General features: G+C 43.3%; 10 protein-coding genes and 1 non-coding gene across 40 annotated transcripts; 6 read left to right on the forward strand and 5 right to left on the reverse strand.

The window, feature by feature from the left end:
- Nucleotides 1-1,727: 1,727 nt before the first annotated feature.
- DGCR8 (DGCR8 microprocessor complex subunit) lies at nt 1,728-22,393 on the forward strand. Of its 4 annotated transcripts, none has more exons than XM_067306820.1 (14): nt 1,728-1,854; nt 7,743-8,747; nt 9,235-9,397; nt 11,332-11,474; nt 12,193-12,475; nt 14,141-14,338; nt 15,722-15,823; nt 17,094-17,192; nt 18,432-18,514; nt 19,714-19,814; nt 20,259-20,365; nt 20,581-20,708; nt 21,129-21,242; nt 21,622-22,393. In XM_067306820.1, the coding sequence occupies exons 2-14, from the start codon at nt 8,025-8,027 to the stop codon at nt 21,703-21,705; spliced, it is 2,328 nt and encodes a 775-aa protein (XP_067162921.1). In that variant the 5' UTR covers nt 1,728-1,854; nt 7,743-8,024; the 3' UTR covers nt 21,706-22,393. The 4 variants fall into 4 exon arrangements, with proteins under 4 accessions (XP_067162921.1, XP_067162923.1, XP_067162924.1 ...); XM_067306821.1 differs by lacking the exon at nt 1,728-1,854 and adding an exon at nt 6,815-6,870; XM_067306822.1 differs by lacking the exon at nt 15,722-15,823.
- Nucleotides 22,394-27,449: 5,056 nt separating this feature from the next.
- TRMT2A (tRNA methyltransferase 2 homolog A) lies at nt 27,450-37,286 on the reverse strand. The gene is made up of 12 exons (XM_067307291.1): nt 36,784-37,286; nt 35,078-35,705; nt 34,261-34,369; nt 33,585-33,766; nt 32,560-32,674; nt 32,177-32,292; nt 31,070-31,181; nt 29,861-29,983; nt 29,149-29,224; nt 28,529-28,645; nt 28,196-28,292; nt 27,450-27,836 (listed from the first exon to the last, which is right to left on the reverse strand). Exons 2-12 carry the CDS (start codon nt 35,689-35,691, stop codon nt 27,548-27,550), a joined length of 1,950 nt encoding a protein of 649 aa, XP_067163392.1. The 5' UTR covers nt 35,692-35,705; nt 36,784-37,286; the 3' UTR covers nt 27,450-27,547.
- On the forward strand, nt 36,350-47,662 carry RANBP1 (RAN binding protein 1). Its single transcript, XM_067307292.1, has 6 exons — nt 36,350-36,519; nt 38,492-38,628; nt 40,196-40,353; nt 42,316-42,444; nt 44,731-44,796; nt 45,812-47,662. The coding sequence occupies exons 1-6, from the start codon at nt 36,505-36,507 to the stop codon at nt 45,934-45,936; spliced, it is 630 nt and encodes a 209-aa protein (XP_067163393.1). The 5' UTR covers nt 36,350-36,504; the 3' UTR covers nt 45,937-47,662.
- LOC136993591 (small nucleolar RNA SNORA77) lies at nt 44,886-45,017 on the forward strand. The gene has a single exon (XR_010885965.1). It is a non-coding gene; the product is annotated as a small nucleolar RNA SNORA77 (small nucleolar RNA).
- Nucleotides 47,663-50,970: 3,308 nt separating the features above from the next.
- Nucleotides 50,971-170,223, forward strand: ZDHHC8 (zinc finger DHHC-type palmitoyltransferase 8). Of its 6 annotated transcripts, XM_067306953.1 has the most exons (11): nt 56,845-57,058; nt 143,024-143,145; nt 147,513-147,670; nt 150,779-150,951; nt 152,377-152,479; nt 155,665-155,756; nt 157,500-157,632; nt 158,430-158,547; nt 159,278-159,387; nt 162,320-163,356; nt 165,384-170,223. In XM_067306953.1, the coding sequence occupies exons 1-11, from the start codon at nt 56,955-56,957 to the stop codon at nt 165,553-165,555; spliced, it is 2,322 nt and encodes a 773-aa protein (XP_067163054.1). In that variant the 5' UTR covers nt 56,845-56,954; the 3' UTR covers nt 165,556-170,223. The 6 variants fall into 6 exon arrangements, 1 of the variants encoding a protein (XP_067163054.1); XR_010885902.1 differs by lacking the exons at nt 56,845-57,058; nt 143,024-143,145; nt 147,513-147,670; ... (6 more) ...; nt 162,320-163,356; nt 165,384-170,223 and adding exons at nt 50,971-51,082; nt 116,768-116,985; nt 117,074-117,101; nt 117,581-118,132; XR_010885900.1 differs by lacking the exons at nt 143,024-143,145; nt 147,513-147,670; nt 150,779-150,951; ... (5 more) ...; nt 162,320-163,356; nt 165,384-170,223 and adding exons at nt 116,768-116,985; nt 117,074-117,101; nt 117,581-118,132 and having other exon boundaries at nt 56,943-57,026.
- Nucleotides 170,224-186,584: 16,361 nt separating this feature from the next.
- On the forward strand, nt 186,585-197,595 carry PGAM5 (PGAM family member 5, mitochondrial serine/threonine protein phosphatase). The gene is made up of 6 exons (XM_067307409.1): nt 186,585-186,871; nt 190,393-190,571; nt 191,990-192,115; nt 193,389-193,477; nt 193,742-193,875; nt 195,761-197,595. Exons 1-6 carry the CDS (start codon nt 186,585-186,587, stop codon nt 195,909-195,911), a joined length of 966 nt encoding a protein of 321 aa, XP_067163510.1. The 3' UTR covers nt 195,912-197,595.
- Nucleotides 197,596-201,162: 3,567 nt separating this feature from the next.
- Nucleotides 201,163-222,644, reverse strand: ANKLE2 (ankyrin repeat and LEM domain containing 2). Of its 2 annotated transcripts, none has more exons than XM_067307408.1 (13): nt 222,410-222,644; nt 217,281-217,769; nt 214,890-215,081; nt 213,427-213,620; nt 211,466-211,654; nt 211,043-211,165; nt 210,585-210,651; nt 209,687-209,868; nt 208,029-208,135; nt 206,958-207,151; nt 204,907-205,633; nt 204,183-204,314; nt 201,163-201,546 (listed from the first exon to the last, which is right to left on the reverse strand). In XM_067307408.1, exons 1-13 carry the CDS (start codon nt 222,636-222,638, stop codon nt 201,309-201,311), a joined length of 3,063 nt encoding a protein of 1,020 aa, XP_067163509.1. In that variant the 5' UTR covers nt 222,639-222,644; the 3' UTR covers nt 201,163-201,308. The 2 variants fall into 2 exon arrangements, with proteins under 2 accessions (XP_067163509.1, XP_067163508.1); XM_067307407.1 differs by lacking the exon at nt 222,410-222,644 and adding an exon at nt 218,540-218,564.
- A 1,538-nt stretch (nt 222,645-224,182) lies between these two features.
- Nucleotides 224,183-254,349, reverse strand: GOLGA3 (golgin A3). 7 transcript variants are annotated; one of them, XM_067307402.1, is made up of 26 exons: nt 254,284-254,349; nt 252,201-252,561; nt 248,136-248,417; nt 247,170-247,282; nt 245,937-246,628; nt 244,470-244,581; nt 243,593-243,899; nt 242,780-242,982; nt 242,317-242,454; nt 240,834-240,995; nt 239,602-239,970; nt 238,387-238,464; nt 237,171-237,443; nt 236,499-236,593; nt 235,461-235,677; nt 234,767-234,910; nt 233,986-234,183; nt 233,264-233,380; nt 232,628-232,767; nt 231,574-231,706; nt 231,280-231,402; nt 230,721-230,885; nt 229,607-229,770; nt 228,420-228,663; nt 227,615-227,707; nt 224,183-225,727 (listed from the first exon to the last, which is right to left on the reverse strand). In XM_067307402.1, the coding sequence occupies exons 2-24, from the start codon at nt 252,331-252,333 to the stop codon at nt 228,456-228,458; spliced, it is 4,566 nt and encodes a 1,521-aa protein (XP_067163503.1). In that variant the 5' UTR covers nt 252,334-252,561; nt 254,284-254,349; the 3' UTR covers nt 224,183-225,727; nt 227,615-227,707; nt 228,420-228,455. The 7 variants fall into 7 exon arrangements, with proteins under 7 accessions (XP_067163503.1, XP_067163504.1, XP_067163507.1 ...); XM_067307403.1 differs by having other exon boundaries at nt 224,183-225,008; nt 225,664-225,727; nt 227,615-228,663; XM_067307406.1 differs by having other exon boundaries at nt 227,615-228,663; nt 237,180-237,443; nt 248,259-248,417.
- A 27,937-nt stretch (nt 254,350-282,286) lies between these two features.
- On the forward strand, nt 282,287-298,769 carry LOC106486839 (uncharacterized). Its single transcript, XM_013945497.2, has 6 exons — nt 282,287-283,245; nt 289,368-289,419; nt 289,518-289,620; nt 290,889-291,052; nt 295,252-295,497; nt 296,114-298,769. The coding sequence occupies exons 1-6, from the start codon at nt 282,287-282,289 to the stop codon at nt 296,852-296,854; spliced, it is 2,265 nt and encodes a 754-aa protein (XP_013800951.1). The 3' UTR covers nt 296,855-298,769.
- Nucleotides 297,067-329,363, reverse strand: CHFR (checkpoint with forkhead and ring finger domains). Of its 3 annotated transcripts, none has more exons than XM_067306855.1 (18): nt 329,291-329,363; nt 328,734-328,878; nt 326,648-326,747; nt 319,613-319,722; nt 317,190-317,249; nt 316,807-317,019; nt 315,550-315,774; nt 314,812-314,968; nt 314,275-314,429; nt 313,501-313,663; nt 312,364-312,506; nt 311,828-311,947; nt 311,430-311,513; nt 310,640-310,710; nt 309,553-309,640; nt 309,244-309,351; nt 307,993-308,065; nt 297,067-297,143 (listed from the first exon to the last, which is right to left on the reverse strand). In XM_067306855.1, exons 2-18 carry the CDS (start codon nt 328,864-328,866, stop codon nt 297,080-297,082), a joined length of 2,067 nt encoding a protein of 688 aa, XP_067162956.1. In that variant the 5' UTR covers nt 328,867-328,878; nt 329,291-329,363; the 3' UTR covers nt 297,067-297,079. The 3 variants fall into 3 exon arrangements, with proteins under 3 accessions (XP_067162956.1, XP_067162958.1, XP_067162957.1); XM_067306856.1 differs by lacking the exon at nt 297,067-297,143 and adding an exon at nt 302,752-305,635; XM_067306857.1 differs by lacking the exon at nt 309,244-309,351.
- Nucleotides 329,364-364,889: 35,526 nt separating this feature from the next.
- Nucleotides 364,890-921,774, reverse strand: FBRSL1 (fibrosin like 1). 13 transcript variants are annotated; one of them, XM_067307137.1, is made up of 20 exons: nt 921,443-921,774; nt 766,546-766,746; nt 668,851-668,952; nt 657,621-657,656; nt 547,370-547,399; nt 467,014-467,067; nt 423,971-424,016; nt 393,633-394,029; nt 391,764-392,017; nt 387,035-387,522; nt 384,796-384,846; nt 383,741-383,836; nt 380,303-380,374; nt 379,687-379,725; nt 378,731-378,802; nt 377,291-377,423; nt 372,981-373,058; nt 371,123-371,206; nt 369,891-370,131; nt 364,890-367,804 (listed from the first exon to the last, which is right to left on the reverse strand). In XM_067307137.1, the coding sequence occupies exons 1-20, from the start codon at nt 921,734-921,736 to the stop codon at nt 366,571-366,573; spliced, it is 4,002 nt and encodes a 1,333-aa protein (XP_067163238.1). In that variant the 5' UTR covers nt 921,737-921,774; the 3' UTR covers nt 364,890-366,570. The 13 variants fall into 13 exon arrangements, with proteins under 13 accessions (XP_067163238.1, XP_067163241.1, XP_067163240.1 ...); XM_067307140.1 differs by lacking the exon at nt 467,014-467,067 and adding an exon at nt 378,335-378,418 and having other exon boundaries at nt 387,056-387,270; nt 921,443-921,773; XM_067307139.1 differs by lacking the exon at nt 467,014-467,067 and adding an exon at nt 378,335-378,418 and having other exon boundaries at nt 379,696-379,725; nt 387,035-387,270; nt 921,443-921,773.
- Between the last annotated feature and the right edge of the window lie 231,659 nt (nt 921,775-1,153,433).

Genomic DNA, 1,153,433 nt, shown 5'->3' on the forward strand with positions numbered 1-1,153,433 from the left:
AGGACCCAATTCTGCCTGTCCAGAAGCCATCTCCATACGTTGAGACTTTGTTTCTGTTCTAGGGATAACCTTCCCCCCATGATTCCCAACAGCTCACCTTTGTTGAGGTGATGGACGCGTTGTACTGGTAAGGCCTGGGTCCTGGTAATGCTTGGAGACCGGTCCTGTCCTGGTTCAGTCGGGTTTTGCTACCAGATCGGCGTTGCCTTCTTACGCTGCACTGAGTCCGTATCGATGTCTCCTGTTTACACCAAGTCGGGTCCCTGTTCGGGTGCCATTTGTAGCGAATGATGACACGGACTCCAGAAGTGGTGCATCTTGAGACATTTATTGTTTGTATCTGAGCATATTTATACTAAGAAGTTAGCTGCTCCAGCGGTTTTACAGATACACTTTGCTAAGCCAGTCATCATGCAGATTATGTCACAGGTAGCCAACCGTTACACTGATCACGCACGCAGCGCTCATGCCTTGTACTTTGCTACTTGCTTCCTAGTTAGAGAAAAGCTGTCTTGTTCTTAACCTTGGTTCCCACTGGCCTTTGCTGGTTTATCTGTACTTTCTCAGGATGTATCGTTCCCAGCTGCACCGGTGTCCTTGGGTATGTTTGTCTGAGGCTCCTGTTGAGGCTCCTGTTGAGACTCCTGTTGAGACTCCCTCTTGTCTGAGCTGGTAACAGTTCCCCATTCACCTTTTCCCACAGCTTGCTACTTGCAACTTCCCTCCAACTTAACCTTGTCATGACCCTCCACAAGTTTTGAGTGTGCACAGTCCTTCTGTCAGGCCTGGTTAAAAGGCATTAACTCTTCCAATATACTTTGCTTCTGATCTAGTTTTCCTATTTAAAATGAGCAGATGGGCAAACAGAGGGCAAAAAGCATTAGGTTACATTAGAGTCATTCAGCTGTGCAGGTGTACTATCAAATCCATATTTAAAGCAATGATAATGGACAAATGAAGTAGGAATGGTAGAATGGATGACTCCCCTAATTGCTTTATAAATGTAAGGAAAGGGTGGAGGAGAGAGAGCACAGCTGGAGCATGCTGCACAACACGTCTACCCTCTCACCGGGGGTTAACCGTCTGCCTTCGTCCCCTAGTGAACTCCCCTGCACAAAGGGGAAAGTTGTTCTGCTTTCTTTTACAGAAAGAACCTTTCCTTTAGAGGGAAAGGGCTGGGTCGGGGGCCGTCGGCCTTAAGCGGGGTGCAGCCTCGGGCTCGTTAACCCCAGCCCGGTGCGCTGAGGCCCGGCCAGCTGTGGCCCCGCGCCTCGGGGCTGCCGCTCGGGCCCCCCCCCCCGCCTCAACCTCTCCGCCCTCCCATCGCCCTGGGCGCCGTCCCCGCTGCCGGGGCTTCCCGCGCGCCCCAGCACAAGCGCAGCGGGGCTCAGACCGGCTCGGGGCCCTTCCGCCGCCGCGGCCCCAGACAAAGAGCCCGCGGCAGCCCGAAGCGCTGCCCCGTCATGGCAGCCCGCCTCCGGGGACGCGCCCTCCCGCCACACGCACCGCCGCCTCCCTCCCGCCCCCGGCTTCCTCTCATTGGCCAGGCACCATGAGGGTATGTGCCGCTCGTGCTTCTATTGGTAGGGCGGGCTAACATGCCCGGGAGCAAACCAATAGTTATCGAGAGTTCAAATTCGTGACAGCTGAGACTGGCAACGCAATTGGCTTGGCAAGGGGCGAGTCCCCCCCGCGGGGACCGGAGCTACTCGGAGCAGGCGTTTAAAGATGGCGGCGGCGGCGGCGCGGAGTGGGAGGCGGTTTCCGTGAAGCGGCCGCGCCAGCGCTCCCCCACCCCCATCCTCACGCCGGGCCCGGGCAGGAGGAGCGGCGGGGACCCCGGGAATGGCCCAGGTGGGTGCTGGCCCGGTGGGCTGCGGCGCCGCGGAGGGCGTGTACGAGTGGGGCCTGCGCGGCCCAATCGCCGCGGCGCGGGCTGTAACCCCTCCGTCCCCGCGGGCCCCTCCTGCGGGCCGGGAGCCGCCAGCAGCCTTCGCTCGAGCCGTGGAGACAAAGTCAGCGGCAGCCCCTCGCCCGAGCGGGCGCGGCGGCTCCTGCGGCGGGCGGCCGGGCGGGCGGCCGGGGCCCGCCTCTCCTCCCCCGCCCCTTCCCTGGCGGCAGGGTCTTCCCTCGCTCGATTGCTTTTTCTGCCGCCTCCCTGGAGCTGCGTTCGGGGTGGTGGGAGGGAAGGAAACGCCATAGCTTTCTGCCCCCCCCCCCCAAAGTATTAACCTTGGCATGATTTTATACCGTATAGTGTTAGGGTACAGGGCGGGGGGTGGTGGTGCTGGAAGGATTTCTCCCCCTTTACACAGGGGAGGGACCCCGCAGGGTGAAGACTCTGCCTCTCCTCCCGTGCAAAGTTGTGAAAAAGACGCAGCCCTCCTTCCCCTCCACGTGCGTGCCCACCCCTTCTCTTTTTTTCTTTTTTTTTTTTTTTTGGTCCTTGTGCGTTGGAGATGGTGAAGAGAGAGTTGTATGTCTTCCTAACCCTCAAGAATCTTCCTCATGTGCTCTTTTTATTCGTGGTGAAGTACAGTATGTCTTCCTCTAAATTACCTAATTCAGCCTCCGGAATGGTTTAGGTTCCTAAACTTTCCTCTTTTTCCCTGGAAAAATAAAGGTCTCTCCTTTGCACCTCTTTGTCCTTAGCATGGATTAATGAAAGAGGATTTTCTTTTGATATGTTTTCAGGCTTTTACTGCAGATTCTCAAATTTCTGCTTCTCTCTTCTTTAGTGATCCTTTTCTGACGTTTCCAAAGGGAGTTTTTCTTCAACTCCTTCCCCCTTTTTTTTTTTTTTTTTTATGGTGGGTAGGAGAGGAAGGCAATTACTCTCGCTTGATTATACTTCGTTTCCAAATGAAAGTCTGAATCTGCCAGCTATGTTTCCTGCACCTAGTTTTCAGTATAATAGGCATTCCATTGACACTGGGGTCTATCTTTAGCATCTTTTTGCCCACTGAGAGGGTAGACCTCCTAAAATAAGCTAAGAGGCAGTTAACGCTTTCCCTCTTAAAATGGGATTGAGAGCTTGTTGTGTGAGCCCATTCATTTTGTTTACTCCTTTACTTAGAGACCTTGGAGTGGGTTCTTTAACTTTTCTTTCATGAATATTTCTCTTCTCCCTTCTGCTTAGGTAACTTAAGGACTCTAATTGTGGATGAGAAATTAGCTCGCTAGTTCTTTGTGTCATTTTTTTGATTGCTAGGATTACTTTGCTTTTTGGGGAAGTGAGAGAGCTTATGTCTGTTGCTTTTCTTTACAAGTAAGAAGCCGGTTGTTAGGTGAGTGGAAGCATGCATTTTGTACTTTTTAGACTCTGAATTGCAGAGTTTTGTTTTTTTGTTTTTTTTAAACTGTTTCCTGTTTCACACTGTTAATTGAAACCATCTAAGCCCTGCCAAAAAACTGGTCAAGCTGTAAGTGCAGCAATTGCTTTGCCACTTACAGATGTGCCTTTCCCACATCACATGCTCTGCTACTTCAGAAATGGGATGTAGCTGTGCTGAATGAAGTCTTGTAAACTAGAGAAGTTCTTTGGCTTTGTCTGTATTTGCCATTGGTAAAGTTATGATTGGGCCCCGAGTGGCTTTTCTGAAACTGCCTTGATGACTTCCACAAAATGGTTGCTTCCTTCAGAATCTTTCTGTGCTAAAGCTGATAATACAGAGAGAAATGAGCTCTTGTAGGTAGTAGCAACTTACAGAACATTTTCATTTGGATGTTCTGGTTTTATGGAAATAAATAATTCAGTTTCCTTATTGTTTTGTTTTTTGTTTGTTTTTTATTCTAACACTTCATGCTTAATAAGAGTAAATTTATTCTGAAGACTGTGTGTATGAAGAATGTACAATAGGCATAGAGGATAACAAGAAGGTAGATGATTGTGAGTGAGGATTACTTTGACAGGGGTTAGAGTTAGGTGGATTTTTAAGCATGATCAGTGCATCATAACTTCTAGTCTGCAGAGTTGCCCTTTGGAGCCAGAAGATGAGGAAGAGGACTTTATATTTGGATAGCAAATAAGGAGGATTTGCTCAGAGCCACTCTTCCTTTTGGGGTCCACTGAATGTGAAGTTAGCAGTTTCTGGCAAGGATGCCAGGTTCTTCTTGAAAGAAATTCTTTCTGAAGACAGAATCTGTGATATGTTGTTCTTTGTTCCTGATTGCAGCTACAGGTAACTCGTGATGGAAATCTGTTCATCACTGAACTCGCTTAAGACTGCTGAAATGCTATTCTGTAAAGGGAGTTCCTCTTTGAGCGTAGGCAGTACTGGTTACAAATTTTAAGATTCTGTTTTTCTGTTTTCTTCAAAAGAGTTACCCTTTTGTCTGTGCACTTTTCCTTTTTTTTTTTTTTCTTCCTCCTCTCGATCCATCTGTTTAGACTGGGAGAATAGACAGTGGTACTTGCTAAACAGAGAAAAAGCTGAGGTTTTTTTTTTTCTTTATCCCTTCAGTAGATGTGGATCTATAAGATAACTAAGCCAAGAGGAAGAGCTTCAGTATTCTGCTTTTGTTGGGAACCTACTCAGTTAGCTATGTTATGTTTAGATGTCCACTGCGCATCTATTTCTTTGAGTTTGCTTTTACTTTGTGATGTGAATCCTTTTCAAATGATTTGCTAAAATGTGAAATTTCTGTGTATTGGTGATATGTGCAGGATATCAGCTGTGCATTTGTGTTTTCTCCAGTTCATCTAGAGTTCCTTCGGTGTTTGTACAGCCTGGCTGTTGTAGCCATCTGAAGTGCTCCATATCTTTTTAAGGTTACCCCTGGCTTTGCTGTGATGCTTTTAGAAAGGTGTCTGAATCCTTTTATGCATAGTTGGCTAGTATGAGAAGCAGGCTTGACAGTCAGCTTTCTGAATCTTGAAGGCACCGCTTAATGGAACTTGTTAGGGCCTTAGAGAATAAGATCTGTTCTTTCAGGGCAAGTTAACTAAAGATTACAATAGGCAGGTGAACTTGTGTTATATTTTTATATTACATAACCTAATATGCTTAGTCTTTTTTGTATGTGGTTGTTTGGTTATCTTCATTTAAGATCTCTTTGGTTGTTTTTAACCTAGAAGCCCATCTAACTCATCCTTTTAGGTTTCTATTACTTCTCTCTTTCCTGTAGTACCTGATATCTAAGGGAAAATCCTTACTGGCTTTTTTTAGCCTCTGGTATAAAGGGCATATTGTAGGCATCAGTTGGCAAGAAAGTAGGAACTGGAGAATTGGAACGCTCTCTTACTCTGCTTCTTCCTTTTTGTAGCGCATAGGAAGGTATCGCAGCACACAATAATTTAGAGCTGCCAGACTCTTGTTACCCTACCCTAGGGATACGGTAGGTTTGTGGCAAGAAATGAGAAAGCTAGTTTAAACCCATCTTTGTTTTGCGTTTGTTCTTGCAACACTGTGTACTGAGTAGCAGACGATCCCTGGCAGTGATTTGGTGTGCTATTCATTACTTCAAGCCTGAAAGGAAGGGAAAGATGACAAGAATTTTATAGCTAATAGTGCTTGAATGTAGTAACAAGAAGACATCTTTTCTGCAAAGAGCAGAGGTGTAACATCAGAGGGCTGCTGAATCTTGGCAGGTGAAGATTAATTTCTTGTGTTCTGATATTAGTGTTGCTAAAACACTCTTTGGAGTTGGAGCAGGATGTGATCAGGGTTGTGGAAACTGCATTCTTTACCATCTCTTACAACTTGTCATAAATCATCTTTCTAATGGGACCAGGTAGCTCCTTGATCTTATGTGAAGCTAGCTGTCTTTCAAATTCTAGAACCCCAGCTTTAGGATTTCCTGGCTATGTAAATTGCTTCCATTTGTTATTTTCAACAGTCTTCAAAAGGCTCTAAGATGGAAGAATGAGATTATTTAGGCATTTAATTTCCAGTAGTTACTGAATTTATATTGTAACCCTTGACTCCTACTTTTGTTCAGAATTAATGATGAAGAAACTAGCAACTTATCATTTGGTCTGTTTCTTATCTGAAGATGAGAAGAAGAAAGGATGTTAGATGTAAATATATTTCTGGAGGTGTTCTGTGTAACATGACATGTTTCAGAACCTGTTGAAAGACTAAGGAATTGATTGCTTCTCTGGTGATCATATTATCACCACTCTTTAGGATGGGATGAATTTAAATACATAGAATTGCTTGTCTTAGTGTTGGATGAACTGCTTTTCATTCTGTGTGGTAATATCTTCTAATGTATTCACAACAAGGAGGATGGGATTGATTATTTTAGAGCTTTTATCAAAATGGAATCATATTCCTTAGTAGGAGTAAGACATGCGATGCATGTCAAGCTCAATGTCTTGGATGTGTCTTACAGTTGGGTATATAGAAGAAAAAAAAACATAAAAATGAACAGTTCTTGCTGCCCAGCAAAATTTTTATGGCTGAATCACTAAAACAGGAATATAAGCTCGCTTATATTTTGTTTCCTTCCAGCCTCCAGGTAGGTGGGTTCTGTATGTTGTTAATTTTTACTGGTTCCATTATAACTGCTGCTTCCCAACTTCCTGCCTTGCCCCAGCTGGTGTTTGGACACTGCAATTGAAGTTTGTTCTGTCTGGGCTGGCATGGAGATACATTACAGAATTATATTTGGCTTCTCTAAGTCCCCAGTGACAACCCAGACATTCTGCCCTTTTGTCTTCAAATGTTATAATGTGACACTAGGGACTCAGCTTCTTCTTCTAGCATGTTTGGGTAGACTTTCTCTGCTACCTGGAAATACTTTGAACAGAGAATTCAGCCAGCTGATTTTCTTAGGCAGAGTAACACTGCTTTATTTCCAGCTAGTAGGAAGATTTAAACCCAGTTTTGGGTGGCACAGAGGGACTTGGAGAAACCAAAATAGCAGGTAAGAAATTATAATTAAATGTCCTCTTCCTTTCCTCAGGTGCTTACAGTCCTGCACAGATGACAAAATTGTAATTTAAGAATACATCATACACATAATTATGGAAGGAGTCCACTTAATGTAGCAAAAACCTAAAGTTAGTTATAGCAATTGAATGTTCGTGACCTAAAATGGCCTAAAACATTACCTGTTAAATGCCTTTCAGAATTAATTTGAATTTTAACACTATGCATCTATACCTGAATCCATCAGATATAACAAATATATAGCCCCATAATAGTATGGATCAAATGAGAATACAAGATCAAACATCTAAAAATTGGTTATCTAGAGATTATCTTCTTGTAAATTTTTAGTAAAATATCAAATTTCCTGTTAAAGTATCCAGGGGGGTTTCAAAAATACCTGGTAACTTAAACTTTCAAAAAGCCATCTGCCTTATAAATCATAGTTGTTAAAAGCTTGTCAGTTTTTTCAAATTGTGTTAAACTTCAAGCTAGTTACCCTTTCTGTTGTGTTGGGTAAGTATGGCTCTAATATCAAATTATTTTAAATACCTGTAGTTTTTATTGTCTCCTACAAAAGCCATGCTTAATGCTTTGCCTGCTAACCCAGCAGCAGTAGTCAACAGATGATACAGGTAACGGTGGGTTAGCAAATTCTTGTGCTGGTGCACAGATCAGGAGATAGCAATCTAATTTCAGCCTCATTTGATATGGTATCAAGAGACGGTGGTATTGTCAGTACTGGAAAAAAAAAAAGAGCTACAAATTTCAAGTAGAAATAAAAATATGGGAAGGAATTACATTCTTTTTTTGGCTGGGATACTTTTTCTGTTTTTTCTGTGACAAATACCTTTTTTCTTCTCGTAGGTTGAAAGAAGAAAAGGAGAGCTGCTTGCCCAATGAAGATGCAGTCTTAGTCTTCAGCTATTTAAGCTGAATGCATTGTGATTTCCAATAATTGAGACAGTGATTCTGAAAGCTGTCTACATTAATGAAAAGAACAATGTAGTCAGCTTAACTGAATCATCAGTGTTGCATATTGAATAGAACATGATAAACCTGTCTTGATGGACTTATGCATGTTAGGAATATAGATATATACATTTATTTAAAGCATTTTTTTAAAACAGTAGTTTTGCAGTTTTAAATATGGAGAAATATGAAAATGTACCTCCCCTCCCTAAAGAACCTGCAAGAGAAATGAATGTGGAGAATCATACTTGTCCCCCACCTCTGCCGCCTAATGAACAGCCTCCACCACCTCCCCTGCAAACGTCCAGTGACGCAGAGGTAATGGACGTTAGCTCTGGTGGTGATGGACAGTCAGATACCCCTGCAGGGGACACGCACAGTATCTGCAGAACACAGCTTCTCACAAAGGGATCTGCCTGCTACAAAAGTCGTCTTATAATAGACCCTAACAATAGTGACCAAAGCCCAAGAACTGCTCGTCATGCACCTTCAGTTCGAAAGTTCACCCCAGATCTTAAGTTACTTAAGGATGTAAAGATTAGTGTTAGCTTTACGGAAAGCTGCAAAAGCAAAGATAGAAAAGTTCTGTACACTGGAGTTGAGCAAGATTATAAGGCAGATACAGATTTTGGTATTAATAATGTCAATGGAGATTTGCATGTTTGTCCTTTTGCTGGTAGTAATGGTAAAGCTGTAGGAACAGGGGGTGAAAATGATGACAAGAAGGATGATGAAAATGATACTGATCAGGAAAAGAGAGTGGAATATGCAGTTCTGGATGAATTAGAAGATTTTACCGACAATTTGATGGAAATAGATGAAGAAGGAGGAGGGTTCACATCTAAAGCAATTGTTCAAAGAGATAAAGTGGATGAAGAAACCTTGAATTACTCCTATGAGGTAAGTAAATTCATAGTTTTTAGTGGGGTGAGGGTTAAAGTGGTTAGAAAGACATATGCAAAGACTTTCATTTAAGACAGTCTCTTCTAGAAATGTCCAGTACTTGAGTCAAAAATGCAAAATTTTTGGAGGCAGAATTACTGATTTTCTGTCATTGTGTACTGAATTTTTCTTTGGTTGAAAACTTTCATTAATTATCTTGGTAAAACTTCTGAGTTGTGTGGCAGCTTCTACAGTCTTGTTGAAAAAGAACATTTAAAAGGTTTTTTACAGTCTTATAACCTCAGCTCATTTTTGTCATGAAAAATACTAGTTCTAGCTTATGAAAACTTATTTTCTTATTTTTCAGTCTTTTTACTGGGATCACTGAAAATTTCTAGTTTCTCTCTGAATGGAAGTATATAGAAATAATACATGCTTTTTCTGTACAAGGGGAAAGGGAGGTTAGCAGCTCCAGGAGGATGGTGTCTGATGCTGTCTCTTTCAGGATGATTTTGATAATGATGTGGATGCTCTTCTGGAAGAGGGTCTTCGAGCACCCAAAACACGGAGACTAGAAAATGAGAAATATGGAGGTGAAAGTGATCACCAGTCTGATGGAGAAACAAGTGTGCAGCCGATGATGACCAAAATTAAAACTGTACTTAAAAGTAAGTTAATGTTCATTAAACACCTGTATATTTTTTGATGTGACTTATATATGTGGAACAAAGGTACATGAGCAAACAAAGTTTAGGAAAGTAATTCTGGTCAAATTGTGGATATGTTACAGATTTTACTGTTTGAAGGCTTCCTACCATAGGATGTGGTTTTCATGTTCCTAAACTGCGAAGCTGAAGTTTAGGAGTGCTTTTTATCTTCGTCTTTTGTATGTAATGACAACATGTTTTGATGCATGGATTTGTAGAAAATTGTGAATATTACCTCAGTAGTGGGGAGGTGAACAAGGATGATCTGTTCTCTCTGATGCTGTGAAACAGCCGGAGTGGTTGTGGTCTTACTTTTTTCCTATTTTAGTCTTATAACTTCTGTTGTTGAAATGGTTTTATGTGAAATTTTCATGCATGCAACACTAGGTAGAAAGAACTTTTAGGAAAGTCAGCAGCTTACATTTATGCAAGGTTTGTTGTGTAAATATAACAAACTCCTAATGGAGAACTGCCTTAGAAAATGAGAACCGATCCAGAAAAACATAACTGAAAATAGTCTGAATTAAACTTTGAACCTGCTCTAGAGGATTATATTACAACTTCATTATATTCTGAAATAAGAAATCAAACAGTTCTTCCATCTGAAACTTTATACTAACACAGGACTACCATGAAGTTCCTAGCTAAAATGAGTCTGTTCTCTGATTTCTAGTATAAAAAGGAGTGAGATAATTCTGTGATTTGTGGCATAGAAAGGAGTGAAACCATGTATTACCTTGCATGTGAGCATAAGCATTTTGCTGCAATATTGTTTCTGTTGCTATGGGGGGAGTCCTACTGGCTTATTATACTCTAATTTCTCTCATGTTTTCTGGAAGAAGTGGCATTTTTGATGGCCAAGATATTTAAGAATAAAGGTTTGTAGACTTAATTCTGGTTTGTGTTGTGCCTTTGCTGAAAAATATAACACCGTAAGTTTTTATTTCTAATTGATGATCCTTTACAGAAGGAGTTTTCTCTGCAGCCATCAGAGAAAAAGCTGCATTGGAACAGAATATTTAGAGGCTGAAATTACAAGAATTTTTCATCAGTTAAATAAAACGTAGGAATTAATGACCACCCATCCTTTTATGCATGAGTATTTGAGAAAGGTGGAAGGTGACACTGAAGATGACAGGGATCCAAGGAATAGTTGGTGGCCTGCTGGTTTGGAATAGGCTGTATTTTTGGAACAAAAAGTGGAAAATTGAAGGGGTTGAGTGTAAGAAATAAGGTTGGGAGAGCAGGAACAGAAGGAAGGGTGAAAGACAGTGATAGGGGAAGTGAACATAAGTAAGTCTGATTGTTCAAGTAACAGTAGGGACATATAATAAAATAGAGCTGGTTTTGTGTGTGAAGTGCAAAAAACAGCTACTCCAGTCAGATGTGAACCGGAAAGCCTTAACTTACAGCACTTCCCTAACTCATCGTTGGCTGTTTGGATCTGTAAGTCTAGAGGTTTCTAAATTCTAATTTATCCCTGAGGGTCAAGTGCAAAAATTTTGAATGGAAACCTCAATTGTTTCAAAACCAAGTCTGATTTTTTCCATTGAATATGTTGGTGCCTGTGCTGATACAAGTTGGTAGATAGAGAAGACTAAGGAGAACAGAGAAATACACTGGTGAAATGAACAAATCGGTCTGTATGAAAATCAATGTTGTTACTGTTTTTCAGTTAATATAACATGGAATCCATAATTTGGCAAGATTTACTGTGGCTTGGAAGCATACACCTTTTTATTAAACAGTGTTTTTACAAAACTTTTTTAGTCTTATTTCAGGATCATTTTATCCTCTGAGACAGAGAAGTCAATAAAAATAAAAAATCTTGATTCTTTTTCTGTTCTTTTCTGTATCTTGTTCGATACAAGTTTAAAGCCATTCTTTGTTTAAAGGTCGTGGCCGCCCTCCTACGGAACCTTTGCCAGATGGATGGATCATGACATTCCATAACTCAGGCATTCCTGTATATCTGCACAGAGAATCTAGAGTTGTTACCTGGTCTAGACCTTATTTCTTGGGAACAGGAAGCATAAGGGTGAGAACTGTCAAATTTTTAAATACTTGTTGAGATTCGAAAAATTAGACATGTTCTTGCTAATGACTGAATGTTTTCTACTCTAGCAGGCTTATTTCCAGTGTTATAGTTAAACTGCTTGAAAAGTAAACTTCTGTTTTTAAAAATATGATACAATTTTTCTTGTGTTTTTTTTTCCATTTTGCAGTGAGTTTGGACAGTTAAAATGAATGAGTTGGTCTTGCTTCGTGCTTTCTTTGTTCTAGCCTATAGCTGCAAAATGTTGGTTTTATTCCACCATGAAATGTGCTTAGATCATTTATTTGTAGACGTAAACTAGCCTGAGCTGTGGTGTCCTCTTTTATGTATGATATTCATGAACCCAGAGAATCTGTATAGATTGGATTTAACATCATGGGCTTAACCCCCAATAAAGTTCAGCGGATTACATGAAGGGCTGTATTACTTGTAATTGAACAGAATGTAGTTTGGATTTAAAACAACAGATATGTTGTTGAACAGTGCTATCAGCAAATATCAGTGTTGAACAGTGCCAAGATACCATAGTGATGGACACACTAAGATCTTGAGTAGAACTGAGATTGCTCAGGAAGCCTGAGCCTAAACTAAATAAGAGCAACTTTCATGTTGAAGCAGGTTGAATCTTTGTTCTTGTGTTTTTGGTTTTGCTTTTGGTGACCTATAAGTACTGAAACTGTGTACTATTTTATATTTGCAGAAACATGATCCTCCCCTTAGTAGCATTCCCTGTTTGCATTACAAAAAAATGAAGGAAAATGAGGAAAGGGAACAAAACAATGACATAACCCCAAATGGGGAAGTATCGCCTGTAAAGCACATAGATAAATCTTCAGAACTGGACTGCCAAACGGAAGAGCCAGATTCCACTGCTGCTGATTCTGGGCCTTTAGATGACAAAGACCCCTCAGGGGGAGATGCAGCACAAGGAGCCTTAGGACAAGTTAAGGCCAAAGTTGAAGTATGTAAAGATGAATCTGTAGGTAAGAATGGAAAACAGACTCTTTTCTTGGCTAGAGTTGGGGTAATGGCATTTGGAACACTTGCACTTTATTCCTGGCTTGCCAACTGAACAATATCTTGCTCAAGATCAAGTGGTAAGTTTTCTTTCTGTATGGTTTTTCCTATGCAAAGATCTGGAAAAACAGGTCTGGTTTTATTAATCAATTTTGATCATAACAGGAAGGGAGACATACCTACTTTGGGGATGTTTGCTGAAGATTTTTGAGAGTTTGTATGCAATGGTTTTCCACACAAAAGTGAAAATTTGAGGGATGTAGTGCTGTAGACTTTATCTCAGTCTGGTTCAGTTAAATCAATTGGTATCGTATGGATTGCTGTTATCAAGTATGTATGGGTGAATTTTCCTGTAAATAGGCTTTTCTGTGCACTCTCTGTGTTGTCTTAATTATGTCTGTTTTCAGTATAATCACTTAAGGTAAATGGTGCAGTTGAACTGGATTTGTTTATTCACACAATATAGCAGAATAAATCATGTAAATACAGTTGCACTCGTGCAAAGGGGTGTGATGCTTCAATATTTTATTTATGTAAGTCTGATAACTTTATACAAAAAGCTGCCGAAAGACGTCATGCCAAACTTCCTTGCCCAGATTGCAGAGAAACTTAGAGAGAAATCTCATGAGCCTCTTATCACAACTTTGTACCTGAGAGTACTGTGTAAATCATTGCTGCTCAGAATACTGGTATGGATCATAGGCTACTGCTTGTCTTCGTGGTGTTCAAATGTAAAACGTACTCTTATCATTGTGTGTCCCATTTAATCCTAAAATTGTGTCAAAAGATTTAAAAAGTTCTAATACATCATCAATACTTAGGAGAAAACTAAAAAACAGTAAGCTCTTATCTTCCACGTGTGGTTCACCTGTCTGTCTCTCTCCTTAAAGAGGACCTTCGCTGTGTTATTGAAAAAAGAATATTCAGTGAGTGATCAAGTATAAGTGTGACTCGCATTTGGAATTCGTTGTGGAAGGAAGCAATGTCAGCAGCTTTCTGTTGTTCATTTACATATTGACATGCTACTCTCTTATTTTTGCTGATCATATCTGCAGAAATATCCTATAAAGGAAACTCGGCTGTACTTCAAGGGACAGTTTTCTAGCATGCTGTGTGAAAACAAATGTGTTAAATTCTGTTTAGAAGCCAATAGGTAGTCATGGAGTTTATGGAGCATCATTATATGGTGTTTCTGATGCACCCTTTAATAAGTAGGCAGCTTCAGGAAACTGAGGCTTATAGCGTACTATTGTTTTTCACTGTATACATTGCTTCTAGGTAACGAGAAGGTGAATAAGCGCTGAAGCAGAGGCTCATTAAAGCAGTACAATTCCTAGTGTTTTGCTGGATATTATGCTGGTTAGAGCTTGGTAAAATCTTCAAGTGACAAAGTAAAATGTGCTTTCTTTCCTGTTTGCACAAACATTTTGAGTTTGACAGAGTAATAGGAAAACTTGTAATTAGTTCCGTTAATGTAAAATAGTATCTTAACCTTGAATATGTGAACTGAAGCCACTGTTTTTGTCAGTAGTCTAAAAAAAGGTTTACAACATGTTCACAACAGTGGAAATGGTGAACTTAAGGCTTTCTCAGTGGTCAACAAGAGAGAGTAATGTGCTTGTGTTTCTTAGACCTGGAGGATTTTAGACACTACCTTGAAAAGCGTTTTGACTTTGAACAAGTTACCGTAAAGAAGTTCAGAACCTGGGCTGAGAGGCGGCAATTCAATCGTGAAATGAAGCGGAAGCAGGCAGAGTCTGAGCGGCCTATTCTGCCTGCAAATCAGAAGCTCATTACCTTGTCTGTACAGGACGCACCCACGAAGAAAGGTTGGTTCCATCTGCTCGGAGTTCAAACAATGCATATCAAAGGCTAATTACAGTTCTGAGCTTGACTAGAAAAATATCCTGTAATAAATCCACTTTCTTCTTTTTCTGAAATTCTGTACTCTTGGATCTATCATGTTACATAGTAAAGGAAAAAAAAAACTATCAAAACATATTTTGCATTTAAAAAAAAATTCCTCAGGCCTGGTAACTGGTTACTACCTTCAGCTGGTTGTTACTGTTAATTGTCATCGGAAACTCTCCTGCCCAGTAACTGAATGCTGCTGCCTTTTTACTTCTGTGTCCATTCTAATCAGTCCCAAATTAGGGGCTGATTACAAATGTCAAAATGATCCAGATAAAAACTACGATTTAAAGTACTAATTTAAACCATTTTGACAGGTAGGAGAGAACTGCGTGTGCAGTTATGTACCCTGTGGTGTGAGGAGCGGACATTATGTCTGGGGGAGATTAACTTACACCTGTACTGGTTGTGTAGCCGTAGTAGCATGTTTAACTGCAATATGGTGATACCTTGAAAAATTAGCTTGTCAAAATATTTGCTGTTTCTAATGTAGATGTTACGTGCTTTAAGATGATGTGTGTATGTAGGAAAATGACAGCAGAGTGAATTATTGTGTTACCTTGTGAAAGATGATTGATTGTAAAAATTTTTAGCTAACGTATTTTATTCTGAGTTGAAGGCTTAGAGCCACATTGTGACCATTTAATTTAAGGACTTATTTGGACTTTATGTATCTAAATCATAGTGATATAGGCTGCCTTTTGTCACGTCTTGCCATCATGCCCACTGAGGCAGGGCTTGTGCTCTTGATGCATGATGCTGTTGCAGGAAAGAATTGGAGACTTATAAATACAAGGAGCACGTTGAGGGCAGGAGGACAGTGACCTGACCTGTAGCCGGGTAAATAGGATTTTCTGAAAAAATAGGGGCATTTCTGGTTTGTGGAATTGAAGTCTACATGCTTAGTATTAGCGGGGAGGTACAAACACACATCCAGCAACAGATTAGAAGATTGATTTCTGATTTGATTTCAGGTGCCAAAAATGCTGTGTGTACAGGTCTAGAGACCATATACTTGCAAACTATGAACATACAGTTTTTAGCTTAGCTCATGATCAGTGCACTTTCAGTTTTGATAGAAATTTCTCTCACTTGCTTCTCAGTACTTTTTCTGAGAAAATGGGCTTTGGGTCTTAATTATCCATGTCTGATTAAACTGCATTGCATTTAACTTAGGCAGGGCGCTTATCCTTTGTCACTTGCAATTCAATCTTTTTTGTTTTTTGGAAGCAATTTTTTTTTAAAAACTGGGATTGCTTAGTTGTCTTCTTCCCCCCCCCCCCGCCCCCACTTTCTTTTAGAGTTTGTCATTAATCCCAATGGGAAGTCTGAAGTTTGCATACTGCATGAATATATGCAACGAGTCCTAAAGGTTCGCCCTGTTTACAATTTCTTTGAATGTGGTAAGTCTGTTAAGGTTTTTAACTGATCACAATGCTGTCTTGAAGGACTTCTACTCTGACGCTTGGATATCTTAAAAAATACCAAACAATAAATAGACATTTTTCCTAGATGTCTTGAAGGTCTACTGTGAGCCAAATTCTAGCTAATAAATACTTTCCTTCTCTCTTAAAAGTGGCTGTTGAGGGTGGGGGAGAAGTTATATTTAAGGCTACAGTATGTTTTTACTTGGAAAAATATGCTAAAGTAAAAATGAACTTAAGTAACTCATTTGCATCTAAAAGAAAGCATCACTGAAATATAGGCAGTTTTGCTGATTATGCACAATTAATATTTGCTTAATTTTCTTATGTCATTGATATTTGGAAGATATGATTGTGAGGCATGCATTGTTTTAGTGAATCATCAGAATCCTGGAGGAAAAGAAAGAATACTAACCCCAAATCCCTTCTGAAGAGTAATTATGGTATGGTTAGTGTAGGCCTTTGATAAGGAAGCAATTAAGAATTTGAAAGATTTGCATAGACACAGATGTACCCTCCCTAAAGGTGCAATAATTTGAGTTATTTTTGTGGTTTTGTTCTGTTTCATTTTTCTTCCTACTAGCAAAGATTACATTAGCATTTTTGCTAGGCAGAGTTTTAAAATTCTTTAACTTTTCAAGTTATTGTATGCGATGATTATTGCTGTGTCGTGGAGGTCCATATTTAAACCTGGTCATCCTAAGAGAACAGTGTATGTATAAAGTGATCTTTAAAAGTGTAAGTGGAAACTGAAAGTGGCTGCATAGATCTAGTCTTTTATGCCGCTGTCTCAAGTCATTGCTAAAATTGTAATTACTTTAGTATTTATGGAGAAATTATTAGTTGGGTGCAGACTGCAAAAAGTTCATATGCAGTTGATGGGAACTGCTTTGGTATAAATGTGGACCAGTTTTACTCATAGTACTAAAAGGAGGGAAATTACTTAAAAAAGTTGGAGAGACTTTGTTGCATGCTTAGTGAGGGGTCTGTGTGAAATGCTGAATGGGTGTCTTTTAGTAGATTTGTGTTTTTTGAATAGATTTTAATTTTACTCTGTGTCAGTGGTGGGAAAGGTAATTTAGTAGTTTCTGACATAGGCTGTGCGCTTTCTACTAAGACTTCAACTTGAAATTGAAACGAAGAATATAAATCTTGATAATGGGGACCTTTCATGTTCCTGGTGAGTATTTTATATTAGGAGTTTTGAAAAGCTTTTTTTTTTTTCCTTTTCCCCCTCCTCCCTTTCCAGAGAACCCAAGTGAGCCTTTTGGAGCCTCGGTGATTATTGATGGAGTGACTTATGGGGCTGGAACTGCCAGCAGCAAAAAACTTGCCAAGAATAAAGCTGGTAACATTCTTTCTTGCTTAATATCAACTGCTGAATTGTTTATCTGTTTTCATTTCTGCTTTGAAGATGACTTGTTTGCAGTAGTAAGTAGGATTAAATTTATTAGTAATCAAAGAAGGTACGCTTTTTTCCCCTTTTTGATAAAGAAGAAAAAACTCTCTGCAACAGTATTTATGCCAGCCCAAGACGGAACAACTTCATGGGATAGAAAACCATGGAAAAAACTTCAGCTGTTAACTTCCATACTAACTATTGACATATATTGAGCAGCTGTAAGAATGTCTATTCTAGAAAAAAAATTTGTCAGACTAATGAATGCATGTTGGGTTTTTTATATTTATACAGTCACCTGCTGTATAAACACCTGGCTTGTGGGCTTTAGCAAAATGTAAACCTTTGCCCTCTTTAAAAACAAAACACTTGTGGTTGTTTTGGTTCTCTTTCTGGTAGTAAAACAATTGCATTAGACTATGTGGGTTTTGCTATTAATTTCCAAGTGCACCTCTTCAGTAATTAGTTCTAGCTGTGTGACTTTTTAATAAATATGTAGACAATGAATACCTCGATGAGAATGTCTCTGATACCTTAGAAATTCTTACTGATCTTTGGATTGGAATGTGTTTGGCATCAGGGATCAGGACACATTCTGAGAAGTTATTTTTGAAGATATGTGACAACCAGTGGTATTCTCTGCACTTGTGAAATTTGTCAGCATAGCTAAATCATCAAAACCCAGCGCAGAGTTGTTTGTGCAAAAAAAAAAAAAAAAAGTTACTTTGTTGTAATACCTTAGGCAAATCCTGAGTGTGCAACGTGTACAATACTAGTGTTGTAAAAATGTTGTGACACCTAAAAGTAGTAACAAGTCTCTTAATTTTTTAGGCCTCATGTAGGTGTCCTAAGGGCTCTACATCACTTTAAATATGAGAGTCGATAAATTTTTCCTTTTTGGGGCATCTGTAAAAAGTAGTTTCTTCTTGGGTACAATTTAATAGTAGTGAGTCTTTTATTATCAACTTGAACAATTAGAAATATATATTTTAAAAAAAAAAAGTGCAAGTGAATATACTTTTTATGGAAGGAAAAAAGATATCTTACTGGTAAAGTTGTTCTTTAAGAGGGGTGGTGACTTCTAGGAGAAACGTGAGGCTTACTTAAAGCCTCTTTTTATTCTGCTGTTTTTGTTTAGAATCATTGTTTAAAATAAAAGTAATCAAGACACTGAATCATTTTCTACAGCTCGAGCTACACTGGAAATCCTTATTCCTGACTTTGTTAAACAGACCTCTGAGGAGAAGCCCAAAGACAGTGAAGAACTTGAGGTACCGACCCCTTGCCTGATGAATGCGATTATTGGAAACTGTTTTTTAAGAACACTACACCTTGAATACGAGAAAGATGAGTGAAAATTCATAGCATGGTTTTCTCAGTCAGATGAAAGTGTGAAAATCTTATGAATATGAAAATACAATTTTTCTGTTGGAGCTGATGAGAAACTTTGCTGTGAAACAGAGCTTGTTCCTCGTTCTTGAATTCTCTAGCAAAATGTTGCCTTCTAGAGACCTGAAGTGTTCCAAGACACTGAGTGCCCTGAACTGTCCCGGTTTCCAGAATTCTCTGGTTGCTGACTTGTAAAGATCAGAGCTAGATGCTGTCTGGTTTTGTGTGATATTTTTGAAAGACCAAATAAGAACTAAAAGTGCCTGAGCTTCTGAGACTTTTTTACTTAGCTATAAAAGCTATTTACTGTCAGATCAGACAGCTGAAATTTCAAACTTTAAGGACTGAAATTTGAGAAAATCCAAAGGAATAGTTTGGTGAAATAACGAATGTGTAATACATTTTCAAGTATTCGTAATATTAAATAGCTATTATATCAGTGATATGTTCACATTCTGTTCAGTATGTACCAGATCATCAGGATGGAATAAAGGAAAAATCAGTGATAAGCCTGAAAGGATTGTTTTCATTTTGAAAAATGTAGTATACAAAGGGAGTTCTCCTTTTCTTTTCTCTTTCTCTCTCTCTCTTTTTTTTTTTTTTTAAACTTAAAACTGTATTATATGCCCTAAAGTACTGAAGTGGTTATTAAGAAAATGAGGAAGGTTTTTTTTTTTTTTTGATTTTTAATAAAATACAAAACCTTCCAATAGTTGTTATATTTGATTTTATTAAATCACAGCATTTTGGTAAGTAGAATTTCATAGCTAGATAAAACAAATAGCTTTGTCCTGAGGGAAAAAAGGTGTTAAAGAGTTTACGAGGTTGATTTCTGTGCCTGTCTTGTGTAATGTAAAATTGAAGGGAGAAGAATGTGATTTAGACTTTGGTCTGCTAAGATAAGATGAGGCATGACAATTTTAGTGATGGTGGTAAAGACCTCTGTGATGCATTTAAAAGTGCTTTTTCAGCACAAAGCAACAGAATTTGTTTAACGTAACACAGAAGAGATGAGGGGTTAAGAGCAGTATTGTGTCTTATTTGCATAAAAGCTCAATAACCTTTTTCAATTCCTTTGTAGTATTTTAACCATATCAGTATTGAGGACTCACGGGTATATGAACTGACCAGTAAAGCTGGACTCTTGTCTCCATATCAGATTCTCCATGAGTGCCTTAAAAGGTAAGGCTGCATAATAAGGAGCATCTAGATGTTTGGGTCAGGGTTCGTTGTTCATCTGCTTGGATGCTGGTACACACAGTCACGTCAGTAACTTGAGGGTGCTTGTGGGCTGGCCCAGCCTACAGTGCACGCTGTGACTGCAAGAGGCATCCTATGGCCCAAACTGGTTACTGCTGTATCTTCCTGTAATTCCTGTTTGCTCTTTATGCTCCTTGTCTTCTGAGATTAGGCTTTAGTCTTGGGACTTTTTTTCCCCCCTTTATACAGGCTTGCCTTTCCATTCAAATCAAGTTACTGGTCTAAAATATTACTCTCTAATTAATGTCTTAAAATTTCAATTTAGTATATCTCATTCCACTGCAATGACTGTTAAAGACAACTGTAACCACTTCAGTTAGTTGTAATTTTACTTACCTTATGATACTGATTCTGTTTGTTCTTAAGAAACCATGGAATGGGTGACACATCCATAAAGTTTGAAGTGATTCCTGGTAAAAATCAGAAGAGTGAATATGTCATGACTTGTGGCAAGCACACAGTGCGAGGCTGGTGTAAGTACAGTACTTCAGTGTGACCTCTGATATATTCCTTTTTCTCCTGTTTTTCTTTATTACCCATTTTGCAGGTACTTGTTCAGCTATCTAGCTGGTTTTGTGCTTATTCTACTGTTCTCTGGTATCTAAATTTTGATAATGAGAGTAAATATTGCTGTTCAACTAATTACGGAAGGTCCTGGTATGACACACTTTCATGATTGTTTTTACAGGCAAAAATAAGAGAGTGGGGAAACAATTAGCTTCTCAGAAAATCCTACAGCTACTGCATCCACATGTGAAAAATTGGGGCTCTCTTTTGCGTATGTATGGTAGAGAGAGTAGCAAGATGGTTAAACAGGTGAACATAATTTTGTTTGACTGTAACTTGTGATTGTGTTTTGGCATTTGCTTTATCTTTATTTAATTAAAACAAAGCTTTAACGATACCTATTTTGGCATAATACTGTTGTTCGCTGTCATGATAAACACAATGTGTGTTTGATGAGCAATCCTGCTTTCTTCAGAGTTGATTCTCATACCTAGCTATTGCCTAAAACATGAGTGCTTTCACTGAGGATGACAAGTCTGTTAATCTCATTTAGATCTTGCAGACTGAAATTAAGTAACCTATTTAATATGCAACTAATTCATTTAAATGTGTATTGTTACTTAAGAAAATACAGCCATCACATCCATGTATTTTCCATGTAATTCCATGTATTTGGATTTTTTTTATTAAAATAACTTTTCTGTTATTGCTTATGGTTCTGTTGAATAGGAAACGTCTGATAAAAGCGTGATAGAACTTCAGCAGTATGCCAAAAAGAACAAGCCAAATCTGCACATCCTGAACAAGTTACAGGAAGAAATGAAAAAATTGGCCCAAGAAAGAGTGAGTAGTTGCTGTGCATCTTTTTTTTTTTTTTGTATTTACAAAAAAGAAAAATGCCACATGTCAGACTTGCCAATTATTCTTAGAATTTTTTCTAAAGTATTTCGTAAAGAGCAAATTTTCAAAACTTGATCTTTGGGGTTGCTTTTAGAGAGATTTTCATCCTCTATTTTAAACAGGCATATGACTTGATTTTACCCACTTCAGTAAGCTGATTTTTAACATTAGAACAAGTTAACCTTTCAAAAAGACTAAGATATAAATTTGGCAAAAGTTACGCGAACTTTTAAGACTGTATTTTAATATTGTGTTCTCTTTATATCTGTGTGGTGGTTATTGATTGATTTATTTTTGTGTGTTTTGTCTTTGTTTTTTTTAGGAGGAAACACGAAAGAAACCCAAGATGACAATAGTAGAATCAGCTCAGCCTGGTAGTGAACCTCTGTGTACTGTTGATGTGTAATGAGAAATCTTAAAAGTGGGGAGCAATAACACAAATGGAGGAACTAGATTTTCAACAATTATTTAAAAATCTGTTTGCTGCAGAATGCAAGATAACTTAAAATCCAAGCTGCTTCAGTTATGCATTGTTCTTTTTGCATCATCAGGGCAATATTACATTTTCCTTTATTCTTTTTTTCTTATTTTCCTCTTTTTTTTTTTTTTTTTTTATACCTCTGATATGTATGTTTAAAGGATTGATCATAAAGATCTCTACTTGGCAAATGCACAGAGAACAGGCATGTTCACACAGGATAAACTCAAGCAAGCACTTTTTCCTTGAAAGTCATCCATGCTGTTTGAAACGGATGTGTTTTAAGGATCAAATTCAGAATATCTATGTACAGGTTGAAGCTGATACTATATATATATATGTATACATATATATGAAATATATATACACCTTCTTGTATGAACATGCCTACAACTATTTTTGTGAAAAGTTTTGTTGCATTTCAGCACATAATAATATGCACTGATAAGACACTTTGGTGACAAATACATGAAAGTGATGAGCAATGTTTCTAATGCCATAGGATTAGGCCAGTAATGCTGTTTCTTTTTTGTTTGTTTTGTCTCCTGCCAGGCATAGTTATTCAAGATTGCAGTAGGCAGGTTTGATTGTTTGGGTGTTTTTTTTTTTTTTTGGGGGGGGGAGGCTTTTTTTCTTTTTTTTTTTTTTACTTGAAAAGAACAAGTGTACCTGGTAGTGTTAAGAGTAACAAGCTGGATATCCCAAATTGTTGGGCTTTATTTTAATTGAAAAGAACCTATGATAGTTTACAGATCAATTGAAAGTGGAAAATATGGCCCTATTTATTTGATTAGAAAAAAACCTGTAATTAAGTTTGCCACTTGAAAGGCTGTTTTCAAAGCTTGGAGCCAAAATGTAACTGAAGATGGTTGACAGTCTGAAAATATTTTGCCAATGCATTGTTTAAAGATGTTCCACTCCCTCTCCCCAGCAATAAAACAATTTCTCATTTTTTGGAGTTGGAATACATCTGACTTGATGAATTAAGTCTTAAGTAATTTGCACCATAAAAGCAAAGAATTTTAAAAGAACTTTTGAGGAATCTGAAATAACTGCAGCAATTTTACCTTTTTAAAAAATTGTTTTTACTTTTTTATTACATTTTAGTTTTTGAAGAAAAAGTGTAACTTCTGCAATGAAAATTAGAATGTAGATTTGGAATACAACATAGAGTAAGGAGTAGAATGAGACCATAACAACTTGTACTGATTAACAGGAAATCATGAATATGCAAATATTTTTAAATACAATCTTAGAAAACAGGCAGTACTCACTATGTCATATGAGGCTTTAATAAATTAAGCACAGAAGAAATACTTTTGGCTGTAGTGAAAGCACTGCTTTTTGTGTTTTTTCTTTTTTTTCCTCTTCAGCTGGGGTTCTTTACTGGGTGATTGCAGTAAGTCTTCTCTTAGAACCATCTCTTGTGGGTTCTTTGGTTTGTTCTTAAACAAGAGTGAAAACCAAGTTGGTGGTAGAGCTTCAATGCTTTATCTAAGAGTTGCAAGTTGTACTGCTATATTTTACACTCGTGTAAGAGTGAAAGAGGTCAGTTCTTTATAATTGCTGCAGCTCCTGGTACTTATCTGGACAGTGATTTTTTTAAAATTTTTTTTAACATGTTACATATAGTGTATTGCAGTATAATGAATTGTGCCTACTGGATTTTAACAATATTGGCATCAGTATTGTCAGATCTCCTTTATTATCACCTTTGTTATTTTGGAAATCTGTGGATTTTGATTTTTATCCCAAGCTGATGTTTTGTAATATGTTGCTTACAATGTCTGAGGTTAAATAGGAGTGTTTGAAGAGTCTTGGAGTCTTACCTGTTTCTGTGTTTGAGCGATATGCTCAGAGGTCTCTGCAAAGATGAAGTCACCCATTGTTCATTATTCTATTTAGCTTTTCAGTTCTGCAAGTTGTAATCCTGTTAGAACAGGATACGGGTAGTTGGAAGACTATACATAAACTATTATTTAAAGAAGTGGCCTATCTAAGAAAAAAAAAACAAAAAACAAAAAAACACTGCCTCTGCTTTTTTTTAGTATAGCTTTAATAAATCTCCATCTTTGAAAAGTATATAATATTGGTGCGGTACTGACAAACAGTGATTGCTGTTTGTCTCTGATTTTTTTTATTTTTTTTCCTCATAAAGACAGGGCTTATATCTTCTATGCCTAAATGTATTAACTGTGTTAGGTAGGTTTTACTTCAGCTTATGTCTTTTCAGCAGAAAAATCTGTACTTGGATAGCACTGTAAAAGACAAATCACCCTTGTAGATCTTTATTTTTCTGAAATCAGAATGTCAATGTTTTTGCAGGTCACCTGCAGAATATCCATAGATGCCTCACTTACAAATTTGTTTTTATTATTTTTAAGAGGATTGCTGTATTACCTCAGTCTACCACTATCTGAATCACAAGGTGACCATTGCCCTTAATTAAAACATCCAGAGATTTCATTGTGAACCAAAGCTTAGAACATATTATGCATTCTAGAAAAAAAAAAGAAAAAAAAAAGAAAAAGAAAAAAAAAGAAAAAGGATGGTATTAGACCTTGCTGCAGCCTTTAACTGGAGAGATGTCCAGAAAATAGCGCAATAACTGCTGGAACAAACAACTTAACTGCTGTTTATTGTCATTGTGAAGTATTCTTGTGTTTTAATGTTTACTATTGTTTGGAGTGTAACAGTCTTGCATTTGCACATAAGCACGAGCTGCTGTGATAGAGGATAGATCATTGCATTAACTTCAGCTTCTGCATGAACACTTACAGTGTGATTCAAGATGTATCCTAAACTTGTCTTGTAACTCTTGTGTTTTCTAGGTAATCGGCTGTAAAGGTTTAGATCTTGATTGTATGAATGCATAAAACAACTGCTGCTTTTGTCACTGATACTTGTTCTTTATCCCTCCCGTATCCCAAGAAAGATGGGTATTTTTATAGGGATGGAGTGTATATTTAAGAACAGTTCCATCCTTTGGGAGTTAGACAGTTTTTGCTTTGCATATTATGTGCTTCTTGACAAAAGTGTGGTATATTGACTTGAAGGGTTAAATTAGTGTGCATTCAAATCTTTATGGTACTGATGGAAAACTTACTGTGACTTCCAGTGAATAGTCAGATGCTACCTATTTAAACACCAGTCATTCAGCTTTTTCTTACATATTTATTAAACAAAACTGATGAAGTAGCTGGGTACTCAGATGCTTGGAAAGACTATTATGCATAACTTACCTGTTGTATGTAAACTTCCACTTTCCTGTGATGCTGTTAGGCTTTATACAAACATACATATTGTAACATCAAGTATTTAAAAGCCTCATGACATCCTATTAATTCTCTAGACTGTACTTTGATTCTGGAGTAAAATTCAGAAAGTAATAGCCTCCTCACTTCCTGTGGGAAGTTATGCGAAGTGCAAGAAGCCATGCTGTTGTTAACCAAATAAAATGATCAGTTACAGTATTCTGAGGTATGTCTGAGAAGGGAAAGTGAAAAACAAAATAAAATCCATTCTTATTGCCCAAGTAGATAACAATGGTTGCTATATGAATTGTATTGGGTGCAGTTGCTTGATGCCAGTGCTAAATTAGTACAACTATAAAGCCTCATTTTCACTGAGCCTCTGCTTGCTTTTTTTTCTGCACAATCATATAAGCCTATGTGTTTGGTCTTTGAGTACTACATGTGTATTTTTCAGACAATTAGTTTTGAGCAATAAAGTTTGATATTATAAAAATGCTGCAGTCTGATCAGTATTGTGATAATGTAAGCATATTTAGAAAAGGAATTTTTTTTCATTCATTCCTGTAGGTATTTTTAAATAGAAATGAAATCAGTACTGGTTCACTGGTTAGGGAAGTACTTACTATTTATCACTTTTTTGGTAAGAAATTGAATGTTTACATGGTTAAAGATCACTTGGGATGAAACTGAGTCAAAGCTTTTTCTTGAATCAGAATTTGTATTTTTACTTAAGTATCATCGCTGTTGGAAACAACACAATCTAAAGCTGCTGGTTTTGGTATCTGGTGTCACAGGCCTAACCAGAAGGGAAGGGGTATTAGTGAGTCCCTGCTCTGTACTAACAGGGTTTTTTTGTTCAACCTGCATTAAATGCACATTAGAAGTATGTTCAATAACTTGAATTTTAAAATGATAATTCCTTGTAACAGTCAGTGCTGTTGTCTATTCTGCAGTGTGTGCATCACGATCTCTTAAATTAATACTAGGTGCTGAACATCTGTACGTAAGTATTAATCCTAACTGATGAGCTCATGTGTGATCATAGCATTCTCGAAGAGGTGTATTTTCTCCCCTGCTATGTACCATGACAAGCAGCAGTTTATGGTACTGGGCCTGGTACTAAGTACTGCTCACTAATGGTGCTTGTGCTTATGGCCTGGGTGTCTTCAGTACGTGCTTATTCTGTTAAAATTCTGCATTAAATACAGCTGTCTTTTCCTCTTACAGCACAGACCTGTGGGTAAAACAGTTGGGAACGTATCTGAGATAAGATCCTTTGAGTCTAGGGCAGAGAACTGGGAGAAAGAAGCACCGGGTTCAGAAGTACTCTAGTTACAACCTCTCAACAACAGAACAAGCTGAAGTAATACTCCTGTTACTTTCAAGCTGCTTTCTCATTCTTCACTAATAACTGAATTAGACATCGCTCTTCTATAAATGCACTATGAGGCTGAGGTAGACTTTTTACAGCTATTACAGGACCAAAAAGCCTCAACAGAGGTATAGAACTTCCACGAGATCATTGTGAAACATGAATTATTTGATTAAAAGTCTCCACTCAGACTTACTGACAGTCTGAGAGGAAAATGATCCCTGAGATCACTGAATTCCTGAGGGGAGTGGAGCACCTAAACTTTCTTTGTAGTTCCTGCTAAGATCGCTGGCCCCTGTCTAGTGTCTATTCTGGCTTTAAGTTTTAATAGGTGAGGGTGTACCTAGACTGAAATCATCCCAGCTTTACTTGTGCATTGTAGGAAATGACCTAAGAAAGCCTTTACTCTATTGTCAGTGACAGTACAGTGAGAGAGCAGTCTCTGACTGAAACCAATCTCAGCTATGGAAAACAGCATTTTTACTAGAATATAAATGGAGACCCTGTTACTTCCTAGTGAAGATTTAGCAAGTGAAAGATTTACTGAACACTTAAGATTGCTAAATCTTTAAGGGCTCATTCAAAAGACATTTGCAATGTTTTGACAATTTAGCAGAGCTGAAGGAAGTTAGTACTGACAATTATAGGTCCCTGAACAAGATTACTTGCTTTGGGAATTAGATGCTGCTTTCAGACAGCCTACAATGTCCTCCCATCTGTTGAACTGCTTAGTTCTTGATAAATAGCAGCTATTCACTAGCCTTTGCTTAAAGTATAGTCTATTATACTCAACCTGGAATAGACTATGTTGCATTAAAATTCATCTTAACTTTCTCAAATAGTTGTATCTGAATATATTTGTGGAATATCTTAACTCAAACTGTTTCAACTGTTAAAGAGTGATACAGCCACCATATATATTATTTCATGCACCTAAGTTTCCCTTAAGGATAGAAGGAGAAAATCAGGATATGGCCTAATAGTACATAATGAAATTTAATTCTAATTAGTATTACAATAAAATAACTTGGAAAGCTTACAACGGCTGTGTTGTAGAGAGATTTATTACCATGATGTTAGAGAAACGATGTTACTGAAGCAGTTAACAAGCAAAACTAGCTTTCTGGAAAGCATCTCACAGGAGTTAAGTTGATTCCCTCTCTCTGAATGCAGTATCTGTATCTACAGAAGTTGCCTGGCTTGCATCAGTGTTAGCTGGATTGGTACTATCCAAGCACTCTGAATCACATCCTGCTACTGTGACTTGAGTAGCATCAAGCATTGCTTCAGCAGAGCTTCCGTTTGCATATTCAGCCCGTTCAAAGAATATCAGTAATTCACAGTGCCTGGTTTGAGGGAAGAGATCCACAGCCATTGCTTTAACGGGACGGAAAGAGGCTCCTTTGACTCGATTGGATGGGGCCCGGCAAAGACTTGATAGGAAAGGGAAAGTAGAGGAGTGGGAGAGAAAAGTAGAGTATTAACATTTTAGTGTACTGTTCATCACTACTGCTCTTCCAGGAAAGTTTTTTTGCTTCTCAAACTTCATAATGCAGTTATTTACTGCCTCTAGTATTTCCCACTATTATTCAGTTTTGGGCAATACAGTTCTAGGCTTGCTACATAGCAGCAGTCAACCGTGTATGGTGAAAGGTAAAATTTAATGAAGTTGGCATTTAAAAAAAAAAAAAAAAAAAAAAAAAAGCACCAACCTTAGCCCTCCATTCCCCTGCTGCAGCCCATTTTTCTTCTTAGGCATTTACTTAGTTGATTTAATACAAGAAATACTCACTCCACAAAGTTATTCATTGCAGCTCTGGGATTGCAGGATACATAGATGAGCTTCTTCAGGTGTTCAGCTCTTCTAATTGCAAGAATTACCTTAGAATCTAGATGACCAAAACCAAGACAGAGATGTTTGCTGGTTTTGCATGCATCAGTGGATTTGTAGAAAAACCCCCAAGTTAAATTTCCACATGAACGAACAAACTGCTGCAATATCCACCTGCTTCAAGTAATACTTGAAGTCTCCCACTCAGTTTATTACACTGGTGTTTTCTTAGGTGTTACAGCACTAAATACCAATTAAGAGAATGGACTTAACATTTAAAGAAGGTAAACTTACGCAGTCCTGCTCGTGGTGGATCTACAATAGTAATCAGGTTCTGGGGAGCTAATACGTTAATTAAGGAAGGAACAACATCTTCAGCCTTCCCACAATAAAATTCAATGTTATTCAGTTCTACAAAAAAAAAAAAAAAAATCAGAATACTTCTCCAGTCCAAGCATCTTTTAAACAGTACACACAAGTTGGATATTCATGTCTGATGCCTTAGAAAATACACATTGTTTAGTCTACCCTAAAAATCAGTGGTGCTTCAGATCATTTAAACAGCAGTAACCTGAGCATTTTCCAGTATCTAGACACAAAAAAATGGCTACCATAATGTTTTAAGGGTGACTGTTGCTTGGTTTGACATTTACATTGAAATGTTCCGCAGGGAAAAAAAAAATATATATATATATATAAAATATATATATAATATAAAATGTTAGTCAACAGGAAAATGGATCACAGAGATCGACTGGCTCTTTATTTTCAAGAGAGATGAAATGGTTAAAATGGACAAGATTACTACCAACAACATGTGATTCCAAACTTCTTGGGCAATATAAAGAGGACCCAGGCATACAACTACTACAGTTCTTAACAAAGAAAGATCTCAGCATTTTAGCTTAACCAACCATTAATCTGGGCATTCACTCTGGCATCCTGCACGGCTTCTTGGCAGAGTTCAATTCCAATAACTTTCTTTACTTTCTATAGAATCAAGGGAAAGAGATCAGTTGACAGTACGTAAATGTAAATTCAGCTGTCATTCATAGCATTCAGCAGTTTACTACTACTACATTAACTTTGACTAGTACCTGATCAGAGAACTGCCCTGCAGCCAGAAAAAAGGCTGAGAAGGGACCCGTGCAATAGGGAATTTTTAGACTGAAGTTGTGGGATGAACACCATTTATCCCAACCTGTACATGACAGACTCCAGTTATGTCAAGGGGTTTCTTTTTTGGGGCCAGATTTCCTTAAGTGCTCTAATAAGCTCTGTTCTATACATGATGAAAGTATAGGAAATGTCGGTTATTCAAATTTTAAGCCAAAACAGCCCAAACTAATAAGCAGAGATAGCCAAAATTTACTAGAATCTATCTATCCTACTTGTCTCTTTTGACTGAGTTAGTTACAAGATAATTTAGGCTCCTCAACACAAGGGTAAGCTTTTGTCATGAGTTTGCTAAACAGCTGCAGGAAGTTTCATTAGAAATGAATTAAGGTGAAGATATGATGTGTTTCATTTCAAGCACATCAGGTGTTTTCTTTCACTACAAGCACAATAAAAAATTTGAAGTTAACTTATAAGTAGATTTATGTCCAAAAAAAAGAAGTTACTCACCTTTGCCAAAGAAATCCCAATAGTTCCTGTACCGCAGCAAATGTCAAGTACAGTACTCTCTTGGTTCAGTTGGGCCCACTCCCTAATGGCAGTATACAAAACTTCTGCAGCCTGTGTATTTACCTGTAAAATTACATGTCAAATGGGTCTACTTCTTCATAAACAGTAAATGTGTTTCAATGAGTCTTATGAACACAGGTTTTCCTTTTCCTTCTTCAAGTCAGCTTCGCATGTAAAATTATAATCATGTACAACTGACCTAGACCAGCATGTATTAAGAGTCTCATTCAATTCTCTCTGATAAGTAGTCTTTTGGTATCTATGTTCTAGTAACAACATGACTTTTTTCACAGTACCTAAAAAGTAAGTTTGAAAACTGAAGAGGACAACAATCAAAATAATCAAGCAAAATGCTAAGCAATGAAGTGAAGTTTGGGCATTAAAAATACTTCTTCTCCTTGAACACAAATGTAAATACTGAAGATTTGAGAACAGGAGGATGCAACCATGACAACACATTCAGCAGGCTTTATTACCACCTTGTTTGTAAAGCTGCTTTAAAGTAAGTGCTGTAATCACACCTTATGCTTAAGAAAGTAACGTATAATAAGGAAGTTTTCCAAACCAGTGCCTGGGGATTAAGTGTATTCTCTGTCTCAAAGGGCAAGCAAAGCCCACCACCTAGTAACTTAAAATCTAAGACAATGAACAGAAAATACGGTTTATCTACAATAAATTTAAGATGCCAGGTGATAACATACTTCTTTCCCTACTTCAGCACTTAGGTTTTGTTTCAACAGAATTGGCTTATTTGTGAGGCTTAAAAGTGCTAAAAGGGAAGAATTATGTTTTAGGAAAACAAAAAAAAAAAAGTACTATGAAGATTCTTAAAACTGGCTACTGCATGTTCTGTTTACCTAAAGGTTGCCCTTCAACAGGAGGTGAAAGATATTAAAATACTGAACTAGTGAGAAGAAAAAAAAAAGTTATCTTCAACTTGCACCCATCAAACTTTCACTTGTTCACTGAGTATTTACAGCAGAACATAATACTCGCAAAGGTATTTCATTCTACCAAATATATAAAAGGTTAGATCTCTCAGTATATTATATAATATCTTGTTAACACTGCGCTAGTCTAGCTTTCTTTCTTTTCCTTAAATGCAATAATGCAAATACAGTTAAATTAGCAACTTAGGATCATCCTTACTTGAAAAAATGCATGAGGAGAAATTCTAAATTTCAGGCCAAGAAGTTCTTCATATATGTACTTATCACCAGCCACATGCTCCAAAGGCAAGTCTTCTAGATTGGGAGATTTTCTGAGGAAGGGCAGGGGGGGAGAAAGAAAAAAAGGTAGCCAAGCATGTCTGGTACTACAATTTTTATCATAGCTTTAGTCATAAAAAGTAGTGCAAACTACATTCAGCAAAACCCAGAACATTTACACTTTATGTACAGTATGCTGAAATAAAAGTTTACTTAGAGAAAAAAAGACTACACCTTCTAGTCTTCCAAAAAGCTAATTTAGAATTTCTCATACTTAGTACACACAAACCTTTTAATAAGAATAATCTGAGCATGCATACATCAACTTTCAACTCATGAAAAGAGGTGGGAATGACTGTAACAATGCAAGAGCTGAACTAAAGCTACTAGTGGTCAGATACCTGGCAGTTTTAGAGTACTACAGTCTGATATTCCTTGTATGAATAGCATGCTTTATAGCAATTACACCAAAGAGAACACTGTAAGTTAAATTCTAAGTTTGATTTATCTTACAAATTGTAATACTACAAACTAAGCAGTAGTTCACAGCTGGCCAACATTTATTGTAGTCTTTAAGAGACTATCTTCCTGACCAATTTTTCTTTCAGAGTACAATTCTTGTTCCATTGAGGAAATCAAAAAGGGCATACACTATCTCTAGATGAAGAATGGGCTTTGTGCTCTACAAAGGAGAGATGAGATGAAAAAACACATAAAATGATGAAGAAAGGAGATGGAAGCTATTTGCCAATAATAATAAATATTCTTCTACTATAGTAAATGCTTCTACAGCTTGATAGCCACAACTGGGTTCACCCACCAAAACTCAGCTTTTACCCAGTGAGCAATTAAAACAACAGAACAGGAATTTTCAGAGGTCTTTTATGGCAAAGGTGAGTAACTGTTCAACAAATGTATAACAGTTCTGCTATTTCTTTGTAACAGATATAGAAAAAATAATGCTGTAGAAGTACTACCTACTGTTCTGTTGCAAACAAAGAAATTCAGCCACGAGAATCCCCCAGAATAAAGCCAAAACCTCTCTTACCTTTGGCCTTCTTCCACAAAGTACAGAGAAGTAACACCACTGTCCTTTCCCATCCCTTCTGTAAAGTACTTTGCCAGAGAGATTTTCAGGTCAGCTAGCTCTTCTTTACTTAATTTCTAAGAGTTTCATACAAAAGCAGGAAGAATAATAATCTTAGTTTTTTAAAGAAATAGGAGACTTGATTTAGTATATACCTTCTATAGGTACATTAATCTTGTTTATTTGCCTGAATCAGATTAATCTAAATAAAAAAGTACTGATGCAAGGTAAACAACACAAAGTAATAGTTCTATTTCTTTTTCATGTGCAATATTCATAAAATCAAATGTATGTAATTTTAAAGCTGTATGGCAGGGCTGCACATTATATATCATCTTAAATACCTGAGGATTAAAATAAACAATTGCCATAATGTGGTCATTCCTGCTGGTACGGACTGTGAGCTGCTTCCAGTGACCTTCGTAGGTTTCTGGGCTGTAAACTGAGTAAGGAGTTGACCTGCAATTTTCAAAAGCTCAGTTACTGAACAGAGAACTATTTTTTTGCATGACATTCAATAGTTTATCTACACAAAAGTAGCTCACCAGGCAAAGTGATCAAAACCATAAACACAGACAGAGCCTTCATTGATTTGTTGTCAAAAAAAGAATGACTTCCAAATCTTATTTAAGGAAAAAAACCCACCAAACCTCAGACTGACAAATAGATCCTATCTCCTAATGCAAAATAATCTGCCTCTAATTCTCACAATCCCTTTTAACCAATCCAAAATTGTTGATAGGATATGGGCAGCTTCTTCTCACAACATTCAGAGAATGACACATTTTTTATAAATGCCTTCACTGGCTTCTGTGGTTTGTACCAAGTTCAAACTTTTAGTCTTCAGCATTCTTCCTGGGTCTCAATATTTAAGGATTTAATAATTTTTAAAGAAATTTCTCCTTCTTTCAAAAGCATTGTTACTCAGAAATTTACTACATTTTTTTTTGTGCCTCTTACAGGATGATTCTTCTCTAAATCAGCCAAGCAAACAATTGACCTTTGTTATTCATCTTTAAAAACCATCTTTCTGTGAGTAATGCTTTCTTTACAGTGGATGAAGAAGGGTTCAAATATTAGACACTTTCTATTGTAGACTTAGATGTCTAACTGTTTGCATTAAAGCTGTGCTACGCTGGTACCTGCCTCTCCATCTCAGAAGGACTGAGCAGATGGAAGTGAAAAATACGCAATGATATAGGCACAAAATGTAAGTATCTAAGAATTGCTAAAGAATGAGACTAGTGTACATTAGGTCTTAAAGCTCAGAACAAAAACTAAGTTTCTCATAATATTTCATTTTATGATTTTCTTTGAGTATTTAAGAGATCAAAACCATTACAGATAACTCACTTTATCAAAGGCTCACCTTATGTAGTCTTGAAAAGCTTTTACTACTTTTTTGGCAATAGCAGGAATGTGAATAGTGTCAAACGGCTCCACCACAGCACATGTACCACCCTTATATTTGCCAAGACGACAACCCACAGTTTTGTCTTCTTGATTTACACCAATCCCAATCAAGAACTCACACTTGTTGCGATATTCAGTCTAGATTTAAAATAAAGTTATATAAAATATTTGAATAGCACTTCTTTGTACATGCCAAGTTTATCCTGAAACAACCCTCATATGCTCAAATGTACTTGCAAATGGCCACAGGACATTTCACTTCACATGGAAAACACTCATGGACTTTGAAGTACGAGAAATAACAGCAGTAATGGAAAGGTTTTAGTAGGTCTTATTTTAAAAACAAAATATTACATTCTTTGAGGAAAGTCTGTATTAGCTTACAAAGCAAGCTTCCAGGGAGAGCATACTCATTTTAAAGTTAGAATATCCAGTTAATTATAACTATTCTTTTGCTTCTAGTAAATATTTCCACTAACTACTGATATGAAAGGCAACAATGTCTAAAATTCATCATTCCTCACAAGATGAATACAAATATTCAGTTTGTCCACTGCCTTTTAAGATCAAATAATTAATTTAACCCTGAGTTCATTAACTCCGTTTCATACTTACATCTGGGATTTGATTACCTGCAATGGTGATGCTTTCACTCCCTCTACTGGGCAACACATTTTATTATACTTCTGCTTCTGCACGAACAACCAAGGTAATAACGCTCTGTTGTTATTTCCTATTTCCCTGCCCAAATCAGAAACAAAAGTTTGAACGTATACACTTAGAAAAACTGAGTCAGGTTAACAGTTGCACAGGACAATATGTATGTATATTTTGCCTAGGACAAAAAAAAGCTATCTCATTATCAGATGAATATTTTTCCAGAAAAATTTTTAAATGGGCAAAAAAGCTCCATTATTACAAGAACGGTAAATGTAATTATAAAGGCACATACTAGATTTATAAATGTAACCATGCAACAATAAAACACCAATTTTAATTTATGTAAGTGAAGAAAGATAGGAGCAATATTTTGATCTACAGAGATCAGACTGGACTTAATAATCGAGGGTATTAATTTAAGAGGAAATCCTAATTGTATTTTACCATCTCTGCAGATTACCTCTTACATCATTTGACACTGACAAATTCTTTCAGACTTTAAGGACACAAACATCTTTCTGCATAGGCCTATGAAACAAGTGTTTTTAAAACAATACCCATTAACTTAGCTTGAAGCTGACCAATGAATAATATAGCAAGTTTTGTCAGCTGGAGCAGGCTACAGTCCTAGCATCACAGACAACTTTCATTTACTTTGTCAGGGGATTTGTTTTTTGATATGCTTCTAACTTACTTTAGAGATCGAGATTTGCTCAAATTTAGCTATATCCCAACATAACTTCCTTTAAGTCTTGTAAAAATTACAGTAGCTTTACAAACAGGCATTACTTTGTCAGCTTCTGCAGCACTTGTTCACATTCTTGCTTCTTTTTTGCCAGCTGTTCTTCATAGGGCATATTCCACAGTGGAGTCACCACATCGGCTATCTGCTTACTAAGAGGCTCCTCTTCACCGGTCTTTGACAGGGCTGGCTGCTTTACCTCTCTCATCTCAGTCTCCTCTTCTTCCTTCTTCCTTTTTTTCGCAATTGGGTCAGCCTTGGGCTTTGCAAGCCTAACGCTCAAGTGCCTGCTCTTCCACAGGACTCCGTGGAGAACTTTCATAGCTTTGTCCCTTTCCTCCTCACTCTTAAACGTCACGAACGCAAAGGTCTGTTTTCCAAAAAGTTTTATCTTATGCGGATTGAGTCCGTATTTGGCAAGAAATTTTTTTACGTCATTAAACCCGATGTATTTCGGGAGGTTCTGTATTTCTACTTTATAGATCTCAGAGGTGAACAAGTCTCCTTTAATGTATCTGTACACATCGGGGCGAGCTGAGGGACTCGCTGCCTGGTTCCCCTCGCCTCCATCTTGCTTGGCTTCCGACTCGGCCGTGTCTTTAGCTTCAGCCAAAGGCGTCGCGACTGTTTCGGGGCCGCGCGGACCGCTTTCCTCCTCCATGCTCCCCGCCAGCCCTGCGGACGGGGGCACACGCCGGCGTTAGCGCGGCGCCGCGGCCCCCCGCCTCAGCGCGGACACCAGGTCAACCCCGGCGCGCATCGCCCTTCCTGCCGCCAGGCGCCGCGCGCCGCCGCCTCCCCCCCCCCCCCCCGCGGAACCGCGCGCACCTCGCGCTGCCTCGTGCCCTCGCGCCGGGCTCCCCGGGGCGGGGCCGTGACGTCACCGGCAGCCCGTTTCAAAAAGAAAACGGGAGCTTTATTTTTTTTGCGGCTGCCCTCCATAGGTACCGTCCCTCGCATGTGGGGCTATATATATCGTTTAAAAAAAAAAAACGGCTAATAGAGACACTAAAGTGATTCTCCCTTCTACCACGCACGCGGGCGCCATCTTGGGTAGGGACGCGGGATGGTCGCCGCCATGCCGCAAGGGCCGATGGGAGGCGCCTGGGGAATGGGGCAAAATCCCTTGCCGGGGGGAGGAGGGAGGGCGAGAGGCACCCCCGGGGGCGGGCGGGCGGACGGCGCACCGCGGCGCGGGGGCGGCGGCGCTGTGCGCGCGGGGCGGCGGGCGGAGCGCGCGCGGCACAATGGGGGCGGGGAGGGGATAAAGGGGCCGAGGGAAAGTGGGCGTTTCCCATCGGGCCTTGCGGCGGCGGCGGCGCGGGCTGCGGGAATGAGGTAGGAGCGGGAGGGGGCGGGGGAGCGCGCGGCAGGAAACTCGGCGGCCAGGCGGCAGCGGCGAGCGAGGGAGCCAGGCAGGCAGCCAGCCCGCGAGCGAGGGAGCCGGCCGGCAGCGGCGCCATCGCCCGGCCCCATGGCGGAGACCAAGGTGAGGGCAGCGGGCGCTGAGCGGGGGAAGCGGGGCGGGCGGCGGAGCGGGAAGGCCTGGCGGGGGGGGGGAGGGGGGGCAGCGCGAGCCGGGGTGGGGGAGGGGGCGCGGGAGAGTAACGGAAACAGGTGGGGGGTGGCGGGGGGGCGCTGAGGCGACGGGCGGCCTAGGGGGGCGGCGGGCTCGGGGCCCGAGGTCAAGCAAGGCCCCGGGCGAGCTCCGGGCCTGGTCGCGGCAGGGCGGGGAGCGCGGGCGCCGTCTCACCCCTGCGCGGGGCCGGGGGTGTCCGGCCGCCCCGGGCCCCTCCTGTGGCTCCCTCGGGGCCTGTCCCCTCGCCGCGGCGGAGGGCGGGAGGCTGAGGCCGGCTGCTCCCTCTCTCGCTCGGCCCTCCCTGCGCCGGGGTCGGCCCTGGCGGAGCCTCTTGCAGGCGCCACCGCTGTAGTTTCCGATTCGGGAGCTTTTGAGTAATTCCTCTCCCCGCTTGCCTGTCCCTTCTTTCTTCTCCTCCTCCTCCCTCCTTCCGCCCCTCCCCCAGCCTGGCTGACTAAACCCTTCTTGGTGCCCGGGCCCGGCTAAAGGACTCCGTCCCACGTGCTTTATGTCGCGGCCGGGCGGGATCTCACCGTAATAGCGTGGTCTGCTTTCTCTCATGAGTGGTTTTTATGAATTATGCATCTCTTACGGCTTCTATCACGAATTGGAACAGAGTAAACGATGGTGCGTGTACGGGATTTATTTCGTACTACTGGAGAAAACAATATATAAAAGTTCGGCCTATGTTGTTATCCAGTTTCTTGATGTGATTTAATGTCTTTTTTTCCTCTTTTTTTTTTTTTCTAACCTATTGGAACACTGGGGATGTAAAACCAGTGATAGCTTGTACCATGTTGTTGACATAATCAAAAACTATTTTGCAGCATCTCTCAGCTAATCTCCTTTTTTTCTTTATTTCTTCAGCAGCCAGAACAAAGCCATTTTTTTCTACTTTATGCATAACATGTACCTACCTGTAAAGTATGCTCTCAATAGAGCCTGTAAGAGCGAATTCCTTCATCTATAAAGTGAAAATAAGATAAGATTAAGCATCTTTGACATATAAACTGTTATTTTAGTAACAGAGGAAGAAAAAACATCAAAAAAGCAAATAAATTCTCTTGTCCTGAGAAAACTGTGGCTTCATTAAACTTGCAGATGAATCTTCCTTCTGGGCTTCACCACTGAAAGCTTTTTAACAGTGCATTTATATGAAGTATTAGAGATGTATCTCATGTACTTAACATTCACATACTAAAAATTTTTCTTAAGCTTAATGAATGCTGTGGCTGATACTATTTCCTATTTAGTTGTTTAAGTATCTTGACCATTTAACCATGAACTCTTTATTTTAGCTAGAATTAAAGATAAAGTTGCCTGAAGTATGTAATCTTAAAGCTAAATGCTTAAATGACTCCATAAATGTTGCAGCTATGCTTCAAAAATACCTCTGATTGTGGATGATTGTAATATGTAAGACTAGAATGACTAAATTCTGTTGCCCTTCTGGATGTAATATGTTCCTTAACCTGGGGTGGGTGGTTGCTTTTTTTTTTTTTCCCAGTAATGATACTTCAATGGTCACCAATAACTAGGAGTGCTTTTGTACTATAAAACGTTATACAGTAAAAATATTTGAAGAAAAGATTTTCTATAATCAAGGGCTATTTCTCCAAGGCTAAGCCTCTACACAATTAATAGGAGTGGTAAGACTGTAAAAACATCTAGCACCTCAAGACCACCAATTTTTTTTTAGTGTATTGTATTTCAACTTGAAAGTAACTTATTCTGAACTATACTGATTTTGCTTTGTGGCAGCAGGGTATTTCAGTTTCTAATTCTAATTGCTGAGTAGTCTTGAACATTTTAAGTGTAAATGCAGGTACTTCAGATTTTTTTGATACATAGTATATAAAAAATATATGCATTTTTTTTTCAGGAAACACATGAGGAACATGATACTTCAACTGAAAATGCAGATGATTCTAACCATGATCCTCAGTTTGAACCCATAGTTTCCCTTCCTGAGCAAGAAATAAAGACTCTGGAAGAGGATGAGGAAGAACTTTTTAAGATGTAAGTAGAATATTTCTGTATGTTATCTAAATGTTTATAAAGCTTAAACTCTTGGATGTTTTATGAAAAGCTAGATAATTTATTAGAAATTGCTGTATATGAAGTGATAATCTAAGTTGATTAGTATTAACTGTGGTGGTAGAGATTTAATGGGGGGGATGACTAGTCATAATATCTCAAGAAACTCATTGAGGTCTGGAACAATACAAGGAAGCTGACACTATGAATCTGGGTTGATATTGTTTAGCTTAGCCTAAAGGAAAACATTAGCTTAGATTTATAGTTAGAGACTTGTAGATGTGTTATCACAGTATAAAACAAATCTTGGAAAAAAGGTGAAGTGTGTAGGGTTGCTGCCATGTATCCCCCGTTGTCAAAGGTGCTTGCCTAAGACACATGGTATGCCTAAGGAAGCGTGTGAGTACATTGGGGGAATCACGTCCTGAGTGCTAGTTGGACTTGAGAAGAATTTGGTTTGGAGCAAAGTAGTTCATCTGCATCAGAGCATCTGCTGGTCTAGCTTGCTTCAATTTCTGCTTTCTCTGGTGTTTTACAAGCCTCTACTCCCTGCTCTTGTATAGAGAAGTATAACAATCTGACTTCTTCCTAAACATCTCTTTAAAGATTGTTACCTTCTGGTTAGGGCTGTCTTACTAAGACCACACTTATGAAGCTTTTAAAACAAGTGTCTCAATACTAACATTTCCCTACTACACATAAAGGACCAACATAGAATTTATGCTTTTATCTGAGATGCACCTACAAGGAATTAATGTTGCATGAAGGTGAAGTGTGTGTGTCTTGTTTTGTTCTGTAAGGTTTTTTGTTTTGTTTTTGATCCTGTAGCATGAGCAGATGCTTCTATTTCTACAGTAGTGTCCGAAGCACTTTCACTAGCAGAGCTCCACAGACTGTCTCTTGGGTCAGCGTTGGCTAATCTCCCAAACTATTCCTGTTTCTCCTTTGACACCCTGACTTCTTTGAGTGTTAGAGTGATGTTTTAAAGTAGCTATGTTGCACTGCAGTGCAACACTAAGCTTCCTTTATTCCTGATTGAAGAATAGCAACAATTAGGTTTTTGGAGTTGAAGGGAAATGAGTGATTCTAGAGGGCAAGGCACTTCTTGTTAACAGATGATCAAACATTGGGCTTGGAATTATAAGAGTCCTCACTGCTCAATTTCTTGAATTAATAAATACTGTTGGTTGACTGTAACAGTTGTATCCTAAACATAGGAAGAAACTCGAGTTATAGTAAAAGCTATTAATTAGCTACCTTAATTTAAAAAGTTGCCTGCACCATCCCCAGAAATTTTGTCCAGAACCTATTTAACTTTTGTGTAGATAGTATATAATTTCTAATAGGTTGTTGTTAAATTTGATTGTATAATACCATTTTCCAAGGCTATATGCCATAGTAGATCAGGGGTCCTCATGGTAAAGGACTCTTTTTTTTTTTTTTCTTTCCTGTGTGGCTTAAAAAAAAAAGTGTACTACTCAGGTGAGTGTGCTATTTCAATAAAAGCTTCTGCATGCAGGCTAATGTCTTTAATTCTCTCCTCTTCAAGGCGAGCAAAGCTATTCCGATTTGCATCTGAAAATGACCTTCCAGAATGGAAAGAACGAGGAACTGGTGATGTAAAACTCCTGAAGCACAAGGAGAAGGGAACAATTCGCCTCCTCATGAGGAGGGATAAAACCCTAAAAATCTGTGCAAACCATTATAGTATGTTACATATTGTTATACTAACTTTTTTAAAGCAGAAATAAGTACTAGCCTTGAAAAATGATGCATTGTAAAGTACCAGCCCAGTAGCTCTTTAGCAGCAGTTAGAGAATTGCTGTATGTCTTTAACAGGCATCCAACTTGTATTAGACCATAACTATAATCATCTCTTGCTCTGTGTACACAAAGTAGGTTATAATAATCAAAAACATGAGTGCTTATTTTTATTAACAGAAGGAAACTGCAGTTTTGGTGAAATCCTACAACGTTGAGTCTGAAAGCTGGCTTTTTCCTTTCAACTTGAAGTGTTTTTAAGACATGTTTAAATTTAGCTGGGGTAGACTGTGTGATTGCTACCGATGTTTAGTTTTTTCAACGAGCAATAGAGTGTAGAAAATGTAGGCCTTAATACAGTTAGTATAAGAAATCAGTGTATGCAGGCTTCTTTTCCTAAAAGATGAAAGGAAGCAATGGTATAATAATTTAGTACTTTGAGACAAATTACTGAATTAGTAGAAGCAATTGCCTAAACATCAGAAAGCAGCTACTGAGGTGCTAAACTAATCTGTAGCTGCCTTTCTCTGCTTGTGAAATAAACTGAAATGAATGTGGTATATTCAGCTAGTTCATTGAAAAAGAATGTGTTTTGAGAGCTGATGGAGCAGGAGGGGTTTATTCCTTTGATCCTCTTTGAATAAAAATAAACATGAAATGGCAAGACATGGAAGTTTGAGAGTGAATGTGACCAGCAGTGATTGGCCTAATTCAGTAATACTGTTTTAAGAGTATAGTATTCTGTAGAGTTAAGCTACATTTAGATAACTTTTGAAGAAAATAGCTCAAGATAGCTTAATACCAATCTGAAGTCAAAAGCAATAATCCTCACTTTTTTTGGAGAAATTTCTTGGCGAAGTGAAACTGTTTAGAGGACTTGGGTCCAGTGAAAGAAATAACAGAAGTAGTATAGTCACCAACTGATAAGAATAAAGCTTTTGTTTTGGAAAATAATTGTGACACATAGAAAACTGGTCAAAATGGATAAATTTATAGCATCCATGTCAATGCTACTAGAGCTTTTTTCCTAGAAAAGCTGCTTGTAGTATAGATTTTTTTTTAACTGAATTTATACTTATTCACAGGGCAGATGTGAGGACTTTATTTTTGCAATACATTATGTAAAATGAAATATGATCTCTAAATGCAAGAAAGTGAGTAGAACGTCTAAAATTTCTCCTGGATTGAAGAAAGGATCCAGGGGTCTGCAAAAAAACCATGTATATGTACAGTGTAAAAAGGCTTAAAGTAATGCAAGAAGTAATATTCCTACTTTTCCAATCAGCCAGGTTAAGTAATTATAGTATCTCTGGGGGGAAGGGCTCCATTTATGTGGGCTTATCACTGGGAAGGAACAAATGAATTAAAAATACATTGTGCACGTCTTATTGCACTGCCGAATGTTGTAGTATGTTGTAGTAGAGCTTTAAATTGATGGAGAGAGAAATGAACCTGATTAGATGACTATTTGTAGGTATAACTTTGTTTTTTTTAAAATCATTTCTTGTAGTATATACTACCTGTATGCAAAAGAAAGCTATTTTTTTTATCTCTGGGTGCCTTTTTTACCTGAACCATTTGACTGTTTCTCAAAGTTGTGCTTAGTGGCTGCTGCTCTCTTAATATACCAGCCATCTGTTTTAAAACACAATTGAATCAGACTTGGTTTCTTAACTGAACAGTAGTGAATCTAGTATTCTTTTATATATAAATGGTCTTGCATCATGTTACTTGAGGATGTAAATAAAAGTATATTTGGGCACCATTGTTTTTCTATATAGCCAGAAGTAATTCTGTTTAAAGTATTTTATGTAAGCATGACAGTTAGCTGTCCGTAAGACTTATGGAGACTGGTGTGGGAAACATTTACTATTCTGATCTGTACATCTTTCAATGTTTTCTTTTCAGTCACACCCTTAATGGAGCTGAAGCCTAATGCTGGGAGTGACAGGGCATGGGTCTGGAACACACATGCTGACTTTGCAGATGAAAGCCCTAAGCCTGAACTTCTGGCAATCCGATTTTTAAATGCAGAAAGTGAGTGGTTTGGCACTGAACTTAATTATTTACTGTATGTTACACTGAATGGCTAAATACTACTGTAAACCACTGTTGTAGCTGTATCTTATCACTACATAGAGAATGAGCTAATTAGTGCTTTATCTGAGAGAAGTCAGTTAATTATTGTGCTGTTTGTCTACACGTATGACTAAATTAGGCCTTCAGTAATATCTATAGAGCTTTTTGCCCTAGGATCTTTTCTAACTTAAACCATTTGATGCAAGTGTAATGCTAATTAGAATAAAACTCAAAGCAGTAATCCTGTAGGATAGAGATAAATGAAAGCAAGCTGCATAAATTAATCGCAGGTGCTCAATTCTAATCAAGATAACATTTTTGCATTAAAAACAAGGAAACATTGATCTTTGTGGTCCATCTCTGTTAGCAGAGCATCTGATTGTAATGAAGTATATAATATCTTTCTGTTTTCATTAAATGGAAAACCTACTCAGTGGAATGTGCTAATTGAATCCAACTCTCATACTAGTCCTTTTTTGGGGGGGAGGGGTGACTACTTTGACTACCAGAATGGAAAGTAGGTCCTTAATTACATGTGGATCAGCTAGTAGAGGGGAACGAAGCTGCAGGTTCCCCACCACTTCATACTTAGGAATGAATCAAAGATTTTTTTTTTTCCTCTCTCTTCTTGAAAAAGATGCAAAATGAGAAAGGAAAAATGTTTCCTGTCCTGCTTTACTACTTACCACAATAAATGGCTAGTAGGTTAGCTGCCTCTTATTCTGCCTACGTGCTTGAGGAAATAATGATGGTGGTAAAGTGGCTGTATATTTTAAAACACCTCCTTCAGTTTTTGTCTTTTCTGGTGTTAACTCTCCAAAGAAGTTAAGAACTGTTGGAGAGTTAAGGCCTTGAGTTGCTAATGAAGTGGTGCAATCAGCTCAGCTTTTTTTTTCCTCCTTTTTTGTATTTGTACCAAACTTCTCGGTGTAGGCTGACTTTTTAATGATATTTGTGTCCTGACCTGGTCTAAAATATCCAGATGTAGCATATGAATGAACGGGAAGGCAAGATGGTAGCTACTGTGAGGGGGATACTACCATGTGTTCACATACCCACTGGGTGGATCTCCCTGTATCCAGGATGGACTCTAGTATATCTTGCTTTCTTACTTTTCCTCAAATCTTCAGTATCATATTGTTTAGCCAAATACATCTTTCTGGTCCACTAGCTTGGTGCTTGCTTCTTTCTTAATCAAATATGAAATGAAAGGTTTTTGGTAATTATAAGCCTGTCTTTGAAGAGTCTTTCCGATAAAAGTTGTTTAGCTTATTGAGGGTTTCCTCTTCTCTGTTAATGGAGTAGTTCTTTGCCTCTTTACCCTTTGCAGCACCAGCAAAGAAAAGAGGTGAACAGACATGGGTATGCCCTTTGATTCCTCTTCAAGTATCTTTAAAAAAAGATTTATAATGTAAAATAAGTAAATACTTCCTAAACTTGTTTCATAGTGGCTTCTGAATTTTCTGTGGGGCAACAGTGACCTCAAGTGGTCAGTCAAAGTAGACATACCAAATTACCATCTCTATAATTCTGGTGTTAAAGTCCCTTGCCTGGTGAGCTTTTGTTTCTTGCTGTTTGGATTATTTGTGTGGAAACATTATGTATTGTAACTTAATTGATAAACTGCTTGCAGTGACTTAACTCAAGCAGTGACTTAACCAAAACATGATGAAGACTATGCTTTCTTAGCTGTTATAGTCAGATGTAACTTGAGTCTTGGTCTTTGGTATTGAATCTGAATGTTGTGCTAATGAGAAAGGTTTTGTCTTCAGTACTTGATGCTGAGACCTTAAGATATGGTACAGATTTGCAGGTCCTTCAGAGATGTAATATAGCTGATAAGGGTGGTAGCTCAAGGCTAATCTTCAGTCTTTGTGCACAGTTAGTCACATTAGCAGTCTCTGACATCAGATTTTCATTCCTCTAGGCCAGGGACAGCTGGCAGTTGCACAGACTACATAGTATCTCCTTCCAGAATTTTAAGCATTTTGAATGTGCAAAATATGCCGCTGTTCTTGTTAGACTTGCCAAAGAAAATAAATGGCTCTGCACAAAAAGATGCAATTAAAGTATTTTGTGGCTTTTTGTGTAAATTTAAATTGGATTACTCTATAAATGCCCACAAGCTTTGTTTTCAAAAATATCAAAAAAACCTGACTCTTGAAGAAAAGTATCTGAGGAAAAGTATTCAGTGTTGCAAGAAGATAAAGCTGACAAAGATATATTCTATCTTTACTGAAACAGATGCACAGAAATTCAAGGCAAAATTTGAAGAATGCAGAAATGAGGTAGACAAGAGAGCGAAGAAGGGTAAGTTTAAAAATCTGAAAGTGTAGTACCATGCCATTTCTTGTTAGTGTTTGGGTGGTGATAGCTCCATGGAGTATCACTGCCTTCTAGCAGGCTCACTCTGTGCCGAACTGCAGTCTTCAGTTCAGGTGCTTTTTCTGTCTGCGAAAGTAATAGTTCACGGGTGTGAGAAACGCTTCTTTCATGTAGAAGTCTGTTACAATTGCTCTTGGGACATTGCTTTTTTGGGGAAGGTTATTACCGAAGCATTTGTGATGTATAGTACAAAAATGTAAATGCTGTGAACACTGCAACTGCCCTGGTATTTCCTCCTTTCTGTTTCCTTTTTACTCTCAAAGTTCCACAAATATATATATATAAAATAATGCAAGTAGAACACTTAACTTCTAGAGCTATTAACATGTTCCAAGTTGTAGCATTTTGTAACAAGTCTCTCTTTTTAATGGCTTGGTGCATCAACTTCTGTAACTTCTGCATGACAGTGTATCTTACTTTGTAAAATAAACATCTCCATCCTCCTAAAGTAGAGATTACCAGCAACCTGCAGTCAGCACTCTTCAAGATATTTAGGTGGGAATTGTTCGGTGTTAAAAACTTCCCTAACTGTTGTAGTTCTGAACTGGGCAACTTGACTTTTGGGAAGCCTGTGTTTTGGTTGAAGATAGGCACGAAGCTGGGGATTTGGATGAAATTTATTTGACTGGAAGCAGTGTGCAGTTTGTTATTGGTAACAATGGGACTTTGACTGAGTATTACATATTTCTTAGTCACTATGATTAGGCCCTCAATTTGTAATTAAAATGTGCAAGTGGATTCTGGCATCAGAGATAATTACTGAAGGAAAAGAAACAGCATGAATCACTCCAGTGGTCAGTGGAAATTTTTCCACTTTTGTTCTTATTCTAAATATCAGCTGTCTTTTTTTCTCCTATCCCTCTACCCTTTCTGTTAACCTGTGTTAAAAGAAAAACCAGTATTGCGTGTATGTAACTTTTTTGTCTAATCAATCTCTTAGCAGGCACAGACAAAAATGATAGTGCTGATAAAGTTGCTGAAAAACTAGAAGAGCTTTCTGTAAAGGAAGAGAGCAAAGAATCTGAGAAGAAAGAGACCAAGGAAAAAACTGAAGAAAAGCAATAAATCATCCTGGGCCTTGTGGTTTTTCCTTTACTTTTTCTTTTTCTTTTTTTATTTTTACAAGGGACTTTATAAGAAACTGAATTCAACATTCAGGTTGTTTTTTCTAAGCTTTTGCCCTTTTGAAGATGTCTTCAGAAAATCCATTCCCCAGTCATGAAAATGTACTGTGCTAACTTTCTTTTCCATAGTGGAAACACTTATTTATAGTCATCCAAAAGAGTTAATAAAACAAACTTGAAACAGCATCAGAGGACAGAACTGAGTTTTCTGTATACTTTAAAGGCTTGTGAATACAGTTGTTTCATTGGGTGTTGAGATGCATATCTTTATACATGTGAATTGACTAGGTTAACAGACTTTACTAACAGGGAAGATTAAGATTGCATACATGTTTCTTATAGCTTCTAAAACTGTAATATAATGGACCTTTCACTTTTTTTTTTCTTCCCCTTTTGCCTCCCCTATGTGTTCCTGAGCAGGGAGCGTGCCTATGGTTCTTGAAATGCAGCAGACTTCTGGAATCAGGAGGTAGAGCATTCCTGGCACACTATTAATGATGTCCCGTTGGACAGTATAAGTAAAGGTGGGGGAGGGAATGTATTACATAGACTTAAGTAGCTTTTTCTCTTATGAAACAAAACCTACCACTCCCCCCTTCTGCAATTAGTTAATACAAGCAAAAGTGCTTGGGTCTAGCACAAAGGTGTAGCTGTGGTCTCAGATCTTTCATGATGTGCTACTTGCTGACTTAAGGAGGTACCAGTCTTTTATATAAAGGAGTATACAAAGGAATCTGTGTTTAAGTAGCTTGCTATGATATGCGCTATGTCAGCATATCATAACAGTTGTACTCTAAAATTTGTAAGCTTTTTTCAGGGCTTTGGAGCTTGCATTGCTTTTACAAATTGAAGGGTTTATGAACTTCTAAAATATGTAATGGGAGGCTGTCCCCCTTAGAGGGAGAAGGTCTGCCATTCACTTGAAAACAATTATGTTGCGCATTCTTGAAGGGAGCTGCCTGTGCCCAAATGGGCAAATAGAACAAATCCCTTCCCTTCAGGTGCTTGTTTATTCAGTTTCAAGTGACTGCTAGAGAGTGGGAGAAAAAATTATAGTAAGCAACAAAATCATGATTTAAAAATAAAAAAGGTAAATTAATTGTTGTTAGCCGCTAATACAAAGATAGCAAGGAAATCCTGTATAACTGTTTCCAAAATATTTATGAAAACTGGACAGAACTTAACTTTAAGACTGTATGATGTTAACAATGGATAGAAAGACCTTTTATCTTCATGAAGAAGCTTCCCAAGCAGGTCAAGCTCTATAATCCACCTGAAGAAAATATATTTTGAAGTTATCTTATATTTCTACTTAGCACTGCCTTTTGATGCTATAGTGAATTAGTCTTAAATCTGGAGCTATAATTAAGGTACTCACTTTATTCAAACAAAGTAATTCCTTTGGTGGTGTTTATGTTCCTCTTCCAGTACAGCAGGTATCAGAAGTCTGTTAATTAACAAAGATGGTTGAAAGGTAAAATAAAATGCTCTTTAGTGTTTCTGGTTTGGAAATACAAGTCAAAGCTATTAAATACTTAACTTTTGAATGTACAAGCCAAAACTATCTGTGAGTCACTGTAAATTATCTGATCTGATAATGTCAGTGTGTCTAAATTGATAGAAATGACACTTAAAATTTTCAAAATAAATTTAAGTTTTCATTTAAAGGATTTGTTTTTTATTTAAAGAACTCTTACTGGGAATACATTTCTAGCCTGCAGGACAGTGTGGTAAAGAAGGCAAAGTGGACTGTTTTGATTTCACTGTCAAACATTGTACTGAAGAGGGGAGGAAACAAACAAAAAAAGACCAAGTCTTAACCTTAAATATTGAGATTGACAACTCTTCTTACTTTTGTTACCCTTTTCTCCCCTTCCCCATTTTTACTTATTCATAGTGCTTAAATGGTTTCCAAACGTTTCCCTTATTACTTAGGTTAACTGATCCATGCTTATAGTTCATGAGTTAGTTACCCTTAATGCAAGTGTGACATCTCAAAGAGCCAAGTTACGAGGACCACAAAGTAAAATAATTTCTCTGGATAGTGTCTTACTGAAGAATGTCTTAGTCATCTAAACTAAAGGTTGGTTAGTCATTGTTCTGGTCCCTTTAGAAGCCATAGGTGTGCTGCTCTGCAAATTAAAAGGCAAGTATTTTTGAAGATTAATCTTGGTGAAATAAGGCTTTTTTGCATAAGTCATTCTAATATAAACTTTCCTGTATGTAATATAGACTACCAAGACATGTCCTTAAAATTTTTTTTCCAGTTTACTGTATAGCAAGTATTCTAGGGTTTTAGTTGATCATACCTTGTGAGCTAGGAAAAAGCTATTAAACATTCATACTTTACCAGCATCTTCACTGTTAACAGAGTTCTTGAAATGATAGAACCCAACTTCTCTCGTCTCCACAATAGTCTTAAAACAATAGCTAGGAAGGTAGTTTTATGCAAAGGTTTCTTCATAAATTTGCAGACCACCACTAAAATGTGTCAATTGCCATATACTTGTTTCTCATGTGACAGTAATGTAAGTGTGATTTAAATGTTCATGAACTTGTTTGAGGGTATCATATGTGATAAAAGGATCATTCAGAAACTGTTTTCTAATAAACTGTTCAGATACAGTACAGAAAGTCATTGAATCTGTAACTAATTTCTGTGCTCTCTGGGGTGTATTGAGATTTAATTTGTCATCCTGGATTCTAGGCTATTTTAACACCTGCAGTTGAATAGATAGCATTTGTGAAGAATAGTCTTGGGTATTTCACTAAGATAAATTTAATGGTTACTTTCCCTTTTAATTCCAGTGAGGCAAATTAACTCCTAGCATGCTTAAATGTGGACTAAAATCGTGGGGATGTAGTTCTGTTAATGCAGCTGGCTAAGGATGAAGTCACTTTAAGCACTTCTTCCAACTTCCATAGTTGAGAGTGGTTGAGGATATGGCTGAAGGTGTGACCAAAGCTTTTGAGAGGTTTTAATCCATTTTAAGAGGTTTTAATCCATTTTCAGTAAAATTGTATCTGGAAACTATGGTAGGAATACTAAAGCATAGCCATGTGCTTAACTTCTCAATTTGTGCAAGTTTTCTTTGCTTCAGGTGCAGAAAGATGCTATATAGGTGGGCTTAATAGCCCAGCCTTTGGTGCTAATGTTTTTGTATGTGTAGAAAACTGAGCGGATGAGTGTCTGAGGACATTTGTAGTGATGAATCCAGCTTAAATAGCCAAATTTTGATGAGCACCAAAACAGTGGTGTCTTAACAGGTGGTTAAGGTCTTAAGAAGTAGGTAGATTTAAGTTTTTGGCTGTAAAAATAAATTCAAGGCAATTCTCCCTACATTATTTTGAAGACTACACTAGTATCTGTTTTTCTCCAGGAGTAGGATTGTATTAATGATACTTCATGTCTCATCTACAAATTACAAACACCCCAATTTGCTGTATTTTAACACTGTAATGATATTTTTTCCTGTGTAATAAGGTATCTTGTATTGAACATTTAAGTACTCTGATACCAAACACTCAGAAAATTAAAATTCTTCTCAACACTAAGCAGATGTGAGAATGTTGTGAATCTGTTTTTGATGCAACATGATCTATATGGAAAAAGCAAAAATGAGGGTCTTGAATATTCTTTCAAGCTTGGTACTAAACCTCTTAGAACTCTTTTGATTTAAAAATTTGAAGGAGTAAATGGAAATACAAGAAGTTAATTTGTTCATATCCATTCATCATGGAAAGAATTGCGATGAGACTGTGCCCATCACATAGGAGGAGGGGTGAGGTTTGAAGGCACACCACCTCTTTTCGCGCTTACGGTTCTCTGCATGGGTGTGTGGGAGGTACTTGGTTCAGAAAGTGACTGTAGCTTCAACAATACTACCCTGTCTGTGAAGGAAAGGCTGCAGCCCAGACTGACTGCACCGGCAGTAGTATGAGTTTCTCAGTTTGAGAATCTGTCTGGTCCAGAAGGGTGCTGTGTTTTATGGCTAATGACTAGTCATGCAGAACTGCAGCTTCCCACAACTCAAATGAACGAGCACTGCTATGCCTTTTGGTCCTTCATCTCTTAAGGCATTCCACTGAATAACTGTTGCAATGAAAAAGCTCAATGTTACTAAACCTCTCTGCAAAAGAATATCCAGTTCTGAGTTCAGACGGCTCAGGTTGATATTTTATCACTGTTGAACTGCAATTATTTGTGTAGAAATGGAGATTGTGGGGAAGACAACATGATGTTATAAATGCCTTATTTTTTGGTCTCTTATGAAGATTGCCATCAGCTTTCAATCCTGAGTAGTTAAACAGCAATTGTCATTTATTTAAAACAGAACAAAGCCTCTGTCCAATGAATCTGAAACAAAGCTGTATAGCCTACTCTGTTTTTGCACTTCTGTCCTCTGTATACCTTTCTGTTCTAGCTGATTTAGCTTTGATGGGACGGATGGTGCTTAACTTTCTGCTAGTTTCTCCTAGTGTTTTCTCTTTTTTTATTCAACAAGATGATACTGGACCGGAAGAGTTGTACACAAGGAAGATCCTAAGGTCAGAATGATTATGGGGACACTTGATTTCCAACAAAGTTGAGTCAAACCTTAAATGTGAGAAAGTGCAAGCTGCTAAAATGATGTGCAGATGGATACTGGTTCTTAAACTTGCTTATGAATCAAATATGCTTCTAGCAAGTTAAATTTTCTAACTATCCATGGCCCCTAATGTGTTAATTTTTTATTAGAATAACTTCAAAGAAATGTTATTTAAGTTGCTGAGGTCTTGCCTGTGTGTAAACATGCACAGGTTTAGTTAAGTGAGGTGTGTATAAAGGGACTTTGTTGGTTTTGCTTTTGTGATGGTTTGTTTAGGGTTTAATTTAAAGCTCTTCCTAATTAGATTTAGTGAAAATTAGTCTTGCTTTAAAACATAAAGAGGAGGAATGACCCAGTCTTTCACTAACCTTAACTAAATCTTTGACCATGTATCATTTTCAGAGTCAAGAGATAATGAAAACACTAGCTGCAACAGATCAGAGTTATTTTGCTCAGTGAAGAAGTTTGAAGTGCTCAGCTGTAGAGTGGATTGTATGTGTAAGTAGACTGTAGTTTATGTGAAAACAAGGTGCTCTGTCAAATGAGCAGCTTGTACAATTATACAATAAAGAAATAATTGTTGTAGCTGTGGGAACCCACAAGCACAGGAGCACAAAATGCTCCTTATTTAAGAGTTGAATAGCTATTAATATCTACAGCTATGCATCAGAGTTATGATTGCTGGTGTATTTTTCTAATATGCAAGTTTATGGAGCATCTTTGCCTACTTCTGGCACATTGGACATTAATCATGGACTTAAGACCTCTTCATACTTAAGACTTTTTTTGTGTAACTAGTTTGCTATAGTCTCCCGGTGAAAATGCAGTCTACATTAGTTCCTTAAATAGAATATATTTGCAGAAATACTTTTTTGAAAGTATTAATGGTGAAGCTAGGGTTTGTGTGGTATTGTTTGTTTATTTTATGCTTGTAACCAGTACAATGACAAGCAGCTTAAGTCCAGGCCAGGTGTTAGGCACAGCTCTGGATTAGATGCTATATACAGCAAGCTATTTTTAGTTTGAAGAACTTGTCTGACAACTGAAAGTATTTCATGAACTTTATGGTCCTAATATTTTTTCAGAGATTGTATTTTCAGTTTTCAATATGGAGAATTCCAGCTTTTTGTTGTGGTTTAGATCAGGCTTGATTATAAATTTATATCAGCTGATTCAGTGTATTGTAAATTTAAACTGTTGTATCAAGATGTACGGTTTACTCATGAGTTAACAGAGAACCTAATGGTGTCAGAAGTTCTTGCCTGTTCATATTGTGCTGGCTGTCCTCGTTTCTAGGTAAACGTGTGAGGTTTTCTAATGCTGTTTTTCCATAAAAGCAATTATAGCTCTGTAAACATCAACAAAGATGAATCGGGACATAAAAATGACTGGCTATTTTGCATTCTGTGGAGGAAATTTCTCAAGAATAGGCAACTATGTGTAATTAGTTTGACACTGCTTCATATAAATAGTGAACTATCAGGCTTAATAGCTTAATTTCTTTGCTGGTCTGTGACTCGCTGTTGGCTTTCTGAGTTTCAGCAGTGTGATTTGGAGTGACATTCTGTACTAGCAGAGGAGAATTGCGCTTTGTTAATGGTTTTAAATTGGATGATGACTCTTCAAAACTGCTCAGAGGCCTACATTATTCCAGTGTGAGCAGATCCTTGTGGGGACGGTTTAGGAGTCAGCGTGTCAGTAAAGTGGTTAAAATCTCATAATAAATGCAGTGTTACATGCCTGATCACTGCAGTTGGGAAATATATGTTGTATGAGTTCTTCTAGCTGATATGTTTTGAGCAATTGCTGTGCTGTGGAAAAAAAAATTGGAAGAATCTAGAAATTGATGGGGGATTCCTGTTTAGACTACTAAAAGGTATATTTATTAAAAAATAATTTCTTGGACCCAGTCCTGCATTGGCTTTATGGAGGGAGGGGGAAGGAGATGTGAAGGAGGGAGCTCCCGTTTTGTGTGATAGAAACTCAAGTGGAGATAAACTTAAAATTACAAATAATTAAAGTAGAGCTTCTGTGGTTAGAAATTTGGCAGTTTCAATGGATGATGCATGAATGGGGTGGAGAGATACCATGCAGTATCTGTATACGTAATATATCTAATATCAAATATACTTGGATAACTAAATGAAAATTGTCACAATAAAGTGCCAGTCGGTAACTTAGTGGGCCTAGTTTGTACCCAGAACTGTCCAGCCTGGCTTGGACTTTTTACCATACCATGCTATGTGTGATGATCCAGATGTCCTCTGCACTGGACACTGCATGTTTAGGTGAAAAACAGCATTTACTAAACATAATTGCTGACTCTGCAGGGTCCTGCCACGGGCACCTTCAACATTAAGCTCGGCGATCTTTGGCTGTTTTGAACATAGCCTCATAGCAGGTCACCGGTACTACGTGGATTGGCAAATTTGTTTGTCTTAATAGCAAATCCAATAAGAAAAGTAGAATAACTTATTCAGGTCAACCTAAATTGCCCGGTGACTAATAAAAGATTCCAGTGATTTTCAGTGTGTGCAAAATAAAAGGTTTTTCTTCACTGTGTAGCTAAGGTTCCCAGCTAACGTTGGTGCAATGATTTGATATGAAAATTGCATGGCGGTGAAGCTTTCTTGATGCTTCCTCTGCCATGTGTGTTTCCTTTCATCTTACCAGCTTTGAGAGTGGTATCCTGGTGTGTGTCTCCAACACACAGTTCCTGTGATTGGCTCCTTCTCTTTTGGGGGAAAATCTCTGAGTAAAATCCTGCAAAAAAACATGCAATTGCTAGCAAAACTCTCCCAAATTACTTTTAGGTTGTTCTCTGTTGCTGTCTTAGTCCTTTGAGTAGTCACTAGGTCTTTCATAGCTCTTGCTGCCATAGTTGTTTACCTGAGGGCTGCAGAAATCTTCTGGACTGCTGATCAGGTAGGGAGAATCCAACCATGAAATAGAGCTGTTCTAGGAAAGCAATTCTGAGATGTGCCTGTTTTGCATTGGTCAAGTGCTCCTCAGGCATCCTTACTCTTTGGACTCTAAAGTTATCTCATGGCTTTAGATATATTTGCCTGTTAATACTGAGATTGTATGTTGCTCAGCAGTGCTTTATGCTGTCTTGAAAATAGACGTGTTTTCAAGAACTGGAAGGTTAGTGGGAAGGAAATGAGGTGGACGGTGGGGGTTGTTCCAGAAATTTGTTGCTTTCCGATAGGTAATCTACAATCTGCAGCATAGAAAACAAGCAAAAAATCTCAAAACAGCTCTGCATAATATTGTAGCATTGCAACAGGGAATGTCTCAGCCCTCCTTTGAAAATGCTGGTCTGCATGACTGCGCTGTTACATAGCAAAAGCATCTTGATTGCAGGGCAGCTGTGCTGTGCAGACCAGGCTTGCATGGTGATCTTCGTTAGAGTACAGAAAGCTTCAGATTTGGACATGCTTTTTTGTTGCTATGAAAGCTACAACTCTTTATGGTACTCTTATCATTGCTGTTCCTCTCTGTAACAGTGTTGCATGACTGGGGGGGGGGGGGGGGAGAAGACACTTGTTGCTAAGTACCTCTCTGCAGAAGTGGAGTGGCTTAGTGGCTTTAAGAGGTTGGTGCTCTAAATCGGACTCTTAGAATGAGACTTTGTGGAGAAGAGTTGGGGAGATATAAAAGGAAAACGAGTGGAAGGAAGCACTGAATCCTCCCCACTTCCCAAGCTTGCCTTTGAGAAGTAGACTGTCTAGAGAGGTAAGAATCCTTATAGGAAAACAAGCACTGAAGGTAATAGGGTGCAGAGAACAGAGCAGGAACATTCTCCTCCTTAAGAATGACTCCTGTGCTCACCTTGCAGGTGGTTACTGTCCTCGGTGATGGCTTGCTACTGTCCAGAAATGCTTTATCCTTAAAAAGAGTGAAACTAAAATAAATCACTAACCTCCAAATGTGTACCTTAAAGTGTACTTGTGGAGATCCTATTGCTACCTAACTTCTGCTAGTAGCTTGACAGGATGCTTCTGTTGTTGACCTAGAAAGGAAACCTGGGTGTCTACCCCAGAAATGCGGATCTGACAGCCACTTAAACTGGAAGAGAAGTCCTTTAATAACTTTTAAGCCCTAAGAAATGCAGTTGAGTAAAACTATTACTGTCCATTAGAGGATGCTAAACAAACTTCATAAACTGTCTATAATCTTTTTTTATGACAGCATTTTGCAGTTCAAAAATAGTCAATGTTCTGTTTGCAGCTATGAATTTCATCAAGGATGTTGCTTGAATGGGGAGGAGGAAAGGGCTTGAACTGGTGAAAGTGATAGTCTATGCCTGTGTTGGACAAGTAGAGCTAAACTGCAGGGTGTTTGGGGAGAATTTATTTAGAACCAACTCATGACCTGAGTGCATTAGGTGTGCTCCTAAAATGCATCATCTGGTTTAGATTTATTGAAAAGGAATCCCATTACGTACTTTGAGACCACTCAGCAATGTGCATCAAACCACGATAAGTCGGGAGGATGATTAGGAGATGTGCTTCAGAAGTATGCTTTGGATCCAACCTAATATGCTGATGTAGATGCAGCAGAGGGCTTTCAGATTAGTATGCAGAGTCTGATTCTGTGTAAAGTTGCTGACCTTTTCATTGGTTACATGGGTTTTCAGAATCATTTATTTCAATAAACTAGCCTGACAAGGAGTAGTGAAGCATAGGAAACATTGTGTCCCCCAAGCATTCAAAAATAACTAGGTAGTTGTTGTTCTTTCCTCAAAACCTGAGTTTGGAGTTCGTTTAGGTTGCCTTTTGGTTTTAGTCCCTTTAGGATAAAACCTGAAACTTTTAAAGGTGTTCTCAGAGGGCTAGAGAATACTTTTGTGTGTGTGTGTGTGTGGGGGGGGATTTATTAAGAAAAGCTGAGATTTCACATAACTATATGCCTTCAGGCTGAAATTTACTGCATTTGCTTGTATTAAAGCTGATGCTCGCAATTTTATTGCAAATTTTGCAAAGCTGTGAATCCTCACTCTGTTTGGTTGGGTTTTACTTGTTCTGTGCCTAATACCTCTAGGATTGTAGAGCTCATCTAGTCACTTTAAATGGAGAATGTGAATTTCTTTGCAGAACAGAACTGGAACTTATACCTTCTAGGGTAAGTTTGCTTTTAAGAACAGCCAACAGCACCTGCAAATGTGGCTTTCTTTGTCTTGTGTTGTGGTTATTTCATCTGCATGTTGCCAGCTGCAAACTGGGGAATTACCCAAAAGAGAGAAGGCAGGAGTGAGGGAACAAGCTGTACCTCCTGGTCTTGCTCTAAAATTTGGAGTTGAACCCTTGAACCTTCCTGCCTTCTGAGGGGCTGGTTCACTTCTGACTAAGGACATCTGAGTGGTGCCCCCTTAATGCGAACAGAGGGAGCTGTTCGCACAGTGCTTGTTAAAAAGCCGATTTGGTGAACTTTCTGATCTGTTACCTTAAATTACATGTTATTTCTGCCTCTTGGTGCTAACGGATAGATAGTTTTACATAGGAGAACAGAGTGTAATGCAGTTTCAGCTATGTTTGCGCTCAATAATTTATCTTAAAATTAATGAAACCTAGCAGAACGCAGCAGTTCTCTAAATACCACAGTGGATTTAGGCATAGCCGAAACCTGCTGTAGACTTGTCTCCGCTGTGCTAGCAATGCACAACTCCTTTTCAACGCACCCAGCCCCGAGCTCACCGCAGGCCCGCTCCTGCGGGACGCCCCTTCCCAGAGCACCCCCCGGCTCCCGCAGCGCCCTGCTCGGCACAGGGTGGCTCCGCAGCGGTGCAGCACCTTGCGGTGCCCAGGCATTTTGCTGCCGTTCTACGAGGAGCTGTTACAATGGCTTTGATTTCCGAATGTCCTGTAAAGAAAGAGCCTTGTAGAAGACAACCTATATATATGTGTGTGTATACAGGACCAAAATGTATATAATATAGGGGCGTGTGCGTGTGTATATATATATATATATTTTTTTGTTTGTTTTTTATTTTTTGTTAGAGGGAGGGGGCAGACGCATCCCGCCGGCGGAGGCTGTTGCAGCCGGAGGGTGCCCGCCGCGGGGAGGGCGCCGGGGCTCCGCGGGCTCCAGCGGGCGCTGCTGCGGGGCGCGGCGCGGCGGCGGCGGCTCGCCCCGGGTCTACCTTAAGGGGCGCGTTGACATCAGGCGGGCGGGCGGGCGGGCCGGGGCGGTGGGAGGGATTTCCTGTGCTGGAGGTCAGCTGCTCGCGGTCCCTCCGTCTCGCCGCCTTTCTCTCCGGCTCGGCGCCGCGTCCCCTCGCCCCGCCGGGCCCCCGCGCGGGAGCCTGCCCGCGCCGCCCCCCGCCTGCCGCCCGCCTCCGCGGATTGCAGAGGGATGTGTAAGCCACAGGATGCCCAGCAGCACTGGAAAGAGGTTTAAACCGACTAAATACATCCCCGTCTCCACGGCCGCTGCCTTACTAGTGGGTTCGACTACTTTATTTTTTGTTTTCACGTAAGTAGCGCTGAGGGTCCCTCCGCGGGGGGCGGGGGGGGGGGGCGGCAGCCCCGCCGGGCCCCGCGGCTCGGCTGGGCAGCGCGGGGCGCGGGAGCAGCGCGGGGCGCAGCGCGGCGGCCTGGCCCGCGGAGCCCGGGGCGCCCCGGCTTGGCGCGGCGGCGCCTTCCCCGGCGCAGCGTCCTGCCGCGAGCGCCCCGCGGCTGCGGGTCCTGCGCGCCCTTATGTAACTGCGCCCCGGAGCCTGCGGGCGCCGTCGGGTCCGCTCGGGGCGGGAGGGGGAGCTCTGCCCCCCGCCGCCGCCTCCGCCGCCTCCCGGGGCGCCCGGCGGCGCCTCGCCGCTCTCCCCCTCCCGGGGCGATGCGGGAGCCGGGTCGCGCTTTGCCTCTCTCCCCTCTCGCTTTGTATAAACTTGAGCCGTGTCGGCTGTTAACCCTTCCTGCGCCGGGCTGGCAGCCCTTTCCTTGCCCGAGCACCGTTGGTGGCTAGAGGGAGAGATGCTTCCAAACGCTGTTCTGAAACGCGCTTTGGCTAAGCTGCCTTTTGGGGAGGAGGAAGGATTGCTGTTTGGGTGTTAAGACTTTTCTCTTTCACTTATTTTCAAGCTCTGCGTTTGCCTTGCTTTGCCACGGTTGAATTTCTAACTGAGCGCAGCGATGCCATTAGGAGCGGGCGGCTATTTAACAGTGCGAGTGTGTCCGTGCCATTATCCATCTTGGTTTGGCCGTAACATGATTCTTGATGTTTCAAAACGCTCATTACTGGTACAGTAGTCTTAATGTAGCATTTCAGAATAAAATGCAAGCGTTGTTTTGTCCAACAGTTTCTTAAAACAGAAAAACTTTTGACACTGAGTGATGCTCTTGGCTTAATGTGGCTTTGTTTCTGATTGCTTGTTTTTAATGCGTTTGATATGAAGACAGTGCTATATCCTTTCAGGATATTGGACTAGTTCAGCTCGGAGAACTGCTATGCGTAGAAACCTATCATTCATCGTTTAGGTGCCTAATTATAGTCTGGTGCTCACCGGTGCAAGCACAAGGCAGGAGCTGGCTTCTGTGAGCAACTCGGTTCAGACTGCTGCTGTGCAGGTCTTGCAAATGCTTTTGCAATTAAGAAAAAGGGCTCTTAATGCCAGCGTTTTTCTTTTCCTTCGTCTTGAGAGATGGATGTACTCTAGGGCTGTGTTGGAAGCTGTATGTTTGTTTTCACATGATGCTTTGAATGTAGAGCTACAAATTGCTGAGTGATGTAAGACTTTCCTGGTAACACGGTTGTTGTTGAAACATCCTTTTGGCAGCAGGACGTCACCTGCGATGTTCCTTTTAGGATACGTTACTGTACGGAAGAAGCAATTGGCTGTAGTCTATTACCGACTCTCAAACTTAATTCTGTTCCCTCTGTTATCAGTGAATAATTACATGCAAAATGAAGTATTTTTAGGATCTCTCCATATTGTAGCTTGGCCTGTGCTTCCTAACGTGTTGATAAATCTTTGGAGGATTGTCCCAGACATACGTTCTCTGCCGTTGCCAAGTCTTGTGTGTAATAAAAGTAGCACATAATTGAGCAACTGTTGTCAAGCAGTGTCTGAAGTCCTGTCCCTTCAAAACTACTCAGATAAATTTGCATGAAATTGCTGTTGGTTTCCATTCTGAACAGTTTAATAAAATCTATCTTTTTCTGGGAATTGAAAGGAGTAGTACACGTTAGATTAAAGTATCTTTTGTGTGGCTGTCTTTTTTCTTCTTTTCCTGAGCATTTCCATTTCTCTCTCTTTTTTCTCTCTCTCTATTTATTTACACACAGGTAGTGTTTTGTGTCCTGAGGATCTTTTTATTGTGATATGCTCTTGATATGCTCTTCAGGACTGAGATGCAGACCTGTATTTTCAGGGTGCTGACTTGCACAACTCTTCTGATGTTAAGTGGAACTCCGATGTACAGCAGTTGAAGCACTGGCCTAAAATCGCTTTAAGCAATGTTATTCATGCGATCCACGTTGTGCCAGTCATAACACACACATTTTATCAGATGAAGATCCAGCTGTGTTTTCATTAATTCTATATATGTAATATTAAGCACTAAGGCTGCTCTGTTTGTTAATGAGCTTACCTGTGCATAAATATGTGAAACTAATCAATGGATGAGGCTCAGCTATCAAATTCTGGGTGCAGATCAGCTCGGTGGGATATCAGGGACTTGAGCAAATTCAGTGCTGTAGAACTGAATAATGAAGATTAATATATATGGAAAATTTGAATAATTACTTGTTCAAACCACTTACTGAATAGAAAACAAAATCCTCTCTGGGCACTGCAAGCATTTCTGAGCAACTTCCATGAAAAATGGAGGCTATGACTAGGCTTCCCCCTAGACATGTTTGTGGGCTCAAGCCACATGCTATGAGTGTCATCAGCCTGATGAAAAGCTCTTTGAACCTGAAGGCCAGGGTTAGCTTTTTAGCATTGTAGTCTTTATTTTTAGCTTTTGTCCATACGCTTTGCTAAATAGCAGCGCATAAAGTCTGTTTGAAATACCCAGTATGCGCTATTATTTCATGGTGGTGTTGATCAGCAGTACTCTTATACTTTAATCTGGGAAAATTCCACCATCAATTCCGCTTTATTCTTTTTGCTTAGTTAACTATTTAGGATTCGCTGTATCTCTGGTGTATTCCTTCTGGTTTTATGAGGGGGGACTAAACTATTTAGCAATCAAGAGCATTGCCTGGAAAGGCACCCAGATGTTGGGGTTGTACTGCAGACTCTTAGGGCTCCATGTGTGTTCCCTTCGTAATGAATGCAAGCATGTGAGTAGGTGGTCTAATTTGTCACACCAGGAGAGTAAACAAGGATTAACTCTAAGCATTATGGAGGAATGTGTAAATAATGTTATATATAATGATTAGCTTAATTTACTTATATGAACAAATCAAATGGAGGCATAATGAAGGAAGAACCAGATGTGTTTAGCGCTCTATGAATTCAGACCGATTCAGTTGTAGCAGACGTGAACCGATTTCTTCCAAATCTTTTTTCTTCACATTTCTTATAAGGCTTTTTGTTCGTGATAACAATTTAGGCCATTTCAGTGAAGTCTGGGGTTTTATGGCTTGGACCACAGACTGCTATGATGTAAATTTTAGTGTGTTCATCCAGGCTCTTGTGAACTTCCCACTTTATTTCAGGTTGCATAACTGCAGTATTCATACTGAATGCAGCTTAATTGTCTCCAAGTATAATGCTGTAAAGCATAATTTCACGTAATGAACTATGGTGCTGGAGCTAATTGTTTGCTTCACCTTTTTAAATTATGTTATTTACTTAGTACTGAATAACCTGAACCTGTGAATTTTGGTTTAGCAGCTACAATACCTGCATCTACAGATTACACAGCTAAAAGTGTAAGGCTTTAAGGAAAAACTGTGGCGCATTTTAGTAATAGGAAAATAAATCTCTTCATTCCTTTGCTGAATACTGTAGGCTAGAAATTTCTGCTAATACCCATTTTAAGACTGTATTTTCTGTAGCACGCGTCACCTGAGCATCTTTAAGATATGGCAGAAACATGGAGTTAATAACAAAGATACAGGTGCCACTAGTTCTTTGATACAATGGGAAGCAGCAAAAATCTGTTATGTAGCAGCACTGCTGAACATTGTTCCCTTAACTGGGATAATCAAATGGGTAATTTTCTGGGTGAAGCAAAAGCACAAGGAAAATGAAAACTCATTCAGCGAATACTGAGAATAAGGCTTCAAGTTTGTTCTTAGAAGTCGTAATGGGATGTAATCGTCGGCATATACCCCAGACGTATGCAGTTGGCATTTGAATGCTGTCTGCAACACAGGGGAATTTAATATCCGTAGCTCTCAGGAAACATCTGAGGAGCGAGCGATAGATAGGTGCGAAAGAGAAGCTGAAGCTGAACTCGCAGTAGGGATGGCAAGAAAACAGAGAAAGCTTCCCCCGGCCTAGATCCTGGCTATTCGGCTGGTGGAGGGAGGATCAGGGGCAGAACAACTGCTAGACCGTACTCAGTAGCAGGGCCGGTGGCTTTGCCTTAGCGAGAAGGAAAGCTTGGCTTCCTTCATGAAGGCTTTTAATTTTTTTTTGTACTCCCCCTCTCCTGCTATATCCTGTTACTGTATTTCATAAACTGGAAAGGCCCACTATTTTTGCAATGGCTTAAATATACAGTGTAGTCATACATTCATTCAGATATGATTTAAGAAATGCACTTATGATAAAAATGTAAGTTAACCCCACCTCCCCAGAATTATATGATGCTGATTTGAATAGCATTAAAATAAATATAGAATAGAATTTTGAAGTTTGAAACTATAGTAAATATTCTGGCTGGTAGTTAATGTATAAAGTATAACTGTGTGTCCCTAAAATTCCTGAACTATCTTTCAGATCTCATCCTCCCATGACTTCTATGTGTTCATAGATCACAAGAGAGGAAAATGTCTTCTGCTGGTTTTGACTTGGCTTGAATTTTTGCTAGTGACTGAACCAACTTAATAGAGGGTCATCCTGGCATTGGTGAATTCGATTTGCATCCAAAGGTGTTTTTCTCACCTAAAGCAGTTTAAGAACTTCAGCAAACTCTGGTTCCAGATGTTCAGCTGCTCACCTCTGGCGGTTCAGTGTTCTGACTGCAGTTAGAACAAATAACAAAATGTGATTTTAAGTGTATATTGCAGATGTTATGGAGCTTCATCTGTAATGCAGGTGGATTTGATACCAGACTGGAGGAAATAGACTTGGAGGCTGCACAAAAAGGTGCACAAAAAGGGAACTGAAGATAAAATTGCAGTTCAGACTGTTTAATTTTGAGAAGCTGCTGGACAGCCTAAATTCTGCCCTGGGCTGGGACTGTACATCCCTCTTACGGCTTGGCCTCTGCCTCATAACTCGCTAAAGGCAGCGCATGCAGTTTAGTGTAGCTCTGGCAATTGCTTGTGACTCCTGATGCCAAAAGTTCAGGGCTTACTGCGGTATGTGTGAAAGCGCGTGGAAACACTGCCATCCTGCCCGTCCGCGTCCCCCGCCTGCTACCTGAGCGTCAGATCAGTTACTCGCTCAGATGCACCGGGGGGATTTTGAAGCCTTTACAGCACAAAGCTCATCTGCCTGGTCCGCTCTAGCCCTTCCAGGGATGCGTTTGGCACTGGGGATGCCAATTGTGGAAAAGAACAAATTCCCCCTTTCCTGAACTTTAAATACACGTCACCACTTAATGCTGTTAACCTATCTCTGACTTGTTTGTTTGTTTGTTCCTTTGTAGGAGCCAAACAACGAAATTGTTAGGACTAGTAGGGAGCAGCTTCACAAAATATTCGTGCAGCGATAGCCATGCGGATGACACGATGGAGGAAAGAGGGTGTACAAAAATAGCGTGCATCACTTTATTTAAATGAATTTCAAAACTGTCTTCACAGTGAATTCAAGCAGTGCAATTTTGTGTGAAGAAAAGCCAAATATTTAAAAAATGCAAAACTCAGAAGAGGGTTAGTCTACTGAGACATTTAAACGTTTTCCGTCTTAAATGCATCTTTAATGGCAGGTTTTCCTTGTCCACTCTGCTTGCAAAGAGAAAGAATGAATCTGGAAAAGGTAAGGCTGTCCAGTTTGACCTAAGACCTATCAGTTGTCATGTCTGTCAGGCTTTGAAAAATGTTTATTCTTGTGGTGACAAAGACATGTCCTTCTCTTAAGCTGTGGCAGTTTCATCTATGTATATATTTTTGTAAAGATAATCCAGATAAACTAGTCATGCGGAATGAAAAGACAGGCAATCTCAACAGGAAGGTCTATTGAACTGTAACGTGAAAAGTCTTTTTTTCTTATGGTGGAATAAAGCTCGGTTTTACAGCTGTTAACTAGTACTTTCTGCTGTCTTCACTGCCATGGGGACCAGCAGTGTTGGTGATACAGGACACTTCTGAAAGCTGTTAAAATCAATTCCTTTAGAAAAGACCAGGGTTCATGACCAAGAGGAATATTCTTCCCTCCTGTAGTTTGGGAGAGGGAGTTAGGAATGGCTTTAAGGATCTTTTCTTCATTGATGGTAATAAATAGATAAATATCTTCAGCTGTAGGATGCACAGCTCTGAGCACAGCCATCACAGTGGCATTTGAATGCTAATTGTAGATCTAGTTTTAACACCAGAATAGCTAATGCATTGAAAGTTATTCCTGAACATTGGCCATCCGCAGCTGTAGTCAGTGTGTGATTTATGCCAGTAGCAACCTCCTTTCTGTTTTTCCTAATGAGCGGAGTTTAAGGGTGCGGGTGTGTGGAAATAGGAATGAAAGACCGTCTCAGCTGGATCAGGGTGAGCTGCCCAGTCTTTGTATGTGACTATATGAAAAGACTTTTCTATTTTTGTTTAAGGTCCTTTTCGAGATGCTAATTCAAATACTATCCATGTTTGTCCAAGTATGCTGCACATGTATCCTCTTATAAATAGAAACAGTCTCTCTGGTCGAACAGCATGGGAGCAAGCTCGTTTGGCTTCTGAGTAATGTAAACCGAGGGATGCTACTGCTCAAAACATAAAACATAGCTTAAATTGAGAGACAGACGGGCTTGGTGTGGTTTTGATTTTGAGGTTCATCTACCTGGGACAGTTGCTGATTATTCACTTAGTTTCCATGTAAACAGCTCGTTCTGTTGTGAGCTGCTTCCCGGCTGGAATGAGCCGCAGGCCCGGGTGGCGCGAGGATCGTGGTGGACCTGCGGACTTGCTCTTTAGGGACCTGGGAAGGCAGCAGGCCTTCCCTTCTCAGCTGACTTGGTGTGTAGCTACTGGGAACATTTTCAAGGCCTACGAAGGGAAGCCATGAGTTTTGTTTAGCTTGCACCGGAAGATGTCTGGAATACAGTAATAAGGGGGTATAAGCTAATTTAGAGCATGAAATAGATGCCTACTGGAGCGGGGAAAAACATCTCAAAGCTGAATCAGTGTTGTACTTGTGTAATCAGTGCAAAAGTGGAAAACTGATTTCCTGGCCTTTGATTTGAGTCAGTACGTCTAAGACTCCTTTCTCTCTAACCTGAGGGTAATGTTCAGTTCGGCTGCACTGCTGTGGAACTACTATTAGTTGATCATATGTCATTGGGACTCATGGTGTTGAAGTAGTAATGATATGGTTTTTTTAATGGAAATTCTGAATTTTTTGTCTGCAAGAAATACCGTAGTTTGGAAACCTGTAGTCAGCCTAGATCCTATTTTGCCGTAGGAGAGGCAGTTTTGGGGACCCTGGCTTGGAGACTGCAGTGATTCATTCAAATTAGTATGCCACAGCAAAGTGTACACTACATAAATCTTCAGCCAGTAAGCTGTATCCAGAGAGAGGATTAATTAGTCCCTGACTGTTCTTCTGCAACTGCTAATGCAGTATGGCTAGATTGGCTTCCAGGGTCTCTAAAGTGCCTGAAACTTAAGGTCACTGGTTGTCTCTGTGTTGGAGAAATCTGAACTTTAAACCCGTTATGCAGACCTTACTAGGTACGTGACTCTGTTTTTCTAGGGATGGATTTTATGGAGTAAACCTTACAGTAACCTGCACTTAGATATTGCAGTGGTTACCATGGCGTTCTATTTGTGAAAGTGTAAATGCAGAGTTTGTAGACTTCAAATGCAAAATCATCATGAAATCTCTGTGCTTTACTGCTGTGTTCTGAGATCATCCAGTAATGCGGGACAGCGGAGCCAGGAAAGGCAGGAAATCCCTCGCGTTTCAGATCTGAAGCTAAACACCAGAGCAGCTGCTTGCAGAGTATGTGTGCACCATTTTGTTGTGTGCTTTAATATTGTATGAAATCACGTAATTAGGAAATGCTGCCCTTGGTGCAAGGCAATAACGAGTTCTATGGAGCAAGGCAGGCAGCGGGAAGACAGGAGTACTAGAAATACAGATTTTTGTCAACCATATATAAGAATGCCGTCATTTTTTGACAAGGGGAGGAGCTCATAGAGGCTGACTACTCAGTAATTCCCTTGGAATAAGGTTTGTACGTGCCAGTCTGAGATGACTGCTCTCCAGAAGACCCTTGTACCCGCTCAGACTAACCTAATCGCAGAATATTCTTATATGAACAAACTATTTAAGTTGGAGCCTAACAAAGCAAACTTGAAACTGCTTAAATATAGAAGGGCTTCCATAAATAAAGTCAGACAACGTCTTACTCTCCCAGGATTCTTAAAGCCAAATTGGCATTTACATTAGCTCTCTTTCAAGTCTTCAGGGAAATAATCCAATGTAATATCTATATCAAAACAATTTAAGTACAGTGCTGGGAATAAGGAAAGCTTGGACATGTATATAAACAGGCATAATTTGAATTTAAACGTAGGTCAGTTGCAGAAATGCTTCACAAAGGGAAAGGTTGGGCTTGAAACTCTTCTAGCTGCTCTGATCCCCGTCAGCAGTGAGAGGCAGGTATTTTCTTCTGCAAAAACACTTCCTCCCCTCCATCCCAGCCAGTGTGGTTTCAACCACTGCTTGGGATTATTTTCGTGGTGTATGGCCTCTCTGCAGATCCTTTCCCCTGAGCGAGATCTCGCTTTGCGCATCCGCCTTTCCCTGCGGGTTGCTTGCCGCAGTGGTGAGGCACGGCCACGGACGTGCGGCGACCTCCCTGCGCCGTGCTCCAGCGGTCGGCCCCCGCCGGCGGCACGCTGAACCACCCCAGCCTGCTCCCGAAACGTAGCAACCCCGTGTCTGCCGCAGGGGGTTCCCGGCCGGACTCCCCTCCGGAGCTGCTCCGCCGCCTCGGCTGCCCTCTTGGTGTCACGGCCACCGCGGCGGTGGAAAAGGCACTCGGTGGCATCGGCATGGACAGTGTCACGTGGGCAAAGCTCACTTCGATACTGTGGTTCTTTTTTTTAAAATTGGCCTTTGCTAGGTTCTTCTTTAAAATTGTATCTTTGCATTTCTCCCTTGTAAGGTCCGCGTGTCTCGCATTTTCCTACTGCGACAGTGAAGAAATCATTTTACAAGAAACTTTGTGTTTTGAGCATTTATCTCCAGGCTTTGAGATATCTTTTCCTCTCTGAAGATTGTATTGGGACCCTTGCTTGACCATGTGGAAGCAGATGACTTTTCCAAGGGGTGGCTCCCTTGAGGTGTCTCGGGGTTAGTGGTTAGGTCTTGCAGCAGCCGAACGAGCAGGCTAGGTTCGTGTTTAGGGGTGGTTCAGGCATTAGCTCCATCCTTGTGCTTTGCCTCTGTGGCTCACAAAGGTCTCCAGGACAAGGCTGGGATTTGGCCTGGCAGGACTGATTTGTCTTTGGATACGACACATTTAGCCCTGAGGTTGCCTTGATTAAAAATTATGAGCAAGACCTCAAGAGCATGAACTCTTCACTGTGTATGTGGGGTTTTGGCTAAACAGTCTTGCCTCTCTCTTAGCTGCTGTTTGTGGCAACAGGAATTCCCTATTCTCTCAGATTTATTGATTAGAAACTTTATTCTAGTCTCTGCCTCCAGATCAGTCCTGTTTCTTGCCCATCTTCAGTTCAACCTTCTGCAGCTGATCTGGTACCCGGCTAAAATGCTAAAAACTGTTTGAGAAATGTGCACAAGTTAGCCAAAACTGCTATATGTAGAGCCATAACAGCGAACGGGACGTGCATGCTAACCCTGCTACAATGTAATATAGTTATGTGCGAGTTATATAATATAGTCATAACTTAGCATCCTAATTCACAGGGTCATTACTGCTCATCATATTCTTTAACTCTATTTTAACACTGAATGCTAATTATGCTGCAGAGGACCAAGAGAAAACTTATGTAGCAATACAGCTCTAGAGACAGTTTTCACACTAAATGCATTTTAAAATAACTTTGTACAAAGTGTCAGCCTCTATCTGCAGCTTTTAATATGATCGGTACACGAGTAGGCTAGCTTTGCACATGTTGCATTTTGTGTAAATGGCTAACAAGTATTTGGGACCAAAACAACAGGCACTGGTAATGTTTTTGTCAAGTTATTATCTTGATAACTCTGTAGCAAGCAGTATGTAAAATGGCTGCTCGGGGATACATAGCATGAGCCAAGCGGAAGGAGATAGCGAGGGGTTGAATCTGATGAGGAATGCTCCATTTCGTGTCCCAAAGTTGTTCCAGCGTCTGCAGGCTTGTTTCCCTCCCAGCAAAGGGCATTAATATTTGCCACTTAAATTTCCAACTGCAAAAACAATGCCAGCTTGAAATAACAGGATTTGCTGGGTGTGGCCGTTAAACCAACGAAAGTAAATGTGAGGTTGTGCAACTGCAGAACAAAAACTTCTGATCCTTGTCCAGATGCAAAACTGTACCAGCAAATATACTGTAAGGACCACATGGCTGCTGCTCAGCAGAGCTCTGCTGAGAATATTGCCTCATGTTACAGGACAAATACATTATCAACGTTAAACTTTGAAATAAAAGCCTGTCTGTGTGCGAAATGCTCTCAGGAAGCTGCGGGAGAGAGGAGGAGGATAGAAGGACACAGCTTTGTGCATGACGGGGAGAGGGTTGGTTCCTTGAAATGGGCTGCTTCTGGTCACATCATCATCTCCGTATTTTCAGAAAATGGCATCTGATAGATTGATTGCAAGGATTAAGAGCTACAAGGTCTTACACATGACAGTGAATTTGGCCCCTCTGATGGCAATAAACTGTTTTCAACAGGTTGGGAGACGTCTGCTTTTCCCATAAATGCCCTGTGGAGCCAGGGCTCAGCGGAGATCCTTCTTTAGGCACACGGTTCGGAGGAGAAGGCTTATTCTGGCGTTTCTTCTCCATCTAACGTCAGTTTGGGTCATCCTCAAATGCAAGGGAGTGTCCTGCTTGCAGGACTGTTTTGTTGCTTTAGCACTTTAATCTGCGTGAACATGTGAACATGGAGATAACGTGTACCAAAGCTTCACTGGCTGGCTGTCAAAGTTTAATGGTCTTTAAACTTTCATTTGTGTATCATTCTGCCATGGCTGATTACTTTTGCCAAATAGTATTTCTCGTGTTGTATTACGAAGGCGAGTGGGCTAGAGATGAACATGGTATCTGTGGCTCAAGAGCTGGAAAATTAATGATTCCCTCTCTGGCCTGCTGTGTTTGATTTATAATTCATATCTGATAAAATGAGAAATGCACTTCTGAGCCAGCTCTCGTCTCTCCGTTTACTTTCCAGGTTTCTTTTAATTCCTCCCTCAGTGGATGCAGGAAGGTTATGAATTTGGGGCCCTGCAACGCTCTTGAAGCAAGAGGTTTCCAGATTAGAGGTTTCTATCTTATTCCTCATTAAGGAGCTCTGTAATATTGGTCTGTTAACTTGTCTGGTGCAGAAAAATAAGCAGAATTGGGCCTGGTCAATAGGAAAAAAGATGCCTAGCAATTTGCTACCTACGCAGTCCTCTTCTGAACGCAGAAGTGGGCCCGGTTTGATGGAGCGGTGCGCTGGAGCCCGCCTGTTGGTGGTGAAAACGCTTTGTGCTGTTGTTTGCGTCTGTCAGCCTGGCGTTGTTTGTTTTTATTTCAACTGCTTTGGAAATGAGGAAAAGATATTTTGAGTGTAGTATCTAACTCGGCAAGTCTCTCCTTGCCAGTTTTCTTTCTGGCTCCCCAAGAAATACTTTTCTATAGGCCGCCTCTGCCTCGTGCGCGTTGCGATGCGTCCGTGGCGCAGCGCGCTCTGCACGCGCCGCGGGTGGGTGCCTGCGGGTCGGCCGAGGGCTCGAGCGCCTCGGGCGCGCGAGTCCTGCCAGCTCTGCACTGCGAAAGTTAAGCTTTTAATGTACGTTCTGTTTTGTGTCTTTTTTGTTGTTTTTTTTGTTTTTGTCCCAGTTTGGCCTCTTCTTTTGGAAAGCATCCCTTTGGAAAGGGAATGAGGTACTGGGCTTTTTTATAATGGAAAAGGGTTTGTAGTTATGCTGAGATGATTAATTGGACAGTCTGCATCTGATTCAGAATTGTCCCCATAGTTTCCTTTCTTACTCTTACTTATTGTGACCACTTAAAAAAAAAACTGATGAAGTTGTATAAGCGTTACCGACATTTAAACCTGATTCTGATCTCCCAACGTGTCAGTTAAAATTTCATTGCAAAGTGATTATTCCTAGCTACTCCAATGGCTGCGTGCTTGGTTTGAATCCCTTGGAGGGGTGCTGGTCCTCCGGGCTGCCCGGGTCACTTCAGCTGCCTCTGCCGTCCTGCACCGTCAGGGCCTTTCCTTCTGAAAAAGGTGGCCTTTAGGTGTCTATAATTCTTTAGATGTCTATAATTCTTAAATGGCTTCATTATTTTATTTTAATTTTGGGGGGAATGGGTCAGTTCTCAACCTAGACTTTCTAATTTTGAAGAAGTCCTGAGTCAGTCCTCTTAAACAGCTCCTTCCGTAGGGTGACAGTCTATAAACAGGTCATGTTTGCTCTTTGGTTTTTGAGTTTAGAAAACAGTGTTTTGAACTGAATTATCTCTTTTGGAAGAAACTCGAGACAAAGTTGCCGGTCTGCCCTCATGTAATTGGTGTGGGGATGGGATGGAAAGACAGGAGCATATAAGCTACTGCTGTTGTGAATTAATCTTGCAATGGGCAAGGATTTTTTTCATTTTTTTTCTCCATCTTAGTGTGGTGACAAATTAAATCTCCTATCTAAGGAAGAAGTTGCAGAGTGGTAACATGCTCTGATTTCCCATGGCAGTAGCACAGAAGATGGTATTTTTTTCCCATGGGTACAAAAACACTTGACCATTGCTTCCCTGGCTCTACCGTTATCTTGGAGGCTGTTGGAGGGCAGGTGCATCAGGGGAGACCCAGAGTGACTCACTGCTGGTTTTCACTCTGTGGTGTCGTAGCCTTGTCTGGGTACCTGATCAGAAAGCAGGAAGGTGTCAAAGATCAACAGATCTACACTGAATTTTAAAACTATTATTAATACAGTACGTGCAGATTAGCTTTCTTTTTGTGCTTATTTAACTATATCTGGCAAATTGCCTCTTATAATCAGTAAATGAACAGAGGATTATGGACTGCTGCTGCACTTCTCATGCTTAAAATGAGGTCATATATTTGAAATCTAAAATTCTTTATTTCATACTAAAGAAAATAGCAAGAAACAAAATCAGAATTCCTAAAGGGAAAGTACTGCATGTTCAGGTCTCTTCTGTTGTGGGTTACACTAAGCCTGCAAAGAGCCAGAGTTCTTTGCTTTATTTTTTATTTAATAAATACAAAATCTGTTAAAACTATTTGTGCACCATAGCTATGGCTGGTCTGAAGTTCCTTTTCATTCCCCAGCAATGCGACAATCCAAAAAACAAGCTTACGTACCGATGCTAGGGGGTCTTAGGCGCATCATATTTTAAATGTGCATCTGGAAATAAACTGTCCATCTCCATTTTTGGGGGGGTGAGCCTGGAAGGAGGGGGATTGAGGCACAACTGAACGGCTTTGCTTGGTGGCAGCGGAGCCTCGCGCCCCGTGCCATGTCTGGCCGTCGCGAGGCTCGCGTCCTGCTGCGGTGACAGTTCCCTGGAACCTCTCCACGGATTCCGCAGGAATTGGCGGCACCCCAGCTTCACAGATTAGTGGTCAGTAGAGGCTGTTTATAGGGCACAAGTCTATCCAATTTGTAGTGTTGATTTGATTCTTTTTTTAATTAACACTTAGCAAAGCGTGTCAGCAGCGTGCCAAAAAGACAAGAAATGATCAGCGAAAACATGTTATTGCAACATATGATGCTGTTCCATATTATCACGGGAACATGATGTTTAAATACAGCAGTATTTTTTTTTCTGTTACTTTTGTTCATTTTATGGTCAACAGCACTTAAAAATGTTATAAATAATCTTCAAAATAAATTCAATATTTTGCTTTTTTCCCCTTTTAGTTTTTGCTTCCCCAAATCCTTCCCTTCCCTCTTTTTCCTGAATTCTTTTAAAGTCCAGTGTCTTCATTAATTAAAAGCCAACTGGTTGAACTGTTGCTTCCTTTTTTTTCCTTTTTGAACTGTTTTTCTGTGAAACAGCTTTCTCTGTGGTGTCTCTAACTTTAGCAGGTGATTGGCAGCAATTACGGAAGGAAATACAATAGCCTGTAGTCCTTTTTAGGTCCTGTGAGTACGGTCAAGATTAGTAAAATCTTACCTTTTTTTTTTTTTTGTGAAATCATTTTTCTCCTTTTTAGTTTTAAGCATCAAGCTTTTAAATTGCTGCTTCCTCAGTGCTGTGGGTGAGACCTGTCCCTTCGCCATCCAGCCCTTTGATACTGAATTGCGAGGGCAGAGGAGGTCAGGATGAAAGTTTGAAAGGTCAGAGCTCATGTTGAAAGCCATTTTTACTGCACTTTTGCATGTCTCAAGGGTTTATGTAATGTTAGCTATGGAGTCACCAGCGTAAGGCCCCAGATTTCAGAAATAAGCTACGCGCGTAGTTTGTGCCAGGTGACAGGGCTGTCGGTATAAAGCCAGCTCGCAGTGTTAGCACCTTGTGATGGTTACAGCCCTGCATAAGTCAGGTTGTGTGAATTCCCGTTCAAGGCTCTTGCCTTAATCTACAAGACAGGCTTCTACCTAGATTTTCCAACATATAGAGAATATGGTTGAAGAGCCCTTCAGGGAGAAGGGCATTAGATGTGTAAGGCTTTCAGTAAGTAATATAGTCCTACATTTATATGAATCTTTATATGCAGGAAAAGGAGACAAATGTTAATGACCACAACAAAAAAAGCCCTTTCGACCTTCATCATCCCCAGCTCTTCCACCAAGGTCAGTCAGACAAGCTGGGAGGAAATCAGGTTTTGTTAATTTTTCTGCTTATGAGCTACTAATTTTTTAGTAGCTCGTAACAAACACTGTCTTCAGGAAAATTGTCTAATGTGAGCATGCAGTGATGGCTCACCCCGTTTTCTGAAATTCCTGAAACGTTCCCATTGTGATTTGGTGAGTCATGTTAATGTGACTTCTTCAGATGTGACTCAAATATCTTTCCTTTGTGTAGATTTCTTAGCAGCTTCTCTGTCATGGTTGGGGGTTATCAGAGTCTGGACGGGGAGTTTCATTCAAGTGCAAGACTCAAACTTCCATCAGTTCTCGTGCGTCTGAAGGCTGTTGGTAATGATGACCTTACCTGAACTGCCACTCGAAACCTTCATGAACACCGTCCTCCATAAATGCTGGTTGGAGGTTTTATTTCTTGACCTCAAAACTCATAAATGCATTTATTGTGACTTACTGTTTAAAAGCCCAGTCATTCTTGAAAACTTCATGGAAAAGCTTTTCTTTTGTTTTTAATGTCCATTGAACTCTGGGTTTTGGTTACAAAGCTGAGATCTTTAGAACAAACTTTCCGGAGTTCTCTGCTTCTCTGGGGGCAACAGAAGGGCTTAAAGAAGTTAAGAAGTTAAGAGGCTGCATGCAATAGGATCCATGTAGCAGGGGTGCAAAATATACAACATTTAACACAGTTTTTCTGTGGGTAAGTTTGGGTAACTTTGGCAATTGTACCCAACTACTGGAGATGAGAGTGTACTTGAATGGACCAGAAGCAATAACAATCTTCTGTTAATGTCAGCAAAAGTGACTAGGTCAAGAGGTCTGTGAAAAATGGAGTTTCCAGAACAGAAACACTAAAGCTTCAGGCTAGTTCATAGTATTTCTTTTCCTAACCTGAAGCACTCCATCGTAATTGCCTTTGCTCATATTACAGCTGTTGAGAGATGACACTATTAAGCATTAAGTGCAGTAGGTAGGTGTGACAGTAAACTCTTTTGCCCTGCTAGAATGGAGGTGCTGTGTGTTCGTCTTCCAGTACTTGTCTTGGTCCACTAGGCTTTTTTCCTCCTAATGTAGAGATAATGCCAAACCATGATATTTTAATTCTTTCCCCCTTTGCTAATCTTCCTGGTGATGCAGTTGGGATTCTTGTGCTCCTGGTACGGGTATGTGAGCGTCTTCTCAGCAGTGGTGTTGGCTGATGCTATGGGGCCTGGTGGGACCACCCAGAGCGTTCACACCAAAGGCCCCAGGCAGGGGCAGGTGTTGGAGGCAACCCTGGCCCCAAAACCTACAGTCTGCATCTGGACACAAGCTGAACATTTGCTGTAAACACTGATCTATGCTTGGGGTGAGCTCACTGTGATACCAAGAAAGACTGAGCGTTAGAGAAAGAGAGAAAGGAGTTGTCAGGCTTTGTACTGAACATCTGTTTAATGATAATTATTACCCAGCGTAGGAGAAAGGACTTCAGAGATATAAATACTACCCTCATCAGATGGTTTTCAGTGGAGAAGGTATGCAGCAGTAAGTAGATGTTACCTAATATTCTTAAGCCCTTGCCCCAGAGGGTTTACCTTAACTCACTGGCATATAGAGTTCATATGAATTCTATAGCCAGACTTCACTGTGTGAGCACAAGTACCTGCTGAAAATACCTACTTCTTCACAGGCACTAGGTCATCCAGGGAAACAGGGAAAGTTTGCTATGGCATTCTGGAATTTTTTTTTGAAAGCTTTCACTATTTTTAGCCTGGCTTCCTAGAGAAATGAGGCTTTATTATATTAGTCCGTCTGTTCATTCCGTCCATCCTTAACTTTTAAATCTATTACCCACTTCTATCAAGCTTCAATAAGGGCACTGAAATCTTTAAGATAAGAAAAGAAACTCAGTGCTTGAGCATGGGAAAGAAACCATGAACTATTGCCCTACTGAGGGAATAGTTTTGATGCGAATTCAACAGTTACATCTGGACAGACCTCCAGGTTTACAATCCTTCATGGAAAACTGTTCAGCCAGGCCTCAGGTATGTCTTCCCTTGTTTGCCTGGCAGGGGGACATGAGGGGAAATTGGAAGAAGGGTTTCTCTAGGGGGATGAGATAATATTTTGAGGGAGAAGATAAAGAGGTTTTTATATATTTTTTTTTATATATATATATATATATATATACACACACACACATACAGAGGCAATATACAGAGGAAGAAGTCATAAAAAGTGTGAACAGTGATTGCTGTGGATGGCTGAGGATCATACACAAGGACGTGGGATGCATATCCCGTAAACACTTGTTCGTCTGCTCATGAAATATGTTCTTTCAGCTTAATATAGATAAGCTCTCAGATCACCTGCTTGTATAATTAGAAAAAACACATCAGGTACAAACCCAGTTATGTCCTTCCTGGGGCCCTTTAAAAATACGGAACTGCTTTTATTGCCTCTGTTTATTTTGGTGCAGTATTCGGACTGCTGGAAATATGTTTATAGCGCAGGCTAATGAGCTACGGCTCCACTCTAGGATTCCGGTGCCTCATGGCTGGATGGAAAAAGCTGATGCTCTCTAAATATGTATTTTTGTCAGACACTGGCTTGCACTAACAGCTAATGCCATGAAAAGCTGCCTATTTAATGCCACTTAAGCCACGAGCTTGAACAGCAATGGTTTCTAAGCATATGATACAGAGTGATCCTGGTTACTGAGGCATTTATTTACTTCTGCAGTAGCCAGATTTATCCGCACTTGGTCTGTATGGTGAACATCACTAATTACATTGTCAGGTGTATTTAAGCTTGATTTCATGTGAAACTATTTTAACTTGCTGTCTACCTGTGAAGCTGTAATTCCAGATCAACTTTGAAATCTGGCTAATGTTTTAAATGCAAGAAACCCAAATATATGAAAATAGTTGTGTTTCTATCTGACTGGAGTTACAACTCTGCTGTGAGTGCCTGGAGGAAATTCAAGTGGAGTGTAAGCTGCTTTTTAGCATGCTGGCAGGTTTTCTACCACTTTAGTGCAGTGTTTTAACCTCTTATTCTTCCCACTTCTCCTTTTCCAAGAGTTAAATGCATTTTTCCCAATGTATGATGACTTACTCCATACACTGGAAGACAGTTTTGGGAACTGCAGTTCTTGATAGAAATATCTTCCACAGCGGGGTGTTGGGAGGGGAGGAAATGTTTGAGCCTAAAATAAAATGGAAGTTTGTTTGGAAACACAAAAATTATGCTGATTGTTGAACAGATAATCCTGACAGTGCTAGACTGGAGGCGATTGGGTCAAACTTGCTGCTTAAAATCGCTGGTGATTCCTGGTTTATAAACACTGTTTATAAAACACTGGTTTATAAAGCCAGTGTGCAGCATCCGTCCTCCCTGCCCCGTGCTGCTTGGCTTGCAGGGGACGGCTCCCTCTCGCTTTCCTCCCCAGGCTCCAACCATCAGACTTGTCAGCTCTTTCGCCCCGAAGTAGGATGATATTGAAAAGTTGTCATTCCCTTTCCTTGCTCTCCCAAATTTAAAAACCTGCTTGGAAAGCCTTAACTGGCAGTTTGCTGTTGGTGCAGCTTGCATAGGTAAAGCATGGTGAAGTTTGCTTCAGTACGTGTTGGAGAGAACTAAATAACGTTGTTTTCCAGGGTGCTTCGAAAAATGCCTCTCGTATTCGCTGTAAACCTCATGCAGACAAAATGCTAATGGTAGTAATGTCCTCTTAAGGCTGGCTGGAGAATGGAATTGAATTGAGGTAGGGAATAACTTTTCTGTCAGTTTTCTGGCCAGCCCTGCTTAACATGAAGAGTAGTTAAATCCTTCTGAATTTCAGCAGGATGTAGGCATTTTCCATGATTTAAAGGTTTTTTGAAAACATTACCATCATGCCATGTCAGCATTTTAAAGAACTACTTTTTTCAATTACACTGGTACTAATGTGCTGGAGTAGTAGCTCATTGGGCACGGAGGAGAGTTGCTGCCAGGAGTATATTGAATATTTGAAGCCTAAATTGGATGTAGTTAGCCTCGCTTGTTGGCTCGTGGAATAACTTGTTAGCAAGATATAAAACTCCTCCTGGAGCAAACTCATGATTTGGCTTTCAAAGAACGTTCCTGTTCTTTCTTAACAGGTCAAAAATGGTTTAAGTGCTTCTGGATTTGGGGAGGGAATGGCCTTGTCTGCATGTGCTAGCTGCCTTTAATGGATCACTGCCTGGTGGGGGGGTTGCGGTGATCTGCCCTAGGGTGTAGAAGAGACTTCTGCCTCACCACGCTCCTTATTTCCCTTTCCGCATGCTGCAATTACTTAGAGAGCAGCAGGTTTTTGGAGGCGCAGGCAGGCGGCTGCTCGCCTGCCTCACCTGCGGGAACGAGGGTGGTGGTGCAAAGAGGTGGCTCCCGGGTGCCTTCAACTTGCTCCGTCGCAAGCAGAGATTACAGTTTCCTCAAAACTGCCCCGTGCGCACCGAGCTGTGGCCTTTTCCGAGCCCCTGGCAGCGCACGAGGCCGCGACGTGGTGGGCTCTCCCTGCCCTTCGCTCCTGCCCTGCCTGAAGGGGTTGTGGGTCTTTCAGTGAAGCTGGGCAGGGGACGCCTGAAGTGGGCACTTCTTTGGGGGGAACGTGACGGGGAGCCGTTGCGTGTGCAGTCTGTGCTGTTTCCATGAGCTAGCAGGCAGGGTTATTCTGCGTGTCGGTGGGGTTTGCTGGCACGAGAGGGAGCAGAGCGCGGCCGGGCGCGACCTGAGCGCCGCGGTCTCGGTTTCGGGTCTCCGTTTCGCACGGGCGCTGTCGGGGGCGCTCGCGGGGCTGGCAGGGGGTCTGCTTCCGAGGGGCGATGGCGGGAGGCCCCGCTCTGCCGTCCTCGGCACGCGGGAGCACGGCTGTCCTGGCGCCCTGCTTTGTTTCTGGGGAGAAACGTGATCCAGAGCGGCCAGAGTGCGTCAGAGGTCCAAGAGAAGAGGCAAATCAAAATTCAGCTCCTAATGCTTACGCTTTCCTTTTCTGTCTTTTCTTTCTTTCTTTTTTTTTAACACATGTGCCAAGCAATATAAAAAGCCCATCTTGTATTAGGTATTTGAAAGCCCATTTTTAAAAATTAAGTGACTCTCATGCATCTGTTGCTGACTTCTGTTCTTTCTCCATACAAGCAATTTTATTGATCTAAGTTAGCGCAAAAGAGCATTTGAAATTTTAGTGGAAATTGATGTTTGTCTTCACGTTTCCCTGAAGGAATTAGAGAGTCTTGAATAAACACGTCATGCAAAGGACTGAAGTTGTCATGATGTTTAACACAAAGAAGAGATGTAGTTACAAAATGTTGTTTTGCATTCCTGGTCTGTCACTGGGTAGCAAATGTACGGAGAAAAAATCAAGTTGTTTCTGAATATTTAGCCCGTTTTATTGCATCTATAGTACAACAAAGAAAATTTGTCAAGTAACAAACTGCACTACAGTGATTACCGGTCTCGTTCCTCTGGCTCCGGGAGCCACTGGTCTTGGTCAGTGGGTGCTGGTGAGGATGGAGACCAGTGCTGGGGGCTTCTGTGTTGTAGCCTGCAGCCTCTTCGATCACTGATACACGCTGTGTGAGTTTTGTATTCTGGTTACAAAATTTGAATATACACACCCTCACAGTTATTTTCCTAATGAAAAAAGCAATTTACTTGTTTGGAGATTGGTCTGTTCTTGTATCTGCCTTGTGGTGAAAAGGAGTAAGTACTTGGCCTTGATAAGCTCTTGTGCCAAGCGTTCTTTTAAAAAGAAACAAAAAAAACAAACCAAAAGTCTCTGAAAATATTATGGCTCATAGTTATTTTCAGAAGGGCCTTGTTTGGAAAACAAATGGGGCTTCAGATTAAATAATTGCTCTCCATGCGTGGAAAACATGGTTTTGCTTCTCTGTATACACAGTCTTGCTTGCTTGGTGCTTCCATTTTGTTCTAAGATCTTTAAATCCAGGCTGCTGTTTGGTTAATCAATGAAAATGGTTTTCATTGATTGCTGTGGAAAGAAGAAAACCAACTGGTTTAATTAAACCAATGCTATGTATATATAGAAGAGTGATTATTGATCTGCAGGTTTTTAATTAAGGAGCTTGCAATTTTCATAAAACCTTGGCTCTTCACTGGCCGGTTTGGGTAGGACTTTACCAGTTGCAGTTGTACTGTACAAAGCAGCTTCATTTGGCAGACCCTGAAACTGCAAAGCTTGGAGTAGTTACGTACACATGGGGACCAGGAGACTGAGTTCCCGTTGTGGCTCGGAGAAAAACAAGGCATGGGATGACACTTTAATTTTCTGCTGTTCGTTTGAGTAGCGATCTTGTCTGGAAATCAGCTGATTAAGCTGTATGAAGCCACTACTTGTTCCACATACTACTTTTAAATAGATACTTTGAGAAGGTGCCTTGCTTCCCTGTTATGCTAAAATTAGCGGCTCATGAGAAGCCTGGGAGCCAGCAGTTCCAAGGTGTGATTTAAGGTCTCTTTTTACTGTTTTTAGCTTCTCCACTTACTTTGCTCTGTCAAATTAAAGCAGATCACCTGGCCAAATTGGAGCTTTCTGTGTTGGCACTGAGGCTTGTATTAGTCCAAATAGAAAGCTGCCCAGCTTTGGACTGCAGGAATAAAATGATAGTGTAATGTAGTCCCGCTAAAAGCAAATACTTTTGGATGCGCACCTTTTTAGCTCTGTTGTCTTTCCTGTCTCTTAGAGCTGCTCTTTTAGCTTCTGTGGGAAAAGCTTTCAAAAGCAGGGAAAGTGAGGACACAAAACGCAGATTTTTCTTCTTCTAATCTTTGCTGGCCTACTTTGGATGCTATGTCAATAGGAGGAAAAACATGACAAAGCAAGACTTCAAGTGGTGAGATGGATACCAGCTCGAACATGTTGAAGACAGAAGGACTAAAATTCCTAAAAACTCGAAGGGTTGTAGGACATTGTCTAATGATTGGCAGAAGCTGGCTTAACCTGTGCTGCTCCTGAGAAAGGTGCCGTACCTTTTCCCCTGGTTTGGTCCTGTAGTCCTTCCTGGTGCCAGCACAAGCTTTCCCGCGGCCAAGTAGGGCTCGTTTTTGTCTATATTCGTTTCCACAGTCCAATTTGCTGCAGAGTCAGTAGCAAAGAGGGTTGAACTGCTCTCACGGCAGTTGACACTGGTGTTGGCATTAAGCGTTTGTGAAACTGTGCCCTTAGCTTCCCTTGTTCACTAAATCACTGTTTTGTGGTTTAAATTGCAGGCTGCAGTGACAAGCTACTTTAATCATAATTATCCCTAACGCTTCCATTATAAGACCCTAGTTTTTAATTCTGCAAAACTAGCCATTTGGGTCAAAAAATATGCTTCATGCTGAGGGATCTTTTGTGTGTTTAGGCTAAAACAGAATGACGTTGAGGAAAAATGTTTTTCCCATGGAAAACTTCAAGTTCAGGTCAGGGAGCGTAAACTTCAGGGATTTGAAACTGGACAGGTTTACTTTTTTGCTAGGCTTTTTTCTGCCCTCATGAAGATCTCCCAAAGCTTGGCCAAGGTTTTGAATGTCTCGAAAGAGCGGTAGGTCTACATCCAGCAGCTGAACGTGGCAGGCGCCCCAGAGCACCTGTCCCAGGAAGCAGCTCCGCACACCCCACTGTGGAGACGTGGGGCCAGGTGCTTCTCCAGTTGCCTCTTCATCCCAGTTTGGGAGCTTGCTAGCATTAGAAATGAGAGCAGGAACCATTTCCCATGAGTTTGCTCAACATTTCTGTGGTGGGCACGGAGGGGGACGGGTGAAGCACCAGGAAGGAGCTGGGTGAGCCTTTTCCAAACCCGCTCCTGGTGACTGCGCTCCTGCTTTCTGGGAGAGCACTGGGGATATTTGGGACGTCCAGCTCCAAGCACTGCCGGCTGCGAGTTATGTTTGCACTGCAGCCTCCACTGACTGCAAAAACCTGAGTTCCCCGGAAAGTCGGGTTCTGGGCGACACAGGACATTTTGGGTTCCCATCTGCAAAATCAGACTAAGATGGAGAGACTGTAACAACTGCTAGGGGTGCTCTAATGCCAAATGCTAACATTAGCGAAACATTCAGATGAAATTAATTATAACAGAGCATCCCAGAAGGTGAACAATTCTATATTCAGTGCAGAACATATGCGGCATGAAACAAATATGGCCCGAGGCCACGCTTTGCTTAGGTACAATGGGAAGAAACGCTTAACAGCTACCCGTTCAACCAGCCCTGGCTGTAAGCAAAGTAGCAGCAGCCCTGTGAGCCATACAGGCAATAAAGCGATGAAATTTGGCCCTCGTTACATGCAAGTGACTTTAAAGCTTCATGGGCAATGTTATTCTACCAGACCAATTTTCTGTCTTTATTGTCAACTGTCATATTGAAACCGTCACAGCTGATCTCAATGCAAGTAAGAGATATTCCTGCATTCAAAAATATTAGGAAAGAAATGTTTGCTTCCGCAGGAATTACAGTAAAGTCTATTAATCTCAGTACACAGCCTATTTTTACAAAGAGATTTATGGGTTTCAGTTTGTTGTGGTCACATTGCTACAAGACTAACTTGAACAGTTCCATCTCTTATTTCTAAAAAAGGGGATCATATGATGTATTAAGCAGTAAGCAGTTTTGTAAATTTAACAGTCCTGTGTTTTAAGAACAAAACCTTGGGCCTCCTTGCATTCTCCATGAATGTTTAATATTTTAGAAATTTGAATCTTTAGTAATCCTGTATGATTTTATAAATTGTGGGTTTAAGGATTTGAGCTCAAAATTTGATTTTTTTTTTATAATTTGAAAAACATTAGGTGAAAATTATTATTATTCCTTCAAGATATTTACAAGCATAGCAACTATTTGAGACTGAAATAGCTGGGATTTCAAATTCTTGCATTCAAAGCTATTCCTCAGCTAAATAAATCAGTCCCTGCTTTTGTGGCACGATAAAGCAAGGAGGATATTGTGTCTTGTTTTAAGGCCTTCTGTACAGATTTAAGACTTTTTTTCCTCTAGCGTTTTCAGCTAAGTATTAGCAAACCAAATCTATGGTCAAAGAGTATTTCTCCCAGGCTGAGAGATTAGAATAAAATTAAATTTCTTGCCTAAATAGAATTCCTCATGTTTTATTAAGAACTTCTGGAAGTTAAAAACAAAACAAAACAAAAAAAACTTGTGTATGAGAAGACTAAATGGGTTAAAAATTTGGTTGAATTTTGGTTTTGGTGAAATTCTGCTTTTTAAAAGGTGCTTCCCTCTCGCAGGAACTGAGCGGGGGTGATGGCAGCAATGGGAAAGGTGGGCAGGAGTGTAGCTAGAGAACGTGGCTACTGTTCCCCTGCATCGAAATTTCTTTTTTTCTATTGCGAGAAAGAGTCTGGGAAGCTAGGAAACAATCACTGGCTATTCAGATAGCTGAATATCTGAATGTTAGGTGGTTTGCAGTCAGAGAACGATGAGGTTGTGTCGGGGTTGATGGCCATCACCTCCGAGTCTCCTCGCTGCATGACCAATGACCCACAAGCTTAAAGATTGTTGGTTTCCCAAAGGACAGAAGAAAATGTTTAGATCATTTATTTGGATTATTTATTGGATGATTATTTATTGGATTATTATTGCTATGAGCAGCCCCTTAAAGTCAACACTTAAAATTGATGCTTTTGCATTGACTCGAGGCAGTAAACATATGAAAAGTACAATGATATTGAAAAAGAACATACATTGGACTAAGGATGTGCAGTGTGAGACAACTGGGAGTTTTAAATTATGCTTGTTCTTGTAGGACTTGTCTTTTTGTCTTTACAAATACATTTAAAGGGTTCAAATTTTGAACTCTCTTTAGTGAGACAAATAGCAATGGAAGGAGAATTCCATCTTGGACAACTTTGAAGATTTCAAAGTTTGCTTTTGTTTTCGTGGAAGGAAAATGTTTACAGTGAAACACAATATTCTGTAAAAAGCAAAACCCCATTTTCAGAGAGACACGGGACTGCTCAGTTGGTTTCCTGCTTATCAGGAGCTGACAATTTCACCTGGGTCTTACTATAAATTTAATACAAACTTACTGACTGTTTTTGCTTCAGTGGAAAAAGCAGAACTAGACTTGGTCAATGGCATGATCATCTTTACCTGAACTGAACGCGGTGTTGTCTTGAGCTCAGTAGTGGTGCAAGAGCTTCTCATGTTTATTGCTTGCTCTCCTCCCTTTAATGTAATGTAGCTGCTGCAGGGTAAAAGATCCAGTATGTGTTGTATCATCGAATGCAAGAAAAGTTATTCAGATCTCTTTTGGGGGCAGAGGGAAAGGGGAAAAATTGTCTGTGTATTATTTCTCAGAAAATCCTTTCCTGAGTGTAGGTTTTACATTCCTGAGCAACTGCTAGCGTGCAGATGGACCCTTCCGCCTGGTTCCTTGGCTGCCCCTGTTATGTACTGTATATGTAAAGTTGTTTTAAAGTGCAGCTCTGCTTAACCTGCCCTGCCCCCTTTCTATGCCTTTTTTCATTAAGTAATAACTCGCAACAGGATGTGATGGTGTTGTCCAATCTGGCCACACCTAAGCTGTGCCGGGACACAGTGACTTCATTCACTGTAGGTGGGGTGGTTATTGGACAGTTTGTCACCCCGCCCTGGAGTGTTTTATTGCCATCATAAAGTGGTTCAGCTAAAGGAAACATCACTTTTCTAGAGGAAAAATGGTAACTTTCTGCTTCTAAAAAGAATTTGGTCCAGGAATGTGTAGCGTAAAAATTCTGCGGCCTGGAATGCTCCCGGAGCTTGTACCAAATACCCCAAGCGTTGCGCTGCTCTTTCTACGGAGCAGCAGCACCCTGTATTCAGAATACCTCAATATTTTAAAATAATTATCTTGGTTTGTGTGGTTGGTTCTGAATTTTTTATAAGCTCTTGTGTAGAAAGGCTGAAGGGAGAGTCCGGATTTCTCCTCTTCCCCTGGAGCATAGAAAGCCTCATTATATTGTGTGAACTTCTTTGTGGGCAATCCAGAAGGAAAGCTGCCGAGCTTGGGAAGTGGGAACGTTTCACTTTTGGCTGGGAGGTTGGTCCTGACACAGAACAACGCTGGAGGATAAGAATAGACACAGTCCGCATATATTTCTGCTCAATATTGACTATAGTGGCTCTCGACTGTCAGCTCAATGTACAAAATTTTTCTGTCTGCTGTTAGCAGAAGCCTCCAACTTAGTCAGAAATGATGATAAAAACTGTTGGGCCTTGCAGAGTACCAGGAGTGTGGCTGATGAATGACCAAGCTGCCATCTGAGGTATTTTTAAACTCAGGCTTGCGGGAGGGAGCTGCATTTGCAGGCACTTCCAAGTGATTAAGTTAGGAGGAAAGACCTTTTTAGAACAGTATAAGGGATGAACCGTATTAAGACATGCCAGTTATTTTATTATGAATGCAGCTATGCTACTGAAATGGTTTCCCTTGTTATAACTAGGGAAATTGGTTAATACTAACCAGCTGGAGGTATACTTCCTGTATAACTAGGAAAGGACTTAAAATTCAGTTTAAAGTGATCTCATGAACTTGAAGACAAGATGACACAAATCATGGAATTTCAAGAAGAGAAGAGATGCTCATGCCGGTCATACAGCCACTCGTGAAGGACATTTTGCTGTATTTGTTATTCTGGGCATCTTCCCATGGAGCTGATGGGCTGATGCCGAGGTTCCAAAATAGCCAGTGCAGCTGGGCAACAAGAGGCTGAACCTCCCTAAAGCAAATTCTTCCTCGATCTCTGCCTTAACTGAGTTTAAAGCTTGGTAGCCAGGTGTCAGGGACAGAGTCACATCCGACAGGATTTGATTCACTTCCACTTGCAGTCTCCATACTCACTTCAGTTCCCTACAGGACTTTTTATGGTGGCTTTTGTGATAGTCCTGTGTGTGTAGAAGAGGAATAAGAAGGGTAAGATACTGTCCCATGAAGTTGAGCCATGATAGAGGTCTTCCTGTGAAATTATCATTATCTTTGTAGTTATTTTCTTTTCCAGAAGGGGCATCATGTTGGTGGAGAGATGTCTTTAGTTTAATTTATTGCTGTTGTCAAAAATCTTCAGTTGGCATTATGCTGAATATCTTTTCTAAAGTCCTTACAGTTATACTGTCCTTTCTTTGCAAAATTCACCTAGGAGAGAGAGCATGTTAACACGGACTGTCTTGCCAGTTGTTGCAGATCAGTCCCATTTCCTCATTTTTGGCTTGTACAATGAAATGTAGAAGCCAAATCTGTTTGCTTTGCACATGTGGCTTATTTTAAAAGGCTATTTTTTTTTTGTTACAAGTGGAAGAAAACTAAGAAATCTTGGTCAAAAATGTAGAGAGGCAGGCTGGCAACAGTGGACCTGCTTTGAGGCTAAGCACCAGTATTTGTACTGTGTTGATTCCATTGCACTTGGAGTAAACCTACATCACGATCAAAGTAGCAGTGGCTCCACCAGAGTTAGCCCCTTTTTTCCTTGCAACCAGTTGTTCCTAGCGGTCAAGCTCTTTCGTGCAAACCTGTCTATGGGAAATGCCTTTTCCTATGAACAGAAGGTACCAGAAGCCAAGATCTCCTCCCCTTCCTTGCGGTCATGGAATGATGTCCAGCTCCTCAGCCATGTGTTGCCCTGCCAAGCCCTGGGGCAGGATGGCTCCTTGTCAGCGTTGCAGATGTGTGCATCTGCCGGGCAGAGCCTGCAGCAGAGCCGAGCAGAGGACCTGGCTGCCCTTTTCCCGGCCCCTCCGCCCTCCAGGAACCCCGAGTAGCTGGAGGGATTAAGCAGAAGATGCTTGTGCACATCTGGAAGATAGTATCTGCTGGATGCTGTGCAGTGTTTTGGATGACTGCCACTTTTTTAATGCAGAAGGTCCTGAAGATGCCTAAACTGAGTCAGTTTGATTATAAAACTAACTCTTGGCAAAGATAGCTCTCTTCACGTTAAGTGCTCATGCTACCTAACTGTAAATCATAGAAATTTCCTGAACTACCAACACTTAAGATAATTTAAAGCTTTCATTTTTTTTTAATCATTTTGTATGTCTTATTTCTTAATCAGTGTAAATATACTGTCTGGAGAGCAATATAAAAAAAAATCAGGAGCTTTGCTGAGCTTGTATACAGTAAGGCAGGAAATGGACCTCCTCAGTGCGTGTGCAGGTGTGACCATTAAAATACTTGAACACTATTCTTCATTTGAAATGAGTTTTTCTAGTGAAAACTCCGGAGAACTGGAATATTTTGGAGCCGAGGAAAAGCTAAGCATGTTGGCAGCGTTGTGCTTTACGGACCCTCATTCCCCTGCCCCTTCTCTAGCTTGTTTCTGCTCTGTAGATCAACTGAATCAACTTTTTCTTTCTTAAGTTACTGAGGGTGGTATAGACCAAAGTGTCTCTCTTTTCTCTCCACTTGTGATTTGCCATATTAGGAGGCAACTGGACAATTTCATTCAAGAGTGTGAATAATTCTGGATACTTCTTTTGGTAACACATTTGTCTAGAGAAACAACAAAAGAATTCCTGAGTCACTGAAGAAAAAGAAGTCATGTTGTTTTGCTTCACTTTTTCCCGTGTATCCCTAAGAAAGGGCTTGATCCAAGGCTGGGGACAAACTGTCTTTTTTGCATTGCTGTTCAACAGAGTAAGTGTGGAAAGGGTTTGATCCTGTTTTTAGGCAATGGTTCCCCTCAAAAGCTGGCAAAAGTAGGCTGGTGTAATCTCCCACTGGAGTCTGGGGACTGCTAGTTTTGGGAAGTGGCTTTGTAGATACTTTCTTCTCCTAGAAATACTTCATGAAGGTGACAAATGGAGCTGCCGGGCTGTGTCCCCTGAGCTGTATTTGCATCTCTCATGGGAGAGCTTTGAATGGGTTTTAGAGCTGCGCAGAACGTGCCGGTAAGGATCTGTCCCCGCTGCGAGGGCTCAGGCCGAATCTTTTGGCTGTGGGAACAGGAGCTCTGTAGCGAGAGCTGTTTCTCTTGCAGAGCTGTAGCAATAAGACAGCTTACCACTACTTTCCTGAAAAGTATATTTAAAAAAAATGTTTTCTGGAGGAAAACTTTGCGTCCACATTTGTTTCTTTTCATTTTAGGGGAAGGAGTAGAGGTGGTGCAATACTTAGCTGTTTAATAACCAGTGGATGAAATAGCTTAAACTTCATACCAGTGGTGCTGTCTTAGTAACACCGACACTGCGTACCTCGGTCCCTAACAAACTTCCCTTTGCATTCTTACGGGAGCTGAACAGTATTTTCTTTTCTGTTGGGATATTTTGTCTAGCCTTTGGCACTTCGTTGTGTGTTGGAAATGGCATTGTTTCTTCCTAGGGCATGCATGATTTACAGTAATACCCTGCTATTTTGATATGGGAGCGTAAAGAATGTGGTTGTGGAAAAAGGCCCTGCTGTAGGAGCACTGTAAAGCCAGGGAATAGGTGCGTTATGGGGAGGCTGTTCTGTCAAGGTCTCTAACAGACCATTGTTGTAAAGTATTCGAAACAAATAAAAAGATCGTTGCTTTATAAAAGCAGGAGCTTTTTGCCAGTTACCGCTTTGTGAAATGTTTCATTGGGCTAATCCGAGAAGTGTTATTAATTAAAAATGATTTTTTATGATTTCAGATTTTTGGAAGCTATATTTGTCTAATAAGTTCATATTTATTGGTTCAATTTAATGAAAAGGGTACAATAAATATACAAAGGCTTTTTGTGTGCTCTCTGCCTATAGTTAGGGGCCACCAGTGAAAGAGTCAAGAATACTCTTTGGTTGTGGCTTTTTCAGGACGAACGCCAAAGAGGTTTAGAAGTTAAACATCTGTCCTTCCCAAAAGTAGTATGGATTTTCACATCTTGTTGAGCTTTGTTTTTATCAACAAATGGTGAGCTTGCTTTCTGCCCACTAAAGATCTCATCCAAAGCCCATTGAGTTTAACTGGAGTGATTCCAGTCATTTTGAAGTTTTCTGGATCTGGCCCATACTGCTAGCAAAAAGATAGATGATGTTTAAGGGCGGTAGTTAAGCATCTGTCAGTTCTTTCTAGCAAGACCACATCTGGATTATCTTGTAGCTCGCTCAGTCCCATCGCCTGTGGGCTCAGCTCGTGTTGTTTTTCATCTTTCCATCCTTCTCCTCTCTCTGAACAACCAGCAGCAAGCAAGCATGACAAAGTACCCATGTATAAAACTGAAGATCTGTCAGAACTTGCATGTTTGGGATTTCTTTGTATGGTTTTCTTGTACTTAACTTTGTGAAAGGTTTTTGCCATCATCTGGCTCCTGTGTCTTGCACATGTTTGCATTTTTTTTGAGATAGTGGAAGACTGTTTCTAACAAAAAGCACCACAGTTGTAGCTACAAAACTGGCGATTTACTCACTTGCTGGAAGAAAGCTATGAAACTGCTTGCCCAGTCAGGATGTTAAAGGCATGATTTATCATTTTCCTTCATATCAGATTGTTTTGCAAGTATGTCGTAAATGGGAGTATGATTTTAGGACACATGTTTTAGGAAAACGTTTTCCTATCTGCACACAACTGATTAACCAGGCTAATTTCATACTCCTCATAGACACAAGTCTATCTGGATGTAAAGAAACTAAGTTAGTGCATGTCTTCAAAGTGCACCTGAAAATGAGAATTTCGCAAGGTTTGACTTGTGTCAGAGGTGGTGCTGGAATACCAATGTATATTGTTACACATGTCATAAGTCTTGATTTAAACAGGCTCAGGTGTAAAATTAGCTAATAATATGTTGGACTGGGGAGCCAAGGACCACTGATGCCTGAGTCTTCTGACAGGCACCGAATGCTGAGGACTTATGAACCTTGTGTTTTTTTAATGCTCTTAGAGGGGGAAATTGTTGCATAACTCCCACTATACATCTCTGAATTATTGCTTTTGAGCCACTCACTGTTATTAGTAACTTGCAAGAGAATCTGTTATGTAGATTTAAGATGAATGTGGCTTTGATACATTTGCTGCTCAGATGCTGGAATGTTCAGAGGTGGGAAGGAAGGGGAAAGAATGGAGAAAATGTCATAAAATACTGTAGGAAAAAATTATTGCAAAGTCCGTAGCTGTCAAAACCTTTCAATAGCTTGCTGTGCCAATAAAACATCAGCTGAAATTCATGGCTGCACAGCTCAGTTCCAAACTGCCTCAATATCACTAAGAAATGAAAAGTGATCCTGTCTGTCCTTGTGGCACTTGTAACTTTACAAAGATTGCTACAAACATTGGTTGGTTTTAAATGGGCCACCAGTAGGATCCAGCTTCTTGCATTAACATCAGTGAAATAGAGCACTTAAAATGTCATTTTGGTGCCCTTCAAATTCCTGGGGCTTGTAAGACGCTTCAGTAAGGGTTTAAAGCCCCTTGGTAGGGCTGCAGGAAAAACAGCTTCTCTGTATAGTGTTTTTGACCGTTTGTGTTGCACTAACGTAGGTAGCGATGCATCACGTAGCAAGTTTCAATCACAGTTACAATCAAAGAGCTGAGCTAATCGGACCCTGGCATGAGAAGGATAGAGAGAGGAAGGAGGCATAGTTTTAAATACAGAAATTAAGATGTGTTGTGTTGCTGGCTGGCTGAGGAAAGGATCGAGGGCTGCATCTGCAGAAAGCTGCCGGCCGGCCGCGGGGAACGGGTTAACTGCTAATCCAGGGGCTGATGCGGCCACTCTGCAGCTCCAGGCTTTACCTGACAGCAGGACTTTGAAGCATTTGGACAAGCGTGGATGCCCCTCTTCCTGCGTCCTTGAGGAGTGACATGCACTGTTTATCATGTTGTGCTGTACGAAGACTGAGAAATCACTTCTGGAAAGAAATTCTAGCACACATGAACATGAAGTGTAAGTTCAGGAGCCACTTATATAACAGAGTAGAGGGAAGTACGTATTAGTGTTATTAGTATATTCTCATATGATAAATGGTTGTTTTATCAAGATACTGTGTGGTATCCTTTGGCAGATAACTCTTAATACTCTCTAATGAATCAGCGCGTACATTGGCCTTGTGATTTAATTGTGCAATACTTTGTGAAAAGACAGGGCTTTGGCAAAACATTCAGCTGAAACATAGGAAGAGGAGGTGGTTTGGGCAGTGCTGCCAGGGGAAATCCTCTCTTGCTGCAATGCAAGATGTGCCCAGCACCACTCTCAAATGGCAGGGCTTGTTTTTTCGACAGCTGATAGGTGCAGAGGGAAGATTTCCTGGTGAGATGGGATCCAGGGACAAGAGAGCTTGAACTCCCGGGCAGTTCTTGCCCTGTCCATGAGAAAGGGATATTCAAGTCTCTGCAAGAATTGAAATTACCTATAAATAATGGATAGGGCGGCTTAAATCAGAACTTGTATTTCTGGGCTGACAATGTACTGCATCTGCTTCTGCTTTAAGCTGGGACAGAAGAGACTTGGCAGAAAAACAGCCTTTGGCATCACATGCATGGGGAGCTAATAAAAGGCTATAAATTGAGCAAATATAAGGGCCTCTTCACGTTGACGTTTCCCTTTGGGAAAGTAGTTAATAGCAATGGGGATGGGGAAGCAATTTTAAAGAAAACACATGCGTGGGAGACTGAGTGGATTTCAGATGACAGAAGAGCAAAGAATGTATGAGTACTTTCTTGTGGAGTATAAAGTATCTGGTCTTTTGAGCAGGGAGCTGGAAGTCAGCAATGCTGTCCCAGACTCTGCTGCCTACTTGACAAATGGCTTAGCCTATGGTATGTCTTCCATTTCTGGTGAATCTTTGAAGTGTATTGTGTTGCCGGATGAAACACATGATATTTATGTTTTGACAGCAAAACATATACCATATATTCGTATGCTTGGACACTAATCTTTTGAAGAGAAAAACAAAACCTAAACTCAGCCATGATAAAATCTTGGCAGCAAAGTAAACCCAGATGAACTGCATTTTGTATGCAGTACAAAAAAGCCTCAGTTTCTTCTTCTCCTTCTCTGGCTAACTGGCCATAACACTTCCAGCAGATAGTTTGCTGATGCTTTCAGGCTATTTCACTGGCTGTAGTTAGCTTTGTGCTTACATTTGGTATTCTGTTGGTGATAAAATTCCCCTGATACTGGTAAGGTGAACCCATGCCTTCAAGACGCTACAGTGCAAGTAAGCAAAGGAATTTTTCAAAGGGTCCCTCTTGGCTAAGCTTCATAATGTCTGCAACGAGTCCTAAAGAGTTTCAAGACTATATACATTTGTACAGTGCCTTCCTCAACAGGCTATTGCTTCATGAGTGGTAATTTTAGGTGGCGCTACAATGCAAATGGTTATATGAGGCAAAGTTATAGCTAAAGAAAAATCTTCTGCAAGAGTGATTTATCCTTTCTGCTTTGGCAAGAGTATTTCTATTTGAGCAATATTTGAAACAGTGTTGAACAAATTCCAACTTCTTGGGAGCTATTGAGAGAAACAGCAGATAAAATCAGGAATGTTTCAAAAACTCTGTGTATTCTTTCCTGTAAGTCCCTGATGTAGTCAAGGTCTTGATTTTTTTAGAGGTGAGATTTGAAGCAGGTCTTGTTCTGTAATCAGCTTTATAGATTGCCCAGGAAGGCTGACAACATCTTGAGGAAAAAAACTACATTAGAGGAAGGTGTCTGCAGTACTTGTTTCTTGTAAACTCTGGTTTCAGTTTGCTAAACTCTTTGGCACGTATTAGACCCATTAACTTCGGCAGGATTTAAGCAGGCTTTTCACTGGAGCAGAGCAGGCTTGCTGGGTTTTGGATAGCAAAAAAGTAGGAGTTGAATTAATACCTTTTCTGACAGTGTGCAAAGTACCCAATGAGGTTATATAGGCTTTAACAGCAAATGACTGGGTAATTACTCCAGCTGCCTAACCCAGCAGAGACCTTGCATGCTGTATTAATCTTTTGATTGTGGAATGAAACAGAGGAAAATGTTGGGCTGTGCAGGCTGCAGTGTGTGAAGCTCGAAACAAATCTCCGTCAGTAGATCATCATAACCAGCTGCCACCTTTTGATCAAGAGAAATGGATGACTTAGCTGAATCAATAGCAGGAAATGCATGTTTTGACTAGGTACCGAGGAACATATCTCTTCAAGAGATTTCTGTGAAAGGTTGCACTTTGTGCTGTATTGTACTGAAGCACTCACTCAGGGGAGAAACGGGGCACCGGTATTTTCAAACAGCTCTATCCTGGGGGCTAGCACCCGGCAGGGTATATTTAAAAAGCAGCAGTTTTGAAAGTGTGTCTTCATTCTGGTGACAAAGCTCTGCAGAAGAGCACAGGAAGGTGTATTAGTGGGAAGGGTTTTGATTGGGATTGCTGACCAGCTTTCTAATACTTCAGACCTTAATGTTAACAAAATCAAAATATATGCTTTGTGATTTAGCATAACAGAAGGTGTACATCCATTATATAACACACCATATAATCAATGAATGGGAGGTTTTATCTACAGGGAGTGCTATAATTAAAATAAGTGCTTTTAGCAAAATTTAGAATGTCTTAAAAGTACCAACAGCAAGCTTCTGCAAGCTGCATGCTAACACTCAGTTTTACTATGCAAATTACTTGCTGGCCAGGGTCTTTTTAGCTTCAAGGTGGTTATCTGGCAATGCTTGCTTTTAACTGTCTGGATGACTGAAAAGCAGAGTGGTTTGCTATGCATCTCATACTAGGACTGGTTTCAATGCTACTGGAGGCGAGTCAGGTTTTCTGCTGTTAAAGTTGCTAGTAAAAGTCTTGGAGCGTGTTTTGGCCAGCTCAGAAAACATTTGAAAAACTCATCCAAGAAACAGAATAGCACAATCTGTTATTTTTGTGGGCTGGTAGGTGGATTTACAATGCAGTTGGACAAAATAAGATCTTGCACAGGCTTCTGAGTCTCTGTAGTGATTCTGATTCCTTCAGAACTGAGCTGCTATTTGGTATGTTTCTAAAGCATCCCCAAAAGAACAGATTTAAAACTATTCCTTGAACAGAAGTTATCAAATCTGAACTGGTAGGCAGGGTAGGAATGTTCAGCTTCACTGTCTGTGCTAGCAGGTCTCTTTTCAAAGTACTGTTAGATCTAGAAAAAGCTGATGAGACAATAAATTGCTATGCCTTACAGCCACAGCCAGTACGTTCAGAGCGACGGCGCTGACTTTGCTACGTGACTGCGGAGACCTGCACAATAGGGTTAAAGACTCCAGGTGTTACAGATGCGAATGGGAAATACGCTTGAATAACTCCAAAATTATCACTTCTTTAGATAGCTATATAACTAAACAAAGAGATTGAAACTTCTTTAGCTAGGTCAAAGTGAATAGTGAAACAATTTTACAGCGAGTATTCATCTGGTTCTGCAGAGAGGATCTGTACCTCTGTATTTCATTCCTAAAAGACTGTAACTCTCATACTAAAAACCACAAAATTACCTGATGGGCTTTCTTCGACACTAAATATTGATCAAATGCATAACTGAGTATTCTACCTTGGGAGTTTATACCTGAACCAATATAGAATTGAGTGCCTTAATTGAGCATGCAAGTATTGTAAACTCGGCCTACATTTTGAAAATGCAGGCTGCATTTCCCCAATCACAACATAATGCAATAATTTTGTTTTTAAAGAACAGCCAGTTTAAGCTCTGATCAGATGCAGTCTGCCTAACTTCTGTGGTGTAAAACCATCTACTTACCCTGGATATTCCCTTTCGGGAACAACAGTGGACTTAATTCCTCATTTCTCTTCCCAAGAAGTTTGCCTGCAAAGCACAAAACCTTCAGCCTTAGGTGATCCATACCAAGTCTCTTCCCATAACAGTAATGTCTAGATGTGAAGGTCAAAATCCTAATATCAGAACTGTCCTTACTGGGTAACTGAAATTCATCTGAAGCTCTTAATATGCCCATTAGTGACTTGCAGAAATATTGTTCTTGGATCCTGCGGTAAGCAGCAGTATCCTGCTTGGATTATTCTATTACATTGGCAAGAAGCGAATGTTGCCACTTTCTGGGGTTTACGAATTTAGTGTGTTTTTGAAAACCATGATTCTTAAAATAAAAATTCCTTTGCCTGCTAGCTGAAAGCCAAAGTCCTTAGGTGGAATCTTGCTATTAATAAAGTGGGTTATGCTCAACATAAAATTAGCTGTTACCAAGTGTGCCACTTTCAAAGGAAATGCTTCTGGTAATTTACTATTGATGTTCTGAAACATTTTTCTGTTTTTACCCCTCTTAAAGCATGGAAATGAAAGGCAGAGCTGGCCTGAGACCAGAAAGGTCCAGAAAGGGATGTGGTGTTCAGTGGGGGGGGACAGACTTTGCGGGTTGGATATTTTACTTGGTAGTATCTGTGAGAGACAAACACTTGAAGGCTTTTCAGATGATTTATCTGGGTCCAGTAGGTGCTCGCAGATTGTCCCACCAAGCTACAAACTGTGAGCCAAGTATAAAGATGATTACTTGAAGAACCGCCCTTTCTTGCCATTTCTTTTCTTTCCAGCCCTTGCTTGTTTTGGTGTGCAGCTCCAGGTAGGGTTCTTTTTACAGCTCCTTCAAAAAGCTGGTGCAGTTTTGATTTGTGCTCACTCATTTCCAAGTCATGCTAGTGGGAGCATGGGGATCGGTGGCAGGAGCAGGAAGCCTGAGACCCTGTGGACAGTCTCTGGACTGACAGCTATTTCTTGTGTCTCTTTATCCCTCTTGGTCCACACCCTGTGGAGGGTTGCACTCAGGTGGAAGGAAGAAGGGACAATGCCAAATACCAGAAATTATCTGTGGCCCCTGAAAAGATCTATGACTGAAGCTCAAGATTTGCTCCCTTTGTGTGTAGTTAAAGCCATTATCTGAAAACCTCTTAGGTTAGAAGGGAACATGTTTGGGAACATGTGTTAGCAAGGGCTGTCAGGACCCATCATACCAGATACTTCATGGACAAGAAGTAAGAACAGTTCTTTCCACTGCCACCTCTTTCCCTTCCCTTCTCTTCCTCCCCCAAACCAAAAACTCATGTTGGTAAAAGTACAAAAGACAGGAAGCACCATTACCTCTCTTTTCCAGTAGGAAATTTATGTGTGAGCAAAAAAAAAAAAAAAAGAAGAAATCTGTCTGGACTGGAAATTTAACCCAGACTCCTGGGTTCAGTTCAATCCTCATTTTGATTTGTAGAGAAAAGCAGTCTCCTGTGGAGACGTTCAGGAGCCGTTCTGCCTTGCATGTTCTTTTATAAGACTTGAGATGCATCTCGAATACAAAACATTTTCTCTTCAAAGTATCTTTTCAACTAGGGATAAAAGTTGGACCTGTCAGGGGTGGATTAGCTTCATCTAGAGTGAGATTCGCTCTTCAGCTTGAATATTACTGTTCCTCTCCTCTGTATTTCTTGTGCTTTGGACTGAACTCAGAAGCAGGAGGATTCGGTATGGGTGGTTGGTGACTTATTTTACCTCTTCCTTAGAACAAAGTGGGGCCCTATAAATTTAAATGAAGCAGAGGAAATGCACGGTGATTTGATTGTATTGGGGTGTTATTCTGCTCTGTAACCTTCCTTTATGTCTGTCCAAGGCAGCCAGCTGTACGAGTGGTTTGTAGCATATAGCTTGCTGGATTCCGTTAGGCATAGGACAGCCAGGTAAATAATGCTTAAACCTAACAGTGATTTGTGTCCCCACTTAAACTGTAGTTCTCTGTCTCAGGCTGGAAAGTGATCTGAAACACCTTTATTTTAGTGTCAAGTTACCGTTTCAGTCTCAAAACTAACCTTTTTTTTTCTCCTAAGATGCAGGTGCTATATAAGTCAATATGCTATTGACTTACACTTACTGACTTTTATTTGTCATATGTTGAGTATACAAGTCAAGCAAAAAAGCAAAAACAACCTGTCCAAAATCTTTGGGGAGCTTGTTTAATTTCTTGGGTAAATATTGACTTCCAGAAATACCTGTCATCTACATTAAAGGATGACTGTAACATAACTAATAAACAGATTTCTAGATTTGTGATCCAGTGGCCACACCTGAAGGCGCGCACACAAAATTTATGCATTTCTGAAGCTGAAAGAACATAAAGCTTTCACAGAGCTTGACTGTGAGTCAAGCATCACAGGCACTAGAGCTCCCAGTGGATATTTTACAGGAGAGAGTGTTCAATATTTGAGTGTTCACTTAGCTCAATTGGATATTGAGAGGGTGAAACAGTGAAAGACAGCAAAAGAAATGTTAGTAGCACATGAAAATTTAAAGATGTACTAAATTTTGGGGGGCATCAATTTGACACTGTCCATTTTTAATGTAAGCGTTATTTATATTGTGCTTTACAAGAGGTAAAATATGTTAAGCATTACATGATTCTTGCCCTGAAAAATTGTCCAACTACATAGATGGATGTAATGCACCAAAGAGCTGTGAGCATGTCATTATTGGTAAAATATGTGGAACAGGTGGGTTTTAGAAGATGATGAAAGAAATGCAATGCAAAGAAAGCAGTTTGGACCATAGATGTTGATGGACAGAATTTCCTCTCCCTGAAAAAGCTACTTTAGAGGCTCCACTCCAGGGTAATGGTGACATTTTGGTACAGAGGCTACCACTGTTTCGGTGGCTTCCCCGAATAGGTTTGGGATACAAGGGAATGGAAGAAAGAAGCCCCCCCTTTGTAAGAACAATAAAAGTAGTTTTATATGGAACAGCAATCAGCATGCTGTCAAACTGAGATTTGCGATCATCTCCTGCCTGCTCGACTTCAGGTAAAAGGCAGCTCTGAGATTGTTTCAGACAACAGTAAGCACTTTGTGTATTTTTAGCTGCCACTGAAAAAGGTTGAAGGTCTTTGAATGTGATAGAGCTGAAAGGGAAGGAGCTGAAATGAAGGGATGTTATGGATGATTTTGAACAATAGTTAAGATGGTTAAGACTGTGGGAAAGATACTTAGAGAAGCTGTAGGGAATCAAGGTCTTTGTAGTGGCTTGGGTGCTTGAAAACCTAGGGGAGAAAGAAGCAGCTGTGTAGATTAGTTGTAATTACAAACAGCCAGTTTCTAATTAAATAGCTATTAGCACTCGGTTGTGGCGTGCTTCCCAAATGCTTAGAAACCATATACCTTGGAGTATGTGCCCTTCTGGGAGTCGGGAGCATCAGGCAGTGGCTGGAGCAGAGCTGTGACGGTGAGCCGGGGCAGGAGGTGGCCACGCTCCTGCTGTCCCCTCCCAGCTCCACCTTGAACACCACATCTCTGGGATGCAGCTGCAGCTGCTGTTTCTGCTGTGCTTTTCCAATGGGTCCCGCCCCAGGCTGTGTGGCCCGGGCTTGGGTGCATAAAGCTCCTCCGCTTGTGACTCCGTGAGCAGCTCTCTTTTTAAAGCTGGAGGTAGGGAAGAGTGAACACTGCTCCAGATGGGTACTGATGAGTTTGAAAACATGTCAGCATGCGTATATTTTTAATTTCAAAGGCGTCACGCTAGCATTAGAGAGTTGCTTTAATTCTCAAAGCAGCTCTGTAGAAGTAGACAGTCCCTGAACACCTTCACGGTAGCACAAGCACATTAACAAAAACACAAGCCCCTTTTGCCACTTATTTTGTGATCAGGGTAAAACATTCTTGTTCCCAACTTTTGGGCTGTTGAGCTAGTTAATGAGAATGTTGCTCTCGGAGCTAATTCTGGCTTTACTTATACCAATTGCAGAACACTAAAGGAGAAAAATCTCTTATGAATGGCTATATAATATTGGCTTTTGAAGTTCAATCTGTGGAGTTTGGTGAGGTTAAAACTGAAAGATTATTTTAAATGGATTCTATTAATAGTGTGGCTGCTAGGAGACCGAGCCCGAATTCTTTGCACAACAGCTGATGTGTGTTCTGAAATATGTTTGGTGTTGATGCTTGAGATGCCGATTTGGAGGTGGAAAAGATTCTTAATGACAGAGTTTCATCACATGGCGATTATTCTATTTCCTAGCTGACTCTACAAAATGGTTTTGGTGTCCAAGCGGCTTTGTGTGTCAGCAGGGAGGCTCAAAGGGGATGTGACCCCGCTTTTAGCACTGGGGGACAAAATACGCAGCTATTTACAGGTGCTTTTCTCTTCTGTTATTCAAACTTGATATTGTAAACAGCAGCTCTTGAGGCCACATCTGGTGTGCTTGTTCGACCTTGCTGTTGGCAGGAAGACAATGAGAGGCAAGATTGTGCCCTCAACATCTGGGAGTTTATGAAACTTCCAAGAATTCCCTCAGCATGCCAAAAAGTAGATTGTGGTGAGATATCTATACAAATCAACATCTGGATTCAAACTTCCCTCCATGCTTACACCCAGCTCACTGATCTGAGTGCCTGATACCATCCTGAGTTACTTCTTTCCTAAGCATGCATCTTTGAAATAAAAAGGTGGAAAGATTCAGTGTTGTTAAACAATATCCTAATCTGTGGCAAAAAAAAAAAATTTTGTTTTGTTTTTAAACTGGCATTCCTAGACAAATTATTGGTACTGTTTCATCATGTGCTTCACCGAGAATGATTTTTGTTTCATTGATACAGTTTGTCAGCCTATCTGTACTATTGCAGCACCCTGGGCCTAGGTACCATAAATCTCAGAACAAGGACCTGCAATAGTAACTGTGCAGTACAAAATGTTTTCAAGCTTAATCAGTGACTCTATCAGTTGCTTCCATCTCAGTGAAAAGAATGGAAATAGCATCTGCTGAAGTGATAAACCAAGGTCTTGCAGCAGCCGTCAATTTGTGACCTCCTTGCACAGTTTCCTTCAGGAGAGCCTTTCCCAGAGAACGCTGTGCATTCGTTTAGCAGATGTGTAGAAAGCAGTAGAGGTGCTTGGTTAATGGCATCTAGCAGGTGACACTGGGGGGCTCTGCCTTGTCTGCTACAATCTTTTTATTGCCTTCCTGCCGGAGAATAATGGGCTTTTAGCTCTGCCGCTTAGTGAGATTAGACCGCTTCCATAAATGGCCCTTGCATACAATGCAATGGAATGATAAAGGTGCACAATTAGTAATGCACAAAACAGATATATAATTGCATCAGATGGTGAAAGCTACAGATGCAAATTCTTGGGCATGCTTGCTGTGTTGTGTTATCTGTGTAGAAAGCCTAGTTTGGGGTTGTATTTTTCATGCACTGCATGTAAAATATGAATAAACCTAAAAAGAAACTTGTAAACTGTTTCTTGAGCAAGTTCTAATCATCTGGCTGGGCAGAAGAGATTGGACCAAAGACCAGCTTAAAAGTTGAACAAAACTTGTATTGTCTTAGCTGGAGTTCAAAGTAGCTCTTGGTTAGGGCAGGCTGTGTGTCTGGTTAGCCACCATTTGACTGTAAGGACCAGCCTGCCGGAGATGGAGCAGTGCCAAACGCTAGATATTCTGGTTAGGGCTTGGATGCTGCTTGAATGATTCAGATGTTAGTGTTTCCCAACTTCCCAGATATCAGCAGATACTAAATTCCCAGTTGTTGCTTTTTAAAAGACATTTATATTGGGCAAGTTCTTATCTGTCTTTACTATTTTTGGTATTCCAATCAAAGATGCCCAGGTTGAATCTGAATACTATATAAGGCTATATTTACCCTTTTTAGACTGCTCCCTAAGGAAACGCAAGGGTTTTGTGATTGCACTGTCAGCTTAAGTTCTGAACTCACTGGTCAGCTTTAACCACATTTGAAAAGAAAAATGGAAATGCATTGCTGAAAATGCATTGCGCTCCGAGTTCGAAGTGGAAGGGTGACGCAAATTAACGTCTCTGCTTGGAAGAAAGCAGCAAGCGGGCAAAATTCAGCTCCTGTTCAGCTCCTGTGCCTCATTTGACAAGAGTGGCGAACTAACCGGCGAGGGTGGAAGGGGGTCAGGCAGCATTCGCGGAGCTCCTGCCTCCTTGCAGCGTGCACCGGCTTTTGCGAGTGGAATTGCTATAGGGGATGTGGGGGGTTATTGGGGAAAGGGGTGAATTGGTGAGGGGGCAGAGGCTGCAAAATAGGAAATGACCCTTCCTCACTTCTGTGTCCATGAAGTATTTGGTGGTTTTTGTTCTGTTTTGTTTTCCCCATTACCTGAGTAAATAACTCAGTTTTGTTCTGTTCAAGCATAATTCAAGAGCATAATTATGAAATGATCATGCATGTGCTAAAGTGTTTCTTTATCCATCCATAAAACCTTGCTGAGTCAGAAGTTGTTTCACACTTCTTTTGATGTAGCTTTTAAGAAACTAGCTTCTGTCTGCCCAGGAGTAGAATAATTTCTAGAAGTATAATTATTGATTCATTAGCAGGATCTTTTTCTACTTGTTACAGCCTTAATATGTTACAGGACACACTATCTTTTCCCTTTAACCCTTGGCCTTATATATATTTTCTCTATATATATGAACTATATACATACATACATATATTTCTAACACAATATATGGGAAGAACTATTAGAAATAACTGAGAATGTCATATTGGCCTAAATGACAGAGAGAAAAGGCTACCTGAAACCTGAGGTAAATTCCCTCTGAAATATAGATATGACCCTTGGGTTGTTTTTCTTTTGGGCTAGTCTGACTGCCTGAAGTCAAGGGAAATGAAGTGCTGTGTGATCTGATCTTATTGCGGGGGGAGCTTCATGGGTCATGAAATCCAGCCCTATGAAAAAAGCATATTCAGACAAAAGCACAGTTGATAGACGTGCCTGACCTTCACCTTCTCTCTTGAACTGCTTCAAGTTTCATATAGTTTAGCTGTCTTGCTTTGAATGTGAATGGAAGATTTTATTGTCAGCGCTAAATTATGATCTTGCTAGCTCTGTCTGCCCTGAGCCTTCCCATCAGTGACGCAAGAGCACGAGACGAGATAAGATGTGATGAATGACTAGTTCTTGTTTTTTTCCTAAGCATCTGCTGTTGGCCACTGGCGGAGACAGGAGGCTGAGCCTGCTGGACTTGTGCTCGGATACAACCCAAATGTTGTTATGTTCTAAAGGATTTTGCAACTCCTCCCTGTCCACAGCCGGGAGAGCAAAGGGGAGTCCTGCACGGCTGCACTGCTGTCACGCACCCTGGATGGGCTGGGGAGGAGGACGGCAATTTCTGAGCAAAGCCTTCATGTGGCCTCCCTTTGCTAAAGGCCTGATGGTTGGTTGCACGTTGCTCTTGTTTGCCCCATGCCGCTCGCCCTCGTGCTTGTTCAGGCAGGCAGTTTTGGCAATGTTTTTTCCTCCATCATGCTCACGTATCAGAGAACATCCATGGAAATGAGAGGCTGATCAGTCACAGTCTTATTTTGAATGAGAACTGGGAACTCTGCTGAGAAATAGGTCAGAGGGGCAGAACATGCCACTTCTGAAACAGAATGCTTGCTCTTTTTTTCAGCTTTGCAAAACAGTCTGTGTCTTAGCCAGGGACTCTGCTTCTGATTCAAAAGGCATGATTGGGTATGAGGAAGGCAGGGTCAGGACGGATGCATACAAAGTTTAGGACTGTAAACAGTTAAATTTACCATCTGTAATATCTAAGTTTCTCAGGGGGTCTTTAGTTGATAGATTTCACTTGTGCAATGTGAACATTTTTGGATATCTGGAATTGCAAATAAAGAAGTTAAGCTTGGTACTATGTATAATAATAGTTCCACCAATAAGTTGTTTCTGAAAGAGTTTGCTTTTTTATTGGCTCACTGCCTCTTCTGCTCCCTTGGTTAATTTGAATTTCTAAAGCCTCTTGGCTTTAGCATCTATGAATTTAACAAGCTTCATCCTACAGACACTTGCACAAACATACGTGGAAGGTCATTTCAGCTTTGGTCATTAAAGCTTTGCAAGCAGTAAAAAAAATTGAAATCACTTTTTGCATCTGTTTTTAACTGGATGATGGGTTCACTTTTGATTTAAAAATGAAATGGAGGGAAACGGGGTTTGGGATTTGAATATCCAGGGCAGATATGAGTGGCATAATCTCTTAATTAAACTTTAACTTTTCTTTCCTGGTAAAAGTTCTAATTTAGTAGGCTTGAGCCTAAAACTTTTCCACTAGCCCTCAGCAGATCCTATTGGACATTGCACAAGGAACATAAGATGATTTCTGATGTTGACAGGTCTTGAAAGCTTTGCATAAAGTAGTTGTCTTTTTGCTCTTTTTAGAGATGGCCTTTTTGTCCTCTTTGGAACTTGGATCATCCCTAAACAAAACCTGACTTCTTGTATTGACTCCTGAATTGAGAATTTGACTCATTGTGAATTGAAAATTCATAATGGAAATTTGAAGCCCAATAACAGGCTGCTATAAAAGTTGGCTTACTGTGGGTGTTTTTGTTGTTGGTTTGTTTTGTTTTTTTTTTGAATGACTGCAGGTAGTTCTGCTGTCTTTCTGTTGTGTGGCTTTTGATTCCCTTCCTGTTTCATTCTTTCTTACTTTAGTACCTAATTTTAGGCAAACAATGAATAGAACAAAATTCTAATTAAGAGGATATGGTACAGGAAGCCTTCCAAATTTGCAAAACATGTAGTTAGTTAACTTCACATTTAAATGTTAAGTGTGATATGGTTTTAAGGGAATGACTGCAAGAATATGTAAATATGTACATAAAACCAAACGAGCTTTTTACCTGTTTTTTTTCTGTAGTGCTCAGGGGAGATCAAAGACCAGATTGTAATGTTGATTCAGTGATCCCCAAGTGCTAATTTTGGCTAGAAAATGTCAACATTAATTTAATTAATGTTTCTCCCATCTATCTCGTCATCTTAGCCTTGATTGGCTTTGTTTTGTCTTTCCACTCAAGTAATTTTAAGTGACTCCACTTAATATTTACATGATCTCTTTACTTATGACACTTTTGAAAGTGGATACAGGCCTGCAATGCCCGTAAGTATACCTGAAAGTATTTGTAATATCAGACTCAAAAAAGGTATGGCTGGAAGGAATCAGTGATCATCCTTGTCTCACCTTTTGTAACCCATGGCCATTACTCTTATCCTTGTAAGGAGCTCAATATCTTATCTGATTAAAGTACGTTTCTCTCAAAGCTTACAGTTTTGATTTGATGACATGAAGTGAAGGATTTGCTGCCACTTTTTTTCATAGTTTTCTTCCAATAACTGGTTGGCCTCACCACTAAACTTGTACTGTATTTCTAATTTGTATTTGCCTTGCTTCAGCTGTGCAATGGCTTCTGGCATTGAGCCCTATTGAGCCTTTCCTAGTATGTAGAGGGTCCTTTTGGGCCTTCTTAAGTATTCATTCTTTGTGTTTATAATTGTTTCTTCTCAACAGCTAGAGAATTTAAAGTCGCTCACAGAAACTGGTTTTTTATCCCTCAAATTCTTTTCTGGGTGGCTTTTTTTCTGCCGCCTCCAATTTTCCAATACAAATTTAAATGTGTGGATACCCAGATGTGAATTTAATATGGTAATGGTGCCACAGAATCACTTGCTGACTTCCTACTCCCTTGTTTCAGATAGCCAAAGCCGGCATTAGCTGTTTATTCATTTTGCTGTGGCACTGACAAAGCAAGCTACTGTTGAGTTGCTTATCTGCCCTGATGCTGAAATTGTTTTGAAACTCATTGCTGTTCAGGGCACGTCCTCTATTCTGTAGCTATTGCTTGTGCTCCATGTTATCGGAGGTATGGCATTGCCTCTGTCTTAACTAAAGTAAATCGAATATACTCACACCTTCAGCCCTCTTGCTTTTTTAGCATTCTGCAAATCTATGAGTTAGCAGAACATTTTTTTCAAGGAATTTTGTTATATCTAGATTTCAGCATTTTTATGGATCTGGATGAGCATCTGGCTAGCTCTGATTAATGCAAAACCCAGCTAAAACAATCTTGTTCCCCAGTGACTTTATGCTGTCAACTACTTTGAGATCTGTCAGTTGGCCAGCCCTTAATTCATTTAACATGTGCTTTATTGGTGCATGAGCCAAATTTGTTGTCAGAATATAATGTGCCGTAAGTCATACGCCTCACAAATCTTAACTCCTCACCTAACTTTACCACCCAAACCTTTGATCTCAAACTCTGAAGTTAGGTTTGTTTTAATATCAGTATCATAAAGCTCTGGAGATTGCCGTTGGTTGTATTCCTGTCCTTTAATAAAGTCCAATGCAAGTTCTTTGGTTTTAGCCCCTCCACACATTTGCCTGGCATTGATCTTGGGCTAACAAGGTTACAGTTACCATAGTTGTCCTGCGTTGAATGTTAGTGGGAGGTTGGCGGTCTTGGGTTGTGCATGCCTTTGGAGATTGCACCCAGTTCATCTCGCACCGAGAGATTTACTGAAAATGAACATGTACAGGCTGCGTATCTGTTGATGCTGTTAAAAGCAGTAAACAGACTGGAAAATATGGAAATGATACATGAGGGGTGTTGTGTGAGGGAAGAGTTTCTAATAGATCACGGACTGCTGGCTCCCGTCAAGGCATCAGCACCTCTTGCAGCCCACTGCCATCTGCCAGGGCTGGTCAGAGGTCGGCAGCGTCTCTGCCAGAGCCGGCGTTTGTGCTTGAGGTCATTGTTTGTACTCTGATTCACAGCTCCAGGCTTTTTTCTTGTGTTTTTTTTTTTTTTTTTTTTTTTTTTTTTTTTTTTTAGTAGAATGAGATGTTAATAAATGTTTCCAGATAGGAATGCTCATCACAAACTTAGCTAAAGTTAACCTGTGATTCTCAGGTCTTTGAATGTCTTGGCTGGGGGAGAAACTGGCCAAAAATTAAACTGACTGCTGTAGACTTCAGCTTAATCTCTTGCTTCAGCCTCTCCAGTGTAGCAGCTCTTGCAGCACCTTCCCAGGACCAAGTGTCTTGGGAAAGGGACCTCACCTTTAACATCACCCATTTCGAGGGTTTCGGAGGGGAAGTGAACAGATTAGATGAGATGGCTTTCTCTGCTTAGAAAATTGTGCTAAAGATGCCCTACAATACTCAAGGGCTTATCCCTTTGCAAGGTTATATCACTAAACTGTGATTTTAAAAGAAGAATCTGTTACATTGAGGAAAAAAATCTGTGCAGAGTTTAAAATTAGGTTTCTTTTAGTTTTGCATAAATCCATCCTTACCAGTCTTGCTAGCCTCAGTTGAACTGGAAAAGGCTGCTCTGAAATCAAAACAGTGCAAACTCGCGTCAAAATTCATGTGCTGGAACTGGCCGAAATGCCCCCAACACCCTTTGCGTGCCTCCGACGGGGCTCCTGGTAGCTTGAATTCTCCATTAGTGATGTCTCTATCAAAGTAGCCTTGCAGAAGGGTGACGGAGCCATCTGTTCACAGCGGGATTAATCCGACTGATGGCCCGGGAGCACACCGTGTCCTCAGGTATCGGCGGCTCTGCATGAGGGCAGAGGCAGCTGCTGTCACGTCGCGGGAAAGGCAGGCGTGCGGCCCACCACACTCAAAAGCTTGGGCCTCCTGGGGGAATTTTTTCCTTGGTGTTTCTACAACATTGACAACAAAATAAATACTTGTTCAGGATATTCTCACCTACAGCTTCTACTCCTAGAAGAGCAGGATGGCACTAAAAACCATAGTATGTTCAGTACTACCACAAACTTGAACCATGGATTAAATCTTTTGCTTAAGGACAGACAAAGAAAAAGTTGAACACAAAAAAAAAGTAGTTTGAGATTTCCTTTTTTTCTTTTGGTTCCTTTGGCTTTTCTTTTAGGGCTTCATTATTAACAGTGAAGTAGCAAACTTGCTCAAGAGCTGTATTGTGCTCTAAGAATCATAAGTGTGGTGTTAAAAACAATTTTTTCCTCCGCAATGTGCCAGACAGCTTAAATTTTAACCCTGTAAAGTAGGATCCGTGAAGTGGGCCATATGAATTTTTGCTGATAAGGTGCTGAATTAATGCCATTTTGTGCAGACCTGTGCCTGCCGAAGCTTAAGGAAATTCATCACAGTTGCAGATTGTTTTCCAAGTAATATCCTCATGGACTATGAAGCCTATGCCTTTATGCTGAACACATAAGGGTTTTGCTTAACTTCATTTTTGAGCCAGTCCGTCTCTAACCCCCATTGCTCAGTTTGTAAGTAGGCTTTGGCAGAGGCTGGTGAACTGCAATAGCGCTGACACCGAAATCACACGGTGCGATGTGGGGGCAGGGATGGTGGAGGAGGTTCAGTGTAGGCACAGCTTGGATTTTTTCTTCCCCTTTGATATCACTAAAGCTCTTACTTGCTGTACAGACAAGCAGTCAGTGTGATTTGGAATATTTGGGTGGAGGATAGTATGCAGCAAAGTAATTCAGCCGTAATCCCTAAGGATGGGATAACAAATAACATGATGTACAGGCAGCTGGAATTATTTAAAAGGTGCAAAGGAGCTTAATGTTCTGAGGAGCTGCCTTTACGCGTGCTCTTGAGGAGGCACATCTGTAACTTTGCAAATGAAATCGCTTGCAGGTGTAAATGTGGTTGCTGGTTTGTTTGCTCTTTTGAGGAGGTGACTGAGCACCTGCAACGTGCGGGCAGGTGTGCTGGGAGCTGCAGGTGCTGGGGCCAAGGCCAGCCTTGGAAACCCGGGTGTTTGCTTGCAAGGATCAATGTGTTGTCTTTACTTGTATTTCCAGAACAATCAATGTGGAGGAGATTACAGCGTTAAGCAAATATTTTTCTTGATAGCAGTATTTTTCAGTGTGGCTGGGGAAGGGCGGAGTGGCAGGAGCTCCCGGAGGAGCTGCAGTGGGGAGCTTTCTCCTCTGCCTTCTCCCGCGTCGTCCTGGTGCGCGCAGGCTCGCGCGCCGTGGCCAAAACGATGCAGCCGCAGGCCGTGCCGGCATGCCAGCATTTACATGGGCATTTATATGAGCATGAATGGCTCTGAGAATCAACCTTTCCATTTCAGACGTTCCCCCGGGCTTATTATAGCAGCAGATATTAAAGTCTGGATTTGTCCAGGTTCGACAGCTACCTTGAGATATCTGCCAAGAGTGAGGATTGTTTGGAGAGACACTAATAGGCTGTTCTTGTCTGCAAGTTCACCTGAACAGAGAGGCATCCAAATACTGTTTTGGTCACGTTATCAGTCTCTGAGACTGCTGTATCCAGATGACAAGATTTTACCTTAAAAAAACAAAAACCAATCCCCCCAAAACCTAAACCCTTCCAACTCAGTGGTGTTAGTTACATCCAGGCTTCTTCACTGATGCTCGTAAGAAGTGAGTATTTGTTGCAAAGTAGCATGTTGGCCTGTTCGTTGCCTCTTGGTATGGGTCTTATAACCTGTGATGTGGCGTTAATCTGTGGCAGAAAGGGCCCTGGGAGTGTGGGGACCGTGCACAGGGATCCTGCGTTGGCAGGTAGCAGCTGCAGGTGGGACCGGAGTTTCCGATCCATTCAAATCACACTGCCCAAACCCACCCAATGTTTAGTCATGTTTTCTCAGGTTTCTGTATAATTCCTTACTTCTTGCTGTCATCTCACTTAATTTGATCACAGAATGGAGAGGGTTATATGCCAAACAGCAATGAAATGAAGTCAGACGGAAGTGGATGCTGTTAAAGTTATGCTCATTGGAAGTATTTGGAGAAATTAAAAGGTTTTTTTTAATAGTTTTTTTGCTAAGAAGGTGTAAATGAAAAGTGCCCCTTTTAAACAGATGGATGCGTGCATGGTGAGGCGGTAATCTGATCTATAAATATAAATGGAGCTTTGTCTAATTACTGCTTTAAGCCAAAAGGTATTAGGTTTAAAAATAATTTTCAATTAAAAAAGTCTGGTTCAACTTGAAAATAGTTTTACTCCTGGACTGAGTATTTAATATTGAATGGCCAGAGAGAAACCTGCAGCCTCATGAGGCTCTCGATGAGAATTGCTTTCCAAATGAGCAGCTCCATCAGGCGTGCGGATCTGAAAGTCGCAGCACGCTCAGCCAACGGTCTGCAGGCCAAATTATTCCCCACACGACACCTAAAAAAAAATTAGTCTGCATGGATTTGTATTTCCTTTTACAGTGCTTTTCTTGCCACTATTTCTTCAGCTGTGCCGGGTCCATCTAGCCCTGCATCCTGCCTCTGGCTGCGGCCAGTAGCAGCTGCCTAGAGGAGAGCGTTGACGAAGCCAGCCGAGATGCTCGGCCAAAACACCCCCCCTGCCTCCTGCGACCGCAGCTTATAGCTCCTAAATCAGTGGCGGTGTCTTTTTTCCGGGGCCGGCGTGTGCTGGGCGAGGGGAGGCTGGGGAGGAGCCGAGCCGGCCGGCGCCGTGCTCCTCGCCGATGCGGGCATTGCTTTTCTTCCCGCGGCTCGTCGTGCCTCGGGAGGGCAAGGGGGTCATGCGGACACTGCTTCCCGCTCCCAGCACTGCTGCTAGGAACTTAAGGAGCTTTTCAGCTCGCCAGACTCCTGGTGAAAGCCTCCGAGCTGCGTCGCACAATCGAGCCTCAGTTCAGCCTCGCCGGGAAGGCCGCGGCCGGCAACGCGTGGGCTTGCTCCGGTCCTCCTCTGAAGAGGTTTTGTTCGGCGCGAGCCTCTGCTCGGCTCGTCGGGCCCTGGCGGCTTGCAAAATGTGAAGCGTTCAGCTCCGGCCCCGCTCGCTGCCTTATCTCACAAGCCGGCTTTTGTGCAGGCCTCTTCTGAAGCGCGTGTCGTGCGCCGTGGCGCGACCGGCGGCCCAGCCGCGTCCTCCAAGGTGCCCCACTCCCCCTGTCCAGCCGCGTGGGGCGGCCCAAGTCGGAGGCTGCTTTGGACTCGTTCATGGTCTTCTGGGCTTAAAGCTGAAAAAAAAAAAAAAAGTGTAAAAGCACTGTGGCTTTGTTCGGTGGGAGCAGGCAATGAGGGGTAAATAATGCTCCTATTCCTGGAGCTGTTGCACTGAGGGGAGCTAATACACTAAGCGGTAATACTTCGTCTCCTGTGATCGTGTGAGGTAGCTGTGCTTAAACGTCCAGCTCCCTATGGAGAAAAGGTGACGGGGGGGAAAAACCCTGTTAAGGCTCGAATCCAGCCCAGCCAAGCCGCTGAGTTTCCATCAAAGCAGGAAACGGATGGATGGCCCAGCGGCAGGAGGTGCTGAGGTGTCTCTGCAAACTGCTGCAGGCTGGCGCTGAGCGCAGGGACGTCAACGCAGCGCTGCTCTTCTGTGCCGGCCACCCGCTCGCGCAGCTGGGCCCATGGCGTTGCAGCCAGCGCTGCTAACGGAGACGCTGGTTCGGAGACGAACGCCCTGGTAACCTCTCCAGAAGCACCTCGTTGGCCTCTGGCCCTGCTGAATTCTCCTTCTCGGGCTGGACAGCGGTATGAGGAAGAGGTCTCGTGTCTTGGTGGGCTCCTAGAGGCAGCCGGAGGGGCCTTTGGCTGCAGCAGAGCCCCAGGGCAGTCGTTACCTCGATCATTGCCTCAGCTGGGCAGTGCCGAGGACCTCTTCCCAAACAGGCCTGCGGAGCCGGTTCCGATGTTCAGTCGTCGTCGAGGTCTGCGTTTCAAATATCGGTCTGTGCATTTTGTACATTTGGCACTTAGAGAGCTTGACTCTCCCTGATGGCTTGAAAGGTGAAAATATTTAGATCTCTCCCAGAATAGATCTGAGTTACTTATGTATTTTGGGAGGCTACTTTTCCTAAGAAATTAAGATTTTCTTAAGAAATTAAGTGATCTTTCTTTTTTTTTTTTTTTTTTTTTTTGGAATAGTTTCTGCAGAAATGAAAGCTTTTTCCAAGCAAGAAGCCTATGTAAACACAACTGTGTGGAGGGGAGAGCATGTTTTGCTGTTTGCTTTCCCTTTTCTAAAGACAAAAGAGCCTTATTGAAATGTGCTTCCTTTCTGGCTACTAATGCGTTTTCCTTCCTTCCTCCTTGCAATAAGCTTTTAACGTTCTCCCATCCTGTTGGGTATAAATCTCAGCTTGGACTATTTTCCCCATTGAGGTGTTGAGTCACTGGCCCTGTATATGAAACTGTACTTGGTAATGAGACAGGGAGAGCTGGGGAAGGAAGAGATTTTCCAGTTTGGTTGCAAACGGGATGAAGTCTAAAAAAACAAGGATAAGATGCTCTCCGTTTTTGCCTGCTGTTCCTCATATTCTCTCTTTCTCGTTTTATTCCTGGATGCTTTCTTATGTTGGATCTGGATAAATTCCATGGCATTATACACAAACTACCCAAAGGAAGAGCTGGTTCCTGTCGGTCATTAACGATCTTCCATTAAGCTGTCGCAGGTTAAAGGGGAAAAAAAAGCCATGCCGTTTCACTGGAATTCCCTTGCCTCCTGGAGGGAAGATGCTTCAAAGGCTCTGCGTGGGAATTATGTCCTGAAGCCTGGATATTCTCCAGGGCTTAATTGTGCTTATTCATAGAAACACTAAACTTTATGAACTGGACAGCAGAGCTCTAAATTTGGCTGTAACTGCAGAGAGGATATTGTTTTGTGCACGCTCTGATTAGCAACACTGGGCACAGATGTACACTTCGGAATAATTAATAAAATGGATGGGAATTAAAGCAAGCTTTGCTCTGTGCAAAAAACAGATGAGCTAAACAAGACTTCTTTCTATCTGAACGTCCCATTTAAATGAGGTTTTGTTTTTGTGTGGTGTTGGAGTATGTCTTATGGGGTATGCCTTATTTCTGTCTCACCCATAGGACTTCAATTTGGAACGAAGTCTAAGGTACCAGACTGTGGGATAGCCATCTACTACTACTTCCACATCATCTTGCTCTGCAAGAGGAAGAAAACAAGACTGAGCAATGTAGTTAAACCAGCAAGAGTGTGATTAGGTTACTGCCTCCCATATGCTGTTGCCAATATCAGAGAAACCTGAGTCTAAATATCTTTATTATTACTATTCTCTGTGTTTCTGAGGTTTCTTTCACTGTTTTTTTCAAACCATGAAGATGAGAATTTAACTTTTAAAAATAAAACTCATTAACGTTCTTATAAGCTGGCTGAGCTTGCGCTCAAACAAAGGTTTGTTTAGTTGGCTTACCCCAAAATGGAGGCTTTCTTGTTCAATAGAGAGGCAGTTCAAGACTTCACAGCGGAACCAGTGCACAGTGCTGCATTCATGGACTTCAGTAGTTTGCAATTGCATCTGTGGAGAACCAGCAGTTCAAGAAGGTGACAAAAGTGTTTTGTTTTTTTTTCTAGTTTTGTAATTTGTAAGGAATAAGATTCCTTGCTAATATTTTGTTTTTAGAAGGTTCCTGTATGACTGAAACTGAAGGATCTTTTGGGGGGCACTGTAGCTTGAAGGAATGTTGTCTCATTTCGGATATTATTTAGGATTTAGTAGTAGTGTAGTTAAGAGATTTTTTTCTGTGCAAGTTTCCTCATGGCACCTTACACAAGGCTGGTAAGGAAGCTGAAAAGAAGGGTAATTTGGACTAAGCGAGTAGTGTGCTTTGCTGTTGTCACGATACTGTCAGTGTTAGAGGAAATTGGGAAATGTGTCGTCTTTTCAGAATTGTACCCAACATGGCACTACAAAGTAATTTTGAAACTTGCTGCTGAAGGGAAATTATCAAAACATATCCAATTTGAAAATGAAAATGTTTTTTTGGATAGTGTTGAAAGATGAAAATGTTGAGTGATTGTTATTTCTTTTAACAAAAGTCATAACATTTAGACGTGGTAAGAATATAACTGCCTTTTTACATGGAAAATAGCTCCATCAAACTTCGTAGCTAGCTGTACTTGGCATACTCTAGGCTCCTTAACTAACTTTCACTTTGTTAGTGAGATAAAACAAGGATTTGAAGAAGAAAGACAGTCATGTTTTGAAGGAGCTATTGCAAACAGCCTTGTCTCCTGCAAAATGAAGACTGTAGAACTGATAACTTTTGCTTTGAAGTATGGTAGTCCAAGTTTTAAGCAGATGTGCAGGTCCTGTTGGGAAGAATTTGGATCATTAAGGATCATTGTGTCTTTCAGGGAGCTATTTCAATGTGTAATTGGGCTCCTAGTTGGAAGTGTGCACCTTCCTCCTGGCTGTGCTTGAAAAATCATGGAAAGATCCACACTCTAGAAACCAGCTGAACTAGTCCAGATTAAAAAGACTGCAGTTTAGGGGCGCTGGGGGTCTCCTTACTGTAGCAATTGCTTACCCAAGAGGCTTTGCAAAGTGTCATTACAGTATGCAGAAGTCTTGCGGTCACTAACCCAATATGGGAAGAGTCTAATCTAGCATAGAACAAATATCATCATCATCTTTCATATCTCTGAAAGCAGTGATGTGATCCGTATCTTTTAAGTTAGATTTTTGCTGGCACGGTTAATACGTATTTTGTACCCTGTATCCTGCTTCTGAATTCTCAGTGCAATATCATAATGCTTTATCTTTCAGTGGAATGGTTGACGTTAGGATAAAACCTAGTAAAATCTTCAGAGTTACACTATGTATCTGAACTGCTTTAGGGATCAACCCTACTAAATTCTAATTTGTAGAAGAAAGCTTCCCACATCGCATTTGCACAGCACGTGTTACACATTCAGGGAGACTTGGAAGAGTTTATCTTGAAACATCATTTAGGCTGATTGTTCTGTTTTCATGAAAATTTTGCTGGTGAGAGCCCTTGAACACACTACATTGGGGAAGAGGTGAATAAAAGTAGACCACAACATACTGAACCCACATTGTATGCTGTTTCAAGAGACTAAAGCTAAATATACTGAACAACTCTATCCAAACCGCTTCACGGTTCAAAATTGAAGTTAAATAATGTGGTGTTAGCTTCATTTTGTTTTGGGGATGCTTGTAGGATGGCTCCTGTTTTTAGTAGCTGGCATTGCAGATGGGAACTGGAATGGGTGGAGGGATGGAGATCCTTGCAAAAGCAATCAAAAAAACCCACTCAAACGAAGTGACAGCATAGTTCCACCCCTGCACCAGGACATGCAGGTATATCCCTGCGCAGAGTCCCATACAGCCACTAGAGGAGCGGTCTCTGAGTCAAGACCAGTGCTGTGGTATTCCTCTGCTGGACCTCTTTATTAGACAGAATTCTTCAGACAGAAATAATCTTAGCAAATCTAGGAGGATTTGGGAACTTTCTGCTTTCCTGCTCCTGAGCTAAAGTTTATTTAAATTTCATTGAAAAAAAGGAAACTCACGGTGACCTGTGAAAGGTCACCGATCTGTCCTTAAGGAAAGTATCTGTAGTTAACTACCATCATACCTGCAGTGAGTGAGAGACAAAGTCTGTCATCGGAGCAGCGAGTATGGAGAGGATCGCGAAGTCTCGCTGATGGCCAGGTAAGGGCAGCATACGGAGCTGCCGGGCGGCCGCCTTAGGGACACAGCTCTGATGTGGGCAGGCAAGCGCTGCCAGGCTGCGTTGTGCAGAGTTAAGCAGTGTGAATAAAGCCCGCAAGCAAAGCTGCTGGAACCAGCTTTTGTGCTCCCTCTGGACGGCCGTCCTTGGCTATTGGCTTCTTTTCTGAGGTCAGACTGGCCACGTGGAGTTCTGGCACTGTTACAGTCACCGAAGATTAGTTATAGATTACAGAAGTAATCTAACTTGTGTTAAGATGAGTTACACTGCTTATCTTTCCAGCAGTTTTTGCACACATACTTTTGATCATACTGTTAGAGACAGAGCATCAATTCACTGCTTTTGGTGACTTAATTAGAAATAGATTTAAGCCCTTTCTCTTAAAACCTAATTTGAAATGCTACAGGTGTTTTCCTTATCTTCACAGCTCTCATCTGCCAGCCCCTAGCTACATGGCAATTAAAGCTTGCATTTCTTTCCTAATGCCAAAAGATAACCTCAGTCTCTTGGTTTGATTCTTTGGTTATGTCTCTCTGGTGTGATGCAATGATGAGTAGGTGGATCCTTAGTGCAACAAGCTGGAGCTGCAATGTGGACCTCCCAGTGCATTCTCTGAGGTCACATGGAAAACTTTCCCAAGAGTTAAAATTCATCAAAAGCTATCCTGGAAAAAGTTTCTGGAAAAAATATTGAAGGTATGAGCACCAGTTCACCTGCTTCTCCTCACCACAGTAACAGCTACTGCTTGAAACTCCTGCTTACCCCTCTCCCACAAGCCTTGGCAAACTGGGCTGCAGCATTCATTCAGCAGGCACCAGCATGCCTCAGACCTGCCCCTGAGGAAAGTCTTCATGCAGGAAGCTCTTGAAGAACAATCCCTTGGTGAGTTGACCCATATGTGGACAGGATCTGCCCTTTTGTGTGACAGATACCTGGCAGGCCCCGGGGTTGTTCACTATTTTCTCCCATAATTGAACTTAGGCTGTCTACTACTTGATGGTCACCTTGCTGTCTAACAGGCAAATACCTTTTCCCCTCCACTTCCCACATGAACTCCTACGGGTGGGTTTTGCTGTATGTGCCTTATAAATCCACGGTGGCCTCTGGAAGAGCTCTGCGGTGAGCCGTGGTGTTATGGAGTGACCTTTCTAGGTAGAGAAGAGGGAGGGCTGTGATGGGGAAAGACTCACCATGTGCAACCCAGCTGGGCTGGCGTTCGCCTCCCTGGCTGACTGACCGGTCATTCCTCCTGTGAGTGTCATTAAATGTTGAGCAAGGATAAGAGCTTGTTTCTATCTCATAAAAGGAACAATCAGATTGTCTTAGTGCTCGCTCTCTTTTCCCAATGTGCATCGGAATATACTATTAATTTAGGAGTTAGAATGCAATGGAGAATTTTCTGAGTTTCTACCATGTATTTGCCATTATGACTCTGGTCCCTTACCCATCCTTTGGGGACGTTCTTCCCTGGCAGCTTCAGTCTTATTAAAGCTTTTTGTTTGTTTGTTTCTGCATAGTCTTCTGCCAGAGAAAAGGCTCAAATTAATAAGTTTCTGGTAACCATTTTCTACATTTTCACCTGATTTATCTGACTGTATTTATAGCTGGGTCAAATAGTCCGTTAAGAATTTCAGATGCTGTCAAAACCAGCAGAGAAAAAGGTTTCCTGGGAGATTGACTGTGTGTGCTTGTGTGGAACAGACTGAAGTGGCGAATTGGTCTGCACAATTACCTTGGAGAGGGCTGCACAGCTCTAGCATTTCTGTCACTAAATACCTGCGGTGTTCATTAGTTGTGAGCAGACAACATGCCCCACCTGCTGTGTCAGCCGCTGTTATCGCACCTCCTCCCCAGAAACAAGAGGAATTTGTGCCTCTGCCTATTCAGATGGAAGGATATCTATTTAATGCAGTGCTCTATTTAGGGAAATAAAACGGTGTTTTTCCAAGGGTGGAAAAACGCTGTGTGGGAGGGAAAACTTCTCACAAACAAGAACGGAGTTTTCTCATTTTACTTTGTCAGGGGTTTCTATTAGAGCAAGGCTGGAGGAGGGAAATTTGGAAAGATTCTGGGAAGCTTTGACTCAAGAAGAGGAGAATGATTCATAGATTTTTATTATTGTTATTTACCAAGGCCAGAGCAAACCATTGGACCTAATCTTTTACTTATCTTTCTCTTCAAAAAAATAAAGCACTTATGCAGTGACCCCAAAAGAGTTTGTGGGTTTGAACCAAGGTCTTTCAGCTCTAAATCACAAATCCAAGCTATGGGAGGTAGCCCACAACCATTTTAAGCTGAACTTATTCCTGTTACCATCAGGTTATCCCCTAGAGAATACTGTACAGGGTTGATAAGTATCTTCATAATGAATCCTGAGTGCATCCCTTCCCTGTTTGTAAGGTAGGGTGGTAAGTAAGTTGTCCATGGAAAATGGAGATGTCAGGGGCACTTAAAGAACTGAGATTTGACAAGTTGTGGAGACTTGCCAGTATCTGTGTTTTGACAATAGTCAACTCATCTCCGTTATTGCTGGAGTCCTGATGTAAGAGTTGCTTTGTTTAAGAGTCATTCTTCAGTTTTGATGGGGAAAATTTTACTGAGAAGAGCAGCTTGTTTAGCAGCAAACTTTTTCCCCTCCTTAATTTGGGAGTGAACGTTTATTTCTCCAAAAAAAAACTTTGCTGTTAATACTCGAAATAAAAGATCAATCACAAGGCTTAGGTCAGAAAAATATTTTTAAACTTCAACCTAACATAAAGAATATGTAGTAATTAACAATTACTTTTGTATTCTACTGCTGTGAAAGAAGATTTGTGCAATCTAAATGGCATTGAATTTCAAATTTGGCAAGAGAATTTAAATGAAGAAAAAAATCAAAACTGTCGCAGTTTGTGTTGCAACTACAGTTTCATTCTTGTGTAACTTTAGAAGGTAATAAGCTAATTAGATGGGTTAAAGCAAATACGACTTAATCATTTGACTAATTCCTTGGGCCAGTTCTTCAAAGAATTCATGAAACTAGATTCTGTCCAATTTATAAAAATGGAAAGACCCTTGACTGTGACCACCTGATTTTATCATTTCCAGCTATGGCATCTTGCAGCACAGGCCCATACATCCCGAACACTTTCAGGCATGCTGTGTATGTGGCTGAGTCAGGGAAGCTTCCAAACCTTTAACTTACTTCCAAACCTTTAACTGACTTGACCATGGTGAAGCCTGGAATAAGCATCTTTATTATTCTCCTGAAAAATCCTGTTAGCAAGGCAATCTCCTCGTATCTAAGCCACTATCTTGAATTTTGCTCAAGCAGTTGTCTGTTAAACTGTGTGGCAGCTTAGTCTCAGGGAGAAAATGCACACACAGACTGTTCTGTCTAGAAAAATGATATAGAAGGACAAATGTCCATTGGCACAGCACATACAGAAACATGCACTTAGATCTGTGTTTTACTGCTTTGGGGAAAATAGAAGTCTTCAGCTTCCAGGACTGTGAATCAAACACTTCTGACAAACTCAACACCTGTCCTAGAAGGATTTACTTAGGTGAAATAACCTCCAAAAAATCGATTTATGTCAGTAGCTATAATAAACACATTGTGCAAAGTTAAGAGGTCTCCAAGGCTTTGTATAATCAACTGAAATCTTAATTAAGTTCTTAAAATAAATTCCTCTGGTAAGAATTTATCAGTAATTATAGACATTTAGTTGACCTGTAAGCAATCCCCTAAAATCCTCCTGCCACCAAAAAGAATTTTGTGGTTCATACTTATTACTGCAGTTAAAACATTTTTTTTGCTTAAAGGTCTAAAAGAATGTCAGCAACCAGCAGCAAAAGAGGTGTGATAAGGCATCAGAAATCCATCAATTGTTTCTTAGTAAAGCTGCAAAATAAACTCTTGGAGCTCTACTAAAGTCAGTATTTATGCCTGGAATTAACTTGTCCCAGCATGCCGTCGGAGAATCTGGATAAATGTTTTGATAGAAATAAGATATCCTCTGTCAGAATTGTTAGTATCTTCCAAACACTAAACTCAAAGTGAGCCATACAGTGAAACACCAGAGCATGCGGCTAAAATTACACAGAGGGGTTGGGTAAGGACAAACATATGTCAGTCTTAGGCTTCCTGCTAATGGCTTTGGACTTTGCAGCCCACTTAGCTTGCCAGAATTAAGCAAAAGATACACAGTTTGTGGCTTTTTTGTGCCTTATTTTTTAACGCAATGCACGACGAACAAACCATATCCTGCAGCAAAACATGGTGCTTCATAGTTACTGTACCAGTGGGCCAGTCCCCTGTCTTTGATTCCCCCCATCAAGACTATTCCCCGCAAGAACAATTCCTCATAATGAGACTAAAGGCTTCATTTCATGGAAAGATTCTGCCAGTCAGCTAAATGCTAACATTCATGGTCTAGGCAGTAGATCCTAGAGATCGTTCTTAAGGAGTGTGATTAAAAATATATTTCCCTGGGAGTGATTTTGCTGCTTGGGCAAATCTCTTACAAGTGCAATTTATTATGAAGGCCAGATTGCTTTCTATAAAAGAGAAAGAAAAAGGGATCCAAAGAATAGACCATGATATGCAGCCTTGCCAGTAAGAAAAGTCTGAGGCAAGACTGCAAATTTTAGTGGAAGTAAAATTTGGGGGGAAAAATCCCTAGTCAATAATGGGATATTTGAAAGGAACTATTTATTCTGTTCAAAATTCTCCAGTCTACAGAGTTGGTAGTTTCAGAAACAAACAAAAATACCCAAAGAAAAACTGTCAAACAACCTAACCTGATTATTGAATGTTGCCCTCTTTTGTATAGTATCGGTGGGACCGGCAATAGATTTGAGTCATCTGATGTGCAAGATTATTTGCTCTGCCATAGCCAATTTCATATTGACAGCAACCAACACCAGTATTGAAGTTGGGTGACATCAACATTCAGTATCTGAGCTGCCAGTCCTCCCCCCCCTTTTTTTTTTTTGAAGATCGGCAAAAGAACGTATAGGGACCTCCCTTGCCTGAGAGGCACAGAGCTGGGTAAGTGGATATTTTTGCAAAATTTTTTAAGAACATCCTCAGCTTCAATCTGACAACACAAAACTGATATGTTCCTCTTCTCTCCTAGGAGTGGAAATGTGAGGTCCAACCAGAAGGTAAGCTACCTGGTTAGTTTTAGCAAATCCCACGTCCGTACCAAAGAATTTTCTCTAAAACTCCTTTCAATCTGAAATTCAAATATTCCTTGAAGGCAGCTCTCTTGCAAAATTTTCTAGTCTTTTTTTTTTTTAAACTATAATAGTTTATTCTTTTGTTTCTCTGGCTAAGGAAAATGCATTGTAGATTTTTCCTTTATCTCACTGTTTCAGAGGGATACATCTAACTTTTCAAAATGATTACCTTTTTTGAAAACTCTTTGCCACTGTTACATATACTGAATAAACTGAAGCCAAACTATCTCAGGTATATGTTTCTGTGACACACCAATATGATTGCTAGGATTGTAGCTGTCCATAACTAGAACTGAAAATTATTTTAGTGGTGAGCAAAGAAACAACAAACCTCCCCCTTCTCTATCCCCCTCCCTAAATCCTCTGAAAACGGTGTATAACAATTATTTGATCTTCCTCTGCAGCCACCCAGTGGAAACAGCCCCCTGAGCCGTTCCTCTTGGCACTTTCCGTCGGTGGTGTCGTGTGCCTTATGTCCGAGTCTCAGCACGCCGGCTCCCTCCTGGACCTCAGTCCGTTTGTCTGCCGATAAATGCTTTCCCATCTGGTTTTGGCTCCACACTGGATTTCTCCCGGACCTTGAAAGCAGTGAATAGTTTTGAAGGCAAATGACCAAGGAGGAGCAGGATACAATTTGAGGAGCCCTTTGCATGGGGTTTCTAAGTCCTGAAAGCCTCTCCTCAGCGTTGGTGATCCTCAGCTGCGTCCATGCCCTCGGGCAGTAGAGCCCTGGTAGGCGTAAGAGGCTGCCTTGGTCTCCTTGGCTCTGGCTCGGCCTCGGATTGCTTTCACTCCTCCTTCCTGAGCCGACTTTCCTCCTCACCTGCTGTTCCTCCTCTCTTCCTCGGGTGGCATGGCTCTTCTGGGAAAATGCACGTAACTTTTAAATCATATTTCTGTGGTACCACCTTCTGCTCTTTGTATTTCAGTATTAAATTTCACTGTTTTTTTTTAAATCAAACCACATCACATTTCTTTTTTGTGGTCATGGAAGCATGTTTGACATATTTAAATTGTCATTGTGAGGTTCTTCTCCAAACAGAGTTCAAACCATTATGTTAACAGTCTGTACCAGCCTCTTCCCAGCAGCTGTGTTTATACCTCTTCTTGCAAAATGGGTCTCTGATTAGGATTTTTGAATAGCTCATTCACAGAAAAAATGTCATTTTGAACCAGCTAAAGCTATTAAAAAATTTGGGATAAAATGCGATGAAAAGTTTTTGGTCTGAAGAAATGTCCATGGCAGCACCCTGCCAAATTTTAGGCCCAAAACACCATCACCACTAATAAGACAAATATGACAAAGATGAGGTTATTGGAATTTAATTTGTGCAAGAAATGTTTTCCTTTTCCTTGTTTTAAAAAATGTTTGACAGAGTCATTTGACTGAGGTGGAAAATTATATGTTTGGAATAGTCACCCAAAATGGTTAAAGTCTGGTAAATTATATACAACTGAAGATACGTTCTTTATCTTGGAATTGTCAGAGAACGGTAATTTCAGGCAATTTGACCCAAAATGAGTAACTGAGCATTGGAGTAATTCTGGGACAATTTCATGCCTGTTTAGACAACCTGTTTGAGAAACCAAAACCCCTCTTACATTCTGAATGACACTGCTGCATGTTACAGCCCCTGTGTGTTAGGCAAGTAGGTGGCGTATAGCCACTGTGTTCCTGCCATGCTGTGTCTTTCTGAGAGTGGAAAAGTTGGAGAAGCAGGAGTTGTTGTGTCAACAGCAATGCCTTCTCGGGTACTGGGGACCTTACACACTTGCAAAATGTTAAGGCTAGAAGGAAAAGGTACCTAATCTGGTCTATTCCCCATTGTGGGAATGCAGCTGCACTTCCAGTATTCTGCAAATTTGGTTACATGCTTTCCTGCTCTGAGTACTGGCATCGAACTAAAAGAGTAGGCATACCTTAAGGCAGGGAAACACAAATGCTGCTTCTGCTCTGTTAGACTGGAACACATGATTAAACGACCAAAAGCTACTTTGTGTGCAAACTGCATATTTAACTGTTTTTTTAACTTGTAAGCCAAGGCCAAAGATTTATAAGTTTTTGTCGTGATTCATAAATCTAGATCTCCTCTTGTCCTTTTACTCTAGGCAAATGGCTTGTAGAGCAAATTGTAGTGGTCTGGATAAGTCTAGGTTTCAGCAGTCAGTCCTCTTAGGTCAGACATGTAAGAAACATCTGTAATTGTTTGAGGAATTTGGCACTAGATCTTGTACTTAAATCACATTTTTCCCTTTGAAAGTTGGAAATGTCCATGTATACATTAGACACACAATCCACATACCTCTGCACTTGCAGAATCAAACAGGGTATCAGCTTGCTGTTACCTTGCAAATCCTACTGCAAAGTAAGAGCAAGTTGATAACCTTGTTGTAGTAAAAGAAACCAGCTTGAAGTTCTTCTAAACTGTGTACCTTTTTGTGCCCCAGAATAAAGCCCACCGGTTTTAAGGGGAATTGCCACTAAGTGGCAGGCTACATTAGTCTTCAGAATTTGCTACTTGGTTTGGATTTTGGATAAGAGTAAAATCAAAACGTCCTTTGAGTAATATTACACAAACTCTCCTTTCCGGGCAGAACTGCTGGGTTACGTGTGTAGCTGTCCCATATTAGGCCTCTGAGCACAATTTACATGTAGTAGTACATAGTGTAGAATAAGGCCCTGATCTGGTAATGAGATCATGTGAATTCAAAGCATATTAAACTTAATCCTGTTTTTCCAGGATTATACTCTGCAAATTTAAAATTGCAGTGTATAAGAAAGACATAATGTTCCTGACTGCTCATTATAAAGAATTAGGCCCAACTCGCTGGGAAGGGAGTCTTTAGTTCTGCCACCGAAAGCGGAATTTGGCAAATGGACTTCAGTGGGAGATTCAGCTGGTGACCTTTGCAAAGCAGAACAAATGATTGCTATGTTTGCGAAAACTGTGTTAGTGCTGGATGCTTCTGGTACAGCCTGAGCAAACAAAGTTTGAAAGTCCGGCTGTCTGTCGGCAAACTTTACCTTTTGATTCAGTCTACAGGTGCTATGGTATAGACCTGCCAGGCAGGAATTTGGGGCTCTGCTTTATGTGATGCCAAGTGCAATAGTGGGAATTTAATACTTTTGGAAAGTGATTTTGCTTATAGTAGAAAAGCTTGGTGAAAACAGGCAAAATCCTAAATAACGTGTTGAAATCAACTCCCGTGTGTCGGATTCCTGCATGGGATGTCCTTTGGTGGGCACGGTAGTTGTCTGAACATGCCAAGGAGGAGACTGCATTGACTATTCAGAGGCTCAGCTGCTGCTCTGGCCTTGACCACTGAAATGTTGGTAAGTTTGAGCTCCAGGCCGTATTTTAGTATTAGAGCTCTTCCTAGGAGCATTCAATGACCAGCCTCGTGCGACGGCACACCTCTCCATGTACAGCCCCTGTTTTATTCTGAGGGCAAGCTTGGCTGGTTTTCAGCAGTGCTTCAGAGGCAGGGGTTTTTACTGTGGACCGATTTTGCAGGAACTACAGATAATGAAGGTAGGACAATCATCTCCTTTGAAGCCACCACCAAAATAAAAAATAGCTCTATTGTCTTCAGGATGTTACTGCTGTGGCACCATGGAAAACAGACATAAGGTTTTCTTGCAGTGCTTTCTGCCACCTCCTTTGCTCTCGTTTTCCTCTTTTTCTCTTCATGTCCTCTGGATTTTTTCCTTGAGGCTCTCTCATCTACATTCAGTCTCTCCCTCTGTTTTCACTTATTCTTTTACACACTTAATTCTGGGTAGTCAGTTCTAACTGCTTTTTTTTGCCTTTATTCCCTGGAAAACATCCACACCCTTTCTGTTCACTTCTCAGGGCTTTTCTGTATCCCAGAACTGGCATATTTTAGCCAGCTGCCAACCTCTCTGCTCCTCCAGCCAAGGAGGTGGTGGATAGCAAGAGACCAGACTCGTCTGAGTATCTCCCCTTGTGGGATATCCCTGGTGGCCGCTGCCTGTGCTCAGTGCAGTGCATCCCAGTACACAGTGGGGGTGGCAGGAGGGGTTGGCATCGAGAGTGCAAAGCAATCTGGCATCTTCCACAAATGCGTTTTTTTTTCCCTGTGAAAAATACAGGCTTCGTTTTCAGGAAGATTAACCTGTCTGGAAGAGATTTTAGCACCTCCAGGGGAATATAGTGTAGTATTTCTCTTGCAGTCCTATCTGAACCACTTCAGGAAGTTGCAGTGAGTATGCTAGAGCTGACTGGCAGTTGTCAGTCGCTGGTTATACATCTTCAGTTTTTTTTCTTAGACAGGCTGAATTGCCCTGGTGCAGCCCTTCGGAATATAGAAGGGATTGGTGCAGCATTTTCATTTAATTGCTTGTGGAGATAGCTGCAGGACTGTGGTGTCAGAAAATATTGCTAAATCTCAGGAGATTTCTTGGTATTTTGTTGACACAATAAGGTCATAGTTGTCACAGTGGCTTAGTATAGCCACAGAGTATGCATGCAATTATTTATGCAGCCTGAAAATGTAGTGCAAAAATAAAATATTGTGTTTATGTATCTGTGACTTGCATTTATTTGTGTTTTCTAATGCTACTTTTATCCTCTGCTGTATTGTTTAAATGCATATTCCTCATATTTGACATTTATAAAGATGTTAAGCAGAGTTATATGCTGTCAGTTTGGTCACATTTTGCAACCAGTCTTAAATATGATCCTACTTGTGGGCTTGTGTCTCTCAGCTGTCTTTATTACGCAGGCATTTCAGTTTTGTAAATCCATATTTATAAGGAATTTGCTCCACAGGAGAACTGCTGTCGCATTGTTAATACCAGCAGGGCAAGTGGCCTGAAAACTGGGTGTTGCACGTATATAGGCAGTTTCCAAAACCACTTGAGTTTTTTCAACTGTCCTAAAGCCCAGCCAATCTGTTGTGGAGCATTTTCAAAGCAGGATTAATACAACACAGAGCTGCTGGTGAAATACAGGAAAGCAAGCGCACGAGACAAGGAGCTTGCTGTTCCCCTCCCCACCGTTGCCGTCACACGCTTGCCTTGTCCAAGAGCACCAAGGGATCGGTTCCTTCTGTGTGTCACAGTTGAGACCTCCTTGTTCAGGGATATGTTCACTGTACACCAAATATTAGCCTGCAGCAAGGGTGGGTTTTTCCAGTAGAAATGAATTTAGCTGCACGAGCTGTTGTGTTTTTAAAGGTCCCTTTCCCACACTGTAATCTTTATGTCTACCCCTGCTCTCTCCTGTGAGATGTCTCAGTTTCAAGCATCAGGGGTAGGTCAGGAGAGTGTTCACCCTGTGAACAACAGGAAAAATGCTCCAATTACCCTCCTGCCTGGATCTGTGGGATTAGACCACGAACTCTTAGCTGAGAACACCCCTGGCAGGTTGCTCCCATGCACAGTCCTGCTGGCCCGAGCAGAATTACTTACATCAGTAAAAACCTGAATGTGAATGTGCAATACTACGGAGCAAACTCCCGGGCACAGTGGTCATAGCAGATTGTTACTGGAGGAGCTTTCCTGATGCTTCTTCGTGCTTTTACTATTTCTATTTGTCACGGACTTGATGCCTCTCACTTGCGTGTTTCCTTTTTTTTAACAGGAGCTTTATTTCTCTGTTGTGATACATCCGAGAATTCACTGCTTTTTTCCCCCCTGAACTTAAATTGGAGAGAGATTTAAAGTATGTCTTGTAGAACAGATCTGATATCTGAGCTAATCAGGGCAATCTGATAAAATAGGTTTTGGAATTAATCTTAAGCCAATCTGCTGCTCTGTAAAAAGCATACATATGCAGTGTTTGTTGTCTGTAGCCAAAAGAAAAAAAAGCCCACGTGTAGATGGCTGCATTCAGCTACTGCAGCAGCAAAGAATTTTCCCCAAACACCAAACGTGATCGTCGCAGTCCAATGTATTAGTGTAAAATGGCTGATAAACGTATGTGCACAAACCCAGCCTCTCTGAGAAAGGAGAGATTGATCTGAAAAACATCTCTGGAAACCTGGGGGATTTTTAAGGCAAATGGGAAGGGAAGAAGAGAATAATGTGCCTTTCAAACCGTGATGAAAGATGGCCTTGGAGTATGGATGCATGTGCAGGGAGCCGGAGGGAGGAAGTGGAAGATAGAAAATTCAGCGTCTTTCAACACTGACAAATCACCTGGCTCTGCTTAGTGATCTGACAGCATCTCCTCGCCGGCTGCATCAAAGTTAGGGTTATTCATCAGCTGTCTCTGTTCGTAGCATTAGGTAACGCTCGCAACCTTTCTATCGACACGTGTTGTTGCCTGCCTGGTGAGCTGAGGAGCAGCTTGGTGCAGTTGACTTCGGCAGGGCAAGCGCACAAGTGAGCGGGTCATGCTCTGTTTCAGATTATGTGATTTATGGCTCAGAACCGTTTTCGTATTTGTCTGCCACAACCATTTTGAGCTTGAGATGTTGATTCCAGTAACTGCTCTTTTGCTGTTCATCATCTAAGGTTTGGTCAAAGGTGTCTTCTGACCTAAAGATTCTTGTCTTCACAACCCTCTTAATGAGGCTTCCCAATGTCCTTTTTAATGCAATTTAAGAATCGGTGATAGTAATAAAGCATATCCAAATGGAGAGGTTTTTATAAAGATAGCTTTCATTTTATGGAGCAGTGGTATCTCTGCAGTTCATTACTAGGAACACTTGTTGGGAGACAGTTGTATACAGCTGCTAGACTGAACTGATTTTTGAGAGCGCTATTTTATAAGAAGCATCATTCATCACACAGATCCGCCGAGAGGCTTCATGCTGCCAAAACTAACAGGTATACCTTACCATCAGCAACCCTACTGAAATAAGAAATTAGAGGGATGGGAGTCTTTTCAGTCTGTATTTCTTCGTATTTGAAATGTTTTTATGTGAACGTCTTGTTGCTGATTTTGGTGGTGATGGTAGTTATACTGGTCCTCTGTGTGATTTGCTGCAGACGATAACCTTTTTGGAACAGGAAGGACTGGTTACTATTTATGCTGCTAAGCATTACGGAAATGTTTCATGCATAAAGTGATGATACTCCACGGCTGAACGTGTGCAAAGATAGAGAGCAGGCCTGGAAGGGGTGCAAACAAGTGTGGGGATTCTGGCACGTTTCCCTAGCAAGCCATACACGCAATGCTGGTGCAAATTCATCTGGAAGTATGTTCTGATGTGACCCGCTTATGAGCTTTCCTGTTTTGGCTATGTTCCTTTGCATATCTGAATTTCGCTAAAGGAAATTCTCTAAGCAGAGTTTAAATTAAGCTTTAACATTTACCAGAATAAAATTGAAAATTGTATAACTGATCACAAAAACCACAGTTTAGGCTGGAGTGCAAGTATCAAGACTTTGGCTTAACTAGCACAGTATCCTATGCAAACATTCGTAGTGGAAAAGGAATCAATCCCTTTGCAAAGGGCCAACACAAATCTTTCAGTGGCACCTAAGCCTGCTTTTGAGGGAGCAGGTGCTTAGCAGGCCCCGAGGCTTCAGATTTCAAAACTGCGCTCTGAGCTGACACATACAAATATCTTAAAAACAAGTTTTCAAACTCTGGTTCTCTGATAAATTCACTGTAATTTCTGTGCATTCTGTATATTGTGAATTTAACTGTAGTTTATACGGTATGTGGAAATCCTGTAAGAGCAGGCTATTGATCATCTCAGCCTGGAACCAGACAATATCAGCTTTAAGCTGGGATAGAACAAAGCTGTAATTGATGGTTGGCCAGGTCTCTTTGCCAAGCTGCTCGTTGTGATCATTCATAGCAAGAGACCTTTATTTTTTTAACAATTCTTTTGTTGGTGGAGACAGCAGACAGGTTCTGTTCTGTCCTGGGAGAGGGCGGCACAGTGCCAGTGTCAGCAGCCAGCAATCCAGAGTGTTGTGTTTAATCACGAGACTAATTTTTCCTTTATTGCCTTTGCCTTTCAATAGCACCAAGCATGACATGTTATAAAGCAGTAACACTAGTTGAACAAGGGTTGGCTAGCATCTCCAAGCCCGCTGGCTATGTTGATAGCTAAATGAACATTTGGCTTGACGTGCAGCCAGTAGATACTCTCAGGAAACCAAAGAGGGAGAACGTGCTTGTCAAGGCACGGGCCGTGTGCCGGGAGAAGGACTAGCGAAGAGGAAGCAAGACGTGCCTGGGTGTAAGAGCTGCTTCTCCGCTTTGTTTTCACTTGCTTTGTTTCTTACAGGTTTCAAACATGGTAACAATTTCAATAGCACGTCGAATAGCAGAGATTTCAAGCTATAGATGCAATCTGTTAGTGGTCTGTGGTTAGGTTAGGATTTGCTTATTTGAGCATCGCACTGGCCATATGCAAGTCAGCTTCTAAAAGAAGACGGCAGTAGGTCCAGATCAATTCAAAGGTTTGTACTCATCCTACCAAACATGATGACTGCAGGGGGTTTTGCTTTGCATTGAATCATATAAGCAAAAAATGTATTTGCGGAGAGGGGGTGCCAGATTCAGCTCTCTGGTCCCCGGAGCGTGCAGCCGTGCCCAGTCACACGTCCGCAGCCTGCCCTGCCGCTCTGCAGAAGTCTGGTCCTAGGTGGGACTACTTGTGGTGGAGGAAAAGGCAAGCTTTGTCTGTCTCTGTGCTCCCTCCATAGTGTCAACAAACAGCCATGTCTGTTCACCTCATTCAAGGGGCTTCTGTCATCTGGGAATGGAAAGTTTAGCGGAGTTTGTGTGGGTGCAAGAATGGGTAACTCTTTGCTCGGCAAAATAGTGTATGTGAACTTCCAGGCTATGTTTAATAACCTTGAGGGCTATAAAACATTTTAAAACTTAAATGGCTATATTCCTCTCTTTCTATAATTCATATCATAACCTAAGACTTTTATGCTTATAATAGTCTGTGCTGCTAAAGCAGCTGATGGAGCTTTACTGCACGAACAGGGAGATAAATGCACCTTCAGTGCAGTGTTCCTCTGTTCAGGTTTCTGTTTGTGGATTTGGTTGGCTGAACTGACATCTTCAGCATAAAGGCACAGTTTAGAGTGTATCATTTGGAGCCAAAGTTTTGCTTTATCAACTTTTCACAATTATTAGGAAGGTCAAACAAAAATCATTTATTTTACTGTAGGAATAGTACAGCTGTTAAAAGATCAGGGACTACTGCATGGTACAGTCAGATGTTGATGCTAGTTTGTCAAGGCTGGATTCCCTTGAAAGCAAAGGTTTCAAACTGCTGTCTTGACTTGTGGTTGCTTTTAAAGCCCATTTTACAGGAGTTGCTTCTGTCAGTTCTTTCTTCTGCTAAATCTCTTTCCGCAGTGAAACTAGTCTACGATTGGTATTCGCTCCTTGTGAAGAGATTTCTATAACTCAGAAGTAAAATGTGCAAATGGTTCTTGTGCATTATGTTTCCCCTACTGAATATCGCTTTCTCAAGTAGACACCATGTGGCCGCTCTCAAGGAAGTGGCCTAATTTTTTGTTTCAAGAGTTAAACTTCTAAGCCACCATTCCTCCCCGGCTCCATGCCCGTTCTGTCAAGGAGCTGAGACCTGAGGGTGGGGGGCTTAGCCATGGTTATGCATACGTGTAAATATGAAATATTGACTGGAGATTGCAGGAGGAGACTGCAACCAAACAACTGTCTTTGCAAACTTAGTGTTTATGGCTGAGTTAAACAAAATGCCTTATTGTTTAGAGCACTGTTTGCCTTGGGCATTGGCTTACACAATCGCGTTGGCCGAAAAGAATTTCCTAACTCCCTTTTCCACAAAGCAGAGGATTAAGCAGATAACAGCAACAATTATCTGTCTTGATCTGGCTTTGACCTCTATTGCAAGCATGTGCTTCATGATCCAGCTAAATCATTTTTCTCTTTTGTGGCTGCAGTTCTCAACTCCTACTTTGGCATCCTTATACCCCGTGAGGGTATGTGCACAGGGGGTGTTCCTCGCACGTTGGTAGTACGCAAAGTCGCTTGGAGCTACAAGAAAGCTCAGGTGAAGGAAACAGGTTTAAAGCAAAAGTCAGAGGAACTGTGTGAGAAAGCATTGGTATTCTCGATAGGCAAAAGCCGCCAGTGTCACACTGCTAGATGGTGAAGGAGAGCTTTCCCCTGTGACTTCGCTGTCTGCTCTCGTGCAGCGTCCCACCGTCGCCTGGGAGCAGGCTTCAGATCAGCGCTATAAGTGGGTCACATAAGTTTCCTACGTCTTGCCAGGCCTCCAGGCACCTCTAACCAAACCTTGCTTGAAGTGCTTGCTTTGCTTCTGAACAGAATTTATTTAGCTACCATGGAGCAGTAATTTAACCAGTTCAACCCTTGACTCAGTTAGGCGTTGCAGGACGAGCTGTACAAGTCCCGGTTCCCCTTCCGCACGCTGCACAGCAGAGGGGCCCTTGGGCACCACAAGAGGCTGGTGGACGGGGACGCTCTGAGCCTGCCGCCCTCCCTGGACCGCAGCCCGGCTGGCTCCGCTGGTGCCGGCTCGCGCTGTGCTGGCAGATCCCTTTTTGCTTCCCTGCGCTCTGTACTACAACCCCCTTCATGTCAGATCTCTGCTTAGGAGGAGGGAATGTGATAATATACAGGAAAATCTGCCTTCCAGTGAGCTTTTTTAGAGGTGCTGGTCTATTAGTTGATTTTATGTTATAACTGAATTTCAAACTCCGATTTTTAAGAATTGTGGTTTGCCTTAAATGCAAAAACAGAAGAGACCTGGACCTCACAAATGGTGTTGCAGCTGCTGGCACAAAAGCTTTGAAGGGCCAGAGGTCAAAAGACATGGTGACATTAAGGCAGAGAATAGCTGGGAGTATGTAGAAGTTGAGGGACTATCTTCAGTTGCACCATTTTCTTCTCTGAGCTGTGATGGTAGGAGATGAGGTAGTACTAAATGATTATAATAGTGAAAATAATGTGTTTCTTTATGCTTATTTAGTTCCCGTGTTCTGAGCATCTCAGCAGGTTGCCAACACTCCAGGCATCACTACTTTTATTGTTTGAAGGAGAAAACATCCAGATGACACGGTGACCTACAATTATGGTAGATTAGGCAGAGCCTTCCCCAGAGCAGAAGGTGCTGAGCAACTTCCTGGAAGATTCACTTCACTTATTAAACTTAAAATACTTAAGTGAACTGACTTAATACATTTCTGCATCTGCATTGCAGATTTGCACTGATCTATTAGATCAACGTTAGATTTGGCTATGCTAATGCAATTTTTCTACCAGACTGCAGTTAATTACCCAATACTGGCTGGCAGCATCCACCTGTAAGGTTTTATTCGCCCTCTGGAGCAAGGGGATGCTTGAGGAGAAAAACATTTCAAGGTGAGTCTCGCAGCCTAGCCTCCGCTTGCGAGCCGTGCAGTACAGGGCAGTTAGAGCAGCGGAAGCAATTTAACCATGATAATTGATTGGCTAAAATGTGACAGTTCAGAAGCTGAAAATTGAGGGGAAGGTAGAATAACACATTATTACTGTGCTGTATGGTTGCCTTTCACTGAATATATAGAAAATGCCATCATAAAAGACAGGCATAAAACATGCTTTTTTATTTACTAAAAAAAAAAGGACTTTGTGCCTACTGAAAAATCCAGAAGTTTCCAAATTTCAGAAGTTGCCAGAGAAATAAAGCGCAAATTAATGCATCTGTTTCTCCTGAAAATCTTTTTTGGTCCGGAGGATCCAGTTTCTTATCTCACCCCTTCACCTTTGCTGACTTCTGTGGAATTACTGTGCAGTAAGGCTAGGTTTCAACTCAAATGCTACTATTCATAGCATTGTTTGCATACAAAGCAAGGCGTTGGAAGTAATTTTCAATAAAAAAGCAAATAGATACTATAGATTTCCATAATAGAAAAAAAAAGTTTTGTTGGTTTGTTCAGCCAACAATTTCACTCATTTTAAAAAATGTCTGAACAAACCGCGTCCTTTTTAATAGAGGTTACAAAGCAAATCTTTCACATCTTTATCAGTCTGCAAGTCAACTTGACACAGCTGTCGATTCCTAAACTTGCAATTTGAACAACTCATCGCCCACATGCTTGCGGAGGCGAGCGTTCGGAGCAGAGCTGAGCACGAAGGAGACGACACCCTGGCGGAGAGCGGGTCTGCCCTCGATGCCTGCTCTCCCCTCTCCTGCCCGGACCCTGGGAAGGAGCCCGGCTCCGGCAGCGGGTGTCAGAGCGGCGCCAGCATGAGTGGACACCCCGGATAGACCGCTTGCTTTTTCTACATCTATGACAATCCTCTGGATGCACCTTGTCTTGCAGGCACAAATTGTGGAGAATTACAACAATTTCCAGTTCCAGGCTGTGTTCTGCTGCTGTTACTACTCAGAGCGAGGATACTTGGATCTTCTTGCCGGCGGCGTTCACTGTATCTTTAACATAACTATAGCATTATTTCAAGATTTTTTTTCCTAAAACATTTGAAAAAATCCTTGAGAAACTAAAATCGTGGTTGTGTGAGTTCAAGTCTCTAATAATTCAGGAAAGACGATCGCTTTGGTTCCTGGCTGGTGGGACCCGCTCAGACCTCCAGACATCCCAGTGGCTGTGGACCACCTCGAGCAGTAGTGGGGAGGGAGAAGAGAGGCTTTGACTCACCTCTTTCATGTTTCAGAGAGTAAATACAGAGTTACAGTGCCGGTACAGGCACTCCTAACTGGAAGGCAGTTAATTTTAAAGATGAGGTTGTGCACAGTCACAGATTTGCTGAGTGGCGGAATGCATAGGCAAACTGGTGAAAAAAATAACCCTTGACCAGGTCACTTACTCTAACTACTAGACTGCACTTCCTCAGGTAAATAAAAGGGAACCTGTTATTAGTCCAGTGGGTGAGTGAAAAAATATTTTTTGTGGGATTCAAATGTGCCTGCTGGAATTAACACATGAAAAAGGGCCATTTTTTTGGCTCTGAAAAATGAATTGCTGCTTTTATTCACCGAAGGGTACTTTGGGGATTTAACTTCCCAGAATGTGGTTCATTTTTGCCATGTTATTGCCCTTTGGAGTCAGGTACGGTGTACTGTGTTTTGAGGAGAAGTTGAGTTTCCTTCTAAGTTTTCTTTAGAATATGAATTGTAGCTCTGTGCTTGGATTTTCCAGTAGTTATGTGAAAAAAAAAAAAAAAGAAAGAAAACAAAAAACAACCCCCCCCAAATTTGACAGTGACATATGAGAGCGGGAAGACTGGAGCTGTTTGTGCTACATAATAAATTTATAAAACAGCTTTGGAAAAGTGCTTTAGTAACTGGGCTACGCTGATTCCCAACCAAATCAAAGGAGATGAAGTACAGCCCTTGCAAGCTTTCCTTATGTCTCGGTGGCTATTCCCCTGCGATCTGCAGCTGCAGGCTTACACCTGACTTTGTAGTAGACTCTAATGTCTGTTGAAGAGAAATGTAAAGGAAAATAAGGTATCCCAGAGTGGTGGGTATTTTCTAGTATAAGCCAAAACTGGTTTGCTTGTGGCATATGGAGGAAGGAAGAAGAGAAAGGATAAGGGGTTCACTAAGAAAATCTGAAACAGTAAATTATTTCCATTCCAGCTGTTTGGAAAGAAGCAAATGTTCATATTTTCCTGAAAAGCACGATGATGGATCCTACTCTTTAAATCAAGGGCAAAAAACCAAATGGATGAACTTCAGCAAAGGTCAGGAAGAAGTGGGTTTTTGAAAAGTACACATACCAACATTAACTATTTCTGTTGGAAGCAATAGTAGAGCTCCACAGACAAAACATCCCACAGTTTGGTTTTGTATCCAAACCTCTTGCTTGCCAGTTTGGCCTGGAAATTTCTCGACAGTTAATCACAAGATGCTTGACACTTCCCGTTCTGGTTCCAGCTGGGAATCTGGGAAGTCTAATGCTTAGCTGAACATTCGCTTCGAGTCTTGGAAATGGGAGCAAGTTTCATCAAGAAACTGGTTTTGTGGGTTTTTTTCTGGATTTCTGTTTGTTTTTCTTTTCTGAATTGATTTGCCTATTGCATGTCGTTAGCAGATGGTGACATGTCTGCCATTTCCATCGGGTTCTGTTTTGGTGCAGGAGCTGCTAATTGTCCTATTTTGACCTGAGAGTGTATCAGGCTTTGCTAATACAGCTCAGGTAACTGTAGCCCTGGTTTCTCTTCCCGAATTATGGCAATGGAGTTGGAAGGTTTTAGTGCATCGGGGCCAGAGCGTAGTTGTACCTTTTCTGATAAGTGGGTGGTTCTTTCAAACAAAACGAAAACCCACCAAATCCCAAACCCACAGGCTTTTAGTGAATACTGAGATGTTAGTAGAGAATATGACAAAACAGCTACCTGCATTTGCTGAAGTATGTGAGCAAGCTAGTCTGTCCGGTTTGTAGTAACTTCCTGTCTTTGAAAAATGAAGTGTTTTGGGGTAGAACAAATGATGTACAGATAAAGCAATGACACTTCCTACGGCTGCTGATCTCACATCTGTGGCTGGTGCTGAGATCCCCGTCTTGTTGCATTTGCAGAGGAGCAAATCTGTGTATCAGGTTGAATCCCATTTCCCTGTCTCTGTAATTAAGATGATAGTGTCTCTTGGCATGTTTTCTAAGGAAAGTAATTTTTTTTTTCTGTCAGCGTGCATTGAATACCTCTCCCACGTGCAGCAAGACAAATGTTGGAAGACTCCCTTTGTATTTTGCGCTAGCTGACAGAAGCATTTAGGCTTCAGACAATGATGCTATGTTTCATCATTGAAACAAAGAATATGACCATTAATCTCTGCTACTATGGATTGCTTTAGGTTTTTATTACTCCCCAAAAGGATTTTTGGTTTTGGTATGTGCTGTAATAAGATTTTATTTTCAGGAGAAGCTGCCTCCAGAAGCCTGTCCTAATCCTAGCGTTACGTGGCAAGCAGGGACGTTGCAATTGGTGACGTGCAGGCTGCGAAACTTGGAACTTAGGTCTCTGTGCCGTTAAAAATGGAAACGCATCATCCAAGCCAAGGGGCAGAGTTATTGAATAGTTTGGGAAGTGACTGTGGTTGTGCTTGCGCCTTAGTGGCCGTTTTTGGCTCCTGTTCAGAGAGTGCATCAGGAACAGCCCCGGATCTCCTGCACGGGTCGTCTTTGCCCCCACGCCTGGGACACCCCCCGCAGATCTGCCAGCGACTGCGGGCGCCCCGGAGGTGGCTGCTGGCGCCTCTGCTTTGCCACGGCCCCAGAGCGGAGCAGCGACGCACCCCGTTGCTGTGCGGCGGGGAGAGGCGTGCTGCCGCCCAGCCTCGGGCGATGGGAGCAGGCAAGAGGAAAGCGCCCGGGAGCTCTGCAGTGATTTTTCTGGGAAGCTCAAGGAGAGGGGGATAGCTGCGGAGAGGGGAAGAGGAGGCTGGCTCCTCACAGGGACAGGCAGAGCAGAGCAAGGCCCTCCCGAACCTGGGCAGGGCAATGGAGGCGGTGGTGTTCCTGGGGGAGGGTGGAGATAGCAAAAGCGAGCTGAAGTTTGGGTTGCGTCTTTACTTGGTGGACGCAAACGTAGGAATGCATTTCGTTTTGTAGCATTTCCACCAGGCTGAGCAAGGGAGTTTTGTTTTGCTTTCCATACCGACCCCTTGGTTTTGTTTTGAACCGCACGCGCCTCTTGCTCTCAGTATGATCTTAAACCTCGAGCTGCCGGCTTGTGTCGCCCACTGCCTTCTGCCGGGAGGAAGGGGGATTTCACAGCCGTGTCGAAGTCCTCCTGCCCCAAAACAGTCCCGTCAGCGGAAACGGCCGTGAACGGGTCTGGGAGGGCCTCGGTGCTGCCCTGCTGTTGCTGGCATCCGTCCTCCCAGGAGAAGGGCCGGGGGTAAAACTGCTTCAGTCCCGGGGGCGCGTGGCCGGGAGGGACAGGGCTCGGGGCCGCATGGACCGCACGGCACGGCCACTGCCGCGTGGTTGGGATGGCCGGAGAATCCCCTTGGCCACGCTCACGAGGTCTGGTCCAGCCTAGGAGGCAAGGTGTCGCCGAAGCAGGTGGAGTCTGGCTCTTCCCGCCCGAGCTCGTGTCTCGGGTGGCCGGAGCCGGCTGCGAGAGGGGAGAAGGGTCCGCTCCGAGGCAGGCCGCCTCGGACAGCTGAGCCATCGGGGAAGCTTCTTCTCAAATGCACAGTTTACTTCATAGGGTGAAGCATGAAGGCCTTACTGCGTTTTTCTTTTTAAGTCTCAGGTAACGCAATTTTGATTTTTCACTTAAAATCTTTATGCGTTGATGCCCCTTTACCCCAGCTACACAAGTGTTCCTTTTCAGTGTGAGAATAAGGTGTGGAAATGTCATGTTCCCAGCTCAGACAAGCCTCTGCTTTCCATAATACCCCTCTGGGAGGATGTTTCACAGTGAAATTAAGGGCGGGATCCTAAAAGAGCCTTTTGTTTTATTATTATGTGTTTACTCCAGCGCTTGATATATGGGAGTGTTAGATAGAAAACCCTATCTCCTGTATCTTTCTGCAATACAGATACCCATGTTTGTTTCTTTCATCTCTTCTGTAAAATATGAAGTCTCTAATCTTTCAGGTTCAGACAGGGAAACCTTTCAAGAACTGCAGTAATTTTGCTATATGTCTAGAAGTCTTTACACAAGAGAGTTCAGACTAGGATTGGATTCATTTTCTTGCATAAGCACAGATAAAAGAACTGGCATAGCAGCTCCGCAGCCCCTTATTCATGCCACGGACAGGTATTGTTTCCACATTTCAAAGGCAATACGTGATCCAGACAAGTCTGCAAGAACCTTTGGTCTTAATTAGTCATAAATTTCCCAAACAGCTCTCCCAAGCCATGGAAGAAACGTAAGGGCTGTCGCAAGCCTTTCAGGCTCTTCCTTCCCCTCTCCAGCATCTGCCAGCCCGGCCTTGCGGATGTTCGCCAGGGGTGTCGGAAACAGAGGTGCCCGCTCTCCCCGGGACCCCCGAATTACGGCAGGAGTGGCCAACTCCGTGTGCGGTGGATGGTCCTTCACGTCCTCCCACCTCCAAGCGGTGTCCCCAGCTAAAATGGCAGATTAGCTTTTCCACAAGGGCAATATATACCGCATCTTTTCACTGGGGGTCACCTATCCCTCCCCTTCTCTCTTAGTATTTCTTTACCTCTTAATCTCTCTCATCACAGCATACTTATACTAAGCTGCCTTGCTTCCACCACACCTCTAGCTCATAAATTCAAGCAATGAAAGGGTGTTAGATGTATTCTCCCAGCTTGTGGTTGGGGAGTACAGTAAGCCAAACCCATACAAGTCCTCCTCCCCAGTAGCTGGGATCACCTCAGGTTTGTCTGAATTAATCTTCTGATAATTTGAATTTATTTAAAAAGCCTTATCTCAGCCATGCTGTAGGACCAGGCCACCTCACCTTTCCGCAGCCCTGGTGGATTCGTGCGTATATTGACAAGGATAAAGGCAGTGAAGAAAATACTGGAGAAGAATGGCCTTAAGGCAGGGAGAAGATATCCCTGCTGTCCTGAGCATTTTCCCCTCAGAGAGGAATGGGCTCTGTCAAGTGCAATTCTGTCTGGCCAGCAAAAACTCGGGTTACGGTTTGCTGAGAGGTCTGGAAGATCATCAGGGTCACTAATGGTATAAAATCCAAATGAACTGTGCTCTTCATTAATCAAGGAAATGTGACTCTGGTGAACTCAAGATGAGGGGTTGTGTCTCCCTTGCTTTTATCACTCCCTCAATAGATGTGGCATTAATTTACTAATTCTGATGTTTACAAATTAGAAGCATACGTCTGCATTCCATGCAGTGTCTTTGAAAAATGCTCAGAAAAACTCAGCTTGTGTAGCATGTGTGCCCCTGTCAGACACTATGAAGTACCTTTTGACCTCCTTGGGCACCTTGCTGGGTGATTATTGCTGGGAACAGTGTATGTGGGGGTTCGGACTGATGGCGATGCAGCCACATGCAGTGAGCACTCAGCTGTGTTATGAATTACCGGTTAGCACTGCATCTTCTGGAGGTAATTCTCCAATTGCCCATTTAGCTAGGTTTCTGCAGCTTGATAGTTCCCCTGTGTGAATTTTGGAACAGGCTGGAAGTCATTGGGCTGCGGCAGTGCAGAGATGCTGGTGGCCAGCCATATCCAGACAGAGCTGCAAAGGAAGGTTACTAGGCAGCAGTTCCTTCTTTTTCTAACCAAGTGTATTTAAAACTGATCTAGTGTGAGAGGACGCTAGTGTATCTCCTGCTACCCTTATTCTGTAGGCAGTGACCGTTGTCTGTCCTCTTCTGTTGTGACCGAGAGGCCACTGCTATACTCACCTCTCCATTAACCACTGCAAAAAATGGGGTTTGGTTCTAGCTACTCAGCATGGTCCTCCTTGGTGTGTATTTGGGAAGTCCTGGGTTATAATCATCCTTGCCTCGTCCAGCTTGCTTGGTATTCCAGGCTTTGCAAGTCTAGGGCTGAGGAAGCAAACCCAAGAGCTTCACGTAAGGGGATTTGTCTCTGGATCTGTGCTCTCACTGACTAATCCATATTCCCAGTCCATTCTGATTTGCACATGTGCCAGCAGCTGGCTCCTTTCCGTGATACACCAGAGACTTTACTGCTGCTCAGGATGATTCTGCTTTCAGGAGCTTGAAGTGCCACAAAATCCTACTGTCTCACTTTAATATGAATGTTATTCTTCTCCTAATATAAAAATGTTATTGTCTACTCTGAAACCTAGCCTATAAATAGCCTAGAATCAATGTGCAATAGATGCCTTCAATCTGGGTGTAAATAAAAAGCTGGGCATTTTAAGTAATGCTACACTTTTATAGCACAGTACTTTACAAGTATGTCAAAACAAAAACTCTGCCATAGGCTTTCACATACTTCAGTAACTGCTAACCAGGTTCAGGTAGATCCTTAATTCACGGTAGGGCAGTGCAGAATTCAAAGCTTTGGGTATAGAAGGGTTTTGCTGTTTTGCTCTGTATTTGTGCATGAACCCTGCCCATGTCTGCCCAAGCCCTACCACTCTAAGCAACTGAAAGCAGTTTCCGGCAGTAACCTATGACTTTGCTGCTTTTATGGGCGATCTACCAGGTTTCTGGGCTTCCAGATGCTACAGTGCGTGCAGAGAGCATCTCTGCAAGGCACGTGTGTTGAGTCCAGCGTGTTCCCGGCCTGTGTGCCGGCTGCGTGTGACACGAAATCCTGCTGCATGTGTAGCTTGTAATAGTATGTCCTGCCCACCAGTCGCAGAGTCACTCTGTGCACGTGGACTAGGTCTGGGGTGGCTGGACAGCCTCTGAACTTGTGGATGATGACACGTACGGTTATCCCTGTGGTCATCTTGCTCAGGACTGGTTATTGGCACTCTTGTTACTCCCTGTTTCTCCCACATCAACTCAGATGGCGATGGTGTCTTTTCTTAGATATTTGGAGAATGACTGTTTAAAGAGGGGGGAAGGGAACATGCTCCAGAGCTTCCAAACAGCTACATGAAAAGGGCAGAGCGTATTTTACTTGGTGGTGGTGATGTATAGCCCAGATAAGACTTTCCACCAAGGACCACTATTTCTCAAGTTGACTTTTTAATTGATTTAGCTCCTCTGATCTGTACTTTGCCAGATGTGAATCACTAGCCTTTGGACTGAGTCCAGAGTGTAATGGAAAGTTCACTGAAACCCCATCAGCTCTTGTTAAACCTGAGCAAATTTCAGCCCAGCACATTTCTTCTGAATAATTAAACACGGTTAAGCAGGAGATGGATTTGAACCTCTAGCTCTAGTGTTCAGCTATATTTCATTAGGAAGGGGCTTGAGAAATTCATGCTACCCTTTTTTATCCTCTTGTGATGGATAACTGCAGCTGGCAACCCAGGGTGGATGTTTTTGTAGCTCCCACTCATTGCTAGCTTGAGCTGCTCCATGTGGCACTCAGCTCTATCAGGTTCTGTTTTTCAGTGGTAAATTCTCTTGTATCTACTTCTCCTCTTCTACTACCCCCATTTTTATGTAACATTGAGTTGTTATAGTTTACTTTGATGTCACCTTTCATCAGTACCACTGCTGTACTCACAGTGCGGGTGTAGTGCTATGGCAACAATATATTATCCGCAATCTTGCCAATGAGTAAGATATGGTGCAGAAATCAGTTGATATATCAAAGTCTGATCTGGCAGAGCTGAGCAAAGAATGAGGCTATCCTGAATCGTCTGCTGTTTTCACAAGACCTGCCTTTCACGTTGGTTATGACACGCAGATACATTCTCTGCTTGCATTTCCCAGCGATGCCTTTTAAAAGCTATGGATGACTTAGCACCTTGGAAAATATTTTTAGATGTACAATAATCTCGAAGCTCTCTTCACTAGTGACCAAAAATGGGAAATGATCATTTTTTTCCCTGTTACTATTCCACAAAGGTGCTTTTCTGTCATTTCTGGGTAGGAGAGCGCATATAAATGGAAAAAAATCTCTCCCAGACTGAGATATAGGAGAAACGTTTTAGACATCCACCGCTAAAGCTGAGAGAGCTCTGCTGTCCTCCCTTCCGTGGTGTGGGCTGGGAGATGTACAGTGAGGCTTTGGCTAGAAACTCTTGGAGAGGTTTCAAAGAAGGACAGACTGGTAGAGAATTAAGGACACAGTTTGAAAGTTTTCAGTGAAATTAGTACCATGATTAGTCAAAATATGTTTGCTTGTTGGCCCCTTTTATCTAATCAGTCTTGCTGAGCTGCTTCTACTTGTACACACTGAACCAGCTATTTCATATTACTGATTTATCACCCTAATAGTGGGAGAAGTTGATTAGAAGGAAGGGATGCTGCCTTTGCTGTGTTATAAATCCATGCCCTGTGATCTGTGCAGAAATAAATTGTTTCACTGTGTATCAGCCATCTGTTTGAGTCCGAGGGGAAGGAGGCATGGTAATCTCAGATCAAATGTTAGGCGCAGCTGAGCAGTCAAATAGGCAATCGCAGAGTGTTCTGGGTAGGTGTGGATGGGTATCCCAAGTCTGGGTGCCTCTCTGCACTTCTGAGACTCCCACATCTTCTCTGTGCTCTGCAGAAGCAGGTTTCACCGATTCTAGTTTCTGTTAGAAACAGGAGGGTTGTAGCCTACTGCTCTAATGTGTTCTGCACCCATCTCCGGCCTCCCAGCACCCAGCGTCCAGAGAGGGTCTGTGCACATACCCGTGCCTGCTTGCTGTGCTCTGAGCAAAGTGTAAAACGAACGGCTTTCCTGATGTACCGGGTAAATCTCATGCACATCCTCACACAACTGCCCGTGAGTAGGAGCGGCAGCCCCGGTTCGAAGGAGAGGGCACCGGGTGCCCCGTGTCGGGCTCCGGGGCAGCAAACGCCAGGGCCTGACTCGGAGGCACTTTGGGAGTTGCAGAAATAAAGGTGAGCCCTTCTCTGTCGTGCACTGAGGAAGATGGTCCATCCGTAGCTGGTAGCTCGTCTGCAGAAAGAAGAACTGAAGCGGAGGGGAGGCAGATGGCTTTCGGTCACTCTGCAAGCCACTGTCAGAGCCAAGACTAAAACTTGTTCTTGAAATCCCAGGCCCATCCTCTATAACCTGCTGTCTCTCTAAGCACACGTAAGGTTTTAATAGAAAACAACCCCTTAATTTGGAGCAAGATTTGAGAAAAATGTCCCATTCAATTACTTAATTATAGGTGAACTATAATTATAAGGTACAAACACATCTGGCTTCAAAGCACCAAGCAAAAAAGCAGAAAGGATTATTTGTTGTTTAATTTAGCAGAGGAAGGTGGCTGATGATGCATAGGTCTAGCTGACACCTAGCAAGTTATGTGATCCTATTTGTTAATCTTTTTAACTTTCCATTTTATTAGGATAGGGTTTCAAGAGCAAATAGGATAAATGAGATTAAATCTGTCACCATGAATTACTCTGCTGTGAGTTATGAGCAGAATTAGTCTATGTCGAAGAAGTATAATTATGAGGAAAATGCTGCCTGTGTAATTGTGTGCTTATTCAGAAGAATTTGAGATCCGTAATTATCTCTAGTATGCCATGGTGGTGTGTGCTGGCTCTTAATTTTTACAGTAAACAAAACCGTTGAAGGGTTCTCACCCGGGGTAGTTACTCCCTGTAGTATAGCTGGAACCCACAGTGGTAGCAGGATCGTCCTTCAGGTCTCCTGGTTCAACCGAGGGATCTAAATTAACTTGGAGCAGAACACCCATCGTACATTTATTTTCGAAAGAAAGCCAGCACAGCTAACTGGAACTTAAGTGTTGAGTGTGCAATGAGGAATATCGGCCGTGGGGAACAGAGAGTCTTTGGAGCTGTAAATATGCCAGGTGAGGCATGGCTAGCTGCTTATGCAAAAAGCCTGGTCCAAGGACACTGCCTTCGGCCTCTGCGATGACCGCGGTTCTGCAGGTGCTTCTGCACACGCAAAGGCTGCAGCTTTCTCTGGCAACAGTTAAGCTGTAATAGAAAGAGCAGGGGTCAGGACTGGGCATTTTCACTCCTGGATGTCAGCACACATCAGAAATGTTGGGGTTCAGTTATTATCTCAGACAAACCTGGTGCTGACGCTCCACTAGGGGATGGTATGCGGCCCTTGACTCTACTTAATTTATTTGGTCCTATAAAATTTGTGGTGCCCCTCACGCTGTATAAATGCACTGTGCGGGTTGAAGACATGAAGAGCAGAGCCCAGCGCAGGCAGGGTGCACGACTGAGCAGATCCTGGGCACCGTTGCCCTCGTTCTGGGCTGGACCAGGACGGTGAGTTGGCTGCCCTGCAACGCCTCTGCTCAGCGCATGGCTGATAGCGGGTCTCGCACGCAACGAGTTAAAATTCCCAGGGGATGAGTATGCCATGAAGGCACTGAAACAGTAGCTTAAGGTTAAAGGGATGTAAAGGCAAATACAAATGTTAACACAAAATTTAGGAAAGTATATACATGGTGATGTGGAGGAATGAGAGTATATTACTCACTTGGGATCATAGTGTCTGGGAGGGAGAAGTTGCACAATTTTTCATATTTGCAAGAGACAGTTAATTTACTAACATAAGGACCCAAGGAATAATAGCTTATGTGGGTAAAATGTTTTAAAAGTACATAGTGCTACCACAGTAGTGGTATGGTCTTGTTCTTATAAATCCTCTTGAAATTTTGGTTTCCCCAACCAAAGAGAGGTTTGAATCTATGCGTTATTTATCTGGATTCAGAAAAGCTTTTGTTAGGAAAAGTATCTGAACCGTTCATCTAGATTTGCACCATACATGAGCATTACTGCTGCTGGAAGGAGCTCTGCTGGAGAGAGGATATATACAAAGTAAAAAGAACCTCACTGCGGGTCCTGCTCGACTGCTTCTGCACCTTTCTCCTCAAGGCAGAAAGGATGCAGAGAATCAGAAACTAGACTTTTGCATGACGGGTTAGTAATAAAAATATCTGCCACACCTGGATTAGAGCTTCTGTTGCTTTGCCTAAAATTGTGTGTGCATTAGAGGAGAGGAATGGAGAAAAAGCATCATGTTTAGGCAATCCTGGTAGTATTTTTATTTTCCTTTTCAGACCCTCTTTACAGTTAGGGGGCAGGACTTGATCGCCACATCTGTTTTCTAGTATGAAACTCCTTTTGACCCATCTGATTTTATGCAATATTTGATGCTACATAAAAACTCTGGGAAGAAAAATAGCAGGGTGGTGAACAGACCTTCTGGCTAATATGTACAATGACTCACTCTACCCTGTATTTCAACTTCCGTGAAGTATTTTCAGATGCGCTATTTTCCCAATAAATAAGCTGTTTAATTTAGCTTATGGCTATATTTTTTCCTAGTATTTTGATATGTTTTGGGGAATATGACAAAGTAAATCACAAATGAGCATGTTAGCAAATGCTTACATTAATCATCTGAGACAGCCTCACTTATTATAATCTTGTTCTGAGTAGCTACTTATCTGCAAGAAAGGGTTTTCTGTCCCTTGATTTGCTGACTTACTTGACTTTACTGCCAAGGAAATCTCTCCTCCATGCTTGACAAGCAATGGGTAACTTCATAATCTTTCTCTGTGTAGGTAGTTTCTTCATGGGAAGAAATGCAGTCAGTCATGCCCATGCTGAGTCTCATTTTACTACAGTTTAGAGGGAAGAACCTTTCCCCAGGTAGAATTTATTCTGTAACGGCTTAGGACTGGTCCCGGGAGAAACCCACCCTTCCTCTCACCCCGCCGGGGGTGGTAGCAAAGCTTTTTTGCTCAAGTGAGAAGACTTTGTTTTTTCTTCTCCCCTGGTCATCCTGAAGGTCTGGCCCCAGACGCAAACGTAGTGTGCTCCCAGCGTCCCGGACCCTGGGCAGGATTTGTCCATCCTTTTACTCACTCCAGCCCAGCCCGAGTGAAGCACACGCAAGAAAAGGACCTTTAGAAAGCAGGTTGGGGTAGTGCCACCCTGTGCGGCTGCCCGTTATCAGCCAAGCCGGGCAGAGCAGGGAATCGCGCGGCACTGCCGGCTCACGAAGAAATGCAGCAGGAAAACGCGGTGCCCTTCTCACGCTGGCCGCAGGAGCGTGTTTAAGCACCGTTTCAAGGTCAACAGCACCGTTCCCGGCTGCTCAAAACAGCACATCGGTAGCACAAACCGTGTGAATTAGATTTGGGAAAGGGTTTGGTTTTTTTTTTTCTTTCTCTCCACAGGCTTCGGCCTGGCAAACGAGCAGGATCAACTGTAGATGTAATGCAGGCAAAATATGGTCTGAAATATGTGGGCTGATGTATGATTTATGCTAATGGTGGCAAGGCATTGCGGTTAAGCAGCTGCCTGCACAGCAGCTCGGAGGAGTCCCCGGCTGTCGAGGCAGGTGAAAAGCTGAGGGGCCACTCGGTCAGAACAGGCTTTACTTTTTTCAAAGAGTTTCTTTGTCCCATATCTTTCCTTATTCATATTTGCAAGATTCATGCGATTGATAGGATTTTTCCCTCCAGCAACTCTATAACAACAAACCTTTTATGCAGAACAGAGAAGCAAATTTGATCTAGGGTTTAGAGATAAGCTTTACAGAGGCTATAAATGGTAGAATGAATAAACACTGATCTTTATTGGGTACAGACACCTGTAAGTTTACTATGGAAACTGGCTGTGCTCTGCCTCGGTCCTGCCCTCTGCTGCTGGTGGAGAGCGTTCTCTGCAGCTAGGACGGCTTCCTATAAATGGCATTTCTCCAGCCTCTTTCCAGAGTCTCCTGTTTTTCCTCCTTTACCCTTTACCTTCTGCTTCTCTCAGTTACACAAGCCATGCGGGCAGGCAGCATTTCAAGGGTTTCTGAGAAGCGTTCATGTGGCAGATGCCATCCGCTTTCTTTTTCGTATTGCGTTGTTACATGCTGCAGAGCCAGTCCTCCTTCCGACTCGGACTTGCCCCCCGGGGAGAGCTTTTGTAGTGTTGCTTCCAGGTGTTATTCAGAGTTAAAAACATGCTGCTCGGGGCAGGCGTGATGAAAGGTGGGTGAGGTGAAGACCAGCGACTTAAGAATCCTAGTCTTAATGCCAGTGAAAATTAAAAGCAAGACCGGCTGCGGCAGACTGATACCCCGGCTATATGCAAGGGCAACAGACAGGCAGCGACAGGATGCAGCTTGTGCACAGAGAAGCAAAATGTCAGTTTGCAAACAAAGCTAGAGGATGGCAGAGGCCTGCGAGCCACGTGGGCGCTGCTCCTTTCTGCCCTGCGGAACAAAGCAGCTTTACAAGGGATGGATGTGACGTACTTCAGATCACTGAAAGGGGCTCTGTTGAAATTTCTCCTGTAAAGTCACAAGTTCAGCCTTGCTTCATGGCTGGTGGGGAGGAGGAGACTGCTTCTCTGTGTGAGGGTGATGGATGGGAAGATGCTACTTGACGTAGTCGAGCCCTTACCTGTAGCTTTCCTTCTCCACAGGTGCCCCTGGTTAACAAAAGCCATCTCCCCAGCCATCCCAGTGTACAATGGGCTCGTGTTCCTGTTCGTGCTTGCAAACTTCAGCATGGCGACTTTCATGGACCCTGGAGTTTTCCCACGAGGTAACAGAGGATGGGACTGGGGAGTGCGGAGGGGGGATGAAAACCTAAGCCAAAGGAGGTGTCAGGTATCCAAATCCACTCTTTCGTACCCAGCCCCTTTTCTTCTTGTATTCTTTCCTATAGACCTTTTTTCTTTTCACCTTGCGCTCAGCTGGCTGTAGAGGACAGTAGTGAAGTGCCAGATACCCCCATCCCTTGTCTGAGGTGGAGTTTGTTCTCCTTGCGCGTAGGCTGGCAGTCCAGGCACAGTGCTGGGCGGCGTGGTTCTCCCTGAGCAGGTCTCCTGACCGATGCGGCTGTGATTGTCATCCCCTGTGTCAGGCTGGCACGTTGGATTTAAGTCACTGTCTTCACAATAGGTAGCTGAGCATGGTGCAGGGGGAGGCTGAACTTTCTAAAGCTGCTTTGTTAAAGCAAATCTTCCTTCCAAAAAAAGGCATAGAACAAACGCATAAGCAGTGAATTCTAAAAAAGATAATGATTAAGGCCTGCTTTAGAGTGGAGTGTCTAAAAAGTATATACGTTTAAAAAAAGATGCCTGTTTAAATTAGTGTTGATTCACAACTGATTAAATAGGATGAAGATTGCCCAGTTCTCGTAATAGGAGCCACAGAGCAGCTATTTCTTTTAACACATCCTAATGAGAGAATTATCACCTCATTTTATCCATCTTCCAATAATCATTCACATGCAGTTTCCAGCAGAGACTGCTCTAGGCAGCCTGGCTAACCCAAAGGATCTGCGCTCTTTGCAAGCTGTCCTTTCTCACCTCTATTCAGTGAGTTCAGTACCCACTTTGAACTGCTATGGTACCTGACGAGAAACAGGTACCTGCCCTGCTGGCTTCCCTGAATAGCAAGCGCCAAGTTTCTGCAGGTAGCAGGGTCTAATGAGGAGCATCTTTCTGCCAGTCCTTTCAGCTGAAGCTTTTGAGCCCCTGATTAAGTGTTGCAGCACTCCAGTTAAGGAAATAATTTTGTGTAAAGGCAAACTGAGACAATGGCAAGATTCAGTCATTTATGCAAGATTATGTGAGCCAGTGTTTAGGTGCTTGAAGGTCCAAATAGGTGCTACTGAGATTTTCAAAAGAGCTTACGCACTAGGGCTTTTGGCTGGATTCCTGGATTTCTTAATTTCTTCATCTCAGCAGAGATAACAGTGACTGAACAAGCTCAGGCTGTGAGATTACCAAAGGCATCAGTGTTCTTTGCCTTCAGTAGGAGGAGAGTTGGAACAACGCTGTTTCGTTTTAAAAATCTCAGTCTGCGGATCTGATATCTTTGTGCAACGTAGTTTACTCAGAACGGCGCCTGCTGCCTTCCACTTACACTGCCCTACCAGTGACTCAGGACTGAGTGTATCATAAATTCACACCTTCCTTTACGGTTCTCCAGCTTCCCCTGGCAAACAAGCTCTTCACTTTAGCCTGTGCATTTAAAGGAGAAAAGCACAGAGAGATCAAATAGGAACCTGAAACTCCCACCGCCTTCCCTCCCTTCCTGCCTCCCTTAGCACAAGGGAGCCCGCAGCAGCGCAGGCAGAGGAGGAGTTTCCCCCAGCTTGCCCCTCTGCCGCCCCGTTCCCTTCTTCTCTGGCCTTGGCCTCATCTCTGAGCCTGGTGCATGGACCTGGCCTGGGAGAGGGCTGGAGCCGGGGAGCTGCCCTCCGCACTGAGCACGGAAAGGACGAGAACAGGGATGGAAGCCATCCTGGAAGAAAGAGATGGAGTAGGAGTTTAGATGTATGAAAGAGGCAAACTGATAAGGGAAAGAAAAGATGGAAAAGACTAAAAATACCAGTGCTGGAAGGAAAGGGGAGCAGATGTTATTGCAGATCTCAAGTGTGTATGCTAAAAAAGCCACCACCACCCAACGCCGCCTGCAGAGCTGCCAGCCCAAGGAGCCCAAAAATTGTAGGAGTGATTTAAAATGAATATACAATGGATCTATTTGCTTTCCGTTTTTGAAATTACACATTTAGTCTTCTTGTTTTTTTTCAAGCTTTTTAGCATGTTTCTGATGGTTACAAATTTACTTCAGAAACGATACAACAAGCAAGTGATCGTAGAAGCTGAGGCTCTCATGAAGTCACGTGATTCCAGGACTAGGAGCTTTAAGGAAGCCACCAAATGTCATAAGACTTGTGATAAAAACATGAGACTTGGCTTCCCTGTACCAGCAAACAAGAGCGTGAGAATCAGCGCAGTAAGATATTGTCCCCTGCCAATGTATTCTTATGCTCAGATCACTGAAGGCTGGGTAATAAACAAATAAGGTGTATGACATAGTCCTATCATATAAGCTTATATGCGCTCTGGCAGGGAGAACTTAAGGTGTGGGGGGAAGTAAAACAAGCTTTTCTTTTATTACTGAAGAGGATCTGAATCAAACTCCCCAGTCCATTACTCATTTTTGAATCCTGGCTTTGCTGGCTTTCTGAATTATCTTGCTATGAGTCAGGATTGGCTCTGTGTAAGTGAGTTGCCAATGATACACCAAAATGAATCAGAAGACAAGAAAATAGTAAGTCTCTGAAACTGGAGCTAACCTGACAAATCTGATTTGCAGTCTGGGTCAAGGTTTGCAATATTCTTTGCTGGCTAATTATAGATACCAGCTATGAGCTGGGTTACAGTATTTTTGATGTGAACATGTTTTGTAAGAATTCTTCAATTCCTCAGCAGAGCAACTGGGAGATGCAGATTTCTTTGTAGACAAATGACACATATTCTTGACACTTCTAAGTGGATGTCAAGTGCTAGCTTTGATAATAGATAGTTTCTGCAAGATTAATGTGTCTGTATGTGAGTATGTATATGCAAGGTACAAATTTTTGTTTGCATAGTCAGTATTTTCACAAGAGCTTAATGGTTTGGTCATTCTAGTGTTTTGCCTTTATATGTCCACACAAATGTATTATACAGCATTGACTAGTTTATAATGGTATTGAGGAACCTACAGATTGTATTTATAGAAGTGCCTAAGGGATTTAGAGTTAAACTTCCACTAAGAGTCTCACTGATTAGTTATGAAGGAAAATTATAGAGAATGCTGCCAGTACAGTACTCACTTTCCACACACAAACATTAATCCACAGAATACTCTTGCAAGGTAAGTACTGTAGCTGAGCCAGATCCCAAGCTCATATAAGTGAAGGGAGAAACTCCCTCTGAAGTCAATGGAAATTGGATCATTTTTGTCACTCTACCGATACATCTTCTAGAGAAGATTTAATATAGAACTAAGTGACAGTGATTGATGCCCCACTGGGACAAAATTATCAAATTCTACCTAATGTGGAGCCAGTCAACCAAAGCCAGCTACACTATAATGCTTAACCAGGTGTTAAATAGATGTGAACTTCTTAGATTTTCTCTGTCAGAAGGAAACAAATAAAGATTAAAACAATCTGGAATAAAAGAACTTTCAGGAACATCATTCTTTTTTTTCCTTTTCTTTCCAATAGAGAATTATATTTGTCCATTATAGACTGACTTTCATTCTATGCATTTATCTTTAAATGGCCTCTTCTCTTAAACAGGGCAGCGCTTAGTTGAGATGACAAACCATCCACCAGGTTGTCCCTAATAAGATGACTCTGCAGTATTATCATCCCCATCTTACTAATGGCACGCAGAGGCTAAATAACTAGCCCAGGGCCACAGAGTGAAAAAATTAGACTGTAGGATTCCCAACTCCCAGTGCTGTGCTCAGATCACTAGACCATGCTGCCTTTGAGAGAGGTGAGATCTTCCCAGTTACGTCCTGTGCCTAAAGCTAGAGCGTTCTGGGTGTGCTGTGAAGAAGTGAGCACTGGGTATGCTATAGAGATGTAAGCACTGTTGTGAGGGCTCATCACAGGCACCCGAATTGCTTCTGAATCGAATGTTTCACTGCTGCATCAGGATCCCCGAGCAGCAAGTCTGGGGCTGGCAGTAGGCTGGCACCAGAGCGTTGGGTAAATTGTCACTCAGGGTTATTGGGGTTGATGTTTGTTTTTGAGCTAACACAATCTTCTTCTAACATCTGTTGATGTGATTCCTTTTGCCTTACATGCTGGGAGGCCACTGTTGAATTAATCCCAAATGCATGCAGCAGAACTCCTCACAACAAGGTGCTTGGGTGATTTATGGGTTTCCACCTCCACTTTGACTCATCCGTTCCTTCCAGTTGTAAATGCTGGCTGAGATAAGACCCAAACACCCCTCAGTCAAGCCAGTGCGCTGGTGTGTAAGACTGCCTGGTGCTCCCTTGGGAGTATTGTCTCAGGTGCTAAAATGAACCCAGATCATTCAAGTGTCCTGCAGCCAGGACAACCCGTTTGGGCAGTCCATCACTTCCACTAACTTTTATTTTTGCATTGAGCAGCAGATGAAGATGAAGATAAAGATGATGACTTCCGAGCTCCACTCTACAAGAATGTGGAGATTAAGGGAATCCAAGTACGGATGAAATGGTGTGCCACCTGCCACTTCTATCGTCCTCCACGCTGCTCTCATTGCAGTGTCTGTGACAACTGTGTTGAGGTAACGCTCCTGTCGAGTACGTGATCTGATGGCTTTTTCTGAGCGATGGGGTTGCACCTACTATTGGTTACATGCAGTTAGGTGATTCCCCCAGTATTTTAATTCTTGAAAGTCCCCAGCTTTACCCTCATTGCTGGTTCCCTACTATTATTTACCACTTGAAATATTAGTCCTTTGTATGATGTATGTTACATGTGCAATAAAGTTTGGTGCCAGCTTTGTTGCTGGTGATAATTAGGTTAAAATCCAGGAAATCCAGGGTGGACCATACTAGCTTGTGTGCTTTATCAACTGACACAGGAACCAGTTTGTTCCAAATTAAACGATGAGCCCCAGGTGATACAAAGGTGTGTGCCCTATCTCCTTTGTAAGTTGTAATACAGACAGTGGTGTGTGAGCTTTAGGAAGACCAAACTCAGAGTTCAGGGAGTGATTCTCAGATCAGCGGAAGGACCCAACGTCCCAGCTTAGAGCATAAACTCATTCATGCTTCTATTTTGCTTCCTCTGAATTATGGGGCTTTCATGTTTCTTGATAGCCCAGAGGTCTTGTTGAAGCACACAGGATTTTTAAAAAATAACCCCCAAGGTGTGATTTGGGGCTATAAATATCTTCCAAACTCCTAAATACAGAGCACTGTATCCACAGTGCTGTATTGCTGGGGGGATCTTTACTTCTGAGCTACAAATTCCACTTCTTAAGGATAATTTCTGCTGCAAGGTCTATTTTTTTTTTCCAATGGAAAGATGAAATCTTTAATATGTCTAAAATGTATTCAGCTGTGCCCTCTAAATGAAAGGAATTGCTGATCAGAAAAGCAAAAGAACAGCATCAGCTAGGATGCTGCGTACCTCATCTTTGTTCTAACCCTCTTGGCCATAAGCAAGAGAATAGTCCTAAAGAAAGCAGCACAGCTACTTGTGCGAGAAAGGCTGTCTGGGCTTGTCTTGTGCCAGTCATTTTCTCCTTTGGAGCAACATACCTATAAGTTATAATTAGCTGGAAGCAGTGCTGGGCCTGGTAACCATCAGTAGATAGGACAAGCTTGTCCCATTGTAGAAGGCCTTAGATTGACGCTGGGTCTGAGGGACCCTGGAGGGTAAGGAGCTGCTGAGGACAGTGAGTGGAGGGGAATTGCCACAACAGCCGTTTTACTCAACTCTCTTAATTGTTGAACAGAACAGGATTTTCCATAGAAAACCTGAATCATATATTCCTAGTTTTAAACAAATGTTTTCACTAATTCTAGATTTCAAGGATTGTTTAGATGATGGCAATTCTCAGTTGTCCCATGAAATTCCTTCCTTCTGCCCTCCCCAGAGGCTCGGCATGAAAATCCGTTTTCAACAACTGAAGTTTTGCCAGAAGAAGATTGCCCAAAATTCACTAGTGTAAACGCTTGCAATTTCATGCAGCCGTAAGGCCTCCAGAGGAGTCAGTTTTGTGCAACAGAAAGGAAAATGGGAGAGAATCCAAGAGTAACCTAAATAAATTAGCAGCACGCAAGGTGACTCTGCCTGACTCTCGAGAAGCTTTACCGATGGTCAGATCAGTTGAATGTTCCTTACTATTCTGGTGGGCACGAAAGAAGCTCTCACTGTATAATTAAATTATGAATGCTGGGGAGGAGTATAGGCAAAAAACATTAATGACTTCTGAATCAATAAATCATGGTCTTAAACAGCGTGCTTTATTGATTCCTGTGATGCTTATTTCCCACTGCACCTGCCTGTTCCAGCGGTGCTTGGAGACAGCGATAGGAGAAATGGGCGTTTCCATATAGGGCCCATTTAGGTTTGTAATTTACATCTTTTCAGTTTTGGGCCAAAATGTGTGATAAAAGTTCTTAGCCCAAATAAAACTGAGCCAATTGGATAAAAATAAGCAAACAAACAAGAAAAAAATAATGACACTTGCAGAAGTAAAAACAATTAAAACCTAAATTGTGCTGTGACCAGCTGGACCAAAACGCGAATCCATGACAAAAGTAGTCAGATCTTTATTTGCTTTACTGAAGTGTTCACAGTGGATATTTATACAGTTCCATAATCTAGGGATTATTTTTGGGCTGCATACACCCAGGTTTGCATCATAGACACGTGCTATGTCAGCATTTCAGACATAGCCGGAAATGATCTTTATTAAAGTGCCTCTGTCATTTTCTAATGCACTTTGAGAAAGCTCTAATCCATTTCTTCTATTTTGTAAATTTTCAGTCAAAATGTTGTGCAGCACTTCTAAGTATGAAAACCCCTTTGTCATCGTTGGGGGATGTTTAAAGATAATATTACCATAAAACAAAGAATAAACCACTAATTTATTGATGTAGTGGGAGTGTAATATCTGCTCTGAATAAGGCAGAAATAGGAAGGGTTTATTTTTGAGCACCTGATCTTGTTTTGACTTATGCACATCAAGAATAATCCCATTGAAGCCAGTGGATTTACATGCTTATAAATCTGTGTAAAGGCACTTTAAAAGTGTCTACTGCTTGCCCTCGTTATAAGTCTTTTGTTAAAAGGGATCCAGCTTTATGAGGTACTTTGAACTCTTGACTGAGACAACTAATTAGTTTTGGGTTCATAACTAATGTATTTTTCCAGAACTTTGCCTGTGTCTTAGCCAGATATTACCTTTCATTGGGGACCTGCTTGGTAAAAAATATTTTTCATGAGGCCCATAATTTACAGTGAACAAGCACTAGATTCATTCAGTTACATATTAATATAGAAATGTGGGAGAAGAATTCTTTGGCTAGCAGCAGTATTGCAACCTCAAAATATTATAGGTTATAATAACTTCATTGTAACTGATTCCTCATGCTAAGGATGATAAAAAATAGCGCTTCCACCGTCAAGAGAGAAACAGCCTGTCTTTTTCTTTATGTATCTTCATCTTGAACCCTATAAACACCCAGTGCCTCTCCATCCATAGGCATAGACATCACTGATCCCAAGAAGAGCCTTATAAAGAGGGTGTAGCATGTTGTAAAGCCGCAGAGCTATCCTGATGTGATTTTATATGATGATGGTTCAGACTGATCTCTAAGACAATGTATTTCCTTTCACCAGTTGGATATCATTCCCTGTCTCTCCCTTTCTTTACAAGGATTTTGACCATCACTGCCCATGGGTCAACAATTGCATAGGACGGAGGAACTACCGCTATTTTTTTCTCTTCTTGCTGTCCTTAAGTACACACATGGTTGGAGTATTCACCTTTGGGCTGATCTTTGTATTAAACCATATGGAAAAGCTGGGGGCAGCTCATACCACCATTACGTATCCTTCTTTTTGGTCTTTCAAGAGTCAAGGTGGCCTTGAGGAAAATGTGAAAGAATAAATGTGAAGATTTGTCTTCCTGGAACTGGTGGAGATCTACTCCTCTCCGGATTCCCTTTCCTTTTTCCCCGTAAATGCTTAGTGCAAGTTGTCTTCTGTACCGTTCTGACCTATGTAGCCACTGATTACCCCCAAAACTGTGGCTGACCTTCTGTCTTTCTCAGTCATTGCCATGGTGACCTAGCAGAGAGAGATATGCTGCATTCCTGAATTTTACTTCCAATTGGAGGTGACTCTACACTGCTGGGTACTATTTATTATATTTAAAACATAATACAGTAGATTTTGCCCTAGAGGCAGTCCCTCTGCATACTAGCATAATACATATACTAACATATATGCTAATTGACATATGTTTTTGTTGAATGTTTTTAGATTTTTCAGGATCAAAAATGTCTATAAAATAGTTTTCTCAGATTATAGAAAAAATTTACATCTCTTTTAACATTATTTTCTTGCAAATGTTCATCAGAGAACGTATGTGCAGAAAACATGTCAAAATCTGCATAAAGAAATTTAATGCCAAAGAGTGATTGAGAGCGGGTGGAGGGTAAGGGGAAAATACAAAGTTTTGGTTGACCCAGATAGGTGGTTTTGAGGGCAAATGGAAAACAGAGGGTTAATAGTAAGTAAACCTGACAGATTCACCCCACTGAAAAGCTGAGTGGCCACTTAGGTGTTTCAAGGAGAAGGGAAAAAACCTGCTATAAAGCGTTTTGTTGTGGTTTTGTGCTGACATTAGCTCTGTGGTTCTGAGGGATGCTACTCCCACTGGCAGGTTAGAGCACAGGAGTCTTTAGAAGATGGTTACAGCCAGAATCAATGAGTTTGCGTTTTATTTTCGAACCATCTCAAGGAGAAGGAGCCAGGCTAGGAGCAGAAATAAAGCAATGTATTTGCTTGGGGCACTGGTCGATGGGAGTTAAAAAATGATGATGCAGAGAGGTTGTTGCTCTGCCAGCCTGGTGGTTTTGGGACGCATCCATCACCATCCGACTGCATATTTTTAAACTGCAGAGAACAGACGATATGACTAGATACTAGCGACCAGAAGAGACCTAAAATAAGATGACTGCATTGAAGAGGGAAGGATGGGAAACTTACAGCTTTCAAATACTCATTACAAAATTGTATGCTGAAGAGGAGATAACAGTAGGATTTGTTACTGGTCTGAAAGGATTCCCATAACATATCTGAGGTCTAATTCCAAGGTAGACTTAACTTTGAGGTGAAATTTAAATGGCCTAATTAAAGGCGAGGAATATCCTCCCTATTTTCAAGAATTTTTTCTCCTTTTCCCCTCCCTTTTCTTCACACCCTCTTTTTCCCTTCACTGATTCTCATTTCTTTAACTCCTGGATACAGAATGGCTGTCATGTGTGTGGCTGGGTTATTCTTTATCCCAGTCATTGGTCTCACTGGTTTCCATATTGTCCTAGTGGCCCGAGGGCGCACAACCAATGAACAGGTAAGACACGATCCTTTCTCTGTGCTTGTGGCTGAGGTGTGGAATTGGGAAGGAAATAAAGAGAAAGTTCATGCAAGTCAGCTTGGATAAAGTGAAAACTGACCCAAATCTTAGCAGTAACACCCTTACTAGGGCTTTTTCAGGATTTAGGAAGGTTGCCAATTTTTTATTTTCAATTTTTTTCTTGGATGCACTGCACGCACAGGTTTTGCCTAATCACAAAAGATCAGCACATGCTTATTTATCACTTAAAACCGACTCATGGCCTAGTAATAGGTTTTGTGTGGTGAGTACTGTCAACCCCAGAAGTTCAAACTTTATGAGTCAGAGTGAACGAATCATCAGACTGCACGAAAGAAAGGAAAAGATTAAATCATGCTTTTGTCCTGTCTCCTGATATTTTGCACCCCCCCGCCAGCCCACGCTGCACCAGTCCGGTCTGCGCTGGCCCTTTGTCCCTCGCTCTCATTCACATGCCTGTGTGCGCGCACGCACGCAGAGGCTATTGGCTAAACAAAAGGCCAGCGCAACATCCCGCGCCAAAAAGCCAGGGAAACTTGTGATTTCCTTGCAGTTACTCGAAAGCGTGTAATCCGCAGCCCCCGGCGAGAGGCCGACCTGTATGCACGTGCCCAGCAGCAGCCTGGTGCAGGTGCCGGAGATCCAGCCCCGGACGGCCAGTCTGCTCCTGCTGTTCGCGCGGGGCAGCTGGCTCCGTGGAAAGCTTGGCACCTTGGTACGTGGTGTGCCAGTTGGCTGCTTTCTTCCTGAGGCTAATTAATCGTGTGCGGCCCGGTGCTTTGCCCTTTCACCGCTCCAGCTCCAAAGCTCCGCTCACGCGGCTGCCTTTCGCCGCTCCACGCGTTTTCCCTGCTCTTGCATCCGCGGGCTCTCCGTGGCCCCCGTTGCTGAGGTCCCATTCGTGTCGTACGGCACGCTGACGGCTTCGTGCTCCTGTAGACTGTATCGCTGCGGTGCAGGCAAAGGTGAAGACATCTGCCTGAGGCCAGGCCGGTGTGAGCTAGGATGAGATGAGACGGTGTGTCCTATCCAACGGGAGACAGTAAAACCCTTTGTCTGCGAATAGGGTGAGGGGTGAACGCAAGCAAGGAATCTGAAACCGCCCGTAATTGGTGCCTGACGTGGCCTTTGAACAAAGCAGGCTTGCTGTCGCTGTGAATCCTTACGCGCTTTCTTCCGCCCATCTCAGTCCTGCTTGGAATCAGCTGCCCTTCACTTTTTTTAACTCGTTTTGGCCAAGGATTAGGTTTGATAGCGCTAACAATAGTAGCATGAAACCCAGTGCGTTTTGTCCTCACAGCCCAAATTGCGGTCTCCTTTAGGCTTGTTTGTGGGCAGGGAGGAAAATTGTCTATGAGAATTTTAGCCAGAGGAGGAAGGAGAAAAGGAAAAAAAAGTAAAGTAAAATCTAACTTCTTGTATTTGCAGCTACACTAAAACTCAGATATGTTGAGAATTTTGCATTTAACAAGACTGAAATAACTATTGGAAAAGGCATCCTGGTCTGATTTGGTTTCCTGAGCTGCCGGATCACCTGAGATTAACCCATCTTCCTAGGGCCTTTGCCAAAAATTAAATATAATCTTGTCTTCATGGCTGCTTGGTCACATACACTGTCTAGTGGAGGATGGATGTTCCAGACCTTCAGGTCCCTTTCAGAGGAAGCACATTTAAGTAATTAGAGCACCAGACTAGGCCTGATGGATATGAGATCTACTCCTGGCTTTGCTACTGTTTTAAAACATTCACTTTTCTTCTGCAGTCTCAGTATCGATTCTCTGTTCTCACACTGTTAGTTATCTGCTGCCAGCTCTCCACTTACAGTATGCTCAGCTACACTCGTCCTTTTTCCCCGTTACATTTTATAGGCCAGTGTTATAGATATTTGTGGTGTTTTCCTGTAAATTCTTGGTATTTGTTCATTCCAGAGATTGCAGGTTTTGAGCATGCATACCAGACAGACTGTGATTTAGGAGTGCATATTGGCTGAGTTTATATGTTTCTGAGCTTTCTGAATGCCTCTGAAAGTCATTTGTGGAATCAAAATAACCCAACATCTGATCATATCATGGTATTTTTAGTTTCTGAATAGAGCAAACAAATATCTTTCCTTTTGAGATGGCTTTCTATCGGTGGATGTCAAAGTATTTTAGAAACCAAATTGGTGTAATTAGTGATGTAATCTGATAGTTAGAGAAATTTTATCTTCAGAATGTGTGTGAGAAAACGGACACAGAAAGTGCTTAACCAGCATCTGACAGCAGGTCAGCTTGAGCCCAGGAATGACTGCAGATGTGCCAAATGTCCCAGTCATCAAATTACTCTTCCAACACACAGAACTTCCAACATTTCAATATGTTATATTAAAGAGGCCAGCAAAATCATTTAATCATTGCAATTTTATGTGCAGGTAATTAAAGTATTTCTGGTACTCTGTAAATGCGGTGCTAGGTCAGGACTATGACTTGATTAAAATGCATTACTTGCAAACAGCAGCAGTAATGCTTTTAATGGCAACCACTATTAATCCCTCTGGCTTTATTGGTATTTATCCCCATACAGTTATTTTCAAGTATCTGGGCTGCCTGTAGAGTGCAAACCCTTTATACAGCTAATGCAGCTTGTTGTGGATCCCGCCAGTCTAATTTTCTTCAAATAGTTCATTTCCAAGCAAGCACCGTAGTCACCGGGGAGCTCCTGGCACCCTCCCACACAAAGCAGTGGTGGGTACTGGGTGCTGCTGGAGGGTTTGGAGGATGCACGGCTCTCGTCCAATGCTAGGAGCGTAGAATCGACATTCCTGTCGGTTTGGAGGCGACAGGGAAAGACAGCAACCAAAACAGCCCGTCTGGCTGACGGCAGGCAGGAACCTGGTGCAGGAGCGGTATGGGGAGGAGGTGAGCCTGCAGCTTCGCAGCACGGTCCAGAAATACTGAGCACGCTGCTCTTTTGGGAAGAGCTCTTCGACTAGCGTGCACGAGAGCTGGAAGGGGCTGATGGAAGTCGTGTGTCAGAGCCGGAGGGAGCAATATTTCTAAGGAAAACAATCTGCCGTTTGGGGAGGACGAGCGCTGGAGCAAGGCGGCCTCGTCCTGGCGCTGCGGGGGCTGGCGGGGTGTTTCTGCAGGCGGCGGTTGGAGCGCTGCCCCGAATTATCGTTGCAGGTGACGGGTAAATTCCGGGGGGGAGTGAACCCTTTCACCCGCGGCTGCTGCGGAAACGTGGAGCACGTGCTTTGCAGCCCCCTGGCCCCCAGGTAAGGGGAAGGCTCGGTGCTGGGAGCGAGGGAGGCGGCGGAGGTGCTGGGACGGAGGGAGAAGGTGCTCGGTTGGGCTCACGAGCAGGACTGATGTGTTGCGGGCTGCCGTGGAGTCTGGCACTGCTCAGCCTGGTGGAGAAATGGGGAGTAAAGCAGGGCACTCGCTTGGGCAGAGCTGGAATATTGCACGGATGTAGCCTGTCAAGCAGTTTCTTTCTTCGTGTAATTCATAATCTTCACCCCAGAAACATATATTTGGGATGAGCAAGCCAAATGATATCAAGAGACGATAGCCCTGTTTCGCTAAGATGCTTATCCAGTGAAATACAGTAACAGGGTAAATTCCGCTCCGTTATCAGCTTCCCGACACAACTTCTCGTATTGTACAAAGTCCAAGCACAGCTAAAGGATTGTAGTCTGTGGGAAAGAAAGAAGGAATCTAAAATCAGCCTTTCCCCTTTAGACTTAAATCTAATTTAAAGTGGCTGTGGTTTTCAATCTCACTGACACTTCCATTATCATAAAACAGATTTCCAACCAGGTCTACATCACGGAACATGGGATTTTATTTATGGCTTTCTATTTTGGGGGAAATAAATTTATTCTTTCACATTTTGAAACTAGGATTTTAAGGCAATAGATCAGGTGGAGTATAAATATCCTAGGTGCCGAGTTGTCCAGCTTGCTACATGTTAGTACAAGTTAGTAATGGTACTACAGGAAGACTTATTTAAGCCTTTTTGAGGTGCTGAGCAATCCCAGCCCTCAACACTGTTATCTGAAATACTGTTTTCTTGGCTATGCAGCAAATAAGTCTTGAAAGACTATTACTGATGTTAAAGTGAAGACCCTGGAATAGCTGCTTCTCAACCTTACCAACATTTAAAACTCAGGTCAAGATATTTTAAGAGAACGGGATATTAGAAGTTGGGAGACACTCTTGTTAAGAGAGGGGAATGAGTAATATCATCACTGCTATACTCAGAATTTTAGCAAACATAATCTTTGTGTTTTATGAAGACCTGTTCAAATTGTCCTGTCTATTGAAAGTCCATCACTACCAGAATGTCCTGTTCACTAGACGAAACAGAGAAAGCTTGTGTGCATATTTTGGTATTTTTACATTGTACAGCCAGGGCCCAGCTGCACTTACAGAATTCTAATCTGCTGGAAATAAATTAAGTGTCTAAAACCAGCCATTTCCCCTTAGATTTGTTGCTTCCTATAGACCTGCCTGTTTCTTTTACCTCTACTTATTTGGACACTCTGGTCCTCTAAAACATGCTTCAGAAACAAGTCTCCATGTGGTAAGCTAGAACTGACAGCACATCGTCTTCTCCATGTTAACTCCTCTTGTGCTGGGTCTTTTGCCCCCCGTCTCCATCTCCCACCGCAGGGAAGCTGGTTCATGTTAACGGGGTAAGATCTAGTAAATCGCTTCCATTGGTGGTAGGCGCCTCTTCTCTCTTGTGTGGACTGTGCTCTTGTCTCTCAGTGCTTCAAATATCGCTTGTTTTTTTTAATGCATCCCCTCCTCTTCCTCACTAAAATTCATGTTGATCTTTTTATTGCTTTTTAATGACTTCCTGGACTGACATCCATTGAAGTAAATGTAGTTTACTTACGTAGATTCTGCCACATTCTTAAATCTTATCTCAGAAGCAGGAAGATTTTCTTGTTTCTGTGCCTCGTTCTTAGGTTGTTGTTTCTTCTAATGATGACTGTTGAACGGTTAATTAGGTACATAGTTGAGCCCAAGAAAAAGCAAGCTGTGAGTGTGAAGCCTCCTTTCTTCCGACCGGACCTATCTGAGCGGCAGATCACCGTGAAGATCAGTGACAACGGAATCCAAGCCAACCTCAACCGCAGCAAGGTAACACATCTCTTGGAGAAAATCATGGAAGCTGAGTCCTTTTCTTACACGTCATCCTCTGAGAGTAACCCAGGACTGGTAGCAGGAGTTGATGATCCAGCAGCAGTTGTCTTTGTGGCTCTATAATAGAACATCTTTGGGCATCTTTTGGAAGATGACGTTATTCTTTGCAACAGTTAGTTACTCTCTGTCCCAAGGGTTTCCACCTCTTTGTGTTTAAATTAATTTTAACGAAGTTACCACGTTGCGGGAACTCTTGTACCACCAGGTCAGCTGTCCTGCTTTGAGGAAGGTTACGAGCTTCAAAACTGCGGGAAGGTCTGCGGTGCAGTGAAAAGAATATTGGCCCAGAAGTTGAATTTTGCTCCTTCCCCTTGCTTTTTTTTTTTTTTTTTTCATTTTTTCCAGGTATGAAATATAAGGACTTGTTTATTCATATAAAAAGCAGTGGATTCATGAGAAGCCACCTTGCAAAGTTTTTGCAGGGGACTCTTTGCATAGTTACTTGCTGAGAGATACCTGGAAAATTGCTGGAAAATGCTAGAAAATACCATTGGCTTAACTAGTACGATGCTAATGTTCAGCAGGCCAAGTAAACAAGGATAGTGCATTTAAAATTATATTGGCTTCCTATGATAATGCTAATTTTATACATGATAGTCCTTATCTGCAGTGGATGCTGAATTGTGTTTGTCATCCCAGGTGTAGGTTATTCTTGTTCGTCGGTACCCCCAGCGCTGTGACACGTTGTTATCTAATGGGTTGTGGGTAACAATTGATTCTCTGCTCGTTTTCAGTCTAAAATTAGCCTGGAGGGTCTGGAGGATAAAAGTATGGACGTGCAGCCACCTCTCCCACCCAAAGGAGATCCAAGCAAGTACTCTGAGCTAACAGGGCAGCTGGGAGCCAGTGAAGGTACTGTTGCATGATCAGTTTTTATTTTTAATAGTAAGAAAATATTTCAGCCTCTTTAATAAGCTCTCAGTATTCTTTCAAAACAGTAATGGGAACTGGGTGAGGGGTTTTGTATTTACAGGAGTTCTGAGCTAGGGGAGTAAACAGCAGGAAAGGGAGAGAAAAGTCAACTTGCAGTGGTTCCTTCAAGTCTCGTTTGGATATTTCATTTCTTTTTTGTGAGCTTTTAAAACACTTTTAGACCCCTTTTTAAAATTTTGATGAGTTATAAAATGGAAAATGTCATTTTGAAGTGAGGAATCAAATATTGGAATGAAATGCTTAGGCATTTCAAACAGAATTATTTCGTTTATGAAAAGCTGAAATTAAAGCTGTGAGGCTATGAAAAAAAATCTCTATTTTTTTTCAGCCAAAGCTAGTAGCTGAATTCAACCCAATTTTTCCACAGTTTCAATTTTTGGCAAAATTACTACTCATCAAAATATGTCACCCCACTGTATATATTATACTTTGTTTCTTATTTTCTTTAGGTTGCTGCTCTGGCCTTATGCACTGTTATTCCCACATGGGGTCCCATAGATTTGGGTGGAATTCTGCACAAAAGTAGTATAAGTTTTATTCTTTGCAGAACAGAGCTCAGTTTGCAGAGGACCATGGATAACGGGGAAGTAGGGACGACAGCCTGCTCTCGCACATTTTTAATACAAACCCTTTTTTTTTTTTTTTCCAGAAGGGGGCCTTTCGCCTAAACTGATCAGCCCTCCTACACCTGCCATGTACAAGTACCGACCAGCTTTCAGCAACAATCCCAAAGTCCACTATCATGCTGCACCTGAGCAGGTGAGCAAGCTACAGTAGCGTGGGAAAATCCCATCCCAGCTAATGCTAAGCAACTTCAAGCTGAGGGTAAATTCACATCAGGGCTCTTGGGAATGTCAGAATGCAAAAGCAAACACCACCACTCAGCTTGGGTAGGAAATAATGTGGATTTTCACTATGTTCCTTGTAAAAACATGTCTGCTTTCTCGGTGTTCCTCTGCAGAGCATGATATGTCTGTTCGGCGGACGAGCATGCACTGTTGCTTTACCAGGGTTGGGGCCTGATCCTGAGGTGCTGAGAGGTGTCAGCTCTTGTTGGCTTCTCCCAACACAGATGCCAGCTCCCATTTGCTTTAGCGGGAGCAGCACACGCTGAGCGCTTTTCTGCATCAGGCCCTTCAGGCAAGGGGCAACATGCTCAGTGATTCCTTAACATGTCAGCTTGCAAAACACAAAGAGCTTTTAAGGTATCCCAAGATATATTTTAGCTAAATTTAAAATTAATGGAAAATTCTCTGTTTGACTTGCCCTAGCACCTTCTCAGAGCATCTGGGTAACATATTTATAAAAAAAAAACCAAAAAACAACGCTTGGCATCATTTCTTCCCGTCAAAAATCCAAGGTCCAAACAATTAAAGAGAGGCTTTCTCTTGGCATGAATGTTCCCTGTTTTCTCTTAGCTTAGAAGTTTTGCAAGTGTTTATACTGTTTCCTTTGGAAGCATAACGCAAATCTAAGCCCACTGGAAATAGGCCTGTTTTTCTCACTTTTTTATTGTGAACTTGTTGCAAATAGTCCTTGGACCCTCAAAGGCCTGAAAACAGCAGTTTGAAAATCACTGGTCTAACTTGTAGGTTGGTGATATGTACGTAAATCTTCATACAGCAGAGGCGATAGCCTTAAACACACATACCACAATGCAGTTTTCTTAAGATTAATTTTGTCAGCTTCTCCAACGTCATTCCCGCAATAACAAGCCAGAAGGTGATGTAATTAAGGGAAGGAAAATGTGGTAGAGATATGTAATTGACAGTTTCTAAGCAGCAGCACTGCAATGAGACAGAATGTTCCTTAAATGATGAAGAAAACTTTGCTAGTAACCTTTTCACTTTGAAAACACAGGCGGTGACAGACAGTGGAATTCCATCTAGCACCAAGTCCAGGTTTTAGTCTTACTGCAGTAATTACTTGTAAATCTTACTCTCTGGATCTGTCCAGTGAATGAAGAAAAGATTGGCTTATGAAGGGGAACATGAGAAGAACAGTGCGTTCACTGTATCCAAAAAGTTTAATATCCTATCATCTTCACTTTGTTGCGTTACAAATGGCTTCCCAGCCAATTCAAAACATTGTATTTGCAGGCACCAGCCAGCACTTAACCTGCAATTTTGTGCAAGCAGCGCTGTGCGCAGCAGGTAGTATTCTGGGTCGCGATGCAGTAAGGGAGATGATAGCCGTGGAAGGCAAGCTTTTTTATTCATTCAATACCTAGCTCTGGATGCAATATAGAGAGAGGGCAGGCTCTGATGAGGGCAGGCGATGGAGCAGCGCTGTGCATTGGTAATGGGGTGCGGCATCTCCCCTCTGCGGGCTGCTCCTCCAAACCCAGCCCGGGACGATGGTGCTTCCATAGGCTGGCTGGGGTGCGTACACTGAGCTTTGCCAACTCGTTCAACTTCCTAGTAGTCAGGTAGGAATATTACAAAAATGAGTTCACTTGGCAAGCTGAGGATTGCATGTATTTGTCTGCCAAGCCATATCTAAGTATAGGGCACGGAGGGACAGAGTAGCTGGTGTGAGGAGTATCATGTTGTCTCTTCTGTATCAGCTCTTCAGCCTGTCAATGTAACTCTGCTTCTGAGCTGTGAAAGCTGTAAGGAAAGGGAGAGCAGAGCACAAGGATACATAGCCCAAATATACTTACAGGCGACACCATTTCTCTCTCTCCTCCTACTTCACAGGCTGTCACTTGGTCTCCTTTTTTCCGGAGAAGGCCAGATTTAGCACCATGCTCTTGAAGATAGTGTGCTGGTTTGCACATTTCTCTATTTTCTAGCTCAAACACACAAAACTTGAAGAAAAAGTTAGAATAAAACATATTCGTAATTTGCCTCTTAAAAGAAATTAGATGAAGGACAAACTGCACATTTCTGATTAAATGTGTGACCAATAATCCCCCTTTTGTGCAGAGTCAACATAGCCAATTCATTGTGCATTACAGCAAACTCTTCCTTAAAGAACCCACAAAATCATTTGCTTAGCACACAATGGCCTTTTAAGGGAACAAAATTGTAAGCAATATTTCACAGAGTAAATACAAAGTGAGGTCCTCCCTGCTTTCAACACGTATAAATAAATTGTGTCTTATGTTTCTTTCTCCAATGTAGCCATTCTTTCCTACACAGGCAGTAAAAGAGAGAAAATTGCTTAATTTTGTTGCCTAAACTCCAGTTTACAAAATTGGCCTCTGGCATAGGGAGCCTCTGTGCTTTAATTAAGCTTAGATGCTTAATTTTGAAGACCTATGGCCTGAAATTCAGAAGTAGTGAATATTCATAGCTCTGAGTAAAGTGGATAAGAGTGTGCAGGACCTCAGTGTGTTGAACTGAAGCCTAAGGCATGTCTGACTCAGCACTCAGAACCAAGCATCCCTCAAATCAAGAGCTCTTTGCAGAAAACTTCAAGCAAAGTGCTTTCCAAGGGCAGTATTATCAGATTACAATCTGATTTACCTTGACAGTGTTACAGTTTAAAAGGCACTCTGTGTTTTCAGTGTTCACTGTATTGACGTGTTTGTTATTGTCGATGTTATTTAGGCCTTAACATGAATGACTCCTTCTTGCTTCCCAGATTCTTACCCATGGGCTCCTTTCTCACCATGCGCTCCCCATGGAGAGCAAACCCATGCATATATATTACAGGCTCTTGTTTCTCATGTTCACCTGTGTTTCAGATCTCCATGCAGGAGGGACACAGCCAAGGAGCTCTGATAGAAGAGGATGGCAGGAGCCTTGACTACCAGTCAGAACCGAGCCTGGACATCCCCAGCTACCGGAAGAGCTCCCTCCACAAGACCTATCAGTCTTCCCCGCTCCAGATAGATTCCTTTGCCATCAATTCCCGATCCCTGAGCCTCAAATCTGCTGGCAGGAGAGGGACAGACAAAGTGCCCCTTCATCCAATAAAGTCTGAAGGGGCAGCTTCCACCCCATACAAAAGCATCTTTTCCCCCAATTCCCTGTCGAACAGAAATGGGAGCCTGTCTTATGACAGCTTGCTAAACCCCATGTCGCCCGCGGGGAGGAAGTGCATCGCCCACTCTGCGGTCGGCTCGGTCGGGTACCACTCACCGTATTTATCTGCCAAAATGTGCCACCTGCGGGGGAGCGAGCTGCAACGCCAACCACCGCAGAGCTTCAGCCCAGTGCTGGGGGGCCCGGCTCCACACCAGCGAGACCCCTCTCCAGTCCGCTACGACAACCTTTCAAAAACCATTATGGCATCCATCCAGGAGAGGAAGGAGATGGAAGAGAGGGAGAAGCTCCTCCACTCGCACCCCGATTCAGTATTTGCAGACTCAGGTGTCTACGACACCCCTAGCTCTTACAGCCTTCAGCAAGTCAGCACGCTCTCTGAAGACCCCCGCAGCATGGCGATGAGATACGGATCTAGAGACAATCTGATGGCTGCTACCAGTTTTAGCACAAGGAACCCTATACTGCAGTCCTCAGTGTCTTCACTCTCCAGTGCAATGACAAGAGCACCAAGGACTTCCACAACCTCTCTGCAAGCTGATTTAGCCAATAACAATGTCCAGTCCCATCAAGCACTACAGGGCAGGGTGAGCAACGGCTCCTACAAATCGCCGGGCCACCAGGTCCCATCGTCCCCCACAGGGATGCCTAGGTCCCCCTCTTACGGAGGCCCGAAGGCTGTCTCGTTTGTAAACACTGTGGAAATCACAGAGGTGCAGTCGGTGGCAGCACAAAGGTACGCGTTGCTTTACGAGCCTCGTAGCAATGAACGCTGGCTTGCAAACGGGGGCAGAGCAGCTACTCGCAGGCAGGGCCAAGGTGACTTGCCTGCTGTAGGCCAGCGAGGGTAGGGGTTTTGCAGGGGCACTTTGGGTCTCTGAAGAACCTCGTAGTAACCTCATCATGACTAAATTTTGCAGTGATCAGTCAAGTTGTAAAATTCAGAGTGGTTTAATGCCTTAACTGAACTGGATAATTATTTGCAAGGTAGGGGGCAGATTGCCTCCCCGTTGTGCACAAAAGGGTGTTTTGCTTGTTGTTGCTTGCACAGCGAAGGGAGGCTGGACCCAGCCGTTGTGCAGACAGAGAGGCACAGCCGGGGTCACGGCACGTGCCGCCGTAGGTGGCACTAAGGGGCCACGGGGCCGATGCACTCCTGCTAATTGTGCTTGGCACAGAGAGCTGTGTATTTAGCTGTGTTGAGCGTCCCATAATGCCAAACTGGTGACAGAAGCACAGGCCGTCCCTTAAGGCCTCGCTGTGCCCTTCCTTTCTGTAAGAAAGGGGGGTGCAGAGAGGGTTTGCTGGGCTGAGAACCTGAGCGGGTGGTATCGGAGCAAGATCCTCAGCTGCAGCTTCTGCCTGCGCTCATCTTGCTCGTCCTTTTGGAGAATGTAGGCCTTGACATGGCAAGTCAGAAAAGAGCCAAGTGATCCCAATATTTTCAAGTGAATCCTAGTTGTTAAAATGATTCTTCTACTGGTGGAAGAGCTAACGTTAAGCAGGCAGACACCCCATTCCCATCTTCGAACCTATTAAACTCACGAGCGTGTTTCAGAGAAATAAGGCCTATGGGTTTTCCATTGCCTTTTGCCCTCTTTGGGCCCTGGCTGTGTCCGACGCCGCTGTGGTGTAGCAAGTTGCTGATACGCAAAGCTGTCTGCCTTCTCTTAGTCTCTGTTTCTTGCTTATGCTGTCAGCTTGTTGGTCCCACCACTTTTACATAATGTATGTTTAAAATGCAGAGCCTGTAAATTTATACCCGTTCAGCTCTCTGCAGTACTGAGAAGTACAAAGTTCGGCAAAAGTGGTCGAGCTATTTAAATACACTGACCCCATTTGATGTTAAAGAAAGTTGCAGACATTAGTTATCACTGAGGAGGGTCTCCACTGAAGGTCCTAAAGTCAAGTCAAGCATCTAGATCAATAAATAAATAGATTAATGAATCTGAAGTTTTTTACCTAGTGAGGCAAACCTGCCACCGGAGCTCTTGTAAATCTAGCCTGGTTTCTCTGTCAGCGACACTGCCAACGGCTTTCCCTTCTCCCCTTTCCCCTAACACTCCCCAGCTCCTTTCTGTCTTGTTTCAGGAAGGAGACCGTGGTCTTGAGGACAATTTCAGCATTGACTTAGGGCTTTTATAGCACTTTGGTGAGGCAGATGTACAATTTGGCACAGTTGTCTGTGCACCCTGGCAGTAGGTGATACGAAAGGAGATGATTTTAGGAATCTGTCTGGAGTATGGTCTCCAATTCAAGCATCCTGGAGGGCTTCCTGCCTCAACTCAGTTTGTGTCTGCTGTCGTGACGTCTTACGCTTCATCTCTTGTGTCTTTCAGGGATAAGCAACGCAATTTGGGTTAACTGTGAATATTTAGCTGGAAAGTGTTTTTTCTGACTATTTTATTTCTCATTGTAAGTAAAACATAGTTTGGATTAAGGTTGGCAGTGGAGACAGTTAACCCCTCCTGCCTCCCCCAAATTCTTATGCAATTAGTTTGGGTCAACAAAACATTTAAGCAAATGATTAAATAAACAGATACTACTGGGGTCTGATCCACTTGTCTAAAGGTAAAACTAATTCTCTCATTGCAGTGGCCTTTCATTAAGTGTATTGGCTTCAACGAGGTTACTCCTATGCTTGAATATTTTGCAACTTTGGGACCCAGGGTAACAGGGATAGTTGTTCATCCCGAATGAAGCTATTCTGCTATCATGTTTTGGTCACTAATATTGTATCTTTTGATATTTATTTTGATGCAGGGATGACATGCAGTTGAAGACACCTCACAGTAAAATAAATGGACAGCCAAAAGGAATAACCAGGTTGGGTTCAACATCAAGTTCCCAGGGGACCCCCGTCAGCCCTGCTAGACACTCAAACGTTAAGAAGGTGACTGGTGTTGGTGGAACAACCTATGAGATTTCAGTGTAAAATAAAATTCAAATAAAAATAAAGAGCCATCCACTCAGCCAGCCATGAAGCTAGGAGCACTGTGAAGACTCAAATAACAACAAAGAAGGAGCAGCAGCAGCCGGCCACTCTCCTTTCCTTGTTCTGGAGTTCTTTTGTTTTCATCCTTCTCTTTTGGCCAAAACCCAGCTGCAGCCTTATTCTCGCAGGAAGGAAGTTGTACAGTCCATCAGACTCTTCCTGAACGGACAGGCAGGACCTGGCGACCACCGGCCACCATGACCACTGAGTGGATCTCTTTGGTGTGAGGGAGCGATAAAGCCATGGGGCGTCCTGCCTGTCAGACCGTCCTGTTGCGTGCCAGTCGTGCTGCAAAAGAGTCTGGTTAATCTGGGATCGTGCTATGTTTTCCTCACCCCTTCTCCCCTCTCGCCACTTCTGCCGGCCTGTAAGGAGGTTGGAAGGAGTCACGGGCTCGACCGCTGCTTTCCCACAGACGTGGAGACCCAGCTCCCACTCAGCCCGCGCCAACGAGAACCACCGCGCGCCCAAGGCCAGAAACGTTGTGCCATGTTTGAAAGGGAGCAGGAGAAAATCCAGCAGCAGGCTCTCGCTGTCAGCCCGGCCTCCCGCACATCCCTGCGGACAAGGACCCCGATGCCAGTGAGGATCTTCCATTCCCACCTCTTGCTCCCTCTGGGTTTCAAAGGCTTCTCTGACTCCGAAACAAAACCGAGCGGATAAGAAATGAAATGTTTGGATGGGAACATATTTGCAACAGCCATCAAGCTGCTTTTCCCCTGCACCCTCCTTATTACCTTTTGGATTTAGGCAATAACGTAGTTTACTGCCTTGCCCCGGTGCCGTGCGTGTAATCCTGCCGCAAGGTTATCATGATCTGTTGAATTTACAGTGTGTGTAACTGAGCCAAGCATATGTCTAGAGGATATAAATTTGCTGTCTGCCTAATGACTAGCACATTCCCTCTGGTCTTCAATACTGTTAAGCAAAGGTGGTTTTTTTCCCCCTCGAGGGAACAACTTTTTTTAAAAAAAATCAATCAAATCTATTTAATACCCTGAGGTTTCCCTTTCCTGTCTCCAGAAGGCTACATTTACTTTGTTGGATTTAAAGGCAACTATTATAAAAAACAAGAGAGAGCTACATAATTTTTGCCGCAGATATCAGAACTCTGGTGAAGTGAATTTTGGGGCAAATATGTTTTTTTCTTTTCTCCACACCCCATGTCTTTTTCCTTTCCAATTACTTACCACCTCAGAAGTCAATAGTACTGAGATCTGGACTAACAGTAACTAGCCAGATCCTGTGTGCAGTTAAGAACTTCCTGAGCGACTGTTGCCAAAGTCAGTTAAAATGATTACTTATCACTGAGCCAGTTAGTGTATGAAACCTCTGCTTCCCACCTGGTTCTCCTAGTGCATAGTTTTTACCAGAGAGCTAAATTCATCATTTTTCAGGATATTTGTTTCAAAGTGTTAAATCCTTTTTGGTCCTTGACTATAATGGAGAGATCTCCAGATATTAGGTATTCAGAACGTGTTGGTAATACCTTATTTGTTTTTATGAGTGTTGAGAATAATTATGCCAGAAGGCAAATATTGACCTCAGTTTTCCCTGGTTAAAATTTACCTTTTGATGTGATAAATCTGGACATCTGCTGCAATACCTGCTTGTTATGTCCCTTGTATATGACATCATTTTTGGAAAGGAAGGTTGTAGAGAACATAAGGAGGTTAATCCTCTGTCTGTGTAATTCTCAATACTGTCTGAAGGGAGAAACCTGGAAAGCAGTGCAGCTGAAATGGGCCAATAGTTATGAGAGAGTCAACTTGAAATCAATGTGCATTTTACGGTCTTGGTGCTTTTTAAATGCCTACGGTAGGGACATTGCAGAGCAGAGAAGCAATAGTCCTTCTATGCAGATCCATTCACTTGCATGCGGAATATTGTCTATAGGTAGAGACATGATAGGACCAGAAAGATGCTGGCAAACTCGATCAGGTACAGAGGGAGCAATATATATTAAAAGACTGGACAGGCTGGTTTATGAGAAGATTTAAAGGGCTAAAAAGATGTCACTGGCTAAGCAATGAAGTGGAAAATGAATATGACAATTTTACAAGTATTTTAGTTAAAAGATGTAAAACCAAAGGAGAATCAAATGGTTGTCACTGATTACAAATGGGCTACCTTTAGGAAGGGGGGGAAAATGTTGCACCTAGGAGGGGAAAGGGCAGTAGAATGGTCTTCCAAGGCAGAGTATTGGAGACTAACTATTTAGGGCAGTTGAACTGTATTTGGACAAATCATTAAAAATTTTTCAGCCAGAGGTAAACGTGCAGGGGCAAGGGGCTAGACCAAATGGCCTTATAGTTTTCTTCCATCTTTAACTGTTATTAGTCTGCAACTCCACCCTGACGTTAACTCCTCAGGAAGGTGCAGTACTTCTTCAAGGACTGGAATTCACTCTGGTGCATAGAGTAACACAAGACTTGCCTGTTCTTAAAGGATCATGTATGCCATATGTAAGCCCTCCAAAAGAGGGGATAAGTGACATACTGAATTTGGGCTAGTGGTCTTGACAAGGGCACATTTTATCATGTATCTTTGAATGTGTACATGAAATTCATGCAAGCAAGACTGAAAATTTGCACCAATGTAATATTTGAGATTTGCATCGCAGTGATGCTCCACTTTGATCTTTCTTTCTCCTGCAGTTATAAAAGAAAAAGCTACTGAAGAACTTGAAGGGCCAAAGAGCCTTTGAAGTTAGCTACGTTAGTTCACGAGAGAAGAATTTCTCAGTAAGACTAAACACAGTACTGTGTGTATAAAGCACTAATATCCAGGGTTGTTTTGACATAGTTCACAAGGGGCAGGGGAGGAAGAAATGAATGCACTGTGTTGTTACAGGTTCAGATGTAAGAATTATATATTTTGTGAGTAGTTTTGCCCACAGTTGAAACACATCCAATATGGTAATAGGTTTACAATGGTACCAAAGTCTTTTTTTTTTTCCTTTGAGGTTTGCATATAATTCAGTGCACATAGCCTAGAGTAAATTATTCAAATCTTCTGAAAGAATAATCTAAGCAGAACTGTTAACAGGAGATTGCACGCGGCAAATCCAGCCTCATTGCCATCTCAGGCCCCGAACCTCCAGCTGGATTCCCTTAAGTGTAAGTGTCTGCTTCCATCGCGCCCACTGCGGGCCTGGTGACTTGTTTATTGCTTCAAACTTTGGAGCAGAATCTGGCCCATGATAAAGTATAGTACTTCAAGCAGTTTATAAACTAGCAGCAAAATTCTTATTCTACCCAGAAAGACTCAGTTTTTACAGACACTACAGGCCAAATCTTCAGCTGGTGTAAATTGGTGCGGCTCCATCAAAGCTGGGTTAAGTGATGCTAATTTACAGATCAGGCATGAAAATCCAGTGCAAGTTAACACATCTTGTAAAGTAGCTTCTTTTTTTTTGTCATGTTTATTTCATGTTTCATAAGTCTTAAATCTTCAACATGTTTTTATTTTTAGCTGTGGATTGTATTACTTATTTAAAAAACAGCAATAGTTTTTGTTTAGTTTATGCATCATTTTTCATTGCATATCGCATTTTATTAGCCGTTCATTCCCTGTTCATACACTCCCATTTAGCCTCCAGGTTTTCACTGTAGTACAATCTGCTTTGAAAAGTTGGAGCTCTGTATCTTTAGGTGTATAATATATTGAGTATTATGAAATTAAATGTACTTTACTACATGGGTGGGACAGAGAGGAAATATTTTTACTTGAAGCCTTAATATTTTCTTTTTTTACTACATTGTTGACCTCATAGGAAAGTCTGAATAGCAATGACTTTGAAACTCTGGGCCAAATACTGCACTGATATACAACCAGCATTTGGCCCCCAATGTCAAAACTGGATGCAGACATAACCCGAAGTGAACAAGGGAAAAAGCCTCAGAGCGGCATATTTTCCTGAAGATCGTTGGTTCAATCTCAGAGATGTGTCTGTAAGCAAGTGTGTTAAAGAAGTCTTCAAGTCTTGAATCTTTAAGAAAGGTGATTCCAGGAACTGCCCAAATATCTTACCTTTGCATTTTCTTTTTGAATTCAAAACCAGAACAAACCAAATGTAATTAGTTTGGTTGAAGTCAGCTCTAAGGGCTGCACAGAGCTATGTGTTAGTAGCCATGTGCAGCGAATGACCTGTGTTGTGTTGCTGTTCTAAAAATGCTAACCAAGTGTTATGTTATGTCAACTTGGCCTAAGATAATCACCTCATGGGCGTTATAATGGACATTGCTCAGATGATGCCTATTCTGCTATAAGCCTAATGTGGAAATTGCAATGTGGTTTTCTTTGGACTATATCTGTGGTCCGAACTATATATATATATATATATATATATGTATATATGTATATGTGTGTGTGTGTATATATATATACATATATATATATATTCAATTTCTTTTTTTCATGTGGGAAAGATGGGGTCAAGGTCGCTGTCTCTCAGACAGCTTGGAAAGTTAATGTCAAGCCGTTTTTATGGTCTGTATTTCACCTGTTCTGCCACCTTGAATTGTTGGAATGTATCTGTGCAGGCTTTGTGGAGCTCTGTCTGTAACCTTTTTTTGTGGCTCTCGTAATACATATATATTTTTTAAACCTTTGAGTCACTTCAGTATTTGAGAGTGTCTGGTTTCCCTGACGCCTCGGATGCAGTCGTGTGTCGAGACGGTTCCTGGTGCTCTGCTCCTTCTCACTTCCCCTTGTGCAAAACCTGAACTGAAACAGTAGAGCAGGAAAGGCCAATTCCGGTGCAAAACCTGCAGGCGTCAAAACATAAGATGTGGTTGTATTTTAAGTCTCATTTTCAGGGTGCTTTTGGTACAGTAGAAAATAAGTGGGGTCTTTAAAAGAGGGGTTCCAAATTGTGGTCAATGGCTCGCAGTTGTGAGGCCACGGTAAGTGGTCCAGGAAACCACATTAAATGGTGTTTTCTATTGCATTTTTTATTAAAATTAGCAGCCAAAGGTGAATAGTTTTGCAAGAAATTGTGGGGGTCAATAGGGATCCCATGGTCCAGCACAACTGGGAATTATCACAACATTATATTGGTATGCGTTGAAATGTTCTGTCCGGGATATCTGGGCTCATACATCCCAAAGATGTACGCTTTCCAGTCTGTCTGACTATCTGCATCTCTCCATTTGTTTCTAGTCTGTGGAAATATGTCCGTTTGATCTGTAAGACTGGCTTATAACTCACACAGCTGCCAAACCCTCCTATCAGCAGCTGCTGCAGGATTTCGGAAGCCGTAACGTGCATATACGGGCTGGTTACACCGAGCGAGGACTCATCCAGGCACGTGCATTATAAATGCCAGTCATATCTGTGTGCTGTAGTGTCTTTACATGGCAGAGATTACCTTATATATTAAAAATGGCCAAAAACTTAATCACCAGGGCTCTGCTGACATCGGCTAAATCAAACCAAATTATATAAACTCATGATCTGTTTCAGTACATTTTATTTAAAGACATCTTGGCTTACAGAGATCTTGGCTTTCTTCTCTCTAAGGAATGGGTAAATTATTCAAGTTTATATTCATTTCTCCATATTATTTTTATTTTTTTATTCTGCAGGGCAAGTTTCAGTTCACATTTTGGAACATAATAAGGAGAGACAAAGGAAACTATTTATACAGGTGAATGTACCTGTAATGTAAAGAGAGGAGCAATTGTGCAATGAATGGGTTAGAATTACTGTCAAAATAGATTTTTCTCATCCTGTCACAATAACTTGAATTTTCAAATAAGGCTTATTTCATAGCTGATATCTTGTAACCCTGAGACATTTTAAAAATGTCTTGGTTAGACATTTCAAATTATATTAAGAAATATGATCTAATTCTACAGATTAAACACAGTCCTAGAGAAGTGATGGTACATTTTACAGTGCCTTTTATATACATATATGTACATGTATATATAATGCCTATATGTATATAATGTATACATAAGTGTGTACATATATTCAAGTAAAACTAGTTACAGGTGTCCTTATCTGGTGTATTTTAAATGGAGCTGATGTGTTGATAGAAAAAACAGTTGTATCAGCAGCAAAATATGAAAACAAAAATACATACTAAAAAATCAGCAAATAAAGTAGACTGGAAGCAGTGTTTCTGCAGCAGTTGTGTCCAGGCCATGGAAGGGTGATAGGTAAACCACTGTTTTAGGGAATATTCAGAGAGAAGGGAAGGCAGTGACAGAAGCTTGGAGGAAGCGTAGGGCTTACAGACAACCTTCCCTTTGCCCTGGTTCTGTACCTTTGTTTTCATATCTCTACCTCCCGTTGCCCCTCGTCTTATGAATTTTCCTTGTTCTTAAGAATTTCCCCTATCCCACAGTGGCTTCTCCTGAACGGGGAAGCGTAGGGACATGAGAGCACCCCATGTCCAGAGCTGTACAGGGGAGGAGAAGGAGCAGGGACGGGCTGGTTGGCTTCCAGAAGAGGGGGAGAGCTTAGGTGGACCTTCAGAAATTGCTGCAAGTAAGCGGCCGAGAGAAAGTCTCAGTGACAAGAATCCTTCAGCCTCACTGGCACTGACGATGTTTCATTATTTGTTTCAAATGGGCAAACTGACTTCTTCCCCCAAATGTTTTTTTCCTCCCAATAGAGATACTCATGGCCCTTAACAGATCCTGAACAGGGATTTATGTAAAGTTTTAGATGCTGGATCTTATCAAGACAGAGCGACAGAGCAAGACGGGAGAGTCTCTCCTGTGGAAGAGACTCTCCCGTCTCACGATTGTAAGGAAGATTATCCGGGTTAACTTTCACCTGTGCATTATTTCGTATTATGTAGCCTTTCTATTATCCTTTTACATGTTCATCCTTTTGGTGGATTCTTCAGATGGTAACTTGGTCATTTATTTGCAAGGAGTATAAAGGACCGACATGACCTATCCGCATAGTAGTAGATCTAGAATATATCTGGCCTGAGATGGACAGCACATGACTTGTATCAGCAGTTATATATTGGCAATGCTGAGATTTACCAGTATGTGCAGCTGGTGTTAAGATGCTCTTTCTGTCCACCACTCGTTAATCAAAGTCATTCCAGTGCTCTTGGATATAGGCCAGGTTATGATCAAGCTGTACGGCAGAAGTGCGCAGTATGACTTATGCAGCAGATTCTGCCAGTTCCTGAGCTTTTTTAGGAGTTTAGCTGCATTTTAGAATACCACAGGTACTGCAGGTAAGTCTTGTATTTTAAAAATATCCCTTTTCTGAAATAAAACAATCTCACAAATATAAATAGTTTAAAAGCATGTCTTTCAGCAGACTTAGGTGAAGTGTCTGCCACATAAAATCCTTGAGGGCCGTACGCTCCCTCCTACAGTTTATTTCACACCTTTAAGCTCCCAGCCTCCATCTGGGCTTTGTACTATCCATATATTTCTCCAGCTTGGGGTAAGGATATGATTTTCAAGGAGGTATTTGAGCATTGTCTGCATGTGTGTGACCCCCCCCACACACATACACTCACACTCCCACTGAGGTCAGTGGTAAATAAGGGAGAAGATGGAGAGGATCTGTCTGCTGAGATAGGAAAATGATGATGCCTGAGAACCGTTTAAGGGAAAAAGTTGCCTTGCATACAAACGAACCACTCCTTAGTTAGCATCACTGTTTTGGACCCGAAGCACGCCCATGAGTCTGGGTGCGACAAATCACGGCACCACGCACAGCCGTCAGTGAGGACTGAATGCAAGGCTTTCAACACCAAAATCACAAGCCCTGTGTTCTTTAGACAAACACCTAAAGTGAGAATTCCTGTTTTCACAGTGGCTGAGGAGCACATCTTAAGCTCATGAATGACATGCAAAGCTCACACTGAAATCTCAGCTCCCCTGCAGTCAATGTTAGTTTTTCTTTTAATACTAGGGGAGCCTCATTATGCCTAACGTGCCATCGGTAGTGGCACCCTCAGGAGTTAGTTCCCTGCTGCTGTTCCTCAGCGTTAGGAGTTCTCCAGCCTCCGATTTAGAGCTGATCAAACACTCAACACCATTTTCCCACAACAAAGGGACGAAGGGCAAAGCGGAGTTTCATAAACACATCCCATTTTTGGCCAGCTCTGCTTTTAATGTAACCTCTGTCCCTGCTATGCAGAACCTGGATAAATAGTCTTCAGGCAGCAATTTCCGAGTGGCCGGGGTGGGATTTGGGTTCACTAGCGGAGCACCAACATGATGCTCTCCTGCTGTCTGGCATCTCCTTCCACGCTGCGCGCAGGTAGGTGGCTCCGGCAGCGGTTTCTTTCTGCACCCACACTGTCGCTGGATACGGGGTGGATGGAGCCCACGCGCGCTTCTGGCAACATGTGCCTTGGCACATGTGTCGAGAGACTCCTCCAGCCGTGTAGTGCAAAGCGCATGGGGATCTGTGGATGAGATGAGCGATGGCTGCGGAAGCCCATAAAACGGCCTTATAACCTGGTTCTAATCCCGGCCACAGGTGGTTTAGCAGCGGTGCAGCTTTAGCGCCGGCTTTGTCCTCCACAGTTACTCGAACAGACGGTGAGAAGGTCCTTTCACAGCACACCCCAGTGCTCCTTCTTCCGAGGGAAGAAAGCTCACCTTGCAGAAACCGCAGCGTGGGCCTCTTCTGCAGCCTGAGTGTTACGAATCCATCTGGTTGCAGGATCCTCCCTTGTCGTCTCGCTGAAAGGTGTCTAAAATAATAGACTCAAAAACAGGGGAATAAGTACTTATAAATAGACGGCCTAGGTTATGGCTAACTTTTCGGAGACGCTACGGCACAACGCAGACAAACTGTTCCGCTGTCGGCCGCAATCTCGGCTGCCAAAACGCACGCGCTTGGCGCTGCCGTCTCGCTGGCCGCGTCCCGGCGGCGCACTGCGGCTCGCGGCAGCGGATGCAGCAGTTGGACGGTGGGGGCTGTTGACAGCGGTCTGGGGCTTTCACACCGGCTTTGGAGGTCTGTTTTAGTAAGGATACGGAAGGAATTTCTGCCTTGCTGCTTGCACCTTTCCTTACGATCCGCACCCTCGGCGTAACGCCCGCTCAGCGCCAGCCTGTGCCGAAACACCACCCGCTCGAATGCCTTAAGCAATTCAGCCCTTCCCTGCCTGCTTGTTGGGATGGTTGTACACACAAATAATAATGACGACGGTTAAAATTACTGAGCAGGAACACGGTAAGATAAACAGCCGTGGGTTGGGAGGGCCCTAGGAAGGGGACACTGCAATGCGCTGCTGTGGCAGAGCGTGCGGAGGGAGAGCTGGGTTTGCAGCCGCCGACGTGTTGCGAGTTGCCGAGGAAATACAGCCTTTTCCTCTTTTTCTGGAGAGCTAAGATTAAGCTGCTACGTTGCCGTGAGAAAACTGTTATTACTTCCTGTCTTTTTTGTGTCTGTTTTAATGTTGTACAGAAATACATAGAGATTTATCTGCAACACGGTATTCATAGCACATGAGGAATATCGAAGAAGGACTAACGTTGTGTATTGGTGCACAAAATAATTCCTTTGCTAACTTAGTCTTTCATTCAGGACCCTATTTCTAATAAAGGGGCAGGAAAGGGTTAGAAATTGTTACTCGTTAGGATTTTCAAGACATGAAAGCACACCCTGCTTTAAGGGGTAGGAAGGTTAGGTGTGTGCATGGGTAAATAGAAGTTGCATGAGTTTATTTAACTGTAAAGGCAAAACAAATATATTTATTTTCACTTGTATTAAAGCACAGAATGGCTACATTTTTCAAAACCTGTAACCCTTCACAAGAAAATATACCATGGTACTTTACTGTATTTCTCCCTCCTTTTTTACAGGATTTATAATACTGTTCTCTGTGAGTATTTTACTTTTCATTTAATTTTCAAAAATAAATCTTTTTCTTCTGTTTTATCTACGTGAATTTTTCAGATATCTATACAGGCTCTCGCTGTACGTATCTGAAGTCCTGGATGCTGCAGGTTTCTCTTTCTGCAGCGAGTCCCGGTGTGCGGCAGTGCCCTGCCTCGCTCCGGCCTCGGCGAAGCCACGCGGCGCTCGGCAGCGGCTGTTCCCGCGCGGCCCGAGGGGACATCGGCTGCGCTGAAGCTGCCGAGCGAAGGGCCGCGTCGCGTCCCGCAGGCTGGAGCCGGAGCGGCGGCCGTGGGCATCGCCGGTGCGACGACGACGCGTGGCGGTGCCCCGCGGCAGCGGTGAGGGGCTGCGGAGGGCGACGCGCGGCCGCTCGCTCGGGCGGAGGAGAGGCAAGGGCAGCGGGAAGGGAGATATCTCCGGCTGGCGCGGTTAGGGTGTAGGCAGGGGTGTCGGGCAGACCGAGGACATCAACCTTCAGAGCCGTGCCACAGGTCTGCTGGGGACCGAGGGGAAGGGGGACGGGAAGAGCGCAGATGGAGCGCTGTTCTCCCAGAACACCCATTCGTTTTTCATAATTCCCAGTTCCTCCGTGCTTATCTTTGAGGGAGACTTTTTGTATAAAATGTGTTTTGCTTTTTTTTAAATTTTAAGCAACAACCAGCCTGACAATGCCATGTGTCTGTCAAGGATGGAGTAGGAAAAGCCGAGCAAAGCATTGTAAAAATAACTCCCCTCCCCAAATCTTTGAAGTTGGCAAGAAGAAAACTCTCCCCCCCCACCCCCCCAGGCCAGTTCTCAGCTCAAACTTCTGGTTTCTGTGACATATTAAACTCATTACAAAATGTAAATTCAGTCTGGAGCAACAGTGAATTGCTTATTACTGTTCATTTTGCAGATATAAAAAGTCATGGAAGATCTGAAACACAGATTCAAAACACCTGCATAAAATGTATACCATGTATTTCAGCTATAGCTACAGCACTGGCTGATGAATGTGGGTTTTGCTAATATTTAAGGAAGCATTATGCATAAATTCTTAATAATAGCAACAATTATTTTAGCTAATGAATCTGTTTTTCAGTCGTCTTCATTCACTCCTTCTTTATGAAGCAAAGTCACAGATAAATCAGACTGGGTTATAACGATTTGTATAAAGTGTTAGTGGTAAATCAGAATAGAAAACCAGTTCTCTTCAAACAGTTTCTCTCTGGAGCTTTTCCCATCAAGAATTCTCTTTTGCACCCAGCTGGTTTAAAGCTGATAGATGACATAAAATAATGAATCCTAGGGAGGAAGTGAAGAGGGCCCAAGTAGTCTCTGTTTCCCGCTGTTCAAGAAGTAGTGAGCACTACATGAAATTATCATATAGCAGAATTAAAACACATGGCAACACTTTTTCAAGAAAGCAGATAAATTGCCAGGGGCTGTTGTGAAATCCATAACCCGGAGGTGATGGGAAAAGCGATGCAGACCCCCTTTAGCACAGCACTAATTCTGCTGTTGTTGTTAGCACAGGTCCGGGAGAGCAATGCTCTCTTTAGTCTGCACTAGCTGATTTTTGAGGCCTTGTTCCTTAGATGCTCCATGACTGCCTAATTCTGTGCTCAGGAATAAACTAATTACTTGAGTCCTACAGCTTGTGACTTCAATGACTTAAACCGATGCGTTGGTCAGACTGGCTCAATGCATAGGGCTGATCTTCACTGCACGGTTCCTGCTTAAAATCCCAAGGAACTATATGAAGACGTCAGCAGAAATCTGAGCCAACGAGCTCAGTAACATCATCTGGAATAGAGAATTAGCCACTGGGCCATTTTGCCTGATCTACAGCCAAACCACAGCCACCGGAAAAGTTTCTCCCGCGTAAGCGCGGTTTGCTCCTGCAGCCTTAATGGTCCCTCGGAGATGAGCGTGCATGCCCGGGGGAAATGTTTGCATTTTTTTTATGGTGGGTGCACATCTGGCCATGCGAGTGGCATGTACATCCTGTGGCGTGAAGAGCGCACGTCCAGTCGTACGGGAGCGCGGGCTGGCAACGTCGTTAGGGTGAGCGCCTGTGGCTGATACCGGGCTGTGACACCCCTGCCGAGGAAGGTTGTGCTGCATCAGTGACTCTGCATCAAATGCTCTTTCTGAGTTGTGCAAAGTTTTAGCCAGCAAAGACATTCAGAAGGACTTAGCTTGAAGGCAGATGGCCCTTTCTTCTGACACTGGGATATATTTGGCAAATACTGTGTAGAATTTCCAAGTTGCTTTTGGATACACACACGCACACACACACACACACACACACACACACACACACACACATACATACACCCACGCGCACACACACACACACACCTGTGTGTTTGTGTGTATATGTATATATAGGCAACTGTAGCCTTTCAGCTGTGTGCTGCGATTCATCAGCAGCAATAGTTTTTGGCAGGGATATAATTCCAAATCTTCTGCTGAGGATGCCTGCCAAAACATTGTTGGACAGAGATAGGATGAAGAAAGTTATTTATAAATGCGGATAATTAAGTCCTGTGCTTATTAGCATTGGGAATGAGACAACAAGACGACATGCGTAATAATGAGTATTTGTAATATCAGAAGATGCTCTCCATGATTTTGCAGTTGTTGATCAAAAAAAGAAAAAAAAACACAAATGAAATAACATCATTATGTGCTGGTCAGAGAGGCGGTTCAGCTTTGGAGGGGGGAGGGATATGCCATAGGACTGGTCTCGATTATACCAACACAGGTTTGGAATAATTACACCGGATTCAGTCGAACTCCTCCAGGTGAGTGTTGCAACTGAGATTAGACCATGTCCCTCCGTCCTGGACTTTGCATTTCGCGTCCAGGCAAAACCAAGCCCTGCACAGATGCAGGAACTGCGCGGGCTCCTCGTGTTCGGACGCAGGCTCTTCCCGTGTCCCCCAGGCGCACAGCGGCTGATGTTACACAGGGACACGTCATCCCTTTTGCACGAGAAACGCACGCGCGCTGTCGCTGGACCAACCCCATCTCGCTGCCGCTCTGCTCCCCGGCGGTTCAGGCCCCGCGGCACCGCGTGAGACTCGTCCGCACGAGGACGGAGGGCGGGAGCTGGCGCTCAGCCCGGCTCCGCAGCGCCAGGGCCGTGCTCGGCCCGGCTTCCTCGCACAGCGGTCAATATTCCAGCGTTCCCAGTCCCTGCTTTTATCCCAAGCTCACCAGAGGATGCAACTAATGTGCAGTAAGACACTTGAGCACATACCTGTGTTTAAACACTTGAATATCCTACTAATTCTTAATTCTCAAGCTATTTTTACAGATCTCACCGCAGTCGGTGTTTTGCTTATGGCCTCAAGCTCCTGAAGTCTCAAGTAGCCGCTTGTTTATGGGGTTTCTGAGTGGACTGAGGTTAAAAAAAGAGCATTAAAAAAAAAAAAGGCATCTTCAGCATTACAGAGAAAAACCTGAAATACAGTCTGGGTACATCCAAAAATGTCACCCCTTCCAAAAACTCCAAAACCCGGAAGAAAGAAGTGTCAACAGGAAACTCCTTATTTCTCCTGAAAAAGTGTTTATTTGTTTTTTCCTGCAAACACTAGTGCTGCACAACACTGACAACCTGCATCGACCTAGGAGGACTGCTCCTACCCGTAAAGCCAGGCGCACGCGAAGCGGGGACGCGGCTCCGCCTGGAAGCCGGGGTGCTGTCGGGAAAGCTCGTCTGGCGAAATCCGCTCGGCAGCTGCGGCGGCGGCAGCGCCAGCAGGGAACGTCGTGCACGCGGCCGAGGGTCTCGCAGGTTCTCCAGGCTCGTATCAACACCGCTTCGCTCACAAATTATTTCGTCCCCAGGCTTTGCCCGCACAGTCTCGGTGCGGCTTGGGGGTGAAAACGATGCGTTTAAATGCTTGTTTCCAAAGGAGGAGCAGCAGGGTTTGACAGCCTGTGGCAAGCTCATCCCTGGGGTGATTTTTACGAAGTAAAGCAGAGAAGGTCTGAACCAGCTCTGGACGGAGAGGCAGGAGAGAACGTGCATTCGCGGGGACTAGAATTTTGCCTTTGTATTTTTTGTAAAGCATTTCATGGCTTGGTAACACTAGAAATCTCCTAAATTATGTAATTCTGTACGTCTGACTACCTCCGGTGGCTTTGCAAGCAAATTGCTTTCTTTCCTGCTAAGCAACTTTCGCAGATCAGGTCTCCTGACGGTTTGCCGATGTGACTAAAGCCAGAGCAAGGTTGAGCCCATCTCCGGGGCCCGGACACCGAGCGCCTGACAGCGGCAGCAACTTTCAAAGCAGCGCAGGGCAAGCCGGCCCCGTGAAGTCATTCCTACCAACTCTACATTTATTTTCTTTTCTACAAGAGAAAAAAAGTGAAGAAACCGGCTGTAAAGAGGGATCAGCTGAACTCTGGGAAAGCGGTGAACGCTGTTGCCAAGGCAAGCTCTCACTTGCTCGTGGGGATTAAGGAAAAGGCTTGAACTCGCTTTCCTTGTAGCGAGCTATCAGCAGCACCTCTGCTTCGTTAGCGAATTAGAAGTTCACGGTTATCTAAGACAAAAAATTGGGGGGGATTTTTTTGTTGAGGCAATAATATCAAATCCCCTTTTGTTTCCTGGTAGTGATTACAGTAGACTACTTTGCTTATGTTTCCATTCCTTGGGCCATCTGTTTCTAATTAAGCCTTCTGGCGCGATACATCATTTTTTATTAGAGCATTACATTAGATAATGCAGTGTTAGTATTTCTGTTATAAACCCTTAGTTTCAGGAGTATGACTTCAGGGCCAGAACTGGATGTGTTTACTTAATGAAAGGGCTAGAGGCAGTTTAATAAAACCAGATTACCAGTTTAGAAATTACTTTTTTTCATCTTTCCTTTCACAGATATATTTTTCGTGTGCCTTTTGATTTGTAATCCTCTCTGCCTGTGTTTGCTAGACTGAAATGTTTTGATTTTAAATGACTGAAAGCTAAGATCCTGAGAAAGACTTGTTGATAATGAACTTTTCAGAGCCTAAATCTGAAAACACAAATGTGCATGTCCAACTTTCCTAACGGGAACAGCTCTTTTATTTTCTATGCGCGAGGGGGTGACAGCCATTCTCATATATCTGCAACGCTCTGCAGCATTCAACACGGCCACCTGTATGCTAGAGGAACTAGAGATCTGGCAGGAGATTCCCACCCCACAAGGTGATTTAGAAATTTTTATTCTCGCCCTGTGGAGCAACTGTTTTCTCACACATTCCCGTAGGAGACAAGGCTTCATGACATCAATATGCAGAAGACATGCTTTTATCCTAGAGCTATGCTGTCACTGCAGTCCCACCCATTTTGGGACAATTTCGGAAGTACAAGACCTTGCAATGAAACTTTTTTCTTTTAATTCTCAGAGCTATTGACAGCTGATCACGCTTCAGGACGGAGCCAGCCTCAGTCCCCGAGAGGAAGAGCCGTGCCTCACAGCTGTCTTGGAGATACTTCAGTTTGCTGGTGCTGACTAGTGTCGTTAAAGGAACTGCTTTCAATTTACTTCAGCGAGAAAGATGGTGATTGTGAGTTTAAAATTAAGAAACAGATTAGCCTTTTATGATATAAAGACTTTCCCTGCTTTAGATAAGGTGAAAGGTAGTTTTAAATACGCTTACGGAGAGTGTACGTGGGAACAGAGAGCAAGTCTTTCACCCCAAATGAACTTCTGTCTCATTTTTTGTGATCAAAATGGAGTTCGAGGATCCTCCCGTGGGTGATTCAGAACACCTGAATTCAACATCTGAATCACTGTTTACGCATATATGTGAAATTCACTTTCCACCAAAAAAATCTCCCTCAATTTTGTGCTGCATTTAACCAGCACAATTAACTTGTGTGGTTGTGCTTTCCCTTCAGTGATGCTGTCAGGAAGCCAGTATCAGCTTCAAAATCTTTTATTTTTTTTAACTGGTCAAGGCATACAAAACAACGTTGCTTAAAAGCAATATTTTTCCTTGCTCTTTTAAAAAAATGCATTAAATGAGCTGAAGTAGACACCATTTTATAACCAAATAGTTTAAACCAGTGTATCATTTAAATTTTGCTGGGTCTGAAGCAGACCAGGATGACATCAGTGTTTCCTTTAAGAAGGCCAGCAGTAAGTCCACAGTATGTGTCTGAACACATTTGGATCAAATGTTTCCTTTTTAACTCTTTTTCTCTTTCTCTCTCTCCCTATTTCTTTCTCTTTCTCTCTGTCCTTTCCTCTCTTTCCTTCTCTCTTTCTCTTTCTCTTTCTTTCCTCTCTTTCTATCTTTTGCTGATAAATTTACAGCTGTACTTGTTACACTGGAAAGCAGATACATAGTGAGTAAATGTGCCTGGGGTCATGGAAAAGGCTTTTCAAAAACACATTTCTTCATTTCAAACGTCCTTTTATTACCCTAATTGCTTTGTTTAAAAAAAGCCTGAAAGTTCATAGATTTCCCTTGCCAGCTGTGGGCTAGAGACCTGCCCTTGCTCTCCCTGCGGCGGGCGGGCGGTAAAGCATCCAAGCACTGACTCATCCCTGCCGCGATCCAGGTCCCATACAGAAGACAGGAGCTCTTGGTATTCCTCGCGTAGTGAGATTAACCCCGAGGGCTGCCTCTGCTTCCGCTGTTGCCGCTGGGTTTTTCTGCCTGACTGGGGAAAGCAACAGCATTTGTCAGACCACATCTGCACCAGCGCGAAATGACCAGGCTCGGAGCAGCTTGCTCTTCCGCGGGGAGAATCTCCCGTAAAGGGCTCACGCCCTGCAAAGCCCTTTCTGACTTTGTTTCGCTTTGTTGTGGACACAGTGCAAAGAGCCACATCTCTGTAGCTCACCCTGTTACATCGCTGCGCACCTTGCTGGAAGGTATCTCCGTATCTAGCCACAGAAATGGGATAACACCACTGGGAATCATCCCTGAGTACTGGACCTGAGGCATCGATAGCACAAGCATTTACTCTTTTAGCTAACACAATAATTCCATTAGCGAGCACCACCAGTACACTGTTATCCTCTTAGGTGGATTTTCTGCTCACAGATGGAACACAACACAATAAAACTGGATTAGAATAGTAGCGAGATGAATATAAAAAAGCAAAGAGCAAAAAGTTAAATAGTTATTATTGTAACTAGCTGCATGTTCAAGCTAGGGGTAAGAGTTCAACATATTGTTTTAGAGCATTTTTTTAAACTTAATTGAGTTACATGCTTTACAAAACAGTAAGAGTAATCTAATTAAAAATAACATGTTTGGATTTACAGGACACAATCTAAAATAATCTCAGAAGGCTTTCGCATATCAAGTGTATAGTAGCACTTAAAGCAAGCAAAAATAAACTGCAGACTGTGAGCATTTGCACGGGAGATTTCTGATGGTCCTCACAGTAGAATGACATCCAAAACGCAGCCCGGAGGCAAACAATCAATATTACGCATTTTCATTTTGTTGCGCAGTGAGATTGCCCAGATGTTCAGCAGATTTTTGCTGAGGGAACAGTTCTGAATATTCCTTAACAACAGTTTCAAACTTTTCTGGCGGTGGGCCGGGTTTGGTGTAAGCCGCTGCTGTCGCTGTGCGCTCGGCAGACCAGCCGCCGTCTGTCCTGGCGCTTTGACCTCAAGCGCTGGACATTTTGTGGGGGCTCCAACCAAGGAACCTTTAATAGCACTGAGACTGCAGAATGACCCCATGTGATTTTTAGACTTTAGTTCAAGCACTTTAGGGATTTTTAGGAGCTGTAATATTTGTCCAGTCCAGCTTCAGCCAGCCCCTGTCCCCAGGCGGCCTGACGGTATCTCGTGCAGTTTTAATGGGCCCCTCGCTCAGGCTTCCCTCTTCCAGATGTTAGATGCCAAAGACAGCAGCTGGGACTCGGGTTGGATGGCAGGTTGCAGGGGAAGAGGCAAGATAAAAATGAGTGTTACCGGGGATAAAAGGGAAAGGGCATTGTGGGGAAAAAAGATTTAGAAGTGTTTTGCAGGAAGCAAAGAGACTGACATTTGGTGAAAAAGAACAATGGAGGTTTATAAGAACTGGAGGAGAATTTTTGCAAACATTTTCCTTCTGGGCTCTTGACAAGAAAGAACATGCACAGAATAAATACAGTATAAACACACACCCTTACCTCCATGATAAGGGCTAATACTTCCAAGATTAAGCTGAAGAAAAATAGTCTGATTTAAATTTCAAAGCTGTATGAGAAGAACCTGAAAGCTGAATACCTTAAATAGAGATAATGAGGCAGGCAAAAAAGGATAAAGGTGGGGCGGGGTGGGGGGCTCATCTGTATAACAGTATCTCTGCTTCATTTGTCTGACCTGCGGGGGCCACTGTTGAGCTTCAAAATGTCCAAGAGGGAAAGGACCTGTAATACAGTTTCTCAGTCTGCACCATATATGTGTGAGACAGAGACACAAAGTGGCAGACAGGGGAAAGACATTCAGCTGGAAAAGCTGGAAAGAGGTTTAACTCTTTTAGCAGAAAGACCATTTTCTTCTGGCCAGGCGCAATGTCCTTGCAGTTCTCCTGCAAGTCCCTCAGAATGAAGCAGCACGTTAGCACCGAGACTAAGTAGAATAAATTTATGCATGATAAGGAGAGGGAACTAACTCTATTTTCAATTATTCTGGAGCCACTCACACTGACTGAAATCTTGCTGTTGGAAGCTGTGTACCCAGCTGGCATATTAGTGGGATAATATGAATAGTGCAATCTGTAGTTTGGGGAATGTGGATAAGGAGGCAAAGCTTGAACAGGTGGACGGGAACGATAAGAACGCACGATTAGATACGCAAAGTCTGAACAAGAGAATCTGTAAAATCTGCCAGCATCCTGAGACTCAGATTCAATAGCATTTCTCTCACCATGTGCAAAACCACTGAGTTTAACAGGTAGAAATCTGTGCTGAATTTTGGGAGACATCAGGGAAAAAAAGCTCTACTCTACTTATTTTTGCCTAAGGTTTCTGTGTTTTTTAGCTTGCAAATAAATTCATACAAAGCTCTAAATGATTGCTCAAGAGATCATTTGAAATTTAGCACTGAAATCACATTTACAGTAAGTTCTGGCTAAGTAATAGGAATGTGGCATGGCATGAAAGCGAAGAGTATGCATTCCTCGAACTTACTGAGCAATCCCCTGTGATAGATGGTCGGAAACTGTAATTTCCTGAGACAAATGAGAGGCTGAATGGTGTTAAGACTCTGGTTTTGGAGTTACAGTGTCAACTTGTAATGTGGTTTGTCTCATAAAATGGTTCTAAATTTGAGGGCATAAAAAAACCTGAAGTTAGTTCCTTTTTACAACCCATTTTAATGGTCTCAGATTTCAGTTTCTGACAGATCTTCAGGGATACAGATGTGTAAAAGCATAGAAAAGGGAGAAGATTCTGCTGAGGCTGCTAGTTGGAAAGTCTGCCACTGTTAATAGAATATTTTCCATAGATGTTCTATTGAAATAGTATTTGAGTACTTTCTGCATAAAAATCAATACCAGTAGCAGACTAGTGAACTGCAGAGAATAACTGGGGCTGTTTCTTTTGGAGGATAAAGACTTGCTTTGTTAGGTATTTTGGAGGGGAAGAATGTAGAGGGAACTGTTGGTAAAGATGAAGGTTTGACAGATGTATCAGTCTGACAGCAAAAAAATTAATTTTTCTCTCCTTTCCTGATCCAGAGAACATAAAAATAATGCACATATGAAGAAATATGTGGTTGAAGCAAGGTAAATTAACCTGTATGGCAATTCATGCAATTACAGACAGACTTTACTAATACCCAAGCATGTTAATTTAAAGGAAGCTCAGGTAATTTTGAATCATTAATTTTAACCATTAACAATTTTTTCCTTTGACCCATACAGGATATATCTGGTTTGGTGCGGAAACTATCTAAAATCATAACATACCTGCAGTTTCCTACTCCATAAAGCAGACCAAAATATTGTGTTTCTCTGGTAAGTCAGCAGAGACTTTGTTTAGAAAAAACAGCACGTGTCCCAAAAGAGCTAATCATCAACTGCACGGGTTATCAAAGCACGATCTGCATGTGTCTTCTGTGTTTTTTTGAAGTTTAGACAGCATCTGCTTTTAAATAGTTGTGCACTTTCGAATCTGGCAGTACCACTGGATACTGACCCAGGCCTGCCTTGCTGCTTACTCCATCCTCCAGGTCAAAACAGTGTACGATTACTGACCTGCGGATAATTACTTTTCCAGTTTGATCACATTGTTTTGCTGTATAATGCAATAGTGGTGGAGCTAAGCTGAGCTCTCACTCCCGAAAGGAGGCTCCTTGCGAAGCGCAGAGCTGCTGCTGAAAGGAGCGGTGCTTCAGGCGGGAGAGGACTGGCGGGTTCACGGCAGAGCACGGCTGATTCGCGCTACACGGGAACGGACCTACCAGTTCTGGCGCGAGCTAGATCAACTCTGCCGAAACCAGCTGACCAACAGCTGCTTTTATTTCTGAAAATCCTGGTTCGTGGTTTCCAGCACCAGGAGCCTGGGGCTTGTAACTAAGTATGAAGTATGCTTTTACCGATGAGACTTGTGATCTGCTCTTCACACGGGGCAGCGCTCACACTGGTGACCGCAAACTAAGACGGTTAAACGAGGCGAAGCCGCAGACGGTGGCTCCACACAGGCCTCCCAGGCCCTTGCGGGCAGCGTGGGTGCGGGGAGCCCGTGCCGTGGGGCCCTCCCGGCTTTTCCTCGTCGCTCCGGCGTCACCCCGATCAACACCCTGAACGGGAGCGGCGTGAACACCCTCGCGCCCAGCCTCCCCCAGCAACCGGCCGGAGCAGGGGCCAGTTTCAGCGGGGCCCAACAGCATCAGCCCTTCGGCTCGGGCCTCACCCGCCCTTCGTACCCCATTGCCCCAGGTTGAAGCCTGCAGGCGGCTGCAGCCAGGCCCGAGGCCTCCCTGCGCGACCAGGAGGGGCTGAGGAGGGGCAGGCGAGGCCACAGGGCCCGCACGGTGCTTGTACAGCGCCTGACAAGCCCCCGCCGGGGGAGGCGCTTCGCGGAGGAAGTGTGTCCCTCGCGGCGCTCCGTCGGGGGCGGGGCGGGCGCGCTGCCGCTGCCGCTGCCGCGCGCGCGCGGCGTCGGGGCTGAGGGGGCTGGCGGCCGCCCTGGCGCCATGTCGTTCCGCCGCGCCCTGGCGCTGGCCGCCTGCGGGCTGGCCGGCGGCTCCGTGCTCTTCTCCGCCGTGGCCGTGGGCAAGCAGCCGGCCCGCGGCGGCGGCGACGCCGAGCCGCGGCCGGGGAGCGCCGCCGCGGCCGCCGCCACCGGCGTGCCCGCCGCCGCCGCGGCGCCGCCGGGCTTGCTGCTGCTGCCGCCGCCCGCCACCGCCTCCTGCCCGCCGGCCCCCGGCTGGATCGAGAGGCCCGCGGGCACCGGCGGCTTCTGGGACAGCAACTGGGACAGGTGGGCGCCGCGGGCCGGGGCCTGCTCGCTTCGGCAGCCGGCGTGGTGCCTCCTGGCTCCGCTCGCGCGGATACGAGCGATTTGTCAGTGCCTGCTGCTGTCCTCGGGAGCCTGAGCTTAAACACTGCGTAAATATATGTGTTGAACTTAAACGCTGGCTAAAAAACATAGTTAAATGTTGCGAAGTTGGCAGTTGCGCGGTCATTTCCGGAGGGGAAGCTGGTGCTTGAGGGACTCGGGTCGCCAAGTGCTTTGCCAAGTAGAGGAGTTCGGGAGCCCTCTCGTCTGGCAGGGGATCCCTCGCTTGCGCCTGAGACTTGCAGGTGAGGCTCTTACGGAGAGCGCAGCAGCGGGGTCTGGGATCAAGCGAGGAGTCCCCAGGGCTCCCCTCCAGCTGAATGTTTAGGTGGTGAGCTGCTGAAAACCAGAATACGGTTGAGATTGCTGAGTGTAACCCCGGTTAGGAAGGGTTTCATCTTGGGCAACATAGTACTCGAAGGAAGGTCTTCCCCGTGTTTTAGTTGGGACGGTTCGGAGACTTTTCTCTCTGTAAAAATGTGCAGATTGCTTTATTGTAATTCTTTTCTCTCGTGAGATTGCAAAGCTTTAGTGCTTGCATTTATCAAAACCTAAATGCGTAGAAGACTTATCTACTTTTTTAACCCAGTGTTAACCTTATTTCTGTATTGCTTTATTTCTACGCAAAGGTGTTCCTTTTTAATAGCAACATTCTTGCAGACAAAAAGTGTTATTACATACTAGGTGTATAGTAGGCCTGCTAGTTATGTTGACCCTGGAACTGCAAGTTAGTACGAGTAATGCTGCTTTGGACTCTAAGTTGTTTTCTTCATAGTGTTGTCTACATTAAGCCAAGGGTTAACTCTTTTTTTTCTGATTCTGCAGTTAGGATGTGCAAATGTCTGTACTGAGCTTTGGCTCATTCAGCTTCTCTCTGGTAGAATTATCTCCCTAGGGAGACTTCTGTCAGGCTCCTGTTTAATCATAGTAAATCCAAACTTAAGCACTAACAGATTTTTTTATTGTATAATGCATCCTGATTTGATTTGTGAGATGCAGCAGAATCAAATGCATGTTTACGTAGGGCTCTGTATTCCCTAATTATAAAAATCATAGTGACTTTCATTAAATACAGTTATTTCTAGTTAAATGGGTACTAAAACTACTTATTTAATTGTAGAGCCTGGTCCTGCTGAATAATTGGCTTGCTGTAAGGGAGAGTGACCTTTCAGACTTGGGTAACCTTTTTTTGGTATCTCAATACTCCTGATACAGGGAGTAGAGATTGGGCTGTAGCTGATGTAGCTGTCAGAATTGCCTAAACAAATACCAGCTAGATGACATTTAATAGAGCAGTTAATGATAGAGTACTACATCACTGTTTATCATAGTGTATACATAATGGCTGTATATTATGTAAATATATTAGTGCAGATCAATTTTAGTTTTCTACTGTACCAGTTGGTGTGGTATGGCTATTGCTCTATCTGCTTGAAATCTTAGCTCCACTTTTGGGGCAAGGTTTGCAGCAACATAAATAGGTAAAGTTGTTAAATACCTAGGCTTATAAATATATGAAGCATCTGACCGCTTCTCTTTTGAAAAAAAAGAACATTAGCAAAGTCAATGCATGAGCAAATAATTGGCTATTATAATATTCTTTTAACAGTTCAGAAATTTTGAAGTTTTAAGCAGCAGAATGCAAGTGACTGTTTTCAAACTTTCTGTTAACCTGACATGATACTATATCAAGGATGTTGCATTGGTCTGTGCCACTTGCACAAGAATCATACAGTTCAGTTTTTAAAGAAGACTAGATACGGTTTCATTTCATATAAGACACTTTATCTGAAAGCTATTCTAATTAGTTTTCTATTAACTAGAGAGCTTGGTGTGCAGGAGAAAAGCCTTAAATTATTGCCTAAGTTTCTGTGCTTTGGATGATTTCCTTAATTTTTTTGGGTGGTCCTTCAAAATAGTTTTATGAGGTCTAGAAATATCTGTATTTCTAAATGCAAACAATTTCTTATCCTGGGTTTCTGCCATAGGATGAATTAATCTCTGCTTTACTTTAGAAATCTGCTTGAATTTTCGAGACATTCTTTCTGTTTTCCTAAGGTATCTTCCTAGCAGTATAGTTTCTAATGAATAAAAAAAAAAAATCTGTGAAATTTCAGTGGAACTTCTAATTATGGGACTATTGCTTCATTTTTAATGCTGTCTGCTAAGAACTTTCTTAACAGTTTAATGAATATATTGAGCCTCATGGTCAAATAGAAATCATGTATTTCCTAAAGCAAAATATGATGCAGGGCTTTTTAAGGTTACCTTTGACTGTGGAAATAAATCTGTGAAGCAGCAACTTCTCTGACTAAATTGCTTTGCCCCAAACTGAATAAAAATAATATTCTTGATTTAAAAAAATCTAAGCAAATGAAGAAACATATTTAATTATAAGAATGGAAGAAGTGAGATCTTCAGGGGATTGAATAAACTAACTGTTCTTTAGGTTTGAGATCAAGGGAAAGGATTTACTTTCCGAGATGGAGAGACATAGTAAAAGGATTTGTGTTAATAGGGAGGAGGAGGATCAGTAGAGAGAAGGGACCAGAAAGACTAATCTGTGGGAGACTTGGACAGGGTTGATGAGGATAGTGCAGTGGTGGTGTCAGCAGTAGGAAAGCTGTAGCGCTAATCTGTGATGCTGGAGGAGGGAAGGGAAGATCCTTTGTGCCCGGTGTCCTCTTGTGGAACAGGATCAACTGTCTGGGTGATGTGCGAGAGGAAGGTTATGGTTTGCAGAGAGGGGGATTAGTGTGCAGTATGACAAAGTGGAAGAAAGATTAAAGTGGCTTCAGGCGAGAGAGTGATGAAAAAATTGAAAGGGTAAATAAACACTCCAAGTTTAAAAATAAAAATAATATTGGTGGGACCTGGTATGACCTCAGTCAGGTATCAATAAAGTAAGAGGGTTGACTGATTGGATAGATATAATCAGAAGTTTGTCGCTTCTCCTCTTGGATACTTTCTCCCTTAAAGAAAAGGTATTAGTGTAGCTGTTGTGAATTTCAGTGAAAATCTTAACTATTGAATTGACAGGAGTCCAGATACAAAGTCCTAATAAAGTGTTTATCAGCTTCTTGTCCAGACCGACTGTAGCATTTGTACGTTTCAGTGTGCACCCTCGCTTGCACTAGAATTTGACTCTTCACTGTGTTTGGTGTTGCAGGAATTAGTTGAGAGGTGGCTGTGGCTAAACAGCAAATTTATTGATGTCAGTGGCATTAATGTCTCTCTTTTTTTTTTTTCCTCTCTTAAACACAGGCTTTTATTTATAGCTGTTGCACAATGTTTTGAATCAGTTTTGCTACATAAATGGCTAAATAGTCAATTTTAGTACTTCAGTTAAATCTAGAACTAAGGCAAGATTATCCATGTGTAAAAATTCCTCTGCGGTTTAGTCTCACCTGTGTAAAAATGACTCTTTAAATCTATTTGTTTAGACGTGAACCACTGGCTCTTATCAACCTCAAAAAGAAAAATGAAGAAACGGGGGAAGAAGAACTTGCCTCACGTTTAGATCACTGCAAAGCAAAAGCCACCAGGCACATATTCCTTATCCGCCATTCGCAGTATAATTTGGACGGCCGGGCTGATAAAGATAGAACTCTGACCCCACTTGGTATGTATTACTGGAAACATTGTACCTTCTTTTTTGAGAAAAAAGCTTCTTATTCGCCTCTGTCTTGATCAGTACAGGTCAGTAACTCAGCTCTGCTTTAGGTCTCACTGCCAAACCTTAATCCACTTCCTGGATCCTTTTTAATAGAAAGATATTAAAAGTTAGTTTGTTTTTTCCTTTTCTGATCTTCTAAATCCAAACATTATGAAGCATGTTTTACAGAGTTCTAAATACATGCCACAGTTGTAGAGAAACTTCATAACGGAAAATTCAAACTATTTTAAGGGGTTTGAGCTAAGTTTACATGCCAGCTGGCATAATTCTCCAGTGCTAAGGCTTTTGTCTGAAACTTAGCTCTGTGACTAGCTTGGAAATAAATTACCTGTAGAAGATGGAGTCTGTTTGTGTTAGTTAATTGGCTGAGTTATGAAAAGATATTTTTTTACCAGACTGTCTCCTCTGTTGGAGTGTTTGTTAATGAGATATATTTCACTTTTGTTGCTAAGCAGTGTTTCTGGGAACACTGCTGATCAGTTACATGAAATGAGAATAACAGCCATCTGTGTTAATCTAACTCATTGATCCGGTGACTAGTTATCGAATGCTAATTAGTATTGATTTAATATTCTTGTAATAGCTTAGTAATAGCAGCAGATGTGTTCTTGATTATAAATATATCAAAACTGTTTTGGTGGGGGGAAGAAATATTGTTGGGTAGTGCTGCTTGAGGTGTTGGAAGTCTCATGCCAAATGGTTAGGATAAACACCTTATTTTATTCAAGTCTTAATTGCCAGTGTGCACACAGGAGTGAAACGGTAATTTCACAACTGAGATGCTGGTTACAAAGTATAATCTTACCCCTGTCTCACCCTGTGCCTTTGCTGAGTTGCTTAAACTGCCAGGGTTTTTTTTGCCTACCTACCTAAAAGATGGAATAAAGCCTTCCGTAGTATATCCAAGTGCTATGGTTCTTAACTGTTCCTAGATGATGTTGCCTATAAGAAAAATACGCTATCCTGTCTGAGTGGATCTGCTTGACAGTTTCCTCTTTTATGCTCCCAAAACATAGAGATGGGAGATGACTTGAGTCAGCAGTGTTTTTTTGTTGGGGGTGGCTTCCTTGAGGTGGGGATAACAGGGACATGGAATACTCTGGTGAACATTTCTAAAAATAACATTTATTTTTAAGTAAAAAGAAAAATTCCTGCCAGTGGAAATGTGAGCTGAAATTGGCTAACTGGTAAATTTGATCTGAACAGGTAGTGGCACTAATAAAAGCATTCTTCCAATTACTTTTTGAGAAGAAAAAAACTGGCTTGATGATGAACTACTATCTCTACTGTACAACTTCTTAGGTAGTTTGTGTGAGGTTCTTGCTTGAGTATCAGCAACTTAAATACTGAATATCATTTTTAAGGTCGAGAACAAGCTGAACTGACTGGGCACAGACTGGCAAGCTTGGGGTTGAAATTTGATCAGATTATCCACTCCTCCATGACTAGAGCAACTGAAACAACTGAAATTATCAGCAAGTATCTCCCCGGTAAGTGACTTCTGTTAATGTATCAGTGTCTTCTGATTCCGAAAACTGCTTCCAGTAGAATTCTAAGCTTGTCCTTGAGTTAAGGTGTAATTGAGCTGTTACTAGCCAATTTCTAGACCTGTGTGAGTATGTCTATATTTTAAATTAAAGAAACTAACAACCCTAATTCTGCTTGTTTCCAGTTCATCTTTAAAAATACAAGAGGGAGCTGGCCCCTCTGAGTGAGTAGGCTGGTACCAGTATGTACTGCTGTGTAGGAGAACTCTGCTGATTGCTCTTCCTTCTCTTACGCTTTTGTGAGCAAAGACTGTCACAGGTCATCAGGATTACTTCAGTCTTTACCTGGCCTCAGGGGTCAATAGTGCAGGAGAGAAGAGAATCATAAACTCCAGGTGTTGTAGCGATGCTTGCTGGGTTAGTTAACAGGCCCTTCTTGTGCACTGTGCTGTCCTGTGGGCAGAGGAAGATGTGGCACACTCGTAAAGGTAAAGGATATGGATTTCTGTAATGCGTGTGGGTGGCTGCCTTGTTTTTTGTTCCCTTTTTCTTTCCCCCCCTCCAGTAACTGCCATTTAAGCAAAACCGTGGCTGTCTAAGTTGTGGTATGAGTAGCTGATCTAAACTCCACATTAGACTTCTGCACATCTAGGTCACACTGAAATGCAAAAACTACTGATTGCAGTGAAATCTGATGTGAACAATACAAAAATCTGTATGAGAATGTGCACACATACTGAAATGTGAACTAAAGATTTCTCACTATAGCTAGTTCTCTCTGGAGCGTCGGAGTAGGTCTTTTGGGTTTGGGGATTTTTTGTTTGTTTTTTAGCAGATATTCAGGTATGACTAGCTGAAAGTCCGTTTCTATTAACCATTCTGTGTTTGTTCTCTTGAATGTACTGCTTCCAAAAAAGATTTCCCTCCTCAGAGTAAAAGAGATTAAAACATTAAAAGTGTAGCACTGGCATTTCTTATTGACATGTTGTTTTAGATTTACAACTTAAGGTAGCACTGAGAAGTCTCAACTTACTGTGCCAAATTGATTTGGCTGTTCTGTTGGAATAAACTTCACCTTGCTGATGACAAAACAGTTGTGCTGGAGAGGTTCATGGTCCTTGATAGACGTTATGTAGGCTAGAGTGGACTTTAGGGTCAAGGTGAAGGCTTCTTTGTATATAGAATTTGAAAAATGTATAGGCTGAAGTTTTGTGGGCCTGTTTGCAGTGTAGTGTGAAGTAACAACTAATTTCTGAATGGGTATATAATTTTTCAGGAGTCAAAAAAATTAGCACTGATCTGCTGAGAGAGGGAGCACCTATAGAACCAGATCCGCCAGTCTCTCACTGGAAACCAGAAGCTGTGGTAACTTTTTATTTATTTATTTTTAACATTCTGACTTGTGGCGTCTGTACTGATGCTTTTCATCATAGACCTTAGATAACTGCATATTTTCCCCTCCCCAGTAAGTGTATGGAACAGTTAAAATAACTTTTATTTCCTAAGTGTTAGGTCAGCCTCAAGCGTGTATCTCTAAAGAACTCTTTAGAAGATGCATCCCATCTGCAAATGCAGATAATGGCACATGCTGCTCTGAGCCATGTTTAATTATGAACTCTGTGCCATTAGCAGTATTACGAAGATGGAGCTCGCATTGAGGCTGCTTTTCGAAACTTCATTCATAGAGCTGATGCAAAGCAGGAGGAAGACAGCTATGAGATCTTTGTCTGCCATGCCAACGTGATCCGTTATATTGTCTGCAGGTACCTGTTGGATTCAATGTTCACCTGTGTTCTTTAAAAGGTTATAGTTTTGCTGAAATAGTGTTGGTGTATTGCATTGCTAAACTAGAAAATCTGTTGATCTGGCAGGCTTTGATGTGGTTGGTGATGAGTACCTGCGTTATGAGCAGCTGCTCCTGCAACCCGATTACAGGATTAATTTGCAGATATGAGAAATATTTGAAAGCTAGAAAATTTCCACTCTAATTCTAAAGTGAAAATGGCTGAGGCTAGAATAAATCATTGAGGCTTGAAACCTTTTTTGTAGGTCTTTAATGCCTGTTATGCATCTGCCTCCCAAAAAACTGCAGACAGTGCCTGTGTGGGCTGTCAGATAAGACAACAAATAGAGCATCTGGCTGGATGTCTCTTTTGAAGTGACATGAATTTGATCTCACATACTGAAAGATTCATTTAGTTTTGGGAAATCTTTACTAATGGAAGATACTGGTATCATCTTGAAGTTGTGTTAGTGTGTTCTTGCAAGGACATCTAATACTGAATTGGGGGAAGTGGATCTTTCAGCTAACATCAAGGCAGCTCATGAAGGAGAAAACAGTTCTGGGTCTTTGCCCATCTCTGTATCTAGTCACTTGAGGCTGTTCTATTCCTCTCCCCCATCAACAAAGCACTATCTGTAAGATAATTTGTCTTGAGCAGGACACTTGTGATTAAATTTTAATCTGGTCAATAGCTACAACAGTTAGCTTTATTTGGCTGAACTATTTAAATGCTATCTTGTCTGCTCTGTGGACTGTTTTAAAGCTCTTCAATATTTCTGTACTTACAATTATTGATCAAGTAAACAGAATATTTTTTCCTGTTGCAAAAGATTGCCTTGCAACTTCCTAGCCTTTCGCTGTAATACTTCTTCTCTTTGCCCTTTCTTCCATCCTTTTACAACTTCTCTTCAATATCTTACCTTCCACTCAGGCTATATGGTAACAAAATTGAACACAATCCGATAGAGTGTTCCCTTTGAATCTAGGTGGACTATAAGTGTTATTTATTTTATCCTTTTAAATACTATTCTATAGCCAAAGCTAAGTTATTCCTCAATATCAGAAGATGTTTGAGAGGACTTCATATTTTCTCTGGCTGTTTACTACAATTAGTTGAACTCCTGAGGCTATTCAGTTAGGAATTTTAGGATAAAATAGCTGGAGACTAGAAAGACCTGTGATACTGAATTTTTACCAAAAAAGTGGTTGTCTTCTGGGAACAAGGTAACTGAAGGAAAGTAGTTCTGGTGAATTTCTGCCATAGGCATATGCTGGTTACTAGAATACCTAATATGTCATTACACCTTCACTGCTGTGCTTACCTATGGTAATTTTAGCCTTATCAACACCGGTAGACATGTGCATACTACTTATGCCTTTGGTCTGTGGGGGAGACTTATGTAGACAAGTGAGCTGTCTTTGCCTCTAACTGTCCTAAACAGTGTAGGGTTCTGTGGTACTGCAGTTGGTTCAATGACCAACTGAACCTATGGCATCTGTCCTCTTGTTTGTTATTAGGTTGCTCAGAGTACTCCCAGCAACCTGAGTATCTTATGGCTTCGACCTTCTGTCCATTTGAATTAATCCTGTCTCTGTTAATCATACCCGTCTGCTGGACTCCACTTATGAAAGTGCTCTGTTGGCACTGGCCCAGTTGTCAAAGCTGCATTTTCATATCAGTTGCACACCAGAATCTTTTTTTCAACGATGCCTGTGTAGGAGCATTTGCCTGCAAACTGCAGAATACGCAACCATTTTTTCCCTTATCTGGCACAGCAGATGATGCTGTCAGCTGCGTGCTAATAACATAACTGTTTATGGATGAACAATATTACTTGTCTTTTTTTTTTTTTTTTTTTTTGTAGAGCGTTGCAGTTCCCCCCAGAAGGCTGGCTGCGAATGTCTCTGAACAATGGTAGTATAACCCATTTGGTGATACGGCCTAATGGAAGAGTGGCACTTCGAACACTGGGTGACACAGGATTCATGCCTCCGGATAAAATCACACGCACCTGAATGAGTGAAACTGATGGCCGTCTGGGAGCTGCCTCTCGTCTCTTTGCACTAGTACATTCGGCTACAGTACCACTAGATTATCGCTATGATGTTGGGATGTGATGCTGTTTTAAAATGTCCTTTAGCCCCTTGCCTCTTTCATACATATTCATATCTGCCTTGCAGTCCAGAAAAGAAGAAATTCTGTGTAAGCCTGAAGCTGTCCGGTCCTCAAGAATTCCCAAAAACTCTTAAGTTGAGCTGTGGAATACAAAAAAATTGAATGTCTATGTGCTCAGCAGCTATGAGAAGAGCACTACTCACTTTTTCCCCCCCCCCCTCTTTTCTGTGAATTTCTATAACCGAAGCTTGCTCCTGTGGATTTTTTTTCTTGTACAGGAAAGCAATTGGTATGGGAACTGGAAAGGCCAGCCCATACCACACTGCAGCTAGAACTGAAGATGAGCCAGCTTATTTCAGCTCTTGCAGAAGAAGTAACTGAGGGAATTCTGCTCTTTAAAGGACAAAGGGTTAAGGTTTTGTTTTTTCTAAGCTATTGAGGATGTATATCTCTATGTTGCGTCCTTGTTCCCCTCTGCCATCCCTTCCTCACCCCCAGAGTTCATGTAAACTGTGCCTGGAGATGGTAGACATAAAGAGAAGAAGGTTAAAAAAACATTTGCCTCAAAGCTGTGGTACTAGAATTACCTGCTGCTTATATTATGTGTTCCTCCATCCTTGGAAAGACCTTTAAGCTATTCTGAGCAATGTTCTTCAGTTTCATAAAGCCTTTAACTAAAACTTGGTCTGTAGGAGGATGTAGGGATGAGTTCTGCAGCAGTAAAGATAGAAGAAAGGGAAAAGCAGTAATCTTTCACTAGTTCTTCTGGTTATGACTCTTATGTTTACAAGGAGTAGAGATTCTTTTCTGCTTTCTCCCATTGATTCATGTTTGTTAATAGTTTGCTTTCAAAATAGATAAGTAACAGCACTGGAGCTCAAGATAAGTGATACTTAAGATCAGAGGTTCTGCAGTATTGGAACAAATTGCTGTTTAAAACTACCATTGCTTGAATGGTGAAAGAACAGTTGTGGTATGACTTCTATGCAAAGCCATCAGTATAAACATGAAGCAGAATGCCTTTAAGTTGCTCCTTCGTACAGCTTTGACACTGCAGAACTTGTTCCAGGTGCCTGAGAACTAGGGTTTATTTTTGAGGAGAGGGCTTAGAAGCCACTTCATGTTAAGGACATTTGATAGCTACCTGAACCTTTTGTAATACTTTTAGCTCAGTTAATGCCTGGAATGTTGAAAGTTTCACCGTATACGTAGGCCACTTTCACATACAGCAGAAATAAATAAGGAATTACAAGTTTGACTGATTCTCTAACAATCATCACTGAGAATCCTGAAAAAAACCCTAAACTTACTTCTGTCAGAGCTGTATGAAGCATAATCATGGCATGCAACCTAGCACCGCAAGGTTTAATGGCTTGTTTGATAGGGGACTATTATCAGGATGACTTCAAAGAAACTGGGGCAGTAGGGAACAAAATATGAAAGCTGTAGCAGTGCTAGTTGTTGGGGGGCAGGAGGAAAACATTTTGAAGTATCTATCTATCTCATCAATGCAGTGAGAATAACTTATCAGTTTTGTCTATTAACTTTTTAAAAGTTTTGAATAAAATAACTGGTCTTTCTTTATTGTCTCTTCAGTTGAATTGTAGAATGAGATTCTCTTCTAGAATGTGTCTGAAGTGACTCCTTATAGCTGAGATAAATTAATTATTTACCTGTAAATGCACTACTTCTGCAACTAGGGGTGTTTACTCTGCTTTTGAAGGCTAGAGGAAAGACAGTGGCTCAGCTTACTTCTGCAGCTGTGTTAAGGCCTGTGTTTACAAGCAGAACTGATGGCCTACTTACCACATCTGTCCAGGTACTGTATAACTGACCATATTGTGTCCCTCTTGCTTTACTAAAAACTTTTCCACTAAAACTTTTCACCATTTGAAAAACACATCTTTGCACAAGTACAGAAATCAGCGGGGGAAAAAAAAAAAAAAGGTGTAGGACATTCCAAATGAAGATAGATAGTAATTTTTACAGCATTCATAAGCCCCCTTGCTGATTTCCTGCCTCTCATAAGTAAGTTATGAGACTGTTCCCCAAGCCTTATAAAGTAGTGGCATAACAATAGTTCATCTTATATTAACACACAAAAGATGCATTTTGGCTGAAGTTGGTGTTGTGTTAGTAAGAACTGGATGGTCATTTACCATGTCACAGTGTCAACCCAAATAGTGGCCCCCCTCCCCACACAAAGTAAACAGATGATTGTGGCACTTTAACTACTCATTTATTTTTGAATAGAAAGCAAGGTAACTCTGTATTTTTAACAAGACATTTGGCTAATTAAAAAAATAAAAATAAAACTGACCTTTTGCACCATTAGAAGTGAACTTTTAGCCAATAAAACACAAACCACACAATCCCAATCTGAGTTAAAGTGTCTCCACAGGCTCCTCATGGAAGAGCTTTCTTCAGAGGCATGAGTGATCAAATAGCTACATAAATTGCTACTTTTTTTTAAATAGATGAAATAAAGGTGTCATTAGGAAAAAAAAAATCTTTTAAAATGCAGTACAACTGGACTAAAATGCAAATTATATAAGACAGTTGTTGCTTAAAAAAAAAAAAAAAGTCAACCCAACCAAAGCCAGAACAAAATTACGAAGTAGTAGGCAAGGGTCTGTCAGCGGTGGTGGAGGTGATGATGACTGTGAGAGAGAGTGTGTGTGTGTGTGTGTGTGTGTGTGTGTGTGTGTGTGTGTGCGCGCATGCACGTGCGTGCCTGCACACCAGAAATACACATTTAAATATAAAAAAGAAAGCAACTACTAATAAGGGTAAAAGGACAAAAAGTTAATAGAGCATTAGTATCAGTAATAAACTGTGTATTAAAACTCCAATGTCTTCCCTAAGACAGATGGAGGGTAGAGTACAGTGTCTGTACACACAGCAACTTGACATGGCTTTGTTTGTAAAATGGTATTAGGCAGTTATGTGCCTAGCTGCATATTTTGAACAATTTCTCCAGAATCACTTTAAAAGACTTAATTTACATTAAAGTATTAAAAAAAAAAAAAAACCCAAACCCTCAAACAACAATCTTTTGAAGTAAAAGAGTAGGAATGTGAGACCTACAGAAGCTGTTTGAGGCAGCAAAGACTGCTGCATCAAAAAACCAATTTATGAAGACGTTAATATACTCAGGAACAGAGTAGGATATGGGCTATTTTGTGCGACTTTCAGAGCTGTCTCTCAAAGCCTGATTTCCCCACCCCCACCTGCTAGCTGGCTGGAATATATCTGAATGACAGTCATTCAAGTAGAACAACTCTTTCTCATGTCCAGCTAATTGGAAATAAATAGACTTTTAGTTATAAAGAGCTAACTAAGCCTTTTTTATTTCTAAAAATAGGAATGTTCTCCCACAGTGTAGAGCTGTCTCAACAAATGATCAAACTCAGAAAGAGACTTTAAAATACCTTCCATTCAGAAATCCCAGAAGAAAACTGTATTTCACGTGCCCATAATAAGTAAGTAAGTAAGTGGATGCCACTTTTTAAATTTTTAAAAGAACAAAAATTTAATTAAAAAGTATGTTACAAAAGGCACTATTAAGCTTGCAAAAGCATTAAGTGCAGTTTTTAGGTTTGTACCAAATAATGAACCTATTCAAGGATTACAGTTTGTGTACGAAACAGTCACTTTTCAGTGTGCAACAGCCATCAAACCTATCAAGCTTTGGATTCTTTAATCCAGCCTCCATCATGGTGAGAGCTATGTGTGGTAAATGGACCACTATTATATCTCGCCTACAATCAGTGTTTCTGTAGACATACATATACTTAGGTTACAAAAGCTCAAGAAGGTTATATGTTTTCTCATGTATTGTGTGGCACCAGTGACTCCTAACCCACCTGTTTTTTACTTGCGCAGCCTTGGCAGCTTTTAGTTTTCTAATCAGATAATGGTGTATAGGCTTTAAGTTTTTTAATAAAGAACTATGAACACTAGAGACCTATGGTTCTGGAAGCCTTCTTTCAAGCAACATTACAGCCATTAAGCATGATACAGAAAACTGTCTGGGTTTTGCAAAGCATTCTTCCTTTCAGCATCATACTGTCCAAACAAGTCATTCTTCCAGAAGGCTTAAGAATAAAATTAATGACTGCTGTAACAAAAGTTAGTTACTACATCTAGACTAGAGACATAGCAAAAGCTTACATTTCAATAAAAAATATTTTAGTCCTTACTCCTCTCTCTCAACAGTTGGGAAATAAGGATCCGCTTCATGGATCACTGGGTATTACTCAAATATATTACAAACTAGACCGTTAAGATATGTTGCTGGTAAATTTGCTTAAATTATTGCTGATGTGCTTTTGTGTAATAACTACTAAAATCCACTAATGATAAAAGCTTCTGTGGGGAAAAAACACTAATTTTATCTTAGAATTTTTATCTTCAAACTAACATTTAAAGGAAGGCAAGTAATTTCTTTAGTTCCCCTTTACTAAAACACTCACTATATCACTGTTTTTAACATCCTCAGAACAAGCTAAGACTCAAAACGTTCTGTGTACATACATATCTACACATACACACACATGTAAAAAAAGTGTGCGTGTGTGTATATATATTTATATATAAATTTTTTTTTTATATATGTGTGTATATGTATATACACACACGTATATCTGTGTGTGTGTGTAGATGTGTGTGTGTGTGTGTGTGTGTGTGTGTGTATATATACATATATGTATGTATTCAACCATTCAGACCAAACTGCTGGCTATAAACATAATTTCTGGTTATGCAGATGGTTTCATATTCATACTCAGTACTGGAAAGTTGTCTGTTGCCCAGGCTCTGTTTTAGGCTTTTCAATTTGAGCATTCCCCCTGCAAGTGGAGGAACATTTGCTTCCTGCAATTTATTTATTTCCTTTAGTAAGATTTCTATTTACTGATGATGTGCTTCATCCAGAGGAGCCAAGCAAAGAAATGCAGTTGAGGGCTAATGGGTTCAGTGTGATAATTACATTTGGTGATAGTAAAATACCACTATTGCTAAGTAAAGGTTCAGCTCGCTGCTCTACTGGTAACAAGGGTTAATTCATAGCTACCGGACAACTGCACTGACTGTCACTGACTTCTTGCAAATCACCAGTAATCTATCTCGCATATGGCATAAAGACATATATTCAAAAATTTTTAACATATATTTGTCCTCCATTGAGGAAAAATAAATAGCCAAATACAAACCTCATGTCACTTTAGTAACATTGTAATTTTTTCCCTCCACTCTAACAATGAAAATATAATTAAAGTCCCAGGAAGATGAATTTTCTAGCGGGCAGGAGGCTCTGAAAAGTAACGCAGTTTTAAGAGCGCATGGTTGACACAAGCTGGACTGTAGCGTCCAGGACTCCCAGGGTCTGGAGAGAACGAGGCTGCATTGCCGTATTTCCCTGGACTGCCCATCACTGGACTATTTCTTCCTGGACTAGAATACACCGAAGCATTTGGAGGGCCAGCAGCAATGGTTTGGGACTTGAATCTTCCCTTCAGCGCTGGACTTGGCCAACTGAAAAAAAAAAAAGTAATTTTCCATTTTATTAAGAAAACTGTAATAAGGAGAGCAATAGATTTATTCAGTCTCTCTTGTAGATCTAGAAAGAATGCACCAGCAGAGAGAAGTTGTTATACTGATCAGAGACAGGTCTGAGAAGAAAAAGTGACAGTCAACACAATGATGTATTACATGGAAACATGTTGCTTAATTGGTAAGATGTCATCATTTGCTCTAAAATGGCCATTAACAAAAGTGTGCTTGTAAAGCACAGTTTGGACAATTTTAGCCCAATGCCCCCATTAGTTAGAAAAGAGCATCAAGACAAAAAAAAAAGACCTGATCTTGCTTAGTGCCATGACTATTGCTGTCACTGAGTGAGCTTTCCTCCTCCTCTTTTTTTTTTTTAAATAGTATCTCTGTCCAGATGCCACAGAATATAATTTTTCTATAAGGAAAGAGCCAGATTTTTTTCTTAGATCAATGAGGTATATAAAATTTCTTTGAAAGCAGAGCAAAATATTTTATTATACTATAAAATCCTTTCATTTTTCTATAAATTTTATCTTAAGTGAGGCAAGCTGATGCAAGGTTGATCAGTGAATCATTGCTGTTCTTTCTTTCTTTCATACGTGTTCTTACAGGCAGCTTCTTAAGATAACCCACTAGGGAAAACATACTATAAAAGCTAAAACTATTTTATAAAGTTTTTAAAAATAAAAAAAATAGTTCATAACTATGCAAAATATGTATGTGCCCAGCTTCTTAAAAACTTTTTGAAAACCAGTTTCCTCTTACAGACCCACCACTATCTGTATTGTGAGGTCTGATTTCTTTGCAGTCAAAAAAATCCTACAAACCTAAAACACTGCTATTTTGTATTTCATTTCTTTGCTTTTGGCAGCAGTGAGACATTGAAAAAGTAAGGAGGCTGACAAAGTAAGCCTTGGCACTGTCAATTAATTAAAGGTGTAATTTTTAAACATTATTATGCCATGTAACAAAGATTACATCTAAAAATCTTGTGGTCTATGTTAGCACTTTAGAAGAATACTTTGGACCTTACAAACGGTGTAATAAAAACAAAAAAGCCTAATAAATAGCCTGTTTCTTTCAAAAAAGGAATTGCAAAAGCATGGGGACAACGCAAGTAGACTTGGAAAACATACCATATCAGCCAAGCATATGAAAATATTAGCCTGTTTCTACCTCTCTTTAAATTACGGAAAAATCTTTCCGTGTTTCATGTTTTCTCTAAAAACATATTTAAGGCTTTATTTCAATGCACTATTTGAAATACAGAGAGACAAAAGAAAGCTTCTTTCTATTCCAGTGCCTAGCCAACAGGCCGCTTCTCTCCTTCCACTTACCCGCTGAACTTCTTTCATCCCTGTCACACACTGTTTCAACTCTGTGTTTCAACTCTGTCCACAAAATTCCTCCTGCTCCAAGCTCTGCTAACTTAACACAGTTGCAATTCTCAGCTGCTTGTTCCAACTCCTACTCTGAATTTTGTGGCCAGTAGAGCCAGTCAATCATTTTTTTTTAAATTCTCACAAGCAAAGTGACTCTGTCTTTAAACCATGTTTTGAAAGACTATTGTTTAGTACCTATATTGAGAAAGTTTTAGTGGAAACAGTTCTCATATTAAAAGTGGAATTTTATGCATTTAAGAAGTCTAGAAGAAACAAAAAGAAAATAGAAGTTAGTATGGGTCATTTGATAGGTTTTTGCTCCTACTTCCTTTCCAATCTGTTGTGTGGCACTGGGTCATCTGTTTCTTCTCCGAGAACTTTATCATGACTATATAAATAAATTGTAGGCTGTCTAAGCAAGGGATTTCTTCACTGTTCTGGACAGTGTTTTTTTACAATGGAAATAAATCTTTGTGTTACTGCAACTATCAAAAGAAGCCACTTGTATGAAAAATATCACTGTAGGACCTGAAAAGCAACTGTATTCCAAATAAAATGTATAAACTGCATAGGATATATTCAGGCATCCCCAAAAATGCAGACTGCTTACTCATCTAGCAGAAGATGACATTCTTTCTAAAAACTTAATATACACCATCATTCACATTAGCAAATCCTTTGGACTGAGATAAAATAGAGTAAAACTAAAAACAGTAATAAAAAGATGTCTGAAGATATTAAATTCACTTTAAAACTACTGTGCGCAATCTGAGTATCTCAAAGCAATTTAACATTACTACACTGCATCCACAACAGGGATGAATTACCAAGTGATCTCACAACTACTATTAAGACCAATAAAGGATTCAAATACTGAGTAATATATCAGAGCTTTGAGCAACTTGAGACATTTACCAATTAGAGAACACAAATGCTCTTGAAACATTCGTTTTCTGTTTGAATAGCCTGTATAGCTATGTTGAATTTATTTGGAATCGCAGCGTACTGTACGGGATTTTGACCACAGCACCTTTCCATATTAGCAGGCAGGCATCAGCCAAAAGGGTCTGGTGATTCATCATTAAAACTGACTTACAGCTAATACAGCTGAATATTGAGGACTAGATTTTTGTGAGTGAGCAACAAGACCTGAAATTCTAGCCATTCAAGCTGTTCTGCAGCTGACTTATTAAAACATTGTTATTTCAACTCCTTTGACTGAATTTGTAGCAATACCTTTGCCTGTCAGATGAAGAGTAGGACTCCACTGCATGTTTCCATTTGTAAATAACAGGGTATTTCTGTGGATCAAGCTCTGCTGCTTCTATAGCTGCTAAGACATCACTATCCAGCTTCGATGGCTGCTCCCTAGAATATAAACAGAACTAGATGAAAAGAGAACTACATATTTGTCCAGGCAATTAGATATTCCAATTCTAAAAAACTTATTTTAGTTATAAGCAAACAAACTGCCATAGCTTCTTTAAGAACTCAGTTCCTCTATGAACTTTTTCCAGCAGGCCAGGTATAAATGGCTGTCCATTATTACACAGTAGTCTCTTAAGAGAAAAATTTTGGGAATGCATGAAAATTTAAGCTGAGGACATCCCAAGAACGTACTAAATACCTTACTGACCTAAGTCAGGCTCCTAATGAAGCACAAGCCTGTCACACTAATGGAAAACAGCAAAATTTTAACTTTTTGAAACTGATTTGGAAACAAAAACTTCTCTGTTCCTAGAGTTTTAGATACCGTGTTCAGGTAATTAATTGCAAAAAAACCTGCATGGCTACTGTACAGGTATTGAAGCTCTTTAAGATGATCATTCAAGGCTGACTATAACTAGTGTTGCTTAGTATCATATAATCTTATTCTTATTATAGTTGATACTATAAATAGCATCTAAGTTTGCATGTACAGACCAAAGGAAAAATAAATGTTAAAAAAGACAATTCATACCCAAGGAGAAATAACTTCTCAGAATTCTCATTTGTGGGTGAAGTCTTCAAAAGAAATTTCTGGGAAGAAGATTCTTGACATTGTCGTGCCTCATTAGCCTGAATTCCAGATTCTACAGACGGTCTCTCCATTTCTGATGGTATTTTGTTTTCTGTCCTTAACTTGGTCTCTCCAGGTTTACCTGTAACACTTGGCTCAGGAGAATTTGCCAGTGAAACTGCAAAGCAGGTCTTACCCAGCTGGTCCTTGGATATTCTAACCTGACTTGTTCCTTCAGCCAGAATTCCCGCATTCTCAGTTTTTTCAGTGATTTTATTCGATTCTCCTGCTACCTCTTGTTCTTGGAATGACAGTCTTTCAAATTCTGGCATTAAATTGGAAACAGGTGATACAAGGCATTCTTCCCCATCACGCAAATGCTTTCTGTCACTAATTATCCTTTCAGTGGCCACAGGATTACAAAATCCATTTTTGCTGGAAGAAACTGCCTTTTCATAGTGCCTGGGGTGACCTGATGTTTCTATAATGTTTACTGCATGCTCCATTGACAAGATATCACACTCGGAGTCTCCAATAGCATCTATGCTAGGTTCTTTGGCTGCAATAGGTTGGCTGTTATTACGTGCCGCATTCTGTCTGTTTTTAATTTCTTCTAAGCTCATGTCATCATCATCCTCATCCAAAAATGCTCCAACAGAAATAGAATTGCAGCACTTCTTACTCTTACCTGTGAACAATTTTAAGAAGAGCAACACATAAAAAGATTTGCAACAGAACTCCAATCAAATAAACTAGGAACATATACACAGTCTTTATGCCTTATCTATTCATTGATGCCCTCTATAATTTTATTTATGCAATAGCATTAATTAACCTAGCTAAACCTACAATACAAAATGACAACAACTAATCTTTTATTTCCTGTTCATTTGAGAACTGCATTTCCCACACACCGCACTTAAACCATTAACTGGCAAAAAAGGATAAAAATCAGAAAGCAGAATAGGGTAGGAAAAGGTTATTAATACAGAATAGCTTAAGTTTTCATCTCTTCCTAAGCACAAAGCCTTCATTTAGCAAACACGATGCCATTCTGGAAACTGAACCACGTTCCCTTATACAATAGAAATTTGGGCTCTGTAGCACTACTGAGAACACTTTTAAATCCAATGGGTCTAGCTTAGTAGTTCCCAACCACGGGAGGTGAAACTAAAATCTGTTTTAGGTAAAACGCAGGGTTAGCCAGAGGGCCAAGGGGTTTTCTTCCTGTCTCCTCTCCACAGCACCATCCTTCTCAATTATTCCAGTGAAGTAGCCAGGCTGGTTCACTTGAAGACCCGGATCATCCATTTCAGCTACTTCCCCTTTTCAAATCTGTTGCTGCTGCCCAGCACCTTTGGGACCCCGCATCCAGTATCATCCCGATTTATTTCCCTTATGGGTCACCCTGACCCTGGTCCTCTAACCTCCAGTGACCATCCCTTTCAGGGTGTTGCTACCCCAACTTTAGCCCAGTACTGGAGCCCTTCAGCTCCATAATCGCACAGGAGAGGAGAAGGAAGGAGCACAAGGACTTGAGAGTAGTGTGTGCCTTCAGTCTGCGGCAAGCAGTTGTCTAAGAACGTATAAAAGCTTTCCTGGGTTTTGTTCAGTGTGTCTTTCGCCCTCGACTGTAGTGAATTATTCCTATATTTTAAGAAGTCTTTTTTCTGTATTTGTGCATGACAAAATTCAATAATCTACACAGGAATTCACAAATGCTCTGAGTAAAAACATACTGAAATTAGAGGTTTTCTTACAGTAATTTCATTTAGAGGCTGCAATCAAGGACTGGACAGTAAGGACAGAGAACATGAACGAGTTGTGTTCTAATTCTACAGCCACACTGTTGTTAGCTAAATTCTCAATATTTATAATCAGACTGTTTGGATAACAGATTAATAATAGCAACCACAACAGGTGAATACTATTTCCCCTGAGGACCAAAGCTTTTTCCCTCCCTCTTCTCCCTAGGTACAACCTGTTGTTTGTAACATTTGCCCTTTTCTTACCAGAAGGATGTGGGGTTTTGTATCTGTTGCAGGTTTCATTTTCCCCTGTTTCTTGCTGAGCCTTTTCGCTCATTTCCTGATGACTCAGGTACTCTTCTAATTTTCGCAACCCCTCCTGGGAAGACAGATCAACAAAACAGCCCAGAAATTCCCAGTATTCAACCCACGGGAACCCCAGTTCATGAGCTAACTCCCTGCAATAAATAAAATAAAACGAATCATTTGTGAAGACATAAATATTAGTTTGACAATAACTTTTCTGAACACATTTTATCAGCTATTAATAAGACTATAAACGTGCAACTAGGCAACACAAATTCTGTAACAATCAGCGGTCTGCAAAAGCGATGTACACATCCTTAGCAAACAAAGTATCAGCTATTTTTTCTAGATTATTTTCCAGATTTTATCTACTATTCTTACAGTTAGTACCCATAAATATCACCATTTTAAGTTAACTGTATCTAGACATCTGATAGAGATGAATCCTTACTGATGCAGGCATAATTTGAATGATACTCCATTTAATTCTTTTATTTGGAAATGAGAGGAGAAGAGGGAGAGGAGGTGAGGGATTATTCTAAAGGAAGAAATCTAATCAGCTTGTAACAAACTTTTTTCTATACATTGCTGGTACAAAGTCTTTTAGCAGCAAGGACACGTGGTAACACACACACGCTTTTTTAAAAAGCAGAACATTTGTTTTAGGATCTTTTGATTCTGCTATCTTTTTAACAGTCTCTCATTTTACAGGAAAAGTTGGCTAGGCATAATTTTAGATCTTCCGTGAAATCAGGCAAGCGAATGTTTGAGAAAAGCATTCTAGATATATCATCAAAAATCATTAAAATATCTTTTCCTTTATTTCCAAAGCTGTTATCCAGGTCTCAGCTCTTTAGCTGAAGTCTTTCAGTTTACATAAAAATACAGTAAAGATCCATAAAATATTTACAGCAATAATTTTTGCCCTGATTGTTCACTAAGCAATAATTGTATGAACAGTACAAATGTTTTGCTTTTTCTTTTAATTGCCCTACTGCTAATTTTTTATACTGATACTTTTTTAGATACCTTCCAACTCTTTCAACACCTCTTTCCAGATCAGATTTCCTGACATTGTGAAAGAAGCCAGCTCTCTCTCGAGGTGGAGTCTTCCAAAGCCTGCGAAATTCTTCAGCCTTTAAAAAAATGAAAGAATTAAAAAAAATAAAAACCCCAACACCCCTCCCCCCACTACAATATGAAGTTAAATCGGCACCGGCTAAATCTCTGCCTATAGGTCTGGAAGACATTTAGCTGTTCTCTGCCTGTATGTAAACAACTCAAGTTCTCCCACAGGTATTGCTCAACTCTAGTTTGAAGAGTCTCATTTTGGACATGAAGTTTCCCCTCCCAGTACGCTTACTGGTTTATTACTGCACTTTGATGTCATAACCGCATATTAGAATTACTACCAAAACGTATAATCACCTTAAAGTAATCTCTTCAGATAGCAAGTCGGACTGGTTTTAATTTATGTGCAGCAGGAAATACAGAGATATGTTTTACAACGTTATAGTTTTATTTAATGACAAATGCTCTCCTGCTTACTGGTTTCTAGGATGAAAAGGTGGTAATTTTATATGTAAATAGTTAATTCCATAGACTCACTCCGATTATTAGAATATATTCTTGCTGTTTATTCTGAAGCAGGATTTTGAACTCCTAAAGGGAATAAACCAATGGATTCCTGTAAACTCCCCAACTTTATGCCTTTACATGACAGAAATCAATGATAAAGGCTAAGAGCTACATTCAGACATTAAAAGGTTGTCAGCAACCAAAACAATGCATTATTTATACCCTAGATAAAAGTTGTTCGGAGTATAAAATACACTTACATTTCTGTCAGGTAAACAGAAAATTGAGCAAAGAGCGTATTTAGAAGAAAAAATATTAAGCATTCTGATAAAGTTCAGCCCTGGAGGAATTCAAGCATCACATGATAGAAAGTTCTCAGTCATCTTTATTTAGTATTTCTAAAACTGCCATATTTCCAGGGTGTTCCGATTAAACAAATGAGACAGAGAAATGCCTACAAATTTATAATATATTTAATTGGTATCTAAGTATTTCTCCTAAAAACTAAAAACTTCTTTTTTTCTACTATACAGTCACTACTCTTCCAAAACTATCCAATGCCTATTACTTAGCCATCAGCTTTTCCATTTAGAAAAAATTACTGTTACTTCAACAAGAAGAGGTGATAAACTGCTTCCAACATCTCATATCAATTTCTAGAAATGGGATAAGGTATAGTTAATTTTTTTTTAACCAATTCATAGCTACATCTAAAAGTTTTGTTTCATATAAAAGTTAGAGCAATTATTTATAAAGACAATGGTAGGCTTGTCAAACAATGCTCAGTGACCAAAATGATTTTCCAATAGAAAAAAGAAAAGAGCTTTCTTTTCAGTACCCTTCCACTTTTCCTTATTTATCCCACCTACTTCTATGTTTTCAGCAATAAAAGGGATTCAAACGTTTCTGTGCTTTCCTTCTTTATGGAAGAAAATCCATCTTGTTCAAGAAGAGGTGAGCCACACACAATACCGGAAACTGTAACTGCTGCCTATTAAAGTAACAAGCTACACCACGCACTGAACCATGGGTGGATGTTCTAATGGTTCTTTATTTAAGAAAAAAAAAAAAGGTATTAGAGTCACAGAAAGTTTGCATTATACTCTTACCTTTGAGGGGCTCATGGGGCCTGCAAAAGCTCTTATTGACAGTACTGGATCTTTGGGGCTGCCAGTGTATCTAGGTAAAGTTGTTTGGGGGCTATTGTCTGTCTGATCGGGCGACCACGGTGCCCCAATTACAGGAGCCGAGGAATTGTCATCTGCTCTCAAGAGTGGTACATAGTATCGACCTAAAATTAAATAGAACAAAGCTTTCTTAAGAAGCTTTTGTTACACCAGCCTGCTGCCCCTTTTAGGATGTATTTAAACATCTATATGGATCCATCCATATGGGATCCATATACATCCCATCCATACATCTGTATACTTAAACGTCCACTTTATTTCATTAGTAAAATTACTTGTAATTCAAACTCATTGTTTTAATACATACTAACAGCTTACAAATGGTACTTTAGTTCCAGTTCCCTTCTCTCTCAAATACAAAAATACCTGCATTGATATGTATATCCCTTTCCTAAGGATCGTCAACAAATTAAAAAACCTCCTTTCACAAATGCCTAAACCCACATGTGACAAAATAGTGAAAACCTCTAGGTCAAACACACTAGATGACTCCCTAACATGACAAATACATCTCTCATTCTGTAAAGGCCTTTTATTTGCCTTTAGATTAATCTTTCTGCTTCAGACTCACTGAATAAAATGAGAGCAATGCCTACAGAGCTATGGGGATAAACTTCTGATCTATATAAGTATTGACCATACAATTTAAAAGACAAAAGGCTTTCTGTTTCTTTTCAGTTTTAGTGTTTCTCTTTGGTTCTTAGAGCATCGTACAGCAACATCATTTATAAACAAGAATGCTACAGAAAGCAAACACAACAGAAGACAGCAAAGAGCCAAATTAATACGTGCCTGAGATAGTATAAAACTAAGTACAGACCTTGCAAATATTCTCTTAGCTTTTCTTTCAGTTCTGCAGATTTATTCTTGCTTCTTTCACAAACCACCTGTTAAAGTAATTTTAGTTGTTTGTTAGTAAAGCATAAGGCATCAATCTCAAATCAATTAAAACGTGTTCTTTTATAATAGTCATATTATTGGCTGCTACCCATCTAATCCAGTATTTTTAATTCATAGTAAAACAGACCACTAAAATACATCCTTATCCATATAACAGACACTGTAAAGAAAAGGCAGTGAACCATAACATCTAGAACCTTCTCCCAGATACAATCACCGCAAAATATTTTCAGTGCTAACAGGGATTTACACTCTAATCATGACACTGGTATCTTACTACAAAGCCTTCTGTTTATAGTAGTTATTGACTGTTTGAACTTGAAAAAAATTGCTTAGACATGATATTCTTGTTCTCAGTGTGGACACGGAGACACTTACTTCTGCTGGAGTTTGATCATACTTATTTCTTGGATTTTTTACAATAGCTGGGTGTGAGGTAAGCACATTAACAACATCCAGATTCCCAAACTTGCAGGCAAAATGCAATGGAGTATCAAATCCCTGCAATGGGGAAATGGAAAATTTACATGTATATGGAAAAATGATAAAGTCAATCCCACGTATTTTATTTTGAGACTGTGGAAAAAATAAAGCAAACATTATGACTAATTAACAGGACTCTTAATGAATCTTTTTCTACCATTCTGTAGAATAATGATTATTAAAAAACACAAAACCCACGAACAGCTCATTTTTGCTAGATGTGAACCCTCTTACCCTCTTTCCATCTCCCTTATACTTCCTTAACACCCTCCAGTCATTTCCACAATAATAAGAAACTGGGAAACATTCAAGTCTTACCATTTTATCTGGTGTATTAAGGTAAAGGTCAACAATATATCGGATGCGCTTCTTCAACATTATATCGTTATCATCCGGATACATAAGCCGCATAAACTCAGGATTTTCCAAAGTGTCTAGTAATAACTGGCAGATACTGGGTTGATTTTCCTTGGCAGCAACATGCATGACATTGTACCTACACCCTTCCTGAAAAAAAGACAAACATTAGAATGACCTGAAAGCTGAACAGCTTGCTTACCCCCATGTGCTTAACTGATTTAACTGCAAAGATGTAATGCTTCCCAGACTGAGCCTCATATTTAGATTTTTGTCTCTTAATATTTTCTTAAGAAAAGATATTTACAAAACAGTTTTTAAACATTCTCGAGTGCAAGAAATTGTACAATATTGTCAAGATGTTATGTACCTATATACCCACATTATTCTTACACTTAATCACATTATTCTTACACTCAGCTATACTCTGGTTTTAAATCCAGGGCAAAAATGTAGGAAAGAAGGTATATTAACATACCACATGATAAATGAAGGAGGTTCAGTAAGTAAAAAGAACAGGAAAACAGGCATAAATATAAAATTCAGTTTGCTGTAATGCATTACATATGAAATTTCAACAGTTTCACAAAGCTGGTGTGAAAAAAGTTATTTGTTAAACTAAGATTGTCAGGGTCTGCTGAACGGTACATTACACGTGGATTTTAGATCCAGAGCAGACGTTCGGAAATTTACAGAGGAGTGGTGCGTAGGGGAGCAGTGCTGTAGCAACATCTAAGTCATAGCCTAGACTCTACCCCAGCCTCAAAATCATGCCATTTAAAAAGGCTGGAATTATCTGGAGGAAATCAATACTATATGAAGACAAGACTATTCTTCATTACCAGATAAAATAAAACTATTCTCTCCCTAAAGGACTGCATACTCAGTTTCTTTACTCTAGCTCTCTGGAGCATAGCCAACTCTCAATTGTCATGGGTGATTTAAGGCAAGATATAATTGCCATGTTTCTGTTAGCTTTCAGCTAGCACTACGTAATGTTATGAGTAAGATTCCTTCTTTGATGATATCTTCAGCGGACACACTATTGACATGTTAGGATAGAAACCTCCTCCTAGATAGTTCCTTTTTGTCCAATACAAATGTAATGGTAGCAGCTAAAAACCTAACTCCTACCAAGGTTGATTTAAAGCTAAGTCATATTCTTACAGGAGATGTTAGCATAACACACGCACGCTGTCCTATCAGAGAACAAGTGAAAACAAAGTATTAAGTACTGCAACACTTTTTTTTTTTTTTTTTTTTTTTTTACACTTTTCAGGCCTATGCTAGGGGACCTGCAGTCTGTGTCACAATAGAGTAAATAAAAATACAAAATCAATATTGTTTGTGTAGGACAAAGAATAGCTGAGAAAAATCCTACATATTCTGAATAAATGATTTTCAAACTCCACAGATTAAAGAAATACTGCCAAGCAAAGGCCCACTGCCTCACTTAACAAAGGCTAAATGCAGAGATGTTAAAGCTTCAAGAAAAGAAAAAAAAAGCATAAAGCTGATTAGTGCTGAAACAATCATAAAGCAACCAAGATACATGGAGACAAAAGTCAGGATACCTTGAGTTATTGATCAAATTAGGCTGGTGAAAAATGGCAGAAAAAATCAAGATGAGGCATGGAAATCTCTTTGACTGAATACACCAGGAAATATTAAGGAAAAAAAAAGAGATCAATTTAAAATCTTAATAAACTTCAAATTACACTGGATATATATTCAAGCAGCTGGTTCCAAGTATCTAACCTCACTGAGCAGACAACAGAGAACTGGTTGTAAGAGCTGTGGCCTCAACTGCACACAACAATCGCTCTACCCCGAGTTTCCTGGAAGTTGATTTTACAGCAGCAGCAGGGAGAAGATGGGGTTATTCCAGCTCTCTTGAAAACGTCTAGAATTCTTTTTCATACCTGAACAACCGTTGGGTTGTCTCCAGATCCAATCAGATAGCGAGGGTTACTCCAAATAAGTTCTGAAAATGTTGCTATATCTCCTTTCTCAACAGCTTTCCGAAGTTTAGCAGTAAGATCTTGAGTACGTGGACTTTTATAACTGTTGGCCCTTTCCTTATTAGCAGTTTCAGTCTCAGGGGAGCACAAGCCATCTATCAAAACAGAAGTATCATATTTCTTTCCAGTGATGACTATATTCATATCTAGACCATCAAAATAAGCTTGTAATCTAAAACATTTTAGCAGCTTATCAGTAAATATCAGTATAAATAATATATAATAAATATCAGTAGTTAGCAAAAGGGAGGGAGGAGAACATGACTTAATTGTGTTGTAACCTCAGACTTCAATATGGACTGATAAACTTTTTAAATACCAATCTGGTTCCATCCAAAATTAAAAGCAAAGTTCAACCAGAAAGTTAGAATTTGCTGAATATTTAGAACTGCTTTTGCAGTTCTGTGACCACTAAATCACTTTAATCCGGCAACTGGGAATACTGTGAAATGTGATCAATGTTTACCATTTTATTTCTGAATTTAAGAACTTACTTAACAATTAAGTATGTTTTTAATATATTGCATAATTTTGTCAGTGTCTTATTAAACCTAAAACTCTTGAAGTCCATGAGTAAAATCAAGTCCTACCAAATATAACAATAGACTACTACACAACACATCTATCCAGGCTGTTAACAACATTTCAGCTTTAGAAGGACAGCAACATTTTTTAATGCAAAATTCATGTGAATCAGTGCAATGACACTCACTTTTAACAGTAACAAATTTACTTTAAGGTATCACAGACCAAAACCTGCTGAAAACCATACACCAAAGACCATTCCTTAAATGTTTTAAATCCAAAAAACATGTAGATTTCCAGAACTCTAATTTACTCCTACAGTAGTTCTTTATAAAAGAAATGGTAGAGATATCAAAATGGCAGAATTCCAGTATGCTCTATTTTTTTGTTTGTGTTCCTGTACAAAACCTTGGTGCTCCTTTTCTGGAAAAGCATCAGCTGTAACTTTGAAGGACTACTTCTCCAAGGATGTTATTTTATACAGAAGTAAAAACAGATTTGAACAAAGGAAATTCAAATCTGCTTCCTATTGCCTGTTTCTAATTTCTTTTGAAAAAAAATTAATTAAATACAGGCTGTCATATCTGTTTGTACAGAGAAATAGTCATTTCATTTGATTTGAGTTAAGCTCTGAAGCTGTGATCTAACCTTTGTTTTTAGTTTACATTAAACAACAGTGCTTTAAAAGGACTTTAGTTTATTAAGATGCTTCACTATTCCACTTTTAATTTTTTTTCTGTTATTAGCATATTGTTTATGAGGTTGTTGGTTCTTTCCTCGTAAAAAATTAACAGACTGTATATTGCATTTATCATATACAGATGAATGCCCTCACTCACCTCTGTTAAATGATCCTGTTTTCACTGGAGATAAACATAAGGAGGACTTGCTCGGAGATGGGAAGTAATCGCAGATTCCTTTAGCAAATTTCTCAGCATCTTCTCTGTTTGAAAAAGCTTTGAATCGGGAGCCTTTAATCATCTTAACAGCTTGGAGAGCTTCCTTTTTATCTTCATAAACATGTACTCTCTCTGAAACAAAGTACAATCAGAATTAAATTATTTCAATACCTCAGAACTGTCCACAGAAACAGATTACAGAATTCTCAAACTATCCTTCTAGCTTTGGTCTCAAACAGTGTTTGTCTACCAAATGTGGCATAGGTATCAACAGTCCTTTAAAATTTTATTTTTAGAAAACTGAATAGAAGAATTATATACATTCCAGCTAACATCAGGTTAGATGGAAAAGAAATTGGTATCTGTGCAGTGTTTTTCCATACATATTGATCAATATTTGAACAACTTTTTGAAATAGATAAGCTAGCTTCAACAAGCGAGTATTTCACACCTAGACTGAGAAGCAAATTTAGAGCTTATTCAGCCTGGATTACCTTCTGTGTTCTGTTGTACAGAAAGATCAACTATATAAACAATCCACTCTCATTAACTTTAAGACTTTTCTACATAAAAATGCTTCTGTGAAAAAGAATACTTAAAACTGCCTCAGAGTATACGATGCCTTATGCACTACTGTAATCCAGTGAGTGATTTAGTGATTCCTTATCGCAGCGTTTATCAATAAAACGTGAAGAATGATCCATGCCTCTCAATACCATTTGGCATCAAGATGCAAAGGAAAATATGAAATTTGGTAGAAGAGATTATTTAAGCTTCAACTGATGACTGTATAAATAGGTTTTTGACTGATTATTTCTAGGATGGCTACTTTTGCTCTTGAGTGGGATTAAAGGCATATGCATAGGAGGGGTACAAGAGCAGAAGGAGGAATACATCTTCTTCATTTGAGCTGTAACTAGCAGAGAACCTTCATGTGTATCAGCTATTATGGCAGAACAGCTGCAATGTCTTGTAACTGCGTTTCTCTACCTCGGAAGATCCAACAAATACCACTTAAAGAAACAAAAAACACCTCAAGCAATGCCTGAAATAATAACATGGTGCTCATATCATCTACTATATAGAACAAAGTCTATTTAGACATGAATGTAAAATGCTTATCACTGGAAATATATAAGCAATTTAGTATGTCCGATTTAAGATAATACTTGCCGCAGGCAGAAGAGAACTTAGGGCCAAGCACAGAGCACAAAGATCTCCAGAACGTTTTATGGAACATGTGCTCTAATAATGTCATAAAGCATAACACAAATGATGCTATGTAAATTATTTATAATAAAGAAACTAAATATCATTATAAATGTCTACAGCCTTAGAAAGTAAAAATACAGAATGTATCTTTTAACACTCAAACTGCACAATAAATCTTTGTAAGAAGCAACAGTTTATATATAATTCCTCAAATGGATGCCTCCACTATCACTGAAACAGGATGCTTACGCTCTATGGTGGACTTTAGGAAGTGAGTAAAAGAGAATTAAAAACCATTCTTGGTTTTCCAGAGCAACAAACTAGTCAATTCAGGGAACAGCATTTATTCTAAACTCAAAGTAATCACACTATCAAAAACAGAAGATCTTAATTCCATAGATCACCTTCTGTAACATCTTCTTATAAATCTACCTCCTCATTTAACTACCTAATTAAGGATCACTGAACTCTTGGTTTCACTTGAAGGACTAGTAAGGACTTCATACAATAGAATTTTGAATTTAAGCCCTAAATGAAAATTTTGAGTAACTTGTAAAAAACGAAACAACATTGTGACTATGTCCCAACTGAAACAGCCCAAATAATCATAAAACAATTGCAATCAGAAATTATACTATACCTGAATTAGCAACATTACAGGTAACTTATATAAAACTAAAAAGACAGTTGTTAACAACAATTAATAAAAATTATTTCTTTTAAAGATCTGCCTGATATTTAGTATCTTAATGCTAACTCACACAGATATGCCCATAATTGTCTCCTAACTATTTAAGCATGCACACAGAAATTATTTCCATTTTTGGCAAGATTGCTACTATTCTCTTCCTTTCTTCCCAAGGCGGGAAAAAAAAAAGGATCATGATAATTTTGACAGCTTGAAAACATCTGCAATCATGTTCTGCAAACAAAAGCTTTTTTGGTCACATTTGGTGTCCACCTGCCTACACTACTTCAATTCACCATTCTGTGATTCACAGTGCTATGTAACTAGATACTGTGGAAAGCACTCCTGAGGAAATATTATTTCCTCAAACTATATCATATGAAAACACGTGTTAGATTTGAGCACCTCAGAAATACACAGATGTTATTTACCATTTCTTGCCAATATGTCGTCATAGACTGGACAAACACCGTAGTATAGTGGAGGATCTCTGGACAGTGTCTGAGCACTAATTTGTGAATCAATATGCGCTGCTCCACGAACCGGAGCTGAACCATTCCTGTGAGTCACGGCATCTTCTTCTGGAGGGTTCAGACCTACACAGTACCCAAAGTCTGCCTCCTCAGAAACACTTCCATGACTGTTGCGATTCACTGCTGTGGTTTTCAAAGCCTTTCGTGTTTCTGCCTGGCTGTTATCAGAAGGGATGCTTCCAGCAGCCTCCTCTGAAAGAGCAGATCCATTTTCCTCCAATGCTCCCTGCTGTTCCAACAAAGCCTGAGCCAATTTTTTTTCAAAAATAGACCTAGTGGTTGAGGTAATGGGTCCACACTTCAGTCCTGCTTTTACAATTTCTTCTCTAAGCTCATCAGGGGTGAGCTGCTTCAATCGGGATAATATTGAATCCATTGTTATTTCACCTATGAAAGAAGGGGGGAAAAAAGTGAGATAAAACTGTAAAGAAGAAAACAAGTTTTTCCCTACTATTTAAGTGCTGTGTTAAAGTAAGAAAAAGGTGTGCCATAAGATTTTTTCTGATTCTGAAGAGATTCACACAAACACAGAGAAGACAAAATATTTCCAGTTAGCACAATAAAAAATTTTAAAGCTATTAGACTTACACTGAGAGCATATTTCCTCTACTCGTCTAACTACTTGAAAGAGTATTTATAGCTTACATTTTTCTTTTGAAATTTCATTACGACTTTTGAAGTGAATATCAATTCAGAACATTTATGCATGAAAATTTATGACAGGCTGAAATAATATTTGATTCCTGTCAAGAAGAGAGCAGACTGGGTATGTAACAGTGTACAAACACAGGATGGCTGGATAGCCCCAGAAAGACACTCTGGTTAGGCAGTGCCTACAGCTAAAGGCACGGCAGTATTTCTATCATTTCAATAAGAATTTCTAGCTGAGAAGAAGTATAACCCAGGAGTATGATGCAGCAACCAGAGGAGTCTGTCTCTGGCAATGATTCAAGGCTGGAACTATTTGCACAACAGGCTGTTTCTCAGTCCCTGTTTCGAGGGCAAACAGCCAGACGACAAGAACAGCTGAACTCTTCAGATTCCCCTCCTCAGCAGAGGGAGTGGGAAGAATTTCTCTATTTCCAAATGAAAACCCTCCTCTCTAGTACACCACAAGTCCCTCTCCTCACTTCCCGCCATGTAATCCACACACTTACAGCTTATGTACGGTCAACACGCAGATACTGAAAACAACACGATGCCGATACAAATTGCTTGCTGTGAAAAACCTATGAACCTGAAAAACACAACTAAACTTGAAATAGAGGATTCAAGAGAGCTCAATAACATAAGGTGCTTTAAAATTATTTCAACAGATACTACACATATCCATAAAGGCTATGACTTTTTCCGGTTGTACACTATCCAGAAATCACAACTTTATGATAGAAATGATTATACTGTCACGCTCCTCCAGCTTGTTTTCACTCCCTCCTTAAGTTACAACTACTCTATTGAAGTGGCCCTTCCTTCACCACCTATCTATATGTTGTTTTTTACTGGTTTGGATTGTGTTTATGGCATTTTTAGTACCCATTCAAGCAAGTTATTGCTCCATAAAAGGAAGAAAGAAGTAAAAATGTCATTTGAAAGATTGTATCTCAACACTAAGGCAATAATCAGGAACCCAGTTAGGACTATTCCCTGCTCTTATTTAATGCAAAGAGTTTTGTTTTCTTTTCCTCCTCTGCATGCCTATACTACTTTCTGTTGTTCAAACATTAAGTTTTCAAAACACTTTTTTCAGCTTGGTTTTCAATTCCAGATTTCAGCCTGTTCACGAAACTTAGACTACCAGAACACTCATTTGCAGATCTTCGACATGAATTCACTTCTGTTTTTTAAAATCAGGCTATTTTTCAGAATCACATAACTACAAAATCTTACTCCATTACAGAAAAGAAATCTCCCAGGTATGAGAGTCACTAACGCCTGTAATCTTAAGCTAAATCTCAAAATATCACCCGCGGATGCACACGATCGTATGAGCAATGCCTATGCTGACTTCTAAGTTCTCCTGTTTTATGACTAGCCTTCACGGGTAGTCTTTAACATGAATCACAGCCTTCACTTTGATGTGCTTCGGCCTTTATCTAGGAAACTAATATGAGGCTTGAACTGTGAACGGCTGTACCCTAATACAGCAGAGCTGCAATATTCTAACTACCGGATCCTACTAGGTTAATCATTCATTCTGCCAAAGTATATAAACTCTGAAGTAATTCCAAAATAACACCTTCATCACTGAATTGTAGCTACAATATAATCAAACTCCCTTATTTTACCATGTGCATTGCCAATAGTAACATCACAAAATATAGCTATGAAATAAGCTTGCCCATTTTGTTTTTTAAATTACCCAAAGATTAAGTTGGGAAATGAAGAACAAAACTTTGTACTAAAAAAAAAAAAAGGCAACAGTTTCCATAACTTTTTGCAACAGTGAATAAAGCCAAGTAAAATTTCCACTGGCATCTGAATTCAAAGCTATCACATTTCTAATACTAGGAAATACTATAGAAAAAGCACTAATGCCAAGCTTCAGACAGAGATTTTCAAATATTATAACAACTTGGCAGGTCTAGCCCTTGAGTTTGAAATTTTCCTTAAGGTGACAGAACTCTGAGTTGGTTTTGTTTGTTTGTTTGCTTTAATGTCTGATTTGAACATTGTGCACTCACAGAACATACTTCAGTCACAGGATATTTCACAAATATTAACTGGATCTTCACCGAAACTATGGGAAACAGGAGCATTTCAGCTTCAAAAAACAAACTGAGGCAAAGCAACAGTTGATGCTGATGATCTGCCTCCCAAAAGTATTCTAGCTCCCTTATGATTCCTTAACTTCCAGGGCAACCTCACTGCTAAGATTATCTGACTTGTGCACGGTCACACAAAGACAGAAGATGTGCAAAGACAGATGTCTCACTTGTTTGTAGTTCTTAATTCCCTAAAATGTTTTTGATAACATTTGATGCAATTATCTTTTAATCAAGTGATAAAAATGTGGCCATGACGTTAATTAGAAGAGTATCAAAGCCTGCTATTCAAATTGTTTTCTTTTTGAGATGGTGTAACTGAAAAACGACAATAAAGATGAAAACGCAGTCAGAAAGTTTATTACAGAAACAGCTCAATAAAAATATTTTTAAAGAGTAGACATAATATAATGCCTTGAAGAATTAACTGAGGAAATACCCCTATTTTTTTAGGCCTGAAAAGCAGTACAATCACTGAACGCTGTAGAAGAGCAGACACGTATGTACAATTCATGTACATCCAGTGTGCAGGCACATGCAGAATCTTTCTTCTTGGCTCATGGTTAAGTCAAAGTATGTAGGGAAGGACTGATTTCTCTGATATTTTATGTTTTGATAGAACTTAGTGCTTAAAAATACACGGACCAATTTTCTTCCTGATCTTTGTAAGAAAAAGAGTATGCATTTCATGTGTCCATTTCCATTTCTCTACAACTAAATCAAAGAGTGAAAGAACAAAGCAGACTATCAGTGAAGCAAAATCACCTGGATTTATTATCCACTGTTAACACAAAGAGTTTTATACAGTAAGCTTACTGTGGAAACAGGAAAAAAAATTGCTTACACGACTACAGTCACTCAAGTGTCAAAGAGATGATGTTCAACTAACCTGCCAACTTGTTTCAGGGTAACATTTATTTCTCTGTTCATAAACAGAAGACGTATTTCTCAAAGCAACAGAGTTGTTCAAAATCCAATAGCAGTTAATGTATTACAGCCGTAGAGATCAATTTTTTCAATTAACAGTACGCTCAAACACACAAATAGTTTACTTTTCACATTGTATAGTTTTTTGGCAGCACTTTTGATGGTCTTTCAAAAAGAATGCAGCGTGTACTTTAAAGAATCCTGAAAGTATTTACTTATAAGTCAAAACTTTCATGAGATGTTTGTTTTCTGACATTAAGCTTTCAGCTATCTACCACAGCTAAGTATTTATTAATTTTTAAATGCATCATCTATTTTGATTTGCCCAAAACAAGAAATATGGCTTGCAATCCTGAGAAATAGCTGTTTTATGATACTCCTATGATATTCTGCTACATACACATTGCAAAAGGCATTTTTAACCTTAAAACATGGTTTATATACTTTCAAATAATCCAGAGCACAGAAATCACCAGTGTAGTTGCCTTTTTTAATTTAGTGTACAGGGTCTTGCAAGTTATCTTTAATGACTTTACAAATATGGTTAACTACTTAACCTTTAACAACAACTGCATATTTGAGGCTTTTCCCAAATGAATCAAAACCTGGAAGAATGCATATGAAATGTATTTCCCTTTGTCTGACTGCATCAGTATGAAACAGCAGAACAGGTTTAAAAAAAAAAATAAGACTAGTACCACGACAGAATGAATAATCAACATTTAAGGATAGGAATATTATTACATTCCACTCCTCATTACAGCCTTCCATAAATGTACGATTTAAACGTACAGGCTTTTCTTTTTTTCTTTTGAAGGTAAGAATTAACTTAAGCATGAGACATATCCTGTCTTTGGCTACACGTCAATCGAAAAGGAAGTAGCTAGGATTTCACATGGCAGAATAATTGCGGTTATGCCTGGGGAAGCAACAAGAATAAGTTATTTTAGACATTTCTGTATTGCCTGTTGCCAGATTAACTAAGAGTTACAAACGCACCGATACGTTGCAGAAATACAACTGCAAAACACGCTTGGAATAAAAGCCAGGATTAAAAAAAAAAAAAAGGAAAAGGAAAAAAGGGAAGACTTCTCGGGAGAAAAAACGACAGTAGCTTTAGAAAGCCCGCAAGTGAGGACAGGCTTCCCGTGGGAGAGGCGCCAGCCGGCAGGCAGGGCGGAGCCGCCGGCCCCGGCCGCCGGCGAGCGCGGGAGGCCGCGGGGCCGCCGAGGCGAGGCGGGCCGGGCCGGGCCGGGCCGGGCGGGCGGCGGGCAGCGCGGCCGCAGGCCTCCCCCGCCGGTGCCGGGCGTCAGCCCCCCCGCGCCCCGCGTCTCTCACCTGGGCGGCTCCCGCCGCGGCGCCGGCTCCCCGCCGAGGGCGGCGCCGGGGAGCGGAGCGCGGCCCCCGGCGCCCCGCGGCCGCCCGGCCTCCACTCCAGCAGCCGCAGCAGCCAGCCCACGGCGCCGATGACCGCGCAGGCAGCCAGGAGCTCCCAGGCCGGCCAGCGGCCGCCGTCGGCTCCCCACAGGGAGCCCCAGCCCCCGACGGCCGCGGCCCACCGCTCCATGCCCGTCCCGGCGCCCGCCCGCCCCGCGCGGACACTCCCCGCCCGCCCTGCGGGGACGGTACCTCCAGCGGCCTCCCGGCTTCCGTCTCCTCCTCCGCTCCCCGCGCCCCGCCCCGCCAGGCCCCCGCCCCGCCAGGCGCCGGGCCTGCCCGCCCCGCTGCCTGACAGAAATTGCACCCCCGGTTGCCCGGCAACCAGCGCCCCCCCCCCCCTTGCCCGGCGACATAGCCGAGCCGCCGCCCGGGCCGCCCCGCCACTGCCCGGCGGCAGCGTGGCACCGGCGGGGCCCCTCCGACGTGCCGTGGGGCGGCGGGGGGTAACAGCCATCCCACAGCAGCAGCTGCCACCCCCCCCCGCCTGCAGCTGCCGCACGAAGAAACCGTCCCCCCGCCCGCTCCCGGCTCCAACGGTCGCTGCGCGGTGCCTGACGGGAAGGCAGACATCTTGCTTGTTGGGGCCGGGGCGGCTGCCTCGGCCCTAACCGCGGCCCTGGTGCGAGCGCTGCCGCACGAAAGTCCTGTTAAAGATAAAGGCGGCTCTGTCCGGGCATTATCTCGTGCCCCTTTGAAAGAAGGGCAAAGGCTGTTGGAGGAACAGAACAAGTTGCAGCGCAGGAGTGTGGATTTCAGTACACCTGCCAGCAGTAAGACCTGGCTGAAACGCTTTTTGCTGAGAAAGGCCTTCACTGAGTGTAGGTTAGCAGTCTAGTTGTTGTCTCTTACCGTACAGAGAGTTTAAAATTAGCAGTGCTTCACAGTACTCCCTACGTCTCCCCCCACATACACTGTAGTGGTTTTTATTTGAATATTTACAACATAAGTGTTTAATCAAGATTTAAAATTTCCACCTGGCCACTGCAAATGAGATATTTTAAAAAGCTCCAGCTCAAAAATTGCTGCAGTAGTTTTGGTCTGTGAAGCCAGCATAAATGCAAATCAAAAAAGGAAGGCACCAGCGAGTTCGATGTAAGATGATAAATTAGTTAACGGATTTAAAACAGTCATCCCATTATGTACAACGTATCTATGTTATAGTGTAGTAAGACTGTACAGGTACTGTAGTATGAGCAAATGAGCCCGTTGTAATTTAAACCAAGACAAAATGACAGGCCTTCATGAAGTTGACATCTCTTTAACTTACTGTTTAATACTACAAACAAGGTACAGTCATTTTCTTCCTCATCATTGCAACTGGCTAAACTAGAATCAAGATGACATTCTTCCACTGTTCAGTTTTGTACACTTGAACCTCAGATAGTGGCAAATTTAGGCCAAGATAAATATACTCATTACTGTTGTTTCCTGACACGTTCATCTAAACTCAGGAAAAAAAGTATTTATAAGGGAAATACAAGTACAATCAATATCTTAAATGCTCTAAAAAAGTGTAAAGCAATACATAATAAAGTATTCATTCAAAATAACAGATATATTTTTAAAGTGGCTATACAGCATGTTTATAATCCTAAATATAAAAAAGTTACTCTGGAAAAACAAACCTAAGGTTGTACCAATTCCTCTTTCAAAGTAAAAAAACAACATGGAGCCCTTTAACAAAAATAGTTTATTGCACAAAACTTTCAAAGGAATTCCTATGCACATTATTTTTTATAATCAACATGCTTTGTATGATCATAATCATTAATTGTACATAGTATAACTCCTCCATCCCCTGGATTATCCACTCAAGAACATGAAATAATTAACTTTCATCTTTACAAATACAGCCTAAGCAGACATTAAATTACTGAATGTCATGTATAAAACATAACAATATTTCTTGTACAATATTCAGTACATCCTTCCCTCCTCTAGAAATTCATGCATCTGTATTGGAAATTAGGCTGCTCTGCTCCCCGAGACTGAAGCGATGCGCATTAGTGGGAGACTAGTGTGCTCAGATGACAGCTAGCGGGCATTAGTAATTACTTTGGACTGTGATTGCCTTCCCATGAAAATATTTAAAGGCTTCTGGTCACAGCAAGTCACATGCAACTATTCACATTTCCCTGGCAAAGTTAATAAAACATACATCACAGGCTTGTGCATCACCAGTAGTGAATTTGTCATCTTTGAGTTAAATTTATATTAATCATACTATCTGTCCCTTGTGCACCTTGAATGTTGTCATAACTAAAGCACCCATGCCATTGCATTTCACTCACATATGGAGGAATAATAATCCATTAAAATATAAGCACTAGACCTTTCTTTCTGAATATTACTCTACTGCTTACATGTGCAAAATTCTCATAGATTTCAGCTGGAATATTGCCTGAACAAACAGTATGGAATCAGACCTCCCATTGCATGAGCAGATAAAGGGGCTCAGCTGATCCCCTGATACAGTGCACAACTGTTTCCAAGAAATCTGGAAGACAATAGAATGAAACAATGCAATATTCAGCAGTACCAGAGGCTCTGTAACTAGCATTTTTTCCATTGTAGTTTTTTTTGTTTTTTAGAAAAATGCAGATGTTCACGTGTCCTCAAAAAAGCAAGAGTATTTGAAAAAATAATGCCACAGCCCTTACCAACTTTCATCACTTAAGGAAACATTCTCACATTACGGCAACATTTCTCCTTCATCAACAAGACTTGGTTAAGTAGGTAGCAACTACTGAAGAAACACTGAAAGTACATTCCATTGCAGTGCTTGAAGAAGGAAAAATAAAATCTCTTAAAGATTATTCCTCTAATTTCTAAAAGCACACCAATGTTAATGAGGCCCTGATTTTCCTCTGATATATTTGGCAGTGCTGTGACATGCAGAAGGGACACAGTTTTTATTCTTGCAAGTAGTTTTACTGCCTAGACAGCAAGAGGCCTGAAACTTTGTAGAGAAAGCATGCTCAGCCTCAGGGTGAAATACAGAACCTTTCAATAAAACAGCAACTATTTCTCTTGATAGTTAAGGAACATAGTTGATGTATTTCAAAGAAAAGGCCTTGCTTTTTGCCACATGCCGAGTGTTTCCTAGAAGGCTTTCCAGTAACTTCAGTAACTTAATTGGCTTAGTACCTCACCTGATTTAGACCCTCAAGTCTTATCCTCTGTTCTTCCACTAAGTAAATGGTATGGTGTTTGTGTCTATAAAAAAAAACACATGATAAATATAAAATGAAAATACCTGGTGTCCAAGTACTTTCAGAGAGACACAGGTGGGACAACATAGCAATCTAATCTGAGAATTTCACAATAAATCCCTCATCCTTAAAAGATAAATATGCAGCTAAGGCTACTTGGCTGTATAAGCTCAAATGTCCATATAAAGAGCTAGTGGAAAAACAGAAAAAAACCCACAGCATTGCACTGAAAACAGAATGTATTATTGATACAAACAGAAGAAGAGGCAGACTTTCTGAAGAACTATGAATGTTTCTTACAGTTCTGGCATCTTTGATCCCAGATAAAAGCTTTATCTGTACAACCGTTGCCAAACTTAAGAGAAAAATATAATGGATTCTTAACTGTAGGCAAAGCATTTACCAAAATGAACAGTAACATTAACCCTGCACAAGTGTTATTTTATTTAAAAACCTGAACATCTGATAACTTTTTTGCACTGAATATATTATTAATTACGTAGTTTTAACTTTGTCCTTTAACAACACTGCATGTTTTTTTCTCTTCTTAGAGCTTAATATACAGGCAACTTCAAGAACATGACAGCAGCAAGATAATCAGTACCATTTACTCTGTAAAGTAGACTGCAGTAGTGTGCAGATGTTAACATGTCTGGGCTAGTCAGTAAAAGCTTTTAATTTTTTTATTTTATTTTATTTTTTTAAAATAAACTGTTCAGTAAATCCATATGTTGGGCAGCTAAAGCCACAGTAACATATTTCTTCCTTCACCAACTCCAAAATCTTAACTTTTGGCATCACTTGACTCTGATCCCATAAATAAATTAAAATCTAGTAGCTGAGAGGCATGAAGTCAGTCCATATAGTCACTTAAGTGCAAAGTGTTCAACTAGACAAGAGCTCAAATGGGTAATTGTGAGAACAAACTCTGGATAAAAGTTAAGGACTGGTGGGGGGTTTTTTGGTGAGTTTTTTTTTTTTGGCCTTATTGCTAAGCAAATTGAAATAATTCCCCCCTACACCCCAATATCCAAACTCATCCAAAAATCAGCCTCCTCAAAGAAGTAACTGCCTCTTTAGAAAAACACATAAACTAGGCATCTGAAAAGCAGAGACAAGATAAATTGTCTGAATGTTGTGTTACAGCTAATTATGACAAAAATTACTGGAAGAGATGCCTTTTTTTTTTTTTTTTTAAACCGATATTTAATCTGCTTGTACTAACTAGAATTTTTAAGTCAATCTACAGTGGATATAATTGACCTTCTTTCTGTATGTTTTAAAGACAAAAACATGACGCTACATGAGTTGCCAATGAATCTTTCAAATAGTGTCACGTGTATTTTGATTCATGCTCAAGCCCAGTAGATAAAGCAGTACTGCTGTACAGATTTTAGAATGCGAAGGAGAGGAAGGGCTTATCACTGCACCACGAGCCGTATGAAACAATGGAACCAAAGGAGAAAACGTAAGGTGGGTTGCTTCAATAATAATCTAGTCAAGGTGTCTCTGCGGAAGGGCTGCCATAGTGCCAACATTTCCATCCACAGTGGACACCTTGTGGTAACAGAGGATGCCAAAAGTGGGGGACTTAAGGGGGGTGGGGAGGATAAAGCTAATCAAAATAATAATTTTACAGGCATTATAATTTTGTCTTTGAAAGTAAAGTAATTACATTTCTAAAAGCTCTGGCTCTTGGGGGCTAATTTCCCTAAGCCGTATGTACAGTATTGTCAAAAAAAACCAAAGCACAAACTTAAATGTAACATTAAAACAATGACAGTAACAAAATAAACTCATGTCAGCCTTAACTTACAGTACATAAGCATATTAAAACAGGTATTCAAAGTCAGAAAATTGTTTTTTTCTTATATATATATTACACACATACCTTTATCAAGGATGTCTACTTCAAAAGTTGAAATAAAAAGGTGCAAAAAGTGTTTGTATGTGCAGTGAAGCAAAGCTCCCTACTGGCCTGCAACTGCAAGAGAAAAACTGTGACACTTCAGAAAACATCCTGGGCAAGTCCGCCAAAGGTAGTTACTGGTCTGCATTGCTCATCTTTGCAATGTTTCTTTTACTATATGGTCAAAGGTCATCTTCATAACTAGAGATGGCTTCAAATCAAACTTTTTCTTCCTTTTTTTTTTTTTTTTTTTTTAAAAGGACAAACATCTGTGATTTGAATTTCAAGAGTGAAAAAGCATGGGGGGGGGAGGGGGGTGCCTGAATAAGAATATCCAGTTCTCAACCACTGCTAATGGCTGAACATAAACAGGACTTATTTTTTATGCGATGTGGATACAGCCCAAGATAGTGAAAAACTGTGGGGACAAAAAAGCAAAAACAAAAAACCTCCCCAGATATTACATAATTAATAGTGCTTCCTCACAGAGATTGAACAAATGCAGACTTGGAACCAGATGCTCTTCTTGGCCTCATTTTAAACCCTCATCTGAATCTCTTACTATATCGCAAAATGAGTCAGATTTACCAAGTGTCTCCAACATGGCAAAATTATTTCAAAATATCAAAAGGTTTCAAACAAACCCTTGGAATAGCATGTTCTGCAATTAATGTTTTGCCAGTTTCTCGAAACCACGCCCTTTGCTTCTAAAGGCAAAAGCAGAACTCTGAACAATGTTTTAAAAATGGAATAAATAAATAATTTTGATAAAGATTTGTTTACACACTTAAAGCAATATGAAGACAGACAACTGCTGAGGAGGTTATTGTTTCAAAGTGCCCTTGTCACTAGCGTCACAATTCTGCTTCTTTTCATCTACAGTAGGAATCTCCCGCTGGTGTGATGCAGTTGCAGGACTGGTAGAGGTAAGGTCCATTAGCTGCCCCTCAATCTGAGTCCATGAAGACATTGATTCATGTACTGTAATCGTGTGTTCCTCCATCTGACGCTGAAGGCTGTCCATTTCTTGCCTTTTGAAAGTATTGGGGACAAGAAAAAAAGATTATCAAACAGAAAACTAACTGTTAAATAGAAGCTCACTAAATTACTTCAGCCATTTAAGAATAAAACAAATAGAATGTACTTAAGGACCAACAATGCAGCATCTCCTTTGCTGCACGTGCTCATTGCCAGGCATGATGTAGCACCGTTTCCTCAGCAAAGGCACTTAGTGACTACAACTTGATGAACATGGTATTCTCGCAGATATAAAAGACAACATGGAAGGTAGAGGTGAGGAAAGCAGCAGAGAAAAACAAATAAACACATTACTACTTGCAGTCGGATACCAATTTAGTAGAGAGACTAGTTTGGCAATACAGGATTGTGTACCATTGTCACAGGCTACCTCTCGCTCCCCATAAATATTCTCCATCAACAGAGCTGATATATCCAGCCCTGTTCTGCCATTAACCTGAAATCCCCATCTTCCTGCAGCTGTAGCTTTCCTCCTCAAGAATCTCATGTGCAATCTTGCATGGAAAGATATGAAAAAATAATTCTGGTATAAAGAAATGCCTCTTCAGACATTTCTAATTAATACACTGCCTGGGATCCTTTCACAAGCAGCCTTGCTGATGCTGCAAAGAAAGATAAATATCAGCTTCTCTACCAGCAAGAAAAACTAAAAAATAGCTGCTTCTGTTTTGTTTTGCAGTGTATTTATTTGTGCACAAACACTAAACTCTTTAGGATGGATATTTTGTCTAGTATATTGCCAAGGCCTCTTTCCCTATGTCATTTCCATATAAGCAAATATTTGCAAATGCGAGAACATCCTACTGCCTTATAGACAGCCCTAGTAAGAGAAAAATAATTCATTTCACAAGTCTATTGCTTCGCCTTAGACCAGCAACTGTTTTTTTAGAAACATTTTTAAGATTATTTAATGTGTTTTAAAATAACAGGTCATACTTTAATTGCTGGAGACAGCTGTTCAGATTTTTTAAAGGCTCCTTGCTCATAGCTGTTGATGGTTTCAACAGTTCCTCCAACAAGGCAGCAGGGACTGGACAATCAGGAATCTTGACTGGAGTCACAGGATTTGAAGAGTTATTCTCTCCCTTCAGTTCCTTCCTCTGTTTAAAGAAAAAAAGAAGAGCCAGAAATAGAATTAAGCTATTTTCAAGAATTTCACTTTTACCACACAAAGTGTCTCACATCACTCTGTTGGTATGTACCTGTATTGTAGAGCAAAATCCAGAAGCACATTAATAAGTCTCATGTGTCACAAGCAAAAGTTCCTAATCTAGTGTCATCTGCTAGCCTTGCTCATAAGTAAACAAATACCATCTAGAAGGACTTAGTCAAGAACTCGCCCAACTAAAGAAATGAAACAGTAAGGATTTAAAACAACTGACTTGGATCTCCACAACAAATTTTAATAATGTTCTTTCAATATAGTTAAGAGAGCAATTCATAAAAATTCAGTTAAGTGTGATCAAAGTCGTCCTTTTGGACTTTCTGGGACCTGCAGGATGAAATATCTCAGACCAACATCTGAGAGAATTAAATGGAGTTTCATAGATTCTCTCTTACTGAGTCAGAGAATTTAGAGAAAGAAAGAGCAAGAGATCTACTATTACAGCATTTTCTGTGAAAAAGTAGCAAATGAGAAAACTCAAAGAAACCATTAATAGTTACCTTTGGAAAACGTGAAAGGATGAAAAAATAAAAAGGAAAAGTACAGAAAGGATAACCACATGAACTTTAGAAAGGTATTAACTAAGTATTTGCCCATGATCCATTATTTAAGCACTCCCTTTTTTGCTTTATCACAATAAATCAAAATGTAAATGCAAGATATGTGCTAAACACAAAGGTCTCTGAAGAAAAAGGTGTGAAGTCAAGATCAGCAAAGTTACTTTTGCCAGCAAATCTTCCTGGATTTATTATTTAAATGTCAGAAAATCAGTAAGTCAGTATCCAGGTAGGCATTTCAGAGTTTTCACCAGGTTTCCTGCAGCAGAGTATTTTCCAGCACTGTAAGCCACTTACACTATAATATATATTCTTCCTACTTAAATACCTTCTTCATCTTGCCATGCTTCAGGTCCAACTTCAGTTGCTGGTTCTGCTGCAGTAGGGACTTCATACTATTCTTCAGTTCACTCACTTTAGCCTGGAGCATAAACTTGTCCTTCTGAGTCACTGACAGGTCTTCTCTCACCATTTCCAGCTCAGTCTTGATATTCTAAAGGGCAAAAGAAGAGAATTAATGTGGTACAAGGAAACAGTGTATAAATTCCAGACATGGAATATTCCCACCATTTTCTGCAGTTTCCAAGAGAATCTAGAAAACAAAACAACACCTAGCACACTGCTATTTGAAAACAATTTGCCCTGGCACAAAAGAAAAAAGAAAAAAGAAAGGATAAAAAGTCAGTAGCCTATTCTAATGGCCTGAAGTCAATGAAATACAAGAAGCTAACAGCATAGTGAAAGTGAAATTGAGAAAACTAAAGACCCTGCCAAAATACCTGTTATATTCATAAAACCAGTAGAAGTATTCTGCTTTTGAACTATAAAATATTGCTTTAGTTATCCTGGTGTGGCCCATCAGAATCTTTACCAGCTAGATCAAATACCTGTAGGACAACTTGTATCCCTTCCAACTCCTTATGGCTGCGCTGTTCACTCATATCCAACTGCTGCTTAAGCGTTTCAATTTCTCTTTCTTTTTGCTCTACTTCCCATTTGAGGTCTTCCACCTACCGAAAAAAATTTTTTTTAGAATTCTCTGTAAGAGCAATTATTCACAAAATGTAAAATATTTTATCATCTATGTCTTATGAACCTTTCCCATTTCTGCTGAATGAAGGAGAAATGAAATCATACACCTCAGGCACCTAAATAAGGAGAAACACCGTGTTTAATTTTACCTCTTGATTTACTCCTGGCTGTTCACCAAGCTTCTCATCCAGCTTTTTCTGCAGAAGTTGGAGCTGAGACCTGGCTTCTGCCAACTCTTGCTGAAACTGTGATACTTCCTGGGAATGTTTCTCATCCTCTACCCTACACAGCAGAATTAACAGAAAAAAAACATAGCAGTTATTTCAATCTGCCCTTTAAAAGGAGTACTTCATTGTAGCTATGTAACCATAAATGATACAAATTATCCTTTTGTGGCACAAAATTATCTGTGTTACATGACAGTGCATGCAACCTGATTAGTTATAGCTTTGACTGGCAGCTTTGGCAACATGTTCACAGCAGGAGTTAAATCACAAAAAGATTTTAAACTAGACAGATGCATCAATAAGTACTTCATCATGCATCATTAAGTACTTCAGATGCATCATTAAGTACTTCTAAAAAATAAATAAATAAAAAATAAATCCTTGAGCACTGGTAATATTCCTGTCTCAAACACACAGATTCTCCAGTGAGAAGACAAAGCAAAAGAAAAAAAAGCAAACTGTCAGCACTTTTGCTTTTATTTTAGGAAAAATTGGGTTTTTTGCTTCCATATTCTCTTGTAGGTCTGATAGTTTATTAAAGTATAAGAAATTGTATTATACACAACAAAACAAATCAATTAATTTAATATATTGTGGAATATATTCAACAATCAAGTTCATCCTCTATGTAGTTCCTCAGGGATGTTAAAGAGGAAAGAATAATAAGATATATGTGAAGCATTAACACTATCTAACCCATGAAATGATTTAATTCATGTCAAAACTGTAAAATAACAGACAATGAAGCCTAAAGACAATCCACTTCAACTCTAATTGTATTACGAGAAGACAGAAAATGCAATTATTTGCCAAGAGTCCAAGCGCACATTTTATGATCAGGCTCAACTGGGGTACATTTTCGCATAATCCAGTCCAGAATGAAAGAAACAAAAATTCATTTATGTGTGTGTTTTTCAGAGGATTTATTTCATTTACTATGCTCTAAGAACTTAGACATTTATTACAGCATACTTACTGCAGTTTGTCCACTTCAGCCTGAAGGGCTTGGACAAGCAGTTCTTTGGCATGTAGCTCTTTCTTGATTTCGTTGAGCTCAAGAACAGCAGCTCTGTAATGACGACGGTTATGTGCTGCATCTGCTTTGGCTGCTGCTACCTACACGGAAACAAAAGAAGCATTTTCTCCTTGTTTTGTTAATGTAGTAGACTCATAAGGGGAGCTAGACTAGAGGGATAGAAAACAAATCAAGAAAGAAGTTGTTCAGCAGTGTTAACTTGCTGTTACTGTTTACTGTTTTTGTCTAAAACACTGATTATTGTTATCCTTATTAATGCTAATGGTAGTTAATAATCATATAATGGAAGGACCACATTGATAGACTGTTTTCTCATTGTGAACTTTTTGATAAGGTATCATCACTTCAGGATATGTTCCATGCACTACAAGTTAAAATGGAACCTTCTTGATGGTCTATGAATATGCTTAACGTAGGGCATAACAGAGGAAACATCAACGGCTTTTTCATACGCTGGCCGTTGTGACAGAAACCCTGCAGGAAGCACTGTATTATGGATTTTGTTTAAAGCTACTTTTCAAATACTTTACATTTAACTCATCTATTAAATAAATAAAAGAAAAGATGACCCATTACCTGTTCCTTAAGGTCTTTAACTTTTGACTTTTCTTTCTCTAAGGAAGCCTGTAAAGCTTGAATAAGCTGTTTCATTTGCTGATCTTCTTCCTCTTTCCGCTTTAGAACTGCCTGAACCTGCATCATTTTACAAAACCAGAGATTTAGTAGCACAAATACATTTTTTGTGTAGACTCTCTGGAAGACCATAAATGCCAATATGGGAAATATATAAATACTAGCCAATGCAGGCATGGCAAAACTTCCCTCCCCTGTTCATTGATAACTCTACCATTCAACCTTAAAAGTAGCTATGGTTAAATGGTAGCGTGTTATAGGCTATTCATAGCCTGTATTCTCTTCTTTACCCCAAGAGTATGTTACTATCGGCATAAAAATTAACATTAATCTCAGTGAATCGTTAAGTGACACCATTTCTAGGTTCCAACTATCTTAAATGCACAATACTTTCACTATTGCAAGTATACTCTTATTGTGATTTTTTTCCTCCAAGAAAAACAACACTCTAGTGCAAAATCTTGCTTCTGATCATTTCTGGGGTTTAATCACCTATATTACTTCTGTTGCACAACATACATGAGACTCAGATCTGCAGAAAATACACCAACATTTTCTTTAACAATAATTTGCATCTACTTGTACAACTGAAGACCTCTACATCTGGTTATCAGAAACATTAGCTAAATTTCTCTCTTAATATATTACACCCAAAAGTTGAATACCTGTAAGTTCAGTTGTACCAAATCTGCCTCTCTCTTTGCCAATGCTGTTTCAAGGATATTGTTGTGCTCCCGCAAAGCGGTGTTGGACTGACTAAGACCTGTAAGTTTTCCTCGTTCATGTTCCAGTTCAAGGGCCAACTTCTTATTAATTTCTTCTAAACGCTTTATCTTCCTCCTAAAACCTCTAGATTCCTGAAGCTATACCAAAAAAGGAAGGAAAAAAAAAAGATTACTACTGCAAAGAAGTTGTGAGCTAAACTAATTAAACTTTATTGCTTTTTTTTTTTTTTTTTTGAAAGGACACTTCAAAATTAGTTCACTTAGACTCTTTTTCCTTTTGGAAGACTAAAAGGCTTGCTAGAAAGCAGAATCCATGAATACTGTTTCAGGTGCAGAAAAGATGTGATGGACTAGTCTAAATTTTTTTTTCCATGACCTTACAACCAATGCCCTCTGCAAAATCATTGGGCAACCCTGACTCCCCTTGGTTTCAGAAGATAGTGGTTCATGCATACCCGCCATCTCGTGACCAGATACAGTTAGTATCTAACACAGGAACTACTGTTCTCATCTTTTCTTTCACCCTGTACTACAACTGTTCATGAAAACATGAAGGCTAACCCTCTGCAGCAAAACTAGCAAGTGTCACTGACACGTTTCCTATGTAAAGTTCTAACTGCCTGAATTGTTAGAATAAAATTATGGTACTAAAATTTCTCCTCGCCTCTCAGGTGCCTTTTATGATCATCTCCCCAGGCACAATGTAAATTCAAGCAATCACCTCATCCTCAAGTTCCAGCACTTTCTCTCTGTACTCCTCCAGCTCCTGGCTGGTAAGTGAAATCACTTCTTGCAGCTCTTTTTCCAGCATCAACTTACTGCTGCTAACAGCTTGTAGTTCTGTCTCCAGAGCTTGAATCTTTTCCTAAAGACAAAGGGATCACAAGCCTGATTAACCCAACACCCATATTCAGAGGCAACTTTGTTTTGTCAAAAAACAGGGCTTGCTCAGAGCTATCTGCCCACATCCAAATATTGCTTTTGGCGTGTTTCATATTTGGCTCCACGGAATTATTTCTGCTCCTTCCCCCCCTCCCTCCCAATTAATTCTCTTATTAAACTATATCACAGACATAACATATATTAGTAAGTTATGGCTACTCTGAAGAACTGTCAATGAGCAAAAACAGTAAGAGAGAGAATTCTGGCAAAGCTCCAGGTACAGAACTTTTATAAAAAACATTAATACTAAATCAGGAAATTTAGCACCAAGGCTGATGCTCCTTGTGAACTTGGTTTACGACTGGTAACCTGAATGTACAAGTAAAATAAATAAAGCCTGCCAAATCACCCCTATCAAATGTAATTAAGGAAATTCTCAGTGTCCAGCACACCGACTCCATGTTCTTATCTAGCTCTACATTCCAGGTACTTTCATTACTTCAGTGCAACATAATATTTCAAGAATTGCGTACTTGTGCAATCTGGTTGTTTCCACCATCAGTGATTTGTGCTTTTAGTTTGCTCAGCTCTGCTTCAGCAGATTCCTTGGCAGTGAGGGATTCTTGTAGCCGACGACTAAGAATGCCAACTGCATTCTCATAAGCTTTATGTTTTGCCTTCATCTCTTTCTGAGCACTTGTCAGATCTGACCCCAGACGCTTCATTTTCTGTTTCTGCTCAGTAATGGCCCTGGAGTGAGAGGAAAAACAAAACATCAGATAAAACAAAAATTGCTTAAAAGTAATATTGAAGGATTGATTTTTAACATAGCTTGATTGAGGGAGGGAAAAAAAAAAAAAAAATCAATCTACCTCACAGTCCATTTATCTACTCCATATTTCATCAACGGAGCTGTAAGGATACCACAGGAGACTGTGTCAAGGGCCTTGCTGAAGTCAGGGTAAAAAAACATCAACTTCTCTCCCCTTGTCCCAGAGCCACTTAGCTCAGAGGATGCCATCAGGTTGATATGGTATGACTTGCCCTTTGCAAGGCAATGGCTTTAAGACTCTTGATTACATTCTAAGAAAATGTTTACAGTAATTAAGAGGTCTTTGTCAGAATTATTAAAACTCTGATATTGAGGAATATATACACTACTACTCTAAAAATAATACGGAATTTAGAGTCAGAATTTAATCTAAGATCCTTGGTAGATGTGTATCATCAAAAGCTTCATTATGATTACAACATTAAAAAATTGTTCTTATTAATGCCAACATTCTAGCCAGTCATGGCTAAAATTCAGAGAATGGAAACCAGGATTAGCTCCAGTAAATATGTTAATGAGAAGTTAATATATATGTTGAATGGCTTATGCAGTTGGTTAAGAGCATGAGTGTATCAAAAGATAGGCTGGAAATCCTGAGTAGCAGTGTCATGGTCTTCAGGATGTTATTTAAATTTTCCAAATGAATGACTAGGGGATAGGCAAAGACTGATTGCTGAAAAAGTGAATATGAAAAATAAATGCTATAGTTCTTTTGTCTATGCTGAAAGAACAGACTTACTTCTTGGCTTCTTCTTGCATTTGTTCTACTTGTAGTTTTAATGCTTGATTTGCCTCAGCAAGAGATGTCATTTGTTCCTTATCAAACTGCAAGGACTTAATGGGGAGGAAGAAAAAAGATGAGAGTAAGAACAAAAATCTTTTTATGTTTGCTATATGTTAGATTCTAAAATAATAATTACTATATTTAGCTACTGATTCATGGCAAATTCTAGTTCAACTTCAGCAAGAATTGTCAAAATGACTTCTATCTCTGCATAAAAACTGTGGGAAGAAAACACCTATTTCAGGGTTCTCCATATCCTCTCTCATCCCCTTTTATTTATTCTTTAATTCTTTCCTCTGTTGTCATAATCATGACATGTACGCACAGAGCTTTATTTTGGTCCCTGCTAATAGATACTGACTGCTCACTTTGGGACTAAGGAAGCTGCTTCCACATCACACATCTGCTGCTCCTGTAACATACCTCCCCTGATGCCTAACATGAGATGTTAATAAGCAGTCAAGTAATTATAAAATGTCAGTAGGTACATGCTCAAATATATACACAATATTAAATACATAAACAAGAACCTTAACTTGCAGGCAATCATGCAGTTTATTTCCAAAATTAATACAAGTAGCAACATATCCTGCATATAGTACTCTCTAAAAGTCCAAAGCTTAACACCTTCCAGACCTGTAGGCGTTTCTCCATATCGTCTCGTTCTTTCTGCACTGACTGAAGATGATTCTCAATTTCCACCATCTGCTGGTGAACCTGAAATACTTCCTTCTGTAGTTTTGAATGTTCAGATTCCAGCGATTGTTTTTCAACTTGAAGTTTTAGTAGTTCTCGTTTCAACTCTTTCATTTCTGAGTCCAGCCGCTTCTTTGTAGCTTTCAGTTCGCTAATCAGCTGGTCCTTAGAACTTGCATCTCTTCGATAAGCTTCCACCATTACCTAGGACACAAGAGTTTCAAGAAAACTATGTCATCTCTGTTAAAGCTTTACAAATTTAAGAATAATTTATTGTAAAGCTTTTATTGATATTATTTTGGGGGTCAAAGAATACAGAAACAGCATCATCATTAACATTTTCACTCTGGTTCAAAGAATTTTTTTGCAAACTCAGATCAAATAATAAATATCAGTGTTCATAAAAAAAAACTGAGTAAGAGAGTGTTTATAACTTCTTCACCTTCTTTATGGGACCATACTAATTATATGCAATTTTTAAACTAATCTAATAAAAACGTAACTATCCCAGGCACGCAATTAATACTTTTTGCCATAAAAAGAGGGATTAAGTGTGACTGACTGTTTAAATAGTCTTCTCAAAATTAAACCAAACACACCAAAAAAACCTTTGGTGTTAGGTTGATATGCAACCAAATAGTAAATTAATGTTGTCACTGTATACGTTTGTATGTGCAACACCAATGACAGTTTCAAATTATCATTTAAATCTAACTATGTAAATTCAGAATAAAATTTGCAATAAAGTACTTATTTTCAATTTAATTTCTCAAGTGATTACTGATTTACAAGCCTGTAGGAAAACAACGACATTTCAAGATTCTCACGAGTATTTTTGCAAAAGCTCTTACCTAATATCGACAAAGCAGATATTTTATAATGGAGGATCATTTGGCAAACTTTCTAAACTCCAAAGAAAGTATGACCTGGTTGGTGGATCTGCTTTTATGTTAATTGCAGATAAAAATCAACATATACACTGTACCATATATAAAAACTTTATTATAACTTATGTCACAATGTTCTTTGTATTTGATACAGAAAACTAATTCAAACTTCCTCACCAAAGCCCTCAGAAGTATATGCTTTCACTATAGTAAATACAGCGTTCATTTTTCATTCTTTGAAATAGTTTGTTTTTGCTTACCTTCTGCTGTAGGAACTGTTCCTTCACTTTTTGAACCTGTTTTTTAAGGCTGGTATTTTCTTGTTGCAGATTTTCTACCTGCCAGAGCAAAACAAAAACAAACAAACCAAAAAAGGACATATTGCCTTACTCGTACTCTAAATTATTTCAAACAGTGACAGAGGACCTTGATTCTGAGTAGACACCTCAGTAGCACTGCAAGACAACACAACATTTTATACCTAAAATAAGTTCACACAAATCAAATGATAGCAAGACTTGCACAGTGAGTTTCAGATAGCGAGGAAGTATTCCTCACCAATACAATGTCCCCTTATCCTGACATTAAAGGTTTAGGATGTATCATTAACCTACATATGCTGTATCTAGCTGGCACTAGTTCACACATGGTCAAATGAAGAAAGCAGCTGGTTCTTTGAAGGAAAAAAGCAATCTTTATGTTAAACATACTTCCACAGTTATTTTATACTTCTACGGATGATACTATCAAATCCCAGTATTATCTTCAAAAGAAATCTCTTTGAAGATTACCAGAGCTACGGAGCTTGAATGCTCTAAAAGTAACAGAACAAGCCTGTTTATGAAATTAAGGCGTGAAACAAAGATTCACAATAATTTAAAGCAGTCACAGAAAGGATAAGGGTATGCATTAGGCTTGATCTGGTAAGCTAGTTCAGTGATTGCGGGGGGCGGGGAGCAACACTCAGCTGGTATACAGCAATATACAAAAGCAAAAACTAGTGTATCGTTTCAAAATAAAAGACACACCTAAACATGACCACATTTCTGCAAGGGAAAGAGCTTTAACCCACAGAAAGGGAGAAAGGGAAAGTTACTTCCAAAAATGTGTGACCTGAACTCAGAATGATTACTTTTTAAAACTGATATATTTTAGGAAGATGGTGGTTTTTGGAAACAAAAAGAGTAAGATCAATTAACCTCATCTTTCCATCTCATATCACTTGGTATTTATATGCATTTATGCATTTGCGAGGTATTAATCTGAACATCCCAATAATGTAACAATATAAAGTGTCAGATAGTCCACCAACAGGGAAACATTACAGAATTGATTAAAACATTCCTACTAGCTAAATCATGCATTCAAAATCATATGTACATATCTCCTCTCATGTACTTTATTCTATCATGTGCCTTTGGCAATACTTCACTGCGACAACTATTTTTAATAGGATACTTTCAGAGATTCATTACCTGGCTTGACTTTATTGCTATTTCTTGCCTCAGTTGTTCTAAGATTTCTGATGCTACTTCTGTATTTTCTCCAAGGCATTTTGCTCCTTCATCAAGCTGCTCTTTGCTTGCTTTTGCTGTCTGCAGAGCTACTTCCAAGACAATTTTCTCATTCTGCAAATACTGGATCATGTCATCTTTAGAAGTAGCATCACTTTGGAGCTCTTCTAATCTGGCCTTCAGTTCATCATACTGTGTCTGCAGGTCATCCAGCGACTGCTCTTTGGTGTGCAAAGTCTCTTGGGCTAGGGTGAATTGCTTCATTAGATCTAGATGTTCTTGCTGTAAAGATTCAAGCTGCAAATCTCGCTGATGCAAGGTCAACTTGACCTGAAAAAAAGTATTTTAAGGTTAAATTTATATAAAATGAACTCTGTATTTGCTAATGCACTTCAACAAAAATAAAATGGAAAATAGCAACTGCCACTGAGGTTCTAGGAGAAAATAACAGAAGGTGAAAATATTCCTAACTTTCCTTGGAGCTTCCACGTCTTACATTCGTTCTGTTAATTGCACTGATTGCCTTGTGTAGCATCTGCATTGTTACAGGCTAAGCAACAATCAAAATGAGAAACCTAAAATCTCATTAAGTAAAATTCATGGTATTCTAAATTTTGATTTAAAAAAGTGTCCACAGTAGATATACAAGATAAGTCCAGTGTTATTAATGATAATGCCATGTATTTACATGGACTATATACATATATACACACACACACACACACACAATGGACAAATTTAATTTATTCCAGCCCTTGACATACTAGTTTTGTACTGTTACATCAGGACTCTGTACTAAAGTGCAAGTTTACTACTCCGTAAGTGTATATAATGATATACTGTCTAACAGAAGACTTTTAAAATGGATGTGTTTCTTGTCTATCATAGAATAATTACATATTGAATTCACTAACAATCTAACATCTACAAGAGAATAGGTCTGAAATATCAAAAAAAAAGTACCTCTACTGAGACAGTAAAAAAGGAGGATGTCATATGACATTTAAGGCTGATGGTCAGAAAGGGAGTCTTTTCACCTGGGATTGAGTGACTTTGATATGCACTTCATCTCCGCAGCAATCTTTCAGAAGGTTTAAAAACAGTTTAGAACTCAGTATCTGTTTACTTTTGCCTTTTCAACCAAACAAATATTTCATTTAAAATCCTTAGGATGTTGCCCGACAACAGTCTACCTGATCCAATTCTTGCTCCAGCGTTGCTGCAGAATCAACCATTTTCTGAAGCTGTTCTTTCTCATCTTCGAACTCCTCTAGTTTTCTCTGCAAGTCTTCTTCCACCATGGTTTTAGCCTCCTGGATCTGCATGAACGCAGCTTCCTGATCTAACATGTCAGCCTGCACAGAAAAAACAAGGAATTGACATTTACAGTATCAGTGGGGAGAGAGAAAGAGAGAAAAGTAAAATATCAAGATTTCTGGAGAGAAGAAAAGAGACAAGCAAACATAATTCTGACGTTTGCCTTATATGTCTGTACATCTTTACTGAAGTCATCCATTCATATATTTAAGAAAATCTAGAATAACAGAGAATGCCTTGTATATTGGCAACAATCCGAATTCCCATTAAATAACATCATGTCCTTCCTAAATTGATAAAACAAGATGTAAATAAAAAGAATCTTTAAAGTACTAAAATTCAACTGTTTGGAAAATGCTGAAGCAAAAGAGATTCCCTGGATACCGTAGCTGTTCTGACATAGAAATTCCTGTTATGCACACTGTTTCACTGAAATTCAGTGGGATTTACAGTCCAAGTGCTTCAAAAGTGAGCATACTCTACTTCAGCAGTTTTAACTATCTTTTCTTACTGGAGAGCAGGAAGGATAAACCTGAGTATTGAGCAATTTCATACATTTAAAAAGGACTTTACTGACTTAGTTTAACTTTGAAGTAAGAGTTTTCTCTCTAAAAAGTCCAAGAAATGGCAAAGGAGAACATTTACATGCACTTTTTAAATTCAATTAACAAGAAATACCAAATCTGAGAAAAACAAGCATCACCTTGGAATAGGAAATATACGGCCTTGCCCTCTCTTACTGTACGCTGAATTTCTGAATTTCACGAAAATTAATTAGCTCTGAAACATTTACTGTTTTTAAAAGCAGCCATAATAATAACAAGATACAATAGTATCAGAAATGCAAGAATGAGGTTTAGTGTATTGGTTAATATTTCTGTGCTACAAATAATTTAGAGCCATAATCTTTTAGTGCATCTTTTACAATACAGCAACTGAAACATGAGCCACTTTCTTCGTCCATCACAGTTAGCCAATTCTCAAATTTTTACAAATGCATGACCTACTTCAGCTCCTAGCCTGTAATTCTGCTGTCTTTGTCATCACAAAAGTGATAGTAATACTAGGACCTTCAAAAGTGGCTATGATAGGTTAAGTACTCAGCTTAAAGAAACCAATCACTTTTTTTTTTTTAAACACCAAAATTCTGTTAATTTCAAAGAAGGTACTTTCAGATCATCTAATTACTAAAGACTTAGAGCATTTGAATCTATTCATAAGAATTCCAGCCGCTTTGCTGGAAAATCTTTGATTTTGCAAACACAGTGCTTGCAAAACCTAAATACACAACCTAAGCCAAACATAATTCATGAAGATAACCTACAACCTCTATGTTCTGAAGGTCATCTACATCCTTACCTCAATGTTTTGCAGCTGTGCTGCAATACGTTCTTTTTCTTTAATAGATCTGTGCTGGGTCTCAGTCAACTGCTGAGACAATGCCACGTTCTCTAGCTTGAGGTGTTCCAACATACCTGCTTGGGTCATTTGCCCAGCCTGCAGGAAGGAAGAAATAACAGATTAATACTGACAGTCAAGATTTGGCCAACAAATTTAAGATTGCCAGGAAAAAAAAAAAAGTTGAATCTATCTGTGCCTTATCTCAGCTACTACTTACATGGCTATACAGACATTGGTTAAATCTATGCCTCAGCATTAATATGAGCTAACATCCCATGATGAAGAACAAAAAACCTTCCTGTTCTCCACCTGAAGAATACACAAGAGAGACTGGCTCCCTCGAAGTTCATAAACAATGTCATCACGATAAAACTAACATACAGAAGAAAAGATTCTCCGTCCTATGTGCAAGTCATAATACCTGTATATTGGCCATCTCACTCTGCAGCCTGACACGGGCCTCCTGTGCTAGTACCAGCTGCTGCTGGTACCACTGCCGCACATTTTGGAGTGATGTGATTTCTGTTTCAGATGCCTTTAGCTTATTGGTCAGCGTAGTCCGTTCTAACTGCACCTTCTGAAGCTGGTTCTGTAAGGAAGCCAACTGCTGTCGCAAATCATGAACTAGAAAAAGAAAAATAAAGAATTCAGCCTATGATACTCCATGGTTCTATTTTTATCCACATATTTTCAGGCTTATTGCTATATTCGTATGTTTTGGCTCAAAAAGGAAAAAAAAGAAAAAAGCTATGTGCATAATTACATAAAGAATTGTCTGTTCCTGCGGAAGTAAGAGGAAATGCTAGAATTCAAAGTATCAGGGTTATAAACAGAACAGAAGTAAAATAAATGAATCATTTCTTTAGGTGTTCAAAGTTCCTTAGCAGCAAAGAGATGAACTAGTTAAAAATCAGAAAGTACATATCCTGACATGCAAATTCATCATTACAAACCAATATTTGTACCATTTTTAAAAATCATGAGTCCATTCTCAAACAGTTCTTAGATTAAATATTTATGTCTCCCTCTCCAAGCAGGCAGTGCCTTGCATTTTGTGTCACAGAGGTGCCACAATCTAGAAAACAATCACCTTACAATTCAGACCATTTGATTAATATACTATCCATGAAAGGCAAATTAAAATTCCTTCTTGCTCTTGAACTTCAGAATTTTATTGAAATAAAATTACTTATGGAATGATAAATTTTAAAGATTCACATTTACATCAGCCCACCTGTGCTATCTCTGGTGAGAACATTTTTTTGCATATCTTCAACCTTCAGCATGAGTCTTTGGTACTGCTCCTCCGCCAACTGCAAATCATTATTTGAAGAAGCCAAACTAGCATTCTTTGCTTCCAAGGCGTTTTGCAGGTCAGCCATTGCTCGTTCCAGATCCCAGCAAGATTGCTTTAACGTGGCCACTTCTGAGCTCAGAGATTCCTGCTTCTGTTGGCTGTTTTGGCTGTACTCCATCTGCGCCTGAAGCTTCGTGTTCAAAGCTGCAAGTTGTGCCTGTAGCTCAGTCTTCTCTTTGAGAGCCTGAACGTGTCCCAAAAATTAAATACAGAAGTCTTAGGAGAAAGTAACAGTAGGAAAAGAGGCATATATATTAACGGCTGACTAACGCAGACGTCTAGCAAGAAGGTTTTGCTAAGGTGAAGACCACTTGCTTGTAAAATGATTTTAAAAAGTGATACCTCATTTTTTCAAACATATAAGGAAACTACTGAGAAAAGCACAAGATGTAGAGCATCTTTATTAAAAACCCAAACAGGGTATTGGCATATAAGACAGGTGTTTCCACACTAAGTAGGAATGTTATACCACCAACTAACACAAAGAGAAATACAGCTAAATAGACATTGGTAACATTAATCTGCATTTATCATCTGTCTTTTACTCACTCTGTTGCCTTTTTTTTTTCTTTTAAACCTTTTGAAGACTTTACAAGGATGCTTAAGAAGATAATTTTTAAGTCAGTAATGTACCTTATTCAACAATATATTTACAAAACACATTCCCATAGGTAAAGCGTAGGAGGCTCTTGAAAAATATAATTAACATATTAATATAATTTGCTAAGTACAGAAATTTAAATTCATTTTCTACCTGATTAGCTTCTAGTGAGAGTGCTTCTAGTTGCCCTTCAAGTCTCATTTTCTCCTTTAGAACCTGCAACATTTCATCATGAGTTCCTGCGATAGAGCTTTCCATAGACACACTGGAGACAGAGACATCACATACAGTTAGATGGTTAGAATACAAGCCTCATCTACTTGAAGAGAAGTGAAACTGAAATTAAGAGACTTTCAGACTCCTCAAGATAACCTACTTCTCACATGACCTAGAATTTGGGACATTTTTTCTGGCTTTTTGATGGATCCAGAACAGAGTGAGACAACCTTCATTTCCATCCAACGACATAAAGAAATAACATTCACGCTTAGGTTTCATATGCTAGTTCCCCATATTTGCAACAACTAGAATCTATTGTGGCACCCATATATTTGTGATTTTACAAAAGCATAATGGTCAACTTCATTACATTCTGTACCTGCATATCCCTTTATAAACAGAAAAATGGACATAATAGACTACAGTCTCCATTGATGAAGCACTTTCCACAACTATTTGTGCACAAAGTCTGCATTAATGTGAAAGTGCCTGAGAAGTAGCAACAGCTGGTGCAAAAGAAGAACAGATATCTGGCATAAGGAACTCCTTATTTTCCTTCCTCAACACAGCCAAAGAGTCCACAGAAAATGGAGGATCTTCTCTCCCTCATTCGTCATAATGGGAATTAGCCTACACTGGGAGAGTCTGTAACAACTGATTTTACCCTAATGTCTCTGGGTATTATATTTTACCCCAAAGAATAACAGAAAAGGGTAATTTCAAAATAATCATGTATAAAACATTTGATTCACTGCATCTTCAGCCAAGTGATGAAAGAACACCTGCATTGTTCAGGGCTTCGTCAGTCATCTACTCACTATGTAACCACTGTCTCTTGTAAGGGAGAGCCTAATCACAGTTTAATACCTATCGTATACACATAAGCTTGTGAGACTAACAGTTGATCTCATCCTAAAGGGCTGAAGAGAAGACTATCTAGGACAAGACCCTTGGCATCTCATAAGTACTCAAGGTCTGAAAGATATGTGCATAGATCAGGTAAACGATCATAATAAATATCATTGTTTCTTGAGTCAGTTATGCCTATACTGACAGACTTTACAGATTAATGCCATGTCAGTGAATTGGTGAATGAATGTCTACTCCACAAGTAAATATAGACAGAAACAGCTGCTATCAGAATGTTTAAAACATGCTATCAGTGTCAAAAAATATCTTTCAATACAGATATATCTAGCAAATAGTAAACAGTAAATAGGTGTTCAGTGAAACGACCTTTCAGTTTCTTTTAGAATCTGCAAGTCAAAAAAAAGAGATTTGATCACAATAGATGCAAGTTAAAACTAGATCTAATGTTAGCAGAAGACTGATGCTTAGGATGCCTACTCTAGAAAAGTATGATGTATAGTAATGGCCTCCCTGTACTACAATTTTTCTTACCTGCTAGAAATACTGTCTCTCCTACTCCGTACTTCTCCATTAACTTCTTGCTCTTGGGCTTGATGCTCCACTGCTGCAGCCTGTAGCACCTCACTGATGGAAGGAAATTGCCCCATTGCATCAGGATGTATCTTCTGACCATTTATCGTATATGGAATACCCTGTTTGTCTTCTGCATTCTGTAAACTGCTGTACAGCCCTTTTCCTGACACACTGCTGTAGGTAGAGCTGTCACTCTCATTTCCATCCAGCCTCATTCCCACTTCACTCCCATCAATCTCTGAAATACTATCTCCTGCCAAAGAGGAATTCTCCAGTCGATCATCTGTGTCAGAGGGTTGACTAATCTCAGAAACAACTGAGGCTGGACCACTTCTGCTTTGCTTCAGAGTCCCACCAGATAAATCAGTAGCCACCGAATTCCTCGTAGCATTTCTAGAGTCTGAATCTTCAGTTCTATAATCAGCCAAGGACCGGATCTTGCTGGACTTGGATTTTGAACTTCTTCTCTCTTTTGAAGATGCTGGAAGTCCCAAGCTACCCAGTTTTGGCCCCCTGGGGACACTGGTCCGCAAAAAGGAGTATTCTTTTGTCATTGCTACAGTGCTAGCTCTTGGCAAGATTTCTGGATTTAACATCAGCTCAGGATCCAACGTGCTGGACGGCCGGTTTTTGGATGTAGACTGACTAGACTAAAAGAAACCAAGAGTGAACAATAGATTCCAGAATATTACATTTGAACTACCATCAAGGACTTATTTTGCCGTAGAACTTAAGGTGTAAAGCTTTAAACTTTCTTTTACATTAGTACTTAAATTTATGCAGCATTTCATAAACAAGGTAAACTACATCAGCAATCGACCCTGTATCAATAAAAGCATGCTGAAATACTATCAAGGTAGACTAAAAGCTATCTGAAAGATATAGGAAAATTGAAGATTAAAGAACTCTGACTTGGAATAATTATTTTTGATCTTTCTTACATTTTAGGATTCTTAAGTTTGTTATTTTTTTCCTATTTTGAGATGAGTTTCTAAAAACAGCATGGATTCCAGTGAGGTAACAGAAAGCCAAATTTTGCATATCCAGAAGAGAAAAATGCTTTCTCACAGTTGAAAAAAACTACTGATTTTTTAAAGCTCAGAAAACAGTAATTTAGAGCATAGAGAAGATAAAATTTCCAAGTCTTTCAACAACACATGGAATCCAGAACTCCTGTAGTGTGGCACTCACTCTTTCTTGATGTCTCTTCACTCTATATTGTTTGAGCTGTTCTTCTAGCCGCCTTCTTGCTTGAAGTCTTATTTGTTCTTCTTTCTCCAAAGGAAGCGAAGACTCTGCTGAGCCTGTAAGTGAAAGGTATCTTTACGTCAAACGAAAAACTTCAACACAGACAAATCTGATGCAAAAAGAAAAAGCCCCTGTCACCATCAGCAACATGCTTCATGCTTAAGCAAGACACGCAAAGAAAAGCCCTTCAGCATGCACCTCTGAACACCCTCTAATATATCCTTGTGTAAGCATTGATAAAGCCTGGGTATTTCAACTTTTCAGTTTGCAAATGCTGTGGTTCCTCCAAGTATCCAAGACAAAGATTCTACAGCAAGACCAAGACTATTGCTATCATCTAATCACACCTGGTCTGCAGGGCTGACAGAAGTGAAATTATAAAACTGAATAAGATCTATGTAGTCTATTTATCCCATACAGGTCAGGGAAAGACTATTCCCTAGATACATTTTCTGATGCTTTGTTAACTCATGTTAAACCTTTGCAATAGTAAGGCTTTTTAAAAACATTAATATTATTTTTGGAAACTCCTGCAGCCTTAGACACCTTACTATAAAGGCTCCCACCCTTTATTATTTAGCTTAAAGTCACCTGGTTCTGCTGTCTGTTTTCCTTTAGTGTCACCTGTTACTCCTGATAATCAGGAAGATTAGAATAGCTCCAATCCCAGAAAGCACAAATTCCCCTCCAGCATAAGAATAATTTTTAAATGTTAAGGCACGTGCTTTAGTTGCAGCAGAAGGTGGTTTACTGAAAGAAAATGAATTTAAGTTCAAAGTAAAGGCTTACTGCAAAAATGAAGTTTAGTCCAAGCTTAAATGATCTCATAGGGATTCTACAGACAGGCTCAGAGTAAAAAGCTTTATGCAGCAAGAGAAAGCAGGGGCTCTACCGTAAACAGATGCTTACACAATTCAGTTTCTTGCATGGGAAGACTTAGTTTGAGAGACTGCAAAGCTTCTTTTCTAAGAACTATGCCCTCAGCACTAGTTCCCTGAGACTTCCTTAGGTTGCCACGGAAAGCAGCCACACCTGGGGATGACTCTTGACCCTGGAGACTGCTGGTGGGATCAAAAGATAAAGAAGAGTCGGGGAAGAGCGACTCTGGCCCATTCTGGCAGGCTTCACCTTTGCTGTTTATCTCCAGACTTCCCTCTTCATTTGGCACTTTGTTGACATTAATACTGGTAGCTGGAAAAGAAAGTTACACTGAGCTATGCTGTAAGAAACCCCATTTAGCCTTGCCCCTCCACCCAAATGCTAACACAATTGCCCTTGGACTGTAAGGATATACAAACTGCTAATGATGGCCAGGAGCAAAGGGAATTTTATAAGAGACTTTTATACCTTCACTTAGAAAGAACAGAACACATAGCTCTACTGTGCTTTACTGCAGTGCCTTCACACAGGGTCTCAAACAGCCTCATAAAGTAGCTTCAAAACCTCACACGGGTTTCTAAACCTTCTTAGATTTAGCAGCATTAAACACCGAATCTAAGTAACGTAATCCCAGTGTCACATGGAGTAGCAGCCTGCTGCAAAGAAGACTCGGCGACTGCGGGAGCGGGGAGAACGATTTGGCTCTGGTACGTTCCTGGAGACCGGAGAACACGTCGCCGCCCCCGCTTCCAGCGTGGGCCCCACAGGGCTTCCAGATACTACACAGAATTTTACACTTTTCCAAGAGTACATTGTCAATTAAAAGTACAGTAGAATACCTCGCAGGAATCAAAAGAATAAATCAAAAAATAAAAAGATGATTCAAGAACCAAAGAAAAAGGTCTGCACAAAGTAGAGGTGGAATAAACAGGAACTAAGAAACATTTAATTAGTGAAAAGATCCTCTCAAAACTGTTTTAATATTCATACACAGAAATCTTCTATTGCTAGGCAGCTGAATACAGTGATTAAAAAAAACAATTATTGATTTAGACATCAATCTATTAACATATTGCTATTAAACTGTTTTTCCATAAAATGAATCATTACAAACTTCTGACAACAAAACACGGAAAAATGAAGTTTATGTGGTGAAAGTGCATTAAAGTACATCTCTGAAGTTAAATAAGCCCTATAAAAAAATCACAGGTAGGAAAGCAGGGCTTTCTGCATTTTTTTTTAATTTAACAAAGCAAAAGATTTCCTTTAGCGCTGTCAAATTACACTTCAGAATAATTTAAAGAGGAAAAGATATGTAAATTAAATTAATTGACTAAGAAGAGATTAAATGAAATTTGGATAAATTAAATGAAGCACGCCAGGTGGAATATACAATAAAACAATTTTTAATGTTTCATAACTACTGTCAAGCAAAAGATAATATTTCACTGTTACAGAAAAAAAATCTCCTTTTTTTCTTTTCCTTAAAGAGCACTTTATTGAATTTAACTGTTTAAATAGTGCAAATATCCATGCGTACTCTTAGCAATTCAGAACTAAGTTATTGGAAATATCCTGGGTTATCTTGAGCCTACTCTACAGAAAAACAGTTTACAGTTATAGTTATGCAGTGAAAATATAGGTTTATACGCTTATATATAGTTTTATATGGACAAAACAGCTTACACAGGATCTCCAGACGCAAAAAGCTAAAGCAGCAAGCACACTGATCTCTCAATATAACTGCATCTATTTTGGGGCTTACACCAGTATAGAAAAAAAGAAGAAAAAAAATCACAACTTCTATAAACACATTTCATAGAACGAAGTCAGTCTGCCACCCTGCTACAACATGTTAGAAATTCCACATGTAGCTCTTTCTAACATTCAGCAGTGACTACCACTTCACACATTTTCAATGAACACCAATATTTTAATAATCACGGTGGTCAGCACCATGCCCGTGTGCTACTTAAGTGTATATTGACCACTGAATATACGTAACAACGCATTTTCACTTTGAAATACCTCAGATCTCTGAACTAGTAATGCGGAACTTCATCAGATAAGGTCATAACCACACAGTGCTTAATAGGCCCATCCTGCCCTTTCTCCCACCTTCAGCCTTTGGGTCCCACCTCTGCCCTGCATCCTCCCTTGACCAGCACAGGTGTTTGTACAGTGAACCAGCAAACAGGAATCTGAATGACGAAACTGAATATGGGCAAAAAAAAAATAAAAATCAGAATTTTTCAGTTTTAGGTTGCCATAACCTATCAATTCTCTAAGTTTTGAGTTAAACACTTCTGAATATCTTATTTGTCACACTGAGAACATTTCCAGGCCTTTTTAACCTGGATCAGTCAGTTCTCTGATTCAGTTCACCATGTGATCACAAAAACACTTGTGCAGGCCGGAGGGAAGGGACAGGTACAACAAGGACGCAGAGGAGGAAAGAGAAGGCGACCGTTTCTTCTAGTAACTAACCAATGCAAGTCAGTGTTGAAGGCACCATAAAACTGCAGCTTAAACTGCCAAAAGTAAATTCAAGAGGCGAGTGTTATGAATAGCCACAGGATGCCAGAAATAACAAGATACTTCACGTATTCAGAAATACTGTTTCTGCCCGTCTTTCTGAAATGACAGACATTACTAAACTATACTTATATTTTACTTAAGTTTTTAATCTTCACAACTGCGAGTGGTATATGTATATAAAGGATTCTGGAGCGAAATTCTGGAGGAATGCTTTCCTGACAACTTCTCAAGGCCACGAGGCATTTGGGATCTAAACGCTGCCTTGAACTAAAGTGGTTTAACTGCAGCAGTGTCAATAAAGCTGCAGTCTTTTTAGAACAGTGGGGGAGGAGAAGCAATTAGATTGGAAATAATAGAAAGACATATTACCTATTTGTAAGCCACAATTCATTTGTTTGGAAGATGGCCAACACGGGAGAAGTCAGGAAACAGTGTGATCTCCAACTACACAGAAGATGAATGAATCATCATGCAACTACACTTTGCCAGTCTGATAAAGGGCACCATGACAAATGCAAATAAAGCCTCAGGACTCCACTTACTTGCCCGTGACAAGATGACAAATCTGTGGTATGCCGGGAATGTGCAAGACCAACAACTTTATCACATGATCACCTCCCAGTCAACAAAAAAGTTGCTTTTACATCAGGAACCTGTATGATTTTGTGTATCTACACAGCTGCTACATTTACACCACTCCACTCACCTATCAACAGATCCTTATAGACCTGTAGTTCAAACATGGAAATTTCAATTCAATAAAAGGAAAAAGTTTTTACAATGAGAGCAGAACAGGTTTCACAGTGAGGCTATCGAACCTGCCTCTCTGGAGATTTTGAAAACTTGGGAGGATAAATCCCTGAGCAACCTGATCTAACTCTTGAAGCTAGGTCTGCTCTGAGCATGAGATCAGACTAGATGATCTATAGAGGTCCCTTCTGACCTAATTTTTTCTATGATATTGCAATCTACTCAGATCAACACATTCTTAAGTTTAAAAAAAAAAAGAAGTAGCTGTTTCCTGTAATTATAGAACTTGTCTATATATATAAATTATTTTGAAATAAATTGTGCAGTACAAGCCAGCATCTCTCTTCCATAAATGGAAGTTGAGACTTCTGGGGTACACTTTAATGTTTACCTAATGGACTTATTTGGAAAATTCCTTATTCCAGAATAAAAAATTCCATTCATTGACTTACTCTGCAACAATCATTTCCAAACTCTTAGTTCTAAAAATTTTCAGGTACATACCCTTGAAGACACTTTCAGAAAACAGAGTAATAGGCTGAACAGCACATATATAACTGACAGCTGATAGTATTTAAGTTAATAGTTTGGTTTGGTTTTGAAAGAATAAGTTTTAAAATGAAAAATAGTTTCCAATACACAGTGACATAGCTTTCACCAGACTTTCTGAAAAATCTATGAGGTACAAGAAACTCCTGACTGCAAAGAAAAAGTAAAAATTCAACATCACCCAAATGACAAGATGGGTCATTGCAGAGAAACCTTGATAAGACTAGGAAATGATTCAGTGCATATGAAACAACTTACTGTTAATTTCATCTCTTGCAACTGGCAGATCTGACTCAGCTTTATGATCCAGAAGTTCTTCGGACTTGCTAGGGGCCCCACTGCTGCTGCTGTTCTCCAACAGAACATCCTGCTGGACAGGTGAGGAGTCCATCGTAAAAATAAGCCGGATCCCAGGAAAGTTATTTCTTCTAAATAATTTGCCTCCAAGTGAACTACCAAGTCCTGTTTCTCTCCATTAGCACCAACAGCATCAAGATGTTAGACAGGAGCACAGGTTTGAGCTTTGCAGTTGTTGGCTTGCAGCAGGCAGCTGAATAATTCCAGGAGGTCATGAAAATAGCTCGCAGCCAGATATGCAATCACCAGGGAGCTGTGTTCTCTAGAAACAAATGTCGTTATTTCACAAACATTTCTCACAGCTTTGAAAGTATCAGTTAAAAAACAAGTAGCAGTTACAGATAACCCACCAGTCCATCAACTTCAACACTCAGAATCAGAACATGGTGTAACGGAGGCAATAAAACACAACCAAGTATCCGGCTTTTGCAAATAGGAGGTGATCTATTTAACATTTTTATTATTACTTTTTTTTAGTAACATTGACACACCAGTGTAATGATGCCACAAGGTAATATTCAGCAAGACAAGTGATTTAACATCACTGTCCTTTTTAATGGAAATATGTCTCTTTGGCCTCAGCTTTAGTAAACTAGAAAGCATCCTGCTCTGCAAATTACAGTCTGGACTTTCATACTATATTTTTCATTTCAAGGACTTATTGTCATAGAAGTTTCAATGACTTCAGCTATAACGTAGTAGGGAATTCAGACTTTATTATTTAAGTGACATCATTACTGTTTACTTGTCTCCAGAGCAAACAATATATATCACTTTACAGAGCCTGAACTACTAATTACAGCATGCGTTGGCAGCCGAATGTGACCCAGCTGCAACTCAACACTGGCCTTGTTGCATGGTGTGTCAAGGGGAGGATCTCCAAAGGCAGTTTATAGAATTCGCAAATGATTCTCCAGGCATCCAGAACTTAGATTTAGGGATAGATCCGGTCAGCTGATACGATCGGACATGAAGCTATTATAGTCACTTCAGTTTCATTCAAATAGTTACCAACAACTGGTTAGTATAAATTGAACTTAGAAGACTATAAGATGTTATGGATACCAATTTACTAAAGAAACATCAAAAATCCCCAGTTAAAAAACAAACAAAACCACCCACACTCCAGTGGGAACTTCCAGTCAGCAGTATTTTAGTTGTGTTTTTACATGCCGCATTGACCGGCATGTAGGTGAGCAATGAAGGACTCAACACAAGAAGCTAAAACCTGGTGCAGAATCTAAAATAGGTATCTCCACTACACAGAAAGACAAATATATCTTCACGGTAATCTGTTATTGATTTTAAAACCTTTCCTATGTAATCAAACATATACTAAAGCTTCTAGAAGAAGAGCCATCATATCATGTAGGTGCTACACCAGAACAAGTCACAAAGAGGAACCCCGGACAAAAGGCAAGCATAATTCAGAGACTGCCTACATCCTGGCAAAATCCAACTAATATTAGATGTTTTGTTCACGATTCCCAGCTGGGAGCAGTATCTGCTTCCTTGTTACAACAATACTCCTTTTAGGAGTGATTTTAAAACACCTTTTTTTATAATTAGGTATGTGAAAAACGGCTTTCTCCCGCATAAACCATCCTCAAACATTAAAAGGTTTGTGTATTTTGGCTTCAAAGTCCCGCTGGAGAGCTCTTTTTTAAGACACGTATACACCTAGATAAATATATACCCGCCACGGGAACCCCACGGGAACCTCGTACCGAACGGAGCAGTAGGAAAACAGGATTTTGTTTAAAACACTAGTAAGGGGGGGGGGAAGCAGAGCCCGGCCCCGGCGCGCAGCCCCGGCCCCCGCGCAGGCTCCGGGCCGGGGCAGCACCGCGCCGGGCGCAGGCCCAGCGCCGCCGCCGAGCCGAGCCGGGCCGGGCGGCCGCCCCGCGCCGCAGGCCGCAGCCCCCGCGCCGGCTCCCCCGCGCCTCGGCGCCCCCCGCCGCCGCCGCCGTGCCGCCGCCCAGACCTGGAGCCGCCGCCGCCGCCCGGCGCCCCGCTCCTGCCCGAGACGTGGCGCTGCCTCCGCGGGAAGGGAAGGGGAGGGCACGGGAGGGGAGGGCAGGGCGCGGCGGTGCAACGCGCTTCTCCCTCCCCCGCCGGCCCTGGCGCCGCCCCCCCGGCCCCGGCCCCGCGCCGCCCCGCAGCGTCCCGTCCCGTCCCGCTCAGCTCCGTCCCGCTCCCCTCGCCTCGCCTCACGCCCGCGCCCCTCGGCGGGGCTGCGCGGCGGCCGGGCGGAGCCCAGCAGGAGGCCGCCGCCGGGCCTGCTGCGGAGGCGGCGGCTTTTCCAGACGGACCCTTCCGGCAGCGGGGGGAGCGGCCTTCCCCGCCGCCGCCGCCCCCTGCGCGCCGCCCGGCCCGGCCCGGCCCAGCCCGGCCTGGCCCTGAGGGGCGGCAGCGGGCCCGAGCCCGAGGGGAGCTCGCGGCCGGCCGGCACCGCGGGGCACCGGGCACCGGCAGCTCCTCAAGGCACCGCCGTGCAGCCCGCGCCCCAGACCCGGCCCTCCGCGGCCGCGACTCTCTCCCCGCTGCAAAACCTGCTCTGCGGGCGCGGGGGAACCCGCCCGCCTGGGGGAGGTTTGAATTTGGGGCAGGTGACAGCTTTGACCCCTGCCGAGAGCGGCGTTAACCCGGGGTTCATTTGGGCGGTTGCTAGGGCGCTTCTGAACTTGTTCCTCCCAACGAGCCCGTCGCTGTTCAGTAGGTTTCACCCTGGGGGTGAAAATCGCCCCGAGACGTACCGAGCCCCCGCTGCGGCCTCCACGCACCGGCCTGGCCAAATCCGGCTGGCAGCCAGCACGGAGAGGTCGGACGGCCCTGGCCTGCGTCTGGGACGCGGCTCCCCTTAGGACGGAACTGGGGGCATCAGATTCTCCTTGGAGACAATCACGCTGGGAAACAGCACCTACCGGGGATCCAGGCGGAGGCTGTGTCCGTGCTGGCGCCTTGTGCCTCAGTTTCCAGCAGCCCAGTATCGAAAGTCAGTCGGATCTCAGCTCTTTGTCCGTATTTGTTCATACATACAACATTCCATGAAAACGGCCCCAAACCCTACATTGTTCTGCACATTTGCTTTGCTTTCTATGTTGTTCCATTCCCTGCAGGACTTCGGCACATGCTCTGTTTTGCGGGGAGTCATCTTACCCTAAGGAGTTAACTCCTAAAAGGAGTTAAACTGCTCGTTCTGTCAAGCTTGAATGAAAGGACGATGATTTCCACCAATTTTGGCCCATTCCGTACTACAACACTAACGCAGGCACCGTTGCCCCCAATCCTGCAGTGCACTCGCATTGACTTCGCACACACTAGCAATGCTGAGTGCATCTGGATCATTCGTGTTCGTGCATAAGTGCTAGCACTTGCTGGATTAGAGTCTAGGTAGTACAATAAAATGTCTTGCTTAGCATTTTGGAAAGTAGTAAAGAGAGGGAAAGTCGTTGTGTTTGCAGTATTCCTGATGACCAACTTGCTAAGCTTTAAAGGTCCCCTCAGTGGGTTCACTTATTCCTGAGAAAATTTTCCTCAGTCCATTATATCTCTTTTATCAGAGATATAACAGCTAATTTACACTCCTCCATTATTTCGTGTCATTACTACTAGTTATGTCCTCATACATGACCTTTTTTCTTTTTTTACTCTTAAAATATTTTCAAATACTGATATTCCAGCAAGATGCTATATACGTATATTTGGCTTCCTTTACCCTTTCCTCATAAACCACTCCTTAAACTTTTCAGCGTCTTTCTAGCACTGGGCATCCCAGAAGTAGCATGGTATATTGGGAACTGGCTCAGCAGAGTGGTATTTCATAGGACTGTCTGCTCTTACATTTACTTTGGTGTTTTTTGCTTTTCCACAATTTTTTTCCATTATTATTATAGCCTGGGATTATTTGGGAGGTGCTGGAGAGTTTATTGGTCAGGCAGATTTTTGCTTCTATGACTAAGCTTGCTAAAGTGTCCCTATGGACCAGAATGCTGGCTTAGTAAATGTGGACAGAAAAACAGACATCTCTGTAAAAGGCCACATCACTGCCCATTTTCTCTGAACATTTTAATTTTCATAATGAAATAAGTGCCTTCCAACATCATGCTGTAACCCTAAGTACAATTGCCATATAAAAATACTTAGTCAGCTTTTCTAGGTATAACAATCTTTTTTTCTTTTATTAACCTGCCCAAATTATCCTTAATATGAACAAGAATCCATTGGGGCATTTCTCCGTGAAGATGTAAGGCTGTTTGGTAAGCAAAAGTCAGGAAGCCTAAACAATCAGTGAGTCTAAATTGTTTAAAGAAATCAATAGCAAACCTGTTAACCAAGCTCCTGATACATTGCTAACGATAGTGGCTGGGTGTTTTCCTGTAAACATTATGTGGAGGTAACCCCCTGGGGCATGATTTGGAAGAGAATATTACTTTACAAATTAGTTCAGGAAGAGGACTATTTGCAAAATAGTAAAGCATGGATCTGAGAGAAGCTGTCAAACGAGATGACCAAAGATAGGGACTCAATGAGCATGATGAAGAAGGGCTGAGAAGTGTGTGCCTCAGCAGAACTTTGTTAGAGAACTTACTGAATGATAGGATCTGGCTAATAAAAATACAGAACTCCTTTTATGGTTGACGGACAGATACAGTCTCTGTAAGAGATCTGTACGAATGTCTAAACAAAGTATATTTGAGTCCAGAGTCTAGCAGCCTTTTTCCAGGTTACTTTGTTCTGGAGCAGGAGAAGAATGGTACAGTTTATAGAAACTTGTTTCACACAGATTATCATTAGTTTTCTGATCAGCAGAAGGAGGAAATGATGGACACAGTAGATGTCAAAGCAACTTCCTCTCAAATTTGAGTTGTTATTTTGTGATAATGCAGTACTGCAGTTTGAAGATACCTGATTATACCATATCTTTTCTTTAAACATTTGCTTCAGATTTCCATCAAATACATGACAGATAGATAGATATATAAAGACAGCAGAAGTGCGCATTTTAGTTATCTGATCCAGATGCCTATATAACAGGGAAATCTCAAGCTGAAACACAGTACCCAATATGAACTGAAGTTTCTCCTTCCTTCTTGACTGGGTGTAGATGTTTGGCACTGAGCTTGTAAACCACACGTGGAATATGTATGACTCCACGCTGAAAGTGACCTTCACAAGATGTATCTTTGCTGAGATTTGAGAGGAATCCTTGAAAACTTGAGTGTATATAAGTGTGTTTCAAATTCTTTAGTAGGCACCTTCACTGGATGCTCTTCCACAAAGGATGTCAAGGGCAATATGGTGAGGAAAACTTGAATGTCTAGTCCTCATTCATTCTCTTCCTTAGCTTTTCTTGTAAGAATGTACAAAGTAGGACTTTTGCCTCTTTCAGAGAACTCAAATTAAGAATTAATGTTGCTTTTCGCTTTGAATATCTGTCTGTTTGCTTCTTGACTTTGATCCCATCTCTCTAAGACAATTTACTGCTTGGGTAAAGCTCGCTCAAAGTGTCTCTGATTTTACTTGTGAGTCTGCCATGTGACATCGAGAACCTCTGCTGCAGGAATAACCACCGGTTTAGAGACTGCTGCCCAAGGAGCGCAGCTTGGTGCACAACGGCACAGAGGTGCAGCCGGCTGAAACAGCCCACGTGAAACAGAGAGGATCCTTCCCACCAAACCATACCCATCATCAGCAACATGGGCTGTAGCAACAGACCGTCATGTTAGCTGTTTAAAAAGCTAGGAAAATTGTCAAGCACTAACACAAATGAGGCCGTTAAGTATAGAGGTTCCTGTAAATTTGCAGCAGACTTGTTTGTGTAAGCTGCTAGTCTCTGTCTCCAGCAGAGAAAGAGCCAGCGGCGTCTCCCCCCGTCTGTTCAAGTTCCTCTCTCAGAGCTCTGTTTTATTCTGCAAATATAAAAATCAAAAGGTAACACAGCTACTCCCTTAACTAAAGCCAGCTGCGGCATTCTTCCGCGCTGCGCCCAGGCCGCCTGCGAGGGCTGTCAGGCCGCCTGCTGCCCAGCTAAGCGCTCTCTGACCTTAACAGGAATTGTCCTTTTTGGGAACCCACAGGGCCTGGCCCCTAAAAGGGGAAGGCCACTTTCTTCATCTTTGCGCTGGCAACAAATTCTTATACAACACCAAATTAAAGAGCTGAGCTAACAAGGCTGACAAGAGAGGGGATTTTAAATGATCCCTGTAGGCAAAGTTCAAGAAGGAAATTGCAGGCGTTTGTCTAGATTTCACTCAGATCTTCTCAGGCAGAGCAAGTCACCATGCAGGGCCTCTGAGGCTCGCGGGAGGAAAATTAAGATTCTGCAGGAGTTCCCCTACTGAAGAACACGGGCTGAACTCCTGTCACTTCTGTAATAGCCAGATAGTCATCTATCCGGTGGCAGATGATGCTGACATGTAACTACACTTAGCCACACAGGAGCTCCCCTTTTCATCGCCGGGAAACTGAAGTAACATTTGCCTTGCTGCCAGAGCTGCAGTGAGACAGAACTGCACCTATCTGTACAAGCACAGAGGACTCGGATATTAAACACTCCCATAACCCCTATAGCACTGTTGTCATAAGCGAACAGTGTTTTTTAATGGGTAGCTAACAATTCCTTCTGTTCATATGAGCTATTCAAAATAACCAATGCATTGCTCAGTCTGAAAACCTGAACTGGAGACTTAATTCATTTCAGAAATTAATTTGATTAAATTTGAATGTAAACATTTTCTGCTGTGAACAGAAAACATTTCTTCTGAACTGAGCAGGGAAAATGAAATTAGCAGTGGATGACAGGCCATTTGCTGAGTTACCTATCCATCAGGGTATTTTTGTAACTCACTGCAATAACCCCAGCTGAAAACATCACTCCTTGACTTACTGTTTCCCTTCCCTCACCTGTTTCTTCAGGTGCTGGTTGCGCAAAGAACCGGACCTCTCAGCAGTTCTGTTAAATTCAGTAAGTCTATCCACATGGATCAGCAGAATTTCAGCCTATTTCCATAACCATAAAGAATGTAAACATTCCTGAGGAGAGGCTCTTGCATATAAGTGTGCTCTGTGTGTGTGTGTGTGTGTGTGTATGTGTGTGTGTGTTCATAACCGCATTAGTGAAAGAGGAAGAGCGAGGCAGGAGAGGAAGGCTCCATACTCTGCAGAGGCAGTGGGTGGCACTCTCTGCACAGCGCAAGGGCCATACATGGAGCTTTCCAGTTGTAGCTATTATAGCTACAGACGTGTTTTTCTAAATATTTCTTTAGCAGAGAGCTTGTTCTCTAACCACTGACAACACCATGTTCCAATTCCTGGTGCTTACTGCATGGTTTTCTGCTTACATATTCCTATTACTTGGTGTCACTCAGTCTGCAAAAACTTTATTAAAAAAGAAACCTGTCCTAGCCACATACAAATAGTTCTATTACTGGCAGACTGCAGTCAGGCTCAGGCATCCAGCTCCCCTCTCACAGCCACTCGGGGGGAAAAAAAATTGTTGTAAATACAGACTGTGGAACTAGAATTCAGGTCTACAGAAATGTGTTTTATTAAAGACTTTACCTTCATATTTTATTTATATATTTTAAACATTTACACCCCATTCTATCGGAACAATTTTTAGTGTGTCTATTTTAGCATGGACAAGTATTTAAAGTGTTACTTTCCTGATTCATTTCTATAAACAGGGGAGGCACTCAGATGTAACTGTGGTGTCCAATACAACAACATGGATTTAATCAACCTCTGGTCTACATAAAAAAAAGGCTGGAAAAGTATAAAAAGCAGCCCTGTGGGACCAGAAGGTCTGCAGATGAGAACTCTTGCGTACAGAGAATAAACTAAAGATTTCAGGCCTTGTTACTGAAAGTATCTTGCCAATGCCCTCCTCCTGTTTAAAGCTGGATTCGGTTTGGCCACACCAGCTGTTTTGAAGAACAGAAACTAAGAGCTGCATTATTTCTGTGGGACATTCTCCTACAGTCTCTCTGGGCTTGGAGGGGTAGTTTCAGTATCAAGATGCCGTATATATTTAAGGAAGTAAATTCAGAAAGTTCTCTCCATGTGTCAGTGTTTTTGGGGGAGGAAGGGAGGGACAGAAATTACTGTTTTTTTAGTGGGTTTAAGCGTAGCTTTCCCACAATAAATGATTTTTGCTGTCAGCCTGCAAGTAAGTTTCTACTTCTTTTTTTTTTCCTTGAAATGACTTTCCCAGCCTGGGGCTGCCGGCCAAGAAAGTGCTGCCATTACACTCAGAAGTCCTACCCGCTACCTTCCTAAATTTCACTGTTCCACTGAAATGTAGCACTTCCTTCAGGAACGCAAGAGCCCCCCAAGTGGCACAGTACATGCGCCAGTCCTGGGAAGGCCTTACCAAAGGAGCATGGAGCCCTTGAACTTCATTCTTAATTCTAGACGTTAAGTGGCTACGCCATAGCGATGAAGTGGTGCACACGCAGGTCTTGCTAGTGGAGGGATGCTGAGATAAGAGAGCACAGACTTAAACTGAGCATGAGAAACCAGCCTGCGTTTGTGCCTGTGGTACACGCTCAAGGTCCACAGCCTGGAACTGCAGCAGAGCCCACAGCAGTCTACTTGCCCTGAAGGGATTACGGGTGCCTGCACTCAGGTGACCCCTGGAAAGGAATCCGAATAACAGGGTTGTAAGGTCCTTAAAGAGAGAGCCGCACTGCTAGACATGGGCATGTTCTCTCTCTTTACTTCAGACATTTTTTATATTATTATTTCAGTCCTGTCCACGAGAAGAAAAATCAGTTTTTGAATACCCTTTTCGGCTAGATAGTCCTTGACTTACATCTTCAACAACTGTATATTAACATAAGGAAACAGCAGGCAGAATCTCTGTATTTACTTCTGTCACACTGAGCCTTGTGTGGGGGAAAGAAAAAGTAGATATCTTGTTTCAGAGATTTTTCAAAGCTTAACATGCATTTAGTGATACCGTCCTGAGATTTAACCGCGAGTTTTAAAAGAAACAACGCACCACAGCCCTATGCTATAAAGACCGGACTGCCCTTCAGGCAGAAGTTTTCTGCTGGGAAAAATCCCTTCCATTGCAGAAAAGCCCTCCTGCCAGAGATGCCAAACCTCGTGGGTTAGGTGTTTATTCAGACCAGGTATAATGTAGTTATATGCGCTTTTCCAGCTGGCAGGTAGCTCAAAGAAACATTACACAGGAAGAACAAAATGTAAATTTGAACATGAGCAACAACAGTAAATGACTGACAAGATCATAGCCTAGGAACACCATTTTCACAGAATTTGCCTTGGAACTAAAAGGGTGAAATATGAATTGGCCACACAAAGACTCATTTGCATTTGGTGCTTTCAGTGCAAGTAGGATAAACAACCCAATTAAGCTACCAAGGTGATCCTAATGTGCCCTTCCAAGGGATGTTTCGGCACTAGCAAATGCAAATTTCCCCAGGGAGGTAGCATGGTCCAAGAGAGGAGAGAACTGTCCTGTCCCTGATTCCTCCTGCGCCTTGGGCTAATCATGTCCTTTTTTTTTTTTCTAGGTGTCCCTGGTTTGTACAATAGGGGATAATGGGCAGCTTCATCTCAGAGGCACAAAAAGGATTTCGTGGATCGTATCTCTTTCACCTGTTTCGGAGCTAAGCATTATTTTTACAGACAGGACATCAAACCCACAGAGCAGGTTAATAGCCCTGGATTATGCATCAGCTCAGTGTCAGAGTGAATTGAACGCAACAGTGCCGCCTCGGGGCCCGTGCCTAGCTTCTTACGTTTTCATTGCCAAGTATAAATTCAATAAATTAGTTCTAATCTACACAGTGAAGAGATGACAATATGGAAAGTCAAATACAAAGTACATCCATGCATTTATGCCAAAAATCCCTTGGATTTCTTAGACATCACTCCTCCAACTTGATGCTTGTTATATGCACCCACTTGGATACCGGCTAAAGGTATTATCCAGGCATTTTTCCCTTGATTCCATTGTCCTCTGAAAATCAGGGTAATCTCCAATCTTTGGGAAAGAGAAATTCAGGAATTGCCATGCCAGAGCAGCCCAATAGACTGGCTAGTCCATCATCCCTTTTCCAGTAGTCACCAGCACTGGAATTTTCTGGGAGTGGTGTAAGAAACCCCATAACAACCTGCCAACTGCCAGAAGACTTCCCTCAAATGCCAAACAGTTAGAGCTGGATCTCTGAGGGCTCCCGGTGCCACTTACTGTGAGGGGGTAAGAGCTGCAAAAAGGTAGCTCCAACGGGACAACCACAGTCCTTTTACTTCTAAAATAAATTATTGCAACTCCTTCTACAGAAGATGAGAATTAACTACAGCTAACAAATTATGTTACTGCCACCTGCAAGGACAGAGTCGTTTTTGGTTGCTGGGACCTGTGGGGCTGCCCGACACTCATTGCGGTGTGTGGCTGTGGCCGGACGGGGTGCAGGAGAGGTTCTTCATCTGGAAAACCAGAAAACGGCCACAGAAACGAGGAGCCTCCCCTGCCCTCCCGGCTCCCGAGATCTCTATAATTAGATTCGGTGGCTGCTGCACCTTGACTGCTAGTTTTTGTGCGGCTCCTGCTCTTTGGGCTCCCCAGGACGCATCGCTGTGCTCCTCCACTGTCTTTTGCTCCGTGCTCAGCCGGAGCTGGGGTGCTTTTTCCTCCTGGGAAAGATCTGAGCCCTCTTCCCACTCTCGCTCCCTCTGATGAGTCCCCACCGCCCCTTCACCGGGCGCTGGCAGGAGAGCCGAGCCCGGGCCGGGTAGGCTGCCGGGGGCCGCTGGCTCCTCCAGCGCCGGCACAGCCGCCCCTGCCCTGCTCGCTCCGTGCCCCGCACGGGCGGGGAAGCGCTTCCCCGGGGGGAGGCTCAAGGCGCCCGCGCGGCGCGGCTGGGCACCCTGCAGCCCGGCGGCACAGAGCCGGGAGCGGAGCCCTCCGCTCCTCGCAGCGCGGCCACCCCGCGCTCCGCGGGGCGCCCCCGCGGGGAGCCGCCCCCGCCCGGCCCCGCTCCGCTCCGCGCCCCGCTCCGCGCCGCAGGTGACCCCCGCGGGAGGGCAGGGGCCGGCGGCGGCCGGGGGAGGGGGCGAGGGGCGGGGAGGCCGCCGCAGGGGGGTCGCTGTCAGCGGCGCAGCGCGGGGCACGGCGCGGCACGGCGCTCCCGGCTCGGCTCGGCTCGGCCCGGCCCGGCTCGGTTTGGCCCGGCTCGGCTCGGCCCGGCTCGACTCGGCTCGGCGCAGCGCCCCGCGCAATGGGCCGGAGCTTCCCCCGCGCGGGGCTCGTGCTGGCGGCGGCGGCGGCGGCGGCGCTCTGCCTCGGCGGGGCGGGCGGCAAGGTAACCCCGGCGCGGCGCGGCTCGGCTCGGGTTGGCGCGGCTCGGCTCGGTTCGGCTCGGTTCGGCTCGGTTCGGCTCGGCTCGGTTCGGCTCGGCGCGGCCCTGGCCGCCCCCCGGCTGCCAGCGGCGGCGGCTGCGCGGGGCGGCGCGGTACCGCGGGCCCGCACCGCGGAGCGGGTCCGCCGCGGCGGGGGCTCGTCCCGGCCCGCGCGTCGGGGCGCCGCTGCGGGCGGCTGGTGCCTGGCGGCGGAGCCCACCGCGCACCGCGGTGCCGCGGGGCCTGCGGCCGCATCACCCTCGCCCCTGCGGTACCGCCAGACCCGAAATCCCGCGGAAGCCCCGCGGAAACCTGTGAAACAGCCTTTCCGGCAGGAAGCAGAGCACTTCCCTAAGGCATCGGTGACAGGGGGGCAGCCAGGGAACCCAAACCAACCCCCTCGCCGTGTGTCACTGCCCGCACGGTCACCAGCCCTGCGCACCTGGTCTGTACAGCAGGTTCCTCCTGCAAAGGAGGACTGCCGACCTCAGGACAGGCAGCTCGGCACAGGCTGCCTGCCACCCACCAGGTGAGCGCTCGGGGACCAGAGGGCGACGGGAAGGCAGGGTGGGAAGCATGGAGATGCTCCGCAACTTGGAGCAGTCGCTCCGTGCTTCGCGAAGGGAAGGCTGTCCCAGCCCCGCTGAAAGGACTGGCACTTCAGCTGTGGACTCTTGCAGGAGCAGGGTTTGATGCTTCTGGTAGAGAGCCTCAGATGTATAAAAGAGGAGCCACTATACTATGAGAAAGTGATTTTCCGTAAGTTTATGTCTTCAGCTACTTAAAAAAAAAGGGTTGCTTTTCCTAGTGGAAAACAGCACTGTAATTCTACCTGCTATGCCAGCTCCCTGCCACAGCACATACGAATACAGCAATGACATTGTGGTTGAAACAAAGATGTTTTATCTCACTCTGGAATCCTGGTGAGGAATTCACTGAAAACTTTTTAATTAAGCCGCATTTGTGGTACTGAAGTACTAAGTATTAACTTTACAAAGGTGCACGCTTAAATATTTTGAATTGTATGGTTGTGGGTTTTTGTCTTTTGTTTCCCTTTTAATTCAGAATTGCATCACATAATCTGTAAGCTTATTTTCTCCTGTTGGTTTTGTTAATGGAGATGAACAACTGCCTCATCTAGCTGCATGCTTCTCTTATTAAACTACAGAACTTGCTTGATGCCCTAAGTGATTACATCCTTCCCGTGCTAGTTTTATTGTAATTTTGCCTGTACAGTCATGAGCTGGAACAAGTATTAGCTGTGTGGTGTGCCTCTGGGTGGGAGTGGAGATGGTGGGACACAGAATGCGTCAGCAAGCTCTATTATTTTTGGCCGATGAATTTTTTCTATGCTTCCTACCCAACTTCTATTGTTCTCTAATTCTGAAATCGGGATTGTTTGATTTCCCGTCAGGCAGTATCTGAACTGGTTAAGTATTGATGACCAGGACTTCAGAAAAGAAACTGCCTCCCTAATGAAGAAGCAGCAGCCTCCCACTTACTTTCCCAGGCATGACTTCTTCTCATGGCAATTATTCTTTTGATCATATGTTGTCTGTAAACTCTTTGAACATGGAGGACAATTTCTTGTGCAGAATGAAACAGGCATTTTCTAGTGCTTATCTTCCTAATGTGTGTGTGCAAACAGACATGTATGTACATCTCTTGCTCCCTGCTTTTGTTATTTTTTTGATTAAGCCGCACTTGCTCCACACTCGTCGAGGACTGCACTACGCTGTGTAGGCTTCATTCTTTTCATCTTTTTTGGCTAGATTCTGATAATATGTTACTATGCTAGGAAAAAAATGCACATCCTACTCTAGGCTGTTGGTTCAAATCTAGTTCAAGTTAGCAGTGGAAAAAAGGTATTCAAAGATTTATGAGAAATGAATTATCTTCTGGCTTAGAGTTAACAGTATAAAAACATAACAGAAACTCCCTTGGGAAGGGCAAAGTCTGCATGAGGTATAGGAGACTGGAATGCTCTTTTCATCCAGGAAGGTGGTCTCTGCAGGGCAGAGTTGAGGAACTTGGGGAAGCCGTGGGGAAGCAAGGATGTTGGAAACATGTTTGCTTTGTGGAGAAATAGAGCTCTCCCTCTCTCTGGCATCCTTTACAAAGTACTACAGCAACACAAAAATAGGGGGTAGATCAACTGAAGGAAAATTTGAAGATAAGGTGTATGATGTTTCCTCCTGTGTGTCTGTATCAGATGGAATGAGATCTGCAGATAAGTAGCTTGTTTATCCTGAAGGAAAAAAGTAAGCCTGTTGAAAGAATAACATAGCCAAAATTCCAGTTCTTTGTGTGTCCGTAAACTATTATCTGTTTAATGAAATCCTTATAGAGGAGGTCTCTATGCCAGTGCCATCCTTCATCTGGTATTCTTCTGTTCACTTGCTGGCTTAAAAAAAATCAAGCCTTTGTTGTTCTTTTTAAGAGAAGGAATCTTCAGCGATCCTAGACCGTCTAGGGAAGGTCTTAATCCTGCTCCCACTGAGGACTATGGCAAAATTCCCTCTGGTTTCACAGGGAGCAGGATCCTTCCCAAGATCAGTGAAGTATTAAAAAAAAAAAAAATCAACTACTAAAATATGCACCTCAATTAGCAAAGAATGTGGCCTGATTAGTAAAGTGTATGAAATTTCAGCTATTAAATTCTACGGCTCTGATCAACAAAGCACGCTGCACAATTGGCAATGTATCCAGAATCTCAACTACTGCACTAGCCTCCTGCCAGATCAACCAAGCATGCAGCTGAATCAGTAAATTACGCAACTGGAGCAGCAAAATATGCACTTCTGATTGGGGGGGAAGGACATGGAAATTCTCAAACGTTTAAAAATGACACTCAATAGGTCTGCGTATCTTGCCTGTCAACCTCCGCCTTAGGAAAATGGGAGGCAGAGAAGATAATTTTATCGAGTCTCTCCCGACAATTGCTGTACTGGAAAAGTACAGCCGGCTCGGACTCTGATAGCAGAAGCCCTACTCTTTACCAGCTGTACTACACATCTGGTTCCAATCCTGGCTGCCAGGTGTGTGGGGGTTATTTTAGTAATGCTTTATTGGGATTTTTAGGTCCAGGTAGTTTATGATCGATAGCTCACTGTAAAGCACTGTATACACACACAGGTCTGTAGTTCTGTCTCAAGAAACTAAGCCAGCCAAGACAAAAACAAGGCACCTTCAAAGAATCCGAAAGTTTTGCTGGCAATGAGCTTAGTATCTATTAATCTCTACACTGTTTGTAAAAGTACCGTGTTCTTCAGGAGTAGAAAAGGATAGGTCTTTCCTATTTTCTTTAGAGCTTGATTAATTGCCATAGCTGCTTCCTATTGTGTTTACGATATACCTTGGCAGATACTTACTGTCTGGATAGTTTGGAAGTTCAGCCAGTTTTGGGAATGGCTATATTCATACGCTCTGAAGTAATAGAGTTGTTTCTCCCTAACTTGTGTGTATGTGCTTAAAAATAAAAATCCAGCTACAGTAGCTGGTTCTGATCTTCAGAAGTTGTCTTTGTTTTAAATTATTATTTTTGTTTTATACAGAAGAGCTGCAGGTTGTCCTATTTTAAAAAAGATATGGTTTCAGGATTTCTATAAACTTCTTTTTTATATCTAGAAGTAAACTGTGTTATGCTGCCTGTGCTCAAGGAAGGCATGAGAATTGCTTTGTTTTATTGCACTGTTCACTGTGGTACCCAGGAGTCTGAAGCATTATTTAATTTGAGTATAAGAAATATGTTTTCTTTTTTTTTTTAATCCACTACAGTTGGTACATAAAACTGGTTTGCACTGAACCTCTTATTTACCAAATTTCTGTCTCATTTCCAGGTCAGTTCAATGAATGATCCCATTTAGTTCTTTTTCCTGTTTAAAATATTTCCTACTGAGTCCAGAGCAGTGCCCTTAAAACATAATTGATTTGGGTCATTGAACCTTTATTTTTCATGCATGTTAGTTTGCATCCCGCCACTGGTCTGACTGGTATTTCAATTAGAAAAATACAGGCAGATTTCTCCTGGAGGCTAAAGTTCACGTGGAGTCTCTGGCGAAATAAGATCCTGGAGTATGTCTCCCTGGAACTGGGCAATCATTTGTAACTTTTTTTTTAATTCTCTGTCTGGCCAGAATGTTGTAAATCTGGCTCTCTCTTGTTAACTTCACGCTAAGCAGCAATAATGTCCACAGTGTTTTAGTCCTAATAATTCTAATTACTGGAGAAGCCGAAAGCTGAGAAGATGGATGAGGTTGGCCTTAAGTCCTGCACAGCACATGGGACTCTCTTTTTTGAGCTGAACCGTAATTTTCTTGTTTGCCAAGGCTAGCGATGGAAGACGCAGCCAAGGTACGAGAAGTAAGCCAGTAGCAGAAGATTTCTGGAATGGTGTGGATAATCTTTGTGCTGAAGGAGCTAAACGAGTGCTGTACAGCTAGAGATGCCATCCATTCATCCTTGGGATGAAAATGCTGAAGTTATTTCTGTTTCTAAGTAGGTTGACGCGAACAATCCTGTTGTACTGGTTTAAAAAGACCCAGCAAACAATCTTTCCTGTGGTAGCCAGCAAACAGTTCCTCTTTTTTTCCCCTCTCACTTGCTTCTTTGCATGACAGAGCAGGAGTGGTGGTTGTTCATCTGGCTATCTCTTTCTTCTTGCCTCCCTTTCTTCTGAAAAAAAGAACCTGTGGCATTTTTGGTACCAGAGAGTCGTTACCCAGCAGTAGTGTAGCTGGACCAAAGATTAGGTCTGGTATAGCAACTCTTCCTTTTCCACGCTATTATTTTAACAGGGTCGGTCTATCCACTGCTTTCTCAGGTCTATGAATTTTAAATAATAAATATCCAACTTGATGGTTAGATATAGATGACAATACCAGCTAAGTTTTGAGATGTTTTAGGTCCTTCCTTTAGTATGAGAAGTACTGAATAGAAAAAAAAAATCCTTTTTTACTTGTACAAATCTACAACAGGAGAAGGGTGGAGTAGGGACAGGGCACTGTAGGTTCTTGGATTAATATGTAGAACGATTATACAAAAGTTGAGAAAAACCTTACTGGCAGCTTTAGTTCTTGGACTCGATGTAGGAACATTCTAATTCCTCTTACAAACTTTCAGCAGCAAATGGCCTTATGCTTCGCTTTGAATACCCTTACTCATGTCACTGCCAATGAAAAAGAGGTCCAAATTTTAAGAAGAGAAAGGGCTGATTTGCCTATTTCTTTTCTAGAATTCTTGGGGCCCTGCCAGAGCTCACAGAAGTCATCTAGGTCTTCAGGAGGATTTAGATCAGACCATAAGTACTGCTGACTCAGATTAGTACTGATGTACATAGAGGACAACATCTGTACTTGGGTTTGGGTGGAGTCCTGTTATAGCAGAAGAGTTGGTAATACTTTTATAACACCTTTCATCAGAGGATTTCAGAGTTTCACAAATATCTAATTACAGAAACTATTAAATTATGTGAATCCTTGGTCCTGGGGGAGTACAGCAGCACCATTACATTTGAGTAAAAAGCAGGGGTGGGTGGTGTTCAAAGCGCCAAAACAAAAGCAAATGTGCCACATGCAAGCCATAACCTGCTGTGCTATCTCATTTTCATCCAGTATTTTATTATTCTCATTTCTTTATGTTAACAGCCAGGTTGCAACATCAAACCACCTAAACAAAATGGGCAAGTACAAGCCTCCATTCGGAATTACTGTCAGGTCTGAAGAAGAGATTTTTGGGAGTTCACTGATCTCTTATGGATCCATTTCTGTACTGCTTGTGTTTTGATATTCTATTAAGTAGTAGCAGGTCTGTAGGAAGCGTCAGGTGCCAAGGGTGCCAGGAAGGACAGCTATTGAATACAGGAGATTTGGGATGGAATACATCTGAAAGTCCAACCTCATCCAAACCCCAGGAGTATGATTGCTCAGTTTTTCCAAGGAGGATGTGCTGGCTCTGCATTGTACTTAATTTGGGATTAGCAATAGGAAATATAATCCATTTGCTCTACCTAAATACAGCCCTCTCCTGGCCTTGGTTAGTAAATATTCTCCTGTTTTCAATGATTGTTCAAGTTTTTATTAAAAGTTTTTTTCTAGATTTGACTTAAAATGTGGAGCCTTTGCTGTTAGAACTAAAACTTGAAGCACGGGTTGCTTATCCTCTTGTCTTCCTGCTGGTATTATACATCTGCATTTGTGAGCAGTTCAGGTGGATCTGAGACTTCACTATTTGAATATAAGGGCCCCAAGGAATTGCTCATCAAGACTAACTTTAAATGCCAGCTTAGTGGGCTGAACACTTTGATTTGCCTCTAAAATCAACAGTAACTTTTTCCAGGTTTCCTGGTTAAAACTTGAATGGTGAAGAAGAAAGGATGTCTGCAAAGCAGATTTACTTGGAAAAATAAACCGCTCACTGGTTGGGACCCTGTAACAACAAACCCACTGCTTAGCTTTTCCTCTGGCTGCAGTACCTGTGACGCTTTTTTCTGCTTTCTCCCACACCCTCCCCGCTGTGCCCTCACGGTCTCTCCTTATGTGTAGGCAGTTAAGTAAAATTTACAAGCATCCTGCTCTCTGAAATCCTGGCAAAGCAGGAGTCTTGGAAATTTCCCTTTACAGAGCACGCAAGAGGAGACTAATCCTGGAACAGTGAGGTGGGGAAAAGAGCTGCTGTTTGTATACCATCCAAAACGAAGTATGTGCTTTCAAACCATAACAGATCTCTGAATCACCAGCCTCAGTTGTAGCAATGGCTCATTTAGAAGCTTAGTTAAAAATATTTTTACTCCAAGTTCTTGCATGAAAGGGAGAAGGAGATATTTTTTTTGTTTGCTTTTTAAGGATCACTATATGCGTCTTCTGCATAAGCCCTCTCACCTGCTAGTGACATTTAGCGAAACAACGACACGGTTCCCAAAGAGTTTCAGTAATAACTCTGTAGCACCCAAGTGGCAATACAGAATATTTGCAGGTTTTAGCTTTCACATGTGGAATGTTTCCTTCTCCATATGGTTTTACGACAGACATCCAACATGCAAAACATCTGAAGTGTCTGGATGAAACAACTGGGTCATGCAGCTGAAAATGAAATCCAAGCACAAACAGCTCTCTTTTTTTGCAAGGCCAGTTTACATGTATGTGCATGTGTTTTGTATGCTTTTAAAGATCAAAATTTATTTGCTGGGAAGTGGCCAGCAAAATTTGCTTTGGATTGCCTTCCAGTTTCCCTTTCTTCTGTTTTTGGTACCCTTAAAACAAAACAAAGCATTTTTGGGCAGCTAAGCTGCATATGGAATTCATTATTTAAATGTTCCCCAAGTATTTGAGAGGTTATACATATACACACACACACACACACACATATATATATAAAATATATATATATATATATATATTTAAAGTTAATTTGGGAGCAGTAGTTTTACAGATTCCTATGAACATACATAACTTGCTCAATGGACTTCTATACTGAACTGTACAAGCAAGCTTCTTTTACTGCAGTGCTATAGCTTTTGTTTGTTATACATTTAATCCGGTTACCAAGCAGTTCAGACATAATCTGACCATGCTTTCTACTCTTTAATTTGAGCTGTTTTGGCCTGTTCAATTTATAGAAAATGAAAACCAGACTGATCTTCTGGAAACTCCTTCTGCATCACCCCTGTCAATTCCCACCAACCCTATCATTTACTGTTAATTTTTTCTATGGTGTGTTGTGTACACTTTGTTAATTAGAACTTGCTCTAGTAGAAAAAAGACCTATGCTAACCTATTAAAACCCTGAAGCAAATGATCACGGCATCTTGAACTCTTCATTACACTGCCAGTAAGATTTACGATGGTCCCATCATATTCATGACTATTTGCCTGAGGAGACGCTCTAAATGATGCCTTTGTTTCTCTTTCTAAAGCTTTACATTTTTTTGTATGTTTGAATGAATGTATTTTCTGAAAGGAAAAAAAAAACAAGGAGAACAGGGGTGGCAGCTTTGTATGGATGTAGGATCTTATTTGATATGGCATCTTGCATCTGATATGGCATCTTGCATTCTCTGTTTGTCTGTTGAGTATCCAGTCACACGAGTTAACTCTTTTTACCCTCCAAAGATTAGCCTGAAAAGTCTACAAGAAAAAGCCAGTTGTTGACATGAATTCTAGCACTCCCTGGTGGATGTTATCTTAGATAAGTTGCATGCATGCTTAGCTGTAAAAGCTAATGTTGGGATGAAAGGGGAAAAAACAGTGATCAGAGTGCTCTCATAAAGACATGCCTCACTTGCATTTGTTGTGTGATCCTAGCATGATACATTTCTCTGAGATAGTAATGACAGATTTCTGCTTAAAATAGTTCTACTTTACTAGTTTAATCATTGTAGTCCCCAGGGGAAGACTGCCTAGTCAAGTAGGTCTTTCCAAGTGATGGATTTGCATATTGGAAATAGATTTTCAAATAATTCCATAGAAAAACAATCTGTTTTTTCCCTTTCGGACTGAGTTGAAAAGAAGGAAGTGAATATTGCAATGTGGGGCTGCAGAAGGGGAGAACTGAGGGATGGAGAACAGTTCAGTATAAGACCTGGCACCTGGTTTTTAAGAAGAGCATTTTGATGTCAGAGTATCACTGAAATCTATGAGAAATTAGAAATCTCTTATGTCTTGGCCTAGGTCTCTTCCAGAGCATTTCTGTCTGCATTTCACACTCCTGCCAATGTTTTTTTCCTCTTTATGAGTGTATCTGCACCTTGGCATACTGCGATTATTGAGTAATCAGTCAATATCGGGGTAGGCTCATGGTAAATTGTCATAGTAACAGGTAGCAAAAGTACCCACAAAATACCAGGCTCTTGCCAAGCCCAGAGAAAACGTATTCATCAAAAGAACTTCTAGTGTTAAAAATCTAAAGCAAAAAAAGAACTGGGTGAGGAGAGGGAACTTTGCTTAACCAAACCTAGTTATAACTTGCGAGATTTCTTGTAGGTTAATCCAAATCAATCTTGATTAAAGAACTGAACAGGGAGGACTAAAACTTCAGCCTATTTATGATATGGGGGAAAAAGAGCAAAAGACATTTTTATTGTCTTTTCAATATCCTGAGACTACCGTATTCTGAGAGCTTTCACCCATGAGAGTTTGGGTAACTGAGGTAGCCAGTGAGTCTCCTTAAAGCTGCACCATTGCTGAGAAAGGGAAACATATTACTTCAAAGGGTTGTTAAGACCATCTGTAGATCCTGCTCTGACGTTCCCTCTGCAGGAAACATCTCTGGCTTTGTCTGTAGAGGGACACTAGCAAAACTAGCCAGCGAAGCATCACACCCAGAGCTGGGTGATCTTTGTTCATTGCCTTGCGCAGGGAGCTCATATCAAGTACTCAAAGTGTCTGTGGCTACTGTAGAAAATTCTGCCTGTTGCTCATAACTATAATGTAGATTGGCATCTCTGGCCTATTTGGATAAAGGCTTTTTTCTTCTCACCTGAGCCTCCTGAAAGAACCAGACAGAGCATTAGGTTGGTTTTTCCTGGTTGCTCTGCAGGGTATATACAAAATGTCACGTTACAATGTATGCACAGACTGCTTGTACTGCTGATTATACTATGGAAAGCTGTACTGTTCCATGGATAATTGTTTGGAAAACAGCCTCTGTTTGTGTCTCTGGGAACAAGCATTTTTTTGTAAGCAGAAAAAGCCATTGCATCTCTGGAGTTAAATGAGGAGGTCTGTTGTTCTCCACAGAAGCTGGAGCGCGTTGCTGTGTCTGGTGGTTGTCTGAGTGCCCGTGTTTGTTTTTTTGCCATTTTCCTTTTCCCCACCTCCTGTTCTCAGAGAGGATCAAGTATGAGGGATGGTGACCTCATGGTGCAATTATGCAATCTGCTTGAGGCCAGGTATCAAAATACACTGCAGCTGTGCGCTGGGACCTAGTGGTGGCCGGGGGGCTAGGGCCTCCTGGCTCTAATGAGATTGCTGACCTTACCCTGCCACTTCTTCTGCAGCTGCTTTGATTCACAGAGATTTGTTGTGGCAATGACCTGCATAACGATTTGGCAAGCTGGTAGGAAATGCTGCTGCTTCCTCCTCCAAGGGCAGGCGCTAAGAGCTGGCCTCTGAGACCTGGGAGCAGACGAGGAGCTCCTGAGCCCTGTCATCCTTCTTCCAGCCTGGCAGGGTCTACATGCCCTTTTCCAAGGGCATGCAAACATTAGCATCCTCACTGATTTTTCAAGAGGCAAGGAGCAGGTTGCCTGTTCTTCTGTGAAATAAAAAAGCGCCTTCCAAGCAATCTTTTTCGGATGTTGAGTTCAGGGCTCAGTTGCAACAAAGTCACATATGGGAAGAATAAGGGGAAAAGTTTGCCTACAATTTGAGGCACATTTGGGCCTCAAAGTCCTGAAGTCTAGTGCAGACTTCACACTCTTTGTTCTAACTGCTGCACTGTGTTCCTGCTTCCCTCCTCTACTCTTCTAATAATACGTTTGTTTTCCTTGTCTCCTGCAGCAACAGGCTTTGATAGTCCCCTTCCCTTCCTACCTGCGTATCTGTTCTCCTCAAATCTCCTGTCAACCAAAGAAAAATAAGTGGAAAATTTGGTGATAGGCAAGAAAGCAGGGCCCTGTAAAGCTATCTGATGTGTGCCAAGAAGGAATATAAGACGAGTTGGGTTCTTTCCTGGAAATGGGATTTGCAGAGTGGAAATGTCACATCCATAATCACTTTCATGTGGTGGAACTGCTGTTACCCACTACTGAAATAACAGAGCATCTGTTAAAAATGCAGTTTTGGTTTTGCTTAAATCCAGCAGGTTGTACTTACTTCTAGAAATATTAGATCCTTGTAAAAAACATGAGTGCAACTGCACTGATACCATAAATGTATTAAAAGTAAATGCATGAGTATCCCTGTTTCAGAGTTCTGCAACTGAACCCTGTTCAGTGCTCTTTTATGTGAATTTGCTCAGGGAATGAGAAGAGAATATAAAATGTGTGTGCAGGTATAGGGGTTTGTGTTGGGACAGGGTTATTGGCAGTCAGGGAGAGAGAGCTCTCTTAGCAAACAGAATACTTTCATAATTGATGAGACCTCTTTTGGGGTCAATCTGAAAAAAATCATGGTCAGAGATTTGAAAAAGGAGACAGCAATGGGACAGCTTTCTCCTTATAACAACAGTAGCCTGTCAATTCTATGTCCTGATCTACTTCTGTCAGGCCTGCTATTTCCAAGCATCCAGAGATACTTGAAGAGTTGCCATAATATGGCAAGACAGAGTCTTCATTTGTTGTTTTCTCATGTTTTAAACAGCAAAAGCAATTAGGCAGATGGGGGAAATGGTGATTCCAAGGCACTCCAAGGAATGCTTGTACTGCCAGGTGGAAAAATAAGTTAGATGGGCTGCTGCTATATCTAGTCCATTCAAATGAAAGAAAATAAGCCTTACATGAAAAGATGAGATGAAAATGCAAAATTTAATAGAGTGTTAAATTTATAAAGCCTCCAATAACTTTGTCTTGCACTTGAAAAAATCCTGCTAACCTTGATCTCTAGATCAGTCAGCTAGTGAAATAAAGGTTCTAAGGATAGGTGTCTCAGTCACTTTTTAAACTAACAGACTGGGATTTTATATCTTACTCTTGGGATAGTCTTTTCTCAGATCCTGTATCTGAAGCATCCAAAAAGTTCAGACTTCTCTAGCTTGGAAATACTGTGAGAGGAGAACTTTGGGCTTCCGCTGGGAACCACAAGAATTGTATTTCTGGTAGCTTTGCAGCTAGTTCCTGCCACATCAGCAAGTAAAGACTTGCCTATATTTTGTTTTTTCACTCTTAAGCTAGGAGTGAGGAATGACCACTTCCCTCTCTCTGTCCCTCTCTTTCCTTTTTTTTTTTTTTCTTTCTTTCTTTAAAGCCTTAAGTTTGGTGTTTTCTTACTATTCTGGCTGAAGGTTCAGGCCAGTTCATATTTCATCGCAGATGGTTGGCTCTGTTCAAATATCCTAGTGAGCCTGAGTGATCTTTAATTCAGAATGAACCTTCTATGTTTGGAGGGGGAAGGGATATAGTAACCAAGATACCATACTTTATTCTGTGTATTATGAGCAATTGCAAATATGTTGGTGGAGCTAGGGTTTTGAAGAGGTCCCTGGGGCAGAATAAAATGTGAAGGAGCTGGTGAGGTCGTCTTAAAGCCTTGCCAGCTCTTTCAAAGAAAGACATATGTGTGTGCATGTGTGTACATAACATGTTTTTAATTTTGGAGGGGTGAGGGATCCTAAGTAAAGCTAGCTGGATTTTCACCACACTGACACTACAGTGAGTTAAGATGGCTAAATTTAGTCATCCAAACTGAAAAATCTTGGATTACAAGACTGCATCCATTTCTGTCCAAAAACTAATTGCATATTTCTATGGATGCTGTTGAGTCAGCTGTAGGATAAGGCTGCTATAGAACTACCAAATACTTCCTGGAATCCTATTTTGGCACCAGACAGCTGCAGTGGATCTTGATTTTTAAAAAGAACAAACAAAAAATCTAACCTGGGAGGAGGGTTGTCTCTTTTCTACTCAATAAAATTCACCAAGGAACCGTTTACATAGTAGGCTATTTTACAGGAAAGGCCAAAACATAAAAGAATCTTTCAGTCAAAAGCACAAGATCATAACCAAATATTTTGACTTCAGGGTGATGTTCTTTAAGGGCCTGAGGTCTGTATATTTAGCTTCTATCCTCACCTTCACTCTCATTACTCTAACATTAAGTCTTTCTAGTACAGCCTTCATGCAAAGACCAAAAAACCCTTTAACTTGGATAGGAGATAACACACTTCTGTTTCTGAAGAGACTAATAAATGCAGCAGCTATTAAATGTTCATTCAGTTTTAAATGTGGTTGATTATTCCTTCTCTGGCATTTCTAAAAAGAACTGGAAGTGACATTTTTAAGTCTGCCCGAAACTGGAAATACGTGCAAGAAATGCACAGAAGCTGAGACACACATAACGCGTTAATGAGGGAGAAGTGGGTTCTGATCTTTGTAGATCTTTTCCTTGCCAACCTGCAACTGGGTATCTCTATTAAATGTGTGGCTTGGCCCCAGAGGATGTCTTGAAAGTTCAGTGGCTCCACTGTGTGTCTCCAGTTTCCTCTGCTGGGGCTTTCAGTCTGATTCTTGTGTATGCACCAAAAGAACTTGATATTTCTTGGGTAAGTTATAAAAGAAAACAAACTACATTGGATAGATCCCAAGCCAGATAATCTGAGATTGTGCTCCTGGAGGAATGACAAACATCAAGACAGGATGTCCTCCTTCCTCATCTTTGAAATAAATACACTTTAAAAACAAACAATCTTTGGCATTGTGCATGGGATGCAAGCAGGACAGTATCCTCCAGGTTGCAGCAGACAACAGCTCCCTGTAACCACCATTAACATGAAGAAAATGTATCACTACTTCACTTCTTGGGCTTCAGTGAAAGCTATGCGCACAAATGGGCTGAGTTTCCCTAGTCAGGATTTTGCATCACTTTGTCTCAACTGCTCTTCATCTTTACAAGCAAAACCACATGGCCATGTCACCTTCTCTTACCAGCTACGTGTTACAGCATCCTCCTTACAATCCCTCTGGACTCCCAGCATTGTCTCATGCCAAAAGCATTTCTCACTTGGAGGCAGGGCAGAGAAGCTTGAAAAACTGAGTCCTGACTGCTTATTTCTAGTGATTCAGGCAGAGGTTGGTACCCAGCATCTGCTGAGACCACCTCATGAAAAAGCCCTGCTCTTGCGGGCCAGATGGAGGCTGCCATGACATGCTATTTGTGGCTTTTTGCAAGAACCTTCTGCAGGTTTTGCATGTACTGCAGAAGGGGTGAATGTAGCTTCACTCTGGTGGAAGAAGCCAGGAGGGTCACCCTGCTTTGATGTAAAAGTGCTGCAAGAACTTGTCCTATCCTAGCAAAATGAAGAACTTGTTTCTGTGCATGCCTTTGGTTAGCTCTAGTCTAGTGACTTCTTTGGCAGTAACTGTGATTAAAAAGAGGGTGTTAATTAAATTCTTCTCACGGTGGGATTCTCTTCGAATATGTTGATTCACTGACAGTATTCCTACTAGAATAATGCAAAGGCTGCAGGGCCACATTTGTAGGTGTCATGCAAGTGGAGAGCAGAGCTGATGATTATATTACTCAATAACTGTTCCCTCCTGTGTATATACTTGGTAGGGTCTGATAGTAAATTCCCATCTGGCCAAAACAATTAATTTCCCCCTTTCCTGCATGGGGATTCTGCTTTTTGTCAGTGCCACCTGTTTCTCAAGAGCTCTTTCATTTACAGTGACCAGACTGAAAAAATCACGTACTACTGGTTTTGTGTTGCAGACCCTACACATCGAGGGTTTGCTCTTTCTCTGAGAGAAATGGTGGTCCTCAGGAAGCAAACGCTGGTGTTTGCGCTGAGATTTCTGAACAATAGCTTGCAGTCACTTGTGACTGCATCTGTTCCAATACAGCATAGCTTTATGCTTAAGGAAAACTCTCATTCTCTCTATGACTGCACTGCACAAGGGTTTGTTGCAAGCCTACATCTTCGGAGGGCAGAACAGCATTAGTTCCCTCGTCAGGGCACCACTGTCAGAATCACTTATGTGGGACTAGCACAAGGTCCTGCCTTGTATTCCTTAGCCCTATGTTTCCTGCTGCAGAGGCCTTCTAACTCCTTACATATGTGTATCTTAATCAAGTAGATCAAAGTTGGTGCCAAAAGTTAACTACTCATTCCTAGAGAGCCCAAATGTCAGCACAGGAGGAGGCATGCAAGTGCGTGACAAGGGAGCATTTTTAGTAATGGGAATAGATTTAAGCTTCTGAGTGGGTTGTGTAGTGTGAAAAGGGGGAATGCAGTGTCTTGGCATGTTCTGAAGTATCCAACCCACTGTATTTCTGGCCAAGAAGCAACAGCTGAGATTTGAGTCACTCTCCTTTTTTGCGATCTACTAAATATTGTTTCCTAACTATCTTAATTCAAAAGTCAGGTTGGGAAGCTCCTGACCACAGCAGACAGGAGGTTCAGTTCAGTAAAACTGTTTTAAAATTTTGTGACTCCCAGCAAGAAAAGGGAGTACTGAAAAGTAGATGAACAGGACTGGCAATCTAGTTGTTCCAGGGCTGTATAAACCAATGCTCTTCACTTCTGATATATAATGGGTCATGGTTTCATACTCCCCCTCCCAAGTTACAAGGATCTCTTATTGGAGCCTATACCCAAGCAAAACCATTCACAAGCTCCTGACAAACACCTATTCTTTCCTCACACCTTGAGATTTCCTCTGGCAAGCTGTTGTATTTTATGTTTCAGTAAGGTAACCATGGTCAATCAAATCCCTTTGTGTGCTTGGAAACTGTAACCCTTGCTGGCCCCAAAAAAACCCAGTTCCTCTGAAGAAATCCCTTTTAGCCCATGCAAGTCTGATGTGCTTCTCATCTCTCATCTTATTATCAGATTAAAAAATTGAAAAAAAAATCCACCCTGCTCATAACTGAACTAATCTGTGTAGGCATATATCAAGTGTTGTTTTTAAAAAACAACCTCTCATTTGGAAAGATTAAAAATGTGCCAAATTCTTTGTGTGCCTCTGTCAAAAGCCTGTGAGTCTACAGCTCGCTGCAGAGGGGAACATCTGTGTCTAATTGATGAAATTCAGCCTTCATAATGGATGATCCAAATGAACTAAACAGTTTTGTCAGTCAGTCAGCTGTGGATTATAAATTCATCAGAAATCCTTTTTTTCCCCCCCTCAGATCTGCCTTGCATTTCCTGTCCCTTGTGGTTTTTTGCCTGTTCTTGGAGTAAGCCTTGAATCTTTCCTGTCTCCCAAGCTATAATAAATGAACAATTGCCCCAGTGCCATGACCTTTAAGCTGCATTTCTGGAATGCACACGTTGCACAAGCCACTAACCCTCGCCTTGTCCGAGAGCAGCTCGGTACCTGTTGGGATTCAGCTAGATTCTGCAGCCAACTAGCAGCCACGTGGCTTGCAGGGGAACCAAAGGCATCTGAGTTTGACTCTGAGGCTCCTCAGATGTGCACAGAGTCTGCTAGATATTTCACTCCAAATGATGACAGATTCCACTGAAAATGAAGGCAGGAAAGGGAACCTATCCTGAGAGCAGGGCAAGAGATTTATAGGGGAATGCACTTACCCGTTCAGCACTTCGGTGATTAATCACGCAAGATCCACTAAGCTGATGTAGGATCTCCAGCAGTCTGTTGCTTTTTGGTGTTAAAAAGTCAACTGTTAACAAAGTCTTCTGGTAGTAGAGGTGGGGCTGTTAATGCCTCCAAACTGCTTCTTGGTATCTGAAAGAAGACAATTAGAACAGTTCACATACTCATCAAAATAAAATCCCAACTCTCAATCATTGCTAATTTAAGGGAGTTTGGGCCAATCTGTAATACTTCTACAGCCAGGAGAAGTACCCTTCAATAGCAGCAGTTCTGGTACACATTCTGGCTCCAAAACCGGGTGCATTTTTAATTGAAAACTTAGCATTATCTACTGCCTCTTCCTATGCTAATATTGTTATTAAAAGCGAGCTCAAAAGACTAGGATGGGACAAAGACAAGTCTGCTGAGACATCCTGGGACATAGGGAAGGAATATGAGGGAAGTCACAGAGGAGCCCTCTTTCCTTCTTCCAAGTGTAGGAGTTACCCTCTCCCTAAGGGAAGAGAGAGCATATTGACCTGAAACTAGCTAGACTCCAGAAAAATTCAAGTGACAACACATGTATCTGTAATTTTGATGTGATTTAGCAGATGAGTCTAAAAGTTAGGATCCCTAGATTCTTAAATTGAAATAAGTTTTTGCTGTTTTCACTGGGATATTTACCATGAATTAGCTAATTCAGTTTAAAAGCAATAATTTTACTTCCCAAAACAAAGACTCTGTAAATTTCTATTTATTTTGGTACTACATACTGTGGGACACCTAAAGCATTTGATGGAGAATTAGAGTCTTCAAATGATGTGGGCACATGAATATAGTTTCTTTTTCACTTGAGCCATAATCAAGCCCAGGTACTTGAAATGAGAAGCCTGTACTTTATTCCACTAAAATTAGTGTAAGAATCGATTTAAATGACACTTGCAAAAGTCTGGAATGCAGAATACAATTTCTACCCCCATTGCTGTTTTGGTCCTTTTCTATTGCCATCCACCCTGAAACACTCAGAATATGAAAAGCACCTGCTGGGAAAACAAAGCTCATGCCTTGCAGAACAGGTCTGGCTTTTTGTTTTTATTTAAGAGCTTTTAACATTTGGCATTGCATTTTTTTTCTTTCCATTTCAATATGATCCAAGGGGCGGGACCAGGAGAAAAAAAAATCCTGGAGTATTTTGATCTTTGTGGCTTTATATGGACTTCATAAGCTTTGTTTGTTGTCCTGCCAAGCTTCCTTTGTGTTTAAATAGATAACAGACCAAGACAACTAATCATTTCCAATAAAAAAAAACAAGCCCTAAGCAATCCCTTTCTTTTCCAATTAATGCTAGCAAACATATGATCCTAGACAGGGCTTGTGACCTAAGTACTTCTGACTTATTTTTTCCCCTCTTCAAGAACAATTGCCCAAGGTGCAGACAGTGCTCTGCGCGCTCCAAATTTATGAAAGAATCTTGAAAAAAGGCTCTAAGAGTGTCTCTGGGAGAAGGTAATTTAAACTATGATGCGTGAAAAACACCTCATGTAGCTTTAGAGAACAAGTGAACAATGGTCAGTGGAATCATTTACAGATTTTGTTCCTCTTTGGGTTCTGCAGGTTGTTTATGGAGAAGGAAGAAATAAAACAGCGATAGTCCCATGTGAAATTTGTTTTGTAAAATGCATGTTGATTGCTACTTTACTAGCAAGAGCTGATATCTGCTATCACTATTTTGAGAGGCTTTGTATTGGAAGACAATTTACCCAATCAAAATCACCTAGATTTTACTGCTTGTTGAAGATGGGAGGTAGAATCCCTTTGAAACAGGAGATGAGTTAGATGGATGATGGCGATAATCAATGCAAGGGCTTTTTACATTAAAAAAAAGGTTTTCTAATGAAAATAATAGTGCTCAAGACTGTCTTTGTGGTGACACCGTTTTTCTTTATCTTCTTAAGATTTTTATCTCACAACAAACTGTTTAGGACCACACATTTGTGTGGTCAGAAACTTGCACATCAAAAAGATGTATGCAGGACTATCAATAACCTAGGAATGCCTCGTAGCCAAAAGCAGATCAGTAGTAGAAAATGAAAATTATGAATTATTTTGCTCGATTATATTTGGGGGGGGTGAGGATTGATCATTCAATATATACTTCCAAACTCTCTAAGAGTGGTTGTCTATATTAGAGGTTAATGCTCCAAATGGTGAAAGTAGAAGATAGTCTCAAGAAACAGAAATTCATGGAGTTTGTAGAAGTCTTATCTTCTACCAGTCACGGAAGGGAAAGTAAAGAAAAGAGTATGACCTTGCAGTAGGTCTAGCAGGCTACATCCTGTATTTGCAAACATTGTTAATTCATCTCCAGTAAGATGCAAGTTTGCTTATTTTCCAGGTATACTATTCCTGTGGTGCAGTGGTGGAATCGATGGAAAGAGGTCTGATTTTATCACCAGGTTTTCCAAACAACTACTACCCAGGGACACACTGTGTGTGGCAATTTTTCATTCCTATGAGAACCCATCTTATCTTGGAAATTTTTGACTTTGACATTTTTGAGAGCACTAGTGAAACTCCAACCCCTTGGGATGGCTTTTCAGCTCCTGCTACAACAAGAGATAAGGACATGCCTCCTCCTGAGGAAAACCTGGATTTTGCTCTCCCTACTACAAAATCCTCTCTCCAGACCTGGATGTCAAAGGTGGCTCAGAATCTGAGCAGCACAGGAGATCAATCAAAGGACTTTGTTAGTCACCTGGATGACCTTCCAGGAGCCACCTCAAAAAAAGATGAAGCCAAACAAGCATCTGAAGAAAACCAGTCTAAACAGCTGAAGGACCCCAAAGCAATTACCAAGGCTCAACCAGAGGAACTGCCATTCCCTGTGGCTGGTAGTGCCACGATGCTCAGGCAAAATATCAGTGGCCTAGGAACAGAAGATTTGAAAGGGAAAATCTTGCTTGCCCATCTTGCTGCTAGTGAGCAAGATGAAGTTATTGGAGAGAGCTGGACTCTTCCCACAACAGTACTGCCCCTGGAAGTCTCCTCCACCCCACAGTCAGCAGTGGACATCTGTCCCCATGATGTTTTGTATGTTTCTGATCTCATCACATTTTCCTCTCGCTTTTGCGGACCAAATACACCTTTAAACAAGCCCATGGTCTTTGGTTCATCTCTGGAAATGGTTGAAGTTATCATGGAACTAATAACCACCACTGACCGGGGACGAGGCTTTGCAATGCTCTTTGAGTACAAGAACATCACCGAACCTGATACCGTAGATGCTGTGAGGCAGGAGAGAAAGGAAAACATGATGATGTTGGCAATTATAACAGGGATTGTCTTCTTTGCACTTGCTTTGCTCTCTGCCCTCTGCCTAGCTTGCAGGTAAGATGATGCATATCTGAGCCTTTGAAGCATATGATATTATCTGTACAGGACAGGAAAAAAGTTGCATTTCTTTGCTCTGCTAATGCTTACTGTCATTTAAATGTAGCAGTGTGTGGATATGGAGGAAGCCAGTGCCAATTACTATTCCTGCCCTATGCTCCTAAGTCTTCTTTCCCAGTTCCACAGCTCCTGTCTCCATTTTTTTTTCTTTTTTGCTGAAGAAACACCTGAAGGATGAGGACTTTGTTGGGCATTTACTTATTTCAATAGCAGTGGTGCCTTTGAACCTCAGCTGTGGGACAATTTAGTTGGCCATTGAACAAAAATGCAGAACAGGAAGATGATCCTTCCCCGAATGTCCTGTGTAGTTTTAACATTCACTGCTTCTCTGCCTGGTGATTCCATATTTTGACTCTAACTATCACTAATACTCTGCGGAAAACTAAATACTAATAAAAAGTATTAGTGCTTGGAATTAAGATGTGGTTACATATATTAAATAATATTTTCCCTTCTGTAACATGTTTTATCCAAGAGATTCTGCAGACATTTTAATTCGAATGCACCTCATGCGGTAAGTAGTTATCAGCACCTGCCTTTCAGTGGCCGGGAAGCCAGGGCAGAGCCGCAGAGCCATGCTGCAGTGCCGCTGGTTAACCCCAGGGAAACCTCTCTCTCGCTCAGACTAACAGTAACACTGACCCGCTTGCGATACCGTGCAGCAGCGTTGGTAGTCACGGCCTGATACACAACGAGCTGGCCAAGCGAGCTGACGGTCAAGCTGGGTTTCCGATTGCCAGGTCCTGGTGCTAACCAGTTAAAAGGCTAAACCCAGGCAGTGACGAAAGCTTACTTCCCCAGTCAATGGCTTTCTTTTCTCTAAGTCTTTCAGGAGAAAGCTTTTCCCCCGCAGCAAATGTTTGGATTTTTCCTACTAACTCCCTAGTGAAAACATTTTTGTAGAAACAGTTTTGGCTTTTTATTTTCCTTCTGACAAATTCAAAACAAAACCCAAGCTCCCCAGGTTTTTGTCAAAACAAACAGTACTTCTGAAATGTTTTGACTTCAGTGGAAGCATCAGTTAAACTGAAACAAATGCTGTTCCTTGCAGGGCTCTGTTATGGTGATCCGATATTAGTACTAGCATTCATTTCCCAGCGGCAGCATTCAACTGGTCCGTCTTTTCTCGTCCTGCGTCCCCTGCCTCATTTCTTGTGCAGCTTCCAACCCCACAAGAAGCCAGCACACGTGCCGCAGCCTCCCTTGGTGCCTGGCCTTTGGCTTCCTCGGCTTCGGCCACGAGGCCAGGAGCTGAATGACCCTGCAAATGCAGGCTGTATGAAAAATATTCTCATCAGCCTTTGTTCCAGCATCACCTGATTACACCAGACTGGGGAAAAATGACTGCTAATGTTTACCAAGTTCAACATCTCATAAGGTTTCAGGATTGTCCAGCGACTCCTAGTAATTGAAGAAGTTTTGATAAAGGAACTTTGTTTTCTTTGTCCTTTTGGAGGCTACATTTCTTGCTTTGCTGAATAGATACAAAGTTTAGGCCATCACTGTAACCGGTGTAAGAGAAGATGAGCAAGGCTGTGAAGCTTAAGCGATCTCCCTTGCTGCATATGGAAATGCCTGCTTTCAGAGTTCAGCCTTTTCACTGCTGTAAGAGTTAAACTTGCAGGCATCACATCTAACTAACCTTTTTCCTTTTTAAAGAGCTTACAGAACACTAATTTAGACCACAATTTTTTGCTAGCTCTAAGGGAAAACGTCTGGTGGAAAATGTCTTCCAGATACTAAATATTTTATTTTTACACCCTTGCCAATCTTCAAAAGAGACAGAAACATGTTCCCTTTGCTATGGCAGCAGTCTGGGCTGATACACAAGCTATTCTTGCTCCATTATCCCTATTTAATTTCAGTGTAACTATCCATGAAGCGGAGTATTATTCAAAACAAAAAAGCACACTGCCAATCTGAGATTTCACTGGTTGAAATTTACTCTGTGTAGATGGTTTAGAAAGTCAGGCCATGCTGATCACATGTAGTATTTGACTTTTGCTTCCCAGATGTTTACAAAATGTTCTGCTGTTGCTAACCAACAGGGAAAATCTAATACAGTTCTTTTTCCACACAAATGTTTGTATGTTCTTGTCACTGAGAATACTTCCTACCAGGGTTACTGTGGCACAGTATCAGGGTTAGGCTCACTTCTTGCAACATTGGCATTTAGGCTTTTTCATTGCTACATGACTTTTTTGCTTTTTAAAGGAAAATATATCTTAGTCAGATACTGACTACATATAAAGGGAGATTATATCTAGTCCTTTAGTTTTTTGAAAGGCCATTTCCTATCCCAGCTGCCTGTAATCTCTGCAAACATTTTCAGGGAGGCCTTGATTACAGTACATATTTATTTACTGTCAGACTTAAAACAATGAGATTTGATACATGCGAAAGTGATGCCATGATCTGTGCCAAGTAAACCCACTTACATTGCACTGGAAGATTCCCTCCATCCTTTTATTGATCCAACTGCTTTGAGGATATTGATCTCTGGCCTGTTCTGGTCAGAGCTCACCAACACTTCTCAGCTGCGGTTTCCTTATGCAGCTCGGAATAAGATTGCAGAAGTCATTAAGCATTTCTAAGAACTTCTAGTTTGAGCCCACCATGCTCTATTGTATGCTTTCTGCCCTAAATGAGGGCTTGAATTCAGGTGTTAAAGGTGTATTAGCCACAGGTTGTTCTCACTGCAGAAAACATCAGGACTGCAAGGGGGTGGTTTGAGGGGAGAAATAAAGATACTTTAAGCAGCACACTGAGAAATGGGACCAGCTCACCGAGGTGTGATAATACTTGCCCTGGCTGGAACGTGCCATTGCAAAGGAAACCGCACCAGAAGATGCTAGAGCAACCTCCAAGCTCTTGGCTTTGTAAACTTGCCTTCCACTTTCTATACTCTTCCTACTCTGCCTGCTTCTCTGGTACCAGGTTGGAGTTTAGCTATGTTTTTCACCATTTTTAGCTGCTGCTGTTGCTCAGCTAAAAGCAGCAGGCTCAGCCTTGCCAGGGGTAGAAATGGCCCGGGACGGGCTTGGCACCTGTTGCCACTCTAATGCACCAAGTTGTCAGCAGTGTCTGCTTGGGCTCATTGCATTCAGCCAGGGCGAAGCTCTCTGGGGAAACTCCAAGTCTCTGCCACACTGCAGCTTTTGTTTGCTGTTTGGGGAGGGAATGAAAGCTTCAGTTGTTAGTTGGCCAATAATTCTAATTACTTTTGGCCATGAGGCCTGGCTCAAGTTATGCAGTATTTTTTATTTTCTTTCCCAAGACCCCCAAAACAAGAGACGTCCACCTTATTTAATTTTAATCCTGTCCAATGCAGTCAGACTTTTGCTCGATGGTGGCAACCCATGGATTGCAACTGCATTTTACATCTGCCTAGCCTGCCAATGACCTGTTTCCAATTACAACCCCTGCATGTACAGCTATTTCATCATCAACTGCTGCCATTTCACTCCATACAAGTTGCCCTGCTAGTCACTACCTGCAGCCTGATCTTCACCTGGTGGTGACACGCACTGGTGCCTGACAGGCTAATAATTCTGTATCCATTGTCTTTAAAGCCTCTTTGGCACCTGCGTTTTGCAGGCATGTCATATGAGGAAGAGAACTCTGATTGCCAAACCACGCCATATAGTAATGGCCAAGAACAGGTGGTAAGAATTGAGCATACTTATATTTTGTATTGCACTTGTCCCTACTATTTCTCCCGTAATGTACATTGAGCTGCACCAACTTTTTTCTAAGCAACCACTTTTCCCCACCAAGGCACACACTGGGGACTGCTGGGGAACGGCATGGTCAGGACTCAGGTCGGGGGCTAACCACAGCCCATCACCTTCCTGTTTCATTAGTTTTTTCCTCTGGTTCATTCTGCCAAAGAGCAGTATGGCTTTCAGAGTAGTTATGGTGCCAGTTAATTATCGTAGAGCATGGTACTTATTGAGACTGGCAAGAAAAAGAACCAGATTAATGCCAGGTATTGCAGTTTCTAAATGCAAAAGCTTGCTTGCCTATCAAAGTTTATACTAGCTGTCGGTTGCTGAGATTTTTGTAATGGATATTTCATCTATATAGAGAACAGGAATATTCTATAAAAGGGACAGCTGCATACAAGACCTGGAGGAACACATTTTTACTTGGCTAAGAACTTGAACGTTTTGTTTGTTAAACCATGTTGAAAGTTCAAATAACAAGCCCAAAAATGAAGACCATCCCGATAACTAGCTCATTTGGCTTGTTGATGCCCGATGTTCAGTGTGGAAGAACTATATCTTAAGTTTTGTTTTCTTGAAGGAGAATATTTCCTTTATGCTCTTTAATCCCTGGGTAGGTATATTTCAACAAACTTGTCTGTAGCGTGACAGTCATTTGAAACAAGAAAACTTCATAGGAATGTACCAGATTTGATGAAATTTTCATCATGGGCTTTGGCAGGGAAGGGATGGGGAGAGAGAGTAAGAAGGAACGTGATTTGGAGAAAGCAGGAAATTAAACGTAGTTCTCCCACTATCTACACGAATGCCTTCACCACTGGGCTATTCATTATTTTGGGCATGTTTTGTTAGTCTCTCTTGATGAAATGGTTCTGGTGCATAATAAGAGCTTCTGGGAAGTGAGGGGAGGGGGGAATTATTAACACTTGCATTTTCTACTCTGAAGTATTTCCTACTTGGCTTGACGTTGCTCGATCAGGAGACACCACTCCTCATTGGATGAACCTTCTTTACTCCCTCCCACACCCCCAGTCACTGAGTTATGGAAAAGCCTTCTCTGCTTTAGCCCTGAGTACACCCGAGAAGCCCAAGTGGTGGCTGATGTGATTTTGCATCATGGAGTAACAGTTATCCATGTGGAGCTCTTCTGAATTAAATTCTTAAGTGCAAACCTGTCCTCCTCCTTTTCTGTAGTCTCCTCTGTACTCATTAGGAACAATCCTGGTGGTGCTCCATGGGTTCTTTCTCCCTCAGTATAGTCACCAGTCAATAACCATTTTAAGCAATCTGATGATACGGTGAGGAACGGAACCTGCTATGCCCGAGATGGAGCAGACACCAGCTCGTGGCCAGCCTCACCAAGTGCCCTCTCTGAGTCCTTATTCTTGAAAGGAAACAGTAATGAAATGGTGATTGAAAACTTGAAAACCTGACTTTGACACAGCACAAAAAAAGCATGTGTGGAGGAGGTTAAATGCCTTAAAACAAACAAATCCTTCCAACAAGAAGGGGAAAAATGCCAGCCAAGAGCACTGATAGGGTACGTGACCAGTGTTACTGTTTTTCTTGCTGTTTGTGCCTTAACACTCCCACGTGTTTCTTTGCTGTCCATTGCAGAACTGTTGTACACCAGAAATAAAATACACTTGCTTCAGTCATTATCTTGTTCATCAGTGCCTGCCTTTCTTCATGACATCTTTACATTGTATTCATCCAAAATGTAAATAATGCTAGTTGTTCCATAAAGTCAGTTTTAGAAAAAGAAGTTAAGAATATGCTTTTGTTCCCTTTCAGCCCAACAGGCACATTTACTTGGGAATCATCTGCCATAGTCTTTTCCTTTAATAGAATGTTCATAGAAGTGAACAGCATTTGATACTCTTGGCTTGCTAAAAATAATCCAGCATGCAACACTGGCTACACAGATTAAATATTCTGTGTAACAGGATAAGAACGATGTCACTGCCCAGACCAAAGAAGGAACTTCAGTCCTGCTATTTAGTTACTGAAGTGAAAGAGCAGCCTGCCAGGGAGGAGGGCTGGTAGGACTTTGGAGAGATCTGAATTCCATTCCTGCTTTTGCACTGATCACAGGAAGAATACAGACCCTTTTCTTCAGCTGGCTTTCCATTACATGAGCATACCATTTTCCCCCCCTGACCTACAGGTCTTGGTGCACCAAGTTATAGCAAATGTTTTGGATTCTCCTGTAGGTAGAGCAGCTCTTAACCTGCTGGGTCCCCCTCATAGGATGAGTACAGATGAAACCTTCTCCCTTCTGTGGATCTTTAACTCATTCATGGGCCTGTTGCTGTTGCTGTCTCTCCTTTTCAGGCAGAAAACGTGCCCCAAAAGGAACTCATCCAACGCATGCAGTGACCAGGAGGTTAGTGCTAATGGCTTCAGCAATTTCTGTTTCTCTTTCATATTGGCTGTTGCACTGTTTATCTGATGATGTTTACTGGGGCATGTTCTGAGTTGTAGAATGGGATCCAGAACTCTGCTGTCGATATCAATGAGCTCCAGCTCGTGGTGCCAAGTCGGGAGAACGAAAACAACAATCACTCTGTCAGCCAGGAGCAAGCGGGTAAGTGCGGCGCATTGGCAGGGGTCGGGCAGGGCATCCCATAGCCTGTTAAGAAGATAGTTTCTTCCTTGCAGTCCTCCTCCTGTCTTGCCCATGCACAGCTGGAGAACACTTCACAGCAGAAAGCCTTTGTTGTGAGAACTATCCCTTGCTACTCTCCCCCTCCCACTGAGTAATCCCCCTGGCAAGGAGCACACACAGGCACAGCTTCAGGACACTGCCAACAAAAGCTGTCATAGCACATGACATTGCAGAGACACTGGGTTAGCAGAGCGAATATGCCTGGTTCAGGCTGCTACAGACATGACTTATCCATAAATTATGGAAGAGTTTCTTCTGCCCTGTGTCTAACCTTGTCTGGAAAGAATAGGTTTTACAATGCCTATAGGGAGTTTGAACAACCTCAGTTCCTGGAGCTAACTTTTCTGAAGGACGTTATGGATGAGACTGCTTTAGTTGACATTTACTTCACAGTGTGTTTCCAGAACAAGAACAGAAGTCCTCCCAACCAAGCTGCAGACAACGTCACTTGCTGCAATTCTGAGTCACAACACATGAATTTTATCAGTGCTCCTTTTGGTTGATGAAGGCCAACAAGGAGGTACTTCCTGCTGTGTTGCTAGATACCATCAGTTTTCCACTAAACCATCAGCCATTAAGCACAGCTTTTATAAGGATGTCAACCTTGACAATTTGGTGTCTCCTTCTTTGGAAAGGTCACTGAAGAGGTTGTGGCTGGCAAACACAGCCTGAGATCTCCTGCCCTGGATTGGGGGTTATAGGCCTTGGGGAAAAGACAAAGATATCTGCAGCATTCCCTAGAGCATAAGCCACCTGAGGACATGGCATTTCTAGGGTTGCAGCAGAAGTACTCAAGGCAAAAAACCCCCCACAGCTCCCAGTATTAATAGGACTATGTATCAGTGAGTAAATTCAAATAAAAGATGAGTTCAGTAAGTCTGCAAGTTCCTGATCTGCAGGATCACCATTTGTGTTTAGAATGACAGATTTTGGTTTGAGTCTGTCTTTATTAGAAAGCAGACAAAAGGGTGGGTTCCCCCCCTCCCCCTTTTGATTTGTTTTTAAAAACTTGCTGTTTCAGGAGAGCAAACTGTTGGCTTGAATTTTGTTCTGATTGGTGTGACAGCCAAAAGCTGTTCTAGTTTGGGGAGAGAGAAAGGAGCAGGAGGAGGGTTTGTCAGAGATAAGTTGGGAACAGATGTTTTGGACTCTCCCAAGCAGTCTTTATCGATTTTTTGTTTTCTCAGTCACTTCTTGCAGAGGCAGCACTGAACGGTCTCCTCAGGATACCGATCCTGACATGCCCTCCTCCACATCTGCAGTGACCACAGAGACTGGCAGCGATGAAGTGTTTATTATTTCTGCTGGACCTGGGGCCAGTGGGCTGAACTTTACCACTTACAGAATACAGGTAAGAACACTCCTGACCATCTTTAGAAGTCCAGTAAGCCACAGGACAGCCCTTTTGGACTACCCCTGTCACATCCCTCCATATATGCTTGCTGCCTAGTTTGCAAGAACAGTAGTGACTGAGCCAGGTGGTTCCTCTTAAACACCAGACTGAGCTGCCATTGAATGACATGGGCTGTGGTCCCCACCAAGAGACAGGATCTTCCCAACTGAGAAGAGCAATCCAGAATTCTTGCCTGGATCTTACAGATAATAACACAGAATTCTATCAACAGGCTGTGGGACTAGCCCACAAAAACCTATTAGTTAGCAAAGATGATGTTCCATTAAAAATATCACCTGTGGCAACTGGAGGACCTGGGAGTGAGAACTCCACAAGCTGTTCCTGCCTGCCACTGCCAAGCTGGCAGGAAAGTTACTCATCTCCTCAGTGTGTCAGAAAACTATTTAACAGCCTCACTGGGCTGATGTGATGATTAACAATGCATACCCCAAAAATCAAGTCTGTCAAGTGAAAGCACTGGGGTCCTTTCAAAAAAGGGATCTATACAGGAGAGAAACCTGGATCATTTCAGCAAGTTCTCTTATTTTAGCTTTTTCCCTTGCACTCCTGACCAATTATTTGTTTGGAAATGCATTACAGCTCAGAAGTCTCAGATCTGGCTACCATCTCTTCAAAATTAAGAGTAGCAAGTAGCAGAACAAGTCCATTTCAAGTCTATATTAAAGCCTTTCCCAGGTCAATACTCTTTTGTCTCCACTACCCTCTCTCTCTTTCTCCTACAAGAGGAAAAAGAACAACCAGTGCAGGAACTTGCATGCTCCGGTACCTTGTAATAGAGTTTCATACATAGAGACTCAATATAGTAGAGAATCAGAGCTTACAAAACAAAAGCAGCCTGTATCCCTGCACTTGAGTAGGAAATTAGCCAGGAGGCAGTCTGGCCAAGAGTTTCCTACACTACTGCAAGACATGCACTAAGCTTTTTCTCCAGTCAGTACAGTACTTAATATAAAAAAGAAAAGAAAGGAAAAACAGCTCTGGTACCTTCCTTTACCCAAAGGCATTACCTTCCGAGTAGCAGAGTACTATGAGCTGTATAGGTGCCCAAATAGGGCATCCTTAAACACCTATACTCTTTGGTAGTTCTTCCCAGTGGCAAACTGAGTGGCTTCACCTGGTGGCAGGGACATACAAGCACAGCTTCTAAATAGAGGAAACCCATTTTCCCTCTTTCCCCTCTCTCAGGTCAAAGCAGCCAAACACACTTAAAAGTAAAACATTACTATTTTGCTGACCTGCCACAAGCAAACCAGCAGAGGTTATGCACATATATAGTGCTGAAATAATTCTAAATGAACATAGCCCAAAGGATTAAAGTGATTTACCACATTATTAACTCAGCAGGCCTCTTTTCCTCAGTCCATGGTACATGCTAGCAAGTCAGTGCTTCCCAATCAAACCACTTAAAAAGCAGAAGACCTACCCAGGAAGGGCGAAAGGACACCTTTAAAAGCGCTAAGTCTTTCAGCACAGCTGCAGACTATTCTATCTGAGCAGGGTGGGAACTGCAGGCCATTCACAAGCCTTCACTCAAATAGTATCTCTTCAGGCTTCTTGAGTTACTCAGGGTTTCTGGATGTTAGAAATAAATGAGAGTTATACTCACAGTTTAATTTCTAGATGTGTATTTTCAGGGTGTAAAATGTATGTGTGGGGAGGCCAGCCAGCTCCTGATTTTAGTCTCTGAGCTCTGTGGAGGGTATGGTGTGTAGCTTCTGTGGATCAGCCCGAGGAAAGTAGGATGAGTTATCCACTGGAAAATAGCTACTTTCTTGGCAGGAGCTAAGAATTTATTCTCATGTACAGTAAAAAATGCCTTTAGATTCACCTCATCCAAAATGCTTGTCTAGACAAATCAAACTATATGCAGCCTTAATAAAAACACTATCCAAATCTTTGTACTGAGAAATGGTGGCTGGCCACTAGGTCTTGTCCCTCCCAGTGAGCATGAGGCTCAGTTCTGTTGGGCAGGGGCCAGTGATAAATTGGCTCTTTTTTTTCTTTTTAACTTTTAAAATGCTGTTGAAGAAACTAGTTCCCCTGTCCAGCGGTAACAGCTGGGAGAGCAAACACACTTCTTTACATGTGGAGTGCAGCGAGGAAATGGTGGGCAGGACTGATAATGCAAAGGGAACAACCTATCTTTGGGATGGCTTCCGAGGAACACAGGGTCCCCCAAGAGGGTCACGGCTTTCTAAGTCCCATTTATTTTAAATCGTCCTTTCCTCTGTGTGCTAGTGACTGGAAGACTAGGAGGTGCCCAGTTTGCATTCTGTGAGGTTCCATTACATTGGTACTGTCTAATGACCCAACTATGAACCTGAGGGTCCCCATAAAAATAATGTATTTTGAAAAGGTCATTTTACATGCAATCCTTGCTTCTTGATGGGGGCTTTGTTCCCCTCTACAAACTGGTCTATAAGGACTTCATAACCTGCTTCAGCCTTTTGATGACAGACCTATGACTTTTATTCAGATATTACAAGTTTCAGATCAAGGGGTCTGAAACTAAAGACTAATGGAGTATTAGCATGGAGGTTTAAAAAACATTTTTTGCTAAAACAATTTTGAAAATCTAGAAAATAATTATTCATCTTAGTAATTATTCCCAGAATATCTGTCTCAAACCTAATGGCTTTCACACCAGTTTGGAGGTAATTATAATAATATTATAATAACAAATCCTGAGACAGACTGAAGAGGCTTCTGAGAAGACAACAGCTGGGTTATAAATTTATAAATAAAGATTGTTACTTTAATCAAATCTGAGACCAGGAGTTTACTATTGAAACAAACTTATCCAGAGCCTGACTACAGCCTCTCCCAGCTTCCTGCTGAAAATTTTATTCTGTGGAAACAGCTAATTTCTTGTCTCTCTGCCCATCCTTTTCCACTATGATATTTTAACTAAATACTTTCTTTGATTTTTAGAAATTTGACAGATTTTGTTTATCAGAAATAACAGATGACAAGTTTCTGGTCTCCCAAGATTTTTAAATCCAGGATACACTGTGGGATTAATTTCAGACCATCTTTAAGGGCTGTTAAAGCTTTGGGAATGCGAATTTTGCATTCTTCTCATGACAACCGTACTCACACAGCTGAAAATTAAAAATACATATAGAGCTGTGGAACAGGAGGCTTATACAAATAACAGGTGAAGTCTTAGTACAAATGAAAGGAGATTCGTAGGACAGTGAGGGATTCTTTAACTTTCCTGTGTCTAAAACTACATCAGTGTTAAGAAGCAAAACTATAATTCTAAGTGCAACATAAGAACATAAAAATAAGGATGGAAGGGATCTTTAGAAGTTATTTATAGTTCGTTCCTATGTCAGATCAATTCTGCTAATAGAGACAGCTGCTAAGAATGGTTTAACATGGTCTCAGCTTCCAGTAATGACAATTGTATACCTGTCTAGACATCTTATTCTACTGCCAAAACATCTTTTCCACCAGAAAAACATTTCTTTAACATGAAAAGAAAATCTCCTTGTCTCCTATGTGGGCCTCGTACCTCTTGTTCTATCTACCATAGAAATAGAAAAGATTATTCCCTTCCTCTTTGTCATAGCCTTTTACTTCTTCCCTAAGCTAGACTAAACAGTACCAATTACTTCAGTCTTTCCTCCTGAATCATGCTCTTTTACTTTTTAGACTTCTGATCCTCTTGTTGCTCTCTTCTGGATTTCTTTCCATGGACCCCATCCTTCTTGAAGTTTTGTTTCCCCAGACAAACACAGCTGAAGCTTTCCAAGAGCTGAGTAGAGCAGAACTATGTTTTGCACAGTGAGGTTTACTACTCTAATCCAGTCAGATATATCCACTATAACAAAGCTGTAGATATTTGATGTATTTGGTTAGTGAGAATGGTAGGATATTGTTTCTTATATAATTGAAAATTCCCAATTCGATGGAAAACCAGAAAATGAGAAAAATGAGGTAAAACGGATGTCCAGGGAAGGCAGTGAATTGCAGGCAGCATGCCGGAAGACAATCAGGTAGAAGCTCCATTCCTCTGTCTTGTCCTGGGAAAAGAACCACTGAAGGAATCAGTCACTTGCACTCACAGCATAATTTGTGGTTTTAAAACCTTTTGATGAAAGATGTTAACGATCTTTATTTGCTATTTCCAGGACAAAAACCTAAAAAGAAGTGTCACAAGCCCAGCCTCTGTGTCTGACTGGCTGACTTCTAATCACACGGCTACAGGAACAGACACTGTTGAGAAGGGGAATGTCCAGATGGAAAATCATTACCCCAGACAACGAACATGGAGTGCCCGCACTTTCCATGATTTCCTGGCTCCAATACCACAGCTCCAGAAAAAATGGTGTAGTTGGACTACCAATAGTCCCTTCACAAAGCTGGTCGACAACAGTGTAAGTCTTGCTAGGAGGGGGTCAGGTTTTGTGCCCCTAATGCCTCAGCCGCTTGCTGATGTGATACATTCGCCCCTTAGCCTATGGTTTTGCCTCTCCAACCTGCAAATGGGATACACATTGCAGTCCATCTTGCTTGGCATATGGGAAACTCTTTTGCCTAAGTATATTGTAATTTATTCAGGCTTTCCTGAACTGCTAAGCAGCCGCATTTCCCAGCAGTTAGTGTCTGGTTAAGAAATGATCTCCAGTCCAGAAAAACATCAAAAAGTGCCTTCAGGCTATATTACCTTGTTGAGTCTTCAGACGCGTTCCTTTTTTCTGGTTGTACCTTAAATTTATTTAATTCACTTATTACTGTTGCACTGCAAGGGATCTGTAGGTGTGGGAGGGATATATAGGTTTCTCTGACTGTAATCAGCAAACCAACAGAGCTTGTTACAAAGCTAATAGAGGATGTTTCTTGCCTTCTGAGGAATAACACAGGTTTTTGCAAAAGAAAACATCTCACCTTTAGCATAGCAAGAAATTTTAACTTTTAATTCTCTCAGGATCAAGGTTGCTCAAGAGAACTGCTTTTCAAAGCATGTCTACTAATTTATTATTATTTTGACAGGGTTTTCCTACAGCTGCAAGAACCCAAGGTGTTCCCACCAGAAAGGTAATTTCAGCCACCGAAATAGAGGGAGCTTTAGAGACAGTTTACTCTGATTCATCTACCAGTAATGCCTCATATCCCCTCACTCTGTCTGCACAAAGGCAGCGGAAGCTGAGCTCCTGCAACTTGAAGAAATCCAGGTTTGGGAATCCTTGCTTTGCATTTTTAACCAATTCCCCTGACAGCAAATGTGTGAGATCCTTGGACCCTTCAAGACACCTAGGGGCAGTATCTCTGGTTAACAGTCAAAGCCCCAAAAATCTAGAAGGCTCCAACCCCCTGAAAATCAACTTGGTCAATGGTTCAAAAACAAAGGAGCTTGTGGTAGAAACAGAAAAAAACAAACCAGTTTTTGTTATTTGTGAAGAAGGGGATGATCAGCAGCCTCTAGTCCTAGCAGAACATCTTAGTCAATGCGGAGATCATCTGTCCGAGCAAAACGCTACGTACACTCCAGCGAGAGCTGTGCCGGACAAACAGCCAGTGGTTCTGACTGCTGAGGGCAACCGTTCCTCCAGCTTCATGTCAGATCTTCCTCTTCGGGCAAAATCCCCTGGTTTGTACAAAGGTCATCTGAAGGCCCCTAGCTCTTCCAGGGACCAGCAGAGCTTGCCAGCTGTAGATGCTAATACTACTGAGACCTCACCAAACTTTGATATCTTAGCCGCTCCTACACTATGTCCAGCTTCGGTCCAATGATGTCCTCAGAAAGATTAGAACATCAGTTCACGAAACAGAGGCAACAGGCATATGATTGGAGTGGAGCTGTGTCGAGCAATTGAGAGCGGCAGCTACAGATGGATGCAACTTTGGGCTTTGCCACCCACCAATAGATTGGGATTATGAGTATATATAACATAGCACAGCACAAACACCATCTTCTCTTATGCTCATTAACCTCAAATCTATTCTTATGCATGGAGTTTAGATGTGGTTTATACAAGAAAGCATCCTGCGAAAAGGTATTTCACACTGCAGAACATCTTTTCTGGAATGAGAAATGAAAGTGATTTGAGATGGTTACTTCATGGCTTATATCTGAAATGTAAATCAGTCCCCTGTCACTGTGGTTATCACTTAAGTCTATCTGTTCAAAGCTATGGGTTAAATTCTACTCATAGGAGTGCCTGTACAATTCAAACCTAGCCTAGCCAAGGGTAGAATTCAATCATGCATGTTAGTGCACAGTTTTGTAGACTTAATTTTAAACAGTTCATAATTTCTGTACTCTAGCACGAAGTTTACCAAGCATCAGCATCTCTAACATTAAAGACCATGATTATCTCATATTCTGACTCTTTAGAAAAGTGTACAGACAAGCTGAGCAACCCCAATACTGAATGTTAGTTCTACTATGAAAGTCTGACTATTATCTTTGTTAGATATACATAGGCTTAAAACGCCTCAGTCCACTTCATGTTTTTTTACTCCTCATGGCAACAGGAGCATGTGTACATAAACACTGAAATACTCACTAGGAATCTTCTTCAGCATTCAACACTTTGATAATTGCAGCTGCTCTGATACTCTAGCAGCCAGCTATTTATTGCTGATAACGCACATTGACTAGTGAACTATTTCCCTTACTTTAGCAGACAAGACTTAAAAGGCAAAATTAAGTGGGGCAAACTTGAGTGCTCACTCTCTTTAAAAATGAGCTACTAAGTAGCTGTGCCACCCTGATTACAAATCCAGGGCATTCAATGCAAGACTGAACCAAAGGGAAGCCTGCTAGTCTTACTGCCTCTAACAACTCAATCCATATTTTAACTGTCTGCTGGTGATATTCTCCTGTCTCTGCAAGCAGTGCCTGCATACTCTACCCAGGACTTAGAATTATTTTGCTTTCTTAAGTGAAAGGAACTCCCTATGGAGCTGTACTATTGCAGCTGACATACGATATTGTTTTAAAGCAATAGTATGTCATGAAACAGGTGTCAGAAAGAAATCTTTCATATGAATTTTCCCCTATATTAGCTACACTATGAATCAAGAGAGTTATCTTAATCCTTCCATGTGGAGGCATTTAAGTCTGATTCCTGAAATATTTAGCTGAATTATTTATGATTTCACCTGCTATTACAGCTTCCATCTGCCACCTATTAATGTCTGAAATAGGCAATACAAGATTGTAGGCTTTGCCTAACAATTTTTGTGTTTATGTGTTGATGTAGATGTAGAAGCCTTGCATCTGGTAGCAGTGGAAGCAAAAACATATATGCCTTTTAGCAATTGATTCAAAAACAAACAGTAGGCACAAGTCTCAGCATTTATTGTTACCAGCCTGTGCTTAGTAGATTTCTGAAGTACAGAAGTCTGGCTCCAAGTTGTTGTTGTTTTTTTAAATTAATGTTACATGATTCAAAGGGAAGAGTTAATATATTTATGATTATAAAATATATTTAGAAATCTGCAGTACTCTAATAATAACTTCCACTGTGTTAAACTCATGCATATTGTAAAGCAGAGTCAATGCTATCTTACTTATTACTTTTCTAAAGATCGCAGTATTAAATCTACTTTTGAAAAGCCTTTGTGTTCAGTTATTGACAATAGCTACCTTTGTAGGGCTGGGAAAGTGTCCTTTTTCAATAAAAGTGTGTTTAACTATTCATTTCTGCAATGCAGAACAGTTATTTTATTTTGCTGAAAGACTAAATTGTATGGGCATTGCCCCAGAGCACCAGCACATCAAGACTAGTAACCCCTTCTCCACTATCAGTTGCTGCAAAGAAGTGAGCATGAAAGCTGCTGCGTCATTCAGTCAGCAAATACCCATCATTGAACCTCCCTCATCTCATTCCACCCTTGGGATCAGTCGGGGGGGGGGGAATCTATATGTATGTATATATCTCCTGTTTAATTTCTTCTTAGTAACCAGGGTAGATAATGAGATGATTGTTTACACTGACTTCCTCTACTACCTGTCGTTGTAACCAAAGAGCAGACTTTTCTAAACCTGTGAAGACTGCTGCTAGAGGCTGGTTTCTGTGGGAGTTTGGGCTCCTGTTCATATATGCTTATTTTGACACATCCAGTAACACCATATGCCACTTTGTCATTGCTGGCTGTACCAATACATAGACAATTCTACATGAGACACTACACTGGACATCAGATATTGATGGGATACTGAACAATGCTGCTTATTCTCAGAATAGATGTGGCTAATTTACCAAATTATTCAAAGATTATGTCCTATGCCCCTGAAAGATACAGAAGCCTAACTGAAATATGCAGCAGATAAACAAATTCTGATCACTAACACTGGCTTTAACAAAGAAAACACCCTCCTCCTTGGTCAACCCTGAGGAGCCAGGAGGTACAGCATGTGAAAGGCTTGAGCTTAAATTCCCAACTGGTCTGTTGAAGCTCCTGCTTTTCTAGGTAGATCATTAAACTTAACTGCTAAAGAGGTACTTGCGTTTTATTTTGTACCTTTAAAAAATTTGTAAAATATTTTGCTCCTCTTGAAGCAAAAATAAACTAATTTGAAATCCTCCTTTTTTCCCCCCAGGAACTGAAACAGTTTCCACACATGTGCTTCAAACAAAATTGTAACACAAATTTAAGAAATTCTGAAAGCTCCTGGGGGAATAAAGTGCTATAATACTCTCAGCTGCAAATACTGACTAGGACTAGTTTAAAAAAAGCATTACTTGTAGCATTTATTTTGTTCCCAACGGCTGTATTACTTCTGGGAGATACACTACCACTTTTTATGATAGGAAACCTTACAGCTCATGGACTCTGGATCCAGTTTTACCTTCGTGGCAATGCAGTCAGTTTACTGTGCTATTTTGCATATGGTAACTAAGCAGCAAATGGGCTAAGCATGCTAAACACTTGCTGAAGAGGAGGAAAGTAATTTCGATCACAATTACATGGGAAAAAATATGTCCAGAAAATGTTATGGAGCTAACAGAAGGAGTATTATTTTCAGTAAAACTGGACTTGAATAGATGTTCACTTTTTTTTTTATTAATTATTCTGGAACATACTAGGCACTCCCTTCAGGCAATGTGTTAGGTAGACTGAATAGGACATCCAAACCCTGTGGGCAAGTCCTGTTCTTGCTGGAAACAGCTTGAAACTATACAAGATGACAAGAATGCTGTCTGCTAGGTTTCTTACTGACAAGTAGTTAAAACAATTGAAAATGTAGGCTCAATGGGCAAATAATCTGAGAGGTTGAACATACAGCTAATGCATCCTAAATTTAAGGATTCAGAGTAGCATTCAGCAAGAGTTTGGTTAAAGCAGGATATTGCATTTGGTTTAGGGAATGGCTAAACTACCATCACGAGACTGATTAGGAAAAAAAAAAAAAATCTATTCATAACTTGCTAGCAGAAACATGAACTGAGGTTTCCTTTCAGATATCTGCCTTTTCTTTAAAGGCAGTTGGTTACAAAGCATCCTACTCTTAACTGTTTTTTTCCCCCCCTCATGAGGGGAACACATGAACCATAACAAAACACATTTGACTCAAATATTCCAAACAGCCAGCTACCTGATTTTATTCGAAATCATTAAAGATGAATTTGGATTGCCAGGAAAAGGATAGGTCCTAAGCCAACACTTACCTAACGAAAGCAAGCAAATGAAACTCAGCAGCACTGAAAAGAATACCCAACAGAGACCAAATATAACTTCAGCATATCTTCATGGTCTGTCTAGAAATGTCTTTGATGTTAAACCTCATATGGCACATTTTGTATATTTTATAATTCATTTCCTATGGAAACTAATGAACTTAAGAGTGAAATTACCTCATTGAAAGTCAAAATGAGGAAGTGTGAAGAAAAGAAGGATGACCTGAAAAGCAGATTTAGAAGCAATCTTTGCATATTAAGCATTGCTGTGGGAAATAGTGTAATTAGTTTTCTTCAGAAGTTATTCCCTGGAATTGTGTAAGTGGTATTTCAGCTCCCAAACATCATGCAAAAAGAATGTTAGATAAAATAGGTGGAAAAAATGAGAAAACCCCACACATTCTTTTTAAAACCAAGAGATCCTTTTCCTAACTTTCAGTAACACAGTGACTGTTGGTTTATTTTTGGAGGGCAGATTGTACAAAATAAGACCCCTTTCTAGCAGAATTTTGTAAGAAACCATAAGAAAACAGATTTTTGGAGTGTAGTTTGGCGTGGACCATCCTCCTCTCAAACGCCTAACTGCTCCTACTTGAGTCACTTATTTCCCTAAGTTCTTGCTGTAGGCTAAACCATCTGCACTATACTGTTCTACTTAAGAATAGAAATTGATACAAAATAGATATTCTTTTATTTGTGAAATAAACTAGCTAATGATTGATCTTTGAGTGTCAGATACCAAGAGTTTCCATTAAATTCAAAGGAAGGCAGTATTAGAGCTTTAACACAAATCACCGTACACAGTTGCTGATTCAAATACTTGAGACACAGCGAGGGCTCGCAGATTAGCACTGACTGTTGATGTTGATATGTTGTCAGCTATTCCAGTTGCAAGAGGCCATATACTATATTCTATTTTTCTCATAATTATGCACTTCCTCCATAAAGGATAAAGAAAGAGGGTAGCTCTAAGAGGCTTACGTTGTGCCAGACCTGATCAAATGGTGTAAGCCAAAATAAACCTTCTAAATTAGGTTAGTTACAAACTATTTGGTGACATAACAGAGTGTAAAACATTTAAATCCACCAATATCAATGCAAAGCAAGCCAATACCATTTCAAGTTTAAAGGTCTATAGGTTTGTCTTTATGGCTCACAGAACATGACATTTTCACTTTTATATAACTTAACTGTGAGTTTGAATTTCTCTTAAATGTAGTCTGAAGAACAAAATGACAGCTGGCTTAAAAACAGCAGTAGGGATAAACTACAATAGTAAAAGATTTCTATTTCCAGCTTCAAGTGTGAGAGCAGTACCAGTGCAAAAAAGCCTGGGATTCTCAGCTGCAATTTAAAGTTTTAATAACTGTGGCATAACTGACCTCAAAATCAGATAGAATAGGGTGCAGACAAACCTCCTATTTACTAAGCAGGGGAAAAGTAACCATCTACTAGAGAAAGTTCTAACAGTAGCCATTTGAAATCCTCTCATTTATACAAATCAGATCACTGAAAATATGGAAGGTATAAAGACTCTAACACAATATGACAATCATTTTTTATAGCCTGCTGTTAAATCTGCAGTGGTATAATGCTTGTCACTTTTGTGTCTACAGTGTTGCAAGAAATTAAAATGCTATCCACTTTTTTTTTTTAAGTAAACTTTTTTAAAAAAATTAGCTTCTTGAAGTCATCTTGTTTACAAAAGCTAATTCTACTTAGATAGTTTTTAGGTTATATTATTCATTTGATATAAAACCTGTAGAGATACTGATGATCCTTTGTGATATCATCTGACACTTGTAAGAAAGGTTGAGACAATTCCATGGAATGACAAGTCATGTCATTCTCAGTTACAAGTTCAAATACGATATTTAGCTGTAAAATCTCAACATTCAAATGACTGACAATTTGACCAAGCATTAGAAAAAGTCACATCCATCCTTTTCTGTGGTGAGAGAATACACCACAGAAGAAACAGAAACAGACAACCTCAGTGAATAGCTTTTTTGTTTTTTTTTAATTAATAACTTCTTAGTTCAGGAAAAAAAAATAAATCACAAAAAGAGAACTGGAAGAACTACGCTCCACCTTCTTTATAAAAGAACTTTCTCAAAGAGAGAGATTATATACCTTATTCACCACAAAGTCAAACCCTATCGTAATCACCCTGGTTTTCACAACATCTATTCTACAACATTTCATGCTCAGCTTCCAAATCTCTCTTATAAAGAAGGTGGGGGTGTGCTTTAGACAGGTTAAAAATATGCTGCACCTTTACAGTATTTAAACAATTACACCAAGCATAGTTCATACATTTATCACATTAACTATCACCTGGCAACCATACATTTAAAAAGGTCTAATGTATAGAGTATGTAATACCCATGAAAGATACTCTTACTTACTTAAGAGCATATAAAGATCAGGATTTATTCACCCTCCCCATCTGCAAGTTAATTTCTCATCTCTTCCTGGTACAATATAAATGACAAAAAAAAAAAAAAAATCCCTTCATTCCATTGCACTACCGCAACCCTATATGCATAGAAAGGCAGATTAATCATCTGTAACAGGGGAAAGGAAGAGGGGCTTATAAAAGGAATTTGAAGAACCTCTACTGCACTGGTAGTTTAGATGTTAAGTACATGAGTTTTGTTTTGTTTTTTCTTTTTTCCAATTTTAAGTCACATAATACATCCCTATACACACATAATAACTTGAGTAAGTGCAAGCGAGGTTGTACATAGTACTGTAGACGTATTATTCTTGACCAACAAAAAGAAATTCAGCACATGAGAGGCTTGAACACTAGCACAGTGACAAGTCTATGCTGAAAGCCCATCTGGGGTGTGGGAAGTGGTGAGTGAGAATGCAAAGCACATTTCTGCATATAATGTGCAAAGGCTCAGTCTCCACAACTGCACTCAATTTGCTACATGCACAGCCAGAGATGAAAATGAGATCAAAACAGCTGGGAATGGTTGTCCTGAGAAGATACAATAACCATTAAAAAAAAATCTAAACATAAAAATACAAATACAGAAGTAACAGAACATTGTTAATAGTAGTAAAAGACAGAAACAAACTGTTGTTTTTAAAAGAAGTTTCAAGTATTATTCCAGATCCAATTTCAATCCTACTTATAGGAGAAAATGCCCAGAGATTAGGAAGAGAAGTCCACATCAAAGTGTACTTTTAATAGCATACGGGCATGGTCAACAGACCTATCCTTGCGGCAGCTATTTTAGAAAATAAAAATCTAAACAGAAATGCATCATTCTAATTAGCATTCATATTAACATGTGCGTTACTGGAAAAAGTTGTTTAATTCACTGACACCAGTAGACACAGTGTGCTGCATCATTTGTGCTCCATTATAACACAGTATTGTGTGTACACTTTTTAATATTGAAGTATAAATCTTGCTCACAAAATAAGGCATACTTAAAAACAACATGGCATCTACAGAGGTAACGTTGTATGCTTTCTTCTCATTCTGCTTCACTCTTCTAGGTACGACAATAAAGAAAAATTGGTCCCAGTCAAGTGCATGAACATTAGCTATCAGATTATTATGAAACAGATCAGACTGCATCAAATTATTTTTTAAATGATGCTTGGGAAGTTTCCTAAATGAGCTCTGCAAAAGGTGTGGGAATAAAATCTAGGTTTTGGGGGTTTTTTGTTTTTTGTTTTTAATACCAGTGACACCAGTGTCCTTCCTCATCATCTCTAGCCCTAGCCAAAAATGCCTCCATGTTGCTACAACTTGTCCATACTGAATTATTTTCGGTAAGATTGTTCTTTTCAGTAAAGCTGCTATATTCTGTTTTAAATTATAGCTTTTTTTTTCTTTTCTTTTTTTTTTTTTTTACATTTTTACCAGTGTACGCATGCTAGAGAACAGCTGCATGGCAGAGGTACATACTTAGCATACAATATCAAACCAAAAAAGAAATACAAAAAATGAACCAGTGTGTCCTACTGGCTGCTCTATGTCAAAAGCACTGTTTGGTCTTCTGATATAAAATACTACAGAAGTAATATTAGCAGAAGTCTGTTCTGCTTCAAGTATTACCCCAACTTTAAATGTGATTTTCAAATTTCTGTGCAATTATTTTTGTAATTTAACATGAATAAAAACATCAACACTACCAAACTGAGAAAAGAAACTGTACTTCTTCCATTATAACACTGCACATATGGTAGAAGGTTTAAGCTGAAACAGCTGTTAAATGGACAGAAAAAAACATTTTTTTTTAATAAAGTGAAGATTAATGTGTTTCTAGTTCAAATGGAATGGGTAGTGACAAAAACAACAGACTACAGCAAAAAGCAGTTATGAATATACACTGACAATTTCCTTCTTAAATATTAATGGCTCTTGAAATATCCATCAGTTACTTATACAAAACATTTCTGTTTTAAGTCTAAGGATTTTTCTTAGTTTCTCCACAAGTAGTGCAAATACACTCCTTATTCTTAGGTCTTCCCAAGATATGGCTGGTTTTTGTGTGTGTGTGTGTGTGTGTGTGTGTGTGTGTGTGTGTGTGTGTGTGTGATTTTTGTTTGTTTTTGTTCTTCACTGCAGTGATACAGGGACACTGTAGTCATGAGGATGGAATGCAATGCTTGCCGGACTTTCTTGAAAACAAACCCGAAAACCTACCTTACTCATACACAGCTGTAAAATTCTAAAAATTAAAAAGTTCACACCAGATTACCTGATGCAAAAGTTATTGATTCCCTGCTATGGGGGAACTGAGAAGATCCCCTGAAACCTTAAACTGTACAAGCAGTGTTATAGGTTTTTGCCCCCTCTCTACAGACTACAAGTATTCAGTTCTTGAATCGTGTTTGTTCACAAATGTGATTGAATTTCCTGAAATAAAAAAACCAAAAAGTATTAAAATGTAGCAAAGTTCTCAGAAGTCAGGTAACACAAAAGAGTCAGCATCTTTCATAGGGTATTTTAAATGTTAAACAGTTTAAAGCAGAACATTTACATGGTAACACATCTGTTTTTCAGAACCTGTTTAGACTGAAATCTACCATGTTATCTGTAACAGGATTTTCAGCATCTCTCCTGCCTAACCCTTGTTAGTGATATTATGCACACAGAAAACCTGTTATTAAAAGCCTTCCTCTATACTCCTGCATACTTCAAACCCAGAAAGCAATTAAAACAGCGCATCAGAGAATTAAATTTTGCCCTGAGAGACATTAGTCATTTTTTGTAATCAGCATTATACAAGTCACTGGGAACTAGCATTAACCAGGCTAATAAATTCATCTCAGTATAAACATGTTCTTTCACTGGCTTAGATTCTTCTTCTGGAAGAAGGATAAAGGATAGGTAAACTTTTTCCTCATTCTGTATTATTCCAGTTCTATGGGAATGGCAAGTCAATCTTCCTGAATTAAATAGGTAACACAAAATTCTGTAAAAGGCACTTCTAATTCTCAAAAACTTCTCACTACTAACTCTTTCTTTCTTTCTTTCTTACTTGGGTTATGTACCTCCTAACACATAACTGAAACACAAGTTAAGAACTGGGGTGCTGAGTGTGTGCACGTGTCTTGTCTGTGTACATATACATGTGGAGGAGAGGACGCAAATGAGATGAGTTTTAGTCGTCTTACTGAATCAGACAAAAGATTAGAAATAAATCTTGCTTACACAACCAAACTTGTTAGCAGAACAGTTTAGCAAAAAAACCCAAAACAAAACAAAAACAAACAAAAACAAAAACAAAAAACCCACCCCCCAAAAATGATGATCTAGAAGTGGAATGACAGGATTGTTTGGTTTTATGGATTTTTGGAACTAATAACAGCAGCCAGTAAAGTACTAGAAACAGCCAATCCTTGAAGAAAAAAACAAACCAAAAAAACCCTTGCATCATTCCCATTCTAGATGGAAACAGAATTATCCAATATGAGCAAAAAATATTGGTGAGTGCTTTCATGTAGAATTAACTCTCTGATATATCAAAATAAAATATTCTCTGGGTACACAGTACTATAACATGAATTTACAGACAGATGAGGTGCTTTGAATTACATCTGCAACTTAAATTCCAAGTTATTTTTGAAAGATACTTGGCAAAAACCTCTGAATTTGTAAGAAACTGAGGATGAATATTTTAAAAGTCTTTCTTATGATCTGCTTGCATGAGCTGTACGGGCTGGTTATTTTCAACCCACAGGACGAAAATATGAAAGGAATTATGCTGCATGTGTGTGTTCATTGCAGCATCAGAAAGATAGTGCAGAACCTTCTATTCATTAAAGCAATTTCTTAGTAAGGTGTAATAGTTCCTCTGTCAGGAATTGCACTGAGAATTTAGAGAAGACAACCTTGATTTTTTAGATGCATATTTTCTGTGAATGACCAGATACCGTAGAAGGACTAAAAATGTTCATATAGAATCAAAAAAAAAAAATTGCCTTACATTCTCATGGTTTCATGCTGTAGTAGTGAGAAGACAAAATGGCAAACAAATTCTCGATTTCAAAAAATTCATTTTTAAAGCTATCCTGTGCCACTAACCATATATGACCTATACAGGAGCCCATGCCCCCTAGATATATTAAAACACTAGAGAAGTAGAGGGTTATCCTCATCTTTTCAGGCTCAGAACTTCATTTTCACCAAGTATCAGATTGCTTGGGTCAAAGGAATAAAACCTAGGAAGTCATCCAAAAACAGGAACTGGTAAGCCACAGCAGGTTCCTAACGTTATGCGTTCCAAGTTCTTTTGCTTCTACTGCTGCAAATTATTCCCACCGATTTACCCCTTCAAGGTCTGTTGCACTTCATTAGAGGAGTCTCTCTCAGAATTTCAAAAGGAAATAGCACAGGGCTAATTATTGTATATACAGTGTATTTAAGAGGCACCCAGATATAAGCAAATAAGCTGCTTCAGTGGGAAAAGACCAGGAGTTAAGGGGCAGAGTGGAGTGCTGGAAAACAAGACTCAAGAAGTGTCAGCCATGGGTTACAGCAACTAACAAGTGCTAGTGCTACCCTTCCGACACACGTAAAGGGCTCACTTTAAAGTTATATAAAAAATCCAAAGCTCATCAAATTTTGCTTGTGCTGCAGCGGTGTTCCTCATGCTTGAGGAATAAGCTACAACTTTACAACTACTTTTCTAGCCATGAATTTATGGTAAAGTTTTTGGTGCATTTTTTTTTTAAATAAAAAACAAACACTTTCTAAATTGTACAACTTACATGGCATGATGTGCTTTGACCTGAGTCCGACAGTTGCGCCCCCAGTAGCAATCAGGACGTGATGTGACAGTCACTACAAAACAAACAAATGAAGCACTACATTTATTGCAGAAGCCATTAAATAAGGAGATGTAGATTGTTAAGCCACTGCTAATGGCAGTTACTCACCAGAGCAGGGGCTTTGTAGAGAAGAAACAAGGCAAGATTGCTAACAAACTACTGTAAACTACACTATTTCACCTTTCTAGACACAGAGCAAACACTTAATAAAGGACACAAAATTCATCCTGAATTTTAGGCTCACGCAGACTTACGATGAAACAATTTGGTTCACAGGGCTCTTGGTTGAAATTTTACCATTTAGTTCAATAGAGATGGACTTTACAGTTTAAGACACTAGGCACATGCCTAGATACATTTCCATATGAAAGAAAGATGTATTAATTTGGGCACTGGTTGTTGCTTTCCCCTAGTTTTAGGTACATTATAACTCCATGGTCCAGCAGGCCCTTACAATAAAGAAAACAATACTAAGGGGAAAACAGGCTAGACTGACTGTGTCTCACTAAGCACAGCAGCAGAAGCAGAGTTCTCAATAGTTTGTGACAGGGATGCTGTTGCTAACAAGAAGGACTGAATGGACAAAGGTAACAGATTTAGAAGTAGACTGATGGAAGATTTCTATACCCAACATATCTGGAATTGAAGGAGGCATAGTTGCATGTATGGTATTCTATACTGACACTGTAAATACAAACAGATTTAAGAATTCATCTATGAAAACATTCTTGTTCCTAGCTGAGAGCTGGTAAAACGCATTCAGGAAATGCATAATATTATGTATTTAAGAAAATAAACTAAACTACAGCAAGCAGTTCCTGTAGACTATATTCTGGATTTTACTGAATTCCTCTTTTCAATATGGATATATTTACTATATAGATGAACAAAATGATGAACTGAAGGAAAAGAACCCCATTAGGGAGTCTAAAAATATCTATAGGCAAACTTAGCAGCTCACAAGTAAAATAATCTTTGTAAGATATTAGCCCTACAAAGACATTCCACTAGGCTACATGAAGATGTTAAATATCTCCTACAAAAGGAATCTCTCTGTTAATCTGGGGATTCAAAAAAAAAAAAAATTCAAAAAAAAAATCACATCTCTTATTTAAATCTAAGGCTTGAAATAGAAGATGCAAGATAAAAATGACTTTTCCCCCTACTGTACAAAGGAAGAGAATTGACCACCTGGCAATTCAGCAACAGGAATATTCTGCCTGTACTGGTAGGCAAGCTCTCGAAAGCTGCGAAGGCCACAACAGTAGCAAAGCACCGTGTTCCCAGTAATTCTGTAATCTGGGGAGAAAGCCAGTTTGTACATAACATTAGTAGAAGGCTTAAAAAAAAAAAAAATCAGAGTTAACAAAAAGATGACAGCTCTGGTTACATACACAGAACTTCAAACCTCTTTATATAGGTTTATATACAGCTAGAGAGAGAGAGAGAGAGAGAGAGAGAGAGAGAGAGACAAATGAACACAATACAGAAGGGATGTACCTGACAGCATAAAAACTCCTCTTTGAAGAGCTAAGAGACTTTCGTTTAACATATTTTTCCATGTCAAACCCCTGGATGCCAGGTAATCCTGAAACAGAGCAATTTAAGTGTTTAATTGAGAAAAATTTGCAACATTAAGAGGAGCAACCAAACCATTCACCCTCAGATTTTATTAAACCTAGACCTAGCTAGGTTTACAAAATGGAATGATGTTGATCACAAATAAAAAGGAAACACCATTTCTTTAACTTAATTAGCAAGATACTTTCAGATCACCAATAAAGCCTTCGATTTAGTACCTTTTGTTCAGAAGATTCCTACTTTTGCCAAAAGGATGCAAGTAGATCCATTTCAGTCACACTCTCATTTAACTTAAATCAAGATTTCACCCAGTTTACCTACTTTAGGTAACCCAGTTATGGCAGGGACAAAATATTTTCCATGTAACCTAAAGAGAAATTTAACTTGTCCGAAAGAAAACATTTGATGAGCCTCACTTTCCTGCTAGATTAACTGAATTACTTTCCTCTTTCATTAATATTTTGGATGTTACCCTTAGAACTGTAGAAACTGGCTTCCCTAACGAATACTTCATACAAGTAGAATTCTTTGATGACTTAACAGCCAAATGTATCTCAGTTCTACAGTCCGTCTATCAGTCATTTAGACCAAGCTCTGAAGCAATGTCTGAAATTTTGGCTTTCCTGGCACCTGCCAAACATGCATGCTGGAGAAATTAAACTTCAGGATTGCCTCAGTGTGATTATTTTTTGTTAATTTGGGAGGTAAAGGAAGAGCTGATGCTAATCAGAATGCACCTCTAAAATACAATGCCCTCTCATACAGAGACTGAAAGATCCAAATGATTACCCCAAAATAACTCAAGGTATTTCCAGTCTAACCACACTAACTATAACCTTGGCCCAGCTGAACATTCATGGCTCATTTGATTTGCCTTTTAGAAGCCAGGTGCTGCAAGTGACACAATGCTGTCACTACTGTAACTGTTAGGCAGCACATCACTATAATTTCATGAGCCAGTAAGTCTTAAACATTATGTATCATACATAATGATTTTTAAACATACCTTTAGGATATCTGACTCGTAGTGGTTGTTATTTAGGACTCCATCTAAACACTTGTCACCAAGATTTATTTCTAATCAGAAGAAAAAAAAAAGTTATTATTTCTTCCCCAAACCAGCTGGCCTTTACTCATTTTCTGAAGAGGTTTTTCTGTCTCCTGAAAGAATGCACACAGACTCATGTGAGCACCAAGTACACGTCTGCATTCAAACAAGTTATGTGATACGTAACTTCCAGGGGTAATCAAAGATAAGGCATTAAGATTTTACAGTTTCACCTGTAGTCCACAGTCACAACTACTGATCTACACAAAGTAACAGTGCCGTTAAAGGATATTCCATTAGCTTCAAACTGCAGCCTATTTGTTTCAACTGTTCTAATTTATTTTTAAATATATCTAAAAGTTTAAGCAGTCTACAAGCTTAAAAGCAAAAAGTTCTTCTTGAAACAGTTAACATCAGATGCTCAGTGTTCTTGCACTGATTTGTATGATTTTCCTAATAGGCTGAAATACACCACGATTCTTTTTAATACAGAAAGCATCATGCTTAACAAGTGCAGTTCTCAAGCTTAATATGATACAAAGACAAAAAGTTAAGTCCTCTCAAATCTAAGACATACACCTTCCAAGGATTAGTTATATTTGCAATGTGAGGATACAGACTTTGTTCCCTTTTGCAGGACTGTGCTACAAACTAAATTATTGTATTTCTTAAATTACCTAAAGTTCAAGACAGACAGATATTATTGCAAAGTGAACAGGTTCATAAGAAACAGAATATTCCACAGTACCACAGAATGGTGCCAAACAGCCAAAACATGCCATCCGAGTGCAGCCCCAGTATAAGTGACAGAAGGGTTGCAGGCAAACTGTACCTGTAAACAACATAGAAAAATCCTGTAAGGACCAGCACACAGCATAACCCAACAGCCATTGCTCTTACAAAGCAGTAACAATAGAGCCCTGCTAAACTTGGTTTAAAAAGTACAACTTTCTCATTTAAAATAAATTCTATAGAGGAACAACTAATACTATAAAGGAAGATTCTTTCTTGCTGTGACCACAACAGTTCAAATAAAGAATATCCAGATAAAGAACACCCTTCAAAACAAACTTAAGTTTAGTTAAAAATAAGGAGAGACACAGTTCTGTAGCCAAGATTAAAAAGAAGTAAAATAAATGTACACACATTGCTGAGGAGCAACATGAGGATTCTGTTCACGCTCTGCTCTTCGGTCAGGCATTGGCTGAAAGCAGCAGGTGCATATTACATGACTTCCTTGAGCAGGGCACACATACTCCTGGACAGCTAAATGGCAAAAAAACAGGAAGGGGGAAAAAAGAAGACAGACTGAACAATGCACAGAATTGCAACCTGGACTATGTAGTGAATATTAGCAACATAAAAATCAGAAAGTAACAAGCAAGCAATAGTGCCTTTTACAAAAACTCTATAAAAGAGCAGAAAAATGGCATTTAGACTTCTAAACTATGTGTACGTGTAAAATACTTGAATATTTAAAACAGTTTAAGAACTACCAACCATCAGGAATCTATTCTGGATAACGAAAGAAAAGCCACTGTCAAATCTCCAGATATTTGCAGAGACCCTTATGTGAAGTGGTGATTCTCACATAGTACTACAAGACTGAGCTTAGTTCATAATGGGTGTTTGAGTTATAGGACCTCAGTTTTATATTGCAGAAAAGATTTCATGACACCGACCTGCAGGGAAGTTGGCAGACGTAGATGGTGCATCTCCTAGTGCTTGCATTCCTCCTGCTTCTGTCTCTTGGCCTGGGCCAGGAAGAGTTGGAACAGAGTGTCGTCGATAGCCTGGGCACTGTCTGCAAACTATATATGGTTGACTGAAAGAATAAAGTAAGGTCATAGGAAATGTTGCCCAATAAATGCAAATATAACTCATCTCCCTGTGCTAGAAAGGGTCAATCATACTCCTGAAGTGTATATTTCGCATTTCTTCATTCAGTAATATATGGAAGCTTACACAGCACCGTACCACAGAGTTGTAAAACTTGCTGTAGTCATAACAGATAAACAAATAAAACCCCTTACAATCATTTGTAGTATTCTGTAAGTATTTCTAAAACAAGAGCAGTGTGACTCAAAGCAAGATGACATCTTCCCAGGATGTACAAATGACTTGTGCACAACTAATGCACAAGTGGAGTTAAGACAGCAAAACAACATAAGATTCAAGAGGATGTAAGGACAGGAGAGAGAGGTACAAAGCTGTAATAATCTTCTAAGGAAGAACTCTATTTTTCTGTTCCCCTCTAGGTATATAGGAAAAAGTTTCTGCTGCTGGAAGTCAAGCTATTTTGGTGTCTGGGAATCCCTCGGTAAAGCATTAGCTGCTTCAATAGCCTGCATCTGGTGAAAATAGCATGCCAGACACAGCATGATCATTGCAGTTGCACTCATAGGGTCAGGGACTGCTCTTACTCATGCTAAAATCTTAGCCAGAAGCCTGCTGCCTCTAAAGCAACAGCCATGAAAGGTAATTTCACATATCTTATGTGAAGCTGTTGCACAATTGAGGATAGAGCTCCTGGTCTTAAAATGAATCTTGCTGGGCTTCTAGGGAGTTCTAATTTTAATTATTTTTTGTTGACTGCTCAAGGATCAGTAGAATGGCCAGTACAATTGCCAGGATAATTACTGGTAAGAATGAACTTACTTGAAGAAAATAAGATTAATTCTTGTAATGATCAGAGAAACACTACCAGGAATCACATATATGGGATGCAGTAACAGTGTTTGTGAAACTAGCCTAGTATGTGATTTTGGGCATTCAAACATGAGCAAATCTAATTCGGTGCACAACTTAAAGGAATATACCTGATATCTGAAGATTCACTATCTACATCTGACAATTCCAAAAGATCCTCAGAACTTCCTTCCTCATCTGAAAAAGATCTCCGCACCTTAGGTTGCAACATATCTTGAGTAATTTTGTTTCTAGCATCCATGCTACGCACATCATCCTCATTACGACATTTATCTGCAAGAGAACCAAATTCAAACATCAAGAGAAAAGGATTCATCACATCCGTTCTCCCGAAGAAAGATCATGACCACCCTACACCTATTAATTTATTAACATGTTTAAAATTACTGTGTTTTCATGTCCATCAAACTTATTTTTAGATACCAGAGTTATAGAAGATCATAGTTATATTCCCCTCTTTGTCAACAGCAGTGAAATATCAGGCAAGTGAGGTTTCATTTTCAGTAGTCCATGATTAATTAAATCCATATTCAAGTATATTTTTCAGAAGTATCTGAGTTTAGGTGACCCAATCAGTCAGTGTCCCCTGTTTGTTAATATTGATATCCTTCTCACGACTAAGCAGTAAAATAAAATTAAGAGTTCTTAGCATGCTCAGTTATAGTATTAAATCACCTTCAATTCTCACCCAATATTTGGAACATTGCTAGTTAGTATGTCAGATTAAATGTAAGAGCTTGTTTTCTTACAGCTATGTTAGAGAAGACAGAGCAGTACTAAAACATACATAGACGCTTAATGCACAGTAGTCTTTCTACATACATCAATTGCACAACTAATGTCTGAAATGCATCAGATTCTGTTATGCACACTGTTCAACTTGCCTGGATGCTGAATCAGATAAGCTTCAACCAAGTTGTTCAATATATGGTTTTTACAAATACGTTCCACTGGACAACGACAAGTTGGACATAGAGAAGATCTTTCCATCCATCCTGAGTAGCAGGCAGCACAGAAAGTATGCATACAAGGCTGCAAGCTGGAAAATATAAACATGAAATCAGTGAAATAAAAGGAGTCAAAACCCAAATCTTCCATTTTTTGTATACATTCATAACCCTAAAAAGACCATTTAGCACGCGCTTAGAAGATCAAGATGACACAGCTGTGAAGCATCCAACTGATTCTGTCCATATGAATTACAACCCTCCCAAAAAACAAAACAAACCCACCTCCCCAAAACAAAACAAAAAACCCAACCCCACCTCCCCAAAACAAAAACAAAAACAAACAAACAAACAAACAAAAAGCTCAGCAGGAATTGTGAAAACCCAGGCTCTCCTGGACTCCTCCTCAAACAGCTGTCATTCAACTTCTTATATTATTCCCACATGATTACAACTTTTGTCAGTCATACATACCTCACACAGTCATGCAGGAGCTCTTGGCAGATAATGCAAGTTAATGTTTCTTCCATCTTATCTGGTTTCACATTTGCTGTTTTTGCATCTTCAGAGCCAATTTTAATTATACATTCACTGGGGGCTGCTGCTGGAAGATCTGGACAAGCATCTTCATCTACAAAGACAGAATATTCCCACAGAATATAGTTTTCAGAGGGGTGGGGGTTTTTCTGCAAGTGTTAAAAAAGACCTGAAAGTTACATGGTTCACTGGCAATAGTTCTGCTAAAGGTTCTTGCTTTGCACATAGCATTTTTTGCTACTGAAGTTGTCATTTTCACTGGACCAGAAACCAAGTAAACAAGAAGAAACAAACAAATCCAGAGAGGACTGCCAACAGCTGATCTGACTCAATTCGGAAAAAAAACCCCAACAACAACCCCCCCCCCCCAGCATTTTGCTTTCCTTTTTTAATCCAATTATTACAACACAAAATAATGTTGTGAAGGGGAAAAAATTACCTATCCCATATGAACACAGCTTTTAAAGCCCTTCTAGGTTTGGTAGAATTTGAATTCATTTCATATTAATAATGAAAAATAACCACAGACCCTTATGTTTTGCAGTCTCACTGGACTTCTACGAAAAAAATGGTCATAGCTGTAAGTTTATAATTATATTTTTTAAACTAACTTTCAACAATAAGATTTAAATAGAAGAGTGCACAGTAGGTTGCTGAATATTGTAGTATACTAGCCTCCTTTTAGTTTCTTCTTAGCAGGTTTCAAATCTTCTTCCTCCTCTTCCCCTTCTGTCCTTTGCGAATCTGATTCTGTTCTTTCTTTGTCAATGATTTCTGAAGTGACTGTGGAAGTTTCCGTATTCATATCCAGCTTTGCGTGTTCATCATGCAGTGTTCTTAGACACACAGATTCTAAGATGGGGAAAGTAGGCACAGGAGTGAAAACTGAGGATTGTGATCCTGCAAAATAAAAGCAGAAAATATGAACATAGTTGCATACAGTTATGGGACATACGAAAACAGCAGCTACTCAAACCCTGATGATGCACACACATCAATTCAAACATCTGGATAGGAAAGAGTGGTGCAAAAGCATAAAAGCAATGTCTGTGTAATTACGTTGCAGGTATTCTGAGCTAAACTGACTAGCCTTGACTTCCAAGTCCAGGACTTGGAAGACTTGAAGAAAAACTGCTATTAGTTGTGTAACCCTATTTAAAATCTCCATCCCTACTTAAAATGTAGAATATTTATTCATAAGATTATTATCTGCATCAAGTCTTCCCGACAAAGATGTCAGGCAGGGGATTTATACAATCTTGATCACATACAACAAGTCAGGAGCACAACAGAGAGCCTCTGATACTAGAATGACAACTCAAGTGCAAATTTTCATTTTCAGAGGAGCATGTGGGAAGAGTCCCAATGAACTGCTGACAGTTCCATTTTCCAGATAACTGTTCTTGCTCCAGTTATATTTTAATTATGCAGCATTTGGCTATTATACTTGCTGATATTACACAAGATACGAGACTAGGGTTCCATGTGATACCTTTGGGCCTTAGAACTCTAAGCAAGAGAAAGGGGACTGGTGATCAGCAGCAGCAACAGTGACAATTAAAACATGCAGTAGCTCTGCTGAGAAACTGAGTGCAAGCACTCGTATCCAGTTACTTTGCTATATGAGCCATATAGATTTGCTAAGTTTTCACTGGTGGGTTCTCCATTACCAAGCCATAGTGTAAAGACTGAACAGTTTTGAATATATATGTATTTTCTGCCTCCCTGACCATAAGCAATTCTCACAATTGCTTTACCCATCCACTAGGATTTATCCTGTGTGTTAACAGAGAAAGTTAGAATACACATGTCCACCTGTTCCTTTCACTAGGACTTGGGAAGACAAACGCTGAAGACCTGAATGGGGGTAAGATTCAAGACTGGAGTAACAGCTGATGGGATACCAAACTAAATACGTGACACAACTCTTACCAGATGTCGAAGGATTATCCTGCTCAACAGATGCAGACTCAGTAAGAGAGGTAGAAGAAGCGTTAAAGAGGTTAGATGTAGAAGTAGATGGCTGTGGTTCCTCATAGCAAGACTGAGTAGCTGATGGTGATGAGGTAATTTGGGTCTCATCATTACTTCTTCCTGTACTTGAGGTATCTTTGGTCACATGGCATAGGTTTTCTACGTTAACTTCTACAGATAGGGGGAAAAAAAGGAAAGAAGAAAAATCTGTGTGACAGTCACCACATCATGGTTTCAAATGAAGCTTCCTTCAAAATTCCAGGGAATCAAACTCTCTCAGAAGGGTTATATTAGTCATTAGAGTTTGGCTCCTCTTCTTGGTTCTTGAATTACTTTCTTACCTACTGGTTCTTGAGTTGCATCATGCTGTGTGTTTAAGGATTCATAGAGATAAGCAACATCTGAAAGAGATGACAGAAGAGATTGATCAGAATTCTAAAGCAAAAATTAACTAACCTCAGTCTCACATAAATAAATTCTATCCACAAGTGACTGTTTCCCCAGTGTCTGACAACAGAAGAGGCAAATGAGAGATCACCTCCATAGTTTAACGTTAATACTCCTACTTAGGAGGCAATTAGAAACAGCACAGCAAGATCTTTTCTTCTCAGGAAGCCAGGCAGAGACGCTTTTGTGCAAAGTTTAACTTGTGCCAGCCATGGAACTAGAGGCTTAATCATTTCTTAAACCTAAAATCTGCTCTGTGTCAGAACAAACTGTGAGTATTTTTACTGACACTTTAATGAAAACTCTTGGAAGAAGCTTATTATTTCTAAGCTCACATCTCAATTTCTTCAATCTATTTTGTTTAGATTTCTTTGTGAGACACATGAAGTCTCAAAATACAAATTAAGATGTTACAAATTTCATCCAGGAAACTAATTTACTATCTATTAATAAAACAAATTGGATAATATCTCCTTCTTTTCCACCCTATTTCAATCTTATACAGTCCCAAAGATCCTCCTAACTTGCATTTCTTTTCATCTCCAGCCACCTAGAAGCACTTGAGACCCTCTTAGTTTGCAGCTGCTCCTTTTCTGAACAAAAGTTAGAGTCTAGTCTCCTTCAGAACTACTCAGATCAGCCAAATACACATGCCAGACCTAAACTCGCTCATCTTGGAGAAACTGAAAAAGTGATATTAACTACTTGGTAATTCATATAGTTGTTAACCTAAGCAGAAATCAGTAACTCAGTTCATTACAAAGTAGTTGCAAAATTAGAATAAATGAGTTCTTCTAAGTAGCATCAGCTGCAATAGTGCCATCTTAAAGAGGATTCATGAGGTAGACCATACAGACAGACAGATATAGCATATCACTGCTTCTTGTAGCATTTACATCAGGCAGCATAAATGTCTGATCTGTTTAACTGCAACTTCATAAAAGGAAATCATATTTCATTAGTGGGTATGTATATATCTAGAAGTTTTTAGATTAGCAATTCATAAACTTCTATTGATGCATGAAAATTTTAAGGTCATATGTATTTACATTAAGTATCATGCTACAGACTTATCCAATACTACACCCCTGCTCCCAGTGTATCTAGTTATCTTCACAAAAATAGCTGAGCTTATGACCACACAAAGTCTGTCTGTTCACCTTAAAAATTCCACTTCAGAGCTATCAAATAAAGTAATAAGAATTAACATTTAAAATGCCTCTTTCTGCTATTCTGGAGTCTTACCTGAAAGTGAATACTCTCTACTAAAATTTAAATATTACATTCTTTGCACTAAAAGAAAAATTGCAGGCTAATGAACAGAGCAATTGGCTGGGGCACAACAACACATATGTAAAGTTGAGCTTTCTCCCCACCCCCCATTTATCAAAGTTGAACTTCATCTGTTATTTTACAATAATGAGCAATTAAATTCTTTCTGTAAGTCTTTTCAGTCAGCTTTGCATTTAATGATCCTGTACAACCAAATATCAAATGAAAACTCTGTCACCTCAATAGTACCACTTCCCAGATCACTTATGAACATCATGAATATAGATACCAACACAGATCATTCATGGAATCTTTTGTTAACTTTCTACTATTGCAAAAATTCAGCATTTATAGCTAAAAACCTGGCGCCTGACTTCTATCCAGTTATTAATACATGAAAGGACCCTAATTCCTAGTCAACAAGAGCTTGGCTTATTTAAAAGCCTTTGAGGAAGGACTCCATTAAAACTTTTTGAAACCTAAGTGCGCTATTTCATTGCATCATCCTTTTCCATGTACTTGGCGATTCCTGAAATGAATTAAAGTAGATTTTGTGAGCCATGATTTGTCTTTATAAAAGCCACACTAATATAATATTTTTCCATGTTTACTAATTCTACTTTTTATTATAGCACTTTTTTCACCCAATTAGCCATTTTTTTAAAGACCACTTTTGCAGCCTTCCCTTCTTCTGGTGCCAAAAATTCCTTAAATTTAACACAAAGTATCACTTAACAGCTCAGTAATTTGACTTCTAAAGGAAGTATTGGATGAATATAATCAGGGCCTTATTAGTCATAATTCCAAGCACTATTTCTTCCAAAATTACTTCTAGGCACATTTCCATTTCAGACAGTTGCTCAGACTTGTCCATGTTAAAATGGGCATGTCCATAACCTTTTCCATAGAGACTTGTTTTTACACTTTAACAAATTATTTCTGTTAAAATTAAATGAGTAATTCTGTTTCAATTGTACTGATACTTCTTTTCTCTCATGACTCAAAAATGACTAAGTATGCCATTTAAAAAATATCATTTACTTACTGTTCTCTGGCTCATTTTTTCTGTAAACAACATAGATCACATCCCCAGTCTGTAAAGGGTATGTCTGCTTCTTAACCACTTTCAGTTTATTAATTACTGTTCCATTAGTACTGCAAAGAGAAAGAAAGAGCATTTAGCCTAAATGTTTTCATAATTACCTAGGAGGAAAGGGAAAAACAAGCTACTTTTAACAAAGAAAATTGTTAGTTCTTAAAAACAATATAAGCCAGGATCTAAAAATGTACAATAGCAAACAAAAAAAATCTGGCTAAAACACTAAACCGCAGAGCTGCTAGGACTTCAGTGCTCATTTGCAGCTCCTAGAAAGGAACTGGTGGATGACAAATAGCCAGACAAAGGATCCCTGACATTTGGCGAATGTGTCGAAATAATTAGATGATTATTTCTGTAGAATAATTGCCATCCCTTAAACAGAAAACAGGAAAGGACAATAGGCATTCTATTTCAAAAGTTCTAGGTTATGTTTATCTCCTAAGACATTCTGGGACAAAGGAACCTCTCTTGTACGGACAGTCAGGTACCCCATGCCAGCATTCACTTTTCTCCCCTCTTGCTTCAAACAGTGAAAACTTAAAATTTCAAGGTTACACTGTCTGAAAGTCAAAACAACAATAAGTTAGGTGGAAAAACATTTATACACATGTAAACATTAAAAAACATGAGTTGGAAAGAATTATTTTTATATGGATAAAAACTGTAAGACTCATGGAAGAAACCAAATTTGGGGAACAAGCAAATGCAGAGCACTGCTGATTAATGGTGGTATCATTGCTCCTTCACGACGGGTGACATTTTATACACAAGCTATGAGTGTTTTATAACCAAGTCAAATTATTCATGTACCGAATAATTTCAGCTCAGTTGCAGTAAGCCTCTTTCAGGGCTGCAGCTTTCTAGAATTTCAGACTTCTGCCATTCAAAACCTCAGCAATTAATACCAAATATGAAAGAATAGAAAAGCTGCTTTTTCCCTCAGCAGATCAAGCTTCTGCATAAAATGACAGCAAATCTCTGCTGCCACCTCCTGGAGGCCACCTTGCTTTCCCAGGACAAAGCCCAGCCTTCCTCAAACGGAGCAGTTTCTCTCTGGAGGTGAGGGAGGGATGGTTATTTAGAAACAAGCACCATCCCTTCTCATCATTATTTTTCTTTTTTAAAAGCAGTTTGGCTCAGGAAAAAAATCTCTTGTCATTTAGTAACATGAAAAGAAAAAGAAAAGAACTTTAAGTGCCCCAAGATGTCAACAGTACAAAGTCAGAAGCATTACATTAAAAAGTTAAAAGGAAAAGCAAGCCCTTTCAAATAACCACAGCAAGTCTTGATCAAGATACTGGTTCTTGATTTTCCCTGTACAGCTGCTTTCACTACATACATGGATAAATCACTAATCCAACATAAATAACAAGATATAAAAAACAAAAAGTCAACAAAGAAAATCTTTGAGTCATATCAATCTTTGCCCCATGAAAGAAACTTCAAGCTTCTTTTATGAGAAAACTTTTTTAAGCTTGCCTTTTTAACCTTAGACGTTCAGATATTGACTACCCTGAAGGACACGAGAACTAAAGAAATAGCAGAATGGAGATGTCACCAAAAGTTAAGAGCACTGGAAGTTTAGCAATTAAGATGAAAAAAGAATTTTAGTCAGTCTGTTGGAAACTATACTTGTTTTTACAGAAACATTGCTGCTAGTGATAATGTATTAAGAAGATATTGTTAAAGCAAAAAAAGCATCTCCTTCAATCATCAATGAAACGTTAATGCTTACAACAATCACTGACATTGCTCAGAGGTCCTTTAGCAAAACTAGGAAACATCAAACTTGATATCCTTAGTATTCCAGAAGGCAAAGCAAAGCACGCACTCTCCCCCCCCCCCCAAGTCTTTTCGACTCTTTGTAATAAAGCAGTTAAACTAGTGTAACACAAATTGTCTCTTACTGAGGCTTAGCTTCTCCAGGCAATTCCTAGCCCCAATATTTTACCAAACACGGGGAGGGGGAAGGGGAGGAGTGGATTTTATAAAGTTTCAGTATTATGACTGCTAAGTTCAAAGATGGATATGAGGAATTAAATAACTTAAGCAAGATATTCTTGAGAAAAAAAAATTAGTGTCACACATCTAGCAACACCTGTGCTTGCTCTGACAAGGCAAGCTGCAGAAACTGGACCCAGGACCCTAATCCTCAAACTGACTACAAACAGCCAAATCTGTTCAGTCTTGCACAGCTATACTGACTTCAGTGAGAGCTGACTAAATGAATCATTTGGCATCCAGGAACCCAAATGAAGTAGAATCAAATTCATACCACTCAGAGAAAAATCATAAGATTTTTCTTAAATATGTTAGCAAACAGGAATAGTTGTATTTAGATCTCAGCCAATAATCAAAGAAAGGGAAAGGAAAAAAAAATAATAATAATAAAAAAAATCAAACCAGCCCAGGCAACTGTGTTATTCTTTCACTTAGCTTTTAACAGATATGGTAAAGTCTGGGATTAACATTGCAGTTTTTTTAAACCAGAGACATGACAAATGGTAATGTTTGTACATTTGAATCTCTGATGTTTCAGACTAAAGTATGGTCCTCATAAATTACATGGAAAGTACAATTATAATTCCAAATATGAAAGCCATTCATTGGTTCAAATAATATTGAATTGATACCAGACTGTATTATTTTGGAGGTGGAGAAGAAAAACTGTTCTATCAGATACATATTGTCCAAGTTGTGAAACAATGTCACAAAAGGTCCTATGTCACTTTTCCAAAGAGTGGAAGAAAAAAAATCCTCAGATCTTGACCCAATTCCAATGTGGTTGATGACTTTACAGTTTGATTAATGAACCACACATCATCTTGACTTCCAGTTCCAGCTGTCACACACTATTGATACAAAATACCATACAGCTACATTCCACTCAAAATAGGCTTACTTTGAAGTAGGTAAATGATCTGTGTATTGTAAGACACTTTGGTATCCTTCCTAGAAAAATGCCAATCAATTACTTTTTAGTAATTACTAATGCCCATCTGGGAAAAGAACGTAGTTTACAGCAAAACTTCTAGAAGTATTGACACAGAAGTTATCTACTATATAAGCGTGTATTATCCCGAACATACTGTAAACTGAAATAAGTTTCAAATCCTAATAAGTTACGGAAGTCCTTTGTATTGTACTAGTCTCCATTCTTTTAATGGTCACAGAAATAGCACATCTGGTGAGGTGAGAAAAATTTAGTAGCAGAAAAGGTGCCACTGGCCACTGAAGATCAATCTCCTACTTATCCACAGAAAGGGAACGTCTGATAGTCTTTCACATGACTATCTTAGTCTCGTGCATATAGAGTTGCATTTAAAATTTCTCTTTCAAAATGAAGAGTCTTACAACTGCTTTTACTTAGGGCAAGCTAACTACCGGCTCAGCTGTGTTAGGTCAGCTTGCATAATTCAGTTTCTTTCAAGCAGCATCAAGGAACTAGGGCATGGTTTGGAAAATAAAACAGAAACAAACAAAGTGGTGCATTTGCAGAATATTCTGTTGTGCTATTTGCTAACTCTTGGTTTTCATTGCTTCAAAACTTCTGTTTACTCAATTTTAAATTCTCTAAGCATTTCCTTTCACCTGCAAGTTTATGGTACTTCTTTCCAAACTAGACCCAAGAACTCATTATGCTAACAGGGAGGTAAGAACCCATGTTGGTTATCTACATGCATTTTATGATATTTTTTGATTCAGTCACAATACAAAAAGAAAGTCCACTCAGTTCAGCTGTCACAAACTGCCTCCCTCAGTGCATTCCATTTCACCAAAAAAAATCTGAGCTTGACCACAGCAATGTTTCCAGAACTACTTTCCACTCCACAGTAGAAAAAGCTGACATTGCAGTAATTTTCTGGGCATCAAGTATTGCCAACTCAAACATCCAAAAAATCTTATTCTTTCAGCCTGCTTGATTCTTTGGAGCTCAGCTGATATTCAGAGCAAACATCAGAAGTCCCAAAAGAGAGTAAATAGTCTTCTGCAAGATGTCAGATCAACCCCAGATAGTCTCTTGGTTCAGCAAATGGCAACCATCACGCTTCATATCAACTCACCCACAGGCAAGCAGAACATGAACAACCTAAGTCTTTTTTGTTAGACACACTTAAGTGTAACATGCCAAACCATAAGCAGCTAATTCATAGTACTGTATAGGACTGCAGCCCTTCTATTACATTAGCAGGATAATAATTTCCACCTTTCTGTGAATGCATCATGTAGAAAATTAAATTTAATTTAGCTCAGCTAGTTCTCCTTCTGCTGGCTGCACTTTTTTGCCTTGAAAGAAAACAGAGGAAAAGAGGGAAAGGCAAGGAAGTTTCTGCATCATCCACAATTCCTTTAGCTTGTATTATCACCACGCTGGTCTCAACTAACGCTACCAGCTACAAGTGAATTAAACTAGGAGTGGTTTCAGGAATCCAGGGACATCTACCCTGCTTAGTATCTTTAGCAATGACCTGGAGGAGCAGAGGAAATGCATCTTCACCAAGTCTGCAGATGACACCAAACTAGGGGCTGCATTCAACACGCTAAGAACAGGACTGCCATTCAGAGGGACCTGGCAGACTAAAGAAATAGGTTGACAGGAACCTCATGACATTCAAACAGGACAAATGCCAAGTCCTGCACCTGGGATGGACTAACCATCTGCAACAGTACAGGCTAGGGACTGACTGGCTTGGCTGGGGATCCTGGTGGACAGCAGCAGTGTGCCCTGGCAGTGATGAAGGGCTACAGTGAGCTCTACCAACAGAGATGTAGTCAGATGATCAAGGGAAGTGATTATTATTCTCCTTTACTTGGCACTCATTCACCCACATCTAAAATACTATATCCTGTTTTCTGTCACCTGGTACAAGAAAGATGTTAATAAACTTGAGCAAGCTGAGCAGACAGCCACCAAGATTGCCAGGGGGCTGGAGCACGAGACCAAAAAACAGAGGCTGAGGGAACTGGGCTTGTTTTGCCTGGGAAGAGAAGGCTTGAGGGCAGAGAACCTAACAGCAGTCTTTCAGTAACTATGAGGAAGTTACCAAGAAGACGGAGGCATGCTCTTTAATGAGGTGGCAAAGGTCATAAATTGAAACAAGGAAGGTTCAAACTGGATATAAGGAATAAAAAATTCACTATGAGGATAATTAAGCTCTGGAATGAGGGCCTTGAGAGGCTGCAGAACATCCATCCTTGGAGGATATGTTCAAGACCTGACTGGACAAAGCCCTAAACAATCTAGTCCAAATTCAGTGGTGGCCCTGCCTTCAGGAAGAGGTTGGATTTAGTGGCCTCCTGAGGTTCCTTCCAACCTCAGGAACTTGAGGAAATAAAATAAAATATGAAAGGAATCCATATCCCAAGCAAATATCTAGAAGTGTGCTCCTGGCCCTGAAAAAGAATCCTTTTAATATCAAAACAGCTACTAACTGAGCAAGACACAACAAAGGAACATGGAAGTAAAAATTCTGCTGAAAGGAAAATGTCAACTAAACCTCATACATTCTGCCAAAGCGCTCTCTCTCTATATATATATATAAAAAGCAAAAGCGCATGCTATATTCTATTAGATGGTTTAAAGGTTTTTCAGAATTTTCTTGGAGGGATGTTTTAATCAAAAGCTCAGCAGGTATCTGATGCTAACCGTGAGCTACCAGAACAATATATTTAATTGCATTCTGATATGTTGGAACAGGAAACAGCAGATTTGGCACAGTATCCTTAAAAACGTCCAAAATGAAATTTCCTCTTTATGTATATACATCAATGTATTTTGAACTGTCTTCTTCTCTGTGTTTGAGTAAAATGCCTTCTAGACATGAAGAATGGGGGTAGCTGGCAGAAAAGTATTTGTTTCTTTGCCGACTGCAATAACCTGGCAGAAAAAGAGTGTGGTTTACAGAAGTATTTTAAAATGTCACAGAGTTCTTGAAATGTAATAAACCAGAAGCTTTCTGCAATCTTAGACAAAAGTACTGTCAAAAACAAAGCAGATGAAGATTTGAAGAGGGTTACAGTCTCCATCTAAGAAACACCCTCCCTTTCAAATTCCTATCTCAGACTTTATAAATCAGTCTAGAAAACAAACTAAAATCTACTGGAATCCACTCACAACCCCTGCAGTGCTATTTGTACTCCCACAGTAGTCTTAGAACTCAACAGGAAATAACCTCACCCAGTATAGCAAGTTCATTGGCCTTCAGTGTGTGAAGTAATATGTAATTAACTTTATATACTAAAAGTAGTTCCACTAAATTAGCTTACTAACTAACACTAGTAACACTAGTTCCAGTGAAGTATGTGCTTAAATCTTTCTACCATTAAGGACTTCACACACTAACTTAACACAGAAACACTGAGAAAAGAAAGTAACCCTTCTGGTTAAATGAAAGAAAAAAAAAATACAACTGAAATATCAACAGTAGAAAAATAGCAAACACTTTTTAAATTAAATTAAATTGGACTGAATAGGATCTAACCTCCACCTGAAGTGCCCACAACTGCTGAAATACTATGCTGCTCATGGTATACAGTCTACGGATATTTTGAATACTAGAAAGATATAACATACACAGATTTTTACCCCATGTCTCTGTTATGCTTTGGGATCATTACTGCAGATGTTTTCCTCCCTTCATGAGTGTCTGAAATGAGACACACTCATGCCTAGAAAGAGCTTTTAAGAATGCTAGCATCACTGACAACTTTCTCAGTCATCTTTTGTTTGCAAGTCTGAAGAAATATGCTAGAGAATTATTACATGTTACCCATCATCAGTATTTTTCAGCCAGCAGACTATGAATTCCTTTGAAGAGAAAAAAAAGATTTAGAAAGTGCTGAAAAAAAAGCTAAATGGAAAAAGAGGAAAAAAAGAGTGAAGGAAAACAAAAAGCATTCACTATTTATACCTTGAGCAATACACAAAATTGTACTTCACAGACTAAGATGATAAGAATAGAAGTTCACAGCAGAACCAACCTTGTATCTTCCAATGACACTTGACCAGATTCTTCATCCACTGTGATTTTACAGTGATCTCCAGACACCAACTTGTTGCCAGGGAAAGATAAGTCACAACCTTAAAAAGAAAGTGGATTTTCCAGTGTGCTTAAAAATACACATTACACAGACAGATCAGCATTCTACTTGGCTATAAATGCACAACAAACTGAGTCATGTACATCTGCAATAGTTCAAAATTTATACTGGTATATAGGGAGCACCACAGTCTAGGATGCAATATACAAATGCAAGCAGTGAAATAGTCCCATGTATGGACATAGGCTTATTTCAGGATGTTTTAGTTCTCTTTTTTTCCTTCTTCCTTCAAATCTCAGTCCTTACAGTTACTCTGCTCCAGAGTGGTACAGATTCACACATATTTGGGAAGTGTTCAACCTAAATTCTAGAGACACACATCAAAGATCACATAGCTCTTTTTCACATCATTGTAACACTGTTTCATTGAATTCAACTTCTGGTTCATCCTAGTATACTGGGGGAAAGTAGTAGGAACCAACTGCAGAGAAATACAAGGGTATCACTGTTCTACTTTAAAGTCTTGTTTGTTTGTTCATTTTTAAATAAGAGGTTTTCCTTACCTCCATTAACACCACTGTTACATTACTAAAGCTGAAGGGAGATTGAAAACTCAGGACAGACTAAGATTTAGGTATACGGAGGAGAAATATAATAATGATGTTGAGATGGTAGAGATCTTCCTAACTATTATTCTAGGGCTCTGAGCAAATTTAACATTTTTTCCTTCACTTTAACACTCAACATTCAAGGCAATGATCAAGGTTCCTTGTGTAAGACACTGATTTCTCTTACAGATGACTCAAGGTATCTGCTTCTAAAAAAGTTATAATTAACAAACATGATTCACTTCCACCTATTCACACTGTAGGTGCACTGTACCTTAGCTTATGACAATAACATATCCAGAAGTAAAATAGTAGTCACCACATACAGTGTTGACAGTTTAGTACCATTCTACTCCTAATATTCACAGGACAGTTAACAACTATAGTGTTAACTGGTGCCGCACAGCTGTGGCTCTAGGAAGCCCACTGAAAGCGAGTAGGATAAATTTTACTCAGGAGGATGCCAACATTTCCATTCTACTCTGTGGAGCTAACAGACTTTAGTATGGGAGCAGGAAGGTCAGAGCGCTCCAAACAAACCTTTCTAATGTTCTTAAAGGTTTTCTAAGTAATATTTATGAGCCAGAACTTGGCATTCTTGTACCCGTTCATTTTATTAATGTTAGTAAACAGTTATGGAAGCAATTCAGCATGCAAAAATCTATCTTCTTCTGCAAGATAATCCCCCAACTGGATCTCACTTTGAAGAAATGCCCTACAGCTTGGATATAATGATAAGCAATCTAAGCATATATTATGAAATGTAAACAGGTAAAATATTTTTCCTACATTATCTGGACTTCTCATAGAGTTATAGCATCGGATGTTTGTTGAAGACTATTACTTTACTTTGTGATGGGTCAGTCAAATAGCTTAAACCAATAAACAGGAAACTTAAGATTGGTGCTGCCAGGGCAGAGTGAAGAGATAAAACTCTGTGATGACCGTTTAAATGGCAGTAAGTAGGCTTTCCTTTAAAATAAAGGCAAATAGCAATAACACTAGACTCAGAGAATAAGGCTTTCAAACCAAATCTCAGAGAAACACTTCCAGTACTTGTTAGTCATCTTTATGTGGCCAGAAGTCTTAAGGGCTCTTGCGCAGGCGTTTCCTGCCTGCACAGCACAAGCATCTCGCTTTGCAGCTCCAACTTTTCTTTTTAACCACAAAAAGGGAACATAAGCGGGACCAACACGAAGAAACTCTGCTGAACCAGCTACTGCTTTCGCTCGTCTGTCCGGGCCGCCACAGACACCTGAAGGGCGCGTCCGCTCGTAAAAGTCCCGGGGAAGCAGAGAAGGGCAGCGCAAAGCCGCCGCCTCGCAGGGGCCCGGGGGCTCCCGCAGGCCGCGTCCCCCCGCGGAGGCGCCGCGCTCCGGCCGCCCCCGAGCCCGAGCGCTGCCCCGGCCGCGGCCCACCTTTCCTGCGGCCGATCGTCCACTCCCTCTTGAGCAGCAGGACACGCGGCTCCGCTTCGTCGGCGCCCAGGCGGGTCAGCCTGCCCCAGGGCCGCGGCGGCCGGCCGCGCTCCCCGCCTGCCGAGCCCTCCATCCGGCCTCACATCTGCGCAGCGGAGACAAAGCGACCCCCAGACCCACCATCGCATCGCATCGCGGGGCCGGGGCGGCTCGGGGCCTCCCCCCACCGGCGCGGCGGGGGCCGGGGCCGAGGCCGGGCCCTGGGCGCCGCCGCCCCGGGGGCCCCTTTGTGCGAAGCCCTCCCCCGCCGCGCGCCCCCTCCGCGCCTCTCCCCGCCGCGGGGCGCGGGGGGGGGGGCGCCCCGGCCCCCTCCTTCCTCCCTCCCTCCGCCCGCGCCTCTCCCCAACTTTCCGCCCCGGCGGAGAGCGGAGCGGAGCGGAGCGGAGCGGAGGGGGTGCCGCCGCCCCCCCTTCCCTTCTGTTCCCTTCCCTTCCCCCCCCCACGCCGCCGCCGCCCGCTCCGGCCCGGCGCCCCCTCCCCTCGGCGCCGGCCCTTACACCCAGTGCCGCGGCCGAGGCGGCTCCTGTCAACAGACATTGCCAGCCATCAGCTGATCCGGCCTGGGCCGGGCCAGGCCTGCCATTGGAGGGCGGCGCGCGGCGGCCATAGAGAACGCACCGCAGGCAGGGGCGGACCTTCCGGCGTCCGCCACAGAGGCGCGCCGGCTAGAGCGCCGCACCTTCCGACGAAGCCGCGACACGTCGCGCTGCATAGGGAAAAGAAGGGCGAGCGCTAGGCTTGGGCGCCGGAGACGCCTCGGCGGACATTTTGAGTGAGGGCCGGCTCGCCGGCGGGACAGCGCGCTCGAGGCCATCTTTGTTGTGGGCGGGCCGAGCGCCCCGCCGTGAGTTGTGTGTCCCAGCAAGCCGAGCTCGTTTAAATCATCGTCCCATGCAGTAAAAAGCTAAGTGTAGTTCAACTGTTCGATATTTAAGAGCTATTAATTTGCCGGCAGCGGTTAAATAAAAATATATTTGCTCCTCCAGGGAAATGCTTTAAAGTGATTTTTATGCTGAGGAGGGATCACTGCCCGCTCATGGATGTGCCCAGCAGCAACGGGGCTGTCCTAGTTTTAAACGCTTGGTTTTAGACCCTAGTTTTAAACCCTACGTACCAAAAGCTGTAATTAGCAGGGACAGGAACCGGCAGCAGAGCCTTCCGCATCCCTTCTCTGCCCCAGCAACAAGCTCAGTCGAACTCCACTGTTTTCAAAGAACGTCATATTATTTCTCTCCACCTTCTGATATGAGCCTTAAGGATGTAACTTGGGTCATATTTTAATGTCTGCCTCTACAACAGTTGGTACTTGGCTTCAAAACAAAACAAAAAACAACCAAACAGGCCCAGCAAGGGGAAGGCGCCACGGCTCCCTGAGGCGGCCCGGCCTCTGCGGGCTCTGGCACTCGCCTCACTCCCCGGGGCCCCGCTCCCTGTTCTGCCAGGAGCCGCTCGGGGAGCTAAAAGGGCTGGAAACACATCACTTTCCTGCTCCGTCTAGACCTCGTTCCTGCCCTGGGGTGGTCCGGGTTCCCATGGGACGGCACTGCTGCTTGCCCTTGTGCACTTTTCTTCTCCAAAGCCCATCAAGAAAGCCAGTACCTGAAGTGTGGTGGTCCTTTTCCCCCTTAAAACACCATCACTGTTACCTGCTTCTCGATCAGCTTGTATCCAAGTCCCTTGTTTCTCTTTATTGGCTTCAGGTTTCTCTAAGACATTCATACTAGTTGTAGCCGTTCCATAATCCTCTTAAGCCAATTAGTGCCCCATATAAGGTGGCTTCTTAGGTAGAAGAATTATTATCCCTGTCCACTTAACAACAGCAGTAGCAATCTTCTAGTTGTTGATCTCCTTATCGCAGATTCATCCTAAGGACTATGACAGTTTTAAGTTTATCCAAACAGGTCAGGAAGAAGCTGAGATATCCTGGATCTCCCTGCTGGTTAGCTTCTTAAATTAGTCCTATAACATGCAGAGACAGTCAACCTTTTTTTACAGGTGATTTTGACATTTGAGGTTTGGATTATCTCAGAAAGCATGAAAACTGGGGGAAAAAAAAAGAAAACAAAACCATTTGCAATTCTTTGCGTTGACACTTCTACTTGATTCACAGTTTTGGGCCCCCAGATCTTGCTTTTATCTTAACCTTTCCTGGAAACCCTGTAGATCCCACTAGCCACCTGAATCTCAGTGATACCACTCTGTGCAAGAAGACTTAAGCAGGACTACTGATACAAGCAAAATTATTCAGTTACAAAAGTGTTTCAGATCTGCACTTTTAACTGATTCCTAATGTACAATATTGCTTCACAGTACTCAGTCACATGGGCCCCAGTTCAGGAGAAAATAAAAGCACCCACTTAATTCAAAATTGATGCATGTACTTAAGAGCTCTGCATTATTGACCTTAGTCTGTAACTCTTCCTTTAGTAACAATACTAAAAAAATTGGGCTCTTCAAGGCCTGACTGATTTCATTTCTTCAAAAGGATTTGTCTGTAAAATACGCTGCTTACTTTGAACTTTGTCCTTGCTGAGGACTAGCTCCTTTTATCTATTTGAAGAGAGACACATCAGTAGAAGTTACAATCACTCAAAAGCATTGTCACAGTGCTTCATTTTTATTACTGCTCACAGTTACTAGCAATTGTTATCTCTGAGCAGCAGAGGAAAATACTAGCGCATGGGAGATGCAACTAGAAGCCCAACAACCAAATCTTTTGTGTAAACCATAGCATTAGCTGAGGGAGGAAGTTGTTTTGTTATATTGTGGCATTGAGAAAATGTATTTTCCAAATATCCTTGCCAAGAGATCCCTCTGCAATCACACCAAGGAATTACTGCACCTTGGTGACAGCACACAGCAAGCAAATGATTGGTTTGGCTCCTGCAGCTCTCCCACAGTATCCGTGTAAGAAGACAGCAAGTGAAACATACAGCTAGCTTAACAAGTCGTGTGTGGATGGGAGACTCAATTAAAATTAAATTATACAACAAATTAGGCTTTAAATGCTGTGCTGCTTAGCCAGCCAGACAAATAATAATTAGAGATGTACTGATTTGGTGCTATGCGCAGTTGAGCAGCAGACTGCTATAACTGCTTTTAATGTACGTTGACTACACTTCCCTCCCAGCTTAGAGAAATTTTGTACTATTTTCCAAATGACCCATCCCTGAAAAGGCCAGTCACTGCTCTGAGCTAGGCAGAATGAACAGGAACTTTTTCTAGAGGCTGTCTTTCCCATCTGTTCCATCAGTTAATGTTTCTTTAGCAATATACCTCCTTCTCTTCCTTCTTTCTGTAACCCAGGTCATTCTAGGAGGAATTCATTTTCAGGCTCTGAATTGCGTGGGTATACATACATCAGAGTCAGGAGAAAAAGAAGCTACAAATACATATGTTTTTTTCCCTACCAACAGCAGCAGGCACATAAGCCATTTTAGAATACTCCATGGTGCATGGACAGATACAAAATCAGAAAATGCCACCTCTGATGGTGGTTCCCAGCAAAAGAAATTGAGGAGTTCCTACTAAAGAACAATATAGAAATCAATCCTATTGAAAAGGACCTGAAGGCAGCTACTCACATCCTACTGTAAAATTTCAAATATATTTGTATTGCATTAATGTCTGGAGCTCTCAGTCATGCTGTGACAGATAACGTTCAGAAAGACTGATGGTGTTTGATTTTCTCTACAAATTTTTCACTTCTAGTAAAAGTAACATTAAATTCTTAACAATCTGACAAACACAACATGGAAAACATGGTTTATGATTAAACTAATCATTATGTGTTTTGCATGGAAGATAAAGTATTTAAAAATCATCCTAAAACAGCAAGAGTTATGCTGCCATGCAGCCATCTTCAGCTGTGGTTTCCTACTGCTGGCTGCTTGTCTGTGGGTAAGGAAAAACAACCTTGTAGTGCAAAAGAAAACCAAGCACAGCCTTTTAGTCCAGCATTTTCCCAAGGATTAACAGCCCAATCCTGCAGATTAACGATGCTCCTTCCATGCAGTAAATGAAAATGCACTATTAACATAAAGTATTTTCAGAATCAGGCAGCCAACCCCAAATCTCTTTCTTATTATGTGGCAGAGAGAAGACGACAGCCAGAGGCATCATGTGAGAAGGTAAAAAGAAAAGGATCACATATTATTTACCGTTTCTTACACTGTTTATCCAAGCATCCATTATCGACCAGTGTTAGTATCTGGGAGGCTTTTGAGCTGACTAATATAGCTGTTCCTATGTTGTGACTTTCTCTCCTTATTAGTCCCCTGAAAGACCTTTGAATTGCCCACAAGTCACAAGGTTAACTGCAGTGAGTTTGGGTGTAAGTATGTGAAAAAGAAGGCCTAGATTCTAGGCAGCTGACTCCCTAGGAAATGCAAAGGACTTTCCAGGAAAAAAAAAAAATGCATGAAGGAGCTAATGACACAATGCAGTTTCTGGGAAGAAGTCCTCTTCTGCAGGGACCATGACTAAGCTTTGTTGCTGGAGCAGAAGGAGCAATGAGATGACTGCTCTGTGCCCAGTAAACAAACATGGATCAAAAATAACACAATTATTGCGCACCCTTCACAGGTTAGCTTTACTGGACACAGCACTGATGTACGACACTGTTAGTTCTCTTTGAAACCCCTTTGTGAATACAGTCAGGTATTTCTTGAAGAGAGCTAAAAAATAATTAAAATACCTATGGACATTTCCATTTAGCAATCACTAACATCCAGTTATCTTGTTAAATTCAGAATAGGATTTTAAAGCTTTAAATATGCATTTTAGCATCATTTATGTCCTTATTTTCTTTTTCTTTCCTTACAGCCTGGAGTGGCAAATCAGTTTAGATTTTTGCCTTTGTCATATTTCAGCTTCTGACCATCAGACTCTGTAACTAGTTTGCAAGCCCAGTACATGATTGTTTCTGTCTAACAAAGAGAGTGGTTCCACTGGATTAGTAAAATGGAAGTGTTTCTAATGACCTTAGGTTTTCTAAGACGTGGATTTGTTCTATTTTGTTTTGTAAATCCAGGGGTCATTACTGCAAACACAGCCCTGCAGCAAGGTCTTTCCCCCATTTTACCTGGCATTACCTGGGTCTTAACCATGAGAATAGGGATGTAGACCGATTCCTACATATCTTGGACCAGCCTCAGAATGACCTCTTTAATGATTCTTCTTGTCATTTATAGGTGACAGCCCATGTTTTCCTTATGATGATTTAACTTATGATGTTAGAGAAATTTTCCAGCACTTCCACAGTCACAGTCGTAGATTGACATGTTTAGTCTGAGGAAGAAAAAAATTGCTTGTATTATCTCAGGATGAAAAACAGAAAAATTACATTAATACTTCTGCAAAGACTTCCTCTCCATAGATAATTGGGAGAATTTACAGTCTTGTTAAAAAACTGATTGCACCAAAGGGGATTTTCAAAATATTTCCTTCTCTAAGTGTTTTCAAACATATTTCCTCCAGGGGGTGCCAAATTAACACCACTAGAAAGTAAAAATATATAAATTATCCACACCAAGGACATAACAACTGTCCATACTAAACATTTCATCATGCCTCTCGAGTGATACACTCCTCCAGCCAGAGCTGAAGGCACTCGTGTTCAGAGTGAGATTTAGCAGCCGTTCATTGACGAGCCTCTCACTTGAGGAAGTGGAGAAGTGCAGATTGGTCCTACAATTCATTTCAGGCACATCTCTGCCAAGTTCAGATAGGACACATCCTTTGGAAAAGAGCTTTAAGAGTGGTTGAGTGGAGAAAGACATCCATCTCAGCCTTGTAAAGAAAAAGGCCATGGGGAGGTGAGAAGTTACAGATGTAGTGACAGAGGTATTTAGCGTTACCCAGCTTATGAATAAGGGCAGAAACCTGAACACAGGAATGAAAATGATCCTGAAAATGCTCAAGAGAAGATGGCAAGGGTGTCACTGGTCTGCAGGGTATGTCAGCCCTGAGTTTGGGGTATGTAAATGTCATTTTAACAGAGAAGAAATTTCACTGGCCCAGAAAATAGAGACCTGTTACTTAAAACAGGAACCCTGCTTTGAACAAGTGACCACTGTACTCCTACAGCAGTCTGTTTGCTATGCGAGGAAATGAGTCTGATCACTGTTTCCAGACTAAGGAGCAAGCGAAAAAGAAAATTGTTTGGGAAGTAACATAGTAATGTGTGTATATTTTCCACATTTCCACTGCTCACATTTTGCTTTTTATCTACACAGCAGTTAAAATAATCATGCAGTCCAAATATTCTGGATCCTTCAACCACCACATTAAAAGTATTACTGAAAGAGTGCCTGGTTATCTTCTGCTTGACAGTAAAATCTCTGCCGGATAATTATTTAGGTAGAAAACTTCTAGAAGACTCCAATACTAAAAGACAAACTCCTAACATACACTTTCTTTGTCCTCTCTGATTTTAAAATGCAAGTTTATTTCTCTTACTTTGAGATTAGCAATGAAAGTCAACACTAACAGTGAAAACCAACATTATTAAACCACAGCATTATATAAGCAGAGACACTGTCAGCATGAGAAAACCCCAAACCCCTGTAGTAATCCATTATTAGGGCGATCTCAGACCCAGGGGAATCACTTCAGACTGTATGCAGATGCAGGAGAGATGATCTTAATTCCAAAAATTGTCATACTGGGTTCTCAGCTGCATGTACCGGTGGACTACCACTGCGGGCACTGAGATAGGCAGCTGGGCATCACCCGAAAACATTATCACTTGTCTAGACCAGGCTCAGCTTTGAACGGCTGTGGAAGCACAATGAACTTATGAACCAAAGCCTGAATACTGGGAGCGATTTTTGTGACCAGGTAGGGAGCCGTAGCCAGGAGCTCCAAGGGGAGCCTGTCTTGCATCTTCCTCCCAGGCAGGGCGAGGATGCTGAGGGTTTTCAGCTCTTTCCTTGGTGGAGCTCAGGGGGAGGCAGCTTGCCCCAGCAACCCTGCCATGGGGATCCCCTCTCAGCTGAATGTCTCTGTAACGAGTTGCATACTTGTTATACAGCAAGCCCAGCAAACGCTGCCTTTGGTACAAAGGGCACAAGTCCCTTTTTAGGCAGGATGTGGAGAAAGGGAATCTCGAGGCAGAAAAGGACACGAAAGGAAGTGGGAATCATGGGCTGGCTCCAGTTTCTCCTCCCAAGCTGTTGAGGTAGGTCTTTAAATCACAGTGTGATACAGCAGCAGGCCAAGCAAAATCTCATTAAACATCTTGACTGTATTTATTTGTATTTTATATATTGTAAAGTGTAACGATCTGTGAATTGACTGGAATAGGTACTGGACCAGAGACATAAGTAGATAAGAATTAGATATCACCTGTAGTATATACCTGGACATCTAATCATTGTCATTATAAATGATAACATACCCTAAATCGCATCACCTTCAGAACAGGCACTGGCATCAGTGGAACATCTCACCTTGGTACTTGCTTTCTCTCAGCACCATATTCTAGAGACCCGCTGTAATTTTTGTTTTGCATTGCCTGTGAAGACACAGGCTAACACACTACACTGGTTTACTTCTTGTGAGGTAAGTTGCCTCCTGTGAAAGGGAAAAGTCTGTTTTCTACATCCTGCACAAAAACAAAGGGTCCCGTAACATCTCGTCTGGCTTATTATTGGCAGGGAGTTAGATCCATCAACCTTGGAGGATGGGAATGTGGCAGCAATTTTGTGTGGGGGGGTTTCATTTGATTTATTAAAAATCCCTGCTGTGGTCATTAAGAGGAAATTGGCCATAATTCAGGAGGGGTGGTTCTGATGGACAGTGAGATGGAAAGTTTCATATTAAAGCCTTAGGAGGCCAAAAAGAAAATTGAAAATCTGGAAGTATCGGCTGATGGGCAGTATACTTTCATTACAAAGAAAACCAAGCTCTATAAACCTCTTGGCAGGAGGGATAAGAGTAGAATCAAAACAGTGACCTTGAGATCAGTCTCAGGCTGGGGAACATTAGGTTGACGATGCCAAGTAAAGGAGAGGAAGAAGAATTGTGACTAAGCCAGGCATCAGCTTTAACTTGGACCTCTTTCTGGGCCATCCTGTTCAGAAAATACCCACACTTACAGATTCTTCCTGCAAAACAGATCAAATATGTAGCCTTTTTTCTCCATCTATACAGCTAGAACTCTTACCTTGGTTCCCTTTATTTTGCATCTCCCTGCTGCAATATTCCCTCCTCTGTTTTTATCATTCATTGTCTTGCCCCATTCCTTTGCCTAGCTTGTGCCCTGCTTTGACCGGATCACTTTCTATTTGCATCCCTCATTTGATTCAGAATTCTCTACTGCAGCAGAAAAATAAAACTATTTGATTCATTTCCAAGACACCTGGTGACCTTTCTCCATCCAGCCTATCATCTTAAATTCACCTCTAGGAGTTGGAGTCCACCTCTGATGAACCACACTGCCAGCTCACATCACCTCTTAGTTACATTTTCAGCTAACTACCATGTGCTTTTTCCCCAGAGTGCCACTCCTCCTTTAGAGGAGTGTTTGGTAACAGCTACGGAAACAAATTAATCATCCTTCAAAGTCTTTTTTTGCCCTTGTGCTACCTACAAAAGCCCCTATCACCAGTTGACTAGATGGCTTGCCAAGAACATAGCCTAACACACTAATTTTATCTTATCTTACTGTTTCCTTGGACTGTCTGACTATGCTGTTCATCTGCTGATCCCTGACACCCACTTGTTATCTCTTGTCACACATTTAGCTTGTGTGATCTTTGGCACATTGACCTTCTTCCTATTTTGCATGTGCATTGAGCCTCACACAGTAGAGACCTGGTCAATACTTCAGTACCTAGAGCATGCAAGAACTATAGTAGTACAAATAATTAACATCAATCTTTCCTCACTTCTGAGCCAACAGATGTTGTTCCCCTCCAGTTCACCAGCAACAAAGTGGTGAGCAGGAGAGGATGCAGTACCCCAAAGTTGCGTAAATAGTGGGGCTAGAAAGGCTAAGGAGCTCAGCTGACGGTGGAGAGGATGGCGTTACTACTGCAGTCTCTCAACACGAGAGAGGTGCTGGCGGGCACCACAGAAGCCCCAGGTCTCCCAGGTGGGAAGAATTCGGTGCATAAAGCAGTGCAGGGAGAAAGCTGATTTACAAAGGGGCTTTATCCCACATTTCCTCCTAAGCCTGAGCTCAGTCTAAAGGAATCACATTGAAGACCCTTACCTGGGCGGGGATTAGAGAGGCCAAAGAGAATATATCACTTGCTAGCTAAAGCTCTGGAGGCAACTTGCTATGATTTATGGGCTTGTTGGAATGCTACAGCTCAGCACCCAAAGCCACCACAGCAGGGGGACAGCATGGGTGTTGGCTCAGCACCACCATGTATTTTTTCTGTGTGAACGCTGGTCACTTAAACACACTGCATTCAGCTTTGAGGAGACCACAGACTGTAAAGTACTGAAAGCTGCAATACCCCCTAAATATTAGCCTTGACATTAGGCATTTTATAGCATACTCATCTATAACAGCAGTGTATACATGGAGGAGTAATAATTCAAGAACTCACCTAAATCACTGGTTTCCAGCTTATGATCTGCAGAGCCTGGCAAGCCCATGGACAGCTTCTAAAGAATCTGCAAAAAGTGACTGAGAAACAGCAAATTCATGTATGCCAGACAGCAATCTACATGCATGAAATTCCTAAAGGAATTCCAGTGCTGCTGGAAAACTTTTTAGGGGTCCACAAATCAAAAAAGGTTGAAAAACCACTGACCTAAATCTTCTCCTGCAACAGCGTATGGCCTAGAACTGCAGCAATCCGAGAACCTGGCACTTGGAAATAGCGTGACAGCTAAGTGGCACAAAATCTCTGCAGCTTCTCACAGATGAAAATGGAAGCAAGTAGGACAGACATATCTGTTTAGCTTTTGTAAGTATTTGTTTGGGGATTAGTGTTAAAACAGACTCAGAGAATAGAAAGAACAGCCCATCTCAATGCTAACTAAAGTAATCTTGACTACAAATTACTGTATGCAACAAGTCTAGGGATGGATGTGTTCCCTGTACAGATTGGTCATTTCAAACTCTGAACTCTCACTAAGTTAAAAAAAAAAAAAGAAAAAAAAAGGACAAGGACAATCCCTATTAGGGCATGAAGTAGTTATTTTAAGAGATTGTCTGGAAATAAGCTTGTTTCTGTGCTAATTTTTCTTCTGGCAGAACCAATTCATTTTTGGCCTTTACAAGCTGGCCTTCTACATTTGATTTAAAATTGGATTTGGGCCTCTAGGGATATCTGATGTCAGCCTTCCTAATGCAGCATCAACACGAAGACCCGAGGAGATAAAAAGTCAGTTTCACTTAGAGTTTCCTTTTTCCAGGATCTAATCGGGATTTTCACTCTTCGCTTTCGCACTTTGGGTTGCTGCATCTCCCTGCCTTGCGTCTCAAGCAGGAGGGCAGGAGCGCGGAGGCAGCCTCCGTGGTCCGGAGGCAGGGTTGCCAACACAGCTGGAACGCATACGCAAGCTTCGCGATATCACCTCATAAAACGATCACATAGCAGACAAATTTTAATCGCGTATTTGAAAAGCAGAAACTCTGGGGTCAGAGCGATGCAGACCGGAGGAAGGGTAAATGCAGGCTACGAGGAGAACTAATGAGACTCGCTCTGCTGGAGGAAATGGTCAGACATTAGCATTTCAATAGCAGGGGTCAAACCTTTTCATCCAGTGCAGGATGTAGCTCTCTGTAAACCAAGCTAATACGTCCATAACATCTGTACTCTGAACTGTACATTTGAATATGAAGTCCAAACTGCAGGTTACTCCCTACAAAGACTTGCATGATCCCTCCTGCCTCCCTCCCTGACCCGTCATGTGGCAGACGCTCATATGGAACGTATGAACTAACCAGCTGAAAATGGGACCCAGAGGAAAAGAGTGAGAACACAGAATCTCTCAAGGGTTTTAGGAAAAACAGCCTGTAGGCACATAACTCAGGACTTTCATTACATACACAGAACAAGACTGAATTAAGATTCCTTGGACAACCTTAATTCTGGACTTTTCTGACACATATATGACTTTGCAACAATCAGGATTATGTAATTCCTTAGGGCAATGATATATATTATTTAGCAGAGTGCAAGCCGACCATTCTCTCTACCAAGACAAGCACTAACAAAGTATTTTCTGCCTCTGCCTGTGACAAACTTCAAGGGTATATTTCCTTTGCAGAAGATGACTGAGAAGCAACGTGCTTGCTTCCTCTTCTTTCTAAATGAGACAGCCTGTATGTAGAGCTAACTTCGACAGGACGTAGCCCTGGCTGTCAAATAGCACCACAACAAGTAAACGCATGGTACACCAGTTAGGATAAATTCAGAAAGGAGCACCACGTGCAACTTCCATAGAATGAAGATTTCCTAATCCAGGCGGATTCATTTACTTTTTTCTGGAAGCAGTAACATGCTACTGACACACAAAACACCTGCATTTCCCAGCCTACAGCGTTGTTACGGTCCAGACACCTACAGCCTCAAACTCTTGCTCCCCCGCCGCTGCAGAGCAGCAAACGGAGCTGTGTTTGTGCAGCAGCTCACTCCTCTCTTGCTCGGCACGTTACCTCTTGCAAAGGCAGCAGAGAGGGTATTTTGCTCCACATCTCACTAATAATCATACAAGGTAACTTAGACAGAATGCAACCCTTCTGCCATATAGCCTATCCTCCTAAAACGGTGAGGGAAATCCTCACTTTCAGATGCACTGTGCTGCTGCTCAGTGTTGCAGAAGGCTGTGATCCTGCCTTGATGCTGTTTCCTCCTTTGCTTACATCTACGTGTAATCTAACGCCTTCTATTCCACTCTGTCCTCAGCAGTCACTGCCCAGTGTCACATCCCCCCATCAGCTTAGCATCCTACCCCAGCCAGGTTCATGTTAACTAGTTGATTGGATTCAGCTGGGTCCGTCTGCACTGTAGCAAGACCAGGCAGTCATCTGACTGCAGTTTCTGGGTGCTCAGGCTGGATATCCAGATCAACCCCTTGCCAGAAAGAGGAAAAGCAGCATTGTGTTTTTCGTAGTGTTTTTCTTTAATGACATTTCCTTCCTTCCATTAAGCAGATGTCCAGAGGAGACAAATGAATTGCCTTGTATATCTAGAGGATCTTTGAAATCCTTGATACAGGCTAAGTGTGGGGGGAATAACAAAAATAATGGGGAGATGAATTGAGGAAGGAGTTTTAAAAAGCACAAACCCTCAGAGTGTGGAAAAAAAACAGAGCTAGAAACCAGAGGCACAGCACAAGAAAATAACTGAGACATAGGGATACTCCAAAATAATGCAGCTGCTAGAGAAAAGAAAAAAAAAAAAAAAAAAACAGAGGAACCTCATGCAATATAGGGATAGTTGGTGTTTGGCAATGCTCACAGAAATTTTAATACTGATGTGTAAAATTAAACCATGACAGCAGGACAGGCTTATCTGCAAGCGTCACGTTACTTCCCCTGGGATCGTACCTTCCCACTGGTGCTCCTGCCATATTCTCCTCCCCCCCCAAATCTCACTTGACCTGAATTCTCATGATTTGACTCCATAATCCTCTGGCTTCCACTGTACGCACACAAAAGATTATTGTACAAAAGTGAATTCCCAGGGTCCGGGGCTTTGCTTTCCATTTAGTTAAAGAATTATCCTACAGTAGTTTAGGTGCTGGGAAACTTGTCCTGTAGATTACTGCCTACAGGGCAAATGCTGAGGAGGCTGCTAACGAGAGAACAGATGTTCCCTGGCTTATGAGCCTTGCTGAATGCAAATACCTTCAGCACAGTGCTTGTCAATAAGCCTCTGCCTAAGAGTCACAAACCTCACGGACCAAATCCATCCCCAGTGTAAATGCATGGGCTTAGGCAGAATTACACTGAGGAAGAAGCTGGTCCTTGATCTGCAGCAGAGAGACAGAGTTTAAAGCCTTGTACAGAAACTGAGATTACATGTCATGAAAAAATAATGCTTTTAGACTAAAACTTGCCTCTTTCCATGACAAAAATGCAGCTCTTTTAGACCTGTTATGACACAGCAGGCCTAAAGCAAATAGATTTCACTGAGACTTTGGTATTAGAGGTGAAAATCCTGTAGTAACCGACCCCCTTTAAAATTTCGCTTGCCTCAGTAAAAGGCTGCTTGGTTTTACAAGGCCTCAGTTTCGTGCAGCGGATTTTGTCTTCCCAGGCAGCAGGAAGGTGAAGGGCTGCAGGCGAGAGGATCTGCCGTTCTCGCAGCCCGGGCTAACGGCCAGCCACCCGCGGGGCACAAGCGCTCGCTCCCGCGGCCCGAGGAGCCTCTCCGGCGGCGCGGGCGGGCGCGAGGCTGAGGAGCTGCTCGCGGTCGCTCGTGCTCCGAAGCCCCCCGCTAGAGCGTGAGAAGGGAAAGCAAGGAAACAGGTTCTCCCTTTCATCAAGGGGCGCGTGAAACCGCGATGACGGGGCGGCTTTTCCCGGGCACGGCCGCAGCCTGAAAAACAAACAAACTCCACCACGTACAGCATTTAACCTAAAGAGCGGCCAGCAGGCTGGGACGGGGGAGAACGGGCCAGCTGCTGAACTGCTTTATGGCTTGGAGCAAACCACTCGTTCACACCCTGGCCTGCCCCAAGGAGACTGCCAGCTCTGCGCAGGCGAGACTGGGCCTCCACACGGGCACCCTAGCGAGCACGACGAAGGCCTGGCTTCACCTGAGCCTTCTGTAACACCTGACAGTAAGATTAATACTTAGCAGTATAATCTTTCATGGTAGGAAGTCCCATGAAAAAATGTTTAGTGTTTGTAAAAGTGCTTGGCACGAAAAGATGCCGCACTCGTGCAGCGTCGCAGCAGAGCAGGGCTGAGGGAGGCTAGGACAGACACCAGTGCGTAAACCTCTACGGTGCTACATAAATACCAGATACTCCCGTCCCTGTGAACCTTACTTTAGTTGCACCCTTTCAGGACGGTGTAAGGGTGCTGCAAGCTTCAGCACGGCTATTTGCCGGGCAGGTGCCCGCCGGCACCCGCGGGCCAAAGCGACGCCCGCGCAGGGCCCCGCGGGAGGCGCCGCTGCGCGGGTGGGTCGCGGCCGCTCCGCCGGGCGCTGCGGGACCGCGCCGGGGCCCCGGGGCCGGCGGGGCCGGAGCCTCGGCGCTAGGTGGCGATGTGGGTCCGCAGCAGCCCGGGGAGGCGGCCCCGGGGGGGCGGGCACGGCTGCGCGCCCCGGCCCTGCGCACCCCTACGCGTTCCCCCCTCCCCGTGCATCCCTGAGCAACCCCCGCGTCCCCGTGTGCCACCCCATCGCTGCACATCCCTGGGCACTCCCCCCATCCCTGCTCCCCATCCCTGCACACCCCCCCTGCAGAGCCATGAGCATCCCTGCGCGCTCCTCCACATCCGTGCACACTCCCTCCCCATCGCTGAGTAATCCCCCAACCACCCCCCACATCCCTGTGCGCCCCCCATCCCTGCTCCCCCCCTCTCCATCCCCGCACACCCCTCTGCACCCCTGCATATCCCTGTGCCCCTCTCCACATCCCTGTGCCCCGTCCCCATCCCTGCGCACCCCCTCCCCATCGCCTCCTGTCCCTGCACCCCTGCGCACCCTCTCCCTGTAAAACTCCTGTAAAAGCTCGGGCTGCCTCATAGGCAAAACGTAAGAAGAAATGCTCCCCAGTGGCTTTCAGCACCCTGCGCCTCCAAACATCCTCCCTTCCCAACCTGGAGTTTACTGATCTCTGGGAGCGAAAGCCGCAGCTGGGAGCAGGGCTGGTTGGCACCGAGCCACCACGCGTGTTCCCGCGGACGGGAGCAGCTCGTTGCTGCTGCCTAGCCCACTCGCTGCTGGGAGCTGTGGCCTCCCGGGATGTGGCACAGGCCCTGAAACCCCGTCTGCAAGATGGTGAAACGTGAAATCCAGTGACTTTCTTAGGAAAACATCACACTATCAGAGCCTTTTTTGCTGTTGCCTTTGCAGGTAGTTTTGTCTGTCAGTCATGGGCAGGTTTTTAAGAGGAAACTTTAAGATGAAGGATAAAGCACAGCCTTTTGGTACATCTGAACTTTGCGATGCAGAAATGACCTGCCACTAGGTCTCTAGTTTCTAAATCTGCCACACGATGAAACATTTAGTATTTATGGGCTTAGCTCCTTATACCTTAGCTAAGTGGTATGTGTCATACAAGTTGTTCCCTCCAAATTCATCATAATTCTGTTGCACTTAGAGGTGCCTCCACTTTGCGTATCTCTCTCTGCTGGTCACACTGCTAGAATTAACATTTCATGAGCCAGAGATTACAGCAGCGCTCCGTAGGACCGAGCTAAGGCTAACCGTGGGCTATCAGCACATGCAAACACACTCTCCCCCCCCGATTTGGGCTGCCTGTTGCATTGGAGACTTACTGTTACCTCTGTTGTCATCCCTCGTCTATGTTAACATGATCACCTTCAAGATTTCTCTCTCCATTAGAACATCTGTGTTTTGGATTAGTTTTCCCTAGATAGATTTACTTAGAATTTTTCCACATTGAATCTCTTTCTTTCTTTTCTATTTTTTGGTTGCTTTCTCGTCTATCTAGGTCCTTTTTTGGTATTATTCCTCTGTGTGCATTCAAAATCTCCCCACTTAGCTGGAGTCAGCAAATTTCTCTGGTATCCCAATTTACTCTTTGTATCAGACTATGAATGAATTATACATTCTTGGATGTCTCGCTAACATAGTGCACTCAGTTTTTGCAGCCTTTTGTTTACAGTTTGTGCTTTTTCTTCTGTTTGATTATGCCCATGTCCAAAAAGATTTAAATTAACATTTCCATCAGACACATATGAAAAAGCTATGAAAAACAAAATAACTACCCCAGTTGTTCTGCTTATCGGGCATAGTTAGATTAACTACTGAGTGTTACAGGACTTTCTTCTTAGTATTTGTTTTATTATTTTACTAAATATAAGCTTATGGAAACTTCCAAGACCGCTGCTGATTCCTGTCTGAAGACCGTTTGGATATTTATTTTCACCTTGTTTTCTGCCTGTATTACACCAGTTTTCCATTGCTTAGTTGTAACTGGAGGAAAATATGTCTAGTCCTTTAATTCATGTACATAACACTGTAAATAAGCCTATAAAAGGAGTAAAAAATTTGGAATGGCAACACTTGTGTCTTACAACAAATACAAGGTGGCAAGCGAATTTTTAAAGAATTTAGTTGTCACTGCTGTGGTTTATCTGCACACAGCATTCGGGGCAAAGACATGCCTAGACTGCATCCCCCAAACACACTTCCCCCTGTCAGCACTTCTGTATTTCGCCCAGATACGCTTATTTTGATGCTGACTTTCGAAGGCCAAATACAACACCACCTGCCTTGAGGAGACGGTGGGCTGGAGACTGCCGGCTGCCAGCAGTCTGGGCCACCGCAGCCCAAAGCTCTCCTTCTTCGAAGGGCACGAGAAGGTCTGCACTGAACAACATGCAGATGGCAAAGCTGCCCAGAGCGCCTGCCTGGCGCGCTCCAGCGCCTGCCTGCCCGCTGGCGAGCCCGCGTTTTGGGGATGTATAGCCTCTTTTGGCCACGACAGGAGGAGAAGGAAGAAGCTCAGCACTGCCTCGCCGTGCTCCTGCTGCTAAAGCGGGGGTACCGTTACACCACATGCCTCCACGGTGTGTTTGCCGCTTCGGGTACCAGCACTGCCTTCAGCGAGACCCAGCTCCCTTTGCCTCTGCTGGTTTCTCTTTCCTTAATAAGGAGCCAGTTCCTGCCTCTTATCATCACTCTTATTCCTGATGCATCTGCAATCTGAGCGCTGCAGCACCATTTATTCCATGGCCTGGCTCACTCTGGGCATTTCACAAGCCCTTTCCTTTGAATGCACATCAGAACTAGTTCCCGGGTAGCATATCCTTAGCATGAGTCATTGTAAGAGGGTTTTCCCTCCATCACCAGCCTATTGACTCACTAAGCACCCACAGCAACCACAACAAACACTATCCAGTTTGCTCTACTTCTCCCCAAACTCAAGCACTCCATGGCTTGGCCACCAATGTGACATGAGTCACATTTTTTTCCCCACTCATTCTGCAAAGAAAAATGACATTTAAATGTTCCCAAGATTCCTTTATCCCTTATTATTTTAAACTAAGCATGGGATCAAGCCTGACTTAGTTCCGGTTGTGCTTTTCAGATGATGTGGGTAAGACAGTACTGCTCCAGGGTCGCACTAGTGCTTTTGCTGACTTGGGCACAGCAGAAGTGTAAGATTTAGTGCCACCATTTGCAATAGCAATTAGCAAATGCCAGTGTGTTCCCAAACTCACCTGAAGCCTCCAGTGATGCTGGAAGGCAGCACACGTCCCTCAAATCCCCTCCGCACTCCAGGCCATGCAGCCCAGTGGGATGGGAGCTCCGGATGGACAGACTGGGCTGGGACAGGACAGACAGCCTCTGCTCATCCCTGCCCAGATCTGCTCTCCTTCCCCCACCTGGGGGGCCTTCACTCCGTTAGTGCTGAACACCTTCAGCTGCCTCCCACCTCCCTGCTCCCACAGCCCATCCCAGCGAAGGAAGGCATTACTCCAAGAATCTGGGTGACTGTTAGCAAAATAAACAGGACATGAAAGATAAGGCAGGCTCCTTGGTGCATAATTACCTTAAATGAAGGTCTGTTTGCTAATACTGCTGTTTTGATGTGCTAAATAGCTCGGTCTTAACGCCCCAGCAGATACTAAGACTCATGTAATTCCCCAGGATGTCATGCCAGGATTACAGGGGCTGTGGGGAGGCAGGAGCGTCCTGGAGCAGCCGTGAGCCAGGATGGCTCCCAAATCCCCTGGTGCAGAGGCGTGCACACCCCGGGAAGTGATGCTCCTGGGGGGCCTGGTGGCACTTCCAAAGTCTCCTGCTCCCCCAGCCTGGACTCGAGGAGACGCTCTCCGGTGTGTGGCCAGACGAGCTCCCCGCAGTCACCGTTATGGGCTCTGTGGGGCAGGACTTGCCCCCGTTTCTGCCCACGAGCGCGGAGGCTCTCCGTGTGCGTGTCTGCGGGTTCCTCTCTTGCCTTTTACCATCTGGAGGCATCTCCTGACCCAGCGGTTGTGTCACTCGGCCGGTCCTGGGCGCCGAGCGGCGTCGCGCAGGCAGGGAGCCCCGTGCGTGCTTGCAGAACTGAGCCGATGGAGAAGGACGGGGCGATCGGGGCTTTAAGCCTAAGAAGTCTCACGGGCTGTTGCTAATCCCCTCGAGGCGCCATTAGCTGGTGATAACCACACCTTTGAAATTGTTTTATTGCTTTAATAATGTGGCGGTGAAGGAAAACGGGGAACATGCCGCATTTATTATTTATGCTGGTAAAAGATGAAAGTTAGCAATCAGAAGATTTAAACCACAGGTTCGGCTGAACAACATGACTTACATGTATTCATTTTTAGCGTGTCCACCGGAGCACGGGAATGCCCTTACTGCCCAGGTTCGTTAAGCCAGGCTGCCTACCTAAAACCCTGCAGAGCGGCAGGCCGGCGCAATTAACCCCGCACGGCAGCCGGGCAGCGGCGCGGCAGGCAGGGGCGGAGGGCTCCCGGCGCGGAGCTGCTGGAAGCGGAGCTGCGCTTTACGGTGTCTGAGCCCAGCCTGCGGCACACTTGGCCTCTGCCTTGCTCGGGAGCGTGCAGCCTCCCGGCTACGCAGCTGATCCACCCCCGCTGCTTCCCCCCAAACCGGTAAAATCGCCACCTGGTCGCTGATGAAAAGCCCGCAAGGAGGGAGCGGAGCAGAGCGGAGCCTCGGGCCCAGGGCGGCAGCGGCGTCCCTCGCGCCTGGAGAGGATGCGCGCTGCGCCGCCTGCGCCGCGACACCCGCGGCTGGTGGCCCGGCGGTGCCGGCACGGCACAGAAGGCGACTGGGCAGCCGGCGCGCCGGATAAGGCCTTTCGAGCGGCTGCGCCTGGAGAAGGGGCCTTGGACACCGCAGCGCGCCTGAAGGAGAGGAAAGTTAGATTGGTTGCGAAAGAAGCTTGCCGGCTCAGCGCGTGCCCGGGCTTCGAGCCGTAACGGCGGTGATTTCGCTAATCTGGCTCGCTCGCTCGCTCGCTGCGAGGCTTCGGCGAGGCTGCGCGCGCGTTTGGTCGCGCACCGCGGGGGCGAAGCGGCAGAGCGCTCCTGGCTGCTTTATCTGCGCGCGGCAGAAACCGGAGGCGGGGCAGAGCCAGCAAGCAAGTTTTTATTAAGAGCCGAGAGATTAGTTCGCCCGGATTTAATTGGAGCCGCACAAGCAGCCCAGAGGTGTCGGGAGCTGAGCTCAGGCACGGGTCACGCGGGCGCCCGGCGCTGCGCTGCGCTGCGAGCGTCTGCAGCGTGAGCACCCCGGCGCGGCGCTCTGCCCCTTGCTGCGGGCCCTCGCGCTGCCCCGGCATCGTCCGGCCTTGTTCCTCCCACCCTCCGCCCTGCGCCTGGTCGCGCCGCGCTGCGGCCGCAGAGCCCGCCGCGCTCGGAGGCTGGCGCCAGGCCGGCAGCCCCCGCCCGGCTCCTCGCGTGCGCCGGGGAAGGAGGCGCAGCCGGGAGCCGGCGCCGCAGCCGGACCCGTGTTCAGCGGCGCGGGAGCCCTGCTCCGCGCGGCCGAGCGGCCTCGAGGCCTTGCAAGCCCCGACATCAACAGGCGGCGATAAGATAACGCTGGTTATCCCCCACCGGTTACTCCAGATAAGAGAAACCCTTTTATGCTTTAAAACAGGACTCAAAGTTTCTGCTATTTTTTTTTCCCCTTTTGATTTAGAAAACTACAGAAGCATTTTATTTCTAAGGGGAGTGGTATTTATAAGAACAGATAAAAAATAATACATATCATAAGTAAAGCTTTCTAAATTTACCCGAAGAGTGTTAAGCATTTTCATCCACAGACTAAAGAGAAATCTTCTAAGTAGGAGATAGATTTCAAACTCCTACAAAATTGTTGGATTAATTAGAGGCTAATATTATTCCAAGTAATTGGTCCTGCCTACATTTATTTTGTTGTAAGTGTGTCCACACACCGATATTTCAGTGGCAGTGGATGTTAATTTTAAGGTAGTTACTTCTACAACAAATTATTTCATGTTAATTAAAAATATTTGTTGAGACAGCAGTGTGGGCCACTTCCATTTTGCATCTAGAGCTGGGACCGAATCTCTCTGCACAAGCTGGTATATCCATAAATCCACAGCACTTTCTCTTCAAGTGGGGAATGCATCTTCTGAGAATTTAGAGACACATCCATTCATTAGTGAGTTAAAATTAATAACTAGGTCCTTTATGAAATTTAGTACTTTAGTCTTGTTTGTCCCAGATGATTTTAACAATGGAATAACAGACTCTTCAAATTTTCCCGTATAATTAAAATTAATTGAAATGATGTGCATTAGTTGTAATTAAGCTATGCAGCTAAAAGTGGTTGTATCTAATTGCTATGATTATATAGGCTACAGACAAGCTCAAGTAAGTAAAGCGGAGTTACTGTGACACAGGAATCAACCAGCCGCCGCCAACCAGCCACCGGACAGTCTCCGGCCCTGCACCGCCACATGGAAACCTTCTCCCGACGTAAAGCACCGACCTGCAGGCCTGTCCGTCCAGCTGCTTCGCACCGACGCTGCCTACAGCAACGCCACGGAGGGACAAGGGAACAAAAAACCCCAAACCCACCCCTCCGCTAGCTCTTTAGAGATCAGCTTGGAGTAATCAGGAATAACAGGCTTAAATGCTTTCATGACAAATTTGTGGCCATTACGTAGGGTCACTGCAGGGTCAGGTTGCTTTGGATGCCATACCCGTGCAATCACCGTTTTTGTGCTCTGCTCAGGCTTTTCTGGGCGGTGTCTCGAAGCGCAACGCTAATTGGGGATTTCCTGCATTTATAATGCGTGGCTGGGGAAGAACAAGCCCCTTAAATGATCATTTTTGAGCTTCTGCTGTTCGGTACCTTGTGACTATTGAGCTTCTTTTCAAGGAAATCCTGGAGGGAGTTGCTCTGTAGGCTTTTTGCTATGGGCGTAAACCCAAAGATTTGGACTGATGCTACTGCAATCTGCCCTCTGCCTGCCTGCAGCGGGCGGGCGCGCGAGGACCTGGCACGCAGGGCTGCCTCGTGTCCTGCAGGACGTCAGAAAAACGGACGTTTCAGCCGGGTCGAAACCTTCGCAGCGCAGGGAGCAGGAGGGGCACGGCTCACCGTGGCCAGCGGTTCGGGTGCCCACGTTGCACAGCGAAACGGCCCTGCTAAAGCGCGGTGGTGGCCAGCGGCAGCAGGGCAGGTGGGGATGGCTGTGCTCAGCACACAGCAAAGACCCACGTTTAACTGCTGCATGCGTTTGCTTGAATTTCCCTTCCCCGAGCACACTGGGAATGATCTGCAGGGCTGCCAGGAAAAGCCCCTTGGAAGCTAGAGCAAATGGAAACCTTCTTGTTAATCAACGGAGGACTGCGCTTTGGGAAAGCGACTTCTAAGTTATCCCTCCCACCCTACCTGTGTCGCCAGCCCCAGGCTGGTCCCTGAGGAGGCTCAGGCTGGAGCACAGGTTTCCCGGCCGAATCGGACGGAAACGGGGGACACCACCATAACGAAGAGCAGAACAGTTTCTTGACAGGAAGAGGCTGAGACTGCTGATCTGGAGGCCAACGCTGTCCCCTTGCTCCCTCCAGTCCGGTCCTGGCGGGACGGGCGGCAGTCTGGCGCCACGGCATGGCTCAGCATCAGTGGTGCTGCTAGGGCACCGTCTGCATGGATAGCGATGCTTAAATTACATATGGAGCAGTCATAGGCTATGATTTTGTTACCCTTTGCCCATCAGCACTCCTGTAGTTTAGGTAGGACCTTGCAGCTCACTTTGAAAGAATTTGCCAAATGCGGCTGTCTCCAGTTAGGCAGCTAATTCCATCCATATTTTTACTATTTACTCAAAATATAATTATTTTTCCCCTGCAATTCTTGTTATTCCCATAGTCCAAACACTTCAAATTAGGACTTAGCCTTTAGGCACCATCCTGGACCCAGCCTCTTTGCATGCCGCAGTCTGCCCCATCTGTAAAACCCCAGGAATTTATTTCTTGCGGTAATGTTCTGCAGCCCAGTGCTTGGATGTCATATTCATCCTTGAACGACTTGCCTTTTTAGCCTCAGGAATTCCTTCAGGATTAGTAACACTATTGCAAGACTCTCTATTTTTTAAACACACATAGCAGGTATAAATTAGTGACCCTCTCTGTGCAAGAGTGGCAGTCTGACTTCCATCTTATCATTTCTTTGATGGTTTGTGTACTGCAAAGCTTAGGGTGCAGATTTAGGCAGCCTAGGGAAAGCCACAGGGCCCCGTGTGTGCTAGTGCTAATGGAGCTGCACCGACATTATTACGGTGGGAAAGCAGAGGCTTCCTTAAAAACACTTGGCATGGACAGACCATGATATTGGGATTTTTTTTGGGGGGGGGGGGTGAGGAAGGGCTGCAGGGAAGTGAGAGACACCATTAACATATTGCAACATTAGTCATGAGCCTATGGACCTGCTGTAACAAATAAAAAAACCCACATAATTTAGTTCAGGGAACTCAGCCAAAAAAGAAAAAAAAAATCAGAAGTTTCATCTTTTCAATGTAATAACTTTCTACTCCATTTAATCTCCAGTTTAACCATCTGTGTGGATAATAGAAAAGTATTGTTAAATAGGGAATAATCAGAATCAAGGGAAAGGAGAGAAACAGCGCTCAGAAACACGCAGGTGCGTTCACAAGCAGCAGGCATCCAAGACAGCAGCGAAACCAGGAGGCGAGTTAGTCAGGACAAAACCAAACCATCCCATCCCGTCCTGTCCCGTCCCGTCCCAGGAGAGGAGCGGGACCTGCTGCGCGCGGCCATCCGGCAGCGATGCAGCCCGGCACACGCGCCGCGAACACGAGGGCCCCTCAGGAGCCCTCCCGGCTTGCCGAAGTAGCAGCCTCCCGCTATTGCTGTGGGCGAGCTCGAGTCACACGGGCTCAGCGGTGAGATGGACTGCGACAAAAGCGCTGCTCTTGCCTTCGCCTGTTTTTACTTAGAAGAAAAACTCCTCGGTCTGGGGTCTAGCCTTGTGCCACTAAAGCCAAGAACCTGAGCAGGAGCAGGGGCAGACCTTGACATCCCGTTTATCACATTTAGAAGTTTGTGTTTGAATTCTTGTACAACTTGCAGCTGTGCTTACCTGTCCCCTTTGCTAACACACACCTGGGAGAGGACGGGGGGGGAAAAAGAGCAGCTGAGGTTAAGTTTTTTCTTTTAGTCAGGTTGAGGCTTTGTTCCGTATTCCTGGAAACTTGAAAAAGGTAAAAGTGTTGAAACTCAGTGCTGGGGAAACAAAGAAGCTCAGGTGTCCGTGGAGGTGTGCAACTCATCAGTGCCCCTCTCGGGTGGCCGAGCACCCGCTCCGGGTACGTGCCAGGGCACGCGTCTGCTCCTAAGGGACACCTTCATTTGTGGCTTTGATTTTAGCCCCGATATTTGGGCCAGCAGTCTCCGGCTGTGCATTTATAAAGCTCTGCGTTGCTACAACACAGAGTTCGTGGCCAAAGCGTCCACAGCGTGGAGGGGGCGCAGGTCCGACCCCTGTGGAACGGCCTGGCTGGAGCTGCGGCGCTCGCCGCGGAGGAGAGCCGCTCCGGCCCTTGCCTGGGCAGTGCAATCCCCCCAGGACTGCCTCCGTGCTCTGCCCCGAGCAAGGCTGTTTCAGGGGAAGAGGAAGGCAGATTCGGTGTCCAGCTGGCACAAGGGGTCTCAGCGGGGCTGCGCAGGGCTGCGGCCGCGATGCATCACCCAGGAACGCTGCGAACGAGCTCCAGCCATTTCAGCACGAGAAATGCTGGAAAACGTTGCGTCAAAGCCTTTTCGGGGGGGGGGGGGATTCGGGCTGGGCAAGCACGAGAAACCCCGCGGGAGCCCCGCCGGGGAGCGGGTGGAGCGCAGCCCTCGGGGAGGGCGGCAGGGCAGGGGCCGGCGGCCGTCCAGCGCCCATCCTGCAGCACTGTCGAGGGCCCGTTGCCGGCCGGTGTGCGCGGAGGCGAGCCGGAGGAGCGTGCTGCTGTTTAGACGACTTGTTGAGCGAGCCAGCGAGCGCCGGAGCAGCAGCCCGTTTGCGCGTGGCAGCCGGTGCTCGGGGCTGCCCGCAAACCCCGCGCAAACCTTGTGCCAGCGGCGCGGCTGGGGCGAACGGGCAGCGGCGGCCGAGAACGAGCCGGACCCGCGTTGGCGGAGCCGGAGCCGCCAGCCGGCCCTGCAGCTGCGCGCGCGGCTCCGAAGGGGGCTGCTGCGGCCGGCGCGTTGGCTCAGGCTGCGCGGGACGTCCCGTTTTAGGAAAGGCAGGCAGGATTACTTTCCTCATAGGAGAGACGGCTCAAAAATCTTTTAAGTTAATGCCTGCCTTGGTGAGTGCTGAAGAAAACATTTTGGATATTGCCCCATCAAAACCAAATTAAGCAGCAGGCTCATGTCTGGAGAGCAGAAACTTAAAAAAAAAGTCAAGTGAACGGCGTTAGATGTGAAGGATGTTCTCTTAGATCTGGACTCCTTAAGTACATTCCTTAAGCACTCCCAGCTGATCCTGTTTGGTGCTCATTTAGTATTTGATAGCTATATTTTTTTAAATCATCTTTGTTTAATGCTCTTTAAAGGTTGCACCACATTCTTTCTCCTTTAAGGATTTCACCTGACCTGTATACTTTCAAAAAAAGCACAGTCTAATTAGGATGTTTTGGGCCTTTTCCCGGCTTTTAACAAACAAATCCCTCCCATCTTCCTCATGATGCTGCCTCAGCCTCCCCAGACATCGAATACAACCTAACCCAAGGTAATCGAGAAAGCGCAGCAGCCGCCCCGGCGGGGAGCGCTTAAGCTGCTATCCAGACGCCTGACCTCTATTACTTGGAAAAGATGCTTTTTTAGCCTTGCAATTCTCAGCCCAAAACAACGGCACTCGCCGCACAGTAAACCTGTAGGTCAAACGAAGGCCGAACCGTATAAAAATCACACGAAGGTATTTTTGAGTCCCGTGGTTGGCAGAACACACATCTGCAGGGGCCCGTGAACGCCGCGGCACAACGGCGGGACCGCGTCCGCGCGTGGCCCGGGCTGGCGAGCGGCCGAGCACCGAGGACCTGGCGCCGCACGTCCCTGCAGCACCTCTTCGCCCACGCAGAGATGCCCATGCCATAATTGACATTATTGGCCAGACACGGGGGACGTGATTGCAACCAGCCAACACCGGGGTGTATGAAACCCTACCTGCGAAGCAGGAGCAGCCACGGAGCAGGCTCGCCGGCGGTGCGGGAGCCGCGGGGCCGGTCCGTGCGGGACCCCGATGCCGGCCACGTCGGGCCGGGTCTCCGCTGCGGGACAGGGCGCCCCACGGCGGCTCCCAGGCAGGACGAAGCTCCGTGCTGCTGGGGCGGGCGGTGAAATTTTGGCCTCCGCAGCTGGACGAAGGGCCCGCGGGGCTCACGCCTCTCTTCCCCCTGCTAGGCACGCTCAGTTTAACAGAGCTCAAGAAACGAGCAAGTTTCAGGAAATAAGTGTTTTTAGTCTCTCTTTTTTATTGCCTGTAAAATAGCAGGAGGCTTTCAAAGCAACAGCAAATCCTGTTAAAAAAAGAAGAGAAAATTAAAGAAATGTTTCTTGTCTCAGATCCAGCCCTTTTCACCTTAACTTTCCATCATGGTACATAAAACTTTTGTATATTTTGGCACTGCAGAGAAATAGCTTTTCCCCTTTCTCTTCCTCGCACAGCCCAGGAGCTCCGAGTGAGCTTTAAAACAGAGTTTTGCACAAACACAGAATGGCCAAATAATAGAGCAAGAAAACAGCATTAAACTTTGTAGACAATCAACTTTATTATGTCCACAGCAGCTAGTTTCTCCTGCTCTCAGCAGAAATAAAAATTTACAAGTGCTCTGGGAAAGCATTAGAAACCAAACACGTCCAGACAAAGTCTAGTGCAAACTACTTGGAAATAGTTCTGTGCCTCACCTCCTGAAAAGCTTATTCCACGCGCACCGGGGCAGCCACGCTGACAGTTCCCGAAACGAATACACCCCGAGAGCTCGGTACAGGAGATAAGGGTCGAGATTTTGGTATCACAGTCGTACGCATGTCCAGGACAGCCCGTCTCCATTCTCTGCTCTTGTGACTTTTCCAGTCCAAAGGCCCTTTCCACATTAATGCCAGCGCATTGCCGTGGAGGATGCATGCTTCTGTATTTGGGACAACGTTGAAGCTCTCTATGCAGGGAGGAAAAACCCTGCTGTTAAAGGCAAGGGATCAAAGATAGGGGAATCGGATGCGTTCTCAGGCACACACACCAACCCTTTCCGCAGGGAGCATATTAGGTTTGCCTGTACGCTCTTAACGCATGGAATATCATCTTCCAAGCACGGCAAATAACATTTTCATAAAGCGCTGCTTTTAATCAAGCACAACCTTCGCATCCCCAGAGGAGCTATCTGGAGCCTATCCCTTCTCTGCACTGTTCTTTTTTGCCCCCTTTTAGCTCCCTCCCTCGGAGGCCGGTGCCTCCAGCGGGAAGGGCTTGCCGGGCTCCCTTTGGAGCTCATTAACACGGGGCCATCAGTCAGGCCGCGCGGCGGAGCGCGAAAGCGCGGCGCCCCCGGCCCTCGCGGGGCTGGCCTGTCGCGTGGCAGTGCATTGCTAACCGCGGTGCTCGCGTGAAAGCTCAGCGTGAGCCCCGCGCGCCGCCCCGCGCGTGCTGGGACGTTTAAGCACGATGCCAGTCTTGATGCCGCAGCGGGGTCCTGCCAGCTCTGTGCTTACACACTGTATTAAAACACTAATTACACCTCAGCGTCCTGCAAACCCAGAGCAGGTTATTTGCATAGCCCGTCGCTGTTGCAGCTAGGTTCAGAGGTTGGGGTGTCTGTATTTAAACTGCTTAAAATACATTCCAGAATATCAGAAAGAAGCAATGATCACATCGCTCCAGTAATGGGGACAAGTGGCTCGCTAAGCACCAGCTCCACGACCCAACACACTATCCCAAGCGTATTCGATGACTGGAAGCAAGAAAGCAGGTTGCGTGGGTGAGAGCAAGCGAGACGAGCTTCTGAAAGAGCCAGACGGTTGTTTCCTGCGTGGCAGATGCTTTCTATTCAATGCATCAAAGAGAAAAGCCTTCCAAAACGTATTTGTTACTTTAGCAAGTACAAATGCTCAGGGCAAGGGGTTGAATCCCTCTTCCATGCCCGTTTTGCAGTCGGTAAGTGCTCCCGCAGAGAAAGGCAGAACTCCCATCAGCTTTAACAAGGGCAGGATTGACATCTTGGTTTTGCTTGTTGCTTAATGAGGATGGACAGGCAGCATGGAGACAAGATCACTCCCGGCTGCGTGCTGCTGCGCAGGGTCAACCTTCCCGCGGCTGGCTCCGGGCACGAGCCCTCATATCTGTGTCCGGAAAACTGAACTGGAGCCTCAGAGCACGAGGTCTGTTCAGAAATGTAAAAGACTGCAGACCTTTGCTCTCAGGTGCAAATGGCTCATTACGGCCTTTCTCAGATTGTGAAGAGCAATTCCTCTCATCAGCGCTGATGAGAAATCCTGCGTTTTCTTCTCTGGGAGAACACAGCTTTGTTCCCTTCCCCCATTTAATAATGCACAATTTATCAGGCTAAATTGGTGAGCCTGTTAGCAAGTGATTCAAATCAACTTCAGCAACTATGAGCAATCACACATACTTGAAGAAACTCACTTATGCCACTTTCTGCAAAACCTGAGGAAAGCTGGCTATGAATGCCCTACCGTAGCCTATTAATGCTCATGAAAACCCACTTAAATGAATCTCTAAAGGCTGATTGAGACTTCTGTAATGAAACTCCACAAAGAGTCAGCGCCACCCTTCAAGCAGAGCAGGCAAGGGCTCCCTGGCTTGCTCCCTTGCTAGCTGTGGGCAGGAAAAGCAAAGTCTCCAGAAAAGCAGTCTTACACTTTCCTCATAGAAGAAGCTCAAACGTTTAAAAATACAGATAAGAAAGCCTGAGGTCTCCTGTAGTTCTGCAGGCTAAACTGTATCCTTGTTTCCATAGGAGACCTCTCCAGACCACCACAGTTACACCACGTTGGCAATTCAGCTGACCTAGTCCTTCCCCTAATTTGCCATCGAGCCAGTGACCCGGTGAAGGGCATCAAGCTGCTAAAAGTCCTGATCGTTAGCACGAAAGCCTCCGACACAGGGGTAACGTGATGGCAAGGAAGGCATTTAATCCTTGGCGACCTGTTTTCATTTCACCTTCAGGGCAAGACCACTCACCCCAGCTACACTATGCTTTTCCCTCCAGGGGGAACCAAGCATTTTCTTAGCTCAAAACAAACGCTATTAACTAAACAACTGCATTTCATTGCATGGAAAAACACATTCTCTCATGAGACAGTCCAAGGCACGTTCAACATCAGAGCAGCTAGGCTTACTGCCTGAGCCTTCCCTGGGCAGCCGAAGAAAATTAAACTTCTCCAGAGCGCAAAACCAAACATTCCTCTACTTGCAACATGAGCACTTGCATGCCATCATCCCAACACAGCCCACACTAGCCCAACACTTCAAATCTGCCTGAAACTGGACAGGCTGCCTGGAAATTAATAGCCCCGAGCCCCTCCAAAGGCATTTCCCTGCTGGCCACCTTCCCCTGCGAGCCCCAGCCAGCAAATACCTCCTTACTCCCGAGGGAAGAGACCCTCCCCTCGCCCACAAACCCTTGCAGGCTCCTGAAGCCTCCCAGGTGCCCCATTTTAGGCTGACTCACCCTCAAAGCAGCCGTGGGCCCTGCCAGATGCTGCACATCCCTGTGGCAGCCCCGGGCAGCCTGCAGCAAGAGCCTGAAGACTTGGTCTGCAAAACCAGCCGCTTCTCAAGCCCGGCTTTTGTGCCCGTAGTCTCTAAATTCTAAATGTCTGTATGGAAGTATATAAAAATGTATTAAAGAACATATATCTATATAGTCTTTTGCCAAGGCGGAGGGTTTAACCTTTGGAAAGCGCATCCCCGTCCATCAGAGGACGGGCTGGTCTGCAGCCAGCGCAGCGGCTTCCCTTCGGCAGGGCTTCGGGAGCGTGGGTGGGTTCTTGGGGCCTCCGCAGAGGTCCCTGGCAAGAGGCGTTTGTGCAGCCGCATCTCCTGCCAGGGTGCCGGGGTGCCCTGGTTTCCTTGCTGGAAAAGTATCGCCGCGGGGGGCCGCGGAGCCCGGCCAGGCACTCGCGGGGGATGCGGCGGGCGCTGGCGTGGGGCCGGGCGCTGCTGCCGCTGCGCGGGTCCCGGGGAGGGAGGACGGTCCAGCCGCGCTCCCGCAGCCGTGCCTGCCGCGCCGAGATAAAAGCCGTTGTTTGCCTTTTCTCTCCTCATCTCCCTTCGCGCTGGTCTCCCCTATAGTCCATCAAGCGCTTTTAATCTCTAATTGCACATGAGCGATGAGCCCGGGCTCCACACGCAGCGCTGCCAAGAACCGCGTTTTTAGAGCTGCTTTAGCTCCTTCGGCCAGTCATAACACACTGCAGGACCATTAAGAGTTTATAGTTTGTATACATAACACCCTCGGAGCACCAGAGGGTGGTTTATCCAAACAGAAAAGAATTGAGATGAATGAATGCAGAAATGACTTTTGGCCAGGAAATACTTTAATTTTAATTAGGGGGGAAGGGGCGCGAGAGGAACGAAGAGGCTTTCTTCTCTCACAAAAGACAAGACTAATGAGTTTACAGCTGCAGGCGCTGACCTGGGAGCATCCCGTACAATGCTAGTGCTGAAATGTTTGGATGTGATGGTAGACCCGATAACCTTGGTGCTAAAAGGAAGAAATAAAGGGAAACGTCTGAACGGGGAGGGATCCATTTCACGGGGATGGACGTACGTATTTATTTATTTTCCCCTCTCGCCTTCCCTTTCAGCTGCCTTTGGCGACACGGCGGTTGGGCCAGCTGCGGAGCGTATTCATCCAGGCCTCATCTATTTTGCAGCGAAAAGACTCAATTGCTGCAGTTTTCCCACGCTTAGGACCCCTGTAGTCCCTAAAACCCGGCTCGCAAACCCTCGCCTTTCCGGAGCCAGCATTGTGGCTCCCACCTCCACCCCGGCCTGGAGGGGACGGTCCAGCAACGCCGACCGGGACTTTTCCTGGCATCTTCCGCAGCCCTGCGGAGCGTCGCCCTCCGGCTGCCTCGTTAGGGCCGTGCACGTCGTTAAGCGCGCTCCTCGCGGTGTCGCCCCGGGGGCTCGGTGCCCCCGTCCCGCCGAGCCGGCCGCCAGGCGGGCTGGGACAACAGCGCGAGTCGACGGCGCGGAACAGCCACCGCTGCTTCCTGGTAAAAGGGTTTTTACGAGGATGATGATTATTAATATTACGCAGGGACTGTAATTTTCTCCCGCCTCGCTCCAGCATCTCACAAAATAAACAGTTGCTGCGTTATCCCCTTGTAAATGAGACCGCAGGATTGTAAACTTTAATTTGTTACTTTTGGCTGCTCGCAGGTTTGGCAGACAATTAAACCGATTCATTAGCTCACAGAGGCACATTTTTGGCCACGTCTGGCTGCGTGAAGTCATCCAGTGAACACGCTGGATGCAGGGGGCAAAAAAACCGCACAGCGTCTTCGCCACGTGGTTCCTCGGCAATTGTACAAATACCCCCGGGTGCGCTCGGGGAGCAGCGGGGAAGGGGCGCCGGCGGCTGCTGCTGCGCCGCTCTGCGCCGGCCGCGGCCCCCGGCAGCCCTGGCTGCTCCCGACCCGCTGCGCCGGCCAGGGGCTGCATCCACCCCGTAGCTGAGTGCAAGGGAGCCGGGTCGCGCCCGGGGCTTCGCCTTCAGATTGCGGAGCGTTCGCTCGGTGAAACTCCTCGGGACGCAGCAGAAAGTGCTGAGCTCGTGGAAACGCGGATCTGCCTGTCTGCGACCTCCAGCGCCGTCCCGCCAGCTGAATCAACGCCTTGAGCAGCCACACCAGTTTTGTTACCTGCTTCCCCAGCTGGAGACTCACGGCTAGCCTGTGAAACCTCGCAAGAGCAGCGCTCGGCTTTTAACCTTTTCAGGGCTACCGGTCACATATGCCGAGAGTTAAGTTTTTTGCTTTTTGTTTGCTTTTTTTAAATAGCAGCCATAACAATACATTATAATGTTAATATTGCCTCTGCTGTCCAAAGGGGTGTAAAGTAAACCACCAAGCAGGCGAGGAGGCCTTGTTGGACATTTTTTTCATGCACAGTGTAGTTTCTTAGATGTCCGTTAGCAACCCAAAACTCCTGCACCATCTTAGTTTTGAGAATCCCGTAAAATCCCTGTCCTTTTCTTCCCACTCCGCAGTAGCTGTGGAAGCCCTCAGATCCATGACCAAGTATCCCTCAACATGATCAGGCCCTTGGAAAGGCAGCTGAGCTTCACGGTGGCCTTGACGGTGGTGTGTATTAGTATTTGTTCCCGAGATACGGCAGGAAATTCACTTGCTTTTTCTCTTTCTCATAGTCCTTTGCTGGCTGATGGGCAAGGTGTGGTTTCCTGGATCTTAATGGATTTTGTGGGAATTTACACACAAGTGGTTGAATGCATCTTAAGGGCAGGTGTGAGGTTTTTAGCTTGCAGTCAATATTGGTGAAACGCAAAGAATAATACAGATTCCAGCAAGGAACCTAGAATGCTTTAGGCCCATTTTCTTCCACTTTTTCATTCAACAAGTCAGTAATGAGACACTCTTAAATCCTTTCCTCCTCCTTCCAGGGCAGCGCACCGGTCCCTTGGCTGGGTCAATCATTTAGCAAACATCCAGAAAGGGTTTTACAGCGACCGCAGTGCCTGCGTTTCTGCTCGAGAGCCATTGACTCAGATGAAAGGCCTCTCCAAGACAGAGAGGGGACATACGGCATAAGGGGATCTTGACCTCATGGTACGATACAAAAATGGAATTTCCATCATCTCCAGTCTCTTTGCACCGCTAAGAAAATGGGGGAGAAATCCTGACCCGCTGAGACGGGGGCTCGCTCGGGAAATGGCTCCTATGTTGCGAGCAGCCAGGCTCGCTCCCCTCCCAAGATAAAATTTTTCGTTCCTTTCTTTTTTGATAAACCATCTCTCAAAAATTCCTCACACCTCAGAGTTTTTAGAGTCAAATAAAACAGCACTCGACATGGAAAGAAGGGTTTTGAATAATGAAACTTAAAAGCTTCCCCAAACGAGTTTCCTCCAGCGCTTTTCACAACAGCCAGCACCCTGGGCTTGTACGGGATTTGCTCAGAGTTTCCCTTTCCTGTGATTTTCCTAAAGCAAGCCGCAGGCGCTGGCGGGAACCTGCTCGCCAGCCGAGCTCTCTCGCCTGTAATCCCCGTTGCGCCGGCCGGGCGGCACCCGCCAGCGCAGGAAGGGTCCCCGGGGGCTGCTGAGCGAAATCCAGCCTTCCCGGGCTGCGGCTGGAAGGGCTTGAGAGAAGGAGACGTTTTTCATGGGCAACACTGGAAAGCAAGGGGCTGCCGCCGGGAAGCAGCTGCTGCCGTCGTAGCGCTACCGAAATCTCATCTCACCGCGCTGTGGTCAAAACAACCGGACACAGGAGCGGCGGGAGCCCTAGCGCCACGTCCTGGCCCCCTTGGGGCACCTTAGGCAAGCGCGCTAGAAGACAACGTCCTTGTGCTTGTGCCTCACGTTAGGCACCCAGGCGCCTCGGTTTCAGGGGGGCTGCGGTGGGGTTTGCAGCGTTTATGGAAAGCTGGTCACTGACGTCAGTGTGCAACTGGGTTTTCCCTTGCCTGAAATAATATTTATTAATGAAAGTGCTTTGATATCTAGCAGAGCAAAAGCTGCTTAAGAGCTAATTACCAACGGGTGAGCATCTGCTCGCCCTCGTCCTCCAGCAACCTCTCTGAAGGCCTCTTGTCTTCACACATGTCCTTGCTTGCTGGTCCTCGCTCCGTCGGGAAAAGCCAATGAGGCGGGTGAGGAAAAATGTTTTGTTTTTTCCCCAGTTATCCTGAAAAGCAGCAGAGGACCCCTGCCTTCTGCAGGCTGAGCTGCCGCCGCCGGCCGTGCGCGGTTTCACCCGCAAGCGTCCTTTGGGCGTCCGATACGCCCGCTGCTCCAGGGGCACCACGGGCAGCTGCAGGTCATGGCATGAGTTTCTGTCACGTGTCTGAGGAGGAGGAGGAGGATGAAGCTGGTTGGGTTTTGCAACAACAACAAAAAAAAAGGCTGCTATTTTTCTCCTTTCAGCTATTCATCAGGCTCAGCGCCAAGGGCCTGACATCGAGCCGTCGCTGCGGGCCGGTGTGACCGGCGAGACACGCGAGCCGCCATCCGAGCGCGGTAATGACTGACCTGCTCAATGACCAATTGAGAATCCAGCGCCTGCCGGAGAGCTCCTTCCCGCAGGAGGCACGGACGGGTATAGCTCTATTTTGACATGTCCTAGTTGAATATGGAAGAGAACAAGCAGAAAATGGCCGAAGATAAATGCAGCAATTAGGGAAGCTTAATGGAGCAGAAGGATTTTGTGAGGAGACAAAGAAATTGCCGTGCGGACACCTGCGAGGAGGTCTCGGCCACGCCGGCGCCGCGGGCTCAAGCTGTGCGTCGGCGGCGGGTCCGCGGCAAGGGACGGCGACCCCTCTCGTTCGGCCACACATCTCCGAAGGGCTTGAGAAAATATCCCCCAGGTTAAACTTCAAACCACCATTTGGATTTTTTTTCCCCATTATGTTCGGAAGCGGTAGCCTGTAATTTGGGCCTGGTGCAGACATCCCTGGCTCCCTGCTATTTCTTCAGTTTCGTATAATAGAGCACGTTGCTAGGAACGGCATCTCCGTGGCAGACCATGGACCGTGGCGGCGCGGCAGCGCGGTGGTGGGTAGGGGTGACGGCGTCTCGGGCGCCTGGCTCCCGCGGGCGGCCGTGAGGACTCACCCGGCCTGCGCTGCTCCGCCTGCCACGACTGCGCCTCTCAAGCCGACACCACCGCTTGCCTCCGTCCTCCGTCTTTCAGAGCTAATCCCTCGGCCATTAGCTCCGTGAGACTTGAGCCTAAGTGGTAAATTGGTTTGCCGAAGCCTCGTTTCTCTTTTTGGCCCGAGTTAGGCTCTCCCCAAAGCGAACTGCTCTTATAAACAGACATAAATGAAGCGTTAGGGGAAAGCTCTTCATCCCCATAACGCCGACGTGCGGGAAGCAGCTCCAGCCGCGGTGGGGCAGCGCCAGCCCAGAAGACATCGGCGTCCCAAATTGGAGAGCGACAGCCCAGGCTGCTCCAAGGAGCCCTCGGAGGCATCTGCGTCAACGCTTCTGAACTCGGGCTCACCGGCAGGTAACTCTGGATATGTAGGATACCTATAAAGGCTGGCAGGGAGACTTCCCATATGCTTGTTTTAGGTAGGCAAAAAACCCTTGTTTTCAAGCTAGGGTTCTACAGATCTCTTTGTCAAAAAATAGCTCTTTTTGCCATCTGAGGATTCATTACAGATGCAGCGATTGGCCTTTTCCTGCACCCCCGATCTCCTGGTTATTTGTCTATTGTACAGACCAGCCCCAACCCGGCTGCTCTTAACCGTGACCCGTTAACTGAAGACGGCGCACAACAAACCTCATTGCACCGAGCGCGGTGATGGATCACATCGGGTTTCAGGTGAAAGGTAATGGCAGGGCAAGCACTGGTATTCTTCCTTACTCTTTCTAGAGCACCTTGTCTAAAACAGGCTGCCCGAGGCAAGCAATGAACCTTGCAAATCCCATCCGCTTCCTCCCACGAGCACTCCCTGCCTTGCTAAATCCCACCCGTTGTCAATGGCTGAGGGGATCTCTTGGGAGAAGGCCAAAAGCAGAATAAAAATAGCAAAAATTGCATAGAATGAAAGCTTAACAGTGGTAGAAATGCATAAAAACCCAGAAAGCCCTTCTGTAACAGTTCTTTTGAACAGAAGAAGGCTCAGCTGGGGTAGCTTAAAGGAATAAGGCTGAATTAATTAGTTTCTGTGTTTAGGTAATAATACCATTAATCACATACCATTTCCTGAGCAGGCTGATACACGGCACTGTGTAATTCCATAGGAATCCCAGTGCAGCGCGCCGGTATTGATGGATCGTCCTCTGAAACCGCAAGAGCAATGCCTCTGCGTACAGTAAATGGCAGATCACTGATTTTCTTTTAATATTCCGACTGCCACCACATCGGTCACGACGGCCTCTTCCGGCACTGATTTAATGCTCACTTTTCACATCTTACGTGGACCAACCGTATGGTTCATATGGTCTTGAGGGGGGCACGGACAACCCCCTTCTTCACACCTGCCCGCCCCGGGAAGATGCAGTTCTGTGCTTTCCAAGGGAAGGGAAGGAGGGAGGCAGGGAGGGAGGGAGGCTCGTGCATTCGGGTCGGTGTTGGGGTGGTGTCAAGCAGGACGGGCTGCTGGGCGACGCTCCCGGGAGAGAATTACAATCCCCCGGAGCCAGCATTACTTTATGTCGAGACCAACATATTTTTCACTTCCACCATGTGTTACACGTTCCTCCGATTTCAGCCGGCAGAACAGGTGCTGATTTTTAACGCCTATTTTGTTTTAAGCCTCCTTTCATCACATTAAGGACCCTGCTATTTTATTTCATTTTATTTTTTTATGCTCGGTAATTTAGTCACACACAAACTTAAAAACAGAAGCTGTGACATGCTGTTAAAACGCAGCCGCCCCCCAGGGAGGGAGGGAGGGAGGGAGGGGGCTCGCGACACCTCCAGGTCCCCTGCGGACGCCCGCTCCCAGCCTGCACGCAAAAGCTGGGAAGCGAGGGAAAGGGCAGCCGGAGGACGGCGCTTTGGGCCGCGCCTGCCCTGCGCTGCGCCGGCAGCACAGCTCCTTCGGGCGAGCCGTTGCACGGAGCCGCTGCTCCCTTCTGCGTCCGTGCGTCCGTGCGCCCTCGCGCCGGCGCCCCGAAACCCGCGGCCCAGCGCGGCCCCCTCCGAGCCGCCGTCGATAAACCATTAGCCTCCGAGTCAACAGGGCTGGCTGCGACACACAAACACTCAACTACCTTTTTCATCCAAAATCAATGTTGTATTTATCTTCATTGATCTACAAGGAAACTGAATGTTTAAAATTACAGGGGGTGCAGGGGGGAGGACGGGGAGGGGGGGGAAACAAGAGTTACAGAGCCAAGAAAATAGTAGCGGATGGCTGAATTAACTAGAGAGAAAAAGCCCAGGATATATAAAACATGGACACTGAAAAATAAAATAAGGGAGGGGGGATGGTACAGCAAGTAAAACATGGCAAAATTTACATATGGATGAAAAGTAAAATTGGAAATAAAAAATAAATCATGCCAAAAAGCAGTTCAAGGCAGAACCACACTGAAACAAACATTTGCTTATGGTCTTCATGTACTATAGATAATATATCAGAATTTCTTTTTTTTTTAATCAACCATTAGACTTTTTTTTTGCACTCCTAAAATTCTACTTTGTCTTGTATACAGATTCCAATAAGAACACTGCACAATTAGCACAAGGGGTCCACGGAAAATTGTCCTTGCTTGCCAGCGATCCTGCCCACAACACAAAAAAAGAGAAAAAAAAAGGAAAAAAAATAAGGAAAGGGTCTGCCGCATGGTACTGTGCCAGTTCCATCTGCTTTTGCCAGCTTGAAAAGTAGGAAACCAAAATTCCCTTCCAGGAGCGTGTCTCTCTTTCCTTGACGAACTGTCCCTTGTGTTGTACAAAAAAATTCAGTCTTTTTTTTTTTTTGTTAAACACAAGCATCCTTCTTCCTGTTCACATGCCACTTCCATTCTGTCTCCATCGTTGCGAGTTGGTTGTTTTGGGTTGTGTTTTTTTTTTTAAAAACCTTCCTCCCCCCAACATCCACTAAGACCTGCCTCCGAGTTCTTGCATAGTTGAAGTATATATGCCGTACTTAGCTTTCTGAGTGTGAATTTCTGACTGTGACGAGAGTATGAGTTGTAACCATGTTAACAAATAACCAGAGTGGTTCTAGAAACCATTTTTATAAAGTCTACCTATGTTAAGAATTTAATATTGGTGTACATTTATATTAACAGAATATTTACAGTTTGTTTTCTTTGTTTTTTTTGTTTAAAACAAGAAGTCAAAAAAAATTCCTCTTAAATTTCTGCATAATATAATAAGGCAAAAAACAAACAGTTTTGTACATTATTATTATTATTAATATTTTAATATATATCTGTAACTTCGGTTCCAAAGTACCAAGGTAAGTGATCAATTGGCCTCAGAAGGGAACCTCACAGTGGACTGTAAAACTACAGTATTTCCATAAATAATACTTTTAAGAAACCCTGGGTATTTTTTCTTAAGGATCTGAGGCCTTTAAAATGCAAATTTAACTAAAAACAAAAGCAAAATTTCTTCTTTTTTAAGTGAATAAAGAGCACAAAATTAAAAAAAATACAAATCCATTAAAAATGTTTCTCACATTTGGGAAAAAATGTACAAACTTGATATTTTTAACTCATTTTTTTTTTTAGCACAGAAACAAAAAACAAAACCAAAAATCAATACCTATATATTAAATTCCCATTCTCAGCAACCTTCTTGTTGGAAAGTCTGCATCCCCGACCCCATTATTTATGGAAATGTGCTTAACTTCTACAAATTTTACATTAAAAAAAAAAGTTTACAGCAGTGCATTTTGTAAAAGGTTTGTTTTTTGTTTTTTTTTTCCTGTTTGTTTTTTTTTGTTTGTTTGTTTTATGTACAGGCGAGTTTAAAATTCAATGTTGGGGACTATCGTGCCTCTACTTCTTTGGGGTTCCTAGAGGGGGAATAGTCCCTGGACTCTGAGTTTGTGAGTGGAGTAGTCCTGCGTGGGGAGGCAGGTCTGGTGCTGCTCGCTGGTACAAGAGGCGGTGGGGCGCTCAGCGCTGCGGTTGGTGGGTTCCTGTTTAAAATCCCATTGTGCATGGCAGTGGATGGACTCAGTCTGGGGTAATGCATCCCGCTTAAATGAGGCATGAAGGATGGCACGTGTGCCAGGTGACTTTCGATAGGGGACGAGTGCAAGTGGTGCATTCTGGCACGCTCAAGTTCTTCCCGTAAGTGCAAGCGCTCTCTTTCCTCCACTTGCCGCAACCGCTCCTGCTCTCGGCGGGCTTCAAGAAGGTTTTCATGGTTATAGTCGTGTGGCTCCCTGTCTCTATAAGAACGCTCATGGTCGTAAAATCCAGAGGTGGTAGGGAACCTGTGGATAGGATCCGTCCGGAGCTGGAAGTCCATCCGACGGTGCAGGTCTAAGTTCCGGTAGGCATCTCGCAATGGGTCCCTCATAGGGTCCCAAGAAAATCCAGGGTGTGGCAGCCTCTCTCTTCCTGACAAAGGATTCATGCCTATGAGCGGGGTCATCATTCTGCTGCGGTCCAGCACATTCATGTTGTTCATCTGGTGAACACTGCCCATGGAGATAGGCATAGAGGCAGCCATCGAGTGAGGCAATGATAATCCATGCAAAGTAGGTGGTGGGGGATGCTCCACTGATCGGGAGTGCTGGGAAGGTTCAGATCCTACCACCAGTACATCACTGTCTTCCTTCCTCTCCTCTTTGACTTTGATGTCATTCTTAATCTTCTGGAGGTCACTGGGAAGCTCTGTCTTTCTCTCCATTTCCTTGCTCATTAGATTGGTAAGCTTCAAGCTCTCACTTAGTGCAGGTTTGCTGTATGGGGATACAGACTGGATTACTGGCTTTGTGTTGTCCTCAGAGGGTCTCTTATCATGGCTTGGAGTTTCCTTCACTGGGGAACGGCTCTCTTTAATCTTGTGTTCTGCTATAGGTGGCTCTCTCAGCCGGTCAGGGTGCTCTCTCTCTGGTTCTTTGGACCTTTCCCTTTCACCAAGGCTGACCTGCCTGATGGGATCGCTGGAAGTTTGGCTGTTGCTGCGGATGAGATTGCTTATCTGATGCGTCACTGGAGCTGATGCCGGTGAGGATCTGTTTGAATGTCTGTTTTTATCCATGAGGTCTCTGTATAAAGACAGAAAATACCTTCTTGTTTGGTGTGAATAAACATGCATGCAATGCTGGATATGCAGAACAGAGACTGCTCTGAAAATGATTTGAAAAGCTCTGCTAGCATCAGCTATAGCTGTGGTAGTACACTAAAGAAATGCCCTACCTGCTTTTAAGGTTCTGAAAAAATGTTAAATGTCCACAAGATGGGGAATAAATTGGGGACGCACATGAAAGAACAGTACATTCTCACCTCTGGAGAAAGATCAGCTCACTGAGAAACATAGGGCAAGGGGGAGAGTTCAAAAAAGATGATTTCGGGGTATTTAATATACATCTATTCTGCTGCCAATGATTTTCTTGGCTATAACATTCTCAACCCAGGCTTCTTTCCTAAAGCAGATTTCAGTTACACTGCCTGTGTGTGACATGGATCCAGGAACACAAATCAGAGTGGTTCTGGAAGCTGACAGAAATGTATGCAGGCCTTTCATGAGACAGCCTCATCGCCTGCAAGCAGCCATAACATAATGCTTATTTTCCTACGCAGCTGCAGGAGAGTTTGTTATGGTCAGTTTTGGCAGTTAAGCTAGATGCGTAAGGAAGAAAATCCCCAGACAGGCCATGAAGCTGACTGATTGGTTTTTGTTTCAAGAGGGCCTGCTATGAGGAACAAGGGATTTGATGACAATGTCCATTGTTTAAAATGAGAGGCATGAAAATGGGGTCTGAGTTTCTAACTGCACCTCTCTATCTGTGGGCAAGTCGATTAGTCTCAGCTACTCCCACCTCTTTCAGAGGGGAATAAATAATGCTCACCCTTTAAAAGCATGTTGCAAGCTCTTAAGTTAGAGATACTTTAAATGCAAAGTACGATGGCGTGATTGAGAGAATTGCATTATACAGCTGAGAAACCCTCAAGTTTTATGCTGGGTTTCTTTTCGTGAGCCAAAACACCACAGTTCTGAAAACCAGAAGTGTTTTGGGGAGTTTTGTGAGTATTCATCCCTTACAATTACATTTAGTAACCCAGAGTTCTCCCACAGTGGGAGTTCTGATCATTGGTCAAGGATGTAGTTTGTTAAAACCAGGTCTAAATAGGGATGCTGGGGACAGTTTAAGCTGAATTAATAGATATGTAATAGAGATGTTAACCCCTGTGTGAACACTCTTGAGAGTGAAGTAACCTAGGTTTGCAAATGAATTAAGCTATAGCCAACAAGGGAACTTCCTATCCAAATGACTATCCATACAAAGGTGTCATACAATTTAACATTTAGAGGAAGATAATTTTCAGCCTATTGCTTCTATGTATTATTGTTTACAGGCACTGCCTAAATAGCTCATTAGAAACATTCTAGGCAAACTATGAAATCCCCATCACTAGTCAAACACACACATCTAAGTCGTGCAGGCTGTTACTGCCTACAAAGAAGTACCCTGTTGGAGGCAACCAGACTCTGAAATATAAAGGGCTTTACAGCTTGAAAATCATATAGCTGGAAGCTAATGAAACACCTATAGCCCAGGTGATACAGTTCTGCCATCATTAATGAGGGCTTTTCTGCACTAAAATTTTTGAAATCAAGTTCATCAATGGATTCAGGCACAATGATCCAGACAGAGGCATTTGCATTTTTACCTCATTATTGTCCAGCTAACATTTGAATTCATCAGTGTATCTGTATGTTAATGGGAAAGGTGACTGTCTGTAAAGGACCTGTCACAATACCACCTTCACAATTTCAGGATATACGGCACTCCTGAAGGAGGCTGCTGAGAACATTCAAGCATACCCTGAAAACTTAGCGACATGTTCATTTCCTTGGCCTGGTGCTTTTTATCAGCTTATTAGCAGGGACTGAAGCACTGGCTTACGTTATTTCCAGACAGGACAAATTCTAAAAGGCAAAGAGGTTTGTTTTTGTCACTAAACTTGTGCTTATTTGAGGGACGTGCATACCTGCTACTTCAAAGAGAAACAGTGCTTTTCTTTAAAGATGATTTTAATATCAGAACTGAGGGTGAAAGAAAAGTTGGAGAATATACAGAGAAAAAAGAGGGCTAGGAGAAACTGCTCAAAGCACATGCCACCACTTACCGCTCTTTGTCTCTGTCATCTTTACTCAGAGAAAGATCCCTCTTCTCAGGCTCGCGCTCCCGCTCTCTGTCTCTGTCGTGGTTTGTCACTGAGGAGCTTCGCTCCGAATCTGTTGGCTTGGGCCACTGTGGTGGTGTTGGGAAGGATGGTGGGGTCCGATGAAGTCTATTCCATGGCTCATGGGGATTATTAAAATTCTGCAGGTTTGGGCCATCTTTGTGAGTAAAAATGTTGTTGTGAGCTAGAATAACGGGGGGAGGAGGAAGCATTAAAAATAATTCAACCCAAATAATTCCATTTAAATTTTGCACAATGCTAATTACAACCAGAACTGTCCTTTCAAGACTTTAATTTGGAGCTAATGGTGTGGGGGAGCTACTAGCAGGTGGACAGAGATACCTCCAACACTGGTTGAAAGATCCACCAGCTGTTTTTAAGACTACTCGCGGAGGAAGCTTTAACTACACATCTGAATAACTCAGAGATGACTAAAAATGCCCAGCTTCTCTTGTCCCCCCCACCCCAGCAAGGGTTCCACCACAAAAGCTGTACTCTTCCTCAGCTCCCCTCACTGGCAGAAACTTGTGCAGCTGAGCATTCAGGGATGTTTTTGCTAAAGAAATCAGACTATTTGGTGGTATGTATGTGTGTGTGTATAAAAACCAGAGCTTGGCTGTAGGATTTTTAGAACAGTCACTTGATTTTCCTCCATCAGTCTTCAACTGATTCCTGTTGCACCATGAGATGCAAAAGCATGCTCTCTTACTTGTGGCTCTCAAGCATGCCTTGCCTATGATTAATATGTTTTTAAAGTAAAATAATTTTAGACAGGTAATTTAAACTTCAGACAATGGTTACAGAGAAAGTCTACACAGTGATTTAGAAGAAGTATCAATAGCTGTTCCACTGTGCATCTTTGCTGTTGAAGGGTGTTACTTTACATGCCCATAGGGTAGCAGAGCGCAGCGAGTCTTGCAGCTCTAGCACCTCTAGGAACACACAAGGTAGCAATCTTCAGCAGTGAAGAGACACAAAGCACGGCTATTGATATGTGTAACATGCAGAAAAGCTCCCACCGCAGAGACCTGGAAATCTTAGGTGCAGTGTTTTCAGATAGGAGAATGGAGGTTAGGAAACAAACTTCTTTAAAAACTACCACCAGCTGCTGTAAATATTAGCATGTGGCTTTTCTGGAAGGGATGTTTGTCTGCAGTAACCCAGCCAGTACTTACTCAGAGCATGACTGCCTAATCCTCCAAAGGCATTGCTGCCTAAGTTCCCAAGGCCGCTGAAGGTGCTTGACCTGCTAAATGGATCTGGAAAGGCAAACAGGGATTTAGCAGGCATTTAGCCAAGAATGTTGGAGAATGAAACGCACCCCTCCCCTTCTTAACGGTCTGAATCCAAGTAGGATTAGGCCAGACTTTAAGCTGATCCTTCTCATTGCAAGGTTCTTTGCACAGAAAATTCCCAGCATGTTAAAATGGAGAAGGGATTCAGTGCTCACTCTGCAAACAGGTGCTGTAATAAACTTTTGTATGCCAGTCAGAGGGGAGCTAGAAATTAAGGTCTAATAGCTGAAATTAGGGTGGCTGCTGCTGAACTCTCTTTCCTTATCAGTAGCAGCAATAGTAGAAGCATTGCAACTGCCTTGAAAGAACCACCTCAGCAGGGTCCTTGGTCAGCGTATTGAGGGAACACATCGTTTCACTGTTGTTTCTGTATACAACTTTCTGCCCTCTGCGTAATGGTGGGAAGACAGTCCTAAGGTAATTGCTACGGACATCCATCCTGACACCGGCTAGCCTTGTGGGCCTGTTTGTGCTGAAATCTTCTCCCATAATAGCTTATGGTGGAGGAAATGATAGTGTAGTCTTAGGTATTACAAGGAGATGGGAGGTTTGTATCCTTTGAGGAAGAAGATGAATCTTAGCCTTCCTACTCAAACAACCAACTACTTGGCTACTGATACCTGTCTTATAAAAAGTCCTGCTTTTTTTTTTTCTTAGAGGCACCATCATCAGAGGAGGTTCCACTCTGAGCAGATATAGCCTGACTCACATCTCTGCACTGCAGAGATGGTTATGGGTTAAAATATACCAGTATACTCAGTCTTTTTCCTACCAGTGATCAATGAACAACTTCCCATTCTGCTGACTTTTTGACTGTCCCTTTAAAATCTTTAACTTGCCATGTAAGCAACAGGAGGTGAGGCACTCTCTGCTTCCTCACAGATATCCTTATATTGAAAATATCAAGGCAAATAATACAAATAACTTGGATTTTTAAGCAAACAGCTATTTGCTTATTTATTTATTTTTAAATAGCTGTCCTTGCCTCTCCACTTTGGTATTAGGTAGTTGAGTGACTCTGTAGATATACAGTTAATTTTGACTGAATGTTCAGGAATTGATGTAAACATGGGCACTTGCAACAGAAAAAAAGTCTACTAGGTCACGTGGCATGTTCCATTTACTGATTGGATGAGTGTTACTAAAACATTAATCAACAGAGCTTGAACTTTAATTGGCAATGAGCTGCTTGTGAGCTTTGAGAATGAGGAAATTTGAGAAAATCAGGCTCTACTTACTGCCAATTAGGAAACAGAAAGACAGGCAAAATGTGCAGAACAGCTATTTGCCAGGAACTGTTCACTGAAGTTAAATAAAGAACCTAGCCAAGAACTTACATAGGTAGAAAATGGTATGGGAGGAGCCCAGCTTAAACCACGGTACCTTTGAAATTTCCACTGTTTCCCTGAGCACATTCAGCAGCACAGAAGGGCTCTACAGCTAAGATTTCTGCCCGTGTGCAGTCTCCCACTGGTGATGGACTTGCCCGTTCTGCATCACCCTCTTTCCTGGCAGCAGAGGAGTGTCCTAATCCTGCTGCCTCCCCTTGGGAGGTGGAGATCAGCGGGTGTGCTGGGGAAGGTGGTGTGGGTGGGAGGACTTCCTAGTTAGCTTCTGGTTCCTGAGACAGTTTAAGCCTTCCCTCTGCTAGAGCTAGAGTGCCTCAGGCAGAACCGAGCCAGAGAGCCAGGAAGGGATCAGAGGTAAAAAGGTGAAGGCAGGGTTTACTTACACTTACCTGCCAAGTGGTTAGTAGGCAGGAAACTGCTGTGATGAGGTGAAGGACCAAAGGGGGTGGTGGCTGGATGTGTCGCACCTGTGAGAACAAGGTCCCTTGTTAGTTCAGTGGCAGGTAACTGGTTGCATACACAAAGGTCCTGACCAGCAAATTCAAGAACTGGACACAAAGGCACAGGACAGATTTAAGCATAGCACAGGTGGGGGAAAACCGCAAACACCAGCTCAGTGAGCTACAGGTAGAAATTCTCTAAGTGCTCTTTAGAGGAGTTTGACCAGGCTAGGAGGCAGGAGACCTCGTGCTGAATGTTGCCACTCACCTGTAATAACGGGGAAGTTAATCTCTTTGTTTGGCGTTATCATTCATTACTCTGTGTTTACATGAAAAAGGGTCACTCTAGGTCATGGGCCCAGACAGAAGGTGCTCTGAAGTGACTGATTAGTCTATATGAAAAAGCAGTTAATGACAGGCACACAGGGAGCATCAATCATGCCTCTCCCATGAGATCTCCATCTACACTCTCACATCTGTCTCTGCATCCACAGACTCCCTTGCATTTTTTTTACTTCTTTCCTAGACATTGCTCATTGCCAAGGTACCATGCTACCTTGTGGGGAAGGAACATTACTGCTTAGCACACTGAAGTGCATTAGGTTGACACAAGGGGAAAGAATGGGCTGAAACAAGCTACTCTGTCCTGTATTTCAGGGTTGACCAGGTTCATGCTCAGATGGGCTTCAGAAGGAAAAACCAACGCAGAAAATGGGAGTCTTGTTTCCCCTGGGGGTAGACACACACCGAACTGAATGGGCTTGCAACCGCATCATAGGAAAAGCACTAGTGTCACCTGTGCAGGGATACATGGGATTCAGAGGAAGACTGACTCACGCAGATCTTGCAAATGAGAGTGTGGCTGAGGAATCTAGCTGGGGTTGGGTCTGGCACAGCACACTAAGATCAGTCCAGACATTTTCAGGAAACACCTGAAGTCGAGTTTTGAAGATCTATGTTTTGGATGTATGCAGCAAAATGTTTCTGCGGCTCCAGCATTACGCTGACTAGACAGACTGCAAATGTCTGGAATGCAAACGTCCTTTTGGGGCCTTCTCCATGCTAATGTTTCTGCTGCTGCAGACAAAGCAGAATTAACAACAACCGTAACTTTTGGATGCTGCCTGAATGTAACTGCAACTTCTGGTTCCCTTGCAGAAAGCAAGACCTGCCACACATATGCATTAACTGTCCCATTTTGTTAGAAACTAGTAATACCAGGCAATGACAGAGGCAGCACTTTCCTGAGGACAGGCTAAGTCATGCGCAAAATAGACCAACACCTAAATAAAGCTTTTGGATGTCACATTTCAGTGCTCTTTTCCTCGCATACTTTAAAAATGTATTTTGTTGGTAAGAAGTTAACCTCCCTTACGACAGGGAGGTTATATACGAGGGAGGCTCTGGCAAAAAGCAGCAGCCATGCTGGGCATGAACAAGGGCTGGCTTAACCAATCACTGCTTTCCCAAGTGACAACTTTTTCTTCTAGTATAAGAGGATTATTGTCCTTTTCCTCCCCACATGGTGCTCAAGCTCTCCAGTCGCCTTCCCCACAAGGATTTCTGCCTCTCCTGGTTTGTGGCCCACTCAAACGCCTCCCACCAGTGGTGAGTTCCTGCCCCCGGCTCCAGTCCCACTCGCTGTTCCCACTCGTCTTGCGGGAGCTTCTGGCCCCCCAGCTGGGCTCACTGTGGAGGCAGCTGCTTCTGTGGCCAGGATTTGTGGGGGAAGGAAATGTTTCCCCCTTCAAGTCCACACGTGGCTCTGTTTGCAAGGCAAAATCATCAGCCCTAGCACAAGTAGGATACCTGAGAGATGCAGCACTATGAAAGGTCACAGCGAAAGCAGAGGGAACAGAGGGAAGAAATCACTGCACACAGGAGGAAGTGCAGCCCAAACACAGCTCGTTCCCGCCTCTTTGCGATGAGTGGGCTTTTGCCCAAGCCGGGGTTGGTGCTGGTCGGCCCTGGCCTGGCCCTGCCTTGGAGACAGGGCCCAATAACAGAAGGTCACTGTAAAATGTCCTGATGTGTCCAGAACATGAGCAGACCATAAAGCCTGAGGGGGAGAGAGCTGCGAGTCCCTCACCAACTCGGGCACCACAAACCTAAGCAGGCAGAAAATGAGTTAAGGAAACTTAAGAGCAACTACAGCAATGAAACCTCAAGTAATCTATAAACATTCTGACTGCTCCAATGCTCCAAGACGGATGGAGACTGTCATCTTTCTAATCCTTTAAGATTTCAGAAGGTGTATAATGGATGGGAGATTTCTTCAAAGGAGATGGCTTACAAACTCAACTACACAGGCTGATAATAAAAAATCCTCCCGAGAAAGCCAGAAGCAGCATTGCAGGCTGTCAGGTAGTTATTAAATACAGCGTCTGCCAGGCAGCTCAACATCCGTCCTGAAGACAGGTGGCCCTAAGATAACTTATGTCTCCCACAGTAACTAGGCAATGCAGCAGAACCAATGATTCACATCAACTACATGCTTGTTCGATAAGGTGAAAAGAATGCCTCAGATATTGCAGAGCAGAAGATTTATTCATCTATATGTTACTGCTGCAATGTTTGTTCACTTTGATAGCACTCTTTACCTAGATTTACTGTGTGATGGCTCTTGTGATTAATATACTCAGAGACTAGTTGCTATAAGGATATCTATCTCCAGTGAAGGCAAAGTTTTCTATTAATTTGCCTTAACAAATCTATTCCATACTATCTCCCCTCTTGCTTTTACGAATGGAGAAGCAGACCATGCTTGCATTTTTAAAAGAGAAAAAATTCAAGATACCAACTGGACTGGTGCTTGACTCAACGGACTGTTTCTACCTCTTATGGTCAAACTCTGTCCAATACAGTCTTCAATAGTAAAACCACACGTGAAACAAGACTCTTGTAATGAGAACACAGGACAGACTGAAGACAGTGGAAGCAAACAGCCGCAATAAGTATGTTGGCCCCTACTATCAAAGTGCCTTTACAGATACAAAAATACAGGGCAGCATCCTACAATATACAAGTATTATCAGTACTGGTTATCTATGGTGGAAACTTCCGTCTGATGTTTAAGAATTTCCATCCAGAGATAAGGGCTGAAACACAGACTGGATCAATAGCGGAGGTCCTGAAGGCTATCTGATACCTGCACTTGAGTCTCAGATCTCACTGAGGTTTCAGCTTGATTCTAATCTGTCAGTTTTCTGTCAGGTTTGAGACAAAATTTGTAACACTTCTATCTAACCTCAATCATTTCAGCAGGGTTGAATCAGGGCTGAACATGACCATGTCTACAGTCTGACTTAGAATGAGAAAGTAATAATGCATCATAAAAGCAGAGTAAAGTTAGAAAAGAAAATGACATTAGCTGCCAATTAATTACAGACATAAGGAGCTAAATTCTATCATATCAATTGATATAGCTCATTCAGAAGGCTGCTTCAGCATCTTAAACACAGAAAGAAAATCTGGAAAAGTCTAGGAGGAAAGTTAAGCCTTGGGAACAGAACACAAACAACACTTGGTAGATCAGCACCAACACGAATAGAAGCAGTGACCTCCAAAACAAGAATGTCAAAGTTGCAGAGCCACCCACAACAGTGCAGTGAAACTTTGGTTGCATTTGGGTAATTATGTTAACTGTAATTATTTCTCCAATATATTAGAAAGCAATTGATCAATATAAATTATAGTTTTTTTTTTAATTCAATATGCCATTTTAAGCCTTAGAGATGTGGAACATAGCGGGATTTTACATTTAGAAAACATAGCTTTCACAAATACATTTTCTGTGATATTTGTCAACATTTGTCGACATTGTTATTTTACAAAAACCCACATTTTCAGAAAACAAACAGAAACGTGGTGAGTGGAGGAGCTGAGAAGAACAACTGGCAAATATAAAGGAAAGAAAGAAGCCGGTGCCATTTCCAATCCTGTGCAATGGAAACATTTTGAAGCTTTTTGTCAAAACTGCTTTATAAAATCACTCTATTGCCTATTAGCCAGGCACATAAAAACCAGCTGCACAGACACACTGCTGAGGATCAGTGACACTCAGAGGAATCTGCATTAGAGGCGGCAGACAGAGCATAGCCCAGTGGCTCATCTCTTTTAACAGCCCAGTTCAGATTAGTCCCTAGTGTTTCCACATCCCTGTGTAGCAATCTTGCCTGCTTCAATTACATAGCTGTAGAGACACACATTAAATACACTGACTGTTTTCTTTTCTGTGACAAATGATGATCCTCCCTTACCTGTGGTTGAAAACAGAGGCCTGGCGAGATCCTGTGGGTAATGGAAGCCTGGAAACACCCCGGGGGCAGGAGGTCTGCTGAACAGGTCGAGTTTACCACCTATCTCTAGCTTGTGGGGATCCAGCTGCATTTGCTGTCAAATGATACAAAAGCAATCTCATTATACGTGTCCTTTTTTTATGGGAGAAAAAGAGAGGGAGTTCAGGGTCACTCCTGCTTAGTACTGCCAGGGAGAGTTAGTGAGAGTGACAGCAGTGTCTCTGCTCACGTACCACCGTCATGCTCTGACAGCATCTATAAGGCCACTTCACTCCACAGCCTCTCAGCTGCCTGCCTCATCCACACGAATAAGGCCTGAAGCGAGCTCGTGGCCCCTCGGCATACACGGCGGAGCATGCAACATGATACACTGAGCGCGCTGCACCCCCGGATCAGTCGGCAGCCTCAGCCTGACAAAAATATTCTGCAGGCTGAAAGCTGCCGACAGAAGCCTGGAGAGTTGGATGATGGACTTGTCTGTTTTGCTGCTCCAGTTTGGAAAGAGATTTTCCTAGGCTATGCCCTTCCTACAGCTAGTGTAGCTCAGTATGAAGACAGGGGAGAAGAATGAAGAAAACTGACTACAAGACTCCTCCAGAGGCTATTTTCACCCTGCCCCTAAAGAAGCCAGCGCAGTCAGACTGAGGAACTGCGCCTAAGTTGAAGACATACAAGTCTCTCAATAAGTATACAGCTTAAAGATGATATGTTTGCTTACTAAAAAAAGGGACATACACTAATTATAGTGCACCTACTTAAACAATAAATGTTCTTTATTAATGGGACAAAAAATTATAGCAGGAGTTCTGAAAAAAAAAATCACTACGGAAGTCATGTTATCTGCTATTCTGCCTAGCACAGGGAGCCTCGAGCCTGGACTAGCACACAGGGTCCCTACATCTTATTACTTCTTGCGTTTTAAATCCCCTCCCTCTGCCCCCCCCATCACCATTGCAATGCAGCAAACCCAACAACCTCTGACACAATAACTATCATTCTACTCGCCTGCTCTATGTTTTGTAAAATGTTCTTCACCGTATCGGTCATTTCATTCTGAATAGGATAATACTCCATATTCCACAGGAGGTACTAGTACAGAAGGGAAATGACATTAAACATGTATGCTTTGTAAAAAAGCTGGATTTTGGGCAAAATTACCCTCCCCCTCCCTTTCTTCTTCTCTTCCTCTGGCTGTACACTTACTGCTCATTTTGCTACCCTTCAACCCAACTGCTTTGCCCTCAGATAAACTTTACAGTTGCTACAATAAATGCTAAAAGATTGAAAGTGTTAATCAATACAGGCAAGCTTCAGAATCACCACTAGTAACTGCTTTCTGCTCATTAGTCACTAAAATATAACCTGCAAGCCAAAAGACTTGGCTTTGTTCCATAAACTTACCTTTATCTTTTGCTGGTGATGGTAGATCTGCCAGGCAATCTGTACATGAACCGCACACCACTTCCCGGGTTTCTGTAATGGAAAACACAGGAATTCAGATTAACTGATATGTTAACAATCTACATCAGATAGACTGTTTCATTTCCCTTACTGTTGAACAGACAGTTAAGCAATGAGAACAGCTGACTACTAAAATGGCACAATATGTGATCAACTTTTTTTTTTTTTATACTGCAACTGATGATGTTTAAATTAAGAAGGAAACAAACAGGAAGAATGTGGGATGCGTGGTATCTTCCTCGTCTCATGGCGTCCTGAGATCCCTGCCTTGTTCTTTCTTATGTGGGCATCCCCAAACATCAATCAAAATAAATGGCAGCAAAGAATAGTATGATGTGCTTAAGAAAAAGCAACTTATGGTTAACAATTGTTTATGAAAAGAACCCTGTTCATTCATCTCTGCTGCACTGGGTCTGCAGGCTAGGTCACACATAGTTATTACGACTACCTGCATTTCGGGAAGAAAAGGGTATGGACAAGCAATCACCAGCATAAGCAGTGCCACAGCTGAGTTACTGTTCTTCAGCTGAGCTGTGGTACTGACTTTAAGGTGTTTTTGTGGCACATCAGAAGCACAAATAAAAAACATTGACCTAAGCCGCTGTGAATTTGATCACTTGTGAATGTCTGTCCATGCTCATAGTCATTTATTTCTGTGACCTTTGCTTCATACTGTGAACTATTAATGTACATAAATGGATGCAAGACAAGGTTGGGATTTAACCTGAATGTTATTAATCAGAAGCAGCTAAGAGTTAACTACGACATTTTGCTTTAAATAAAGGATGAACCTGAAATTTTCACTGGACATGTTAAATTTCAAAAACACATGAACAGTATTTGAAAAAAAAAAAAATATATATATATATGTATATATATAAAAATCCCCCACAAACCTTACTTACTCTTACTGGAGGCCTGTAAGGGTCTGACACCTATGGAAAAAGGAGAAATAAAACAATCAGTCTTTCTAAAACTAGCCAATATACAGAAAGGTGGGGAACTTCCTTCTTCTGAACAAGTAAAAGCATTTATAAAGCAATGTTCCAGAGAAGTCCCCTGTGACACAGGAAACCCAAAAGGCTTAAAGGAGGCTTAAAACTTCTCTTTCATTCCTTGCACTAAACTCAGCAGAATTTTATGATAAACAAAGCAGTTTCATGCCAGCAACTGAACAGTGCCAGTGCTTTTCTGAACCTCATAATCGTTCTGAAATGGAGTGCGTAAAATCTACTACCCTCCAAGCAGTGCTTAGGGGAAAGACCCTGAAGGGGTTTCCTGCCCCATTTCCCTTTAACTTTGTTTAAACAAGTCAGTCAAACCCCTTGTATTCACAAACCGGTGGAGGCTACTGTCGTCTCACCAGAAAAAGAAACTTGTGTCCTGACTGCACATTCAGAGTCCAGAAGGCCAGTTCTCTCATCACATGCCCTCCTTTTTTCTTATAAGCTGTCACTGTGCTTACTCTTAACTCCAGACAAGCTCAAAGAAAGGTTATATATTGTTGCCTACCCCTGGAGTCTTCTGCAGAAGGGTGTGGTGGACTGTGCCTGGTCTACCTGCTACATCAATAGGGTTTGAAGTCTGAAAGACAAGAACAGAGTGTGAGTAATACTGTCTAATACCAGTGGAACATTTAACATCTCTATCTGATGTTAATGGCATTAATTAGTCCATGTTTGTACTGTGCTTTGAACACGCATATTGCTACATTAGTGCTAAATGTTATCTCTTACTGACAGCCAACAGCATTTAACCACTGTGTCATCTATTATTATTTAGTAGCAGTAATAGAATTACAGCAGCACCTCTAAGCCCCAGCTGAAATCACAATCCCATTGTGCTAGGCAGTGTGTAAATGGATGGGAAGAGACAGTCCCTGCCTTCCAAAGCTTATTCTTCAGACAAAACAGGCAGAGAGTAGGAGAGGAAACAAGAGAAGTGGACTGATTCTCCCAATGTTTCAGGCAGCAGTTGGTACCAGAGTCAGCAACAGAACAACTCAGGTGTCCCCCTCCAATACTCCAACCATTGGACCGTGGCCCCTCTCTGACTGGGGCTAGGTAATACAAGAGTTAAAACAGCAACAGTCCATCTATTTGGTTTGACAAGGCACAATGAGAAACCTTAGAAGGTGCTTGTGGGTCTTTTATAGCTTTGCATTGTTTATCCCATCATTTTCCAGCAAGAATTAAACACCTCATTGAACGAATCCCTGATCCTCCCCCTCCTCCGGATCCCACCTGTTGCCCTGTTCTAGCTGATCCCCAAGAACTCGTTCATTTTCTCATTCTGGAATTCATCAGTCTCCCACTCCTGGTGCAATTGCACCTGGTGCCTCCAAACAGCGGAGTGCAAAGGGGTTAAACCTATTTCCCCCATTGATTATTTCACTTATATTTTAGGCCAAATTGCAACAGATTGCAAACAGTCACACTATGGGTATGGGGGAGAAGATTGGTTTTAATTTGTCTAAGGCTACATAACTTCCAGATTCATTAAAAGGAGCATTCTCATGTACGTGGGTAAGTCAACAACCTCCCCAGGCAGATCTGTGCTCTCAGGGCCTGACAGCTGAGGTATATATAAGGTGGCAAATAAGTTACAGCTATCATACAGACAAGACTTTTAAGATCACAACATGTTAATGGCATGGTGTCATCCTGTCCGTTTATCCCCCGGAGAAAGATGTAAATGCTTCCTCCGGCAAAGTAAACTGAATACTTCTGACCTTTTCAAGTTCTTCGCTTGTGAGAAATGGCCTTTGGGAAACTCACTGAGCAGTTTACCGTCAGCCTGGATTTATGTGCGGTGGATTTACACACACAGCTGTAGGCAACTGACACGGGAAGGGGAAAACAAAACCAAGACCTCTGCTTTGGAAGGCAAGAAGTGCAGGATTCAGCGTGCCAAAATCAAATCATCAGGTCTGTAGTGATTATGAAGGCTTTAGTCAAATGGCTTAGGAGGGAGAGAGAATGGAAAAATGGTGCAGTAATAAAGATTTGAGTGGCTTTGCCCAGCAGTTCAGCTCTGTCTCCTCTAAGAAACTGGAAAATAATGTGCCGAAGTGGCAGATCCATTTTTCAACCTATTCCTTTTTTTTTTTTGAATGTTAGATTCTATGTAAATACAGCACTGCCTAGAGCTGAAGTGATGTTAGTGATTAACCATGGTACCAGAGTGTGACCTTGTGATGTTTAACCTCAAACTAGCAACTGTTCTATATATGTATCATTAAAAATAAATTAAAAGCTAGTTTATTAGAGCACTTAGAACTGTTTAAAAATGTATAGAGTCTGTGATCGCTTTTTCTTGCTTGCTGTGTAACTGTTTCTCTTTGGTCTAATGGTTTTTTACAGTAAGATGGTATCTATAAAGCTCTGTAATGAAGATGGAAACCAGAAGAGCATGCTATCAGTATATCAGAAGTTCCTCATTAACAGGAGCCTTATAGCAAAACTGAGCCCTATTTCCATGCAAGCAAAATTTTGCCAGTTCCACCTTATTTGTGCAGCTCCTTTTCTTGTGAAGTAGAGCTGAGATCTTGACAACCTGGGGTCCACAGGGACCTCCTGGCATTCTTCACAAGAACAGCAACAATTAACATTGGCAGACAGACTCCATCAAGAAATATCTACACTCTGTCCCTTTTGCTCCCTCTGCTTACATGTAACTGTTATTCTTCCATGCCTGTATCCATTACATGCAGAATTCTTGTTGAAAAAAGCCCTTTTGAAGACTTTGCTATTTGCAATGTGTCTAGAAAATAAAAGTCTAAGGCATTTGATGGGCACTGAGGAAATACTCCAGGTTCCATTTAAAAAACGAAATTAAGTGGAAAGGTTGTATGAGGCCTTATTTTCAGCGGTCGCTAATTACTGACTTCCACTGACGTCAGTAGGACGGCTAGGTAAGTATACTCCGCAGCCCTATTCGGTGTGGTTACAGAAATGACCTTCCAAAGGCAAACAGAAAAGAACTGGATACAGCGCTGGTTCTTAAAGATTTCTAACACAGTAGCAGAGTTCTATGCAGATGCAGTTCGAAATGAGGAAACTTTAAAATCACGGCATGTAAGGAAGCCAAACATGTCACCTTACAAATGGAGTAAATGCTCCATTTTCAAACAAATGCTATATAATGTATCTATTGTGTTTGGATGGATTTAATACTTTTCACGTGTTTTAAATTATTTAATAAAATAAACATGTTGGGAGAAAAAAAATAGTGCACACTGCAGAATTCACTGAAAATGGAGGTTATCATGGCAACATTTCCAAATGCCAATCAGTGCTAGTTGTAACGATATGTTACAGTTGCAGTGCACCTTTCAAACACACTATCTCAAAGAAGCTTGCAGGCATTAATCAACCCTTATAAAACCCACTGCAGGATAATTTTATAGATGAGGAAGCTGAGGAACAGAAGATTTAAGCGACTTGCCCAAGGTCAGACAGTGTCGGAGCTGGGAATAAAAATTCAGCTCCTTCAAATTGCTCTACCCATGTAAAGCAGTCTCTCTCTATTGTTCCCACACTCGCACAGTCAATTTCTCATTTTTACTGGGAGTAAACATGGTGTATCTTTTGCAATCTCAGTCTATTAATTTATAACATGATTTGGGACTCATCCGTCTATATTAGTTGTAAATATTTCAATCAAATAATGTATTTGACTGTAGGCTTCTCCTCCAGTTTCAGCTGACCTCCCAAGTGAACCACTATGTCCTTTTCCAAGGAACAATCTCTAGTGCCAAGAGAAAATGTGCACTAGAGGGTTGGCTGCTTTGTGCAGAGGATGCTCACAGATCTGTGGGGTGATCGCTTCCAACCCTATGTTCCACTTCTGCTAGTTAAATCATGTGCTATAAAATCACCAGAGACACAACTCTGAATACAGTTTCTCTCCCAGCAAAAGAACAAAGCCTGCAGAAGAAGAAGTTTGTACCTTCGGTTGAAATGCTCCCTGAAGTGACCCAAAGGGACCTGAATGTGGAAGCATGGGTGGCATTCCAGGCATTGCTGGAGGATAGGTTGGAAAGAACTACAAAAGAAAGAGAGATGCTTATGTCACAGGACAACTTGAACAGTAATGGAGGTAGGTGCCAAGCTTGGCACATACAAAAATAGTACTGTGTCAAATGAGTGCCACAGTGAAAATAAACACTAAATTTGCTTTCAAAATTTTTAAGAGCAAAGCCAAAACTTGGAAAATGTGCTCATCTGATGAATTTTCTTGATAATGCATTTTTCTTGAAAATAACTAACCAAGTGTGCCTTTAGAATTTGTGGAACTATTGCGGGAAGCATAGAGCATTCACCATTCTTAGAGGAATTGGAATAATTTGGTTTTGCATTCATTTTTTGGTTAACTTTGCAGTTTTCTGCAGTAGTAAACAAATCAATCCTATTTTGAAATGTGACCTGCTTTCACTTTCAAAGCAAAAAAAGAACCACAAGATGCTGTATTACACACTAACTACAGGCAACATGCGCACCACCTCGTAGTTGTGTGGGCTGGGTTAAGTTTTGCTTAGGCCTCTCCTGAGCACATACAGCAGTTTTACAAGTCCCAGAACATACAGAGTTTTTGTGCTTTGGAGCAGTGGGGAGCACCAGGAAGAAACCACCAGTCTGACTTACTCCTGTGACCTGAGCAAAATCTTGTGAAAGAGCCATGCACTCCGGGCTGCTGCACTGTGAGAAGCACCAGCTGCAAAGATACTGCAGTGACCACTGACTTAGCAATTCCTGCGCATTCTCTGCCATCCCAGGCACAGCGATACAGAGCCGCAGCCGCAGCAAAAATGCAGTAGACGAAGATTGAAAAAAAACCCCCAAAGCCCAAAGAAAATTTTCTATCTTAAAAAAATAAATAAATCGAGACTGAAAAAGAGCTTTAGGAATGAACGAATCAAAACACTACCCAACAATTCAAAACAAGCAAAAGAAGTGCAAGCAGAACCAGTAACAAAGACACCACCTAGAAACGTAAGCACTCACGTTGGAATGTCGAAAGTAAGGGTTGTCTAATTTGGGAGCGTACTTGTCAAACTGGAAAGAAAAGAGAAAAAAAGGAAACAGGTGAGTTTGTTTTCTGTAGTACAGGACACAGCAGGCTTTCAACACAGACAAATAATCACGGCCCATCTGTACAGCATTTAACACAGCAGAACTGACTGATTATTCCGTACTTGTTCATGAGGGAGCTAACTGACTTCCCAGAGCTACCAGAGGTGGAAAGCTCGAGGCCCCCAGCTTGTTCTGGGTGCTACGGAGCCTCGCCGCAGGCTCCTCCAGCGCTGCGGGCTCCACGTAAAGCAGGTCCCTCACTACCCAGAGAGCTGCATGGGAACCGCAGCACTGGGAAACCCAGTTCAGCTCCAGATTGAGTTCTGCCTCTAAAGCACTCAACTAGATCACAGACTAGAAGGTGGGGAAAACCTTCCACAAGACCACAGTTTCTACCACGGGGCAATGAATACCTGCTCCCCATTTCCTGGGATCCTGGAAGAGGCAGAATATGTTTTGGAAGGGACTTAATGCCTTTAGATGCACAAATCTCTCTTCCAAAAGAGAGTGCTCCCTAGAGGAAAGTGACTGTTAACCTTTTCCTTTCAAGCATGGGGTTGTAACACCTTCGCACATGCATGTGAGCCCTACTTATTTTTATCACCGTTTGCCCTGTACTGCCTTGGAAGCAAAACCAAAGCATGTATACGCTGCGTTTTAGAACAATACGCACATTCTGCTGGGCAGGAAGGAGAGGGGAAGTGGGCAGGGAAAGGGAGTTCTAGGACCCCACCAAAAGCTGCTTGTTTGGCAAGTCAGCTGCTGTTCCACACCACTCTGTGCAGGAGAGTGGATTTGTAATTTCATTAATTACAGTTATTACTGGAGCCATGTCCCCTCCAGTGTAAATACCATAAATTACTGAACACATGCAGCTGTAAATTTCAACGCTCTTCTCTGGTGCTGGGATTAACAGACCTGATCTAGTGGAATATAAGACGACGTGAGCGGACTATAACAAAAGAGCCTTGCAATCTGTTTTTGCTATGACGGCGGCCATCAACAGGGCATGGGTGGGAGGGCAGGGAGCTCTTAGCGGGATCAGGTATCAGGATTCTTAAATAACACAGCGGGTTTCTGAGAAGAGCTTCAAGGTTGTTTTACACAGACCAAGAAAAGAGGGGAAGGTGTTTACACACAAGTACACTGAGCAAACACCTGGGGCTGAACTTTGGGTGAATGGCATTGCTTTGTTTTGCTGCTAAGCAGATTACGACCCAACAATGTCATCAGGCAATCAACAGTGGGAAAGAAAAGTGTTGAAATACTATTTTCCTTGAGTTCTTGGTAGTTCTTCCCAAATGCTGCTTTTGTTGTTACTCCCTGCTTTTGCTAGTCCTAGCAGAAAAGGACTGTTTTGACATTTTAGATACAGCGTGAAACTGAGACGGAAAAAAGCCGAATTTTGTTCTTTCAACCTAACAAAGTAATTGCCAGAAATGGGGAGAGAGCGCATTTTAAAGTACTGACAAAATCCATTTGCGCCAGATCTCTAACAATTTTCTAACAGCTGCAGCAAAGCCCCATTGTGTTACAAGCAACTTAAATGAAAAAACGCTACAGCTTATTACACGGCCAGGAGGATGTCTCCCTCAAGAAGAACCAGCCACGCACAAATTAGCGCTCGTTGATGTAATCAAATAATAAATGCCAAAATCAATATAGATTTGGGAATTAGGAGGGAGAGGGACAAAACTCTAATCAAACAGAACAGATGCTGTGTTACGGCGAGAGCTCCAAGTAAGCAAGTATTATATGCCCCAGAACAGACGAGTGGTGGTCCAGAAACCCACGGGGGGACTGCGTTTTGTACCGGAGGCCACCAATTTTGTGGTGCCCTTGTTTGTGTGGTTTGGTGTGTCGTGGCATTGAGCTGGTGTGGCTCTGAGGAAGGGGTGACTGAAATACACCGCAGGACACACAAAAAGGGGAACTAGAGGGGCTCAGGGGTCTCGTGGAGACGGTATCTGCTGCTCGGTAGCAGCGCAGGGGAACTCGGAGGCTGGGTGTGGTGGCTCTGGATGGAAAGGGGGTCCCTCAGGAGTGCAGGGTCTGTCTCTCCGGGGCCTTGTCGAAAGACAAGGATCGGGCGCCTGTCTGAAATGAAGAGGACTGCTTTTTGACAGAGTGGGTTAGGCTTTTTGACCAGAGATGCTCTACTTATCCTCACATTTTGGGCTGGGGTACGCACCATGGGAGGTGCAGAGGGCGGCATGAGCGGCGTCTGGGGCAAGCTGGATGGAAAAGGAGTGAATGTGTGCTGGTGGGTGTGTTGGTGCTGATGCGTGTGTTGGTGCTGGTGAAACTCCGCTCTCAGCAGCGGCACCGGGCCAAGTGAGGCAGCGGCCCGGTCCGAACTCTGAACCAAAAACCGGTTGTTCAGCTCTTGCCTGAGCAGTTCGTGATCTAGAGGAGAGAGAGAGAGAAAAAAAAAAGACACAGAGGCCCGTGGGCCCGTGAGTTCCACAAAGACGGAGGAGAAAGAGTCAATATTCACCTGGCATTCCCTGTTTCTGCAGGTCATGCTGTGGTGGTTTTCTACGTGAGGACTCATTGGTGGAGGTAAGAGAGATGCCTGTGACAAAGTACCAATCAGAATCCCCGAATGAGGCTGGCAATACATGATTGGTTGGTTGAATGATATCAACAGGCTGGTATCTAAAGGCAAGAGAGAACACCATGAGTCATCACAGCAGAAAACATCGCGGGGCGTCCGCCAGCCCCCGCGAGCGCCCCCCGCCCGCGCCCGCGCCCGCCGCCCCCCGCGCCCCGCTTCCCGGCCGTCGCCTCCGCCCCGGCCGGCCGCCCTCGCCGGAAGGGCGGGCGGCGGCGCCGTGACTCTGCCTCGTTCTGGCCTCGCGGGCCGGGCAGCCGGACTTTTCCCACGCTAGCACAAGGCTGAAAATGCCGGGAGCGCTCTAGAGGGCTAGTGGCTCACTCCAAAATAAGCGATACTGACCTGTTTCCGTGGAGGTTTTGAAATTCAGAAGCGTATGTGTGCTGAAAATGTACTGTGAACCTAGCACGTACGTTACGCTTCAACTTTTATACACTTAAGAGACAAAATTTTGACAAGTTCTACAATGCAATGAGATAACAACGGATTTGGGTGGCTGGCAGCTCTACCTGCTCAGATGGCCAGCATTTTTCAGTGCATTCCCATGCCACATACACATTCTCCCCCTTTCCAAAAATCACTGGGACATATACACACAGTGACCAGGAATATCTGTCCTACAAGTTCTGAAGACTTTTTTACAAATAGCATTTTCTGAGATTTTGAGTTTAAATACTAAGCAATCTTTTCCTCACTTTCTAACAGGCTGTAGTTGTCATTTTTTGTCCCTCTCCAGGGGCCATTTCCTCCTATGAGAAAATAAGAAGGAGGTAGCAGTGGGAAGAGGAGAAACACTGAACTTGTTCAGGATCTCATGAAGGTTGCAACCATACAGAAACAAATGCTCTAGCACATGACACAGGGTCTCTTCTCAGCATCTTCCTCTGGTAGAACCAAATTAGGTCAAATTTAAATATAGTTTAGGATGGTGCAAGACACATACATGCATTTTAGAAATGATCTGGCTGAGGAGAATAGGAACAAATGTCCGCTTCCCCAGAAATGCCTGCCAATATCCACTAAATCCTTCTGTGATTTTGCCTAAGAACTCCCAATAGGAATCAACATCCAAAAGGTTAGATGCTTTCTAAACTGAGAGCAACCTGGGTCACCAGATGTTGAAGACATACATCCATACCTGACTGACCTATTTGCTACTGAACTTACACAGATCTCAAAGTTCCACCTTGTTCAGTGTAACATCCCTTTTAAACTGCAACAATGAATATAAAAGGGCAAAAGAATGCCTGCACTTTAGAGTTTTATTTCATATTGCACAAGCATTTCTTGCACTAAAATTTTTAGAGTAACATTAGAAATGTCGAAATGACTCCTTTGTAGAAGTGAAATGGTTAAGATATTTAAAAATAAGCGCCCTGATCTGAAATTTCAAGGTCTCTACTAGCACTTAGAAGTCTTCATCACATTGAAAGTCACTTTTGAAAGCAAATTTGTCTAAGTCATTTGCTTTTGAGTTACAATATGCTGCTAAGAGCAGGTATTGTAGACTGCCACAATCCATATAATAATTAGTACTAACACAGGGACAGAAATGGTGAGCAAAAAGTACATATACTTGTGCATTAAAGCCTAAGGCACTGAACCAAAAGGGTCTATAATGAATTTTTCTTGGAGCAAGCAAACAAACAAAAAATAGACTGAAAGCACTTAGCACCAAAACCTAATATCTGTTGAGAATATGAGTACAGTTTCATATATGTGTGTGCTTGTGCATGTGTTTATGCATTTAGATCTGGCATGACTTAAGGAAACTGAATCCTTCCGTTAGTATCAAGATAATCCCCCCCTCCTTTTTTTTGGAGGAGAGATAAAGCAAACTGGCAGTTATAAGTGCTCTGATATCCCATTTCTTTAAGAGACTTGAAGGCAGGCTGACAGATCTGCAGCTGGCTCCAGCCCTTAACCCTGTATCACAAATTTGGCCTTTGTAAGGGAAAGGAAAAGGCCTGTAGATGTTTGGAGGAGCAGTGCAGCACCCGGGGGAGTGGTTGCTTCATAGCAAAGATAGGATTGCTGACCCAGCTGCATGAGAAGCTTTGGGCAACGTTAGCATCAGATCCCAGTTCTTGTGCCCAGTGATGCCTTATCCAGTGGGTCAGGCCATATACTCAAGTACCTGTACTTGAACTCCCAAACACCACTGCTCTGTGTGCACACATGTGGTAAGCATGGAAGAAAAAAAAAATTATCTTTGCTGATGTTGCTAGGTACCCTCACATTCAGAGCAGAAGACACAAAGATTGGTGTATTGCCTGTGTGTCATACACACGAGCCAGCCTTGGTGCCCCTGAGTAGAGTGCAGCAGGCAATAGGAGGGTTGCAAGCTTTAGGTTTCCAAAGGAAGAGATGCCACTAAAAGTAAATTCTTGTTATTCAGAGACCTCAGTTACTAGCATCAGCGAATACAGTAGCTTAGAGCTCTGCTTCTGCTCTTGGGAACATGGACAAGCATGCCAAAGGGAATTTAGAGGAAGAACACATTTCCTTCCAAAGAAGGAGGAGAAAGAGAAGATGAATAAAAGGAGACCTCAAAAGGCCAGACCCTCTCTGAGTGGCTCTTCTAAGCTGGTGCTTTTATTGAGAGCACACGTGCACTCAAACAGCACAGCCAGGATTATGCTGCTAGCAGCAGTTGGATCCTAGCTCTCCAGGGCTCCTCAGCAATATTGTTTGCTTTTAAGAAACTTATGTGAATGACAACAGAAGCTCCTGGCTATGCAGCGCGCTCTGTATTGATTTTATGATGTGTCAGGTTGCAGGCATTTCATATAATGCAGACAAGAGGCGTTTCACTGTCTGCAGGATTAGATGCCCAGACCTTTTGCTCCACTACAGGCCTCTCCTGCTTCAACGGCAGGAGAAATCCTTTTAGTAGGAGCAAGACTTTTACCGTTTCCTGGCAAGCTGCCGAATGTGAATAGGTCACTTGATCTTGCACCTCCTGAAGTTAATGGTAAAAACATACTTGCTTTCAGTGACTGCAATATCATGCTTTTAGTGAGCACATTGCTATTTCCTTTTGCGCTGCTTTCAACGTTTCCACCACAGTAGTTCTTTGCCTTAAACAGGGGAAGCAATGAATAGGTCCCCCACAGCGCTGCCAACATCTTCCCAGCCATGTGGTTGAAATTCTAGATAGTGCCAGGGCCTGTGAAAGCCAGCAGCTTTGGCCTATGTGGTCCTGCTTCTGGCTAGGAGCCCACAGCATTTTTTGTCTGTCATCATTCTGAGAGCTCACTTTGGACCAATTCACATTTCTCTTTCCTTTAAAGGAGCAGTTCTAAATAATGGGACATTATTTAGCTCCCAGAAGAGAAAAAGGGGACACAAGGTCATCAGAATTTTCAGCAGCAAATCTGTCCTCTCCTTTAACTGGCTTCGGAGGAAACAGAAGGGTACATTTTTTGCAGAATGCTTGTCCTGTTTAATCCCTGCTGAGTTAGTTGTAGAGTCAAATGCCAGATCAAAAGGAGGCCCCAGCAAGAGAAAGTTGCAGGGAAGTCTCCAGCTGCCAGGGTCTCTTCCAGGAACAGCTGTAGGCTAATGGATAAGCCATAAACACAGCATTTAGGGCAGAAGTGACAATAGAATGAGGACCAGGGTGAACAAAGGAAACTTTCTAAAAGGATGCAAAGATAATAAGAGCTGAACAGCAGAGCTTGTCAGCTGAGCTGTCCCTGCCTCCTATAGAAAGGCCAAGCAGCCGTGGACATTCAGAGAGCATGTGCTCCTGCAGGCACAGAGGATCCTGCTCTGCCAGCAGGATGTGCTGCTTGTTGAAGGATCAGCCCAGCAGATAGGTGTGGGGGGCTTCTTACTTATCCTTCAATTAGAGCGACTCTCTGAGCCCATCAGAAGCAGCTTCAGGTCAGTTCTAATAGCAGCAGCTTTCATTAGAGGGGGGAGAAAGAAGGGGAGAATGGCAAATGGGACATCAGTCCTGTGTTAATCTAAACAAGTCTGAGGACTGTGGAACGCCACACTGGACAACTCACACCCCAAAAAGGAGAGTTTTTGCTTTAGACCATTTTGAAGACTTCCTGTAGGAAACTACAGTGCTGTCTCTACACCTGAATCTCTTGTCTGGTGAAGTATGTCCAGGTCTCCTACCTCTTTCACTAATACTCTTACAATTCTAGCACACACTGCCCCAGGAGAAGTCTGCATCACTTTGTTTTACCTGCCTGTCAGCCAGCCCATCTCTCAACACCCTCCAGTGCATGCATTGGACACCAGCCTTGGAAGAAAGAGGGGGACCTACCCGCAGGGTGACCTGGTATCACGAGGCTGTTGGTAGGTAACGCTGGTGGAGGTGGCAGCGTGGGTGGGGTGGCGAACATGGCCGGATGGTGCTGGTGTTGGGTCTGCGATCTGAGAGAGAAGTGCGAGGTAGCAAGATTAGAGATGGAGAGGGGCAGGGCTGGGCCGGAGGAATGGTGCGGAGGAATCTGGGGAGAGAGGGGAAGGTGCTTCGGGAGGCTGATGCTTGTTGCACTGCTAGCACTGCTGCTCCGGCTGCAAAGAGAAAGACATGGTGGGGAAGGAGGGAAGAGAGAGAGAGAGAGAAAGAGAGAAAAAAAAGAGTCTGTTACAATACAAGTTGACACAATGCAAGAACTACACTACCAGAAACTACGTAACTACATAATATCGATTTCTCCAAGCTTACACTTTTTTTTTTTTTTTTGGTTGGGGGTGAAGAGAGCAACAGATCTTAATGAACTTCCCCAGCAGGAAGAGGCAGGACAGGGCTTGGGTTCTCCAGAGCGATGTTTCCTTTGATGCCTGAGTGGGCTGCAATTCTCAGAGCTGTCTGCAAGCTACTGATGAAGGCCGCAGAGGCAGCTGGATTTTGCACCTTTATTTAGCCTCTGATGACCTTGCAGTGGCCATGTGCACCCTTGAGATCGCAAGATGCAATTACTGTCATTCCTTTTTCTGTTACTCTGGGTGCACCGAACTGCGTAGTATGAGTGTGACTTTGGAACCAAGTTACCTCTGCCATGCACGCTGTGTAGTTATATTCATGAAAGCATGCAAACACACACCATTTTAATATAATATTTTCATAATAAAAAATTTTTAAAATATAGGATTATTATTATTACTCTACTGCAAATGATCTAAGGTTTGTGGGGTGAAGGATGTTATCACTGCATTTATTATTATTTATTGTAATTCCCACAATACCAGTATTTGTTGCAATCTAAACCTCTGAGATATCTTGAATAGTTTGAAATATTTTTAGTCATTTATACTGTGGTGGTGCTTACAGGGTACAACAGAGACAGAACTTAACTATGCTTGATACTATGAAATATACACTTACTGGTAGTTCTGTGTATGCGTATTTTGACCCTTGAGCAGCCAAATAAGATGTTTAATACAGTTTTCTAATTTTGTTCAACTAATCTAGTTCTGGTTTGGGAGACAAGACATGTTTTCTCTATCAGCAAAAAGACTATATAGGTTCCAGTTGACTGGATAAACTCTTCTTTCTAGAAACTCTTTCTCCATATCATTTTCATCCATCTTACTTACTGGACAGAGACAGTTTAAAGGGCAAAGCTAAGCCTCCTACTAGACCTACACATTTAATAAACATGTCAGATTGAAGCAGATTTTCAGTCTACACGGGAGTCCCATTCTAATGGACATAGCATTTTCTAACATAGTTACCCCTCTTCTGATGCTAGTGAACCAAAGAAATTGTGATAACTGTGAACAAATCATCTGTGGATTTTCAGTGGAAGACTACATGAATATGAATACAGTGAAGTTGTTCAAACTCAAACTACCTTGAATTTCTAAGGCCAGAACTGGCTGGTTCTGACAGGACAGTGCACAACACTAGAAACTGGACCTAAAAGAACATTATCCCACAGTTATACATGCCTAACTCCCAGAAAGGGAGCATCTATCACTATGTTTCAAATGCAACCATCCACCACTGCTGGGAAACCCAGCTTGTGGAGCTGGCCCAAAAAGTGCGATATCCAAAATATGGAGCATCTCACCCAGAAAGTGAGAGTGCTCTTGGCTTGCTTCCCAGCTATTTCTATGCCTTTTGAAACAAGATTCATCCTGGCAGTAGCATAAAAAACATGACACAGGTGTCCCTGTGGCCTACCTGATATTATTGAGTCCGTTGTGGGCCACCTGGTGATGCACTTGGTAGTTGAGAGGTGGAGGGATGTGACTCTGAGGCTGGGTCCGAAGCTCAGGTATTAACTGAGGCTGAGACTGCGGCCGAGGTTGAGGTTGTGACTGTGGCCGAGGCTGTGGCTGAGGCGTGAGCCTTGGTGGTGCTGGTGCTGAAATCACTGGCTCCTTCTTCAACAGCGGGCTTGCTCTGGCGCTTGACGTGGGCGCTGAGGAAGTAGAAGTCACAACGGCAGCTACTGGCTGGGGGCTGGGGATAGGCAGGGCGAAGGGCACGTCGGTGCTCAGTTCTCGGCTCCGCTCTAGCCCAGACACCTTTGGGACATTGGCTGCTTTCGCTTCTGGCTTGTCATTCAAGGTGGGACCTTACAGGGGGACAACAAAAAACACAAAGTGCATGCTGAAAGGTCTGGGTTTGTCTCCCGGCATGGCAGAACATATGCCTGAAAAAAATAAGTCATGTTTCAGCCCGTGGGAGCATCGTGGGAGCACTCCTGCTGCAAGATGGATGTGTGTTTGTGTGTCTGTCCTTCTGCTGTCCTTGACTGGTCAATCCATGGTACTTTGCTAGCATGCATGTAAAAGACTGAGTTGTCACCAAATGAATGCATACTACAAAGAACATATAGCTCCACGACTTCTACAGAGTCCCAAGGTTACATACAGTAGGAGTGTGAACATGTCTCAAGTTACTGTGGCAGTATTTCCTGCTCAGTTTAAGTTTTAAGGCTCTATAACAAATTTGTGAACATAAGCCAGGTCACTAAGACATTTCATTTTCTCAGCAGTCTTTCACAGTAACGTACATTATGTTTATGCTCTGCTGCAAGCTAAAACACACCATGACCCGCCAACTAATCGCTAATAATAACAACCCCACCTGGCTTCTAGGAAGGATGCTACCTGGGCTCTTCTTGTTGCAAAGGAGGGGACAGCTCTGCTGTGACAATGTGACACTGCCTTTCCCTGATCACACTCTTGTGTGTAAGAATGGAACAAGAGAAGACTGGAAAAATCCAGTTCTAAGTGCAATGAGCACAGAAGTGAGTCCTGCTCATCCCAAGTACCCCACGTACCTGACGTAAGGTGCGTCAGAACTATAACGGATGATGTGACTGTATCAAAATATACCTGAGGTGAGAATTCCATATGGAATTACTCCTTCTACAATGCCAAGTGTTTCTTTTCTCCAAATTAAGCTAAACAAAGCAGTAGAAAGGGTTAAATGGCTGGAAAGGAAAGGGGAAAAGGGAGGAAAGGAGAGAGATTTCAAATCAAGCAGTATCCAAAAGGCCAAAGACAAGTGAAAGGACCTACATCAGCATGATTCAATTCACAGTATAACTCCCTTTCAACATTATCTGTGTATCCCTGAGTACACATATATCCAAAATTAATCACAAGAAAAGCTGTTCATGGGTTGTGAGAATTAGTGTTCACTTGTTTCATGTGCACACGCTCCACTGTGCACACCGAGGTTCTCCATGACATTTTCTATACAGCCTTTTATCATCCACCAGGATGTGCTGGGGGTTTGTTCGTTTTAAGTTGGCTTTTACAGACGTGCGGGAGATGCTACCTACACACATCAGCATGCTCACAACACCCTCGTGAACAAATTCCACCTCGGAAATTTTCCTGCCTCATCAAAGGACTAAGACACTTCCTGAAGTAGGAGGTGTGGAAATAGCACAGTGTGAGCTAATTCTGGCGATGCAGAGACTGACCAGGCGTTGCTCACGCAGCTACTGCGAGGCCAGATTCATTGCTGCCAGGGTTTCAACGGCTTCAGTTGCCATTAAACCAGAGGAAGACAGTGATGAGGCAAACATACCAGCTCACTTTCTGTTCAGAAAAATACACAACTGGTGATGGCATCTCCTGCTTTAAGATAAAAGTCATTTTCATATACTGCTCCAGGCTCTGTGTGTACTATGACCATTGCACGGTTTCCTTCGTAAGGACACATATACGCATGTATAAGTATATTCAGAATGCAGAAGGAGAAGGAATGGAAATAGAAGGGCTATATTCATCAGCTGAAGAAGTCAAAAGGTTTGTGGCCCAAGCCCACAAATAACAGAAACAAACAGATTTCCAGGCACCAGCACTTTGGCTGGAAGCAGGCACAACTGGCCCTGCACTTTCAAGCACCTTAGAAGGGTTACAAGTTTAACACAACATCTGGAAGTCCTAAATTATTCACTACATCGAGTACAAGGCTAACTCTGGTTTCACTGAATCCCTTTTTCAAGTATGAGTTCATCTACCACGAGTACCCTGGTTTTGAAGATGCAGCTAGACTTGGTTCCAATTTTATTTAGGCTGACAAAGATTTTACATTTAAAATCAAATTCTCATCTCTCTTGTCCACCAGTCCGCTTTTATAAGGCCACCTACGTTCATAAATTTACCACAGATTTCATTACTATCAGTAGAAAAATTGCCATTGACTTTAGTCAGGTCAGGGGTTCGCACAGTCTGGTTTTTAGAAGTATATTCAGAGCTGTAGATTCCACTCTTTTTTAGGAGCTACCCGTTAAAAGCAATTGGGTTTCATTCCTGACCATAGGTTTCCTGAGAGCTTATTAGCTCTTTCCATCCAACAGGCCTCCTCCAACAGAGCTAAACTTCATACCGTGTAATTATAGGCAATGTAATCTAATGGTGTATATTCAACACACACTGGCACCACAAAAGTTAGTTGAGTAAAAAGTCAATTAGATCCAAAACAAATCAATAAAGTCTCGCATTAAAAGCAGCTGTTTGACCAGCTTTATGTACAACTATTGATTCCCTGTGGTTTCCACATTAGTTCTCATTTGCAATTTTCTCAAAGCAAAAGCTCGCGGTCCCTTGCTGACTGAACTGACCAACCAGCCTGGTTGTATTCGTTAGTATTAGGGGTACATGACTGATTTCTGCTGCCAACTTGTGTCTCTCAGGTTGCAGTACTATAATGTTTTTCTGTGTTTCATTCTTCAAGAACAATTCAAGACTTCATGAAAAGAGCCAGATGCTTTTCCTGCAGAAGAGCTACAGGCATGACAAAGAACATTCCCTCTGCTTCTGTAGCCATGTTTAGTAAAATCAGAAGCATTTAGAAAGGAAGACATGGTGTGAATTAATGGACAAGGGTGCAGAAGCGTGAAAGACAGCAGAAAGTCCAAGCACTCTCGACACCTCACAGGAATGAGGGTGGGCGAATCCTGTTGTTTTGGTGACTTTGCCGTTTCCGCTTCTGATGGCTGCGATAAGTACAGCAGAGCAAAGTTGCTTCATGTAGCTGATTCAAGGGTGAACTGCCATGGGTGAAGGGAAAGGAAATGCCCACGAATAGAGGGAGCAGAAGACACCCGCCAGATACTGGGATCTGTCTGCTGTTCGAAATTCAAACCTGCTGAAAAGGAAGTATTCCTCAGATCCAGGTGTTCCACTTCAGGATCTGGTAGAATGGATAGATTTCGACAAAATGGAAAGCAGATGCCCAAATGGAAATCTCATTCCTATGCCTCAAACAGCAAGGGTGCCTATAAGCGCAGACTCACTCACAGCCCTTCACTTCTGCTAACTCTGTGGAGTGCCATGCCTCAACTTACTCAGACCCTGACATTGGAGAACACATGCTACACGTTTTATTACTGAATATCTACTATGCTCATTGTAAATAGATGTTCTGGTTTCTTTACTTCCTTTACAGTCTTCTACCAATGCTTACTTCTGCCTCTTCAGTGCCTGTTTCCAAAACTCCCTCACTAGCTACCACAACTCCAGAGGTTTCCATGTGGAAACCTGACAATTTTTAGGTCACTTTAACTGTGCAACCAAAGAAACAATGATTTTTGAAGGGAATAATTACCTTCTTTCTTAGGTACGTAACAAGATTGTTACCATGACACTTATCCCAAAAATCTCCAGTCCAACACCTTCCCCTTCATTCATACAAAAGTCTCTGAGGCACCTTCTTACTTCACTGAACTCCATCAGAAAGTTAATTTTCATGATTTTAATGAGTGGTGTAGGACATTCAGACCAGGATCCAAAAGTCTGCAGTTTCTCCACAGGATATTTGCATGTTCCTGCTAAGGGAATGGTGCGCTCTTATGCTCAGGTTCCCACCAATCAAGCAGGATGACTGCTGGTCACAAATGGAATTATCCCAAGGAAAGAAATGGAATATTCCCCTTTGTGGAAGCTAGATCAGGTTTCATACAGGTTCTTTCAGAAATTTCTGCACTTCAGCTTCATATCTAGTCTCTTCTGAGAAGATGGACCTGCAGAGCTAAGTACAACCACCCTGATAAAAGGACTGAATTCACCAGACTACACCACGACGTTCTAGAGGCAAAAATGTGTTTATTTTTACAAAGTCCTAGAGTAATTTTCATGCTTAATGACAACAGCCTGAGCCAATTTGCCTAAGACTTGACAGTCAGCTCCAATAATTCAACCTTAATTAAAGCTGAACGCATGTCAGTTCAGCTCTTCCCTTCACAGGAAATCTGACATTTACAATGATTCATGTTTCAGCCATGCTATGGGAAGGCTGGATCACATCTGCCATTCTCCACCACACAGAGTGCTACCCCTTTTCAGCATGCCAACTTTGTTTATTTTCTAACCAAACACTTTGGACTTCTTCCATTGAGCAGTTTTCTTAAATGAACAGACAGTGGAACATGTCTTGATTTCACTGGGATGAATGATGACTAAGTGTGAGAGAGATGGAAGAAAGGACTAAAACTGCCCCAACAAGAAAAATAAAACCAATCTAAGATTAGTAATTCCTGCCTTCTTGATCAACTAATTTGATGTTTGCAGTACTGCAGAACACCCACCTTCCTGTGTCTTGTGCAACAATGCCATTCCAGTTTAACCTGGTGAAGACGAAGATTTAAACAACTTTAAAAAGCACAGAGAACTTTAGCTTCTGCTCTTGGAAATTTGCATACAATAGTCTCAAACATACAATAATATCAAACAGGACTTGAAGTTCAAAGGAAACCCCAAAGTCCACTACAAATGAATTTGCTGCAAAAGGCATGTTTCAGAAGGAGTTATCTGAACCTCAAAGACCATCAGCGTGGACCCAGTATGAAATGTCACTGGATTTAAAATCTGTGATTGGAATAAACACACACGGCCCATCCCTATGGCTGCACAGGGTGATATGCTTGCCAGCATGTAAGTACACAGCATTGCAGGCTAAATACAATACGGAAAGTCCTAGACACAAATTTAACCTTTCTGTTACAGGAATTTGCTTTCAAGCCGATTAAGAGTAGCTCAAGTGCAAGGGATTAAACATGTAAAGGCTTTTTTGAGGACTCCAATAAGCAGTTACTGTGTTATACAAACAATTCTTAGGGCAATAACATTTCCAGCCCTGTCTCTTGCTCTTTGCAAGCTGCTGGTTGTTGCTGAAAGCAGACTGTCAACACACGTACAATGTGATTGGAAATAATCTAATCTTGCTTGCACGCCTTTCCTTTGTCTCTTGGAAAAAAGAAAGTGGAGTCATTCAGACGTCTTTCTGTAGCCTCCCTTGCTGTAGTCAAACAGCAAGGGTGATGTGAGAAAGAAATGCCTCTCCTACATCCATCAATGACATCTCGACCAATGGCAATTTACCAAGAAACACAACAACCACCATCTGCAGCCTATCCACCCACCCCATACATCCTTGAACACAGACATAAGCCAGGCTGGCTATTATGAACCCTGCTCCGTATTATAATTCCAGCAAGAAATGCTACAAAAGCATCACCACAGGAATTGCTGGGACATATGTGGCCAGAAGCTGAATATTTCAGACTTGGTTGATGAGTTCCAGAGAAGAGTTTTGAACCATCACATACAAAACAACATGATTTTGCAGCAGTAAGGCCAAACAAAGAAATAACTAAAAAGAACTTACATAATGGATTTCAGCAAACCTTTTTAAACTGAGCTTTTAGAGTGCTGCATAATGTATTGTGGATATGCAACATATATAAGCACAAGCAAGAATAAAGCATTTTGCACTGGCAATCATAATGCTGATGCTGGCAGAGTGCTTACAAGTGAAAATCAATATTTAAGTGCTAATTCTTTATCCTCAGCTGGCTTTTGCTTTTATATGGATGGCTTTTTCATTGGGATTTAGGAAGGTAGCACTATTTAAAAGATTAGACAATTAACTTGGTCTGTAAAAGTATGGCAAACAGAACTAAACCACAGAAGCTACCCAACGTACGGGGCACCAAGTTCTTCCACCTATTTTAATGCAAATCAGCAGAAGATAAGACGGACAGACTTGGGACTCGCATACAAAAACTCTGGCTGGAAGGCTCCATGGTGTATAATGTGAAATATTTTTAGCATTATTATGAAGCAAAGGCCAAATTTTCACTGTGACAGTAGTGTACTGCATATGTTAGGTTGTGTCAAAAAATGTTCTTCTGAGATGCAGGCTCTTCAGAAGGTAATGGGCCTCTGGTGGGTTTTCCTCAAATAATTACAGTGTTTTCTCTCAGAGGAAAGTAAGCACAAATGCTTGTGCTTGGCTTTGAACTCACACTGCTGAACGAAGAAGTGTATGTGTGGGGGAAGATCTTTTACTGTTAACGTCAGCGGCTCCCTGAGCTCGGCTGCGGCGACGGAGCTCGGCTGCTGCCTTGCAGCGGGGAGCTCCTGCCGCAGCCCGGGCTGGATGCAGCCCCTGTCACTCAGCTCATTTGTACCGAGCTGTCTGTCAAGTCAAATAGTCTCGCAACAATCTCAAACACCCTCCGAACAGCTGCCACTATCAATTACGCTTGCAGACAGCCTCGACTATCAGGCGGAGAACTGGAGCGAGCACTTGCCAGTTTTAATAAACTGTGTTGCCCAAGTCATTTAACCTGCTAGATTGCTGTATGCCGGGGCTGTAACAAGCCTTCAGCTCTTCAAACCAGAAGAAAGCAACAGTGGCAAAAAGCTGTCAGCTTGGTCCTCAGAATTAACTTCCAAGTGTAGCTCCCTCCCATCCCCTTTCTGAAGCACCCAAGTTTAAAAGTAAAAGATCTTCAAGTTGTTTTCATGCTGCCACGACGAGGAAAGTGTCGCATGTTTTTAGTGCGAAGCCGATGCCAACAAGGGCGAAGGGCGGACGTTCACCCACACTCCCGGCGTTCGGCACCCGCCGGAGCAGAGCGATCCCACAGCTGCCCGCCACGACACCCAGCCATGCTGACTCAGCAGAGGGGTTTTTGGGTACTCCGGCCCCCGCAAGAGCGCTGCACCTACTGCTCCTGCTGAGGATCCTTATGGACTCAGTTCACTTGCCGTTGCTTGCACAAGTACTGTATGTATATGTATAAATCAAGATGCCTGTGAATGTAAACCTAAAAGAAAGGTCTATTGTTAGACTTTCATTTGCCATTTAGGAATCTGCACTTCCACTAGAAAACATACTGGACTCTGCAAATCAAAAGAAGGTTGAAAACACTATGCTAAATGTTTCCCTAGCCAGCTGTGTGGATAAGACCCATCACTGTGAAAGCCTGCAGCACAGAAAGATTTCACCCCCTCCCCAAGAAATCAAGAGCAACAGCATTAAGACTTCTGGACTTGATGCTGATTTGCTGCTTTATGGTTCTTTAATGGGATGCTTTATTCCTGGAGATTTGGGGGCTTTCCATGCTTTATCCAGGCATGTTAGCTGTAAGCATGCATGACGACACTCTAAAGCTGCAGGAGCTGAATGAAAACGGGTGCCAAACACAAAGATTGGGGCCAGAGCATGAAGAAGGCGGCTCACCATGCAAATCCCCCCAAAGTCAGTCAACTACATTTTCATAGCCATGCTGCTTCTGGCACCATTTCAATGCAAAGCTGAAACTGGATTTTCAGCTAAAGCACCTACTGTGGATGCTAGCGTTGTAATGAGATTGAAAGTTTCATACAGGCTTTTCATCTAGGGCTATAATGGTGGATCAAACACCGCAGGGTTAAATCTCTTCAGTGCTGCCCCTAAGCAGATGTTGGCTGCCTGAAAACCAGTGACATAACAGGCCATAAAATGTTACTAAAGCTTCTTCTCTTTACTTAGTAAAGGTATTTTTGTTTTGTTTTGCTTTGCACTGTTTTTGCTATGTGCAGCATATTGTGCATCTAATCTCAATGACAGACAAGCAACAAGGTAAATAAGCTATTAGGAAGACAAAAAGCTCCTCAAACATATGAAAGCAAGCAAGCACAAATATTCAACTTGAGATTTAAGTTTTTTAAACGGACAAAACCGCTATGTATCAAGTAATCTTATGATTTTAATTAGCCAAGCAAGTGCAAATAATAAACTATCAACTACTACATATTACAGGAGAAAATGTACTACTTTTGCTGTTTGAAATCCATATCGATTCCCATCTAGCCTGCGAGTTATTAATCACTCCAATTAAATCATGAACACAGGTCTTTATGCTGAAATTGAACACCCACCAATAGATCAATAACTCAAACCTCCAAGAGCAATTACTGTTCAGCACAACAGAGCAGCTCGTTACACAGAGCTCCACGCTGGCCACAATTCACTCTGTCCTATCTTCCACAGGCAGTACAAACAAACCGGGGAAAAAAGATTTTATAACTATTATTTTCAAAATAAACAGACATCTGCTTAGAATTACCTAATCTTTCACATCACAGAAGCAGATCTGCCAAGGTCACATTGGAGACATGATTACATTTTTTCACAATTTGTTATTCTAGCAAAGCCCTGATAAGATTGAACTATTGAAGTTCACACTCTGGTTTAATTTCAAGAGGTTAAATGCCAAATCCTTTTCTTATTGCTACAAGGAAGGGATCTGCCAGGCTGCATAATACCCTGTGTGGGCTAAGACAACAATTTTGTTTCATCTGCACAATCTTATGAAGGTTTTGATTTTTTTTAAATGACATCAGAGAACTCCAAACACCCAAAGAATCATTAAAAGTAAAATCTGAAAGTGAGATTGTTCCAAAGAAGGGAGAATGACCTTTCAGACTTCCTAGCCTAGAGAAGTTAAATCAATGGCTGGCTGAGAAAGCACATTCACTAACCAAAACCAGAAAAAGGCAAGAAAGAACATTCTTAAACACCAGATCATCTCTGCTGGGAACAGGAGATGATTACCCTAACCAGCCAAGCGTACACAGGGTCACAAAAATTCCCATCTCTGCCTAGGAAGGTAACTGATGCTTATCTCGATGCAATGAAAAGAGGAACCATTCGCATTCAGGCTCTCCGATTGCTGCCTTGCGACTTAGCCCCCGTGTCCTTTCTGGGGGAGAGCCATATTTCTGCACGCACCCTTGCATCTCACTGGCTCATCTCTTCAAGCAGGCCCCTGAGTGACATCTATCACCCTTCATTAGGGGAGCTATTGGCAGGCAATTAAGTGGTGATGGACCCACGCCACGAAACTAATCAAGATGAGTTCATACCGCAACCTTCAGGCTGCAGGCACTGCTTCTGTCTCCGAGGAGGGCCACATTACTGCTGTTTCCCCTCGCCACCTCCCTGTTGGGAATGTCGAAAGAGCCTTGGACAAGAATCAACGTACCCACGGAGAAACTATGTCAAATCAGGCAATTCAAGGCAACAAGCAGGCAGAGGGGCAGAACTATTGTTAAGAATCTTTCAGCCCAGTTCCCGCCTTGGCTTTGAATCGCCAGACACCCAAGTCACGTTTACAAAAGGAAGGGAGGGAGATTAGGTATTCCTCATTATACCAGAGGCAGAGAGAACCCAAAGAACAGAGGAAGCATTCTTCCTGCCTGAAGGTCAGAGACTATAACTAAGTTAGAAAGACCAAATCTTGTTGTGATCTTTTTTCTGGAATGTGGCATGCACTATTCATATGAAATGCATCAGCTCAAAACTCAATATCCTACACACATCTCCTCAGAGAGCTCCTCTCTGGTCTCTAGATGACCAAAGATCATCCACATGCACCAAATTCTGTCTTCCAGGTTGACTTTCCAATCATTTCTACTGGAAACACATAGGCACACAACAGACCCATTAACACACACGTCCAAACTGAGCCCCTGAATAGACTCATATGGTTTCAAAATGGCCTTTCAGGGAAGAAGAAAGCCCTATATAAACCAAAATACAAAAGGAAAGAATCCTCTTTCATTTTCACACCTTCCTGAGTTCATAGATAACGATATGAAATAGGGGGTACTGTCAGGTCTCTCCACTTGAATCAGTGACTGAGCATTAGTTGAAGCAGAGAATTGCTTGTAACTGTGTATGTGACCCTCTTTTCCCAGCACTCAAAGGTTAATCTTCACATGTTCTGTTAGGTTCTTAACTGACACCATTCAAAACCACCAAGCTTCAATGCAAAACAGCAACAGGATCAGGATTTGCTTGAAGCCAGATGTGACAGACCTGGCTTCCTCAGTTCTAAGCGCAAAGCAGGAAAGGACATCAAACCTCAACTAAGAACAGCAAAAGCTAAGTGCGTTTTAGCTGAAGCCTACTACAGATTCTGCTAGAGGCAGATCCTGTTTCATGGAAGTAACAGCGGCATCAAGCTGGTCTGTGAGTGTGCAATCCAGGGAGTTCGTTGCCTTCACCTAGAGGAACAAGCGGGAGGGTTGTTTAGGAAGGACAACTGCAAAGCGAAGTTGTGTCTCTGGCACAGAGGACTGAAGACGCTATGGAAGGAAGCTTAACTACAAAGCTGTGATAAAGCTAAGAAGCCACACCTCCCGGTTCCCCTCATGCCTTCAGTCTGGCAGAACCACTGTTTCAGCACATTGTACTGTGTTTAGGAGACCCTGTGCTAAACTCTGCTGTTTAAGTTTTCAAGGAAAACAAAGACAACAGCAATCATTTCTAATGGATATAAGCCTGCAGTGGTTTTTGCTGGATGTCAGAGGACTGCAGAAAAAGATCTATTGTGCTTGTGTGCAATCATTACTTGAAGTGCCAAAGCTGCTTTTCCAGCTCAGGAAAGAACTGAAAGATATAAAAGGGCAGCAAACAGAAGTGTTTTGAAACCGTCTCAGTAACTTGACTAACTTCCATACCCAATGTTATGGCTGGAGTTGTAAAAATGGAAAATTCTGCTGCAAGGTGACTTAGTCTTTGCTGAACAGGAACTGAAAGGAGTGACTGGCCATGCACAAATTAGCAAAATCCTGCCTCATTTGTTAAGTTCAGCTCTCACTGCTCAGTACCTGCTGTCAGGTTACTGCTAACATGCTTGTAGTTTGGGAAAAGAGCGCTCAAGATTCAATGCTTGTCAAGTGGGGCCAATGCTTGCCTACCAGCAGCTCCCCGTACCTGTAGCCTCCTGCTTCCCTCCCTGCTCATGCCCAGGCAGAGACAGGCTCAGACGTAGCAGGAGCACGTCGCCTTTCTATTCATGCCACCAGCAGCCGAACTACACAAGTTTAGCTGTCACCAAAGTGCCAACACTCAAACGCTCTGGCCTCCATTTCGCTGGCAGTTACACAGTAGCACCTCTGTCTGTTAATTTTATCTAGGTTCTAAGGTCAAGAGGAAGAGAAACTGGAAGGCCAGATTCTGCTATAAGCTCAGAGGCAGTAAGGTCCTATTTGCTCATTCCCATTTGCATGGTCAAAATCCAGCTCTAGACCTGCTGTAATGGCATCTTCAAGAAAAACTGAGATACTGAAATTAACGGACTGAATACGTTCAACAACGTTTCAAGTTGCATCACTGATAATTAAAATATTTAAGGGACAAGCTGCAAGTTGTTAATCAGGGAACATTTACTTGAATGGTGTGTGCCCTTTGGATTTGGTCCCTATGGCAACCAAATATTCACTCCAAAAGGATGCGCTGGAAGAAGCATGTCAGGAGCTGCCTCAACATTTTAATTCACAGTGTGAGCAATGAATAAATACAACTACTGACAAGCATAGCACAGGCAAAAAAGGTTTGTAAACAGCATTAGGAAGCTACAGATGGTCTTCTGCATTTTAAGATTGAAACAGGTCCATTTTTTCTTTAAGTACATCCTTTACAAAGATCAACAAAACCTGTGTTGTTCGTGAGGTGTTGAGCCAACTGATAATAAAGGCTCTGTGACACAGGAGCTCTTCTTCAGTTTCTAGCATCTCAGTCCTTGAGGAACTGTGACTATGTGTTTCTGTTCCCTCTGTTTGAAGATGTTGGCTCAAAATCTTCAGAAAAATCTTTTCAATCTCACATGGCCCTTCAGGAGACTAACTTTGAGAATACAACAATATTTGAAGGACAGCTTCTCAGCAAGCTCAAGAAAACGTGAGGAAAGATTGTCTTTTCCTTCAAAACAGGAAGAGTGTTTTGGTATGCGAAAAGGAAAAGACTGTACTTCATTTACTACTTGTACTGTGGAAAGCAAACTCCTTCACCATGATCTCGGAGTGTGTGAAATACAGTTGCAAAGGTCCTTCCATCTTTCTCCTTTGATGGAAGCATGAATTCTTCAATGGGCAGTAGAAATTTTGGAAATACTTTGGTGCTGTAAATGCTTGAGGGTAATATAATATCTCACACCTGATAAGATCTAACAGTGGAACCCTATGTTCTACATTGCACTGGAGTCACGCCCTGCTATGAAAAGGTACTCTTGAATCTCTTCTTGCATTAAGACTTATGACTGTGGAAAGAAATCTCACGAGGCTGAAAGGTGCAAGGCTGCACAGGTTGCTGCAATGCCAGCCTGAAACAATAATTCAAGACTTGTGAACTCAAATGCCTGCTCGCCACTCTTCTTCCTGTTGACTCCTTAGAGTCCAGTTACATACACTGAAGTGGGCCCTGCAATAACCATTGACCTTAAGCACCAATTTCTACAAGACTGCTGGATGGAAGCAATACTTTCAGCTGCAGGTCACCAAGGACACAGGAGATACCTGTGATTCTGACACGTATGAAGACTATTTACTTCAATAATGCATGGGGGGTCATTAAGTAGGGTATTCATCGACCTATCAACTGATGTATTTGACTTTCTTGGTGAACCAGGTTTGCTGTAAGCCACTGCAGTGCTCAGAATTATACCCTCTCCACTTCTCCAAGCAGAGCCACAACTCCCTCACACTCTCCATGTTATACTCTGAGCTGTAATTGGGTGGGCACTGCCACATTATTAACCTCATTCTTAGGTAGCAAACAAGTACAGACTTGTAAATATAATCATGGGAATTATTTCAGACAAAATTGCTGCACATTTTAATTTTAATTTTGGGTGAAAGAAAGAGACAAGTTTCTGGGCTTAGCCTGCAGATACTTTTCCAAGACAGTAATAGCTGCATAATTCATATTCTTGTTTTCACATGTTTGCCATGCATACCAACAATTCTACTGAATTCACCGTAAGTTCTTCCTTTAGATCCTCTCCATGTCACAATTTTTCCAAAGAGCAAAAACATAAACAAACAAAAGCCCAGTGGTAGGTAGCAACTCTGGTTTGGCAAATTCACGCAATCGCAGATTCTTGCACATTAGGAAGGGAAAGTGGGGTCCATGTTAATTCTTGAGAGTTTCCACTTCACATTAGCACACCAGCCAACACCCTTCACTCAATATATCTGTATTTCCCTGCAAGCACTTTTTGTGAAGTCAGAATGGAGCATTCATATCCCTGCCTGAAGCCACCTGCTCCCCATCAACTCTAGATCACACACACTGGAGGAGTGCTGCCCTCTACATGAAAAAAGGCTCATAAATAGTATTTGTGACTGATAGGAAATCTCAGCACAATTAGAAACAATTTATAGCTTCCACACCTAAAAAGCTCAGAAACTGAATGGTAGCAATGCTGCAGGTCCTCAACTCAATCTTTTAACAATGGTTTGAGGAGCCTTTGTTCGTATTAAACTAATTGGAAATTAAATACTAGAACCTTGCAGAGAGGGGATTTCTTCTTGTGAATGCATTTGTCCTAATCGATCCAAAGAGGTTAATCAATCCAACGATTACAAATTATGTGCCTCGTCTCTCCATGCAGAGAATCCAAGTTCTGGTGCCGCTGGGCACTATCATTTTGTTTTTGAAGACAACACCCCAAACTGCAGTGGTTTGTTCCAGGGAACCACCTCATCCCACATTAACATATTCATGTGCAAAATGGATCACATATGTTGCGTTCAAACTGGCAGGGAGTCTGACTCAGGTCTGACAGCATGAGAACCTCTAGCCCAAATATCTGAAACTAATAAAATCCACACCATTTTCCTGACTCCTCATGCTAACAGTAAATGGAGCTGTATTTGCTTAGCACTAGAATGCTGTCAGTAGTGAGGAACCCACACAGATACGCAAAAACAGTTAAGAATAAAATGGAAGGGGCATCACTTTCTAACATGTCTCACTTTTAACTTCCTCCTCCTTTGACCTGCAGTAAGGATACTAATCCTGAATCTAGCATTTTGCATTTCTGCTAATTTACTGCTGTAACAACAAGGGAAATGGTAAGTCTGATTGAGCTAAGGTAACAAGAACCACATATGAAGCTGGAGGAGCAGGGGCCCTTACACCAGAGCCATGCCAGACCAGGACACAACTGCAAAAGAGAGCGAATTTGCTGGGCTGGGCTGAGTGCACGTAACACCATACAGCTCCCATGGTGTCTGCCTCCTGGGCCCTGTTCCTGCCTTCTCACCTTCCAGGCCATATCCATTTTGGTTTTCTTGGTTATCTAACCAAATTGCAACAAAATCTCTTCATCTTACACAGAGGCATGTTTTTGTCCCCAGAAGACAGACAACAGTAGCACTGCTCCATGCCATGTCTGTGGTCTGTGTGGACCTCACAGTGAGATGACTGTCGCATGAAAAATGCAAGCAAGAGTGTTTTTGTTACAGGTTACACTCCTGGTTAGTGGAAGTTACTGGAATGTCAGACTCTACCTTGTGATTACTCCACAAATAGAAATTAGGCCAGGAGGGACAGAACACCCATTATTTTATACATAGATACAGGAAGCAAGAAAAATTACGGAATAATCCTTGCTGACAGCGGGTTATTTATTTTTTTTTTCCAACTTTTCTCCCACCCCTCTGTTTCCCAGGCAGTCTAGCAGGGATATTCCCACAATGACCTTGCACTCCTGAGAGCTGCTGGCTTGCTGGAGGCTCAGCCCAGAGTAGCTGCTGTGCATGGAGTACATTTCTTCCATTTACTTCATTAAAACAGAAGCCAGATTTCCTTTACGCTAGGTGCTGTACACGCTGTACACTTCTGAAGGATGAAGGCATCTGCTAAGTCTAAACAAGGCACAGTGGCAGGAAGAAAGCAACTATATTCCCTGTCAGAAAAGGAGGAAAAAGGCACCAAGTCAGCCTCTCAGATGCCCCACCACAGAAGTGAACCCCTTTCTTCAGAGACCATATCTCACTATATCTGCAAGATACATCCGCAAGACAGATCCACCTTCTCCCTCTCCTTGCACAAGGCACAGAATAACTCCCTTATTACCACTGCTGGATGCTCAGCATGCCAGTGAAAGTCTCCCTCTTCTTCCTAGTCTAAGGAGTTGCCCACCCCTTCATTTTATAAATTACCAGAACTGACATTTAAAATGTTCAAGAGTAATCTGAACAGAGCATTCATGCCTTGGGCATTTTACGTTCTACAAGGAAAGAAACAAAAAGGCCTCATTTAATACCTCCCTGTAGGATTCCTTGTTCTTGCTCTTCCCTTGTGCATCTCCAGATGCAAACTCTTAGTGGTATAATGTTCCTGCCATCCTCCTGCCCTCCCTTCTTTCTTTTTAAGAGCAAGATGGGCTTTTAAAACAAACCTCACTGGCCGACTGGAACAGGTGGTGGGAGTCCTTTAAAGGAGGGAAAAATCGTTTGTAACTAATAAAAGCTGAAGAAAATTCTGATTCCCGTGGTTTTAGTAAGCACCCAAGGGAGTAATTCGGACGGTAGGCACATCTGCCGCTCCTGTGTGCTTTGGCAGATCCCTCGGCGCCCAAGTGCCATGCCGCAGGGCCGAGGGGACCAGTGGCCCCGTGCAGCTGCGCTCTCCACCTCTCGGGGTGTCAAGGGCAAGGTGTCTCAGCCTGTTTTATAGGGAATTTTATGAACTCTGCATCAGACCCAGAGCCTGAAGGGCCAGACCTAAGGTGGGGCTGATCCCATAGTCTCCTCTGGATCTTGAGATATGGCTTCATAAAAAAAGCAAAGCATCTGTCTTTTCCAACCCCCACAGAAACTATACAATGTTTGAAACAAGTTTTGTGCAACGTCAGAAAGCTGGGCCTGCAGAACCCTCCTCAGGGCTTTGATTTTATTAACTAAACCCTCCCCTACAATAACTTTATGACCCTCATCCTAGGAGAGAAACATCACAATATACTGAGGCTAACAATGTAACATGATCTGCTGCATTATAATTGACATGTAAAGAAGTCTAATTAGGAAACAACCCCCAGGGCATGGTTAAAAAAAGCTGGGTTTGCTGTGTGGCACTTGGAGACACAAAATTTCCTAGAAGGTAGGGAAAGAACTGCAGTACTGAGATAGCAGCTCACTCTCCACCTCCAGTCTCAAGCCTTGCTATCTGCCTTTCTTCTTTCCTTATTGTCAAAACAGGAGGAGAGAGAGGTGACAAGCTGGAGTGGCGTGGCCAAGATTTGAGAGTGAGAATTTAAAGAACTCCTGCCGAGCTCCGAAGTGCTGTTATGGCTACTCCCTGTGTGCAAGGAATTAGGATACAATCCCCATTCCAGCTAAGAGCAGAGGAGTCAGAGGAATAGACGTGCTTTCTGCAAAGACCACAGGTATTGCTTCTTTTCTGTATTAGCTGGCATGCACAAGGTACAAAAACATCCATGGCTAAGAGCAAATACTGGAATCCAGGCTTATCTGGATGTGATCTAAGGGATGCTTTGCTATAATGTGGCCAGTGCAGTTGTTTGTTCAAGAGCTAAAAGGAAGTGATATTTCTTCCTATGGAGGAGGACCAGGAAATTAAACCTGGACTAGACTCAGATCTCCCTCCTTTCTCATATGGGTTTCTCTCCCCAAAGCTGGGGGCAGGGGTGAGGGTGTTGAACCTTCTCCAAAAGTGACTTCCCTTTCCTGCAGAGGTAATTTATAGAGAAAAAGGTTTGAAGGTAACCAGTGCCTGCAGCCTTCTAGAAATATGCCACATTCTAGAATTCTGGGCTTCTACCTATTTTTTTTTTTCCATATCAGTTCAGCCTGTTGACAACCTGCACTGAAGTCATTTCAAGGTGCACATGCCCTCCCCTCCCCCCCCACAGTAGCTGGTGATGTTTGCATGTCTGTTTGCTGACGTGCTACCACTGAACATTTTTTCAGAATCCAGTGCTACAGCAGTACCACAAAGTCTATTTAGTTTGTAAGGCTGCAAAAACCAGCATTTATCATTACATGGTCTGAAACGTCACTGCAGTATTTACGTCCCTTTCAAAGAACCACAGAAACGTTTATCATCATATGGTCAAGCTTTCCTCGTCACATACCAACACTGGCGTCCTGGAGAAAGCCTTCATCACAAACAAGCACTCACTTCAAGTACCTTCGGGGTATTCGACATGTTGTGGCTGCATCGAATTAATTTCTGACCAGGAAAGAGAACACTCTCTTCAATCACCCTATAGAAATGTTTTCCTTATGGCCAAATTTCAGAAACATTCACCACCCGATTCTGAGGTTGGTTTTTCTAAGAGCTAAGCATCATAAAGTAGCCACGTGTTTAAACAGGAGGTCATTATCCACCAGCTTCAAGTTTCAGTGGAAGCTTCTAAGCAAGAGCAATTTGAAAATGTAGCTGCAAAAGCACTAACACTAGTTTAGAGTAGTTTAAGTTTTTGTTTTACTGATTCTTGTGGCTAAGATCTATAGAGCTATCAAATTAACATCTGGATGTCTTATTGAGGAGAAAAAAGTCAATCATTTCATCTCTCTTTACTGGCACAATCACACGACTTCATCGATACTGAGAGCTGACGGCAAAGGACACAAGGACAAAATTCTGTGACAGATGCAAAGCCACTGTTTTATATTTCATATAGCTAAAAGCAGCACAATTTAGCAGATGAGATTTAAGAAATGGGAATCGTAAGGAACTGTTTCTATAGATGCTGTAATACCACAGGTTAAATATTAGCTTATTGGTTCCTAACACAATTACGCAAAGGGAGATTTTCAAAGGCACCAAATCAGTGGGAGATTAAGTGAGGGTTTGCCCCAAACCTTTCAAAGCACTGCAACCCCACAGTTCACCTTCACCATCACCTAGAAGCTTTTCAGGACCAATAGCAGTGGCCCTATGTATTTGTTATTTAAATGAATATGTCCCGTTAACTCTCTGCAGAGTAATCTGCTGTACCCACTACCAACCTCCCAAGTCCCTCTGGCTTCATCTACCCACATGGTGAGAGGAGAAGCTCTTCCCTACCCGCCCTTCCTCTCCCTCTCCATCACCTTTGGAGTGTGTATTGCTTTCAGCTTCGATTTGTGCTGCATTCAGCACTCCATGCAGCCAGTCTGGTCAAACCCACAGATGGAAGGAAAGATGTCTTTCCATCCCCACCTCTGCAAAGCAGCAGATGCTGTCAAAAAAGCTCTGCAAACTTCCACAGTTCTCTTTGAAACCTGAGGAGAACAGATGAGCAGCACATTTGAAATTAATTACAGTAAAAGCCTACTGCATTGTTCTCTCCTCCCCTTCCTTTTTTTCCTGACCCCTCATCACATAGCTTTCACTGAAAAGTCTGTGCGGCATGTATATTTTCCTAAAGTCGCCAGGGCCAAAACAGTACAGCTGAGACATTCACAGAAGTCAAAGAAAGTGCAGAGCCAGTTTAGTGCACAGGGGTACAATAGTTCCTTAAGAGCAAGTGGCTCCTCCCGCCGGCCCCCCTCCCAAACCTTCCGTCTCTAACGAACGTTTGGTGTCCGTCCACAAAAAACAAACATCAATCAGGCAACAGGCTGTTCCTTTTCCCCTGTTGCTAGTCTGAAATAACAGCTATCCCCCGCTGGGCTGGGAACGCCACTTCCCTGTCCAGCACACATACAGGATAATAAGGGGGAGGTGAAGGAGGGAGGAAAACCCGCTCCAAGGTGCCAGAATACACAGTGAGCTGTGCTGGCCGGAGCCAGAGAAAACTTGGGAACACAACAGCTTTTGATTCCTCCTGTCCCACCGGGCACGTTAATTATTTAATAGTCGGCTGGTGCATTGGTGGTGGTGGTAAGAACAGGGTGGAAGGGAAATCAGGCTCTTCCCCCACCGCCACCCCCCCGGCCTGCTCTGGAGCTGGCAGAAGAACATGTGTGCGCACACACACATGTGTGTGAGAGGCTTTGAGATGTGCCTGGAGCCTGCTCAGAACTGTGTCCTCCCTCCACTTCTCTGACAAGACCCTCCTTGTTGGCTTATGACCACAGAGGCTTTCGACAGCACAGGACAGCATCTGGAGCAAAGGAGTTATGGGGCAAAGAAACCCACTCTGCCTTCTCTCCATTAGGAGGCTGATATTTTTCATTTGTTATGACTGGGGGAAGGGCACTCCTGCATTTATATTGGATTTTGACAGAGTTGGAAGCGGAGTTGCAAATCAAACATAGATCATCTTATGATTTGCAACCAGGGCTTTCTAGGTGTCTGAAGCAACACTCTGGAAAGAGCGCAGGGAAAAGGAGAATGTAACTACATCTCATTTGGATGGAGAGGACTCACAGATGTTAGGAATATTTTTGATCAACAGCTTTCCTGGCACTGCTTGTGGTGGAATCCACAACCTTGACGGCTAGCTGAGTAAGGCAGTGCTGGCAAGCTCCTGCCTGCATGCAGGCAATTTGCAATGCTGCCAGTCAATATTTCAGTGAAAACAAAATTGCAGGGATCATATTAAAAGAGGGGAAAAGGGAAAATAAGACAAAACAAAAACAAAAAACAGCCTCCTCTTCTAAGAGGAACTCTGATATGACCTGATGGGAAAAACCCTCCCAAATCACAACACACTCTTTGTTTAAAATTAACACACTGTGATGGGAGTCCTGCCGCGAGCACACTAAGGCAAGGCCGCCAGCAGCAACAGAAGCAGACTCAGCAAGAAGTGGCTTTATACAGGGACACCTGGGTGGCATGTTTAGTACAGGCCTACAGGAAATGATGCAGAAAGAGGTTTATAGTTGTGTCCATTTGGTTGAGGAAATGTATTCAGCAGGCATGGATCTGAGCCAAAAACCTGGACCCAGTCTTCTTGAACTGTCAGGAGAAGAGGGAAAGGGAGGGAGGAGAGGAGGGCTTCTGCAGCAATGTTTTCGAATCTGGGTCTGTATTTAGCCTTGCTGACCCATTCCTAGTTCAAAACAACAGTGTTCTTGGAAGACAAAGCAAGCAGTGCAGACTGGCCAGTATTTCTCACTGGACCAGTCTTGAGATTATAGACACAGACTCTTAGATGCATCCGAGCTCCTGGTGCAGCTCACACCATCATTTAGAGTATCTTTGAGTTTCTCTAAAATACTCCTGCCTGTATGACTTGCAAAAGGGTGCTCTGCTGCTCAGAATCACTGAGTCGAGCCATTTTCTGCCCTGGCCTCAGGACTACACTTGGCTTACTACGCTGGCATTATGTCAGGGGGCAGTCCTCAATTGTCTGCTTAGGACTGCTTTACAGCATGTACTGCTGGGCTGACATAAAGGGACTGGAGTCTGGCCTATGATGCAAAAAGATTTCAGGCCAAAAGGCGCACTATGCTCAGAGAATTTCTTTACTGATCCAATAAAAGCTATAATTTGTTCTACTTTGACTATTAAATTGACCAGTACAGAATGTAATGGACATGCTAGCTGTTGGTTTCAGGTTTCTATCTCAGTTTTAAAGGCTGGTTCAATAATAATAATTATAACAATATTTACTATTGTATAAATCTTCAGTACTCACACTGAAAATTTCTTCCTCCCACCGGTAAGCCTGTATTAAATCAGGTTGTCTCTACAGAACTTGCACTGTGGGTGCCTATCACTGTGTCTGGAGAAGACCAGCCACATCAGAGAGCAACTGGCCAAGGACAGCTCAGCTGTCTGGGAGCCAAATCACATAGTACTGAGAAAATTAAACAGTTGGCTGCTTCACCCTACATGGCTGGCCCTTTTCTGCCACCCTGCTTTGCGGATAGCTTCCCAGGGAGCTGGCTCTGGCTTTTCCATTGCGGTTTAACATTCAAGACTCAATGTTGTTTGAGGTGGTCTTGATGGGACCTTTTTTAAGGCTGCCTGTTTCTACCCTTAACCATGAAGATGTCACAAGGAAAAGCACTCAAGTGCTCCAGGGGACAAACTTTTCTGCAGGTTTCATGGCACAAGACAGGAAGAGCTAAGGAGAAAGATCTCTCTCAGTACTGGATCATCAATAAATACGGAAACACAGACCAAACTAAGCAGAGATCAAAGCAGCAGACGCAGGTTTGTAGATGTCTGCTTATTAGCAAACCCCACACCAGCTGAGACTTAAATAGCCTTCTTTATGCAAAAAAGAAGAAGGAACAAAATCGAAGGAAACTAGCAATTACATAATTTTATTTCCCTCCTAGCCGATTTGCTTTCCATCAGGTGGCTCTGTGCTTGCATGTGAAAGGCATTTGTGAGCACTAAGTTAAGCGCAAACCCGGCTTGATATTTTCTTTTTACTGGGAGGAATTCTCTGTGCACATTTTTGGATGGAGTGGAGAAGCACAACAAACGTGTTATTTTGTATTATTTTTAGGGGCTCTTGAAAGCATTACTTGCTGTCTGAGGAAACAAGGACTTCCAGGCTGCACACCCTCCCTTTTTTCCAAGGCTCTACCCCTCCCACTTGTGACAGTTCTCAGAACCAAAGGCAACGGCCTACGTTTAAAACCCCACCAGGAGTTAACCGTATGGATTCATCTGCAACCTTCTTCCTCCTCACTTAAAAAAAAAATCTTCTTCTTTCTATAATATCCACCCAAAATACAGTAGTCCGACTGGTGAAGGACCCACCATTTCACAGTGCTAGTAGATGTACTCCCTGTGTAATCAGGCTTTCTTGGCTTTGCAGCTCACCTTGCTAATACCTTGCAAGAATATATCTCCAACAGGGCAAAAAGTTAATGTCCATTTCATTGGAGAGATCTGGAAGTCTGACTATTCCCTTATGGATAAGCCTTAAAGAATTTATTAGTGATGAAACCAATATGTTTCTTCAGAAACTTAATAGGGCTCCATAAAAATTACTTCAATAACTTTTAAAATTTAATGGCGAATGAGAACCTTTCCGCAGGCTTTTTGAACTGTCCAACAGAATCCCATAGCAGGGATATAACACTGCAATAAATTTTGCAGGACAGTTAAAAAAAATATATAGAAAGCTTTTAATTTCCTATTACCTCCTGCAAGACTTTGCCATCAATTTAACGCAAATAAATGAACGAAAAGCACTGCAGTCACTTCTCTGTCCCAGTGATTTGCAAGAAAATATTTACTGTTTTTTTTTTTTTGGGGGGGGGGAACCCTCTAGAACAAGTATCCTTTTCAAAAACACAGACACGCAGACACAAACACCGTGCCAAGGCCTGTTCTCTGACACGTTGGGGTATGCCCAAGTAAACCCAGGGAAGTCAGTGGCGTCAGTATGGCCTTCCCCGGCACGGCGGGACGCAGCCCGGGGCTCGTGGTGGAGGGGAAGGCCCCGGCCGGCCCGGGAGCTGCGCAGCTCCCGGGCTCCGCGGGGACCTGCGTGACGGGATGGAGGATGGGCAGCGAGACACGGCGGTGTGAATGGGCGAGTGCACGCTGCCTGGGGGATTTAAAGGAGAAAGAAAATGGCAGGAGCCTTCGGCAGCAGGGGGGGGAGAATGTCCTCAAAATGGCCTCCCGCCTCCTCTCCAAGGCGACAGGTCCTGACAGGCTGCTACCAGTGGTCCCGAGACGTACGCATTTCAAACAAAGCTACTGTTAAAAAATAAATGAATAAATAAATAAAAATTTAAAAAATGCTCTGGCAGCCCTGGGCTGCCGGGGAGCAGGGCCAGTTCCCGCTCGCCGTGCGGAGGATCGGGACAGCCAGGCCCTGCGCCGGCTGCATCCCTGCGCCCGCAGGGGCCTCGCTCCCCGAGGGCGGGCGAGGAGAGGGGAAGGCTGCGAGAGGCTCACGCCACGAATTAAAAAAAAAAAAAAAAAAAAAAAAAAAAAAAAAAAAAGGCTCTGAGTTATATCATAAGAAGAATCAAGGACAAGAGCCCACAGTCTGAGGTCCGGGCGGCCCTGCGGCGGTCACAAGCGCGCCCCACGGTGCCCGACCGTGCCGAGGCGCAACCCGCGCCAGCCTCTCGCCGTCCCCATGAGGGACTCCAGCCCCAGGCGGCGCTGAGATCCCCGGACTTTTGCTTTTTTGCTACCCGAGAAAGCAGATAAGAAAGTTATAAACAAGAAGTAAAAATCATGGTATCTTTCAAGCACCCTTTAAGAGTTGGGCTAATGTAAACTACCACAAGCATTTGGAGGGATCTTCCTCCCACCTCCCCAATTTACTATTTGATGGTCCTTTTGTTTACTTTTGCACAACCTGAAAAAAACTTAAAATTTGCCTACTAAATCAATATAAGTTTGTGCTGGCATATTTGAGATATATATTATTTTGCTTTTATAGTTTATTTTAAATAAAAAGTATAATTAAAGAAAATAAACCACCCACTTCATAACATTTACACAACGAAGACTTTATTTATTTTATTTATGTTTTGGTGGGCAAGCCACAGCATGCAGTTAGCTTTCCGTGATACTTAACAAGGCTGCATTTGAAATTTAAAATCTTTAAGGAAATGAACAAATTCTGCAGAGGAAGGGCGGCCGAACAAAGAGACTTCTTACATTACCCTAGGTAATTGTGCATATATATGTTTCTGTGTGCCTCTCTCTACTCCAAAAACACATCCATAACTTGGATGCTTTAAATCAAAAAGCAATTTCAGTCTGTAATACTCAAATAAATAATTAAACACATTTTATCTCCTACAGTATTGCCTCTATTCATTCTAATCCCACTGACAGGAATGCAGCAACACACCCCACATCCTTAAAATAACAAAACAAAACACAAGACACCAACCAGAAGGCCTGGAAATGTTTATAATTCAACTTTTCAACTCTCCTGGCTGCAGCCTGAAGCTACAAAGCCAGCTCTGTGCTGGCTCACGCAGGGGAGACGACCCGGGAGATAGCCGTGCTCGCTGCGCGGCAAAGGGTGCAAGCAGAGCGCACCCGCCCGCGTGCGCGTGGCAACTCGAATTTTGTGAGGCACACCACACGCAATCTGCGCCTAAGTCAACAAACAATCCACCCTTGCATACTAACTAACATCAGCCGAATTTTTCCAAGTTAACTGTAGAGCGTGGTTTAAGGTAAATACGCTCCCCTACTTGTCCGTCGTAGTCTCACAGAGAGCCACTACAGATAGGGATGGTTACGGTTCGACTACCATTAAATACATATGACATAGTTAAGCAATAAACAGGTGAGATACTGATGCCAGAGTGTACTCCCATTCCCAAAGGGAGGCCTGAGAGAGCTTTCCAGAGCTTGCAAAATGAGAAAACTGCAAGAGGACTAAAAGGCTGCACTTACTGCACTATTTTCTGTGTTTGGTGCTGTTCTGAAATGAGGCTAACTGGCTGTGACTTGAGTGATTATCTCGGTTACCCACATTGTTTGAAAATCAAAGTCCCCCTCCTTCCCAGGCCACTGTATAATAATATACATACATATGCAGGAAAGCCAAAAAGCTAATGTGCTAATCCAGGCAGTGACAAAATTAGATAGAACTTTTCAAAAAGAGGATGCTGGGAATAGCTCCCATGCTGGATACAGCAATAGTTCAGGGTGTCCAGTGTTGCCAGTCCCAAGCACTTACGAATCACAAACCATCTTTAAAATGAGGTTTAAAAACAAGGTATTTGAGGTTCTTTTCAACTGCCTGTTGTCTCTTAAGCCCAGAAGAATCAGAGTTCCAGGCTCTTCTCTGTGGTCAAAACTACTAAAATCTTGCTTAAAAAATAAATGAAATTAAAGCTTAGATTCTCATAGAATCCTCTGAGGTGCAGCGCCTCACAAAAAACATAGAATAATGTAAGACTGTGATAAAACCACAAGAGATGCAACACGGGGAGTAGAGCAGCTGCAGAGCATCCTGAGTGCTGTATAAATCATAGCAATGTGGTTGCTATCTAAATAAATGCAGTACTTATTTTTTTATTACTACACATGCTGCTGTGGAAGTTTTTGCATGCCTGTAATTACGCTGGACTCTTGTCCAAACACTCAGCTGTAAATTATCATCTTCATCAAATTCTGGTGGGCCAAGCAGTCAAACAAAGGATGGTTACCTCATCAAAACATAACCAAAACCTGGGGGTAAAGCTAAGATCAAGAAATCGGAGGCATCCTTGTTTTTTCTGCATCTCAGACGCTGCTATGGACCCCACACAGGAAACGGGAAATTCATGGTACTGCTCCTGACCTCCATTTGTGTAAAATACAGCTAATTGCCTGACTGGGTACAGTGAGACTTGTTTGCCCTGTGTCTGTGCAGACCTTCATCCAATGTAGAGCTTTTTATTACAGCACAGTAATGTCGAGGCTCTGAAGGTGGGCTTGATCACAGAAGAAGCTCGACGTTACACGAACCTCAGCCGTGCTGAGATGGTTTTCTGCTTCACCTGGCTCCTTCCAAAAGCCAACCCCAACCCTCCTGTCCCTGCCCCGCTGCCCCTCCTTCCCCCTCTCGCAGCATCTCGCAGTAATAAGCATCAGTTTTAACAGCATGTCCTACACTGGAGGTTTTATATTTCCAGCTTTTAAAATGATTTAGTGTGACAGTTTAGTACTGAATTTAAAAAAGGGGGGGGGGGAAGAAGAGAGCAAAAGGAGAGACAGTCCCCTTAAGGCAACAAAATTAAGGCGCACTGATCTCGGAGGAACAAGGGTTCTCCTCTGGTTCAGATGTGCCTGTCAGGGCTCAGCGTCGTCTCTGAACAAGCAATCTCTCTTGCTGACCCAAGGCGCAGTTTTGTGGTCAAGAGGACAGAAAATAAAGGAAGGCAACTTCAAAGGACCCTCAGCTGCATTCGCCCACTGGGGCGGGTGGCGGTGGTGCATCCCACGGCTGACAATTACGACCCGTGCGCCGAGAGAGCTCGCCTCCCTCTTGTCAGAGGGATAAGACGCAGGCTGTGAGCTTCAGAGCTTTGAGGATGTGTACAGCTCCTGATGAAAGATAGCACTTCAAAGCTCTCCGCCTGGAAACCCGTGGAGAAGTGAGAGCGGAGGGTAAGCAATCTTTTTTCCTGGGGGTGGGGTGGGGGGGTGTGTATGCAGGGGAAGGATAAGACTTATTTTCACTGTCATTTATTATTGCCATGAAAATGAAGCCTTGCACTGTTTATGGAATCTCTTATTAAAAGGATCTCTTGATAAATTGCTTGATAAACATTCATTAATTAAGTCTCTCAGCTCACTCAGCTGACAAGCATTAGTCTTCATTTTGCAGGAGGGGGAAATTGAGGCACGGAGTTAAGCGAGCATCCTGCCAGCCTGGGGCAGCGCCGGGTCTTTCGAGCGCAGCTTCCCAGCCAGTTGCTCTCTGTCAGCAGACAGCTGGATTACACTGCTCCCTCCACACCGCATCTGATTTGGATCCCAAGCAATGTGCTCAGCTTCAGCTGTCTGCAAAGCCCCGGCCCCCTCGCTGCTGCCCAGTGGCAGATGTCGCTGTGCCATGCACACCTGCCTCCCAGCCTCCACTTGCTCTGCAACAGCCATTTCCCTTGTCGGTGCCCTTTGCCAACGCTAAACCCATGCAGGAAACATCTATTTTTAAGAAGCCCAGTTCATCCTCATCCCAACAGTGCCCTGGGAGGGGAGCTGGGTTCAAACGATCACAACCCCACTGGTCTCCTGAGCCTCAGGGACCCCGTTTCTAGGTTATTTTGATGGAAAAGGCACAACCTCTCCCAGTTTCACTGACCGCAGCCTGGCCTGAGCACAGTAGGTCCACAGCAAGAATAAGCGGGAGATGGCATAACCACCTCTCCTCAGGGAAACCTCATCGGGGAAGCCCACTGCAGAAGGGAGCAGCAGCTGGGACACAACCCTGAACTCCTTAAAACACAAACAACCCCCAACACTTTAAAATATCATTACAACCCGCAGGCAGCGGTCCGTCCAGCGATCCAAGGGTGGATGTGCCTCTCACCTCCACAGACCACGAACACATCTGCCCTCGTCTCATTCACTATCATCTCCCTCACCCTGCCGCCGGGAGAGGGACAGAGCTACAGTTTTTGGCTAGATCTCCAGGGCCCTGCAGAGTACTTGCCCTTCAGGAGAAAACAAAGGGCTGGCTGGGAGATCCCCGTGAGAAGGGAACGGCATGAAAGAACAAACAGACCTTTATTATTTGTGTATTGATTTATTCATCAGGAGGATATAACACCCGGCCCTCGGCAGGGAACGTCCTTGTAACTCTGTACCGCAGCCACAAGTTTGCTAAACAAATGCTTTCTTACATCAAAAAACAAAGACCTGTGAGCACGGCAGATCGTGGTTCTCCGCTTTTACTTTTAATTGTTATTTCCTTACGTGGAGGATTTACCCTCTCTTTCTCCAGGAAGCTCAGAGTGCCCTATTCAGCCTATTTCGCAGCTGCGACTGCTGAGGTCGCTCTGGGTCACGCCACCTCTCTCCCTGCACAATAGCGACCGTGCCCAGACGGGACATCTACGCCGTGCATCTGGCATCGCACATGAGCTCGTGTCAGGAGGAGGAGCACCACAGCGACAGCCCCCGGTTGTAAGGAGGTGAAGACAAATGCCACATAGAGAGCATCAAACAAAAGACCCTGCTCCTAAGGCCTTTTGTGGAGCTGTGAAATATGGTCAAAGGTTACGTTTTACAGCTGTTACAGACTCAAATAAGTGAAAACCGTCCGTCTTAATACTTAATTGCATTGCTAAGCTGCTGATACACAAGGACAGCATAAAACAAATACACTGGGCCAAACACAACCCCAGGGAAACTTCATGGAAAATAGGGGGTGTTGCACCAGACAACGAATACACTTTATCGTATTTTAAAAGCCCAGTTACCTCCAATAAAAGCTGTAGCATAGATGCTGCAGATTTGCCAGTTAATATCTCTCCAAAAAAGGCCTTAGGTGTTTACAAAAGGGGGGCATAGTGCAAATGCCCACAGGAGACAACACGTACGTGCTGCCCCGTATGTGTGCACATCAGGAAACAGTGTTTAACTAATCCTTTCCCTGCACAGTCACCATGGCTCCAGTCCTCAAGAACAGGGGCCTTAAATCAACGCTCTTATCTTAGAAAAGGAATTTAAGCGGAACACTTTGAAAGTCACTTTCTCCCTGCCATATGGCATCTCCAAGACTGGTCGTGTCAGAGCAGCTTTCATTTGCATGTGTGAGAGAGAAATTCTGGCTCTTATGTTGCAGGAGTGATAACAGGGCTAGGGTTAGGATTTAGCACTGTTTGGGTTTCTGCACAAAATCTTGCTGAGGCAAATTAATCTCACCTCTCAACACAAGCACTGTGCCAAAAGCTGAGGTAGTCCCCAGCAGAGCTGGCCCACAATCACAGCCCATGGCAATCAGCATGATCAGCAAGGCTCCACCAGTACAGGTGGGAGAGGAAAAGAGAAATCCAAGACAAAAATGATAGTCTGAACCCAAACTTTCCCAAAGCTGGCAATATCTCTACCCACAGTAAACTAAACAAGAACAGTCTTAAGTTACAGGGATATAAACAGCAGTGAACACAGACTTCAAGACAGCAAATTCACAGCCATTCACACATTTAACTTTATGATGGAGAAGTATTTTGAAAACTCATGTTGCAGAGCTGCTCTGTGATATGAAGGGGTAGGAGATCTCAGGCTTCAGTAAGAGGAGGAGCCAACAAAGCTGCTAACACTTTAGCATAAGCCTCTATACCAGATCTTTGTACCACGCATTTGTTCAGGATGGCAAGATTTTTGTTTTGCTGAGGCAGTGCTGTATGGGCAATCTGGTTTGCCTTATCAGTGAGCCAAGGCCAAGAAGATAAATGCTCTTCCCCACCATTTGTTCAAATTTCCCTCCTTCCCCCAGATAACGCTGCACACTTTTGTAAAAATATCTGCAAATGTAATAACATAACGGGCTTGTCATCAGTTTCCACATTTGGCATTGAAACTTTGCAAGGCTTGGAAAGACAGAAAATTCCTAATACTTACCACTGCTAAAGAGCACAGCTATAAACTGGGCCTGGGTCCAGGTAAAGGAGCACACAACCACCAAAACGCCTTTCCACGGCTAGCACCTACTCCTACACAACTGCAAATTACTCCTTTCTTGGCCCTCTTGAAATAACACAAGAAGGTTATTTCATCACTTCTTATTAATGGGCCTCATCTCCCCTCTTCAAGGCATTTGTATGTCCCTAGTATTCATTATTGCTCTGAACTGATTTATTCCGTAGCTCAGTACTGGGAACACTGCAGAACAGCTATACTGCCTGGCAATTCATTCAGAGCCATAACATCAACCTCCTTGCATGATAAAGTGGAACCATTCCTAGCATAATGCTTTCAATCACACACCACATTTTGTCTTTCAAACTAGAGCAGCCTTGTTTTACAGACATACTGAGCCCTCAAAGTAGGGCTTGGTGTATTTAGAAATATGTCACTGTAACTCCCAAAGGGAATCTTAACAGGCCCAGTCTCTTAGCAACACCCGGTGAGTATCACAGGTAACTCTCAATTAAAAGTAATAGCGGGAGCTGGGAGCTGAAATCCTGCAACATGCTGAGCACCTTCCACCTCACTGTGGAGAACTGAGACATACAGACACAAATGCTCTGTGCACACTGGCAGGAGACAGATGTGCAAGTCCTTGTGAGAATAATACAGAGAACACTGAAATATTGCTCGGTTTGGAAGAAATGAGGATTTGATTGTATTAGAGGAAAACAGCACATCCCCCTACAGTAAAGGCTGATTCTGCCTTTGTTAGTAATCCTCCTCCTCAAGACATTTGTTATGAATCTGACTTGCAAGGAAGAAGTCCCGCCCCACACGGAGACAATGCAGCTCTGTGTTTTAACTTAATCATCGCAAGCCTGTAAAACTGATCTTTATGACAATCTGTGTGGCAAAATTAAAGGTACTGGCAAAATTGATGTCCTGTTATCTGCACAATGTTGTTGACAGTTTCATGCACTCAAATCTCTTGCTGTAAGATAAGGAAAGCATTTCTCCAAATCACTTACCTTTATTTGCTGCAGGGGAGAACAGCTTCTCAGAGCCTACAGAAGCCTGGAAAAGGAAGAGAAAAAGAGAGTGAGTAATGCTAAAGGAGAATTTAGGAAGGTTTGCTCACAAAAACACAGTTCTCATAAAACAAGTCGGTTATCTTTAGACCTGCAATTACACATTGCACCTGGAGGGTGCAATGTTGTGCCATTAAAGAATAAGCGTGCATCCTGAGAAGATGAAAGCAGAGCATAGAGAAGTACTGTCCTGATCTCACCCAACTACATTCTCCTGTCTCGTTTATTTAGGCAGCCATGCAATGCACAGCTATTTTATCCACGACTCTTCATATAAAAACATGCGAAACTGCTATTGACCTGAAGAAAAAACATTTCAAAGGCTCTCTCATTGAAAATAAGTCTAATTTCTTGCTGACCATGCAAAAGGTAATTTGTGTATTGACAACACAAGTTGCAACTGAACACATATGCATGAAAGATAGTCTTATATAATATTACACCAAATGATAGGTACATGCTGCTGTGCTATGAAACAAAATGACTTCCTTTTGGAAGAAGCCTGTCTCCTTGTAAACCCAGTTGTTTTATGCTGCTTGAACTCCACTGCAGTGAATTAGTGCTCCTCACAGCTCTGGGAAATAGTTAAAGAAATCCAATTAACATAAACCTTGTAAACAGCTTCATGATAATCAGGGTCACCGGGTTACAGACAAGATGATAATGACAGATAGGAAAAAAAGTCCATTCATTGCAAATAAAGCTTTTATGAGTTAATTTGATGGTTTTCCCCACTCCCCCACGTCTTCTTGCCGATATCAAATAGTCAACCTACTTCAGCAAAAGCTTTTCCTCCCCACTATCTGATGAAATAGCAAGTAGCCTCTACAGAATCAGTGCTGGTCTGGGAGTAGGAAGCATTATCAACATTACTAATATCCACAAGGTAGCTGAAAATATCATTGACATTTTGACACTGACTGCTGCATGAATAAAGAAGGGGTGAGGTACAAAGCTGAATAGCAGAAGATATTAAAAATAATAAAAAAAGCATTCTTCGCCTGGCTCCGCTTTAAAAAAAATGAATCAATTCAACCCATGGATGAACTAAGTTGATTTTGATTCTGATCTTATTGATTTTATTCTAAGGTGCCTTGGGAGATCTGCATGATAAAGAGCACTATGAATTTTATTACATTGTTATATATTTTAAATAACGACTCAAGGAAAAAACAAATAGTAAAATGCAACAAGATCTGCATAAGTTATAGTAAGAACCAAAGAAGAGCGATCTACTAATGTTATTTCTAAGCAACTGGGTACTATAAGCGCTATGCGTCTTACTGAATGCAAACATATAAAAAAGAGACAGGAAACAACATGAAAGAAAGGTTGAGGATGAGACACGTAAGCAAAATTCCAAATCATGTCCACCACAAAGCTGCAAGTGTAGCTGTGGTGTGTATGATCACTACACAGCTCAGCATCCAGAGGATCTTAAAATCTTGGGAAAAGACTGAGCCCAATTCTTCTATAGGTTATCTGCATGATCCCCTTCACCACACAGATTAAACTGAGGAAAAATTTAGAGCTGCTTTTGCCTGGGTTAGTTTGCAAAGACGGCCTAACAGTGTCACAGAGCAGCAACAGCGGTGCCTAAAGTATTTTACAGTCAACTCTGAATTTACAATCCATTGTTAGGACACTTTTTGCTTATGATCAACACAAACTCACAACAGATCCAGAATAAATCAGCAGATTCCAGAAATACGAGGTAAAGACGCACGTTGAAACCAACCACTTATGCACAACCAGGCTCTATCCTCAAAGCACTTCATAAGCACCGGGACGTGCGGCAGGTGATAAACAAGATTCCCCCCATTTTATAGGCAACGAAGCTTTGGCATGCGGAGGCTAATGGCATGCAGCAAGGACTAAGCAGTGAAATGGGGGCTGAGCCAGAAATCCCAGACCTGGTTGCTGGCGCTGGATGCACAGCACACCAGGTGAGCTCCAGCCAGCAGCCGCTAGGTGAAGCTGCCCAGCCCCGGGGTCCCGCCAGGAGCGCGCCGCCAGCACGGGAACTACCCCGGCAGCTGCAGCCACGACACCGGCTCCGGCCACTCCGGCTTCGTGCTTGGCCTGGCCTGAAAAGTTGGGCACCACTGCTTTACGCCAAACGACAGGGCACTCCTTTCTGCATAATTTAGTAGTGAGTATTTAATATAGACTGCCACTGTCTAATCATGAGCTGAGGACCTCATCACTACAGGTCCAAATGATACAAAAAGAATGTTTAAGGAAGTCGAGCAAGAAAAATTACTTTTAAGAGACAGTAAAACACATGGGTTATTGCTCAGCCTTTTGATATCAAAACCCGCACATATGTCACTGCCTTTAACAATCAGAGTCAACATTTACAGAGCAGAGTTTTCAATCTCACAGCCATAGTATACAGATATAAACCTTCATACCTAGAGTTTACAGTAACTTTTGCTCTCATTTCTGGTGATTTCTAACTGCAGATCCAAACAGCTTTTGGCATAAGTGCCCTTTCTGAAACAGTAAATGCCTGTGCTATAGCATATTCTGTGAGTTGCTGTAAAGGCAGGAGGGAAGCTAGGGGAGGAAGAGCCTGAATACATCATTCAGTTTCATCAGTCACCCTTTAAAAAAAGTGTACAATAAAACCTATGTGTCTGGGCGAGCCCACTAATGAGTGAAAAAATCCACCAAACCAATGCATCTGCTAAAAGAAGTCCCCTCCCAAATTTTCTGCTGCTTCAAGCAAATCATTTGCATTTAAGAAGTGATTAAAAAAAAAAAAAAATTAAAAGTGGAATTCTCCCTTGTGAGCAAACCAGCCATTTGGAGTCCTTTATGTGTGTGGTTTCAAGCCATCCCAGGAAATCACACTTTTTTTGGATGAGAAAATGAAACTAGAGATTTCCTTTCTCCCTCTCACTGCCTCCTCCTTGTCTCCCCGCAAAGCGCCGGGGAGCAGAGCAGTCCCGCAGCAGCAAGCTCTGGGCACCCCTCAAGCCTTTCACTGCTTTCCAGATGCAATTTTGTTGCTGAATGGTACAGAGAGACATTATCGGCCTGAAGCTTACAGACAAAACACCTCCAGTCTTACTTGCACATTTGCTGCTCGCCTCCTATGTCTGCATCACCGTGGAGCCCAAGAAAGCTATGGTTTTATAAAAGCTGCTGCTTGCAAAGTCCCACCCTCTCCCCTCACAGAGCTTCATATTCTAAGCATGAAGGCTCTAACATTTGTCCTACCATCACGCAGAAGAGAAGCACCCACAAATCAGTTCAGAGTGCAGCAGTTTCGCAGGCAGTCTCACATCCCCGAAACTTTTAAGGGCCAGCACCTTTTTGAAGGCACGCTGAGATCTGCACCAAGCCTTGTGTGTCCCCCTTCGCAGTATATTCAAAGCTACCAGTTCTCTGCTCCTTTTTCATTTTATTTCTTCTCTATGCCGTACATCCAGATCTAAAGGGGAAAATGTCTCTACCCAGTTCTGTGACAATTTGAAACCAGGCTGAACACCTTATAGAGAAAAACAACATTTCTACCCCCTCCTGCTTTGGGAAGCGAAAGCAGAAGAGCAGTACTCCATTTCCTCACCAATCCTCCCCCTGAACTCAGCAAATATAAACACTGATTCCATTTTCAGCATTAAAAGCTTAGCAAAGACAGCTTTTCCTTCAAAATATAAGGTGGTAACCACAAAGGAGGTAGCACACCCTCTTCTCTAAAGGCGAACAGTGAGGCATAGAAAGTCCCGATTCCTACCAACCCAGGGCAGCTAAAAGGTGTAAGAGGCTCTTACACATTAGTAATTTAATAATTATGTATAACAGAAAAATGTCACTTGAAGAAGACAGCACTGTCAACTGCCAGGCCTCTCAATAATTACTATTCTTTTTTCTCTGTAGCCTATAAAATTGCTAACAGGGAATAAACAGGTCCTTATCACTGAAAACAGAAGCTATACAGATCCTCACTTCGTCTCCCTGAGCACCGAACACCAGGTCCAGGTCTGACACTTCAGGCGTCTGATCGCATGATGTTAAGTTGCTAATAAGGCTGTAGTCTTGGTTTACGCAGAGCAAAAGCACATGGTGTTAAAGATCCTGGTATATACATTTTATATAGGGCAAAACCCAACCATTCCCTCCAAAGCTGAGGCAAAAAAAAAGGAAGCAGTAAAATACAGTTTTCTATTTTATTTCTGGGTGGCTGCATATCTTCTAGACAGCCAAGAGCCCGTCTCAAAAGACACCGTTTTCACACTGTTGCTGAACTTAACAAGTACTAGAAAGCTCTCAAGAAAACCTTTTTTTAGGAGGTTTCCCTGAGTGTTGGATATGTTTAGAGAAACTTTCAAAATAAAGCACAGATATTACCTGGAAATTTTGGCTCAATTTTCATTCTACCTTTGTTGTTTCCCCTGCTTTTACCTACCACTCTCAGATGCCACTTGATCGCTGGCCTAGTGGAGAATTTCAGCATATGTCACTATTGCTTTCCTAGTTTCCAGTTGATTCTGTGAAGTTATTAATACCAGATCCCTTCCTTCAGTAATATGAGAACAATAACTAAAACAGGAAGGTATTGTTTAGTTTGTGACTCTTCATAGGAAATGGAAACATAGATGGAGAGGTGCAAGAGGAGCCTAGAAATCTCTCTCTCACACACACACACTTTCCTAAAATTCACCCTGAAAACCAAAAAAGTACTCAGCACATTCCAGGATATAGAAGCAACCCAGCAACCTATGAATAACACTGCCTGCATTGTGCAGGGATGTTTCAAGTCATCTGGGAATCTAGGGTCCTTTCAAAAACAGTATTAACTTCGGAGGAAAATCCTGGCTTGATTAAGACAACAAAAGAAAGGTTTGAGCCATAAGTCAGTCATTTCACACACAGTCACAGGAAAAAACAAGCTGAAGTGAAAAGTACATGAACTACCTTTTTGTGAAACAGTCTAGGAAAATTCAGCATTGGGGGTACAAAGCTGTCCAAACACAAAACAACCCAGCTGTGCTCAGGGATTAAGCAAGCAGGAACAGGATACACACTACATTTCTACAAATCTGTATTTCATTTTGTGATCATCTCTGGTCAGGCAAAGATGTGGTTCACCTGTCCCCTTCCCTCCCAAGACCTTTACCCAGAATTTATGGGCTTTCAAAAGGACTCAACACTCAACAGCTGCCATTGGGACACCAACCTGATGGGAGCTCCCGGGGACAAAGCATTTGTGAAAATCCATTTAGATAACTGCATGGCAACCAAACCGTGCTGAAAAATCTCATTCCAGCTAATAGTCAGGAACACTTACGAAATCCCAGCTATTATCTCCAATGCAAATAAGCACTAATAATAAATAATATTCCCCAAATGAGAATAATCCCAGGAGGTTCTCAAGCTTTCTAGCAACAATCCTAAAACTTCAGCTATGCCTTTAGCTACGTCACATTGAAATATGCAGTACAAATATCCTCAGCAGGTAACTACTTATTGAAATGGCAAGGCCTTGAAATATCCTAAATACTTCTATATTGATTTTGACTCAGGGCCATCTCTGGAAGGTACTGATGCACAGCCTGCATGAAAGTTCACTCAACAGAGGGTCCACTAGGAACAAAAAGCTTCTTGGACTGCAGTTTCACACTGCAACATGCTTGATTAGGCTCCTACCTCAAGTTCATTTAACACATGCATATTCAGTACTGCTGTAGTCTTGCGGAAGGCCTTTAACAATGCACTTGTATCTCTCTTCATCACTTTTTTCTTCTGAAAGTGCTTATTTCTCTCAGCAGTTTATATAACCATGACTATTTTTTGCAATAGCCCCTTCGAGAAGCTAGCACAAGTCTGGGAACAGAGAATTAAATTAGGCCACAGAGAGCCTAGAAGCAGAGATCACTGGTCCCAATTCACTGTTGAATTGCACTGAATTTACATGATGGCAGAGTGAAAGCAAAGTGATGTAAAACACTTGCTGCCTGGAAGGCATCTGTAAGGAAACGTTGCACAGTTTGATTCAGCAAGTGCAGGGCGACACGGAGGGGCCAAGCCCTCTGTTTTTCTGCAAATTCCATGTTACGGTTTTGTCTCGGACCTTTCTCTTTTGGCAACACAGTGATAGGTTTAAAATAACACCATTTTGCATCCAAAGCATGTTCTTCATCATTTTACAACCATTTGGGGATAGATCAAACTAGTTTAGATTAAGCAGTGACTGTAATTCTTAAACATATGCTGTTGCGGTCTGTCGGTTTATTGCACAGATGTGCCCCGTCCCCATGATGGAGGGGTGACCTAATGCTCTGAAAGCAGCAGGACGCCTGACCTACAACGTGTCTGTTATCAGAGCCCCAGGGCACGGGCTTGCTAACTCCTCTTCCCTCTCTTCTCAGTCCATCCCCCCAGCCTCTGGAGAATGGCTATAGCCCAGAGTTTTCCCCCTTCTATTCCCTCCATTAGCCATGCTTTATGATTCATCTTCCTCTGAGCAGTTGCTGTCTCCCAGAGGAAAAGATCAAACTCCCTCTCCTTCCCAGCTCAGCTCCAATAAATAAATAAATGCTTGCACTGAAAAAGAAAATTTTAAAAAGGAGAAGGGAGGAAGCTGGGGAGTTCCTGGGCCTCACCGAGGCTGGTCATACAGCTGCGAAAGGTCCCTCAGCTGTTCTCAGACACTGACCAGAAAAGCAAGTTTCCAGCTGTCCCTCATTAAACCCAGCCAAAAAACTTGCTTAATGTTACTGTGCCTGCATGGCCTAGTTTAAATTAAGGTGCATTTTCTCCTTATCTCAGTAGTCTCTCCCCTCAAATCTCAACCAAACCCTACCTTGATTTTACACTCCTGACTATTTTGCATTCTCATCAGCACTGGTTTCCCCCCTAATTACATGTTTGTATATTCTATGTCTTATTCTTTATGCCCACCAAATGCATGCCAGTTATAGTTAGCAGAGACAAAAAAAAAGAAAAAAAAGGAGACTGTGAAATAGATGTTTCTGTTCTCTTCTGTGACCTTTAACCTTGTCATTATTTAAAATGGCAAGATTACACTGGGTTGTTTTTATTTCTGCATTCATGGGCAATGCCATCAGCTTTGCTGCTGGGTAGCCTGGCCCATGAACGACATCCAAGGGATAGTCCTCTCCCTTTATCACCGCATCACGCCGCATCTATCACCACAGAGGCAGTAAAATCTCTATGTTAAGGACAACCAATATATCCTCTAGTCAGTGAAAAACTATTCCCCTATGATACACTTATCAAAGGCCTTTGTGCAATCTGTTTTCAACATCTCAAACAATAGAGATCTCATGCCTTTTCCTGAGAGATGATTCCACTCCTTAACAGGTAGGCGTTTCAGCCTATACTTTCACATTTAAAATTTTTCCATTACCCCAACGCTGACTTAGACAACCACCAACTTGATTACCGATTTAGCTTTTGCTACAAAATGTAGAGGATAACTTGTCTATGAGTAGGAAAGGTTGGGAATGCCATATATATACTACAGCATTTTGTATTATTGTCATTACAGCTTGAAACTATCTAGGCCAGACTATCTATTTGTCTGGGACACAGATTTTATTTGTACTAAATCAAATGGAATGGGAAGTGCTCTTTGCAGAACTACCCCAAACTTCTTATAATTCAGAGGCTGCACTGGAGGGAAGAGCGACGGGGGAGCAGGGCACGTCCTGCGAGTGACAGGTGGCAGACGGCACTTCGGTACCTACCAAATTACTCTGCTGCTCCCAGGGCTGGCTCGGCTTTTCATTATCCCAACTCTCTCCTGGAAGGATGCGGACATAAATTCACACCTCATGTCCCGGTTTCCGTCAAACCGAGTAAGAGTGCAAATGCTGGCACCGAGCGGGAATGCCAAGCAGGGCTTGGCACGCTAGAACAAGCTCTCGACTGTGGGCTTTGCCAGCTACCTGCATTTATCATTGTAATGGCCTGCCAGACAGGACTTGGCAACTGAGGGAGGAGGGCGGGAGGAGGAGGGCCAGGCTCTGCACTGCCAAGCAATTCATTCCTGCAGCTCCTGCCATCGCCCTACCAGCAGGGCAACCTTCATTTTATTTCATCTTTTAACCAATTATGTGTCACCCAAATCCCACCTGGAGCCTCCTCCAACACAAACGGCTATAAATCACAGTTCAGAGACCAAGAGGGTTTTTGCAAGACATTTGATTTCACATAAAGGTCACTGTCTGTCTGAGAATTGCTGCAGTTCGAAAACGTACCGAATAACAACCTGCATTGGCAGGCAGGGAGGGAATAGCTTCCATGGTCTGTTGCATGTTGTCAGATGATGTTAGAACAATTAGGGAGGCCAACGATGGCAGAATCATTTGGACTCAGTTGAACCAAGGAGCTGATACAAATTCGGTAAAATATCCCCTCCTTCAATTTTTAAAGAAAGCATAATTGATTCAAAAAGAAAAGGGAAAATTGCATGAGCGTACTAGGAACATTTGACAGACCACCTTAGGCAGATAAGCAGAGTAAATGCCTGTCTTCACTGTAGCTCGCTCCAATTTGCCGAGGTATCGAAGAGCACAAGAGCGTGCTTTGTGGTTTCTCAGACCGCTGCAACAGCGTGTGATTCAGAACAGTCTGCTTTTTAGGGGAAACGCTATCTTCCCATTATCCATCCCTATGCTGGACACGCAGCAGGCCCTATGTAGCATTTCTGGGGAACCGCAGCACACACCAAACATTTGGGAATTCACAAAGTTATTTGGTAATATCCTTTACGCTATTTTGGAAGCCCTTTGCCTCCTGCCCGTTTGTGCAGGTGACGTATCATGACATACGCCAGGTGGCCATCCCTTGGACGCGCACGTCCCCGACACGAGCTCCTGGGCACACGGCCTCTCCGGGGCTGGGAGGTCAGGGAGCTTATCGGGAACGGGGCCCTTGTCCGCGGCTACTGAAACTTGCTGCATTACCCGCAGCAGCCTCCGAGGAGTGCCTCTGCAGAAGGCTCTTTTGTTGTTGTTGTTTCTAATTCACTGCTCCAAAATATTTCTTGGCTGGATCCCAGGGCTGCAGCCTTATCTGCCCATCCCCCCGGCAGACACGCGGCAGCTGCCGAGGCTTATCGCGGCGGCCTGTCCGCCGGGTTTACAAATTAACACCCTATCGAGGCTGCACGAGGGCTGATTAATCAGAGAGCGGCAGGCTGAGGGCCTTTATCACCGTAAGCGGCTGCTGGGAGAGAAGTCACAAATCTCTCCAGGGGCCCGAGATGCCTTACAAATGAAAGAGCAGGAGGACGGAGAGGAGGCGGCGGCAGCGGCACGGGAAGCAGATATTTTAGAGATAGTGGTGGTGGAGGTAATGGATCAGTGGGAGGGGGCGAGCTGCAGGCAAACGCCAGTACATTATGACAGCTAAAAAAAAAGATAATTAACAGCCTATACCTCATGATTCTAGCTTTCCCTCCCCGGGCTATAATTTAGCCTATTGCTCCTTTGCTCCAGAGGACAATAAACATTTATTATGTTAAACACATAACTGTGCTGCACAAAAGCACTGTTCTTTCGCAGGTCCACTCCTTCCACAGCTGTGCAACCAGGAGGAGGAAGGGGCTTCCTACGAGGGCTCCCCTCTATGCACAGAACGGCTTGCAAAGTCACAAAGCGCATCCGCAATTTCACCCGGAGTTGTAGCTTGCTGGGTAGGGTCCTACTCAACTTGAAACCAAACCCCAGAGAGAGGGAGACCAAGGCACAAGGGGCTAAGAGCTCTTGGAAGGTCTGTTGCCCTACGCGCATTTCCCCTGCGTCAAACACTGACCTGAAAACCGTCCCCTAAACCTGGGACTTTTCCCAAGGCCAAATTCTCCCCAAACCTCGAATTATTCAGGTTCAGTGTGTTGATGGAGCCCAAATCCATCTCTGTGATGAAATCTAGGGGCTGTGTTTTCAAACATGGGTATCTCGAAACAAAACACTCTAACCATGGATTGAGGTTGGGAGCAAGGCAGTTAAGATGCCCCGGACGTGCCCGGTGCCTGGCCTGCTAGGGACTACGGCCGGCGTATCCTCGCAAGGATGCTCCTGGGCGCTGCGATGGTGGGGAGCAGCCGCTGCTGCAACAGCAGGCAGTGTCATTCAGCCAGGCTTCTCCGCTTAAGAAATTTCCTCTTTTGAATTCAGCAGCCTCACTAAGAGATTTAATGGGAAATTGTCAATCCCACCAGATTTGTGTGTAGGAGAGATTCTTATTATGACATGAATATTACAGTGCCGTGAATCATACTGGAGTAGCACTAGCCCTGCCTGCTCTGAGCACCCCATCCGTGGTACCCGTGCAGTGATTTAGGGGAGATTCACCTGTTCTGGAAGACTATGGTCACCCAACTTCTCTTCCTTTACCATCAGTGCTCATGGTGATACCTGCTGCAGTCCCCCCCCCCCCCCCCAGCCTCATATGCCCATGCCAGGACATCACAAAATAATTATAAAAACCAAGGGGACTTGCATGAAAGAGAGAATCAACAAATAATAAGTCTTTAAAGGAAAACAAGCTGGGCATCCCTCTACATTAGTCAATAATCATTTTGTGTTTTTCAAGTCTTCTTTGAAAGCATTCCCTATAATATGCCAACTGAGATTCTTGTGCAGTAACATGACTCCAGGAGATGAAACTAAACACACCACCAATATGAAGGCATTCATGAGCAAACACTGCAGTCATCTCCTTCCCAATCTTTTCTATTAACTAAACACACCAGTAAACATCTCAACAAATAATCTCTGTATAAAAATATCATTTACTGCAGCTTTAACAGCAGTAGTGAAGGGCTCATGAAAGATCCTGGTGGATGTCCACTTTTATTTTGCTTCCAGAAATTGTAGGAATATATACCATGGCCTTACTAGGCATCTTTAGGCTAACTCTTTTCAGACAGCACCGGAAAGCAAAACCAAACAAATAGGTAGCTGCCTATTACAATGAACACTATACAAATAAAATGACTAAGCATCTACATTCTCCTCCTCTCTTGATCCAAAGAGGAAAGTATCTTCTGAACCATCTGGATTATGGGTCTATGAACCATTGCAGCCGCCTGGATTTTAACACAATCCGTGAGGTTAATTAGGAATGGGAGAGTCTGAATATCAGACCAGGAAAGGAATGACGGCATTTTTATTTGAAAACTTTCTCTGACGGACGCTATAAAGACAACAACTGTGGAAGGACCTCTCATAGCTCTCCTTCATGAGCAGGAAATCAAATTAACTTGAACTGGGCTGGACCACCATGTTTTAAGCTCAGCTCACATATGGATTATATAATCAAACTAACAAGCTACAAGGCAATGAAAGCTCCCGTCACCCCAGTCAGGTAACAGCAACTCTATACGTGACGGAAACATCAAATATTCAGTAGGTAAACAATACAAATGTGGTAATCCTGAAATGTGGTGAAATATTAGAACCAGTCTCTCAGGTGTTTATCAGGTTGACTCTTATAAGTTCATTATCAACTTTACCCATCAACAGCAGTAATCCCTTTATCTCTTTGAATGTCTCGTGTTTCTGCCTTTTAGGAAAAAATGTCTTTGTTGTACTACCTGTTTCTAACAGCTCAGTTCCTGCACATGGATGCCCTAACCCTCAGTGGACAGCATGCCGCAAGGTGCAGCAGTATTTAAAAACTACTAGAACCAAGAGACGGGATTAGGAGCACCTCCAAAGATGGAACCAGGACAGTACAGACACTTCCCCACAAAGGGACCCTGTGAGGGAAACAATATGGCTCACATCTGAAAAGCATTTGGCTTCGCACCCCTCGCTCATTCAAGGAGAGTTAAGTGCCTAAGTGCCTCTGTGGAGCGGGGCTCGTGCATGAACACGCACACTTCTGCAGCCTCGGCAGTGGACCAGAAGCGAGCAACCCCCAGGCTGCAGATCTGGCGTTGACGGCGACTGCTCCACGAACCCAGCCGAGCCGCCCCAGCGCTCGGCTGCCGTCTTGCCCTCCCAGAATTTGGGCTGCGTGCTCACCTACTTTTCAAAGAAAGGAGGCACTGTGTGTTTCTCCCTTGTGCCATACACTAAATCATGAAAGAAGCTCTCGTCCTTACTCTTGGATTAAACACGGCAACAACTGACCTCATCTTTCATGTAAGAAGGCGGCAAAGGGGGCAGTCCACTGTTTGCAGCAGACATAATCTGTCGTCTCCAATTGGATATGCTTTGCAACAAGTGTGGTGGATCCATTTATTTCCGTACTGCAATAATGCAGATAAATCCAACTTTGGCTCCAGTCCCACTGCCTTCAAAGCTGGGGCTCCACATTTCCAATTCCTGCCCTTATTTCTTTTTTCCCTTTCTGCTGCAAAATGTCACCAATTTACTTTAGCCTGGGGGCCCATTTCGAGTTTTACCGCTAATATACGAGAAATGCATTTTTCAAGCTGTTACCACTTAACTGTACTGATATCAGCCACTCAGGGGACACAATATTGTTTACACATCCTGCTCTATGGAATAAGCACGGATGCCAAAACTCTGCCTGGGTTGTGAAGGAGACGTTTACTCTCTGTTTTATGAGATTTCCTCGATTTGTGGCTGTCTCAATGGTCGTAAAAACAGCTGTAAATCAAAAGAGCACCACAAAATTGCAATAACAACTGTCGAACTCAGCTCTAAAGAGCATAACTCCCAGCAACAGAAGGTGGAAGGCTTTTTTCTGATTTAATACCAGGTGTGAGGGAACCCTGGCAGGCGTATGTACAGCAGCATCTCCCCGCAGTTACCCACACACCAGCTCAACCGAAATCCTCCATTTGGCTGCTCCTGTATCGCTTGCCCCTACTCCACCCCACACGGTCTGTTCCTGCCTCTTTCCTCCTCTTTTCTGGAAAACAGAAGTCTTTTTCAAATGCCTGGAGAACGCTTACAGAAATAACTGCTCAATGCCTAACCCTGTTTAAAGCATTAAAAAACCCAGGAAAGGCAGCTCAGTGTTCAAACACGGCTGTGCTTTGAATTGTGGCTGCCTTGCAAAATGGCAATAGCTTTAGCAGATGACCTCAGCGAGAGCCAGCTGCCGTGCTGCTGGCCTGCCCGAGAGAGCCCGCGGCTCCCGAGCAGTCTCCCGGCCCCGTTTCCAGGGAGTGGAGCGAAGGAGGAGAGGGCTGGTGAGACATGAGTTATTAGCGACGGTCTGCTGGGAGCTGATTCCAGCTAAAATGGTTCCAGAACAGGCAGCTCCATTTGCTCCGACAGGCTCCAGTGAGGACTGGCCAAGCAGCAGATGCACGAATTCAAAAGTTTCTGTTACTCTGTGCCACTGGCTACAGGCCAAACCAAAGAGAGAGTTTCACCCCGTGGGTAAAAACAGGCTTCCTGGATTTTTCCATGCCCCACTCCAGTTGCTTTCACAAACAATCTCCTCATCCGTGTCTTCAAGAATCTGAAAGATTCTCAGTTCCCACATCGTGCTGCCCTCCCTAGTTGAAGGCTAACGCAGCCAGCAACAAACTCCCTTGACCACCTCATCAGCTCCGTGAGAAATCAGGTATGACAGCAACAAACACGTTATAAAACTCGGGCCAACAGATTTGCCTAGCCTCTTCGTGCCCTACATCCAAAGCACAGAAATCTTTCCTCACTTTACTCGCCAGGTCTTCATTCTCTCTTTTTAAAGTTTCCTCTTAATTCAAAGTTCTTTCATAATATTTAAATGGCATAACTTTCTCCTTTATGGAAGAAGGTTTCTGTGTGCATAGGCCAAAGTACATGAAGAAATGGAAAAAGAAAGTTTGTGGGAAGTAAGTTTTGACGCTGCTTGTCTCAGTTTCTTTTCCATCATCCACAGTAGACTAAAATACACCTGGGTTCTAGTATTTTGCTATGTCTGTGCCTGGGGTTGTGTTTTTCCAGATGCATATCCTAATTATGCTCTTCAAGTAAATGCCCCATGGAGCACGCTCCATGGAGCATGAAGCAGCAGCAGAGAAAACTTCTTCACAATGTCCAACATGCTGTGATCCATTTTGGTCAGGAACTCCCCCTGGCATTGAGAGGACAGTTTAATTTCCATGGACCACTTGATGCAAAGGGAAAAGGATCTACCCTCCTTTGTGAGAACCCCACCAACTGCCCAGCCCTCCTTTTCCCATTCTTCTGGTAGATGTGTACATTCCCACTCTTGAGAAAATCCTCAATAGACTAAAATGGTCTTTCATTTCCAATACATTATGCATCCCTGCTATAATCTTTTTCTTCCTGTACAATGCCTTTTGCCTTTCCTTTGGCTCTTTTCTTTGCAATTTTTCCTTTATCAACACAATCAGACAAAACAAAAAAGTCCCCAAAATCCAAATGAACAAAAAACATTGTTCAAAGCCTTCACTGATGACGCTACTGGCAATTCAAGTTGAGAAACGGTCTGTGCAGACATGAACTGATCTGACACAGAGAACAGCTAGTTTTATTTTTAAAGCTCTGTGTTTTCCATGTTCTGGGTACAGGAATTCTACAAACCAGCTGAAGCTAATAGGGTGAATATGTGATCAGCTACACCCATCCAGCTCTTCCAAATTTAATTCTTTTGTACTACACTCAGCAGCTATCTGGATGGGGTTGCAAAAAACATTAAAGTAGTCAAACACATACTATGCCAGCTGCTGACCACAAAAATAGGCCATTTCCTCATGCCATAAGGAACTTCTCCCAGTTATTGGCTTGTAGCAGTAACCAGCAATTTTCAACAAAAACACAGTTCTGTGTGCTAAAAGCTACTAGATTTGGGGTCTGGTGAGTCTCAAGAAGGATGAAAGGACTGAATTCTCGTTGCATGCCTTGCATTGAGAAGATGTAGCACTCTAGCAGTACAATCCGTCTAACAGCAATTGTTATGATACAGCATAATTGCAATTACGAGGTTTCCTTTTTATATCTGCTGATACAATTTTGCTCATGAAGTTTCACTTGTCTCTGGTGAACAATGGATGTTTACCAGTGGTTGTGTAGTCCAAAACCTTCTGCTGTGCTTGCCTGTGGGTCTGTGAATAAGCAGAGCACCACTGACGTGGTTTTGCTCTTCTTCTTTCATAATGGTGTCCAAGGGGACACCCTTGAGTCAGTGGCTAATGCTTGCTGTGCTCAGCCACCACCTGGAAAGCTTGCATGGCACTCGCACACGCGGCTTTCCCAAATGCCAAGCTAGCTCTGGGCAGAGGAAAGTCGGCCCAGTTGCAGGAGGAGGAACATTACTGGTGAGCATGACCTGCCACCAGTTTTGCACAGGAGATGCCTTTGCAAGGAACAGGAGAGCAAGGCGTGCTTGGGCTCTCCTTGGCTACCTACGTGCTCATTGCCAACGCAGCAACAACTCTATTCAGCAGTCAGGTCATTAATTCCCTCCCCCAGACAACTGCATCTTCTGAAAGCAGAGTGCTGAGCTCCTGCGGTTCGGCCCTGGCTGATCTCTCCTTAGCCTCTGTTAGCAGGAAGGGCTAAAGGCAGCGTCCTTTCCATATCTCTCTTCACAACAGCTAAGCCACACAATAGCTAACAGCTCATTTCACTGGAGTTTATTTCTTGAACTGAAAGCACAAACGTAGTGTTGCAAGAAGTCTTTGTGATTTTAGTACAGAAATGACTGTGCCTGCTTAGTAAGGGGATGAAAAGACTATAGTGAAAAAAAGAGGCATAATAATCCTGCATGTTAATACCCAGTGACTATCACCTTCCTGGTGACAATCTCCTTGTACTTGCTGCAGAGGGATGTGTGTAATGATCCTCCAGAGACACTATCTTGAAAATGCACAAAAGGCTCTGATCAGACCCTAGCATCTCCCGATTAGCTTAGCAAGAGCAGTAAAAGGGACATCAATTTTCTAGAAAGTGCATTCAGAAAAGCACTTGATCAAATGCTTAACTCTGCATATGTGCTTAATCTCACTGTAGCCGAGGTACTTAAGCACTTTCCTAAACCAACACCTTGCTTGCTTCTTCTGCAAAAAATAAAATGATGGAGAGGCCTCCAAAACTAAAAACACAGAATGGAATAGTCAACAATTTAAGAAAATTCTGATCAGGTTCTCAATTTTTGCGGTTTTCAGTTCAACTGTAAAACAAACTAGAAGTGCTGATTTTGGCGGAAGAGAGGAGGAAAGAAATCTGAAACATGGACAAATAATCACAATAGATGAATCTGCTGTCTTATCATAATCACAGCCTATATTAGCCCAAAGTAACTGTGTATACCCTTTGTTGGGTATGCCCTGAGGGTTTTTTTATTTTGTTTTTAATTCTATCGGACCTGAAAAAGGCCTACTCAAGAGGCCTGGCATAGCATCTTGGCAGATTCATAGATCTTAACCGAAAAGGACAATAGCTTACAATAAATACTGTAAAGTGGTTTGTTTCCAAAGCAATACCCTCCATCACTCAACAGCTCCTTCTGGAGTCCTAGATAGCATCAACTAAAAATCAAAATCCATTTTTGCTTTCCTAAAACAATACCAGATACACCTTGATGAATCCGGCAGGCTGCAGCCAATCCATCTGTTTCTCTGTATTGGGCAGACTGCAGAAAATGGAATTTTTCTTTTCCCATTTGCCTCCCAGTCTCACTGCTGCTGCTCCCCACTAGCCTGTATGCAGCTCCTTCCCCTGCTCCCCTGGCTGGTGACTGATTGCTGGACTCGGAGCAGATGGCTGATGGGATCGGGACTGCTGTTTCTTATGCACTTCAGCGGTTTCAATCAGACCTCAGTATCTCCTGACTAGCTTTGAAAGAACGCTAAGTAAAAGGTGCAGCAATTCTGTACCCAATGAGCCAAAGCCACTTTTTAGACTCATTTAAAATACATATTTTATTAGCTATTCCTCAAAATGGGCACTTGCAAGTACACAAGCTGAGTAAGAAGAGAGAAAAATTATCTAAGCCACTTAAATAATTCGGATTTTTCATCTTTTTTTCCAAACATGTCTATTCCAACTTTGTCATTATGGGTAACACAATTTCATGCAAGAGCATACGCACAACTTCACAAGACTGACTGAGCTGCCCTTAAAACTGGGGAAATGTCTGGGAAAGGTCCAATACAAGCTTTCAGGTCACAAGACCTTACTGCTGTATCTCGTGGGAACAGAAGCGCAAAGTCGTCGATCTCTCCACCTCTACCTTCATCTCCAGACAAGTAATTCCAGTGCCCCAGGTCCTCTAGCAACACCGGGCAGACTGTGAGATGCTCTGAGATGGGCACTCACAAACGAGTGTTGGTTTTCTTAGGGCAGTGACCACCTTTCATCTGTGTCTTCCATAACATCAAATGTTGCCAAAGTCTAAGAAATCATTCTGCTTGTGCTCGATAAGCTGAGTGATTTTTTGGTCTAAACCACTTCCTGCATGCACAGACAAAAGAAATAATGTGATCCTGCCTCCAACACTCCCACCCGTTAGAGGCAATGTTAACTATAACTTTGCTTCTGCTCTATGTTAACGTTTTTGTGCTTTTTAAGCAAGAACCTCATTCAGAGATCTCTCCCCAATTTCAGTCCAAAAAAGGAGGTAGATGGGAGAAGAAAGTGTTTTACAGTAAGAGAGGTTGGATCCCCCCCCGCCTTCATTTGTTCCCTACCCTGTTTCTTATCCTCAGAGACCCAGAATTTTTTTTGATAGCACCATGCTGCCTAATAAACAGACCTATAAGCATAGTCACAAGTATACATCTATCATCAAAGAGCCCTTCTTGTCTCCACTCCCCACAAAGCTGATTAATGATTACATGTTTAACACATACATTATACATGGGAGGGGGAGATGCAGAGGGCAGATCCAAGGCGCTGTATACATTTACATATATTTACATACTCATATAAAGAAAGCAAAGAAAAGCAAAAGAGGGCCATTCCCATTGGGACAAAAATCCCTTTTGGTACACATCCCTCCTAACTCTCCTTTTTAAAAACACAAAGGCAAAAGGAAGGCTCTACCTGGCCTAAAGAAGAAACTAAAGCATGAGCAAAGCAACCTTGTTTGGTTCCTGCAGCTCCATCCTGACATGAACGGAGTAACTCCATTATCAGCAGCCACATTACTCCTTTGGGTTTGTTTATGTGATCTCACAGCCACAACACAGTTTAAGAGAAAGGAAAGGGGGTTAAAGTCTTAAGAGCGCTTTTGGTTCGTAGTATTAATTTATACAGCTAAAATACCAGTTAAGCAGGCAATAAATTAGATAATTAGTTCAATTAAGTGTCTCTTATGTAGGAAGAAAAAAAAGATCTATCTTGTGATATCAATCAATACCTAGAGACAATGAGAGTGTTTTTCAGGGATTGCAACCTGGGGTGACTACAGATCAACCTCAAACCCCGCCTGAGCCTTGGATGCAGGCAAAAAAAAAAAAAAAAAAAAAAAGGTGCTATGTGGAAGGGTATAATATGGCAAACTTCCTTTTACATCTTTCCAGTTTGAGCCAATCCTTGGACCTGGATAAGTGCCCATGTAAAATAAAGCAGCCTGAAGGCTTCTTTAATCATGCTGACTGCCAGTGGTCTCGAGCAATTGTTCCAGCAGCTGGGGGACCAGGACCACGGCGAAGGGTCCCCTGACATGGTCCCTTCTGGCAGCAGGGACAAAGCTGGCACGGAAACTGCTATTGTGGTTCTCTGCTCTCTAAAGTGTCCCCGTGCAGAGTTAATCTTCCAGCCACCCACTCTGCTGGTTTTCAAACATCTTTGCAAGGGTCAGATTTAATACTGCTCCATTAGTAGGGGGTTCTTGCAGCACGCTAGCGGCAAACGACTGCATTGGGGGTTAATCTGTGCTGAACCAATCTATACTGGCTTTCTCCTGGTCCCCATCCACCAGTCACAGCCTTGGCAGGAGCGCTGGTAAGACAAGGCACCCAGCAGCGGCAACTGGCAACATGATTAAAACATACTTGCCTAATGCCAATCCTAAAGCTTGGTTGGGCTAGGTTGGGGTAGCAACTAGAAAAGTTAGAAAAGGAAACCTTCCATGCACAGGCTTGGTTGCAGGCCTAGGGCTGTGACAGCTAGCTGGCCAAAAGGCTCAACCAGTGGACTAGAAGGCCCATACTAAGGACCTCCGTTTTTCCCCTTCTTTTTCATCCCATAACCTTTGGGGTCCGAGTCATGACTGCTGACTTCATGACTTTATACCTTTACACTTGCACCGGGCCTGATTTAAAGAAAGAAGTCACATTCTTAAATCCACTGATCCCTTCTTTAAAGTATAAACACAACCCAAATACAAAGATTTTCTTTAGCATTAGAAGGGTGGAAAAGATTCGCCCTGAGTTTTACAAATAGAAAAATTCACAGCTCCTCAGTAAGTGGCAGTTAAGAGGCTCCATTTAAAGTCAGATAACTACCAGCATTTGCCATCTCTCCTGTAGCCTCTCCTTTGCTCTCTGATCTCTTCAGTTCTGTACAGACCAGGCTGTTTCAATATACTTCAACAAACCTCAGAAGCTTCAGTGCACCACACGCTGAAGTGGCTATGGACCATTGCCACAAACACATCATAACATAAATCTACAGCAGCCATTATGAAGTATTAAGTTAATTTGAACTGAGATGAAGCAGTCCGGGGGGGAATCAGTGTCATGATGCTTGGCAGCACATCCTTCTAGTGTGCGAGGTCACCATGCATCAACACCAGCTGCAGGACCAGGGCTTGCATCAGCTCAGCACACACATTTTACTTGGCACATTTCATCACCACACCATTTAACTACAAGCATGCTTTTCTTTTCTTTCTTTTTTTTTTCATTGCTGTTGCAATGTCTTGTAGTAGGTATTTCAGAGCTACCTGAGCTACAGACAGGAGATCTTCCCCTTACAACTCTGAAGTAATTAGTATGGAAGCTCCATCAAAGGACTCTTGGTTCACCTGCATTAGTGTAGACTATGTATCTGATCTCAATCAGTGCGTATTTGTTGAGAAACCTAAAAGAGTATCTCCTCTGACACACAGTGGAGAAGATACTCATGGTAAAAATAATAAATACTAAGCCATCCTTTCACAGTTTGCGAGCTGCATCTAGTTTGGCTGAGTTGGTGTCTATTTGGCCTCTGAACCAGAGAGCCAGACTTCTAAGAAGAGGGGTAAGAATTTAGCCAGTTTTGATTCGGAGACAGGGAAAACGATCACATTAAAGGTGTCACTGTTCAACTGAACTGTTAGCATCCTGTCCCTTCTACCTCTCCTTTGCAGATGTCCAGGTGGAAGTTATTTTTCCTACCTTTCAAATGAAGCAATTGATCATGCCCAATATTTATTTGCTCCTTAAAAAGGTTACAGTGTCAAAGCTCTTGCTAAATGAACTATGGCTAACTGTGCTTGCTGCTTCATTATCTTGCACACGCCCAGGGGTTTGAAAAGTGCTATAATGAAGTCCACTTTTATCTTCACTACTTTTAGATTTCAGGTTCTTTTATTTCCAAACTGATAAAATGAGCAAGACAGTCACTCTGGAGACTGTTTGGCAACACGCAGCTGAAGCCTCAAGACTATCTGTAATCTCTGAGTAATGCCTCTTGCACAAGTCTGTGCCAACTGAAAAATGACTCAACTTGCAGACTCTGGGGACTTTGGTGTTAAAAACCAGCAAAACTACATATGCAAAAAACTGTGATCGCTCTTTGCACTTCTTTAAGCAGGGAGATGTCACAGAACAAAAAATGGAAAGTCAACAAGAGACCCTTGCAAACTTAGAGCGTGCAAGATGAGGAAAGCACCATCACTGAACATCAACCACCACTACTTCACCTGCCTCAAAGACAAGATTACAGTCCCAACTCAAATGAAATGGCAATTCAGAATCAAGAGATTTTGAGCTATCTTATATGCAGAGGCCATGAAAATATGAGGCATGATTGGAAGATCCCCAAATACCAATTGACACAAAGATTTTACTCTCTGGAGTAGTTTCAAGGCAACTGATATCTTTGTCATTTAATATAAAACATAAAAGCCACATAAAATTCTGAGTGAGATAACAGCCATCTGCAGCTTGCTCTTCATATAAGTAATCAGGAACAATGCCCCATAATAATTGCACCAAGTATATTTTTTAACTGACAGCTAAGATCAGGAAATGAGAAAGTAAAGCGGATACATCCAGTTGACGTGCAGAGAAGGTTCTGGGTTACTAGGTTCAAGATTTGGGGTTATCTTACCTTACACACAGAAAGAGGCTTATGAGTTCACCCTAAATACATGAAACGGGGAAAGGGCGATCTGTGGGACTGGCTCACACCTTGGACAGAGCAACACGGGCGAGCCGCAAGGCGACCAGTGAAGAAGAGCATGCAAGCTGGCTCCTGGTGCCTGACCCTGTGCTTTGCAGCGAGCGCCAATGAACGCGCAGGAACAGCAGGTCGCTGAGCTGCCAGCGTGGCTCAGCACCTTCTCCCTTCAGCCACGCTAACCTTTACCAAGCCTTTACCAAGATCGCTGCAGGGACCTTCCTCACTACAGAGAGGCACAAACCCAACTAATGGAAGCATGGGGAAAAGGATCGCATCGGACAGAAGTTTCCCCGCTGCTGGTGCCCTGGATGGGCAGTGAATCCACTGGAACATACTAAAGGAAAGCAAACTAGCAGGAAACAAGGAGCACACAACAGAGTACTACAACTGAGATTCACGAGATGGAGCAAGATTTAAGGCTCATGGATTACAGGAAAATATAATATGTCAGAGTCTGCAAACTTCTCCAGTACAGAAGTGACTCAAACTTTGACATTTTGACACTGAAATTCCTGCTCAAATGTGACTTGCCCTACAGCTACAAAAGCAATGAAAAAACCCCCATAGTCACCCTCCCCCAACCCAGTCTGGAGTACAGAATGATCCCCCCCCCCCCTCCAGTTTGTACAGAACCTAGTACAGTGAAATCTTGGTCTGTCACTCAAGGCTTTCAGGTACTTCTACAATGCAAATAAAAAAAGCCCTTGGAATAGCAATCATGGAAAAAATGTTACCCTTGGTACCACAGACACCCCCTATAATAATCTACATTGTAAATTGAAAATGTTACCATCACACCAAGCAGCACTGGAAATATTTAGCACGACTTATCAACACGGGTTTAGTTTCATTAGTAGTCTGAACATGTGGTAATGAAGAACCCCATGCAATTCTCTATCTCTGTCAGTGGTATACTTCATGGAAAGCACACATGAAACCCTTATCTCTGACAGGGTGGACACATGTGTGCATGTCCCAGATTTGGAATTTGCACTGCAGCGAGCGCAGCCTTCATGTCACTCAACTGCATTGCTTAGAATTTTACAGTTTAATTTTTTTGATGTCTGGGGAGATTAAAATGAGAACTGGCAGCATGTGCAAGGGATACTGCACTTTGAATGCGTTATCTATAGTGATTCAGGCTTCCCGGAGCTCCAGCTGAAGCAGGTTTTTCACGATGGAAGAAACTACATTACATTGCTCCCTAGGAAGTGAAACAAAACAATAAAGGACGGTTAATCTCTTCTCTAATTCTGCTCTGTGGGACAACTCCTTCAGCAAGCAGTGCCTGGCTGTATCTACCTGGGAGGGGGTCATTTTCCTTCGGCTTCCTCTTCTGCTTTCCTCTGTCCCTGGGAGCGCTCCGTCTCCCTGCTGCATCTTTCAATGGCTTTATCAGAGCTTGCACCAACTCAAGCGTGAAAAGTAGCTCTGGGCCCAGCGGGGAGAGGTGGGGGAGTGCGCGTCTGTGTGTGCTGCGGGGGGGGAGAGGGGAAGACGAGGGAGGAAATGTTATTCTGTCCTTTGTCTTTTCAACAATTTCTTTTTAATGCAACTTGCAGAGCAGCAAATAATTAGGGGTCTTGCGGAGCAGGCTTAAACTCAGGAGTAACCCTTCTAACGACCTCAGCAACGGATAATCAGGTACGCGGCTGTGGGGCACAGCACGCCTCCCCACCCGCCGCGCTGCTCGGCCTCGTAATTAGAAGCCTCCACACTCCGCTGCATAAAGGCAGATTGCAAGGACAGCGTGAAGCCCTTGTTTGAAGCTGGGGGCACAAAGATTGCAGCGCCTGTGATGGATAGAGACAAAGACTCCGGTGCTGGAACGCTTCCAGCCGTCTCCCAGCACTTGCAGCATTTCTGATGGACGTTTTAAGGATTTCTTTGAGCAGCAAGGTTTATTCTCTTGCACTTCTCTCTGAATTCCTTCACAGCTCTGTAAGCAAGGGATATGGACGCATCCGCTGTACAGACGCACGTCTGCAGCAAGGTTCCCAGGCCTTCATCGTGAGAGAAAATGCGCTGTCCCCTTCCCCTCATCCATTTTATTAGCTCTCATTCATGACTAGCAGGAATACCTTGGTGCTTAGAAATATGTAATGCTAAGGACATGAGGCTCAAACCCCTAGAAAAAAATCCCAAGCCAGAACGCTGACTTAGCTGACTGCATTCACACTGATTTGAAAGGGTGGTGGCAACAACAGCTATATTTAAGTTGTAGCTGATGTTAGCGTAATTTCCCCTAACCCTGAAGCATGAACAAAAAATCCCCTTTCTAAAAACGCATGTAAAATCCCTCTCTCTCTTTGCTGATCAGAACTTGTTTTTCTCCTAACAATTTAGATATTTTTAAGCACATGCGTAAAAGAAAATAGACACTGAAGTGTATTCCCAGCTACTGGGCAAACAGAACGGGAAGAAAAAGAAAGAGAGGATGGAGGGCAGGATCTTTGGGTAAGAAAAACACTAAAAGAGAGCGAGGGGACAGTCAGCCTGTGGCCTCTCATGAAACAGCGGCTGCCTTCTGCGTTATCCCAGTTCCACGCCGACTCCCACCTCGGGCCAGGCCCTCACCCCCGCCTCCGGCACGGCTGGCTGGTCCGTGCCCAGCTCCCCTGCGGCCGAGCCCTCGCAGCGGTGCCAGGGCTCCCCAGCCGCAGCGGCAGCGGCAGCAGAGCGAGCGGAGAAAACCAAACAGCTCAGGCGACTCGAGAACAGCAGAGCAACCGACTGAGAAAAGCAGCACAGCCAAAAGCGCTTGAATAATAAAAAGGAGAAAGAAAAACCAGCAGAGCTGCTCAGAAGCTGTCAATCGCCAGACAGACGAACTCCCTTTGGAGGGCACAGGAGGCAGGTTAAGGGAAGAGGAATATCCATGAGGCAACAAAATCCCAGTGGTTCCCCCCCACCCCCCAGTTTATAGTGACAAGTTAACAGGGCCTGGAAGAGAACAAAACACGGAAGGTATCCCTAGGAGAAATCAGGACACCCTGCCAAGGACGGCTGCCCTCAACTCAAGTTATTTGAGAACTCGCATTTGTAGACACTTAAAACCTAGGAAGAGCATTAACAAGCTAATAAGAACCACCAGCAAAAGGAGCATAACCTGGACTCGCTGATGTGTTTCATTCTGAATAATGAAAAGGAAAAGCATCCAGACACTGAGCTGGCTGCAACTAAAAACACTATCACAGAAGATGCTGCAGTTTGTATTCTGTCTCCTACCCCACCCTTCAATGGCACCATTGCAGCTACATGTGGGCGTTCTCCATCCCGCTTCCCACTCTGCCTTTCTTGCGCTCTCCCCGCTGCTCGAAAGCACAGTAGTGTCCTAAGTGCTACAACACCCTCCAGAAAAACAGGTTTATGACACACACTCTGCAATTTCTCAGCTTAAAACCTTACACCGTCTCCGGACAGGGAGCCACAGAACTGCTGGGTTGCAGGACCAGCCCACTGCCCTTTGGAAACCAGTATACCCAACAGCTTAAAAGGAACCAAGCAACCTTACAGGGTTGGATCCTGCAAGCACAAAATTATCTCTGGAGACATCTGCCCATTTCCAATTCACCTTGTTATCCAGGTTCCTTATGCCAGTGTCCTTGCCCAACTTGCCATGCCATTTGGTTTTGCAAAGTAGAAGACTAAATTAAAAGCCCAGCGCAGAATTTTTTTTGAATATGCCAGCTCAGTGGGAGGCAGCACTTCCCAGAAGGTCTGAAGATTCTGTTGACTGCCTCTTTTTCTTCTTCTGTTCTTGTAATGTTTGTCAATTGTGATAAAAATGAGTAGTCAACCCATTATTATGCACTAACTTCACTGTGCTAATGCTTCTTCCTTCTCCACCTGCCCAAGGCTATGTCATCACATATGCTTTTATACAGACAGTTAACTCAAGCTAGCTCTGATCATGAAAAAATCCCTGGGAGATAGAGTATGGGTAGTCCTGATTTGGTAGTCCATATGAAGCTTCAACTTGGTAAGTCCTGGCTTTACTTTAACTAGCTACATTCAGGGAAAAACCTGTTTATGCCCTATCTCCAACAGGATTTTACAAACTTCAAATCTACTTTTATACTGGTTGTTTTACACACATTTCAGCACAAAGTAGCATGGTTTCATCATTCAACAGATCTGCTCTCCTCTTCCTGCAGGAAGACGTGTGTTTACCTGAACAATATCCTTTCACCAGACTTTTTTTGGAAGCTGATACTGAACACAAATATGAGGAACTACAAGGAAGGAAGCTGTAGAGAGCTTTTGAATGTTTAAAAGGTGATTCAGATCTGTGACATTTAGAAACAATGTAAAATAAAAACACCTTCACTTTTTTCTACTTCCCATGCACACACTTGCTGCAAATAGTTTCCACAAACTACTTCATACATCTTGAACTTACTAAAGATAGCACCTCTGCCAGCATCTTTCTTCCAGCCCCATTAGCTTCCTGCAGCTCTCCCCCCAAGAGGACAGAGGCTGAATCCCACCGCAGTGGTGCGAGAGCCCAGCCTTTCTACACAACGCACAGCACGTCTCCAACAGTTCCCAGAAAGGCCTCTGGCCATCGCAGAATAGGGGATTCCGTTCTCAAAAGTCTCGGGCTTGCAGTCTCCCAGCCTCTCTAAGGCAGGTCTACGAGTTAATCTTCTCTCACTGTTAGAAATCAAGCGGTGCAGATAGAAGCTGGTGTGGGTCCTGCCATCCTCGGAGATGCACGGGCAGGTCCTCTGCTGCGAACCGCACTATGGGAGTCCCGCGAGATTGGAAAAGGCGAATAATAGAAAGGAAGCGAGAGACTCCAGAGGGCTCTTCTGCTATTGAAGCAGCATTACGTCGACTCCTTTACTGTGATTAACTCCTTGACATCCTCCTCCCGTGACGAGCGGGGGAGGACAGACTGAACTTGGTGATTAATTTATCAGCGAATTACCTCCTTCCCTTTCGAACCTCACTCCCACCGATGATCTTTATGGCTCAGTTCTACATTGCGAGGAGGTTTACAGCCAGATACAGATTTGACAGCTGACATTTTGTCTCTGAGAAATTACGTTTGGGGCATTTCCACGCTCCTTTGCCAGACCCCGTGGTAATAACACTTGCAAGTTTAAGCCCACCTCACAGGCTCTCTATGAGGAAGAGAAATACTCTCTTCCACAAGCTCTCATTCAAATGATGGTAATTAGAGAAACTCATCACTCCAGACCTGGAATGGAGAGGGAGGAAACGTTCACTGTAATTGGAGACATTACATGGAGCCACACTGCGCTTAACCCACTCCCCCAAAACCAGACTGGCATTTCCCGAGTAAATTGCCTTTTTTCAGGCACATTGGTGTGCTTTTTAATACTGGAGACTGCAGGAAAGACTTCTGTAGCCTGATTAAATGTAATGCAGTGTAAGAAAACTGGAACGAGGGGGGAACCCTCAGAAAGGCAATCGAAGTGAAAAATCTATCAGTGGTCCTCCGGCTTAGTGAGAGCCAAGAGTCCTGCTCCAAACACACTGCAACTTCCCAGTCATTTGCTCTGCCGGACACTCTGGGGACCCCAGCACAGCAAACTACAATTTCTAGTAAATATATCCCAGGGACACAATTAGTTTTTCAGCTGGGGGCATGATAAATTGGTCATGCATAATTCAAAGCCAGAGCAGGCTGGAGTATGAACTGCTCCGTGGCAGCTTCCAGCTCCCCGGCAGAAGAATGCAAATAGGCTGCCCAGCGCGGAGGCTGACGGCCACCGCTAACACTGCTGGCTTCATTTTACATCTTGCCTTTCCCAGTGTCCATCTACATGCGCAGCAACTAGCATTTTAGCCTTTCTTTCCGTGCATCTCTTGGTAATTATAATTAGCAATGTATCCATCACTGTCCAAATGCCTTCTGGGACCGAAAGCACATTGTTATCACAACAAACACCACTCTCTACTCTGCTCGCTCTACTCCATTTTTTCATATGCAGACAAGAGAGAATAGTTTCAGCATAGAAAGAGGGGTCAGGGACTGTATGGTCTACTGGCAGCACTAGGTGGCCTGGGGCAAGTAATTTCGAATTTGCCTCAGTGTTCACATCTACACAATGGAGATAATTCCAACCATGCAATTGCAAAGATGAGCTAAGGTTAGTAAGAAGCTCTCCATCTGGGGTCTGACAGAGCTCTGAGAGGTGGCTGAGGGTATACAGCTTAGCTGAAGAAACAACTTAAAGTTCTGTGAGTTTATTTTAGGTATTTGAATTTAAATAAATACATGAATTACCTGAGGGGAACAAGAACATTTGCTGCTTAGCAGAAATTGGCCTAATGATGAATGAAATGAAATCTCAATGGAAACTTTGGGAATGCTTCCAAATGATGTCCTCAAAGTTTCTCAGGGCACATTTTACAGCCTCCCCTCTGTGTTTAAGCCTGGGATACACACTGCACATGCTTGAAAGATCTACTGGAAAAAAATCATTACAAGTAGTCTCAATGTAACTGAACTTAGTATTTGCAGTCTCATACACAGCAAAATAACTCCAAGCTGATAGTTGTTTCACCAGCTGCAGAGTTTTGCTATCTCACAAGGGTCTGAAAGCATTTCTCTGGACACGTTGCCATTTTCTGCTCTTTAGGAATGGAATAAGCATTTAGGTCCAGTCTGTGGGAAATATTTGTAAGAAGTGGGTTGCACTGGAACATCTCCAGTTTCTGGAAAGAGGCTTGGGGAGGAGTAGTAAAGGAAAACTTTGTTTCGTTTCAGCAGTATATCTGCACATACAGCAGCCTTTAAATTCACAGTCACTCCCACATACCCAAATAGGTGACTTTGGTTTTTGCCTAGTAGTTAATGAAAACAATCCAGGTTTGTTTGTTCATTTGTTTTAAATAGGGATTCCTTTTTTTTTTTTTTTTCTCCTGAGCAGGACTCTTTCCTGAATAAATCTGGGTCTTCCTAGAAGGAAAAAACAACTGAAGAAATCCAAGAAGAGATACATGTGGTACAGATCTAGGGAGCACAGATGTTAACCTTGATAAGACTGAACATCCTCATCAGCTTTAAATGACATAGTTTTGCCATGACTCAAAGTAACACTGACTACCATCAAATTCAGAAAAAAACCACTGTTCTCAACACAGTAACACTGTGATTGATTTGAACAATTTCTCATGTTGCCCTTGCCTGTACTATACAGTGCTAATGTCTCTCATGAAAACCCTCCAAGTATGGCCCTCTTCCATTCTCTTGCCATCAGTACAGAGAGAATGACAAACAACGTATGAGAATACCTGGATATTCTCATTTTATATACATCAAATACTTAAATTGCTGGAGGAATTATCTTTGCAAGAGATGTCAGAGAAAAAAAAGCCATATATTGTATGTTTCAGTTTCACAGCTTCTGGGATATAATAGCATATGCCCAAGAAGAGGGAAGCATCACTATCTAAGAAATTCTCTCTCCCTTGTCCCCCTCAAATCCAGCCTTTCCAATAATTCTTCCCAATTCTTTCATTCTATTAGTGTGTCCTCAGACTTGTCTACATGAGGCTAATTCATTGGTTTAAGACGTGTCTGTATAATACCAGGTATAATCCCTTAATTTCTGTTGAAATTAATTTATTTCAAGTTAGGCTTAAGCAAATATTTCTTAACCAAGGGGTCATAACCCTTTTGGAAAGACTGAAGCAGAGGAAATCTTGATGCTCCACTCACTGCAGAGCCTTTTAAAGGGCAAATGTCCTCTGTCATCTTCTTGAAACACATGCTGTCTGCGCCAGGTGTGTTTCTCATCATTACCACGCAACCTGTCACCTTCTAAAATCCTTTATAGAGAGTGTAAGATATCAAATGTAGAGAAACAGTTCATTCAAATACATGTTTTTTCCAACTTAGGTGGTGTGCACACATGTGCGCACCCAAATAATTATCAGCAAATCTGTTATAAGAATAAGTAAGCCAGCCCATATTTCCCTTTGGACTGGATTAACTAAACTGATGTTTCAAAATTAAATCACATATTTAGGTAAACATGTACAGTTTTATATATACATGATTCAGCATGTGCATCTTGTGGGAAAATCTTCACCCTAAAGTACGTTCCTGCAACAACAAAACACTGAGCACAGTATTTAACGAACCATCTTTTAGGCATGTGGGTGATGTTACTCCTGAAGCCAAGGCATTTACAGGACCGAATTGCAAGAGTGCGTTTCGACTGCAGAAGGTATATTTGGTCACAAAGAACACGAAGCTCTGTGGGCTCGGACGCTGGTGAGCTCTCTGTGGTGGAGCTGGCGGGTGTGATGGCAACAGCTTCATCAAGACCTTCAAGTGATGCCAAGTTAAACTCTGGGCTGAAGGGTGAACTATTACAGAGCAGGAGTTGAAGGTGAAGAAAAGGACCAAGTCACCAAACTCTCAGCAAGAATTACAGTTCCTCCAAGATGCCGAGTCCCTTCCTTTCCCAATTAAATAAAAAATACATACAACTTCTAGGACTTCAAAGGTCAGCTCTGTCCACATCAGCCCATAGGTATTAGACAAAATACAAAAACAAACAAACAAAAAACAACAACAAAAAAAAACAAGCACAAATTCTTTTGCTTTAGCAAAAATGGCAGAGACAAAACAGTACTAATGTGATTTTTTTTTTAAATGCACATCAGTGGCTTTTCCATCCCCATTAAAAATAGAATTCCCTGACTCATGTAGTGCACAAATTGTTGTCCTGATCTTAGGGGTAATCCACCTTATGTCAATTCCACTCAAGGAAAAAAACAAAAAAAACGTTAAGATATGCTGACAGGAAAAGAAAGTGTAGCTGAAAGAGATTAATAAAAAAAATACCCATGTCTTCATGGTAAAGGATGTCTGTACACTGCACTTTTAAATTATAAGTTTTTTTCAGATTATTAGCGTACTCTTCATACTTTGGTTTAAACACACAGCCACTTCCACAAGAAGTTTCTGGGATGGTATGAATTTGTTTAATATAACTGTATAAAAACACATGTGTGTGCATGCAAGGATGCATTTGTGTCGTTTATAGACTTGTGTGAATGCACACAAGGAGTATCTAAGTCCATACACAAACAGGGGACATTGCAAAACACCAAAAGACAGTTAGAAAAAAGTCACAAGGGGAATCACATCAAGAAGAGAAAATCGTGGATGGTCATGTACCACAACTTCTCAATGAAAATTCCTATGTGCAAAGTGAAGAGATGCTGAAAAACCACAAGCAAAGATATGACCATGAATTATTAGTGTCAGGAAACTCATGTAAAGGAAGCTTCACAAATCATCCAATAAAGGGGGGGGGGGGGAAGTCTTGTCCTCATCCACTCAGGGAAAACGAACAAAAAAACCCCAAAGTATTCAGCAGTCTCGTTATGTAGCTTGAAGACCAACAAGCATTGGCTCTGATGGACCAAGGCGTAAGAGAGAATTTTAGAGCCAAGGGTCCTGTGCTGAGACTCCACTGCTGCTAACCATTAAAACGAAGAGCATGTCAGGTCTAGTGTCCCAGATGCCTCAGCCGGCAAGGTAAAAATGAGCAAAGAGGAAGATGCCACAGCGAAACAGCAGTCCTCTGGGATGATCAACACAGAAGGGCTTCCATAACTACAGCCATACTTCTACACCAATAACCCTATGTACACACACCCATTTATACATATAAATACATACACAGAGAGAGTTAAGGGAGAGCAACATACAGAAGAGCAATACCTACATAAACACCATCTTTTAGACAAAAACCTGCTTTTTATTTACACAAGTCATAACCACAGTGCACCATAAATGGAGCCTCCCAGGCATTTACAAAGCTAGAAAATTAAAACTGCAGTTTGGTCAAAAACACTAAAAAGCTTTTGTGGTTCCATGAAGCCAACAGCCCCCAATGGAGGCTGAACCAGCAATTCCTTCCTGGTTTTTCACTGGGAAAAGATTAGAAGCACATTAGCTATAATATGCCCACATGCTTTGTTTTGTTCGCTTTTTGTTTTGTTTTTCAGAAAAGAAGAGCGAGCTAGAAATTTCCCCTCCAGAATATTAGAAGTAACAAATTTTTTTAAAATTATTAACAAACACTAACCTCAGATCATTAGCCAACCTGGCAGCAGACCAGAGAAAATTTATAGCCGACGTGCAACATCAGCTTTCATCCAGAAATGCTAATTTCAGTAAAATGAATAGTGTGTGGGCTTTTCATACTGCTTTGCATTTGGCTCCTCACAGCCCTGTTTAAAGCCTGGGAACCGGCCATATAGTTAAACTGCACAGATGTTCAACAATCTGTACTTGTGTTAATTACCCTAATGTGAGCAGAAACTCAACAGATCCCTGCTAATGAAGGAGAAAGTTTTCCAGCGCGACGGCCGTATGTTGCATTGTCACCGCGGCACCGGCGTCTCCCTCCTTCCTCCGCCCCCGCGCCCGTCCTCGCCGTCTCCTTTGCCTTCGCAGCACCCTCCCACCTCGGCAGGCACGGATCGCACCAGCTAATGACCGCGCGTTCGCAACATGGCAGGCACCATTAGGCTGATCGGAGGTGCGGCTGCTGAATTTTAACAGGCCATTTTAAACGAGGTAAGAAAAACAGACTCATCACACTCCCCGCTCTCCCTTCCCCACCCATCTGCCGCACTTTTGCCCTCGCCGCCGCGACCAGCGCCAGCCAAGTGCAAACGCGCTTCTGTCCCCGCCGCGACAAAACGCAGAGGCGTACGAAGCGATGCAAAGAGACGCTGCCGGGCAAGCGCTGGAGGCGGAAGCGGGCGACGGAGCCGCTTGCGGCAGAGCAGACGGGCTAACGAGGCAGCGCAGGAGCACGGTGGCCCCGGGCGCCTTGGGCGATCCCGTCTGCTGCGCCCCTCTTAAGTGAGAGTTGCCGAATGTCACTGCGGGAACCACGAGAGCAGGAGTTGCACGCTCAGATGCGCGTAGGAGGGTACAAGGAGGTTTCGAGAGGGCATGATAGGAAGGAGTAATGCAACACTCAAGTGATCAGTGCTGCCAGCAGCAATGAACCAACGCCGCTTCTCAACTTAACCCAGCATTAAAACACACTCGACCTCTGAAGAGCCGCTTCCCCCACCGAGGTTCTCGCTTTCTGCCAATCATTGCCTCCGGCGCCGGCTCGCAAAGCAACCTGCTCCGCGAGCAGAAAGCGGCGGGGGTCGGATAAGGGCGACTTGCTTTCACCCTGTTGGCCCCAGGTGACCTCTGAACGATACCAGCCCTGGCCCAGGCTGCGGTTCAGATCTCCCAAGTACCACTGCTTCTCCAGCAAATTATACTGCAACGACCCCCATGGGAACAAACATACTCGCCATGCTTGGCTTGACTGGCAGACCCCCCCCATGGAGGAGGGGGGGAGAAAAAAAGCCAACTTTTGCTCATTTATTGCAACTTTCGTGCCAGCTCAGTCTCCTTTGGCATTCACAGAGCCAAGAACTTGCAAACTCAGAGCCTGAGTAGCAGCTGCCGCTCTGGGAAACTCGGCCACCTTGCGGCACATTTCACCTACGCCATTTCACACCACTCCTCGCTGCCGAACAGGGTATGCGCTTCCCGTTCTCCGCTTGCAAAAGCTTCAATTCCCTTTCAGAAACTTTGCTCCTCATGAAGTGAGGGGAGACGGGGGAGAAGCACCGCATGAAAAGGTGGGGAGGGAACTGGTATAACCCAGAAAGGGTTGAAAACTATTTAGAGAGCACTTGGGCTCTTTTCTGTCTACCTCTTCATCATTAGTACTGGAAGCAACACAGCTGTCTAATGGCAACTTCAGGCACCCATGGGCCAGCGAAGCGACATTTTCCACACTTAAATAACACTGAGCTGATTTAATTACTGCACTTAATAGTAACAAAAGATGTCTCAATTTAATCTTCAAACGGCCCTCCAAGATCAAAACACAGCTGGCTGGATAACAAGATGGCCTAGGCCAGCAAACAAGTAGGTCCAATTTGTTCAAGAGCTGCATCCACTCCTTAGCATGAAAGGCCAAGGAACACTTGTGCTGTTGAACAAATCAAAGAAAGCAGTGCTCCCTCCTCCCCCCTCCTGGCCTGCCCGACTTTTGTTATACAGAAAAAATAAAAAGGTAGCTGATTCATTGGTGAAGAAATGCAACATGATAAAAGAACAAATGATGATGTTTGGGAGAGAAAGAAAAGAATTAAGAGCCAAGATTTAAGAGGTTTTGTTTTTATAATCCTTCAAGATGATTAAGAATGAATGAATCAGATTAAAATCACATGGGGACAAAAGAAGGTCTCTACCTCTTTTGTTTTTCTTTCCATTCTGGACAGAAGGAGACAGCTCATTAAGGAAAGCCCTCAAGACAGAGCTATAGTGAGGAACTCCCAAGTCCTTTTTTTTTTTTTTTTAAAAATGTCTGTTAGTTGTGTTTGGGCAAGAAAGAGTCCAGATAAAAATTAACCATTTACTTCTGACATTTTCTAATTATCCATATGAAGTTGTGATTGTTGCTTTTTTGCAAAGCATTCTAAGAAACGTCTCTCTATTCAACAGCTTTCAATTCACATTTCTATTGACATGATGGTTGGGTCTCTCTAGGCACCTTCCAGGAATTTTTAAGTTTCTGCACATTCCGTTACAGCTACACACAGAAAAGTTAAAGCCAATTCCTCAGCCACTGCAATGTTTCTGCAATCCCCTGAGCAACAGAGAAGCCTAAATAAACTTTCACATTATACACAGCATGCAGCCTTCCAAGTTCCCCTTCCAACTACTGATTTTAACTAGGGCTATACAGCCTGCTTTTTGATCTAAGTTCTACTAGTATTAATTACAAATAAGTTCACTAGAAATCAGTTTGTTAATCTTTGTGGGCTTACTTCATATCAACACCAGTCTAGGCTATATTGCTGCTAAGAGCCAGAAGGGTTTCTCCCTCCCCTCAAATTTTCCTAAACTTTTTTCTCTTGACAAAGAGCTATGATTAGGTAACTTGTGTGTTCCAATTTTGGGGAGAGTATGCATGTCTTGGGTCATGTTTTGGGGGATTTTAAAAAAATTTTATATATATATATATATATATATATATACACACACACACACACATATATGTGCATACCACACATGGAGCTTGCTCCAGGTTTCATGATGCCAGTGATAATAACAGTTCTTACTCAATAGAAGATGCCAGTGGTCACCATTTTGGCTGCTGCACCAGGAATTTGGAAGACAGCACATAGACAAATTTGCTACCACTCTGCTGACTGTCCTCTACTCTTATTAGACTGCGACATGATAGAGAAAGACGATGTCTAGGTTTAATACAATCAGGGTCAAGCAATTCAGTGGTTTGCTCAAATAACCTGGCAAGCCTGAGACTCTTATCAGACAGCCATAGAGTCATCCAAGTGGAAGGGACTTCTGGAGGTCATCTAAGTGGAAGGGACTTCTGGAGGTCATCTAAGTGGAAGGGACTTCTGGAGGTCATCTAAGTGGAAGGGACTTCTGGAGGTCATCTAAGTGGAAGGGACTTCTGGAGGTCATCTAGCTCAACCTCCTGCTCAAAGCATGGCAAACTTCTACATCCAAGCAGGGTTCCCAGGGCCTTCTCTAGCTGAATTTTGGGCTAATTCCCTCAAAGTTCATTTAAGTACCTTCTTCTTCCAGTGACTTCAACACAGGAAAGAACTGAACTTTTAAAAATACCTCATTTTGCAAGAAGCTGGAGAAGTACACAGTTCAGAGTTTTTATTTATGATACAACCTTTGTACTTACTGACCTGTGTTCAAGCTCACCAGAAAGCAGTCCCCTTATGATTCAAAGTAGTTGGGTTGAGACATCTGAATGGTCACAGGGAATAAAAGCCTCCCATCTCTTTGTCCAAGTGATTTTGTTTAGCATGGGCTGAACCATAGCTTAAAACCACCTTCCCAATCAGTTTAAGTTTTAGACCAATAACAGGAGATCTTTAGGAGGCACTTGCTGAAGTTCAAACAAGTGAATGTTTCAAGTTTGCTTGTTTGTTTAAGTAAGTGAGAAAGGTTGGGGGGGGCGGGGGGTACGGGACCACGAGCAATTCTCTTAACTAGAATTCACAAGTGCAATCAACTAGAAAATCTCTCGTCTGTTTGTGAGGAGGGAGTCAGATTTTTTCAAAGACTGAAAGACAGCTCTGCTCAATGGACAGTAGTACATACAAAGCACCAAGTGTGAAATCCTGACCCCACTGCTGTCAGTGGCAAAATTCCCATAGATTTCCACAGGGCCAGGATGTTCAAACCTGTTCAGACAATTCATAAAGCACCATTTCAAAGGCACACCTTTCCATGAGATTCCCAAGGGCCTTTTGAGTTTTGACTTAAATGCCTGGATTATTTTTACAACTGCAGTTATGGGTCCTTTGTTCACAGGGAGTTAAGCAATACAAAGAACACAGCAAGAGAACAATAGAGGTATTACCATGCATGATTTGTCTTAAAAAAAAATCCCCTTCTTTTCATGAAGTTATAGATCCAATTTCAGTCTTTATTATCACTTTGCCATATGAGAAAGTGGCTCTTAATTTTAATAAAGGAAGGGAGCTTCATATTTCAGCAAGAACTAAAAAGCTTCCTGTGATACAGGAGGTGGAAGGCTTTTGTTAGCAGCTACTGCAGGCTAGAATCAGGGAGGAAAAGGGAAATAATCCTTTCCACACTGAGTAAATAAATCTTTTCTAGGACATACTCCATGGCGGGTGGTAGCCCAAAGGCATCTTGTCTGATTAGAGAACATGAGATCATTTCTGCCTCCTCTGCTTTAAGGAAAACTAAGAGAATGTGCTAAAAAGCACGTATCACATTTCACTTATCACCAAAGTTGGTGCCCAAGCAAGTATTTGAATCTATGGTGCCCCACTGGATTAATAAAAAAACTTGCCACCAATTTAACCGGTCCGGAGCAAGAGGCATATATTTAGCTTCAGAATCCTTTGCTGAGATTTGTGAGTCATCTTCTCCCTTGCCCTTTCTACTTCACCCTTAAAAAGGGATCTGTGGTATATTTAAAGAGGTTATCATATAAAATTTAACTGTATTCTATTTTATGTCAAGAATGACAAGTTTAACCCAGTTCACAAAACAAAAGTAAGTACATACAGCTTATTCACACAGGCATGTGCAGCTAACCTTTGAAAAAATAATATCAGAAGCCCACCATTCCCATTTCATGCTACTGTCTACATTTTAAAGTGGAAATTCTAATTGTTTGGTTAGCTGAAGCTTCTGATCTATTCCAGTTTAAAATGCTTTACGGGAATTCCCTTTTCCCTGAAAATGACCAATAGCCCTATTATTTTACAGCCTTCCCCATTAAACCCCATTTACATTAGTGCTGTAGCTATATTACCAAAATCCATCTTTAAACATGGTTCTCACTGGCAAAGAGTAAACACAGCTTCATGAAATGGTTTGTAGCATTGTTCCATCTCTGCTCTGGCAAAGGAACGGAAGTTAGCTGCAACCTGAGTACGAGGTTTGAACATGGCCCACGTGGCAAGCAAGACAAGGATCCAACGCAACATGCGTTAAGCGCACAGAGAGGCGAAGCGTCTCACGGCAGGGCAGGGACGAGCACAGCACACGAGTCTCTTGGCCTGGACGCCCCTGTCACCAGGGCAGGCTCCCTGTGCATTTTACAGAACTTTAGTAGTGTTAAGTGGGACAATACATTATTCATTGCATTTCTAGAGTCTGACTTGCAGTACAAGGAAAGAAATAACCCTAAGAACCTCGGAGTCATGTACAGGAGACTTCTAGTGAAATACTAGTAACTAGAGAATTGGTAAGACACTTCCTGACAAATTTCAAGCCAGAACCAAAAGGAGAAATGGAGAAACCAAAGCAGAAGAGCTAACTAGCATTTGTATCTCCCACATACTATTCCTTGCAAAGGGATTTAACTGTGATGAAGGAGGTTGCAAAATACAGAAGCAAGATACAGCGTATTTTTATGATTCTTTTCATGCAGCTAAGTATAAAAGCCGTGCCCTTCTTTCTCCTTGGGCCATCCATCTTTCCCAGGTAATAGAAAGCCATTCTCCCAGCGGGTGGTCCTGCTCTCGCAGACCTTAATGTTTAATTGTCACAAATCAATTCCAACCTCAATGCTCAGGCTGCTGCTACCCTTTCCATCCCCTTCTCTTTAAACTAATCACAACTCGGGATCCTCTCAGGTTACTAAATTCATTTTTGGACACATCGCCTAGAAAAACAAAGAGGCAGCAGCACGCACTGCTCCCTGCGGCCGGTGCGGCGAGCTGACATCGCGCAAGACGACTGGGCTAAAAACATGTCAACTCTGTGTGTGTGCGCGCACGTGTGCACACACACATGCCTCCTATTTTATTTTTTTGTCCAACTGGAATTAATCAGGAACGATAAACACTGTTTGTCTCCTGAAAGCAGCCGTGGGGGGATGAAATATGCCTCTTAAGCTTATCAGCTTGAGCGCCACTGAAGAGAAAGCTGGCTTCTAAGCCTGGGGATAATGGGCTGTCCTTTCAGGAAGGTATCAGAGGTCTCAGGAGAGGGAGCCAGCACAATGGTGTGACCTTCAGCTAATAAAGCCCACCCTAGAGTCCAAAGAAGCTTGGGGAATATTGACAAAAGTTCATATTTACAACAGCCTGGACTCCTTCCAGATACCATTACCAGTTTAGAGAGCTGCAGTCTCTGTACATACACTCACACAGGCTTTTATTCCGTCTCCTCCTTCCTTTCTTTGTTCCCATGCTGGCTAAAAAAAGTCAGTCAGAAAATGGCAATTCTTCTAGTAACAAGGCCCCCACCAGCATCTTTTTTAATGAAGAGAGTTATTCAAAATTTCAATTTCAACCTCAGCACTATCCTCTGCTTGAAGGAGATTCAAGGCCTCTTGCAAGGATTCTCAGTGCGTCATCATGCTCATCAGGAAGAAAGCATATGTGTTTTTGTGGAAAATCTGCTGATGTATTTATAATTCTTTAAACAAAAAGGCAGCCAACATATTGTAAAATGAGAAGTTTTTGTTGTTTGTTTTTTGTTTTTTTTTAAATAGGCGCTGGCAATCAACGCAGTCCCAGTTAGAAATACAAAACCAAAGCTTTTTCAAGCAGAAACTGATCCCCCCCGAGTCTGTGCTGTGGTTAGCAAAATGAGGTTTAGCCCACAACTGGAGCGCGTAGGCAGGACTGGAATACAAATAATAAATAATATTTTAAAAACTGTACATGCAGTTTAAAAAAAAATCAATTTCAAAACAGAAAAATTGTTTGAAGCAGAAGTTTCATTTTTCCATGTCCTAACATAATTCCAACACAAACATATAAAAAGAAAGGTTTGGAGGAAGCCTGTTTTCAAAGGTAATTTCATTGAAATCAATATTGAATCTCAAAACATTTAATGGAAATAGCATTTTCTGTGGCAGAACTGTTTTGATCACTTTTCAATCCAGCCATGCCATTCTGCCATTTTCATTTATCTGCCCCATAATTTATCTTTGCCATCCTGAAAACGATCTTGCTGGAATTCAAAAGGGATCAAAAAAATGGAATTAGTTAGAACATTTCCCACATAATGTCTCCTAAAATGTGCCTCTGTAGCTTGGCACTCTCATTTTCCATGCCAGTAATCAGTAGGAGCCAGTGTCCTTGAAAATAAAGGACGAAGGCTGGACAGAACTTCACAGCGACCACAAAAGTCTTGCTTCTGTAGCCTTTACTTTCCAGTAGACAAGAACCTGCTTCCATCAACAGCTACACAGTCACATCAGCTACACTGACAGGACAGGCTCACAGATAGTTTTCCAGGTTCCTTCAGTTTTGGCCCAGCTATGCATTGTACCTCTATCCTCCTTATCCTGTTCATGCAAACTCACTGTCAAAAGAGCTCAAGTGATCGACTACAACCCAGCTGAATTCAAAGTAGCCAAAGTAGACGTTATTGCTGTGCCTAAAGCTCTCACACAAGCAAAGTCATGGGTTGTATTAAGGCCAGTAAGAGATGACATGCACTGGGACTAGATGGCCCAGGGGATAGGTAACAGGATGAAGAGTCTTTAGTTTATGGCCACTATTTCAAAATCAGGCCTGATTCGACAGACATCCTATCCCTGTAATAACTACTCAGTAACTCGCCTGACATCCATCCAAACCCATAAATCCGGCATATTTGCAGTCAGGTATCCATACCCTTGGGACAGAGGCACTGCTACTGCCTCAACTGCAGCAGAGTACTGACCAGCAGCAGGATTAGCTGCCCTCCATCCTCATTCCCCAAAGTTGCTCCAAATTACATTGGTACTCCCTCTAGGGGTGAGTCAACAAAATCAGAATGCAGTACTAAACTTAGGTGGTGTAAAATACTAGAGAAGAAATATAAACAGGAGGTCTGCAGTGACATCAGGGAAATGACACCATATGCATCTTGGAAAGACATCAGCTAATCACTCTGGGGGAAAACAACACAGGACCACAGTATTCCACTGGCAGAAGAAAGTTGGAGGAATGAAAGGCACAAGGTTCCTCCAATGGGAAGCAGCAGCTCTGCTTGGCAGAAGGAGAGCTGAGCAAGAGAAGACACCCAGGACCACCCCACCAGAGAGCATGGGGTGGGAGAGAAGACCTCTGAAGCACTGTAATGCACAATTTGCATTGTAAGAGAAGGTGCTACAAAAATATTCCCGATCAGCTGCCTGACGTAACCGAAGCAAGACCGTCTCACCACACATTACTTCAAAGCTGTGAGCTTACATCTCCCGCCGCTGCCGGCTGCCACCGCGGCCCTAGCTAAGTGCTTTTCACTGCCTAACCTTTAAACAGAATTGTTTTATTCACAACAGTGAGTTCCTATCGAGAATCTCCAGAAACGAACGTGGCTGGTTGTACTCTTACACCTGGTTTCTGTGACAGAAACCCCTGCTTATCAAGAAATCACAGGACATTAAGTGTTTCCCAGTGACACAGGCAGACACAGGAGATGTTTTCCGCCACGGAGGACAGCTAACTGCTATCTAACTGCTGCCCTTTTCACTTCCAAACCTCCAGCGTGCTCAGAAACCTTGCTCTCAGGGCATGCTTTTAACACTGACTAATGGAGATGAAAGTCTGAAAAAGCAAGTTTTGTCCCGAGAAGGTGCGAATCCCCCCCGCAGAGGTCCCCAGCGACCCCTCCTCCCCTGCGCACGGATGCTCACGTTCCTCCGTACAGCTGCTGGGATACGGACCCCCCCACAGGAAAGCATCGTCTCAGAGCACTAAAAATGAGAAACTCAAATTACCTGGTCATGTTGTCGCATTATATAATGTAACACTTTGTCTTTTTGGAGCCAAGAGGTAAAATAATTCAAGGCTTGAAATTGCTAAGAATTAAGACTTAATAACAGCCAAGACCAAGATTGGATTTCAGAGGTCCGTTTCCCTCTGAATTTCATCTTGCTGCCCGTGATGTGCTCACACTGAAGATTTTCTCCCGAGCAACCGCCTGACTAAAATACAGCACGCCCTTACCATAAAGTCCTTTGTTAAAACATCTTTGCCATAAAGTTGCAAAACCTTGGCTCCCGAGTACATTAAATCCTTATAAACCTGCCTTCATTTTAACCGTGCAGTATTTCAAGACACAAAACGCTTCTTCCGAAAGATAGCACTTTAATGAGGAAAGGGGTAAAATATATAAACCAAACCTCATTATAGTATAATTTCTGGGAGACAAGCATGCTGTTATAAAAAGAAGCCATGGCAATTGCATTTCACATGGCTTGAAGATTTAACAGTTTGAAAAAGCCATTGCTACTTTCAGCCGTTGGCATTGTTTTGTTTTGAATATAGCAGGAAGCAACCAGAATTATGGGCCCATTGTCAGCTATTTATTTTATATTCTGTAAATTGTTGCAAATTGTGGATTCAACTCTACTTCGTGCTGACATAACGTAACGCGCACTGGACATTAAGAGACTGACTACCAGTTACTGTTTATACTTGTACCTTTAAAACCTCTGCATTCTTAAAAGTTCTGTTGCTTGAAATATGACAACGTAGCACTGACACAGTGAATTACCCAAACCAGATCCAATTCATACTGGAATGAAAGTGTTTATAATGATAAAGCTTGTTCACAGGTTAACACCGATGTCAAAAAACAAAAGAAAACAAAAACCTAGGGTACAGCGATGGATACGATGCAGTTTACTACTACTTGTCAGATAAGCCAAGGTAACTGGCACATCAAAAGGTCTGCAACTGGTTTCCAAAAAAATGAAAATATGACATTTTTTTTGAAGTGCAACTCAGTTACTTTTCACACAACGTCAAACGTAACAACCCCCCCAGCCAGCCAGAAAAACATTACTGGAATAAAGCATTATCCTAAAGAAGAAACTATCTGTCAGAGAAGCATCCTGAATTACATTGGTCTGGAAGACTTTTAAACTTAATCTAATCAAGAAGCCATTATTGATTATATTTCTTCCATATTAGTCTTCCAGCTGTAACTTCTGAAATGAAAGCTTAGCAATGATTAGGTATTTACTACAATCAGTAGAGAAAACAGCAAAAAAGATGAAACATCACCAGAGAGACAACTGATGGTTAAAAAAAAAAAAACAAAAAAAACCACCCCCAAAAAAGAATCCACCCCAAAACCAACGACAGCAGGGGCAACGCACTTCACTGCAGCTTTGATTTGAAGCACATAAAACATTGACGGTTACAGACAGTGAAGACACTGTTGGAAAATTAAATCCCCCCAAAGTGACAAAATTGGGAGGGTTTTTTGTGTTTCTTGGTACTTACTCTTGAAAATTATGCAAAGAGAGACAATTTCAGCAAATATTTTAGTTATTATCACAGGTCTGGATCAACAGCAGGGTGAAAAGCTGACATTGTTACTGATGACTATAACCAGGTTAGGATAATCATCTCTTTGCTGTAGCTCATAATGAATGAAATTCTGGACTGAAGGGTGCTTATTTTCCCTGATTAATACAAGGTTCAACACTCGCTAGATGATTATGGTCATGGAGTAGCTCTTCTGAGTGCAGTTCTCAGAGAGGACATCTGAAGAGACCATAATGCACCAACACTTCTTCTAAATGTAGAACCAACACCCTAGGCTTTAGGTCCTGTTTCTGATATACTTTTAAAATTTTCATTTCTAGTGACGTGACTCTTCTTTCGAAGTTTAAAGTAAAAGGACAACAGATTCCTCCTCCGCTACTCCCTTGTAAGTCACAGTGGACTTATCCAGCTCTTATCAACTTTGCCACAGGAAAAGACAGCCAGCTGGACAACCCTGAATCAGGATGTCACTGCACGAATCGTCACAGAACGCCTGGCATTAAGGCGCCCAGCCTAGCATGTGCCTTCCATTAACGCAGCCTTCACACTTACTTTAATACTTTTCTGCTTAGCTGTGCAATTAAACTGCAAGGAAGAAGTAACTGCGAGTGAATGCACATGCTACTTTTGTTTTAGAACCTTTCCACTTCCTCCCTTAATAAGAGGATTTGGGGTGCTAGAAACTGGAAGCCTTATCACAAGTGTATAACGAGACCCTGACCTAACAGGTTAGCTGACATAGACCTGTTAACAGTGAATTGGCTTGGAGACAGCGGAAAAAAAAAAAAAAAGGAGAAAAAAAAAGAGAAAGAGAAAGAGAGACAGAGGGAGTGAGAGACAGACAGCAACCAATTCAGCTGCAAGAAATCAAGCTAAATCAGTCCCAAGTGCCCATGTTGGAGAGACTTGAGCTCATACCTTGCTTGTTATCAAGGCACTCCTGATACGAGTCAGCTCCAGTTCCGTTGAAGTCTACAGACAAAACAAAAAGTTTCATTCATATCAAATGTAAATATCAGAAGCTTCTCAAATGGCAGCCTTGCTGGAGCAATATGTTACGTGCAAATAGCTCTAGTTCTTTAGAAGGCCATGCTGGTTTCCTGGCATAAACTGTGACTTGTTACGGACAAGCTGCAATAAATGGACACCAACCCGCTGTGGTAAGCCTGTTTTTGTCCTCAACAGTAGGTGCAGGGTGCTGTCCTCCCAGGCCTGCCCATGTGCCTATGTGCTGGCCAGGGCACGGGGAGGAGATTAAAAGCTACAGCTGCTCTGAGCAAGTTTCTCAAGCAAATGAAAGATGGGATACTTCAGTTTCAATGTATCATTACAGTGTCCACTGCAGGTCCTATCAAACCATGGGTTTAGACCAATGGATCCCAAACTATGGCCTGGAATAGACTTCTTTGTGGCTCATGGTGCCACTCTCCCTTTGGCTTTCTGCGGCTACATCATATTAAAGATGACTAAAAATACAAGATCATACTTTCCAAACGTTACTCTTCCATGGAAGCAATACTGCACTGCAGTTACCACTAAGGTTATTTGATCCAGCAGCAGGAGAGGAGCTGGTCCATGCCATGAAAGTGTGAGAGAGGCTGAGACACTTGCACAAGTGTGCGTCCCACCCAATGAAGAAACCTGGCAAACTCCAGTCACGTTGGCGTAACCAGGCTTCCTGTAAACATGGCTGCGGTCACAGAAGTGCTTCTCACAACCAGCATGGATCTCTCCTAGCAGAAACCTTAATCTGCATTGGGGTTCAACTATATTTAATCGGCTTTGTGTATAAATGGTTTAAACTCTAGGTTAGCAGAATCAGGTTACAACATGGCTTGGACCTCAAAAGCAAACCAAGGAATGTTCCAGCATGGCTTTACTACTGCTTTACAAACCCGTTCAACCACAAAGAAGTTTGGATGGCCCTTAAGGAAAAGTTATTAAACACATCTGCAAAGCCTAGATAAATTAATACTCTCAGATGCTTACATGTACTTTATATACTGCGCTAAACATGCAGAGTACAGCTGAACCCATAAGTGATAGGTTCCTCACATATTGAGGAATTCATGACATTGGGGGTCCTCAAAAAGCAAATGTTTTGTATACCAACCACGCCTCGACGATGAGGCTGCAGATGATGTTAAACTCAGCTCTGTTGGATAACTGGGCTACTGACCTACTCCGTAAGATTACCCATGGCATGGTACATGGTACTCTCACAGGGCACATCTCCAGTGCACCTGGAGTTGGCACTTCTACTAAAATAGCTTCTTCTGAAAGGTGATCACAACCATGAAAACAGACACCACTACAGGTCTTGGAGTTTGCACCCCATTAGGCTGAACTGGGCAGACAAGTCAACCACTCCAGTAACGCAATTTCAGCCTTGCCATCAAGAGAATCAGCACAACGGCAACGAGATGATCTCTTTCTGGGCCACAAGCCTAGAGTATTGTCCACAACAGAAAAGGTACCTGAAAGCAACCCTATTTCTGCACCCACAAGAAGCAGCTGGCTCCTGAGTACGATGGCTTTCTGCCATTGCTCACGTGTGCGGCCAGCGCATTCCCACACAGGCTGTCCTCACCAACAGCTGGTGATGGCTCCTTGCACCCATGAAGAGATTCAGATCAGATTTAAGAGGTTTCACGTTCAGCAATAGTATTTTATGAACAAAAAAGCAAAAATTAAAGTTGCCCCACCATTTGCGTTGTGTAAATCCCAGATAATACATCTTCTCCCTAATCCTAATGAGGCCTTCCTATTAAAATCTTTATTAGCTTTCAGCTCTGCAGATTGCCCAAAGGCTCATCAGTTTCCCTATCTCTCAGTACCAAGATCTGCTTTAACTTTTACAAATAGCTCTAAGATATTTCCCAGCTTATCAGCATTGCCAAGCAGCCTGTCTTATCATTACTATTGCAGATAAAATAAATGAGCTCAGGACGATATGAATAATGGCATTTTCTGTAGGCTGGTTTCCCATTACATTTTCAACAGATTGTAGATTTAAACTTCAGCACAAAAGAAAAAAATAAAAAAGAAAAGAAGGGGGAAGGGTGGCTTTTTTTCTCTCCTTTTCATTTACCTTCACTGCCTTAGAGCATAAGCTGCATTTTTAAGCTCACCTGATGTGAGCTGGTAATTAATTTTGAAAGGGAGCAGAAACACCTCGGTTCTGCTTTCTCTGAAGGCCAAAAGCACAGTTACTTCTGGGATGTTTTTTCAGCTGCATTTGCTGGAGAGAGGCAAGGGCTAAATTGCAGTCTGCCTAATGAAGCCATCTTCATTAGTTTGTTCCCTTCCCTCGCAGACTAGGAATATGAGTCGGATTGGGAATTGAAACCATGAAAAGCAACCGAGCTGCACCTGAATTAAAAGCCGAGGCTACAAAGGTCTCGGACGCCTGCTCCTGGCCGGGGAGCACGAGGCGCACGGCACGGCGGTGGGCACGGCAAGGAGGTCACCTCCGGGCAACCACTTTCCGCCTGGTCCCCGCAGCCATCGCTACAGGGTTAAATGCTCTTCTGCTCCCCAAATTCCTAGCCCTGTCGCTGTACCAAGGTTATCTATTATTGGCAGTGACAGGTGAAAATTAATCTCCTAATTATTTCTTGCTGCGTAATCTGCACTGAAGAAGTAACATAAAAGGATTACGGTGCGCCCTCCGCGGAGGGCTTTGCTAGCGAGTCAGTCATCCGCTGCGAGGGGAGGCGTGCGCTCCACAGAGATTTATGCAGGATTTCCAACCATTTTGGAGGCAGACTACGCTACAACTTCATAGCCTACAGCTCTGGAGTGAGGATCTACCTGCAGGCAACTCAGTAGCCTAAACATTTTTTACTGTTGATTACTTAGGGAACAAAATAAGGCTTTGCACCTATCGTGTGTTTGTTTTTCTTTTGGTAAACCCAGCTACTGCAGAAACAGCATCCACGCACAGATTTTTTTCCTCCCCCCACAAACACACTCTGGTAAACAACTTACCCAGCTTGCTTTAATTCAAGACTAAAAGTCTTATAGCTACCTTCCAGGGCAATTTAACTGTAACATTTTTTCCATAAGAATATAAACTAGGTTGCATACTTTTAAAATTAAAAGTAATTTGCAAAAAAACCCTCATTTTATAAACAAGATATTTCTATTTTTGGTAACAGCATGAACCGCAGCCTCGCAATGCTGTCTTTATGTGAACTCTAACTCTTCACTTACCTCACTACCCACCAGAAAGCAGGCTTTATCTTTACAGTATTAAAGATGACACCTTTTATTTATCTTAGCCTTTTCAGTGCAACCATATAAGTAAAACAGACGCTCTGGAGAACCTGTTTTTCTATTTCTGTGCCAATAGCACGATCCTAGTTTAGATTTACAAGAACTGACAATTACGAGGTCACATTTTTGCCAGGTAAAGTTACGTTAGCTACCTTGCGATATGCTCCCGTGCTGTAACTGCGGGTGTGAGACGGTTAATGCACGGATCTCTATGTGCAAAAAAACCTCTGGCAGGTGATGACACAGGGCAGCGATGAAGGCCACCACCTCAACATCACCATCTACAACCGAGCTCTTCCACCACTGTCAGTCACACGCACTCTGTTTCTTTGATGGTGGCCTTTTCTACAGGATACGAAGACTTCACTGATTCCTTTATGAAAACTCTTAATGCTTAAATCCAGCACCAGTTTCCATCTTTTAGGAAAGCCAAGCCCTGCCACAAACTTTGAAAACAACCCATGGGTATCGGTGAGCATCTGCCATTCTGATTTGCACTGCAAATCGTAAGAATCTCCCAACTTAGTAAATGTGCGGTGAATCAGAACAGATAATTGGCAATAAACTGAGCCACAAAATAAGATACTCGGGAAGACAGCAGAATTGCGAGCGGCCTAAGAAATCCAGCCCTGCTTCAATAGTTGTAGTGTATCTTAACAGCCACAAGGTGGCATACAAAATACTACAAAATATTATCAATGAAACGCTCTAATAGGAGCCTGGACTTCAAAACAGCCATCGCACCTTTAACTTACTAAAAATAGTTGTAATTGTACAAATCTGCCTCAATTACCAAAGCCACCATTAGGGGTCACTGCACTACCTCCACTGCTAGATTCAGCCTAACAGCAACTATAATTTTCAGCAAAATAAGCAAAGCTGAAACACATCTGTAACTCCGGGGGGGGGGGGGGGGGAAGCTGGACAAACCACTCGAAAAATTACTAGAATCACTAGCACGCAGGTTTTAAATAAGCAACTCAAACTAAACAAATTCCCCATCAGTGACAGAGGTGTTAAGATTTTTCATCTTTTTCCTCTGTTGGTTTTAACACCTTTAAGCCCGTATCTGACGGCGGCTTTGCCAGGTAGCTCGATTTTCAGTTCCTGAAGGTTAAAAGCTCTCTTTAGATTAGAAACAGTAAAAACGCTGAAGTCGGGAGGGCAGGTGTGTGGAAATGAATTATTTTCCTGTTGAAAGCAATGGCTACTGAAACTGTAAGGATATATTTAAGTGAATTTTTGCAAGTGCTCTCTTCTGCAGCTGAAAAGCAGCAATCCTTCGGAGATTGCAAGGGCTCTGAAAAACATATCCAGCTATCTAGGCTTATAAAAATATGTATATGTGATCTTGTGGGTTTAATATATTTCATGTTCACCAGAATGAGGGTAAGATCATCTCTGTTTACACCACTAAGGCTAGAGATTTTCTTTTCAATCGGATCCATCTTTCAATAGATAAACAGAAATAATTTAATGAAGCCAAGAATAGAAGCCTAAGTCTTCAATGCTTTATCTTTGGCATTAAATACGTAAGGAAATTAATGACTACTGTCTCATATTTTGTGAAAGTTTTAATCTCACAGTTACCTAATTTCTCACACTGTAATTATCAGAACAAAAGAAACGTGTACCCATGCAAAGCACCTACCTACTAACATACTGGTATTACTTTTAAGAAGCCTATTTTTCAGTGAGATATTTTGTTTATGGAAATCTGAAGTGCAAATTCTTATCCATAGGCATTTCCCAAAAATGCTCCATCACCAACCTCATTAGGCAATACAGAAATTCTCCCAAGGGATATTATGTAATGGAAATTCCTGCTTCCTCTCCCTAAGGAGTATATTTCTCATTACATCTCCTAGTAATTGATCAGTCTAGGAAATCATTTCTGGTAAAACCAGATGTTTTATTTTTTAGACCTGGTTCACGATTTCTATCTTTATTCAGAAGAATAAAAATCTGCTAGAAACCCTAAAATTCCCATTTCTGATGCATAACACCAATCTTGGCTCAAACATGCTACTAAGTGAGGAGCAGTGCATTCTTGTACCTGTCTGACTTCAGATCGTGTAAATTCATGCAGTCATCAAGATTAACCAGCCTGCATTTCCTATTCTCACCGTACAAATAGTTTTACTTGACTGAATCTCCCGTGATTGTTTTTAAAAGTCTGCTTCATATTCAAATATACTCAGACACTATAACCCTTGGTTATTATGAATCACTCAACGCAAGGACATTGGGAGTCAAAAAAAAAGACTTAAGGCATAAAATGACGTACACACCTGTGCTTTCCAAATGCACGGTACAACACAGATGAGCTCACTGCAGAACGCAGCCCTTTCGGTGCCACTTTTCTCAACACAGACACCATTAAACGTCTTACAGCTCTTAGTTTAAAAAGCAACAACAGAACTAGCACTCCCTTTACCAAAACTTAACACTTCAAATCTCAATTTTCCTGCAAAACCAGGGCAAAATAAATACCAACCACTACCAGATATCTACAGACTATCAGTGGAATTCAAAGCATACTCCAATCCCTATTTTAACTTGAAAATACCAGAGCTACTTCTGACACTGCTACTGTATTTACCTAGAACAGGCCACAAGTTCCAGCATATAACTGCATGTCCCGATAGAGCAACACCAGGATATATTTTGCTCATTCGCTATCCTCCTGTTCGTTTATGAGAACAGACTGACCCTCTCTGATAAACAAGGCTTAAGGTTTCGCTCAGAACAACCCACCTTCTGAATAAAATGAAAAATCATTCCATTCTCGTAAAAAAAGCAAATCCGACTAAATAAAATACTGCCTTCTTTATTTTGTAACATTACTCTCCCCCGGAAAAGAAAGCCAGACGGCACAAGCTACTATCTTTCTGCTTTCACTTAGGGCATTTTTAGAAAAATGTTGTCACTAAAGAAAAAAAAATCCTTCAACAGAACATTGTACGTCTACCACTTGCAGGAAGTTAATGCTGTGTGTAGAAATCAAGCTGCTCGTCCTTTTAAGTCTGCATGCGGGGAAAATCGGATTTATACATAAACCTCTGAAGCAAATTCTGATCGGGGATGACCAGAGATTTTACTCTCTAGAAATAAGAATGGGAAGATTCTGTTTTCTTGTAATACCTTGGCAGCCTTTTCCAGCCGGGCTAGACTTCCTTTCAAGAACTGATAATGGACGTAAATAATTCCAGTTTCTACCGTACACAGCAGCCTGCTTAAGGACAATCTCCAAGACCCAAAGCAATCATTCAGAACAGTAACTTACATAACAAGAAATTATCTTTGCTACAAAATTAGGTTAAAAGGACCTTAGATACTGTAACGTTACAGAAAAATCAGGACATGCACAGAAAAGACTAGCTAGCAAGCAGCCTCATGAGATAAATGCGCAACTTGAAGAAGATTTTACAAGCCTAAAAAACGTTTTCAATTCCAGAGAGACGTGCGAGCATTTGCCATTTAAAAAGGTCTCTCTCCCTTCCGTCTCCCCTCGCCTTATTTCTGAGCTTTTTTTTTTTTTTCTCCAAATCATCTTTAGTTAACCAGTGACCTGGAAATCTTCTTTCACCCCCTCCCCCCACTTTCACATTTGTCACTTTTAAACACACAAGGTTTAATTTCTTAATTGGATTAAACGTTTCCCTCCGGCTAAGCAGGCAGGAGCAGACGCAGCGACAGCAGCCGGGCTCCGCGCGGCCACCGCGATCCCCCGGTTCCGCGCGGCGCCGGGGCCTCGCCGGCCCGAGCGACGCCACGCCGGAGCGGCGAGAGCCGCCAACACCGTTTCAAAACTTGTCACTCCTCGTGCCGCGGCGGGCTCCGGCCCGGCGCCGCAGGGGTTAAGCGCCCGCCGCATCTTTTTAACTTTGTCCGCGTTCTGAATCGCCGGCCAGCGGCGACAGCCGCCCCCCGCCGCCCCCGCCGCCGCCGGGCTCCGCGAAAACACCCCCAGGCGCCGCCGGCCCGCGGGGCGCGCGCGGAGGCGGCCGGGGGCTGCGCGGGGGCTGCGCGGGGCTCCCGCCGCTTCCCCCCCCCCCCCCTCGGGGCGGCTCCGCGCCGCGGGGGCAGCGCCCGCCCCGGGTGCGCGCAGCCCGCGGGGCCGCGCCCGCTGCGGAGCGCGTCTGTCGATCTCCGTCTATTAGTTATATCATCAAATATTCACTGTTTGGCATTTATTTCTTCTCCCCCTTCTCCTTAGACTGGGGGCGGGAGGGGGGAAGCGGGATGCGGCTGCACTGAAGGAATGTGCGAAAGAGGGTGAAAAACTGGCTGCCTGGGGGGGGGGGAAACCCCCAAAAATAAAAAAGCAGCTTGGGAGCCCGTCACCTCCCAGCTCGCCGCTCCGTCTTCCTTCCCCTCCCTTGTTCCTGCACACCCAGGCCCCCCCGCCCCTCCGCTCCGCGCGTTACCCGGAGGCAGCTGGATCTTCCCGGACGGAGCGCGGGAGCCGCCGCCTTCCCCTTCCCACACGGGAAACGGGTTGGAGTGTGTGTGTGTGTGTGTGGGGGGGGGGGGGGGGGGGGGGACAGAGGAAAACGGCGCGGCCGGAGAATTAAACCACCCCGTCGACCGCACCGAAACACACACAAAAAGAGAGACAAAACCCGCACGCAGCCGAGCCGAGCCCACGCCGGGCGGCGCCCCCGCCCCCGCGGAGCCGCCGGGCCGGGGCCGGGGCCGCGGACACGCACACGCGCGGACACGGACGCGGACGCGCGCGGGCACTTACCGGGCGGCCGGCGGCGCGCGGAGCATGTCGCGCCGCGCAGCCCGGCGCCGCGGCTCCCGCAGCGGGCGCGCAGCGGCGCCCGGCCCCGCCGCGGCCCCGCGGCCTCCCGCGGCAATCGGGGGCCGCCGGCACGGGGCGCCGCGCGCCGCCGCCTTGTCCTGTCCTCGCCTTGCTGCCCCCCCGGCTGCGCCTGCCGCTCCTCGCCGCCGCCTCCGCCGCGCCGCCGCCGCCGCCGCTCAAAGTTTGCGCCGCGCCGCCGCCAGCTCAGCCGCGGAGCCGCCGCGCGGGCATCGCCGCGGGCCGCCGCGCGGGCACGGGTCAGGCCGCCTGGCCGGAGGAGCCCCGCCGGCGGCTCCGGCCGGCATCGGCGGGGGCGGGGGCGCGGGCGAGACCTGCCCGGGCGGCGCCGGCACCGCGCACCGAGCTCCCGCGGCGGCGGACTGCGCGCTCGCTCCGCCGCATTCACGTCGCGGTAGCCATTATTCCAAGCGCGGAGGACGGCAGAGCGGAGGAGAGCAGAAGGCGCCGCTCCGCTGCGGCGCCGGTCTCGCTCCCGGCTCGGCGGCGCTCCCGGCTCCGGGGCGCTCCGCGGCGCGACTGCTCCGCGCGGCCGCGCCGAGCGCCTACAGCCCCGCGCGGCGCCCGCGCGCGCGCCCGCCGCCAGGCCAGACCAATCCAGCCACGAGGCGCCGATCGCCGCCCCGCGCCGCTCGCTCCCGCGCGCGCGCCCGGCCCCGCCCCGCCCCAACCCCGCCGCGGGGCAGCGCCGGGACCCGCCGTCGGGGCAGCGCTGTGCGCGCCCCCGCCTGTGCGCGCGGCCGGGCGGGCGCGCCCGGGGCGGGGGAGGGGCGGGAGGGCGCACAGTGCGTGTGCACACAGTGTGTGTGTGTGTGTGTGCGCACAGGGTGCACATGTGTGTGTGCGCTGTGCATGCATGGCCTGTATCCGTGTGCGCAGTCTGTGCGTGCACGGCCTGTATCTGCGTGCATGGGGTGTGTGTGTGTGCACGGCCTGTATCCGTGTGCAGGGTCTGTATCCATGCACGTGGTCTCTGTGTGCACAGCCTGGGTGTGTATGCGTGCTCAGTGTGTGCGTGGTCTATATCCATGTGCACACGTGTGTGCACAGTGTGTGTATGGTCCATATCTGTGTGTGCACATGTGTGTGTGTGTGCATGGTCCGTGGACGGGCACAGTCTGTGCACAGTGTGTGTGCGAACAGTCTGTGCCTGGGTGCATGGTCAGTGTGTGCATGGTCTGTGTGCATGCATACACACAGTGGGTGTCTGGGTGTTCACAGTATGTGTGTGGGCACCGTGTGTGTGTGGTCTCTGTGTGCACTGCCTGTATTGTGCAAGGTCTGTGCCTGTGCGCAGGGTGTGTGTGTGTGTGTGCATGCATGGTCTGTGTGCACACGTGGCCTGTGTGCGGCTGTCAGCGATGGGGGTGCGTGTGCACATGTGTGCACAGCGTGTGCCTGTGTCTGCATGCTGCCTTCCCGCCCCTCTCTTTGACGGGCTGAGGTCTGATTTCCTTCTATTTCTAATGCTAGTTTGCAACCTTCTGTGTCACTGAGATGCTTTCAGACCCCCGGGGAGTTTGCATCAAGGCAGAGGGAGAAGAGAAAAGCAAAGGAAATGTTTAATCGTGATTAACCTTTACACTGCAAAACAGTTGTTAGTAGGTATATTTAAAATATAATTACGACGGGAGTGATTCATAGGTGCTTTAAGAGACAGTTAATCAATGGCTGCGGGGGCCGACAGTCCGCGTTGTCTGACGCGTCCGGGGAGCTGCTCGGGCGGCGAGCGCGGTCCCCGACGCCGGGGCGAGCCCCTGCCCTCCCCGTCCCGCGCCGCGTGGGGAGCAGCGAGTTGCGCCCCGCACGGCCGCCCCCAGCGCCGGGGTCGTCGCTGCCGGCAGCGCCGTCCCCCGTGATGTGCCACCGAGAAAGCGTTCTGCCCGTCTCGCCCGGAAACCCTCGCTTTGTGGCATTCGGGGCATCTGCGCTTGGCCCCGGCACGGGAACTGCCTCGCAGGGAGGGGAAAGGAATTGCCTGAGTGCAATTTTCATCTGGCCTTGAGAAATTATCTGAAAATCTTCGGGGAGAAAGGCAGTAAACATCTGTATACTATTAAATCCATTAGATGTGTTCATTATTTTATATTGATTGGTATATCACTACACAAAGTTAATATATTATGATTATTAGTGTATTGTTAAATCATTAAATATGACAGCAGATGCAATAAATAATTTCCAAGGGATCTCTGCTGACATTTAGAAATTGATGGGTATGTTTTCCCTCTAGCATCCTGGCTGAGTGCGGGACTGCAGCTTCTCTGACTGATCTTCTTCCCCTTCTTCCCTTCTGCAAGTAAAGGCGCCTAAAGAGCTGCTCTGCCAGGCCCGTGTTCGCGTTTAAAAGATGAATTAGTATCAGCGCCACAGAAACCTGTTGGACGGGGCTATTCGAACCACTTCCACGGGCTGGAGAGCCACGAGAAGGGGTTTCCCTGGAGGCCGTCTCTTGCCGTGGCTCATGGAGAAGGACCCAAGGGCTGCTGGTGGGAGATGCAGGGACCGACGTGCGGTGCTGCTGTGCCCTTGTGCCGCCAGCCTCCCCGCAGGCAGCGGTCCCGGCAGCTCGGCGGCTCCTGCTGCCTGCGACGCCGAGCAGCAAAAGCATCCCCGGACCCGTAGCCCAGCTCCGGGTCACCGGGGTTCCTGGATTTATGGCACAGCCCCTCCTGAAAGAGCAGATGTTGGCGCGAGTGCACAGCTGTATCTTTGCAGCGGGGCAGACGGATGCCAATCAGGGTTAATTCGGGATAAATTTACAAGAGTGCGCAGCATGACCCAAGGTACCTCTTTATTGGCCTACTACAGGCCTGCTAAATAGCTTGGCCTACTACTGCACCTGAAAGCCACATGAGCTCCCATGTTCAAAATGAACTTCACAGGAAGACACGGGGATAGAGAAAGGAGGAGAGCCTGTGTCACAAATGACATCCAGATGTGCAAACACTGTCAATACAAACATCAAAAGGCTCGCCCCTCCGTGTTCTGCGGAGACGACACTGGAGAAAGGGCTTTCTGCATTTCAACAAATATTCGGGGCCAGAAAGCCAAGGACCCTGCTGTCCCTGATGCACAGCAGACTCGTACCGACTCCAACGGGAACGATCCCTTCGTAAAGGCACAAATGCTCAGCAAATACTATGCCATCACCTAGAAGGTCCAACCTTGGAGAAGGGCCAGCGTAACCAAATGGGAGATGTTTTCCAAGGACCAGAAGTTTAATTCTAATAACCCAAATCTGAAAATGCCACTACAAAAAAGCATGTGTATAAGCATGTGATTATTTAGATCAAGTCTCCAGAAAGATGAGATACTTCTCAGTAGAATCAATATCATTCAGGGATGGCTCTTAAACCTTGCTAGTCTCATCAAATAAGTAAATAAATGGACGCATTTCACAGCTTTGGTGTCTGCTGCAATAAAGCTACAGCTAGAGTGAAGTCGTAGAAAAGGGAATCTGGTAAACCACATGGTAACTCCATTTTACGAAAATGTGGCAGATTAAAGGCCCTTGCCCAGGACGGCTCTGCAGAGCTTGACATCTCTGCACGCCTGGCTCTGCAGAGAAAGACGAACGGGCAACAAGTCACCGCAAGCGCACAGCAAGCTTTCCCCATGCCGAGGAACCGACCCGTCCGTCCGTCTGTCTGTCCGTCCCTTCCCCGTCACCCCTCCCCACCTGCGCCTTCGCCTTGTGACTGCAGTCAGATGCAACGGGGCAGAGAGCTGGGACACGGGCAATCTACAGCCGTATCAAAGACAGCAGAAGAGACTCAACCCTTGCACAGGAAGGCCGGGACTGAGGGGCAGATGGTGCGCGCAGGCTGCAACCGCAGGCGTTTGTTTAGCGTTCCCAGTTCAGCACCCGCCTGAACCAGGTTGAGTTTGCAATTGCATCCAGGCTGCAGGATCAGAGCCGTCCGCTGCCCGAATGACGCTTGTCCCAAGCAGAAAGCCGTCCCCTGAGACGGGAACCTATTAGACCGAAATAGTTCCTTAACAACAGTGCGGGGGACTTTTCCAACGCACAAAGGCATGCCACACTTTTTCTTTGGGAGCTAAAAAGCTCCAAGCAGTTTGAGATTAACAGCACTGACAATAGAAGGGGAAAGCACTTAGCCAGAGCGCTGCATAAAGATGTCAGGAGGAAATCGGGATTTTACAGCACAGAGAGTAGAAAAACACTCAGGAAGAGCTTGGATAAACTCCGGGCGAGATTCAATAAGAGCCTCCATCCGCCTCCTGCACCGCGGGCCCCACCTGGGCTTCTGCAGGGAGGCAGCCGGAGAGGAGCTTTATTGAATCTTTTATTGAATCTGTCTCTAGGCTGGTAACTGTGCTAGGTACCCTCAGCAGGGCCTAAAAATAGAAATGAAGTGACACAGGGATTTGCAGTCAAACTGTTAAAATATGCTCCCATTTGCTTTAAAAGAAGGTGTACCCTGGGAGAGGGCGCGCGGCGCAGCGCGGCGGGCTGCACCCGCACCCAAAGCTGCTGCGCGGCCGCCTGCAGACGCAGCCGAAGCCTGGCTGCTCCCCGGCACGGCGGGGGTCCGGCGACAGCCCACCGGCCCCGCGCTTTCTGGTGGCGCGCCGTTCCTCTCCCCAGCCTCAAAACACCCGCGCTGCAAAACTATTTAGCCACCGGAGTATCGCGTTACATGCAAAATCTATAGCAGCTCAAGAGCTTAATTTTGACATATAATTTTCACTTGCTAAACAGAAAGGGAGAGAAAGCCTGAAACCGTCTAAACAAAAGAATGTTTTTTTCCCATTGCACTTTCAAATGTTCATAAACGGAGCAGAATACAGTTAGAGACGGCCCTTCGCCTGGGGGCACCCAAGGCTATGGCTCCAATTAAAGAGAACAAGGATGCGGGAGGTGGTACCTCCAGTCTGATTGCTCTCGCCTGGGGCAGCTAAGCCTCATGAATAAACACTGTTGACTCTAACTCTCAACAAAACAATTACACATTTGTTTTTAGAATACATTTTCTTAGCCTTTCCACTTGCAATTTTTGCTACTATAAACTAGCCAGGACAAGAATAAATACCTTTGTGATTCTCTAAACATCCTTGTAATTGGCGGCACTTCACTCATGAATGTGTATGTGAGCAGAAGAAATGATCCTAAATGATATGGAGAAAAGTTCCTTTGAAGTAACCTTTCAGAATTAGATGCAAAATATTTACAGCTAATTCTTATTATGAAAACTCGGGTACACACTGCCAGCTACTGGAGTGAAAACCTTAATCCTAGAGCCAGTTATCTCCAAATCCTGGGGGCAGGAGGAGATGTTGTGGCGGATCATTTGCACCTGGTCGCGTACCTGCTGCGTGGGGCGAGCAGCAGCAAGGCCCCCGGCCGCGTGCAGCCCCGCTGCTGCCCCATCTCGCCCCGGGGTGCCGCGAGCACCCTCCAAGGGGAGTCCAAAGGGCACAGCTGGGTGATGAGCCCGTCGCTTCCACGCACCAAAACCACCCGCTCGGCTCCCTCCGCGATGCCAGTGAAAGGAGTAGCGGGTCCATTGGTCCATTTTTGGTTTTATACTGAGGGGGAAAGTATAACAGGCAGCGGCTGAATCCAAGGGAAAGCCAGTTTCCTCCCACCCCAAGCACTAGCTCTTACAGCAGCCAGCACGAAACCCGAAGCTCTTACAAAGGCAGAATAGCCCCAGCTTGCCCTTACGGCCTCGTTTTTCAAGTAAAGAAAGATGCAGCAGCAAACCAGAACTCTGGTTTCCCTCTGAGGATAATGGTGGAAGCAGAAGAATGGTTTTCTGGGCTTTCTAAGGATTTTTCCCAGAAAAGCAACCTCTTGCTACAAAGCCGAACAGTCAAGTACCACCCATTATTTCTAAATGTCACGACCCAAGCTGCAGTTTCTCTACTTAGCGCAATAGTTATTGCACAAGAAGTACACTTTTTCTTAGTAAAGTCTCCTAACAGGATTATTCTCCTCCTTCTCACCGTTAGCGCAGAGATGAGAAAATGTGGAACGGGAGAGTAACGGGCAGCAGGCTAAGCCGAACCGGCGGCGCTCCGGCAGGGGAGCCGCAAGCGACGGAGCAACCTGTTCGCGACGCTTGTCCCACGTTTGAGTCAGAAGACGAGCAATGTTGCCTGCTCCTATATGTTATTTACATATGATGTTAAGCAACAACGTGCAAATGAGCTGGAGTGGAAAATATCAGTCATGGCAAGATGTTACGGTGCCACACTACACAGCATAACAGAGATAAGTGACTCTCCGTATGGGGCCCTGTATCCTAGGAGTGTTTATACTTGATTGTATAATTGGGACCGCAGCCAGCTCATCCTAAAATATACAGCATGAGCATGGTTAGGCATTGCATCTGTAACATATACAACTTTAGATGTCAAAGCATCTTTGTTTGAAGTCAACAGCAATAAAAACTGCATTTGTATGAGAGCTTAGCATGTGGGAATACATATTGCTAAACCAAGATGTTAACACATGGCCCTCCTCACTCTGCTGCTGCCAAAAGTATGCCTTCAAAATCAAAACGAGCATGCCAATAATCTGTAGGATATTTTAAAACTGAGAGAGATCTATGGCAATCTTCCAGTATGGGAGAAAACTCTTTTGGGGCAAATTTACCTTTGGTAGAAACTGGTGCAACTCCTTCTACTTTGAAACATTTGGGTCTTTCACATATACGGACACATTATGTATAAAAAATCCGTAAAAGAGGTTTTCTGTCATGTTTCGTTTTGCAGAACCTTAAATATTGGTCACCTGGTGACTAATATTTTTGTTAAAAAAAAATTCACATGTACACAAACTTATCTTTTTAAGTTGCTATCTTGCTATTATTTTACCAAGCCCCACAAAATTTGTATCAGAACCGTGTTAAGCTTATGGGACTTCTATGAATTCTCTTCCTGGATATTAAACTTTAAACAAATATTATGATTGTATTCAGAAGGCTTGAACGGGCTGATGATTTTGAAAGTGCTACTTTGGCATCATTGTACAGCCACATTCCTTTATGTATGTTTTGTTAAAACACAAAGAAACTCTATTTATGAAAAGTCAGTCTTAAATCTATAGTTTGTGAAGCCATAATTTGTGGTTGCAATTGTGGTTAATTTAACAAAGAAAGCCTTTTGGTTCACAGTGCACCATACTTACTATTTTTCATAAACTATCAGAGCAAAAAAACCCCTTCAACATGTCAGATATATGATGATCCAGCAATGTTGCAATTTTCCAACTCCTATTTTGTGGTATACCATATTATATGCACAGGAATGCTACATCATTTATTCTGGAGCACAGCCCTGTAATTATTGCTGGCAAACTACTAATTACATACCGCCATCAAATCTAACAATTTTCCCAATAAAAAAAAAATAACTACTTTCGTGTAGAATACAGCAAATACAACTATGAGTACAGGCATGTTTTTATTTTAGCACACATGCAGACGCTATTGATCCTCCACTCATCCACACTTCACCTAAAATGTCTCCTAAGGACAGAACTACGCAATCTTTTACGTTACGGTATGATGCCATAGGACACCATTTCATCATCAGAACTGGGTCTGAACTGTGAACTCTGCTTCTGACCTGGAACTTCCTCCTCATCTGAGAGGCAAAACTCTCAGCTCGGATGGCTTTGACTTGGCCTAGTTCAGATTCGGGACCTGAAACAAAATGGGGGGATCTAGATCTTAATCTCCTCCCGTTCCAGGAGGTTTGCATCTGCAATTTTGCCTTTCGGACCTCTTTAGACACTACAACATGGATCTCCTTCTGTATCCCCCGCCAAGAGCAAGGCTAGCACTGTGGAGAAAGCCGGCGCGCCAGGAGAAAATCCGTCTCTCTCTAGCTCATGGGGCTCTAGCGAAAAGGCAAATTTCGCCTGCAGAACCTCACAGTTTTGAACATCGTTTCTTCTAGGAAAAGAGAAAAGGAAATAGCGTGGTGAAGAGGGAGTACCCAACAACACTTCCCAAAGATAATCTGCTACGCGCAGATTAATTTACAGAATATGGCCACAAATTCGACAGCTTCGGGCAGCCCTTCCCCGCTCCATCCCCTCCTCGCAGCGCGAGAGGGGCACGGGCAGAAAAGCGGCAGGACCGGATCTCCGTCTGCGGATGCATCCCCTCGCGACTGCTCTTGTCGAGCACGCTGGGGCGGCAGAAGGTCCGTCCGTGCAGGGCACCCGCCTGCGCCCGGGTCCCGCTGCCGGCAAAGGCAGCGACGAAAGCGGGAGGGCAGCGGGTAGCCCAAACCAGCGCCAGCTCCTGCTGCGTCTTTTTTCTTCCTTCGCAGAAACTCCTGCCGTTTGGGGGTGGTTGCGGGGGGCGGAGGAGGCCGCCCGGCCGCCCTGCTTCGGCGAGCTCCCCGGCCCCCGCCCCGGGGCGCGTTCGTGATCCCGCCACGCTCGCTCCCTTCCGAAAACACGACCCGCAGCAGAGGTACGCAGCATCCTGCAGACAATATTCTCAATCGTTCTCAATTTTCTTATGCTTCACAACTGCAGCTATAGAAGACCGCAGAGCAAACCCCTATCCTGCTTCCTGGAAGGTACGGAGCAAGGTGCGGCGCTTGTCGCATGCTTCGACAACACCGTGCGAAAGGAGCCAGCCGGGGGCACTTGCGATGGATGTCAGAGCAATCCCGCCGGAGTACCGCAACCTCAGCGCCTCCGAGGTGGCACAGAGCACCCACCGCTGACACAAAGCCGCACAGAGCTGCAAAATCTGGCACAGCTCTGGTAAAGCGCGGACTATTTACTTAAGTTTCTGCCATTTACTCCTCGGTGTCCTTAGCAGCTTCAACGAGAATAAAGCATGCTTTGCATGCCAAGCAAGTTGGCTGATCTTAGTCACGGCCTTGGTCAAACACAAGCAATTGCTTGACAGGAAGGCACTGCAACTAAAAACATTTAAAACATTAACAGAGCTCGCAGTCTGCAAGTGTAGTGCTGGATTTGAAGCCTGATGGTCTTTGGGAACTACCTTCAACATTAATCTCAGCAGGCGTTCTCATGCACCAGCATTCCTTTTCCTTTTTATATCTATGCTTTTATTTATTTTACAACTACAGAAATGGGCTGGTTTTGAAAAAAGGTGACAGGTATAAGACTCAGCTCATCTGGATAACTCTGGAAAAAGAGATTTTCTTCCATGAGTCTACCTACAGGTTTGCTGCTATCAGCCGAGGATTAGTCAGCTAACACGGCATCTCTGTTGACATACATTTTCTCCCCACAGCTAAGACAGCTTAACTACTTTATACATCAGAATATGCAACGGCTAACCAGATACTTTCAAAAGGAAAAGTATCTCCTACTTATTCATTTACAATTCTGCTTTCAGCGGAATTGGAATTCACCGACAAAGAAATAAACACCCCAAGCCCTCGTGCCTCTAAACTACGCTCACACGAAAAGCTTGACTTATGATCAGATAAATAAATAAACAGAAGCAGCTACTTGGCCAGTCTCGTAAGCACGCCGAACCCATTCACAAACTTGCGTGCGTTTTCTCCTTCGACGTACACGCGTCACAAGGATTAAACAGGAAGGGGAACTCAGAGCTTTAGACACACTGTGCCTCGCTCCCAACTGCAGCCCTATCTTTTCTGCAAGGATTACCAAGGCTACAGCCCCGCGCAGCTGTCAGTCCCTGCGGGCTGTAATTCAGCTATCCTCCTCTCACTCTATCCATCACATTTACACAAATCCCCAAGGTGGACTGCCTTCTAAATGTCTTTACCTTGTGCATTATCCCGGGGCTTAACAATCCAATATTGGTGCAGCCAAGGATAATTACTCTCCATTGATGATAAAACACCGCGGATCCTGTCAGGCATGGCAATTTGCATCTCGCCGTGCTGGGGATCAATAGATGCAACAAAGGAGCGAAACCTGATTAGATGCCGTGTGCCCGGCGCGGCCGGCGACGGGCCGATCGCCGCGCGGGGGCCGAGCCCCGGCGGAACGGGAGGGGAGGTTTCGCGCTGCAGCCCAGGCCCCGAGGGGCCGCGCTCCTCCAGACTGCTGCGGGCAGCTCCGGGACCGGGGGGGAGCCACGGCGACGTCTTGCAGGCTCCCGGCAAAGAACGAGCGCTGTTTGCTTGCATCAGAGCGGCTCTTGCAATTTAACAGTAACCCGGGAAAACGGAGCAGACGGGGACTGCCTGCAACTCTGAGAGGGTCTGCTTTTTACGCCGCTTTATAGATGGGTTGATGCACAGTATCGAGAGGTCAAGTAACTAGTTTGCAATCACACACTGCTTCAGCGGCTCGCCTGGAAGCCGGCTAGTGGTTCTGCGAATTGAAGCGGTTCTGAAGCATCCTCCACGCGCACGGGCCCTGCGAAGAGCTCCTGCCCCGCCGTCAGGCCAGCAGCAACGTCATATATATTTAAAATAAGGGATCGCAGAGTTGTTCAACCACAACTAACCAGGTAAGCAGGTATGTGAGGGTGGAGGTGGAATAAAAAAATTATCCCAGCCAATTCAACAGTCCTCTAACATTAATCTAACACTGAATCTGATCAAAGATAAGAAGAGCAGTAGCTGAGCTTTAAGTTCCCATATTTAATCTAGAGGGATGCCAAGCCTCCTCCCCTTCCAGTCTTTATTTGGAGGCCAGCAACACATTGACACAAGCTCATGATTTGGCTAACAGCCCTGCTGGGCTTTGGGCACAGAGCGCATTCCTGCTTGGACGTGATTTTCTACCACCGACAGTGCCTGGATTCAGCTGTGCCCATCTCTCAGAGCAGCCTAGATTAGTGACACCAAAACTCAGCCCTGGGCTGCTGAGCGAGAGCTCCCAGCAGGATGTAGCTAACTGCGTTAAACATGGATTTTTATTGGGATTCTGGTGGCAGAGCTACATTAGGCAGGAACTGCATCACTTCATGCTCTTGCCAGACTGAAAGAAATGCAGACTTTTCTTCCAGGGGAAAATGCCCTTTAGTGAAGGAAAAGCTGAATTTTTGGGATCCCTAGCCATATGAAGGACAATGTTTTATAAAAAAGCTCAAAACATGAATGGTGCAGAAAATGAAACAACAAGGAAAGAGCTGGGCATGTCTTCTCAGAATGGGTGTTCTGAGACTGGTGAAGCTCAAAGTAAGAGAAGAGGAAAGGAGAGGAAAAGAGAAAAACTCTTCAGAAACCAGCTGAGGATGGTCTGCTCTTATCAGAACACGTTGCTGACACAGACCTGTCACCGAGCCAACATCTGCTCCATCCCGAGGAGGCAGTCTGAGGCACGCTGAGCCCCCCTCCACCCTCAAATGCAGCAACATGAAGAGTTGACTTGGCACGTTGGACAAAAATGAGAAGAGCTTCTGAAAGCAGCAGTGAGCTCAAAGGGAAGGAAACTTGCTGCTTTGATGGAAAACTTTTCATTTTGACCTACAGTCAAACTTGCAGATTTTCTGTGCATAAAGGAGTCTCTTCCAAGAGGGGAAACAGAAGAAATGCCAGGTTCTGGACTTCTAACACATATGGTAGTGGCTACTAAAGCCAACAGGGGGGTTGCATGTGGCAAGCATGAAAAACTCAAACTCATTAACATTACAGCATAGGATTATCACTGTCTCATGGTCATAAGGATTTGTCTCCTTCATCCTGATGGCTGCTTAGTGTCAGTTGATTCAGGTGCCCCATATTAACTCCTAAGAGTAAATTTAATATTGATGAGAAGTACCAACCCTGCATCTGAAACCCTTTACCTTCTTTACATGTGCAACAGAGTAAAATAATCCTTTCTCACCCTGATCTCCTACTATCCTGAAATCTATCCCAGACTGATTATCTTAAAGGCTTTCATGCCCCTTGCCAGCTTCAATCTCCAGCCTTTCTGGGATACCAGAGAGGATTTGTGAACAGCACAGGACGCAAACCGTGATGGAACAGCTTGTGACTATCCCGCCTGGTGCAAGACACCAAACAACGCCAGCCTTAATTGTTCTAATCCAGACTCAAACAAGGAACCTAAAATCAAAAAGCTTGGTGTCAACTTATTAGAGACACCATGCAAGTTTGAAGGCTCATTTCTGTCTACACAAACAGCTCATTCTCTCCCAAATGCTGGTGATGGCACTCACCTTTCAGCAGTCTCCCCAAACCATGGCTTCCACAAACGGAGAACAGCTCTCGCAAGAGGCAACACAGCTAGACAGGCATCTGAAAACTGGCACAGCTGGCTCCTCCACAGCAGCGCTCTGAGCCAAGCCTGCGTTGCGGGAATCCATCACTCACCATGAAGAAAGGGACATTAGTATGGCTTTCCATCTGTCAGTACAAAGTGAAATGTAACTTTGCACTGGGCTCTCCACTCTGCACTCAGGCACGGAAGATTTAGAGCTTGCTGCTATATTTTTGAAATGGGAAATTGGAGCGAAGCTGCTGAGTCATGAGAACCAGGGCCAATATCGCCAGCCATTTCTCCCCAGGGAAAACCACTAATCCCTTCTGATGCACCTGGGTGCAATTGATTCCTCAGGATTCCCGCACACTTAAACCTTCTCAGACTGTCAGAGGCGCATTGATTTGTTCGGTAGTGGAGAACAGAATAGATGTAATGGAGGTGATTTTTAAGGTGATGATTGCTATGGGTGGGTGAAGATAAAACGGTATTAGATAAGCAGCCATTAAAACTTAAAACTGAGCTGCTCAGCCATCCGCTCCGGCCCTCGGAAAGGAGGATAACACTGTCACATGCCTCCAACACAGGTGAGCAGAAACGTAATGAATTCACAGGGTGTAATAAACCTGATGGAAACTGGCTTAAAATAGTCTGGCGGTAATAATGCATCCTCTTGCAACACTCTGCACTCAAGGACTTTGTCCTCATCAAAATGACATTATGTACCGTGGAAGAAAACAGGAGGAGAGCATAAACATAGGGACCTCATAAACAGCCACGACCAAGCCCCAAACAAGAGCGTCCCATTAAAGACAATGATGCCGAACCCTCGAAAACAAATGTAAACGAGCAAAACTGCTGGTCAGAGCTTGCCCGTAAAGCTTCTGGTCATCGTTAACTGCTCCGCACAAGGGAAGGGAGAGGGAACCGGCCAGGATACAGACCTACTTCCCTATCATTTCATCACATCGCTCTTCACAGGAGCGCCCTGCCGACCGGCCCTCTCCCAGCACTGCCGCGCGATTAGCCCCATGCTGTTCCTTACTGCGAGCCTGAACACGAGCAGCACAAAGCGATCAGCAGGGACTTCAGTGATCAGAAACTGCGCAGCCAATTTTCGCTATCATTTTTTCCGTGTCAAACAAATGCCTATTGACACAGGGCCTGCTCCTGTGGCATGTTGAGAGCGCCTGCAAATTGCTGAGACCCCTGTCTGAACTATTAAATCCTGAAAACGTTAGCTCTCACCTTATAGACTAACAGATGAGCAAAGGACAGGGAGCCCGGAGTGTTTAATTCAGGCTATTGATCTGTCGGTACCCTGCCTCAACCTTCCCGGCCCACAGAACAGGGATGGATAATAACAATATCTCCCCTGCCACGAGGCAAAGGCAATCTAAGGGTTTTTTTTTTAAGACGCAAAGTGCTAACTGTTATTATTCCAGCAGCAGGTCTTGGCACTGAAATCAGAAGTAGCAAAAACTATGCAAGCTCCTGGTGCAGCCACAGAACACAATGGGTCTGCAACAGGGCCTGAACAGTCAAAAAAAAGGGGCAGGGGGGGTTATGAAATAGGGACTGTTTCATGAAAAGATTTCGCTTCGCCTGCAAAACAAAAACTGTGCCACTGCTGGCAAGTTTTCTCCTCATATGAAACCTATTCTGCCTGCAGGCCAGCCTCCACCGCTGCTTGACCCTGCCGTGAAGTCATGAGCCCGTATTTAGGAGATCACCATGGGCTGCCGTGGAAATGTCACGCACCGATGTGATGTCATAACTCAGCCGTACGGCTCGGGTGGAAGCGCAAAGAGAAGGAGCAGATGGGCTATGAAGTATGTAACCCTGATTTAATGTCAAATGTATCTGATAATTAGCCAAAGTGATATAGGCCTTACAGGAAAACATGAGGAAGAGAAATGGATTGGGGCAAATACGAGCTATATTTTAAAGCTTCTTCCAGCCTGCAAAGTCCCTTTCAATACTACATATATTGCATTTTTTTCCTAAAGCAGCTACTGTAGGGGCCAGAGCGTTGTGTAATAAGAGGAATGGTTAAACAAAATTGTAATGTGCCTTGTAAGGCAGAGTGCAATACTTATATATCAGAACGAGCAATGTGCCAAAGTGCCTGATGATAAGGAAGAAATGTGTCCTCGATCAGGAAAAACCTGTTTAATGCACACACTGGGAGCAGAGTATTACACAGATACCGCTTTCCACTGGCCATGTGAATTTAAGGAACCCCTGCTGGTAACTGAGACTCTTTGCAGACAATCAGACCAGAAGCAAAATGTTATAAATTCTTAAGGTACTGCATGAGGTGAGATATGTCCTCACATTTTATACAAAACCAGGACGGGAAAGATACCATGTAAGCATCTGAACTCCCCTACAACAAATGCCATTTCAAGCATCATTTATTATGCTGCCTTTCACAGACTTTTACAGTCCTCAATATGGTTAGCAATTCCAGCTGACTCGTAAAGCGGTTTTAAAATTCATCATCGAAAAGAATGTTTATCTCTGTGTTTTCTCCAGTTCGGGAGTAAAATTAGACTCTTAAAACCTGGGGATGGTGTGTCTTTAATTTTGTTTAGAACAGAAAATAACTGTGATATGAAAGGTTTAATGAGGTTAGAAATCTAAAAGGAAATGGAGTGGGAATAGATTATCAAGAGAAATAAAGCCAACCGCTGGAGAGTACACTAATATTAAATATTAGGTTTCTAAACCAAATATATATAATCCATTTAGGGACTTAATGGTGGTTCTCAGAAGCACATTTATCTACAGCTTATGGTTCAACAACCAATATTATAACTCCATTTGTCATTGTTAGGCGAGGGGAATGGATGTCAGGGAGGCGAGGGTCAGCCGACGAGGAGGAGCTCGGGTGAGCCTCGGCGGCCGTGCGCTGCCGACCACGCTCCGAGGGGAAGCGCTCATGTGCAGGTTTGGCACCCGCACTGGAGATCAACTGGCTGCCCTCTAAAACAACAAATACCCCTTCCAAAAATACTCTTTTTTGCCTTTTCCTTTTCCTCACAAAGAACAAAGGCAGCAGACTCAAGTAAGGATTTGCCTTAAATTAGGCTTTACACCCATTTTTCACTTGGCAAGATACTTCTCCGTGTACCTAACTAAACGTAGGATTACGCACTTGATTAGAATTAGCGACATGCTTAAACCACTTGATGAATTGGATCATTAGATACCTAAGTCAATGGGATATAAGGAGCTCTGAAAATCAAGACAAATTGAAACTCAAAAAATGGATTTTGGTGCTTAACTTTTGGCACCCATATTAACAAATATATAGGATAGGCAAAGATTTAACTAAACCTCTTGATATTATCACCTAAAATGAGATCCTTGCTTTGGCAACGCCCGCTCTCTTCCTGGGTTCCCCAGGACATATGATACGGGCAGTGAAATGGGGAGCGGCAGGATGGCTTTGCCCTTAGCAACTTCACTCATCTCAAAGCAGCCCTAAGCAGCAGAACAAAACCTTTCACAGTTAGGAGAGAAGAGACTAGGAGATGAAATATTTAAGCAAGAACTATGGAGAAATGCTTGGTCTTTCACACACCTATTTTAGAAAAGGCAAGGAGAGCCCAAGTGGAGAGATGAGCTATCCAGCAAAATGGAGAGTCCCTGGATGAACCACAGTTCCGTGATGCTTTTACCAGACTTGTCCAGTTAACACCTATGGGCCACCAGAACAACAGGGCAAAGTTTACAGGGAGACGTCTTTTTTCGTATTAGACTAAATAGCACAGTTGGATAAAAGACATGAGCTTTCAGGTGCATCAATCCTTCTTGAAGAAGCCCCTGAAGTGGTGTTTTTGTCGTTTTTCCCCAATTCTGTCCATTGATCAAACAACAGGCACCTTCTCTTCCCTACAAACTCCATTTTGCTACGATCGTATGAATGAAGAAGGAGGTGGATGTTCCATTTTACGATTTAGGTGTTATTTTTGTTATTTGTTGCATTTCCCTGTCCTTCTTTCCCCGTCTGAAAGGACGCCTGCTGCCAGAGACCCACCACCTCCCAGCGAGCGTGCAGCCTGCCAGCCCTAGGCTTCCCGGCGCAGCCGGCAGCTCCGGCTCGCTGGGGATTCCCCAGCACGTTTCCTTTCTGCTTTCCCAGGAGGGGAGACAGGCTGAACTGGGAGGACAACGCAGTAGGAAACAGAAGTGCCTTCCTGTTTCTCTGAAAGACTCCAAATCTTCACTCTCTCCAGCCCCCAAGTACTTCTTGGGACAATCTGTGGTTGACTGAAATCTTGAAATGTCACCAAGACTTGGAGCAAGCCTACCCAACATGCTTGTTTAAAGTGGTCAAAACTCAAAGTGAAAAAATCACACATACTGCTTGGCGACTCTCAGTACCAATGCTTTTTGCTATCAATGAAGTTTTGAGGAAACTAAGAGGCTTCATGCAGTGCCATATGTTGGCTATCACTCTATTCCTAGACTGAGTATTAATGGGCTTTTACTACTAACACCATCAATAACAGCAAACTGAATTAACTGTAAGAGTCAGAAATCCATCCTCTGAGTGGTATGACCAAATTCTTTCACATAATTTGCCTGAGTGACAGAAAAATATGTTCCTAGCATAAAACAAGTCTGGAGACTGAAAATGCTTTAAATTCTGCAAAAACATAGTGCAGAGCTTCTTCTCGACCTCCACGAGCTTCAAATTGAGACCTCAGTTTAGCGAAGTACATAATTTTGATGCTTAACTTGAACCAAAATCAGTTTTGCTGAATGAAACCTGTAAACTTTTTACAGCAAACACAAGGAAGCAGTTTTTCCACATGACATGTCATTAAATTGTGGAATTCACTACCACAGGATGTTGCCAAGGCCAAAAATACAAATGAGTTCAAGAAAAGATTAGACAAATTCACAGGGGATAAGTCCACCAGTGGCAATTAAACACAATGGTCTGGCTACGACCTCTGGCTCAGGAAGTTCCTCAAGTGCCGATTGCCAGACGCTGGGAGGGCAAGAACAGGGAAAGGTTCACCCCATGCAAGTCCTGCTGCTTATAGTCCTTCCTGAGCATCTCCTGTTGACCGCTGCTAGAGCAAAGATTTCTGTGCTAGGCAAACCGACCCCATATGGTAGTTCTTACGGTCTTAACAACATTTGGATCTGAGCAAAGCTCTAAAAATTGCTGCAAAGCAGGGAATTTCGTAACATGTAGAACACTGCTATTTTTTTTCCTGTCTTGAAAAGCTTTTCCTGATTTTCCATTAAAAAACAGCTTTAATAGTTATTTCAATGACAAATGAAATATCTCACACTTCTTGCCACGCCACTGAAAAAGGCAGTCCAAACAAGATATTGAAGATAACTGAATAAATTGTTTCTTCCCAATGGCCATATTACTATTGTTGTATTCTTCCAATTAAATTTTGGTGAGGCAGCTGAACATATTCAGCAGAATTACTTGATTCAAATTCCTTTAATTAATTCAAAAAGCACTGTGTTGAGATGTCTTGCAAAAGTAGAATTATTATGGCATCTTATGCAGGAGGCATTTGCTTCAACAGAGCGCAGACTTACATCGACATAATTCTGAGGTCTAAAGCTTTTTTTCAGACTTATTTACAGTGCAATTCTTAAGTCTTATGATTGCTGGTGCTCCTGAAGCCCATCTCTAAGTGTAATTCTGTGAGAATCCTGGTGTTCGATGAAACAGAAAATGATAAATTTGTAGCACTGCAAAGCTTCAAAATGTGATCTAAATGCATTCCCTCATCCCCCAAAGGCTGGGGTAAGGCAGAGAAAAAGAACTAATTTAAAAAACAATACCTCCCCCTCCTCCCGAGAAACAAAACATTTTTTGAGACCCATGATATTTGATGACGTGAGTCAAATCTATTTATTAGGCACAATTGAATCCCAAAACACAAGCACCCAGATGTAGCTGAAATTTCATATCCCATAAGCCTGAAAATACCACAAGTTCTTCATTACGCTCTTGTATCTTAATGACAGAGCACAAAACAGTTTTAGAATTAACCTGGGTTGAGTTTGTCACAAGATGTAACAAAAACATCATGAACAAAAATTCTTGGTTAACTATAGGCCACAGGCATCTAATTATTTAGATAGCCTATAACTCAAAAAAAAAAAAAAAGGATTTTCAGCTTCCTTTCTTCTTCACAATAATATTCTAAGAACCAATTTTCACTGTTTAACCTTGCATTGGTTTAAAAAACAAATATTCTATAGCATAGCAAAATGTGGCAAAACTTACTTCAGTTGTTTCAAATTCAATTTGATTTAAGCATGGTTGAATTTAAATTAAGATCAAGATATATCTATATAATTCTGGTTTAAAATGAATGAAGAATGTCCATGCTGGGCTTTGCATAGTTTAAGTTCAATGATTTAAATCATGTCCTTAGTTAAACTAGTACAACTGTGAATACAAACAAAGCCCGGGTCAGGAAGTTTTTCACTTCCCAGCATTTTTAGAAGTAATTCTTAGAGAAGACCTTTTTGAATGTGCATTTGTACCTTTTGCATTACCTTGTGCTGCACAAAGAACTTCCAAAATTCTTTTTTAGCAATATGTACATATACCTGATGAGATTTTTATCCACTGCACTTCTAACACTAGAAACTTCAGTTTAAGCAAGTCTGGTTTCTCCTTGGTCCTGCTGGAAAATATGCTGTAGGTTTTGGAGATGTGTACTGTGAGCTCTTGAAACTTAATAAAGCTATCACTATTAAAAGCAGCCAAAGAACTACAAATAGCTTGCGTAAAAATATTTTCTCCTCTCAAATGCTCAAGCTTTCCATCTGATGATCCTTTGTGGATGTGCAGTCTCATGGATTCTCTAAGTCCCGAAGAGCCTTCTAGACAAGGCAAGATCTAGCTGCCTAGCAGAAAATCACGAGGATGCACAAACCAACCAAAGCCCCAGCTACGCCAGGCAACCTTCAGGTCTCCTTACAAATCACCCCAAAGCACATAAACCTCTTTTATCCCTTCTAAAGCTACCACCTATAGACAACATGAACATTTGTTTCTTTCAGTTTCTACTAGTCATAAATTTTACAAAAAAAAAAAAAAAAAAAAAAGCCTTGAGCAGGACCTGGGTATTGAAGCCATTTTAAATACAGACATTGAGATCAATGCTAACAAAGCATCGAGTTTCATGTCATCAGCATACTCTTTAAGCAGATCTAAATTATTTTTCAGTGCTGTTTTATTCAATTTGTTGCATCAGACTTAGTTTTCAGGTCAGACACCAGCAGCCACTTGGTAATTGAACATCTTCTTAATTTCAACCAGAGCTATGCTGCGCTAATGCACTGCAATTCTGGCCTTTTATTTTCTACTCTTTTTCCCTAAGTGGCTTTTTTGTCTTTCAGTCCCATGAAAATTCCATAAATGGTATCAAGGCCTTTTAAGCACGACAGCATTAACTTTTCTTCTTGTCCCAATCAGTTGGCAGCATACTGATAAACTATGATGTTACCCACACAGAGCTCAAAATCGGCAGGAATCAGTGCGGTGATCCCAGAAAAATCCAAGCAATGACAGCGTTGCTCACTTCCAAACTTTGCCTTCAGGTCTACTTTTTTTCTGATCCCCTTGCAATATACTTTTCCCCGATTTATTTAGAGAGGACGGGAAGGCAGGAAGAGGGTTCCTTGGTGATTTAAGAAAGGTATTGTTTCAGACCTATGGCAGCTTCTATTAAGGCAAAAACAAAGAAAACCAGCGGATCCTGTTGTGGTGACGTAAAGCCTAAGAGATATTTCAGGGTCACCAGCTATATTATACAGGCAACATCTGGCAAAACCATCCAGCGGCAATATGGATACCAGCATCAGGAAATACGGGCACACGTGCCGCAACTGCCAGAGGAAAGCACAGTATTCCAGATCTTATTAAAAAAGGGAAAAAAAAAGAAAGAAGAAAAAAAGCAAAGGCTTTTTTGTCAAGATGAGAAAAGGGACATATCCACAAACAGCAAACGGAGCCCGCCAGTCGCAGGCAGTGATAGATGAATCCTTTTACTCACTTTCTGATGCAGGGAAGAGAATAGTTTTCTTGTGTTAAGAGTTCATTACGGCTTCAGCCCTCCTACCGCACCGTTTCCTCTGAAATCAGAGGCGAGATTAAATCTGTTGTAGCCGAGCGCTGCGTAATGGCTCTGACAGACGCTGTTTTTCCGAGGCCCCACATCTGGGAGTTACCCGGCGGAGTGCTCCAAACCCACCAGGTCAGCTCTTTAGCTGGGTTTCGTGTCTAATCAGCCAGGAAGGCTGAGGCCTCGGGTCACACATGGAAATCACTAGAGCTATTTAAGTCGCCAGAGGTTATTAATAAATCTCCCACTATTTCCTTAAGTAAATAATTGGAGGCCCATCTTTCAAACAAGTTATGTCTGGCCATGTTATGGTACCAATTTTATCCTTCCTTTTTTCCCCTCACCAAGCAGGAAGAACAAATCTCTGGTGACAACAATGGCAAAACTGTGAATTATAAACATCCATGTGTCTCTCATTTGAATGCCTCCTCGCGTTTCCTTGACAGCTGGGGGAGCGGGAGGCTCCTCGGCTTTCCGCAGGAGCCGCGGCGGCCGGCGCACCGGCAGACTCGGTGGGAAAGCCGCCGAGCGGCCGCGGAGAGGGGAGCTGGCGGCACGGGGGCGATGCGGTCTGCCCGTGAGCTGCTCGCAGGCAGCCGGGTTCAGACCGCTCCGGCTGCCGCGAAGCCGCCGGGAGGAGAGGCGGCCCGTGACACGGAGCGGGGCCGGAGCCCAGGGCGCCCGGAAAGGGGAGAGCGCCGGGGAGCGAAGGGGCGTCCAGCGCTGCCTCCTCCCTGCAGCGGCCTCGCAAACGCGGTCTCGGCCACGCGGAGGAGCAGACCCTGGCCCCAGGCCTGCGGGTCCCAGCGAGACCCGCCACTGCTCGTCCCCAGGCCACATCCGCCCGCAGCCACCGGCTCTGCTTCACCCAGCTTGCTCTGCGCGCGTTGCTCTTGCAGCCTCAGGAATACTGCAGACCGCTTTATTTTCACTGCCGTTGCACCGAGGTAGATGCACGCGCGCTTAGGCATGGAGAAACCAGCGCCAGCCCCGGCGTCCGCCCAGCGCTGAAGCGCACCCCAGCAGCAACGCCCTGCGGGCGCAGCACGAGCGAAAGGCAGGGCCGGCACCGAGCGCCCCGCGCTGCCTCCCGCTGCACAGCCGCTCCCTGAGACCCTTACCACCACCCCGCTCGCCCCCAGGAAACCTGGCCTCCAAGGGACGAGTCCCACCAGAGACCACGTCCGCCTCCCCCACCTCCAGCCCGGGCTGAGCACGCTGAGCCACTGCACCGAGCTCCTCGAAGGTCCCGAGGGTATTTACGGCACACGCGATAACCCCAAAGCGCCTCTTAGCTGTTGGGTCGCTATGCTGCACCACAAGTTATTCTTGCGTCAACTTCTTCAAGACGATGCAGTCTCCAACACTAACAATACACACGGAGGCTTTAAATGAAGCAAAAGTCTGTACGTCAGCATGCATCCGGTGCGCATGTCTGCACACCGACACATCTGCTCCGCTGCAGCAACGAAATTCGAGTTTGCCTCATCTAACTCTCTAAACGAAGAATGCAGGCATGATTTGAAGGATGGAGCCAACAAAACAGCAGGTTAATAACCATTACAACCTTCACACACGTGGAAGTATTTTCAATTTGCAATATAGATTTTTTTGTTTTGCATTTTTCAAAAAATGGAGGATCTGCCCCCTCTCATGACAGCACAGTCTTTTATTTGCTGCTTAAAATACCTCCTTCATATTTGAACCATCTTTTCCTTCTTGCTTTATCTCACTCGTACAAAGTTTAACGTCTAGAACCCAATACTTAGTTCTTTAAGAGAGAAGATGCTCCTCATACTCTTACTGCTTTGGGGCATTTCTAAGAGGGCTATCGACTTAATTAACTAGAACTTTATGTCTGAATCTCACAGCGGAAAGCAAACGAGCTATAGCTAGGCACTGTCTCGACCAAGGAGCGACTTTCAAGCAGGCGCCGCTTCAGGGTCATCCTACAGCCCCGTGGAGGAAAGCCAGGTCCCCGCCTCTCCCGGAAACCCGCGCCGGGTGACGACGTCTCCGGCCCCCGGCAGCCGGGCTTTGCTGAGAAGCGCCGTGCCGAGCTGGTGCGCGGGAGCGAGGGTGGCGGCGGCGGCGGCTCCTTGGCACCAGGCTGCCGCCCGGGCATCACGGACGTGGGCATGGCAGGGACTCGCTTGCCAATCCTTCTGGCAGAAGGAAAATTGCTACAGATGGCACCTGCCAGCAGGGAACGAACAGCGAAAACAGAGGAATTCATGACAGAAATTATGGAGAGAAAGCGAGAAAAGCATTTCCCATGTACTCGTTTCATCTCCTCGGTTAAAGGAAAGCCTGTTATCAAATGGCCACATGAACAGCTCCGCTAAAGCCCATGGTGAAAATCACTGCAGCTCCAGCAGAGTCAGCGGAGCTCCTCCAATTAAAAATACACCACGTATGTGTGCTTGTACAGACCGTACGCACATGCATATTTGTTTGCAAAGATTTGCATGCATGTGTAGTTAAATAAGCAACATTATTTATGCATATACATATTTTCGTGGCTGTGGCTCAAGAACTATGCTGAAGACAAGCAATGCAGCAAAATCCTGGAAATTTGCCCTTCTTCCCTTTCCCATGGCAGAAGACAACAGATGAAGATATTTGCAGTTTCATCCACCTGAGAGAGGAGAAGTAGGGAGTGGGAAAAGGAAAGAAAAGAAAAAAATGCAGCAAGCAGGAACACTTAAAATGAGTTACTATGTCTGGTCACTCAATCCTTTAAGCCCTGCCAACACTCTTCTGTGATTAGTTAGTAAATCTGACAAGGCCTGCGTTTGTTCACAGCTTATTGACAGAACCGTATTGATAAAGCAATATCCAAGCCGGGGGAAAGAAAGCCCACAATGCCATTTTACTTTCTCAAGTCTTTACTTCACAAAGGTGTTTTTCCTGGATGAATTCATTTTCCTCAAATTAAAGTCTGAATTTTTGGAGAGCACAGCTCTTATATCATTGCTTAATAATTATTTATTGACTGGGTAGGCATTAAACATGGAAGAGGAAAAACATGCCACGCAAATTTATTTCTGCAGATGTCTGACCTGACAACGCAGGGACTTTTGTTCCGAGTTCATGAGAGACGGCACAACTGTAGCTGGGGGGACGATAATCCTTCTGTCCCCCAGAGAGACCCCGTGCCCTCCTGTGAGGACCCCTGCCCCACCGTCCCCCAGCTCTGCCCAGAGCCCTCCTCCGTCCACCCCGGTGGTTTTGTGTCCTGGCTACCACGTCCTGGGTATCCATCACAAAACCGGAGGGGGTTCCCTTGAGGACCCGTTAGTGCCGCTCATAAATTAGCCAGATGGGGTTTGCTTTGAGCAAGGTGGTGAAGGGCTGGAGCGGGAGTGGAAGCTGGGATTCCCGCGGGGCGCAGAGGGAAGCAACCAGCACACAAGCGCACAGGTAAATTTTCAAAGATTAGGACTGCTGCTGTGTTACGGAAAGAAAGGCAGGCCTCTGGGCTCGAGGACTGGACAGTCAGTCCTCTGGGCTCTTTTGCAGTAGTTTGATTATGACTAAACCCCCCAAAGTCCTCCTCACTAACAATACAAAATTACATGATCTAAACACAAAATAATTTAAAGTATTTTTCAAAAATGGGCTGAAAATGGTACTCGCGTATCTTCAAAGGCTATTTTCACCATTGTGGGCATGCATAAATTAAGTCTTCTAAAACTTATAAAGGAAACAAGAAGTGGAGGAAATTATAACTACCTGAAAAATAGGCTGTGCTAGAAAGAAGCTAATAAAGTATATATATACTTCCAGGAGTAACATGTTTATTACTAATAATCTGTAACAACATAGCCACTTTATTATGTAATACTATCAAAAAGAGATGAAAAAGCCTTTCCTTTCTCCTCCAAAGAGGAAAGATGTCTAATCTGAGCGCGTGATGCAGCCGTGCCGAGGTGCCACAGCTCTTGCTTAAGCCAAGTGGGGTTGCAGTCTCACAATTCCTATTTTGACTGTAAACAAAGAGCCCGGCCGTCTGCGGTAAGAATCTGGGGATGACTTACTGTTTGAGCTGGATGTTGGGAATTATTGCTGTGGCAACACTTTGTTCTGCATCTAATGCCATTTCATAACATAATCATCCCAACCCCACCGCAAACGTGGATGATGCGCCATTCAGGAGAGTTTGTAACAGAGTTTGTCAAATGGTGTTTTACAGTCGAGTTACCCCCAATCTAGACTGCTGTTTTAGGCACTGGTGGGTTGGACGGAAAGAAAGAGAAAAAGGGAGCTGGTATGTGAGAACATAGTGGCAGTAAAGACAGTGTATGCCTTTGCTGCTGTAGCCATTTTTGAACAACATAAATCAGAATCTCCTCAATACCAGCTTTTCAGAATCCTTCCGCATTTGGAATTGAATTTCTTTTCATGAAGGAATTTGCCATTATGCTACAAAACTGAATATTCTTGTTTTTTAGAAAGTTCCAAGAATGCAGATTCTTGGAAATCGAAAGTCTGGTTACATCAAAGACTTGTCATTTGGCTCTGGACACACGTTTTAGAACCACAATTTCCAAGAAAAAAAATGTCAGCAATTTTGTCTCCCTGAGCTTCTGCTTGTGCTTCTTGAAACTTCTCTAGTCCAACTTTCAGAGGAGCTGAGCATTTACAAACCCTTCTGCAGTCACAGCAGTATTGAATGCTCAACAACATTTGCACTGGGTATTTCAGAAGACGTTTCCTGAAAATCAATCTCCGTACCTCACTTGCGTCAGCCATTTCATGGCATTACACTGCTCATATACGTCACATCAGAGACATGAGATCTACTGCACTACTAATAACTGTGGAATGTTTTGTGGCTGCAAGGTGGAAGAAGCTTTCCAGTCCAGGGCCAAATCTTCAACTACCAAATACTGTAACACTTCCACTGCTTCCAGCAGATACAAGACCCTCCCCACAGATGATGATTTTCTCCACAGGCAATTACACATCCCTCTCTGTAACCTGTGGCTGTAAGTACAGTCTGGCAGAGTGACAACTAAGGTGGGTTGTTTAGTTGAAGTGCATGGACGACACATCTGGAGAATAATTATTTAGAGCAGTATCAGGATGGGAGTGAGACGAAATGAAATTAAGAACAGGACAGTCTAGGCTCTGTTGGCCTTACTTATGTTCAGGCCACCCAGTCCTGTCCTGGCTGCACAAGAAAATGTAACATGAGTTCAAACACAGTTTCTGTTTATATATTATCTCATAGTGCCATAGCAGACATGAAGTGGCCTTTAGTTTAAGTGAGAACCAGCTTTGCATGCCTAAGAGTCATTATTTTGACCATAAAAGCTATTAGGCTCTGGCAGAGTCTCCTATAGCGGGTCGAAGAAGCTGTCATTTGGAACATTTAAGGTCTAATTTGGCCCAGAACTAGAAAACATATTTAAATAGAAAATATTAGCTTGTCAGCAGGATGGATGAAACAACCTAATGCATGCTCTCCAACTCTAATTTCTGTGAATACCTGTTGCTTAGACCTTATGTACACTGAGAAGGGTCTACCAAGCTGCTACTGAAGATGGAGATGCAGCTTATACTGACAAGAAAATACCTATTTCCTAAAAAAGAAACAAGATGAACCAATGAAAGGATTTCTTGCTGATAAAACTGTATCTATGCTGGCATTTGGTCTTTCATTTTCATTTTGCCTTTAAATCCCTGCCCTTCCCTGCATTCTTTGTTGACACAACTATGCCACCCTAAAACTTAAATAGTTTAATCCCCAACTAGGCTGTAGCAACGCACCAGACCAAACAGACACAGGCAGTGTACACACACTACTGAAAACCAGATCTAATGATGAAGTGTGCCAGGTCACCGCCATTATAGGCACAACTGCAAGCTCTGCTTATAGCAATAAATACACACTAATCAGTAACGTGATTACTCAGAACGCTAGGAGAAGGAAAGCTGCAGAGTGGGGAAACGTGCCCCTTGTATTTTCATAATTCCTCTGAAGCCATGAAATATCTGTACAGAACACATTTTCCTACCACATGCGTTGATCTAGAACTAAGCAGGAGATGGATGCTGAAGAGAGCCATTTTCATCATCCCTGGAGAGATTTGTAAAACAAGAGAGAGTTTTTTTTTATTCCTTTCTCTCTGAAAGAGGCATTGGCTCCTTTCCACTTCCAATTTCACCATGGCTGCACATGACTAAACATCCATTTTGACACTAATGCGGAGTGGTGCTCCCTACTAGCTCGGGTCAGCCAGCTCTCCTGCCTGACTGGCCAACTGATTGTAAAATCATTAATGGTATATTTTACACCCCATATTTCTTAAAAAACATAATTACCGGGGAAATTATTCTTCTTTTACTCCATGATTATTATTATTATTATTATTATTGCAAAGACACATGTGCTCACTCTCTTATAACAGTCAAAATGAGGTCAGAAACTTGAACATATGTGGCTGTGTGTGCTTTCTCCTCAACCAGAAATGACAAAGCAGAGTTTGGCAAGGCAATAAAGGAATGGCCACAAATCAGCCAGGATTATCTGACTTCCTTTAAGAAAGCCATAAATTGTTTACAGCAGCATTGGTCTTTAATGGCAGAATGGGGGGTGATGGAGGGGAAAGCTTTAATCTAACAATTTCAACACATTGCCAAAGTCCTTTCCTGTAGTTTACAATAAAAGAACCCCCAAAGCATCTAACTTATGTTGGCTGGACTTTTTATTTTCAGCGAAAAGATCCTTCCCATGCTCCTTTCTCCTCCAACACAGAAATAGACTGGAGCCTAATGAGGTTAAGTTTGAAAGCATTAAGCATCTGACAAAAACACTCACAAAGATTTTAGCACCAGCAAACCTCTGGAGAAACTGGACAGAGGCTGGGATAATACACAGCAGACTTCTCCAACCTTAATGCACTGGGAATTGGAAGTGCATTAGGATTTTGGCTGCAGCTGGGCTTTTTACAGCCACTGCATCCTAGGCACCACTGTCTCTAATAACGCATAGGTGAGGGGATGTGGAGGTGGGGAGACCAGTCACTTTGCTGTGATTGCTGCTCATCGAATGCTGCCAAACAGCTCCAAACAGGAAAAGGCAGCAGTTAAAAAAAAATGTTCTGGAAACAGAGCGAATCTGCACAATTCATATATGCATTTCCAACACTGAACCCTCCCTCCCCCTCCAGTACAATTCTACATTCAAAGTTGTTTGGTTTTATCCTTTTGTTCTTGCTTATCCTAGAGGGCAATTGTGAAATTCAGAACCATCACTGGAATTTGGACAATGAATATTTGCAAAGTTTGAGGGCGCCCATAGTGAGATTTTTAGAGATAGGGTCTATGCTTCCTGTGTTTCTTTGTATATTTTGCCCTTCAGGGCCATTTCCACATGGCTCTGCAGTGCCACATGCATCTAAAACAAACAATACGAGCATCTCCATTGCCTGCAATGGAAATCCCCAAATTCCTCCCATGCAACTCCTCTGAATATTGGGATCATTCCTGTTGCTGCACTGGACTTCTTTGATCACACAAAAATACAATTCTATTGCAAGAACAATGTAAATAAATATGGCACAGCTCACATGGTATGAAGAGTTTGTCAACAGAAAATGCCCATTGCAGGCTACTGGCTTCTGAGAACTGGAACGATTCCAAAGATCCTTATCTCATCACTTTGCAGAAGCTCTTTCCTCCCTCCTCTCGATATTTCATAAATTTATTTGCCTCCTATTATAAAAATAAATACAAGTGTTCTCTCTCCCCAACATCTAAACAGTAATTATTTACTATGATTGTTATTTATATTGTGGCAGTGCCTTGGAGCCCCAGACGCAGGCTGAGACCTGATTTGCTTATATGTTTATAATCCCTCCTCTACATGCTACTCAAGAGCACATTGCTTGAAGGCCAGCAGAAGCAAATTTTTAAAGCATCATGAAGGAGACTGCCAGCAAAGTCTCCCCAAAGCTTTGGATAAAAATCCTAAGAAGTTCAGTGGTTGTCAACACTGCAAACTCTAGCTCTAGCAAAAGCTGGTCATTGTAGCTGAATTTTTTGTTGACTGAAAACAAACCTACAAGGCTGAAGTACAAAAAAAGCCAAGGCAGAGTGTTTTGAGGGCAAGATGTAAGCCATTCCTGTCTGGAAAAGCTTTTCTTTAATAATTAAGGTTGAAAAATTGCTTGTATTTTCCCATGCACTGATGAGAAAGTTATAGGAAGGAAGGAAACACAGGAAGTTCTGAACAGCACAGAAGCATAGGATGAAGTGTTTTTTATGGATAATTGCCATGTAACTCCCTATTTTGTTTCTGGCGCCTAGATATTACTGAGCAAAACTAACTAGAAAGGTAATAAATAAATGTACTCAGAATTCTTCATATCCTCTGAGCAGTTCCAATACCACCCATCAGGGAACCTATGTTTGCTGGGTAGGCAAATGATTTTCTCATAAAAAGTGGACAGCTCTTATTGTGGCTCATTTTCTCCTTTAACCTATGCTATTACTGCTCCTCCCCCTACGGTGTGAAATATAACACCCGTCAATGTTGTAATGATTCCTTAACTATAGATGCAAGCAAAACCCCCAAACAACCCCCCCAAACCCCAGAAGGCAGGATGAGCACAGCTAGTTAGCCCCGTCTCTAATTAAAGCATTTTGCTTTTCCTGCCAGGTGTGGTCCCCATTTTCACTGACTGCTTTCCCTCCCCCATAATTTAATCTTCAAAAGCAGAAGCAAGCTATGGAAACAGATCCTGCAAAATAGAAAAAAAATGAAGTAAATCACTGTTGGTTTTTTTTCTTGCTGCTCAAGAACTTTAAAGTCATTTGGGAAAAAACAACAAAAAACCCCAACCAAAACAAAAACCTTTCCGCTAAGTAATTGAGTCTGCACTCTTGTATCAGACATTCAATGCTAATTTGGAGTCCTGTCTTATCGCGTTACAGACAAACACAAGGCCCCTTACATCAAGTGCAACAAAATAGCTACACTCGGCATTATTAATGAAGTAGATGGATTAATTTCCTATTTATGAGAAGCTAACCAACTGGCTAGCTTGCTGACAGCACTATTAATGATCCTTAATGCCCCACAGGCGGTAATGGGTCCCGCTGGGAGATCTAGGAGCGCTGCAATTTGTATTGAGGATTTAGACATAACAAAAAAAAAAAAAAAGCCCTCCTGGGAGCAGGCAGTTGATCAGCGGGCGCCCCAGCGGAACACAGCAGACAAATAATAAATGACAGCCTTGCGATTAAATCAAACCTTCTACTTTAAGTGTTAAAGTGTCTGACTGTCACTAACAATCTAGTGGTTGTTAAAGCCTCCCGGGGCCTCCAGGAACAGACGCAGCGAGCTGGAAGGTAGAAGGGGGGGCGAGCGGCGGTGGCAGCGCGGGAGCCGTGCTGTCTCGAGGAGGGGAGCTGCGCTAACGGGAGGGGTTTCGACAACCACCCGCCGCTGCCTCTGCTCTTCCCGGCACCGCAGGCCTGTGGCGCAGGAGCCCCCCCAAAGCCTTCGGGGGCCTTGAAAGGAAGTTTTCCCCTAGGAACAAAACTGCCAGGAGATCACCCAATTCCTGCTCTCCGGCCTTGCAAACCTGCTTACAGGCGAGTGGGACTCCCCGACTCCCCAGGAAATAAATGGCCTTGCCTATGCCTGTCCAGGAGTTTTGGTTTCCATTCGTGTGTGTGTGTGCATTCAGGACTGAAACCAGAGGATTGTGCTTTTAAATTCAAAGAGAAAGGGTCGAGGTGCGAACAGAAGTCCTGAAACCAGCATGCATTTCATTCACTTAGTCTTCTTGATAAATACTGCCATATACACTCTGCCTTCCTTAGATTTTGTTTTCTTGCTGCCTTGGACTGGTCGCATCCCGGGGCCGGGTGACAGCTTGGAGAAACCCCAAAGCTTTCTCTTCTGGAGATCTGTGTTCAGAGATGGAGATGAAATGGGCAAGTGGGTGAGATGAGCGTCAGCACTGAATTGAGCCATCACCCGTTGTCCTCTACCAAAGCGGGAGCAAGGCTGGAGGAGCTCAGGAGACACAAGGCCAACCTTTCCTTGTGAGGTGGAGAATCATCTCCTTTCTCTGTGTCATACTCTCTCTTGGCCATGATCAAGTGTATGCTTCTGTCTTCTCGTGACCAGAAAAGCACACAGGCAGGGCTGATGCAGGAATCAGGACTACTTCTGGTCCCACCACTGCACCACTGTGCAATTCAGAGCAAATCATTTCTCAAAGCTCTACTCTTCCTTGCTTACAAATAGCAGTGACAGCTCTCTCCTTTGTAAAATACTTGGGAATGAACACAGCAAAGGTGCCACGAGATTTATTCAGATAAACTGAAAAAAGCCTGAAAAAATCCCCGAGCCTCGGATTTTAGTTCCTTAAGAAACACTTAAAACCCACCAGAGCTAAGCATCATTGGTATTGACATTGGGGAATATCAGGAAATTAAGAAGAGCTCGCCCTCCAGATGTCCCTGCCACATGGAAGAGCATGAAACGTTAGGGAAGCTTAACCCAGCAGAGCTCCCATCTCTTTAAAGAGTGTTCCTGACTCTGCATGCGGATTAGGGCATGGATGGAAAACGCCTCCACTGAAGTACATGTGGACATCTCATGGCACATGCCTTGGTCGGGCGTGTGGGCCACAGAGGTCTGGGGCTGAGATGTGAGGGAGCCACATCAGTGTCCCCAGGAGAAGCTGGGACATGTACCCAGAGCACAAAGAACCCCACTTAGCACCTTCCCACCCCACCTTAAAAGGCCCAATACTACATACAATTAAGGTGAATAACGTGAAGTTTTCAAACATGGCTGATTTAGCTTTGAAGAATCATTTAGAAAATCCAGGAGAGCTGGATGTTGTACATCTGTCACCAGCAGTAATAAAAATACATTCTTGTAATTCAACTCAGGCAGGGTCAAATTCACTCAAGTGTCTCTCACGGCAGACGCCTAAATCAGAGGATGATGAACCTTTGTGTCTTGCAGGACAAGGCAATGCTATTAAACCTTCTGGTAAGCTTTCTATACATATGGACTAAACGTGTCATTTGTAGGTGTCCTTTAAAAGAAACAAACAAAAAGCTAGGAAAGAAAGCAGAATAACAGTCCAAGAGCGTAGGTGTGTATTTCTGAAAGTCCCATGCAACATTGTGCATAAAAATGGAAAAAAAGCTTTATCAAAGATGTTTCATGTAGTAAGAAAGATCAAAAGGAAAGCCATAAGGAGAAGGGTTTCAATGCATCTTGTGTATTGGTAAAAATGAAAAAAAAAATTAGCCGCAGTTACACGCCCATGGGTTAATTGCTGGCTATTCACTTCCAGAAGAGGTACACTATGACCCCAAAGAAATTCATCTTCACTTTCCTCTTTAACTCTCGCAGAATCACAGTAGCATCAGTGAAATCAGAATTCACTCTCTGCACGTGCGTGTTCAGACATACCTCATTTGTGAAGTATGTAGACTAAACACACATATGGTATCTACACAGGCACTTAACTGAAAACACCGTATTTCAGCATCCCAGCAGATTTACTGATAAAAGAAAGATGCCTCAGGGCGCGGAGGAGCCCCTTCGGCGTACCCAGAGCCCGCGCGGCACAGCTGGGGGACCAACGTAGCGCCCTGGGCACCGGGGAGGGCACGGCCCTACACGACACCAGCACTTATTGATAGCTCTGCGCTAGCTGTAGTCAGTGTAAATGAAATACTTCGTATTTTGAACGAACACTACCCATCGCTTACTGCATAGCACCCATTCATGCTAAATCCCACTCTGATTTTACCGCTGTGAGAGATAAGAAGGGCATATGAGTAATTTCTCCAAAACTACACCGGGAGCCCAGAGGAGGAAAGGAGATGGGAATTCAGGGCACTTGCCCCTTTCCCGTGCTCAGCTCACCCGCTGGTAGCGACATGGCGATGCCCAAAGGAGACAAGCAGGAGCGCTACGGCACACACGACCACGCGCGGCAACGTCCATCCCCCATCCCCTCCCCGCCAGCGGCACAGCTCCAGTGCTAAAAGGACAAAACTCAAACAAATCTGAAAAAGACGAGTAGTAAAACATGAGAAGAAACTTGCTGCCCTGCAAATCAACAGTGCAAGAATCAGTCCTCTGCATCCCAGCACCCCATCCGCGCTTCTTTTCGCTAAAATAGCCTTGTCTTTCAGCATCCTCCAATACAATGAAAATCTTAAGGAAAACCAGCCGAAGTGAGCGAGACTCCTCCTGCTAACATACGGGGTCTGGACTGGTCTTGGAGCATCCTCCCCGGAAAGTGTAAGAAGTAACAGTCCAAGTGAGGGCCCTAGAACTAAGCCTGATTTTTATACAGGCTCTCTGAGTCCACCCCTCTCACCAAGCACGGGTATGAGATGGTATCTGCTCTGCTGTCGGGTAAGAAACTGCCATGCAATTTATGGCATGATCATACCTGGGTACTGCAGCCTGCGAAGAGAGCCATAAATAATCATTCCAGCTCATATGTATCAATTTATTATATTATCAATCCATTTGTGTTTTGTGACAGAATTAGTCTTTTCTCTTTTTAATCATACAACTTAACAACAGGCCACTCAAGAAAACTCACGGGAAAACATAACAGCCAGTTGGATTTCCTTCACCTTATGAGAGCATCAGGAAAGAACATGCAATGGAAAAAAAATAAAGTGCATGACTGGGAACTATGGCGAATGCTGGCTAGCAAAAAGGTAGTATCTACAGAGCTACATTTACTTATCTATCAGTTCACACAAGCTGCTCTATTATAGCCTATGGGTGGGGAAGCATCGATTTTTAAACACCCCAGGTCAAAGAACAACCAATCTGACAAAACATCAGCTTGGAAGAGAGCCCCTGGCCGCGGGAAGCACAGTGTGCTCGCCCCGTGCCGGCGGGCAGGAGGGCCAGGACGTGCCCGCAAGGCTTCCCACACCATGGCCTGGGGTGCAAAGGCAGGGGCAGCCACTGGTGGTGGTGATTTCTACCTTGCCTCCTTCCATAGCGGATATCACCTGAATTAATCTCATGGCCCGCTTAGCTGGAAGGGCGCTGGGTACGGTGCAAGCACCAGCACCAGCAGCTAGGACCCAGATTTTGGATAATGCTCAACACCATACAGCAGCTTTCCCAGCCTATTCAGAAACTCCAATTTCTCCTGCAAAATACTGCCCAATTTTGCTTTGCCTGGTGATTTATAACCCATGTCGCTTGGCCATGCAGACCAGCACAGGGCGGGCTGTGCATCGAAGGACAACAAAGTCACCATGCACAGAAAAATTTTGTGCCGCAGGGCCTCCTCTTCCCATTGCCCACGCAAGGAGTTAAGGCACGCAGCTCATTCCTTTAGCCGGTCCCCTCCTGTCTTTCCAGCGCTGGCATAAAACTGAATCCTGAGCCTCGCTGGTCTGACGGTGCTTCCCCTCCTGCAACCTGCCCTCGCCCTCCGCACCTCCCTGCTGCTTCGCCCCCGCCAGCCCCGCGCGGGGGGGAGGCAAAAAAAATAGTGACAGCCCCCCCGGGAAAGCCGAGAGGCCCTTGCAAAGTGCACGGTGAAAATGAGCGCGCCTGCTCACTCATCACATTTCGCATTCGTTCTGCCACTCGCTGTCAAATTAGAACGTGGCCAACAACTCATTTCTCCTGCTCTCGCAGTTACAAATTAGTCCATTAAGCTGTCTGCAGCGAGCCTTTTTTCCTCTTCCCAGTAATGGCCTCCGAGAATTCCTTCATAATCGCCAGGTTCTCCTGGGATGCCCACCGAAAGCAGATGGAGAAGCTCCCGGGTAATACAAGGCACTTTTTAATGACACAACATGCTGCGTTTTTTTTTTTTTTTATATATATATATACATTTTTATGTCCCTGCTCTCCCCTCATCATCTTTCCCCTTTCCTGCTTTCTTCCACCAGGATGATTAGGAATAAAAAAATAAATAAAAGAGGAGAGGGGAGATGGAGTAAGGGGCAACGATGTTTTTGCGCAGGGGCTGGCAGCTACAGAAACGGGGGGGAGGAGGGAAAAATCAGCTTCAGCTCCCTAATTAAAACCTCCTAATTGAATTATCTTTATTGAAAAATTAGGTCTTTCACTGGAAGCGTAGAGATCGGGGCAGACAGGCGACCGAGGCCTCCCATAGATGACTAATCTGTTTCATTTACCGCGGCTCTGCTCCCTGCCCGCTGGATGCGCCGAGGACACCCTGCTCCTCCGCAGGCCAGGCCTGCCGCAAAGCCCATCGCTCACGGCTGAACAAGTTCCTTAATGCAGAGTCCCCTCTCTCAGGGATGCTCTGGAGAGCCGAAAGGACTCGAGTGTTATTAGCAAGTGGAGGGCTAGGATCAGCGGGGAGTTGTCTTTATTTATTTAAAAGAGTGCCCTGCAAAGTGACGCTGGTGCAGCAGCCTGTTCGTTCAGGCGGTGCGGGGAAGGGGCCGCTGCCCTGGCCCTGGTCAGGGCACCGTAACCCCCACAAACTGTACATGACACACAAAGCGTTGCTGCTTTTTTTCTTTTTTTATTGGCAGAAAGCCGCCGCATATAGAAGCAAGGCACTTACAGCACTGCAACCGTTTTCTGTACATTGAGGATGCACAGAAAAAAATGATATCGACTAAATACTGCCAGCTGGTATCCACGCTGCACTTTAAATAATAGCAACTAGAGACAAGTTTTTCCCCTCCATCTGATAACCCAAAGACTCAGTTGTGTGGATGCTGCCTGAGAGCAGCGCCACTCACCCAAGCCCACGCGCTGGGTGAAAACCCGGCGTGCTCCTGGAGCAGACGGTGGCTGCGCTGAGCCCAGCCCTGCGTCCCCCCTTCCCATCACGGGGCTCAGCTCCGAGGGGCGTCGCCTTGCAGAGCCATCCCGCATGGAGGAGTCCTCGCTTGACACAAGGCAACGAGAAAAATGGTTTGGAGAACTAATAATGGACTTGGTCCTTCCTTACCAGGTTACTGATCCACATGAGTTCAGCTTCTGATTCCTACTTGACGCTTATTTGATGGTCAGGAGAAAAGCAGGCTACATCTCAGCCCCGAGCCTAGCAATTTACCTCAAAAAAATCAGAGCTGGCATTTTTTTGTAGCCTTTGGAGACAGAGCCAAGATAAATGGTGTCTGGAAAGATCATATCCCATCCCGTTCTCTGCTCTTGCAAAACAAAGAGGACAAGCTCTACCTAGTGGAAACAGATCATAAGCATTGCCAAGTGCTGTCTACTGACCTCCAAAGGGTAGAAGGCCCTCAGTCACTCTTCACCCCCTTGTCTCCCTCCCTTTCTCAAACCAGAATATCAGCTTCAAAATAATAAGACTAAAACTAATTAAATAAATACATTGCATGTTCTTGTAATTTGCTTGCTGACTTTGCAGTGGGCTGGTGCATATTGCCAAGTTCTCCTAAGTAACCACATGGGTTAATATTTCTTTGTAATGAAAGTCAAAATTTCTTATCTCCCAGCAGAATTCCGGGAGCTGGGCCTCAAAAGAAACATTTTGCAGTAACATTACAAGATTGGATGATGCTACAGTCCTCCCTCTTTAGCCGCCTCCTCCTCCCACATCAAACAAAACTGAAGGACTCGGCTGCCACCCTGCAGTTCTGCTCCCCGTCTGCTGCGAGCGATGGGCACGCCGCACTAGCGCCCGCCTGCTCACCAGCCCCAGGATTCGTGCGTCTGATTGCTAGACAGGCTGCGATAAGGCTGCTTTCATGGCTGTACACCCCACAGCCAGCCAGAAAGAGAAACAAGAAGGCAACAGAAAGTGTAGAGTCCTTTCAACACTTTTCAGGAGATACCATGTGCCAAAGGGCGAGAGGAGCTGTAGATGGGGAGGAGCTGTGTTTTGAATGTATATATTTGGAGGTGGGGAAGGGAAGGAATAAACCAGTTTCCTGGAAGTGAAGAAAAATTGGCTGTCTTTGCAATGTCTGAGGCCAGCTGGGAAGACAGAGGCGTGATTCAACTTTTTGTTTAAAGAAAACGCACTCCAAGTGGCAGAAACGTCCAAAAAAATCAAATCCCCTAAGTCCTGTACTAGAAGAAGCAAAACCCAACTTTCTCTAAACACAGAAGTGTCAATGAGAATAAAAGGTGTCCTTCATATGTCATAAATTATTATTCTAGGAAGAAAATAGGCAGTTTTTCTTTGCAAGGTAATATACAAATATTCCTATAGAACAAAAAAGGGGGAAGACTTCAAGTAGATCACTGCAGCTCTTGGATTTTGTTACCACTGTCTGCTCATTTATCCTCGTCTCTCAACATAAAGACTCCCTGATTGCATTGTATTCATAGAAAATATGAGACAATCTTCTCAGGCTTTTTCATACTCTTCTGTTCTTTACAAAAAATTCTGAGGAAGGAAAGAAGCAACCTTTCATCTTCCCTATTTACACGCATGCTCTAGACAAAGAAAACAGCCAGAAGAAATCAGCTAGAAGCTGGAAATGCTGTAGTGCTTGGTTAAGTATGTGCACACAGGGAGAGACACCTTGGACATAACCAGAGGAGCATCCAAACATGGACCCCAGTTTTGGTGCAGATCACCAGCGAAGCAAGGTTTGGCCAGCACTGGAAGAGGAGACATTAAAACAAGCTGAATGGCATTTGCAAAGAGGCCTGCCAACTCTTCTCTCGTTATTTCTGTTGCACTGTTACCTCAAAATATCAAGAGAAGGGACACGCTATTGGAAATGCTAGTTTAAATAAAAAGAAACCTAAATCACTGAAACTTCAGGCATTGGGGTTACACAGATGTTATACATTTTTTCAATGTACATGTTTGATTCAAAAGTGCATGTAAAATCAAAGCTGATCAGCTAAAGTCCTATGCACTGGAGGAGGAGAGTTAACCCCTTTGCCTTGGCCAAACAAGAAGGATTTGTTTGAGCCATTTGTAGCAGTAATCTGATTTGCATACAGATCTATAGTAATTGTGCACACAAATCTATTTGCATACCCTTTTTTGCAACTGGATCATTGCTCTATTTAAAACATCTCCTTGAAATAACCTTGAGCCTACAGCATATATACTGTGCACATGCACATATATGCGCGTGCGAGTTCATCATTACTGTTGTAAAAATATTACAGTATAGTAACACTTCAGCTAAGAATCAAAACTCCACAGTGTATAATTTTACTTCACTACTTGGGGCAATTTCTGAGAAATACTGTAGTATTTTTAACAGCACATATATGAGAGACCATATACACCACTGTTGGCCGCTGGTTTCCATAAATCTTTCAAAACCAATATTTATACTCCCATGAAGGACTCCTGGCTGCTTATTTTCCATCTCCGTAAAAGTGGTCAGATCAATAGTTCTGTGTATGTTACTTGGAAACATGTCACAGCAGCCTCTAAAACCTCTTTTTCCTTTGTCTGCAATCGATTTCTGTAATATGCAAATATTAAGAAAAAGGAAGCTTTAAGTTTCCTCTTAGGATCCTTTGTGAATCCTTCAGAATCCAGACACCACTACGACGGAAAATTAAAGCCCTGCCAGCAGTTTACCGTCTCCCCCGAGCGCCAGCCGTGCTGTGATCGTAACACTTTGCTCCAAGCTATGAAATTCTGAAATTTGCATGTTCTTCACTTCGGGATTGTTTCAGCAAAAAGGTAAACACTGTGGAGCTGGCTGTCCATTAAAATAACCGTCTCCTCGGACAACCTTGCTCTCTCTGAAGGCAGCAAAGGAGGAGGAGGAGGAGGAGAAGGATTTCCACTGTTCTTATATGCCAGTGAAAAGATAACACCACTTGCGGTCTTGCTTTAGATGTTACTGCACACCCAATTTTTTAGTTAATATGCAGGATCAGGAAAATCAAACTTGTGTTATGGAGTCTTACTTTGAGAAGGAGCAAAGAGACGTGCTATTCACTGGAGCCTTTTGTGAGAGACTTTACCCCCCCTCTCCTTTTTTTTTCAGCACAGCTTGAGCCCTGAAGCTTTTATTAAAAAAAAAAAAAAAAAGGAGAAAAAACCCCAAACCAAGCAGTGTACAAAAGTAGGGGGAGTAGAGAAGGTTTAACAAGCTCCAAGTCATAGATTATAAGCCGCTGCTAAAAATTTATGGCTGTTTGGATCTTTGCCACACTGAACAGATTGGCAAGCTGATCAGAATCGCAGCAGGCTGCCTAATGAGTCCCACACAATTTTTCACCCCATATTTTTCCAATAAAAAAGCAGTTAAATACCAACCGCAGCCACAGCAGAGCCTGCCATCTGGCTGCTTTTTTCTCCAGCCATCATTAAAATGGTTCTTGGCAGTTTACACCTCGCTTTTTTCTGTACAGATGTGGAACGAATTTTCTGACAACCCTTGGATGAAACAGGGGGCTTTATTGAGCTTTACAGATTAACTGCCTAACTTCTGGTCCTAATTTTAAGTGTCTTAGCACACCGGAGGCATCATTTTAAGTGAGCTAATTGCAAGTATCTGAGCCCACCAGCAACATTTGGTTAAGTTAAACTGAGACTCAAAATCAACATTTAAAGGAGCCATGTAACCAGCGCAACCATGGTCACCAACGACCGGCCCACACTGAGAGTTCACAGGGATTAAAAATAACAAGATAGCATTCGGAAGTGTCTGCAGAGGAAACCAAAGAATTATAGTTTAAACCCATTTATTGCATCCAAATGAATATGAGCTGCTTTATTTTTTATTCTTCATTTCTGCTGCTGTCCCCACGCAGCAGCTGGGTTGGCCAGGGAGTAACAGAGCACTGAATTTGCGGTTCCTCCGCTGACCGAGAACCGTGGAAGGGAGCTGCAGCCCCAAATACATGGTTAGACGTGTTCGAGCCGCGGGGAAAGCCAGTGGAAAGCAGCTCAGCTCGCCTCCTTCTCACCAGAGGATGATCCTGAGCGTGGGGAGAACACAGCTGACCCTGGGGTGGGAGCAGTAGCAGGGGCAGGAGGGCACCATACTGCCCCGTGTGCGAATAACTAGTTCTTACAACCAAACAGAGATGCAAAGCAAAGGTCCTTTAGAACCCCTCCAAAATCAAAATATAGCTAAAAAACACATTTTAAAACTATTTATGGGCCAAAAAAGGTGCAGGGTAGGCTGGAGATGAAGGCAAGTGGGTGAATGTCTACCGATGGTTTTGATTAATGTGCTGTACTCCCCACGTCAGGGCAGGCTGGGCTGGGAAGAGCCGGGCAGCCAGCCGAAGGACGGTTAAGATCCTCCTAAAACGTGCTTCAGTCTATCCCTGATGACTTGTCAGGACCACAGGAGAAGCAGTGGAAGCGCAGGGACTGGAGCCCAGGGCCTCCGAGGGCAAAGCTAGAAGTCTGTCAGACCCCTCTTTCTCTCCAAAAAGATGACAAACAGCAGCAGTACATCAAGGCTTTTTATCATTTTGCTTTCCTTCGCATCCCTAACACAGATTATTACTTATGCCAATCATCTTATAATGACCAGTGGATTTAAAAAATGAATAATTTATAGGAATGTTGATAACATTTATTTGTTTTCAGCAAGGACTTTACAGAATCATAGAAATGCAGTACGGAAAGGGACCTTAAAAGGTCATTCTAGACCCCCTGCTCTGAAAGAGATTATCATGGAGATTACGTGCATAATACTATAAATGACCCTATAACTGTACTCCAGAATCAACATTTTCATTAAGAAATATATTGCCCTTGCAATCCTACTGGTTGGGTAGATAACCTTCAGAGTGCAGGCTGATGCAACCATGGCTCTCCGAGCCTGGAAGCAGTCAGAAACAAAACCCTGAGACAGGACGGCTCCTCGCAGTGGGTGCTCGCTCCAAAACCTACTGCAGATAGGCTGGAGATGACTACAATCGGCTCCACCTGTACCGATAGTTTTAATTAATGTATGTTTCTATTAGCATCTAAAACAGTGCCTGTTTTGGGGGATGGTGAAGTCAGGTGAAGCTGAGAGCTGGTACGATGGAGATAGGGGATCCCACTGTCACACTCCAATATTAAAGTCACCCTTGCCCCCCAAATTGCGATGCATCCCATCCCCATTACCGAAAATGGCTGCGCAAATTGCTGACAAAAAAGGGGAAAAAAAAGAAATTACCTCCATCCCTTTAGTGGGTGCTGCAAGCTCCAGTTTATCTCCTACTGATCGACCTAACATGCCAGTTCATCCTAAAAGCATTGATGTACTTTCAGTGCACAATCCTGCAGCACACTGAAAACCTCATGGCAATAATAAAAAGAATTGACTTGAACATCAGTAGTCAGGTCAGACAGGCCTGGGGTTCCAAACTGTGTAATTTGGGCCTAATGCGCAGTGTAGGATAAAGGACCTTGTTTTATAGCAAAGTAAATTAAAAAACAAACAAACCTGCCAGAGCAACTTTTTGTCCTATTACACTTCTGGTAAATTTTGCTTCCACGAGCATTATTGTATGAAGAGGTATTCACATATATGCGTACTGCCTTGACATCTGCACTTTTTTTATATAAACATTTTTACAATATTCCATTACCACAGAACACACCAGCTAATAGCCAAATCCCTAAAGCTGCTAACAATCAAGTCTGGCTCAGAGTTGCCTCTGAATAACTTCCATTTCTTCAATGCTTTTGCACAGCAGGATTGCTAATAAACAACCGGGCAGTAAAACTACAAGTCAGCCAGTACTGCCTCTGTCTTCTCCAGTTCAGGGAATTGCTCTAATACATTGTGGAAATATATCCTGTGACCAACCAGCCTCTGGGAATTCTTACATTTCAGGTTGGATTGTCCTCATCTGGGTTATTTTGGGATATCCACAAAAATGAGTCCCAATTCCCTTTCCCTTGCTCTCCACCCCCCACAGTCACACACTCCACCAAGCAAAACATTCTGGCTACTTAAATGTGGTCAGGGAATAAACTATTTCGAGAGAAAAAAAAGTCTCATCTTAAATGGTTTCCATCCAATCAGACGATTTAGCCCACAGGCTAAAACGATTTAGCCCTTACACAAGCCTCGCACAATAGCGTTTGCATAACTTACTTGAGCGCTCTTGCTCCGTCCCAAGGAGAGTTCCCGGCCGGCCGCTGGGAAGACACAAAGATAACCCGGCGGGAAGACACAAAGATAACCCGGCACCCGATCCGAGGCTGGCTTCCATTTTACTTAGGAACCAGCCAGGCCAGGGCGCGTCTCCACGCACACCCGCGGCCCGCACGCGGCAGCCTCCCGCCCTCCGCACGGCCTCGTGCACCGACACGACGCCCCAGAGCGCCCGTTTTCGGGGCTCGCGCCTGTTTCGGCCCCGCAGCGTTTCCTTTTCGTTGCCGATTGCTGCACTGCAATTGACGGGTTGCCTGTACGGATAACCTCGTTATAGGGAGTCTCAAAACTCCTCCTGCTGGTTTTAGGGTTTTAGGCTTGTTAGTGAGCTTTTCCTCCTCACTATTTTTAAGTGTTTATAGTTTAGATTTAAGATTTTAGCTGCAGGCAAAAATATGGTGCAACCTGATCCTAGATTTTTTTCCCCTCAATCCTATTAAAAATCAATACCCTCGACTGCACAGGTAAAAGAATATTCACAATGAACATGGTGACAAATGGTTTAGGGTTATTTTCAAGTCACACATTTTTATTCCAAAAAATAATAAATTTAAAACATACTTTCTTCCTGAGAAATAAGGCTTTGCTCTTGTAATTACAAAAGCCCAACACTTCGGATCCACAGAAACCAGGCAGAAAAAAAGGGAAATAAATAAGCAGAGCAGCTCTGGACTTATGAAACGCAGAGCGGGACTCAGAGATAATCACACAGGCAGCCATTTGGAAGTCTTGGGGTTATATAGTTTGAATTCCGCCTTTATAGGCATCAGCAGGAATTTTGCCAATGACTTAACTGAATTCTATGCTCTAAAGCTAGAATGATCCATTTTGATTAACTGCTCTGACCTCCTGCACAGCGCAGGCTCACAGCACCGGGCCAAGATTTCGTCCCGTATCTGGACAGAAGAGATGCACAACGTATGAGTCAGCAGGACAAGCACAACAATTTTAATTTTAAAATGCCAAATCATGCAGGCAGGGGAAAACAGGGCGGATGATGGACAGTTCTGGATACAGAGAGGTTTCTTGAGTTATTGGGAGATACTTGGCAGTGTCAAACAAGCTGACTGAGCTAGCTTTCATCTCCTTTCTGTAATTATCTGTACTCCCTCAGAATTTCCTCGTTGTGCTCAAAGTTTTCCCGGCGCAAGTCTCCTCCCCAGATCTAATCTTTCTGCTCGAGGCAACCGGGGCAGGGTTATTTTGACATGCAAATGAAGAGGACATATGTTGCATGCAAATGAGAGGGCCGCAGCTTGGAGCAAACAGATTTTTACCCTGCCCCAGGCTTTTTTGCTGTCGCTTAACAGGATTTCCCCTGGATCCAGAGCAACGCTCATCGACTGGGGTCTCTAAACTGCGGCCTCCGGCTCTGCGCCCAGCCACGCGAAGCCGGCGCGCGCTGCGCGGGGACGGCCGAGCGCTGGTTTGTGCTTCTGGAGCCGGCGAGGAAGCGGGTGCCCCCGCTGCGAAGGCTCAGCCCCTCCGAGCGCGGGCTCACCTTGGGCAAGGCCAGCTCCAGAGACCTGTTCGGGAGAGAGCTGGCCCGAGGCCACCAGCGCCGCCACCCCACTCCCTATTTGCTCTTCTCAGGTATTAACATGGGAAAACTGGCTACCGTGCACAGGCAGTAACTTCTTAATGCTATTTAATACCCGTTATTGCATTCGCACCGTAAAGGGCCCACACCCTGTTCTGATTCAAGACCTAGATACAGGGTCATTATGGTGCTATAAACACCACTTTTAAAAGCCTAACTATGTATTGACACAGTTTTTTATATGTACATAACAGACACTCAAAACCACTCTCAAACATCGCGATGACGTTTTATGCCAAGCTCGTGTGTCCCCAGGATGGCATTAATTTATATGGTATCACGAAAGCAAAGGGAAACATATGAAACGGCAAGACCTGCGCAAAATCATTCTGCTTCAGAGAAAAGAAATCAAGGCAATTTGGAGAGGAGGCCAGGTTTGGTGCTCGATCCTTCGTGGTGGGCAAAGACCCACCAAAAGCAGGACTCATCCATGTGTGAAGGTTACCGTAGGAAGAGGTTGAGAACTTGCCTCTGCTGCTCAGAAGGGGGCTTGAATTTCAAACTATCCAAAAGCTGTGCTCAGCACCCCAAGACAAAAGTGCAGGAAGTCACTTACAGGATTAAATACTTGGAGATTAAAAAAAAAACAAAGCAAAAAACAGAAAAAAGATGGTCTCATACCACTTAGCACAAACCACAGTTCACCGCAAGAAATCACTTCTGGCCAACCCTTCCCCATGGGCTTAGAGGGCTGTCGGCAAACAGCCCCACTGGGAAAGACTTGTAGGTCCCCCCCCCCCGACAGCGTCTGCTCCAGCCGGGATGGGATGCCGGCTGCTTGGGGCGGGGGGAGGGCGGGTTGATTTTTTAGGAATAAACCAATTACATCAGCATACTGGCCCACCACCCTAAATAAGGCAGATTTGGAACAGAAGCAGAGGAAGAGAGCCTTCCAGATGGTCCTGCCACTCGGCAGCTTACAACAAGGCTTTTGTGCCCTCCCGACCTCCGCAGGCTCTCCCGGGAGAGCAGCCCCGCAGGCCAGGCAGGAGCAAGTCAGATGGGGTCAACAGATGGCCGAGAATATGGTGCACATTAACACACATTCCTTATGGGCCCGTCTCCGGCCCAGAGATGAACAGGAGAGAGACTTGGCCCCCCTATGTTCGGCAAAACCACGGTCATAGTCCACCGAGTCCAGCGCACAGAAACCTTCACTGGCATCCACACGTGCTGCCAGAGTCAAATTAAAAAAAAAAAAAGATTTCTTTCTTAATTCACTGTTGCTTTGCTTTTGAGAAAGGCACTTTAAGTCCTCTTAAAATGTGTTAGGAAAGACTGATGTAAAATTTGAACACAAATAGGCGCAGTTGTGTTGTACATGTGGGGAACAGTGCATATGGGTAACGTGATAATCATGTAATTTGCCTTGACGCCTCTCTAAAAAGATATCATTGTCTCTCTAATTTTGACTCCTTGTAAATAATCAATCAATCAATTAGCTAATCTGTTCAAACACTCCCCCCACCTTTATGTTTTCAATTAAAAGCATGAAATGCAAGTGCAGACAGATTTACATGACGTTCCAGAGACGAGCAGCAGGAATGGGTATTTTTTCACTGATCTTATCAGTGCCCTTTAAATACACTTGGGGTTTCTTGTGATCTCAACAGCTAAGCAGTTCTGCACATTCATTCTTCTCCTGATGGAAGACTTGTCTTTACGGGGTTGCCTTTTGGGAAAAGCCTCATATAGAATATCCAGCAAATTACTTGGTAAATGGTATTTTCCTTTCAAAAGCCTACCTGCGTAAGCATGGGGACTTGTTCTTCTGAAATACTGAGAATGCGAAAAAACGATACTTTTAGGAGTATTCCGACTTGACTGAATTTGATGCAACTTTTATAGAGATAGCAAAAGGCATCTGTCTTACACAAGGTTGAGCCTCAGCCAGATTTCACATCCTTGCTCCAAAGTATGGAGGCGTGCAAGTTTCTTAGCATATCGCTTGCAAGTGTTTATAACATGACCAAAACAATTTATTTTCCCCCCTCAACACATTTTTGAGAGCGCCAAATCTTTTTAGTTGAACTTTCAAAAGAAAAAAAAATCAGCTGCAGGCAGACACATAACATGGAAAATTTGAGCTCAAGCAGCAAGCAAGCTTGGCAGAGCTACAAGCAATCGACAGCAGAGCCTTATAATGGGAAGTGTCAGAAAATCCCAACTTCAGGCAGTGCTCCCAGCTCCACCTCGAAATGCCGGCACGTCACGTCAGGTCCATGCCCCTCCCAGGCAGCTATTTTTAAGGAGCTGGGAGGCCTGTGTGTTATTGTGATTTGTGGTGTGTATTATGAGCAGATTGTTAACAACGTGGAAGCTGGACTGTAAGAAGGCATAGCCATGCAACGGGGGAAGACAGGTCAACCATGCCTGCTCTGTAAGACTTGAAAGACCCATTACACACACAGATTTGGACCTTGCTTTAGATATTTCAGGTAACACTTATTATAATACAATGTTTATATATAATGTTAAATGATATCTTCAATTAAAAGAAAATGGAATTTCCCACCTATCAGAAATTGCCTCATTTAAACTGGAAAATAACAACTCAAGACTCATCTAAGACAAAAAGAAAATCAAACAAAGAAAATGAATTAGAACAGCATAAAGCTGAGAAAGGCACAACACTTCACCCAAAGCCAAAGCCTTACTTACATATATTGCATAAAATATTCTTTTGGGAGCTAGCCAAATTTTTTTAATGAACATAATCAAGCTTATTATTAAATTTAATCCTTCAGTAAGTGGTAGGGATGTATTTATTAGGATAAAACATTAGCAATCACACTGATCTCTGTTTTTCAGATGAGAGGTGGCATTGCCCTGTGGATTAAAAATGGCTTTGCAGGTAGGCTGCACTCAGACTTTGGTTTGGTTATTAATTCCCATGAGCACCGAGTCAATGCCATACTCGCTCGTTTGAGATACCTACCTATCTTAACGATCCTTTCAGTGACACAGTCATTTCAACAGAGCTAGCACCACAGAGTGCCACTACTACATTAAGAGCAACAGCCAGCTCTCTCAGTTATTCCAAGTGAAAACCTAGTTGCACTGGAGTCTGTAAGAATTTTGCTGTCAATTTTAATGCACCAGGATCTCACCGTTGGCATTATTTTCCTATAGTAAAACTGGGATGATTGCACTTATAGATCTGCTAGAGTGGGACAAGGACAAGATAATGTGTGTTCAGCATGCTGAATGTGTAGCATAATAAGTGCATGAATTATTTATGTGTATAAATTTAAACCCTTTGATTGAAATGTAGAACGGGTTGATTAGAAATAAACTTACTCCATCTTTGATACCTAGGGTGCTCTACCACAGCAGCTTCAAACAATGCGGGCTCCCTGGTCTCCTGTTCCCATCTCCTCCTTGGTGCCTGCACTAGTATTTATGAAATAACACAGAAACCCAGAGCTGACCCAGCTGAAGACAAGCCATACACAAAAAAGAGTAATTACTTTTCAGCTGGATCAGCTTACTGGACCAGCTCACTGCACAAGAACAGACGTAGCAGTGCCAAGGGGAATGCGCGGCTGGGACTGAGGGCCCACAGCAGCACCAGCTTACAGCAGCCTCGATTGCCATCTAACCTCACAGCAAGTAAAACACCAGTCAGTATTAAATCTAACTCCTCCTAGAAACATTTTCCTTGAAAACAGAGATATATATAGGTATCTCTCCCAGCAGTGCAGTAGCTTAACAGAGGCCCATCAGTGGTATCCTGTAATTAGTGTTTTAACCACCTCATTTAGTAATCTGCAAAAAAAAAAAAAAAAAAAAAAAAAAGCCTGGACAATTAACTGACGTGGTGATTTGTTATCAGGGGGTCCCAATGCAAGAGCTGCAAGAGGAAGAAATGTGTATTGAAAAAGCAAAGTCACACGGCCAACAATACTCCATGCAGATAAGGCCACTGAGTCAAATGCGTTCTCTTCCTCCTGATGTGCATTTAAGTCAGAGCTTTTAATGCTATCTGCTCCAGACACCAGGCAGATATCAACTAAAATGTGGGTTTGTGTATGAAAAGTATCACCCCCTAATCTGAAAAAGTGACCTCTCATTTAAGAGCAACATTAGCCTTTGGCTTCATTATTATCTCCCAGCATTCTCAACCTTTGGGCAGAAAGTTTTCCAGCAACTCCAGTTGCTGTTGATACAATTTATATCCTCAGTACAGCACTAAAAATAATAGCCAAATACTTGTTTCAAAATGTCAGAGCAGCGTCCTCAGTGAGGGAATGCTTGCAATTTTACATTTGTGATTTTGTCCATTTTAGTTGCAGATGCTGAGTGGGGAGTTTTTGCACGCAATATGGAATGGGGTTAAGAGAATGACTATTATTAATGCTGCCTCATGAAGCAATTCACTTGCTGGGTCATTAACTCACCATCTACACAGAATTGCTAAAATCCTGCACTGGAAAAACCCTGGTCCGAGTTTGGCGGAAAGCACTGATGTGGTGACTCAGTGCCTCTCCGAAGCCCACGGCCAAGACCTGCAGAAGTCGCCAGCAGTTTAAACTGAGGGATTCGACAGTTCAGAGACTATGACACATCTCAAGTTAGATGAGTAAACTGGGTGGTGCCTGAAACTTTTAAGACTTGGTCAACTCTTAACTTTGTTGTAAATATGAACTAATATGAACTGTATACTCCAGCATATCTGCATGACCACCTTGGTGGAGGTCACTGTCTCTACCATTCTTCTATCTTGCATACAGCTTTCTTGATTAAGTTCAATACACATTTAATTTCAATTCACACAGTCTGTGTGTTTTGCACTGAACACAAACAACGTGCTCATTTCATCTTTCACTTCCAAAACACATTTGCTCACTATTTTAATGCAACACAGGTGGCCTTTTTGCACAAGCACTCCAGAGTGAACTTTTAATCCATCTAAAGTCTTTTAAAACAGCCACATAGTGTAACCGACACCACACAGAGCTGCTGGTGCAGATGTGGGAGAGGAAGGTGAAGTACTCATTTTTTGAAATATTTATATATATTTTTAAAAAGATGGCTCTCGTGCTTTCCTTGATACCAGGTAAGACACGCTGGCTTCTCTCCACCTAAGGCAGCCTTCCCTCCCAGCCATTATCAATAATCGCTGTTCCAGCAGTCTGATGCATATGCTGGCTTGCGTTGCCACATGAAGTCTCTCTCTGCTGGAAGAGACATTAATTATAAGCAGGCAAGAAGAAACTTCTGCAGCATTGATGGCTGCTCTGCTGGGTGCTTTTCCTTGTACTAAGCTTGTTTTCATTAACTTTCCAAATAAATGATAAAAGGCACAGGCATGGGCAACAGAAAGACAAAACCATAATCACTGGAGTATCTGGCTGACTTCCTACATGTATATGAGGAAGCATTGTTGAGGTTTGTGCAAGTGCATACACACATAGGCCTTCCTGCCGAGCAGCTGAACTAATCCAACCATCAGCATAAAATATTAGCTATGAGCTGGTACACTTGGCTACCTTGTTGGTATCACGGTTTTAAGCTAAAACCAAACTCTCTTAGGGTAGGCAGTTTTGTATTCTGCCTACCGGCTTGGTAAAAATAAGAGATGAAGGAATGATACTCTGTTCTTACCAAGGCGCAATGCTGCCAACTCTCAGGATTTTAATATGAACCTCACAATATTGACAATTATTACATTTTATACACATGGAGAGCTTCAGGGCTTCTGCCAGGAAAGAGAACTCCCTCTGGGTGTGCCCTGACTGACAGCAAGAGCAATCTCTGATAAAGTTTCCCCTTAAACAGCTTTATTTCCTGGAGCCCTGTGTTTGAACGGAAGTCGCGGCTTTCCCTGACCTCCAGACCTCACGGACATGTCAAAAAAACCTGAAAAGCACCTATCAGCAGTAAAGAGTAAAAGCAGGACAATTAAAAAAATAAATCCTCAAGTCATGACTTTTTAAGAAAAATCATGTTATTTTCTGGAGCCTGACTCATGATTTTTAAACATTAGGGGTTTGCCAAACTGGTATAAATCTGGAACTGCTCCACTGACATCACTGAAACTGCACCAGTGCAGAAAAGGCATCAGGGAGAACAGAAAGGGCTGAGAGAATTGGACAGCTGTGACCACTAACACAGGCTGCGCATTAGGAAAGATCAAAGACTAATTTTTACAAAACATTTTGGCTGGTTTTTATTTCACTGAATTAGGGTAAAGCATGGCCTACATTTGCTCTCAGTAACTTGCTGGGCTAAAAATTCTTTGCTGAGTTTTGGACCCAGGATAATACCGGCGGGTATCTAGGAGGCTGTTCTTTCGAGAGGTGCTTGTACCTGCTGCTGTAGGAGACTCCATTCACTCCAAATTCAGGATGATCCTCCCTCCGCACTGCGGTGGGGACGGTGGAGCAGATAAACCCAATCTCCTGGCGAGAAGTCCCATCCCGCTCCCAGACTTGGTTACTCGGAGGCAGCCCCATCCTGTTGGCAAGGGGAACTGAGCCCAACAGCAATGCCTCTGAAGGTTAAATACCTGAACCTTTTGTCATGTTAAAAAAAAGCAGAAAAAGGGGAGGAAAGAAAAAGAGCAGAGGAGGACAAGAGCACCGCAGATCAGGCCAACTGACTGCTCGGCAGAAGGGAGCGCGAGGGTGGCCGCCCCCTTATCCCAGGAGAGCCCAAGATCCCAACCACCGTTCACACCAGGTGTCTGCGGAGAAAACAGTCGTCTCAGTCGAAACTCCCTCACAGCTAGCAATTTTTAGGCACGAGTTTTTTTTAATCAGGAAATGCCAGATCTTGGCAGCAAGTGTGTTACCGATATGAATGATAAAGCAGCAGGGTTATGTGAACACGTCTATCTCCGAGGCCTGAGGAAAAGAAAAGCTAAAATCTCCAAGGCCCTTTTCTGCAAAGGATCATAAAAGCTGCAGCCCGCATTTCCCAGGTACTTTGTATTGTTATTAAATCTGTTTCTAGCAGTACACCTTTAAGAAGGATCAACGGCAGACAGGGAGCGGGGAGGTACACGCCGACTGCAACTAACTGAAGCAAGCTGAAGCCTCCCGCACCTTCCAGGTACGCTCCACAGCTCTCCTTCCCATCTCGGCATGTCTTCTGCGGCCCCTGCCCTGGCCTTAAAAAAGTGAATACATCCAGACACCGTCACGAGGGAGGCCTTAGCGAGCTGCCGAGTACAGGAGCGAGAAGCAAAACATCCCAGATTTCAATACCAACTCTGATTAACTCTCTGCAGTTGTTTACTCATTTCTGTGCCTCATTTTTTCTATTTTTAAGAAAGGACATCAAAGGAGATTAACGTTTAGGAGCCGCTACCAACATAGGTACATCAATACCAGTATCAGCAAAACACTGCACACAACTCATCCCAGTAAAAAACCCATGCAAGCAAAGCTGTACTGGGAAAAACTTGTTTCTCAGCATAACTGTATATGCAGCAGGGGGTTTGCCCATCTCCTACTACCTCAGCCCAACCTAATTAAGCTGCTAGAAGCTGTAGCATGAAGTAACCACGCCATCCCACATGGGGCTGTGTAATAACACAACCCTGACTCAACCGCGACACCACCGAGCGCATCGTGGCTCCTGCACTCAGCTAACCCAGCGTACCTGGAGCGCCTCTTCGCTTACCGTTCACCTGCTCCAGCACCTCTGCTCCCTCTCTCACGCCTCTCTGGCTTGACTATGCGCATGCTGGGGAGTGCTGGCGTGCCGGGGAAGCCAAACGACAGGACCCGCACGGGGCAGCCCCTTGGCCCCAGGCAGGTTGCCATCCCCGCGGAGGGAGCCCAAAGGCCCGTCCCGCCACGGGCAAGCACGGAAGAGAGTTCCTCCTAAGTGCCTCCAAGGGTCAAGCATGACTTTGCCTTTGATGCTTAATAAGGTCTTGAAATCAAAAGCACTATGTAAATGTTGTTCTTATTATCAGGTAGGTGTGCTCTGGTTTTCCTCCAGGAGAGCTCAGCTGCTCCAAGGGGCTGGCGTCGGAGGCAGGTCCCGGGTGTTGTGCGTTCAGCCTTGCCGTGAGAAGGCTGACATAAGTGCTTGGCACACGGCAGTGAAAGAGGATGCAATCTGATTTGGCAAATTAGCCCCTGGGATGATGCAGTTGCCATATGTACCTAGGTGCCAAATTTCAAATGGAGCAGAGTGACCTGACCCTGACCTCTGGCTCCGAGCGCTAAATTCCCTCTCCGGGGAGCCTCTCTAGCCTGAAGCGTGTTTCAAAGCTGTGAAGAGAATAAACGTATTCACCTGGGGGATATTTACAGCAGAACATTTGTTTTCACTTATGCTGAAATCTAAGGAGAGTTTTGGTAGAGTCCTCGCATGTCATTCATTCCAACAACAGGTTTTGCAACTCGTCTCATACAGGTGTCTGAGGCCTGTGCAAATCTCTCCGGCTGACCACAAATATCTGATGAACCCTCTGGTCTAGCCAATAAGCTGCCCAAGCTGGGATTTTTCAAACAAAAGCAAACATCACCTTCTTTCTCAGTATTTACCAAACATATTACGGTATGAGGCAAGGAGGCTTCCAGTTACAAAACTTCACCACTTTTAATAAATATACTCAAGAAGTTTACAAGCAGTGTTGTAAATAATTTAACCTATACTTTCCAAGAGCTGAAAAAAGTGTTTTGTTTTGTCTTTTTAATCCTTGCATTGCAAACTAGTAGTTAGCTTGCTAATTAAAAACATGCTTGTAATGGGTCATCAGAGAGCAAGTTAGACAGGTTAGACCTAAAAATTAACATTAACTGTAGGGAACAGTCAGAGCTTTCTGAGTTTCATATTAGAGTTGTGATAGCCAAAATATCCCCCAGAATACAGCTACCTACACAGAGATGGGTAAGGAAAGCAAAGAGGAGGCAAATAAAGGTTCGAACACGATGCAGATGAGTTAAAGCAGTTATATGATATAAAGCAGCTCTCTACAGTTAGTTCAGTAATGGAAAGCCACATACCCTCAAAAGGCAACCCCATGTGGATATGCAGATATGTGGATACTCGTCTTTTGGCTTTATCCCTTCTTCTGATTTTCCTTAATTTTCCTAAGTGCCTGGGTATACACACAAACCTAGGGATCATGTCAAACACAGGCTTGCTCTTCTGGAGAGCAGCATCACGCCTAGCTAAAATTGCTTTCTGTTTTACCAGCTCATTTGAGTAACAGTGGTTTGAAAGCTTACCTCAACACTTTCTCAGATTCAAGTTCAGCTTAAAAGGGATTGTAGAGGTATTCAGAGAAAAGTTGAGAGAAGAACTGACTGCAGCACTACAGGTCATCTCCTAGGCTTTGGGAAAGGCAGAAGCATAGATAGACCAGGCGTCCATTTAGTCAGCTAGCAGACATACATCTTTATTTCAAGGAACTGAGTCACTTCCGAAATGCATAATTTGTTTAAATTACAGGAAATAAAGGTTTACAACCAGGGACAAGCTTGGCAAACCTTGCTAGCAAAAAACAATGGTTTGTAAGATCTGCAGGACCTGCTCTCCAAGAGGCTGATACATCTCTAAAAGGAACAGCAAAAGGGGAGGGAGAGCTTTGCTAAACTGTGTTTCTATCCAAGTTTCACATAGAGAACATCTGTTTGTACCCTAAAACATACACAGACACAGACATTTGATAAACAGTTTCTTCCTTCTCAGTTTAGGATGTCTCTTTGGCTCAAACAAAACTTAACACTACCTTTTATGCAGCCTCACCCATTTCAAGCACCATACCAGCAGGCATGAAAAAATAAATTATTAAAAACAAAATAAAGCATTTAAAAATTGGGGGGAAAAGAAGACTTAGGGTTGTCCATACAACCTTAATTCAGTTCTCCTTTGCATGCATGCCTCGGTTGTATAGTAATATCCTTTTTTTTCCAATTTTTTTCCCAAATCTCCCCAGTTTTCTCTGTCCCCTAGGTTCACCCCATCACAATTCAGCTCTAGTCCCCTATCACCACATCAGGCCCCATCTCCAACCTGCGATGTCCCCCATCTTGCTCCTCCTCCACATTGCTGGATGCCAACAGGAAAAGCTATAATGTAAAGGAGACGTGCTCTTGCCATCTACCATTTTCTTTGCTCCAGAGCATTGCTGGCAGCAAGGAGGAGAAATAAGTGAAAGAGCAGCTGGCTCAGTCCTGGCGGGTGTGCGGAGCGCCCGCCTGTCCCCTTCGGCTGCTGAAATCTAGTAAGCCTCTGCTGAGCCCCCACAACACACTATTTTCAGAAGCTTGTGTCTCGGCCAAATTTGGACAGGAATACATGAAGATAGCAATTAACCTATCTGTTAGGTTTTCAAAACAGAGCGGGTGATAGACATTTTGCATTATAAGAATTTTTCAGGATGCAGAATAACATGGCTTTCTCTAAACTAGCTCAGAGAAAAGGCTGAAGTGTTTCAGCTGAAGTTCTCCAAGATAATTCAGTCTGGGGAAGATGCTGAACAAAGACATTTACAATGATAAAGTCTGGCCAACTTGTAAGCACATGAAAGCAGAGTGTCACAGTATAAATTGCAAGACGACCTTAACATCTGGCTTTGCTACCTGCTCTGTGCACAGGTGGGGGTGGGGGGGGAAGACCTGTGTTTTGTGACTTTGAGAGGAAGGAAAAGAACATGCCTCTCAGACTCCCCCAAAATAAACAAGGATAATTTGTACATCTAGGATGACAGTAAAGCTTGTCAGTGAGAAGCTTCTAGCCACGAATGAAGTCAGCTGCACATGACAGAGACAAATGCCATTTCATGGAAAAAAATTGTGCAGAGATTGGACAGGATTTTCCATATCCATCTTGCCTTTAGAAAATAACCCTGAACTTTACACTTATAAAAACACACTGAGAGACAAGCATCTTTTACCTTGCCTTGGCAGCTTCAGAAGAACGCTAGGAATAAATCATAGGAACAAACAAAATATTCATAAAAACCCCTCACTGCATGACACAGGCTGGAGCAGAGGCTGCACTGAAACACTGATTCACAAGCGGTACTCTGAACCCGCTGCTGTGCATGTCAGTCCCCAACACCTCTGCGGTCCTGCCAGCGGGCTAAAGCAGCAATTAAGAAAGTGGGAGTGCTTTGCAAGCCTCCCCTCTCTGCATCAGGCCCCCATCCAGCTATTTATTAGATTATCCAATTACTCTGATGTGACCTTATTCCATGCATTTACGTCTACTACAGGGGTCACCTATCAACTAGGGCGTTTTCTTACAGTAATTCCTTGATGTAAACCTCTGTCCCTCTAATAACAGAGGTTATTACAAAACACAGCTACTGCACTCCTTTGCATCTACCCTTCTCTCATTGCTCTCCAACTGTTTGGAGAGTAATTATATGCCCAGCTGCAAAGGAGAACGGGTTGAGACCCATCTCCCGCACTCACTTAGCGTCCTGTGCTTTCTCCCGGGCCTCCCTTCGCACCATGAACGCCTGCAAGGCTCCCTCCCTCCTCCCCGAGATCCCTGTATGGTGACGCTTGCGACGCTGTTGCCAGCAGTTACACCATTCGGGTGTGCTGGCACCGCTGTCTACCAAGTTGACTGAAGAGACCCCTTTGGTGCATATGCATCTCATTTTCTCCCTGGACCACAAGCTCCTGGGAGTGGGGAGAAGCTTTTCATGAAGCGTACAGCTTAGTGCAAATTTGGTCCTGGGCCAGAGCTCCTGAGAGCTTTGGTACAGCAAATAATACGTGGGCAATTTCCAGCATCACCCAACAGAGCTTTCTCTGGTAAGCAGTGACAAGCGCGCGAGGCCAACTACCAAAACCTCTAAGCCACAGCCTCTTCTACACCAGGGGTTCAGAAATCGCATTTGCAAATACATCCACAAAGGAAACTTTGAAGTCCATGGATGCCTAGCCAACGTGTGAGGCAAATCCCAGCTTACGCTCCCTTTGAAACAGGCTCCTTCACGGGGTGCACAACTTTCACTTGGAAACGTGCCAAGGCCGGGCCTTGGCCTGTATTCATTGACCTCTGATGACAGAGATTAGATAACGAGCAAATGGAAATGCTTTCAACAGTGCTATTGTGTGCTGAGAGATATAATAAAGAGCATGTATCATGGCAATACTCAGCATATAAAGTTCCCTGGAGAGATTACCCAGTGAGAGAAAAAGTCTGTGGTACATCCCTGTTTTTACACTGATTTTACTGACTTGGTGGTTAGCTATCACAGGGCAATTCACCCATCAAGCACATCCCACCCACTCAGCACGGGTAAAGAATGCTCTCCATCTCTCTCCTCCTCAGCAAATGCCACAACTCTGCAGATCCGTGAAGGAGCCTGCAGTTCCCGAGGCTCAAGGGTCACTTCTAAACACCCTTTATTTTCTTGGCTTCGATGCTTTTCGCACTGTGCTTTGACATGAAGGGTCTGATAAGAGTAAGATCCAAAAGCTAGAGCACAGACAAGGAGGCACTTACCTGCATGCAGGTATAAGAGCAGGCATTTTTATGGCTATGTGAAAATTAAAAATCAAACCGAAATCAGTAAGGCAGTTCCTAAATGCAAAGGGTCACAGTAGCCTATCCTGCATTTCATCTAACAGGCAAGACTTCTCGTATTAAAACAATTGGCTCTTCTCAATTTTTGGCACTGTTGTGCGACACAGCCCATAATATTTGTGTTGGACGCAAAATCTTGGAGGACAGGCACTTTGTCAGCCTGTGCTTCCCAAAACACTTTGGGCATTTCTGGTGCAATATAAGTAATTCAAACAGGAATCACTGCCTGCATATTACCTCAATGAAGTTTGCAAACTGGGCAATTGCACTGTATCAGTGAGGAATATGTATCCAAGGCAGGGTTTATTTCAAATGGACACAATTCCCTGTGCAAAACATAATGCTGAGCAAAATCTAAGAGCCTAGCTTCATTAGCTAAAGCTTTTGATCAGCAACAGCTAGAGGAAACACCATAGCGCTTGTGACACTTGCATAGAGTTTTGGTCATGCTTCTGACCACATCCGTCCTGTTTCACACACCTTTCTTCTAATTCAACAGAAGTAAGATTACACAGTCGGTCTGCGATTATTCCTAGTTGTGTAACTTTACACCTTTCACCTTGCTGTGTCTTACTGTCTCACTTCCAACCTTTGCCCAGCTCAAAGACCCGTATAAAACTCAGCTCATGAAAAAGCCAGTCCCAGCCGGTTCTACAGAAGCAGAGACTGTTCTCCACCATCTCTATGCCTGTTGGTGCCACTGGATGTAGGGCTTGCTACAAGCAGGACACTGTCCATGCCACAGGCCCCGGCAGGCCAGGGGCAGAGTCCTAAGCTATTTTCCCCCTTGCAAGTCGTCTTTGCCCTGTCCAAAAAGAGGCAGCTGCTGGGAGGAACGGCTCTTCGCTGTGAGAAGCTTTACTGAGCCCTGGAGACACCACAGCTGCCCATTTGGAGCAGCTGATCTGCACAGGAATCCCAGTAATCAAATCAAATCAGTAGCTTCAATGCTATTTCACCACGAGCGTACTAAAGGCCACTGAGCAAGGATTACCTAGGATGATTCAATTATGTGCAAAAACAGCTGCAAAGCTTTATGGGGTTTTAGGGTGGTTGTTCTTTGGATAGGTGGAGGAGAAGGAATGGGAGACAGAGCAAACTGGCTGGGAGTGACCTGGGATGACAGAGAAGTGCACTGTGATACATGAGTGAAAGATTAAGGACTGATTTATACAAAGCTGGTATTTCCCAACAGGCTTACTTTTCATGACTTGTCACCTGGGCCAGTGTGATCCAATGCTTCTCCCTATGCTTCTCCCATCCTCTTTGCGTTAAGAGAGACGACCATTCATTTCCTGCGCCTGCCTTGTTTATGAAGTGAAAAGGCTACTTTACTACTATTTACCACTACTTCCGTGTTAAGAGACCACGGTTCTGAGTAGATACAGGGTATATTCTTGCTAATACTGGTTGAAATCTTGGTCTCATTTAAACTCAAAAGAGTTTTATTACTGCTTTCAAAGAGGCCAAAATTTCACCCACGAGAACACAGCATCCAGAGAACAGCATGTAGCAAAGTCCAAGGGAAAACTCCATGTTATCTTTCAAACCAGCTCATCTGAGATGTTCTGCCTGCTTCGGTTCCATTACAAGACCTCCGTGCCTTGCAAAATGTCGTTAGAGGAAAAAAAAGCCCTGCAGAGAATACTTCCCTTGGCGTTCACTTTCACATAGCACGATGAGAGCTCATCAATGCAGTCAGTAAGCTGGCTGATTTAAGGACTCCACCAAACATGTCTCCACAGGAATTACAATCCATGTGGTACTTGTTTGTTTTTGTTTTCATTTCAATTTTATTTCTGGATTGTACTTTGCTTTGTAAGTTATTTTTCTTGCATGACAAGCAATATCCAATTATTCATGCACTGCGTTTTTTGTTTTAAGTTGACATTTTGCCCAAGCTTAAGACCACAATATGCTTACTAGAGCAGTCCTTCTAGCTCCAAAAAGGTCTTCTGTACTGCTAGCTTTTAATAGCTAGGACATACATAACCTAGTACATGTGAAAACAAGACACAATTAGTAAGATCAGCCACCATTTCCCTCAACACGTGTGCGCACATATTCTCTATCTATGCACAATGGTGTTTCCAACCTGAAAACAATGAATTCAAGGAACAAATATGGTCTTGTGTGACGGGATTTCCAATGGAGCCTAAAGGACTTTGGTATCCTGAGACTATAAAGCAAGTCCAGAGAACAGAATGCTTAACATCTCCAGACTCCTTTGAATTCCCAGCCTTACTGAACCAAGAATAAAGAAAGCCTGGCCCATAAGCAGGAATCCACTAATTAAAGAAAAATGGGGCTTATTTGTCTTGGTTTCTGAAGTCACAGTTCTCCACTTCTGAAAACACAAGTTTCTCACCAGTTCTTTTCTGCCCTAGGGCTGTGACCTAAGCAGCTTAAACGATACACAGATTTTGGTCGAAATCTGCTCCTTATTTACTGGACTTCAAATACACAAGCAATTACTGAATGGATTTCGTTTATTGAATAAAAGAATTTAGGCATTATGTTTACAAAGGCCTAGAAACACTAAAATCTAGTGAAAAACAATTATTTTTACAGAATACATCTGCAAGCAATATGAAGTCATTCTGTTTTTGTAAATTTCTCCGTAACAGACTTATTGTTGATGTGGAAAATGTTCACATTGCAGCAGTGTATTATTTTGAAATGCCAAACTTAATAAAGGAGAAATTATTGCAAATAATATCACAACCCTTACGAAAAAAAAAGCCAAAATACCAGTGGTTTCCTGGCTAGTCAATCCTCTTAAGATTGGCAGACCTCTTCAGACTAATCAGGAAGAGTTAGACAAATAGTTACTTTATTACTGAGGCTGTCAAATAAATCAGAATCTGGCGAGCAACTGTTTCTGAGCCCTGCAGCCTGGCTGGCTTCTTTTCCTATAAAACCAAGGCAGTTACAACAGCCCCACGTATGTGTGTATTTGTCTGCAGAGCAATATGTAGGCTTTGGGCCTCTAAACAAAACTCATTCCAAATTTGGGCCAGCATTTTTCTTGGCTTCCCCAGGTTTTGTTGTGGAACACGGCTCAGAGAAGAAATGTTCTCTAACCAGTTACATTCAAGTCACTGCTGTTATTTTTAAAGGCGCGCTCTGAAGTTCAGCTCACGAAGAGTAATGAGAAAATAATGTTTTAAACAACACCATCAGAAGAGCTAGGCCACAAACTTGAACCACATCATCCGATTCTTACTGTAGTGTTATCTTGCCCCCAAACGTTTGCTCCTTACGGAGGCAACACGAACGCGAGTTTTGCCTACGGTACAAGCGTGTTGCACGGCCACGGCTGAAGGTGACGGAAGAGGGGATTTCAGAGCTGAGCCCCAGGAGACGCTTGGTTACCCTGCTACGCGCCCGACGCTACGCCCGCTCCTAATGCGGGCGGCTTTCGTCCGTTTGGGGAAGGAGTGAAAGAGGAGGTCTCATTTCGGCAGGGCACTGGGCACGTTCTTTAATCCGCCATCCCACAGCACTTCAGCATGTATTCAAACGTAGGCAGAGGAGACTTCGGTACGTAACCCAACTTTGGCATTGCTCAGCCGTTTTGCTGACTAGAGGGAAGAGCGCTGTGTCGAGAGGCAAGTAACAACGTCACCTTTTGGGCCTCCCTTCAATCCATTTTGCGGTGTTTCCCTGCATCGAACAGTATTGATTTAAAAGGCAACCACAGGGCAGAGGGAAGGGAAAAGGGGATGGGCCAGGACGGGAGGAGGGAAGTCGGAAATGAACATCTCTAACGGGGCTAGGCAACACTGCGGCACGTGCTCATGTTCGAAAATGTTTCCAAGCATGGCTATTACAGAGAACTAAACAGCTGAGAACTGTCGCTGGAAAGCGTCAGACCGTGAGCACCATGCTCACTTCTGCATCCTTCACCTCCACCACAACACAGACTGGCAGCACTGACACATCCATCAACGCCAGCCACGCTCCCGACTTGCTAAAACGATGGGGTACAGTAAGTTTTGAAGCTAGTCCGAGGTTTTGCGCGGCACCACACTAAAACCAGGCCACGCAGATGGACGTGACACCTGTTTCCAGACAAAAGTGGTAGCTAGTGCAGTGCTATTCTTAATATGAATTAGCTTTTAAAACAGATCTGCTTTAGTTCTAATTGACTTTAAAATGCTACTAAAAATAACTAGCTGACAGGCATGCTTCCCCCCTTCCACGTGTCTCGGTACAGAGACAGCACACTACCAGCACTGTAGCGCGAGTGGCATCAGCCGTTTCCCCATCCAGAGCAGGTTTCTGTTCCCCATCCTACTTTTTCTGCAGAGGACCAACAGCAAACACCCATCACCATGGGCAGCACAACTGCTCATCATTGGGATCTGCCTTCTACAAACCATTCACTGGGGGCAAAATCCACCCACACAAGTTTACCTCGTCGTAGGCTCTGCTGCCATTCCCACGTGCACGTAAGAAGCAAAGACGCTGTCGCAAGGAAATCCCAGCCGTCCCCCGGAGCAGCCCGCGCCTGCCGCAGAGGTGCAGGGCACCCCGTCTCCTCCACGGGCTCCAGGGTGCCGGGTCCTGCTCTGGGGAGAGGCGCCACGAAGGGCAGCTCCTAACTGACTTTTATATTTTACTTTCATATGCACTACAGTTCCCACTTCCTTCTCAATTTTTCTATATGTTAGGTTTATTTGAATTTTTAAGCGAAAACAAGGTTTTACTCATCTGTTTAAGGCAACTCTCCCTTCCATCTGCTTTATACTGCACATCATCACCTATTGTCCAGCCATGAGCCAATTTCTGAACGTTTAAGCTGTTGATGGCTGCTGGCAATGATGTATGAAGCAGAAACAAAGCCAGAGCTGCAAAGACTTCAAAAGGCTTAGGATAACTAAGAACATTGTTTTGACTAAACACAGACATAGGCACCAAGAAGCTGTCACTTCTTCCAACCTTGCTTTCCCTCTCTCCAGAGCCACCTTTTAATTTGTAGCAGTTGCACAAATGATCTGTGTGTTAAGAGTTCAAAGGAAACAGCTATCCAAAAAACATCTTGATACTCTACCACCTCAAAAGACGTTTCTCTGACTAAGTTATGAAAACAGGCTCTATGTCTCAGAAAGAATAAGACTTTGAATGTAATATGTAAAGCTTTATGACTTTTTAACAAAGCAAAACCAAAATATACTCCAGTTGAGCTAAAGTTAATTATTTTTTCAGGAACAGTCTATCCCCAACAAAGACAGTAAGGGTATAGAAGGCAGACGTCCAAGGGTTAGTTTTGGCTGAGGCAGCACAGCTTGCCATCCAGACTCATACGGAAAGGAGTTAAAGCACGGAGCTGAACCAGGAGACCAGAAACTTGTGTCTCATAACACTTCTCACTGATTCACTGCACGACCACAGGTAAGTTGCATTTTCTCTGAGCCTTAGTTCCTTCACTGGAAAATGTTAACAATGGTGCTTACTCAACTTCCTAACAGATTTTGAGACCATGGATAAAACATGCTCACAAGTTATTACTATGTGTTATTTGTATTCTAGGATTGACCACAAAACACTGAGCCATCTCCTCCACAGGAGGACACAATCTCTGTCCTGCAGAGCTTAAAATGCAATGTTTGCAGTAAATGCAATCTACCACTAAATGCACTCCATCCTAGGCATGGTATTTGGTAGGCTTTGTGGCAAACGCTGTGGAAGAACCATGGATCAGTGAATTGGTCCTCACAGGCTGCCTATCAAGAGAAATGCTACCAAGAGACTGGCAGCATCCAGCCCAGAGAGCAGCACCACGAGCAAAGCAGAGGAGGTGCGAGGGATGACGTTGGGCAAAATCTGAGATGGGCAGAGGCAGAATGGGGTGGGATCTTGAAAAGGAGAACAAGAAATTTCACAAAAAAGGGGTGATGCACCTGAGGGACTAAAAATAAACGGATGGAGTGACCTTTCTGGTGGGATATATAATGTCTTTTTATGGGGCTCAATAACCACATGGTACAAGAAATTCTACTTTCTTCACCTTTACTCTGTGAGTAGGGTAAGGATTATCCAAAGATTTAGAGAAGGGGAAGAGATGACTGCAGTTACTCAGGAACAAGCATTTGAGTGTCCACAATATACAATGACACATACAATACAGATTGGCCAGTTCAGCCACCTCTGTGGCACAATTAAAAAGAATAAACACCTTAACATCTTTGTTGGGTATCAGAGGTTGTTCTGCATTTTTATCCTCTCATCTAATGATACTTTTAACTGAGTTTATATATGAATGGGATCCCTTTCAATTTTAGACTAATGTTCTTTTATATTTATAACATTCATGGTAGCTACACATGCTTGATTACCTTTAAAACGCTTATCACGATTCCATTTAAAAATAAATGAATCCCATTTAAAAATGACTTGTCCCCATCTTCTAGTATTTATGGACAAGGACATATGGGGCTGATCTCTCTCATTATTAAGTAGCATGTCTGAGGCTTAAATCATTTAAATTATTCATTGACAGCAATTGGGCTACTCAAGCCAACTCCCACTTACATAAGGAGTCCCAGAGATAGGACCAGTTATGTGGATGAAGATGGCTGAACCAATTTTGGGATGCACTGAGCATCCACAGATACTGCTAACTGAGGGTGAGGAGAACTTTTGAAAATTGAGAACCATCTTCACTAATAAATATCACTTAACTGGGACTTTCAACATAGTTATTTTGAATGACATTTTCTTCAAAGGTTATCATCACCGAGGCTCTGAGCGTGACCATTAGTAGCTGAAGGAAATACGAGTGATTGTGTTGTGATTACGTTAACAAAAGCCAAGTCTGCTGCAAGACATTTCTAGACCACTGAGTTACATGGGACTTTCCTTTTTGGTATGAGTTTTGGGCGTTCCTGACCACGGACAGACACAAAACGGACATCTTTGCAGAACCTGAACAATGAAAGGCTTTGTGAAGAACAAAACTGAATCAAAGCAAATGAAGAAAGTAACTTCAAGTAGCAGCAAACTGCCTATCTCTTGTATGAATACTGTTCCAGCAACACTGAAATCTGAGACAGGAAATGGATAAATCAACTGCACAGTTGAGCTTGGACTGTAACAGTCCGAATGACAAAGGCTGTAAACATTTAACTCTCTGCTATAAAGGAAGTTTCCAGCCTATTACAGCCTAACTCTGCTCTCTGACCAACCCACTGGTGGAAGACCTTTAGCTAACTGTTAGAGCATTTTCAGTCACTGGAGTCAGAGAGAAAGAATAGGAATCATCCTTCACGGGGGGAAAAATATGGTTATTCTTTGCAACATTTGTTTTTTAATTAAAAAGACATGTTTCTGGCTCTCTTCAGAATGAGCTCAAGGAACATTTGTAATCATTTTCAAGTCTCTTACTGTTGTATAATATTGTACACATTGCAGCTGATTTCATAGCTACGTGGGCAAATTACTGTTTTCCTGCACAACTAAGTCATTATCCAGGTAACAGCAGACAGTAGGTAACACCAACATACAGAGGTTACAGTGCATTTCAGAAAAACTCAGTCTAGCTGCTGGAAGAAGAAACTTTCAGATTTCCACCAGGTCTCTTCCCTGCCCAGCCCAACCTCAGAGCCTAAACACACAACAGACTTCGTCCTTGCATGTGATCTTGATGGTAAAGATTTTGTTTTGTTTCTTTTCCCCATAAGAAAGGCAGAGGGGTTAGTGAGTCTTTAAACTCTCAGTTCTTAAGGCTGTTAATATTTCATGTTGCCAGCAGGGAAAGGAATTAAAACTGCCAGTAGCTATCCAGATAGATTTTAAAATCCCCTTCCCTCCCCCTTCTCTCTGCCTCCCTCAGCTTCAGAGGATATTTTCCCCGCAAATTGGTTTTAAATTAAGGAAGGTGATGAAGGCAATGTGCCGTCTCAGCATTTTCCCAGGTGCACTTAATCTAATTTCATTAAGGAGATCAGGACAGATGATCGCTACAGTCGAAACATTAAGTCTGTCCATTTTTGTATAAAAAACCATTAAGTCTGTCAAAGTGTCGGCGGGTGGGCTGTTTATTATTGGAGATGAAGGCGCGCTTTGCTTCCCCAATAAACTGTCAGGAGTAGTAAACCACAAATTAAGTCAGCTGCTGCCAAAGATTTAGGCAAAGATCTCCAACTAATTTTGTCACAGGTGTGGGAAAGGCCAAGGAAATAGAGGCCATAAGTCAGTCTGTGCGCCCTGGAAACCAAGCCTTTTGTGCATTTCGACATATATTTCAATGCAACGCATCAAAGAGTTCAGGACTGGACACCAGCAGATACGATCAAGCCGAGTTGCTGATGCTTGTGTGGCTCCAGAGCCAGCTGGACCTGAGCAATGGTGGGCACTGCAGAGCCCTTGCTGCAGAGTTTACCTTTGCTTTAACCTCATTCATCCTGCCAGGACTCATCATTTTGTCTTATGCAGACAAGAACTCATAAAAACTTCATTCAGTGACTGCTCTGTTTTGTACGCACCGCTTTGAATAAAACATAAAATCACATTCCTCGGCTAATCATACAAATATCATACAAAATTAGAGGAAACCCATCAGAATGTAGAAACTACAGAAGACTAAAAGCCAAGAAGGAAATCAAGTGATGCTTTTAGATTGAATCTTCTGGCATTACAAAATTGAATGTGCACCATTTGCTAAGGAGAACACCTTACTCCTCATGAAAAATGCATCTGGGTAGAACTTGGTATTAAAGACTGCCAAGAAATGTTAAAAAGAACAAAAACTTAATGGGAATTATACAGTCTTTACAGTACCTACAGAGAAATTAATAATTGTTAATATGGAATCAGGAGTGATATTCCAGCTGGAGCTTTGGGACTAGGGAGAACTACTGTGTTGCATTTAATGCATGCTTCGTTTTGCTGCAAGGAGCAAGGGTGGGCAGGACAGACAAAGGCTGGTTTTCCCATCCCGGGAGCAATGCAGTGCAGCGAGGGGAGGCACAGAGCCTGCTCTGCTAGCGCAGGCTTGTGAGGTGCACCAGGGATTCGGAGGGAGCAGGAGAGCTGGAAGGAAGTCAGCCTACACCAAGAGAAATGCCTTGCTCACCCCTGCATGGACCTAGAGCCTAAGGCTCGCAGGTGAACAAAAAAAAGACTTTTCCTTGCTGCCTGGAAAGGACTGCACGGAGTTAACGCAAGCCGAGAAGCCAGTACGTCTGCACCTAATGGATGAACTAAAAGTTCACTGTTCTAGTTTGTGTTTATGCAAAACCTGGGCTCTAGCTCTTAGGGACTCCACTCCCTGAGAGCGCAAAGCTAAGGCTGCGCAGCACCAGCTCAAAAGGCTCAGCCGATTCAAAGTGCCACTGCAAGCTCCTGACTGATCTCGCAGAAAAAGCAGCAGTTGATAAGCAGCTGGTAAGTTAAAACAGCAGTTGATAAGTGTTAGGAGAATCACCTATGCAAAAGAATACCCATTGCAATCATGATGCTTAGGTAAGGCTGCATTCCCAAGGAAGGTCAGGCAAACGTTACCTCCAGTCTTCACTACTGATCCAAATGTCACTGTTAACCTCAGCTCTTACATATACGAACAAGTCTTGTAATAAAAATTGGTTTGGATTTTATTTCAAACTGAACCCAGAAGTGAGAACTTTTGGAAAGCTACAAAACTCATGTTGAAGTTAATGGTTTGGCCATCCTGGAATTTTACTCTTTATGCATGCATAGGGCACACAATGCTGCATGCTATGCTCTTCTGTATTACTTAATCTGGTAAAACAATTTTGGAATACAGTTAAAAGAAACTTTACAAGCAAAAGGAGCCCCAGTTCTGCAACTGCAGATATTGGAGTATGCATCCTCCAAAACGTTCTCATCTTCTTGGCATCTTTACGGTCAATTAAATCATTCAGTTATAATGCCAATTTCTATCAACTACTTATCTGTGCTGTGCTATCACCAGAATATCTGAACATCTTTCAAGGAGTTACCACCATTACACAGGTAGCCCTTTGGATTTATGGCTGTGTCACAACGGGGTCTCCTAGTGTGGGCAGAGAGATGTACATGATGGCTTTCTTCCCCCTGTTGTCTCAATACTTACAAGTGTCTTCACAAGGTCCCTGGTGTGGGGGAGGAAAATGCTAATAGTTGGGGAACTGGAGGAGGGAGACATTAAACAATTAAAAAAACCCAAACAACAAGCAGAGAGCTAGGGACTTGCAGACTGTCAGTGGCAGAACTGGTATTATCCTGTCTTGCCCAAGAGCTCTCCATTAGATCTCTTAAGTCCTTTTATGTGAGCTAATGATAGATTTTTGACACCAAACTACAAGGTCCTTCTTATTGTTCACTTTGAAAAAGAAAATTCTACATTTACCAGAATGAATATGGACACCACAGACTGTGATGTCTCAGCTGGTTATATACAGACTAATGTACTTAAAATTTGAGTTACTGTCTGGATAAAGGAAAAAGAATACAGACAAAAATCCCAGTAGGAGGGAAAAACATTGGTTCTGAAGTTTGAACCTGTTTTATTTTTTCAAATGCTTTCTTGGTTTATTTAAATTGTGGGAAAATCAGGGTCAAGATGGGCCATTTTTATTTTTTCTTTTTACTGGGAGTTGCAGACCCCCTTGTTGGGGAGGAGAACTAGGAGGGCTGCTTTCCCTCTGCAAGGGTTTATAGGGTCTAACTCAATTCCCCTAAGTCTCAGTTGGAATCCTGTTATCTGCTCTGCGTACCCCGTGGGTGGGCGATGGGAGCCCAGGCCAAATCCTTCCCCCACTTGGAATTTCCCAAGGAGTGACTGAGTGAACTGGGTATGCAGTGGGTTTTCAAGATGCTATTTTGCTGGTAAATCTGTTCATGGAGAACTAACTATAAAATAAATTAATTGAGCAGTGAATTTTTGTCTCCTGTAATGGCAACAACATAATGTTTGCCTGTTTATAGCACGCAAGGCTTTCAAGGGCTTCAAGGTTATTCTAAAGGCACTATTTTGATAATCTATAAAAGCAGATCTGTTTTTAATAACAACTTGTGGCTCATCTGTCAAACAGAGGCTTTTTTCAATTAAGATAACTAACCACCTTCACCCAGTTATTATTTTATAGGAATCAGGTTTCTAGCTGGTTTTCACTTCACATCACTCGGTTTTCAGTCTGTAAGAATTAAGTTTCAGAGGAATCACAGATTCTGTGTATATATATTTGCATGCACATACAAATATGCACATGTGGACATGCTTTACTGCTGCAAGTTGCTATGCCTCCAACAGAGCCCAGGCACATGCTCCTACAACTGTGTTCAGCATCGCTCTTCATAAGCAGAGCATAGTATGGTAAAAGGATGACATAAATCAGACCTTGTCTGAAAACCCAGCTGGGAAGTAACTGGCAAGTGAAGAGTTTTAGTTATTAGTCACAGTTGAAAACTGTCACAGATCGAAGTGTAATGCTAACAGAAGTGCAAATACTGCCACGTGAAAGCCTTGGGTTCAGGTTTGTGTTGAACGGCATTCAGCAATTCAGTGTTGCTCCACTCCTGCTGCTGCAACCAATAAGAATTGGGATCGCTGGAAAAGTACCAAGTGTTCATTCCTCAGAGAAACAGAAAATCTGATGACAGACAAAATGTTTGGAGGCCCTAGCTTAGGTAAGCATCAAAAATAGCAAATGACTGATTATCTGAAGGGGGAACTAAGCTTCCAGCTAAACTTCCAGTCTCACAGAAGCAAGAGATTTATCAGGTGGAACCCGCTTCTTCTACTGCTAGAAAAAATGTGACAAGTTTTGGGGGGAAGGAGCCTCCAGCAACTACTAACAAATAACAGCCCCTGTGGGCTTCAAATGAGTGGCTCTGAGGGGTCCCAGGATTGTGGCTTATTCCAGCCCTAGAAGACAATGCCCTAAAGCTGCACTGGTGCACTGACGAATGAAGCCGCACAGAGGAGGAGAGTGTCAAGATGCAATAACACCTGGAGAAATTTGGACTGATGGAGGCTCTTTGGGAAGAGCTAGTAAGCCGTCTGGCTTCTACTCACCCACCAGCTCATTTTGGCAGATCTTGCCTTCCTTGACTGCCAGCTACCTCTGACATGGTTCTTCCCTCCCCGGCCTTCAGCAACTCTCTGCTCCGCTCTGTTGCCTCTGTAACCGCTCCTATCATTCTGAGCAGTCTTCAGATCATCTTCCCCTAAGTTTTTAATCTGGTGACTTGGGGCTTTATCTTATTTCTGGGTAATCTCATACAGAAACCCACAAACACATGCAGAGACAGTAACTATTTCTGCTCTTAGATCTCTCTTCACGATCACATCGCTTTTTCCTGCTGCCTAAACTATGCTTTTTTCTTGTGGGCTTGTAGCCACCTCTTCAAGGTCAACACAGCTAAAATAGAACTTTTAATGAAACTCCCCAGATCTTCCACATAGTTTATTTTCCTCATTGCTTCCACTCCTCACTCAGATCTGTAGCCCTCAGAACTCTCTTTGACTCAGATCACTATCTAGATCTTAACATCCAACCTATGCTTAAGTCCTGTATATTCTTTTTCTATATACCATAGTGAACATCCCCTGCTCATCCATAAAGCTAAAATTCTTGGCCAAGTTCTTGCTGTTGCAAAGAGCATGGCGAAAGCACTGTTTTGGCAACTTGACTTTTGCTTCCACTTTGGATATGGCTTTACTAGTCTTAAAGATTGCTTGCTGTTACTAAAACACAAACACGAACTACAGAAGAAATGTATGGTAAATACTGATTCAACTTAGAAATACAGTGTCATTTTTTATATATCTTACTTAGCACCACATTAAATGAAGGAATGCCTGATATCTAACCCCTGATTTGGAGAGCTCGCTTACGTGCCAGGGCCGTGCAATTAAGCTGACAACCCACAATTTTGCACACAGCAGACAGAAGTCCAAGACTGAAAGAACTTGAACGCTGAATTACTTTGAAAGAAAGAAATAGGCTTTTTTTAATGCAATCTTGAACACTGTTATTAAAAAAATGAGAACAACATTTTGGAGTAACGAGCAGAGATTACTCATTCCCTTGTTTTACACAAGTTGACTTTTGGCTTTCTGCAGAACGCCATTTAACAGAGCACATTACCAAGCTGCTAGCCACTTTTCATAGTGATGCTAAAGCAGGTAAGAGACAATAAGTGGAACTGTTGATGGTTTATATTACTCTATTATGTTAATGTTCACTAAAGTATGCCATAAGCTCTCTCATTACATGTGTATAAACCAATTCTCTGTGGTGTTATTCCTGTGCTAAATGCTATAACTACATAAATCTTGAATTAATGGAGACTTTATAGTTCCTGAAAATGAAGGGTAATTGCTATCTGTTAATGCTGTTGTTGCTATTAAAGGAAGTATATATTTTCAGTAACAATGTTTATGGACCGTGAGCCTCACATCGCAGCTATTGCAGAGCGTGGAGATAGTGTAATACGATTACCAGGCTAACTCCCTTTCTCTCCCCCCTCCCTCACAAAAAGCACAGCATCATTGCCACAGTTTCAACAAACTACCAGGCAATTCTCCTAACAGTTGCAGTGTCCAAACTGATGATGTCCTTCAAAGAACATACTGTAGAAGAAGTGGGATTTGCATTTCCATCTCTGGGAACGCATGATTTGTTAAGTTTTTCGCTTGGTTAAATGACTGGACAGCTCAGTTTATTAGTTTGGGTATTTTGAACAGTTCTTCAAAAAGAGTGTGGTGACAGAATGATAGGTGTGAGAAAGTATCATCCCACTTACTTCCTTTGAGATTTCAGCAGTGATGCAGAAATGAAAGGCTATACTTGGCTAGAGATAGTTTTCAGAAAGTAGAAGGGATGGACAAGTCCCCAGTCTTGAGCTCCTGTTCTCTGATTATTAAAAATAGCAGCGCTGTTTGGAAATGTTCTCACAATCTGCTGTGAAACTGCACCTTGCACAAAAGTAATGACTCCTCAATTCCGATATACCTTACGTATGACTGACTATGCTCAATTACTTTTCTCCCCTGGAGTCCTGCCCAACACTGCACAAAGGAAAAAAAAGTCATCAGGAATCTGTTTATATTTTCAATGCAGTGAGGGTAAAGCCGTAATTTTCTTTAATGTCCATGTTTTAAAAACATTAGGAGCTCAATAATCCATATACCTATGAACTAAATAAACAGTGGGTAATCAGCTGCATGGTAGAGAGAGAAGTAGGAGGTGGAAAATTCCAGTTTTGCTTCTAGCTCTATCACTGACTCAGTTTGTACTTGTATGTGAACAACTTTTTTTGTCCATTTTTCTCATGTGTTATATACAGACAATGGTGATCTGCTGTTTTATGACTAATGAAAAGTGTTATGGAAATCAAAAGTACCTTATTAATTCCTGCCCTGCCCTTCATTAGCACCAACACACGTAGGTGTACCTAGAGAAAGCTGCTTCTTGCTGACCGAGCAGCAGGGCAGGACTGCTCTGTAACACTGTGGAAAGCAGCTGACCCATCGTGTCATGTGGGAAGCCCGATGTTGGGCTAGACAATATGTCCAATACTCCACCTGGCTGCAGAAGGCAGTGAGCATTATTAGAGGACACATTTTGTCAACGCATAGAAGAGGGAAAACACACTCTTCAGTGTAATCCCTCAGGGCATTCATGCCAATATTTTTATAGCTCCTTGTTGCATCAGCTAGGTTAGGCTTTAAGGCAAATACTGAATGAGTTTCCAGGAGTGTAACATGCCAGGTATTAACAGAGAGGCAGGTTCCCCTCGTGTTCCCCAGCTTGAAAGCAATGTCACGTTTACATTATCCCTATGAAAGGTTTGAAGTCTCTCTACTTCAACCTCAGTGAGTTTACATGCATGCGCATGTGTCTTTGCTGACAGAAAAGCAACCCTACTTAATTCCAGAGACCTATTTAATGGATCTGATGTCTTGTCTCATGCCTTTACAGATCAGGCAAGAGATAGAAAGATGACGATCTTGTGCTGTTCTCCTTACGAAGAAAAGAAGTGCTACTATTAAAGTGGAGTCGCCTTAAGAAGAAGGTAGCTGGAAAATATGTGAGCCTAGAAGGTCAACTTATAGTTACAGATATGTAAAGAAATGCCATCCTAATGGTAAGGAACACTATAATAGTCTTTCATCTGCTGTAAAGGACAGTAAGTTACCAGCCAAACACAATGCAGCTTCCTCTGAAGGTAACCTCAGATCCCACATTCTGAAAGCTAATCAATGTTGTTCAGATTTCAATTTCTTCTCTACAAGGTGAAGTCAAACCTAATCTAACAAACGTCAGTCTCAGATGTAATGCTGCTAGCTGGGTCTACCAGCGTAATTTAGATAATCATTAATAGCATAGCTGTATAATAAAACTACATGTCACTTACAACTTCATCTGAGGTTTGACTGGCAGATCTTTAAACAGTTTTCTAAGTGATTGCTTTTACTTTCTTTGATTGGGCAGTCTAAGAAATGTTTTAACTCCATGCTATCTAAGCTTTTAGGGAATAGTTTTTCACCCTCACTCCCCCTGCCATCAGCTCTGCTGCCTTGCAACCTTGTGAGTAAGAAATGTGAACTCGGGGGTGATGCTGGTGGTGGAGGGGACTGGAGGGGAGTGATAAATAAAATACATACATACATATATCTAAAATAAAATATGCAAAGAATCTTTCATTCAACAGCTAAGATTTAAATGTTTCTCTTTAATCAAGCCTTCATCCCAAACACAGTTTTTGCCATATTCCAGGGATATTAGGTAGCTGATGGGATTTTTAAAAGAAAATGAAGGACACCTTAATGCATCCCAAGGTCTAACAACACTAAAAAAAAAGACAACCAGAAGAAGTTTTCACTGTACTCTCTTGAACTCAGGGTAACCTCCAATGTATGGCTGCAGCCAGGTGTGCTGCCAAGGAGACAGGGCTTTCTGAAGTCAGCCTTCACTTTTGTAATGCTGATCCATTAGAAACCTGCGTGCTGCAGCTTCTCATGAATGAATGCAAGAGACCGGACAGCCAAAACATAATAAAAGTTTGATGAAGATCTAACCTGAGCCTGCCAAGTTTGATCTGCAAGAACAGAAGTCAGCGAGGGATACTCAAGTCTGTTATAGATTTGATGCTTAAAAGCATGGTGCAACTGTTGCTATGTAGTGGGATTTCTCTGTTTTCCTTGCAAAGGTGAAACAAGAAATCCCTGTACAAAAACACATGACTACAACCTTTCAATGACCAACCTCTGCATCAAAAGAAAAGGTCAGAAAAATCATTGCTCTGTGATAAATATGCGTGCAACATGACAAAACACTCCTTGACAGTTACCATACTGCCTTTGAGGGTAGGCACTGGTTGTCCCATCTTCTAAACTGATTACAAAATTGACACCTTCAAAGGTTACTATAAATAAAATATGGGCTCTCAAGAAGTTATCAGAGGAGACTCCCTCCAAAACAGAATGACAGCACTAACACTAACACTATGACTTGGGTCCTACCAAATGTTCACATATTAATCAAAAAGACTATCATGTTCATGGGAGGTTCTCTTCTGTAAACGTGGACTAGTGAAGAACACAGGCTACCTAATGCAACCTTCTTCCATTCAATTATAGATATTTTTAAATTTGACATCAAGGCTGGAGGAAAAATATTATTTTTAGATTCATTCTTATTTTGTCTATGAGGGAATTTCCAAGCTGGTAAAGCACATGAAAGAAGAAAATTCAGTCTTACCTTATCGTCAATATCACTCTCGCTGTCACACTGTGGATTAGAGAGAGAAAAAGAAGGTTTTGTGAAACGCCTTTATGTATATGGATCTTCTGCATCATCCACTTAAATCCTTAGGATAGCTGTTTATTATGTTCTCAGTTCAATCAAACATACATTTTTGATGTTTGCATTAATGCCTTTTAAATTGCTAGCATAAACCAGACAAAGACAATTTATCTCTTTCTATACAAAAATATGGCATACTCTTACTTGAATGAGGGAAAATGAACTTTAAACAAAAAAGACAATCAGCTATGCTTTATAATAACAACTGTAACATGAATACCACAACAAAAAGCATGCCTTTTTATCATCCCAAATTGTGGAAGATACAGTAACAGTTTTGCATTGCTTCACCTTGATAAGCACTTTGTCATCTAACAAGGAAACTGTGAAACTGGCAATCAATTTCTAATTTAATGAGTGGTATCAAGAATAGTAATTAAAATACATCATAAATTCTGGTACATTTTTTAGTTTGAATGAGATCATGATCCCAGGAGGAAGTGTTTACTTAAAGAGTTTTAGAGTGAAATCTCTTACAGCCTCTGAAAATGAAATGCTCTATTTTCCCAGTACAAGTGACAGAAAGATAACTTGAGCACTGAATGTTTTAGGACAGATAAATCTCATTGGCTGGAGCTGAGAAAGATTTACAGTTGGGAACAGAAATAAGTCTCTTGGTGTCCATTATACAGACATAAGATGGCTAGCATTTTGCAGCTTTTGTGTCGGCATTGCAGCCTGCATTTGATGGTGATGGTCCAGGCGGGTTTTCATAATTGGTGGCTCTGTATTGGGTTCCCTGCTGCTACAAGATGGGAACGGGCAGGCCAACAGTGACAAGCTGCAAATGTGGAAACGGTCCACAAGAAGGCACGTGCTTCTGTGCCATGCATGTAAAAGCAGGAATAGGTCTGCTCGGTCATTTTGTCAGCTCCTTCTCCTCCTGGAGGGGAGGCAGGACTCTTTCCTGTCATATCCTTTTATCCAAAAGTTATAAAGCAGAAAGTTCAGTGGTGACATTCTTAGCTTTCTGCAGTTTTTTGAGAGACTATGTAATCTCTCCTATTTGGCACATGAAATGATTGACCCCAAACACTTGAAGAATCTTTTCAATTCTCCAAAACACACCATGCACACCAAGAGCAAAGATGCAGGGGAAAGATCTGCCATGATGGTTATGCAGTTAAGACTGCTCAGTTCTCCAAATGAGTCCTTATTTTCATTTAACTGTTTGCAGTGGAAAGGTTTTGTGTAAAGAATCTTGTTTTCTACAGTCTTGACTAAGCAGAATTCTCTTCTCTTTCAAAGTTAAACCTCGTTTTACACTGCCCTTCCTGATCCATAAGATCTCTTTCTCACAGAGAAATCCAGCTGTTCTAGAATGATGTGAGCAGATCTAATTGTATCTATAGCCATTTTGGAGAAACAAGAACCTGAAGCAAAAATGGAAGAAATCCCAGGAAGGCAGCACACTGTTCTGCAGGGGCTGGGGAGCTGCAGGCAGGCAAGACCTACTGGACGACCAGTGTTAATGACTGCACACTGCATTAAATCCTAGACAACTACTTTGTGCATGGAAGGCAAGAACATCAGATAGCCATGGCTTTAGCAAATACTTTCCTGTAAGCTGTATGTGTCTTTTTTGGAGATTAATTCCATCACTGAACTTCAGGAGAATCATTATAGGAAGCATGGTTTTACAAACCAGATATTCAGATCAAAATTAGCATCAGTCTTGATAAATCATCATTAGCAGCCATTTTCTGACTCCGCCAAACCCATGCTACAACTGTGCACAATTAAACACCTCTGCTCTGAAGAGCACCAGGACTGGAAGAGGACTACTTGTCCATCACAACCGAGGCAGGCTGAAACAGGCTGTGCTGGGCACAGGCTGCTCCAGTACCTGCTGCATTTGCGCTTGCTCCAAACAGTGCCGACAAAGCAATACATTTATTAAAAACAAGGGAGGGGGGAGAAGGAAGATGCGGTCACAGCAGTACACTTATTATTTACACACTCTTGAGAAATGCAGGATGACTCAAGAGGAGCCTTTCATCTCCACCCGGGGGGCTGAGATCAAGTCAGGATCATGCTACTCCTGTTTGCTCTGGCTGCTCCTGGGGAGTGCCCATACCCCAAATTACTAGCATAACTGAGTGGGTCACGAAGACCAAATTATTTTGCTCCTTAAATCTGGTCTAGGCTATATCATAAGATACCATTTTAATCACTGTACACACATATTTAGAGGCAGAATATTTTGATGACATGATTCAAACTCTTGCACAGCTCAGGCTAAAGAGTTTCACCTGGTGATATGTGCACCTGGCTCCATGATTTATGAGCGTGCTAAGGCTAACTTCCAGAAAGACACTACTCTCAATGTAAAGGCTCCAAGGGATGGTGAAGTGACTCTGTAGCTGACATGGCAGCAGGAGGCAGCTGTGTCACTCGCTGATAACTCATGTGTGCTGCTGCCAGCAACGCTGGAAATTCATTGAAAATTTCCCTACTTTAAATAGGGCCCAAGCAGTAGCCCACTTAAATCAGGTTTGAGACAAATCTGAAAATGAGCCTGGGAAAGTTTGCACTGATCTACAGCTTCTTAGATGTAGAAATCAAATTTTTCAGGCTACCAAGTAAGAACATAACAATTGAATTACACCTACCTCAAAAATGGTATAAAAAATACTTTCAAGTCTCTGTTGCTTAAAATCCAGTGCCTGGGCAATATCAATACAAATGCAGAGACTTAAAAATGATACAAGTAAGAAAAAAAATCAAATAAATTAGGTTCAGAAATATATTGATTAGAAAACTTCTAAAATTATCTTTAAAACTCAGATGCCTTTGCCTATGAACCCTGACAAGCTATTTAATAAAACTGCAGCACTGTAGGCCTTAATAAACTTAGCTTAAAAGCATTTGAGAAGAGAAGTAAAAAAATTTTGTGGGACCTTAATAACCATTATTATTTAAATACAGCATAATATTGAAGTCTCTCTCTCTCTCTGTGTATATATATGTTTTCGTACCAAAACTTGTCTCCATATTTGTTACTGTATTATGATATTTAAAAAAAGAGAAGGACAGGCTTTGCCTGGCTTTTAAGAGAAGATTCTTCTTTAAAACAGATTTGGCCTAAAAAATTCACATCTACAAGGAGTGTAAAAATCCATTACTGATGGTTTGCATTACTAAAGGTGCAGAACTGCCTTATTTAGATGCCTGATTTTTCTTTGTACCAATATAAAACTTTGTCTCATGTAGATAAGCGAAAGTTGTAAAAAGCAAGTGAACCATCAAATCCACATGCTAAATTTTATAAACAGACATACAAATGAAGCAAACATCTGCTCTCTGAGGATACGTTTTCCCCATTCAGGATCCGAAAATACTCCATAATTAATTGTTTTCAAAATGAAAAGGACGGCAAAGAATTTTGTCTCATTTTAGCTTACATCTTTCTTAGTTTAATCACCAATGCTGCAATCTTGCAATTCAAGAAGCCAGTGGGCCCTATGGGCCCTATGGATGCAGCTCCACATGCAAATACGGCTCTGTGCAGACAAGGAGCCCATCCCTGCAGTTGCGATTGCAAGATGTGTGCTTTAAAACCTATATTTTGGACAGCAAGGTGCATATCATCTTGTTTATTATGAAATAGCTTTCCTCTCCCACCTCTTCCAACCTGGAAAGACTTAAATATACACAGAAATGGTACCTAGAAGATCAGCCATAGCGATTCCTATGGCATGGCTTTTAATTCAGCAAAACACTACATCTTAATCTTCATGAGAATGAAGTCCTAAACTGAATCAGAGCTAGTGAGGGGTCCACATGACAAGGGAACACTCAGGAAAAAGTAACATGCCATTATTTATACGATGTGGACTTGTGCTTAACATACGGTGTCCTGCAAAATCGAGAGCTTGAAGCAAACTCAAACTCGTCACTACCCACTCGCATTAATCTCCCACCGCCCCCTAAAGAAAACAAACGGTCAGCTTTGGTGAAGAAAACCAAGCTTCAGAATTCATTTAGGTTTGCTTTTTTTAATTTAAAGAAAGGCGCTCCCACATACGCATAAGGAAAGAGGAACTCTCAGGCTGCTGAACACGTGCGAGCGCCACAGAAAGGACCGTGGCAAAACCAAACCCGGGAGAGAGATGTGAAAACCAGAACCACCGCGGACCCGTGCTCTTTGGGGGGGGGGGGGGTAAAAACGCAAGGAGCTTTCAATGGGCCAGTTCAGTTTCTGTGGTAACAGGCTTAAGTATCTCTACACCCTCTTTTCTTTAGCCTCCTCCTCTCCACCTCCCTCGGCTACGGAGGGACACCGAGGCAAAGGCCTTGGGTCAGCAAAAGACAGGCTGAAGCCGATGCTTTCTAAGGTGAGGAAGTTTAAATGAGTAACGAAGTAGCGGGAGGAATTTTGGCTCGGCGCAAGGGCTCGCGGCGAGGCGAGCTGCCCCGGGCCGAGGAGCAGGAGCGCGGTGGCGACGCGCGGCCGGCCGGGCCGAGGTCCTCCTCGCCGCAGGAAGGCCGCCCGGCCCCACCGCCTCGCCTCCCACGCTGCTGCCCTTGTCCGCCGCACAAAAGCCCTTGTCAAAATACAAACTTAAAGAAAACGCAGAGAAAGGCAACTGTTGACAGCTATGGGGGCTCATTGAAAGACAAAAGCTTCAATTACCTGGATTTTTCTAAAGGCCTGTTAACACTCCTGGCCTATCAGCAAAACTGTAAACAGCCATTGTGCTGGGTTCATAAAGGCTTGTAAAAGGATTATTCACCCAGTTGTGCCAATTGCCTCTCAATTCCCCCAAGAATGTTTGCAAAGCGGACCCCTAATTGTGCCGCCTTTTGGAAACAATTTCTTGCGGTGACAGATTCAAGTCAGAAAAACCCTCCTGTGGGGCAAAGTTAAGCAAAAACAATACAGAGTTCAGACAGAATTGGTTCTGACCACCACAAACAGGCCCTACACTATCTTTTCCCCTCCCTCACTCTCCCCCCTCTGCCCCAACAGAGGCTGATACAAGTTTTGCAGAAGAGGAAGAGGGAGAAGAGCAGCAGACGTGGGCACTTCACCGAGAAAGCCCTATGCCCAGACGACTCCGCGAAACCAGCCCTTTGTTCGAAGGGCAGGAGAGCAGAGCCTGGATGCTGCAGTGACTGAAACAAACAGAAAAGGCTGGTGCTTTCCTAACCTCCGTGTAAGCGATTGCAGAATCCCCACTCACGTCCTCCTCCACTACCACCTCATTCCCACTATTGTGCCTCCAAGACCTGAGGAAACTGAGACAGGAGCGTATGGAAATAAACAAACAAATATTTATATATATATATATACACATGTATCTGTATAGCTCAGGCTTCCCGGCCTTTTTTTTTCTGTGGCTGAGGTGGAAGTTCACATTTCGAGATCCCCTCCCATCATGACTTCCCCACGACTGGCCAAGGAGTCATGGTGCACTCCAGTATTTGGCTTGTACAAATCATCTCAGCTGAGGAAAAAAGAGGGGAAGTTGTGGCTATTGTAAAACAGAGGCAAGTGCAGATTTGGAAAAGACCCTTCTTTTATTGCGGAAACGTAGATGCCACCAGCAGCACACTGATCTGCAGTGAACTAGAAGTGAACCTCTAACCTCTCCCTCATCCCAAACACACTTACGCTGAAACAGGGGAAACATAAACTTTATCTGCTGTAGTTCTCATGATGTATAAGCATAAATCAAATCACTCCAAATAACTGCAGGTTAGATATTTAGAGATTTGTGGCATAGCAAATAAAGCTAGGTCTCCACCATAGAAGTTTTCTGGTAGACCTATATGGCCAGACGTGTTCATTAGTGTGATCACTAGCTCTACCCCACAGCCCACACAGTTAGGACAATTGGAGTGTTTTCGCCATTTATATTTTTGACTGTAAGAGGGGACCAGGCCTGGAATAAGCCGATGCACAGCTTTATCCAAATAAGCAGCATCTACAGAAGAAGCATTTAGGCTATGTGTTCTGGGACACCTACATTGGCACAGCGCTCTTCGCAAAGGCATTTAGTTAAAGAAGTGGTAGAATCTGGATCACAGGTGTTTGTATATGATTCTGAATATTGTTCTCAGGTGAGTTCAGGAACCATACAAATACCCTTTGATTCTTTTTGTTTGCCCCCCAAAGCATTTTAACTTCCAGACCACCAAGTTTTTCTTCACATAATAAAAGTGCTACACTTATTAATGTGAAATCACATTCTCACATAACTGCCTCACACCAAGAACTAGAGCTCTAAGAAAAAGAAAAACCAACAAAAACAACCTAAGTCTTGCAAGAATTGCAACAAGATGGGCAACACTTTGGGGTTATGTCATCAGTTAGGTACAGAGAAACATTCCTTTATCGGAAACGGGGTCACATCCTCCAAGCATCTGGGAACTGCACAGAATTCACCTCACCTTATTTACGTAAATTCAATACCTCCTGCTCCATCCAAGCTCTAATGTTTATTATTTAGGTCGTGCCTCCAGAGCCTCGAGGCCCTATCAGACCAGACACCGCACATCACAGAAGTTGCAAGCTCCTGTCCAAACAGCTTACAGAAACAGTTGTTTTCCTTTATATACAAACACACATACCTACACACATTATTTATATTATGCTTAAGAAGAGGATGATAGACATCTAAGCTGGCTGTGTGAAAAAACAGATTCCAGCCCTGAGGGGCACATAATCTAACCAGTCTACCTGCAAACAAAATTGCGTGGGAAGGCATAAGGCAGAAGGAAGAGCAGCCCAAAATATTAAATATACAGTCTATAATCACAGCGCAAGCTGGCATGCTAGAATATTCATGTAACAAGTTGCAAAAGGTATATGAAGGGTTTAGATACCTTCAAAACTTACACACCCACCCAGACAGTCCCAGAGGATGGCCACATTCCTGCTCTTTTACTATTTCCGACCATACTTAGTTACCTTATTTCCTTCCAATAGTGAGGCTCAGGGAGAAGCATTAGGCTTCAAACCCAGTTCGCCAGCCTTTCTTTTAAACGAAGAAATAAAATCCAGCGTGTTTGTAGGAGCCCTGGGCTCGCCTTGCCCGCGGAGCGCGCTCCTCCGGCGGCGTGGGCGATGCTGGGGGCGGCACGCGAGCGCCCGCGCGTGCGGGGGGCCGGTGCCGCTTCCTCGCGCGCCTGGCACCGGATTCATGTCTGCAGGGGCTCGCTTAGGATGATAGGAAGAGGGAGTTTTATCACGAGCCAGCCTGACAGAAAAGCCTGCTAATGGGACTTGAGGCATACACAGGAAAGAAAGCGCCAAAACATTAAGCTACCGCCAAGTGTCAGAGGGCCCCTGATTTATTGCAGCAATTTTGCCACTGTGTCCTTCGTAAGGTCCCACAAGCCCTTCCTCCTGGCGAGGAGGCGCGAGCGGCGGTGGCGGCGGTGGCGGTGGCGGGGGGAGGCGAGCTGCGGAGCGTGGCGAGGGCCCAGGCGCGAGGCGGGGGCCGGGGGGCGACGGAAATCGAATGTTGACTTGAACTTGCCCCAGGCAGCGGCGCGTCCTCTGAGCTCCGCTGCCTCCTCGACAGCTTGATGAAATGAGGCAGGGCCTCGCCACGGCTGCGCAGCCCGGGCTTCCCAGCGCTGGGGGAGAGCGGCAAGAAACAGACTGAGCCTCGGGGCAGCGATTTTTTTCTTTTCTTTCCTTTCTTTCCTTCCCATTTCTCTCCTCAGCATTTGGCTGGGGAAGGGGGAGGCTGCGAGCGCGGCAGAGGCCGAGGCCGAGGCTTTGTCTGCGCAGGGCGAGGGAGAGGAAGCGCGCGGGAGCGGAGCCGCGCGGCCGCCGGCGCCCCGGGCGCTATAACTAATTTTGAGGGGCAGCGATGCACTGTCGGGGCTGCGCGCTGCTTGCTCTGAGGGGGCCCCGCTGCGAAGCGGCAATCAAGGGGACATTTTGTTAAGTGACCAACAGCTGTCATCTGCAAGCCCAGGGAAGGCAAGGAGGGAGGGGAGAACAGAAAAGAGAAGAAGAAGGAGGGGAAAAAAAAAAGAGCATTTGTTCCTTGGAGGCAGAGCGCATTAATCCACCAGTCTGCCACAGCTTTAACTCTGAAAGCGCTCGGTGCCTCCCAAAGAGGCGAACTCGACTCCCTCGCCCGCCCCGCGCCGGGTTGCCCTCGCCCGGCTGCAGCCTGCCAGACACCGGCAGCATCCTTACCTCCACCGGTCGAGGCACCAACGCTAAAAATACTGTTTAAGTCTCTTTTCATTCCATAAAATTGAGTTGATCTGCTGCAGCTTAGGTCAATCCCTCAAGGACTGTTTTTTTTCCCCCCTTCCCTTTTCCTTAGCACTCATAAATTAATCAGGAAGACCCTGACTAAGTCATTTCAAGCTGTACAACATAAAAGAAAGTCCCCTGATGATCCATGCAAGGATCTATTAAAAGCATGGGGGGGGGCTAAGGAAGAGGGAGAGGAGGGAGGGGGGAAAAGGAAAAAATCTCAACCTTTTTGATTTTTTAGGATAAAAGCTGGAGGACTTTGTTACAAATTCTAGCCAACATCAAAACACCTTAAATAATTCAAAGAACATGTTAAAGGGAAGAAACTGAATGTTGCTCTGATGTTCAGTTGATGCAGCGCAGAATATTACCCAAAACAGCACAGCCTGTTAAGGGAGACAGCAGCCTTGAGCATTTCAGTTCTTTAGAAAAATGTCAGAACCTGTAAAAATCATAATTTCCAGCAACTTTTTTTTTTTTTTGCATGATATAAACTCAGCGAGACTGAAATGTAGGTTTCTGACAAGCTGTTAACAAGACAACTTTAGAAATCTGTCTGGAGCTCTCAGGGAGATGGGCTGCCATTTCACTGCTTCGAAGAAGTTCATGACATGACAAGCAAAAATCAGGGAACAGAGACCTAAAAACCACGGTGTAATTTTCATTTGCTTCTGTCGTGAAAGAATTCAAGCAGAAATATTAGAAGGCTGCACAACTAAAAAAGCCAGCAACTGGAAAATCATTGCTGTGGTTTGACAAGCACATCTTTTATGCTGAAAACGGTTCCTTTATTATTACACCTATATACAAGAAAGCACTTCTGGAATAAAAGGGATAATCACAAATTATTTCTTGAGATCTACAAAGTAAGATCTACAGCTGCCTACTTTCAAATCAGGTCTAAAAAAGACCTAGTTCATGGGAGAGAGTCACCATCTCGGGGAAAAAAAAGTAAGAACCACCAGATTTCTCTAATTTTCTCATGAAGATCCCCACCTCACTCCCCAGTAGGAAAAGTAGGGCTGCCTTTTCCTAATGCAACCTTTTATCATAGTCTATGCAGAAGCAATCTGCTATATGAGTGTTTAATAAAAACACATTGATTAAAAATATAAAGATCAGCTTCCAATGCCATCCACACATCAATGCTTGTATCACACCCAAGAGAGGTTTTTTAGCTGTTTTACCATGTTTACCTCCTACTTCAGGCCTTAATACACAAGTATAAAGACTTTCCATAATTACTGGAGGATTTAATGACGTCTTTTCCATTAATCTATTCCATAGTTAAAAAAGTAGAAATATCTGGTGTTATATCTCTATATGTAATCTAGATCTCTCTCTCTTTATTTGGACTCATTCTAACTATTTAATGGTGGGTTGATATAGCTGCCTTGAAGTCAATTCATGGGTAGTGTAATACTGTAATGATACTCATTATATCCACCGTTACAGTATTTTGGCACCCTTGCAATGGATGCTTTAAGAAACCCAAAGAAAGACAGCTGCATACTGACAATCCTATGGCTAAGTTCACCTATATTGGCCAAGAAAGAGAGAGCTTGGACAATGCAAAAGGCCACTTTCACAGGCAATGCCCGTGATTACACCAAGGGGTAATGCAAACTAAGGGCTGAATTTAGCACAGCATTTGCAAGGGCTGAGCAAATAATGAACTGAAGCTTTTTCACCCCGTTCCTGTTTCGATTCATCTCCACGCAGCCCTGGTGGTGCGATGCGGCAGCTGAGCTCGGTGATTGAAAGGAGGGTGCGCGCAACGTTCAACAACTGACACTGCCTTTCACCCATTTGCAAAACGGAGGAAACTCCGACAAGGGAAGAGGTGCAGTTTGCCCCTCTTGTGAAGCGCTGACAAGTCCTTTCCCTTCCCCACTCGCGATGGCGTCGTGTGGCCCGCCACTCGTTTTCCTTTCACTAGGCAGACGCTCTGGGAGGCATCACGCTTTCAGGGCTGTATATGGTGTCTCACTAAGGCACTAGACGCACATCCATTACTTGCTTTCCTACAACGTCGAGCTGCGGCTGCTTGCAGGAGACACCCGGCCCTGCTGCCGCCGCCCCCCCAGCCTGGAGCTACCTGGCGCCGTGGTGGCTTCGGCTCCTGGTGCTCTCGGCGAGGAGCGGAGACGGCAGAGGAGTCGCCGAGCAGCTCCGCTGCTGTTTGGCGCAAGGATGCCGCCACGGGAGACGTCCGACAGAAGAGAAGTGGCTTAAAGCCATTATTTACAACTATGAGAGGCTGCTGCAGTTTACGGGGAGGGGGGCAGCTATAAGCTTTCTTTAAAATTAAGGAGGAGTTTAGGACTTAATATGGATATAGCCAAAAGCCACTTTAACCATAATGATCTGTCTAGTAATTTCCCACTTATTATAAACATCAGTTTTCTCCTTCTGTTTGGACTGCAGATCTAGTCCATTTACATGCCACGTCCACGTCATGATGGAGTCACCAAAAAGTACTCGGCCACTACGAGATAACAGGACTTGTTGAAGTACCCCTGCTCTAATGGAAAACATTTAGTTATTCTCAGCTCTCTGGCTCCATTGTATGTAACTCTGTTTGGAAATTTCATTTACATATTTATTTAGCGGAGAACATGCATGGCTGTCTTCCCTTAGTGCAGAACCAGTATTAGCTGGCAGGAAGCTGTTAGAGGAAATTTCGGCATGGAACTCAGTATAAAAAGCAGTTCTTAATACCTTAGTATCGTGCTTAATAAAAGTGACCTTCTAGAATGAGGGTGATGGATTTCTGGTTAGGGAACTTGCCGTGATTTGTTAGGGCTGATTCATGTGAATGTTTATTTCATTTCATTTATATATTTCATTTATATGTATATATGTGTGTGTGTGTGGGGGGGTGTATATATATTCTTTCTCCCTTACTCGTGCTGTCAACTTATTTCTTTCGCAAAGTATTACTTTTCCCTATAAGTCCAAGTGGTATAGCAAGAAAAGAACAGAACAGGCTACGCATGAAGACCTCCACCTGATGACTCTAAGGTTTTTCCTGAAAATATACCACAGATTTTTCCATTCAAATGCAAGCCGGCCACCCAAAATTTTAAAGAGGAACACTCAGAGGTGGGAACTAATCACAGTAGTGGAACTGACATCATGAATAAAAATCTCTGCCTTGTCTTCTAACCATTTATTCTGGATCTGGTAGGATAAGGAGGTTGAAGCCAATGTGAACTCAGCTGTGGTGAAGTAAAGGTTACAAGTTACATGTCTTAAACCACTCTGCTATGATGCTACATGTAATATTATTGTTAGCACACTACTCAATTAGGAATTTGGACCTGGAAAATAATCTAAAGCACGTACAGTGTTCTCAACATACCTTAAACCAGTAAAATGAAATACATTTCATTTGTATTTGAATGAATATAAAATATAGGGAGCTTATATGAATCAGATGCTTTGTTTTGCTGAAGGCCTTCAGCCTAAGAAGGGAAGTCTCTGCTGTTGTCAGGGACAAGATTTACGATACTTATATATAATTAACCTAATAATCAACATTATTTAACTCCATTGCTATTTAACTCATAGCAGGGTTTATGTGTTGTGGCTAAAAATTATAAACATTACAATAACTACCATTATTGTTTGCATTACTGATCATTAACACTCAAATGTGGTAAATGATTTAGCTCAAGTGAGACATCTATAGAAGATGTATTCCCCCAAGCCAGCTCTCAGAGCACATGCTTCAAGACTTCAACCATTGCTTTTAAAATAAACCTTGAAGGATGGATGCCTTGCTCCCCAACAGGTAAGCTACCCCAGAAAAAATAAATTCACCAAGATGGAAATAAAAAAGATTTAAAATTCAAACTGTAAAAAACACAGAAAATCTCCAGCAGTAGTCATTAACACGAATACCATGCAAACTAAATCTTTTTTTTTCTTTCATTCCATTCAGATCTTAAAACATTAAAGTAGGTAAGTCTTAGGAGTGACGGACAATCATTGCCTGGAGCATGCGTTTGGGTGTCTTCAACATAATCTAAGTAATATAGCAGAGGCTGCAAGCTAATTTGATTAGAGAATAACCCAGTGGGTTATTCACTTTCAAAGAATCAAAATTATGCCATGACAAAGCTAAACATAAAAGTTTCAAGGTCTATGCCATTGCATGGAAAATCACTCTTTGAACCACTGAATGACAAACCTTCAGACATTAAGCCTTTCTTCCCCCTCGCTTTTTTTTAAAGCATTTGCTGTTTCAGGTGAAATCGTAAAGGCTCCCCATTACCTTAGTACATCTGCTCTTCTCTTCCCTACCATGACCCTGCTAGTTACTCATTTGTTCTTGTCAGCCTTCCAATGGTCAATGATTGATGCAAATGTAATGATTTACAGAAGGAGCTGCTACCTCAGTACTCTGCTTTCAGACTGCAGAGGCGGTTTGACCTGCACAAGCCTCAAAGATCAGGACAAGGCTGGTGGTACAATTCCAAAAAGTCGAACACAAGTAGGAAATCCTCCTGAGCTGAACAACGCTGAAACTTTCAGGTGGGGCTCCATTATTCTTTCTGTTGTCACTACAGAATTTTTTAATATATATTTTTCTTCCAGGACAAATGTGGAAACGCTCACAGCTGTGTGGATAGATGTCATTCATGAAAAGAAACTCCATCACCTCAATGTCTTTCCTCAGTAGCGACAGCTCTCTGTATGGCTAATCCATAATGGAATGATTAGAGAATAAAAGAAAGCGGAAACATCTCAACAGGAGGGGAAGTAACAGAAAAAGCATAGAAGACTGAAGAGCAAGAACAGAAAAAAAAAACTTCCTGCACCGTAGACCAACAATGAGAGGGGACTAAAACCACTGTCTGTTTGGGTATGAACTCTGTTGCCTTTAATTAGTACCCAGTGGCATCAGCTCAATGATAAAACTGCTCAAAATTAGATGGAACAAACTGGTACATTTTTGTCAGAGTCAGAGGACATTCGATTACATAAACTTTTCATGTTTCAGGAGGTTATTATAAACAAAGCCAAATGTGAAATCTGTTTGAAAAACTGGAAAAATGCCTTAACCACGTTCTTCCAACGCCTCTCAGTTTGTGTATCTTGGCACTATTAATGAGACAGGTCTTCCTGCTTCAGCTCCAATGGGAGGTGCAGCACAACCCGTAGTCAATTTTTTTTACCTGTCTTGATTTTTGCCATATCAAACAGTGATATCCCAACAAGTACATATGCTTGAAATAATGGTTTTGCAGCCACATACAGCAATAAAATGCATAAATAGCAACTCATGATAATGACATTATTAACGTGTGTCACTACTGCACATATAATAAGAAGAAGGGTTTTCATGGACTACAGAGTAATTAGGTGCCTTCAAATTTGCTGTAAAGCCTTTTCATGGAGCTAGAGTGTGGGAAGCTTCTCCCCAGCGTTTATGAGAAGTATTTGTACAGATAACTAAAAGCTCAGGAGCTTCTGGCCCGCTTTCAGAAGTGCATGTTGAGAACGGCAGGGTTCTATGCTTCCCAATGTAGATTAAAAAAAAAAAATTCTTTTTAATTCACACCTAACACACTTTTGTTTATGAAGCAGAAACAGCATTCAAAACAAACCACTTTGTTAGCTCAGCTGGTTAATGAAAAATTGCCACAATTACAAAAACAAATCTTTGTTTTCAATTTTCAGTAAGCAGAGCTTTAAAAGAACAAGCTGCTCTTGAAAGCATGATAGTTTTTTTCCCTAAAAAAGGAAAGAAAGAAATCCTTCCTAGCAACTGCAATTATGATACTTTCATGTCAAATGAATTATATTACTGAAAATAAATCTTTCTAAGATGCACAAGAGGGTTATCTGGCTCCAGTCAGACTTATGCATTACTGGTTTTATATGTTGTACTCTACTTGATTAATATAGGTAATCAAATTATATTGCCTTCCACTGTGCTCTCAAATTCAAGGCTATAATGTTTTCAATGACAAAGTTCATAGAGTTGTATAAAAATGTACCTCATGCTGTACCAGCTCTTTATTGCTGTAGTAAAACACCATTTTCAATTTAGTAATAAGTGATATAAAACAGAGTGTCTTGATTGGCAGGGTCGTATTCATTATGCAGCGCCCTACGACACAGCACAGTTCAGAATGGAAATTTAAGGACAGAATCTACCACAATCTCAGATGCCGATACTTCAGGGAATATAATGATTCCTTTTTTATGTGTTGTCCAAAGGAAGGACAAGGAATTGGACACAAAGACACACACACATATAAATACACACATATATGGCTGGAAGGGGAAGAGGGGCAGGGAGACACTCTTTATAGCATTCTACTCTATATAGGTTTTCTTGCATAGGAGCCAATCCTATACTACTGCTTCCCACCTGGAATAGGAAAAAAGAAACAAGGAAATAACAGAAAAAGAGGAAGCATGAGAGTCTGGAAAGCAGCAGACACTGGAGAGCTCTTTCTGGCTCTGCCACTGGCCTGAATTATGATCAGAAGGAAATTTTCATGGCTTCGTGATTTTGAGTGTTTAACTTGAGGTGCCTTAATGAAGTTATGTTATCAAGTACTCTTCACTTTATGAACATCAGGATTCTCTAAAGAGCTGTAAATTATGCTATCTAAACTGGTAAAATCTTAAGTCTGCAGCTACACTTGAAAATGTAAACGGTAACCCCTCCATTCCTTATTTTCCCTTCTGTAAGTTAAGAATAATATTTACCATATCTGTAAAACATCAAACCATCAATCTGTGAGTTATATAGAGGCAAAGTATTCTGGTGAGTCTTATCATCATTATGAACACTATCTAGAAGAGAAAGGGTCATAAAGCCATTTTCTGTGGAACTAAATGGCAGAGATATTGTTAACTGGTATCTTTTCTAAGCATATATGTTGAGCAAATGATATGATCAGGAAAGACAACTCTTGGACTCAGGAATTAGTAATGTTATCTTCATTTTGTTTCCTTGGCAACTTGACCTTTCATAATTTGCCCAAAGGCAAAATATGGGCAACATATCCCTTTCAAATCATACCTCAATAATCTTGTGATTAAAAGCATCACCAGAATGTGGCCTTGCCGTAAGATGGAGAATTAACGACTCTCTACTAAATGATCCACTGATGTTGATTCTAATTTAAGTAGCCTTGCAAGAATATTTAACACTTAATGATAGGCTCTGTATTAGAGTAGGTTTAATCTAGGATGCAGCCACAGATGTCATAAGAAGGAATTAATCAGCATTGCTTCCACTAAAACAGAAATGCAAAATTGCTGAACAGAATGTATTAGAAACAGATTAAAGAACTGGGACTTAAACATAAAAGGAACAGAGCTGATGCCACCCTCAGAGAGCTAATTTGAAATACAGGAAAACTTAATTCATCTTTAACTGAAGAATTGGGCTGTCTGAAGTTACTAAAGAGAAGCTCGCATTATCAAAAAGGAAAGAAAGGCAGATAGTCTTTTCCCTCATCAATTAAAAATGAAAGCCCAACCCAAATATTAATGCCTGCCTCAGAATCCCAACAAAATGAAGTTATTGATGCTCTAGGGACCATCACAGTATCCTACATGGAGCTCTATAAACAGTGAAGTGCTGTATGAGTACTACTGATTTGAAAACTCCTGCCCAATTTGGATAATTTACCTTTCAGAAAAGCACATCTTGGTGTTAAGAAAATATAGTCTACAGTTGTTGAAATGCTTGCTGTTGGTGAAAAGTATGAAAGTATGATACTTTCAAATTCACTCTAAACACTCTACACAGAGAGATCTTGCCCATCAAAAGGTTTACATAAAGATTTACATTACAATTACTCTTTGTTGCTTTGTGCAATTTATCATCTCCCCTATTATTTGAGGTCTCTGTGCTGTCCACGGGGTTTACACTGCACAGTCTTTTTCATTAACAAAGACAGGTTAGCATATTTAAGACTGAAGGGTTTTTTTGTTTTTGTTTTTAATCTTGTAGATTAGATTAATAGAGGATAAAACCAGAAGGGACCACGGATCATCTGTTCAGAGCATGTGTACAGCAGAGGTCATTAAATTTCGGCCAGCAACCCTCCATTCTTGATTTGCAGATACTGAGAGAGTATCCCTCTCATCCTATGATCCTGCAAACGCTTAGAATACATGCCATGGATTAAATATTGTACTGTTAAAATTTTTTGAGTTACAATCAATGTTCCTGGTAATGATAAGAATAACACAAATTTATCAGGATTATACTTCTGCTGAAAACATCTAGGAGAATGCTGAGTACTTCCTTGGCCTGATTCAACTGGTGCACTCCTGAGTTACAATTACTGCTATTAAAAAGGTTTTTGACTGGGTTGAGTGGCCCTTTCTTGAAAAATTACAAAACAATTTGGCTTTGGTCCCAATTTTCATTGATAGCCTAATATAACATACAAATCATCTAAGTGCTTGTTTCCAAATTAATGAAAAACTTATATAAAGCTTTGATCTTGATGGAAGAATCCATCAGGACTTCCCATTTGTCTCCCTAATTACTTGCTTTGATGCTTACGCTTGCAATCACTGCATAAGATAATGTCCTGAGGTTGCCATAGCTACCATTAGTGAAGCAGAACAAGAGACATTGCTCTGCACATAAGCCACCTTTGCCAGATATTGCTTCTTTATCCCAGCACATCCTCCATCAGTGATGGTATAAAGGTACTTTTGTATTGCTCTCAAAGTTAATAAAATAGTTCCTGTATATCTTATTACAAACATTAAGGGTAAAATTCACTTTTTCTCTGTTGCTCATACACTGAAAGTTTTGAAAGCAGTGAAGTTGAGTGGTTAGAAGACAAAGACTGCAAGCAAAAACTGAGTTTATCTCCTGCCTCGGACAACAATTTGCTGTGTAATTTTGTGCCTCAATTTTCTTGACTATTAAAGGGTAGCAATGATATATTGTCCATCAGACAGTCCTGTTTTGAGAATACACTGCTAAGAATTGATGATGAAAATGTGTAAAAATATTTACTTTTTGAAAAAATTTGCTTGAAGTGAGTTTTATTTCAACAACTTTCTGGTTAGCTAAAAAGCATTCATTAAACCTCTATACTTCTCCTTTTTTAATAAAGGACACTGAGCAAGTAATGATGCACAATACAGATCAACATTACTAGTAATTACTCACCGAAAAAAAGTAATGAGGAATCACTTTCTTATTTGCTTATCTGATGATCTCTAAGGACAATGACATACATTATAAATGCAGGCAGTGTGATACTTTTCCTCATTTACTGTACTGATCTCATTTAATGTAATTTTAGAAATGCAGTACCTAGCCATTAAATACCAAAGAGTATATTCTTCTCTAAAATGTAAGCATATTTGCAATTTTAGTCCACACAGACATTTTTGAGCTTTTTGCAATCGGTTCACACAAGCTCCAGAAGTTTTCAGTACAATTCGTTCTCAAAAATTTTTCATCCTAAAAAGATGACAAACAAATGGAATATCTAAGTGGGAACCATCATCCCAACATATTTCAAATAATTAATCAAGCTTGCCTGAAAAATTCCAACAGCAACCACACAATATTGCCTATTTTGGTTATTAGGAAGATGTATCACTTTAATATTCTGCTCCTACTAGTTTCCGGCATTTTTTGTGTGGGTGAACCCTAAATCTTTTTTGTTCCAAATACAGTTGTTTCCTTTGGGAGGTGTAGTACATGGTAAGTATGGAAAGTTTACATGTAATCAGCATGGTAATGTCTAAGCAAATCACATCATGCTAGAGCTAATAGAGGTTAGTATCAGCAATAATCCTCTGAACACAGCCAGTGTGAATCACATGTTTCCACAACTCTCAGCAATCCGAAAACTTTCTGGCTCCTGGAGCAGCTAACGAACGCCCTGCTCCTCAGGTGCTGCCAGCCGAGGATGGTCAGCCTTCCTCCGTGCCAGCTCTGGCTGAAGTTTGGAAATCACCCAAGCACAGCTCTTGCAGCGAGCTGTGGATGGGTGGAAAAGGATGGAGCCCACATCCCATAGGATCCCGGGCTAAGTCTTTTCCTGCAGCGTGAGAGCAAAACAGTTATTAGACGCTCTCTTGCTAATTTTCCTCACAATTAAATTTGCTTATTTTCTTCAAGGAGTAACTATTAAAAATAAACCTGCTCTGGTTTCACGTCTTGTCAGGTGTGACCTATCAGAACCACTGTACTAGCAACAGAATTGCATTTATAGCAGCTTCAGTGTAGCACTAATACTTTCATTAAATGGCTTGCTGTTGATATCTTACCAAGTTTGTATTATTTTATTTGGAAACAAATAGCAAGAAGAGAGAGAGAGAGAGATTCCAAATTAATTATATAGGCTTAGCAGAGGAGAAGAATAATCAGCTTTGGCACAAACACTACAAGGTTCCCCCCCCCCCCCTTTTTTTTTTGGTAAATTTAAACAAAACCAATACTGCAAGCTATTTAGCAACTCTAGAACACACAGAATGACACAAAACAGTTAAGCCAATCAACAGTCAAAATAAGCACAAATCAAAGTAAACAGATCAGAGTAAATATCACTGGACAACATCATTCATAGAAATAAGGATACTTTTTACAAAAATGAATAACAATAACGCCAAATGCAAAAGACAATGAAGAAAAGGAGTAGAAGTTATTTTTAGACAACTGCTTTCTTTCTGAAAAACACAAAGTTGAAGAGCTTGGATTCGTATCTTAAATGCTATGGTTCATAATATGACAGGTTGCAGTACCTGGCACATAAGAGAATACATAAGCCAGTATAAAATTCACAGTGATTAATATATGATTAGTTCATGTTTGTACAATGCTTTGAAGATGTAAAGTGCTAATTAGAATTTCTGGATTAGGCTGGTTGATGCCTCCCATGCAATCCAGATCTGTAAATAAAATGCTGTAGAGAAGTTTAAACTAACTGCTCAAAGATCGAAGAACCCATGAGACACTATGAATTCAAAGCCCCAGTGCAGATACTTAAGACAGACAGATATAGCTGGTAACCATTTGAAAGACACTGGTTCACCTCCCTCTACTATCACCAGAAATACTCCCATCAACTTCAACGTGCATTGAGATACACACAGAAGGTGCAAAGATGTCTCAGCTCAGGACAGCCCTGAAGTATGTGCTGAACCAAAACCTTAAGATCTAGTGGCCATAGTAGAACATAAGCTAGTATCTTCCCAATTGTGGTTCTAAAATGATGAGAATAAGCAAAACTATTAAGTTTGAGGTGTGCAAAGAAAAAATAGATGTGGCCTTTGATTGGAGAGGAGGGAAAAAGAAGAAATTCCACTCCAGGTTTCATCAGAAAATTTGAAACTGGACTTGAGAGAGGGGGTTAAAAAATAATGAAAACTTGAGATGAACAGTTATGTGGTTCACAGTGTTTGAAATTTTATTAGAGAGCTGAATATGTAAAACCATTTACAGCAAAAAGGCTGTCCCCATACATCACTCGCCTGGGACCAATAAACAGCTCAGGATCAAAGCAGGATGCCATCCAACAGAGAGATGTTGACTCTGCTACTGATCTGGCCTTTCCCTGCTTAATTAAAGCTCCCGAATACTTGAGCTGGAAAACTGTAATCCCCATTAAAGTGTCATTTTAGCTGTAGGTGATCAGACCTTTCAAGCTACACTAAGTAATTATGCTAGCAGGAACTATGTGTAGTATTAATGCTACCACAGGGAAACCACATACGTGCAGTCAGGAGCGCCGTTAACACAGAATCAGGTAACCAGTTAACAGATTACCAGGCTAACTAGCTGTTTCAGCTCTGACCATGTCTAAATCAAGACAAAAATACTCATATGTAGCAGTGTCCACTGCCACCCATAGAAGACATGGGGCTTTAATTCTATATAAATACTATGTAACTCTAGTAGATTGGATAACCAAGACTGCATGTAATGGTTATTTACCCTTCAGTTTGAAATAACAATAAAGATGGAACGTACCAAGAGAGTAGGCACAAAGCAACGAAATACTTATCGCAGGAATATTTACTTTTGATTACCATCAAGATGAAGAAATACATGCGGAGGCCTAGAGAATGAAAATTGGTTTTGTACTACTGTGCGTTTTATGGAATAAGAAACATGACCAAGGAAAGTCCCAGTAATACAAAGAACATGTAGGCTTAAAGTCACTATAGATGCAATGCAGTTGCATTTAAAGCTTAGCCAATTCTTTATGAGCTGACTTCAAAAGGACCATTTGGGGGAAACCAGGGGTCCACTGGAGATGCCTGTTGATTAGAAGGCATATTGTCATGAAGCAGAAGCCACATGAAACCATTCATCCCAGAATGCCTGAATTACTGGAAAGAACTGAAATAGAAGAAAGCCAAAACAAAGCAAACCTTCTAATTAATGTTAAAATGAAACAAAGACACTTTCTTATTAAGCAGGATGCACATTTTTCTGTGCAGTGGTCTTGCAAAGGTCTGGGACTATTACTCATACAATATATGAAAAGATGTAATCCCTAGGTATATACAAATCTTTTCCAAGTGTTTTTAAAGCTGGCATCTGTAGCAATACATATTTTGCAGCAAATATTTAGAATGAAATATTTCATAAAGTACTTCAGCACTTCTTTGAGTGTTTAATTTATCTGACATAAAAGAACAAGAGTGTACAGCATTTTCCTGTAAGTGGATGTAAAATACGCATTGCATGGATCCCTATAATTAAAAAAACAGCAAATCATTGTCATTAATGCACAAGCAAGATCATAAATGAATACATTATTAAGTCCTACTGAATTAATGTTTAACTGCAATAGAGTTGAAATTGAATGAGGCAATTAATCAGAGTAAGAACTGAAAAAAAAGCCACATCTGTCTCACTTTGAATACATTGAGCAAAACGACCTTCAAAACGGTACTGTCAATCAAACCAAGCCGCCCACTGATTTGACAGTCTCGGTGCCACCACAGAGAGAAAGTTTAGTCAGTGTAACAGATACAAGCTTTCCATCTGAGTCACTTCATGGGTACATGTCACCCTGAGGGAATAAAACATTATGTCTCAAGGGTCTTATTTCATAAAATCATGAATGTTCAGATGGTGAAGATCATGCTGGTTATAAATGTGAACTACATCTGCTCAAAGTCACAAGAAAAAGAAACTGGGGGAGTTGACATACATTAATGGTAATTTTTAAAGGCTTAATGCTCTTCAACATCTAGGGGAGGCTAAAAAATTATGTTCAGAAGCTTTTGTTCCATGGATTGTCCTTTGATCAACGAAAATGCATAGAGCTCAATTTTTCCTCATGAGTCTTAAAACTCTGTAGTAGAATTTTCTTTAATGGGTTAATTAAACTCCCTCAGATTCTTAACTGTTGAAAAAGTCTTTGTTCAATTTGTTTCAGAATTTAAGGAGGAATAAAATGATAATACTGATGATGATAATGACCCTTATCCTAGCTAAAGCTTTTTGCACTTTCCAGGCAGAACAGTATCTATTGTTCGCAAATACTACCTTTGGCAGATAGGTATATGTACTTTTCTTCAGTATAACATATTATGAATATTAAACATTATTTAAAGAGAGAAAATCCATTGGTATTTTTGTAGCAAATTCTTAAGCAATAATTATCTTTGAATAAAGATTTTTTTCTCTTAATGCAAATGAACTGCAAATTTTCCGAACTCTAATTGTTTCCCTACATTGAATTGATGGAGCAACTGGCATGTAGGTAATCAGCATACTCATTTCCCTTTCAACAGCAATAAGGGTGAGATTCAGGATTTTTTTATATATATATATATGTGGACTGCTCTGATATTCATTGATAAAGCAGCTAATTATTATGGGCTAGAAAAGTTTGCCAGAGATTTGAATGGTGGTTAACATATTCCTACACTCCTGCTATCATACTGACGAGTGCATTAAAGCCCTTGCGTTACTTTACAACGTGCAATAATTTGTCGTTTGTACGCAATACAGAGCTTTTTGTAACAAAAAAGTCAAGCTATACAAGTTATCTTTCCATTAACGCTTGCAATTGCACATTTGCACGTAGTGCGTAAGACAGGTGCCACCACTGCACTTTTGGAGATCAGTATGAGCTACCTATCCGGCTTGTGCCGTCCAGGTTCAAGGGATGGGGGATGCTGTCTCAGATCCTAATTCACCTGGGTCACCGCAATTTGTACGCTGCATTTGAGAAGCAACTCTCAGCACCAAGATTAACAATCTGTGGGGAAACTGAAGTCCAGTGTGGGGAACAAAGTTACAGAGTGGGCCGATAATGGCTCTGGGTAAAACACTGAACCTGCAGCATTTGCTCTCTCTGTACCCGGAGGATGTAATTATGCTTGGTGACAGTGGACAGCAGCTGCACAGAGGTTTCGATCTTCATAATCCTCTACCAAAACTTCTAGTAGTGACTCAAATCCACCATCACAGGCCATGACGAATTCAGAGTGTTAACAAGAAAAGTTCATTTCAGCTAAGGCAGAAAGACGGAGGAATACAGATCCGGTCTCTCTGGTCATATTTATTAATGAGAGGTCGTGGTGTTCATCCCGTCCACGTTGCTGCTTAGACTGTGCAGAAAGGACACGGAGCAGACCAGCCTCAGAACCAGAAAGCACAGCACGGGGAAGATGCAGATGCCGTTTCCGGAGAAGGCGATACTCAGAGCCTTCCCGCTCCCCGCCGCTGCGATGCAGCTCGCGTCAGATAAAGATGATTTCACTTTGAGGACAGGGAAATCGTCTTCCATATTGTAAGGGCTTGTAGATAAACTTTAGACAATTCCCCAGGATATATTTTCAGGTTGACAACATTTTACTGGGACACTGGTGTGAGATTTAGGCATGCCTGGCTATACGCCAGCGTGCATCTATCTGCTCTACCGTGTTCTGACACAAGATTTGTTCTGACTGTAACATCAAACAGGAAGATTTTGACAGAATTGTGACAGGGGATATCAATTTGATCCAAATTCAGAATGGAAGAGCACAGCAGGATGGAGGCGCTGCTGAACAGAACTGCTCCAGCCTTGGCTGCCAAGTGTAAGGTATCTGAGGTTTTATTAAAGCAATCATGACAAAATAGTTAATCAGCACCTGAATGCAAACAAAAGCATTAATACCACCTAACTGCAAGGTTAGTTAATTGATTCTGTTTCATGGGAAGGCGTGGGACTCGGTGCTGAATCCTGGTCTGTCCATAGTCAACGGTCTATGGTTTGCTCACTTCCATGAGACAACGTTGGGATCTGTAATGGGAAGGATGAGCGAGGAAGAATGAAGAGAAGAGAGCACGAGTGGGGGGAACTCACTAACACTCACAAATCCAGAAGATAAAATCAACAAAGCAATTAAGCTTCAACAGAAACAAGACAAGTTTTTTGTTTTGTTTTGTTTTTTTTTGCAGTGTGAATGTTAATTACTGTGCTTTACAGCAGAGATAACGAGAGGGTTTTACTGCCTAGCATTTTTCAAACAAAGACATGAAAAATTCATGAGCAGGGAAGACCTTGGTGTTGAGCTTCAGTTTTCTTGTCAAATATTTCAGCTCTGGAGGTCCTTGGGAAGGTTACACAGCAATATTCAAGTCTAAAGGATGCCTGTCAGCTGGATCTAAAAGCAACAGGAATTTTATTGGCTACATGTGACCTTGTCAACTTATTTTCAGTGGCCAACAGTGTCTTCCCACATCATTCACCTAGTTTACAGAGCACTTTCAACACCAATTTGTCCATGTGTAGGAACTAAGATCCTGAACAGTTTGTCCGATGGCAAGAAATGTTGACGTTTGCACATCACTGAAAATGGCCCAAAAGTACCTTTGGGCTGACAGTCAGCCAATGGGTACAAGGGAAACTCTGACGGCTCACAGAAGTTTTATGGGTCCAACTTGGTCCAGGTCAAAATTTCACCCTTTAACAGGGCAGAAAGATCCTGCTAAGCTTTGCATTGTTTCTAATAAGATCTAAAATCTCTTTTCAAGTAACTGGCTTTAGACTTGCAGATGTTTTGCAAGTTAGCAGTACCTTTAAAACTCAGCTCATTTTTTTTAAAGGTTACAAAAACGAGTTGCTGTTTGCTGACATGGAGGTCAGGCATAAGTCCAGTGTGAGGAGAATAATGCCATTTTGTGGACTTACAAGAAAGAAGCATAACACAAAAGCTTCAGTGCTTGGGGACGTATCTGAGCATTCAGCACTGGGTTTGGAGCATTTGGGGAGTTGTAGGAAACATCCCAGTCCAAGCCTGACTCAAGCAGGACCCAAGCTGAATGGTGCTTTCCACAGACCCCACCAGTTCTCCAAAGGCCGCTCCCCAAATATTCCTCCCTCTTACGCTGCCTCCTCCTTCTGCTCTTGTCACGTTTAGGTTTTTATTCTACAAAGTCATACTTTGTGATTCTCTAGAAAAACACCTGCCCTGCTGAAAAACCAGAAGCATTACAGATTCATCTGCTCCTCCCATGACCTTAGCTTGCATCTCTTCCTCATGCAACACAGCAGGGACCCCAACAGGAAAAAAGAAAAATATCCAGTGGGGCCAGAACGTACCTCTGCAGTAATTGCCTGCTGTGGGCTCGGGAGCACCGGAGCTGAATGGAGAGTGCCTGTATTTCTGGCTAGTTGCAAACCGCAGCAGAGGCCTGAAGTGCAGCAATCAGGAGGCAACCCCACGCTGGTATCGCGCTTCCTCCCTCCAGCGCAGACTCACCCTGGGGTTACCGAGATCCTGACCAGCTTCCTTCTGAAATGAGTGTCTGCTGCTCCACCAGCCACTTTCAGTATTAGCTACTGCAAGTCTTTCGCAAACCATTTTTCAACCTTTTGACTCCTACCAAGTGCCTTCTTTTTTGTTTGTTTTAAAATAAACAAAACTGTCTCTTCCCCTGCCTGCTCTCCCATGCAATCCGTTTTGCTCTTGTCACGCTGGGCAGCGCTGCCTTTTGGCTCAGCTGAAAGCTCTTAGACCACAGAGCGGCTGATGCTGTCAATAGCAAAAGAGAAGTTATGACTAAAGAAAAAGAGCCCTGCAGATTTTCATACTGGTGCCTTGGTTTGACCACATTGCAGCTTGGTTTGTGCCCTGGAGCTCCTCCCGGAGAGGAGCGTGGGGTAAATCAGGGCGCGCTTCTGTCCATCGCGCCTGGCACGCTACCTTTTACCGAGCTAGAGATGCAGACACAGCAAATTGCATCACTTAGCTCCCGTTTCAAGTACAAAAGTGGCTACATGTGAGTCACCGATACTACCAGCATGACCAATTCTGTTCTACTTTACCAGAAATCCCGTAACACTTAGCTAAATCTCTGAAGGAAAAGATAGGCCTAATTACTGTGCATAACTTACATATCCACGCCGTCTGTCCCTCCTGCTTTTCCCAGACGGATACTCAGGGAATCAGAGTGTTTGGGCTAAAATAGTTCTGGAAACTGCTTTGCAAGAAATTAAAATGTCCCAGTATTCAAAAAGGTAAACAGGGGACTGTGCCAAGAACCTGCAGGTAAAGCCGGTATAATGTTCGCCACTTAAAAGCAACATTTACTTTAGGCATAAGGGGAAAACATACACGATACCAAATTGCAGCGCCTCCCTCTTGCCCTGCACCTAGAGAAACCTCTCTTTGCCCATACGTTTTTAAATTATTACACAATGTATTTATTTTCCAGGTTTGGGTCCAATTTACAAGAAAAAGTCTGAAAGAAGAGTAAGAACCAGGAAAGGAAAACCTTACACCAAAGAAGAGGAGAGTTAAAGCATGTCTGTTTCCAGAATTCATTCATTTAGGAGGTTTATTTCTGTTTATTACTTGCTAATATGCTTAAATTGCCCTAATATCAAATCCTGACATTTTAAAGATCTGGGTTTAAAAAACGATCCGTCTCCACTCCTAATGGAAATAAGAACCATAATCACAGCTCAGTCTCTTTGTGGAAGGGTGCCAACATCCCCAAAACACGACACGATTCAGTACCATTCAGGCATGAGTTGGACCTTAAATAGCAGGGGAGTTTCGGGTCCGAAGCGAGGCGCACGGCGCGTTATGACTGGGAGGTTTGCACCCCACCTGCGTGCACTAAGCTTGACTACCGTTCACTCTCTCACTTTCATGAGAACCAAAATTCGGCCTCCTACACATCCACCGCAAAGAGGAAACTCTAGAGATACAGCAGAATTGCTCGTGGCTGATGGTTAGGTGGAGGGGAATACAACCAGGTGAAGGCAGCAGGCTAGCTACGAACCCGCGGAGCAAACCAGCCCCGTGGCAAATCTCCACCACGTTGATCTTGCAGTCCCTGCGTCTCCATCCTCTGCTTATTTACCCAGGACAAGAACCCAGCTGCAGGGTCAGTTTTATCATGACTTAAATTCTTTTCCTGCTGAGCTTAATAAAAGATAGAGAGTACTCAAGTGATTTAACCATGTCTTACAGTGGGTTAGTGACTCATCTGGGTTTAGAAAAAATTCAGGGTTTTTCCTTGCTCACAGGCCTGTATTTCAAACACAGTGTTTTCCTTTGACTATTTCTGTTTTCATTTCATCTGGTTTCTATTGAGCAGAATTAGAAGCATAAAGTTTAAACTATATTGTGGACTGGTGAAACATTCAAACACACAGAGAAGTCTATATTGAATACAGGCCGTTTGCTGAGACTCATTATCAGCTAAGCACCGACCGAGGCTGCCAGATTAGCTGTCCTCAACCATGCAACAGTAGAACATTTTCCTTGTTTTCAGCTGGCTATCCAGGTTTTTTTGTTTCAAATCTTTTGCCTCTCCTTACCCATTCACGAATGTGGCTTGTAGCACAGAGATTCCTAGACGCAGGGAGGCTTACTTGGTTGTAGTGAAGGTAATGCCCAAGGAATTTTTGAACATATAAGTCCCTATATATATACCAGCATCAGAAACATCGCAAGGCACAGGTAACACAAAAAGGAAGTCATGTCTTGATGATAAGAAAAAAGAAAAAAGATTAAGAACAAAGTGGACTTTATTTTCAATGTGCTGTCAAGTAAAGCAACTTCAGAGAGTTTAGAGACACATTTCATTTAAAATCTATCTGCAAGATCATCTTCATAGTAGGTTAAATGGTTTCAATTCACCCACACATTCAGATGCCAGATCCTAGATAGAGGTTAGTTTACTTGGTGGGTTAAGAACACAGAAAAAGACAGGAAGAAAGAATTAAATTGGAGAGACTATCTTATTCATGCTAAGTATTACTTTGCAAGCCATGAATACAAACTTTCAAAGCAAACTCGTTTGAAGGTTTACTTCAAAATAAAGCAAGCTGTTAAAAGTCTGTATTTGCATGCATTCCATTTAATTACTGCAGCTTTGCATTAATGAAAAAAAGGTGGCAAATTGGATTCATTAAGCACTGTAGCGCTCAGGAAACTCTTCTTGCCTGGAAGGACTTTGTGCTGCTGCAGGTAACTATGTATCTGCTTGGGAAAACAAAACTAAGCCAAAGGAAAAAATCAAAAATGATTGCTGGGATGCGCGTCTCCAGCCGCCGCAGGATCTATTCTGCAAGGAAAACCTTGTGAGAATGCAGCTGGGATGGGTCAGTCACTCCTTGGGCAGTTGTCCAGGGACCAACTGAGGGAAATTTTTATCGTTTGAGGGGTAACTTCTCTATCTGAGATGAACTGAGGGTATCAATTGCTTCCAAACGCACAGATGTTAGGAGTAAATAAACATCTCTGTAACGGGTGTGTTGAATACCAGGTTTGGTGAGAAATAAGAGGTGGTTAAAAGCCTGAGGAACTGATTCCCTCTTTTCTGGGTACAGAGATTAATTGAGACCTGTTGGTAAAGGACTGGGGCTGACGCTGCCTGTGCTGCCCTGTGTATATGGATTTTGTGGATTTTTGTCATCAGGGCTTTAATTTAGGAACTTTCATGAGCACTTGATTAAAAAGAAAAAGAAAGCCTTCTAAAGCTCAAAGTAAATATACGCTCGCTTGGACTTCTCTGTAGGCATTTCAGTCAAGTGTCTTAAACCACTTTACTGGGTTCTCACCAGAGAACACCAGCTATCAGCACACCTGTCCCCTTCCTCCCAACACCTTCCTCCTCCTCCTGCTTCTCCTCCTCTTTCTCCTCCTCCTCCTCACACTGTGGCTTCTGGAGGAGTCTCCAGTCATTCTCACACTGAGGCATTTGTTGTTATTAGAAGATAGCGGTGACAACCAGAGAGCTGGTGAAGACCAGGGTGGCATCCTGTCCTTGTCAGGGTGAAGGCACGTTGCCTACCTAGAGCACCCAAGTGAGGTGCAGGTGAGGGACCGCAGCTGGAGGGACGTTCCCTGCGTAGGCAAACAGCCACTGCTGGGCACGGGCGAAGGCATCGAAGCCAGGCGTCACCTCCAGCCACCGACGCGCTCGGCGCGAACCCAAAGCACAGCAGAGCCTGGCGGTGACAAGGAGCTGCCCAAGGCCTGGGGCTTGGTGCCTTGTCCCAGGGTTTCTGCCCCGGCAGGAGTCCCCGTAACGCTGCCACCCGACGGAGCCGCAGGAGCTCACCGAACATATGCGACTTTTAACTGTTCTGGCATATATCAAAACCAAAACCCATCTATTAAGATTCTATTAAAAAAAAAAATCAGACAAGTGCAACCTGTTCTTCTCTTGTGAAGAGGAGTGAAAGTTCACTGGGAAAAGCACTTCTGGCCATGCCTGAACTATGAACCAAAATTCAAAACAAAGGGTTATTTCCTTCTTTTTTGTTTTCTAATTGGCATGACAGAACTGGAGCTGCTAGTGAAAGTGGCTCTTTTACTAAAACGTTATATCATTTGTGACATTAGCGGTATGGGAATTCACTGTGATAGTGATCTATATTCCCACCCTGCTTTCAGATTGGTTTAGCAAACAAAATATATAAATGCTAAATTACCACAACAGATATATCGACTACTCCTGTGCTTCTGAGAGCAACAACAAAAAAATTTATGCTCTTGGGCAGGCAAATCCTATGTTTTCTCTATGAAAAAAACTGTCATGAAAAAGAGTGTTTCGGTATAGAGGGTCTGAATTAAGTCCCATTTAAAAATCTGGTCTGGCCTATCGACATACTATTAAAATTTTTATAGATTATGAAAAAGTTCTAATCTTTTTAAACAGAAATAAGATTGTCCTCTATCTTATCACACTATTAAGGCGGATGTTATGTTATGATTTCCACATGGGAATGCAATTTTTTATAACGCCACAACACTTCTTTAAAATGGCATGACAAGTGTCATGCCTCTTAATGACACTTAGTCATCTGAACAGCTGCCTTTTAAAACTGGATGTGGCACAAGAAACTTCAGAGGCAGAGCGAGGCTGTCAATCAAGGGCTATATCCTGCAGCCATCTCTATCTTTGTATAACTTGCCCTTGCCCTATTTTGGAAGAAGGCAAAGGACTGGAATCTGTTATTTAGACTATAGCCTACAAGTCTGTTTAACATTCATGCTGTCCTCCAGGGAAACAATACTAAAAAAATCAGCCAAACCAGTTGGATTTCTTCCCCACTGTCTGTCTTAGGGCTGCAAGCTGACTGTTTTTCTACAGTGGTTGGTTTAAGCGGGTCACAGACTCTGTCTTCGTAACAGATTGAAAGGAACCGAGCACAGGCATACAGCTGAACTCATTATTATATTTAAAATGTTTCAGGAACCTCAAAAACAGATTAAGTAATGCAATAATAAAACTCTCAGTGAACCTGTGCAATAAAATCCATCAACAGAGGAGATGGGTAATATAATCTCTTTAGAAAAAAAAATCCTCTGCTCTATGCCTGAATTACCTTGTGCACCACAAGATAGAGGATTTAGACTATGGCAACGGATTGAAATCTCTCTTCAGGGACATCCTTCTCATAATTGTACATTCATGCCTCTCTCCCCAGTAGTAGCCTAAATACAATTTACCGTTGCACACATTTTTATAGGGTTTCTGCAAATCCGCCACTTTATTACCACCCCGGTTATAAGGGGCCACACGGCAATTCCTAAGGGTTCACTAACTGAGCAAGATATTAAGCTTGAATAAAAAGAATCAAAAAGTCTATCTACGATTTATAGTTCTCTATAAAGGACCTTGGGGAACCGCAATTTGAAGGTGAAAAGTAAATGGAAAGCAGATTTCAGCTGAAAAATTCCATATGATCAATGGGGAAGACTTACAGAGAATTATCCAGAGAGGTTTTTAAGGTGTGCTAGAGTTAAAAACATACAACTCCAAATTACACACAAGGCACACAAACATCCCAATGTGGATACATCTGATTAATCAGGTCTATTCAGAGCTTGGTAGCAGCTGCCTTCTTTATGCACATCTTGTGAAAGCAACCCTATTTTGCACCTTTCTTCAGAGGAAAGAAAGGTAAAAACTCGCAGGGGGGCCACAGTACCTAACAGTCTCCTAGCTTGTCTGAGAAATGCTGAGGTCCAGAGCTCAGGACTTTGCTCCTAACTGAACCGCACACTGCTTCAGTCTTGAGCAAATCACCTAGTTCAGCTGTGCTATTGCAATTCATTAGTAACTGTTATGTGTTCTGAAATTGGAATGAAAATGGTACAGAAATTTAGGTTATTATTCCAGCATTATTAATCTTCCTAAAGTTATAAAGCACAATGGAATAATGGCACAATAATATGATATAATGGCACAATAATATCTAATTACAACTAGTGAAAATGGAGAGAATGGCCATACACTTAATGACAAATATCTGCAGAAATACAGAAATAAATTAAATAGCTAATATGAGTAAAAAGAAGTAAAGAGTAGATGATGTGGCAGGTGTATCCCCCTATGAAACTCAGAAGGCAAGTGTCTGAACATGGAAGCCTATCACTAACACCAGAAAATCTTGAAACACTTCAAAATCAAAATTGAATGATTTAGTAAAAGATGAGCTATCTCTTGTCCTCCAACCACCTTCACGTTTGGCTAGGTGCACATGTCACTGGGGCACATTAGGAGCTCAGACTATGGAGGCCTGATAAATGCTTCTTACTTCAAAGAGAAGAGCTGATATCCCTGTTGTCTTAATTCGTTAACTACAAAACATCCAGTGGCAAATTTGGTCCACTGAATCTGTAAAATGGAGTATGTCAACAGAGTGATTCTGCTCTCAGATGCTGCCCTTTCCCACCGCAGACGAGGATGGTGCAATGCACGGCCACTGCTTCAGTTCACGATCACGTGCGCCGGAGGGACAGGACTTTTCCAGACAGTGAATCTTCTGGTTGATGAGAAGCAAAATATTTATCTTTGAATCTTCAGTAATTCTTGAATACTATCATACTGCTCTGAATCTGCGGTATCTCACTGCAATCTGACATACAGTAATTAGTCTTCATTTCATCTCTTTTTGATTCAATTGCACTGGATAACTACAGTAATGCATAACAGGTGGGAAAATCTGTGTTTCATTTATTTATTTTTACTTTGAGGAGATGAAGATAAAAACTGTAGACCATAGTTGATGCTGAATCAAATGGAGATGTGGCACATTTGGGCTGCTGTATATCCGCTACTGCTGTGATGTTTTCATTAGTCCTCCTAAGCCTGCTGTTAAGGCCAGAAATAAGAGCTGAGACACCGAGCGGTGAAGGCGATGCTCTCCTGCGTGTGCCGTGACCCCCTTTACGCTGGCGCTTTGGGCAGCAGCACAGCTCCACCAAATAGGGTCCCACCAATGCTGACATTTCATTTTGATCCTTAATAAATCCCAGGCACTGCCAACAGTCCTCTCAGCTAAGGAAATGCTTAGGAGGAAGAGGCAGGTGCAAGCAAACATCTTCAGAGTCCGTTGACCATGGCCTACCTGAGGAAGATGTGTGGGTGGCAGGCAACATAGGTTTTTTCCGGGATCTGTCACAGACTTTCTGTGGGTCTTTGGCAAATCACGTTCTCCCTTGGTGCTTCGATGTGTTATCCTGCTTCCCCTTCCTCCTCCTCCTCCTCCTCCCCCACGCTCCTTCCCCACTGCAGCTATCTACAAGGCTCTTGGCAAAGGCTGTCTTTAATGTGTGCTTGCATATGGCAGAACATCTATCTCAACTGAAGCAACTAGGCATTAATGTATAATGCATAAATAATGAACAATGTTTCATCTGAGCGGGCTCAATACGAAGCGCTGCTTTTTTCCAATCTGGGCCTCAGTAAAGCTTTAAAGGATAATTTCCACTAAAAATTGGATCAACTCCACCAAGAAGAACACAAATCCCTGTTTCCTCCAGATTGTTTCACTCGATTCACTAAAATGTTTATTCGACAGTCAAAAAAAAAAAAAAGTTGCTGGAATTTCTAAACTGCATTAAAATTAATCCTTTGCTTCTTTACAGTTGCCTTTTTCAGTGCTTCCTTTGTTCCAAGCTGGCGCTTACGGGAGCTTTCATAACCAGCAGGCAATCAAATACATCCTTCCTGTTTGCAGTTTTTACTGTACTTTACACAAACAAAAAATGTGGAAGAGTCCAAAGTACACCTCAGACATCTGAGCAAGGAGGTGGCGAACACCGCTCGCACTTCCAGGCAGAAGACGAGAAGCGGATAACGACACCTAAGCTTTGAAATGGAGCTGCCCGATCAGATCGCCTTCTGCCTTGCAAAAATACGGGCGCAGACGACCCAGGCCAGATCGAAAGGGTATTGGGATCGGCCCCGACAACTAGGAAAGGATGGGGCTTGCCCTACAGAGTTTAGAACAAATTAACATACAAAATACCAGTAGTCTTCCTTCGCCGCAGTGCTGTACAGTTGTGTGGCTCCTATTAGGCTCTGTTTCCAACTGACTTTTAATTAAGGGCTCTTCCCAGCGTGTACCTCCAGCAGGTCCGAATAGCTCATTTTTGAGGGAATGGTCAGCCTTGAGAAATGCTCAGTGGCTGGTTATATCTTTCTGTCTCTCCCGACTTCCTATGCGGGGAACAGACACAGTGAATGAGCGAAGTGTCGTGGCATTGGTTGACAAATGTCCTTTTCTATCAGCTGACACTGAAGACAGACGACTACCTTCACAGGGAAAACGCTCCAGGATGGCTAACAAACCCTTAATACCTGTTGTGAACCTGTGTCTCATCAAAATTTAAACAGACATGTTGTCACACCTTGGAAACATCCTATTTCCTGCCAATGAAACAGAGAATTGTTGCTTAACGTTCTCCGGTGATATTTGTTATAGAGCGAGAAGCGCAGTGTCTGTGGTCTCTGCTGCACTAGAAAACATGCTCATTTTTCAACAGCCGTGTATCTGAAAATAGACAGGGCTCAGGTGTTTTTACTACAATGTCATGAAAAAAACCCTGCTCTACTGCAGTGATAAAATAGGCCTTGTCTACACGAGCACTTGGTTTTTGCTAGCCCTGATGCAGCTGCACTGCTATTGAAAGCAGCACAAAATATTCAAGTGTTCATGAACCTGCGAGGAAAAAAAGAGCTGGGATAGATGCCTGGAAATGTATGTCTTTATGCATCTATCTGATAGGTATCAGAGTGGAAGCACAGTCTAATCATTACAGCTTGAAACAGAAAGGAAATATTTTTAGTTCCATCCTTGTCATCCATCCATCCATCCATCCATCCATCTTTATGGTGTTACAGCAGGAAAAAAAAGATCTCAATCATTTGCCCTTCTCAAGCTTTGGCTAGGTGCCATACCAATATATCATAAAAGACATTTGCTGCTCCAGAGCTAAGCAAACAGAAGGGAAGTGACTTGCCCAGGGCTACGGAGCAGTTTGGGAAGCAGAGCCGGAGGCAGAAACCTGCTCTTTGAACAGATCGCCGCATACCCAAGGCTCCTGCTCTGCCATTTGGAGAAAGCTGTTTATTCTCCATGGAACAAGGCAACCAACTGCAGAGAGGTAGAAGAAAGCTAAATCCCCCAGCTTACTAAGCATCTGGACGAACAGCAGCATCGGAGGGCAAAACAACCTTCTGCCTCACAGCAAAGGTATCTCTTTGGATTTACTCTCCCACCACAGAGCCGGTGTACAGGGTTTGCTGTCGCACAGCTACTGCTTGACCATCAGCCAGTTGTTGGTAACATGTTTTACTCTCTATGTAGGAGGGGAAGAATGCTTTTAATATGGAAAACAGTAGTTAAATGTCTTTGCAGTGGTTGGGGGAAAATAATAATGAATATATGTATGAAACTTTAAAAAGTCATGATGAATTACAGACAGTCCTTTGCCAAGAAGGCTGCAACTAGAACAAAACAGCCGAGATGCTTTTTTGGTGTTTGCTGCTTAAATGAATGATGTTCATAAAGCTTCCCATAGCTGTGTCGAGTACTGATTGATATCAGTGCCATGCTACACAGGTCAATAAAGAAGAGAATTTCTCTATTACCACAATGATTCATGAAAGTGATTACTCCTACTATGACACGCTTTCCAAAAAAATCTGCATGCAGCAATACACTTGCCAAATGCTCCTTGTGTGCTCTGGGGGGAAGCGTCTTGAAACTGCTGCAGACACAGCTTTGTGCAGTGGGGCTGGAAATACTGAGAAATTTGGAGAGCAGGGAGCATGCCCGGTCTTCGATGGAGCTGAGAACAACCTCCACACTGCTGGACTGACCAGGAGCAGCCACATCCCGGGATGTGACAGCTCCCTGCTTTGTCATATGTCCTGCCACGAGGAACGAGGAGACATGGGATGAAGCCAAGTGTCCCACAGGAGCACTCAGCCACCCTCCAACCTCTGGCTGGTATTTAACGTAGGAAAACCATCTACCCAGCTGGTAGCTGAGATTCTACCCAGCATCTCTCCCTGTCTCTCCCTCTGTCTTACACACACACACACACACACACACACACACACTCGCTCTTTCTTTCTTTTTTTCCTCTTGGCAGGAGACACCTTATCTCGAAGGTTGTGCATTACCACGATAGGTTTGCTTTTGAAGTACTGAGTGGCTTTTAGAATCTGGCATTTTGAACTTTCAGGGAGGAAGAATGTTACTCTCACAACAAACTTTGAAGTCTGTTTCCTGAACACATTAACTGTTTACTCTCTTCTTCTCTTTCTTGGCCACTTTAAGCTCCTTTTGAGTAAACACAGCCCTCACACACAAAAATTCTTATCGTCTGGCTATCAAATAACATTCCGAGCACACAAAATCTGGGCAACTGCTTCAAAAACACGGAATCTGAGAAAGGCCCAGAGCTGTAATGGAAATGCCCAGCAGCCCACTCTTGGCATACTTGGAGTTTACTTCATGTGAATGTGCCATCTTTTGCGGCTCGGGTATGTACACCATAAGAAACAAAAGCTACCAGCAAGGGTTCCCTTTTCTCCAAATCTCCTGGATGCCAGCAAATCTGGGTCTCCGACATTCTTTCACAAGCAAGTATTTAGGTTCTTAAACCACACCTGTGTCTCACGGAATTTTAGCAAAAACTTGGTTGTGTGTTTAAAAACTACAATCACAAACAAGGACCACATCAAACAAAGCTTTGGCTGTATTTGTAGCTGTTGCTACTTCTAAAAATCTAGGTCATAATTTCATAGTCGGTTACACAATCGCCAAATCCAGCAATGACTACGCAACCTGAGCCTGTAATTTATTCTATTCTAAGCAGAAGTTAAGGATAACATAAAGATTTAGCCTGATAACCTTTTTAATGTAACTCTCTGTCATGAAAACAGAAACAAAAGCAAGTCCTTTGCATTATGCTATGTTGCCAATTTAAATACCTTTGAACAGCTTTCTGTGGTTGAACGACCTGGGATGGCTACATGCTCAAAACAACCACCCCTTTATTTGAGAACAAAGAAAAGAGTGATTTTTTTTAAATCTAACAGACTTGCATCCTGATCTTCGTGGGTGAGACATTCTTGCAGATTTTTTTTTTTTTTGGATTAAAGAAACAAAATTTCTAACTAGCATAAGATTCAGTTTGATTAAAATGGGCAATTTGAAAGATATTAAAGTCAACAAACCCAACCACCCAAAACTCCACCCAAGAGAGGGCGGGGTTTTGTCAGTGAGTCACCCTTTCCTCCTTAGTAGCAATTAAAATATATAGTGATTCCTTAGCTTCTTACTTTACAGTAAAACATATTCAAAGCAAGTTTAAATAAACATTTCTCAGTTCCTGCTTCAACCTGCTCGTCTGCTTCTTGTTATCCTTCTAAGAAACAGAAGGAGAAAACTTGCTCAACCCATTGAAAAGAAATGGCTTTTGCGTAACTGCAACTTCTTGAGAAAAATGTTTGCACAACCACCCCACAGCAGCCTGGACGATGATGTAAACCAGGCAGTTTCCAAGTACGACGCTCCGGCTAACGCTGGAGTGAAGATCTGAGCTGAGGATCCCGGCACAGAGGTGCACAAGAAGAGCCGGTAGGGTGCAGAAGACACAAGTACGCCTTACTCCAAATTATCCCCCTTTCTCCCTGTGTATGTGTGCACGACATGAGAATTCATCAGAGAATGCATCTTGTATCCAAGAGTTTCCTCTCTAGTGTCTTGATCTTAAGAGTATAATCCTTTTGCATTTGTATTTTCTCAATACTACTATGTCATTTTCTCTGGGAAAACTTGCAGAGCATAAAGAAATGTGCTAGGACACCCTGTACCTTCTTTTTCCTCCCACCCTTCCCAAACACAGAGAGATCCAAGAATCCTGCACCTTTGAGTTCATACTTGCCCTCCACATCTGGGTGAAATCCCAACTGATGATTCAGGAGCTTGAGAAGATAAAAAATAGAATTACAGACCTTTTCATTTGCTAGACCCAAGGGCTTCTTTGTTTTAAGCCATAGCTAGTGACGCAACAATTATAAGCTAGTCTGCTGTTTCAAAATTTCTTTCACCAAGTTTGAAGGGATTTATTGGTAATATAATTGTTTTTATTCCTAGTCACGAACAGAGAACTTCACAAGAAGTAATGGTGGGATGGTAAAGCCAGACAAATTCAGAAATCTGGCACAAGATGAGGTTGAGTCATCGCTGCAGATGAAATAGGAAAAAGGAGAAAGAAAACCAGGGGATTTGCACTGTCCTGAAGCAAGGCCGGATGCAGGTGTGATATACAGTATGTGTGGGAAAGGCAGGGAAGAGGTATCTGCCCAGCTATGTCCTGAAAATGTCACCCAGAGCCCTCACTGCCCCAGGTGGTGGCCTTAGCTGCTATGGTAAATCACTGCCCAAAGTCTTTCCATCAAGACTAGGTGACTTGCTAGATGATACGCACTGGTCAAACACAAGTTACTGGGCTTGCTACAGGAGTGCAAGAATAAAATTATCTGGCTTGAGTTATACAGAAGGTGTGACTGAATGAAGTGGTCCCACTTGTGCCTAAAAACTACTGGTTTTGAAATAATATTCTGTACCGTACTGTGGCTTAAAACCCACAGATCAGAGCTGGATCACCTGCAGCCTGGTGCAAGGTACGGGCTTTGCAAAGTCGCTCCTCCAAACTCTCGCCCACTGCTCAGCCTGTCTCTACAGTTCTTCCAGGAACGTCCTCTGCTCTGCCTTCAGTGAGAGACAGCCACTAGCGTGCTTTCCAAAAGGAAGCTCGGAGGGCTCTTTCCTCCTCTAAACTCACTGCCACTCACACTGGCCCATGTCTGGCCAGGGCTGTTCCTCTGCAAGGGAGTCGACTCTTTCCCCTCCACGACTAACTACCAGGCGTCAGCCTCTGCTGTGCTAAGACATGGTTGGCTGGTGGCCGACAATCTGCACTGTGCTTCCTGGCTGCCATTTGGCACGTTTTCACAATTTTTAATTCTTTTCCTTTCTTAGAAGATTTTCCAGACTGGGAAATTTAATTCGAGGCTGCCCCAGCGGCTTGGCTGCCAGCGCTGAGATTTACCAGCCTGGAGATCGCTGCTCAGGTGTGAATTTGAAATTTCCGCTGTCCTCCACCTGCGGAGCTCGTGGACTCGGCGTGGGCTGGCCAACGAAGCAAAGGCGCCCGAGTCAGCGTGGTTTCTCTGCCTCCCCAGTTTCCCCCCAGAGAACCATTGGGACTTTGGTCTTTTAAGAGCTTGGGTACTGCATTCAATGATGGAAGCATACAAACTAGGCACAAGGAAAAACAGCGTTCAAGAAAGATGAGAAGGGTTCTCATCCCTGCCTAAAAGCTTTAATACACTAATTTTATGACAACTGCCCTTGTCTTGAAGTGGCAGTCTAAGACTCATCACTGTTGAATGAGTTAAGTTTTGAGAAGGAGGAAAAAAAGAAAGGGTTCCTACAATGTCACATCACTCAATCTTCAAATTGCCATCACCACCAAAACTTTGATGTTTCTCTGATGCAGAATGCTTGGAAACATTTTATACAAGAATAACTTTCTCTTGATATGAAAGATCTACAAACAAAAGATAAAAATCCTGGTACATGGATTTTTTTCCCAAAGGAAACAGCCAGAAGAGAAGGTAACATGCACTCCAGTCGCAATGCTGCGTAGGTCACAGAATGGATGGGAGCTGGGCAAGACACCTACAGCACTCAAAACCCCTAAGTAATATAAAATCCTGGCATTTGTCCTTTGGCAACGGAATGTACTCTAAGCACATCAAAATCTTCACATTTGACACTAGGTTTCCACACGATTTTGAATCAAGTTCAAAGCCTTGGACCTTGTTGCTACGGCACTCCATGGCTTATATCCAAGTTATCTAAGAGATTATTGAGTGTTCTGGGATGACAAAGAAAACGTTGACATATTTACAGTTAGCTTTTCTATAATTTGCAGGTTATAGAAACAGTGTCTGGTATACACAGACAATGTGCATGATACAGACACTGCAAAAAGAAGGTATTTGCTCGCTTGCTCCTTAGACCTTTCTCTGCAAGCGCTCATAATATAAATAAAGGCTACAAATACTATCTCACTCCCAATACAATTATTTATGTTCCCCTACACAGCCTAATAAAAAACATATTTCTTTTCTGGGAACAAAGATCTCAAGTGGTTTAAGGCCTATTCTGTTTTTATCAGAACAGGAAAATGAACCTCAGCCATGTCCTACCTAGCACAGCCCCAGTCAGGATAACCCTAAGGGTTATTAGAAGAGTTACACATACATTTAGACCACAGAAAGTGCACGTGTGTGTATTTTTTCCTTTGGAAGGAGAGAAATCTGACAGCGGGTTTCCAAGGCCTAAGATTTTCTGTTATCACGCCAATGAGGGAGAGAATGTGCGTCCATCAGGAGGGTCTCACGCTGGGCTCTCGTCGGAAAGGGCACTTCCCCATGTGTGCTTCCAGCATGAGACAACTGCAGCTCTCCTTCGCTTACTAGCGTGTTCCCTTTTGAAGGATTTCCTTTGGGAAAACCCTGGGGAAACGGGGGGAAGAGGTGGGAAGCATTGCTGGTCCTTCTGCCTACGGCTCCCTGGGAATGGGTGCCTCTTCCATGCAGAAAGTTGACATTTATACCTCCTGCAAGCACAGTGAGGAGCTTGGACCGACCTACACCACTGACATGTGGGCACTGCATGTCCCCACGTACAGTCATTTTAGAAAGAAAGCATTTGCTTAACTATGTGCTGCTTCTATCAGCTCAGCGTGGTACTACAATCCAAGGCTGGATAAGTATTGCAACATATGAAGTAAATGCTACTTTTTCAGCCTAAGCCATGATCTGCCTGCAATCTTGTTTTAACTGTATGTGTGTGGGATGCAGGAGAATTTAAAACAAACGATTTAAAGCTTTTTCCTTTCCTTAACCAAAAAAAAAAGAAATCACTAACAGTTTGACTGTCAAGAGTAACCCTACAGTTCAGTGCCAGACTTAATGGAAGGGAAAACATACGGAAACATTTTCATTTTTAAGCTCCCGAGAGACTCCTCCAAACAATAGCGATAAAAAAACATTTGAGAAGTGCCAAAAATCAGAGGAGTGCTCCATTTACTTATTTTTTATGGTCAGTCACTGATCATGCTGATATTTGACTTTGGCTCTGAAATCCTAGCTGTGTTAAAATGAAGATAATACATGACTAGCTCAGGGTAAATACACAGACAAACAGAGGTGTCTGTAGGACTTGAATAGAACTACAGACTTTTGGCACCTATAAATGCCAACAGAAATTTGTATTTCATGGCAGTCTTTTCCATAGTTTTACTTTACAGATTTCTAGGACAGCGATATCTTCCTGTATTACATTCTACATAGTGGATCATTTTCTATTAAATTTCCAGAGTACCTTATATGTAAGTACCTAAAATACCTACTCTTCTACCAAAAGAAGAAATCTATACATATTTATTTAAATTGCCATGATGCTTATCACAAGTTTTAAGACTCTCAATGACATCAAAGGGCTTTCAATCAAAGTGCAGCGCTCTATGAACACAAGAAGATAAAGATGAAGGAATGACCAAATCAAAAACCTTCCAGTCTATCCATATGTCCCTTCAGACTGTGGCACTTACAGATCTTCAGACAATGACCAACATTAAAATCATCTTTAAGGTATCCAGCAGTCTCACTCACTCAAGCCTCTACAAACATTCAGCCTACGCAATGGCTGGGAAAACTACTGACTCCTGGATGGTATCCAAAAATCTCTCCAAACTCTGCAGAGCCTATGGGTTGAACAAATTACAGAGGCAAGACCTGTCGCAGCAAATGTGCTCTCCCATAGTACCTCTTCCTGTATTATCCAAAAATCACAGTTCCTACTGTATTTTTTCCCTCCGGTGCAATGGGGGAAAACTACCAATTCTAAGATTAGTTACCACCCACTGAATAAAATGCTCAAGGTTGCATACTCATCACTGGATGAATTCAATAGTTGAGCGCTCTTCCAGTTTTACAAAATCCCTCAGATGAAGCATCTCACTATTCCTCAGTGCCCATATCTGGGTTTATCTGATGCTGCCAAGTTTTCTTCTCCAATCCTATCTATCTACTTTCTTATTGGCCCACGTATTAATGAGACTGAGCTAACAGATTGTGGCATGTCAACATGCTGAGCTGACATCCTGCTGCCCCCTCCGTGGCTGTCTGACTTTAAGCTTTTTCTTTCCGTTTCCCTTCTGGATTATGTATAACATGCACTGTGGTCCAGGAATGCCTCTTGCTTTGGCTGCCTTGTCTGTCTTTTTGGCATGCGCTTGGAGCCTGAGGGAATCTTGCTGAGGCTGGTGAAGTCACATGTTTGCCCTTTAATGAACATTAAAAAGAAAGCAGAATCTATGCCATTTTGATGTTTCTATTAATACAGGCCACAAGAAAGCTCAGGTTCTTGCTACAAAGACCATGGAAAACAAAGGCATTTCTAGCAATCAGTGCATGTACAACAGGCACAGAAGGGCTTGATCATACTGCAAAGAAAAGAGCAATTATTATGCAATATGATGCATGTGCATTTAGTTTAAATTTCTTCAGCATCACAATTTGGTAAATTTTACTGTCAGCTCCTACATTCCTGAACTTCCTATTGAGTGACCTTTACTTAATGATTTATTTTCAGTCACTGAACTAAAGATGTTCAGCACACAATGGAAACATGCCCTTGGAAAGTCACCCTATGTGATACATCCTGAGGATGGGAGCTAAAACACTGATATTCTTCCATAACCCTTTCCTCCCCTCCCCTGGAACCAACAAAGGCAGAGAGCATTTGGGGAATTATAACTTGCTCTTCCATAGGATGTCACATATAGCACAGTCTTCTAGAGAATGACAAGTGCACGTGTAAAGACTGAGGGGATGGAAAGCGAGACAGGACAGCATCTAGAGCACCACAGTTTCAAATTCAACTACAAGAACACCTGGGAAACTAAAACTCAGGTGCTTGAACAGTGTCAAAAAAAAAGAAAAAAGAAAAAAAAAGGAAAGGAAACCAAACCAAACAGAAACCCCCTCAAAATGTTCAGCTGGAGTGACCTTTGCAAGAAATCTAGGGAAAAAGAAAAGAGCAGGATCTTTCCTTCCTAGGGAGGATTGTGAATCGTCTCCCAACTGCACTCCTGAGCGTGAATCAATTTTCTTCCAGTCGATAACTAGCGCAAAGGTTCTAACCTTCATTTGTGCTCCAAATACTCAATCGGGGATGTAGAACACATACCAATTAAGCAATTCAGCTAAAATAAGAAGGCCGTGAACCAACATCGTTGCTGCAGCTGCCCCTGAGGGATCGAGGGTTAGCAGCTTGGGGAAAAGGTAATTTATTGAGCTTAATACTCTGCGAAATGTTCTCATGATAATAAGATTGTAAGATCGTTTTAATATCTGAAGTCATGTTGAAAAGGTCATTTCTCATCTTTACGCCTACCTAAGTCATGTAAATTAGAGCTACTCAAACAGAGTTGAGGATGTTTGCAGCCTAAGTTTTCCTATATTTTTGAATGACAGAGAAAAATGTCAGGAATCCCAAGTGCTGGACACAACTGGCTAAATCAGTGAGTGCCCATGGGTTTTAGAACAGCAGCATTAATGGATGGAGCTACTTTTGCTGTGCATTAGGCCAGAAGTTCATCTCTGATGGAGCAGAATTTATTCAGACTTTTTTCTCCTTTTTAATTTTGTGACTTGGAGAATGTTACAAAAAACTTATCAAGCACCCTCTGTGTATTCTAAAAGGGGAGGGAGTACAGTGAAATCAGCCTCTTTGCCAGAAGTTTTATTACTAGCGAAAAGGAGGCACTGGCAATTTCACAAAGCATTTGCCTCTTTTCTAGCATGCTTTTTTTTTCCATAGGAGAGAACTAATTTGGTGATTTTTTCTTCCTTTTATTGAATGCCTTCTAGGCAGAAATTTTGTGGACTTTTTCTCCACATCTCCCAGCCAACCTTCCTCAATCACAGCTTGCAGCTGCCCTTGCTAGTCCAGCCTTGGAGCATCCTTTTGGCAGAGCCCCAGAGCCAGGCCCAGCCGTGATGCTTCTGGGATGTCTGCAATTACCCAACAGGGATCAAACTGGATCCCCAAACACATTTTGCTCAGGCCCCTGAATCATATTTGAAACTAGGTCTTCAAAATTTATAACAGCATTAAGCTAGCTAGGCCTTTAGTTTCATTTATGTTTTGAAGCTTCAAATCCATCATACGACTGAGCTAAATGAGGACATTATTCAGAGTAGCAATACATTTGATCCTATGTAGTCTAAAAAATGGAAATCTCCTCCTGTTCTCCTTAATTTTTTTAATAGGTTCCAACATCATCTTCCCTTCTCATCTTCTTTGATTTACCCCAAGCGCCCCAACTCTTGTGCTTTACCGCAACCACTTTCAAAACCACACACACCTGAGACAGTCTTCCTTCGCAGTGCCCCTTCCTAATAATCTTTCTGCTACCTGTCCCCTGCACCACTGCCCCCTGCGTGGCTTTGCACTGGTCAGGCTGCGAGCTTTTCAGAGTAAATAAGTCTTTTTTTTTCCTGCTTGGCAACGTGCTCCAAAGGTGCTATGCAAACGATTTATTATAACAGATTGAGGCCCAGAGTAATTTAATACGCTGTAAACCAGCGCTCAGGAGAGTTGGATATCCAGCTTTACAAGCATGCCATGCTTGTATTTTTCAATACATAAATCTCTCTGTTGCCGTGGCTCTGTTTTCAGATTTGTCGGGTTTTGCACATGAAAATTTTCCAACTATTTATCAGCCTGATCTTCTCCGTCAGCCTTTATCATCCCTTGCGGTCATTCTCAAAACTCCCTGAAGCAGAGGGACGGAGGCAGCTGCCAAACAACGTCGCAGACGTAGCCTTGCAGGGTGTGGGAGTCCCTGGGGAGGGCTACGGCCCCCGCACGCCAAGGTTGCCACCCGTATTATTATACGAGTCATAATAAAGATGATAAGATCAAGCTGAACCACTCCACCACACCAGGAGAACTGGGAGGGAGAGGAAACGCCTGCCTGCTTGCCTTTTTTTTGGTTTCCTCAGGTTTGGTCCAAAGGGTTGAGGGGAGGATGCTTGAAAAACAAGAATCCCACCCCATAATTTTCGTGACGTTTGGGTGATTCACTGGCAACAGATCTTCCCCAGTAACGCTGCACCCCATCGTGGCCTCTGGGATTTCGTTACTGGGTGGCCACATCCAACAACGAACTTGCCAGGAACTTTGCTGATCCTAGTTAGAGCATTTAGTCGAGGAAAAGTTAGTGCAAGCTTCCAGAAAACAAATAAAACTTTTGTTAAGTTCAATTTTGGTAAAGAACATGTGGCACTCAGCTAGAAACAGTCCGCACTATGAACTGTGCTTTCAGGGAGGGTGATTCCCAAACAAGAAAGGAAAAAGATAATCTTGACAAACAGAGAAAACGGAGTAGCGGCAAAGCTCCCAAGGAAAAGCGAGCAGATTTTTCTTTTGGCCAACAGATTACAGGTAAAGTCTGAAAACTAAATTTGTACAGGTCTATGTGTGCATGTGTGTATTTGTGTGTTTTACCGAAGGCAGGAAATCTGACATGCTTTAGTTCCAAGTGTTTTCTTCACCGCAGTGGTTCCAATCTGGATGTTGACTGCTACTAATAGACTATAAAATCATAAGAGAGGCAGAAAGTGTACAACTTGCTGAGCACTGGTGCTTACCATGGTTTTTCCTTCTTCTCCTGTCTCTTGTTTAATAGCTATGGAGTAAGCGAAGCTTCCAAAACACAAGCAGAACGTATGCAACTGTGAAATAATAAATCAAGTTTGCCTCACTTCGGCAATAGCCTGCTTTGCAAATTTGCACCACATTCTGGATAAACGTGGATGTATGTCTCTCCCTTGCAGCGCAGGGGAGACACAGAGGCAAGCAGCGGTTAACTTAACAGGAAACCTGCAGTCTGCTCTTGGCAGTGTGTGCCAAACACTGCAACCTGCGTATTAATGGATGATAAATTGTTATTTGGTAGAAATACATATTTTACACATCGCTTAATAGATGTTCATAAAAAAGGCTGAAACTTGTTAATCCCAGGCATTTATAGCTTCAGCCAATTTCAAAAATTCCAGTACAGTTTTGGAGAAGCCAATATTTCATTGCTGACTGGAAAAATGTCTGCAAAAGGGAAAAATAACCCTCAAAGTACACGAACGGTACAAATTATTGAATACTTTTTCTGCAATTCTCCAAAACTTATCTGGAATGCTACTTAAAAAATGGTAAGGGTATAAGATTACATGGAAAAAACTACACACCTTTCACATGTGTTTTTTAAAGTCAGCATTTTTGTTAGGAATTTTGCAGAGTGCGTAATAAAAGTGCAGCAGATAGACAAGGCATTTCAAGTATTCTCAATTCTTTCCATTAAGTTCACTCGCCCTGTTTTCCTCTAATTCTTTTCATATCAGTAGCCAGTCTCTTTCCTAAGTTTTTATAGGTTTTGTATGGTCAAAGGTCTCAAAAGTGAAAACAGTAAGTGACGCTTTAGTGAACTTACTGGAGCCTTGGTTGTGCCTCTTTTCAACAAGGAAAATACCTACTTGGTAGCAGTAATCTTTTTTATTAGTTATTTCAGGAAATACCAGGTTTGTAAGAGACAACCAACATGGGGTTCTTCTGGCTGATACTATCCCAAAGTGCCCAAATGCTGATTCTAGCCAGTCCTTCCTTTTGCCTCAGCCACACTGATGACAACCACGCCACTTCCAACCAGTATTTTGAGTGCGAGAAAAGCAGCCACCCCACTAGCTAACCATTATCGTGGCCTAATCTCCTAAAATATAGCAATCTCTATACTGCAAACTTTTGTACGTTATCGACAGTCTTGTTTTAGAAGGCGGCACACACAAAACCCTATCTCTAAGAAACCCTGCTCCCAGAAGGCTGTGGTTGAGGAGCTGGCGACGCCGGAGGGAGCCGGCCGGCGCTCTCATTCACAGACCGTTTAGCCTTTTGTTAACTGATGACCATAAAGAGCAGAGCCAAGAAAGCAACCATATATAGGGCTGAATCTGGACAACGCGTTGCGCGAGAGAAGTGGTTAAATCATACATTCAGAAAGATCAAAGATTTCCCACTCAGACTTTCTCTGCGTCACACTTCACAGTCGTTTCCTTTATCGGCTTGCTAGGAAAGTCTCTGCGACTCAGTGCCGTTCTCTGCAAAGCCAGCTGCTCTGCAGTAAAAGAAGTCTAATTTTTACAGTAAAGTTCTGCTTACATTTAGTATCAACATCTGACCACAAACGTCAAATACAAAATTCATTAGGTCTCACCTAATTGTGTCTCGCGCTCTGCGAGCCAGCTCCTCCAGCCGCACTGCTGGCTGCTGCCTGCTGGGCAGTTGCTCAGGCAGCTACGACACTAGTTTCCGCAAGTAACTACCTATCCCGCCTTTTGTCGCGGAAATCCGGCATTAACTTCCATCACTGCAGATGAGAACCAAAAAGTTGTTTCCAAAGCAAGAATAAATATTAAAAGTACGCACTGCTTCCTTTCTCTCCTCTCTTCTCCTCTTCAGAAGGCCTCAAATCCAATTAAGACATCGTTAAACAATAAGGCCCGGCAAGGCAGGGAAGAGCGCAGTGGAGTGCCCACAGCGCTACCGCGCCCGCTCCGGAGAGCAAAGGCCATAATCCCAATTAAGGGTGCTCCCCGTTTAAGCAGCACAGGCGATGGCAATCCTCCCGGCATTCAGCAGCGGCGCGTGCCACCGGCAGCGGCGAGGGCTTTGCGAGCCCGTCTGCGAGGACAAATTAAGCCTCCAATTGTTGGGCGCAAACAGGCTTTCAATTTACTTTTTCCTCTCCCAATATTTAGTTTAACTACCTGTGTTACAGGCAGGAGAAACATTATCTGCTAAGTGCATTCATTTGCAGGCCCATCTCTTGCCCAAACACCTAAGTAGTACGGCTATAGTTTCATGTTAATGCACATCTTGGTTAAATAAACCAGTTTTCCAGGCTACTGGGTTTTCATTTACATTTCTGGTAGATTAGCCTGAGCTATGGAACTGAACACCGTACACGCGGGGAAATGGGAAGAGGTGAATCAGTCCTTTCTCGCACAGCTTCCTACCTGGCAGCCACCTGGCCGCGTACGGTGTCAGCCGGCTGGACCGGCCGTGCGGTCGAACCTCTACACTTCTGGGGCGCGAGAGGGTGCTGGGATCAGCACATCGCCTCAACAGATTTAGGGCGTCAGACAAACCAGCCTTTACTGGGGAATGCAGCTACCGGCTTTTGTTCAAGGAGCTATATTTGGGGTGCTTTCGCTGGGTTGTGAACGGGGAGGTCTACCCAACCTACCTGAGGCAGTCACCGGAAAAGAAAAAAAAAGAAAGAAAGAAAAGAATGATAATAAAAGGTTGATTAATTATGTGCAATAACTGGGACGGCGTATCATGAAAATTCCATTCTTGTTTACTCAGCTAATTCACTTTTTATGAGTGTTTAGGCTTTAAAGCAAAACAAAGCACTAATTACCCAATTAACGAGCAATTAAGTTACTGCAGCCTAATAGCCTGTACAGTGGCTGCCTTTATGAGTCTGATGGTGAGTTAGAGACCCATTAAACAAATTTATACACAGCTGTAGCAAACATTACATTTCCAGAGATGTTACATTACATGCTAATATTTTCACAGCCTCGAAACATCACTCGCTGCTTTAGTGAATAGAGTTTGCTAGTTTACTTAGTCAGAGTTATGCCAAAGGGAAGGTCCTCTTACATTGCAGTGACAGCTATCACTGTGGCAGGGGAGAAGTGGGGCACTGCATTCTAAAGCCACCTGGGAAATCAGGTCTATAACCAAGATGGACAAAATTTACTTTAACACTTTTTATTTTTGCCTTAATTTAGGAAGAAATCACAGCCCAGTCATTTGCACCCTACAAGTGGACCTTTTTGCCGGAGTCTGGGACGCGGGGGATGCCCAAGCTCTCCCCTCTGCTCTCTGCAGCAGGTGACACTGCACTGCAAGCTTTAGGTTTGCTACCAGGTCGTGAAGGTGAGGACGTTTTACCGTGCGAAAAAAAGATGAGAAATTTTTTTGTAAACCCCTCTAGATGGATGGGATTACCTGTGACTAAGCATGACAACCCTGATTACTGTCCAGTGTTGAAAGTGGGCTGTCCTCTCCTGCAGGCTTGAGCAATACCAAGACACAACAGGAGGAAGGCTAAAAGCAGAGTTTCTTTACTCCTGTGCTATCTTCTCTTCGATGATTATGCCAAACCCCGGTATTATAACTGTACTTCAGTGGTTCAATTTTCACATCAATAGGGGGTGTACCTTTTGGTTTAACTTTAATTGCGTGAAGAAACATTTTATTTTTAAAGCATCAGTTTAATCTTGGTTAAATAAAATGTATTTTTTCTCAGCAAGATTAATTGAAACTGATAATAAATAGGTAATTTATTTCTGCCTGAGATGAGACAGGTTTCCGTTTTATCTACAGCCACATGTAAAACCTGAGATCACCTTTTCACAGGCGTAGGTATCACTTCAAAATACAGAGTGCACTATTTAAATACAAAGTATTTCATGAGGCAAAATAATCTAAGCAGTAGAGTCCTGCAAGCACACTGTATTTCCTGAGCAACTCCAGGGAAAGCATGCAGTAAGCACTAAAGATTATTAGGTGTGTTGGTGGCCTGACTTTAACCTGGTGTTAAAAAAAAGCCATTATTTGTAGGCCAAAGAGCTGGAAATACATATTTTTTCAAGCTGCATACAGACACTCATCAAACCCTTGAGCTGGCGCCATCACAGTCCCACTGAATTCCATGAACTGCACCAATTTATAGCAGTCACTGAAGATCTGCCTCCTTCACGTTTGTTAATAAAGACACACCTGTGTTAATGAATTCAAAAGAATGAGGCTATCTCATTTGTCTTATGGATAAACAACTCACGCCCCATAGCTTAAGAATATTTCCACAAGCAGAAGAGCTAATGAGGCCCCATTTCCTTTGGTCTGTGCTTTGAGTTTGTTCTTGTGCGAATTCCCTGATATCTAATAAGGCATAAGCTTAAGCTTCAACCTTTTCCCTAGTGGGAATACTGAAGATGAGCTCTTTTCTTTTTCTACACAAATACTGCAACAATTTACTGTTTTTGAGATGTTTATTGTTCCATCAAATTTGATGGACCAACTTGCTAATGGGCTTAAAAATGATTAGAATGGGGGATGCACAGACAGATACGTGAGGACACGTGATTGCATAAATCTAGTTTTCTTAGGAAGCCAGGCTAAAAAAGCAAGTAACAGTCTCCTAGGACAGGCGGTCGCATGGATGAGTGTATGAAGGTAGTTTTTGCAAGGCACTTAGAAACAGCATGGTACGGAAAAGGCATGGAAAAACAGCAGAGGACAATAGCACAAAGCCACAGCAATCCTCACCTGTAGTTTGTAAACAGAGTGTACAAAGATAAATGTCCAGCAAGACAAAAAATGTGGAAAATAAACCCAAAGGCAACAAGCAACAGTCAAAGAGACGACATCTCACTTAAAAAGGGAGGTCTTCTAGTCACGTCTATACTAATGTTTTCTTAGAAACTTCATCAAGCCTTACTCACCCATCAGCCACTCAAACCGGCAACCCAACAGCATCTGTTTCTATCCTGGTCTTTCATTTTTTATTTTAGTTTTTATTAAGGAAAGGTCTTACCTGGCCTGTTTTGTATTGTTCTCTCCTCTCTCTCTCTTTTTTTAATCTAAAGTCATTTCAAAGAGTGAGCGTCAGATATCAAACCCAATATCCTTTTTCTCATTAGCACTTTTCCCGTGCAGACCTTCAAATGCGGTAATAATTAATGAGTCTGTGTCAGAAAATGAATAAAAGATGGCTCAGATGCTTCACTGTTCAGGGCTGACCTTTAGCTGAGTCTACTGTATTAATATATTCTTGTGTTGTCAGACTCAAAGAGCTAACTGCCTTATGAATTATTTATCAACACAAAAAGTCTTAACCAGAAACAGTGTTAACATTAATTTCTAACCCTCTGTGTCACAGCGAAGCCTGCCTGCACTGCATAATTGAATTTTAGTTTTAGACAAGCAATCAAAGCACAAGTCGCTGTTGTTGTAAGTGTGGCTGCCTATGATAGCAAGAGGAACGGCTGCTCTTTTTGCACATCTGGTGCATTACAGGCAGTTCAGGTTTCTGCGAGCAATAAGCCAGACTGGAGACAAATGTGGAATGTGTTTTGCAGCAATGAAAAAGCACTGCTCCCCCCACCATAACAGCTCTAGATGCTGAAATACCTATTATCCTGCTCCTGGTATTTCTAATTGGTGCTGGTATGGAAATGTGTCATGCCTTCTACGCTTTCAACATACCAAGGGGTTACCTGACATGCCTGAATCACAGGGGACGAGCCTGTAAAGGCTGCCCGAAGGTCTGGCACAAGTCCCTACCCTTCCACCGCCTCTCAGAGATGGGAGCCCTCCGAATTCTCCGTGCTCCCCTGCCAGCCAGGTGCTCCCCAAATGCCAGCACTTGTGCAACGCCGTCATTTGCAGCCTTTGCAGAAGTGGGTTTCAACTCCTATTCCCAGCCCATTTTAAGCAATTACCAAATTGATTTACAATTTGGGGTTCATTTCTATCATGCTAACCCTATTAAGACATAAGATACAAGGGCCCAGTTCGGACTTCAGGCTCATATTCACAACTGTCCCCTTCAGAACCGGATTGGGAAATCACGCTACGTACAGCTTCATGTGGACCCAGAGCAGAGGCGTGACGGTATCACGTGTGCAGGCGGGAAATACCTGCGTGCCCTGGTGGGGTACAGCAGCTCCAGTTCACGTCCCCAGCAGAATTGACGCCAATCTAGTTCGTTTTTTTTCCCCAGTTCACACTCAATGACTTAGGTTTGTACATCCCAGAAGAAACAGTTCAGGGATTATCAACAGCACATAAGAGGGCCTTACATAAATGAGAGACAGCTTTAGGCTCTAAATCCTGGAACAACTCTGCCAAACAGATCTGCTAGTTTTCTTCCTCTGTTCCCTGAAGTCAGCAAGGGCAGGGAGAGAAGAACTAAATTGCTTTGGTCCTTTCCCATCTAAATGGAGGAAAGAGCAGCTCTTTAGCCTTATGAAGAGACTTTCTCTCTTTGTTTCCTGGGAGCTTAAACCCAGAGGCTGAAGGAGAACCGAGAGAGCCCAGCATAGGTACAGGCTCCTGCTGATAGACCTTCAGAAGAAGCTGGATCTGAACAGCAGTGACGGTGAAGCAGCCAGAGCAGAGAGAAGGGGCCCAGCTGCCGAGGAGGGAAAGCCAGAGCGCCCCAGAGAAGGGGAACAAGCTTGGCTACATGCTCAACGTGGTGCCTTCCCTTGGGGCTTGGGAGTTACAAGTCTTGCTGGGGCCATCATCATAGTTCGGGCCTGCTCCTCCGACCCACCAGCACATTAATTGAGACATGAATACTGTGTTTTTACAAAGCTACCCATGAGATCTGGATGCTTAGTTCAACCTAATGGAAATGGGGTGCCTTAATTCCCTAGAGGGCTTTTAAATATTTTAATAAAAAAAATCTGTACCGTGACCAAAGTGAGGAATGAGTATTACTCCTTACCAAAAGGCTGGTAGTCAAATGTGCACTCTTCCCAGGAGCTGTGTGTAACACACCTTAACTACAAGAAAGCAGATGACTACAAATTTTTAATCTGAGCAGAAAAGTGCTGAGCTTTGCAGGTGTTAAACTACGTGATTCTGGGCTTGCTGTCCAAGACTGCCAGCCAACTTTCAATGGAAAACAAGACATGACATTTTTCAACACTCTGCTAACTCTTCTTAAGGATAATCTTTTATAGGCACTGGGATCTTCTGAGCAGAATTTTTTTTTGTAGTTGTTTTTATTTTTACTCTGGAGCCTATGATGGAATAAATCTGTCCTTGCCAAACCAGATAGTTTTCCTTGGCAGCCATCTGCATATTAAATCTAAAATTGTTTGCCATGACACAGTGAAAAGCAATTCTTGAAAGCCACTTCACATCCTTCCTGCAAGATCTCACTAGCACCTCCATAACTAACACCAACCTGCTTTTATGAAGACCAGATAACCTGGCACATTCAGCTGTTCTTTGCACCATTAGTGCTCAGAGAAAAATCGATGATAAAAGGTCTGGAAGATGAACAACTTTGCAGTAAACTCTCAAGTCAGCTCAGGTCTCCCTTAAATTTGGTATTTATTAGGGTTTTTTCCCCAAACACAGCAGAAGACGGTGACAAGCAGTTCCCAATGGTACATGCCTGCTCCTGAGCTATGGAAAATGACTCTATAAGCCAACTGGGAGCTGAAAAGTTTACATGAGCCAAACAAATGAGGCTTACAAATGACTGATATGCCGGGACTGACTCTTTGCCCCCATGGAGGCTCGTGGAGGGTATATTCCACCCTTCATGCGTTGCAGTGTTGGTAAATGGATAAAAATAGCTCCTTGCTTTATAGCTGTTGCACAGATGCAGTGACCTGCTTCATATCCTATTGTTTTCAGTGTCCCAAGCTCTCTCCGTCGGCTGTATAAAATATGCTACAATTGGGGATTTTTTTTATTTTTTATTTTTTTTTAAATCTTCCACTTCAATATACCAGACTAAGCTAGTAAAAAAATGAGACGGTCATGCTCTTTTAAAATAACAAAACACCCACCCTGGCAGTTATGACATAACCCGGCAGATTTTTCTTGTTACTTTGCTGTTTTAAGTGCCTCGCTCAATGTGAATCCAATTACCAAGGCCTTTGTTTTCTCTAACAAAGGGACTGTGTTTCGGGGCTCTCTCTCAGCTGGCTTTAATCATCTCTCACGAGGGGAGCTCACTAACAACCACCTTGGGATACCTTTTATGACCGACTTGGGAAGGCGCACCAAGAACGGCGGGGGCCGAAGGAAGAGCAGACACGGTGGATCCCCTCTGCGCCTTTTTTGGGGCAAGCGTGTACGTTTTGCGCAGCGCTCCAGTAAACCCGAGCACGACATACCCCTGGAACCTCATGGAAATGACTTTCTAGCGGCTATTTTTTGGCCTGAACGACCGTTTATTTTAAAAGTCTCCAAAGCCTTCTGAAAGGAGGAGGGGGGAAAAAAAAAAAGCCCAGCTCTAGATCTTCCCTGGCCCATGTGTCTGAAAATTACACGTTTTACTACCGCGGATGAGCGTGCCAGTTGGACAGCACGTACAGACGTGTTTTCTTTTTCCTTTCAGGCCTACTCTATAACAGATTTTTCCTCATAAAACTTATAACTGGTGCAGCTCTTCTCAAGTCTGTAAAAGCAAAACTTTTGAAAATCAGTAGGGCTCGATTAATGGACCGAACACAGCAGATCCTTTAAGTAACACAGGGAAAGAGAACTTCCTCCGTGAGGAATGGGAATTTCATTCCCTCTCCCCCTTCATCGCAGGAGGCAATCACGATTGCTCAAGTCACGCTTTAAAAGTAATCATTTCAATACCAGACTGGTAAACAAAGTCTTACTCCATCCTCAAATGTTGCATTTAAAAGGGAAACCCTTCCCCAAAGCATTCTTTCCCTGTTAATTGCAGTGTAAAAGATCATCAGACATACTGTTAGTATTATTTTCTCAATGTTGCATGTAAAATTTACAGTGTAATTTCCATTGCATTCAACAACTAGCACAATAACGAGCACTAAGCCTACAAAAGCTTGTTCTAATCATATATTAATCTCAGTTGTTTTGTTTTTATTCAGTTTATTAATTTTTCACAGGACCATGAGCAGGCTACAACAGCTCCCAAGTACTTGATGGGGAAAAGTACTTAAGGTTTCTGTGTCAACGCTGTTCCCCTGCATGTGAAAGAACAGCAGTCTGCCAGTTTTTCTCTCTCTAAACATTTTGGTAACCCCCAGCAAATGGCTCACAGTCATACAAAATCTTCTGAAGACTTGTCTGTCTTCTCAAAGGTTCTCGCTTGGTGTAGCACTAGTTCTCAAAGGTCATCATCCCCTTGTGTATTAGGGGAAAAAGAAAACCCAAAACACTTACAATGACAAAAAGCTTATTAAAAAAAAAAAAAAGAAAAGAAAAAGGAAAGAGCAAGTACAATAGAGAACTGTCAAATCTTAGCTGAGACTCCCAGACGCTTCCCAAAGCCTCAGGAAATTAGTAGAATGAGACAAACACTCAATGAGAAGTACCAGTTTCCAGTCTCTACTACCTAGCTTTGGGTTTTGACTAGTCAAACTGGCATTTTTCATAAGGACTTCACCACCGCACCTTATTCACAGCCCCACAGTCCTGGAAGGGATGGATGATCTAGTCCCCTCTTCTTCAAAGTAGGATCAGCCACAACCTGCTCTCTCCTGACAGAAAATGCTGCCTTCTAATTCCCTGGGTGATCCATCCCAGCACTGCTCTATCCTTTCCTTTAGAAAGTTGTTCACAGTGTCCTTGTATCCGTTTGCCGCTGGGTTTGAATGGTCACCTTAGATCAATAAGACCACTCCCAAAACACAGGAGAAAATTTTTGCTCTGGAACAACCTATTCACAACTCTTTTTTGGATCCGAAAACCATGCACAGACCTGTATTAGACCCAGCGCTACACTGACAACCTCCATACAAATCACAAGAGCTACTGTGTGGGCAATGACCCAGACAACACGACTTACCACTGCAGTAACTATCATGTATTTCACATGATTTACTAAGTCCTTCTATGAGAGCTGGGACTAAAACCTAAATTGGATGTTGTAGGAGAACTCAAACGATAATTGTTTTGATCTACTGAGAATAAGTAGGCTGCGACACAGGCAGATCTCCAAGCCTGGGCCCAGGTCTCCAGAGTGACTGGGAGCACAAGCATGCCTGGAGAAGCCGCTGCTTTCCAAACCCTGTCTCCTACTTATCCCAAACGTTCACCCAGTGTGTAAAACTTAGACCCATATGAAGGTAATCAAGTGAATCACAGACTGAGAAAAATTAACATTTCTTCCCTCCTGGAACAAAGGAAAATACTTAACGACCTAAATTTTTTCCCACCTAGCTTAAAAACAGGGTGCTGTTCCAAGTTTAAATGGAATTGTTCTGCTAGGCTTGCAGGAACATGAGGGGATAGGACACATATGAATTCACTTGGTTCAAAACCACAAACGTGCAAAGTTTGAAATCAGTCCTTAATCTTTCTAACCATATATTCTCAGGGCAATGAGGTTCTTCAAGAAAAGAAAGTACTGAGCAACATTCAATTACTTTGAGCTGATGAATGCAGCCGATGGGTAGTCACGATACTTCACCCAAGACCTCAGGAAAGACTAAGCTGATTGCCACAGATGATGATGATGATGATGATGATGATGATAATGATTTACTTTTAGAAAAACTGATCTTCTACATTTAGATGGAACAGCTTGAGTTTTAAAATGTTTAGCTCCTCTTCTTTATGAATGTATTTGCAGGGAAAAAAGAATGACACTGTTCCACAGAACAAAGCCTATCAGATAAAATTGCTGGGACCTCAGGAGTTTACTGGCTGCAGGCACTTTATAAAATCTTGACAAATTTTTCTATATATCTAATATTCCTGGTTCTGCCCTAACCCCTTGTACTTGTAAGAGTACTTGTAGGTACTTTTATTTTTATTTTTTTAACTCATAACCTGTATATCCCTTCCATTAATCACTACATCAAGAGCATACCATCAGTCCCCCAAATCAACTTCAATAAATAGCTTTATATTTTGTACTAAAATCAATACTCTTACATCAGCTGGACAGCAGAACCATTCAGGCCCAAAGAAGTTGTGCCTTGTTTCTGTTTTTTTTAAACATACAACACAGAAAGATCAATGCAGTTATTCTGTAAAGCGCTAGTTGTTGTAATTCTCTGCATGAGTAATTATGAGCTTTTAATCATATTTCGGGCAAATATTTCCATGCAGTCTATTAATATATCCCAACCAGAACAGAAAGACTCAAGACCAGTAATAATTGAGATCCTAAGCTCTATTAAAAGCAGCCTTTTAAGATATACTGTGGTTCCAGATGTTTTGCACAGCTATTTATTTAGCTTGTAAACAAGCCACCAAAAACATTCCACATAATGATGGGAGAACCGCAATTACATTGTTGTGGGGATTTACAAAGAGCACAGCATACTTTTGTGATTTAGAGAAGAGAAATCTCTCATTCTTTCTGAGAGCTGATTTCCAGATTTATGTCTGTGCTGCGAAGCGCCCTGGGAATCATTAAAACGGTGACAAAGAAAAGTGATTTTCTTTATTAAAAGAGGAATGAAGGAGGAGAAGGTGAAACAAGAGCAGCCTCCCTGCTCTCCACCCCAAAGTACTACTTTCCTCCTTCTCAGGGATTTTGTGCAGAGTCAAAAGATTGTCAGGCAGTGTGGATACTCTTTTTGTTTCAATTTTTATGCATATTTATTAAGAGCAAATTGATGGAATAGCAGCACTTCAGTCTGTCCTATGACAAGCCACCTCCTCTGCCTTACCAAACATGGCTTGGAGAAGGCCACGGCCAGGTGTGAGGGCAGCACGAGCAACGGTACCCGCAGCACCTTTCATCTTGCTCGTGCCGCAGGAAGCCGCACCGCCCTCGCGCAGCCTTTGCGGCCGTGCTTTGCCCGGCCGATGCTCTCGCGGCTCCCGGTCTCACGGGGCCGCCTCTCCTGCTGCCCGACTGCTGGAAACCACAATGAAATCACCCAACACATTTCATTTCGGATGCTCAACAGTCCTCAGGTAGCTATGATTTTTAACCGCTACTGATTTGAAGCTGACCAGTGAAGGGTGGATGCCGGTGTCCTGTCAGCAGTTCCCTGAGTCAGGTAGACCCCATGACCATCTCCTCTAACTTTGTGATTTGTGATCCAAGCTAATGACTCCAAGCCAGTCTGGGTTCAACCTTCATCTCCAAACACTGTCTTTGGTCACTTCAGTTTAATTTTCAGGTCTTATGTTGCTTCTACAGCACAAAAATATGAACCTGCCGAGGTGCGCGCACAAGCCCCATCCCGTGCCCAGTGGTGGCTCCGGAGCTTGCCTTGGGTCCCCTGCTCCCCAGCGCTTTGCCGCACAGGTAAATCCCCAACCCGACGGCTGTAAATTAATGAAGAAGCTACATCCCGACTATAATTCTAGGGAGAGAGTGATGAGAGGCCTTAAACGTGATTGCTTTCCATCTGTATATGTGCTTAAAGACTGTAAAATAAATTAATGGGGAAATCTAAAACATAATGATAAGGATTCCCCACTGAACAGGTGTTTTTTCCATCCATGAAATTACAAGTTGCCAGGAAAAGACATGGGCCCAGATCAGTTTTATTTCAATCTCAGCTCCTTCCATTAAAATAATAACAGGCTTTATGTTCCTGAAGCTGTAATTAAACAAGTACTTTGGAAGGAAGACCTACAGCTTGTTGTACTGGAAATAAAAGGGAAGCTACAGCAAACTGCTCGGATTGGCCGTTCCCACTTCTTTTTCTCCTCTCCCTGCCTCCTGGTGTGACTTTCTAGATCAAGCTCTCATTTCACACTGCTGGGTTTATTGTGTTTTTTTTTTTCCCCTTTTTTTAATAGAGAATGTGTAATCACTGAGGTACACTTAAAATCTAGTCAGAAAATGTAAACTAGAAATGACTTTGTTCCTCCAAGACCCCCACAGATAGCCTCTTCCTCCAGCCCCCACCAGCACTTGCCCTTGGCGTCCGACAGCGACACCCAGAACAACACCCGTGCACGGTAGTGACCACCACGCCACTCGCTCAGAATGGAAATGATGAATTCTACTCTGAAATATCTAATATAACATATTGTGTGAAAAAGAGAAAGCCCACGAGTGCTGTCGCTGCATATTTACAGTGTAAAATAAGCATTAGCATATGGGAGAGTTCTAAAGGGAAAACAGACCACAGCTTAATCCAAATTTAGCACAACTGAATCTGTTTTAGAATCTAGGACTTACAAGACAAATAGACACTTTTTGTTACGACACAAGTCAGTTAACCTGTTTGTAACCCCTATAAATAAAAGGCCTTCAACATACATGACAGGAGAGCAGCAACATAAGCTAAAGATGTGGTGTAACTTAGGATTTCAAGATTTAAAACATCATTAGGGAAAGAAAATAATGAAGATTTTCTGACTCTAATGCCCATCCACTTTTCGGAGTGGTGCAATATAATTTATGAAGCAACAGTATAATGCTTAGGGAGAACAGAGGGTACTGAGCGAAGATAATTACTAATAACCAACTATGGTGAATTCTTCACTTGCATGTGGAGTGCAAAATTTTACATTATAAAATAAAACAAGACCCATTCACAACCGGTACTCTCTACTAATCTGTGCGGCTGCCCTCCAATCACCTAGCTCAACGACGGTGCCAATTACTAGGATTTACTTGATTTAACACTACAATTGAAATACAAAACAATGTAATATAGCAGGAACTAAGTGGTTACAGGAGACAGTTCCTGAAGCTGTGGAACCCACAGCTACCAAAGACAGACGCCACTCTATTGGCAAGCGCTGCAGGCTGGATGCCCCAGGCATGACTGATGTCCACCTCCATTTTAAGTCAAAGTCCTGCTCTTCCTGCCCTTTCTGTCAATACCCCAGGAATCAAACCAGGAGCCTTTGCAACCAGCAGCACGAACTGATAAGCATGAGCAAGGCTTTGTATGCAGGGGTGGAAAGAAGCAGAGCTCATGAAAGAGAGACCACAGCTCACCAAAACGACACCAGAGTCACATGGCATCCATCCTTGGGTGCATTAAATTGGTGTTCGCTTACACTGCTATTTCTTACACCTGCTAGACAATACTGAGATTTGTTACTCCCATTACGAAGCAGTTATTTGCATAATCAAGTCTAACTCAAATTGGTAGCCAAAAGGAGAGCCGGCGATACTGTAAAGAGCATAGCTTTCCACTTGGCACCAAGTTGGATGAGTCCACGTGAGAGCAGAAAGAGCACACAAAGGTTGCTGCTGTCCAAACTCCGAAAAGCTAGCGGTTCCCAATTAGGAAGCAAACACGTTTCAAGAGGCAGTTTGGACACTGCCGGCGGTGGCAGACAGTCTCAGCTGACCCTGACAGGGCAGAAATCCCAGGTAGGTAATTACTTTTGTGGGGACAACATTCAATAACATTTTCCTCATTGTACTATTAAGAACCATATCATTAATGCAAAGCATGTATGTCCTCTTGTTTCAACATTTTCCCTTCTGCTGAGAGGTCATACACATTGCTACCAGGGCGAGCAAAACTTTTTTCTGTATATTCAACTACCTTTACATTCCCAGAATGCTGATGAAGTTCATTACCTTACTCAGAGCAACATCTTTGCTTTTTTTACATTACAGATTAAAACACCAGGTAGAAGAACATCACCAGGCCAGTCTGAGGCAGGGGAGAACGGCCGCACGTCGCCTGCCAAGGAAGGGCACCGGGCACGGGACAGAGAGGCGAACCCTAAACATTGTGTTGTAGGTACGGTCCTACAAAGCACCTGAGTTTGTGAGTAGTTCCAAAGTCTCTCTTGACATTAATACAGTAGAGAGTTACTCCTGGGTAATAACTGGTGTAAAGATTTCCAGTACACTTCGCCCCTGGCTACGAGAAGCTTTCAGTGAACGACAACTGGCAGTAGCAAGAACACAATTTTCCAGCCATTTGGTCCATAGAGGGTAATTTCTTTCTAGACATTGGCAGATAGACATTGAAGTTCTTTTTAATTCAAAATATACAATGTTTGGCCAGAGCAGGAAAGCCAGGAAAGACAAAAGCAGTACAGGCTTCAGTGGAATACTGATGAACCGAGACTTAACTAGTTGCCACATCTCTCTGCCTGTTACAGCTACAGAGTGCCCCCAAAATTATCGTAAACATGAAACAAATTATATGATATACTGATATTTAAAGATATACTGCATGAAGAACTTCCCCCCACTCCTTTTGTATCTTAATTGTTCCCCAAATTGTTTCCTAACAGATATCTCCATGTAAATGTAATGTTTTGGTTTTATCTTTCAGCTTCAAGATTAGGCTTCAAATTAAAATGGAAGGGTTGTGTTCCAAACTTCACGAAGTGAGGTATAAATAAAGTAGAGATAATTAGCAGTGTGCTGATAGGTGCCGGCACAACAAAGACAACAGTTCTGCATTTTGTGCCGTAGTGCAACAGCCCATCTACTGCAACAGAGCACTACACTTCCTCCCTGCGTTTCGAAGGAAGGTACTGATATGGGGCATTTATTTATCAGAGTGCAACAATAGGGCAGATGTAAATGAAGGTCCTGAGTGATGATAAATGCTTAATATCATGGAAGAAAACATATCCTTGGGAGACCAACTGTGAATTCATCAAAGGTCCGTGCAAGTTTCAGCCCCAGCATACAACATGGAAATGCAGGGCAGCCTCTTGCCAGATGGAGGAGAGGAGGAGATCTACTCAGACTCTGTAATTTAATGTTGTCTTTTTCAATAAAAGTTAAAGATAGTTGGAAGCTCAAGGTACATAAATGCTGGAATTTATAGCTTTCCTCGTGACAGCTGCATGATATACAGTTCAATGGGAAGGCCACCACAATTAGCCTACTCTGTTGCTGCTTCCAGGATTATTTTATTGAAGGAAGGGGATGATAGGCAGTGTTTAGAAAGTGGGAAGTGACAGAGAACAAAGTCTGTCTTTAGAATCATTTTACATATGTATGTATGTGTAACTTGCACAAACAGGCAACTCATTTGTGGAGGGAGGGTCCTTTGGAAAATGTGACTTCAGGATCCAGACAAGGGAGGGACTGCACTACCCAGTTTGTCTTTCTGGAAATGTGTTTTGCTACTGTAAGACTATCGCTCTCTTCTTTTGTTGCCCATGATATTGCAAAAAGCTGCATGCCTAACTCTTAGGAGGCTCTTACTTGCACACAGAACTAACTCATTTCTGGTGCCTGCAGAGGGAACACAATGCGCTGCAAGGTATTTAGGAGCCTTAATATAATGATAAGAGCACAATGTACAAATAAAAGCATGGAGGTTACATCAAGTAATTAGAAAGCTGCCCTTGTATAGCTCCAATGAGAATCAAAAAGCATTTTGCAAACACTGACAGTATTTGCATTTTGTAGAGGAGGTAGCTAGGCACATATGGCAAGTAGGTTGTCTAAGGTCACACTGAAAAGATCTTATGGTGGTCAGAACTGGGGAAAACCAGAAGTGAACATGTAGATAAAGACTACCTATGTATGAAGCATGGGGTGCCTGACTACTTTGCACATCCAGCTTTGCTGATCTCATAATTACGTTACATTGGTATTCTGTTATGTATTCATCTATATTTCTCTCTGTAAGTGCACTGTAATGCAGAGTTACCTGCATCAGGTGTAGTACTGCAATGCACATCGCACGCAACAGCAAAGGGCCTCGAGGAAGTAGCTATCAGGGCCAGGGAGAAGTGGGGTAGGAGAGAAATTTTGTGGGAAAACAGGTATTTCGGAATGCAAAGCAGGTACTTTCTGTGACTCTTAACACTAAGCCACTTCCCTGTCCATGCAAAGATAATTATTCTGTTTTTGTGGAGAGCTGATCCCTCACAGATTGATGCTGTTTTTAGAGAGCTTTGAAAAATGTGGCATCCATTTGTGTGTTTGTATGAAATATCTAATGGTTTATGAGAACATTTAACCACCTAGCAAGAGAAAAAACATGCTATATCTTGAGTTTCCAAATGATGGATTAAACTGGATTTGCTTTTGCTTCCCTATACTTTTTTAAAATGAAAAGACCAGAGGTGCTAGAAGAACGCAATTAGCTCATCCCATTTACCTGCTCCCAAGCTGCACTCAGTATGAAGTCTGACACTTCTGTTCCAGACCTAAAGAAGGGCTCGTCTCTTTTCTCCAGCTATGTCAGTTTGTCCAATAAAAGACTGTCTGGCTGCTTCACCTCTTCCATAACCTTTCCTGAACGAGCTTTTTACTGAGATCTCAATGGTAGGTAAAGTGAGAAAAGGATAAAGTTACAGCTGCTAACTTTTAGAGGAAATCATTGCACCATCATTTTCAGCAAAGAAAAGGTCAGGATTAAGCTGACAGGGCTTCAAATGCAAGAGCTGATGTGGTTAAACATTCTCATCCTGGGAGAGCGACGGGTAGGCTGGTCTGTGCCCTGAGTGGGGAAGCACCATATCGCTGACCCTGTCCCACGGCTGCACCGGGGCTGTTCCTGTCCTACTGAACATCTTCCTTCGGGTAAAGGGCCCACTGTAAGGGAATTTCAGGTCTCCTGTTTTAACCTTGGTTCTCATAATAATGGATCAAATGAACGAATAACTCAGTTACTCCATAAACAGGATTAATGCCACTTATCTTACCATCCCCTCTTTGAACCTAATAGATCTGATAACACTTGTAACATGCTTTGAAGCCACAGCTCGTCTCGTTACCTGTAAGGGTAAGTAAGACAATAGGATTCTTGAGACCTATTCCCAGCACTGATGATTTTGGGGTTTTGTTTTCTGGGTTTTTTTTGCTGCAAAAGAAGCACCAGCAGAAATTTCACTCAGCTCACATGAAACTTCGGGGAGGAGTAAATGAATTGCTCTTTTATCATGTCTTATTAAGAATGCTCAGTATATAATCCATTCTTCACATTATGCTCTGTTGAAACAGTCAGATAATCATATTAACAAGGTGAATGGAAGAGGAGAGCAGCACAGTTAGTACCTGTCACTTCAGTAAAAGCAGATGCATGCACGCATAATACATATGTTTCTCAACCAGTACTCTAAAACAGTGGTTTTTAGAGCTTTATATTTCACTAAGTAATACTATGTGCTGCCATAATACACTGTAGCATTACTCAAATGGCTGTCACAAATGAAAACTAGGGTTCTTAGATATTCGAGAAAATTTCAGCTACTGTATTGTGGTAGTATTTCTTCACCCCCCACCCCATTTCACTGCAGCATGAGGGAGGCAGCAGGGGCCGGGGGGGGGGGGGGGCGGGAGGAGAAAGGACCTCCAAGAAGGTCACACGAATGCAACAGCATCATGGAAAAAAGCACGTCCAGCCAATTACAAGCAGAAATTTTAGAAGCTGGAATAAAACATCTTCACCTTTTGTTGATATACAAGTATCAAACAGTAAAGTACATCTACATAATATGTATTATGCAGCTTTATTTTTATCACAGGGTTCTTCTAGCTGAATGCACAAACCACTTTGCTGTCATGATTTATTCTATCGTCCAAAAACTGCCAGTAAAAGGGAGCCATTTATCTGTAGTTTGGCAAGCTATAGTCACTATTTATTTCGCACTACAGCACATCGCAAGTGTGTCGTGTTGCTCCCCGTGTGCAGGAAACTCAGACTGAGCACTGTGACTCTCTAGTCTCTTCTGTCATTCTCATTTCCATAGTTCTCCATCTGAACACTTGCCATGGTCCCTGCTCCCTGCTCTTTGCACAGTGGCAGCAGGAGGGTCACCAAGTGTCTTTACCCTTTTGGTCTTTTCCCAACAGCTGATGATGACTTAAGTTACGGTCTTTACCCAGTCAGCTAATAAAATGTTACATTACACTGAGGTACAGGATCTTTATAACAAGATGGCACATGCAACCTTATATTGGCTAAAAACTGTACTTTCTGTGTAACGCCAGAGTTGTTACTATGCAAGTGAAGATTTTATAATGGGATTTCTCTCCTAGATCCTCAAAACATCTGACTTGGGAAGCAAGTGTACTTTCCAGTGCTTACAAGAATGTCCCGACAGCAAAAGGAAAACAACCATTTAGTTTAGTTAAGGACTCCCTAGATTTTTTAATTTCTCACTTAACATGTTCAAGGCTTTCCTTATGTCTTTGCACTTTCCAGTGGCAGTGTTCCCTCTCCCACCCAGAAGCTTCAGGAGCAGGCATCACCTTTTCTTTTTTCCGCTTCAAGGACTTTCTTTAAATGATCACTGAATCATGAAATACCCTGTCTTTGCCAGTCTTGGGTAACTTCACTGTAGTGTTCCCACTAGATTTGTTAATCAAAGGTCACAAACCCTATGCAGCTGCTAATAACAGCAGTAGCTCCATGCTACTGTTCTGCCAAAATTCTGTATGCAACTGCTGGCCGCAGCTACAGCTCTGCCCCCGTTTTTAGGATAGATAATCTAGACAATAGCATTTTACCCGCAAGCAGCTGTGCAAGCACTGATGTTTTGGTGCAACTTTCTTTTTAACGAGAAAACTTATTTAGTTAAAAGCCCAAACATGGTGTCAGGAATTCTGGTTCCTGTTCCAGTGCTGGTCTGTCAACTCACTTATCTTCTGTACTGCCTTACAACTTGTTTACCCCCCTGCCTGTGCTATTAAGGATATCCATACACAAAATATATGCATATCAGTGAGATCTGACATGTGCAAATACGTCAATATGTGAATGCACATACATACACAAAACTGGCAGGTTAGAAATGGAGAACTATTTCGAGTATGTCATTTTTTCCTAAAGCATTGACAAACCTCCTTAAGAAGTAGCCAGTAAGGCAAGTAAGCTAATCAGTCTGCAGCTAGTATTAAGTCTAAAACAATCTCCAGCTGAAATGTGATTAATCCATGCATGACAGCTTAAAGGTCAAAGCTAGAATGCAGAGCTTCTTGACTGCAAAGAAAGAACTGACTTATTTTTATCTCTTCTTTAAAAATTACAGCAGCCATGAAGTGGCTCAAGGAGCAGAGTAATGAACGTCATAAACCTGCCTCATAAAAATGGCATTCATGCAGTAATACAGCAGGTCAGATGAGCAGGGAACATTTCATTAAAAATTCCCCTTCTTGCCTACCCAAGAGAGACTTAAAACTAATCATATAAAATGGCTGAGTGACACCATTAACGAGCATTAATATTTTAAAGCTTTAATAGTACAACAGAGCTAGGCTGTTATATCAAAATTATACAACCTTATTAGACAGTGCACTTGGCTGTATTGTACTTGAACTGTCAGTACCCCTGATAGGAAATATTAAGGTGGCCATGAACCAGAGCACACATACTTTAGCTGTTGTTTGTCCATACTTTGAAGGCACGGTATTTCCTGACACGTGCCAAATTCTGGCCAGTCTTGAGAGGAACAAGCCGATTTACCTTACCCATACCAAAGAAATGAGATATTTATTGTGAGATGGCCTGAGACTGGAAAGGCTGGTTTCACAGGAAGATAGTACTTTTAAAAGATACTGATGAGCATTCAGATTCTTGTAATCTGGATTACTATTTTGCACAAAATTACCATAACCAGGTGGGTAGGAAAATATCTTCTAGACTTCCCTTCACCTGCAAGAACTGATAAAACTGGAGAAAGCAGAGCGAGTAGCATATGCATACAGCCTTAACTCTAACGACAAAAGTAAATGCCATCCACATTCCTCTTCTGGGGACAACTAAGGATCTAGCTGACAACCTCAACTAAAAGCTTCACCAGGGATTAGCCGCAGACATGTGCAGGAATCCTGCAGGTTAGAACCACTTACTTACTAAACAATAGTTCCCAAATTTCCTTGTAGCAAAATAAAAACTTGATTGTGCTTCCCAGATATTAAACCCACAAAACAGAACTGCAGGAGGTGATACAGTCAAAAACAATGTTTAAAATTACTGGTTTATAGCATTTTTGTGACTAGTGCAGCTCCTAGCAAAACCAAAAACAAATTAAAAAAACCCTACGAAATGCTTACTGCCTTACAACTCTTCAGGATCCTGAATGGTTGTTGCTCTTGTCCATGATTTTGTACTTCTAAACCCACACAAAACCAGTAGCATCCAGCAGTCCTCCTTTTCTAAACTTTAATGATTTGTAGGACAGTAACTAACCAACTCTGACAATAATGTATAGTCTGCATTGCAACCTTAGCAGGCATCCTACTTTAGGAACATCTGAAAGCTCAGCAAAGTTATCATTTAAGAGAACCTCTTAATTACTCTGGCATTATAATGAATGTTTCTCATAGGCATCCAGCTGTTTTGTTTCCTCTTGTATAGAGGCAGAGAAATGAATTGCTCAACAACTGCCTGAGTGATAAGACACTGGTATTCTTAAGATTGAAGAGATAATGTTGATGAGTATGAGCTATTTCCCTCTCCCTAAATGCTATAATTTTAGTGAGCAATTTAAGAAGGGATTTCTCAGACAAGAGAGGAATGGTAGGAGCTGACTCAATATTGGTTACTTAGACAATGTTTATAGTAAATTGATGCAATAATTTTCAAAGAGAAAAGAGATTCAAGAAAGCTGCAGTAATCTAGTACTTGACAGTCTTATCTTTGTTAAATACGGCACATAATTCTCATCACCACTTCCTTCTGCATTTTATAAATGAGGAACTAGAAAGAAGTGTTAATACTCCACATCTATACATGCTATTGGGATCAGATAACAAGACTTTCTTGGCTAATGATGGCTTGGCTAATGATGGAGATAACTATCTCTTGGGTCTGTTGAAGGAATCATTATCAAGTTGCATCCCTGAAATGCACAAGCATCTGACAACATGGCATTTTGTGGGGACAAGTCATTAAATGGCACAAAGCAGCCAAAGACGCCACCATAGGCCTACCCCCCAAATGAGAAAAGAAAAGCATGGAATGGACAGCAGCAGAGGCTGGTTAAAATGATGAAGGGTTTGTATTCAGTATTACGTTCTCAGTATACACCTGTGGTAGCCCTGCAAAATTCTGTTCATTCACTCATCTGGAACAAATCACTTGTTTGACATATAATTCTTCAACATTGCTGTGTTCCATTTCCACATCACAAGCATTAATATCAGTCTTAGGTTAAGACTAGCTGGTTGGGTTATAAGTTTTCTGCTCAATACACTGATTAAAAAAAAAGTTACTGCAATGATGTATCACTGTGACGCATGACCAGGCACTACATGACAGAGTAGAGAAGAATCCATCACTTTGTGCAACAGCTTTGGGACCACATAAAGATCGTGGTCAGCAATGGACCTTCCTGAATTACAGTGATGTTACTCAGCTGGAGAGAACCAAACAGCAAAAATAATTAGGGAACTGAAGCAATCTACCCATGACTTATGGCAAAATGGACTGAACAAGAAGGCCTTGACAGCAATAACCATGCAAGAATGCAGTACTGGGGTGGAAGTATTTTGTTGTTAAAACAATGCTGAGAATAACTACAGCTAACAGCATATTGAATAGGGTAAGCAGCAAAAAAGAAGAAAAATTAAGACTGTTATTTTGGCTCGTGTATAATGGAGGAATAAGCAGGCTCATTTAATAAAAGAAGATTTAGAGTGACTATCAGCACCTTCTCAGGGAAACAACAGATCGCTGCTGCTCTGGCCATCCGAAGCCAGGCTGCAGACACGCGATGGGCACTATCCTACACTTACAAAGGGGTGAACTCAGACAAACCATCTTTTCCTTCTCTATTTTCCACCAGCACTGGAAATTTAAATCTGACCTGCCTGTAAATAATCTCTCTTACAGTTAGAAAATAAAATATCATACAAAACAAGACCTTCCATTTATACCTCTTTTAGGATTCAGACTCCCCTGAGATTCTCCTGTTTGGTTACACAGGGAAGCTGCAAAAGCAAAGAGAAGCCACTGCAAAGCACGCTGACAGTGCTTCCACTCCAATTTCAAAAGCAACATAATTGATAGGACTGTTTGGAAGCACGTAGGCTGAGAAGTAACTCTGACAACCGAAACTGTGACAGAAATATGTAGCAATTTGCCGGATAGAGTGTACAACCCATAATCATTTCCGAAGTTCCTCTTTCAATAGGGTAGCTTGATTGAAAATTAATATGAGACCTGCAGGGAGCAAGCATCCGTTATTAGCAGTGCGTAAGTGTAGGGTAATTGCCACAAAGCAGGTGCACGGTTCCTCTGAACCGTAAGCAGGGATGAGGGAGGTGGGTAGGACACCTGAATTCAGTGACCGAAGCAAAATGTCTGGCTTTAAACTTGACATCTCATCCCCTGCCAGGCTTGCCCTGTGCTGCTCATGGGCTTGGTGAGCTCCTCGCACTTCTCACACCTCTCCTCCGCTGCTAGTTCTTAGAGAAGGCCACCAAAGAGGTCTCAGGGTTGTCTACCCCCGGCTGGTAAAGAAGAAAAGGCAAGTAAGAAAGAGAGAGAAGGGGCAACGCAGCAAAAAAGCGAACATAAAAACGCCAGGGCTTTGATCAGGCCTGCCGACCTGCGGAATCCCAGCAGCTTGCAGCCTGCTTCGGAGGGCAACGCTACGTGGGCTTCCACACGCCTGAGCACGCTGCTCACTGCACAAATGCAAACCAACCGCGTTTCAAATGCTGTCGTGGGGGGACGGTCTCCCTCGCGCTCCAAAGTATTTACAGAAACAGACAGAAAAAGAAATTCCTTTCCCCCCATTTTTTAAAGTATTTACAAGGTTAACTGAGGAAAACTATACCTAAGTGTGATATACACCAGCAAAAGGGGTAAACAAAAAAGAAAGCCCTCTCGCTTTTCAAACAAGCTCAGTTTGTCATACCATGTATCTTGAAAGTGCTCCAAACATCTCCACTTTCCCATTTCACCTTTGCTTCTGTTGCTTTGCTCTTAAATCAAGTGATGAGAAAACATGAGGATGCTTTTAGTGGTAAAATCATTATGTATGGGATTGTTAAAAAGAAAAAAAAAACCACGATTCAGTGCTGAACTGCTCACTTGCCTGAATAATTACTGAAGACACAGAATCTCCTTCCTAGGGTATGTTCTTAGGCGGCAGCGAGGATGGGAGACAGAAACAGTGCATCAATCAAGCCCCACAGATTGAGCCTGTCCTTTTTATTCAAAAAGGATTTTGCATTTCCAAGTGCGTTGCTCCAGTTTAATGAAACCGTGATTGCAAGCTCCCATGTAACACTTCAGCTCCGTGCAAGGACATGCAAAGCCTTCCAGCCTTTTACACAATTTATTTCTTTATCTAATAAATCAAGTCAGGCCTTTTTGAGTAAAGCATCGCTCCTTGCGAAGGAGTGAAGAACCGCCTCATTTGACAGTGCAAGGAAGGGGAAAAAAACCCTAATGGGGGAGCCAGCTTCATTTCAAGGTGACACTAAGCAGAGAGAGTGTGGGGCGGCAGCAGATTGGTATGCTGCGAGACGCCACGCAGGCGACGGCCACGAGACTCCTCCGAATTGAGGGAGTCTCACTCCATTAATTCAAAAACCGATTGAGGTGGAGGGAAAGTAGAGCAATATGCATTATGTATTTGTTACAAAACTATTGTGTCAAAGCAATATTTAGTGGTAAATTATGGCACTATCAGGAGGAGGATGCCACATACATAAATCAATTTGTCTCCTCTGCTGGCAGGAGTGTGACAAAAAGATAAGAGCTCATCAGGGCCATTATTTCACTAGGCTGGAGGAGGAGGAGGGACCAGGGGTGGGGAAGAGCTGCCGGAGAACCAAACGCAGCCATTGATTGCAAGCACAAAACCAGGAAGGCCTTTAACTTTGACGAGCAGAGTTAAGATGCTATCTCCGAGTTAAAACAAAGAAACAAAACCCCTGCTAAGGAAAGGATGCTCAACGCAAACACGCTTGTCTCCTCCCTACAGGAGAGGGAAGGGGAGGACAGAGACTGACTACTCATTTATTTTTCTAAAGACAGCTTGAAAAATTGATAAAGATTGGAACAACAATATTTTCAGTGGCAGAAAAGTTAAAAAAAAAAAAAAAGAGTAAGGGTTTATTGGAATAAAGGGAAGTACAAATAGCACCGTGCTAAATGGTAATTATGCCTTTATGGAAATATCCTGTTAATTACTAGGTCATTTTTTGTTTTACAATTGAGTTGTCAATTTGCAGTTAATTTAGACCATGCCAGCCTAATAGCTATTTACAGATCACACAACTGCCTATATGGGAGGAGCACGTGGCCTCCGGGCACCAGATGCCATTTTGGGAGCGCTGGAGGTAAAGCGCCACCGAGCGCGGGGAGCTCCCAACTGAAAGGCCCCTCCGGCAGGGGGGTACGCGCAAAAGCGATCAACACGGCGGCGGCGGCGGCAGAAGAGGGAAGCGGCTTCCTCCCTTCGCTTCCTACCCAGTCTATGGTAAGGAGAGGGAACAGCACGTTTGAGGAGCTATTAAATAAAATCATATTTATCCCCCTCTTCAGCACCACCGCGCAATTCTGTGAGCTCTTTGCTCCCCGCGACACATCTGAACTCATAACCCCAAATCGAAAGCCCTAAAAACTGCTAAAACACCACCGCAATCAGCTGCGTTCGGTTTGCGGTGCGTCCACCTACGCCTTTCTCCACGGGGAAGCGCGCGGCCCGAGAGAGGCGACAGCAGCGCCGGCCGCCAACCCCGCCACCCCTTAACGCCAGCGCTCGCACACCGGGGCACCCGCACGCGGGGAACGGAGCGGAAGAGCAGAACCGGAGCAAGAGTTCATATTTTGAGAGGTGAAGAGGTAAAACTACTCAGAACAGATGTCAGTGGGGAGGTGATAAAATACGGAGCCAAATGACTAAGTCTATCACGGCAAGAGGGAGACGTCATTAATATTAAGGAGAAATGCAGAGTTCTCAGCGGTGGAATAAAGCGCACACAAAATATCTCCGGGAATTGCCTTCCTCTCCGCAAATGCAGAGATCTTTCCGAGGCATCCACAAGGACTACTTACGCGTCATTTAGAAAAGTTAAATACTTGAAACACGAAACCAATACATGATGCTTTTCAGTATGCTTTCTTATGTTTGTCCCCAAACGCTACTTTTTGGTATCTCAAAGTATAAAATGGCTAGCATATGTCCATGTAATGACTATTTGGGAATTAAGAAGCCCAGGATTACTGTCTGGTCATGAAATACAATGAAGTCCAAGAGTTGCTCCCGAAGTTCACTTCCAGTGTCTTCAAGAACAGTGGAAATGTGCTTTCTCACTTAATTCCCCAATCAGATTTTAGGATTCGAAGTTTGGTGAAGCCAGAGGGCTTCTCATCAAAAGTCTGTTTGGGTACAACTAATTAAATTAACAGTACAAGGCAGCATATGCATCACATTTCATCTAGAGACCTTCTCTTTAGACCTCTTAAGGCACTACAGTGTTTTTAAGAAGTTAAAGCTTGAGTTTTGTCTGGTAAAGCCAAGTAAAGGGGTCTATTCTTAGCAACATGTTGAGACAAAGGCATGAAAGTCTTGACAAGCTATTCCAGTTTCAGCCTAGTCCAAAGCATGATATCAACTTCCCATAATAACTACGAATGGAAGTAATGAAGGGCAAAGAGGAAAAATACAAAATAAAATACAACAAACAAGCAGATTAGCAGGCACTTTATGAAATTATCAGTTTGCAACAGTATAAACAATTTTAAGTCAATTTATAAAAAATATTCCCAGAAGGCAATCAAGTAAATCAGGTAATTATATCCTGTAAAGGGAGATAACATCAGGAAAATTAGAAACACTTCTGCACATAAATCAGAGGAAGGAAAGCCTTCACACTTCATTTACTCATTATCACATTTTATGTATTTCTTCACAGAAGACAAGGAGCCGGCACGGTTAACGGTGGCTGCTGGGTGCCCCTATTATTGTCCACGCTTGTGGAAACAGCTTGAGGTCATCCTACACAGTGCTGTCAATCAGCCCAACACGGAAACTCCGACACACGCAGATGACAGAGCTAAGTGACGGGACCCTACGCGATAGGAGGAGGGTTAACGCCGTGAATGCTGACGTTAGGAGAGGGCTTGAGCTCCGGTGGAGGATCCTCTCCCACCGCACAGTACCGGGCACCAACCCACGAGTCCAAACTTGAGCCCTGCACAAACCGGAGCAAACGCCCAGGCTGCAGGGGACCTCGGACCTGGGGCACGGCTGCAGCGAGCTCACACCTCTGCAGCTGCAGTAACACTAGTGACCACCAATATCCTCTGTCAAAGAATAAAAACGGAAGTCACACGCATGTTGAAAATGAGAAGGAACTCTACAGCTCTTTCTAGTTCCTTGCCTAAAACCTTACACCACTTACTGTCATGGCTGAAAGTTTCCCAAAGTCTTGGCCTGGACTAGCCAAAGGATGGACCTCTGACTGGATTTATATGGCCCATTTTTAGATAAACTACTGCCAGCACAGATGTATGTCTGGTGTATGCTTAATACCATATCTACCTCTCTGTCACAGGTTTTTCCGCCTTAGGATGGAAACTGCAAGCAATCTTCATAAGCAGATTGAAAGGTGGAGTCTAATTTCACTGCAACTTCTGTCAGCAACACCTGCGGGATGTCATTTTGTTCCCTCTCTCTGCAGTCAATCATGGCACGTGTCAATGTCTTTTAGTAATAGTATCTATGGGGAATTATTGTTTCTCTTTTCACCAGAAAAAGAAGAACACCAGTGTCGCATATCTAAACCACAGCACTCTCCTCAGTCAAGCTGTTAAGCACCTATTTAAAGTTAGGCACATGCTTAAATTTCATTAAAATTAACAGGACAAAGAAAATGCCTGGAGCTAAGCATGTTTTAAGTGCTTTGTTGAACAAGAATGTACTTAAGCAAATGCTTAAATGCTTTCCTGAACTGGTGTCAAACTTGTATTTAAATCGAAGTCCTCCCTGTTTTTATTCCAGCATATCATGAGTCATGCAGAAGAGACGGGGTTTAGCCAGGCCTTCCATTCTTTCCTTAGGATACTAAAGAGCTGTCCTATTTCCTGCTGCAAGCAAAATATATAAAAAACGTCAATAGGGAATTGCTAGTTGCCGAAGCATCTCTAAGATATTATGGCAGATAAGCCTTTTAGTAGTTAATATTCGTCCCCAGCCACATCCCTACTTTATAGATTATCATTTCTCTTTAATAAAGGAAAACCCTAAATCCCGCAGCTTCAGCTGGAGATGGATTTTCATTTATTTGGTTGCAAGAAACCAAATTAAGAAAATTACTTTCTAACTAATTTTATAGTGCTAAAGAACATCTGATGATATGCTGGGGAAAAGCTTCAAGCTTTCTGGATGAAGCCGTTAAGACGTGAGTAATAATTGGAAATTTACTGTGAATAAATCTTGATGAAATTAAACTGCATTTAAGTATGTACTATAAAAACCAGGTCAAATGGCAAATGACAAATGTCCTGTGTCATTCAGTATGAGGAAAAATATTGCATAAAAACAGAATAATTACTTCCTGCAAGCACTAAGCACAGGTAAACCTTTTTTTTCTTGTGTACAAGAAATCCCAGCGTAAAATTACCAATTCTGTCTTTGTCACTCCTGACTCAAACTCATCTCTGGAGAGAAATGGCTGGAGTTGCAGATGGCACAGGATGACAGCAGACACAGTCTAGTTTTACAGCATGTTCCCTGGCATTACATAGTGCTTTGTAGTAGTCTTTATCAAGCCACTCTAACTTCTCTTGACACCGAGGTAGGCTTAAGTCACATCGAAATTTTCCCAAATCCATTTTCATGGTTTGGTCCAGATTCTTAAGCGGTGTCAAATAAAGACAACATAGCCTATTGATGCAAGCTGATGATGTGGTTTACTGTACAAAAGAACAAAATTCACAAGCATTCCCACATCACTGTGCATTAATACCAACCACACTTTCAGGTAATAGACAGGTGCAGCACAAATCATAACCCTGTTATTCATGGGTAAATAGAGTTTTAAAGTGTTATTTATAAAGATGAAAGTCTCTATCCACTGAAAACACTGGAGAAACTCCCATTTGACTTCTATAGAGCTAGGATTTCACCAGAATTTGTAAGGTATTTATCAGTACAAACAAATATTCTGAGCACAGAAGAACATTAGCAGATCTCTCTCCTTAAGAGAACAAAAATAAAAAAATCAAACTGACAAAAGAGCTATCATCCTTTTAAAGACTGTCACAGTACATTAAAACAATGGAAAACTACAAATGTGATAACCAAGTGTTTTCGTAAGTTAATCATTTCAGCTTACGGGACAGATTTTTCGCTGGAGAAAGCTGACATACTCAGTTGAAGCAATGGAGCTATGACAATTTACTCCAGCTAAAGGCCTGGCCCATTGGTTTTCGAAATTCAAATGAAATCAGAGAAAGAAAGCATAAATTTACAAGCCAAAAGTTTGAAAGAGGCAATGAACCATCCTGACCTCCCCTTCCCAAGTCACAGACCAGAGAGCAGAGCCCCGAAGATGGTATGGGGGGCAGAAACTGTGCTCTTCTTCATTGACTTTACCTATATTTCCTAGCAGGAACGAAGGGAGAATTAGCAAACCAGAGTAGGATTTGCTATGTAGTAACAAAGTTTGCGCAACAAATTTAAAGTATTATTGAGTCATATAAGTATGATGTCCTGTATCACTTCAGCATCAACTATAATATTGGCAACTGGTATGAAGTTCATCACCTAACCTAACACAAAGACCTCACTTTATAAAGGAGTTCAGAATCTCAGTTTTACAAAATCTGGTCACCAAGTCACCTTAGAAATGCAGCAGCAGATCCAGAAATGCAACGCGGGTCTCCAGGCTCCCCGTCCAACGCTACTGCCCAGCTCGCCTATCGGCACCCTTTCACAGCCCCCGTTCTCAATACTCTCTAAGCATCTACAAAGGATTTATCCCAATATTACCTGTTCAAGTAGGGAAGTCCGACCTGTTTTATTGGAGGATAATGTACAACAAGTATATTGTATATTATTGCATACTAATACACAACCATCTATAACTATATGGGATTTAATTAGCTCAGTGTCTTGGGGATCGAGGCCAGAGAAGCTAACTGCCTTGCCTGCAATTAAACAGAAGATTTCATTGAACTGCCAGAAATTGAACCCACGTATCGTCAGTCCCAATTCAGCATCTTAATTTATAAAACCACCTTTCTAGAAAGCCTCAGTCGGAAAGAAGGAAGCCATGACATGAGGATGCCAGACAACGAAAGGGGGCATACAAGAGAAGGAAATCAACCACTGGCAGAAGAAGCATATGTATTTTGATGGAAAAGCGGATGCAAGCTGAGCGCGCGCGGTGCCCTGCTCACAGCTGGCGGCAGGGCCTGCTAGCGGCGGGGGCAAGCCACAGGCACGGCTCAGTGCCCAGCCTCGTGCCGGCCACGCCAACTCCAGTGGGAAGGAGGACGGCTTGGAAAATTCCACAGACGTGGCTCAGCGCTTCAGCATGAAACAAAAATATCATGATTTAGCATGAAAGGCAAAGGTACTTCCTGAGGAAAACACCAGGAGGAAGGAACTTTTCTTTTTTGCAGTCCTACACAGAAGTGTACTGTCCGTTTACGGGACTACATGGCCAATATCTGCTAGCAGGGAGGTATTAACTACCGCTAGTTTTTCCTTCACAATATGTTGCATTTAGTACTATGTGGTTAAAGACAAAAACCCTGCTGATCCAAACCCTTTCAAGCGATGTTTCCTGCTGTTACTATTTGTCCAGCAACACTTTGCTAGAGAAGATAGTTAACTTGTCCTGGAAAGCATTTAACAGTCCCTGAGGAGCCTAGTCCAGAACGCCGCCCCTTCTGCTACGCCAGCTCGTGGGCCTGCCAACTACTGGTAGTTTTTATTTTAATCCTGAGAAAGGAAGCCTAGGACTTGGTGTTATTGATCAACCCAATGGACCTTCAAGCCTTACCAGACAGGCTCGCTACTAATCTCTATTTTCTGGTTCACAGGAAGGCAACCCTGCACATGACACGTGCGATTCATCTCTACAGCGTAATTAGCTCCCGACATTTCTTTGTATGTGCCTCTCTTTGTACCCCTACCTCTCTCTATATGGGATTCCTTTTCTGAGACCTACTTTTAGATGATCACATTTTTTGTATTTATTTGCCATTAGCACGCCATTGGCAGGCATCGTTAACTGTAAGGCACCTGGAAGAAAGAATTCGCTGCTACCTAAATTATCTGTAGTATTTCTTGGCTGAATGAGGATGTTTGATGCTCTGAAATACATTTTTTTAAGCAGGAGGAGAGAAAAGAATGAGGTACCTGAAAAGAGTTTATAAAGGGCTTGGGGTAGATTGATTTAGCAACATCTGCTCACAAAGAGATTGCAGCTCTTCTAGGAAAAGGTGGAAAGCAGCAGCCACGTCTGCGACTTGCACATTAGCCCCCCTGAACCCAGATGGGTTTGTGGAAACGGAGCATGCTGTTAGCGCGGCGATCTGACAGCCTCCAATGGCACTGGCTAACAAGGATGAACTTTTCTTTTCTTTCATTTATTTTTTTAAAGACACTCATTTTTATGCTTACTCCAAGCCAAACCAAAATTTTGGGATTCAGTTTGAGGCAGAGAGCTATTATCAAGTACAGCACAATTGCAGGGACCCTTTCAACCTCCAGAAAGGTGACATATCTGCACAACAACCTGGACAATTTTTGTAATTAGGCTCCAGAGTTATCACTACATTCAGACCCAGTCAGCTGCAATATACAGTACTCAGATCTGCTAAGTAGCAGTTTCCAAAAGAAAAATGTTGGTGAAAACCATCTAATTCAATGACATAGATTTTATGTTATTAGGTTATGGTTTCTCACTCTTCCAACATTTTGGTGTTCACCTTCAGTTCTTCTCTAATACTTCGGCTCTCTGACTGTCTTTTCAAATGTTCTCTCTAGTGAACAAACTCTGATAAACGCTTTAAATAGCATTGTCTTTACCAAGGTAGCTTTGGTAGCATAATACCTAGAAAAAGAGTAAAAGCTCAAACTTTTGCCTAACCTAACATTTCTATTTACAGGAGAGGAAAGAGGCTGGGGAGGGGAAACCATAGCCCAAACAAGGTCTCCTGATCAGGCAGGCAAAAACACATTAATTAAAAAGCCAGGGACAATTTTCAGTGCAAATCAGCTGAAAAACATGGCTCAGTTTTGTCTGCATTTTTTTCCCTAAGGACATGAAGAGAGTGGTGTCTTTTGGCTTCTAGATGACATGTGAAGAAATTCCGCTCAGGAGGAGGAAAGGAATAAGAGTCAATTTCCCCATAGCACTTAGGGTTTGCTGTAGACTGTTTTATGGGCACAAGTACCAGTGCAGGCATCCGATAGCGAGATGTGCCTGTCCTCCCCGTCGGAAAGCGTGTTCCCCCCGGGAGTGCTCACATCCAGGAAACTATAGCTACCCCGGGCCAGCCCAGCTCGGCTTCCTTCCTTCCTTCCTGAAAACTGGCATAACGCTCAACATTTTTCCATCACGCATTTATTCCTGAGGAAAACATCTCCGCAGCCCTGTTACCATTCCTCCTTCCCTCCCCCTCGGGCTACGGCCCTGTGACATCGCCAGAAGAATGATGGAAGTTTCTTCCTGTAAGGGCTGGGGACAGATCCTGGCATAGAAACCACCATCCCTTTCGGCAAGCAGGGCCGCGGTTCCCTGCACCGAGCTATTCACATCTTGCTTTATTCAGCCAAAAGGATGAGGCACGCAGCTTTCTTGCAGGCACCGCAGCCCGTAAGCAGGACCAAACAGAGGAGGATGCTTCCTGGGATACACTGCTCTTCCTCCACCAACGCAAAAACGGCTCCTACTTCAGACTGGGATATGTCTCGGGGTTTGGAAACGGTAGCACTTGCGTCCTTCTGCCCAGTTATTCATCAGCACCTACCACTGGCAGAGCTGGCCACAGCCCTGCCTGACTGCTGTCTTCCAAGAAGTCGGCATCCGTATGGCGTGTTTCCACTCTGGCTTAGGTTTCCTCTCCCACCTGGACACTGCTGCATCTCCCGAGAGAACATTTACTGGCTGTTTGCCATGAAGGAAGGAAACTGTCTGCTACTCCTCTGTTCTGCAGGGATGATGTTACAGCAGCATGCTTCCTCTGTTAACTATCTGCTACTGCTTGGTAGTGAAAAGAGAAATGTCTGTTGACCTCCACTGGCTGTTAATAATAATCATGAGTAAGACATCTAATAATTTGTTCCTGGATATGCTGCTCTTGAATCCTCACTTGGATAAAACCTGGTACCTTCAGAGGCAGCACTCCTGTTCTCCCCAGCCACAAAGCCCAAGCATCTCCATCATGTTCGAGAAGATAGCAAATGCTGCTGCTCTTTCTTCTTGCCTTGTTCTTATTTCATTTTGAAAGTGCATTTCATCAGGTTGCTGCAACTCAGTACCCTGGGCAGGAGAAAGGGGAGGAATACAGATCTCTTGCTACTGAAGGTTTTATGCACGTTGCATAGCCCTTGCCACAGATCTGCTAGGGAATCCATAGGATCTCCCACAGCACCATCTGCCCGAGCGGGCACTGCCCAGTTGACCGTGCCCAGATTTCCTCCAGAAGGGAACCAGCTGGCTCACTGAAGACCAGTGCCCAGGAGCAAACTGATATACGTGTCGGTGGGGACAGTTGGGGGACCCTTTCCTGACACACACAGGACCAAATTCAGCCCTCAGCCACAACTTTCCAAGTCTCTGATCTACAAAGCCAAATTCATGCAAGCATCCTGCTCTCAATTAAGACAAAGGTGTTTTAATGATTAAAGTCATAAGATTGCAACAAAAAGAATATTAATTTTCCAACAACCTGAGCCAGAGAACAAGTCCTAACATTTATGGTTTGAGTGCAGGTTTGGTCTTGTGGATTTTCTTAGCCCTCCCTCAGGCTTGCAGCCCTTCAACAGCCTAGTTATTCCCAGCTCAGCTCATGCCTCTGCAGTAATCCATTAGTTCCCCCCTCCTTCCACTTTCACTGTCTCCTTTTAATCATACCAAATTCTTCTGGCATTCATCTCAGGGTAGTACATAACTCCACAGGAATCCCATTGTCATGTAGCATTAATTTAATGTCCACTTATTATAAAGCGTTATGGAGAAATAATACACTATTCTTGGAGGAAAAAATTACATTAGAAACCTGACTGCATAATGAAGATGCAGTTTTGAAAGGTGCTGCCTATTGTTCGGCATCTTATACTCTTTAGAAGGAGAGTGCTGCTTGTTTTGACAACCAACTGAAATTTCCGTTTACTGCTTTAACAGCAATGTTTTAACTGTCATTCTGGGAGGAAAGAAATGTTCGGTAGTTCAAAACACACTTTTCAAGGAATGATTTGGACACACTTATGCTCCTGTTCATAGATATTTTTAAATGTGAAATTAGCTAGGTAGTCTAATTTTCTTGTCCTGCCTGATTTAGGATTTCATGGGGCAGTACCCAGCGGCCCTTCAGAACAGGCCTCTTCGGTGCCTGAAGAGTCATTTGCAACTCTTGCTGTTTTATTTTAGCTCAAAGACAAAGCCAATCTACTGAAGACAGAAATTCCCACCGTCACTTCTAAAAAGACATTTTAATCTACTTAGCCTAAACAAAAAACTGGGAGAGGATACAGCTGCACTACGGGACCATTACCTGCTGATGCAGCACCGTAGCGGAGCTAAGCTCATTCCCAAGTCGGTGCATGGGGCTGCCGGTGCCTCTGCTGCCATCGGAGGAGCAGCTCGCCCTAGAATTACTCTAGATCATCACTTCTGACTTGGATTTGGCTTGGACCGGAGTTATTCGGTTCCTGGCTGACATCATTATTTTAGCATTCAGGTCTGTGCTCCATGTGTGCTGGCATGAGAAAAGTATAAGCTGGTTCCTCCGTAGTGAGAAGCACCTATACAAACAATTGTTAAAAGGCGTTAATGATTCTGGCAGCCAGTTTGAAAAGTGACAGGATGACGGGTGGCTGAAGTTAAGCGGTATTGAGCAGGAGGAGGAACGCAGCCCTGAACAACATGGGACTCTCAGCATTTAATATGAGTTGGATCCTTACACATTACCATAATAAACATAATTACCAACAACAACAGGAACTTAAAAATAACCAAAGCCGCAGGCAGTGTCTGAATAAATCCAACTGAAGGAGCACTGAAGTTGTGGGAGCAATGCTCCTGCATAGCTTATTTGCCTATTGTAATTTGCAATATAGTGAACAACATGAATTTCGCAATAGGCAGGAGGTTAAGATCTTGTTAGATTTTTAGGTTTGACATTGCGAGACATAACCAAGACACGAGCTTTTGGTATTAAGAAACAGATGTCTGAATTTGAAAGCTAGAAGCATTTTGCTAAAGCCCATGCTAACGCAAAGGTCCTGCGGCGACCAGCGTTTCAGGGGAGCACGGGAAGATTCATAAACATCAAGAACCACCCAGCTAACTCTCCACGCTGTCGTTACTGTATACTTTTTGCGCCTATTAATACTTTGTTCTAGTCTCCTAGCCAAGGAACAAAAATGAAAAAGCACCAGAGGCAGGAACTAATATAATGTCAATTTACATGGGTCAGCCCAGAGGAGGGAAAGACTGTGGGCATGACCTGATCGAGGACAGCCAGGGAATGGATAACATAGCACCTGACTGCCATCAACAGGAACACGGCTTTTGGAATGGCATCTTAGCCATTTTGCTTTCAGAGAAACCAGAGTAATTTTTCTCTTGTTCCAAAGATCACTGTTTCGCACATAACACTATGGTGTTTTAACTTAATGAAGCCAATGGTATGAATAATTAAAATTACCTGATAAAGAGAAATCAAACAACTCTTTTCTCACAAGTTTGAAGGAGTTATAGGAGATTAATTAAAAAGTAACCCGAGGAAAATTAAATCTATTTTACGCTCACATAAAACTCTTTCTGAAAATTAAGGGCTGAAGAGGAACTAAGCAGATTCAGGCAAGACAAGGCAGCTGGCAGGTAGCCCTCTTGAGCTTCTCCAGAACTGCTTTTGGACAATCAAAGGAAGCGTTGGAAATGAAGTATCTTTAACTTTACTGACACTACGACAGTGACAAAGAGCATGTGTCTGTTTAGCTTCAAAGAAAGCTCTCTAAATACCGGCAGTAAATAGACAGTTGTCTAAACAATTAAATCAAGGGAAATCGTTCCTGAAACCCACTGCCAAAGTTTATACAGAACGTGAGACGCGCACTCATCTTCAGAGCATCTTGCCAGGCGGATGCAATTAATCTTCACCTCACCCATGGCAGAGCCGGGAGCGAGCGAGGGCACCGCAGGGGGACCCACCTGTAGGAGGACCCAGCCACAGCACAGCATCCAGCGACTGGCCACACTCCCCATGGTCCAAGGCTCTTCTGAGTATTCTCTAAATTAAGCACTTGACTCTGGTATAAACTCCTTCCCAGGTCACTGCTGGCATTACCACCAGCACCGTTGGCCCTGCTCCACTAGTATTTACCGAGGGGACGTGCCGGCTGGGTGAAGCCCTGTGCCGAGGGAAGGCAAGGGCGCTGGAGCCTTTCTGGCTCACGGCGCTGGGGGAGAACGGTGTGGCTGATGGCTTCCGACGCTCAATCGCAGTTTGCACGGGAGCATGGCAACGATCCACATGCACAAAATCGGTACTGCAAGTTATCAAGAATATTTAAAGCTGAGTGGCAGCTAGGAGAGATCACAGCAGAAGGGATGAGGTACGGGAAAGTTCAATAGTAAGAGAGAAAACATAAGATGAGGAAACAGAAATGGAAAACGAGAACCTATTCCAATCTGTTGTTTCCTCTGTTATGACTGATACCTCCTCCCTGTAGGAACGCAGCAGGCTGTCAGGAGCTTAAGATTCATAACTTATCGGGTCTGATGAAACTGAGGGAGATGCTGTGCAAGTTTTCAGCCACAAGGGTATGCATAAGAGCTTCTGCACGCAAGGATCCAACGTCCTCCGCCTCCTGGCTCAGCCCCAGTTATGTGAGATTGTCTCACTGCGATGTGCAAGGACTTGGGCTTTATATTAAGACACTGATCCCCCGATTCCTCTGGGAAATCACGAGAATTTACATTCACGATCATTTACAATAAACAGTAAAAAATGAGCAAGATGCTCCATGGCTGAAGGCCATATTAATTGGTAGGTTGGTTAAATACACTGCGTGTGTTTGTTTATTAATTTATTTGAATGTCATGTGATCTTGATGGCATGGGACAAGAAGCCAGTTTGAGAATGAGCGCCAAAGCCTTAAATTCTTACTGTGTACCTTCAAAGCTGATAATTTCTAAATACAGCAAAAATACTGCTCACAGTAATTTTATTTCTACTGAATATGCTAAGAGCTGCTGCTCAAGGGCTGGTATTTACTAAAACCAAGGTGCTGCATATCAGAATATAAGGACATTCCGTATAAATGAAAACAAAAACCATTAGGTTTTCAACAGGAGAATTTCAAAATCTAATGCACACCCTGTCTGGCAGCTGCGATTTCACCTGCCATGGTGCAGACGTCTCATTACTACATTGAAAGGGAAACCTAGAGAAGATTAGAATCTTCTTGCAACCATTTCAGTGACCGATGTCCAATCATCCCGCACTCGGAAAGGGGGCGTCTCGCTGGCTGCGTCAAATCAGATCATTTTACAGAGAGGGAGAGGAGAAATGAATGGTTCAACTACCACATGAAGGCGAACCTCAGATCTATTTACTTGATACCAGTATAAAGCCTCAAACCTTTAGCTATAGATACAAGCCTTCACTTTTCCATTAAGTGAAAATTTACAGTCTCTGAAACAATATATAAGATACAGTTGTTAGGCGTCAGCTTAAAACTTACATGGCTAATGATCTCCGCAGTATTTAAATGTGAGCCAGCAAGAAGATCAGAGAAGAGAAATAGCAAGACCACTACTGACCCCCCCTCCAAAAAAAAAAAGGCAAAAGACTCTCAACCCCAAAACCCCAACAAACCAAACAAGAAACACCTTACTAGCAACAAATGGTTTATGTTTCTTCGTGTTTTCATATGGAGTACTGTGCTGAAATTTGATTTTTTTTTCTTTCTTTTTTTTTTTTTTGACAGACAACAGGGAGATGAAGAGTTGCAGAGATATGTTCTCATGTTCTTTGTAAACCCATGCAGTTAGAGGATTTGATTATAGGGAAGGAGATATTGTTTTGGTGGCTGTTCATTTCTTAAATGGATGATGCGGTTTTGCCCAAACGTAAAGACCAACCTATAATTCTTTAGGGACCCTTCAAACATGAAACTGGTGGTATTTTCCAAGCAGCTTTAGAGATCACCGAGTGAATCATATAAAAGCAGAGGAGAACTAGAGCAGCAGCAAGGCTAGTGGGAATGATTCTGGCCAGAAGGCGAGGAGACATGGATTTTCCATCTAATCCTGCCATTTTCTTCTGTTACTATATGACTACGTAAATCACCAGTTCTTTTTGCTCTACCGGCTGTATCTTGGCAACAGAATTTAAACTCTTTTTAAAGGTCAGTCTTTAATCATGCAACTGTGCAGCCATAACTGCAATGGGGCACAGACTTGTGAAGGTCCATGATGAAGTTCTGCAACGCAAGTAAATAGCCACAACTAAATATTTTACAGTGACAGATAAATTATCCTCTTCCACACCCGCTCCATAGATCACTACGGTCTATTTCAACTTGAATTTAAAGCAAGATTCACACAATGGTTTTCTCAGTTTTCTCTTTTTAATGCACATGAACACTTGCCAGAGTAGACTGCTTGCATACATTCCCTATATGATAATTTCCAAGGTTTCTAGTACAGAACACTCCATAAACGTATTTCAGTGCTACAATGCAAGATTCTGATCTCAGTCAAGCTGGTATAAATCTATTATAATTTCATAATCTAGCCTTTAGCATCCTTTAGCATTTTTAATTCGTAAGAATGTCGCTGGGGTATATTTACTTCGTATTTCCTACAGCCTGTTAGGTGAGAATTATAGTCATGTTGCCCAAAGCACACTCTAATCTTATACGCATCCATTAGTGGCTTAAGAAAAATAATCAGACTGTCCAATCAACCTAGCAGATAATGCACAAGCCATCATTTACATGTTATCCCTTTTTGCGATACTGTGATTTCCACTTGGCCCCAGGGTAATACACTATCGGTATTAGCAATTTTCCTTGTAAATTAATCAGAACCACCTAGCAAATAATTACAAACTTCTCTTCCAAATCTATTATCTTCAAGTTTAAATGTGGGCAGATGGTAGGCCTTAGGGCATGTTTTATTCCAGGTATGGAATTAATTGATGATTTCTAACATTATAAACAGAGAACTTCGTATTATTGTTTAACCTCTAATTTTTTCTCCTCTCATCCTATTAATGTTCATGCTAGGTAAATGTCTGGCAGCGATGAAATGTGAATTTTAAATACTTGGCCAATTTTGATTCAGGTATAAGAATCACAAGCTTCCTTCTTACTAGCATGCTGATATTCAAAGCTTCTCTGCAATACTCATTCTCTGATGGATAAGAATTAATTTATTCTTCAGGCTGCCCGCCCTTGAGTGGAGTTGGACACTTCTCCAAATAGGACTAAGACATATGCACAGTAGTTTCAGAATATAAATAGTCCAAGTGTAAGGCATTTAGGTTTGAAAATTGATTTTCCCTTCAAATTGATACCCTAGAGCTGAGAACTGATTACTCATTAATTAGTTAAGTTTTCAGTGAGAAGAGGACCTTTGGACCTCTGGACAATGGGGAGGGGAGCTCTTGGAATACCTGGTCCAAATCATACCTCGAATGTCTAACCTTTATGATTTAGAAGGCTTTTTCTCATTAAACCAGGGAACTGAGATATCATTGTCCTTAAAAACAGGGTATAAAAACCAGCTCATGCAGCAGGCTTCCCTTGCCTGTTTGACAGGTTCTAAATCTCAGGCTTAGACATCCAGGGATTTGGGAAGTCTCCATTCAATTTGAACACCCGCCTATTATAAAGTTGTACAAGTGCCGAGGTTTGCCTTGAAGGCAATAGGGTTGCACTGCATCATTTAAACCCATCAGATCAATTAAAACAGTTTTGTAATTAAGAATGTCTTTCAGTCTCAATATCTTTTTCTCTGAACAGTGTGATACTTACTATTCTTTATTCCTCATAAAATGGAGATATATCAAGAGTAAAACCATTGTCTATCACATGGACTTAAGTATCTTCAGCATCAGTGCTATTATGAGCTTAAAGATATCTACTGTATTTTAAATATAGTGAAAGTGAGCTGACCACAGGCAGCAAGGGTCCAGTATGAACACAGTTATACCCTATTTTAAACCACTTTTATTCATGTTACTCTATGCAGAGATGGAATTCCTTCTGCAAGAAATAAATAAATAAACAAATACCTCTTTATAAATCATAGCCATACAACAAAGCACTGTGAGTTTAATTCATAGCTTCCTTCCTTTATTATTTTTCTTTATGACTTCCTCATTTGGAACTTCTCCTATTCCAACACTCACACAAGTAAAAACAAGCTTTTGCAATCATACGTATTTGCCTCTCTTTCCTGGAAAGAGGGGGCGGAAACCAGCTCAAAACCATTGAAAACATCAGAGAGATTTTCATGGTTGAGACAAGCGACAAACATGCAGTCAGCATCGTGTGCCTCTTGCTATTGTCTCCCTAGGACATCCTACTGCACTGCACACACAAATCCTAAACTCATAGTACACCTAAGGAAAAACCCTAGTAAAACTGCTATTAAATGTTCTTAGACATCCTCAAGAACTACACAAGTATTCATATAAAACCTGGGTAATAGAGCCAACCATGGTAAGAATGGAAAGCTTTGTTCTTGCTTTTCATTTGAGGAAGATCTAATTCTTTGTCAGGAATTCATGACCAACAAAATGCAATCAGAACAACTTAACTGGGTAAAAGCCAGAAAAAGACAAACAGTGTTTAATAATGTATAACGCTGATCACAGTGCATTCCCAAGACTAAGAGCCAGTGCCAGTATCTAGCAAACAAACCATTATGATTTTATTAATAGAAGATGCCTGATGCGCAAGGAATATAACTAATTTAAGCAGGCAATTTCACTGGCTAGAGTTTTCAGAAGCAATTAATTATTTTGTATACCTAACTTTTCCTCCACCCCCACCTACAACTCTAGATCCTTTCAGGGAAGCCTTGCTTGCAGAATATGAAGAGCTTTACCCCAGCTCTGAAAAATCAAATGAGCTCTAAAAGTAGAGGCAACCAAAATTACAAGCTCCTCTTGAAAACTGAGACATTCTGATTTCCAAAAGGGGAGCAGAACTCTTCACGCTGCAAAAGCAAGGCTTTGCCTAAACTGTCTGCCCTTGTAGATGGCAGGGAGGGGGTGTTAGGCGTTCAAAATCACTATGGGTAACCAAAATGACAAGCTTTTTTTGAAAACTGCAGGCACTGAGGTCAACGGAAACAGTGCTACGTAAGCACACATCTTATGCTGTACAACGCAAGAGCCTTCAGTTGAATGATCAGACAAATCACTTCTCAGAGTGACAGTAGCCACAGATGGGAAACATGGGCTCAAATAATGACTTATCAAGTTGACTATGTATCTTAAGGAGATGGAGAAAGGACTTAAGAGCTGGAAGTTTAGGAAGAAGGCAAGCAAGACGATCAGAGCTTTTATAAGCCAAATTCAACTTCCTTGCATAGGAAAAATTTGATTTTGTTTATCTAAGCAAGGAAGCTTCTATTATCTCTCTCAGACTCTTCACTGATTACAATGCTTTAGGTAATGCTTCAAGAGGGACAAAGAGACATATTATAACCAGATATCATGAACTGTATTCTCTCAATAATACATTAAGCCCTTTGAAGACAAACAGGAATATTTAATTATACTTCTTTAAAAAAAAATGAGGATAGATGCATCTTAATTCCATAATTAAAGGGTTAATTACATGCATGATAAAAATAAGTTTTATGTTTTACAGTACACACCCAATCCCTGTAATCTCCTCATAAATAAAAGGGCTGGAGATAAGGAAAGCTGCAGGCAGGAGAGCAACTCACCATCTTTAATGGGCAGTTATATGACATGCTGCTAGTACATTGGCAGTAAATCAGCAGAAACATCTTTTATAGAGTTCTAGTTTTTATGATGTCATTAACTTTCCTCCTTATACTTAAAGGATAATGAAATAAAGTCATGAGGAGGGATCAAAGGATGAGCCCGAACTGTGTAGTTTGAAATAGCCACAGGGGAATCAATTTTGCCCACACTTTCTTGCAGACATTTTCATGGCGGAGAGGAGTGAAGAGTGGAGGAGGCAAGACAGACCACAAAACTTTTGGCAAACCCTGAACAGTGCACATATTAATGAGCTGTTTTATGAGAAGAGTTCTTTAAGCAACATTACTGTGGCTTCAAAACACTGCAATTTAGCAATAACTTAAGCACACAAAGTGGTGGGATCAACACCACGTTCAAAGAAACTGCAAGAGAGGCTGCAAAGTTAGCACACCCATACTGGAAAGATGCCAGGTACAACAATATAGTTTCATCCTCTTGTATAATTAGAAATACTGAGTAGGATGTCGATCAATAAGGTAATGCATGGCATACAATAACCAGCAGGCCTCATTAAACTGAGGCAGTAACACTGGAAAGTTATGACAGTTATGAACCATTTAGGTCAAGTCAGGCATCAATCTGACAAACGGAAGAAAATCTTGCCAGCAGATCTGTATCTAATTAAAAAAAAATAAATATATGAGCAAACCTCCCCCTGTCTAGTCACTCTGATTAAAATTACTCCAGTAGGGATTACACTGTATCTATCACACCCAGCCTAAAAAACAGGTTGAAGCTTCTAGTTTTTGCCGATATCTAGAAGCAGCTTTCAGAGGGATCCCAAAGGTGGACCAGTTCTAGACTCCTTTTCAAAATGCACAAGAGGAAACAAGAGGACACCAAAGTCCATTTCTGATGACTGCCTTCACTGGAGGAATGGAGAACCTGAACTGTTCTCACTCTTGGCATATGGTAAGTAGAAACAAGTCCAGACGTTCAGATCTATATTTGGATTGTCCCAAATGGGCCTTGACTAGCCTTCAGTTCTCTAAGCGTTACCAGTAATGTTACTGTGCTCTGCAAGAGGATTCCTGAGGAGGGCAGGGAGACAGTTTCAGAAAATAATTTTAACATAAAAAGGCAAAAAGAAAACCTTATTTCTAATAATTGGGGATGGGAGCTCTTAAGAAGCATCTTGTTACTGCATACGACCAGCTATTTGGATGCCTTTTCTGTTTCCCAAAAGCTCCTCCTGAAAAACAGAACTAATATGGGATGCGTGCTGCACACGCTTTTGACTGACACCTGTAAGAGGCCTGTGGGTGACAGACTATGACAATGCATATTAGTTGCAGTTTCTAATTTACAATGCTGTTCAAAAGTCACAGTCTGCTTTGCATAGAAGACCAAGAATAACTTGTATATCTTTCAAGTTCTACAAAAAGAGTTTTCTCCATCGCAAGGAATGATGTAGTATTGAGGCATAAGGAGAAAACATTTTTTTCCAGTATCACAGAGCATTTGCCTTACATAATTAGCTTAGATTTGAAGAGGAAATGTCATTTGCTCAACCCCTTACAACTGTTTACAGTGGCAGACTTCAGAGGTGATCCAAAACCCTGTGAGGTAGAGTCTCTATTGACTCCAACGAGCACCTGCAGCATGCCTCTCAATACCAACCCATGATGTCTTCCTCTGGTCTGATGACCATTTATTCCATTTGTTTGCTTGACTAATTTGTTCAACTTCTAAGGAACTATTTACAAGATTTGGCCCAAACAAGACCTAATGCTCATTCTACATTAAAACTATTGATATCAGCTTTGTGAGGGCAAATAAAATGAAACAATGCCATTATTACTAAAGAACTGAGAGTCTTAATTCCATAAAATGACTTCATCTAAAAATTGGTAGGCCTAAATAACGTCTTGACTTCCTGATCACTCCTTACTATTTATTGCACTCATCTCCCATTAAAAAGGAAATGTTGTGCCTGAAGAAATGTTGTCACTGAAGGAATACATCCAGGATCACTTGGGCTGTTTCTTAACACACAAATTATATGCAACCTGGGTCGCCTGCTTCTTGCGGCCCAATATTTTCTTTCACTTTTTTTGCATAACTGTTTAGAAGGTTTTGCCATGGAAATGAAGATGCAGAAGTTAATTAGCCCATCTTAGGGATTTGCACGAGTATGCGGGAAGCTCTAGGTCAGTGCATCTGCCTGCAAACACGGCGGTCAATTAGCAAGAACAGTTAGCAACAAGTGAGGTCACATTTTCCACAAGCAACTTTTCAGCAAAATACTAGCCATGCTTTATAGCAAGGATCAGACAACATGTTAGTTAAGATTCTGGAGGCTGCTCTGCTCAAGTATCACGCAGCTTGCAGCAAAGTACTGACTCCACTCATCTTTCCATTCAAATTGAAACTGTCTTTTGTCTGATATATGCGCGTAGCAGTGCAATGGAAGAGTAACCAGTCCTGTCTCCCATAGAATAATAATGGCTATGTCAATGTGCCCGTCCATCTCTTGCCTGAGCATCTGTCTCTTGCTTCCCATCCTCCTTGCAACTGCAGTTATGTTGAAAGTTCAAACCTGGCAACACAGTATTTAGATATGGAAGGAAGACCTACCAGTGTTATTAAAGGAAGGGAGGGGAGGGAATGGAGGAGCTAATCTTATGCACTACAACTCCTCCTAAGAATAAGAAACTGAGTTATCACAGTGTTTCTTATAGGGTTTTATGCATTCAAACTTCTCTAAATGAGGGACTGCACCATGCATTGAACGTAGTCATACAGATGATTGTATACCATTACCTAAAATTGAACTGAGTCTGTTCAACACACCCTTCACTCCAATTTGTCACAGAAACAGTTTCCCTAGCCCATTCACATAATGAATGTGGATATGAAGTTAAAGCCAAGGAAGATAAGCACCCTCAGGGTTATTTAAGCCTACCCTTCTCTGTCATTCTCTGCATTATTTCTTAGGCAGCATTACATAGTAGATTCAAAAAACTAAAGCAGAAGGGGAAACTGGGTAGTGGAACGTCATCAAGATCTGATGCCAGCATTTACAGTGACCTTGCTGGATGAAAAATTTTTTATTGCTACCTGTTTCATAATCTATCAGGATCAATCTTAAAATTTGTTTTGTTTTCAGAGGATACTGAAGGACATATAGCACAGGTATATTCTGTCATGTTAATGTCTCTCTTATTTTAACAGAAAACTTCTAAAATTCATCATATGTATCATATGCATCCAGTGAAGTATGAAATACAAAGTTCCATAAAAGTAACAAATAATATTTCAGAAGCTCAGCGCTTTGTTAGGGTACTCTGGATGAAGTCTTGTCCTACTGCAATGAAAGGCTAAGCTCCCATTAATACCAGTCAGGTTAGAATTTAACTCTTTTGATTGTCCCTTTTAACTTAATTAGAGACATAGTTAGGAAGCTCTGTAAAGTTCTTCTGAATATTTTTCAAATTCTGTCTAGTCTTGCTGTATTTTTGCATGTTCCAGATTAGCACAGGCCCTTTGTACATTCTTTTCTGCTGGAAAATATACCAACTCCTTTGTTAAAATTTCACAAAGTCATCCAACACGTATTCTACCTTTTCACAAGTGTCTAAACTGCAGAGAAGTTCAGCAGAACTTTGTCTTGTTTCACAAACTGTTACTTTTCTTAAAAGCTTTTAATCTTTTAACCCAAGGCCTTTCTAAAGTCCAAATGCTAGCTCCTTCTTACTAATTACTGTACCTCTTGGCTCAAACTCCTAAATTCAGACAACCAGTATTTTTGTGTAGATAAACCAAAGTGGTTTGCTGCTACCATAGCATTCTTAACCATACGTGGTTGTAATTTCAGGTAATTTAAGCCATAATATCAGCCCTTGTTTGTTTATAAAGATAGCTAAAAACTGGCTGTCCTCCAGTCTGCTGGTAGCAATAACACATTTTACCAGTAAACTGTGTAGCAAATATATACGTAGAGACTCCTTTTAAATTGCTGAAAATTATTAAGTGCTTAAATCATTTTTACGTGGTTTTCTTTAGGATTAAAAATGGCCAAATCCTAACTCTTTATTTAAGTTTAGCATTTCAAATGAGTAAAGCAGCAAGATCTTTCTCCACATGTGTAAAAATTGGTATTCAGACAAGAATTAAACACTTGGAAATACTAGCAATACAAAACAGAGCATCAGGTGTGGCAGCATGACATAGTCACACACCTTAATGCAGATTTGGGTGATATAACCTTAGCTGCACTGCAAGTTTCCAACTTGTAGTCGTGAACAAAGACAAAAATTATTTTAAAACCTAGTTTTATCTAAACAACATTACACAGGCTCAAGGTGAAGCAAACCAGTTTCTCTGTTGTGCCTCCAGCACATGCAGAGAGGAAGCTCTCTGTTCAGCCTGCCTTCCCCCCACATAGCAATTGAAGTTGACTGTCTTATCAAACCAAGCTATATTGCTCCCACTATAAAATTTTGCAAAATTCCTCATCATACGAACGGCAGCAGCACGTATGTACTGGACCAAGCCTGTACGTGGAAGTGCTCCTCAGAAGATACCAACCGGGCTGAGGGGCCTTGAAATGCAAGGCTTGTAAGCAGGGAGGTTAAAAGCAGCATAAGAGAATTAGGTGTCCGGTTCCCCCTGGGAACTCGCGGTAAATAGTACCTACAATAAATACAAAGGGCCCATGCAATTAGTATGCAAAGATGCCTGTGCAAAAGGCAGGCTGACTGAGATTTCATTTTTAGGGTTTCCACAGAGGTTTTAATTGTGACCTAGCACTTGATGTTACCTTTAGGATTATTCCACTACACCCTACCTATATGCACAGCACAAGTCAGCAAGACAACGAAATAGCATTTCCCTGTTCCTGAGTCTGCGATGTCCCTCAATTTATATGTGTAATGGTCTCTTCTCTGAAGGATTGCTAAGCGGTATGAACAAAACCTATGCCTGTCAAGTGCTAAGCATCACGGTTTCTTATGGCTTTACTGCAGAACATTACGACAGGATGAAGAATTAGCTGTGTCAAGGAGAAATTTTCCTACTGTCAAATTTGTTTAGTTATTCAGAGTTACAAATATGATTTGCTGCTACCAAAAATCAACTAGGCTGTATTAAAAGTGTAATTTGATACCCAGCTATAAATCTCTAATAAAGGTATGTTGGAAATGATGTTATCCATATATAAAGATTAATCTGTATTTAAATATATATAAATTCAGGAGACTGAAAGATGCTCAAGGAGAGAGAGGTTCCCCATAAAGTCTGAAGTTGTTTTGTTACTCCTAGCAAACACTAATTCTTTTTGCTGCCCGTTTAGCTGTGCTTTACATTTAACCATGCAGTTTTATTTATTATTCTCGCTCTGAACTTTCACAGCATCTCTTTCATCAGTTAAATTCCCCCTTTCGAAACAAACATCTATTTGAACAAAAACAGTCTTTAAGAAGGGGGAAAAAAAAATCAAAGCATTTTTAGTGAAATGAAGTTTTCTGGACTGAATTACCCAGCCTACACCATAGCATGCTCAGCCACTGGAAATTATTTAGAAACAACCGAAGGATGGGGCCAAAGGCCCGAGGCCTTTATCTGGGCCACATGATTGATGTGTTGTGGGCCCCGCTGCGGTTAACAGTGATTTTTATCTGTTGCTAGCAGCAACAGTCAGGGGCGCAGCGTGAGGCCAGCAGCGGGCCGCGTTGCTGCGGCGGGCCCGCACACAGGGACAGACAAATAGTCTTTTCAGCCGGACAGGTCTCATGGGGGGTTTTGACATAAAGGGCCCTTTGGAAAGGCTGGAATTGTCAGCCCTTTGATGGCCGCATGCTGGGCCATTAGCTTCTGTTACTAATTTGCGGTGCATGCGAGAGGGCAGATCCGCGGGAACACCTGCGAGCGGCGCGGGTGCATTGTGGGATGCGTTCGGGAGGGAGAGCCGGGGAAGAAAGGACGAGGCATAACCCTTCCCTCTAAAGGGCAGATGACACAGGCTATTATCATTTTAAACCATCAAAAAGCCTACTCTGAAATAACATCAAGCGGTCTAAATCAAACCTGAGAAAGCAAAGAAACCAGGGAAATCCAGAGTTAATAAGAGGCCGTCCTTTACACAACATGTCTAGGTTCTGCAGAAACTTCCAGGCAATAGGTGATCTTATGCATTAGGATACCCAAGAAGAACGGGCAGGATTTAAGCATAAACCGCCGCCTGTGCTTTTACTGATCTTGAAATCCACCAACCCTATATGCACAGCATTAAAATACGACGAGGGAAAAATAATGAAGAAGATGAAAATGCTCACTGGAGATGCCAGCCCTGGGTAACAGTGCAAGCAATACCAGTTATAACTGCTGGGGTAACTTAAATCCACAGATTCCTGCACTCTGAACACTGGTACAGTTTTTCATGGGCAGATCGCATAGACCATTAAAACCTTAACATAACTAGGTCTGTCGATACAGCCTGCAGGTCTCCCCGCCCCATGCATGAGTTAACCAAGGCACAGAAAACAACATGCCCGAGATCGTCGAGTGAGATTATCGCAGAGCTGGGAATACAACACAGACCTCCTGTCTCCTCGTCCTGCGCTTTGAACACAAAACCATGCTTCCTTTGTTGGTTAACATTCAGGATGCCAAAATTACAAGCGTTCAAGACTAACTTTAAAGATTAATGTAAAAGTAACTTGTGTACTACATTTGTGCAAGCAACCAGAAAAGTACATATTGCAAAATAAACTGCAACTCGTATTACTATTGGTCACTTCAGTGACTAATGAACACGGGAACTTTCAGGCTGAGTTTCACTCGAAAGCAATTTTTCCAACCCAATTATAAAGTCTATGTGAGTCACAGGATCATTTACAACTCTCACAGCACTGGGGTGTCACAAAAATACCACTTCAACAAAATCCAACAGGCATCGACACCAACACAATATCGGTTCTCCTCAAAGGCAGAAAGCACACTGAGGTATGCGGACAAAGTTTGCACAGACACTGAAAGTACACTTTGGCTGAAAAAAATATTAGACTTTGCTTTCATTGTTAGTGTTCATACTAACATACATACATATGGATGTCTAAAAAGCCCAAGTCATGAGGTCTCCATCAAACAATCATTAGTTTATTTTCAATTATATGTATAGGTCTCACAGCCACTGATGACAACTCATTTATTTTAAAGTAAATTCTGACAAAAATCAATCAACTTGAGAAGATATGGTGAGTGAAAAACACCAGAATCAGTGAAAAGCTGCAAGCATCAGCCACACCGTGGTCCTGCTTAGCCTGTGAAGGCCCATTCCCTCCATGTATTGAGCTTTCTTAGGATTCCCATAACTTTCTAGTGCTGTCAGTGACAGAGATGAAGAAAACCCTACTGTTCTCCCACTCATTGTCCAAGGCCAACGAGGTGAAGAGCTGCCTGAACAGAATACGCACAAGGATGTTTGCTCAAGGTAAAGACGGGTCAGAGATAAGGGTTTGATCAGATCAAATATAAAACATCCGTAACATGAAGCAGAAACTAGTCTTACTGGGGCTCGCTCTTTCACACCTCACTCCTCTAGTAAACCAAACCACACAACCCCAAATCTCCCCTAGCCCCCCAAAATCTCTAGATAAGTTTGCTAGGTGCCAAGGGTATTGTTCGGCTGCTGAACCGCTGCACACCCCGTAGCACGCCTCAGCGGTGCGGATCTGCGCCGCCCGGCCCACGACAACAAAGAGCTGGCGGGCACAACAGGGAGCCGCTTTGTTTCTGCCCATTTAAACATTACTCAACTCTGTCATGCAATCTTCGGCTGCTACGCGCTTTCCTGGGCTGTCCAGTGCAGCAACCAAGAAAATTAATGTGAAACTGCCTTTCTAATTTTTCTTTCTCTTTTGAGAACTTGCCCTCTGCTTTGATCTTCCCAACAAGCCCGTTTTGATTGCTGACCCAACTACCTGAATGGAAACTTTAAAGAATTAGGCGCTAATGCACAATGTGTCATAATACTTTGGGCCAACAGGATGGGTTGAACGTGTACACTTCAGTTAAAAACACGCCAAATCCCTTCTTCCTAAAGACCAGATTAATCTAAAGTTCATTTGCATCGCTCTTCATGCTGCTCATGCATGTATGAACATGTATGCTGCACTTAAACTAGGCTGCCTAAAACAACTTCCGCTGTTACAATTCCCATTCAGAGGAGCAAGAGTTACTGGAAGGTTTTAAGGAACTGATTTCCATTGTAGTTGCAAGACTGTTCAGATTTCAGCGCTCAGTTCTGAAAGGCAACTATCATACCACCACTGCCACCCCCACAGCCATCACCGAGCTGAGGAAATGCCCACAGAAACACTGTCCCAAATCCCCAGATCTGCTGTTCCTCCCCTCACCCAAGATACTTAAGACCTACCAAGTTCCCGGACGAGCTGGGTCCAGCAGGCCACTACACACACCACACCACACTTCTGTTGCTGGAACCAGGCACCGTGAGGCCCCTCGGGGACACAGAGACTCGCTGCCAGCCTGCTCTAGCATCCTTCAGATACAACGATTAGCTTTACATCAAGCATTGGCCATTCAACAAATAAAGTCACCAAAACAGACCACTCCTGCTGAATTGATTCCTTTGGGTTTTGATAAAGAACATTTTGTCTTTTACTTCCCACAGAAATGCCTATTTTTTTCATATATGTACCAAGAGCCTGTCACAGTGCAGCATCAGGAGGGGTTTGTGTTTGTCTCATTTAGCGTCTACCAAGGGTTTCTCAGCTCTGCCCCTTACCCTACAGGCCTACCGCATCTCCCCAGGCGCACTGCCCTTCTGCCTAGGGCCCCAGCCTCTGCTCCAGCATTTGGTGAAGAAAATAACGCATAGAATTAAAAAAAAAAAGAAGTAGACAGTCTGCAAAGTTTGTAGGTCATCTGCCCAGCTTCTCACCAAACAGAGGCCACTCTCCCAGGGACCTGCTGTAATCTCCCAACTTTCCTTGAAATATTAACCTATTCTCACCTTTTCTTCTCACATGGCATTAAATAAAGCCTTTGTGGAAACAGCACCTTTAATTCCCCCCCATGCTCTAAATAGGATCTATTTGGATATAATGAAGCTGATTCTGGCATGCCTGAAGAAGCCCTATTTTTTGAGAAAAATATTTGAAGAAACATGACTGTGAGAAATGTCGTTGTTTGTTTGTTCTGAAATAAAAATATGCAAATAAGGACACAATGTTTAAAAAAATACAAAAGTCTTAAATAGCTACCCAAAAATAATGCAGCCAAGCTTGAGAAAAAGATGTAAATAGAAAAAGTCATAATTATCAAACAGTGGGACTAATCCAAAGAGAGTTGTTGGAAATTAAAAAAGAAACAAAACGAAAGACAAAAAGAAGTGATAAACACATGAGACTGCAGCATTTGGTTTCAAAGTGGGCCAGGTGGCTTCCTTGGCACTTCAGCAGGAGAGAGTATTTCAGAATTTCAGCACATTGGGAAAGGCAAGGAAGCCGCCCGCCCCAAGCGCATGCTGCTGGGTCACTGCAGTTTCAGAGATTATTTTCACTAGCCAGTAAAAGCAGCTGTACTTTCCCTCTCTTTCGGAAACCCATTAATGGACAGATTTAGATGCAATTGCAAAGATCTTCATCCTGCCATGCCGCTTTGGAAATCTGGGGCAGAAGCACTCCTACCGCAGGCTCCAGGGTAATCCAAATCAGCTATCTGATACTCCAGTCCTCAGTCACCACGCAATGTCCACAGAGGTCCAACTCGGAGCTTTGGATAAGAGTTCATAGGAACTCTAAACAGGAACATGTTAAATCCTTTTCTCAAGAAAAATAGCTCAACAACAAAACCTGCAAAAACCCAAAACACAAGAAACCAACCACACACATACACACACACAGCTTCCAAACATTTAATTACAAGATATATTCATACGACAGACATCAACAAGCCTACAGGAAGACTCCTGCTTCAGTATTCAATGCAGCCACAATAAATATTTCAAGGTTTCAAATGGCTGCTTTGCAGTAGCACAGTTTTCATTTGCACAAGTGCCGGAAGGAAGTATTCAACACAGGCTTAAAGCAAAAAACAGAGTATTTTCCTGTAAAACTTTAATTGGGAAACTGACACTATATAATCTGTACATCATTGCCTCCAAGCTGTTGTTAAAAAATTAAAGCTGCATCAAAAGAACTGCTTTGTTAAATTAACACGTTATGCATACCAGACGTAATCTGCACCAGGAAAGGAAATAGCTTTGAGTCAAAAATGCACTGATTGTTATGGTTGTCACTGAAAGAGTCTGAGCCACGCAATCGAAGCAGACAAAAGCATCTTACATGCCTCTCACATAGACACATGCCCTTACAAACATGTACACTTTATTTAAAAAGCTGAAGAAAACCAATGGACAAACAGTATTTCATTATTGCAATCCTTACAGTCGCACATCTCAGATCTGACTGTGTGAAGCCACCGTGAAGTTGGGACAACGCACTGACTCAGGTACGAGGTGAGTCCTGGTTTCCAGGAACGCCTCCTGAAGGCCGTCGGTCAGTGCCAGGACCTGTGCAGCAGAGCGTGGGGAGCTGGCCTGCGGGATGTGCTGGGGGGACGGAGAAGCAGAGGGTCCCGGCTCTGGAGAGGGGCTATCACACAGGGACGTGGGGACAAGCAGCACAGAGCTGTCTGTTCTGGGTCAAATGTCTTTCCCCCAAAAGAGGCAAAACTTAGGGAGACCTCCTGTTCAAAATGACCACACGTTTTGGTAAATACTGAGTAGAACACTTTCCATGAGCATATCTCAAGGCACGACAAGCACCAGTACTCCTTTTTAAAGATGGAGAAACTCAGGCACTGAGACTTGGAGCAACTTGCTGAAGGTTTCTCCTTAAAGTTCGCAGTTAAAAGCTCACTTGCCCAAAGTTGCTCTTTCAAGCTTGTCCATTCTGATCCGGAGGTTTGCTCAGCAAATACATGAAGAAAACAAATCAGGTGCCCTAAGTAGTCCTGAGGATATGACCATCATCTCTAATTTAACCTTTGCAAGCCCGTGCCACAGTTACCATCGTTTTGGCTTCAGATTAGACCAGGCTCACTGGACAAGCTACACTGAAAAACGACTCATCATTTTGCATGCCTAAACTCCTGACCGTTCAATCTGAGAGCCTCGACGAGGCAGAGTTTTCAGAAAACACAGAGCATGCTCCCCCTGAAAAGAGAGGGTCCTCTGACAACATTTCAAGTTGATCACCTCCCAACTTGATGCACCAAAGTAATTTTTCAAGATCTGAGCTATAACATCTTTGATAAGATTTTACTGCTTTGCATGCCCACAGTTAACTTTATTCTGTGCACTGAGAGTCTAAGGCAGTGCTGTGGTCTGCAGTGGTGAAGACAGGCTAACAGTTTTGAGGCTTTTAAGATAAGCAAAATTTCCCTTGACGTTGTAAACTCTTCAGGTGGTTACAGACAGCAGTTTCTGCTGTTTTGATGTCTTCTCAGAAAAGAGCTCACATAATTTTATCAGTCTCTGGGGTGACCATCAGATAACCAAGCTATTCCTGTCTGAACCACTCAATGCATCTCTACCTTCCTGTCACTGGCAATCCACAAGACAACCAGGGGACTTGAGCTAACCACACAACTCACAACTTAACTGATTAAGTAGGTGGGAACTGATGCCAGCTCAGCTCGAAGTGTCTTTCTCTGCTAACCAGAAGCTAGCCGCAAGCTGTAGGGGGAATGACCACAGATATAACACTGATAGCGAAACCGGTCGGTGAAGCTGCAGCTTCCTGCTCGAGTGCTCTCACAAGCTCTTACAAATGAATCTTCGGCAGGAAGCAGTTAAATAGGCTGTCTACGTCCTCACATGGCATGTATTACTGACTGTTGTCTTCAAGGGATCATTTATTACTCTCTCCTTCCCCATTCCCCAGCTCTCTAGAAATGAACCGAATTAGGGCTCTTCAGAGAATACCAAGTCCTTAGTGGGAGGGCAGGATGACTGGAACAAATCTGTGACCACCCTCCGCCCCTTACAGCTCAACGCCGGCCAGCTATGCAGTGCCAGTGGCCTCGCAGAGCTTCACTGTAATACTCTAATCTTCATGCTTCAAGCTCTTTTCTGTAAAACCAGGCTGCTACTTGGCCTAGATGCTATTAAGCAGCTTTGGAAGAGCAGTCTGGAGAAAATGAGTTCTGCAGACTGGAAGAAGAGGTTTGATCTAATTTTGACCGTGAGCCTGACAATCATGCTTCTGTCAACACTTGATTGTATTCTGTTACAAAGAAAGCTCACAGAGAAGTGCTTTTAAACATCAGAGAACAAGTTTTGAATCTTTGATTTCCTTATGAGTATCCCATTAAGTTTAGCTTTTCAGCTGTTCATGTTGCCACCCAGAGTCTGAAGGATCAGTCCTCATCGAGTGAAGTCAAGGTTTCCCCCACTGACTTAAGTTGGTGTCCCTACCTAGGGCACAGGAACAAGGGGACACGGCACTGGTGACTTACTAGGACATCGTTTCTGGAGTTCTAATAATGGATTGTCACAATGATCTAATGAAAAAAGGATATCAATTCACCAAGAATAATTTTGAAGAAAAATAACATTAAACCATATTCTGCAAACGTAGGTAGGGAGAAACCCCACAGACAGCAGCTGTGTTAGTACTTGCTCAGCTCTAGTTATTAGTACACTAAGTCATACAAGGCATAACAGAGCAGAGCTAAGCATTGCAGTAGATGGCAGTGGTTCATCAATCTATTAAAACAGATATATGCCTTATCCTCCTGAATGTAACAATTTTTTCCCCTTGCTAATTACTGTCAGGCCTTTGTATGATGCTGCATGACTTAAACTGCACAACACGCAGTCTATACCATCCTTCATCTTAAAGTGCTCTGATTGGTACAATATGGGCAAAAATCTTCCTGTTTTGATGAGCTGATTTTAAGTGTAGCAGCAACCATCCCAACATCTAGTATGACCTTGTTCAGAAAACCTGAAGAACCACACCCAATAATTTCTGAATCAATCCACAAACTACTTTTTGCTTACAGTCAGCAAAGTACCATTCTAAAAAACTTAAACTGAGGTTTGCAAACACCTAGCATCTACACAGTCCTAACACGTTTCTTGAAGACTGCCAATGTCGTGAGGCTTTCCGGATAACACATGTGGCCAATAAATCAGACCAGAACATTCCTCAGGATACTACTGATCTAGGCTGCAAGTATTCAGACATACAAAGAATAAGTCTTACCCACCATACAGTACAGAAAAGGAATGCAGACAGTAACGGTACAAATCAGGCTACATTCCTGTAGAAACCACTGCAGACATATCCGCAGTGATGCAACAATATGTGAATTTTCCATCATTCTGGTTGCAAAACTCTGAGTAATCACAACTAATAGTACAGAAATGTATCTGGAAAGAATTTATAAATAAGAGTTAATTCCCTTAAAATCTAGCAGAGGTGTCACTTGAGTGTGTAACTCAGCAGCACCACGTGAGGACCGCTAGTGCTTGCTGAATTTTATTTTATTTTTTTGAGACACATACTAAAGTTGTAATCAAAAGCAATTTTGGGCTCAAAACTGACCTCAGGGTTACCAGACTCTATGACAGGCTGTTCCTTTTCATTGGAAGCACATTGTACAGCCAAGATGTTAGCACATACACACCGGATGGACCACGGATCTAATTAAAAAGTAGCTTTGGTGCATGTATCTGTTCCAGGAGCAGGTTAGTAAACCAAACTTTAAAAAAGTAATGAAATAGAAGGTGCTATAGAAGCAGACAATTCCCACAAAGACAAAGCAGAGCTAAGAGCAATGAGCAGGAGTTTTATGCAACCTCAACCCTTTGAGTTCCTGACCTGTGATAAGCTGAAAAAAAATGAGAGAACAGCTACAGTTGGTTGAAAACTAAGCTGAACATAGGGTATTTTGAACTGGAAGTTGAAAATGTCTCTCAAAAATTAGTCTCATCAATCAACAAGTTTTAAAACAAGACTTATAATGACCAACTTTTGAATATGGCAATAACTGAACGTCTGAATTACAGCACTGTCTCCCTAAAGCCATTTACTAAAGTGAATAGCCCAGCAAAAAGCAGAGAATACTTGGCCTTACAAGTTGCCAAATAGTACTGCAAAGGTCTTCCATCCCTGCGTGATTCATATCTGATGCAAAAGTTACACACAATGGAACAATTTACATTTTTGCCCTTGCCCTACATTCTTGGGCTTTCTTGAATTGAAGTTGGTCCTAATATGTTATTTAAGTAGGAGTCCTTTACAGTTTCATTTATTTATTTGCCCTGAACTGGAAGGAGGGCACCTGGGTGTTATTTCACTTTCTACAAAGTTACCAGCAAGTCACAGTGACTGGAAGTGTCCATAAGGAATTGCAAAGCTGAAACGCTAAGGTGGTGTGAAGTAAGAACACTGACACTGTGCAAGATACATTTCACATGGTTGACTGCAATTTCTGTCTGGATGCTCCTTTTCTAGCAAAACAAGTACTGTAGATGAGAAATCCAGTCTTTCAGCAATTCTTTTACTCTTGTGGTAAGAGCTTAACTGTTTTAAGAAAGGCAGTCCACAAACCCTAGTCTCATCACTGAACCACCCAGGCTGACCTGTACAGCTACCCTCCTTGTGAAATTCAGCATGATGCAATTTCTTGGCTTTGTTTCACCCCACACGCATGGAGGAGTGTTGCCTTTCTGCTAAAGATGCAAGTACCTTCACCAGTATATTTACATTTTAGCAGCTTACTACATTGAAGTCAAGCTGAAACACGAAGTGGAAAAAAGAGAAACCTCGACCTGCAGCATATTGTAGGTTTTCCCCATTTGCAGTTTGTGCAGCAGGGCCACTGCAGCTTCAGCGCGTTACCAGAACCTCTCGGAGGTGTGAGATCTGGCTCAGGGTTGTCTCTGTTGTTCTGTTAAATGGAAGATGCATCTTTGTTTTCTGTTTGGACACTGAAAAAATTGATCAAGATCTCTCTCTAGCATTTAAAAAACAAACCTCAATTAAAAATCTAGGAGAAGAAGAAGAAATGCACGTGATGGAATTGAATAAAGACCACACCAACCCACAGGGACCCTCTTTATACTGCAGGGTATGCAATATCTAGTTTTATCACCAACCCAAACAACCTTCCTTCTCTAGACTAGTTTATTTGGTTGCTGATAGAAAAGGGAAGACCATTTGGGGACTGATTAGCCATCAGTCCCTGAGTATATGGAAAAAAGGGTATTTCACTGAAATGAACAATGAAATATTTTAAATCTGATAATGCATTAATAAGATAGACAATATTTTCGTATGCCAATGGTATGCACAACAAAGTTGATTCACTGAAGCCCTTTTCCTTGTTCTCTCTTGTTCACGAGCTATTCAGACCAGCAAAACATACCAATTGTCTTTTAATTTGACAATAGCATTCTGAGCTAATGTCACTGTTATTTCCTCTGCTGCTCCCCTTTACTCAGTGGTTTTGGGTGTAGTTTTTTGTAAGGGCATATTGAGATGTGAGATAAAACACGAGAGCATGAACTCCCCCCCACATTAATTTCCTCTGACGAACCCTTTGCAGCACAAAATGTAACAACCAGCCCATCTGGGCTCCTCCTCAGGCCTGGAAATTGCCTGTATTAACCCCTCCTGCAGGTGCAAAGCCCTAGCATTGCTAATACCCACAGCACAAGACCATCACAGAATTAAAACAAAACAGAACAAATCTCTCGAGAGGCCCCGCACTTAACCCCTTTCCACTGTGCTCTATTAACATCAGGTGAGACGCCTTGACTCTTATCAGTGGTATGTTTTAATTACCTTGTTGTTTTTGGTAAAGGGAAAAGAAACGAAGTTAAAACAACGCAACAGCTTGTAAGAAAAGAGAGCAAGGAGCACAAATAACAACGTGAGCAAAGGCTGAGACAGACAAGCCGTATTAGACAAGGAAAGCTATAGCATATATACAACACAGTTGCCTCAGGACAGTCTTAATGAAAAAGGTCCAGAAATAAAGACCAGATAGTCTCAAAATCCTTTGCCTTTCCTCTTCAGCAGCATGTAATCCTTTCCAGGCTGGTGAATTCAAGACGGATTTAGGACAGCTCGTCATTTTGGTGTGCAGGGCCACTTGCAGTGAGGCTGTCCTAGCCTGAGAGCCAAAGAGCACAGGGAATTCCAGGGTGTCTCCGCATGACAACAGTGTCTTTCGAGTCCGATCAGCCCCCCACTGCCCAGAGTTGGGGGCAAGGGCAAGGAAGATTAAAAACGTGGCAAAAATCACACCTATGCCCCCTCCCTCAAGGGGACCGCGAGGGCTCGTGGCGTCAGCTGGCTGCGCTTCCACTGGCACTTGTGGGTTTACGTTAATCAACATCACCCAGTTATGCTCGTGCCTTAGAAACACAGGGCGCCCTTGTGTAGCCGGGACGCGGCCGGCGCGGCTGCAGCGTGAGCCTCCGTGCCAGCCCTTCCGCCAGCGCCACGGGTTCACGCAAACCGAAATTCAGCCAGAGAGGGCCTTCTGTGCTTATTTATGGCTGTGGAGATGAGTGAAAATTTATGCGACTTTTCATCATAATTAAAAGCAGAGGTCACCTAAGAAGAAACAGATTTTCAGCAAAGGGAACTTCTAAAGGAAAATGCGTTGTAAGGATGTTTGTGGACTTCAGTATTTGTAAAGCTGAAGTATGCAGTTTAGTTATGTTTGTACTTCTGCTTACGCTTTTCACAGGGTATTTCAAAAACCCTCAAGAGCTCCCACAGATCTGGAATAATATATGCACTGATCACCCGACCGCGCTGCAGCTCACGGGTTACAGAAGAGCTCGGGAGCTCCTCGGCTGGCTGGTGGCAGCGAAGCCCCACTGACTTCAGCCTGGCCCCATCTCACATGGCTCTGAGCTCACAGCAAGCCCAACCGGGAGGTATTATCCACCGAACTCAGCTACGCTGGGTGAGTTAACACATTGGCACAGTTTTTGTAAAGCAACGATATTTAGGAACACAAGAAGAGAATACGAGCAAAGTTAAACGCTTTGGATGGACACCCACAGCTATGTTCCAGGCCCTCTGAAATTCCTGCTACCTTCGAGGGAGGACTCCTTTTAAAATATTTTTCATTTCTATTATATATTATTATTTTTCTATTCTTTCATCCTCTCTGCTGTAATTGCTCTTACAGGCCACATCATTTTATTATAGTCCCTGTTTCTTTTCTCTTTCTAACTGAGCATCTGTCTTCACACAAGACTGAGTATTGCTCCATCTGAAGGGGACCTACCTGCCATTTTTTTCTTGTTCAGAAAAGACAGACAATTATAGTCCCTCTTTTACATTTGGCATCATGGCAAAGCAAGAGATTGATACTTACTTTGGAATTATTACTCTCTTATTCATAAATCTTGTCCAGAAAGTCTTGCTCATGTCGCCAGCCCACAGGCACACTACTGTAGGAAATACATTAAATTCACTTTTTTATCATGTAACTTTGACTCCAGCTCAAGGAGTTTTAGATTCGTAACAAGAGCTCCATTTTCAATACAGATTTTTAGCAAGAAAAAAATGCTAATTTATCACAGGTCCTAAAATACAATGATTTTTCCAGGCCAGCTACGAAATTTTACCTACCTACAGAGGAGAGATTTTTCATTAGCATATGACAGATCAGTAAGTGGAGGAACTCCATTAGTTACAAGTGAAGTTCGCCTCTGGTCACTGAGTATGCTTACATACCCACCAGCTGAAGCACACTCAAGAATTCCCCACCAGAAATATTATATACTTTAGAGCAATAATTTTGTTGATCCTAATGTAGAAATCTATCCTTTTCAGGCCTCCAGTTTCTCCATGGAAATCACAAAGATTATATAATAAGGTATACAATCGTCACCTGGGGGCATGTCTTGGACACACAACGATCTCCTGTGCAGGAGGCAGCACTGAGCTGAGCTCTGTATAGAAAGGATGCTACAGAAGGTGCTTTTCTGAGTTTGAAAATTTGGTCCTCAGCCTGAGAGCACAAGATCTGCAGAGAACTCGTCTAACCTTTAGAGTGAAGTGGTGGACCTGCCTGCATGTGCACCAAAGATTTTTGGCCTGGGAACAGCCTCCTTGGTGGGGGCCATCTGTTTCAGGGTTTCAGAGAACTGCGTCGGGCTGGCACAAATTAAAACTGGCCCCAAAGAGAGTGCTTTACAGTCTTAGCAAGGGTATATAAACCTGCAGATAGTTAACACAGTTCCTAGGCTGCTGATTACCCAGCGCATTGCTGTCATTCACATCTGTCCTCTTCTCTCCTCACTTCCCACCAAGCTCGCTGCACTGGAGACTCTCTCTGTACCATAACCCGGGTGAATCACAGCTCTGTACCTGCTGTCCCAGCAAGCATGCCCACAGACACAAGCTCAAGAGCTCTGACTGCGGGAAGGAGGTCATGGGCAGCTGGAACTGGGTGACTACACCAGACAGCAAGCATCAAGTCTACAGCATAGACGTACGGTTAAATAAAGGAGTCTCAGAGGCCGCAAAGATTGTCACCAGCAATCGGAAAGCCAGTTCCAAAACCCAACAATATAATTAGAGAGAAATAGTCAGAGGGACCGGGCTGGCGTCCCAGGCGTGCAGCAGGGCTCGCAGCCCACCTACTGTTTGCCGGCACTACCTTAGGCTCTGCCTTCACCTGCGTTATGAGATACTCGTTCTTGCACTACGTCACAAGGGAGAGGGGAGAAAGGGTGCAGAGAGCACGGAGCTGGCTCTGGGTGACCCAAGCGTCTCTGCAAGCCTTGTATTTCTTTGCACATTTCTTGATATCCCTGAGCTTCAACATAAGTTATCTGAGATACTGGTTTCCAGTGTTCAACAAGGAAGACGCAAAAACAACAGAATCTGATGGGCTGCCAGGGACTTGACTAAGCTGCAAAGACTCTGATATTTTACAGAAGCTTAGAATAAAAATCAGCTGCCTTTGTTGCCAAGTGTACATTACTGTTTTTTTCATTAAAAACCTTTCAAGAACAAATAAAACAAAACGAAGACTCCTCATCCTTCTGCACTTTTGTTCCAAGGTACACTCAGACAAGTTGGTTCACTGAATCTCCATTTGCCATATGCTTTCAAGTTTATTTGTTTATTCACTCCTGTATTTTAGTTCTTTCCATTTCAGAAGAGGAACAGCTGCACATATGTTCTATAAATAAACACATAATTTATTGGAAGAGATTTTTTGTTTATTTTTAAGCTACCACATATTCCCACTTCTATCTTCTTCTGCACTCTCTGCAAAAGTGAGTCAAGTTCAACCACAGCTTGTCTATATGATGTGCTGGACGATACAAAAAATTGCTGCTTTTTAGCCATTAAAGTCAATATATCCAGTTTGTTAATATGTTCATTATAACTGCTTGCTAAGTATGTTAGGCCCTGAATTGCATGGCACAGCTATCAGAAATGAACTTGAAAAGCGGTCCACAGAGCAACTTCAGTGATATCTAAAACACTCAACATATGGCCAGTGGATTCCAATAATTTCTAATTCTACAGGTTTGGGTTTTTTTTTTTTAAACAAATCAGTACATTTTCAAGTAGATAGATCTCTCTCATATTGCTACCAAAACCAAAATCTGTTTTGTCTGTTCAGAGGACAGACAGACTTTTCTGACTAAAATCACTGATCTCATTTATGTGTGCAGGAAGTGTGACAAATGGCTAGAGTAGTTTATCGCATACATGTGACAATCAAGTCATAAAGGGAATAAGATATTAACCTCCATAAACAAACGAGCATTCTACTTCTCAGCATAGCGGAAAGTATACCTTAATAAGATAAGGATATGAAACACATGCTACTGATGAGATAAGGAGTCTGCAAAAGCACTACAGACAAAGATACGTCTTGTTACTTGGTTATCCACATAAAACTAAACGTCACTCAAAACTTTACTTTGGGAAACAGATTTATAAGAAATTTTGCCTGTGATATCAACAGACAGACTGTGAAACTACTTGCCACTACTGTTACCACTATTTTTGAGGCTACAGCTTTCAAATGTAGAAATTAAAACTACAAACAGCTGAAGTTAAGCAGAGGGATTATTGTTAACTTCAATGAGACCAGAATTTCACAGAGTTATTTCTTGTGTGGTCCTTATTTAGGCACTTACTGTTGGAATACCCAATACTCAGGAGTTACTATTTAGGCACTTATATTTGGTTTTCTTCTTAACTTGAGCTCCAGAGTCCATGCCTTGCACACGAGCAGTTTGCTGGGGTACTCAGTGGTAACCTGTTTTGACCACACAGACAGACCTTACTCAGCCTTCTCTCTGTGGCCCAAGTGGTCTGAAACCTTGGATTGAGATTTTTGATAAAAGAACACTACTACAGACTGTAAGCCCTCTTTCTACAAATTTGCATTTTCTTAAAATGTATTGTTTCTACAAATGTTTCCCGAAAACAACCTTCTTTGCAAGGACAGCTGAAGCAAGTGAACGGAAAAGTGTGCAGATTCAAAGTGAGTTAATTAAAAAATGAACATGCACAAAATATTTCGTGGTATTTAAACAGCTGTTTATGAAACCCAGTACAAGCACTTCACAGAGGAATGATATATATCTTCATTTTGCAAGTGACAGTCTTCAACAACACAACCATACACAAATATCAAGAGGATCACACACAAGTACAAGTGATGGTGCCTCCATGGTGCCTCCTACTAGCACTGTGTTTTAACATGCTTTCACCATGTCTCACAAACAACCTATTTGATGTAAACAGGGGCAGTGCCAAAATACTGACTTAGTGTTTAATATACAGCTGCTTTCATGAGAAAATGAAAAACTTCGCAATGTATTATAGACAACTCCTGGTTTGGGGCCAGTTCTCTTGAACTGGTGGTTTGAACGTTCGTTTGCCACCTGGGAGAATCAGCTTCCAAACACAGGTTTGGGCCAGCAAGGTCTGGCAGTGCTGGAAGTGATAGCCTCTGCCTTATGCTAAATCAATTTAGAGCAGCATCAGAGTCTTAAGGGAAATGGTCAGCCTCAACAGCTGGTACATGGTGAGGCAGAAGGCAGCTTAATAGGGAAAATGACAACGCATAAGGAGAAGCAACCCCAGCTCGCACTGCTCATGATCTCAAAATACAGCTATGGCATGCACAAAGTTATGGGTTGGCTAAATAAAAGAAACCTGTCCCCACACATGCACAGAAAAGGAGCTAATTTCTTAGAACTATTTATTTGAGAGACAAAAGTAAATTTCTTAACAGTCAGCAATGGAGGAAAACAGTCCAATGATTTATTGGCTTAGGGACTCTAAAAAGAATTCTTCAGCCTTTTTCCATTAAGATTTTGAAACCAATGCTATAGCCAGTGGGAAATTGTTTAATTCCCAAACTGTGCCCTCAGTCATAAAATCTGTGAAGATGATGCATTATTATTTATGTGGTGCCACGGGCAAGCATGGCATTTTACAGACAAATAGAAGATATGGCATCTGCCTTTAGAAGTTCAGGTGAATCCAGCTGTTCACGTGTATGGGAAGCAGTGCTCAACTGCTTTGCAAGTATACATTTGAAACTCTGTGCTGGAGCAAATGTTCTTCATCAGGAGAAGAATTAAATAATGATACTCACCTGGGATGTGGGAAACATTTTGATAGCAGGATACTTATGAGATGCATGTCATTATTGCCTAAAATTTTGTGACATCATTTCATAAAGCCTTAAGACTTTTCAAGTAATATGTTATTTTGTAATGGCTTTGTGCTTCAAATGCACTCAGTGTTGCATTATGAATTTCTGATAACAATATGTAGGATAGCATCATGTGACAGTACCACTATGAAATCAGACATAAACTGTAACCTGCCAAACAATTTCTTCTCCGTGGCCAAACAGCACTGGGTAGGAGCTCACAGGATCCATCACACAACTCCAAACATACAACATAAATTACTGAAAGAAAATCATTCTTGTGATTTTTGCGGAAAAAATGTGTACTGGGTCTCTACATCAACTTCATGTAGTATATAAAAATCCACCCTTGTTCTAATCTACTATTAAAAGTGAGCAGTTATAGCTCTTGGTAAGAAACATATTTTTTGATCATTTACCTAGAAGACAAAACTTTATCATGGTAGAGTTTGCAATAACAGTGATTATTGTCAATAAGTACAGGCAGGAATTGTTAAATGGATTAGTCAGTCTCATTCAGATTTGCATACAAGATAAGCACGCAGGTTCACCTACAACCTTTACACTAGTAATTAGGGAATACGTGACTTACTGGCTGAACAGACAGGGTATCATTACAGACATCTACGCACTGTACATGCGTTATGAGAGTTAGATATAATGCGATTCCAGGAGTTTTCACGTTGACACTACTAAGCCACTCACACCCTCTCTTATTTCTTACATTAATCTGTACAGTATCATCTATGTGCCTGCCTTTTCAGACAGCTGAGCAGCACAAAGGTACCCAGATATACAAATAATTATACAACCTCTATATGAAGAAATGTCATTGTACATACGAGTAAAGCATGTGAATAGAAATGGTCAGTTAAATATCACTGTTGCATTGCATACACGTGCAAATGTGCCCTGGCCCTGTAACACCAGCCCTACAACACTTCTTCTACCTATGATACTCTTGTTAGGAAGAGACAAGACCAGCAACATCATCCTCCTCTGAAAATGAGTGAATTTTTCCTACAGCAATGTCTTATAGCTCAGAGTTTGCAAACAAGAGGATATTGACTTTTTGTTGAGACTGGTAAAGGGTCACAGTTCTCTCTAAAATGCAATAATTTTGTCTTTGATCATTTTATGTAATACACAAATAAAAAACCATGTATGGGGCCAGGGGAGGTGGAAGGAGGCATCTCCCACCAATGTTGAAAACACTCCCCACTTGTGTCTTTTAAACCCCAGGAGAGGACTATCTACTAGCTGAAAGCCACTCCCAAAAAACACCACCAAAACCCCCTCCCTATAAGGGTAAAATTAAATTCAAGAAGCCCCCAAACAGACTGCTTAATGCTCTGTCATGTCAGCATTGTCCCTGGCCAGATGCAAGACAGTCCTGTACTCTAAGCCTTTTTTTTTTTCTTTTTTTTATGTTCTGCATTTCTTTCATGTCAGTGGATATGCAATAGGTAGTGTAAACCTCTGCAATCAACATCAACAGAAGTGAAAGAATTAGCTGTAAAATGACTTACGGAGTAGCCTCTTCCTGAAAGCGATTGAGCAGAACTCTGTGGGAGGAAACAATATGCCACAGTAAGTAATGCAAGAGATTCTCTGTAATGTAAGATAAGAATCATTTTGAGATTCCCTCCCCCAGCCCAATACTCCTCTAGGGAAAACTTCACAACCAGAGCTCCTCAGATTATTTTCTGGCATTCTGCATGCTGCCACAGGAGTAACAGCAAAAGAGCATTTCCAGGTGATGGCTCCAGGGCGGTTTCAGACAAGGTTTCATAAACTACAGCAGGGCTTCAACAGCACCTTCCAACTAAGGTAAAAGCTTTCAGTGTGGGGATACATCTTCACAGAAACAGAGACTCAAGAATGCATTTAAGTATGCATTTTAAACCGTCCCTCTTCAGTACATAACTGCAGCTTCCAAGGAACATAACACGTGCATAAGGATGTTCTCCTCAATCAGGGTTGGACATTTTTTGCCTCATGGACTCCAACTTGCAATCATGTAGCTATATATCCCACTTTCCATTCCCCTCCACACATTCATGAACCTCCAAGCCTTCATTGCTGCAGTATTTCTCTATGACAGCTCTATCCAAAACAACAATAGCAGCAAAGCTCTAATTTATCATCTCTCAGAGCTTTCCCAAGTAGTCTGTCCCTTCTGAATAAGTTAAATTACATTGTTTACTTTCGCTCTTCGTTGCATCTCCTCCTGCTCCTTTCTCTCTCTAGCACATCCTTACCTACTTCACATGCTGCCAAACCATTTGATTCTTTTCCCTTTCATTATATTATCCCCAGTGACTTGGATCTTTTTCCTGTCTTTAAGACCCCATACTGTTGAGCTGCCAGTTTTGGCTCTCTCAGAAGCAGCTAAATGAGTTCTACCTCTACTTCCAGCTGCTGTTATATGCTTTCTTTTTGGAAATGAGAAAAAAGCCTAGAACAGTGGCAGCATATGACAAGGAGGGAGCAGCACCACATGACCCAGCAAGTACTCTGCAGGCCAATTTCCAAGTGTGATTTATAATCATGATGCCCTCACTACATGATTTTATTGAGCAAGACTTGGGGAGTCTTATCTACCCAGTTTCCAAGACTGGTGTTCTAATGGGCACCAAAGCCTGAACAAAAATGCCAAATTGTTCCAGGCTGATCCTGAGGATTGTTTGTCTTTCTACAGCAGTGCCAAAAGTTATTTATCAAGGTACTAAATCACTACAACAGCACAACTCCCCCAAAGTGATTGATGCAAACTGATTGCAGGCTACTGCAAGCACTTGTAATTTCCCACCAGTAAGATAACAGTTCCTCTGTATCACCAATTTTCAAACCTATTGATCAGAAGATACCTAGATACATTCAGAAACCTTCCCAAACTCTTGCACTCAAGGAAAGACAACTCTTTTGTCCCTCATCCCATGCACACCCTGTGCCACTGCCTTGTAATTGCCCTAAGCACCAGAGAAGCAATTTGCCAGTCTACCACCCACGGAGAAGTTTCCAAAATGAGGAAGAGACAACAGCAATGTCCTACAAGTGGGCAAGCATGCTGCTGGAGGACGGAGGGCCCCCCAGCAGCCTGACGATCCACCCTCACTGCCTGGCACAGCGTGCCAGAAGGAAAGTCAGGACACATTGGTCTGCAGCTAATGCGTGACCAGATGCCAGTTCCCACCACATGGTGCTACACGCAACTCCTACACTGCTGTCCCACAGAAGCTCAGGAGATCTCTGTTCAGCGGGGAAAGGAAAGCTTTCACTGGGAAGTCTGCGACAGTAATAACATTAAATTGCTTACAGTGCTTAACCTTCAGCCTCTTGAATATTACACACTGATTTGGCCTCTGCTTCCAAATACTACAAAAAGGTACAGAGTTGTTTACAAACCTTTTTCATGTAAAGCACCTAGAAATAAAGTTATGTACTGATGAAGTGAAGGGCAGTAGCACTTATCTCTTCTTTGAGATATTAAGATAAATCCCCACCTCCACTTAAATGCTAAAAAGCCCCAAACCCCACAGAATTCATCACATCGTATAGAAAATAGATTAACAACAATAATCCTGATATCTAGTCAAGTATGTTGAACAGCTGTTATCTATATATGCAATTATCTGTTCTGACACTTTTGATAGCTTGATCAGGCAGCTCACCTAAAGTACACAGAGAAATGAGGACAGGGTAAATTATCTGCTCTGAGAAGTGGGAGGAGGAAGGGAGAAAAGGCCATCATTTCCCCCTCTTCCTCCCAGTCAGTGCAGTTCTAACACAAAGATTGACAAAGTCTAAAAAATCGGAAACAATGACCAAAACCAGGAGGTTTCATTAAAAGCTCCTCCTTAAAAGCTCCTCAGAGTTTTCACTTTAAGAGTGTTATTTTCCATTTTTGATACCTGTGGACTCCCAAAATATTTTCCAGGGATGGAGCAGGCCCTTGGACAACAAATTCAAACATGCTAACAGATGACCCACTTTTCTTAGATAACTTTCAGGGGTCCTAAGCTGTCCAAGAACCCCAGGGGTCTGTAGACCACTGATTTAAAACCGAGAAGAAAAGAATGAGAACAATTGCTGAATAATGTGTTACATCAGAAATAATTAAAATTAAATAGCAATTTACTCGGGCATTTTTCACACCTAAGAACAACTCTCTCCCTTACAATTTTAACACTAAGTTTCCAGGAAGGCAGGGGGAAAATGATCTTTTTCCCCTGCACGTTTTTATTGCATGTATGAAGTTAGTAAGAGTTGAATCCACAGTATTCACCAGTTAAAATCCTTTCCAACACTTAGATTCATGAAAAGCGATGCCTTATGCTCTCCATAGCTGTTTGCATGCATTTTTCTGTGCATCTAACACAAGCCTCTATGGCTTTCTACATTAGCTGGGAACACGCAGATTCTCTAGGAGAATCCATACTGAACCGCCAAGCAAAGAAACTTTGAAAGCTGCAGCAAGTATCTGCTCTGAGCGCCAAAGCAGAACAGTTTGTGTGCAACTGTGATGGATGCTCCTAAAGAGAAAAACTTTTGGGGTTGATATAAACATAGCTCAATCCATATGTCTTTATATCAAGATCAAATAATAAGGAAAGTAATCAATAGGGGCTGCAATATAAGAAATCTTAGTGGAAGTTTAACTTGGCACCTACCCAAGCTAGAAGAAACCTCCTCTGACTATGAATGAGTGCTTGTCTAGCAAGAGCACTTATAAGGGCAAATTTCCAGCTGGAACGACTTTTGCAGACTCTTTTACCTATGGGACAGGAGTGCTGACATGGAGAGCTATTGTGAAAGTCTTAGTCTCAAAAAATAGTTTACTTGCCATTCCTATTTTGGTCAACTCTCTCCTCCTGAGGCATCTTGCTTGGTGGCAGGGTATGGTGGCACCCAGCAGCAGCATGCTGACGCAGGGCCGCCCTCACCAGCATGGCACCCACCTCATAGCTCCGGACCACCTGAGACTACAGCCCAAAGCAGATCTTACGGAGTGAGGCTTTAACCCAAGCACCAAAGCAGGTTTGGTTTGGCCTCCACAGATTAGACTGAAAGCATCATCACAGGTAGGAAAGATGTGGCCAAACACACAACTCCAAACCAGACGATTGCAACCCTACCTGGCCGACTGCCCCCAGACAAACACACACCACTGGCTTATCACGCCTTGCCAAACCCCTCAGGTCTGCACAACTCAACGCTGCTGAAGAAAGAGGGTGTGGAGCAAGAGATGCCCATGCAACCCTGATGCTGCCTGCGCAGAGCAGGCGGCCAGCAGAAACGGCCCACGAGCCCTCCAGTGAGGTGGCCGCAGCGAGCGCCGGGCCCTCCCTGCCCTCTTGAGCACCAGCTTTTGTGCCTCCCCGGCCTCTCGGCGCTGTCAGGAATACCCTGAGCTTCTCGGGGAGACTGTTACTAGTTAGGGGCAAAATGAGTGTGGTCTGTGCATTTAATGACGCAGAAGGGGAACTACAGTGCTAGATGGCTTTTCTGCATAAAGATAAATGGGTTATAATATTTCGCAGATGATGTACTCTTTTACAGCTTAAAATTTTGGTTCCTTTTAAGCCCAAGGTTAAAAACAAAACCAGACAGCACAGACAAGACATTTCAGGTATGTCACAGAGTGAATTATTTCTATCCTGGGATAGCTCGTCTTAATTATGCTGGATGTAAAAAAATACACCTTTCTGGCAGCAAAGACAAGATCTTATTGTTGAAAAACTCTACTATCCCCCTCCCAATGTCCTTGGGACCTTAAGCTACACTGCAATTTTGTTTAAAAGATTTCTTACTTTATTCCTTATAAACACGACTGCAATTTAGAAAAGAAAATCATGACAAAAATCTTGCCAATAACCTTCCAGCAGGTTTTCCAAGATCATCTATTAAATTGACGGGAAGAGTTATTTCCGTTGTATAAATAAAATCCTGGCCTTCCACCGCATTCTCATGGAGCAAAAGAAACCAAGGCACTGTCCACTCAGTTTCTTAAAGACACTGGGCAATTTTTTGAAATAGAGAGACAGAATGATAAGGGCTTTAAAATGTAGGAATAATCTGTGTAACAGGACACCTTGAGTCAAATCCCCTCTTTCAAGGTTTTAACTCTTACATCCTTGAGGTATGCCTTAATCATAAAATGATTTGATGACAGTATGACTACAAAATCAGCTCATTTTTCACATTCCCCTCCCTCCTCTTTCATTAAAAGCCTCAAACTGAGATATTTCAGAAATGTTAAGAGTTCATTTCAACTTTTCTGAAATGTACCACTTCCGTTGGCTAAAACCAAAAATATACTGAATAGCTGTACAATCTTCAGTTGTTGAAATAGCTGTTTTGGGCAAACAGCTATTGCTCCAAAAAAGAACCTCCTAGCACTGTTCTTATTTCCATCTCCACTTTACAGCATGGAAACGGAGGCAGACAAAGACTTAGGCATGCCCAGGGTCACCCAAGGAGACCACAGCAGAGGAAGGAACTGAAAACCATTTCCCAACTCTTATTTAGTGCCTACTCTTTCCTTGCTGGATCACAAGCCTAAACTTACCATATAGCCCAATATAGCAAGCCTGATGTGGCATGGTTAGCACTCAGCAGAGTTAATCAATGACATGGAGAGAACTAGTCTTTAATTATGTTTTATTACATTCTTCAGGAAGAAAATTCACCTCAGGTGTATCTGTCCTCCAGTATGTCTCAATTACTCCAATTTTGTACTCAGATTGGATCGAGATACAAGGAAGCAAGTACGTTTACCAGTCTATCTGGTCATTTATAGAACATTCGACAATAGAATACAAGGTTAGTTTTGATTACTAGAGAAATCTAATATTTCCTTTTCCAAGAACGTCCTCTACAAAACTTGTCTGTCTTGAGAAGGGTAGTGGGAAGGAGGGGGAAAAGGGGCATGGGCAAAAGATGCCCCAGACCTTAACAAGGAGAACCTTAATGCAGTTAATTTCTGTAGTCACACCCCTGTCTGTTAATACAATGAGTTCAATTGACTTGCGAAAGGTCACACAGTGCATCTGATGTTCACTTAGATTAGAAACCAGGACCTGACAAGATAACCACAATACACGGTAAAAGATTTTGGATGTCATGCAAAACTTGAATGATGTTCCTTCTTCAATTCACTTATTATGGTGGATAAACAAAGGGGGTTATGCTTGGAGATATGCAGAACAGATTTTTAAAAAACAGTTCAGTAAGCTCTAAAGTTCTAAACATCTGTAAATGGCTTCATAAGCTAAAGAAACTGAAACAGCTTCTAGTCAAGAGGACATTTAGATTTCTAAAGTTGACAGCCGTGGAGAGCAGAAGGAAACACAGTTGCTGGCTAGCAGTCAACACATCTTTCACATACAGTAAGCCAGGTAACCATGTGAAAAGAGTCCAAATTTCTGAAATTCGCAGCATGTGCAAAAGTGCTGCTCCCATTCAAACCATTGCTCTTTGGACCAGCTTCCCAAAGCCTCCTCCAGACTCTTCCTTCTTGCTAGCTATGCTCCACTACCCAAAGCTTCATGCAACTCATTGCAACTTTTCTCATAATTTCTGTTGCAGTGGTTTTCATGCAAGCATTTGGTATTTTGAGGGACCCAAAGACAGATGTACATAGCACACTGTCCAGATCAACGTGACTTGCAAGGTTTCACAGACCTTGTGTGTGTGTTATTATTCAAACCAGTTTCCCAAGACTCACAGTTTGATGGGGAGTCTTAAAACTATCCTGTTGTTACCTTTATTCCACTAAGTTCTAGACTGCTCTTATTCAACTCTTTTCTCTTGACTCCTTGTGTCACACCCAGTGACTGGCTTGAGGAGCTTTGCAATCCCTAAACCAACCATCTACACATTCATTAGCAAAGAGACCAGGCTTTCCAAAAACTCCTTCAGTGCACCACCCTTACTCAGTAACACCACTTACTATTGCACTGAGGTTTTCCTGACCTTAAACAGGCCAAACTATTCTGTTCCACTGTCACCCAACCCAGAGCAGAGATCAGGTGTCCCACATGTGCCAAAGATTGTAAAGCAGATAAATAAGGAGCAGTGGTGCGACTGTGGTCCTATTCTCACTTCAAAGGCTCATTTGATCATGCTCCTGGAAAGGGACTTCAGCCTTGGGCACACATCATGGACCTGCAGTCTTGTATCTAGCCACTGCTTTAGTCCCCCTGCCCCAGGAGGGAAAGCATGGTACAGAAAATAGGAGGGAAGGAGGAGACAGTGACTGAGATGGCACACAAAGAAGAGCAGATCACAGTGAATTGTTTGAATTAGAAATCACAGGAGTTATTTTGTATTCATCTACAGAGAGAGAATTTTATATCTAGTCTATACAATATGCTAAACACTTATCAAAGAACATTTAGAGACGGGAAAACCTCTGCATTTCCTAAAAGGCTTTCTGTTTATTACATTTAAAGAAAAACAAACAAACAGGAATAGGATGATGGAAAATTAGAAAAGATAGCCTGGGGGATGGGAGATGAGAGGAAAAAGCACTGAACAACTTAGTAGCAGCACTTGCTGGGTTTTCACACAGCTGAAGTCAATTCCTTGAAAAGGAGAGTTTTGACTCTTAAGTGGCCAGCACCTCTTGCAACATATTTCCTAATCAGTGAGTATTTATGGTCGATATTTTATATTTCCAATTTCCCCCTAAGGGCTCGTGAGAAAGCAGTACACCTGCCAACCTTTTCAGCTGGGCCAATAATTGCCAATTTGCTCTTTGCCTTAGTATATCACTCAATTTAGCCCTGGCTGTGCCCTGCATACATCCTCATTCATCTCTGTGCCCCCATGACAATTAGAGTGTTAGCTTCAGCTAACTAGGGCAACTATTCTACTAGGGTTGGAAGACAATTATTAGTCTATTTTCCCATCTTGTGGCAACAAAATTGAGAATCCACGACAATTACATTCAGCAATTCTGCACTCTGCCGCCTGCTCCCCCCTCCTCGCCCCCACCTTCCGAATATTTCAAATTATCACAGCTCTACTACCACATTCAAATTTTCCATGTTCACAGGGAGTGAGGGTTCTATTTAAATGATAATGAGGGACGATCCATTCAATTTAGTGAGGGAGAAAATCCATTAAAAAGCAGGCAGTTCTTAAGCTGATGGGTCAAGAAAAAGATAAAACCCTTTTTTTAAAGCCATTATACAAGGCTCTGTGTGGATTTTTTGGACTGTTCAGGACATCAGAAAAGATTAGGACAATTATGGAACATGGAAAAAACAAAACAAAACGCTCAAATCTTCCACTTTTACTTGGGTCAACACAACAAAATAGCAAAACGGCTTATCTGCCTCTTAATTCTCTGGTAACTTCCAATTACCTCACTATGAAAGACAGCAGAGGAAAATCCTGTTTTGGAAAAAGGCTGCTGACTTGGTGTTGGTTGTAGGACCCTGAGAGTACATGCGTAATAGGGTCTTTAGCTTTATAATGGATTTTAAGGGAATTTCACATCAACGCTGAACACTAACAAGTGGCAAATTCCCGTCTCCTTTTGCCCTCACCACACAATCCCTTGTGCAAACCTGGGTTAAAACTTCTTCGGTTTTCTGCTCATAAGGTCCATCAGCTGAAGGACGAGACAAATCAAACCTCTGCAGCCAGAGATGATTTCACTAGATTGTAACAAGCATTTTTGTTCCCGAAGACCCATAATAAATGGCCCTCAGTGCAACGTCTAGAGAGACGTACTATACAATACAGATGACTGCTGTTTCCCTATGATGCTCCTTCCCCACAGAATTCCCATTATGTCAAAGACCGAAGCAAAACGCACTACATTTTGTTGCGGATGGGCTGATGGCTACGTGCATACTTGTGTGCATGTGTGTGCAAGACGCAATCAATCATTTGCTTCAGTTTTCTTTAGAATGCAATTATTTCCTGACAGACCAGGCCACCTCTTGCCTTCATGCTCCATTAGAGACTAATGACATGCATTAATGTAAATAAAGAACAACTTACTGGCATCGCATTGAGTAAGTCACCTTAAGAAACAAATCACCCAGAGGAACTAAGCTGTTCATAGCAGCGCCTTCTCAAAGGAGGCCTACAATGAAGCCGGAGGGAGGACTCCACCGCTCCTGAGGTAGCAATGCTGAACGTTATAGCTGACGCTTTTGTACACTTATTTCCCCGCACATCTGCTGTGTGCCACAGAGCAGCCAAATCCACCTCTACCCGCCTCATTTACTCCATTGTTACCCCAGGTTAACGGGAACAGCCATGGGAGGGAAAGGCGGCCTGAAAAACAGATGTGAAGGCCAAATGCACTGAGAAGCAGCAGGAGAGAGACTCGGGGAAGAGCACGAAGGAGCCCAGGTGCCTCCAGAGGCGGCCCAGCCATCCGCAAGGAAAAGCGGCCACCCCGGGACACTTGTGTGGTCAGACCTCCGCTCGTAATCGCTAGCCACAGGGAAAAACCATCTCTGCCTTCCCTTTACATCCTTACTGCCCAATGGGTTTTTAAGTCCTCGGAGTGCCGCACGTAAGGGGTTGAGTCAGTTTGCTCGCACGCCACCCATTAGGAAAGCCTGCGAGGAAACAGAGCCACAGGGCAACGCAAGGACGAGTCACAGGCTGGGCAGCGAAACCTTGCACGACTCGACACGCAGGAGCACGCCGCCGTTTTCTCCCCCTCCCCTGCTCCCTCGCTACAAAAAGTCTGGAGCCTTATTTCTTTGCACGCAAATTGGGAAAACTGGCTGATTGCACCAGGGGGACTTTCTAAGACTTTCTGACAGTCACTAAAGAGACTACAGAACATTTACTAGTATGTGAAGAAGCGTTACACGTAATTAAAGCTAAATTGCACTCGTCAAATAACGAACAAAGTGCGTTCCATGATTCATGAGCCTTACTTTTCAAACTGTTTAATTACTAATTTGAAAAATTCTCATTTGCAAGGGGTCGCCAGGTCATTAGAGCAACTTCAGCAGAGCTCCGCAGTGTGCCCTGGCCTTCAGGCACTGCCTCCGTGTCCCCGTTGACCAAGAAGAGAAGAGTGCCTACTTCCCCCTGAACGCAGGGGCGGAACAACCCGCTTTGAAGATTTTGAGGGCATTAGGCACTCCAGCTCCATTCCTACAGGCTCGGCCTGCGACTTGTGGGCAAAGGGAAAGGAAGAGAAAAACCTTTAAGTGCTTTGGCTTAATGAGAAGAGTCTCCAAGACCACTTAGTGCTTTGACCTAAGCTAATTGTTAAGTCTGAACACGTTATTCCTCTCCCGGCCCCCACGTCACAGCGCGGCAACGCTACCGGTTGCCCCCGTCACATACGTGTCGCGAGTGGCCAAGGGGAGGGAAAGCAGAGAACCTCATAAGTACACGTAGAAACAACTGAGATCACTGTCGTCTAACACCACAGTCACGGACACCCCGCACAGAAAGGCGATTTGTCCAAAAGGGACTGGAACCCCCCCCCCCCCCACACACACACACACACTCCCACCCCCCTGCGGCTGAGCGGGGATCCGTAATCCTGGAAGCAGATCACAGGACATGTTATTTTTCTCTTCCTCCCACTGTGTAGGCTGTTTACAGCGCCCCATTCGCACTCAAAACATGTAGAGAGAATTTTCCCCCGTCACATTTCCCTGTCAGAGCTGTCAAGCTGAATCCCGCTTTAATCTGCCAAAAGCACTTTTCTGCTGACATTTTTAATAAATACTTTCAGCTTTTAAACACATTTGTGGGAGCCATTTTTCCCCCTTTTTCTCCCTTCTCCTCCTGCAGAATGGGCTCTGAAAGCCTTAATAGCAAATACATTACACTTATCAAAGGCTTTCCCCCCCTCTTCCTTTTGCATCCTGAAGCGGAGGTAGTGTTTTCAATTTTAAAGCTAAATTAACTGTCCAATTGAATTTAGCTGGTGTGAGCCGTTTTCTGTGACAGGTTTTAGTTATGAAGCATATTTTACATTAATAGAACTCAACATGAAAACCACTCGCTCTGGGATTTCAGTGGCTTGCCACTGAAATGGCAAATTTAATATTTCAGACATGCTCGTGCCAGCGTTTGATTATTGTTCTTCATTTAAATCTCTCCTAACGGGAAAGGTCCTAATTAGTAAAAAATCATGTTTTAATGAAGGCGAAATGCTAATTGCTAACACAAAAAGCCTTCATATAAAATTATCCCAGCACTGCCATTGATTTCTTGGTGACTCAAAAGCCCATTTGTGTGTTTACACACTAAGGCACCGTTTGCTTTTGTTTTATCATAACATTTCACTCAACATACTATCGCATTTCCTCAGAGAAAGACAGCTCTCCCACCAAAAACCTTTCGTATCTTGGAGGCAGGAAGCATAAAATTAGATGAACTGACTTTGCACCCGAAGTACGTAATTATGTGCAGTAACTAAAACCAAAGATACTGTAAAAAGCTTTTTAACACAACATCTTTCAAAAAAACCAAAAAACCAAAAAACCCTCAAAACATCAAGCCACTTCTCCCTATGAATAACAATTCCATTTTGTTTTCCCATCTCTGATCTTTTGCTTATCATATTATTTGCACCATGATTATAGTGTTTGCAAGGCAGCTCAACCACTTATGCCATAACACTCAATCATGACATAAAAAAAAAAGTTATTACACAGTGACCTCTGGATGCCAACATTTGTTCAGCAAGATTTATGAAAAGCCATGTCAGCAGCGGGAATTGCTGCGACGAAGCGATGCTTTCTCCTGAGTGGTACTTACATCACTGAGCCGGTCCCTGGAGCTGCTCCGCTGCGAGCTTGTGGCCTCCCTGATGCTGTCCTCCTCGCTATTTCTGCCACTTCTGCTTGTAGGGACCTTCATCTAGAGGGAGAAGAAGGGGGGGGAAAAAGTGGGTTTTCAAGCACTGCTCTGCTACCTGTTCCGAGGTCACTGACAGCAGTTTATTGAATGTTTTACTCCTGCGCGCACGGCGCCGTGGAGAGGATGCTTGCGGGCGCGCTGAAGATGCGCTCGACCACACGCCTCCGTACGCCCTGTCCTTAACACGCAAGCGAACAGGTGGCTTTAGCACGCCTGGCGCAGGAAAGGCTGTGCCCAAGGCCCATGGCCTGACGCGATGAGGGAAGCCCCCGTCACCCTTCGCTACCGATAACCCTCGGTGCAAACGCCCGCGCCGCGGCCGAAGCCCCAGAGCTCTGGGCGGGCTGCAGCGCTGTGCGGGGGGAGCTGGGGCACCGCTCCGGGCTCAGAAAGCCTGAGGCATCCCTGAAAACCTAATGCAGGCGCTCGGCGCTCATCGCTCCCACTCCGGCATGAGTTTATTCGAAGCCGGTGTTCGGAGACGTGCCTCGGTGCCAAGCCTGGTGCCGGCCCTGAGAGCTGCGCATCTGCACAACGGCCAGGTGCCGACGCACGATGGGGGACGCAGGCCTAAAAGCTTGTTTATAAGGTTATGCACCAAATTTGAGGCAGAGCATGATGACTAACTCTTACAGCCAAGGCTGGCTCCCTAACCATTAAATCACCCTTATTCCTCCGCTCGAAGGTTGGCTTGTATTGGCAAACTAAGTCCGAGGTGACACTGTAGGAAATCGCAGCAACTTTCAGCTTACATCTGCAAAGAGTGTTACGGGGGAGGAGGAGAACAGGATAGATATGTCATTCACTGCTTCATTCCTGGGCTCATTTACTAACAAATTATTCTGTTAATTCTCTTGTGAAATATTGGGTGGAAAGAAGTGTTTAATTTATTAATAGGTTCTATTCATATCAGTTTGGTTCCATTTAAATTGCACTACTTAAAATGTCGGCTCATACAAATTGGTACTTTTAATGGCAATAAAATCCCCTTGTTTCTTGCTGTCCTATTTCAAGGCAGAGTCTCCAGCTCAGGAGCTGGAAGGATTCGCTCGTGGTGCTAGGACACAACCCCAGCACGTTCAGACAGCTCTGCCGCTCAGCACCACGAGGAACGGCTTTGGGGGAACTCCATCTAGTCCGGCACGTACAGCCTTGCATGGGCATATATATTAAAAGACAGAGGAAGTATTATGCTCGTGTTCAAGCGATAATACATTTATCCTTAAAGTCCTTACTCCGCATGTCTTTCTGCCACCTTACACCTCATCAACGTAATTTTTTTCCTAAGGAAAAGACTTTTAGACTCAGCCACACTGAAGCGTTAGAATTACAAACTTGCTTGTGGCCATTTTTTCACACAAGGGCTGTTCTCAGCATTGGTGGCTTGTCTCACTCGTTGCAAACCACCTGTCCAATATACTGGCCACCTGCAAACTTTTATCAGGAGTGATTTTTCATCTTTGCTCCCACAGCAAAAGGTTACAATAACATAACGATGAGAGCTAATCCCTGCTGGGATCTGCTCAAAACACCCCCAACCAGTGGCCAGTCTGCATTTGCGACAGCAGCACCTAATATTAAGGCAAGTTTTAATCCACTTGCACTGCATCACGTTGAATCTGCATTGTTCTGTTTCCTTAATAAAAAGGCCAACAACGTCAAGCACAGAAATCTAACTCTATTTTATCAATACTGTGACCACTGCTAAGTTTTTAAACCCACATATCAATAAGCCATTTTGAAAAGATCTCTTTTCAAATGCCTAACGTGACTGGCAATCACCTATTTTATCCTCCTTTAGGTCTTTATTAACCAATTTTGTTTTCAGTTCTTGCCCAGGATTCATGCCAAACCAATATGGTAAACGGCATTACCCAGTTATAGACTTTCTAAAATACTGGCACACCAGCCTTCTTCAGTCATGAGGATCTTCCTACACTTGCCTGAAAATTAACTTTGCTGGTGCAGAGTCATTAGCCAGTTCTTTGGAAACTCTGGATGCAAGGTATTCCAACCTGCTAATTTTAAAGTGCCCAGACATAGCAGCTACTGTTAACACTCTTTGATTTTCACTGAAGATGGAACTATTTAATCATTATGGGACAGAATTACAATTTCCCCAAATACAGTACATAAATACCTGTTGAATTCTTTGCCTTTCCGATTTCCGATCCATAACTCTATTGCTTCCACCCAGCACCAGACCAAAGCTTGTCAAAACTATTACATTTTTGACCTAAACAACTCTCAGACAGAAGCAAATTAAAGGAAAAATAAATGACACCATTCCAAATCCTTTAACCTTCTCAAGCTCAGATGCTCACCAGAATTATTCACAAGGACTGAACTGTCAGCTGTTTAAAGTTAGCAGACTTACCAACCTGTTAGCAGATTCCAACCTTTTGCTCTTTTTCTTGAGTTACAGTATGCTCCCAACACCACCTGTTTCTTTTCTCCAAATTTCATTAAAGGGAAACTACACCTACACGCACGGTAACAAATTGAGACAATTTGACCTGACAAGGTCTTGCACGGGCAAGCAAATTAGAAGCATCACTGCTGCCATTAACCTTTCCAAGTAAATATCAATTATTAAACTTGCTGCACTACCTCTGTCCCCAGTTTGCTGCTGTGAATTAAGAGGGTCATCAGCCTTTTTGACAGATCTTGTTCATTTACACCTGCTGCCTGCCAGCAGGGGAGCCCGCACACCCGCAGCCAAAGCACTGAGCCAAGCTGCCTTAATTCATCAGTAATTACCCTAATGAGCCACATGCAGGACCCAACTAGGAGGACAAGTTGTTTTGCTAAATGGATGCATTGGTTTCATGGGCACTCTCTGCAGCCCGGGGTATTAGCAAACTGGTCAAAAGCTTGTTTCGTAAAGTTGCTTGTGGCTTCCCTGCATGATTTCTAGTAATTTTCTCTGGGTGTTTTTGCTCGACTTGCAGAAATTCCTCCTGACCATATTCCCTGACTGAGCTTCACTACAAAGCCGAGCACTCCCCACGCCCTGGAAAGACTATTACTTGCTCAGCTCCCGGCTCTGCGATGTCGATGGCCCATTGCACAAGGACCCCCACGGCGTGGGGACCCGGCGACTCCAACATGTTGCCAGCAGCTTATGCAGAAATCAACATCAGCTACCATTATTAAATATTTCCAATACAGGAGCCAAATGATCGATCTAAACACACAGCGGAGAGGGAGGGGGCAGGCCGAGAAAAGCTGCATTTCCACCTGGATAAAGCTGTCCCACTGTTGTTGCAGAAACGCCTTAAAATTGCTAACAAGAAGCACGTAGGAAAAATCCCCTCTCCAGTTTGTTGCCTTTGCCTGTCCAGAAATACTTATATAGCTTATTGCTATTTTCTGTTTTGATGATAGCAAACATCCTTCTCCAGGCCCTGCCAGACGGTGTTTTCCAGTAAGTGCAACAGAGCTGAAACAGAAACTAAGGAAACAGCAGGTAGCAGCGTACACCGGCCAGATTTGAATATATTTGAGAGCATAGCCTTTAGGTCTGCCCAGAGCTTTTTTTAGGAGCCATCTCAGAAACGAGAAGTCCCATCTGAAAAACAATCCCCATCGCCCAAAGCTCCTCAAGAGAGATCCCTGTAGAGGTGCTTTTTGGTATTGTGTTTTGAGGGCTGAGGGGGAACTGCAGCGGGATCTTTTATTAAATGCAGGTTGACTACATCACTTCAGGACAGCTAAATCAGAACGAAATAATAAGGCACAAGAGGAAGACTGAAATTATTTGATAATTTATCTCTTCCAAAGGCCAAATCCTGTCCTCGTCCAAATCCTAAATCAGCAAGACACTCATGTCCGTATCCACTGAGCAAAACATTTAAACAGGTGCCAGAGCTTTACTCAACCAGAGCGTATTTCATCCCTGAAGCGAACGGAGCGCTCCAAAAGCGCTGTCTGGACCAAGGCGGTTTGAAATCCAGACAAATAACACATCCTCCAACACCACGCGCCGCAGCGAGAACCTGGCAGCAGGCGATCCCAGACGTGCGCCATCGCGACGGTTCGGTTTTTACCAGAAACGACCGACTTGCCTTCGAGAGCAGGAGGAAGGACGTTTTCACCCGCGCGGCAGCAGGACAGCCGGGGCGGCCGGGCAGGGACAGGCTCCGGCACGCGCCTGCGCTCCCCAGCCACGCGCAGCCGGGACCCGGGAACCTCGCGCTGCTGAGCATCGTGCAGCGTGATTAAATATCACAACTCATAGTGCTACCACCTCCCGCTCGCACTGAAGTCGCGCTCTGCTATCCTGACCTGCTACTGCCTGCCTCTCGCCCATCACGCTCCTCCCTCGTTTTTCTTACAGGGCAGGGGGGATTTATCCATGGGCAGGATGGGGCCTTGCCTCTCCTAAAGGGCTTTTTTTTAATTATTATTATTATTATTTTTATCATCACTGCACTGGCTCTCCGGCCCAGCTTTTTAATCATAATAGATCAGCCCGCTCGCCGTTTACTGAAGCTTTTCCGCTGTCAGAGGAAAGCGCATTTTTATTTGGTGCGCCTATTTTCAAACCGCGGGCGCGCTGCCCCCGCTCATTATTAATAAACACACTTCGATTTATCAAAAGCTCTGTCTGAGTGCCACGGGGAGCCCGGGGCAAAAGGAGACAAATTCTTTTCTTAAGTTGTTCTGAAAGGTGCTGGGCTCGCCGACCCTCACCCCCATTAACCCAGCGGAGCGAGTTCGCTCCTGCGGGGAGCGCGGCGGCTTGCACAGCGGCAAACTCGGACTGATCTTGTGCCATCTCAATATATTTGTTCATTATCTTGCGCACACACAGAAGCATTTGGAAATGTACTCGGGGCACAGGCCAAATTGAATCATCTGCCTTCATTTTCCACACGATCTGAAGCTACAGCTGCTACAACAGGCTGTGGGATTTTTATTTTCCTTCCTTAACAGTTTTGCCTCCCTCTTAAAGCCACAGCGGTCGGATTTGAACCCTCCTGCCGTTTCTGCGGGTTACGTCTGCTTTTTAGAAAATGGGTCTTGCAGACGCACACAGTGGGGGGGGGGGGGGGAAAGAAAAAAAAAGAGTTATCAGCGATCTATTTCTGGGCTGTTCTGACGGCAGCACAGAAAGCAGCTCCCTCCGGGGAGAGACGTAATTAAAATATTCATCTCCGGGATGCCTCTTCTGGCGGCTCAGACGGGTCTATTAATCCGCGAACCCTCTCACCTCTGCCGGCGGGCAGGAAGGGGCCGGGCGGGCAGCCACCCCCTCGCTCGGCCAGCGGGAGCCGTCCCACGAAAGCCAGCCGGCCTCTCCCAGGGGCGCAGGGCCCCGCGCAGCGCCGAGGCAAACCGTGTCCTTCCAGGAACGGGTTAACTTGAGGGAAAAGCTTAATTCTTTTAAAAGCTCTGGAAGATCCGCTCTCATGTGTGTTGAGAGAAAGGCCAGACCAAACACAGCCTTCAGATCTAAAGTTTTACTGACTTAATGGCAAATCTATTTTGGCACAAGCTCCTCGGAGATAAGTAGGTAGAGCTGAGAGGCATCCAAGACACCAAGTTGAGGTCCAAGCTCTCGGATCACCAGCGACAGGGATAAGCCCACCTTATCGTGCTTATCTGTCTGAACCGAGGCTGCCGAATGCCACTTTACATCTAGTCAGTATGTAATGACTTCATCACCCACCCTGCCAAAGGACCCTTTTTCTACTGGTTCAATAGGGCCACTTTAAAGAATATATACATTTTTTTTCTTGCAGATAACATCTCCTACTAACAAACATTGAGATTACCCAGGGCTATGAGGATTGTTAAGAGCAACTATTCCAAAAGCTTACAGAAGCTAAATGTAAAGCCTGTTCTCTTCCCGACAAAGAAGAAAATGATGCTTAAACTATATTTTGGGAAGATTTTTTTGGTAGCATATGCTTGCATTTTATTACCAGCTCCCAGATAAGCTAGTGTTTCTCTTGGTAGACTATCAGCAGTAGCAGCTTTTTGCAATAGGAGACAGTAAACTGCCTTAATAAATATAAATGGACAATTTAATTAAAATATATTGGAGACTTGGAAAAAGTACTATTTGTGGATGAAACAGTCTGTTAAGGGATTGCACTCAAGGCTAGTTCAGTGTATTTTAAGCAGGCAACAGTAAGTGGCAGTGACATATACTGCATAGAGCTCTACCCCAATGATTAAAGACCATGCTGAAATTATAAACGTCTGTTTTCCAGAAGGAAAAAAATCACTGAGCTGCCTCTGGTTTTAATGCTTGAAACAAAACAAACCATTTGGCTTTAAAAATGTACTTCTTTAAACCTGAAAAGACCCATGTATCAAAACAAGGTGGAATCAGCTAAACACATTACTTCTGACTTGTTTCCTTGAAAATCCAGCCTTAATGCATTCTAACAAAATTTATCTATCCCAAGCATACCTCATAATGAGATCAACTGGGAAAAATATCAGGCTTGTTTGTATATTTTATACTTGCTCTAACTTGGCAGTTTGGAGATTATGTATTCCCCAGGTCCCTCCTTAAATCGTTTCACACGCTGCAATTTGATTTTCTTTGCTTGCCCTTTTCCACAATTTTTTTGATACATTTTATTGAGTTCTGGCTCAGAGGGAAACGTTCCCTTTGAATTAAGGGTGCAATCATTTTTTTCCTCTAAATAAGGACATATGGCGTAGAAAGCAATGTTACGGTCTGAAGGTTTTATGATTGAAGTAGGACTCATTTTAAAAAATGACAGTAACATCAAGTTAGATTAGACTAGTTTTTCTAATTGGGTGGTACTGCTGTGGATGTTGTGATCAGCTACCTTAGCCATAACTCATTTTAAATACGACACATCAATTTTTTCTCCTGTGATGAAGAGAAGAACAACAGAATGTTAGGATATAGAAGGATTTCTTTTGTTTTGTTTTGTTTGTTTACGTTCCTTCGGAAAATTGAATGATTTTTAGAAGCATAGAGTTTTAGCATTTCACTGGAATCCAGACTACTGGTTTCTAATCCTGGCTTACCTGTCTCCTTAGGATAAGCTACTTAACCAACCTGTACTGCAGCTTACCAGTCTGTAGGACGTAGGTAAACGGGCACCTGCACCCACTCGCAGCGTACCGCTGCCTTGCTAACCACCCAGCCAGAGCGTGACCGCGTCCGATCTCGCCGTTTCCGACAGGAGTGACCGAAGGAGCGGGCCCCTGCCCCGGGGATTGAGAAGCCTTTTCCATCAGCGCTGCGCACACAGCGGGGCTGCGAGCGGCTGCGGGGCCATCGCTCCTGCAGCTCACCCACCGCGCTGAAACGGGCGCAGAGGTTCGTGCAGCGCCGAGGGCGGCGGGCGGCCCCGGGCGCGGAGCAGAGCCCGCGCCGCTTCCCGTGATGGCCGGCGCGCTCAGCATCGCGGGGCTTTCCGCAGTGCGAGAGCTACAGCTTATTTTGCAAAAGAGCCGGTGCTTAAGCGGGCAAAACGGCTCAATTTTACAGCTGCCATCAGGCCCGCGCAGCACACTGCGCTCTGCATGCCCCCAGCCACGCGTGGCAGATGGCAGCAGACAGCTGGGAGAATCTGCGTTTGACATACGTCAGGGATGAACGGTGCCGGCACAGACCCGCCTGGGTTACAGCGAGCCAGGGAGCGCGGGAGCGGGACCGCGGCTGGTGGAGGGCGAGCAGCGGCGCTCCCGCCCGGTTCAGCCGGAGCCCGCCTGGCGTGCCGGGGGCCCGCGCGGCGCCCGGGGAGGCAGCAACGCGAGGCGGAGGCGACGGGCCGCGCCAAGACGCCTGCGCGGCGCTGCGAACGCGGCGCGGCGCCTAACGAACCGGGGCCACCGCGAGTGGTAGCTCATCGGGCGCTGCCGCCAAGGCGGGCTGCAAGCCATTGCACGACGGCAAAGTCCGGACGCCCTGCGCTCCCTCGGTGAAGACAGCTGAGGAATCAAATCAACTTACTGGGGCATCTTCGGCTGTGTTTATGAGGGTGCCTGGAGGCACAAAAAGACATAGAGCGCTTGGTGACTGAAGAGCAGCAGCCTGCAAAGCTGACGGATGACAGTAAAACCAGACAAGGGAGATTCATAAAAACCATCAGCGAAAAGACAGTGTCTAATACTTACTGCACCGGCTGTAACTCTCAGCCAGAAGTTGGAGGCTCTAACTACACTTTAATTTCGCTACAGGTCTAAAGGAACAACGTCCAATAAATACTCCATGAGAGAGCCAAAAGGCTCTGAGCAAGTTACTAAACCAGATTTGTGGCTTCAAGTTTCGCATTAAGGTGATTCAGACCTGTGATTCTCGGTTATAAAAGGCCTCCCAATATGCATCCAACGAGAAGCCGATTTTGTTCGGTTTTCGGTGAAGTACAATTAACAGCTGCGGTAAAGATCAGCTCAGGCCCCTGCAACAGATGCACCGAGCGTTACCACTACGGGGGCTGCTGACCACATTGAAAAGCTCACTGCAAAGCGCCCGGCTCCGGCCTGGACTGAGGTATGATTGACTAAGCATCAATTTAGCTGTTCAGCTGGAGCCAGTGGACTAAATTAGGCTGAGTTTACACAATGGTTTTAAACACCATGTAGGAGGCAATCAGAATTGACAGCTTCAACATCGCTGCCATCTACGCACACAGATACCATCTATTAAAGGCTAATATCAACAGCTGTGATGTTAAAAGCAAAAGTAAATTTAATACACATATCAAATTGTCCAAAGCTGCAAGAGATGGTTCAAAAGATGTTAGGAAATTCAACCACGACGACTCTCTCTATGTACACTAGGATATTTCTCTGCTACTAATATTACCCCTCAAAAGTAAGGGGGTTCTTCTTGAATTGAAGACAAAAGGTGATGATGATCTTCAAAAGTGTACTAATGACGTCAGATGGGCAAAACACTGCATGCGGTTCTGCTTTGTACTTGCGAAGGAAACAGATTCACTCCCCAGTCTTCTGGTAACAAAGGAAGACGCTAGACAACATTTGCTAACAATAAACTTTTTTAAAACAAAATCCAGACGTCTTGCACAAGTCCTCAAAGAGTGGGAGACCACGTGCCCATGGATGTTAAGTTTTAACAGATCTTGGATTAGCCACTAAGGAAACTGAAAAAGGGCAAGTGTTGGGGAAATATGCCCAAAGGGCCATCAGGACTCACTGGGTAGCTATTGGCACATTACCCTGATACCAACTGTAAGCAGAAGAGGAGGAAAAAAAAGCCATACTGGATGCCACTGACAGAATTAAGGCTGTTATTTGAGTCAACAAGGTTTTCTGGAAAATGACTCGTGTCAAACAAGCCTGGTTTCATTTCCTTTCATAAATTTAGTTGAAAAAGGAACTGGATAAATGTGACATGCTTAGAATTCTTGATGTACTCATACCAGAAGATATTCTGAAAAAAACTAGGACTACATTAATAGCCAGTATGTTCCCCATTTACAATATGCTTTATTGATACGTTCTCAAAAAGTAATGTCAATAAGCAATCACCTAATGTTTGCTACAGAAGGTGAAAGGATTTAAATGAGGCTTACAGTTATTCAATGGTTTCATCAATATTGGGGAAAAATATTATTAAATCCACTGCTGATAAAATGCACATATGCCAGCAATATTTGTTAAGAAGTAAATAAGGATGAGGAGGGGAAGGCAGTTTGAGGCAGCAGTTTGGATTCCTTGAAAAATTAAAAACTAAAAAGAACATATCCAAACCCAAAGCTGCGCCGCGGGGAATGACGGCAGACAGAATAGGCACTGCAGAGCAGAGCAGGGCGGCTCTGAAAAAGCTGCAAATGTCACAGCCGACAAGCAACTCCTTGCAGTTTTCCAGCATAATATTGCAACCAAAGGGAACTAGAGTAATCCCCGAGCAAGGGAAGGGAGGGCGCTTTGTCTTGGATACAGCATGGAGAGGAATGATCTGGGAAGATGGACTAAGTCTACGTCGGCAAGTAGCATAGACCGACCGAAGCAGATCCGTAGAGCAAAGCAGCTGGTGCTGAGGATCCAGCGCCCTCTCTGTCTGCATTTCGGGTTTTACTTCAGCCTAGTTCTAGCCTCATCCTCTGGACTGAATGTCTAGTAGTGGCTGGGACATATCTTCTGGTTTATTTTCATCCGAAAAGGAACTAGCTCATTGCTCTGACACTGCTCCATCACGTGAGCCAAAGCACAGTAAGCAAGAGCAATGAGGAAATTCACTTATATAACACTCATGTGGATGCACGCCTTGCATCAGGTTTTGAATTAATATTTTTAATATTAATAATTAAATTGTTAAATAATAAATTAAAAATTAATTATTTTTAATATTTTTAAGACAATATTGAGAATCAGAATGGAAGCACAGAAGAGCAGCAATAAATATTAGGAGGATAAAGAGCTCAACTCCAGCTAGCTTAACAGAAACGAAGATCACAGTAGTTGATTTTACCTTCATAAAAATTTAACTTTTTTAAGAAAGACATAACAATCAGGGTTGGAAGCAGAGCCAAAATACTCAAAATTGGGTATTTCTCAATGGAAAACCCAGGAGAGTATTCAGCAGTGCAAAATACAATGCGATTGTGAGGATATTCTACTTGTTCATTCTGGTTATGCCTTTCTCGTGCTAACACACTGCATTAAGTCTCTCTAAATATTTACACACTTCCAAAATCTTTGGAGGCCCTCCTTGCACCAATGTCAGCAAAGTTCACTACACTTGCGTGTTACATTAAACCATCCTCCACTGTAAAACAATCCTCTCAGAAGCCCTGAGGATTTGTGCTGCTAAATAAAGGAGAGTTCAGAGAAAAACAATCTTCTAGGTGTGCGGTGGTCAGAAACAAATGCAATACCTCTGCCTCAGTCACAGCAGAGGTCCATACTCCACGTTATGTCGCTGCACTGTGCAGCCTGGAAGTGCCCTGGCCCACTGTCTACTGCCACACGGCACTACGCCGTCCTGGGGTTTTTCCTCCCCTTCCTGCCCTTTACGGTCATCCATGTTTTGGATTCATTTTATCTTGAAGAAACCCTAGAGAGCTGCTAATTTCTGCCAGGTTCACACTCGGTAGTAAGGTCCATAGGGGAAACCAACATGGTTAATGGTGTCACAGTGGTGCCACATATATACGTGTGTGTGCGCGCGCACGTGCATGCGTGTGTACATACACACGCACCCGGCAAGGTGCCAAGCAGCCTGCCCGGCGGGACAGCAAGGGCGAGCTCTTCACAAAGAGACACACAGCAGCTAGAGTCAGACCCAGGGTACTCATTTGGATCGTTGCTCCAAGCCCTTCTTACACAGACCGCTGGAGATAAATCAAAACGCCGTTAGGAAAAGCAAAAATTGCCAACAATTACCCAAGTGTGATATACCACAAAGCTTCCCCCTACTTAGAGCTGGGAACAAAAGTTACCATCCTGATGCTGATATAAGATGAATGATCTTTTTTTTTAATGGTAGCCTACAAACACTGTGGGCTCTTTTCAGTGGTTCAAGGCAGGGAGAGAAGCATTCGCATCCTCTCAACAATTCACTCAAACTTTTCCAGCATCCCATGCAAAAAATCCGTGCTTAGTACAGTAAGGTTTCAGATTCATTACTAGGACTCTGAGGCACCACAATAACACAATTAAAACACCACCAGATGTGTCATATAATAAATGTTAAAAAAAGAAAGACATACTGTATACAGATATAACAACAATTTGCTGTTCAAATTAATTCAGGAATCAGTACCATCCTTATAAACCCAATATATAAAACATATGCTACTGTAGGCATGCATATGTTGCATGCAATTTTTTCCAGATAAAGCTGCACATGCAACTAATAAGCTAAAGTGAAAAAGAAAAGAAACAATGTAAATAAACAAATACAGAGACTGCCCAGGGAATGATGAATCTTTCAAAATTGCTGTCAAAGATCACAGCACCAAACAGGCAGCGCAGCCGCATCCTGCCCTTGGCAGCACGGTCGCAGCCCGGGCTCCAGGAGTCTCTGCTGCACGGGCAGCTCTGATGCCACGGGAAAGGAAGCCAACCGGAGACACAACCACTTTTTTGCCCAGCACTGGCGTAGGCTTAAGCTACAATGCAGTAATTCAAATTACAGTAGATAGCAGGTCTTCCCCCTAAACAGAATCAGGCCTAATACTGCTTTTTTTCAGCCGTTTCCCAGGCCAGCCCACAATCCTGTCCCTGATCTTCATTCCCTTCCCCTGTTTTTCTAAAGACCCTCTAAAACCTAGCAGCATGGCTCTAGCATAGTAGTAGCTCATGGAGAAGCTGGCATTAAAGGCAAGAAAAACTTCACTTTTATTGAATGCAGAAGGAACTGGTGGACAGTTGGCACAAGCTGTGGGGAAATATGAATTTAGCAAAGCAGAGACCCCCTCCCTGCCAGCCACGTATATTTTTATTCTAACTTCACCTACCTTGTTCCAGTCAGACCTACGATTTGCTCTTACTATTAATCCCAGCTCTCCCAAAGCCCTCCTTGCACTCCCTCCAGGCTTCTGGAGACGTGTCCTTCTCCTGATAGAGGTTGTCCTCCCTGGCTGACTGCCCACCACCTGCCCGTAGTGCAAAGCTAACCGACAAACCGCAGCCGCTTCAGCAAGTCCCAGCAACAACCAGAACCAATTTCTTCAGGCTTCCAGCAAAGACGAGCCATGCCGCTCTGACGGAAACTGGAGCAAACCTTATGTGTTTGCAGGTCTGAAAGGCATGTCCCAGGCTCCGCATTTGAGAGCGGGCGTGCTCTGAAACGCCGCTGCTGGCTGGCTGTGATCAGGCAAGACATTCATGTTGTCAAGGAAACTTTCAGCAAGGCCACCAGGTCCTGCACCACCACGGCAAGTTTTGTGATTTGAAGAAACTGTGTTACAACTACAGCAGCGAGCAAAGTCAGCTCTGCAAAGAAGCACAGAAGCAATTTCCTCGAAATGCCCCTGGGACATGCTGTTTACTGTTCAGCATCCTGAAGAAAACAAAAATCTACGAATAATTACAGCCAAAGCAACTAAGGGGAAGCCCTTTGGTAATTTTCAGCCCTGAATAACTAGAAGAGGTGACAATTATTTCAGCTAATGATGACTGAACTTTGCTTTGAGATTAGCATTCACAGCTGAGGAATGGGAAACAGCTCTTCAGAAGTCAGCGCTGTGATTAGGCCAAGCACAGAGCTCTGCAAAATAGCTCTTTGACGCTTACTATCGTCAAGGGACTCACAGAATTACCCGAAGATGCAACGAAGTAGACAAAGCACAGAAAACTTGGTGAAGATGGACCAGGATCCTGCCCTCCCCTTCTTCCCGCAGACCCTAGACTGCATCACCTTATGGTGGTGGAAAATACTTGTTGTCTTACACTGTGGTCCCATGATGCGCAACACAACACTGGTTTGGCACTAATTAGATTTTCTCTGCAACAGCAGATTAAAAAATTTCTCGGACAAAAAAGGACTGGCTGAAACACTATAGCTTAGAGTTAAAAACAGGATCTGGATTTCATACCATGTCTTCTGTCCTGACAGAACAGCTAACTCAACTATCCTCATCCTGAGCGCTCCTCCTGACTTGTACGCATCCAAAATCCAAACCCAAACTATTTGGCTCAGAGTCATCTTTTCTTGTGGGGGTTACACGCGCTACCAAAGTGTATTCCTCTCCCTGTAGACAGAAGGCCAAGACCCTCTGAATACGTGTACTGCATCCTGATACGGCGGAAAGAGCAAACTGCAGAGGCAGCTCGTAGGCATGTTTCACACCACCTACTGAAGGTTATCTCGCTGGTCTGCATCGGTCCCTGCTAGGCGAGACAGCCTCTTCCCACTGATTTCAGAGAGTAACGCGGTGCCGGTCCCCTTCAGAAATGAGTCAGGCTCTGCTTGAGGATAAGCTGTGTTCAGAAGAGGGGAAAACTGCTTAAGAGGGGCCCAGAGAAATGCAAACTACTGCATTTGCATGGTTTTTCAGAGGGCACAACGGTTTGTCAGGCACCAAATAAGAAAGTCCATTGGCTCAGCTAGAAGCATGATTTGAAGCTGATTTAGTTAAAGTGATGTAAATGGTACATTTACCACGCTTTAAGCCAACCCTTCATTTTGTTCAGGTTAAGTACATTACAAATCAGCAACTTGAACTAAAATAACCAGCTTTTAAAGCAAAATAAAAGTTAAAGCCCAGTTAAATTAGACTGCTGTGGTCCTTCCCATAAGGATGGTCTTAGCTGCAGGAAATGCTCATCTTCCTTGTTGCATTTGATGCAGAAAGGCATTCTGAACAGCAATAAGCATTTGTTTTCTCAACTTTTTCAGTGGGAGTCTAGGGCTGTAAAAACAGCACTTTGGAGAATAATGTAGTAATAGCAAGATACACATATTAATGAACCTAATAATATTTCCTGAGAGCATCTTTAAATGTTTCCTAAATGCCCATCAAGTGTAAACAGCAAGTATGTGCAACGGGTAATAATATTGGGTAATATTATTGTCCTAGTTTCTCAGAGAGAAAGAAAAGGTAAAATGACTTTCCTGAAATCAAGCAATGGACCTGGGATAAGGCTAGGACTAGAACTGCAGAGGACTGGATGGCTAAAAGCACTGTACACATGCAGCTTTTAATAGCAACCATCTTGTATCTTAACCACAAGATCATTCTTCCTCGATGATGTGTAACTAAATGTTTCTTAGAAAGACAGTATAATGTTAACAGAGGAGAGCTTGCTGAGAATGGAAAAAAAGGAACGACCTCTTTTCTGGATACTGCATGGAAAACCAGTAACTCTACAGCAAGAATTTAAGTAAAAGGAGGCACAGAGAGACAATATGACAAAATGAAGCCATCAGATAGGGAAGTTTTGTGGAAGGGGAATAACAGAGCACACCTAAGCCACTGGGAAGATGGGATTCGGGACTGGCAGAAGACTGTGAGGTTTCACCACCAAGAAAAAGAAGGTAGGAGGCTTCAAAGTAGCTAGGACATAGATTTTTGAAATGAACAAGATCTGTTTTACCATGGATATATTTGCAGGCAGCAATGGGGGCCAGAACTATTAGAAACAGGGGGACATATCTGAAAGCTCAATCCAGAGACCAAAAGTCAATGAAAGAACTTGTCTGACTTAAGTGAACCGCATATCTTTCCATAAGAGGGAGCGTGGCAGAAGGACCAAAGCCCAAAATAACAAAACTCACCAAGGCACAACTATCGGTAGAGCTAGACAGGGAAGTCATTATTCAGACCTCTTACTGTCCCCTTATTGTTGCCAGTGGATGAGCAGCAAGAGGAAACTACAAAGAGGAAGTGGGAACGGTAAAAGCCTCAAAAATTATGATGCAAAAATTGAATGCGCCTACTCAAGATGTAAAACTGGTTCTACATGGAACTTCTTGTGCTAATAACTATCTCATTTGTTATGCAAATTCCATATTATAGTACATATGTATATACCATTGCTCACATATACTATAAATACACTTGCTCAAAACACTTTACATTCATGTTATTCACAATGTACCTGACAGTTTCCTATTTAAAACAATATTACTGCTGAAGGAAACCATTAGCAGAGGGCTAAAGGAAACAATCTTATTCATTGAACCAACACTGTTGTCTCGGCAAAACAAAGCAATTAACATCTGAGTTCACAGGAAAATATATTAGCACAACAGATGCATGTGCATGTATTTCGGCCCTTTGGTAAAATGCACTGTTTTGGGGCCAGATGTTTCTGCTCATGCCAAAGAAGAATCCAGCTGCATCAAGCTGTGAATATTTCTTCTGATCTGTCAAAATCTGCTATGAACTAGAAGAGAAAAAAACAGAACTGAAGTTTGAAATAGAAGTCTGTTTTCCACTGGGGATTTTACCACCGTCTGTATTTTAAAAGCTTTAGTACTACTTGACACAGTCTGCAAAAGTTTGCAACACAATAGGTGAAGCACATTGAAATACCATTCAAATAAGGTTTCTGGAGAACTTGAAACATATGGTGAAATAATAGTTTTGTACAAATTTTTTCCCCTTAAATCAATTTTTATATATTAGTTGAATTTACAACATGTTTAAATTGTATGGCCTTTCTTGTAATGGGCTGCCATTGTGAGCTGAGCTTTCATTATTGACATGATAGAGTAATATTGAATTACTGGATGAACAAGGTCTTTTTTTAAAAACGTCAGAGCTGATTCTTTTTCTCACAGTTTCTGAAACCATTTTTTACTTTCATTAACTGATGTACTATGGATTTGCATTGGTGCAAGAGTAAAAGTATACCCTTTTTCCTGAAACCATAAAAAAAAGGGAGCCACAATGGAAATAAAATAGCTAGGTGTAAAACATAAAAGCATCCCATAAAACAAACTAGGCCATCTTTGCCAAGGCTAACTCAAATCAGCAGGGCATGAAATTGTCCCTCCCATTATCTCTTTTTAAGGAACCATCTGCATAGGAGGACCACTCCCACTCCCACCTTGGAGGCCACCTGCGCCAAAGTCCATCAACTCATACCTCAGAAACAGCCACTGTTTTATCTCTAAAGGCAGCTCCTGCTACCATCTGGGAGAAGGCCAGAGGAAGGAGCAGGGTAATATGGTCACTTGCATGTATTCTGCAAGTAAACGTTCACATAATTACTTTCCGGTGAGTCCCCAAATTGAGATTCTCCAAAGTGCCTCCAGTACTTTGATTCCTAAAGACATTGAGGCTTCCATCTCTCATGCTCTACCCTGAAAATTTCATCCTAGACAAAAAATTCACCGAAAACAAATACATATGGCATAGGGCAAGGGAAATGGAATATGCCTGGCTACATCTGATCTGAACCGAGAGCTTTAAATTCTGATGTGCTCTGGCCATAGGCTGCTCGCCACATTTGTATGCTAGCGCTCCGGCAGCTGTGCTGCCTTCCAGGTGTGCCACGCAGCTTTCCCGCTGACAGGGTTATCTATTTCACAACGAATTATGCTAGCAGGGAAAATCACAGTAGAATTGTTTTGAAAGAAGCAGGCCTCAGATGGACAATTTAGATTTCACATAAGTTGAAAGAGGATTTGCAGGTTCAAATTATTAATCAACACCCTGCCAGGCAGGGGCCAATAGCAATCCGCTGGTGCCTGGTTTACTTGGACTTAAACTGTGAAATCTGGATTTGAGATTGACTCGGTGGGAGAGAGCTTTGTGTGCCTAGGGCCCTTTCCTCCTTAAATATCCAGGTGAAACTGGTCCCTGGATTGTAAGAGCAAATGTGAATTTATGGGCACCGGTTAGCTCTGTCTCCCCGAGAGAGAGGTAATAGAGGAAGCTGTTCCTGCAGGAAACCGGGGATTTCGTACTCTGCTTTCCGAGCCCAGGGACGCGGCACACCTGACACAGTTACTTCTCTGCTGCTAAAAGCGTGCTCTGAATGTGACGAGACGTTATAAACTGCATGGGGGGTCACGGGGCCTTGCTTTTGTTGGCGAGAAACACGGAAAAAAAGAGGTCTAAAAATGCAAGTGTCCTCTGAGCACCCATTGCTGCAACAGCATCAGTTCTCCCACACTGACCATCGCTATGACGCTGGCTTTTCCAGCAAAGAAAGAATTTAACTGTAATAAGCACCTAGCACACCGTAACAACAGTTAATCACAGGTAACCGCACAACGAGTGCCTCCAGTCGCATCAGGCTAGTTCTAGTATCATTTTGCTTGATCTATCATGCTGATACGCTTCTGCAGAACTCTGCCAGGCCAAACTTGCAAATCAGTGCCTGCAAAAAGTCAATAGGGGAAACTTTGCAAAAGATTTAAAAAAAAAAAAAAGAAAAAAAAAGCAAACTAATGCTCTCTTACAAACAAAAATATACCTTGTAAAACAAGTAGAGGCACATCCCACCATTTGCTGCATATTTCCAGAAAACCTATCATATTCTCCCTGGAAATGGACACTGCCACTAGGAACAGGCCTCTGGCACTTGCAAGCAAGCCAAGCAGCAGCACGGATCTGATATGCCTCTCGGTCACTCCTTGACGGTGCATTTTAAAAGAGCAGCCTCTTTGCACAGGTACTTAAAATGCAGCATTGCATAAGTGTTGCAAGATGAAATTTGTGAGCTTGAGGCTAAGAGCCAGACAGAAAGAAAAGAATACACTCTCACAGCTCTTGACCGAAAATGCAGTTTTTCACCTTTACTGTCTCTCAGTGAGGCTACCGCCAAAAGCGTTGCCCTGGTTCTCCTGTTGCGTAGCATCAAAACAATACTTGCTTCCTCTTGCCAGCTTCTCACCAAGGCCTACCCCCAGCACAGCCCTCTCTTCTTTCAGATCTAGTCAGAAGGCAAATTAGTAGCAGCCTGATGGGGGAGTGCTAAATTTTTCATTACGATCTTTCTCCGGAGGTTTGGTGTTTAATAATTTGTACTGTATAAAATTTCACATATGGGAAAACACGGCACCACACAGCCTCACCAGATGCTTTTTTTTTTGCTGCTAATCATGTGAGTCCCACGGCTAAAGAGGTGGATTTAGGGCATAATTAAAGCTTTACACTTTAATAGTAGTATGGGTAAAACCCACTTTTATTTTTGAGAAGAACACACCACATTTGTAAATTCCCATCTCACTGAGGATCAACCTTCAAACAGGCTTTGTACCCAGCCGTCTTTGTTGCTGATATGCCATGGAAACATAAGCCACGTAAGCAGCTCATGGCACTCGGAAAGATGCACACTCCTGCTCAGCCACTGCAAAGGCTCTTTAACTCCTTACGGTCAACCCAAGGACCATGGTGTTTGTGCAGGGGACGTTTGAGACCCTTGACATCTGCTGCTCTGGTTTTTATCAGATAATTTGGCAGGGGAATCACTCGGATAGGTCATACGAACTTCACATCTCTGAGTTTTTTAGCTAAAGCCCTAAGCATTGCTAAAGCGATCTAGCTTTGCGGTTGCTATCCCAAACCACGACCTACCCCCTGCTTGCTTCCCTCTCAGCCCAGAAACCGTGAGGCTTTGCTCAGGCAAGGGAACGCAGAGCAGGTCTCCAGCCTTCCCACAGACTGGACCAGCACAGGGTCTACAAACTGTTTAACGCCGCTGTAAGCCTTATTTTAAAGATTTAAGTAGGATCTAAGTGGGGTTAGATTCTGCGGTAGGTGCCTCACAGCAAATGATTCCATCATGTAATCTACTTACTGCTCTAACCTAATTGCCCCACTATTTTTCATCCCCAGGCCTTTTTCCCCACATCTTCTGGAATCCTTTTCCCTTCTGAGCAACTTGCTGAGATTCCAGCAATGACACGCATCTTCAGAGCATGACAGATGGGAAGTTAAGTGAGGTGGAGGAAGGGGTGCAGGCAGCAAAGGCAGGAGAGAGGTTCCTAGCATGGCTGAGATGGGAACAGCTACACGATGGTCAGCATCTTGAAGACTAATTTTAATTATTTGATGAACTCTAGAGTACAGTTTCGTTAAAGAATGAAGCAAAGTGATCATGCTCCCAGGATGATAACTTACAGTATAGAGTCCTTTCCCTCTTCTCCCTCTAAATATGCTCTAAGTAAATTTAGGAAATGTGCACAGAGTAGGACAACGACCACCTTTCACAATATGGTTTTAATCAAACCCAAGTTTCCCCCATCTGCTCAAGCGGCCTACAGACTGCCTTAAAATGAAGTGCTTCAGTGCTATGACGGATTAGTGATTTTCCATAGAGAAACCAGGTGATAAAAAGACAGTTTGAACTAGTGTGGTAAAAAATTACAGTACTCTGATGAATCTCAGTGTTCAACACAAAGCAGAGATCCTACTTTTGGCATTAAGTGTCTCTGTGCTCTAGTGCGTGGTTGAAAGCCAGGTTTTACTCTACCCTACCAATCAGCAGCAATATTGGGCAGGCTAAAGTAAAACTGTTACCATGGATAAACATCTACTCAGCTCTTCGAATCTGCAATATGCTGGCAAATATATCAAATGACCTAGAACTGAGAAATAATGACCTTGAAAGTGAGAGCTTATTTCTGGTTTTATCCATCTTTAATATCACAGCTTAAACTAAATCAACCATGCATTTTAAGATCTATATTGTATCCTTCCAAATCCATTTGAGAATGCTGAAGTTTTGAAATGTTATTTGTTGAAGTGCAGAACTTATTACAGGTCAAAATTTTATTTGCCTTTGAAGTGATTGTATATGTTACTTAAGTCAGGACTACCGGTAGAGGACAGACAGCTCCCCAAATATAATGAAACTTCTCAGTGGCTGTGAAAATACCGAGATAAATTTAGGGATATATGGTAGTCAAAGTTAAGTATGAGAAAGGAGTATATGTACTTAATAGTACTTTTAAAATATATCTTTACATCGAGTTCTGATTTCATTGGCAAGTATGGGTCCTGCTAGGCAAAAAGAGTCTCAACTCTGCAAGCTGTATGTTTTTCACCATATGGCTTTATTAACACTTAATTAGTGACCAGTTCCAACTGTGTTGATGTAACGCTACCTAAGCACAGGAGAAAGCGACCTTGAGTGAGTTCCGTCATCGCAAAGTTTAGCGGTCCTTTCCATGAAATCCATGGGCAGGAAAATACATGTACGGACACATAACCGAGGCAAACCTCGGCATTAAAGGACACAGACTGGGCTCTAGCAATAAAGCCCATGACGGTGATCCCTGATTCCCCAGGACATCCGCTTATCCAACATAACACAAGATAGCCTTCCAGCAGAAAGGACAGCGTTGTCACTAGCGTACAGGACATCACGTTCTACCTCTAGCTCTGACCTTAGACAAATCATTTATTATCTTTACTGTTGTCTTCTCTCCTCCCACCCTTCCCTGCAAACCAGTTATACATAATGTCATTCTGATCAGTTTGTGAGACTGAATTTATCTGCGACTGCCAAAAGCATGGTAATCTTCAGTACGAAGTATGATTACTCTGCCATCATGCATCTCTACAGATAGAAAAGCCCATGTATCCTGTGAATAGGAAGGGGTCAAACCACTGATGTTAAATCTATGAGGCCTGAGAGCTAAAGGATGAAATGCAGTATCAGTTTTTGCCAGAGGAAGCTCACCCATGTTCCGCTTTGGCGGGAAAGGATTTATATTAACTTACACCAGATAAGGAATGTGGGAAATAAATACATAAGTCAGAACTTACTAATGGGTATTATTTCTCAGATAGTAGCAAGTTTTTGCTATATAGCTAGGCAACAAAACCATTCCATCCTTGATAAAGGCATAAACACATCAAAGGAATAATCCCTGTGTGACATGAGGTTACTTCTGCATTCATAAAATTTTCACTGCTTCTGCCAGTACTGCCTTTTAAGAACTGCGGTTCTGTCCCAGCTTGATCAAATCCTGCAGTCCATGACTTGCTTCTTCAGTATGCATAAACATGCAGAGAACCCTATTATAAATCCTTTTTAAAGAATAAATAGTAGTCTACCATATCACAGACACAGACTGGCAGCTTGGCCTAATTTCAGTAGTCGCACATGATTTCAAGGATCAGCCTCTCGCTGCCACAAAAACAGCAGGATCATGCTTTGCACCCAGGTCCTGTTTCAAAGGAGGAAAAAGGAAGCATGGCCATGTCATTTCTGGTGCACAACCAATGCAGGTGCTGGTTCAGTCATCTACCCTGCCCCTACCCACTAAATTAGTAGGCTGCTTTACTTGATGCAGATGTTTACTGGGTGCTCTGTCAGGACCCCCTGAAGTTGTTGATCATTCTTCTATTCAGTAGAACAGGTAATTCAACCCTGCAGAAAGGCTTAAGAATATGTTTGCTTCCCATTCTGTAATGGGTCCATCCTTTTTATCAGATGCCTTTGAGGAAAGTACGGATTGCGCGAAGCTGAGCACAAGTAGCAGACCCCCAAACCAAGCACTGTTAGAAGTGGCCATGTTATGGGCCAGAAAATGGGTAGTTTGTCTTTAACTTGTCAAAATAAGGAGCTTAAGAAGTAATGATCTGATTCTTTGTCAAAGAATCCAGCCTGAACCACAATTCAATATTTTGTAATTTTTTTCTTCCCCTTAAGAGAATCCACACAGAGAAAAAAAAAATAATCAAAGCTCTTAAGATATGGTAACTTATTAAAATACTTTTAATGGGATAGTTTCACAAACCTAGCTCTACCCCCAATATTTATTATCACTTCACCATTCAGGGGGTGGAGTCTGCAGGTGTTTTGATAAATGGATTGATCCATCAAAATTTTGTAAACATCACTTTACCATTCTGCTGAAAGACAATTTGTGAACTCTTGACTAATCATCTTAAAATTTCCCTTAAAATTCAAATAATAAGCCAAGATTCAGATATAGGGATACAAGTTGCCAGAGCTCTGCTTAAATCACAGAACTCTTGACTGGTTCAGGTTATGTAGAGAGACAACAACAAAAAAAGAACCCAAAACAAGTAGCCACTCTGGAACATATAGCATGAAACTGAAACAACGAATTATACAGAAGAACATTCTTTTGAAGCACCTATTACTTTCGGGAAACCACAGCAGAAAAAAAGGATGGTAGTATCTTTAAGTATAAATTTTAAAAAATATTATATATATAAAGAAACTAATGCTAGATTTGTCCATTACTAAAACAGAAGGAGGGAAAAGGAGAGTATTATTAAAAAGGAGGAGGAAACCTCATCTGTTACCTATCTTAACCTGCAATCCTTCCACTTCCCTGAAATCAGTGACATCTTGGGGCAAAAGAGCACGCTCTTTCCTTGCTGAAATTTCACAGCAAATGGTTTTACAAGCTCAGCGTCGCTTTATCAACCATTAGTAAATCACTTTAACTGGAAAATTTAGCCCAGCTTGTAAAAATTGCCACATTTTAGGCAAACTATAAATGAAAATGTTTTAACAAACAGAAAATATAAATGATCTAAAGCTGAACCTTGCCTACCTCTTTCAATGAATATGTTGCTAAAAACAAAACTCTAATGCCAATTTGTAAGATTTAATGAATATTTGGACTGTTAAATGAATAGTCTATGCCTCAAAGCTGCTCATTTAGGATGCTCTTGTTATAATAAAATTAGTTAAGCATCCCATGGAAGCTCAGAACCCTGGGCCGGTGCCGGCTAATTGAAGTTTACAACTTTATTGGCGATTCTTTGCATCTTATGCATTTACATTGTACAGTTTAATAGCTGATGGCCTTGGTTCTAATTTAATTATGAATTAGAAATGAAGGTTGCATGAGCACGATAACATTCAGCTAAGCTTAAATGTCTGTTTCAAGCGTATTTCACCTGTTCTCACCTTAATTTGACTTGACTAATAGGTTCTAATCACACAGAACAAATGGGTCTTTAAAGCGAAGATATAAAATTAAGGGCCAGGTCCTGCACGTCCTTCATTCCCAGCAAAACTGTTGGGAGTCAATGGCATTTAGCACACATCGAGCAGCACTAAACAGTTGATCAAGATCAGAATTTACAATATGGTAAATAATGATCACACCTTGTGGAAAATGCAACAGAAAAGGCATCAGAGGGAACAAGCCTCTGTGAGGATCTCCTCCAAAGAATACAAATTTTGAGCTCTGCCTCAAAACCAGCAGCTCCTCAAAAATCAAATAGCAACCAGTTTGGCCAGAAATGAGGATAAAACAAGCAACAGTTTAAGCCTTGTGAACAACTATGAGGATAGATCCTAAAGACATCCCGAAGGGAAAAAACAGCAGCATTTTCCCTATATCCTGAAGATAAAGGTGTAAATGGAGTAAAAAATGGTACCAACTACCCTCACATGGTTAAGTCGTCTCTATTCAGGGTCACCAAACACAAGAGCTTATAAAGGAGAGAGTGCTTCACTCAGTATCTGCTCCAAAGGACGAAAGAGAGAAATGCCACAATTCAGACAGGAACTATCAGACTCCATAAGAGATGTTGACCAAACTCCAAGAAGAGGCCAAGGGTATTTCATTGTTCTGCATAAAAAAAGGCCTCTCCCTTAAACTGCCCAAAGGGCAACTGTGCTGCCAGTTTTTGCTCAGCCAAGTTCACTGCAGCTGTCGGGTGCCCTTGGAAAGCGACACTGCAAACCTGGAAGAGTTGGCACCAGCGCCAGGTACTTTAGCCAAAGGTACCAATTCACAACAGGTTACTGAAGATCTGCATGACTAGATGTTGAGAAAGCCAAGCTGTCCGACCTTGAGCAGCACAACACCCTTGTGTCCAGAACTGCTGCTCTACAGGGGACAATTCTGCGGGTGCCAGCTCAACCTGGCCTGCGACACAGCACAAAAGCGAGGTCACAGTGGTGACAGCTGATTTTGTCTTGGGGATGGTCAACAGCTGCAGGTTCCAACATGGATGAGAAGACAGAGGGGAGGATTTCAGAAGACTCAAAGGTGGTGAATACATAGGCTTTCACATTTCTTTTTCAACATTATAACAACCACCTGAAGAAAAAGTTGATTGACAAATGCCAAGAAAAATACTTCAGGAAGGAAAAAAAACAGCAAAGCCCTGGGAATGCAAGACTATATAACTTTCTAGAAGATAAGATGGAGCGTGTTCACTATAAACAAAACCACCTCCACATCCCACATACACAAACACACACTGTGCTGTGGTCCATTAACAGCCAGTATGTTCCACTGATTAAAAAGAAAATTTAATACATCTGTCGGAACACAGAGACAGAATAAATATCCTTATCGTCCCATTTACTGTAAATAATACTTAAGTGTAAGTCAAATATTAGCTATATTCAGCACAGCATCATAACAAAACAGGCACTGTTAACATTATGGTCCCAAACTGTGTTATTCTTAATTAACATCTGACATATATCTGCTTTTGCAATCACCCATTACTGATTAAATGACAAGGCACAATGTCAGATGCATAATCTGATTGGTTAGTACTCAGTTACCAAGGTGTTACATTTTGAAATTGCCTGTGAATTGATTTCTTTTATTGAATTAATAAGTGTTATCATACTGTACAGAAGGTAAAATTGCTACTGAATGTGAGCGATAACATATAATTACAGAAAATCAAATCCTAATCTGCAGAGCCAAGCCAGGTGTCAACATTTTAATTGTAGTCAGGGAAGCGCAGTAACACCATAGAGCAGGGGGAGGAAGGGAAGAGATATCTCAAGTGTAGGAAGCAGGAGAAATATATTGCATAGAAAAACAACTTCAGTTAGGCATGATAGCAACCTTGAGGGATGTCAAACACTCGCATGCAGAAGCATTATACTTAATTTTTCATTTTATACAATAATCTTGCATGCTGGGAAACCTGACTGCCATCCAGACCCAACTATCTCTCAGAGAGTAAGATTTACATTTTTGGGAGAATGTTTCTCAAAGATTTTAGGAGATGTAAATATAAAATACATAAATTCAATGCCAGAATGCACTTCCCCCATTCTTTCCTTAAACAAATAATAAAAAGACCCTTCTCCCCCTGTCAAGAATTACCAAGTCACTGCTAGGCGTTATCTCAATTTTTTGCTATAATTAAAAAAATCAAACATTTAATTATTTTTAGTAGCTTAACACATTGTTTTAGTGAAAAATGTCTCTTGAAGCAGTTTCCTAGTTGCTCTCCCTGTTAGTTCGCATTCAAACACTGCACTAACGCAACTACCCTGGCACTTCAATTCACAATGTTAAACTGGCGTAACCCCCTCGCACGGACACTCTTAAATTAGCTGGTTCCAATACATTTGATTTGTATCAGCTACTCTTAAATCAATTTGAGTGTTCATGCTGATGGACTACACCAGTTTAACTATGTGTATTCGGAAAACGACATAGCTAAATTGCTGCAATTTCTTCGGATTAGGCAGCCCTAGGAGCACCCAGGCTTTCTCCGCACAGGAGGAACAAACTCTTCAAGTCACCGTAGCCGGCTTGGCAGAGACTTTGGCTCTCGCTCACCATTGCGTATCCCAAAGCCGTCCCATGTCCCCTCGCTGTCCAGGCAATGCCACGTGGCCATTGCACTTCCCGGTCCCTGCATCTCCATCCTTTCTGCCTCTCAGTTGCTGCCTTCCCACTTTGCTACCCTGCCCTCTTCTCCCACTGCCATCCCCAAGGTCTTGCCTTGTGGTGCTCTTTCTCCCTCCCCCCGAGGAGGGAATGGGTCTGTTTGGAATAAGGCATACTGCACTAGCCTTTCCTTTTGTGAATGTCTCCGGTTTGGGATCCTCTCTGTGAGCTCCGCTCTTTGGAAAAGGGACCCTCCCAGGCAGAAGCCAAGGTAGTACACAGAAAGGAAGAACTAAGAGCAAATGATATAAAGGCTCTGCTCAAAGACCATGCTGCTCTTCTATTGCACCACAGGCCAGATACCAATTTGCAAAACATCTGTTCCAATCATCAGCTTTTTCTTTTGTTCAAGGATAAAGAGGAAGAGGTTAAGTCATCCTGTTTGCATACAGAGGGAGAAGTCAAAATCATATTACTACCACCCAACTGGCAAGCTATCTTGGCAGCAGGATGGCATATAAAAATTTCACATGAAGCTCTTTCCAAATTAATTCCTTCTGTACTTCTGTTTGCAGGGTAATAGTGAAAGGTTCCTTCTTGACTTACAAGCCCCTGGGTTTAGCTGCAAGATTACCAGGCCAGCAAGCATCTTATCAACAGAATAACACACCAAAGTAATGCAAGAGGTGACTGGTCATGACTTTGTGTCTCAGAAACGATGGACACATCTTGTAAATACAGTCCTCTGGGGTGGTGATGAGAAGCAGCAAACTAGACAGGGGTAGGCAGCATGATAAAGTGCAATGCCTCGCCAAGCAAAATTTTGGCTGAATACAGACAAGCCATCATTGTGTAGAGAAGGGAGAGAACGATACCTTGCTGGCATGACTGTATATGTAAATCCTGTACACTGCACTGTCATTTAGATACTAATGAAGTTGTTAGAGGAATATTTCTGGAGTTGAAGTAACTTATTTAAAAAAAGAAAAAAAAATGAGGTATATAGCAACTTGGCTCAGCAGTGACCAAGGTGAGGGAAATAATCAGCCACAACCAGCAGTTATATGTCTGAAGAATGTAAATTCCAGGGAGCAGGAAGAACTAGAGTAGCAGAAGGTGGCTGAACTATTACCGGGGGGGGGGGGGGCTACATAGAACACAGGCCTTTTCCCAAATAATCTCTTTCCACAGTTTAAGGCAAGTGCCAAGGATCCTCACCACAGGAGACTGAACCTGGGGTGAACAAGCCTGTATCGACTGAGATGCCCTGGACCAACCTGCAGGCCTTTTGTTAGGAGAAACATCTGCATGACTTCTGTGCCGGTACTCTGAAAAAAGGCAAGTGGAGACCTGGGCTTCATTTTTGGACATTCGCTTTACAGTTGCTTCCTGTTCACCTTAATTTCACAACATTTGGAGGCTTAGTGGTCCAATGAGCAAGTCATTCATGCTGTTTCACAAACCGAATTTGTCCAGGCACTTTGCTGTGTCACTTCTACCTGGGAGCCACTGAAACTCAGGGGCGGCTGCTTATCATGCTCCAGCTGATCCCGTTTTGGGGATAACACAGGAAGGACGCTGCCTCTAATGCTTCTTTACTGACATGCACCATGCAAAAAGCATGCTGATAGCAGGAAAGCATAAGGAAAGATGAGACAGACCAGTACCACGCAGTGGGAGTAGATCCGTGTGCTGCCCCACTCACAACCTCAGCTTGAGACATTTCTTCCATTTAAAGGAGGCAGAGCTGTAACAGCCCAGACGTGATAGTCCCACAGCAACAAGTTTTACGCTGAACCAATTCCCACTCTTCCCTTTGCCCCTAGCCATATGTTCCCACCTTCTCCCTTGCACCAGTACCTTTATGACTAAGTGGGGAGACAGTTCAGGAAATTAGCTCAAAAGAAAATAATTTCTTTTTTTTTTATCGTGTCAGTTTTTGGCTGGCTGAGTTCTGTGCAGCAGTAACGAGCACACACTCGTGCCTGGAAGGGGAAGGGAACACACGGCTGGAAGCACGAGAGAGGGAGACAGACCCTTGCTCCATAACCAGGGCCCTCCTGGAACCGCAGCCTCCGTTTCATGGGATTTGGGAGACGACACAGCGTAGGGCCAGCATCTCCAGCCCCGTTCTGCAGAGTCTGTCCAAAGTTCAAAAAAGGAGGACCCTGGAAGCCACCCCTGGCTGCTTTAAAGACATGATGTCAAATACGGAGTTAGGGTTTTGCTACAGTAACTCCCATCAATTCTGCTGTGCAAAAACACACTTACAGCTAGCCCAGATCTTGCAGTTCTGCTGGGGAGACTCTCAGGGAGCATTTCCCTTCAATAATCTCCCATGTACTGCCAGAACCAGCCTGGGCACCTACTTAATCTGTGACCTTACAGCTCCTGTCAAGCAGACTGTGACCCCTTCTAGACTCATATTATCCATTACTGAATTTTCATTTTTATTAAGCTCAGCAGAGACTTCATTCCTTCCCTTCTAGGAAGCATGAATTCTCTTGTGTCATTTATTCCACAAATGATTTATACCAAGAGCCTGTCAACTACAGGAGGTACTTGCTTATGCTTACTATACCTCCAAGTAGCTCTGTCCTTTCCGGGTCATTACTAATAAAGCACTTATCCCTCATACAAGCACAAACGCCTCCCCACGCTCTCGCAGGTATTTATCTGAGCACTTCAGTGCTCTCGGTGGATTTATCCTCACAGCACTCTGGCGAGTTGGGCATTGCCGTTATCGCTGCTACACAGACAGAGAACAAGGCTCAGAGCCTGAATTCAGATCCTTGCTCCTTCAAGGAGACTTCACCTCCTGAATCAGGATGTTAACTACAGAACACGCGTCCTCCTCTTTCCCACACCTGCCTCCTCCTGGGACAGCAGAAAACCACTTGTGCTTCACCCCAAATTCTCTCTGCTTTACCGGCTCTACCAGCCAGCCTCAGACCAGCAAATCTGCAGGGAGAAGGCTTCATCCTGCGGCCATTCCTTACTACCGAAGCGCTTACGAAAGCGAGCGCTGCAGCAGCCTGCTGAAGGCCCCGCGGCCAGCCTGCGTGACCTGCTGCGCTACCTCCCATCCCGCTCATGACTCATGCCATGAAGTCGCCCTACCACTTCGCACCATTCCCGATGCAGTCAGCCAGATTTCACGAACAACAATAAATACATTTGTCTTGCAACTAGAGCGCCAAGACAAGCAAGGAGCAAAGCTGGGGGCCAACTGTAACACCACAGCTTTTGGCAGCCAGCCCTCTTTCCAGCTCCTTATATATTTTTGTCCCAACTTTCCATCTAGTTCTCCTCCTTTTCAATATTGCTGGGCAAATCACAACACCCACCAAAGAGCAACAAATTGCTGCACGGCTAACTGCTTGCCCTTGATAAATTAAGGCACTCCCCACTCCTTCCTCTCCCACTCTTTCCAACGTCACTTTGCTGAAAGCTCTGGCAAAGCTGAAAAACCTGTTGCTGCTGTTTCTCTTTCAAACCCTAAAGCCAACTGGCAAACTAGAATTTAACCTCACAGCTGCTGAATACAGTTAGATCAATACACACTGGCCAAATAAAATATTGCTTTTAAAATGTAATTTGCGTTTGGCACTGAACGCACTGAGAAAATTTAGAGCAATCTGCACTACAGACCAGCTAGCAACCCTTTGCAAAAAGGGCTTTGGTGCCCCCAATTTACATCTGACAGCCTTAATGCATCTTGGAAATGAGCAGTAGAGTAAGAAGCCCCTGCAGTAATCATAACTGATGTATGAAAATTGAAAACACTTAATTGCTTCTAATCTGTTGTAAAATTCTGCTTGTGTGCACACTCTCCCTCTCCAAAACCAAAAAGTAACAGCAAGTCAACTCTCTCTCTCCAAAAAAACAAACAGGCTCAGCAAGATGACACAGAAATGGGGTGACTGGTTCCAGCAAGTTACAATGACCCTTTTAGAAAATCTGAAAATCCTCCTTGTTGCTCCAAAACATACCTAACGGTTAATTTTTGGTGGGGGGAAACAAAAGCATAACAAAGGACAGGTCTCTGCTTATGTCTGTGATTATCTTGCCTGAACCCTGCGTAGCCTCATATTGCTGTTTCAAGCTGCACCCGTATTTATGGTCAACCTCTTGCAGACAAAGTGCACATTTCCCCACCACAGTAAAAGTCAGTTCAAAGGAGGCTGTGCCCATTGAAGTGAATAGGAGATTTTTTCCCATCAATTTTACCAGGGGTTGTGTTGGGTCTGTTGAGGAGGTTTTCTTCAGGAAAAGCCTCGTTGTTGATTAGGGCTCAGCAAGAAAAGACACAAAGCATATCTTACTTTTATTGATTACATCCATTCCCCAAATAATTTCAAATTAATCCTTCAATTTCATTTCAAGCTGCTTTTCTGTTGTGCTTGGTTGCTTAAGGAGAAAAGATTCTTGTGAAAGCGACACAGGTGAATTACATTTGCTCAACATTTTCAGCATTAAATAATCTGCACATAACTCAGAGGCTCACTCGAAAGGTAGGCTGCAACGAGCTGACATAAAATATGGCTCTGCTAAGCCAAAAAAGATAAAACAGGGATACCTTCATATTTAAAGGAGAAACAGTGAAGGATTTCATATTTTAATGAGATACAGATGGCGACCACTGAATGAATCACTCTGCCCATAATTAAAGAGTCTTCTGATGTCTGAAGACTCTTCCTGTCATGAAAACTCTTGGACGCTATTTCATCTCCAACCTAAGTCTGATTTCAGACTGAAAGAGGAGGATCCAAAAGCTGATGTCACCCCAGACACCACTTATATTCTCCATTTCCCTTTTGAAGGGCTTGGTATTATTTTCTGTCTATTTTTTTTTTTATATATAGGTCTGCAGGCACCCTTACAGCTAGACAGGAGATAAGAAAAATCAACAATGGACCAAAGAATTTCAAGGCCTCGTACTTCACCATTTCATGCTAAACAGCGTTAGGGATGTGTCTCATTGAACATTCAAACCACAGTACAAAATTAGAAAAATTAACTTTCAAGAACACAGGTAGAAGACATAAAAATTTTAGTTTTGCTAGTGTTCTAATCATAGCGATCTAAGGGTATAAGGTAAATGAAATTTATAGAGAGAAGTAGGATCTTTGCTGTTGTTATTGGCTGGGCTATCTGCTTTCAGGTACATAGTGTCTTCATGAGATGCCCAATATCTTGCATCTCAGCTGGTGATCTCCATGCCCAAAAACATTTCTCTTTTTTCCAATTCAGTTGGAGTTTTGCATTTCCATTTACTTACCACTACTACCTTTGGGCATGAATAAATCTCTCAGCCTCTCTGCTGCTTGGTAAAAGGATGGGTTAAAAATCTTATCTTGGGCTGAAAAATCAGCTACCTGAGGGTATTCCCACTTGGTTTCACCGGCAGTGCAGCAGCCCCTCAGAGCTGAGCAGGGCAAGGCACTCGAGGACAGAACAGGCTGACAACGAGGCCTTCACCCATTTAGCAACGAATATACACCCTCCACAGCTGCCTTCAAAGCAATCAGGTGTAATGGAGAGCCTGAGGAAGGAAAAGACCAGGGGAGAGAGAGGTGGAGAAACAAGCTGGATAAACCCAGAGTCTCCCACCGGGGCTAGCGAATGGCCTATGGATTTCAGCAGTCACCTCCTCTGCAACTGGCAGCCTCGCCAAGACAGTATTTAACTCTAGCCAGAACCACAGAAAACAGGACTGGAAGGAACCTGGGGGAACTATCTGCTCCAGCTGATTCCTGACCCTTGAAAATGGGTTAATGAACTTGAACAGGCATTTGCCTAACACTTCCTAGAAACTTCTAATACTTCACCTCCCACAGCCTCCCCAGGGAAACTGGTCCCTGTGCTTAACTAGCTTTACCGTTGCAAGTTTTTCCCGAATGTCTCTCTGGATGGCCAATATTCTTCTTGAACTGTGAAATTCAGAATGAAACACATTGCAGCCCTCACCAAAACCAGATAAAAAGATGAGAATACCTTGCATATTTTATATTAAACCGTATTTCTAAGTCCTGATGATGTTTGGATTTTTTTTCCCCCATAACAAGTTGGTATTGTGGATTCAGGAGTCATTAGTGATCTATTCCAATCCCTAAACCCTCTACGCACACTGTTTTCCTATATTATTTCTGGCAGACCGGTTACTTGGCTAGTTCTGGTCTTTTACAGTTGCTCATTCCTACCTTGATTAGCACTGCTCAGCTGTAACCTATTTTTCAGACCATTTCTACTTTTTCAGATAACCCTCAGTTCTAAATCCGAACTCTGCTGTGCTTGTACCTCTCCCAGCTTAGCATCATCTGCAACGTTAATAAGTGTGTTATTATGTGTGCTCTATATTAATGGAAAGTGTGACTAGTATGGGAGTCTGCAGGTCTCCAGTTCCTCCATATAGGCTGCTTTCTTCTAGGTGCTTATAAATAATTTGATCATCTTTGTCATATTTTTCTGAAAAAAATTTCTGGGCACTGCAGGCTTCCCCGCCTGCAGCTCCTCCCTTTCTCCCCTTTGTAAAGATATCCCATTAAATCTTCCTTTCTCCAGTCTTCTCAAGCCTCATTTGTCCTCTGCAAATTTTCAAAGATTATCACTAACGGCACTGAAATCACTTGAACCAGTTTTCTAAGTACCCAGAACTGAATTCCACAAGGTTCTGCTAACCTAAGTTTTCAAACCTTTTCTTTTCCTATTCCCTGATAGTGTGTTGGCTGCACGACTGCAGCTGACCCTTTCAGGAAGAACAGAAAGGATAAAAAAAAGTCATTAAGCACTTTTGCTTTCTCACTTGCATCTTTTGAGAGCTATTTCTTTCCACTGAGCAGTGGACTACCTCTTCCCCGGCCCATCTCTTGCTACTAATATATTTATAGAAATCTCCCTGGCTGCCCTTTATGTCTTTTGCCAATTGTATCTCATTTTGGACTTTGGCCCTCTCATTTTTCTCTGCAAGTTCACAATAAAATTGTCCTCAATAGTTCAACCTACTCTCCATTTTCTTTATGTTTCAGGTCATTAAGGAGCCTATGATTTAGCTAAGGTGATCTCCTACTACATTACCCATCTGTCCCCTCCATTAAGAGAGTTCAAACTTGCGCCCTTGAATTTGCTTCTCTAAGAAGCTTTCAACTCTCCTGAACTTGCTTTTCACCTAGATTAGCTTGCCATAAGATCGCACCTCTTAATTGACTTAAATCCGCTTCTTTGAAGCCCATTATCTTTACCATGCTGCTTGCCCTACCTTTTCCCCCCCCCTAATAAACAGTGTTCTGGCAATCTATAAATGCTGTTTTGTTTCTAGAAAAGTTATTCTGCCTAGCTGGCATCATTGCCTAGACTTCCCATTAAGGACTGAATTCCAATTACTGGTCATTTTGTATTTGCTTTGGGTTCCGCGGATGAACAAGGATGCTTGGACTTTGAGCATGTTGAAGAAACTTCCCTGACAAAGCATCTCAGACAAAGCTGTCCTGCTGCAAAACACTACCAAGAAAAACAGAGGAATTTTCACAAAATGAAGAAAAAAATCTCTCAGACTCTTCTGGAAGGATACACACATCCTCCAAAGCATCTGAATTGCTAAGTTAGTGTCCTCAGACAAGCCTGCAGAAACCTCGTTGCTGCTGGCACAAGATATAATGAAGGATTTAAGTGCAGGTTGTAAAATTCTGTGTGCTGTCCTAGATAATTTATACCTTTCCAAATGATGCCTCTCCATTCCTTAAGCACGAGATACCACCCTCGAGGAGGCAGCCCTGACCCCAGGCCTTTCAACATCCTCCCTCCACACAGGGGATGCTTATATCCTCTCGCTGTGCTTAGCTGCACAGCAGCAGTCGATAGCAAAGAGTGACTTAGAGAGAGGTGCTAAAAAAGAACAAATATTCTTATAGCAGCCCCCTAATACTTAGGGTGGGGAAGGAAGACGACCGAGTGTACAAGGGAACCACTGGAAACAGCACTGCTCCTAACATGTGCTTAGAAAGATATCTGTTATCTGGGCTTTGCCAGCTGGCTCCTGTATGCACAAGATCACAGAGCCCTTAACTCTGCTTGCTTCACCATTCCCCGAAACAGTCTTTGCCCTAAAGAAAAAATCCCATCCCGCTGTCATCGGCTTTGATTAGCCAACCCTGAGCATCACCCCAGTCCCGGGCTCCCGCGGGGGCAGCGTGGCAGCCGGCTGCTGCTCCCTGCCCTGCCGGAGCTGCCGGCGCCCTGGCCAGCCTCCCCAGCGGGCCCGCAAGAAACACATTTCACCTCCTCCAAACCCCCCTTCATCAGCCTCCAGCAGCAGCAAAAAACAACAACAACAAAAAAAAGCTTTTAGGCAAAATCCCCAAGCAACTGTAGGAAACCAACTGTGCCCTGTAGTAGGCAGGAAAGCAAACCCTCTCCCCATGGTCCCTGCTAATCCCACCCGCAGGAATATTCTTTCCCGATCCCAAATCTTGTCAACAGTTGATCCATGGCACCTTCGCAGCTAGGCGCGAGGAAGCCCTGGGAGCACCAGCAGAGCCAGCCCTGGCTGTAGCCATCTCCAGCCCGTCAGAAAAAGGTGCTTCTCCCGCCCCACTCCTGAAGTCTCATCATCTTCAGGGCAAAGCACAAATCTTTCCTGGCCCCGGCAGAGCAGCAGCAGAACACCTGAGGCAGAGGATTAGCATAACACAAATATGGTGCAAGCAAGTAATCCGCAACCTGATTCGAAATCCCCTTGGAGAAACCTACGGATTCATATTACCAGCTTAACTTTCTGGCTTCAAGGTTTCCCTGCTGGGCCATACAATTCCTTCTGTAAACGCATCAAGCTTCACCTTAGAACAATTGAGGTCCTTGCTCCATTACTGTCTTCGGCCAAAATCTGGTCCTCAGAACATCTGGGCACTGTTAGTACGTCCTCTAAAGGTAATTAAAATTGTAATCGTCCTCTGTAGAAGCAGCATTTCTCCCACTAATTTGCTTTTATCTGACTATTTGCAACTCCACAAAACATCTTAAGCTGGCTGTATTAATTTGTATTTGGGTTGCTAGTTTATTTTTTCTTTCTAGTTTGTTTCCATTTATGGTGTGTTTCTCCATTTAAAATTAAATTGACAGTGACAGATCATCATCCTTTTTCCAAATCTACTAAATCGTTTAATAATATAATTTTTAGAAACAGATTTGCAGCTCATGCACACACACACCAAGGCAAAATAAAGATGACAGCACATTTGAACAAGGCAGCAATAAAACAGTGATAGTAATAAAGAATAAAAATGCTATATCAGGTTGCCATGGGAACCAGCATTCAAGGACTCCAGGTAACGTTGTAAAACATGCCACTGAGCATAAAGCAGCTAAGCAGGTTAAGAGGTTATTTATTACGCTGCAACAAGTTGTGCAGTGCCCTCTGGTGAGAGCGCAGGAGACACAAAGGGGTTCAAAAACAAGGTGGGAGATGCAAGCATTCGTGCACCATGCCTATCGCTACGCCACGGACAACTTGGCCGTTGCGTAAATTGGAAGAGCCAACAGTGCTGCACTGGTGCGCGCAGGTGAGGCTGGTAGGACTCCAGGAAACGTCTGAGCAGCTGGGCCCTGCTGAGTGCTGCCAAGTCCTCGCTTTCTGGCCACGGGTAAGGGGAAGCCCAGCAAGCACAATCCTCGGTCGCAGTATGTGTTTCCTTAAGGACCGAAAGAGTCGCTGTGCCATGCCCAGCAATTGCACTGAAGTGAGTGGCAGCTCCCCAAGCGCAACGGGGCGAGAGCAGGCCCGGCGCCCTGGCCACACGGTGCACCGTGCCCCACCAAGGACTGCGGAGAAATAACGAGGTAAGGAGACCTTGTGCGAAAAGGAATTCAGCAGCTTGCAGTAAAACCATCCTGAAATGCCCTTTCCTACGCGGGAGGAAAATACACAGATATGAATCAACCACAAGATGTTCTCAAGTATCTTGACAAAGCAGAATTTTATCCTGCTATTATGTAACCCCCCTGCAAACCGGGGATGCTGCGGAGCTGAGCAGGCGGAGGGACTGCTGGCGCACCGTGCTCCGCCATGGCACTGCGACGGAAAGCCAGGCGCACGCCGACGTCTCTGGCTGGCTCACTGCCATTTTCATATTTCCAGTGCCAGCCGCCTTTTCCTTACGTGTACATTCAATTTTTGTTTTTTTAATAAACAGGACATTCAGCTACTGTCCTTTTGAGCAATTAATGCACTTCACCGATGGCTAGTGTCATTTGCCCACGAGATCCAGGATCTAGGCAGAGGGCAGCCTCTTGCCATCTACCATTAGTTAAACACAAGCATTTACCTGGGGGAGGGGAATATGGAGAGACTGCTTGCAAATACCACAGCAGAGGATTTTCTTTCTCCCACAGTCTTTTATTAATAAGAAATCAATAGGAAATATGGATAAAAGAGTTTGAATCAATGCTGCTAACATTTTGTACAGACTGGCTTTTTCAAAACTGGAATCTAAGCTAAAACCATTTCATCCCATGATCTCTCTCCCATTATATCTAAAATAGTGGAAATCATAGCTCAGATGGAGAATAATTTTTAACCCTGCCCCCCCCCCCAAAATCTTGCTTACCAGAAGGGATGGCTGGATTCATTTTCCTACCAACAAAGCCGGACTATTTAGCCTAATATTCAGCAGTACTCTTAATGCAGTTTTTTTCTGTTGGGACTAGAGGCAGCGCCTGCCCAGCCAGCCAGCACTGTTGTGCCCGAAGCCATGTCCCGAACCCGTTCACAACTCTGCGGCTAACAGAAGATTTCAATTTATATTTAATTAAACTGCAGAAATACTAGTAGTTTGCGGGGAGAAGGGGAGCGAAGCCGGAACACGAAGCCTGCCTCTCCTCTTATTCCCCTGCACTGCTAAAACCGTCAATTCAGTTCTCCCCCCGCTAAGTGGCACCAATGCACCGCAAACCACAACGAAAACATCTGCACGGGCAGCTGATAAATAACTATCCCCCTGCCTTCCCCCGCCGGGCCGCAGCAGCGGGGCGAACGGAGCGGAGCGGAGCGGAGCGGAGCAAGCGCGGTGCCGCGACGGGCTCTGCCGGCGCCGGGCTCCGGGCACCGCGCTCCCCTCCGCCCCGCGGCCTCAGCCCTTCCCCGCCGCCCCGCTCTCCCTCCCCACGACAAACGTTTCCACTACGTTCCCGAGAAGCAAAAGCAGCTTACAGGGACACGAGCAAAGGCGGAACAAGGCAAACAGGAAATCTCGGGGTAACTGCAAGACCCACAGGCTCACGGCGCCTGCACAGCGCTGGCGGGAGTCGCCTTCGCCCTCCCGAAACGGGCCCCGTGCTGCTCCCCCCGGGGTCCTTCGGGGAGACAGGCCCCCTCCGCCAGGGCTTCTCCTGCTTCTCCCCCCCGCAGAGGGCAGGCGGCCGCGGCTCCCTGCGGACCAAAGCCACGCTCCTCCCAGCGCTCCCTAGCATCACCTCTCATTTTCTAAAGGAAAGGGGCGCAGGGACAGCAGAACCACCCATTTACAACCACAGCGCGTTCAGCCGAGCCCACAGCTGAACCGCCTGTAATCTACACCACAAATCAAAACACGAGCACCGGAGCGCTGCCGGGTTTCTGCTGACAGCCCTCGCGAGCGCCCTTTGGGGAGGCGAGATGCAACGGCTCCCCTCGATTCCCGACACACACCACCCAAGGTCTCCCCCGGCTTTACTTGCAAGACGCTCGCAGCGTCGTGATAGCGTTTCCAACATGGGGTGGGAAGCGAGGGCAAAACTACGGTAACTCAGCTCTGCCGTAAAGAAACAAATCTTTGGCCCAAATTTGCTGTAGCTGGGAAAAACTTATGCAAATGATAAAACCCATTTATGTTTACCATCATTAACCAGTGCAAGAGCAGAAACTATGGGGGAAAACATCTAGGAAATATCTTTTCACTAGTGCTCTTTGAGAGAAGTGAAAATTAACAAAAAAGGTACTAGAGAACAAATAAATTACGAAGTTGTATTACTAGTTATATGAATGGGAGCAACTGAGCAATTCGGGACAGCCCAGTTTCCCTCCTCTTGGCTTGTCATTTGGAAAAGAGATGGCAATGGTCACCTGCTAAATGGGGAAACCAGGCCACACGCTGAGAAAAGGTCCAGGGACGACTTTGTGCTTGTTCAAACTGGCACAAAATCTCAGTGCGAACACATGAAATACTTCAAGACAACTTATTAGCGATTTTATCTTGTAGCTGTCCCAGTTCAGCTCAAGCGTATTGCCACGCAAAGGCCCAGCAGCAGCAGGGCTGTGACTGCCTATGGAGGCAGACAGGAGACCGAATGCCGACATTTTCAGAGTCAAAAGATGATGGTAGTCTGCACTGAGTCCTAGAGGAGAAAAACCAACTCTGTATATTAATGTGGCACTGCTGCCACAGCAGCTGTATTCATGATCGATTCACGGTAACCCACAGTATTTATGTACACGCGCAATAACAGGCCTGTACTGAGTATCACCCGGACACGAGGAGCAGATCGCCGCCGCAGCTGGCAGGTGGAGTCTCAGCGGCTTCAGCAACACCTGGCTCACGTTTGCTTCAGCAGAAAATAGCTAGAGGGGAGCAGCCGGTCGCACCGTTCCCCCGCAGGCCAGCCCCGTCGGCCATCCGAATCCCGGTGCCGGGAGCAGACAGACGTCCGCTCCCCTAGCTAAGGGGATCTGCCTGGGGTGACGGTCACCGTACTCCAGCCCAGATGTACCATTTTGCCTTCTTAAACTCACAATGTGCAATGACCACAGAGGACCAACTTTCCTACAACAGAGTCAAACAGCCACAATCACCAACTTTTTATTCCAGCAAATCTGAGCAGTTATCCCTATGGGGAGGAAAAAGTACGTTCATAGGTGCCGCCTGAGGATTTTTTGTTTTGTTTTGTATGGGTATTTTGTTTGTTTTAAAAGCACTCTCAGATCTAGGAGTGACATTAAACCTCCAGTGTCCTGAATCCGAAACAGGCAGTAAAAGAATCCCTGGTCTCGAAACACAGCGCACACCTTGCATCGAATGCCTGGTCAGCACGGCACTGACTAAGGATATTAGTTTGCTTCCTTCTGCTCCATCCACCTTCACCCATGTAATATCCAACCGCTGATTATTCTGTTGTTTGTAGCAGGCTGAAGTAATTAAGCTTAACCCTGGTCCTGTGGGAGTCCCACAGAAGACTTGTGATCCACAGGCATGACACGCTGTTATTTATAGCTGATTAAGTTCTATTTATCTACATTTAAATGTTGCAGGAGATGGGAGAGATCCCAACGCACATCTGTGTCTTATTAGAAACACCAGCTGTGTGTGGTAGCTTAAAGTTTGCCTTTGTTGAGAGGTTATAAGGAGAAAAAAGCCCAGAAGAATTCATATTCTTCACTGTAGCTAAATAAACTGGTGTGGTTTAGTCATGATCTTCAATTTTTGAGCCTGACACCCCACACAACTGCTTCAGGGGTCAAACTCGAAACCAAAATTAGCCAGGCAACTTATGAAGCCATTCTCTATTCACATTTAATTTTTACTGGAAGACTGTTGATGGCTTGAGCTTTGAGACACGAGAAAGGTGACGGGCAGGTCACAAAAAAAGATCTGCAGAGTTGTAACTGTCTGAGCCTGTATGTGCTCAGGAAGAACATTGCGGTTTCACTGGTGTGTGAACCTGCCACACTAGCTTGCCTTCCTGCTCTGGTTTCATATGCACACAAGAGGAGCAAACCAAAGGGACACATTTGATCTCACCACCCAGCCTTTCAGAAAGATGTGGTGTTAGTGTCCACAGTAACGTGACAGAGATTGGCACTAAAACCTTTATGTTTGCTTCCTTTGTGCAATTTAAATTACTGCAGCACTGCTGGTGGTAGAGTACAGTAACTGAATTACTTGCATGTAGAAGATGTAAATATTTTAAATACAATAGTAATGCAGTTAGGTTCTAGTGGAAGCGACAGTTCTACCCTGTCACTGTTAGCATCAAATCCTAATTGCTAATGCAGAGAGTATTCTTTTTACCTCCTAATTGCCAAAGCAGAATTTTACAAAGGAAACAGTAAGCAGATGTCACCTTCTGTAAGTATAAACAAGAGTCTTGGGTCAAAACATCCAGATAGCAACAGTGGAATATAATAGGGACATTTAGCCCTTGCTATTGCAGAACTGTAACTCTCTGTATGATGCTTCTCAAGAACTAGAAAATTAATTAATCTGTCTTCCTGAGCCTAATGCCTTGCATGTAAGCTATTTGGAATTTAAGAGATTTCCTTCTGGTAACCGTTCAAAGCCCAGAAGAGCTAGCAGAGTTTCACTTTCAGCATTACCCAAAATGGAGCTGAGATTCAAAATGAAACTTCAGGGTAAACAGTGAAACCTTTTGCAAAGAACTTCTCTGAAAGGCGCTACCAGAGCTTTAGTAACCTCTTTTCCCCCAGAAGTTGGTGAGACTGTATCCACAGGAGTTTTGTGAAACTGTGTCCTGAAAAGAGGACACAGACAAGGACAACTCTCACCCAAGCCATCCAACGCAGTCCTCTGATGGAAGATTAACCAGCCATCATTCCCTCCACGGCACACCAATGACAGGGGCAGCTTTCCCGAGGCTTCGTTTGCCTCCCTCCCCTACCGTTGGGCAGTAAAAGCAACACAGCTCTCCCTTCACAGGTCCTCTGGGCGCTCACCACCCCCAGATGACCCAGTGGTCACCTAGTCCTGCTGTCTCACCAGTCCCAGCCCACTTCTGCTCGTGTGATGCAAGTGTGGGCTGATATTAACAGAGCATTAAACCTCGAATTAAGTATGGCTGGAGTGAGTCTGGGCTATTTCCAGTTTCCCAAGAAAGGCAATGCTGCCAGCTCTTCGTTTTGCTGTGAGGCATGTGATAATTTGGCATTATCCTCTAAGTTCTGAAATTCGGTGGAACAAAAGAAATGTCGAGCTTTCATTAAGAGGAGGAAAAAAGTCTATGGTCTGACGTTGTAAACATAGCCTTGAAAATAGGGCCCATGAACATCTGAACACAATTAAGAAGAGTCTAACACAGTACTCATTAAATAACTCAAATGCTGGGTAACTTGTCCATTCTTATTATTTGATTATACTTGATAACTTGAATAGCTCGGAGCTGTATTTCTCCTATGTTGATCTCTTGCTTACTGGCTTTTTCACACATCTCCTGCACGACCCTAAGGATATCACCTAGCCACTCTATGCCTCAGTCCAACATCCATAAAAACAGAGTCTGATGATCCTTTTCTTCCAAATTTGGCTGTCCTGTTTTAACTATAGTCGTCTCTTCTAGTGGTAGAGAGAACTTACACACTATCTCTCTGAGAATAGCTCCAACACAAGTACCTAAACAATACAAAAAAAACCAACAAACCATCTTCACATCAGACATCTAATCTTCACAATGTCAAAATTAATCTGTTCCTGGACAGGAACAAGAGATCCAACACAAACGTGGCCCCAGTAAAAACTTGCCATGTATATCCTATCACCCACATATAAACAGGAAAGTTTTGGCTTACAGCGATCTTGTAAAACTGACATTTAGAGATATAAGCAATATGCAGAACCATCAGCCTCTTAACTGCTAATTCTTCCTGCTGATGCTTTTAAGACAGTCTTTCAGCAGTTGCAAGCATACCTGGGTGGGTGTAGAAGTTCAGTATGTCTATTCCGAAAAAGGTTCCTCCCATATTACACAAAAAAAATGAAGCATTTCAGGTTAAAACAAGAAAAAAAGAAAGAAAAAAGAAAACCAACAACTAAGCAAAGTCTGGTTATTCCAGAGTACAGTTTCTCCTAGTACTGTGTTGCAATTATTTACATATCCCAGATAGTCAAACTGACGTGGTCCAAAGTTTTGTTGTGGACTTCGTAGAACATATTGTATCTGCACCAACGGGAATACACTTAGCATGTTTTTAGACTGAAAGGTGTAACAGGGAATACACTGAATTTGCTACTAAAGAAAAAATTCAGTCGGCTACGTGAAATCAGCTCATCACAAACACCAAGTCAAGAAACCACAACAAAACGCAAGAACAAATTAAAGCACACTACAGGAAGTAGGTCTGAGTTGCAACCACTTTGATATCTTGAGAGTCTTCAGTCTGATGAACAGAATTAATAACCAACATCTTCCAGCTTTGCACCATCCAGCTTCTCAACAACTTCAATGCCAGTGAATAAATTATCACATATTTTAGCTGAGAAGGTAAAGAAATATACTTGTGAAGCAGCAATTAGGGCTTCCTTACATATTGCCCCAAATAATTTTTCCTCCACCCTTGCAGATCTAAGATAAAAGAAACACAACCTCTAGGTCTGTGAACGCTCACCAGTTGCACCTCCGGCAGGCGCAGCCGGGACGGTCCTGACGCCCTACCTACCGCAGCTCCCCGCGCAGCCGCGGGACGGAAATACCACGTCTAGTAACCATGGCAGCATGGCGTTAAAAAAGGCGGGGGGGGGGGGGATCTAATCTCACCAGCAAAGCGCTCTTCCCAATGCTCTCGTCTTAATTCGGTAACGGCAGCAGTAACCGTCGCGCAGCAGCGCGCGGGGAAGGCGGCGCGGCAGGGGAACTGCAGGTGCCAGCAATACCACGCAGCCACCCGGGTGCTGCTCAGTGAGCTGGTGATTTGGGGTAGGAGACCCCAACCAGCATACGCAAACAGCCGTACGGTCTGCCAAGCCGAGGAAAGCTTTAACTGTGACCAGTTTCAGGTTAGTCCAGTGTTTTGTAAATACAATTAATGTCCATGGCGTGTAATTACCTCAGCAGACGCTTCCTCCCTGCGCTTGTATTTCACAGTATTTCAAGTTTACCCTTTGACTGGACATGCTGAAAAAAATATCTGTAGACAATGAACGCCTCGATGCACTGCTTTACTATTAAGCCTACCGAGTATGAACAGAAATCCAAATGCAAAGAACACTAAAAGTTTTTTCACTGTGAAAGTTCATTTTTTCAAGCTCCTGAATTTCCATTTTCTAACCACGGTCCTTACAATTTCAACATTTTCCCCATTGCTCATCTGAGTTCCGTAGTTCATCTGCTTTTTCATGTTAAATTGCATTGACATGAACAATAAACTAATTTTAATTATTTTTAAAAAACTAAGCAGCACATACTTTCAGATGTGCAAGAGCTGCTAAGTGCAAAATTTATCAGAAGAAAGGCAAACCCAACATTAAGGCCATACTGCCACACCATATAAATCTGCAATATGAATCAGATGGAACTATTCACATCATAAGATTCCTAACTTTTTCTTCTGTCCCACCCAAAACATATGCATTGGAGGAGTTCAACTAAAGGCTTGTTACTAGGTTCATTAAAAAAAAAAAATTGTCAAAAATGAGCATAAGCAGCACAAATCTGCTGCCACAAATATTGGGGAGATTCTTAAAGACTGATATTTTCCTCCTACATCAAATGAACTGTCACAAACAAGGATTTTTATAGGAACTCCGTATTTTTAGAGGTGCAGAGAGAGCCCTGTAGAGCATGCCGAGCCGCTCAGCCTTGCGCACCCTCGTACCCGCCGAAATTCAGTAACGAGCTCAGTGCACCTAAACCGTACCGGATTGCGAGAGGCGCACAAGTACCTTGTTTTTCTTCTTCCCATCAACATCCGCTTCCACTCTTGAGCACAGGTCACCTTGTCTCCATACGTGCACCGTTCCCAGAAAGTACTCAGAAGAGGTTTAGTTTCTCAAAATCTCAATGCTCCAAAAGAAGAGCTTAAGCACATTAAAAAAAAAAAGAAAGAAAAAAGAAACAGAAGAGAGAGAAGGGGGCGGAGGGCAAAACTGCAGCGGGAGAAACGCGCCGCAGTTCCTCGGCAACTCGCGGAGCCCCTGGCGAGCGCCAGCAGTTTCAAAAGAGCTGTAATCTCTGAAACGTTATCGAGGCTTTATCGCACTCGAGCTCTTATCTAAACCAAACAATCACTAGAACAGCAGCTGATAAGGCATCCTGACAAGGTAATTTCAGCAATTAAAATCCACAGCTACAGCCACCATACGCTGAGAATATTTTAACACTCTTTCCCGTTTAACCTCTAATCTCTCTTCCCCTGCTCTTTCCAAACGCGGGGCCACATTTTCTCCCGCACGGCCGCGGCGCTTCCTGCCGGCGCTGGCGCTGCAGGCGGGCGCCCTTTGAGCTCTCCCGCTGGCGCGCGCAGCTCACCCACCGTACTGCTGGGCTCAGTCAAAGGCATCATTATTTTCCCTCTGACCTCGGGTGACAGCTTTCCCTGTCTCGCCAGAGGTTCGTCACGAGAAGCGGTGGCAGCATTCGCCACGAAGCGCGGGGTGGGAAAGGAGAGGGCAATCCCCGGCAGCCAGCGCTGGGCAGGATCTGGCCCAGCCCGGAGCAATGGGGCGCAGCATGGGAGAAACCGTCTTCCCCCATGCATTGCAAGGCAGGATTTGCTCAGGAGCTTTTAGTTGCAAGTCTCCTCTTCCAGTACCATGCATCTGCCAGAAAAGCCAAAGGAGTGTTTTCTTCTGCTGAGGCACAGCAGCTTTTTCTCAGTTCGTGCTTGTCGCTGACTTTGGACATCAGGCCAGGCTTTGATTTACGGCACATCTGAAAACACTTATTCATATCGAACGTAGCTGGCAGGTGACATCCAGGAAAAAAGGAAGCTACCTCTCAACTGGATAGAAGTATCAGTTGATCTGTAGTAGACACTGCCTTGACATGATTTCTAATTATTTCACTCCCCTGCTGGAGCAGAAAAGAGGTATTAAGCTGCTGACACGCTGCTGGGTTTCCAAAGCTAAGCCACAACTTGCCCACATCATATAACATGTATGCACATAACCCATGGTCGAGCAGCTTTAGGACCGCTCTAGTGGCGCTGGCTTGCAGGGCTCCCCGCGAGGCCCAGCACGCCGACAGCTCTCGTGCAACGAGCTCTGGGCACACCCAGCACCTGCCAGCGCATCGGGAACTGCAATCACGCCCGGGCAAAAACGGTTTTGCCAGATCTCCGCTGGCCTACAGGACACCGCACGCAGGAGCTGACCCGCTCCCGCGTAAAGGAGTCTTGAAGTAACTCCAAACGGGGTCCGACCTGTTATGTCGTAACTGACTTAAGTCTTAGATCTCTTCACGTGAAGAGGAAAATAAACAGTGTAAACAAGAGAAATGAGCAATTCCCTCAGGTTGAACTTTCAAAATTAGGACAGAGAATTCAAGATTTCCTGGCATATGCACACAGGGGAAAAAAACCAGCCAGACACTGCAAGAAACAAGCAAACAATCACTTCACTGAGGAAGGAAAATTCTCTTAGACCCTATTGCAAAAACTTTCTTCAATCAAAATTTAATGAATCAAGAGACAAACCAGATGCGAAAAACCATTTTCCTCCATAAATCACTGTGTCTGACATGCGAAATGCAAACTAATTTGTTTAAATTACAAGACTTAAATGTGGTTATAGAAATAATAGAACGTCTTCATATTTTAATCAGAAAGAATATATCTTGAATTTCAGAAAAAATTACTCAGCTCGACTAGGAACAGAACATCTATAAATATAATCATCACATCCTTCACTAGCCCAAAGAGCAAATGAGCTATTTCCTTCCCATTGCAGTGCAAAGACTAATAGCTTTTTCATTCCTGAATCCCTCAGCTTGGGATGACACTGAGGTTCTGGCCTCAGGGAAATCCACCAGAAGTAATGAGTACCAAAATGCAGTATTTTAAAAATTGAACCCACTCTGCTTATCGAAAGAAGTTGTTTGTGATAACAGGCAGTTAGATCTAGTCTATGAAACCTCCTCCTGCTCCTCACTTTTCTTATTTACGCGTAATCCCAAACTACATGCTTCCCATTTCTCATGAGGAGGGAAAATACATCTTCCCCTGCTGCGGAGACTCCACTCTTACTGTCCAAACACATTTGATGCTTCCTATTGGGAGTCCTCCCTCATTATAAAGATTACAAGAAATAAGTACTGGAGGGCTTTTTTGGCAGTTTGACTGAAAAGTTAAACCACCAACGGAAATGAACAATATTCAACATAAGGTATATATCCTTCTGCAAAACAGCAATTACATAACCAAACACCCCACAAGTAGCAAAAGCATCGCATATGGTTTCACGTGTATGAATGACCTTGTGTTAATGAACCTACCAGTAGCTTCTATAAACACCAGTCAGCAAAGAGATTAGGGCACTATGCTGGGACTTTGATTTCATATTCTTGTACAGATTTCCAGCAGGTCCATAGTTAAAACCACCACTCTGTTTTTATTTCCTGTTTGCAAAACGGAATGAGTAACTGATCTAGCAGGCTTGGAAACGTCAACATATTTGGGTATTGCTCTGAAGGAGGCTAAGACGAATATCCAGCTAGTATGAGTTTCTAATACGAATGAACAAAACTATCATCTAGTTCTTAAAAGGCATCCACTTCGTCCCAAAATACATATCCCATGTTCCTCCTCCATGGCTTTTTGGGGCTATTAGAGCTTGATACTCTATTTAAATGGATCTCTGTTGTACAACTATTGGCAAAGACTATGTATTTCTCTTGTGTCCTGAAGTAGATCTAGAGTGGTCTCCTCCTCAGGGAGGAATTAATGTTATAGTTCAACCCAGTTCTTCAACCACTCACCTAATGCACAGCAAACTAGCCCTTTGAAAGCCATTCAGTATTTAAAGCACCCAATCGAACCTGCCATAAACTGTCACTCTAGGCATTTATGGCAGACAATAAACACATGCTTATCACAGAACAACTGCACCCTGGACGCTCAACCAATGGAGCAGCATCTCTTATCAAATCAACTCCTTATCAGTGAACCTAACAAAAATAAAGGTTACACCATATGGCCTCCTCCTCTTTACCTCTGTTCCATCAAGATGTATGACTTCAATTAAAGCTACATTGCTCAGACTTTGCAGACCTGCTTCCTCCTTGTCTGTCCTTGAAAGCAAAATCCCGGCTTTAGAGCAAGGCGCGTTGAAACAATCCCCCACAAAAACCTGCTGAACGTACAAATATCCCATCGAGCCAGCTTTGGCCCTCAGAGGCCCTCGCATGTGACCACCTGCACAGATCGATAGGGCAGCCTGGCAGCACGGGGCTATCGTCGGTCCCTCCGCATCTGCTCCACGCCGCTTCCTGCCTTTTGGGAAGCGGACCAAGGTCAAGGGAATCACGACCCAGCATGGCACGCTCTTTGCCTCAAGATTCGAACAATCCCTAGAATTGCATTTAAATTGTATCAACAGAGACCATTTCCGCCATTAGTACCAGACAATAATTTGATTAACCAAATTAAGAAGTGAAAACACAAGAATAATACATTAGAAAAAAGCTCAAATTCCCTTATTTCTTCCTGTTATCAAGAGATAGGAGTCATCTCAAAACATTAGCTTATGTGGCTTGTAACAACTCCCACCTTACCCATGAACGAGGGCACCTCTGAAGCACACAGAAGCAAGTATCTGTTTGACCAGTACGAGTATTAAGGCTTCCATCAAAAGGCACATTTCTTGCTTGCATGTAAGCAGTTGTTCCTTCTTCTGAGGTACCATTTCACAGGCTCTTGTTCTCTTACTGACAAACTAACAAAAGCCCCTTCAGACAGAATAGGTTGGATCTGCCTAATCTCTGTAACTTAAATGAACTTAATTAACAATAATTTGTCTTAAACATTGTGCCTAGGATCAAGGTACCATTATTGAAACACAGCAAGAACCAGTTGTTCACGTCTTTCATCCGTACCAGTCAAAAATAAGAATAAGAAGTGGAAATAGAGCAACAAGAGTAAAAGTCATGTGCCTGATATCATAGGAACGATGAATGGAGAAACCAGGAAGAGGATTCAAACCGACCTCCAGGCCAAGGCTATGGACGTTGGATCACTGCCATAATTAACAATTATGACCTATGTATTCAACAATTTCTCCTTTCATTGTTTGAAAAACAGCTAAATAACTTAGAGTCGATACCATTATTATATCAACTTACATCCATACGTTTGTAACACTTATACTGGAAAATAACCATGCAAGTGGCAGATCTGATGGATACTGAGAAGCAGGTTTCTTGCGTGATTATTCACATTGTTTTCTGAAACCACTACTATTAGAGTAACTGTTTGTATTTATGTTCATACAAGTTAATTCCTATATTAAGAGAGGCTCAGATGGAGAACTGCAAGGAAGAAAAGTGAGAGAAAGGAAAAGAGCAGGAGCCGCGGGAGCGCTGAGCCAGGAGCCAAGCCGCTCGCACGGGGCGAGTGGTCCCCTCGGCTGGCCGTGGTCCCTCGCCTGCAGAGGACATGTGGGCAAAGGGCTCCTCAACTTGAGAAAGGGGCTGTGCTCCCGCCTCTTCATTTTTCATTCAAAGCAAATTTTTCAGATTACAAAGCAGCTGTTTTATGGACTAGATAAATACTGACTTTTGAAAACTTCAATAAAAGCAGCCAAAATACTCTCTCACCACCCTACACTACACGGCCCTAGTCAATCCGTACTCCTAATCTCAACATGTGAAACAGTTCCTTTTAACCCATCTCACTCAAACAGATACTATAAATTAACCTGTAAAGTGGTCTGTTATTTCTCTCCTCTCTTTCTATGATTTAAGAATAAACATTTCCAGGTCTGTAATCCATCGCTGACAACACCTCATTTGTTGAGGTGTATCATCTGGAACAAGAAATACTCCTTTGTCTTTGCAGAGCGTGACTGATTTTAAATCGGCATTATCAAAATTGCTGCATCAGTACTTGATAAGTTTTAAAAGGATAAAACTCACTTCTCTTTGTGCCATCAAACGTGACCAGCATAATATCTTTCCTGCAAGTTGAAAAGACATTTTCCCTACTAGCCTGTTACCCCACAGACAAGGAAACACTCTTGTTTGGAGCTTTACTAAGCGTAAGTGTAACTTGGCCACTCCTACTTACAATTTTTACAGCTCAACTACATAGGGAAATGACTCCGTATTGAGGCAGGATGTGAATTTAAAGAGCAATATTCTTTTCAGACAAGGAGCCTTTCCCAGTTCAGTTTAATACACCGAATTAAGGTAAACTGCTAAAACTTCCACATGTTAAGCTCTTCTCCAGGCAGTTTCTACTTGTAAACAAGGCCTAAAAATTTGGGGACTGCTGGAAATGCTGCATGTGATATGAGCTCTGTCCTGCAGAGCAGCCTTTCATTTAGGCTGCCATTTCCACACTTTCTTCCTATGCTCATCATGAGCTTCTGTTCACATGATTACAAATACTCTCCATCTGGAAGAACTTTCCTATTGATCAGCTGTCATCATTTTTTATCAAAGTCTTTAAAAATAGCTATTCATTTATTCTTACAGTAATATTGACAGCTTCTTTTTCTGTTGAGAAAAGCTATGAAAGCACTTTCAAACTTTTTTTTTAAGTCATTGGCATATAAATCTGTACTGTCTTCCTGAAAATGGATTATCTGTGTTTGCTGTTGTTACCTAGCCACGTTAAATTTAGCTCTACTGAAATGCACTTGTAACTCAGTGAACTCAAACACAAACTCTCCATGATAAGCAAGCAATAAAAACCTGTCCTTTATTGCCACCAAGGTAATTCATACTTTAATGTATCTATTATTTCTGTACTAAGACTATTTTACTGCAGCAAATTGAATTCCTCATGAAGGAAGTAAAAGAAAATGCTTGAAAAATGCTGAAGCAAACTCAGATTCTGTAAGTGAGAGACTAGAGAAATTTCAGAGAAACCGAGATTCATAGAGATATTACAGGAAAGGATAGCCTGGAATAACATTTTTCATCGTGATGCTGTGATAATTTGAAGAAAGTCAGGAACAGCATTTCTATACTGTACTTCATCCAACACTTTCAAAGCATTTTATAAACATTCAATAGTTCACTCCACAACCTCCCCAAAGACACAACTCCCAGTTTCTAGAAAACAGAACTGCAGTAGGCAAAACGTTTAAATGCTGCGAGTCACAATCTGTGCTCCTGTTTGACTCACAGTTTCTCACTATTGCAAAACGCTTCCCTTTCCACAGCCTGGAACTCATTTACAAATTATTCTTTCACTAGTTCACAAACATTTCAAAAAAAAAAAAATTGGGTATGGGATGAAAGATCACAAGCAGTCCTGAGAATTTACCCAATTTGTGCAAAGATGTAGAAGGAAAGTTAACCATCTGCTGTATGATAAATCAGCCTAGACTCAGGTCTCTTGTTCCTATTCATGATCTCACGTTTCTGGAGCCTGCAATATTTTCATCAACACAAATTTTGTATTCAGAGTATCACACCACAGTCATCATCCCAAACCCCCCTTCAATGTTTTGTACCATACCACATTTCTTGATCAATACTAATATGATTCACTAATTGGTAGAAGATTTAGAAATACAGTTTGTATTTTACTCCTTTGGAAGACTGAGACCCTCATTACAGGGAAGCTATTCTTTTTCCCCGAGAGGAGAATGTTAGCTAGCTCAATTCTATTCACTAGTCAACGTAATATAACTGATACTGCGGTAATGCAGGTTTACTACACCTTAATAAGAGGCCGGAATACAGATGAAGTAGCTCAACGCGAGCTAGAGCTAACGCAACCTGCAGCCCTTGCACTTGGGGCAGGTGCCCCCCAGCTGGGGAGCGGTTTATGTGAAACGAGGTGCTGTCCAGTCCGCAGCAGACAGATGTCCAACGTCCCCAAACCTGCCACCGCCATCGGTGCTGCCGGGCAGCTGCATCGGGAGGTCAAGCACAGAGCAGCCCATCAAGAGCCTGCAGGCAGGCAGGCAGGGACAGGGTCATTCATTAGCATTATTAATTAGCGGTCACAGCAGGGCAGTATGACAAAGGCTGTTATCAGGACAGAGGCTCCCCGATGCTATGCAAATCGGAAAAGAGAACATCCTTCCCTGAAAGACCTAAACTTACAGTTTAAAGGTACAATAAAACAGCAGTCATGCACGGTAAAGATTTGCGTCATTTTGTTAACTTCACTGGACTCGGGTTTTCTTGTTTTCTAGTTGAACGTACAAAAAGAGAGGGGAAAAGGGCAGGCAGAGTAATCGCAGCTTAGCTGGTGTCATGGCTTTCGTAGGCAGAGAAGAAATTAGGAAAGACTACAAAAGAAAATAAAGTGGCATCCGTTTAGATTTTAGCAGGAAGGCTTCTCTGTGCATTCAAAAGATGTCAGAGAAAACACGAGACTGGTGTTCAGCAACAGCTGGGACGCTTGCAAAGCAAAAGCAAGACTGATGTCGCAGTCAGTAACATGGCCAGACAAGAAAGATGGACATAATTAATGTCATTAAAAATGAAGCAGCCTTTACCAGGTAAGCATTACAGTCCGGAGTTTGATCAGTCCCTAACTACTCCCCGCAGCTGGCGGATGAGTCTCCTGTGATGGAGACCCTCATGCTTCTCTCCTTCAGGTGGAGAATGACAGTAAGCAAGATTTGGGGTCTTACCAATTAGAGGAGTTTACAGACTAGTCTCATTTTCCAGTATGATGCCTTAGAAGGCGCCTTCTCAGGAACACAAGGATTTAACACAGAGTAAAAAGAACTGGGATCCCTTTCTAGTACAGCACAGAGGTGTTTAAAAAACAAAAACTAAAAAACTAAAAAATACTCACCAAAACCCAAAAAAGTTGGAAAAGAAGGGGGGGGGGGAGAAAAGCTAGATTCATGAAGGCAGAATGAGGGGAACAACCAAAAAAAACCCCAAAGCACTTCCACCTTTCCATCTCCCACCAAACCAAAATCAAGCAGACCAAACATGACGGCTGCACGCACACAACAAAGAAACTAAGAGGAAACCAGGACCAGAAGCATTTGCATGTCATCTCCATCTTGAGCTACATGCGAACACAATTTACCAAGTTTTTTTGTTTGTTTGTTTTTGTTTTTTAAAAATCATCTTCCACGGAAAGCCCACCTTTCCTGAGCACACCCTGGCTGAAGCTCCCTCAACAGCAGACTCCATGCTTCATCTGCCCTAACCCCGGCAGCCCAGCAGGCACCCCGGTATGTTCCGGCAGACAGCGAAAGAATTTCAGTTCTTTGGCACAATGAGAAGAGGAAACGTATCAAAGCCACAAAGATTACACAAAAAAGAAAAAAGTAGGAATCAGAAGTGAAAGCTACAGTGCTGGACAGCTGTTGAGAGAGGTTAATTATTAACACTTAGAACTTACCATCCCCTAAATCTTTAAAAATGTTTAACTAGTAGTTCAAACCACTGCAAGGAAAGGTTGAGTCTTCTTTCCACTGGGCAGAGGAAGAAGCTGTGGGAAGGAATGACCCTACAGCAGCAGAGAGAAAGGCAGCGGAGCAGGAATAAATTATTCCTAGTTCCTAATCCCACCTGTTAGTTTAAGTCCTCCCTTCTAGCTTGGTCTCTTACAAATTTTGACCAGGAAAATGGAAAACAGTATCTTTTATTCTCATTGTGAATTGAAAAACACTATCACCATGGGGGGGGGGGGGGGAAGGGGGAGTTGACCTTCGACATTTTTGAAAGCTCAACAAATGATAACAAGTAAGAAGTAAAACTGTATCGTGCACCAATAAGCTGTAAATTATTTTATGATACGGAAGGTTATTTAATTTAAAACTATAACTATTAAGAAGAGTGATAAGAGATAAGGAAGGCAAAGACTCAGGGACTTTTCAGACTCCTATCTTATCGTCTCTGGTAGAATATTAACAAGCTTGATTCACAATATCCCAGTCACTTTGTGATCTTTCCACAGTTGAAAACGATTAGCAAACGTGAAGTATCCAGAACTTTGCTCAGTTGTGCCACTAAAACAATACAATCTTGTTTTTGATCACGCATTCAGCTCCAGTAGCACCAATATAGGGAAGATGTCAGTCCTGCAGTTTTTGTTCTGTTGCTGCTGTTAAACTTGCTAGGTTTTGGGTTGATCTTGCTTTGAAATGGAGACTGTGAACTCTTACTACTCCACTACAGTCGACGTGCTTTTTAGTCTAGTTGGCGTAGATTAGTAAACTGCTTTTAATATATCGCTTTGACATTTCCCCAACCAATTATTGGATGTTTTCCAGCAAGCATTGATTTATGTTAGAAGTCTTCAAGAATAGCCATGTTAATAAAGCTGATTGCAGCGCTCTCATCACACAGATTATTCCATGATGGAGCTACTGGCATGCACATTCACCTGTACCCAAAAGAAAATCAATTTACCAGCTGGACTACCCACTCACTGTTAGATCTTTTTCATATTTCTTTAGCTCGCATCATTACTGATTCTAACTGAAAAGTCAGGAATTTTCATAGTTTGTGCTGTCTGAAAACTAAAAATTTTCAGCCACTCATGCTATTAAAATTGCAGGCAGTTTTGTCCACAAACAGTGGAAGACTATTGCTTAACTAAATCCTCATGCCATAAACCTGCAATCACACACCTCAACCTATGATTGTTTTAGCTCTTGTAAACTGTTGCTGTTGGATAAGAAGGCTTCAAGTAGGACACAGGGGCTTTTTGGTTGGGTTTCTTGATCGTTTTTATATAACTTACCCTTTTCTCCTCTAAATCCTCTATCCTGCAGAGATTCATTCAGATCAATAATCCCACCTACTTCAACAAGCTGTTTCTGAGTATAAAGTGTAGGTGTGTGCTACAACCTCGGGGACATAATTTCATATATTTTTTAAACAAATATAAGCCAACGCAACTGCCGGAAGTGGGCACCCCTCTTCCCTCAGGTCACTATCACTTCTGTGCCTGAGCGAAAGGGATTGTGCACATCAGGAAACTGATGGGGCTAAAAAATAGTCTGGCCAAAAAAAAAAATAAAAAAAATAAAATAAAATCCCATTCACTATGACCCTAACAAGCACTTGTCCTGCCACAAGGGAGCTGCAGGGATTAGGAAGAAAGCCAGCTGGAAATGGGCAGGAGGCCTTCTTTGCAGCAGTGCCAGCTCAGAGCTTATATAAAACCATGCTCAAAGAGTTTATGCAATAAAGGCTCCCCGTACAGCACTGAGGAGCAAACTCTTTTCGGAGGTGGCTATTAGATGGCTGGTTTTGGCCACCAAGGTGAGAACGTCGTTTTCTGCGATGGCAAAAGAGTTATGTTAAAGGAAATCGCAAAGCAAATAAAGTATAATTTGCACTTGCGCATTCTCCGCTTCCTCTCTAGCGCAAAGCGGTTTTCAGCCATTTTAAGTACTGACAACTATTTGGCTGATCCTCACTGGTACAGTCCAAAAGGAGGTGTTTCAACACATGCTTATGTTGCAAACAACATTCAAAAGCTTTTCCTCTTGTTGCAACACTGAACGAAAACAAACTTTGAAATCTCAGAAGCTGCAACAAAACAGATTTGTCATTCTCCAAGCCAGCTTTAATCCTCACACCGCAGGAGCCCACAAGCAGAGCCAGAGATATTCTCCGCCCGGGACTGCATGAGCTGTATTTCAGGCATCCTGGAAGCTCATGGGCCAGTTCCTCCCCAGCCTGTGCCACCAGCGGCCTCCAGCCAGTGCTGGGAGACGGGTGAGGCTTGAAACATTCGATATTTCTCAAAGGAAAATAACACCCCGTTTTCCCCACTGGAGGGTGGATGAGGAAAAGCAACCTGCAAAGGCCTTTGAAGCCGCCTTTGTATGACACAAAGGAACAGGGAAGAGCGCAAACTTTTCCCACCCACAGCGTGCACCCTTAACCCCCATGTCCTGCAATTCTTCAGTTTATCTTAGCGCATTTTGCTTGGCGAAATTACACTGCTTCTCGTTAACGCAGCTGCGGTTACATGGCGGGGTGGATGCACTACCTTGTTAGATTGAGAATAAATATGGTATAAAAACTTACATTTTAAATACAGCTGCAGAGCATGTAAAGAGCTGAGAATTTTGATCTCCTCAAACACCGCTCCTTGCCCCCCAGCTGACTCGCTGCGACTTCTAACTCTGCGCAGTAATAGCAACGATAGCTATCTCTCTCTCTGTATAAATATTAACTTGAACCCCAAAACCTGGTCAGATTTGAGTTATTACATAATTTTTCATTTGATGCAAACATTTCCCTGAAGAGCATTTTCTCCTCCCCAAAACCATCAGCCATACACTGTGTGTAGGGGGAAATGCAGAACGCCCACGCCTTCCATCAGCCACTTAACTTTTGCATCTGTTTCGGAAAAAACAATTTTCTGTAACAGGTTTCAATGAGCTATCGCCACAGCCCTCTGCTCCGAACCACCAGGAGCCTGGGGAGGCAGCGGCCCTGCGAAGCTCCGTCCCCTCTGAACACGTAACACAGGCCGGGAGCCGACGGCTGCCGATAAGAGAGCAAGACACCTTCTCCCGCACAAAAAGGAAGGAGGGGAAAAAAGAGCTGGAAGAGTCCCTAGGCTTTTCTCAAACGTAAAAAGACTCCAGCTTTAAAGATTTGAAAGACGGAAATCTCCCAGCGTTCAGCAGAAGCAGCCAGATGGTGTTTCTGCACTTATGAAGGCCTAGAAGAGCCATCTGAGCTAGAGGGTGAAGCCAAACAAGCAGTTGTAATCACACAACTTACTAGCACCTGGCAGATAATGAATGCTACCACTTAATAAACGTATAGCATAAGCTCCATTTGGCTGCAGAACCTCAGCTAAAGATAGCTGAACAGTTGCAAGTAGCAGTCTACACCAGCAGGGCAGGACAAGGTATCTTCATATTCTCTTTCCCATCATCTTTCATGAGGAAACAATCTGAGGCCAAAAGTCCTCTAAAACCCACCAAAGGTAAGGATTTGGTCGAGTCTTCTGCTTGAGAAATGCAACCAGTTCAGGACAGGACATAAATATTTACCAAACACCTGTAAAATCCCTAGCACAGTGGGTCCTGATTTTTTTTTTTTTAACCTACATAGTATAAATATTAACCAATATCGAAGCACGTTATGATGTCCTGCTTTTTCATCAGCCAGCTAGCTCAACCCAGCTAGCTAGGGCATGGATTCCCTTCACCTAATCCCGCCTTTCCATACCATTTGCTCCCCTATTACCACCTCCCTGGTAGCTTCTTCAGATCCCTCCCCCAGCTGCCCCGGGATCCTCTGGACTGTTTTTTCTGGTGCTCCTGCTTGAGTTACAAGGACCCTTCTGCCTTCTTCTGTTTTTGCAGCCAAAATGAAGCATGTGTTAGAGGTGGCAGAGCAGAACGAAGCCGCGCAGCGCACCGCGGTACCCAGAGGAACGGACACTGCCCTTGCACAGCCTTTCTAGGAGGCCGAAGTCAAATTTACACTCCGAAAACCCAGCATGAGACCCGACGGCGTAAGCTGCCCTAATGCACCAGTGGGCCTCACCACTGACCCAGCAGCAGCCCTCTTAAGGATCAGACTTCAGCTGCCTTCTCCCCGCTGAATTAATCACTGGTTTCTCGGTTAGCGCTGCCAGAAGAGAAGGGAGCCAGCGAGCGCAGATGCCGGCACCGCGGGCGCTGGCCGGGCTCCCCGGCTCGCTCTGCACAGCTGTCAGCCACGGCCATCACCGAGCCGGGAGGGGAACGGAGCCAGATACCTACACAAACGTGCCTGTGGCTTATAAGCAACCTTTGGGGGCATTCCTTGGGCTTACTCCACAAAAACATTCAGGGATGTTCTGCTGTGGAAAAATAAATTCACAGACTGGGTATTTCTTTGCAAGATGAGTTTTATCCACACATTATTTACCTACATAAGAATACACCCAGCACAATGATGCTGGAGCTTTCCCTAACTTTATTCACAATGGGGAAGTAAATAACTTGAACATATGCATGAACAATCATTTATCTATGATTTACTTGGAAAGCCACTAATTCATCTCTCTCCAACTCCTCCTCTCCAAAGCCAGGAACAAGAAGGGTTCTGCTACTTAGTCCAACGCGCTGGCATTGACCAGCCATGCAGGGGGGGTCGAGCAGCGGAGGCAGGTACATAACCTATACATTTGATTAAAATGGGGATTTCTTGCATCAAAACAGCAGTTTATAAGCACTCTGCCTTCCCAGTCATCTCCATTCACCAGTTACGCTGTATCCGGACCACACGCAAGAGTTGGGAGGCTTTTCACCTTTGGATTCACACTGACATAAAGAAATTCATAGCAGACCCTGAGTGTCTTGCTTGTGCAACGTATTTTCTTGTTATAGCAGAAATCGTTTCCCGTGTTAGATGCTGCTTGAAATAGTCCTAATGCTGCAGTTTATGCTCCTAATTCACAGCTACGTTTCCTCTGGGTTTCTATATGCTCACAACTGGCAGCAACTATGGATTATTGCAAACATCTTCCTTTTCTTTGCCACTACTTAAATAACTGCAGAAAAGTGCTAGACAGCATTTCTCAAAAACAAACAAACAAAACCCCAAAATACCACATAGGTAAAAAACTGGTAAAACCAGAAACTGTCTTATCTCAGTGCTGTATGGAACATGTGCAACAATCTCCTCCTGGTGAGCAACACCATCTAAAGAAGATACCTGCCAGAAAATTATTAATGCAAGAAGCTAAACTGTTTTCAAAGCAAATATAGAGTTTTTTTAATCCAAGTATGCTTTCATCCAAGTGTTAATCTTTTAAATGCAACTTCTTTCCCATTGTGCAGCTTCCTAAAAGGTGATTTCCTGACAGCAAAGAATGAACTGTCAACATTTCAGGCGTAACAAGCTGGTATTTTGCATTTTTGTCCCTGTTTTGATGCATTTTTATACCAGTACTGTTGCAAGATAAAAATACGTGGAAAGTTCTAAGAACTTTTCAACAGAGATTTAAAAAACCTCACATACATTAGACAGAAATCTTTATGGTTATTTTAACAATTTGAAAAGAAAAACAAGGTAAGTGGCTAATTTTTTTTCTACATCCCATATGTGCCACTTGCAAGATCTTAGAATAAAATATTATTTAAAAATACATCTGTTTTAAATATTACTAGGAGAAAACAAGGAACTAATTTGCAGTCTCTGAATTCATACTATGATCCAGCTAGGAAATGTATTAGTCTGGACTTCAATAACATATACTGGATAAACAACCAGTAAAGAAACATGCTTGACAGCCAGTCAGTTTAGCTGGAGTGCATACTCCTCACTAAATGCAAAAGCCAGGCAAAATATCACTATGAAAACATTTCAGAAAAAGATCTTGGGAATACTGATTTTTCAGTTCTATTCACAGCCAAATGCCCCACTAATAAAGCAAAACCCCTAAAGGCCGGTGACGACATGCTGAGGCTAATGCCGCCTCCTCCACGGGGTGGAAGTGCCCTCGCCCGGGTTTCGGGAAGTCACCCCACTTTGCCCGTAGGCTTGACCCCAACTGCACTGCATTTGCTGCAGAAGGACTTTGCCAGGTGGCACAAGCTCTGGCTGAAGCTTTTCTTCCCGGGAAAGCCGGGCACTGCAAGAGCTCTCCGTCCCTCCCTGCAAATGCTCTGGGGTTTAAAGGATCTGAAATTTTGCTGCAGACTCTTTCCCGCTCCCAGGTCTCTCACAGGGAGCGAATACAGGATCTCCCTCCTTCACTCGGACACCGAACAGCAGAGGGAAGATCACACCCACATGATTGCACCAGGCTAATCCCCATAGAAAACCAAAGCTATAAAAAGCAGGGTGCAATGTACTCTCAAAAAGTCCCTCTTCGACACCGCCTCCTTGGACATAGCTTAAAAGACAAACAGCTTTTTCCCTAGGACGCTCTGAACCCACCCTATTTGTAAAGGCCCTGAACCGAAGTTCAACACAGTGCACAGCCTCATCCCGGCTTCAGCAGGGCTGAGATCAAGCTTTACTTATAAAAAAACAACCATGCAAAAGGACACAAGATTGCCAGTAACTGAGAGCTGAAGAGCAATGTATTTATTTTTAAATCCAACACTGGTACAGCAAAAGCTTAAGGACAAGACAGTTGAGACAAAATGACTCTGCACACATTAAAAAAACCCTTATGAACTCTCTTTTTTTCTACGCAATCAGCCTAATTACACTTATGTAGAAGTCTAATTACACCTCTGCATTAGCTCCCAGTGAAGTGTTTCTTAGGTTATTTCTGAGCAGCCTACAATTAAATGAACCTCATCCATTAAGTGACACTTTGTGTGTGTAGTCTTAGTGCTCCAATTATGCACCTCAAATCAGTCCCTGAAAATTCTCCTTGCTGCCAAAGATATTGCTGTGAAAAATGAAGGATAGTGGAGGTGGCTTGAAAAACAGTGCTGACATTAAAGACAAATGCTGTTATGTAAAACTCTGCATTTCATTTAAATTTGTGCTGCTTGAGATGCAAACAAGACTGATTTCACTACATGGCTGTGCTATTCATTTATTAACTATTCTGCATGAAATCTATTTCTAAATGATTTCACTAAAGTTCATAAACCATTTTAAAGCTCAGAAATTGATGAAAAAGGAAATGATCCAGCAGTTACAAACCTTGAACCAAAACCCTGATGGAAATAATTTTATTTCTCAATTTAAACAGCATATGAAATTGGATTCAATCCTAAAATTATTGCATGTTCTTTTTAATTAAAACTTATGAAGGTTGTAGAAAAGTTCTTAACTTTCAGAGAGAAGGAAATGTTTCCTGAATTTACTACTGTAGTAACCTATGACTATCATGTGGCAACAGTCAGCAAAATGAGGCAAATAGAACAAGGTTTCCACATTTTTACTTCGGTGACAGATGCTTTAATATCTAAAAACTGATATGAACAAGCATTTTAAATTGAGGTGGCGATAACTAAGTTTCCTCCTTTATGTCCTAGGCATCAGTAGATCAATGTAAACAAGAAAAAGAAAAAAAAATGCAATAGGCTGCAGTTTTACTACCTGCTTGGTGTAATCAGCTCCCAGCTCTCAAGGAGGGTTTTGGAGAGTTTTATGCTACCTATAAATAATCCTAACAATAAAGGGTTTTGCAGTGAGGCTGAATCTTTTCTTTTTTCTCCCCCAAACACTACTTCCCACTCTATTTACACAGATTCCCAGCCAGAGTACAAACTTTGTTACGTGCCCAGTTGCCCAGACGAAGGATGGGCTTACAGGAACAACTGGTTCGTGCAATTAGCTGCTCTCCTGCTTCCTTCCAGAGCCGGTGAAGATGCAGGAGCTGCATTGCTCATGGAGCTCGGCGACGCACCCGAAACACCGCTGGTGGAAGAAGAGACAAACGCGAGCCTTGGCCAGGCAAGCAAACGGCGAGCAGAACGCGCCTTGGCAGCTCTGGGCGCCCTGTAAAGCGAGCAGGATGGCTCCAAAGCTAGCTCAGGGTACCCCACGCTGCAGACAACCCGCGGCACTGCACCACAGAGCCCCATCTACCTGGGAATCTTGCTTCTATTCTTCTTCGCTTCAATCCCTGGATAACATCATCTGCAAGCAAATATTCAGCCAGCACTTCAGCACAGACCATGCACAGATGTTTCTCCAGCCTATGTCAGTGCAATCTCTGTCCTTTGCGACTGTCTCAAGCTCACCATGGCTAAAGCAGTGACTTTTCTTGTTCTAAATCCTTCCTTGTCACTATGAACTCCAGCATCAGCCTGTCCATAAGCTGGGTATGGTTTTCAGGTTGAGACCTGTGTTATGCCTCCACACCCAGGGGGTTTTAGCAGATTTTCTGCTTCATAGTTTTAACATCTCTCTCTCTCCTCTTTCCATACAGCTGAAGCACTTGCCCAGGACTGCGCTGCAAACTGTAGTCTTGTTGACATCCTTCTCCTTAGCCACATTAATGCCATTTCCCCCCCTTATCTCCTGAGCACTGCTGCAAAGCTCCCTCCTAGCCCCCCACAGTCAGTGCAGCATCTCTCCCTTCCATCCCTCCAATAGTCACCTGCTTTAACCACACCAAACCAAAGCAGCTTCTCCTCACCTCCAAGCCTGCCGTAGTCTTGTTAGACTCTACTCATCTCTCCTCACACGCAGGCACGTCGACTACCATGACCCTGCCTCCCAGCACGTACTTGTTCAAGTTTTCAATACACTCATTCACATTTGCTCTCATCTGCAAACTTGAAACCTCCCAAGTCCCATAAAAATAACTGTCTTCCTTCAAAATTCACCTCTCTCCTTGGATGCCTTGCAAAAGCAGGCTCAGCAGCTGGCGCGCCGAGTCCTCTGCCCAGCATGCTGCCCAGCACCACCGTGCTGCTCTCTGCTGTACTCCTACCTGCTTCCAGGCTCCTGCTGCAGTCAGATTATGAGCTCCTCAGGGTTGGAGGCACCTCTCCGCTCTCTTTCTAAAGCGCTGGCACAGCTACGTCCTTGTCCATAATCAGGGACAACAGCAAAGGTGTGTAATAAAGAAAGGCAGGCTCCATTCAATATTTAAACAAGAGATTTCTTCCTGGTGAATTTTAACGGCTGACTCAAGCCTACACATGCAAAGTTGCTTTCACTCACATACACCAAACTTTAAATACACACTAGAAAAACAAGAATTCCCTAACCAAAAAGCCCCCTCTCTCTTATTAAAGGGACAAGTTCTTTCTTTAACAAAGCCTGTATTTAAGACAGCTTGTCTTCAAAGTACAGTTACGGCCTTTTGTTGCCAAACTTTAAAGTAACTGTGAAAACACCAACACGTCAGGCCACAGGATTTTGCCGGATAGTAGGACTGCCTTATGGGGCAGAGGGACCGTTCCCCTGGCCTCTTGGTACAGCTGTCAGAGACCAAATCATACAGGCCGGTGTTGGCTGGAATAGGAATATGATATCACCCCGCTGTTCCTTCTTGATTGATGCAATAGCCCTTCAAGTAGTCTTATAAAACAGCAACGTACTAACTTCAGGTCACAGGTGGGGCTCTAGCACAGAGAAAATTATGACCTGTCTACTTTTCAACGTTTTATCAGCATGCAACTGTGTGAGTAAGATGTTGACTTTTTCCTGATACAGTTACAAAAGAAGTTCTGCTAAGGACAGAGTTACACCCCAAAATGGTCTATGCTACTACGATTACAAATGAGTTAGTGTGTTTTAAGACATTTCTGCCCCATGGTGGAGATGCAGCACAGCCACAGGAATATACTGGGCCTTCTTCTCCTCCTTTAGCTGACCTAAGTAGCTTAAGAGGCAAATCTTCAAATTGTAGCCAAGCCATATCATCTGTCCAAGCTAATACACTATCATCTGGCATATCTCTCAGGCAAAACCCACAGTCACAACCTTATCCATTTTATTACGCATGTATTTGCGCTTACAGAACAGGAGATTGCCACAATGCAAATTCCTCCCTCTGAAAGAAGTTAATGGAAAGTGCAATAGTGCAAAGCTACGTTTTTCTGCTACTCACTGAGCTGCAGCTGAGAGTAGTGCTCTGTGCAACTAAGGAGGAAAGATCCATCAGCCAAAAAGCAACAAAAGATTCAGCCACATACCCCCTTTTAAGCAAGTATTTTGCGTGCAAATTAAACCCAACCTAGGATTTCACTACAATGTTAATGAAATCCTATGCACTGTGAAAAAATAAATGCCAAGAGAATGCAAAAGCATTTTTGAAACCATGGCATGCTATTACAGAAATTGTCTTATGTCTACAACCACGGTCACCTTTGCCCAATAGACTTTGCTTAGTAGAGTAACACTTGCCATCTGCAATATTACTGAATAGGCATGTTCTCACTGGTCTCTTAAAAAAAAAAAAAAAAAAAAAGCAGAAATCTTACTTGCTTGGGTCAATAAGACAGCTGTTAAAAAACATATCATGCTTGCAGAAATACAGAGTCTGACAAGACCTAGTTCCTTCCAGTAACTTCTGATGCATCTGTGAATGACCAGCTGCCTGCAGAGCAGAGCAAGGGCCACCACTGCCCTTCCACAGGACCAAAAGGGAGCAAATTTAAAGTTGATCTTGATCCTACATTTGCGTTTAGCTTTATACTCTATCAGTAGTTCCACTGAAATTACCTCCTGAAAGTTAAACAGCAGAGTAGCTTCTGCAGGAACTTGGCGTTACATAAAAAGCTTTTATCAATAGGGGTGTCTGCACACTGCCAGAAACGGAGGGACTTTCCTTACTTAAACTCTTAGTTTGACTTAACATCTGCTGAAGACGCCTCTCCTGTCAACTCTGAAGAGTGTAGGGTCACACACCCGTATCAAGATGCAAAGAGAGGGCCTCTCATGAGATACGCACAGCTATCTTCCTTCTTACATATGCTGAATGACTGCATTTGAAACTATTTGAACTATAATGGATATACCAAATCCCAGAAACGATATAAAATTCCTTGCGTAATTGGGGACCTCTGTGATACAATTACAGTGTGAAAATTATTCTAAGATAAAAGTCAGGGAGCTAGCTAGGGTAAAATATAGGAGACAATTGCTTGCAAACTACTCCAACCATTGTATTTGAGGTTTCCCAACGACTGAATACATGATAGCAATATTTCCTTAGTTTTTTGCCCTCCTATGCCTCATAATCTGCTTATCTTTATAAAATGGTTAAAGGAGTGTTATTCCATAATGCTACTTCATCTTACTGCTGGTGCAATTTATTTTTTAGAACGTTTCAGAGAAGAAAGATCAGCATTTTAGTAGTTTCTTTATTCTAATGCAGCACAAAATCATCCAAAACAAGAGCAAATTTACATTTCAGCATGACGGCAGTGATCTCAATAGCAGCACTGCACTGAGCATGAACAACAAGGTTTGCTTTCAGGTTTGGACAAGGATTCCAAATCACCTCTGTAAAATGACTACTTTACAGCATCTTTGCTTTTATGACAAGATCTTCATAAAACTTGTAACCTGGGTACAAATGCCAAGTGGGAACATCCCGTGCTCTCCTCTCTCTTGACCTCGTTACCCGCTCAGAGCCCCCGTAGCAGCTTGTCTCGCCGAAACCACACAAGGTAACAGCACTTACAAGCGTGCACAAACTACAAGTCACCTGGGGCCACCTTCCAGGGAAGAGGAGCTGCCACATGAAGTCTCAGAGCTGAGTCTGAAATGAAGTTACTCTAACAGCCAGGAAAAACCTCCCTTGGAAAGCTTCTTCTGGTTCTCACTAGCACTGATTTAAAATAAATTTACTTGCATTAAAGTTAAGGGAGAGAACAAGTCTAGTCTAGCATATCAATAGCTTTCTTGAGTTCATGCTTCTGTTCAATAAACAGCAGCTTTAGAAGGGTTTAAGTGACTGGTTTTAACCGGCCAAGAGTAGTCCTGACAGCAAGGACCCTGCCCCTGAAGACGTGCTTTAGTACTGCACTGATGTGCTACAGGTCCAAGGGAAGGAGCTCCATCCTCCGAAGCGCAACACGTTGCTAATCAGTATTCTGCTAATCTTTGAACATCTGCAAATACTAGCTCAACCCGCAGGAGGCCAAACCACCTATTGGACTGGTTCTCACCAGCATTCAATAGCAAATAAGGCCTAACAGCTACACAAGGTCACTAAGGAAGAGACACTCATGAAATAGATGTCTACAGATATAACAGTATTCCAGCAACACACTGACTTTGTGGCTCAGCTTATACTTAGAAACACACATAAAGTAGGTTTCTTAACTGGCTGCACACTCAAACATGCTTAAATTCAGTGTTGACTTTGGCCGCAAAGATTTTTTGGAGAAACAATGCATTTTCTACCCAATTTGTGTGTGAAAACACCAACTTGAAAAGAAAAAAAACAACCTTTCCCAACATATTTGCTGCTTTCTTCATTGTATTTTCCAGGATTCTTTTGGTTAAACAATCACCATTCCTCCAAAGCACCAGGCTTCCTACGCACATTACAAATCTAGAGTGCTCTCATAGACACACAGACCCCTATTCCACTGATACTTGCTGCGGTTACGGGGTTTCGTCCAGCTTAGTTGATGGCCCATCGGCCACGTCTAATGTTCATCAGATGCTCCACTTCTCAGAGGCGTGGTGTGCTTGAGAAAGGAGAAGCCTGAGGAGCAGAGCTGGGAGCAGGGGCTCAACTGCTCATGGACTTACGGCATTGGGAGGACAGGCGGGAGCGAGGTAGGGTCAGGAGTGCCGAGGCAGAACGTTTGTCTGCAAATAGAGGAACTGGAGCTCAGCGGGAGACCCACGGCGCGTCCTGCAGGAGCTCTGTTTGCTCCTTTTTGAACGTCCAGAAAAATCTTCATCACAGACCTCAGGGTGCTCTCACTTTTATTAATCTCTCTGTCAAAAAAAGCAACCCATCCTTTCAGTCTCCCTTTCGTCTGCCCACCCAGCTGCATGTTTTGCTGCAGACCAGCGTACACATACTGGGGTGACAAATCCTGAGGAGGAGCTGGAAGGCACTGTTATTGGTAAAGCTCTATTGCAAGCAAAAGCAGTTATTTTCACTGAGAGGAAATTCCTAAAATTTAGCTTCAAGTTTATTTTTCATGAGCAAACACCATTAAACTGCATGTACACGTCACATCCTCTTACTAGAAAAAGTTCTTTGGAAAGAATCATGATCAAAATAATGAAGACCATCATGTGAATTTTCCTTTTAAAAGTACTCATGAAAGAGAGAAAAAAGACTCAATGGCCCCCGCCCGAATCACACTAAGAGTACAAGACATTCCTTCCCAACTGTCAAAAAAGCCTTATTTAATCAGAAACTGGAAAGAGGAAAAAAAAAACCACAGGAGGGAAGAGGCAATGGTGAAGTTTTACCTACGCACATGCTGAAGGGTGCCAAGGAGGGAGCAGGGTGCTGCTCGCCCGCCTCCACCGGTGCCCGGCGTCCACCCGAGAACGGCACGGCAATGCGCTCCCGCGGGACAGCCCCCACCCCGCGACCTGTTATAACGCCCTATCTCCCTCCGTTTTCAAGGGCTGACAGGCACTCGGATTTTACGTAATTATACAGAACATTAAAAACAGCGTGCGGAGGAACCCCGTACCGAGCCCTGACAAAAGCCCAGCGAAGCGTTGATTAATGACTGGTGGTTTCTACGCTGGCAAAGGACGGGCAGCAGCTCTTCCACGCAGAGCTACGGAGGGGAGGGGGCGCGGGCGAGCGGGGCGGCGCGACGGCTGCCTCGGCAGAGGATGTGCTGCTCCTTGTATTTTAGAAGCAGCAAGCAGGGGTGGCAGCGGCAAGCGAACACGCTGCATCCCACGCAGCCCCCCCCGCAACGAGACAGATGAACACGAGGAGCCATTTTACAGATCTCACTTCGCGCTTCAGGCCCATGCTGCGACTGCAAGGCAGCTCTCTCAGCTGGGTTTCCTTTGATTTGTCAACTAGACACGTACTCTGAGCTAATGGATCAATCCCTTCAAATGTATCCCCTTTCACCGCGGCGTTAGGAAAGCGATGTGCTGCTTTTCCAAACAGCAAGACCCCAGGAAACAAATCTGTTTTTTAAAATGCCTTTGGATTGTGCGTGAACCCAGCGCTGGGTGCAGACCTCCACTTTGATGCCCGCACTGGGATGAAAAACACTCCCGTACCTTTTCCAGAAAACTCTGGCGTACGTTAAGAAACCAACTTCCAACACAGCCCAGAGCCATCAGCACCGACCCCCGACGAGGCCGGCACAGAGCCACTCCTCTGCCACGGCCCCCTCGGCTCTCGGACGCGGGCGCCCGTCTGGCGCTGGCCCGGGAGCGCCGCGCCGCTGGACCAGCCTCCCGCTCCAGCCTGCGGCTGGGGAACAGCCGGGACGCAGGGTGGGATCAGCCGCTCGGCACCACGGAGCTGCTTCGGTTTCCCCTTTTGCAAAAATCAGCAAAAATCCCCCCGGGAAGCATGTGTGGATGGAATGGCAGGAAGGAAACTCGAGTGGATTAAAAGGTAGCTATGGAAAACATCACTTAAATCAGACAAATTCCGTACTTCCTACAGAAACCAATTATAGAAATCTTGCATTCATGGCATTTTGCAGTAATGTTTTATCTGCAGTATGTTCCTCTATTCCTCCAGCTCCTAAAGGACCATGAACTTCTGGATCCAAAAACTGTTGATAGCCATTAAGTATAAATGCGGGCAGTGATCACAACCAGAAGAACAAACATCCAGTAACCGACAAATCGAGATGCCACCAAGAGTGTACCTATGATGTAAATACTTCCTGCACAACCGTCTTACTCACGTACACCATCTTACCAAGCGCACCATGCACTGTAACAGTTAATCCGGCATTTAACTGTCAGTAGGTTTCAGAGAAAACAGCTCTCTACAGTGAACAGACATCTCACACATTTCAAAACTATTGTTTCAAGCTGTAAACAAGAAATAGGCAGAAATCAACCTGTCAGTTCAACAGATTATTTGAATTAGGCACCAGAAACACTTGTGACTAAATTCAGGGATATTACAGATGACATGACTGAGCTGTGCAATTCTTTTGAAATCAAACCTGAAAACAAGTCAAATGATTGTTACACATCCGAAAGATCAGTCAGATTTACTAAGAAATCTGCTCAGTGCAGGCAGAATTTTTAGGTGGTATTGAATTTGTGAAGAATTCATGGTATTGGGAGAAAGGAATGAATAACATACTTGGTTTAGATAGTCAAAACTTGCCACTTTTGGTGAACTTTACCTCTGAGATTGTACCTTCATTCAAACCCAAACTACAGCTCAGCAGGTGCAAATTCATATTAGCACAAAGTTTGCATGACTTGCTTCTAACTGAAACCACCATCTTTTTGCAAAGCAGCAGTTGTGGCAAGTGCTTTTAGAGGATAAATATTTATTCCACCTTAAATGAAACTGCCTTCCCACCCTTGAGCGCAAGCAGAACAATCAAAGCCTTCGCCAGGACAATGGGAGGAAGGACGCTGCCTGCTGCCTGCTGCCTGCCAAAGTCAACCACCGCCAGCACAATGAAACCTGGGACACTAGCTCTACTGCTCCTTTGAGGAAAAAGGTTTCCACTAAATATCCCTGGGGATTTGAACCCTGTTTCATAACCACAAGGATTATTTCCCTCTGTTCCTGGCCACCTCTTCCTTCAGAATTTATCAAGATCCCTCCTTACTGCTAGATAGTACCAACACGATGCATCACACTGCAGCTTCCCAGGGGCGTGGATAGCACGCTGGCACTACCTGTATTTTTAAAGTCAGTTTATCCAGTTGCTCTGATTTATGTTTTTTTTTAAATCTCCCAATATTAATCTTTCAAAATGCTCTTTTGTGATGACAAATGAAAAAAAATGGGTTAATTCCTTTTGGCTCCAGATGTAAAGATAAATTATTATTTTAATCAGGTAAGAAAGAGTCTATGGCATTGCAATTGTTAAAGATGTGCATAACAAAAAAATAGCTGGAACCTTAAACATTTAAGTTTTCATTTAGTTGTATTTTATTGCTGTTTATTGGTGTTTTTTGTTTTTGTTTTTTTAACTTGTGCTTTTAAGGACTCCTCAGAGGCACTGGACTGACAGATGAGAACAGCAACATCCAGCATTCATCGGCACAGCAGGTCCAGCCTATGTGTTGCTACAGAATAACTAACCTACAGGGCTCCAAAAGCTCACGTCTGAGCACAGCTCAAAAGCCACAATTAGCCTGCGCTGGGCACAGAGGACAAACAAGCACATGGCCACGATGGTCGCTGTGTCCATCCCCTAAGACCTAGGAGGAAGGCTGGCAGTAGAAATTACCTAGATGATTTATCTGTTGACGGCGAGCCATATTTTACATGCAAACAGTTTATTCCACAGGCGACAGGAGTAATGGCTCATGCCACAGAGCCTCCATCAAGATGGACCCTCAGCTCCTCCCGAATGTGGCAGAGGGCTCGGCTGTGAGCAACCCCCCGTGCACCTTGCAGGAGCACTGGTGGCAGGATGGCCGGACACCTGCAGGACCCAACACTACACTCATCTCCCGACATGCTTTACCGTCACTCACCCCACAGCCTACAAGCCAGCTCTGTACCCTCCCCTACAAGATAAAAGATATAAAGGAAGGTGTAGAAGCAAGAAGCACCGGATCAGCCAACAGGGATCACGCTGTTATCAGGTGAATATCCCAGCTGCTGACAACAAACCATCTCTGGATTCAAACTCAAGTGGTGCCTGTGCTCAGGGCTGGGAGCCTCGGAAGAATGAGGCCTCGCAGGAAAAGCATGTAATTTGGCATTAACAGTATGTGTTTTATCATATCTGCACTACTCACATTAAATGAACAGAGTTGAATCAGGGCTACTGCAGGTAGCTTCTTCCTGGCTCCATTCCTTTTTCTCAGGTGTTTCTTTGCCAAGAATGATGATATCTGTACACTATTCGCGCCCAGATTCCTATCTTTAATGTGGCAATATTGCAAATGCAAATTTGTATTTTCTGTTCATAAACTACAGACCAGTGACTGAGCAATCATGCACACGCGATGGCAAACCCTAATGAAATCCCAAACTCCACCAATACCCAGTGACATGTTCAAACTGCAATCCCTACTGGGCATGTAATGGCAAAGGCAACTGCTAAGAGCATCTTGGATTACATCCAGGCTCTTCCCCAGCAAAAGGGGGTAATTAAGCTTTGGGTATCAACTGGAACCGATGTCTGGAAATGCTCCTTCATGCAGGATCTTCCCAGCAGAGGGCACTTTTGATTCGCAGACTACTTTGGCTGCATCTTTTGTTATTCTCCAACACCACCTCAGAAAGCTGAAGCAGAGGTGGTGCTGTCTACTTAAAAATAAAGACATCGTTGCTTTAGCTCTACTTTCATTCCTCCCTCTCCCCTCCAACAAGTTTTATTAAGTTCTCATCTTTAATTCATGCTTGCAGCAGAGCTGATGTCACTTTTTTTGCTATTAAAAAAAGATCCACAAAGCACAAGCCATGCTTGCAGTGGTATCTCACCTACTTTCCTTCTCTATTTTTATTTTCACTTCCAGTGATTTGTTAGCATTCATTATCCTCAAACACTGAAAACCTATTCCAACAGAAACATGACTATAGCACTTTGAGAGCAAAGAAAACAAATCACCTATTAGGTTACACAGTCCGTCCCCTACAAAGGGGGGACACAGCCCACCAGAGGCATATCACAAATTAAGCCCACACATTGTCTGCAGGAAAATTGCAGGGTGTTAGGGACCTAGTGAAATAAACAACTTCGCAACTGTTAAGGTGAAGTCCCCTTTGGGAGACTTGTTTCACGGTGGGTGCAAAGTGAGAACAAGAGAGGAAGCATAAGACAAGCCAGGATGTGGAGGAGGATTTTCCAGCAAAAGACACGGGAATTTAGATGTTTTTACTGAAAAAAGAAGTCTTAACCATGCAACAACTAATGAACCTTTCACCTAAGGTAAAACTCTGGAAGACTATGCACTTCAGTTTTGCCATAATTCCGACACATTTTGCATACAACTAGGATGTGGTTTTTAGGTTGGCAGCACCATGCAACTGACTGAAGGCCAGGCAGCCTATTTCGGGGCGGTAAAGTTGCCAGGAGAGGTTTCCTGCCATAAAATCCTCCATCTGTGCCTACCAGGACACCATCCTGGAGACGAACAGCTCAGAAGAGTCAACCAGCCTGCATTTGCACCGACTCCCATCCGCATCTGCCGTTAGGGCTTCCACCCTGAGGGCACCTGCTGGTAACAGAAGTTTCCTCGAGGTTGATCAATGTCATGCCGCAGATGAACAGAACCTCTTTTGGTAGTAAGCACACTAACTGAACTAGTCATTTCCTCTACATTAATATAACTTAGAACCACTCTGGTTCCTCTTGGCTCATGGATGAACAGTTTTGTTTTTTTCAAAAGTCATAGCAGCGGGTGGTGTGGTCATGTTGTGCAAGAGAATACAAAGAGCAAAACAATTACTGACAAAGGAAAGATACTGTATCGCAGGCTTTGTATTTTCACTGAGTCTACTGAGCAGGACGTCTTGCAGAATTGCTTGTTTGTTTGTGTTGAATTTTACTGGAATTGTGTTAACCAGCCACCTTACCAAAGCAGGAGAGGCTGACATAAACATGCTTTAATATAATGCAGGAAAACCACTGATACTCACTGGAATTGTGCAACAAAGCCACTCATGTAACAGTATGTGGTGGGAGAAGAGTTATGGAGAAACCAGACTCTAAATCCCAGAGACTGTTGCTTTTGAAACAAAGAGAGAGCCCCTTCATTGGCATCAATATCTTTAAGACTTCAATAGTTGCACTGAAGTCAACAGAGCAAAGCCAGTTTACGCAATGCTTCCCCCAGTATTTTATTCATCTCTTAGAGGGGGGAACATTATTCAGCCTGTGCAAGTCAGTGAGAGGAACTGCATGAGGCAACACGGTCATGGCTGAAGTTTGGCCTCAAAGCCAAATAAGGTGGAGTTGGGTCCCTAGCCTGCTATGGTTCTACACTTTGCCTTTAGTGCTTGTAATAGGAGTTTTAATTACATGATTTTATAACGTCTTTGCTAATATTTTACATAGGCTGGAACTTTCAATACCAGATACTTGAAATTAGCACCACACAACCAATCCTGTTTTGCATAAAACCCCAAACTGAAATGCCCCACAAATCAGTACCAGACTGCGAATCATTAAAGAGTACTGGGAAAAGGGGATATTTCCCCGTTGGTTGTTAACCACTAGCAGGCCTGAAAATATATTGCAATAGCTGTGATTTTAAGAAAAATACATGAGATCTGCAATGAAATGACATTTGGCTTGATTCCAAGTGCATTGAAGTCAAGATGCACCTTTCTCCTGGCTTCAGCAGGCTTTGAATCACACTGCAGTATGCACTGTGCTATGGCCCTTACAAAAACCACCCAGAAAATCCTCACAGCCACCAGTTTAGGTGCACTTACTGAAACACAATTACTATGAATATCTAACTATCATTTTTCATCTATGGTCTTCACAAATTACGAGGAAGCTTGGTGGCACTACCTGAAATTTATAATTCAGAAAAATGAGGGACCAAGGAGCAAACCAGCCCCAAACTGGCAGAAAGAGGGGAGAGGACAAAAAGAAGAAGGGAGGGGAGGAGAAAAGAAGGGATTAGTTTTCATACAGATGTAGCTCTCCACTGTGTGGTCTAACAAACTGCTGCGTCATCACAACCGAGCAGGCAGCAGGAGCTGTCAATATTGGTACTATTGCCAAAAGAAATGTTTATCACACCCTGGCCACGCTACAGGCTGCTGGAACAAGGAAAGCTCCCAAGCAAGCTTTGTGCAAGGATGGTGAGAGTTTTGAGCAGATCTTTTAATACAACCTCCTGCCCCAGATCCCATCTCCCTGCCTCCTTCTCCGTTTCCCATTAAAGGGTGACTATCCAACCCGCTGGCACCTGGTCGGTTGGTTTTCAGCGTGCCAGTTTAACAGAAGGGAAGATGCATCCGATTTCCACCCATCGCAGGAGTCCAAAGCTTTTAGTGGTTCTCACCCACCGATGGCTTCCACAGGAGAGGGAGGACGAAGGGACTGTTTGTGTCTCTTTATACTCTGAAACACTCAGGGCCGCTGCGGAGCCTTTGCTGAATAGACCGTGCCAGCAAGTCAGTGCCTGCGAGCTCCTGCTTGTTTTCAGGACTGGCAGTGATGGATTACATACAACCACAAGTTGGGCACAAACCAGCTGTCTATCCGTCTTTTCCAAACATCTTGCTTCAGTCTCTGTATTATAAAGGTGCCAATGCCTTGTTTCAGGATGCCTTCTGCATAAAGAGCACATATTTCTTTGAATATTTTACTGTCACACAGAGGGACTGCTTGCCTTTTGCTTTTTCCTCTCTCTCTAAGTTGCAGTTGCTCCCTCCGTAGCACATTCCCCATAATAAAAGTCTCTTTATGCTGCCAGAGGCCTGAAGCTGAAATGACAAACTGCGCTACGGCCTCTTCTCCGTGCAGCATCCCATGCGACTGCCTGGCTCTCCCCGGCGAAACGCGAGGAACCTGCGCCATGTGCGCACAAGCCCTCCTGCTGCTCCTGCCACTTCTGTACCAGCAGCACCTCTGAACTCCCACTTTCCTCTGCATTTTAGACATGGACTGGGGCAGAAAAAGGGGAGAAAATCCAGCTAGCTTCCCCCTCCCAGCCCTGTATGTAAATACTAAAGGGCTGAACGGCACAGCAGCTTTTCAAAAGAGTCTAAACCTGCCATTTCCTATCTGTATCCTTTGTGTTAATGTATACATACACTACATGCACAGACACATACACAGGTTTGTGGGGGATTCAGTTACTCCAAAGGACACCTGGGAGAAAGGCCTGTAAACACTATCTATTCAAGAAAACAGTAATTGAGTTTGGGTCTCTCAATCACCAGGATTAAGTGACGAACGTACTGCGAAAGACCTTCCAGTTCTGCAGTGAAAGCCGCGGTAACACTGCCATGCTGTCCTGCAAAGTCAAAGTGATTCCCAGGGAACACGCTGAATAAATGCGACTGCAGCATTGCCTGCATAGCAAAAGCAAAACCAAAACACAGATAAAAAGACATTTCTCCTCCTCTCTCCCCGAAGTAAAAGGGAAGGGAAAAAAACTTCAAAACTTTTTAGCCTGAGAAAGAAATCACAGGGAGGAAAACATGCAGGAGTCCAGACAACAGGCTAGAGCTGTAGACTAGGCACCGCTGCATCTGCTCCAGCTACACACAGTTGTTTTAAAAAAGCATTCTGAGTTTTTCTCTCCCTTTAGATGTCTTGCCTGGATGCTTTAAAGCAGCCTCAGAGGAATGTGCTCTTGGGTCTGAATCCCATAGGAAATTATCCTTTGTGGTGGATGGTCTCCCCTTGGGGCCTGTCTGTGTGTTTTGCTTTCATGTAATCCTCCCACCTTGGTTTTCTAATGTAATGCTATCCACGTTATTATAGCTCTTTGATATTCTCAAATGGCACTTACTCATGCCGTCATATTTTCAACTCTTCCAGACAGGGTCTGACTGGCTCGGACAGCTTGTGGTTCATACCATAAATATTTAGTTAAGTCACCAAAAGATACCACGAAGTGATTGCAAGCCAATGGCAGACATTGCATAAGAGTGCCTGGGCCATTTGCTCTTTCCAAGTGGGATGTGTTGGTGATGGGTACGGGCATGTGCTCTACAAGAACGGCAGAGTCCTAAAATATAAGCACCGTTCTGTCAGGGTTTGCTGACATCTGCTAACTCCAGTCTTTTACAGGAGTTCCCCTTTCTTTCCAAAACGTATGTTGCAAGAAAGTTCAGCAGATTTTACGCAAATTTTTAACACAGTTCATCACTGTGTTTTATCTAAAACTTCACCAACCTCACGCTAGATCCAGCATCCTGACCCATAGAGGAGACTCCCTCTACACTACTTACAACTGAAGCCATCTCAAAAGACACGAATCTTCACTGCCACGACTGCTCTCATTTTTCGAAGAGAGCAGGGTTTTGTGGTTTCCTTTCTAGTTCCTCTGCATCACACAACCCCAGTATTAGATTTGCACCATCTTCATCACCGTCTCTCCCATGCGCCACGGGAATTGAACCAATAAAGCGAATCTCTGGGTGTTCTCTTTTCTTAATTCTGGCATGAGTTTACACCCTTGACAAGTTGGATCTTTAATATCCCTCCTACACACACGCACACAGACAACTTCACTACCTCCCTCGCTCACACAGCGGATGCCCTTAAAAACATGAATCAACATTTACCCGCAGTTTTCCTACAGTGCTATCTAACTACCAGCAGTTATCGCCTATGTGTAGGAACAAACTCAAATACCACTATGTGGCTGACTGCTCTCCCGTGGTTTCCCTCTTGAAAGTTATCTCCAAATTGTAACGCAGGCTGCAACAGTAGCGAGGAAATGCAGCCCATCAGTTAGAGTAACTGAATTCAGGAGCCCTGGGCTCCATTTCTGCTCCTCCTCTTGACTTGCTGGATGCCCACGAATAAGTCACTACTCGTCACAGAGCCCCACCATCAATGTTCCTGTCTGTAAAACAGCAACAATAATTCTGAGCTTCTCTGCTGAAGACTAAGAAATCAATGACAAAAGTTAAACTTTTGTAGCGAGTTCATTATTACCAACAATTGTGTGCTGCCCTCAAACTCCACGCTTTTCATCTCATGCATGAAAGTATTTCATGAGCACAAAGCTGATAAACTTCATAGCATGTGGGAAGAGGTGAGAGCAAGCATACTCATTAAGGAGACTTTCCCTTAAATTTTGAAAGTTCCTCTGAATAAGAAAACTCAATCTTGGCTTAAAAACTGTAATCACATCCCCAATTAAGCTGGCCCGTTGTTATATAAGCCTCCCTACTAAAGCCACATATCGTATTTCTGGCCTGAATTGGTCTAGCTTTAAAAGACATGGGGGGAAAAAAAGACATGCCAGCTCACTATATCAATGTCCCCATTTAAAAAAAATATGCATACAGCAATCACAGCAATAGGCCTTAAGTAAACCTTTTGAGGAGGGCGTATACGAAGGAAAAATGTTCAGTCCCATTTACACGAGCTGCCCTGAGCTGGTGCTCAAAACACGTCACGTGGCAGCAGTCCTCAGGCCACTCCAGCAGTGAAACAGCACAGCAATTCAGCTTTGTCTTACCATCAACTGCGTTGAAAAGCAGCAAAAGTAGGAAGAGGTTTTGCTTCATTCCGCACCATGTAGCGATAAATTGAGATAGCACAGCTGCAGCGTGCTCAAGCTTAGGGAAGGAAGAAAACAATTTGGGGCTCACATCTGTGCAGCAACCATAAAGAAAACCTACTAGTCTCTATTCCACCAAAAACTGACCTAGCTAGGCAGTTCACTTTTGCTGATGACATTAGCTTTAGGAAACTCTCAGCATGTTTATTTTGCAAACAGCATTTTGCTCGAAAATTACAAAAGAATCAGAAGTGCCACTTGCTGTTAGACAACATTATAATGCAAAATGAAGCACAGCCTTTGTGATGGGAGAACACATTCATTATCTCAAGACAGTTGGCAGTCTTCTGAAATCCAGCAGGTTTTCTCAAATCCCACCCCCTGGAGTCATGTGATATGAAAATCTAAATTTTATTCTTTAAAAATAGCTTTTTTCAGCAGCCCTCATAATTGCAGAGCTTGAAAACCAGTTACCTAAAGGGAAAGCATAAAGATTTCAAAATTTAATTCTGAAGTATCATCTATTTTTAAGGCAATATTACAATTCTGAACATTAAGTTTGAAAACTCTGAATAAACCAGTGTGCACAACTTCTGTTTCTTATCTCTATATCAAAACCTATATTATGCATTGGTTTATCTTTTTAAGACAATTTATTACTGCTTACAAAATAAAGACACTGGAATTCCCACAAGCAATAGGCCTAATTCCCAGTTCCATGTTATAGCTACATAACCGTGCCGACTTTCATACAGTTTTGTCATTAACATTAGAATAATGTAACAATTAGAATCAATAGATTCTCACATGAAATAATGGTCTTTTTATTTCTCAAACTGTCTTTGACCTGAAGATCTCTCTGCACTTGGAGGTTTTTCACAAGGCGCTGTTGAACTGTGAAAGATACCCAGGAGCATTCTTGAAAAATTTCCCTTCTAGAGGATGTATGTTCCAGACAGGGCCCCTTAAAAGAGCACAAATGAATGGACCTACGCAAAGTCTGTTACTGCTGCGAGAGACGAAACTGGACATGTCAAGTTGCACAGGAACAAAAGGAGATGGTCGCATCCTTTGAAGATGCATTAGCAAAATAGAAAGACAAGACTGGTTTAGCTATCACTTATTTTCCTCATGCATCGCTTATCCAAAGCGGCAGTAGGTCAGCAGAGAACATAAAGGAAAACTGAAGAAACAAACTGAAGTTTTACTTTCTTTCAGCATATTTGCATTTGGAAAGTCCACCTTTCACACTGATGTTCCACTTTCATAAAGCATACAGAACATCCGCATTTGCCAGGGGAAAGAAGGAAAATATCCCTAAGTTGACAGGACACGGATGAACGAAGCTTAACGGCAAACTGGGAAAACGAAGAGAGCACCACCAAATCTGCTTTCCTTCTCCCTTCCGCAGTTTGCCGAACACCAGCGACGCAGCCACAGCCCCGTCAGGACTGCGGGAACTGATCAGATCTGCACAGCGAAAATGGAATACATTATGGGGGGGGGGAGGGGAAATTACCCTCTGCACCCACTAGTACAAATCCTCAGGAGCTATTCATTTAAGTCTTCAGTTAAATAGGCATTTATCTTCGTGCTCAGAAGTCCAATACACCTCATTTTCAATTTAACCTCTCCTCTTTTATGCTTCGTAAAAGTTGTACAAGATCATTCATGTAGAGATCTGATATATATATATATATATATATATATATATAAAAAATTCAAAAAACTGGAAGAGCCAAACATTTCAAAGGATCAGCAATCGATATACACTGCCCCCCACGTCCTATCAAAGCACAGAAAGATACAGGCAACAACCGTCAAATGCCCGTTAGGAGACGCTCCGCGTTTCACATCTCTGACCCCACGGGCGACGCATTACAAGGCAGAGCTGAAAAGAGGAATACAGGCCGGATCCCGCAGCAGCGTCAGCTGTACCAGTAACTCCTCTGCTGCAAGCCGGCTCACCTAACGCGAACGCTCGCGGCAACGAGATGCTCAGGGCGATGGGGAGCGGCTGGCGAGGCCGGGCACCCTCGGGGCCAGAGCAGCGCACGCGGAGCCGAGGAGCGCAGACAAGTCCTTCGAAGCCCGGACGCGGGACAGCGGCAGCCAAGACAGACCAAAACTCCCTACTTCTTGCAGTCCGAATTCGGCCCTTTTACAGAGCTGTCAAGTCCCCAGCTCTCCCTGGCTAACCACCACTGGCCCAGCATTGAGTGACCCAAAGCGAAAGACAAGCGTGAAACCCTCACGCAAATGCAGCAAGATGCTCTGGAGACCTCGGTTTGTTCAAGCTTGATTTTATAACGTTGACGGGGTCCAGAGCACGGTGCAGAGGCTGCCACTTCCACTGTGGCTGGTCCCATTCGGAATCTGGACCTTGGCTTGCAATCAAGGACATGCATATATGTTTTTAAATCTGAAAGACTTAAAAGCTGTATTTTAGGTCTTTCCTGACTGAGTCTTTGCAAGTCATGTTCCTGCTACTAGCACATGAAGTATGCTATCCAAGTTTCTCATCAACGGTCACAAAATGTCATTCTTACAACTTGTGTGTGCAATAGGAAGATATCACATCTGTTTTTGGACATGAAGTAATAAGGAGCAAAGTACCTTAAATAACTTGCCAACGGTCATATGCAGATCTATAAATGACCCTTGTCTTTTCACCCCACTTGTGCACTGTAATCAAGAAACCGTCCTTCTTCCTTGTATGATTGTGAAAATACCTACAGGGGATTTTTCTGCAGCATAAATCACAGACGAAACATTTCATTCCCGTGAAAGATCCACGAACACAACTACACACAAACACAGGCTTCTAGTCTTTTGAAAAAGTCTTGTATATGGGTATTATTTTAGCAATTTACTTACAGTAATATGACATACACTAAATCTATGCATTAGAGCCAAATGACTTTAAGGAGAAAAACAACACATGGTGTTCACAAAATGCCTGCCTCAGAATTAGAGATAATATCATTTTCATTTGGCAAACTAAATGCTAGAACTATACAAATTTACCAGGACCTTTCTTAATTTCTTTCCATCACCCAAAATTTCCTCCCCCCTTCACTCTTCCTCCTTTATATACAACCTCAAATAAGTTGTCTGTGCTAGTAGCCCAGAGAGCTGTAAATTCTCAGTGAAAGCCTCACAAAAAAATCAGATCAAATGTGACATGTGAGGTTTCAAATGTGAATCCTTGACAATACACAGCACTTCTTGTTTGGATTCTATCCTTTCTCTTTTCTGAAGGTTCTACTACACCAAAGAGGCTCATAATGCAGTATGTGACAGCAAGCAGAAGTTAATAAAAGACAGTAACTTTTTAAAGCATATATGCAAATACAAAATATTCCGGAAGCGTAACGAACACGGACCTCTCTCCTCAAGGAGAGGGCTCTGTCAGATCAGTCTCTGAAGGTATGCCCTCGCTTAGGCTCTCAAGAACATACCATATACTGGTTTTAGTGGTTTAAACTCATTTTAACGCTCAAGTAGCTCATGGGAAGCATTATGAAAGGTAACCAACCAACACAAACACACCAAATGCCCTACAAACACTGTCTTATCTCAAACACACTTATCTCTCATACAAAATACGAGTTCTGAATGTATGTATACACTACGTGTGTCTAGCTAATATCACCTTTGCCTTGAAAGAGTCTCATCTACTGTATCCAAATGCATAACAACAAGCAAATCTCGTGAAGTCTCTGGTACTACCTACTCAAAGAAATAGATTCCTCTGAGCCATAATATGCCAGAAGAAAAAATAAAGCAATATGCCCACTTCATCTTAAAAGTTGCCCACCTCCAGAACTGGCTCTCGCAGGGCCGCTGAGCAGCAGCTCCCCAGCGCCCGCTGGACAGCAGCGGCTGGGGCTCCCGGGCAGAGCACACGCAGCCCAGAGCTCACCGGAGCTTTGCAGATAAGAGATAAGCAACACTGTGTATTGCACTCAGATGTAGATTACGAGTCAGGGAAAAGCAAGCTTAAAGGGTGAAAGGCTTCTTCTGGCATTAGCTGCAATCTCTGTATAGTCTCCAAAGAAAGCAGACAGTGAGGTCAAGCTACAGTATGGGAATTCTATACTCAATAAAAAAAACCCTGTTTTTTAAGCTTTTGAGTCAGAAAAATTCAATGTGGATGACCACTTATTGAAAGGGTCATCATCCAACAGAGAGAAAATTGCTAGAGCAACAAAGAGGCCAGAAGCATTCCTCAGTTTATAGAAACCACAGAGAAGGGCAAATTCTAAATCTGTCTCCTAGTATTAATCTTGTTTGCCTCCAAGGATCAATTTATCTGGTAGAAATCGCATCATGATGGTACAGTCAAGTACTTTCTTCTCTGAAATCTGAGCTTAAATCATAAAACAAAACTATTGTTTTATGGCTGCACACTGACATTTAAATATTTCTCTAGCACTGAAATCAGAGATCAAATACTGCATTAACAAGCAGGCAGAGCAATGTGGGCTTTCCCCCCAAGCTGTTTTTTCATAGTTTTCCTCAAGGGAGTAAGTTTACTTTTTACTATACTCTAGGTGACTGCACTGTATATTTGCATCTCTTAGGCTGTTTACAGCTAGAGCTGAGGAAGGACATTTTACAAGTGTTGATTCTGCAGATGGAGCAAGCAGCTATTACACTTTGAAGATTAATTTTGATCTTCATGCGGGTTCACAAAACATGTAACGCTAGAGGAGACACTCACTCATGTACTTGTGAACTCATCTGAGCGGTATTTTCAACCCAGGCGAAGGAACGATCACAGTGTAACGTGGCGCTAGTCTTGCCTACTCACTCTGGTACCAGAGCTAAGCTTGAACAGGCTCTTCCATCCCCCTGCAAAGTGACTGCGTATGCCTTAAATTACTCACTGCAAAACAAAGCTAGCTCATCTAGTTTTATGGTAGAATGTCCCACTGCAACGTAAACAAAAACCTTTGAGATCTAAAAGCAGATATTCCTCCCCCACAAGTCCAACTTTCTGCAACTAATGTTTCTTTTTGTGATATTTGTTCTTTAAGCATCCCAAAGTTATATTCTTCTTCTCCTCACTTGCTCACGCTGGTGCTCCCAAAGCAAGGAATTTGGTTTGCTAATTACTGTAATCAGGGGAGATGGGGAACATGAGGCAGATATTAAAAAAAGTTTCACAAGCTGGGTTTTCTTGGCACTTTACCCTTTTGATATATTCATACAGTAAGCTCAACACTGAACAGCACTCGACTGCCTCAGTTTGGAGTAGGGAGAAATTAATTGCAATCTAATAGGATTCAAATTGGTACAAGGGATCCCATCATTATGGGACAAGAAAGAGTAGAACTGCAGTACATTAGCCGGTTAGCAAAGGGCTCCGGTCAATGCAGTGGAACAGGCGACACTATCGCCGAGACATGATGAATTGATACCTCAATAATTGTAATTTATTAGTCAGTGGTGCTGAACTAGCGTATGAACCAGGTGGAAACGGACTTAACCTAAGCAGTGTTTGGGGAAGGAATGACATTCCCTTTGCAAGGTCTAACTCGAAATAATTCTACACTGATGGGAAGATATGTCACAGCTTAATTCAAGCAGCAGTTATGTGTACCAGAGGATGAAAGTGTAAATCAGCAGCAGACTGGGAAACAGAAGGCTTCTGGTTTCAAATGTCAGTGGAGTTGCTCCCTCACTGTGCAACCTTTGACAAGTCACTTGACCTCCTGGTGCTTCAATCAAGGCAGCTACAGCACTGGGTAAGAAGCAAGATCCCATCGTAAACTGTATTCTCCCTCTGAGCTTAGATCGTGGGTAAGCCACAACCCCTACCTCCCTGTACTTGAAATAGGTATTTGAATTATTAAATGAGACTGGCCTGTGGATATTTAAAGTCATGTGTGACAAACAGGCTTTATATAATGAATTATGGTTAAGCCGTGAGAGTAAACTTGACAGACATGCACATGCATACACATTCACACAAAGTCTAACTGTCCCACTTCCACATGAGCAGCTCCCAGGGAACATCTGTAAAGCAAAATGAAGGCTCAGTTGCAGCATGGATGAATGCACCTGCAATAGTTTTCTTCCAGGTAGCACATAGGCAGGGCAGCAGAGACAGAGGCAGCAGACACGAACAAGCTGGGGTCCCAGTGGGCTTACGTTCCTGCTTCGCCTCTGTGCTGAAGCCTATGCCGCTGAATATTCATAACCCATTGCTAAATTAAGCAATCGTTTGTATGGCTACTAATGCTACACTCCCACCTTATTTTGCTGCGTAGACAGAATTTTAGAATTTGGAGTATCCTCCAGTTAGCTTCAGAAAACAGCAGAACCCAGCCAACATTGGATGTGCCAACACAACTCACCGACAGCTGCTTTTCCCTTCCCTTCTTCTGCTAGGGAAAGTCTTTTTGGATGTCAAATCCCCTTAAACACAGACCTACCACTCTCACAACTAGCCAGACCTTAACAACTCCCTTTGCCTCTCCCCATCTGAGGTCGGTGAGAGAAAAGTGAAGGTCTCCTAAGCAGTCACTTGAGGGAGGATCAGAAGACAACACTGGAGGTGAAGGTCTAGGTCTCTGAGTGAAGGGCAGTACATAAACAAATCCCACTGCTGGGAAGTATAAAAGGAATGTATTCATACTGAATTGCAGAAAATGTTTTTCTTGGCAAGCCAGGCCTGTGACAGCCCTTTTTAGTCCATTGCAATCAGCTTTATGTACATCTCATATTCTAGACTGCATAACCAAGTGGGGCAATTTCAGAGTAATAGATACCTGAGCCCTTTCTCAAGCGTGCATAAGTGGATCTACTCCTTCCTAAAGCTTCCTGAGAAGCCAGTTACTAAAGACAGAAAACCACAAAATTATACCGTCAGAGTATTTCTAACCAGCTCTTCACCCTAGAAGACCTTTGGAGGGTTTATAATTAAGAAAAAGAAAATGCTTAGCCTGGAAAACTGGCCCAGTGAGTTTGCTATCAAGATGCTTCCCGGGGTTTGTACTGCAGAAACACCCTCAGTATTCACACCTAGTTCCCAATCATGAGATGATGATTAATACCAGCATTAGATCATTCCCAGCAATTGCCGCAGCTTTCTGCAACGTTCTTAGTAGCTTGAGTTATTGGAGGGTGCTCAGCACCTCTGAGCAAGCTCTTGGAAACAGCACCTGGCACCCACCCTGGACACCCGATGTGACACACTCACACAGCATGATGCAGGAACACTAGCTTGGCCACACAGACTTCACTGACGGCCTCCATCTGAACTAGTTTGTTTTGCTTTGGGTCAGCACTGGGCTGATGCTGCAGGGCTGTTTCCAAACTTAAGTCTCTGTGGGGTGTTCCACTACATGGTAAGACCAGCCCCTTAAATCCTTCTAGCAAGACTGAGACTCCTGTGGCAATGAACTCCTCCCTTCCTTCTCTAGGCTGAAAAAAATTGCCTTGTATTTTCCTGTATGGTAATAAAATAATCATGAAGTCCCCTAGTACTTTTCTTCTCTGTATCCCAAGCACTTAACAAAGGAAGTGAATATTATTATCTCCATGTTACAGATAAGCAAACAGACAAAGGATGGCTAAGTGATTTACCCAGTCACCCAACAATCTACAAGCAGAACGTGCTAGCATACATCCTTTAACCTCAGCAGCTCCACCAATTAGCACTGCTGGCAAGAATACAGCTTCTCCTCCTCTCCCAGACTGAATTATTTTTTGAGGAGGAGGAAAAGGGAAGCACGAGGGTTTTAAAATTACATGTCTGCAGTATCTGGAAGGGGGGGGGGGAAGCTTAGACACTAACTGTCACCGTGCTAGAGATCAAGATTCCTATCTAATTTAGAAATAAATATATCACATAAAAGTTAATTCCTTATGGAGTGACTATCAGGTGAAAGCTGGTATTTGACAGTGAAGATGATCGTATCACATGTTCAGATTTTTCTTTTAACAGATGTAGTTTAGCATTGGAAACATCTGATTTTTTGGTAGGTAGAAGGGAAAGATGGACTTTCATTGATTACACCCTAATTCTATTAGACCAAGCTACTGTCAATACTTACTGGCAATTAACTAAGATCTCTCTTTTGTGTATTTGTATTAACAGCCAGCCTTGTTTCATGAAAGGACTAAAAACCCCCTTCAGACTAAGACGTTTTAGCAGATACCCCTTAAACAATTACAGCACATCTCCATAGATCTCTGCACTGCAGGAAACACCTGATCAATGCAAGTCACATGGATTGCTGAATACTGCAGAAAAAGTCTCACAAACTTTTCTACATTCTGCTAATGCATACAACTGAAGTAGTAGAAATTTATGTCATCACAAGTGTGAGTTCAAGTCAGTCTGCCTAAATAAATAAATAATAACCATTAGGAAAATAAGCACATGATGCCACAGAAGGAAGCCTCTCAGATGATCAGAAATCCTATTTCAAGTCCCATTAATGGAGCATAACATACATCTTGCAACAGCTTGCACATTTTACTCGCCTGGATCTATCAAAATAGAAGGAACACACTCTAGTAAAAGGCACCAGAATACAGCAATGGAGATAAGGGAATAGATCTTCAAAACTGGTAAATGGGATTTATGTAAGTGCTTGAATGAACGAGGAGCACACCATACCGAGAAGTCACTGGGATTTAGCTTCCCAGCTAACTTCAGTCCTGGTGGGGGTAGTTTCTTTCAATGCAAACTAAAAAAGAATGTGTTCTTACAAGACATGTGAGTAGTCTAAACTTTACTTTTCTTTTTTTTTTTTTTTTTTTTATAAAAAACAAATCCAGCTCTTGGGAAAAACACTTTCACAAGTCCCTAAGAGTTCCCACTTAGGCACCCTACTCCTCCAACCCTAATCAACCAGATGATTCTAAGAAACATCCAATATCTGCCGTTCGAAGCTCTCTAGGACCAAAAAACCTAGTATGCACAAATGCTCACCTTCCAGTCAAAGGCAGAGCTACCAAAGTACAAGTCTCCAGGGTCTACATCACTACTAGTTCCCTGACACAAGTCACATTTTCTTTTTCATTTTGCAATTGAAATAGCCTTTCATACACCCAGTTTTCCCTCTGCTCTCAGTTTCAATAAACAAAAAAAACCAGGTATTTGTCAAATTCCCATACAAACAATTCCATAACTCTTCTGCCTTTGGCTTTGCCTTAGGCTTAAACCTACTTGAGGTGACCCAAGGTTGCAAGACAACATTTCAGTTCCTAGTACATAACAAACATATGCACACAAAACCCCACCTAACATGCTGCTTTTTCTCTGGGACAATGTAGACTCTTTATTACATCTGCTATTACAACTTGCCTATAACAATGTTCTCTAACAAGCAGCCCTAGGGTCAAATGTGTCCCTTGATCAATTTACTAGAGGTCCCTGGTGCTGCTGCTGTGGGTAGAGTGTCTGGGAAGAAGAAGAAGAAAAAAAATCCCTTTATTCCTTTGCTTCACTGGAAGGGGGGGGGGGGGGGGAAGGCTGTCACAAAGACATTTTTCTTCTGCCTCTGCTCTTGACAATTCAGGTAAACAGGGATGGAATATCTAGCTGAAAAGGACTGTGACAGACCAGCATTTGTACAGGCGTATAAAAAACATACTGTGTATTTACCAAACTACTCATTGCATGAGGATGATTCAGAATAAGGCTAAGGGAATAGGCAAGATGTCTTAGCAAAACACCTGCAAGGCTTTTTTGCATGATGACAAATACAAGATACTCTGCTATGTCGTGTGGTCATATTTATGCAACACTTAAACAATTCAGTACATCACTACAGTCAACGTACTCTGACTAGCAACAACACTAATTCAGAGATGCTCCTAGCAGTTTAACCACGTCAACCTACTCTTAGCTTGTCAGTTTGATCAACTCTGACGGTTGATCTATTTTTGCTCAACAGATCACTATCTACCAATAAGCAATGCCTATACCAGAAAAGCACACTGCACTTGATACTAGCACGCTCGCTACAGAAATTGCTTCCGTTTTGCATTCAAACAGCAGGGAAGGAGTTAATCTCATAGGCCAAAATGGTTGAGTACCAGTCTTACTCATGCCTGAATGCATGACTTTTGTTTCACATGTTGTGATTTATTTTCAGCTCTATGTGTGGGTTTTAGTAACGCACTCAACTGACGTTAATGGGAGCTGCCCTACGAAGCCCCGCGACTGGGAGCTGGACTGCGAGTGTGCCTCCAGCTATTAGCGGAAGACACACCACTCCTGGGACTCTTTGTCATTTGCTATGCGCTGATTCCCATCACTTCTGACTAGAACATAATTCCTGCAAACACAGGATGAGCAGCCCCTTTAAAAGACTCCCCCCCACACCAAAAGAAAGACTACCCTTTGCAAATGACCTATAATGGGTCTAAATAAAGACTGAGCTGTTCCTTACTCATGCATAACTTCATTGCTTCTGTTCCCTCCACACCCTGCCCAGTTGGCATAATTTGCAGAAGGGTTTTGGCACGGACAATTGAAACACCCACATGCTGCCTGAACTAAAAAGCTGGATCCTAGAGTCCTTTTCCTCCTGAGCGATAGCTAAATGAGACTCTTACTTTGATAACGCGGCCTTGCCTACGCTGCAGGTTTCAGCCCATGAGGACTGGACTCCAACCACGTTCCCAGATTAGGGCAACTACAGTCTACACCATCTTACCCCAAATGATGGCTAGGCTTAACACCTGACAAAACTCAAATCTTTAAACTCTAAAAGGCTGGAATAAAACTCTATATAAATTAACAGACTCCACCTCTAAAAACCAGGCCTCACTGCGCACTATAATTAGTGTGCACCTTGGTGCTGCTCAAAACCAGCACATAAACAAGGAACGAGCGTGGGCCACCGGAAACGGTCGCAAGCTGCTTAACAGGGCAGGCGTTCCCCACTGCTGCGACATGCCCTGGAACGATTTAAATCCATCTTTCCCTTTAAGCACAGACAGCACAACCACCAAGGATGACACGACAGTGACAAAGGAGGGCTGAAATTCAGCCCCAAATTGTTATTCCCCTCAGCTAGGCAGTTATGCACAAGAAGCACGGCTTGTAAACACCTCTTTGTCAAAGACGCAATTACAAGCTGCTTTATGAACAAAATGAGTCAGTCGCAAGGAAAGCAAGAGACGAAAATGGGGAAGAAACAAAACGGCATGTAGCCGTTAGGCCATCGCACCCCGGTAAGCGCTGGGGACCGCGCTGTTGACCACCGAGTACGGAGAGCCTGGACGCGTGCTGGGAAAGCCCCGAGACCGGCTTTACCGAACAGGGTTCAGGCTTGGTGGATCTACACTTTGTTCCCCCCATGGCAGAGGGGCGGTAGAGAGGTTATATCCTATGTGGTAAGCAAAGGATAATTTATTTTTATATTATTGTTTTTGGCAGTTTGCACCTGGAAGAAAAATAATATGCCTACAAAACCAGGAGCAAGTTAAAATCCTTCAGTTCAGAGGCAACACTAGTGACATGGCTGTGTTCCCTCACATCATCCCCATTTACCTTGATATGCTGAAATTGCTCCATATGAGCTGAAAAACAACCGAAAAGCACTTTTTTTTTTAAATTAAATTTGCTGATGTACTGCACAGCAGACCTATCTGACCAGCTGAACTACCCCCATCTTCCAGCCAAAACGACTGAGACTTCAGCTCCAAATAGACACCTACGACTGACACCACAGCAAATAAATGTCATGTTAAATTATAAAATATTGCCCAACGACCACTTGAAACTTTTGAGGACTAACAGAAAGACAACTTTGCGAGGTCCAGCACCACCTTCCAGGGGGCTGCAATATTACAGCATCAGAAGGCTATTCATCACCAACTGTTATTCTAGCTGCTCTGGACTGCTTCCACTGCTTGATCCATTACTTGGCCTTGGATTCTTTTAGCAATATTATTCCAGTGGATGAGGTTTCCCCTGGAAAAGGTTTTTCCTTGTTCTTATTATTCACTGTCAATGAGTCAAGAAGTGCTGTAAGAGGAAACATCAGAGACTGCAAAACGGGGCCCATTACTGGCTCTGCAGCAGCTGAAGGAAGAATCTCGCCAGTGCTCCCTTCCTAGTGCCGAAATCAAAGTCTCGAACCAGAAGGAAGTGGAGTGTGGAAGGAAGGCTGAAGCCACATATATTTAACTAAATAATTCACTGTAGACACTAACTTTCAGAATCCAGCAGCTAATCATATAATACTTTGCTTTGTCATCTGAACAGCCCCACCTGGAAAGAGGAGAAGGAGGCATAAGGATATTTGCATATAAAGATAATAGAGTAATAGAGTTTATATGCTGATATCCTGAACTTAATATTTGAAATATTCTCCTTGTTGTTGTTTTTTTTGTGTTTTTTTTTTGAGGAAATTAATTGTAAGGTTCAACTCCAGAAAAATTTGAGTATCAATTTACAATATTAGGAAAAAAAAAATCTACATACAGGCAAGGCATATTTCAGCTCCGAGTTAAAAGCACATACATACCTGACTACCCCCTAGGACTCCTTCAACCAGCAAGCTTGGAAGAGCTTTAAATCTATTCTAACCCCCTGCTCCAGGGGAAACAGCAAGAGTTTCATATACTGACTTCACCAGATCAATAGTGCAATGGCATTCACCCAAATAGCTCCTAGTAACCTTGCTTGAAGGACTAAAGGGAAAAAGATGAGCGCTTATTTTACCTAAGAGATGTCTTCAAACCAAAGACATGCTTACTCAGGCTGTGTATATTCTCAACAGTTCATGTAAACCATCAATCAGCCAGAAGTATGGAAATTAGCTCTGTTAAGCATCCGCACAGAAAAGAGAGAGGGAGGCTGGTAAGACTGCCCGAGGCTGCAGCTCGGGAGGCTGGAGCAGCCGCGCGATGGAAAACAGCAGCATCTCTGATATGCTTCCACACGGAAAGCCAAGTGAGCTGGCCCAACGCCACCAAAGGCTTCAAGCAAAAACCGGCAATTGCCAGAGCTCTCTCCCGCTGCAGCTCCTGACGCACCGTTTCCAGCAGGCCTTGTGGAAATGGAGATCCGTGGCCAGCAGTAAGCAAGGACGAGCCCTGCATGTTCGAAGTAACACTAAAAGATATTTAATTCTGCCTCAACAGTAACCGACACCGGGATGTCATTTTTCTGGTTGTTCCTCAGGTTCAAATCAGAGCAGAGCAGACAGTTTAATTACTATACTGATAAGCATGCCAGAAGGAGTCTTGTCTGCCTGCGTTGGCTCTACTCGCTCCACACAAGAAAAGCCTCTGAGATCATCCCGCAGCACAGGGACGCGCACACCAGGAACCGTACCCTGCCTGTTGCCCTTCTGACGTTTTACCACAGACGTTTGGTGTGAGCCCAAGAAGAACGGAGGCTACAACTAGGTAACAGTGCAGACCCTTATGCAAAGCTAGCCAAAAATGTCAGGCAGCTAGTGGTTAAATCAAGACGGAATAACCTTTCAGATATTTCTTGCCCAAAGTGGCTGCTTCCAGGTTCTAGCCTCTCCCAGGGCATCTGCGTTTGGGCCAGGACAAAGGCTCTGCACACTCACGGGGCACCTGGACCATGTCCCGTCTCAGTCACGAAGAGACGCACTCCAGAGGAACAGCTCCAGTCTCCATGCAAGGCTCTGGAGCTCTTTAAGCAGTGCACAGCACCAGAAACGGCCAGAGAACGAGAACCATTCACACCGTACCATGTTTCTCCGCTCTTTTCAATTTACTGAAATCATGAGATACAACAGAAGTGCTCTGTCTTGGTCCCTATTTTCTCCAAAAGCAAATATACAAATAAAACCAAAAAAAATTGAGAGGAGGGAAGAAGGAAGAGAAAGAGGACTTTGTGCATTGTGTCAACCAATTAAATTCAGAGAAAAAGATACAAGCAGTTATAGTTTTCCGTAAATTACTTCATGTAATTAAATCCACTTCTCTAAATTACAAACCATTTAGCTCTTCTTTTATAACAATGTAACCAATGACCACCAACAACCTTTTTTTTTTACAGAGTCTGCTGCCACATAAGTTGTTAGCAATGAAATTTCCTTTTTATTTCTTCATTTCAAAAGAAGCCATTGTAATGAGATTCATTCACAGCTACTTAGAGAACAGCACTGAGAAAAGAGGATTGCTTTGTTTCCCCTTATACTGCTCCAAGTCCAAGGCTATATTTAACCAAATGTGACCTGAGGTCCTTATCAGTCATCTAATCATAGACAGAGAAGTTAAAGGTGACCTGCAAGAGTTTTAAAACTTGGAGCTTATGACCAGCGTAATTCTTCATACATACAACCTAACAACAGCCTTGCGCAGCAGTGTGCTTAACTATCTATCTTCCCATCACTTGAATTTTTTAACTTTAAAAATACCAGGAATGTCATGTCAAGTCTTCCCTGTTTGCTAGGGATGAGCTCTGAGAGACGAGAACCGGTCTGAGAAGCTTCCTCCAGACTGTCCCATTTGCTAATATCTGTGCATGTTTCCAGTTACTGAAGCCCGTTAGGCCATACTTTACTGGTTCTCTAGTTATCACATTTTTTCAGATGGGGAACTGAGACAGAGACGTAAGGTCCCCTAAGACGCTGTGGTTCAGCTCCGCTGGAGGTAGCACAGGCAGCGCTAACAACGAGCGCGCGCTGGCAGCCGCCAGCGTTTTCATCTCTAGACCTGCTCTAACACATGTTAAAACGCCAGCAGCCATCTGGAGGCCTGAATACTTTGCTGTTGCCCAAACGCTGTGAAGTGGGAGAGCTGAACTGGGACAGAGCGCGGCAATTTCGGAGCACAGTAAGAGCAGGGACACAGAAGGGGAACCCGGCGCTGCAGGCTGTGCCGCAGGGGCTGGGTCCGAACGCAGCGAAGCCGAGATCATCCTAACGGCACGCGATCCTCAATACAAAGCGCGGAGCAGAGTCCGTACGTCGAGATAGCGCCTCCGTCCCCACGGCCACCCGACCTCCACTTGCTAGGCCAGCGGTTCCCACCCAACGAGGAGCCGCTTTCTCCGAGATATAACACTTTCACAGCAGCCAAAACACACTTTATACACCACTCTGCTTAGAAAATACCATTTGAAGTGTGGTAAAACCCAGCATGTGCTTGTTTCGTGCTTCAATTTTATTCTAAAAGCAGTTGGATTTTTTCCCCAATTCTAATAAACACTGTCGCCTCAATTTGTTTCAGTAACAGAATTGCATAGGGTTTTGACACATATTTTCCAACTCAAACGAAGGCCTTCTGCCGTAGTTTCCAGGGGTTTTACGGCACTGTTTCGCTCTACTCATCCTGAAGTGCGATGTGTTACAGAGATCTGTCAAAAGCAGCTACACCGTCCCTCTCAAAGGTGGCTGTATTGCAGTGATTAATCGAGTTACCTGGATCACAGCAATAAGGCAAATCTTAAATGTTGAAGATGTTTTAAAAGAAATACTGAACAAATCAAGCCCATGATCAAATTCTTTCTCTTGCAAAGTATACTATACAGCGACTCCAAGAATCTCTAAGAATTTTTGGAAAAATTCAGCAAAAAACAGCACTTTTTTATAATAGCAGGGTTTCATCCAGTATTTATTTACAAAGGATTTTTCCTCCTCCTGCCACTGCTGTGCTATGCCCACTGCTTCCCCCATACTTTGATGCAGGAAACAGAATACCAAGTGCCTAACCAGGACTTAAAGCAGATTTTTAAATTAGTTCCTGACAGTGCAAACAGATTGCTATTGATTGAAATGAGCCTGATTTTAGGCCTTGGATTAGCAAGCCTAATGACTAAATACTGTAGTGCCCATTTCGGCGCTTTGCGCCACTGCTCCCCAGGGGCTTCCCGGGCAGCTGCGAACGCTCCGCGCTTGCCGATGGCTGCAAGCGAGCGCGGGGAGGCCACCTGCGCCCGCCGCCACGGAGGACCTCCTCGGAGCCCCGGCCCGGCCCCTGGCACCACCGCCTCATCGAGAGCTTTGCCGCCCGTTCACGAGGGCAGGAGCGAGCACGTGCTTGAAAACGCTTGGGTGAATCAGGGCACCGCGCCTTGCCGGCTGGGCCCGGGAGCTTTTCCGGGCTGGAGCTAAAGGGGATCAAAGCACACACGGCAGCAACCTTTCCAGACGGCCAGACTGGAGACTTCACGCAGATAACACGTTAACAGCCCGACTCCCCTAGCAATCATAAATGCATACTTCAAACTGATTGGCAAAGAGCTTTTATGTCCAAATTGTAAATTCTTGTACTTACAAAGGTGGAAAATGGATCCTGTTTCTAAGCAGTACATGAAGAAACATTTTCCTGATTAAAAGAAAACGGACATCTTTTTTTCCTTTTGCTTTGTTGTTTAGTTTCAAAGAACATTTAAATAACAGTATCTGCTAACAAAAAGGGTAACAGCAATTAGAAACAAAAAGAAACTGGTTTGTATAATTTCAGTGTTCAAAAGCAGTGAAATGCAAACACCAAAAAAGCACACACCAAACCAAACCAATCCCCCAAACCCACATTAAAGGCATCAACTGCTTAAAAAGAAAAGTTAGCTGCCTAGAATTCATTTGCTTTTGATAGCCTGAGATATGGAAGGTAACAGAATAAAGATACTCATCTATCTATCTATCTTTAGACACCCTTAAAAGTAGTTCAGCTTCCAAATATTGTATTATTAAGACATGGAAGGACAGGGTATCCAGACCTCTCCTCTGGCCCTCAGACAAAGATTCCAAAGGGTATTTTTTGGACTTATTCTCCTAGACAGCTGCTGAATCTCAACTGAGAATTGTATAATTCAGTCTCTGAACTCCTGTGTCACAAAACAAACACTCTGCCTCCAGCCTTCCAGTGGTTTCAAAAGCACATCCAAGTAACGGATTTACCATTTATCATCATCTGAAAAAACACAAGTAGAAATCAAGCAGCTATGTGCTCTTATTGCCCAACAGACCCATCATTAGCACTAGCAGCACGGTGCCAAAGGGATTATTCCACACGATGTATTTCGTCAGCCAGACAAGTTTCTAGAACGTTTCTCTGCAACTTGGACTCAGCATTTCAGCACCACCACCACACACTAAATGGGATAGGGATTTCTAATGCCAGCTGATTTTCACCTGGACATTGGGAGAAGTAACATGTGTCCTGGATGGAGAATGGTTTAGAACCTGCCACCTTTGGCTCAGATCAATGGTACCCCAAAGCAGTGTTCTCTGGGGGTGGTATATTCATCAACAGTGTTGGATAACGAGCTGATGAGCACTACAGAAAAATAACATAAATAGGTAATCAAACATGTTAATTTAATTTAGTAGTTCCAGTCCAGCAAGAGCCAAAGCAACAATAAACATTAATCATGGATAATGCTTAGCAGTCTGATGAAGGCTAAGGAGGGAATGAGATGCAGGAATTACTCTGCTTCCCCTCCTTACGGGAGCTCTCTCGAAGTCAGGGAGGTGTCACACCTCCAGAGAAACAGGACAGCGTTAGCTTTCTTACCCTTTCTTCCCATGCTCCAAAGCCAGCACATCACTTCTGAGCACTAAATACAAGCTACACCACCCTGTTCACAGCAGCTTCCTTGAGATTCTTCCTCATCTCGGGTGATTTAAACAGTGGGTGAGAAAAGGAAGGAGGAGGTGTAAGACAGTCATCTTCATGACAAATGACTATTTGCAGAACAGAGTGTTATTACAGCCACATTTAACATCTAAACATATTCAACACACTATGATGCTCCTGAGCTGACTAACCGCAGAGCTTGTGGTTAGTCAACTTGAAGTATCAGCAACTCTTTTTCTATTGGCAGCAGCTCTTTTCACAAGGAGGTCAGTCCACTTTCAGCCTACATACAAAAATGGCAACACATCCTGAAGCTGGGGGGGGGGGGGGGGGGTGTAGTGCACATCCGAATTGAGTGGGGTCACCACAGATGATCAGAGAGCAATCAGCAACTCAGAAAATGAACTCAAAAACGAAAAGCACAAGACAGCTCAGCTAAGGGACAATTAACAAAAGAGAAGCTCCAAGTTCAAACAGGGGCTCTCTAAAGTCTAGGAAAAGAATCACCCAGGGCAATACAAGGAAGTATGATTGGAACTCAGAGGTCTCCATCTCAACATCCACCTCTTTCTTAGTCTGAATTACACATCTGACCATACAGGAAATCTTGGAAGGGCTGATGATCTCCATGGCTTAGTACATCCCGCCCAGCAGGCGCTGCCTGCAAGCGCTGCGGGGATTCCCGGCCACGCAGCAGGGTTGAGTTGGCCACGACTCACTTCCCAGCAGACATGCCTGGGGTGGATGCCACCGCATGCTCTCAAAGAGGCAAGCACTCCTGCAGCAACTCGGGTGACACTAAAACATGTCACATGTCTAAACCCTTTCTCATTCCTTGACACATGCATGATGGCTGTGAACAGTTTTGTTGCTTCCCGTCAGAGAGCAGCAGTTTCGAGTCAGCACCCTTTTCTTCTGTGCACGTCATTAAGGACGGACCCGAGTCCTGAAAAACCTTTGGCCAAAGGAGCTGTAACTATTCCAAAGGTCCTTCAGTCCCTCTGCTTGGCTGCAGCAGGAAGCAAATGCCTTTAAATGATTTTTGTACACAGTTGGAGTAATAGGCTGGAAAGGCCAGATTAGCTCCAGCAACTCTCTCGCCATGCCCTGAGGTACAGAAGAACCGAATAATCAGGAGCAAATAGGAATCTGGATGTTTTGTCAAATGGAGTGAAGCATTAATCTAATTTTCTAAACAAAGCAGACAACCTGGCACTCAGATCAGCCTACCACTTTGCACCTATCTACAAGGATTAGCGGAATGCCATAATTATAATGCCCAATTTGATTTATTAGAGGAGGTTGCACAGAAAAGATGACAAATCAGTAGCACAGTGAAGAGGAGCAATGAGAGTATAAGAAAGGCTTCAAATTGATCAGGAATTTCTAAGTAAGATATCTCAATATAATTCGCATTAATTATAATCTTTCCAAATTAGGTATAAACCTATGTTTATAACCCTCAGATGCAAAAATCACCCCCAAAATTCCAGGAAACTTAATATCACAACCAATTTTTCTAGACAGCTTGGCAGGAAATGCCAAGATTCTAGGTGTAAACTTTGTGGTTAATAAAAAATAACAATAAAAAAATAAAGCTGTCTATATCGGCATAATTAGTTTGAACCAAGAATAATCTATTTTATCTAGCTTGGATTTTGCTGCCACTTCATCGCCATGCAAGGCCTGAAACTTGTCTGTTTTTCACAGTTATATCAGCTATATACAAGGATAATACAAGGCTTTTTTTTTTTTTTAAATCTATCTTTTCAATAAAAACACGAACTTGTGTGACTTGTTTGAAGAGGCACAGTGTTTTAATGAGTTGCTCATCACAGATTTTATTGTATACTCTTTGGGCAACTCCTCACTCTTTTTATACTTTTTTTTATATACCTCTCTCTTTTTGAAGGTTGTTACTACTTTTTTCAGGAAGAAAAGATAAAAGAATGGATGAAGGAAAGACGAATTCAGGGTTTGGGGAATGTGCAAATATTCTGTTTAATCACTGATGGCAGCCAAACACTAGCCAGGAGAAACAGGTATCAACATCCTCATTTTTCAGAAATGAAACATAAGGAATCTAAGCATTTGGTAAACTGAGGCAGCAGAACATAATTACAGAAACTGGAATGTGGCCAGCATACCAAAACCTCTTACCCCAAAGGTCTGTAAAGAAGTGCCATGAATTCCTTAGCGGCCACAAATACTTGCAGTCTAAGTTTTGTGTTTCACGTAGAGGATGTCAGCACGAGCAGCGCTTTCCTCCTCCCGAGCAGGCTGAGGAGCGGGCCCGGGGCTCCCACGGGAGCTCCGGGGAGGGGAGCCCTCGGCAGCCGGGCTTCCCGCGGGACCTCCCTGCGCGCTGCCCGGCCGACCTCGGCCGCACAGCGCCGCTACGGCACAGACGCGAGCGTCTGAAAAGCACCCAGCTCGCTGCTGGGCAAGGTTGGACTGGGCGGAACAACTCTGCGGCTCCTGGAAAGACGGTACGTGCTGAGACCGGGCTTTCCAGCCGCAGAGATGCGGGCAGCAGCAGAGGCCTGCAGACGCCCTGCGGAGCTCCCCGCTCCCGCGCTGCGCTACCCTCCGCTGCTTCGGCTCGAGCCTCTGCAGGGTCACGCCAGGTACCAGGGCTGGAAACCGAGCCAGCTTTGTAGGTACTTTGCAAGGGTTCTTGGGTTGCTGTTTGGGGGTTTTCCACACGAATAAAAAAATAACCCCCCCCCCCCCCCACACACACACAGTCTCAACAACTTTATAAAGAAGAGGCCAGAGCACCTGGTGAAGCAGAGACTAACACAATCCTGGGGTAAGAAGCAGGCAGGGATACCACAAGCCGCTACTGCTCCTAAAGATCTTGTATCAAAGCCAGGACTTTCTGGTAAAATAGATACTTAGCAGTTTATGGTTTTTTGAAGCCAAGTAAGACGACCCTAGTTGCCCAACCTTTCACTGAAACCAAAATTCAAATACACAATGCGTATTTATTCACCCAAAATAAAAAAGCCATTTTAATTTGCACAGACTGAATATTTGTACACAAATCCATTGCACCTGTATCCAAAAGGGGGAAGTGAAGCCCTATCACTTGACTACTAGCAAAAACAAACAAGAAACTTGATACCTTTTAAGTATATACACTGACGATTCTAAAAACAAACCACTCGGTATCACTTTGGGGAGTCAGAAGAAAACAAACCTGGCAGAGGTTTTACTAGAAGTATACGACTATATGATGGGCTACCTCAATGTCTGCAAGCAGGAAAGTAGTAACATCCTCGCATAAGTTATTTGGAGTGAATTATTCCCACAGTTTTTTTTAAATCAAAATGAGGAGAACAAAAGTTAGCTAATTCGTTAATGAGAAGAACAATTAGCTACTGGAAGACGGGGGCCATCAGAATTTCTAACATACATTACGATGAGGCCTTTTGAACAAAAATCCTACAATTCAATCACAAAAGATTGCCTACGGTGGAGAAGGTATGCAGGGGGTCACATCAGATTACCTTAAAAATCCTTTCAAATCCTAAAATATTGAAAATCTATGAAAAACACTTCCAGTAACTGGTGATTTCAATCTTTTCTTGTTTGGCACACATACAGAACCATTTCCACAGATGAGGAGATGTGCTTTGGTTAAATCAGCTCTTTTTTCTGCATCGCGAAGAATTAGAATTACTTTTTCATTGTGGTATACTTTCTTTTAGCTTGGCACAAATGCAAAAGGATCAAGTAGCCCAGGCTTCCTACTGGCTGCCATTTGGCACCACGTTAACAGACAACTGGGAAAGTGTTTGCTCATAGATATATGCTGCTGTGCCATGCGGACTTCAAACTGATGAATGAGCACTGAGTCACCAACAAATCTCCCTGCTGAGCAGTAGTAAGTGATAAAGAGCCTGCCAGCCCAGAGTGCCTCTCCTCTGTCACCTCCCTGGCTCTGCACGCACACCGTGGTCCAGGTGGGAGCCTCTGGAATTGTTCCGCCAGCATCACAACTCCTCATTTATTAATGCTCTACCACATTTCAGAAGTGCAAAGGGAACCCCCCTAAACTGCAACTTCCTCCAAACCGACTTTCCACTTACAAAATTCTTGCGCATTCTCCTCCTTCCCAACATACTGTTTTGGAGGGCCCATGCACTTGATTCATGAGATGGACACACTCACATTTGCAGCTTCCAAGCGCACATTAACAACCAGGTCATCCCTAAAGGTGGCTATGATCTGATTGACGATTTCTATTTGTGTCTAAGACAGCAGGAGCCATAAATATGTTGTATGAATTACCGCACTCTCTCAAAGTTACAGGATACAAGGCAGGTCTGATCCTTCCTAAATGCTTTCTTTCTACATTACTCAGCACACCTCTTCTTTCACTGTAACTTATAAAACTTGTCTGCAATAAAGACCTTCCCCACAGGGCTAGAATTCGTGTAAAAGACATTGTCTTCTCCAGCACAAATTACCAGAGAAGCCAGTTACATTAACAATCCTGATCTAGCAGCAGGACAACATTTTACAGTGGCCAGTGCTACAACGCAGTCACTTCCGATGAGAAATATTTGTCCTACCTGCTTGGATAGCTTCAAAGGGAGTTTCTTCTTCACCCGTTCTTTGCCTCGATCTGCCTCTCTCTCAGAGCTCCCAGCATCGTTATTATGGCCATTTTCACTTGGCTCAGCAGACACACAGTTTTCAGATTCTCGAGGTTTCTTTCCTGGATGCCTCTCCCACTTCTCCTTCCGCTCCTGAGGCTTTAGCGACATGTCCTTCTGTAAAGGAGGAAGAAAATTGTAAATTCTTTAAGTTTTTTGAGACTACTGTTAAGCATTAAGCAATATAAATGTTGAATAAAAACACAAACAAAACAGCATGTTCTTTCCAGAGAGAACCCAAGATGAATAATTAGGCACGCACAATGCAAACAGTAATTTTAGATTAGATTACGATGAACGCTCTCCAGGCTACGTGTTTGATTAATTCCAGAGATGCTGAAACTGGTTATGAAAATGAGTTTGCCTCAGATTAATTCCGGAGCCATAAGTCAATAGTACCTAAACAAATCACCATCCTGAAGGAAAAGCCTTTAACTCTGCTCACCCAAAACAAAAGTGGTTTTTTATTTTCTTTTTTTTTCCGTCTTAGAAAGTAACATATCAGACCCCCCCTCCTTGTGCCTGACAGTCTAATTCACAGTAACATTCGTATCAAGAAATACGCTTTCAAAGGCTAACATGCAATAAGCTAGCTAATATCAATGGTATCTAAACACATAACAGCGGTTGAATACTTCTAAATGATAAATGCCTTCCCTGAATCAGGGCTATAACATATGATCTAAACACGATAAAAAAAAGCTGGTGTGTCATGTAATAATGGTTAACATATGCTAGTGAGATCAGAGAAGGGAATTACTGTTCCTATTACCATCCCTGGCCTCTTAAAGAACTGAAGGCTGAACTCTTGGTGCAAGTATACCAACCTCTCCCCCTACACACACACCACAGACAAGAAATAATACACCAAGCCACTAAGATACTAGCTCACCGCAGCTAGTTAGATTCTTCCCCATATCTTTTGTTAACTGCTCGAGGGTCAAAACTGACCTCTTTCTGGCATGATGTGCAGACTCTCTATCCTTATTACTTTTTCATGTGAAGCAACTGAACTGGACTAGGAGATACCTTAAAAGCACTGCTAATCATGACAAAACTTGTAAACTTCAGCCAGAGAAATATTTTTAAATGCCTAGTCCACCCCTTCTGACCTGAACAATTAGAACATCATTTTTCCTACCCTACGTGACTAAAGCTCCCAGCACAACTCAGTCACGTTAACACGCACACACCTTCCCTACCACAAAAGGGCGCATGAAACCATTAGCTCTCTAGTCTCTTACCACCTAAAGCCCAAAGAAAAAAGAAAGTTGGGAATTGAGATGAAATGCCCTGCTGATTGCTCTAGATTACTTCCTCCCCCGCTCTTTTAATTAGTGAATTGGCTGCCTCGGTGTGCAGCACGCGATTCCCCTTCCAATCACTCACTGCTTAGAGTCACCTTTCCTTGGGAAGCAAGATGCTGCACCGGCACTTCAGGGTGGCACAGACACTGGAAGTTGAAACACGGTGATAAAAGAAATACAACCATTCCCTATCCCATCCTAGGGCAACAGACAATTATCCAGCACCCAGACGATCCCCACGCAACTTGCCCAGGGTTATCTGTGGCTGGCAACCTCCTGTTAAAGCACACACACATACAGCAGGTTGCAAAAACCCCCAAAGATACCACAGCCCCCTGCCCCCAAATTCAAATAAGTAGCACTGTCTCAGAGGCACAGGGCAAAACAGAATATAGCTCAGCTTGCCAAATCCATAATTAGTGAAAGAGCAAAGAGAATGATTGTCTGGCATTATTCTCTGTGAATGATAAAACGAGTACCACCAATTAGTGTTTAGTTGCTTACTTTGGTTTTTAGTTTTAAGATAACACTCTAAAGCAGCAGTTTGAGACACCACTTATAAAAAGGTCACATTGTCCTATTTACGGTGAAGTTGCTGAGATAGATAGCATCAAAACACTAAGTTCTAGTAACTAATCAGAAAGTAGTGCAGTGGAAATGACATCTGTTAACTGATACTCAGCAAAACATATGAAACAAGTCACCAAAAACATGCATTTCTTTATAAAACCATAGGCAGCTGCAACGTGATGGCAGACGCATGGAAGATGCTGCTTCTGCCACAGACCCCTGGTGATGGAGGAGGCGGCAGTGGCAGGGCAATACCACCACCTGGAAGCTCCAGCAAATAATACACCCCCCGGCTCAGCCTTTAATATTCACTTTGAAAGCAAAGGCAGAAAATGGCAGTTTGGATTTTAACTCAAACTGGCTTCATGTGGGAATTAGGCCTCTGTTAGCACTTTAGGGAAAGTCTTCCCTTAGCACGCACAGCACATTCACTGCAGGTTCAGGTTCACTGTCGCACACAATGAGTCAAGAAAGTTGTACTCTTCCCCTTACTGCACCATACAAAACTCCCTTCTTAGAAATTTATTTTTTATCCCCATTTTGTTCAGAGAGGCAAGGTTTGTCTCATCACTGAAATCAATTCAGGGAATACAGTCATAACTGGATCCAAGCCAAGGAAATAACGCCTTCACTTGCAGCGCCACTTGCGTCCACGAATCCCGAGCGCTTTCCAAACAGTCGTGAATTAAGACCCCACAGGCAGGCAGCTGCGGCGGCTGCTGGCCCGTGGCACAAAAGCAGCTGCGGGAGGAGCCACCTCCTCAGTCCCGTCCCAGGAAAGGCTCTTCCTTGGCCCCGCTCCCTCTGCTTCAGCGGAGGTGACAGCTCACAGGACTTCACCCTTGCTGGGATCGCAGGACACTGACCTCGGCTTCTACTTGCTGACAGCGGGTGACAGCCCGGCTGCTTTCCAGGCTGCTAAATGCAGACCTCTCTGCAGCCTCAGGCGAGAGCAGGAGGGGGCTAATGGGGCTGCTGCTCTTGCCTCCTTTGTTCCCTTTTTATTTACTCCACAAAAAGAGCCTTCCAGCGATTGCTCTTTTACTAAAGTTTATGACCTCTGAGTTGGGGACCTCACTTAGCACAACAGCTTACTATTTTTGGATGTGCATCTGTGCTTGTGTGCAGGCAATTGCTGGAAAATTTAAGCGCATACAGAACATTCAGTACATCACTGCAGTGGACAGCGTTTGATGACGTACCTGAACTTCAGACCTGAAATTCCCACCTGCAGGTGATACTGGCTTTCTGACAAACAGCTCCATTAGGGCCTTCCCCCCAGACAGGTCCAGACCAGCTGTTATTTTTGCCCTCACTCGTCATGTAAAACCTAGGAGTTCACGCAGTGACAACATCTGAAGTCAGGCCACAAAGCCTGAAGGACTCCATATCATCCAGCCTTGGGGTTTCTGCCCAATCTGGGAGTCAAAAGACCTGGCTGTTGGTAGATCCAGGCCTGTTCTCTCTTCTCAGTTCCAGGACATAGATTGCCAAATCTTGTTGCAGCATATACAACCAAAACTATTGCTCCTTACTGCTTCCAGATGTGTTTTCTACCAGTCCTCACTTTGAAATCCCTCTCACACCTCCCAGGGCAGGCTCCAGCCTCTCCATCTGCAGTCCCTTCTCTGGCTGGGATGCAGACCGAGCACAGATGGTTCTCACTGGCTGCTTGGTTACAGATAAAGAACCAGGCCTTTCTTTAGGGCCTCTTTCCTGGCAGTTACTAAATGAAATATTCAGATTCTATCACCCCATTTGTTTTTTTGGATGCCCCAGTATCAAAGACCACATATACTTCAGCTGAAAATATAATTGCCGCACAGGTAGATATACCTACTCCAACTTTACCTGAAATAACTTGCACACCAACAGCTGTGAAGACACACTGACAAAGACTTCAGCCTGGGCTGGCAACCCAAGCACGTAAACTAGATTCTACAGCAGATTTTTAGAGCCCATGATAAAATCTTGGGGAATGCTTTTTCATTGCTGCTTTTGCCCAAGCTAGTTGAAGTTATGCAACTGCACCCCCGCTTGCAGCGTAGCTAGCTACACCTAATTACCTGGAATGTTCCTTCCTCAAAAGCTGCTTTTCTTCCTGCCACCAGCACCACAGCTGCAATCTCCAAAGATGCTCAAGATGCACACCGCTGTTCACAAGCAATGCTACGCATAATGCAAGTCCATGGCCCGCAGCTTGGAATAAGATCGTTCTTACCCCCTTCTTATGCCTAAAATGCCACACACCAAGCAATTTCTGCACAACAGACTCCGCACTGTTTGATCAGGAAATAAGTCAGCCCTAGAGGATCCTGGTGCAAGCTCACATCCACTGCTATCCACTGGCTGGAGTTATCACTGCGTGTTTGCTCAGTCCAGCTCAAATTCTGCCTTAATCCTCCGAGTTTACACAGTTCTTTCAGATTTCGGAGAGCATGTAGGGGGAGGTTAGGGTTATAAATACCTTTCATACATAGGGAACACTTAAAGAACCTGAAAAAAAATGCAAAAACCACACAGCTAAAAAAATCACCTCAAGTGTGCTGCTGGGGTGCTGAGGACAAAAATAACATCTACCATTAATAAAATAACTACCCTCAACCCTCAAGTACTAGCTAGAATAGCAGCCCTGGTGCAAATTCAAGTCCATTACAATCCCTCCATCTCGATGGCAGGCGGGGAACCGCCAGGCTCAGACATCAAGCCAAAGACCGGTTACATTCCTCTGCTGCCAGACTGCCTCTGCTGACTTTAAAGGATTATATGGGCTGTTTTCCCAGAAGGGAAACAGCCTCCAACTTCTTTCTCCACAACTACCTCACGGGCTCTTCATTACTTATTCCTTAAGTTGGGAACATGAAATATCCCAGTGAACAACAAAGGATCCACCCCAAGGAAACACAAAAAACTGCTCTCTCCAAAAACTCACCCTGCTCTTCTCTGTCTCTCGCTGCCCTCAGCAAAACCGCCGTGGAAAAGCCCCTTCCGATCTGAGCACCAGCTCTCCCTATATTAGCCTTATCACGCAATTAGCAGTATGGCTGTCAAATGTTTGAGAGCCAGGGAGAGATCCTGGCTCAGAGATTAACTGAAACAGATTTACTTTTAGGCAGTCACTTTAAAAAATATTCCTATTGACCTGATATCCAATTTACAGAAGAACAACACAGAATCAGATGCTGACTTAATTTTCTTGTGCTTTCTAAGTAGCCAAAGCACTTTACAAATGCAAAGACAGGATCTCTACTAAGAGCAATCTATTGTCTAGTTGCAGCAAAGGTGATAAAGGAGAGAATTCAAAGGGAAAGATAATATTGGAGATGTATACATGAGAAAGATACACGAAAGAAATGAACTTTAAGGCCTGGATTTGAAGATGGGTCTGTAGAGAGAAAAAAACACTCCAGCAACAGGATCCAGCACAGGAGAAGATGAGCAGCTAAGAGGCAAATGAAATGAGGAAACAAGGAGAAAACAGGGAGAAACATGGGAAGGGAGAAGAGGTCACTGAGATATCAGGGGGGACCATCAAGGTGACTGAATTTGAACTCAATGTGGTTAAAAGGCAGAAAATGCAAGCAGAGATTTAAAAAAAAGAAGAGGAAAAACAGAAGAGAGAAGCAGGAACACAGAAACGGTGGGAGAGGACGAGAAGCGAGAGGGCTCTGCTTTGGACAGCCGGGCGCTCAAGGTGCGGCGGCCCCGGAGCGCGGCGGCGGCAGCCCGCTGGAGACCCGCCTGGCAGCGGTCCAGCCGAGCAGCGAGGCTCCGCTCTCCCGGCGGCTCGCGGGGCTTGGAGGCAGTCTGCTGGCATCTCCAGCCGGGAGGCTGCCATTTTCACGGAGGGGGAAGTTCTCACTTTTCCTGTAACATAACACACGCTCGTTTGTTTTACTTTCCCACCCTCTCTTCTCCCCTGCTGCGAACTTCACTAAAAATTTAACTCAAGCCCTTAGCCTTTCAGCCAAAGCCACTAAAGCCTCTTTTTTTTTTTTTTAAAGGAGGGAAAAAGGAAAAAAAAAAAAGTAGTCCAGATTTGAAATGACTCTTCTCGCTCTGACCCTACATTCAAGCAATGCAATCAATATCAATTAAAATGATTGCAAATGAAATCCTTGCTTGTTTAACCTTAGACTGCAATTCCCCTTTCCTAGCTGACACATTCCAGATGAGTTTGGGTCTAGCTTTTTAAAATGCATCGCGTTTGCTCTGACCCCGTCAAATGTTCAGCTCAAGAATAAGATGACTTTTTGACAAGACAGCTTTGGAAATGTTAAGACATTTGAAGCTGCCACTGTTTTGCAGGTTTATGATGCATGATTTAACTTAAAAAATAAAAGCAGATGAACCAAGAAACTCAGTGTAATTGAAACACTCAAATTTATTATCAGACACTGCACTCCTGTCACCTCTGAAAAGCTGAAGCACAAGCTGCCAGGTACTCTGCTAAATGACCACTTATGTCTCCCAGGAATTAAGATCTTTGCTGCTAGCACTTTGAAGACGTCGTACCAAGCAGAGGTACCTTCAACAAATGCTACTGCAAGGCAAGGTAGCTGAAAATTAGAAAAGGGAAGTTCAGTATCACCATACTTGTAAATGCATTTCAACCCACAATATTTGTGCAAGGTTTTAACCACTCTTTTTGAATGTACAAGAACTGAATAAACACTGAGAAAGCATTAAGCAGTAATTGTGTTAAAAACCTGGGGAGAAAGGGGTTGGTGTTGTTTTCTTCCTTCTCATTTAGTTGAGGGGGAAAAAAAAACAAAAACAAAAACAAATCAATACTCCCCTCCCTCCACAGTATTACCAAGAACCTGGATATAGAATATTTAATGGTAATTTAGGGACAATAAAAATACGAGTGTATGCAGCAAATACCTTATCTTTAAAAAGAAATCACGGGAATCCGCACGAGTGCCAGCACCTGGCCGCCCATGTTTTTGGTATCAATATTGCCACCGCCGCCCATTGCGGAGCAGGGCAAACACGATCTATTGTTTCTGCCGCGCTCCGCAGCCCCGCCAGGAAGCGGCTCTCGCTTCCCTCCCCGTCCTCCAATTTGCTCTGCAGAGCCTGCGAGGCCGCGCTGCAGAGAGCTGCGCACGTCTTCCTCGCCGCCGACTAACGGACACGCTGCGCAGCTATTAAAACTCCCACAGGTGCTTGCTGTCCATCAGAAAGGAAATGATCCCATTTTAAGCCATCAGTATTTCCTCCAGTGATGGCAGTAAACGCCCGGCGAGCGCGCGCAGAATTACTGTCAGTGGAAAGCGTGCCGGAGAGCGAGGGAGCTGAAATGATTGAAGGGAAGCCGGGGCACCATTTCCAGGTAGACGAAACGAGGCGTACGGCGAGCCCAGCCTGCCCGGCTCTCGCAGGCGGCGGGGGCGCTGGCAGGGGCTGCTGCGCGCGCCCCGCAAGGCCAACCTGCCCAGCTGTCACGGGAGATAAAAGCATGTTTCGGCTGAGGCCGCTTTCAGCCCAGACTGGGAGCTCAGCCCGCCCGGTTTACGCAGCGTATGAAGGATTTGGAAAAGAGCTCGCACTTATCTGGCAGCACCTACTTCAGCTTCTTTCAGCTGCGTCGCCACACTGCCGAGCGCCAGCACGAGCTCCCCGCGCGCAGAGCGGCCTCCTGCAGGCTCCGTGGGCGTGCAAGGATCCAGCGCTCCCGCAAACTCCCCGGCCATGCTGGTGAGCGGTTTCCAAAGACGGCAGAATTAGGACGGCAGCAACTCTGCACGCCATCCTCGCACTGTCCAACGCTTTACAAGGGCCAGACTATGCATAACACCCCCATTTTAGAGAGAATTGGGGGGCATCAATATCAGTTAACTTCCCAAAGCGAGCAGCGAGGTCAGGCATGAACCCCAGGCCCGGTGTTTTGGAGAACATGTTACTCAAGCGTACAAATAATCAGAGACACTGCTGGGCCCGCGCTCTGCCGACAGCCAGCAATCACAAGCTTCTTTACAGAGCTGCACTTAAAAACTTAATTTGAATCAACTTCTCTCCCCCCTCAAATGGATTATTCAAACCACACCGAGGCTCCCATTCAGAGACAGAACTGGGACCTGGAAAAGCAGCTCCTTGCTCAAAGCCAGACGTGGCCCTTTCCTGGCTCAGTTTCAGTCCTTCCTTGCGGTGAAGGCAGCACAACCCCAAGCCTCCAGCTGTACCAGCTGGCCCTGCGCTGCCAAAGGAAGAGTCACCAAGGTCCTATTGGTCAAACTGATAAGGCAGCTGATGCTTTCACCATTACCATTTTTCAGCTAAACTGGTCAGAAAAGAGAAAACAGGAAGGCGCTGTTGAATGACAGATTGCTGCAGCACATGTGTCACTATGGACAGAAACTCTTGTAAATAATGGCTATCTCTTTAAAATTAATGACAAAATGACAAACTACAACCATTACAACTTCTGCTGAGACAGGGATGTCACGCTTCCATGAGGTGGACTCTGAAAACTGAGCTGAGCCAACCTGAGGCTGCGCAGATGGACTAGGCATATGGCTCTTTTACCAAAGGCAGGTGCCTAAACTGGCCTCCTCAATCTATACTTAAGCATTTAAAGTTTTGATCCTCACAGGGCAAAGTATCAAGCAACAACATGATTGCATTGACTACCATGTAAGGAGCCTCATCCTTAACACCATGGCTACACCTTTAGATAGCCCAGTTACGAATTCAAGAATCTCAGGCCTGTTTTCTTAAGCGATTCAAAGCTTCCACCCACTAAACACAAATGCAAAGTTTTAATTTATTTTCTACGATTTTTAATTTAGTCACATATGTTGTCTCTACTTATTTTTAGATACAGACTTTTAAAACATAGCCATGAAAAATATACTGCTCTTAAGGCAATAGCACCTAAGGAATGAATACTTCAGAGAAATCTCTCATATGGTGACAGTCAGCTGATGCCCAAAGCAAGGCCTCAAACACACATTCGCTTTGCCACTAGCTGTGGACACTGAGATTCTGCTACCTACTTATGCTCTTTCCTGCCAGCCAACTCTGCTGTAGGGGTGGGAATCTCCAGGAGAAAAATCAGCCATATCCTGAATCCCTGGTGCTGCAGGATAAATTAATTCATGCTTACACACTATGACACTAGAGGCATTTTTACCAACTCTGCAGGTGCCCTCAGTGGCAGGCAACAATTTTCAGCTCAGCTGTGATGAGGTCTAGAATGTGCATTAAATAATTAGTCCTCTGGTAGTTTCTTTTGGCGAGGAAATGAACAAGAAAGAATAAAAGCGATCCAGCAACAAGAAATATGTAGAAGACATCCACCTATAAAAACAGCAGCCTATAGCATATTAACTCAACCTAATAGGAAAACTCTGAGTGAGATGACTTCTAACATGATAGAAATGTCCTTCTAAATGTCTAAGTGTGACACACACTAGCGAAAAGTCCAAGACAGTGCATCTGTGCTACCCTTGCTCTTCCTCAAACATGCCGTTAGAGGAATGTATTTCACAACAGAGGTCTGCAGCCATCAGTCTTGCCAGCAGCTATGTTCTTCTCTGTAGAGTGGCTTAGCACGCCACGTGCTCGTGAGCAACTAATCTATAACCAGTTTGCTAGAACAAACAATAAGCAACCAAATGTTTCCATATATCCTTAGGGCTTCACAGAGTAGTTCAAGTATTCTGATATCTGTGTCAGGAATGAGACATTCATTTATATCCTAGGCAATCACTGATAAAGGGAGAACATACAGTACAGTGGCAGGCAATTTTGATGTTCTATGTTATAAAACATTTTCACTCAGAGAGCTCAAAGGTCATTAATAGATTTTCATATGTTTACAGACAGCAGCAATTCCAAGCTCTGTAATTTTAAAACTGCATGTCAGTCTCTCAACTTCCAGCTGTTATTTCAACATTAGATAATGAACACAATGCAAAGGTTACACAATCACTTGAACCAGCTTATGCTGTAGATCCAGTCACACAAATCATTATTAAATTCTAATTACACATATATTATTTTACAACTCTTATTAGAACAGCAGGGCAAATCCTCTTTTTATAAAGAGATCAAGAGTTTAGAAAAAGAGGCCATACAGGCAATTTTTCATATGACAAAACAGAGTTGCTATCTCTCCTCTCTCCATCACCTAAATGACTGCTGATTTACGATAGTCTCAGAAACATAGCTGCACCTTGATAACACCACACCTGTTGGGGCACATACAGCTATCAGTCCATATTTTGCTCAAGTGCAGGATTTGCACTAACATACATTGATGCCTACTTAGAGTAATTGTCAGTGATCAAAGAACAAACGTGTTTAGTGGTTACCCAGTATACTGTCTGAATATGCTCCTGTTTTCTCCTTATACAAGTATTCTGAAATTGAAAAGACATCCACTAAAACCTATGGATTTCTTCCAAGGAGCATGTAGTTATCTCAGCTAAATCTTTGTAGGACATCAGGCTTTTCTAGTTTAATCATCTAATCTGACTCCCTGTATCATGTAAACTAAGGAACAACATTATCAAAATGTGGAGTGGGCTTAAAGAAATTTTGGAAACACTACAGGCAAAGTACTCCATTACCAAAGAAGAAAAGCAAACAAACCATGTTTTGCTCTTGCCTCTCTTTTCCCCCTCTCCATTCCCAGGCAGCGCAAAGCGCTACCCACTCTGGTTTGGTCTGCCCCAAGCCAGCTGTCAGTCACGCAGCATGCGTCTTCAGTGGGAATTGAAGACTCTCACCCCCAAGATTCGGCTTTGAAGCAGGACAGGCCAGCGACGTCCCTTTGTGTGAGCAAGGGCTCCTGCAGTGACAGCACCGCTCTCCTGGCAAAGTGATGTCTCTCTAATCCCCAGAGCATCCTTAGCCAGCAATGAATTTCACACTGCGAAATTCCATGCTTTAACATTAAATAATTCCAGCTGGGATTTTCAAAGGATAAGAGATAGGAATCCAATCCCATCACATTTCAATAGGAAGCCCTTAAGATTTACTTTATTTTATTTTTAGAAAAGAAACCCAGATTTCATTCTCATTTCCATCCTGTTTTCCTCTGGGAGATGAATGTGAGAGCAAGAAACAGAGGGCAAGAGTGATGCTGATGGGATGTCAAACTTTTGTAAGACTGACAAATGACAACACCAATTCTTGGGTACAACAGTTTGCAACATGTGATACAAGAAAGAGCAGATAAATCAGCACTTTCATTAAAGTTCCTGACAAAACCAAGGATTTGCACTTTTGCCTGGTTAGTCTCACTTGCCACTAAGGAAAGAGTAACCAAGCAAGCGCTCCACCAGGACGGTAGACAATTAAAGCTCAAGAGGGAACAAAAACAACAAGCTGTAGAGAGCAGAACATGTGCAGAATCAAAATGATGTGATTCACTTATCCAAGCATGTAAAATAAGGCCTCGGGCAGGCAGAGCTGACAGGACAATAACCAAGCACAGAGAAAGACATCAGCAGAGCAGGTGCCATCAATCACTCCTCCTTGAAGTCTCACCAGATCCAGAATGAACGCTGCAAGTTTTCTTCTGCTCCACTGTATTTGGGGGGGGGGGGGGGGGTGTCCCAAGGGCTGGAGCTAACCAGGCTAACCAGGGCCTTTACCTCCTCAACCCATACTAAATTATAAGTTTCTCTTTAAGCTCAGCTTGCGGATCCAAAAACTCGGCTCTCTGCACTTTAGCTCCACAAACCAGAAACCAAAGGCTGGGAGGTTTGCAGAATCTGTTTTCATCCCTTCCGAAACAGTGCCTCACCAGTCACACCAGAAAAAGGGACATTTGTGCAAAGTTTTCCATTCATGGCCAGCCCTCAATTTCCAAATGCAGTGACGATTTCACACATGACACAGAGCCGCAACCTCTGTCACTGTTAGCCCACTCAAATTAGCTAAGAGCCCTTCGAGATCTTACGCTATGTGGCTCCGAGGGCCTGACTTTGTTTCTCATTCACCATTCGCAGCACCTTTCCGATGGTATGTATACGTCAGAGTGAGAAATACTGATGTATCGCACACAGTATTTATTTTTTCAAGAGGGCATAGCACTTTGATAAGAAATAAAAAAAAACAGTCAATGTGGGAAGGATGAAGACGGAACAGCTTCAACCAGAGTCACAGCCCACATGGGAGCAGGGTTTCTTGTGATTACTTCTCTCTCGTAGCCCTTAATAAGCCACATCACGGCTGACATCTCCACTAGCTATCTGCTGCCTTACGTAGATAACCCAAAACAGAAAAGCTGACAGGGCAATTATATTATATATACGCATACGCGCAGGCACACACCACCTAACAACTCTCTCCGCCACCGCAGCGTGAGCAAACGAGAACAGGCACATCCCGAGTTCTCATCCTGGCTCTGACACCTACTCCCAAGGCGACCAGATGCAAGATAGCCTGTAAAAAAAAGTTACTGTAAAATCAGGTAACGGTTGCAGTACAGCGCTCTCAAAGGTGTTATAAAGTATTTTCAACATAAAAAGAGTGGTAAAAGCGCTTCACAGCCACTCTTTATTAATAAAGTTCTAACTTTCATTGGGGTTGTTGCCCATGAAGCTCTTCGCGGCCATCCCTTCCAGCGGCACTTCACGCCTAAGTGGCGCGACACCACGTGCGTGACCAAAGCCTCCCGGCCAGGCCAGGCGGCAAGTCTTCCGGCAAGAACAAGAACGGCTCCTTTCCAACCTCCATCTCGGGAGACTGTTGCTAAGCAACGAAGCGTCTCCGATAGCTGCAAAACCCTTCGGAGCCTTCCCGCCCCGAGCGCCGGTTCGGACATATTCCCAAACACTGCTGCCCAACGGGGTACAGCTTCTGTCTTGTAGCCTCTGGTAACCTTGCTTTTATGTGTAAAGCAGCTCTCGCCAAGGAATTCACGGAGCCCTCTGATAGCAAAAACGGCAGATAAAAAGATCATATGGAGAATATCAAATTTCAAAGAGCAGATAAAAGGACAGGGGAAGGAAATTTCACACATTAGAACAAAAGCAGTCAGTAAAGCAGAAAGGATTTTAAAACACAGGAGTTTCCAGGTATTTGTTTTAAGTGAAGGATATAGATTTTCCAAGCTTCCCACCGTGACCAAGCAAAATTATAACTGTAAGTTCTCTGATTTCAGCAGGATTGGTAAAAGCAGGTGATCTAAGACACCAGTGCTCTTCTTGAAACAAAGCCCCCCCCCCCCAAAAAAAAAAGTATTCTCAAACCTTGTAGATATGGGCTGACAATGTAAAGCCTTTAAAAACCAACAAGACCAGCTTAAACATCAACCCATCCCACAGAAGGTGGCAATTTGGAGAAGGTAAGGCCATATTAATTAACATGTGCTTAACGGCATTTCTTCCCCCATTGTTCTCTCCACACATAGCAGATTTCCCATCTTCACATTAATCTGTAAGTCATACAGATGAGGTTTGCGGCTTTTAAATCCTATTAGAGAAAGTCTTCCTCTAGCACACACACACAAAAAAAAGCATGTTGAGAAGGTATGGGAAAGTTCTTTCATAATTTATAAATAACATCACCATATGGCTTTTATCAGGCCTTTTTCATCAACAGTTCTTAAAAGCGCAATACAAAAGGAATCAGCACTGTGAGTTCTATTTTACAAAACGTGAAACAAACAAATACAAAACAACTTGCCCCAAAACAACCAATCCTTTAGCAAATCTAGGAAGAGAAGCTACATCTCCCAGGTCCTAGATCATACTGTGCTCCAAGAGAACTGATAGCCAAAGGACACATAAATCTTCCTTCTGCCACTATAAAGTAAAATCTAATGTTTGTAGTAGACACAGGATCTTTCTAGGACACATGGTAAATGCAAACATGGATATTAGCTACAAAAGAGGCAACAGGTGGGATTCGTTCAGCTTCAAACTTACATACTTTTAAGCGTCTTGGACAAAATCAGCTTGAGGATAGTGAAGACAACATGACCAATATATTAAGTCAGGCTCTTTGCTACTGAAGGAGTAGAACTGGCAGCTCTTCTTGGCTTCTGAAATATGACACATAACCTGGCCTTTCTAATGTGCTACTTTGGATGGCACCCAAAGCCAGCACCATCTGGCCAGCATGCGCGTATGTATACCAAGACAACACTCCTGGCTGACAGTTAAATGACATATCACTGCAGCAACATGGACTTTAAATCTCTTCAGAGTCTGCAAAGCCAGCAAAGCACTCTGGAACATGATGCCAGTTAGGCAACTTCAGGGCAATGAGGGCTGAGAACTTTCTGTACATATGAAATGTGGGTAAACATTTTCTCTGTTTGTAGAAACCATTACCAATACTACAAAAACATGCAAAACGCTTTTCCTGATGTGGACTCAAAGCAGAGGGTATCACATTTCCTTCCCTGCCCAAAAGCTAATCCCTAAATTCAAAAGCCTGATTTTTCCACCTCTGTTTTTGCATTCACTCTTGCAGGACGCTCTCCTGGCATCACAGGGCAGTCAAAACCAACATGTTATTCCACGGCTTAGAGCTTCTTAAAGCTTGGCCTCCCTCTATGGCACAGACCAGTCCCTCCTTCTCTGCAGCTGCCAGGACACAATGCACATTCTTCTAAATTCAGTTTCTAGCACTTAACTAATGATTTGGCAGTAAGGAAATGAGGATAGTTAGGTAACAGCACAAAAAGCAATCTGTCCAAGAGAACAAGTGGGATGTCTCGTATCACATCTAACATCCAATTCTGCATTCACCTACATGTTTTTATTCAGCTGTTAACTCCACTGAGATAAGGAGAATCACACTGGTGGAAAAGAGAGAACAATCATTAACTCAGTTTATGCCAACTGAGAAAAACAGGAACCACCAAGGAACCTAACAAAATAGCTACTGCAGTTTAAGATAGTACGATTCCACCTATCCACCTTGTCCTTTTTCTGAAGGTCAGCATCCCCAAAACAGAAGACACAAGTGCACATATGCTAGCTTGATATGGTCATACTACGGATCCAACAGGAGAGTCACTCAAATGAACAATCGCTGGATTGAAACATCAACAACTCAACTGTGTCAAGATTATGGGGTTAAAAAGACATTAAATAACTATAGCTACAGGAGGAAACTATCCCTAAGAATGTGATCAAAGGCTCCCAAATCATCCTGTTTCAGTTTTTAGAGATGCCAAGCCTGAAATCTAAGCAATTTCCTCATTAAGAGAGTCTAAAGGGATTTCTTAACTGTCCATGTTCCTGGGCCCTCCCATTGATTTGGGCTTGACAGCCATATCTTCTCCACATAGTGAATGCTATTTTCCTTCTAGCACATTAAAGAGCTGCATCAGAAAGCCCAGGGAAACACAAAACACTGTCACATATACGAAAGGGATGATTCCTCCTCCCTGGTTATCTAAAATTTCAATGCCACAGTAACTGGAAAATCTCTTAACAATTATGAACATGACAAGGAGGGTTGACTCAGAGCGATGGTCCAAAGCAAGGTGGCCACTTTTAAAGACTGAAGTCCAGAGGATTTCCACTTACCATTCTTAATAAATTTATTTGAAGAGTAATGGCATGCAACAGTTGTTTTTGTGTCTTTCCTCTTTGCTGAGATACTTGACAGCATCATGCAAGTCTTTCTTACTGCTTCCTGTCTGGCTTTACAATATATTAAAAGGAAGACATTGCTGATAAACCACATGTATTTTTAAATTCTTAAGTTTCTAACCAAGCAAAACAGAAAGACACTTCCTTTGCATAAAGAGGGCATTTCAAAAAGAGGAATCAAGTGAGTGAGAGACTTTGAAGAACAGAGGCTCTGGGAACTCTGAAGATTAAAACATCATTTTCATTTAGTGTTGACTATCCTCCACTCTCCCTAGAGATCACACATTTATTACGCCCTCCCCAAAGATGCCACTGGGAAAAGTCTTTTATCCTTGTTCTAAATTCCCTCATGAACCCATCATGAAAGTTTCATGTATGTGTTAAAACACTGGAAGCTCATTAGCTACCAATCCAAATTATATCTAAAGGGTTAAACTGACTTTTTTTTTTTTTTAAGCATGGAATAACTAGAACACAAACATTACTAAGACAAACAAGAAAGAATTAGTCTTGATTTTCTTTTTTTCCCCCCAACAGTTCAGGTGTACAAAGAAATACATATATAGTCAATAAAGCAATATTAATAATTATAAGAAGGGTCTTAAGGTTCGGGCCAATTTTAACAGAGGAATGAAGAGTTTTAGGGTTAAACCATGTTCTTGTCCTGACCTTTTAAGCTATTAACAAATCTGGCAACTATAAAACAAATGGGAATAGAAATATTTAAATACATTTAAAAACTCAATATTTTAAACAAAATAGTCAAACCTGGTCCTGTGCCTGTCCCACTTTTCATTCACTGAGATCAACCAAACGAGCCAATTAGCCTTGCCTCAGTTTTATAGGTGATAAAACTCCAAATGAAGCGCCTTCTCCCAGCTCTATCCCCTAACGCTGGATCTCTGCTCTCCCTGCTCCACAGCGCCCGCCTCGAGCACGATAGTGCGACGTGCGGTGCCTCCTGCCAGCGCCAAGAAATGCCGGGACGGGCCAGTCCGGAAATGGTCCTGCTGCTCTGCGGCGCCGCACCTGCACCGCGCAGGGGCCCGCCTGAAGACCTCATGTAGGCAACGTCCACTAGCTTTGCCCTCAGCATGCATTTGCTACTTCCCCTTATCTAATCGTACTTTAGGGCACTTCACAGTATCACAGGTTTGGCATTTAAAACATCTGAAAGAAAAACAGGCTGCACAAGCAGAGAGGGAGATTAGAGTTAAGGCGCTAATTGTCTCAGCGGGCTGGCGAGGCGGTGGCCGGGCGAGGGGCAGCAGCTTCAGCAGCGTGCAGCAACCCCAGCCCGCACCTCTGTGCCGACAGGCACCGTGGGCAAGTCTCGCTTTCCTTCCTCGTGTCCAGAGGAGGTTTTAAAATCTCAGAGGAAAAGGCTGCATCACTGCTCCTGGTTTAGTGCATCGCCCGGCAGGACAGACCCCGTCCCCAGCTGGGACCACCTCAACCTTACGGTGACGCGCTCACCAGCGGCCCTGCGTGGAAGGGCTTCAGCGGTCACCGATACCCGACCAGCACGGACCTTGGGCAGCAGCACGGCGAGCTGGACGTGTTTGCTGATCCTGGCAGCCGCGGAGACAGCAGTATTGACACGCAGCAGCAGACAGCAGAAGTCAGTAGCCGATGACCAAGTGAAGGAGACTGCCAAGTCAGCAAAGCCACTGGGAAGTTTTTCAACAAACTGTACCCTGAACTGCATTTGAAACATATCGTGTAGTGAAGGAATGAGAAGATAGAAAACACGAAGGGGAGCTGTAAAAGAAAAACTAAGTCTCTTTTTCCCCTTATCACACCAAAATAAAAATAATTTTAAAAATAAATTAACAGTATAAGAGGGTGCAAGGGATCCATGAGAAAAAGGAACTAAGCTCTATACAATTTTTGCACTTCTGAAAGTTGGCAGACAAACATATTTGCTAAACACTACTCAGCTACCAATGCAGAAATGCATTTATAAACTCCTGATGGAGGGCACATGCTACCATCACAAAGCCACGTCCTTGCTTTAAGCCAAACCTTACTGCCCACTGTACTTTTATGCAGCTAAAACAAAAGTACTTTTGTAATAAATCATACTAAAACCCAGAGTTATCAAAGAAACACTAAGTCCCAGAACCTAATTCACTTTTTATTTATGAAGACCCGTTAATTCTTCAGGGCACTCCTGTTCTTTGACACACCTTCCCCTTGGTTTCCCTGTCCTTTTCTATTCACTGGATTACAATTTTGGAGCTTTGGAAAGCACAGTATTTAACATTTTATAGAAACATCTGCCAACAGAGCTGCTAAACACTCTTGTATGGGAGACGAGCGATGTTTATTTAGACATGCTGCTGACATTTCCTGCAGCATTTTGATCCTGAGGCATATGCAGTCCTTCCAAACGATTTAGCACATGCTGTGGAAGCACAGGTCTCAGAAGAGTGCAGCTGAAAGTAATTGAGATTGAAATTTCGGGACCCATCACAGGGAAAATATTGTCCAAGCTCCTCCGAAGGCTCCAGGTGAAACAAGCAACTAGTGAGAAAACAGCTAAGGTGTTTCCAGAGTACCAACATTTGAAAGGCTGGAAGGAAACGGAAATAGGGCTCCCAGCCGGGGCTCGGCCGGGACAGTTTCCCGAATGACCAGCGATGCTGGTTGCACTGTCAGGCACTGCAGGACGAGGATGGCACGTTGCTACAGCAGCCTTAGTAGCACGAGGTGCAAAATTTACACTGGAAATCAGGCACGTGCTCTCGCGGTCTCGCGGCAGCAACGCAGATGTCCTGGGCTTTGTTCGCGCTCCTCCCGCGAGCGAGCGACTCGCCCCCGCTCCCAGCTCGCGGGGTTACTGCCCGGCTGCGCGGGCTCCAGCCTGGAACGACGCACGGGGCGCCGGGTCCTCGGCACGCCGGATCCGTGATCGCTGCTGGATTCCGTCGCGCTGGACGGAAGAGCCGTCACCGGACTCCTCCCCTCGCTCCGGCTGGACTCAGCTCTCTGCAAGCGGAGCTGGCAGAAGAGGGAGCTTAGCCAGCCCGCGGCCCCTGCAGCTCATAACCTGACGGATTACTGTAAACTAAATTGATCAGAGTTAAATCACCTTCAGCTGCCACAGCAAAACCCCACAGGGACCATGAATCTGCATCCCTAGCCTCTGAGCCTTCGTTTCCTACCTGTAAAAAAGAGCAACCCTTCATTACTCGGTTAAAACCATTATGCTGGACTACAGAGTTTTCAGGCTACATAAGCACGTAAGCAAGAGTGATTTGTTCTACATCCAAAGGAAGAAAACCTGCCAGTATCAACCAGCACTGAACAACCTGAAGCAGTTCTGCCAAAAAGGCAGAATCCCAAACTCTGCTGTATGCTTTTGACATCTGGTCCCTAGAAGCAAAGTATAATACTTTCAGCAACAGATTATGAATCTCTGTATACAGAAGGGATTAATGCAGCTTGTTGGTTATAGAGATTAAGGGAAGGAGAAAAAAAGAAAAAAAAAGGAGAACTGTGAATTAAAGCTAACCACACAAAAATTAAGGGCAGTAGTCTTAACAAAACAAGCAAGCAAGAAAATTGTGAGCAGAAGAGGAAATAATCTCCTCTGGCTGCATTAACTCGCTCAGCAGTGTGCATTTCATTCTCCTCCCAAAAGGACGCTTTCGCAGAAGTAGCCGACTTACTTTGCGCTCGGGTCTAGAGAACAGGGAGGATACAGGGTTTCAGAGTGCTGTTTAAGATCTCTGTAACCCTCTCTTGGGGAAAAAAGAAAAAAAAAAATGGATCTTTGCCTGGAAAGCTTGATCCTGCATAGCAATGGCTGTGCCACTGAGAGCGTCTTTTCTTCTGATGCATGTTGCCTTTAAGTTATTTGTGAAAATAACCAGGTCTGTTACCCCCATCTGGCTTCCATAGGGAAGCATTTTAACTGTGAAGAAAATAAAGACAAAACCTACTATACGGCGAAAAATGCATTTTTTGCAACAAAAACCCTAGGAATTTTCTTTCACTTGCTTTAATAATGCTGAGAATCTGCACATATTTGGGTAAAGCAAATTATTCCAATTAAAAAAGAAATAATACTGCCATATCTCTCAATATACTTATAATTATTCTGAAAGTAGTAGATTTTTTGGACTCTGCTTTGGGTCTAGAGGTTTTTAATTCCTGTTAAAGGTCAAAGCATCTCACTGAGAAGAGATGATGAAGCTCTACCAGAGCTTGACTGAAAAAGGTCGCTAAATCCAAATTCTCTCATATTCCTTAAATAAACTCACAGGCCTTTGTTTTAGTGCTGAGGATATTTAAGGACACCGCGGTATAGGCTTACTTCTAGTCACTCCTATCAGAGACAGCTTTTAAGTGACTAGAAATGTGAATAAGCAGCTTCTATCAATGCACTCTTTTTAAGGCCCTTTTATCAGATGGAACCAAAAATGCATGATGCTCTGGATTTGCCATGATGACTTATGATTTGAGTGAGTGAAAACATGTTAACGGGGGCAAAGGGGGCTGATAAAAGGACAATACACAAAACTCCAGGTCAGAAACTCTCTACAACAGATTAAGTGGATTAACTAATAAATTAACACAAGCTCAAAGATGTGTTTGCTAAACAGCAAACATTTTTAGAAGCAGGAAAACCTGATGCACTTGCTTTCATATTAATCAGTTGAGACAGACTGCTGCATTTTTCTTTTTTAATCACAGACACAACTCCCAGTCCAGACAAACCCACAAAGTACAAGTGATCTGTTAAATAAAAATGAAGGAACAAGTATGTATCTAACCTCCAAGAAGAGAGGACTCAAATTTGTTCTGTCCACCAACTACAAGGATGTAAGCAGGTATTATCCATGCAGGGAATGCAGATCCCTACTTGATCTGGAAAAATTCCTGGCAGGGGAAGGTCTTTAAAATCCAGGTAGGCCAGCTACTACAAATAACCAAAACGCAACCAAAGCAGCCCTCCAAGTCACAAAGATCTGCCAAAATGAAAGGCAGCAGGCACAAATAAATGACTAGTTCAGCAATTAGTCATATTACCAGGGTAAAAATTAAACACGACCGACCATCTGAACAGCTTCCGACTACTCCGGTCCCAGCGCAGAGCTGGCCGACTGCCAAAGCTGCGGCTCAAAGCTGCTAACAAGCAACTCAAGTGCATTTTCTTGGGAGGTTGGTTTTGGTTTTTGGGGTCCCCCCTCTCAAGAAATATCTGTTCCCTCAGCAAAGAACTTCCTAAATCTGTTTTTCCTCTTCATTCCCCTGCACCGAGCATCTGGATTCATACCACAGGGTTAATTCACCAAGTGACAAAAAAAGCCGGGGAACTACCTGAAAATAACTCTGAAGTCATCTCCCCTGGCAGCAGGAGGTGGTTGTACCACAGCAAATTTTTGATGAGTTGCTCGGCCGCGCGGGCCAACACAACTTCCCTGCCTGCTTCCCCTCCCCTTGCCACTTGCTGCCCAGACTATTTCAGATGGGGCCTTTCGCTAATGTCGAAAGTGAAATACAGAATTTGAGGCTGCCTGCACAGCCCACACGCACGTGGAGTTAATCGCAGCCTTTAGCCAAGGTAAGAACGGGTAAGTGACTGGAGGGGAAGAGCTGAGAAGAGAAAATAGATAGTGGGAAGCGAATAGTAAAGAAAATAGGTCATTTCTCAAATAACTGGGCTGGGAAGGGATGTCTTTGTTTTGAGGGTACTGCAGGAATTTGATGCATTTTTTCAGTCTTTGTGCACACTAAAGGAAACAGAGCTCTGGGCTCTCTCCAACCAGTTTGCCCAGCAAGAAACCCAGCTGCCGAGGAGCCGGGAGGAGCCGAACACCCGGCCGGTGCCGGAGGCCCCGCGCAGGGCTGGGCCACGGCGCCCTCCACCTCCTCCTTGCCACGGGGGCAGCAGCACCGCCGACGGTCTCAAGCACTTCTTGCCCCAAAAGCGCTCTCTGGCATAAATTATTTTAGGCACAATTCAAATGCCTTCCTCTGAAATGACCTCCAAGAACTGAGAAGCAGAAAGCCCCAAGCAGCCTCTCGGATAACCCGCTCGCTCTAAGCAGCGAAGGGAAGCGCAAGCTACCTGCCGGCCGCGTTACGGAGACGCGACGCGCGGGGGCCTGCTGCTGGGGCAGTGCCTCACCTTCAGGACGGGCAGCGCAGTGTCCGGCTCAGACTGACGGAGAAAGAACAAGATCCCTTTGTGCGAGAACAGAGGCGCTCTCATGCGGCAAAACTCATGAGCGAAAGAACAGAAATACAATACTATATATAAAAACAAGAGTGCGTAAACACCACTACAGACTCGTGATGAGAGACTGTGCTTCCTTCCATAGCGAATTATAAATACATTCGCTGCTAACAATTTAACTTTTTCTTTCCTTCCCCCCCCCCTTCCGCCAATTTAGTGCTTATAAAGACAAGCGATGCAGAATCGGTCAGAGCCTCACCCAGACAGACAAATTTCCCCATTAAACCTAATTCAGCCTTTACTCAAGGAAGGTTTCTGACTGCCAGATAAGCCACACATCATTTGTAATGTGGACAAAAATCCACTAAGAATTAGTCTAAAACCAAACATGTTTCCTCTTCGGGCTTGGGCCAAGATTTGAATCAAGGTCTCAGGAGGCAAAAGACTACAGCATTACAAATCATTACTGGCTGCCTATTTGCTTCACATGCATATTTTTACACTTATTTGAAATCCACATATGTGCAACAACAACAAAAAAAATTGGTGTGGTATTTCAGATTATAACTCAAGAGGCATTAGCAAATGGTTGCTTTGAAGGTCGGAACTGAATCTTTTGCACTGTTTGCATTCATCAGTGGATCTGTTATAAAATAAAAAACTGCAATAAATTCAAAGTCATTTAATCGCAGCTGCCTTGATCTACCTCCTAGCTGCCCAACACAGAGGTATGCTATGATTCTGTATTTCCAGGACTTAATACTAAAACACCTTGAAATCCTTGGATAAGAGTTAACACCCTTTTATTTCTATCATTAACTCAAATAGTAATTTCACTAATAAAATTGTCACCAATGTGAATTCACATCTCTACATGTAAAGTTTAGGGGACTGAAAGAACTTACCAGTATCAACAAGTATTTTTTATTTTGCAGGTTAAAAGTAAACAGCTGGCAATCAATTCTAATAATTACTTTACATACACATTTCAAAGCTTTCATTTAACATTTCACTTCTGATGGGAAAACCGAAACCAAACATGGTCAGACTGCAAAGTGAGCGAGCGGCAAACTCGCACACAGAACTGCAGTTTCCAGTGATCCCTTCAAGTCTTGTTCCTCGGGGCATAATCTTTAAAAAAAACATTTGGCTTGCGAGAGCGCCACTTCCTTAGGATAGGTGACCACTGTCTGCAATAAAATAAAGCTCAGCAACCGCTGTGCCTGGAGGAAACCACTTAAATCAGGAAGAGATTTAAAATACTGCTCAGAGGATCCAGACAAAGGCCTCAGCCGTGGAGCAGATATTTCCCTTGCAGCGTGGCAGCAGCGAGGCGCGTTTCCCGAGAGCTGGTGCTAAAGGAAAAATCAAACACGGGAGCAGACCAAAGTCCTCCTCGCGATCTCGGCGTTTCCCAAGCTGTCAGGAAGGAGGCTGCCGCTGTCACTTACCCGCTCATTCACCCTCTCCCATCAGACACCGATAGCGCGCCTGTCACAGCCACAGCAAAGCTGCAGTCGGAGATGACAAATCGCAGGGAATACGTGTCAACACAATCAACTGGCCTGAAGACAGACAGCTGGTGCACAAATTCCACCACAGACAATATCGCTTGTGAAATCATTCCAAGGCATTTTTAGCAATAGCAACCTCTCAACAACAGCCCCGATTGCTAAAAATAGCCTGCTGAAGACTTGCTCCAGCATAAATAACAGCGCTGGGTAAATTTGAGTCATGACCCACTTGGTGACATACAAGCAAAACAAGCATAAACCTCATAAAGAAGTTGAGAGATTTAACTGTCTAGAGCCCTAGCAATTTTAATGCACCTATGTTAAAACGTTTTCTCAACAACATTAGTGTTGGTTGGCAATACAGTCCCCTGAAATACTGCACAGGGAGGTAGGCAGATGGGATCCTAAATACCTATGTAAAAAGCAAAGGCTCAAGTAATTCTTCAGTACAAATACACATCAACGTAGTTTAAAACAAACCTTCCTCACTGCAAGCAAAAGACTAACGCATCAAAGCTGTTAAGTGTCCCCATCTCTCAATGACTTCAGAAGCTGCTGATGGGCCCTCAGTAGGTCACAGAATGCAGCTCCCAAATCCAGGAAATCAGAGCAAACACTGCTTCTCCACCAGGTTTGAATCTTGAAGAGAAGTGGCATATCAGAGAAAGAGAGATGCATTTCCCCTGGGCATACAAAGATGCGCTTTTCCTAGGGAAAGCTGTAGCAGCAAGAGCAAGTTGTGACTGCTCGACACTTAAGAACAAAGTAAAAAGAAACAGTCGCATAAGCAGTGATTCCTCAGGTGGAAATAAGGACAAAATCCCTCCCCACTTTGCTTTAGCAGAAAAATCTTCCTGCCTCAAAACTCCTCATTGTAGGAGTGTTACTGTAACAAAACAGGCCACTGGACTTGTCTGAATTAATTCCTGACTCAAATACAGCCTCTTGTTTAAAAGGGCTCAATTCAGAGATATCCAGAGATGAAGGAGTCATCACAATACTTGATAAACTGCTACAGTGGTTAATTATTCATCCTGGTAAAATTTTGCAGCTTATCTCTAGTCTAAATGTATCAGTGTTACAGCTTTCCAGCCGCTGGATCATGTTACAATTTTGACTGCCAGACGGAAGAGTCCTCTACTATCAAATTTCTCTTCCCTATAGAGGCTGTTGTAAATTGCAATCATGTCACCCCCTAGCCCTCTACAATAAAATAGACAGAGCTTCTGGAGTCCTTCACTGAAAGACAGATTTTCCAATTCTTTAACAATTCTCATGACACCTTTCCGAAGTCTCTCCAATTTTTAAACATCCTTCTTGAATTGCAAGTACCAGAATGGGATACAGCATTCAAGTTACACTCATGCCAGTGACCTTCTTAGACCTACTCGACTCAGTATTTCTCTACCTATACGTTCAAGGATCACATTATCAATTTTGGGCACAGCTAGGCTGTGAAAACTCAAACTCGGATGATCATGTCTTGACACCAAAGTCTCTTTCAGGATAACCATTTCTCAGGAGAGCCCTGTCCCTCTTCCATCTCCTCGTTGTATAAGGGCTCTCATTTTGTTCCTGGAGTATAGCGTTTTATTGCATCAGAACATATTGTTCGCAAAGCAATCCCAGTCACTCCGTCCTGTTCCTTATCTTGCACTCCACCTAATCTGTGTGTTATCTGAGGACTTTATGAGTAATGGTTTTATTTTTTTTTCCCCTCGGGTCACTGATTAAAAGAAGTTAAATAGTACTATGCTAAGGACCTAGTACAAACATACCATCTTAAAGCTGGTTCTTTTTTGCCTGCTCCATTTTGAAATCTACTCTTTAATTAATTTTGAATCCAGTTCTTGTGTTGTTTGGCTTAAACATCTGCATTAACAAAATAATAAAGCTGAGACAAAACCACTCGACTTCAAAGTATATTGAATCAAATATCTGTGGCTTCCACATCTGAATGCAACGGAGGTCTCAGAGGAAAATACTACTCATAGCATGGCAGCTGATAGCTTAAACTGTATTTTAAGGGTCCATATCCAGCTGCCTGGTTTGCCACCTTTCCCTTTAGAGGACAGGGCAGCATGTTCAGCAGCGGCTGCTGGAAGCGGTGGCAGAGCTGCTGCGCTAGCGTGCCTGGGGACAAGGCAGCCGGCAGAGGAGGGGAGAGCACTCGCTCCCAGGGGAAGCTCCTTGGGGTTATGTAGGGTGGCCATCTCCAGATTAGACAAACCCAAAGCCAGGGCTGTGCCCCAGGAGCACAGAGCAGCTGGTCCCCTCAGCTCTTCTCAGTGGGGTCCCTAATCCCAACACAACAGAATTAGATTATCTTTGATGTAAAGAGATCTAAGTGTAATAAAGACACCAGACTCCAAGTGAGTACGACAGCACAGTTACAACACTGAGGAAGACATGCCCCAGTGCTTACACTGCGGCCATCAGCCCCGTGTGAACTCACCCAGCTCCACTGTGCAGCTAGAAGCCTCACCCATGGCACGCAGCCACTGAGAAGAAGCTCTCTTTGCAGCACGACCTGAAGAAATCAGGGTGTTTTAAGAGAATGCTTTCTGATCAGCAGTATTTCAAGTCATTTTCTTGGGTTATTACCTAGTTTCTTCTAAATCTAAGCAGCAGGTTTGTACACTGTAAATGGGGGCTTGCTCCTCTGGCGGAGAAGGGGCAGGAAGTCGTCCCAGACAAGACAGCAAGGCACAGTGACGAGCCACCTCCCCTCCTCTACATCTCCACAAAATGATGGATCAGGAAACCAACCAGTACCTCCATTTCCCACCAACTAGACCTCACACTTAAGCCTTCAGGCTTAAATTACATTTCTCTGTATCAAAATACCATAATTTCCATCCTTTCTGCTGATCCACAGCCTCTTACAGAAGCCGCAATCGCAGCCAACATCATGTTTCTGCAAGCCCTGCCAGAGAGAGGTCCCTGATGGACAAGCTGACATAAGAAAAGGGATGCCGGGACTGCCTTGAAGAAATGGCACAATATCTAAACATATGCAGCTGAAACCCTTGGGCCTTAAACTCAGTGTCTGTCCTCATGACACCAGTGCCTGCCAACGTAACGCTCTTCCTTCAGGCCCCGTTAAGTGACCATCAGTCAGGGGGCACCGTCAAGCTTCCATAACTCAGAACTTGATGAAAATTTGAGGCCTGCAGATACCATTTGCCTTTTAGACTGCTGCTAGTTTCCAACCAAAGCAGATTTTATTCTTTAAGAAGTGCTCCTGATGGCATAAAACTGTATATAGCTTAACCTTTAAAATAACTTCGATTCTGGGCTACTCCAAGCCTAGGATCTGGAAACCACGTCTAGTACTGTAATATAGTTGGGTGTCTAAACAGCCAGTACAAGGAAAAATTTAAATTAAATGTATTTTTGTCACCTCTGCTACTACGAAGGAAGAGGCCTATTTTCTGCACCAGAGAGACATTTTAAAGAGGATTTCTGGTCTGCTGTAAAGTCTCACCTCCACACAAAGACGCAGATGACTCGGGAGCGAGGCATGTCCTTCTTTGTCTTAGGGGGGTTTGCTCTCCTTTGGGATGGCTGATGACCTAAACTTGGGTTGCTGAATGCTTGTGGCTAACAATCCAATTTCACAGGAAGTTTATACCGCAATTTAAAAACCCATCAGATACAGAATTCAGCTAAAGAAACATCGTGCCTTTGAAGTCTGCCAAGCATTGCAGCATCCACTTGATATTGAAATAACATTAATGGCTCAGTGGCACCAACAAAAACAAAAGCAACTTCATCTACAAAACAGCAAGGCTGTGACCAACTAGCCTTTGTCAGTGCAGAGACTTTGTAGCACTAAGGCATAAAGGCATACAAGTAAAAAAGTAAAAAGGCATACAAGCAACCTCAAGCAGAAAGAAAACCTAAGATTAACTGAGGAATAGGTCTCTAATGTCCCCACATCTGGGGCTGTGTGCTTTTACTGCAACCCTCAGCTGGCAGAAAGCTGACCAGCTCTCTCCTGCCAGTCCTGGGCTACTCTACAAGGAGTTTGGGTTCTTACTGGGGAAAATATATTTTTCTTCCTTATGTTTTCTCTGCCACTACTGCCTGTGAACACCAAGGAAACTGCTTGGCAGAAAGTGTCCACAATTTGGTCGTGCCATTCCCCAGCGGCTTTTGTGCCACGGGACCCGGCAAGCACATTATCCTGCTGGACAGCAACGGCCACAAGGACTTCTTGAAGTGAGCCTGCAGCGTGGACTAGGCAACGGTTCCTTTTACCTCCACTAATAGTTCTCAAAGCGCTGTAACTGCATGTCTGCCCCATGAAAAATTTTTGTTTAAAAACTCCCGCAATCATGACTTGACTCAGCTCTGCAAGATGTGTTTTTAAATCATCTAATAAAAAGACTATCACATGAAATGATATAAATGAGCTTTCTTAATGCTTGCTAATGTTTTTAGCTACGTCAGTGTAAAGCCTTTATCTTGTCTAGCAGAAGCTGGCAGGTTAAATGCAACCTAGACACTCGAGACTGTACAAATGATTGCTGCCAATCAAGAAGAAAAAGCAACGTGTTCATTTAATACTTTGAGGTGAACAATAAACGTGCTTCACTTCCATACAGACTTTGCCCAAATATTCCCCTGAAACTTTGCTGGAATTTGGACTAGCTTTGCTATCTCACTTCCAAAGAACCTTCCTTTCATCTGCATCACCAATAGACTTATTTTCCCAGCCTTTCCCTGCCCCTTTTTAAAATGTTTTCAAGTCCCAGGTCAAAAAGCCTTCTCACATTGTACTACTTGTTCTATTAGTATCTAAACAATAAATCTAAAAATATATTGTGCAGTGAGGGTAATATCATTATATACATGCTATAGGGAAAATCCAAGGACAGAAAAATTACTCTGCAGAAAAGCAAGTGAAAAGAGTAACAAAAGCATCTCAAAGCTCAATCAAGAAATACAATCTTTTCAAAGTTTAGAAGAGAGAGAATTGGTGCAGCCACAAATACCTAGCTAACGAAGGCTTCAATGGGATCCATGCTAACGCCTTCAAATCACTTTAAAAACCCAACCCTCTCTGAAAGTCAATAATGCCAAAATCTTCAAGAATTTTGTATTTACTCTGCTTATACAAACCCCAGACATTCTTACAATCATCCATTCCCTTTGCTCATAAATATTTATCTAGTTGGAGCCAAGTGCATAAATGAACCTTCCATCCTGCTTGTGGCTGTTCTCCCTTTAATCCTTAATCCCTTTGCACTATCTTTCTTGTCTCTAACCTGCAGAGGACTCTGACTGTTTGCATTTAATTCTTCTTACACATGCCCTGGAGCACAAATGGCTTGTCAGGTTAAAGATAAAGCAAACATGTACTGCCACCAGTAGAGTAACCAGGCTTTTTGATATCAGAACACCTGCAGCCAAGGCAGGCTGGGTAATGGAAGAACAAATGAATAAGTGACTCGGCTGAGATTTCCCTAGTCAGCAAGTACACTGACTTTTCTAGGACAAACCTCTTGCCTGCTATTCGCACTCACTAATTCTGACGATGCTCCCCTTCCTCTTGCTAATCAAACAAATGTAGCAATGCCAGGCATGACACAGATGAGCCAGAAAGATTATTTCTAAGCTGCATCTTGAACAAACATGCCAAGCAGAGCAGAGAAAGAAAAGGTACAGTATCTGTTCCCAAGGGATCAGCAATGAGAGGTTTGAAGTCATCAAGAGATGAGAAGACAGTTTTATCAGTGCAGGCAAGAAAGGTCAAGTCAGGAGGAGCACTTGGAGGAAAGAAACATTAGTATTGAGGCTTGGAGAGGGTCAGTGGAGCAAAGAGATGAGAGCCTGTCAGAGTCGAGAGCTTTAGGTCCCTGAGCAAGTCCTTTCCGTTTTCCTCCCATCTGGCACCTGCAACCACAAAGCCCTACACTTTTTTGAAGCTACATTTAAATTAGTCCTCAATTTTAGACCAAAGGCACGAATGAAATCCCAACTCCATCTTGCTTTCTTCAGTAATAAACTTCTCTCATTTCTCTACTACTGAGGACTTCAAGACTACCTACCTTCTTCTCTCCCTAAATAACCTTCCCTTCTTCTTAAGCAACTCACTAGCTGTGACATCTGCCAGCTAGAGCTGCTGCTGTCTGGAAATCTGATAGACCACTGCCCAAAGCAACTTGGTGGTATGCTACTGCCAAAAATGGGGCTGCCAAAGCCCTGCCTGCACTCCCGCCTGGGACTTCAACGTCATGGATTTTTTTCATGGGTGTTTCTTTCTGTTCTTTCCAATTAACTTTTGTTATTACTGCTCCTTCAGAACAGAAAAATTTAAGGTTTTGGAAACTGCATCTAAGCATGCAACTGCAGATTGGACATTTAACTGCAAGGATAACATTACATAAATCACTGTGATTAGCCTGTTCAAGAACAATGTTTCCACCCTGCTTCCCTCCTGAAATGTCAGATTGACGAAAAATGTATCCAATTTTGACATAATCTGGAAAATATTTATTGTTACTCCTTTTAAAAATCCTCCCTCTCTCCCCCTCCCCCCTTTTTTTGGCCATGGAGAACACAAACAGTAATAAAAAAAAAAGGGGGGGGGGAAACAGTAGACAAAGGAGAGAAAGTGAAACCCCTTAAACTGCATGAGTACTTCCCACCGAATAATGAATCTGGAAGGACAACACTGCCATATTTGCAACAGTGCCCCACAGTCAATCTGAGAGCTTCCAAATAGAGATTTGGAGTAAACATACACTGTTGATTCTTTAATATAATTAACATTGTTTGTCTCAGCATCAGTAAAAACAGGCTTTTGTCTGCTGACAAAATTTTTGGCTATGCACACTATTGTTTACTTGAATGAAAGGCTAAAGAGCTAACTGAAGCTTTTTTCTGGTCAAAAAATTTTCAAAAAGCATGGAAGCATATCACTTTGTGAACAAACCTTGCTAAGCAACACAAAGTACATGCCTTAATCAAAACAAAAAGCAGAAACCCCAAACTGATCTAGTTTTGTTTTCTTTCAATATTTCTCACATACTTTCAACAAAGCACACAACTGTCATTCAACGACCTACTTACAAGAGTCTTTTTAAAGCCTCCTGAAAAATGTATCGATATGCCTACATCCACTATTGTATGCTTACATGCCTTCTTGGAAACCCAAGCCCTGAATAAATAAATGCTTGAAAATGCCTCATTTTGGCATAAGTGCTTCCTGCTGCTCCAGCCTGCACAGGAAGATTAAGCTGCGACCCCCTGGCTAGCAGCGCGCCGGGAGGAGCGGGGCGGCGATGCCCGGGGCGGGTACGGCGATGCCCATCACACGCCTGCTGCAGCAGGAGGCACGTTCTTCACCAGTGCCGGAACGAATCCGCTGAAAACTGCTAGAGCGGATCCAAATACCTCTCCGTACTCCCCAAATTTGCGGGAAGACCTAGATCTAGCTTAAAACTTCTGACTTTCAACTTATCCTTTCCTGAATTTATTTTTCTGTTGCTCATGTGATAGCTGTTTCCTGTTTAAAGCTGCAGATTCAGGGCTAGAAGAACCAGGGTGAGAAATGGCTCAGTAAAGTCACTGCGAGCTTAGGCAATGGATCAAGTCCTCTACAATTACCGTAACGCAGCCTCCAGGAGTTTATCAGCCACTAACGAAGAGGAGCAACGACGCGCTCCGGCAGCGGGCCGGAGGCGCGCAGCTCGCAGGCTGGCAGCGAGGAGCCCGGCGCAGCCCGGCCTCGGCTCCCGGAGCGACGGCCAGCGCGAGCGGGAATCCTGCGCCACCGACTGCAACTGCAATAACTGATGAATCGGGTGAAACCAGCACCTTTCTCTGTAAAGACAGGACCTACATGGAGAGAGATTCGAGTAGTTCGTAATTTGAGAAAGAAAAATACCCATAGAGCCTAACTGGGACTTTTTTTTAATGTTTAAAACAATATGTAACTTCAAAAAAAGGAGGCCTATCCAAACCTTATAAAAATCCTTGGCCTCACATAACTAAGCAGCTGCTAAATCCTCTAATATTTCCTAACTGAGCAAATACAAAGCACTAACTATGCTCTGCTCCTCATGCCTCAGCTAGCAGAAGCTGATCTGAGAGTACACCAGGTTTGAGCCTGCTCTCACATAGCCATGGAGACTTTTTTCTTTTTTACTCTTTTCTCCCCAGTCAGAGGCGCTTTTCATAACGCATCTCCAACAACCCCCTAAGCATCCTCTCACCAACACCTCATTACAGGTGGAAGCGATCTGTGCACAGCACAGTCGCCGACTCACCGCACAACGCGTCTGCTGCTTTAACCACTCCCCCAAAGCGGCTGTGAGAACTTCCAGAGCTGAAAACACGAGGGTCCCAGGACACCCTCTGCCCGCTGGAGCAGCCACTCGCCGTGTGTTTGAACACCGCACTTCCACTTCATGCCTCCACCAGCTGCTTTCATTTAGATGCGGGTCACATTCGCACAGACTAGAAAGCATCACAAACCCGTACAAATCGCTAACATGGGAATTCAGGTCCTTGAAACTCATGCACTGCAGCCAATGGACAGTCTATCATTTCTCTATTAAATCCTTAAATAATATCGCTATTAATAACTAGAGTGCCTTTCTTTTTTAGTGCAAGTTCCTGATGCCACGGATAACTTTGCTACAGTTTTTCTTCCCCCCCCCCCCTTTGAACAGATTGACAAATCTGTTAATTTGCTGTAAGACGCAGAAGTTCAGTGGTCTGAGGAGGTACCGATCTTCTTGTCAATCCACCCATCACCCCGATATGATACTCGCAGCATTTCAGAAGTGGGGGAAGGAAATTCAGGAGAGAGCATCAGTTGAAACTGGTTTCCAATGGCAGAGCAGAGCACAGGCAGCAACAGAGAAACATATGTTTGAACCCAAGCCAAAAATCTGGCTTCCTTAAGAAGTGTAGGATGACAAGCCTCTTGTAGTGGTAATAGTAGGCTGAAAAGTGGGGGTGGAAAAATCCCCTGTGCTCATGCAGAAAGCAAATTCTATAACATCTACCTAACAGCATTTAATTCAGAACAGCTGGGATTTTGACAAAACAGTCAAAATGACCAATTAAAGACAGTCAAAAACTTGATACTATTTTATGCTTTGATAATATTGTCTGTTCACTCACCACCACTTCAGGAAATGTTTGGGAAAATGGTAAATAATGCACTGGTGTCAAAAGCCTAACAGGCTTTGCAGAAAATACACCCATACATTACTTGGTTAAGAGCTGAGAAATGTCTGTGCTTTTGCTATCCGACATTAACTTTTCCTGGGATTGGGCATATGAAAATTGACTGCGATCAAAAGTTAATTACAGTGTTTATGTCAAAAATCAAAAGAGCAAAATGACGACTTTTAGTTGGATGTTCCTGTCACTAAGCTCAGCTTCTTCCAGCAATAGAGAATCCAAAGGAACTGCATTTTCTCTTAAAGGAGGACTGATTTTCTATATACTGTATTATCTGCTGTTCATAACACAGGAGATAATAGTACAAGCCTAGAGCTGAAAAATATTGCTGTGGGATAGCAGTCTCTCTGTTACCACCAAAAGAAATTCTGCAAGCACCAAAAAGACTCACCCATAAACAAACAAACAAAAAAGGACAGAAACGCAAGATTGCAACGCGTTGCAGAAGAGAGCAACTGCAATTCTCTATCTAGACAGAGACAACACAAACCTCGACTGATTCATAACCAGTATCTGAGGCCATGTCCCAAGTCAGAAGACTTGGGAAAAGCTACTGCTTTGCTTTTTGTTACCTGCATGTCCTCCTCCTCCTTGAAACAGACTGTGCTGATTAACAGCTTTGTGCCATTTGATGATAAGACGCTGCAGAAACTGGTGCGGATAGCTGCCTACGCAGGAGCAAAGCTCATACCTGAGTACAAGTGAGCAGAAAGACACCTGCTTGCTTGACTCCAGGAGGTACAAGTGCACAAGCAGCTCACCCTTCAGGACGCGCCTGCTTTCTCTGCTTGAGCGTTCACAGCCTGAACGGTCTTGCCTCGGATGGCTGAATCCAATCCATTCCCTTTTTGCATCTCAAAGGGCTGATTTTAGGAGGACTACAGGAGATGCACAGAGGCTGCTGTCCAATGGCTCTACGTTGCTCCTTTGTGCCTACACACAGCTTACAAACTTCAATTTTGCTAGCAAAGCTAAACACAAATAATTTCGATAATCCAGTTTTTAGCTGCTCACTAGTTTTTGTACCATTCCCACGTTCAATCAATATCTGAAGGGACTTCAGAACAAAAATAGTCACATTTCTTTTAAGAAAAGTCAGTTACTGCCACAACTCCAATTTTGAATTCAGTCATCGCTGTTGTGGCTCAGCATCTCTTAAAAAGACATTAAAAAGTCTTGAATGAGCAGCTACTCAGGCGGGGGGGCAGGGTCCTGGGGACAGCACACTGCTCCTCTGCACGAAGGATGATTTAGCAAGGGGAAGGGCTGTCTTGCAAGCTGCCAGGAGTCTGCTTCCCCGACTGTACGCTTTATTTCATAAGCCTGACCTATCTCAAACACGAAGATATGCTTTGTTAAATAGGAACAAGATACTAACCCGTTATTACCCAGAAGCTGCTGCTGCTGTTTTGTGTTTCTTGAAGAACAAGAGGTGTTGATCATTATCTGCATTTCAAGACTGCCCCAGAAGCAGACAAATTCTCCAGAGAGAAAGATCCTGTTTTCATGTTAGCATTCTTGGAAGTAAACAAGTGAATGAAGAGAAATGCAGAATTTGTATCATTTCTAGACAGCAAAGCCTTCTGTGAAGTGTCAGCAGCTCTGTTTTTTTGCAGGTTGTCCAAAGAGAAAAAAAAAAAAGGGGGGGGGAGGGAATCCTTAACATGTTTCTTCTTGGTGTTGGTGAAAAACACATATGCAATATGAGATCAAAGCTAAGCTTGACATTGGTATTTCTCAATCCAAAAAGCTGACCAGACAGAAGCTTGAAAATTAAGTCTTTATAAAGCAGCATTTTCCAATTCTGCCAGTTTCCACTACTTCTCAAATGACAGCAGCTTTGACAATGAAAATGCTATTATGCTTTCTTAGTAGGCATAGCTACTGCCAAGAATTAAGAGAAACCTTCTTCCTTAAGCTAAAACTCTTAGGTTCCTCACTGCTTGTCTGGAACCTGAAGGGAATGCAAACAGAAGGTGGTTGAGGAGCAAGAACGCTGCATTTTGCTGAAAGGGTGTTTTTTTTTTTTTCCTGACATAAAGCAAATAGCTCTAGGCACAACATATATACGGACTGATTCTTAGTGGATCCACCTGCAAGACCAGGGCACACAAATAATTTACTGCGCATTTTTTTGTTTTATTTTTTCTTTTCTAATACAGTAACATTTCTTCTCACTTTCAGCTTGCAAAGCTAATGTGCACACTCAACTGCTGAATAATCCATGAATTTAAGTGTCCCTAAATACACAGTGAAAAGATGGATTACCCATTAGGATAAAATAATATACACAAGCCCCTAAATACATATGTACACTGTAATACACATTTTAAATAGTCTCAGTGTGTGAATTTAAATGATAATATGCATGTTAAAAAGTTTCAAAAGACATCTTTACAAAGGAGTCATTACCACTGTGTAAATAATACATCACTTAAAATAAACTCTCTGAACTCCCGTGAAAGGCTCTTTTTGTCGACATTAAAGGAATAAAAGAAATGAACACATCTATAAAATACAAACAGTAGTAAGAGGTTCAATTTAAACTCATAAAAGAGTGTATGCATGAGGGGAGGGGATTATTTAATTTCTAACACTGCCTATTTTGTATTCTTTCACTATTGTCCAGAAATCTTGCAAAAAGTAAAGCACCTAATGGATTAATAAACTAATGAATTCACAGTCCCCTTTGAGACCCTTACCAAGTTTTCAGTGGACACCTTAAGAATCTTCATATACATCCCCTACTCCACAGCACGTTTAGTTTGTATTTCTTAGTCAACTCTCCCAAATCCTTGCTACTTATCCACAGATGCTAGACCGAAGAGGCTGAAAACCTTTATTCCAGTCCTCAGAACAAAATCCCCATTACCAACTGGTAAAAACACGCACCAGTGTGTTGGAGGAAACAAGCTTTGATCAAGAGAGCTTGGGAGGGGGCAGGTTTAAGAGACTAGTTCTAGGAGTCTGAATACTTAAGCAAAACAGGGAAGTCTTAAACATGCATGGTCAGGTTTTACAACTTTAACTCTGATTTTCAATAAAGTCTCCACTTCAGGGTGCACAGTTTTGGTGCAACCAAGTTATGGTATACTACACTAGAATTTACTAGTAAAACTTACTGCAGCGAGCATCCAGTAATAAGGTGCTTTGTACTGATCCTGCATTACATACAACTGAATTCACACACGAGACACCACAGGACCTGCACCACTAAATACACCAGCATACTTACAGCCATAAGCTAACCCATCGTGAGAGCCTAAAGGAATCAGAGACCCAATTTCCTTTTCAGTAATATTCATACACCTCACCTGTGCATGCTGTTCTGAAAACCCCAGCTCTAAACTATTTTTATCACATTTGACTGTTGAAAAGCAAACACACTCTTCACCCTCCCCAGCAGATCTGTGTTTGAAGGCCTGCTTTCAGATGCTAATTTCTATACACACACAGAGCACAAGGATGCGTCAGCAAGTGCACCGGGACGCCAAACTCACAGCTCCGCACTGCGGACCCGCCGGGAAGGCAGCGGCCACGCGCGTTCCCTCCGCAGCGAGCGGCTGAGCCCGTTTCGCTCCCAAGGGCTGATGCACGTTGGGGCACAGCTCCCTGAAATGGGCCTACCCTCCCTCTTGGCGTTTTTTCACATTGCAACATGCCCCAAACCCCTCTCTCCTGACCTGGATGTCCCCCACACAGCCCAGGCTCTCCCTCCTCCTCTCCTTCCAAACACACAAGGAAGAATCAAGGTTCCTCCCTTTCAGGGACAGGAGACGGGTGGAAACAGAGCCCCTGGGGACAGAAAGAGCCGGAGCTGTTCGAGCACAACCCTGCCCAGCTCAGCTCTCAGGCTTCAGGGGGACCCGGAGGTCTCCTGGCATCAGGCCTGGCCCAGGATCCCGAGGCAGCCCCCGACACCAGCGGCGCACACTGCCTGCGGCCAGCATCTCACCCACCCGGGCACGGGCCTGCCGAAGGCTTCAGCTTGCATCTGATTTCCTTCATTCTCCTGGCTGTTCTCAAGTTGACCCTGCCTTTCCAAAAGTGGTTTGAAGGAATAAATAAATAAATGAATAAACAGAAATACAGAAGAGCTGGTGTACCTTGCTCCAAGTAAAGCTGAAGAGCGAAGGTGCAATCCCTTCATCCTGAACAATCCCCACGACGATCTCAGATTTCTGTTAGATGCAGGGCGACTCTCGCTTATGTAGTATGAACTCCAGCCTATGCCCTGCATCTCCACCTCTTTCCACCGCCTGCGTGTCCCACTCCCTCTTTCGCTCCGGTTTCCCACGGGTTTTGGAGGAATCGGAGGAGCTGCACCCAGCCCCAGCCAGCATTAACCACCCGGCTGCCCAAGGGCTCCTGCACCCGAGCACAGGGTGGGGTAACAGGAGAGCCCAGCCCACCGACCAAGGCCCTGGGATGCCTTAGGCACACCATGGCCAAGACAAACTCATCTAAGCTACACGGTAATGCAATTTGGCCTCATATATAGTTGGGTTTTTGGGTTTTTTTTTTTTGAAGTTGACCCAGCTTAACCTTCAGCCAGAGCAAGTGTTGCATTCTCAAAATGCAATGTTAAAAGAAAAAAAAACAAATCCCCCCACACCCAAAGACTGAATCTGGAGCGCAGCGATAGGAAAAACTGTTGCACGGTGCCTGCCCTGAGCATTATTTTTCCACATGACATTTCCCCTGCCCCTCCCAAAAGCCGCCCGGTCAGTCGGCTGCTGTTTGGGTTGCGGAGAAGCCGGGACCCCGGGGCAAGGACCAGGTTCCCACGGCGCTCTCGGCGGCACGTCCAGCATGACACCGGTGCCTGGGCTTCCCCGACCAGCCCTCTGACCTGCAGGGCAGAGCGGCAGGACTTGGAGAAAGACTCCATTTGTGAAGAAAGCACGTATTTACATCCCTGAGCAAACTCTTTTTAAGAGTATACTCACACGCACAAAACGCACTCGAGAGGCACGCAAGAAAGCTATTCCGAGAGCTCTTTAGACTGGAACGGCGGCATACCAAAGGTGAGCGCAGGTTTTACGTTCAATAAGCTCCTGCTCCACTCTCCGCACTTGACAGCCTGGCCTGAAACAATCCCAAGCGACTCTGATGACGTCTCGCCTCGAACCGATTAAGGCTGAGAAAACCAAGAGCTTCACTTAGGGCTTGTTTCAGGGAGGAGCAGCCAGTTTTCTAAGACAATATTTTTTCGGACTTAGCTTTATTAGCCTGCGATGGGGAGGGGAGGGTAATCCTCGTCATCTGGTGTTTCAGGAACGAGCTGCTTATTTAGCCTAAGGAGAAAGTATAAAACTGCTGAATGACAACAGCCCAAAGCCTCTGCAATACAGAAGATGAATTTTGCATTTTCAACCAATGAAAAAAGTGAACTTTTTTTTTTTTTTAAAAGGAGTGAAAGGGCAACTACAGAATGAAACAATTACAAATAAGATTAAGGCATCTACTTCTGTTTTTCTATTATTTTTAAATCTTTGCCTATGTTAGGTCACGAGCTTCAGCAATATTTTTGCTATTGCAAACCAGCCTAATCTTATTTATGCAAGTTTCTAATACTTACGCTTCTTAATCTGTGCACTAAGAAACGTGCATCTAAAGCTGCAACACCTAAAAATACAAAAGATTTTTTTTTCTTTTTTGAAAAAGTGATATTCCTCAAGAAATTCACATTTGAATCAGGTTCTCTTTCTTCTGCTACTATTTAAGGGTAATAACAAAGTTGTGTAATTTAACCTAAAAAAAGAAGACAACAAAAATTCAGTAAATGAACCCAAAAAATCATTAAGGGGATTTCTAAATCCCTGTTTAATGAAGCATAATAGATAGGGCTGTTTTATGTTCCCGCTGTCTTTTCTTAAGGTAAGCCTGGGTTTTGGTTGTTTTTGTATTGTTTCTATAGTTTTAATAGAGCAAAGCGTCGCCCAGAAATTGAAGACTCCTACAGCATTCAATGACTACTTATCCCGATTCAAAGGTGAGGCGCTCGGGCCTCTCCTCCTCTCGCTGCGCGCCTCCAGGACAAGCCTGGGGCCGCAGCGGTTGGACGGCAGGACGACCCCGAGCCGGCTCGCCGCAGCCCTCCCGGCCTTTCCCGTAAGGTCCCACAAGCGCAGCCCTTGGCCGCTCCCAACCGCATCCCTCCCAATCCCCCCAAACATTTCGGGCACCCGCGACCTGGAGGTGTTTTCCGAGTCAGGACACTGAACAAACGCTCGCAGAAGTGCCAAGGAGGGAGCAACGGGGCAGGAAAGACGGCAGAGCCCACCAAAACCACCGCTTTCCAAGGCAGGGAGCCTCGCCAAGCCTCAGCGCTACGCTGCTGCGCGCAGGGGCCAGCCACGGTAATCCTGGATGTGCAGCCCAGACACAGCTCTTTGCTAACGTATTTTCAACAGCTCAAAGCCCTCTTGCCATGTAATTGCACCTGTGAACAGTTCCCTTAAATGTTTAACTTCATTCCTTCATCCCATCGGATCTGAAGGTATGGACAGGCAAACCAGATACCTCAAGATAAGCAAGGATGTGACTGAAGAATATGAGTAGTAGCTTGCTGAGCTAAATCAAGATTTGACTTTATTTTTATTTTTTTTTAACCTACAGCCTTTGCCAGACTTCTGTCCCCTGTACACCAATCTTTAACAGATCTCATTCCTTGATCACTGATAATTTTTTAAAAAACGCCCTGAAAAATCCCAACTTTATTCCCTCCCTCTGCCTCAGTACATTCCTCCAATTACTGTTTTTGCAGACAAATCACAAGAATGGAGTTATCTGCAGACATCAAGCAGATCAGAGCAATTCTGGAGGAGGGAAGAACAGTCTCATAGCTAAAGACATTAGAGAATGCCATATGGCCGCTTCTGAAATTGGCTTGGTCACCGGTTTTCGTTGAGAGATGACTCCAACCTGTAGCACTTCAGATAAAATGTGATTCCTGCTGCAATTCTAGTGAGGCACATATTGCAGTTGTGAAATTACTAATAGAAGAAAACAACCAGAATTGCTCACCATCACATACCTTTCCACAAGCAATATTTTTTTAAAAATAGATATTAAGTATTATATATTTTGTTGTTGCAAAACTGAAGAACGCATTTTTGCAGCCAGAACTAGCGAGTTGATAAAATTAATAATTCAAGAATAGGGTGTATTTCCAGGCTACCAGAGGAAAAGTTATAATATTCACATTTTCCATCAGGATAGGAATTTGCCATTTTTCCTCTCCAACAATTTTGACCTTTGTTAGGCATATGGAAAGTCTAATTTCATATCCTATTGTCAGTCTCAGGCACCAAAAATTAACTTGCTGTTTTTGCTTTCTTACAGCAAACGTTTCAATGAATGCTTCTCTCTTTTGAAATGGAAAGCACATAAGAAACTCGTTTAACTCAAAGCTCTTCTTGTGCTGCTTTTCTTTATCCCTGGAGTAACGTATTATTTTTTTAAGCAAAGCAAACGGAGAGGATTTAGTAGAAAACAATTTGTTTTATTGTTCCACTAATTTTATTTATGTTCAAAGATGTTGCTTTTATCAATCTGGTATGAGAGCAAGGGAAACATCAGGAGGAAGAAACATGACTGTACTTCAAAATGAGGCGTTGAGCAGCACAGGAGCAGGAGTTGTGTGAACCACCTAAAATGATCAGTCATATTAATACAATGCAGTTTTGATAGGTAGCAATTACCAGGTAACAGATAGTCTAAACATCAATCAGAAGGCTACTGCAACCACAGGCTTCGGACCGTGCCCTTAAGTTCCTTGCTGCTGGTACACGTGCAAGCTGTCATTACTTAAGGGGGCGGGGGGGAGTCTCTTTCTTAGCAGTTTTGCATTTTCTATTCCATCTCTCTTGAAAGTCCTCTGCATCCAGCATGCATCGGACGTTCATAGCGTTCTGTCCAAGCCTCCTACTTGCAACCTTTTCACTATGCTGTTTGTCACTCGGTGCACCTACATCTTTCACAAAAAAACTATCTTTTTCTTGTTGTAGAGCAGAAGTAGCTGGATGCTTGGGCAGCTGGAGAGAGGCCAGCAGGACAAAGAATGTATACTGCTTACTTTATTTACAAACACTTGGGACTTAAAAAACAAACCTTTTCATTTCTGTTTGAATATGATTTTATGTTTTGGTTTTGCATATGATTTTATTCATAACTAGAGAGATATTAGAACTCTAATATGAATAATTATTCATTATAATCTGCAAAAATTTAGTCTCATCTGTTGCAGTCACGGCTGATTGAACAATGAAGTTTACAATTTATTAGCTTGATTTTTAGACTTTTAAATCAACATGAAACAGTGGTATATAGAACCTTCTCCTGCCCTACCTTTTTCTCTCTCTTCTTACTGTAAGGCCTCTGGGAAGCGAGGGCCAAATTAAAAAGCAGCTCCGGGTAGGAAAGAAGGTTCAGCAATTGAGAGGACTGCAACTCTCATCTTTGTTCAGTGGCAAACGTCCTGCGCGATCTTGGACAAAATCTGTGCCCCAGGTTCCTGTCTGTAAAACGGCCTAGCGGTCCTGCCTCTCCTCTCACCCCCACAAGTAGAGAGAGGATAAACACATAAAAGATTATCAGGCCTTAAGACACTATGAACAAAACAGCGAGGGAAGGAATGAAGCGCAGAAGTATGACTTAAGATAATCACGATGGCAGTAATCGCTTTGGAAAATGTTTGCAGGCAAACGTTCAATGAAGAAAAGGCAAGGCGCCTTTTCCTAAGCCACTGCAGAAAAACTGACCAGTTTCCCTAGATTTATTTCTTTAAAGTGCTATTTTTGATCATTCAGCCGTGCCTCTTTCAACAAAGGAAGAAATATTCTTATCCTAAGCAATTATAATGATGATAACACCTTGCCAACAACCTAACACTAATTAAAAAACTCCAGAAAAAGACGGATGCTCTTGCTAACTGTGTCCACCAGGAAGTATTTTTGAGTAAAGAAGTTGCTGTAAGATGCTGCTGCGGAGTTTGTTCTTACGTGGTACAGAAGACAAGTTGTTTTTTAAGGCAATATCCCTGATAGCATGTATCGGATAAAAAAAGAAAAAGCGAAGCACCTAACTACAAGAAATGAATGATGATGGAGACCCTGTAAAAGGCCTCTCCTAATGACAAGATATTACTGCACAGGTTAATGAAAACCAAATACCAATTTAACATGCTAACCTTTGAGCAAATTGAGTTCAACTAATCAAGAGCCCTCCAAAAGGGTATTTTGAACTAAGAGAAAAGACTGGAAAAATCATTTACATAAGATGGCTGGTAACGGTGCATTTAATGGCACCGGTGATAAGGAATTATACCAGAGAAATGAGCACATCGTGTAAGACCTATTCCCTAGAGCATTTAATGGGACATCTCCACAGAGCCAAATCCTACCCGTTGGTGCTCACGCACAAGTCCCATTAAAAGCAAGGCAATAACAGACTCTTCTCAGGATATCCCGCCCCCAAAATTGTAAACAGACACAACATCCCAACCCAGACTGGGTTACCTTGTTGCACAGAGGCTCTCTACGGCAATTTTGATAACAAAAGCACAGCCCCCACCCCCAGATCGGATTATGCATTTCCCTCTCTGAATTCCTCAGGCAGAAGAGGATATTTCACACCCAAAAGCTGCTACCTCCTTATGGACTCAACAAATTATTCCCTGCAGGAGAATGCGACACCAGTCTGAGTACCTCTGTCTGAACACTACTGGATAAAAAAAGAAGTAAGTGTTTGTGGATTTGTAAAAGAGTATCCAGGCTTAGAAAAACTTAGGAAAAAAACATTGAGTATGTACAGACACACACCAAGGCTGCGTACACATCTGCCCCTCACCTTCTCCCGAGCACCAGCAGAATCTTTAGTTATGGATGTCTAGTACAGACAAGTAACTCTTCATCCCTCTCTAAAACCGAAGGCAGCGCAATTCTTGGGCATTTACCCAGACAGCTAAATGAGAAGTGGTATTTTCCTATATAACAGGAAAGCCCAACTCCCATAAAGGTAAAAATATGTAGCTGGCTTCACACTCCTTGTCCACACGCACAGAAACGTCACTAAAGGGTTTTCTTCTGTCGTCCCCCCGCAAGCCACATTTGAAGGTCTGCCTTCCACGGCCACCTCCACATCCTCTGAAGATCACCGCAAACAAGTCAGCCTCCCAGCCAAGCACCGCACCTGTGATTTATCACTTGCCATTCGCGCTGTGGCAACCGCGGGCTGCATACCCTCATTTGTCAAACAAAACAGCATCAAATTACCTGGCTTGGAATGAGTCCAGCATCTCCTAACAAGTCCAGGTCTCAATAGATGCAAGATATTAACATTACAATAAAATTGGGGCACATCATCTTTAGGAAATAACATTTTAGAAGAGTATTAAGCTCGGCAATATATTCTCGTTGGTAGTATCAGATAATGCAGCCCTTACGCTAGCCTTTCCGAGCAGGATGTAAAAGCAGACTTTTCTCCCCTGAAGCTTTCTGATAGGGCAGGAAATGGCTGGCAACTAACAAGTGCTTGCTTTGGCAAAGCCAGCAACGCCGCCGGTCCGTGCCTTTGCTAATATTCTCAAGCTCCTTAAAAATGACCTAATGCACCAGGCACCTTTGGCTTTAGTAGCATATCAGTATTTTCTTCAAGGCCTTCTTAGTCTTGCCAACTAACTGTCCCATGGAAAGACAATGAGATTGTCATCTAAATGAACATTAATACAATATGATTACTGGAAATAATCAGTATAAACATAAATAAGGAAACTGTAATTGAGCTTATTAAGTAAAACAATACGAGGCCTTTACCCAGGAAAGCATCAGTGAACAACAGGCTCTACATCTGCAACAAAAGCATTTCAGATATTCCACCAAAAAGAAATGGGGATCATGCTCTCAGGCACACTGCTCACGAGGGCTGGTCTCACTAGCCTTTAATAAATTGTTTCTTGATTTCTAAATCATCATTTGTTGAATTTCACTTTGAAAAGCTACGGAACTATTATAGCAGTCACCTAATGGATGCACATTAGTTCTTTTTTGAAAGATATCCAGGAAAGAGTGATCAAGAAAAAAGTAGCTAGCCATAGGTACATAAACCTACTTAAAGCTCCTACTTATGTTTCACTATATCGAGCTTTAATACACTGAGGGGTTTACAAGCCAGAGACCCTGCTCCCCCCACCCTTTCATTTCAGCTGAAGTTTCAGTACTGTGATCCCTGCTGGCTGCACTGAAAAAACACTAACCTAAGGCTTTTGGCTAACAGCTGCCTTTCAGTCCTTTCATTCTTCTCTTCATTACTCATTCCTGTTTCATTGTCCCAACAATAAGAAACACATTATGAATCTAAAATTTTCCAGTACTGGGAACCTTGAAATTCATCTGAAAAAAAGATCCCATGGAAATGTGCCTACAGTTAATAAGAGACCCAAACCTTTCGCAAAACTATACTTTGCAGTTAAGGGATTCCATAATTAGAACATAATTACTCGGCCATACAATGCGTCAAATTATGGAGAATGATTATTTGTTAAACTACAGATAAAGGGAAGAATGAATAAATCTGGAGCCACAGATAAAGCCAATTAAATGAAAGTCCTTCCCTTCAGCATTCTTGTAACACTTTGGAGACTGCCTCAGTATCCAGCAGCTAGTTTACATGCACAACTGATGTGATAAAACTTTTACACTATATACATAGCATAAATCCCAGTAGTAAATAATTCAGTACAAGAAACGGCTGCAAAAAGGGACAGCTGGTGCTGACAACACTATCAGCATCTTTGTTACTACATGACATAAAGTTGGTTATGAGTGGAGTAAGATCACGGAGAAGACGACACAAATTCCAGGTTAAGCTTGGAGTTAAGGGGTTTCACTTATTATTTGAATAAGTGCCAGCATCCTTTAAAGCAGTGCTCAAAATGAAACTACCTGTCTTCAAAACACACTAAATGATTCTCTGCATATAAATTTATCAGAGCATGCGCATCTAAAATACTCAGTTGGGAAAGAAAACACACCTCTCCGTTTGGTGTAAATTCTGAAACTCAGTTATTGCAGAGGATATAATTCGACTAATGAATTCAGCCAACTCTACCTTTTAATATATGGAAGAATACAACACAGGGCAGAAATCCACAGAGTCACTTGCTACCTGCAGAGAGACCAGTCCTGTTAACACCGCTGCCTCGGACACCTCCTCGACCGAAGACAACAGCCGTTCGTCCTGACAGCGGCTGGCCGCCGCTCAAAGCTGCAAGAGGGCCCAGCAGGACACCGCGGGCAGGAAGGCTCGGTGGAAACCATAAGGAACGATAAGGGCAAATGATATAAAAGTGGTCCCAGAGGAAGCGCTTCCAAACTGAAAGCTGTGCACCCTCTCCTTGGCACACCTATTAAACAGTCACCCACCAGTTGTTCCCCTTCTCCAGTTCAGGATTTCATCCCACTCAAAAGCGCCTACACTGTTGTAAATTGGCAGTTACACCTTCTGCTGGACTTCCGTTCAACTCTGCTGCACCTTGACTTTTTTTCCTACTCCCCCAAGCTCATTAAGTCATAAAAAGAAACTGCCAGTTCTGCAGCTTCGTCACGCAACGCGCAGCACTTCTCCTTACTCAGCGGTGCGCGAGGTCACCAAAACTTCTTGTGGAGAAACACAAAATCAGACCTCGGGTCATGGGTCTGTCTCCTGCCGCTCATCACACAGCATGGCAATCTGCGCCCCGATACGGCTTCAGCGACACAATCCACCCCTAAATTTAAGAGTGACCTATAAATACAGCCTTAATATTCAGTTGGTACAGAAAAAAAAAAAATCAAGTAAGGAATTAGGTAAAGTACACTGAAAACAGCCAGTGACAAGTATGGTATCCACCCTCTTAAGCAGTAACAATAATTACACTCTTTCAAAGAAACCGAGGTGTAAAAAGACGCTAGTGTCATCTTTTTCTGCACAATAACATAACATTGACTTTTTAAACAAAAGAAAGCATATTTTCTGACCCAAAGCAGAAAGACAGATTATGGCCATTTTAGAGGCCCTGAAAATACTGTTCAGTGAATATAACACTGGGCCACACTGCTCACATAGTGGAAAATTCAAATAAAGATAAATTGAGGCAATGTAATCTTTTAACTGAGGTATGAGACTGGGGATCAACAGATGAGGGATGAGTCTCAGCACCTGAGCCATGTGCCTAACAGCAATATTTATCCAGTTTACAGAAGTGCTGGACAAAAGAAGAAAAACATTATCTAAAATAGCATGTGTACATAAAAGATAAAGTTCCACTAATGTCAGGGCTTTTAAAGAGATCACTTCATCAGTATTTACTTTTTAAATATTACACTGACTTTTTAATCTGCCAAAATCTACAAGAAACTCCCCAAAACTCCAAATTTGCATTATCAAAACATTGATGTAACAGTGGTGAAAAGTTTCAAAGACATATTCAAAGTGGGTAAGTAAGAACTGATTTGTGTAATAAATGCCCAAGCTAGACAGCAGGAAAAACACTGAAAGCAGAGAACTCCACCCTTAAAGTACTATTGCAGGAATGAAAATCAGTTTTTATAATATCTATTAGTCACCTAACTTTCCATGTACCATTGAGGAGTAATTCAAAGCCTCTTAAAGTCAAGATTTTCAAGGCAATCCCTGCAAAGGGCGCTGGGGAAGCGGGAATCGTTTTGCAGCTTCTTTCTGACCCCAGACACCACTGAAGTCACCAAGCCAGGGCACTACAGCTGCAGAAAGAAATGTCTTAAAACTTCATCGCTACAGAAAATTAAAAGCTATTTGTGAAAACTAAGTTTTAAAAGAGTTTTAAATCTCGTGCTAAGGAGGCATTTCACGGTTGCTGCTGTAGTGACCACTGTCACTTTTCCACATTTGAACACCAGCAGACGCAGAACCCCTGGAGGTTTGCTCCAAAAAACATCGTTTCTTGTATTCACAAATAAGAGAACTTCCAAGACTTATCAACAACATGGGACATATTATAAAAAGCTGAGTAGCTTTTTAGTTACTTCTAAAGGACCCTAGAAAACTCATGTACCCAGGGCCATGAAAAAGCACTTCTCATTCTGGTTAAAACATCATCAAAATACCATTTGCCTCTTTATAAGCTCAATTAGCCTCTAGATCCCTCTAATGACACTTGTATTTTCTGGTTTGAATAGGAAACCTGTATATTTAAACTTGATGCATTTCAAAAGGAAATCAGAAGAGTTGAATTTCTGTATTTATGAATATTTACTGAAGACATCCATACCTCAGAAACACAAAGTTTTCTCAGGTTATCTGTTACCTTAATGCGGAAGGCTTGTTTCCACTAAATGAGAAGTGCACACACTATAAACTAAACTGCTCCTGAAACGCACATGACATTTAGATATTTTACTTAATGTGTGAATAGCAGCACTACAAGCTAAGACAGTTAAATGCCTATTACACAACTTGTGCCATAATATACTATCAAATTCAACAGCACTGAGCACACCACCCAAGCCTGATTTATTGCTGCTAATTGCTAATTAGGGTTATTTTTGAAGCACTGCTGTTTGCATTGCACCAGATTTGCACTTGGGGAGAAAACAGGATTTACAAGGTCAGAACGAAGTTTAAACATTTGTATACAGACTGTTTCACTGCACTCAGTATCACTAAAAGGTCTTAGCAATTTGAAGACAACAGTATTTACACATGTGATGTTATTAAAAATGGGTACTCCCAACTTTGTGTAAAGCAGTTATTACCATGCAAAAAATTTAGAGTGGGATTGCAATGGTTACAGACACAGCTTTCTAATTAAATAATGGTAGTAATATCACTACACTTCCACATACTACATTAAAAATTGAACACTGCCTCACTAATAATGCACTGTTCATTTGCATAATCTAAGGATCCGAGCTAGCAGCGTTAGCTATAGAGCATCGCGTTATTAAGCACTGCCATGCCCATCTGCCGACCCGTCCTGTGGCCCGTCATCACCAGGGAGAGCCCACCAGTAATTCCGGCAGGTGCATTTTTTTAAGCTCCTGACTCTTAAGACCCACTTAAGCACTGTTAGTCATAGGATGATCCTCATGATCAAAACTTAGTTTTTACTTTCAGAAGTCAAATCCCACTCTAGACAATTCCAATTTTAACATCAATCATCTTTACACACCATGGCAGTAGGTCACCTCCATTCAGGTCTCACCAACCTCAGTAATCTAAACTTAAGACATGATTTTTTTGCCAGTTGCCCAGAAAGTTTCTCAAGCCAGGATTTCCCTTGCAGAAAAGCACTAAAAGTGAAACAGCTAAGTTACAGGCAACGGATTTTTATGATAGACTGTATGGGCCACAAAGCTACAATTTTAAAACCCACGAGATTAGAGAAGGTTGAAAACCAAGGAAGTTATTCCTATTCACTGGAGTATTTTCCCCCACCGAAATACTCCCATGGAGCTGATCAGCCTGCTGGGCATCAGCAGAGACAGGACATCACAGAGGCACCAGCGACCCCTGCGCACCAGAAGCAGCTGCACTAAGCTGCGCCGCGGGCGAGCTATGCCAAGCAAGGGATGAAGAACAGAAGAGGACAAACCTGATTTCCAGGCCCAAAATTCAGCTGCAGCAGTCAGTACTTTAACTGACTTGATTGACTGTAAAAGTGGACTATGAAAAAGTGTTGCAAAATATAATCCCTTCAAAAATAAGGCTTCAGTTAGGTTAGACTGGATGTGGGACACTTGCATGCACCTAGCGCAGAACTGACTACAGCAAGGAAGTATGAAGGTAAGTGACCCCTAATCAAGAAAACATGACGTGTCTAGACTTACCAAAGGTTTCTCTTGAATTATGACCTTAGTTCAGAGTTATTTTTATGATTTGCTATAACTCTTTCCAAATCTTCCCTAATTATTAGCTGTATCAGCAGTATGAGAGCCATATGAAAGTTAGTACTCTGTTATTTTTAATTTCAAGAGACCAATTGCATTTCCAAATGTACTGCTAGCATAATGCAGTCAGGCTGTGCCTTTATAAATCCAGTGAGTTTTCCTGACATATTATCCCAGAGATGAAGACAGCTAGCATGAAATCTCAGAGGAGGGGGGATTCACAGCAGGATCCATGGCTTCATGAACTTTAACATGGAGTTATTCTTAAATGTTAACATCAAGAAACAAAAATGTGGTTCTTTCTATGCCTTCCCAAGGAGGCTGCTCAGAGAGCTTGCTTTTGGTAGGAATGAACATCCCTAGAAACACATTTGTATTTCGGCAGCATTTGGGAGCCTGAATCTAGGAGCTCCCAAAGTGGAGCAGCTCCCACTGCAGCAAGTGCTACACAAACAGGACAAACACATTTTTCCAGCCCCAAAGCATGTATGCTATGGTAATCAGCTCTTCCCTTAGTGTGGGGACACAGTTCCCAATGGTGTTTTGATGGAAAATATATTTACAGCAATAGAAGGCTGCTTACAGACCAGCTGTTCCTTCCTGCTCTCCACTTTGTTTTTAAAGGAAAGCTGTGCTTCTCCTTCCTATCCTCCCCCACCAGCTTTCTACAAGTACAAAGGGACTGCAGCACACGCCAAGGGTCAGACCTCTTCAGCGCTAGCTGACAGGAAGGGGCTGGATGCCACGGGAGTTGGTGTTTTCCTCTCTATTACACCACATAATACAGCTTCTTTGCTCTTTTGAATAATCCTACTCATTTAACACACGCCCTCAGAAAAGACCTGCAACATCGCAAGTTGGGGCTCCACGGCAGCCACGTGCCTCAACAGCTTCAGCCTATTTCAGAAGTTGACCAACGAATGCAAGGTGCACAGAGCGGCAGCAGATCAGCGACGGGACAGCCCCGCGCTACGACCACGCTCTCCCTGCGACAGCGATGGACAAGCGCCAGCCGGAGGAAGCGCCAGCCCAATCCTCCCCCCAAAATGCAGAGCACTGCACAGGCTCAGCCCACGCACTGCTCGGAGACGACTGACTCAGGGCATCGAGTCTGACCTCAGGACCTCTCAGGAAAAGTGACTTGGAGGAAGCACTGGGAGGTGGGAAGGCTAGAAACGCATCGTAGGAAATAGTTATTCTCCTGACTCAAGGAAAAATCCAGCTCTGATTGGAAATTATGAGCAAACCTTTAAATCCCCCCCACTTTGGCTTACTCCACCCTGTCATGGAGAATTCTGTTTTACCATTGCAAAAGCTGTCCTTGAGACAGGCTGCATGTGTTCGTACAGCATGCAGCAGCATGGACCTTCTTTAAAACCTTGTGGGCATTGCTACAACATAAATGTTCAGAATGAGAGCAATTACTTCTGACTGCACTAATGAGGCAGGCATGCTGTTTCTGTACTATATATACATTATACACAAATTTCATTTAACAAGTATCTTGGCTATGATGTAAACCCATCCTGACTTAATTTGTTTGCACACATTTGGACTGAAAATTAAAATTAATAGAAAGCTATAATAAATAAAAACTCCTGCTGGTCTGTGTGAATGTTCAAGAAGGCAAAGAAGCATTTAATTCCCCCATAACCTCAGCACAGAGTTTACCGATTCCCAATTACTAAACAGCCACGTCAGGCACCATGTATTGACTGGGTGGGGGGGAGGTGATGGGGAGGGGGACCCAGAATGGAGGAGTTTTCTCCATTCAGCAGGCAATTTTCCCCTCTCAGTACAGAGGGGGGACTAATGCACGTAAATCCCTGGTTCATCAAGACGTGAATAGACCTTTTGTTGCAGTCTATTACGGTTATAGAGATTCTGGCCACGCTTCTCTTACCGTCACCATCCCCTCCACCAAAGAGAAAGGTAGAGCTTAAAGCACAGAAACAGCTCAAGATTCAACACACGGCCCAAAGAGCCTGGCTGCACCAGGAAAAAAACCTAACTGACAGCCCCCTTTTCAGGGCCTTGCGACACCACTTTCGACAAGTTTCGCCCTGGCAGCTGACACGCAGTTCTCGTCTTCCACTGCAGATGTGCGGCTCCGCTGCACAATGGGCGCCCGCAGCCCTGGCGCCCCTCCAGCGCCCACTGCGCGACAGCAACAAAAGGCGAAGCTGGAAGCCCTCGGCTACGGCACAGCTCTAAATGATTTAGTGACCACGGCGTCCAGACCTTGGCAGCAGCTGCTGCTTTAAAGGGACATTACCCGAGGAGGCAGTAAACCACAGAGGCAGGCTTTTTCACATTGGATTTGAAAAGTTCTGTTCAAAACCGAAACGGTTCCGGACATTTCAAGCGCGGAGAGTAGGGCAATGGGAAGGGACAGGGCAGGCAGGGACTGACATCAGCAGCTGTCGGTGCAAAGGAGGCAAACAAGGCCTGAACAACCATCTAGCATAGCATCCCCCATTTAAGGATTTCAAAGCACTCTGCAAGCATCAGTGATTGCAACTTCCCATCTCCATGGCCAAACAGACTGGTGTTATTCTCACTTTACAGCTAGGAAAAAATAAATAAATAAGTCAAGCACTGGGATCAAGTCAGCCACTAGTGTTCAGACAAAACTTAAACCCATGATGCTGCTTTAACTATACAGACACCTTTCCTCCTAGGAGTACGAGGAAAATTACGTCTTTATACATTAACACCAAATTATGTTATAAACTTCCATTTTCTTTAGTGCACAACTCGAGCATGCTACAAAAGGGCTTTCGCAGAGACTTTTACACTGAATGCAATCTCTAGCTTGTGACAGCCTTGTCAAGGGGAGATTTTTTACGAGCACCAGCACACTCAGCGCAAGACATCACTGTACACCACACCTTCGTGCACACTGCCCTTGGGCAAGCACGCTGCCCGTCCCCTGCCAAACTCCACAGCAGCGTGTGAGCACCTGCTCCAGAAAGCTCTTGGCTGGAAGAGCTGGCTTGTCTCTGTGCAGTACAGGACCCAAAGGAACCCCCAAATCCCTTCAAACCCCATGCAATTCTTCTTCCTTTCCAGTTACGGAATAGCTGAGCTTTTGCTATAAAATCTGTCACGTGCATCAGAGAATTAATGAACCAAACTACCACAGTCTTCCAAAGAAAATAACAGCGAAGACAAGGAATGCCTTTGCCTCAGCATTTGAGCTGTTCTGCCCACCGTTTCCTCCCTGCCGGCAGTAACGCGTTGGGCCGGGGCCCTGACGTGAACCAGGTCCTCGTTCAGCTCTGCAGATGACACACACCCTGCCTCCTCCTCCCTCCTTCGAATCCTCCTGTCCCAGCCCTGATCACACCGTGTTCATGCTCAAGAGCTGCATCGCGCCTCCCCGCATGGCTCCAAACCTGTCCGTGGTGCTCCAAGAAGGCATGGCCCCAGCTCCTTCCCAGAGCTGCCTGGGATCAGCTTCCCTGCTCGGCACCACCACACACCGTACCCTAAGTGCTGTCTAAGGGAACCCTGCAGGCAAATGGAGGGCAAGTGATTGACCAAAGAAATCACCGAGCACCTTGTTGCAAGGAGAAATCAGTAGCCAGCTGTGCTATGCTGCACCAATAACTTAGTGCAAGAAATAAACATGTCAATTCAAGTTAAAAAAAAAAAAAGAAAGAAAGATTTACGTGAACAGTAACTACAGTGCAGCAAATACTCAAAATAATTTCTGTCAACAGAGCACTAATTAAGACGGATAAACACTCGTTTCGCTAATCTTCCTCCTCCTCCTCCCTCCCAAGTAATTTAGTTGCCCACAGGGAAAAACGTACAAGAGACTGATAAAAAAAGACATACCAAAAAGGTACACGTATTTCTATATGCCACAAGCAGGTAACACAGCATTGCCAGAGCTCTCTGTTGGAAGGGAAAAGTACAATTTTATATTTCTCTGTGGAGTCTGAAAGTAATTTTAAAAAAGGACATTTTAAAGCCATCCTTCACCACCTGCAGTCAAGCGGTCATTAAAAAAAAAGCACTATAATCAAAGCATCCACTAACCGCTGAGAAACACTATTAATCCACTAAGCAGCACTGCTCCATCCATTCACTCTACAGCCATCCCAAGCAAATGAAGCAACGCTCTATGTACTCAACTGGATTTTCAGCCCCTGCGTGAGCAGTGACGGAGAGAGGGGGCAAGGAACACCAGCAAAGACACTTCTGTGTTAACCCACGTGCAACAGTAGATCAAACCAGGAAGGCTCATGTGGTGACCACCTTTGGCCAGCTGCCTTGCCCCAGCTTTTCGTTTGCCTCCTGGACAGGGACACACAAGAGGGTACATGGCTGCACCTCTCTGGCAATTTTCAGTCCAGTATATTAAAGGGTGCCTTTTTCTGTGTCCTTAATATGCAGGGAAGGTAAACAAATATGAGCTGCTCCATGTCCCATTTGGTCTTTCCAGCTCAGAAGAGTGGGGAAGGAGGGAGGGAGAAAATGCCTTTGCAAAACACATGGCTTGAGCAACTGGGGCAATAAGAGCTTTGCTCTTCCAGTGTTCTGCTACATGCAAGTAGACCTCGGTGAGAGGCAGGCAGCACAGCAGCAAATCTGGTACCAGGAAGTGTTGCATAATGTCAAACACAGAACAAAAGAATGATTTCCTACTCCCCCAATGGAAATATGTCATATCGTGCCTTACATTGCTCTCTAAAACACAGCTGCTGCCTGCTCAACCCCAGCAACACAGGCTTGGTAGAATCAGAGGTATTTTTCCATCTCAGTGAAACAAAGTTCAAGTAAGTCAGAACAGCAAGCCCAGGTTTCTGCAGCACCACACTGGAAATAAGAAATCAATGTGTCTTCTGGCCTCCTGCTCACTAGAAGCAGCAGGAATTTAAACAAGCAAGAGCTGGAAAGGGGAAAGGAGGGAGGGAAAGGAGAGCAGCCCTGGAGGTAGTGCTGAATGACCACGAAAGAGGGTGATCCTCTAAACTGGAACAGCACTGACCCTCGGGAACAGAAGAGAAAACCAAGAGCAGAGGAAAAATAAGCAGCCGAGAAGGCTGTGATTCTATGTAGCTACCTACAGGAGAGAGCACAGTTTTTCCTCATTAAAGGAAATAATTTGTTCATTACATAGTAGCCCATGACTCCAGGGAACTGGTCTGGGTGAGTCGGGCAGTCCCACCCAGTTTGATGCTCTTAAACAGCAGCGCTTTAAACAGTGCTGCCAGCAAAAGTCAGTCACTCCCAGCAGCACGTGGACCGGCTCCCCTGGTTGCTCCAACAGGCTGGGCCCGTGCCAGCAAACGCTGCCGGCCCGTTTGGGCTGGGGATGCTGCCTGCCGCCAGCCGTCGGCACGACCGCTGCACGACAGCGTGCGGAACGGCACGGCAGCTGCCGGGGTTTCTGCACAACGTGGGACAGAGACAGGTTTATCTAGGGTAATTTTACAGCATGTGACAGCATTTTCTCTCTCTCTCTCTCTCTCTCTCTCTCTCCATTTCCCAGTTGTTTCCAGGTCCATTTTGTTGCGCTGTAGAAGCATTACACGCCTGTGATCGTGGTGACAAGCCACGGCACGACGACGGCGCAGCGAAACGCAGCGGGCCCTACGCAAACAGGCCTGGCATTGTTCTCGGCAGGCACGACTGGGGCCGGGCTATCAAAGCAAAGGGAAACGGCGCTTTCCAGGGAAAACAGAGGCCTGCATGGCAGGTGTCCCACGTGTACTGCCGCTGACTTGCTGCACGGGAGGAGGCAAGTCACCAGCAGTTATCCTGATTCGGCAAAGGTGAAGCTGGTGCTGAGCTCCTCCGTGTTTACACCGAGAGAGGGAGGAAAGGTTTATTTCATCAGTGCCCTTAAAACACTTGGCGCTCTTTGCGTAGAAGGACCATGCCTGTTACTGGTGTACAAAATTACCAAACTGTCAGATATCTAGCACTTGCTAGGATCCCAGACTGACTTAACAACTTAAACCCAACCTGAAACACACGCAGAGACTCTCAACTCACCACCCACTCCCGGAGTTGAAAGGAGCGAGGACTCCAAAAGGTTGAACTGTGACAGGCAAATGTATTTTTAACAAATTCTGTTTCTATAAATATTACAAAGCTTTCTGCTCTTCGGAGGCTGCTCTGCTCCCAGTGCTGCTGACATTACGGTGACATTTAGGAGGCCTTCACGTTGCCTTCCTGCCTTTCGTATGCCGGTTTTGTTCAAGGGATCAGAGAGACATACGAAGACACAAGGGCTGCTTATTCAAACCCTGCTCACTCGCTGACCTGCTGCTCGCGCGGGAGCCGGGAGCACAAAGGGGCTCTCCATGTCAAGTGTGCGGCTGCCGCTGTCTCCACCACTGCGGAATGCATATAAATGCGAAGGACACGAACCCCGAGGTGCCACCAACGAGGCTCCGGGCCGAGGGGACGGGGAATTGATTTCTGAAGCTGCAGGAGGGCTCCGGGTAGTCCCCGCTGGCACTGCACTCCATCCACGCATCTTAAAGGCTTTTCCTCATTTATCGATCCCTGCCTTTGCTCTCTTTTCTTCAAGCTGTTTTTTCCTGCATCCTCTGCCCTGCCCCTCCGTTTCTCCGCTCCCCTGTGCTCTCCCTGGAGCCTGCTGCCAGCGCGGCCGGCGCGCAGGCTGAATGGCACCGAGCTGGCACGCTCCCCGGGGGCTGACATCACCTCTCCCCGGCCGCGGCCTCCTCCGCGCCGGCCTCCAAGCCCCGCACCCAAAGCTGCTCCTCTAACCCCGCGACTGCTGCCTTCGCACGGGCTTCTAGCTTCATCTGCAGCTCTTTGCTTATAAAGCAATGGTAATTACTTTCTGGATGGTAATACAGCAGGAGAGGGCACATATTTAAAAAAAAAAAAAAAAGAGGCATTTCCCTAGATCATATTAAATGAGACATGGCCAAAGTTTAGTGTCCTGTAGATATTCACCCTCCTGCATTTTGCTAACGCCCCAGCCCAGACAACCACCCTCTCTACAAGCTACAAATGATTCCTGCATAGCTAAACAGGTGTCAAGTGATCAGATGATGCAGTTACCAGGACCACAGTTGCACATCAGTACTGTTGTGTTTTTTTTAATGCTGCATCTACTAAAAATTCAGTTAAAAAACAAAACAAAACCTCCAACCCCTTCATTAGTTATCTTTAGAATTCAGCTGTTTGGTTTCACTTACAGTGAGCTGCAACTCACTGTAATGGTGTACGGGACTTCCAGTTACACTTGCAATTAAATTTAAGACTGTTCTCTGCATCATAAAAATCAAATACCACATACAAACTGACCTGTTGCTTTCTGGTTATTTTTAACAGAAATTACACTAACGCACAGAATTCCTGTTCTCATTTAAGCAGGTGCTTAATTTTAGGGAGAAAGAAAGCTCCAAACTATTGTAACAGGTCTAAGACTTATGGTATCACATGCTCTTTGGACTGTACATTAAGGCATATAGATTTCTAATGTTTTTCTTAACAGGAAACTTCCACAGGCTTTTGTTTACTTGTTATAAGATACTATAGCCTCAACAACAGTTTTGTTTTACAGCTCCAACAGAATCCTCCCATTGCAGACAAGAAGGAAAAATAATGAACCTCACTTTGGTTTGCACCAGCAAAATTGGTTTGTTTGATGATTTGTTTGAACACTTGACAAGGAGCTGGTTTTGGCCTCCTCTGACATTTAACGTAGGTATTGTCATGCTAAGACAACTGCAATTCACAAGGAGAAGAATCACATACTTGAATAAGACCATTCCACAAAAAAATTCAGTCTAGCTTAGAAAATTGCCCATCATGTTTTGTAAATCAAGAAAAATGCAGAGCACAATAACTGTAGTTATTTAACCTTTCATCAAAAAACTGTGAATATCTGATAAGTACAATCTATAAAGGCTTCAAGTCAACCCTTTTTATAAGCAGATTTGTAAGGTAATAAATTTTCCATGACTTAACGATCAGCTTTGCCTATGAAAGCCAATGTTGTAATTCCCAATTGATTGTAGATGTTAATCTTGCAAGACTCTTGTTCTTATGCTGTGATTTATTAGCTGAATTAATGACAGATTGCACTGTTTAAAACAAGCTGCTGTTTTACACAATAAGCCAGGAAGTTCTGTCCAACTGAGTCACTGCAAGGGAGGGAGGAGGGGAGTGTGCAAGGTGAAACCGCTCCAGATACCTGAGCTAATTTGTCATATTGCCTTTGAAGCGCAGCACTAATTGTTTAACAATTAACCCTGTGACTGAACACCAGGAGAGCTGAATGGCAGCAGCTATTCAGGCTCTCTGCAGAGTTTGGGATTCACAACCAGTCCCTGTGTAATTCAATCACATTGAGGCATTCTGCTTTCTCCTGGAAAACAACGAAAGATTCCCCCCCCCCCCTTTTTCCCTTGGGTTGAAGGCATGGAAAAAAATTCCAATGCATATTCTGTATATATGCACGTGACTAGAAGAGAAAAACTGCAGAATAAGGACAGATCTGATTCCTCAGGCCTTATCTCATTGCTACCACAAAGCAAGTGCCGTTATGTGTAATAAAAGTTATAACCTCCTCTCCAGATTATTCATTCTCTACCTCTTCAATAACGTTTCTGGCGCAGTAGAGAACGGGCCACAAACACGCTCAAACAATGCAGCAAAATAGAGGGCCAACATTAGAGTGGAAACAATGACAGTTCCTTGGTTAGTCTTAGTCTGTAGGTTTTATGAATTGTGATGCTGTAATAAACTCAGACCTTTTCCTGTCAGCTCTGCCACTGAGACACAATGCAGAAGTTAAGAGCAGGAGCTGTGAAACTGTGTGTGTGTTGGGGGGGGGGGGGGGGGGTGGAAAATCAACCACAAGACAAATGCTCAGAGTGATTTAATCCTGATGCAGGACCCCATTTTCTGCAGTAAATGGCTCCCTCCTTAATTTGCTTTTTAAAGGCATGCCTCTGAGGATCCTTCTGTTTTGCAGTGAATTTGAACTTGCTTCTGTGCTTCTTCACAAGTGCTTCAGTGATTGGAGGCGCTTCCTGTGCTGCAAAGCGCTAAGTGCTACCAGTTCCCATACAGCCACCACTTACAGCTCTAGGGCCGCACTTACAGGGACGATGGCTCTTTCCCCTTCCTTGCTATTTGCTGGCTAGCGAGAGCAACGGCATGTGCTGCTGCACTGTGGTACGGCTTCAGAGGTGAGCGTAGACTTAAATTAAAAAAAATAAAATAAAGGAAGCAAAGCGATGGAGCCTTGCACGGCTGCTTCTAAACAGGTGTAACTCGCACAGAGTCACCTCTGAAGAGTCGTACTGAATCCCTAGGACCGCTGCTGCGATCGGTTATTAAAAACTGGCCCTAGCCATCTGCTGGTGGTCAAGCTCCATGATGTGGCAATCAATTACAGCTGTTATCTTGTCCTAGCTTTGACAGATGTTCCTCTCTTTCATTGTACAGTAATTACTAGTTAGCTGCCAGCAGGCTTCACACTTTAATTGTGGCTCTAATTTGAGACAAAGAAAGGAAAAAAATAGGGAGAGACAGACAGGGAAAGGCAAAAGCTAAGACAGCTGTGGCAATTGGAGCACCCATGCATTAAACATTTCTTTACAAACAATAGGTGAAGGCAACCAGTTACCCCAATAAGAGTTTAAAAAGCGACAGTTGAGCACCATCCAAAGGCATTATGGCCCACAATACTTGTTCCTTTCAAGAGGGAAAAAGGGACACTTTCCTTTTTCCTTGCCAAACAGGCTATGCTAAAAATACCTGCCAGCCTTCTGGCAACGTGTGGCTTCATACTGCCACGCACTGTGGTGCCAACTATTTCACAGTAGTGAAACTTGCATAGATAAAGACTTTTTTTTTTTTAAACCTTCTTGGAGACCAAGCAACCCTCTTAAATTATAACACAGAGAAACTACTGCAGCAAAATGCAAGAGCAAATGCACCCCATCTCCTCCCTAGAGGGCAAGAGCTGGGCTCACATAGCACCTGCTCCGCAATCTGCTGTTCACGGAGCTGCCTTTGGAGAAGATGGTTAGGGGAGAGCCAGTGTCCTATTCAATCAGACCAGGAGCCAGCAAGCAGGGAAACCTGGCAACTGGTCTCTTATGTAACCAAGGGCTCTAAGGACTCCTCGAAAAAGAAACCTGATACGGTTTATCCTTTTCCTCTTGGCTGGTTTAGACGCAACATTTTAGCCTGATTTCTAGAGCCTTACCTTCCTCAGTTTCTGTACTGTACGTAATGACAGAGAGCCCAATAACAGCAGGCTGTACAATGACCATAGCATCATGCAAAGACTTGCAGTAAAACTCTCAACAGTTGCTTTTTCCTGACGCTCAACAGTTTAAAATTTGCTCATCTCCACTATTTTGAATGCAATGGAAATCTCATTTTTCTGAAGTGTTAAATAGTCAAAAGACTGCCTTTAAACAGGTTCCAGAGACCAAATATCAAATTTCCGCTGAAGGTCTAAACATCAAGCAGAAAAAGATTTACTTGTGAAGAGCAATTCTGCAGCAATCTACACAGATACCCTCCTGCTGGATGTCCAAATCTGCATTAACCATTCTCTTTTCGATTTAATTCACAATGGATATATTTCTCCTGTTGAGTATTTATTGAAACTTTCAGTAGTGCTTAGGCTGCGGTTCAGCGACGTGTTTGGCAGCAGCAGTGGCTTACAGCAGTTCCTGTCACGCTCGCTCTTTCCTCTAATGCCCACCCTGTGCCCAGCCTCATGTCACTGCACGCTCCCTGCTGCAAGTTGTGGCAGCACAGCTATTTTCAATACCCGTTCAGGAAACGGAGACTGGTAGAAGGAATCAACACCCCCATTTTACATCAAAAAAAACAAACAAAAAAAAACCACACACACACACACGTTCTGGGGGAAAAAGAAAAAAAAATTGTCGTGCTGGCACAACTGACACTGAAGTTTCACAAGACGGCGAAGCCAAGCCACCCGCTCACCACCGCCGAAGTATCAGACAGTTGCCTGAACGGCTGAGCGGGAGGGGAGCCAGACAACTTCCACCGGGGTGGAAGGACTCAGCCATCTTAGAAACCTTACACTGGTACAGCACGTCACATGTGTGGGAATGAGAAACACGAAACTGCTCATACCGGTACTGCTGAGAATTGCTCACCAGCAAGACGTGCCCCTGGTTTAATTGGACACAGCCAACTGCAGGCATCTGGACTGGAGCTCGGGTTTCTGGTGTGCACAAATCCACTGATGTTCTCTGTCCAAAAACTTGTTTGTTTTTATATGCTCTCAGATTTTACATTTTAATGCCACTTACTGACCTTTTTATTATTTTATTTTTCTGTCATGATCTCAAGTAGCATTTGCTGATTTCATATTTTATTATTACCTTGTTGTTTGGAGCACTTCTGAAATCAAATTGTTGGAAAAAAGCATGAATTTTTGGTGACTGCTGAACACAACCAGCCAGCTCCTGCCAATAACGGCAGAGTAAGTTAACTGTCTGGGATCATCACATAGCAGCTGCCAAGGGGAAAGGGGGGAAGGGACAAAGCCTTACATTTTTTTTCCACGTGTTTCTAGCATTGCAACTAGCAGAAGCAACGGCTCCTACAGAAGCAGAACTATGCGGTTCACTGACCAATGACTTGAAATGGCTTCTCTGCAGGAACTGCCATTTATCTGGATTACTGCTTTCTGAAAGGGGACTTTGGAACAGTGCTATAAACATCTGCCAGACAACCAGATGTTATGCAGATGTGCAAGAGTAGTAGACTGACCAAAACCTTCCAGGGTCTTCCTACCTCACAAAGTAAAACCAATGACTTTGAAAATAGCATTAAGAAGTGTAATTGTACCTGGAATGTTCTTCATCTGCATAGTCTGCTCACCAACTGACAGTACCGCTTGACTTCTAGGTGTCCTACAGGCAAGTTGCTCTTTTCATTTGTTTCAATGCACTGGTACCCCTCTTCAGAAAGCCACTGCCTCTTCAGAGTTTACAAAACACATTCCCTATCGACTGAAGTTCTGGATGACATCCACCATGCTGTATTGGCCAAAGAACAGCAAATACCACCTTTAAATCTCCTCCAAGTAACCACGCAGAGAGATCACTTGAACATAAACCCACTATGATTTTTCCTGGAAACGCATCCTATCACAATCTGCTAGCCAAACTATGATCGCATGAAGTCCCACCACTGCCACACACACGTTTCTCAAGGATAACTACACCAGTACAACAAGCAATACAAGTTAAATGCCACTGCTATCCCCCCATGCACAAAAAAAAAAAAAAAAAAAAGGCCAAATTTCCCCCAGGGAGTGAATCCCTGGAGTCAGAAGGTGCTGACCTCTGATCTCTGCCTCCATCAGTGAGGACTTGTTAAATGCAAGGCAATCTCCCAACTGTCCTCAGTGCTAAACAGGCAATTACTATGCTGATTGATTGATTACATTTCCCTGTCTAAATTATATCAGGAGAGAAGCAAATCACACTGAAAATGAGAAAAATCACAGCCTGACTTCAGGCAGAAGTGCAGAGAATGGTTTTTGCTAATATGAATAATAAATAGGTGGAATGGAGTCAAACGGAAGCCCTGAGCGAACAGTCCCAAAGGCAGAACAAGCCACAGCCTGAACTACCCCGGAAATCTCCTGAGCAAGAAAAGGCAGGACAAAGATTTGCAAATCATTCATGGCCACATCAGGCCACGACCTTTCATGTGAAATTAATTGGAGGGGGAAAAAAAAATAAAAAGGGGAGGTGGAGAACCACAGGTGTTGGAGACTGGGGATCCCAAAGTGCAGGAGAAGCATGCGCGTTCCCAATACATGCAACGAAAGCAGCGCCGTTTCAACAAAAAACACAGCACCTCTCTCCTTGCTTTTTTGCTTTTTTTCCCGTTTTTACCTGCTGACATGATCATCCTTAATGTGCTTTTGGTGCCAAACTCTTAGATGGTGCCCTCGGTCTGCTGCTGAGAGCAGACTGCTGCTGCAGATACGACAAAGATATCGTGGATCTGCTGGATTTTACAAAGATCCCAACTTACCTGCAGCAGTGTAGGCTGCAAAATCCACAAGGACCCTAGTAAACTCCAAGACAGACAGCCCCGCTGAGTTCCTGCTGCCGGTCTGCTATGGGCACCGGAGCTGCCTGGCACAATGTTGTCACCAGCTCCTGTCTCCCAGCACGCGTGTCCCGCCACAAATGCGCGTTACTTCCAGAACGAAGCGTCCCAGAGAACCGGATCCTGCAGTCGGAGCGAGCGCTGCACAAGCAGAGCCCTATTTACCAGGGAAGGGAAAGTCTCTAGCACGCTGTAATGCTCTTTCCGCATTTAGCCAGGCTTCGCTCCGCTATTAGCAGGCTCCAGGAAGCAAATCTTTCAGAAATGGAGCAATTGCCAGTCATCAGCTGAACGCCTCGTGCTTCTTCCTCCATTTCTCCGCTCTGCTTCAGAGCGGCGGTGATATATTCATGAGCGCCACCATCACACAAACCAGCTCGCGGAAAGCCGTTAAGCCCCGGTGCCGTGGCACTCGGCCCAGACGAGGCACTGGTGCTCGGCGCCGTCCCCGCTCCAGGTAACATCCCATCTCCCTGCTCCACCGGCACAGCCGTCCCCGTGCCCAGGCTCCTCCGGCCAGCGACGGCTGCAGGGCCCAGAGGCCCCTCAGACTCACCGCGTGGGGCCGGGCACGGCCGGCTATGCCGAAGGGGGGACAGGCCTCCTCCCTCGGCCCGGACATGGCCCAGAGCCGTACAGGACCCGGCCGGGGAGTTCCCCCACAGCGGGGGCTGCTCAGGGCAGGTTTCCGGCTGGGAAGACTTGGCCGCGCCAGGCTTCGCCCGGCCGCGTTGCACAGGCTCCGCTCGCCATGGCCAAGCAGTCACGGCCCCAGGTCCCCCCTGCCCAGCTCCTGAGGGAAACACTGACAGAAGTGCGCAGCGGCCCCATATTTGAGGCCTTTCCACTAACTCCTTCCTCCTTCCGCCGCGTTGCAACAGATACGGAGACAGGAACGAGGGACGGGGGTCCTTGCTCCCCTCCCCACCGCTGCAGCCCCTCCACCCCGCACGGCACGACACACGACTTCGAGACCAGCCGCGCTGGCTTTTGAGCCACGTCCCACAGCAAGAATAACCTTCAGTTCTAATTAAGGACTCCCTCCGTCACGCCAGCAGAGTCCATCACAGCCACTTTGTCGCAGGGCATTACCATTTCCACTCACTTCGCACGTCGCTCCGCAGCCGCGGGAGAGCAGGCCCCGGACGCCGACAGCCGCCGCGGCCAAGCGGCACGAAGCGCCTGGGGAGAGGAAGGAGGGGCGGGCGAAGCCCGGCTGCCAAAACCTTAATTCCTTCTTGCAGGACCAGGGCTGAAGTGTTTAAAATAATTCCTTAACGAAAACAAGAGAGGCCGCCAAGAAGAATAACATTATGACAGCTGCTGGGAAAGTCACCAGTGGGCAAAAACCGGCCGCTGCGCAGCTCCCAGCCCCTTCGCCGCTGCTCGCGGGAAGGAAGGGATTTCGGTATCCTGAGCTGCAGCCGGCCCTTTTCATTTACTTTCTCCTTTCTCCCAAAGCCATCCTGGCTCACTCTTGCCGCTCTCCTGTTTCTAGGTTTCACAAGGAGATAGCTGGAAAGCAGATAAATTCAGCAGCGCCGCGCTACGTCTGCGTGAGCACAGCCGGCTCGGCCGCCCGCCCACGCAGCACATGAGGCAGCATGCAAGAGTAACCTGTTTCTTCAGAAATCTTCACCCTCTTTTCAAGGCCAATAGCATTGCTAATATTGTGTTTTAGAACAGACTCACTTGTTGTAAGCACACCCCATCTAAAAGTTTCCCCATCGAAGAAAGAAAACCGGCCTGTGCAGTCATTAAAAAAATATTAAATAGAATTTCAAATGAAATTAAGTTTAATTATGTATAGTTAGTGACAGGTATGTGCTTTTAAAAGAACAGATGTTACACCGATGAGGTTCAAGGTAAAGGCAACAACAAAAGCCCCCCTGGTGCTTCAGAAAACGTTCTTACGAAGTACACAAATATACCACTACCTCTGTCTTTAACCAGCTATCAGTCAGGGTTAATTTCTTACTTTGGCATAGCAACCCTCCCTCCCACTTCTCACTACATTCTTTTTTAAACGCAGAGAAAAGCACTGAAAGACTTCCAGAGGTGAATTCCCAGACAATCCCCGCCACCCTAGCTTGTGCGCAGAGGCAGAACACGTCAGGAATCTCTGTCCTGCCTTACACTTGCACTTTGTCAAATGTTTCTCAGGAAGTAGTTGATCTGGCCTGCAGGATATGAAAACCAAGGTCAACCACATCACTAGATGGCTGGTAAGAAATGAAAATAATAACACATCTGAAGGGGGGCCAGGAGAATTAATCGGAAGGGGAAGTTATTTAGGATGAAACTCTGCAAAACAGGGAACACAGCGATATTATGTTTCACAAAGTGATTGTCACAATCAAAGATATTGTAACACTAAGATAATCCACTAACAAGGGACACAGACATTCCTAATGAACACATTTACATACTGTTGCACATGATAATTGCTTTTATTCTACTGTCCCTGGCTACATTTCCAGATTCTTTGATTTCTATCCAACCCAAAAACCTAGCCTGCCCTTGCTCATGAATTCTGGAAGGCGGTATGAAAGTATTCCAATACGCAGAATAGCAGCTTGTAAGAATGTGCCAGCAAAAAGTAACTCTGTGTAATCTTACTCATCATGAGTAAAATGCTTGAGTTTTTTTCATGCACAAGAGCAATGTCACTTCATGAATCACAGGAGAAGTAAGAACAAGGAAGAGGAAAATATTGTGGAAAGAGTGTCTTAGAAATTTGTAGTTATAAAAAAGATTTTAAGAAACCTTCTGACATTTTACCTTGCATTTGGCAAGAAAAAATTTGATTGCAGCGTATAGCAGCTCTGAACATTGCATTGTGAAGTTATCTGAAAAACCAAAGCCAAATGCTAGCAGATGAGGAATAGCAAAAATATCAGGAACATATCAGGACTTACACTTCTGCTCAGCTGTATCATCAGTCCCTCTTTCTTTCATGTCTTCTTGCTGTTTTCTTCCCTGTTCTGCTTGACTTAATAAAATTAGGGGCCCCACACGCTAACCATACAGGGACTCCAGCCTACATGCAAACCCCCATCCTCGCTCCAAGGCACCCAAACACCCTCCAGAAGAGCAGGCAGCACCACGAATGGAAAAGCATGCTGGAAGGTGAGAGGGAAGGTGGGAAAATCTCCCTTTATTTCTGTTCAGTCTCCCACCTCAAACAGCACAAGTCTCTTGCCAGACCCTGGCTGAAATCTGGCACCTTTGTCTCTTTGCATGTGGTACAGATGGCAGGATAGACGTGCCTGCTGGTGCAGGAAAGCTGTGCCAGTTCTCAGGAGGTGGCAGAGAGGGAAGGTAGTAGCAGAGAAGGGTCACCAAGACTAGTGCTTGCCGCCTTGATCTCAGTCTATTTTTCCAAAGACAGCGAGGGGAGGTCTTGGAACAACGGTGAAAGGTTTGGGAGGGGGTTCTGGCTACTGCATGCCACTGTCCAAGTACTTTAAAGATTTCCCCTGCCTCCACCCAAATTATGCGGCCTGCTTGATGAATTTTGTTTTCCCCCTGAACAGCTGCTTATCTACCACTTGCTTCCCTGTCCATTCCTGTTGATTTAATTAACGCTCTTCTCAATATTCTCCAAGGAAACTAATGGCTTTGGTGGTCACTGAAAGGTGCCAAGTAATTTGCATGTCCATTTCCAGTTAAGATTCCTCAGAATATTGATGTCAGCTAGCCTTGTTTTACAACAAATTAGTTTAAGCACATGAAAATGTTCAGCTACTAAGAAGCATAATCTAAATGAAAGAGGTAATACCCTTCCTGCTGTCTGTCTACCCATTCTCTGCAGTCTTGCACCAGACTCCTCCTTCACTACAACCCAAATAAGGCTGCGGTACAAATAAATAGAAAAGCTCCACAGAATTTTTTGTTTCTTTAGCTTCTGTAATGTCTGCCAGAGCCAAACAGAAAGACCAGGCTTTGGTTTTGACTAAGATATTAAAAGTCCTCCAGAGGCTGAAAATCATGCAAAGGAAAATTGGATTTTAAGGCACAATAAACATGTCTTTAGAAGATATTAAAAACCTTCACAAAATAAAAATGAATGTTCATGTAAACCAAACACCAGACATCACATACCTGTTCAGTTGTAGGCCTGCATGCCCAAGAGAAAAAACATACACCCAAGACTGGGTTTTCAAGAAAGACCATTGCTATTTATGCCTCCGCTCCCCAATCCTTCCAGAAAGGAAAATGATTCCTTCTTTTCCTCTCCCCACTCCCATGCCTAAACAACTATTTCCCAGTTCCCATTCCCTATACCTACTCATGACATGAGGAAAATGAAACCAACTCCTTAAAAAAGTCTCAAAATCCATGGACAAAAAACATTGTGCAAGACCTAGGTATTATCATAAAAAGTAAGCTTGTCTAAGGGCTCGGGATTTTTTTTTGTGGATATGGTCACATACCAAACGCGGTCTTGAGCGAGCCTTACGCAGAACACATGCTGTGAGTCTGTAAACTTTTTAGTGGCCGTTTGCACATTAAAAAAAAAAAGTTTTAAAAATCCTGGCAGATCAAAGCACACCAGAACAGAGTTTGAGATAAAAGGAAAGATAACATGGTGCAAAGATCCCTAGAGTCAACCCAGCAGTTTTCATGACATTTTAGTCGCATCTTTACTCCTCCCTATCTGAAAAATCCCAAAGGTCAAATTATTTAAATTGGTCAAAGATCTGCTGGAAAGTGAGAAAGACTAGAAATAAACAGGGATTGACACACAGTGCACCTGAATGACACTTTTCAGAGAAGATACTTTTTCTGCGTTTGGCAAGCACATTGTACTCTTGGGGCTCTAAATACTATTTCAAATAATTACCTAGATAGGTTTCTAAAAGTCAGCTCGGATGTGTCAGTGACCAGCTACCGCAAATGAACCTTGCTGTGTGATAGTATAAAATTGCTCACCCGAAACAGGAACTAACTCTAATCTTGTATAGGAACTAGAATGTCCTTCAAGTAAGCACAGAAAAATCTACCAAATAACCAAGGCTATCATTCAGCAGAAATAACTTTCAGCAAAATAATCCTCATCAACTGCAGAAATTACACATATACATGCAAAACCTGACTACACTCATGCAACTGCATAACTATGGGCAAAGAGGGCATTTCATTACTCTGTGGTACTCTATGACTGCTTAAAGGTAGGTACAATGTTTGCGATGCTTGTGAGAGAGAGGAACGTGAAGGAAGCTGGAAGCACGGAGATGGGCCAGGCACGGGGCAGTAGTGGCATACCAGCCCTGGGCTGAAGCACGACATGCCATGTCTAAAGAAAGCAGGCAAATCACAACCCTGGCTGAAAGGGCTTGCAAGAACACACTGTTCTCCCTTGCAAAGGCAGCAGTTGAAAATCAAATCCTTTAGTCCTCGCTTTTCCAGACCCTGAATAGCGGTCAAAATCTGGAGCTGGACCACAGTCAAGAGAGTGAAAAATGCTCCCTAGCTCATTAATGTACAATCCTACATTCAAATTCAAGATTTTACGGACAGCTACAAACAATCAGCCAGACAACATTACTTTGCATTAATCAAGCCACTGCTGACACTTGACAGCAGTGAATGCATGATTTGTCTCTAATTTGTTTTCATAGAGAATATTGTCAATTTACGAAAATTATTTTATTAAGCTCTTAAGGAAACTCTGAAGTTCCTTAGAAACACAGACCTTCTGGTTTCTTAACAACTGACTTTGCTGGATTGCAGACAAAGTAGTTACCTCAATCCAGTAAAACAGAGATGGAATCATCATGATTTGAAATAAATTTGGCCAAGATACAAAAGAAACTGTCAAGAAAGTTCATACACACAAATCAAAGGTCAGAAACTGAATGAGGGTGTAGTGTTTTTAAGAAGAAAGGCATTTTAACATAAAATGGGTATTTTCATGAGTTCTACAACTGATTTTTGGCCCTTTTTAGGATCAGGGGCCACTTCTCTGAAAACTCCTCCTATGAAGATCAGCTTCCTAAAACGCATCACAATTTGACCACCTAAATAATGTGTTTATTAACACATCACTCAGTCACTGGTCACTTTATGATACCGGCTACGACTTTTGAAAGCAGATGTCTGATAATCTAGGGAAGAACTACCACTTAAATGGAGTTGGGGAAGGCCGGAGAAATGTAATAGGTAACTCAGTTCTACACATGCTACAGAGTCTTGTAAAGCTCAAGGTAGAGGAAGGAGAGGGAGACCTCCATGCAGTTTGCAGAAGGTAATCCACTCTATCATTATCCATCTCCTGGCTGTTAGCCACCTTGCATTTTGCTTTTTTATTGCAGTAAGTAATACTTAATTCTTACCAGATGTTCATTCATCGATGTCCCCAGAGGTATACTTCAAGCACATTCACTTCCCCCTTAGCCTTTTCAAAGAGGTAAAATCTACCAGCAAGCCTGTGATTCCTCTCTACCTCTCCATAAATCCAAAGACGAGATGGATGAAAAGATGGTAGAGGCATATATGCCCACCCCTTTCTGAGGATATGAAAAGCACGTGACTGCAATAGTCACCTACGTCTCTACAGCAGTGGCTTTCAGTTTGTAGTACGCTGAGTATTTCTAAAAGAGTCTGCAAAAGGTAACTACAAGCAATACAAGCCAATCAACAAGTAAAGTTAAATTCACTTCACTGGGACCAGCACCTAAGTGATTACTTTTTATTTTTTTACAGGAACTCAAGAGGAAAAAAATTGAAAGCCATTACTGTGTAGTAAAAGAAGCTTCAGGAAGCCAGTTATTTAGACCTATGGGAGAATCTGTAAGATGCAAGCTGTATGAATCCTTTTCCTCTACCTTTTGTTTTAAAAGTAAAGTGGGTGAACACGCAGTGTTTCTCTTGGAAGTAGGACCAATTGGCTCAAACTCTCCAAACAAATTATTGAGCTTGCTCGAGAAAGCTATGAAAGTTGTACTATTACTTCAAATGCTAACAACATGGCTGGGGTACTACTAGCCAAGTGTGTGGGTCACGTGGTGCTTTTATTTGCTAGCGACTATTAGGGTAGTTTGGCCCTAGGAACAAAAACCTGAGCAATGTCGTAACTTGGCTCTGGGGAGGCTCTCTGATAAATGCTGGGACTATATATTGAAAATATGTATTTTAAAAAAAGTCTGCCCTGAATAAAGCTTGCTCACATATAAGCAGTTCAGGCAGGCAGAGTTTTTTCTACTTACTGTACCTTTGAAACTGGGGTGCAGTCTCTATTTGCAAGCTCGATTAAGAACTTGCCTCCCCTGGGATGGGTACAGGCTGGGATCCTTCCAGCCCTCAGCAGGCATGGGATGCACCAAAAAAATCCCAGGGTTTCTTCCAGGCAGGCACCAGGTGCAGCTGCAGTAACCAAACAGCTCTGGCTACATTTGAAGCCTCCACCTCGATGCCTGTGCTGGATGCACAGTAATTCCATCCCACCTTATACTGCCAGATCATCAGGCAGTCTGTGCCACTGAATTCACACTTTGCACTGCCACCTCCCTTCCCCTCCCCTCTTTCAACCTAAGTTGACAGATTTTTTTTTTTTAAATCACAAAAGTTTGTTTAAACAAAGAAGCACTCTTGGCCCCAGAGATTTTTTTTTTTTCTTCCCATTCCCTTTTCTTGCCCTTTTCCCAGCAGAAATCACCCTCACGTGCTGTGTTTGTTCCACACGGAGGAACTTCCCTTTGCCCCTGCTCAGCCATCCCCATCAGGGTTTCAAATCACAAGTTTCATGGTGCCCCTTGCACTGCAGCCGAGACTGAAGAAAGGAGGATCAAAGCAGCTGTGAATAAATAATGCTAATAATAGCAGTAATTAATTATTAATTATTAATATATTTTATATCTAAATCACCATGACAGTCTAGACCACCCGGCAAAAGATGAGGTACATCTGTTACACAGTCTCGTCCATGAAGGCAGCTTTAGAGGAGTTTGTGGATTTGTGAGGTTTTAACAGTGTCAGTGGCCTGCAGAAAACACCCCTGCTTACATAATGTCCATGGGTAATGGCCCAGCGGCCACTGACAGGTTCAGCAGATAGCGTAGTGCAGAGTCCAGGAAATCAGAGATGGCTCGCTGCAAAGCGTGGGGGGGTTCACTGCTCTTTGAATAAGAATACAGGAAAAGTATATAAAAACAAAAATTAAGGTAGGAGATACCACTAACATACCTTTGCTCAACTGTCATCCACAAATGCATGGTTTTGCTGTTGTAAGTTTTCAAGTGATACTTAACTGTAAGTGTTATGTTCAGAGCTTTAAAATACTATTGTAAGCAGAACCGGCACAAAGGTGACAAGAGGCATGAAAGCACCACAATAACAAGATCGATAACTTCAGGATCTCGCTGCTATTTGTACAAGGGGCTAAACACAACCAAGTCTCATCACCGTGACTTACTCTACTCCAAGTTTCTGCTGACATGGCTGTACCTCAGCACCAACCAGCTTCGGGGCAAAAGGGTAAACCCAGAGCATTTGAGTGCCCATTCGGCAAGCTGGACAAGCCTGCATCAAAGCCAAAAAGAAATGGGATTCAGAGCAAACTGGATGGCCTCCTGCCTTGTTCATAGGCTCAGAGCATGCCCATCTCCGGCACCACGAAACGCAGACCGAACCCGCACTCCAGAGGTTCAGCTTCCACAGCTGACTTCCAACACATCCGTCTCCCCCTTTAATAATCTCCATGTGCATGCAGTTACAGACCCAAGGAAGAGTGCCGTTTTGCATCTCCTTCTTCAGTGCCAGAGCTCGCCCCATTAGGGATTCGAGAATGGGCACTTAACAGCGCTGGGATCTTCAGAAGCAACATCTATTGGGGAGGGAAGCAAGGAGGCAAGAAACAAGCCTGTTCTTCCCTTTAGAGCTGTGGCAGATCTGGCCTTCAAAGTCTTGTGCAGACACTCCCGAGAGACAAAAACCAAACAAAGCAAGAAACCCGCAGGGATTTGATGGGAAAATTACAATTCTGAAGACAAGGCATTTGCTGATCTTACAAGTCTTTCACTAACACATTTCCCCAAAGGATTTTTTTTCTACCTTGTCATTTAGATCAGGTTTTTTTGAATGAAGTCCCTAGGAATATGCAAATCTAAGTTGTCGGGTAAAGCTGTGATGCTAGTCACCACTTTGCACCTAATTGTATAAAAAAGCAAACTGACATTTAAAAATAAAGTCTGCATGGTCAGAAAAAAATTACAGAGAAAATACCTTCTTAAACACAATTTAGACTAAACATTAATGCAAATATTTTTCAAAATAAAAAAATACCTCTAGCATTAGAAGAAAATCAATTAAGCTGTATTCTCCTTTTCTACAACTACAAAGTTAAAGACTGCCAACTTGATTTTCCTGACTTTTGTTGATCTGTGATGCTCAGTCATCTAGTCAATTATCAATGGGGATGCTGAAAATGCTTCATACATCTGTATGAAAAGAAGTCTTTTCTAAAGTATCAGAGACAGAAAACTAAGACCCAAACAGCTCTAGTCCACAGAGCTTTATGCCATAACTCAGTTCTGACACAGGCATTCTGGCAGGTGGAGGATAAGTATAAGGCTTGATCTAATCATACGGTTCCATCTATTTAAACAAAAAGGTGTGATTTTAAAATAACACAATAAATAGGTGCAATCTGGTGTGGACAAACTTCAAAACCACTTTGAATTAGTTGAGCTCAAGTCGCCTTATAATCATGAATTAAGAGGAACCGATTCAGAATGCTCATGTCTGAAAGGAAAAATTCCTGCAAATTTCTAAATTAGCAGTGCATATCCAAACCCCACATTCACTTTAGCAACTTAAGTGCTGGAAAAAAATGGATTTATCTTTACAAAACTGCCAGTTTGTAAGTAAGGAAAACAAGGGGAGGGGGGAAACAAGATTAAGCTTAGTGATTAGGTACAGTGTCGTCATTTTTTGTCTCTTTTTGAGCAATAGCTTTTCACTGCAAGGTGTAGAGGAAAAAAAAACAAGTGGAAAACAATAGCAGAAACAATCTTACATCCCTTTCAACAAGGGGGTGTAATCCCTTCAGATGCTTTTGTTGCTTGTTTGTTTGTGAATTCTGGGTGATCACATGTTCGCTGGAAACCTTACCTGAACTCAAGATGATCACACAGAGATGGAAAGGCCTGTACTCTGCATAACCTCATCTTCAAACATCCCTTGACATGACAGTGATGCTTATCTAGACTAAACTTTCCATCTATGAACATTAGTCACCACAAAGATGAAATCTGCCACTGCAGCGCACACATTCCCTGGCTCTCCGCAAAAATAATTCTCTCCCCTCTCAGGGCATCACCATGGCCTGTGCATATGGCCAGTTCAGTAGCTGCTTTTAATCATCTTTATTTTACCCTCCTAAATAAAAATCCTCACACTAACTCAAAGCACACTATCTTTTTCACTTCCTTTTTTGAGGGCAGCAAGAGGGAACAAGACGAGAATAGCTAAAATGTAAAACAGATGCTTTAACGTTTGTGATCTTTAATGTTTTCCAAGCTTTCACTACCATGTAATTTTAAGGGCTAATTATGAAATTACGGTCTACATTCAAAAGAATTTTCTTCCAAACTCAAATTTAAGTTCCTTACAAACATTCAAGTCATCCACGGAGACATTTTACTAGGGGAAACAGTCTTGCATTAAGAGTGGGCTTCTTGGCTAACCTTTCCCCCACCACAATCTGACTTGGTCTCAAAAGCATGATGCTTTCTGATAATTCTCAGTCGCTAAAGCTGAAACAAAACAGATGCCAGTCTGTGTTAATATTAAAAGTAAGCTTTACAACCCTAAACACAACACAGTAATAATGTGGTATGCTGCCATTGGTTTGCCTTCCTGATGTTTGCATTTGAAGAAACCAAACTAAATCGAAATCCTCTGTCTTTAAATTGAACCTGACAGCACGAGTCTCGGGACCAGTCTGAGCTTGCACTCTGCGGAGACACAGTCTGTGGGTTCATGCCAAGACAGACTGCAATATGATTCACAAGCTTAAGCCTGGCGGGAAAAGAAAAGGAACATATATTAGAAGTTTTACTTTCAAGAAAGGTAGGATCTAGAGAAGCCCTGTGAAAACATTCTGGCCTGTGACTTCACTTTGGGCAAAAAGATACCAAGTAATTCCTTTTACCAGTATCCTCTCTTCCCCTCTCTTGGATTCTTCACTTCTCTTTAGTCGTGATGTTTCTAAAGGCTTTCCATCCATAGCTTTTAGTTTTTAGCTATAGATGAATTGTCACTACAGGCAAAAACAAACTACTGTGGCTAGAGACTTATTTAACACCCCCTATCCAGCACAATTTTTTAGAACCAGTTTGCTAATAGTCCAAACAGTTATTTAAAAAGCACAAACAAGGATACTGTAAGGGTGCATGAACAGCCTATTGTTTGCATTCGACTCCTTGAATACTGTATTACTGTGTTGCCGACACATGTTTGCAGATTTCAGTAACCACATTTTATAAACAATTAATAGGAATCATAAGCTGCGAGCGCACACACACACATAGATTCCACATGTTTAAAACACATGAAAGGAAGCCCAGTCTCTCTTAAGATGCTATATAAGTTAATGAAAAATTTCAGTTGTACGCGGAGTTTGCAAGGAAGGAATAAGGAAAGCACAGAACCAGCGTACTGTGCTCTCAGCGGCTGCTGCCTCTGAGCTGAGGAACCATCTTGACTGAAGTCTCCTGGACCTCCCCACCAGTAGCTTTATCAAGCACTTACAGCAATGACCATCTTGCTTCGGAACAGAACCGCATGTTACCAAGATAATATAACAAAGCCAACAGTTTTGAACATTCATGTTCAAAAGCTTTGGGATTGTCACACCTACCTCTACAGGGCTGAACTCTCTGCAGAAATAAAGATGCTTTGGTCATTTTCACTATTACGATTTTCCTTTGGGATCTGTTATTGCTCTGTAATTGCATTCCATCAGACCTGCATACAGTAGCTGTCATGTTCGCACCATGAACCAGCTAATTGTGTCAACAAAGACAAAGCTCACTTTCAGCCCGGGAGAGCTCTCACAAACACGGACTGATAAAAGGGGATGAGGGGAGGAAAGCTTTGGAAGCTCAAAAGTAATAGCGCTTATAAAAAGCACACTTTCCCACCTCAGAATGCATAGCAACCTACAAAAACATGCTTAAAAATTCAGCCAAACACACAGAGGTGAGCAAAACTCACTCAGGTAAGGTAATGTGTCATAAAATGACTAATGGTACCACTAAAAGTCAACTGACAGCAAGACGATGACAAAGAAAATATATTGCTTCATTTCATTTTCCCTCATGTTACCACAATAAATCTAAGGCAGTGAAACCAAGCTTTCAAAGCACAGAACAGCAGCAGAGAATGATGAAACACAGCAAAATTCTAATCTGAATCAGAGGGAAAAACATGACAGCGATAAGAAATAAATTTTACTTATATCTCTGCAAGAACTTGGTTGTCTTCAGCATGATGCCATGCACACTTCTGTTTTCCCACAGAAAATATCACAGATGTACATAATATTATATTGCTGCGAATATCCTTCTCAAAGCAAGACTGACTGATCTCCACAACTCGGGGAAGATGGACATGCGCCCCCGTGACCACCGCACAACAAGAGGGTGCCCATCGGTGGTTATCACAGGTATCTTCTCAGTTCATGCCCTGACTTGTTCCACAGTAACTTATTCACACACCTGTGTCTTAAAATTTCTTTTCTCTCCTTCTCCCAGGCTGAAGGATGTTTCTGATCACTGGCCAGCCTTTGCTCCATCAGGGCCCCAAACCATTTACTTTTCAGATATATCATAGAGCTCTCCCTTTTTCTTCCCATCTTGCAGAGACGAAATTGTCCCAGACAGGTATCTATTTGCTGGTCTTTCCATTATAATTTTAAGGAACAGGCAGCAGAGTTTAGAAGACAGGCACATGAAGTTTAGGCACATGAAGGTATCAAACTGCTCTTTGCCACTCCTGTTGCTTTAAAACATTATAAATGCTGCTCTTGCACATTCTGCCATTTAGAACAGGGAGGAAAAAATGCACTGAGCTTTTCAATGTAAATTGTTTCAGAGGATTTGGCATGCAATGTTTTTGAAAGGGTCACACACACACACAAAAAAAGCTAATCCACTGATTCCAACTTGAGCCTAAATGTTTCTGTAAAAAATAACTGTGTTTGAAACTCACCATGAATTCAATAGTTAGGAAGTTCAAACTGAACAGACTACAAGGTAATTTACTTTCATGCCTTCCAAGAGGAAGTAATATGTTCTCAACTACTTTGGCAAGTAGAATCCAAAATTCTAAACATATTTTCTATGAATAGTTAACTAGAAAGGTTTGTTTTTCCTCAGTCTTCTCTGAATCACTAGCAGCGAGGAAAAAAAAAAAATCAGATCTTTTACCTACTCATCAATTTAATAAAATGTCAAAAACATACAGGATTGCTTGCCCATGTGGATTTGACTCCATTATTGTACCATATAATTTCAACAGCCTGTGGTTTTATTGTCCACAAAAAGCAGTAACTTACTGAAGTGAAAACAACAGTGGTATTGCATTTGTGGTATAACACCACAATATACTCGCAAGCTTAAAGCCGAAACTTATTTGTTTCCTCATGTGCAAAAGTTGTCAAAGCTTTTTGAAACAAACAATTTTTTTTAAAACAGTGAATAGGTGAAGATACAGCTATATACTTAAAGAAAAATGAAGAATCATCATATGCATTAAAGGAAATGCTTAATTTAAAATGACCCAGCTCTGTCATGTCAGACGCCAGCCAAGACTGATACTGTTGCACCAAAACCAGATTTCATTCCTTACCATCTCAGTTCCACATACCTCTAATATTTATGGGCAGTCTGGTAATGGAGATCAGGCTATGACTTATCAGACTGCAATAAGGCATGTTAACATGGAATTATTGCCTTTTAGCATAGCCAATAATGATGGGTAATGTTATTTACCTGAAGAAAGAAACACCGTCACAGCTGCAGCTCATTCTAGTGAGTATAATTTAGTTCAATCATTTATAAATGCCTGCCTTACTTATGCTTTCCATCTTAATTTCCTTGTATTCCTTTAGTACTCCTTGTACAAAGTCTCACCACACTTAGAAGAATAGTTTGGATGTCCGACATAATAATCTACGAAGGTAACCAAAAGGAGGAGCACAACCGACGCAGTTACTTTGGCGACGCGAGATCCATCGACCAGGGCATCAAGGCTCTGATGCTGCAAGCACGTGCGCACGCCTGCGGCGCGGACCGTCCTGCTGCCCTGCCCGTCCTGCTGCCCTGCCCTGCCGACTCACGCCCACGCTCACCCTCGCTTGGAAACGTCTGCAGAACAGACGGATGCCTAATGCACACAAACAGGTTTGAGGACACACTTCAGGTACCCAATTTGTTTCCCATCTCTTCCTCTCCCTTTACGCAGCACAACCATACCGAGTGCAAAGCAGTGATCGTATTTAAAGCTATGTGGTATTCTGCACAAACAGTACACAAATAATCACGTGCCATTTAAAATTAAAAGTTTGTCGATTCTTCTAGCGCTAAGCCAAACCCAAGACCCCAGGTTTTGCTCATCCATAATAACAAAAGCTAAATGCCATTAGCAGAGAAGCCGTTCCCAAGCAGACACAGAAGAGCTGTTAAGCCAGACTCGAAGCACTCCGGCTCACAGCACACACGGGAGCTCTGCTAACCGCCGTGGTCATTGCTCTGTGCTGCAACTCATGTCCCCAGTCCCTCTTCCATGGCATGGTTTCCCTCAACTGGGCCTGATTTGCCTAAGAAAAAAAGCATGGCACAGAGTAACAATTAGGCTTCCAAAAAATAATAATAATAATAATAATAATAATAACCTTCCTATTATGAATTTCCTCTCCCAAGCAAGACCAGTGATTTTTTAAATCTTGTTTTTACTTAACAAGCATTCAAGTGTTCATGTTTTGCAGTGGCTGTCCCACCATACTGCCATCAGGGAAATGAGTATATCAGGTAAGCAGGCTGCAATAAACTTATAACTATCTGGAGAGATTCATGTAGCAATTCTAAAAACACACCCAAAGAGTACACCGTATTACATTTAATTAGAACAGCCTTCAAGATTTCAAGACTATCTAGCTATTATGTGCATTGAGACAGGTGATTTAAGGTCCAGAAAAAGAGAGTATTCACAGGAAGAACAGGTGGATGGCAGGAGTTCTGCTATATTAAAAAAAGCACAGTGACAATGACTAAAAAGGTGATAAAAAATTCTGAACAATCCCCATTGGATTTTTCATTAAAATCTATAAGCTTTTTGTCCAATTTTGCTAGTGATTATCAAAAGCAGCTCTTCAGAAGCCTGTTCATTCACAATCCCACTCATTTATCCTCTGTATGCATGATGTGATTTCGGTACGTAAGCAGACACTTGAGAAGGGATTATTTTCCTCTGCCAATATAGTTATGACTTTGCTAATATGTCTTCCTTGTCCATGATATTTTTAAGCAATCTAAAGACTAATGAATCATATGCAAGAAGAATGTTACTGGGCAGAATACCGAAGGCATGAAAAAAAAAAAAAAGATGACAGACAACTGAACAATTAATTTTCCATTACAATTAAGTGAGAACATTTTCTGAGAACATTTACTCAGAAAGGACATTACTGATACTTTGTGTTCACTTTTTGTGAAACAAGCAAGAACATTCACAGCAGACCTGTTCATGCAAACGGAAAACATTTAGCAAATTTTAGAGAATAAACAAGTTAGAATTAATCTTTCACTTTAAGTATGAATACTCAAAAAAAGAAAATTCAATTCTCAAAGTTGAATTAATTCCAGACTTTAATTCCAGACCTTAACCGCACACTGGATGTAACCATATGAGAGTGCACTGCTCTTCAAATAGGCCTATTCTGCTAAATGCATAATTATCATTATACACCACCATCTCATGGGATTGCCCTGAGATATTCTCAAAGTGGTTAGTAAAATTCCGGCTGTGCTAAGTTATTTTCTAACTAACATTACTCTCAATTCTAAAAATACAGATTGAATAACTTTATCATCTATCTGGAGAAGGGAGAAGTTAGATAGCTTTATATTACAATAATTTCCCATTTTACTTTGATTCAGCTACCACATGGAGAAAAGAAAAGAGGAATTCACAAGGCAACTAGTTTTAATGAAAAGAAAAACCGGATTATATCCATAAGATATTTAGAAGACAATACTAGACTTGAAGCTCAGAATTGCAACATTCAAAGAAAAGTGGGCCTGAACACACTGAATAAAAACTATGGGCCATTAAGTCAATGGCAGCAGAGAAACAAATGTGCTTCAGAGCCCTTTTTAATTACTTTTACAAGTATTAATCCTTATTAAGTATTAATTAGGGATTTTTTTCTGAAGTGCAACACAGTGTATAAAATACTCTCCAATGAGGCTACTCTTTAGGGAAAAAAATCTGTTTTGCATGTATGTGGTTTCTTTGCTTTTCCAACCTGATGTTATCCCGGACTTTTATGGAGTTTCAACAAAACACCAGCTATGGCGAAAGTGTAACTGTTAGAACAAGAGGAAATGAAAACAGAAACGGCTATGATTAAAAGCTATGCAAAAGAATTAAGCATTACAGAAAGGTAATGTCTTAGCCAAAAATAAACTCTTTATGAACAAAAGAGCTGCTAACTGGGGCCAAGTGGTTAACTACCTGGGAGCTCTGCTCCCTTCCATTCCCCAAGGGCTTCACCCATAAGATCTAATCAAGTGTGCTAAGAACGAGACAGAGAGGGACAGCAGGACACATCAGCTCAGCATTACCTAGCAGTACTGCATCCGCGCTCTACAAGACAGTGCTTGTGGATGGAAAAGCTCTCTGAGGACATGCCAATCAGAATCTCAATTATATGCAAACTGGAAGGAGAAAGAAACCTCTAAGAGACAGGCCTTTACCCATAGCAGAAAGAGCATTACAGTAATTTTTTTATTGTCAGGCGCTTTCAGTGACTGAAGGATTAATTTGCTTGCTTTATGCATTCGATTTATTCATATACACGTCATGTTTGTTCATTATTCCACTCTTTCAGACCACGCACAAACACGCAAAGTTCATCTGAAGCCTGAAACGGCCCACCTCTGAGCAGATGCGAGTCTTGTAAAAGATTAATAGGCACAACAAGCAATCTCGGCTGCAGGGGGAAAAATATCCTAGTTAAATATTTCAGTGCTTTCATCAAACATCTGTCCTCTACACTGCACTTGATAGAATGGCAAGGTAGCTTCTTGCAAAGATTAACAGACATCTGCTCAACTAAAAATCTGTGGGTTCGGTGGAGCGCCAGCTAACCACCAAGTGCAGCATCTGGCGGCGTAACTCAGCAGCCTACCGTGAGCCTGGGAAGATGTCCCAGTATTAGCTACCTTCAAAACACATCGCTTGGAAGATAACAGCACTGGGGGGGATGGGGGGTTGTTAATACAAACTAATCTGGCACAATACATGTAAATGACATTGGGAGACTACTTTGTAAGGGTGGAGAAGCAAAGGAAGAAACAAATGCAGAACTGCGTATGAGATGGCTGACTTTCTGCTTTAATAGACATTTGTAAAAGCAGCAAACTACAAGCAATCATCAGTTTCTGCGCCAGATGAAGAAGGCTGCTTGATAAATGGCTGTGGCATGTTTCTAGTATGCTGTCTCCCAGCTCTTCAATATAGGAAAAACAAGCAAAACTCAAGCTTTGAAACACTTGCACACATTCAAGTAAAAGGAAGACTGCGGAGCACACTGGTATTAGGGGGAGAAGTAGTTGTACAACATACATTACATCCAAAGCAGATACAAAAAAATGAATGAACATTTTAGAAGCTTTCCTCAGCAAGTGATTTTTCATCCACATCGACACCTCGCAGGCACCACGGAGGTTGCCGTCGCAGTTCATTCTCCCCTCTCTCCATGACTACCTTCACCCACGCCATGCCCTCCTGCCTTTACTACCGCAGTGCTCCTGCACATCTTGCACCTGTGTCACACCAGTGGAGCACTCTAGACTGCTACTACGAAGCACATCTGCAAATACTGACCACCACCCCATGCAGACGTGTGTAAGGGCACTGCAGCACAACTCTAACTCCCCCGTACGGAGGGGACTCCGAATCAAGTTGGAAGGATGCTCGGCATTTGTGGGGTAAGGCCCTGGTAGCCCTATTCACAACATAGGCCCAGGATAAACTAGGAGTAAAATAAAGGCATAGGAAGTTTTCTCATCTCTTCCACTTTAAAAACAATTAATGTTGCACTGTGGATGTCAAATAGCCTTGGGATCCGACAGGCTGCCAATGCCTCAAGGAAATCACTATGCAACGAGTTGGGGTTCCCAAGTAATCTCATCTCACAAGCAGCAGAGCTACACGGAAAGGTTAAATGCTCATCGCTTCCATTCCCAAATGCAGAGAGGTCAGATTTAGGGCCACCACAAGCAGAAAAAGAGAGCATTGAATCTCTAGCTCCTCAAAGCACGAGCAACACCTCTGAAGCACAAGCTGGCCCTTTGCCGAGGCCGGAGAGCCAGGCAATGGCAAACTGGGTCAGCCATGGCGCGTTTCCATGCTGGGCAGTGCCCCACGGCCAAGCCGCACTGAGGACTTCCAGCCTGCGCCTCCCCGCTCGCAACAGGTCACCACCCCAAATTTAAACCTCTTCAACTGCTGGCACAATCCCATGCAAAACTAGATCTTCAAAACAATTACCTTTTTTTTTTTTTTTTTTTTTAAATGCATGTCATGAGCTTGATTTAGATCCCAAGCTCCTACTTGGACAAGACGCATAAGCATTTGAGAGCTTTTGCAAATGCAGAGTGGGATCCTTTTAAATCAGCTTTCACTACCGGAGAATTGGAGCTACCCACCAGAGAAATAAAAGGTTGTTAAAACTTGGCAGGACCACTTATCCCTGCTCCAGTGTCAAATGACTTCTTGTGGTGCCACATGACACTTCCAATGTCACTCAAACATTGAGTTGTGGTACAGCTTTATTTTTGGAGAAAGAAGACATTCAAAGCCAAGGATTGTGAATGTAAGTCTTCATCACCAGGTGCCTCTTATAAAGCACAGACTGCAGGGATTCCACTGAAGCTGTAAACAGAGCAAGAGTACAGCTATCCTAATAGCAACTTTTCATTCAGGAAGAATATACCCATTTTCCAACAGACACTAGAACATAATCAATCCAAAATGAGGCACCCGATGAACAAGTTGGGGTTTTTTTTTTCTTAAATGAGAGCAATAAAGTACTTAAAGCATTTAGTATTTAATAATATTTTAAATATAGAGGCAATAGCCAGGCTTTAACGGCTCAGAGCTGCCATTAAAATTAATAGGGCTACCTACTAATTACCTCTGAGGATCAGACCACCAGGTACCTTGAGGATTTGCATTCCTCCAGTTTTAAAACACTAGCTTAATCTCTGTTCATTCTTCCTCACTTTATTTTAAATAAGCATGCAACATAATTTTTTTTAAAGCAGCCATATATTTCCGATAACCACACACAAAAGGAAATAAAAACAGAAGGACCACAAATATTCATGATACTTGGATAAACACAAAGTCAGTAACAACCACCTGCATGCCAATACCTCATATGTCAGCGACCAATGTTAAATTACCTCAAAGTCACAAGATCGCTACCTCACAAGAACCTTTCTTACTGAATGCCAGGCAGTTCTGCTCAAATAACAAAAATAAATCCTTCTTCCACAATTTTACAGGTTTAGCCAGAATCATCCACTGTTTTGAGCTCCCTGGAATATTTCACATCAAGGGTAATAGGCTTTCTCCCACAAAGGAAGAATGGGTGCTCAAAGGCCTTAGGTGACTATGGAATTTGCATTTATCTTGCTGCCACCAGTTGCCTCTCAAGTTCTACAAAATGCCTGTTCAGCCAGTTTCCATATGAATATTGTAGGAATCTGTTCCATGTAATCACAAATTTCACGTGTTTCACAACAAACACAAACCAAACCCAGCCTCCTCTTGGGGGGCTCCAAAGGCTAGTGTTTAATGGACCATTAGAAGATGGACACCTTGGGAATTTCTGCTTCTGCTACAAACTGTTTAACTAACATTAAATGACTGAACAAGAAGTCACGTAAGTACTGCATTTATAGCACAGAAGCAGGGGTCTGCTCAGTCCTCCTTACTCCTCCTGAGTCATTAGTCTTAGAAGGTGCACGGGTAAATAGGAAAACACAGGTTAGCTGCAAAAAACTTCAGTAAATAATACTTTTTCTCTCCCCCTACCACCCAATCTCTCTCTAAAAAAAAAACAAAAAAACCCTCAACATGCAACTCTGCCAAAGGATATGAAGCAAACGAGTCTTGACTCCCCATATTCTCCTCCATGCCTCCCCAACCTCTCCACTGCGCACTACCCCTTCAACAACGCTTGCATACCTGTGCTGGGGTCTGAGATTCCCACTGACAGCTGGCCTGTGCTGAAAAGGTCAGCAATCAGAAACTCAACCTCTCCTGTAGGAATTAGCTTTGATCAGTGATATTAAAACAAGAAGCCAGAGGGACTATGTTGCGGTGTGCAATAAAAGCAGGTTTTATCTATGCAATTCACACGTAGCTGCCAGGTTAACCAACATTTGTATTATTTGTTTCTTCTTTCCCCCATGTCCCTCACTTCTCTGCCTTCCCCTGGAAGCTATCCCCACAGTTTATAAAGAAAAAGCAGATATGCCAAAGGGGGAGGAAACTTCCCCCATCATATGGGGAAAGAGAGGTTAGGGTAGAAACTAAAACTGCATGAATATTCAAACACTGCTTTGCTTCCATCCTTCTACAGGAAGTGTGTTGTTGCTTGAGAGTTCACTTCATTAATTCAGCGTCAAACAGTGCATTTCCTCAGCTGATCCTCAGAGATTTCCGATGACAGCAGCTCTAATCAGCCAGAGCACATTCACAATGGTGAAAAGGTGCCATACTTTTATATAAGTCAACTTAAAAATATCCCAAAGAACATGCCTTTGCAGGACTGACTTGACAAACCACACTGCCAGCTTCAGAGCGAGCCTGCTTTGAAAGCACACTGAAAGAAAAGCAGCCAAGTCCAAGGACAAACAGGTGAGGCAAACCAGAGTTAACCACCAGTGGACACAGCGACTTGGTATCTGGCCAAGCACGACTGTCATCAGGAAACACACAACCAGTTAGCACCAGGTACCGCTTGCAGAACAGCAACAGTTGAGGATCCTGACCATTCTGAGCAGCACATTTTCTAGAAAAAGCTAAGTACAACAGTAGATGCAACCTGCAAGATCCAGGAGGCAAGCACCCCTTCCCCATGCATAAAACAGTCTGTTAAGCTGCACGAGAGGACAACAGCACAGAAGTTGGTTATTGCAATGCTTTGATGTCTTTTTAGATCTTATTACAGAAATACTGCATCTGTAAGGGACAGGGCCATTTCCTTTGCATTGTGGAGGACAGAGTCCCTGGGTCACCTGGAGACGTGATCATGCTGGAGTTGAGCAACAGTCTGCACCTGGGAGAACTGCTGAACAGTCTCTGCCTCATCCCTCATTACTAGCAATGACTTGACTTCTGGCAACAAGCTGAGATTTGGAGAAATGGATCCCTGTATTAGGCCATCCTGTTAAACAGGAATCTTACAACAAGGTTCATGGCACCAAGCCCTGTATACCTCCTGCAGCTTCATGAGTCCTGCCTAATGCATTTCATGTGCAGCATGCATCTCAGTGCCAGATTCCTGCACTGCAAAGGTGCAGACAGGTACTTAACTGGGAATTTTCACAAAAGGTTACATGCTTCACTCCGAGTGGTTTCGTTGAAAATTTTATTATATCTCCATCTACTTAAGGTCTGGCACTTCATCTACATAGAATCCATATGTCAAGGTACCTGTTGAAATTTCCCACAGAAGTAGTATGTAAAATGGATTGCTTTCACATCTGAGTGACTCTCCTCCTGTTCAGAAGAGGGCTATCACGTTTTCCATAACTTGCTTAGTTTATTGTCTGCAGTCAGACAGCATTGCTAGCATTGTTAATGCCAAGTAAACCATGATATTACTATTCTCCTGAGACTTAATCCACAACCCACTGAAGACAATGCAAAGCCTCCCATTCACTGCTACACTCACTTAGCAACCCTGACATTTAAGTATACGCTTATGACACAAAGACTATCACGAATACCAGTCCGGAAGGAAAGCAGGAGTAGGTGCACACATGACCCAGCACCTCAGCAGTGCTCCCCCAGCCCCAAGCAGGGGTTGCGTTTGTTTTCCAGCCTAGGAATACGTTTCTGTTGGACGCGAAGATTACATGCGCTCTCTTTGCAGCACTAACACTTGAATGTTTTCAGTTCTCACACATCAAACCTAGCTGTTAAGCCCCTCAACAAACTAAAGTCCTGTGGTTTACCACAAGGAGCACTTGACAGGGCTGTTCCCAGCCTGACACAACACTGCAGCACTGTCGAGAGAGCACGTCAAGCCTGGAGAGCGAGGGCTGCCGCGCTCTCGCAGAGCGCCAAACAGCTCCAGGCTTTCTCCGAACAGCAGCACCAGCATTTAGCAGCACCGCTCGATGCCTTTATTAAACCCTTCGTGGAGATTCACAGGAGAGCAAAAATAAAACGTGCCAAGTTTCTCTGCTGCTTCTGGCTTTTGTCCTGTTAACAGGCCACATCAGCATGTTTTAAGAGACGAGGGAATATGCACATTTTCACTCGCCAGCCTTCTCTGGCGGGGGTGTCAGGCGCTCTGCAGAGGCACTTTTGTCCTGTGGCATGCCCACCTATCTCAGAGGCAGCGAAGCACAAGCTTTCTCTTTCAAACACAAATTCCAGATGTCCCTATCTCTCAAATGGATTTTCTTTTGACATTGTCGTATTATTTAAAAAGGAGCAAGGAAATATTTAAAAGGCAGCAAATTAAACACCAATAAAGCAAAAGCTTAATCGCTCAATGCAAAGCAAGCTCAGGAGATCTGATTCAGTGCCCACACAGTTTAGTAAGATTCTTAAAAAGACAGAATAGCTACATCCAGGTTTATAGTGGCAGGAGGAAAAAAAAAAAAAGAGAGAGGGGAACAGTGTGCAGAAAGTCTTGGAAGGGATATATATCTGCTTGCCTTGAGAGCAATTTAGGCTCTGAACTGTTATATAACAGTTGGAAACTTTCTGTGTCAACACAGTCACTCCTTTCTCCAAGTTTTGCTTCTCCTTGCAAGGCCCCGTTGCACAGCCCTCCCTCCCTCCACACAGCCCACCAGCCCGAGCCGACGCTCTCGCACCCGGCCGGCCCCGAGGCTGGGACAGGCTCAGCAAAAGCAGCCTCAGTAGCTGGGCCCTGGGACAGGCTCAGCTAAGGCGGGGAAAAGCAGAAGGGCCGGGGAGTTGGACAGAAGACAGCAGAGCTGGGAGAAAGGGGGGCCCGAAACACTCCCTCAGGCAACTTTAGGACATCTTGGGGGAAAAAAAGTGAAGATTAACACTTAAACACGCTACTGCCAAGTATCCAGAACTCTGCCTTCCACCCAGAAGAGCAAAGGAGTGACGATATTTAAGAAAGATACAACCATGCAAAGTGGAGTAAACTATTTCTTAGATTAGCACCATGCGAACTGGGGTTAGATCGGCCTCGTCGTCCAGGTGAGGGGCAGCAGGGCTCTTCCACGGCAGGGAAATGCCAGGAAAACGCTTCTGCTGCCCAATGGATCCCGTCGCTGATTCAGCAGCTCCAGGGCCAGCAATGCAAGGATGAAAACAGTAACTTCCTCATTTCATCATCATCATCTATTTACTCAAGTTGTAGACAAAAACTAGTGGGGTAAGCACTGCCAAAACTTCCCAACCTGGAAAGTAGGACATCAGAGACTTATCAGAGAGACATTACGTTTAATTACAGTGGGAACTTGCCAATATTAAAAAGAGGGATCCTTTTTCAAATCCCAGTGTCTGAGCTACATTCAATTTCTGCACATGCGCACGTGCGCATTACACACAGCAGCAAACGCCATGGCAAGGCTGTGTACGTGCGTATGCAACTTTCCAGAAAATTCAGTAGCTCTGTGATGAAAGGATCATTTTCAAAGCTTCAGATCCAGGTGCTTAGGGCTAATTAACTCCATTATTAGACTTCAAAGTGGGGAGAGAAAAAATAAAAAATAAAAATGAAAATAATTTTCTTTCCACAGCTATAAAGAGCTACAAAATCCATTTTATCTTTACATATCCCATATCCTCTTTACAATACTTTTGAATACTGTGCATGAAATCCTATTAATTTATAGGTATTATAAAAGGCATCTGAATTTAATGTTCAAATGGCCAACTCTTTTTTAAATCTTAGCATAAAGCAAAAGCCCCTTTCATTCTCTATGACTAGTGAAGAAGCACAGCTGAGCAAGGCCCGTATCCATCCAGCATTTGCAATAATATTTAAAGACCAGAAACAGTATTTCTCAAACCCTAGGAGCTCTTGTCTTCTCTTTCTTAAACTCCTTTCTCGAGTCTTGGGGTTCATGATCTTCCCTTCCAGGGAAGGCAAATCCTTTCCGCAGGATCTCCCACAAAGCTCCCTAGCCTCCGAGGTGTCCGGATTTTCATGGCACAACACAGTTGGCTTGCTCCATCCCCATCAGTCATTCCTTCCTCACTTTCCTTCCAGGAAAAGCTGAATTTCCCTCTCACAACTGCTCAGTGCCGTTGAATCCCTCCAATCGATGGATCCTAAATTCCCCTATTGTCCTGTGACTGCATAATGACTCAAAAAAAACGGGATGGTAGAGGGGACCAATAAAATGTTCATTTCTCTCTGAGAAATGGAAAACCACTGCAGGCAAAGCTTCCACTGATGTTTTGGTTGCTTCATTGAAAGCAACTCTGTGTTTTGCTCAGACAGTTGTCTTGCAAGATTCATTGCAAGGCCATTAAAAGGACTATACTGTTACATTTTAAAATAATTTTCATGACAGCACATAACCATTCCCACCTTCTCCTCTCCCCAGCACCAACAACCTTTTACCTTCCTGCTTTCTCAGTAAAATGAAAGAAAATTATGAACAAAAGGAAAGTATCCATACTGTCCTTTCCCATATAATTCTCTTTCACTGGGGGGGGGGGGGGGCAGGGATTCAGCAGTTGGCAAATTTTCAGCAGCCAATATTCCTTAGAAACATATAGATTTGATTAAAAACGTTTGCTTGCTGTCCAGATCTGGTAGAAGAAAATGAATGGTGCTCTTTGTTAACCATCATTCTTCACCACTTGTCCGTTTGCCAGATGGCACTGCACTTCACAGAAAGAGGAACAATAAGCAGAGTCAGTTGTGCAGCAAGTTTGCTTATAATCATTTAATCTCAAACAAACAAAAGGAGAATAAGGATGGAAAGAGGGAGAGAAGAGCATTAACTCAGTGTTCATTCACTATATTTTTTTAAAAATAATTAAAACTCTTCACAATACTGATTGTTTGTTGACATTTCTGGAATTTCTATTCTCCCCCAAATATATTCTGTATTTTTAAGAGAATGTTTCAAATTGAGCATGATCACCTAGTTATTAAATAGCAACACGGAACTCTTTATAACGTACAGCAGAGGACTGAATCCTACGGCACTTTACCCAGCACGCCCTCTCCCAGCCTCCAAGAGCTTACGTATTAAACAGATGAGACAGATACAGGGTGGGAGGGAAGGAGGCGAGAACAAGGAGAGGAGTAAGAAATGCACATCAGCCCCAATGCAGCCCTGCAGAGATTTCCCATAAAATGAAATCCAATTCCAGGTTTAGTTTGTCAAGACGACTGTTAAAAACAAACAATCAACATCTTTTACAGAGAACCCAATGTGTAAATCACTGAGACACAGACATGGAACCCTACGGTGCCATTTTCACAGAGTCACACTTCAGAATATATCTGCACTTTAAGATTTGATACTGCTTAACAGCATCTGTTGGTATTGAGCCAATAGCATATGCTGGGAGCAGATACGGATTCGAATGCCAGTAACAATATATATTTTAAACCTAGCTAAAGAACAACAGAGCAGGGGGAATAGCAAGAATTCTTGAGTGAGAAGCAGAACCTGGATGAACTCCCATAACAAAACTCAAATGCAAAATTTGGTGTCGGTTCATGATTAACGATCGGTCAGTGCCAGGGAATAGCTACATCAGATCACAGGCCCTTGGAAGTGCGGAGGGACGGAGGGAAAATTCAGAGCCAGGAGCAGCATGTGAAGTTTCCTGGCTCTCACCTCCACGCTCTGACGGTCGCACAAGATGCACAACTAACTTCCTCTGTAATTCATGGAGAAACGCGGCCCCACTCAGATTGCTCCCTTTTCTCTAAGGACCTCCTGCAAAATATCACCAGGAGTATGGACAAGGTAATCTTTATACCAAGCCTGGTTCAGTAATGGTCCAAGGATCAAGGAATTCCTTCTTTTAAAATAAATGTGCAGAGAAACATTTTGGTTTTGCTCTTCACTATTGTGAAAAATGCAATGGATATTGCAAAGAATACATATGCTGCTTTCTAGCCAGCCTGAGTTAGCGTTTGAATTTTTTGGAGAGTGCTGCACATATGCTCTCTCTCCCGAAGTGTCTCATTCAGAGGCACCCTACACTAAAAACAACAACAACAAAAAAAAAAAAAAACAAAAAACACCCCACACCACACCCACCAAAATCAAAACCAAATCGACTTTAAAATCTTGGCCCTGTCAGGTACTGATAGATGAAATAATCCTACGGGGGAACATTATTGCCTAGGGTCTACAGGATAGGATTTAGAAGAGCAGGATTGTTTCTTTTGGCGCTGTTGTTGACCTAGTGGTTCATTCTGCTCATTTCCCCCTCTGTACTTCTGTTTGCTCATCTGCAAAATGAGCAAGATACTAATCTCCTGTGCAAAGCATTTTAAAATCTGTGGATGGAATAGCTAAGTACTACCGGTTTGAAGAATCGCATCACTTGCGAGCCTTTTTTCCAGCTGTTTAGTTAATTGCTCAATCTGAAGTGATCAGATGGTTTCCTTCTCTAACCAGTCCTTCCTATCAAATTGAGATCTTGAAGCATCTCTAAAAACATCTTGCAGAATTAATAGTCTAATTTCTCTACCAAATGTATTCATTCCTCATCCGATACAGTTTAGTGAGGTAAGAAGCCAGGCAGAAAAAAAGCTCCACAAAACAAGAAACAAGTAGCAGAAATAAAACCCAAAAAATAAATAGTAACCAACTCACCTGAATTCCAAAACGTCAAGAAAAATTACATCTGCCTAATATTTAAAGATAACAACAACAGCCCCATGGTTACTGTATTATCCAGCACAGCACAATTTCATGCTCTTAAGCTACTTCACAGGGGGAAAAAAGTCACAGTGAGTCTTGGCAATATCTTAAGTGGAACAAAGTGAAAAACAGCCCGAGTTACAGTACGGGGAGCTGTTTGTGTTCAAAGTAACTTAATCTTCTAATACGGCTGCGTACTTTAAAATGCACAGGAGGAAGGAGCTTTGAGGCATTATCTACGGCACACAGAGGATACGGGGTAAGCGATATTAGCTGGTGCTGCTCAGCTTCGCGTTGCAGAATGGGGGTAGGTCACGTCTGACAACAGCTGGGGAAAGAGCAAGCTGTAATGCTGAGGTTCAACACTGCGCGTCATCTTACGAAGGTTAAAATAGCTCGGTCTGATTTGGGACGTGCCCCAGTTTTAAGGGTGAAAACTTTGAGTCAACTACAAGGCTATTTGCACAGTAGTAGCAGGTAGAGGCTATGTATATATACATATATATATTATTTTTATATGTATATATGTATGTATAGAAAGCAGCACTCCTGGATCTCAATATCTTTAATTGAAAGAGGCAGATAAAGTTTTGTTACTCCCATTGAAAGCCTTGGGAATGGAGGCACAGGAAAATTAAGATAACCTGTAAAACAGAGCTAAAAAATGTAACTAAATCCCAGTCCAACATCTTAGGTGTATAATCAGCCTTCCTCTAGTCTATTAGGCCTAAAACTGTAAGCACCGTGCTTAACAGAGCTGATCACAGATCTCCAGTTTCCCTGAGATATCACTTCATTTTCCATCTTCACATCAACAAGATGGCATCATCTTAGGCTTTCATATTAGCTGCAAGCATTTCCATGAAGGAGAAACTTTTTTTTAAAAAAAAAACTAATTTAGTTTTAATGAGCTCAGTTCCCATTTCAGTTGCTCTGCAAGACACAAAGCTATCACAAGAGGCTTGGTAAATTATGCACCTTTTCAGGATAAGGTGAACTTCAGGCTTTAAAAAAAAACCTTACAGAAGATAAGCCAAGATAAAATGTTTTGCACAGTGGAAACGCCGAAGACATTTCACGTTACAATGGGACTTCCTCCCTCCCCTCGGAGAATGAAAAGGAAAGAATCAGACAGTGACAAACGGAGAGAAGAAAGAGAAAGTGTCTATCAGATTGTCAATCTGCCAATAAATCCCAGAGCTCTGCTAATACCCTCAGTTCCCCAACACATCTCAAACTGTTTAAAAACACTGTGATGTACACTGAAGAATGCAAGGAGGTGGAAGCTAAGCCAAAGGCCTTTTCGCTTAACTGTCAAGGAAGAAAAGGAAAGAGGAAAAAAAACATAGCTACGAGGATTTAAAAGGCTTTGGCACTGAAGTGCACCTGCAGTCACTCGAATTTATTGTTGCACCTCTGTAATTTACAGATTCGCACTTTATGCTGATACCCAGTCTGATGTGTGAACGTCTGTACATGGCGAAGACCTAACACTGAGCAGAACACCTCCTTGTCCAATATTTGCCACTGCATCAAAAATAGGTGCAAAAAAAGTCACCACTGCATCACAAATGAAAAATTCGAACTTACTTTTTCTCAGCAGAATAAAATATATCAGAAGCCCCAATGCATTGAACTCTCTGGGATGAAATACCACCTCCTCTAGATCATAGAGGTGTTTTTGGCATGGGCTTCAAAAGCACTAGAACTTATCAGAACAAATTTACACACAAACCCAGCATTTCTGCAGTCCTACTGCTTACCTCTATCACTAAAACTTTCCAGAAGAAGTGCCAAATAAGGTCAAGGACCAGCTATTTCCAGACTTTTTTTTTTTTAAGCTAACCAGAAATTACTTTTCCTTAAGAACTTGTAGCCTGATTCAACATAAACCAGACACCTGGCTCTCCACTGGTAGAAAAATTAGTCACAATAATACCTTTTTTAAGACTGTCTAAATGAATTTTGGTTCTACAGCAGTATTAGAGACACTGGTTTCCAGAAAGCTTCCTCCACATCAAAACTGAACTATGTAATATTTGCCTGACAGCTGTCAAGTCACTGCAGATATGGATTTACTTCCATAGTAAACAGAGGCGGGTGTACATCATGAAATTTCCAAGTGCTTCCCAAAACCCTTGCATTTTCCATTTTAAATCCCGGAAAAGTTTACCTCAGTCTTTCCAGGCATATGGTAAGGTACATACTATATTTCAGTTTGCCATAGGCCTTTCATTCTGAAGCTAGATATACAGATAAATACATATCGAGGGGTGTGTGTGTATGTGTGTGCATTTTATTAGTCCTAAACAACATACATTGCTTAAAAAGCACGCTGTATTCTGGATTCTGCTTTTCAGCTCTTCAAGCACAGAGGAATTCACTGTAGCACTTCACCCGTATGCATTTCAGGGGCCGATTATTTCACGAGCATGTTGCCCTCAGCACCGCTGTAACTTTTGTAGTCACCATCTAAGTTCTCCCACAGAAAGTCTGCAGAGCAAGAGGAGCCAGGCAGCGATCAAATACCAGTGTGGTATGCCCCCTTTGAACGCCAGGCTCCTCGATATGTGCATGCTCTGTCAAAGCCAAAGAACAATTCATTTAAAAATATTCACCACAGGCTATTTTAAATTAAATTTTAAATTTATAAACCATGATAAGAAATTGAGATTTCCATTTTATGAGGTTTTTTTTTTAATCTTTTAAGCTGGGGGGGAAGGGAGAAGAAATTTCTCAATTTTAATAAGGATACAATTTTAACAGCCAGAAATGCATTGCATTTGTCTGATGAGTCTCAGAGCAACCCTTAACCACCCTGCCCTTCTTGACATTGATGGATTGCATAATTCCAGGAAGTAAAATATAATTATGGAGACAGATGAACAGACACCCGAGAAACAGAATAAAAAGATACTGCATAGCCATAAAAAGCAATATTTCAAATATAACATTATTAAAACTAAGAAAATGTTATCTAAGAAAATGGTATCTGCATAAAGACTCTTTGCCTGTTGAAAATCACACAGAATAGATGGAACTTTGTTCCATGGGTGGTTTACCCAGAATTTATATGTAAAATGATTTTACAGCAATACTTTAAGATACCTGTATCATTATGCAGACATACAGCATAAACTTTGAAAATATAACACATAATAAACCTACCCAAGTTTATCTTTCCCCTCTGTTAGCCAGCATCAGAATGTCTTCCATAATAGCTATTTGGAAAGGTGATCTGGCTGTAATTTCCCATGTTGAATATCTGTTTTAATCCCAAATGGGCTGAGGTTGGAACGTACCTCAGGAGACCATCCAGTCCCACCCCACGCTCCAAGCGGGGTCAGCCAGAGCACGTTGCTCAGGACCACGTCCAGGTAGGTCAATGTGACGGGTCACCCACGTTACACACAACTGCGTCCCTTAATTACTGAAATAACCCTCAAGAATCTTATGATACTCAAGGTTTGGTTTTCAAGACCAGATGGCATTTTAAATCTTTTTATTTCTAGACCTAATGTACAAAAAGATGCCACGTTCTCTCTATCCCCGCCTCATTCACAGAGCGTTAGTTTTTCGATCCATTTTCTCCAATTTATACCAGCAGTCAATCAACCAAGGGACTTCAAAAAAGTCCCCTCTCTGCAACTTTTTTCACCTGAAAAACCCCCCAAGCACTTGGCCCTTTCTGGATAAAAACTTCCGTTACAAAGCCTTGCACTGTGTCCTACAGGTCAGCAAAGGGACCAGTTCAGACAAAAAGGGGGAAGCAAGCCCACAGCTGAGGGCTGATGAATTTGGCCAGCTCATCTCTCTTAAAAGGAGGAAATCCCTGGGGGAAACACATCTTAGGCTACAGATGCTTCCCAGAGGTAGCTCCAATTTGGAATTGGAATTTAACTCCAAAGTGATGGCACACATTCCCTGGCACAGCAGAGCACGAATACTTCTTGCACGCATGAACTGCCAGTAGCCACCGCAGAGGCTGTTACTGCTCATGACGACCAGTTAGGTTTGCAAACCTCTAATCCAGACTGAGCACTTTAAGACAGAGACAGTATTTGCTGCTCTTTTCCGTTCCTTAACACAATAGGCCTAATCCTTGTTCAACATTTAAGGGTGCTTCCAACATGAATCATTTCTTTCTTAAAATATAAATGATTTTTCCCCTCATATTGGAGTTAATCACCATTTAAGCAGAAATAATTACAGCTTCTTACTAGAGTTGGCCTAAAAAGCTGAACTACAAACTGGATTTTTCTGTCTGTATTTGTAAAAGAATTTAACAATATGAAACTAGAGAAAGGAAGAAAGGAAGAGAATTGAACTTCAAGCAAAAAAAAAAAAACAAAAACAAAAACCCACCACCCAAGTAAAACAAGCAACATGAACATACATCTCACATATACAGCCTTCCCCTTGAAATCACTTAAGAAAACTGTTTTCTAGACAGATGGTGTTTTCCCTGTCTTGACTCCAGTTCAAATCTCCTTTTTGGAGAGACCAAGTTTTCCACTGAACTGCACATTATACACCAACAAAGAATAAATAGGCTAAAGATAGCTTGCAGCCAAATCACTGCAGCCTTGCAACGCAGCACATTCGGGAGTCCTTTAAGGACAGTTAGCATGCTGCCAGTGTTCCCTGCACTAGGTTTAGGTTCTCCACTTTATAAATCACTACCTCCGCATCAATCAATGCCATCCCTTTCCGAGCTCTCTGAAGCATGCTTATTCTCAAACTGTAAGCACGGTCTCACCCCATACTGAAAAATACTGAAGAACGGAGAGCGCTGAGCCGAGAGTGCCATGGAGCACTCTGCTCTCACCTTTCACGCAGGACTACTCGCTTGTGGGATTGAACATTCGACGTAACGCGATACGGACCATCCATCTACAAGCCACTGGTTCCTTCCTCGTGTTCACCTGGTCAGCAACAACTAAAATTCGTTATCCCATGATTGCTGTTCAGTAAATTACACGGCATTAATAAAAGGAATCTAAGCCATTGGGGGATGCCTATCTTCTTTTGAAAAACACAATCTTAATTTTGCTAGTGATTGGAGTAGACAGTCCATGGACTAACGAAGAACTGTGGACAGGGAAGGGAGCCTCTTCTCTCTTATCCTTAGAAGCATCTGTGAAGTCAGGGTTGAGGCTGTAACCATGAGACACTGGGGATCAACACTGCTATTAAAACTGGAGAAATAAAAAATAAAAATAATAATAAAAAAAACACACAACCACCACACACACAAGGTTCGTTTAGGGAAATGCTGAGCATCTGCAAACACACAGCAGGGTGCTTTTGTGAGGCCTTCTGAAAGGTGTGCTCTTCTTTTCTCTCCCCTTATGAAGCATCGGTGCATTTGTGCTTTTCCAGCATCAGCTAGCCTCTCCTGTCTGTGGCAGCTTTAAGCACAGGGCACATTACATCTTCCAAAACTACAGCACTTTTGCTTCATAAACAGCATACTGTGACATTCAGAGATCTGGCCTGCATTGGCAAGACACAGGGCTCAGTGCAGGAGCTATGATTTGGGCTCTACCATCCATGTTATGCAGAACATCAGAGCACATGGTCGTAATTGTCTCTCCTTGCACCAAAAATCCCTTTTATTGGGAAGTAATTTAGGCCAGTGAAAGTCCTATCAATGTTCTTCAGGAAATCTCTTAGCAAAACTCACTCTATTTAACGTGCCCACTGCGACATGGGCTACATCCTTGAGGCACAGCTAGGGGTTTGAGCTGGCTACGAGTTTTACAAAACTCACCCTAACCTGCACTAAATGGGTGGTACATCAGCTCATAAAACAAAATCAATGTATGATGTCGGGGCTGACAGCTTTGCAATAAGGTTAGACAGTCTACATGTATAGAAAGCAAGTCAAGACTTAACTCTGCTGCTTGTGCAGATTTGCGGGCGCTAAGTGGATGAGCGCTTCAGGTGTATCCCACAACCTCGCGGCTACTGCGGGACCCTGTTTTAGCATTTTACTGAACATGCTCCTGCTACACACTTTGCAATACCTGGCTTCAAAAGCTACCAGATAACAAAAGCACATACAGAGATAAGAGCAGCCCTGGGACCTTTCGTAGGGAAGAAGAAAAATGGATGGGGGCGGTGAGGAGGAGGACAAAGCCAGCCAGTTTCAAGAAAAGACAGGGTTGGGAGGGAGGGTAAAAAGACACAGAAGATGATCAAATGACATTCAAATCTACAGAAAATGTGCTACTGTGTGTGTGTGGGGGGGGGGTGTTTGTTTTGTTTTTTTCCTGTTAAACAGACTGTTACCTGACCCACTGAGAGATGCGTGGCCTCAGGTCTCAGGTGAGCTGCCTCTCGCGTATGCACCCAGCTCCATTTAGGCAGGCGAGATCCCTGCTGCAGCAGCAGCGCACGAAACACTTATTGTTTTCCATGTTTACAAACAGCCCCTTCAGATCTCCCTTCCCTCTCTGTCCCCTGAGGTAACGTGTATTGTAATAAATTCATAATTCACATTATGATGATTTAAACAGCTTTGGAGTGGCATGTTTTAGTGCCTTGATTCAATTGTCTGCCTCTCAAACTGACAGTCTGCTCGCTGCAGCTCCCCGATGGTGCAAAGCTGTTCCCTCGCACAAACACGGATAAATATGCAGGACGAGTCATACTTTTTGGAAAAGGAATTAGTAACGATGTCATTTAAGCTCTTTCCCAAGGAGATGGAACAAATTGCTGCAGGCTTGCCCCAAGCACATTACTAGGCTAGAGACCTTCACATTTGGGGTTACTTTTGGACCATGTTATCAAGGAAAAGCTTTTCACTCCATTTATGACAAAATTCTGCTGTCCAAGCAAAAAAATCTTGGCAGGCATGTTACAACCAAACCTCCTTCAATCAGAGCACAGCACCTTCCAGGATGTATCCAGAAGAATCAAGGCTGGGACTGTCTCATGAGAAGGACATAAAATCACACGTCCGAGAAAACTGCACCGATTTCTATAATCCCATTTGAGAATCTCAAGCAACCAAAACCCACTGACAAAGCTTCAATGTTTCTGCTGTTGTCACAACACAAGGAAATTGTTCTATAGCGACATGACACCCAAAAAAGTCAGCTTTTAAATATTGTAATGGGTGCCTCGGAAGGTAAGCCATTGCATGTAAATATGTAATATGTTTTTGAGTGGCTGCTTAATGTTTTCACCCTTTACTAATCCCAAATCATTCTTGTTTGTATTCACAACCTATTAGTCACTTCCTGCTTTTTGCATACATGCAAGAATATACAGATGAATAACAAAAGAAAAAATGTTGTAGGTTGGTTTTGGTATTTTCAAGCCTCCAAAACTTAATATACCTCCTTTCTATATTAATGTTGCTATATTTGTAAGTGGTGGAAGTATCAAAGAATCAGCAACTACACTTACAACAGGGAAACCATTATAAAGGCTCACACTGATTAAAGCATGTTTTGCTACTACAGTCTGGATGTCTCTTTTTTTGTTTTTAATTAGACATATTCCAATTGAGATAAAAATATGCTGACCTTTTTTTTCTTTTCTTTTTTTTACAGCACCAAACATTGAACTGATGCTATTAAGTGTAGTTGTTGATAGATACGTTCCACATTGCTACATCTACTTTGAGAGACAGTCAGTCATGAGAATCACTGATATCTGGGCTTAGAAAATTTTTTTCTCAGAGTAACTCAATGCAGGTTATTAGACAAACTAATCAAACTGCACCTGTATAAAACACAGAGGAACAGAAGGGGTAGCCCCATGTTGAATGCAATCCCCTATCCCAAGTATTCATTTCACACATATGAATCAATAAGGCTAGTTAGCAGCAGCGAGCTGTTTGACTAACAGAAATGAATCTTGCAGAAACCCACCCTGGATGCAAAACGATCCTCTCCGCACAGCTCCCGCTGCCTTAGTAGAAGGCCCTGGTTACAGCGCAAACCCCGACTCGGAGGCAGCCAGCCACGGAGAAAGCGGGGAGGCCTCCCGCCTTCTGGAGTCCTCCCACAGCCCCCGCCAGGCTGCAGCAGCCTCCGGCAGCACAAGCTGGAAACAAGCCCAGCCTCAAGGGCCGAGCGCCGCTCAGCCAGGCTACGGGCCTCTTCCCTGAATCCTTAGCTCCGGACACACGAGGGAACTACAGGGGTTTGGAGGCAGATGTACTTTCCATCACCTTTTCCAGATCAGTTTCTAAGGACTCCTCAGTTTCCCAAATCTAGGGATTATTTAGTGCCATCACATCTACGCAATTACAATAAGACACCACGTCAAGAACAGCAACTGCTTCAAGCCTGTCCTACCTGCACATCTGTGACAAACGCTAGCAATATCCCTACTTAGTCATAACATACTGGTCTGTAAAATAAGCTTTTAAGTATGGAAGATGCTAAAACTGATCTGCTTTCTCAGATCAAAGACATTGAGTCTCCCCTGCTAAAGGGCCGAGAGGAACTATGGTATTTGTGTATTTACACCAGAACACAAGGGAATGGCCAGCAAATGGTGGAGACACACTGAGGAAACTCTCTGGTAACGGCCAGAAATTCTACCAGTGATCTGGGATTTTTACTCACCCAGATGAAAACATAGGGAAAAGGACTTTGGCAAATGGAACGAAACCTTTAAAGGAAAGACTGGAGGCAGGACTGGAAGGCACTTGAAAGCAAGCTGCAGTACACTGAATTTCAAAGAACTTGGAGAGCTCTCCTCTTGCCACCTCGCACACCAGCGAGACAGGAGGCAGAGTAAAGGCAGCCGCGTTCCCGTGCTCGGGGAAACCAGGGAAAGCAGCCATCCACCCCTGGAACACGTTCCAGACCGTACTTATCAACAAGTCCAACTGGCTCCAAACACTACCTTAACTACAAATGCATCCAGCTCCACAACTAAGTCAGCTGCTTCTTGCTTCCATTAGTCTATTAAGATGCTGTTCCACAACCTTACTTTTTAGATGAAAGCATCTGATTTCCACCCGAAATGTAATTCATGGACCATAATTCCAGTCTGGTCTTCAGACAAACACTGATCTTGGCTCCAGCAAACCTCTCACTCAACGGTGTCTCCCCCTCTAGCCCCCACTATTAGCTCCCAGCCTTCATTCCTCTGAAATTACTGCATTAAGCTGCCACCACCTATTACTTCCACATCCTTCAGTGGGCCTACTCCTACTTGCATTCACTTTTTCGACATGTATGACTAAAGACAAGCACAGATCTCACTGGCCCAGCAGAGGTACTGTCTGGCAGTATTCTAATATTTTTTCTGTATCTCTACCATACATGAGGTTTAGCTATCTTCTGACAAATTACCACACAATCATCTTCCTGCCACCCCGATAATAATTCCCCATTTTTTTTTCTATTTTGTTTTCAGTCCCTTATGGCAGGGTACATCTTAATAGTACCGAATATTTCTGTTTTCCTTCTTCCGTTCTCCTCCAGATGATACCATATTTTTAAACGCAAAATCAACAGAAATACTTATTGCACTGCAATAAGGCAACTATACAGAGAAAAGCTAAGTATTTAATAAAAAGTTGGGATTTCTTCCCTCCATAGCAAAGGGCAGTAGGGCATCAAATCACAAGCTAATCGGACTCCAAAACATCTTTGTTTTCTTGGCTTTTCACCCTTCAGCTATGGAAATCCTGTTTTCTAATGTCTTGCAATTACTTAACACAAATTTTCTGAAGACAGCTCATTCCAGAAAGGCTTGAATTACGGAATTCCTTTTCCTTCCACTATGATACACAGATTTGAGGAAGTACGTTGCACTGTTCTTGAAAATATAGAGATGTAACACCCTAAACTTGGGTTTATGACAGATAAGTCACAGTTTCAACTTTGTTTCCTCCCCTGGATCATTAGTAGGCCTTGCAAAGACAGCAAGGAAAATGCTACACGAGCTGCTTGAAGAACTACAATCCACCCACCAGCTGCCAGCTCCAGCACTGAGCCCTTCCTCCCAGCCACCCTCAACCTTTCCAAGCGCTGCAGACACCCTACACTTTCTTCAACAACTGAATACATAGGGAAGTAGTTATGATCTCAGGCCACCACATGTTCTGAAGTCTCAGATAATGTCTGGTAAACAAAGAGGAAAAAAGTCTTTAGAGCTGGGACAAACTTTTAATCCTCATATTTTAGGAAAATTGCCAGAGCTTAGATAGGATAGACACTGTATTTCAATACAATGCTCCTCCAACTGCTGCAGCAGACTGAAGCCATATTAACAGATACCTGCCTCAAAACTTGGGATGAACTTTCCAAAAATTTCCAGCTTCAAACACACACATCCATTGAGATAAGGCATAAATGAAAAAAAAAAAAAAGCCCACAAAAACGTCAACAACAGTTTATAAAGATGGATTATGGACACAGAGATTTGCATTTGATATATAAGCAAATCCCAGCGATCTGGATTAAAGCAGAAAAGGCTACTCCAGACACCAAGGAAGTCTAAAAAAAGAAAAACTGAAGCCCTCAGGGCCATAATTTAGGCCATAGGGCTAAATATGAAATTTAAAGTTTCACTTTTATTCCAGAATTGAATTCAGTGGTGATAATGTGTCAAGCAGTTTGAGAAGAGGTGTCAAGAACATCGGAAGAGGAAAATCAGTTTATCCAAAGACAAGCAAAGCAACAGCACAAGGGAGACAAGAGGCTGGGAGAAAGTAGAGGCTGTGGAGGAGCCTTTACTCCTTCCATTCCTTGCAACTGGGTCCAGCGATTCAAAAAGAAACCAAGCCAAAGCCATGCAGAGGGTAGGCAAGACACAGCCCCAAATCATTCAGCTTGGAGCGCCTGGACCAAAAACTTCCACTCTTCTCACTCAGCTCCATGAGATTTCACCCTGAATCCTCACCTGGAGCCCTTGTCCGGGGCTGTTTCTCCCTGAAAGGGAAAATGCACCTGCTGACCCTTTCTCAGGGGCCATCTGGCTCTGAGCGGCAGGAACGCTCCCCAGCGTGACCGACACTTCACCCAAGCAGGAAGAGATTAACTCCAGTGGATGCAAAACAGCGGACGCTCCGGAGGGCTGGCTCCCAGCTGCAGGCCTGCTGGTGACAGCAGGGGAAGCCAGGGTTTCACTGGGAGCTCTCAAACTGGTCATCTCTTTTACGTAGATCAGTCGCTAAAAGGAAAGCCCGTTTTTGACCATTCCTCTAACAATCCACAGTTTTGGCTGAAGGCTTGAAGTGTTAAGGTAACCCAGCGCAACGGAGACCGAAGCTCCACGTGCCCGTTTCCATTTCGATTGCAGAAGTGCCTGCAGCGCCCTGCTCAACCCAAGCGAAGCTGCACTGCTGAAGCAAGATGACACTTGCCACTATCAGCTCTGACGGTAAAAGAATGTTTTAATTAACGCAGTGTCAGCCAATAGAGGAAAAACATATTTAGACCTGGATCAGCATATGCTTCAGTTAACGATAATCATTGTGTTGACAAAGAGCTTGACAGCTAAAGTATACACTGATCCAGGTCTAAACAAGTTTTTCTATAACACTTTGTATGACATAGACAAAAAGGTATGAATTAAGAAAAACATTGTCTTTACCTGACTTTGGTACTTTTTTAAATCATTTTGCTCCCACGTCCTTTGGGGAAAGGTTCTCCCATCCAGCTCTCATAATGGAGACCAAGACAGACCCTGACTCCCCTTTTACAAACTGTATATTCACTGTGACAACTGCTTTTTTGTTTCCTAAACAGAGGAAAATTAGTTCCATCTGCATTCTAATGAAGAGGAAGACTGCAGAGCTGTTATCCAAATACCCTGTCACATGTCACTGTTAATGGAGACTTCTTTAAGATACAAGATCCTTCAATCTCTCTCATCATCTTCTCTAAACAGTGAGGAGCTGCACTGGGAAACTGAAGTAAATCTTTGCAGCCTAAACTCTGAATACAGCTGCTTTTCCTAGAACTTAGTTACCAACCAATTCACAAGCATAAAGTGAATGTATAGAAAGGAAATACTCTTATTTTGAACCTGGTCAACTATAGAACTAGAGAGGAATTAAAAGTTATTAGATAATGGCAGCAAACAGTTCAGTGCTTAACCACTGATAGCAAGGGGTAGCCAGGTAAGCATCTCAAACAAGGAAAATCCCGATTCTTTGCAAAGGAGGGGAAAAAAAAAAGAATCAATCACAAACTGTCATGATATCCCATTGTTCAGCACTGTTAGCATTAGAAAACAGTCACTAGGGATTAAGCCAGCAGAGTATGTATAGTAGTTACTGACTGTTAAACAAATGCATACTGCCTGGTAACACATGGTGCAAGGCTATGATTAATCATTAGGACGGGACAGAAGGCGTACTACTGTGAGATAACGTCAGAAACTGAACTGCGCCCTGCCTCGAATGACAAGTTGCTTATTCCGACTTGCGCCACATTTGTACGACTAACAGAAAGCATCCTCAGCTTGCTTGTTTGCTTCCTGACTGAGGACTGAACTCAGAGATGCAGCATGGGTACAGGGGTACATTGGGAGGGGTAGAGGAAACACCTGGGGTCCAGCCCTTGAAGGTGTTCGAACCTTCCAGCACCAGCAAAACATAGCTGACAGTGTTTCCTTGAGAAAACACCTAAATCCACCCTCTTTTACACCCAGAATCACACCACTAGAGGAGCTCCTCTAGATTTACAGGAACAATGACATTTTTCCAGATTCACACCAAATGGTGGTTGTCTATGGTCAAAAGAGATTAAAAATTATATATATAACCAAGAAAGACCCTAAGCTTCAGATCTTCAAAGAATCAACTTCCAGCTTTCCAAAATACCTTACAAAACTAAAGCCACACTTCTGTACATACCCTGAAACTCATCTTAACTAAATTTCAAGTGACCTCTAAAACCTGTGCAAGTGGTTATGAACCCCATTTCTATCTATTCCCAGAATCGATTTTTTTTGTTTGCTGCTTAAAGACAAACAAAAACAATTCCAAAAGTTCTGTGCCACCAGCAAAGGAGGAAAGGAGAAACCATTGCCTCTCTCATCCTACCCACTGCAGCGGGCAATTAGTGAAGTTATTAACCAGTATTTCATGGGAACAATTATCTATCAAGGGCATGGACAATAGCATTGATTGTTACAGGCCTGATTGATGAAACAGACAAATTGGCACAGTCTCTACTTCCCTGCCTACCATATGTCTCTTCTTAAACATCTGGTGAAGTCTTTGTATTTCCTTGAGTAACCTAACAGGTGCTGAATCAAATCCTTAACGCTTTCAGTTTTCCCATTGGAAGCAGATGGATGAAGGAGACATAAGAATATTGCATTTCCAATATCTCTCTCTCCTTCCTCCTCCTCTGTGGTGGCCTCACTAATAGCCTCAGGTTAAAAGTAGTAAAGGAGATTCCAGACTAATCATTAAAGTAGCCTTTTGATGTGGAGAGGTCTCTTTATATCAAGGTAAGAAAGTCAAACCTTACTCTAGCAATGTAACTTTCCTTCTTCCTTTTCACACTGCAAAGAATCAGAAAGAGCCTTTCACATCAGCACTTGTACATATTCCAGTCATTAAAAGTGTTTAAAATGCTGCCTCCCATCTAAAAAGGGTCATTCGCGTATGATGCTCTGGCCAGCGGGGGCAGGAAAGCCCGAGCCCCTTCTCCTCCACCGCAGAAAGCCGCTGGTTCCCGCAGGGATACCAGCCTTCACTTCCAGTCACGCGTCAGGCAGAGAGCCAAGTATGTATTTCTAGCTGAAAGAGCAGAAACACAGGTGCCTAACATTGAGAGGGCACTTTTTATTTTGAAAAATGCAACACCACTTTAGCTAATTAGGTCTTATCTGTTTAAAACTACAGGATAGTTTGATAACAATTAGGAAGGACTCCCAACAGGCTGTCGGGATCAAAGGCCCTTTCTGCTACGACGTTTAACAAGGAAATTAACACTTTTGCCAAGTAATTTGCACATGCTGCCAAAGTTGTTTTAACTTGCTGTAATATTTTAGTTTTAAATATGTACCTGCAGAGATGCTGCTTTAATTCTAGCTTTCAGCGTGCCAGCTAGAGGCTCCCAACCACAACATCAGTTCCCATTTACTCCTTTCTCACGCACAGTGAGCGGAAAGGCACCACATCTTGCTGGGGAGGGGAGCTTCCAGCCATGGTATATTAGAGTAACAGAAGTGCTTGCTGCTATTCATAAAAACATTTGGAAGGAAAAATTCCCTCACCCATTTTTCCTTCCTGGAAGCTAAAGATTTCCACAAGACTGCCTGTGGGATCTGAATCCTTGATGTCACTAAAATTAATGAGAACCGTGATGCTGAGATACCGTGCACGCTTGGAAAATTCCAACTGGACTCTTCTGATGGGTTTTTAATACTAGAGACTGGGGAGCAATCACGACTCCAAAGAGCTGTAATGATAAATGGCTGGGGGACAGTGAATAAAGTAAGGGAAAACAATACAAATCCAACAGCTGTATTTCATAAAGGAACAATAAAGCTGGGCACGGCAGTTTCTTTTTTAATTCAGTGCGATGTTTAAAGAGACCTTCTGATGCACAGTAAATTATGCTCCTATATCCACCACTAATTACTCTTTAATAAAAGCAAGCTTCCAGCAGATCGGGATACTTGTCTTCTGGTCTCCTGTGTTCGAGGGCAGGATTAGGCACGAGCATTCACAGTTTGACTCATGCGTTCCTTGAAATACAGCATGCTGTTTTCTAGGGGAGATTTGCATTACTGTACTCAGAGCCACATATTTGCCACAGCTACCACACTTCATGCTACTAAACAAACTCACGGATCAATCCTGAAAGGACAGCCTCTCCCCAGGCTTTTCTAGCATGGAGAGGATTCATTCAGTACTAGTAAGCTCAGCTGAATGGCTGAGAAGCCAGAGTTTTTATCAGATACAGGGGATTTGCTTGACGTGGTTCTTCCCAGCCAGGAGCCCGTGCACCAACTGGAAGTTGATACTGCGTTTATTCCTTTTAGGAAACCAAGGGTAGACCCAATAAAAAGGACAAGAGCACTGTGGTTAAAGGCCATGCAGTGGAATTTGGGGGCTGGGGACAGGTCTGTTACAGGTTTCCCATATAGCTAACAGGAGGTCAATGACTGAATGGCGATGGCCAACCTTGGGAGAAACTCAGCGGTTCTTCAGTCGTAGCCCTCACCTCCCCCTCGCTACGGTACCATCCTGCTTCTGGAGGGAGCTTGCTCAGGCTGCCCGGCCATAGCAAAGATTTCAGCTATCCATTACTCCTAATTGAACACTGGTCCCATTTCATTAAAACCCAATACGTAGGTTTTTCTCCATCCCTACAGTGGCAGTTTTGTACTGTAACTGCACAGCAGCACCGACAGCCCTAAGCTGACTATCAGCTGGTTGTTAGAGCGAAGAGGGGAGTAGTGCAATTCCTGTAGCATCGCCATTTACAGGAGGAAAGTGGAAGAGATAAAGGACAAAGTGTTTTTAGTTCTGACACCAATAAACATGGGCTCTTACCATGCAAAGGTACCACTTTTGTGCACTAGACTCTAGCAAAAAGCACTTTTCTTTTTTTTTTTTACTAACACTTCTTTTGTTCACTTCAGTAACTCAGTTACATCACAGCAAGTGACCCATTGCAGCACTGTATAAAAATACATGATTAAAATGAGATGCTTCTGAGTCAATAAGACATTTACTGTACTGAGAAATCTGAACACGACAGTTATATTTGCAGAGAAGAATGCCAGATATAATCAGCATGCACAGAACCACATCCTGCCCTTGCAACAAAACCAATTATGACGTGATAGGCTTTTCCTCTTCTACCAGGAACCAACTTTCAAAGCCTCCTTCAGATTTTTATGGGCCTTCAAAGAAAAGCTTTGAGTTTCCAATCATTTTTAATTAGAGCACATAGAGTGCACCAGGTTCTTGAGTTTTTAATCATAAAAGCTTTGTGAATTTATTAGCAAGACAGCAGACAGCATGAGAAAAAGAATTAGGGTATTTGCAATCCTTTTGCTACTTCTGTCCAAACGATGATCGTTACATGCCAAGAGCATCCAAGGGCTCTGAATTACCATGTTACAGTAGCTTCTGGGCTCTTAAAGGCTAAAAGGCTTAAATCAAATTCAGAGTGCTAGGTGCTGTAAAAAGGTAGTAAGAAACAGCTTCTGACAAATTCTAAATAGACATGGCAAGGGAGACACCAGTAGCTGTCACAGATTTCTTATTTGACCTCAGGCAAACTGTTTACTTTTTGCCTCAGTTTCATATCTGTAAAATCTGGCCGATAATACAAACTGTATTCAGAGCTCCCAAGCTCCATGTCTTAGGCAATACACTTCATTTATAAAAAGGAAACATAACGTTGTAGTCAAGTAATAGGATGAATAGGTATTCATATTTTTGGATAAAAGAAATCCCTGTTGATCTAGTCACTTCAGGATAATTCTTGAAGTGTTAAACAGCATTTTCTTAAAAGAATTTTCTCTCTGAAATTAATTCTTATCAAACTAGACACATTAACCCAAATTACACCAAATCTTATTTCAGAAGTGATGATGTATTTTATATTGGATATGAAGTCTGTGCATCTTCCCCAACCCCTAAAATCTAGCAGCATCTATGACAAAACTAGTGGTATCAACCTGCCATTACACATAAAAGCTGGACTTCTAGATCTGGTTCAATATACATCAAGACACAGAAATTTAAAGTACAATTTCATTCTTCAGATGGCTTGTCAGATTTTAGAGAGTGCAAAGCTCCTTCTGGGTCATACATGGTAAGTAAAGTATAGCCATAAAAATTATTCACTTTCAAGGACAGGCATTTTTCAGTGCTGGCCAGGAAAGGTTTGGAGTCATATTTCAGATGATCATACAGTTGGGGAGGGAACAACACACAACCAAAAAAGACCCCACCAGGACACAGTAACTCAATCCATTTTTCAAGGCACTTTCTGAAAGGTAGAAATTTGGAAGTATCTCTAATGTGAAGTTTTTCAAAGGTCACATGCTAATTTCAGAAACAGCAAGGCAGGTGCTGTCTCCCTTTTAAAAGAAAAGGGAACTCTAACTTCTTGCACAGATACACAAGCCTACATTTAACTTGGTAAATTCATTCTACACCAGTTCCATCAGACAGTCCCCAACAGTTCGTGACATCCAGAGAGCCCTGTTACAGAAAGAGTATCTTGGTAGCCCTTCAAAACTAAGGATGTCAGGCACATGTTCATTACCCTCACGGTCAGTCAACACGCTGATCCAGACAGTGCGGATGCAGGGCACCCACTGAAGTTGTCACTGCCCTTTTCAGAGCAAAGATTAGAGTCAGCCACAGGAGGACAAAGGTTGTCCAAAGTCAGTTTGACTGACATTCTTCTTAAAAATCATGGCTTAATACTGATGTCAAAAATAGCCTGGATTACTATAATGGCACTGTTTAGTCAGGTTTACTAATGGCACCAAAAAAAGTTACTGGAGAACATTAACTGAGAACAAAAAGACAGAATTCAAGAAAACAAATCAAAACCAGGAGGTTCATTTGCATTTCTAACAAAATAATTTAAGGCCCATACTTAACATAACAAGCAGTACTCAGGTAAAGCCCCATTTTACTTCCCAAAGCTACCTGGTGTGAGTGAAGATTAAAGGATTAGTTAGATTCAGCCAGTTTTGAAAACAGGACCCAATGTAGTAGCGCAGAAGCTGGAACCCCTCCTTCCAGAGCCTACAAATGGGGAAAGCCGCAACGCTGCAAGGAAAGCGGGGCTTTGCGAGAGCAAATAAGCTCTAGAGACCCTTCTCCCCGTGCCAAGCACACCTTCCTTCCTTGCTAACAGGAGTCATCCTCATCTCCAACAGCTGAAACTCTTCCCTCCCATTTACCATACCATTTTAGATAAGCACCATGGTATCACTCCAAGAATTGCAAGGAAGTTTTGCAAATATTACAGTGGTGGCAGGCAGTGTAGTTAAGTGAAAACCTGCAGTCGTGAGGCCTGCCAGACCCCTTAGCCTTTCACTCGGTGCATGTGTGCCAGAAAAAACAAAAGTTTAGACAACCACGCTTTGTGAAGCCATTAATCACTATCAGAAGCTGGACAAGTTCCACGCTAGAGGGATGACCAGGAAAGCATATGGGGAATTTAGCTCGGAAAGAAAGGGACTGCTCAGACTGAAAGAGGTAAGTAAGGAGGTAAAAGGTGGTAGGAGTAGTTGAAACACAAGGGCCACATGACAAGGGAAGTTTAATAAAAACGAAAATGCAAAGCCCAACAAAAGGCATGAGGCATGTTTACAGCAGGCAAGAATAAAGAAACTTGCTGAAGAACTACTGCATCTTACTTTCTGCTAGATACAGATACATGTAACTTATCCATGCGTTTGATCTGTACATTATTATTACTGTAAAACAGCTCCCACTAGCTAATTCCACAGCCAAAATCTCACCAGCCAGTTCTAATCCTTTTAAATGGTAGGGGATTTCTGCTGATCTTCTATATCTAGGGATCAAACCAGTGATGCAGAAACCAAAAAAAAATTGAACTGAGTTTGATTTAGCACAGGGATATTTTCAGTTGAGCAATGAAGTTAAATGCTACATAGCTTTAAAATAAAATCCGTAATGCTCTTTGCTGCAAGCATCTTGGGAAGCCTCCTCTAAACAGTAATAGGAGCAAAAGGATCTTGTCTTCTAGACCTTCCCCTTTATGGTTTCCTCACTCAGGTTTGCACGTGCTCAGGATATCCCCCATTGCAGACTTGTATATACGGTCACCTTTTCAAACTGCTTTCTTTTAGAAATGAAGTTACCACATAGGCAAAACCGTGCTGCTTCTACTTACAGCTATGCAAACCTTAGAAGGGCAAGCACAGGTATAAACAATACAACGTTGTCTGCCCAAATCTGCAGACAGGTTGCAAAGGCACACGTTTCAGCACCTTTAATGGTAGTTTCATTATGGACACTTTAGCATCTACTTAAAATTCAGCTGTAACTGTTCCTCCCTACCCCACAAATATTTCAGAGATACATCAGAAACAAACCCAAGTCTTCCCCTCAAAAAGCTTTCAGAGCTGTCAGTGACTTCTAGAACTGGCCTTTTTCATAAGGTTCTCCCATGCACTGAAAAAAATAAATAAAAATCAAGACCGCATGAAATAAGTAGGGTTTAATAAAAAAAAGTCAAGAGGACAAAATTAATAGCCTCCAGCTCCATATTTATATCATAAAAACTTTAATTTCTGGAAGACTGCTGCACCCCAGGGTATTTAGTCTGCTTCATTAGTTGCCAATTTGGAATCAGTGCTATCAGTACATAAAGGGTTTGATATTTAAAGGCATGAATCAACACAGCAACAGATGGCCTCAGGATGGCTACAAAAAACCCAAAGAGCCCAGGTACAGAAAAACACCCAGGAAACACTCCAATTCTACACGCTTGTCTGACAGCACATTTCAGTGATTCTTATGACGCAAGAAACGCCGCTCCTGTACTTTGCTCACCAACAGTCCAAGAGCTCACGGCCAGAGCCATTCTCTGCATTTATTGACACAGCACACTTTATTGAAATCTGATTTATAAACACAGTTCAGCAAGTTTGTGATAAACTTTTAAATAATTACACAAACAAGCCAGCAGTCTGAATCTAAAATTCAGCTCCACAGTCTAAACTTTTTTTTTTCTTTTTTTTAAGTATAGTTCCAACAGTATGAGTAGTTTGATGCAATTCAGCTGTGTGGGACAGCATGCCAACAAAATACATCTGTCACTAATAAAAACAACAAAATGGGGCCCATGTAAACCCTATCTGTACTTCTGCATCAACTTCCAGTCATTCCTACCGAATTAGACTATTAATAGCACCATCAATGTGGTAATAAACCAAATACTTTTAATAGCTGTACTAGAAAGTTTACCAAACATGCAGCAGCAATAGAATTCACTGTGCAAGAGCAGCAATACACTTTAGTACATCATATTTACAAAAAAAGAAGTCTTAAAATACATTCATGCTGCTGTGCTACCAATTCTTGTGTTATTCTTGTAATTAATACAGGTTCAATCATTACTGAGATCACCCTTGTGATGATTTAAGAAGCTCCAGGCCTCCAACAAATTTCAGGGAGAAGCACAAGTATCAAGACTGTAGAAATACAGAGAAAATTGATGAATTAAGGAATGACATGGACATAGTGTTTGATGGGTTGGGTGCAATTAAAAGCTGTAAGCCAACAGGCCATCAAGGAGTTTCAGCAACAGCAGTGGCCAAAGTCACACCTCCGAGATCCAGTGGAAACAGAAACACTGAGGATGTTATTCACAAGAAGCAAAATTATACCTTATGAGCTTTACTATGGCTGGAACCAAGAGAGAATGACTTTAAGAAAGAAAATATTATATATAAATTCACGTTCCTGAGATTGAGGATGTTAATAATGAATAATAGAATATTAAGCTATAAATACTAAGCTTACTTTGCAAGTTATCACGCATAACATAACAGGGTGTGAATTTCAAATCAGTCCATCCTGACCTGCAGATCTCCTCTGCTGTTTCAAGTTCTTATTTTTTAATCTTTTTAAAAAGTTAAGTAATTGCACAGGAGAAACCACCTTAGAACTATGAACATGTCAGGGAAATTAATTTAAAAAATTCTAGTTTCATTTAGGGGAAAAGGTCTTTCTGCTTTAACCACTGTATCACAGTAGTGAATAGCACAGAAACTAAACTAAACCAGGCAAGACCAACCACTGCCATCATGAAGCGCTGTTAACATAACGCAGCTGGCCATCCAAAGCATTCCTTACTGCATTTTATCTTGATGTTTAACTATTATCTCATAAATGAACAAATTCTATAAAGAGGTTTGGTAGCACACAAATTGCCAAAACATCATTTTGTGTTCACGAGAAACTTATTTTGGCAGATTAGCTTCTAAAGTTCATCTATCAGACCAAGTCACATACAGGAGACTCTAAACAGACTGAGCATCAAGCTCGACACCTTTCACTTGCCTTTCCAGTCTCTTACTTGACTGAGATATTCTTAACCCTCTAGGAGATATCATGTCTCCCTCACAAATACTTTACCAATTCAGTCTCCTCGCCACAGACTGAGAGTAAAGGAGCACATTTGCTGCCACCAGAAAGCAGGAATACGCTGAAAGAATTTGTGCGCACGCACACAGTCACGTCAAACTGCAGAAAAGGCTTAATTCTCTTTGAAGCCTTTCATATTGCTTTAGAAACCTAAACCTGCAAAGACCTGAGGTAGTTACCTGCAGCATGGGGTTAATACTCTTTCTTCCACTTTTTATCAGTCTTCCTTTCTTTATTGACCATTGGGACACAGTTTCACGGGGCCGTTTGGTAAAACACAATCCTGTCTACCGGATTTAAGACAGCACTAACCTCACTTGGATCTCTAGAGCCCACTGTAGAAGCAACAAAATATTACTGTATTTATCCACCTACATGTATGCTTTGAGCCAGCAACTTCTCTAAGAGATATATGCAACTCAGCAATAGGAAATTGGGTCTTTGAAGAGATCAGTATCTCTCAGTGTCCAGAGGGACACAAGTCCCTCTGAGAAAGGCACCAGCTCCTGGAATATCATCATTCCCCCCCCCTCCAACCCCCCAAAACTTTGCAACTTACCTACCAAAAAAAAAAAAAATCCACCTGCAGTAGCTATGGTGCAGAATAACGAATGCACATCTCCCTCCTCCCCACCAGCTGTAAACACCTCCTCGACATCAGGCACCAGTCGAGGATTCGGTGTCTGTATGAAAACAGCTCCCCTCTCCCCCACTGTTTTGGATACAGGGACTGACTCATCCATATGGTTTTTTCTTTTCATTCCAAGGCAGATATGAAACATAATAGTCTTCATTTCAATATTTAATCACATGCTTCATTTAATAATGAGTCGAAGAATAATTTAATCCTGGCTATCAACATAAAGGAGATATTGTTCCTTTTGCTCGGCTATTTGTGAAAGTAAGAAACCTCTGCCGTCTCCGGCGTCTCTCACGCCAGCATTTTGTTTTGCTTACTCTAGCTTACACTATAAACACCATGGACTTTGATCACACACATACGACCTTTACCTGCATTTCTAAAGGGGCACTGGATGCTCCTCATAACCATTTCCCCTGCTTGCTTTCAACTGCTGCTGGTCTCCCTTGAACGGGAGAATTTGCTTACGAAGAGGCAAATTCATGGCATGTCGTCTTGTGCCTCGGTGAAGAAAAACACATCACGTGCCACAGATTTCTGGAAGCATCACCGTTCCCTTATGGTACACGATCCCTTGCCAAGAATAAATAGGACACAGTCCAGCATAGGAATCGCATAACATTTGGCTCACATTTAATTTTTCTGTTATTGTATGTTATTATACTAAATATCCTGTTCAGGTACTGTCCATTCTGGAAAAAAAATCATTTCCTATAAAAAACTTGGACTTAAATATAAGGTGATTAATAATCCAGAATGCCTTGTTTGGGTACTCAGTACAGAACTTGATATGAGTCCAAATCTCTAAGGAGTGCAAGCTCTTACTTTTTGTACATTATATTTATGTAATTTAAATAATTCCCCAAAATGCATTTTTTTGGGCTTGTTCTCTATATCCTTTGTTTAGAAAATAGTCCCAAGACTTTTAACATTTTGTCCATCTGTAAAGCACACTAATAACAACACTATTATATTAACTCTTATTTCGACTCTGTTTCTCCACTTAAAAGGTTTAATTTCAGCTTGCTGATCTTTTTCCTTCTAAAATATTTCTGCCGAGTTTTACATGTGTGCACTCCCACACTTAAATCCCTTTTCCTCCTCTATTTCTCATTGTGCATACTTCACTTGGGAAGCACCAAGTAGAATTTACCACTTATTTCTGGAAAAAGAAAGCTTTTAAATTTGAATACAGGTCCTTCAGAGATAAAGCATCCCAGGTTAAATCTCATGATATCCAGGGGAATTCTGTGCAAGTGATGAGCTGCTTGCTAATATGTCGATGCTTTAGGGAAGAAAAATATCAATTAAATTTCATAGCATGCAACCAGCTATTGACCTTGAAAGCTATCTGTAACTTAGCTTAAACTTGAAAATTCAAAGTCTGTAAGAGAGAACTTCTCTCTAATTGGTTTTAACTTCACTGAAGAATGGCACAGCTCTATAGAGACCCCAGAAAAATTAAGAGAATTAATCTGACAAACAAATTCCCCCAAATCCTATTAAGTGTTTAACTATGACGTTGTGCACGTCTCTAGTCTCTCTCCCTTGAGTTTTGGTCATTGCCTCTGGAGATATTAGCGGTTCTCTTCTCTTTCAGCCTTCTGATAAGAGTTAAAAAAAAAAAGTCAACAGTCATGACAGCACAGGTCTGTCAGATCCATAATTGTGCTTCATTCATGCTTGTGTGAAGACCCCTTTGATGCCCTATTTCGATTCCACGGGAATTACAATCAAGCAGTATACTGTGCCAGCACAGAGGCAGCACGGACAAGTCAGGTGAAGGAAACTGCTATTTTGAACTGTCCCGCAGAACAGACGAGACCCAGAAGGTAAATCTCTCACCTGAACTGGACTTGATCTTTAAAGCCTCTCCCACCGCAATGCCCTTCGCTAACTGAGCTACAACTCGGACTGTGTCAGCTCTTCTGCTGCAACTGATCTGGCTTCTCAGAGAATGAGAAAAGAGTCTTTTTGTCTTTCACAAGTTAGTATACTGCTTTCCACAGCAGGAAAAAGGGAAAGGAATACAAGTGCCTCAGGACAGCCATTTCATGCTGCAGGATTCATCCTTAAAGCTTTAAAGCTAACAGTCTGGATTTTCAGAGTTCATGGAGAGTAGAATACGCACAGTCTTTTATACTGCAGAGTTCGTGCAGAAAAAAAAAATCTGGTATATTTATTCAGAAGATACATACTTATTCTCATCAAGTAACCCTGAGCCATCAAATAAAAAAAATAAATAAATAAAGAGAGAGAGACCATATTTTATATTTCTTGAGCATGCCTAGAAAAATGGAGCTGCTTAGCTTACCATGTTAAAATTTAGCTTGGCCTCTACAGAGGTTTACAGACTGCAAGTAAGAACAGCAGGATCGAATGCTTGTCTGGCTGTTGGAGGACAACCAAGCGTACCTTCTCACTGCAATTTTTCTGGACTGTGTATCAGTAACAAAGATTGCAAAATTCCTCCAGCATTCCTTGGACATTGAATTAAAGTTTGTGACATCTGGGCTGATGAAAGGCTGTGATGTTGAAATGGCACAACTACTTTTAGTCAGCTAATACCACAGATTCTGAGGCATAATGAGGCAGGATCCATTTATTTTCTGTGAGAATTAATGTGATGACTCTTTGCAGGTGAGAAGTTCATTTACACAGTAACTGGCAGCAGCTAGAGCTACCAGGTCAAGTGAGCTGATGGGTAAAGCTATTAACACTATCAATTAACCTGTATAAATGGTGTTTTCCTTCTCCTTACAGCAAAGGGAATACAAAAAACTGCACACTAGAATAGATGTCTAAGCTCCCAAATCCGGAGTTCTCTATGAAACTCTGCTGATCACATTTTAAAATAAAAGAATGGCAAGAAAAGAAAACGGCTCTCATTTGATTGTGGCCCACAGACCCACTTATTTGAGACCTTCTAGACACTGGCTCAATAGCAGGCAGTAGATGAAGAAATTGAATGAAGATTCATTGATGAAAAAATGAAGATTAAGAAGCCTCTCCAGCATCAGATTGTGGTGAATTCTGCAGCATCCCTGGGCATGTGGAAGGCATCTAATCTCCGCTCTCTACCAGACACACAGCAATATATACCCTCTTTTCTCTGCTCTAATATCTTGCAGAGGCTAAAGCGTCTACTATTCCTGCAAAACAACCTGAGCTCTTTGCAATGTATAACATTCTTTTTTTGGTCGCTAAATTTGCATTTGAAGTTCTTCAAGTTTGAGGAATTATTTGAAGAGAAAAAGACAAATCACATGGCTCCCAGCGTTACATTAAGCATCCCAGAAGTGCTGCTGCAGCTCTTTATTCACAGAGAATGAGCAACGCAGCTCAGGCCAGCGAGGGCTCAGTTCAGAGAACAGCTTGAACGGGCAGACGAGGAACCTGGCTGAAGCGCAAGGACAAAATCCCCTATCGGGGAGCTCAGGCAGGTTTTCTGGGAGCACCAGTCTAGTCTTGCGCAGGCGCGTCTGGCATCCTGGCAGCACTCGAATGGCTATATCTTTCTTAAGTCTCTGTATAACGGGATAAAATGAGATGCTGGAGTTCAATGACACAGACTGAATGGAATTAAGGTTTGACACTTCCCTGCTTAGAGGGGATAGAGATAAGCCTAGAGATAATTGTTACCTATAGTAATACCAATATGCAAAGCCTAATGCACACACTTCTTTGGATTGCTGTACCAGTTTAGAGACAGGTATAGTTAACACAAGTAGGGCTGTCTGGCGCGGACACAGAGCAGGGACTTTTCCCCCAACCAGAAGCACTCTCCTGCTGAGCTGCACCTTGCTTCTGATGCATTCGCCCACAGAAATCTGCATCGTTCAGACTGACGGCAGGATGAAATCGGTGGCCTTCTTATCCCGTCGTATGTATGTTCCTTCTGACCATCCCTCTGTGGAACGGGGCAGCACGACAGGGTTCAGCTTTGCTGACTCTCCGAGCTGCTGAACTGTATCAGCTCCCACCCAGGACTGTAAGGAGTTGCAAGTCAAAAAAGAGAAGAGGGAGGTGCAGAGAGGACAGAGAATGCCAAGGCCTGGCAAGCTCAGGATGGGCTATGTTTTTTGCAAAAAAAGCTTACAATATATTGTCTAATCACTTAGAGCTAGAATTTCAGGACTATTTCCACTGCCTTTGGTCCCAGAAAACTAATGCTGTTTTGCTTCACTGTGCGGGCCATAAGCCTTAATTTAAAGTTCATTCCCCTCACACTCCAAAACTGGTATCAGAAGGGAACGTCACCCTCTCCCCCAGGCATCCACAAAATACATTAAAAACAAAAATTTCACTACAGCAGGAATTGGGTAAATTACACTTTTTTTTTTTTTTTTTTTTTTTTTTTTTAAAAACACAACCATCTGTGGCTCAGACACTGGCATCTCGAAGGAGACATTTCTTTGGAGACTAATTAGCCCTCTGGAAGAACTTTGGTGCAGGACGCCAGGGGTGTCCTCATCCAGGGTTTCCCTTAAAAGGCTGCTGGCAAAAGCTTGCTGGCACTGTCCTTGTCTAGTGTTCTGGATTCGTACAGAGACCAGGACGACACAGACATGGTCTCCAACTGCAGCTCCTAAACAGCACTTCAGAAGAAGTCTCACTTTTACCTAAATAATAAAATGTCAGAAGTCTGAGCGTTTCTTTAAAAAGTTCCAATCCCTTCCCTGAATCCCCCAATCATGTTAACAGTTTTATCACAACAAGAAAAAACAAAACAAAAAAAACCCCAAAGCCTTTGAGAGCACTTAATATCTGGGTGGGGGTTTAGTATCACAGAAGCCTCTTGCTGGTTTTCAATATAGCTTCATTTTAAGAAAGCAACTATTTTTTCAAGCTTAGGTACGGCAGGCACAGCAGAAGCCTGGCCAGTGGAGAGGAGATCGTCAATACTGAGTCTTTAACATTTTGTCACTTTTTTACATTTCTTCTTAATATGAACTTAGTGAAAAAGGTTACTACTCATTGGAAATTACTTATCTTATGATTTCTGCATTATTCTACAGCCAGGATACAGCCTCTCCCTTTCTGTCCTCCTACACAGAATTAGTAGAAACATTTTCTAGCAGTTAATCTGAGCCAGCTATTTAGTTCTTGCTCGGCAATATTTTCAACTAGAGGCACATCCAGCCTCCAGGAAAAGAAGTTATGCAGCAAGAGGGTGGGACACTATCAGAGAACACACAATAAAGTAAATACCAAGTGTGGCCCATGAAAGGACAGGATAATTAATAGATCTTGTTTTCATAATAGTGTAAATTGAAAGTCAGAAAATTTGAGACTCCTTATGGGTGGCTTTCCTTTATTCAGCCATAGAGGTAGAAGGCTAGACTCATATATCCAAAAGGCCAACAACTAGAAACAACTACGCCAGCCATAATCCAACATCAAAACCACATACCTAGAGGCTTAAGATCATCAACTCAGCTCATAAACTTTCCACCAATTATATGAGGAAGAACTCCAAAGTAGTTTTTCCTCTGTTGCACTCATGGAGTTTGAGTGAACTAAAGCAGCTTCTCTATCAACCAGAGCCTTGCTGGTGTGGATGGAAAGATATTGCTGTGCATCTACTGATTGACTTCAACCTAGGATTTTCCAGTTGCCTTGGAATCAATTTAATATCATTGCCGAAAGCAGTAAGGATAAAAAAGCTGGACTGATACCTTTGATCTACACAGTTTTACCTGGCACCAGCAGCTAAAGCATTGCTGAGATGCTCTTTAAGACATTTTCCCTTCCTTGGGATTATTTTGCAGTTCATTCAATAAAGCAGCAAAACAATTTCCTGACAAACTAGGAAATGAGCTTTGGAATGAATTCAAGAGCTTCAGAAAATATTAGAAACAGAGATTTATCAGAGTGTGCTTGGAACCCATTGACCTTACAGACAAGTCAGAATGCCATTTCCTCAGCCATTAAAATCAACATGTTCAAAGACAGGCGGGAGAAATGTGTCTCTCTGGTATGAGACACATTTTACTGCCTTTCATCTGAGACAAACTTCCAAAAGCAAGTCTGAAAGAGTCACATAGATCACAACCCTCATTCACTAAGCCGCTGCCATAATATTTTGCTGCTGCAAGAAAACCGTAAGTTGAAAAAAAAAATACTCAAAAGTCCGAGTCTTCTCTAGTTGTGCAGAAGGACAATCCCCAATACAACGCGTGGGCAGGGAAATCACAACATCAAGTTCAACTTCCAATGACAGACAAGTTACTTGAACGAGTCCATGCCTCTGTTCTCTTTCTGGAAGTAAGAATATTAATGCCAGTTTATCCACACAGACTGAACTTCTTGGAGGAGAAATCGTCCCATCTTCAACAGCAAAGCTAGCACAATGAGGCCCTGAACTTGGTCGCAGCTGCAAGGCACTGCTCGAGTAGTTCAAATAATAGCTGCACTTTTCTGCTTAAGTTCAACATCCTTTTGTTTTCCCAAACACTATATCATCTTTGTGCAGTACGATGCCTTTCATAAACAGCCTCGTTGAAAGCAAAGCTAGGGAAGTTCCTCAATTATTAATGCTCCCTCTTCATTCTCCAGAAGGCATGCAATACTTCCACAAAAAAAAAAAAAAGGAAGAAAAACCCCAAGAAAGTAAGAGTTGTTGAAGCTCCATTTTACCTGCTGCAGATGAAAAATGACTGCTCCTACTTATTTCAGCGCTAATAGTTCACTTTCAATCCCCTTTTGACTCAGCGTGGTACCTAGACAAAGAAGTATTTCAGTCTGCAATACACTCAGTTTTGAATTCAATGCCTGATGATCAAGTTAGTGTTTTGCTCCTAGAGTAGCTGTCAGACATCTAAGCTTCTACATTTACAACATGTAACCCTAAAACTGACAAACGGGAGAAAGCAAGTTCATAAAGGTACTGCTGCTCTAAAACTGAAATCTCCGCTAAGAAATGAAACAAGGTGCTAACAGAAATGAAATACATCTTTGTGGTTTCTGTCAACATCAAACTATATCATTCCTTAAGGTCTTTCTTCTGTTTTCAAAAAGCCCAGTGCCTTGAACGGTGGCCAGCATAAACCCTCTCCGAGGCCCGCTAGGCAATCTTCCATCCGCTCCAAAGAGTGGGCGAAGCTTACGAAAGGGAATGAAAAAACTCACATAGGCTCATTTCAAGGACATGGTATTGTACTATATTTTGTTCCTCTTCATAGAGGAAATGCAACACATGGCCAATTGACGCTTTTAGACAAACCACGCTGAAAGCCAGCATCTCCTCAGGCCTGGGCTATGGGTTTTACGCAGTAGGAAGGAGAGAGCTTTCCCAGTCCTGACTCAGCTGAGACAGCAGCGGCAGACAAACGGAGAGGAGATGAGATGCAGCAGAACACGCGTGCAGGGAGAAGGGGCGGCTGGGTGACACAGCGGTGGTTCGCGATTAGGTGTTGCTAGGAAACTGTGGTGGTCCACCCTAGCCCAGGGTAAAGCAAATTCTCACGTCTTGTTTTGTCTCATTAACAAGGTTTATGTTAGCAGCAGTGAAATGAGAGTCATTTCGACAGCTTACCAGAGAATCTAGGAATTGCTCCAGGACTTTCTGAATAAGAAATCAACTAGAAGTGCTGCTGTACAGTTTTCATGCAACGTTCCTTCTGTTTTAGCTAACAAAATATTAACAAAAGGTTAAAAAAAAAAAAGGGTACAAGACTTTAGCCTTGATCCTGTAAAGTCACAGCATGGTTCCAAGTATTTCCACCAACTTCCCCATGGGAGTCCCCATGTTTTCTTAACTGCAAACATGTGAGAATTTCTTGCAAGACTGAACTTAAAGTAGTATCTGCTTTTATCAACAGTTACATTTGCCTATTTGACTGTAAACTCAGTTCTCCAATGTGTGAATATCTGTGTGCCCAAGCATGAGCATCAGATTCCCTTGCACAAGGGGAGAATTTCTGATACAGTTCTTTCTGGTCAACACTTCCAACAGATGCTTTGAAAGGAACAAATGTAACTGCTGATTACTATTTAGCACATTGCTTTTTCCAAACAGAAACAGACACCAACCATTTCCATCCAGGGCTTTCATATGTTTCCTTTAAAAAGGAATCATACAAGATTTTTCCAGGAGCAGTTTAAACTCTCGAGTTTTTGTCCAGTCCCACCACCACTGGAGGCACCACCAATGTGTTCCAATGAACTGAATAAACTAAGTGAGCAGCTACGATTGGGAACTCTCATCTCCAACTCCAAAACATATATTGAAGGAGAAGGACACTCAACACACCAAAATATTAATTTATTCTCTATCCTTGCTTCCCTTAGTTGACAACCAAAGCAGCTTAAGTCAGCAGCCTATGCATTAAACAACAAGAAGTGGGTTAAGAGTAGCCCGTGGCAGCAAAGGCCAAGTGCTGCTGGTGGCAGCCTGCAGGAGTGCTTCTGGCAGTGCAGCGTGGTGAGCACACAGCCACACAGGCCAGAAACACCCTTCATGCTTAGTTCAGATCGCTAAAACCCAAGAACAGTGCCCACAGTTTCTCAAATTTCAACTTCAGTGACACACATCACGGTTTTGTCAGCCATTCGGGCTAAAGGATTTCATCAGTGCTGCTACACCCACACTGGCTACCGAGAGGCAGTCCCCCGCAATTCAAGCAAGGGCCTGAAAAAGAAAGGAGAGAATTTAATCAAACATCAGTTTTGTATGAAGATGGTCATTATTGATTCTCATCAGATACAGCTAAGCAGACAAAGAGAATAACTTGAGCCAAATAAATCCTTAATTTTTTCCCCACTGAGATAAGATTACAATAGTGTTCCAATCTGTATCTGCTTTGCTTTGTGAGAGTTGCACATATGTGCTTTTTATTAGTTTTTGGCTAAGCAATTAGATGGATGTTCAGTTACTTCCAAAAATGTTGCAGGATGATTGAACTGCAGCTAATTTTTGCTTTTCACTAAAATGGGATTATGAAAAATGCAGCAGGGTTCTCTAGCACTACAGCCAATGCATCTCAATTTTGCACTTTCATACAGAAACGTAAATGTTATATTTCACATCTAAGCTCTTGTGCAGTTTCCAAGAGGGGAACTATAAGCAGAAGAAACAGTAACAGTCACTGATTTGTAGGGAACAGAAAGAAAACAAAACAAAAAAAACTTGGGACATTCCCTGCCAGATGATGACCAATTTTCCAATGGTTCTGCTACACAAAAAGCAACTTCCTAAGATTTGGGATTTCTTTTAAAGCCATAAAGCAAATCAGAAGATTATAGCTGCAACAAGCTATCCATTAACTCTAATTAGCAAGTATTTGTTGTCTGGATTTAAAACTTCCCAACTTGGTGTTAATGAACTGTAACACTACAGCAGCAAAAGGTATTAATAAAAACACCAGACTGTGGGCTAAAGTATTTAAAGTGGTTGCACTGAAGGACTAAAGAAAAACTATGCACATTGCAACGTTACATTTTAACTCCATATTCTGTTTAGAGAGGAAAAAGAAAAGGTTCTTGCAATCTACAAATGTAGGCAAAGTACGTTTTAGGTTTTCCCCCTCTTCCTTGAACGAAAACAAATGATGGAGCAACTGGAGAGAATAATGAAATTTGGTTTTAAAATTGTCTTTGTTCCTATTCCGCATGCTCCCGAATGTTACCTGTACCTCCTCACGCCTTTAAAGACGGTTATACCAGTCACCATAGCAGCATTCGGCTGTGGCAAACAAACTTGAGCAGTTCCAGAGATCTAGTTAAAAGGCTGGCAGGGGTTGGTGGAGGTTTTTTGGCTGGTTGGGGGGATTTTTTTTTTCTTCCTTTTACAGCTAGAGTGTATTAAAAAAGAAAAGGGAAAAAAAAAGCTGTCTGTAATTAATGGGCCACCGTCATAGGTCTTGTTGATTTGTCCCTATGTTGCTCTCTAAATAAAAACACAAGACGCAATGTATGATTAAATCTTAAATCATTTCAATGTTTTCAAGCCTGCTTGTTTAGTAATTATTCTAAGATTGGGAAAAAGGAAATAGAGCAACACGCATCTGCCTTGCTCCACCAGCAGAGCGCTGAATATGACAAAAGAAATGTCCAAAAACAAAGGTTTTGAGCTCTCCAAATATGGGAAAGAATCCCAGAAGCTGGATTTGAATTTTTGTCTTTAAGATTCCAGACAGGAGTAAACAAGAGAAAGGGGCTTTAAAATTGCCACAAGATACAACAGTTTTTAAGACAGTGTCCTGGAGTTAAGGTCCTGCTGGTGTGACAGCAACATGCTGTGTTGTCAAGTCCTTGTCTGCTCAGGCCAGCTCAGTGCCCGATCCCACCTTGGTCTCAATTACAAATCCTTCCATATGGCTTATGCGCGCGCACACACACACACGCACGTCCAGCTGTACATGCCCCTGCTGCACTAAGGGTTATCGGGCCTCAGGCCAAACCCAGATTCGGCATCCCGGAAAGTGACACTTTTCCGCTGAGTGTAAAGCCATCTTCAGATGGCCATACAGGAGTCAGCTGCACAGAAAACTGCTGTTCTCCCCCTCCTGAAGAGATGCAACAGCTTCACCACTTATTTTAGGATTTAGGTCTAAAAGGATCAAAACTCTGTTCCTCTGTACTGAAAGTCGGGGATCATTTGGAAGTTTAGGTATACAACCCCCTTATCAGGGAAAATACTCAATTTTCCTTTTGTGCTGCTTGACGTTTTAAGTACTGCAAAGGTATCCCCGTCTATCTGACAGTGAGCTTCCTGGCACCACTACAAGTTAAACAAATATTTTGTATTAATAACTTCATCCAGTCAAGCACAACCTTCCCCTGAGATGCAAAGCGCTGGACACAGGGACAGTATTTCTTGATTTCTATTCCTGGCTCTGCTCATTTCTCCTTCTTGCTGCTGTGACTATGTTTCCTGAAGAACTAAAGCATTTTTCCCCATATTACAGTTGTGGTATTTTATTCATTAAGTGCTTTGAGATCCACCACTACAGATATGATTATATTGTATTTAACATTGAGTACAGCTTCTATGAACACCCATTAACTTCAAAACTGCAGTCAGACAGATATCAAACATCAAAATTCCCTGAAATACTATGAGCACCATGAAGACACAGCAAAAACATGTTTGGGCATTAGCAACACTTGCCCCCACGGCTGGCTGCATTTGAAAAGCCTATCCAATACGAGGCCAAGTGTGACTGATGCAGTAAAAGCTGCTGAGATCCTTTCCTAGTCCAGCTGTCCCAGACACACCAGGTTGCCCTTCTTTCTGCACCGGCACCCTTTAGAAACAAAGATGACTGCAAACCTGGGTGCAAACAGCTTCATACTGCAGCTGGAAAATGGTACATTCAGGTTGGCTGCAGAAGGGGGGAAAAAAAAAAAAAATCATACCCCAGTGTAGAAAAGGTATCCCAGTTTCTTGATTTTTGATGCAAGGAAGGAACTTAGAGCCTTCCAGATCCCTCTTGCCAGGTCTGCGCAGGATGAAAGCTCTTCCATCTTTCCTGGTTTACTTTTGCCGCCCAGAAAGCGGCAAACATGCAGCGCCAAGCTGCCTGCACTGATAACAGCGAGTGCAGGGTATCGACAGTGGATGATACAAACAGGGAAGGGCAAGGGCTCTTCACCCACCTGCAAGTGCATTTGCAATCTTCAAGCAGATCTTCCAACCGTTTCCTAACAAATTCCTCTATCTTTCAACACAATACTTGATTCATATCAGAAATGTTTACTTCTATGCACTGTTATGATTGAACTCTGGCATTATGACACATGATCTACTTAGCATGCTATAGATGTGCTGATTTCCTGTCTCGCTTGAATCTACATATAGGAGCTGGATTTCAAAAGCTACCCACCACCACACTAGCTGTGGATCCAGGCCATTTCAGCAGCCTTCTGCCCCCAGCACCCACATCCCGTTTCTGCAAGAGGGGCACCAGTGCCAGGATCTGTGCAGCTGGTGCACCGAGACCCCTCTCCAACATGAAACAGCTAATAAGCTGCTGGGTTGACAAAAAATGACTTCACAACCGTAGCATCTCCCTCCTAGCACTCCGAAGCGGGTTTTCGGGAACGCAGCACCCAACGAAGAGGGGAGGAGAGGGGAGGAAACGAAGAGAGAGAAAAAGGAAAACCATTTACTGGTCACTGAATCAGAGCTGTAACCTGACCTTGGCTGCGTCTTGCCACCAACAACATTAACTACAAGCAGCTTCCATTCAGCAGCTCCTGCCAAAAATAAACAGTGCCGGCTTTCCTGGCTGCTTGCTTCGGTTTTCTCTCAATGTTTTTCTTCTTGCCTCTCCTGGCTAATTGGAATACGCCGTTTCCTGCAACCAAGTAGTCTGTTGGTTTGCTTCTAACCACTACCTTATTAAAATTGGAGCAGCTTCTCACGAAGAAGAACCAAAATAAAAGCTATTTGAACAAAGATGGCCTGTGTGTGGAAAGATGGAGAAAGGGATAAAGGGGGCTACAACACATACACAGCAGCAGCATTATGTTGTACACATTCCCACTGCCACAGGTGCTGTTATTTCCCCACTGATGCTCTCCCCCTTTTACTGGAGAATCTAAAGAGACTCATCTATTTACAAGCAATATTAGTGTTACCTATTTTTAGTTTGGGCAATAATACTTGTGCTGCCTCTTTTTTTAAATCAGGCACTTGGTTTCCTCTGCTCTCTTGCTTTTTACACAGTTCTCACAGGCATGGGCTGGAGGTGGTTTGAGATTCACCTGTAAGCACTACACCACCTAGCTTTAAGATACTCAGGTCTCACAAATTAAGGAATATCCCCCTCTTTCCTTTGCAGACTGCCAGGCAACATGTCCACTGATACTGCCCTGACCCTCCTCTCCTTTCATTGCCTGGATGCTCCACGTAAACCACCTCTTGCCCTGTTCCCTGTGCTGGCAACTCATCTCGTGGCTTTGGGTACAACATCTCCTCGTTACATCTCAGAAGTGAGCATCTACTGCGTGGGGAGGTTCATCTTGCTCCTTGCTACAGTTCGTTTGATGGTTACTTCTCCCTTTGGGCAGACCCCAGGAGACTTGCATAATCCTCTGGACCATGGCGCGATGAGAGGAGCCAGGATATCTCGCTTCTCTGACTACAAACGAGCTATTCTCTTGCTTTTTTCCAAGCACATTTTCATGCACAAGTGTAACAGGGCACTAATTCCAAAGCTTGTTCTACACTTTTTTTTAAATTAAGAATAGATACCAGTGTAAGAGTGCAGAGCTGGGTAACTCAGCCATCATTCATGATGAAAAACAACTTTTTAATCAATAATGAACTGTACTGTAACCTGCCAAATGTGACAAAAATATTCTAAAGACATTACACAAATACATTTAAGTTCTTGAAGAAACTTCAGTGGCTGCAGGACACTGCAGGACACACAGGGAACAGTAATGTTTGGAGGTACAGCAGGCAAAAGGATTTAATAATCATCACAGCAAAACACAAATTGCAGAGTATATGACTAATGCAAATGGTGCTGAAAGCACATTTAAGAAAAAAACCAAACTCAACTGATTTAAGGTTTTATATAAGCAAGCTGGCCCAAAATATCCTTTCTTGCTTCCCCTCAATCCAGCAATGCAAGCAAACAAAAGGGGGAAAAGAGAAGTTTTGTCTGGCTAAAACAGCATGTTTCTGACCCAGCCAATGAAAAATAAGTTCAAAGGCTCTTTAAAACCAGGCTATTTCAATATGTCATAAGAAGTTCTCTTTGCTTTCTAATTCGTTCAGTTCTTTGAAACACCTAATTTCCTCTGTCCTGTTACCGCACAGTACTCTGAAGCCTTGTGGACTGCTGCCACTTGATTCAAGACCAATAGTCACATTTCAATAGGCAATTCCACTTGAAAGACTGCAAATGGAAAAAAAAAAAGTCTTCAAAACAGAGAACGTAATGCAACACCATTTATTTATATCTAAGTCCTCTTTTCTGTGGCTGGCTACCGTAGGCAAGAGCCAGAGAAGGGGAGGTTTAAAGCTCCCCTTAATTAATTCTAAGTGGTTTTAAAATGGCTAGAGATTTAAGGTAGACAAGATATTACACTGGAATCTGAGTCAAGCTGCTATGCTCTTTACACTGTTCTGGAATGCACTGTTTATCCTGGCATCACATAAAATACATGCTTGATTTCTCAAGGGAAAAAAAGAAGAGAAAAGAGCTCCATAAGCCTCATTATTCTACAGAACAGAAGTAGAAAGGTGTTCTGGGGCAAATCACAGTTGTATTTCAGTAGAGTAGAGGAAGTGCAACAGAACCATAATTTCATATTTACTAAAATTCATTTACTACAATTGCCATCAACAGGACTGCAGGGCTATTAACAAGAACTTCCCTAGATTCAGAAGCATCAACTTCTACGAGCACATACAGATTTAAAGAAAAATTAAATTAAAAATAAATTTAATAATATTGCTTTGGAGAACATTTATCATTCTTGAGGGTTTTTTTTTCTTTTCCAAACTTCCTTATCAAGATTTTGCAAGTTATAATGAAACTTGACAATATACCACATTGTGTCTAAGCACCCTTCCAAATTTGTACGTTCTTAATTCTACAGGCTGTACAGCAAATATTCATCTGTGCCGAGATAACAAATGTTCCCCTTCTTCAACAGGCCAATTCAAGTTCTCTGGAGTTTCACACTATCTCAGTGGGATGTTTCCTATATTCCTTGTGACCCAGGGAAACAAAATTAAAGATACTCATCTGCTCACCCTGAGGTGGGGGAAAGAACTGAAAGTATTTTGATCAGAGGGAAAAATAAAAAAGTGAGGACCCCCAAAAATATATCCCAAGATGATGACTAGATAACTCCATTGTACAAGACTAGCTGGACATGACTAGCAATATCATGATTGGCCTCCACTTTGCTGGCCTCTGATAATACCAGCTTATTCTCCCCCAAGTTTGTAAAACAAAGTCAGTCCTTGCATTTCACCCATGTTTCCATGACCGCAGAGTCCATCCCTTGATGCAAATTTCCCTTTCAGAACCTCCGACCACTTTTTAAGGTGGATCTGCAGCCTGGAGTGCTAACATAACCCTAAATACCTGAAGTGAGGGTGACCAAAGGTGCCCTGCTCCTGGCTTTGCAGCCCAAAAAGGACAGAGTGCTGCCACTGGCTCTGTCGAAAGGCTACTGACCCCCATCCCTTTGCTGAAGCTAGGCATCCAACAGCATTTTTAACCTCCTCTCTTTGCCAAAACCTCAGTTCAGGTCTTGCTCCTTACCTCATGAGGGGTTGCTACTCAAATTAGATATTGCCCTTACCACTCGAGCAGCGATCTCACTTGGAAAAAGAGCGGAGGAAACTGGCAACACAAGAGAGCCAGGCTACATGCGAAATAGCACAGCAGCAGCAAAGCCACGACCACAAACCACCACAGTGAATTCAGTTTGGTGAGCATGCAGTGGATTACATGGAATTTGTCCAAAAGCAAGCAAATACAACAAATAGAAGCAGCGGCCACAAACAGCACTCCCTTCCCAGCCTGCTCCATCAATCGCTTCTCCTCTCGGTTCCTCCATTTCCCCATCTGAAGCAGCTTGGCCTGCTGTGAGGCATTTCGAGATGCATACATGCTGCAGGCCATGCAAGTAAGGACAGTTGGGGGGTAGAGGAACAGTATGTCATTTATAGCAATTCAAATACACAGAAAAAGTTCTTTGTTGTCTTTTGCCAGCAGAGCAAATACAGGAAAATAAACACTTTTGGCCAAGAAATAGTGCTGTTCAATTCTGGAGTAAAAGAACAAATAGCTGGTGGCACTCCAGAGCCACGAACAGCCGGTAGCAGCCAGAAACCTTTTCCTCTTTGTAGCATGTCTGACACACCACTAACATCTATGCAGCTGTAGCAAAAGATACAAGAGGCTGATCTCTATCTTGAAAGGAGCCGGAGCCCGAGGCCATTACAAGTACAGCCTGAAGAGAGTCTCATTTCATGGGTTTGCTGGTTTGCAGCACAGTTATCACTCATACTGCTACCACACAGCCGTTACAGCTTCAAAACAGCCTCATGACTTTTGGGCAGTCGGCTTGTCACCTCATTCACAGATTTTTTGAGGAAACCATTACTGACGGCTTGAAAAGTGATCCATGTACTCCAAAAGGGTGCTAGCTGCACATACTCAAAAAGCAATGGGCATCAACTACATCTTCGTCCCTAAGGTTTCCATCATGAGGAGATGACAATTCTGAACAATGGATTTTGCTTCCTCCTTCCTACATGCAAAACAGAAAAAACTAAGTGCACTCTCAGGACTCATTTAAACGTCTGCAGCTGGAGACCATGTACCTGCAGAGCTCTCCCAGACTCAATTCCCACCAACTGGGAAGTCAAGGCAGCTTGTGCTGAACACAAGGGTCCCCATCCATGTCACCGGGTCGCCCATGCCCTGAGATGCACCCTGCAAGCAGCCCAACAGCAAAGCTGCAAACCAATCCACTTCGCTTTCACACACAACACAAGAAAAAACAAAAACACAAAAACAACCAAAACAAAAACAAAAATAAAACAAACAAAAAAAGCAGAACAGCCACTTAATGGTTGTCATTCAGCAGATTCTCAGCATTATGAAATGAGCAGGGGTCTTCAAATATTTCTTGAAGGAAAAAAGTGAAAATGCGACCAAGGAAACAGTACAGAAGAACCAACTAGAGCAAATTAAAAAATAAAGAAAAAAAACATACAAATAAGTGGCGATGAAACATAGAGTAGCTACAATGCTAGCAAAGGGGAAGGTAAGGAGAGGGGCATGTCACTGATTCATTTTAATGCGGATGACACTTTTCGTTTTCTTTTCTTCATATATTCAGCAATAATAAAGGCAGAACACAACTAGATCCAATTGGTCACACAACACCTGCAATCAGAGAAGTGAAAAACCTCACATAAATAAAACTCCACACTGAAAAACCCACTGTTCAACTTCTACATTGAAAAGTATATTTCATGATTGTTTAATTAAAGTCATTTTTAGCTTTGCACGACTGCAATCACCAAACATTGTCTCCCTGTCAGCATTTGAGGGGCTAACATACTGTTGCCAACAATTAGCACAAATCTGGCTGACATTGTTTTCTCTAAAAATAAGCCATGCATGTTAAATAGCTTGAGAACAAACATGAAAACAAGATTTTAGAATAACATTTTTCTTCTCCGTGGAAACACAGGGCCTGCAGGAAGTGCAGGTGATCACTCCTGGATCTGCTGAACTACCACACCACCCTCCTTGCTGCTAGAGAAATACTACCAAGACAAATTAGAAGTTCTGGACACTTGGGATTAAGAAAATGCCTCTTTTCTTTTACCCCATTTCTTTTTAGACAGAAGGAAGATATTAACACCAGTGTCTTGGCCAATTTCCATTTGGGAAAATTCCAGAGCTCTCTTTGCTTGCAGTGGTCTGAGCACAGGCACCACGACAAGAGAACAACATGCAAGAAAATAGACTCTGTAAAATCCCTTTCTTTTGGAAAGCTGACTTTCTCTAACCTGAACCATCAAGTAAAACTAGCAACAAAACTGAACTGATGTCACAAGTTGCTTGGTTTTGGAACTGAACAATACTCCAAATTAAGAGCATTTGAAAAGTATACCACACACTTCAATTGTTTCTGACTTTGTTCACCACCCATCTTCAGCTTCAGGACCGAGTCATTAACCCATGTCATGCTACATCCTAGACATGCTCACCCTACAAAGAGGGTTAAATGTGATTCTTAAAGGGAGCAGTTTCTTCAGTTCTCCTAAAGAAACAGTATTATTAAAGATAGAGACTGAAACCTGTGAAGTGGGAAGAAGATAGCTTACTATTTTTGGTTACAGTCAAGACTGCAATTCTACACTGACACCGTAAATTGTGAAGTTCAGTGAACTTAACCTGAATTTGGGGGTCTGTAGTGAACCTAAATCTGATATAGGTGATGGCCCTCTGGAAACATCTTTCCTAGGAAAATCCTCAAAACCAGAAATACTATGAATAAAGTAAAAAGACAGCGAACTGCCTATTAGAAGTACTAGCCCTGAATTCTCATGAACAAACCACTAGCTGTAAAATACTGATCTCCTCCTCTGGCAAGCCACAAACTGATCACAGATGAGCTGCACCCTGAAAACTCTGCTAAGTCTGTCTGCTTTACAAAACAACCTCTCTGGGAGGAACTAAACTTTCTAAACATCTAGTCCAATTTCTTAGTATCTACAGAAAAGAGATTAGTTCTTCAGCCACTTCATGATCCAGTATTTGGTCAACTATCTGTAATACCAGTGCTTATTAGAAGCAGATATGTACTCCAGTTTTGAAGGCAACACTTCCCCTTTTCAGTGCCTGCCCAAGACAGAGTGGATCTAAAAGGTGGCTTTGCTTTGCAAATGGATAGGCAGGGGCCTTGTTCTAACACTGTATACTCCCTCTTACACTAAGAAGTATTTCATTAGAGAACTAATACTGGAAACCCTTCACCAGATGCAGTAAGTTACCATTTTCTACTCAGTGGATAGAAAGTCTATAACTACTTATTTTATACCCTGTTCTCATCTCTGAAGACTTTTATTCTCTAGAGCAAAAGAATCAAGCAGCTTGTATTGTATGTTCTTTCTCCAGGTTTGGCTCCTCTCTGCATCTTTATTGATCTTCACTTGGCAATCCATTAGCAAAAGATTTTGAAAAATCTGCTGGTTTTATAGTTCCCATAGAAAGCCAAGACCAATTTAGGGGCATTGCCAAGTTCACATTTGAGAGCTTGATTCACTGGGCAATAAATCACCACTTTTCAAAAGATGCAACATAAAAATTACATTCCACTGTTCACCTGCATATGTCTGTATATTATTCAGTGCTCCTGCAAAAGATTTTAGATGACCAATGGAGAGAATGGGACAGAGAGAACAGACAAGAAAGTGCTACACACCTCTAGCCAGCAAATAATCCAGAAAGAAAATCCAAAGATTGATGCAAAACAACAAAAAGATATAAAGAGAAGGAAAGGAAGGTGACAACTTTTAATGAGCAACTCTAAGCTTTTTGACAAATTGTTCTTCCCCTGAACTCCACAAGGTCATCTCTCCCATATACCTCCCTCAGTTTCCTATTTCCTCTCTACCCAATAAAACCAGAGCAGTAAAGAAAATCAGTGCAATTTCAACACATCTTTACCATTCTTTTTAGGTGTGCGTGCATGACATGACCTTTGTTCGTCCCCTTATTCCTTCTCCTCTTGTAAGTTATTTCTCCTGTGCATGCATGGAAGCAACTTAAAATACAAGCCAAACTAGATCTTCTGTCCTTCCCATTAAATGCCACATTAGAGCCTGTGCACATAGTCAGACTTGCTGATTCAACTGAACAAAGCTGGATTTGCTAAAACTTGGAATCCTGAAGGAGAAGGATTATGTTAGAAGACAGGTATACATTCTTTACTTACACATAAACAGAAATATTAGCTATTCCAATGGTTTTATGTACTGTGTGCATGTGCACACTGCAATTCTGTTGTGTCAAGTCTCCAGCTGACTTTTACACTATATACACATTATGCCCTCTCAAACAATGGCATTCATTCTCTCAGCCTGTTCCAAACAGCTATTAGTACACTGTGTGTCCTATTGAACTAAGCTGACACAAATGCCAGCCTGGTGTAATGTTACCCACTCAGAGCCTTCAAACAATGCCAGGCTCACTGCTCAGCTAAAGCCCATTAACTCGCTTCAGCCCGATCTGGCCAACTGCGTGATCTATATACACACCCTTTGGAGGAAGCAAAGTGGTGAAACAAGTTTAGCAGAGAGTACTGCATGCATGTGCGGGTTCTCAACTATTGTACCGGTCTTTTGTAAGCACTGCTAAGGGGAAAAGGCAAGAGGCAGGGATGGGAAAAAAGCAGGAAGCTCCTTCACGAAATGCCACAAACAAAAAAGGAAAAGAGATTCAAGAACAGATATTAAAACCTCAGTTCTAGATCTGAACTTGCCCACAGTCCAGTGACACGTGGATCTACATCAATCCTCAAGAAAGAAGGGTGGTGTTTTTTTGGTTTTGTTTTTTTTTTAAATAGAGACCATGTACTTCTAGGACTTAAAATTACACTGAAGACAACCCGATGTGATACACACCTATGTCAACTGCTTCTCTCTCTTCGCCTTCCTCCACATGGGTATAATATCCAAGTCTTAACTGCCTGTTCCAGAGACTGACACTATCTGTGTGATTTTAAAAATGAAACCTCAAACCTGAGGTCCGATTCCTCTACAGCCAGTGCGATAGAAATATGAATTCCAAACCCCGACATCTCCCGATACCCAAAGCACAGCAGCACAACCTCGCTTCTTGCTCATCTTCACTGCCACCACCTGTCTCAGATCTCTCCCACTCAAATTTCTCTGTGGTCACAACAGAAGAAATCAGGTCACGTAGCCAGAAGGCCAACCTGAACACAGCACTAAACAACACACTGAAAACAGGTTGCTGACTACAGTGTGTCTCAAGGAGCAGCGGCCAGAGGACCATGGGGAGACTGCCCACGTCCTCGCCTCATCAGACCTCCCATGCAACGTTGGCCCAGCCTCCTCCTGCAACGCCCAACATCAGAAGTGTTCTGCAAGAGTCTCTCTGCCGCTGAGAAGTGATGAGGGCTGGCAAGGAACTTCCTCAAAGTTCAGACACATGTGGATCAGCTTCACTTCTGTTTTTTAGCCTGCAGCCTCAACAATTTACTCAGGCTCCTTCATCCCACTCCCCTACCCCTGGCAGCAGGAGGAATACCAAATGCAAACCAGACACAAGCACAAGCAAGGAAGCTCAGGCTGGAGGAGCGTGGAGGCGGTGGGGGGGGGGGGGGGGACAACCATGACTAGCTTGCTATTCTTTCAGTGTTTACCGTAGGTCGGCTTTTCCCCTTCAGTTTCAGCCGTGGCAGCTCTGCATGCGCCCCAGCACACCCAGCCCACCTGCACGGCAGCCCCGTCGCCAGCAGGCGCCCAAGAGCCCTGCCAGCTGCAAGCCCCCAGCACAGCGTCCACGACTTGATGGAGTTAATGACCATCACAACAGCTGGGCTCCGGCCTCCCGGCAGGCGGGGGGGCAGGCGCAGCACACAGTCCACACGGGAGATCCTGGCACACACGCGCTGAGGGGTTCAGCCCCAGCTTTAAGCCAGGAAATTGCGATCATGGTTCAATTGTGGCTTTCCAATTCTTGATAGAGCGAACGTGTCAGGGTGGAAAGCCAGCACAGACTGTCAGGCCATGCTACCGGGTGACGGCTGGCCCCTGCCAGCTGGCTCCAGAGAGGACCTGGAGCGGTGTCACAAGCAGTAACGCGACCTAGAAGGCCCTCCACCCTGCACCCAATGTCCCCACCTGAAGCAGGGAGAGAGAGGGGAAAGAAAATGGCAAAATACACCCAGAGTTCCCTCTGCAGCCAGCTCCCTCAGCAGCAGCCGAGTCAGGAAGGACAGGCAGGAATCGATCCCTTTTGTCCAAAGAGGCTTATAACTCATGGGGCCATCCAAGCTCTCTTGGCAAGGGGGATAAATCTGTACTCGGGAGGAAATAGAGTTCTTGCTGCTATAGATCTGATATAGATTGCGTAATGAGGTGCTTCCTTGCCCACACCACCACAAACACAAGCCGCCTGCATTGGGGGGGGGGGGGATAAGTATATATAGCTTTCTTTAAAAAATCCATCACCCACTCCACCTCCCCCTCGTTTCAAACAGTGAAAACAGCTTCTGTCCAACCATCACGTGAGATTTAAGTAGAAATGACAAGAAAGGCAGCTTTGTGCAACCCTGCCTGCAATTTCTCCCATCTACACTGTACAGGAAAAGCAGAGAAATATGAAGAATTTGACAATACACAGAGAAAGAAGAAAATGACCGGGAACAATATACTGCGCATGGATGCGACACACTCTGACCCATGTACCAAGAATCACTGCTGGTATCTCTATAGCTGGGCTTTCAGTTGCCCCTTGTTGGACTTTATTAAAAAGGTGTCAACAAAACAACAGGAATAAAGTCACAAAGGAATAATTTTTCCCTGCTGCTCCTCTGCTATGGCAAGATTCACTCCTTCTTTAAGCAGTGATCTAGTGTTCTAGCAGTGCCTACAGACAAAGCACCAGCCCAGACACCGGTTGGATCCAATCAGGTTAATACTATACTACGTGTGTAATTTATTTATTTATTTTTAAACAAGGACCTTAGAAGGATGCAGAGCAACATTTAACCCGTCCCAACAGCAACCACTCCGGTATCTCCATGCATAACTCTCCTGGTTATTTCAGCTACACCCCAGTAGCACGGCACTTCGCTCTTTTTAAAGCTGCCTCTCACATGACTACTTAAACTGGAAGTTGCTCACTTCACAAGATCCAAGACTTGTACGTATCTGTGCATAAGGGAGATGGTGCTAATACATCATGGGTAATATGGTCCACCAGTCTGAACTCTGGGAAAGCAAGTCTTGACTATGTATGCCTTATGCAATTTGACTTTTTTGATTTTGATACACTATTAAAAAGCTTTTCAGGACATTCTTTCTTAATTACCTCCTGAGAAACCTAGGGAGATGAATGAATACCAGCGATGAGACGGTCCACAAGGAAGGAGAGTGCCTAGAGGGTAAGAGCACCTTCCCCACTCCTCTGGGGCACAAGAGGCCAACAGCTACCCCCAGCAGCTCAGTCTTGTTAGCAAATTCCTGTAGCTGGTTTGAAAAGCCTTTGAGATTTACTGACTCCAAACACGAGGAAACAAGCAATGACCCAACAAAGATGACAAGTTGTGTTTGTGGAAGGAGCCAGGGAAGAAAAACAACCCACAGACAAACATACAGAAACATCCAAGTAAGCAGTCCGTAGGAGCAAGTGGGTGTCAGTTTTTTAATCTTTCCTCTCACAGAAGAATAAAAATCAAATCCGAATCCCATCACCAAACACTTTAAGACAGTGGATCCACTTGCGAGAAGGGGAGAGACATCTCCAGCTATTGGTTATGAAATCATCCCCCAAGGCCAAACACTGACCATCAAGGCAATTTTCTCCTCCAAAGTTCTTCAGTATCCATGCAAACCTCATTTCACACACTATCCAGACGAGATGGGGAGGGAGTGAACTCCTGCGCCTGCACAGCAGCATTTGCACTACACTTGGCAGATGCCAGGGATGAGATGCAGAAACCCCAGCGCAGCGTGGACTGAAAGGGATCCGCGGGGCAGCTCCGCAGAGCGCTGCTCCTCGCATGCCCAGGCACCCCGAATGCGCCAGCAGGCAAGGCGAGAGCTGCGCACGCAGAGGCAGGACGCACGAGTTCGGGAGCATTTCACAGGACCCAGAAGAGGAAAGGGACAGTTAGTGGGGAAAAATGCAATAATGATGAGCAACCTATTGCCTGGTTATACTGTTGCCTGCACCCTCCAACTGATTAAACCAAAGGATGGGGAGGGGATTTTGTAAAAGAAATCCTGAGAATACAGAATAAAGTGGGGGAGGAGATAACAGGGACAACTGAATTATGTTCAGCAAGGAAAGATGCTTTTTACTCTTACGGTAACAAAACAAAAACAAAAGTCACAGCTACAGAACAGGTGGAGAGAAGACCCTTTTAACAGTAACAGCTGAGAGATTGATTTGAGAGTGAGAAAAAGCACATTTTTAAGGAGTGAAAAGCTCTACCCCATGTAGCTATTTGTAGCTAGTAGAATACACTGGATTTCTTGCCTTTATCACTGCAAACAAGAGCTTATTTGTAATGTAAAGCTGCAAGCTACACGGCCAGTACCAGTGTCTGTTCCTTTATACTTCATCTCCCAACTTTATCATAAACAAACACACAGCTTACGGTTGCCTATAAATTTCATCCTCAAACTCTTCAGAACAAAACACCATGTACTTTAATCTTAATGTACTTCCTATCAAAAAGATTCTGCATGTAGGGTTTACAACCACTAAGCAGTAGAAGTACCGGGAGATAAGTTATCCCTGTTTTACAGAAGAAACAGAGACAGATTAAATAACTTGGGGGAGGGGGGCAGCATGTCCCAGTTTTCAACTCTGATTTTTCCAGCCCCCCAAGCTGTGCTGTAACCACTCTGGAGGGTCTCTTGAGCAGCTACTGCAGAGCTTGAGAGAGTATTCGCAAAATGAAACTTGACACTCAGTGTTAATAAAACCTACACACTGATGTCCAATAATCAGCACACGGGAAAGCCTCACAAGCCAACAGCTCAGAGAACTCAAATGAGCTGCTCGCACACCTGTAATTATTTCACAGTATGCTTTACACAAATCTGGAAGACTTCACACATGCTACTACAGTGCAATCAGAAGTTGGTCCCAAAAGAATCGACAAAGGAACAAACAGGAGTTACCAGAAATGTCAAACAGCTCCGATTGTTTTAATTGCAAGGAAGAAGGAGAACACATATGCACATGCATGTGTGTGCTTACACAAACACTTCAGTATGGCAAGTATGATGCAAAACAAGAAACTCCTTCAGCTACCAAGAAAGTTGGGTAATGCCATGCAGAAGTAGGTGGCTACCACTGCCTCCTTGGAACCTGCCTTCCAATGTATAAATTTATTATCAGTGTAAGATTACATAGTCACTTATGAGAAAACAAATATATAATTTTCTTAGAATACTTCTCAGCGTACAATCTCTTGTCAACTACGGATACACCAGGAGGCCGCTGAAAGCTCGACAAGGCATTGTTTCACAGGCCCTTAGGAAGGTTACATTTGTAAAAACCTCTACCCCTCATCAAAAGAGAAAACACTTAAGCAGTTTAAATTCAGCGTAGCAAGAATCTTGCATACAGATTATCTAATTTATTTGCTATGATGTTGCAAGATACTGTTTTATTAGCTTAATTTGTCTTTAGCAGCACTGGAGACCAAGGTAACTACAGCTGAGTTGCTGGAGCTGATATATATGAAAAAATGGTTTTGAAAGAGTATCTTGTTATTCTTGCACTTGCGGGCTGTTTTGTGTTTGTTTGTTTAAAAAAAGCTTGCTTATTTGAAACAAATGAAGCTTTAAAAAGCTAGCTGGCTGTTGGCAGATATTTTAGACCATTTCTCCACTTCAAAGACTGTTCATATCAGAGATTCTACAAAGTCCACAGCACGCTAAATTGACACAAATCCCAGACAGAAACAGAGCTTACATTTAACCCACCAGCAAAATTTAGCTTTCTGAATAATTAATATTCTTCAAATTAAGATTTCACTTAGCTCTCTAGGTGTACAATATTAAATCCATTACCATTTGTTAATTTTCAGCATACCAGGGCAGTTAAGATCAAAATCAGAAAGAAGACACAGAAATGTGGTACCAATGAAGATGGAGAGTTCTGACACTGACTTCAATGAGGCAGGATTTCACCCTTGGTCACTCCATGCTGCTTCAGTTTATTTTTCCTTCTTCCCCCAGCTCTCTCTTCTTTTATATCTCTTATGAAAAATGCTAAAGCTCCAGTGAGTTCCCAGCCCTTGAACAATGTGTTCTCAAACTATGCAGCAGAGAATGCCAATACAAATGAAATCTGTGTTACAGCTTCTACAAAGCTGGGACCACTTTACCCAGTCCTGTCAGATTAACAAAAAAACAAAACAAAAAAAACACACGCTACAATAGAAGCAAGCCATCTTGTTTCCTTGAGTGTAGAAAAGCTTTGGGAGATAAAAATATGAAGCAGCTAATCATAATCTGTAATAGAAAATCCCTCATTTGTATATTTTGCTTACTCTTTCCAGTAAGCACCAACCATGGGAGACCAAAACTCAACATCAGATCCTCATGAAATTCTGTGCCTAATCCGCAAAACCAGTTACCATGACTGCACATGCAAATTGGTCAGATAAAAGCCAGTCAGAGGAATAATTGCTATTTGGAGGTACAAAATGACTAATTTATTGCAGATACCACATCAGTGTTTTTTTCATCTGCTTCATAATTGCACTACTTAATTCTCCAAGTCCAACCTAACATTAAAGATGCAATATGGTACAACAAATACTGCAATGAACCGAGAAGTGGAAGAACCCAGATCCTGTTCAAAGCTCCAATGTGACATAAGGTTTTCAGCCTGTGGCCTGCAGTCCCCAGTGGGAAGTCAAGGGACAACCTGTAAAGGTAACTAAGAAAAAAAACAAAACAAAAATCAAATACCCATTTCTAGTGGTCTTAAACATGTTTTTATAGAGAACTATGGATCCTCTGAAGAACCTTTAGAGGCCACCAACTTACAAAGGCTGAAAAACCTAGCTTAGGTGATTTATTTCTATTGTCTGTGCCACTATTTCCACTTCTAAGCCTGGCTGTATTTCAGGATAGGTATTCTCTCTTGAATAAATAGAGAGTATCTTCTACAACTGGCCTTCATCATACTTCTGTTGATGTCACTCTAACATAAACAGTCTTTTCTAAAAAGAATAGCTTTGCAGAACTTTAATACTAAAGTTTTGCTGCCTAGCAAAAATTTAGTAGAAGGGAGTTACAAATCCCAGCTCTCAAAACAAAGAGAGAAAAGGAAAAAAAAGAAAAGAAAAACACTCTTCAGACATTCTGATTTAGCCTTTTCATTGCTACAACCAGTTTCATTCAGGGTCGTTAGGACTAAGGCAGAAGCAAAGCATCATTTTTTTTTCCCCCTCCAGGGGGGAATGGAAATTAGTGACAAGTAATTTGCCTGACTGATGAACAGAAAGCCTAGCTAGCCTCAACTTTAAAGCCATTTTAACCTACTGAGATATCAAGCATTTTTCTGCAGGAAGTATTGATAATTTCCTTTTAGTGCCTTCTTCATGGGATGTGAAATTACATCAATTAAAGGAGAAATTTAGAAGAATGTAGGAGTAAAATGGGAATCAGTTAACAAGACATATTTTCAGTTTAAAAAACTAAAAGAAAGAACACCCCAGACAACTCTATTGATTGGGACAAGACCTGTTTTCACATCTCCCACCATATTTTTCAGTGGCTCTGGAACATAGGTCAGAAACAAACTTCAGTAAATCAGCTATCTTGTGGCAACGATGCTTACCTACATGGACAGCAACAAGCTGCAACACAACCATGCTCCAGAGCACAGGCAACCCTGTTTTGGGGTTCACATTCAATCTCATTGACTGAAGCGTTCTTTAGACAGCTGTGATTATGCACAGTTACTGGTACAGCTATAATAGAGCACATGATTTTCCATCTCGCAAAGAAACTGCTTTAAGGTCTCTGTAGCACACAGACAGCACCTGCATTCCTGATTGAGCTGTAAGTTATTGCCTGTCAGCTGAAAAACACAGAAAGCGACATTGTGGACTTGCCTACCATAGCAAGGCAGAGAAGAACAGGTTTGTATAAAACCTCATGCTCAACCATTTAGACTTCAAGGACACCATGCCAACAAACTTTCTATTAAACATTTCAATAAAAGCTGTAAAGTTAAAATCTTGAATATTTTCCTTTCTAGGCACAGACCAAATGGATCATTTGTTAGTAATCATTTGCTTTTTTTTAATGCTTCAGGCATTCCCATCTGTGAAATGGGGCTAATACCTTCATAAATCTACACATTAAATGTTAAGTGCTACATAAGGGTCAGATATATCATTGTCATTTCACTTCTTAACTTCAGAGATTTATAAGAAAATATCATTTTATATGTACATTTTCAGTCCAAAATACAAATTCTTGACCTTAATACATAAATAAATCTGCCTCCAACACGCACAAGGTTAAAGTTGCATCTGTTTGCATTAGGAATGGTAACAGCTGTAGACAGGATGTGAAAGAAGATTTGTAGACATGAAACTGTAGGGGAAACTAAGGCAAAAAGATAGCCCTGTGCCCTGCCCAACTATGAGATCACTGAGGGAAGCTTGGGAGTTTCTTGTAGTTAAGTTTCAAGCACATCTTCTCATTTTTAGTGAGCTAGGAGTCCAGAGCATAACCACCTGTCTCAGTGCCTGCAACTGGGGTCAAGAAAGCACCTAGAACCAGACACATCTCTCCCATGCATTTCTGGCACACACTTTCTCATCTTCTCTCTCCTTGTGTTTCTGATGAATCCATGTGTGCTGCTGGAGATGGGATCTGGCATGCACACTCAGATTTAAAAAAAACCCTCTGCCCAGATGTGCTAATCCCCTGTGGCAACCCACTTTACCACACATGACCTCCAATGGCATGATTTGACAAGGTCAATGACTACTGTGCCACAGAGGTTACTTATGCTCACTGAAGTCTTCAATGCGCACACAAGAGGGTTCCTCCCCCTCCTTTAATGCAATTAAATGCTTTTTATTTAGAAATTTGCACCATTTATATGCAATTTTCTCTCCCTCCCCACACAACCAGCCTCCATGAAAACCATTCTCTGCAGTAGAGTCATCATTCAGCTGGTCTCAAGCACTGATCTTGTCCTCCCCCACCACTTTCTTCAATCCTTCCTTGAGATGATAGCAAGGAAAAAAATGACACTGATGTGAAAAGCTGCTTCTTCCCCCACTTTTTGGATTTAATGTCCAATATTTGCTTCTCCTTTATACAACACCAGCACAGGAAACAGTTTAGAAAGACAAAAAGAAAAAGAAAGAACAGGAGGGTAACAAAAAAAAAGAATTTTTGTGTAAACTGAGCTGTAAAGACCATTCACAGACTGAACTACTTTTAACTTTTTGCCATCAATAGGGTTAGATACCTCATCCACTTGGAACATCCGACCAACTATAAACCAAAGCTTCTCTCGTCTTTCTCCCTGTCACTTCGAACTTAATCAGTGAAAACAGGGTAGAAACTGGTTTTCAGAGCAATTAAATCACAAGTGAGGTCTTATCCTCCCAAGTAATCCCTTCTATCCCCAATCACTCCCCGCTGCCCCATAATCGACCACAGCATCCCAACTTCAGAAGCCTTAACTGAAACCAGTGTAGAAAGAGTCATTACAGCACCATAATCATTTTGCACCGTCCATTTCAGTGGGTCCCTGATTTAGAAGATGACCTAAAACATTTAGAGAATATTTAGGCATAATCCTGCTGCAAAAGCTCAGGCCATATTTGCATGGGTTCGTTAATCAATACACATCTGCTTGGCAGGCCCCCTCTCTCGGCATTCCTCGCCTCCCTCGTGCCAGAGCATGCATTTGCACGGCTGCACGGCCAGCCAGACCAGGGAACCAGGGAATTCATTTTCCTGGCAGCATAAATGCTCACGCTGGCACAAGGGAGCTAGTAGGGACAAGCAGCCAGGGCAGGAAAGGACCATTCCTTTCAGCAAAAACACATACTTATGTCAGACTGAAGTGGCCACACAGCTCCAGCCCCAGCTCCCTCCTCAGTGTCTCGATTACAGCAAGCGTGGGAATTACCAAGCAGCATGGAAGATCAAGTCGTTTAGCTCTGCAAAAGGGTATCTGTCTAAATACAGAGCTATTTTCACAGCTTGCCTTTTCTCTCACCAGCTTCCCCTCCCTTTAAAAAAAAAAAAAAAGAGATTCAAGTGAAAAGATTTGGAACACGTCAGTCAGAGCATTCCCATAACTGGATGCAGAGTTGCCGAGCAGCGCAAAGGACAGGCCACCGTGCCGCAAGGGGGTGAGGACTGCAGGCTTTGGTTCCTAAATGGAAGGGTGCTAACGTTTTCTCTGGCAAGGTAAACAAACCTCGCAGTACAAAGATTGAACGACTCCATGGAACAAAAGGGAAAATAAGGTCAACCAAAAAAAAAAGAACAGAACAGAAAAAAAAAAATAAGAAGCAGCCAAGATATGAGAGAGATATGACAGATACAAAATACACATTCAAAAAACCCCAGCAGGCTGCTTAACTCTGAAGTCAAGCACATGGAAAAAGAGAAGAATTTGCTTCTTCCTCAATTGGAATGTTTGCATAATTGTCACTTTCAATTTTACATAATTCCCTTCTCTACCCATTTGTTTCATGTCTAGGCTACCATGCATGAAATAAACCCCTGTATTAGAGCACGGCACAGCACGGCCTGTCTGTATGACATACAGTACTAAGGAGATTGAGTTCCCCGCTTATTCCCATACTCCATTCCAAGAAGGTGTGAATAATGCTTTATCAGACTTAAAGTATTATCAACCAACCAGATATCCACCCACTGGTCGAAATGTGTTTGCCTAGGCAAATTTTCCTAAGAGTATAAAGCAAAGCAAGTTAGTACTTAAGCAGTGGCTAGATATCACCATTTTTTCCCTTCACTCCACAGGACACACTGGACACAGGGTAAGTGCTGCACCAACAAATAATTTAGTCAGAAATTTTTCCTTTTTTCCTTGTTTGAGTCAAACAAAAAAAATGTATCCCTGTGGGTATTGGTTCAATTTTCGTCCTATTTAGTGCTGATATACTGATGCCTCACTAAAAAAAGCTAAATAACCCCACATCACTAAAATATCAGCACTAAAGTCCTTTAGATACGCATTTTTAGAGACTTTTAAAAAAATCTACATAAAAAGAGTCAGTGCACAGGATGAACTTTCAACATTAAAAAGGGAGTAGCATTAACTGGGCACCCGAACTCTCATTCTTTATTTACAAAGAGAGACAAAAACCATCTGAATGCCCATAATCTAGAAGAGAACAAAACAGTATCTCTTTGTTCAGGCTGAACAAAATAGAAAACAGAAAGATTAAATGCTGTTAAACAGAGATGATATTTAAAGTTCACTCAGCTTTAAAGATTGACAACGTATTATTAGAGGAACTAGAAAGTCTAAAAAAATTCCATATGTCACTGCAAAGCTTTTACCTCATCATTCAGCTGCAACCCAGATTCTGACCTTCTTGGAAGGTATCTGCAGCCACCAAAAAGAGACCTTTGAACATATACAGTTGGGGGCTAACTGGGAAGTATAAGTTACGGGATGTCAGTTCAGCAGTCTGGAAAATCTCATCCCAATTTCTGTTCTTTTCTCTGGATCAGGAATACGTTTCAAGAAAAAAGCATTTATGCTTTTCAGAAAGGTTCAATTGTCGTGAAGACGCAAAGCCAGTTGTTTTTTTCCATGCCTTTCCACTTAGGCTCCGGCTTCCAGACCCACACTGGTTAAATCGCACTGCTGCAAGCTGTCATTCTCCGAAGACACGTCAATCTGTTTGTCTAACAGGGGGAAGGGAGAAACCCACACTCCTGCGACATTTTGCTTGTTGCCATTAGAGAGGACAGTCTTGCACAATGATTAACCCCTTCCCGATCCCAAAATATATACAAGTATGCTCCAGCAAAATTGGTAAAATATGCTACATTTCACTCCCCCCTCACCCCCACAGGTCTGCATTCTTCCTGGCATGCTGTGTGCGTCTTGGTTTATGCTTTAGGCGCAGAATCATTATTGCTATAATATTCAGCAGAGACTGAATGAAGAATCACATTTTGCTTATGTTTTGAACCTTGCAGAGGTAATAGTATGGAAAACACTAGTGACTTCATCTGCTAAACATTTATAAATGGGATGGGAATTTTTATTCACACATACACAAAAGAAGAGAGATATAAAAGAACAAGGTGAACGTACATATGTATCATTTGAGACAAAAGTCTATTCTTTCCTCTCAGTATTTGCTCCTTTTTGCCCTCAGTTAAATGTACTGAAAATTCCCTTACTGGCAATTAACAGAAAATCAGAATTAATGAAAAAATCAAATTGAGAAAAATTCAGAACAAGGAAAAGCTTTATTTACTCAAAAGAAAAGCACCAGAAGTTGTTCATTTGCCAGCACTAGCGCTGGCACACTCCCCACGCTACGGGACATCACCAGGCTCTGCAGGACAGGACAACCCACCGGGGCCGGCTGCATCACCACCGCGACAGGACAACCAGGTGCCGGCGGTTTCGGGAGACGCTTCAACAGCGCTAACCTCTCCCCACGCTCAGCCCCGCGTTTCCTGGGGCTGCCCGGGTGGAAGCAGGGCACCAACCACCTTCGGTATTTTTGCTTCCTGTTTCCACTAAACCCAGATCCAACGCTTCCTGAAAAGCGGACTCAGCTGGGTTGACGTTTCAGACGCTTGGGCTTACCCATTTGATTTTACTCAGCGTCATGCGTTCGCCCCAAGCGCTGCCACGCGCAAGTGGTTCGCTTTCAGCCTCAGCTGGTACCGTCTACAGACCTCTCTTCAAGCGACTGCAGTAAGCGATGGCAGTAAACTCTGCCAACTGCTACACAGGCGTTAAAAAGAAAGGACGGCTCTCCTATGGCAATACATGTGAACCATTAAGCAAACCCAATAATCTGATTCTAGATGATTAGTTATATTATATTTAACACAGACAAAGACACCAACAATTTACACTCGGCCCTATTTGAGGCCCAATTAAAACCCTTACAGGGTTTTTACCAACCATACAAACAAAATACAGAGAAATATCGTAAAACATGACACTGCTTGGGCCACTATAACACCAGAAGACGTGCAACTAGGCGCTGACTACAAGTGCAGGCCACAAACATATCAGCAAAACACCTGCTCAGTAACAAACTGCAGCAATGACAACTAGCTGCCCTTCACGCAGAAGCTTGGTATCGGTGACATAACAGGGATCCAACCCACAAAGTTCCCCCCCAAGCTTCAAAAAGAAGAAAGAAAAAACACCCCAAAAACCCCAAACTCCACATCACTGAAATAACTAGTAACTAATTGTAAAATAAAACAGCAATTTTAACCCTGCAGAGGATGATGTTTCTGGCCCAGGACTGCCTGCAGGATTTGTTTTGGCAGAGGGAAAGAAAAATCAACTGACACATTTTGACCAGGAAGCCAGCAAAGAACTTGATTGTTTCTGCCAGGGAGCCTAGACCACCTCCCCTGGAAATCCGTAAATACCTGCTTGTACAGAGCAACGTAGCACCTTTCAACTGCTGAAGGCAAATAATTTTGAGGAAGATTTTAAAACCCAGGAGCACACCCTTAAGAGCTGGCAAATTTAACGAGAAGAGCCAAATCATTTCTTGAAAGAGGATAAAATGTCAAGAAAGAAAATCCCTATATTTCTCTTCACACAGAATCTGGGGGAAACCAGCCAACCAAATAGATAGTGAAGAAAGCTCCCCAGAGATGCTTTCTCCACTAGAGTAACACCCCTGATGTTTCACACCTCTTGAAGACAAGGATCCAGTTACCGCTCCAGTATGGGAACTACAAAGCACTTAAAAAGAGAGAATTTGTCACTAGCCCCAACTTCCTCATTTGGGATGAGTGCAGACTTAACTGTTGCTTTTCCTCACACCGTCCCCGAAGGCAGAAGCCATCTGCGAGCAGGCACGGCTTGCCTCCAAGCTGCATCACGAGCAATACCTGCCTATAAAACAGGCACTTCGCAAGCACAGAGATGACAATGCTGAGCTCCTCCTGGATAAAGACCACCCAGGCAATATGCTCCATACTTCACAACCTGTTGACGTATTTCTCAGCACAGAACAAGGGTGAAGCTAAGAAGCCAAAGATCTTCTGTCTGGAAATAGCTCATGTGAGCAGTTTATTTAAAAAAAAGACCAAGTTCAGAAATAATCCTAGGGATCCTATCAAGAAAGCGAACTACCTGTAGTTGTTTATCTGATGCCATCATCTGGGATTTTACATTAGACACAGCCCCTCTTTACACTCGTTCATAACATACTTTTTGGAGAAGGCATGTCATACACCTGCCAAAATACTAGTTCATTTTGTAACTGAGGCAATAGGGTTTGATGTTAACACAAGGCTCTAGATAATGCCTTATCTAACCACTGCTACAAACATCATCCTTCTTACAAAGGAGCTTAAACTCAGAAAGGTAACTTCATAACAGGAATATGAACCTTTTCTCAGCCAAGGCCTTTGAGCACTTTTGGCTGGACGCAGATGATAAATTTTCATCCAATGACGTGAAAGAAAAGTTATGAGCTGTATGACATGAAGTTACAGACCACATAGGCCCATAGGCTCTCATTTCTGTTTCATTAACTGTCTTCCTGATACAAGTAATATAGGAAACATCAGTATCTATATCAGAAAGCCTCAAAATGGTTCTTTTTATATGAGTTACATCAATCCTTCAGACGCAACCATCTCCATAGCGATGAAATGAACCTAAGAAAAAGTAGCTCAACTCAGAATTCCCATCCAGTACCTGCAGAGCCAGCCTGAGAACAGAAACCCCCCGCCCACCCTCCTCACCACCAAATGCACGTCAGGGGGCTGCTGGGAAAATGTTAATAGCACTTGAATAGGTTTATCGTTTGTTTGATGTAACCAACAACATTACTACGCGCACATTACAATGAACGTACCGACATCTGCAGAGTTTGATGGATGAGCTGATAGAGAATGTGTTATAGAATCCATCTGGTTGGAAAACTATTGTCATTTTCAGCGAAAAATCACATTAGCAAACTTACATCACAACTTGGTGCTATTTAGCTTCAAACTAGAATATCAGAGTAAATGGTATTCTTTTTTCCTGGAGAGAATCTTACAAAATATTCAGTAACTGTGCACTAAATAACAGTATGATTTTTCCCCCCCTCCCTTTCAATACATTGTATGCTTTAGTAAGCCTGAGAAAGAAGGAAGGAGGTTTTTGCCTATCTTGCAACAAAACCTCTCTTGAGATATGGGTCTGTACTACATCAGGAGAGCTCCCCAGTAAATGCATGAATGAGTGCTTCTATGAGAAACAAAATTATAAATCAAGTGCATCAGTAAAGAAAAGCAGTTTAAGAGAACTTAAAAATCCCCAAGTCAAGCTAAACACAGATCTGTGTTTTAAGACTAGGAGAGGAGACCAGAGAACCAAAGCTCAGGAAAATCTTATACTAAACTTGCACTGGTATACAGTGTGGCACACACAGTAGGGCTATTGCACTGATCAGTACATCCCGCATGAAAGACAACATTAAGAACATCAGTTAGTGGAAATGTGGTAAAAAAACTCTCTAGTAGTTCACACAGGAAGATTCAACTCTGGCTTCAAGCTACTGAAAGGACAAATGAGGCCAGAAGACACCGATGCACCTACTCGCTCCCGGTCATAATGTCCATCCCACCTTTCATTCACTGGTGCCAGCAGGAGCCTTCCAGCATGCTCTCCTGGCATTGCAGCAAAATCCTTCCCGTGCGAGTGTGTGACCAAGGAAAAGCACATCCCTACCCCACATCACAAATGGGAAATACTGCCCAGGCTCGTAAGCACTAACAGCACCAGAAGGTCTTTCGTCCAAGGATCTCCCTTCAACTCACTCAAACACAACCCAAGTTTCAAAATATGCCAGGGCCGAAACACGAGCCTGGGTGCACTGAAGCCAGAGGGTTACCCCAGCCTCCCCGAGCTGAGATTACAACCTCCCACGAGGCAGCCAAGTAACGCTGTGCGCAGTTGATGCGTGGGTAAGGTGGAGCATGCAGCAATTAAAGGACTTGCCCAAAGCTCAGACAGGAAGTTTGTGGCAGAGTCAGAAAAAAACCCCATTATCTCAACTTCCGGTCCCCTCTGCTAACCACCAGACCACAAAACACTTTTATTGCAGGATAACATTACAACAAATAGCTATTTTCTGTTAGTAGAAAACCCACTTTGTAGTTTTACTTTTAAAAGTTATTTATACTCCAACTCCATAAGATTGCACTCCAGTCCTGTGACACAGCGTAAACAATTTCTCCCTCCTTTTCATGCCCCAGTTGTATTAAGTAATCCCCATAAAAGCAATTACTGGGCTTTGGACTGAAAAATAACTAGAAAAAAGGACAGCAAATTCTGTGCATCTTCATTTGCATAGATTCCCTCCCTCCCCCTTTCTAAGGTTTTTGCCATGAGGTCTTTTATGTCTCTTTCAATAATCATATAATTATATGATTCCTAAAGTACATGCTGGCAACACTTCAGGGGATTTTAGTCACTACAGGTGACAAGACTTTTCTCTCATGTCTAATGTTCACAAGGATTTCTTTCCACTTCATTCACAGAGAAGACAAAAAAATCTGAGTGACACCCACCCTCCACCCAGACAGATTTTGGGGGTGTCCTCTTCCTTGGCCATTACAAATACAGCGAACTACACAGAAATTAACTGCAATGAACTTCAATTGGAATGAAGAATTTTTTTAATTAAGTGGCCCATCATTTTTCCCAGGCACTATGTCCAACTCTTTTAATGGTTTTCACATTCTTTCTTTAATTTTACAATCTCAAAGAAATGCCAAGGTTCCATCAGAAACCAAGAATCCTGTAATTCTATTTCTTCCAATGGTTGCAAGTTATTAACAAGCTGTCAAAACACCATAATTATTTTATATCAAGTTTGACTGATTCCATAAACATCTCTTAGCTGCACACTATCCTGAGCCTTGCTCCCCCCGTGTGCAAGCATGGGCTCAGGCTACATGGATTAAAGAAGCTGCACATCCCCTTAGGCAGCAGCGCAAGAGATGTTTATGAGTCCAAAGAAATCAACAATAGTATATTTATTAGCCGATGCATCTGGTATCATTATAAGGCTAAAATAGCTCTTTCGTGCCCGATTTTTTTTAGCTTTGTGGTAGAAATAAGAGCCACCAGTGGAGAAATTACCATCTTATTAACCATCAAGAGGGTTTAAAGAAATGACCTTGGTGTCCTTCATTATGGCACAGTCTATTGAATAGCCAGAGGCCCTAAAACATTATTTGTTTCCCAACTTGGGCTACACACTCCTAACCTAAGCATCTCCTCGCTAAACAGAGGCTAGATCAGGGATATGTTAGCATCAGAGTAAATCATACTAAATTTAAAAGTGAAAAAAAACACCACGCAATTACAGTCATCTTTTTACAAATCTACGAAGAACGTCTGTTGAACAGGAAGATAAAGCGACACTATCCAGTCACAAACATTATAAATTCCACATTTAGACTGCAGGCACAAAGGCACCATATATATTTTCTGAGTGCATTCAGAAAAGACAGCCCCGGTACCTTCTTTGCAAAGCATGCTTTGGATAGAAGACAACAAGACGAAGTACAGCTCCCTCAGCCTGTTGACAGTGACCAACAGTCCCCTAAAATAGAATGTTTGACTTCAAAATTGCCACATTTATGTACCGTAACTATACATAGCTAGCAAAAGATTAAAAAAGCTTTGCTTTGAGCACAAAGGGAGAGACAGGAATGGTGCCATAAGCCCATGTTTTGCAGCCAGTAGTGCTGGGAAATCGTTTTGATCCCTTCAATCCCCTTATCCATGCCAACCACTGACCTTGCAGATGAAACTTTTGTTCAAGTTAGTCTCTTTTTGGCTTGAAGCAAGACAGAGTTACAAAGGAAACATTCTCCATTCATTTTGGATCATGCAAATGCTATACACATAGCTGTCTCAGTTCATTTTTACCAGGTATTTTGGAATTCTGGATCCAGACAGTCAGTTCAAAATAATTAAGCTACAAAAATTAACGTATTCCTAGTCTCTTGTCATTAGGGCTCGACACAGCTGCCAGCCTCGCTCAGAGCAGGGCGGAAGAGCCCTGGAGCCTGTTCAGGTCATACCAGCCCCGCTTTCACAACAGCTAGCACAAGAGGAACTCGACTGGCAACCAAATACAGGTCTCGTTTTTGCCTAGGCAGCCTCAGAAATTATTTTACCTCCTCCTCCATTTTAAACATTTTGGATTAATAACATGAAGACTGATTCTCCTTTCAGCATCTGAATGGTATTATTAATAGTTCATTAGTTTTGGAAAAAAACTATTTTTCAAAGAGATGGAACAGGACCAGTAAATTAGCGCTCAGACTCTCTTCTCTATGCAAGGAGCACTGCTGGAGCAGTCAAAGCCCCTGTTGTGCTGGAACACAGCAAAGCCAAAAGATATTTAAACAGCAAGAGCCACTTCACCTACATAAAGCTCTTTTATACCTTTACTGTGATAAACTGAAGGCATTAAAGTGCAGTGAATTGGAAATTGTTCTCACTTACAGCAGGATGTTCACATGCAGCAGATACCACGATGCTCGTCCTCCATACTGTATTTCAAAACTTTATTTTAAAAACATATTGCATTGCACTGAGCAGGACACAGTGTTTCAGCTTTGCTGACACCGTTCACTCTAAAGTACCTGCTGCAGCACTGAAGACAAACTACTTGAAGGCTCCCTCGCAACTTATATCACCATGACAAAGATCAGTCATTACAGAAGCTGGAGCAATAAGCATTGCTCTATAGCACTTTCTCCACCCAAGGTTCACATGCAGTTTAGGATCTATATATACAGAAACCCACCAAGTCCAGTTAAGCCTGATGTGGAGGGAAACAGCCTACAGTAGCTGTGCCTAGACAATTCAACAGCTCACACCAAGAAACAGAAAGGAAGAGAACAGAAGGATACCAAGGGGGAGAAAAAAAAGAAAAAAAAACCCACAAACACACACTTAAAAAGTCACAGGAAGAAGCAAGATCAATCTAGGTACCTTTACATCAATGTAACTGTCTACATTCTGGATATTGTATCTCCTTAACTATATGAATTTTTAAAGAGGTACAGTTGTGCGATACATCAGCCCTTCTGCAGAGCAAGCAGGAATCTATCCAAGAAACAAAGTGAAATATGCCAGACTAACCTCATCCTCCTGAGCTCAGTTTTTCACTGTTATTTTCCCATAAAGTATCATTGTGATATTCAGTCTCATTCTGTGAAATAACTTAGATTAACAATAAACAGTGTCGCATTAACATATTGGGAGGACAATAAACTTTTCAGTTGTTACTATACCAGAAGTCAAATGCATTACTGCAAACAAACACTAATTGGATCCAACATCATCTATTATTTGGATGAAATGGAACACTAATTTTATTATATCCCTTTTATCAGAAATTCTTACCTGTACAATACACAGCACCCTATGTTTTTAATTATGAAGTATTCTTTTCTCTGTCTCTCTCTCTCTCTCTATATATATATATTTTTTAGCTTCTCAATGTTTTCATGCTGGTCAGATCCACTTCTGTGTGGAGACACATTTCAGCAAGCTTCATTTCATGTTTTACCCCAGGTAAACCACAGAAGTAAGGCTGAGCATCTATGCTGAAGGAGACTCATTTGGAAAAACCAAGATTATAAGAGGTCTTTCAAAAAACCCAAAGAGATAGGGTCAAGTGTAATTTGGACTAAAAATATAAGACCTCAGATGGTCCAAACTAGGTAGAACTCAGTATGTTTCCTGTGGCAAGGATGAGGGGGACCCCCGAGCTCAGCTGGGATTTTCACCTGCATTTCAAAAAGCACAGGCATTTCAGAGCTCGCCCTCAGGTGAGTAAGCCATTTCCTCTCTCTGTGGAAACCATAGCTATGTAAAATGGCACGAATAATACTGATAACACCACACTAGTGACTCGACCGAGGCAAGCAGGCATTGCCCGTGCTGGTGGCAGTACTGCATCACGCACGCAGCGGCCCCAGCGGTGCAACTCACTCGCAGGGTAACAAACCTCCGTCGACTCTGCTGCGCCTTCGCTACCCCAGCCGGTTTTACTGACAAGGTGAAGAGCCCCAGCTCCAACCAAAGAGCTAGAGCCTTACTCACTGCTGTGCCACCCAGCTGTGGTTTGCAGGGAATCCAGTTTCCACTTAGGCCCGGCCACAGTCGGTGTACAAGATGGGCAGACACTTCGGACTTTCCAGAACTCATCCCTCTGTTGTAGCTCTGTCTTAACCACCTCTTACTACTTCAACAACAAAATACCTTAAGTACCCGAGTGGACAAGATGCAAAATCAACAGCTAGGAGAATAAATCAATTGAGACTAAAATACCTTCAAGAAAACTGAAAGGAAAAAAGCATTTAGAGCACTATCAAAAAATCACTAGCTTTCCTGAGCTTAAAAAAAAAAATTTTAAGGAATAACTCCTTCAAAAGCACTATCACTTGATAATTAAGGGGAAAATATCTAGAAACTTGTTTTAAAACATAAGCATGGGGAAAAAAAAGGCAAGTGCAACATATAGAGCAGCATAATCGTAAATTAAGAGTTACATAGCTAGGTCAGTGGAACTAGCACAAAACCTTTGGAACAGGAAGTTGCAGTTAAATACACTGGTTTTCTTATCAATGAGCAATCAGAGCAACAGTAACAGCACAGTGTACAACACACATGTGAAAACAGCCTTATCAAGATAACAGCTGAAGAACTTATGGATTCTGTCCAGAAGTTTACCATCACCATTATGCTTTCTAAATTTTGCTACACTGAAGTGCACACAGCAAAGAAGTAACTGCAGGTTAGCTCTGTTAGGTTTCTGAGGAAAAACAAAAGTAAGGGAGTGGGCAAAGTGCTAATCAATCTCCTCCGGGTCTGCGACTAGTTGCAGCTGGGCCACAACCCTGCTCAAGTGCAAGGGCAGCAACCAATTTCGACAAGACGTGCACCAAGTCAAGGTCTGCCTTTTCAGTTCTGGGATCTACTTCTGCATGATGCATTGCTCAAAGCACATTTGCAAGTGGATTCTCTAAGAGATTCTATAAATAGGCTAAACATTCCTAAAAAAATAAAACATACACACACACACACACACACACACACCAAGAAAGTTAAAATTTCCATACAGCGTTCCAAAGCTTTGTTGGAATCTGTAAAATTGATAAACAAAAGCCAAAAAGAAAACACAACCCCTTGTCTTTACAACTACTTTGAGAGAACAATTGCTCTCAAAGATCGCATTCATTAACATTCTAATGAAGTTTCCTTTTAGCGCTGTTTTTTATACTTGAAAGGAACAGCTATGATCAGAGAGAGCCCTCAAATACCGACTCATTCATTTAGATGCTCTCACTCTGATTCACCAATCACCTTCAAGAATAATTAGCAGCTTCATCTGAATGTAATGAATATACACACATGCTCACATCCATACCATTCATTTCAGAATGCAGCTAGAAATCCCCCATTTTTCAGCCCACCATTCCTCTGCCTGCTGACTTTTTTGACCAACAGGACAGGAACCGGCCCCCTCCGGTGCAGCACGATAATCTAATGGTTTTCCAGGGGCTGCCCATCTCGCTGACCACCTCTCACACGCACGGGCAGGTGAGGGCAAACTCGCTTTCCAGGCTGTTAACTCCCAAGTCATGTTCAGTGGTCGTGTAAAAAAGAAAAGAAAAACACCACACACAAATCAGCTACATGTAACCCAAGTTTAAGCCCGGTTTATATGACAGAATTCAGAGGAAGGAAGGGAAAGGGTAAGTCTTAACTTTTTATACACAGAGAAAGACTGCTGGTTTGCTAATGGACGGGCTTTTTGCTCTTAATGAGAAAAATATATAATCAAATATGTCTTTATGTGAAAGATGTTAGGATAGGGGAATCTGCAAGTCAAGTCACAAGTGTCACAGAAGTAAGATGCAGTATTTTCAGATACCAAATTTCAAAGCAAGCATTGCCGCATTAGTTAAACCAAAATCCAGAATGCTGTTTCTTAAATTGACACCAAAGAGCTAAAAAAAACTTCATAAGCTGTCCTCCAGTATCAACCTTAACTGCTCTTATCACCAGTTCAGCATGTAGGAAGAATATATATATAGCACCCTTTATTTACAAGAACACCAGCAGTAGGAATTTTCTGAAGTGAGGAAGGGGAATTCACAGTGTTTCTAGATAAAAAGAAAAACAAAAAAGATTTACCACTTCCAAATGTCTACCATAAAATTCCCTCTAATCATAAAGAAATTTAATTTTCAAGGGGAAGCCCAAAGCTTAGCTAGCCTATTAAACATAGTCACAGATCACTGTAAAATCCAGTGGAAAAACAATGCTAGAACAAGAACACAAGAACAGATCATAATGAACTGCCACATAAGCAACAAAAGCCCTTTTTAGGATCATAAATTAAACAAAACTGACTTTCTCAGGTCAGTACTGCTCCTAGGCTGTGAACTCACTTTCATTCTTTCTCCTCCTTCATGGAGATGGAGATCTTTAATTATTATTTTCAAAATATCATCACAGATGATTTTAAGTACTTAAAAAAAAATACACACTGAAAGGCAAATCTCCTCCAAACCAGAAGAAAACCACCTGTTGCAGTCAAGTACACTACAGCACACAGCTCCACACTACGCAAAATGACCTTGCAGCTTCACTAGTTTACATGGGCATATGTTACTTTAAAGTAGTTTTGTCTTGATAATCCCCTCCGCTTGCTGCTACGTTAAATCTCCCAGACATTACCCACTGTCAAACACAGTGCTGCGCTTCTGAACAAAAAAGCCTCACAATGCAGAGTATTCTTCCTTTTCAGCGTTACTGGAATTTATGAAACGTGCGTGATTGTTAGGGCTTTCAGAGCACCTCAAATACGATGTGCCTCCTTGTTCTTTGGGTTTTATTTATTTTTATTTTATTTTTTTAAGAAAAAGCAGAAGTGCCTCCACAGACATACTTTGGGGTGGCAGAAGTTTAAGGTCACCTTCTCTCCCCATGTGCCCTATTACCAAGGTTACTGTTTGGTTGATTTGATAACAAGGCACATACCCTTTGAAAAGCGTGGAGTTTTCCCCGTCAGCCCTGGAGGGACTGTACTATCATTTGTATCCTATTTCCTGATAATATGCTCATCATGGTAGAATATCTCTGCAAGAAGATGAATTTTACTTTCTTCACTGACAGCTCAGCAGAGACTCAGTGGTTTAATTGGACCTATCTGCTGATGCGTATTTGAGTAAGAGCATGCCCAAGAAAAAAAAAAAAAAAGAATACAGACAGGTCTGTGGCATCTGTTTTGAAGGAAAACAGAAGCGGATAGCTTGCTCATTATCAGTCCTGCGTCGGCAAAGGAGCCGGCCTTCCTATTAGGGCAACACCCCAGAAATGACTCCGCTAAAGGCCAAAGAATACCAGTCTCCACTCTAACATAAATCATGTTTCCAGTCCAGTATTACACACCTAGCGCTGCTCAGTGAACACCTGACTAAATTCCTCTTTTTGAACGTATCCAACTCCAGGCTCCCCAAACCAAGATTTCATCACTCAAATATTACAGTAGATCGCCAAGTCATCAGTGATTTCCCAAGCGAGACGCTGAGCAGCTGGGGCTATTCGGGGCCACCTCAGATCCTCTGTGGGGCTTCAGAGGACCATCGCCGGGACTCGCAGAAGTTGGTTCAGAAAAATCCCCCGCACACGTCACCTCGAGCAGGACCGAGTGGCAAACTCGCAACGACCACGAGGCTGCCAGAAAAGAGAGGCCTGTGTGGCAAGAGGTTTGGGCTGGGGAAAAAAAGAGCAAGACAAGAGACACAAACAAAATGGGTTCTCAAAGTCCGGGTGAAAGATGTTCGAGGTCCCAGGGCAAATTTGGGATTATTCATTCGTCCAAACGCAATCCTCAATTACTCTAACAGTTAATACACACTCAAGTGACAGGAAGTCTAAAAGTAGTGGAGCGCCCAAAAACTTTGCCCACGTTTCTAGCGCAGCACGTTGAAGAAAGTTGAACGAGGGTACCAGGATTGCTCATATTTACTCAGAATTCAAGTTATCATGCCTACCAAGTGACTTGCGAGGTGCTTTCTCTCGACAACTCAGTTCTTCCCCTCATACACAAACAAAACAGAAATCAAAAGCCAAAGTCTTAGTTTGTCAATGCCCCTCTGAAAATATTAAATTTCCTGCTCTGCTTAACTTAGCTCAGACAAGGCAGGCAGTATTTGCTCAGCAAATATTGTTTGTAATAAGTTAGACAAGCAATATTTTTTGCCAGCCTATTAACACCAGAAAAAAATATGTACAGTCAACACGAGATGAAGAATTTGTCCAATTACTTCAAAAATGGGAATTACAACCAAGGGATTATTATCCATTTAAACATCTCTTTTCCACAAAATGTCAAACACTAGCCATTTGCTAACAATCTCCGGAGACAGATAAAGTAACATTTTGGCAATGCAAACACAAACTCCACGAGCCGAGGGGGGGAGGAGGAGGAGGAGGAAGGGGGGAGGAAGGGGAAGCTCCACCATTCACAACAATACCGGACCATCCCAACACGCCGCAGCGCCGGGGATATTTCGCAGCCAATTAAAACCCCAAACAAACATTTGACTTGCCCTAAGTGATAGTTAGCATTAGCCGGAGCGAGGGAGAGGGAAGGGGGGAAGGGGGGGTGCAGTAAGTTGCCAGCGGGGCTGCGAGCACCCCGCCGCCCCCGAGACTCCTCCGGGCTGACATTAACGCACGTTAATCGGTATTTGCAAAGCGGAGGCCTCCAAAGCGCCTTTTAGAAATACATATATTTTTTCGGAATTATTTTTCCGCCCCCCCGCCCCAAAGAGAAGCCGCCGCAGCCGCCCCGGCCGCCCGCGGCTCCTACCTCCAGCGCCTCCAGGGTGTTGAAGCTGGCGATGGCGAAGCCGTCGATGAGGTCCTCCTCCTGCGAGCTCGACTCGCGGCGGCGGCGGCGCGGCGGGCGGGCGGCGCGGGCGGCGGGCGGCGGGCCGCGCGCCGCCGGGCAGTTGGGGCCGCCGTTCTCCTGCGCGGGGCTCGGCTCCTTCTCGGAGCCCGACGAGGGGCTCTGGTTGCGCGGGTCGCGGGCCGCCGCCTCCCGCCGCCGCACGCGGTCCCGCTGCGACCTCGACCTCCGGCTCTGCCTGATTTTCCCATCCATTTCCGAAGAAGGGTCAAAAATTGAGGAGGAGGAGGAGGAAGAAAAAAAAAAAAGGAAAAAAAAAAGGAGAAGGCCGGGCGGGGGGGAGGAGGAGGGGGGGGGCGCGGGGGGGAGAAAAGTCGCCCCCCTCCAACTCACCGCTGCCCCTCTCCGAGCCCCGAAGCCCTTAAAAAAATGATATAATAATAATAATAAAAAAATCAACAACAACAACAACAAAAATCCTGCTGTTCAGACCCTCGGATCCAGGGCGATGATAATCCACAGAGCAAGGCTGGGTGGCGGTGGCGGTGGGGCGAGCGGCACACACACAAAAAAAATATTAAATCCACGGAATGACCTTGACAAATTTCCACCCCCCGCCCCCCCACCCCCCCAAAAAAGCCGAGACGGGAAGAGGAGGGGAGAAAGAGAGGAGGGGGGGGAAGATCTATCTGGATCGAGACGAGGACACCTCGGATTCACTCGGCGCGGAAGAGAGGCAGATCCAGGAGGCTCGACCCAGCTCGGGATAATCCAGGCGCGGCGCCCCCTCCCCGGGGGCAGCGCGCCGCTCCGGGGCCCCGCTCCGGCCGCCGCGCACCGCGGCGGGGGGCCGCCGCCGCCGCCGCGCTCGCCGCCCAACTTTCTTGCCGCGGAGCGAGCGAGACAATCCCTGGGCAGCCCCCGCCGCCGCCCGCCGCCGCCGCCCGCCGCCGCCGCCGACCCCTCCTCGCCGGGCGCCGCCGGCGGCTCGCAGCCCCCCGCCGGCGCGGCGCGGCGTCCCCCGCCGCCGCCCGCTGCCGGATGGCGCTCGCCCGCCCGCCCCAGCCCGGCCGCCCGCGGCGCGGCGCAGCCCCGGCCCCCAGAAGCCGCTCAGTCGGCGCTGCCCGGATGCCGCCCCATTCTCCCCGAGCTGGGACGCGGCGCTAGCACCGCCCGGCCGGCCGCGCATGAGCAGGGCTGCCAGCTGCGCGTCATTCCCCGGCGCAGGCCCGGCCGTGCCCCCGGCCCCCCCCCTTCCTCCTCCTCCTTCCCGCCCCGCCGGCGGCGCGCGCCGCCCCCCCCGCCTCGCCGCGCCGCGCCTCAGCGGGGGGGAGGGGGCGCCACGGCCCGCCCCCGCCGCCCGCAGGAAAAGTTTCCCCCCGGCCCCGCTGCCGCCCCCGCGCGCCGCCGCTGCCCGGCTCCGGGGCCCTGCGCCCCCCGCCCGCGGCGCTCGGCCGGGGCCCCCGCCGCCCCCTCGCGCCCTGCGGCGGCCGAGCGCCCGCGGCGTGGAGGAGGGCTCCGCCGGGAGGCCCGCGGGAGCGGGAGGGAGCGGCCCGGGCGAGGGACGAGCTGGGGGGGTCAGGGACGAGTTGGGGGTAAGGGCTGAGCTGAGGGACAAGATGGGGTCGAGGGCTGATCTGAGGGACAAGACGGGGTCGAGGGCTGATCTGAGGGACAAGATGGGGTTGAGGGATGAGTTGAGGGACAAGATGGGGTCGAGGGCTGATCTGAGGGACAAGACGGGGTCGAGGGCTGATCTGAGGGACAAGATGGGGTTGAGGGATGAGTTGAGGGACAAGATGGGGTCGAGGGCTGATCTGAGGGACAAGATGGGGTCGAGGGCTGATCTGAGGGACAAGATGGGGTTGAGGGATGAGTTGAGGGACAAGATGGGGTCGAGGGCCGAGTTGAGGGACAAGATGGGGTCGAGGGATGAGTTGAGGGACAAGATGGGGTCGAGGGCCGAGTTGAGGGACAAGATGGGGTCGAGGGATGAGTTGAGGGACAAGATGGGGTCGAGGGATGAGTTGAGGGATAAGATGGGGTCGAGGGCTGATCTGAGGGACAAGATGGGGTTGAGGGATGAGTTGAGGGACAAGATGGGGTCGAGGGCTGATCTGAGGGACAAGATGGGGTCGAGGGATGAGTTGAGGGACAAGATGGGGTCGAGGGATGAGTTGAGGGACAAGATGGGGTCGAGGGCTGATCTGAGGAACAAGATGGGGTCGAGGGATGAGTTGAAGGACAAGATGGGATTGAGGGCAAAGCTGAGGGATAAGATGGGGTCGAGGGGCAAACTGAGGGGCAAGATGGGAGTCAAGGGTTGATCTGAGGGACAAGATGGGGGTCGAGGGTTGAGTTGAGGGACAAGATGGGACTGAGGCCTGATCTGAGGCACAAGATGGGGGTCGAGGGCCGAGCTGAGTGATGAGGAACAAGCTGGGGATAAGGGATGAACTGTGGGATGAGTTGGGGGTCACAGGACAAGCTGGGGACGAGGGATGTGTTGAGGGATGAGATGGTGGTGGAAGAGCAAGATGAGGGACATGGGACGAGCTGAGGGTTGAAGGATGAGCTGAGGGACAAGTTGGAGGTCAAAGGACGAGCTGGGAGTCGAGGGATGAGCTGGGGGGGGGGGGGGGTGAGGGATGAACCAGAGGTTGAAGGTGCATGGGAAGGGGAGTTGGGCAGCACAGAGGTGTAGGTGGGATCTGGAGCAGTGCAAGGGGGTTGGGGATGAGGGCCAGGTTCATGGGGATGTGGAAGCAGGAGACCCAGCCATGCTCTTTACTGCCTGCTCCCCAGCCACCCAGCTTGCCGAGGTTTCATCCACCCGCTGCAGCACAAAAGGAGGCTGCAATTTCCTTCTTGTTTCATTGGTGTATCAGGCCCTCTCCTCCCGCCAGGATCTCCTCGGGGCCTCAGTCAAGGCTTGGTCATTGGGGCGCTTCCCCAGAAAGGGGACCTGCACCTTGGGGGCCAACAGAGAAGCTGCATGTGGCCCAACCCCAGGGACAGAGTTGAGGGAGGTGGGCATTGATTAGGGCCCTGATGCAAAACACTGACTGGCCCACCTATCACAATAGTAGCAGGGCCTAATCCTTCTGTTATCATTTTTTATTGCATACATTTAGATATTACCACACCTTACTGTCACTCCTGGATACTCCCTTCCTTGTGTTTGGCTGGCTTTGCTCCATTTGACTGACTTGGCTTCATTCCTTACATGTTCTGCTGCGTTCGCTTTCCCTGGGGGGTAGCTTCTAGTTCTGTCTGTGAGAGAAACAGAAGGATGTTGTGAAATAAAACCTAAAGAAGTACACTGAGCTTCATATATAAGCAAGGAAAAATCTATGAAGGAGATTCAGTGTTAATGGGAGCTGTGGAAGTGATGGAAGTCAAAAGTCTCCTGCCATCCGCTCCCACTTGCATTCCCATTCAGTCATCTCCATGGATGCCAAGTTTCCTCAGACAGGTACCCCAAAGCCTAGCTGGCTGATAGCTGGATTTCTAGCACATCCATTAAAGGCTTCATTTGGGGACTGTAATGCCCACCTTTTCTTGGTTTTCTCATATTTCTGATCTAATTGTAATAATGGAACAGTAAAAGATTAGCCTCCTTTCACCTTGCCATGACAGGCTCTTTTAGAAGGGTTTCTGGTGTCTGGCAACAGCTTTGCCCTACCTTACTTAAACAAGAGCTAAAATAAATATCCCATTTTAAAAGGTAGCATAGAAATGTCATTTAAGCAATGTAAAACCAAAGGTAGGAATCCTATGTGTAGTACAAAGCTTCTTAATGCAAATAGTCATTCATGCATTGTATGCCTCAGTCACACTTGTATTGGTGTCATTTGTGTCCTAATAAAATCCTATAATCTTTTGCGTGCCAATTAAATAAAGAAGATAGCTAAGTCTAACCACTTCCCTTGGTAATTATGGGCTAGTAGAAGTCAGACAGTTACCTGATTTGGGTTTGCTGGACAGTGGATTTCCAAAGGATTAATTTCTCTCCTCCTGTTTCTTTAATGGACAGTACTAAAATATTTTAGATACATGGTATTTTAAAGCCATACACAAGATCTGGGGGATGGCTGTTAATGAAAGATCTGGAGCTTAGATACACCCAGTTAAACAATGGATTGAGTTTAACAACTGTATTTGCTTTGCTGATATTTTAAGACTCACATTCTAGAAAGGTGCATTTAGATTGGGTTAAATAAGCTATTTTTATATGTGCAAGTCTGTCCCTTATTTTACAAAGTAATTTATATATCATTTATAAGTAATTTATAAGGGTAAGCCCTTACAAGAGATAAACTGGGGAATTTATAACAGTTTCTCTTGGTACTGCTCATTTCAGTCACTTTGTGCTTTAGGTCCTCTGTCATTAATATGCATTTCTAGTTCTCTTTTTTTTCATTCACTTCCAAATTTGCTGACCAACAAGGACAGTGGAAATTGCCTGTAAAGTTCCTTTCTTTATTTCCTGTCAGCAGGGTCATCAAGATTCTCATCCTGCTTACATGTTTATGTACAGGAGTTTAATGTCACTGTGAATTTAAACTGAAGGTGCCTTCTTGGGAAAATTGTGAGAACAATTTTTTAAATTAACTACACAAATTCAATGGTGTGAGGGAAAAAGTGAGAAGTACATCAATAGCACTATAGTTATCAATATTTATCGATGGGAACCCCCAAATCTGTGTATACGTATATTTTTGTTTAAAGACACAGCAGCAGGGTCATCCAAAGGAATTAACAAAATCAAACAGCCCAAACGTGAAACGATGCCTCTATTTGAAATCGCGTCTCTGAATCAATCTTGCCTTTCCTTCCACGGAGTCAATTTCACTTTTTCAATAGAAGGCAGCCCTACAGTGATTTTTTCCCCCAGCATCAAATGGCTTTCCGCACAATGATATTCATCATGTTATAACTCTAGGTGAATGATAATGGATCAGAGGGAATGAAAACAGATGGATGTTAAAACAGACAATTCTCTACCATGAACCTGGGAGCCCTCCACTGCTGCCTAGTCCGTTCATTCAGTTCATAATTGTATTAGACATTCCAACAATAGAGAGGCCCTCTTCATTAATCCTAAATTTACTGAAAAGAAGCTGTGCAGACTATAGCTCTTTTGGTGCTCAGATAACGCCAGGCAAATCTTACCACAGGTTTTAAATGGATAAAACTCAGCTAAATAGAAGCTAGCACATAAAATTCCAAAAAGAAGAAAGGTGGGTCAGGGAGACAAGGGAGTAGGACAACCTTCGCAGTAGCACTGTTGGACAGCAGGCTGTCAAGGCCCTGAGTGCACTAACAGGCATTAATCACCCGGACCAACCTCACCTGAGGCCTCCACCTACTCCCTCTGACTAGGGTCTCCATTTAAGCTCAGCCTTGGGCTTTCAGTCCTTGCCTGAGCTCTCTCAGGTATGATTACCCTAGGTCTGTTCCTAAAAGTGCTTCTTGGAAACCCTGAATGGACCTTGGACCAGGTCTGTTATCTTGTCTTGCCTGATACTCACTGGACTGTTGATAGGATGCATTGCTATTGCCACCCTGCTCTGCTTGCCTGCCTCTGGTGCTGTGGGAGTCTGGCCTGCGTTGTGGCTGTTTGCAGCTTGCCTCCCCTTAGGGAGCAGCTCTGCTCTTGTTGCTCCCTGACACAGGCATCCAAGTACCTTTGTAGCAAAAAGAGCTGCAGCTTAGGTAACACTGGGGAAATCTACAGGAAAGCTTTTTCTCTTGGTAGAGTGCAGATGTAGCTGAACTTGTTGTTATCATTCTGGTATTTGATCTGATTTTCCATTTACAGTAATCACTCTACAGCTAGCCACATGAGCAAGTGAATGCCAGTCCCTGCCATGTGATGGGGCACAACCTTCTTGTAACCCTGGTCTGCATCAGGTGACTGGGGCTAAGCAATACAGATCAAGTCTCTTACCAGCTGTCCTGTGAGTCAGACCTTGATTACAATATAGACATTAACATTTTAATCACATGCACACTGCTGCAGTTTTTAATGACCACCTTGCTATGCCTTTGCTTTTTGAGAACCAGAAATTAGACCCTTGCTTGTAGATTGAGTGAGTACAACATCAGAACAGCAGCTACCATAGCAGTAAACGTGGCATTGCTCTAGCCATGAGCCTGCCCCTGAACATTAACCTTGCTGGCACTGGAACGCCTCACTGGAACAGGGACTTTGTTCTCAATTACTCTATTCCTGTGTCTGGGGCAGGACTGGAAGTTGTGAGAAGAGTGAAGAAAGGCGGGGCTTTTGTATTTGCTATAGCCTGAGGCTATGTGAAGATCTGTCCAGTCCCTGTCTAACTATCATTTCCCGATTCCCAGGGACTGTAATTGGAGCGGCATAATCCAGAGTCTTTTCCTTCACACTGTGGAGCTTGGAGAAGGACTGCTGTTATACTTTCCCTCCCTTCAGAGCAAGGTGAATATACTTCAGTGCAAATGAGAATCAGGCCCCAAATCTGTATTGTCCTTCTCACCCCAAACACACATTATAATCTGCTGCAAACTGGATTGGTGCAGCCTTGCCATTTTAAAGAATATCATGTCCAGGGTGAAAGGATGACTGAAAGGTCAGAATAAATAAACTGAATACAAAATTGCTTAAGGCAATAAAGGGAGACCACAGACTTTCATTGCAGTTCTGACATGCACCAGAACACACTTCAAGATTTTAAGTAAGCTGTGTTTGGTGTCACTGGGCTGGCTTAGCTGTTTTAAGTTGCTTCTTCCCCCCGCCCTCAATATTTTGCCAAAATGAGCTGGCCTTAACTGTTTGTTATCCCTTCCACAAACATGGACTGCCTCTATCACTTGCTCCATCATGGCCATTTGCACTGAAAATACATAATCACTGTCAGAGTGCAAAGAATCATTTTGAATAATTAGTTACTTCCAATATGGCAAATCAGTCTCATAAATCTTGAATATTTGGCTTTCCCTTTGGAAAGGGAATCCTTAATGGCTATACTTGTGAGACTCTGTTAATTGATATAAAATTGTATTCAAAATTAAAATTGTTTTAACAGATCTAAATCACCCCAATAAATCAGCCTCAGCCTATCTGCTTTAAGGGTTCAATATACTTTTTTGCCTTGGGGAGAAAGCATGCACTTGCAATCAATGCATAGGCAGCTAGATCAGACTCTCCCCCACTTTACTAACCACTTCCATATGCTGACATTAGGGTGATTTTTGTTGGCCTGAGAAAGCAGAAAGGAGGAGGTATGTGGCAAGACCACCCTAGCCCAGCTGTAGCAGTTTTGATGCATTAATCTTTCCTGCCACTCAGGTGTCTGGAGAACACAACACATTCAGGATTTTAGCCAGTCTCAGCTAACAGCCTGGACTACAATACAATACATAAGAAAGGAATCGTCTGCCTCTGTTCCAAATGGGCAGAAGAGATGGTAAGGAAAGTCTTTTCATGAGAAATGAGGGCTTCCAAGTCTTTCTGTGATACTAACTTGGACGTTTACTTCTTTTACTAGGTAAAAATAGTGTGAATAGTTTTTCTTATAATGTTCTCTTTTTTTCAGAGAAAGCATCTTTTCCATCTGTGGTGGGTGAGAAAAGGTGATAGATAATAACAATAGCTAGAGTTTGTTTGACTGTATGTACTCTGTTTAGCTCTAAATCTGAGCTGTTTCAGGGGGGAAAAAAAGTTATTATCTTTGTCCTTAGTTTAAGCTGGGGAGAGGAGAGCATAGAAACAGAAACACAGTGTTCCTATCTAGTAATTTTTCATTAGACTGCCTTCCTCACCTATACAATAGTGAGTGCAAATGCTTCCTGAGATCCTGTGTGGTAAAAATCTGTTGGAAGAATTCCCCATTTGCATCCTGTCTGCTGTTACCTTCTGTTATCTTAAATCTTTTTATAAATCTTTTTCTTCTCCTCCAGAGATTCTTTCTTGCCTACTTCATCTCAGTAAAGCTTTCCCCACCCTTCTCCTACCTGAGTTGTTGCCTGTATTTTTGCCTACCTGATCTCCCTCAGGTTCTAGCTGCAGAACTTGTTCCATGTGGGCAGGCTCCAACTCCTGCCTGGAGCCTTATGAAGTTTAGTGCTTTTTACCCAGGGATTTGCATATGTATGGGTTGGATTTTGGGAGACTGTACTTTGCAGGCTATGCACTGCATCTTGCTTCATATGTGTAAAGTCTAAAAAGTGGCATGTACATTGTCAGGCCTGCAACACAATGATCACTAGTTAACAGTGTGTCTTGCTTGACTCGATATGCCTGAATCCTGTTGGGCTCAGTAATCTATTTAATGATTCTTTTACTTTCTTTTAAAACACTGCTGATGTGTAGTCAACCTTCTTCAGCACTTAAAATGTAATGTGGTGCATGGTTTTGCTGGGTGAAGGAGAAAGATAAACTTGCCAATTAGCATTGTTAGGTGCAACCCTTACAATTTGTGGTAACTTTCCTTGAATAGAAGTTGTCTCTGTTCATAAGTGCATTGTACTTTGTGCTCATTTTGCTCTTTGCTTAAGTTTGTTAAATTAATGCATTTTAGTTTTTTAATCTCCCAGTATGTATTATCAATTAGCTAATAGTCTAAGGAAAAAAAGTTACTTAAAACATCCTAAATGCCCACCTTGTAAAATCTGAAAGTATAGGCTGTAAATATGTTTTTCTGCTATACACACAAAAGTGGGAGAAAGCTAGTAAAAACTAATTCGGAGAGGTTATACCCACAACTTCCAGAGCTCTCCTAATAAAGGCTGGCAGGGAGTGCAAACATAAATTAACATGTGGTCAGCCGCTTACGATAAACAGGTGCTAAGACATTTCTGCAGTATTCTCTCCACTAATGTTTTGTCTCTAAAGCAACTGTCAGGAAGATGTCATCTTAATTACAGTATCTGGGAGCAAGGAGTTTACTAGTAGCTAGGTAACTTGCTAATAAAGGCTTCTCTGCACTGGGGATTTTAGCTCTCTGTAACAGCAGCAGACTAAAACCCAAATGTAGATGGGCAAAATCACAATGATACATAATTTATACAGGATCAAGTTGCTCTTCATGGAAAGTAGGTGAGCTGGACAAGCGTTAATCAGGGCTTCACCCTGACTATTGTCGACAGCTACAGCAGGGAATTTACTCCCAGGAGAGACAAGGCCTAACAAATTACTCCGTAGTTGTGAAGTCGGATGTCTTTGGGTGGCCAAACTAATTTTGCAAAACCTAAATCAAAAGGAGGTTTAAAGATATGTAAGAGAATATAATAGATAAAATGTTGCCTCATCTGCCTGGAATCATTTTGCAAAGACGGAGGTAGATTTGGAAGCTAAATAAAGGGAAAACAGGAAAGATTCAGATGGATCACTGACAGTTGAAAGAGTGTGTAATAAGTACTGAATTATTCTTAACACAGAGGACTATTTTTTGCACATGCCTCGTTATTGCTAAACTTTTGTCGTTCCTCATCTGATTCACTGATTTCATTTCACTTTTGCAAAGGAAGGAAAGTGCCTCAATTTGAGGGGACCAAGGACCTTTGGAAGGGGGTGTACTGAATTTCAGAAAGCATTTTTCCGGAAGGTAGCCTGCCACAGTTCTATGCTGTAGGACTTCCTTTGGAAGCATATATTCCTCCCCTGTAAGTCTTTTGAACAGTTTTATACCACACATGTTTCAAGAGAATTAAATCAATAACAATCTGTACCTTTCTAACCTGAAATGCAAGCTCTGCACAGCAGGAGATCAAGCTATGCAATTAACTGTTGTCCTTTCAAAGGAATTTTGACAGTTATTTATAGTTTTTCTGTATTCCATTTCCCTGGCATTGGAATATAACAGTACTACTGAATGCAGTTGACTGGAACTATGAAATAATTATAGCAATAACTATTTCCTTTTCTACTGGGGAAATCTTGTAAAGTGCTGAATGTGGGAACTGATGATATTCTTACCCCTCAGAATTTGGTCCTTCCCTTTGGTTTATCATGCGTCTCTGGGTAAGGCACCCAAGAGAATTTTTTTTCCATTACCTACTACTTTTTCTAAATCTTGCATTATACTTCAAGTTGAATGAATCAACACTGTACAAATAAATACATTTTTAAGAGCTTCTAAAATTGGGCATGGTCAGTGTATGAAGTAGAAAGACTTCTCTGTAGTAAAATAAGTCATATCTTTGTGTGGGAGTTTGGAACAGTCTATTAAGAAGAAACTATGCAATATTACCAGAAGTGAATAGATTGGCATTTGACTGCTAGGCACTTTGCAAATTTCAATACAATGGCACTTATTTTATACCCTGAGCTGTCACTGTAACTTCTGTGCTCATGCTGGTGACTTAGTAGCATAATGACAGGCCATTGTTCCTAAGCTAATTAATTTTAAGCAGTCTTTCCTAACAGTATGCTTGAAAATGACATTCATTTGCTGCAAACTTATGAGACATTGAAACATCAGGAAAACAGTAATGCTGCATCTTTGAGCTGGCTATCCTGCTGGCTCGGTACAAGTCTTTTATCAGAGGATATTTGATGTGTTGGGCACTTTAGATCTAAAGCTTGATTTGCCCCTTACCAATTGTAATATCCTCAGCTACTTTGCTTTATGGCTGTAAACCAGTGGAGAGGTGCACTGCATGTTGCAAACATCTGTTAGTTTTGCCACTGAACCCATTTCCATCAAGTGGGTTGAAGTTTTGCAGGTGGCTTACCAGGATCTAACTTGTGGCAAACTAGGATCAGATATAACCATTGCTTCACTGAGGTGGTCTTAGGAGCAGTGTACTTAAAAATATATATATATATATATATATATATATACACACAATATAAAAAAAATAAAAAATAAATCCAGTAATGCCGGAGTAAATAAAGTAGAAGTGGAAATGTCTTTCCAAATCAATGGAGCTCTTGGGATTATATTCCATGCTCTCCACTTTTACTCACATAGAAAAGAATGAGGATCAGGAAGATAAACTGTTCTCACTGTGTTGTCACAGGTGGTCCAAACTCCTCGTGGCTATTGAGTAATACTGTGTTGCGGCCCTTCCTCAGCAAGTGAATGATACTGAGTTGTTCCTAGGCAACAGTTTGGTTTTGGGGTCCCGCCAACCACTTGTGTTTAAGACTGGAGGATAAATGTGGCACAGGAAGAGGTGGAAAAAAATCCGACAACCAGCTCCTCCTAAGTTTACATTTCCTGGGAGTATTTATTGGGAATGCCAGGTCCAATAGAAGGAAAGAAACTAAGGGAACAGAGAATGTCTTCTAAGTTAGCTAGATCTGGAAACAGTTTTTTCTGTGGGGCTCGTATCCAAAATGCAGCGCTCTGACTACTGGACCCATTGGTGTGATAAGGTAACAATCTATAGCCAAATCTATGTTGCTTGGCTTCTGGAAGATTACTTGCATGAATAAAGAGAACAAGATTTGGCCTTATGCACAATAAACTGGTATGTGCATGAGGATCAATAATAGATCAGAGAACTCTCCTCCTAAGAGGTCTGCAACAAACAGTACATTATTTATGTGCCCTTCTCACGTTTCTGTGCGTTATGTAAATACTAATCAAGGTGAAACTGGACTCAGTCCTATCTAATTTTGACTTGAGTTTATTTTGGCAATATCCAAGCAGAGGTCAGATGCTAAATGGTCTTCAAGAGGGGCTCTGAGGTTTTTCTAAGACTTTGCACAGGTTTAAGGCAGAGTTTCTGCATAGGCTCATAAATGACAGTTAGAATACCAAGAGCTGGTGCTTTCTGCTGTTCCCAAGTCTCATACTCTCCTTTGCTTGCAGCAGGAGTGGGAAAATATCGAGTCCTATCCAGCCATTGCCCTTTGACCGCAGCTGATGTTACTCATCCAGATAAGCAGCAACAGGGTTTATTCCATTTAGTCAATATTTTGTTAGCTGCTTGCCCCCTCTCCCTGTCTCCTTGAATTTTTCCTTTGTGTGTTTATGATTCTTCCAGTTTGCTTTCATTCTGGTTCACCTGACGAGGATTTGGGAGCAGGGGGTTTCTTTAGGAACATTTCACTGTTTTCTATTTGTTTTGTGGTTCCAGGCTTCTAGTTTGGGTTGTTTGTGTTTACTTGCTCAGTACATTTTTCACCTGAATGTAGTTCTGGGAAAAAAGTGCCTTACTGACAGCTCTGCTAACCAGTCTCCTGTTTATACATGGTAAAAGCCAGTGCACAGCAAGCTCTTCCTTAACGTACATGGGTGTGCCTGCGAGCAGGCAGCTATTAGTTCTGTGCATGACGATGGTTTCTGTGATGAGCATGACTTTCTCTATTGGGAAATGAACTGTGAACACCTACTCATTTTTCACAGGCCGAATTACAGTGATTCTTCAGCTCTCTGAAATGCCTGCTCCTCAAAAAGAAAGGCCCTAGGACCTTTTAGAATGGCACCAATGTAATAGCTGGGGCTCAGCAGCTAGTCTGTAACTAGGAACTACCTCTATGAATTTAGCCATTTGCTTCCTGCCTGGCAGAAGTCTGAGGTACTGGATGTACTTCCTCACTTTTTTTCTTTTTTTGTTTTTTTAACACTTGGGGTTGAGGCAGCTTTTGGGTGCTCATTGCTCAAGCTTTCTTGGTTATGATTAAACTTAAGGAAGAGGACCTTAAGTCAGTGAAACTTTGAGCTTTTCAGAGAGACATAGAACTGTAAGCAAATCAATAGCTAGGAAAAAACAAGTAAAAGAAGATATTACTACTTTATTTTCCAGTAGGAAGGGCAAAAGCATTACCAGTGACATAGCTGCTTTAAAAAAACAAACAAAAAAACCTCAGACCATGAAACAAAAGAGCTGAATTTCAAAGAACTTGATCCTGATGCAGGACCTCAGAGGCTTCCACACATTTACATTTTTGGACAGTCACGAAGTTGTTTTTTGTTTGTGCTTTTATAGCTGAGAGTTCCTCAGAAGTACTTATCAGCTCAGATTTGTGCTGGAGAACTTCTTTTCTTTCTTCCCCCTGTAGCTCTGGAGTTGTTCATGACTTGCTCTGGGGGAAAGGATGTTTCGTGGTGCCTTTGACTCCAATACAGCAGGACAAGGCCAGCAAGAAATTTGCAATGGAGCAGTGCCCAGCAGGTGGAGAGGATGGGGCCCTTGACAAAATGAGTTGCCTGATGGGACAGATCTCACAGCTCTGTCACAGCTGGCTTCCTCCTCTAAGATGAACAAAGAAAATTCCTGCTAGTGCATTAATTTCTCGCAGTGAATCAGATATGTGTCTATAAAAAGATTACTTAAGTCTGTCTCTGATTCCCCTGATGTTACATCTCTGCTTGTAATATGTATATATGTATATGTTATCACAGGAAAAGTCCCTCTTTCCTTAATGAAAGACTCTTTATTTTCTGAGATCCTTACACTGTTGTCAAAACAATGAAAGGCTTTACTTAAAGCCAAGCTTTTCGATCTAGCAGGACAGAAAGAATAAAGTTGATTTTTGGCTTTGGAGCTAAATGGTTATGGAGGTGCTTAAAAGTACAATCTATCAGGTATTCTGGTCTACAGGTCTGGCTGAAATCTTGCAACTGTCAGCATGACATTATTTCCAGTTGCATCAAGTGTGTTGAATAGCTAACAGATGTTTAAAAGGGAGGGTTAAACGGGCTTCCCCAAATTCGCCTTAAAAATACAGAATCTGTCTGCAACTTGGATGTGAAGGTGTAATTTCAGTGCACTGTGATAAAACACTAACACTTGCTTTTGCTCTGAAGCTGCCATTTTAACTTGCATTTAGCTAGTCATTAAAAAAAATACTGTTTTCTATAGCAAATGTAAAGTGTGCTGGCAGGTGACTGAAGTAGGAAGAAAAACCAGTTACTTTTTTTGGTGCATGTGGCTCTCAGTTCAGAGCTAATACCGGCCTTTAAAAGTGTGTAATGAGAACGCTTATAGGATGAATGGAGGTCTCACATCAACTGAGTAACTCTGCTTATACATATAGTTCAAAGTAAACTGCCACATGGTCAGCAAAATCAACTTTACCATTCAGTCATTCTGAGTGGTAATAAAGAACATGTAATGATCTGGATTGCTTGTGAGACTGTGCAAAGGGTATTTCTACCATGTTTACTCAGAGCAGGTAAATATAATCGGCAAGCGCCAAATCGTTCATTAAGAGGCAAAGCTGCTCAGCTCTATCCTAAGAAGTTGTCCCTGAAAGACATGCTGGAAAAAAGAATCTCCTATAAAAAGGTCCTACAATATGCAGAGAGAGTATAGAAAAGAATATTGGTAAAGATGGTGTACGTAAGGATTTTGCTGTGCTTTTGCTGGGTTATATGTGGTTCTCACAGGCCCGTATTGGATTCCAACCACTGCACAGTCTGCGCCCCAAAGCGGGAGCAGCCATTATACACCAGGCATTTACTTGCCTCACTGTTTTCTTTCTCGTTGGATTGCCAGTTCAGGTAGGGAGCTGCTTTAGGAGATGAATGGGCGGAGTGCTGGAATTTGTTTATAAGTACCTTTTTAATGCTTTACTCAAATAGCTGGGTAGGAGGTATAAATTACCAGTGTATGCACAAAGGTGTTTGCATAAATTATTGGAGAACCCACTTGAACTTGTTGAGCGGGGCTCCCACCAGCATTAAGAGGTCACTTAACCCTCTGCATGGCCCTGCTGCAGAGCCCAGTCATGCACTGCAGAATTAAATGAGTTCCACCATTTTTTTTCTGAGCACTGTCTAGAACTGATGCAAAGTGACATCTGACAGCACAAGCAAAGCAGTGACAATGCTCTGAGACACTAGTAATAGCTGTAGAGCTGGAGCAGTTTTCCTCTATCCTTATATTTTATTAGATTCTCTTGGTCTATGGTGAGGAAACATTGTCATCCCTGGCACAGTTTATTCCTGGAAACAGCCTTTGCTGAGCCATTTAATCGCAAGGCTCACTGCACAGTGGAGTCAATGTGCTAGGAACGCTCTCACCATAATCTCTTTAAAGTACAGCTGATACCTCATTGAGGACTTTGAAAAAACATTCCTCTTGGAAACAATCCTTGCTGGAAGTTAGGAGCTGTGAGGAGGTGCTGACACAGGAGAGGCTGAATAGTCTTTGGAGCAGCAGCACGGCAGCAAACACCCCAGAAAGGCAGACCATGACTTCTGTGCAGAGACTCTTTTCTTTCTTTCTCTCTCTCTCTCTCTCTCCGTTTCCTTTGTTACTAAGGAGACTTGCATTGAAACAGACTCTGTAGGAATCCTCAGGTTTCTAGCAAGAGGATCTTAATATTTCTACTCACCTAAGTAGTAGAGGAGAGAAGATTTTAGAAAAACTACCTGTGAGGTATTCTTGGCCAAAATTATAGCAAAAGGGGGGGAAATGATGAGTAGCCCTTTGAATGCCTTGAATCGCATACTCATGGTCAAGTTCACATTTGATGGGAACACAGAGGTAATCCAGGGGTCAGAGCAGCAGTGCTGTAATTTACTTCTGTGAGTCAGAAGTGGAATCAATCCCTTGGTTTTCTTGTTCTCCTGCTGCAGATGGCTGCTCCTTGCCCTGCTGTCTGTTTCTCTAGGATATCGTCTTCCTGTATGCAAGTCATCAGCGAGACTATGCAGAGAAAATGAGGCTCCAGGATGCTTGGTTTTGTTCTGACAGTCAGGTATTGTTAACCATTGCTCCACAGATCGGGAAAAGAAGGGGTGGTGAGTTTAGCAAAGCTGGATTTACAGAAGAGAATAGATGCCTAAGGAGGAAGTTGAGGAAGAACTTAGGCACCTAAATCCAAAAGGATAATCCTCACTGCTCCTGCCTACTTCTGTAGGCAGCTGGGTATCACTACCAAGAGGGTTCTTTAGGTACTTAAATCTCCTCCTCTCCGTATGTCTAGAATTATCCAAGTCTTGTTGATGCTGAACTCTTCAAATCTGATCTCTCTGTTAAGCCCTGTCAAGATTAACAAACTAGGCTTTCTCCTGACTGCCTCCAGAGAGGCCCTGCTGATAGCACAGGCAGAGCATGTCTACGGCATGCCTCTGCACCAGCAAATACAGAGACAGCTGCTATTTACATTCCAAAGCAGAGGAAGAGTCAGGGATATCCTGCTGCTATAAAATAGCACTGAATATTAAAGGATAAGAAAGGAGCTGTCACATGAGCAATGGAGTTTTGTCCAATCTCTCCTGAATTCCCCCACTGCAATAATCTCAGCAGCCTCCATATTCCTTATGATTATCCACTGCAATATACTGAGCTCTCCCATCTTCCTTGCATCCCTGCTGTGACCTTTCCCAGTACCTCTAACTCCTTTGCATGGGCCTCTGCAATGTTCCTGGCTCCTTCCTGTGTCCCCCAGGTTTAGCTACGTATTAGCTTCTGCTTCTCTTGTGTCCTATTTTTGCTATTTTTTGGCCTATGGCCGAGAGAGAAGCAGCCTGCATTGTGGGTTGTTGCGAGCACTGTGTGTGGAGTGGTTGTGTCATGTATGTGTCAGTCAGAGGAGCCCTGCAAGAAAGTGGGTGCTGAGCAATTTTTCAGGACTGTCTGCCAGAGTATGCATGGCAATGTAAGGGCTTGAGTTTCTTACAACTGTGTTGTCTGTAGTAATTTCGAGGCAAGGCATCACTGGCTAAAATTTAGTGAATATGGTGGACAACTTGGAAAATGCTTTGGGAATGGAACTGTTAGAAGATTAAGTCAATGAGGAGGTGAAGGAAAGAAAAGGGAGAAATTGGTAGTTTCCTGTAAAAGAACGCTTGATATCTTAGGACAATAAGCTCTCTTCCATTTCAACCCTCATCTCTTCTGTTAGTGTCTTTTTAATATGTACACAGCAAGTTAACTACAGATTGTCTTTCACCTTGGCAGCACTAGTTGTGATACTATTTTACACAGCTCTAAGTTGCTGATTCTTTTTCCAACTATTACACACAAACACATTTTTCCCATGTTGGTTATGCAGGTGTTTCTGACCTTCAAAAAATATAGCTCTTCTAACTGCTGCAGTGAAAAATCAGCCTTTCCATTCACATCTCTCCTCAATTCCCAGGGCATTGCTATGGTATAGACTCTTTGCTTCCAATATATTATCTTCTTGTAGAATTAGCCCTCAGTAAACCAGCATCTGGTATCAATTTTTGTCCTTTAGCTGAGGTGGCTGAATCTCCTACCTTACAGTACTGATGGTCTAAAATTCCTTTATCCCAGGATGTATGGACACCAACAGGAAATGCAGAAACTTTTTGTGAGATGAGGGACGTTGGCATGCTTCCCAGCACCTGTTGATAGCACAGAAGTGTATGTTACAGGCTGGGCTATATGCTCCCATGGTAAAGAAACACTATGAGGCTATTAAACACCCACTTTTAAATTGTACCTTTGATCAAATTCCTAACCAAAGGCAGCATCGCTTCATAGTTCTGCTGTGTGCGTGCTTTGCAAATTACATTCCCAGATGTATGAGAGATCTCTGGAGACCAGAGGGGAAGGAATGTCATGCACACAATAGAGCTGGAAAAACCTTCTGTCTTAATGGTGTCCCATCAATTCTTATCTGATAATCTCTCCTTTTGAAGGTATGTAGAAAGCCAAAAATAAGAACAAAGCAAAGCATAGACATAGACTTGCCCTGACCTGTCTTCTAGACCGTATCTCTCTGGTGCTCTGCCTGCTTGCTATACTTGTCTTGCTCTGACCTCTCTCTCATCTTGCTATCAAGCTCACTTGCTGGTGTGAGTTGCTGACCCCCCCTTCCTCTTTTACCTCTTTCCAGCCTGTCTGTAACAGCCTCCTGATGCTTGTCTGCCTTATCCACATTGTCTTATATTTTCAGTGGAGATTAGAAATATCTTTTCTCCTAAGTCTCAAAGTTCTGAATTCCTCTATCTTCCTGCCACTGCTTATCTTGCTACTGTATTTTTAAACCCTAATACACTCCAGGATATGGTTGTCACAAGGGACACTTGAACAAAGTAAGAGTTGTGCAGCAACCTTCACAAATTCTTGGGAAAAGTGCTTTGTCAAAAGAAGAAAGTTCAAGGCATATGAATACATGGTTCTATTTTGAGATTGTTGAACAGTGACAACACATGATAGTGGAATGATTCTGCAGTGTGTTAACCATGCTAAACCCCTCTCCTAGGTTATCCACAGATGCTTCCATGCTAAAATAGTCCATTCTGTTCTGATCCATCATGTATTGTATCACTTTAGTTTAAGGCCTCTATGGGACTAGAAAGCTTGTAGTAGCTAATTACGAGTGGTCTGGAAGGTAAAGGATTGCTATTAGCACAGTCACTTTAACTGCACTGATGAGATATCAAAGCAGAAAGAGGAAGTGTGTCTAGTAGCTGGTAGCACACTGGGGAAATGAACTTCGACTTCCCCAGTCCCAGCTAGCAGCAAAGGCAGTGGGCCATCCTTCCTCTCTCCCCGTGGTTCACTCCGCATATGTCTTGGAAGGTGTGAGAACAGCTTTACATTACCAAGTGAATAGATTTTTATCTGGGTGCTCCAAAACCACAATGGGTGAATCTCTCAAATCCTTTGAACGTAATGGGAAGACTCTAAAACACTACAGTTTTCACAGCCAAAGGGAGATAAGTACTCAGATCTTATTGACCTTCATTGGGGAGGTTGGCTTCAAATTGCCTTTAGGTTCCCTGAAAGATTTAGCCTAAAATTATGGACTGATTCTACTGTGGCTTAGGAAATTCTTACCAAATGCAGCCAAAGGTACTTTCCACTTGAAGCTTTCTGGTTAGTCCTTAAGATAACTTGCTTATTATTATTTTTAAACATAAGGCCATTAGGCACTGTGGTAATAGTAACTTACAATTTTCTTTTTGGTACTGTCCACTTGGGAATGTATGGCTGCCATATTTTGAACAAGGAAATGGTGCTCTGGAGTTGCTTGGGTTTTTTGTTTTGTTTTTGTTTGTTTTTCATATTGGTTTGTTTAATTACACTTGCCCTCAAGGCAGCTTTAATAAGACACATATCTAGTCTCTCAAAAGATGTCCTTACAGTCTCTGAAGTTCATCATCATCTTGCAGTGCCCATAACTCTTTTTAGGAATCCCATGTCTTCTCTAGGGATCAGAGTATACAGTAGTGTTAATACACTGTCTCCAGTGGAAGTTATTTACAACATCATATTACTGTCTCCCCTTTAACTACTGTGCTCTTTGTGGGTTCACCTCTGTCTCCCCATCTGAAGAGAAGTAAAGGCATAATTGCTGCCTTTATGGAAGAGAAACACTTTCAAATATTAAACTTGGCAATTAGAGAATTGCAACAAGCCTGTGGTCTCTGTGGTGACTGGGCACCCAAAAAGCACTTCCCTTTCACGGGGAGAGGAGCCTCCTGCTCCATAGCTGGCAGTTCCTATTTGAGCAGAAAGCGAGCTTCCACCTGATCTTAACCCTGTAGAGCCAGTGAGACAGTTCAGCAAATCGGATCCACTGCCGCATGTATCTGCAGGTAATTCATTAGATTTTCAAAGCTTTTTTAAAACTGGATTTATTTTAGGGAGAGTAAGCTTAGCTCATGTCACTTTGCTAAAGGAGAAAAATCAAATTAAAATGCACATGATTTCTGCTTCTTCTGGAATTTTTGTATTATGCTGAATAGCTGCAAACAATTTGCATTACAATGAAACATAAATAAGTGATGCTGCCAACTGAAGTGTAAACTGAGCAAAATGTGGGGAGCTTTCAGTGCAACTGAACCAAAATGGTTTAGGCAAGGAAAAAAGGCTGGACAAAACTCAGGTGAAGTTGTACAGACCCTTTCTAGTCTTGGACAAATCCTGTGATGAGCAGAAGTCCCAACTTTAAAATACACATTTAACCTTAATTTTCAGTATAAATACCATAATATGTGTGGTTTAGATGCCAAAATAGTCAGGCAAGGAGGAAGGGAAAAATATGAAACCCTTCTGTAGAACAGGATTAGCAGGATTAAAGTCTGAAATAATCATACTGCACTGAGTAGTGGATACTACCACAGCCAACTCAATAAAACTCAATGGGACACTTGACATCGTATATTTTCAAGCGGCAAGTCACAAATCTATATTCATACAAAATCCTTTACACTCAGTCTGATGGGAACAGAAACACTGCACAACTTCAGGTGCTGGTCTGGGGGAGTAAAGCACAGGTTGCTGCTTTGCAGGGACAGATCTGTGCTAGGAAAAACAGAAGGCAACTTGAATGCTGTATGTAATTATGCTTGAATCATATTTCACTAAATGTGGCTTGTTTGCAGAGCTATGTAATTTCTACAAACCCACTGAGAATCCTCAAAACCTGAGATTAAAAGCAGCTATATACATATTTTTAAGTTGTCTATATATAATTATATATACATATATATGTATATATATGTAGTAGTTAGTATAACAATCCGCAGTTCAACAGCCCAAAGCACATACACGTCTGCTTACCTTTTATAAATTAAACCACACACTTAAGTGCTTTGCTGGGCAGAGAAGTACTTAAGCATTTTGTTTAAATATTGCACTCTGTTAGGTCAGAATGAATTTGAGTTCTTGTATCACTGTTAATATGAAATTACTTGTCCTAGAGCTAACCTGTGCTTTGAAGACAAATGTGAAAAAGAGGGCACAGAGTCTTCTGCTGTTCTCACATCAGCATCGTATTTCATTAGCTCATGCGCTGCTGCCAATGGAGCTTTGGCAGTGTAGGAGGATCAGGACATCAGGATCTATGCCACAGAGCTGGTTGCAGTCTCTTTACTGAACCAAGTGTTCCTTGGGCTTTGGCTCAAATAGGATCTTTAAACTGTCCCAGACTTTCTCTTAGCTCCTCCAGTCCCCAGCCATGAGGTAACTGTTTGCTAGGTCCCATACGAATCACAGACTGGGAGGGATATTTCTGTTTTCCAATTAAAAAGTGGTGGCGAGGCTCATAAGTGTGAGTGAAAAGTCTCTGCTGTAATGGGAAGCAGCTGGTGTGGTAGTCCGTTTCAAGCTAAAATCTGTGTGTTCAAAATGTGGCCCCACCATTATCACAGTTGGAAACAATCGTTGGTGCTGACACAGTAATGACAGCTTCATGTTTTAGACACATCTAATGGCAGTAAGTCCTGATCTTAGCCGGTATTTATCAAGATGAATAAGCCAGTCAGGCAAGAGCATGGTGGGCTGACTCTGTTCCTTTAGATAAAGACCTACGTCTTTCCTCTCTTGAAAGAATAATGAACAGAACATGAGTGTCAAAATATTTCCCTCTGGAGGCACTCCAAAATAACTGACACTTACCCGAGCTCAGCGCCATCAGCAATGTGAGCTTCCTTGCAAACCTGAAAAGTGGAGCTATGGCCAAGAAAGATGTGAGAGTTTCTCTTTAAAACAAACCAGAGGTCAGGAGAATCACTCTTGATAGTTGTGAAACTACTCAGCCTCTCCTGGGAAGAGCTCTACCGTCATGCTCAATAAATGAGATGCTATGGTATGTCCTTCAGGCCTTTTGAAGTTGATGGAAAAGATCCCACTGGTTTTGGTGAGATCTGTTCTCTTGTAGCTGCAGCACTGAAATTGGCCCCTGCAAGTTCAGCTTTACAACTCTAGGCTTTTCCTCTTAATCCAACTGGAAAATAGCTGTGCTGATGGTTTGTCTGCAAAATAAAGTGCATGAAGAGATTTATGCAGAGCTTAATGTGCTTATCTGGCCAACCCCCTCTTCTGATATTTGCCTTTGCGAATTTTGGGAAGTACGGGTAACCAACAAAGAACGTGTTCCAAGAAGCTGCTGCTGTTCTAGGGAGGGTGCATTAAAAAAGCATACCTGGGAATTTGAAAGGCATTATTTAGAGCTCTGGTGCATTGCTCTCTAACCAAAAGAGGAACATAGCCTAAGTGGTTGAAATTAGCTAGTACTGTTCTGAGCACAAAAAGAGCTAATAGCCCATGCTACAAAGGATGCAGTTCTGTGATGGAAAAGTGTGCCCTAACTAGAGAGTAGGCTCCTGTAATGCTGCAGCACAGGTCAGAGCGGGAAAGTGTGTACATAAAGGGTTTTCCCTGTAGAACAGGTCAGGTTATGCTGCTGATTAAATGTGTCCTGCAAAGGTGTCATAACACTTTCCAGCCTGGGCAGCTCGTATGCATGAGAGCAGGATTTTGCAAGACTGGATTAACATGAGTTTGTTTCCTTTTCATTCTTTCAAAAGTAGATTTATCCCTGTTGCATTAAACTGTGATGAATTTACCTTTTAGCGTAGGCAAAGGCCTGACATTCCTACTGAAGGGACTCTCATATTTTTGCTGACCTCTGCTTATCTTTCCATGCTGTTCTCTGGAGATTTCATAAACTTGCTGAATGGGCTGCCAAAAAACCAACTTCTTGTGCCCAAGGGGGCCCTGTCAGATTTACAGCTGCCAAGGTCCCTCTTTTCCTGATTACTTCTTCCAGTGTTGTGTAGGGGATGCTAGAGGTGATCAGGACAGTAGCATCTTGGATGCAGGACCCCCTGTACATCCAGCTCCCAGATGGAGAAAAGGATGCCTCCTGTAGTTCTTCACAGTGGAGTCAAGTAGGGAAGGCCTGTTCGTCCTCACAGTACTACAGAGGTAATATTGGAATCCAACCTGGAGTACAACCACCAGAATACTTTGTCTCACAGCTCCTCAAATATGAATCCTAACCAGAGATTAGTGTTTAAGCCTTGCACCATGGTCTTAAAAACAGTATGTAGATAAGCAAGCCAAATGCGTACCATAGCATCAAGTAGAAGAGGGTTATGTCAGCCCTGCAAGCCATAAAAATGGAAGGTTTCACACCAGAAGGAAATGTTGTGCTGTTGATCCTGAGCATTTAATAACATAACCTGAAATATGTATCTCAGGGTGGAGACAGTGAACACACGCACAAGGGTGGAGAGTAACATGAAAGCCCAAGCTTTGCTGTATTCTCAAGCTACCTACCTTGCAAAAAACATGGAAAAGAGACAGCAGCAGGGTAGAGCTGTCAGGACAGTGTTTGGAGAGCAGCGACTGCATCCATGCAGGGTATTTAGGTGCCTAAGGAGGAGGTAGAAGTCTGAACTTCTGCTGGAAGCTGATCACCTTGTTCTTACCTTCTGTGTGACATGGGTATATTCACCGAATCTTGCGATGAGCAGTTGGCTGGCGAAGCCGTCAGGGCAAGGGCTTCCTCCTGCCTACGCGGTGCAGCACGGGGCTCCTCTGCTCGGAGAGGAACCCTGCGGCGCTCCCACGCTGCATGCATGGAGTAAAACAACCAGGAGGAGAAAGGTATTTATTCATGCCTGAGAAGCAAAGAACAGTATCACAGACAAGGTAAACAGGCTGTTCAGAGTGGGTGGGAACAGAAATCCTACATTTTTCTTTTTGTTTTAACAATTGATATTTACAATAAGGTCCAACCCCTCCCCCTAAACCAAGTATTTCTACATAAGACAGTTTTACCAAGTGAAGATAGTGAAACATCAGGAGTAAAATAATATTTATACAGTGATGTATTTGTGAAAGTGATTGTGGTTTTCTAGGTAAATGGTTGCTGGATTATTCAAAATACCCTATGTGTCTGTCAAAATCCTTATGTCATGTGGAATTTTTCCCACACAGTTTCATAGAGAGCCTCTTTTTAACTGCTGGTGGTAAACCTGTAGTGCTATGTTAGGTTTTTTAATAGCTTGCAAAGGTCCCTGATTGATTTTCACACATTTATTTCCACAGCAATAAGGTTTTGCATACTGAGATGTGGGAAGGAAGGAAAAAAAATAATCACAGGATGTTGAACATGTTTCAAAACCTGCGCCTAAGTGTCTGTCCTTATATGGTTCTCACATTGGGGGTGGCTAAACTAATTACATTTGTAGTACCTGAGGATGGCTGGAAAGTTTGCACTTTTTAAAATAAAGTATTCCTTTTCTTCTAAGGCCCCTCAAATATGAATTAATTTGCACAGAGACTATGAAAATCCCCTACCAAACTGCATGCCTTCTCCTGCAATATGAAGATTTCTCGGCTCCATTTAATGGCAGTAGGACCTGCACGTCCTTGTGCTGGCACGCACCCCTCTTGGGGGCTGCAGTGGCCAGGAGCTTCGCTCAGTGCAGTGCATCTGCTCACGCGTTGGCCCTTATGGCTATATGGTGGCTGAATTTGGCCATGCCTTGCTTTTTCACTGACTCAAACTCTGTTTGCTGTAGCTGTTGCTCCCTCTCACCTCTTGTTATTTCTGTTCCCCTGGAAAGGTATTCCTAAATCCTAATGGGATAATCTTATGTGTGGGAGACAGAATCTGGAAATGTGAATTTTAGTTCTAGCTCTCCTGCTGTTCAACCGTGGTGGATTCCAGTGGTGCTGTCTTTTCACTGTCCACTTAAAGTGGAAACTCAGGCTGCCTTTTTAGTTCCTGTTTGGTTGTTGGGTTCCAGGTGCTGTATGATATAACATAATGGAAAAGATCCCTGATGTGACATAAGTTACAATTGTCACCTAGGACCTGCCTGAGGAATTGTCCTTACAGGTTAAACTTTAAATATCTGCAGATACTTGATGAAGTTTAATGGGCTGTAGACAGTCTTGTCATTTACGCAGCAGACATCATTACTGGAGATATTTCCTTCCATATCTCGTAGTGGCTTGTCTAAAGAATGGAGTCCAGCCTAGCTCTTCCGGAGCTTCTGAGTAAACAAATAAACATTCATTCTATTAAAAAAAAAAGAAAAAAAAAAAGACTGGCAATTAAAAAAGACATTTTGCATTGTACAAATAGGAAGGATTGTAAAACACACTTTGCAGGGAGTCAGTAGAAATGCATTCAGTCTAGTTTATAATCACAGCACAATGAAATACCCTGAACATAAATAGCAAGAAATCAATTTTCTTTAGAAAAAGTAAAATAAAGAACATTAAATGATCATTTGACTAGATAACTGCAGTTTACTCGGTGGTATAACTGTCAGCTTGCCTGTGCACAATAATGGAATTAATGCAGACGGGGTATGGTTTAGATGTCTCCTTCTTTACAGTGACAATAACTCCCTTGTTTTCTCTAGTGAGTAGATGTTTATATTCTAATTTTGTCTCTGCAGGCTACACAGAGCCTTAAACTTGCAAAAAGGGATTTGTGAGCAGCTTGCTTGTCAAGAACAAATACTAGTCAAAAGAAATGCATGACTTATTGACCTCGAGTTCACTGAACCTTCATCTTGATGCTTCTGCACCACTAAGAAATCAGCTTCTCTGAAAATTAAAGTTCCCAGATTAGAATAGAAGCTTCAACAAAGGAGATGTATGGTTTTGCAAATACACATTGATTGGAGGACTTTAAAAGAGCTTGGTTAGAACAATGGGGTTATGAAAAGCAAATGTTTGAGAGGCAAGAAACAACTGAGGTCAAAGTTGATGAAAACCAGACTTTTGAAATTATGGAATTTCCTATTTGCATTTTGGCTAGTAATCTTAACTCTTTGTCCTTACCTGTTATGTTATTTATTTGGAGATGCAGCAACAGTACATACAGTGCTCTTGTCATGTTGTCAAGACAATATTATGCTGTGCAAAGAGAGCAAAAAGATAAGTTCCATGAGGACCTCAGTTCCAGTATGCATGCATAGTAAGCTATTTATTCGTGTTGCAGGATGTAGATCGTATTGGATCGTTGCATCTTCAAAGTTTTAGTTTTTTGAGTTTTTTTAAGGAAGTTTACAAGACAATTTCAGGTTTGTATTCTTCTAATATCTGTGCTTAATAAGTAAGCAGCCACAGCATCTTGTTTCTTAAGAAACATCGACCCCAACACCCAAAGGTTTTCATACAGTGTTAGGGCTAGTTAGACCTTTAATAGTTTTAAATTGTTTCCGAAACTTTTTGAAGCTTTGGAGCTGCACCTTCTTCCAAAACACAAATACAAGAATTAATGCTAAGATGCGAGAGAGATGACAGAGATTCATATTTCTTATACAGAACTGTGGAATAGAAATGCATTCTCCCACTATGGAACAATGCACTTGTGAACATGTACATGGATGTAACTGTAGGCACTTCTATTAAGTCCAAAAAAATGGATAAAATTTTATTTAAAACTAAAATATATATATATATATATATACACACACAAAATGGATCTGCTTTTCACATTCTCAGTAAACATCTGTGGGGATAGGAGATAGTTACTTTTTTTTTCAGCCAATTTACTACATTGGTTCCAAGTTTATAACACCTATGTTTTACTATTTAATTACAAAAGTATTTATATGATGAGAAAACTTGGAAAATTGAGAAAACTTGTTTTGCTTACCCCATAATCTGCAAAGTTCACTTTGATGATAGTATGTCATAATTCCTTCTGGGTGCCAGTCAAAACAAAGACTTTGCACTGTACGCAAGCAGTTCTTGTTTGGATGGTTTTGGTATTTTGAAACGTGGAATAAAATCCAAGACGGATATTATTTCTCTTCCTGTAGTTGAATAAGGATGAGGCTGAAACTGGGAAGAATCTTTAATCTTAAAGTAACGGGGGATTCTATCCCTTTAACATGGAGACATTTACAATGACTATATCATGGACAGTTTAAAAGCGAAAGTAGGGGAAAAACCATTTAAAGACCTTCCAAATTGTCAACTTTTGCTGGAAGAGGATTCTTTAGATGTTGTCAGCAATGAAATTGATGGAAAATATTTCTTTAGTCTTTTGAAATTTCCAGAGTTAGAATACATTTTAGGTGAGTATTTATTTTAATATTTATTTTTCTACCTCTACTTTAAATGAAATAATAGGGTATTATTTTTCAGCTATAAGGTGTTTGTGTTTTAATGGTATCGGTGAATTACGTCACTTAAAGTACAGTCATTGCACTGGTATGCATTCATTGATATTTATCTAGCAAGTAGAAGGCTTAAAATTGTTTTTTGAAGCTTGGATGGATGGACAAAATAGCATTCCAAGAAATTATATATCATAAAATATGGCAGAGTCAACATTGTGAAATATACCATTTAAGACACTACCTGTTCTAAATTCAGATTCACCGAAGTAGCTGACAGAGTTGTCTTTATTTATATTTCTGCTGGAGAATTAGTTAGCTGAACTCAAGATAACATGCAGATTTAACCACATGCTTAAAGGCTTCTCATTTGGTGCGTCAATTAGATGGAGAATAACATGGGGAGCTGCGAAGTTGGAGACCAGCCTGTTGCTGATTGCTGTACGAGTGAATCCCCGCGGTACTGGGTCAGTACGCCGTCTCCAGCAGTGACATGAGGGGGGTTTGAGGAGCTGGTAGAAGATCAGAGCCTTTATGCAGTAGTCCTTCCCCGTTGCATTATTCCAGCTTTCCTCAACCAGAAGTTGAAGTGCTTCCTGAGCTGAAGGTTATACCTCCTACCTGGAAAGCAAGTTGCGTCATCTGTCCTTTCTTACATGTAAAATAGGGATAACTTTTCATTTTCTGAATTGTTTTGAGATTTGTGGATGTAAAGGCTGCCTAGTTGTTGTTGTTATTGCTTTTAGCTTTCCCTTTAGTGAATTTATTTTAGATATTACTGAATCAAAACTCTCTCTTACTTGCTCTTGAGTTCAGAAATTGCTGAGTATTTATTTTTTACTGGTAGCACTACATATCCTAGCCTATCTAATAACCTGAACTAAGATTATCTACTGTCTCAAGCAGAAGACTAGAAGGAAAATAATGAAAAGCCTCAGATGCTCAGTGAAGTTTCCAGCAACGTCCTGAAGAGCCTTGGGAGAGTTAACCATATCCCTGCGGGACCGCTTGCCATCAAACACTGTTTATCATGCGGTAATGAAGGGACTGGTGTTACACCCACTGTGGAAGTGGTAAACAGGGGAGAGCATCAGGGTGCACAGCGCTTTCCCGGTGACCACGCAGCCTTTGCTGGAGGCAGAGCTGCGCAGGTCGCTTTGTGATGCAGATTCCTCTAGCTGGAGGTTGAAAGTACAGCAAAAGTGATGTAAGTGCAAGTTTATTTAATAATGCAAGTGGAGGGCAAATCCCAGGAGCTGTTAAAAATATCAGCACAGAAAAAAGTGTTCTGTTCGACCATTTTCCTTTGGGATCATTGTTGGCCCCAGAATTTTTTTTTCTGGAGAGCTGTAGATCAGATTTTGAGTGTAAAACAGCTCTATTTCAAGACAACGGAGTATCTGCTTGAATGAAAGTGGGCACCCGGAGAAGCTAGCTGCAGCCCGAGCTGCCTGTGGTACCCAGGTGCTGCAAAGGCAGGCTGGCTGTTAAGTTTCTAACCAGACAGGGGTGAAGAAAGGTCAAGAAGAACCTTGCTGTTCCCAATGTCTGTCAGTAAGTAATCATGCAGATAAAAATCACACCACTCCCTCAGCTCGACAAAAAAATTTCTTTCTCTATCTATATATCCATATAACATTACAATACAAGCCTCAGGGCATCTCTTGTCCTTATCTAAACAAAAGTCTTCTCTGAAAACCTTAGTCATGCAAGTTATGGCATGAAATCACCCTTTCAGCAGAAAAATGGTAATTTTGCATCTGGAGTCAAAGGAGGACTGGCTTGGCGTACAAAGCTATTATGTTTCTCAGATCCAATCACCCTTAGTAATTTGGGAGCAACTCAGAACAGTCTATGGGGTTTTTTTTGTTTTTTTTTCCTCCTTTCCAGTGCAGGTATAAATCCAGCTGAAGCTGTACCTGGATTTATATTTGAATCCTGCAAAGGATTTTATAGATTTTATATGTTGTTATCCACCTTCTCCTGGGAAGGCATAAGAAAAATGTCAGGGAAAAAAAAATTGAATGGGAAAGACCTGCAAGTAAGTGTAAGCCTACAGTGCTGGGTCATTGTACTGTGATTAAAATGAGGAGAGGAGAAGGGGTATTCTAGAGAAGAGCAGGAGGTTAGAGCAGAGGAACATGTCAGTGCAGTTTTTGTGAAAGAACTTCCAGTTGTCATGGTGGGTAACTTAGAAATGCAAAAATTGTGTTGCATGTGATTGGCAGTTGTCACCTTTTGTTTTCCAGATTTGGCACAGAGGAACAGTTTTATCTTCCCTCTGCGTAGTGTTCAGAAACTGTCCTGGTCTGTGATCCCAGTGAGCTGTCGGCCAACACACAGTATTCTTGCAAACCAAGAAGTTACTTTACTACTTAGTTTTTTGTTTTTGTTTTAAAAAAAGCTTTTTTTCCCCCCCTCTAAAAAATGATATGGATGAAAATTGCTGATTTACCTCTGTATGGGGTGACCCCAAGTAATTATAATGAGAATTGGTGGTGGGGAGGTGTCTCTCCTCTTGATTATTACCTGCTCACTCTTCTGGCGAGGGCTCAGGCTGAGTTGCAGAAACCTCGCACCATTCCCGAGGGTGTCTGGAAAGGTCAGGTAGTGTCAGACACCAAGTGCCCTTAACTGACCTCCGGTGCGTGATGCCCGTGAGCAGCACCCTACCGATCCCGGGGGCCTGCGTGTGGGCACGGGGGTCTTTTCATGTGAAATTCCTCGCAAAGGACATTGCAAACTAGAGGAAGAGGAGGACACACTGTGCCCTTTTAGGGAAGTATTTGCACAATTCTAGGTGGGCTGTGGATGATTCAGATAGGTGAGCAGATATAACTATTTCCTGGGAAACAAATCTTTGTGAGAATCTCTATTTTCCTGAAAGAGAAACCTCTGTGGGTTCCTAAGTTTGTGTAGCATTAGCTTGCACAGTTCACATTGAAGAGGATATTAAAACAGTCTTTAAAAATAATTACATATAATATTCCTTTTCTCTCTTTTCCTGCATTAATAATAATTTGTTTGTCCTTATTCATTCAGGCACAATGAAGCACTGAACCGAGTCTTCCTTTAAATAATCCTGCTTTCAGCTGGTTACATCGTTCACCCAAATCTGTGTGTGAGTGGCAGTTTGAAGGCTTGTTTTCCCCTTCCTGATATAATTTAAATACAAAGTCTCTGTACGTTCGTCTTGCCAGCAGTCCTCTCCCGCATCCTGGTGGCCTGGGGTGGCGGGGCGCAGGGCAGAGCCTGCCGAGGCCCCGTGGCCAGGGTCCCATCGCACGGGGCACGTTCCTCCAGGGCAGCCTCGTGGGTGAGAGCCTGTGCCCCAGGGCTTGCTCAAAGGGCGAGAGAGGGTGGCAAAGGCAGTCCTGCTGGAACTGAGAAAAGAGAAGGAAAACTATGTGCAATTTAAGGGGTGCCCATCGTTATTGTGTGTTAAAAGCTTCTTTTTTTTTATAAATTGTTTTGAAATTTTTCCTTTTCCTGATACTATTCTGCAATGTGTATTACTCCAGGGAAGAGATCAGATAGTATAGCTTCCCTCCCCACTCCAGACGGTAACTGGTAAGCCTTGATTTCTTTCTTTAATTAAAGCATCTCAGGGCAAAACTCCAAGAAGATCTTTAAAATACTGCTGATTATTAAGGAGAATTGCACTCTCTGCCTGCAGTGTTATTTCCTGACGTTACTTCTGCCTAGCCATTTGCCTTCTTGGAGAGGTAAAAAGCAAGCTTTCATGGTTCCCCTCTTTTCTCTTTGGGTTTTATACAATGTTATGTTTGTCTCTGCTCTGGTTTTACACATTTATATTCCCACTTGCTGGAGACCTAGTCTCACCCCCTACTTAGACAATCCCCAAATACATGGGGGTTTTGAAAGTGCTGTTAATACTTCTCACTTCAATGTTTATGATGCTGGGCAGTGGTGCATTCAGATTATCACAGCACGGGTAAAATAATACCCACTTCTTCACTTACATCCTATTACTGCACCTCAGAGAGCCCCATCACTTAGATTACTCAGGGGAAAGTCAATGACATAATCTTTTGATTTGAAATAAAAACTGTTGTGGAGAGATTTAAAAGATATCCTAATTTATTTTGAAATGGCTAGTAGTTTGTTGGTACTTTTTTGATTGCAATGTTTTATTAGATCATAATTTCTCCATCTAGCTTGTATTCCTAAACCAACAGAACAGTTGTGATTTGCTTTGGACATCTGTTAAATGCTGGGCTGCCTGGGGAACAAAAAGCAAGGGAGCTGCGTTCCTGATGGGAATATTGAAGGAAAACAGTGAAACCGACTGTGATCTCCCAACAATAGGGTAATCTGAGAGCCACACAGCTTTACTGGAATTCCTTTAGCTTGCATGTTTTTTGCACATAAATGTAAATGTATGCCTATCTGGACGTGTGTGTGTCTGTGTATGTATATATATATATATATATATATATATATATTAAACAACAGCAGTTAATTACATATAGCTTAAGAGTGCCTTAAGCCTTTCCCTGAAGAAAGAAAGCCCATCAGAACTACTGTCTTGCTTTTTTCAAAAAAGAACAAGATTTAGAGCATGAACAGGAGCAGTAACAGGGTGCTGGGACCTGTTTGATTCCCTCATCCCCCAGTGCTGAGATATTTCTGTTTTCAGCTGTCACTCTCAGTATATTCTCAGTTCTCCTTCTCCCCCACCCTCAGTTGCAGTCAGTGCTAAAAAGGTTTCTTGATTCTTTCCTAGCAGTTGAAGCAAACCCTGCTGTGTTTTAGCTTCCTTCTGCAGGACAGATTTACTCACTGTGGTTACTCTGTGGTTGCCACATGTTAGTTGTATTAAAGGCACTGCTCCCTAATCTAATGAAACAGAAATCCATGAGATGTATAAAAACCACCCTATGATTCTCCTATTTTCAAAAAAATTTTCTGTACCGCCCTCTCCCCTTCACTAATTTCTTGAATATGGTCAGTCTTTAGTAAGGGAGCTTTCAAAAAGCGTGTATCAGGCTAGGTTGTTAAAATATATCTGCTCTGTTTGGATTTCAGCAGTTGCAATAACCAGGAGCACAAAGGTGATATTCCTGTTTGAAGAAGAATGATAGGTATTTATCTACGAAGAAAGAGTCTGTGTCTGGGGTTGTTAATTGTTCAATGGCATTGCAAAAAGCAAGTCAATAAGTTTTACCTGAGTAAAGATGATTGAAATCCTTACAAAGAAGTGCTCTAAGGGTGCTCTGATGTTAATACTGTTAAATACGCAGCCAGAGATACTGAAATCTGCTCTCTGTTTGTCTATTTGTATCTGAAGAATAAACTATAACCTGATTTGGGATTTGGAAAAACTATTCAAGACAACTTCTAAGTGCATTAAAACGTTAATCCTCATAATGCGTCTAAGAAATAGCAAACATTTAGACAGTTACTTCAGTCACAAAACAAGCAGTTTTGTATCTCGGAATAATAGAAGACTAAAAGGTCTCTATTCTGCTTTTGGATTTATAAGCTTTGTGTAATGTCATAATCTGGATATATAAGTATATATGAAATTTAAGAGTACACAAGGCAGGAAACAAATTAATTTTTTGCTTATAATTTTACAAGCGGATGGAAAGATCTCCAGTCGCTTGTATAGGAGTGTTCAAATCACTGAAAGCCAGGAGCAGAAGTTGGGAGTGCTGACTCCCTTCAATTGCTTTAACTCCCCACAGCTAATTCACTCTCTCGAGTCTGATCATTTTATATATGGACTTCAGTATAACGTTTAGTCAGAGATGACAGCAACAGAACTAACTTCATGAGTCATCTACTTAATCCTGCTCCAGACAGAGGGCTCTTCCTTTTGTTTTATTAGTCAGTCTGTTAGCTCCATTGTTTTGCTGTTAAAGTGCCGGTTGTTGTTGGAGGTTTTTCTCCCTTTTTTGCACTTTCAACTCTTGTGGCAGTGACATTTTCAGCCATTGCAAGGATTTTCTCTCTCTGCAGGTTAGCCCTGGTTTGTGCTGCGTTCAAGCAAATTACTTCCAGTTCTAAGAGGAAAACTGTCTGAGGTTTCCCATGAAGAAGCTGATCTAATCCATTTTAGCTGGTAAAAGATTTCTGCGAACTTTGATACGTGCTGGACTATACCTTATAAGTAATACATGATCTGTCATTTTTATACCAGGGCAATAATAATTTAAAGTGAGGATGATGTCTGGCAGCCTGTAGGACTGTGACCCAAGAGAAGCTCTCCTACTTGCTGCTAGAGCTGTGTGAAATTTCTGTAATGAAATCCTAAACCTTGTGAGCTATTCCAAGCTTTGCTGCCAACCTGAAACCTGAGTTAGGTTTATGGAGGTCCATGAAACTTTCAAGAGAACCATGGCTAGTTTTTGGTTTCAGCTGAGTTTTGCAGTGGTGCCATAGGTTCATTTAAATGCAGAATATGTGGCAATGAGCTCCTTTCCTTCCATGTGAATGTTAATTTAGTACATTTTGTTTAGCTGCGATGGCAACACAGTTTTTGGAAACGTTCTGTGTGCATTAGTCATCAATATCTGAGCGATGTTTCTATTGTGCTCATCTGCCAATGGTCCTAAAAAGCATCAGCAATTCATCTATTCCAGCTGGGACAAGAAAGACTGACAAACTGCAGTGCTGCATTAAAAAGCAACTAAAAATGGAATCATAGGGCATATTTATTGTATTTCCGTGACTGCAGCAGTTAGGCACTGATTTTCTAGCATACTGCAGTATTCGGGATTACCGTTGTGGGCTGTCCTATTTCATCCCACGGGATGACTCAGGCAGAAGTGCTACTCTTCTGAAGCCTCTGTGGAGGATCAGGCTCTTTGATAGTTGTACTGATGAGGAGGCGTGAGCTATATTAGCATCCAGCTACCTGATGTAGCGCTAGTTTGGCTTTGACAATCTAGCGCTAGGATGACAATCTCAAATCAGACTGTAGAGTTAGTGCATATAAAACTGAATACTTACAGGACTAAAACTGTGAGGAGTGTGTCACGATGAAGGGTGAACTCATGATTGAGGTCGTTAGCTAGAATCTAACAGATTGGGATTTGACATCTGCAATGAGATCTTTGCTTGACCTTGCGTTCAAGGTCATACCAGAGCTTTGGTTTCCATCAGCAGGGTGGGTATTTCTACATTTGCCTGCCCTTTGTTTCTCTATGTCAAATGATGAGTGAGGAGAGGTCTTCAATCAATGAAACAGTAGAGGATCTCAAAAAAGTTAACTTTAGCTGAATAAGACTAGTCTTTGTAGCTTCTCTCTGTAACTAACAGACTCTTCAAGAGACCAAGTCAGTGCTGCTAAATGACAATTCCTACTGTGAATTGTCTTGGCTAAAGTTAGTCTTTGTGAATTCCCCTTTCTCTATCTATATTTACATGGAAAGCCCTGCCCACCAGGGCTTTGAATGCTATTGCATTTTTGCCATCTGTTTTCAAGACAGTCATTTTGGAGAGAAGAAACTCTTCTCCACTGCAGGCTGTGCCCCGACTGGTATTCCTATGCTGGTGCCTGTACTGCTGAGCACCTGCTCTCAGCTTAGTTAACTATAATTTGTCAAAAGAGAAACAAGAAATAAGAAAATTCTGCAGAGCAATGATCCCCTGCATCTCTTCTTGGATAGAATTGGCATAGCTAGTTGCTCCATTATGTGTTTATGAGGAGACTGAGACTGGAAGGTTTTTAAGGTCAGTACCATCTATTCAAAGCAAGAATAGAAGGTCTGACCTTTTTCAAATGGTAAGCTTTGTCAGTGTTCCCATAGGGATTTTTCCCCAGGTGACTGCTTAAATGTAATTTATGGTTAACCAGGGGAGTGGAACCACTAGAAACTTCCTTTTTTCCCTTCATGGGGCAGCATGGAGAGCCTGTAATGAGTTATATGTTTCCCTAAAGTTGAAAATATATCGGAGTAGGGAGTATACATGTATTTTTCATGTTATGTCTATTTTGTAAAAGCCGTAGCTTTTGATGTTGTGTGCTTCTTTAGCAATGCAAAACAAACAAACAAACAAACATGCACAGCTACAATTAACACTCCAGCAATAACTCAGTGGCATATATTCCTTGTGTTTATTGATTAGCGAACAAGCCCCCCAGGGTTTACATTGCTTCCAACACATTTGGTTCCAGCTGAATACCTGCAGTGTGCATTGATCTAAGTCTGTGATTTCTCCTAAATATCAGCCATCCTGTCCTATTGCATCACAGCTGTATATGTGTTATTGTAGCTGTGCAAAACCAAGTGGTTGAAAATGAAAAATCACCATGTGAAAAATGAAAGGGCACCTGTTCCAGTCTCTGTTGACATCCGTGAGCCCTCTCTGTCACATTGAGGTTACACCTGCATAATTCACTTGGCTTCAATAGAGCGACTCCTGATTTATATTTGCATGTGTGAGAAGAAACTCAAGTCCCTCAGGGGCTATGGCAGCTTACTGCTTCAAAGAACCAGGTCCGTACTGCAGAAGAGGACCAGATATCAAAGTTCAAAGTAAATGAATGCTTATTTCTTTACAGCGTCTGTTTTCTTTGTGAACATGAACTACAGATCATTGCACAGGCATTTCCAGTACAGGTGTGGCCACAGTAAATACTGCTTATTCTTTTGAAGGAACCTGTACTTACAAAACATGGCAGGACATAAAAGCAGATGAACATATTGTCTAAAAGAACCCAATATGACCAGCAGAGGTTCAGAGGGTGGGAACAGTGGGATGAGTTGTTTGGCAAGACAGGTGCTTCAGCACGTGTTGTGCTTGGTGGGTTATTGGAAGGCGTAAGTCCCTGCTCAGCAAAGTAACTGGGCAGGTGCTTAACATTGATATCAAAGGGACAGTTCAAGTGGTTGGGACATAGACAAGGGGGTGATGGATGCAAAGGAGAAGGAAGGCTATGGAAAGAGTGGTGTTAGAGCAGTAGAAGTAATGAGTTCTCTTTATTCCAGCTCATCAGCCTCTAATCCATTTTAAAATTGATATTAAAGTATGAAATATTGCGTGGCATTGAGGATGGAGAGATTGAGCTAAGTTTTCAAACCAGTGTTAGGATGCAGGCTAATTTTATATTTTGATTCATAGTTGTTTGGTAGAAAGGCATGGGCTGCATGCTGAGAAGAGTGAGAAGACGTTGATGAGGAAATTAGAGATAATTATTACATCAGTAATGGGGAATTTCTTCTTTCAGCTGCATGTTGTGTTGGTCCTAACCAAGCACAAAGATGCCCTGCAAACAGTGCTGTCTGCTCTCATGCTTGCATCTGCCAGGACCTCACCCAAAACTTACTGGAAAGGATCCTGTTGTGAGGACTCGGGCTATGTTGCTCGTGGACTCCAAGTGGACCAGCTCCTCTTAACTGCAGGGCTGCTCTGTCAGTGCTCTGACACCTGCACTCCCCTTGCTGTTGCCAAGCAGGGATCAGCTATTGAACTCTCACATTCTCTCCCAACCCTACTTTTCTACAACTTAAGAAACGGTGTCCCTCTCTCTGTATTCTGGGGGACATGGTTTTTAATGAACCTGCTGCAGCAGCAGTGAAGAAGGCTGCAACAGGACTGTAGACGAGGGTCGGAGGATGTGAAAGTTGCTAAAAGACCGGGTTGAGACTTTGGTAACAAGAGGCTGGGATGTAGAAAGCAAGGAGGATTTCACCCTGAGCTCAGTCAGCACTGCTCACCCAGAGCAATCACAGCTGTTGCTTTGGATTGTGAAGTAAGAAGTGGTCTCCAAGGTTCATTAGGCCCTAGCCTATTAAGGGCTTTAAAAACTAGGGTCAGGACCTTGAAACAGATCTGCAGTCTGTGAGGGAGCAGAGCATGTGTGCTATCTGTGCAGCAAGGGGAGCGGTTTTGGTTCAGCTCCAAGTGGATCAGTGCCTGCAGTACAAAACCACCTGGAATTAATTGAAAACACTGGTGGCCATTTTCAGCTGAGAGGCAAAAGCAGGCAGAGAGACTGGGAATAAGCTGCCCTTATCCCCTGGTTACACTGGTGGAGGCACATGTGGGAGGTTTGCACTGATACTTCCTGCACTGTATGTGCTTTGTGAACTTTCATTTCCAGGACTGTCAAGGCAAAGGCTTTCACTGCAGTTACAGGCATGTTTTATTTACTTGTAATAGAGTTGCATGCATTTATTTTCTTTCTATCCATACTGTCCCTGACAACAGGCCACTGCTAGAACCAAGGCAGTTTCTTACATCCAAACGCTGCTATTTTACTTTCTTACTTATTTCTCTATATCTTTACATAGGTCACTTGCACTGCAGAGTAGATGTGTGGGATACAGGACTCTGCTCAGCCAACCCTTGGAACTGCAGCCCACCAGAAAACTCCATCTCAGATTTGGCCAGAATGACTTCAAGGTGAATTCCAAAAGTCATTAGAAAGATTTATCAGTTTGTATGCTGCAATGTGGAGTTGAACAATGTCCTTTATGTTTCCTTGCTGTTCTTTGACTGAGGAATACAAAAGGATATCTAGTAGAAAGAATGCTTGTTCACAGCTGGTGACTTTTGGTGGTCCCTTTCTTAAGGAAGGCCTCAGTGCTCTTTGCTGATGAAGTCATTGATGTGTTAGCACATGGAACCAAGTTAGGATGTTCTGGCTATTTATAAATGCAGCTAACAAGATTTCTCCAGATTTTCTGTACCTCGTTTGAGAAGTACAAATAAATAAGAGGTACAAATAATATCAGTGCACTCTAGCATTTTCTTTTTCTTCCTCAGAATAGTGGAGGAGGTTCTCTTCCCACAAAAAATTCTTGGTGCATGATTAGGGACTTCTGTCCTGAAAGGAGAATCACAACTGGAAAACAGCTGGGACTATAGCTGCAAGTTTGAGGAGCATGAGGTGGAGAAAGGACCCTTTTGTTAATGCATAAGAGGAATCTCCTTGTGGTTTGATGCATTAGAAAAAAATTTAAGAATGAAGAAAGACCTGTGCTAAGATGTGACTCATATTGTGTCATCTGCCTCTGTAAGAGTGAGTGATTTGGCAAAACAGGGTTTATCATGCAAGTGACAGATGAAGGAAACCTCTTGCTTCCAGTTCTAAAGCAGAGGACTGATTGCAGATGGGTATGGGCAACCTATTTTGCCCAAGCTTTTTTAATTCTTTGGCCTACTCTGTCCTCCCACCATTTCCACTGGCATTTCTTAGACCACATTGGTCCTTACAGGAAAATTTTGATTCATTCTTTCTCTGTGAAGCTCGCCTTTCATCTCTACTCTCCACCTTCTGCAATTCTCACAAAACTCCCATGAGCATCACCAAACTTCCAAACCAAGCCCTAGAGGTCTCTCAACCCCCTGAGTTTTTCCCTAGAGGAGTGTTGATACTCCTGTTCCAATTAGTGCAGGTTCTTCCATGTGCAGTATGGTGATGCCCAGATGACAACTGGAATTACAGTTTGTACATATGCACATATAGCTGCTGGACCAGTAATTCTTCTGTCTCCTTTCTTAGCTTACAAGGTATAGCTCTAAATTTAATCTCGGAAAACCAGGTTCCAGGTCCAAGAAGCAGGGTAATGCTTTGGAGTTGACTTTTTCTTTTCTTTTTCCCCTCTTCCCTGTATTGTGTTGTTCCACCCAGGTGTGTGGTTTTCTCTACTCCACAGAGGAGTTAGGGGCTATGTTCTTCCAGGGGAAATTCCAGTCTGGGGTAATGCAAATGCAAACACCCTGTGTGTCCTTTTTCATTCAAATTACACGCAAAAAATTTGTGATACGAGACATGAGCAAAGGCAGAACAGAGCCTAGAGTCTTTAATCTTTAAAATCTATTTTACATGATTAAAAGGATCCTGCCTAGAGAAAACCAAGACTGGCTATTTATATCTCCATTCTCTGCGCACACACACACCACTTCCCCCCCCCCCCCCCGAAAATATTGCAGTCTTTCACATCTGAAAGACCACGGCTAGCTGCCATTAATTTTAATGCTAAATCCTAATCAGCATTTCAAAATATTATGAAAATGTCTAAGAAACTGTCTTCTAGTAGCTTGAAAATATTGCAGGCAGCAATCTAAATAATACTGTAAGTACCCTGGTAAGTACAAGAGCACATGCTGGAAAGAAAAAGAGAAAAATAAAAGGCTTTAGACTACTAGGCAAATGTCAGTTCTACAAAGTAGGCATAAATGGATTGCAGGAGTTCATGGATGCTGAGAGTTTGAATTACTGACTGAGCTACACCTCACACAAAATTTGGTTTTCTTTTTTAAGAGAATGCATCAAATATTGAATGCTACTGTTTGCTGTGCAATCTGCTCCATGGACAACTACATAAATAACATTACATATAGGGTTCTGTTTTGCAGGAAAATGCAATTAAATGAATGGAATATGGCCAGGACCCTGATATTAGTGTCCTATTACACTGCACTGTCAAAGATGATGAATGTCAATTAAACTGAAATCAGTGGTCATTGGTTAAACAAAAGATGACTCTGATCAAAGCAATCCTACTTCAGTAAAGTATTAAACCTGTCCTAAACTTTAGATACGTGTTTGTAACAGTCCTGCTTAAAACAGAGCACTTTCTTATGTAATATCCTGTGTAGGGAAGGGCTGAAACATGCATTTCTTCAGGTTGTTTTGTTTAATTGGGAATATCCATGCTTACCTAGTTCTGCAGATGGGGTTCACCAAGACAGTTATGCATATGCCAAATTTTGCTCGGGTTTCAGGACACGCCATTGCTATCTCATGCTCTCGTTTATAGTGCTTCATATTTATATTCATTTATAGTGGGCTTGGGGTTTCAAAAGCTCATACTTTTTCTACTTTTATTGATGATGATGCTTTCACTGAAGCTCTACCCTTCAGCAGGGTGACAGTGGAAGGCTGAAGAAGGGTCCCTCTTCCCGGCTAATAAGTAGGATGCTGCCAGTGGAGGCTGATTATCCATCTCATTCATTTTGTGATGGCAATTTTTTTTGACTTCGCAAATATTTTAAATAGTGCCAAGCTGTTCTGCTTTTGTAAGAGTTAAAGTAAACTTTTCACTTTCTCTTTCATCCTTCTCTTTTAAAAAGTGGTATTTGCAAACCTAAAGCAGTTTAATAATTAAACAAAAGCAAAAAAGCTCCATTTTTTCAAGGAAAAATACCTATTTTTATTGCCAGTTCATATAGGAACCAGGACAAGAATTCTCTCAAAACAAATGGAGCAAAAATCACAGCTTTGCTGGGAAATCCTAAGGTTTGGGGAAAAATGTACAGAGGGGGAAATGGAAGGCAGAGATGGGAAAGTTTCATCAGCTCCTGTGCTGCCTTTTCTCTCTTTTTGATTAAACATCAGGTTTAAGTATCATCAGCAACGTGAATTCTGAAGTATGCATGAGAATGCACTCGAGGTTAGAAAAGCTTGTCTTTTATTCACGTATTTAGACACCCCCCCCCCCACACACACACTAGACTATTCTTGAAATAAATCACTGAGAGGGTTAGAGGAAGGCTGGAGGTGCACACTACATTTTTCATTGCCATCTCCATGTAGCCCAGGTACGTCATCAAGACTAACCTTGGAAAAGCACTTCTCTCTTCTCCCTGCATAGCTCTCCATGGCAGCATCATGAATGTTGATGGCTATAATTGACCACAAAGAGCAGACCTTTAGTCCCTACCTGATCTTTCAGAGTGTTTATACACTGCTAGCCTGACCACACAGCAGACTAATGAGCGTTACGCTTGACAAATATTGTCATGGCTAAACAGGAGCTACTGCTTCTGCTAAGAGAAGCAGTAAACCCTGGGGCACATCATGCTCAAAGAGTAGAGTTAAGAATTGATATTAATTCTCTTCCACTCACGAGGGGCCTGTTCTGGAGCCCTAAGCTGGTTAAGTCTTTCCACAGTGGACTTTGGATCTCTCCAATGAAGTAGCCCTTAGGTTAAGCACTGTACAACCAAATAGTATAATAATGAATTTGAGAGTAATAAACTGGTTTCTAAGTAGGATCAAAACTGTTTCAGTGGCTGGACAAGGTACCCATATTGGGATGATGCAGCTAGGCCACAATCTCCTCTAGATTTTAATGTCTGGAGCCTTGATACAGGCTGGGTAGCACTCCAAATTTTCTGAGCTAGAGCAAAATGCAGTGAGCATTTCAGAAGAAATGAGAACCCGTGATGCTATTTGTCTGGAGACGATTATGTCAAACTCCTTTGTGTGACTGCCATATACGATCTGCACACAGATGGAGCAAATCCCCCTCTGTACCCACACCAAGCTAGTTAGAAAATGCCAGGTAATTGTAGCACCAGTGTTACTGAGTTGTCTGTTCACTGCTATGTGTATGTATTTTTCTTGTTTACAAACAACATTGAAGTTTTAATAACTTTTTGGGGTTCCCTTTCTAGATGCTATAGGATTAACTTTAAAATAGAGAGCAATTCTTATGAAATGAATGGAATTACAAGTTACACACTTACCTAAATATCTCTTGGGTCTGTTTATTTGGTGCCTAGGCTCCACTGTGGGAGGGTTTTTTTGTTTTTTGTTTGTTTTGTGTGTGTGTGTGTGTGTGAGAGAGACAATTTATTATAATTTATTCAAGTTTTCAGTCTCCTTTGTTTCTGACAGAACCCTTGATAACAGCTAGGGTCAGATATTCCTGAAGCTTTTGGGTAAGTTTAAAAAGGGCTGTTCAATACAGCACAAAAATGTAATGCCAAATCGAGAGGGTGGCCAGGTTTGCAGCCTGCTGCTGCGAGCTGATGCCAGTGCCCGGGATTAGCCCTCGCTGGCTGCCCGGCACTAGGCATGTCAGCCAGCACCAGCGCCTGTGTCCCTGGCGCTCTGCTGTGGGCTTAGCGAAAAGTGTCTGAACCTGATAGGCTTCAAGTGTAGCCCCTTGAATTCAAAGAACTGATATTTCTTGCTGCAACTTGCTTTTGTTTAGAAAACTTGGGACTAGCTTTGCTCATAAACTTAGTCAGCTGGACTTTCTGGGGTGCTGTCATGGGCAGTCACCTTTCTCTGGGGCCACGCTGGTGAGTGCTTGAGTCTGAGACCATCATTTCCTGAGGGTGGTATTTTAAATATCCAGGATATCTGGGTCTGTGCACAATACAGGTCTTGATTTATTTATTTATTTTAAATCATCTTTCCTCTGGGTTTGAAGGGCACCACTTCAGCCTAACATTCTTGATTAACTCCTGCATGTGTGTTGGGTGTAGTCAGAGGTCATACGCTCCCTTCAACTTTCTGACCTCGGTGCTTTCAGACCCCGTTGCCCAGAGGCGTTTCATTTGCGTGCTGCTTTCAGGCAAGGGTCTGAGCCGTATTTCCAGCTGGGGAGGGCACTTCTGTGCTGACTTGCTGTTTTCTGGAGACTCGTGCTTTAGCAATGTGATCTTGTAAGACAAAGCATTGCTAATCATTCCTGTCACCAGATATTCGTCTAGGTCAGCAGAACACAGCTGGCCCCACTGAAAGAACAGGAGGGAGTGAATGTGCCACCAGACTGCCATTAAGTCCTTTGGAAGATCATCCTGCTGACAGGAGATGATTTACTGAAATACGTATGCAGTGCCAGACGGCTGCAAGTCAAACTGAGCCACTGATATGAGTGGATCTCAGTTTAGGCCAGGCCCAAATGTGGCCCAGAGTGTTTTGCCTGCCTCTGCTGCAAGCACTGTTCCAGCTACTGTTGCGGAATTGTCTGGAAACAGCATTTCAAGGTACAATCCTGAGACACCCTGCGTTCCCAGGCTTGCTAATGCTGCATCGTGTGTGCAGTGATTCTGTGGCATCCCTGTGTCTCAGACACATTCTGCACGCTCAGTAAATTCCCTCTGGGACGGATCAGGTCCTTTGCATTGGGACCTGCTAACTTTGTGTTCAGATTATTTTGGGCTAAATGAAAAATTAAAAAGTACCTTATCAGTTAAGAGTGAGGCTTTTTCTTTTCTTTGCAGTGCTTGAAAGCAGGTGCAGGGAATGCTTTCCAGCAGCCCTACTCACTTCCCCTCGGGAGGAATATGCTCGGTGCACCCATTACAGCCCCCAGATCCCCAGTGGACGTGGCCAGGCCCTCAATACACATTCGGAGGTGAGCAGTGTGAAGTAACTGAGCTGTATGTCCTCTTAGGACGGTCTTGATCCGTGATGTTTGCTGTCAGCAAGATCCCATTGGGAGCCACTGCACAGACATCAATGTTTCACTCTCTTTGCAAAGAGGCTCCAAGCTGCCAGAGCAATTCTTTATCTTAATATCACCTAGTTTTGCATTCACCTGTGTACAGTTAAACTGTTGATATATCGGGGGAAAAATTCATCCAGGAGTATGTATTAGGAATACCTATATGAGGTAGCTGTGTTACCTCAGCAAAATATTATTGTTATTAAGTGTTCCCACCAGATACTTGGACAGCTTGCATTACAACTGCAAAGCTAACATTTCATTATAGGAAGATATATATTCATAATGGATTGCAATTTACCAAAATACACAGAGGGCCCCAGATTTGTCAGTGTGCATTTGCTCTGTAAGAAATACATCTCACTGAAAACCAGATGTCAAAATTAACAGTAGAGCTTTTGCAATGTGGGGAGGAAAGCTGACATTTCAGAGTTGGCAGTCCAGCTGTGTTAACGGCGTCAGGGAGCCTTTGTGTTATTAAGTACAATGTTTAGCAATGGAATTGCACTAGGAGTTTATTTAAATTATGAGCAGTGGGAAATCAGTACACTGTGTTGGGGGGGGAGGAAACTGCAATCAGAAGTGAGATTTTGAACCCCTCTTCCCCCTCTCTTTTTCTTTCTTGCCATTTGTTTGCCATCTCCCTGTATGGAAAAATTCCAAGCAGTTGTAGCAGTGGCTTCAGTTCTGAGGAAATTGCTGGGAATCACCATCAGGGCTGCGTTTTGGAGAGGGGCAGGGGAGACAGGGTTTTGAAAGCTCTCGTATATGAGTAACAGTTGTGGAAATGTAAATTATTGATTCATATCCTCTTGGTTTCAAATGTGCTTTATCTTCCTTGTAATTTAACCTAGTTTTCAGGATATTTATCTGTAGCTTTCTAGAACCAGTATTACCCATGCATTTTATCTCATCTCTTTCTCTTGTTCTTAGATGTTAGCTAGTGAGTCAGTGCACTGATTAGCTTGACTAATTTCTTGGCATAGATTTCAGTCAGGGGAAAAAGGGTACGCATTTTTAAAAGTGAAGATAATTAACCATTGAAACAACATGAGCACTGGTGAATTCTCCATTACTAGCAATTGTAATATCAAGAGGCTCATTTTCCTATGAGATGTCTCTGGTTTTTCACAGTCATTAATTCAGGATAATGGACAATTCAGTGGACAATGAAACTGGATGATCTCAGTAGTCCATCCTGTCTTGGGAGTTCCCAAACCTAGTGGTTTGGTATCATGCTTAGCTCTGTTCCTGCTTGCAGGAAAGGATGTGTAGAAATATTTGGTCTCAAAGGCAAAGTCCATGCCTTACTTTCAGGAACATAATCCACAGAGTGGGAGATCTATAACTTAAGTCATACCTGACTAAGGGGCAATGAATTTCTTGCAAAGTGGTGGGTAATGTTGTCTCCTGGAGGGCTTCTGGGGTCTCTGATTACCAACTGAAATGTGAATTGCAGTTACAGCCTCTGAATGTATTCACCAGATCAGACACTACATCAGATGGCAGTGATGAGTTACCCAGCTCCACAGGGAAGTGGGAGAGGGAGTATCCACTGAGGAGCCTCTCTGGCAAGTTGCTCTGTGAGGGGCCTGCAGCCCCTGGAAGAACATCACCTTCTCCCCACTGGGCCTGGGAGGCAGGATGGGGACCAGGAACCCAGAAAATAATGGGATGCAAACGTGCCGCTTTGTCAGATGGGGAAGCTGTATTTCCTTTTTATAGGCAGAAGGAAGCACCGACTTACCTAAGGACGTTGAAGGGAGATATTCAATTTCAAGCCCTTCAAGGCGAGGTCATACTTCCTCTTTAAAATCTAGATAGATAGAGATTGCTGTTGACCTCAGAAGCATTATGTGACCTTATCTACCATAGAGATATTTTCCTGAGGTTTTCTATTAGAGAGCCAGCCTGCTACTTGAAGGGTGAGTGTGGAGGTGATGCCGATGCTTGAACCCACCTACGCTGAGCAGAGGTCGCTGATGGGGCAGATATGAGGTGCTCCATGTGGCTGGCTGGGAGGAATAAAGGGAAAAACATTTAGGGGAAAACAGACCCTCAAAGCCTGGATAGAGACATTCAGTCCTCTTTAGTAAATCACTAAAGAACGATCTTGATCTATTTCAATGTTTTGCTGAACTGGGACCCAGCAGAGGAAGAAGTCCTTCGGCAAATCACAATGTATAAATACCTCTGCTGTGAGTACAACTAAGGCCGCAGTGCTTTCACACAACACAGTCAGCAATAAATAGGTTCCTGAATTAGAGAAAATCTCTGCTGTACTTCAGATGTGACTGTTTGAACTACATGTACAAAATGTCCTTTGAAATAGCAGCTGTGTCTGTTTTATCTTCCTCTGAAAGATAAGTAATTATAAGAATGTTATAATGATTTCTTAAAAAAAAAAAAAGGGGGGGGTCTAAACAGCAATTGCTTTCTAGTGCAGGAGATATTTAAACATCAGTACCTTGAACTGATTAAAAAGAGCTGTACTGATAATGCAATTTTGTAGCTTATGATTTGCACTGAATGGCGCAATGAATCATGGTGAAAGGCTGAAGAGGAGATTTCTGATGGGGACCGTACGCTACACCAGTGACTCTGAGTTGGTGTTTTCATATCAAAAAGAAGTTTGCATTTGTATGAAACTTCTCATCACTGATGCCAGCTGGCATTAGGACTAGAGTGGCATGTTTTTGATCATTAGTGATGAATACAGGAATACCTTGCTTTGCTGGAGAGCCTCTTACAGTCCTATTTCTAGAGGATGCTTTGTGTTCTCTTGTACATTAACGTTTTCTGTATTTCTGCCTTGATTGAAGGATTTTGAATACCAGATCTTTATCAAATATTCCATTTCTCCTGGCTGCTTATTAGCTATAGCAATCCAATATTTCTTTAAACTTTCCCAAATGCAAAATAAATTTCTTCCACCTGAATTGGTAACCAGTAGGAAACAGTCTCCAGCTGACAGGTAATACTGGTGAAATCTTGGATCATAGGAGAAGCTGAGCATTTGCATCTTCTCCTAGAATCACCAGGAAATGTGTTTATTAAAGCCCTCTTGGAATCAGTTCTCTTGCAACATTTAACTCAGTAATTCTAGCACCATTTTATGAGTAAGGTTAGCTCTGAGATGCTTACTGTTTAAGTGTATCAGTGAATCTAACAGGTGATGTGAGAATGCAGGCTGCTGTATGCAAGGTCTAGCAGTTAGCAAGCTGAGCTGGAGTCTCTTCCATTCTATTTTTTAAATCTCTTTTTGCATTATGTGTAAAAAGGGAAAGAAAAAAAAAAGAATTGAATACACTGTCCCTCTGAGCTGTAGTCTGAGTATCATTAATTTCACTTCTGCTCGAGGTGGCACTTAGGTCTGGAATCCTTCTGTACCCTCGTTCATGTAATTAGTCTGCTACCTCCACAATGGGGTCTCAACCGTCTAAATCCTTGTCTTGAAGCAAGTACTGACAGCCCCCTCGTGTTAAGTTTTGTAAACACTAATTTGTGACATCTCCTGTGGCTTAAATCAAAGCACTCAAGTAAAAGTAATAATACTACTGTTAAAGTGAATGTTACAGAAGAAAATGTCTGTCACCTGACACTAAATGGATATGACACTAAGCATGTTTCGTGAGATGTTTCTAATGAGAAGGCACTGGGGGAAGTAGTACCGCTTTCTCAGTACTGCAGCTATCAGCTCCTTGGCCTTCTCAGTAGAAAACAAGAAGGAAGAATATTCCTTATTTCAAGTCTGTTTTGCATTTTGCTCAGATGCGCATAAAAGGAGGAGAGTGACCTTGGATTTTGCAAGTATTCATTTGAATTACAGCTGTGGTCACCAAAGAGACCAAAGCCCCATTTCTGCAAGATGCTGTACAATCAGGGAACACAGGTTTTTCCCTTTCCCATAAAACTTGCAGTTTAAAAGGCAGGAGAGAATATTACCTAAAATTATGGCTAGAAGATACAGCTCTTTCCTATTTGTACCTCTTCTTTTTTAGTCAGCCTCTGTCATCCCTTTTTATTCACACAGGTTGAATTGACTTCATCATTCCTCCTTTTCCTTTTGTACTGCCCCGAATCCTGTTGTTTGGAGCATTGCCAGTTATAAGAAGTTTGTATAACAACAATAAAAGTCTTTGAAACCAAAACTGCAACGTCACACAGGGGTTAAATTTTAAAGAAATTTCTGTAAGTATTCATAATATAGCCATAATATGAACCTCAGACAGGTAGCTGAGCTGGGTGTACCCATCTGCAGTATGAGAAAATGCCTGAAAGTGTTGCCTGTATATAAACTCTAGGCTTGGAGTGAATGGTAGTACAGCCATGAAGGTCCACTCTAAAAACCTCATATGTGTTTTGATGGTGACAGTGGCTGCAGAGGCCTGAGCTGTGGCTTTCCAAATCATTGACTGCTTTTATTCCCCTCTGTTTAGCTTTTTTCAGAGTGGGATCAGTTGTAGAAGCAAGAGCCAGATGAGACTCTAGATCGTGGCCAGAATTTGTATCATCATCTCAAACAGACTGACCCCTTCAAGTTGGTTGCTTGGTCTAAGTGGAAGATATTCCCAGAGAATGTGAGTTGTCCTTGACTCCTACTACCTGAGTGTATGCTGTGGAGTCTACTGAGGATTCAGCTGGTGTGCTTGGCACTGGGTATCACCAACGTGGAAAACTGCCAGCTGGGCAGTGATCTCATGTGCTGGGATTTTTTTGTCTTTTTTCCGCAGGCATTTGTCTGAATTTGCACAGTTGAATGGTGTGAAGCAGAGAGCCATGGCGGGAAAAAGAATGAAGAACAATTAGAAGATGTGATATCCAGGGAGCAACATGGGAAATTCAGCCAAAGCTGAAGGTAAGAAGTGGAGACAGGAATACAGGAATGCCTCTGAGTCTGCAGCATAGAAGGAGGAGATTGTTATGGTTTGTATGAACTATGAGTGCACTTTTAACTGCCAGAGATATCGATGGGCAATAAGGGATTGCACAGAGGTACATGATAAGTCACACATGGACCCTGGGAGACCATTTCTTCTTTTACTTTCCCCAGATTGCCCAACTCCAAATCTTGTGGCTAAAGACCCGGCTGCCTGCTGCCATTCTCACCATTATGCCTTGTGCCGAAAGGAAGCAACTGCTTTGTGAAGTTGGTGGAAATACGCCAGCGCTCAACCATCTGGAGACCTGGCCCACGCTAGGCTTCAGCTGAGCGAACTTCAAGGTCAGCTACTGCTGAGTGCGTGGGGACAGGCACAGCTGTCCCTGGTGGCAGGCCGCAGGCCAGCTGCTCCACCACTGGGAATCACAGCAGCTCACTCAAGCCAGCACAACTGTACTAATTCCCACTAGTGAAAGGTTTGGCCTTGGGGAGCTGCTCACAAGCCTTGGGGTTGAGGTGTGGTCTGGAGCTGGGCGGAACACTGCGGTGCAGCATGCTGGCCAGCTCTTCCTGTTTCTGGTGTTCAGTAATCATGTATCAAAAGGTTATAAACCCGGGAAGGTGCTGTAATGTCTAGAGTGTTTCTAACATCTTTCTTTCATTTCCTTTTTAAGACTTCTTTTTTTCCAAATGAAAAACGCACTTTTTAGATTCCTCTATTCCTTGTGTGATTAGGGGAACCCAATCTAGTACATCTGCTGAATGCTTCTACCATGGAAATATTTAGTACCGGCTCTGGCATATTTATGTTGGCTCCCTGTTTAGACAATGTGCCAAGCTGTCCTTCGCGGCCTTAATTATCGCAACTTCAGGCCAATGTTGCCTGCTTTACAGCATAATCCCACGGCCTAGAGTGAACCCTGAAAATGCTTAATTAAATGACATTCCACAACAGATTAAAGAGTCAGAAGCCCAAGATAAAGAAAAAGGGAGACTGTGACCATAGGAGTAGCAGGTGCTCTTCCCTTTCAGGATCACAGTTCTGACATTGACTATTTCACCTTGAGCATATTAAAAAAAAAAAAAAAAGAAAAAAAAAAGCATTAATTGGTAGCAGTTTAGGGTCTGCATTTGGCTTTTTGCCTTTTCTGTACAAAGTGATTCAGAGATGCCTCATGTCAGGCCTTATCCCTGGCTGGTGTATGAATCAGCTGTGTGGAGTCTCACTGATTTACATCAGCCGAGAATCTGCTCTGTGCTCAGCATAATTTGACTGTCTGTTTCTATAATCATGTGTGAATTATGGCCTGATCATGAAGTCTGCTCACGTGAGTAAGAATTGCGTGCCAGGTCACAGGGCGTAGCTCCACAGAGTTCAGGTGGAGCTACGCCAGCTTCCACTAGCCTCGAATGTGGCTGTGTGCAGGGGAAGGCTGCAGGTTGGACACCTTCCACCAGCTTTTATAAGAGTGACCAGAGATTTTGTGCGCTTCAGCCTTTGAGCACCTAGCATGAGATGCTTTAGCATAGTCAGTCAATGCTTTTTCTGTGCTGCACTTTGAAATCCCGGGTGAGGCATCTGGGTCAGGCACTAAACATCAGTTCCCTTTTATTGATTTAAAAAGAAAAACAAAGCCCTCTCTGTATGTAAAAACTAGTTTGCAGGTATATGGAATAGACACAATCAAAGTGTGTTATGGAATCCCCCTGGGGAGCCAAAGTCTACATTAACCACAGAAGATCAGAATACAAATACAAATGTTGTAGATAATATTACATTGCACAGATTAGGGCTCAAATCTTCAGCAAAATCTGTTCGTAGCAGGAAAATGACAGCAAGTGGGACGCAAGCAGCACACTGAGCAAATCTCATTCAAAGGCCAATCTGTAAAGGCGGTTATCACTAATATTGTGTTTTATCATATTATTCCTCAATTATTTGCTCCAACAGCTCTCCTGTCTTGGCTTAATAAACTGGCTCTGCAGAAGCTGACCTGGATTGATTTCCTCTTTGCAAAGAGAAGTGGATCATGGTTGGATTTCATGACATTTCTGCAGGTTTGGTTTGTACGCTGTGCGTTCTCCTCCGGTCCTGTGACACAACCGCAGCAACTAAGCTACGGGATGGGAACGAATTAAATGTCCATGTTAACACAGGGCAGTCGTCGGGTGAAGTAGCACACGACGGGCCTGGGAAGGGGCGCTACCCCGATCAGCGACCTTGGTGGTGGGGAAGGTGACCTGCCAGGCGGTGGGTCCGGCCGGGAGTTTCGGCTGCGCCGCGGGAAGGAGGAGGGCTGTTGCTAGGCAGCGCGGGGGGAAATGCATTAGCCTCATACCTCTGGAGACCTGAGGTTTAAGTATCTCTTATCTTATGAGTGAAAGGAGTTTAGTGGTCCCAGCCTAATCCCTAGTGCATATTTTGTCCACGTTACAAAAAGGTACCACATGGTCTGACGCAGCTGGAAGCTTTGGGTGAGTAAAGGCAAGGATTTTTTTTTTATTGTTATTATTATTTGAGAGCAGAAGGAGGGCAGATCATTTCTGAACTGCATCAGCGAAGTAAGCTGCGTAGTAGGGAGTAGAGCACATTATTTCCCTATCTCTAAAATGGAGGAAAAGATACCTCCTGGTTTCTTCCTGAGCATGGCTATTAGGTGGTGAATTTTTGGTGGTGGGACTGTCTCCCGCTATGGCTCTGAGCCCACCAACACTTGCTGCGTGCGCTTAATCTGTGTGCCGTGATTAATTCCACTGATTCCCGTTGGGCCCTGAGCAGCAATGCTGAGCACATGCCAGCACTGGATGATCCCTAGGCCTGATCCTGGCTGGGGTTTGTGTGCGCTACTGAAACACTTTTTACATAAAGTTAGTCCTGCCTGAACTCTATATGACTTTACCAAGTACAGTGCTTTTACCAACATTAACGTTTATCAGCTTCTTCTATTGCAGCTTTCCTTTTGCAAATGGAAAGTAGAAGAGTTTAAAAGAAACGAGTGAAATCTTGCACCGAAAATCTCTTTGTAGGTATTCTGTGGAGGGATAACCTGCAGCAATACATGTGTTGCAAGGATTTTTATGTACCTATGGATATTTTGTGCATAATCAGGGGCTAGAAGCCAATAGGTCTGTGCTGATTCCTTTGCAGAGTTTTGTAGACACTGAAAAGCATCAGCTTAGACTTGTTTCCTTTATTCTATAGTTATTATTGTTCCTCAGGATTTGCTAAATAAACTGAGAACTCATCTTGGTCCAGTCTAAAGGCCCAATTCTGTGAGGGTTAGAGCATCCTCAGTTTCCCATGACTTCTCCAAGTTATCTGGCAGCATGCAGCTTTTGCTCCTCAGCTAGGTAAAAGATCAACCAGAGTCAAAATGTGGACGTCTTACCCCACTTTAGCCCATGTGGGGCTTGTGTGCGTACCAGCCAGGATGCTCTTGCTCAGAAGCAGCAAAGCTTTGCTTGAGTCAAGCCCCCAGCCTGGGCCTGTGTGTACAGCAGATTGCACAGACCCCATCTGAAGGCCTCTTTTGTGGCTGGAGTAATATAAAGGTCTTTAGATACAGCCTTAGTCTGTGGAAATGCTTCTTTGAAGTCTTTGGGCCTTCACATGTCCTCCAGACTTTCATTTAATGCAGTGGATAGGGGGTTGTTTTTTGTTTTTTTGTTTTTAAAGATTCCAGGTAAGATTTCAACAAGCTGGGTATGTGTGTGGTATGCAATACTTGCTTGAGTCTTAATCAAATCAAACTGTTCTTTTAAGAAACAAAAATAAAGGCTATTAAAGCAGGCCAGACACTTACAAAGCAGCAGATGTTTCTCTTTATTGTCAGAACAGCAATCTTTATTAAATACCAAAGAAAGCCCTATAAATCCAGGAAGGCAGTTGAATCTATGCTGAGAACACCTCTTCCTCAGGCCAGACAGTCTTTTTTTCTTCAGTCATTTGTTTTTCCTACTGATCCTTCCATGGTGTTTCCGTGACATAAAAACAAAAGGGAAAATGAATATTTAACAGTGGAAATAACCTGATAATTTAAGCTTGAAAAAGCAAACACAGAAAGTAAAGGAAATCGCTAACAAAATGCCTTTCACACCTGTGCTTCCGTCTCACTGATGCCATGGCTAACACAGAGCAGTTCTAGGGGACCTGTGGAGATGTCCCAAAATTAGCAGTGGGCTGGTATGTCTAGTCACAACACAGTTAATGTCTAGGCATATCTTCTCCTGAGAACATGCCTGGAAAAAAGCAAACAACATGTTATTATTGCCTGTGAATTGCAAAGCGATGACCCTGTGAAATGGAAGGAGCTCCTTCTGGGTTAGCTGGAGACTGCTGGCCATAATCAGTCTGGTAGTTTTCATTAAGATTACTAATAGCATCTTCCACTTTTAAGAAATAACAACAAGATTTCATGAATTAATAAATGGAAGATTGTGATTGACTAAACAAAGGGTATGCCAGTCTATGCAGCTGTTCTGTTTTAACTAGGTAATGTCCGTAGATACAGCGTTAATTTAATTCTCAGATGAAATACTCCAGAGGAAATGTCAGATCAATAATGTAGAAAAGGGCAAAGATTTCCTAAGCCTGGCTGACTTATGTATGTTAACTACTGTGAGATAGATATGGATAAATGCTGAACATTGTGGTGAGTAATCACAACTGTCTTGGGCGTCTGAAAAAATTTTCTAAGTAAAAGCTATGCAAAACAAACATGTTTCAGGCAAGAAACTGGTGTTAAGGTAACAGGTTGTTATTTCATACACAATGCTATAGTTAAAATCCATGGCTTTGCTGTTTTTCTAGAAGAGTATAAAAACCCATGTTTCAGTAATTGTTCTGTTCTTCCTGGCATGGTGCTGAGAGTCCCCATGCCCAGCATTAACCCGGGCTCCTATACCAATAAATCTTTGAGCCTGCCTACATATGCATCAGCACTAGCCATTAGCTGTTTTAAAGCTTGGTTTGTATCATCTGGATTTTAGCTGTTTTTCCAGCAGGTTGTGTGGGTGCAGCTCCTATTCACTTCAGACTGTATGGCCGTGGAGGAATTTCAGACCTGTGCTCCAGAGTCACCATGAGCTTGGTCTGCTTTAGGCTGTTCTGCTCTGCGCAGCTTGCTGGTAGGCCTTGCTGTCCCAACAGCCTTGGCTGCTCATCCTTTTTGAGCCAGCAAGCGTAACTGCCAGTAGTCAGATGGACATGTTAAGGCTGGGAAGGACTGTTCAGCTTTCTGAATTCACCCTTGAATGTTTTGGATGTCCAAATCTGGATCGTCATTCTGATTTGAGCCTGTCATTGCCTGGAGATGAGTCAAATCCTATTCATAGGTGGCTGAAAAACACCTAAGGGACAGGTAGGTCCCATATTACTTGGGAGCTTTCCATGGAACTGGCTAGCAAGGAGTACTCTGAAAGCAAATCCCACCTTACCTTGTCAAGAAATACTTCTGTTTCCAGCAGCTGTGTTTAGCCGTGGTCATGGCTAGCATGCTCTTCTTCTAACGAAGACAAGAACAGACAACTTTCTTGGTCTTTGGGCCTGAATCTCAGCTATTTGACAGTTGCAAAGTAATTTTTCCGTGCAGTCTTTGCTAAACCACTCAGAAACCTTGAGCATTTTTTATTTAAATAACACGATCTCTTGTAGTAGTGTGAGAGCTCTCCCAGACAGTGCATGTGTGTGTAGTCTATGGGAACACTGTGATTTCAGAATTGCCAAAACAAACAACAGGTGCCTGTGTTATTTTGCAAGTAGGAGCTCCTCAAATGTCAGACTTTGGCAGAGAAGATGCTTCCTTTTAACACCAATCTTTTTACCCCAAAGGCCCCTGGAAACCTGGGTGGTGTATTTATGGTAAAGAATGCAGAGATGGAAAATATTTTGAATCACCTTTGATGAAGTCTTTAAAGTGCCTTCTCAGCTACTTGTTCAGCTGCTTTATTTTTGTTTTCAACAAAAGTATGGATCTGTATCAGGTTTAAGAATAACTGGAGAAAGCACACAGTGACTCAGAGAACTCATAATAACCTTTTTCCCAGGGGCTTGGCTTGTCTACTCCGGAGAACTTTGCATGGGTGTAGCTACACCAAGGTCGCTGTACCAGTACAAACCTGTGGTGCAGAAACATGGCAAGATTGGAAAAAATGCTTACACGGATGCAATTAGTCCTCATCCAGGAACTGTGTGGCTTGCATTGATGTCCAAGCAGGGTTTGTCATGGTGGTGGCTAACATTAGGCCTGCTACAGAGATGCAAGACGGTACAGTGCACTTCCTAGAATAGGACCTCTTTACTTCTCTAGGGGAGAAATTACCAGCCAATGACTTTTCTGTGAGCCAGTGAAACCATGAAGTGATCTTGTTCTGTGCCTAAGAACCATCTCATGCCTCAGGAACCAGCCACCCCAGGGTGGCTTTCGGAGGAGGCAGGGAGATCCCAGGGCCTCCATGCAGCATCAGATGGAGGCTTCTCCACAGCCTCCAACCTGTGTCAGCCTGGCCTATAACCAGCTGCGTTTTAAAAGGAGGAAAGAAAAGAGCTGACGCGAGCTGGAGCTGCTTTAAGGTGGAACTGAAACAATAGCTTGTGGCTGTCTGAATCAGTTCCCTCGTTTCATAAATTTGACTCAGAGCTGAATATTTCAGAACATCAGAAAGAAAATGCTTATTTCAATTTTGGTTCTAATAATGGGCAAAGGTCATGACAGCTGGGAGGAGAGGGGAAATGAAAGGCATGGGCTCGTCTATTTTCTCTGAACCAGCTTCACCCGTTCCTAGTTACGATCTCAGCAGAATAATAACTGATATTAAGCAAAGCCAAGAAATGAAATTAACACATGCAAAATTATATTACAGCTGTGTCAGGAGTCCTACTCCTGAGCAGTGTTAGCAAGGCCTCCTGGTGCAAAATAACAAGGGGCAGCAAGGAAAAAATAATGGCTAAGAGCAGAGCATCTCACTCTGAGATACTGGCTCATAGTTTACAAGCAAAGCGTATATCCGTGGGGTATACCCTGTACACTAGCAGAGCTGTACGTTGAGAACTATCTTCGCTTCAACTGGTGGCACAGAGCAACTCTGCCTAGGGAACTGGAAAGGTACTGTGTTATGTGTACAGGGGCAACTCTAACTTCTCTCAGACTCCCGAAATGCTTTAAAGTGCTGAAAATCCACATTTAGAAGGTGCCAGCTAGCTTAAAACTTGATCTGTAGAGCTCGAGCTTCTCCAGGAATTTGGCCTCTCCTCTAGATCAAAATATTAGCATGTGCAGAGCGCTGTATGAACAGGAGAAGTAACCAGGGCTCCCAGACACGCAGCATTATTGTGGAAGTCAGTCTCAGAGGCCTGACTTATATAGCTCGTGTAGACAAAAGACTCCACCTACACCCAGTTTTGTTATGGCTCCAGCTTCCAGTTTTGCTTGAAGAGATTTTGCAGATCTCTGCTCACTCTCTTGAGTTTGGTTAGCTATAGCCCAAGTTTCCTTTTCACCCATCTAGGGAAAGCAGAACCTGAATATGAAAATGTATTTACTTCCAAAGCATTCTTTGTAGGGACTGCCCCTAAGGTTTCTGACAACGTTTTGTCTTGCAAGTACATTGATCTGATGATGGTGGCCAGAGAAACCAAGAGCTTGCTACCCTCATCAAATTTCCCAGGGTGCCTGCTGGAAATACAGCACATCCCACAGCGTCTGCACGCAAAAGGACACAAAAAGCAGGCTGATGTGTGAAGCAAGGAATAGGAGAGAAGGATGCATTTTATATACATTAATAATAACAATAAACCTCCTAAGAAGCAATTATATTTGTGGGGTTAGGAGAGCTGATGGAATATAATAGCCATGGAAACCTTTTTTTGCTTCTTGGCAGAGATGGTGTTGCCTCACTGGGCTTAGTATAGCACCGTTTGTTAAAATAGTTGTTAGCACTGGAACATTGCCTCCCACATGGATGAGCTTAACGCATGGCAAGCTGTGTGGTGTGGATGTGAACCTGAGCTGCCAGGCATAGTTGTGGGGATGTAGCCACTTAGCCTGTGCCGAACTCTGTGCTGCTGCCACTGATGGAGAGCCCGCCTGGCTCGGTCCGTGGGGCAGGCGCAGCACCACTCTGGGGATCTCCACTTTCTGCGTCCACCTGTGGCCCCCAGGGCATATAGACTGATGTTGCTAAAGGGCATTTCTTGCTGGTGGTAGACGTTGGCATGGAATGTTCTGGGGTGGAGTGTAGAGTTACATCCTTGTTCTGCCTGGATCCTCACACAGAGTGACAGCAAACACTGGTCATAAAGAACAAGGCAAGTTCTAGTTTGCAATAAACACCTTAAACAGTTCAGGTGGGAACTGTCCAAAAGGAAACTGGCCAGGAAGGCAGATTAGGGAACCCTGTTTTTACCACCTCAGAAGCACATCTCCTGCATCCTCAGGTGCTCTATCTTTATTTGCCAAACCTTCCAATCGTTCTGTGGGGGAGTTGCACGCAAGCAGGTATACCGCAGTGACAGGAAGAAAAGGATGCCTCTGGAAGGAAGCTCGCTCACATGGAGACGTGATTCAAGTTGGCTGGAGATCTGTGTAAGCAGCCAAGGCTCTGGCTTGCTGCTTAGCATGATGTTTGCAGCTGTCTCACGGATACTTGGCAGTCTGCTCCAGGCACCGGCCACCCTCTTTATTTTTGTAATTTAGTTAGATGTTGGTGAGGCCAGGGACTGTGCTGCACAGTGTGGATGTCCAGTCTCCTGGTCAGTGCTCTGGCCCACTTGTGTTTTGCTGGTGTACTGGCCTAGCTGATGCTGGGTGCCATCATTTCCCCGTTGTTCCTGACCTCTCCCATCCAGGGAGGAGGGAGACAAAATGCCCGGCCAGTGGTGTCAGCTCCCTTGCCCATGCAGGTCACAGGTCTTCTGACCTCTGCACTGAACATTTCCCTCTTTCCTTCCCCAGCAGCAAATATGCTGCTTTCTCTGCTGAAGAAGGAAAGCTATTTTGGGGGTGAGAGAGTTGGGACTCCTTAAAAAAGACCCAGATTTTCCATGTGCTCCCCCCATACTCAGCCTCAGGGAAATAACCTAGTAGCAGGTATTTCTATGTCTCTTATTGCCTAGTTTGAGTTATTTTCTCTCCTGGACAGGAAGCGCGGTGGCCGGTCGGAGCCCAGCAGGGATGGGGGATGCTGGCTGTCGGTGAGGCAGGTGGCTGCTGGTGAGAGCCCTGGGCAGGTGCTCCTGGCTGCTTCTCCATTTGCAGCTCAGCGGGAGCTGGGAGCACAGTTGAGCCGAGGTGCTGTTCCTGCTGCGCTGCCAGCGCTGACTGTTGTGAGTCATTGAAAATGTGCCAATACGCCGACTTTGACACCCTGTGGCTCTGGAGTCGCAAACGAGGTTTGCCGAGAACAGGGAGATTAATATGAGCATTCCCATGATGTGGTTAACTACATCATTAATTCCAGAGACTCCTGGGACCGTGCTGACAGTAGCTTTAGTAGCTGAAGTATTAACGTGTTCTCCAAGACGCTCTCTAAACATAGATAGGACTGAGTGACATAAATGTATTTGCAGAACATTTTGGGGTTAGCATGCTCCAGAGCAGTGCAGTCAAATAATTCTGAATGTTACTTAGAAATGGTTTTATAAGAGGATCATGATTCTGTGAGGAATCATGATTATTAAATATATCACGAATTTTCCTCTCAGTATTTTTCATACCTATTTTCTCAAAGCATTACTCACATAATTTTCCCTCTGAAAGTTATTATGAGTGAATCACCTTTCGCGCAAGTGAGCAAACATGACCAAGTATTTATTCTATTCACAGCTGGGCAATTTTAAGCCTCGATCCTGACCTTAAGAAAGTCCCTGAGCAAGGCTGGTGGATAAGCCCCGACAATACACCACTGGTCCCTGGAGCATTGTGACTCAGAGGCACATTTCTTATTAAAATGTTTCTGCTTTTAACTGGAGGCAGTCACGTCTTGCTGACCAACATCTCCAGCGCGTTACCGGTCCCGCCCTGCTTTCTCAGCTGCAGCGTTTGGTGGGTTGTGGTCCCACCTCCTCCCCAGACACCTGCTGGGATGGAGAAGTGAAGGGGTGAGTAGCCCTGTGGGCTTTGCTGCCGTTAGACCTGAGTGCTGGAGGAGGAATAGGGAAGTACTTGTTTTCTTCCAGAGGCAATTAATCTAAGTCACAATGTGTTGGTGTGTTGCTCTAGAGGCAGAAATAAAAATGGGCATCTGCAGCGCAGCCGGAGCACGTGGGACAGAGACTCGGCTTTGGGCCGCAGCTGCCGTCAGGGAAGACCAGCTCTGGGCTCCCCAGGCCACCCCATCCTGCCTCCCAGCTGGGGGCCCGTTTCGGTTGGGTTTTCTCCTTGGGTGAAGCTCTTCTCCCTTTGGTGCCTGACTTTAGCAAATTCATTTTGCAGTGACAGCTAATGGAGAGCAAAGTGTTTGCTGCTGGCCTGTCTGCAAAAGACTCTTTGTAGCCTGCTACTAATCGGAGCAGTTTTGCAGCCTGTTTGAATGCTATTGTCTTGAGTTTTGTTTTCAGTTCAGGTCTTGCCACCGGTCTCACATGGTTTCCTGGCTGGCAGAATAATCTCTAAGCTTAGCAAACAGAAGGCTTATAGCGTGTCAAATGAGCAGGTGAGGGAAACCGCATACCCTGCGAGCAGAGAGCCTGCAAAGGAAGGCAGCAGATGCAGTGGAGTATGGCTCAGGGTGATGCAAACAGGTTGGGACGAGGAGGGGGGTAGGACTCTGGGAGTCAGGACAGGATTAAAAAAAAAACAGTGCAAAGGCTGTTGTCATAAACCTTCTTACGTGCAATTTGCAGAAAGGAAGGGACTTTGGCAGAGGACCAAGAACCCTTGTTTCCTAGCGTTAGTGTTTTTCTGTTGCAGCAAGGAGAAATAAAGGGAGAACAGTGACTGAGGCAGATACTGGAGCTGGTGATATATATCATATCTGTCATATATTCACCCTTCAGCTGGACGACAAGAGCTACAAGAAAGTGTGCTGGCTATCGAGTGACTTGGTAGCTCTTTGAGATAAGTGTAGCTGCTCCAGTTAAATGTACGGCTACTTGGTTGGAAGGAGATCTAGTCTTAGCTTGGGAATGGGTGCCCTGAAAGCTTCTGAGGGCCTTGAAGTGAGGCTTAATTATTAGCTAATTAGCTGAAATGTATTTCTTACCTAATGAACAAGGGGAGGAAGGGAGGCTATGGTCAATGGAAAAGAAGCTGGTAATCTCCTATTTAAGGCAGTAGAAGATGGACGTCAGCCTGGTCTGTAGAAGCAAAGTGGGTGAATTTTCTGTGCTGCTACATAGCAATGTCTTAGCCACCTGTCTATCTGTAAAAAACAAACAAACAAACAAAAAAAGGTGCGTACTATCTGTAAGAAGTCACAGATCAGGCTCTACTGCTTGTGGACAAGGCTTTGGAGGTAGCCTGACATTGCGTTTTGTTGGCTAATGCTCCTCGGAAGAAAGGAGCACGGTGACATACATTACATTTGAGGTGTCTTTATAAATGAGGACATTGACTTTTGAGAGGGTTAGAGGGGAAATAAAAGAGAGTAACTGTTATTCTGTGAGCCTTAAACTCTGTGACAAAACTGCTGTAAAAGAGTGAAAATTTCTGTAGGGGAAAATATGAGTAGTCTTAATCTCAAATTGCCTTCTTTTATAATGCATAATTTAAAACGCATGTTAGTATTATCTTTGCATGATATAGTAAGCAGCCGTGTAATATTCTCTCTTTGAAGGCAGTGTTATAGCTCCCTATCTCTGCTCAAGTAGCTACAAGGTCAAATCCTAGCTGATATCTCGCAGAAACTGTAAAACAACTGCATGGATATTAAGCTGAGACTGACTCGGGGTGTCCCTTTCCTTGCTGTGCTGTAGATGTGTGTGATAGCAGCTAACCAAATTAATTTGTCTGTTCTCCAGTCCTCACCTGTGAAACTAAAATAATGGCAGTTCTTTATCTTACATATCCCACATAGATCAGCCCAGTAAATGCTATGAGGGAGTGGTAATGGTTTCCGCATCCAAACCTGGAAATAGTCAGGGTGAGGGGGAGAAATCAGTAAGAATTCAGGGTTCAAATACCACTCTTTTGGGTTGTAATACTTTTGAAAAAACTGATCTAGTGGCTTGGGTGTTGCGTGTTGTTGAGCAGAAATATTTAAGTGGGAATAATAAGTTGTAATTAGCCTATATATTCCAGTTGAACTAGCTTTGCCACAAGCTCCTGGAGTCACTTCTTAGTGTCTTGTATTCCTGACACGCTGTTGTAAGAGGTGTGGAGGCCCGAAACTCCCACTTACCTTGGTGCTCTGGAAATCGGGCTGTGTCAGTAAGGGCCTACGTCTAGGCACTTGGTGTGAAATTCTGGCTTTTTTCTCTCACTGCTTTGGTCTATTCATATCCAAGACAGGATTATTAATATGTCTTTACCTCCCAGGATGACTGAGGTTAATTAAGATTTGTGAGGTGCTTAGATACTGCAGTGATGAGCACAGTAGAAATCAGAAGCAGCAAAAATGTCAGTATTCATGGGAAGACTTTAAAAATGTCCTGGGAAACCATCAGCAAATATTTCTTCAAAAATAAAAAGAATTATTTTTTCTCTTTCTCTGCCTCTCGCAGTGTTCAGATTTTTGGCAAGTAACACTAACACTAGAACATTTAAAAAGTAATTATTGAAAAAACTGATATTTTTGTACACTTTTTAAACAAAGAACTTTGCTTTTACTCTTATCTGACAGCAAAACAGATCAAAATGAATGCTTTCTGATAAAAGAGTCATGTATTTGCCAGATGTTTAAACAAATGTCTGCTAGCTCTACCTTCAATATTTGCCTTCAGCGGCTGCAGAGGACAATGAGCTGCCTGTGCCCACAAGTCATCGAGAGCCAGGGAAGATGTACAGGGCCTGAATTGGATTGAAAAAGCCCTTGTGTATGGGTGTAGATTGTAGTTCATTTTCCCCTAATGATGTACAAAATCATGAGATGGGGTATATTGGGTTGAAGGAAACAGAACTAGTTTCCAAGAGACTTGGTGGGAAAAGGGCATGTTTTTGTAGTCCATTTAAGAATGCAGATAGGTGCTTTGTGAAATTTTGCAGAGATATTCCTCCCCAGCGGGTAGGCATCTTCTTGCTAGAGGTTATTCAAGACAGTCCCCCAGGGCCCAGCTTGTTCTCTTGCCTTCAGTAAATCTGACACTGATTTTCTGCAACTTGAGCCCTGATCCTGAAACAAGCTCCAGATGTGCCTAGAGCACAGGTGAGTCTATCTGTTTGCCTCCTCCTTAGCATCAGGTACCTTTATTGTGGTTTTCTTTTCTGGGCTTTTAAATTTATTGTCACCATCTATCAGTGTTTTTAGCAGAAGGAAAGATGCAGTCTTTGATTTGGATCTCGGAGATGCATGTGCAAATGAAAGGTTTGTTCCTGATAACATACATAGAGAATAGCAGGGTGGGAGAACAGTGTGTGTTTTAGCTACTGAGGTTAGATTTATTTGATATACCCTTCTGGATGGCAAAGTTAAGGATGTTTGCGCACATGCTGGTATTCGTCTGCCTCTGGTTTGCTTTCTGTGAGAGGGCAGTGATGTGAAATGGAAAGGTAAAATGAAAACTGGGAAGCTAGAAGCTTGCATAATTAAAGTGCAAGTCACTATGCCATCGTGTAATGGAAAACAGCATTACAGTAGGTGCCGGTAGCTAAAACTTCTTGTCCGGGTTTTGCTACTGATTGACTGGGTGATCTTGATTGGCGTTTTGCACCCTGATGCCGCACCTCCCCGCTCCCCCGGCCACCGTGGCAGCATCCCGCATCCCCATCCCTGGCCCCGTCTCCTCCCCAGCCCACTCTTCCCGGGGGCGAGGACGCTCCTTTACCCTCGCTACCGCCGCGATGAGCGTTGGGTCCCCGCTGGACTCTGCGTAATTAATGCAGTCAGACCTCGGCTGTCCCGCGTGGCAGCGACCTTGGTTACGCACCCGCCTGCTGACACGGCTCCGTGGGGTAGCGCAGAGCTGACGGCTGGCACGGCCAGGATCTCCCGCTCCCTGCGGCCTCCCGCCGCCGTCCCCAGGGCTGCCGCTCTCCCTCCTCGCGCGGAGCAGGACCGGAGCGGCTGGCGAGCGGGAAGCCCGCTCACGCCGTCCTCGCCCTCCCGAGACGGTGCCGCTGGGAGGGCGGTGCTGCAGTCCCTCGAAGCAGGGCCTGCGAATCGCAGCGCCGAGGGCTGTCGCTCTGAATGCGCCGGGCTGCGCGGGGCACGAGCGCAAACCGAGGCACCGCCGTGCCGCTTGCCCCGGCCGCGAGCTGGGCCACGGGCACGAGCAGAGTCCAGATGGCCGCTCCCCGCCGGGTGCCTTGATTGCTGCGTGGCACCGTCTGCCCGCAGGCTTGCGGCATGTCGCTCCACAAAATCCTACAGCTGGCACGCGTTTGGTCACCTCGAGGCGCGCTCTCCGACGGGTCGGCGCCGCATCCTGGCTGGCTGCCCCAGGCCACCCCGGAGCGGTGCGGGAAAGCCTGGGGCCACGCAGCGAGAAAGGCGCCCGCGGGAGCCGGCGCTCTGAGGCCGCCCCGCCATCCTCCTCTCCTCCCCGTTTCCTCTTTCAGTAGCGCAAAATGAATCCTTCAAAAGTTAAATAACTAAACAAACAAATATGAAGCTATTTATTTTCTATTGTCATAGAAATGCTGTGGTCTAGGACAGAATTTCGTATTCACTATTCACATCTGCGGCCCTGCTGTGCTTGGGGTGGAGGGGAGCAAAGACTATTTCTTTTATTTGTTCCAGCCTAGCCAATAAATCAGATGCTAATAATCCCGCTCTGAAGCCACCCCTCGCCAAAGAAGCTCCCATTTCTCTCCAGTCCCAGGGGAGCGGAGTCGCATCAGCCGCATGGTAAACACTGGGCATAAGAGAAACAAACACTTTTTCTCTTGGGTGGGGGGAAGAGAGAAGAAAAAGACATTAGAAAATGTCACTTTCCCTCAGAACTAACGTAGCAGCAGTGCAAGCTAAAGATGCAGCTGTGGTTCAGAGGGTTTTATTTTTATTTTTTTAATACACCACTGGGAGTTCAAACAATGTGTCAGAGAGATGTTGTCTTTTGTAGAGAGCAGCTTCTTTCTCTCCACCCTCCTTCCTTCTTTTTTCTTTTTTTTTTTTTCTTGAAGCATTTTAGTCATTCCAGCAAAAACGCGTAGCTCATTTGGATAAAAGCCTCTGCTGTGACATCCAGAGCCCAAATACGCAGAGTTGTTTGTTTCAAAGGAATAGTCTGGGAGAATTTATTGAACTGACAACCCCCCCTCCCCATGCCGCCCTTGTAAATTAATGAAATGGATGTTCTGTGGCACTTGTTAAAAAGTAATAAATCCTCTCTCTCGCGCGCTTACTGCTTGAAAGGTAAGGGAAAAACATGACACGATTTAGTCCGGAGGAAGGAACACTTGAGATACTCATTCTCTGGTGCAAGGCACTTGATTTTGGAGGGCGCTGAGACACTTTGACAAGCTGGGGATGCCCCCAGCCCATGGGGTCCTGCTGCCGTCCTTGGAGCTGGACCCTGGACCTGGGGTGCGTTCAATCCGATGGAGGCTTTCATCTCAAGGCAGCGGATGCTGCAAATCTGACCCATATGTTCCCCACCGGAGGGACCTCAAGAAGCAATGAAACACCTTGGAGGTGTAAATGAGGTGCGTTGCCTGTCCGAGTGCGTTCGTAAGGCTAAGTGCCTCTTTATATCTATAGGCAACTTTGTACATCTTGACACCCAGTGATTAGTGTATGATGGTATTAGTCAGCTCTTAATGTAGCCTGAGGATCTCGGGCTTTGCAAATCCTGATTAAACAAATATTGGTTAATTATTATTGTTTTTTAATCCTCATAGTGCCAGGATGGGGTAAAGCTACTTTCTTAATCTCTCATGCCAAATCGATGGCAGTACTGCAAGCAGAGCCGGGCGTCCTCGATCTCATCGCTCCCCTGCGCGGTTCCTTCGTGACTCGGCTGCTGACTCGCGACTCCGGGCAGACGCAGCACGTGGTCTGCAGCGGCTTTCCGCCTCCTCTCCTGCAGGCCGCTGCCTCCGCGGCAGGTGCCTGCACTTGTGCTCCTTGTGAGGCCGCTCCTCGTCGCAGCTGAGGTGTTAACAGAAAACGGCGCTGATTTGGGGTTGTGGAGCGCTCCGGGTGCTGAACGATGGTGGGTCAGGACCAGCGTTGTGCGCGGCAAGGGAAACGCCGCTCAGGAGAGAGGCAGCTTGGCGCCTGGCCTGACGGTCTGTGGCCTTCAAGGGTGCCGGCAGCCCCTGGGTGACCGTGCCGTCTCAGGGCAGCACCCCGGAACGACGGCGCTGCCCAGGGTCTATTCCCGAGCAGCGCGCGCAGCGTGTCCCTGCCGTCCAGCCTGGGAGCGCGGGGAGGCCCAGCGAAATGGGGACCCGCGGGGTGTTCCTCCCGTCTTCCACCCGCGCCTGACAGCGCCGCTTGGGTTTGTCTTTGAGCTCATAGTTTCCTCCTCCCCTGCTGACCGCAGGCGGGTACGATTTCATGGGCTGTGCGTAAGGGATATCTTGGGAAATGCTGGTCACGCTGGGCCTTTGCAGCGGGAGAGGCAAGGGAAGCGATGGGGGGCAGCGGTGGGCCAGTCGCAGGGCGAGCCGCAGCCCTCCCGCCGCCGCCGGAGAGCAGGTCTGCGGGGCGAGCGCCGTGGGGCCGCAGCAGCCGCCAGCTGCTGGCAGAGCTCCGGCGCGGTGGCGGCATTAGAGGAGCAGGAGGTGTTCAGACCGGCGTGGGACGTGTTTGGAGGCAGGAGAAGTCGCCTGGGGAGGGCAGTGGGTCCACGGGGTCCGACCCCTGCACGCGGCCCGGCAGCGCAGCGGCGCTCTGAGAGCTGGCGGAGCGAGCGGCCGCTGAAATGCAAACCCCGGCTTTAGGTATCGGAGTTTCTTTCCTTCTGACCGCGAGCTTGAAGTGCATCTGGCTGGAGGAGAGTTTGCGTAAGGGGACTGCAGGAAGGCTTAAATGTATTTAACTTCTGTCAGAAATGGAGAGCAGACAGGATTGCGAGGATGTGGTCGATATGCATTTAAGCTCTTCTTTTGAAACCACAAACCCCAATCTCTCTCTTTTTTTTTTTTTTTTTTGTCTTTACTTTTGCTGGGATAATGCAAAAATGACTTGGTTTGTAGCATTTTCCAAGAATCAAGCCGAATTAAAGGCTGGCTGTAAATGCTGTGAAGTCTAGAGGGCGGATGCAGACTCCTGACTCGGAGGAGTCATTTCGGAGCGCTGCAGGTTTCCCTCTGCCACTCTTCTCTTGTGGTCACTGCATGATGTGGCTGTGGGAGGGAGAGAGGAGAAACGCAGTGATTCACGTGGCACGTAATGGGTTGTTATAGATCAGCCCAGAGTGAGTTCAACAGGATAGCAGGAGCCTTGCTGAATATGTTGGATTAGGTAGTGAAAAGAGATGAATTTCTTATCACTGCACATGGCATATTTCACAATTGGGTTTTAAGTCTTCTCACTGCAGAGTGCATTTAGCACTGCAAAAATGTGCTCAAATGGCACAGACTAGGCTATGTGTCACCCTCTCACTATCAATTAATTTCCTGCACTGATGATGGTATGGCTTTAGCATTTGGCAGTGAAGACGATTTCCACAGTTGTGGAAGCCCACAAGTATGGGCTTTGTGCAGACTTAGTATTTAAAAAAAAAAAAAAGGCAGTAAGTGGAAAGCACCAGCTGTCTTGCTTTCTTCACCTGGCCCAGAAAAGCGAAGGGGCAGAGAGAGACAGCAGGAGGGTCTGCGCTAACCTCCCCTGGGAAGGAGTCCTGCCCGGGAACTACCTCGGGGGCTACTGCTTTGCAGAAGCATTTGCCTGGCGTGTGCTTACCAGAGAAAGGCTCTGAACCCGCGTTTCCCTGCCTCAGAGCACCTACGGGTGGGATTTCCTTTCCTCCTCCTCCTCTGGTGCAGAGGGGGCCTAAAAAGGCCATGTGAAAAGCGCGCTGGCTTTCATTGCCCATAAAATCAGGAGGCTGGTGGTAATTGCAGTCATGTGGTCAGTGTCCTTGATCTGAAATTTGTCGTAGCGCGTTACAGTTCACAAAACGTTGGCTCTGTCTTTCAGCCGGAGCATTAAAACTGATGACAGACGCCAGCTCTTTCAGCTCTCTCGTGGTCTCGGGAGCGAGCGGGAACGCGAGCGTTTTGCCTGCTAATAAAAACTTTCGGCAGAGTATTAGGGAAAGTCATTGGCTATTCCTCTTGAATTTATTTGCTTCCAGTGTGAATCGAGGCCTAGGCACTTCGTGGTGGTGGTGGTGGGAGCAGTTAATGTGGAAATACGATGATAAAAATAGTAGGCTGGCAGTTGTGCCATGGTGGGTGTGTGTGGGAACTCATTTGTCATGGATTTTGGGAAGAAAGTACTCAAACCCTACCAGAGTTCCCAGGGACTTGAGCGCCTTTTGCCCTTGAAGTCCGGGGGCGGGATATCTAAACAGGATTCATCCGTCTGCACCTCCATCCCCAGCAGTGAAGTGCTGACGCTAACGCTTCCTTTGCCTTATTTGTTTACTCTGGGAAAAGACCCCTTTCTTCTATTTTTGCAAAACAATAGAGGCTAAATCTAAGTGCCTGAGGCATTTTAAAACAGTAAGGGTTAATTCTGTTTCCAAAACAGTGTCGTGTTTAATTCAGCAACCAAAGCAGGACTCTTCTGTCTCTGTCTTCTGTGAAACAAATTATCACCTGGTAACAGCAGGGAAAATGATTTCAAAACCTTTTCCAGGTATCCGGAATATCACAAAGGCCTGCAGAATTACAGCTTGAAACTTAAACCTCAAACCACTTCTGAAGGGCAGGTTTAAAAAAATGGGTTAGGAGCAAAGATGCCTGAACATACCTAATTTGTAGGTAGATGAGCAGCAAGGTTCGCTCTGAGAGGAAGCAAGACATTAGCTGCCTTTCAGAGAGTTTCTAGTGAGTTGGCTGATTCTGATCTCCCAAGGTAATGAGTAAGGACGGGGAAGTGATGCCCTCAGCTTCAGGGAGGGAGTTGGGAGAAAGGAGGCAAGAGCAGAAATAAATTAACAGCTAACTTTTGTGGGGATTAGGGATGAGAGCCTTGTGGCTCCCTGGGCCAAAGGACTCGGGACAAGGTTAACTCTGTTGGCTCGACAGCGCTGGGCAGGGGCTTTGGAGACTGTCCCATGTCCTGTTACTGCCGTGAACCCAGCAACAAGAGTAATTTAAAGCTCTGTTTTTAAAAAAGAACGAACAAAACTGGCCCTGTACCATTTAACATTTCCTCTGAGGTATAAAATGAGCCCCGAAGGGAATATAATTGGGTTTCATGCTTTTTTACTAGGTCTTTTTTTTTTTTTCCTCATCTTTATTGCAAGAGGATAAAGTTGGGACTTGATCTTTTTCCTGAAGGATTTCTTGAAGTCCCTGCATGCTGGGAGCTCTTGCTCTCTGCTGATCCATCTCCTCTCTTTGGAGGTACAAAGGCATCAAGCTATTAGCTGAACTGGGAAGAGAAGCACAGTTTTAAACAATTGCTCACTTCAGGCCCTGTCTGTGCTGAAATGGGGAGCGTAATTGCAGGGAGCACAGGCTCATTTATCCAGCCCCTTCAGATGCTAGCAGCTGTGGAGCTGCAGACACAGGAGCTGTAGAAGAAGATGCACAGACTGCCCTGGCTATTTAGGTGTTTTGATTGCTAAAGCCCTTGTCACAGCACCTGCATGAAAACTAGCTCCTATCCAAGGCTTTAATGGAGCCTAGTTCTTAATTTGACCTACTACTTCTTGGAAGATGCAGACTTTGCCATCTTCAGTAAAACTTTAGGGAAGTCTTTTTTTAATTTTTTTTTTTTCCCTCCTGATCTCTTAAAATCATTAACTTTCTGGTCACCATTGGATCTTTCCAAATAGGCCTCTTCCCTCCGCCATGTCCAGGCAAATAAGAGCGGAGGGGAGGAACCTGTTTTCCTCTTCTCTCCTTTGCCATAGATAAACCATTATGTTCGGCCCAAGATTGTTTGCTGCAAAAATCCACAAGTCGTGATCTGTTCAGCGCACCTTTTTTAAAAAGTATCACTCCGAAGCTCAAGCCTAAGGTCTATTTATTTATTTCCCTCTTGGCACGTCACCTTTTACAGGGCCAGCCGAACTACCGAACACCCCTCCGCAGGAGGGAGGACCTCGTGGGCTGCAGGGCCTGGGCTCCAGTTGCTTGTCTGGAGGGGGTAATACCAAGCCCCTGAGTTACTGGTGGCCTTTCCCCTGCGCCTTGGCAGCCAGTGCTTGCATCTGACAGAAACCTGTGAGCTTTCACTTGATTAAACGTTAAAACCTCATCTTGTTTGAAGTAAGAATCCCTTTTTTCCCCCTTCTTGCTGAGGAGATTTATAGCCTGGCTCAAAGGACAGTCTGTGACACCATGATGTCATGCTGTATGATGAAATTTGCGCTTCGTTCCTCCGTGCTCACCTCAAGCCTCTTCTGCACACATACAGACCCTTATATATTAAACCAACAAAAGGTGTCAAAGCACATCTGAGCAATAGTGATATACAGGGCTTGGAAACTTTCTTGTGTTATGTTTCCTAACCTTGGTCACTTGGATGCTGTGACAAAATGAACTGTGAAGCACAGCACTGGCAGATTTATAGTGGGGAAAGTGATCTGCAATGTACATATCTTGCAGTGTAAATATTCCAGAGGGAGAAATAAAATGTAGTTTTCTGAGCACTTTGTCTCAAACATCTTCAATTTGATCATTTTGGATGCAAAGTTTGAGCCACAGAATAAAGTAGCACCAAGGGCTTTGGGTTTCTCCCCAGCTCTTTGGCATTTGGAGTCAGAGACCTGTTTGTTTTGCCAGCAGAGATGGATGTTGGTCAGTGACAATAACCTTTCGTGTCCCTTCCCTTGTGAGCTATTGATGAAACTTGGGAATTAGTGCCTTGAACAGGGTCTGTGGGCCATTCAGAGCTCAGCTCAGCCCCTAAACTGCATATTTTAACTGAACTGGTTACAAAACAGATCTGTCTAAATTGGTGCAAGCCCCTTTGTGTGGACCCTCCTAAATCAGTTTAAGAGTGGCTGGTATTGATTTTAACTTAATGTGGTTTGTTACTGAAGTAAGCTGAATCAATAGTGCTAAATAGGTGCATTTTCTTGTGTTGACTATGCCATAGAAAACTTTCATAGGAAAGAGAAGTGCATAAAGGGAAAAGGACTGAGCTTGTTCTCCCATCGCTTCCTTGTGTTCCTCTATCATTCTCATGCCAACCTTTGGGATTTTTCCCAAATGGTATCTCTTTGAATCAAGCTTCTTAGCCCACCTAGTGTAATGATTAGAAGATGTGGGAATAAAGAAATCCTGAATCTAAATCTACCTTAATTTAGGATTTCTAGGAATGTGATTTTTTTTCTGTTTTACTTATTTACCATCTTTATCTTTGAGCCAGGAACCCCTGCAGGGAACCAGAACTCAGAGTTGTCCAAAGGCTTCAGGAAGATGATACGGTTGTTTAGACACTTGCCGTTGACTTGGGAAACTGGAGCTGTGCTTTGTGATAGACTTTCTGTATGGCCTTGGGGAAATCACAAGGGCTCTCATCCTCGTTTATCCAGCGGTGGTACTTGCTCTGTGCGACACGTTTAGAGATTTTTGTTGCAGTAACAGAATTATGAGTGGGGCATAGAAATACCTTTGACAGATCCGTCTGTGTAGGCTTCTAGCCTTCTTGTCAGATCTTTACACCTGCACTTAATGTGAGTGAGAGGAGCAGACTTCAGGGTTTCTGTCAGGAAAGAGGAGAAGGGACAATTGCTGTAAAGAGAATGAGCTGCCCTATCTCCTCCTTAGGACTCGGTCCGGGCACTGTTGAATGCAATGAGGATTTTTGCCTTCAACCTCTCTGTAATCAGCATTTAGCACTTACTGTCAATACACTGGGTTTCCTTCTTATGCATTATGCAACGTCTCTTACTTTCTCATTGCAATTCCAGTGCTGCTTAGTTCAGTGCCCTGTTATTATAACCATCTGAATTTAGGTGCTAAATTTTATTTATTACAACAGCTAACATCAATTATGGATCCCCACTAGCCATTAGAGCTTTGTATTGATTCCCTTGCAAGTCTGGCCTCCTGGCCAGTGCAGAGCAAGTGCCTCCTTCCTCCACGTGCCTAGCGATGCTTCCCTGGGTCTCACGGCCCCCCGGGGTGCAGCGCCCAGCAGCTGACCAGTGCCTCCTAATAGGCCAGTGCAAAGAGGCAAGGCAAGGTGTCATTTTACACCCCTCCTGCTTTTACAGCCTTTTGCACCCCAAGAAATTGAGTATCCTCATTATAACACTTACCAACAGATTATCAGTGTGTGTGTTTGATTTCCTCCAGGTCTCTGGGAGATTTTGCCCCTTCTGCTTTTTGATGCTCACCCACAAAAGACAAACAACGGCCAGATTCTCACACACTCCAGTCATTGCCATGCATGTCTCAGTCAAAATCTCATTTTCATTCAAGAAACAAAAGGTCTGTCAACTCGTTTAACTGCACAGAAAACATCAAGCAAGAAATAAAGCCCAATTAAGAATAAAGAGGAGGAAGGGGCTCAGTCTAATAGATTGTTTTGGTAAGTGGTTTCGTCAGCTCCATTTGCAAGCTGTTGCTGTGTGAACCTGCTGCAGAACCAGCCCGTTCCCGGCACAGGCAGGAGGGCAGCACCGGTGGCAGGTTGCTGGGGGTGGCGACTTCCAGCTTTGGAGGTGATGAAGGAGAAGTGGTGGATTGTCTGTCCCAGGAGGGCTCTGCCCCCAGTAACCTTTTTCCTCCTGCTGCTGCGGGCAAGGGCAGGCTACATGAGAGGCTATCGTTTGCAGGGCAGCCTTGCCTTGCAGCAGCAACCACCCCTTGGAGCTGCCTTTCCCGTAGAGGCAGGGCGAGCTGTGAGACTTGCTTTCCGAAGTTCTTGCTCCTGGCTCTGCCCCACGGTAGCAGCAGGACCGGAGACAGAGGAGGTAGCTGCGTGCACTGCACAGCCGTTGAGCTGGAAAGGCGCCGGGAGTGCAAGGGATCAGGAGCAAGACCGCAAATGAAACCAGGCCTCCTGGCTGCCAGTCCCCAGTGCATCATCCAAAAGACAGGCTGTCTCCTCGCAGACACAGTCTGCGACCAGCCTTGTCCTTCCGCTTGTTCGGCTGTGGATGAGCGGCGAGCTTGGCTCTAGCGTGCCCCGTGGCCGCGTCGTGCCGGCTGGTGGCCTTTCCGCAGGCACTGCCAGGCTCACCCTGGGGGCGACTCGGCGGTTGCAGGTTTCTTGCCTGCTTTCCCTTGACTTTTCTCTTCCTTTCAAGAGATGACCACTTCAAACAACAGTTCTGCTTTCTGATGCATTAAGACTTGGAAATTTGCCATTCATCACAGCTGCGCGTTTGAGCCTGTGTGATTATTTTGGGAAGTGAACCATGGTGATTTGTGTGTATGTGTTTTATTGGCGAGCAGGATGTTCTGTATCTACCTCTCCCTGGCTGTGTGCGTTTGCATTGGTTAATAAAATGGATAATGTTCAATGACTTTCTGATGGGTGAGCAAGATTTGGCATGCAGGATGTAGTAGCTTTTCATGAAGGCTAAAATTTCATCCTGAGAGAGTGAACCCTCTGCGGCAGCCATACACAATCCATAATAACAGAAGCTTTTAACCCATCCATAATTGCTTTCATATAGAAAATGATTGCTGTAAGTTAACGTCATAATTCCAAATCAGTGGCTCTCAGTAGGATTTCACATGCTTTAATTTGCCCTGAATTATCTGTAGAACTCACAGACAGTTCATCTATGCTCTTTTCTGATTATGCTCCCTGCCACTCTGACCCAAACTTTGTCTACTTAGTTTCTTTTTTTTCTTTTTTTCTTTCTGAAAATACACCCATTTCCAATGATACCTCTACAGTGGCAATGATTCTGACTTGTGAATATAGCGGATGACATGCTCTCAAGCTGTTTCACTTGGAGGCTGGCCCATGCTTTAAACCTGTAATATTTTATTTGCTTAAGTCTTGGGAGCTTTTGTGTTTGTGTTTCTAGTCTTGGGAAGAATGATGTGAAATAAATACTGCATATGCAGGTGGGAGACACACAGATGTTTACCTGATGGTAGCGCTTACCTGTCTCACTGTTCTCTCTGCATTTTTAGAGCTGGGTAGGAGCTAGATTTCTTTTTTATTTGAAATTAAAATTGGGAATTTTTTCTTTAGTTAGAAATTCCCACTATTCTGAATTCCAAAACGCAGTGAAAAGAAAAGTTCCCAGGAATCCTTCCTTTTCCTTTTCCTTTTTTTAAGCTGCTTTGGGTTAAAAGAGGTGTCCATGTGCATCAGTGGCAAACCCGAGCAGGGCTGTGCGCTGGTCCCCCAGCGCAGCTGCGGCGCCGGGCGGACGCGGCGATGGCTCGCGGGGCGCTTTGTGCCGCGCTGCCTCCTCTCTGGCTGGAAGGAGGAGGGGAAGGTTTAACGCCAGCTCTCTGTGCCCACACCACGCGTATGGGGGGGTTTCCTGGTCACGGTGTTAGACGTGCCCTAACGGCAGACATGGCATGGATGTGGATCGGGGTGAACTGGGGTGTCCTTCCTAATGAGGACAAAGCGAGCTGTTGGGTTGTTTGGCAGTCCCAAAATGAGCGAGGTTGCCACTCCTCCCCTTATGGCAGCAGTCAGCTTGTGTGAGTTTGAATGACAGCAGATCAGGGAATTGCATTACTGCTTGTCTCTAGAACTCTACATCTGTGTCAGCTCTTTGCTAAATCAATAAACAGGATGTTGAAGGAAAAATACTTTTAGGCTTCTTATGTCTTTATGCATCAAACTGATTGGACAATAAGAAGCTTGAATGGTAACCAGAATCGCAGCGTGGCTAGCTGCTGATTTTTGTCAAATTGCAAATACGGGGAAGAGCTGAATCCTGGGAGACCCTGGCTGGGCTTTGAATGGCAAGCCCTCTCCTAGAGAGGAGGGGACTCGTGTGGATTCCTTTTCAGTGGTAGTCACTATGCAATTTGGATAGAAATCTTCAGCCAAGGAGCCTGAGGTACAGCATCAAGAAGTAGAGAAAAATCACTTTGCATGTTCCAACAGACTAACAAATTACCTATGGAAATGTACTTGAGAATATTCCTCAGTAATTGGATTTCAGCTGTTGTTTCAGTGTATGTGCCCCCAGGCTGTGAAGGTAAAAGGACTCCACTGAAATGCTTTGAAATGTGCTCTGGCACCTACAAAATGTGTTTACTATTAAAAAGTGAAACCTGCAAGTCAGAACGCTGCTAAGTGCAGTTTAAAAACAAAATTGCACCCCTGCAGCACAGCTCAGGATGATGAAGCACCTGGTTTATCCAGACGGTCTCAACCAAGAAACGTTTCTGTGACTGGAGTGGGGAAGTCCTGTCTGCCGTCTTATGCTGGTGTAACATGGGCATGTCTGTATTGTGCAACAGGATATAGTGCAGGAACACTTAAAGTACTGCCAGGACAAGCTGAGTAGTCCACGTGGCCTAGAGTGGGTCCAGAAACATGTAGGAATGTTTACAGGATTTGCTTGTTTGGGTGTGGTGTCACTTGGATGTGGCTGGATGTTGCAAAGTGTGGGAAGCAGTTACTTAAAGTACTGGCGATGTGCAAGTGACATCTCGGGGCTCGTACTCGGTACTGAAGCCATAAAGAAAATTGTGAGGGATAAGCTGCCTTTGCACATCACATGGCGGTAACTGAGTTTGACAGGAAAATGGGGTGCACTTCAATGTGACAAAAAATTGGATAAAACCTTGTCTGAGTTCTGAAACGTGTTCTTGAATTTGGGAACAATAGGGAAGCAAAACCCTTTTCTTATTTACGTGTACCTCTCTATGCTGAGGCTACGGTAAAAAATAAAGGTGGTCCCAGTTCTGGTTATCAGTGGCACATACTGCAGTCATGTACACTCACCCCAAGTATCACTCAATTTATTTCAGTGGAGGTTTATTGTGAGGTGAAAAGGACTATTCTTGCACCTCAAGAGCTCGATGTACAGCTAAAAATCCAATAGTGAATTTAAGACATTGTACCCTGAAGAATGACTGATTTTGGTAATGGGGGGGATCTTTTAGAAGGGATTTCTTTTAAGCTGTTTCACACAGAATGCTGGAAAGATGTTTCTAAAATTCTACGGAATAATAAAAACCAAAGATCCCCCAAACCTAAAGAGCTGGGTTTTTTTCATGAGGGTTTTGAGTATAAAGCTGAAGTTACTAAGCATATGTCACACATGTTGAGCAGGAGGGAATAGAAATTTTGATTTCTCTATTAAAATAGCATTTAGACAGGCTATTTTTAGATCTGAAATCTACCTAGCTGTGGATCGCCTATAAGCACATGCAATTGAGAACTGCTTGTTTTCCCCTCAGCTTTAATTTTTGGCCAAAGATAACAGCGAGACTTTGAAACCTGCACGAATCCATCTGAATGTTTCAGATCTCTCTGCCCTTTGGAAGGAGCCTAAAGCAAACACGGCCCTGGCAACTGCCCTGTTTTGTTTTGAGGGAGCTGCACGGAGGGAAATAAATCTGCTCTGCCGACGGAGGCAACTAGTTCTGTGGGTTTATAAATGCTCCAATTGAGTGTTTTGACACGGCAGTCAGATATAGTTAATCTTTCCCTTGACCTCCTGATACGGGAGTGCAGGCTGAAACCGCTAGTTAAGCACGTCCGTCTCCTGTTGTACCATTCGCGCTCCAGCGCACCGCCTAATCAAGTGTAATATATCTCTGGGTAAAACACACACAGTGCTTTTCACAGCTATTTAAACAAAAAACAGACCTCAGTGCATTAGTTACATACACAAGCCGCACAGAATCGCTGTTCCTGTGGTTAAGAAAGAAGTCCGATGGGCTAGGTTTGCTCTGGGGAGAAGGTGTGAAAGAGGTGTGGGAAATGCTCTCTTACGTGTGCCCGAATATGAAAAATCCCCCCTCGGGGTCATCCCAAGGGACTTGCATCCTGACGGGTGGACAACTTCATGCTCATAGGCCTGGACTGGGACTAAGGACAGGTGGGGTTGCTTCTGAGCAAGGCCAGAGCAGTCTTGCTCTGAAGATGAGCAAATTCTCTTATCTGGTAATGATAACGCTTTCCTAGCACAAAGGGTATCTTGGGAGTCAGTCATACTGGGGAAGGATAGTAAGCTGCAAGGATTAGAGGTATAGAATTTATTTGAATCGTTGGGCTTTTCTATTTGTCAGAATGGTTGGATCTGCAAAACGTGCTGTCCACAGAGGTTTGGGAAGGATTCTGGTGTCTCAGAACAATCTTTCCTTGCAGATCTAGTAAGACCTATTTACTTTTGTTAGACTTATTCCTCCTAGTTTTGCTTGGAAGAATTGGGGAATATGTTGACAAGAGATGTGTTAAGAGTTGCCCTATTTTAAAAGCATATAACTAGGCAACATCAGAGGATGTCTGCATGCAACAACCACAAAGGTGAGGTTGGCAAACCACAGGAGCGTTGACCTCAGCTGGCCTGGTGAGCTGTCAGGTAGAGAAGAGGAAGGCAATATAGAGAGTGCTAAAGGGAATGGCACTTGGTCTCTGGACTGCTATGGAAGGGCTTGATATAACCTGTGATTTTGGAAGGTGAGGCCCTGCTGTGGAGCCAGGGAGATAAATTAGACCAGTGTTTCACTACCTCCAGTCCAGGAGTGTCCACAGGACAACACAGAGTGGCTCCTGAGGTGACTGGGAAAAAACAAAACACTTTGCAGGGAAGCAAACAAAGAAAATGGGAGAAGAAAAAAACATTTCAGCAGTGATCTAAATACTGGTTAGATTTGCAAGTAAGGCAGTTATGCCAACAGTACATAAGATAGTCTGTGGATTTAAAAAGAAAAAAAAAGTTTAGGTAATTTTTAGATTTTTAAAGGTTGAAAAACTCTAAACTGGATGACCTCTTGATGCCCCATCAAGCTTTATTTTTTCCTGTGATATTTTGGTAGATTTCCCCCACAGAATCCCAGCTGCTTTCGCCTGCCTTCTTCCTAGCCTCCTGTTTGGTCTTCCTAGGATGTCCGTGTGGAGTCACGGAGGTGTCATTGCCAAAATTTGGCAAAGCTTCTGTTTGAGAACTCTAGAGTGGTTGTAATCGAGTGCTGAGAAATTACACGGTCCAAGGTAAAATGTATCCTAACCCACCAGCTGTCTCAAACGCTTAAGCATGAGGTCCTCCCCGGCAGTACAACGTGGGCGTCCTGTACAGACGTGCGTGTGCAAAGGAGACACCCCCATCTCTCTGGGAGTCCTTGCTCTGGCAAGCTGTCCGCAAAGCCCGTCCGTGACCTCCGTGCCTCCACCCCTCACTTGTGAAACGGAGCTGGTCTCTCCTTCAGGAGGCAGCGGCGACAGCCTCAGAGCTGGTGTTTGTAAAGCGCTCTGAAGGCGGACGTCAGCGTGTACCTGCAGCAGCAGCTTTTTGTGCCTGCTCGTTAACATTCGGGGCATGCTCAGATAGCAGCTCCGTGGTGGTATGTTACCCGTACTGATAAATCTTGTGTAAAAACAACACTCCACCGCACTGCTCCAGCTCCTTCCATCTGGGAACATCAAAGCGCAGCACAAGCAGAGCTTGATCTCCCGAGCAGCCGGGGTGGCTCCGCGCTGCGGCGCTGACGGGGCGCGTGGGTCCGATCCGGGGCTGGCTTGGGGGCGAACAGCCCCTGCCTGCTCCCGCTGGCTTTGGTGAGGGAGAGCTGGTTGGCGGGCTCTCCTGGCGAGGCACTCGTGTGCCGCAACGGCCGCCCGCTCCGCGTGGTTCCCTTTGCGTTCCTTCGGTTCCGGACCGCGTTGGGCTCGCACAGAGGTGTCCTGCATGGGCGCGCGCCGTCCGCTGCGGATGTCGGGGGCGTGAGGCCCATTACTCCCTGGCATCCCCAAGGTCTTCCCAGCACCGCGGAGTCAAAAAGTGGAATAAGTCAGGATTTATTACCTGTGGAGTTGATTAGTACTCATGAAAGGTGAGGTGGGGTGTGAAAGCTCCTGTTTATCCGTGCTATTTACCCACTGATGGCTGCAGCCCTGCCCCTCCTGCCGTACTGCCCGATGTTGCTCAGGCCCTGCCAGCCCCACCGATCGCATCCCTGCAGCCCCCTGAACCTCACTCCCGAGCCTGAATTGCCGCTTCACGAGGCAGTTTTTCTGGCTCTGTGTTAATAAATATAAAATAATAATGAGATAAATAAAACAGTGCACTATGGATTCCCCTCTGCCTCTTGGATTGACGTTGGAAGTTGACTGGGTGCTACCAGGGAGAAGAGAGCAACGCACAAACCATTGCGGGCAAATTCAGGTGTTAATGGCAAAAGAAAAATACATAATAGTACACTTTTTAAGTCTGTGTCTTCCATACTTTGAAAGGTAATTGGATGCCATTATAAAATCAAATAGCAATGGCTATGAAAGCTATCATCTCCCGCATTGGACCTGTGTGACTGCAGTTCTGTAGAATGCTATAGTATTGTATCATCTACCTTCCTTTAAAGGCTGCAATCCCTTTTAAATGTATTTACCTCCCCTAAAGCTTTAAACCCAAAGCAGCTTCAAAGCAGGAGGTACCTGCTATTAAACTTCTTTTCTTGTGATTTGCAATGTGAAGCTACTTCTGTTAAAATAGCGTGGCTGCTGATTGAAAATTTCTGTCAAGCAAAACCATCAAATCAAAGAATAATTTAGGTTGCAAGGGACCTCTGGAGGTCATGAAGTCCAACCTCCTGCTCAAAGCAGGGCTGACCTCAGAGTTAGATGAGGTTATGATTTAAATGTGATGACTTTTTTTTTATATAGTGATAATCTTATAACACTTCAGGGTGTCAGTTTATTATTCTGTCTGGCTCTTTGAGTAAAGGGATAACTGGAGAAAATGGACAGGAATTTTTGAGATGAGTATCTAGATAATAGCTTAAGCATCACAGCCTTGAACTATGTTTCCCTGGACTGGCCCAAGCCTCGGCCTGGAGGAAGCTGTGGAAGGGATCAGCCCAGCCCCTCTGGGGGCTGGATATAGGGCATGGCTGGGGCCAGCAAGGAAGGGTCTCCTGGTAGCCTCCACAGGTGATTTGGCTCTTCTGGGACTGATGGTGTGTGGACCAGCAGCATGTCCCCAGCATGCGACGTGCCTGGCCGTGCGCAAGCCCCTTTGGGTCCCTCGCCTTTGGAAAGCAAAACGTGCCTTTGAATGGACACACAGCACCTTCAGGCAGCCTTCCCAGCACTGATGCGTTTCCTTCCCCGCTGCCCTCCTCTCCGAGTCATTTGGGAGGAGCTCGAGAAAGAATAGAGATAGTAAAGCTTTAGTTCAGCAAATCCATAAATCATTTCATTCGATGGTTATTTATGAACTAGATCACAAGCTTATGACAGTAGCTCTTAAGAGATAGTTCCTGGCTGCTGAGCATTTGGCACTGTTGTCCTCCGAGAGCATTAAAAATGCATTTGACTCAGGTGACTGTGATGGTTTTGTTCCATTAACCCATGGTCTCCAGCCTTCATCCATTACTACCGGTATTATGCACAAACACGTTAATGCTTTTTAATGTTGTTTATTTTACACTAGAGGCTTTGTTAGGAACGCGCTGCCTTCTCTCTGAGATGTAGCAAAGGTCCTGTCTTGGCTGGAATTACATTGTCTGTGGTGTCAATCTTCCACTCAGGAAAACAAGTTAAAGGCAGCTCTCCTGCCCTGCTTATTTAAAAGCTTTTTCATTCAAAGTACGTTTAGTGCTTAGGAACGGACACTTCTGTGATGGGGCAGGAACGATGGACGTCTGCTGTTCTTGGCTGCCAAGTACGTCAGCAAAACACGACCTTCCTGCTATCTTTGCTGCTCCTGCTGTCTCTGTACCATTTTTCAAGCTTTTGTTGGCCTGATGCCAGAATGCTTCCTTGCAATGAAAAAACCCTCATCAGTGTGTCTGGAAAGGATGCACGAGCTGCTGCAGCCGTGCAAACCTGCGTGTATCTGCCGGGCAATGTGCTTGCAGAGGGGTTGATGAGCAGCGATGCACTGGGTTGGGTGACTTTAAATGGGAGAGGGGCGATTCTGAACGGAAAAGGGCTGCGGGCCGGGCTGCAACGTTCGGACAGCTTTGGAACTGCGGCTTCGTGGTGCCACTTGGCAATTAAATCAAATGCAAGCGGTGTTACGAAGAAAACAGTAATTAGATTTGACAATAGCATTGAAACAACCTAACTTGAGAGTAATCTGTTTTGAGAGGGAAAATATTATTCCCATTGTTTGCTTCTCTGCTTTCTCTTTAAAATTAGACATAGATTTCCAGCTCTTGTGTGGGAGTAGACATACTTCTTGTGTCTAATAATGGTTTTAATAAGCGAGTATTTTAGGCACTGCTGCTGTAGAACTTGTCACTCAGTATGAACTGGGGCAGACTTACCAGATTTCTTTAATATTTGAAAATCCTCTGCAAAACTTTCCCCCTAACCTGAGTGGTTAGGAGTATAGCTGTAAAACTCCAAACATGTCTAGAGAAAAATATATTTAAAACCTAAAAATCCTCTTAATTTACTCCTGTTACAACAGGCCTCACTATATTGTGCAAACCTGTGTACCATAAGCGTCTTTGTACAAATCTAGCAGCATGGATTACTGGTCCAGTTTTCTTTAACTCTGGATATTAGTATTTATCATTTATATAGTGCAAACAGTATGCTTAGTCCGGCATAATTGTCTTAGTTTGTGATGAGATAAATCCAAATCATTATTTCTGTGGCTTCATAAATCCAGAACTACTTAGGTTCCAATTATCAGAGTTTGACTCTATCGTGACTATGTCAATCCTATACAATATATCAGATTCCCTCAGGTGGCCCTGGGGAGTGGTACTTTTGGACTGACCATTACACCTGGTTAATTGGGAGCTGAAGAATGCTTATCCTCTCTCTATTTAGTCTACCCTTGACATTGGAGTCCTGCAATGCTGACTGTGTCTTGGCAGTATTTGTAAAAAGTAGGAAACTGGGTCAATAGTCTTGTGGATAAATACACCTGAGTCCCTGTTACTTTATGGACAGACTCTGATGTCATAGCTGCAGCACCTACATACATTTCTAGGGGATGAAGGATTAGCAAATGATGGATTAGGCAAATTAATCTATGTTATGTCAGGAGTACATTACACAAGGTTCAATTTAGGTTGATAGATTTACTATTTATCATTTATTATTTACTGTTGTGTGTCAGTAAGTGGGTCTCCTTAATGTTATGATGTATGACAGCAGCACATGGTTGAGCTGTTGTATATAAAGGTCATCGTTTTCATAATTAACCCCATTTCTCATGGTTTTTTAATGCCAATACTTTAATTTGCATTGGACCGGAATATGACAAAGAAACACAGTTCCTTAGACTAGGTTTTCTTAAGCTAAAGAACCCCAAAATATAAGACTGTGACCACAGGCTTTCAGGGTACAAGCATACGTTTTTCAGCAGACTAGCTGTGGCTGAGCTCTATGACCCAGGAATATTTCCAGGGAGAGACAGAGGATTTAGAAGTTCCTGCAATGTCGTTTTCAAAATGAGACAAGGAGTATGGGGCTTTCCCAAGAGATTTAAGGATGGTTTTAAGTGGATGATGCATAGATTTTAGAGTGATATAGTAACATAAACCCTTCAGTGAGAGGTAGGGATCTGGTACATAGCTGCATTTGAATTTTTCTCTTTGGGACTTGTTGCTGTACCATTGCAAACAGATTTTTGCAGTGGAGAAGCATCTAAATCTTAGGTGGATGACTAGAGTCGACTGAAGATGCCTAACAGGTGTTTTGCAGTATTTTTTTTTTTTTTTTTAAAGTGTTGTGATCCCATTTCCTATCCTCAAGCTTTCTCACTTGTAGCCTGTTTGCTCCTGCCGAACGGGGTTTTTCAGGAGGCATGTTGGACAGGGATTTCCTGGGTGAAGGCACCTCCTTGAATCCTGTCTTGCAGCTGACCTTGCACTAGTGGATCTCAGTGAGACTCCAGATGCTCGTGGACCATGGTACATGCAGGCTGGGGGGAACCCACTATCCCCATAGCTGCCCCTGCTTTGGATCCTGAGGGGCTTCACTGTCTAATGTCTGCTGGAAAGGATGGAAACCCTGCAAGGGGGATCAGCACTCCCTGTCCCCAAGTCCTGATGAGCTCTGGTGCTGTGAGCTTCTTGCAGAGGTGACATCACTGAACTGGCTCTAGCTTGGAGCTACTCCCTTGCATGACTACTATTGGCCTTATCCCCGGAGAGTGTCAGTAAGCAGGAAATGCTCTTCCCCTCCTTCCCCTGTTGGTACAGGAACTGGCCAGCCTTTTTGGTAGAACTGAGGCTGTGCCTTCTGCTTGTGCGCAATGTCATCTCTGAAGGCACCTGAGTAGGGAGAGGAACTGCAAAGTCCCATCTGCCCCGCTGGTCCAGCAGCAGACAGCAGCAGTGCTCGCTCTGAGTTTCTGTGTCTTTACGGCTTAAATTAGAACCTTAAGGCTGGCAGAGTGTCATGTTTAATGATACCATGGGCTAATCATTTACAGCGGAATGCAAAGAAGAAGTGTGTTTTTAATCTTTACTAATGTATCTAGATAAGCCAGGAGACAGACTTATCTTTTGTATTACAAGAAAGGAGGAAAAAAAATTCTGCACCAAGGAACATTACTGTACCGTCCTTGGCCTTTTTTTCAGCCTTTGTCTTTCTCTCTATATCTTGTGCTGTTGAATTAATGCGATATGAACTCTGAATACTTAAGTGATCTATTCATTTTAATTAGCTTCCTAATAGCTTCTGGACAGTGATCGAACATTATGTTGGGGACTGTACTGTTTATTTCCGAAAGCGGAGGGCATTAGTGAGATGCCTGCTGGTGTATGTATTACTGCATTGTTTTATCTGTTGAGTGGCCTCCAGGACCGGAGGAGTTTTGAGCAGGTTATATCGTTAGAGGGTGTGAATGCGAGGGGGTGGAGGAACAAGGCCGCATGTTGCTGCGGCTGTGACTGCCTCCTCCTCTCAGGAGGCTCCAATTTCACAGCGCTTTCAGGCTATGCAGAGCACAGGCGGGATTTCTGGTCTGCCTGGAGCTCAGCAGACCTGCTGCAAGCTCAGCTCATGTAAGTTGGATGGTCTTGATGAAGGAATCGCCCAGCGAACTGCTCTGGCTCACGTCGTGCAGGAGACGAGTTAGCACTCGTTACTTCCGTGCCGTGACACAAACGAATAATAAAATCGTTTTACAGACTCCCGTCAGATGAGTGTCTGAACAGTGAAGTGTTTCCACCAGATGGGCCTGTCTGGATTCTGCCTGTTTCCTCAGCAGGAAGCATACGGTGGAGGCTTGGGACGACGTAGGTGAGGAAACCAGCAATGCTCTTTACATTTCGCTGCGTGTGCGTGAAGATATGAATGAGAGGGAAGAGCCGGTGAGCTTTGGAGCAGCCAAGACTGTGGGCAGAGAAATTCGCACTGTTCCAGTTTACCAAAGCTGTGAAAGATGTGATAGATGAATCACTTTTGCAGCAACCTTTTCTGCTACCAGATTCCCAAGATGTTAAGTTTTACTGTATGCAGTGTGTACTTGAAGAAAAGATACAAGGGATGTTCTCTGAATCAGTGGAGAGTCTGACGCACAGAGACATTTTCAGGGGAATAATTTACATATGCATTCCCTTTCTAAAAATATCCGTCACAGTATTGCCTCTATTTTTGAGTAAAAGGCTCTCTAGTCTTCTAGGTGTCTAGAACTGGGAAGCTTCAGTTATATGGATGCAACCGTCAGAGCCTCGGAGGGGCAGGGCATGGTATATATGGGTTGTGCTTTGCTCAGAAGGTAGAGGTTGGAGGTAGCTAAGTCCCAGGTTGGGGAAAAGGAGATATTTAGCCTAACACCACCCCAAAACATCATCCACACACAGTTTCGTGAGTGTCTGTGTCCAGATGGACAATAATGGAAGTCTGTCCTCTTCTCCAAAAAGACAGCACTGTGAAGTGGTGGGCAGCGGACCCACCATGGGGGAGCAGAAAAATCTGTGGGGGTGTTTAGTTTATAAATGATGGAGCCTCATATCTGTGGGGGAAGAGCAATGTGGGGTCTGGGCATACCCAGTCCTTCTTCAGCTGAAGGTCCTTTCCTGTGTCCTTGCTGTTGTGAGAGTGTCTGGGGACTCCAACCAAAACGTGGTGCCAGTGTCTGAACAGACAAGACTGTCCTTGCTGTCCTTTCTGGGGAAAACAGATGGAGGGGCACGAGAGACCGAATTGCAGAATGAAACCTACTTCCTCATAAAATGCTGAAGGCATTCAGTTCATAATAAAATAAGTAGCTCAGTAGAAACACCCACTTACCTTTGAAGTTCTTCTGTCATGTAACATCCTACAGAAACAAAGCTGGAGGAGCACTCTGACATAGCTCCAGTCGTCTTCTCCATCCCCCGGTCTCCCATCACGGATTCACCTTAACCTTTGCCTTGTGCCTGTTAGGGACTGGTGAGGGGAAAAAAAAAAAAGAAAAAAGTACAAACTGGCCATTAATAAATGTAAGCTGGAAATAAAGAAGGCAATGGTAACCACGGGAGGGGCGAGCTCATGAAACGGCTGACCAGCAGCAGGGTGTGCCCGTGCGGACGCGTGGAGCCGAGGCAGTTGTGTGACGGAGGCTGACGCATTCGCGGTGGGGATTACAGGACCTGGTCTGCGGGTGAGCAGGGACCGGGCGCTGTGGACCTGGAGGCCCCTTCCGCTGCTGTGTCCCACTAGGATTTTGCAAAGAGCGAGCTACAACACGAGCGCTCTTTGCGGGGAAGATGAAGCAGAGCACAATTTTTGCTCAGGGTTACGAGGACTGATCAAAAATAGCAGTATCGCAGGAGCTTCCTTAAAATGTGCCCGAACAGCTCTGACTAATAGAGGGAGAAGAGAACAGGCAGGCCAGCCCCGAACAACAAGGTAAACAGCTGAAACACCAGGGAAAATTTGTGAAGTTTTTTCTCTTTTCTCTTTTGGTTTTGTTAGTACATTCAGGAAGTCCCATTAACGCCCACTCACTCCAGGAACGCACATCATTTTGCACCTTATTGTGCCTTCTATGAAAAGACGTTACTGAAGAAACACTCTGGGCTTCTCTGAAATCGTTTGTCAGAAAACATCGCTCCAAACAAACAAACAAGCGCACAAGCCGGAGCAGCGGCGAGATTGATTTGTAGCATTTTTCTCCCCCACCTTATCTGTTCAGAAATGTTTCGGCAAGCCATGAAAAATCGGAGCCCTTTGCTGTCAAACGCAATATATTTCAGAAGGAGCTGCATTAAGTGCTCCGGATGGGCGTTCAGGCGCTGACAATGAGCCGAACAATTCCTGTCGAAATGACAGGAGGAAGGGAAGTTAGCCCAGACCGGCAAGCGCGGCTGGGGAAATGTTCTGTAGCCCGTGAACGAGGATGGGAGCAGCAGTGAGAGCGGACCGTGCTGGCCATGGAGAGAAACAGGGGAAATAGATGACACTTTCAATGTAATAAAAATGGTAGACGACCTGCCTACTCATTCATTTCTAGTATTTTTCCAAGTGTTGCTGTTTTTCTGCATCCCGTTAAGCTTTTTGATTTGTTTCCATCTGTTCGGTATAGATCACTTCTGCAGTTTACTTAAAACACAAATACCCTTTATGAATCTCTACAGATGGTTTTCAAAGACTTATAGAAAGACAAAGATAAGATCAAGAAAATCTTGAGTGTTCGCCTTGGGGGAAAAAAATGGGACAGTCACTTCGCCTTGCAGCTGCAAGCCACGTCAAATCAGACACTCTGATATGTTTCATTTTCTGTCTGATGTCTACATCTGAAAGGCAGCCTGCCTTATTTCAGTCAATGCGCAATTTTTGTTAGTTGGGGCTCTTTCGCAGCTTCTAAAAAAGATGCTCATTTGCATCCTAGAACAAAGATGACACTTTTACCCCCTTAATTCAGTGTGTCTTAGCCAAAAACTGAACATGCTGCAAAGTGCGTGAGTGCGTGTGCGTGTGCGGTTGTTTGTTTTGTTGAGCTGCTGCTGCCTCCTGCGCACGGGCCGGGGTGCAAGGGTGCCCGGCGCCCGCGCTCTCCACCGCGACCTCCGGCTGCCGGTACCCAGCACAGGTCTGGCCGTATTTCCCCTCCGAGGGGGAACGGCTGCGTTGGGTTGCACCTGCTCTGATGCTGGAGTCCCCATGTGATTTAATCCTCAGGTGCGAACCGGTCCCTTTGCACGAGGTGCAAGATCGGGCTGCGGAGGCCAGGGCAGCCTTGGCTGCAGCAGCCATGAGCTGTGCAATTTAAAATCTGAGGGGCAGTGAGCAATACCAAGAGTAGAAGAAGACGGAAGAATATAACTGATGAAGGACCACGCTCTGCTTGCCCTGTTTCTTCTGGTTTTTGCGTGAGGGCCACGACTGCAGCTGGTGTAAACTAGGTTAACTCTACTGGCCCCTATGGGAGGCTCTACACCGTGTCTCCATGCAATGTGCTGTTTGTATGTAAAAAAAAAAAAATCATTTTCCAGGGAAACCAGATGAAGTAGGGTAACAGCTAAATTGCTGCTGCTCCTAATCTGTTTTTAGACTCCTTGCTTGTGAGTAAGGGTAGACTTACATGTCTTTTCTTTTCCTTTTAGTAGTTTTGGGCCTGTTCCAAAGCCATTTGAAATCAACAGGAATCTTCCCCTCCGTTGTAAGGGACACTGAAGTGGGTGCTTGGAGATTAGCCTCAGACAGAATCAGTCTTCACAGAGATTTCTGCATTTGCATTGCAGATCAGCAGCTTGCAAAAAAGAAAACACGTCCACCTTAAATGTACAGCGTGTAACTCATTGCTAAGAGCTGATATAAAAAAAACAAAAAAACCTGTAGGAGTCGTGCACGTTAGCACTGGACTTTATGTGCAAAGACAAGGTGTGTATTGTTTGCCCAATTAAAAAGATAAAACCTGAAGACCACAGTCAGCGAAATGAGCTGTGAAATGAGTGATGACTCGCTGAACAGGCAGGTGCATGCACAAAAGCGTATGCAAACTGCTCTACTTATCTAAAGACAGGTTTATTGCCTGGTCATCAATTTACACTGAGGTTGCTTCAGAAATTCGCAGCCTGCCTTTGCGCTGTGTGCTCAGATAAGCAGTAAAAGTGGCAGCATCACCAGGGCTTTTCTTGCCTTTTGGAGAGGGAATGGTTATTGCAGGTGGAAAGAAGGTAAGAGATAAGGGGAGGAGGCGAGGGTTTCTCTGGGGGAGAGCAGGCCGGGGGGACCCTGGCTGCACTTGCAGAGCCTGGTGCGGGTCGTGGCTCGCAGGGTGCAGCGGTACTTGTGCTGCTGAACAGGTTGCTCTCCTCCCCTGCCCCGCCGCCTCCGCTCTGAGAAATGCACCTAGCCCCGAGACGCAGGGCCGTGAAACGAATGCGCTGGATGAGCCTCGCTTCCAGGCACAAGGAGCTAAACGAGGTAGCCACAGACGAGCGGTTCAGCTCATTTGTCTGGATCCCAGCAGAAATATTTCAGAGTGTGAAGCGTCTAAATGTTAGAGATAGATTCCTATCCTGTAAGGATCCAGTCAGCTTTCAAGTGGCGAGGAAAATACCAGATTACAGGAAGTACCAGAAGTAAAAATGGGTGCTTATAACAAATACGTGGAAAGATAAAGTTTGCAAATAAGGTACTGGACTTGGATTGGGGGCTTCTGTGGTCACCTCTAGCTTTGTCATGTTTTGCATGGTTCTTTGCATGGAACTGGCCACCCCAGATTTTTTCATTAGCCCATAAAATGTCCCCAAGCCTTCCTCTCGCCTGCACTGCCTGGGATAATTGGGACTGTGAGCTCTAGGACAGGGTGCATCTCCAGCATGTGTGTTGTGCTGACGAAGAGGCGGCATGAATTAAAATATTAGCTTTATCCTTGCTGTAATAGAAATACTATCAAGTTCTATAAATAAGGGCATATATGGAATATTGCTTGGTTTGCTAATGTTAAAAATGATTCCACAGGAAAGTCAGAAGACAGGAGTGACTTGCTGTCTTGCATGCTGAATAGCAAACAGAGCAGGCTTCCTCTATAAAGCTTTCTTTATGAGTCAAAGAATTTGTGCTTTTTGCAAGATTTTTACAGCCATATAAATCAAGCTTTTTTGGATGGACATATGTGTTTTAGGCATTGAGGATTTGCCTCAAACAGATAATTTTATAGTTTATCTATGTTAGAAATCTGTGTTTCTAGAGCTTAATGTGTTTCATAGGCTCATCTGTGAGATCTTAACAGATGACAGTCTTAGTTCATTACTGAACATTTATTCCTAAAGAAAGATAACTATATTAGATTATTTTGCATTCAGGGAGTGAGTTTGTGAAACAAGTTGGAAGATTTCAAACTGCTTGAATTGAGCATATAATCCACTACGAATAACTTCGTTTGATGAAGTTTCTCAAGAAATAGCTGTGAGTCGATAGCTGTTGAATTAGCTGCTCCTGATCTCAAGTAATAGACACGTGTTTTTAACCAGGAGATTCAGGAAATCCGAAGTTTATAAAGCAAACACATCTGGCAGTTGTGCCTGTGATGGATTTCACACTCCAGCCTAGTGCGCTGACATTTGTCTCCAATTAACATTCATTTCAAAACCAAGGGCGAGAGCATGGCTGAAGCAAATTGGTTATCAAATTAGACTGATTACAGATTTTTTTTTATTTTGAGCATACATTCTGTGAAATTTCCTTTTTTCAGTCTTCAGAGAGTGTCAAACTAAAGCCTCAGATCTAAGCACTGCCAAACCTCTGATTTTTTTCAGCTCTGGCCCATCTCAATTTAAAGGAACTGCGGTTCCCTCCTAAAGAGACTGTCACCTAATGTGAGGCAGCACAGTTAGCTGCTTGAAGCAATTGCACTTCTGAAACAGGGGAAGGAAAAAGGATGTAAAGAAAGAGGGAGAATCAGCAGAGCTGAAATTTCAGGGTTTTCTCCTTTGGATAGCTGAACAAAGTTTTATTGTAGGGCAAAGTGAAAGAAAGAACTTCTGGTCCTCCAGTGCGTTTTAACTGGTGGGGATCAAACACAATTTTTTTGTAGATGTGTGTGTCTGCGTGCGCATGTGCATAATGCAATAGAGCTTTAAGAGGCTAACGTCATAGAAAACAGGGCTAATGGAAAATATTCATTATCTGAGTAATATGAATAAGACAGGAATATTTAGTTGCTATATGTTGGAAAAGAGCAAGCGTTGCCATTACCGTGTAAAGGACCGTGTCACACTGTCCTGCCGGCCCCTTCCCGCGCTCAGTGGAGTCGCCGCGTGTGCGTCTCCGCGAGCTGCGGCGCAGCCAGACAGCTGCTGCCCGGGCACACAAACGCGTGATGACTTGGGGAGGCATTTCAGCTTTCGCTGAAAAAAGAAATCTATGGGAATATGTTGTGTGTTTTAACGAGTTTGCATGAGGTTTGTCGTGATGTCTGTTCATGTCACTTCAGATGGAATGACAAGGAGAGATTTTAGAGTGGTTTCTAAGGTTCGCCTTGTAAAGAATGGACCGCGCTGTCCCCCAGGTGATGGCTACCCCGGTGCTAAAGCCTCGGATGGGAGGACTCGCTCTTTGTTTGCAGGTGGTCCCTGATCTTGCATTATGGTTGTTTTCTGAGAACAGCAGGAAAGGGTGGAAAGGAGAGAAGAACAGGGGAACCGAGTGGAGTACGGTTGTACAGCGACAACGAATCCCTGAACCCTTCATTTGGGAACTGTCACTCTTTCAATACGCACCCATAGAAACATTAGTAGCGTTGACCTTATACTTTCAGGGGTTGTGTTTGCTAATTTATACATACATATGCTATTTTATCCCTAGTTGAAAGAGTCACTGCTTCTGACAGATAGGTAAAAACTGCCATTAAAATTAAGAAAATTGAAGCACCCGACTTTATCCTTGACTTTGCATGTACTTGCCAGTAGCTATATGCTGTGCTATGTTCTTTGAAAAAGTTATGTTCCATTGCTATTGCTCGTTCTCAGCCGCTACCGGGTTTTGATGAAGCTGAGTTATGACCCTAGCTGCAAAATACCGTCTGGTACTCATAATGTGGGGATGTGGTTCCCGTAATGAATTCAATTAAACAGCGTGTTAAAATGCGTGATGTATAGCACTATATCCCCCTCAGTCACAGCGTGCCCCGCAGCCGCCTGCCTTTGGCTGTGTGACCTCGGCCTTGGAGCGTCGCTTCGCCTTGTCTTTGGTCTTCTCTGTCTGGTTCGTAGCGTCGGTTCACCTCGTTGAGAGGTTGCAGGTCGGCAGGTGAAAGGTGCTACCATGTACCGGTGCGGAGCCGGGGGAGGACAAGGTGAGCATGGATCTGTCGGGAGGACGGAGGTGACCTTGTGTGACAGGGATGTGTAATGGCAAGCAAGGAGGGGGACAGGAAGGATTTGGGGCAGACAGAAGTTCTGGCTACATTAAGAGTTAACTGATGCCAAGACATTCACCAGGGGGGACAACTTGTGAGCCGAGTATTTAATCTTTGCCCTTCCATTGCTGACCTTTGCTGTAGGGAGCTGAACTGTGCAGTCATCACTCCATCCCTACCCAGGTACGAACACAGTTTCAAAATCTCTGCTTAGGTTTTGGGATCTCTGGGGAGTCCTCACAGCAGTATTTGAAACAAATCCCATATGCATAAAGTAATCTTTTTTTTTATCCACTCACCTTTAGAAAACCTCTGCCAGCTCCCCGCTGAGCCGGGATGCTCTGCCTAGGGGCTGTGGCCCCGGGAGGGAGTGCGAACACAGAGATAGCCTAACTGCTCTGTGACCACTCTCAGTCTTTATGGATATAGGAAGGCACTTACCCACCTGGTAAAGAGGGAATACCAGGCCGCAGGAAAAAAGAAATAAATCTGAGAGCCACGGCTGCAGAGAAATCAACTGGGGTTTTGCTTCGGTGAATAAGAAATTTACCAAGTAAAAATCGGTGCTTGGGATAAAAGTTCACTACGTATGCAAGAGGGGGAATGTGCGGCATGTGTATTTATTTTTAAGAAAGCAATAAAGTACCTTTGAAAGAAATGCTTTAAAATCTTCCAACAACCCACCAGCTGTTTGCAATTTTGTTCAACTACTAGAAATGAAATGATAGTTGTATGGTATGCTGCCGTAAGGAATTAGGTCCTTCAAATGTCCTTCTAAATCTTGACATTGGCTTATTCAACAGCCATCTTCTGCTGAGAAGTCTTTGACTGAACAATCAGTTCTACATCTGGCCCCCCATCTGTTACTAAACACCTCCGTAACCTTTCACAGTGTAAGTATTCTCCTTTCCCGAGTTCAGCAGTGAGTTCAGGCGTCATTCCCGACACTCAGAATTTCCTCGTGCTTCAGCTCTAACATAAGTTCTTGCGTGATTTGTTGCAGATCACTTGATATCTGTCTTGAAAACGTTTTGGTGAGATGAAGTTGGATGAAAGATTGCCAATTTCCAAGAATTAACTTCAGGTAACCCACTGGAAGAGCTCAGACTCCCGGCTTTGTTATTTTGCCTCCAGTAGTTTGTTTTATTGCAGTTCTGCGCTGAGCACCGTTCAAACCTCTCAGAAAAAATCTCCTCGCTGGAAACGCTTAGATCGGGTTAGACAGCGGCCAAGCTGCAGCTCAGCCGCACGCAACAAGGCTCTGCTTGCAAGTGCAGGTGGAGCGCGGAGCCTCCCGCCGTGCCGCCTGGCGAGCCGTGCGTCCGTGCGGGCAGGTCCCGGCACGCGGCCGTCCCTCCGCGCGCCCGCGGCCTGCCAGCACCCGGCTCCCCACGGCGGCTGACAGCGCCACGTTTGACTCGGTGCGAGAGCCTCCGCCGCGCTCGGGCAGGCGCCGCGGGAGCTGCCCGCAGCTTTCGGCAGGGCCCTGGCACGGGGGTGACCCCATTCCGGCAGTTTTTCTGGTTGGTGACATAATGATGCCTGCGTTTCGTAAGAAGCACTATTAAGAAGAAAAGGTCTCCAGTGCTCTGTTATGAAACAAGAGCAGAGGGTTTCCCAAATATTTTAAGGTGGTTGGACACTCCGTTCCTTTTTCAGCCTAAATCGCTTCCCAGACCCTGCTTCTTATAAACCAAAATCCTCTGGAGAAGACCTCGCTGTTGGCAGTGACTGCTGCTCTCGCAGGCAGCTCTCTTTGCTGGATTGCTTCACCAGTGCACCAGCCCTGGACACTTTGCCCACTCTGATGGTGCCTATGCCGTGTTCAGCCTGTTAAAAGCCTTCGCTGACATGAGGAGCATGGATGTGAGCTGGGGCTGCTCATGGATATCAAAGCATCTGGCCGTTGAGGACCACAGGACCCTTTGGCACTGCTTGGGTGTGATGGCTTAGGGCAGAGCTCAGCCATGGTGATGAGGGTGCACTTACTTGCTCACCGTTATCCATGGGGTTGGGGTCATTTGTGCCAGCAGAGAGGCCAAGCTGAGTACCTGGAGCTCCCAAAAGCATGAGTGGACCTACTGCAGTGGTGTCCACTTTAGCAAGCCCCTGGAGACAGGGGAGGGCAAAGCCGGAGCAGCTGGCATGGCCAAGGCCGCTGTGGCTCCTGGCATGCTGGAGCAGCCCGGTGGCAGCCCTGGTCACCCCCAGCTGCTCTCTCCCACCAAACCATGCAGCAGGAAGGTTGTCTCACCTGTAGGCAACCCTCTGGAGCTGACATCTATGCGCTGTAGGTGATCCCCAGGTCCCTGAGGCATTTTGCGGGCGCTGCCAGGAAGGCAGTGCATTGCTCCGGCTTTGGGAAATGCTCCGGGTTCACACGAGACAGGTGAGCAGATGTCTGCCGTGCCGCTGCGGAGCGCGCCGCAGCTGCTTGCCGGCGCTCCCCGCGTGACTCCCACCAGCCGCGCTGCCTCCTCCCTCCGGCCTGGCCCCTCCGCCTTCTTCCTCAGGCTTTGCCTGGGTTTTTCTTTGCAGCAGTGTGACTGCACACCGCAAAATGCTGCTTGGACCAGGGAAATGTGTGAAGCTGGCTGGCAGCGTGCCGGCATGGGCAAGCTACACCGCTGCAGCGCCGACCCCGAGCGGGTCTCGCCCGTGCAGCCGTCCTGCGGCTCCCCGTGCCCCAAAGGCAGGTCTGCGGCTGCCTCTTGCTGAAGTCGCTGGCGTTAATCTTGCTGTGCCCTAAAGGCCATATTGCCCCCTTGTCAAAGGGTGTGCTTGTCTGTTTAAGGCTAATGCTCATGCGTATCTTTTCAAAACGACGAGAGTTAAGAGCGCAAGTCTGATCCCAAACAGCTCCGTCTGTTTGGTGCTTTCTGCCTAAGGGAAAGTGGAGATACGGCTAGGCCTGGGGAGGATTTAGGCTGACGCTGGAGCTGGGTGTCCGACTCCTCTACTCTCCTGTGAGAATCTCTGCCGTCGGGTTTGAGTCCAACTTCTTTGCTCCCTGTGCTAGAGGAGTGAAACCCAAGCAAGAGCCGGGGTGGTGTCTGGCGTGGGCATTGCCCGAGGGCAACCCCTGGGATGGATCACTTGGGGAAGGCACTTGCCGAGTGCGAAAGCAACAGCGGTGACCCTAAGCAGGAAGGGAGCTGCAAGAGCAGCAGGCCCCCCCTCGCAGGAGGTCAGCGTGAGGCTGCGTGGAGCACCCCGCTCACCTTCTCGAAGCGGTCCGTCCAGCTGAACAAGCGCGGTGCTCTTGGAGATAATTTGCTCACTGAGAAGCAGGAGGCATGTAGGAATAGCCACAGGACCCAGATTTTGGTAAAGAGGTTTGCATAGAAACACGCGGGGCAAACTGAAAAAAGTACATGATAAACTTTAGGTTTGCTTGTGACCTTTTAATTGCTACAATAGAAAATTATAGCTAATTAGTGCTCCATCAGCAGTCGGGGTGGCACTGTGGGCGAGCGCCTGTGCAGCACCGGCTGCTCTAGTGGTCTTGCTGCCGGCCAGCTGCGTGACCCTGGGTAACCTGCTCGTGCTTTTAGACGTGTCAGGTCTCTGCCACAGCTCGGGTTCTGCACACACATTTCAGGGTTTCTATCCTAAATCTTATCAGTCTCTATGTGAATAAGCAAGATGAAAATAGTTTAAAACATGAGCGTTTCTCAATTCAAAAAATGCATTTCTTTCCCCCGGTCTGAATCACAGAGGAAAAAAATTGTCAGAGCTTCAGCTAAGAAGGATGTAAAGCTGATATTATACCTCGTAAAACAAGTGGTGCAAACTAGAGCCATGTATAATGCTGAGTGGGCAACTCTGCAGCTAAAGTGCAATAGATTATCTCGAGCTAGAACGCTGAGGACCATCAGTCATGTGGTTTCCAAGAAACTGAAGATTTACACCGAGAAATGATTTGCAGAGAAAAACTCCGTGCCTGCATCAGGAAAAAAAGATGCATTTAAACTAAGATCTGTTAACTCGCATAGCCTGGGCAGCACACTTTAAAAATGCACTTTCTTTTCCTAGAGAAACAAATCTGGGTGTTTAATCTAAACTCCTGTCCTTTCTCCAATGTTAATTTCTTTCAAGGATAATGAATAAGAAACAAGTTAAAAATCAGGTTGTAAGTGCCTGTCTTACAGGATTCCCAGTAGGCTAGGGCCATTTAGTTAGCTACCATCTCTGGTTTCTCCTTGCTAAGGCAGAATTTTCTGTACAACAGGAGCAAAAGAAAGACTTTTCTGTAACAATTAATTTGCATGACAAGATGTGGCACAAAGAAAAAAAGCAGCCGAAAAAAGGGGTTTCATTTGTTGCTTGTTTATTCTTGAAACACCCTCTATGCACCTGACACTTTTGCTGGCTTGATTCTGTATCTAATGCAAGAAATTGGCAGAGTCTTACTGCTGTGGTTAATTTTAAATGCAACAAGATCATGCCACGGTACTTGACACATCTCTAAGAGCAACATCATGACACTGTTGACACTCAGTGTTCACTAATGGCATCCGCTGCCAAACGCAAATGTAAAATGAGTGGGATAACGACAGCAGCATTTAAAAAACTTCATTCAAGGGAGCATTTAAAATTTTATCAGGTCTAACTGGCATGGTAGATTTGCAGATGTGGAGAATATCCAGTTTCCATTACATGCTCGCAAGCTTCGACGTGCAAGCCTAGTACAGCTTCATCCCCCGAGGCAGGAAAAACCCAGAGGCTGAGGGCATGTGCAGACACAGAAACATCTGTCCTCGCAGCGCTGGGGGCCTTTCTGGACTCCCAGGTTTTTTCTTTTAAGCTTAAACTTAGTTGTTGGGTTATTAATGGTCTTAAAAAGGTCATATATATTTTGGAATAGACAGTTTCAGCTTTTCAGTCAATAAAATAGAATAAAACTAAATCAAAGTTCTGAAAATATATATGGTTGAATTAATCAGTAGCTAATGATCTGTTTGTGAGGATGTAAGGAGAAAAGAATTGCTCTCTTCTGTCCTGTTGCTGTGAACATTTCTAAGTGTGTGTGCACACTTATGCTGTTTTAAAGCCTCTTCACAAATACAGCTGCAGTGTAAACATTTTACACAAAAGTAACTTCACTTACACGTCTGCTAATACAAGCTACTTTGCTAAAAAGCACTTCTATTCAAATATTTATAATAAAAATTGGTAGGTCTTAAAACACATGCTTAATTTTGATACTGTAAGTCACTCATTTAAATCAGTAAGACTAGGTATGAGTATGGTTCCTATTTTTGGAAAAGATAAGAAAAGAATCGTAGTAAGAGAGTCTTTGTACGGCTGTTTCAAGAGCTGTCCTGCGCCCTCCCAGTGTTGAACTGCGGCTGAACTGATCAAAATGGTTTAATTCCCGATGGGTTTCAAATATCTGCGTGTCCATGACATTTGAAATTTAAACATTCTGAATGTTGAAATTTTTATTGGAGGGGAAGGTTATATCATTTTTTTTCTTTGAGATGTCCTAGTCACTGAAATAGAGTTTGCAGGACTTTGGCTAAAGTACTCATTTGTGGCCAAAGGGGGAAAAAAAAGAAAGAAAATCTTTTATTCTCTTTGTTCAGCCCGTCGTCCAAATCCTAACTGGGGCTTTGCTATACTACCTCAATTCAGAGATGATGATAATAAGTTCCTCTAGTTGTTAAGTGTGGCTAATAAAGTTGAAAAACACCTTTTGAAAAATGATTAGGTAGATAATAAAGTATGTCAACTTGAAAATATGCATTCTTCATGTGATGACTGGAGATAGTTTATCACTTTATGAGTGACACATCCATTTATAAATATTTATTCTCTCCAGTGGTACTGATAAATCTTTTGAGCCTATAAGCCCATTGATACATACACAGTAATATCATTTGTCTTTCCAATGCATTTTATTTATTATTGACTAATTGCCTGCCAGATTGTAAATATGATAGGGGTGGCATTGTGCTTTGATTAACTGTATGTTAAAGTACCCAGAGGAATTTAGATCTAGCTCTGAGCAAAGACATCCAAGGCAATAAATTGTATATTTTGAAATCAGCTATGCAGTATGGAGCTGCAGCGCTAGTTAAACAAGCTGAGCAGAGGCATTTTCCAGAGCAGTTTATTTTGATTAATGGGTTCCCAAAAGCCTCTTGCTGCTGTTTACAATGGATTTGCTGTAATATTTACAATAAACTGGGGTTAGTCAAGAGAGTTTTAATGTACTTCAGCAGGTTACTTACACTTCACAAACCAGGGGCAAGAAGTGCGGTGCAAAGTCAGGCTGGTAAATGTTCTGTCCTTCCCTGCGAGGGCTTTTTGGCCCGCGCGTTTTTTTTCGTCTCTCTCCCCCTTCGGCTCCCCTCTCAGACATTTTCTTAACCAAATGTTTAGAACTGGCTTAACACATCTTGAACCATCTATGTGATGACTGGAGATAATTTATCACATTAGAGCTGACAGACCATTTATAAATATTTATTCTCCGCGGTGGCACTGATGAATTGGCGGCGCTTACAGGGCGGCTGGTGGAGGCAGGCGCGACGCTCCCGTTCGCCCCGGCCTCCCCGGCGCGCGCCTGACACCGGCCAGCTCCCGGGCGGCTGGGAGCACAATTAGGGCGGCCGTATCTGTTGATTAACTCTATCGAAATACTTCGAATTAGGACACGCAAGACCTGGTTAACCGGCTCCTCTAGCGCATGCTGAGCAACGCGAGTCGACGTTTGTGCGGCACAAGAGCTGGAAGAGCAGGAGACCTGCAAGCTGTGCGGGGCTTCTCATCCACCACGAACGCACACTTGCACAAGTCTCTGGTTTTCACTCTTGAAATCAGAAAGGCCGGATGTTGTCGTCCCGCCCAAATAAAAGAGTCCATGGGTTATTAAGGCGGTTACAGCCCCATGGCTGCGCGTTTCCTCCCGGGGCTTCTTGGTAGTGCACCAAGCGCGGGAGGTCCTGCTCTCCGGCAGGGTCAGGGAACGTGTCTAACCCACGTAACAAGGAGATGGATGGAAGTAAGTCTCTTTGCAAAAGCCACTGTAGAGCAGCCCCTTTCTCTTGCGCTCCGGTGCTGTTCGGGGAGTGTTACGGAGTGTCGCGTTGCCTGCGGGTGCGAGCCGGCTGCCGGCTGCCTGCCCCTGGCAGCACGCGTGCGGACCGGCCCCTGCGCGCCCCCCCGCTTTTTTAAAAATTGAATGAGTTTGTCAGGCTGTATTTATGCCATGTGCAATTTGATAGGAATTCTATTGTAATTAGCACCCGCTAATCACTGTCTGTAATGTTATTTAGCTAATTGTACCTTAGGCATTAAAAAATAAAGCAAAACCAAACCTAATACATGCTTTTATCCAAATAGATGAAATAATAGCAAAATGTGTGTGTTCTCCAGAGAGATCTGACTGGGGAGATGTCCCAGCGTGGTGTCCTGCTCTTCCGAGTCATGCAGAAACACTTCCTTTGGGGACCTTTTCTAGAGGTCTCGTGGCCTGAACTGGTGGGGTGGTTTGTGGGTGAAGCCGGGTGTCGCTTTGTAAGAAGCAGGAGGAGAGCGGACTTTGCAGAAGGGCTGGTGCAAGAAATCCCCATGACTGGAGAGTTCCAGGGGCAAAAATGTAAGTAGGAACTAGGGGTAAATTTTGCCCCGCAGGATGGGCCAAGTCAAGGAAGGACTCCGCATTTCTGCTCAGATAAGGCTTTTTGTCTTTTTTTCTCTGAATGCTGATTTCTTTACGCTTAAAAAGAAATAGCTTGCTATCCTCCAGAGTTGTTGTAACAGCTTTTCCTCCATGGATGCAGAACGATCTAGCTCTTTGATTTCCATTATGCTTTCCAGTGGATCTGAGATGTAATTAATTAATTGATTTTTGCTGCCAGTACCCTAATTAACACTAAATAAAAATTCATGCCAGGGTTAATAGCTTTAAAGGTTGGAGGCAAGAGCTTCTGCTGCTCAGAGCCGTTGTCCGTTCTGCAGTACATTTGGGTTATATTCCCTGTCATGCTTTTAATTCCTAATCAATTGAAAGTTAATTTCATTCTTAACCGAACGGGAGCCAGAAACTGGTTACTGTTATGCAACTGTGTTTGTTTTATGGCCTTTACTTTAGGGCTGTGTTCATAGCAAAGTTATAACACCATTGGGGCAAACCGGTATAGCGTGGCAGGGACACAAACCTGCTGTAACAAGATCTCCCAAAACAGTGAGATTTATGCTGCGGATGGGCTGGAGACGTTGCGCTCCCTATGCTTGCTGCAAATGCCGTGCTCTTTGCTCTTTATTATGCCTGACAGTTACCACGTGGACCTGTTACTTAGTATTTGTACAATGCTTCGAGGATGTGAAGCGCTAAGTAATATTATGTGTAGCCTAGTGGAAGTTTACTAACAAAAGGTCAGGTCATTTTTATCCATTATCTCTTACTAGACAATAAAATTGCAACAGACTAGACAGAATTATTGAAAATATTGCTTTATGTGTTGGTAAAATGAATTATCTGAACAATCTCACTGCCTCATGAGAGCATGAATGTTAAAATGCCTCCGAGAACTAGTCTGAGGCTCGCTAGAGGCGGACAGCCTACACAGTGCTAATTAGGGCTCCTGGCTTTTGGTAGGCCATTAAGCCCTTGAAAATGCCCCCATGAAATCAATCTGAAAAACTTAGAAACATTCTCTAGTTGTCTTAAAATAAAAAGGGGGGAAAAAAGAAATATAAAAGAGATTCTCTTTCCTTCTTTCTGACTGCTACTTTCACTTTTATGTCCTTGTGACTTCAAGGCTCAACATTTTCCCTTCCCTGGCTATATTGTGGGAGAATCACTGAAGGCTCTTTCTAAAATATCTCAAGAAGATATTCAGAACTAACATCATAAACAGTGGAATATGGCTATATTTGATAAAATGATTTGATAAAGTCCTCTGCAGAGCACCTATGCGACAGTCTCTGCATCATTTTCAATCTGTGATGAATTTAGTTTGTAAGGTGGAAAGTGGCAGAATCAAAGTAGTTCAGATATCAGTGAGTACCTCCAAGGCAAATATCCTTTAATCCTAATCGAAGTTCATTGTGGTTTGGCTAAAGACATGGAAATTCAAGTCTAAAGGGATTTTGCATTTTCCTAGTTGTTGTTAGCAGAAGTAATCTTGCTGAAATGTGGATGCTTTAATCATCATAGATTCTCTTCTGTTTTCCACTGTCTGCCTTGTATTCTCATTTGCACTTATGCAACAACAGTGTTAGCAGCTCTGCTGCTGGTGCGATACATCCTCAGAGCCCCCGAGTTGCCTGGGCTCAGATCTTCAACACGTTGCTGAGCAATGGGGAAGTCGAGCTAGAATCTCTGTTCCTGTCTCTCCTTGCTTTCTGTGTCTAGGCATTTGCAGCACTCAGCAGTCTGGAGAGAGAGAGGGGGAAAAAAATTAATTTCAGATAAATGAATAAAATACATCTTGTCCAGCCTACCCCCCACAGTTTTTAAAAAACTCTCAGGCTTTTTTAAGCTGCAGGGTGGTGCGAGCTGCAAGGTGTTTGGTTTCTGTCTCTGTATCCATCAAGAGTGTAGCATACTCTGTCTCACCTGGGATCTTTATAGCTAAGCCCCAAATGATCAGCTCTGATTTTTTGTTCTTTTTTTACCAACTTTATTCTTTGCTCCAATTGGATTATCAGTTCCATGCTCTTACTTTAATGTTCTGCTGCTCGTTTGCTTCCCTGGGCAAATATTGTGCTCAGGATGCTGCCAGCCTTTAGCCTTGACCATACTAATACATAATGCAGATGATAAAAGCCAGTGTAACAGAAAAGAGGTCCCAGGGAGAATACAAACCATGACAAAATAAGAAGGAAGCAGATGGTTAGGTATTAAACTGCAGTAATAAAATAACATCTGGCAGAATATCACGCACACGCACTGATGCCCATCTGAAGAGTGCACTGATTTAAGTAATATGTTTCTCATTTTGGTGCAATTAACACCAAAATTTGCATAGCAAACAGTGGCAGAGCACACAGAAGCTTCTTTTGAAAAATGCAATCCAAATATAAGTCTTTTCTACAAGGAGATTGGCTATAGCTGACACTGATGGCTTTCTATACTGTGGTGTAAAGCAATTAATGAGTCATACCTTCCTGCTGGCCAGAGAACCCATTATTCTATTTACATACAGTCTGGCAGATGTACTTGTTTGCAGGGCTGGAAATTAAAAGATAAAAGGGGAATAGCATTTGACCAAGTGGAACATCACTCCACCTCGTGCCATAGAGAGAATGATGCTGTGCAGATTAGTAGATCTATAAAACCCCATGCAGGCAAATCCATCTGCCTCAGATCCTCTCCCAAAATTACCCTTACGCGAGGTGAGGAAAGAGAAACCTTAGGGCTGGGTTTTTCAAAGGAAGCTGGAGGGAAGATGAAACCCCAGCCTAGTTTAACAAGCCACACAGTAGCACCAAATAGTCTGCACCCAGTTAGGTCATGTTTTTCATGAGCCCTGACCTGCCCACAAACCAAGCCCCAGGCCTGACGGGGCTGTTTAAACGTGGTTTAATTCATATTGCTCAGCGTGTGAAGCGCGTACAAAGGGCTGCAGTGGGAAGGACGTGGGGGGAAAGGCGGGGGAGCCACAGTGCGGCCGGGTTGGACCCGCTGCAGCACGCGGCAGCGGGGCCTCGTCTGAGCGGCACCCTTCCCGTGCTCCGGGCAGGCGGCGGGCGCTGCTCCCGCTCCACGCCCGGGTGTCTCTGCTCGATGGCAGAGCCCCCCTGTCCCGTCCCAACCAGCTTGGACAACGCCTGGACGACCAGACGCACGTGAATATTGCAAGGGGCGACGTGAGACAGTGCGGTGCCGGGGCTCCCACGGGGACCCTCCAGCTGTGGACACCTACTCAGCAGTGCCACCTTTGGGGAAGAGCCTAAAGCTGCCTTTTAACTGCGCACCTCGTTACTGAGGAATATTTGCAGCTTGTGGGGAGGTGGGGAGCTGGAGACCTCCTGGGTCTCCCACATGCTGCGCCTGGGGCGCTTCGGGATTCTGCTCTCTCCGCAGCGAGGATGTCGCACGTTAACCTCCTTACGCGGTTTCAGCAGAAGCGTGTATTACACGTCTCGTGGAAGCAAGTTCCTGATAAAGCAGACCATGATTCAGTCATCAAAAGCCCATAAAAATAATAGCAGGTGGCAGGTATAAGATTACCAACGTGATGTCCTTTGTGAAACAAAAGATGCCCCTGCGCTCTGCTGTAACGGCAGGGCCATATTTCGAGCTGCCGAGGGCTAGGCTGTGCTGGAGACTGGCATTTCTGCTTCAAGATAAATGTCATTTCCATTTGGAGACTGCACTTCCATTCTCACTTGGAATAAAAGCAATTTTGTTTTGAAACTCCCTGGGAAATGGAGTTAAAAAAAAAAAAAAAAAGCAAGCCTGGAAAGGGCTGTTGCCTCCGCATACCTGCTTATCCCTAGGAATGCAGGAGAGAGGCAAATCGGAAACATCTGTCCTGAGCTCTGCTTTTGCAAGAGAGGACTCTGCGCGGTGGCAGAGGGGAAGAGCACAAGCACCGGCAGGATGGGGAAAGGCTCTGTCAACAAACCAGAAATGTGCTGTCTGCCTGCGCTGGGACCTGGCTGGTGGAAAGTCAGGCATGCTATTTTGTGACCACTGAATTTTCTTAGTGTAATTGGTCTTTGTGGTGGGGTCCTAATGTTATGCAGATGGGAAATATTTTGTTCGCCTTTTGCAGAGTGGTTAGGCAGGAAAAGCAGAATGCAGTATTCAAGGAAAGGGAAAGTATTCCTTTCTGTTTTGCTGTGTTCAGTGAAAGGCCTGATCTTGCTTCCTTTGAAAATCATGACAATAGTCCCATTGATTTCTTTAGAAGAAAGGAGTGAGAACATGACTAAAGTTCTTTTTCTCTTTCAACACACCTTTATTCCATTTCCTTACACTTTTTGTAGAGGGGTTATCTGCTGGAAGTCTACACAGCACCATGCACAGAGAGATCCAGCTTTTGACAGGAGTCTCTGAATGCCATTGTGTTTCAAGTGAACACATAGTGATTTACTTCCATCAAGCACAGCTTTTAGGTCATATGGTATCTACTTTCCTATGACAATCTTTACAGGTGGGAATAATAAGGGTGCTTTTCTGGTAGGAGTTTTACTTAGATCAGTAGCAGATCTAGGACACTAACAGAAAGATCTGGGGATGTCTAAAAGCTGGAAGGATATTTATGGGTGGAAAGGGTCCTATTATTTGTATTTACAAAAATGTGCACTAGTGCAGTATCTCTAAAAAATAATAACAGGCAGAATTCTGCAGCGCTAGGGACTGTGATACAAACAACAATCTTTTTGCAATAGTTAATTGTCTTGAACTCCAATTTCAAAAGGTAGCAGCCTTAATTTGGTTTGTTCTTTGCTTGGGATCCGCTGGGATTATGAACGTCAGTCTCCAATAAATCAGGAGAGCAATGTGCATTTTGGGCTGAGTCTCAGGCATGCTGGGAATCTCTCTATTCTCCTCAGTGGGCTTTGGATGGAGCCTTTGACTCTAAAATGGTATTATTAGACTAGCCATAATTCTTATTTCTATGGATCAAGACTGACTTGCATTTAAGGCAGTATAGCTGCCAAAAACTCAGAACCAATGCCTGTTCTGCAACCTGCTCGCTCCTGCCCACAGACCACCTCCTCCCTCTGCCAGACTGCAGTCCCATAGGGATTTGACAGCTTTGACCTCTGTGAACTAACATTCACGGTTCAGGGTATCGTGGTCCAGCATATCCCCAAACACACGTGGCTGCACAATCGCAGCCCCCGAGAGCAAACTGAGAGCCTTCCTGGAATAACTCCATCCTAATCCGTACAAACGTATCACTGACCCAGTGAGCCCAGGAGTCAATGAGCTCTTCTGGCTGCAAAAATCGCACACTGAATGTGTAACCTTTGCTTTTGCTGGATTTCTGCTAGGTTTAAACACTCCATTTCAATGCAAAATGTGGCTCTGCCTGTGACTGAGGAGAGGACGATGGGATGAATGTGGAAACATTTGAAGAAAAAATTTCAGCTGGCTACACTTTGGTTTTGTATTTCCCTGGGTTAGTTTCTGAAGATGGTTTAATTTCCTATATGCTGCTTGTATTTTGCTTATATTTCTTCTCCTCAGCCTCCCTCAAAGATATCCTAGTGCTTGCCTTCTCAACAGTAATAATAATAATAGCTGCAATATATTTAATCGCTACCCACTGCCGGCCTCTCTCAGCCTTCTCAACAGATTCCCTAAGGTACTGGATGCATAATGCATTTCCCAGCTAGAAATCAGACCTTGCTAGGATCTTCTCTCTTGAAAAAGCTCCTTCCTGGCAGCCTCCTGGGTCTGTGTGAATTTGTGGTGTGTGCAGAGGCACCAAGAAATGTGGTTTCCTTCCTCTTTGTGGGTGTGAAGCAGAAGGCTTGAAGTTAGATCAGCTGCTGCAAACCAACCAAAAGCCGTCACTGCCCAAAAGTAGCACCAAAATTGCCCATCCTCTCTGTGAAGATGCTGAGTGGATGTTTTATCCTGTCCCCAACCATCCGAGCCAGGGAGGAGCTGATGCACAGAAATGGAGCTGGATGATACAAGGGAGATTTTGGTATGAGAAACTGGAACACACAGAAACCAAAGTAGTGAGAACCTGTACGAAAGAAATCTCCTGTTTACTCTTCTTGTGGTGAATTTAACCCAACTAATCCAGGCTGACTAGAAACATTTCTTCTCTTCTCATGGCTAGCCTGACCTTTAAAAGGCCCCAATCTGACCGGTGTCCCAAGCTGCCTATGGATGTGAGGGCCATGTGGCACTTGCTTGCTGCATACAATATGATATATAGGAGAAGGAGGCGGGAGATATGAGGAAATACGTGCATCCAAAGCAGGGAAAAGAGTGGTGGGTTGGAAAGGTTGTCCTGACCTCAGGTCAGGAATAAGGAAACAGCAGTCTTTGTACATGTGGTGTGAACAGTGATTGGTCTTTCAGAGATGCCAGAGCCTGGCCGTGCTGTTTGCTCACTGATGGCCTTGTCACAGTCTCTGGGCTGCAGAGTTGAGTGACAAATGTGTCCGGGCCAAAAGGGATGAGGGTGAGCTCTTAAGTCTTGGCTCCAGTGCCTGAAAGGATGAGTTGGGTGGCAAGGACCAGTGGCACAGAGTCAAACCAGTATGTGTGCCAGGTTGGACTGACCTTTCCTTTCCAGAGGTGTCTGAGAGCAACAGTAGCTCCCGTCTGGCCCCAGGAGTGCTCCCCGCTGGCTGGGCAGGTCACAGCAGCTCCTTTGGCTGACGGGGGGAGCTGAGATCCGCAGCCACGTCCCTTCCTCCTCTCTCCTCACCTCTGCAGCTGCAGTCATTCACCTCTTCCACCCATGTCCCCACCTGAGACCCCGAACAGCCTGTGCCTGCCTCGCCTGGGGGAAGGGAGCATCACCTCCCTTCTGGCTGTCGACCGAAACGGGGCCCGGCTGGGCGGCTGCCGGGAGGAGCCGTCCTCTCCCTCTGCCTCGGTCGCACCTGCACGCCAGCCCTCGCCGAGCTGCGGGTCAGGCCGGCCGCTGCGGGGAGGGACAGCGGTCACAGGCCGCTGCGGGGCCAAGCGCCAGCACAGCCGCCCCGCTGTCGTCTGGAGGAAGGCTCGCGCCTCTCCGAGCTCAGAAGTCCTCCAGAGGCTTCCCGGAGCTCCCACCTTCCTGGAGAAGGCAGGCACGGATACGTTAGCATCGCTCAGCTAAATGCCATGGGCTGTGCTGCCAGATGCCTTGGACTGCACAGAAGTGGGTCCTCTGGCAAGAGGACACTGTGGTTTCAAATATTGGGCTGCTCTCGCTCAAGCTGAGCTAATGAGAGTGGGTAATTCATTTGCTGATGACCTAAGTTAACTATTGTGAGAAGAGTCCCCGAATGACACAGTTTAACCTGAAAATATAATCGCTTTGGGAAGAAGTAACTAATTTCATTATTCATTTATATGGCTTTATACGCAAACAAAGAAAGATTTAAAGCAATTTGCTTATATGAATTCCTGCACCTTCTGGCATCCCGAAAGATCGGATTGTTTTACAGAGGAGAAAACCAATGACTTGCTGAAAGTTTAATAAAAAAAAGAAAAAGAAAAGTCCATGGTAGAGTTGGGAAATGAACCCAGGAATGTTGACTTTGAACTACATGAAACCAGTTGCGCTACAGTAGCGTGCTCAGTACTTTTGCTTGGTTTTCAGCCACAGCTTTAAAGTTCAGCCAACAAAATTAAGAAGTCAGGAGGGGGGGTAATTTTTATTCTTCTGATGAGGAGACTGAGAAATCTAAAAGCCTGGTGCTCACAATAACTTATTATTGCTCTTTATTTGATGGAGTGACTCATATAGCACATAGCTTCAGGAGCAGGCTTGGGGAAGACTATAGCTGAAAACACAGCTAGCTGTAAAAAGCTAGCCATTTCCTACACAGTATCTACTTCAAAAGAATAAAATAGACATCTCCTTTTTTCTATCCAAAAAGTCACTGCAGAAGCAGCTTTCTTTTGTTATCTCCCTATAAATGTGTCTCTCTAATAGTGGAATTTACTGCTGGGGGTGTGTGTTTCTCACCACTGCTTCCCCTTACAAAGGACCTAATCTGTCTTTTTCTGGGAGAAGGCAAATGATGTCATGTTTCCTGTATTTCAGCCTACTTTCCAGCTGCTGCAGAAAAGCAGGGCTATAGGTAAGCGTTTTGCTCTGTGGGAGCTGGCTGGCTTCGGCTGGGCAGGGGGAGCGCGAGGCTGGCGCTCGGGGGACGGCGGCGAGCAGGCTGATGCACCGTGTTTGAGTGCAAACCTGAGTTAACTTGTTTTCCCGCTGGGCAGCCTTCCTTTAGCTGCCAGGAGACCAGCCCAAGGGCATAAGGCTGAGGCAGGCCTGGGGGCTGCAGAAGCCCTTCCTGCGGCGCAGCGGGCGGCTGGCCCGCTGCAGCGGCGCCGTGCCATCGGCAGCGCCGGCTGAGGCAGGGCTGGAGGAGCCGGCAGTTTGGCAAGTCGGGACGATCCGTCTTGGCAGAGCCAGCTGTGGAAAGTTTGCAGAGCACTGCCTGAACTAGTTTTACTTCCAGCGAGAGAGTCCTTGACATTCATTAAGGCTAAATTCATTCTCACATTTTAATCAATGAAATGGAAAAACAAAACAGGAATGCATAAGCAAGTCTGACTTCTTTATTTTATTTTATTTTATTTTATTATCAGTCTATAACAAGCCCAGGATAACAACCCAGCTGTGTGCCGGATTCACCCAGGCAATTATCACAAATGCAAATTGAATAATTATGCATGCAAAGACCAGTCTGGTACCTGCCACATGCAATGACTCAATTTGTGTGCAGGTGCATGTATTTGCATTCTGGGTACCCCACCGTAAGCTCGTCTTAAAAATCGAGTCCAAGATGCCTTTGACCAGCAACTGAAAAATTTGGCTCTGGCCACCATGTCCTTGTCGCCTCTGCCCAAAGCCGCTGCTGCCAGCCTTTTGCCAGGCCACGGCAGCCCGCTCTCGTCAGGAAGCTGCAGGACCTGTCGCACCACGAGGGGGTTGCAGAGGGGAGGCTTCATGCCCGTAACCTCCGAGCTGTTGGTTGCCCTCGGTGCCGCGCATGGGACGGTGGCGGACCCAGAGCGCCCAGGGCCCGGGCCAGGGCTGCCAGCACCCCGGCGCTGGCGGGGATATGCCGGGCTGCCCGCGAGAGCCAGCTGCTGTCCCAGGCGGTCCCCGGGGTGGGCTTCCCTCCTGCCCACTGCTCCCGCTCCTGTTCCCTTTCCTTCTCGTGCCTGGAGGAAGCTCTCCAGACAGCCTGCTGCGCACGTCTCCCCAAGAGAGGGCAGCCGGAAAGCAAACGCGTGTGTAAACGCGGGAGGGAAGCCTATCCCCCCGGTGCAGGGCGATGCAGGCGCTGTGATTTTTCTCACTAGCCACTGCTGCACCCTGCTTTCCACTGACCAAATTTCAGCAGAGGCGGCGTTTGAACCAGGGCTGAAACCCGATGCCGCACTTTTCTCCATTATGTTCCTCTTCACAGTGTTCATTACTTACTGAATTAAACCCCGCAGTAAGCATAATCTCTTTCCTCACGATAACTACTTGCAGCCCCATGGCTCTGTTGGCTGGTGCGTTGTGTCTCTAATTCGGTCCTTTACTCATGTACCAGTAGAGTATGACTTTGTTATATATTACACTCTGAGTGCAATACAAGAAAATAAAAATGAGTAACAGCTTGTTTCCCAGCCCTAGATGGAGCAAAAATTTTGATGAATGGACAGACCAGTTGCATGAAAAAGAGCATGAATAATTTGCAATGAATAATATTCAAGTGTTACCTTTTTTTTCCACTCATAAATTGCTTGCAAACTTTTTTTCCCCCTGAGCTGTTAGTCACAAGAGCACACACAGAGCAGCTTGTTAGAAGCATTTGTTTTGTGATACGCTGAGCTGTGCTGAGCTGTGGTTAGACAAGCTGGTCACTCAGATTGATGGGGAAACTCAAACTAGCAAGTCTCTTTGGTTGACGCCTCTGGGTTCCTGGGGCTTTGCATATATTTCATTCAGAAGCCATGGCAGATTCTGAAAAATTGGTTGGTCTGCTACTGTTCATAATTTATAAATTATTGCTTCTACAAGTCTCAACCAGCACTGGAGCTTGACAGAGACCCAGGTTAAAAATGAAGTATTTTATGAAAAAGACATGTAGGTCTTTATGCTGCTAGAGAATCACAATTCACTATTTCTCCCCCGTTTCTCTGGAATTTTACCGTTTAAGAATGACATGCTGATCTCTGTGGAAGGGCTTGGTCCTCAGTTTTACTGACGGCATCAAGATAATAGGTGGCCTGAATCAGGACCTTGTCGTGAGTTTTTAATTTAACAGCAGGCAAACTAGCAAACACTTCAGAGCTGCATGAGGCTGCTGACACCAGCTCGTTCGGCACTGCCATGTCCTGCACCAGTTAAAAGGATGGATATATGCTGCCACAATCTATCCTAGAGATACCTTGTGCAGGAGAGATTTAAGGGGAGAGGTTCAGGAAACCGATCAGAACAAATCAGAGCAAGCCTAGAAAATGTGCACAAACGCAAGGAGGAAGGCTGCATGGACAGGCCTTTCGTTTTGATCTGCACGCTGCCTCTTTCTTAGCGGAGGCAGGAAATACTGTTTGGACAGGAAATGCTGTCAGACAGTTGAACACCACCTTCCACGCTCACCCCAGCGCAGGATGGGTCAGGCGTTGCTGCCATGACCACCACCAAGGTGGAAGATCATCATCAAGGGACGAGAGCAGCAGAGGCACAGGGTGCAGAAGCAGAGCTGCGGGCGCAGCACTTGGCAGAGTGGACACCTCCCTGCAGAGATCATCTTTTGCTTGAAGCCCCAGTAGTGTTTCATGGTCTTAGAAAATAGGGCTGCAGGCTCTTAGAGGTTGTCTATTGGCCTGGGAACGGTTTAGTAATTCTCTGCAGCACTGGTTGAAGCCTCGGCGGTGGAGGGAGAGGGAGAAGTCATGGTGGGAGATGCCAGTGAAACAATCTGGGCTGCAGGGTTTATGCTGGTTGAGAAATCATTTCCAGGAGGACATATCCCAAATGGCAATCTCCATCTGGACCGTGTCTCCTTTTCACCTGAACTGGCCTAGGGGGACCAGAGCTCCTGTTCTGCTGGTCTCAGGTGTGCACATCTCACTGTACTCCCACAACCAGAGCTAGATTTAGATGTCATGAGAGTAAAGTATGCAGAGGGAACCTAGGTGCTAGCTTCTGGCCTAGTTTGCTTGTCAAGGAGTTTGGCATAGCCGTGGAGGACTGGAGAAGTACCTCTGATAATGCTGCGTGAGATTTATGCACTTCACCAGCCGGGAATTTAAGAAATATAAACACCACTGCCATGAAACTCCCTGGAGCCTTTTGGGAGGTTGTAATGCTGGAAGCAGGGCAGGAAACAGGGCAGACAATTACCTTCTTGGAGTTTGATCATCCGTAAACCACTGTTGCATTTGGGAGGGTGGTTTTTGTTGCAGGCTGTGAGTTGGGGGTGCCAGGCAAGGGTAAGGCTATGCCACACTTCTATCACTATTTGTCTTGCTTATATTAGTATATTATTTTAGCACACTCCATATCCAAGTTGCTTCTACTTGCCTGCTTCATCTAACTTGCACATGTGCAATAGCCAGCTGTTTGCTTTCATTCTTTCATTCTCCCTGTCTTTCATCAGCTTTAGTGGGGGACATGGAAAATTCAGTTGAGTCCATGGCAGAATTAAAAAAAATCCCCCAGACCTCACCTCTGTCCCTTCCACCTCCTGGCCTTTAATCCTGCCTGGTTCATGTTTGAGGTGGGGAGAGGCATTTCCTATGTAACATCTCCCATTGGAAACGCTCCTGGCTTCCCTCTGCAGTGAGAAGTGAAAAGGGACGCAAGGGAGAAGTGAGGAATAATCTGCGATTTTGGTGCATAGGAGGACAAGGCAGCATAGAGGTAGACGTGCAAGTTGGGCAGATGTCTCTCTAGGAAGAGGCCCCCATTCTCTTTGTGCCCCCGCTCTGTGCAAGGAGCTTGGCACCAATGGCAGGATGGAGATGAGTCCCTGAATGGTGCATATTTATTTACACCTGGGCTGCTTTGTGTCTTGCATTTTTAACCTTGAAAGGCCACCAGTAATGAAAAACATCTTATTGCTGTGCAAAGTTGAAAGGTGAGCTGAAGCCCAAAGCAGATGAGAGATGTGCCAGTGGTCACCACGTACAGGCTGATGGAGCTGGCAGGTTCCCCTGGCTCCCTACCCTGGGCACTGTCTCCAAGTGATCTTTCCCCTATCTCTCTTGTTTCCTTTTTATTTTTTTTCTTTGTCCATTGACCTATTCTAATTTGCTGAGATACTTTCTCTTTTTCTTCTTTTGCTTGAACTCAAAGCTGTATGAAGGAATAACCTCTCTCTCTCTCTCTCTCTCTCTCTCTCTCTCTCTCTCTCTCTCATACCCATGATTGCATTTTAAACTTTAATTGCTTCCATACCATTTCCTAAGAGGCGCTCTGCTCAGCTGATGCTTTGTACATTGCACTCACATTTAGGGAGCAGCTAGAATATGATGGAAAAGTACAATCTCTGTGTCAGATCTTCTTCTGCATGATAGATACTTGAAATTGAAGATACACTGCTTTCTAAAATGAACATATGTGAGGTTGAGGTTCATCTCATACAGCATTTATTGGCATTGTGTAACTGTAAAGAAATCTGTTTTGCTTATGAAAAAATAGACTATAATGTAGCTAATGCTTATCAAGAGATATCTTAATAACGTGCAGTGATTTCTTAAGAGATGCTAATAAAATAGGCTTAAGGGGGAGAAAGTGAAACACACCCACAAAACCCGCTTTTGCTCTGTCACAATACCTCTTCTGAAGTGCAGAGGAATGTTTGATTTCTGGGTGTGTGTATCTTCAGGGCTGGCAACAGAAACCAAAGCAATCAAGATTAGAACAACTTTGCTTATTCTAAACTGAATATGTTTTTTTGGAATGTTACAAGTTTAATGGCTTATTTCCTCTTGGCACAACTTTGAGCAACTATGGCCTCTCTCGCAGTGAAGGGAGACAGCTTGGAAATGCAAGGAATAATCTGGGAAAAGTGATTTGTTAACATGGATCCCAGAACTAAGAGGTTAAAACTCCAGTTACTTCCTGGTTGCGAGATATGTGAATTATTAGCTCCTGGGTGGATAGCTCTGTTATGAACTTTGATGTTATGAACTTTGATGTGACAGTAGCTGTTCAAAGGAGGGGAAAAAGTATATGTAAGGTCTTGAAATGTCTGAGCAATCAGAATAAGGGCTTTTAGCTGATAGAGTCTGTCTTTTCCTCTCTTGTTGGTGGAGATGTCTCTTCCCTGAGGCAATTAACTAGATCTAGGACGGGGAAGAGCTGGGGTTTCTTCTTTGGATCTCTTGCTGGAATAACCTAAATTGCAAGGTTTAGAAAGAGTTTTGAAGTGCAAGTGATAAGCCTTGAATGCTGTGTTTGAACCATCCTTGGGGTAAAAAAAGCAAGAAAATGCCTCACTGAAAAATAACTACTTATTGCTTAAAGCAATTGCCATTTTCCACAAATTGTCTTTATTCATACTAACAATGCTATGGTGAAAGCTCATCCATAATTGGAAAACTCCGTGTTGGATGATCCTTCCCATACGGAACCTGTGTTTCCTAGTTTCACGGGTCAGCTTCAGCTCCTGAGTTCTTGGCCCGTCTTGGGTAGTGTCAAGAAGGTCTGGCCAGGCAGTTCCCTGTGTAATAACCCCATCGCTCCAGCTGATTTAGACCAGCCCACTGGGAATGAAGCCTGCTGTGGTTTCGGCGGGGCCAGTGGGAGACTTTCTGCCCAAGGAGTGGGGTAATGATGCTCAGTGGGTGGGGATGTCTGAGGAGCTAGCATCCATCTGAAGAACTGTAGTAATCACAGTCTCTCAGCAGCTTTCCCTGTTTTCCAACCAGGCTGGGAGGAGTATGAAGGGCTTTACACTTGGCTGTTGAGCAGAGGATGAGAGATGAGGTTGGAATCCAACTTGTGGTGGATAAAATCCTGGAGAGGTGGGCTGGTCCCCACAAAACCCTCCAGACCACCTCTAAGCAACAGCTGGCTTCATTTACAGCCCCAGCTGAGATGAATGGCATTCCAGCTTTAAGCAGCAGCCCACCGCTACTTCTCCTTTTACAGCTGTTGTCTAATTACAGCAAGTGGTTTAGCCTCTTGCATTTGCTTTTTGATGTAATTCCAGCAGTCAGCGCACATTGGAGCAGGGAAAGGAGGATATTCTCTTGGCGGCCGAAGCCACACCTTCCGGTGTGAAAGCGCCATTGAGGGTTAGCAGCAGCAAACGATTTCTCTGTGACCTCTGTTTCCTCTGCTGCGTGAGTTTGGATTGTATTTTAATGAATACAAAATTCATTCCCACCCACCAAGGAGAATGCCTTGGTAGCGCTGAGCATACATTTACAGCACAATACCGCAGCAAAAAAGGAGCTGGTTATACAAGATTCAAAGATATGATACCCAGTCCTATAGGAGGGATGTGAGATAGATTTCAAGTGGGAACTAAGAAATATGCCTCTTTGGTTGGATTCTTTAGAACTATTTTTTTACCACAAGCATTCAACACCATTGACAGTTTTCTGTAATTTCAAAATACCTTTACTCTAGCTGTCAAAAAATCTATCACACCAGCTATCTCTCTTTAGGATTTAAATGATGTGACATCTCTCTGGCGTGCCATGGACTGGCTCAGCCCTGCTGATGGGACAGAGGTTGGAGAAATGCTTGCAAATCTTCCCCTTTGGGATGCTCATGTTTAGCCCAGCTGTGTTTTTTTTCTTCTATTTTTAAGTAAGAACAGACTTTAAGCATTCACCCTGAATGAACCATCCCAGGTGGGCCTGTGTTAGTCAATCTCTCGGCTAAGTTCTTCTCAAAGCCCTGAACCCTCAGGGCAGTCTCTTCCTGTTAGCCAGTCTCTCCCTTTTTCAGCATGCTCTATTATAAGCGTTGTGACTGATTTATTGCTGTCATCTCCATATTAAAGTCCATATTAATCTGTTTGTAGAACAATGAGGTTGGAGAAAACCTTGCAAGGTGATTTAGCCTATCCCCCTATTCTGAGACAGGATTAGTTTTATACCCAGACCTTTCCTGATGGACATTTGTCTAACCTACACTAAAGGGCACCCAGAATGGAGAATTCCTTTACCTGCCTAGGGTACCACAGCTATCAATACTGCAGACACAGACTGAAAAAAACTTCAGAGACAAGCTTTAACCTATCTAGCTCACATTCTGGTGACACGCTACAACCCAGCACAGACTAATTTATACCCTTCTTTTCCTGCTCTGAAGCCAGGACAAGCACTTGATAAGAGGTAGGCTATGGTATATCACTGGTTTCTCCACATATTACCTTTTAAAGATCTAATCCAAAATTTCTTCCTCTGCAGATTGGAAGACGGAAGAGTTGAGTCATCTCTTGAGAAGAAATTTCCCACACCAGATGATGTTATGCAATCCAGCTCTCTTTTATAGTTGCTGCTGGAGGAACCACTGTGTCACTAGAAGGCTTGTAAGATAACATGGTCCCGTTTCTCTAGTCACATCATTAAAGCAAAGCTAAACTCCTTGCTTATTGTTCACTGCAGAACAAGTATCAGTAAATCCTTTCTACTTGGAAGCGTCCCTGTCCGTATTGATACTTTCCCTTTGAAAGGTGATACTGTGAAAAAGATCTTGCTACATATTACAATGAAGATCTTTGTACATATGCTATTCGGGAGCTGTCTTTTCTTCTTCCTTTTTTAAAGCTGGGTGACCTTCCTGGGCTTTCCTCTGGCGCTGTGAACAGAAGGAAGGTAGCTTTATGCCAGTAGTCCTGAATGAATGTTTAGGAGATCTGAATTCGGTTCCTGTTTCTGTTCTATATTCCCTGTGATTTAAAGCAAGTCACTTTTAATTGACTTGTTCCTCATCTGTAATACTGCATTTTTCCTCCCCATTGTCTGCCTGCTTTCTGCAGATCATGTGCTGGTCCAGGCAAAGGCTGTCCCTGATGCAGGTGTCTCAGCAGATTGTTTTAAGCCAAAAGAGTACTTTAGGTGGTTAATTTTTGGATTTGGAACTGCTGGTGTTTGTTTTCTCCAGTTCTCTGCTAACCAAGATAAATTTCATGAGTTTATGTAGCACATTTAAATCCCAGCTTCTTGATGTAACTGATTATGTAAGAATCCTGTCTCCTGGATTTTGTTTGCATTTTGGTTTTGTTTTTTTTTTAAAGGTACATCACCAGCACCAATGCAAAATGACCCTGAAAGTATTCAGAGCCAGATGGTGACTCCCTGTCCCCAGACAGCTGGAATGTATTACTGCTTCAAATATGAAGATGTTTAGGTCAGTCTCAAGACTTCCACCATGCTCAGGTCATCAAGTCTTGTGCTGGGGGTTGGAACCATACAGAACCAGTGCTGGAACCAGGAGGAACCAGAGGAAAGTTACTTTTCCTCTCTGCAAACAAGTTGAAATTTGTGTGTGCCCATCTGACACAGTGCAGAGGCAAGAAAGCAATCAGCTAATCGGCCAACAAAAGTTAAGGCCGCCAAATGCCCCAAGGCTAGGAGGAAGCGATGGGGAATGTACACAGGGCGGGTGTTCAGAATTCAGCACCAAGTGACTCAGGGCTCAGACTTCCTCGGAGCTAACACTACCACTATAAAAAACTGCATCCCAGCAGTTTCTTTGGACAGCCTACTGCTCTGGAGTATATATCTTAATAAATGTTTCTCTTTTGTTACCTAATTTGTTTACTTGCTGGCACAATGCATATTTTGGGTGCTAACAAATGGCATCTGGGAAAAGCAATATACATATTTAGCAAGAGCATTCTAGAGCCTGCAAAAGTTAAGTCTGCTTTCAGGTTTCCCTCTGGGTGCTCTGAAACAGCTGCAAGAGTTAAAGTAAGTTATGTTTATGTGCTGTCCTATATTAAAGGAGCTACATTCATATCTTTCATTCTCAGCCTCCGCCTCCTCCTATTCAATTTACAGTCTAGACTGTTTAAAAATATCTTGTTACTGCCTTTTTCTATGGGGAAAGAGCACTTGTGAGACAATGTTCTCAACTGGAGATTACACAGATTTGTTGCATGTTGGTGCATGATAACAGGAGAGATTCCAGCAAGCTCCAATATATAATAAACTGTGAAGGCATAAATTGCATATGATTAAACCTTTGATGGTGGGCTGTTAGGAATCCCCAGCACAATGTGCCACGCCGCCTTTTACATCAGCCCTAACAACGACAGTGCCAGACTCGTTGGCTCCAAGGGGTTAATTATACATTATGGCTGAAAACAATGCTGGGATGTTTGTTAATACTCAAATCATCACATGGTAACCCTGGGTGACTCCCTTACTGCTGCTGCCAATTTGCAACGCTCACCTGGGGCGAGATAGGAAAAGGCTTGTTGTTCCTCACCCCCCACTTTCTTCACCCCTCCTTGCCTGTTTGCAACATCAATTTACTTGTCAAGGTGGATGACAGGTGAAAAGCCTACCTGATTACTGTAATTGTAAGGTCAAAAGAAATTTAATCCATCTGCTGTGGTAGCTATTCACAGTGAATGCTGTTCCAGGGCAAACACGGATCAGGGAAAGGTGAAGCTGACAAACTACGGTTTATAGGCAAGTCTTTTGTAGGCGTGATAAAGCAGAGGGTGGTAAAAAGGGGCAGCGTGGTGGGCAAGAGTGCTGGAGGCAGGGGCCTGCGCTAGCCCCCAGGCAAGCGAGAGAGCTGGGGCGCGGGGCGTGGAGCCTTGGACCTCGGCGTCTGGCTCTCAGTCGCAGGCTTGACTGGCAGAGCTTTTATTTAGTCCCTGAGGAGACGGAGTGCCACACATCTGTCATCGGGCTGCTGACGTGCCAGTGACGGGTTGATGAAGAGAATTCCTCCCAGTTTTCCTTGGAAGTGCAGCAGCGGCATTGCAGCCCCTCCGTGGCTCGGGGCAGGGGTAGGAGATGGGCGATAGGTCAGGGCCCGGGCAAGACACGGTGCTGGAAGGAGGCCAGCGACCTGGCGTGGCTGAGCCGCGTTTGCTTGAGGAGGCTGGGAATGGGTGTAATCTCATTTAAATGTTGCTGTGATCTTCCAGGGCCATGCAGCACTGCTTGCTCTGCAGTATGTGTGGGGGTGAGTGGCCTGGAGGGGAAGATGGGTGATGTCCCCCGACACAGTGATGAGGGGCTGGCATCGTCCCCTGCCTTGTGCCACCTGTGCTTCCTGGAGCCCAGGCGCCTGCTGCCAAAGAGAAGCCACAAATGCAAAGGTGAGCTGAGAAAGCGTCTGCCCAAATGCTTAAAACCTGAATGGAGATGTCACCTCACAAGGAAAATGTGCAGAACTTGGAGAAGTTCTCTTTTCCAAAAGAATGTATTTAACTTCTATAAACCTGGGGTGAGATTATGCTCTCAACAGTTGCAGACTCTGTATTTTCATTCTTCTAAAAAAAAAATAATAGGACCCAAATTATGGGGAGTCTCTTAAAAAAAATAATTAAAAAAAAAATTGGTGCCATGATGCACGTAGAAAACAATGATAACAAGTGTCGCACTTAAGGGAGAGCACAAGAATAAAACCCTTGTAACAGCATGAGATTTGTTTAGCAATCTCATGATAAGAGAGAAATCTCATGGTATTTCATGCAAGCCACAGGGGACAGCCAATCTCTGCCGATATTTCATAATAATCTGGTTAAACAGAAGTGTCTGCTGCTTCCAAGTGCTGCTGTGGTAGCAGTGAAGCATAAGACAAACTGTTCAGTGTGACCGGTGTCTGCGTTGCTTCAGTGACAGTGAACCAGGCCACAGGGTCCGCAAAATCCAGCAGCTGCTCAGGGAGCTAGTATTAATCTTTGGGAAGCAGAGCTCTTGCGGCTAATTAAGCTTAGAAATGTTGCTAGCATGTCCGTGTCCCTATGCAGTGACTAACCCCTACCAGAGAGTCTGGGCAAAGTCTTTCTTGCAACCCCCTTTCAGGCTGGAGGAATGTTTAATGATTTAAAGGGGGGGGGGGGCAGAGAGGAGAGAGAGGAAGAAAAAAAAACAAAACCAAAAAAACCCTCATAGTAAATAAGACTCTGACCTTATCTGAAATATTCCTGTGTGCTGAATCTAGCCAAGGACTCTTGAATAAAACAAACTTGAAGTTTCTAGGCCAAGTAGGTTTTTGAGATATGGCTCTACAATAAATTGTTAAAGGAATATTTCAAAGACAGAATTGCACCTCATTTTTCAAAGTCCCATATCTCACAAACACCTTGTCTGATCTGCCACAAATTTCTGTCAATAAATTATCACCCTGGCTACTGATCACATATGCAAAGTCTTCAGCAACAACAAATCCCTGCACAAATCTTCACCCTTCTCTTGCCTCCAGGTGAAAGGAGGAGAGCGGGAAAGGCGAGGGGATCTGAGGCAGAAACAACAGCCAAGGTTGGGAAGGCCACTGCAAGCAGGGAATCCATGTTCCTCATTGTCAGCCTCCCTAATTTTTAATGGGAATAATTAATCTCAAGGCATTATCCCTGGCAAATGCATTCTTAGAAGAAGAGCTTGATAAATCTGTGCTTCTGTCTCAGAGACATGGATAAGCACTCTTGCCCCTGCTGCACATCCGTACACTTGCAAAGATAAGTCTCTTTTCTGGTATCTGCATTCAGATCCGTGGAGGAGTTATTAACTGAACTGGTAACACTGTCCAGCCACAACAGGACAATGACCCTCTCCTCACAGTAATTTGTTCTATGGCATTATAAAGATTCAAGTGAAATAATCATTTAATAACACATTAAAGGAATGACTTTGCACGTCGATATTCTTCTTTTTTTTTTTTTTTAATACACTGGAAAAGTATTTCAAAGTCAACATTTCTAAAGAACCAGAACATAACTGACTTAGGGAAGTGTTTTCATCTGCATTCAATTATTTCAGCGGTCAGGTTAACTCACAAATTGAAATCCTATCCATCCTCATTACATAGATATAATCAATAACAGTGATTTAGAAGTTGGGGAATATCTTCATTAGTATCCCCAGTTCAGTGTGGTTTTAAATGTCATTGGCTTATTAGGCAGCTATTATTTTGTCATAGTATGGGACTTAAAAGTCATTTCTCAGAACTCTGATATGCCTTGCTAACCAATGCCAAGCTGATAATCAACTAAGAAATCAGTAAATAAACAATCACCACTTAAAATGCTTTTTCAGCAAACGCTGCTTTTCTTCAAGCTGCTGCCTAATAGCAGCACTTCAGCGCAGTGCTGTCACTCTGCATTTATTTAAAACATGGCTATTTTAAGTGTATTTCCTCAGCTACCAACTGAGGCTGATGGTCTAACCTTATTGCTGTTGACCCATGCAGCGCTGGTGCGGCTCCGGGTGCGAGCTGGGATGGACTGGCAGCAAATGCTGTTGGCTGGAGTCGGGCACTTGGAGCAGATCCAGGATATGAAACCACGTTGTGAGCAATACTCATGCAGACTGGCTCTAGGTGGGACCTGGAGGATAGCAGAGGGGACCGCACTGTTGGTAGGGTATATTTGAAAGCTTATATGGGAAACTGCCTCACGCAGTTCGTGAGATCCAAGAAAAGCTCTTGACAGAGTGAGTGTGCGGTTGTTTGGGAAAGCTCTGAGCGAGAGGGACTCCGGTGTCAGCCCGTCCATAGGGAATCATGGCTCTTATCTCTGGAATGTATGGAAGATTCTGCAGTTAGAAAGGCTCTGGTGATTTTTATTTTTATTTTCCCACCCCCCAGCTCCTCTGTATGTGTGTCAGGAGCTGCTTGGTGCAGGCTTTATGTTTGTGTTTGTTGGTGGCATGTGAAACAGTATCTTTCAGGAAACTTCAGAAATGCTTTATGAAGTGTAGCAATAAAAATCCATGTGGTGTGGCCCATGCGAAATAACACATTTGGCTAGGAAAAATACGTACAGTTTCTATAGTGCACGATTAGTCCACAAGAAAGTCTTGCAGATGGATTTCATCTCCTTGGTATTGGATATCCATCACACAACCCCAGATAATTTTTTTGAGGGCTGTTGTGGCAGTAGTTATCTGTGACAGACCTTTCCCGCTTGGATCATGGGCTGGCCCTCCTTTGGGCTGGCCCTGCCAGGTTGGATCCGGCTCTGTGCCTCTGGCCCAGTTCAGGCACAGGCCCCAGCAGTCACGTTAAACTGGTGGCCGCGGGTCTGCAGCCTCGTCTCTAGGATCGGAGCTCTGCAAGCGCCGGCGCTCCTGACGGGAGGTGCGGGGCTGAGGGCTGTGGGAAACTGCTCGAGGGTGGTGGGGGATCCTTCGGGAAAGGCTTGGGTTTCTGGGAGGACTCTACCAGAGGGAGGATCTGGCCACCTTTGAAGAGGAAAGAAATATTAGAATAAACTCTTTATATGCTACCTCATAGAGCTCAGACGCAAGTTTTGCTTTGTAAGGCATTTGCTACGTGCTTGATAAGGTACTTGCCACCACATGAGGATTCTTGCTTTTCTAATGGTGTTTCATGGTCTTTGGATATAAGGTTTGACAGGATATGAGCAAGGCTAGTATGCCCAAAGGACAAACTGGGCAATTCTTCAGGGTTGGCATTCCTAGATCTGATGAGGGATCACATGCAAATAACCCCTAATGAATGTTAATTACTGGGAGGGTTACATATTTTGCTTGATTCCTTTCTGGCAGCTTGTGCAACTGTGTTTTTGTATAACTGGCACTTGAAACGTTTGATTAAAAAAAAAAATCCTCTGTAATTACAATTGCGTTATTAAGGGTTGCAGGGCTTATATGATCTCTTATGAATTCTTCTATCTAGACAGTGATCTCCTGGCTCTTTCTCCAAAAGAGCAGTGCAGGGTTTGCTCACCACTCATGCATGTTTATTTGCCAGCCTTTCCCAGCTTGGATCCCATGATTTCTAGTAAATGGAAAAGATGAGGACTGTATATTTTGCCCAGGATGTCTGTGGGTGGAAACCCAACTGTCAGCTTGACTTAGTCCTGATGATAGACTTTGGAGGGAGCTTCATACCGTACAGCTCAGCTTCCCGCATTTTTAGTTAATGAACAGCTTGGACATCAGGCTGAGGGCTACGTAACAAAATTCACGTGGAGACTTGTCCCAGCCACAGAGCACCCCTGAGGTGCGGACATGGTAAGGGCCCTGTGCTCGGCGCTGTGCGGTGCAAGAGGGGCAGTGGAGCGAGGTCTGGGCCTGAGTGGTGCCCAGGCACCCCGCGCTCTGGCGGCTGCAGGGGGGCTGCTCCCAGCCCTGCTTTCACGTGCTTTACGGGCAGATCCCAGGACACGGCTCTGCTAAAAGAGAGCCTGTATAACTCAGCAGCTGGCTGGTTCTGACAAGAAGTCCTGTGGTTAAAAAGTCCTTTTGTACCCAGCCGCAAGAGGACTGGAAGGCTCAAGGTACCGTCGGCCTACCTTTATATCCCCATCTTAGCTTTACGGATGGCTACAACGAGAGCAGCTGTGCACTGGAAAGCAGCGGTCTGAGATTAGCTTCCGAGACAGGACCAGGTTGTCCTGCTGCCCAGCCTGTCAGTGAAACCACGTCTAAAAAACTCTGCCCCCAAGCTCTCTCCTCTGTGTGATATGCACTCTTCTCGCTGCTTTTGGGTTTAGCTGCGTGACCTTCAAGAAACCCAGCTGTGCTTGCTTAACGTGGCTTGTTTCTGTGGTCTGTTTGAGCACTTATGTTTCTTTTTCACAACTCAGCCGGAGGAACGTCTGACTTTCCCAACTTCTTCATGGCAAACTTGCCTGGTGCAGACTGGCAGACGGGTCACGTGCATCAGGTTCGGCAGTGCTGGGGGTGATGAAACGCCCACGATAGCAGTTCAGAGCCCTCATGCCTGTTTCCGGTGAAGTTACAATTACTGGCTCCATGACAGAAGTTTCCTGTCCTGACTCATAGTTGCTGAGTCATTTTTAATTTTATCTCCCTTTGAAGGGAAATGGCATTTAGTCTTGGTTTTCTTTTGTTATTATTTTTAACATATCACAACGTTTAATAAGTTTTGGTTCACACTTTTTATTTTTGCTATTAGCACACTTACAGTTTCAGGCTGGCTGCTGCAACAGCTTAATTGCATGTTAGACTCTGAGTTAGAATAACTATGGGAGTGATTTGATACGGCAATTCCTGTCTGTCTTTCCCCATCTCTGGCCAATGACATATGATCTGGGGGGAGGTGTAAAACCCACACAATGGACTCATCCAAAATGTGCACTCTAAGGAAGTTTATTCCCAAAGTAGGAGGTGATACATCCTTTGTACACTCTCGTGCTTGTTACTCACACTGCTGATCTGGGGGTTTTAGCAACATTCAAACCTTATATAGCTCTGGTCTTAAATGCATTATGCAGCTCACACACATGCTCTTCTATGTGCTTTGATTTACAATACTAATGATGAATACACTTTTCTGGTAATAACCGGGTGGCAGAAGGCAGTAAAAGCCTATTCAGATGAGCCTTGCGCAGTGGTTTGGGACACTGAGTTTCCATGACGTTGTGTTACTGCCAGAGGATACAGTGCCAGAGCTCAGTGAAGTGAGTAGAAAGACTTTCTCAGTTCAGTGAACTTTACATCAGGGACATAAAGTTAAGTCACTTCTGGAAGACACTGTGGAATGTACCTCTGTAGTTGAACATGGTATATTTTTCAAATCAGATTTTCTTTTTCTTCTTTTTGTTAGCCTTTCAGGCCTAAGGTACAGAAGACTAACTCCCATTAGGCTTGTAGCTGAGATAAGGTGGGTAAGTTTTACTGCTGCTCTCAGACAGTAGGTAAACCACTCGAGATGTGTAAATTGGGAGTATGCTGAGCATTCAGGAGTGAATTGCTCTGAGCTCAAGGGAAGATGCTCAGGAAATGGAATAATTTAGTAACTGGCAAAGCCGGAGGCTGAGCTCTGCCCCGGCTTTAACATAATGCCATCTGGGGGGGAATGGCAAAGAATGGTACAAAAAGCAAGTGGAAGTAACATTAGACAATGTCAGCCAAAAAGAGGGCATTCTGGGACGAAGAGAACAGCCTGGCTCGAGCCCAAGGGACTGAGGTGCCTCCCAGGCCATGCTAATTTGCTAAAAGCCTGACTTTGCTGCCAGCTTGCATCGGACTTAACTCCAATAGAGGAGAAGGTGGTGCATGCCAGAGCACGAGTGCTGCAAGTGGGAGCAGGATCAGATCCTCTCTTCCACGAGGCCATCTCCTGCTGCTGGTGGCTAATGAAAGCTCAGCGCCCTCCCTATCAGCCAGGATTTTAATGGTTTTGAAAGAGCCATTTATGTGTGCCTCCAAAGCGCAGCACAGTTGCACCATGAGTAATGCTTGCTGCTCTCCCCCTAACTGCACTGATATGGTAATACTCATACAGCGCCTGGCTACCTGCCAAGAGCAGCAGCAGCAGCAGCTTTTCTTTCCTGGCTAATCGCTGATAAAACAGGAAGACCTTGATCATCCCTTTTGACATGAATAACGATGTTATCTCCTGTGATGTATGACCCAGAGCCAGATAATGTCCTCTGGCAGGCCTTTTTTCTCATGAGATGTAAAATACAATGATTATGTTACAAGGGGGAGATAAAGTGGCACAATCTTCACTAGTTCAAATAACTAATTGAAGCAGGAACTAGTGGAAATGGCTTCCTTTGTTCCCTAGCCATTGTTGATATAACAGTGCTTATAATGAAAGCTGAAACTGTTGCCCTCTTTCTTTCTTTTTTTTTTTCTTCTCTATTTTTTTTCCTTTTTAAGCACAAGTGGCTTCGCTTCTGCTCCCCCTCCCTGTTTCCCTGGGGGAGCTGAGGACAGTGGTGAGTTCTAGCAAGCGGGCCTGTTTTCCAGCCAGTCTTGTGTGTGATCGTCAGAAGGATGAAATCAATAAGTAGCTCTCATTCTTTGTTTCCCTAGAGGACTTTTGAGAATGGAAAAACTGAGACTAGTGCTCTCCAAACCATAATTACACGGGTTTTATTTTATTTTATTTCATTTTTTGTGAAAGCAACTAACCTAATTACCTGGCAGGGTTGGTCACCAGGGGTATATCGATATTTCAGTGTGTGTACAGTTCTTTTCACAATTGAGTTGAAATATTTAAAAAGCAAGAGGCCAAAAAAAAAAAAAAAAAAAAGCACCCTGAAATAGCTTGGTAGAAGATGCAGGAGGGGTAACAGCACAACTTTACACAAGGAGCGATACTGCAAAATAGTTTGCACATCACCATTAAAGACGTTAACACTGATTCTTCATAGTCTGTTCTCACCATTAGAAAGGATGCTATAACACAGCCTCTTTCCTCCACACGAAACAAATGGGCCTCTTTGGGCCAAGACTGGCTTCAAAAATGAAACAAGGATTCCTTCCTTTAAAAGACTTTATATTTCTTAAGATTCAGTAATGTCTTAGTACATGTACACTACGTAGCCACTGGCATCAAATATGAGATTCTTGTTATAGGCTATGCTATATACTTTACCGTTATGCTAGGTGTTGTAATGCTGAGGAACAGGCTGCTATCTGATGACTTGATAGCCTGGACAGCTAAAGCAGATAGAGACATAGTCTATTGTGTGGCGGAGACACAAGGAGAATTTAAGAGACTTGCTTGTAATCGTCTAGGAATATAGTAACAGCATAATGAGATTAAGCTTCAGGTCTCATGTTCCCAGGCCACTGATGCTGTGCTATCTGATGTCTATCAGACTCACAAAGCTTTAATTAATCTTATCTGGATAAATTTTATGGCACTTAAAAAAAAAAAAAGTCTGACTTGAGTGATGCAGAGCTGTTGTGGATCTACCTTGTCTTTTGACAAGGAAATATTTGTAGCCTCTGCAAAGCTGGGGGTCTGCAGCTGGTTCTCTCTTCTCCCCTAGGGTCCAATCCTGTAAAGCTCAACCCCCATCAGCTCCAGCGACTGCAGAGAGCTCAGAAATATTGCCTTGGGCCCAGATAAATGAGGAAATGTTGACCCTCAGTGAGCTGAAACTCTTTATCTGAGTGCCTGGGTTTCACAAGACACTTGAATGACCCAGGTTCATATTTATCGAGGAACAGTAGAGATGTAAAAGGCTTTCAGGTTAGTAATGTGCTCTGAAGCTTTTTCCTCCAGGTTAGGCATGACAGTGAAGTGGCTCCTTTCAACTGACAACCAGGTTAGTGGCCTCTTTGGTAGGAGTTTTTTGCCAGAGCTGTAGCAGGATGCTTTGGATCCTAGGTGCCTCCTCATCTCCTTTGCATCCAGAAACCCCTCTTCTCTGGAACTTCCTTGGACCCATCCAGCTGGGGTCTAGTGGGGACTGTGGCTGCCTCTTCCCAGTGAGCAGCAGCCACCAGTGAGCATGTTCTTCTTGGGTGCCTGCCAGCCTCACTGTTGCAATGTTCGTGGTGTTTACTGCGCATTGCCACGTTTGCATATCTACGCTGCTTGATGAATCTCATCCAGTACCCATTACTACATGATTCGTTACCCCACTGCTGGTAAGGGGATGTCTGCTGGCTGGCTTGGCCAGCTGAGGACTGACAGGTGGAAAGAGGGAGGTGAATCGTGGCGCACTTCTTAACCTGCTGTGGAGATGCGCAGAGCAGGCTGGGCAAAGGAGTGGGTGAAACAGATGCAAGGCAGGCTAGACCAGACACTGAGTGGGTTCAAAACCTCTTTGAAGATGAAGTCAAGCTTCCAATACACTGTCAAAGCAGTGTGAGAAAGCTCAGAGTTTGGCTAGAGCAGGGCACCTGGGTGCTGTTTATGACTGTGCTACTGTGTGACCTTGACCAGCTCACTTCACCTCTGAGTCATAGCTCTGCTTCCCTAACTAGGAAATGAGTGTTACAGTAACACCTACTTCATTCACAAGGGTATCATGTGGTGCAATTTTGTAATTAATTGAAAGTAGGAAAATATTTTCTATGGTGCAAAAGGTGCGATGCAATGGTCTGATCCTCCTAATGCTTGCTTACAGTCTGGGAACGTGACTCGCTCACCGGCTTCCAGAGGCGCTTTGTTCCCTGTAAGTGCAGGAAGAAACATTTGCAGAATTGGGACCCCTTTGCAAAGTTTTATGAGTTACCACATGGCCACTGTGCAAATCAATTACCGTAGTAGGTCTATAATGAGAAATAACTTGCAAAACAGTTACTGATTCTACAGCAACTTGAGTGGATGCCAAAAAATGTGGCCAATAATTAGTGACTGCCTTACGGATCCAGGGTTTCGCAGTGGCATTTCCTCAGTGCAGGGTTCACAATACAGTTGTTTCTGGAGATGGTCCCACTAGTGAGGTCAGATTAGCTGTTGTTTTTTAAAATATTTATTTCATGTCAGCCTTTGTTAGAATCCCAGTTTAAAACCTTTCAGGTGTAAGTATAAAGCTTAAAAGCTTTTCCACAGCTCCACCCTTAAGAATGGGTTTAATCCTTTTAACAAAGCTCTGATCTGACAGTTTATTTCGCTTTAGGCTTTAGCTTCAGTGGTTGCAGCCAAAACCTGACAAGTTCTTCTTGTTAATTCTGAATGTATTATCCAGTGACAAATGTATCTCCCACTTATATGTGACACTGAGAATGAAATGCATATGATCAAATTTCTTATAGCTGGAGTGGGGCTGGTTGTTAAGAACATCTCCATATCTTTGCAGTATGACAGTCAATCCAAACCCATTCTTTTTCAGTAGCTTATCTCAGCCTAGTTTGGGACACTCATGATGGGTTGCAATCTGCTGCCATACTCTGCAAAGATTAAAGAAAGGCTAAAAATAAACCTGTCACTTTCCCTGGACATTTTCTTGTGAAATGCAGAGAGATACGTCACTAGAATGCAAAATAAATTCATATGGAATTTTTTATGCCTTTTTTTTTTATGGACAGATGGAGTCACTGTCATTTCTGGTTTCTCATTTTTAAATGCAGTGGTGATATGTACAGCCTTCCACCTGAAAGCTTGTCTTGGAAGCCAAAAGAGGGAAAAAAATGGATTTTTACAATAAAGCCAAAAAAGTTCTTAATTCTTACAAGTTTGCCAATATACAGGATGCAGATAATGTATTTGATGAACTCAGCCCCTTTCTCTGCTCATAAAATATTGGCAGGCTGATGAAATTTATTTTCTGGAATATATTCTGTGTCATGAGGTTGGGTTTTTCTTTTTTTTTCCCCTCTAATTTCTATGGGATCGATCTTTTGCTAGTGATAGATTAACAACTCCAGGAGGATGATGCCCTGATTGGAGGCAAGGGACTGAGAGCCAGGAGATCTTTGCCACAGCTCTCCGAGTGACCTTGTCACCCACTTAATCCCTCTGAAGCTGATCCCTTCCTGTCGTCTCTGTTGTGTCCGTTTTGACTGCAAACTCACTGCAAGGCGGAACGGACCGCTGGCCCCTCAGGTGGCTGCTGGGCCACGTATTGCCTCGCCCCCATCATCATTCCTGTGCTTTTGGCTGGTCACGTCATGCTCTCTTGAAGCCTGTGATAAAATAAGGCACAACAGGTTAGTTGCTTTTGGGGGTCCTTGGCCCTTACGCTTTGGCTCCTAGGGCTTTCGGGTGCTCACACCCCGTTCAGAGGAGGCGCGTAACGAAATAGCATGTGGGCCTGACCGCCCCTCTCTGCACAGGAATTCGTTAGCGCTCCTCTGGGCAGAGAGGTTTTTCAGGACAGAATTCGTGCATGACGGTAGTTTTTCCTTAAAGCAGCTGCATCCTTGGCGTGGTTGTTCGGAGCCCTTGCCCTTTGCTCCCTCCCCAACCAGCTCAAGGAGGCGCACGGCTTTTATAAACGGATACGCGAAGGAGAAACGCGAACACGTTGACAGGATGTCTCTCGCCGATCCTGGCCTGTGTCACTACAGTCAGAGACATGAAGGTGAGGGAGAAAGTCAATTTCCTGTTAAATTAGCTTGGCTGTTTCTCTATGAAAGGTGGAATTTTAATGAAAGTGCTTATTAATGGATGAGCCCAGAGGGAAGTGGATTTGTGGTGAGGCCAGAACTTTATAAGGAAAGCTTTACCTCATAAAAGACCACAAAAGATGCTTACAGGACTAAACTCAGTCTATTCAGGGATCAGCCTCTTCTACAGAGGGACAGTCTTCCTCTTCTCATAAAACATGCATTAAGGGTGCCAAATAAGTTGGTTCTTTTTTATATCGATCACAAAAACAGTGGGAGGTTTAGTTCCTGTCAAACTTTATGGGCCATTTACAAGGAGGCCTTCCCCAAAGTTTTTCACAGGCCAAATAAAAATAAATGGCACTGAAAAATTTTATAACACAATGCACAAACTGTTGTGGTAGTGGTAAAACATGTGCTGGAGACCTTTCCTCCCTCCCCGGTGCAGAAGAATTAAGATGGAATTTTAGCTATTGCAACTTTCACAGGGTTTTCCATTTTCAAGCATTAATGTGGTCTCACCACTACCTTGGGAGGGGGGAAGATACCGTGCCTTCATACAGATGAGGAAGCTTTGTACTGGGATGCAGCTCCACACCTACATGGCTACGACTATGTGGAGCTGGGCAAGAGGTGGCAGCTCTGGCTCCCCCGTGCAGCCTTTCTGCAAGGAAAACCCAAGGGCGCAAGGAAGGATGGATGACGACCTGCAACCTGCTGGAGATGGGTGCTCACTTCTGCCGTGTTCTGAATGTCTTCTGTGACCCTATCAAAGTTGCTGGGGCCTGGGGCCCCGTGGGTGCATGTGTCTGATGGGGAAATTGGTGCTTGTCAGCGGCCTCAGCCCTGCTGTGGCTCAGTCATCCTGTCCTGCTGCCCTCAATTCCCACTTCCACACAGTGCTGGCACCTTTCCTAGCAGCACGGGGAGATATTCAAGCAGTTTGAAGAAGGCTTTTTGTCTACTTCCTTATCACCTTGTTCCTGTGCCCCAAAGCCATGCTCTCTTTTTCCCTCTCCTCTTTGCGGAGTCTTTCCTTCTCCTCCAGACACAGAGTCAAGATTGTGATACCTTCCCCCAGGTTAAGCTGGCCCAGTCAGGTATGGAAAATCTTTTTATAGTAACTGCATAAAGGTTTCAAGGTTACTCATATAACATACAGTACCTAGCTTTGCTCTTTTCATTTTTGCTTTTTTCATTTTAATTTTGGTGAACCATTGCTTTTTTTCTTAAGAAAGCAGAGTAATAAATGCACTGGGATGTGCCTCCTGAGTAGGCAGCCAGACTGAACAATCCCTCCTCTGCACCACAAACTTCCCTAAAAGACAGGAGTCATTTGAGCTGGCCGTCAAAGGGACACTACAGTGAAGCAGCATCTTTCTCCCAAAACGGAGATTACAAACCTGTTCAAATTCAGGCAGAGTTCTTATTCCCCTTGAAGGACAGGAACGGAGGAAGGAGCTGGGAAGGAGGTCTGGGCAAGAGTGCAGATGCATGTAGTTCTCGGTCAGATATATGAGAAGTAACTCCTGCTAACTTAATGCTGGGTTTACTTGCAGGCAAAGGAGTGAGCTGAAGCACTGTCGGTAGCTGCTATTGTATGCCATACTGAAATGCTGAACTCTAGCTATCTGTTGGGTCCCCTCTTTATTTTAAAGCAGGTCTTGAGGTTAGGAGTCTGACAGCTGAGCTCTTGAGCCTTTCTAGATCTGAGTTATATGGTGAAAATACAACTTCAGTGTCTCTGGACCTCTGTTATACACTGGGAGGCAAACGAGCAGGAAGCCCCCTCGCTCTCTGTACTGGTTGCAAACACTTCAGAGCAAGAAATGTCTTTTACTCTGCTCTGTGTCTGATGGTGCCTAGCATGGTGGGCTGGGCTGTGCTCTCAGGGCATTCTCGTAGTGTATTTTGTTGGGGTTGACAAAGATTGGAAAAAGGAAAGGTGTTTGTCACCACCAGCAAACCTAATGCATCTCCAAGGATCTATTCATTAAAAGGAGAAATTTTGGATTGTGCTGGGTTTAAACAGGGTCAGGAAGGATGCTAGGATGGGCAGAGAGATGCAGACATGCGCATGCACACACAGTTTGAGCCTGTAAGTCTCACTTCTTTAGAAACCCAGGCTTAAACTTGGGGGATCTGGGGCTTGGTTTAAGCCCGTCTGACCACACAGCTGCTGAAAGGTACTGCCCGCTATCACAGAATCACAGAATGGTTGAGGTTGGAAGGGACCTCTGGAGATCATCTAGTCCAACACCCCTGCTCAAGCAGGGTCACCTAGAGCACATTGCACAGGATCACGTCCAGGCGGGTTTTGAATATCTCCAGAGAAGGAGACTCCACAACCTCTCTGGGCAACCTGTTCCAGTGCTCTGTCACCCTCACAGTGAAAAAGTTTTTCCTCATGTTCAGATGGAAGTGTCTGTGTTTCAGTTTGCGCCCGTTGCCTTGCGTCCTGTCACTGGCCACCTCTGAAAAGAGTCTGGCTTTCCACTTCTGCATGTTCCCAGTCTGCCCCTCGCTTATCCCTGGCGCTCCTGAGCTTTGCTGTGAGTTGGATCAGTGAGCAGAGATTTGACCTACCGAAGATGATTGTTAGATTTCACCACAAAGCTGCAAAGCGCTATTGCTAATGCAATGAGATCTGTGGGGAAACACGGCCCAGAGCCAGAGGCAACATGTGGGTCTTGGCCTAAGCCAGCCTGAAAGTGCACCTTGACTGTCTGCAAGGGTAGAGACAACCTCAGTGTTGTTTATACAGCTTAACATTAGATGAGGGTTTTTTTGGTGTTTTTGAGGGAAATTACTTCATTTTTTCTATTCAGAATGTGAGGACAAAAGGAAGGAGCCAATTTCAACCACCACTAGGACAAGATGAAACATTTCAAGAGGAACTGAGTGGTTCAACTTACAGTAAGAAGCCTTTTAACAGGAATAGCTACATTTCCCTCCTTAGAAGTTTTATCCTTTGCTCTGAGCTACGGGGAAGAAAACACTTCCGTCTCATGAGAAAAGCAATATCTAAATAAATGCTTGGAGAGGGAGCAGCTCTTGTGAATATTTTTAATAGAAACGGGTTGAGCAGTCACTTCTGCAGTGGAGCTGTCTCTGCTGACGGGCGCACTTCACAGCTCACTCTGTGAACTGTTGCACTGTTGAACTCTCTATATCTTGATGCTGGATTTACCATACCAACAGCTTTATCGGAGGAGTGAAACAACAGCTTGCTTCTACAAGAAGGGAGAGGAACAACCTACCCCTCAGCAACCAAATGGACAACAAGCAAAGATGTTCTCCAAATAGTTTCTCTTCCTCTCTCATACACATGCTCTTGCAGACCCTTCTCAGCAGAGGTCATGGGGTTTGAACAGTAATGTAAGTTACACCATGCTTCTCCATATTGCACTTTTGATAAAAATTAACAATGAATTTCTTTCCTAACTTGATATTAGAGTTGCTATTATGTTATTAATTTTTCCCCATGAGGGTGGTCAAATGTTGGAAGCAGGGGGCTCAGAGACGTTGTGAGATCTCTACCCTTGGAGTTATCCAAAACTCACCTGAACACAGTTCTAAGAAGCCTGATCTAATCAGACCTGCTCTGAGTGGGGTTCGCACAAAAGACGTCCAGCACTCCCTGCCAACTTGTGTCACACTCTGATCCTGTATAGGAGACTATTTACTGCTGCACGAAATTGCTGAGACCAGATTTAGAGCAGCTCAGATGACTTTGGCCCTGCAATCTTGCTGTCAGAGGAGGTGTCCCAGCAAGGGCAGATTGCATCTCTCTGCCCCAATAGAGCTGTTGGCTCTTCCTGCAAGGCACGTGCTACCAGCCAAGGTCGGAAACAAGATCTGAGATTAGATGGACATGGGGATCTGATTTAATCTGACAGTAAATGCGTTCTTCTGACCCAGGATAAGTCAGTAAGGTCTGGCTACAGGCACTAATCTTTTGATGAAGAGAGTCTTGAAATGAATCAGGCCCATAAAGTTGGCTTTTCTAAGCATAAAATGAGGTTAAAAGAACTGTCTTAGTATGCGGTTGCTTTGTGACTGACAGGGAAGTGCTCAGACAATGCAGAAAGGTGGGGTAAAATCAGGAACATCTCCAAAGACTGGGGGAAAAAAAGTCTGTGTTAAAAGAAAACAGCAAGCAAGCCAAGGCAAACAGGGTTTGTTTGTTTGTTTGTTTTTGGCTTACTTTCATATCCTCTCTCCTTCCCATGCTTTTCTGTACTTTCCACCCACAAGATCTTCTAAAAAGTGTTAATTTTTCAAGTGTCTATTAATCTGGCATTCTGTTAGTGGCATATCTGAGTGGTTTGCCTAATGCTGACAGGCTTAGTTTGCATTTGCTGTGATGCCGTATCAATTCTGGTTCAAAGTCAAGCTATCAAACAACAGGACATGGCTTTGAAATAAGCCTCTGGGATAAACAGAGCGGTAAACCAGCGATCTCAACAATTTTGCATAACAATGTAGACTGGGGAGACGTTATTCCCCCTCCTCAAATACCTGTAAGATTATGATTTTGATTCAAAGCTTTAAGACAGGGAAACACTAACACAGAAGATCAGAATGCCTTAACACATACAAATATCTGGTTGCTTTCTAGCTTGGATGACAAGCTACAAGAAAAAATAATGACTAGTAATGTAGCACAAAAGGCATTGTACTCTAGAAGTGACTAACTAGATTCATTTAATTTTTAATTTGTTCTGGGTAACATCAAAGTGACTAAAACGCTGTTAATCTTCCTACTCTGAATAAGACGTCTGCTAGCAGGGAGGTGTGAGGGAGGGAGACGCCTATTAAAAGATTTTAATTAAGTCAAAGTGGCAGTATTACCCAGGGAGAAAGTACTGTCTTTTATTCTTTCTTAAGCGGTGTCTAGTCAAAGGCACGCAGCAACGCCCTGTCTGGATGCTCTTTCCTCTGAGCTGAAGGAATTTCTAGGTACCAGGAGCTAAGGGATGCTCGCGACGGCTTTGGGGCTGTGCTGTGTTGCCCAATAGCGCAGCAGTAAATCAGGTTCTGGGGGCTGCTGGCACGCTGAGCGCTGAACCCGAGGGGCTCTGCGCGTGCAGTGATGGCACAGGGCGGCTGCGGGCTGGTTCAGGCAGCCTCGCGCTGCCGGGAGCTCAGCTGATGCGCCCAGCACCGGCAGCCCGAGTGAGCAAAGGGGTCAGCGCCAGGTCTCTGCCCGGCTCCGTGCTGCACACAGCTGAAGAGGCCTGTTCTGCTGGTACTTTTGTCTTCTGCTTCCTATTCAGCTTATCAGCCCCCTGGCGCTGGTAGGAATCAGAATGACTTTTTTTCCAGCCCCCCCCCCCCCCGCCACCAGCTGAGCAGTATTAGCAATACACGAGAGTTTAGGACTTTCCTGCACAGCCCATGCGGCCGCACTGATGGGAAAGGGCTGCACATCTGTAAGAAGAACTGGAACCGCACCTACAGGTGTGACCGTGAGCAGGGAAGTCACCTTCCTCTTCCTCGCTGTGAGTGGGAATGTATGTGGGAGAAGACTGGTAGTTCTGCTTATTTTTATAGCCCGTGGTTTTGTCTGTTTCCTACCAGCATTTTTTACCACGGTGACCGCTGATTTTCTAAATTGTGGTGCATATAGATGGAAGATAAATGAATGTTGTGATCTAGCAGATTTCCTAGTGACCAGCTCTGCTGCAGTCCCCGTGGGCCAGGTGAACGTCCCAGCTGGGTGTGACGCAGAGGTCAGCACGCTGGTCCTGGTGAACAGGGCTCTGGTGGGCCTTGGCACATTGCCTGTCTCTTGGGGAAAAATCCTCCACTGATTGAAGCTGAGCGCCACTGAATCACCCACATACCTTGATTCTGCAATCTTTGCTTTTATGGTTAGATTTTTACATTTGATCATGTAAGTAGTAATAATCAAAATGAGTCCAACATAGTAGAAAACTGCTGCTTTTTCATAGGAATTATTTTGATCTGCAATTTCATTTCTACTAGAATATCTCACAGAAAAAACTTGCCTTTCAGTAAATTGCTGAAAAGTTTTTTTTTCTCTCCAAATGTGTTTGTATATAAAAAAAAATAAGTCCAACCTGCCACCAGAGAAAAGTTTCCAATTTTAAATGAAAATAGATTTTTACCAAAGAAACTCTTTTCATCATGAACACTTCTACAGTTTGCAGTTTTTGATTACTCACTATACGTTGCAGACTTAAGGACTACTCGCGTGAGTAAGGGTCATAAGATCAGGTCTTACTACGTGACTCATCTTTCCTGTCCACAAGCAGCAATACCTTGAGAGTCTTGCCTGACCAGGCAAGGTCTGAGTAGTGTTATTTATGCTGCTGCCGAGAAATGATGGAAATTAATTTAAATTAATATAATCTCAGTAATCACTGGATTTATTGCCCGAGAAAACTAAAACCTTTCAGGCTCTTCATTTTGCCAAAAGCTGAGATCATGGTTTCTAAACTTTGTTGCTTTGTACCGATACGCAGGTGCTAATCATTTCCATACTCTTGAGCCATAATTTTCTGGCCTCCTCTATAAAACATACTACCTTTTCACAGTGCCCTCTTATATATGCTACTTTACAAGGAAACCAGAACTAACAATTAAACCAGCATGTAATGTACTATTTTCTTAGTTTATGGGAGATTGTTTTATTGGGCAGCATATTAAAAAGGGATGCCTGGAGGTACATGGTTAGTAGTGTCTGACCTTTCAATGGTTCACATTTATGCACAAATGTAAACAGATGACACTCGTCGATAATCAGATTGCAAGTGGTTCTGTAGAGTAATTGCAGCACTGGACTTTTCTGACTGAAACTTCAAAGTAATTTCAGATTTTTGTAATTATAGAGCTAGTGGACTGTAATAACTTTTCAAATGTTTGGATTTTTTTTTTTTAAGGTGATCTGCAAGATTTAATTCTGGTAAGTCTCAAAGGCCTAGATCCTGAAGAAAGTACTTTCGTGGGTAGGCTGGGAAACTTGTGCTTCTGTGAAGTAAAGTCTGCCAGGGAAATCTTCCCTGATGGATCAGAGAAGCATACTGATCTGGATAAAACAGCACCTCCAAACGAAGCAGAGCAGAGAAAGGAATGATAGACAGCCACTATCAAACTGTTGTTACTAGAAACATTTTAATGACCATTTTGATACAAGCTTTAATAGAAAAATACAAATTTTTCCTTCCTTTTTTAAGCATAAGAACTACAAGCAGCTCTAATAGATCTTAATATACCTCAACAGATGACTTTTGAAGAGAGACCATTTCACCGATTAGAAACATCTTCCCCTTTAGGAAATTTAGATGGCTTGTGGTGCTTCTGCTCTCCATATGTAAAAGAGAGATTGTGGGTCAGATTTTCAAAGGTAGTAAAGTGCTTAAAGATGGAGATGGGTACCTTAACTGGAGTCTCAAAAGCACCTAAGCAGGCCAACTCACTAGTTCATTCTTGGCGTTTGTGCCTAAGGTATCTGTGCCTAAACACACATAAAAACTGGGCCCAGGAGGACACGGACAGGATGGCTGTCACCCCAGGCAGTTCACCCTACTGACCTGGTCTCAGAACTATTGTTTTTCTCAGCATAGCTTTTCATGGCTGACCATATTCAGTTGGATATATTCATAAACTTGCCATATTCATCCACTGAATAACCCTCAACTACATTTCAGGGATGTGAGGCTTCAATTACTCTGTCTAGGATTATAAAAAAAACCCATGATCTCATTGTTTCTTACACAGCCTGAAAGCTATAGGAAGCTATAGGGGAACAGTTTGGGAGCTATTATAGAATACCTGGAAAAGAAGGGGGTAGGAATGATGCAACTGACTCTGGGCTGGTGGTTATTTAACAAGGAGTTTGACTTGAGGTGTGGAGAGGAAGCTGGGGAGGTTCCTGGCCAGCCCAAAGGAACAAAATCGAGTTAAAAAGCTTTGCATTGGAAATAAAACATAGCGGTGGAGGAAGGAATAACATGCAAATAAAGCTGATTCCAGAACTGAGCAGAACTCACAAAGGTTCTCTTCCTTTCTGCCCATTTTCATGGTATTACAGTAGGGTTTGATTCAATGGGCTGTTGAGCCCTCAAGAAACTGAAGCATGTAAAAAATTCTGCAAAAGTCATGAGGAAGGCATGCACATCGATGGTGAGTGTGAGTTCCCAGGCAGCTTGACAGGGCAGTCTGCTGTATCAGCAGCTTCTTGGTTCTCCTTTTTTGGACCATGGACTTTTTTGTTTGATTTAAGGTGAGTAAGGGCTTGCTGATGTAGTGGATACTTGTCTAGCAATGGGGCACCAATTTTTTGAAACTATGAGGTTTCTCAAAAACACAGGGGTAAGAAATGCAGCTTTACTTGGGAGGCAAAGGTCTTTAAGGGATCAGATAAAAGAGCAGTGGTACTGGCACCCTCTGGCACTCTAGGTCCAAACTGTTTATAAGTGAGAGTGACAATGCTAAGTGCTAAGCTGGCGGTAAGAGACAAGTGTGCTTGCCACCGCACGGGCTGGGTGAAGGCAGTGCTGTCCAGCCTTCCCCTGATACTGTCTGAAGACAACAAGGCTGTTGCTCCTGACATGCCCATGCTATGATGCCTTCTTTTTCGTATGCTGGACCACTGCCCCCAGAGCAGGCAGAGGAGGAAGAGTTTGCCTGTGCTTTCAGTGTTCCAGCTGATGGTATAGAGGTGGTCAATGCATTGCTGGTTGCAGGTCTGTCCTAAAAGCTTGGTTACTTCTGGCTTGTGCCTGATACTTTGAGAATCAGGTGCAAGGTGTCTTTGCCTCTTTTTCTGCAAGCCTTTGCAAGAGCTTTGCCTACTGCATCACCTCTAGATTGATACTCAGGGATATCATCTTGCCACTTTGTGTGTATTTTCTATGTGAAAACTAACTTTTATTGGATGCAGGAGTCCTATTTAAAAGAAGAAAGAGCAACAAATTTTTATCCTTTCATGAAGTTGATCCAAACCTTCAAAGTGTTTTGGTAAATGTGCTTATTACTAAAAGATTGATTATTAGAGTCTGTGTTAGAGTACAGTTTTTAGAATGAAGTAATGGCTCATTACAAACCAGCTCAGGAATGCTTTTGAGTTTTTTTTTTTTTTCCCCCAGGATTTTTTTTAAAGCTGGATGAGGAGGGAAGAGTATAAAGCACTAAGTTTAGCATTTCAAAACATCTGGATCTGCTCTACAGTTTATTTTTTAATGTGTTTTCCATGAATCTATTTAAACAGCCACATGGTTTGATGGCAAAATGAATGCAAATGCAGTGTTTGGAAGGGGACCCTGCATAGAAGTTCGGCTTCCTAACTAGAGTCAAGTGACATGCTCTTGTTTCTGGTTAGGCTGTGTGGATTCACAGAAAGAGCTCATCTTGGCTGCTGCTGCTCCTTTTCTCTGCCAAACACTGCTAAACGTAAAGCAGGTGAAGGAAGTACTAAATTACAGAACACCTAATCTTTAGCCCTTTGTTTAATCTCAAATGAGTCTCCCAGATCTCATAAACTAGAAATGAGAACAACACAAAAGGCCAACCACACAATGGTCTAGGACCTGTACTTGAGCAAAGGGACTCCTGTGGCTGTGGAGGGGAGGGAGTAGAGAGGTATGAGTCTGATAAAGTCTTTTTTAGCTTGTGCTGTTGCAATGCTGTTGACAGAGGTATTCTTCTGACAGGCTGTGAACACACCAGTAAGGTGTAGCAAGTACTGGCCCCTGTATAGCTCCCATTAGTTTTGAGCAGACCAAGATTTTTGTTAATAGAGAAATAGATTTTATTGTATTGTTATGAAATTCAAAAGATCCTCATTGCTGGTAGAGACTGGCAAAAATAGTGAATTAGTCTTAACTCTGCTTGTAAGTAATCTTCTTTAACCATTGCTATTTGCCCTTCCCTCTGGCATCTTTTAGTCCTTTCCTTCTTCTCATATCTATTTTTCCACATTTTCTCTCTTCCAGACATGTGGCTTTATTCTGTTGCTGCTTTCAACTTAGCCCAAATGCTAATAGGGCCTCAAATGCCAAGATCTTTAACCCTGTGCTTGTGTTAGGAGATACCAGCTGACTAAGATACAACAGGGTGCAGCTCTTACTTGGGGTTAGTGGGGTCCATCCCCACCAGGGCTTTATAGCCCTCCATAATATTTTTGTCATTGCTTGCCACTCTGTCTTAATAGCTGAACATGAAGAGGGGCACGTAGGTGAAAGCAACAGGATTCTTTACAAGGCAAGGGCTTTTTTCCTGTTTTCCAGCATATAACACTAAATATTCTCGTCCAGATAATGAACTATCCACTCTGTTCTTCATTTGTATGATATTGTTCTCTTAAACATTTCTTGCATTTTTTTGTTTGTACATGCATGCGCGCGCACACACACACACACACAGAAAACTACTACAAATTTTTTGGTTGAGATCCCCACCAGCTAAAAAGCCTTAGTCCAGCTTAGATTTCTTCACTCCTGGGAATGATTCATTGGGGTCCTTCTTCAAAAACTGTATTTTTGTAAGAGACTGGCAATTGTGTGGAATTAATGTTTATAAAACTGATCCCTTGCAAAAATTTGCAGGAAGGGTTGGATGACAGTGTTAGTACAGGAAGCAAAGGTAAAGGATAGAATGATCAGAAAGGAGAAGTGGGGAGAAACCAGAATGAACAAAACAGGTGATACTGAGGAAGGGGTAGTAGAGGGATAGAGAAAGACAAGTGTTGATGCATTCTGATGCTTCTTTGGGGCTTTCTTCTGTTCTTCAGGGTCTAGATGCACGGAAAATAAGGGAATGAGTGCATAGAAATGAAAAGGGTGCTAGGGACGGAGCCAAGGATAGCATTATTTGTCTTCGGTGACTTGTGCAGATTTCTGAGCTGAGGTGTAGAAGGGTTAACCACCATGTGTATTAAGGCTACAAAAAGCTTTTCAACCAAGAACATAAATTACTGAAGCTGCTATTCACAAAAACGCGTATCAGACATAAAATAACTGCCACAGCTTTTCAGATGTCTTATTGTGCCTCATCTCATGGTGATGACAGGAGTGCTCCGGGACTACTTTTCAAAGTATTCTCCTTTGTATCTCAAGAATACACAATGGCTCAGCCTTGACATCTATCTTCGTATGTACAGAGACTGATAGGTCACTAGTGACATAGCTGCAAACATGTTATCAAGCATCTTCTGCTTGCTTCCAGGCAAGTGTTCTTGTCCTGTGTAAGACAGACAATATTTAGATGTTCATTTTCCTGAGCATTTTACTGGATTTTCATATGCTTTGAATTATGGGGAGAGCAAACATTAACCACAAACTTTTCTTCTCTGCTTTGCACCTTGCAGAGCATGAGATCAATGTTACCACTGACCACTGGATTCCCTCATTTCCAGCAGGGTCCTCTTCTAAAGTGAATGTGCAAAAATCCCAAGCCTAGAGAGATGCTGAGCTCCAGATCTGGAAACATAACGCCCAGCTGATCATATAGCTGTGTATTTCTGACCCCTCTGTTTAGAGGCAGTCAGATGCTACCATGGCCCTTACCAAGCTGATCTAAACAAACAAGAAATTAATGCTGCTGGACCAGGACCTTTTACTCCCTTCCCAGTCCCTGTAGCCAGGCGCTGTTAAGCCGTCTAGCCAGAGTGACAGCCCTGTCTTTCTTGGATTCCTATCTGGGAAGTTGCAAAATTGTCTGTACACTGTTTATAATGATTTTTTTGAATTATTGCTGAAGCAGACAAAATCCGCTGTGACCCTTCTGGCTGCAGCCTGTGATCAGTGCAGGGGCTGCAGGAGCCACGGTGCTGCGTGCGTGCGTGTGTCCGGGCCGTGCCAGGGCGGACCTGGCAGCCGCAGTGTTTCGGCATGTGGCTGAGCGCGGGGGCATGTGTAAGCTGCTGACTGACCGATTTCTCACGTGCTGCAGCCCAGGCCTTAAGCCAGCTCAAGCAGTTTCTGCCCCATGCCTCAGCCGCACGTTCCCCTCCTGACCTGACACGGCAGTCTGCTCCCCGCTTGCACGTTTGGAGCCAGGTCAGTCTAATAACTCAGTTCACTGCACGGGCCCACAAACCCCACAAAACACTGGCGCACAGCCGTCGAGGCAGCAAACGTGTTGGCCAGGCTGGGTTTTGAGGGGAGGAGAGGATTTCTCAAGAGGCTTCTCCTCCCTTGGTTGTTATTAAATAATGACCTGAGCAACAGGCCTCTGATATCTCAAGAAAAAAACCTCATCTTATTCCCGCACTTGGTGATGCCCAGTGGGGTTACAGAGATGTAAATTAAGGCAGAATCTGGAACATGAAATATAGACACGTGCCTCCTGGCCAGGAGGTTCCCTGGGCTTTGCATGCAGGGGGGGACCACATCTTAGGACATGACTGGGGCACTTACAGGCATCACCCAAACTTGATGGGATTTTAGTCCTAAATGCTTTTGGTGCAGGCTGTCAGGATAACGAAGGTGGCGAAATGAAGGGGGGTGAAGTATTTAAATGGCTTTGTAGATCTGGGAGTGGCTGGAAATGTTCTTTTTCCCAAGGCTGCAAGGAAATGGAAGGGGGGAAAAAAAATCACTGTAGTGCTGCTGTGGTTGAATCTCCTTGTTTGGGGACTTTCAGCTTGACCTACTGAAAGAGGGAAGATGGATTAATCATTGGATGGCTTCAGAGATTTTACTGGTCTCATTTTCCTAACCAGGAGGAGCCAGAGAGAAGAGGGGAGGCTGCTTCATTTGTGTTTCAGCTGATTCCCCTTCAAGCGCTCCTCAAAAAGGGCTGCAGCAGCGTCCGGACCAGCGGGTGGCCGACACAAGTGGATAATGGATGGAAGCGATGAGGGATATAATGCCAAGACTGGCGCTCCACGCAGCAGACAGCCCGTTGTAGCCTCAAGAAAGGCTTTGGCAGGCATGAAGCTCTAAAATGCGTCTCCCTGGGCTTTTAAGGCTGTTATGTGTGTGTGTGTGCATGCATGCATGCATGCGTGTGTGTGTATGCAAAGCTTGCTGACAGCGTCAAGCTGAGATCTGCTGGAAACAGGGATCTGGGAAACCTTATGCTGAGGGGAAAAATATCTTAAAGTGACTTTAATTTTTAGTGTTGAGTTTAATAGATCATACTACCCCTCACCCCTCTGAGCTGAAAAAATCCAGGTCTCCCTTGGAAGTGAAGCTAAAATTAAAGGCAAGTCTCCTGTTTGTTTTGTGGCAGAGGCATTCAGTCTGCTTTACTATTTAGTAATAACAGATGAAAATCGTTGGCTCCACCTCTGTGTGCTTGTCTGCTCTGTGGCAGTTTGCATTGGTTCTTGTCTGGAAGGGCTGGGAAAACAGCATCGGTATTTGTTCTCCGTTCGGAGCCAGGCGGGATGAGAGAACCCGGATTGGGGAGCCGGTGCGCTGGGGGGCTGATGAGCCCTGGCGGAGCCGAGGACGCTGGTGGGCTGTGGTGTGGGAAGGGGCTTGTGGGGCGCCAACATCCTTTGCAAGCAGGTCAGAGCTGAGCCCTGGCAGCACTCGGAGGCAGCGCGGGTGAGGAGTGCAGCTAGAGGAGTTTAGGGCTACGTCGAAGTGGGTACAGCCATGAAGTTGATCCAGGGAGGGGAAAATGCATGCAGAAACATTTGCTTTCCCTAACCAGGAACTTAGCAAGAGCCGGGTGACCAGCACGGTACCCAGAGGCAATGAAGGGATGGTGCGGGCACCAACCCTGAAGAGCCCTGTGGGCCTGGAGGAGCCAGGAGCAGTCATCGACCCTCCTCTCCCAAACCCAAATCCTAGGCCTAACCTGACTCCATGCACAGCCAGGAGAAACACTCTGTCCCAAAAGCGAATATAGATAACTGGCCCTTCCAAACACCAGCCCTTGCTGCTCTGAGGCTGTTCAGTTCAAGCAATACACTGAACTCCCTCACCCGTCCTTGCACCAACTTTAGACATAAGCAGTATATTTCTGCCAACCTCATCCTTCAGGCTACCTATCTGTTTCTGGACAGCTTGGCAGTAAACTGTCCTTTTTTCTTACAACATATTAAGTCAAAATCCAGGGTTAACCACAGCTAAGTGACCATGACAGGCCCTGAATTTAATCCTAGGGCCCCGATCCTTTCAGGTACTAGCCCCTGCTATAACTCTTTAGCTCTGTAGCTCTCTATCTTCTAGCTCTTCAGTTTTCCTTTTCCAAAATTTCTGTACCCTAATCCAAATCCTAGGTCTAAGCTCTGTCTGGTGACTGGTACTCACACCAAAATGGATCAGAAGAGAGATGTCTTTCTCCATGTCAGCTCTCACCATAAACTTCTGAGAATTTGGAAGAACCAGAAATAAATCTCCTTCTTCTACCGTTTTTTCCCAACTTTCTATCCTGCTCCAAAGTAAAGTATAAGACTGTTAACACCTGATGACACCAGCACGCATCCTACATTTCTGGCCCTTGAATGCAGCAGTGAACTAGTGGCCTTCCCACCCGCTAAACCTAGATTCACATTAAACTTGTCTGAACTGTAGACAGATGATCTTTCTCTGCACTGAAAAATAAACCCTTTCACTTTCACATATGAAGTCCTGCCTTACGTGCTGACCATATGACTCGGGCATAAACTTAACTCATAAATGCTATATGCACATACACAAGGGTCAATGTGAAATCTGGCTGTGTTCATTCATAATACTGGAGAGGTCAGCTATTCGTTCACACTGGTGACATTGTGACTCAAATATTGTTGGGAGGTAGAATCAATTTTGGGGTCTCTGCTCAGTTCGACCCAGTTCCAGCAGGCCGTCTAAGCCCTGCAGGAACTGGAGGTAAATTCCCATTCAGCCTCCATTTCTCCTAGCCATCACTGAAACAACCAGTATGAAACAGTGAGTCAAAGCTCATGGAGTTTCCACTGCATTGCTTGGGAAAAACCCCTAGAAAGGGGATATTTTTTTGTCTTAGTGTTTGAGTGCTTTCACTTAAGTACAGAACCATAAGGATACCAGAAATGAATAAATCTTTGCTCTAGGTTTAGTTTGGAGCCGTGTAGTTTGACTATTTTTACAGCAAAGCTCCAAAGAGATTGCATCTGCATGCTTCTGTCTGGGAGGATTTTGAAATTGAATAATGTTCAGATGAGGCAGCAAAGTGGTTGTGTGCGACGGGGAAGGTTTTCTCATTTCCACAGACGAGTCAGATGTTTTCTTTCTTCAGAGGGTGACTGATTCTCCAGGAGGATGATAGCTCTTTGTGGATGGTAAGGGATCACAGTTGTGGAAGCCTTTACAGAGACTATTGAGCTAAGGATCAACTGATTCTAAAAGCTAGTGAACGTTTCCACCAAGCTGAGCAAGGAGCTGAGATGTCTTTTGGGTCAGGCTCAGCTGGCTCAGATGAGCAGCTGGTAGAGTGAGAATGTGACAAAAATAAATAGGATGTTGTCTGGAGACTTGGTTAAGCAGTGGAAAGGCGATTTACCTACAATTCACCTGCTGTATTTTTGACAGGTGAACAAAATAAAATACCTTCAGAAAGAGCTTGAGGTCAGTCTTTTCTGGATGGAGAGACTAAATCAGAAGCCTACACCTTTCATGGAAAGCAGTCAAATTCTTTTTCACCAAACATTTGGATGTCAACATGAGCAGCTTGAGCCTATGTAAGATTATAGACTTTTTCATGTGTCAGTCAAAATATCCTGGGGAGAAAAATGTCACATTCTTCCTCTGTGTTACTGGCACTTGTGTTTTGTTAAACACATAGCTTTTTATTTAAAATAGATCTGCTGATATAAAAACTGAACACAAAATATCAGGAAGTTGGCTGGTCTTTAAAAGGGATGCCTGCTAAGAATGTAAAATTAATTTGCTGCATGTGAAAATGCTAGCTGTGGGGACAGATGATAGAGAAGGTATCGGAAAGAGAAGAGCATGGATATGTTTCCTCTGTCTTGCCAGGCAAAATGGTCCATTTTTGTTCACAAAGCGCTGTTTCTGCTAAGTTGGTAATCTGCTCTTTATTCCTTTCGCAGTTGCTTTCTCCTTTCCCAGTCTCTCTCTTCCAGTACAAAACACTTTTTCTTATATAAAGGTAGCAAATAGGTGGGGGGACCTAGTCTTTGCCAATGACGGGTGCCTCATTTTCTTGGCAGATAATATTGTTGTTCTCTGTAAGAGGCTCAGAGTCTTTAGGTAACTTGTTGGTCCAGGTTTCTCCCCTTGTGGCAGAGCTATGCTGTCAGGATTTAGTTACATAGGTCCAGCTTAACAGAAACAAAAACCCTGATATTCTCTGGATGACTTACTAGTTTGCCCAATGAAGTAAACTCAGCCATCAATGGCCTTTTTTTACATGTATAACACAAGGGTATAACATGTCCTAACATAACTGGCTGTTTCTCTCTCAGCTATAAGCTGCTGGCCATTGCCCCCATCACATCTCCCCTGTTTCCCTGGCGCCTGCCTGCACTTCCAAGGCAAGAAGGATTCTCTTAGTAGCAGTAGACCCAGGGTACAAGCTCCTGTCCAGGACACAGTTTGACTGTTTTCTACACAGCATTGAGCATAAGAAAGGAAAACCCTGACTATATCTCTGGACTGTTCAGCTGAATTTCACCTCTGGCTTGGAGAAGTCTGCACCTAGATTATGCTTGCACAGGAAGTGCAGAGACAGATGGGTGCTTAACTGTCAGATTAAGACAATGCCAAGAGTAAAGGAAAACTGTATGATATTTTTATTTTTGGAAGAAAATTTGATGTGCACACTTCAATCTACTTCCATGATAAACATCTCTAGGATCCAGACTGAAGGCAAGGAACCTGAAGATCCAAATAGTAGTTTCATGATCCTAAAGGTTTCTTGGTTGAACAGAACATTGCTTCAAATTGATTGTTAAATCAGAGAGCAAGGGTGTAGCTCATTCCATTATAATCCCCACAAATTGCTTTGTAATCGAAAGCTTTTGTTCCAGTGTCAAGTGGTTAAGCACCAAGTAAGAAGATCTATTTTACAAGACCAGACAAGATCTGACAGACAGTGGAAACTTAACTTTCAACAAATATAACAATCAACATGAGAGAACCAAAAGGTCCTCATTAAGCACTGCTGTTTTTAATTAATTGGTCCTTCAGATTTACTTCTTTAAAGCTGCTAACAGCCTTAAGCCTTTCCTAGATTAATTACAAAAGACGAGCAAATCACAATAATTAGTTTAGCCTCAGGCTTTTGCTAGGCCTCTGACCTACGTGTGTAGGTTTGCTCCATGCAGTGTAGACAGGGGGAAGCAATTTGCCTTCTTGTCGTGTTTCTGAATCAGAATTTCTGGCAGGAAGTGGTTTTTTTCTTCTTTTCTTCAGTTGTTGAAAAGTGTAATTTTCCTTCCTCTAATATATTCTTGTCACTTAGTTTAAAATGATCCCTCTGCTGTAACGACTCCCACTTGGGCTGGAAACCCTCCTTCACCAACAACAGCTCAGTCAGTGATGACGACTTTCAAGGCTTGTAATTCTTGGCTTATGGGGCCCACAGACTCAGGGAAGTATCATTAAAAATGAATCATGCTGCTCCCCTGGGGATGTGCTTGCTTCCCGGGATGCACATTAATGCGAATCCATCACCCCTCCCTTGCCGCAGAGGGCCGGTAAGTCAACAATGCAATGTAAGAATGAATCCCACAGAGGAATGTATATAGGTACCTATTCATAAAGGGTGTGCAAGAGATTCTCTGTGTGTGCAAGTGAGAGGTAGACCTGTCACTGCACCACAGTGCTGGAGTTCTTTTGATGTGTTCCTGTCTCATCCCTGCTTTTATGTGTAACTTCATGCAGACCTTTGGGGCTAGCTGTATTCCCTTCATTCATGAGACAAATCCTCATGTTTCAAGACTTATCCCACTGTTTTTGATGACACCATTGATAGTGTAAAGGGAAGACACACAGGCCTTTGGCTCCAAGCTGCATGCCTCAGTTTACCCACCTGTAAAATGGGCATGACACCACCCCTTGGAGAGCAGTTACAAGTCTTGACTTACTCATTCTGTAAATGGCTTTGAGATCCTAGGCTGATGGGGAGATAAGGGAAAATAATTGCTGTTTGTGCTCTTGATTAGACAATCATCTGCTTAATTTCCTGTGAGTTCAATGAGATTTATCAAGGCACCTCAGAATTATGCTAAACTGTGGTTTAAGAAGTGACATCATCACTGTGCTGTGCTGTCTAACTGTGGATAACCACTAAAACATGTTGTTCTAGGACATCTGCTGCATTCACTACCTGTGCCCCACCGTGGGTTTTTTCCTGGCAATGAAGTTGGGTGGAAGGTCCCTGGGCAAGGACCACGGGGGATTCCTGTTCCCTGAATTGCTGGCAGCATTCCCATGCCCTGCAGACAAGAGGCCCCAAGTCACTCCAAAACTTGTTAGCCCAGAAACAGGATACAGACCTGCTGCCAAGAGAGGAGAATCAGCTGGAAAGGTATTTTCTAAGCACAGTATACCGCCGTATTAGCACATTATACTGCTGTATTTTTTTCCTCTTGAAGGCAAAAGAAGGTTCAGCTTCTTTATCAGAGCTATTGGGCTCCCTCCTCCCACTTACCTGCCCTTTGAATGGCAGCTGCTGGGTGCGAGTTAAAAAGATGTATTTTTATTTTTCATTTTTAATGCTCTCAAGATGTCTTCTCTCAGGCCTGAGCAGACAAACTTGAACTCTTGTGTCCCAAATTGCTGGGCATTACTTTTTTGCTATCTGGAAGCTACAGAATGGCATCAATTCAGTGCCCCAGCTAAAAAATCTCTGCTATTTCTTGCTGCCAAAATTCCCACTCTAGTTAGGCAAAAGATATACAAACCAATGATTTTTCACCTGGAATTAGGGGTAGCTGCGTTAGGAGGGATCACAGTTTTGGAAAGGGGATTTGCTCACATCTAATAAAGTTGGTATTGTTAGTGCTACAGTGGTAGCCAGACACTGGTAGCAAAATGAGGGCCAGACTTTAGGAGAGAGTCAGACGACCCAAGTTCATTGCTTCCTCTTGCCTCAGGGTCCACGACAAAAATTCTGGCCAACGCGGCTAATCCACTTCCCTTTTAACACTCTGAGAAGAAGAAAAGGATCCTTATCTCTCTAAAGTAGAAGTATAACGGGAAGCAAACAGGGGCCTTCCTCTTCCTTCTAGTCATCTTCTCTTTGACCCTCTAAAACTCTCCTAGTCCCTGGACCATAACCTCCCACTGCAAAGGCAGAACAGGGCAAGGTGATAAGCTCTCTCTGAAACCACTGGTACTGAAGCAATTATTCAGCAACCACAGCCCTTTGCAGCTGAGCAGAGATTACCATCTCTATCCCTGGGAAAACTGTCTTCATGCCTTTTTAATGTATTCTGGCCTGTGGACCTTATTTATGGCACCTTCTGGCTGAATTACCAAACTGACACAGCCCCAGGATCTTTACTGCTCTTTCTTTGGACTCTGTCCTAAAAAACAAGGTCAGTTTTTTTTTCCTGCCTACAACAGCATATGGTTAATCCTGTTCATGGGATAGCAACACTCCCACTCACTTCAAAGAGCTGGTCCTGTGTATTTACAGTCCTTAGAGAATCTATGCAATGTGACAGAGACAGAGATTAATAATGCCAATAGATGCTCTGCTACATATATGCTAATATTGCTTTAGTTAATAGATCATGTTCATAGCTAATTTGAATGCAGTTGGGAAAATATTGTCAGTAAGTATTTCCATGGATTTTAAAATGGATTTGCCTGTAGTTTCTAGGCACTAATAGTTGTGGAAAGTAGATTTTAAACTTCATCTCAAGTTCTTCAAAATTAGCTAGCCAGGAAGTGTGATCACTCCCTGAGATGGAGAGTGCAACCTCAAATATTTGTATTCACCATTGGTTACAAACTGAAAAAATCTGTAAGAATCACGAAATTGCCACTGTTTTGAAGCACTGAGGACAGGGAATTTTGGGTGCATGGTCAAGAGCTTAAAAGTAGAAATGAAGGTCATCTTTGGGGGTATTTTTGCAGTATTTATTTACTGGTACTGTCCCAATAGCTGCCTCTCATCATTTTGTGCCATGGACATGGTTAGACAAGAAATAAGAGAACTCACAATAGCTCTTTTCACTTCTTCTATGATTTGGCTCTCAGTTATGCAGCATGTGAAACTAGTGCACTAACACAACAGCCTGCTGCACTGTCCAGCCCTTCCTCCTGTGACTGCATGGTCCTAAGAAGCTCTTACCTCTTCATGTTTTATAGCATTTGTTTCATGCTGTAATTTTTATTATCAAGCTGTTGGAACGGGAAGGAGGGTGATGAGAAACATGAGCAGGCTGCAAGACGAAAATCACTTCTCCAAAACTTTCTAGGCAAGAGCTTTCTCTGTTTGAGGAGATAGAAGCCAGATAGCCTTATTTTGGAAAAGAGTTAAAAAAACAAATTCAGCATAGAGTTAAAAAGCAAAAAGAAAAAGATGTTAAAACAAAGACCCCAAGTGGTAACCATGGCAGCAACGCTGGAAAGATGTAATTGACACGGAGCAAAAACATTTTAGTATTTTTCCAAAAAAGCAGCAGTTGATAACCTACAATCAGCAATCGAGTTGCTGCTTTCATTGACACCTGGGTGAATGTAGATGTGCACTGCTCTCAGTGCTGTAGCTCCAGACGCACCTGTGCGCAGGAACGCAAAGGGGAGATAAGGAGCTTGCACTTGAGCAAGAAAAATGGGAAAATCAGATCTTTTTTCCGAGTTATGGATTTATCAATAAATGATAGCAATTTCCCCTTTGTATAAGCAACAGTAGGGAGAAAAAACAAAACAAAACAAAACCTTTGCCTCATTTCCTGTTGTGTTTTGAGGTTTCTTACCAACACTGAAAACCACAGTTCATTACGGGAAGTTTTAGTGGTCTGTATCTGTCAGTGCTTTAAATCAGTATCTGGCATCAGCAAATGAGACACTTTTCCCTTGAAGTAGGAGGGGGAATTTCACTCTTTTGTGTGTGTTTTGTTTGAGAAATTGTATATTCACATTTCTTGTCAAGTTTCTCGTTTATAAGCAGTGTGAAAAGCTATAATAACAAAACCAAGAATGTTTCGAACTGTTTTCCTTCAAGCTAGATGAATAACACACTTCACCATTAACCTGGCTGCTGGTTAGGGGTTTGGGAGTGTGGCAGTTGCTGGTCTGTTGTTAGCCTGGTTTTATATCATGAGCTCTTTGTAGAGACATTAGTTTTCAGCAGTGTAGTTGTTCTGAAGAGAGTTATGAACTTGAGATGCTGGCAAATTTTTATGAAGCTATTAGGTTTGCTTTTTAATACCATCTAGGAGGTTGGGATGCCATTGTGAGAGGTGCTGTACAAATATATGGGTAGCAACAGTGCCTGCCCAAAATACATTGTAGTCTAGAGGATCTAGCAGGTAAACGAGATAAAATTTGTCCGGGTGAGTGAAAATTTCTTGAGAATTAATGGAATGTGCTTTCCCAGACAATTAAGCACAAGTTACTGTTTACCTTTAGTTAGCTCTCTTCATGCACTGTATCGCGGCGTTTCTGCCCGTGTTTTGGAAAAAACGAATTTCGCTTTGAAGGACGTAACTGGGACTGCATGGGCCAGAGGAAGTGCTACCTCTCCCAGCAGGGCGCAAGCCTGAACGCTGAGTCCTGCCTTTTTCACTACCTCATTCTGTGACTTGAAAGAACTCGGTTGGTTTTTATTCCTCAGCTGCCAGTCTTCAAAAGCAATAGGATTTGTGGTATTAATCTGATTTTATGAAGTACCCTGAGATCCTTGGAGTTCAAGGATAATAAGTAAACAATGCTGCAGAATAAGCACAACAAAGGCAGCGATCCTGCAAGCTTCCCCAGACTGCCGTCCCTCTCATCGGCATGCGTGTTCCTCTCCGGGCAGCCGTTCTTCCTGCAAAGCTAAGCCTCTCTCCGAGGCCATTACGAGAGGTTTGCACCACGAGGAAACTTGTTTCTATGGCATTAGCCATGAGAACTGGCCCTCTCCCAACTCACTGCACTCAGGCTAGCAAAAGCCACCCAGCAGCAGTGGTTTGGACCAACTCTGGCTGGATCTGAGAGGATCAGCAACCCTCTTGCGGCCCGTTGGCCATCCTAGCAGAGGACTGCTGAAAAGTCCTTTTGCTTAATGTGTGCGTGGGCCGTGCAGATGTGGAGGTCTCCATTTGTTAATACTTCACTTGCTCGTGTTTTGTACTTTGCAGGATTTCTCAGCTCTGCCAGCCAGATTTGGTGGCTAGCATGTCTCTAACGTGGGTGTAGAAATGTACTGCATTCGTCTCCTGGATTGCTTTAGCTCATTGTGTGAACTGCGGAGTGGAAGGCTGACTTTACATGCCTAATTCAGCTGAAAAGATACAAGCTTGTGACAGCCACATGGGAACTGTGCAAAAATGGATTCGTTTCAAGGTGGAGGGAGTGGAAATCGGTAACAGGCCAGTGGGGTCTTGCAAAAGCGGCTATTGCTGGCTCCAGCTGCCCCATCCTCGGTTCCCATAGCACGATGTTACCACCAGAGAGTTCAGGCGAGGAAATGGGGACAGAGGAAAACAGGGAAGACAGAACATATCTCTGAGCTTGACAACTTCAACACCTCTCCTCTCATGCACACATACGCTTCTATTTTTCCAAAATCCTTCTACTGAAGTAGGAGTTGTTAGTCTCTATAGAAATCACAAAAATAGTGTCAGCCCTGTTTAGTGCCACTTGATCCGATGGACTTGCGCCCACTTTAAAAAAGAAAATAAAGATTAATTTGTTCTATCTTTATTCATTACATAGGGACAGCAGAGCTAAGCCAAAATGCATAAATTAGATCTCTTCACCAGCCTGAGGTGAACAGAAGTGTGAGTGCTGCTTTGTAACATAATATGGGTAAACCCATGTTTTGGAGAAAAAACACTCTGCTCTTCATTATGTCTGCATTTAGCATTTAAGTGTTTAAACAGAGAGGGTTATTATGGCAGCTTAAGCCTGCCTGGCCTTCTTTATTTCCAAACAATATATTCTAATTTGCCTGCCACAAATGGAGGCATAGGAATTTCCAAGAGTTGCAGCTAATTTTCTCATAGGAATAGGGAGCACACCACTGATGATCCCTGGTTCACCACCGAGACTCATGCAGCTGTGATGCTCAGTAGTTCTGAACATTTTTTGCATAGCAGATATAGCAGTCATCAATATACAATTGGCAGTTCTTTGCAACTATAGCGTCTCGCTTCTCACTTCAGACACAGAGTAGGATAAATCTGTCCCTGGGTCAAAGCCTGCAGAAATAAAGAACTTCTGGATGTTATCCAAAGATCATGGAAGTAAGTGTTATCTCCCCATTTCTTCAGTGGACTTTGGATCCAGCCTTGTGCAAATATAGTGATATTAAGAAGCTGTTATATGTGTTTTGCCATTTCTTCCAATTTTATTACCAGTCCTGCTCCCCAGGCAATCATGTGGGGAAAGCTGTGTCCGTGCCTGAAGCCAGTGTCAACACAACCCTTTGGATTAGCAGGCAGAGCGTGTTACGGAGCAAGATGGCTTCGCCGCTGTCTCTCCCCTCTCTATGGAAACTGTGCGCGCTCCCTCAGGAATGCACCCCGGCTCTGCAGGCCTGGGCCTTGGGTTAAGTGTTTTAAAATAAGGGAGGCATAAAACAAATGGTCCGAGTGTTTCAATGCGCCACTGAGAGCCATTAATTTGGTAGCGTAGAGAGAACTGCACTTCGGCGTCCTCCCACCTCTACCAGCCGCTCACAGAAAGGATTAGCAGGGGATTTAATTAATAAGCATTGTGATTCTTTCTTTCTTTCTTTCTTTCTTTCTTTCTTTCCTTCTTTCTTTTTAGCACAGCGTGTGCTACCTGGGCATTGTCCTGTGTGGCATTCAGGCTTAGACCTCCTCGCCTGGGCCCATGCAAAGCCAAGCTGAGCCCTATTTAACCACAGCATATAAATGTTTGAGTAAATGGTCAAACAATTCTGTTTGCCTTCCTAAAATGGATGTGGCCATCAGTATAGATAAGTAAGACAACAGGCTTTAGGAAGGAGGAGGGTAAGGTCACCCTTTCAACCTCATGCTGCCCATGATACTTTGCTTTGCTTTAAAAGGGAATAATGCAAAATCATTAAGTTTTACACACCCCTTGAAAATGCAATGAACTAAAGAGCCCCACAAGTTTTTCAACTGAAACTTGTAACGTCCTTGGGTTTTGTGCCAGATAACATGTTGCTATGCCACGCGCTGCCAAGGAATCTAAGCACTCGGAGTGCAGGGACACTAAAGATGCCACACAGAAGGCTCTGCATGCTTGCTGTGTTTTTCCATAGCAACAAATACGCCTGATTACAGCACATTCATATGCTCTATATAATGAGTATCCCATAGGAAATTTATAACCGTGCATCCTGCATCATAATTAGAAATCAGACCCGGGCAACTGAAATGAATTCCCTAGGCGTAGGATGTCAGATGCATTCTGTGATGAGAGGGTGGTGGGGAGCAGGGGGAGGAGAGGAGGAGAGGGGAGGAAAAACAGGCAGCTCCGCTAAATGTACTGATTAGAATATGAGGGTACAACGTTCGTTTCTGAACTTTGCAGCTAATTCTGAAATATTTGTGCCGTCCCTCTTGGCAGTGTTCGCGTGTGTGTGTATGACTGGGAAGAGGTGGTTTTGAGGTTTTTCTTTTTTTTTCTTTCCTTTTTTTTTTCCACATTTTTCTAGCCTAATTTCTCTTCTGCTCCCCTCTGGTGGGGAGAAATTGAAACCAGCAGCATTTAGCCTTCAGTTTCATAGGCAAAGCATATTCTCCTCTGGGGTTTCTGCTGTGGCTTGGTCCAATTGTTACTGATGTATCACTTATGATATTCTTAACTACTTCAGACAAATTCAGCGGCTCTCTAATGAAAAACTAAAATACACGGGCATACGTTCAACCAGGCAAATTTAATAAAGAATTTTATTCACCTGACAAATCTAATCAATTTTCACCAAATAAGGCAACATTCAGCCTCAAGGCTAGGAGTTCACTTTGTGTGCAGTGTATGTAACTTTCCAGGTTCAAAAGACTTAGGTTTTGTGCCTGTTGCTGAGTTCAAAACGAAATGTTACAGAGAGGTCAAAAGCTGTTTCTAGCATAGCAAATGTGTTAGTTATTCCTATGGTTCATTCAGCAATGGTATCTATTGGTATCTACTTATATTTGCCATCAGCAGCACATTAAGGTTGTTTCTTATATAAAGACATCCTTCCAGATTCAGATAATGAAATTATCTTTCTTCTCAATCAACCTGTGTTGCTTCAATTTATGAACAAATGCTACCCTTGACTGCAGTCTGATTTGAGTCAACAGGTTGTCGCTACATCTCTGAGGACAGAATTTGGTCCCTGTCGTTATGTAGAACCTCAAAGGGGAGACACAAGTATATACTATATCTATGCTGCATATATATATATATACTAGTTTAATATTTTTTATGCCTTTCTACTCATATCATCGGGCATGGTACTAAGAAGAAATGTTTTGAGGCCTTGATGAATTCACAGTCAGAGGCGGCCAGGGAATCATGCAGAGGAGAGTTTCCACACCGAGGTTTATCATGTTACATCACCTGCTATTGCAAGGCTGTGTGGGAGTGAATCAGGTGCCCAAATGCAGGTGTCTAGTGACACTTTAGATGCCCTAGAGTATCTGAGACACGTCGATGGAGTTGGCATCTAGGACACAGGAGACCCATGCCCTCCTACAGCAGGTGCGCTAAGATGTCAAAAGGGCAATAGATGCTCGTCAGGTACTCTAACTGTTCCCTTGTATATAATAATAACTATACTTATTCCACAAAAGGGCTAATTTAATTTTCGGGAGATTAAGATGACTTTAGGCATGGTAATTTATATTTCACAAGGCTTCTAGTTCTGCCTTTCTGTATTAAAAAAAAAAGAAAAAGTCAAACCGTGCAGCCAAACTGAACTGCGTTATCCCTATGTAATGACTCTAAGTGATGCTGTTATAGCATAGTAGAAGCATAATGTTTCAGACCATTACTGTTGAACAATGCACAGTATTTGTGCGCACGTGCAAAGGAATTGCTGAGACTTGCTTCATCTCAATTTTTCTCACTCAGACACAAACTAAGTTTGGACTTGGGGCATGCAGAGGGCAGCCTTAACACAACCTTTGAAACGACAGGAAGACAGCTGTGGCCACTTCACTTATTTCATGGGTGCTTGAGTGCACACACAGCTCACTTGCATGTTACTGTCAACTGCAAGCCTGGAGGACTCAGAGCTGGAGATCAGGAAGGAAAATTTGGCCTTAGCGTGGCTCTCAATGAGATTAACATTTTGGGAATGACTGATACCTACGGCTGGGTGAAGTAAAAGAAAGAAATGCTGGATTTCCAGGACTGACATCACAAATGCTCTGGTAAATTTACTATCTGCTGGGTCTTTTAACTCAGAATCACTTTGCTGTTAAACAAGTCCTTTCACAGCACGCACATCTCTTCATATTATATTCTCTACTTTGGAAAAAGCAAAAATAAGTAAGCTTTTTTTTTGTCTTCTCCTTTCCAGGCCCCAATGCCATCAACTCTGCCAGTCCCATGGTTCTGCTACACTGATGGAAAACATCTATGATGCTCTATGAATTGAAGTGGCCAAAACTCTCTGTTGCAACCTTCAGATTAAGTGCTGCTCATAAAATCTCCAAGGTAAGACAGCTGGGCATTAGTCTGTAAGCCGGCACAAATTCACTGTGGGCACTTACCGGGCACCAAACAGCAGTTGTGCTCTGAGTCCAAACTCTCCAGCTGCGGAAGTCCCTGTTTCTCAGGGCATGCTCCTGCCTGTTCTGCCTGCCCTGAGGAATTATTATTCTGTCACTGGAGGGGACATTGCAGCAGTTCCTCTGTCATTTGTTCCAGCTGTTTTTCTGTTTCCCTCAAAAGTGGCCAAGCGAGGTGGAAGTAAATTTCCATCTGGAGTAGACATTGCAGAAAGCACTGTTGTCTTATTTGGCACAAGGTTTAAAAGGATGATTTTTAGACTTCTTTTCATGTTTCTGTTTGCTTAGAGATTCTCAGGGCAATGGACAGGTTTGTAAATGGCTGTCATGTGGAGGGGAAGAGTAATTTTCACCCTCAGGTTTCCTGCTGCATGGGGCCAGCATGCTCCCTACTGCTTGACACTGAATCTTGCTGTGATTCATTGCAGCAAAGAATACGCAGATCTGAAAGTTCCTCTTCCTATAGTCCTATGAGGCTGCAGGAGAGTTTATTCATTTTCAGGGGATTTTGTTGATCATGGACAATGAAAAGGCCATTCCTTTCAGCTGGCACTCTTCCTGATGTTGTCCAGGCAGTGACTGGGATGGGTCCCCAGGGGCTTTTCCACGTTTGTGCTGCAATGTGATCTGTTGCTGAACTTGAAGTGACCTAGGGATTATAGTTCTAAGCATTCCCCGGGCTAGGTTTTCCTTCAGGAGTCAGATGTTGTTCTTAATAAAGCATGGATAAGGAAGAGTGTTAAAATGGCATCCTGAGTTAGTTTAAGGCTACTGGATTGACAGACCATATCCTCCCATACTTACTGCAATGCTTACTGGGGCAGCAGATTTTTGAACCTTCTACACATGAAACAAATTTGGTGTAGCAAGAATAGATCAGAGTAGGAAAAGAGAAATGAGTAAGGAGGAGGGGATGGGAAATTGATGTATCTTTGGAGGGAGGAAAAGGAACGTGTAAAACAGACATAGGAACAGTAGATCAAAGTAGCCCAGCAGGAGGAGGAGAAAGAGCAAACTAGTTATTGCATGAACAGAAATATCATTGTGGATGAGACATGAAGGGAATGACAGGAGGAAAGGAACAGAGATTGAGAGTAAAAAGAAACATTTTCCTCTCAGAAGAGAATAGAAGAAGAGTAATAAAGGATAGGAGTGGGAGGTGAAAAGGAATTAGATGAAGAGGAGGAAGGCTGGAAATAAAGACATACTATGGTGTCACCATATAATGACCATATAAAGATATTATATAGTGTCACCATATAATGGTATCTGTATGACCCCGGGGAAGAGCAGCAGCTAGGAGATGTATCTTGAAATTCACTTTGGGTAGCACATCTTGAGGCTCAGCTCAAACAGGAGCTTTTTTCTCTGGGGAAAAAGAATCTGTTTCTGTATTAATGCAAGGGTGGTATTTATGCAGGCAGGGTCTGTAGGAGCGAGTGCTTGGCTGGCGTCCTGCAAGAGGGAGCTAGGACTCAGTGTAGAGAGAAAGAGTCCAGGGAAGCACGACCAAGCTGCTGTGGTTCAGTGAACCAGGCCATGCGTGATGACATTTCCCTTAAATCCCTACCTTGTGATTAGTTTGCTCTGAGGGAAGCCTAAACATTGGTGGCTCACACCGGAGCACTGGCTGGCTGCACAACATCGCTCCCGGGATGCACCTGGAGAGCCCAGATGTCTGCCCTTTTGGAGACAGGGTCATGGGAATCAGAGCAATTGAGATGTGAAAAACAATACCAGAAAAATACCTTGTAGGGAGAGTAAATGGACTTACCTCTCCACTCTTCCTCCTGCACCTACTCAGGGAGGGAAAATTCTGTTTTGAGGGAGAGTTATCGTGCTTAGCTGTCAAGCTCTTGCTGGTGTGGGCAAGCAGCTGCCCAAAGTCTCCTTGAAGAGGAGGTAGAAGGCAGATGTGTCCTGCAGTGACAGGATAGGGTAGAGGAGCAAGGATAGGAAGAGAGAAGCATATGTTTGCATGGTGACTCTCCCTTCGAAGGACATGTTCAGTCTTCTCAGTGGGGTTGGGCCTGTTGAAGGCTTGGTATATGTTTGTGCAAAGCCCTGTTAACCCTCCCTTCACTGAGGACCTTTGAGGTCCTTCACTGAGGTTCCTTTATTTTGTTGCAGAAACCTCTGGGGTGAATGGGAACCAGTGTGCATCTCCCCAGCTGCCAGAGCCTCCCAGCTGGATTTGCAGTCTCTGGCTCTCTCACTGTTCGGGACCGGCGTGAGGAGCTCAGGGACTGCAGATCCAGTCACTGGCTGCCCTCCTCCACTCACCGCTCAGGACAGCAAGAGGTGTAGCTGGCATCCTGGCACCATTCACTGAGCAAATAACACTCACTCCAAGAGCACTGCTGATGAAACTTATTAAAAAGACAATCTACCAGTATTTACTTTCCATGTAACACCTATTTTTTCACACTCTGGCTTTGTTTTTTAAGTTTGTCTATCTGTTCAGTGAGTTTCACAAAACAGGGAAAAAAAGATTACACTGTATTTGCCTCTGGGTATGAGATTTTTGTCTCCTGGGTGAAACTTCCCCAAACCCATTACCTGTTTGCATTGCTTGTGCCCTGGTGGTTGTCATTTCCACTGGACACCTGCTCACTAAGTTAGGAGCATGAAGATGGATGTAACATTTTTAACACTGATACAGTTTTCCAGGTGTCCATAGTAGTGTCCATCTCCTATGAGCACAGTAAGTCTTTGACTACTTCAGTTACATTTTGGTCACAAATCGCATTCTGCAGTCTCAGTATTAGTGTAAAGAAGAATAGGAAAAGATTTGTGGGGAGCTGATCACAAATATGAATATATCATTCCAGCTTGAAACTATATCTGCCACTAAGCTGCCTAGAGCTGTAGCAGCTTGAAAGCTGTGAGATTGGTGTTCATATTGTGACGTTCTCACATTTAGCAGAGTTTGAGCTGAGGCAGACAACTCAGTTGGAAAGCACAGTTTGCCTGTGGCCAGGACTTCTATGTGGGCAACTGGTTCAGCACAAGCAAAAACTTGCATGGACTGTGCAATAAGGACAAGCCTGATTAGCCTTCACCAAAGTTTTCATACGTACTTAATTCTAGCTGGTTGCTGCCTGGCTTTCCCTGCCTCTGGCTATCTGTTTGAGGTGTCCTAAACCCATATTTTTGGCAGCTAGAGCTTCTTCTTCATGTTGCCCATTTCTTGTGGGCTCATGGTGTAGACATGTCCCTCATTCATTATCCTTGGTACCTATTGCTCTGTGGAACAGCTTGCTTCCTCCCCGTTGCAAACCAGCATTGTTAGTTTTTTGGCTCTAATAACGTTCATTTGAAGCTCTAATGGATATCCACACAGATAACATATTAATTTATTAGTTCGGCTCAACTGGGCTGCAGGATGAAAAATGATTGCAAAAGACTTTTAATAAAATTCAAAGGGATTTTATAGGTCTCAAGCCACTTTTAAAATGCAAAAGAAAACCAAGTGTATTACTTTGTTAACCCACATAATTCTACCCTGCCTAATGAGGTCTGGAGCTAATCTTCAGCACTCTATCCTGGGATCAGAATTATTGGAGCAGGTAAACACTGCTAAGTACCGCGCTGCATCTTTGAGTTTTGGTTGCATTGTCACTGTGACTTTCTGTTCCTTCCCTCTCATGCACTTTTCATAAAGCTCAGAATAGAGATTATCACGTAAAAATAAAGAGTTGCCTTCATGTAGCAACTTGCATGCCTCTCTCCTCTCTGCTGCTAGAGTTTAGACAGTCAAGGAAAACATGGTGTGTTGGCCTAGGGGAAGATGGCACTTCCTAATTTTCAGATTACTTCTCCAAAGGGGTGTAGAGAGATGAACCTGTGAGGGCACACCAGCTGTGACACTTGCACTACAAGCTCAGTTTAGGCAATGTATTTCTTTTACACACCAACTTAACATCTCTTACTTATTTTTCCAGAATTTGTTTTGTTCAGGGTTGGTTCTGGGGGGGAGGGAGGAGGGATATTCAAAAATAGGAAAGAAATGAACTGCTTAATCCAGTTCAGGAGAGAGCAAGATCTTCTAACCTAAATGCGGAAAGAAAGTTTATTCTTGTCTACTGTTTTTTGCTGGTACATAGACAATCAATGCAGTTTGACACAGTCAGTGCCAAAGAGGACAGAAAATACAGGCTAAGACTACAAATTACTATAAATGGGTAACCCCACTTGACTCAGTGGAGTTACACTAATCTGCGCCATCTCAAAACCTGTTTCCCATTTGAGAAGCCATAATAAACTTTGTCCCTGTCAGTAGTATTTCAGCTCAGATCCTGCCATTAAAAACAAACAAAGTATTAAAAAAGTCAGTCTTGTTAATGGTTTCTCTGGCTGCTCTGGAATTCTCCCCTCCCTGTATAGGTTATGCTGAAGCTTATTCTGGACTGAGTTAAAAACAAGGTAATTGAACCCCAGTTCTTAGAATGGCTTGGAGAAACTTGTCTTCATTTCCAGAAAATTATACGGTTTCGCAGTAGACTTCACTTTGCTAGTTTCACAATGTGTACGTGCCATAACCAGCAAGAAAGCAAAACCTGATGAGTTTAGAGTTCATTATTACACTTACTATATGTATGTCCTGTATTCAGGGCAAGTTTTGTTAAGATTTTTAAGAACGATGACAATATTAGCTTTTTTTCCGACTATGTAAGCAGTGGATGTCACAGTCATCAGTAAAGCACAGTCACATGTGTGTTTTGGATGCCAGAGACAGCTTGGTTGAACCAAGTGACCTAGCAATTCACTTTGGTCCAATTATTCAATGATTATAGTGTGATCTGGGGAATATTAGCCATAGCCAAAGCAAAGGGGGTTGAGGTGACCACTTCCCAGGAAAATGTAGCTTTCAGGGTGTAATCTGTTTACAAGCATTTAATTGCAGTAAATGAGCCAGGCAGAAGGTGAGGAAGATCTGAAACACAGAGGAATAATAAATTGACTCATGTTTATTTAAGCATTTATATCTTCTGAAGCTGGGCTAAACCTGTGGATACACGGGGTTTAAGACACGTTTGCAGAGCTCCTTGTCTTCTTCTGCACCCCACTTTAATGCCAAATCCCCTACCCCCTTCTGGTGTGGTCTATGCACTTCTCCTACACTATTTTCTTAGAATATTCTCTCCTGTGACCTGTGCTGTACAGTTCCCCCCATCCTCTTCCTTCTGTCTCAGCGAGATCCAGTCTTTTAAGCTGACTTACCTGCTCCCACCTTCCTTTGAATTTGAGTGTAGAATTTCTGAATCTGAATAGCTGAATGTGTAAATTGGAATATATCACTTCAGACCAACTGAAAACTGTGTTTTCCATGAGGGTTCAATTAATTAAACAAATACCAAATCCAAATTAATTTTGAGTCAAGATGTGCCTTCTTCTTGACATAAAATGGATTATTTTGATGAGTTTTCCTGTTGATAAATCCACATTTAACATTAAGCTACATTCTAAACTTACTTTTTGCTTACAAAACATCAACATTTTCATTTTGAAAAATGTTGAAACTAAATGTTCTGACATTTTAGATAATCCATCTCCTCCCATACCAACTTTTTTCCCCAAATTTATCATTAATTTGCTATTTATAAAAAATAACCTCTACAGCAGTCTTGAGCCTGTTTCTTGTCTCCCAACCTGATGTGGAGTGGCTGCTCATTTCCTCCTTTTGGTTAGATTGCTCATGTGATTACAAGTCCAGCAGCGCCTTAAAATTGTACCTTAAACTAGAAGTCCAGGTGCCTCTGAGCTAGGTGCTTCAGGAACATGGTAACTGTGAGAAATGGCAATACCGCACACACTCGCTTAGGTCTTGCATGCAGTAACTGTGGTGGGCTGGGTTGAGCCTTATCAGGCTGGGTTGGCTTCCCTGTAATCACTTTCAGATAACTGTAGAAATAGCTTAGCATGTATGTGACAGAAAGGCTGAGCAGAAGGATGCTCAGTGTCAGGGCCTTGAGGGTGTCAATAGGCCTTGATGGCCCTGACCAGCCTCACCTGGGACCCCAACCCTGCCCAGGCCCAGGAGCCCAATTCAGCCCAGCCTGGGGCAGTCAGTCCCTTCCTGAGCTCTGTTATAGCAGTCCTGATCTCCAGCTCTGCCAGAGCCTGAGTCCTGCCTGGCCATGGGCCCCCTGATCTGTGGGCTGATGTCTCAGCATGTCCCCATGGAGGTTGCTGGGGCTGGGGCTGCTCTGCTGCCACGGGGAGCCCCTGGCCCACACGGTGCCCAGACAGCCAGGGTAGGGGTCAGAGATGTAGTGAGCGTGCAGAAGGCGAGATATACAGGAGCACAGAAACAGAGGAAGATCTGAGGAAAGACTTGTTTGCTGTGGGTGAAGGACCCCCCATAAAAATTTCAGTGCTGGAGGCTAGCTGGGCTGGCTCCCTGACTTGATGATGGGCCTGGGGGTAGGGAAAATGCCTCTGTGTAGCTCCTCTGATGCTCAAGAAAGTAAGATGTTCGGGAAGGCAAGGCTATGGAGCCCTATTCGTTTGCAAGGCTGCACCTCAGAGATGCGGAGTCCAACACCGAGTGTCCTTCCTCAGCGCAATGGCCTTAATTTCACTGACTTTTAACTTAGTGCTCAAGTCTCAGAAGATAATGGTGCTCATGACCCTGATTAACTGAAGACCCACAGAAATGCCTTGGGGCTTATCTGTAAGGTAAAGAAATACTGGGGTTTTTTTGTTTGTTTTATTCATGGAGAAAGGAAGCATATTTCCCTGTTTTTAGTGGATTTTAGAGGTTGCTTTCACTTTTATGAATTATTATGGTTCTCATTTTCTGGTTATGGCCAAAAAGTGTTTTCACTGTGAGTCTTGGGAATCCTGGTTGACCAGCCCAGCACATGCTGCGCTGCATCATGCTCTCCTCCCTGCTCCATTGCTTCACCCTTGGCACTCTGGCAATGGCCCCGTGCCCCTAGTGTCAGCAAGCTGCTTGCAACACGTCCACTCTCACTGCAGCACCTAGGAAGGCAGTAAGCGATGCAGCCATCTAATGCATGACTGAAGAAAACGGAGAGCTAAAGCTTTTCCGCTTGTTTTACATCGCACTACAAGAAGCATATCTGCTGCCCAGTAAAACCCAGCAACGCTTCTGAGGATGCAATAAAGGGTCGCAGGCTGCCTGTTACAGCTCGGAGTCTCTTTTTCTCCCCTTTGTGCGAGACAAAGGAGGGAAGAGAGCAGTGAAGGAGCTGTCATGCACATTAGTTATGATTCTGTCAGCCCCATTTACGATCTCATGACTCAAGTGTCTGGCTTGGAGAATGGGAGTGCTCATGTGCTTATTTGGTTAAAAAGCTTATGTAGCATGTCTGCTGAAGACACCCACTGGCTCGCGCGCATTCACACTGGAGAGGCAAAAGCCTTGCAGAAGTGTAGGCTGCAGCTGTTGAGGGAGCTGAGCAAGGTGACCCCTGATGTGTCTGGTTCCTGTGATTTATGCTGAGATCCAGGTAGACTTTCTCCCTTGACATTGTCTCCTATAGTTTATACTGTCTCTGCAGCCAGGGATGAAGTTTTGAGGAGCATGCAGTCATGAGGAGATTTCCTAATCTCTCCTGATGCAGAGCCTTTACTCATTGGAATGCACACGTTTAATAGGCTGCAGAGTGTGGGTGGTCTGCACGTGTGTGTGTTTTAAGCAAACTGACAGATACCGGCACACTGTTAGTTGTGGCTCCCGTAAAATATGCATTGCACATATGGTCAGTGCGTGCATACCCTATTTGTATTCATTTATTGATCAGCCTTGAGGAGCAACCACAATAATTAACCATAACAAATCTACAGGAGACCCAGGTCTGTCAGATACAGTTCTTGCTTTTTACGTGCCCTCAGCCAAGGCTGGCTACAAGTGACTGGGCTCGTCACCCAGAGCCACGAATGTCGATCTCTGGGGATGTGAAGGGTGTGGATCGTTATGGTCTGTTCCTGATGTCTGACTTCTCAAGCGTTTACCACTTTTGTCTCAAATTGGGGATTGTTCCAACTTCTCGAGTTAATCTAAGGTTTCATTCGGTTCCTATTAAAACTTGTGAAAAGATTCCCATAGGTTTCTGTTGTAACTGGACTTCCTAGTTTGCCTTTTGCTGCCTGAAGAACAGATTAATCACATGGGATTTGCAGTGGAAAACTAATACATGCCAAAAAATGTAGACAGCTTTGCAAGAGCAGACACTTCAAATTGCTGGACTGAAAACTATTCAGAGCAACTTGCAGAGCCATCTGAAATAGAAATATTTTTCTCATTTTAGACTGTGATTTTTCAAGTTCATCAGTAAATGAAAAAAATCTCCTAGTGTTAAAAGGGAATGCATTTGGCTTGGGCTGTGATTTCACAGTGGGCTTAAGATGATCCAAGTAGATGTTCCTAGTGAAGGGAAATTGTGTCCTCTGTTTTGTACAGGGTCTAGCACTTGTGCTGCCTCTCTGACTGCTGTTCTCAGATGAGACATTGACCCTCAGCCTCCATGGGGTGATTTCCTAATGAGGGAGGAGAAAAAAGACCTTTCTGAAGCAAAATAATGTAGTCATGTTAGAGTATGTATCTTGGCATGGTTGCCACATGAAAATACCACTGCACGTAAAGGAAATTTTTTGAGCAGTAGCAAAGCAAAACAGGGAATTTCAAACCACTTAACACGTTCTCCACTTTACCCGCTATTGTGGAGCAGGTGCTGTGCTACCACACAAGCTCAGCAGAAGTGCTCTGGGCCAGGCAGTTGCCTGAGTGTGCTGTTGCAGCTGGGCCTGTAAAGAGGAAGAGAAGTGACCCAAACTTGTCTTGCCACTAGCTCCTGAGCTGGCTGACCACCTTCAGCACAGGCCACTGGCAGTGAGATTTAAGCTCTTACTTCTCTTGCCCTCTGAAGAGGGCTTGAGCAGCACAGTCTAGGCAGGCAGTAGCAGAAAGCTGGATCCCAGGTATGAAATATGCAGGGCTGGCAGGAAGCAGGAGAAATCCAGCAGCAGTAGGTGGCATCCAGTCTACGAAGTATGTCTTGTTAGGACCTAGCACGGGAAGTGATTCTTAAGGCTTTGACATGAGGTCTGTAGTGACAAAAAGTAGAGCAGAGAAGGGAAGTGAAACAAGAAAAAAGAAGCTGAGGGAGTATTTTAAAGAAATGGGTGGTTCCCTCATGCTGCAAGAGACTGTGACGAGACTCAGTCAGTGGCCTGCTCTGATTTCCCTGATTCCAGGACATGACTTCTTTCAGTTCCTTCTAGACACTCAAGAATAGGGAAGCTAGAACAAGGGCTGCACCAAGCCTCATTCACCTTCAAGAACAATAGTTTGGCCCTAAAGCGGTAACTAGTTATCCTGGTGTACATACCTTCACTGCTCTGCAGGAAGCAGAAACCTTTCAAATTGAAAGAAAGGTAATCTAAATAGCAAAAGGTACTGCGAAGAGTGTGTGTCAAAGCCAGGCTATAGTTTCCCATCATCTTGCAGGTTGTGTGGGTGTTACTGTCGGAGTTAGTCTCTTAGACTTAGTGAAGGTCATTTGAACTTTAATAATTCGTTTGTGTTTTGTAGGGGTTTTTTTCTTTTTTTTTTCTTCTCTCTTCTTCCTTGCTGGTGAACCAAAGACCCACAGTGGATGTAGGGAAACTCGGGCTGTGCTGTTGGGCAGATCGTGTCTGTGACTTGGTTTTCCCATTTATAAAATAAGGAGAAGGGCACTGTCCTTCACTGTGGTGCTAAGGTCTGTAAAGGAAAACTGCATAAAACCAGGTGTTCTGTTATTTCAGAGTGTGTTTAAGAAAAGCAGTGTTGTAAATTCCTTTGGATGAAGTCTTTTTGGGTAGAGCTGGATCCTACCATACCTACCTAAAACAGGTAGGAGCCTGTTTTGTCTCTTTGGTTATCTCTGCAGAGAAGAAGCAGGAGTAGCTCAGGGAAAAAGGACATAATTTAGAGGTATCATCTCTCTAAACAGATGTCCAGCCTGCCTTAAAATATTTCCCCTAGCATTTACCTGAGGACTTTTTTTTTTTTTAATTTATTGCCTGCCTAATGGTTTCAGCCTTATCACAAAGTATGACAGCAGCATGTCATTGAAGTATAGCTTGCAGACTGCTAGTGCAGTCACAGACAAGTAGTAAATAGCCCATTCATAAAAAATAAATGCTACTTTTATCATTGTGTCCATAGCACCCATATGTCCAATCTGGGATTGGTCACTCATGCGGAAAAGCTAATAACACTAAGTACTTTGCTTTTAGACTCTACAGGCACAGACAAAGATATGGTAGGTGACCTCTGATTGACCTAGAAGCCTGGTGAAGGCTTGGTACTGCACTACTTCATCCTTTGCCATACTCTGTTTTTTTCCTTTTAAGAAGGTGGTAGATGTGGAGAACAAGGAACTAGGAAAGGTAGAAGATAGAGAATTTAAGGCCTGATTGAGAGAACCCCAAATGTGAGAAGATCTAGCCTCCAGCTTGATGATTCGCCTGAAGTTATGCCCAGGCTAGGGTTCCCTCTTTAGGATTCCTGTGCTCAGACATGAGGGAAAATAACACTTTTGGCTCAGGGAGGTCAAAGTAAAGCAAAAATCTCATCACACAGAATTTCCAAGCGTTCAAACTTTTGGCTGCTGAAAGTGTTAGAGGAGCCTTGAGATTGCTACAACAGTTGCATTTTGAAAGCAAGAGAAGGGAATGCCAAAAAGTGGGTGACCTTCCAGATTTTTAAAAGTTGCTAGAATTTTATTTCATGTGATTCATGTGTCATGGTCAGGACATCCAGTCATGTGATGTGTGTTGGCGTACTGGGGCATGTGGCAGCCGCGTAGTCATGGGGAGTCCTGGCACAATGCAGACTGGCAGCACGACAGTGCACACTTTGTGCCTGCAGTGTGGTGCAGCGTTGCTGTATCTCTCCAGCAGCAGGGTGCCAGGCGCAGACCCTGTTGCCTACCAAAGAGCTCCTCATCGGCTGCATCTGATTCATGGGGCCATGGAGCAGGACAGTAGTTGCATTTGGCAAATGCATGACACGGAGGTAATCATAGTAGGATAGTGTATGCTGGAACCAAGAATAAACAGTCTGGAAAAATGCAAAAGGAGACAGAGGTTATAATATTATATATATAGTCTCTGTGTGTGTATATATATACACATATATGCATACACCTGTATATGTATATAAAATATGCTACCTGGATCTCCAAAACTAATTCAGAGAAAAGCAATGGCAAAAATAAAAACCATCAACAGTATCTTGCACTGGCTGTTTTGGGGGGAAGCTGCATCCACTGAATACTGGAGCAAGGATTAGGAGTACCTAGATTCTGTCTTTCTCCTCTCTGATAGGGAGGAGTAGTTTAGACCTCCAGATGCTTGCTGTTTTTAATAAGGAGTTGAGGTTCATCAGCAGTTTCCAGAGTGCTGCTACAGACAGGGAGGTTCATGGTTCTGGGCTGTCCATTTAATCTGATGTGTTTCTTCATCATTCCATTCATTTCAATGAAGGTTTTAGAACAGGGTATTTCTGGAGCTCTGAACTGACATGTGAATGAGGTGGAATTTTATACTGCACTGATTAAAGAAAAAAAAAAAAAGGTGAAACTCTACTGTCAGCATTGCTAGAAATTACAGTAAATGATATACTTGTATCAGCAGTTTATTTGACAACATAACTACAGATTGGTGACAACTACGGAAAAAAAAAAGAAAGAAAAGGGAAAAGGAAAAAAGACATTTTGATTATATGTTAGTATCTACAGGTTTGGGGGGTGGGGGTGGGGAAGGGCTAAGAAAGCAGATATAGCCTGGATTTTTGCAAATGTTCTGTAGCAGCAAAGGACTAAAATCTTCTGTTAAGATACCTGAAAGCCAGGATCTCATTTTCTTTATTATAACTATGTCCCAGTGCTGAGAATAGGACATTTCAGACTGAGTTTCTTCATGGCTCTATAAAGACTGGGGTGCTGTGGGAGGAGGCACAAAGGCACAGGGTGTGCATTAAAGAAGAACGTAAGTGCTACTACGAGCTGTATTAATCTCTCTAGGGTTTTACAGTGTGTAGAATAGCACTCAGGAATAATAGAGCTTCTTAATAAATGGCCAGTCTCTTGACCTTGCTGTATGCTATCAAACAGTGGGGAAAATTAAAATAAACATAACAGCCCATTCTAAATTTTAAACATAATGAAAGAGAATTACAAGGGGTTGGCCTGCCCTTTTGGCAGGCTCAGGGTACAATTGCCAAAAGGAAGAGCAGCGTAAATGTTTGGAAACTGTAATGAACATTACTAAATAGAGCAGTTTCATGATAAAGGAAGGTATGAGTTTTGACTCTTGTACCAGTGTGTTGGAGCTCTGGAGACCACCCAGAATGGGGAGAAAGTTTGTCTGGCATCTGGATCATATAAGTAGATATATAAATGGACCATATCTCAGCATCCATTTATAAACATGAATTTTCAGTTTAAAGCAGTTAGGTGTCCCTTGCTGCTTTCTGCTTATTACTCCTGTCTCCTCCTGGACTGAACATGTCTTCCAACTTCTTATCTCTGTTCTATCACTATCACTGTTTGTGGTCAAGTTCTTAATGAAGATACTTAACTTGATTAGTCCCATGAATGATCCTTCAAGAAATCTTCTGCTCATTTCCTTCCAGCTTGCTGAGCACCTTTTAACCCTGTCCCTGGCATCTCTTTGGAGCCTGTTCTTAACCCCTTTTATAGTGACTATACAAATTTCTGCTTTCCGAACTTCATGACTAGTCTGCCCTGCTTGAAATGATCATTTCGAATGCTTTACTGAGTTTGGGAAGGATGAATGGATATCTGTAGCTTTTTCTCCTGATATGAATTAGAGTAGCCTTCAGGCTGCAGTTGGTAGCCCTGGCGCTCAGTAGGGTGCAGGTACCCTGGGGACAGGGAGCTGTATGTTTCTTTGGTGCTGAAGGTCTATTCTGCTTCAGAAGGGGTAGGGGTGAGAGCAGGATATATCTGACTGGTTCTTTCCAGACAACTCTTTCCCTCTGAAGTATGCAGAAGTACTTGATAGATGCTTACAATAGCGCTCAACCTAAATATTTCTGCTGGAATCGAGAAACAAATATCTCTTTAAAATGACTTTCAAAAATTGTCTGCAGATTTACCCTCCGTTATAACTGGTCCCAGATTTGACAGTCTCATGCAATTGTAACAGGTGCTTTAGGAAACTATAAACCTTCTTAAAAAGAAATACCAGAGAAATACTAAGGACTGCAAAGATATTACTAAAAATGGCAGCATGTTAGGACACTTGGACTAAATTTTTGGTTGTATATTTTTTACTTATAGTGTTTCCCCTAGATTCTGATGGCTTTGTCTTTCAGTGGCGTAAATGGCTTAGATGTACCAAGGATTTGGCCTTCTTCATACAAAATGGACAGCTAAGATTTAGAGGAAAGATTTATCTTCATGAGCAAGGGGAAATTTTCCTTCTTTATGACGGGCCCAGCCCTTTAAAGCCTCTGAAAGGAAACCAAATATCTGTAATTCCCAGGAGGCGTCTCAGAGGATCAGAGCTAAAATGTTACTCTCTGAACTATCAGATACAGAGACCTCTGCGTGACCCTTTGCATCTGAGAGTCTAGCCAGCCTGGCTGTGGATTTGCCAGAAGAACCTATTTCTCCTATAACCAGAGGCTGAATGAGAGTGCACTGTTACAGAAGTTTAAATAAACCACATAAGGTCAGCCGCTGCTTAAATCCTTACTACCAGGTCTGTAGATATTTTTGCTTTGTTTCTAAGTGAGCCGAGAGTCCTGGTGCCAAAGGGCAGCATGTAAATTGTGCTGTTTTTCTGAAGCATGCAGGGTAATAAATGGTGCTGTCAGTTGTTTTCACTCAAGTGACAGATTTATTCTCTTCAGAATGAATGACCAGGAATGGCCATTATTGCAAAAATTCACTGTGTATCATCTTAGGCCTGTTGTTTAACAAATAATGCTGAAGTCTAATTGCCTTACTCTATGGCCAAGTATCTATGACCTAATGTGTTTTTTATTGAAGACATGTAATTTGCCATTGCTTTTGATGTACCATCAGATTGAATGTCTCCGTGAATCACATTTGCAATCTAGTTCCACACGTCTCAGAGGAATACTCCTTATCCCATTGTTTTCTAGTGATCAGGGTAAAAACAATCCTTTCTAACATGAACTATTATGCTTCTGTTTCTCGATTTCTAGGCTGAAATTCCAGCTCCTGGCAGATGCACTGAAGTTTAGTAAATCGGTTGGGTGTGGGAATATACTATGTTTTATAGTACTATCAAGGAGCAGTTTTAAATCTCAATAGCGCTCTTTCCAGAGTCAACCTGGTATTAACCTGGAATTTGATCCTGCAGTTCTGCCCAAAGGCCCCCGAAATCTGACTGCAGCCCTTTCTAATAGCGCCTTGTTTTCCAACATGAAATTGCTGCAGCTGGTTAACAAGTCACCTCAGAATACAAACCTCATCACTTCTTTAAGGCCTTGTGATTCAGTAAAGCTCTTTTTCCTGTAAGCCTGTGTTCCATTTTACCAATCAACATTGCAATCTTTTTAATGTTTTGGTAAACGTGTGAGATTAGAAAAGAGCATCTAAAACTGAAAGGCTTACATAAAGCTTTTGCTCCACAGTGTATTTTAGAAAGAGCTGATTGCAGACAAATGTTGTTGAAATTTAGTTTAGTTTCATTTTAAAACAATACAGCTCCCATGTGCCAAAAAGAAGGCAATAGGGATCAGAGATTAAACTTTTACTTGCAACAAACTTCTTGCTTGCTTGTAGCTATGGAAATCCATTGTGGCTGGAGAATGCAGTAAGTTGGTAACAAAAAAGCGTATCAGAGATGTTCAGAGACTTGATCATTACTGTAGTTTGATCCATTTCATGGTTGTATTCTCTGTAGTTGGTTTTACCCACAGAAGATGTGAGATAAAGCACATTACCCATCTTTCCCAATGACTGTGATGGACCAAGAGGATCATTTCCCACGTTTTAGCTGCCGCCTGGAGAGCTGCTGAGCTGCAGCTTTGTCTTTTCAGTAGGATGGACCAAACATCTGCCGCTGGGCTGGCACATGGGGCAGTAGCTGTGGGATGAAGCACCTTGGGGGCCAGAGGAGGAGTTTGGCTGGGGGGCTGAGGTCTGCCTTAACAGCCATTTCTTGCCTCTTTTGAGGCAAAGTGGCAGAGGCAGCTTGTGGGCTGTCTGCTGTTGGGCCACCTGGGGTAGTGTGTTACAAGCTTCCTCTGTTATTAAGATTTGGGCAACATGCAGGTTTTGCACTGGTGTAGTGGGCTCAATTAGGTATGCAGTGATTTAATTTGAAGTTGTTTTGAATGGTCATATCAACATGTCGTTAGTGTGAATTCTGTACTAGTTAAAGATGCCTCATGCTACTGGTGTAGTTTTCGTCATCTGTAGTTGTACCGAAATACTTCTACACTGGAAAACCTGTTTTTACAATAGCATCAAACTGTTTTAGTCACACTAGTATAGTTGCATCAGTACAACTTTTTATGTGGAGAAAAACTTTTAGCAGACGTTTACCACCAGGGTTTGCATTTGCTTTTTTATTACAATAATGCTCCAATAATGGACTTTCTCTAGCAGCAAAGGCCAAGGTCTGGTTTGTCAGTAGGTGAGGGTGAAAAAGGGGAAAGAAGATGGGGAAAGAAATACCAGGGTTGCAAGTAAGACAAGACCTCAGGCTTGTGTTACAGGCATTCAGAAATCGTGGAAGCACGATGGACTGTCAGTGGCATGTGTGGCTCAGTCCCTGTGCCACCACCGTTAGCACCCTGTGGGGTGGGGAGTGAAGTCCTTCAGGCATGGGAAATCCCCACCAGAGTGAGCAGGACCTGCACTTGCCGGAGGAAGCATCTCTGAGGATGCTGCTGAGGATGCTCGCTCAGCGAGCAGTTACTCTTCAGCTAGAGCAATTTGCTAGCTACAGCCCAAGCACCAGTTGTTTTGTTCTGTTAAAACAAATATCCAGGAATTTCAGCTACAAACTTTTCCTATCACTCAGCTCTTATCTTGCTCCATTGCAATAGCTATTTGATGACCTCAGTAGGGGCCTTGAATCCAGTATTCAGTTCTTCAAGTGTGCAACAAAACTTAGGTTTTTTCCTAAACAAACAACTTCGTGTAGCAAGAGGTTGTCTCGACCTTATATCTGTTTTGACAAACTGATGGCCTGGCCCTCCTCCTCCACGTTTGAGGGTCTGAAGGAAGGATGTGGCTTGGCTTGCCAGACTCTCTGCTTGGTGAGGACATGTCTCATGTAACTGCCTGGCCAAGCAAAGGAGCGAACTATATCCCTGACCTGAAAGGCAACTGCGGCTGATTGGTTTTACCTGAGCTACTGCCCAAGCTTAGCTGGCAGCTAGGGACAGTGCAGACTCATGGTGCTGCAAAGCATTTGTCTGAGCGCTGCGGCCGTGCTTATCTTTTCACTGTGAAATATTATCCCTTCATGGTTAACAACTAGCAGCGAACCTGCTCATTGTGGAAGCCGTATGGCATAATTAGCCGGTTAAAGAAGTCTGCCTATTGATTAACTGAACTAAATGACCCATAATTAACAGCACAACTGTGGAGCTAATCTATTTGGTGGTGTTTTCCTTCTCCTTAAAGATTTGGACCCTGCAAGTCTGTTCATTATTCGGGGATGGGTTGGTGAGGAGTCCGTGTCGTGCGGTAATTGAGTTAGTGTGCCCCTGCGGGGCTCTAAAGCACACGCTGATGCGCTGCAAAAGGCCTGCTGGCGTATTGCTTTAATCTCTCGGGCTGCGGAGGTATCGGGATGAATCCTGCCGACTCTGGGCACGTTTCTTCTCTTTTTGATAGCGCCCTGAGACACCTGCTCCAGATCACCTCCGGTTTAGGGGGGGTGTATGTGTGGAGGGTGTTAGCTTCAGACCACAAGAAGGGCCCCGCAACGATGGGCTTTTGTGCGCTGCCGTGCTGCTGTTAGAGGTCCCTGTGTGCTGTAGGCAGGTCCAGCAAAGGCTGGGCCCTGGTTAACGAGAGACGGCGCTGGAGCTGAGGCTGCGGGGAAGCTGTTTGTTTAGTGTGCACTGACGCTTCCTTATTAAAAGCTGCCTATTTATAGTTGTGATTTTTTTATCAAGCGTGATACACTGTCTCTATAAAACACACAGACTGGAACTTAAGCTGAAGAGTTTAGGGGAACTCGTATTTAGACCTAAATACCATTGAATCTCTCATGACTATCTCGGTAAAATGTTGCTTTCTTCTCAATCTTCTTTTCTCAGATGTCCCATTTAAAAAAACTTTATGTCAAAGGGAGTTCGTTGCTCTGCTCTCCTTTTGGTGTAATGTTATAAAAACTAAAATCAATGGCTTGCACTAACTTTCGCAGCCAGTGGTGAGACCACCCGGCCTGCGTGACACTAGCTAGTACCACTGCTGTACCAGGCTGAGTTACTGATGGAATTAAGTTACAGTTTCAAATAGTCAGAAAGAAATTAATTAAAAAAAAAAAAACCCTCTCAATTTTCCTTCCTTCCCTTCACCTTCCCAAACAATCCCCCAGGAAAAAAAGCAGAATTAGAAATCTGACCATATCACCTCTGAGTTTACAGTTAAATGCGTCCTTAAGTATTAGTCTTTGCTCAGTTAGGCCCACTGAAATAATCATAAATATTTCCACTGACTTTACATCCTCTCCTGTGCAGTAAAAGCTCTAGGCTGTGTGCTGTTTTGGCACTGAAGGGGGATTCTTTCTCCACGTTATTTCCCTTAACCTGTAAAACGTCTCAGTCAACCACAACGAAAAGCGCTGGCCGCAGCATTTGCTCTGCTGGTGTCCTCAACCTGAACCAGGAAAGGAGCCTCTCATACAGCAGCGTAGAGAGACCAGGCTTTGTCCTTGCCCTGGTCCCATAGCAGCGAGTGAAACGCCCGCCAGCACGGGGACGGGGGCTGAAATCTCAGTGGGAATGTTTGGGGAATTCCTCCGTCGCTGAGAGGGGGCACCTTCGGCCCTGCCATGTAGTGCTGCTGGGAGAAAACTGGGGCAGCGGCACACCGAGGTTGTGGTGATTCTGAGCTCATCTGCACCCCACAGAAAGACTACGAGAGCCAGAGCTGCTTAGTGCCAGCTGGGATGTGCGTGGGACACAGAAGTGCGGGGCAGGAGCCCGAGGTGCTGCTCCTTTGGGCTGGGAATTTCATGTTTTTTCCTCCCTCGTCTCCATCTTGCTCTGAGTTTTTAGGCTTCTGTGTCAAAATGGCCTCCAGCTTAGTGAGGCAGTTTCTAAACTTAGCCCCAGCTCTGATGGTTTGAACTACAGTTTTGGAAGCTGCGTTTGTGTCTCTGCTGTAAAATACTTTGGTTCGTATCCAGCCAGGGAATAGCCTTACTGCAGAGATCCTCTACAGGAATCATGCAAGGAGTGTAGCTGGAGCTGCAGAGAAACATTATAAGCAGTTATAAGAGAGCTTGTAAGTGAAGCAGGTTGAGAATAAAACCCTATAGTTTCCCTTTAAAGCTGATTTTAGTTCATTCTGTCTTTCTTTCTTTCATAAACATTGCCATGAGGTAATATTTAATTACCTCCCATTAATATTTTGACACCTTCATGCAATGTCTGACTGGCAGAGATGAGTCCAACTCAACATTTGACCAAGATCCAGGAGGCCGCTTTGGTCGTGATGGTGGGAAGGAACTTCTGACAAACCCTGGGGAGACAGAGGGCTGTTTTCTTTCCCCATCTGCAAAAAGCTATGATGCCATTTGCATCACATCACTCCCCCACAGCTGGAAATCCCGCCAGCGGCGCACAAGTTTTTCTGACTGTAAGTCCACTAAGAGGCAATGAATTTGCTCCTTGCAAAGATGCAAGCAAGAGCTTAGAGTTGCATGAAATCCCCCAGAAGCTCTGCTGTGGGCTTCCCTTACGCGTGTATGTTTGAAAGACTTTGGTTAGGGATTCTTCTTTAGATGTTGAACAAACATCTTGGAAGGCAGGAATCACTGAAATGCCTAGTTTGGCATCTTGCCAGCCAGTGAAAAGTTCCTTAGTTGTAATGTCATCAGAAAGAGAATGAAATGTCTCCTCTCCCATTCTTTGCAGGAATGATATATTTTTTGCCATATTTGATACTTTTTAAAATTTCAGATTTGCTCAGTATTGGATTTCCCCCCTCACCAGGTTAATCTTTCTTCCAGGTATTATTTCATGAACAGATATAGATCTCTTTCTTACCTTTTGTTATCCAAAATGATGTTTTAGAAGAATCATCTTCTCTTAACAGTTATCTTTCAAAGTGAATCACAGGTATCTGAAAAAATTGTGTCTGAGAGAAGTATTCCTGCTCCCGTTTCACTGGTGGGCTGAAGCATGGAGAAATCTTTCCAGGGACATCTGAACAGCTGGTGGCCCTTGATTCCAGCTTTGGTGCTTTCTTTCCACAAGCCCCTGCTGTCAGGTATTTCCAGTCAACCAAAATGTGAGGTTAGGTGAAAAAGTGTGAGGGCTTTTGCTTTGGAGGACAAGCAGTGAGTGACTTGTTGCTTGCAGTAGCTTGCAGATCCCACTGGCAAACCTTGAGCTTGAAAGATTTTATTCTTTTTCACTATATATAATTTGTATGTTATTAAAGAGGCTATGACTGCATCAGCAATCATTTCTTAGCAACTCACTTTATACCTCATGTATCATCATACAGCATAGAGATACTGTTAGAAGTGCCTTGCTTGCATAACATAGCTTTAATAGCTATAACAAGGCAATTAGAACATCATTCCACTTGAACTTTAACGTAGTAATTTGCAGTAAGTAATCCCACTCTGAATCTATACACAGCCTGTGTTGTGAACAAATATCAGAGTGGCCTTGTTTATGAAAGACAAAAATGTCACAGCTGCCGTTTCTGGCCAATGGGATGGAATTTGGGTTGATGTTCCACCATGCCGAACTTGCCGCGGACGCTAGATGTGGCGCATGTTCACTGTGAGATTGCTTGCCGAAGGCAGCATCCGGACTTGTTGCGTTTCTGCGACTCGGAGACAACTGGGCGCTGGCGAGGTGCGTGTCACTCAGTGCCCAGGTGTCCTTAGCGGTCAAGGCCGTGGAGTCTGCAGCATTGCACTCCTTCAGCCATTTCGTGGAGGGCAGAGGGAGGGTTTTGTGCTTCTTCCCTCAGGGTGAGGAGGAGTGGATACCTGCATCAGTAAGAGCAGGGAGCCCTGCTTTGACAGCTCTCCTGGGACTTTTTCTGCTAATGCTGCCCAGAGCTGTGTCATAGTGGAATCAAAATGCTCGTCTACTTGTCTATTAGTGTAACCGTTACGGTAAGATTTTGTCCCTTGTGGGTGTTTTAGCCCGGATGTTCTGCACCTAGTGGTAGGCACTGCTGTATCGTGTTATCTGAACTGAGCTGTACGCCGTGCCCCAAGGGAAGGGACAGAATTATCCTCCAGGTGTGGCACTGAGGCTCAGAGCAGATTCTTCTCTCGTACTCCTTGCCCAGAGAGAGACTGGCTTTGAAAAGGGGACATTTAGATAGCAGAGATCCTTTTGGTATCAAACGAAAAAGAGCCTTGGGAGAGACCAGTAAAGCTAAGAGCAGAATAATGGTTGCATCTTTTGCAGCATGGAGCGCTTAACCCCAAACATTTCTGAATTTCCAAGCAAGTTTCCTACCCTCTGTTGCAGAGGGGATAGTGGAGAAATACAGGTACTAATGAAGCCTTGTGATCTGAGATTATGTATCTAAATTGTGTCCCAATGCCTCTATATTGGGGAAAAGCATTTCTGTTTCATGACGGGTCAAGCGTATGCCAGCTGACTGCTGCTTTTGTGCCCAAGAGCTAAGTGGCGCTGCCAATGCAAGTTCTTGCTTGTCTTGAGAAACCACTGCTCATATCAGGAAAGCTTCTCCAGGTTACCCTAAGGATGTTCACGTGCCTCTGAAAAGAGAAGGAAGTGGGAGAGAGGAAACGTTTGAGCCTGTGTCTCGCCTGATCTCTCCTCTCCGGTGATCAGATCCTATCTCTTATCCCATCCTTCTGAATATCTTTAATGCTGAAATTTAGACTGTTAGTGTCCTTTTGCTAGCAACCATGTGTTCAGCTTGGTAAAATGCATAGGTATAAGAGTGCTTACGGTGAGGAGCTTATGATCTGGAGAAAACAGGAAGTGATATTTTGGGTATCAGCACTACAGCAGATGTTTTTTTCTTGACCTCATGCGTTTGGACAGAATAGGTTGTAGTATCATCCAGGACCAGATGTAGAGTTAATGATTTATTCCATTTCTTGCAGATTTTTTATGACATGGGCATAGTAAAAATGTTTCCAGCCAAGGAGGGTAAGGAATATGCCTCCCAAACTTCTGAAGTAATAACCAAGTGCTTAGTTTGATAGCAGTTAGAAGAAGCTTTCCATGGGATGGTTATCGGACACATGAATCACAGTAATATTGACAGAAACCAGAGTCACCTGTGCTGGGTGTTGAACCTGTAGCACGAGAGACACCTCATCTTCCAGAGCGAGTGCTTGGCAGGGTCAGCTAGGATGGTTGCTCAGGGTCCTGGACAGGGAAGGCGGGGATGGCTGGGTGAAAGGAGTGAGGGAGTCCCTGACGCACACAGTCTTCCCCCAGCACAGGCAGACATGGATGGAGAAGGTGGCTGCAGTTCACAAAGCCTCTGGCAGGACCCCATGGTTACCATGTCCCAGGCAGTGCTTTAACCCCAACGCCTCCTACGGCCCCCACGTGTGCACCACCCACGTTGCTGGCCCCCAGCATTGCTGGGGGGCAAAACCTGTAGCTGGCTATGCAGCTGCCACAAAAGGTCCTGTACATGCCAGGAGGATGCTCTGGCTGCACTCCTGCCATGCACTTTGGAGAAAGCCCCAGTGACTAATTTGAGTTTTTCTCATCAGAGCATCTCGGGACCTGCTCTGTGAGGCAGAGTATCTGCAAGCGAACATCAGGTGCAACAGGGAGTAAGGGAATAGGAAGGGAAATGTGTCAAGAGCTCCAGGCACTGCTTTCCTTCAAACCAAATTCCTTCAACAGCTGGATCCCCCACTGCTCCTGTTCATAAAAAGTAAATGACTTCTCAGATTTATTAGTTACCTCCAGGTGCAATTTATCAATTCCAGGCTTGGCCCTGCCCAGGCAGCTAGGGAGAGGCCTGTGTCTTTGATTAATGTGCTATCCCGCACAATGGTGGCAGATTTCTTACAGGGGTTTAATTCTAACAGATTCTTAAAAATAACAAGAAGCATATTCAGCAAGCTGTTTAAGAGGACACAGAGCCGAAGCACAGTTCGTTCTCTAAAGCTTTGAAGTGTTTGCAGGAGGGATTGAAGAAACCTTTGCCAAAGCTGGGGAGGATAACGGGCGCTCTTATTGCAGGATAAATGGGGAAGGGGGGAAAAAAGGAACGCATACAACAGCTCATAATGAAAACAGGAAACTGAGTGTTTTCTAGACAGAGTAGAAGAATAACCAAAAAAGGTTAAGGATTGGGCTCTTGGAAAAAAGAAGGTGTTCCTCTGAAAGATGCGACTTTTGGTTCTGAAGTTGTGAAAGAGTAGAGGGAAAATCAGTGGAAGCAGGTAAGAAAAAATAGAAAAAAATAGGAAAAAAAGGATAAAAAACAAAACCTTGGACTGTTGTACGGAAAAACACCAAAGCTTCACTGTAGCCCTTCCCCCTTTTCTAATGGTGTATCATCCATAAATATGCAGGACTGCATCAAGAGAATGCTTTTTTTCCATCTTTAGTTTCTTCTCCTTTTAGCCGTTGCCAAAAAGGAAAATGTTACACGTGGATACCTTTTGGAGGCTGAGCCAAGGTGAATTCTTGATCCTTTGGCCCCTTTTCACAGATGGGATTATATTTACTTTTCCCTTTTCAAATACACTAGAGTAGTTCTTTTTAACAGTTCAGTGTCATTGAAGGAAACAATGCAAGCCCATATGAATGCAAAGGCAAAGTAGTTTGCTATTTTCCCATGGCATTAGGATGTTGGACCACGAATGGTCTTATGATGGTTTACAAGAATTCCAATACCATGCTGTGCCTGCATTGGCTGCTGATGGCCCTCCTAGGTGCTGTAGTTTAGATTTCAGTGTGACAGAGTGTTTTCACACCCTTTTTAAGCAAGAACATCATAACCCAGTTAAAGGGCAGTGTACTTCAAGACTTCAATGCATATTTATACCACCTATTTTAGGTATCTACTTTCAGATATTTCTATATGGTCAGTGCAAAAAGGATGCGCATCTCTGGAAGGTGACTCACAACACCTAAAATAGACTCCTATTCTCAGACATTCTCTCTCTGCACTAGTTATAGAAGGAGGCTAGAGATATTAAGATCCTAGTTTCAGCACGGTGGTTGCCTGAAGTAGAGAGCATTAATACCCTCTTTGTTTTCCTTGATGCTAGAAGTGAGATGGCTGGATAATGGCAAGCTACCTATAACACAGGTCATTTGGTTTACATCTTCACTGTGCTGTTACCACAAGCTTCAGGAAAGGGAGTTCAAGGCCACACAGGTACTTGAGGCTTGTTCAGGTTGTCAGTTTGTTCTGAAGCTTGCACTGCTGTATCTCCAATGCATGGCTGTTGAGGTTGGCTGAGTTACTGCTATCTGGAGTACTTCCAGTTGTGGTGTAGACATACTAAGTGTTTTAGGAAGGCAAGTTAAAGTGCCTTCCCCTAGCACACTGATATTTCTGTGAAATGCCGAAGGAAGTTGGTTGAGATTCCTGGCTCCATGCCTTTCCCACTGAAAGAATTCTGGAGGAGACATTCACTGTGGTCTCCCCTCATGTCAAGGCACCATCCTCAGCATCAGACTGTGTAGCAGCAAAGTTGGCTTTGAGAAGGACGCACAAAAATGTTAAGACATGGGAGTTAGTCTGAGGGCTGACGTTCATTCACTTACTTTCTTGCTAGTGGAAGGAACACAAAATGGTGTGCCTGTGGACAAGGTGACAGGAGTACGAGGCAGATTGTGCCCCATCATGTTCATCCCTCGGAACAGGAACACAGCAGCTCAGGGTGGCGCAGCCTGGAGTTCCTCTCCCCTCACCCCCACTTTGCATAGCTCCTCTGGAGCCACGGTTGAAAATTAACCCAAGAGTTAGCCATTTGTAAACCAAGCTGACAGGAAATTGCTGGCTTTGTGCTGAAGAAGTCATTACCTTAAGCTTTATTGCTGTGTGCAGAGTTTACTTGTGACAAAGTAAATGCGCAGAGATGTCTGTAAATAGGGCTGGGATATTGCTGTGTTAACAGCTCCATGGTAAGCTATCAATCAGCAGAACAGTATGTAAGAAAGCATTAAAAGCCACTGCTGTAAACACAGTCACACACACACATGCACACGTGCACGCACACCCGCTCACTCAGACTGTGCGAGCTCTGCACGCATCCCAACAGTGCAGCAAACTTGCAGGCTTTCATCGCTACTGCTGTAGCCATGTTGAGGAGAAGCACACTTTTGTATGGTTTTTAGAGGGCTGTGCAAAGTACATCTGGGAATACGAGGGAAACCATACAAAGGATATTTGGACCTAGAGATTTTTGGACTTTGGTCAGCTCTTCACGGGTTTGCGGGCTCCCAGCTAGTCTGTACTTCTTTCCACTGAAGGCAGTGGTGTGACGCTGATTTACACTAGTTGAGGCTCTCCATTGCTCACCGTCTAGAGTTACACTGGGGTGTGGCCTTCGCCAAAAAGAAATATTCTGCCATTTGACTTTAGCAGTATCTTAAGAGGTGTACAAATGCAATTATTATTGATTCTCTCCAAATGATCCAAACTTTTTGGCCAGTGGGCTGCTGTTGATTCTCCATCTTCTCTGTTGACTTTCATGCTCCAGTTTTGAACTTTTGATGGACCAGATGCAGACAATGGTTTGGGAACCAGTAGACTAAACTGGCATGGTGATCTTTGTGCATTAAAAATTGCTGAACAAACAAAGAATGATAGAAATGTCACAAATGAATAGTTCATCACTGGATGAAATCCAAAACCCTTGCCAGTTTTTTTGCATTGCAATCAATACAGATTGGTAACAAGCTCAGGTTCTCAGTTAGTGTGTATATATGGATTTTTTTTTTCTGATCTGCAGTCTGTAGTAATCTGAACCCCTCTTCACTGAGAGCTAGCTGGACTGCAGTGTAACATTAAAATGTGTAATCACCTTGCACTGCTAGCTGGGTGTCTGTGGCCAGGGAACTACCTGAATTGTGCATGTTGGTCAGGATGCTTCATAGCCCTGACTTGTCATTAGAGATGGTGATGGTATTGGGGAGCAGGGAGCACTGGGCTGAGGGCAGCCCTCAGAAAGAGCTGGGCTGAATGCGGTGTGAGCTTTGGCAGCCCTGTTGCTTTGGATGGAGGAGCATTGCCCAAGAGCTAGTGTGAGATCTTGGTATTCTTTGAGCTTTGGGTCCTGTCTGTTAACTGTATGGGTGTGAAGGGGAAGAATTTTTTTTTCATAATGCCAGGACTGGTCTTGTTTAAAATAAATGAGCTAACGGGATGCGCTGTTCAGGCTACTCGAACTATAGTAGAAGTGGTGCTGTGGGGAGAACGCATGCACTGAAAATAGGTTGATGTCTATGTGCTCATGTGGTTGGTATGTGTTTAAAGGACATAGGTGGTGCCCAGAAGGAACATCTCCCCTCTGCCTATGTTCCCCAGGCTGCTGGTTAAAAGTGTCTGGCCACCAGGCAGCTTTAGCTGCAGAGCTGTTAAGCTCTTCTCCAGCTCACAAAACTCTGGCAAGGGAAAGATGTGGGTTTCTGGCTTATCTGTGTTTTCTCAGCCTCCCTTTACACCGTCTGAGCACTTCAGGATGTCTGCTGCTTTTTATGTGCTGCTTCCCTGAGAGCCAGCCCCCCATTTTTGATGCCGTTTTGTTTTTTGCCAAAACCATAGCAGCCCACTGCAAACACATGTTTCTGGCCTTTTCCGGCTTCTGCCACTTCTGTGAGTGATAAGGTCAGACAGGAAATAAAAGCGCGTCACTTGGGGGTCAGCAGAGGGGCAGGCTGAAGGGATTTCGCAGGCAGCAGCCATGCGGGGCTGGCCAGCCGTGCTCAGGCAAGGGCAGCTCCTTAGGAAGCTGGAGCCCTGCGGTTGCTGTTGGAGAGCAACTGCTTCCTCCAGGACAGCAGAACCGCTGCATTCGAGGGACTCCTGCGGGTGCTACAGCTACGTGCGGGAACGGGACGCAAAGGGTGAAAGGTGACAACATAAATCAGATGACACTGCCGCCTTCCTACCTCTTTCAGCCTGCATTCTCACAGCTCTTGCCAGTCCTGGGCTGAGAAGCTGCAGGGTTTTGCACGGACTGATAAAATCATGTTTCCCCATAAATAAACCCTGCCACTGGCCTGAGAGACTCAGTACAGGTCCTGCCACTTGGACAGGGAGACAAAGAAACAGAGCTGTGCTTTTTGTTGCCTTCCAGCCTTGGCTTGGGACTGCCTGTGCTCTCTTCGCATCCACAGCCACATCCTCCTGGATCCCTTGGCTCCATGAGGTGCAGAAAAGAGATCCAGCGGCTCCTGGATCCCTGGCTGAGGCAGGGAGGCTGTCTCACCAGTGCCAGCCGCCGAGGGCTGCAGCGTGCTCCCTGCCCAGGCCTGGGAACGCATTCCCCAGCAAACGCAGCAGAAGCAGCTGCTGCCCTGAGGAGTGCAATAGCAAGAGCTGCTTGGGAATTTTTCCATCAAACGCTTTTAATCAGAAAATGCTTACCTTTCCCTTCAAAACCCAACTCAGTGGGATAAATATTCTGAATGTAAATATTCAAAAAATAATACTGAACTTGCCATGTTTTCTTGTATTTGAAATGACTTGGTGTTGAAACTTCAGTTAATTGATACCAAAAACACTTAGAAAATAACCCAGGAGTTCTACGATGTCTGGAATGAATTGAGCCTAGTTTACTCTGGATGTGTGTGTCTTTGCTGATGTTGAGTTTGGGAAAACTGTCCCCAGGGCTGGGGTCTAAGCGATCTGTAACAGCTCTTTCCCCCATAGATTCTCTGGTGTCTGATCAAGGTTGAGCACGCACTGCAGCCTTTTGTTCAGTTGAGGTTACTCATAGTATCTCTCTCCTTTACGTGGATGTCTATTTTTATGAACCTTTGAGGAACTGAATCAACTCTGAGGCTGTTATCTCTCTGTCAAATTCGGCTGAAATTGCTCAATGAGTTCAAAGTTGTTGAGGGAGACACAGACAGACATAGCTGGTGTGAATGCATGAGCTATAGGAAACCAGACTGACAGGTTGAAATGAGAAACACTTTAAAATTGTCAAAACAAAAAGCTTCTCAGTGGCCTGCCCTGACTTTTTGTCCAGATTATTGTTTCCTAAACCCCCCTGAGATTCTGCTAGCTGCCCCAGCCCCATGGGGCTCCCAAGGACCCCACGTTGCAAAGCATAGCACCAGCTGTGTTGACAGCACAAGGGACACTTGAGATTAGCAAAAGATTTGGCACTGGCTTTTCTTGTGGCCTCTCAAGTCTGAGAGTGGAAGTTCATGGCCGGAAGCCCATCCATGGCTGGAAGCCCATCCATGCCATTACCAACCCACCCCCTGAGAGGAGTCCGCATGAGAAACTCATTTGATTTGTGTTTCCTTTTGCCAGATGCCTTTGAATGAAAAGGGATCTGACACTAGTTAATTAGACACAGGTGCGGTTAGAAAAATAGTTACAATAATGAATCTCCTTTTACTGATGCCTGCTGCTGTTTCAGTACTATCACATCCATTCACAGGATGGTTAATCTTTTAGCCAATGTTTTGGGCAGGGAGCTAAACACCATCAAGAAGAACAAATGGCCCTGTTTCTCTTCCCTATCATGGCTATCAACCAGAGCCGTCTCTGGCATAGCTAGTAGGTTGATTTCTGGTTGAGCATTAGAGGCAAAATTCATCTGTCCAAATGTGGACACATAGTTGTGGATGTCTACATTTGAGTTAGTTGTCTAGACTCTTGTTTATAGGAAAGAAATGGGCAACCCTAGGACATGAGTCATTGTATGCTGGAGTAAATGTCTAAAATAGGTCAGATGAATCATTCTCTAAATGTGCCTTTTTCTCTTCTGTGACTATAAAGGGAGTCCAAAGTCACCAGGCTGGGGGAAAACACAGAGATAGCTTTAAAGTATGGTAAGATGAATCCCAAGTCAGATAGCTTGTTTCTGGATAGGTTAAGTTAGCTGCTCTTCTGTTTGCATATCTTTCTGACATCCATTGGCCCTACGCTTTTGTTTTTCCTGTTGTAAATTAACCTGGGACTGAGATGCCATTTTGTCCCTTTAGCTTCCACTGCAGTTACTTCAAGGATGAGTCCCAAGCACCTGCCTTTTCTCTCTTCTCAGTGCCATCAGACTGGACTCAACTTCTTAGCTTATTTCAAACCTACCCCTGGGCCTGGGCCTTTCCTTAGTGCTGCTGTGCATCTCTGCTTTTCTCTCTGTTGTGAAACACTGCAGGGGACCTACTTTTCCTGCAGCCAGTTACATGGATTGCTTTGTCCTTTCACATGATGTGGCTGCAAATGTTTCAAGTGTACTTGTGTTCCCTAGGCCAACACAACCTTCTCTGAATTGCTCAAAATATCCTTAAGCCACTGGTAAGCAGCCAGAGTCCCCACCTGTGGGCAGTGGCACCTAACTGGCTGAGATGGACTAACAGTAGCTTAGTGTTACTGCTATTCTGATGAACTGTCATAACGAACATATAAGACTGTCTCAGCTGGGAGGTTAGGTAGGTATATTATCCTGAATCTCCTTGCTGACTGACTTCCATCTTGTTGCTGTTTGTCGAACAAAAGAAATGTATTTGACTTCCAACTGACCCAAATCCTTCCAAGTAGGCTTGGAGCCTAGTCCTAGAAATGCAGCATTATTTTAACAAAACCAGCACTATGCTGATAAACAGAATGGTGGGAGGAGGGAAAGAAACTATTCATAACACATGGTGCAGGAGATGAGAGAAAGAAGAAAAGAAAACAGAAGAGTGCAGATAAGATTTTTGCTGCAGGTGTTTTCTCAAGTTTTGGCTAGGAGATAAAGGAAAACCTGCAGAACATCCAGATAAGCCCATTAGTCAGGTTAGCTGAGCACTGTTTTATTTCTCATTAGTGTTATCTAGACCCTCTGGCCCCAGAAAAATCCCAACTTTATTCTTTTCTCAAATAGTATTTTATTAAAAAATCCTCTGTGTGATTTTTTTTTTTTCTTTACCTTATTAGAACCTTGGAATACTTTCAAATGCTGGCAAGCTGCATCCTGGTGTAAGTGTAGGCAGAACGTGGAGGTGCCTACAGTCTTTCAGCTTGAATCTCTCCCTCAGTGGCACTGAGACTTCAGTTGGCTAGATTAAGCCTTGGACCAGCCTGTCCAGCTCTGACCTTTGTGCGACTCAGTTCCTTGCACCAAGAGCTTATTGGGGTTGAGAGATGTGGGACTAAAACAAGGGCTGTGTGAGCAGCTTGGGAGGAAGAAAGAAACAGTCCTCTCCCCCTGGAGACTTGAGCAACAAGAAAGGTTGTTAGGCAGCAACTGCCTTTCTCAGCGTGGGAAACAGCTGGGACTGGAAGCCGTTGAATTAGGTGCAACAATCTTTCTGAGCAGTTCAGCTGAGTGCTTGAGTGAGAATCCCAGCTGAACTCCCCACTAGAGAAGTTAAATTATGTATTATAATACATATATTCCTGAGAACTGGGTGTGCACCAGCACTCGCTCGAGATGAAAGCTGATGGAACACACAAACTGAAACCACAGCAAGCCTTGCTCTGCTCTGAACTGTTTCCCACTAGGAAACTTCTTTCCGCAGCAGCCTGCCTTTCTATTTGCTCTGCAAAGCACCATCCATTTGTATGTGGGGTGCAAGAGAAGCTCTGTAGCAAGAGATGCTCCAGGAGATTGCTCCCTTCTCAGTGCTCTTTGCTAGCAGTCAACAGAGAGATGGGATGACTCAGAGGTGTTTTCCCTTCCATCATGTACGTTCAAAATCAGCCCATGTTACTAACGAGTGAACATCTTCATCATCCATCTGATGGTGTTTAGTACTCTCATATGAAATGAGTTGGCAATTCCTGTCCGGTTCCTAGCAGGCTGGCATCTACTTCGTAGAAAGACCAGTCATAACACTGATCAGACAGGCTGATGTTTGACTGAATTAGCTGCCCAGCATAGGAGGTGACGCCTCTCAGTGCATAAGGGTGCTTGTCAGGACCTATCTTCTCTGCTCTTGCACCATTCCACATCTCTTTGTCTAATCCAGCTCCTCTCCTGACAGCTTCCTGGCCCTCTGTGTTTTCTTCTTATATCCATAGTTAACCTGACAACTAAAGTTCAGCAAATCTCTTGAAATCTGCCTGTTCCTGGAAACATTCTCACTGCAGTGGTACTTGTGGGTGCTCTATTGTCCTGCAAATACTGAGTTAGAGATTTTCACTGATGCTAAGAAATGTCCTTACTAAAACTGAAGAAGACGGCAGAGTGGGATTCAAATAATAATATGGAGACTTTCCCAAAGTGCAGAGAAAGCTTTGTATTTCTCACAGTTGTGAAGAATATAACAGCTCATCTGAGAAGGCTGCGAGACCTCCACTTCAAGGAGATCTTTAAGAACAGATTGGTGGCCATTTGTCAGGAATGACCTAATTACCTAATGACCTTATTATGGAAGGAAGATGAACTATGTGGTCTCCTGGGGTTCATTCCAGCCCTAGGAAACCTGACTGAGAAAGTCAACAAATACTGAAAGGGGTGTAGGTTTTAGCACTGGAGCGGAAACCGTTCAAGGAAAAGAATGTATTTCAAATTCAGATCCGCTTTCTCAGCAGTGTAGAGTTTGACTAGAGCAAATCCTATCATGTTAGGCATTTGAAATGCTCAGCCAATCAATTATATCCGCAATTATATCTCATTGTCAGTGCAGCCAGAAATCAGAGTGTAGTGTCCTTGGGGCAGAGCATGTGGGGTTTTGCTTTGTATTCTGTCTGGCCCATGTTGGGGAAAACATGCCATTAACAACAGTTGGAACTTCCTCCTATCACTTCCTTAGCATTTAGAGACTTCTAAATAAGCAATAATAAAATACATGGGGAGCAGTCACTAGGTGCAATCTGGTCCTAGGTTAATTTGCATTAAGTGCTTTTCAATTCTCTCTCTTTAACATCATTTTCATGCCTAGCCTGTGTGTTGCTCATTTCCTCTGATGGAGAAGTGAGAAGCACATGCAGCGGAAACCAAGCAAGCCAATAAAAATGATGTGACAGAGGGAAAGAGAAGAACGTTACAAACAATCACTGTTTTGGCTGATAAAGGCATTCTCAGGAAGCTTGCATGTTGTAGGAGTCTGCCATTTTCCTGGGTTGGCAAGAGGAATGGAAGAGAAATCTATGCACAAAATATAGCGTTTCTACCTTCAGCTCATTTTCCACAATATTTAGTACCTCTTCTGTTTTTGCATGTACGTGAAGCAAAAAAGTCTTATTATTCCTGTATTCACTCCGCCTAGAAATACAAACTCTGGAGTATGCTGCAATGACTGATTAACAGCTACTGTGGGCAAGGAACCGGTGACACCATATCCCAAAATCTGCTGGCGCCTTTATCAATGCTGACCTGCTTGTAACTGTTAACTGTCCTACTTTGTGTCTGGTCAATCTTTTAAACTGTGCCCCTGCCTTTGTTTATTTTATTTAATGTCCTCATTTATTGGTTCCTTTTATCAGTTTGGAACACATGCATCTCTGGTTTATGCGAAGCAGAAGGATGGGAAGTAATTGTGCCTAAAACTTGCATGTGCTTTGGACCAGTGCAAAGTGACTGTAACCTGGACCAATGCAGAGGGAGGCAGGAGCTCCCTAGTCCCAATGCAGGTCTCCTGATGCTTTGACAGAGATGCAGGACTTCCAGTCTCCTCTTACTGCGTTCTCCAGCTGCAGAAAGTCGACTTGGAGTGGAGTGGGGGAACAGGAGAGTCCTACAATTGATGCTACCTTGTTTTCCAAATTGTTGTATTTCCCCAGACTAAGTGGCACGTTATCACTGGGATGCCCTTTCTGAGCATCTGCAGTTATATAAGAAACACAGACCAACATGGTAAGTGAAATAACATCCCAAAGTGTCATGTTGTGCATCACAACTCTGTGCTGCTGAGTCAAGAAACCACTAGTAGAGCAGTCCCTCTAACCTGCCAGTCCTTGGCTTATCCCAGGCCCTCACTAAATGCCAGGCCCGCTGATCGGCAGGTTGCTATGTCAAGCTGCATGGTTTTCACCCACTCTAAATAGTGTAAGTGGCAATGCTGCTTGTAGTGACATGGCATCAGAAATCCCCAACATGCAATTGCGCGGGAAGGTCACAGCTCAGTCAGAACAGCACATTAAACATTAAACGCCCCATTTATACGCACTAGTGGCATCTTGCCAAGATGAATTTGAAATGATTAAATCTCCAGCAGTGTCAGTTCCTTTCACAGCAACATAAAACATTTTGCTCCGCTAGTCAATGCGATGATGTTGTGCTGAGGACAACGGACTCGGGCTCTGAGCTGTGTTCATCTTGGTGATTTGTCATTAAAATGCATCTCTTGCTGAGACACGCTACTGGGGTTCCCAGAGGTTCAAGCTGCCACTTGGTTAAGATGCATAGCAGTTTCCACTGGCCAGATGACTCACCTCAGCCCCTCTCATCACCCGAGCGAGACAAAGGCAATTGGAAGGCAGAGAAGAAAATAACAAACTGTTGACCACATCGTAAATCCAAAGACGTGGCAACAACAGGGTTTAGCTCGTTCATGCAGGAAATATTGTAAATGAAACCACAGTGTTCAAATTCAGTGTCTGCTGAGAAGGAACTCTCTTTTGGTAGCTTGCACCTGCTAGATATAAAAAGAAATAAAAGGGACTGGATTTCTTAATTTTGCAGGAGTCTATTTTTTCCTCAAAAGGCAACATATTTATAACTCTAGTAAAAGTGCAAAAACCCAAAAATATAAAGAACCGTACGAGAAGAAGGAATTGATTTCTGGACCTGATTAGAGCAAAGCTCTTAATCTTTGCTCCTCTTTTATAGAATCGCTGCTTCTTGCAGGCTGCCTCTGTGGACCCAGGACCTATCACTTTACTTCATCCATACTCAAAAGAAAAACTGCCAGGAAAGGAAAAGTATCTTCAAATTTGTTTTTTCTCTCTCCTTTTGATTAAAAAATAGAATTCGGGTGAATTGCTCTCCTTTGTTTTTTGTGCTCCTCAGGTGATCTCTTAACTGGGAATTGTAACCTCTTAACTGGGAATAAGTAACCTCTTAATTGGGAATTTCATAACAGCAGTCCTCAGAGCACAGAGATGGGATCTCCAATCCTGTCCCTGCTGCAGGGCAAGGAAAGGTGCAGTATGAGATTACACAGATGGGGAATAGGTGCATTGATCCTGAGCAGGCTCCAGCTGTTGGCTAATCTTTTAGAGATTGTTGCCAGTGGACACATGAGCGCAACTCTCTGATCGCTCTTGTATGTGCCTGGGCATTTTAGGTGGACTGGTATCAAGTGAATCCTAGTCAAAATCAGCAGATTTGAAAAAGATATTCCAAAGGGTGTAGAAGAGGTTAAAAATAGTCCTAGAGGCTCTTGGTGATGTACACACTTCTCCATCCTACACTTCTGTCCCAGTGGTTTCAGTCCTTGGCCTGCTTGTGGTGCACCTAATTTTTCAAGCTCACTTGAAAAAATGATTGCTAGTTTGACAGCTTGCCTAAATATCACGAGCATGTATATGTGTCTGGGGTGTATGAGATTCACCATATGAACAGCGAATTTAACCTCAAGGCCACTCTGTAGAGCCTCACCAATAACACTCAAGTTAAGTGGTGCGGCTATGGATGATGCAGCATACTGAGTGCAGATGGTGTGCCCCCATACTGAGCTGATGTGCGTAAGCAAACCCATGACTTGTGCAATCTCATGAACCATTTAGCACTGTGGTCTAAAGACCAGACCACATGGAAAAACAGATCTGTAATCACTCAGGTGTGTCCAGATGTTCAGAAAACCAGGCAGCTGACCTTCATGTAACATGCAGAGCTCTTTAGATATGTAAAGTCAGCCTGCTGCCTTTGTATAAGTAGGTAGCTTTGTATAAGTATGCAGCAAAGGGAATACAGCTTCATTTATAACTTAAGGACCTTGGAGTTTTAAGTAGCAGCAGAAACAAGTTCTGCAAAAGGCTCTGGAAGGGCCTGCAGAAATCTTCTGTGACAGCTTTGAAAAGGATCTGCTTCATCTTCAGTTGAAAAGATTGAAAGGCTTTAACCTTAAGGAAAAAAAAAAAATAGGATCAGGTTTTATTAAAATAAAAATGAGGACAATTAACTTTGCAAACAGAGAAAATGCAAAGTGGCCATCTCTCCCTTCTGCCCCCTGCAGATGTGTCTTTGTTTCTGTGTCTTTGTTTTTAGCTCAGTGACTACCTGAGTTCCAGCAAACTCTGCCTGGTTCCCTTTGCCCCTGTGACTTCCCTCCATCTCCAGCATGGCCTGGCTGCCTGTGCTTGGCAGCCCCTTGCCTCCCTTGCCTGGTGCACCCTGGTGTCTCACAGAAACCTTCTCCCCAGGGCATCAGAGATCTCATCCTCTTTCCAGGTGTCTGGCTGAACTCTTCTTCTTACTGGAGCAAAATATTTGTATGAACAAGGAAGCAAAGCCCTACGTACTGAATGCCACGCTGTTGCAATGGAGTCTTCCTGATGGGAAGCATGTACCACAGTGACATGCTGAGGAGGAAGGTATCTAGGAATTTGGCAGGAAATCTACTCTGCAGACTGGCATGCAATTAGAAGATAGGCAAGCACCAAAGAAAGGGATATTAGCGTCTATATGTCTGTTTCTTTTTGCTGTAACTGAGTCATCCTAGTATGAAGTTTTGTGTTGATGCCTGAACGCTGGAAAATGCTCTCTTGCCTCTCCTCTCTCCTGGCACTGAGATCTCACAGGTGTCTCCAGTAGTGCCTCAGTATTTCAGTTTCCTATTTGTTAAAAAAGCTAGAGGCTTTGAAAAGTCCTGTCTGACTTAATCCCTATTGATCACAGATCCGAGAGCCCTGATGTGAAGGAATTTTAAATTTGCAGTCGCTGGCTGTTTAACAACTTCTAACTTCAAAAGCTCTAGAAGCTGCCTTCTCCTTTTAAATACACTTTGCACTTAAGGAAAATATAGTTGGTCCCTCATTAATGTGTGCTTCTCCCATAATTATACTAGTGTTTGTAGCGCAGACTCTCAGTTCTCACGCCATGTGCACATACTTCATTCATGAAATCAATAGGCAATAAGTAATGGCCATTTCTGATGTTTATAGAAGTCCTTTGCTGCAAGTGCAAATTTTTATTCAGTCTCACAAAGTAGATGCAAGGTAGCTAGTGTTAAAAAACAAGCAAGTCTCCTGAGCCCAAAGCCCATTGCCCCCAAATAAACCAATGCATGTGTTTTCTAGTACAAGGTACATGAAAGCCCGGGGCTGGTTTTTTTTCTCTGTTGCAGCCCTTATGCTGTCCTCAGGCAGGGGCAATTTTCTGTAGCATGCTACACCGGTCCTGCTGCAAGCAGGAGCTCATCAGGGCTACGGTAGGCATCCCCAGAGTGCTCAGAGGCCTGGGAAGATTTTGTGTAATGCCCAGCTCCGAAGCAGATCTCAGTCAGATCACGGCAGGCTATCTCTATCCGCTGAACTGTGAAAGGCACCAGCCCTCAGAGCTGTTCAGAAATAAGGAGGCTGTAGGGCAATTTAATGCCATCCCCATCTCCTGTGTTCTGATCTTCAGGGTCTTGTGTGCAGAGCGCTTGCCCTGGCACGCTGATGCACACCCGTTGCGGTTTGGCTGGCAAAGCTTTCGCGGGGCGCAGGAGGCCCAGCTGTTCGCCAGCTGCAGCGCTCCCCTGTCCAGCTGGTAGCAGAGGCTGCTGCAGTTGCCACAAGCGGCTCCGGCTGGCTGTGCGGAGCCACCCCACACGGCACTGGCACTGTGTCCCTCCCGTCCATCCGGAGACACAGCTCTCGACGAAGGCTGTTCCCCTGCTGCTGTTGGGGAGGGAGCTGCGCTTCTGCTGCCCCAGGTCCTGGGAGAGGACAAGCTGAGGAGTCACCCAAGAGGCCTCTCAAGCACACAGGATGACGGTCTGAGTTATATCCACGAGTCAGGGAGCATGAAGGAAGCTGGAAATAATTACAGAGCTTATGGGGGAGCTCGAATAGCAGAGAGACTGCAGAAACCATGATAATCCCCAGGGAACTCAAACCGTATAATTTACACAGGTTTATGCCTGAACTTACCTTTACAGTCATGCTCCTGGAAAAGAGTTTACTTAAAACTGAGGGGATACATAAATCTCTGGGGCTAAAAGAGAGGCAGAGCAGAGGCAGGCTTATGCTTCTGAGATTTGCATGCCTCCAAATACACACAGCTTTCCTACGCTTTCTTACAGCAGACACAGAGCCAGTAAGGGAAAGAGTCAGCTAGGTCTGCCCTGTGCTAGCGTGAGCACCAGGTGTCAGGAGGTGATGGGTGACTGCAGGGAGCACACTGAAATACTGAAATGTGCTGGGCGATGCTTAATGGAAAGTGGTGGGAGTGGGCGTTAGAGGCTCCTGAAGACAGAGTTATTTTGGATGCAAGCACTCAGGGGAGCTCTGTGAAGGTTTTCGCATAAAATTGATACTTGGTACTTTTGAGGGGGTTTTTTGCTGGTTTTATCAAAAAGAGAAAAGAAAAATTCTCACCTCCCCAAGCCTCCCCTTCCCAAATTGCCAGAGGAAACTCGAAAGAAAGTGATCCAAAAAAACATGGGAAGTGCAAAGCGTAATTATGCATCTTCCAACTTCCGAAACAAATGAAGTGGGGGGGATCCTAGACACAACAGCTTTCTTCATTGCCCAGTTCTGACTCATCCTCTTTCTGGAGAAGACATGAGACATAGTGAAACCCCATGGTCTCAAACTGTTTACAAAATATGCAGGAAGGCATTAGTCCAGCTAAGCTAATAATGTTTTTTGGTACTGAGACACACTCAGCTGTGCAACCAAAGACACTAAACCAAAACTCTGTGGGTGGAGCTGATCGGGAAGCTGCATAAAGCTACACAGAACTGCATGCAAGCCTGGGACTGGTGCTGGGCTTAAAAAAGATCTCCAGTGATTCCCGGATCAAGCTTTTCCTTGAAGGTGGCAGAAAAAACTGGCACTGAGCTGTTAGTAGGTTTTCTCCTCTGATTACTTTATTTTCAGGCATATGTGAACAGAAGCCAATGAGATACAATCGCATTCCTTTTCAGCTCAGATGAATGCTGTGGTTCAGGAGGAAATAGTTACAATGCTTGCTTTCGGATAATTAGGAGAGGAGGGTTTTTTGCAGTGTCTTGGAGGGGAAGAAACTTACTGGAGTCGCATTCATGCTCAATCATATTTTTAAGGGACAAAGGATTGTGCAGGACTAACATGCAAACTGGGTCTTACATCTCTAGTGATGGTATATGCAGGGATCAGGCCTCCTTCAGGCTGTTCGTGCATATACACCCTTGCACCCTATGTGCATAACTCCTGCACTTGTGCCAGTCTGCTCTGCCCAGAAGGTCAAGTTTCACTCTGTTATGCCACATTTTCATGGCCTGTGGATACCTTTCTAAACCCAACTTTGTATCTTGAGGAAACTTTTGACAGGCAGTGAGTAACAGGGGCATTATTTATTCATGTTAGATGGGATTGAAACATTCCTGGTTTCTTGTTTATCCTGCCAAAATAGTAAACTGAAAAAAATGGACTTTTTTTTTTAACCTTGGTTTTGGTTTGTTTTGAAGGTCCCCAAAGACTGAGAAAAGGAAGGAAATATCTCAGTAGTAAGTGTCTTATTAACAGAAAGCATCTGCAGAAAGAAGGAACAATGAGTTCTGGCCCAAATCCACAGCTGTAGACACCAGCTGTGACAGTCCCATTGTTCCAACTTTGCCCTTACTACACTATTGCAGGGATAGTTTTAAAGAAGACAGACAGAAGAGCCCATAGGGAGTGTGGCTTAGAAACAACCTGCTGCAGTTATTGGGTCTGTGAAGGACTTCAGCAGGCCTGATCTAACGGCTTAGCAGCCAAGGGGATAACTTGGCACTTGGCACTCAGGCCTTCACAGGCTAGCCAGGGAATGCTATAAAATCTGGGGATCTGGCAAATGAAGATACATTTAATAGTAGATGTGAAGTGTGTGTCTTCTAGTCACATAAGGTATACAAAACCTCTGGCCAGACTCTAAACTTCTCTTTGGAGACCATTTCTGTTCTCGTTCTGTAACTTCGGATCTTTCATACTTAAGCTTGATTTTAGATATTGTGGAGTGTTCAAAGGCTTTTGGAATGGATCTTGTATGGGCACTTCCAAAATAACTGTCTGCTCCTCAGGTAGTCCATGACCGCTGTGGACTTGTCCTCTAGGTGGTTCTTCCCAGTCCTGTTCTTCTTTGGAACAAATATTCCTAATTTCTCCTGGATGGTTGGCTTTGTGGAGATTTAAAGGGCAATTTCTCTCTCTTTCTCTCCAGCTCTCACAAAGTATTACAATAAGGAACTACAGTGACAGACAATTCTTAAAGGTATGGTTTAGAAGTGATTCATCTGTGAAACACAGTATAGCATATTTTATTGTATTTTAGGTAGTAAAAGCTGCACATTCTAGCCCAGCTCTGTCATACTGCATGGTAAATTATGCTTACAGGAATCCCAGCCACCTAGCTGAACATAAGTACCCTCTATACAAGAGGTAATGCAGCAGATTTGTACTTAGACATGTATTTGTAAAATATTTAAGCTGCATGAAAAGGGCATCCGTAGGAAGATATGATTGCAGGATCACATAAGTGCAGCACAGTGCTGTCATATTTTAAGGTTAAACAGCAATCATTAGGCACTGTTGGCCTAACATTGCATACACTGGGGAAGTGGAGCCCTTTCAAAGGCTACATGGGCTGTGGGGCAGGAGAAAGTGGGGAACAGCTTGCATTTTGCATTGACTCCTCCAGCCCACCATCCGCAATGTGGCCCCAGCTTGAAGGATGGTGTGTTTGCTGCTTCTGGGACCCTCTTATATCGTCTCCTTATGGCAAGAGAAAAGAGCTATGGGAAATTGCCTTCTTGTTGTTCTGCTTTATGCCTGCTACATCTAGGCAGAAAAGCACAGATGATCGTGAGATGCTCTTCTCAACTTTATAGCAGTAACGTGTCATTCCAAGGCTGCAAGTACTTTCCAAATGCACACAGCAATTTCACAAGCTCTCCAACATATCTGGGCAATGCCTTGTAGCCTCTTGGCACAAAGCAGCGCAATCTGCTAGTGCAACAGCTTTCAGGAAAGCAGAAAACTGTGGTATTGCTCCTTACTGCAGAGTGGCTATATTAGACCTGCAAAAAACAACACACATCTCCACACAGTGATCACAAAGCTCTACTGAACTTTAAGCAAGCCGAACCTGAACCTTATATAGGCTTGAGTCCTACTTATTTGCACAGTGCTAGCAATTTTCCAGGCTGAAGAGAAAGGAGGAGATGTTCAGGTACTACAGTAAGAAGTAAAGTATTGGAAGATCTGCAAACGCATAGCCCTAAACTGCACACAATCTAAATAAGCTCCAATTCATTGAAGCATTTTAGCAGTCTCTTCCATTGGCTTCACTGAGTTTTAAACGTACGTTTAAAGTTAAGTGCATTTTTGAGATTGCTGAATCATACAGCAAATAAAATATGCAGAGCTGGTCTTTAGTATAACTTGCTGATTCATGTGAAAACTACACATTTCCCGCATAGTCTACTTTGAGTTAATTAACGGGCATTAAGGACTCACATTTTTCTAGTGAAGAAGGGCCCCAAGGGATTGCAGCAATTTATGTTCATACCCTGAACGATATCATTGCAATTTTCCCATGGAGACAAAGCCCCAAGCACTCTCTCTGTGCTAGCCAAGCACTTACATTTGATGGATGGGTTCTAGCTGCCTCTGGCACCCCATAGGTCGGGAGGGAGGACCTGGCCTTTGACCCATTCCTTTCATTCCCTCTGGCTGGAAGTGTGCCCACCACATCACCAATTTGGGGGGGAACAAGGGGTGTCTGCACTCAGGGGAAGCAGGGCGGGTAGCAGAGGGTCTGCCTTCTTGAACATAAGGTCCCAACATTGTACACAATCACACCATCCCCCATTGCTGTCATCACAACCTTCTTCCCTAGCTTGACAAAAGAAGGCTACAATCTGCATCTGCAGAGCACGCCGGCCACAGGAAACCCTTGCTATTAATTTATTTCAGTAGCAGAGCCAAATGAATTGGAGCAGTTGGGTGTGACAGAGGGAGAGAGGCCAAGTGCCATTGGAGCGAGGGACTGCCAACACGCTACGGCAAAGCGTTCCAGTGCCTCATTAAGGTGGGACTGTCCTAATGCAGCCCCTGCCAAGGGAAGGACAGGAGTATTCCTTAAGGTAGAAGGGGGGAAATAAAGACATAAATACCCAAGGTGCCAGGGAGCACAGCTGGAGCTGACAGTTGCAATGCAATTTTCTTGATTGCCACTTCGGAGTCTGGCTTTGTTTGCTTGGCAGACAAGGTTTTAAAGAAATGAACCTTGGCAGCTGTAAGCTGAACAGCTCAGTGCTTTCAAGAAAGCCAGAGGGAGCACCAGGCTGGAGAGACCTCCTTGGTCAGCAGGTCTGATCCCATGCAGTCACCCTTTCATAATTTATCAAGCTCCATCTTAAAACTATGTAGGTTGGCTGAGGTTTTTTTTCTCCCTGTTTTTTTACCCCCCACCATTGCTATTTCGGGTCTGTTCCAGAAGCTAACTCTGCTGGTGAGAAACTGTTTAATTTCCATTCTGATTCGATTCATTCTTATGTCAACATTGCCTGGTAGTTGTTTCCCTCCTTTCTATTTATCCTCATAAAAATCATCCCTCAGCCTCATTCCAGCCCTGTGTGGTCCTCCTTCAGGTGGAAAAGCAGGAGAAGGGGAGGGGATTATTATGGGCAATAAAACTGGCAGTGTGGTGAGAAGGACGTGAGGAGCAAGCCCAGCAAGGACAAATGCTTGGAGTAGTTGTGGCAGGCAGGGCTGGGTGAGAGGGTTGTCTGAGGGAAAGGGGTCGGCCCTCTGGGGACTCCAGCTGCCCCTGCCGGGTGAAGCTACCTCATGCTTGGCCTCTAGCCAACCTTTTTGGCAAGAGGGCTGAGGATGCCCTATGTCTCTGTGGCAAGTATAAGGAGCAGTAGAACAAGGTTGGTAAGAAGGGGGATTACTAAAAGATATTTTTTGGGGGGAGAAATGAGTGAGGCAAAAAATTATGCTGACCAGTTGTCAAGTATTTGGCCTTGCGGGTGCCACTTTTCAGCCTCCTTTTCCCCATCTGTGAAAAACAGGATAATAATAGTCACTCGCCTCTCCCCAGGGTATTGTGAGGGTCGGTCAGTTAACGTCTTTAGAGGGTATAGGCCATTTAAAGCATTAAAGAAATGTTAAGTATCATTATTATTAATCTTCCTGTGCCTCGGTTCCCCATTTGTAAACTCCCACCTAGTACATGTTGACTTTCAGCTCCTCAGAGCAGAAGAGGCTCCTGTTTCCGCACGGAGCCCTGCCCAAGGAGGCCTTGGCTGCAGATGTGCCCTCCCGCCACTGCTGCTCATAAGCTGAGCCTGCTTGGGAAAGACCCAGGGAAGTACTGAGAATGCAAAGTTTTGCTGTTTGGGGGGTTTTAATCCTATTTATAAAGTGGATTTAACAGTATTGTTAATGTTGTGTGTTAATGTCACCATTGCGGAAGAAAACAAAGCTGTTGCTCATGTGCAGAGAGGGCAAAGCAGAAGTGGTGTCACGATGCTCATCCTCTGTTGCCCACCACTGTCTGCCCTGCCCTCCTTCGCTGCAAGCTTCCCCGCGGCTCGGGGCGGTCTGATGCCGGTGCTGCTGGGCAGGGGAGTTCCATGCTCCTCCGAGGTCATCGCTGCTGGGAGTCAGCGGGAGCGAGGCGGTCACACTGCCCTGAGACACAGGGCGAACACGCAGCCACCTCTTCCCCTGGCTTGGCTGACCAGCTGGGTACAAATGTGCCACCGTGCATGCATCCCTTTGAGGACCAGAAGCTGGTTTCCCCCCCACCCTGGTCACGGGGCCTCCCATGTCACACTCCTTGAGAAGTCTGATTCTTCCTTTTTAGGAGATTTATGCTTTCTGGTGTCAAGTTTATAGCCTTTACCCATTTGCTTTAAGCCCATTCACAGTGTAACTGTTGACATCTGAATTGATTTCCAAGGCAGAGCTGCAAGTGGTCTTGTAAACAGTTGTCAACAACAACAGTTGTAATTAAAGAGTAGAGAGCGCAAACACAAACCACAATAGCAGACTGTAGGAGTTACACTGCTGTATCAGCTTTAATGTGGAGAAGCCCTTAGGGCCATATCACTGCTTACCAGGGCTTGTTGTTGGTTTTCCCTCCCCCCCCCCCCCCCCCATTCTGAAAGGGACAAAAAAATTAGCTAGCAAACCTTCTCCTTAGGGAAAGCCAAGGAGCTGACAGTGTGAAAAATGCCACGTGCCTGTTTGATCATGCCCTGTAGTGCTCCTCTGCAGCAGAGAGACGGGGACAGAACTGACTCATCTCCCTCCTGCCAAAGGACCCCCAAGAGTAGGGAATGTCCATGTGGACCCTGAGCAGCAGACGTCTCGCTGGGGTGGGAGGGGGAAGGAGCTGAAGGAGGTCAAGACATGAAGGGAGTGCACTAGGAATGGACCTCTTGGCCCCAAAAGTCTAGATGTCATTGCAGTAGGGACTACCTATACTTTTAACTGGTTACATGAAAATAACATGCGTATTAAAATAACACACGTCTATCAGTTTATTTTGTTTCATGTGGATTATTTGACATTTTAGTGCACAATACTAAACTCACTCTAGAAAGGGTTTGCTGAAATCTACCTGCAGCAAAAGTGAAGTAGATCTCAAAACAGCTGTTGAACCTCTGCCAGTTTCTTAGGACAGCCCACACCTTTCTGCTTGTCAGCTGGAACCACTGATCTCTTCACCTGTGTGGTCTCTCCTGCTGCAAGGTCTCCCAGAATGGGCATCCCTTGTCCATATAAAAGGTAGTTCTCAAACAGCAATGGTCTTTTCTGCATCCTAGTTCTGTGCTTGGGTCCTGGATGATGTTTCTTGGTGAGTGTGGACTCATGGGACCTTGTGTACAAACAAATACAGCCAGTGTAGCTGGGAGCACAGCCAAAGTGCTGTGGGAAAGAAAAGGTGTTTGAACAACATGGTAAGAGTGTGAAGGGTAATAATGGGATTTCTGGGGCTGTTTGGGAAGCAGGAATACTTCTGCACTAAAAGAAGGCCTTGGTATTTGCCATCCTCTCCTGAGCCTTGTTTTCTCTGGGAAGATGCAGCCACCTAAAAGGAAGCCATAGCTCACTCCAGTTAAGTTCTTCGGTCTGGACTGTGTGGATAGAGTTGTAAAGCATGCCACAACTTTGCTGTATAAATATAGTGTTGTAAGGCACAATTAAAGGTCTATATATTTGTTACTGGTCATGCTGTAGAGTTAATCCTGCTCCTCTTAGTCTCATTATCCCATTTAATGCCAAGACAGACACTCAGCCCCTTTGTAGAAGAAGGGTTGGTCTGGCTGATCCATGCAGGCAGTGGAGTGCTTTGCAGGGTACTGTGGGGTGCTATGCATAGGGATGATGACTCTGTACCGCTGGGGCTGCTGTAGCCTCTCCATTTTCAAGGCTTTACACCTTGCTGCTGTTCAAAATGGTGGCTGTGTGGCAGATTTCCACAAACTTTCCTTCTTGTTTCACCTCTAAATATGCAAACTCAAAACCACCATGTGCTGAGTCCTTCTCCACCCCTGCCTGGCCCTGGTGGTGGTTTCCTGTCCAGCTGCTTTGCTCCCTGCTGCAGTTTTTGGGCAAAATGGTGGGATTTCCTAGGTTAAGAAGAGAGAGTGAGCTGAAAGAGTACTTTCTTGAAGCAGCAGACATAGAAAAGAGCCAACATGAGACTCATTCTTCTATAATGGGGTTTCATTAGTGCTTCCTACTTCAAACCAGTTCAAAATGCAAAGCTGATTTGAAGACACTTTACAGGGATTTCCTTTCCTTTCTGTGACTGCTGAATCCTATTTATTTTTGCAGTGCTCTCCTATTGCCTATTCTCTCAAAACTTTCCAGCTGTTTTCTGATAGCTGGTTCAGGAAGAATGACTTGGAGGGTTAAGGAAGAGGGTGTAATTTGATCTTCAGTATAATGGCAGGTCTTACCCTTTGGTTACATGTCCCATCCTTTGGGAGAGCTGAAATGAACCTCCTCCTTCAAGCAGCTGCAGCACCATGATTTTAGGTAGGGTGAAGACACTCATGAAACCACTGCTGAGGCAGTGGGTCAGGAGGATGAGAAATGCAAGGAAAAGAGATTAGATTTCATGAGACATAAGCCTCTTGCTGGCCAGAAAGCTCAGTAAAGCCATGGGTTTGTAGTGGGATGCTGACTTGTGTGTCTATTTTGTGCTGCTGTAAGGAGGTGTAACTACACTTATGCACTTTTTTGGGGACTCCTTGTAATGAATTTCTATTGTTGTTGTGTTTTTGTTGAAAATGTCCCCCTGAACTTTCTGGCTTGATTTCTGAGTTACTCAGAATAGCCTTCTGTTCAGCTTTTAAAGCCCTAGATAAGTAGGCTATATACTTTCTTCTTGGGTAGGGGGAGCAGCACAGAGGTATCTCTATCAGTCCCAGAATTAGAGGTTGTAGGGTTCTGTCTTGGCTACAGAGCTAACAGTGCCCTCATCCCTGCTTTTGGTGTATTCTGTTTCAGATCACATGTTTCTGTCTCTTCTTGGGGTGAAGTTTCCACTTGCGCATTTCTAAGTCATGCTGGGATTATACTGCCTTGTGGTGCAGCTCTGCTCCCCTGCTCGTCCCAGGAGAGAGTAGGCATTGTCATTTACTACTTTGAAAGATGTCAACCAGCTATGTGCATAGTGATCACTACACTTCTTGAAATAAAGTATTTTTGACTTTGCAGTTTTTTCAAACAGTGAGGAAAAGTTTCTCTTTAAGTCTATCTACTTTGTCCAAAGTCTGACTGTTCTCTTGCAGTAAAATAAACCCTGTATTTGGTGGGCTCTGTGTGTCAGTTTAGTTCTCCGTGATTGTTCCTTGTTCTGCTAATCTAGCAAGGTTGTTTTTCTCGAGCTTGGCTTGTTTGTCAAGCGAAGCATCACACATTGCCTGTAGCCAGGATGAAGCTCCTGAAACCCAGTAGTTTGCAGGCTGCTTCTTCAAAGCTCAACTTACTTGTGATGAGTTATTCTGAAGCAATATTTTCTTTCCTGTTTATTTTTCCTGACAGATCTTCTGCTCTCTGTGCCCTATCGCATTAAACCACTTATGCACACAGTAAGCAGACTGAGTTTGTCCTTATGACTTTACTGGAACCAGTTGCTTATTCCTATCATGATTCTGCCAGCAAGTTTTTCAGCAAAAGAAATGATAAACTACCCACTGCAGTTACTACACATCACTGCAGAGTTATAAGGGAAATCATATCCTCATCTTAAGTTAATGGTCTGATATGTGAATGCTGAAAGCTCTCTTTAAATTTCATCTTGTTCTGGATGCTGCAACATTTCACAAGGAGCAAGCCTGAAGCAGACCACATCCTTTTCAGAAGTTAGCCACTGATGCTGCAGTGGTACCTCTTCCCAAAATAGGTGATGAGGGTGGTGTTGCCACTGAACAGAAACACAGATCATACCCAGCTGGAGGAGAAAGGCAAATCTTGAAATCTAACCAAGTCATGTCTGAGACATTCCTTCATTCTTTCTAGCACTGACTTACATGGGCTGCAAAGAAGCATTTCTTCCTTCCTCCGTGTTTGAAACATCCTCCAAACACCAATTTCACTTTATTTCCACAACACTAGAAATAATGGAAACACCAGGCTTCTTTCTTTGCAGTATTTATTTTTTCTAGACTGCCATATTCTCCTGTCTTTTCAATCTATCATCTCTCAATATTTGTAAGCAAAGAATTACTCACAGGGACTGAATTTTTTGTATTGAAGAGAGTCCCTATTACTCTACAGCATGGAAAGCAACTGGGAAAGCAATCTATGTAAATTACATGTACTCTTCTTGTTGAATCATGTTCCCGCCACTCACGGTAATGAGTCACTTGGCATAAAGTAGACGGTTATTATGAATGGAGAGAGCATATCAGTGCTCTGCTACTCAAGAATTATTTCCACTAGCTGAATCTCATTTAGGCCTGGAACCACAAGGGGTTAGATTGTGCTGTCAACTTCCCTGTGCTTAAGGGACTAAAGTTACTTGGATTTTCACTCACATAACCAGGAGAACCAGTCCCAGACTCTGTTAGCCTTCAACACTGAAGATGATGGTTTGCAGGTAGTTAACAAAGCTGTCTCATGCAGTTTTCAAATAGTGGCCAGAAGGTCCTTTACCTGCAGTAATACTGAGATAAACCAACAACTGAACTCGCTGAAGAGGAAAGCAGAAGCAAGACAGCCTACATGTAGTGACTGAGAAGTGGCTATTCAAGATGCAGCCATTTTGGGATGTCTAGCTTAGGGGATTGATTCCTGCAGAGTCAGTTGTCATCTAAAAACTGGTCCTTTTTGAATTTGGACACTGAAACAGAGAAACCTAAATCAAATTATCACTCTGGAATTTTTTGTTTTCATGTTTTTTCCCCTTTTTGTTTTATCATAATCAACCCAAAGACCAGAGGGTGAGGTCTGTTGCTTAGGTCAAAAGCATGGGTGACAGAAGACCTACTATTCCTGTTCGCAGATTCATAAGCTCTACAACAAAAGTAACTCCCATAGGCATGACATGTTACATCTCTCCCAATCTTACTTAGGTTTACACCGCTTTTTCTTCTCTAGAATACCTAATTCTTATGATTGTAATGGAAAAAGACAGCCGACACCAAAGTATTATGACACTACTGATTGATAGCAGAATGACATGTTGCAATGTCACTTTCTTGTGAGAATAACTATCCCGTATTACAAGGGTAGTGAATTGAAACACATCCTTTAGAAAGATGCCTAATCTGATTTTTAAAGCTCCAAGTGATGGCGAGGCCCTAACTTGTAAAATAAGGTCTTTAATTGCCCTTACTGCTAGAATAGTGCATCTTCTTCTTCTTCTTCTTCTTTTTTTTTTTTTAATCTAATGGCATTGACTTGTTGTGTGACCTTGGATGTGAAGGAATGGATCAGTTTAAGGCTAAATTGATCCTGGAATTTAGGTAGTAATATACCTACTCTGGACAGCCTCCAGGATTGTCTTAAATGGGTCAAACCTGGATGGTGGTTTGGACTTGGTTCTTTTTCTTTTTGCATGTACTTTGTGGCTATCACCTTGCATTATCAGTGGCCTAAGTTTTAGATTTTGTTAAGCAGGTGGCCTGGGCTCAGTCTGTGCCAATAATGGCAGGTAAGACATTTGATCTGGCTTGTGTGTTCTTTTTGCTTTGGCAGAATAGCAATATTGTTTCCTGACCTTTAGGAGGAGCAATAAGGATGAACCCCCTGCATGCTTTTGGAGCTGTGATACTACGATACAAGTGATCCTGTAAATACCAAAGGGAATGAACACCATATTTATGTTTTCATCTAAGCTGTGCATTGCTTAACATGCCCTTAAAAAGCCTGATTGCCTCATTTTGCACCATTTTGCAACAAATCTCACTGCAAATTAGAAGAAATAGGTATAGTCTGAATGACAGCCCAGGTGAACTGTCAGATATCTGTCATCAGAGCAGCATTTAACTAATTAGTAGATAACCCACAATGCTATTAAGAGTATATTGAGACCAGTGAAAAATGTTCTGATGTCAATAGTAATCACATAAAGTAACAGTCATTAAAGTAGCTTGTTGAGTCTACATTCTGTTTTCAGAACATTACTTTACATGAGGGAGCCTATAAGCTTTGAAGAATCATCTCTCTACTCTAGAAAAATTACCTTTGTACCTTGATCTAAACAAACCCTGATCTCTCTGATGCCATTGAACTCACCTTGTTTGAAACCTAATCTGAGTACTTTATTCTACCTCTGCACTGGGAATTCACTCTGTCATTAGCATTTCAATCTATTTAATTCACTGAGGGTCGCTGAGCAATGTAACTGAATCCATGCTAAGCTACCACTGGCAATTTAGCTGTCAGATAGTCTCACCTTCTATTTTTAGTTACACTCAAATTGCTTGCTTAAGGGGGTGTACACTGAATTTCTGGATTAGCCTCCCCCGACCCCTCTATTGTATCACTGTCAGTCATCTTTTATTTAGAGTCATATTTACATTGTTCTACTATACTAATTACAGCTTGTCAAAAGTATGGACAGAATACTCGGACAGTTTATCTGCTATGTCAGTAACTGGGATTAAGCCTTTGCATTTAGAGCTGCAAGCACTCTGTATCACTGTAGTGAAGAAAGTCTTGGCTAAAAGCAGACTTTTAGGTTGCACAGCCAAGACACCTAAAATCTTGAGACCTGATGGCTTGGGCTGCCCGGCGCTGGGATTGACATCTTCCGAATCTGCTGCAAAAGATGGAAACCATGCATGAGCTGATTCCCTTTGCCAAAGAAATGCTCAGCCAGAAGCCCAACAGGAAAATGGTCAAGCCGTCTATGCTGGGCAGCGTGCTGGCTTTCTTTGGTGTGGTTACTGGTCTGGTGGAGACGGTGTGCAGTCCTTTGTCAGGCTCACCTTTGTCTCTCTCTGGTGTACTCTGCAGTGCCAGATTCCTATGCTCGGGTAGGCCAGGAATAGCATTGGCAAGGTTCATACCTTTTAGAGGCAGGGGTTTAGCATAAGGCATGCAAACGTACCATTTTTTTTCTAAAGAGTTATTCCTAACAAGCCACTATGCTCTCTGGTTTCCCTTGTCTTTCACTCCTTTACTCTTGCACAGATTCCCCTGCATGTTATTTTTGTATTTATTTTCTCATGCTCCTTCACTCTCCCCAAGCTGTATGATCTTCTTAGCAGGCATATATGCTGTAGCATGGATTTTGTTTTCAGCGAGCTTATGGTTCTCCTTAGGTGTAATTCAGGGCAGGAAGCAATTCATTCTTGTTAATGAAGCTGTGTACACAGGCACACTCTGCCCTTGTTAGCTACAATCTGGTTGCCTGTTGAACCTGCTTTAGCCCTGTATTCAGATTGCCTTTTAGAGTAATTCAAAAATTAGGCAGAGAAGAGTAAAATATGAGTATATAGGCAGAAAGCAGGCTTTCTTGGGAGGAAAACAGAGGCTGGGTATTTATGTTCTCAAGTTCATTGGTAAATTAACTAAATTATATTATTTCACTGGTTACTTCTGTTGTACTTTGGAGATCGGATTTTGCAGCCTTTCACAGTAAATTTATGAAGGTGGTAGCACGTAACAGAATATTTGATTAGAAGATGTGAGAGACTGGGCTATTCCAGCTCCGTTGCTGATCTGCCCTGTGAGTCTGTCACTTCCTTCCTCTCACCTTCTTCAGCCTTCACCTACCAGCTCCTCATCCGGCTTGCAAGTTCTGGTGCTGTGGCCTGTGATGTGTGCTCAGTGCATGCAGCAGCGAAGTCCTGGGCTGAGCTGTGCCATCAGTGTGAGGCTGACAGGGGTTTACGTTCAGAGGTAACTGATGCAAGATCGCCCCACTTTTTTCTAGTTCCCATACTACCTGCCAGGGAATAAATATTTTCTTGTGCAAGTGCTATGCAAAGCTGAGTAAAGAACTGTGGCTATTCTAGGAGGATCATTGCTGGGGATGAAACTGGAAAATTAATCGGACCCTCAGTAATATCCAGTTCAGGTTGCTGATGAATACATCCTGACTTTGGGTGCATACCTCCTGTTAATACTAATGGGAATGTCACACATGAATGCTGAAGAATATTGCCCATTATTTTTGGTCCCAGAGCTCTGAGCTGAGAGATTCCCTGAGAAAAATGGCCATTTGCTGTGTGTTACAGACTGCAATTCATTACCTACAGTGCATGGTGACTGTTATTTACCTTACAGAACGATAATGTGATAAGGATTCTATGTAAGCCACTTAATAGTCTGTCTACCTTAAAGAAAATATGTACCTGATCAGCCTCTGATTTATGCCACTTTTACTCTAGTGCAATTCTGTTGGTTTCAGTGGTGTTATCCATGATTTACACCAGTCTTACTTAGTTGGACTTCATGAGTTTATCTACTTTATATGACTCAAGTACGCAAGGAAATGTAGGTTAATAAAATATCTGTGCATCATGGCTGCAACTTTTTTGTAGAACCATTAAGAGGGGTATTACAGAAACACATTCTACTCCTTTACAGTGCCTATATATTCTAGGGGGTTATATCTCATGTGTACAGAGATGTAACTTAATGGTATCCTACTCAATGTGCTGCCCTCTGGGCATGGTGGAGTGTTGGAGCTAGGCAGCAGGTATGTCAAACACATAGGATAAGAATAAGGATTTGACTGCAGTAATTAGGGCAGATTAAGCTCCTTGTCTAAAAACATGAACTTCACACAGATTTTTATGTCCCTTCACTCTAAACACAACTGCTCCTTATCTCAATTGTCTTGCTGCATCAGCACGTATCTTCTAGCTTTGGGGTAGGAAAGCAATCCCTTTATGATGTTTATATTGCAGTAACACCCAGGACACACAGATGCAGGACTCCTTGTGCTAAAGAAAGTACAAACAGAGCAGGAAGCTGTTCTCTGCTCCAAAGATCCTGTGCTCCCGTTAATAAGGGCTTCTCTGACTGCTGTGGCAGCCTTTCGTCAGCTGGCCTCTCTGCAAGGAAAGTGACCCTCTGGAGTGGGAGGGTCAGTCTCCGGTCTGGTAAAGATGTTGGAGAGATGTCTGTTACTTCCAGTACATTTCAGGTCAGCTCATCTTCTCTGCTATAGGTGGTTGCTGTTGGTCAGCCTTGATACCCGAGACCACTCTGTAGTTGATCGTTGCTTCCTTCGTTGTCTTTCCTTATGAACTTTGTTTGCTGTTCTGTGAAGCTCTCAAGCACATTTTCATTTAATGAATGTGAATGAAAGGTATATTTAGGTGTCAGGTGTTAAAATAGAGGCATAGTTGCTGGGTGAAGGCTTCAGGGAGAAAGGGCCTCCACTTCAGTCTGCACTGCAAGGACAGCATGACACATACTTATGTGCAAAGATGTGCATCTTAGAGATGTAATGCCAGTCTAATTTTGATAGGCTTGTGGGTAGCCTTTGCCTGGCAGTGTGGTGGTAAATGGAGATACTTTTATGTTCTGTTATAGTATTTCACCAACTGCATTGGCTCTTTTCATAAAATAAAATACAGCTGCTAAGTTCTTAAAATGGAAAGTGCATTTTTCTTTGCACGGTAAAGCAGTAAGTTGAAGGCTTGCTTGCTCTGCCTGTACTTAGCTGTTATTTATGCCCTTGCTCTTGTAAGGGGTCTGCTTGCCCTTGATGCATGTGCATAAGTCCCATTAATGTTAATAGGAGCTGAATGCAAGCATTAGCTGATGAAGAATTCACTAAACGCTGCCTTCAGCTCCAAAGCCAAGATTTGGTCTCTGCCTCTGCAGCTAATCAGCTTCTCACAGCTTGGAACGGTTCCCCCTCCTCTCCAGGCAGGCGGCAGCCAAACAAGGCTTTTGTCAGCACTGGGTCACTACAGTCATCCTCAGATTATGCAGGCTGAGGGCTGTGCGTGGGGACAGCTGTGGGGCGGTATCAGGGTTCCTCAGAAAGGCATGGGCTGCACAAGAACAGGAAAGAGATTTATCGGCAAAGGATGTTTTCTGCTCAGCTGACATTGTAATGAGCTCAAGCCCCTGGGTGGAGAAAAAGGGGGTGACAGGAGGAGATGAGGGGAGGGGAACAACTTGTTTCAGGCAACAAATCAGTTGCTAACTCTGATCCAAAGCCATTTGCATAGACGATGTTGGCCTGGGGTGGGTTGGAAATATAAGGCATTCTGTAGTCAGCTGCCCAAGGGAATGCTAATTAGCTGGCAGGCAATTAATAATTAATCAGACTTTTGTTCATTGTGAAGACAGTGTTTTCTTTGGCAGCTTTATAACGTTCTGAGTTTGCCCTGCTTTTCCTTCGCAGGCTGATATCATCACGCTGGAACTAGATTTTGCAGCGACATGCTTCTCTTTCTCTTTGGCATCCAGCTGGCCCTGTCCACATGTGTAGCCCAGGCCGTGACCTTAGCACTTGGCTGGGCTATGACGGCCTGTTTAACAGGCATAGGCAGCAAAAACTAAGGGAGTTGCTGGTGTGCTATTTTTAACCATCTGGACAGTTAAATGATTCACACAGGCGCATAGTGTTCTGGCCGGTGCCTTAGATTTGAAAGGGGAGAAGATCATTGGATTGCCCCAACTAGACCTGCTTAACCTTATCAAGCAACCGATTCCCAGATGCTTTAAAACAAAAAACAATCAACAAACCCAGGACTGAAATCTCAGACCCACTGATGTCAGTGGGACTCCTGGCTTTGACTGCAGTGGAACCTGGATCACATGAAGTTAGCTGCAAGGCATGAGCAGTTCAATACTTCCTTTCTTTTTGATGCTGCAAAACTCTTTCTCTCCATGACAATAAGACCCAGTTATAGTTTGAATAGGAATTCAGTTTGGGAATTGTCGAAACTTCTGCTGAAAACAGGAACAATTTCAAGAAAGCTCATTAGAAACAGGAAGCTGTGGGTATAGCTTCTCCCCCTGATTTTGGGCCTAAGAAAGAAATTGCACAGAAAAATAATACATTCCTTCCCCCTCCCTCCCCCAGCCCCAACCCTCTCCTATTTGCTATTCTGTAAATTGGTTCACAGCTTACTGAAAGGCCTTCCCTCTCATACAGGGATGTCTAGGAAAGCATACAGCCATGTTTTTCCTACCAATTAGACTTAATCTGGAGTACCAGGATCACTGCTTTTGGAGAAGGAGAGTGTGGCAATGGTTTGGCTCTGAAAGCTTCAGGAAGAACATTTGCACCTGAAGTTGTTCTGTAGAACAACACAACTGTCAGTGTGTTATCGAAAGACAAGCAAAGAAACAGTGGTCACGTACTCTAAATTTGGGCAATTGGGTGCTTGCTAATTCTCACTCACTAAACAGGTGAAATTATTTACTTTCATTTATTAGAGATACATACATTTCCCTGAGCATTTTTTCACTCTCAATTAGAGCAAAAATGAGATTTACTGCCACTGAAGTTGATTTGAACATAAATTATCTATCCTGGTCTGCAGATGTCTTTTATTATATTAAAAATTTCACAGTATTAGTGTGGAACAGGAAGATGCTATCCTCATTTTACTGAAGGGGAAGTGCAGGAACAGTTTATAATAATTCACTTGTACCCAAAAAATCTTTGATCTGGGAACTGAATGAACTGAAGTTCTTGGACTTCTATAAATAAGCCCATTCTTGTATTCTCCTTGTCCTCCAAGTCTGGTAGGTTGCCTTCATCAATGGGCAATGCTTCATATTTCCAAGGGAGATGCAGCCTATTGTTTAATTTCAGGCAGATTTGATTTGGGGGGGATGAGTTTTTACAGATTAAGAAAATATACCACATTGTGTAGGCAAAAGAGACCCTACTAAACTCTTGTCCATTAAACAAAAGGCATGAACTCAGTCTTTTAGACATGAGAGAATCCACAGAGGAGCTCAACTTTGAAAGACAAATGCACAGTAAACCAGGTTTCACTGATTCTGCTGTTAATAGGACTGCTTGTTTCCTTTGATTCCTAGTGTTAGCTCAGCTGTGTTTTGGGACTGAACAAGATCTTTCCACTAGTTCAATTTCAAACACATGGTAAATGACTCTGTGCCTGAAGCACCCAAGATTCCCGGGTGGTCCCTGAGCAAAGACCAAGAGTGCTTTACTTCTGAGATCAGGCGAGACTGGGCTCGCTTGTTCTGGCATGGTTACAGCCCGCCATATCATCACAGAGATAATGCGAAGAGGAGGGAGTTACGATTCCCTCGTGCGTTCCAGGAGGTTTGAGGTTCTCATTATGTCTCCACGTCCAAAATCATGACAATATTTGTTAATGGAGGCATGTGAAGTCTCGTTAAAAGAATGCAGCTTGTGAAGATCTTTGGTGGCTTTAATGAATCATCTGTGGCCTCGATGACTCAGCCAAATCAGGCTCACATCCAGCAGCTGGTCAAAGGAGGCCTGCTGAAAGACATAAGCTTTGGCTGCTGTATAGATATCATGTGTTAAGAGCGTAGCATTTTTAAAAGGCCAGATCTAACTGATGTAAGGTCTGCATACTTCTGAAAGACCATTAGTGGAACACCAGTGAAGAAAATGAATTTGGCATTAGAGGTATAATGTTCTAGCCAAAAGTCTAGCCAAGTGGGTGGGAAGGTTGTATGTCCAGTGTTCACATTTGAAAATGGGAGTTAAGTACACTTGAAAAACATGACCCTGTGTTTACCAAATTCTAATTCTTTTCCTACAACTGCATGATATCTCTCTTTCCTTCCTTGCAATCTACAAGAAGACCTTCCTGTGGGAGGCAAATGTCCTGCCTGTCTGCAAGTGCGTGCAGAATAGCATGCTGTTCTCTGTACAGTACAGAAGTTCAGTTTTCACATAATACAGAATTGGGATATCTTATCTAATACTGCTGGCAGACTCTCCTGAGAGTCTGCATGGGAAAATTCACCTGCATAGTTATTTCATTTAAATCACTAGAGCAACACTGGTAAAACTCTCCTGTGCAGAACCTCATTCAGGACTAAAGTCCTTGAGTAATTATTCTGTAATAAAGTCACTTAAATTTTAGAATACAGTGTCCATGTGGAAAAGTTATGCAGGCATAGCTATAACAGCATAATTATTTTGTTATAGCTATGCCAGTCAATTTCTCAAGGCCTCAGTCACATGGGAAACTTGAAATGATGTGTTTTTTACAGTCTCCAGCAATTCTTTATTTTTTAATGTCCATTAGTGCTTGATGAATGCTGAACGATGGTGGAAATTCTACAGGACAAAGACAGCTCTCACAATTTCCTTGTGGTTATCAAAGGAATTTGGATCTATTCTGTTAAAGCTAAAATGTAATGAATTACTGGTGATTGGGGGTTTATAGCTCGATTCATTGAGAAGTATGAAGCAATTGTTTACTAAATTCAATTCAAATAGCTGAAATGTAGAAATTTATAGAGAAGGTCCTTATATATTTATGTGTTAAGAATTCTTAAGATTTTAAAAGAGTAAATACTAAGAATGGATTAGGATACAAAATTTATTTCTTCCCGCTCAGTATTGGACTAAGCCTATCAATTTTGCGGGTGTCTGAAAAAGTCTAGTTTCTTTGTAAATTGTTGCAAGATATATGCATTATGGTTAATTATTAACTGCAGTGGAAACAGTGCTTTGGGATAAAACTGCACCTGTCAAAGTACAATTGCATGTATGAGATTTCTGCAGAGATATGCCTGAGCTAGCTTGAGATAAAAGCATAGTAGGAACTCAGCGACTGGATCCTCTCAGAGCTTTCTGGTGAAATGCTAGATGCAGCAAACAGGTGCCAACTGAATTTGTCACAGTCATATTTGAATCTAAATTGAAGAGTTAGTGGAACAGCGAAGGCCAAAAGTTTTTGTGCACATGAATACATTGTGTGGTTCCTGCATGACAGTCGCACCACACAGCAAGCTTCTTGGGGATCTAAGGCTCATGCACAAGGAAGAAGACCTGATATGTACTTAATCAAAAGTATGACTCAAAAAGAAACTTGTCTAGAGTTGTCAGTCTGTCTTGCAGCAAAATGTGATCTAATGACACATATAAGTTCTCCCTTCTTAGAAAAGGAAAATGTGCTTGGGTTCGAGGTAGAGGACTCCAACACACATGTCCAAATGGATGTACCAGCTGGGATGTACACATGAACAAGAAAGAGTGTGGTCTGTAGGGCTTGTATATTGTATGGGCCCATATACTGTACACACCCCTGGGTAAATGGATGGCTTGCTGGTTCCATCATTGTCTCCCTAGGCACAGCCCACTGGGTCACAAGGATGCTTGTTTGTCAACCTCTTCCAGCATCACCACATCTGAAGGAAAGCTGCTGTCTTAGCTCTAGCCTTTCTTGCAGCCATGTATGCCCTACTAGCTCAGGCAGGATAAAACTAATTAGTTTTGATTTCAGTTTTTCTTCACATGCTCACCTCTTTTGCAGTTTCTCTGAATTTGAGTTATACTCACATGGCTGGAGGGGAAGGCCTGTGTTACAATGTATGTGCACAAGGATAAGAAAAGGATATCCATTTCCCAGGCTGTGATGCAAAAGCTTAATCATGTTTTAGAATAACTGGAATTATAAACTGATGGGGCACTTAAAATGTTATCTAGTTCCAAACATCAAATGTTCCAATTCTGCCTTAAGGGGACATTAGCTGATTGTTAAATCACAATGATATTCCTATCACTTTATTTTAATAAACAGTTTTCATAAATGTTAACATTTTAATGGATGATTACATTCATATTTAGCTAGCAGATGCATTCATTTTGATTGATGTTATTTCCATGAGTATCAAAGGAATTAAATAATGATTTGTCACTTTTGGTAAAGAGCTGCTCAAATATCTTTTAAATAAACAACTTTATTTGTGGTATTTGATCAAATGGCGACGCAGCACTGCGGCGCGCCATGGGTGTAGCAGCCAGAATCTGAGATTCAGGGCAGCTGTGGGTGGTATCTGGGATTGAGCTATGGTTTTCCACCTCGCTGCAGCCCGTGCAGCAGGCAGTCAGGCCCATCAACTTGTCAACAGCAAAAGGGAGCGGCCCTACACCCCACAACCCCCAGCATCCGGGGAACGGCCTGGAGCGAGGGGAACCTCCTCTTCACCGTTCACTGCATTTCATGCTGTCTTCACCCTGACTTTGTGTCGTATAGTGAAGGGGCTAGCCAAGGCGGGAAGGGGAGATGGTGAATTAACGTGGGAGCCCGGGAGCATCACGACTAGTGTTGGTAACCCCAGTGAGTGAGGGGCAGAGGGGATGCTCGCACTGGGGTGGGCTTGCTGACACACACAGGTTTAATCCACTCAGTGCAGTGCTCTGTCCCCCTCTTGTGGTAAGCGAGCCAGAGACGGAGGGCTGAGGCCGCTGCGAGCAAGCATGGTGGGGGTGCTGCTATAAGTACCAAGCAGGGCAGGGTTTGCTGTTGGCACCAGGCAGGGCTGGACTCCCGGCTCGAGCGCCGAGGCGTTACGTGCTGGCCTGCAGGCTGGAGGTGCCTCTCCGGAGCTGCGGGCCCTTGCAGCTGCAGCGCTCCTCTTGTCCCTCCTGTTCCCCGGGGCTTTCCTGCAGGCAGGATTTGGTGTCTTTGCCCAGGTTCTTGCCCTCCCTGCCTCGGGCGATGCGCGCAGCACATTCCTCAGCATGACACCCTGTGCAAGACCAGCCCGGGAGCTGCTCTGTGCCAAGCGACCCCGTCATGCACGTGAAACAATCGGACGCTGGGCCTCACTGTAAAACACCCCCGCTCCCTGCCTCCAAACTGCAGGCCTGGCATTTAACCCCCCATCAGCCGATTGCTAGTTTCCTACTATTTATTAGTACTAGTTAAGCGAAAGAGGATGCTTAAGAGAAAATTTAAAATGCCTTTGCCTCTAGGAACCAGTTTTGATAGTCTCACTGCCTGCATAGGCTGTGGGGCTAAGGCCTGGCAATGTGAACCTGTGAAAGTTTACCTTCCTGGCATACACGTGTACACCTGCCCACATGTGGGGAAACACTGAAAAAATCAGAGTTAAGGTTTTGCTTTGCTTTTAAGTATGGCTGCCTGGGGGCTTCGCAAGGATGCCAGAGAGGCGCTTGGGGAGGCGAGGTGCTGAGGGGGCTTTGAGGGAGTGCGAGGTGCAGGAGCTGGCACTTCAGCTGCTGGGGGGCGCACAGGAAGCTTTTCCCGGCACTTGTGGGCCCCGCCCCAACGGCTCCAACGGCCCTAACGGCCCCGCCCCAACGGCTCCAACGGCCGCCACCCCGCCGGCCCTTTAAGAGGGGCAGGCGGCGGCGGCAGTGCCCGCTAGGAGAACATGGCTGCCGCGGCGGCCTGCTCGTGGCTGCGGAGCCGCTTCGAGAGGCGGGAGCTGCCTGTGGGCTGCAGACGTGCGAGGCCCGGTGCGAGGTACGCCGGGGAGGCGGGCGGCTCGGTTCCCTGCCTCCGGGGGGAAGGGCAAGCGGCGGCTCCTCGCGGGCTGGGGCGGCGGGAGCCCTCGTTCCGCCTCGCGGGCCCCTCGTGCACCGCCGCCCGGGGCGCGGGCTGCGGCGGAAGGCGGCCCTGGGCCGCTCGAGCTGGGACCCCCGGGCAGGGGCGGCGCGGCGCTCCGCGGGCAGCCGTGGCCGATAGCCTGGTGCGAGGCGCTGGGGAGGCGCCGAGAACCTCTTTTCCGAGGGCTGTCCTCGGCCTCTAGTGGAATGGCTTTTGGGCAGCCCACCAGGAGGATCTCTTGGGGTTTTATCCTGCGGTAATTTTTGCGGCTTGACTGCTTTCAGAGGCATGAGAGGAATCTTCGATGCCTTAAAGGCTTTTTGGACCTAGGTCGCTCTTCTCTGCCACAGAGTGGAAAAGAGAGGCTGTATCTTTAAAAGTTGTAATTAAGCAAGTGTTTTTCTTCTGCTTTCCAGAAGTAGTTATTAGGTTTGATGGATCAGTTATTTGATCCAGCATGACAGATAGATGCAGTGTTTTTGTCTATGACTAAACCTACAGAGGTTGCATAAATAACTCCATAGTAAATGTTCTGTTTTCATTGTAAACTTGTATATATGTAGGTGTATACATGCACATTTTTTGAATGTACTGAAAATCTTCCTGAGGATCCTCTGCCGCATACTGCTTTGAAAATCCTTCTCCTTTTTACATCTGTACCACATTGTCTTCTCTGCAGTGCTCTAAATAACTAATATGTGAATTTAGCTTAACTCCTGTGGTCTGTGAGCAGCCTAAGGCTTTCTGAAAGCCAGCTCCAAAGACTGAGGTGGCTCCAGGCTGTTGTCTGCAGAGCTTGGCCTCCTGGTCTGTGTGAGCGTCTGTGCTGGGTGGCAGTGCTTGGTGTCCTGGCCGGCTGGGGTTGGAGGGTGTCAGCTGTGGCTTATTTCTCTCCTTGACTGACAAAGGCTGATAACTAGTATCCATTTTACTGGTGCAAATAACTTTTGTTATTTGCAACATGTATTTTTGTTATTTTATGTTGTACTAATGAAGCTTGCCTGAGGCAAGTACATTCAAATATTGTGTTTAAATATGTAAATTTGAAGGTGTGGCTCTACATGTGCCACATGTACAGGCAGTTATTTGAGAAGCAATAGTTACAACCTCCCTGGTTAGCAGTACGGTCTAAGCAGTAGCAGGTTGCTTGCTAGGGGGCCTCTTACTTACCTGCAGACCTGTTAATCTTAGATTTGTAAGCAGTTGGTTCCTGTCATGCATTTATCTGCTGTTATACTTGTATTTTACTCTTTTCTGGGAGCAGACTGTGGCTTTTTTACCATTTGGTGATGTTATGTGCTGTGGGCAGCAGTTCAGCCTGAGGTTATGCTGTATCTAGCACTAGGCCACACAGGAAGCTTCCTGGGTCAGCAAAAACGACCTGCTCTGTTGTTGTCTACTTTACTTGAGCAAGGTACCTGTTCAGACCCCTGCTAGAAGCAGCCTAACTTTTCATCTTTTCTGGAGTGCTCCTGGGAGAAACTCTTGTCATGAGATCGCTGCAGACCTCCAGAATCACTGAAGCGATTCTTTGTCTACTGGAGATCATGTCTAATGAGGGCAGGCTGGAATGTTTGGATTTGGAACTCCATCTCTGCAGGTGGACGAGTTTCTTAGGGAAACAAATATCCTTACTGACAGGTTACCAAGTCAGCCTCTAGAAGCAATGGTTAACATTGCCTTCTTTTGTAAGTAACCGCCAAAGTTGCTTGGTGACAGAGTTGCATTTGACTTTGAACTTGTTTATCAAGAAATACCAGTTGAAATGAAAAAGGAGTTTCTGACTGTTTATAAAACAGTTTGCCTGTAAAACCAGTTTCTGTACAAGCAGCTTTTATGTAGATTCTTGTCATGTTGATGTCATAGGGCATCATTAAAGATCTTTACAAGAATCATTAACAAGTCTTGACTGCTCATTTTAAATGGCTGCATTTAGCCATGAGGAAAGATGGATTTTAACAGCTAATTGGGCTGTCAATATGGTGTGTGTGTGTGTTGTTTTTTTCCCCTTCCCCCCCCCCCCCCCAAAAAAGACTTTTTTCAGAAATGACCGATAACATTGGATGGGGGAGAAGAACTGTTCTGGGTAGGTGTCATGTTGACCAGCTAAGATTTCCAGTAGATTTGGATTATATAAATGGACTTTCCTGGATGGTGATCAAAGTAAAGAAAACTTTATATCCAAGATAGTGTTTAAACTCCCCCCCCCCCCCCCGCAACTCCTGAAACTTTTAAAGAAAATGAAACATTAAAAAAAAAAAAAAAAAGCCAAAGGTACTGTAGCTGTAAAATACAATAGATAGCATGGAGAAGATAAAAAGGCCACAATCTACTCTGGACAAGAGCCTGGTAGAAAATCTGGCTGCATCTCTTTAGTGTACTTTTAAGACTAGCCTGTGCTATTTTGATCCCTGACTTTTGCTGTAAGAGGGAACATTATTAAATAAATCATGGCCTTTACTTCTGCCATGTAAAACTAGTTATGTTGTGTGTCTCCAGGGTGTCCGCCTGGCAGATCTGTCTATGCCTTGAAGCCCTTTCTGATGGAAAGTTTTGTAAATGCCAACTATAGAACTTCAAACTGTTTCCCACGCACTTAAGGGGGATTAGGTAATGCATGTTGGTGCAGTGCTTCAATTGTGAAGAACAGCGTTGGTAGAATTAGCCTTGAACTGGAAAATCAATAGAGCAAGGATATTATTAGTTCCTGGCTCTACTGAAAGGTTTCATTGGTGCCTTGGGCAGTGTGTAGTCCTAAGTGAAGGTCAAAAGGGCCTTAGGCAGTATGCAAGCACTGCAGTTCTAGTCCTCAGGGGCTTAGCTTCTGTCTGGTCTTGGAGGTGCTGACCTGAAGTGGCATGTGGCTGTAAAGCTTTCTAAATGCATGTGCAAGCTCTTCGCAGCTGTCCAGAAATGTTCAGCTTTCACAAGGCTGAGCAGCTCTGTGCTCAGCCCAAACCTAAGGAAGCTAAAAAGTGAAACCCAGTGCCTGTATAAACAAAGACTTGCCCAGACCTATCAGTAATTGAAAGAAATGTGGCATGAAAAGCAGCTGACCAAAGCATTGTCTTCTGGGAATTGAATTTTGCACAGAGTGGATGGGAAATGGAAGGAGAGACATTACCTTCCTGCAGTGTAGTACTCCTTAACCAAAGGAGGGCTTTCAGAATCCAGCTTCTAAGCCAGGAATCCCCCCCCCCTCCCCCAGCCCCTGGCAGATCCAGAGTACTAGACCTCCTTGCCAGCTCATGATCCCTTCAAGAAGTATTCCTTGGTGCAGTCAGGATAACATTTTACTGAGTGTTGTGATATTCGGCAGCCTGAGCTCAGCTGCCCTGGAGTAGCTGTGCTTCCTTGAGCCTCTTGACTCTGTATCTCTCTCTCCCTTCCCTCCAGTGCGAGGTTGGTGATGCAGCTTGCTGAGAAGGGTCTCAGCAGTACAAGGAGGTGGAGCCAAGAAACAGAATTCCTTCTGTGAGTTTAGGGACTTTGATTCTGTTTTCACATAGCCTTTTTCATGACCCCACTAGGATCCAAATGTGACCCATCAAGTCAACCTGGAATTTGGAACTCAGGAGGTAAAATGAACTTTCCAGATAGTGGCACACAGGTCTATGGGCTGTATAAGCTATATGTCACAGGGCAGAGCAGTGAGCAAAACTGCTGCTTGCACCAAGAATAAAAAAAGAAGCAACATACACCAGATTGTAAAGAGGAACTAATTCAGTTTTGCAAACCAGCTGTATGGGGCTGAACTAGCCAAGAGAAAGGAAAATTGGATACTTGGAAGGGTAGCAGTGGTTAAGGTACTAACAGCAACAGCAGTAGAAGCCATAAAACAAATATTAGAGATGTTTGCAGAAAAAGATCAGTGTGAAGCCTGCTTTCTTTGAAGCAGACTGGTCTAGCTGACTCATGCAAGGTCCTTTCCACCTCCTATCATCTGTGATTAACTTAAACTTTAGCTTCATAGTGTCTCTGCTGTTCTTGACATATTTCATACTGGGATCTCCTCAACTCCTGGTGGCCAGAGGTTGACTCAGATGAGAGCTGGCTTCCACTGAAATGTGCCTACTTTCTCAAGACTAGGTTTGTGCTTTTAACAGATGTCTAATTCTCTTTTCTCTCTAGGCCAAGGAGGTTAATTGGAGGAAAGTGACTGTACATCGGGCCCAAGAGCCTCCTACAGAGATACTTGGCACAAATAAATCAGCCTATTTTTGATGAATAACAAGGCCCCAAAGGCTCTAGTTCTTGCTGCCTGCACAAATTGCAGGTATAAATTTCACAGCTGATCACAGGGACTCCAGAATTCAATTAACTCTCTACTCATTTAAAAAAAAGTGCTGCCTGCCTATTTAATTATGAGTGTCACTGATACTACACATGCTGTTCAGGAAAACTCCAATTAATAAAGCATTGCATCATTAATATGAATGACAGCATGAAGCTTGTGACTCAGGAGTCTGTCTTGACCCTCTGCAATGACAGACTTGGGATTTATTGGAAAGTGGCATCCCTTTCCTCAGACTTGGGTGATGCTGGGGGAGTTTGGAGACTGTGTATGTACTTGCAGGCTGTACTGATTGCTCATTTTCAAGTGGCAGTTGGGGCGTAGTGTAATGCTGCTAACTGATTTGGATTGTCTGGTGCTCATGTAACCTCGGATTGTGGGATAGGGTGTGTGTGGAGAGACACAGAGCAGAAATCTAGAGATGAACCTGGTCAAGGCACATCGAGAAGAACAATGAGAAGAGCAGCAATATTCTTCTAGCGTTGCCTTTACCACATTAAAACACCTTTCACTGCCAGGAAGGGTGTTAACCAAAGCTGTACAAATAACCACATCTCTAAAGAATGTTTCATTTTCAAGTGTTCTTGATATTAAATTTAGCTCAGTTTCAAAGATCTATCAATAAACAGAAATGTTTCATTTTGACTTGCTCAGGTTGTCTCTTGTTTTAAGCTATAACTGATCTGACTTTTTCTCTGGCTCTACCTGTGCTTTGTTCTTCACTCTTGATTTAGCACCTTGTTGGCTGTGTTATTGGAGGTGGTCTCTGATTTTGTTGCTGCATCTTCCCACTTTAGGCATGTCTGTTCCAAATGGTTCTTACCACAACCTGAAGATCAGCATGGTAAACAAAAGGCATTTGGCCTTTCTCTGCAAACTTTGTCCCCCCTCCCCCCCTTAGTTGCTATGTGTAACCCACCAAGATCATAATCTAGCATTTTCTTTACTCTTTTTTTCAGGCTATGTCTAGTTTATGCCTCAGTGCTGAGTTTCCTGACTACTTTCTCTGCATGCTAATACATCGCCCCCCTCCCCCTCCAGCAGCTCTGTTCTGGACTACAGCGACCTTCTTTCCAGCAGTGGCAAAAAAAATCTTACTGCTCTAGCCAGGAGCAGATGCCACCCCAATCTAGATGTCATGGCTTCATCATTGCTCCAGCTCCATTCATCTCCCTGGGAATTCACACACAGCAGTGCATTCGGCATATGTGTATTCCAGATGCAATTGTAAAAAGGTGCTGGTCGCTTTGGTTGCCTTACCTTTTTCCAGCCCGTTGTCATAAGCTGCTTGCCTTCTTGCCCTTTTCTACTTGCCACTGTTTCCTGTTGTCGGTCAGAGATGCAGCTTTCATTGCCAGTTTGCCACATTTCAGTGGAACACCATCACAGTTTGCTTTCAGACACTGGGAGAAGTTGTTCCATAAATCCCTGCAGGACCACCTCTCTTGTCCACAGTCTAATTGTAATACCAAAACCAGAAGAGAAGTTCTCCCACCCTCTGGTCTGGCTCTGTATTTCTGGTCCCTTCCTGGCAGCTACTTTGGTGCTAGAACAGGGAGTGAGTGTTTTGGCTGAGTTTATTTTTGCTCGGTGAATGGCTACGCAAGCCCTAGAGCTTGTTTCAATGGATATGTAGCAAGGCCAGCACCTCTGACAGTAGTGAAAGTTTAGATTTAAGTCTATCTTTAAGCTGATGCAATCTGCAAGTAAGTGGCTGATATCCTAGGACTGCTCCTTTCATGCTGCCTACTTTCATTTTTTTTCTTTCTTTTCCTGTTGTCTCATCTTTAACTGAAATAACCTCTGTCCTGGGCCTGGAGCCACCTGTCTCTCATGTTTGTACAGCCTTAGGCTTAACAGGACTTTTATCTATGACATGGGGCCCCAGGGCAGTGCTAACGCAGCTGTTGGATTCAAACACTGATGTTTGCCCTACCTTCACTGCAGAATACAAGCTTGCATTGTAAATACGGCTGTCGCTTGACTGTGACCAAACTCCCCTGGGAGAGAGGTGAGAACTGTGCTAAGTGACTGTAACCCACTTGAATCAGCAGGGGATGGTGGCTGCTGTTGCAGCTATGCTGTTACATGTGGTTACATGGTGAATTCTAGCTCTCTTGCTCCAGTTGTGGAAGCTTTGGAGGCCACCATTTCCTATCTTTTTCAGGTAGGTCTCAGTAGCTGTAATGCAGCACTTGGCTTGAAAAAACTGGCTAAGACTCAACAGTCAAGGGGATAGGATACTTCTTACCAGAAGGCCGAGTTTCTCCTCCTTGTTTTCCTTTCCTGTCATGTGTCTTCACAATTCATTTGTTTCCTTACTGTTTTCTCATCTGCAAAATAAGAATAGCAGAGTAAACAACCTCAGTGTTAAATGGACTGAACTTTAAATTACCTTGAGCATAGTGTGTACAGCATTTGTCAATGATTTAGGAGAATTGAATTCAGGTCTTTGTTTTGGCAGAACTGAGACACGTAGGCTCATCTGTATGAAGGTAACAGGACATTTCTGGTTTTGACAATTATAGTACCTGTCCAAACTGTTCTGCAAAAAGTTTTGATTGTTATTTTTTGTTGCAAAGTGTCATTTTATAAGTTGCCAGACTTCCTGACCTGCTGTAGCCAGGCATGTAGGTTTTTGCTTTTACTTGCCTTATAGGAGTAGATGGTTTGCTTCCTACAGAAAGGGCAGTACCTCAAACTGCAAGGCAAAAGCAGTGAACTTCCTGTTTGTTGTCTTCTGGCTACCTGTGGGAGTGAGGGATGAGTAAAAGTGGTGAGCCACTTCAGTCTGTGCCCCTGGAACAGCAATGACTTTGCCAGTAGAGCTGTGCTGTTGTTTGTGCAGCCTTCCCACATCTGTCTTTCTGAAAACATCACTCATCTGCAGTGAAATTCCTTGTAATGCTGGAGGAAATGAGAATGTGAGACTGCACCACAATGGTATGCAGATAATGGGAGCTCCCCTGTGAAAGGCTGAAACACTGAGAATTCCTGCCTCCAGTTTTCCTGGCTTTGAAGTTAGGCTTTTACAAGCCAGCCTTGCTATGGTGCCAACTTAATCCTGATAGCTGATTTACTACTCTTAAGAGGCCCCTCCTTGCTTCTTTGCACTCCCCTCCTCTCTTCCTTCTCTGAAACAGCCACAATGCAACGGAAATGACACCCACACTGGCCAAACGTGTTGGGAGGGAGGAAGGTGAAGAGAAGGAAGATAAAGGGCTCTCAGTGCTGCTTCATAACTGTGTTTTACCCTGGTAAGTAGTGTGGGTGAATTCTTTGGCAGTAAATGCAGTTGGAGACAGTGTCATCCAGCGCTCAGGTTACTCCCAGGCTGGGATACCGAGTCCTTCCAGCTCCTTCTGGGTAAACCTGCAGTGCCTTGTCTCCAGCACGTGTTGGCTTCCAGGCAGCTTATTCACTTTGCAAGACACAGCTCTCTTGCCAGTGTAACTCATGGAGGAAAAACGCTCTGCATTTTCTTCTTTGTCCGATACGGTAAAAACCGTTCTTTGCTTTCTGTGTAATGAGCTTTGGCCTAAGGAAACTGAGGAGCTAACTTTCAATGCTCTTTGTCCCTTTTAGATGCCAGGAAGCTGCTGGTGCAGGGGCTCCCTGCTCACATTCTCAGGTTCATTATATTTTGGAATTAGATGGGTATTCTACACGAGAGTCTTCCCTTCTCCCTTTTATGTCCTTTGCGGACATCTACAACACTTCCAGGGAGGACAGGGAGCCCTTTAGGTGTTTCACATGTGTGAAATTGCTGTGTGCTCATTCTTTTTTTGCAACACCTGCTAGAAGGTGTGTGGGGCCTCTAGGGATTTGCAGCCCACTGTTTGAAAACCATTCTTTGACAGTGTGTGGGAACACATGACAGAGAGGTGAGGGCCAGTGAGACTTGTAGCATCCCAGATTTTATCAGTTTATGCTGCTATGAAACTATGTTCTAAGCAGTGAATAAAGTACTTCAGCTCTAATTTTAAGGAAGTGACAGTAACGTATACTAGCCAAAGATCAAGTCTTGCTCTTAAACAGGCTGGGATAAGGAGGGCATGTACTTCACACTCATAGATGCTTTTTCCTTTGGCTGAATTCCATTTACCACTCAGAGATAGTATAAATACCCATGCATACTTACAACTTCAGCTTTCTGTTGAGTGCTGTTGACCACATTTCACCAGAACAACTCCTAGATCACAACACTTAGAAATATAGCAGATAAATCTAGCATATTATAATACAGCTCTTGAACAAGACCCAGAGGCCTGGGATTCTGATTCAGTTTGGATTGGCAACAAATTCAGAGGCTTATCTGAACCTGGGGAATGGGAATCAAAAACATGTGAGCACTGGCTTTCCTGGGAGGCTTCTGAAACTTTTGCTTCTATGCTTAGCTCAATCTCAGGGTATTTGCTTTTGTTTCAGCACTGTGTTCCTATCCGAGCCTGAAATCAGAAGCATGAGACAGGCAAAAATAAGTGACTGAGAGTGTGGATTAAAGTCTGACCTTTGGGTTATCTCAGTATCAGAAGATTCAGGGTGTGTATATATTTCTTTTTACATGTCTGCTCATTCTAATCAGAATCAACATTTAGATGAAACAAAATTGACTTGAATACTTGCCCAAACTGTGAAGTTCTTAGATTTTGAGATTTGATGAAGTGTGGTTCAGTTCTCTTTAATGTTTCTGCAGCTCTGTGCTATCTAGTTGCAGCTGGGATCAATAGTGAAGGTGCCAAAATAAAGCTGGAGTGGCTGTTTTTGGGCTTTTCCAAGCCTGATGGAAAGAAAATAAGAAAGCGAGAGGGCCTGTTGTTAACTGGAGTGTTTTCTTACCTCATGGTGCAACAATCTGCCTTAAAGGAGTACAGCGGTCAAGACCAGTACAAAGAATTGTTTTCCTTCCAGCCCTCTTGGGAAGCTCTGTGAGGATAATCAGTGGGCTTTATTTGAAATATTCATCTCCGTCTTGGAGGCATTGGGCCCTTTGGATAAATTGCTGAGGAAAGCACACATTAAGAAGTTTTGTTTGTTTGTTTTTTCTGGTGAGAAACTGAAGTAGCCCAGTGATTTGATCTGCTTTTGAAAGAGGTCACTCTTTGTGGCTCCCAAAGGAAGGTTCTTGCTCTTAGAGATGTTGCTCAGGAGATACCTAAATAGTAATTATTGTCGTTTGAGAAATGTGTATTTCTGCACTGCTAGAATATTTGTCATGGCTTTTTAAGAAAACAGAATGCCTTAAAAGCCTCAAAAGAAAAGTACCATTTCTCTAAGTTAAATTATAATAGCATTCCCTTATTACATAGGAGGCTGATATTTTTAAAAGCCCAGAATTTAGGATTAAAAAGAACTTTCAGCTTTTTCATTGGCTTTCTCCTGGGCTGTAAGCAGACTGAATTTCCTGGCAGTGCCTTTAGCAGTGTTATCCAGAGTGCTGTGTTGGGAAGGTGGGTTTGTGTGTAGATTCTTTGCACTGAATCATTGAAACCCATCATAGAATTCTGTATTCTGCCAGTCTCTAGGGCTGCCTAAACAGTGCCTAAAGCTTGCAAATAAACTATCAGGCCCTTATCTTGAATGAACCTAACGTTTCTCCTTTGCAAAAATTGCATACTGTGGTGTCAGCTTTGCCAGAGAAGACAGAATCCGAAATTACTGTGTCTTGTGGGTGCTTCAAACCTTTTGTCATGAGCTGAAGCTGATATTCCTCATGCTTTAATTTTATGAGCAGCTAGGTGGAGGATGGGGTGATTCCACTGGAAAGGACTGGCAATGCAGCTAAATATGCAGACTTTACATCCTGCCATTTCCCCCCACAGAAGTTTGTGTTAGCCATTGTGCTGATATATAGGGAATGGAAGAATAGTTAGTATCTTGCTGCAGTTGCAGAGGTAGGAAGCTGGGTTTATGCTAAAGATTCTTTTTTTTTTTTTTTTTTTTTTTTTTTGCTGCCTAGCTGTAAAACAGCTCAGGCTTGGGACTTGGGGCAAGTAAGCATCTTAGGTTTGATATTACTGTTATACGCTGATTTAGAAACATGTGATGTTGAGCACAATGAGAGGTGGGAACCTCTTAATTTCTTCCAAACTCTTCTCTTTAGCAGACTTTTTCTTTTCTATTCAGAAAGGAATGTGAACTTTGTCATGTAGAACCAGAAATACAGATTCAACATTAAGCAGCCAGATTTTGCCAAATTCTTCAATTTCCTTGCTTCAGGTCCTGGACCTTGGCCTTTCTATAGCAGTCTCAGCTTGTATTATTTTGCTGGATTAATACTATGGATGATTTTTTGTGACCTAAGTTAGGTGCTCTGGTTCTCAAGTCTGTTGAGCCTTGCAATATGTTGGTTTGGTGCTCTTCTGTAATGTTGTTCTTCCCATACAATATCCCTTCATAGATAGGGACTAATTAAGGGGTTTATAAAGTTTTATTAAAATCTGTAAGCCCTTTGGAGACATATTTAACAAATTGCATGCACTGCTTAGCTTAATCAGGGCTGTTCATTTTTGTATCCTAAGACACTTATGTGAAGGAATATCTGGACACACAGGAGGTACAGCAAGTTGCTATAGCTCACTCAGCAGTGAAGTCTGGGCAAGACTACTGGTCTTCTGGGCAGGATGGTTATTTTTACAAGACATGGCGAAGTGAGTATCTGGCTGAGCTATGTGAAGATCTGGCCTGATTACACTAGTGGTGTTAGAAGCATGTTCTTGAAAGCAGAATTTGGCACTGCTTGCTACCACTGCACCACACTGGCTTCATGTACTCTCACTCTTGGCACTGAGTTTCTACTACTGGAAATAGGGTGGAATAATGTTGGGCAGCAAATCTTTTACAACCTAGTAAATTTAGGAGGTGGAAAAGTCTTCAAATGGCTGATTGAACTTGTCTGGAACAGTTATGAAATTCTGCTTGGAGCTAGAGCAAGGTAAATAGCTTAGGTGTCCCCTCTGCTCCCTCACTTGTATTTCTAGGGCAAAAAATTAGAATTTCTTCAGACTAAACAAAACTCTGACCTCTTGATTTAGCACCCCACCCCCCTTTTTTGTAAGCAACAATTTGTCTATGCAAACAGTAATTACAAAAGCTTTTGGAACTGCTGAAGTTGGGCTCTCCACCCTCATTCCCCAAATTCACTTGGTTCCATTTAGAAGAGTTTATTGGCAAAGATACTTCATGCTGTGAAGAATTTGTTTCTTAATAGAACATGGAGCAGAAGTGGAATTGTGCTAGTTGCATGTATTTTGCCTTCTCAGGATTAGCCCCGAGCAATTATCTGACTACGGCCTGTGCCAAAAAAACACAACAGAACAATTTTAGCAGTGCCAACGAAAACTCCAGAATGTGTTGCACTCAAGAGTGTAATTTTAGATTCTGTTTTCAAGTCGTATTTCTGTGACATTACTGACTTTAGGAAAAATAATACCCCAGGGCTTGCTTTGCAAACAGGATGGAGCTTTATGATTTGGCAGCTTTCTGTACACAGAAAGACAAATGTTCATCACTTAAAACCTCTGTATAACAACAGGCTTTGTTTCCTATCAGAAGTTGAAAGTAATAAGAAAAAGTTGAAACTAATATGGAAAGGAAGGTGGTTAGGCACTTGTCTGCGCCCTTGGAGCAGGGATGCTCATATCACTTCTAGGAAAACCTGAGCTGTGTGAAGATTTGTTCTGGGAGCAAGAGCACTTCTGGCTAAATTTTGTGCGTAGAGATGGCCTGGGCAAGATTTGAGCTCTCAGAAATAGTTGTTTCTGCTTGTGCTTCCCTGTGGTCTCTGTTCAGCACACAGACATGTCTGAATCCCATGAGAGGATGGGAGGGCTCTGCTGCTCCCCTGAGCAGGTCCCCCGCTGCCTTCTTGAGCTCTGGCATTTCAATGTGGCCTGTTTGATATCAGCTTGAGGGATTTAGATGTAGTGGTGACACCCCCAAGCATACTCAGCTCAGAGCTCTACTGTCAGGAGAAGTTTCTTAACTTCTTTCAGGAGTTCCCTGTTGATTGTAGGCCTGGCAGGGACTCGGAGAAGCTATCTGGTCCTTCCTCCCAGCCTGCATTTGGGTCATGTCCACTTGAATGATGCTTGTCAAATCAGTTCCTACAGATCTCCGTAGCTGAGATGCCACAGCCTCTCCTGTTCATAAACTTTCTTTCTGTTAGAGAGGTTTTTCTTCATTGTATTTCAAATTTCCCTTTCTGCAATTTTAAGCCTGTTGCTTCTTTGTTCTACACAGGCACTGCAGATGGAATAAGAACTCCTTTCCAGCCTACAGTAGGTCATTTTGCATTTTATCCTTACTAGACCTTCCCCTTCTACCCATCCCAGCCCTTTCCTGAGACTGAACAGTCTGTGTGCTTCTACTCCCCCCCCTTTTTTTTCCTTCTTTTTTGTAGGTGCCTATTTTAGAACTCTCCACAGTATCTGCACCAGGTGCTTTTGGGTAAATCGGAAGTGAATTAAAGGAAACATAATGTTTGTATAAGCCTTTTTAATTCTAGAAGGCTCAGTAGGCTGTATGGGTGCCTTCAGGGGTCTCAGATCCCACCTGGTTTCTTGGTTCGGGCAATTCTTGACACGGTCTCCTCTGGCTCCCCCATGATACTCCTTTCACCTGGTTCAGGTTTCGCTGACAGCACATCCTTTTATGTGCTTTTGAACTCCCCAGAGCATTTCCCTATGTGAATACTTTTTTTCCATAGGAAACCCCTTACTGAAGGGAAACAAGGTGTTTTCTTGCTCTAGTGTGAGCCATGCTGCAACCTTTCCTTTGCTCTGTGCCCCTCATCATGCACAAATGCAAAGCTGGTCACATAAGCCACAAGTGATTCAAAGTAGTTAGAAGAAGAGATGACACCAGCTCTGGCAGCTGGTTGATTCAGCATGCTCTGAGATGCTCAACAAGTTCATAAAAATCAGTTGAATTACACACAGACTTCTTTCAAAATCAGCTCCAGTGACTTCAGTGGGGTTACTTCCAGTGTATAGCGGTGCATGTGGCGCGGTATGGCTTTTCTGTTGCTTAAGAGCAGTTCTGTTTGGCAAGCTCAAGCACAGCAAATATTATCTGAATGAGTAGGCTCATTGTTTGCAGGAGTGGTCAGACGTAGGCATCAGGTTGTCTCTGGGTGTGTGAACTAATAGTTCTGTTCCAGAAAAACATGTGAAGCTTGTGCTCATTTCCAAGGAAGTGAATAATTTGCTGTGAGCATGAACCCTGTCAGGGAGGGGCTATGTCTTCCCCTGAATGTGTGCAGTGTCCAAAAATCTTGGGCACTGTTGTAATATAAATAACAGATCCTCATAGTCTCATCAGCTTGTAGACTCCCTTGGGGAACTTTGCATTCTTCTGTAAATATGAGCTTTGTGGGAGAAGTCTGATGCTACATGAGTGTGTGAGTTTCCTTCCCAATTGGCATGAAAAGGCTATAAATCTGTGGAGATACAAGCCCTTCCCCCTCTCTGTTCTTACAAAATTAATGGGTGTTCAGTTAAGCTAAAACAAAGAGTGGTTTCCCTCGGGCAAAGTTGTCTTAAATTGGAGAAGGGAGGGAAAAAAGAAAGCATTTTAGCATACAAATAGAAAACCTTGTTTAAATCTGTGTGTAATAAAGCAGTAAGTGTCCAAGAAAAGAAATTGTATCTTTTGCTCTGCTTTGGGCTTTCTGCTTCCTGGGAGTGTAGGGGTTGAAAAATAAACAAGGGCTAATGGTAATGGATATTAAGGGTGACCTTGGCCTGTATGGTGATTTGCATGACCCTTGTACAGTTTCCGAGTTTGATAATGGAGACTTTCAAACTCTACCTCTGTCTGACAGAGGTCAACTGCTTCTCTTTGACTGCAGATTTCTCTCCTCACTTTCTACTTCTGCATTAAAGTGACATTTTAAGGGATAGCAGCAGAGAGCTAATAGCAAAGTCATTAAAACTTCAGTTTTTCCTCTGTACCTCAAAGTCTCTTTGAACAAAGTGGTGGCAGGTGCCAACATGGCAGTGTGTGGGTTTTTTTTTGTTTTTTGTCTAATCTTGAAGAAGCCAATTGGGGGGGGGGGGAACCTACCCAACTGGCACCTGATCTGCTCCTGCTTGACAGCAGGGAACAGGGATCATCTGGAAAAGAGACTGGAGGTTATGAAAACCAGCCTGGCTTTAAATGCTTCCTACCACTAAATTCAGGAGAAACTATATGGAAAAATCCTTCCTTTTCACTGTACCTGGCTTTATATTTCTTGGAGTCTAAAGTGAGCAGAAGACATACTTCTCACTTGTTAGAAACCAAATGAGACTGGTAGCCCGCAAAACAGGAAAGCAGAAAAATACTTCATTTGTATCACTGCTTAGCAAACAATGATGGATGCCTCCAGCTTTGGTAGCAATGCAGTTAAGGAATCTGGTGTCTGTAGATGTTGCTACAAAATCCCTAGCTGTGGGAGGAAGAGTTATCTCAAATGGCTAGTGGGGCTTTTGAGTTTTCCTTAGGGTAATGATGAAAATAAATCAGTGAATAATCTAAACCATTTGTACAAACAGTCTAAAACAGAATACAACTTTCACTGGTGGCTGAGAAGGCTGAGATGCAAAATCTCTGCAGGCTCATCTGGATGTTCAAATAATATGAGTTGTGAGCCGTTTTCCTTAGTGTGGATTTGTGTTTAATGTTGCAAAGAGTTTAAGTCTTTGTTGCATTTTTTTTGTTTTGTTTTTAGATAGACTTGGAATATTCAGGTCCAAAGGGATGTTCTGATGGCAAGTGTATTTATTATTTTGGATGCGCAAAGTAATGGCTTTCAGGGCTCCAATTAATGCTCAATAGTTTACAGCAGTGTAAAGGTATAGGCAATTTCATAAGAGTAGGAGAGCTACATTTGGGAAGGGGGGGAGCATGGTCTGTGAGGAGGTAATTACACCCAGAGGATCAGAGGCACAGCTGCATTTTATGCTTGGTAATGCCCCAGGGATGTGATTATCTCTTGATAACAGAACTCCCCATGTGCCTCATTGCCCAACAAGTGTTGGGGGTGTAGTGGAAATAGCTCTTCAGTAAGTGAGTTCCCCTGAAGAGGAACCTTTTGAGAGCATTTGGGAACTTGAAGCAGCTTTTTGCTGTATAGTAAACCAGATGGTGCCCGAGAGATTTGGCTAACAATGATATTGTCATAACTGTTCTTCAGAAATCCTGAGGCATGTACTGGTTTACCAAAGGGGACCAAATATTGCCTGCTAGATAGATTAAGTCTGCTCTGTGGCTCCAGAATAGGGCTGCCTTTAGGCACAGCCAAAGCAAGCAGCTGCTTTGAGTAGCAGATCACTGGGTGGCAAAATGGGTGGGGAGAGTGTCTCAGCCCTGGTAAGTATGGCCTGTGAACCTGCTCTTTCTGATTAAGAAGCCGCTATGTGGATGGAACGACTGTGCCATGAGGAGATGCCTGGTCTTGTGCCTTTTCTTCCTCAGTCTGGCCTTCTCCCTCTTCCCTCTCCTTGCAACAGGTGAAGCTATCATCCTTGGAGTAAGGCAACTCCATTTTACTTGTGATTGCCCTTGAGCCATCTCCATTCAGAAATCCTCTCTAGGTACTCTGTGGCAGCGGGTATTCTTATTCTCTTTCTGTCTCTCTTGACTTGATCTACATCCACTCTCCTAAACGTAGCTCACCGCAGGAAGTAGTTGCTGAGAGCAATGTGATACGGCAAGGGTTTCACTTCTGCTGTCTATCAATAGCATGGTAAAGAAGATTAAGACTTTTGATGTGTTTGACTAGAACTATGGGATTCTCTACCTTGAGGCACCAATCCTCCCAGATCCCAAATGCGTTAGTGCTCATTTACAGAAAGTCAATTGGCACATTGCAACTGTGTTTTGATCCTACATCAAGGGCTTATCAACTAAATGACTGCAAGGGAGCTAGTGTTCCTAGATGTGGGCTCAGCATATGTTTGCATAGAGCCGAGGCAGATATCTGAAAGCATTTTTCAGCATTTTCTTGGTTAGATTAAAAAGAGGGGAAATATTACCTACTGCTTTTGGAAGACCCCCCCCCCCAAAAAAAAAAAAAAAGCCTTCCCCAGTCTGTAATCCAAGGTTCTCAAAGCCTGTTGCATGTTCCCTTTCTTACACGTTCTGTCCTCTCTATCCTGGAAGGGGAAGCAAGAGGGGTAAGGCTGGCTGCCTTATTTTTCTTTTTTGCCATTATCTTGCAGTGAGTTTTTGCACTAGCCTACAGACAGAGGGAAGAGCTGGGTGGGTGGTGATGAAACAATCATCACTTAAAACTATTTGCTGATAATGAGTCACTCTTTGTGGAGTCCCAATCTGTTCTCCCTTCTGTCAGATATTCCAAGTACAGCAAATCTGCTTGTTTTGCTGCAGAAAAATTTCCTTTTTCCAAAGGATGGATTCTAGCAGGAGATTTTGTTGGGAAGGGGGGGGGAATAAAAGATGCCTTTTTGTGCCAAACCTGAGTGTGAACCTTATGGCAGCGCGAGGGGGAGGAGCTGAGAGGGTTATCTGCATTCTGTAAGCTGGATACTCAGTAGTTGGCATGAGTCTCACTGAATCCCCGTGGCCTGCACTCCTCAACTGAAATTGTTATCTAATGTAAAACCTTTAGGTTGGATGCTGAGATAAAGGGCTTTCGCCAGCAGATAGGATGGTATCAGAATTTCTCAAGAGATGAAGCAGGCTCTTCATTTACCAGATTGCTCAGACCTAGAGCCTGGTAGGGAAGAACTCTGAGGTGTTTCTGTATGTTGCCTAGTGCAATAATGCCCTGAGCCTGACTTTGTTAAATTGGTTTCCATCATCTTAGCTTTTTAATTTCCATTTGCCAAGAAGAAGCCTGGAAACTGCTGCAACAGCTAGCAGTCTCTGGTACATGTGCTCCTGTCTACCAGTTACATAGCTGCTCCCCAGGCATCTATTCCCCAAGCTGAATAGGTGCTTGACATTCTCTGATCAGCAGTCAGTTGAGAAGAAAATGAATAGGAACTTCCTACTGGAGAATGAAACAGCCAGCAAAAGCTGCTAGAAGTGAAAACATCCAGAAGCTCCCAGAAGTTTTCTGCAGAAGAGGCCTGGAAATTGCTGTGACAATTGCTACATCTGTTAGCTGCCTCAGTTTGCTGCAGGGTATTGGAAGAATTTAAAGTTCTTGGAGAAGACAAATCTAGAGATCACCCAGCATAAAGTGAAATAAAGCCTGCATGATAGGAATAGTCAGTTATGCTTCCCTTTCTCTTGCAGTTCAAACTGTAATGATATATAGTTGATATCTTGATAAATGCCATCTGGTGTGTTAACTACTGTCTGGCTTGTGTTCGGATGGCTATGATGTCTTCCCCAGTAAGATTCCTAAACTAACAGACCAGTCCTGTAGATTTCAATGAAAACTCAATTTTCTTGTAAAAGGTTTAATGGGAAGTTTATTGGAGTATTGATAATGGAGAATGCAATAGAGGTGTCACAGAGTTAATATATTGGAAGACATTAGAGCATACATTGCATGTTTATCACTGTCAAATTCAATTAAGATTTTAATTATAAATAAAAAGAGGTGGGCATTCAAGCACAGGAAAGTATGTGCAAGGGAAGGGCTGAAAGTTGGAGCTGAGGTAAAGGAGGCTGAAAGGGGCCAGTCAAGAGGAGAATTCAGGGAGGCTGGGATTTTATTGCAAGAATTGTGGGGGCCTGTGTAATAAATTCAGATGTGCTTGTTCAGTGATTATCTTGTCAAGTGAGCTGGGGACTGGCAGTGAACTGGATTCGTGTCACATGTTGAAATCATCCCTAAAAGATCTGGAGCACTCTCCCAATGTATGGATGAATCTTTGCTAATGCCTGTGATACACTGCTCTCAATCTGCTCTGTCACAAATCCAGTGAAACCTTCTACCGGCATATTACAGCCTTTCAGTTTATCCTGATTCTACTCTACCCACTTCAAACACAATAATCCTTCTTGTGGATCAGATATACAGTAATCCTCCTTTACAAGTGGGAGCACAATAGGCCTGTGCAATCAGACATGATGTCATCCTGCAGTATCAGATAGAGGATTTCTTTCATACATCATATGAAACTGTCCTCTGACTTGTAGTACACAGCAGTCTTTCTGTCAGACAACTTTCACATCCATGCTGTGTGGTTCTTCTCTAGGCTTAAGGCAATGAACTCACTTGTTTTTGTCATGCTCTGCTACAACTTATGTCCCTAGAAATGTTAGCAATAGGTATAGCAAGAATCCCCACGTTTTATGTATACTCTTTGGAGTGGGGGGCTTTTTCAGTCTTCTGCTTGTGCAGGACTTGGTACAGTTTGGAGATCAGAAAACTCTGGGCATTACTGGAATATTCAGGAAAAAAAGCTGACTGTGGTGTCTCTTGCTTATTATTCTCCACAATGCTTAGCTTCTGTACACTGCACCGCTCTCTTCTACGTTGTGAAGTCTATCTCTGAGCTGCGTTGGTAACAGGTGCTGCAGTCTTCTTAAACTAGACACTGTGCAAATTGTTGGCTGTGTGGTGTTAAACAGCTGCCAGCTCTTCCAGCTGCACCCTGTTCTCCTCCTGCTAGCTCAGGTGTGTTTGCCCTGTCTTGCACAGACTGCTGTTTTATAATCCTTTTGCTGGGGATGATACAGGAGAGGTGTCTTTGCATGTTCTCTGTAACCTTTCTCTAATCCTTCTTGTGGGTTCTGAGTACTGTAAATCCTCTCCTCTTTAAGTACATACTCTGCAATTTCTTGGTTGGGGTGGGGGAGGAGGGAGATGCTGTCATGTGGAAGGAAAGCATGTATCCTATTGCTTTCTTAATCCTCTAGTCTGTTAGAAAGCAGCTACACATCCTGCCTGATTGAATACCTGCCTTGTAATTCAATCTAGGGGTTCCGCTGCCATTCATAAATAGATTACATTGTTCTGCTGCGGTGTACTGCTAGGCAGGCTGCTTGATTGAATGGTGGGTTTGTGTATCGCACCAGGCAATGCGAAATGTTTTTTTTTTCTGCCTCTCTTATGGGAAACTGGAGGGACCAAGCAAGAAGCTGAGTCAGGGTGCAGAAGAGTTGGGGCTTTCAGCCTTCTTGACTTTAGGAGATGCATACCCAAATATTTCCATGGCTAAGAGCCACATAACGCATTGTACATCAGTGAGGAGTTGGGTGGATGGAGTGCCAGGAATGGTTTGCAAGTGGGAAATGATAATGGTTGCTCAAAGATCCCACTGCTGCATTCATTATATGACTAGGTTAGTGTGTCTGGCTGCTGCTGGGCCAGTGACAGCAGGATGACTGCATGACCTGACAGCCCGTGAGGAAGCACCTCTTTGCTGACTGCATAACATTTGTTTGTTAGCCATGTGAAGCTCCAAGGTAGCTCTCATCATTGAGGAGCATAAAGTGGTCCTTCAAAAGGTAACTGCATTTGGGCTGTGCTGTTAGAAGGCTCTAGATACTGATCGTGGGATGGGTGCTGTCTTTCTCTGCTTTATATTTGTCCTGCTGACTAAAAGCTTGGTGACTTGTGCTGTACTGACCTTCTGCTTCCACACAAATGACTGCACAGTGCAACATGGCTTGGCTGTGATACTTTTAGTATCTTCATCATCCGATGCAATATCTATCAGCACTGACTGGCACTTTCTTGGTAACATCAGCACAAGTTTCTCTTGGTGGGACAGAGAATGATGGATGTAGATTTCTTGCATACTGAAGACCACTTCAGATAGCATGCTGCCAGTGAGCACTTTGAGAGGCTGAAATGAACTCTGCTTGCAAAATGGATGTCTCTCTGCTGCCAAGGAAAAGACTGAAGTTGAGCTGGTAAGCCATAATCAGTGTTTTTATTAAAAAAAGAAAAGAAAAAGAAAAAAACCAACAGCAACAAAAATTCCTACTTCTCACTATTGTTGCTGGGAAGAGAACCATGAGATGGTGTTTGCTCGTGGGTTCCTCTCTCATTCTAAAGCTGTTCTAGGTTCATGGCACAATGGAAGTGGGGGACCTTACAGGTGAAATTGGTTTCCCTGTTGGTTACACAGTACTGATTTGATCTTCCCCAATGTTTGTTCTTCCTGAGTTGTGAGGTGGGTGATGATCTTTACTTGAGGAGAAGCTTGATGGTTCCTTCTCAGGAGGAGCCTTCTTAAGCACCTCTTTGAACAGAGTAAACTGATCTTGCCACAGTGTTACTGCCCCCTGCTTTTTATTTTCATTAAATACTATATATTCACATGAAGGTGCTAAAATAAATCACTTGCAGAAGCACCTTTTAAAACTTGTCAGCTGTGGGATTTTCCCCCCAGGACCTTTGCCTCTTAGGACTGTAAATGGCTTCCGAAAGCAGGGGAAAGCCATTATTAATTACACTGCCTAATGAACTCATTTGGCTTTCTGCCCAGCTTCCAAAAACAGGACTAGCACCAGGCTGGATATACTGTTGTCTCACTGTAATTATGTTTATATGCAAAGTTAATTTTTGTTTTCATAAATTGATTTGAGGCTTCTGGAAGCTATTTGGAGATAATTAACTTTGCCCACACAGACCTATATAAGGACTTTTGTTTACAAGGTAGTGCGTGGTGCTGGAACATGGGTGTAAGTTCCTGGATTCATCTGGAACTATTCAGTTAGCAGCTTTGTGCAGCCATTTCCAGATTAGATTCCCTTCTC

The sequence above is a fragment of the Apteryx mantelli genome, chromosome 17 (genome assembly GCF_036417845.1).
Source record: "Apteryx mantelli isolate bAptMan1 chromosome 17, bAptMan1.hap1, whole genome shotgun sequence".
NCBI lineage: Eukaryota > Metazoa > Chordata > Aves > Apterygiformes > Apterygidae > Apteryx > Apteryx mantelli.

What these genes read in the sequence shown, in the direction of transcription:
- DGCR8 (XM_067306820.1), top strand. Translation starts at nt 8,025, where the DNA reads ATGGAGAAATATGAAAATGTACCTCCCCTCCCTAAAGAACCTGCAAGA. An exon ending in AATTAAAACTGTACTTAAAA is followed by an intron (nt 9,398 to 11,331) that starts GTAAGTTAATGT and finishes CTTTGTTTAAAG; the next exon opens with GTCGTGGCCGCCCTCCTACG. An exon ending in CTCCATGAGTGCCTTAAAAG is followed by an intron (nt 19,815 to 20,258) that starts GTAAGGCTGCAT and finishes TTTGTTCTTAAG; the next exon opens with AAACCATGGAATGGGTGACA.
- TRMT2A (XM_067307291.1), bottom strand. Translation starts at nt 35,691, where the DNA reads ATGGAGGAGGAAAGCGGTCCGCGCGGCCCCGAAACAGTCGCGACGCCT. An exon ending in CTCCTCATGCATTTTTTCAA is followed by an intron (nt 29,984 to 31,069) that starts GTAAGGATGATC and finishes GTAATTTTACAG; the next exon opens with GTAAATACACAGGCTGCAGA. An exon ending in GCAATGAATAACTTTGTGGA is followed by an intron (nt 27,837 to 28,195) that starts GTGAGTATTTCT and finishes TTTCCTATCAAG; the next exon opens with TCTTTGCCGGGCCCCATCCA.
- RANBP1 (XM_067307292.1), top strand. An exon ending in CCGATTTTTAAATGCAGAAA is followed by an intron (nt 42,445 to 44,730) that starts GTGAGTGGTTTG and finishes TTACTGAAACAG; the next exon opens with ATGCACAGAAATTCAAGGCA. An exon ending in AGACAAGAGAGCGAAGAAGG is followed by an intron (nt 44,797 to 45,811) that starts GTAAGTTTAAAA and finishes TCAATCTCTTAG; the next exon opens with CAGGCACAGACAAAAATGAT.
- ZDHHC8 (XM_067306953.1), top strand. Translation starts at nt 56,955, where the DNA reads ATGCCCAGCAGCACTGGAAAGAGGTTTAAACCGACTAAATACATCCCC. An exon ending in TGCAGCCCCCTGGCCCCCAG is followed by an intron (nt 155,757 to 157,499) that starts GTAAGGGGAAGG and finishes ACGGTTAATTAG; the next exon opens with GTACATAGTTGAGCCCAAGA. An exon ending in CAGTCGGTGGCAGCACAAAG is followed by an intron (nt 163,357 to 165,383) that starts GTACGCGTTGCT and finishes ATTTTGATGCAG; the next exon opens with GGATGACATGCAGTTGAAGA.
- PGAM5 (XM_067307409.1), top strand. Translation starts at nt 186,585, where the DNA reads ATGTCGTTCCGCCGCGCCCTGGCGCTGGCCGCCTGCGGGCTGGCCGGC. An exon ending in TATCAGCAAGTATCTCCCCG is followed by an intron (nt 192,116 to 193,388) that starts GTAAGTGACTTC and finishes ATAATTTTTCAG; the next exon opens with GAGTCAAAAAAATTAGCACT. An exon ending in ACTGGAAACCAGAAGCTGTG is followed by an intron (nt 193,478 to 193,741) that starts GTAACTTTTTAT and finishes CTGTGCCATTAG; the next exon opens with CAGTATTACGAAGATGGAGC.
- ANKLE2 (XM_067307408.1), bottom strand. Translation starts at nt 222,638, where the DNA reads ATGGAGCGGTGGGCCGCGGCCGTCGGGGGCTGGGGCTCCCTGTGGGGA. An exon ending in GGTGTTGAAAGAGTTGGAAG is followed by an intron (nt 207,152 to 208,028) that starts GTATCTAAAAAA and finishes TATTTATTGCAG; the next exon opens with GGAGTTAGCTCATGAACTGG. An exon ending in GAGAAGTTATTTCTCCTTGG is followed by an intron (nt 204,315 to 204,906) that starts GTATGAATTGTC and finishes TTTATATTCTAG; the next exon opens with GGAGCAGCCATCGAAGCTGG.
- GOLGA3 (XM_067307402.1), bottom strand. Translation starts at nt 252,333, where the DNA reads ATGGACTCCTCACCTGTCCAGCAGGATGTTCTGTTGGAGAACAGCAGC. An exon ending in TTAAAGACCTTAAGGAACAG is followed by an intron (nt 232,768 to 233,263) that starts GTAATGGGTCAT and finishes GTTTCCGTGTAG; the next exon opens with GTAGCAGCAGCCAAAGCAGA. An exon ending in GGATACAAGTTGTCCTACAG is followed by an intron (nt 230,886 to 231,279) that starts GTATTTGATCTA and finishes TTTGCCCTTTAG; the next exon opens with AATATCAAGACTGAGCTGGA.
- LOC106486839 (XM_013945497.2), top strand. Translation starts at nt 282,287, where the DNA reads ATGGAAAGAGGTCTGATTTTATCACCAGGTTTTCCAAACAACTACTAC. An exon ending in GCCCTCTGCCTAGCTTGCAG is followed by an intron (nt 283,246 to 289,367) that starts GTAAGATGATGC and finishes TCTCCTTTTCAG; the next exon opens with GCAGAAAACGTGCCCCAAAA. An exon ending in CAAAGCTGGTCGACAACAGT is followed by an intron (nt 295,498 to 296,113) that starts GTAAGTCTTGCT and finishes TTATTTTGACAG; the next exon opens with GGTTTTCCTACAGCTGCAAG.
- CHFR (XM_067306855.1), bottom strand. Translation starts at nt 328,866, where the DNA reads ATGGAGGGCTCGGCAGGCGGGGAGCGCGGCCGGCCGCCGCGGCCCTGG. An exon ending in GACGATCGGCCGCAGGAAAG is followed by an intron (nt 326,748 to 328,733) that starts GTGGGCCGCGGC and finishes TTTCTTTTTAAG; the next exon opens with GTTGTGACTTATCTTTCCCT. An exon ending in TCATGTTGCTCCTCAGCAAT is followed by an intron (nt 311,514 to 311,827) that starts GTGTGTACATTT and finishes TGTTGTTTACAG; the next exon opens with GTACAGTTTGCCTGCAACCC.
- FBRSL1 (XM_067307137.1), bottom strand. Translation starts at nt 921,736, where the DNA reads ATGGATGGGAAAATCAGGCAGAGCCGGAGGTCGAGGTCGCAGCGGGAC. An exon ending in ATCACCAGCAAAAGATAAAG is followed by an intron (nt 377,424 to 378,730) that starts GTAAGTTTATGG and finishes ATCATTTGACAG; the next exon opens with CAAATGCAGCTGGATCCCCA. An exon ending in GCCTCTGTTTTCAACCACAG is followed by an intron (nt 373,059 to 377,290) that starts GTAAGGGAGGAT and finishes TTGTTCTCACAG; the next exon opens with GTGCGACACATCCAGCCACC.